Source organism: Cydia amplana, chromosome 12 (genome assembly GCF_948474715.1).
Source record: "Cydia amplana chromosome 12, ilCydAmpl1.1, whole genome shotgun sequence".
In the NCBI taxonomy this organism is placed as follows: domain Eukaryota; kingdom Metazoa; phylum Arthropoda; class Insecta; order Lepidoptera; family Tortricidae; genus Cydia; species Cydia amplana.
This window is the reverse complement of record NC_086080.1, coordinates 6,689,156-7,842,588: the sequence shown is the minus strand read 5'-3', so window position 1 is coordinate 7,842,588 and position 1,153,433 is coordinate 6,689,156. Positions and strand designations below refer to the sequence as shown.

The window sequence follows — 1,153,433 nt, the reverse complement described above, 5'->3', positions numbered from 1 at the left end:
TCTTAGTCTAACTCTTACTGTGTTGGAAAGTGAAGTTTAAATTTACTGCTAAACATGTGCACCTTCAAAAAGGTATAACAATCGTTATTATTTGAAGTCGGTTATAAAGGTTAATATCTTAATGATGTCTTGTGAAGAAATTATTACATAGCTATTAATATACCGACAAGTTATCGATACTGTCATCTGAACATTTTGTCAAGCCCTAGCGTAAAGTAACAGTTTATGTTTTTACACAAAATATCTTAAATTATTGAGTAATATGATAAAATATTAGCACACAAAGGAAGAAAAACTTATAATTAACTGTATAAACCGGCTTCTTACACTTTTTATGCTGTTAATTTGACAAAATATTGTCAAGAAAATTTCGCTCGGAATATCATAATTCCTCTGAAATGAGTATTTGCTAGGTTTATTTGGCTCCGTGACACTGAAATCCGGTACACTACAAGACACTATCTTCATTGTATTACTTAATCAAATAGTTTTCTTCCGAACACGAAAATTACGGTGATACGCTCTTGGCCGTCCGCGGCCGTTGTCAAACTCCAAAATGGTCACGTTTTCTCATTTGTAGTTTGACTCTTTCGCACTCATGCGATGTTCATATACGCGAGGGCTTCCCTTTCGCACACTTCAGCTGTCTGTCAAGCGCGAGCGACAATTACAAGTCTGTGGGTGAGCAACGGGCGGTTAAGGCGTGGCTGCATTCAGCTGATTTGTATCATGTTAAGTAAGTGAAAATGTACCTAACCTAATATATAAACTATAAACTAGTTTTAGTCCCAAAACTATATTAGAGCGAGATTGTCCAAACCCGTAGACCTCAAAATAACACGGGCAGGTCGGACAGAAGAAATACTAAAGGCATAATGGTATTGGTAGGCAAGCCGCTGCTGCGTTAGTAGGGCACAGTTTTTCGCTTCCCCGCACTTGTCTTGTGCATGACGATGTGACAAAGTGCTTGGAGCCTAAAACTTTATCTAGAGTTACTGGAAACGGCACAAAGCCTGCGGCATGGAAAGGGGGTTAAAAGTGGTTACAACCTAACAGGCCAAAAAGTTGTTTATCATCTTTATACTATGTACGAGTAAGTGGTAAATAAACTTATAAGGCACACAGCGGCCAGATGTTCTGGTTCCATAATGGAACTTCCATTTTCTTTGATTGATAATAAACCCCTACCTATTTTTTTAAATTACACCTTTTCATTTTATTGCATGAGGCTACATCAATCTGTTTTAGTAAGTAGCTGGAGTAGAATCAGAAATCAAAACATAAATTCAACGGGACAAGCAGTTAACTTAGGTACGAGTAGTGTAGTGTGTCTGAGTATCTTGCCGAGTCCATTTTATTTAATTCTTGGTTAAGGCCTAGGTATGCCTGCGAATGACACGTTTAAAAATGCATCTTTTTGCATTGTCAGTGTAACATGGGTCTGTGTAAGAAATATCTAGGTATGCGAATAGTTCTAGAATCTAGATCGTACACCGGGAAGCGTATTCTGATTGTAATAATAAGTTATTAATTTGATCTGGTTTTGTTATGGACATGATCGCTCAGTGTCAAATGTGACATTTCTTCAACCAGAAATATCACTTTTTACACTGACAAATCTTATCCGTAGCAAATCCAGATCAAATTCATAACCATTTTAAAAAATCAGAAGACCCCTCCGATATTGTTTTCCGTTTATAGGGTCTACAACCAAATTTTCTCTTTATTCCATAAAATGAAACGTAGGTGCGTTGGGATAACTTCAGGAACGCGTTAATTTCAAGAATTCTCAAATGTTACCTAAGATTAAATAGGTATCTACATCTTAGGTAACATTTGAGAGTATCACAAATTCTGTATTTTCTGACCAATTTAGGTAGTAATGGCAAAAACCAGACTATCTCCGATTCACATTTTTTTCGAGTATTTTTAACCGAATTAAACGAAACCTACAGTAAGCATTAAACTTAATCCAATTTATAAGTACCTATCCTTTCCTAAAAATCGATTTACTTTAAATGTATTACAGATAGAGCACTCAAAATAAAAGGCACAAGTCGAAATCAAAATAAAATTGTCCTCGGCTATAACGACGTCAATTTGCTGTCGCTAAAATTTTTAGCTGTAAAATGCGGAAGGTTACACTTGCGAGCAAAGAAAACGGATCGCTAATGGACCATTTTATACAGAGTGATCCGTTTTATGAGATTAGATTAATAAACGTACAAATGTTTTCGGAAGACGAGGGAAAACAAATGACACATAGAACTCAGTGTTTACTTTGCGATTTTTTCTAGAGAGGAATTCCACATTGGAGCGAGACGTGTATGTATTTATTCAATCTTTATTGCACAATAGTTATTTGTACAACAAGAGATCAAAGTTTGATATTTCTTCGAGTGCTTATTTTGAGTCCCGTGCAAGCGAAAGATTCTATACTAGATTCACGAGCGTAGCGAGTGAATCTAATTTAGAATCTTGAGCGTACTAAGGGACTCAAAAGCGCACGAGATGTAAATAACTTTGATCTCGTGTAGATCACAAAACTTTTCACCTCAGCAGTGAGAACATATTAGAGAACCCGAAAAATGTATTCCTTCTTCATCACTTACCTATTCACTCATGTTTTCTTAAGAATATCTGGGTGACCGAGCTTCGCTCGGAAAACATATAATAACTCAGAAATGCGCGTTTTCCCAGAGATAAGACCTAGCTAGATCGATTTTTCGCCCCCGAAGACCCCTATTTACCAAATTTCATCGAAATCGTTAGAGCCGTTTCCGAGATCCCCGAAATATATATATATATATAAATAAACAAGAATTGCTCGTTTATGTTTTCTTAAGATATACCAACAATTAAGTTTTCACCTCAGCAGCTCGAACAAGGGTACTTTGCTACTTAAAAACAGTGAGCAAAATCGCATTTTGCTCATTTTGTCTTACTCAGTGAGCAAAATGCGATTTTGCTCACTGTTTTTAAGTAGCAAAGTACCCTTGTTCGAGCTGCTGAGGTGAAAAAAAAATACTCTAATTAATATCTTCTGATGACACGGAGACCAAAATCTAATTTATTGCAGTTTTAAACGTATCCGAGCCATTGATATTATATTGATAGTATAGAGATACATAGGTTATACTAATACTTAAGAAGCGCAAAAAATACACTTCTATATTCATTTCTATTCCTACGAAGAAATATGTTATTTATGATTATTTTTTTCTATCCATTCATCTTTGTCATACTCGTTGTTGTTTAAACATGAGCTTGTCTCTTTCTCTTTCGGTGAGTGAGAGCTCGTTTAGCAGTGTGCACATTTTTCGCTTGCGCAGGTGCGACTAAAGGCAACTTGTACAATTTGTCACAAGGTAAGCGCTTGAATTTTGGAACGTCTTAATTAACATACTCGTAGCTTGAGTTATAATAAATCATTGATTATCATTGATTCCAAATTCCAAATTATTTATTTGTTAAACATAGGTAGGTACAACAGTAGATCTTAAATATAGACATAATAGGTAAGTAATTAAGTATGTATCACTATGATTCGCCATATGGCATACAAATAGTTACAAAAGACATGTAACGTGCATTTAAAACTAAAACTTAATAATTAGTAAAAGAATGCATGACCAAACTAAAAGGTTATAAAGTTTCCATCGACTGACCAAAATTCTTGGATTGAGTAAGTAGTAAGCTTTAGCTATTGAAGAATTATGCAGCATTTTTTTAATTTTTTTCAAATCATTTATTATTAAGATCTCTTTTGGCAGCTTGTTATAAATTTTAGATGCCATTCCAAAAAAGCTTTTTGCTAGTAGTGCAGTTTTACATGAGCTAGACCTTATTTTATATTGTTGGCGATAACTGATTGCCATAATTGATCCAGGAAGTTACCTTCTATCGATTTTGATTTTGGAACTTTCTATTACCTCGTTAAAGTGTAAAAACGGATATTAACAAAGTTTGTGCGCAGAGTTTTGCAAGGCTATAAATATATTATTCTACGGCTCAAAATCAAATATTCTTTGAGCAAATAACCCGATTTCCAGTGGTTTAACTGTTATTCAGAAATTAATTTGTAAGTAACGCCACAAAGCCAATTTCATTTGAACTTATTAACATTCCGCCATCGCCATTGTGTAAGTATATTTTGTTCAGTGAAGCAAGTATTCGAAGTTGGTTCGAATTTTCTAAGTCCAATGTCCGTTTTCACTTGAAAAGGAATGTGATGAAATATGTAGAGACAAACCAAAGAAAGTCTGCAGCGCAATAATTTGACATCGAATTAAAAAACTACATATGGCAATGTTTTTTAAGCAGTCAGTAAACGTCATGCACTATGGTATGTGTTTGTCAAAATCGTTTAAATATTCATTGTGTTTTGTGATGAACGGAATAAACATGGTGAAACCTTACAAAACCGGCGTGCGGGAGTTACTTTTCCGCATGACGAATAATTTTACACTTGTAAAAAGTCAGCACGAGGCGATTCAAGCTGAAAAACGACAATGTTTACAAAATTTGGAGTTGATGACGGGTAAGTGGAATGAAACATCTTAATACTTCACCATATGTACCTACTTAGATAATATAATATTGGTTTAGACTAAGGTTTCACAGCAAATTGAACACACCTAATAGGTATAGGCATACTTATGAACTTCCTCTAACATTTCGAGAAACTCATTGGTACTAGCCGGGTTTTGAGCTCGAACCCACAACCTCCATGCTTATGCTCACGGCATGGGTACCTACTAGTTAAAGCTAAAATTAATTTTTAATATATGTTTATTGTTTTAATGGTTTATTTCGTTTTTCCGAAAACTTTAGTTCGCAAATTGCGGGCAATTTCTCTGTCAATCTAATTACGCCTTAATGGGAGTAAAAGAGAAAGATGCTCGCATATTGAGAACTTCGGTGTTCGCGGTAGGCCCTCTGTACCTATTTACCGCCGTCGCGGATATTACAAAAGCTTATTACTTTTGATGAAGCCAAATGTCACATTCTCCCAATATTATTTATCAATATTAGTATATGTCTACATATTAATAGTGACATCTTTTGTTGGAATGAAATTTATTTTACCATAAAAATTAAGCTGTGCATACAGCTTAATTTTTTCATAGACGGTAAATATGGTAGAAATTTCACAAGTATCAAGACTATTTAATCCATTTTCTGTGGTGTTGTCGCATACTGATTTTTAAAAACTACTTTTAATCTAGCGCTGCAGACTTTCTTTGGTTTGTCTCTAGCTATCTACAAAACGCTCGTTATTTAGAGACAGGGGTTTTCAGACAGACTTATTCTCGTATGTGTATTTTACGCATCAAAATGATATCAATATTCTGCAGATTGCGATGCACTCGCTTGCTCTAAGGCGCGGCTGTGTCTGGCTAGTGTGTTCAAAATGAGTTGGTATTACATTGGCGGTTTCTGAACATAGCCCCTGAGGTTTATTACTTCTTAAGTTACAAGTAGACCACGTGTTACGAGACTCGTGGCATTTTTGCAACGAAAGTAAGCTAAGATCATCTATATACTAACGGGTAGATTTGAACTTATTACTGGGGTGGTTTATGTATGTTAGTGCTGTCTCTTTCGTGGTCGTCTTAAAGGACAAAGTCAACTTTAGTACTTAATTAGTAAAGATTAGATCGATGTATTGTATAAGTAGGATTAGCCGTGTTAAGTTAAAGTGTCGGTAATAAAATGACAGTCGGAACAAGTGCATCCATAGGGCGTCTATTACCCTATCTATATAACAATACCTTTGCCTTTTGTACCTTTAATGCAATAAAGTTAAAAGTAAATAAACAGTACATAAAAGAGGTACAGTGTATTCCACCGTGATCGCAGTTTTTCCGGTAAGACCAGGGAAAAGTCATTAACTAAAGGAAGGAACTCTTTCCTTTTATTTACCTACCGTTTTATATCCAGGGTAAGGCGTAGTTGACCCAATGGACGCACTTGTCCCGGCTGAATTTAGATCTCAATTAATCAGAAAAAACAACTCTGGTTACTTTATATGCATCAAACATCAAATTTTCTCCAACTTTTAATCTGGAGGTTTTGCTCTTAATCGTATTGTTTAACTTTGACGGCAATTCTAATAAAAGTCGAGTCGCCAACTTATAATCGTATTAGGTTTAAAAGTATGTTGCCTAAAAATAACTAGGTACTGATATAAATCGCTGTGGCTGTAGTTGTTAAGGTACAATTATAAACTAATTAATAAACAATAATATTACGTTTGAACCGCATTAAGTAGAATAGGTAGTGTAGCATCTTAGTTCCCAAAAGCGTAATCCAAAATAAAACTAAACGAAAAACGCACCCATAAATATAATAAAAAAAATACCTAAAAGACTGTTTTTGTAGAATCACTTGGGCAGTTTATCCTAGGTTAGTTGAGGTATTTACATAATTAACCTTTAGATAAGTTGGTACTTAAACTATATATGTATGACTCTTACTAGTCTTACTATATATCTACAAATCGAATTGAATCGTATTTCTATTTATGTTAAGAAATTAAGAACAACAACGTAGAAAGAAATATTCATATTATTTTTTGTTGTTCATGTTCATAGTTATGAAGTTGGTTAGAAATGAAATTAATCCTTTTTCATGTTTATTTGTGCAATAATTTTCGTAATAAAAGTTTGATATGTAGGTACACACTCAATTTATACGAGTTATAGAGGTAAATGGAATTGAGAAAGTAAAACTTTCGATAAAGGGGTTCATAGTATAGGGAAAACAACAGTAACTTATCTCCGCCCGTTTAGAAAATTTTGTTACCTTTCATGTGACGTAGGTACGAGTATATTAGGTGTTGGTGGTGGCTGGTGCTCTCCTGGCACGCTGCTTCAGCATACATGACAGTCGTAGCAGCCAATGTATAACTCATTCGATTGTTAATAACGTGTTCCAAATTCAAAATTCGACTATGGATATTACAACTATTACACATAGCTCTGGTTAAGGCAATGCCCTAATATGAAGTACCTACGAGTACCTATATATCCAAAGAGTATAGAGTTTGTGCGAAAAGAGAAGAGTCGTGCAATGTAAGGGAACCAATACATTCTAGACTCTTCTATTTCCGCACAGACTCTATTGAATATATGTGGCTATCCTTACTTGTAATTGCGCGAAATACGGGAGTTTTATTTTGTTTCAAAATATTACTCATCATTCATCATTATCTTCCTCGCGTTGTCCCGGAATTTTGCCACGGCTAATGGGAGCCTGGAGGCCGCTTGGCAACTAATCCCAAGAATTGTAGTTAGTAGGCACTAGTAGGTTTGAAAATACTACTCTTTATAAATATACTCTGATGAGGGATGAGGGTAAGCGAATAAAGTTTTGACTGCTGCCACCAAATTACCTGTCACGGACTATCAAACTTTTATAAATGCTCTATGGACGAGTGTCTAGCGATGAAGTAATGCAGCCTTATATAAATACTAAAATACCTCGTCGAAGTCTACAGCGAAATTCATAGTCTGAATTCAACGCGTACAAGTTTCGACACCCTTGGACCATAGTTACACATCATATAGTATACTTACTCGGTTTACAGTTTATAATGAGTAATTTTTATTGAATGTTCGTTGTATCGTATCTTATAAATTATAATGAACTCTTGACGATCATAATATTAATCGAATTTAAACTGCCGTGAGACATACTAACATTGAATAATTTTAATACGGTTTGGACCCACTTGTTTGTTGGTTTGTGCGAGTGACTAGTGAGTCCAAACCGTAAAATTATTCAATATTAATATTAATTCTTATATATTGACCTAATCATTTATAACGCAATTTAATATTATGAAATAAATAAATATCATATCTATCTAAATTTTGGAGTAAATCTGTGAAGCTAAACGCCGCTGTTCCGTTTCTGGTTTGATTAGGTAAGACAATTTAATGGTGGTATTAATTAGTGTATAGATACTATTTCACAACATGATACCTACTTCGATCATAGGCTGAAATAGGTATAAGACTCAAAGTAACAATGTAAATACACTTGCGCAAATTATGACTGAGTGTAAAATTGGAAACGTCCAATCAATTTAGAAAACTTGTTCAACAATAACCGATATGCGTCCACTACTTAAAATATCCCAGTCGTACAAGCATCCTCAAAATGTTCCGATAAAAATTCTCTACGCTATCGCTTGCTAACCCTACGGACGTACGAGTATGCATTGTTAAAGTGCAGTTATCCAGCAGCAATTTGTTGAAACCAAAGTGATTCCGATACAATTGGATAAAAAAAAAAAACAAATAGTTGGGTATCAATATTGCATGTAGACCCTTGAAGGCTTATTAAGATTTCAAAATTATGATACTAACATGATGTCAATCTCAACATGTCTCTCTTGTGCTGCCGAGATCCATCCGAGCATGTGCATGCAATCATGCATACATTGCACATATCACGTTGGCATTATAATTTTAAAATCTGAAAATGCCTCTTGTTCTATTTGCCTCGCTCATTGAGCGTTAGATGCTCTCCACTATTTCAAAAGTTATCTCGTGATGCGTAACAAGACGTGTAGTTCTGTTGAAGACTACGCTGCGCTCGGATTATACATGCTAATAAGAACTCTCGTGTAAATCGAAATTCGAAGATCATCTATCCCCAATATCTCCATTTCTATTGCTTTGATAGAAAAATATGCATATATTGCATAGATAAAAAAATTCAATGATCGTGGTAGGCTCCCTGATGTTCTGAATGCCGGACGTATGAATGGTATTAAGTACTCTGTTTTTGTCCTATTCGTTAAAATAGGTTTTAACGTTATTGTTTTCCTCTTTTGTCTGTTCTTTAAGCGTATTGTATTGTTGCAACAGAAACAGCGTGTTGTAGTTACCCAGAGAAGGCAGAGGACCGCCAAACATGGAAATTGCTCCACCGACAAGAGTTTTACTCTTAAATATATGATAATGATGAGTTACCCAAATAATTAAAGGAATTCAAATGAACAGATTAAGGGAAAAAATAATTAAAAATATAAGGAACCCCAATAAAACGGGCTTTATATCTTGTACTTTAAAAGCCTATATATTACCTTTTTAGCAACAAACTTACAACAGACCCAACAACAACGAAACACGGAGGAAAATCGAAAAATGTCCATCAAGTTTGGGCTTATGAGAAAGGTCTTGAGATGGATAGACGTGCATATTGAAGATAAAACAGTCAGCAATAAAAGTGTGTAGAAAAATATTCATACTAACTTTAGCTCGAAATCTTGCATACTCTGTGGAAATGTTACACAAAGCGAAAAACACAAATGTGAGTTGGGGAGCTCGCAACAAGTCAATTCCATGCAGAAACGAATTCGTAATCAATGTGAAAAAAAAAACAAAACTTGCCTCTACAGCCGCATCGCTTCGTTCAGAACCGGACAAGCTCATCGGTTAAGTTAGACGAATAGTCGGTTATTTCTAGTCGTTTATTGGCTATCAATATTTAAAGAGAGAGTAGTTTTCAAATTGCCTCGTCGTATTCACTCTCGGTGAGTCGTTACCTCCTAAGTCCCTAACAATTCCATATTAGTTTTTGTCGTTCAGATTTCAACAGAAATACTTTCTTTAGCGAGCCAGTCACGACTATAACTTTATAAACCTAGATAATATATCTTCTCTGCTGTTGGTCATATTAAGAAAAGAGGAGTTTAAAGGCAAGGAGGCTGATAATGATTTAGGTAACAATTTGTTACGATTTTTATCTTGTTTTGATACGACTTAGACGATTGCTTACGCCGACTGTTGTGCGCGAAATGCAATCAAACTTGTGTCATCATTCATCAATAATAAATTGTTATTATTGTTAAATCAGAATCGGCCTCAAGTTTGATTGTCAAATGGATATCGGAGTGGAAAGCTATAAGCTATGCAGATCTTCGTGTAGGTATGTAATATGATAAATCTCAGAAAAAGGGGGTTCCAACTACTAATTGAAATGATTTACCTAATTAAGTAAGTTCATTATCGATTATGCCATATTTCATTCATCTTTATGAAAAAAAAATGCGACTAGATGATTTCAGTTTTTGTAATTATGAATACGGTGGTCTAAAATATTTGCAGGAATAATACATATAGTAGTATTTAAGCAGCACACATTTATACATCTTTTAAGAAAATAGGTACATTTTTATCAATGCGTAACACTACCACCCCCACGCGTGGGTACTCATTTAAATAAAAGGCAGCATATTCGTATTCTAATCCCTATTTTGGGATTGGCCAATTAATAAATTGAACAAATTGCTTTTCTTTGTAGTTTTAATTAAACTAGTAGTTCGCCCCGAACTGAGAACTCGCGGTTAACCAAAAATTATATAGCGATTGATTTTGTTGCACCTACTTAGGTACTCGTATAGTGCGACATAAAATAATAGAAAATAAATGAGGGCGCCACTAGAAAGAAACGTACCTGTCACATTTTTGACGTAAAATGCTTACACATGACAACAATTTAGTATGGACATTTTTGAGTTCCATTTTATTTAATTTCTACTATTTTATGTCGCTCTATAGGCGGCAATGGATCAAAGATCGCGTGGATTTATTGCAAGGTCTGTGGAGCCTTTAACTGATTGATTTAAGCAAAGATTAATATGTATATATCATATGTCAGGGACACAGCCGCAATGGTTGACGTGAAACGTTGGTGTGGATAGCTAATGACTTAATGAGAAAGCCGAAGGCCGAGCTCTGTGTAGCGCCGAAGGCCCGAAGAGTCATAGTAGTAAACGTGTCCCGTCCAGGATGCGTGCTTAAACACAGAACAATAGTATAAGTGTCTTAAGTGCGAAGGCCGAAGGCCGACCGAGTGCCGCTGGCACATGAACATTATTAGTCACACTTAAAGAATGCACCCATTACACTTAAAGGTCGGGCGAAGCCCGACATTCAGCGCGCTTCGCGCGCTCTTTCATACAGGGCACCTGCGGCGCCGTTCACACTTAAAGGTCGGGCTTCGCGCGCTCTTACATAAAGGGCGCCGCACGGCGCCCTTCACACTTAAAGGTCGGGCGAAGCCCGACATTCAGCGCGCTTCGCGCGCTCTTAAGTACAGAGCGCCTACGGCGCCCTTCACACTTAAAGGTCGGGCGAAGCCTACGCTTAAGTAGAGTGCTTGCTTTCTTGTGAATTTCTAGCACGGAGTTGTACATAAACAATGATCTGACCGTCATTACTTTCAGCTTAAACACAGAACAATAGTATTAGTGTCTAAGTTCGAAGGCCGAAGGCCGAGCTCCACGTAGGGCCGAAGGCCCGAAGCGTCCAGAATGTGTTTTGACACACTTATGTGTGTTGTGTGTCACACTTAGGTACATCCTTCGGCCTTCGCATTTCGTTAGACACTTGTACTATGTATTGCTTTGTGTTTGAATACCGAAGTCGCGCATCTCGCGAGTTTGATGTATTATAATAATTAATAATTATGAGTAATATCTTAAATGTTATCTGTATAGATTATTTGGGGTGATAATGATTAAGAAATGAACACGGCATTTATGGGAAATTTTAAAATAATAAATTACAGCGTCACACCTGTTTAATTATAAATGATCAATTCATTTTGGAGTAATGAATGTAATAATTAGGTACAATTTTTTTGTAAATTACACATCATAATTACGAGAATAGATATTTTATACGGGTAATACACGTTTTATAGCAATCTCGTTCGCGTCTTTCCTGTAGACATCGCTAATTTAAGGGAATCTAAAATCATTTTTTTACGCAGCACCTTTACACAGGCGGAATACATGTTTTCAGTTCTTGAGACTCAAATGAGAAAAACGGGATATATACGTACCAGAGTCGTTACCTTTTAATGTATTGTCCACAGAAGTGACCTTTTCAAAAATTTGTTTGACCCATACAGCAGAAAGTACTCAACTAAGATAGTAATTAGGAATAGGAACTCGAGATTGTCAAGCAGCCGCCATACGTTCGTTTTCTACGTGTTCTTACTAACTCGCGCCGCCGCGCCGCCATAGATTCTAATGAACTATTTGAGGAGATTAAGAGGTTTCACTAGAGTAAAAGTGGTATGTAAAGAACCGTATTTGCGTTATCTTACTACTTCAGGTAATTTGCGTCAGTTTTGCGCCTTAATTTTCGCACACAGTGGCCTCAAACAAGAGCAGTGATAAAATTTCTGTAAAAATTGTCACTCTTTTACCTTTTTGCAGCTTATTATAATTTCGCGTGTTTTATTTTTCTCTTATTTCATTAAAATGGAATAAGATCTATCAAATGACTCCAACTTTACCGAAATCGGTTAATGGGCTGGTGAGTAATTACTAAATGAACACTGAAAATAGGGGTCATTTTAGCTCCTATTGCGTCGTTTCTAGCGTAGAATCAGCGCCATCTATGTCAGCGGAACATGCTTTTCCGAGTAATGGCTACTTTCCTCTATACATTGATGTGTATAGAGGAAAGTGACTATACATATAGGTATCACAGTTACAGAGATATAAGCCACCGCGCCATAACACTTTTCGTTACACTTGGTTTTTGGTCCGGCACCTCTACTACGGGTTTTTAAAGACGTTTCACGTCAAAAATGTAGGCGCGAAGGGATATGGTCTCATAGAAAATTTGAGTTTCGCGCCTTTTTCTACTGACAAGATTTGCTTTTTTGCATCAATTTTGAAGCGCCATTTACAAGTTTAGCGTTAAGTAATATAGATGGCGCTATTTTTTCGAATAAAGGGCTTCGTATACGGCTGTCCCTCCCCTGGATTTAAGTCACCACCATAGAGATTAAAATAAACTGTATCTGTGCTAAGCCGAAATATTTCTTGTCAAATGTCACATACATATATTATGTTTATTCTATTTTATTTTTATCTTGCTAATTATTTCAAAATGGTAAATTTAAAAACGATATTATAAAAGTGTAAGTCGAGCACTTTCATTTGATACTAAACTCGACCATGTTTCTTGCAAAAAATTGACCAGAATAGCAAGACCCCTCACAAACTGCTTTTTGGCCTTCTAAGCTCTTCTAGCTTAATAACCTCTTGATCGGGCCTGCTCATAATTTAATGACTAAAATATAATGCCCTAGACTACACGTTTACCCAATTTCATTTAAATTAGAACAAATTTACTTAAGTTATTGAGTATCAAACTATCTTCTGACAGTTCAGCTTAAAAACATCGAAATGCCGAGACGTGCCGCTAGCCAACCGCGTGTTCAAAGTCGAATGTAAGAACTTCGCTTCGCTTCGCTCGCTCGTTCGAAAATCCGCTTTCAGTGGTGATGAAAAAACAGAATTGAAGAATGCCTTGTTAATGGATATGAAATGCTTTTTTTAATTATCACAACTTGATTTTTTTTGTGTTAGTAAATTTAATTGTCTGCATAAATGCGTGGGTTATAATATTATTACAGCTCTATTAATATTTTAATTAAGATTAAAATCCAATATAAAAGTAGAGTAGTTCACGGTAAATCATTTTGCCATTGTAATAAGTTCTTTACATTCGAGTTCAATTTATTAAGATTTGGTACCGTAAAATGTGCATACTTACTGTAGGTTCGCTCATAGTTTTATACTACATATACATATATATCACAAGTCACAACCTCGTTTATATTCCTGAGTGATAGTAGTAGTAATATGATAGTAATGATGATAATACTACTTTAATCGGCAATTCGGCAAATATGTACATCAACATATCTACTACAATATAATAATTTAATTGAAATTTCAAATTTTGGAGCAGAAGGCACATTTTACGGTATGATTTATTTTATATCCAATAAAATAATAAAACACGGATTAAATATCTTAGCAAAATTGTAAAAAAATCCTTTACAACCTTCCTTACCTTACCAATCCTTTGTGACCTTTAACGTGCCTTTAACAAAATAATTAATCTCTGACATGGAAATCCTCGAAACTAAACAGTAATATTCAAATTCGCTTACAAGTGAACAAAAGCATTACTACTTCACAGAAAATGTGACCCAGCTATGACCCAGCTATCTAATTAAAATCTCGTTACGTTCAAAAGCCGTACTATGCGATTAACTTCGAAGAACCTTGATACTTAATCCTCTTTCAAAATAAATTCTATCTCGGATAGTTAAATATCAAGACTTACCTTATAAATACTAAACTGCCGTGCCGAGTTCATGCAATATCGTAATTCGATTGAAGTCGATTCCATCATAAAACTTTATCTTAGAGTGCTGAAAGGGTTCGATTCGATGATAGAATTTGTTGTCTTTGTTACGTAAGGTTGTTTAAGAGTGTATTTTTAAATAGCATTTGGGTACAATCGGAACATACTATATGCTTATCAAAACCGCCCTTTTTATGAAATAAGTAAGTAAGAATTCCGGCAAATCACCCGTTTTCGGCATGACTCCCAGGAGGACGGCGTTATTACATATTTCGGTCAATTTTTACTGAGACTTGAGAGGGACGTATTTATTAGGGTGTGCTCCTAGTACTGGTTTTCTATATAAAATCATTACCGGAACTGAGAATTCCCGGTTCACACTATACAAATTCAACTCCCGGAACATTTCGTCGTAACAGATAAATGTTATTTCCTTGTTCAATAGCAAAAAGATGGTAGGTATAAAGTGTCAGACGAAATGGTAGATTTATTTTAAGCCCTTTTGCACCACCATACTTATTCGGTAGAGCAACGTATCCTGTGCCGACACTGCCTTCATACATTTTTCCAGCATTCTAACAAATTTATAAATGAATGTCATTTCATTTAGTTAGTTCACGACAAATTGAATTGGTAGGTCTCCTTGATTTCGTTTCGTAGGCCTTTAAACATTCTGTTCCTACAAATTTTTGATTTTTATTATAGTTCTGGTTGTTTCAAACTATTTACAATAATCGTTAGTATTTAATTTTACTAAATATTAATGTAAAAACCTCCGACAGCAAGTTGTATTATAAAAGTTGAATAGAATATATTCAATTTCAATTCAATTTCAATTTTTATTTATTCAGTAAAGATAACACGATCTTATATTTGTTAGTAAATTCTTAAAAATAATGTTAGTACTTAAAAACTAAATTAGATTTGACATTTAAAATTATTTCATTAATTACAGGACAACACACATGATCAGCTATCATCTTTCTAGGATGCTGTTCGGGCTGTCCCTCGTTCTGCTCAACAGAGACGCTGCTTTCTTGCGCAAAATTGCTGCAAATCCATCCGTCCGTGACTCCGCGAACATGTTGGATGCGCTGCAGAACTTGGGCAGGCCAATCAGCATCCTAAAGGCATGGTTGTATTGCACCCTAATAGCATTGTATGACTTTTGGGTATATCGGACCCACAGGCTGCCAGTGTAAAAAGACGAGCAGTATGTCTTGAATAAAGTAATTTTCACTGCATTTGAGCACTTAGCAAACCTGCGGGCCAGCATGTTCGCCCTCACACACAATGCTCTTCGCTCTCTTTCCATATCGGCATCGTCCTTCAGATCGTCAGTAACAACATGCCCGAGATATTTGAAGCGAGTGACTCTCGCGAGGGCGATGCCGTTTAGTTGGACGGGAGGTATAATAGTGGGCAGTGGCGGATTTGCAGTCTTTGCCGCCCTAGGCTCAGACCCTGTAGCCGCCCCTTTCTCAGTATCGGCACCCATCATACTGACTGCATTTAGGTCAGGCAACGAAAAGGTATAGAGGGAAATGCTTGGACACATTTTTTACTAAGTAACTTTGTTTGGACTCGTTATGAGGTGAAAATATGAAAAGTCGCCGGCCGTAGCCCTTGAGCGGGGGTGGGGGGTTTGATTTAAAGGTCCCATTTTTCGGTTTTTCGCTTATAATATCTTAAAAACTATGCGTCCTTGTGACATGATCATTATACAAAATGAAAGCTGATTAAATTTGCTACAAGTTTTATACAGTCGAGTTTTTCGATAGGTATCTTGTTTAGTTTTTGAGAAAGCCGCTCTTGAATGTCTATAATTTTGCATGAAATTTCCATCAATAATATTCACAGTGCTCACGAGGAAAGGAACCCGAAAGATTTTAACAGTGTAGCAGATCTGCGAAATTGACTCCACACTCGCGTTCGCGGCTTCGTGCACGAGTGTGGAGGGCCCTATACAAGCCCCCCTTCAGACTATTGCGCGTGAATCGCGGCTCGACTTCGCGGAGCGAATATATCGCAACGTTGACGTATGACTCCACACTCGCAAAGTTCTCGGTGATTTCGCAGTTTAGTTCGCGCCAAGATGGCTGAAAAGCATCAGCTGATCGACTTAACTGTAATTTATCTACGGCAATGATTGCTGATGCTTATGATATCGAAAAACTGTACTAAATAAAACTTGTAGCAAATTTAATCAGCTTTCATTTTGTACAATGATCAGTCGTTAGAACGCATAGTTTCCGAGATAAGTATAAGCGAAAAACCGAAAAATGGGACCTTCAAATCTCCCTCTTTCCCCGGCTCATTAGCTACGGCCGGGGACTTTTGATATGTTCACCTCCTAAGTAGTTCAAACAAAGTTACGAAGTCAAAAATTGTGTTCCAAGCATTTCTCTCTATACCTTTTTTTGAGAATTCGTTGCCTATATATGAATAATTTTGTGTTATTTCTTGTTATCATCAGCGATTTTTTGCCACAATTTGCCGCCCCTAATATCTCGCCGCCCTAGGCTCGATTACGCCCTACTGTGCCTTATGGGAAATCCGCCACTGATAGTGGGATACTTGTTTCCAGCCTTAAAAATCATTACCTATCTCACTCTTTTTCCCGTTATACAATAAACCGTGTGAGGAGGCGTAGGATTCACATATAGCTATAAGTTTACGGAGCGCCCCAATGGAGGGAGCCAGCAGCACCATGTCGTCTGCGTAACTGATGTTGTTTAGGCATACGCCATCAACATGGCACCCGACATGTGTACTGCTGAGCTGCTCGAGTAGTGCATCTACATACCTACAGGCAAAAAAGTAAAGGTGAGCTCGAACCACCCTGACGCACCCCGCACTCAAGCCGGTATGGTTCCGTAGCCTCACCCGCCCACCTCACACGGTTCTCCTGATGTAAATACCAGTACCTATTATCCTTTGTAGTAGGAATAGGAATTACTGTCAATAAAGTTCTGTCAAAGGTTTAGAAATACGTGTAGGTCAAGTGTAGGTGTGCTTTTTTATTTATTTAATATAGAACTAAACCATTCAGCTCGCTTACACGGACAGAAACAGACAGAACGATTAAGCGGCAATAGAAAAGATTGATTATGTGTAAAGTATAAAACTCGCGATTTTTCAACACTGGTTCGATTTTTTTATATGTACCAACAATTCATTAATAAAGAATAAGATTATTTTTGATTATATAAAATACGGCTCGATGCTGATACATTGTAATTCCACTCTTAACCAACCGAATCTGTCTAAAAATTCAAAACGTTCAGATTTTCTAATTTGTATAGCCAATTTCGGCCGCAAAAATATGTTAAATCGTACCTTTCGTCCCCTAATGTAGGTGGGCATAGGTCGTCAACTTCCTGTTCACTAACAGGAAGTTGTCTGTCTAAAAATTCAAAACGTTCAGATTTTCTAATTTGTATAGCCAATTTCGGCCGCAAAAATATGTTAAATCGTACCTTTCGTCCCCTAATGTAGGTGGGCATAGGTCGTCAACTTCCTGTTCACTAACAGGAAGTTGTCTGTCTAAAAATTCAAAACGTTCAGATTTTCTAATTTGTATAGCCAATTTCGGCCGCAAAAATATGTTATATCGTACCTTTCGTCCCCTAATGTAGGTGGGCATAGGTCGTCAACTTCCTGTTCACTAACAGGAAGTTGACGACTACCAGGCCTCTATTTCACCACGGTGACAGGTGCGACAATTGTAAAACATCACTGTTGCTGACGTCACAGGCATCCATGGGCTACGGTTACCGCTTACCATCGGGCGGGCAGTATTCTTGTTTGCCACCACCATTGTATTATTTAAAAAAACTTGATTATATCGAAAAAAAAAAAAACAAATAATTCTCTTGCGAAGTTTATGACAATTGTCACAAGATTTAAAAGAATTTTCTTAATTCTTGACAGAAAATGAGTTCTGTGTCGGAATTTCGTGACAATTGTCGTGTTTCTTGTGACAATTGTCATTAGCTTCGTAAAGTAAGTACTTATTTATTGGCGATATAATGGAATACTTTATTATTAAAATGTTGGTGGCAAACAAGCACCCTGCCCGTCCGATGGTAAGCGGTTACCGTAGCCTATGGAGGCCTGTGACGTCAGCAATGTTATGTGTACAATTGTAGCACCAGTCACTATGGTGAAATAGGGGCCTGATTGAAAACACTGTAAAATCTATATACATAGTTATACCTACCCTCCATCATATTTGTATCCTACATATTAAAAAGCACTAATAACACAATTTAATTCCCCTTAGATCTATTTTGATGTTCGTTGCTGATTTGCCACTGTGATTTTGTCGAGTCTGATTGTTGCTGTCATTTAGTTTGCTTTACACTGCTACCGGCACAAAATGCCAGGCCAGACTGTAACCTAATAAAATAAATGATACAAAGTCCGTAGAACTTCGTTCGCCTTAATCCGATAAAAAGAGAGTGAATAATGTCCGTGTCACCTGTGAACATGTCCTCATTTCAAGTTTGGGCAGAGGTCAAGTGGATGTACTGCGATGGATTGAGCCTAAAGCGGCTTTCAAAATTGGATAGAGTATAGTATATCTGATAACAATTATGATTTTTTTATGATTGAGACATTAAAAAATATATATATTAACGATGAGTAAAAAAAAATCTTGATAAAAGTAACTGTGAGTTTTGTACAAACCATGGCACGGAAATCTTATTAAAAACTCGTCAGCAACCGTCAGTTTACTAAGGCTAATATAATTATGCTTAAAATATGTTTAATACCTAATAAATTAGTTAATATCCCGTAACTATATAGCCATATCCCTAATTTAAGTTTCGAATATTGTATGGTAAAGTAAATACCGTGCGATAACATAAAACACAGGATAAATTATCGAATCGAAAATTTGACATAGCCTAGGCCTAGCACTAGCACACGTATCTAATTAATGTGTATATACAGAACTACTACATGGAAAGCCATGCCATCGTATGTTTAGGTTGCACACTAAATGTACTATAAACGATTAGGAAGAAGAGTGGGGCGCGTAGTCGTGGATGGCACAAACTAGACCTCACATTAATCTAATTAATATACACGGTATCGCTTTCAGTGCGGATCAAACAGAGAACCTTAAGAGCTATCGATTTGACCCCTTTGTGTGTTCTGCAAAATTAATGGTTTGGGAGAAATCTTCATAGATAGATATTTAGAAGAAAAAAATTGTAGTAAAATATTTATTGTTCTTTAAATACGTTACCTACTTTTTCTTTCTAAATCCTTTAATATACAGCCTAAAGCATTGAAGGTACGACTTTACTTGGCAAACCAATTTTGTAAGTAGAAAAAAGCTGCGAATTTGAAATATGTAGGTGCAAGGGTTCAAACTTTTATACATTTTTTTATTTCGCGTCTGACTAATAATTGTGAGCGATCGCTGCACGGCAAAAAATGCAGGCCCATGAATGCATTAAGAACCGACGTTGAGGTCGAGGGATTTCGACATCTTCTAGCAATTCGGGCCCTTCAAATGGTTGCCTGTGAACAGAAGCAAATTGTTGACGAAAATTATAACGAGAGAATAGAACTATAAAAAACATACTAGGATATCACTTTCACTTTATGAAAATAAATTACAAGTCCCTGCCTTGCCTGAGGTCAATTTGGTTATCGGGCAGTACCAGTGTCTACATTGTTAATTGACAATTCATATATATTATTGCAAAGACATACATAAATTTCACCGAAGGTCAGTAAAGAATATTAGAGATATCTAAACAACATTTAGGCCAACCACAATAAAATCCAGATGATTTAAAGGGTTTTTTACCACACAGTCACCGCATGAATTAAAAACGGAAAACTACCTGTTGCTATAATGGCGATCGTTCGATCTTGATAATAAATCGTACACCCGCTGATACCTGAAAATCAAGTTCTCATCTTAGCATTTTCGCGCTTGCTAACGGTATACATGTGTGTGACCTATTTGACTACCTAATCCCAAGAATTAGAGAAAGAAAAGAAACCAAATATATCATTTTACATACAAAATCACTAATAGTATTAGCTTGTATTTTATTTATAATGCAATTGGCCCCAGGTTATACATTTAGTATGCAGGGCATTAAAATAAAGTTTCAAATTAATAAAACTACACGAAAAACGACCAGCATCCCACGAACCATTGTCACCTGTTCAAACAAACAGATTTATTCACCACGACTGTTCGATAGTGAAGATTCATGTTATTAAAATCACGCGAAGGCTGGGCGGTCAAACCCGATAAATCAATAGTTATTTGTACAACAAGAGATCAAAGTTTGATATTTCTTCGAGTGCTTATTTTGAGTCCCGTGCAAGCGAAAGATTCTAATCTAGAGCGTAGTAAGGGACTCAAAAGCGCACGAGATGTAAATAACTTTGATCTCGTGTAGTTCACAAAACTTTTCACCTCAGCAGTGAGAACATATTAGAGAACCCGAAATATGTATTCCTTCTTCATCACTTACCTATTCGCTCATGTTTTCTTAAGATATACCAACAATTAAGTTTTCACCTCAGCAGCTCGAACAAGGGTACTTGCTCACTGAGTGAGCAACATCGCATTTTGCTCATTTTGTCTCACTCAGTGAGCAAAATGCGATTTTGCTCACTGTTTTTAAGTAGCAAAGTACCCTTGTTCGAGCTGCTGAGGTGAAAACAATTAAGTTTAATTACCGCAATGGAACACAAAAACAAAACGTAATAATAAATTTCAGTAAAATAATATGGAAATAACAAACATTAACTGACACTTCAATCAACAACCTTTTTAGGGTTCTGTAGCCAAATGGCAAAAAACGGAACCCTTATAGATTCGTCATGTCTGTCTGTCTGTCCGTCTGTCCGTCTGTCCGTCTGTCTGTCCGTCCGTATGTCACAGCCACTTTTCTCCGAAACTATAAGAACTATACTGTTGAAACTTGGTAAGTAGATGTATTCTGTGAACCGCATTAAGATTTTCACACAAAAATAGAAAAAAAACAATAAATTTTTGGGGTTCCCCATACTTCGAACTGAAACTCAAAAATTTTTTTTTCATCAAACCCATACGTGTGGGGTATCTATGGATAGGTCTTCAAAAATGATATTGAGGTTTCTAACATCATTTTTTTCTAAACTGAATAGTTTGCGCGAAGACACTTCCAAAGTGGTAAAATGTGTCCCCCCCCCCTGTAACTTCTAAAATAAGAGAATGATAAAACTAAAAAAAATATATGATGTACATTACCATGTAAACTTCCACCGAAAATTGGTTTGAACGAGATCTAGTAAGTAGTCTTTTTATATACGTCATAAATCGCCTAAATACGGAACCCTTCATGGGCGAGTCCGACTCGCACTTGGCCACTTTTTTGTATTAAAATCTTTGTAAGATACGGTCCGAATTGCGGATGCGGACTATTTGTCAACTATGATAGAAATTCTTAAAAGTAAAATAATTAATATTGCGTGATGATCTGTGTATTTTTTGAGTTCATTATTTTAATTGTACAATAAAATACCTAAAATATAGTATTTTATCAGTTTTTATCAAATCTTAAACTTTATTTTTATTAATTAATTATTAAGAATTCATACTCGTACGTGGTTTGGAACGATGCGGTCTGAAGTTTTTCGGGGGTCTATTATAAACCGTGAATATACCGTTGAATGTCGTTTTAACTTTTTTTGTCTGTTTCTTTTTGCTAACAGTGTGAAAGGGACAGAGATAATAGAACCCAAGTATTTCGAACTTGTATTAGACCCCGCATGTTGAAATGACATTTGACTATAAAGGTCACTTGAATGCGATTTTGCTCACTGTTTTTAAGAATCAAAATACCCTTGTTCGAGCTGCTGAGGTGAAAAACAATAATCTATTTTATTGTCAGTTTGTCACACTTTTTCACGTATTTTATAAGAAAATATGGTAAAACTTGTTTCATTCTAGTATTCGTGGAGTAGTAATAATCGCCGCGGCGTAGGTACATCACTACTACGGCTGAGCAAGTTTAGTACTGATCATTGTGTTGGATTACTTACTCTTTTAATTTACATTCCAGGGTCTCCAAAATCATATTTCGAATTTAGGGGTAGGATATCAATAAAATAAAGTTATGTCGCCAGGGTTTATTTTTTTTTATTTGCTTTTAGCGACCAGACAAAAATTCTGGGTCGCGAACGTTGACCAAACTTAAAACAAATGCTCGCATTTTCTCCTGACGTTGAGGTCGAACGATAATGATAACTTCTGGTTGTTCAGATTCGTACCTGTAAATCGAAATAGCCATGTGATGAGAATCATAACGCAATTATATAATTGCGACATATGTCGGATATATGTCGTATATTTTTCTTTTTTCTTTTGGGCCGATGCCAATCGGGTGTGTGCCGATGGCGATCGTTGGCATAGAGTTTTCTAATATTTTTAATTGCAATCAACAGATCGGCCCTGCTTGTATTGTTTTTATACCTACTACACTTGCAACTACTGTATACTTACTTACAAATACTTCACATAGAGCGAGCTGAGCGAGGCCTACATTCTAGGACGAACTTGTTGTTTTCCGAGTCGTATCGGCGCTTTGGTTATTATGGTTACCAATTTACAAAAATATAAAACAAGTAGATAAAATATTTGCAAGCATACGAAGTTTGAACCCATTGGGTTAGCGTGGGAACTGTAGCCCAAGCCTTCTCGAAATGAGAGGAGGCCTGCACCCAGCAGTGGGACGTATATATATAGGCTGAATTATTTTATATCATATCAGGCGACGATCGCCCTCTGCTGGGCAATCAGGCCAATTCGAACGTACACTGATATTATAATGACACCTAATGTCATTTAGTTATCGTACATTTCGCTCGTAGCTGTTCGTACATATTTGGCGTACATAAATAACATGATTCAAATATTATTTTGATGTCAGTGTACGTTCGGATTCGCCTGTATGGCTCACGTCCTAGGATCTCCACAGTGAAGAAAAAATATACAGAATACCTGTTGCTATAATGATCTGCGTTCGACTTTGATAACAAGTCGGCTACCCGCTGATATCTGAAAACCAGGATGTTATCTTAGCATCTTTCGGGCTTCGGCGGTAAAGTCTTCATAGCTCACTTGGTTACACCCTTTGTTAATAACCTAACTTTTTATCATTTCTTTTTAGTTAAACATCTCATAAAACTAGAGTATTAAAAAAAGGGGAATGCGATATTGTGCACCGCTTTAATTTGTTTACCTACTTCTAAGTAAAGCATTGATGATTTATGGACTACATCTTCGCTACATTTAAACGGGTCACTCACATATTGGAACGTATTAGATTGTATGAGTAAGCAAGTTTAGCCTTCTCGTTTCAGCATAGCAGTATATTTGTGTGCCAGTCCCCCCGCCCGAGCCACTCTTTCAAACCTGGAATCTACTTTTACTTTTCTTTGGCTTTTGTTGCTATATGTACTCGTACGTACCTGCCTGAACTACTGCTGTCATCATTAAAACACTGCAATGAAATTAGTTAAGTATTAAGTTGATATAATTCAATTTAATGTAATAAAAAATAATTGCCAGCGTTTGGAATTTTAAAACATTTAATGTGTATAAGTATAAAGTATACCAACATACTTGTACACCTGCGGCCATCACAAGCACAGCTATCACCAGCAGCGGTCCGCGAATCATTGTCACCTAGTAAAGAAAAATACCTACCTTGATTTATAGAATAGTTCTCAAAGAAAATGCCACTTTTATTAAAAATAAAGACTTAGGGTAACATTCCATTTCTGACCGCAGCTGCACTACTGGTACTGAACGCGCCGCTGTTACTGTCAATTTCCATAGTAAAATTGACAGTAGTGCAGCTGCGGTTGGAAATGGACTGTCACCTTTACTCTAATTACGTTTAATCATACTCATAATCGTTTAAATCTTTGTATATCCAAAGACTTCGAGTTCGACCGAATACGACTGACGTTGGAATCAAAGCGAGATGCTGTGTAAGACTTTCTACCTAAGATGTAGGTCAGAAAATATCGTGTTTTTATTTTAATATTTTTCCTTTCTTTAACTCATTTTAAAAAGATAATAAAAGCATTTACAAACCTGAAGTCGTGGTGAAGTAAAGAGCAGTAGAAACAGCTGCTAGTAGCGGTAAATTTAACGCTTTTATACAAAAAAGATGGAGGAAGAAATTGAAAGCGTAACGGCTTTTATGTATCTAAGAGTGCAACTAATCCGATTAATTAAATAATTATTATAGACTAGCTTTGGCCTGCGAATTTGTCTGCACTTTCATACCAACGTGGGTCAAACAGTTTTCAATAAACTATTTGTGTGCTTAACATTGACTCAGTTGTTTATTGTAGTCAATTTGTATTTACTACAATATTTACTACATTTGTATTAAAGATTTCAAGGTTTCCGAAACAGTCCATCAAGGGAATATAATGAAATTAGTAAATAATTACCGATTTTAGTAAAAACAATTCATTATAATTTTCGCTAAATACCTCGTAATAGAAAGTAGTAAAGTGAATTAGGTTAAGTTTGAAAGCGGGGTAATTTTGAACATGGCAAATATCTAATAAACTAGAAGCACTTTCTACTGTAGCAACAGTAAGCAATGCCTTGGTAAGCCTTAAGGCCTGGCGGCGTAGCACGGTGGCGTTTTTATCGCTTATCACCATGCCTGTCACGTTCTAACAAGTATGTAAGTGTGAAAGGGACGCGCATAGTGATATGCGATAAAAATGGAACCGTGCTGCGCCGGCTGTGCAGTGTCTTGCGTGTGCGTGACGTGCACGTGCGCGTGCGCTAAAATGTTGGAGCCGCACACGCACACGTCACGGAAGCGGTGTGCCGTCTCTCATAAGGATCTGTATATTACAACGCTGCAGGCGCACGTGCACGTCACGCACACACAGCCGGTGTGCAGGTCTTTAAAGCAGCATTAGTGCTTCTACCTAAAGTATGAAGTGCTTCTTTTTTCATACATATTTGCCATTTCTACAATTACCACGTTTTTGAAGTTACCCCATTGCACTTTATGAAATAATAATTGCCTGAGTTTCGACATGCTTTTGAATGATGTATTCTTATCAAGATGTAACTATACTCAATTGGAAGCTGTCTGCTGTATTGCATGATTAGTTACAAATACATGTACCTAATTACTATTTCACTAAATCGATTAGACATGTACGAGTATTACATTAATTGAATTCATAACAGCATGCGTCCGACTCGCCCTTAGCCAATATGCATTAAAAATAGCATTCGACATGCTATCATGTTCGGCTATTTTGTATTTAAACTCATGTGGAAAATTTATTGCCATTTTGCTGCAAGCCACGTACTACGCCACAGATTCAGGTTCCTCACAAAATTTATAATTAATAGCTTATTTGAATTACTGCTGTCATCCCTTTCTGTACAGTTGAGTTTTTACAAGCTTTTATTTACTTTCACCTGACCGTTGTTTGTTTGTCGGTCTGTAATCAAATCTTGCAAGTTAAATTTGATCCACTTCCCGGTTTCCGACTGAGCTGAAATTTTGCATACACATGTAAGTCGGGCGACAATGCAATATTATGGTACCATCGAGCTGATCTAATGATGGAGCTGGAAGGTGGCCATAGGAACTCTGTGATGAAACAACGCAACCTAATTGTGTTAGGGGTTTTTAGAATTGTCTCGATGAGTATTAGTTGTCTGTCGTAAGAAAAGTACAGTCAGCGATAAAAGCTTGTATCAAAAATGAAATTTTTGCGATAAACGTATTGTAGTATTTATTTTGCGCGTGGTAATGCTACGCCATAGCGTAGTTACTTACTGTAATGCGCGTAGCATAGTAGAATAATGTATAGCGGAAAATTTTTCGTTAGGTACTTTTGCTAAATCAGCAATTTTTTTGATATTTCTTTATTGTTACGTCTAATTTTATCATCACGTTTATTATTTATAAAATACGTAGATGGTATACTTTTGAAATGTTTTTTAACCGAACAAATCATAGGCAGTGCAGTGCTAGATTTTCATCACTCACCATTTAAACATCCTAAATATCGTTTTGGACTAAATGGCCGCTCTTAAAAATAAGGTTTCAATTGGCTTGTTTATTTCTGATAAGTTAGGAAAGACCTATAACTATAGCAGTCAACCTATGTAATATATACTCAAACTCACTTTGTCAGTAGAAAAAGGCGCGATATTCAAATTTTGTATGGAAGACTGACCCTCCGGGCCATTCTTCAAATTTGCCGCCTTTTCCTACTAACGAAAATGGTTTACCAAACTATATATGTGCTTTTTATTTGTCTAGGGGACAATGGTTCGAGTGACGCTTGTCGTGAGCGCCGTTGTGCTGCTGATGGCTGCCATAGCCAGTGTGCAAGTGCGTTTATTAAACAAAAAAAAAAATGGTTGTCTGTAAAGTCGGATTACGGACGATAATTTTGCGTGATAACATCATAAGAAAACATTGATGAAAAATTGCATACTTTTATACATTACCATGGATATCTGTCCACAACGTTACCATGGAAATCTGTCCATAAGGTGACACTTTTTCGTTCATGCTACCGGTGTTCATCGATTTATAAGACGTTATCACGTCAAAAAGAAAAACTAGTAATTCCACGATATTCATTTTTTAGGGTTCCGTACCCAAAGGGTAAAAACGGGACCCTATTACTAAGACTCCGCTGTACGTCCGTCCGTCCGTCCGTCCGTCTGTCACCAGGCTGTATCTCACGAACCGTGGTAGCTAGACAGTTGAAATTTTCACAGATGATGTATTTCTGTTGCCGCTATAACAACAAATACTAAAAACAGAATAAAATAAAGATTTAAGTGGGGCTCCCATACAACAAACGTGATTTTTGACCGAACTTAAGCAACGTCGGGCGGGGTCAGTACTTGAATGGGTGACCGTTTTTTTGCTTGTTTTGCTCTATTTTTTGTTGATGGTTCGGAACCCTCCGTGCGCGAGTCCGACTCGCACTTGGCCGGTTTTTATTTTACACTTAAGGAAAACTGAAATTAATTCAGTATATTTGAAAAGCAAACATTAACTAAAAAAAAAAGAAAATGGCTTCAAAAAAGATAATAGCGCTATGTATATGTATGTACGAGTATGCCTAATAAGATTTCGGGAGTTCCCTTAATTCTTCATAGGTCTCATCATCAGAACCCATGCATAGACTAGGAATCCTCTAGACTGAGCATAGTAACGCTACCCCTTCTGCCACTTATACGGTAGTTTTACTCCATCTTCGAGTCAATCCCGTGCCGTGATTGGTCCGTGTCTTTGAACGGACCAATCACGGCACGGGATTCGCTCACCTCGTCCCCCCGCACCCCCGGTATTTTTGGCAGCATCGGTTTCATTAAATAATTGCTCTAAACTCAGTCTAGATTCCTAGATTCCTAGTCTATGTCAGAACCGGACCTTGACAAAATGTTTCTTCGAATCTTAATTGCTTAACAAACTTAAGGAAGAAAACAAATCGCCAAACGTGAAATACGAGTCATTGAAGAGCTCTTATATTGAATATAAGATTTATTAGACTAATATTTATTGAAGAGCTCCGTTCTTTTCTTCATCAGCAGTTCCACTTCACCAAATAAATAGTACATTTTTGAATAAAATTGATTGTTTTGTTGGTGATAATACAATAATTGCTATAAGTATGCCTATAAAATTTTAGTAGTTCTCTCAATTCCACATGGATCCCATTATCGGAACTGGGTTTTGACTGATACTTATCTACTTTCATAAAACATAATTTTCCCAATCGGTTCAGAAACGATGAGGTAACATACTTACAAAAAAACATACGGTCGAATATAACCTCCTCCTTTTTTGAAGTCGGTTGAAAAGTAGGAATTATTGCCAAGTCTTGTCTTCACTGGATTTATCTATTGATAAATAAATATTCCATTTGCAGTGTGACGACTGGTAAGCACAAATTGTAATATTAAATATATTAAAACGGATCACTCACGTTTTTAAATTAATTTTCGATTTAAAAGCGTGAGTTTTAGGGTCACCCCACACTGTTAGCGTCTTTTGAGCGTCGGCGTCCAGGGGACCGATTTTTGAAATTCGACCGCTCGATTTCGTGTTATTCGTTCAGTAATATCTCCACTACTAGGCATGTAAGTTCTACTAATAGAATTGAAAACGAGTGGTCAATACCACTAGATTCCCAATTTATATCGCTCGAATCTCAAAAATTAAAATTTTGCCGTTTTCCACCGATTTTCGAGTGACAAAATCGAGCGATCGAAATTCAAAAATCGGCTCCCAGCGCTATGGAAAATGATGTCGCTGCGCAGTTGCGCCAATGTTGCGTCGAGCAGCGGCTGGACGCTTGGGAGACGCTAGTGTGGAGTCTCTCTTAAACGATTTAATATCTCTGAGCCTCACGCAAGTTTTTTATGTATGCCATTTTTAAATTAAAATGTAGTTTTTAATAGTTATGTTTAGTTTTATACTACTGTTTGTATTTAGATAAACCAGTTTTGAAAGGAATGTTACGCTTACACGGTTCACAGGGCACACCGGGTTATAGACTTGTTGTCAAGGGATGACGTCGGAGAGAGTTATATTTCTCGTTCCAAGGGTTATTTACCGTAAGTTTTTTTATCTTACTCATAAAATTAATACATATAAAGTAAGCAATTGCAAAGCTATTTCCTATCTCAATCGCACGCGCATAATTAATATTACTGGCCCGCTCGCACAGGGACATTGACCGCAGGCATCAGGGGCGGGACAGCAATATAATAGGCTACATGACTAATTTTCATTTATGGTATCAATTGATCGGGTTTGTTTTTAGGATCAAATGTCTATATGGGACCCATTGCATTAAAGTAACACAAGAGTCAGAATTTGTAGTCAAAGGCCGACAGTCGCACTTCACTCGCGAAACGCCTTAAACAAAACGATAAGGGAACGTGACGTCAAGGTCTCTGGGAGGCCATCTTGTAGTATGCACAAAACAAGAAAATTGCGTTTTTGTCGGTTAAATATTGCGTTTGTGTATACAGGGTGCTTCCTGTAACAGGAGCAATAAATTAAACTAAAGGCTGTACTCCTCAAACTGACCAACATTTATTCAGCAACTTTTAAAAATTATGAATCCTTTAGACTTCCTCTTTTTCATACAAAATAAATATTGCCTTCAATGTACGCTGACATCAGTGTGATTGACGTTGCTTGTCACGCTTTAAACATAACAAAATTTGCAATACATTGCGTCTTAGAATAAACTATAATGTGTAATAAAAATCAAAACATGAGTTATTTTCAAAATTTGCTGAACAAATGTTTGTCAGTTTGAGGAGTACACCCTACAGTTTATTAATTTATTGCTCCTGTTACAGGAAGCAGCCTGTATAGTTGATATACAATATTTTTTTGGATGAAATGTAAGGAATCGAATGGTATCCTTACTTTTATCGTTTTTGGAAGTTAAAAAATGACTTAGATTTTGAAACTTTCAGGTCCTGTATTTTTGTAATTTTTCAATATTTTATTTTAAATATCCATATTATTGTGATAAATTGCTCGTTTGCTATCTATTTCACTAGATTTCGTTATAAAATTCAACATGTGTCATCATCCCTATTATGCGCGTGCGATTGAGATAGGAAATGTCGTGTCAATGTACGAAATTCTTCGTGCTTTGCATCCTTAGTTTAGCAAAAACTGTAGTCTTGCCGTCTTGGCAGCAACAGTAGAAGAAAACTTTTTTTATATTTCTTTGGAGTGATAAAAAAATAGCGCGATTCTTTCTGGCCATGTATTAGTGACACGGCGGTACTTTTGCTATATTAACTTCGGGTTACTTAAAGATTTTTTGTTTCACAGTCGGTATGATGCAGCTGTTCGCCCGAGTCATCATCGCCTTTCTCATAAGAAGACCAAATTGGGCTGGCTGGTAATCAATGATAAATAGACAAGCTGTAAATAAATATGGTAGCGCAATTTAGGTGAGAGTGTGAAGCGTCAGCCAGTGTATCAGCATAATACCTGTTGTCTTATTTTCATAATTCAAAACTTCCAGCCCAATACCTCTGAATATCTGCTCCCATTAATTGCCTTTAGAACCTCTCGATCCTATTTTTTTTATATTACCTGATAGTAAGTTAACCGTAACTCCAGGGTGCTGACACCAGGGCAAGTAAAATGTCTGAAATCTATACCTGGCCTAATCGGTGGGCCCTGATTTAGATCCGTAAGTAGGGACTTAGGCACTTAGAATTTAGGGGAGCCCCCTTCTCCATCTATAAACTGATACTTAGGTTGCCTGGGCCCCTAGGCCCGGGTCTTCTGGGCCTAGGCGGAAATCTGGCCATGGGTATCGACTTTTTTGCCTTTTTATTAATTTAAAAGTCAGTAATACATATAAGGAAAAGCGAGTACACATCTTCAATTTTTGTACAAAACTAGAAAACTTTATGACGTACATGTATTGACTGCTGTGAGGACATTCACTAACACTGAAAGAGGAAAGTCAGCTTCTGCTCCTCGAAGACGAAAAACAAAGACTTCCGTAAGATCCTGGACTTATCAACAAATTAAGAGCCCATCAACGTGCACACTAGAGCCACTGCTAAATAATCGTGATTATTTAAATTTAACGAAAGATACTTAAAAAAAGGGGGCCGCTACGTACTGCATCTTGTATTAAAGTACCTTTTGAATACATCAAACTAGTTTTTATGTTGCTGGATTCGTCGATCTATGAACTCAAAACAAAAACGGCCATTTTAACTTTGGACGCATCCAAGAGATAGCGTCAGTACGTAAACGTAACTAACATTAAACTAAATCGAGATCAGGATAGAAATAACAATTAAATATGATTTCAGTTCAACCTAAGATTATACATAATGTAATTAATGGGTATCACTTATGTAATTAATTGTGTATCACTCAGGAACTTTCAACGAATTTGTCTACGTAATGTATAGGATTTTTTCCATCACAAATGTATGTAAAATATGCTCAGATTATTCATCGATATTCAAACATTTTTACGTAATAAAATAAAATGCGTTTGTACGAGGATGCCCATAGTAACTTTCAGGTGTGTTCTTATTTAATTATAGGATATGAATTCGATCTGGATTAGATATGGATCGGATCTGTCAGAAGTCCAGTAACACCTCTCTACCCTCAGCCCTCACACCGGTGTTGCCCTTGAGCCATCCTAGATGTCGCTCTTTGTGGGGGCCCATCTTGTGGGGGCCCATCTTGTGGGGGCGAGTCACCGTCTGCTGGAATAAAATAAAATTATATACGATTTTATTAGGCAGGCGTCCGGTTTTTATCTCATAGGCCAGTAATGTCCATCGCTTTCACCCAACAGCCTATGGGCCCGATTTGGATTTTGAAATAGATATCTATAAGATATCTATTAGACATCACCAAGACACGATAACGATATTTTTAGGATCTAACCTGTCAAATTTTACATTTCTGCGATTCTGGAGATACTCTTGAACGATTTCCACAAGATATGACTTAGAGATACAATTCACATCTAATAGATATCTAACTCTATCTAACGTAAAAGTGATATTGGTTGCCCGAATTGCCCTGCAAAAGAGAACTAGTTGATATCTAAACTATAACGTATCTAGAATGGATCTAGTACGTGTCGTCTCTTGTAAATATCTCGAAGTTTGAATACGGCAGTAGTTCATTTTAGATTCCATTAACTCTCAATAGTCCTTACACCTTGGCGGGTGCTGCCTGTGCGTGCGTCTCATGACCCGGACAAGGGCAGCATCCGCTCGGTTTACCTTACATTTCATTAAAGTGTCAAAAGGGCCTCTACGTGTGTAGGCTTCGGATCCGCGCATGCCTCCCAAATGTCCGGAACACCATTGTTCCATGTAATATGTGATATGGGCGATTCTCAGAGATGACGTTCGGTGCCTGACTTCGGTGCCGAATTTTATTTTTTACTTATTTGATACACGACTTCATTTCCTAAAATCTAGCCTTAATATAAAAAATATTGGTAGTGGAGGCCTCCATTAGAACCTTATAGTTTTTTTGATATTTGAGATTTAAAAAACACCGAAATCATGTGCAGGCACTGAAATCAATTTGCCTCACCGAATTCAAAAACGCTTACACAGAAATCACACTTCAATATTATATCTAAATTATATTATAATCTATTTATATTTTTCATTATTATTTGATGATAAGTGATGTATGGGGTTCTTCAAAAAAGGAGTGTACAGGTTTTTAAAAAAAGGTCGGCAACGCGCATGTAACACCTCTGGAGTTGCAGGCGTCCATAGGCTACGGTGACTGCTTACCATCAGGCGGCCCGTATGCTTGTTTGCCACCTATGTGGTATAAAAAAAAATGTAGCGAGGCTAATGATATCGCATAGCTTACATAAATTTAATAGATAGTACCTTTGTTTACTCGAGATTTTAAAATAACCAAGTTGCGGCTTATGAAACAACATCTCTAGAAGATATCCCACACTAATTGACTATCCTCATACAATAGGGCGAAGTACGTATGGTCCCGAAACGAGTTTTAGACATGTCGACCACAAATTCGCACATACTTAAGTGCCATGAAAAAGAAAATGTTTGTTTCACACAATCCAACGGCACACTCATCAAAAAGAAACTTATGTTACCTACACCCGATAAACAAGATACTTTTGAGTGGTGTTCAATGCTCAAAATTTTTTAATGAACTTATAAAACAATGTAAACAATACGGAAAACAAGTATTTTGCTAGACTTAAAAATATGTAGTATTTTTGAATGACAGAGTTTTAAAGCGTGTATTCCCTCAATTTAAAACTATTTAAAGTTGTTGACTAATGCTTAAAGATCTAATCACCTATTCATTATGATCTCCTGCACCGTCAAACACTTGAGCTAAATTGTAACTCCGATATTTAGACATAAATACATCAGACATTGAGGATTGTTAAAACATTGGCTATGTTGAATTTGTGTTCATGGCTATGCTTTAGAAATATTGATCAGTACCTACCTACGTTCAGTGCCTTTGAAGCGATCTCGACATTCGAAGGCGACTTTATTTTTAATCCCTTGTTTTGTGGGTGCACCTTGCATAGTATGTAACTACACAAGTTATTTTAAACGAAGTGGGATCTAATTAACTACATTTATTTAAATTGGCTCAAGTTCAAGGTATCGTGGTGTAGGAGGGCCACAAGTGATACAGAGGACAAATTCACATAATATACTCCATTGGTTTGAAGAGAAATTAAGACAACAGCGGATAGAGAGAAAGAGACATTGGGTCTACGATTTTCAACATACGTCTTGTGAAAAAAAAAAACTACTCATTGTAAACTAGTGATTTTGTTTACCTATACTATGATTTAATTTAAGTACATAGTTTTACGTTTATAAAACATATCTTGTACTTTTTAGGTGTGATAAGTTGGAAAATAAAGTACAACAAACTAGTTTACAAAGCAGGATTTGAATTCGGTGATCACTTTCTTGATATCGGTGGTCAAAAAATCCACTGAAACCAAGGAAATCAACACCAGTGATGTCAAAATTAATCGCTTTTTAGCAATTACAGAAATAGTATGAATGATACAGAGGAGATGTAATAATGATGGGTTTACGTACTTTCGAGGATTTCTTAATCACTTGCGTAACGATAAAGACACTAAAACTGTGGGAGAAAATTGCACCACCGATCTCAAAAAAACATAGAACCAAACCCACCGAATGACAGAGAAACATTTAAAAAACTACCTTAGTATACTGTGACTGCACCTCTACTTTATTCAACGGTTAAGGCACAACTAAAGCATACTTTGTTTGAGCCACTGAGTTCCTGGTCTACAACTTTGTAAGTGTACCGACATGGTTTGTAAATTACACCGAAATGAGTCAGTAGCCCGGGACACATCGTAAATTTGGTTTTATTCAATGTGTTGAGCTAACACATTATTTTGATTTATAGAATATGATCAGTTAACTAATACCTTATGCGTGAATACCGATAATAACTTCGATATAATTCCCCATCTTGAGTAATAATTTTTTGTTTCAAAAAATCTGGGCGCGGGACACGCCCACCGAACATCATTTTTCGCATTTGGATATTTTTTTCATGTATTATATAAATAACAAATAATTAGTTTGATAGTGTTCCAGACAGAATATATGCTGAAGATCATGCCTGAATTAATTCAGATTTATTAAACAGTAAATTCAATAACTTTTTGCCCCGGACACGTAAAAATGGCCCTCCTGAGAAATGCCCATATGACAAAAATCACTGTATGTACTCGTATGTAATTCTAGAAGATTTAAGAGGCCGGTATCGATTTTAGTCGCAAAAATGTAAAATTGATAGATTTAGTCGATGAAAGTGCCTTTCTCATAGATGCCATCATTGATACTGGATTTTTACTAAAATGGGACCAATATGTAAGTATAATAAACACTTACTTTCAATAGAAAAACAAATTTTCAAAATCGGTTGAGAGAGAACCGAATTGAAAACCTCTCCTCCTTTGAAGTTTTGAGGTCGGTTAAAAAGTCATGCAAATTTGGCAAATTGGCTCTAAAAGATACCTGGACCCCTTACTACGCTCAAATCCCTCGTTTCTTTTAAGATTCTATTCAGGAGTATTTAACGATAAAGTGCATTTTGCTTCTTTGCAGCGGTATCTATAATTTTCCAGTTGGTCGAAGTTAAAAAATGTTATTGTCACAAAATTAATTTGTCACCGGGCGTAGTAAGTACTTGTAAGTAGGTACAATAGATTTAAAACGTTATCACATAATAATTTGTTTTTAATCTCAGTTTATTACACAACTGTTTGTACTTAGTTGTTTGGTTGCAAAATGACAGTAATTAAATACATGTCATCTAACTGTTCTCATTATCTTATTTACTGCGCAGCTTGCTTAAATAATTTCAATTTCAGAAAACATGTTCAACATAAAGTTGCACTTGATTATGATTAGGCATGAAATTTGATTGTCCCTTTATTTATTAGCAAGTTAGGGAACTACGATATCATTCTTCTGCAAGTTGCTACAGCTTACAGGTCTGTATAGTAAGATTTTTTTAGATGTCCAAATTGTAGTAGGTACTATGTTTCATAATTAATATTCGCACTCATTAAAAACTACTACTTTTCCGCACTAGTGCGTAAAATAGCTTTTCGTGCATATGTCGAAATTTTAAAGTGCCATATGTACTGTAAAACGTTGTTCGATACACGTGCGAATAGGTAATTCGCAACTCGTGTCGATTTAAAACACTCCCTTCGGTCGTGTTTTAATTTATCGCCACTCGTTTCGAATTTCCTCTTTTTCGTAGTGCTATTTTACGTAGCTGTTTAGCGTTCGCAAAGTTGTGTTTTTGCGAACTAGTGCTTTTTACTTTTCGATTTTTTTTAATTTAATTCTGACCGTAATCGATTATGTTCACACCAAAAAGTTTGGATGATCAAAAACTTTATATAATTTTTATTTTGACATTAGACATATAATACGTACAAAAAGTATTGTTACACAATATAAAGTAAATATTCATTTGTTATTATATATATAAAATGTTATATAATACGATATTTAACTAAAAAACTTTTTTATAATTTGGCTGAATGGAAAACTATCATTGCCGCGTTGGCTGTCGTTGAACAGAAAAAATGAAAAATTAAAAAGTAAAACCGGCGCCATACCGCTATTTTCACTTAAAATTTAGTTGTATCAAAATAATGAATTTAAATTGCAACTTTAAGAGTGTTTTTGTATGATATGAGTTAATGTGATAAATTTCTGCAATGTAAATCAATGCTGAACGTAGTTTATAGTGCTGAATAATATATAATATCATTCCAGTTCAAGCGAAAATTCGTAACTGTAACTGTAAGTACTCGTGTAACTAATATTTGTTTAATTGTGATTTTTTCGCAAATGTATTAAAAAACGTCGTTCAATGTACGTGTGAAAGTGTTATTATTTACTTGTTCCGTGTCTTTTATCCGCCTACGGCTCATAAAAGACATCTCGGGACTCGTAAATACTAACACACTTTTCACACTTGCATTAAAATGTACTATTTATAAACTAGGTCAAAATGGTTCGCACTCCGCTGATCATAGTCGGCGTGATGATGGTGGCCTTAGCCACATCAGTACAGGTACGTTTAAAGATTAGAATTAAACACAAACCCTACTACATAATACTTTAATAATATACACATATTTCACTTGATATTTTTTTATTTAACTTTTCATTTGTTTTTTTTTTCAGTGTGATAAAATTGACTCGCTACTCAGAGCCAATCAGTAAGCATAAATTAATATGTTTAATTTTATAATTGGTGCATTTTTTTTGTACTACAGTAGCTTGTAAAGGTTTTCTTTACACATCATAAACATCACAAGAGTGGCAAGGTTAATGCAAATTTTGAGTTTTTTCCTCGTATTGGCTGGTAAAATTAACTTTTAATTGATAATTTTGTAAGATAAATACCTATGTAATAAAGTTAATTTGAATTTGATTTGTACTGTTTTACAGTTAATATTTTCATCACATTGAGGAAGTGAAGAAAGTGTTTAACTCGGGAGCAAAGTTTGTTTAACCCTCGTGCTTTGAAACCCTCGCAACGCTGAAGATTCCGCTTTTCGAACCATGCTACGCTACGCTCATGGTTCAATTTTGGAATCTTTCGCTTGCTGAGGGGTACGTACGAGGAGTTAAATAACAACAACTAAGTCCCCTTGTATGACAAATAAAATAATATGTGGGCCTAATAACTCCCATTGTAATTTTTTTGTACCTACTTTGACCGGTTGCTTTTATATGAATATAATAATAAATGAATGCATTTAAACCCATATTTAGTCTGTCGTCCTAAGTAAAAGGGACTATTTTAAACAATTTCACAAAAAAAAAATCTTGCCATCCACGGTATTCACCTATCAAATGGATCACAATCTTAGACGACGACGAAATCTTTATTGTATTAGAACAAATTAAATTATTTTCAGAAAATATTTTAATTTGTTTTTATTTCAAGTAGACACACTATACTATAAATTATAAACTTTGAATAAATGTCATATACTAAGAAAATCTTTATTGGTGAAATATATTTTTAAATATGTCTTTTAGCCTCCTTATGAATTATGAAACTTATGAATATTGCAGACAGTAATAGACTTATTTCCTTGTCTAAGGATTCTACATTTTATAATCACTTTGTACCCTATTCATTATATACCTACTTATTTTATTCGCATATATATTTTTGTCTATTTTCCTTCAGGCGGGTAATGGAGTTATTGTCGAGGCTAAACGAGCATGCGGCAAATTCCCGTGCAGGTGCCTTAGCAGATGGGTAAGTTTTTCAGAATTTATTTTTTGAATCATGTCATTATAAGTCATGGGAATATAGTTATTGTTATATTTAAGTATGTGTATCGTTTATCTTTGCTTCTCTGTGTAATCACCCCTACAGCCTAGAGGATGAATTTTGTTATACATATAGGGGAGCGGGGGGTAATTGGAGCCTACTAAGGAAAATTGTTAATAAAAACGACATATGTTTAAATTATAATATATTTCAAGTATGAACATAAACCTTGTTTATTTGAGTATCATATAATCACGTTTTGAATCTGCTAAAGATATGCTTTTTGGAAAAACAAATCAAAATATAAAAAAAGTCATTCGCTCTCATTACCCCCACACTTCGGAAAATGAGAGCCTATTAAATTTTCATAAGGGTAATGAGAGCCATAATTTAGAATCTTGCTGGATATGATTCTTACCATAACTAAATCAACAAAACCTTACTTGTTACTGTGCATTTTTTTTTGTCCCCTACACTTTTTTTTCAAATTTGGCATTTTATTTCTACTCAGAATCACGAGCTCTCTCTATCCTAAAAGGAGAAAAAAAGTGTCCCAAAATTTCACGTTTGAATCTGCTAAAGATATGCTTTTTGGAAAAACAAATCAAAATAAAAAAAGTCATTCGCTCTCATTACCCCCACACTTCGGAAAATGAGAGCCTATTAAATTTTCATAAGGGTAATGAGAGCCATAATTTAGAATCTTGCTGGATATGATTCTTACCATAACTAAATCAACAAAACCTTACTTGTTACTGGGCATTTTTTTTTGTTGTCCCCTACACTTTTTTTTCAAATTTGGGATTTTATTTCTACTCAGAATCACGAGCTCTTTCTATCCTAAAAGGAGAAAAAAAGTGTCCCAAAATTTCCATAAATTTTTCGATCTTTCCATTCCGCGACCGCCATACAAAGTCTATGAAAAATGGTGACGTAATGGAAATAAAAACCTTGGGACATTTTTTTAGTCCTATTAGGATAGAAAGAGCTCGTGATTCTGAGTAGAAATAACATAAAAAATCCCAAATTTGAAAAAAAAGTGTAGGGGACAACAAAAAAAAACGCCCTACTGTTGTTGTTCTAGTTGTGTTTGTGTTACCAATAACTACTACGCCAATTGGACTATTGTAGCCAATAAGCCTGACATTGTGATAATAGATCGATCGCAACGCCGGGCCGTGCTCGTTGACATCACCATCCCCCATGATGAGAATCTCGTGAAGGCCGAGAAGGACAAGTCCAGTAAGTACTTAGACTTGGCTCACGAGATAACCGCCATGTGGGATGTTGACTCAACGATCATTGTCCCGATAGTACCTAGTTTCAGTGAACGGTCTAATAGCGAAGAGTCTCGACCAACATCTTGAGAGACTCGCTAGGTGGTTGGATCAAGGGTCAGATGCAGAAGGCGGTGATCTTGGACACGGCGCGGATAGTCCGCCGGTTCCTCTCTCTGCAGCCCTGACCACCGGTAGCTTGGGCCTTGCCCCGCTGCCGGCGGCACCCTAGGTTAGGTTTTTTAAAATGTGTTTATATGTATTTAAAAAATAAATAAAGAGTACATCAGATTTATATTAATATGTTTTCCCATTTATTTTAATAACTTTATTTTCTTTTCCTTTTGTAAGAATTTGATATGTTTTCTGAAAGAGCTACGAATTTGTTATTGTATGTATTTAAATCAAATGTCTATTACACCTTATGTGTATAATTGCATGAATTCTATAGTACTTAATTTAAATTGTATTTTTTTCCTTATTTTCACGTAATGCATGTTAATTATTTGATGTAATTTCTTTTTGAATAGATGTGTCCCGCCGAGTTTATTGCCGGTCCCATATTGGGATAGGTACCTTCCTCCAATTGAGGGGGATTTAAATCTTCTCGGGGCAGAGGTGTAGGGTTGGAGCCGGTGTAACTTTATTTGATGTTCATAAGCGCATTGTAATTATGCCTACTTGAATAAACTATCTTTTATCTTATCTTAAAATACTTACCATCGCTCTCATTACCCGTTCCCCTAAAACATACTAGTGTCAAATTTGTCTAGCCGTGAAACAGACATCTATAGACAGAAAAAGTTTGGTATTACCATGGAATCATTACTTAATCTAAAAACTTATCTACGTACCTACATCATAAGTAGTAAGCACCTACTGATTCCCCTTTTCTGTTTACTAACAGGCTATTACCAGGAGACCACGCAAACATAGCCGACGTTCATGGAGGAACTCCCATAGCTCCTAAACCAAGCTTGAGGTGGATCATATTCGGGTGAATCAACTTTTTAGTGTTCACCATCACACGTACAGAGTCCCTGATCGATAATACAAATTTAAATAAAAGTAATGAGTTTTTTAGTATTCCGTTATGTTCCTATTAATATTATCTAACATTTTATTACAAAACATTTTATTTTGTTTACAATTTACTCGTTCTTTATTGGTTGTCCAAAAGACTAAAAGTTGGTTTTCAATAGTAGGACAGATTGTCCCCGTGCAACGGCGCACCATAAAACTTTGTATCATAAAAAATACTGTTGTGGAATGGATATTTAAACACATAATCATATTTATGGATAAGTATCATTAATAAAACATAGGTACCGATTTGTTATATTTTATGTTTATGGTTTATGAATATCTTTCCTTTTAATTTTGTCCCTTTAAATATCCACGCCATGCAGGTCAACAGGACAACCATAAATTAGTTATGAAATCTAAATACCTATAGATAACGTAGTAAGATACTTGACAACAAGTTCAAATTTCTGGTAAGCAGATAGGCCAACCTGCCATTTTGATTACACGAAACTCGTGGCGTCAGTCGGTCGAGTACTTACTGTTGGAGAGTGTGGGTGGCTTTATTGTATGTCCATCGGACCACTGGCACAAATACATAAATACTTAACATATTAATAATAAATTATATTGTACCAGATACTATTTTATATATATTTTACCGTAAGGGTGAAAAAAAAACAAAAAAATCTTTAATATTTATTATACGACTCAAAGTTTTAGAAAAGTCCCTCAGACAACTAGTCACTTGGACAATGGAAGTGGTTATCTGTAGGACATTTTGATTGTCCCTAGGACAAAAACGATGTCATAAGATTTTTTATAGGGTGTAAAACAAGTTTAATAAACTATCAGAAAGCACTAACATACATATATATGTTAATGCTTTCTGATATTTTATTAAATTTCTTTCATTTAGTACCTTTAAGATTTATTATTAATATTTCCATTGGACAACCAGATATGTCTATGAGACAACTAAGTTGTCCCTAAATTGAAAAACACATATCATTATTTTTTGTTTTTAAATTCAAGAGCAGTTCATAATTCTTTAAAGATACAATAACACAATATAAAAGAAAGTAGCAGGAGCCATTTTCTTACATTACTATAATTATTTCGCGTTTTAATTAAAAAAATCCGATTCTGTGAAGTAAGAGCTGTCCAGCGGGCTCAGCACGGTTCCATTTTTATCGACTATCACTATGCCCATCACTTTCGCACTTACATACTTGTTAGAACGTGACAGGCATGGTGATAAACGATAAAAATGCTACCGTGCTACTAGGGCAGGGGACACCTTTAAGGGATATATTGTAAGATTTCGTGAGATATATGCCATATATAAAGATAACAAATTCAACTGCATTGTTTAATGAATGTAAGTATAATAATTGTTTTTAAACAATAATTGATATCTAGTTTGTTTAAAAGTACTTTTGGAGAGTGGTCCAGGGGACAGGTCAGATTTGGGCTGGTGAACTTTTTTAGTCAAATTCGCGCTTTATACAATTTTAATGACAAAACTTCCGTGAGACAAAGACATATTAAATATGTATATTAAAAACGGGTCACTCACGTATTAACATGTCGAGCGTTTTTCGACTTAAAATACGTGAGTGACCCGTTTTTAATATATTTAATATTTCACGCTTTATACATATTATCATAAAAAGAGAACATTAAGTATCTTTAAAATGAAATATATAAATATGGATAATAAGAAGTAAAAATAACAATCCACAATTTCATCATGTGGACCTTTAAAAGTTGATTCACCCAATTAACAAAGTTAAAAATAAGTTTTTGGAAAATATTAAATTTCTGGTACAAGCTTTTATCGCTGACTGTACTTTTCTTACGACAGACAACTAATACTCATCGAGACAATTCTAAAAACCCCTAACACAATTAGGTTGCGTTGTTTCATCACAGAGTTCCTATGGCCACCTCCTGTTTCCATCATCAGATGATCAAATTGGATCAAATTTAACTTGCAAGATTTGATTACAGACAGACAACGGACAGGTGAAAGTAAATAAAAGCTTGTAAAAAATGTTTAGATACATGACAGTTTGGCTAGACAGGCACGAGTCTTACAGAATGATGCATCACTCATAAGAAAAACTTAATCTAAAAATGGAAAAATTAAAATTACTCTTTCAAAAAAAAGGTAAACCGACTTCAAAAAGGATAAAATTATATATTACCCGTTTTATATTGCGCTAGCAACTGAAACGTTTGAAGTCGGCGCCAAGCCAATTTTAACAGCGGTAACACCCCGTCAAATCGAATGCCAGTTTGATAAGCAAGAAAGAACCAGTATATAACCAGTATTGTAACTATTTGGCTTGGCACCGGCTTCAAACGTTTTCGTTGCTAGCGCATATAACACGGGGTAGTATTTTGTTTTATCCTTTTGAAGTCCGTTTTACTTTTTTTTTTGAGAATTATTTTATATGACATTTATTTATTTTACATCAAAAATTAACACTTAAATTCCGCTCACAATTCACAGAATGTTAATGAATGGAAATATAAATGTAGGCGAGTTGGTTAACTATTACTCGTACCTACTAAGAACCCAAATCCAAGCGCGGAAAAGATCGAAGTTTCATAGAAAACATCTACTTAGGTACCTACTGTAGGTACATCCGATGAAATCCGATCATCGAATATGTATGAAATCGTAATTCGTTATTTCAAGATGTTATTCGTTATTCGTTAGTCCAATTGTGAACATTATTCAGTATCACTAGTATGCTCATTGCACGCCTTTATAACAGAATTGTAATGTTAAGAGCTCCGTACAAAACTTTGTTCATGGAGCTCTTATGGGATCACTTCGGTCTTGGAAATCGGTTTAATGCAATTTTCTCGGAGACCGTTTGACGTAAATACTCGTACCTAAAATTTGGAACGGCAATATATGAATAAATGATAACCGCTTATTTCTTTTTTTCAGGGAAAATTTAGGGGATTAGGAGAGGTATGCTGTTTTTTTTTTTATTTGAAGAATCGTGTGGAGTTTTCATACAAACAGTTTCACCTCTGCCCTCGCGATTTGTAGGTACTTACTACTATAGCTAATAAATGGTGTGTGGTGATTTTTTCCCCAATTGAGACACTCCGTTAGAGTTGTATATTTCGTGTCATTTTCTATGTTGCGCACGTGATTGCAAATTGGCAATTGACATTAATTGAATACAAGCCATATAATTATCCACCATGTCGTGTTAATAACCCAGCATGTTTAATTTGTTTTTAATTCCAAGAGGCATATTCGGTTCCCCGATTATAAATGCGCGCAATTTTTGACGCCATTTTGTTGCACGGAGCTATAACTTCAGATTCGCAAAAAATATTTTGAATCATAGTTATAAACATTATAATCTTACAAGCATCAATTATCATAATTATTATACGAACATTTCACATTCAACTACTACAGGGATATAATAGGCATACTTTTGAGAAGAGAAGAGTCCACTTGTATTGAATTGTATTGTATTGTAATGTAATAAATAACGGTTTTGTATATTTTTGTAATGTTTTGTAAGTGTTTTGGTGTTGTACTTTTATAATCACATTGTAAAACCCTAACCTAAGACCCAAATGAAATAAAGAGAATAAAAACAAAACGCGGACTTAAGCCGTAAACTTAACCACAGCGGGCTTAGCACGGGCGTATCATATTGCACGTGGTATGATACGTTGTCTTCTAACGTTATTGGTAAATTTGTCATAACGCTGAGCATGGCCCCGAGCTACGATAAGCCTACCACGTCGATATTGAATAAAGTTATCGACTATCATACGATAGTGACCACGACTGTCTATGCGTAGAGCTTATGAAAAATCTATTCAATGGCTGCCCTTATTCATATGTCGGACGTGTGTCGGACATAGTTTGAACATGAATAGTCAATTTTATTACTACACTTCCAAATTGAAAAGTGTTTAAATGAGTGACAGCTTTATACAAATTGACCTACATTATAACATGCACGGATAATCGTGTTTGACAATTGAGTCAATTGACAATAATTTGACATTGACAAGCATCGCGTACGCGCGTGATCAGTGAAAATATCAGAATACAAACCAAGTTGAAGAAAAATACTGATTTGCTGTGAAATCTAAAGAAAATGCCACGCATAATGTAAGTTTCTCTAAAAACCAATAATTTATTTACAGAAAAAGTTATAATTCGTTTGATCATAACTGATTTTGTCACGAATATGTTTTTCAGTCGATTCTTTGACGCAGAAGAAAATGCTAGCAAAATATATAACTCAGCATCCCCTGTACGCCTACAGGGAGTACAGGGAGGACCATGAGCCTCTCGGAAGCCAGAGATAAGTGCAGTGCTGCATTCAAGTTCTATGAGAGCACGATCCGTACAGATCAGTGGCATCAGTGGCAGCAGGCATGGAAGTCGGTAAGTACTATGCTAATAATTAATACAGATCAACCTCATCTCAAACTAAGCAAAGTTTGTAGTATGGACACAAGAAACATCCATAACTTAGCATTACTTAAAACATTCAGTGCCAGCGCGAGCTACGCGCTACGAGTGTAGCCGATAACATGGGAAAAACCGTATGTAGCAAAAAGCGCCTACGAACAGTGAACTCCCCTAGTGAGTCGCTGGCAGTTAGGTAATGTGTTAATGTTTGTTGTTTATCTTGTTGATATTAGCCCAAATCCAGTTTCTAACTACCGTTGCAGGTAGGGTCATCAAGTCATCACTGAATACAATTTAGCTGTTAAATGTGTCAATTATCTATAAATTCTATTTTTATTGTCAGACTTGTCGTTAATTGAGCTGCAAAGTTAGAAAAATCAATGTGGCAGCAACCCAGGCTCCGCTAGCAGTGAGCGGTAACTCAACCAATTACCGGGAGAACTGGCTTGTCTAAAATGGATCCAGAAGAATCAAGGATTGGAGATGTAAGTACACCTTTCTTAAACTAAAATCATGAAGAGTTTATTGTGCCATTTAAAACTATTGACACTGATCTTCTACTATGACTATGTTCTACTAAGTGACAAATGTTTGTTAAAAACTGTTCTATGACTACTATAATTGCATGAAGTTGTCATGGCAACAATGGATGTTGTAAAAGTTGATCCAACTGTAGATTAATTACCTAACTAGAAAGTTCTAGTTTGTTATACTTGTTTTTGGTAAACTAGAGTTAACAACATTGAAAGATACACTACTAAACTACCAATTGACATTTTTTTCACACTGCAGAAAAAGGTCATAATGATTGTAACAACAATTAAAAACTTTGGAACCCGTAGACCTCACTTTCAAAATTGTTTTTTTACCCTGTCTGAATATTGTAGAAGCTGGTTTTGTATGTAAGAATTCAAGTGTATTGACAAAAGAAAAACACCACCACACTTTGTGCCATGAATCTAAGACATAAGGATAAAATATTATTAATATTTAATTTTTATGTACAGTCTAACTGCACAGGTAAAAAGGCATTCGACTGCAGTTTCCAAACCGGCTTTACCTGTGCAGTTGAACTGTACAGTGTACATGCTAAACTGCGCAGGCATAGCCTAGTGTGTATTGCCAGCAGTTTAATTGAAAGATTTAAGTAGGTACTCTTATTTTAAATGTTTTCATTTGCAATACCCTAAGTGGTTTGATTGTATACGTGACAATGGGAAGAATTATGATTTTAGCAGCCTATGTATGTAGGTATGTATGTATGTGTGTGGGTATGTTTGTGTCGTGTATTACCCTAGCATAAAAGCTTAACTACTGAGACAAATATTGTTGAATAAGATGTTCATTGGTATGTTTTTATGCCGCAGGTGGCATAGACTACACTTTAATACATAATAGGTACTCGTTAATAAAATAATAATAACAAAAATGCTTTAAATAACGGATTAATAGTTACTGGAACAAAATTTAATTTATTTTCAGTCGAAACGAAATCGGACCAATGAAACTATAAAATCCCCCTGACTTAAAAACGACAGCTTTCTAAAAATGACATTAATTTCTTATAATTTGCAAATGAACCTCTGTACTAGCCTGCGCCACTATAGAATCATGACCTCATCTAATCTATTTGTTTCTGTTTCAGTCATAACATATTGGAGGACACTCAAGTTATCGAGGACACGATAGAAATTAACTAAAATCTGCAGCCTCAATTATTTAATGACTTATTTAGAAAAGGGATAGTCATAATATTTAGCTATAGAACGAGAGAGTGCGCCAAAAAAAAGTTCTGACTTTCTGCCTGGAACACACTTCTCAGCAGGCACGTCCATGCATTTCGAAGTCAATAGTAAAAGTGTTTATTTGTTAAGCATATGTAGGTGAAACTATTACAGTGGTATTTAAAAGGTTTTTTCTAACAAACCTTTAAGTTGCAATGTATGTATCAAGTACATATTACAAGATAAATTAGACCCCACGACTCTTTATTCGATTGAGCTAAAACTTAATATACATTATTTAAGTTGGGTGATAACTGATAACGCAATATTATGGTACCACCGAATATCTGATGATGGACGCAGGATGTGGGCAAAGAAACTCTTTGATATATATAAAGCAACCTAATTTGTGTTTGGCTTTCTTAGAAATTGTTTTTATGAGTAGGTATTAATTGCCTGTTAAGGCCCCAGTACACAATGCGCCATTCTGGGGGACGCATTTATGCGTTAGAGGGAGCAAGTGATATTGCTATCTCATTCTACCGCATGGCTGCGTCCCTTGGTTTGGCCGGCGATGGCCCATTGTGTACAGGGGCCTTTATAGTCGGCAATAAAAACTTTTATCAAAAATATCATTTTTATTTGACAAGATATGTACTTACCACCTTATTCATAAAACTTTACGGACCTGATTTAGTTAAATAATTTTTTATCCCTTTCTTTCAAATCCGAAGGGAGCCGGTCTACCTAGCTTTATTTGACGTTCATAAGCGCATTGTAATTATGCCTACTTGAATAAACTATCTTTTATCTTATCTTTATCTAAGTCAAAATGACAGATAAAGACAAACGATTCATAGCTAATTCAGGGCAGTAACACTTTTATGAATAATGCCACTAGGCTAAGCGTATTATGAGACGCAGGCGACGCAGTTCATGCAGCGCAGCACAGAGCAGATTTTGTAAAGTATGGAACGTCCTTACTCTGGAGTGTGCGTACCTAAAGGACGTTCTATACTTTACAAAAATCGCTCTGTGCTGCGCTGCGTGACCTACGTCGCCTGCGTCTCAGCATACGCTTAAGTTTCCGTCACACAGGCGCGTTTCCCGGGCGGGGCGTGAGCGTTTTATATGTAAAAGCGGCGCGCCCCGCTAACGCCCCGCCCGGAAAACGCGCCTGTGTGACGAAGCCTTTAGCCTTACGGCTTGGCCATGACATTGCTCGACTGGCTTCGGCTAAGGCGACAACCATAGGTTGTAGCGAGACACAGCGATCGGACCTTTCGTTCCCATCTAGCCTTCCCTGCCTTAGCCGGAGCCAGTCGCGCAATGTGGCCAACGCGTTAGTATTTTTATAGTTTACCCCGCGACATCATTAGTAGTTTGTTTCAGTTCTTATAAATTGAAATATATGTCATACACTAAAGATAAAGTGATCAAGTCCACCGGTGGCCAAGGCTGGAAACGAGGCAGGGTACGCGGCTAACGTCCCAAATTCTCTTATGTAAGTACATATATATGTTTTGACGACCGGTCTGGTCTAATGGGTAGTCACCCTGCCTGTGAAGCCGCGGTCCTGGTTCGAATCCCGGTAAGGGCATTAATTTGTGTGATGAGCACAGATATTTGTTCCCGAGTCATGGATGTTTTCTATGTATTTAAGTATTTGTATATTATATATATTAGTCTAAGAGCTAGCCACGGAAATAGGTACTTATGCAATTTATAGAGCAACGAAATCCCTCTAGTTAGTGGGCCATACTATCATTATTAATTAATCCAGCATGGCAGCAGTTCAGCGGTGGGTGTGTGAGTGGATGGGCAACAAAGGGGTTGTAAAATGATATCATAGCTAATTATATATTTAATTCAAATATAACAATGCCAGGCGTTTTATTTGGGGGAATAGTAGTGTCAGGTGATGAAAGTACACAAACCACTTGAGCGCCTGCAGGAAGACCATGAGCAAATTCCACCTGACTCACAATTGCTTCACGCATAGTTGTATATGTCTTCTACTTTTCCTTAACACATACCTAGGCGTAATCGAACAGAGTAGTACTATTATTTATTCTGTGACAGAGTACAAAAAGTACGATTGCGAAAAGTACGAGTGGATTATATACGTAAAGCAAAAACGCCTGGCATTGTTATATTTGAATTAAATACATAATTAGCTATAATATCACACCAAACACAGAGCTCTATAAATTGCACACCTTCAATTGATTTTACAACCACTTTGTTGCCCAACCACTCTCACACCCACCGCTGAACTGCTGCCAGGCGACCGGATTAATTAATAATGTTAGTATGGCACACTAACTAGAGGGATTACGTTGCTCTATAAATTGCATAAGTACCTATTTCCGTGGCTAACTCTCCGGTTATATCGTTGTCTGAGTACTCTGAGTGTGTCTGAGACCAAAACACTTTTTCCCTTTTCAGGTCATTACTATGTATACCTATACATTACGGCCCTCGCTCCGAGCCGTTCCTGGTGCAAAAGCTGCCCATAGTAATCCAGCGTTAAAAAGTTGCTAGCATCATGGGCACTTTCGCACCGGGGACGACAATTAATGATTTGTTTGTATACCATAATTTAATGTGAAAATAAACTTGGTTTATCTTTTTGGCAATAGTTGTGTTATTTACCCATTTATAATATTCTCTCCAGCAGCACAGAGCCGATATTGTTAAGAGCCCATCAACGTGCACACTAGCGCCACTGCTAAATAATCGTGATTATTTCAAATTAACGTCAGGTATTTAAAAAAGGGGGCCGCTACGTACTGTATTTTGTATTTGGGGCATTATCTATGAAAAGGGACCTTATTGTCGATGGCGCTTACATCGCGCGGCATTATATTTATATCGGAGCATCTTTAATAATGACGTAAGCGCCATCGACAATAAGGTCCCTTTTCATAGATTCCGTCACATTTAAGTACCTCTTGAATACATCAGACTAGTTTTTATGTTGCTGGATTCTTCAATCTATGCGTCCAAAGTTAAAACGGCCGTTTTTGTTTTAAGTTCATAGATCGGCGAATCCAGCAACATAAAACTAGTTTGATGTATTCAAAAGTTACTTTAATACTATGTAGATACAATACGTAGCGGCCCCCTTTAAAAAAATCTTTCGTTAAATTTAAATTATCACGATTATTTAGCAGTGGCGCTAGTGTGCACGTTGACGGGCTCTTAACTTACCTAGTAAACATAGAAGACTGACAACAGTGCCAACGCCGCGAGAATATTGACATTGTTGTTAATGGATTTAACATAGTTTTTTAAAATTTAACATTAATTATTAGAGTATTAAACTCTGTCTGACCGTAGTTATAGTTACTAAAGTAGGTAGACTTATAGCATAATAGAGCATTTAGGAATATTCTTATTTAACCTTTTGACCGCCACAGACTAACTAGATGCGTCTTTAAATAAGAACGTGCTTAAAATGCTTTAATTATACTATAGTGTATATATATGAAAGTCGGATTAAATACGTTTAGAAGCTATAAGTAGTAACAGTGACAGATTTTGTACGCTAAAATGAAAAATAAGAATAAGCGACACCTACATGCGGGGAATGCTGTTTTGTATGAAGATTGACCATAGAAAAATAGGTAAATAGATTAGGTAGGTATTTGTGTGATAGTAAAACATAGTTGGTTATAGGCGAAATAAGTATTTATTAAGCTGGCTCGCACGCGCACATTCTCAAGAGCCCATCAACGTGCACACTAGCGCCACTGCTAAATAATCATGATTATTTCAATTTAACGAAAGATATTTAAAAAAGGGGGGCCGCTACGTACTGTATCTTGTATTAAATTACCTTGTGAATATATCAAACTAGTTTCTATGTTGCTGAATTCGTCAATCTATAAACTCAAAACAAAAACGGCCGTTTTAACTTGGACGCATAGATTGACGAATCCAGCAACATAGAAACTAGTTTGATGTACGAGTATTCAAAAGGTACTTTAATACAAGATACAATGCGTAGCGGCCCCCTTTTTTAAATATATTTCGTTAAATTGAAATAATCACGATTACTTAGCAGTGGCGCTAGTGTGCAGGTTGATGGGCTCTTAACAACAGCCGGTTTTGTGCATGATGCTTAGGAAGTCCTCGGGGAGCGCCTTCCTTAATTTCCCCCTGTATCCACGAGAAGTTTTCTGGAAGAAAAATAAGGAAATAAGTAACAGCAGGTTCATGTGGCAGCTATGAATGAAATATTTTCACATGAGTGCAGGCTATTTGCACCCAAAATATAGCTACTAGTAACTAATCGACGGGAACGACCATTTCGGGGAATAATATCCATTGGTTTTTATATATATTATCCGCTAGTTTTTATATATATGTATTATCCATTGGAGTCTCGTGAAGAGCAATATGAACGCTTACTGATGCACACCAAAAATATGAAAGTTAAGTTTTGTCCTAGACTCGAGGTTGCTGCTTGCTGCGCATTCCGCTAGTCATCAAGCAATAGGCCTGTATTATTTTTTTTGAATAAAAATATGACTAAGTATGTTTGTCAACAATGCAGCACATTAGAACTAGAACTGGATGCCTTAGTTAAACCTTAAATGCATTCCCAGATTATGATATGATATGATATGATTTATTTATCTCACAATATACAATTTCACTTAAAATTACACATGGTAGATTTTCAGGAATTTATATTGTGATTGTCAGTTTTTTTCACATAATGAATAATTGAATATGAAGAATGACAGTATGTATCCTAGACCCAGTAACTACTTAACATAACTATCAAACAATAGTTACCTATCTCATTGCACAATACAGCCACACTCATACTTATTCAAAAAAGTTACTAAGACACGCCTAGTGGAACGTCACAGTTTTTTATGTCTAGTAAGTACTTAATTCAGTGCTCAAGAGAACTTACCTTCTGTGTGCAAGTTGCTCGAGAAAGGTATTGACTTACAGTAGTCTGGCCAATGGACAAGCCATCATCTTGACTAGTCCCGCGTTGGTAGTTGCCATCAGCTACCAGTATTACAGCTAATACTGTTAAAACCTAAAACAAATAAGAACATAGATGTAATATTTGTACCTAGGTAAGTAGACTTTCCCCTTTAGGTTAGGATATGAATGTTGAGGTAAAAAGTGGCTTAAATAAGTAACCTCTGTTAGTAAGTATAAGATTGTGCAACAGAATATCTTAACATACTAATTTTTACAATTATAATATGAGATAGTATTTAAGAGTTTAGTAGCATTGTCATTGAGACGCCTGTCTTACATGGAATACATATTAACTTTAAAGAAACACTACAATTTTATTAAGCTTTACCTTTAAGGTGTTTTGGTAATCCATCACCGTTTTGAGACTCTGCGTTAAGTTCGGCACATAAATGCACTGCACACTCCTTACACTCTGTAAATATGCCGAAACTCTTTGTCTGGCATATCAAACGGGTTGCAAGCGTTTCTTAAAGCTATGCACGAGATTTTTCGACGCTTTGTTTCTTCAACAGCAGCCGCGAGTAGGAATAATAAAATTTGACTTCCCTGCAAATAAAATATTGACTATATTATATAAAGCGGAACATTGTAACTAATAACTCTCAATATAATCATAGAAAAACGGATATTTACCTGTAATTTGTATTTGTAATAGGTTTATTCACTAGTTTTGCTTTCACGACAAGGCTTATCGTCACCTAAGAAGCACTTAGATAAAATTAACTAAGTTGAACTGTCAAAATGGGATAATATGTCAAATTATCCAACCCCCATGTTATGCAAATTGTCTTCTGTCATCTACCGCTGTCAAATGTGGATAACTCCATATATCGTCTGCTACCATAGTATGCATGATAAAATCGTCGGTAACTAACGTTTTATTCACATATTTTATACCATATTGCGTGATAACTGCTACCGTGCTAAGCCCACAGGGCGAAACAGAAGATAGACAGGTGGAAATCGGCCTGTTTCGAGAAAAGTCGTCGACATCTCTTCTAAATACCTAAAACTGGTATGGATGTGTTCCTCGTGATCTCTAAAATACGAAATGACCGGTTTTAGTTTATGGAGTGGGGGACGGGTCGAAAAAAAGGGGGGCAAAGATGGCGGCCGACCATTATTGATATTTGTTCACATCTTGAGTCCTATGGGACCGATCGGTTCGTGTGAGGTGTCGTTTGAAAGAGTATTAAACGTGCTATTATTGTTTCATAATAACCGTAGTCATAACTGTAGTCGTTTACGAAATATTTTAAAATATTTGATTTTATACCGTGCATGGATGGCATAAGTACTGATAAAATATGCGCCTAACTCAATAAATTACAACAATACCGCAATTATTTTATTACAAAATATACGAGACATTTCATTAGCTTACCAAAACATAAGTTTTATTGGCGTATGATATTATATAACCAAGTAATAATGAATTTTGTTCAGCATGGGTCACTGCGCACCGTCATATAAATCCCAACAAACAATTAGGCGACACTTAGCACCTATTTTCTTACCTAACAGCCTGGCTCTAGAATAGCTACATCTATAGTCTTAGTTTACAGTTTACAGGCTCTGGTGAGATAAAAGTGTTTAAAAGGTTCATCTAAAGATTTAAGATCTACAGTAGCTGTTTTGGGCGCTATATTGCATGTTAAGCTGCTAGTATTATAGCTTATAGCTCAAAGTGAATTGAACAACCTTAACATCTATATGAGTAATAATCTGCAATTTGCACTTAAGGTTCTAAACGTGTGATAAAGCCTTCTACTTATAGCTTTTTATATCGCAATCGCTACTTAACTCTCTTGTATGACTTACAGTCGAACAGAGAAGTTATGAGTCGCTATTATAGATCTAAGATCATGTAGTTACAGACGAGCGTTATTTAAATACCGTAGTACATCTTATAACTGTCAATAGAGTCATACTTACAAGCTAAAACTACAATGCCAAACGCCAATGAATCAATAGGTAAGCAAAAACTATAAATTAGACCGTAAAATAAAATAGTAAATAAATATAATATAGATAGTTTACTCAATATTGACCTTATCTTACTATTACTATACTTAAAACCGGACTTCACGGATAGTTATTATGTGGACATACGCTGGTACTCAAATAGTAGTCACTTATTTTGCATCCTGGAGCGTGCGGCGACAAATATCTCTTTAACGCCACAAGCCTCAGATCTCACTAAAAAGGTGATTTTAAATTATTAACTACGGAGTGGGTTTGAAAACGTTTTACGTGTAGACGCGTGAGTCAAATAACAACACAGATATTAAGTACTTCATATGCAGTGGTTTTGCAATCATGAAAGCTACGAACTTAACGATGTTATGAACCTAGAACTGGGCTTTTGTCAAAAGAGTCAAACTATACTTAAGTTTCCTGTGATAAAAAAACAAAACAAACAAACCATCATTTATATCGATATTTTATCATTTTGGATACCTACATTATAAAATGTACTGTCAAACAATAATAGAATGCTGCTGGTCTACCAGGCGCTCGCCGCGCCGTGTGTTTGCTTGCTTGGCGAAATTGGTCCTGGCATACCTACATATATGTTTATAGTTGTACGGTAACTAAACAATATTTTTGGAAAGTTAATAAATAGTTTGCTGATTTTACTCTAAAAATTTCACGCTATATTTACTACATTATCTCTTTCTCAAATTATTTCAGTCACTAAGCAAACCTCTAAGGTAAAAATTAAACATTTTCTTTAATATTTTTAAAATGGTTATTTTGGGCCTCAGATTTCAAACAATCGAGTATTCACAGAAAATTTAATATGCTTGCAAATGGTATCCACCATGTATCAGAAAAATAGAACCTGAAATATAATGAAAACTCAACGATGGCCGGGCTCCATTTACGTGACGGTGCACAGTACCCATGCTGAACAAAATTCATGATTACGTAGTTATACAACATTATAAAGCAATAAAACTTATATTTTTGGATAGCTCATAAAATTTCCCGTATATTTTGAAAATATTTATTGCGGTAATGTTATAATCTATTGAGTTAGAAGCATGTTTTACCAGTACTTATGTCCATGCACGGTAAAAATCATATATTTTCAATTATTTTGTAAATGACTACAGTTATGACTACGGTTATTAGAAACCAATTATTGTACATTTAACATTCTTTCTAATGGTATCCATCACCAATTGATCAGTAAAATAGAACCCGAGAAACAATGAACAGTTGTGGTCGGTCGCCCGCCATTTACGTGACGGTGCGTAGTGACCCATGCTGAACAAAATTCATCATTACATGGTTATATAATACCATACACCAATAAACCTTATGTTTTTAGAAAGCTAATGAAATTTCTCGTATATTTTGTAATAACATTAATTGCGGTAAAGTTATAATTTATTGAGTTAGACGCATGTTTTGTCAGTACTTATGCCATCCATGCACGGTAAAAAATCATATATTTTAAAATATTTTCTAAACGACTACAGTTATGACTACAGTTATTATGAAGCAATAATAGCACGTTTAATACTCTTTCAAACGACACCTCAAACGAACCGATCGGTCCCATAGGACTCAAGATGTGAACAAATATCAATGCTGGTCGGCCGCCCACATTCCCCCCCTTTTTATCGACACGTCCCCCTCTCCATAAACTAAAACCGGTCAATTCGTATTCTAGAGACCACGAGGAACACATCCATACCAGTTTTAGGTATTTAGAAGAGATGTCTACGAAAATCGTGAAGGAGACGACTTGTGTTTAATTTAACGCCAGACTAAGAAGGTTGGTGCAGTTAGGAAGACTTGACGTCCAAATTCAACTAGGTGCTATTTTAAAAATACTAGTTAAAATATTTACGCTTACGTCAAAACTAGCGCCTACGCCAATTATTGGGATTAGTTGCCAAGCGGACCCCAGGCTCCCATGAGCCGTGGCAAAATGGTGGGACAACGCGAGGAAGATGATGAATTTATTAAAATATTTCTACAAATCTTAACTTTGATGATTTTTTTGCCTTTACATTCTAGATGATGATGGTTCGCAAAGCGCTTCTGATGATCGCCTTCATGCTGATGGTTGCCGTCACTATAGTACAGGTGTGATTAACAAATCTGCAATGACTATTCATGCATCGGACACCAACATACTATTAAACCTTACTGATACATATTTTTGAAGAAGTACGCAGGAGGTTTGCTACGAACGAACTAGAATATAATTCATACCATTGTGCTGGATAATGGATATATAATATATTGAGATGGCCCAATAGGTTCTCATACGTAGGCCCCTAATAGTTTTAAAACCATTGACCCATCATGAGGAAGCAATAAATTTAAAATAGTTAGACGGACAAAAACGACAGGCTAAAATAAACAACGATAATTTAAAGTGAAACCATGAGCAAAAAGGTTGTAATTTATGGTTATTCGATGTATAGTTTCGAGGAAATTACAAAAACTACGCAAAACAACTTCTATTCTAGCTTTCACTGGGAGAGATAGAGGGCCGTCACTGTACACAATGGTAAACTAATCTAGAATCTCAACATATGACCCTAAGGTCTACAATACGATACGCAGCAGTATCTACTTTGGTCTATTCGAATGTTTCAGTGAACATGTGCAAAGCAATCCCTGCGCGCGCGTCGCCTGCGGCCGGGCACTTGACATCCTTGTACGAGCGAGGCAGAGCACCACCAGCCTGTTGGCGCCATAAGTTGGAGGGAGAGAGAAGAACGCGTCCCGTACGAGCAACTACAGTGACGCCATGACAAACGGGGATGTGCAGACACTTCTAGCGAGAATGTATTTTATTCACTGTTAATAAAGTCGACCCTAGGTTAAGTAGAGATAAGTTGGTATTTTGTAAGGGTTCGCTGGGGATGAGATGGGATGAGATGAGGGACACTCAGATTCGAGACGCTAGAGAGGACGGCGGTGACCATTAAATTAACTCTTACTACGAAATATCGCCAAGTGTTATCTAACCTTGTATTGTATAAAATCAAATCTAGAATCAGTGGTTCCAGTCGGGCGATATAACCCAGTTAAGTACCTAGCATTAGGCCAAGTGTTAATAATGTTACCTATAGTCTGTCAAACTATACTACGAGTATTTAAAGGTGACATTCTATAATTATATATAATGAGTTCGACCCTCATTAGTGTTACCTAATAAATATGGTTAAATACATTTATAGAATCAGGGATTCAAGTTCCCGCAGATGATTGGATGTACTTAAATGAATTGTCGATGGAAATTCCGATATTATACTTTGTAGTTGAATATTACCGACTAATCATGTTAAACCGTCATTCGCAATTATGCTGTGTATACTGTCTTGGAAATTACGAGTAGATTGTTAATTGTTATTGTTAAACAAATTGAAACGTGTAAGCACCGATGTATCTAGACATTATAATTTAGAGTATTAAGAGTCGAGCCAAAGGTTTTCCTGGGTTTTTCCTGGTTCGACGAGTAGGAGATACCAAGATGTTTCCCAGGGGGGTATGTGCGTTGGTTATTGTTATTGTATAAAGACTTCATCAAATTCTGGTAATGGTTCGAGCAATAAAAGGCATAGGTTGCACTTCATATTTGTATTACACAGTGCAAAGATTACTTATTGAGTTTATATCCAAGCACGAATAATTGACTTCTAGGAAACTAATGCCTTGTGGAATTTTTCATAGGAACGCACAATACCCAACAAATTTGCGATAATAAATTCAAGTATATAAATCGCCATGCGCATTTTCTCTACAGACACCCCAAAGTAGCTCAGACCCCTTTCATAGGACAGTAATTACATGTAGGTTCTCTCCTTATGATCCAACGATTTAGATTGATATATTTAATCAACCCCCAATACCATCTCACGTGGCTCCGTGACCGCAGGATCTAGACTTTGTGTCTAAATTAAATTACAAAAAAATAGACACAACTAGAAAAAGAACTTTTGCTTTTAAAATCAAACACAACGTAGGAAATCTTAAATTTTATTAAATTAATATGACGATCACAATGTTTACATACTTGAGAAGGGTCTGAGAGGGGTATTAGGCTACCTAGAGTGCGAACATACTTCAATTAAAATCATTATTAGTCTCAGTTTTGTTATAATGTTTAACAAACAAAAATTCCAAGACAGTATACCTATCTTTATTTCAATGGATTTTATTTTGTGTGTTTTGTGTACAGTGACGCAGATATTTTGTGCTAAATTGAGAGCTAAATAGTCCCCTGTAGCTGTAAGTTTTATTTGATTGCCTAGAGTTTAGACTATGGCTTATAATTCACCTTAAAGGTTGCGAATAGGCGCGAAACAGGTACCAAACAACTATAGGACCAGAAAGTTTGCCTGGGTGGTTCAAGAGTATATAGCGTGGTACGAATGCTGTTGTAGAAATATTGACCATAGGACGTACCTAATACAATAGAGTTGTTGATGGCGAGATGTGACAGGCGTGGTATTTTATTTATAGCAGAGAGTGAGATATCTAGACCGAGTTTTAATGCCGCCGAATAAATAGTAACTCATATAATATAAAGTTAATAATATGCGAGCTTCTGTAGCGAAGGGCTTTTACCTTTATGATAAGAAGGTTAATTCGGTTGTTATGAGGTTAACGAGATTACATAAATTATGTAGAGCTCTAGTAGAGTTGATGTTGATGCATTTGTTAGAATTGAGAAACTTAAGGAAAACCGAATAATAGTGCAAAACTTAGTAGTATTCGCGGTAGTAAACTGAGTAAGAGTGTGTAATTTATTCCAAAGGTCATGTAGTATGTATGTATGTCACAAATTTATTACCGTTTTAAATTATAGATTTATACGCACATTTTATTACACAAATCTTCCTGTAATCAAAGTTACAAAAATAATTATTTATTTCAATTGATGCTGTATTTCACATTAAATGCGTTTATATATTTGGTATTAAAGATGAATATTAGTAATTGAAACTAATCATTTATAATTGCCCGTTCTAATAGTCCATGATAGTAATTTTACAGATGACACTAATTCAATTGCTTTACGTTGGGGGGTTTGGGAAGCAAGTAGAGTTGTCGTTAGCAAGTTTGAACAGACAATATTAGAGAATTACATGTAACATTATGTGCCTGGTTTTAATAAGCAACTAGATTTGATCTCAGGTAGAAAAGCTCTGATGTATACTGGCAGTTTTGACGCGGAATTGGAGGGAGTCCAACCGGATGGGGATAACCTCTGAGGACGCTATTTGATGGGTTTTCTTTGTTCTTGGAACAAAATTATATTTGCCTATCTTATTTTTATTGAGGCCTATAATCTTGTACACATTTAAGGGATGCTTCGACGTTACTACGTCATGGAGAATAGGGATTCGATTAATTGCCAATATAGACCACGGTTATACGGTTTACATAGGATAACCTGACACCACCTCTATTTGAAGCGCTGAGGGTCGGCACAGGCCAAGAAAAAAATAAATAAAAAAAAAAACGAAATGGTACCGTTAACATCAAATACTATATATAAAAAAAACATATCATATAGTGCACATGTGCACTTGCTGACCCTCCATACGAAAAGGCTACGTAGCAATCACACTTATTACTGGAGACAGGCCCTATGTACGCAGCAAACGATTTCAATTCTAGAAGTTTTGGCGTTATGGATGACAGACCCGGTCTAGTCAATCAAACCTATCGTCATTTACGTTTAGGAGCAACTGTTCTTGCGCCTCTCCTCTGTTGGACGCAACAGAGCTAGAGAATTAAACACTCCCGTATTAGACGAACGATATTTATAGCAGTTCATGTTCCGCTCCTTGACGAAATGACTCTGTAACGTGTGGCCAGGCCATTGTCTGTTCGAACTATTATTTCTTTGAAAAAAAAATCAAGTGACTTACTAAATTTTAAAACCATATTACAACATTATAGACATCTCTATTATAACAATATTTAAAGACTCCAAAGAAAACAATTAACAAAGGAGTTTTGATATCATGAGTGTCATGACAGTAATCTCATAAATGAAGGAAAGTAAATTTTGTTATACCACAAGATCTTATCAATTGCAATCTTACCATAGTTGAGATAACATGGACACGGAAAGGTTTGTTTTAAATGCAGTTTTATGAGGCGAGATCTCTTGACAAAAATATAGGCGTTTTTGTCAACAAATGTAAATTTGGCGGGTAAATAGTAAATATCAGAAAGGAATGGGAAATCAAATATAAGTAACAAATTAATTGTAATACGTGTGAACTTAGTGTGAAAAATCTCTGGCCAGAGTATTGCGTGATTTTGAATGGAGAAGGATGAATGTAACTTAGAAGAAAATGGTGAGTGAATACAAGGTTAATTGTTTGATGATGGATGAGTCAAGAGATCTTGTTGCTATAAACTGTAACTTACGGGCTCGGTAACTTGTTTTAAATGAATTTATAATTATATAAACACACTGTGTCGAACATACAGCCTTAATTGAATCCCATTGTTAGACAGGAAGTTAGAAAATATGATGTTTTCCTTTCTGAGAGATATATTTTAGTCTCATAGACGTTAGGCAACGGCCTAAGTTAAAGTATCGTACGAAATAATAGAATAGAATAGAATATCTTCATTGCTCACATGTTGGTATACAGGTCGTTAATGTAAATCAAAAATAGGATACAATCTAGGACACTACCTTGCGGAATGGAACAAGAACATGTAATTTGTTTAGTTTCTGAATATAATTTCTCAGCGGTTTTCCTTTTAATATCATAATGTTTTACTTCAAGTAAATAGATTCTGTTCTTCAGATAGGCCTTGAACCAGTTGTGGACGTCTCCACGTATCCCTATTCCGTATAATTTGTTAAATAAAATGTCGTGGTTGACACGATCATACGCTTTACTTGTATTAGCCAAAAGCAGAATGCTTACTGTCTATTGTATGCTTACTGTTTATTATAATTATACTTGATGTATACAGCAGTCCGACACTCCATGTTCAATAGCCGGGTAGGCCGCACAAAAGGATAGGCGCCAGCGCTAAAGTTATTTGTTTATTGCCCACTACAAGCCCCATAATAGACTTTTGTTTAGAAAGACATTTTACACTTAACCTTGAGTTGACTAGTGTTAGTTTCGTTAATATTGACAGATATTTGTAGGGAGAGTTGGAGGGTTACTAAGATTCTCGAATGACCTAAATAGTTTGTGTAGAAGACCAAAAGAGAACGATGTAGTTTTGGTCATCTACCCAGAGAGGGGTGTGAGATGGCCCAATAGGTTCTCATACGTAGGCCCCTAATAGTTTTAAAACCATTGACCCATCATGAGGAAGCAATAAATTTAAAATAGTTAGACGGACAAAAACGACAGGCTAAAATAAACAACGATAATTTAAAGTGAAACCATGAGCAAAAAGGTTGTAATTTATGGTTATTCGATGTATAGTTTCGAGGAAATTACAAAAACTACGCAAAACAACTTCTATTCTAGCTTTCACTGGGAGAGATAGAGGGCCGTCACTGTACACAATGGTAAACTAATCTAGAATCTCAACATATGACCCTAAGGTCTACAATACGATACGCAGCAGTATCTACTTTGGTCTATTCGAATGTTTCAGTGAACATGTGCAAAGCAATCCCTGCGCGCGCGTCGCCTGCGGCCGGGCACTTGACATCCTTGTACGAGCGAGGCAGAGCACCACCAGCCTGTTGGCGCCATAAGTTGGAGGGAGAGAGAAGAACGCGTCCCGTACGAGCAACTACAGTGACGCCATGACAAACGGGGATGTGCAGACACTTCTAGCGAGAATGTATTTTATTCACTGTTAATAAAGTCGACCCTAGGTTAAGTAGAGATAAGTTGGTATTTTGTAAGGGTTCGCTGGGGATGAGATGGGATGAGATGAGGGACACTCAGATTCGAGACGCTAGAGAGGACGGCGGTGACCATTAAATTAACTCTTACTACGAAATATCGCCAAGTGTTATCTAACCTTGTATTGTATAAAATCAAATCTAGAATCAGTGGTTCCAGTCGGGCGATATAACCCAGTTAAGTACCTAGCATTAGGCCAAGTGTTAATAATGTTACCTATAGTCTGTCAAACTATACTACGAGTATTTAAAGGTGACATTCTATAATTATATATAATGAGTTCGACCCTCATTAGTGTTACCTAATAAATATGGTTAAATACATTTATAGAATCAGGGATTCAAGTTCCCGCAGATGATTGGATGTACTTAAATGAATTGTCGATGGAAATTCCGATATTATACTTTGTAGTTGAATATTACCGACTAATCATGTTAAACCGTCATTCGCAATTATGCTGTGTATACTGTCTTGGAAATTACGAGTAGATTGTTAATTGTTATTGTTAAACAAATTGAAACGTGTAAGCACCGATGTATCTAGACATTATAATTTAGAGTATTAAGAGTCGAGCCAAAGGTTTTCCTGGGTTTTTCCTGGTTCGACGAGTAGGAGATACCAAGATGTTTCCCAGGGGGGTATGTGCGTTGGTTATTGTTATTGTATAAAGACTTCATCAAATTCTGGTAATGGTTCGAGCAATAAAAGGCATAGGTTGCACTTCATATTTGTATTACACAGTGCAAAGATTACTTATTGAGTTTATATCCAAGCACGAATAATTGACTTCTAGGAAACTAATGCCTTGTGGAATTTTTCATAGGAACGCACAATACCCAACAAATTTGCGATAATAAATTCAAGTATATAAATCGCCATGCGCATTTTCTCTACAGACACCCCAAAGTAGCTCAGACCCCTTTCATAGGACAGTAATTACATGTAGGTTCTCTCCTTATGATCCAACGATTTAGATTGATATATTTAATCAACCCCCAATACCATCTCAATATGTATTGGTAGAAGTAAGTACACTATTATTATTACAAGCAGATTCGGCTCTGGTTTAAATTCCATTTTTTCTCTGCAGTGTGTCGATAATGACAACGAAGACTATCGGTAAGTATATAAAACCAATACAAATGTGGCACAATAGGGATGATGACACATGTTGAATTTTATAACAAAATCTAGTAAAATAGATATCAAACGAGCAATTTATCACAATAATGTGGATATTAAAATAAAATATTGAAAAATTACAAAATTACAGGACCTGAAAGTTTCAAAATTTAAGTTTTATTTTTACTTCCAAAAACGATAAAAGTAAGGGTACCATTCGATTCCTTACATTTCATCCAAAAAAATATTGTATAGCAACTATATACATAAACGCAATATTTCACCGACAAAAACGCAATTTTCTTGTTTTGTCCATACTACAAGATGGGCGATGACGTCACGGCCTCTGGCCGTTTTGTATAGGGCGTTTCGCGAGTGAAGTGCGACTGTCGGACTTTGACTACAATTTCTGACTTTTGTGTTACTTTAATGCAATGGGTCCCATATAGACATTTGATCCTAAAAACAAACCCGATCGATCGATACCATAAAAAAAATAGTCATGTAGCCTATTGTTTATTTTTAAATTTTTTCCATTACTTAATATTAAACCGCCTTTAAATGCGTTAGATTTTAAAAAAGATGTTGCGTTTTACTAACTATACTTTATTATCTAATGGTTCGGTTCTCGGTTCTCTAGCCTATTTTGGTGTCCCACTGCTGGGCAAAGGCCTCCCCTCGTTATCTAATGGATCCAACAATAAACTGTGTTTTACTAAGTACCTATAGCTAAGAAATAATTTATTATTTAATGATGAATAATTTGCATGTCAGCAAAATATTCATTGCATTTCGCTCGTACCTGGGCTATAACCGCGAAAATCGAAGTTCGCAAATTGCGGAAATTTTTCTCTGTCACTCTAATTACGCCTTCATTGGAGTAAAAGATCCCCGCAATTTTTCGAATTTCGGTTTTCGCGTGAGCGTCAGGATGACAGGACCATGATGGCTATTTATAACGAGTGTTACTGTAAATATTTGATGTCAGGTACTAAATAGGTACTAAATCTTGGAGTAACACTCGTTTTAAATAGCCATCATGGTCCTGTCATCCTGACGCTCACGTTTTCATGGTAGCCCCTCTGTTCATGCATGTATTGGTGCGAGCGAGACCCATGATAACTAAATGACATTAATTAGATATCATTCTGATGTCAGTTTACATTTGGATGGGCCTATATGGTGACCTCCTTGGGGGTTGGTTTAATAATACTATGATAATACCTATATAATTTATTTGGTTCACAGCAAATATAAGTAAGTAACAAATATCTCGTTCAAGCTAATCTTGTCAGTAGAAAAAGGCGGCAGATTTGAAAAATCGCGGGTTAGCAACACTACGTTTGAATTATTCGAAAATCGCGTGTCATTTATATCTTATCTGTGGAACTGTTTTGTTTACATTTCATCGATGTTCGATGTACATTGCTGCTTTTTGTTCGTTTCCTAGGGATACCATATTTTAGTTTGGTTTACATTGCTACTGACATATCCGGCTTGACAGACTATAATTAAAAGTATATTTAAGTGAACTAAATATTATATTTAGTTAATGTAGTCTTAAGGATAATTGCCATACCCTACCAGGGTGCCATGTGATCTTTTTCTATTGTAACATCTATTGTATTATACCTACCATGGTTTGCAATAAACGATATTGCTATATTTCGCATGTTCCTGGTAACATAAAAGTGAAACCCAGGTTGGTAGTGTTAAGGATGACTCACGTTAGACCGGGCCGGGTCCGGGCCGAAGCTACCGGCGATTTTTTTCTATGGAAAGCATCACGTGCTCACCGATCAGCGGTATTAGAAAATTACATGTCGGGTGCCTCGGCCCAGGCACGGCCGGTCTAGCGTGGGTCATCCTTTAGGGCTACCCCACATTTAGCGTCTTTCGAGCGTCGGCGTCTACAACTCTATGGCCGCTGCTCGACGCAACGTCGACGCAACTGCGCAGCGACGTCATTTTCCATAGCGCTGACCAGACGCCGACGCTAAATGTAGGGTGGCCCTTAGGGTAGGTGTCGGTGAGATGTTAAAAAAACTCTTGCATTTGTTAAGAATATTCGTATAGATCGAGTACAAATAAAGATAAACATTTAACAGGAAAATTTGAAGTGAACTTTTTTGTCGTAGCGTTTAAAGAAACAAAAAATCTCATAGACATTTATTCCGCAGTCACCTGTCAGCGAAACATTCTACGCATTATGCAAAGAAAAAGCTGGGCATCATATTCCTGAGTAAGTCACACATTAACACTTATATTATAGTGATCACTAGTCAAACTGATGACTAGAAACCATAATAGATAAAGTACCAAGTCGTTGTTTAACTCTCGTGCTAATATTGATAGCCGAGCAAACGAAATATTCCAAATTGAGGGTAGCAACTGGTTTGAATAGTCGAATCTTGAGCGTTGCAAGGGTTTCAGGGCATGAGGGTTAAAGAAACTTTGCTCCCATGTGAAAGAAACTGTAAAAATTACAAATTACAAATACAAATCAAATTCAAATGAATCTGTTATTTAAAATAACCAATTATAAACCAATTCTATCAGTCAACATGAGGAAACACCTTAAAATTTGCATCGGATTAGGTACTTTGCCACTCTTGTGGATAAAATGCACCACTATGCATGGGAGTTTATTTAGTTCGTGATTAGTTTAAGTTAATTTTGCACTGCAATGTTACAACAATGGTGTCACTTTTTGACAGCTTTTGTTAAAAAGGGACTTCCACTTGTATTACAAGTTACAAGCTCTTGAGAAACGGGCCCCTGGTGTCTACTGGCTGCGTGCAAGCGATGCCGTGTTGTACGCTATTTTTATATTGGAAGGTCAACATATCTTTCTCTACCAAAAATTGGTTTGCTCTTAAAGACTAGCCAAATCCAGTCATGAGCCTCAATTTATCCTAAGTAAGCGTATCTGATTTTCTACAGATCTTGGAACCCATTTAGATCTCTAATATTTTGATATCTATACATGTTTATGTGGGTCATTATTAGGTATTCAATATGTGTTCAAAAATGTTTTATTCTTTTTTACAGATTTCGATTAATAACATCGGAAAATAACTAATAAGAAAAGGTTTGTTCAACGAAACATTGGCATAAAACGTAGGTCTGTACATACAGTACATAGTTCGCTTGAATTTGAATTATTTTAATAAATATTTTTTGATTTTCAGATATACATCGCCACAGCAGAGATTTCCGACTAACCGATTATCTCATGTTATAATTCCTGCAATAGAAATATTTTCATGGATGTTCATTGAGTTTTTATTTAAAGTGAGACTTGGCGAGAGAAATTTAGCAAAGCTTTTAATTTAGCTTTTAAGTACGGTATCCCTGACCAACTATTCTAAGTACCTATATAAAATACGGAAAAACTTTTCCTCGACCTCAATTTTATATCATCTGCTAATTTAGAAAAAAATATTGTGTGCAACGCTGCAATTCCACAAAATTAGGTCTTCAAATTCTCTGCCTCGTTTAAAAAAAACTCTTTTTGCATTAGGCCCTTGAATTTTAAGAACCCTTAATACACATGTACCTTTTGCACAAAATACTATACACCCACTCGACTAAAACTAAAGGGACGAATGGAGAAAAAAAAAACAGATTATGAGGTCGATTCTAAATTAACATTTGTTATGGGTTTGAACTGGTTTTGATACGGCCTTGACGATCGTCTCTGGTATTGGCGCGCATTTAACTCACGAACTATTTTTACTTAATTGTATAAATCTATGAACTGGTTTACTAATGTTTAATGGGCCAAAAACGATTCCCAAAGTATCACATCCCAAACTATGTTTCCCAAATTATCATTTCCCAAAAAAAATGTTTGGCAAAACAACTTATCGCAATTTTTCAGTTAGCAATAGTCTTTTTTGGCAGGTTATTGTTTAGCAAATAATTACTTGGACAAGTTTCATTTTACCAAGTATTATTTAGTCAAATGTATCATTATATCATTAAGCATAACTTACATGTCCCAAAACATTGCATGGCGTTAATACGAGAAAAAAAGTGTCCCCAAAATTTCATACAAATGCAACAAAAGCTTGGGGATATTTTTTCTCAGTAGGAATGGAGAAAGCTACTGATTCTGAGTAGAAATATTATATAAATTCAAAATTCTAACAGAACAAATTTAGGTTCAAATTTAAATAGAGATGCTAAATAAGTTTTTGTCCTAATAACATTTGATAAAGTAAAATCATGCCAAATGATAATTTGACCAAATAAATTATATGCCAAGTGTAACTTTGCTAAAGGTTCCTTTGGGAAATGAAACTATTGCGATAAGTTTGTTGGGAAGTGAAATTTGGCGAAAGCTATTTGGCCCAAACGAAAGTACACCCTATGAACTACATATATGTATGTGTGGAATAGGTATCGATTGATGACGCTTACTTCAAATATAGATCCAAAATTCCATTCCAAAGGAACGCGGTCAAAAATATTTACAATACAATTATGTCACCATTATTGTAACATACCTAATTAATATTGTACTATTTGGAATAAAAAAATCAAAACCAAATAAGTTAGTTCAGAATAAAATAATGTTTAATTGCAAGCATTTAGTTGTTTATGGTCTCTGCGGCGGTGCGTTGCTATATCGATCTGTAAGTAATTTAAATAATTATCAAACCTAATTATAGTTGGTTAAACCAAATTTGTCAGTAAATAAGAACAAAACTATACTCAGTGGTGCTAGTACTAGTGTAGGACAAAGATAGTATGATTCTCTCTGATGTTTGAAATGAGACAGTACTTTGACAAACTATATAAACTTAATATTTATACTCATATTATAAAAAACCTAGCCTTCAAATGAAAATGATTAAAAAAAGACAATGTCACTGATAGATGATAATCTCGCTTCCTAATTATTAAAATATTATTGACGTGAACGAATAATAATTAAACGTTCTATCTGGCACTCAAGAAAAAATGGGTAGTTATGACGTTTTCAAGCCGATACTCTGTAAATTTTTGACTGTTGTCGATAGTGACTTTATTTTCAAGTGCATCATGAGTGAGCACCATTTGAAATTATTAATTGCAACGTAGCACGTTGCTATAGTTACTTAGGTACCTACTTTTTTTTTTTTTCTCTTTATTTGAGCTTGTCACAGAAGTGAGCATGTCGCTCCATAAAAAAAACAACAAATTAATATATGTTCTTAAAATTAACTTATTCTACGAACTATAGCCTTACGTACGAGCTGCAATAGCGCCATGGCGGCGTCCGACAAAGGAGCAGCCAGAACGCTATTGCAGCCCCCGACATCAAAGTGAAACATAGCACCAGTATTATAGCTTGAAAAAGCCAATTGTATCCGAGCAGCTTCATTCCGGACACATTCCATTATAACATGGTACACGTCTTCTAATACATCACATTCATCACAATTAGGAGAAGGAACTTTCTTCATTAAGTAACCGAATTGGTTCAATGGGATATGTCCAGAACGTAGTCTCATCATCAATACAATATCACGTCTATTAAGAAAACAATCAATCCACGGTGTCATTAGAGGATGAGGTTGGATCGTCTTGTACCAAATACCCTTTTCTGTTGATCTCTTATCAAAGTATTCTTTCCATAAAGTATAGGTTCTCTGTTTGGCTAAAATGATACAATCTGTATAAAAAGGTAAAGTATTACATTCTACTCCATCATGACAAGCCAGCCTGGCTATGGAATCCACTACTTCATTACCGGCTATACCTACATGAGATGGAATCCACTGCAGAATTATGGTCTTATCTTGCAATTGTAATTTGTCAATTATATTCAAAATGGAATAGGCAACTGGGAGACATCGAGCGTTCGTGGTACACCGAGCAATATGCTGCAAAGCACTTTTAGAATCTGACAGAATGACTATGTGATTGCAATCTAGTGATTGGATGTAGGATAAGGCCTCAGCAATGGCAACCAACTCGGCGTGCATTATAGACATATCATATTTTAAATGTAATTTAACCGATACATTCAATTGAGGGTCATAAATCGCAGCACCTAACGAGTTTTTTTCTTTAGAACCGTCGGTAAATATACGGTAAAATCCAGAGTAATTGGTACGTAAAAAAGCGTTAACAGTAGTTCTTAGGGAAACTTTGTCATACTCGCGCTTAGATTTGTCAACAGAAGTAATGTTTAAATTAATAGATTTAGAAACATCTATATGATTTACCCATTTGTCCAAAGTAAACATTTCCAATACTTTACTGGAATACATAGTTGTTGACTTATACATATTATGGGTAGTAAGAAGAAGAGGCTTTTTATTTCGCAAAGTGTCTCGATCTTGTAAGTCATTATTTAATCCATCTAAGAGTTTGATAGTTGTGTTGTTTTCAAAAGATCTAGATTTTAACCAACACTTGGATGCTAAATAGGTGCGACGAATGTGCAACGGCTGCACACACAGTTCACATTCCATTGCGTGTATAGGAGTAGACTTAATAAAACCGCCGATAGTCCTCAATGACTGATTTTGAATTTTATCGAGTTTGTACAAGTGAGAATTGCAACTATCGTCATAAAGAAAAGACGCATAATCTATTCGACTACGAATTATAGCAAAGTATAATCTCCTGAGATGTTTTGGGTGTACACCCCATCCCGCTCCAACTAGAACTTTTAAAACATTGGAATATTTCTGAACCTTTTGAACCAATTCGTTAATATGTTTTTCCCACCTAAGAGATCGATCCAACCACATTCCTAGATACTTAACACACTCAACTAACTCTATTTTTTTATCATTAATTTTGATGCTTACAGGTTTTCTATTAATACCTTTTTTAAACAAACATAACTTAGTTTTAGATGTAGATATTTCAAGACCGAGATTATTCAGACATTTGTTAAAATCATTAAGGGACTTTTGTAATACATCCTCGGCCTCCTCTATAGATTTCTTTGTGACATATAAAATATAATCATCTGCATATTGTGAAAAGTAAACACCTGTAAGTGATTTTTGAATATGCATAGTATAAACATTAAAAAGCAATGGCGAAGTAGGATCTCCCTGAGCCAACCCGCGACCAGTAGATCTTCTTAACATAGATGTATCAGTTTGTATTGTGAGATATCTTTCCCTTAAGAAATTCCATAGATATCGACAAATGTGATGTCCAACTTGTAGCCTGTCAAGTATTTCAATTAAAATGGGAACATTTACATTATTATATGCATTCTCAATATCTATGAAACTCCCCAAGGTGATCATATTTTTTGAAAATCCGGTCTGAATCCGACTAACTAAGCTACTTAAATTATCCAAAGATGATCGACACTTTCTAAAACCAACAGTTTCCTCGGAAAACATACATCTTTTTTCTATGAACCATTCCAACCTCCTATTGATCATAGAGTGAAATATTTTACACAGACATGAAATTAAAGAGATTGGTCGAAGAGCAGAGTCAGAGGAGGGGTCTCTTCCGGGTTTAGGTATCGGGACTACACTAATTTCTCTCCACTGAGTAGGGACAAAACCTATGGAGTAGAAATTATTGTACAATGATAATAGTAAGAGTTTTCCTTTCTCAGGCAGATTTTTAATCATAGAAAATGCTATCCCATCATGACCCGGAGCCGTATCTTTTGGTTTAATGCAAGAATCTAATTCATGTAATGTAAATGGCTCGTCTATAACCGTGCTACCCGACTCAATCACTGGCGTCGACGGAGACACATAATCTGGCGTCAGAGAACAAAGAAGATTATGAGCTTTTTCTACACTAACATGAGGCCGAGAGGACCTATAGCCCTTTACCCATTTCATCCGAGACCAAACTTCAGAGGCTGATGAGGACTCGCTTATGGAGTTGCAAAATTGTTGCCAATTTTCATTTCTACGTGTTCTAATAAGTCTCTGAGTGTCTCTTATCTTAGCCTGAAGTTGCTCAAGATTTTGTGGTGTAGGATTTCGTCTGAACAATGAGAGAGCTAAACGTCTTTCTGCAACGGCTTTGGATAAATCCTGGTTCCAGTACGGTTTTGGTTGGAATTTTTTTGCTGGATTATTGTTAACTTTAATATACGGTATGAAAAGATCAGCAGCTTCATTTATAATACTTAAAAAACAATTATATGATTCTCGAGGAGCTTCAGGCAATGACAAATCAGCAAACTTATTTTCTAAATATATTCTGTACTCGTTCCATTGAGCCTCTTTATAGTTTCTCCTTGGTACAGACTTAACACAAGAATTTAAATATGTAGAAATCTTTATAATAAGGTGATCACTTCCTAGTGATTCTTTAATAACGTTCCAATTTAATGCAAAACAAATATCAGTAGATACTATAGAAATATCTGGAGACGACTCCTGTAACATTCCATTGACTAAGCGCACTCTTGTGTGGCTGTGATCATTAAGAGAAACTAGATTACAGTCCACAAGAGAATCATATATTTGACTACCCCGAGTATCCGTTTTATATGACCAATTGGTGTGATGACCGTTAAAGTCGCCCATGATAATCACGTTATGTTGCACGATTGAAAAAATAAAATCCCAATCACTCTGCTGAGTCACTACTTTAGACGGACAGTAAACTGAAATCACGTTTTTAATTTGATCACAATTAAACACTTTAACGTAGACGACTTGAACACCAGGATTAGGGTGTTGAACACGACAATGTTCAGACTTGATTGATTTATGCGTAAGGATTGCAACACCACCATATCCATCCGATCTGTCTGCCCTATATATATTATAATTACTAATGCGAAAATAACAGTCGGTATCTAACCATGTTTCACTAAGTGCCGCTATATGGATCTTCTCCTGAATAAGTAGATTTTCAAACGATGCTAACTTTGGTCTAATACTTTGTGCGTTCCATTGCAACATGTTAAGTCTGCACTGCTTTAAGTTATTAGCCATCTGTGGCGTTAAAAAAAGATTTTAAGCAGGACATATCAAGTATATTCTTCATAACAAAAGATAAAAGCCATTCTAATCCAGTTTGAACTCCCAATTTTATTTTTTCAACAATCGTCAAGTTTCTCATGAATATGATATCTTTTAATTTATCAATTAATGAACTAAATTTAAGTTTATTTTCATTTATTTCCTTTGGCTTGCTCGTTATTTCTGGTAGAACGTCATTGTCATCAGTTTCCATATTTAATAAGTTTTTATCAGATATACTATTATTACTATCATCTTCTTTTCTCACTTCGGGCTTCCTGTGTTTAGGTTTAGTACGGCTTGTCTTTTTAGGTGATGTAAACGATACATTATTGTTACCTGTGGCATCACTATGAACCACAGCTTGGGTCGTCACTATTTTTGCATATGCTGGTTCGATTACCGCAGGCTCCATTGTAGATCTTTCAGCCACCGAAGTCGTCTCAGTTGTCCTGAGGGTCGGGGGAAAGTTTTCCTGATACATAGATGCCGCCGGGGCTGGCGGGCTGCTAGAACCTGGTTCGTATTTATTCAACGCCTTTTTATATGTACAATTAAATTCAGCCATAATCTTCCTTATGTTTCTTTCTTTTTGGTAGAACGGACAAACTTTGTCTAGAGCCATGTGATTTCCTAAGCAATTACGACATGTGAAAACAGTTGTTTCGCAATTCGAATGAGGGCCTCCACACTTAGGACAAGTACATTTTTTGGAACACGTTTTCTTTGTATGGCCATACCGCCAGCAATTGGCACATTGTGACACAGGAAATAGGTATGGTTCAACCTTGACTCGCATTTCATGTATATAAACGTAAGGTGGTAATATGGGGCCTTTGAAACATACACGTACGGTCTCACTGTCCTTCCATCCTGATTCATCCGAACTTTTTCTACTTAATCTTTTTACTGAAACTATTTCTACTCCGCATGTCATACTTTCCATCATTTCTTTTTCTTTTAATTCTAAATCCACATCTTTTATAATACCATAAGAAACACCAACCTCGTATGTTTTTTGGCACCGCCAGCCCAACTCTTCGTGCATAGCAACCTTGGACATAAGCCGCTCAGCGCTCGTATCATTATCAAATTGGATAAGCACTTTATATGAATTAACGTACCTGACTCTAATGATACCTAGGATATCATGACTTTTTAACAACTTCGCTAGCGCAAATTGTTTCGGCAGGGTATCTTTGCAAGTAATGCTTATTTCTGTGCCCACGGATAAGTCTGGGTTAAACACATAACGGCGTTTTGGATTTTTGGTAACTAATGTCCATTCATCGTCCTTCCTCTTAGCCGCATAGGAATGATCTGTCGTAATCAATGTATTAGTACTAACCTTAGGAAACTGTCTAGGTTTAAGCTTAGCCTTGACCTTAGGTGACCTTAGGTCATCTGATGGATTTGTGTCACCATTATCAGGCGTCATTTCCTCTAACTCGAAGTCCATATCACGTTGTGTTAAGTCCATATAATCATTTTGTAGGCATACCTCAGACTCGGAGCTATTTACGCGATTTGTAGCTTCATTTGCGCCATCATCTCCATTGAGGGACATTGGTATCGGATCCCGACTGTTACAGTCGGGACCGCTTCAAATTTATGAAAAACCAGACAGTTAATAATTTATGAGTATCTTAAAACACAAATAACTGAAAGACACGCGTTAATTGAATATAAAATTAATAATTTTACACGAGAATTTTCAAAACACGTCCTGCCGCCATAAAGTTTTTTTTTTTTTTTTTTTTTTTGAGGTACCTACTTACGTACGCAATACTTATCGACGTGTAATGTTTCTAATCTTGTCTGACAGCCATATTCGAACTTTAAGATACGTCAAATATTAGATATCTAAACGATATGGATCGGATATGTCAGTGTCAAACAAGTGTCAAAAGTGAAGTTATGTTTGAAGATTTAGATTTAGATTTATTTATTTCATAATATGAAATTACAATATAAATTTATTTTACACTAATCTATACGAATTTATATTATGATCGTCAAGTAGGAAAATAACAATTGATTATAATTATACAAATGTCAAGCAATACACAATTTAAAAACCATTATAAGCAATCAATTAATTAACTAAATTATTAACAATGTCAAATAATATAACCTCTAGCCGCCCAGAGACCTATAAAGAGGTCTCCTGTTCCATTCTAATTTGAACTTTGTGTTGACAAATAAAAATTGATTTTGCTTGGCAACGTTTGACGTATGGGCGGCTAGAGGTTAAAATAAAAAAACAATGTTAATATGGCTAAGCTAAGCACGGATATCTCATAATGATCGTCAAATTAAAATAAAATAAACAGGTCAATAGAAAAATAAATTACATTCAATTTGGATTATTACATGTCATTTCCATATATTCATTTATAGAAGAAACGTAGATAGATATCTAAAGTTCGAATATGGCTGTGATTGTCCTAATATTACATTTTATGATAATGATTTACTCACTGTCGCCATGATGCTTTAGTCCGTTGATCTATCCTGTATGCAGAAATGAAATAAAATAAAATGCTGATTTCTCAAAATCGTTGCAGACTTATCTTGGTCTAACTCTAACAGTCAGTTTATTTATAATTTTCCCAATTTTTCTTGAACCATTACGTAGCTAATTATAAGGTTTGTTACTAACGTGGAACAAGCTTTTCAATTAAAATCACATTTAAGACATAAACTTACCTCTTCTTCTAGATAACCTCTGTAGACCAAAAATAAATAAATGTAAGCAAAGGTACGGGCAGTAAAAAAAGAACATTCGAAATATGCTCTGTCAAGGTTAAGGTTATCGTCCCATAGAAAATTTGAATTTTGCACCTTTTTCTACTGACAAACTTGTTTGACCGGCTTTAAGTATATAAATAATCGGTGGATAATATTGCGAAACTAATTAATAAAAACTAATCCATGGTCTAGCCTAAAAAAAAAAGGTAGAGCCTAATCAACACTGGATCCTTATCCTTAATTATGAAAACCATTATAATTATTAATGATTTCACTTATGTTATTGTTCAGAATTATCATTAGATATAAGCGAATTGCTATAAATAAATTCTTTTATTTGTAATCTCCTGAGTACTTTTTCCTTGGATCATCACAAAGAAATCGATTAAAAATAGAGCGTGGACACCAACGTGCGACATCTAGTGGTCAGACTGAACTACAAGTGTCTACACTTAAGCGCTCAACTATTTTGTTTGATGATTTTATATTTGAACTTTATTATGTACTTAATAAAGTCAAATATGCAGCAATCGACCGAAATAATTGAACAGCTTAGGTTAGACAGAACTACATACGCCTAACACAAGGCAAAGTGCTACAACTATGAGTAGACCCCAACAATGGCACTAAAGTGTAAGGGCACTAAAGTGAAGGGGTTATGAGGAAACTCTAAAAAGTATAAACTTTTTAGAGTTTCCTCATAATTTATAAGAAATCTACTTTCACAAACCTACTTTGGAATATTAATAGAAAATAAGTTGTGGTAGTATAATTTAGTTATTGCTCTGGCTACGTAGCCAACATGACAATCTTTAACGCTCCGTAGCGAACGAAACGCAACTGTCACTGTCGCACTAATATGGAAGACTGATAGAGAAAGTTGACTACCTACGCCAGGGAGCGTGAACAATTGGTTCTGCGGTTCTGTACTTTGAAATCCCACGAGATAACACTTTGACATTGACGTATGTTTGTTTTGCTTTGCCGGTGAAGTCGGAATCAGATCTCAAATAAACTAATTGTTTTATGTTTATTACTTACTTCATAATTTGTTGCGCGCGTTTGTGGATAACTCCATCAGTCTTCTACGTAAAGAAACATAAAAAGTAAGTCTATTTCGTCAATCATTTTAGGTTTGTTACGAGCTTGGTACCGACTTCAAACATATTAGTTGCTTGCGCATATAAAAGGGATAATATTATATTTTATCCTTGTTGAAGTCGTTTTTTTAAGGGTTTTATTAACCTTTTCGACGCCGTGTCAAACACAAAAGCTATCTCTCAGACACCACGTCATCGAAGTGTCAAAACTGAAATTGAACTTTATGCATATGCACCTAGGTCTATGTTGCTCTGTGGTCTATGACCGATTAATACGTCTTTGGCGTTGGACCTGCGGTACGTATATATCGGTCATTGGCGTCCAAAAGGTTAAAGTTATCTTTAACCTTACCCCGGAAATGTCTTCTTCTTCCATGCGTGCCCTGTAAACCGGATACAAAAATGCGTAAATGTCACCATTTCGCTCTTTTTTACTTATGCTTATACTATAGGTTAAGCGAATTTGGTTTTAAGTCTCGAGTACGGAAGCTAAAAGCCAACATCTATTTATTTATTAGGGATTTGGATTCATGTATTAAAACACAAGGAACAAATTTTCAGGCATGTTTAAGAAAAACAGTAAGGACAAAAAGTACTTACAGTAATGTACCATTTTATAATAAAATACAAGGACTAAAATGTGGACTAGTGAATAATCTTTCTAACGAAACATTAATATAGGTACTAACGAAACATTAACATGAAAACAACACATTACTTATTAACTAGGTACATAATGTACCTATATATTGAGTAAAACCACAACATGCTTGATGTGGAACCACGTAGGTAGGTATATGTAAATAAGCAGTGTTTAATATTACAATCATATATCAAATTAGGTAAGGCAGTTTCTAAATTAATATTAATTTATTAGTTGAATAAATATCTTAAATAGATTTCTTCAGATATTCGCATAAATATTAACACATTTTGTTAAAATAATCCATAAAAAGTGGAATTTACTAATTTTTCTTGCTTACTCACTTCAACAACTGGCGCAACAGGTTATGAATCTTCCCGCGCCCAGTCTGTTCCTAAAAAACGGAACACTTAAAATATTGATAAAGACATTTTTTAGTTTTACAGACTAAGAGCTAGCCAAGTAAACTGGTACGAATATTATGTATGAATTGTATGATAATGAGACCAACGAAAAGTATAGTATAGAAAAACGTTTAGGAGGCGTAATCTGATTGTGACAATAGAGGAGCTACAGCGAAAACCGAACTTCGCAAATTGCGGGGATTTTTGTCTTTTACTCCAATGCAGGCGTAATTAGAGTGACAGAGAAAAATGCTCGCAATTTGCGAACTTCGATTTTCGCGGTTTTAGCCCAGGTTATGAATTTCGTATTATTTTGACGACCTAGTCGGTAGAGAGTACTATGAAGCCGATGAACCTGGGTTCAGTAAGGGCATTTATTTGTGTGACGAGAATAGATATTTATTCCTGACTTTCTGAGTTATGGGGGTTTTCTATGTATTTAAGTATTTATAAATATGTATGTACAAATGTATTATATTTATCGGTGTCTAAGTACCCACAACACAAGCCTTACTGTGTAATAATGTCCTATAATATTTGTTTATTTACTTAACATTTATTTATATTATAACAAAGCCAGATAAAACTGATAATCTGTTGTTCTTTTCGTACAATCAGAGTACGACTCTAGGCTAGTATAGAAAACTGCCTAAGAGATCGTTGTTCTCTAATTCGAGAACCATTTTACGACACTAGCTCTCCATCTATTAGTATACCTACGCTTTTATTTACCTTCGGCACTAGTTGATCGACAAGGGCACTGTCGACAGCATTCTGTTAAGAGAAAAAAGAAAACAAATCATGTTAATCATTTGTTACTTCCATTTTCCTGAATGTTAAAAGTTAAGTTACATTGGGTTAAATTCGACAGTGGGGTAATTTTATAAATCGTTAATGTCTACTAAACTAGATTCATACCTTGGCAACACATACACTATTACAACGTTTACCAAACCATCTTGTTCACTGTTGCAATATTAGAAAATGATTCCAATTTCAGAGATATTTTTCAATTTTCAAAATTATCCCGCTTTCGAAGTTACACCTTACTTACGTTTTTATTGTGGTCGTCGTCCAGTCCAGTTCTAAAAACCAAGCAAAATAGATTTGAATAACCATCGGTATTGGTGAATTAAAGCTATGTATATGGATGACCAGTGATCGTTAATTTTCCAGCAATTTTGGTGCAGCATAGTAAAAATAAAGGATTTTCTTTAAAAAAATCTAGGGAGAGGATTGGTTAAGGTTAATATTACTATTAACCCTAATTATCTATTCCACCTAGAGTAGGGCATACCATGGGCATACAGATGCTTTTAACCAACAATGCTGCACCAAAATTGCTGGAAAATTAACGATCACTGTTGATGACTATCGGTATTAGGTAAGTTACCTATCTTAACCAAACCCGACCCGGCCAAAGGCAATAGGAACTTTTTATAGGTAATAAAACAATCGTAATGCAACCTCATTTGCACTGAGTTACCAAATAAAGTGAATAATACTTACGTAATTACGTATATTTTTTCTGAAAATACCCTTTTGGTAGGACTATTCGGTATAAAGAAATTAGATTCGGATCTATTTTTATAAAAACAGGCTTATGGGTCTCTATTGTTTCCCAAAAAGTTTTAAGTCATAATGTATAGTTTGCCCGCATTTTCGTTATTCATTATTCATTTGGTTCAGAAACGCGTCACTTTTCAGGATTGCCACAAAACAAACCTAACTTAACCTTTTGGACGCCAATGACCGATATATCCGCACCGTAGGTTCAACGCCAAAGACCGATTAATCGGTCACAGATCACAGAGCAACATAGACCTACGTGCATATGCATAAAGTTCAATTTCAGTTTTGACACTTCGGTGACGTGGCGTCAGAGCGTGACAGCTTTTGTGTTTGACACGGCGTCGAAAAGGTTAACCTATCTATAGGATAACCTAACGAAAATCCTGAAAAGTTAACGGTTTCAGTTTTATGACTAATGATAATATGACAAAGAATACATTAGACTTAAAACTTTATAGGAAACAACGGGACCCCGTCTTTGGCCACTTTCTCTCTCCACTGACTGAAACTCTCCAGTATCCAATCGGCTCGGTTTGATTACAATTGGATTGTTACCTACTAGTTTTTCAGATGTATACCAATTTTTTTGCTTAATAGAAAGTTTCGTCTTGCCTTGTGATTTGTACAGTTTTTGAAGTATAAACTTCTTTAGTGGCGCTGGGCACTTTTTGAGGTGGGGAAAAATGATAAACTCGAGACAGCGTAAGGCGATCACGTGACCGTAAGGGACGTAAGGCGATCACGTGACCGTAAGCCCCGTAAGGTGGCCACTCATAATTTAAATGGCATTTAAATCAATAAAGAAAAACTCAATGTTATTTGACATTTATGTTGCTGACTCCTTTTCAAGACTCTTTACCTATGTTCAAATAATTTGACGTTGTCATGGCAGTATGTAAATAAACATGTCAATGAAAAAGTGTGATCTTATTTGAGAATGATAATAATATATAATAAATAAATAGAATACCTCCGCTAAACATATGTATCGTATTATCGGGCGTCGGTAACATAGTGAGGTGAGTTTTCAATTCTATCGGCACTCCCGGAGTGCAACCGTTGTTTTTTTAAATTAAGGTGAGCAATAAAGAGAACAGCTAGTCATGCGAAGTCTGTCCCTTATTTTTCTACTACTTACTGTACTGTCTTGCGCACAGCATCGTGGATAATGTTGGTACCACTCTGTTTTGAAATTAAATTACGATTTTAGATTATATTACTATACGGTGTTTATTATGCTATAGAACACAAACAACGAGGAGGAAAGTTTTGATCTTACATTATGTCTTAGCCAAGTTTCAAGATTACAAATCCTCCAGCAATATATGTTATATTGCTAGCAGGTTAGTTACCTAGTGGGGTATTCTGGGTCAGTTTCCATAGACAAGCGGTTTAGCTTGGGCAAAAATGTCGCTAACGCTCCATAGCGAACGCAACTGTCACTGTCACACTAATATAGAAGAGTAATAGAGAGACACATATCGATTCGATGGCGAAGCGATAGCTATTGGCTTCTTGGCTAGACCGCCTGGTTTGATGATCATATGGATCGTTTTTGTTGATTCAGTTTTTTTAAAACGGCATAACCATGTAATGAGCGTTCGCGAGGTCTACAGGCTCACAGAGCCTCTAGTAGGTATTAGACGGTTAACACAGTGATAACACTCTGGATGCGATTCGCACGTCGCTCCGATGTTTAAGCGAGACAACGCTATGCGCGTATTATAGCGACATCCCGCTCGCACGTAGGAGCGAAGTGCGAATCGCATCCAGTGTGATAACCGTCATATAGGTTACTTACGCGTGGATTGTGTTCAACTATGAGGCCGCTTCTGCGGACCGAAATAAAATAAAAAACATTAAACAAGGAAGCAAATGGCTGTGAACTTTGAATAAATGTCATATACTAAGAAAAAGTGACCAAGGCCTCCAGTGCCCCAGGCTGGGATCGAACCAGCGTCCTCTGCTATCGCGGCAGGTGGTGGTTATAGTAGTGTGTCTACTTGAAATAAAAACAAATTAAAATATTTTCTGAAAATAATTTAATTTGTTCTAATACAAATGGCTGTGTTTATTAAAAAAATAAAAACTTTATATGTATAAATATTACTATTTCGTCGTATAAGTATTTATTACAATTTTTTCTAGAAAGAAAGGTACCTACTCACATTATCGCCTGCCTTACAGCATGATGAATAGCGTTGTTACCGCTCTGTAATGTAACGCATATTGTCACTAGAGGACGATTCTCAGAGATGACGTTCGGTGCCTGACTTCGGTGCCGAATTTTATTTTTTACTTATTTGATACACGACTTCATTTCCTAAAATCTAGCCTTAATATAAAAAATATTGCTAGTGGAGGCCTCCATTAGAACCTTATAGTTTTTTTGATATTTGAGATTTAAAAAACACCGAAATCATGTGCAGGCACTGAAATCAATTTGCCTCACCGAATTCAAAAATGCTTACACAGAAATCACACTTCAATTTTATATCTAAATTATATTATAATCTATTCATATTTTTCATTATTATTTGATGATAAGTGATGTAGCGAGGCTAATGATATCGCATAGCTTACATAAATTTAATAGATAGTACCTTTGTTTACTCAAGATTTTAAAATAATCAAGTTGCGGCTTATGAAACAACATCTCTAGAATATATCCCACACTAATTGACTATCTTCATACAATAGGGCGAAGTAAGTATGGTCCCGAAACGAGTTTTAGACATGTCGGCCACAAATTCGCACATACTTAAGTGCCATGAAAAAGAAAATGTTTGTTTCACACAATCCAACGGCACACTCATCAAAAAGAAACTTATGTTACCTACACCCGATAAACAAGATACTTTTGAGTGGTGTCCAATACTCAAAAATATTTAATGCACTTATAAAACAATGTAAACAATACGTAAAACAATTTTTTTGCTAGACTTAAAAATATGTAGTATTTTTGAATGACAGAGTTTTAAAGCGTGTATTCCCTCAATTTAAAACTATTTGAAGTTGTTGACTAATGCTTAAAGATCTAATCACCTATTCATTATGATCTACTGCACCGTCAAACACTTGAGCTAAATTGTAACTCCGATATTTAGACATAAATACATCAGACATTGAGGATTGTTAAAACATTGGCTATGTTGAATATGTGTTCATGGCTATGCTTTAGAAATATTGATCAGTAGGTATGTTCAGTGCCTTTGAAGCGATCTCGACATTAGAAGGCCACTTTATTTTTAATCCCTTGTTTTGTGGGTGCACCTTGCGTAGTATGTAAATACACAAGTTATTTTAAACGAAGTGGGATGTAATTAACTACATTTATTTAAATTGGCTCAAGTTCAAGGTATCGTGGTGTAGGAGGGCCTCAAGTGATACAGACGACAAATTCACATAATATACTCCATTGGTTTGAAGAGAAATTAAGACAACAGCGGATAGAGAGAAAGATACATTGGGTCTACGATTTTCAACATACGTCTTGTGAAAAAAAACTACTCATTGTCAACTTTATAAGGTACTTAAGTATTAAGTTTGTATTTTTTACGTTAAATAAACATTCGAAATAATTGTAAACTAGTGATTTTGTTTACCTATACTATGACTTAATTTACGTACAAGCATAGTTTTACGTTTATAAAACGTATCTTGTACTTTTTAGGTGTGATAAGTTGGAAAATAAAGTACAACAAACTAGTTTACAAAGCAGGATTTGAATTCGGTGATCACTTTCTTGATATCGGTGGTCAAAAAATCCACTGAAACCAAGGAAATCAACACCAGTGATGTCAAAATTAATCGCTTTTTAGCAATTACAGAAATAGTATGAATGATACAGAGGAGATGTAATAATGATGGGTTTACGTACTTTCGAGGATTTCTTAATCACTTGCATAACGATAAGGACACTAAAACTGTGGGAGAAAATTGCACCACCGATCTCAAAAAAACATAGAACCAAACCCACCGAATGACAGAGAAACATTTAAAAAATTACCTTAGTATACTGTGACTGCACCTCTACTTTATTCAACGGTTAAGGCACAACTAAAGCATACTTTGTTTGAGCCACTGAGTTTCTGGTCTACAACTTTGTAAGAGTACCGACATGGTTTGTAAATTACACCGAAATCAGTCTACAGCCCGGGACACATCGTAAATTTGGTTTTATTCAATATGTTGAGCTAACACATTATTTTGATATAAAGAATATGATCAGTTAACTAATACCTTATGCGTGAATACCGATAATAACTTCGATATAATGCCCCATCTTGAGTAATAATTTTTTGTTTCAAAAAATCTGGGCGCGGGACACGCCCACCGAACATCATTTTTCGCATTTGGATATTTTTTCATGTATTATATAAATAACAAATAATTAGTTTCATAGTGTCCCAGACAGAATATATGCTGAAGATCATGCCTGAATTAATTCAGATTTATTAAACAGTAAATTCAATAACTTTTTGCCCCGGACACGTAAAAATGGCCCTCCTGAGAAATGCCCTAGAGCTTACTATTAAAGATCTTAAAAAATATAGCCAAATGTCACTTAAATGTCATTAAAGACAGGCTGTTTCCTGTAACGAGCAATAAATTAAACAGTAGGCTATACTCCTCATACTGACCAACATTTGTTCAGCAACTTTTAAAAATATGTAACTTATATTTTGATTTTCATTCTACTTTAAAGACGCAATGTATTGCAAATTTTGTTATGATTTAAGCGTGACAAGCAACGTCAAATACACTGATGTCAGCGTACATTGAAGGCAATATTTATTTTGTATGAAAAATAGGAAGTCCAAAGGATTCATAATTTTTAAAAGTTGTTGAATAAAAGTTTTATAGTTTGAGGAGTATAATACATGTATATGTTTTAATTATTTGCTGTATAAAAAAAAATGACAGGTGTCAAAAATTACAATTGCTTCTATTTATAAAAGGTGGTAATTATTTTTAATTATTTTATTCAAATCTTACATTTGTATCGTGTTCGCCATTAAGCCCGTCTCTGCGAATAAATAAAAAACAATCATAATAAGAAATCACTAATTCCTTTGATCAAATCAGATGATTTAATTTTAACATGAAAATAATGAGAGATTTGACATGAAAATAATTAATATTGCACATTAAAAAAATAAAAATAAAAACCAGACTTAATGCCAATATGCTATGCTTAATTTATTCTTGTATTTATGGAAGACATAATCACATACAAATAAGATTACACAAAATAAGTAGTAGAGGTACAAAATATCGTATGTGTCAGCTTATGTAATGCACCTTTACAAGACGAGATGAAATTAGTTTTTTGTTTTAGGAATTTTTACTTACTGTAACGCTTGCTTGACGACATTATGAGCAACAGGCTTCATATTACCCCGACTCTGTTGAAAAAGACTCATTAAAAAAAATTACACGTAACCTTCTTGGTAAATACATAGTTATTTTCGATACAAGTGCGAAAAAGAGGAAATTCGAAACGAGTGGCGATAAATTAAAACACGACCGAAGGGAGTGTTTTAAATCGACACAAGTTGCGAATTACCTATTCGCACGTGTGTCGAACAACGTTTTACAGTACATATGGCACTTTAAAGTTTCGACATACGCACGAAAAGTGCTATTTTACGCACTAGTGCGGAAAAGTAGCCCCGCCCCATATGTACTGTAAAAGTAATTTCTTTGATTTGCTATCTGCGCCGCGGCCGCGTGGTCCGACAGTTTTGTCCAACATGTTGAAGGACAAGGAATTTTAATGCCTCACTGTCCGACCACTCGGACGATTGGACGGAGCTCCGCGCGGAGGGGATTTGCTTACCTTCCTACTATCTTCAGCGTCCATTCGAGCCCTGATAGCAAAAAATATCATAAATTAGCAGATAGGTAGGTATATTCATTTTGCCAATCACTCAAAATATTCTCAAAATCTCAATGGAATTAGTTGCCAAGCGGACCCGAGGCAAAAAGTGAGCCGTGGCAAAAAGCCAGGACAAATGCGAGGAAGATGATAATGATGAGTTTGATTTTGTTTTGATACGACCTTGAGTCCTGTCATTAGACATCTCACACGTCTCAATAAATGCGAGCGAGACTCCGATTACATTTTGCGAGTACCTATCAGAGTGAGCGATCGTTAGTCAAGGTCGTATCAAAACAAGATCAAACTCTAAACATATTGTTAAATCAGAATTAGCCTCAAGGTATTTGGGAAGGTGATCCGTTTTTGAACGGTTTTTTCAAAGGGCTGTATGGAATTATGAAACGTTACTTTAAACTCTTCTTAACGATGTCATAGGCGTCTGGCTTCTTCTGTCTGGTACTCTGTTAAAGAAAAGGAATTTATGATCATCTATATTATAAGTATAATATCTCACTGGTGTCGTCTCATGTACACTCACGCTCCGTGATTGTTACGCCATTTAGGGATCTAGCTAAATTGGGCACCCCACAGCGTAAGTATGGAACAACCAATTTAGCTGGGACCCTAAATGGCGTAACAATCGCGGAACGTAATAAGTACCTACCTAAAATTTTAAATAAATATCAAAATAAAAAAAGATAAATTGACGACGAAATCGATTTAGCTAGTCACATAATAAACGCATGCCAAAACATCTTCATTCGTAAATCAACAAACAAAACAAGACTTGTTTTACTTTTAACCAATTTAACTGACGACGTGCCCGTCTCACAGACGTCATGAATTTTCTTTAAATACCTACTTAAAATGATTTACTATCCGATATATGATTTTATTTTTATTTTTGACGTCTGCGAGACACCATCTCGGCGTGAGTGTTACTCTGAAACCACGTCGTTAGTTAAATTTTTACTTACTTCCTTCATAGCGTCTTCTTCGGCCAGACGATTTCTGTAAACGATTAAGTCATTGTTAAATTTGGGAATGGTGTCTAAAGGAAACGCCCGTTTGGTTGACAGATTTATTCCAACTGACCATCGCAAGATTATGCATCTACCTACATATAAGTAACCATACAGAACACCTCCACCTTTAATTTATACCAATGAACACTTATAACTATTAATGCGTATAGCTACACTTAGGGCGCATTACATAATCGCCGTTTACTAAAACTTGCACGACCCTATAAACGAGTATAACAATACCTTAACGGTATTGATAAGGAAAACTTTTTAATAATTAAATATAACCTATCTTATTACATAAGCGATAGCTACTGTTACATATACATACATTAGTTACTAAGATAAGTATTATTTTAAATTCAATCTCAGTGGCTTACTAGGTATATCATATACCCAAGAGGTATTTATATAGGTACTAATACAAAATTGTGATCTTAAACACTAAACCCTTATCTAATTAAGTATTACTGATAACAAAGAGATCTTCAAACCCGAATCTAAACGGGGGCTTGCGGGGTCTAGGTACCCTGGGCGCATTGACAGCACTGCCAGAAGGCAATTGGGCCCCAGACCTAGATGATTGTTCAGGTGACTTGTTGGGCGTTCTATCGGTACATGGAGCCGCTGTGTGCGCGGTTGGGGACGCAGCCGAAACCGCCGCCGCTACCGGCTCGGCGCTACGCTCACGCTCGTGCTCATCGCCACTGCCGGGCCGGCTCATCTCATCACTTGGCTCCTCAACGTCCGGCCGGGCAACCAACTCGTCATTACCAGGAAACACCAGCGAATTGCGCTTAGCTACACTACCTCCCCCGTTATTTAGCGTTACCCTCCTGCTCTTCAATTGATCGATATGCCTATGAATCCCGGTTCCATTGTCAGTGTCTACAATATAATCAGTATCTCCGCGCCTATCTCGTACAGTGCCGGGCATCCACTTATCGTCACCGCGGTACTGTCGTACCCAGACGGGATCGCCGGCGCGCAGCTCGCGCTCGACGCCGCCCGCCGCGCGCCTTTGCCGCTCCTGTGCCGCTCGGACATGATCCCCACGATCCGGTCTTAAGCAATCTAACCTAGTTCGCAGCGAACGTCCCTGCAACAGTTTCGCAGGACTCTCTCCTGTCGTGGTATGTTCGGTATTTCGATATTGCAAAAGAAATCTACACAGTGCGGTCTCCGCGTCTAAATGTTCTTTAAAAGATTTTATAATTACCGCTTTGCATATTTTTACTGCGCTCTCGGCGGCTCCGTTGGAAGCCGGGTGGTACGGCGCCGAGAGTACTTGATCTACGCCATTCGATAACAGGAAATTTTTAAATTCTGTACTCGAATACGGAGGCCCATTGTCACTAACTACTTGTTTCGGAATGCCGAATCTAGACCATAATTCCCTAAGCACACGTATTACCGCAGCCGCTGAAGTGCCATTCATCCCTATAGCTTCGATCCACTTTGAGTAGGCATCTACAACGATTAGATATGTTTTCCCCCGGATCGGACCGAGGAAATCGAGATGTATCCTAGTCCACGGCCTGTCCGGCCACGCCCACAAGCGCGGCGCGTGCGCCGGCGGCGCGCTAGACGCGGCGGCGCACACGCCGCACTCGCGGCATTGCGCCTCGATGGCCTCGTCAAGTCCGGGCCACCATACGTAGCCCCGCGCTAAGCTTTTTGTCTTCACAATGCCCATGTGAGCTTCATGAAGTTCCTGTAATACTTTGTCCCTACATGTTATTGGGATGACCACTCGGTGACCCCATAAGATACAACCTAATTCCGTATATAATTCATTTTTCCTATTAAAGTAAGGACTTAACTCTCTAATTTCGCATTCTGCCGGCCAACCGTCTTTAATGTAACCTAAAACTCTGCTTAAAATCGGATCCGAGGCCGTTGAGGTTTTCAATTTATTATAATCTAACAATAAAGCGTCCGCGGCAAAATGCAGATAGGTCTGTTCAGGTATCTGGCCCGCCTCCTCCACCGCTTCATCTTTGTATGATTTAATTAACCTAGAAAGAGCGTCCGCCGTATTTTTCTCGGTCGAAATGTACTCGATATCGAAATCGTAAGCTGAAAGCACTATCGCCCAACGCTGTAGTCGGCTCGCGGCGGTAACCGGCACTCCGCTGTTTGGGCCAAAAATACTCACCAGGGGCTTGTGGTCCGTACGCAGTGTAAACCTACGACCATAAAGGTACTGGTGAAACTTACTCACGGCAAACACGATTGCTAGTGCCTCCTTATGTATTTGACTGTAATGCAACTCGTGTGCAGTTAGCGACCGCGAGGCATAGGCCACGACGCGTTCGGTGCCGTCGGGCGCGCGCCGGGCTAGCACGGCCCCGAGGCCGTGCGAACTCGCGTCACAGGTAACAACCGATTGTTGTGAAATATCAAAATGCACTAGCACGTCCGTGCTGACCAGTAACCTCTTAACCTGTCTAAAAGCTGCCTCCTGCTCCTTACCCCAACGCCAATGTACCCCTTTTTTTACTAGCTGGTACAGTGGATGCAAATATGAACTCAAGTTGCGAACGAATTTACCATAAAAATTTACCATTCCTAAAAACGAACGCAATTCGGCCACGTTTTTGGGAGCACTCATTTCTACTATGGGTTTTATTTTCTCCGGGTCTACACTCACGCCCTGCTTATCGACCTTGAATCCCAGGAAGGTAACTTTATCGGCCAGGAATACGCATTTACTCTTTTTTAATTTTAACCCACAATTTTCTAATCGACTAAATACCTCATTTATTGTTTTTAAATGCGCGTCTAAGTCCGACCCTGTAATTAAGATATCATCTAAAAAATTAAGTACGTTCGGAATTCCCTGTAGAACAGATTGCATCATTTTTTGGAAAATCCCTGGGCTGGACGAGAGCCCGTACACTAATCGATTATATTTAAATAATCCGCGGTGAGTATTTATCACCTTATAACACTTTGACGCCTCGTCTAGTTCATACTGAGCCTCTACCATCAGTTGCCTGAGTATTTCTCACTTACTTTATGTGAATAAACGTGCCTTATGTCACGTTTTACGTTTCTTTACGGTCTAATGTGCCTAACTTCACTCCACTAGAAACGATACTGTCCCTTTCTAAGTATACTAAAAACAGTGTTAGAATTATATCGGAGGATTGTACAGCGCCCCTAGGAGTCACCTAAAGAACTAAATATCAAAGTAACCTACCGAAAACATCGAAGTTTGCAAATAGCGGGCATCTTTCTCTGTCAGTCTAATTACTCCTTAATTAGAGTAAAAGAGAAGCATGCCCGCATATTGCGAACTGTGAAATGTTTTAGCTGTTTCTATGGTTTCTAATAGGGTGATCAAAAACATAAATGTGAAATGAGAGCCAAGTCCAATATTTAGAATATGCCTCGGTGTTGATTTTGCGGAAAAAAGAATTGATATCTATATGGGTGCCAAGTTCTAGTTCGCTTGTGATGTAATTAAAGTTCAGGATTTTACTTGACTAGTTTTTACGTACACGCTATATTATATTTGTCTATGTTACTTTTCTAAGAATTTAGTTTGTTGGTATAAAAACTAAACAAGACAAATCCTGAACTTTAATTTCATCCCAAGCGAACTAGGACTTGTACCCAGGGTAATTCGCCAGTGACTGGCTAGCTGGCCACCTTAAACTAATGATGAATTCTATTCATCTATAAACAGAATTCAATTTAGTATAGTTTCAATAACTGGTCAGCTTTCAATAACTGGCCACCTAATACTAAAATGAATTCTGTTTATACGTGAATATAATTCATTTTTAGTTTAGGGCCAGTAACTGGCAAAATACCCCGTATAGGTATAGATTTCAATTCGTTTTCCGGCGAAGTCAACAACGACGCATATTTTTTATAAGTACCTAGTATTGAACTTGACTCTCATTTCAAATTATTTTATGTTTTTGATGCATTATCATTACTTTTTGTACAGAAATTATTAGTATTCACCATAGTTGATTTCGAAACTAACATTTATTTCTATTTAACAATTATTTCTAGTTAATATAACACATAGCCGCTGAGTCGCCAGTTCTCTTTTAAACTTGGCTTGACACGCTACCCGCCATTCTTGAATTTGTGCGAGCTATTTTGTCACTTTTTACAGATTCAACATTCATTCTACAATTTTTAAAGATTTGACGTTGCCATAGTTACGAAAATATTAAACATATCAATGTTAGTAAACAATGTATAAACAGTGCTGTGTTCAAGGAAAAAATGAAAAATAATATATGATAAATACGTAAACACCATTAATAATCGTGTTAGAATTATACCTTTGCGTGTTAAAAAATATGAAGCAAATTATACGGGCTACTTTTGGCTACATAAATAAGATTATTATGTACTTATGTTGAAAATAGTACACACGTGAGAAGAAATCTGTATTAAAATAGGTATGTATATATGTTAGGTCTTGCCCTGGCCTCGTTTTGTGTAGGTTGCTGTACGTGCCGGCGTACTAAGTAAGTAACATTATACGGCCTTAACAGCGATCTAAATTTTATGGTACCTAAATGATCTCGATCTTAGCACTTTCAGTGCCAAGCGCCCCTTCCCAATACAAAATGAACCCACTCAGCGGGTTTTTGGGCAGTGAATGTGTTAAACCTTATTTTAATTTTCAGATTGTGAACTACCAGCAAAAAATGTTAAGTTTTATATTTCCTGTTGCCAAACTGACGAGACATGAAACATCATCACCACACACATGAAACATCGAACTGAACTTGAACATCGGGAAATAATATATAGGTAGTAAAGAAAAATAAATAAACTCACAGAACATTTGTATGTTTTATTTTATTTAAGATATAAAATAATAGGTAATAATATAAAAAATACGTAAGAACTCTCTCTGTGTACATATAAACAACAGGTCTTGCAGTAAGTATTATGTATATTGTGTTACTATGTGGTATGTGCACCCGGCAACAACAACACAACATGTCTATGTACCGCTCCTTGACATCATCATCTTCCTCAAGTTGTTGTCCCGGCATTTAGCGACTTGCCAACTAATCACTTCTACAATGCATACAACAATGAACGATTTGCTTGCACGCATGTACCGCTGGATGCCATCCGGGTTTGTATGGAAATGTTGTTTTCAATCATAGGTTCATGCCTAAAAGCAAAAACTGCTCGTAAGTAATGTGATCTTTGCAAATGTACTTAACTAAACAGTAGAAATAGGAGTAAATATAACTCATTACCTTTGTATCAAATCAGCCTTTTTTCGAGCTACTAATTGATTTATTCCGTATTAGTTTTGCCTGGAGTTCACGTAACTCTTATAAATAAATACATACTACGTTGAAAATTGCAAAGATAATCGTGAAAAATATGTTTATTTGTTGTGTTTACAAGTTGAAAGAAATGTAACGTCGAAAACGCACGTATTTTTCGATGACATCTGTCACGTTTATTCGCGTAAACGGCGTAAAGTAATTAACTTGTATAATTCTGGCTCAGTTTTCTTTATATAGTTAGAAAGAGAGCGTTTTAGGTGTGAAGTTAGGCATGGATAGAAAACTTACGTAAAAACGTTAGGAACTCATGGTACCAGTTGAAATTTTTAGTTCTTTAAGTGACCGGTAGAGGCACTGTACAAATACTCCATACATTTTCCTTAACGTTCTCACTATCGACTGTCATTTACGGAACTCATGGTAGTGCTTCTGATTATAGGCATGCGATAAATCTAACTTCGTAAAATATGAGTTGTTGCTTAAATTTGTAAACAAGTCCTCAATTTTTGGAACCGGGTACCTATCGATCAATAACGCTTTATTCAAGGTAATCTTATAATCAGCGCATACCCTTATACCGCCGTCTGCTTTCCTGGCAATGACAAGAGGAGTGGCCCAGTCGGAGTGGTCGACTGGCTCGATGACGCCAGCCGCCAGCATCGCGTCCAGCTCGGCGTCGAGGCGCGCGCGCAGCGCGTACGGCAGGGGCCGCGCGCGGCAGAATATCGGCTGAGCTCCCTCGCGCACACACAGCGACGCCCTGCCTCCGGTGTACCGGCCCAACGTCTCCTCGAATAACGGCTTATGCCTGGAAAGTACATCCGAAATTATAGCCTCCTTATCCATCGACTTGACGACAGACCCGTCGTTTATATTAAAATTGTACACCTTAAAAGGTGGTATATTTATGCCTAGCTCGGCGAGCCATTGACGGCCTAACAAACTAGTACAACCATTATTAATCTATATATATAAATGCAAGTGTCCTGACTGACTGACTGACTGACTGACTGACTGACTGATTCATCAACGCAGAGCCGAAACTACAAAAGCTAGAAAGTTGAAATTTGCACACTAGGTTGAATTTATAAAGTGTACAAGAGATAAGAAGCGATTTTGAAAAATTCAACCCCTAAGGGGGTTAAAAAGGGGATGAAAGGTTGTATGGGGTGCAAGTTTTATTTTAAGCTAGGAATTTGAAACTTTGTAAAAATGTACTATATTAAAAAACAAGAAAACTAATTTCTGCGTTTTCGAAAATTCATCCCCCAAGGTGGTGAAAAAGGAGTTGAAAGTTTGTATGGAGATCAAATATTTTTGTGAGTGTTGAACTTGAAACTTTGTATATGGGGATATTATTATAAGACGGGAAAAGTAATTTCAGCGTTTTTGAAAATTCATCCCCTAACAGGGTTAAAAAGGGGTTGAAAATTTGAATCCATTACAAATGCTTTGAAACTTCTTAGAAAGGCATAATAGCCGATGACAAAAAAAAATAATTGCGACGTTTTAGGTAATTCAACCCCTAAGGGGGTAAAAAAGGGGATGAAACTTTGTCCTGGGGTGCAAATTTTATTTTAAGCTAGGACCTTGAAACTTCGTAAAAAGGTATTAAATTAAAAAACAAGAAAACTAATTTCAGCGTTTTTAAAAATTCATCCCCCAAGGTGGTAAAAAAGGGGTTGAAAATTTGTACGGAGATCAAATATTTTTGAGAGTGCGGGACTTGAATCTTTGTATTTGGGGATATTATTAAAATACAGGAAAAGTAATTTCAGCGTTTTGTAAAATTCTACCCCTAACAGGGTTAAACAGGGGTTGAAAGTTTGAATCCATTACAAATGCTTTGAAACTTCTTAGAAAGGCATAATAGCCGATTACAAAAAAAAGTAATTGCAACGTTTTTGGAAATTTAACCCCTAAGGGGGTTAAAAAGGGGATGAAAGTTCGTCATAGGGTGCAAATTTTATTTTAAGCTAGGAACTTGAAACTTTGCAAAAAGATATTAAATTAAGATACAAGAAAACAAATTTCAGCGTTTTTAAAAAATCATCCCCCAAGGTGGTAAAACATGGGGTTGAAAATTTGTACGGATATCAAATATTTTTGAGAGTGCGGGACTTGAATCTTTGTATTTGATGATATTATTAGAAGACAGGACAAGTTATTTCAGTGTTTTGTAAAATTAATCCCCTAACAGGGTTAAAAAGGGGTTGAAAGTTTGTATGGAGTTCAAATTTTATTTTAAGCTAGGAACTTGAAACTTCGTAAAAATATATGTTATTAAAATACAAGAAAACTAATTTCAGCGTTTTTGAATATTCATCCCCTAAAGTGGTGAAAAAGGGGTTGAAAGTTTGTAAGGATATCAAACATTTTTTCGAACGCAGGACTTGAATCTTTGTATTTGGGGATATTATTAAAATACAGGAAAAGTAATTTCAGCGTTTTGTAAAATTCATCCCCTAACAGGGTTAAACAGGGGTTGAAAGTTTGAATCCATTACAAATGCTTTGAAACTTTTTAGAAAGGCATAATAGCCGATTACAAAAAAAAGTAATTGCAACGTTTTTGGAAATTTAACCCCTAAGGGGGTTAAAAAGGGAATGAAAGTTCGTCATAGGGTGCAAATTTTATTTTAAGCTAGGAACTTGAAACTTCGTAAAAAGGTATTAAATTAGAAACAAGAAAACTAATTTCAGCGTTTTTAAAAATTCATCCCCCAAGGTGGTAAAAAAGAGGTTGAAAATTTGTACGGAGATCAAATATTTTTGAGAGTGCGGGACTTGAATCTTTGTATTTGGGGATATTATTAAAATACAGGAAAAGTAATTTCAGCGTTTTGTAAAATTCTACCCCTAACAGGGTTAAACAGGGGTTGAAAGTTTGAATCCATTACAAATGCTTTGAAACTTCTTAGAAATGCATAATAGCCGATTACAAAAAAAAGTAATTGCAACGTTTTTGGAAATTTAACCCCTAAGGGGGTTAAAAAGGGGATGAAAGTTCGTCATAGGGTGCAAATTTTATTTTAAGCTAGGAACTTGAAACTTTGCAAAAAGGTATTAAATTAAGATACAAGAAAACAAATTTCAGCGTTTTTAAAAAATCATCCCCCAAGGTGGTAAAACATGGGGTTGAAAATTTGTACGGATATCAAATATTTTTGAGAGTGCGGGACTTGAATCTTTGTATTTGATGATATTATTAGAAGACAGGACAAGTTATTTCAGTGTTTTGTAAAATTAATCCCCTAACAGGGTTAAAAAGGGGTTGAAAGTTTGTATGGAGTTCAAATTTTATTTTAAGCTAGGAACTTGAAACTTCGTAAAAATATATGTTATTAAAATACAAGAAAACTAATTTCAGCGTTTTTGAATATTCATCCCCTAAAGTGGTGAAAAAGGGGTTGAAAGTTTGTAAGGATATCAAACATTTTTTCGAACGCAGGACTTGAATCTTTGTATTTGGGGATATTATTAAAATACAGGAAAAGTAATTTCAGCGTTTTGTAAAATTCATCCCCTAACAGGGTTAAACAGGGGTTGAAAGTTTGAATCCATTACAAATGCTTTGAAACTTTTTAGAAAGGCATAATAGCCGATTACAAAAAAAAGTAATTGCAACGTTTTTGGAAATTTAACCCCTAAGGGGGTTAAAAAGGGAATGAAAGTTCGTCATAGGGTGCAAATTTTATTTTAAGCTAGGAACTTGAAACTTCGTAAAAAGGTATTAAATTAGAAACAAGAAAACTAATTTCAGCGTTTTTAAAAATTCATCCCCCAAGGTGGTAAAAAAGAGGTTGAAAATTTGTACGGAGATCAAATATTTTTGAGAGTGCGGGACTTGAATCTTTGTATTTGGGGATATTATTAAAATACAGGAAAAGTAATTTCAGCGTTTTGTAAAATTCTACCCCTAACAGGGTTAAACAGGGGTTGAAAGTTTGAATCCATTACAAATGCTTTGAAACTTCTTAGAAATGCATAATAGCCGATTACAAAAAAAAGTAATTGCAACGTTTTTGGAAATTTAACCCCTAAGGGGGTTAAAAAGGGGATGAAAGTTCGTCATAGGGTGCAAATTTTATTTTAAGCTAGGAACTTGAAACTTTGCAAAAAGGTATTAAATTAAGATACAAGAAAACAAATTTCAGCGTTTTTAAAAAATCATCCCCCAAGGTGGTAAAACATGGGGTTGAAAATTTGTACGGATATCAAATATTTTTGAGAGTGCGGGACTTGAATCTTTGTATTTGATGATATTATTAGAAGACAGGACAAGTTATTTCAGTGTTTTGTAAAATTAATCCCCTAACAGGGTTAAAAAGGGGTTGAAAGTTTGTATGGAGTTCAAATTTTATTTTAAGCTAGGAACTTGAAACTTCGTAAAAATATATGTTATTAAAATACAAGAAAACTAATTTCAGCGTTTTTGAATATTCATCCCCTAAAGTGGTGAAAAAGGGGTTGAAAGTTTGTAAGGATATCAAACATTTTTTCGAACGCAGGACTTGAATCTTTGTATTTGGGGATATTATTAAAATACAGGAAAAGTAATTTCAGCGTTTTGTAAAATTCATCCCCTAACAGGGTTAAACAGGGGTTGAAAGTTTGAATCCATTACAAATGCTTTGAAACTTCTTAGAAAGGCATAATAGCCGATTACAAAAAAAAGTAATTGCAACGTTTTTGGAAATTCAACCCCTAAGGGGGTTAAAAAGTGGATGAAAGTTCGTCTTAGGGTGCAAATTTTATTTTAAGCTAGGAACTTGAATCTTTGCAAAAAGGTATTAAATTAAGATACAAGAAAACAAATTTCAGCGTTTTTAAAAAATCATCCCCCAAGGTGGTAAAACATGGGGTTGAAAATTTGTACGGATATCAAATATTTTTGAGAGTGCGGGACTTGAATCTTTGTATTTGATGATATTATTAGAAGACAGGACAAGTTATTTCAGTGTTTTGTAAAATTAATCCCCTAACAGGGTTAAAAAGGGGTTGAAAGTTTGTATGGAGTTCAAATTTTATTTTAAGCTAGGAACTTGAAACTTCGTAAAAATATATGTTATTAAAATACAAGAAAACTAATTTCAGCGTTTTTGAATATTCATCCCCTAAAGTGGTGAAAAAGGGGTTGAAAGTTTGTATGGATATCAAACATTTTTTCGAACGCGGGACTTGAATCTTTGTATTTCGGGATATTATTAAAATACAGGAAAAGTAATTTCAGCGTTTTGTAAAATTCATCCCCTAACAGGGTTAAACAGGGGTTGAAAGTTTGAATCCATTACAAATGCTTTGAAACTTTTTAGAAAGGCATAATAGCCGATTACAAAAAAAGTAATTGCAACGTTTTTGGAAATTCAACCCCTAAGGGGGTTAAAAAGGGGATGAAAGTTCGTCTTAGGGTGCAAATTTTATTTAAAGCTAGGAACTTGCAACTTCGTAAATAGGTAGTTAGGTAGTAGGTTTTATTAAATAGAGGACATGAAAATCTTCTAAGGGGGTTTAGAGGGATTACATCGAGGACAATTTTATTCAGTTAGGGGCTTGAAACTTCGTACCTAGGTTGTGAAAGAAAAGTCTCATGCGTTGTATAATATTAATAATTAAGAAATGATTAACCGTCCTACCGCAATCTCTTGCTGCATAATGTTCTAAGCTAATGTAGAATATATAACCACCAATATACAAATCCACGCGTACGAAGTCGCGGGCAACAGCTAGTTACATACAAATCCAAGTTTTTCTTCTTATTCTCGTAAACTACGTCTACTTCAAGATAACCTAGAGGCCGGATACCCGAACCATCATAAAACTTAAGTAAAAGTTGACACGGGTGCAAAGTACAGTTAGCAAAATATTTATAGTAGGTTGTACTACTTATACATGATATTGCTGATCCCGTGTCCACCTCCATCGTCAAAACCTGATCATTTACAAGGATAGGAATACACACCGGCTTGTACTGGTTCAACGACATCAAATTCATAACTGCTTCGCCGTCCCTTCCACGCTCGCCTTCCATGAAGTCTTCCTGGTCTGCCTCCGCGTCCCGACCTTGCACCCAATGCAAGCCGGACCTGGCACCACCACCTCGGCCGCTCCAGCCCCCGCGCCATGACCGCCCGCGATAGGCCGGTCCGCGGCCTCCATTGTCACGCCGATTAGGCCCAAAAGGGCTTCCGAAACTGCTGCCACGCATGACTTGCGGGCACATCCTACGCAAATGCCCCTTAATTTTGCACACGTCACACACGTATTGACTAAACTTGCACTCCGTTTGTCGATGATGAGGGTCGCCGCACGACTCGCATAAACCACGACCTGCGCTGACCGGTTGAATCTTATGCACTGTTTTTACATCGTTCCGCTCGCTATTATTATCCTTATCTCCGATTGCATGTGAATCCCGCTCGGCCGCCTCCAGCGTAGTAGCAATCGTAACCGCCTTATTATAAGTCAGTTTTTCCTCTGCAAATAATCGCTGTCTAACAAAATCACTACTTACGCCACAAACAAATTGGTCTCTCATATTATCGTCCAGATTAGTACCAAAATCACAATACTTGGATGCTTTCTTCAATTCTGCCATAAAATTAGCCACTGATTGTCCGTTACTTTGCCGACATTGACGGAATTTAAATCTTTCGGCGACTACCGACGGTTTCGGTTGTAAATAATTAGCCATTACTTTAACCACTTCGTCGTACTTGCAATCACACGGTTTTTTCGGGCTGCATAAGTTGACCATCAGCTCGTACGCGGAGTCCCCTATACAGCTGATCAGCGTCGGCAGCTTCTTGGTGTCTTCCACATTGTTCACCAAAAAGTACATATCCAACCGATCACAATAAGTTTGCCAATTTCCACCATCCATCTCGAAGCACGCGACTTTTCCCACAGTTTTAGCCATCTTCCTCGCAAAAACACTTTTTATTTCCCTCGTCAGCCAATGTTAAATTTGGGAATGGTGTCTAAAGGAAACGCCCGTTTGGTTGACAGATTTATTCCAACTGACCATCGCAAGATTATGCATCTACCTGCATATAAGTAACCATACAGAACAGTCATAATATAAAACCAGTACAAATATATATATTTTTTGCTATAAACAGTAGTTTAGAGCATATATAATAGTAATTGGTATCCCTATTTATGTAAAACAATACCTAAGTTAAGTGGTACAACTCTATTGTTAGTTGGTCAAGTCTAAGTAAGTTTCTAAAAAGTTGGAAAAGTTCACGGAAATTTCTTGAAAATTTCATCAGAATATTAGAATTTCCATTTTATATTTCTAAAACTTCCGATCCCCATACAAAAATGTGAGAAGTTACTGAAACTTCCCTATGTGGAAAATTGCGTAATCTTGGAAAGTATCCTTCGGGACATCAGTAAGTTTAACATGTGATGTGTCACGTAAGTATTACAATTAGATCATTAGAAAAGTTAAAAAAAAGGAACAGGTTGCCTAACCAAGATAACAATCATACATCGACAAACTCCAATCGAAAAGAAAGAATGTATCGGGATGGCAGAGGCTACGAAAAGTCACGTGACCATTAACCTGTCAGCTCCCAAGGGCTCAAATTTGAGCCAGAACGCTTATGGTGACGTCACACACGTGGGAACTCACGGGTTAAGACTATTTAGGCGTGCACACAACACGGGATCTAGACTGCCTTCAGTACCCTATTAAAAAAATATATACACCGTGTTTTTTTTATTTCCGTTAATTTCAAGGGTGCATTCCTGAGCTTAAATCAAGTAACTTTCATAAAGACACCGATATTCTAATTAACTCCATTTCGGAGATAATCAATAATTTATTTTTTTTCCTTTATGGCCTCTACAAGCGTGTACACTTGCCTTAGGGCCGGTTTACATATTGATTAGTGTTTAGAATGAGTTCATACATTTGCTACTAAACTTAAGTACAATCTCGGTTGATCGATGTTCGAAATGACATTGATATGTCACAGATTTCAATTGTTTGGTTGAGTTAAATGCCCGTGTTACAACAAAGCTATATGCTACATTTAATTAGTTTTTAAACTTTTTTTTTTGTAAAAAGAGCAAAAAAAAATTTTTTTTTGAAAATTAACTATGCTGTTTAGTTCTCTTAAACGTACTTAACCATACCCCGAAGTTAACGGAATTCAATAAAAACACGGTGTATATAATCTGAAATTAGCACGTGACTTCTCGTTCGTGTCCCTATACAATTTCTTAATGGCGTCTATTGATAAATGACTGCCATCTTGGCTACGGCTGCAGATCTTTTAAAAATAGAGCCTAATTACTCATTAAAGAGAAACAAGTTTATTTTCTAAGTACATACATTAGCACTTGGCGCAGTAGATCATGAATGGTGGCGTCACGCTACACATAAAAAAATTAGAAACTATATAATTCACATAGTACCTACCTCTATAGGTACATTTTAATATCAAAACAATACTATTTTACTTACGCCGGAACGATCGTTTTTCAGGCGGTAACTGTAACAAAATATTGTTAAAATTCACGGTTCTGCTACTACTGCAAAATACAGGCCCCGTAGATAACACGCCAATCGCTAACGCTCCGTAGCGAACGAAACGCAACCGTCACTGCCACATTAATACGGAAGAGTGATAGAGAGACACAAGCGATTCCGTGGCGAAGCGATAGCGAATTGTCATCTTGGCTAGGCTGTCAGGTTTTCAATTCGATTGTTTTTATGAAACAAAAAATGATAGATTGTGATACCTATGAAGTTCGAAATCCTGTTACAAAGAAAATGAATGAGCCCCAGTTTAAGTTGGTTTGGACATGTTACGCGTAGGCCGGAAAATTACCTAGTAAATAAGTGCTTTCCCAGGGTTAAACCAAAAAGGGGGAAAGGCTGGACCAGGCTGGACACTAACTACTGGGCTGACAAAAGATATGAAGGCGTTAGCCTGTCTAATGACGATGCTTATCAATCTTATCATAGAAGTAAACGGTGCCTCAAGATTAGGAAAACCGACCCCGTGTAATGGGAGGGGCAAGGATAAAGAAGAAAGTGAGCCTTCTGGTAGGTCAACCATATTCCAGAATCATAGCTGCTGTCAAGAGGTACTATTATTGTTTTATCGAAAACCCCACTAAAATCGGTTCATCTATTTTAGGAACTATGATGCCACAATTAGATACACAGACTCACAACATCCCTTTTTTGCATTGGGGGTTAAAATTATTTACAATAATAGCAGCATATTAGTCCACCAACGTTGGTAAAGTATTATAAAAAGTTATCCACTGCGATTATTTTCCTTTATAAGAAATACATACCTACTTATATTAAGTAAATATTCCGTTCTACTTGTTTCTTTACGTATGATTAGGATTAACCATTATCTGCATAATTTTTAGATATCTAAGCAATACCTCATAGGCTCATATTATAAGTAGATATATTTAGTTTTCCATGCTAGTGTTTAAGACGTGGGTTTGGTAGTACATATTAACTAGATACATTATATGTACTACCATCTAATATTCTTACCTTGATATATGACTCGTGGGTCTTGGTATCTGTTTAAAAACAAAATAGGCTTTTAGTTATTAAATACTGAATTTATTTAATAAATACAAACTTTTTTAGTAGCAGGCACAGCTATATGTTTATTAGTGTATCAGTTTTAATTAATTACGGCACCATTGTATAATGTACCTATTATAGTGCCTTTTCGATCGCAGCCGGCGTAGCATGGTTTTATCCACGTGATAAAATAACTGTCACTTTTTAACACCGCGGGATAGAAAGTGGCAGACACCATTTTATCACGCTGTCACGTAGACAAGAACGACTATCATACTGATCATTTAAAATTTATATCAATTTACATGAATTACTCCATTTGAGAAATCAGCCACCAGTAGCACCACGGCGGCCACGAGCAACGCACCACGAGTCATCGTCACCTAGTGAAGCAAAACACTATAATATACATTAAATTTTTTTGCGTGGGCCTTATATCGATAGGCAGGTATATTCGGGAATTATTATGTACCCCATAGACTAGGAACGGACTAGGAAACGGAGTTTAGAGCAACTATTTCATGAAACCGATGCTGCCAAAAATACGGGGGTGCGGGGGGACGAGGTGAGCGAATCCCGTGACGGGATTGACTCGAAGATGGAGTAAAACTACTGTATAAGTGGCAGAGGGGGTAGCGTTACTATGCTCAGTTTAGAGGATGTCTTGTCTGTGATGTACCCATCCATACCCATTCGTAGGAATTATTCGTACGGGTACCTAATTCTTTATGTCCGTCATCAGCATCACCAGTTTATTAGACATTTCGTTATCTGCCTATCTATTGCTCGAATATGCGAGAGTGATAGAGAGGCTATTACTAACAATGACCTTTTATTTATGTAGACGTGTGACGTTCTTAGTTGACAGAACTAAAATTTGATCCAACAATTTTGACAACTTGACAGGTTGGCGGCTACGTACGACTAACTAAATATATGTTCCCGTAACCTATATTTAATGGCTCTCGATCGTGCGCCTGGTACCATATCTACCTCATTTTACTTACATCTACCTATAGCCTGACCAGGAATATATGATCACGCACCATGTTGCGGAATTTCACTGAAACTATTTTTCATACTAAACTGAACTGTCACCCTATACATGAGAATAACAGCGCCCTCTTGACAATGATTATATATTTCTGGTCAGGCTTTACTAACGAAATTTTGCGTTTCGTGTTTCGCGGTAAACCCTCTGTCATTCTCGCATCGATGAAGAGCGTAAATAATATTTATACAATAAAAATAATATACGTACCTACCTAAAGTTTTAGCAAACTTGGTCTTGAAATAAGGTGACGAAATGCCGTCGAAGATTTTATTTCAGGTCTTATATAACTTCTTGATAGCTTACCACGACTGACAGGTTAGTGTGGCGAATTGAACTTACCTACTAATAACAAATTTGTAATGCCAGTTAAATTATATAAATTATAGTTGCCAAGCGGACCCCAGGCTCCCATGAGCCGTGGCAAAATGCCGGGACAACGCGAGGAAGATGATATAGAAAACCTCATATTAAGCTTCTTACCGTTATTCGAAGCATATTTATTAATTATATATTTGAGAGTGGCAACATTGATTGCTATGACGTTAAAAAAAACGACACGTGACGTGTGACGTTGAACATAAAGTAAGTACCTACTTATTTTCACATGTAGTCAAAACTTACGTTTTCTCTGTAGACTGTAGTTATAACTGTTATATTATAAGCGTTTTCAACACTATGCGATGCGTTATGGGATGTCCAACAAAGCAGCTGCTAGAGAGTGCCCTATGGCATCAAACCTCCGTTTTTGGTTTAGGTGAGGTTATATTTTGAACACGATATCGGATCTGACATTGTGAAAACAGAACCCCAAAAACACGTGAGTAAAAAATAGCCATTTAATAGATACTAGTTGTCATTTTCAAGTAAGGACCGTAACTAATCGATTTTATTTACAAGGTTTAATAATAAAGAACAATTAATTATTATTATATCAATGTATCATATCCATTGCGAATCAATTTGGTAACTTATATTAATTTTATTTGCATTTCCGTTATTGTTCATATAGATGCATGGACATAAATATATAACATAAGGCATACATTTTACGTCGTTGCATTATTTATTACTCAGCTGTATATATAATTCTGTAAATATGTTCGTGGGTTATTATTTTCACTCTTTATTCTCTAAATAATGGATGAACCGGTAGAAAAATAGAGAACGCTTCAAGGTGACGTAGGTATGGTAAAACAGGGGTTAGAAATATTAACCAGTCTATCTGCGAGCTGCGCGCTAAACGCGAGCCGACTTATCTGACGAAGCATTTGAACGTCAATTGAGATATTACGTTTTCTGTCGGATATTTTTTTTATTGGACAAGCCATAGGTACTATTCCATAAATGAATACTTCGAAATGAAATTTAAAATACGAATATTATTAGCAGGTACCCGTTACTTCGTTCGGGTGTCTTTGTATGTTAGTTATTCGTATACCTACTCTACAAATGAGCATAAAACATTGTGGTGCAAAATATAGCAATAGGTTTCATAATTCGTTACTAATTAATTTTATAACGTATTGATATCACAACCTACAAAGTTTCAAACCCCAAACTGAAAAAAAAAATTGTTCTCTATATTATCCCTCTAAAGAATATCCCCCTTATGCCTGGGCCACACTAATGAAAAAAAGTGTTTCACGTAAGTGTGGCCCGGCATTAAAAGAAGAATTCGAAATTATTTTCGTTTCATTTAATTAATCCCCTAAGGTGGTGAAAAGGGGGTTGAAACTTTGTATCGGGAACGATTTTGTTTGTGTGAGAGACTTGAAACTTAATAATAGAAAACAAGAAAAGTGAAGCGTTTTAGAAATTTCGTCTAATAAGGTGGTGAAAATGGCGTTCAAAGTTTATACCGGGAAATAAATTTAATTTAGAGTGAGAGACGAAACTTTGTAGAAAAACATAATATCAGAAATTAAGAAAACTGATTTCATTGTTTTTGAAATTACCTCCTAAGGTGGTGGAAATGGGGTTGAATTGTATCGGGAACGATTTTTTTTTGCGTCAGGATTCAAGTAGGTATCTACTTGAAACTTCGTAGAAAAATATAGTGACCAACGAATATAATATTCGTTTGACTCAACGAATAGAATAGAATAGAAATAATTTTATTCGTGAGCACAAATACAAAATAGAAACAGATGTAACAGATATAACAGAGATATAACAAGAGAAAAAACCAAAAACCAAACTGCTATTCTTTGCTGCACAATGTTCATGAAGAATGAAAACAACCATAATTATTATATTACATTGTGAAGGTAATGGGACGCCTAATATGCTGTCAATGAAAAAACGATGTTTGAATTTAGAAAAAAAGTATAATTTATTTCATATCAATATTTAATTAATTGTGGTTCGCTCAATCCAGTTGCGGCTGGGACGCGTCGCAGCACTGATCTGTAAATTGAAAAACTAAATTATAAGTAACCATTGTAATTTTTTTTTATTGTTATTTTTGATTTGAGTCAGTGTTGCCCATCCGTCACAAAAGACGAACTTAAAAAGGGGCGTTAGATATAATAGACAACAAAAAATACTTCTTTACAGTATTTATATCATTTTACTTAGAAGAGATGATTTATTGAGAAAACTTAAAAACGGCTCATACTGAAACTATAAGGGTTTTTATAGAACTACGGAACCCTTAATATGTATTTCATCCTATTTCAATTTCTAATACATTAAATACTTACCGTCAAGAAACAAAACTACACTACATCGAATCGTCTTGATCTTGTTTTTGCCAGGCTGACCTGTAACAGACAAATAAAGGCTTATTTAGAAGCAGGTACAACTCTTTTATTTACTTTAATCAGAATGGCCCGGCAGCCATTGACATATATCTCAGGACTAGCCTTACGGGCAATAAGAATGGGAACGGGCAACATGGTTGGTTGATGAGTTCGCATCACGCGCGCGATTGGTCGCAACTAGTTGCGTTAGACTGTCGAATTCGTGAGTGACACCGCTGAACTAGTACCATTTTTAGTGTCCGTAAGGCCTGTACTGAGATATACGTCAATGTAGGCAGCCTGTTTGTACTGTAGAAGACAGCACAGAACATTTATGTACTCGTATATATTATGTTAATTTAACATTTTCGTTTTAGGCAATAAGGTGGCAGATCCTGTAACGCTCACAGTGTGCATAGTTTATACAATAACATATTCTGCGAGGTTATATGATTGAAAAACAAAGGGACATGCAAAGGACCCCCATGACCACAATTACTCTGACAGATCACAAGAGTAGGTACGACTGTCGACTGGTAAGAACGTACTGATGTCGAAACACAATTGGTGCATCCATTCGTTTGATGGCTAAAGGACGTTGCTTGAGCTAGGCTCAAGCACATAATAAGTAATAGTACTCTACCGTACAGAAAGGACACTTCCTACAAAACCGAAATTTGACAGCGATTCAGGGTCGAATAATGAAATCCTTTTCTAACTTATAGCATTATCCTTTTCGGCTAAAGGGTTGTCAAAATTTAAGTCATTGTCTTATCTGCGGTCGTGCACGCAAAGGAACGTCAAGTTGTGTCAACCCTAATTAATTGCTCGGAGCAATGCTGAGAAGAATTAACCTTTTGGACGCCAATGACCGATATATACGCACCGCAGGTCCAACGCCAAAGACGTAGACCTAGGTGTACATGCATAAAGTTCAATTTCAGTTTTGACACTTCGGTGACGTGGCGTCTGAGAGACAGCTTTTGTATTTGACACGGCGTCGAAAAGGTTAACGGAGCCGAGTTTGCCCGAAGTCAGGAGTGTCTGCAAACTTAATTACATGCTTTATAACTTTTTTAAACAATTTTAAAGTTAACCTCGGAAGCTGGTCGGCCATTGAACGGGACATTGAGGACATTCCTGAGATCGGGGACATTCCAGTGATTCCGCTACGCTGGTCTTGGTCATCTATGTAGTTTCTGTAAAAAGAGTAAAGTGTACAAAATTTATTTACGAACCTCCAGTTCCGGTTAATTAAATAAATCAAATGGTTTTACTTATTTTTTTTTCTTAATATAGCCTCAGACACCATATGCAAATAAGGTGATGAAGTATTAAAAAAATGATTGATCCAATAAGGTCCTTTTTATCGCAGAAAAGTCACCACTGCTGCCTTAATATATGTTTGAAGTTTACCTACTTAATATGCCATTATGATTTTCAACGTGAAAAAGACCAGTTACAATTGGCCTGATGACAAATTTTGAAATCCCTTTTATTATTGACGGTACACTTGTACTGGTTCCGAAAAACACAATATTTCAGCTATACTCATAAGATTTAACATAAATAATTGTATTTTTTTATAGCTATGATATGGAATAGAATTAAAGAACCTGAATCTTAGGTTTTATTATGCTAAAATAAAAATGACAATGTGACAATCATGACATTCTTCCCTCCTTAGTCCTGAACGTAGTCCGTCAGATGGGAAGGGGGTCGTCGAGCTCGAGCCGAACGACGTGGCTCATTCGGAATAAAATGGGAAGGAGCTGGCTCCGATCGCCGTGGTTCATTTGGAATAAGAGGGGGAGAAGTTGGCTCTGCAGTTACGTCTGGAGCTCCGTCATTCGGGGTTGTTTCGGTTACTGGGTCAGAGGACCGAGCTATGGGATCTGCAAGTCCTTCATTTCCATGGCATTCAAAATCATGATGTGTGTCATTATCTGCACTAGTATTTGTAGGAGAAGGATCGTTTGTGTTAGATTCCGTTAGTGGCACTGCACCCCTGGGAGCGAGGTGGCGATTCGAAACTAGCATCTCTTTGCCGTTTGATAATCTCACTGTACTATAGCTAGGATTTGCTTCTATTAGATCAACTTCTTCTACCAGAGGGTCGTACTTACTTGCACGAATGAATTTCTTAAGGAGGACTTTTCCGGGCTGTAGCCAAGGTGGCATAGATTGCCCCCACGAAGATCGTCGACAGTGGTTAAACATTCTCTCGTGCGGTGTTTTATTAGTTGAAGTGCAAAGTAAGGACCGGATGCTATGTAACGCTTGTGTCATCACAGTCTCCCACATGGTAATAGGTAAGTTTTTGGTTTTTAAAGCAAGGCGAATTGTTTGCCACAGAGTACCATTCAGGCGTTCGACCTGTCCATTTCCTTGCAGATTATAAGGTGAGGATCTGCTTGTGGACACGCCCTTAGAGTGTAAAAAGTCTTTCATTTCAGTAGACATAAAAGAAGTCCCTTGGTCTGTGTGAATAGTTGCCGGATATCCAAATACAGAAAACAGTTCGCTCAGGCATTTTGTGACTGTTTAAACCTCGCGCGAAAACGCCTCGTAATCCATTTGTGACGTCATTAATCAGTTGGTGGAAGGGTGATAGACATTGTTTACTACTTACAGTTACGAAATTTCTCTTGAATCCGAATGATATTGTTAATTCAGCACCATATATTATGATTAGGGATGATAAATACATTACAAACATTAATCACAATAACTCATTTTATACAAAAACTCTCACACGGTTGCAATTTAAGATGAATTATTTAGATACATGCAAATTCTGAGTGAAATCACCGAGCGCCGGTTTTACTTTTTAATTTTTCATTTTTTCTGGTTCCGACAGCCAATCATTGCCATAATGATAGTTCCATTCAGCCAAATAATTAAAAAAGTTTTTTGGTGAAATATCGTATTATTTAGCATTTTATTTATTTAATTACAAATAAATATTTACTTTACATAGTGTAATAATATTTTTTGGACGTAATAAATGTTTAGTGGCGAAATAATATTTTTTTTGAACCTCCAAACTCTTTGGTGAGGATGTATGGATTACGGTCAATGAGGATTGATGACGTCACTCCTTAGCTCGCTTCTGATTGGCGTTTCAGTCAAAATGGCTGATTGGAGAATCTTGCACTTTTATTTTATTGAATATATTAATCATCCTAATGTTTATACTGAGATTGGGCCATTTTTTAGAACCATATTAACATATATGTTTCTTTGAAACCATTATTTCCATGATTCTTTGTTACTGTCATCAGGCCAATTATTGTCCCCTACATCATTAAGTAGAAGAAATAAATATATATGTACATATATGTACCTCATAACTTTATCAGCCATAGACAGACCGTAGCGTTGTTGGTTATTCATCATGGATCTATAAAGAGAACACAATTTGTCACCTCCCACTACCTACTTACTTACTTACCATAATATAAACACCCTCTTTAGATTTACCCTTAGAATATGGCCAGGTGATTTAGTCGTGATCGTCTAGTCTAGCGTTAGGACCCCTCGAAGTGAACCGCGGTACCCTAAGTTCTTTAATGAGTATCAGCTAAATTTTGGACTCTGATTTTATTTACAATTACCTGGACTTTAGGATAAATATTTTAAGATATTGGAAGCACATTTATTATGACGCTAACGAGTAACTTACTAGAATAATTTATTAAAATACAGAAACAGTACCAAAAGTTACCAGAATTTATTAGTGTAATGTAAATGGAGTTATATTTTACTTCAAATGATATTATTTAGGTAAATGCAGCATATATGATAATATGAATATAAAAGAAATATATTTGTTAAAATGAGTTTAAAAATGGGGTTGGTAAAAGCCTGCTACAATCTATTAAGCCTCCGGGATAACATATGAGTAGCACTCCTGGGGTAAGCCCATTTACACCCTAGCATTTAATATTATTATCTACCAGCTTCTATTCGAAATATGCTACCCATACGCTCGATGCAGGATTGGGGGCTCCTAGTCCAATCAGCAAGGTCAATTGGAACTCCTACCCTACCTCTTTAGCCAGACGGGCTATGACCAACACTTCGGAACCTATGCGTGCCTAGATGACTATGAAGAGAAGTGTCAAAGTATCCATCAGTCATCAAAATTACTATTCTTTTTTATTTCAAAAGCTAGGGATGCGAATCCCATTTCCATTCCCCAGAACTAAAATATAAACTGTATTTCTAGTTTTTTAGAAGTATGAACGAAGTACTAAGTTTATTTGTTAAACTATATACTAAATTTTATGAGACTGAAATATCAAGATGAGCATTATTTCACTCAAATTATCCTTTGGATTACTCTTGCCTGCCAAAGGTTCCCTAAAACAGCTAGTCGTCGATTTTCTATCTCCGAATAGACTGTGTTCCTAATCCCAACTTGATATTTATGATTTTATTGTGTAAATACCTTAGAAACATGATTATAATACTCAGTACCTCGTCTTTACATCAGAAAACCAGAACTTCATAAATAAAAATAGAGATAAAATTTTACATTAATTATTTTCCCCAAATAGATTAAAATATTGGAAGATTTAAACAATTGAAACCCTTTACCTACGAGGGGCGTTCAAAATATTCTCGGTATTGATATCTTACGACCTCTTCTAAAATTTCTTTCGTTACTGGCCGCTAAGGTTTATTCATTGACATTAAAAAAAAGTATAATTCGAACCGAGATGGTCTTTTGTTTTTCTGCAATTGCTGAACAAACATGAACATCATGTGCGAATTGACAATGTTAACTAAATTAGAACATCGATGCGTGATTAAATTCTTGACAAAACAGGGTAAAAATCAAAAAACCATAAAAGAGGAAATGGATTGTGTTTACCGTGAGTCTGCTCCTTCTTTATCTACCATTCAAAAGTGGTCAAGCGAGTTTAAACGCGGAAGGGAGAGTATTGAAGATGACCCTAGACCTGGCCGGCCTGTAGTAGCTACTTCACAAGAAAATATTGATAAAGTGGAAAAACTTATATTGGAAGATGGTCGAGTGAAGGTAAAATCTATAGCACAAGTAACCAATCTCTCTATTGGTACCGTACATGATATTATACATGACCATCTTAATATGTCAAAAGTAAGTGCAAGATGGGTTCCGCGAATGCTGACTCGGCTTCAAAAAGACATGCGTGTAGCTTGTTGTTCCGATTTTATTAACCTGTGCGGTGAAAATCCTGATGAGGTGCTGCAAAGAATAGTTACTGGAGATGAAACCTGGGTTCATCATTATGACCCAGAGAGTAAACAAGAGTCCATGCAGTGGCACATTAAGGGTTCAGCTCATCCCAAGAAGTTCAAGGTCATCCCTTCAGCTGGCAAGGTCATGGCCACGATATTTTGGGATTGTGAAGGAGTATTACTAATCGATTATAAAGAAAAAGGTGTAAATATCACAGGACAGTACTACGCTAACATTCTACGTCAATTAAAGGATGTAATTAAAGAAAAGAGGCGAGGAAAGTTAACCAAAGGTATTCTGCTTCTGCATGACAACGCCCCCGTCCATACTGCTCATATTGCCAAGGCAGCTATTGTTGAATGTGGGTTTAAAACTGTTACTCACCCACCGTATAGTCCGGACTTAGCCCTCAGCGACTTCTTTTTGCTCCCCAATCTTAAAAAGGATCTGCGTGGAAATAAATTTTCTGACGATGAAGCATTGAAGGCGGCAGTGGAGGAGCATTTTTACACGAAAGATAAAAAATATTTTTACGAGGGATTAAAAAAAATAATTGATCGATCTTTTAAGTGTATGAACATAGGGGAGGAGTATATTGAAAAATAAAAATATCAAACTTTTCGTACTTGTTTGTTTTCATTCTCATACCGAGAATATTTTGAACACCCCTCGTATTAACGCACAATTTTAGTATAGTAAGACCTTAGTTGAAGTCCCTTAAAAAGAGAAATACATCAGTTTTACAGACCAAGACTAGAACGAACCCTAAATTCCGAATAATTAGTGTGTGAATTTACCCTAAACCTACCCTTGTCCCTACTCTAGTATAACCAAAGCACAGTTCGTACTTACCATCGACCTGGTACTTTGGAATATACGCAAGTGTATCCCTACTAAGAAGCTGTAAGAGTTCGGCGAGCGATTCCGAGAATGCAACCTAACAGCTCGTGGACTTGTCTCCCCCCATGGCGGGTTGCACAAAGGCAGGGTGGCAACATGGGTAAGACAGGGCCCTATTATGTATATAAGTGGTATAAATAAATATATTTAATATACGAAGCCTCCAAATACTGTAGATTTCAAATGGGCCCAAATTACTCCGGATGATGCGCACGTGACATCCCCATTATTCATCTAACAGCTGGACATTGGAGAGCTAAGGAGGGAGACGTTTTTCACCTTCTATGTTGGTAAAGAGAAGGTGCCAAGATAACCCTCATCTTGGAGCAAAAAGACTCCTAGACAGCTCACATTTAACACCGCAAGGGGTGAGCGGTCCAGTCGGACAAACAGTCAGTCCAAACAATGATCTGGTTTTAAACTATATAGCAAAAGACCCCATAGTAAAACACTAAAATAACTAGGTTCAATTTTACGAACCAAACTACTCACAAAATCAAATTAACTGAACACAGAAGTGAAATTCCCTTAAACACCGCTATCTAAGTTCAGTTTTATGACGATATTGTCCCCACAAAACCAAACACAGACACGCTTTCCAAGCCCCTGTTATGCAACGATATTGTCCCTGCATAACGTGACGGCACTTAGAAAACACAGTGTAGAAAACTTCACTATAACACCACACAGTAGCAAAGAATCCCCGCAATAGCCCAAGTTCAGTTTTACGACGATATTGTCCCCGTAAAACTAAACACAGACACGCTTTCCAAGTCCCTGCTATGCAACGATATTGTCCCTGCATAACGTGGCGGCACTTAGAAAAACACTGCGTAGGAAACTTCACTATATTTAAATCCCGTACTCGGTAACAAAGAATCTCCACAAAAGTCTAAGATCAGCTTTACGACGATATTGTCCCCGCAAAACCAAACACAGACACCATTTCCACGTTTAAATTCACCAGGATAATTCCAAGCGAAAACAAACATAGTAACAGTAGTAGAGGAACTTTGCTCACCGAATATTTAAACGCCCGAGAACCAGAGTCACTGCTAGCCGATGGTTGAAGAATGAATGAATACCGGCGGTCCGCTCCTGCCTTTTATACTCTTTTACTGGCGACATACTGGCGACATAATGGCGACATACTGGCGACATAACGGCGACATACTGGCGACATAATGGCGACACAATGGCGACATAACGGCGACACAATGGCGACATACTGGCGTCACAACGGCGACATACTGGTGACATAACGGCGACATAATGGCGACATACTGGGACAAACATTAATCAGAAAGTACCAGGATACCATGACTGAGGAAGAGGTTATTTGCCCCGTACCTATTAGCGATATGCAACCGACGACCAGTGATTTATTAAGACAAATGTTTACCAAAAGTACCAGGCTACCATAACCGAGGAAGAGGTCAAAAGTCGTAAAGTTCGATGCTACCAAGATCTATCCCTTTCACGCTTGCGTCTTAGAGAAAGACGGAGATATTCTCAATGACGTCTACGCACACATTCACAGGCAATAATCGGGTAGTCAGTTTGAGTAGACTAAATTATAATAAAAAGGAACACTTTATGGCCCCTCTACACGCACGAACCTGCAAGCATTATTTTACTTTGGGATACTTTTAGTCTCTTTCCGAAAAACACTCCTGTGTGGAAGTATTTTACGTTCACCAGTAGCAAACATACTCAAAACATAGCGGGAAGTTTAAAATCTTAGGCGTTTTGGACTGTTTGTATTAACTCTGTACGACCGAACGTCACGCTGTCAATGTCACTGTCATTCTAATGTCAAAAGTTCACATATTTGGGTTAGTTTCAACTTGTGATGGTTATTTTACGCAAGTTATTAATCTAAATAGCAAAAAATTTATAGTGGGTTATATATTTAATGAAACCACAAGTGGTGAAATACGAAACGTGCACTTCAAGTTGTAATTGTGACATTATTCATTGGAATCATGCATGAAATACGCGACTGAAAGGGATTTTAGTTTCAAGGTATTTCTTTCTAGTTTGTGTGTTTTGTAATGAACAAATTAGGTTAATACTAGGTATGTAATAGGCATACGACCAGTCACAAATTGTTAAAGGTGTTACATATATTTTAAAATAATTATTTAGCTCTAGAGAAGAGTAAATACACAAGTAAATATATTATTTATCTCGTAACTTCGCGAGTAAAATATTCGAGAAATCTTGACTTTGCTTTATTATTGAACTAACCTCAAAAGCTGATCAGTCATGGATTTGTCTACACCAGAGTTTACAGCAGAGTCCATATCGGAACCACTTCTCCATCCGCTCGACCATTTATTATTATCCAGAGCGGACCTGTTGAAAAAATTAAAATAATAAAATAATTGATATCGAACATAGGTGCTATGTTTATGTTATAAGCCAAAGAAGTGAATTCTTCTGCGACCCATACATAAGTATTTAATAATGGATAACAGGAATGCATCATCATCATTCTCAACAATACTTAGAGAACTCGAAAAATTCAACTACATCATTCATATAGGTAGTTATTTGAATACATAATCTAGCTAAATTTGTATGTACACCCGTCAAACTTGCAGATTTCACAGACACTTGTTAACCTCACCAATTCAATATTTCAGAAAGACAACATGTAGGTTATATGCAGGCTGTAGCGCTATAGTCTTTAAAATAAAATGGAATTTACCTTAAAACCTGATCAGTAACGGTACGAGCAGCAGCAGAAGACATACCGGTACGCTGGAGCTGGTCTCCCATTGAGGCTCTGTTAATCGAATAAAATCAAATGATTGAAATACTGACCGCCAAATATATTATTATGTCAACAATTCGTTGTTTTATAGTAAGTACCACATAACTATAGAATATTATTTGTTATGTAACTTATTCATTGAGGCTCACCACTGGCCACTTTATGAATGAATTCCATTCATAATATATATGTGCATGCAATTTTGCAGCTCACTGTAGGTGCCTCTATTATTTGAATAATTAAATCAAAATCCCTTTTTTAACATTTTCTTGCGGATTATGTTTTGAGTAAAAGAATTAACAGAAACTACCCATTTGTACTGAAAATTACCATCAGTCATAAGTACCTATATTTGTGGAAAATCACTGCCGTGAATAGATGAAAAACCGGCCAAGTGCGAGTGGGACTCGCGCACGGAGGGTTCCGCACCATCAACAAAAAAACAAACAAAAAAACGGTCACCCATCCAAGTACTGACCCCGCCCGACGTTGCTTAACTTCGGTCAAAAATCACGTTTGTTGTATGGGAGCCCCACTTAAATCTTTATTTTATTCTGTTTTTAGTATTTGTTGTTATAGCGGCAACAGAAATACATCATCTGTGAAAATTTCAACTGTCTAGCTATCACGGTTCGTGAGATACAGCCTGGTGACAGACGGACGGACGGACGGACGGACGGACGGACGGACGGACGGACGGACGGACGGACGGACGGATGGACGGACGGACGGACAGCGGAGTCTTAGTAATAGGGTCCCGTTTTTACCCTTTGGGTACGGAACCCTAAAAAGAAGGTAGTTTACCCTTAATCAAAAAGTAACGTCTTGTAAACAGATTGAAAGCTTACCTTAAGACCTGATCAGCGAGAGAACGGGATGAAGCGGAAGGCATGCCAATGCGCTGTTGCTGGTCATCCATGCTGGCCGTCCTGTGAACACAACATTGTGACTTTAATTATTAATAACAATAACTTATCTTAACTTCTTAATTAACCTACCCTAACAAACCATGAGTTATTGAATTGAATTGGTTGCCTATGTTACTTATCTATTGAATTATTTATGAAATAACTCGTGAACAAAACGTTGATTAGTAAAACTTCGAGTATTTTTTGATACATTAACTAAACAATTAATTTAATACAGTTACAGACGTTTTTCTCAACTACCACGATGTGCTCTAACAGTAGGTGATCGTAGAACCGACCTATTTTTCGAAACGAATTACTAGTAAATTATGAGCTGATCATCAGACAAAACAAAATAGGTTTATAGGGGAGCTCAATTAACAAGAAGGCGTGCATAATGTGTTAAGTAATAGAAATATTACCTCAAAACCTGATCAGTCATAGAACGGGCTGAAGAGTAAGGCATGCCAGAACGCTGCAGGTTGTCTTCCACAGAGGATCTGTAAAACGGAACAATCAATGAATCAGCAAAACAAACATGATTTCCTTTCTGATACCGTAATTCGGGGCGAGTTCGCGCGAAATCGAAGTTCAAACCTAGATAAAAGTTTATTTTTATATGTGGAACATTGATTTATATACAAAAAAAGTGTTCCGGAGGTATGAATTTTATTTTGTCAATTATAGTTTGTTGCTACATTGCATAGTTTCTACGAAAAATGCATAATAGTAGGCAAAACCAGCTCACCCCGTAGTTGGGGTGAGATGGCTTACCAAAGGGGTGAGTTGGAAAAATTGCTAGGGTTGCCACTTTTGGATTAAGACAATAGCTCGACTTGTCAAGAGATTTATTTTATTAATGTAGCAAATTTATGTTTTATTTATGCTCCTATTTGAACCGGCTTAATGTTTTCGATAAGTAGTGACCCTTATTTTTATGACGTGCTAGGTTTTGCCTGCGGCTTCGCTCGCGTTATAATTTCACCCCCCCTTTAAGCTAAAAGGAAGGTCTATGTTCAACAGTGGACGTCTTATGGCTGATATGATGATGATGAACCACTCAGTAGGTAATAGCCTGTATTACTGTATGAAATAAATAATTAATTTCTTTGCTACTTCAATGATTTTTAAAATAATATTTATCATTTCATTATAATGTAAGACACTTTTGACTACTTATGTAAATCGACAACCCTGAACTACGAACGCCATCTCCCCCCTCTACCAAGCCGCTACACCCCGTTCGTAACACCAACTCTCCCCATTCGTGAGCCAACTGTCCCCGTTGTCGAGCCAACTCACCCCACAGTACAAACCTACTCACCCCATAAAAATCATCAAATGCGGTTGGATTGTTTTCAATGTTAAAACCATTATAAATAAAGAAAATATAACATATGTTTTTCTGTTTCCAATAAGCCATGTAAGAATATAAACGATATCCGAATAGTATATGAACACTTACTTTGGTAGACATCACTTAAAATCAAAGTTAAAATCAACTAAAAATCCGCCGATTTCGAGCATCAACTTTGAGAGTGAATTTGTGTTTCAAAATTGTATGATTTGGGAGCTTAGTGTTGCGAAAAGAAGAAAAAATATGTCTAAAAATATAATCAAATTACTTTGAGAGCAACATAAGCCCAAAAATTAAAGTAACTACTCAAAAAAGAAATTCTGGATTCGCAAGCCAACTCCCCCCGCGAAACCTACTCACCCCGAATTACGGTACCAACTAACTACTATATTATATGTATATGTACCTACTTTTTTGAAAATCAATCAATTACATTATTATTCGTATGGCATATGTACATGTCAATAACATTAGTGCATGCAATATACAAACATTTAATTTGATCGTCTTAGAGCTGGAACTGTAAAATAACGTCCACTAAATTTTATTGTATGGGAAGTTTCATATTTATTTAATAGGTAATGTTGATCAATCCGTCAGTGGTAGGGGATGCGATCTTACTCGTATTTTGTAATTTTTTCATTGAGCTCATAATTTGTAAATTTTTTTTTATTTGTAAGTCTAATAAAAAGGTATGTTAACCTCAAAACCTGGTCAGCAACAGAGCGAGCGGCCGAGGAAGACATGCCAGTACGCTGCATTTGGTCTTCAATGGACGCAGACCTGTAAACAGAACTAAACGTGTATAGGGTAAAGGCACCAGTAGTCAGCCTTATAACGACTTTTTTAAGTTTGAACGTTCGGCATTTCTACAGGATTAGTCGGATAATTAAAAAGATGACATGGTTAGATCAATTGTTTATCATAGTTTTAAAACAAAATATTTAAAAAAATAACAATCCTCTTTATAATATCTCTAATTAAGTTTAAACAAAAAGTGGCACTTTTCTCCAGTAGTCAGCCTCCAAAATCCAGTAAGCAGCCTCTGTGTACCCAGTACTCAGCCTATATAAACTATTCATAATAATTAGATCAAAATCACTGATATTTATATCAAAATCAACGATATTATAATATTTATTTTTTCTTTATAATTTTTGTTATCGTTATTGTAGTTAGTTGTAGTTTTTAATTTAAGTTTATAATTTTTTGCATATATCAACAATGTTATAATATCTATTTTTTATTTATAATTTTAGTTGTTGTTATTGTAGTTAGTTCTAGTTTTTAATTTTAGTTTATAATTTTTTTGCATATTATACGAGTATGTATTACTTACCTACTTGTTTACTTATTGTAAAAAATCTTATAGGTACATACAATTTTTATGACACGAAATTTGTTGGCCATAGGTACTTAATTAACTAACACTATTCTTGCAAATTAAGAATCGCAATATTTATTTTCTAATAATTAATCCGTCAAAAATTAACGAGGTAAATCAGGTAATATATAATTATGTTCCTAGTAAGTATTCGGTAAAAAATAATTAATCGAGTCTATGCAGATCTACTAATTATCAATAATAAACAAAGTCATATACCGACCAGGAAAAAGCAAAAAGAAAGTTATGTATAGTTAACGTTAAAAATATGTATACACTTTTGAACCTTATTTCAATGGGATAGGGTTTAAAAATGTAGACATATTTTTGGCGGCGACGTACCAAGCAAGGTCAATGGCTGAGTACTGGATCCGCGAAACCCAGTGCTCAGCCGCATTAAAACGTTATTTCAAATGCGGCTGACTACTGGGTTTTACTTTAAATTGACTAGGGCATGCCTAACTAAATTTGAAAATGTAAATTTAACGGTCCTAACGATCGCATTGGCTCGAAAATAATAAAATAAACGAATAACCCAAAGGTCAGCCGTGGGGGGCTGGGCACTGGATTCTTTGGAAAAAAGTGTTATCCAGTGGCCAGCCCCCACAATTTATAAGTAAATTATTGATATTTTCATTCAAATATAATGCAATTTAATAGATAAACTAATAAATAAACCAATAATTAACAAAAACAATAACTTTTAACATTAAAACATAGTTTTTTTTGCCTGTTAAGAGAACACCACGTGCAGTAAAAAATATGGCGGACATGACACAATTGCACTCGTCGACAAACAGCACCTGTATGGACGAGTATATTTCTTCCCCCCGTTCCCTCACCGCACCTGTCGTGTGACGTATTAACCAATAAGGAATCAAAGCTCCTATTTGAGTACTCGCGATTTGTTTAAACGAATATACCAGATATTTATGACCAATAAACGACTCAAAAGGCTGACCACTGGTACCCGGCTGGCCACTGGTGCTGTTACCCTACATATACACCTACTGTTGGAGAGAAGTTTGCTGATATCGTCTTTATTCCATGTACGATTCTCAGTAAATAAAAAGTATATATTCTGAAAAGTACCGAAAGGGTACTATTATTTAACGTCTGTGTGGAAAGAGAAGATTCCTAGAATGTATGGGCTCCCCTACATTTCACGACTCTTCTCTTTCCGCACAGACTGTAATAAAGATTTTATCCGGTATTGATTTTAAAACTCTTTTGACCACACATATTATTATGTGCCCTCGTAAAGAGTAATGATATTAAAGTTGAGAAACAAAAGCAATAACCTTAGAACCTGATCGGCGACAGAGCGAGCTATTTGTGAAGGCATGCCAGAATGTTGCAGGTGGTCTTCCACGGAGCCCCTGTGAAAAGGAAAACGTGTTGGAAGGCTCAGATAATACTAAAAGTATCTTTCACTCAACTCTCAGTTATTGTCAATATTTAATGTTGTTAGTTTGGCCCGCAATATTTAAAGAAGCGCTGCTTTCATCCTACAGAAAACTATAAACTTTTCACTCAAATGTCGGTGTGAAGTTGATAGACGGTTTGGTGCAACCATGATGCAACCGACTTCTACTCACACTACCCTACTTGTCAGATAACAGTCGGTAGAGCTGCGAACATTTTAGACCCGCTGGGCTAACAGAATCTGATTAAAACTGAAAAAATAAAGTATGCTTACTTCAAAACCTGATCAACCATGGAACGGGTCGCAGCAGAAACGACGCCAGAACGCTGTAGGCCTTCTGCTGAGGCCCTGAACCAAAAGAATATTCAAAATTTGAGAACAGAACTTACTATGCTTTAATGTGTCCTGCAAACAAGTAGCTGTAATAACCCTTTAGATAAGTATGTATTATGGTCGAATAGCTGGGATGACAAAACGTTAGGTTAGGTATGTAACATCTAAATGTTAGGTATGGCGAAACGATTAAAAAGAAAGGAAGTTAACCTCAAAACCTGATCGGCCATGGCACGGGCTGCAGCAGAAGAGATACCGGAACGTTGTTGGTCTTCCAGCATTCTGAAAACCGAAAACATATTACATTTTAAAAGCGAATTATGTAGACACTTCAAACATTGTTCTATGAACAAAAAAAAAACGATAGGGGAGGTTGGGGACCATTGGGCCAATGTCCAGTGGTCCCCTACCTCCCCTACGACCTACATTAATAATGGGAAATTATCAGAAGTAAAGCCACTGTGTTGGACATAGCATCAACTTGATTAATTTAGAAAACTCTAATTATATAGCAGAAATATTTTGGTAATATAAGGCACGACGAACGAATGAATAACATACTGAAAATGGTTCTTAATTTTTAAATAATTATACTCATCATTTTATTGATCGATCTCAAACCCATTACGCTTAGTAGCCATTGGAAAGCTAGATCAATTGTTTGTTTACTTTATATAGTTAGTTGGTCAAACCAATTTGTCAGTAAATAAGAACAAAAAAATCTATACTCATCCTTTTTTTTTACTAGCGTAAGACAAATATAGTATGTTTCTCTCTGTCTATGTTTGAAATGAGACGGTCCTTTGACAAACTATAAATACTCATGCATTTATTTCAAATTGAAACGTCTTGATAAAAAAAGTTACAACTAACTTCTGCATATCCTTGTCCATGGAAGACCGACTGTAAGGGCTGCCAAGTCGCATTTGATCCTCCATTTGTGATCTGTGAACGAACGAACTGCTTTTAATTTCAGATACACCAAAAAATTTCAAACCAGAACCAATTTTTGAAGTGAAAACTTCTTTAGCGGCGCTGGGCACTTTTTGAGGTAGGGAAAAAATGATAAACTCGAGAGAGCGTAAGGCGATCACGTGACCGTAAGGGGCGTAAGGTGGCCAGGGCCACTCATAATAATAAAGAAAAACTTAATGTTATTTGACATTTATGTTGCGGACTCCTTTTCAAGACTCTTTACCTATGTTCAAACAATTTGACGTTGTCATGGCAGTATGTAAATAAACATGTCAATGAAAAAGTGTGATCTTATTTGAGAATGATAATAATAATATATAATAAATAAATAGAATACCTCCGCTAAACATATGCATCGTGTTACCGGGCGTCGGTAACATAGTGAGGTGAGTTTTCACTTCTATCGGCACTCCCGGAGTGCAACCGTTGTTGCTTGTTATTTTAAACTTACCTTAACATATCGCGCATCATTTTTTGCGCTACGTCACCACGCTGTTAAAGAATATAATTGATCATTAGTTTAGTTTTTTATTTTATATTGGTCAAGTTGTTTGGATATTTTAGCCCCTAATTGGAAAGGATTATTTACACACGGATTATTACCTTGGCACACTTGGTCTAATTATTCCAGTTACAAAAAAAAAGCGGCCAAGTGCGAGTCGGGCTCGCCCATGAAGCGTTCCGTTATCCGTATTTAGGGGATTTATGACGTATTAAAAAAACCTACTTACTAGATCTGGTTCAAACCAATTTTCGGTGAAAGTTTGCATGGTAATGTACATCATATATTATTTTAGTTTTATCATTCTCTTATTTTAGAAGTTACAGGGGGGGGGACACACATTTTACCACTTTGGAAGTGTCTCTCGCGCAAACTATTCAGTTTAGAAAAAAATGATATTAGAAACCTCAATATCATTTTTGAATACCTATCCATAGATATCCCACACGTATGGGTTTGATGAAAAAAAAAATTGAGTTTCAGTTCTAAGTATGGGGAACACCCAAAAAAAAATTTTTTTTTTCTATTTTTGTATGAAAATCTTAATGCGGTTCACAGAATACATCTACTTACCAAGTTTCATCAGTATAGGTCTTATAGTTTCGGAAAAAAGTGGCTGTGACATACGGACGGACGGACAGACAGACAGACAGACATGACGAATCTATAAGGGTTCCGTTTTTTGCCATTTGGCTACGGAACCCTAAAAAGGTCGAATTTTATGTCCAGTCCAGACCAAAATGTAGGTACTTTATACGTTGTTAAATTAAGAGTCAAGCCGAAAACCAGCATGAGAGAGAAAAACAGATTATCTGAAAAATCTCAGATCACATAGTTTCCGTTTTCACTTACTTGTGCGCTGGCACTCAAGAGCACCATGGCGGCGATTATGAAGACAGCTTGACGGATCATTGTCACCTGGTCAAGCAAAATAAACGTGTAAGTGCCAGTTGCGCCATCCGTAGTACTTGACGGACTGGTCAACATCACCCGGCGCGCCGCGGCGGTTTACTACGAAACTCTCCATACAATAAAATTTTGCGAACTCTTTAAAGAAGGCAAACAGTTTGGTGCAACCGACCCTGAATGTAGCAGAGGTTTGTTATTTACTCAATCTCGAGCAAGAAATACCAAAATAATTTAAGACTGTTTATACGACAACGGTTTCACTCACTTGACCAAACAGTTTTAAATATGTCTCACGAAAGTTTAATATCGATAATTTAAGACGTGAAATTTTAATACTCCTTTAGAATCCATCAAACCATTTAGCTCTACAAGTCTACAACTCTAGTAGGGCAAAAATACATAAAAGCTGTATACCGACTTATACCTTTTCAACGCCAAGAGCCACTAAAGTGGTCGAGTGCTGTCGTGCCCATGACGCCAACAGCCACTAAAAAGGCTATGACGGACGCTGTCAAAGCAATTTTCCTGCTGACAGATAAGGTTTATTTTCGCTCTTCATATTGCAACCATTTGGCGTATAAGCCACATTTTAGCATGGGACGAAAAGCGTTGAAAAGGTTAAGCTCGGCAGCCTCTGTGTAAGTAACCTACCCACGTACTACCGCGGTATTCGGAAAACAAGATCCGTTCTAGACTAGAGAACGATACGATATGTACTAGATACGTTGTAGTTTAGAATTCAACTAGTTCTCTTTTGCAGCTAAATTCGGGCAACAAATGTCACTTTTACGTTGAAATATCGTAATAATATCTTGTGGAAATCGTTCAAGAGTATCTCCAGAATCGCACAAATGTCAAATTTGACAGGCAAGATCTTAAACATATCGTTGCCGTATCTTGGTGATGTCTAATAGACATCTAATAGATGTCTAGTTCAAAATCCGTATCGGGCCGCTAGCTACTTACTAACGCTTGTAATAACATACATGTTTTTAGAATATTTCAATTTTAGACACAAGCTTTTATCGCGGTATTTATTTTTCTGAAGGCAGTCAGCATTTACTTTATATCTATGCTTTAAAAAACATTGGATTATTAAATAACTAGTAAAAACTTAGGTTCGTAAAATTACCAAACAAGAAAACTTAAATGGCACGTTAGCAAGTTTTTTTTTCGTATGGCTTTTTGTGTTACTCTACTTCAGAGATTTACAGTTTTTAAGTACTGTACCGCTTCTATGGTTAAGGTGGTCAAATCTTCAACTTGCCCTTGGTATTTGGTTAGAGGACAGTCAAATACCGTGTGTCTGCTCGGGTGCTTCACACCGACATACTGGTGATTCGCACCAGTTCCATTTGTGCCATAAATAGCAGATGATGTCACTTAAAATGTAAATACTGGTGTAGGTCAGATATATGTAAATAAATGTAACAAACAAACCTGGATTTGCTGCGAAGTACTCGTATGTGTAAGGATTGGAACACTGGAGGAATGTACCTTTGAATTTTTTACATCCGTTTATATACCCATACACTGCACGGTGGATGCGATAATGTTTTGACACATTAATTGCTTTTTATTTACACTAAAGAAAATTGATTATTATCGAGCCGTTTTGAAAACTGACTGAGTGACAGATCAGAGTTGAATACTGAAGTTATAGAAATTTCATATACATACGTAGGTACCGTAAAATGAGGTGAGTAGGGTCAAAACTGAAATTCAAACCTCGGTAACATTTTATTTTTACATATGAAAATTGAATGGTGTATATAACAAGTGTTCCGGACGTTTGTATTTTAGTTTTTATTTTATTTTGGGTAGTTCCATTTCATAACTTTGAAGATAAAGAGGAAAATCCACCTCACCCCTCGTATTTGGGGTGAGAGGGGTTTTCATACAAAGGTGATTTTGGAAGATTTTTGGATCGATTTTTTTTTATTATGCGTATTACTATAGCTCCATTTTAAATTGGAATACATTATTATTGTAGCAGTAGCCTTAAAATCCCTTCTCACCCCCCTCTCAAACCTTCTCTCCCCATTCATAACCCACCTCTCCCCGCGAAACGTACTCACCCCGTTTTACGGTATGTACTAAAGTAACGAACGAAATGATCCTAGAGATTAGTTAGTCTAAGTAGGTGCCTAAGCATTTCTTTTTTAAGATAGGTCTCGTAATTTCATTATATTATACAAGAGGTTTGGTTATCATCTCCACGGTGGTTCATTCTAATATAAATTAAGCACACCTAGGTAGGTAGTTTTAATTTTATTTAGGTTACTTTATGTTGTTGTTCAAGAAAATATATTTTTAGCACACCTTGTGTCTGTAGGCAACAGAGTTTCAAAATTCTTATATGAAATTTAGCTTTGATGCCGCAGACCTTACAGCTTGGTTACCAGCGCTATCCCACTTCAAATAGTGAACAATTTGTAGAAATGTAGAATTAGCACATACTAAGCAGCTTAACCGTAGTACACCTACTCTGTACCATAGAGAAATATAGTAAGACAAGAGTGCTCACTCCATACATCAGTTAGACTATTAATTTCAGTGTCTACATCTAGCATCGAGTAGCGGAACTATCAGTACTGCTACTTGACAATTGATGTAGCACCGACCGGAAAGTCTTATGCTGTTGAGATAAGACTTTCCGGTCGGTGCTACATCTAGCATCGAGTAGCGGAACTATCAGTACTGCTACATCTATTGTCAAGTAGCAGTACTGATAGTTCCGCTACTCGATGCTAGATGCTAATAGTCTTTTTGGTACTAAAACTGATGTATGGAGTGAGCACTCTATGTATTTTTTTCTCTATGTCTGTACCTACTGGCAAATGAGGAAGTAGCATAATGATAATATTTGGTGCAGACCAGATCAGGACTCGAACCCACGATCTCCAGATTGATAATTTTACGCCGAAATAAATCGATTATCGCCCGCTAGAACGTTTTTCCCTAAATCTATACATATTAAGGGACCTATAGAATCATATTGCAATAAATCTCTAAGACATCACAGCAACTCAGCATTTATTTATTACTTTATCGAAATTATAGAACCTAAATAAATAAAAAAATACTCAAACATAATAACCATTTAACGGCTGTCATTTAGATCTAAAGTATATTGCGATTAACCAATTTTAAACAGGTTATAATAATTTAATATCGAATAAGTCTATTGTGATGCGTTGCGAATTAATTTAGCGTACTTTAAATTAACCTTGAGTTCCTAACTTTACTCAATTGCTAACGGAAGAAATTATTCAACTTGTTTTATGACTTATGTTATGACAAATATAGTTTGCGAACTGTCGGAAGAAAGCTTGTTGCGAAGTTGACATATTGGAAGGTTCATGACATGACGGTTATGTCATCAGGAAACAGTCTAGAGGTTAAAGAGATTTGAATGAAAGTACTTTTATAATTATGTACCTACCTATTTCTTAAACACTGCGAGGTACACTGTGAGTTCTCACAAGTTAATGTGGTGCCCGTTTATCTTGAATTTGATGTTATAAAATTATAATTTCAAGCAAACATAATATTTAATAGGTACATTGCTAGATTTGTTAACTATACTGTTTTTAGGTCCAGTAGTCAACTAGGAACATGTGGAAGATAGTTTCGCGCTATTCTGCCATGTAGAGAAAGTTTTGATGACGAAATGGGACGATGAGCATGAGGTAATTAATGTTTCGTAACATAATCAATCATTCCTTCTCCATTTGATATTATTTTTCTCTCCCATACGAGTACTAGTACATTAAACTGATAAGTCATGTGTAATAAAATGGTACATAGCATATTGTGACATATTAATTAGTTTAATTACCCTTATGTACCTACGTTTAATATGTTGCCACGCCCTTTTAGGGTCCATGCTGTACTTAATCAAACTTAACATCTGTAATACCACGGATTGCGACGAATAAGTGATTATGATTTTGATTACTATAGTTGGTCAAACCAATTTGTCAGTCAGTAAGAACCAGGAAAACTGCTGCTAGTACTAATGTAAGACAAAGATACTATGATTCTCTCTCTATGTTTGAAATGAGACAATCCTTTGACAAACTATAGCGACCCGCCTCGGCTTCGCACGGGTTACACAAAACCTTAACAAATTATACACCTAAACCTTCCTTAAGAATCACTCTATTGATAGGTAAAAACCGCATGAATATCAGTTCAGTCGTTTTTGAGTATATCGCGAACATACATACACACAGACAGACGCGGCGGGGGCCTTTGTTTTATAAGGTGTAGTGATAGTGATTTAGGTAAACTGGACACAGAAAAACGACACCCACAAGTATGTGATGTCAACGTTAACTGCATCTGCTGGCTAGAAGTAGTGCATAGGTACTTGACAAGCACACGCACGGAACAATTTCAAGCCAAGTGCATTGACTTATATCTCAGGACTGGCCTTACGTGCATTAAAAATGGTACTAGTTCATCGGTGTCACTCTCGAATTCGAGCGAATTGTGTAGTCTAACGCAACTAGTTGCGACTAATCGCGCGGCCGCGCGCGCGTGATGCGAAGTCATCAACCAATCGCGTTGCAACGTTTTCACACCGCTGTACTGGCCTCATTCATGCTCCATTCTTATTGCCCGTAAGGTTAGTCCAGTACGGATATGATGGTCGTTCTTGTCTACGTGACAGCGTGATAAAACGGTGTCCGTCACTTTCTTTCCCACGGTGTTAAACAGTGACAGTTATTTTATCACGTGGATAAAGATGGATAAAGCTATCCATAATAGGCTGGCTGAGATATATATTTGTCAATGGCCAAGTGTCAATATTTTGGCTTAAGTCTAGCCGAAACAAGAAGAGTCGCTTGTAAAGACATAATGCCGTATTCGAACTTCAAGATATTCAGAAGAGACGACAAGTACTAGATCCATTCTAGATACGTTATAGTTTAGATTTCAACTAGTTCTCTTTTGCAGCGCAATTCGAGCAACCAATGTCACTTTACGTTAGACAGAGTTAGATATCTTTTAGATGTCAATTGGATCTCTAAGCCATATCTTGTGGAAATCGTTCAAGAGTATCTCCAGAATCGCGCAAATGTCAAAGACAGGTTAGATCTTAAACATATCGTTATCGTATCTTGGCGATGTCTAAAAGATATCTAACAGATGTCTATTTCAAAATTCGAATCAGGCCCATAATCGATTGCCTTAGTAACTGCGTTTGTTTGATAATCGTTTCAGATAGGTGGTGAAAATCCTTTTACATTGTGTAAATGATCATGTGGGTACGCCGAATAGCACATGTCAAATTGTGCTTCAATAAATTGCGCCTGATCTCACACTTCAGATAATAAATGAAATAGATGATCTCTATTATTTATGGATAAATTTACCTTCGTAAAAAAATGTATGACTTCAAGTTCATAGATTAGGTCGTCTATTATTTTGAATAAGGTCAAATAAAAGAAATTATTATAGTAGAATACCTATATTTTTAATAACGGGGCCATACAAACATATTTTCGCAATATCATTACAATATGATTTACCGGTAGTTAAAAAAACGAATAAATATTCCAGATAAGTGATTATTACACTATGTATTTAATGTTTGCTCAAGTGTGTATAATCAATTCCATTGCAAGGTTTATTAATCATATAAATCAGTTACTTACACATAGTAACAGTAAGTGTATCGAATCGATTTTATGACGTTTACTAACTACTAGTTACATATATTAATTTAATAGTAGCCATATTTGTGTCGTTTCGTTTACATGCTTAATTATACCTGCCTACTTTATCTGAAATCCGTCGCGGTTGTGCTAAAACAGCCTCAATAGTTCGGGCGCGTCGGTCTGACAATACTTGACAATACTTAAGCCCATGAAGAAGTTGGAGCTCCATACACGAATTGAATTCTGGAAGACTTAAAAATTAAATTTTCCGGCTATAATACCAGGTCCTGGTACATTAGCATAAACATAGAAAAAAATATGTCAGATGGATATCATGCTATAGAATCACAAGGTACACATCAAACGAGACATAACTACGATCAAATTTGAAATAACCTCCAGCATTTCGAATATTCGGATTTTCCGTGTCCAACGTTTCGGAGAACCGTATTCCGTTTACATAATAATGCTCTACTTTAATGAGCTGCAACGTTAAGCCTCGTAGATTCCCCTGTCACTATCCTAATGACCGAGCATGTCCTTCAGTCATGTTTCTATGTCGAATACAGCTTGTATTGTCGGATATAATACGAACATATTGTAGTCTACTCAAGGCCTGGCTCTTAGCTTTTCTTCAGAGATACCCTATCACTAAATCAAATAGTTTCTACACCTCGACCATGCTATGTTTGGCATGCCTTTTGGCAGTCAAAAGGCATGCATATTCTAAAGGAGCACCATGCTGACATGAAAATTTAGTGTGGTTGGACTCTTAAATATATATTTTTGTATTATAATAAAATGTAATATTGTATACCTATACCTTCTAATAAAATTTACCAGACTAAATGTATTTCTTCTAAATGTGTAAACTATCTCTAATTTTATTTGATGGCGATACCTTTATTTAGGTATTGTTTGTAAGAACCTGAATGCGATCTTACGTGCGGCCATGCTTTCAGCTCTCGACTGTTATGGTCCCGTGAGGATGGAAAGGTAAAAAAGTGGATTGGGGACTGACACCTTATAAATTGATTCCCAATCTTATGCTAATTTTCCTTCACGGAAGAGTTGGATCTGTTAATGTGTACCTTTATCGGGAAAATATGTACAGACTGCACATTTCTCCCTATACAGAGTGGAGCCAAGGGTAATGGCGCCATCACTCGAAAATACCATACCTTTGGCCTACTGTCGAGTAGATGGCGATAATTTTTGATATTTAACAAACTAACACATATCACCGAAAGAATAAGGATCGAAGTCAAGTGGCGTTCTAACAGTTTAAATTTTCTGTCGAAAGATGGCAGTAGATTTACCGTGGCTACATAAACATTGATCATAATCCGCTTCTATTTCACATTCTCTTTGCTTTTATGTAAGACACCAATTCCTTCCGTCAGTAAATGGGTGTTAATGATAGTTTTTTTTTATTATGCAGGTTTGTTATAATGTTCTCTACACGTTCGGTTGTTTTTGGCAGCCAAATGGCAAAAAACGGAACCCTTATGGATTCGTCATGTCTATCTGTCTGTCCGTCCGTCTGTCCGAGTATGTCACAGCCACTTTTTTCCGAAACTATAAGAACTATACTGTTGAAACTTGGTAAGTAGATGTATTCTGTGAACCGCATTAAGATTTTCACACAAAAATAGAAAAAAAAACAATAAATTTTGGGGGTTCCCCATACTTAGAACTGAAACTCAAAAAAAGTTTTTTTTATCAAACCCATAAGTGTGGGGTAATATGGATAGATCTTCAAAAATGATATTGAGGTTTCTAATATCATTTTTTTCTAAACTGAATAGTTTGCGCGAGAGACACTTCTAAAGTGGTAAAATGTGTCCCCCCCCTGTAACTTCTAAAATAAGAGAATGATAAAACTAAAAAAAATATATGATGTACATTACCATACAAACTTCCACCGAAAATTGGTTTGAACGAGATCTAGTATGTAGTTTTTTTTAATACGTCATAAATCCCCTAAATACGGAACCCTTCATGGGCGAGTCCGACTCGCACTTGGCCGCTTTTTTTAATCCTATAAATATTGGTCGTCAGTGCTTGCCACGTAATCGCCCACATACCGTCCACTTTACGACGTTGCAGTTCCATCGCCGCGGGGGCCGCGCGTAGAATCTGCGTCATAAACATCTGCACACTTTAGTACCTTGTCGCTTTTCAATACGATAATATGTACAATGAAATACAAATGGTTAATTTCAGGATAAAAATGTACCGTTTTATTGTGACTACACTGCCTGCGTGACAAAAATTTCGTGAGAATTTTCATACGGGCGCTTTGTCCATGTATTTGAAAATCCTTGAATAATAATAAATAAATAATATATAAATATTGTAGGACAAGAGCACAAGAAGGCTTGTGTTGTGGGTACTTACTCAACGCTATAAATTAAATAAAAATGATTTAATTCAGACTTTACAAATCCATATCTTGATATAGGTATATTAATGTATAGATACTTAAATACATAGAAAACACCCATGATTCAGGAGCAAATATCTGTGCTCATCACACAAATAAATGTCGGGATTTGAACCCATAAGCAGGTAGTGCACCTACATCACCACTGACTAAGCCAGACCGGTCGACGATATTGTAACTTACGTATTTATTTATTTGTTAAACCATCTTTCATAGTCTTATAATTAGGTTTATTGCATCCATTATATCATGTGTGGAATAAATGGACTCGTATTAATCTTGTTTAATTCATTAAAACCAAATTTTGTTACTATTCAAACAAAGTATGCAGCAGTTTCGCATTATGTAAAGATTATGAATAAAAAATATTATTTAAGTATGGTCCTTTAGATATTTAAATTTTAAAATAATGCTAACAGTAATATTTAAATGAGTTAAATAAAATGTAGGTACTGTATGCTCAAAGAGTTAAAACATCAAAGGTATAATATTTCATAAAAGGAATCTGGAAACGTGACCAAACCAGGGAACGTGACCAACTACTGTGAATTGTGATTCCTATTTCTCTGTTTATTTTCCTTTAAACACCAAATCCTGAAATTTCAAGCTTTATTTCTGACTAAGACGAGAATTGAAAATACCTAGGTCATGCTCTAGGTTCCTATAATCTCTAAAATTTTAGTGAGTAGATATATGAACCATTTTGTTTTATAAATAACTTTTCTTTCTGACGATGCGTACAAATTTTCTTTACGATATGGTAAACCTGAAAATAACGCACCTCTTTCTTCCTCAGGCACTTTTTATATGAAAATTTGGATCATCCATGTTTTTTTATAGTTGTTTTGGGATATCTGTTTAGATTTATATTTTCTGTTCTGACGTCACAGGTATCTTAACGTCACTTGTTAATTATTACGTAGGCACTTACTAGGTATAAACAAAACGTGAAGTAATTAAATCGTGAGGTTCAAGTTCGTTCAAAGTGATGAAAAGATGTCTTTATAAAATCATAATATAAAAGGAAAATTGTTTCTAGAAAAAGTGATGTTTATGCTTCGGAAGGGCCCTAGTTATGTTGTTAAATTGGCCAGCGAGGCCCACGGCGACTCATTAAGCGCCCAAATGTCACTTTTTACGCTTCCATCGCACTAATGTTTAAAATAAGATGTAGAAAGACGGACGGTGAAAGATAATAAATATTAGATTTCATCTCATCATCTTACAATGGGCGTGTGCCCCGTGCTTTAAAACAATGGATTTAAAATTAATAAACAATTTTCTTTTTTAGGGTTCCGTACCTCAAAAGGAATTTAAGGTTCCCGACCTTATAGGATCACTTAGAATAGAATAGAATAGAATAGAATAGAATATCTTTATTTGCATAGAATAATTACATAAGTATTTTGTGTCCACAGGTGTAATTTTCACAATTTGTTGCTTATTCTGCTATATGTATATAATAATACTAGCATGCTATATGTATATAATAATACTTTGTTCTCCGTCCGTCTGTCCGTTTGTCTGACCGTCGGTCCAAGACCCTTTATCTTGGGAACGCGTGGAGGTATTTGTCCCCATATAAAAATATATCTATGTTTAGCGGACTTCTGGAATTCAGCGTTTTGTTAAAAGCTACTGTTATACTGATGGGACAATGATCCTATACAGTTCTGTCACCGCGTGCAAACAATACTGGTTGTCTGGCGACCTCATAATTTGCATTCGGCGACCGCATTAGGTGGCCGTTTCATACTGTATTTCGGTGAATCAGCAGAGTCAATGTTTTCTATAGAACAGCAGATATTTTTTTCGTGATTTCTGGCGAGAATATGGCTAGGGATAAAAATTTCACCTCGTATCTGTCGCAATGTTACTGCTCTTTCAAATTCACTTAATTTCTAAATTTTGGATTAGAAGGATTATTGAAATTAAAACATAAAAGACTTTTCAATCAATATATTTATAATAAAAATAAATAAATTGAAAGTATTACATGCCATGCATCTTACGTAAACATGAGAAAAATAATTTACAGGTACATCTTTTTTGGTATTCATAATAATCTTTGCATAATATCGATATAACATCTAGACTAGAGAATTGAAACCTCCCTCTCCTTAACAATAGTTAAAGTTATTTATTTATCATAATTTAATATTTTTGTAACTAACGTCCATTTAAACACTTGATTTTTTATTACATTTATCTTAGTTCTATTTAAATGAGTTCACAAAGAAATTGGTACACTATGCAAGTTTAGTATCGTTGCTAGATTCACATCTTGCAACGATGTAGTCACCCTACAAGGGACACTAAATGATAAAAATGAAACAGTACTTATGGATTCTATGGATGGACGTAACATTAATAAAAGGATATCAAAATCTCAGCTCAGTCCAAAAAAGTTAGTACATGTACGGGAATAGTATGTAATATACGGCCCAATTCGAACAATGCTTATAAGATGTCCCAGCGGTACGATACCGATCTGTCAGTGTCAAAAGTGTCATTTTTGGTTGAAGAAATGTCACCTTTGACACTAACAGATCGGTATTGTATCGCTGCGACATCTTGTAAGAATTGGGCCGAGAGATGTTAAATTGTTTAAAAACTTCAGCAAGTGTATGTCACACACGAGGTATAATTATAATTCCCGTTTGATGTAGGGTAAAAATAAATGCACATCACAGAATAAGGGCCAATGTGTTCGTTAGTTTAGCGCCGGGCGCGGGGGGAGAGGGGGAAGGAGTCCATGGAACGCTTGGAGCCGATGGGGAAGTGGGAGAGGTCGATCTCGTCCATGGGGTAGTCCGGTCGGTTCCTCTTCTTGTCGTAGATCGACCTGGAATATAATACAAACATTAGCAGAGCTTCAAGTTTCCCAATGGAAAAGTCAATACTAGAGGATGAAAATTTATAATGTCGTGGGTTATTCTAAACAATGCAGAGATTTAACAAGTGCAGAGATTCAAAGTATAAGTGTGTAAGTTGTGTATTGTATACAACTTTGTATACGGAAATACAATACAAAACGGAAATTAGCACCTCTTCATGTTCTCATTGACCAGAAGGTAAAAAAAAAATGCAATGTCGAGGATAATTTGTAAACAATATTCTATGGAATAATTATTCTTCAGAATACTAATAGGAACTGAAGAATACCTTACTTTAATATTCCTGCCGAGATATTTAGTTAATGAGTATGAAATAAATCAATAATAAGCAGGTTAGTAAAAAAACTCAACAATAATTAGTAGGTAGGTATAGGTACAGTGAAGTCAAAGAAGTTCATACAAGTTTTTTTTTTTTGTAAAACGATCTAACATCCGCAGTTTTGTTTACCAACGTTAGAGGAACGTTGAGCGGTTAGTAAACGATGGACCTACCGGACAGAAAACGAAATTGAAACCAAGTTAAACAAAAAGTGACTGAGTGAGTAATAGTTGAATCAAACATTTACTTTACTAGCGCGCAGCCAAATAGTTTGATCAAAGTACTGGTAGTTTTGTTAAAAGAATTTGTAAATTAGAAGCACGCGATCATTTCGATTGTACTTCACGCCCTCAAAGTTTCGGAACTGTTTAAATATAAGTTCAGTTTACTAGTAGCTACTGAAATATTCCACTATAAACTAGCTTGATAGCACCAAATTGTATTGTCAATAAATATTTACATATTGACATATTAATATTTACGTACATATGTAGAAATGTGTATGTTTATTATATGTTTCATAGAGGTGTACTATTGTAAGTAGGTTAAATTGACTAGCAAGGTTGGACTGACTAGGAAATACAGTTGTATATTAATAAATAAGTGATATTTGTAAACTTGTTTGACATGACAATTTCAGTGAGCGATATTGACCTCAAAATACAACAAAACAAATAAGTATTATACTTAACTTTTATATTGTTCTATTATTTATTTTGATAAGCAGTTGGCATAAGGAACATTTCTGCATATTCTTACGATTAGGTACTAAATAAATAAGTAAATAAATTGCAATTAGTACAATTAGGTAAACATTAAATATAAATTATTCATAAACGAATATTAAAGCGGAAAAACATAATTAAACATTGTACTTTGATTCATTTAGCAGTCTCTCTGACTCGCACGAGTAAAATAATATGAGTAAAGAACGAAATTTCAAATTCAAGTTGGGACATTTTCAATTGCCATTTTGGGTTCACTGAAGCAAATGATGCGCTAGTTCCAACTAAAAGGGGCACCTGTGTTCTATTAAGGTTTATTAGTGTTACTAAAAGCTAGAAAATAATAAGGTTTCAAGTCACTTAACTGACAAAATAGCGGATGTTCTAGAAACGGGTGTTTCCATTGACTGTGCGTGAGTGAGTTGAGTTTTTTAAAAGCCAATTAGGTTGTGGTCCCAGTACTAGTTTTTTAAACAAACTCAGTCCCGAAACCGGAAATTCCCATTCAATCCCGGGAGTATTCCCTAGAGCGAATCTAACGGGACCTCGAGGTCCAAACTTATACCGATTTGCCTAAGCCTTTAGCTCGTTCTTGCATGGCAATAAATTGTATATTACCTAAAGTCTACTTTTTTATTCCGTAAACTAAAATGACATTTCATAGTATGAACATCATGTGTCATTTCATACTATGAAATGTCATTTTAGTCTACCGAATAAAAAAATAGACTTTACTCCTACAGATCACATAGATAAAGCATATAAAATCAATCGCGATCACCCACAATGGTGATCCTATACTCAAATATATATCACTCTAGTGTGAGTACACCAGCGCACACTTTTGTAACGTTCACGTATACGAATTATGACCTGTTAATTAAAAAAAAAACCGGCCAAGTGCGAGTCGGACTCGCGCACGGAGGGTTCCGCACCATCAACAAAAAATAGAGCAAAACAAGCAAAAAAACGGTCACCCATCCAAGACTGACCCCGCCCGACGTTGTTTAACTTCGGTCAAAAATCACGTTTGTTGTATGGGAGCCCCACTTAAATCTTTATTTTATTCTGTTTTTAGTATCTGATGTTATAGCGGCAACAGAAATACATCATCTGTGAAAATTTCAACGTGAGATACAGCCTGGTGACAGACGGACGGACGGACGGACGGACGGACAGCGGAGTCTTAGTAATAGGGTCCCGTTTTTACCCTTTGGGTACGGAACCCTAAAAATGCAAAAATTAAGTTTCAGGGGTTATATAAGATGAGCTATGTTCTATAAAATGTGTAAAACAGATTGATTCGCAAAATTGCTTTTTTAAGCGGAGCATGTGTGTGGTACCTATTCTAAGCTTACTCCAGAATGGAATAAATTCCAAATATGATTAAAGTTCTCTCGAGCATTTATAGATTTTAGTGAACATTCGTATGTCCGATGTGTGCGTCCAACAAGAAAAATCAGACAGATGCAGGGTAATGGTGGCGTTAACACCATAAAGAATTCGCTCGTCTCTTCGTGACTATAGTATGAATGAATACGCTTTTTGCATGCATGAGTGATATATGTTTTATCCGCGTCCATCTGGACTCATCATCCGGCGGATTTTGTAATACAAAGAAGGTACGAACAGGCAATTCGAATGTGAATAAATTTAATTCTATAAATCAAATCATATCCATATAATATGTATGAGCCCCGCGGGCCTAAGGCGTAGCATAACTCAAATGACTCATTCATCGCGCTACAAATCTACGCCGTAGGTGCGTAGCTTACATACTTCAGTCATACTTAAGGTTGACGACGAAGCTAGTTTAGTAAAAGGGGTTACATGGGATTAATGACCTCTCGAGTACTTTGGGCCGAAAGGAAGTGCCGAAAAACGCAGTTAAGGAAGCCTCTTAATAAAGTTAACTGACGATTTACTTGAGATCAGAGGAAACTGTTGGTTGAGAGCATCGTTGTGGAAATGCTGGAGGTATTAATCCATCTTTATTCCATACATACTGAGTACGAGTAGGTTTTTATATGGTTTGATATTTTTGTTTGATATGATGATGAAATGCTATATTAAGTGGTAGTAACTTACACAGGGGTGTCGAGGTAGTTGGGGCCGAACATGTGGTAGAACCGCTTGGCGTAGGGGAAGGGCATCGACGTTTGGTCGATCTCGTCGAAGTTGCGCTTCCTCATGAAACCCAGCTCGGATCTGCCGGGAAAAGACGATTAATATTCTAGAAAGCAGAAGATAATATAGTAAATAAATGTTAAATTAGCTCATTCACTACCAGCCACCCGCTAGGCTGGTTCTATATTCGTAGGCGCTTTTCGGTACATACGGTTTTTCCCGTGTTATCAGCTACGCTCGTAGCGCGTAGCTCTCGCTGGCACTGAAGGTGTTAATAGGAAAGGTACGGACATGTTACAGATACGCAACTCCTAGATAAAATATATGTAGAGTCCGCCTAAGCTAACTTTGCACAGGCTTTGATAGAAAGTGTGGCAGTGTCATTACAAACTTAATAATGACAATTTTAAAACAAGGCCATACTAAAATAAAACAAATGAATGCTTAAACTCTGAACATGAATGCGCGCCTGCAAGGCCCGTGATTGTAATAATCATAGTATCCTATGTATTTATTAACCGAACATCTTGTTAAGGCTCGCCTTATGAAACGTGAGATAATAAGGTAAAAGTGGCAGGTACAAATTAGGCACTTTGATAGCAAAATCGGCGTTGTGATATTTATGTCCATACTTTAGTTTAGTATATATCTATCTATCATACGGGTCTCTATTGTTTCCCATAAAGTTTTAAGTCATAATGTATTGTTTGTCCGCATTTTCGTTAGTCACCATTTGGTTTTTCTCAGAAACGCGTAACTTTTCAGGATTGTCATAAAACAAACCTAACCTATCTATAGGGTAACCTTACGGAAATCCTGAAAGTTAACGGTTTTAGAAGGTTTCATTAGTCATAATTATGACTTTCAATAATTATGTGTATATATCAAACAAAGGGCCTACATATTTGTTTTATCCTCATCCTTATATTTCGTTTGCCAATAAATGCCGTGCGAGAATTTCGAACGGTACGTACAATCGAAAAAGTTTTATGATTTCAAGCCGCCGGTTCCGACGCAACAAGTGAAGATACTCTTTCAGCCTTTTCAACTAGCGTTATGGAAATCTGCATTAGCCGACTTAATTAATGAGATAGTGTGACGCATCACTTCAGTTAATTAAAAAGTGTGTTCTATTACTTCTACTGATGACATCCAAGCAATTTTTTTGTTCGCGAAATATACTGGTTCTTTGAATTCATTAGCATTGTTCTAATGTATAATTACATTATTTCTCAGGCTTTTAAGACATTGCGGGGAACATTTTACGAGGTGCTTAAGTGTCTTTTATTTGTAAGGGGGGGGTTCTAGTCACAGAAATATGAATGGTTCTAGTGATTGAGAAGTATATTTGTCACCTTTATTGAAATGTGTTGATTATTGTAAGTGACATATACCTAATGGGCTTCGATAATTTGGTTTCAATGATGTTCCAAACAAGCCAAAATATAAACATAAACCGTAATAAACGCCTCACGTGAAATAGTGCGATGCGTGCTCTATAAATAGGTAATATGCAAATGTGTCAAAACCTAATAAAACTTCACCATATTTACGATAATAACATTTACCACTACCTTAATTAATTTACCCGTCACGTTTTAGTTCAATTATTTAGATCCTTGTTTGACAAACTTTCACCCGATTTAAACTCGATTTACCTTTAGTAAACACGTAGGATGTAACATTTTAATTCTCATTTGAAGGAGAAATATAATTATGTATACCTAATAACAATGCCAAATAGTTATTTTACTATTAAAAATTGTTATTCCGAAAATGAAGAGGTTACTTAAATACATGACAGATGTGATCAACAAGTTTGCCCTCAAATATTAACGAATAGAAAAATGCTAGCCAACATGCTATAATTCTAGCTCAGATAATGGCTACTTACCGGTCGATCTCGTCGAAATTGCGCTTGGGGGGCTCTCCGTAATATCCGTAGCCACCCGCCAGCGCCCACATCTGCTTGTCGCTGTACGGGCTACAAATGAAACGGTCATGACTATGGAACTAGTCGGTCATTTAACACATTCACTGCCCCCGACACACATGTGCGTCCACCGTCATACAAGTTTGTTCCTAGGTCACGCCCCCTGGCAGTGAATGCGTTAACACGACTTCCATTTGATACAGTTTCTAACTTGAGGTTTATTGTTTCACTATGATACCATATTGTCGTTCGTGCATGATATATAAATAGTGCACGATGATAAGAGATGTATATCTTTAAGAGTTACCGTTTTGTAGCCTTTAAATACCTGGGGCCCGTTTCTCAAAAGCTTGTAACTTGTTACAATACAAGCGGATATCACTTTTTGACCGCTTTGGTTAGAAGGGGACTTCCACTTGTATTACAAGTTACAAGCTTTTGAGAAACGGGCCCCTGGTGTGATTCGTGCCTAATCGCCAAATAAGAAATAAAGTAAAATAAATAAATAAAAATGGTTAATTATTAAACTTTCAGATAAAACAGCATTAAAATGATACCATTCACAAAAAATGAATTTTAGAGATTCATATTTTCTGATGAATACGTCATACATAACATAAGGCATAAAAAGTGTATTAAGGATACTTAAAACGTCCAAACTGTACGGAGACATTATTCCCCTTGTCCCATGTTTCGAGTGACTGAACAATTTATTTGTTCAACTGTTTGACTCCTGTCCCTCAAACACATGGAACACTCCCGTGGAACACTGTTATCTCAGCGCGGAACAAAGGACTCCGAGGGTCAGGCGAGGCCATTAAATGAGCAGTTGGCGTTAACAAATGACTGATAAAGATAATGGCATGAGAAATAACAACCGAGTCTCTGCTCGGCTTTGTAAAATTGAAACTGTTAATTCATTTAAAATTTTAATATTGTTTGATTATAATACACAGCAGGTACTTGGTTTTATTTTACGTTCAATAAAATTCATAATTAAAGTAAATGCTTGATGATTGATGATAATGTCCTAGCCGATTTTGACCATAGCAACTGTCCCTACTGGACTCGGCATAAATATTTTTATAAAATTTAATTTAAAATACATGTTATGTTAGGTATGTTAGAGTGTAGCTACTCCTTTCTCGATTGCGCCCTTTAAATAACTTGAGTACCCAATTTTGTTACCAAAGGTACGAGCGTACTTTGGACATGTTATCATACCGCCAATGTGGAAGTGGCCGACAATGTGGAGTCTAAGTGGCTGTAATTTTGAGCGGGTGATACATATGCATGAAAAAATATATGCAACTCAAATACTTACTAATTATTTATGTGAAATAACCTCACATTATTCTGCCTTTGCTACATAATATTAAGGTATTCGTTCATAGCGTCCATAGAAAATAATGTTTCTTTACCATTGATTAAGGGCAATATGGATTGTTATGCTGCTAAGGCAGTTAATGTGCACTTTATTGGACCATTGTATGCATCGCAGCGGGGCCTCAACCGCTTTCTCTGAATAATCTACCCCCCGCGCGGAGAAAATACCCTTGAAAGCAAAATCCGATTTATTTCAGACAAACAGAGGTGCATTCCAGCTCAATACTCTGACCCACTAGCGTTTTGTAATGTCCCAAATGAGATTAATTTACCGGCAGCTGTAGTAGCTGGGAATCTGCCTATCGATTTATTGGAGTTTCCGAGAAATATGACAATGCAACGCTATTGCAAATTGGTTTAATAGGCGCATTCCATTGATTCGTTACGTTGTATAATCCGAATGACAAACAAATAACTCATGGTGATGATACTGATGAGGATTATTGAATAAAAACGGTGTAAGGTAAGCGACAAAATTACAACATGATATAGCATAGTCAAGTGTTTTAGATGTCACTCGGCTCATTATGATGCCGCGTAATTCAGTATTTTCATTAAGTTACGATTCAACGTGTCATTTTCCTTTGCTGTCAGACCAATAGATAAAAGTAGAAACATACATTGATTGGTGAGACTTACTTGCTGTCGTATCGCCGAGCCAGGTAAGGCAGAAGACCAGAGTGGTGAGTTTCACGAACTTGCCTCACGAGACTACTCTCCTCACTTGGGGCCTTGTGACCTAGTTATCACGTCATCAAATTTAAGATTAGTCACACATTGGCACGTTAGCTGGAGGTAACGGTTATATTACCGCCAGAAAACGTTTAAAATCATGTCATATCAATCCAAAAATATGATTCTTACCTCCAAAGGAACTGTTATACAAAAGGGAATAAAAGGCGAATGTGTCTGCAATAACTTTATTTCTATGTTATGTAGATCGAATCTAACATTGACATTTAAACAAAAATAATTTCAAGGTATCACATGTTGCGTTGTACGATGACGAATGATAGGTAGGTATACGTATGTTACAGGAGATACATTTTAACTGTAGTAAGTATTAATTTGGCCGATTATACAAAGTTAGCGCCGCCGAGCGCGTCTAGCTGGCGGACGAAGTTGCTGCCTCCGAGCGAGTCTAAGTTTCTAAGCAAGTTGTTGCCTCCCAGAGCGTCGATGTGCCTCTTGACGAAGTTCGGCCCACCGAGCTGATCTAGGTTCTTCTTCACAAAGCTATTGCCGCCCAAAGAGTCAAGGTTTCTTACGAAGTTTCCTCCACCAAGAGAATCTATGAACCTTGTCTGCCTCTGGGGGTAAACGTCTCTCCCAACAAGAGTAGAACCTCCAACGCCGTTAACATTTCTTCCAAGCATAGATGAACCTCCAAGGCCGTTAAGATTCCTCCCAATTAGAGTTGAACCCCCGACGCCATTCACGTTTCTGCCAAGCATACTGGATCCTCCGATACCGTCTAGATTTCTGCCAAGCATTGTTGAGCCTCCCACTCCGTTCAAGTTCCTACCGACCAACCCGGTTCCGCCTATACCTACCAAATTACGATCCCCAAATGCGTTGTCGTATTGCATAAGGAACCGCATGAAATCCTCCAGCTCTTCCTTTTGTTTATACCCTGTAACAAACCGGCAAATCTACATGTGTACAGATTAAGGTCAAACATGAATCATAGTATAAAGTGCGTAATCATAAAATAGTACTTACCACTCTAAATGGAAAACGGATGCACAGTGCACAGAAGCGTTGTGAGACTGTGATTAATCGTTGTGCGAAGGATCAGTGAATGATTGGTGCGCAGATCCATCACCGGAAGAAACACAGGTATCAGGTCACAGGTGGGTGTATTTACAAAACAAAACATGTCAAATGCGAACTTTTCAAAACTCGTATCTAAGTGAAACTTGAAAAGTGGCTACTAAATAGCGCATTAAATTATTTAACTTGCTTTCACGTTACTAAAGTTCATAATTCATTAAAAAGATATACGAGGTTTAAAAAGCTAGTGAAAATTTTGTGCAAAAAAGAAATATTCGTGTATCTTTTGGTTAGTGCGAATGCGGGTAAAGGGAAACAAACAGAGTCACCATTCGATATGCGATTGGCGTTAACTTGGAAACAAAACTCGTGATAAAAATATTATGCTTCGTGTTGTTAAGTGGGTAAAAGTGTAGGGTAAGTGTAAAAGTTGTGGAGGTGTGTTAGGAAAATCTCATTGGCATACCCAGTGTGCGAAAAGAAGTAAAGTCACTCTTTATGTGAAAACATTCTGTGATAATTGAAAGTTGTGTCGGATCTTACCGGAGTCGTAGCGATCGGAGTTGTGCTCGGCGGCGCTGACGTCCTGTTCCTGGTGAACATTCAATAGAAAGCAACTTGCATAATTAATTCAGGTTAAAACTTTTTCATAACATCTTATTTAATATATAAAGAGTAGACTGCGCAATAAAATACACAACAAAGTGTAAGTACCTATTAATTTATTAGCAGATATTGTCTTTTGGAGTATGTGGTTGATAAAAAAAGCTCTTGTGACCTTTATTAAGCTTGGTTTGTTTGCGGGGAATTGTGGAAAAGCGTCATAAGCTCGTCAGTCCGAGTTGTTATTTGAGTATGAAGCCCCAAGATTAAATATCTGATTGGGGCTTAACTACCTAGTTATTATACGCGTCGGAACAGAGCGCCCGCAAAGCTCTTGATGATTCGAGGAGTCTACAAGTTATAATTATTATGTTATGACCTTCTTTAGACCGAGTAAAATAGAGGGCAATACCTCGAGTTTCAACAATATACCACTTAGCATAAACGTCACAAGTAATGGGTATTAAATTAGAGTCGAAATACATCTCAAATACTTATATACCTTTCCTTTAACTTCTCTTTACATAAAATTTGTATTATTTTAGTATAAGTTTTGTTTACTCAAGAATTGAGCACGCTATTTGAGAACGCTTTGATAAATTAGCGGAAGGCAAAATATATGTTTAAAAATATTCGATGTATATTTATTTTATATTTCCGGCTTGTTTCACGAATGAGTTACCTGAGTTACCCATTAAAACATTGAGAGAATTATAATATCCTAGTTATTTATATTCGAATAAAAACGAATAATTTAATAAATAATTCATCTTGTCTAACCAAAAAGCATATTATATCAACATTATTTTTTAGTAGCAAAACACAACTGTTCTTTTTATTTCAGACAAGCAAAACTAAATTACGTATTCTAGGAACTATTATTCTACAAAAATATTGTATCCTGCCTGCCTGCCTGCTTGTATGGCGCAATTGTGCATGATTATAACGATACATAAATATACATCGTGGTTTTCGGTGCGGGAATGATTTCGTGTATTTATAACTTTGTTTATTGTAAAATAATTACCAAACTATGAATTAAACGTAGGTAGTAAGGTCCAAATGTGCTTTGAAATGTTAAATTAGTATCGTTTTTTACAGTATTTGGCTAGTGTAAAACATTCCCGCTCCGAAAACCCCGATGTACGTACATAAGATTAATTAACACGTTCCAAGTAGCGCTACTTCCGTAACAAGACTAACAAGAGACCCCAGCGTATAGCAACAGTAAACCCGCAACATCGTCTTGGGCCCTCAACTAATTCGCGGCACATTTTACATACACAGCTAGAGATGTATGTATAACCTAGCTAATACTGATTTATGTTCAATTCTCTCGGGGTATTCTTTGATGTTCAGTTTTAAGAACATTTATAAGAATTATAAGCAACATGAAATCTGCAGTTTGTTAACTATGTAGTTTTATTTTGTGTATGTTACAATCACGTATATAATTACAAGCGTATATACAGTGCTCGAGTTTTAAAAGGTCTTAAATATAAAAGTTTCCAGTTATTCTGATGCGTTTCTAGCTGCAGTGTGAAATATAAAAAAGCGGCCAAGTGCGAGTCGGACTCGCCCATGAAGGGTTCCGTATTTAGGCGATTTATGACGTATAAAAAAAAACTACTTACTAGATCTCGTTCAAACCAATTTTCGGTGGAAGTTTACATGGTAATGTACATCATATATTTTTTTTAGTTTTATCATTCTCTTATTTTAGAAGTTACGGGGGGGGGGACACACATTTTACCACTTTGGAAGTGTCTTTCGCGCAAACTATTCAGTTTAGAAAAAAATGATATTAGAAACCTCAATATCATTTTTGAAGACCTATCCATAGATACCCCACACGTATGGGTCTGATGAAAAAAAAATTTTTGAGTTTCAGTTCGAAGTATGGGGAACCCCAAAAATTTATTGTTTTTTTTCTATTTTTGTGTGAAAATCTTAATGCGGTTCACAGAATACATCTACTTACCAAGTTTCAACAGTATAGTTCTTATAGTTTCGGAGAAAAGTGGCTGTGACATACGGACGGACAGACAGACGGACAGACGGACAGACGGACAGACAGACAGACAGACATGACGAATCTATAAGGGTTCCGTTTTTTGCCATTTGGCTACGGAACCCTAAAAATGCTATCTTATTTAACATCCTAGTCTTCTCAATAGAAATTCTAGAAACGGAAGGCCCATAAAACTTCATGGAATTGTAGTCTCCGCACAACAACCATAAGTAAAGTTAAATGGGGATTACTGTGGTAACGAAATATGCATTTTCTGGGCAAGACTTAAAGTACATATTTGTTTGAGTACCTGATGAGCGTCAGCATTGCAGCAGACTAGGAGAGCCGCGAGAGTCACGGCCAGCGCTCCGCCGGCAACACGCATCATGGTCATCTAAGGAAACAAATATAATAAAACAAAGACCCAAAATACTATTATAATAATAGTGACTATAGATCGAGCAGTATTGTCTTAGCGTACATACTTAATCTGTGACTGTCATATTTGGTTATAATTTTTGAGTTACCAGTCTAAATATGTACAGTTTATCCCTTCTGATCAATTATGTACAGTAAACAGTAAATTACCTTTATCCATGGTAGGCAGGGATTTGATCTTGGCGTTATTTTTTCCCACTTCAACTCTAAACAAAAAATCTCAATTCACGTTTAGTTCCGATTTTATTTGAATACTACTCGTACAAACTACAGCGTCTTTTTTGATTATAGCTTTAGCCTTATCCTCTTTTAACCTTTTAACCGCCAGCAATTTTTGATCGAGCGTGCTCGTGTCGCCACCGACAGTAATTGTACCACGCAGAGTAAGGTTGGCATAGTTACGGGAGTTATAAATGTGCTTTAAAAACCAAATCAGATCTTTGTCTTATTTATCAGACTGTGGCGAAATGAGCTGGATATGTAATGTCTTATATATCAGACTCTGGCGGTTAAAATTATTTTGCCTTAGTCCTGTTTCCTTTTATTTCACGCGGCGCTCATTAAGAATGCATACTTGCATGTTTTAACTTGAGAGAGAGGTTTTAAAAAAGACGTAAGACCTGAAAAATATACACTAAAGCCTTGAAAATAGAAGTAAACTTTAATAAAAAATACCCATAACGCGACCTCAGGGTCTGGTGTAAAGTGCTTTAATTACTCTGCTCGTTATTTTTTAAAAGCAGTAGAATAAAAGAGTTTGATACTTTGTACTGCTAGTTGTTATACTTATTAAAGTAAGTATTATCGCCTAGAGACTAGTATTGTGTTGATGCAGTCGAAAATAAATACAAATGTACCTACAACAAACATTAAAAGAGTGATTGAAGTCGGACGACTTCTATTTTCCAGTTTAGTTTGCAGTGGTTTGCAGTGACTTGATATTATAAGATTTTATGAATCATTCATTCATTCATTCATTTATTCCTTTATTAGAAGCGCTGGTGGCCTAGCGGTAAGAGCGTGCGACTTGCAATCCGGAGGTCGCGGGTTCGAACCCCGGCTCGTACCAATGAGTTTTTCGGAACTTATGTACGAAATATCATTTGATATTTACCAGTCGCTTTTCGGTGAAGGAAAACATCGTGAGGAAACCGGACTAATCCCAATACGGGCCTAGTTTACCCTCTGGCTTGGAAGGTCAGATGGCAGTCGCTTTCGTAAAAACTAGTGCCCACGCCAATTACTGGGATTAGTTGTCAAGCGGACCCTAGGCTCCCATGAGCCGTGGCAAAATGCCGGGACAACGCGAGGAAGATGATGATTCATTTATTCCTTTATTAAACATAGTTTTACACGTCAATTAGGTACATTTCATATATACAACTATATGTCTATATATCTAAATGAAGGCGGTTAATTACATATCAACATTTGTATCGTATTATAGTTCACATAGTTCCCCATACATAAAAATAAGGTATGCCCGCTTTTAGACGTATTTGTTAGTATGGTCATAATTTAAATTTTATCGCGACATTTGAAGACCGCAGAATGAATAAACCATCTCATAAAGTTGTATAAATTGCATTCCTTTGGTGTGAATAATAATATACTCCTACTAATAGTCCTCTCTGCAGTCTCAGTGTTAGTGTCCACGCTTAATGAACTTATCTAATTATTGTGTTTGGTACCTAAAGTTTTAGTCTTTGAATTATTTCTCGTATGCACCGATTACGTACGAAAAGAAAAACTATCAGTTAGAATTTTGCCCTTCCGCCTTTACATTATGTGACATCTATAGGGAGCGTATAGGCTCTGACCACGCTAACTTTGTACAAACCTGACAGCAAGAACGCATGTAGCCTTTAAGCTCCATACTTGGCGTAGCACTTGGCATTAAAACTTCGCATGGTCGGACTATATTTGTGTTCGAAATATGCCCGCAAATTATACCTATATGCACCTATCAGACGTAAAAACTTAAAAAAAAACCGGCCAAGTGCGAGTTGGACTCGCGCACGGAGGGTTCCGCACCATCAACAAAAAAATTTAGCAAACAACCGTGTTTGTTGTATGGGAGCCCCGCTTAAATATTAATTTTATTTTATTTTTAGTATTTGTTGTTATAGCGGCAACAGAGATACATCTTTTGTGAAAATTTCACCTGTCTAGCTATCGCGGTTCATGAGATACAGCCTGGTGACAGACGGACGGACGGACGGACGGACAGCGTAGTCTTAGTAATAGGGTCCCGTTTTTTACCCTTTGGGTACGGAACCCTAAAAAGTACAAATATAGTGGAACTTGTGTGCCCATCAGTTTACACAATAAATGTATTTCCTGACTCTAAGATCTTATGATCTTAGTTTGAATAGCTTACTAATTTCTGAGTAATTGTGAGGAAAGGATACATTCAAAACGTTGGAAGGTAAGAAAATACACACTATAGTTAAATAATCGTATTTAGCCAGTTGTAGGCATTTTGCCATATTTTGTTTCTAAAATTTTAATGACCTCACAAAATTTTATGGGCAGTTAACCAGGAAATAGGAGCTACGATTAAAATTAGGAAGGTATAAGCCCTCTACCTAAATCCTACTTTTCCTAAAGTAATTTGCATACTTGAGTATCTAAGTGGGAGGTCATATGCAAAGATGTCTCGTGGTGGTAGTTAATTTTTAAAACGCAAAATTGGTGAAAATAATAATATAAAATATATAGGTATATATTAAAAATTTGTTTTACATACAGGCTATCCGAAATCCCATTTTAGGATCTGTCAATTGCAATGCAGTCTTTACAGCCATATTCGAACTTTAAGATACGTCAAATACTAGATATTGAAACGATATGGATTGGATATGTCAGTGTCAAACAAGTGTCAATAGTAACGTTTCTTCAAACAAATACGTCACTTTTGACACTTGGGGCCCGATTCGGATTTTGTAATAGACATCTATTAGATATCTTTTAGACATCGCCAAGATACGATACCGATATGTTTAAAATCTAACCTGTCATATTTGACATTTCCGCGATTCTGGAGATACTCTTGAACGATTTCCACAAGATATTACTTAGAGATCCAATTCACATCTAATAGATATCTAACACGATCTATCGTAAAAGTGACATTGGTTGCCGGAATTGCGCTGCAAAAAAGAACTAGTTGAAATCTAAACTATAACGTATCTAGAATGGATCTAGTACGTGTCGTCTCTTGTGAATATCTTGAAGTTCAAATACGGCAGTTGTTTGACACTGATATATCTTGGTGATGTCTAATAGATATCTAGTTCAAAATCGGAACCGGGCCCTAAGTTTTCTCATGAAAACCTTGATTATGATTGGAAAAAATTAGAGTCGATTAGATATTATTTTTGTTATTCTTGGAAATACAATATTTGAACGATAATTTTAGTCAATTTGTTTGGAATCTACATGGTAGGTACACTTCTGTTGAGTCCTATAAATAATATTTTTTGGCTATTTTCAAGAAACTATGTTACTTACAACAATCACAAAACTTACGACGCGACATTTTAATGGATTTTCTCGGAAATCTCCATATCACCACAGACCACCTAATGACCGTATGCATATGAAAGGTCGGACATGATCCACTTTTTCTGCTGTAGAATCACTAAATAAACGGTTACTTATTAGCCTTCTAAGATGTTTGGAAAGACATCAACGCGCATCTTTACTGGAACGGTAGCTTCTAATTGTTTTCTCAGGAACACTAAACCAGTCACTAAACTTAATACGTAGTGTATAAAACAAAATATAAAACCAAAATTAGACTATTGTTAAAACTATTTTGAAATATGCATAAATCATTTGCGTCTCAGAGATAAAACATGTAATAAAATAATAAATATACATATATTAGGGGGACATCTTACACAGATACGATCCGAGTACCTACCTTTAGAAGTACCTAGTTAACTTTAACCAAATATAAGTATCTAGATAAATAAACAGACGTAATAACAATAACCTGATCATAGTAACTTTGAAAAGCATACAATTAACCTGGAAAAGCACACGACTAAGGGCCCGATTCGGATTTTGAACTAGACATCTATTAGACATCACCAAGATACGACAACGATATTTTTAAGATCTTGCCTGTCAAATTTGACATTTCCGCGATTCTGGAGATACTCTTGAACGATTTCCACAATGTCTAAAAGGTCTCGTTATGTATTTTTAGATATCAAAGCGATTTTAAAACGATCTTAATACGATAATTTAACGTAAAAGTGACATTGGTTGCCCGAATTGAGCTGTAAAAGATATCTAGTTGAAATCTAAACTACCAGGTATCTAGTACATATCGTACCGTTATCTTCTCTAGAACGGATCTTGTTTTCCGAATACCGCGGTAATGTTGCAAAACATCGGTATTTGACGACCTTCCCTCCGCTAAGGCGGAACCTCGACTGAGAAGCGTGTCGTAGTAATTTATCGGAAGCGTCTCCCGAGCCTGTCGGCATATTTCATCCTTCCCCACACGACTTTATTGACGTTATCGAGTTAAGTATCAGTTACACGTGCAGCCAATCACGACAATTACCTTATATCTCAATAAATGAACCGTAATTTATACAATTGACATATATTTTTCTATTTTTAAACATAGTAGGCTTGTTGAGAGAGGATTAAAATAGAGATTCTGTGCCCTTTAACGTTAGATGTAATAAAGGCATGAAGATGTATTTTTATAGAAATGTGGTTATAAATGCATTTTGGAATATTTCTAAATGTTGCAATATATTTTGGTTCACTAACGATGTATATTCAATAGTTGTTTCTGTTAAACCAGGGGCTTCACTTCTCATTAATTTTCATTAGTTATGCTGTATAAATATTCAATATCCGGGAGACCGAGCTTTGCTCGGAAAACATATAAAATCTCAAAAATACGGTTTCCCAGAGATAAGATCTAGCTAGATCGATTTTTCGCCCCCGAAATCCCCATATACCAAATTTCATCGAAATCGTTAGAGCCGTTTCCGAGATCCCCGAAATATATATAAATAAATAAATATGCAAGAATTGCTCGTATTATTTTATAAACCAATTTTAAATGTAATAATCAATCGACTCTATGTGTTAGCCAGGCTTTCATCTATCTCCAATGTCCTTTAATTAAAAGCATTAGTTGCGTTTGACTGATTTTCTGGCTTTGATATATTTAAAGTTATGTATGCAGCCATCTGGAATGTTCATAGCTAGTGAACTTACCCTATCAAATATAGCTTGTTGCAGTCGTCTTAATAAGAAATTATCTGACCAGAATCTTTCCAAGTCCAGACAAACTTTTAAATTAATCTTGCTGACCATAAATTTGTATATTTAAAGCTAATTGTGACCATCAATATGATATGTGTATTAGAATTAGTATTCACAATAATTAGGCTTCAATTTAACTTAAAAAGCCACAGGGTTGAGAAGACATTATGTCTTGAGTTTCCCGAGGGACGATTAAATATAACCGTGTCAAAATCGGTCTCTCTTAATTAAGATTTACATCCACGATAGCCTTTAAGTTGGGTAATGCGATCCGGAGAAATATGCTTTACAACGATACAGTGATACAAAAAGGCAGATATTTATGATTTAAATCATAACCCTCCTTTTGCGTTACCGTAGTCGGGTAATTAATCGTATAGCAATATAGTCAAATAGGCAAAACATATACTTATTTTCATAGAGCATAATATTTTTGCTTTATTTTCTAAAAGTATGAGCACGTCTCGCCGTCAAACGTTATAGTTACATTTTAGCGAAGGTTATTGTGAAAAGCAGTGTAGGCTGTAGGGGTGGGTGTAGGAGAAAGTTAATAAACATATACAAATAAATAAATAATATATCTAAACAACCATAGATAAAACATAAAATAAAATAAAAGTAAAACATAAAATATATGTAACTAACAATATACTGTGGATCTTGGTTATCTTAATAAAGAACTTTATTATTATTACTATAGATAACAAGAAAATGAATATCGTGCCATTATTTTGATATTCTATTTTTTGTTGCTGACACACTTAAAATTGAGAAGGTACAGTATTTATGAAAAAAAATGAATGGAAAATTTAAGCAGCATTGTATGCACTTAACTGATAAATAACTACAAATTAAATGGCTGGTTCCCGCCTGAAAGCCGTAAACAGGGCGTTCAGTTTCACAAAATATCATAAAATACGAGTAAGGTATATTCGGGTATTTCCGAATGACGAATAATAGTGGCGGATAATTCCGAAAGCTGACTCTTACTACAACGGAATATGAGTGATTTTACAATGATTTTCGGGATTACCCGATTTCCGGAATTACCCGAATAAACCTTATGTCTGTTTAAAACGTACATTATTAAAGCACGCAGCTTACATTTTTAAACAATTCGAGTTCAAGAAACACGTTTTTTGGAAATTATTAAATCTTATAACAAATTTTGTAAGTTTAAGTTTTATTTCAACTGAAATACCTAAATACCATCCCAGCAAACCTTTTTTTTATGCCTTTTACTCTAGCCAGCACAAGCTGTACAAGGGAGCAACACCTGTTGACACTGCCCCTACCACTAGTCTTGTTTAGGCACAGTCAGTAACAGAATATCACTTTCCGGATCACTTTCTTACCACATGCGGTATTTATAAATACTCAGTACTTTGTAACTTATAGGATTTATTGACGCACGTGTTACTGGTGTTATTTTATTACTTATTAACTGTATTGCACTGAATTGTTTTTTCTTCTTCTAATATTATATGAAGGGAAAATAAATCAAGTTGATGAGTTTTTGCACATCCTGGTTTTCTTAGAGTTTTGCTGTTTTAACCATTTGACATTTACTTTTGTACAAAGTTTCTGTTTTAGAAATTATCACCGAATTTTGGCTGTTTTGCATGACTATGTAACGAAAAAGAAAATAATTTGGATTATTAATACAGGAACAGTAATTCAATTTATCAAAAATGTATAACATTTAATTAAGTTTCGGTCAAAAGTTTTCAAGTTGCCTAACTTTTTACAAACGATACATACCCGGCACAAAATACGTTATAATGCTTTTAGATATTTATTTTTGGCATAAAATACGACATAAAAATTAGCGTACCTCAGTGGTGTTGGTGGTGGCTGGCTGCGGCGGTGGTTGGTGGCGATGTGCCGTGGAGGCCTCCGCGCGCCCTTATATACCAGCCGCTGGGCGGAGCGACGCCCCACGTTGCCTTGCACTGTAAAAATTCGCGTCAATTGTTTTATTTCACTTTATTAAATATCATAGGCACTGATACACGCCTTTTAACAATTTACAAGTTTATATAGTTTTTGGTTTTAAGGCTAACTTCAGAAGCATTTACAAGTTGAAAAAAATCGCTCAAGATTTCCCGTCTGAGTTTTATGTAAAGTTAACAATTACGTACTAATTTAAATTAAGTAAGAAATGACAGTCAAATTCATATTCATCAAGACATTAAAAGAAATGTTGTACTTAATCAAAATTTTATAATAAAAATAATTAGCCTCCGCCCGCGACTCTGTTCGGGTAGAAGTTGTTAAAAACTTTGAGTCCAATTTTTCCCTACTTAAGGGATGAATTTCTAAAATTCCTTTGTTAGTTAAGGTCTACAACATTCGAAGAATATAATTAAGTTCCGAGTGTTAATGTGCTACTTTTATTGGTTTAAGCTGTGCATTATCTGTTAGAATCGATATAACGCGATATATATTTAAAACAAATAAAATATTTTAAATGAGTTATATAACCCATCAGTATTTTATCTATTTTGTAACACTGCTCAAAAATTTAATGTCCATACGTATACGCATTTCCGTTACTCTAGTGAGTGTTAAAAAAACTAAACATACATATTTTCTATGGAAATTTGTACAATAAAAGTTAAGTTGATGGTTGTGACTTTTAATTGACAGTTAGAGTTAAACATAACTCGATACACAAAGTTTAGTAAACTTCGTAACAAGTTATAAAATATATTGATTGATCGGACGTAGAGATAAGTTCAAGTTAAAAAAGGTAGTGCCTGTGCATATATTTGGGTGATTCTTATTCTTATGCATTTTTTGTGTAACACGTAAGAATAGCATGTATTTTTGTGAAAATAAGTAAACTCTATATCAATATACTTAGCAATTTACCTCTAGTTTTAGGTCAACCTAAATGTATTGTCCTAAGAGGTTTAGAAACATATAAAATAAAAATTACAAGTGCGAAATGTCACGGACCGTGTAGTGTGACTTCCCCAGATTTGGTGATATTTGATTTTTTTTTTAAATATGAAGTGATTTTGCAATAATTTTTATCAAATATAAAACACTAATCCTTGTTCTACAACACTGTTTAAAAATTGTATGGATTTATAACGAAATTATATAATTTTAAACAACATACATTTTGTGATTAGTTTTCGCGTCACCACCGCGCGTGGTAATATAAACATGCAGTACTCGGTAGAAACTTATCTTTACTACTGGCAGCCTTATTAAAGTTTTTTTAGAACAGCAACACTGTGTTGTTGTCAGGTTTACAAATGGCTGAAGAAAGAAGTTTTGTCGAAAATTATTTATTTGTGTTCATTTGAAAAAACGGTCAACCTTAACGCGTCACCGCCGTGTTAGAGTTTTCAAAGTAAGTTGCAGTTTCACGTTATTCAGATTGTCAGTGTCATTCTTCATTCGTTTGATGAATTTAGAGGCATATGCACTTTTCAGAAATGCATTTTTATTAGCTACAGATCATTTGCTATTATTGCCCGACTGTCAAAGTAAAAAAAATGTTTTTGGCTTGTATGTATGTATGATTTGTATCGAATTCTTTGTCTCGCTCTACAGCCTTTATAGTTTGACGGATTTCAACGTCTGAGCTATCATTAGGTATGTCGTAGTCATAGGAGTGACTTAGGCTATGTTAAAATAACTACTAAAATCAAAATAGCCGAGTTGGCCACCAAAATGCCGAAATGTAACGACTGAGGGACACTGTCACAACCGTGTTTATGTACTCATTTTATTTACCTTTCCTGAGGGTATTAAGCTTGACCATATGAATCAAAAAATTGCTTTTTGTATGTACTTTTGATATATGTAATAATATGTGAAAAATAAAAACGTTTATGAAAATAATTTTTTTTTGACATAATTTAAGAATCACCCATTTGTGTGACCTCTGAGACGTCTTTTAACTTGTTTGTGTTGTGTAACAAGCGTGTGGTCGCTTTAAGATACATAGTTTAAAAGACACTTCATCGGTAAATAATATTTTTAGAAGAAAATGGAACGTATAAACACTGAGGAGACATTATAACCATTTTCAAAGATATTTGTCGCGAAGTAGATTCACTAGACTAGAGAACACATAATCTTGATGATGCATAACCGTTTTACAACTGGTAACTGCGATTATAATTTAAGTGGCATTCGGACGTGTATAATCTGATATTGAATGCTTTTCGCTTGTAGGTATTACTGGCTCAGATCCAGTGTATAATAGAACATCCTACGTACGTTGATATGTCGGTGAGGTACTGTACTGATTCATAGATGCGAATCAATATCACGCCAGACATAGATATTCCACAAAGACTCCACTCCATATTATACAAAGACTGACATACAACCTCTACAGCTTTACCCATATTTTCGCTAAATAACGCTTATATGCTACGGACTACGCCGCGGCTTAGTTACATCAGGCGTGTCTCACTCCGCGATTTCGTCGCTTTGCTACAGGTAGCTAAAAGTACATCCGTTCGGCCCCAATTTTGGGGAAAGCCATAAGCCGCGCGTGGCGCTGTGGCCACCTAGCGGCCATATCTGTGCTGATCGTAACAGACGCGTTTTGTTAGAGAGTGAGTCTTCTGTACTTAGTACTATTATTTATTCTGTGGTTACGTACAATTACGAACGTAGCTTAGTACTACATACATGACTTAGGGTTTCGTAGCGCTACAGCTACACAATGAGGCGAGAAGTGAAATAGCTATTAAAATCACGTCAAGAGTGATTTGATGTTTGACAAGCATATTGTAGTTGACAAGCTTTGTGACCCATGTATAGAAACCGCAAACTGCTATAAGCACAAAACAAGTTGTTCCATAATATAATTTTGGCGTAGGTAAGTTTCATGCCGTTAATTCGCTTTTACCTGATATTATATAGGGTGCTTCCTGTAACATGAGCAATAAATTAAACCGTAGGCTGTACTCCTCAAAGTGACCAACATTTGTTCAGCAACTTTTGAAAATAACTCGTGTTTTGATTTTTATTACACTTTAAAGTTTATTCTAAGACGCAATGTATCGCATATTTTGTTATGTTTAAAGCGTGACAAGCAACGTCAAACACACTGATGTCAGCGTACATTGAAGGCAATATTTATTTTGTATGAAAAAGAGGAAATCTAAAGGATTCATAATTTTTAAAAGTTGCTGAACAAATGTTGGTCAGTTTGAGGAGTACAGCCTTTAGTTTAATTTATTGCTCCTGTTACAGGAAGCATCCTGTATATTATATTATATTTTAACACATCCATCTAATTTGTCATTATACTACACTCAAGAAATTTCCATAAAGGTACCTCATAAAAGTTTCGTTCGAAATCCTCTTATAGGTAAGTACCTACACTTATAAAGTTCTGGCCAGCTCTGCTACTGTGCTAAGTGCGATAGGGTGTTTAGAGTAAGTTCGGGTTTGCAAATAATATACTGCGATAAGTTAGACAAGACAAGTGGGCAGTTGTCACCGGCCAATTCCGAGCAAAGCGAGTTTTTCAGATCTTGCACTTCGAAGTTTGTAAAATTTACCGTTTATTTTGTTTCTTCGTAATTATGTAGGGAGAGGCTTAAAGGCGTATTCTGGCGTGAATTGACTTTCTTGGAGCTTATTGGTTTATACTTCCACGGGTATTTTTGTTTCTGGTCCTGCCTACCTTGGGAGCTGACTTCCACTTCAGCATCTTCCTTTCAGCCACACGGATGGCTTGGAGATATCGCTAACTGATAATGTCCATATTTCATACAAAAATGGTAGGATTGTGCACGAAACCTTGATATTTAGACAATTTCCTGTCACAAGTCACACCGACTACCTCCTTAAGTGTAAAGCCTGAGTGGACGCTCGAAGCGGAGCGTTCGGCGGGGCGTGCAGCATGGCGTCGGGCTCACAAGTAATTTGAGCAGCGTGCACTAAGGCCGCTCCTATACGTTTGCATTTGTTTAACATGCACGCCGCACGCCCCGCCCCGCTGCACGCCCAACTCGAGCGTCCACTCAGGCCTTACAAGTCCTCACTTGAACGTCTCTCTTCAAAAAACGTAATACGAGTGTACCTATAAATATTTTTTTAGGAAACGTTAGATCAAGAGGAATACATATTATACTACTAATTGATACTGATATCGTCTATATTATTATACCCCGGAAATATCCAGTCCATTGACTTTTAATGATATTTATTCCGTAACAGGTTTGAAGCATTTAAGAAATCTCGCGAACGTAATTATGCGAGTAAATATGGATGGAGTTGGGATAACAAGGATTGGCGCTAATACCTTCATTTTACTACGAATTATTCAATGTCTCGGGGGAAATGTATAGTACAATAAATTCATGATGGTTCTTTACTTAAAGTTGCAAAATTAAAAAAAAAATAGAAATTCAGCCATGATACACTAATTTGATAATTTAATTGCTTATAAATTCTCTTTAAACTATTTCTTTGTTTTTAGTAGTTTTACCTCAGGTTTTTGTCTCCGTATCTAAATTCGTGTAAAATCCTGCAAAACTAACATTGTAACGACACTGCAATACCTAAACTAAGCTATACTTTAGCTACGAGCCGTTCCATTGAGCATTTATATAATTTGATATAAAGTGTATCAATGGGAGATACGCTAAGATAATAAGTTTGTAGTTTTAATTAAGTATTTAAGATCAAATAGGGCTTGTAGGCCTTTTATGAATAGGTACAAAATGTAGCATAAAATATTCGTAAAGAAAAAAGTGTAAACCGGCACGTTTCCTTTTCACTAAACAATAAGGAAACCTCAATAGGCTTATCATATTTTGGAAACGTAAATCTGCCCTAGTAGCACGGTCGCATTTTTATCTTTTATCACCATGCCTGTCACGTTCTAACAAGTATGTAAGTGCGAAAGTGACGGGCATAGTGATAGTCGATAAAAATGGAACCGTGCTGAGACCGCTGGAACGCAGAACCTACCTATCCATGTTATATAGGGCTCATTTAGACGATGCGAGAACTCGCATGCGAGTTTCATTACGTTGCGGGTTTTGATCGGTTGGTTGAATTGGACGTAACCAACAGTCCGCAATGTAACTAAAATCGCATGCGACTTCGCGGACCGTCTAAATCAGCCCTTACGTGAATATCAAGTAAGAAACCAATACACCAACAAATTTCCATATTTATGATGTACCTAAGTTGGGATATAGATTCAATATTGTCATGTAGATCAGGGTGCGAATCCAACTCTTGGATCATAATTGCCTTACATAGGTACTAGTTACCCGATCTGCTGATGAAGCAAGGAGGCCCTTAACTATAATGCCTATGCAATATGTGAAACTTCATGCAAATGTAATACGAGTAATTGTTAAACAGCTCATTGTTGGAAAATAAAGTTAAAGATAAAGATAAAAGATAGTTTATTTAAGTAGGCATAATTACCATGCGCTTATGAACGTCAAATAAAGCTAGGTAGACCGGCTCCAACCCTACACCTCTACTCCGAGAAGATTTACGTCTCCCCTCAATTGGAGGAGGGTATCCCAATATGGGACCGGCAACAAACTCGGCGGGATACATCTTTAAAAAAAAAAAAATTACATCTTAAAATTACATAATTTTAAGTGGTAGATTATTACACTGCTTCTGATCTCGATTCTAGCCTACCTATAAAGATGAAGACTGATGAAACTTAAATGATATCTATTTAATGATACCTACGTAGAGAGACTTGTTACAAACAAAATCCACATTTCAGCGGCTGTATCATCTACTACATTGATGAAAACATACATTTAATTAAAAATAGGAGAAGATAACAGCAAACACAGGCGGCTTTTATTACTGAATAGATTGCATAGCGATCTCTTCCTGACAATCTTTGCGTAGCGGAAGAACGATATGTTAGTCAAGAAGGGTATTTTATTGGTATTCAGGATAACAACCGCCGTAAATATAACTAAGACATTTTAATGCTTAGGTACATAAAATATGGTCAATAAGGGTAAGTAAATATATAGGTAATGTACCTATACGATATTATAACTAAAACTAAGATCCGATATTTGGCCTTTCTTATTGCATTTCATACATACCTACTTATCTCGTTGTGTTATATAGTATGCAAAATAACAATATGTTACTCATTAGATAACATAGGTATCTTTAGGTAATATTTTGTTAAAATTGTTTTTCCGATTTTGGAGTTATGTAGGTACCATAGAAGATATTTTGTATAATAATATGTTAAGTATCGATAAAATATGCTATTGACATTATAAAGTGGATTCTAAATATAAAATAAAAATAAAACGTGTCCGTGGATAGAGACTGCAGCAGACATTGTAAAGTCTGTCTACACAAAGGTACAATATGAAGAGATATGCCTGTATCGAGCAAAACTATAAGGCGGTAATATTGCATATAAACGACATCTTATACCAAACTTATTATACTTAATCTTTACGTGCTAGTACTTGTAGTTCGCCGCGAGCTGTTAACTCTCGATACTACATAATCTACTTATATTTAATTTACGACGCGACTGAATAAAAAATTAGAAATTAATGGCGCCCATTTTTTATAGCTTCGATTACGAATTTTAGCAACCCCAGTTTTTTACAATTTTGACTACGGATTCATCAAAATCAAGAACACACCACCATTGACCAGACAACGGTCCATCTACATATGTAGGTACCTACGCTACAGCAACGCATAGGTACTTTCTCGCAAACGACGTGACCAGTATAGCAAGACTCCTCACCAATTCTCACTCCATAACCCCTTGATCGATCCTACTCATGTTAAAACTTAAACAATATAATTGACTAATCTACCACCGCAAAATTTGCAGCTCGCTGTACCTCAAAGCTCAAAACATACATAATGAAACAATTCATAACAATCAGCTTGTAACTCCTTGAATACGTGTACACCTATTTTTATTATATCCCTTTTAGAAGTACCAACTCAAACCTTGTCTCATACCTGGGGGTCGATTTTTGAATTTCGACCGCTCGATTTCGTGTATTTCGTTCAATAATATCTCCAGTACCCGGCATTTAAATTCTACTAATAGAATTGAAAACGAGTGGTCAATACCACTCGATTCCCAATGATATTATATAACCATAGATAGGTTATACTCATGCTTGAGGAGCACAAAATATACTTCCATATTTATATCTGTGCCTACGAAGAAATCTGTAATTTTTGATTAATTTTCTCATTCCATCCATCTTTGTCACACTTGTTGTTAAACATAAGGTCATCTCTTTCTCTTTCGGTGCGCAGGAGCTCGTTAGCACGTGCACATTTCTCGCTTGTCCAGCCGCGACTAAAGGCAACTTGTCCAATTTGTCACAAGGTAAGCGCTTCAATTTTGGAACGCCTATAACCTATCTTGAGTTATAAATCATTGTCGATTCCCCAATTTCTATCGCTCGTATTTCAAAAATTAGCATTTCGCCGTTTTCCACCAATTTTCGAGTGATGAAATCGAGCGCTCGAAATTCAAAAAAATCGGTTCCCTGGATTGGATGCATGGATTGTGTTTAGCATCGACACACACTTCACGTTTGCTTTGTATTCCGCGGGATTGTATATTTTGCGTTTACTGGAAATAAGCAAAACGTTCAAGCTATTACTCGTACCTATCGTTTATGCTGATGCATAGTGGAATTGACCGCAATTTGAATAGTGCACAGGTATCCATTTAATGAAAATAGCCACCATTTAATGTTACCAATTAGCACGCAGTGTTTGGTCAGTTACCAAATATCCATCCAATATCCAACTTAAGGATTTCCAAGTAATATAGTTAGTAAAATGTTTCACTATTGAAGTAATTATGAATTGGTATATAAATTAATTAATTATGAATGAAATGAATTGACCTTTGTTCCAACGCTATTGAATAAGTCTTCAATGAAACTGGGGGTAGGTAAACAAAACGTTAAAATGATGACAATATGCCTTTTATTCCTTAATCTGGAGTTGCAATAGACAATACTGCTAGTAGTTAATATTACTTTTTTCTCACAAGTACTACTCACTATTGGAAAAAATTACCAAAAGAGCTCGGAAATATATTTATATACAGGGTGCCCAGTAATTAATGGATAACCTTCTAACCACCGACAGGGCACCTTAGGCTGGTCCAGAAAATGCACTTATACTCGTAGGTCTAGTAAAAGTTTCGTGGTTTTCGAGATAATCGCACTTTTCTAAATTTGAAGTATGGTGCTACCTATTAAAAAGACAGAAAAGTTCGATTATCTCGAAAACCACGAAACTTTTACTAGACCTAAGTAAACCTAGTAATTCCAATAAGTCATCATTCGTTCTATTGGTAATATTTTCTTAGCTACGCCGTAGCACCGACGTACGTAGCATTTCACGTAGCTGTATTTTGTACCGAGTCTAACGCTAATAAATATATGCTACTTATACTACGAGGCACGGAGCGGAGTTCTAATTTTAAGGTTTTGACATTGATATGATACGATCGCTCGCGCTGTTGGTGCGCAAGAGATGTAGGTAATCTACGGATCATGTCAATATATCGTATCATATGACGGTCAAACTCAAACAAACTCTGAAATCTGAATACTGCATATTTTTATTTTTGTCTCTGTTCCACGAATATCATTTTGTATTTTCTGTGTTTTGGTTGTTATTGTTCCGTAATCCACCAGGAGACATGCAGCTGACATTAAATAGGCTTCATGATAGTTACATCTTCCTTAAAAAAACTTTACGAGTTATCACCAAAAAAATACATAGAGTGCTCACTCCATACATCAGTTTTAGTACCAAAAAGACTATTAGCATCTAGCATCGAGCATCATCAGTACTGCTACATCTATTGTCAAGTAGCAGTACTGATAGTTCCTCTACTCGATGCTAGATGTAGACCCTGAAATTAATAGTCTGAACTGATGTATGGAGTGAGCACTCTTGTGTCACCAGTGATCGTTAATTTTCCAGCAATTTTTTTTTTTTTTTTATTGAGAAACAAACAGTCTTTTAATAAACATAAGAGCAACTTAGCTAATAGCTACAAATTGATTTATTTATAGACCTATAGTTCCCTAATCTACAAATTGTATCGAGGTACAATTAAAAAAAAATATAAAAATTTTGGTGCAGCATAGTAAAAATAAAGGATTTTCTTCAATTTTTTTCTAGGGAGAGGATTGGTTAAGGTTAATATTACTGTTATTAACCCTAATTATCTATTCCACCTAGAGTAGGGCGTACAGATTCTTTTAACTAACAATGCTGCACCAAAATTGCTGGAAAATTAACGATCACTGGTTATCACACCCGTAATGAAATTGGAAGGTAACGCAATCTGTAATTTGCCTACAGCATATATGGTATTAGTGACAGCATCAAAAAAACCACTGAAGAGACGTTTCATGTGAATTCTCGAAGTAACTACGTTGGATCTGATTACTTACCTTAACTTATTAACGAGGAAAATCGATTAAACCATGTCATTTATTAATAACGCACTTCCAAAATCAAAAGTTTACAAATTGCATGTACCTACGCTTCAAACAATAAAATTATCTACTTGTACCTTAATAATTACCTAATCATACTTTTTAACTACCTAATAGGTATTCAAGCAAAACCTAAATCAAATATTGACACTGCAAAAATGATTTTCACATTTCAAAAAATTGTTACCATAATCAAACCTGCCTTGGAGTAACTTTGGAATAATAAATTACTAATATTCATTATAAAAATATACATGTACCTATATTATATAAGATATAACTTACTGTATAAAAGATGAAAGGAAATTTTTCTTCAATTTTTTTGCCCAGGAAATTATGAATATTTAGAATATTTTTATATGAGTTAATTTAGTGTGTATTTCGTATGAATAGATAACATTAAAGTACTCTTACATTCTTTATATGTAGCTTAAAAAATACTTTAAGAATCGCTCCAGTGTTCTTGTTAACGCGCAATACAGCAAACTAAACTACACGTAGAGTGACATACTTGCTTACTCATGTGAGATGCAGCCGCGAGACATGTCTAGACGTTTCGAATTCCTACACCTGGAACAGCTAATTTTCCAATAAATATACACTTCCTGTGGGTTCTTTAGTCTTAAATGAAATTATCTTATGTATTGGTATTGGATTGAACAAAAAACGAATTGGAAAACGACGATTAGATCAAGTACAACGGAATGCTGTATTTTAGGGTGTGCTATTATGTACTTAAGTTACTTTGACGAAGACGCTTTTTTGCAATGTTTTTTTTATCTGTTTAGGTATTGACTATGTGTGAAGTGCATGGAGGTAAATAAATTCTAGCAAATTATATGCCTTATAGAGGTAATTCTGTGTAAGAATCCTGTTAAAATGTAAACTTCTTTTTTTGTTAATTATTATCGTCACTTTTATAGATTTCACTAAGTATAATTAAATTAATTACCTTTAAGTACCATGTTTGGTACCTATCAAATATGTAATAAAAGTGTTTTCGATGACTCAAGAATCCGAAATGCGTGTTTAACGAAAAAGCCATAATTATGCTAAATTAAAAAATGCTTTCAACTCTCATCAAACAATCGTTTAGATTGATGTTGCATTCTTCTTTTAGCCGTAGTTTACATTTGAATAAAATATTGTAAAAACAAGAAATGTAAATTAAAAATTCGAGAGTGAAAATCATTCGTTCAATTCGAAGTAATAAATAAACTTTTAATTGTTAATTGGTTAATTTCGTGCGTGCAAACGAAATTCTAGTTTCATTATTTTTTAAGTAAGACAGTAGTGACCTACCTACTTTTCTCCATTTTAAATCTAGTCTTAACAAAACTGGAGTGAAACTAAATGTTGATAAATATAACATAATATTTACATCAAGCGTAGTCCCTCTAGAACGTTAAAGTAGTTAAACAAGAAATATTTACTCAAATCCACAGTAAACACTCATTTTATTTCAAATAGATTGAGATTATGAACATAAAATTGTAAATCATAAATTATAGACAGAGATTTTTCTAGCACGAACGAGGCAACGTTAGTGACTCCCTTCTGATATCTAGTTCATCGATACCTATCTTATAAGTGTCATATACAAAGACCACATTTAGAAGTAAATAAACAAGAATAACAAAACTCAAATTATTAATAGTTTACATATTTCATACTTAAAAAAAACTCCATATTGATTATTTTTAGATGGACGTTTTAAAGGAAATTTTATCCGGTTTGAGCCTGCCGCTTATGCTAAAAAGAGCAATCTTTTACAATGCGATTGATAAAATGTTCTTCACATTTGTTAAAAAATTACGTCAAAATAACCGTTGCAGGGGTACTTATCGATAACAGGATTGTCGATTTTTTTTATTGTGTCAAGCACTAACAACATGACGTTCGTGCTAGAAAAATCTCTACGTCTCATAAATGTCCATTTTATACACTTGTGAAACCGCAATCTAATCTGCGTTCTGTTAAATATGTTATATAGACAACGACTGACAGGCGTGTTCTGATTTTAAATCTTATAGGATAAGATTTAGGATTAGTTATGAATCTGATCTGTCAGTGTCAAAAGTAACATTTTTTCAACCATAAACCTCATTTTGACACTGGCAGCTAATCCAGATCCAATTCTTATCCTGTTATTAAAGTCAGAATACGCCTGTGCGGCAATCAAATACATTGTAGTAGCCTATAAGAGGTGCCGTGAGTCTCATGAATGATATGCTTGAATAGATTTAACTTTGATCTTTGAAACTGAAACTATTAGCTTTATAGAATTCTCGTCTTTATTACGGTGCTGTTCATAACCATATTTGCATTTTAAAGAATTTGCAATTTCACACCCTAGGACACATCTCGTTAATTAAGTCAGGAATCTTGTTAAAGTAACATACCTATCAGTGGCTTCGCGTCCATAAAAGCCGATTCCCACCGGCTTGCCTGTTTTTGGACGTTCGAGCAAAGTTGTAAAGGAAACATGTACCTAAGCCAAATTAGCCCCGGCTTGCCTATGGATATGTTTGACGCGCCGCCACTGATACCTATATTTTTCTGATATATTTCCACATCATTTTAACCGTATCATCGCCTAGAATAACTGAATCAGATGATGTGACTTCATCTAATCAAGTACCGTAAAATGGGGTGAGTAGGGTTCACGGGGAGAGTTGGGTTATGAATGGGGAGAGAAGGGATGAAAGGGGGTGAGATGGATTTTTAAGACTACTGCTACAAAAATAATTTATTCCAATTTAAAATGTAGCTATAGTAATATTCATAATAAAAAAAAATCGAACCAACAATCTTCCAAAATCACCTTTGTATGGAAACCCAACTCACCCCAAATACGAGGGACTACGGGGTGAGGTGGGATTTCTTGTTTATCGTCAAAGTTATGAAATGGAACTACCCAAAATAAAATAAAAACTAAAATACAAACGTCCGGAACACTTATTATATACACCATTCAGTTTGCATATGTAAAAATAAAATGTTATCGAGGTTTGAATGTTAGTTTTGCACCCTCCCTTCCTTCCTCCTCAATTAGGCACCCTGCTGGATAGTGACTCATTGAGGGTGTCCGTTGCTCTCCGCCTGGGCTGCAAGGTATGTGAGCCACATATATGCATTTGCGGTACCATGGTGGGGGCCGACGGCCACCACGCGCTGAGTTGCCGGCGTTGTGCTGGCAGGCACCCGCGTCACCATGCCCTCAACGATATAGTTCAGAGGGCTCTCAGGTCGGCGGGCATTCCGTTGGTACTCGAGCCTCCTGGCCTTAGTCGCACGGATGGCAAAAGGCCTGATGGGCTAACGCTCGTACCGTGGGAGAGAGGGCGGTGCTTGGTGTGGGACGCTACGTGTGTCAGCACCTTCGCCGCCTCGCATATCAGTCGCACAGTGCGCGCGGCTGGAGCGGCGGCCGAGTCTCAGGCTGCAGTGAAGCGGCAAAAGTATGCCCCCCTGGGAGCAGGATACATTTTTGTCCCTTTCGCGGTAGAAACGGCGGGCTGCTGGGGGGCGGACGAGAAAAACATGGTGCGCGACATAGGCCGTCGACTTAGGCAGAAGGGGGAGGACCCCCGCTCCGGGGCGTTTCTGGTGCAAAGGTTATCCATAGCCATCCAGCGCGGCAATGCCGCGAGTATTATGGGCACTTTTGTATCGGAAGCATCTAGGAGCGGCAGCAATGTTTAGTTAGTAGTTAGTTTGTAAGTATGACCGTATGTATGTCGTTTTGCACCTACTCACCCCATTTTACGGTATAGATCTATAGACAGCAACCACGTTTGTTGAATGCAGCCAAGTTTTTGAGCAAAGAAAGCCGAATACCATGCACATGTATGTGATGTACGAAATCCATAGTTGTTTTCTTGGCGACTATGCCTACTAATACAGGCTAGGTTTGCTACTCTCACCATATCGCTACTCCTGTGATCAATAGTAAAACGGCAGCCATATTAGGGCAATCGGCCGCCCGTACTCCTAGCGAGGATCGATTGACCCTCACCTAATACCAGTATGATTTAAAAAAAAACATGTGAAATTTTCGAGTCAAATTAGCTCTCTGGTGTTACACCCTCTAATCTATCACGTACAAAATTAAGTCCGACTTTCATCCGGCGCCGGTCACTCGCGGTTATATTTTGTCAACATTTGCAAGTCTTTTAGCTGTTTACGTATGCAAAACACGTTCGTCTCATCTTTATTAACAGCTGAAGGTTTACTTTTAATATCTGAGCACATCAGTGTGCCCCTAATTGTTGCGTCGGCGCCTAGTGCTAATGAGTTAGTGGTCGGAGTGGGAGATACGGCCGAGTAATGAGCTTCTTGAGTCATTTGGGTGACATGCGTGAATAACACTGTTCTATAGATAACCACTACTGGAAGCCTATAGAGATTCATAGAACCTTATGACTTGCAAACTAAACAATTCAAGTAATTAATCTCCTCTGAGTTTAGTGTATTGGCACAGATTTATATAAGTGGCTTTTTACACTTAATTGCGTTCACCGCTGAGCTACGGTCGTAGCGCTACGTCGTAGGCGATAACGTGGGTTTCCCGGTATGTAGAGGAAATGCTTCCTAGGGGCAAACCGACAACGTGTCGTGATTAGTGCTGAATTTTCGTGACAAATGTATTTAGATTTTCCGGTATGTATTTATACTTACGGAGGTATGTATGTGTATACTTCTCTTTACACTGGTTTCAGTTGTAGCACTGGCGGTACACGGCCAAAATCAGTAAAATGCTGCAAATGGTGTTAAAGGTATGAAAATCAGTACGAGAGATCTTTAGGACATATGAATCATTTTGACCCGAAGCACCAACAAATAAAAAAAACGAGAGGAGTTATGACGTCATCTTTTTTTTGTATGGAATTTAATAAAAAAATGTTTTGAAACCTATCGTGTGTGGTATTAAACGAAAGGGCTTTCTGAGCCAATTCAAAAAATATATCACATCATTACATTTCAGTCATTTTTTTTAAATTATAATAAAAATAATTTTCAAAACATACCAAGTTTGGGCTTCTCCAGATACAATACCGTTCAATATTTTTTTATAAAATATACCTCAAATTATAGCTAATATCCTCATATCTAACCCTAATAAAGCAATTTTGAAAATATTTACATTTAGTATTTTTTTTTTTTCAATTTTACAAAGTGTGATCTATGAATCTCTCAATTAAATATTTAATAAGAAGCATAAAATTAATATATAACGGATTTTTCAGAAAGTTGCTTATATCTCGGAATTTATAAGTCGTAGTAAAAATTGTCTATGTAATGATTAATTGAAAAAACTTACCTTTAACGCCCCCCGCTTTCCCCGAGTTCTCCACCCCCCACTCATCAGAACTTTTTCTTACTTATAGCTTAGACATTACCAAAGGAACATGTAAACCAAGTTTTCAATACTCTTATTTTACCCGAATGACATTATACTCGTATTGAGTAATTCGGCAGGGGTATTATTACACTTTGTAAAATTAAAAAAAATCAAACAAAATACTAGATGTAAATATTTTCATAATTGCTTTATTATACTTAGATATATTGTATCTGAAGAAGCCAAAACTTGGTATGTTTTGAAAATTATTTTTATTATAATTTAAAAAAAATGACTGAAATGTGATATATTTTTAGAATCGGCTCAGAAAGACCTTTCGTTTAATACCACACACGATAGGTTTATAAACAATTTTTTTTATTCTATACAAAAAAAAGATGACGTCATAACTCCCCTCGTTTCTTTTTTATTTGTTGGTGCTTCGGGTCAAATTGTTTCAGATGTCCTAAAGATCAATCGTACCGATTTTCATACCTTTAACACCATTTGCAGCGTTTTTTCGTGAACCGCCAGTGCTATTGGAGGAACTTGGTGCGTAGGTACGTATTGGTAAATATAAGCGGGTTAAATGTTAGACTAAACATTTTAATACTTTATGTATGCAATGTATAAATATTATAAATTATATGTACTTATATTCATCAAATGTAAATTTCTTTTTGAGAAAATAAAAATTCTTTGACCCGAAATGTTTAAGATCACGTTGGTAGAACCTCATAATTATAGGTATGTCATTTTGTCTTTATTTTCCGCCTACATTCATAATAAATTACTCGAGCCAACTGTTAATTTACGGCATTTTGACTATACACTCCAATTATTTTTATTATTGACGTAACACGAGCAGAATTATGACCGCCTTGGGAATAAATCTCTTTTTTGTTAATTAGGGAAGCTACAATTAGATAGCGATCAAACACCGCCAAAGGCCACAAAGAGCGAAAATGAGTTTCCTTATTGAAATATTAACTTAGGTACCGTAAAACGGGGTGAGTAGGTTTCGCGGGGAGAGTTGGGTTATGAATGGGGAGAGAAGGGATGAAAGGGGGTGAGATGGATTTTTAAGGCTACTGCTACAAAAATAATGTATTCCAATTTAAAATGGAGCTATAGTAATACTCATAAAAAAAAATCGATCCAACAATCTTCCAAAATTACCTTTGTATGAAAACCCCTCTCACCCCAAATACGAGGCACTAGTGAGGTGGGTTTTCCTCTTTATCGTAAAAGTTATGAAATGGAACTACCCAAAATAAAATAAAAACTAAAATACAAACGTCCGGAACACTTATTATACACCGCGGGATTTAATAACCCGAAAGATTTAAACCACGTATTTTTGACGACAATACGAGTAAATAATGTTATATCAACATGGGTCCAATTATGTGTTTTAATTAAACTACTATTTCAGTACAAATTAAATCATATTAATTTACCGCTTCTTTGTGAACAAACCTTTACTCCAGAGAGTGAGCTTAATTAATCTCAAGTAGAGAAACAGAGAGCGAGTATGACATTTCACGAATCACTCCGATATCATACGATGCACGGCGAATGCAGTGACTTGTGTTCCATGACAAGAAGTGTCAAATTATGTCTAGGACATGTCTAGGATGATGTTTACGTTGAAATTATTTCAATTTATTGGCACCACAAAATACCACAAATTGTATCAAAACTTTATTAGTTACTGCAACAGTACAGTGCATTGTTATTATTGTTGAAACTTTGCGATAAAATCTTTTCCTTTGACTGAGGTAACCAAAGCCATTAACTATGATTATATCCGAAAGAAATCATGCCTCTTATTGTTTTAACTCATACTACAGCTGGAAAGGGATGATTACTTTGTTAAAATCAATGACCTTTTGTTAAAATATCGATCATGCTTATCAGTACCTATTTTAAATTCTCGACGTGTTGATTTATACTGAGTAAAGTAAAATAAACAACTATGTTAAACAATAACGCTTTTTGTTAATTTAATGAATTAGGTTTTCGAAGTGTGTACCACCGTTTTCAGCACAAAGATTTAATTTTAAACGGATTTCATTATTTAGGTTTACAAAAGTGTTCTTTATTTCTTCGGAAGCCGTTCGAATTCTTAATAATTCTTCTCCAGAGTTCACTGGTGTTGAGTATTCCTTATCTTTCAGAGTTCCCCATAGAAAAAAAAAACCAATGGTGTTAAGTCGGGTGACCGGGCGGGCCAGGTTAGGACGTTGCTTCCACGGTCAATCCACCCCTCAGGGTATTGTTCATCTAGCCAATTTACGAACTTCTAGGCTGAAGTGGGGGTCCGTCGTGCCGGAACCACATAGTTCTTCGGGTTTCCAAATCCGTACACAATGTGAATATCCGCTAAATGAGCCGGATATGCGGCATGGCGTATTTTATTTATTACAGTCAATCAAATTTTTAAGATTTTATCTTGCTTGACAATCAGTAAATTATTACTTCATACTAATGAAAAATGTCATTTTAGTGACATCAATTTCAAACTATCAGCCAGTTATCGTGAAAGTAAATAGTTTGCACTCTTTCGATTGAGAACAGAACAAAATTTCGGTAGTGAAACCTTTTTGTAGGATAGATACCAAACTGGCTAATAAAAGTAATAAGTAATAACCATGCAGTTAGTGGGTCTGTATGTAAAATTAGTTGGTGGCTACGTCACGCGTTAGGGTGTGTTAGAATTGAGATTTTTTAACTTGTGATTTGTTTTAAATAATTAATATCTCTTAAATTATGGGTTTTTGGACTATATGTTATATAACTTTATATACTCTAATTAGGCTCTAAAATCGTTGGTTTAAATCTTTCGGATTATTAAATCCCGCGGTGTATACACCAGAAGTAATTTGTAACATAAAACTACTTGCTAGCGTCAGATTAAATATTAATTTAATACTGTTCGAACACAATATTTTTGATTTAAATTATTCATTTAAAATTGTTTAATTTATTCAATTAAATTCCTAACCCCATTTAGCACGTTCAGCAGTTTCAACAAGAATACAACAACTTCCTATTTGTAAATTTGGTATACTTATTTAACACATATTAGTGTTTTATAGCTTACCTATTCGCTATTTCGTGACAAATTATTTATTATTATCTCTTATGTCTTTATTTATTTTTTGTCTCAAGTTAGGTTATTTATAATATGAATATAAAAGTAAAATATAAAAACACTTACAAAACAATAAAAAATACATATAAACACATTATAAAAACCTAACCTAGGGTGCCGCCAGCAGCGGGGCAAGGCCCAAACTACCGGTGGTCAGGGCTGCAGAGAGAGGAACCGGCGGACTACCCGCGCCGTGTCCAAGATCACCGCCTTCTGCATCTGACGATCCAACCACCTAGCGAGAGTCTCTCAAGATGTTGGTCGAGACTCTTCGCTATTAGACAGTTCGCTGAAACAACTATCGGGACAATGATTGTCGAATCAACATCATTATTATTATTGTTTTTAAATAAAATGATATTGAAACCTACTCGTAACTAAACGATAAACTAGAAATCGTTGACAGATCAATTGATAGCACTACGAATCTTTTTATTGTGTATCAATTGAAAAGTCGTAGCAAATAGAGCTCAAAGGTTTCCCGCTGAGAAATCGATCCGCCCATAAAATGAATAGTACATTACTGCAGACGCCGGGAAAGAAGGGCTTGCCGGGTGAGTAGGTATAGCCGGCCGACCGTAGGGAGGCCGGATAATGATACGAAGCCGGTAAGACCTTTTCACGGCTAGGCATGTATAGTGCTTTTCTCAAACATGCAATGAATTAAAAAAATACACCACTCAAAAAACAAATTTATAATCTTTATAATAAAAATACAACTTCACAACAAAAGTTTTTTAATTTTCCTTCCAATCCCGCCATAATACTTAGTTTTTTTTTTTACGGAAGTCGTCCGTATTTCGCGTGTCTAGTGTTCGAATAGACCTTATTAGGGCCATTATACACAATCTGATAATAAGAATCTCAATTTCTATAAATAAAATAAATGCAGAGGATTTTAAATATTGTCTATGGTCTCTGGTGACTTACGAATAGACAACATTTTAAATTTATTCATCAACACATTGAATCATACAGATTCGTATTCTTAATATCAGTACGTTCGTGTATAACAGGCGTTAACACGGATATTTTGGTCCGATAACCATTAATTCACCAAAAAAATATATATATATATATATATAATTCGGCTGTTTAGTCTGTTCATGGACACAGACCCCATGTTTACATTAGAATTTAAAAAAAAATTACTTCCCGGCCTAGGCCTTCAATTTCGTATGAAATTCCTTTACAGTTCTCTGGAGTTGCTCCGCCCTAAACGTGATACTTCGAAGCCTGATATAACGCCCGGAGCCACGACATTTCATTGCATGTTTGAGAAAATTATATTTTTACAATGTCAGAGAAGTATGTACCTATATTATGTTTCGTCTAGATCCCATTTTAGTAATTGAGCGTCTTTTCTTATTATTTTATTTTTGATTAAAATAATCTGATAAAGTTATTTACAACTGAGTATTTTTTGTAATATTTTGTTTTTTGTTCTTGTTTTCTGACATTCGACAATACCTAGGTTGGCCCTAGCTATGTATACATTAACATTTCTTTTTATTATGACATTGTTTTATTTGTAAATTTTATATTCTTTTATTTTTTTTCTTTCTGTTTTTAATGTTAAATTGACGATGTTTTAATGAAAGCCTTTATTTTATCCTGTTGTGTAAAATACTGTCTTTTTCTTTAAGAAATAAATATACCTATCTAATCTAATCTAATCTGTAGGTATGTACCTACATTATGTGGTTAACTCGTGTTTTTAGCATTATATAGTTAGGTACTCAGTTTGTAACGCGTTGGTTTTAAAATTATACCGAGTAACTCATTTTTAAATAGGTACCTTAAAACAGTTTTACGAGTATATATAATTTCTATTAAATTTATGGAATAGGTTCTTAATCAATGACTGGCACATCAAGATGAAACAAACAATTTACTTTTACAAACGGTTAACGTAACGTAACGTAAACGTTCGTCTTTGTAGTGAAATCACCCGTGAAAGTGTCCCAGATGTCTGTGCGTAGGTACCTATAGCAACCTTAATATATTACTTTTACCCCATACAAGTCATGTTATATTATGTACAACCTATTTAACTATTTAAAAAAATTACCAACTGTTATTTTTGTACAACCTAATCTGTTGTACAAAAATAACAGTTGGTCCTATTTCCCTTGTTTTATTTAAGAGATGTTAAAAATAATGACATTAATTTTGGTCGCTATTTCCAAAATTGGGTGATATTAATGTCTTGCTGTGATGATGTGCTGTAGGTACTCTCTATGCTGTCTTGCTGTGACTTGTTACATTGACTAAAATATATCTTATAACTCAATATAATTATAAACTAAAAGTCGAATCACGAATGTGATATTCATTATTAGTAGTTGATGTAAATTATAAATTATGGTTTATTATCCAACAGGGAACGCTGGACTTGAATTTTCTGAAATAATTTAGGCTTCATTAGAGGAGCGATAAAATATAACACAGCGTTGTTTTCCTGTAATCATGAACTCTTAGTAGGTACGCAAACAATGAAAAATCAATTAACGGAGCATTTTTGCAAAACAGTGAGCCTTGCAATCAATATGTACAGTGAGGAATCCAGGCCTAATCAAATGAAGGTCCTATTATCGTTTATCAAGTTATGGGCCATCTAGATAGAGTGGATATTGTGTACGATTTATTAATAAAGATACGCTTATTAAACTGGTTGGGCTCTATTTATAACCTCCCTTTTTGAAAAACCTTGCTAGCGCATAATAATAGGGATACTATTATTTTATTTTTTCCTTTTCGAAGTCGGTTAAGTAACGAAGCAGTTGTCAACCATAGGAAATTAACGTTATATTATTGTTTTGATTTATTTTTATTTACTATTTTGACTTTAAAATAAATAGTTTTTAGTTCATCATCAATAGTTACCTAATAAACACAAATACATATTATGATTTTAATCCTTGCATGAAAACACAACACAACTCAATGATAATATTGATAATCCGAGCACAAAGCTAACAATATCAACAGGTCAACTATTACACGAGTTACACGAGGGCTTGAATTATGTAGGAGCGTCGCTTGAGGCCCATTCTGTTTTAATGATTCGATATAGATTTCATCTTTTTTGGTACGATGACCGTGAGCACCATTACCGACCGGTGGGACTCACCGTGGCTGAAGCACTGGGTGCAGCTACATGCCCCATTGTGTCAGAATTTGTTTTAATTTTATGTTTGTATTAACCCTAGCTTTAAGAATTAGTATGTTACTAACACAGTATGGACTTTTTTGTTCGAAATAAATGATTTTCAATTTCAATTTCAATTTTACCTATAAAAGATACCGGAATACATGCAACAATATTCTTAAAAAATTAAAAAGAGAGTATCAAAGATCACAAATAAATAAGCATCGTAATAACTTAAAGGAACAGTGGAAACTTATAAAGGATATAAGCAACCTAAAATCGAATTCTGATACTTCTGATTCAAAAAATCATGTTCTTACACTTAAAGCGACCCCACAAGACTCACTTGATTATGCAAATGAATATTTTACAAGTGTAGGGAGACATTTAGCTCGTGACATCATAAATAAAACTGGATTATCAGAAACGCAGCGTATAAAACATATGATCTCAAACGTATCCCCAGTCAATTCTATGGTGATGTTAGACACAGATGAGCTAGAAGTAAAATGCACCATAAGAAGCCTAAAGACAAGTTCATCCACAGGGTGGGATGGAATATCTTCATATTTCTTAAATCTAGCCGTAGATATCCTAGCCCTGCCTATAACTATTATATGTAATCTATGCTTAAAAACAGGGACATTTCCTGATAATCTCAAACGGTCAGTGGTTATACCTTTATACAAGTCTGGAGACAGAAACTGTATATCAAATTATAGACCCATATCCCTTTTACCAACATTGTCGAAAGTCTTAGAAAAAATAATAAATAAAAGATTAAAAAATTACCTCGAATCAAACAATCTACTAAGCTCAAATCAACATGGCTTTAGAGAATCCAAATCTACGGAAGATGCGGTACTACAACTAACTAATTATATTGTTGATAAACTTGATCATAATAAAAAAACGATTGGAATATTTTTAGATATAAAAAAAGCTTTCGATACAGTTTCTGCCTCACTGCTTATTAAGAAAATGGAGAATATAGGCATACGGGGCACGCCGCTACTTCTTTTCTGTGACTATCTACAAAATAGGAAGCAGTCAGTAAGAGTTGGAGACCTTTACAGTAAAGAGAACAATATCGAATACGGAGTGCCGCAAGGCAGTGTCCTAGGCCCAACATTGTTTCTTATCTATATCGATGAACTATGTCGCCTTAATATTGGTAATGCCGAAATAATATCATTTGCAGATGATACTGCTGTCTTATTCTATGGCGAAACCTGGGAGGAGGTTAACAAGTTAGCTCAAATTGGTTTTAATATGGTACATGAGTGGCTATCGTATAATTTACTTACACTTAACTATACTAAAACGAAATATCTAACATTTAGTATTAAGAACAATAGGCAGTCACTATGCAAAAACGTATCAATTAAAATACATTCTTGTCGAGGAGAAGCGGATTGCTCATGTCAATCTATCTCCGAAACGCCATCTATTAGGTACCTAGGAGTTTTAGTTGATAAAAATCTCTGTTGGCGTGAACATATTTCTAGTCTCGTGAGTAAAATTAGGAAATTGATATTTATATTCAAAAATCTCAGACATGTGTGCGATAAGAAACTCTTAATATCTATCTATTACGCACTTTGTCAATCTGTGACAACTTATTGCATTACTGCTTGGGGTGGAGCATCAAAAACGTCAATACTTACACTCGAAAGGGCTCAACGTGCAGTGCTTAAGGTTATAACATTTAACAAATTTCGTTATCCAACCACCACCCTGTATCAAGACACCTCAGTACTAACGGTAAGGCAACTCTTCATTAAACTACTATTGACAAAACAGCATAAATATATTCCAGACTTTTCTGCCTCTAGAAGGAGAGATGACTTCGTCTACTCTATTCCACCACATAAAACTAAATTCTCTAAAAAATTCTTTAACGTTATAGGTCCCGCGTTGTACAATAAAATAAGTAAAGTCATCAAACTGCGAACACTAAATTTGCATACATTTAAAAAGTCATTACAAATTCATTTACAAAAACTTAATTACGATAACACAGAAAAATTGCTAAAAAACGTAGTGTAGCACTCACACACACACACACACACACACACACACACACACACACACACACACACATTAGATGGACGCGTGCTTTACACATTATCATTGCAACATAAATATAAAGGCTAACTAAATTTAATATAAATAAATAAAATAATCTTAAGTTTTTACATATACTACTTGTTTACTTCTAATACGGCCCGGCAACGGCCGCAGTCCAGATGTTAAGAAATTGCTCAATATTCAACTTTTGTTTACCTTGTCGTCATGTTAAATATTACGTATCTATACAAATATAATTATAATTGTTAAGCATAAAATAAAGCGATTGGTACCTACGAGTTGTAATTGTAAACAAAATGTAAGGACGGTGAATCCTGACCCACCGTGATACAGTTCACACTAGTACGGGGGTCAGATGACACTTACTTGCCTGTTGGTTTTGTACCATAAAACAATGTAAGTTATGTAAGTAGTTTAAGCACCTTTATTAACTCAATAAAATATCTTTATCTTTATCTTTATCATCTTTTTTGATACGATGACCGTGAGCACCATTACCGACCGGTGGGACTCACCGTGGCTGAAGCACTGGGTGCAGCTACATGCCCCATTGTGTCAGAATTTGTTTTAATTTTATGTTTGTATTAACCCTAGCTTTAAGAATTAGTATGTTACTAACACAGTATGGACTTTTTTGTTCGAAATAAATGATTTTCAATTTCAATTTCAATTTTCAATTTCAATTAGCAGCGTTGGTATTGACGACATGCAATCAGGAGGCCAATTAGAACTTATACCTATTAAAATATCAAAATGATATTATTTAGTTATCATTCGCCGGTGCATTTCGCTTGCGCCATTAATGTAAGAAGTACTGAACAACGAGTACAAACAAAATTTTAGTACAAATTGGTACCCATGAGGAACAAGTATTGGTGCGCGTGAGATGCCTAATGACACTACGTAAGGTCGTGTCAAAACAATATGAAAACCACTTCACAATTTCCACATCGTTAAAACCAAGTCGGCCTCCTTGTGATTTTACCCGCGTCAACTCTCCTCACGAAACCTCTTCTCCTTTGTAAACACTGTTCCGACGTATTTTCTCGAGTAATCCCTCACTTGTTACAAGTCTGTCTAAACTTGACTACAAGGTAACGGAGATAGTAGCCAACGTGTAGCTTTAATGATATTAATAAACCGCTTAACTTTCTCAGAAGGCTGAATGCTACGTTTGCATATTTTCTCCATCAAGATATACCTATTAAACTACCTAAGGTCAGATGGGGTAAGACAAACACTGGGGCAAGTAAGACTTGTAGGGAATCCGCATTCTGTTATTCTTGCCCCGAGTAAAATAAACTATGTTTGTCTTACTCCACGTGACCTTAATATACCTAAGTTGTAACAAGCTTGCAGCGATGCAATATTTGTCCGCAAACTAAAAGGCGTACTACTGGAAATGGCTTGCTATACCATTGAAGAGTTCTTTGATGGTTGTGGGTCATTGGCTCAGTCGAGTATCTACTAAATTATATTAGGAATATAAATTAAATGTTATTAATAATTGTAATATATTTTGAAATGTTATAAGAAGGATAATTGTAAATAAAATGACTTGTAAATGTAAATATTTACCAATAAATATCATATCATATTATATTAAGTTCAGTTCGATAAATTCATCGGTCCAAGTAAAGCCGGGGTTCTAATCTCCGATTTAAAAGTCGCACTCCTTATCGCTAGGCTACTAACGCTCTAAAGCAGCGGTTCTCAATCTTTTTTTTGACGGAACCCTTTTGGAAAGCGAAATACTTGATGGAACCCTACAATAAAACAATAGTTTTTAGAAGTGTATTTTTTTATTAATAAGCATAATAATTATGCTTACTTTATTATTCTAAATTATTCTAAATTCTTGCGGAACCCCTGCAGGGGTGTCACGGAACCCTAGGGTTCCGCGGAACACACTTTGAGAATGGCTGCTCTAAAGCATAATATATTCAACATATCCGACGACCGATCCTTTTGTGTCATACCTAAAAGCGTCACATTTATGTAATTCCCGTACTCTATAGACCTAATACTCTAACCGTTGATATAAAAGATCAATAAACACATTCCATCAGGTGTCCAGGTCAGACGTAGTGCGATGCGTTTTCAGGCAATCCTATTATCTAAAGTGCTCTCCACACTTAATAACCGCACTTGACACGAGTGCCGCTCGATACAAATCTCGAGTTAGATAGCCACCGAATGATGGCACAGTTAGTGAACAAGGTATGGCGAGGTATGACGTCAATAGCGTGGGGATTCTACGTCAGAGTATGGATGACCAAATTTGTACATAGGTCATAGAATAAACCTAGAGGAGCTTATTGTGTTAGTGGACCTAGATTAAACTAATTTGAAAACATGATGGTAGGTACAGCGAGCTGCCAATTGCATGGACACATTATGAATGGAATTCGTTAATTACTACAGTTTGTTACATATTATTATATGTATAAGTTTAGTACCTAGCTAGGTACCAACGCGATGGCGAAAACCAGTCAGGTATAATTATGTCAGATTATTTTTACAATGCAGTTAGTAACAAATGTTGTATGAATATTGACACTTTGTTCATCATATATTTCATTCCAGCATTTAGAATGCTATGAGCGAGCTCTGGTAGGTGTCCAAGAATATGTCGGGCCATATTGTCGCTTCCGCAGCTACAGATAATCACAGTACCTATATAATATTATTGACTAAAACGGGACTTAATCGCGTAAAATTAAGATTTAAATTTACCTCCGATGTTTCGAGGACGGTGTTGTCCCCGTGGTTTCGGTTGAGCAAAACACGACGTTTTAGTCAATAATAGTCAGCATTGCCCATATTTTATGCAGGGGCAGGCCTATGGAACTCTCCGCGCGAGGTCGGTTTTATACCTACGAATCTGTTCCCGTTCACGGTAGAAAAGCGAGCCAGTTGGTTGCCACACGCGCTCACGCACGCACGACGCGGCGCCGCGCGCTCGAATATGCCAAATTGTATGCGAAAGAAATGTCTTCTTCACGAACAAATAACACAGCTTTTAGTGTCGATGGATGCAGAAACAACAAAATTAATAAAAAAAACCGTTTTTGCTCTTCCGATAGATAGGAAAAGTATAGTATAGATAGATAGACATTCTCAATATAAGTAGTTTATAAAACGGCGTAAACACTGCGGTTACTGCAGGGAGATGTGACCTTTTAAAATGTTTCGCAGTCACTTGTCGGAATAAAACGCATAAACGGAATATTATAATAACTAATTGCAACTTATCTTACTCATGTATAGTTATTGTACGCTATGATTTTATATGGCAAGTTCTAATGCAAGTTGGACAATTAAAACTTATATTTTAGGTAAGTATCTTCTATAGAATATAATTATAGTTTAAGTAGGTAGGTACCTACTTATTTGTAAAATCATTTCTAAGCGTCGGCAACCCTAGCGTTGTGCCGGCGCGCGCGGTGCGGGAAGCGGCGCGTTGAAGGTCACTCCATTGTATTTTTGTGTAGGTATCAAAACGGTAGGTATTTGCGTTTTCTTTGAGAGATAAGTATCTGTTCGTAAGAACTATTATATAATCTGTGGCAGGGGTGCTAAGTTAATAGTTTTGCTGTCTGAAATAGTTCTAACAACGCAATTTCCTAAGACATCGTTCTTGCAAAACTTTCACTGAAATAATTATAACCACAAACGAATAATTATGTTCAGATCTACAAATATAGCATTACACACATACCTATCCATTTCATCTCATGAATTTGTGAATATAAAATCCAATTTAACTCGTACTAACTTTCAATCAAAGTAAAACCTCGGCCACTCAACTTACGGGGCCTATTCTAAACCATCTGCATAGCCTGAGCAAGACGTTCAGGGATCGCTTCAAAGCTCCGCCCTCATTTAGAAAGTACACACAAGTTGGAATCGCGTCTCGCATCGACTTGACAATCCAACGGGCAGATAACGAGTAGGGGCAAGTCCCTAGTGTGGTCTCGATAATGCGAACTTAACATCAGCTTCAACTCAATCAGACTTTTTATTATCTATTCTGAAGGCTTCTTTAGAACTTCATTTGACAAATCTGACCGTTTTCCGATGGATTTGAAGGATACCTAAGAATACCTGCATTTGAATATAATTTTCCGACTTTGATAATTTACTATACATATAAGTCTTTTCGGTGTGCTTTTATGCAGGACAATATGATTGTAACTACTTGATCGCTTTAAACTATTGACAAATTAATGGACCTAACAACCAAGTAAACTGAAAAAAAGTGCAACCTGAGAATATCTACGAATAAATACTTACTTTATTTGAAGTATTGATAACGGGCAGGTCAAGTTCTTTGTGTTTTCTAATATGTTTCAACACAACACAGAATGCAACTCGTGCTAGACCGCCAGGTCTTTTAATTTTTCTCCTCAAGCATTATTGACAGTTAACAGTGTCCAAAGCGTCAGGAAAATGCAAACACCCTAATTTTATTTGCAATAGGTACCTTTGTTTTTTTTTCAGGCCTTATGCGTTTGAATGGCAAGGACATCTCAAAATTGTACTAAGCATCATCAAATGTACTTACCTGATAGTAGTTTGTGTTGCAAGGGATCAATAAATGATATATTTCCATCAAGGGCGTACATTGAATCCTGAATGAAGCGATGGATTCTACAATAAAGTAGAATCCTGAGCGTAATGAGGGATTTAAGTGTTAACGCCCAAGACGAAATAATTTTGATACCGTGTGACACACTGCTTTTCACATCAACTATGAGGAAAATAAAAAAAATCTTAGTGTTGACACAATATGGTGCTTAAACAGATTATTTAAGCTAAAAAAATAATGTGCAAAAAAATTTAAAAATAGTGTGCTAGAACAGGAAAGTGCCACTTTGATCCTTCCTATGGGAGGAAAAGTGCCTCTTTGATCCCTCCTAGTAGGGAAGAGAAAGCTCTTTTCCGAATAGGTGCTGTGAAAAATAAATTGTCATGGTCGGTCCCACTGATATTGATAAACTTAGATACCGAAGGGTGCGTTTGTAGAAAATTGGAAAAGTTGATTAATGAAAATCCATTTCAGCTGTCAAGGAAGTGCTTGTGGGTGACAGACCGTTCAAGAGTACATATTATTAGGTTATGTAATCACTTAAATATATAAGGTTTAGAAAGGCTTATTTACACTGTTATATTATGTTATAATTGTAGGTTGGCGGCCACTATCTATTTAATTGTACCTATCAACTATGTATTATATATTAACTAACTTAGTGGTTCTGTGAGCTGTAGGCCTCGCGAGCCTCCATTCCTCGGTAATTTTCCTATATCAATAAAAATATCAATTATATATATTATCAAACCTGCATTGAAAAAATGATTAAGTATGTACGTACGTAACCTTTTTTATTAGTTTAGAAAATCCTATTTTATTAGTTTTGTGTAAAGACTACGTTCTACTTGCACGTGGTTTTTGAAAATCATGCATTGGTCCTCTTCAAAGCTCGTTTACTTTTAAAGCCAACATGAAAATCTGTAACTAGAAGTCTGCAGATGACACCACGTCAGGCTAAGGGTCTAAACTCTCTCGAGCTTCAAGCGATACGACAGCTTAAAAATGAAATTTTAATATAAAAGGAAAAATTCACCGTTTCGGGCAATATTCGAACTTGCCACCTTCCGGGACACCAATCCGATCGCTCGTAACCAACTGAGCCACCAAAACTTGCCAGAAGCGTGCGAGTTTTTCCATTCCATCCTTTTTGTTTAGTTAAACGCCTTAGGGAGACGAAAGGTCGCATTAAAATTTGTTTATTACTTATCTAAGGTAAAGGGCCCCTGTTTCGGCAGGTTAAGGCTCTTGAGAGTTTGTATTGTAAGCAATTTTTTTAAATATTTATAAGCATATCAATACCTTGAAAGCTTTTGAGTAAGTTATATTAGTTCTTTGTTAATAATATAATGTATAAACTATAGGGTTTTAGTTGAAACTTTTTTTTATATGAATTTTTTCGTGAACCTCTTATTTGGCTCCCATTTCGTGATACAAATTTAGCTCAGCTCCTAAGTTCGTGAATTCGTGTCCCCTGTTTCGGAATAAAGTTTTCTTAGAGTAATTGGTGATAATTTTGCTGATAATCATTTTAAATATTTAACGGTCTTACCTACTTACGAGTAATTATAAGGTCAAATTAATAATAATATTAAAAAATATATTAAATTGAGAGCTAGCTTAAAGTTTTTTGTACTCGTCGTCTTTAATGGTTGAATTAAGACTTCGTAAACCATATGGGTACTTTAATACTTGATAAAAGGAGAACTATATAAATAAAAAATAAATAAAAAAAATACAAAAAAAAATAACTATCTTATACGTTAAATATAAACATACACAAAAATAAATCAAATAAATTGAATTATAAATAAAATTGTGCTAGTAGTTAATATGAGAATATACATGCAATATACCTTAAAAATTTAAACTCGGGTCACATTCAAACTCGTTTTATGAGAATTCTAGTGAAAAAAACATATACCGAATTTCGCTCATACGAAACTTCATGAAATACATTAATTGTTTTCTAAATTATTTTTTTAATTATCTTCGTTGTTGTTGTTATTTAAAAACAAGCACTCAAAATGTATCTAGAAAATCTTTGATTCGTTAGTGGCACGAAATAGGAGACACACGAAAAATAAAATGACCGCTATTTCGTGAGTCGATTTATTGCAATTTTAAGGTATTTCTATGCATATATTCAATTTTTTTTCTTATCAAATCAATTACTAAGGAACCCACAGAAACACTCCCAAAAACTTTTATTCGAATGGGTTTAGCTTTCCCTTCCTATAAGCTTAACAAGTGAGAGCGCGCACCTTACGCCTAAAAAAAGTGCACGCATACAACACAGCTGTTCGCGGCCGTCTGACAGTTTCGACCGTCGTGTTACTCTCAGTTTAATCACTAAAATATTGGTTATTATTTTATTGAAGAGATTAAATAATACAGATTTTTTTCATATGTATAATTTAAATAAAAAATACTTGAATTCCTTATTATTTGCGCCAGAAACAAAACTAACGAAATAACGTACTAACACGAACTTGGGGCCCTTTACCTTACTTGTAAAAATTTGTTTAGATCAATCATATTCCTCGTTACTCTCGTTAATCAGATATGCGACGCAGTACCTACTGGCATTATTTCAAATATATGTATCGACCAATTCCTGAAGTAGAGGATGTTGCGGAACAACTATCTTTGCATTTGGGCATTTTCATGAAATTTTATATACATTAAGTTGTAATTTATTAAATAAAATGTTAGAAATTATTAAGATCCTTTACTTTAATTATTACAACTTTTAGAGGTTATGAATTATAGTAATGGCAATGGGATAACTGTGTATACTATATTATTATTTTTACTGGTTTACAGGAACATATCTGACTTTTGTTAATACAATTTCGTGCAATAAATTCAATATGGTTGCAAATATACATGTAAGTATTTTTTTAAACGCTTGTTTCTCGCGACCAGGCTGTAAAGGGTTAACGGGAAAGGAAATAACAGCAGTTTTCAATTTCCTTTACTGTACAAAATTTGCTTAACTATTTACAATGGTATCGCGATTATCGCGAAATAGATTTTATCTAAAATGTTTACTAAAGTTTAACCGAAATTCCTCGAGAATACGAAATTCTGGTCCTTTGTAGTACCTATTAATCGGTCGGATAAACCGATAAAATATTAGGCAAGTGCATTGGAAAGAGAAGTTTTGAATTCCTCCCAACGAGTTATTAGCCTGATGTTATTTAGATACTAATATGAAAATATCGGAGACAGAATTATTTTAATTATCTTCGTTTAACTAGAGTCTAGTAAATAAAGAAGACTGACAGCCCCCATACAACGCCGCGAGAATCGTCGATGTTGTAGATGACATTAAATATTATTTTAACATTTTAGTTATTTGTGTATGAAATCTGCGAGCTTAGTGCTATTTATATGGGGCATTATCTATGAAAAGGGACCTTATTGTTGTCGATGGCGCTTACGCCGCACAGCGTCGCGCGGCATTGTATTTATATCGGAGCATCCTTAATAATGGCACATATTATCAAAACGTAAAATAGGACTTGACTGGCCGCAGTTAGTGAGCCCTTAAAAAAGGTTTAAAAATCTTAAAAGTAGATGGCGCCATAAAATACGGATAGGTATATGTATACTGCTTAAACTTTCATTGTACTTTTAATACACATAATACCGGTCAGAAAAGTCGGACTTTATGGTTAGAAGTAATAAACACAGTAAATGACAAATTATATACGTATAAAACTAAAATGGAAGTAAAAAGGCACGCTATGAACTTGGTGTTGTATGGAGGTTGTTCGTCTTGAATGTTTACAAGTATCTGGTCTAACTTATAGTTTACTTTACTTTACTTTACTAATATGACTGTAGAACTATGTACTTTTACATTCCAACTACTAACATTTCAACTTCATCTATTACTTTTTAAAGCACATTCTAAATGAAAACTACGATCCTAAGCGCAGCTTTGCTATGCTAAACTTTGTCAGGTAAGCTAATATAATAACTGTGAACATTAATTAGTATTTACTTAGTGCTTCATATGAGCGATTGCCTGAAGAAATAAGGACGGAAACATCCGATACAACATTCAAGCGTCGATTGAGAAACTTTTTACTGGACAACCCATTATATTCAATAAGTGAATTTTTTGACATAACTGTACAATTTATAATCGCGTTCCTATTTTTGACATTGTTTTCGTTTAATTATTGTTATTAATTGACGATCCTTCTCAGGTGATTCTTTTCATATTATGAATTTATTTGGATTAAGTATCTTGCTATTATTTAAATGTATTTCTGACGATCACAATATAGATTCTTATAAATTGACATTAATGTAATTTGTACTGTAATCATATATTGTGAAATAAATAAATTTAATCTAATCTAATCTATGGTGAGAAATGGGAGGACAGGATAAGCGTGAAGTGGGCGTACACAGTATATTAACGATCACTTCCAGTTATACCATTTTCCCATCTAACTTGTCACAGACTAGCAACTCACAGCAATTATGGATTAAGGAATAAGTTTGTCTCAGTATGTGAATAACCTTTTAGCCGCAGGAAAATTCCAAGTAGATTGGGTGTTTTACGAGTCAGTTTTTGGTAGCGATATCTTGAACTGCAGCAGCACGATCAAATAAATAGCTATCATGCTTATTGTCTGAAACAAAAAAACAGGTTATAAAAAATACGATTATGTACTTAAATTCAACAGTGGATATATTTCAAAAATAATTGAGCTACCTCTTTGCCTTAGCATGTGTGCGCCGGGACAGTATCTCGCGCACGAGATAAACTACCCGTCCCTAACTAATTATTATTAATAGGTAGTCTATCGCGCGCGCGGATCGTCGACTGGTATCGTATTTTGTCCTATTATTACCTAACTTATATTATTCATAATTCGTTTAGAGTCGGACAAAGCTATATCTGTATCAGGGATGTTGCGGATGCAGATTTTTTGACATGCGCGAATGCGGATGCGGATGCGGATGTCAAGATTAGGTACTTAAAAAACGTCAAATATTACATTTTTAGTATATTTTATTAAAAAAAAATAACGAAACGTTTAGTATTTGAGTAAGAATATAGGTGCGTTATATTTAATAAACAGTAACTTGGCCGACTTTTCTGTATCTAGACGATTTCGTTATAGGTAATGACGAAATTACCTAGCACTTACGCCGCCGCTAAGACGTTCCTGTACCGACTTGTTCGACATCGATTTTATGCGGATGCGGATGCAGATGCGGATGTTGAAAATAATGCGGAAGTTCCGCGGTTGCGGATGCGGATGTTCGCAACATCCCTGATCTGTATGGCATTTGCAAACGATAAAGTGCGGCGATGGCGATGTCGTCATTAATGTCAAATTACTAGGAAAATATGACGTTTATAATAACACTCCCTCACTTTGGCCAGTTCAAGTGGGTTCATAGTTAGCTTAGACACGGACTCTAGTAACTCTAGATAATAAATAATTTTATATCGTCTTTAAAATATTTATTTGTACCTACACAAAAAGTAAAGACAAAATAATGATAATGAATAAATAAATAAGTAAAAAATCTAAATCAAGAGTTGAAAAGTTAAATAAAACTTCTTAGCTTCTCTGTATTACATCTGTATGTACGTAGCAGTGTTGGGCGTATTTAATAACTTGTGTAATTTAATTACTAATCGAATCACATGTAATTATTTTTTTGTAATTTAATTACGTGGAAATTTGATTACATGTAATTCAATTTGCCGTGTAATCTGCAATTGCGATTACATTAATTAGTAATTTAATTATTCGATTACCTTTCGTTAACCCTTTTATTCATTTGCAAAGATGAACAAATTTACTTGGAGTATTATAAAGAAAAACTTTTTAAAAATCCACTCTTACCTGGATAGGGGTTGTGCACAAATCACGCGAGGTATTATCGGCTACTTTGTGACTTTGTTATTTTTCTATTTTCGTTAAATAGACTATATTCTTTATTATTTTCGTTATAGACGTATTTTAAAGTGCGGAGGGAAGGTTTATGTTTAACGAAACCGAGAAAAAGTATCTACTCATGTGGTAGGTATTTTTTCTTAAATTATTTCGTTCACTGTTACAGAAATACACGTGAGGTCTCTTTATAAAAAATGCTTGGATTTCTGATTAAATTATTTTCCCTTGTACAAATTCTTGCAAGAATACTCATTTGCATTTTTTTAAATATAAAAACATTGTCAATAATGAAATGAAATGGAATGAAATGATTATAATTGAGAGAAGTAATTAATTTTAAATTTTAATTTCAAAATGTAATTTAATCGTTAATCGAATGCGCGATTACTTTCTACATGTAATGGAAATTATTTGTTGAAATTACATTTTGTAATTGCAATTGTTAATTTATAATTTGATTATTTTTTGCCCAACACTGGTACGTAGTATGTTCGAACTTGCATAACTTTGGAAGTAAGTTCCCTAAAGTTCTTGGAAGAACTTTGCATTGCGTCAATTGCAATTTAGAGAGCAAATAGAACTAGTTGATTGTAGCTGAACTGTTTCTAATGAGATGATAATTCCAGTGTGAACACTGTGAACCAGTTCCAGAGGTTATGAGGCTTGACGTGCATCTCGTGTTACTTTATAACCGAACACCCTAGTACGCTATCTGGATTATACTAACAACCTTACATACAACCTTAGTATGTAGGAATTATAAGTATTTATGACTTTAACTATAATGTGTAGGTACACTTCACACTGAAGTATGAATTTAGGTAATAGGTTTTAAAAAATACTTGTGCTTGTGCTGTTATAATTGCTGCTGTTTATTATTATTGGAAATAAACAGTTATTTTTTTAACTAGTGTCAAGTTTTGGGTTAAAAAAATAAGTAAATCCTTAAGTCGGGGTTTTTTACAATTTTTAACTTGTGTGCATTGTAACCTCTAAAGTAAAACTACCGCAAAAGTTTTATGTTTAAGACGAGCGTTGAACTGTTGTTGTTTATAAAAGATTTTAGAAACATCAAAACTTACTTTTGTCACCAAAATAATATGCGAGCATAATACTAATTAAGAATAATATAATTATCATTGGCACGAGGAAGTATTTATGTATGATGAATATGATAATTGAAGCAAAACTTCTGAAATTGTTCTTAAAATGTAGGCCAAATTATAATAATTACGTTCCTTCGCAGAAATTTAGAATGCAAAGGAGCGAACAGATTGTTCTTGGGCAGGATTAAGAGGCTCTACTTGTTTTTGTTTTCTGATGAACAGTGACATCTTAAGAAAAAAAGCTTTTGTAACTACTAAAAAATTAAATTAAATTACTAATTTTAGTACGTACTTTCACATTTTGCAGTCGAGTTGGCTAAGAATATCAATACTCTAAGATCGGCTATTTGGCTATCTGCGCCTCTGTTGTTCAAAAATTACAGCAAGCGCGATATAGTTGGAGATTGCCGATCACTGATACTTTTTGGTAGCCCTCCTAACTTTAAATTTAGAGGTCTATCTCTCCACAGTGGATGGAAAAGTTCTTTTCACTAAATGTTATGTTTAAGGGCTTGTTACTTGATGGAAGACATCAGTTAGTCCAAAGTCGCATCTACGAGAGTCTACATTTGTACAGGCCTTGTAGGTTTTCAGGGACATCGTGCACACTTTGAGAAATGAGGACGAAAACAATACGGTCTCAGTTTACTATAGCTGTCGGATACAGAATTTATGAAGCTTTTGAATTCATATTACTCATATAGAGGTTATGCTCATAATTAGGTTATTTAATAACAGGACGGCCATTGAATAATCTATTTATGAACATTACTACTATTTGTACTATTTTAGATACTACCTATAATACCTATATGTATAATAGTTTAATTAACTCAAAAGTAAAGATGAACCTCAAACTCATTTTTGATTTTCTACTTCGTGGGGATCAATCAATACATTTGCCGTTATCTGATAAAAAGGGTCAACGGATACTAACGTAAAGTGATAAAGTGAAAATCCAACTAAAAGTTATATCTAAAATTGAGTAAACTAATCATGCATAAAAATGTGGTGAGGAATAGGGCTCCATAAAGTTCTAGTTCGTGCTCAATTGCTGATAGGTATATAATTACTGTGGGGCCTTCCTTACCATGATGTCTTATTGCGATTCTGTGTAAGACCTAAACTGAATTGCTAAGGGACGGAGTTATGCGACTTATTTAGCTCCGTCCTTTAGCTATTCAGTTTAGGTCCTAAACAGAATCGCAATAAGACATCATGGTAGGTAAGGCCCCTGATCTTATTGGTAGGTACGGAATGCGTACCTAGGTATTCATAAATACTAGGTGGTTGATATGCTCCATCACACCGAGCTACTGAGCAATTTGCGTGCATTTTAGGAATAATCATAATAAAAAGAAATATTAAGGTTTGATTGGCGTTTCTCATCTTGGCCAGGCCCTCCTTTCAGCTATGAAAGGATGTGCAAACAACAGGTCCCCTATACTCACCCTATACTAACAGACAATGTGCCGATGATGAGGATGCGAAACGCCAAGTCATAATTAATTAAGTAGCTTAGTTACCGAAGTAAGTAGCTCTCTGTTGACGTGCGCGTAACCTTTAAGGCTCACAACAGCGGGATTCATCTCGATGGCTTGGATGAAGTGGTCGATCTGCAGACGAAACTCTATTTAAGTATGTTTGCTTATTAAAGACATGTTTGGGTACATATACTGGCATTAAGCTAATTTTTCAGTTTAACTCACGTATTAGTAAATGATTACTACTTACCACTAAAGATACGTCAGTTTAAACCGTACAATTAGCTTAGGTATCTTAGTATGAATGACGACAATTTAAATCGATAAATTTAATATCTTGACTACTTACTTAGTAAAAGTAGGTTAAACATCTTTTGCGGTTCCACTTTTTGTACGACTCCTTTACAGTTTGAGAAATCTGCATTTAAATGAATAATTTTCTGCCTGTTTCCAATGCGATACCAATTAGAGCCTTAAACTAATTGATATTTTTTTGACATCGTGTATGATAGGGCAGATACACTAACCTCTTTTTGAGCAGGCCTGTCGACAGCCAACACGTCAATACCCAGCAATGTGTCTTGCACTCCAGCCGCCACCTAAATAAGGAACGAGTGTAAATTATTCAAAACAAATGTACCGTGCGATTTTGCGGTTAGTCCCATAGATAAATTAAATGTGATCGCCATCGATTACTGAATTAGAAAAATTGGTTCCTGATCACCGATTAAATTTTATCGTACCTATATACAGGGTGTCCCAAGAAGTAGTGATATACTGAAGCTGGGAGGTAGAGGACGTAGAGGGCTATCTGAATCACCCCCATGTATGTTCCGCGATTTTTCGTATTTTCGGAGTTATGATTTTTTTTAATTTTTCACCTGTCGCCGAGTACGATGAGATTTTTATTTATGGTGACGTGAATTATTGCGGTAGATGCTTGATTTTTTTTGTGTGCTAAGCTGATAGATAGGCCAATTCAGTATGGTAACATTTACTATCGTTAGATCTTTGAATGGAATTAAAAAAAATTTAATGCCAAGAAAGATAAAATTACCCAGTATGTTTTATTTTTTTAAGCGCCCTTGAATTTGTGAACATACTGGATAATTTTGTCTTTCTTGGCATTATTTTTTTTTTTAATTCCATTCAGAGATCTAACGATAGTAAATGTTACCGTACTGAATTGGCCTATCTATCAGCTTAGCACACAAAAAAAATCAAGCATCTACCGCAATAATTCACGTCACCATAAATAAAAATCTCATCGTACTCGGCGATAGGTGAAAAATTAAAAAAAATCATAACTCCGAAAATACGAAAAATCGCGGAACATACATGGGGGTGATTCGGATAGCCCCCTACGTCCTCTACCTCCCAGCTTCAGTATATCACTACTTCTTGGGACACCCTATATGTAGGTACATACAATAAGAACGTCGTGGTCCACGATATCCGAGAGCACGGTGTAGATCGCGATGGTTATGTTGAACTAGTTGCCGTTGTCTTTAGCAGACAACCAGAAGAATCTTACCTTGAGCGTGGACTTATGGGATCAGTTTGCGAAGATGAACAGCAAAGTGGAACAGTAAGCAGCGTTGTGGTCCACGATATCAGAGTGCGCGCTGTACACCGTGATGGTTATGTTAAACTAGTTGCCGTTGTCTTTAGCAGACAACCAAAAGAATCTTACCTTGAGCGTGGATTTGTGGGAGCAATCAGCGAAGATGAACAGTAGAGTGGAGCAGTAAGCTGCGTCAACAAAGAGCCCCATCTCCTTGAAGCTGAATTTTAAGCCGTGGTCCACGATCTCAGAGAGCGCGCCATACACCGCGATAGTTATGTTGAAGAACCTTCACGAGGATTTTGGTTAATTAATCAGCTGACGACATTTTTAAAGTAAACACACAGTATGGACTGCATCAAACTAAAATTAAGAGGGAACTAACGCAAAACTGTAATGTTTTTACATATTTTAATCAAGGGCAAATACCATGAAGACTTAAGACATAGCCACACATACAGTTCCATGAAGTATAAAATAGTTACATAAATAAGCAGTAGGTGGAGTAAGTCCGCGCGTAGGCGTTGCCGAGTGACTGCAGTAGCTCAGAGAGGTTCAGCCACAAGAAGCGGTACCTCGAGATCAGCTTCGCCGAGATCTCCACGTTTACGTCCTAGAGAATTAGGTACATATTGTTTTAAGAAACCCATTCAATTATATACTATTTTCTTAACCTTCAATTCACATATATCAACTTTGAAATACTATTACATAAATATTATTAGTAACATACCTAGTAATTACCATACATTATATTACTGGTTTGTAGTAACCTACCTATCAATATCGTTAGATCGTTACATTTCTTTAGAAAAACTGAGAAGTAAAGTTTTCTCGAAACAGGCATAGGTTAGCGCCTAGCATTTTATTATTATGGTTGGGGAATGTATTCTATTGTGTGTACTCTATTGTACGAAAACAAACAAAGCGGTAGTACGGCAAAGGTATTGCACGCAAGTATCTCGTGAGAATAGGAACTACTTAGTTGTACCTACATCTATTGTAGTTCTTAGCTTACTGGAGCCGAGTTACTCACCTACTCACTCGAGACGAGTGTTGCTTGCATGATAAAATAACCCAGGCAAATTAAGGGCTTCACCTAAAAGTTACAGAAAATCTCGTGTGCGCGTCAGAATTTATTCGAGGTCAAATATTATACAAATTGGTTTTTCGCTCATACCAAGGTTTCTATAGCTCCAATGTTATTTACTTCTAGGTAAGAATTGTAGAGCAAGAGCATAAAACTTGCGACCAGTTATTTCATATTTCATTTCAAACATTGTTTCATACGATCAGTCGTTGGTTTTTTATTTACCTGGGTTATAAAGAGGCAAGCGGCAAGGACGGCGATTCGAACTTTATAATCTTGTTATGAAACGGTTTAGGATATGATCTTCTTCGGTTGAAGAAGTTTCGCTGTTGACAGCTGACAGATCCATAAGATTATAAAGTTCAAATCGCCCTCAAGGAGCCTTTTCATTCAGATTTTAATTTCTTGTGTCCTCTCCGGTTGTTTCTTATTTTATTATATTCGTACCTTCCATATTTTCGCTGTTACCTGCATTACCTAATCCGTGAAATGACTCGTAAAGAATTTCGTTTTTATTATTATTATTACACCAATTTCATAGTTTAGTGCATTCTTCATGAATCGTATAATAACGAAAGTAACATTTTTATTCCCTACATTACATTAGGGCAATCAATGTTCTGATCCAATATACATCTATTTTACACGCTCATATTCATAAAAAGGCGGAATAAAACGCAAATTTAATTTACATACCCTGCGAAAACATTCCGATAGGCTTTGCGATGCTATCTTGATGCCTTTGCAGTTAATGTACCAGAGGGCGCAGTTCATGTTGATCATGATGATGATGTGGTAGTAGGCGGTGGTGTGGCGGAGGAGGAAGCCGTCCATGAGGGCGCAGAGGCTGAGGAGGAAGCACACGGCCAGGAGGAGGCAGCCCACGCTTATGATGACGATCTGGGTCTGCAGGTTTGGGAATTGCAGGTTTTCGCCAGTCACCCGGTAGTATCGAACCTAGAAAACGAAACAGCGTAAACTTACTGTCTTAAGCCGTTTAAGAAGTATAACGCTCTTACGGTAGATGTCGCTCGGATCCCCTGTCCCTGTCATATGGAGGATATAATTAAAAAATGGTTAATGAAAACGTAATCATTTGGCGACTTAACAATGCATTCCAATTCCAATAAGTTTATTCTCAATTTTCTCAATCGTATTAACTTCAGTTTACAACTGCTACATGCTGGGGGCATACCTAACCGAACAAAATCAAGGTGAAACGTTAAATATTATAGCACCAAGAGGAGTAAACGCACGTATAGGTTCAGGACTATGAACCCTCGCCACCATGTACGCGGGTGGCGTGAGGCATCCAGCTAAAAGAAAGTTACTGCTAAAATAGGTGTCACAAAGGGAACACGTACTTGAAACTTCCCCCAGCTAGTCTTATAAATGGCGACCTGATGCGCCACGCCCCACCCCACGAAGGGTATCCAGAAGTGCGGCACGAGGAACGCCACGAACAAGATGGCGTAGATGTACTCGTCGAACTTCTTGATGGAGCGCAGGATCATGACGCGCTCATAGCCCACCATGAGGACCACCACGGTGGCTACTATGTAGAAGGAGATGGCGTACATGGTGGCGCGGGATTTCCAGCTAAAGGTGATTGTGCCTGTTTAAAATGACACGGATTCAGTTAATATTACTTAGGTAGGTATATCATTTTATTGAAATATTTAGATATCTGCTTAGCGTACAAACGTAGCGAGTAAAGTACCTAGCATTTACAGTTAAGAGCAAAACTGACTAAATAGTAGCATCATCCGAATAATAATCCATCATTCCAATCACGTATCGTGTTATACCTAGATATGATTAACAACAGTGAAGAATGGGAATGAAGAATAAATACCTCATAAAACAAAACAAATTGCAGTTTTCGGATTCAATTCTATTGTAAAAGGCTTCCTTTCGAGAGCACTTGTGGAATCAAGCGACTAATATAATAGACGGTTCTTCGGGCCCGGCCACATGTGCGCGGTGCGGCACCGCCGCCGCCGCGCGGCGCGGCACCGCAGAAATCTGCGGCGCCGCAAACCGCTCTGCGGCGACGCCCGCCGCAACGCAAAATTTTGCGGTGCCGCGCCGCGGCGCCGCAAAGCGGTGCGCGTCGCCGCGCGCGGTGCCGCGCGCGGTGCCGCAGCGCGGTGCGCGGCGCCGCGCGCGGTGCCGCAAAGCGGTGAGTTTCGCCGCGCGCGGTGCCGCCAAGCGGCGTGCGGCGCCGCGTGTGATGCCACGCTGCATAGTAAAGAATAAAATTCGACTACCAGTTGTTTAATCAGACATGGATCCCTTCACACGTGTTCTGCTCTTGCTGTTGTTATAGCGATAGCGGTTCGCCAAAAAACGCTGTAAATGGTGTTAAAGGTATCAAAATCGGTACGATTGATCTTTAGGACATTTGAAACAATTTGACCCGAAGCACCAACAAATAAAAAAACGAGAGGAGTTATGACGTCATCTTTTTTTGTATGAAATTAAAAAAAAATTGTTTAGAAACCTATCGTGTGTAGTATTAAACGAAAGGGCTTTCTAAGACGGTTCCAAAAATATATCACATCATTACATTTGAGTATTTTTTTTTTTAAATTATAATAAAAATATTTTTTAAAACATACCAAGTTTGGGTTTCTCCAGATACAATACCGTTAAAATTTTTTTTGTTAAATATACCTCAAATTATACCTAATATCCCCATATCTAATTCTAATAAAGCAATTTTGAAAATATTTACATTTAGTATATTTGTTTTAATTTTTTCTACTCCCGTACCTTTATTTGTCATTTAAAAGGTCATCTCATACACACACCTTTAAACCCCTATGTTATAGTTGTCAAGACAAGTCTTTAGTCTATTCCCCAAAAAAGTATTTGTGCATACACGCAGTATCTTTTTGGTACTTTTACGATACTTCGTGTAATCACCACTTAAAAAATATTGTATTAAATACATTGTTGCCAACCTAATTTTAATTGATTGATGAGTACTAAGTGCATTGCTGCTAATTTACAAAATATTCATTAGGTTCTATAGTAGAAACAATAAAATTCCTTCAGAAGTCAGAAACGCGCATGTGACACCCGTAATATAGCAAGATCCATAGACTACGAACACCGCTTAGCGTTGCTTGTTAGTCTCCATAGGCTACTGTGGCCAAAATCGAGAAAAAAAAACTATCCAAAATTGTAATTTAACTAAGAGCAAGTACCAGGGCCTCACGAGTTACTAGAAGGTGTCGCTGACCATCCGGCCGTGGGGCGCGGGGCGCGGTGGCCGGGTCGCGTATCTTAGCTGTATACTTTTGGTTTGTTTACCTACATATATGTCCTATATGATTCCACTTGTTTAAAGTATTATTTTTGTTGAATGAAAAATATTTGTTAAATTTACAATTTTTAATATTTAAAGGTGAGATTTTTCAGTTAATTCTTACATAAATAATTTTTACTACGAATTATAGATTCCGAGATATAAGCGACTTTCTGGAAAACCGTTATACTTATATTAATTTTATGCTTTCTATTTAAATATTTAATTGAGAAATTCATAGATCACACTTTGTAAAATTGAAAAATTAAAAAAAAGTACTTCATGTAATTATTTTCAAAATTGCTTTCTTAGTGTTAGATACCTAATATCCTCGTAGGATATTAGGTATAATTTGAGGTATATTTTACAAAAAAATATTGAACGGTATTGTATCTGGAGAAGCCCAAACTTGGTATGTTTTGAAAATTATTTTTATTATAATTAAAAAAAAGCGGCCAAGTGCGAGCCGGACTCGCCCATGAAGGGTTCCGTATTTAGGCGATTTATGACGTATTAAAAAAAACTACTTGCTAGATCTCGTTCAAACCAATTTTCGGTTGAAGTTTACATGGTAATGTACATCATATATTTTTTTTAGTTTTATCATTCTCTTATTTTAGAAGTTAGGGGGGGGGGGGACACACATTTTACCACTTTGGAAGTGTCTCTCGCGCAAACTATTCAGTTTAGAAAAAAATGATATTAGAAACCTCAATATCATTTTTGAAGACCTATCCATAGATACCCCACACGTATGGGTTTGATGAATAAAAAAATTTTTGAGTTTCAGTTCGAAGTATGGGGAACCCCAAAAATTTATTGTGTTTTTTCTATTTTTGTGTGAAAATCTTAATGCGGTTCACAGAATACATCTACTTACCAAGTTTCAACAGTATAGTTCTTATAGTTTCGGAGAAAAGTGGCTGTGACATACGGACGGACAGACAGACGGACAGACAGACAGACAGACAGACAGACATGACGAATCTATAAGGGTTCCGTTTTTTGCCATTTGGCTACGGAACCCTAAAAACCGGCCAAGTGCGAGTCGGACTCGCGTTCCAAGGGTTCCGCGCATTACACAATTTTTAACAATATGTTTTGTTTAATGAAAAGTCAGTAAAATGTCTTTAAAAAACCCGTAGGGGCCGGATCAAAAACTAAGTACTTAAGTCCGACTCACGCTTGACTGCATATTTCTAATAGGTTTTCCTGTCATTTATAGGTAAAGAACTATTTAGTGTATTTTTTCAATATTGTAGACCCAGTACCTAGTTTCAGAGATAAGGGGGGAAAGGGTCATTTTTTGCCTATTTTCTTGAATAACTGCTAAACTATTTATCTTAAAATTATCATTCCAAAGTTTAATTAATAATTAAATTAATAAACTTTATTTTGAAACACTTTTAGGTACAGAAATTTACAAACTTTTCTCAAAATGAGCTCTTTCATTTGATATGTAACACGATATCTTAGTTTGAAAAACTTTATTTTTTAATTTGCTCTTTTACCTCCCAAAAGTGGCCTACATATTTAAAATTCATTTGTTTACGTTACATATATGTCCGTCTTTGGGTCACAAACTTACATAGGTATGTGTGCCAAATTTTAACTTCATTAAAAGTGAGTAAAATGTCTTTAAAAACCCCGTAGGGGTCGGATCAAAATCTAAGTACTTAAGTCCGACTCACGCTCGACTGCACATTTCTAATAGGTTTTCCTGTCATCTATAGGTAAAGAACTATTCAGTGTAATTTTTTCAAAATTTTAGTCCAGTACTTTCAGAGATAAAGGGGAGGAATGGTAATTTTTTGCCTATTTTCTTGAATAACTGCCAAACTATTTATCTTAAAATTATAAAAAAAATATATTTGAGATTCTCAAAATGAGCTCTTTCATTTGATACACACACGATATATTTTGAATAACTTTATTTTTTTATTTGCTCTTTTACCCCCAAAAAGTGGCCTCCATATTTAAAATTCATTTGTGTACGTTACATGTTCGTCTTTGGATCACAAACTTACATATGTGTGCCAAATTTCAACTTATTGAAAAGTGAGTAAAATGTCTTTAGAAAACCCGTAGGGGTCGGATCAAAAACTAGTACTTAAGTCCGACTCACGCTTGACTGCACATTTCTAATAGGTTTTCCTGTCATCTATAGGTTAAGAACTATTTAGTGTATTTTTTTAAATATTTTAGACCCAGTACCTAGTTTCAGAGATAAGGGGGGGAAAGGGTCATTTTGTGCCTATTTTCTTGAATAACTGCTAAACTATTTATCTTAAAATGATCATTCCAAAGTTTAATTAATAATTAAATTAATAAACTTTATTTTGAAACACTTTTAGGTACAGAAATTTACAAACTTTTCTCAAAATGAGCTCTTTCATTTGATATGTAACACGATATCTTAGTTTGAAAAACTTTATTTTTTAATTTGCTCTTTTACCTCCCAAAAGTGGCCTACATATTTAAAATTCATTTGTTTACGTTACATATATGTCCGTCTTTGGGTCACAAACTTACATAGGTATGTGTGCCAAATTATAACTTCATTAAAAGTGAGTAAAATGTCTTTAAAAACCCCGTAGGGGTCGGATCAAAATCTAAGTACTTAAGTCCGGCTCACGCTCGACTGCACATTTCTAATAGGTTTTCCTGTCATCTATAGGTAAAGAACTATTTAGTGTAATTTTTTCAAAATTTTAGTCCAGTACTTTCAGAGATAAAGGGGAGGAATGGTATTTTTTGCCTATTTTCTTGAATAACTGCTAAACTATTTATCTTAAAATTATAAAAAAAATATATTTGAGATTCTCAAAATGAGCTCTTTCATTTGATACACACACGATATATTTTGAATAACTTTATTTTTTTATTTGCTCTTTTACCCCCCAAAAGTGGCCTCCATATTTAAAATTCATTTGTGTACGTTACATGTCCGTCTTTGGATCACAAACTTACATATGTGTGCCAAATTTCAACTTATTGAAAAGTGAGTAAAATGTCTTTAAAAAACCCGTAGGGGTCGGATCAAAAACTAGTACTTAAGTCCGACTCACGCTTGACTGCACATTTCTAATAGGTTTTCCTGTCATCTATAGGTTAAGAACTATTTAGTGTATTTTTTTCATTATTTTAGACCTAGTAGTTTCAGAGATAAAGGGGGGGAATGGTAATTTTTTGCCTATTTTCTTGAATAACTGCTAAACTATTTATCTTAAAATAATAAAAAAATATATTTGAGATTCTCAAAATGAGCTCTTTCATTTGATATGTAACACGATATAGTTTGAAAAACTTTATTTTTAAATTTCTCTTTTACCCCCCAAAAGTGGCCTTCATATTTAAAATTCATTTATTTACGTTACATCTTCGTCTTTAGGTCACAAACTTACATATGTGTGCCAAATTTCAACTTTATTGGTCCAGTAGTTTCGGAGAAAATAGGCTGTGACAGACGGACGGACGGACAGACAGACGCACGAGTGATCCTATAAGGGTTCCGTTTTTTCCTTTTGAGGTACGGAACCCTAAAAAAAATGACTAAAATATAATGATATGATATTTTTGGAATCGGCTCAGAAAGCCCTTTCGTTTAATACCACACACGATAGGTTTCAAAACAGTTTTTTTTAAATTCCATACAAATCAGAAATCAGAAATCTGCGGCGCCGCAAACCGCTCTGCGGCGACGCCCGCCGCAACGCAAAATTTTGGCACACATATGTAAGTTTGTGACCTAAAGACGAAGATGTAACGTAAATAAATGAATTTTAAATATGAAGGCCACTTTTGGGGGGTAAAAGAGAAATTTAAAAATAAAGTTTTTCAAACTATATCGTGTTACATATCAAATGAAAGAGCTCATTTTGAGAATCTCAAATATATTTTTTTATTATTTTAAGATAAATAGTTTAGCAGTTATTCAAGAAAATAGGCAAAAAATGACCCTTTCCCCCCCTTATCTCTGAAACTAGGTACTGGGTCTAAAATATTGAAAAAAATACACTAAATAGTTCTTAACCTATAGATGACAGGAAAACCTATTAGAAATGTGCAGTCAAGCGTGAGTCTGACTTAAGTACTAGTTTTTGATCCGACCCCTACGGGTTTTTTAAAGACATTTTACTCACTTTTCAATAAGTTGAAATTTGGCACACATATGTAAGTTTGTGATCCAAAGACGGACATGTAACGTACACAAATGAATTTTAAATATGGAGGCCACTTTTTGGGGGTAAAAGAGCAAATAAAAAAATAAAGTTATTCAAAATATATCGTGTGTGTATCAGATGAAAGAGCTCATTTTGAGAATATCAAATATATTTTTTTTATAATTTTAAGATAAATAGTTTAGCAGTTATTCAAGAAAATAGGCAAAAAATTACCATTCCTCCCCTTTATCTCTGAAAGTACTGGACTAAAATTTTGAAAAAATTACACTTAATAGTTCTTTACCTATAGATGACAGAAAAACCTATTAGAAATGTGCAGTCGAGCGTGAGTCGGACTTAAGTACTTAGATTTTGATCCGACCCCTACGGGGTTTTTAAAGACATTTTACTCACTTTTAATGAAGTTAAAATTTGGCACACATACCTATGTAAGTTTGTGACCCAAAGACGGACATATATGTAACGTAAACAAATGAATTTTAAATATGTAGGCCACTTTTGGGATGTAAAAGAGCAAATTAAAAAATAAAGTTTTTCAAACTAAGATATCGTGTTACATATCAAATGAAAGAGCTCATTTTGAGAAAAGTTTGTAAATTTCTGTACCTAAAAGTGTTTCAAAATAAAGTTTATTAATTTAATTATTAATTAAACTTTGGAATGATAATTTTAAGATAAATAGTTTAGCAGGTATTCAAGAAAATAGGCAAAAAATGACCCTTTCCCCCCCTTATCTCTGAAACTAGGTACTGGGTCTACAATATTGAAAAAATACACTAAATAGTTCTTTACCTATAAATGACAGGAAAACCTATTAGAAATATGCAGTCAAGCGTGAGTCGGACTTAAGTACTTAGTTTTTGATCCGGCCCCTACGGGTTTTTTAAAGACATTTTACTGACTTTTCATTAAACAAAACATATTGTTAAAAATTGTGTAATGCGCGGAACCCTTGGAACGCGAGTCCGACTCGCACTTGGCCGGTTTTTAGGGTTCCGTAGCCAAATGGCAAAAAACGGAACCCTTATAGATTCGTCATGTCTGTCTGTCTGTCTGTCTGTCTGTCTGTCTGTCTGTCTGTCCGTCTGTCTGTCCGTCCGTATGTCACAGCCACTTTTCTCCGAAACTATAAGAACTATACTGTTGAAACTTGGTAAGTAGATGTATTCTGTGAACCGCATTAAGATTTTCACACAAAAATAGAAAAAACACAATAAATTTTTGGGGTTCCCCATACTTCGAACTGAAACTCAAAAATTTTTTTTTTCATCAAACCCATACGTGTGGGGTATCTATGGATAGGTCTTCAAAAATGATATTGAGATTTCTAATATCATTTTTTTCTAAACTGAATAGTTTGCGCGAGAGACACTTCCAAAGTGGTAAAATGTGTGTCCCCCCCCCCCTAACTTCTAAAATAAGAGAATGATAAAACTAAAAAAAATATATGATGTACATTACCATGTAAACTTCAACCGAAAATTGGTTTGAACGAGATCTAGCAAGTAGTTTTTTTTAATACGTCATAAATCGCCTAAATACGGAACCCTTCATGGGCGAGTCCGGCTCGCAGTTGGCCGCTTTTTTTTAATTATAATAAAAATAATTTTCAAAACATACCAAGTTTGGGCTTCTCCAGATACAATACCGTTCAATATTTTTTTGTAAAATATACCTCAAATTATACCTAATATCCTACGAGGATATTAGGTATCTAACACTAAGAAAGCAATTTTGAAAATAATTACATGAAGTACTTTTTTTTAATTTTTCAATTTTACAAAGTGTGATCTATGAATTTCTCAATTAAATATTTAAATAGAAAGCATAAAATTAATATAAGTATAACGGTTTTCCAGAAAGTCGCTTATATCTCGGAATCTATAATTCGTAGCAAAAATTATTTATGTAAGAATTAACTGAAAAATCTCACCTTTAAATATTAAAAATTGTAAATTTAACAAATATTTTTCATTCAACAAAAATAATACTATAAACAAGTGGAATCATATAGGACATATATGTAGGTAAACAAACCAAAAGTATACAGCTAAGATACGCGACCCGGCCACCGCGCCCCGCGCCCCACGGCCGGATGGTCAGCGACACCTTCTAGTAACTCGTGAGGCCCTGGTACTTGCTCTTAGTTAAATTACAATTTTGGATAGTTTTTTTTTTCTCGATTTTGGCCACAGTAGCCTATGGAGACTAACAAGCAACGCTAAGCGGTGTTCGTAGTCTATGGATCTTGCTATATTACGGGTGTCACATGCGCGTTTCTGACTTCTGAAGGAATTTTATTGTTTCTACTATGCACTTAGTACTCATCAATCAATTAAAATTAGGTTGGCAACAATGTATTTAATACAATATTTTTTAAGTGGTGATTACACGAAGTATCGTAAAAGTACCAAAAAGATACTGCGTGTATGCACAAATACTTTTTTGGGGAATAGACTAAAGACTTGTCTTGACAACTATAACATAGGGGTTTAAAGGTGTGTGTATGAGATGACCTTTTAAATGACAAATAAAGGTACGGGAGTAGAAAAAATTAAAACAAATATACTAAATGTAAATATTTTCAAAATTGCTTTATTAGAATTAGATATGAGGATATTAGGTATAATTTGAGGTATATTTAACAAAAAAATTTTTAACGGTATTGTATCTGGAGAAACCCAAACTTGGTATGTTTTAAAAAATATTTTTATTATAATTAAAAAAAAAAATTACTCAAATGTAATGATGTGATATATTTTTGGAATCGTCTTAGAAAGCCCTTTCGTTTAATACTACACACGATAGGTTTCTAAACAATTTTTTTTTAATTTCATACAAAAAAAGATGACGTCATAACTCCTCTCATTTTTTTATTTGTTGGTGCTTCGGGTCAAATTGTTTCAAATGTCCTAAAGATCAATCGTACCGATTTTGATACCTTTAACACCATTTACAGCGTTTTTTGGCGAACCGCTATCGCTATAACAACAGCAAGAGCAGAACACGTGTGAAGGGATCCATGTCTGATTAAACAACTGGTAGTCGAATTTTATTCTTTACTATGCAGCGTGGCATCGCACGCGGCGCCGCACGCCGCTTGGCGGCACCGCGCGCGGCGAAACTCACCGCTTTGCGGCACCGCGCGCGGCGCCGCGCACCGCGCTGCGGCACCGCGCGCGGCACCGCGCGCGGCGACGCGCACCGCTTTGCGGCGCCGCGCGGCGGCGGCGGCGCCGCACCGCGCACATGTGGCCGGGCCCTTAGAGATGAATCTTGTTACCCCACTGGTTTAAATGCTGACGAGTTTGGTTTTGCCACGTTTGGATCACGAGCAATATTTCATTTATTTTTGCCGTTCTCCATCTCGTCCTTATTTAGGACTATGTAGAATGTACGGATGTACTTATTAGATGGAACATTAACGAAGAAATGTCGGTTTACACCAAAGACAGAAGATAAGCGCTAGTTACGTCATTAACTTTACTTAACATTAAAAGAGACACTTTCTGAAACAAAATCTAACGATTGAATAATTTTACGGCTTAGAGTGTTTAGACGCAGGTACGCGATACACGGCCGTCGTGAACGCTGTTCGCACTGTTAGTGCTTGAGAAAGGAGACCTCCGAAACATGTCGCTCAATGACTTAAAACAAGTGAGTCTAAACCGTAAAATTATTCAATGTTAGTATGTCTCACAACAGTTTAAATTCGAAAATCTAACAAACCTGGGCGTGACCTGGTGATAGGCATCACGGCTAGAGCTCGGAACAGCACCAGCAGCAGCTTGTGGTCGCGATAGAACTGATCGTGGGTCTCGCAAGTGTCGCCATCTTGTGACGAGAGCATGTCTCGCTGTTCTTGCTCCTGTACAAGCAGGTGAAGTGGGTAATCTTGATAGAAGTAAGACCAAGAAAAGTCTGCAGCGCAACAATTTGACAGCGAATTAATCAACTATATAATGGCACTATTTAATCCATTTTCTGTGGTGTTGTCACATACTGATTTTTAAAAACTACTTTTATATCGAGAGCTGCAGACTTTTCTTGGCCTTACTCTACATGTTTGATTTGAAACTATCTCTTCATGTATCAATATGTCATGATTATGATAGCTGAATCGTGAGTTTGGGGTTTCCTCAAACCGATAGCAAGCTCAAGTTCCTTCAAGGTATTTGGCTGAAATATTTATCAATTCACTGTTTTGCCATTATTGCAGCTGTTAATGTTATCATGTGTCCCTAATCATTAACCTCGACTCTCCTGCCGACACATTACGAGTATACTAGTAAATTAAGAAGTAACTATGTATAATTAAATAAATAATTTTGCAAACTTACGTAATCAGCCTGCGTCTTCCCATAGGCCACCTTACCATTAACTTGCTTCATATCGTTCGGGTACAGGGTGCCGTTCAGGCCTTCGTCGAAGTAATGGTCAGGAATCATCTTTCGCGATCTGTAAACTTAGATTCGCATGCACCTTGGAATTTTAGGAACTAAATCTGAGATAGAATGATATTACTGTAGGTACTTAGGTATAAAGTATATTCTGTGATAGAAAAAGAATACCTAGGTAAACAGTTTTCATATTAAAATCAAATAAATCAACGAAGAACCAATAAAACAAATAAAAGTCAAGCCAGAGAGAAACGCCCCGAGCCAGGTTTTTTCTTCTTCGTTGAAAGCGCCATTAAATATTTCCCTGAAGCACTTACCTATTTTTCTTATTTCTATCGTAGAAATACACTGAAAATTAGTGCAGCGAGACACTTCACTTTGATTATTATGCGGACGCGATCGCTTTTCTCTCAAGGTGACTGTACTTATGCTGAAATCCTACGTCATCTCTCGCCCGTGGTCTCAATGGCTATGGGGAATTAATGGTACGCCATGAAAAGGCCTCGTTACCGACCGGGTAAACAATGAGTGTAAATTTAATTAAAATTTAAAGCCAACGACTTCGCCTTTAGCATTTCAATGCCACGCTAACGATTATTTTGACGGACATGGACAAACAAATTGTCGGGAGATTAACCTTCACCGGTAAATAGGTATACGCCTACGCTATGGGGTAGGCGTACCTATTTACGGGTGAAGGTACCTATTTACGGGCTCCTTAATCCTAAAGGGGCCCACTGATTAACAGTCCGCCGGCCGATATGGGTCTGTCAGAACAAAAAATTGACAGCTCCGTACAACTGACAGGCCGATATCGTCCGGCGGACTGTTAATCAGTGAACCCCTTTAGAAATCGCTATAAATTAAGTAAAGAATAACTTACTTCACGATGGTGATAAGTTTTCTGCCAACAAACTGCTATGCAGTTTGGCAGATAAGTAACAATATTTATGTAATTTCTCTTTTAATAATAAATAAAGAAAATAAAAATCGCTTAGAGGAGATTGTGGTCTTAAAATCACATCACCTGCTAGCACGAGTTGCGTTATCGCGATTATTTTTACACAGGTAACCTAGGAGCCCTAAGCGGGGTAGGACGCATCGACATTACCGACAATGCCTCAAATGTACCTCGATTTGGCCTAAGTATTGCTTAGTCATAGTTTTTACAGATATTAAAATATGATATTCATGCATCAAGGCGGTTTGTACATCTAAATTTCGTTACTTATCTGCCTCTTTATCGCTCGAAAAAACGCAAGAGTGAAGGTAGATAACGAAATTTAGATTTTCTGTTTCGCGGTAAGCCCTCAGATTTTGCTAGTGGTGCCCCCTACGCAGATCGAGTTTTGCGTACCATATATGTCCCATTCATAAAAAAAATTAATGGCGCGACTCAGGATTTTCATACAGGAAACAGCGCCATCTTAATTGCGTGTGCTTCGTGAACAAGACATACTTAAGTACCCGTCCTAGTATGTAATAATAATGGTGTGTTTTTGAATGCTATTCACTCAATTAACCTTTTGGACGCTAATGACCGATATATCCGCACCGTAGGTTCAACGCCAAAGACCGATTAATCCGTTACAGACCACAGAGCAACATAGACCTACGTGCATATGCATAAAGTTCAATTTCAGTCTTGACACTTCTGCGAGGTGGCTTCAGCGTAACAGCTTTTGTGTTTGACACGGCGTCGAAAAGGTTAAATAAAGCTTGAGCCTATTTTTTTTCGCTACACGGATTTTGAGTTTGCCTACATAGATCAGAAGTGTTTTATAGTAGGTAGGTACCTACGTAGACGATTCCGAATAGATTATCTCGCTTTAGACCACTGTTTAAACCTAAGTAATCATTGGACGTGTCCATTTCACAAAGACAATCTACTGGAGTCATTTGTTTGAAATGCAAATGAGGCCAAAATATAGAATTCATTTCAGGCATACTAAATCGTCGGTTTTTGGTTGACGGTATCTACCTTACGATTCTCTTGAATACGCTACCTATGCTTACATAATATGTGGAGTAAGTATAGTCGAACTTGCAGATCAATCACAAAAACAAAACATTAAAACAAAAAGCTATACATAAGACAGCAAGTTTCATCCCTCATTGCCTCAAGGGGGGCATCCTTGAATTTTGTATAAACGTCTTAAGTATTTATAATATATCTTATGTTATGTATTTGTACACTCAAGGTATCGTTTAGACACAAAGAAATAAATAAGCAATATTTTCGTGTAAGTACCATGTAATACAAAAATATCACAGATAATTTTTACATTTGTAGGTACATTAGGTATTTACAATATTTTAATAACCAATTGATGGAAAACTGCGTAAATAATAAGCTAATTTCACTAACATAGGTGAGATTTATAATACATAGTTATATACCAATTTTTTATTTTACAGTAAGTAATTAAAACTGACTGACTTTTAAACTGTCACGACCGTAACCTACGGATATACCTATTAGTTCCAGGGATTATAATATGATTGTAGAAATATAGGAAACTTGTAATTGTAAAGAAGTCAAAAGTACAATATTTTTTCAATACTTAATTTGTTAAAAACATAGGATCAAGAAGTAGGTATATGTGTGTAGCAGTTAGAATCAAAATGCCTATACAAGGACACGAAGACGCTGTGGCCAAAATCGTTCAGAAGGATCATCGCCTCACGTGTATTACCTACTTAATATAATGATAACATGTATAAATTAAAAGTAAAACAATAACCATATTACCCATCTCAATACTCGATGCCATCAACATTAGAAATATTTTTAACGCTATTATATTAAAACAAGTTCCATTAAACTGTTGATTTATTTTAAGTTATTTGGAAGAAACCATTAAGGCCCACTTGCACCATCCCACTAACCCGGGGTTAAGCGGTTAAACCGTTAACCTAGTGTCAAATTGTACTGGTAACCATGGTAACACCAGGTTTAACTAGTTAACCCCGGGTTAGTGGAATGGTGCAAGTGGGCCTAAGAGGTTTAACCTTTTAACCGCCAGCAATTTTTAATCGAGCGTGCTCGTGTCGCCACCGACAGTAATTGTACCACGCAGAGTAAGGTTGGCATAGTTACGGGAGTTATAAATGTGCTGTAAAAACCAAATCAGATCTTTGTCTTATTTATCAGACTGTGGCGAATGAGCTGGATATGTAATGTCTGGCGGTTAAAGGGTTAATACTGTTTGTAGTCAACGTACAGAAAGAAGATCTGGATCCCTTACACTTGTCTATAAAAACAAAGAAAGCTCTACGTCGACGATAGACGGTATTGAAGTAGCATTTAGCATACGAAACAGAACCAAGCAAAATCAATGACACACATTTTGGCCGTAAAATTAAATCTGTTTGATTCATATTTTGTTCGGCTTCAGCTTACTGAACCCAAAAGAACCAAATACAGTTAAATTCTTGTTTCCCGGGTTTCAACCAAGCCAATGATTTCAATAGCTTAATTTAATTTTTGATAATGCAAAATACCGATTCTGTCGTACGTTATTTTGTTTGTTTGAATTACTTACTTTTTCTCGCTTAGGTACTTTAATTCTTCAGGAGTTAATTCGCAAAAATTAGGCCGCATGTCAGGACTAAACCACGAACATCCAAATCCAAAGCTGTGTCTATGTCTTTCTTTGTCGCCCAAACATGTAAAGTGACAGAGAAGTAAACAGACGAAACTTCGATTTCCGAAGTTTGCGTTAGCGTACGCGTTGAGACCGATAATCTGAGAAATAAGAAGGCGATGAATCGTGAAGTATTCTCCTTGAATGTTGCCAATAAAGTCCTCCCTAAGACTTGAGTTTGGCGAGCTGCGCCATAATGTCTTTGTCGGCCGTGGTCTCGCCCAGCTTGCCGCGGCTCACCGATGGGGCGTCTGCCATCTGAAAAAAAAAGCAATTTTATAAGAAAAAACTTGTGGTAAAATCATATTACCCCTTACCGCATACGAAGCCATATATGGCGGATATGATATTTAACTCTATTGACAGCTATTTAAGTTCAAATTTCTACAAATATTTTTTTTATTACACACAGTAAGGGGTTGATAACTCCTCGGATCCCAGCAGTTCGATTAGGCTTCTTGGCCGAAACGTATTATAGGGTTATTTATACTATTTCTCAAATTTTAAATATTAATCACAAAGACCACTGGATTTTTTTACATTTTTAGAGTAACCCAGACTTATATTTATTATACACTATGTTCTATACTATAATACTATTCGTACTTACTATATTTCGATAAGAGATTTACTTAACATTTTCTACATGCATATTGTAAATATTTAAATGCACAGTAGTGATCGCCATGGCTCACACGTATTTCATAGGTATTATTTGTTATTAAGATCATGAACAAACCGGCATTTGCTTTTAGGAGGTGCATGCACAATATGTATAACATTCAACATACGCACAAGAACACAAAAAGGATGTTTTATTATTGACATAAGTAATTTGTTCCTTGTTTGTTTTAATAATAAGGTCTGGAAGCAGGCGTTTCCGTTTAAATCATAATAAAGTAAAATCAACTAAATTAGTAAAAATAGTTATATGCAGACAATATTAACCTTCTTATAATATCCGACCCAAATGCAGTTATTTGGAGCAAAGAAACTGAGAACTTGAATTACAGACCAAGTCATGAATACCTGCACCAATGAGAAACCGTTGAAATGACTTTTACTTTTTTCTTATATTATTATCTTTATAAATAGATTAAATAACTTCTAAGCTGAACTAAATTTAAAACTACGCGCATTTGCCATTGTTTTACGCTCTCTTTTTAGTTTGTCCAATAATCAAAATTGATGACTGAAGACAATGATTAACCATTTTTCAAGCATAGTATAAATTCAACTACATTTTTCGTTATTTCACTCGACTGAAGCATTTCGGCTAAGGTTCAAATTTTATTGCTGTATTACGAATAGTGACTCATACATTTTTCCAATTATAATTTTCGTTTATGCAAAACCTTTTCGTTTTTGTTATTTCATGCGGCGTCAACAAAAGATTCATTATCATAATCATTACACCCTCAGCCTTAGATCGGTTTTCCTAGGATAGCGGTGCCGTCATATAGCGGCCGTCTCCATACTAAATAATATGGCTAAATATGGATGTCGTAGTATTTGTATGGAGACGGCCGCTATATGACGGCACCGCTATCGGAGGAAACCAAAGCTTTAGAGACACTAGTGTCGTTTGAACGTCGGTGTCTAGTCAGGGCTATGGAAAATGGCGTCGCTGCGCGGTTGCTCCAACGTTGCGTTGAGCAGTAGCCATAGAGTCGACTAGACGCTGACGCTCGAACGCTAATGTGGGGTGGCCCTTACAACCTGGCCACGACATTGCGCAACTGGCTTCGGCTAAAGCGAAAACCATAGGTGGGAACGAAAGGTCCGATCGCTGTGTCTCGCTCCAACCTATGGTTGTCGCCTTAGCCGAATCCAGTCGCGCAATGTCGTGGCCAGGCCGTTAGTGTGGGTTACCATCATCAACGTACCTTTCCACTGATCTCGATGCCTATTTCGTCAAGGACCTTGTTGACAACACCCTCAGTCTCCTCTTCGTCTCCGGACTCGTCCATTATGTCGTCAAGTGTGTCATTGACTAAAAAATTAACACATAATATATGTAGTGCAAATTCGTCTTGATTGGGACAGTCAGCAGCTTAAGCTAAGCGGGCGAGGTGTTCAAAATGATCTTGACGCGACTTTATTGTTAAGAGAATATGAGCGCGTCAAGGTAATTTTGAACAACTCGCCCGCTTAGCAACTTCTGCTGCTGACTGGACATTAAGCATATGACAAACTGGCGTCACGTCACTTAAAATTTGTCAGTAACGGTACGCATGTGGCAGCTACCTTAATATCCTGCATTAATTTGTAAAATATACTGATGACTTTAAAGCCAACTTATCGAATGTTATCACTTATCATCAGGTGTATAAAAAATAGTGTCATGTATCCAACACTCACTGGAAAGTGGAAACTCCCTGCCAAGGTATTGTATGGTCTACTTTTACTTTAGTATTTAAAAAGTATTATATAGATTAGGTAAAGGTCAGCAACGCGAATGTGATTTTCCTGGAGATGCAGACATCTAGTCTATAGTCCATCGGCACTAACAGCCAGTTGTATGCTTGTTTGCTACGACCATGGTATTTAAACACATACTAAAAAAAACTTACTCATTTCATCTGTCATATCTAGCCTGGCATTGGCCTGTTTGAATGCTTCCATGTCCTTGGCAATCTGGTGTGGGTTCATGACCTTGTTTATGCTGCCCATGGTCTTGGCTGTGGTACCCATGGCCCCGGCTATTGCTATGTTGGCGCCCATGGTCTTGTTCGTCATTTGGACATTGGAAATCTGGAAAACAAATTTAATGACGCTTATAATATCTATGTCATCGATTCTATGATGATATGATAATGATTTGATTGTTTGGAAAGAGGTGAAAAATTTATTGCAGTGGAAAATCTTTATGATTTCAGTAGGTAACCTTAATTTAATCTTTGATTTTTGTTGTATTAGTTTCAAAAATGCAACAATTCATAGCCATAGTTTTCTGTCCAATATTCATATATTATATTATATTATTATTATATTTATGTCAATATTCAATTATAATTCAAGCACAATAATGGAAGGTGTCTTTTAAACAAGTAGTCGAACTTCAAACAATTTATAATTCTCATTCGAAATTCAAAATCTCGAATACATTTGCATGCAAGCGACGGTCCACCTGTGTGCGCTCCTTAGAAAACCTGGTTAAATCTGTTGCATCGTCACTTGTTTTTACCCGAGATCCGCTCATTTTTTGTTCAAGTTGGATTACATGGTATAAGTCAGTGTACACTGAAATGTGAAGTTATAACCTAGTAATATTGCGCAACTAAAGTTACCTTGCTGTTGGCCGCATATATTCTCGTCTTCTGTTTCCGCAACTGAACCAGCTGCTTTGCTAGTATTTTACAACCTTCGTTGTTTCCTTCTTTTGCCATTTTTTTAATCTCCATTTCCTGTAAATTGGTTTTAGAATATTTATTGTTTTTTTTTTTAACTATTGCTATTATTTTTGATGTCCTGTTCCTATTTAATTCATTTTAAACTTTACCAATTAATCAAACATGTTGAGAAAATAACATTCAAATATGGTAGGAATTACAATTAATCATTATAAGAGGTGTTCCTATTAATTCAGTAAAATTAGTATTTTAAAGTTAATAAGCATAGGTACCTACACAATAATAATTACATTAAAGATATTGTAGTAATACTATGCCATGAATATGTGCAGTTAAACCACCTCAAGAGGTTTTGGAGACCTGAGATAAAGGATAATGCCCCTGAAGGTTAAAGGGCATTTTTTTTAAGTTGTCCCCTACACTTTTATTTCAAATTTGGGATTTTTTATGTTATTTCTACTCAGAATCACGAGCTCTTTCTATCCTAATAGAAGAAAAAAAGTGTCCCAAAATTTCCATACATTTTTCGATCTTTCCATTCCGCGATACAAATGTATGGCGGATACAAAGTCTATGAAAATGGTGACAGAATGGCCTTAAACCTTAGGACACTTTTTTTCTCCTATTAGGATAGAAAGAGTTCGTGATTCTGAGTAGAAATAACATAAAAAATCCTAAATTTGAAATAAAAGTGTGGGGGACAACTTTAAAAAAAAACGCCCTAAAACACCTTATTTTTATCAATAAAGAAAAAACTGTCTAATGTTAAGTGATTTGTTGCTCAAGAAATCTAGAGTCAATTATTCCAATAACATGTCAACAACAACAACAACAAGTAACAAGGTTGTGCGTGACTTTCTGGCCTAAAAAGTAAAGACAATTACTTACCAGTTTCTTTTCTTCTCTCTCTAGTGTGGCCTTATCCCTATCGAGCTCTCTTGTAGCTTTGCGGAGTTCCCGGTCATTCTGTCTCTGCTGTTCTGTAAACATGGAAGATTTTATGACCTGACTGTAGAATAAATAAACTTAGTAGATAATGGTTATCCAAGTCAAAGTTTATACTTTGGAGAACCTTTCTCATAGCAATCCAATTGGTTGTTAAAGTAATACATACCTTTAACAGTGGGCTCTTTCCTGAAGAAATTCATAGTATTTTAATGGATAACGACAGGCTAATATGAGGTTGGATTTATATGATATCAAAGTATTGCAAAACAAAACTAAACGATGACTAATACAATAAAATCCGGATTCGCTCGTATCGTATCGTATGGTACCGTGCTGATATCTGTCACTAGTGTCACTGTCAATGTCAAAATAACTGTCGGTTGTCAAAGTGACTTCGGCGGTCCGAGTTGTACATAGATGGTAAGTTGTACATGAGAGTCATCATATTAAGTTCATTCATTAGTTATACTTGGTCAAGCAAATCTTGTCTTTAAAAAAAGGTGCGAAATTCAAATTTTCTATGGGAGGATATCCCTTCGCGCCTACATTTTTCAAATTTGTCGCCGTTTCCTACTGACAATATCTGCTTGACCAAGTATATATAGTTGGTCAAACCAATTTGTTAGTAAATAGGAACAAAAAAAACTATACTCATCCTTTTCTTTTGGGTGCTAGTAGGTACTAGTGTAAGACAAAGAGTATGATTCTCTCTGTCTATGTTTGAAATGAGACGGTCCTTTGATAAACTATGTATAGCTGGTCAAGCAAATCTTGTCAGTAAAAAAAGGCGCGAAATTCAAATTTTCTATGGGACGATATCCCTTCGCGCCTACATTTTTCAAATTTGCCGCCTTTTTCGACTGATAAGATCTGCTTGACCATTGGTTTCCCCCCGCAAAAAATGGCAGAACGATTTGTACGGTAAGATATCGCTTATGCGCTTCTCCTTTCCGATGTGTCGGAAGCCGGTGTTGCTCGAGGTGTCGAAGTCTAGTCAAAGGTCCCACTTTGTCTTGTGACTTACTTACCAAAAGGACGGGATTTGCTTGTATCTTTATACGAAAGCCTGTTAAAGGGTCTTTATTGCAACCGACAAAGTGGGACGTTTTTCCGGCCGTGAACTGCGCGGACACAATAAAATTATACATACTTACTGTTCCATGTGAGCACACATGCTTGATTAAGCTGCAAAGATCAAAATAGTTAAGAAAGAGTTTTAAATTGTACATGTTTTACCTCTCAATGATTTTAGTAATTCGTTGTTGTTGTTCATCTCCATTATAAAGTTATTGAAGTCATTTTGTTCCATTATTTTCACTTCAAATTTCTACAGACGGTTTGTACAGATGGTAAGCAACGATGATGACAGATTTAGTTGCTTCGTTACTTGGCGACGAATGTTACAACAACTTCTAGAATGAAGTGTTTAGTCACTTTGCTTGCTTTATGGTCTGTTGATGTGCTGCGGGCTCAGCACGGTTCCATTTTTATCGCCTATCACTATGCCCGTCACTTTCGCACTTGCATACTTGTTAGAACGTGACAGGCATGGTGATAAACGATAAAAATGCTACCGTGCTACTAGGGCTGGAGTTAGACCAAGAAAAGTCTGCAGCGATTTTGACAGCCCTCGCAGTGCCAGTGTTATTTTAAATGTCAAACTTCTATGAAATGATGACGTATAAATAACACTTGCACTGCGTGCGTGGGTATCAAAATCGCTGCAGACTTTTCTTGGTCTAACTCTATTTGAATTTTATATTCCTGTGTCCTCTGTGATTTGATCAGACCATGATCAGACAAAATTTTATCAGATTGGCGACAAATTGTTCCTGTCTGCATAATTGTCTTTGCTTTCTATGCTACAGCGGTGCTGTTATCAACAAGGATAGGTAATAATTAGGGCCGATACAGACGGACTGCAATCCGACTGCAATTTGTATGGGAACTGCACGCCGACTGCACGCTACAAGTTGCAGTCCCTCTGTACAGGTCCTTTTACACACGTGGACTATCAACCGCGTGTGCCACTGTGGGCTCGACTGTGGGTTACCACAGAAGGGAAATGAAGGTTACGAAAAATTATAAACAAACTATTTTTGATAGGTATATTTTCGAGAGCAAAATCGATTCTCTTAATTTTTCAGGTCACTTCATTTTTATTAAAAAAAGAACAATAATTGTAGGTAAACTTATTTCTAAAATACAAAGGTATAAAGGAAAATAATAGTATTTTAACTACATAAGTTACATTGTAATCTTGGAGTTCTTTTTATGAGAAATGTCGGCACTTTTATTTGTGACTCCTTCGAATAGGTACCTACCCAATCGGGTAGGTGACAATACTTCGTCTTGGGAATAAAACATAGGTGTCCTACTGACGACGAAAACATAACAATTCTCTTAAATCAAAAGGACACGTTCTAACAAACACGAACATAAATTGAATAAATTAATTCTATATAAGTACTTAAAACATTGAATTAACGATTAAAAAAGGAATCGAGTAAAGATTTCATCGGCGATTATGTAAAATCGGACGGATGTTAAACGGCCATTGAATACAATGGGTAAAACAATAAAAAATATCGATTTTATTACTTACACAATTTTATCCTACATTAAGTGATACAACGTCTATTTTATGAGCATCTTTTATCATATCGGAAAAAGAAGTAGCATTTTATTTTTAGACATCTCTGGAACTTGGACTGTAAGCAGAGATAATGTTCTATAGACGTTACACCACTATTCTACATTTAATTATTATGATTTTCAAGGACGCTAAGAGATTCACCACGACCAAACTGGTGTGAAGGAGCCAAAATTCCAAGTGTCGGGTAAGCCTTGGTGGGTATTGTTCTGGTATTCACTCTCAGACCATTGGAAGGGTTTGATGACATCCCTGTTTAGACGTTCCAGAGTTTCCTGAGCTTCTTCTTCTAGCTGTTTCTTCACGAGGTCTCTGATCTCAGGCCCGTTGATGGTGGGCTCATCGTCGAACTGGTCGGTGTAGATGGTGGCCACGGTGCCTTTGTTGAGGGGGATGGTTGTGTTGGCTGTGGAGTTCGAGTACGGCGGGCTGGATATGGCGACGAATTGCAAGGAGCGCTGGTTTGCCTGTCCTAAAAATAAATAAAACTGTTACTAGTTAAGAATATTGAAGCATTGTAAATCTAAGGCTTATAAAATTGTTGAGGAGGAAATTTCGCAAACCTATGTAAATTCGTTGACTGCAATGTTATGGAACCATCAAGCTAACCTGATGATGGAGACCCAACTAGGGTCTAGGAACTTTGTGGTTAAATAATGCTATCTCATTGAGTTTGGGCTCGTATAGTAGTAAATCTATCTTGAAAAATTTGTGGGTAAAAAAAATACAGGCCTTTCCGATTTTTTTAAGTACTGCTTTGAAAAATTTATTTCTAGAATTTTGTGTTATGTACGCATTATAAATATGAACGCACTTACCTACAACCACTTTAGTGTCAATAACTCCATAAGCTTCCTTATAGTGCGCGATGTCACCACGCACCCCCAGAACTGACCAGTAACCATTGTCTTGTAAGATACAGGGGACATTTCCAGTACACTCCACGGTCTCGTTGCTCGCTCTATTCATGGCTGTGACGTTGTTCTGTCTCATCAGGGCTATGATGCTGTCTAGAGACGTGGCGTTCTTGTAGCATCTCTTGAACATTACAGCTCGGGGTGATTGGAACTCCGAGAATATTTCCCCGTATTCTTCTTCCATTCGGTTTACGTGCGTATGTTCGGAAATATCCTGCAAAAATGGGTGAATATAAGATTACATCTCCGCCTGGAGTGAGTGAAGAGTGATAGAAGTTGTAATTTTAGCGTATCTAAGTCCTGTTTCCAAATATACCTATAATATAGTATGCTCCCAATAGGCTTGCAAGTGCTAACTTACCTCGAAGAATGGCAACCCGTATGTGGCCCAAAAGCCCTGCTCCAGCAAGGTTTCCGTAAGGTCAGCTGAGTGTGTGCGTCCGGGCACCTGTTCAATAAGACGCAGCAAGCCCTTTTGGTGACCGGTGCTATTGCGAATTACACTTATGTGCCTTACGTCTCTGCAATAAAAAAGACGAAACTTATTTATCGTTCTTTGCTGATCGGTGATTAATTGTTCTCCTTGAGATTAATATAACAAGAAGGTTTAATGTACAGAATACCTTTGAGAAAACGGAGAAAACGTAATGACATTAATTCAAGTGGCCCCTATTTCACCAAGGTGACAGGTGCGAGAATTGTCGACATCACTGTTACTGACGTCACAGGCCTCCATAGACTACGGTAACCGCTTACTACCGGACGGGCGGTGTGCTTGTTTGCCACCAACATATTCATTTAAAAAAAACTCCATTATATCGCCAATAAATAAGTACTTATTTTGCGAAACTAATGACAATTGTCACAAGAAACACGACAATTGTCACGAAATTCCGACACAGAGAACTCATTTTCTGTCAAGAATTACCGAAAGTTCTATTAAATCGTGTGACAATTGTCATCATCATCATCATAAACTTCGAAAGAGAAATACCTGTTTTTTGCCGATATAATAAAGTTTTTTTTAATAATACAATGATGGTGGCAAACGGCCCATTGCCCGCCCGGCCCGCACAATGGTAAGCGGTAACCGTAGGTCATGGATGCCTGGGACGTCGCAACAGTGACATTTGTCGAATTGTCGCACCTGTAGCCATGGTGAAATAGGGGCCAGTCATATTGTATAAGGAACTTACTGGTTTAAGCCGGTCATGGGAACAAACTCCTTCCTATCTGCCTTTTTGCCGGAGTCATCCAAATGGCCGAGTGCGGTGAAATCGACAACAAGCCACTGTTTGCTCGCTGTGCCAGAATTGCTTACAGCCAGTATGTGCGCCCAAGCACTGGGGTTGGAAGCGAGGCGGTTAGCGGTTGCCACGCGTGGCGCCGTGGGTATCTGAAAAAATAAAATACTCCTTTAAGGCTATGATCAAAGATCACAAGGAAAATCGAACTTTCTCTTAGTGTTCGGTGCGAAGAACTATTATATAATCTGCGGTTGCGAAAGTTCAACCGCGACCTCGAGGCAAGGGTTTTCGCAGCCTCAAGCATAAACCGAAGGCACCGTTAAATGCAAGTTTTTCGTGTTGCTATGTAACAATTTTGTTAATGTAGATATAGATAGTTGGGATAGTTGTACCATAGAGAAATATAATAAGACAAGAGTGCTCACTCCATACATCAGTTAGACTATTAATTTCAGTGTCTACATCTAGCATCGAGTATCGGAACTATCAGTACTGCTACTTGACAATAGATGTAGCACCGACCGGAAAGTCTTATATCAACAGCATAAGACTTTCCGTTCCGTGCTACATCTATTGTTAAGTAGCATACTGATAGTTCCGCTACTCGATGCTAGATGCTAATAGTCATTTTGATACTAAAACTGATGTATGGAGTGAGCAATGGGTTGTACTTTGACACCGATAAAGTAACTTACTTGCACAGTGATATTGACATCCTTCCACAGATGACTATTGTAGTTATTGAGCGAGGTCCCGGTGACGGCCATGCTATGTCCGGCGCCCTGCACCATGTAGAACTCGTCCTGGCTGGTGACAGAGCCCGGGTAGCCGGAGAACTCCACGGTCGTGCCAGACACTAGTGTTGAGCTCTTTGATGTGAGGTGGTAGTTCAGTTTGTACCGCTTCAGTATTCTGGTCATTGACGAATAGCTGTAATAGAATTGCGAATATAAAAAAAATTAAGACATCTAATACTATTGTTATCTAATAAATCTAACAATAAGTACGTTTTACTACTTGTTCGTGGGATTCGAAGACAAAAGGAAAAGTATCGGTACCTACTTTCTAGTTTAAATTCTACTTTAGACTATGATTATGTTGTTGATTGGAACTATGACTGTCATGTTAGTGTCAGTAGGTTTAAAATAATACATCTATGGTTTAAAATGATGTTTGTGATTTGCCTAGAAATATATTGCCGACTGTTTATGGATAAAAAGCGAAAAGACCACTATTTCTACAATAACTAACTTTCGTGCGATTTTGCAAATGTGTCTTTAGTGAGTGATTATGGATATTGTGGAATAACAATAATGTAGTTTAGGGCAACAAGTTGGCCAAGAAACGAAACACCATAATGTGGACCATTAACTATAGCCGATGCTGCAAGCTACGCGTAAGTAAAATCTCAAGCTAAAATGGTAACCCCTTATCTTAATAATTGAATTAACCTTAATAATTAGATACTTAAATTATGATATCAAAATATGGTTACCTCCCAGCAGCGTTATGAGCGACGTAAAGCTTGGTAGCTGCGGTTCCATCTTCAGATGTTTCGTTAACGATCCTCAAAAACGCACTAGACAAGCCAGACACCGCGTCCAGGGCAGGGTCGCGCAGCGTCCAGTTCATCTTACGCTGGAACTCCACCGTCTCCGCCACGGCGTTCAACCAATGCAGGTCTGAGATGTCGTGCTCGTACTCCTTCATGCTGCGGTCTACCCCGTGCTTCCAGCCGGTGTAGATACCGCTGATTTGAGTGTAGTGTAACGAAACCTGGAATTTTAATAAATACGTTTCCGTCATAAGGTTTTGCAAAGAAAACATAAACTAGGTACCTAACTTATGTATGTCGGAGCGAGACACCAGAAGGACATATTGCAGCGTTACAGTTCATAGTTAGACGCCTGTATAAAGTCGATTAGCAATGTTTGGCTACGTATTATTTGCTAGTAACGGAATAATAAAGTTGCGTAGAGAGTATAACGCCATCTTCTCTTCTTTTGCCTGGCTCCTTCCCATTTACTTGGGGTCGGCCCTTCTAATCATGCGTCGCCAGGCCGGTCGGTCCTGGGTCGTCTCTGGTCTTAGATTTCCATTCTTCATATCTTTTCTTACAACTGCCATCCAGGTTGTCAGGGGTCTCCACAGAACACCGCCTATAGAAACCTAATATTGGCCATTTTGTTCCCGACGCAAATCACCAAACTGTGAGGTGCGGGAGGGGTGCTCACGGCGTTGCGATTGGTCGTCCCAAACATGGCGCGCTAACACGTGCACGCATAGGGATGGGACATGTTCATTACAGGTAGTGGGTACTGCTACCAGTGATACCGAAATTTATTGTGGTAAAATTGTTACCAATTTAATGCCAATTTAGTATACTTAGAGTAAACTTACTTAATAATTATATTGATTAATTTAATATTTCATTAACTAATTTAACAATTTACCTGAAATTTTTAATTAACATATTAGGGCATTTCTGTTTAAAGTACTCAGAACTTGAATTTTAAAGTTTATAATTTTTATATTATTTCCACTCAGAATCGCAATTTCTTTCGATACGAGAAAAAAGTGTCGCCAAAATCTCATAGGTACAATTATTTTCTTTTGTCCGTTTTATTAAGGTCATAGAAGGTTGTATTGAAAACATATTCAAATGGACCAATAACATATGCCTATTAAAAATCAACTCCGAGTTCTCTCGCACTTCTTTGAAGTTCATCATCAGGTCCATCTCGTGACATGAGACCTAACTGCTCACCTAGAGGGTTCTAAAAAACCCATACAACATATGTCTATTACAAACCAACACCGAGTTCCCTCGCACTTCTTGAAGTTCATCATCAGGTCCGTCTCGTGACATGAGACCCTAAATGCTCACCTAGCCTAGAGGATTCTAAAAAACTCATACAACATATGTTTATCACAAACCAACACCGAGTTCCCTCGCGCTTCTTTGAAGTTCATCATCAGGTCCATCTCGTGACATGAGACCTAACTGCTCACCTAGAGGATTCTAAAAAACCCATACAACATATGTCTATCACAAACCAACACCGCGTTCCCTCGCACTTCTTTGAAGTTCATCATCAGGTCCATCTCGTGACACGCGGCCTAACTGCTCCGTTGGCCTAGAGGATTCTAAAAAACTTACACAACATATTACCTATATATTATGTCTAAAATGGTACAATACGGTATGACGAAGCACGAAGTTTCCGCAACTGACGAAACCATCATCGTCACATCACTAGTCGAAAGGGAAAGGGATAGCGCATTGCATTTTCAAGTTGACGAAAAGGGACGGACATACTTCGCCTCTGCTTACTGACCAGTATAAAATGAACCCCGCGGACAAGAAACATTATTCAATGAAATAATGAATTTGACTTTCCTGTGGGATGTTATTCCATCTGTTTCGTAAGTAGAAGTCTTAGATGACTTGCCACACCATTTTACGCTGCAATAACCCATGATTTCCCAATGAATTCAATAGTTTACGATTTATTTTCTTAGACTCGTGCATACTGCTAACAGGTCGTAACCTTGGGCGCAACTGATCGGAGCGGTGCGCGAACAATCTTATATTTGACCTATACACCATACGGGCGATGACCGCGAGTCGTCCTATAAGGTCGGTCTATAGGGGTTGGTCTGTGGGGGTCTCCCTGGTCCCCGGGCTGCAACAGCCATATCCAGGACTTTTTTGGTCATGTGTTCTGTTGGTCGTCGCATAACATGGCCATACCACCTTAATCGGCTCTCTACGAGTTTTTCTTGGATAGGTTTTACCTTGAAACTGCCTCTTACATAATTGTTTCTGATATGGTCAAGCCTCGTAACGCCGCCTGCCCACCTGAGCATTTTCATTTCAGCGCAGTGTATCTTATTTTCGTGTTGCTTTTTGAGTGGCCAGCATTCAGCCCCATAAGTCAGTATAACGCCATCTATTGGCGTATTGTTCAACTAAAATGATAGGTTCATAGGTCAGGAGGATAGGTCAAGAGGTGTATCTTGAGTGAACGTAGGCACGAGTGGGCATTTTTGTTGTTATGTTGGTAGACTGGTCAGGCAGGTTTGCCAACTTGATTTGGAGGCGGGAGCGGTTGGCTCCGCCGCTGGGGTTTGGCTTCTTTCTTCTTGATCGGACCGCGCTAGAGATCGGACGTTAGCCAAGCTCGTGCCTAATTTGCTACGTTTCTGAAGGCTTATACCTGAAGGATTATTCTGAAATCTTATAGATTCCAACGTTCTTTAACCATTTAGCTAAGTGTTTTATTTCAAGTGTTAATTTGATTTCTTACGTGTGATTAGAAGTTTACTTTTGTAAAATAAAGAAACTATGTGTTGTTTTGAAAAGACGTGTCCCGCAGAGTTTGTTGCCGGTCCCATATTGGGATACACTTTTAAATCTACTCGAGGCAGAGGTGTAGGCTTGGAGCCGGCCTAGCTTGACTTGAATAAAGATTTGAACGGTTTCATGTGATCCTTTTATTTTCAATTTAACCAGTCAACATTCTAATAGCAATTAGTTCTTTTCATCATTTAGTTCTGAAATGTAGTAGGCACTAGTATGGTTAACGAGTCTGAATGTTTATTTCATGCGTTGGTAGCATACCTACTATTTTGGCTGTGAAGTAATACATCTAGGTACTACCCCCACGCGCCCACCGCCATTAGGACCATCCTTCTCCGAAATGTATATGTTATCATGATATCACGTGTCGTAGTTTTTCAGTAGTGAAACTTTAATCCCGCGGCGGGCTAATTAAGAAACTTTAAGGGAACAGCGGAAGTTTTGTTATAATGAACGGTGTTCACACAATTTAATTGGTTCGTGGGTTCGTATAGAAAGTTACTTGACGCGTAATTAACTTAAACAAGTGTCACAGAGTAATAATTAACTAATCACTAATCTAAAGGACGACACGGACTGCTGCATCTCATATCCAAAACAGTTTCCATACAACTTACACCTGGGATGTAGTCGGCCTGCGTCGACCCTAACTAAATTCAGATATAATGAAAATGTTTTTGAACTCACTTGATGCCAGAATGGTTCAGCAGCAGCTCGCTCAGAAGATTTTGTCTTCCAGATGTTGACGGAGCGGTCCAGGGCATCCCTGAGCTTGTCGCATTGCTTCTCCTGGTCTTCGCACCTGGCGCGGATGGTGTTCTCCAGGTGAGTGTGGATCAGGTACCAGGTCAGAGCGCCCTCGACTATGCCCGCTGCGTACGCTTGGATCTCGTCTGGGTACGAACCGTCGGTTTCTACTTCCAATAGCGACCAACTGGAAATGCAAAGTAAGAGTTAGGTACATACCTACTATGATTTGGTGGGGGCAAGATCAATATTGAAAACCCTCTTGCAGGACTCCTCCTCTCTCCTTCATAGCAGTTGTCATTGCTTGCTAGTCTCATTTAAACACAAGACGCAAGACCCACTTTTTAACTAATTCTATTGTCAAATTAAGATACAAATAAAAAAGTTCCTAAAATTTAAAGACTTCAAAGCCACTTCGCTTATGTACATATTTCTGTAAAATTTTCCTGTTTGCATTTTTATGGGTGACGGATGTTATTTTAAAACATCTGACCGATCAATCCGATGTTTGTAGCAGGTACGTGCCTTCGTATTTAATTTTACTTGCATGTATGTATCAAATAAATAATATCAATTATGTCTTGGTACAATTTTCTTACACAAACAAAGCAATGAGTCTACGTGGAATAAACCGTCACCATTGTAAACAAAGTGACGTGCCACTTACACGCATATGTGTTTACATAATTTATCAATAAGTTTTAATCAGTGATAGTTAGCGTTGCATGTCTTGTGGTGTACTAACCCAGTTGTGTCAATGTCCATTCGGAAGTGTGCTCGGGCGACTCCCTTGGGTATGTCAGATAGGTCGTTGCTCTGACCCCAATACTCGATGCGATATCCAGTCTTGTTAGAGTAGAATACTGTGGCTGCATAATTTCCGTCCTCTTGAGTTCTTTAATGAAAAGATTAACAATTCGTCAGTATATTGCCGTACGATATTGACAAGACAAAAAGCCTGCCGCCTTCAAAAATCTACCATTCACCACTGGAGGGCTTTGTCACTTTTTATTTAATGTATGACATATATTTCAGTTTACATAGAAAAATACTTCAATTGCGTTGCGTTTGTTCTTCATATGGTGGAAATTCATAACTTACAAGTATTTCATGTTGTTATTGCATCAGAATACAAGGTACCACAAAACCCGAAACTTGAAACCATGCCAATAACATAGGTAGTTAAATCTTTAAACACTCCGGCCTCCGTCATCGCCATAAATTTTGATAAGAATTTAAAGTAACTGCCTAGTCTTATTATAAACAAAATGTTGGTACACTTACCTATCAAACTGGCCAACAAAGAGCGCCACTATTGCAAGAACTCCAATTATTCCCAGTATATACGAGCTGATCTTCGTTCGGAGCCATGACGCCCCAACTACTTTCAGGATCTTGGTCATTTTGCTGTTTTAAATTGTATTAATAAAAAAGAAAATATAGAAAACTATAAAATATAGAAGATGTTCAGGAATTTAATAACGATGAAGTGACAGCGCGTGTATGTGATTAGCTCCAATGGGGGAGAGCGCATCGGACGTCCGATGACCAATCCCGATGTTCACGGGTTCCCTGGCGATGCTCCGACGGGTCTGCTCGGAGACATTGGAACCCGCTTTTCTGTGCGAAATTTTTGGTGATCAATTAACACCAGGTTCTTTCAGTAAGTGACTTGTTACCCTGAAACAAAAGAAGCGTTCTAGAATTGTCCGTTGCCTGCTTCAATATTTTAGGAAGTTACGCCAAAATTGCTTTACAATTTTAGCAAACTTTTATTTATTTAATCGATATTTTAAACTTACTAAAACTAAAATATAATGACGACCTCTGAAGTAGAGTGTATAATGGCAAAGTACTCAATATGTCTTACAAACATTTAATAAAACATGGGATTTCGGTAAAGTACCTAGGTACCTACCTAACGACACGAGTTAAGGTAAGTAGGTGGCAATCCGCTTTTCACCTCTAATACCAGGAATAAAGATTGAAAGCAGTGTCAAGCATCTAAACACTATCCGGGTGACATAAAATGTCTTGAACACTTGTCACATTTATTAAGTACACATTTGCACAGCGTATAGATAGCTAAGGGATATTGACTTTGAACTTGTGCAAATTAGTAAAAAACATTTAATAGCACTGCACTTATAGAAACACAGGTTCGTCCCAATCGTCTTCATCAACCATACTGAGAACGCCATGCAGTAGACGCGCTTATCACAGTATCAATAAGAGATAGGTAGAGTACCTAATGTTTAGGATCTCGTGTTATCTATTTGTAGCTAATACAGGAATCAAGTAATAAACAGGTGTGTGCATTTATTTCTCTACGTTAATTGTGATTGAGTTTCTGGGTTGTTACCGTATCTACTCATTATAGTCTCTTATCTCTGTTGTACAGATTTAGAGATTTTTTATTATCTGGAGTATTTAATCCTACAACAGGAACTATATATTACTAAGTTCTAAGTAGTTCTTCGGGTACCCGAGTTAAAAAAAACCGGCCAAGTGCGAGTCGGACTCGCGCACGGAGGGATCCGCACCATCAACAAAAAATAGAGCAAAAAAATCGTGTTTGTTGTATGGGAGCCCCCTTAAATATTTATTTTATTTTATTTTTAGTATTTGTTGTTATAGCGGCAACAGAGATACATCATTTGTGAAAATTTCAACTGTCTAGCTATCGCGGTTCATGAGATACAGCCTGGTGACAGACGGACGGACGGACGGACGGACAGCGAAGTCTTAGTACCTAATAGGGTCCCGTTTTTTACCCTTTGGGTACGGAACCCTAAAAATGGTACAAAAGACTCGTACCTATTAATTTTGAAATGACCACATTGAGGGAATAAAACAAAAATCACAATAAAATTGTAGGTTTGTTATCACTTTGTCAGCGTATTTCACGTAACGTGATTGATATGTAATTATGGATAGTGTATAATTGTATACCCACGTCAAATAACGGCTTTCTAGTAAACTCAAAGTACCTACACTGAATAAATTAAGTAGGTACGTAAATAATGCTGAGGTTCCAAAACAAGCTTTCAATTTTTAAAACACCTTTCTTACTCACATTTAGTGTCCAATCTGGTTAACGAACACAATATGACTAAGTGCTACAAAATTCGCCTATTTTCAGAAAATAGTGAAACATTTCTCACACGCGTCGAGAGAAAAGGCTAGTTGCATGAAAAGTAGGTGCGTACGCGCAGAACACAATAGAGAAAAGCGAAGTGCGACTACCAACTACACGGCAAAGGGCATTCTTAATATTATCAATAGTTTTGGACGTAGGCCAAAAATGGATACGTACCATAACAGAGGGTTGAAATATTTATTTTAAAATAGTTACCTATGTAGGGTTTGTATTAGTAAAATCAGTTGACCAGATACCTCTATTCCTAGGCAAAAAACGTAAAAATCAGCTTGAAACTGAACGAGAAAATGTATTTGTATTCTCGTAACCTTTGCTTCATTCACCAAGTCCTAAGATTTAAGTTTAAAAGTAGATATTACCTAAACAGCTTCTTCTATTACCACAGACACCTCACAAATTAGGCATTACATTTTTTTATTGCACTGAAATAAAATAATAAATCCTTGTTTGCTCAGCAAAGTATTCGTTGATTTGCTACAGCGCCTACTGTGATTCTGAGTCCATTGTGTGCTGAGCACAGTGCAACAATGCACCGAATGAACCTGAAATCATAAACCTAGTAGGTAGCTTTACACGTGGCTGCCGTAGACAATCGCCTAATAATAACCATTCTAAAGTGGATATCTTATAGCTTGCCTATAGGATTGCTTGCCGTTTGCGGTTGCTATGTCAGTGCATTAGCATGAATTTATTATTATACAAGTATATAAGAGAACATCCAAACCAAACTATTCAAGCAAGTTGTACCAAAAAACTACGTACATACTAGCAAACGAAGTAGTTTAAAGTTTACAAATACAAGTTAGTAGGTACCAACTCGTATTATGTAGTATGATAAGTTATACTAGGACGTGATTTTCAACGCTACAACGAGGTTACTAACAATAACATGTTTACCTATTCTATTCCTCCTAAACACGTGCATTGATATGTATTAGAAAACGTGAAGTTTACTTAGTAAAATCACGAGTTCACACTTATTGTATTCGCGGAATTTGCAGAAAAATCCCTAGATCAAATGTACTTAAATATATTTTATTATATTTTGTAGATAAAAAAAAACTAATGCTAACAGTAACTGTGACGTATGTTGTTATGTAATAAAGAAAAGTTGGCAGCGGAAAACATGTTTTGGCGTGTGTTCACTGTGAGAGCTGATGCTTGTTATAGTCTTATAGTAAGGTAGGAAGCGCAGCTACCGTATATTAAAAACATGAAATTATATTCATATTTACCTATAGTTCAAAGTGACCACTAAAATAACCTTTCAGTGAACAAAAATACAAAGAGCATTTTGCCAAATTTTTGGTTGCCTCGCCTTGGGCATTACGTCAATGTCTTGCCTTGATGCAAAAAACTTGCAATTTTATTTATTTTTCTTCGCGGACGAATTGTATTAAAAGGAACGGTGGTTAAGGTATTGGTAGTACTACTTCAGGATTACGAAGAGGCATTTTCTAAAAAAAATCCAGCCTCTTTTTTCACAGGGACCACAAAGTCACAATAGCCGTGGGGTTTCAAGCTGCGATGTATAATGTATAAAGGATTTAAATACGCATCTATCGTTACCAGGATAGCCAGGTTGACCAGTGGCCCTTTGGCACAAGGTTAATTATGGCTTGTCCAAAGAACTTAGTTACCGGTCTATATACAAAGGACTATAAGATGAATAGAATAAGTGCGTTTAAGAATCCGAGGTGAGGGACCGGATCTAGTACTGGCGCCATAGCAACTAGGACCTGACACCCGTTTCATATTTCCTATTACCTCATTAGGCTATATCGTCTTACACGTTATACATTACTCCGTTACATAAACAAAAGAGAATTACTTCTTTAATTAACGAGCAGTGCACTTGGTAAGTTCAAATATAGAAACCTATTCACACTTACCTGAGATCCGTGGGAGGAGCGCACGTAATGAGACTCTCATTGTCAAGGAAAAGCTCAAGTGCAGAAAAATCTTACTTCGCAACGTTCAGCAATAAAAACTAAGTGCGGCAAAAACATCTTCTTGGTTAAGATCGAATATAAATAAGACTGGGCGTTAGTCGAGTTATATATTCCGAATCAAAACACTACTGGCTGACGTAGACATTAAAGAAACACTATTTATTTTTTAACTTTTCCAGTAAACATTATATACAAAATTGTAAATGGACGTCCGCTCGGACCGTAAATATATCTGAAGTAAATCAATAATGTTCAGAGTTGGAACACGCATTTAGTTTTATGATGATGGTCGAGGCGCGTTTATACGGATTTTTGCAGAACATACATCATCTGCGGGCGTACATCATGGAGAACCCACTGTAGTTAAAGTAGTGGTCTCATAAATGTAGATTTCCAGTGAACACATTAGAAAAGCATTGAGATATCTGTACGAGAGTGGGCTGATAGTTTCAAATCTAATGAGTAAGACATTATTAATAGTTTGCGGTTATGTGATTCGTCACGCACTCCATTGTGTCATGTGTAAATTGCGTAGCAATAAAATAAAATTTTGGGTATTTAGTTTATCACATTCACTGCCACCGACGCACATGTGCGTCGACCGTCAAGTTTGTTCCTAGGCCACGCCCCCTGGCAGTGAATGCGTTATTCTTATTCCGATTTTAGTAAATATTTGGCGATCTAAAATATTCCAAGCAGTTTAATTCTCATTGAACCACTAGGTACTACTTACTATTAAAGTGTAAATTCGATTACCTGCCTCAGTTGTTTCCTAAACCGTTTCGATTTTTCTTCGCGATTTCATCTTTGTTGCAGTCAATGATTATAAAATAAAAATATATCCTACTAAAAATTCAGACGATCAATTGCTAACTAAGCATTTCAATTATTTATTCGTGTCACAGGAATCTAATATCATTTGTCCGCCAAATCATTTTGCTTGCGTAATTTTCTTAACATGACGTAAATCAATATTTTGCTGGCAAGGAAAAACAAAAGTAGCCCAGCGATTGGCGTAAAAGTAACTACTTATAATTCATTAAATTATCACATTCTAGATTCAACACAATCTATAAAAACAGTATGGAAGATGCATTTTAATTGAATTAAACCGTTTTATAAATATATTAAATATATTAAAAACGCTCACTCACGCATTTAAAGTCGAAAAACGCTCGACTTAAAATGCGTGAGTGACCCGTTTTTAATATATCACTGTTTATAAATATACTCATAATATAAAAAATACCCATCCGAACGGTAAAACTCGACCTAACATTACTTATTCTGTGACCTAACATAAGCATAAAAAAACACTTTCGACTATAGGGAATTTCGGAATACCTTTGTAAGGGACTCATATATTCTTTGTGCGTTTTACTTCTTTATGTTTAATACAGCAGGTAGCCGCATACCGACATTCCTGGCCGTGTATTCCCGTGACTGTTCTTTTTGGTTTCGCGAGCGCCGGAATAATAGCTATGAGTTTACAAAAGAACCAGTTTCACTTAATATTTAGATCCTTAACCACTATTTGTAACTAACGGCCTCCGTAGCCTAGTCGGTAGTGACACTATAGTGACCTTGCCTACGAAGCTGGAGGTCCCGGGTTCGAATCCCGGTATGGGCATTTATTTGTGAGTTCATCACAAATATTTGTTCCTTAGTTATGGATGTTTTCTATGTATTTAAATACTTATATGTATCTATATATTATATATATCTTCGTCTAGTATAGTATGAATTATCTGAGATGATTTTTTCGGGCTCGGGTCCTAGTCTATTAAACAAAAGGTATTGTTTCCTTTATGCAGTGCTTACACCTGTTTACTGCTAATAGACCCTACTTAAGTAACGGGAACAAACCCGTTTAAAAAGCAAATTTATCATTCTATTTATATGGTTCAAATTCATGAAACAACCCATTTGGAGATAACACGTTTTGTTATCTCCAAAGAAAAGACCACCCTGATTGTTCTCAGAATGAGCTGTCACATAAATTTGAACCTTAATACTATCACGATAGTTGCTTTTTAAATGACATGGTTACTTTGGCACGTGCTGAAGACCGCTCTTAAAAGAAACAAAGGCTTTTGTTTAACAGATTAGTGCTCGAGCCCGAAAAAATCATCTGAGATAATTCATACTATACACAAGCCTTATTGAGCTTACCTTGGGACTAGGTCGATTTGTGTAAGATTGTCCTATAATATTTATTACTTAATTTATTATTTATTTGTAATCGGACAGCGAACTTAACTGGCTAGTCTGAACCTTTGACTTCCCCCTTTGAATTCACATAAAATTGTCTGGACTGTGAGCTTGCCATGCAGTGTTATACTTAACCTTGCGATCCTGACGATAACCTTAAGAACTATTATTGATCACGTTTCATATTGAAGGTATATTACAAATTTGGAAATCGAAAATTACGCATTTATTTATCTATTTTGGTTTATCCAAAAATGCACTAGCGAAAGTGATAGAGATGAAAGTAAGTATAATATACGAGTGATGGAGGTAAATTTTCATGTTTCCTTTAGCTCTCCTAATTAGACCTCTAATCCACGGAACATTAGTCTCCAGTACAATTTTTTTACTAACTATACTTAAACTGCGCTCTACTTTAGAAGATCACGCGTCATCATGACGTAAACATGTATAATAATTATCGTGCATTACATTACAACTTGCCGAAGCGCAAAGTCTTGATTGAAAATTATTTAATCACAATTGCTCATAGCATAGATTATTTTTACTCATATATAAGATCGATATAATGTCGCGAAAACTGAGTATTATGGTTTTTAAGGCGGGGAGCAAGTGCCCATCATACGTCCCACCCATTCGTTTGAATGGCGAACAGTTGAGGAGGGTTTACTCCTTCAAATACCTTGGGCACTTGGTCACCGACGATTTGCGTGACGACGCGGACATTGAACGCGAGCGCAGGGCATTAGCTATTAGGGCTAATATGGTAGCCCGTAGGTTCAGCAGGTGTACAGCTCAAGTTAAAATAACACTTTTTCGAGCGTACTGTACTTCGCTGTACGCCTGCAGCCTGCGGCTGCCGCGATACTGCAGCGCGTCGGGCATGTTTGCAGACGCGCATGTGGACGGTTTCCACGCGACGCTGCGCAAGCGCTGCGCCGCGACGCTCCGCAGGGTGCGCGACAGCCGCCACAGTCTCCTGACTGTTGTGGCAGGGAGATGGGATAGTGCACTAGTTAGGCACTGGACCTCCCAACATCTTAGTTTAGGTAATAACATAGTAATTTAAGTCTAGTTGTAAGTTTGTAACTAACACTATATGGATTTCAATCGTCCGATATAAATGATTTTTATTTTATTTATTTTATAAGGCTTATTTTTTTTACATCAGGTTAATTCCATGTTTCCGTTTAAATATCTATTTAACTTTAACTGATCATCTGATCAGTCCCAAGTTAACAACGTCGTAATAAAGTTTATATACGGCGTGTGGCTCTATGTAGGGAGCCAATTCAAACTTACACTGTGACACTAAAATGATACCTAAGTGATTTGAGTCGCGCGTACATTTTTATCGTACCTACTTGTCCGTACATGTATTGGAGCGAACGAGACGAAGTAACGGGCGACTGACATAATTTAGATATCATTTTGATGTCAAAATATAAGTTTAAATCAGCCTCCATTTCATTCCCCAAGACACAGATCCCCACAGACCCGAGACAGGAAATTCCTGTATGGCCCGTCTGGAATGCCTCGCTTATGGAAAGCAAGGCAAAAAGGACCTTACTATTTATTGCCATATAGGTTATCTTATAGAAATACTTAGGATGCTTGAATAATAATTATAAGAATACCGGATTTTATATTACTTAGTTGATTTTATAAGGACAGGTGTTTACAAAGCACGGTGACAACAAACATTCAGATTCACGTGCATTATTATTATACTTATAAGATGTATTCAAATCGTTTTATTATGATTTTACTAGTATGTTTGTTTATAGGATTTCGGATCGGAAACAGGATCATGATGAACCCAAACTAATCCCAGCAAATTCTTCTTCCCCCCTATACGGGTCCAAAGAGCTAGTCGCATTCCTAAAACCCCACCTAACACCTATTCTTGGGGTTGGGTAAATGTAACCTGAGAAATTGAAGAAACGAAATGTTGTGTATTTCATAGACAAACAATTGCACGCTCTAGCTGACTAGTTGACTAAAGGTTAACGAACCGGGTGCATGTGCAATGAACGCACTCCGGGAGAGCCATGAGGGTCAATGGCCGACTGCGAAGGGTTCGCAACTTTCATTCTTAGGGCTCATTTAGACGGGGCGAGAACTCGCATGCTAGTTTGACTACATTGCGTTGTTTGATCGGTCGGCTGAATTGATGTAACCTCAATGGTCCGCAATGTAACTAAAATCGTATACTAGTTCGCGCGCCGTCTAAATAAGCCCTTAGTCGATTGAGCTTGCTAGTGACCTCTTTTATATGCCGAGCATGTCGATACTTTAATTTAAAACGCTTGAGATCACGCAATTCGACTAACGGGTTAGAGCTATTTCGCATTTAAACGAAAAAGTTTACAAATTGAACAAGTAAGCAAGTACTTATTTGTTTATAGTATTCATATTTACTAATGATTTTATATAAATTACCGGTACTGGTCAACATTTGCTAAATGATTTATGTAATGTAAAATTAAAATTATGTATGACAGGTGTGTAATTTTATTAAACTAATGTGGTTTCCGTAATAATACGATGTCACGCGAATAAAGGATATCAAATCGATTAAAACTGAATGTAAAACCCGTTGTAGCTTAAATCGGCATTCAGGCTTTGACCATACAGCAAAAGCTCAGTAGAATTGTATTTGCGCGTCATAGTGAAACATAACTTGTTAAGAGTACAAAACCTTTCTGTAACCAAACTGACCAATTTAAAATTCAAACGTATGACTAATTTAAATGATTGATGTCAATGTGTCGGTCACAGTTTTGCGACTACGAAACGTTCAATCCTAATTGGGCACGATCTTGAAAACTTGTCAAAAAGAATTGGACACGATATCCGTATTTTAAATATTTTCAGGGTTTCTGCGTTGTTTAGCGTTTCTTTAGCCATGATGATCTCACGATCGTTACCTACTTGAAACTGCAATTTCCACTAAGTAGGTATATCTATAGAATCTACCGCCTCCTTCTTTTAGCGTTTTTGGTATTTCATCCTGAAAGAGACCCTTCGACACTCAGTCCGACAATAATTAAAATCATTCTGAACAGACTCAAAAACTTTGGTTTTCAATCAAATTAAATTTCTATTTTCGATTTTCGCGGTAGACCTTCTGGTACGTGTTAAAAATCCTTTGAACGTTGAAAAAAAATTATACTTACAGCGTCAGTGGCGTGACCACAGCACACAACGTAGGCGTTCTCAACCCATCGGGAAAGTCCTGTGTTGGACGCTCGGAGACGGTCGAATCTGATCTAGACCGCTGCGGATCTGTAACAAAACAATACTTATTAAGAGCCAACAGGAGTGGTCATTTCTCCATACAAACGTACTCGACTCTTTCCTACGTGGGTTTTGAAGCTAGAGCAATGATTTTTTCAACACAGATTAATATTGTCAATATCTGTGTCGGACCGTTTTGCTTTTTTGGATATTTTTGTTTTTTAAGGCGCTAGAGCCCTTCAAAAATGGCCAAAATGGCCTAATTGACTATGCCGCAATGAGAGGCGTGCTATTCAAAACTGACATCAATTAGTCAAAAAAGCAAAACGGTCCGACACAGATAATGTCATAATCATTTAGATTTCCAAATTTGGTTACGATTGGTTAAGTTTTGGAGGAGGAAACAGTCGAGTACGAAACCTCGATTTTTGATATTTTTACGCAGGATTTTTCGCCTTGTCCTTATCGCACTAGTTTTAGGAGCCGCTTCCGTTAGCGAGACGGGTATATTTACCTAAAATATTTAAATCTTAGCTCCTGTTGGCTCTTAAAAACAGTATAAAACCAATCATGATCAAATTCATTCTACTTATAGGTATAAGTATAATTGTAAAGCCTTCTTTGGCTCGGATAGGCAGTAAGGAATGCGAGTTCAATGCACTGTGTACAGATCTATGTATATTTTTGGTTGTAGGTATTCCATTTACAACAAAGTTTTGTTCGAATATCAAAAATTAAACCTGGCTAGACCAAGCCCTTCAAAGAAATATGCGATCAAGATTTACTTAGGTTTATTCGTTTGGGAGACATTGTAGACACATTACCTATCCTTAACCTTGTAATTTTTCTGTAACACTTTCACTGCCAAGAACCTGCTAAGCCGGGTTCATTATTCATAGAAACTCGGAAGTTTGGCACTGACAATTCTTCTCGTAATAACTCATTGTTATTTATGTGTACCTATATTATTCTTTCTACTACCTACATCACACGACACATATTACATATACCTACGTAAAAGTCTTAAAACAACAAACAACTTAAATATTCATGTAGGTACTATATATATTACCAAAATTAGGTACAATAATATGATTTAATAGTGGAAACATTTTTTATTATTTAGAGAAGTTAAAAATGTAACTAAAATGTACTTATACCTAATTTACTTTTGTCTATGAACGCCTAGTTTTAATAACCGGGTAACAATTAAATATCTGTTCTTGACTGATGGGAATTTTGGTACCAAGTGGCAAATAGATGCGCATTAAGTACAGGCAGGCCATATTTATGTGTACAATTTAGGCAAAGTCTATATTACTCAGAGTTTTGATTGAATGTACGTCACATAACAAAAACAAATGACTGTCACGAATCTTGGCATGATCGATTGATAAAGTCTGACATTCTTGTGACGCATGATAATATTATGAATCTTAACGCTTCACAGGCAAGGTGAAAGGTCGAAGTGAGTTTAATTAAAATCTACAATGCTTTAGAGGGGGCGTAATGTAGCCTGGGAAATAAATTGGAGGTACGCGGGGTAAAAAGTTTGAGAAACGCTGACGCATGATTCTCTTTCGTCGAACAGTTCGAGTAAAAGGGTAAAGAATTCAGAGTGCCTACTGCGAAAATCGAAATTTCGTTGTCTGCCTTTCTATCGCTCTTGCATATTCGAGCATATACCGGTTAGCAGCAGAGGCAGATATCAAAATTTATATTTTCGCGGTAGACCCTCTGGATTACAAACGCTCTCCAGTTACACATACGCATTACGAGGTCACTTTATAATCAGCCCGAGAAATCAACTCACTGCGATACCAACAACCAATGGTAACCACGGTCAAGTGTTGCATTTGTACTTTTAAAAACCATTCTCGGTTTGATATTACTCGCAGTGCATCTATCTTGTATAACAATTATATTGATGCGAGTGAGATACACTATGGGTAATTCAATTTAAGATCGTATTTTTAAAGTGGAAATGCGACTCCGCTCCGGGGCCACCTTGGTGCGCCCGCGCCGCTAATGACCATCTTATCTCGTCTCCGCATTGTTTGTTTATACTAAGTAACAGGTGATCAGTGATCATCGTCATTAGGGTCGAGTGACTGACGCCCGCTATACTAGCGTGTAGTAGCCACCGTGTTGCCAACTGGCGTATATAATGTAGGGCATCCAATATCGTATTAAATTATTACTAGGTATTGGTTGCGCCATGGAAAAGAGTCGGAAAACCCAGGGTAACATTAATCGTTTTTCTGGACACTTTCTGTTAAGAGGTATAAAGAAAGGAATATGTTGTTTTCCGACTCCCTTAGCAGCAAGATAGCAGATAGTGTCCAGCGGAAGGATAAATTTAATAACCCCTTAATAAACGTCGAGATATTTGTCACACTCACAACTAAAAGGACTGCATGGAATAAGTAAGTTTCTCGTTTCAAACATGCAACGAGAAGAAATAGGACTACTAACTGCAAGATGACTGCAAGTACGGACTCAATTTGCCTTAGGTACCTTTGATGTTATGTAGAATAGAATATCAGATGCAAAACCAGCGGCCATATAATTGAGATTCTATGCTATTATTTTTTATTTTTTAATAGAGTCGTCTTATTTTTTTTATTGGAATGATCATTAGGATCCAAATTCTTTGTGGTTTTAACAATTGTTTATTGTATTCGACTCGTCATTTTTAACGTCACCCATTTTAAAGTTAAGTCTATAACATTTGATGAAACGTGTGCAACAGTTTTACTAGTGCAATTTGCCAGGGTTTCGCAATTGAGTACATATATCCAAAGGCAACGTGACAAAATAAATAAAATGCTTTTACTAAATCTCCGCTGTGCGTTTGGCTCTGATCTGGATTTTTCAAGACCTAAAGAAAATATACTTAGATATTATTGCACAACACTAAAGTAAAATAACGCTACATTGTATACAATGAGTATAGCTAGATAACATTTTGTACACGGTACATTCGCGAATGACATTGGGTGACCGTCCTCTTTGGTAATATTGAGTCACCGAGCTCCAATGTTGCTCCAATGTCAGCGGTTCTGATCTCAAGGAGTTTCGTCTACTGTTGACGGTTAAGTTCTGGTTTCCTAGGATACTTAGCGGTGCCGTCATATAGCAGCCGTCTCCATACAAAATACTATTCCCTCCATATTGAGACGGCCGCGACCGCTATGTGACGGCATCGGCACCGCTATCCTAAGAAAACAGAGCTTTATCTAGTACCTATTAATGTTGTAGAAAAGTATATTAATGGTTGATTAAAATTAATTACAAGTAAGTTCGTAGCTTACTAGTGAAAATATGAAATTATTCATGTTTATTTTAAAATATCACTTCCCTTGTATGTATGTATTTGTATCCTTGTTGGTGTTTTTATTTCAACCTCGAAGTAACAAATATGTACAGTTAAAATTTGTTCTTAACTCTGCCTTCTTATTTGATAAATAAAAATTTCGTTTTTTCCTACCAATATTCTTATTAAATAATGTAATTGAAACTCAGCGCAGGTAGTATTCTTAATTACTTTAAACTATTGCTAATGAGAAACTTAAATAAGTATTCACTTGTTAACCTAGCTGGCAGCGTGCTTAATAGGATCAATAGGATTTCAAGAGGTATCAACACTAGCAACACGTTTCACACTATACCTACATGACTGAAAACACACACTATTGTCTTTGATGAATATTTTATTGCACTAGTAAAAAGTGTACAAAAGGCGAACTTTTTGTCAGTAGGCATTCTCTACCAGTAAAAAAACGGTAATATTAGGAACGAGCGGGGAATCATTAGAATTTACAACATAATGAGAAGTTTAACTTATATGTAGTTTTACATACATATTGTTTGCGCCACGTATTAAATACTTAACCTATGAATTCTGACCTCCTTGTCGGGTTTTCAATATAGACGGCAAGGCGATAAAAAAAAAGAGAAAAAAATGTCACATGTCACATCAATACATGTAAAATAAAACTCGATTCGATATATTGTGTGTTGAAGAAAATGAAACCAAAGGGATCCCTATAATTAAGTATACATACAACAAAATAAAGTGCCGCCGAATCAGTGGAGACTGGAGACTCTATAAGGAGGAAAACGCAGAACCAGTGCATGTAAGTTTTTCCGCATCCCCATTTTTTGGTCCTTCGAACCGGATTCCAAATTTACCTTTAAAAATATTACATAATAACCTTGTTGCTCACTGAATCGCGTAGGTACAAAATATAATTTCGGATTTCCTTTCGGTATTTCGTTACACTTCGAAAACTCAAAACCTGCAATGAATAACAACGAGTCCAAGTCTTCATCTAAGGATGATAGTGAAGCTAGCACAAGTTCATCCGTAAAGGACAACGGTGCCTCTGTATGTACTCATTCGGCATCGGGACAGACTACATCACCCTTGACGGAAATTCTCGCCACTGCTCAGGTACTCGCTAGTGGGCGTAACGGCAAGGACAAGGTTTTGAGATGTCTACTGGATCCAGGATCACAGAAACATTACGTTACATTGAAGTGCTGCAAGAATTTAGGTCTTCCTGTACACAGCAGCCCAGTGACGTCAATAAATGGATTAGGTGGAACAACGATAACACAACCCATCCGAGGAACTGTCAACTTAACATTTAGGTCAAGATATGATCCTAAACATCAATATACTATCGAAGCGCTTGTTTTAGATGCTATCACGTCTGATGTACGTCAAATGTATCTGTGTATTGACGTACGGGGGGAGGATCGTCCTTATCAGCGTATACTTTATAGGTTTAATCCTGAAGAAACTATAAAGGTATTTCAGTATAATAGGGTAGCCTTCGGTCTACGTAGCAGTCCTTTTCTGGCACTGCGAACTGTTAAACAGTTAGTAGCTGATGAAGGTGATAAATACCCACTCGCAAAGGAAATTGCATCTCGTGATATTTATATGGATGATGTAGCCAGTTCCGTTATTGATGAAGACCAAGCTATGCAAGCGACTAAACAACTGCTGGATTTGTTCTTGAAAGGTGGATTCCAACTGGCAAAGTGGTCGTCAAATTCTGCAGCTGTTCTGAAAGAAATACCGAAAGGACTACATTTATCCCAAAGTGTCACCTTCGACGATGATACAACGTTGAAGATTTTAGGTCTGCGTTGGTATCCTGGTGAAGATGTATTCAAGTTCCAGGTTAGTCCCGACGATCGACCGTGTAGTAAAAGAAACATTCTTTCATCGGTAGCTCGACTATTCGATGGTCTGGGCCTAGTTGCCCCTGTAATTGTGTTCGCTAAGCTTCTAATAAAGGAGTTATGGCTTTTGAAAATTGATTGGGACGAATTGCCGCCTGATCATATTGTACGCCAATGGCAACAGTTCCAAGGTGAACTACCGCTACTATCTAACATTAGCATTCCCAGACATATTGGTGTCATTGAAAACTGTTCATTAACTATAGTCGGCTTTTCAGATGCTAGTGAAAGAGCTTATGGTGGAGTGGTTTATGCCTACGTCACTTTTCCTAATGATGACCGAGGTGTCATTAATTTAATTTGCGCTAAATCTAAGATAGCGCCCGTGAAGGTTGTCAGCCTAGCAAGACTGGAATTATGCGCAGCATTGCTATTGTCACAACTTATAAAAAGGGTGGTTGATACCTACTCAACCAGATACCCAATCGACTCTGTGTTGGCCTTCTCCGATTCAACAGTGACACTTTGTTGGATTCATTCGTCGCCTCATCGATGGCAAACTTTTGTGGCCAATCGAATTACCAAGATCCAAGATAACTTATCAAGCGATCATTTTTATCATATTAAGGGAACAGAAAATCCAAGCGACTGCCTGTCTAGAGGCTTAACTCCAGCTCAACTGGTGATCCATCCTCTATGGCTATCAGGCCCTCCATGGATGAAACTCCCGAAAAACGAATGGCCGATTCAGGCGTTTATACCAGACGAAGTCAACGTTCCTGAAGAAAAAACGGTTTCTTTAGTGACTTGTGACAATTCGAACGACAACTTAATTTATGATTTGTCTAAACGGTTCTCGTCATGGGTTAAATATGTACGCACAGTTGCCTATATCTTAAAATTTATAAAACGATTACCTAAAGGCCCTATTAGTGCTGATGACTTAACAGCAGCCGAATTAGAAATCGTACGAGCTCTACAAAGAGTTTATTTCAGTCAACATATTTTAGATATGACCCTGAAAAAAGGGTTTACAAAAGCTTTAGCAAGCCTGAAGCCATTTATTCAAGATGGAATCCTTCGCGTCGGAGGACGTCTCAGTAATTCTGATGAAGATTACGATTATAAACATCCTTTGTTATTGCCACGTCGTGATCACATCATTAACCTACTGGTCGATTATTATCATCGACACCATTTACATGCAGGACCTGAAACTCTTATATCTATTATACGACATCGATTCTGGATCATAGCAGCTCGATGTATTATTCGTCATCGCATTCATTTATGCAATTACTGCTTCCGGACCAAGCCAAAGGCTAACTCCCCAATGATGGCAGATTTACCAGCGTGCAGGGTAAATCAAGTTGAGAAAGCCTTTATACATACTGGCTGTGATTACGCTGGTCCGTTGTATTGTACACCTGTTCGACGAAGAGGCGTGAAGAGTCAAAAGGTTTATTTGTGCTTATTCACATGTCTCACAACGCGAGCAATTCATTTAGAACTTGCAACTGACTTAAGTACAGCAAGCTTTATGTCAGCATTTAAGCGGTTTTTATCCAGACGTGGTCCTGTAAAATATATGTACAGCGATAACGGAACCAACTTCCAGGGAGCCAATACATATTTGCAAGAACTTCATAATTTCCTTGCGAATGAGTATCGAGACGCTTGGGAAACTGAACTATCAGCCAATAAAATAATTTGGCGATTTATTCCCCCCAGTGCTCCACATTTTGGAGGATGTTGGGAAAGTAACGTTAAATGCGTCAAATCACATTTGTTTCGTACGATAGGTAAACAAATCTTGTCATTTCAGGAATTAATGACAATTCTATGTGAAATTGAGGCTTTATTAAATTCTAGACCGCTATCCGTGTTAAGCTCTGATCCAGCTGAACCTTCCGCATTGACGCCAGCTCATTTTCTTAATGTTACTCCATTGAAATATCTTCCAGCTGCGTCTGTTGCGGAGGTAACATCTGATCATCTTTTGCAAAGATATCAATTATTAGATCGCTTAACGCAATCATTTTGGAAGAGGTGGCGCGATGAGTATTTGCACACGTTGCAAACCAGACAAAAATGGAATACTCCTTCTCAGCCTATTAAGGAAGGAACTGTTGTAGTCATCCTTCAAGATAATGTTATGCCTCTACATTGGCCGTTAGGTCTTATAACTCAACTCTTTCCAGGCAAGGACGGTATTGCCAGAGTTGCTTTGGTTAAAACAAAATCAGGCACACTTAAAAGACCTTTGGTCAAATTATGTCCTTTGCCTTCTCAATAATATAATTTCATATTTCTATTAGTATTTAGTTATCTCTCTCAAGTTATGGAGGCTTCATATGTTTATGTCAATTTAGTTTTCTCTGAGAAATAAGGATGCTATTATGTAGTAAATGATTTATTTTAAATAACTTTTTGAAAGCTATTCCTTTCAAGGCCGGGGGAATGTTTGCGCCACGTATTAAATACTTAACCTATGAATTCTGACCTCCTTGTCGGGTTTTCAATATAGACGGCAAGGCGATAAAAAAAAAGAGAAAAAAATGTCACATGTCACATCAATACATGTAAAATAAAACTCGATTCGATATATTGTGTGTTGAAGAAAATGAAACCAAAGGGATCCCTATAATTAAGTATACATACAACAAAATAAAGTGCCGCCGAATCAGTGGAGACTGGAGACTCTATAAGGAGGAAAACGCAGAACCAGTGCATGTAAGTTTTTCCGCATCCCCACATATAAAAAACATAATTACCTATATTAATATACTGAATGTCCTCGCACGTCACGGTAACTTGCCGCCACTCTGTGTGTTTGACTTCAGACATACTGCCGTATTCGAACTTCAAGATATACACAAGAGACGACACGTACTAGATCTATTATTAGATACGTTATAGTTTAGATTTCAACTAGTTCTCTTTTGCAGCGCAATTCGGGCAACCAATGTCACTTTTACGTTAGATAGAGTTAGATACCTAATAGATGTGAATTAGATCTCTAAGCCATATCTTGTGGAAATCGTTCAAGAGTATCTCCAGAATCGCGCAAATGTCAAATTTGACAGGTTAGATCTTAAACATATCGTTATCGTATCTTGGTGATGACTAAAAGATATCTTATAGATGTCTATTTCAAAATCCGAATCGGGCCCATAGTCTCCGTCACGGTTACCAAATATGTAGTTATATAGAGAATTCTAACAAGAGACTATGGAAATATTCTGAAGCTAAATGAACTAGAACTTAGCTACTATGTTTACTTAATTACAAGATACCACGAGATATGGTAATGTATCTTCAGTAATTATATGCATATTAAGTAGCTCTAATTGAGCAGGCAATGTGATTCATGCATGTTCCATTTGTAGTTTTACTATTCTTGGAAATATACTATACTATATACTACATATACACTATACGTATATTATTCAAATAAGTACCTATGTAATTATATTGTAATTATCAAGACACAATACATTATACATGTATTTTAATAATTTGGCAGATTAATAATTGTCAGTTATTGAAGTGTTACTTTCATTTACGATATTAAGAAAGGACGAATATTTCTTCTTATACTTACTTAGAGAAAATTTTATGGTTTTGGTATTATTCAGAATATTTCAGAATAACATCGGGTTTGTTAGTTATTCTATGCTTTCTGCTTGTTGACGCGATTTACGCACTTATTGCGGATAGGCAAACGAACATTATTTTTAATTGAGTTTGTCGACACCACTCTGCTTCTAGTACACACCTACAGGCGCTTAGCTGTGACGTAGCCTTATGGTGTGATCTTATGCCAGCATATGTCTACTTACATACATATGTTTGTACACATCATCTTTTATTGTTCAAAGATGATTGAAGTACAAACGCGAACACGTTTACAGTGTAACAGGCGTTAATGTTTTAAACACACAGAGGCAACGGAAATACCAGTCACGTTGGACCTAAAATTAACAAAGTAATATGATAAAGCTGCAACTATTTACGATTTTTTGCACTATATTTAGTAGGCACGTATCTAACGTATCTTATCATAAATTCAACATCCTCAAAGCTACGCAAAAATGCTAAGGAATGTTTATCACGTAATTCATCAGGCTGCAGATAGATGTCAGTCACTTTCGGCTTTACGCCAACATAATATTTTCACATTCGTTATAATTTTATCACGTTCGGTGAATGTTTTATCTACGGTCAAAATACGAGGGAGATAAGCCCGTGACTACCAATATATTTTATCAGGTATCTTAGGGCGGCTAGCGACTGAGTTGTATGGATTAACCGGTACTGAATATCTTAGTTTTACAAGACGTCCATAATTTTCGTTACATTTAAGAGGGGGCGTTTAAACAGGAAATTCCAAGGAAACAAAAGATATGGTGTTAGATATCTTTTAGACATCGATCGCCAAGATACGATAACGATATGTTTAAGATCTAACCTGTCAAATTTGACATTTGCGCGATTCTGGAGATACTCTTGAACGATTTCCACAAGATAAGCCATATCTTATAAGAGTTATAAGAGATCTCTTAATGTTATCTCTTAATGTTATGTGTGTTTCATTTCAATTGGATCCAATTCACATCTAATAGATATCTAACTCTATCTAACGTAAAAGTGAGATTGGTTGCCCGAATTGCGCTGCAAAAGAGAACTAGTTGAAATCTAAACTATAACGTATCTAAAATGGATCTGGTACGTGTCGTCTCTTGTGAATATCTTGAAGTTCGAATACGGCAGCGAGTCAGAATAAAAATATCATTCATGACCCTAATTTCGTTTAAATCTTTCTGCAATCTAACCAATTATTTCTTGAACATATACCTTTTCTTTTTTAAAGACAGCGGGTTAATGACAAGCGGCTAAGCGCTAACTTTATCCCCAAAACGCCATGTCGATTTGGGGCATTTCGTAATAACAATAATTAATCCCAGTAACAGGGGGCCGATTTGCGTATCGCCGTTTTCTACAGATTTTAGAATGACGAAATCGAGCGACCGAAATTCTTAAATCGCCCCCCCAGTTGTCTCTGATGATTATGCTGGAAGAAAAAGGTTTTCGACTTCTACTTAAGAGCCCATCAACGTACACACTACGTGGCACACTAGCGCCACTGCTAAATAATCGTGATTATTTAAATTTAACGAAAGATATTTTTAAAAAGGGGGCCGCTACGTACTGTATCTTGTATTAAAGTACCTTTTGAATACATCAAACTAGTTTCTATGTTGCTGGATTCGTCAATCTATGAACTCAAAACAAAAACGGCCGTTTTAACTTTGGACGCGATTGGACTTTAATACAAGATACAGTACGTAGCGGCCCCCTTTTTTAAAATATCTTTCGTTAAATTTAAATAATCACGATTATTTAGCAGTGGCGTTAGTGTGCACGTTGACCTCGTTGTTAATTACTTCAATCATGATTGATTGATTTAACAATTAATTTTGCATAATTCAACTCAACAAAGGGACCTAGAAAATTAGAAGTATGTTTACTGGTTTTACAAACATAAGCGCTCTTTAGATGTGAATATACTTACCACACCACCCATCACTTGTTTTTGGGTATTTAAGTGCATGCCTAACATGACTAATAAGTACAAGATTAATGACCTCTTTGGCATACTTAATTCCAATTCTGATTGTTTCTTGGATTGGAACATTTTACTCTATTCTAGGTCTTACCTACTCGTATGTGATCTAATGTTTATGCCCAGGCTTTTTTTCTTTTGACAGTGTTTGTATACTACGCGATAAGACTAGGGCTGCCTTCCGTCCGGGTTTCCACGGATTTGTTCTAGTTTGGAGGCCGTCCGCCCGGACACTTTTTAGGGATGGCAGCCCTAGATAAGCCAAACGCAAATATTACATATAAATAATGCTTGTTCTATCAAAATTTTAACAACGTATAAGTACTCGTTGTCCCTCTTTACATTGGTATATTATCTAAATATATACCTATAAACATGGCTTTGGTTTTCCTAACAGTTGTTTCCTTATTAATAATAATAAATAAAATTCTTTATTTCAGGCCAGTTTGCCCATAGATTTTAGTTACATATTTACAGACTTACATTACTAGTGTTAGTAGATCTTAACCTAGGTCTCACAGTTTCAAAAAAAAAAAAAAAAAAATCATCATTTGGGGTCTTGGTACACAGGACGATGAGCAGACGCCCAGTGACTATAAAACGGACAGTCCCATCTCTCAGCTATATCTACCAGCAAGCTGTTGGTGCTACCCCGCAGGCGATACATTTGAGAGGCGATTCTTTTCCTCATTATGGCATGAAAATCGTCCAGTCCAGTTATTATTCTCCAAACATGTAATAAATGGTTTCTAACTAATCGTTTTGACAGTATTCTAATGCGTATATTATAGGTATCATAATGCTTCACCTTGAACGTCTTTTTGAAATTAAATATAGGTACACGAACCGGAAGAGTCTTATTCCAAATTATTAATTTATTATTGTCTAGACTTAAAATGTTCGCTTATTATTTCTCTTTATTATTAAAACAACGTATGTTTGTTGGCAAGTGCTTCTAAGAGTGTTATTTAAAATGCTCTACCTATAAATGGAGAGAAACATAATAAATACGTATTTTAATATGTTACTTGACTAAAATATTAACGGAATGTTTCCGTATAGAAAAGCCTTTCTCTTTCATTGTTTGATACACTTTGGCGCGCAAGTCTGTTGAGTTGAGTCAAACTGCGGACACTTTTCTAGCTAATTAAAATTGACCACTTAATGTCGATGGTATGGCAACTGGCCCCACAGCGTGGTCTAAATATATCCACCACGTGCGTGGACCGAATGCGGGGACATTGTGCGATTTGTGCGGTCCACAAACCGAATGGGGTCAAGTACCCTGTCTAGACGCAAATCGTTCGCTGAATTCAATTCATACCTTTTGTAAGGAAACTATTAACTTAACTCAAGGCTGTACGTACTAACTAAAAATACTAAGCGAATTCAATTGTTTCTCTTGCGTGAACAATTTAATATTATTGAGGCACAAAGCACGACTTTGCTTTGAAACGACCCGCCAAAGAGAAAGTTAACTAGGTATAAGGACGCTGTAATCAAATGAAATCTACGTACATACAAGAAATCCACTTAACGACATAACACGATTCTTAGAAATTTTCTTATCACGAAAAACCCGTGGAACGCGATAAAATTGTGCAATATGGAAATGTGGTTGGACTTACGTTTTCATCGGTTTTCCTCTCGAACTTCTGAAGGCTCTTAATTGATAGCAGCAAGGCGACTACATTTGAATAGACACTGTTATAGGGCTTTCGTGCGAACTACAATGAGCCCTGGAGAACACGACCGTTCGGTGTTACATCGAACTGACGTTTGACGTGTGAGCGCGGGCGCCGGCGGCGGGGCGGCGCAAGCGCCCGCCGCGTCCCCAGCACTACCACGACACTATGCGACATTCCCGTTGCTTGCTAATCACAGCAAACTGTCGACAGTATAAGTGCTCTGTCCATGTGGCTATGGATTTGGAGGCCAAGTTACACTGGATAACTCTATGAACTCTACTCTTGCCCGTCTCTACCAGAATAGGTACCGTCCTGACTGATACATTTTCATCGCTAAGCAAGTGCAAATGACAGTTTAATTTCATGAAGCATTGCGTTAGGAAAACATTATGAATATCCATATACTCGTATCTGTGTGGCTAACCCTACTAGAATCACTTGTAACCAAAACAAACTGGAACTTTCAGGGTTTAATAGCAGTTAGGTGACGGCACAATAGTAAAACTACCTACACGCGAAAAACGTGCTGTTAACTTGTTGTCAGTCTTGAATATTTACTGGTCTCTGGGAAATTGTTAATAATTATTAGGACTCTGCCGCATAAGTGCCATCTGTATAACCAACGCGTTAACTCTGTTACTCTAACGTAACTGGCTCATGCTGTTCGAAACCGTCTCGTAACTTCGTAACTCCTAGTAGTTTTCGACGGTGCCCACAAGGTGGCGCTATCAGAGACACTTCTCAGTATGTTGCACTTGAGTTGCAATAATTGCAACTAGCAACGGATACCTATCAAAATTATCAAGGAAAACTAAATTCGATCAAGGACTCTTGATAAAATTATGAATGTTAAGCTATTTAAAGATATCACATGAATCCATCACCTACATGCGACTTATTTTGGATGTAATGTCATGGTACAGTCACCTGAAATAATATGTTACTCTTCGAAGGCCGCAAAAATAACACGCTCTTATCGCTCTACAAATAAGATCGTGTCAGATATTTTTGCGGCCTTCTTTGTGTATCATATTATTGCAGATGACTGTACCTATTCAACGAATAAGTAGAGTTAGACCTGAAGACTGCAACGATTAGGTATCCCTCATTATTTATACCGGCTTAAATATAATTTCATAGAAGTTTGACGTAACACTTGCACTGCGTGAGCTATCAAAATCGATGCAGACGTCTCTTGGTCTGATCCAAGTTTGGCCCTTAGGAAAGGGTCGTACCCTTCTCCATACTAACGTGGTCCCTATTTTCCTATTCGGATATTAAATAATTGTTTACACAAGTTGATGTCCATTAACCACCGCTGTGCCCCTTCGTTTGATTTTTTTCTTTTAATTTTTAAAGTAAGGAGCTTTTCAAAATTATTATGGAATTTGCTTTTCGCTTCATTTCACGCAGACGAATACTCAGTCATAAGCTAGCTAGCCTACTATGTTATAAATCAACTTTCAAATGAAAATGCTTCATCTGTACCTTTGGGATCCATTCTAATCCATTAACAAATTATAATCTTTGAAAACCGGCTCATCTTAGGTACATATCGCCCGCCCTGTTTGCGTCTCTGTTTAAGTTATTAATTAATAAAGGGTAATAATCAAATTCTACTCACAGTCTCCATTAGGTAACTTCATTGGTTACATGTTTTAATTTAATTATAATCGGTACACGTGATTAACTACCGAAAATAACACGTGTATTAATATTAATTGTGTTTGTCTCTGATTTCCCGTCAAAAGTTTTCAAAATTACGAAAGTTATGAAATAATTTCTGAAACATCTCATGTTTTTACATAAGAATGAGAAACGATTTTTTTAATTTCGAAAACGAGAACCTTTGGTAACTTTCCGCAACTTACTCATATATGTAATCTTTATTTATTTGTAAGGCGACTTCGTTGTTAAAAGTATATTATACATACGTAGGTATTAACCTTTTAACAGTTTTAACCACTTAGAATTTTTCAATGAGCGTGCTCGTGTCGCCGCCGGTACGAAGTTTTGTCTTATTTATCAGACTGCGGCGAAATGAGCTAGACTACGGCGGTTAAAAGGTTAAATTGGTGATTCAACTTTTTCTACAAGTCCTTTCTATTTTGGGTTATCTATAGCACGTAATATAACTATGATCGGTACTATTGTCGCCTGGCTGACGGGACAGAAAAGTAACATGGACAAACCATGACGCCTAGCACCCATAGTACAAGTACAAGCTTTGCTAGGTTGATGTGTGTAAGAGGTCCCCTAATGTTACAAACAACGATTTTCTTAACTAAATATCTGAAACAAAAATAATAATATATAAGTGTAACAAAATCAACAACTCAAACGTCAATCAATCACAACTAGCGACGTCTATGACATCAGGCGGCGTATCATGGTCGCATTTTTATCACTTGTCATGCTATGCGTCACTTTCGCCCTTACATATTTGTTAGAACGTGACAGCCATGGTGACAAATGATAAAGAGCCGGCCATCTTAGCCCTACAGAACGTATCTTCATTTCTGATGTGACAAAGGTATTTTTGCGTTGCGTGGGCTTAAAGGTTAAGCCGAATTTCGTAGCAACCCTTACAAATAATTAAATTACATGCTTGCGTATGTAAAGGTATCGTTCTTTGTTAATCGCGACAGAAGTAGACCCGTACCTACTTCATGTATTGTATTTCCTTTTGTTTGGAATTGTTTTGAATTGAAGCACTGGGTTAACTGTATGACCTTCATTTTATAATATCAATTACCTAGAAGGTTTCTGCGTTAACTGTCAAATACACATAGATATGAATACTTTACCTACGTGGCGCATGGCCATCCCATGGCGATAATGGCGCGCCACATTCATACACAATGCACATTATGCACAACCAATAAATACATCTTAAAATAACCTCCTCGCCTCACCTGGTCAGTAATAAACTAATAAAAGCGCCATTATAATATAGTTCTTCCAACCTCTCGACTTGAATTCTAACCTAAAACACCTTTTTCACTGGCAGTTGCCACCAATCCAACCTTTAGATTCGGATTGGCTACAACAAACGATACGGGGGGGCCACAACATCGGGCTGCCGACAGACAGCGATAAGCGGGGAGTTACCTCGAGAGCGAATAGGATGCCGTGATCATTGACGTATATATATCTCAGGACTGGCCTTACGGGCAATAAGAATGGGGCATGAATGGGGCCAGTATACAGCGGTGTGACACCGCTACAACGCGATTGGCTGACGAGTTCGCATCACGCGCGCGCGGCCGCGCGATTGGACGCAACTAGTTGCGTAGGACTGCACGATTGGCTCGAATTCGTGAGTGACACCGCTGAACTAGTGCCATTTTTAGTGCACGTAAGGCCAGTCCTAAGATATATGTCAATGGCCGTGATTCGATCTTTTGCTCCCATTCATGACATCTCATGCACCGCTCGCCGCTTAGGCTGCTTTTCCACTGAGGCGAAGATGAACAGAAATGAGAAGAGACGTGCGGGAATCAACCCATAGTATTGGTTTTCTTCTCCGCTCCGCTGGATTAAATCTCAGTGTAAAGGCAGCGTTATACGCTACCGCTTGTAGTAGTGGCCGAACCGTTAAGCATGCCACAGTTCTAATTCCAATGAGGATATTTCCAGGAACTAAATTGGTCCAATTTACGGATTATTGTATCAAGACACACGTTCCTCCCTTTTTTTGAATGGGGTAAGTAAGTACATGGGCCTATTATTGATTCCTTGAATGATTACATACAACTTGACCGTGGGAGTGAACTCCTAGGGTTAATTTGCCATACAAAGAAACCGGAAAATAGGGAGCGAAAAGGACGTTGTAGCTATCAGTTTCGTCGCCAATCTATTTTGATATTATGTTTCAATCTTATGGGTTAGCAGTGATCGACCTTTGGAAAGATCAAAGACCCATAAAACTATGTAAGTATTTCTTTCATCCTGCCTAGAGTTCCATAACATATTTATTATTTATATATGATTTTAGTTTATTTTATATGTATAAATGTATCACGCGTGAATGTAAAGCGTATTACCTACGTTTTTTTCGAGACCTCATGACTAAAGTTTTATAATATAACCCATATTACGAGTACTTTACCTAATATTTTGTAGGATGAGTATTGATTAGTGTAAGCAACAAAAATTACAACTCATAATATGCCTGTTTTTTGTGTAATAGGAAGCAAACGAGACACCTGATGGGAAGCAGTCATCGCCGCCCATGGACATAAGCAACATCAGAAGAACCACTTATGCGTTGCCAACGTTTTATTTGAGAACCCTAAATAGTAGTAAATAAATGCCTGCTTAAATGCTGCTTTAAGATTAAATTGTGCCGTGTGGTGGCCGGCTTTAGAATAGCGCCAACCCTCACATGGGATAAGGGTGTCGTACGAGGCGACTAAGTCCACAAACGAAGCAAAAAGCTGTTTCGTCACAGGGGAGATGGACCTCTTAGCATTGGCTTGCAATCCATCTAGGAGAAGGATACTCCGAAATTAAATCCCGGTATGGAGTTACCGTAAGGCGCGAGTAGGGTCCAACCTGAAATAAGCGGCAGATTCCTGCAGCCGACCTGCCTCCACACGTATTGGCTCGCCTTTCCTGTGGGTTAAGACAATGAAGCTGAGAGGGAGGGTAATGCAGGTGCTGGGCATCCCTGCGTTTCCTTAATTCCGTCCCAGGCGGTGTTAAGTCTGGAGAGGTCGTGGTGTCTCTCCGATTTGCACCATAAATCATATGCAATAGACGCAAAGGCCCATTGATTTGAATTGAAGATTAAATTTATCAAAACAATTCGTATTAATAGTATTAATCGTATTCCTTCGTAGGTATACCTATCTTCTGCATAATATGCTATGACCAGAAAAAACCGGCCAAGTGTGAGTCGGACTCGCGTACATTACACAATTTTTAACAATATCACAGAATAAATAATAGTACTAAGTACAATATCAAAAACTAAGTAATTAAGTCCGACTCACGCTTGACTTCACATTTCTAATAGGTTTTGCTGTCATCTATAGCTGAAGAGCAATTATGTGTATATTTTCTTCATTTTAGATCCAGTACTACCTAGTTTCGGAGATAAAGTGAGGGAATGGTAATTTTTTGCCTATTTTCTTGAATTACTTCTAAATTGTTTATCCTAAAATTGTAACAAGAATATATTCGAGATTCTCACAGGAAGCTTTTTCATTTCATATGTAACAGTTTGGAAAACTTAATTTTTGAAATTTCTCATTTATATACTTACTGTCTTCATTTATTGTCTTCATCGTCATCCTATAAGTGACAATATAGAAGGTATATTCATAAAGTAAAATATCTATTTCGAGATAGATACTGAAATAACTTCTAGTGATTGGATTTGTTTCATAATAAATATTTAATTGAATATTTTAAACGGTACTTAGAAAGTAAATCCTCTAATTCAAATTTACTAAACTTCCTTCGTCTGGGGATCGTTTTGTGAAATAATTAAAATACTTTAAAGATAAAACAGAACAGGTAGGTATTTAAAATGTAATTTATTGTCGGGAAAATGCTACCTAACCCTGCTCCTGATATTTAAAAAACAGCCCTCTTCAAGGCCAGCTCCAAGAATCTGTAACAAAATTGAATTATGAATGATTGATTTGTTACTTAGGGAAAAATAATACAGTTACGCAATGAAATTTTGCGACCCTTATCATTTGTCGCAAGATTCCGTCTCAAAGTTTTTTTAAGGCGGGATTCCACCAGTAAGTAAAAGTAAGTAATTATACATTTTACATACATGTAAACTACAAAGAAATTTTAACGGAAAATAGAACCAGGTTAACAACAGGCGGTCTTATCGCTAAAAAGCGATCTCTTCCAGACAACCTTTAGGTAGCAGGAAATGTAGAACTCATACAAAAGTCAACATGTAGTGCAAGGAGCTAAATATAGAGACTATTATACACAAACACACATATTACATACAAGCATTTTTACTGACTAAGCTTGTGCCGCACAATGCCGCACACTGATGGAATCTCGGGTTTAGATTTTAATTAAACGAACGTGTGCTTGGATAAATATCAAAATTGAAACATGTTAAATCCAACGTTAAATCCCTAGACTGGTCTTGAAACTTCTAGGCCCCTGTTTCACCACAGTGACCATTTGTCACCTGACAGTGACAATTCACCGTATATTGCTGGTCCAATAAGTAACACATTGCCGGTGGGTATCATCGTGACTTATCGACCCACGAATGGACAGGCAATTGTCAGGCCCCAGCCCTAGTAGCACGGTCGCATTTTTATCGTTTATCACCATGCCTGTCACGTTCTAACAAGTATGTAAGTGCGAAAGTGACGGGCATAGTGATAGTCGATAAAATGGAACCGTGCTGAGCCCGCAGGTCTAGTTGTTTACAAATTGGGAACGCGTATTCTTGTCACACATGGTTTCGGAGCAGAGGGCCTACTGCAAAGCACGTTCGACGTGTTGTCTCTCTATCACACGTACGAATTTACAAGTGCGACAGAGAGGCAACACGAAAGTGCTTCGCGGTAGGCCCTGAGTACCTAAAATTATCTCGTAGCGGTACCTGGCCGTGTGCGCCTTGCCCTCAGTGGCGCCGTAGCGCGCGTAGCACCCGCACAAAAAATGAAAACTCTTTTTTGTTTAGCGGTAGCACCGCTCGTGTCCCTAGAGGCCTAGAGGCTTTTTCTAGTTGTATACCATTGTTTTTTTTTTACGGATACAAAGAAATTATAGCTGTCGTTTTAAAATGACGCGTAACGTAAATTGTATAGGAGTAGCTTTTTGAGGGTGAGTTCTTGTGACTTTTCTCTTGTGATCTAAGCATATCTGAGAAAAGATGCTGCAGAACATGGGTTTGTGCGCCACCCTCCTCAATAGTGCTGAGGCGTAGCACCGCACCCGTGATACATACATGAATGCCAGCGTCCCCATTGCTTACAAATATGCAGACGCCCTTAAAAAGTTAAAAATAGGGGAAAGTAAATTATTATTCTCGAGAAATCACTCGCCAGCATGGGACAGCAGGTGCGTCTACAATCGCGTAAAACGTGCGAGCCATTCGAGGATTCCAGCGAAACACTATTTCAAAAAATAGAAGACGGTGTTAAGAGTAGAATAGAAGTAGAAGTTACGTACCAGAGAAAAGATTCTCAGGACAGTATTTAGGCGTGTGCGCCTTGTCGCCGGTGGCGCCGCAGCGCGGGCAGCGCAGCGCGCGCAGCACGGGACAACGCACGCGTCTGCGGTCGCGTAATATGTGCGACCCGTACCAAGATGCCGGGGAGCCGTTGTTCTTGCAAAACGCGCATTCCTGAAATTTAAAATAGGCTGTTACTGATGGCTATCTCATTCTACCGCATGGCTGCGTCCCTTGGAGTGGCCGGCGCTGGCCCATCGTGTAGAGTCGTCTCTGCTCATCGGATGAGACTTGGCTCAATAGGTAGGTAGGAGTATTGAAGATTATGCCTTACAAAAACGTCTTAATATGTACACAGCTTAATACTCTTTGGTAAATTATTTATCTATGGCTAGCTGTCACACACATGTACTCATTCATTCCGATTTCTGCTCTGATCTAGAAGCCATCTTATTTAAGTAATTTGTGTCGTCCTCTTAGATATACATATCCTAAGTTATCTAAATGATCATAACATATTTTTATCAACTGACGAAAGATTCTGTATGCTTTATATATAAAATATAAAGCTGCATAAATTTGGAGGACACGACTTTCATTTCTCCGCCCTCAACGCATCCCTGCCTAAGATTGGTAAGAACCTCGGTATCCTCTAGCACCCAGAGTGCAATAGGTTATACGGTCCCAGCAAAAAGGCCGAGAAAGAGGAAGGCGGAGAAGAGAAGACACAAATCAGTAAGTCACAACATAACCTACACACTATGTCCGAGACAAACACGTGCAACGTGACTCCTGTCTCCGGGACGCAGATTGAACGTTTGGCCGGCCCCCAGAACTATTTCTCATGGAAGTTCGCCGTCCGCATGGCGCTCATGCATGACGGATTATGGGAAATTGTGGAAAACGGGCCGACAGCAGGCGACGTTCGTGACCAGCGTGCGCTTGCCCGAATCTGCCTCTATATCAAGCCGTGTATGTACCAATATGTGAGAAATGCCAAGACTGCCAAAGACGCTTGGAAATGCTTAGCGGACGTATTCGAAGACTCCGGCTTGGTTCGTCGAGTTTTACTCCTACGACAACTTCATCGGATCGATTACGGTACGTTCTCCACTATGTCAGAGTACATTGAAGCGACAACTACGCTAGTCCAACAATTGGCTGACATCGGCAAGACTATTGAAGACAAGGAGGTTGCGGAAATACTGCTCAGCGGGCTTTCTTCAGAGTATGATTCCCTCGTGTCCAACCTGGAGACCATGAACTTGACAAGTACGCTGACCAGTGAAGTGGTACGTGCTAGGCTTCTGCAGGAGGAGTCCAGGAGGACATCGTCGGATGAGGGAACTGCACTTGCATCAATGAAAAGGACGCAGTCCAGGTGTCATTATTGCAAGAAACCGGGTCATATGAAGAAGAATTGCTTCAAGAGGAAACGAGAACGGAGGGGCTCTCCGATGTTTGTGGAGCAGGCTCTTTCTGCAACGGCTCTGGCGGTCGTTCCCAGCGATGTGATGTGTGTAGATTCAGGCGCGTCAGTGAACATTTTTAATAAAAAGGACTACTTTATTAGCTTCAAACCAGGTACTAGTTATATAATAGCGGCTAGTAAACATAAAATGAAATGTTTTGGTAAAGGTGATGTCCTTGTAGATGGAAAATTACTCTTAAAAAATGTTATGTACGTGCCAGATTGCTTAAATAATTTAATTTCAGTAAGTGAATTAATTAAAAATGATCATGTTGTGACGTTTCATAAAGATGGATGTGATATAGATCTCAAGGGTAAACGTATAGCAGCAGGTGAGTTAGTAAATGGCACTTATTGGTTGTTTAGGGATAGTGATTCGCGCAAATGGGAGAGTTCAAGGTCCTTGCAGAGGCAAGAAGCCTTGAGCTCCACAGTATTAACTGATGAGGAGCTTTTGCACTATCGATTAGGACATATCAACACTAAAGATCTGAATAGTATTAGGGATAGGGTGCCTAACCTTTTTCAATTACAGAATCAGCAGGCTGACAAGTGCGTGCCTTGTTTGGAGGGCAAGCTGCCTTCCAAACCATTTCCCAAGGCCTCCAGCACAACTGTTGACCAGCCCCTAGCCCTGATCCACACTGATGTGTGTGGTCCGCTCCCTGTCAGCTTGGGTGGCGCGAGATATCTCCTGACAATCACGGATCACTACTCAAGAAAGTCCTTCGGGTTCCTTTTGAAGAGAAAATCAGAGGTGAGTGACCGTTTCATAGAGTTTGTAACCATGGTAGAGAGGCAGCGAGGCTTACCTGTACGTTGTGTTAGATCTGATAATGGTAAAGAATTCATAAACACTAAGCTTTCAATGTTTTTTAAAAGTAAAGGGATTGTGCATCAAACTACTGTACCATATTGTCCTCAGCAAAATGCGGTGGCAGAACGCCTTAACCGCAATTTAATGAATAAAACTAGGTGCATGCTACAGCATTCAGGTCTGGACCGCCGCTTCTGGGGAGAAGCAGTGACAACTGCCATATACCTTAAAAACAGGTCTCCCACAGCAGCCTTGGATGGCAGGATTCCGGAGGAGGTGTGGACTGGGTCGAAGCTGGACCTCAGTCACCTGCGCGTTTTTGGATGCATGGCATATGCTAAGGTACAGGATGTAAAGCGAAAGAAGCTGGATGCAAAGTGTAAGCCCTATGTGTTTGTTGGATATTCAGAAACCTCTAAGGGCTACAGATTGGCTGACTGTGATGACCCTAGTAAGGTTATTATATCCAGGGATGTTGAATTCTTAGAGCAAAGGTTTTACAATTTTAATCGGAATGACATTAATAATGTCAATTTTAATTTTGAATTTCTTAATGAATTTAATTTTACAGATAATGATATTGATAATTGTGTGAATGAGAGTAGCACTGTATGTAGCAGGAATGAGAGTACTGCGACAGTTTCAGGGAGCAGGAATGAGAGTACTGTGACAGCTTTAGGGAACAGGAATGATAGTACTGTGTCAGACACAGGCAGCACTGGTGCGAGTGCTGATCCTGATGTTGCCAACATGAATGAAAGTAATGTTGGGGATGTTTGTGTGAATGAGAGTAACACAAGGGGCAAAAGCGATATTGCCAAGGTTAACCATTCTGATGGGAATGATAGTACCATGAATGAGAATGTCGTGATTTCAGTTATATACAAAATGAACATGATTATTCGTTAACATTTCCAGGTTCGGGAGACGAAAACTACTGCACGGTGAGCGAGGATGACTCTCTCGCTGACAGTCCAGCTGGTGAGGCGGACAGGTCACCGGGCGCGGGCTCTGCTCCAGGGGAAGCTGTGACGCAGACACCTGCCCCGCCGTCGACATCTGCAGGGCGTCCTGTGCGTAGTACTCGGTCTGTACTCCCTAAAAGGTACTGTGATACGGATTGGTCGCTAACGGCCACCTCTGATTCGGAACCAACTTCATTTAAAGAGGCCATGTCTAGTCCTAATGCCACTGAGTGGCACAAGGCTATGAAAGATGAGTATGACTCTTTAATGTCAAATAAAGTGTGGAAGTTGGTTGACAGGCCGAAAAATACCAATATTGTCAAGTGCAAATGGGTTTTTAAAGTGAAGAACGACGCGGCTGGTAATTTCGTTCGTTATAAAGCTCGCTTGGTAGCGAGAGGTTTCACTCAAAAAGAAGGTATAGATTTTCATGATACTTACAGCCCAGTCGTTCGCCACTCGACAATTAGGATATTGTTTAGCCTGGCAAATGAGCTTGATCTCAATATTGATCACGTAGACGTAACCACAGCATTTTTAAATGGCAATTTAGATGAAGTTATTTACATGGAGCAGCCAGAAGGTTTTAGTTCAAATAATGATAAGGTTTGTCTCTTGCAAAAGAGTATTTATGGACTAAAACAGTCTAGCCGTATGTGGAATGCGCGTATACACAAGGTCTTAAGTGATAATGGTTTTATGCAATGCAAAAGTGAACCTTGTGTATATACCATGAAGACACATAATGATTTTATAATTATTGCTCTCTATGTAGATGACTGTTATTTATTTTACCCCAAGGATAGCCAATGTAAAAATAAATTATTAAAGTTATTAGAATCAGAATTTGATATTAAAAATCTGGGTCCAATCCAGAATTATCTTGGCATCCGTGTTACTCGGGATAGGACAATTGGAACACTGACTTTAGATCAGTCGGTTTACATCAAAAATATTTTAAAAAGATTTAACATGTTAGATTGTAAGCCAGTGTCCACTCCTATGGTTCTCAATAATAAGTTACTGAAAGAAAATGTCACCTTGCAGGACGAGCAATATAAGTATAGAGAGTTGATAGGCTCCCTCATGTACCTGTCTGTTTGTACTCGTCCTGATATTGCATTTACCTGTAGCCAACTGAGTCAGTTTAATAACTGCTTTGGAAAAACGCATTGGTTAGCTGCTAAACGTTTGCTTAGGTATCTGGCTGGCACAATTAATTACGGTTTACATTATGTAAAAAGTGATCAATTGGTATTAAATGCATATACCGACGCCGATTGGGCCAATGATTGTTACGATAGGAAATCATATACAGGGTTTGTAATTAAACTTGGATCGAATGTAATTCATTGGGAATCTAGGAAGCAACAATCAGTTTCCCTTAGCTCAACTGAAAGTGAATACATGTCTATAGCTGATGTATCCAAAGATCTCTGTTTTGTAAAGCAACTTTTAACTGAATTATTACCAGATGTAAAGGTGCATATCATTGTGTATAACGATAATCAGAGTGCTCACAGAATTATTGAAAATAAAGATATTAGTCACAAAAGAACAAAACACATTGATGTGCGCTATCATTTTATTAAGGATTTAGTTCAGAAAGGTTTTATGACTGTTAAATATCTATGTACAGAGAAAATGATTGCAGATGTACTAACAAAATGTTTAAATTCAAAACAACATTGTATGTTTAGGCATCATTTATGTGTTAGGCCTTGTTAATTTTTTTTTTTTGTTTTGCTAGTAGGTACTGTTGCATTTTGGATACTAACTGTGATATTGAACTGTAATGTATGTAATATTTTTGTAGGCATGTTATGAACTGTGATAGGCATGTAATAAGGCTGTGATAAATATGTTTTGCTACTTGTTATGAATATGTTTTGTAATAGGCATGTAATAAGGATAAGGACTGTGATATGTTTGCAACTTATGTTTAATGTCGTGTAATGGTTAAAAATGATGTAATATAGAGCATAGTTGTAACCTTTTCATATTAAGTTTTTGAAGTCAAGGGGAAGTATTGAAGATTATGCCTTACAAAAACGTCTTAATATGTACACAGCTTAATACTCTTTGGTAAATTATTTATCTATGGCTAGCTGTCACACACATGTACTCATTCATTCCGATTTCTGCTCTGATCTAGAAGCCATCTTATTTAAGTAATTTGTGTCGTCCTCTTAGATATACATATCCTAAGTTATCTAAATGATCATAACATATTTTTATCAACTGACGAAAGATTCTGTATGCTAAATATATAAAATATAAAGCTGCATAAATTTGGAGGACACGACTTTCATTTCTCCGCCCTCAACGCATCCCTGCCTAAGATTGGTAAGAACCTCGGTATCCTCTAGCACCCAGAGTGCAATAAGGAGTAAAGGGACCCACTGATTACCAGTCCGCCGGACGATATTGGCCTGTCAGTTGATCGGAGGTGTCAACTTTTTGTTCTAACTGACAGGCCGATATCGTCCGGCGGACTGTTAATCAGTGGGCCCCTTAACAGGTCGAACTGTCAAAACGATTGCCCTTTTAAATAATAATTTTCTGGCGCTTTATATTAAACAAAATTAACATCCCAATTGCTGGTATGGTAAACCAGTCTTCAATCTTTTCTTTGTTGGTACCTCTACCTAGATCTGGACGTCAGCAGACAAACGTGACAATCGTTAATTGCAGTGAACGCTAATTTATAAATAAATATTGTACGTAAATTACCATTGCGGAACAATTTCTTTCTTTTTATTTGCGTAAAGGATTATTAAGAGCGAACAGGAGTGGTCATTTCTCCATACAAACGTACTCGACTGTTTCCTCCGTGGGTTTTGCAGCTAGAGCAATGATTTTTTCAACACAGATTAATATTGTCAATGATATTTGTATCGGACCGTTTTGCTTTTTTTGTTTTTTAAGGCGCTAGAGCCCTTTCAAAAATGACCAAAATGGCCTAATTGACTATGCCGCAATGAGAGGCGTGGTATTCAAAACTGATATCAATTAGCCAAAAAAGCAAAACGGTCCGAAACAGATAATTTCATAATCATTTAGATTTCCAAATTTGGTTACGATTGGTTAAGTTTTGGAAGAGGAAACAGTCGAGTACGAAACCTCGATTTTTGAGGTTTTTACGTAGGATGTTTCGCCTTGTCCTTATCGCACTAGTTTTAGGAGCCGCTCCCGTTAGCGAGACTGGTATATTTACCTAAAATATTTAAATCTCAGCTCCTGTTTCGTCTTAACCATGATCACATTGACTTCTTAAGGGTATGTAAACGTAAAAGGTGACAGTTCCGAACAACTGACAGGCTGATATCATCCGGCGAACTGGTAATCTGTGGCCTCCTTTACGCCCGCCCCTATCTATCTAGAACGACTATCAATTTTTCAGATGTTTCTAAGATATGTTTCGTTTTAATAAAATAGGTGTACGTACTTGGTGGCGGTAATTCCTGTGTTGAAAGATTAAATTTATTTACGTTAAGATTTATGCCTGCATCTTCCATTAAACACAGCTCTCATAAATCAACTCGTACACTAACCATGTGTTTCTGTGAGCGCTGCCGCTGACGACGAAGTGTGTCAACGAACGCCATGAGCAGCACGAGTTGCTGCGGCGTCAGCCCCAGCAGCGCCGCCTGCTGCAACGACAGCACTTCCTCGTAGCTCGGGTAGCATCGCCCATCTGTCAACAATACACGCGGTTAGCCACGAGCTCCCAATCTTGTTTTTAGTGCCTCTTCATACCCTATTTAACTGGTAAAGATCTAGAATCCAGAGGGTCTAGCGTCAACATCGAAATATTGGAAAATGTTATCTGCCTCTCTATTGCTATACAAAACGTACGGTGTGTAAACCCTATTAATCACCTGCGAATCTTGTTTTAATACAACAGATTATAAGCGGATACGGTTGCTTATGGAGGCCTGTACTTGTCGTTTGCCTATGGTTTTTTGGACACATAAATAACAGCAAAAAAAATCGGCTTCCTGAAATAATCATTATTTGAACTGAGGACCTTTTATTATTTAATTTTCTTTTCGGAAAGCGGATACCCAAGTATTTACTGTGTAACAAGACTTGTTATTGAAAGATAACACTCGTAAATATATCTTACGAAAGCACTTAAATAAACGTACACTAAGTAGCCAAAAAGTTGCCTTAAGTAATCAAAATCCGAACCCTGCCTAGCTAGGCTAATAACTTACACTAATCCCCAAGGCAGCTGTCCAACCAACAACGTAAAGCTACGCGCAAGTAAGTAATGTAAGTACTTAATTAGAATCCCATGTGAAGAAAGGTTGTAATTTTCTATATTGTTTTTTAATTCGGTGATCACACTGATCAACGGTAATCTGGACGTATTAAAAATGTAACAAAAATATAAAATGTTATATTTCCGACCTTTATCTAGTAGTCTATCTAACCCCTATTACATTAATTGGTTGAATTTCGCCGTATAGATAAAAATCCAGTTGTACGAGTAGGGTGCGCTCAACGCTACTCGCTGATCGCTGCCGGTTGGGGACCTGCCTTTATTTTACATATGACGCTTATTTATATATTTATATTATAAAAGATATTGTCATAGGCATAGCTATTACGAGTAAGTAACTACAAATAGTACAAATATACCTATATGAGTCAGATACATATTTTTTCTATTTAAAAATATTATAGGTACATCTTACTCATTACGTAACATAATATATTCATTTCAATGGCCAAGTTCAACTAGGAGTAATTATAATTATTTGTAACTCTATTTTGGGTTTCACGGGCCTATAAATCCCAGTCTTTTGATAGGCTTGCGTGGGGATATAGGTCCAACACGTAGAGGCCCTTTGGAGAGCTTTAATGTCATGTAGAACGCTAGCTGGGACCCGTTTACAGGTGCAATAATAAACACCCATGAACCGGTCCCAGCAGGCATTGGGACTATTGTAGAAAAAGTGAACAGTATACCGGTTTATGGATTGAAGTTTGGGTGGACAATGGGACTGGGTTATTGCAAAGATGTCGGACTATTATAATAATTATTATAATAGATATCGTTCAATAACCGCAGGCACCCTTGTAAAGAGCTCTTTGGTTCTCAACGTATAATGACGCACTACTCACAATACCTGTTCGATGTACTGATATATGTAAGACAGAATATATCCCAATTTGCGCGTATTAACTTTCCGGGCAAACTGCTTCGAGCTGCAGGGCGTCTGAGAACAGTTCCCCGTCGCATGGCACTTTCAAGAAAGAACCCACGTGTCATCGGCCCGACTTACTACGAGCACCTTCCTGCCGATCTGAGAAATGAGCCGTGTGACGAAACATTTAAGCGCAAATTGAGAAACCTTTTGTTGGATAACCCTCTGTATTCTACAGTGTGTAAATCCAATACGGGCGAATATTTAAACGGTGGTTAGCATAGGACCTAAAAAGTATATTGAGAAAGATTTTACTTAGAAATGCATTGAAAATTATAACCATACAAAATAATTCGGCCCGCAATGTAATACACCACACACGTTACGGGATACGAGCTTTTTAAAGTAACTGTCAACGCTTGTTGGCAGTTACTATGAAAAGCTCGTATCTCGTAATGTCATTATCATTTTGTTTCTTAATGTTTACAGTACATTGCTGCTCGGTACATGTGGAAAAAATTAATCACAGGGTCATAATTAAGTGTAACTTAAAAAACATCTTAATTAATGATAAGACGGGTAAATTCTATATCTGGTTTAATTTATTGCCCGTATTTGACTTACACACTGTATAAATGAGTACATGGAATTGAATTTGTAACGACGTATGTAATTTTATTTATTATTCAATTGTTGATTTGTATAATATTTAAAACATGACATTTTGTTCTTTTGTGATATTTTTATCTTTATTTGACATTTTAATGACAGTTACAAATTATTTACGTTGACATCGACTTTAATGTTAACTAGGTTTATATTCAATTGTTTTGACATGTTTTTCTTTGTACATGACGATCCTTATTGGGAGACATAATTAATCTTAATCTTATTATTTTTATTTTTAAATTTATAATGTAATTTTTGACGATCATGATGAGAAGATAAACATAATTTTGACGAATGTAGCAAATTTATAGTGTAATTTTCATCTTGAAATAAATAAATCTAAATCTAAATCTAAATCTAATTAATGTACTTGCTTACTTAAGTACTGTGGTATCGAACTACCTTCCCACCCCATTGTCATTTATGAAGTTTGAACTAAATTTGATTTGATTAAGGTTTCAATTGTTTCAAATTCAAATACCTACCTAATTATCGTATTTTGTTTTGGTTTACATATATGTAGGTATACATATATACCTATACAAACAGTTTCGGAATAGTCTAGCAAAATTATGAAGTGATTATAATACGGACCCCATGAAAATCATTAATTTAAAACATAAAATATAGATACATTTGACACAAAGTCCTGAATTCCTGATACGTTACTTTTGAATCTGACGGAAAATGTAAGGGAACAAATATATCACCTTTTTCCCTTGTAGCGACCAGCGCTGGACTTTCATGACAAGGATCTTCGTCTCGCTTCGTCAATGTCACCTGCGCTTCCAGGACAGCTGGGTCGAGCTTCACGGCGAGTAACGCGTCTGTTGAACAAGATTAAGGTTTTAAACAAATCAAACTATTAACACACTTTTTAATTAAACATATTACAGGCGCTTGAATCCACTTTTTAGTATCTCTCCATGGTTACTGTTAGTTGTCCAGGGGAAAACCAACTCTTAAAGTCCTGATTTCATGATATTTAAATATATTTAAATATGGATAGGTACTTATACTTGGTCAACCAGATCTTGACAGTAGAAAAAGGCGGAAAATCTGAAAAATGTAGGCGCGAAAGGGATATCGTCCCATAGAAAATTTGAATTTCGCGCCTTTTTTTACTGACAAGATTTGGTTGACCAGCTATACCTTACTTACCTACAATTATGCTCATCACTACAATAGTATAAAACAAAGTCGCTTCCCTGTCTGTCTGTCTGTATGTATGCTTAGATCTTTAAAACTACGCAACGGATTTTGATGCGGTTTTTTTTAATAGATAGAGTGATTCAAGAGCAAAGTTTATGTATAATTAGTTAACCCGTGCGAAGCCGGGGCGGATCGCTAGTAGGATATAAAATATTATTTGAATCTTATAAAAACTAGCCCAGTGCAAGTCTGACGCTTCAATTATCCCACAAGTGTAAATAAATAAAATAAGATAAAGTATAAATTCAACGTCCCCTACTAATCATAATATGTATATTCATTGCGTCCATGTTGGTACAAATACAGGTGAAACCTACAAAATTAAGGCACAGCATGAGACCCTTTTAGGTTATTATTATTACAAAAACTAGAACTAAAAAACCGGCCAAGTTAATTTGTTTACTTTGCATGGAACATGCCCATCTTTGGGTCACAAATATACATATGTGTACCTAATTTCAACTTAATTGGTCCAGTAGTTTTGGAGAAAATGGGCTGTGACAGACGGACAGATGGTCCTGTAAGGGTTGCGTTTTTTTCCTGTTAAGGTACGGAACCCTAAAATACACAGAAAAATCTAGTACCTACCTAGTTGAACTATTTTTGAAATTTATTTAGATTAAAGCACTCTTGTATAGAATGAGAACAGTTCTGAATCTAAATATTGTTTCAAATTTTGGTATTATATTTAATATATTTTAATTTTAATTCTTTGGTTATCTCCTTTATTAGGTAGTTTATTGCATATATGAGTACGTATGGTTGTCGTATGAGGGCTCTTGTAGAACTTTTGGAATGTTACTGGATAAATCCCCGATACTTAACTCGTTGGGAATATTTTCGGGAAAGGTATCAATTTGGAACCCTACGCAATTTCAGCAACACTTGACGAATTTTTTTACCTTTATCGAGAGGTTTGCGTCTTTTCAGAAGTCTCACTCGTGCGGAATTAAAGGGATCCTGAAACAAAACGTCGATTTGCAAAACTCATTCATAATTTAACAAGCGAAGTCAGCGTTGCCATTTCATATTATTTTCGGTATTGCGTGACTCGCTTTTTGTGAAATGGCCACCGTAGACAAAACTCCACCACGCATAATAAACATAAGTGACATTGGAAAACAAACATGTTTGCGTTATCAATTCAGAATAGGTACTTATACAATACAAAACAAATACTCTTTTCATTTCTCATGCTCTGAAAAGTTGAGTTGAGTTAATGAGTGAGATGAATTATGTTACAGAAGCAAAAACTATAGGAAATCACATATTATTTCTGATTTCATACTCCCTATGACACTTGACAATCAAGATATATACCATTGTATTACTAAAAGAAATTAAAAACTAACAATTGACATCATTCCGATTTTGGTCCATTGACTTCTTATATGTATATTACTTCGCAAAGGCACCAAGAATGGTGCCAGCACAGCGGTGTCAGTGACGGTATCTTATCAGTGTCCATCTGACATATTCCCTAACGCATAACTTACTTTCTACACATCTCGCTCGCACTAATATGCCAGTATGAGCGAAATGCATAGAAAGTAAGTTTAAGTTACGCTCACGCTAGCGAATATGTCATTGTCAAAGTCGTGGTAGATAGCCGTATACTTAGGCCTCCTGTGATCTAAATGATTGTAATCTTGGTTACGGCCCCAAATAGATTGTAGTACCCAATCTATTTGGGGCCGTAACCGGACATTGGACAATGTTATCATTTTAGTGTCTGGGATACACAAGTAGGGCGTTATTCATAAATGCGTTACCTACTGATCTGAATTAGCTATGAATCGTTTGTTTTTATCTGTCATTTTGGCATATGTAATTTGTGAGAAAGGGATAAAACATTTAATATAATCAGGCCCGTAAAGTTTTATGAATGGGGGTGGAATTTAGACCTCGGCTGTACGTGTACAGACACATTTTTGCCACACTGATCAATGATCCTATTGTAGGTATTCCTGTACAGTCAGCAGCAGGAGTTGCTAAGCGCGCGAGGTGTTCAAAATTACCTTGTCACGCTCTTATTCTCTTAACAATAAAGTCGCGTCAAGATCATTTTGAACAACTGGCCCGCTTAGCAACTTCTGCTGCTGACTGTAGTGTACCTACCTTGATTTTATTTACTATTGAATGTTTGTCCAGCTACATTCGTCTGACAATGTAAACATTATTTCACGCAGAAACAACACGTGTAAAAGATTTGTCTTCCACGTGTCACTCAAATAGATTTTTTTCGATACACTTCTGTGATTTATTATATTTCCCACCTTTCTTTCTTGGAAGTCCGAATCCTTTTCCTCGTTGTAATTGAAATTTTTTGCGCTGTCAGCTGCGCGTTAATTGGGTTAACGTAATGGACCCTATAATGGACGTGGAACCGGTAATGGGACATAAAACCACAAATCCTCTAAAATAAGTATGTAAAAGTAGTTTATAAACACTGGCAATATTTTACCATAAATAAGAGTCATAGAGCTGTTTAAGTTTGACTTTTTATTAATTTCGGTTAATTTTTAAGAAATTGGCGCCAACCCAAAAGTTGTCGTGTCACTGGAAAAAATAACCAATAAGAATTCTTAACAACTTCGCTAAGAGAGGTGAGTTCATATATTAAATTGTAATTAATTATTACTTGGTGTAAACTAGAATGTGTTTTGTTAATTGCATTTACCATGAGATAAGGTATACAACACATTATGTTGTGACTCTAGAGATGTATAAAAAATAGTAGTATTTTGCCCAATCCCATTATAGGAGCTGTAAAACTGCATACCTCCTATGATGGGATAATTTACATAATGATGCTTGCCATGGCGTAATTTCATGTTTAAACAATACAGAAGTATAATGTAGTTACTCGTACGAACTATGTCAGGAGGTCTTCTCGGACTTCGGATAAATTAATATCGTTTTTACAAAATTTTATTTAACTTGCCCTGTTAGTTTGTATCATGGACTAACCTATTAGGACTCGCAATCGCCATTTTGAGTAGCGTACCCCGGAAGAAAACATTTTTTTTGTATTAGACTTAGATGGCGTCGGTCATTCAGCGGGCTGTAGGTTGTGTAGCCCATTCCGCAAGAGGGCGCTGCCACTAGAAGAGTTGTAGACGTTGTAGTTGTTAAGGTGTAGTTCTTAGTTTTTCTTAAACGAATGGATAGATGGCGCAATAATTTTAATATTAGGTAGCTGGTCAACCAAATCTTGTCAGTAAAAAAAGGCGCGAAATTCAAATTTTCTATGGGACTACATTTTTCAAATTTGCCGCCTTTTTCTACTGTCAAGATCTGGTTGACCGAGTATACTACCGCATCATTTGCGTTTCTATGTGTGAACAGCGCATCTGTACACGTGTCATTGTGTGAGTTAGTTGTTATTATTATAATTAGGGCTGACTTTCGTTTTTTGTCACAGATAGCAATCAAATGTATGTTTTAGATAAAAATGGTCTTCACAGCAAGATGTGTTGTCGTTAATTGTGTAAACACTAGCAGAAATAGTGACTGCAAATTTTATAGATTTCCAAAAGTAGTGTGGAAACAAGAACACGCAATAAATGGATAATTGCCGTAAGGAGAAAAAAAGTAAGTCACCTAACCTAACCTCTAAAATCATACCTTCCTTAAATACGCAAAAATTTGATTTATGTTGTAAACGTATCAAGTTTTAACGGTGAATTATTTTGTTATAGTCCCGATGGCACTCAAAACCGGACGACAGAATTTGCAGTGCTTACTTTATTGTTGGTAGAAAGGCTGATGAAAGTGATGAACAAGCCAGTCCCAGCTATGTTCCAAGAATCGAGACAAATCAAGACGGATTGACGAAAATGCGGCAATATCGAGGTTCCAACGTTATATGGAACGAAGAAACGCGAAAAAATAGAAGCTGTTAGTGCTATTAATACAACTAATACAAGTGACTTTGAATTGCTGGAAAATAGTGTTAGTGTGACTTCAAAATATTGATAGTGAATGTCAAGTGGACCTGTATACAGGTGTACAAAATCCAGGAAAGACGTTTACGTGCAACAGGTACATATTTTATGGTAAAAAAACGTGATGCCGAAGTTCAAACAGAAATATGTAGATATCAGTACCAGTGTACGAAGATTATTAAGCATTTTTTACAGCACATTTATAACTCCCGTAACTATGCCAACCTTACTCTGCGTGGTACAATTACTGTCGGTGGTGACACGAGCACGCTCGATCAAAAATTGCTGACGGTTAAAAGGTTAATTGTTGGGTACTAGTAAACCTGCAACCACCTATATTTTCAAACAAATAAAACAACAGTTATTTTTACAATATTTACATTATTTAAAAAGCTATTAAAACATTGCATTTTTATTTAAATTTGTTTTTATTTCACACATAAAACCTGTAAATATTATGTGACTTTTCATGCCTGAAGGACCCTTATGCACATGGAGCATAAGGAACCACAGGCATTGACCACCACATATTTATAACATGGGCCCGTGGACCTATGAAAATGTGTCAGTCAGGTTAGGGTTTAATATGTCCAAGCACTGGACTGATCAACATTTTTATAAGTCTAATGTACAGTCAAGTCAAGTACAATGGATTAAGGTTAAGAAATGCATACATATTTATGAACTCTACTGTACATACCATTAGTCATATTCCTTTATTTCAGTCACATGCATAAACTTACAGCTAAGGATGCCAAAACGCTTATGTGGTAGGGACAATACATACATCAGAATCAAACATAGTCTAAAGCTAAAGATTATTAAAACAAAACAAAAACAATCAAATAAGGTCAGGTTAATATTTAGGTATGCTAGGATTCTAAGATATAAAAATGTTGAGTTCCTTACTTACAGGCCTTCCAGCTAGGTATGCGTATTGCAAATTTTCACAAAGCGTGATACTGCAATATTCAGCTTTACTATACATATAAAAAAAACAGTAATAAACATTTTGAGTTAACAACATTTAAACATATTATTTTACTTAATACTACTACTACATACTACTATTTGAAAAGTTAATTACCTAACATTGTATTGATTATATTTTTTCTGTAAAACTACGCTTTGGCTGGTTTTTCTCACTCAAAGTTTGGTTTGTTCTTGTAGAATACAAGAGCCGTAGATAATGAGCGAAGTAAAATTATTCACTTATTAAAATTGCTGCTTTAATAAAGTCTTTGTCTCTGTCTACTCTTACTATACAACTACCTTTTGGTGAATATATAAAGAGATCATACATAGTCATACCAGTGACATACATTTGCACTTGGATTTGGGTATAAGTTAATATGGTTTGCTTCTTTTTAATTCTGGTTGATCATTCACAAACTGCGAATATTGCACATTATGACATTACATTTTTGTTTATCAAAATCTGCAATAGGTGGTTTTTACAACATACAGGACATTTAACTTCTACTAACACTGACACATTCATCGCATATAACAACACCATCTACACTAGTGCACAACCAAGGCTGATCTTTGCTAACAATCACTCCGACACAAGAAATTCTTAGTCTCCTCGCCGAGTACCACTCTTCAGACATTGATTGTTCTATTGTGTCACTACAGAATTTAAAAATGTCTTTATCTGCCAACGCAACATTTGCTTCATAAAAGTTTTTCTAATGTTTTTTCTATGACTAAAAAAAATTTTTCTATGACTTTTTAGTCTAGCTTCACTTTTGTACACATCAAACTCTTTTCTAAAAATACTAAAGTTTTCAAGACATGTAACACATTCTTCTTTTTGAATATTAATATCAGTCTGTTCTACTAAATTTTCCGACAACCTTGCTAACGGAAATTTCAATATCTTCTGTACAATTTATTTCAGCAACTTCCAGTACACGTTTCAAGGCACAATCTTCCTTTAAATCTGTGACATCGAACTGAAAAGGTTCACACTTGTGTTTCTTTGATGTAGGATACATTTCGTGGAAGTATCTCCCTTTGGAATACTTTTCGTTCGTAAATTGTCGAACACTTGGCTTGCCCCATTTTTGTTCCTGGCTGGTTTAGGTGGAACTCTCTTCATGATTGATGTAGTAAATTAGTGCTGCAATGCTGCTTGAATTTGCCACTTTTGTTATAAACAATCGCATGTTACTCTAGTAACATGACGATTGATATTACGAATTAAGGCTGTCTTATACGCTGTCGCCGTCACAGAGGCTTGACGAACCACTCGGGCTTTGATTATGTAGCTCCTGTCGCCTTGCCAGATGTCTTGCACCTCCAGTACGTGCCGGTAACGACCAAATTTCATGGGTTATGGCACGAAAAACCCTGTTCCCGTCAGAAGCACGTTCATTTTAACTGAAAACCACAATGCTAATGTAATTGTCAATACAGCCGTCGTCCAAATATGTCGAATAATTATACTGTAATATCATTAGATTTCATTGAAATTATTACGATGTTTACTTACTTCACGTTTGAAAGTTTTCTGACAGAATATCTCAAAGTTGCGCTCGCTAGGACAGAGAGTCATACTATCTTTGTCTTACACTAGTACTATCACCCAAAAGAAAAGGATGAGTATAGTTTTTTTTGTTCCTATTTACTGATCTATACCTATATTCGATTTTTCAAAGATATCTTTGATACGTCAAATACGTAAAGGCGTATCCAGATTAGTCAATTTTTCACCAATCTGGAAGGGAAGGGAATCGAATCAGGAGGTGCGGACGCAAACGGCAATTTGGCTCACTGATTCGATTGCCCGATCAAATCAGGAGGTGCGGACACAAAAATGCCAATTTTCGAAGCTAGTATCTATGGAATGCTAGGATCTGTACGTACTTTTTACAATCTGATCAAATTCTCGTGTCGAATCAGGCCGTGCGGACGCAAATACCAATTTGATTCCCCGATCACATCAGCAGGTGCGGACACAAAAATGACAAATTTCATAGTAGAATGCAAATTGGTGATTTAATTTCTGTACGTGTGGACGCTAGGCAAGATAAGATTGGCCAAATATTTTCCTGAACAAATCGACTGATTTGATCAGTCCCGTCTGGATACCCACTAATTGGCCAATCTCATTTAGCATCCACACGTAGGTACACAAATTAAATCACCAATTTGCATTCCATAGATAATTACTGTGAAAATTGGCATTTTTGTGTCCGCACCTGCTTATTTGATCGGGGAATCAAATTGGTATTTGCGTCCGCTCGGCCTGATTCGATCGGAGAATTTTATCAGACTGGCGAAAAATTGACTAGTCTGGATACGCCTTTATGCATTACTTACCTTTTTAGGGTTCCGTACCCAAAGGGTAAAAACGGGACCCTATTACTAAGACTCCGCTGTCCGTCCGTCCGTCTGTCACCAGGCTGTATCTCACGAACCGTGATAGCTAGACAGTTGAAATTTTCACAGATGATGTATTTCTGTTGCCGCTATAACAACAAATACTAAAAACAGAATAAAATAAAGATTTAAGTGGGGCTCCCATACAACAAACGTGATTTTTGACCGAAGTTAAGCAACGTCGGGCGGGGTCAGTACTTGGATGGGTGACCGTTTTTTGCTTGTTTTGCTTTATTTTTAGGGTTCCGTAGCCAAATGGCAAAAAACGGAACCCTTATAGATTCGTCATGTCTGTCTGTCTGTCCGTCTGTCTGTCCGTCCGTATGTCACAGCCACTTTTCTCCGAAACTATAAGAACTATACTGTTGAAACTTGGTAAGTAGATGTATTCTGTGAACCGCATTAAGATTTTCACACAAAAATAGAAAAATAACAATTAATTTTTGGGGTTCCCCATACTTCGAACTGAAACTCAAAAAATTTTTTTTCATCAAACCCATACGTATGGGGTATCTATGGATAGGTCTTCAAAAATGATATTGAGGTTCCTAATATCATTTTTTTCTAAACTGAATAGTTTGCGCGAGAGACACTTCCAAAGTGGTAAAATGTGTGTCCCCCCCCCCCCCTAACTTCTAAAATAAGAGAATGATAAAACTAAAAAAAATATATGATGTACATTACCATGTAAACTTCCACCGAAAATTGGTTTGAACGAGATCTAGCAAGTAGTTTTTTTTTTAATACGTCATAAATCGCCTAAATACGGAACCCTTCATGGGCGAGTCCGACTCGCACTTGGCCGCGTTGATGGTGCGGAACCCTCCGTGCGCGAGTCCAACTCGCACTTGTTACATATGTTGAGTATAATATTTGAGGTTGTCATGGTACCCAGTGTAAATAAATATGTCAATAAAAAAATAGAACTTTATCAAATATGTTACAAATAGGTAAAAATACTTTTCTCCAATATGCTCGGAAATGTTCACCTTATTGTAGCAAAAATAGTACGGGAAGATCTTCGTTATTGTCAAACTCTAATTTAAAAAAATCAAACTATCGCTGTCCTTTTCTAGCGGACGGGAAGTAAAAAAACACTACAGTAATAACTTATTACTGTAGTGTTTTTTACTTTTTAAAAATAAAAAACGTAAACAGCCAATTATTATAGCCGCGAGCCGCGTCTACACGACCCGATCAGCTATCATTTCAAGCTATAGGATAGAGTGAGATAGTAAGCCTTTCATGTCTCGTTCTTACAAGACCGTTGTGCTCGTGTCTGATCGTGCGAATACTGCTTAATAAAATCAAAGATTATTTTTATATATTTTTTAAGGATCTAAATCCGTGTTAATATTAAAGCTTTTATAGTTTGTCAAAGGACTATCTCATTTCAAACATAGACAGAGAGAATCATACTATCTTTGTCTTACTCTAGTACTAGCACCCAAAAGAATAGGATGGGTATAGTTTTCCTGGTTCTTACTAACTGACAAATTGGTTTGACCAACTATATTGCACAATTATATTGAATGAACGAATATTGAATGGTACTGAATGGCCGAATAAGTTTGTGCCTTTAACTTTTAAAAATTAATTAGAGGGGAATTGTTTTTGACATTCTTGATGTGAAGGTTCGATTTGAGTGATGCTTGATGCTTAAATAATTATTATTTGAGCTTATTTCCTCGCATGTTTGGAGAAAAGCACTATATATGCCTCGGCAGGAATAGCTATTCGTGGATTCGTCTTCTTTGTCGGACTCCGCTTCGCGTCGTCCGACAAAATCGAAACTCATCCACGAATTGCTCTTTCCCGGCCTCTGCAATAATGTACTATAAATGTAATGTATCGTGTTACCGCGCGTCGGTAACATTAATATTATGTGACAGAAAAATGTATTACGAGTTATTAAAATTAGTAAGACATCGCTAATGCTATTATATTTATATTTTATATGAATGAATATATTTATATTTTTTTAATATCAAACATCCAAAAAAAATGCGTCAAATGAAACGAATTCAGTACGGGGTATGGTCGAAGCGCCATCTCACGAAATATATTATCAACATTGAGGCAAGACGAGAGCATGACGATAGTTGTCATTCCAACCCGTCACATGGCATTGATACAGAATCACACTTATTGCAACATTTGACACTACTAGAGACATCTGCTATACTTTTGGGAACTAAATATAAAGTCACGCTACTCAAAATGGCGATTGCGGGTCCTATAGGTTAGTCCATGGTTTGTATACAGGGTGGATTTTCTTTTTGGGTCAGTGAGGGTAGCTACCAGATCCCGTGCTGCGACGAGAAAACGGTCTTAGAAAACCTTCCCTCGATTTCAAATTAATGAAGATTGGCTTTTACAGATTTTGGAAAAAACATACAGGGTGCGAGAAAAAGGTAATTTTTGACAATCTTTTTTTTGATGCCAATCGATCCCATTCCTATTGAGGATCAAAAGCTTGTATGGAGCTAAAAAAAATTCCGGCTAGAAAAGCCACAAATCGAGGAAAACTTTTCCCATACAATTTGTATGAAAATCAAAACTTTTATTTTTCACATGCTATTTTTCTATGACAATTGATTCCATTCTTATCTAGTATCAATAGTTTCTTTGGGGTCAACTTACGATAATGTACTAAAAAGCCACAAATTAGTAAAAACTTTTTCCATTGACCCCAAAAAAACTATTGATACTGGATAGGAATGGAATCGATTGGCATACAAAAATAGCATGTGAAAAATATAAGTTTTCATTTTCATACAAATTGTATGGGAAATGTTTTCCTCGATTTGTGGCTTTTCTAGCCGGAATTTTTTTTTGTTCCATACAAGCTTTTGATCCTCAATAGGAATGGGATCGATTGGCATCAAAAAAAAAGTTTGTCAAAAATTACCTTTTCCTCGCACCCTGTATGTTTTTTCCAAAATCTGTAAAAGCCAATCTTCATTAATTTGAAATCGAGGGAAGGTCTTCTAAGACCGTTTTCTCGTAGCAGCACGGGATCTGGTAGCTGCCCTCACTGACCCAAAAAGAAAATCCATCCTGTATTAGTTAGTGTGGTTCAAATCTTGGAAATGGCATTTGAGCCACTTTCGGATTTCCGATTGAGTTGAAATTTTGGATACGTATGCAAATCGGATGACAATGCAATCGGGTGACAAAAATGACTAATAACTAGTTTTTTGCCAAAAACTTATTCCCTATTCCAATATCTTATACTGATAGGGTATGCCCATTATAGGGGGCCCATTACTGGATCCACGTCCATTACCGGGGTTCCATTACTGGAGCTTTGGTGTCCATGACTGGAGAAAAAAACCATACTTTTAATTTATTAATTATGTGGAAACTAACTGCAGTATCTTTGATACAACAGGCCTGAAACATGAAAGAAGGATAGGATATTCATCTTTTAACAAGCTAAGCGGTAGAACTTTTACATGTATCAGGGAAATATCACAAATACTCAAAATTTCCTCTTAAATGTCCCATGACTGGTGCCGTTACTATAATTCATTTCATATAAATTTTTAGGTACCTATATGATTTAGGTATTTCCTTACCTAAGTATAAATTTAAACACGATTTTTAAACCTGACTCATTTTACAATAAATTTAATAAAGGTTTCAATACAAGTTTAAGATTATAAAAAAGGTTTTGTATAAGGCAAATAATTCCTGCAAAGATTTTCTCGAGGGATTGGGTCAATAACTACCTACTTATTTTAGAATGAGTATTAATAAAAGAAATAGGACTTAAAGAGTTTAAAGCTATATTTTCTTGCTAGACCACTAGTATAGGTAAGTACATATGTTCAATACTTTTACTTCTTAAAAGCTGTACGATGAAAGCTAAGTAAATTGTATCTGTCACCGTAAAATTGTAAACACTCGTCAGTTTATAATCTTGCTAGTTAAATTATAAACTGACGGTAGGGAGATTATAAACTAACCTAACCTACGTTAGATTGTAAACTAACGGGTTCACAATAATCTTGCTAGTTAAATTATAAACTGACGGTAGGGAGATTATAAACTAACCTAACCTAACCTACGTTAGATTGTAAACTAACGGGTTCACAATTTTACGGTGTCATATCCAAACAGATAACTTTTATCGCTGGGTGAGAATACGTTTGTGCCACGTACGTTTGTGTACGCTACTTACATTGGTTTACAGGAGATCGAAAAGAAGCAAAAAAAGTAATTTCTCGAAAAGTTTTACATTTAGGAAATATTGAACTTATTTATCATTTAGGCACATATGTCTACTATTTATAGTACTACTAAACAAATATTGTGAATATAGTGGTAATCATGCAATAAAAGCACTTTTATTATTGCCACATCCGTTTTTGATGAGTAAATGTTAAACATACAATGTGGGTCATTCTCTCATTTCGTGCAAATCGGTGAGATTCTCTCGATTTGTAATTTTTCTTTTAAATGGTAAACTTTTGAGTTTCGTCAATTTGTGGATTCATTTATTAACATTTTTCTGCTAAAGGCACCTTTGTAACGTTATTACTTTTCATTTAATAAGGCTACTGGTAATGAACTACGCGCTGGTAATGAATTCAGCCGAGATGGTAATTTTATAAGTGGACGGTAATGAAACAAACTTATGAAATCGAACATAAAAAAACTGTATTTCAAGAAAATTAACACCAATTAAAATCAACAATATTAAAAACATGTGTCTTAAGCACTGCGGAGATGATCAAACCGACTTGACATACACTTGGAGTTGACAATCTCAACTTATAATGTTCAAGCTAGATGGTACATTTACCATTTACTTATCATCATTATAAGTCGAGATTGTTAACCCCAAGTGTTTGTTAAGTCGGTTTGATCATCTGCGCACCATATCACATAAAACATAGTTTTCAAATTTTCAAAAATTAGCATAGACAAATATATTTAAATCATTCGCGTTTTGTACCTATGTAATTTTTTTTTATCGTTTTAACCCTATAGTGTGGGGTGTCGTTGGATAGGTCTTTAAAAATAAATAGGAGTTTGCAAACAACATTTTTTGATAAAGTGAATCATTTCGGAAATAATAATTTAGAAAGAATAAAAAACGGTTATTCCTTCTAACTTTTGAAAAATCGATCCAAAAAATATGAAAAAAATCATAAAAATAGTGTTTAATAAACTAATTCAAACAAAATTAAAGCAAACTTGATAAGTTAAGCCGTTTATGAGTTATCGCTAATAGTCTTCCCTTCTTATTTTATTTAAAAGCCTGGCAACCCTTATTTGTGACCGGATTTTCGCAAGAAACCCTATAACCACATAATAGTGACCGGAAAAAGATAGGCAACCTAGTTGATTTATATTGTACAAGTTGTATACTTTCCATTGGAACTTATTTCGTTTGTCAGACAGATCGGTGAAATTTGAAGAAAAAAATTTTTTTTTCAAAAAATAATTAAAAATAGTCTTGACCATATTTCTTTAAGCAACCCTATTTATTTATGTTCAGGAACATATTTTCTTTCATAATATGTAAGTTTCATCCGTCAGACATATCGGTGAAGCTCGACCATCTTAGACTACAAAGGCTCCCCGGTTGGGCTCCCCTATTATCATATACAGTTTTAAATGTTATAACAACGTAATATTTATAATAACTAAGCCTCTTTCCATTAAATGCATTGCCTCGAATATATTATCATTACCTTCTTAAGTCATTCATTACCTTCCCCAGTAAAATTGGAAGGAAAAGAAGTGAATGAAACCGATATGAATGAAGTTTTGGAAGTTTTTGTCGCCTACATCAGTTGGCATCGGACCTTAATTTTGTAGAATAAACCATCTGAAAGGCGACACTAAAACACTTCATTACGTATAATTATAATAATGTACACTTGCTACTTACTGTATAAATCATGCGATGGCGATGAAGACTAACGAGAACCACACTCCTTCCCGACCCGAGAGATCGTATATATTTTCGCTAACAGCGGCACACGGGCGTCCGCTACGAGATCACGCGGCCAACTGACTGACGAACAATGTGTTGCATCGACGGTAGGCGCTATATACCCTCGCTATATAGCAAAATATAGCTAATCTATTTCTCGCGTCGGTAATGAAGAAATTACTTGAACCATACACTTATAAGGCTGTATAGTTTTTATTATTTATTTCTAGCTTCTAATATTATACGATTTAAAACATAACTAAATAAGTCATTTATTGAACAAACAACGAATTTTCTATTTGTAGTATCTTAAGGTTAAAATGTAGGTCAAAGTTATATCTTCACGCGTTACATGTAGAGATGAATGAAAAAATTGGGTGTTAATTGTACATATAAAGAAAATACATACCTTTTTAGAATTGTTAATTGGAGAGACATATACTTTAGGCCCTATGTTACAACCTTGCATTAACAGATATTTGAAAACGCCACCACATTTTTGGTAAATTTCCGAAAACACCGATTTGCACGAAATGCGAGAACGACCCATGTATGATATGACACAAAAGTTTTGGATATGTCACATTTTTGTGATAATTTTCTGTTAACAGAGTGTAATTATCCTATAGTAAAATGCGGATATGGCACAACACTTTTGAAAAATAATATGTTTTTTCAAAAACCGATTAGTGTCAATTATAGCATATTTTTTGTTATTTTAGAAATCATTAAAGAACGATTTTGCCCAAAAATGGATATGGCACAAAAGTATTCTCAGCCGGCGTTAAACTGTCCACAGGAAAGACGCCCGTTTTCCGGTACGTTTTTGACCCGATTACAGTATGCGGTTCTTCAAACATGGAACGTCCAGGTTTTGGCACTACAACGCGCATGTGCCATAGTTCGTTTTTTAGGGTTCCGTACCCACAGGGTAAAAACGGGATCCTATTACTAAGACTCCGCTGTCCGTCCGTCCGTCCGTCCATCCGTCCGTCCGTCCGTCCGTCCGTCCGTCCGTCTGTCACCAGGCTGTATCTCACGAACCGTGATAGCTAGACAGTTGAAATTTTCATAGATGATGTATTTCTGTTGCCGCTATAACAACAAATACTAAAAACAGAATAAAATAAAGATTTAAGTGGGGCGGGGTCAGTACTTGGATGGGTGACCGTTTTTTTGCTTGTTTTCTCTATTTTTTGTTGATGGTGCGGAACCCTCCGTGCGCGAGTCCGACTCGCACTTGGCCGGTTTTTTAGCATTAGAAAGAACTTGAAAGAAGGTAAGCGATCTTGACATGTCTCTTAATTGAAAAACGCTTTTTAAAAATCAGTGAAAGCAGAAGAATATAAATGATCGTATTAGATTCATAATTGTTACATATTTGCCGTAACTTATTTTTAAAATGTGTTTTTCAATTAAAAGACACATCAAGATTGTTTACCTTATTTCTAATGCTAAAAAAAACGAACTATAGTACACTACATAATAAGTTGCACGCCAAATATTATTTTCGAGAAAATCTAGAAAGTCATCGATAAAGGTTAAGCTATAGGTACTATAAGACAGTCAAATTCGTAAATTACGGTAGGTACTTACCTTTTCAGATGAATATGGAATTATATCTTGGGAAGTTTCACTATTATTGATTTTTGGATTTAAATCATAGGTTGCAGCTGCAAACACTTCCATTTTTTTATTCCTAAACAAAATTACAACTACCAGTAACATGTAAAACAAAAAGGCACACAGCAACACGGCAATACACAACGATGTGCGATGATATACTACCCTCGAAAATAAAAAGATTATGATATATTATAATTACTTTTCTCAAAAATGGAAGGCAAAGTGGACATTGCCGGTTAAAAAATAGGTCGCGAAGTGCGTAGTTATGGTTATTAAAAAAATTAAAAAGTTAAAAACATTGCAGTCCCGATTTCGGGACTACAATGTTGCATACAAATTCCATTATTTAACAAGTTCCAAACTTTTTAAAACTTTAAATGGCCACATCAAATGATCAGCACTTATTATTATAATGTTCGTAGCGCGAGTATTTAGGTGTCTCAAATACGTTGGCGTATTTTCAGCAGAAAAAAACACTTCTTCTTTTTTTAAAGGCGGCAAGTAAATCTTTTTAATGGTTTTACTTTTTTCTGTGAAAATTGGAACGTTGCTTCTGTAAAATATTTCTATTTCTTGCACCATTTTTGAGAAAAGCACTATATATGACTCGGCTGGAAGGCTACTTCCTGGCTTCGGATTCAATTAAACGGACTCCCAAGGTCGTCCGTTTAAAACGAATCCTCAGCCTGCAAGTAGCTACTTCCGAACCTCGACAATAATGTACTATTAAGCGACGTCGAGATACCTACAAGACAACGTAAGAATTTATTATTGACAGTTATGAATTGGTTTAATTATAGAATTCAAGACTTACAACTACTTATGAATTTCTTCGCGGATACATTCGTCAAATCTCCTCACAGTGTCTTCCTGCACCGATTAGTAACTGGTGAATATCAAATGATAATAGATTATACTTATCCATAAATACCATGTCTGAGGGCCTACCGGGAACCACGTTCGACGTGTTCCCTCTCTGTCGCACTTGTAAATTTGTACGTAAGTGTGACAGGGAGGCAACACGTCGAACGTGATAGGCCGGGACACGTGTAATATGCTGACATGCTTTTAAAATGTTTGGATAGATTTATGATGTTTCATTAATAATCCCTCATTATTTATTCAGTGGTTTGGATCATTTTGGTAATAAGCCGACTAATAATAAACCTAAGCGGTATCGTCATCATATATATCATGCGTCATATTGTATTGGGCCAAGTGTTCAAACGTAAATTCATATACCTACCTACGTTATGTATGTAATTCATGTATGTAAGTGTAGCTACCACCAGTTTGACATTTCCTTCAGCAATGCAGTCACCAGCACGACTGCTGCAGTATTGCAGCGTCACATTACAGCCACATGTCTGCACTGCTGCATGTCAAAATCGATGTTAATGCCCGGATTATTGACATTTGGGGCAGCATATACAGTCTACAGTAACGACGCGCGCGCCGCGATACTGCACCAGCCACCAGTACGGTTACCATCAGTTTGTCACTGACATAAACGCCGTCGAGAACGTAATTTACTTTCTATACATCTCGCTCGCACTCGCATATTCGTGCAAACGGGATGTATAGAAAGTAAACTACGTTCTCGACGGCGTTTATGTTAGTGACAAACTGATGGTAACCGTACAGTTACGCTGGTGTGATGAATACGAACGGTTCCTGTAGGTAGGTACGGTTGAAGATTTTAATTTACGACCCATTTCGTACCTTGCCACAGTGACAATCAATATGAAAGTTGCTAGAGACCTCATACTATTGTCACTGCGATAAGGTAGGTACAAAATGGGTCCGAAATTAAAATCTTTTACTGTACCGACTGAAGCTACTTAGGTCATACTGAAAATTCCTGGACTGGCCACTTAGAAAAAATAAGTTTTCTCATATATCAGAATCCAGTAACTTTCAGTATGACCCACGTATATAAATACGATATAAAATTGAACCTCACTCAGTGTAACTTTACTTGACTATGAAACTAACCTAACTAAGTTGACGTCAAAGAAATATTTATTTACACTTTTGCGCCTTACTCCTTTGTAACAAGACGAACAATAAACATAATATATCTTGTCCTGCTATACTGTACAATAAGAAATTGTTTGGCAATGTGCCCTTGGCGACAGAAAACAATTTATTGAATACGACAAATATTACAACAATAAAATATATATATTCCGCCTAGCCATTACTATCTTTAACAGCGCAGCAGAATCAGAATAACATTAATAACATGATACTATTTTTGATGTAGGAACACATTAGGTACCTACATCAAATCCATCCCACTATTCATATACCTACATCATTTTCTCAACCCTTCTAAGTAACTCGAATGGTGAAGGCCTAAAATATCGACACGGACAAAGCGCCTAAAAATTGAATAAGTATAAGTAAGGTGGGCTAACATAACCACCAAGTGGATGCCGACGAAGAAGCGTGGGCGGGGCAGGCCCAGGCAGAGATGGCGGGACGACTTTGACGCCTTCCTTAACAACTGGCCGGAAGAAGCGCTAAATCGGGAGTCATGGAGAACCAGAGGGCCTACCGCGAACCACGTTCGACGTGTTGCCTCTCTGTCGCACTTGTAAATTCGTACGTAAGTGTGACAGGGAGGCAACACGTCGAACATGGTTCGCGGTAGGCCCTCAGGGGAGAGGCCTTTGCCCGGCAGTGGGACTCACAAATAGGCTAGGAAAAAAAAGAACGACCTTATCGAGAAACGCCAACGATGACTTTATTCTTCAAATAAGGTGGCAAGCAGCTTATTCAGGACTTTACTAAGGATATTGTGAAACAGACTCTTAGTATGTTGTTCATCATCTTCCTGGTGTTGTCACGGCTTTATGCCACTGTTCATGGGAGCCTGGGGTCCGCTTGGCAACTAACTAATCCCGAGAATTTGCGTAGGCACAAATATTTACGAAAGCTATTTTACGAAAGAAATTTAAGATATTTTTAATGATGTGGACTGTAGTGTCTGTAATAAAGTGATTTTATTTTATTTTTATTTATTTAATCAAAATATACAAGTAAGTATAAAATCGCAAAAGCTTTATAATATATCGTCCTTGGTCTAAGTATTTGCCTCTCTATCGCTCAAATGTGCAGGTGCGATAGAAAGCCAGATAACGGAATTAGGATTTTCTAGGTAGACGTATCGCCACAAGAAAGAAATGAGTTTAGTTCCATTATATTTTATTTATAGATGGTCAAGCAGATCTTGTCAGTAAAAAAAGGCGCGAAATTCAAATTTTCTATGGGAGGATATCCCTTCGCGCCTACATTTTTCAAATTTGCCGCCTTTTTCTACTGACAAGATTTGGTTGACCATCTATACTACACTACTTAAGAGCCAACAGGAGTGGTCATTTCTCCATACAAACGTACTCGACTGTTTCCTCCGTGGGTTTTGAAGCTAGAGCAATGATTTTTTTAACACAGATTAATATTGTCAATATCTGTGTCGGACCGTTTTGCTTTTATTGATATTTTTGTTTTTTAAGGCGCTAGAGCCCTTCAAAAATGGCCAAAATGGCCTAATTGACTATGCCGCAATGAGATGCGTGCTATTCAAAATTGACATCAATTAGTCAAAAAAGCAAAACGGTCCGACACAGATAATGTCATAATCATTTAGATTTCCAAATTTGGTTACGATTGGTTAAGTTTTGGAGGAGGAAACAGTCGAATACGAAACCTCGATTTTTGAGATTTTTACGCAGGATTTTTCGCCTGGTCCTTATCTCACTAGTTTTAGGAGCCTCTTCCGTTAGCGAGACGGGTATATTTACCTAAAATATTTAAATATTAGCTCCTGTTGGCTCTTAAGTACTGACGGATTTTGCCAGCTTATAGACCTTGCAACATATGCCTTGCGGCGCCATTATTTCTGGCGACGTCCTCACGACATGGTATAAATTGAACGTTTTCGTTTCACAACATTTGAAATCTATAACTACGTCTTTTTTAGTGCCCAATTCAGAAAAAGAGTGTTTAATTTGTGAAATATACTTGGTCAACCAAATCTTGTCAGTAAAAATAATTAGACGCGAAATTCAAATTTTCTATAAGTAGGACGATATCCCTTCGCGCCTACATTTATCAAATTTGCCGCCTTTTTCTACTGACAAGATTTGGTTGACCATCTTTAATTCTTTTTTCTACTCCCGTACTTTTATTTGTCATTTAAAGGGTCGTGCACAAACCTTTAAACCCCTGTCTTATAGTTGTCAAGACAAGTCTTTAGTCTATTCCCCAAAAAAGTATTTGTGCATACACGCAGTATCTTTTTGGCACTTTTACGATACTTCGTGTAATCACCACTTAAAAAATATTGTATGGAATACATTGTTGCCAACCTAATTTTAATTGTCATTTCTGACAGATGAGTGAACCATAGATATGTTTTGGTTAATCATCATCATCATCATCAGTTTTCATCTTTATAGGGCTGTATCTCCTAAACCGTGCGTCGTAGCGCAAAAATAATCAAATTTTCGTTCCCCTTTGAAACGCGTAAGTAATATTTAAAAAACACGAAAAACAAAAAAAAAATTTAAAAAAAGAAAGAAAAATGTTTATGGGTTGTATCTCCTAAACCGTGCGTCGTAGCGCAAAAATAATAAAATGTTCATTCCTCTGTAAGAAACCCCTAATTAATATTACAAAAAAAATATATATAATATATATATATAGGGCTGTATCTCCTAAACCGTGCGTCGTAGCGCTAAAATAATTAAATTTTCGTTCCCATTTGAATCCCGTAAGTAATATTTAAAAAACACGAAAAACAAAAAAAATATATAAAAAAAGAAAGAAAAATGTTTATGGGTTGTATCTCCTAAACCGTGCGTCGTAGCGCAAAAATAATAAAATGTTCATTCCTCTGTAAGAAACCCCTAATTAATATTACAAAAAAATATATATATAATATATATATATAGGGCTGTATCTCCTAAACCGTGCGTCGTAGCGCAAAAATAATAAAATTTTCGTTCCCCTTAAGAATCCCACGCACTGAACAACCTATCATATTAGGAAATTAAACAATCATCATCATCCATTTTTATTATTATTTCATTGCATTTCAAAGTAAGTGCTTAGTCGTAGAAAAAGTATTGTATGCAACGTTGTTTAACTGAGTCAAAAAATACTCGTGGCGTCTTTATTAACAATTTTCGGCTTCGCCTCAAATTGTTACTCACGCCACTCGCCTTTTTTGACCCCTCTTAAACAACGGTTGCATAAAATACTATAATTCTAGTGTAAGTTTTGCTAATAAAAATAATATTTTACTTCTAAACTTTTAACAAAAATACTGTAATCGGTTAAAAACCGCGTGCAACGAAATCCAAAATCATGTCGGTCACGTTTGTTTAGCAACAAACTGTCCTATATATAAAGTCCGTGCGGAAAGAGAACGAGTCCTGGAATGAGTGGAATGTATTGGGCCCCATACATTCCACGACTCTTCTCTTTCCGCACAGACTCTATAATTATACTACTCGTTGGCAACAACACTTCCAAAGCCCTCTCCACACTCGTGCGTGAATCGCGACGCGAAGCCGCGAACGCGAGCCGAACATTTCGGCTGTGATACGTTGTTTTGTTGTAACTAACGCTTCGTCTCACTCTATTGGGCCGATATATCGCAAACGTTTGGAGAGGCCTTCACTGGTAGATTTTTAAATTTATCACTAGCAACACTCAAATCCCCCGCCCCGCGCTTGACGTCCCGTTGTCCAACGCGCCGGCAGGCGGGCCGGCCGCCATGTTTGCCATCAGTCACCCGGCAAGCGACCGTCGAGCGCAGCGACCAACATAAAGCATTCATAATGTCGTGCCATGCAATGCAAAACCAAGAAAAATGGTACGAATTTCTCGACCTATACAGAGAAAATACCTGCTTATGGGACATCCAAAGCAGTTCATACATGCGGAGAGATCTAAGAAACGCATCTTATAACGTGTTACTGGAAAAATATAGAGAAATCGAGCCGAGCGCCACGCTGGACATGGTGAAGAGAAAGATTGATATATTCCGAACCGGTTATAGAAGAGAGGTTAAAAAAATAAACGAAACTAGACTTAATGCGACGTCGGGTTACGAATATAAACCATCACTGTGGTATTTTGACAAGATGACTTTTCTGGATTTCCAAGGAGATATTTCTGATATTAAAGATTCATATGAATCGGATGACCAGCAAGCTATTGAATATGTAAGTACACTCAAATCCGTGTTATGTTAGATAGTAGCAATTTTACCTTTAATTTCCAACCTTATTGCAATGGATTAAGGTGTGATATAAATCCTCCTGTCGGCGTTTGGCAAAACAGTTCATGCCTTAGCAAGGAGTGAGTCAGAGTGATGCATACATTGTTTTCGCTTTGTCCCTTTCTACGGTTTATCTTTAATTACCTGGGGCATTATCTATGAAAAGAGACCTTATTGTCGATGGCGCTTACGCCGCACAGCGTCGCGCGGCATTGTATTTATATCGAAGCATCGTTAATAATGGCGTAAGCGCCATCGACAATAAGGTCCCTTTTCATAGATAACGTCACCTATGAAAATAACGTTGATATCTAAAGCGTAATTACATTGTAATGATGCCTTATAAGAGTTATACAATAAATAATATTTGAACTGAATTAGTAGGTACCTAATCCAAACAACAACCGATATATTCGTTTTATGTTTTTTTTTGTATAAGTAAATATTAATATTTATATAAATACCTATTACTTATGGGAAAATCTCTTAAGAAATGCACCTCGTCTAATGTATTTTTATACAGATCAGAAATGGAATTTAACTCTAATTCAATACCTAATAAAATTATAATATACATTACCTATAAGCAGGGGTCGGACAAAAAGTGCGGATGACGTAAAAATGACGTAATCTTCCACACAGGATGATGTTTGAGTTTGTATTTAAACTTTCGTGTGACATGTAGTAACAAAGTAGTATTAATGAAGTAACAAAATAATCGTAAATAAATCCATGGAATTAATATATATATATATATATATATATATATATTGGTGGTAGGGTGATGTAGTGAATAAAATAAATTTCACGAAACTTGCCACAATATTCGAGTAAAGATGATATTTTAGAGCGTTTTCTTATACATTAGTAAATATAAATTTTAGCTAAATATAATCGTGAAGATACAATAGCTAAACAATAACGAAGTCAAATTATTGTTCATCTGATTGACAATGTGTCAGTCAAAAACGTACTTACTCATTTCAAGTGGCGATATCGTTTAATAAAGAGGTTGATTAATGATAAGTGATAATTGTTTATGAAAATCAAAAATACTATTTGAAATCATCCTATAAGTGGTTTGACGTCATCCGCACTTTTTGGCCGACCCCTGCCTATAAGTAAAGGTAAAGGTATTACGAGTATTACCCATTTATCTTTTTTTTTCTAAAACATGCGCGGAAGTATTGTGATCTATCATGTTAGAGATAAATATTTATGTGTGGGGTACGTCATAATTACCTACCTATATTATTTCAAAAATCTATTATCCGTTAAAATAAGAAATATAACGGATCCCTATGCCATTTTCTTTGAAGTTGTACAGTACACAAATGTTTTTAGATTTAGGAATGTTACTTATTTCTATTCAGAATTACGAGCTCTTTTGATCCTAGGATCCTTGAATAGGAGAAAAAAAAGTGTCTAATAATTTCCACGCTTTTATTGTTACTTTCATTCAGTAGGAATAACATAATTCCGAAATCTATAATTTCTTATGCAAAAGAGGTGCATACGTGCCATTGTCGGAATACAGACCTTTTTTAAAGACCTTGGCATATTGACTGTTCCCTCTTTATACATACTGGAGTGCCTAATGTTTGTTAAAAAATATGACAGTCGATTTCCAAAAAAAGCGGCCAAGTGCGAGTCGGACTCGCCCATGAAGGGTTCCGTATTTAGGCGATTTATGACGTATTAAAAAAAAACTACTTACTAGATCTCGTTCAAAGCAATTTTCGGTGGAAGTTTACATGGTAATGTACATCATATATTTTTTTTAGTTTTATCATTCTGTTATTTTAGAAGTTACAAGGGGGGGGGGGCACATTTTACCACTTTGGAAGTGTCTCTCGCGCAAACTATTCAGTTTAGAAAAAAATGATATTAGAAACCTCAATATCATTTTTAAAGACCTATCCATAGATACCCCACACGTATGGGTCTGATGAAAAATAATTTTTGAGTTTCAGTTCTAAGTATGGGGAACCCCAAAAATTTATTGTTTTTTTTTCTATTTTTGTGTGAAAATCTTAATGCGGTTCACAGAATACATCTACTTACCAAGTTTCAACAGTATAGTTCTTATAGTTTCGGAGAAAAGTGACTGTGACATACGGCGGACAGACGGACAGACAAACAGACAGACAGACATGACGAATCTATAAGGGTTCCGTTTTTTGCCATTTGGCTACGGAACCCTAAGAACCGCCTAACCCAGCACGTACCTTCCGACAAAGAGATACACTTTTACATTCACGTGCACACTGCGCACTTTTTAGGAAAAGCATTTTTAGTATGGCTGTAATTTTTTTTAACAAACTACCAGAATCGGTACAATTTTTACCGATTAACAGATTTCGCAATACGTTGAAAACTTTATTGAAAACCAAGTGCTACTATGACATAAACGAATATTTAAATGACAGCGAACTTTTTTGATGCATGTAAGTAATTTATTATCTATAGAATACAGGCCTTAATTTGACATTTAACAATTAGAATTTTGTGAGCGTCAGGATGACAGGACCGTGATGGCTATTTATAACGAGTGTTACTCCAAGATTTAGTACCTATTTAGTACTATTTGGTACCTGTCATCAAATATTTAGTACCTCAATAGAAATCGAGAAATATTGAAAATAAAGTGGCCAGCCATTCTGTCGTCAGGTTGACAGGACCAAGTCCAGTTCCCCTATTTGTAGACGTTATATCGAATCCATCTTTTGACAAAGATTTAGTACCTATTTAGTACCTCTCATAATTATTCTTCTTATTTAATTTCGACTTAACGTAAAAAAGTTACAGCTAGAATAAACTTCGTATGTGCACAGTGGTGCAGCCAGTCAATGTGAACCGGGCCTAAAAGTTTGTTCAAAAGTTAATATTTTTGACTACAACATTTACTTTACGTTGTTTGGCCAATCCAAAATGAACCACGAGCGTAGTGAGTGGTTTGAAAGTGGAATCTTGAGCATTGCGAGGAGTTCAAGGCATGAGGTTTAAACAATGTTTCTACCGAGTGACACACTACATTTTTGACCACACCAACTTGAGGGAAATACTCACTTAAAATTGGAAATCATCACTAGAAGTCAATTTTACCAGCCAACATGAGTAAATAACTCGAATTTATTACATACATACATATAATTGTATATTATATTGTATATATACCTACATATAAAGAAATTATCAAATTAGTTTTTCAGAATGCTAATACAGTTCTTTACCAAACTCCTTTTCCCGTATTGCCTAGGTATTTTTGGAATTTTTAGTCACTCCTCCATACGCTACCTTTTCTACTAAACTTTGAGAAGACATTACTAGGCTTATAATTTACTTATAACAAAAATAAAAATATGTAAACAAACGTTAAGCATTAAGGTTTCAGATCACATAATAATAAAAAATGTGGGATGTTGATTCGATAGTTGTTTCAGCGAACGGTCTAATAGCGAAGAGTCTCGACCAACATCTTGAGGGACTCTCGCTAGGTGGTTGGATCAAGGGCCAGATGCAGAAGGCGGTGATCTTGGACACGGCGCGGATAGTCCGCCGGTTCCTCTCTCTGCGGCCCTGACCACCGGTAGCTTGGGCCTTGCCCCGCTGCCGGCGGCACCCTAGGTTAGGTTTTTTATATTGTGTTTATATGTATTTTTTATTGTTTTGTAAGTATTTTGATATTTTACTTTTATATTCATATTTCAAATAACCTAATCTACGAAATTAAATGAATAAAAAAAATAGCATCACTTCAACTTTTTACAAAACATTTAATATCTCCGAAACTAGAAACCCTCATAAGGTACCTTTTCTCGTGGAACGTTACACATTGACTTTGTTCCGTCGAGGAACAGATTAGTATTAATTTATTTCTATGCATATTTAGATAGGTATTTTTTCTTACATACAAAGCAACACAATTAGGATAGAATATATTTTCATGTATGTTAGCGAGATATTTTTGAGCTGGCAACTACATTCATCTCAAAGCCCTTTCTTCCGGCGCGACCTATGACCGCGCCACCTAGCGAAGATAAAAAAAAACTTCTCCTGCCGTTGAATCGAAATGGCCGCGATCGCTCCGCGCTCCGTTTAAAATAATTCATATCTCGAGTTCTGTCGCTGCAATTTAAAATGAAAATCAACCAGAAACTACTCAGTAACCCAGTGCCCCTCATGGATATATGCAGCTGTCGATAAAAGCAGAGGATTTCCAAATCACCATACATAGACCACCACGCGGTCCGCCAAGGCGCTTCTGGATTTATGTAAGTTTGACCTCTCAATATATATCGCCGCTACAGACTTTAAGTGATGATTTTCAATTTTAAGTGAGTATTTCCCTCAAGTTGGTGTGGTCAAAAATGTAGTGTGTCACTCGGTAGAAACATTGTTTAAACTTCATGCCCTGAAATCCTCGCAATGCTCAAGATTCCACTTTCAAACCACTCACTACGCTCGTGGTTCATTTTGGATTGGCCAAACAACGTAAAGTAAATGTTGTAGTCAAAAATATTAACTTTTGAACAAACTTTTAGGCCCGGTTCACATTGACTGGCTGCACCACTGTGCACATACGAAGTTTATTCTAGCTGTAACTTTTTTACGTTAAGTCGAAATTAAATAAGAAGAATAATTATGAGAGGTACTAAATAGGTACTAAATCTTTGTCAAAAGATGGATTCGATATAACGTCTACAAATAGGGGAACTGGACTTGGTCCTGTCAACCTGACGTCAGAATGGCTGGCCACTTTATTTTCAATATTTCTCGATTTCTATTGAGGTACTAAATATTTGATGACAGGTACCAAATAGTACTAAATAGGTACTAAATCTTGGAGTAACACTCGTTATAAATAGCCATCACGGTCCTGTCATCCTGACGCTCACAGAATTTTGACATTATTTGATGACACGCAATATGTAAATATATAGTTGACTTTTATTATTAAGATGATGACAATTAATTTGTAACTCATGAGCTACACCGCCACTCACGTTAAATATTTGTATGCCTCATACGGCCAAAAGTGGAGCACTTAATTATTATGTATGTAACACCTGTTTGTAACACAACCTGCTTATCGACAAATAAATTAATTGAATTGAATTGAATCTAAAAAAAGTGTAGTACGAGTACGTACGTAACGTACCTGTACAGCTGCAGAAAAAAGTGACCCTCCTGCATAGAAGTTTGTATGCAAAGATGCTAAGCGAATAATAGTAGGTATTGCTGACTGTACATACAACTTTGAATTAAATCTCTTTTGCTCGGGTATTTACTAAACTTCTATAAATTATCTTCCAGATCGATATTCCCGAAGAATACCCAGAAGAAGAAGAGCCAGACCCAGTTGTAAAGTACAGACTCAAGATGAGAAACATGAACCCTCGTCCGCGGCCCCGACAGCGACCGTACGCAAGAGAGAAACAAAACAGTCCCCCCTGTGACAGCAAGCAGCCATCCTCCTCTGGCGAATCGGAAGACGACTGTGCTAGTTATTGCACTAATCTTAAACTACAGATGAGAGGATTGGACACGCAGCAGAAGTTCATTGCGCAGAAACTGATTTCAGACGTCATTTTTTTGGCCAGGACATCACAACTCACTCTAGATTCGTCTATTCTCATTGATAGCCAGTGGCGGATTTCCCATAAGGCACAGTAGGCACGAGCCTAGGGCGGCGAGATATTAGGGGCGGCAAATTGTGACAAAAAATTCGCTGATGATAACAAGAAATAACTCAAAATTACGCCAGGCAACGAATTCTCGAAAAAGGTACCTATACATAGAGGGAAATGCTTGGAACACAATTTTTGACTACGTAACTTTGTTTGAACTAGTTAGGAGGTGAACATATAAAAAATTCATAAGTCCCCGGCCGTATCCCTTGAGTCAGAGGTAGAGGCGGGTTTGAAGGTCCCATTTTTCAGTTTTTCGCTTATATCTCGGAAACTATGCGTTCTAACGACATGATCATTATACAAAATGAAAGTTGATTAAATTTGCTATAAGTTTTTCGATATCTTGAGAGCCCTCCACACTTGTGCGCGAATCGCGGCGCGAAGCCGTCGACGCCGTGGCGTCGATTTCGCAGAATGTTCACGCCTTGTTACCCGTCTTTTGTCGGTTTTTCGGCCCGCGTCAAAAGAAGCGCGAAGCGCGAACTTGCAAGACTCCACATTACATACTATTTTGGCTCATCAGTTGCATTGCAAGATAAATATTAATTAGGTACTTATACCTATTATATATAGCGGCTATATTTTACGGTTTACAACAAAACAAAATGAAAAAATAGCTACAGCAAGTATGATGAATGACAGTTAAACTTGATCAGCTGATGCTTTTCAGCCATCTTGGCGCGAACTAAACTGCGAAATCACCGTGAAGTTTGCGAGTGTGGAGTCATACGTCAACGTCGCGATATGTTCGCTCCGCCGCGAAGTCGCGCCGCGGTTCACGCACATAGTTTAAAGGGGGGCTTGTATAATTTTCGAGATATCCGCTCTTGAAAAATGTAATTTTGCATTGGTTTTGCTTTAATAATATTCACAGTGCTTACGAAGAAAGGAACCCGAAAGATTTTAACAGCTTATTACTGATCATATTTAAAGACTAAAATGTCCTTTCTACTTCTCTGGAATTCGCTGGAGGCCAAAAGAGGGAAAAAAATGTTAGTTATTCTTGTTTCTTATTAAAAAAAAACTTGAATGTTTTTGTACATAAAAAGTAAATGTTATGTATGTATATGTATGTATATATAAACTCTTTATTGTACAGACACAAATTTAATTTGTTATTGGTAAAACTGTCACTTAAAATGAAATGTTTTTTTTTGTAAAACCTATTTTTTTGCAAAGCGTTACTAGGTACATTCTGACATTTATCAATAAGGATAATATAGCTTGTCAAGCATATCTTGTCAGTAAAAAAAGGCGCGAAATTCAAATTTTCTATGGGACGGTATCCCTTCACGCCTACATTTTTCAAATTTGCCGCCTTTTTCTACTGACAAGATCTGCTTGACCAAGTATATGTACCTAGACTACGTCGCAAAGTGGCAACATCGCTATCGTAAATGCGTTTTAGACGTTTTGTTTTTTAATTGGTAATAACTGGTTAAAATCTTATAGCACCGTAAATATATATATTATATATTGAAGGAAATTTAATGCAAAATTACAGACATATCACGATCATGTCACAAGGACGCATAGTTTCTGAGATATAGGTAATAAGCGAAAAACCGAAAAATGGGACCTTCAAACCAAACCCCCCTCCCCCCCCCCCCCCCGCTCAAGGGCTACGGCCGGGGACTTTTAATAAGTATGTTCACCTCCTAACGAGTCCAAATAAAGTTACTAAATTAAAAATGTGTCCCAAGCATTTCCCTCTATATCTTTTCGTTGCATGACCTAAATGTACTTGTCAATATGATGGGGGCTGATGCTGAGAAAGGGGCGGCTACAAGGCCTGGAGCCTAGGGCGGCAAAGACTGCAAATCCGCCACTGTTAATAGCCTAGATAATTAGGGGTCGAACGAAGCTTAGGTTTCGGTTTTGGCGTAAATATCATTAAATACAGAAATAGATAACATATAGGTACCTACCTACACTAAAGAAAAAGTGACCAAGTCCACCGGTGGCAGAGACACCACTTTTCACTTCTTTTCTTTTTTCTTGGTCACTTTTTCTTTAGTACATGTTATCTATTTCAGTTTATAATTTATATAATATAGTAGTGTGACTACTTGTAAAAAACACAAATCTAAACAAAATCATAAAATAATTTGATTTGTTACCTAAATGCGTAAATATTGTATTAATTCGGTCGAAGGTTCGGTTTCGAATTAATTAAGAAATGAGTTTCATTTGTCCGGTTTTTATGCCACTTGGTTTTGATTTCGGCCGAAACCAAGTGAAAACCGAACCTTCAGTTTAGGCAAAAAATCCGGTATCGGTCGGGCACTACCTGTACCTACCTACTCTACCTAGGTAGGTAGGTACCTAGGGAAGATTAGGTACCTACCTACTTGATGTACTGGGTTGATCTAAATTTTGATAGTCGTGCTATAGAAGAGAAAAATTTATGTACGCAGCAGTTTTTTTTGTTAATTTCCGTAATACATTTTATTACACATCTAGTTGAGTTATTTTAGTGTAATCAATAGGGTTGTCATATTGTGTTAACTTATGAAGATTATTTATTTATGTTTAAACATATATGGTTTCTGAAGACGTCAACAACATTCAACGGTAAAATAGGTAACTAGGGTATGTCACACCAAGCTTCTTAGTACCGAACGAATTATAAAGTAGGTACCTAAGGAAAAGTTAAAGTATGTATAACCCAGTTACATATATTAGGAGCAGTTTCTTAAAAGCCTATAGGCAATGTTTCTAACAAACTGAATTCATTGTAGTCTGCAGTTGGCAATGTATCAAATTTTGCATGCAAGTTTCTTAACCTTATAACTGGCGTTAAAATCAAGGAAGAATACAAAAATAACATCATACGGTCTGATAATGTGTTTATTTAGCTATGTATACCTAAATAAAAATCCGAAATTAGGTACCTACCTACCACTTTTACTGTTAAATATTCAAACATTAAAATGTTTCTCACTTAAGTGTATAATTGCGGTAAATTTATAACGGCGTCTAAAATAATAAACTTAATACTCTCAATAAAGCTGTGTTCACAAAAGGTATAATATTGACAGAGAACGCCGCCCCGGGCACCCGAAAATGGCGTAAGTAATTAAGTACCTTATAAATACATACAAAGTTTCCTTCGTTTAAGGTCACCTCGACCTCGGTATTCCTGAATTTAGGGGGCATCCATTAATTACGTTACACGTTAGGAGATGGTAGGGGGGCAAGAAAAATAAATGTGACATGTCGTGACAAGGGGAGACGTCATAGTGTTTGTGACTCCCCCAGTCACAAATGTTAAGTATGACGTTTAACTTCATCTGTTACCGATTTTTTTTTACTTGTTGTACAGCTAAATAATTTGTTGTATCAGTCGGTTTCGTATTATAAATTTTAAAATCGTGAATTTCGTGTGATGTTTATGGATGACCCCATGTAAACGAACTAAACGAAATATTAAATGGGTGATTGAATTTGAATTTCACACCGATAAAAAAATGACGTTATTGGTTATTAACTTATTATATCAAAGAAATGGCACCCTCTAGGGTTGCTCTAGGGCCTTTGCCAGAGTCAGTGAGAGGTAAAGACTGAACAAAATGTCACTTTCGACTTGACACTGACAGATCGGTGTCGTATTGCATTGCTGTGACATCTTATAAGTATTGTTCAAATTGGGCCGTAAACAGGAAAAGCGAGATATTTTTTACATTATACCGGAGACACGTGCTCTAAATTGTCAGAAATTACTGGTTCTTTACTTCCGGGAACAGAACCCCTAGTGTACTTAAGTACATTTCATTCGATAACGTGACAAGCGTTCGCCTAATGCGTTATGTCTAATTTTGTATGGGATTTTGAACAGCGTGCCAAGCGGGACGTTTTGGAATCTCAATATCCCATAAAAAATTACACTTAACGCAAACTCGTGCATCACATTGCGCAATCGAATGAAATGTAACCGGGTACAGAAAATACAGGTTTATAGTATTTTTCAAACTCGATGGGTAGGATGACAGCTGTAATTTCAATACAATTATGCGAGATTTGGCGCTTTTAGGTTATAAATTATAATTATGGAGGTCATCTGTCATCCTACCCATCGAGTTTGAAAAATACTATAGTTTTCTGCGTGGGTATGACTAGCGCAAGTAGCGCGGCTATTTAACATGGTATAATATTTAATACGTCTTGTAATGTTTAATACTATAAACCTATTATATACAGGTATTTGTCAAAGGACTGTCTCATTTCAAACATAGACAGAGAGAATCATACTATCTTTGTCTTACACTAGTACCTATTAGCACCCAAAAGTAAAGGATGAGTAGGTACTTATAGTTTTCCTGGTTCTTAAAGACTGACAAATTGGTTTGACCAACTATAGGTAATAACAGGGTAAGGTACTTAGGACAAAGCCGTTATATTGTGGTTGCTGGTTCATAACAATCTGACAATGACGCAATAACAGTTTAAAAAACAATTTAACTAGAATAAATAGATGCCTAATCACAAATAAAATATCTGGCAGACCGAGCTTTGCTCGGAAACTTATATAAACTCAAAAATGCGCGTTTTCCAGAGAACCTAGCTATAGATCGATTTTTCGCCCCCGAAAACCCCAATATAGCAAATTTCATCGAAATCGTTAGAGCCGTTTCCGGGATCCCCCAAAAAATACATCGTCAGGAAATGACTCTCTTTCCATCAACCGGCAACAACGTACTATTTTTAGACATCGTCATGAAAAACAATAATCTTTAGTTCGTCAAATGCGTACTACGATATCATGACGATACGCACTGCCTTATCAGATGAATGTAATCGATTTTTACTGCTTTACGTACTTACGGTAGTCCTACACGAGTGTTTAGGCACAATTAAGAGGCAACAGGAGTGGTCATTTCTCCATACAAACGTACTTGACTGTTTCCTCCGTGGGTTTTGAAGCTAGAGCAATGATTTTTTCAACACAGATTAATATTGTCAATATCTGTGTCGGACTGTTTTGCTTTTTTTGATATATTTGGTTTTTAAGGCGCTAGAGCCTTTCAAAAATGGCCAAAATGGCCTAATTGACTATGCCGCAATGAGAGGCGTGGTATTCAAAACTGATATCAATTAGCCAAAAAAGCAAAACGGTCCGACACAGATAATTTCAGAATCATTTAGATTTCCAAATATGGCTACGATTGGTTAAGTTTTGGAGGAGGAAACAGTCGAGTACGAAACCTCGATTTTTGAGATTTTTACGCAGGATTTTTCGCCTTGTCCTTATCGCACTAGTTTTAGGAGCCGCTTCCGTTAGCGACACGGGTATATTTACCTAAAATATTTAAATCTCAGCTCCTGTTTCGTCTTAATAGAAAATCCGAATGAACTTGCTAGAGTATCGTAGCAAAATACCATGTTTTCCAAATACTTAAGGGAAAAAATCCTTAACAGGCACACGGACCTAGCCGCCGCCACCATACAACAGAATCTACGCTCTCATTTCAAACGATAAAATTCTGAAATAACATGAAATCTGAATTCAACATTCAAGTAACATAAACTTATATCTACGACTGTCTCAATCATTTATTTTATAAAAATTATAAAAGAAAAATTGTATTTAACACTAACTATAATATACAATATCAGTTACATAAAGCAAAGTAGTAAGTAAGTAGGCAAAGGTACTAACTTTCTAAGAGCCGACGCAAATATCCAAATACGCGTGGATTTGTATATTGGTGGTTATATATTCTACATTAGCTTAGAACATTATGCAGCAAAAGATAGCAGTAGGGACGGTTAATTAGGTATTATACAACTTAATTATTAGATTTGTCTTTCACAACCTGGCTACGAAGTTTCAAGCCCCAAACTGAATAAAATTGTTCTCGATATAATCCCTCTCAACCCCCAGAAGATTTTCAAGTCCACTATGTAATAAAACATACTACGTATGTAACTACCTATTTACGAAGCTTGAAGTTCCTAATTTTAAATAAAATTTTAACCCTCTACCAACTTTCAACCCCTTTTTAAACCGTTTAGGGGATGATTTTTTAAAAACGCTGAAATCACTTTTCTTGTATTCTAATAATATTCCTTTATACAACGATTCAAGTCCCGCACTCAAATAAATGTTTGACCTCCAAACAAATTTTCAACCCCTTGTTCACCACCTTGGGGGGTGAATTATCAAAAATTCTGAAATTAGTTTTCATTTCATTTTTATAAAATACCTTTTTACGAAGTTTCAAGTTCCTAGCTTTAAATAAAATTTGAACCCTATACAAACTTTCAACCGTTTTAAGGGATGAATCTTTATAAACGCTGAAATTACTTTTCTTGTATTCAATAATATGGCTTTGTACAAAGACTCAAGTCCAGCACTCTCAAAAATATTTGATTTCCATACAAACTTTCAACCCCCTTTTCACCACCTCAGGGAATGAATTTTAAAAAACGCTGAAAAGTAGTTTTCTTCTCTTTTAATGAAATAACTTCATGAAGTTTCAAGTTCCTACCTTTAAATAAAATTTGAACCCTATACACACTTTCATCCCCTATTGGACCCTTTTAGGGGATTAATTTTTAAAAACGCTGAAAACACTCTTCTTGTATTCTAAAAATATGTCATTATACAAATATTCAAGTCCCGTACTTAAAAAAATGTTTGACCTCCATACAAATTTTCAACCCCTTTTTCACCACCGTAAAGGATAAATTTTGTAAAACGCTGAAATTAGTTTTCTTCTCTTTTAATGAAATAACTTTTTATGAAATTACAAATTCGTAGCTTAAAATAAAATTTAAACCCTTTACAATCTTTCAACCCCTTTTTAAACCTTTTAAGGGACGAATTTAAAAAAACGCTGAAACTACTTTTCTTAAGTTCTAATAATATGGCTTTATACAAAGATTCAAGTCCGCACTCTCAAAAATATTTGAATTCCATACAAACTTTCAACCCATTTTTCACCACCTTGCGGGATGAATTTTTAAAAACGCTGAAAGTATTTTTCTTGAGTTCTAATAATATGGCTTTATACAAAGATTCAAGTCCCGCACTCTCAAAAACATTTGATCTTCATACAAACTTTCAACCCCTTTTTCACCACCTTGGGGATGAATTTTTAAAAACGCTGAAATTATTTTTCTTGAGTTCTAATAATATGCCTTTGTACAAAGATTCAAGTCCCGCGCTCAAAAAATGTTTGATCTCCATACGAACTTTCAATCCCTTTTCCACCACCTTAGGGGATGAATTTTCAAAAACGCTGAAATTAGTTTTGGTGTATTTTAATAATATATCTTTTTACGAAGTTTCAATTTCCTAGCTCAAAATAAAACTTGAACCCCATACAAACTATCATCCCCTTTTTAACCCCCTTAGGGGTTGAATTTCTCAAAATCGCTTCTTAGCTCTTATACATTTTATAAATGCAACCTAGTGTCCAAATTTCAACTTTCTAGCGTTTGTAGTTTCGGCTCTGCGTTGATGAGTCAGTCAGTCAATCAGTCAGGACACGTGCATTTATATATATAGATACTAGATAGATATAATGTAGTTATGTATTATTTTTAATTACCTACCTAACTATTACTAATGCTGTACAATACGCTCTCAGGCTTCAGCATTGATAATTTAATAGTGCATAAGTACATGAGTTTTTATTAAATATGTGCCTTATGTATATGTATTTGAAATACCTACCTGTTAAGTACCTACCTACATATTTATTATTGTCTCAAAATGGGCAAGCCGGTGGGACGAGTAATGTGGACGCCCCGCCACTGGCAAGGGATTCGAATTTACTCTTTGTTAATTTTAACATTATCATATCATCAATTGTACCTACTTCAATCGGTCTCTGAGAAAAAAGTATTTAACCGATTTGATAGACCGAAGTGATCCCATAAGAGCTCCGTGAACAAAAATCGGAGCTCTAAAAATATGGCACGTTTCATTTATAAAAATCGTATTGTATCATCTAAAGATCAGCCTGATTTCAGTATCACTTACGGTTTTATGGGCAGTATACTTACCTATTACGTATACCACCGTAAGTATTCTTACAAATAAATTTCCGCTATCAAGGTACTTGGAGTCCAAAATCGGGTTGCCTTTTGCTACGTATTATCTCTACTACTTAGTCTACTCACTCGGAATTTCCGTTCCATAATTGTGTCAGGTGTTATACAAGTATTAGGTATCTGATATATTGTTACTTGTGCGATAATTATCACTGTTGACAACAAAACCTTGTTTCAGTATCTATTACTGATTTACTTATACTGATAAGGGACAATTTTAAGTACGGTTTTGAGTACCTATAAGTTTAGTTGTGGTTTAGTTTTGCTGAAATTTACACTTACATAGGTAGGTATGTACTTATAACCTGAAAACGGCGAGCGAGGGCCCAAGGATCTCCACAACGACCGGCCGTGAGCTGTACTCGTCAGTTCGCTAATGTACTTTCTCTTAGCTTAACTGGGGGCCTAGCCAAGGTGACAATTGTACATAGACAAACGCCGATCGAAAAGAAAATTGTACCGGGATGACAGATGCAACGAAAAATCACGTGATCATTTCCATACATTATTTCACTTTCGATTTTGGCGTTTTTTTATCAACGATTGATACGATTGTCACTTATTTATACGAGTATGATATACATTTACATAAAGAAATAAGTACCTACGCCTTTCAAGTTCCACCATCACCACCATGAAATGCAATTTTCTCACCAGGTTTTGAAGAATAAAGTAAGGCTTTAAGCGTTTTATTTTAATTCGATTAAGCCTTTACGAGCTGGTGTGGTTTTGTAATTATTCTGATAAACCGTCAAAGCCTATATAAGGTATTAGTAAAGCTTAATACAAACGTTAGAGTGTAGTGTATCGACTAGGAAGGGACAGAGTGTGGTGTTACGAGTAAAGCTAAAGACAGACTATCAAAGGACGATAATCCGATCACGAAGCGCCAAATTTTCACCAGTAGGTATCGCGGTGACAATGGATACTTATAGGATTGTTAGCCGCAAAATTTAATTACAGGTAGGGTGTTCCTATATATCGACGAACTCAATTAAACCCTCGTATGCCGCCTATCAAATTTGATCACAGAAAGTGACCTTGACATTTAAAACAACAGATTTTAATTCCCACGCACCACGCATGGATCCGTGTCTAAGCATACGAGGGGTTAAGTCATTAAATTTGCCCCCCTAATATGCTTATACTTACCATAAAGGTTCCGTCACACAGGCGCGTTTTCCGGGCGGGGCGAGAGTGGGGCGCGCCGCTTTTATGTATAAAACGCTTACGCCCCGCCTGGAAAACGCGCCTGTGTGACGGAACCTTAAGGGGGACCCTACCGAACCCTACTATTCAAAATACTTTATGATGACATCTTACGAGTAATACTTGCGTCAAAGAGATTATTTTCTTACGTCAAATCACATTTTCAATAAGTCCTTGACGGTACCAACTGTTTATGTATTTTTTTTATTGCTGCACGCGTATTATTATCGACCATTGTGCGTTTGCGTTATCACCTCAGTAACGTATGTTTACGTACTAGGCGATAACTCAGTACGTCGACTGTACATAATATGTCCAAGGCCGAACATGGAAATTAATGGAGTACTTAAATACCTAATGACACACGATATAATGATACACGAAAATGATGATTGTCAACCACATGGAAAACAGCCCAAGATTGCAAATTATGATTTGGTTCAATCATATGTTTATCTGGGATCCTGAATCACAATAGTGAACAATGGTGGATGTGCCGACGAAGTGGAAGGTGGCGATGGCTAGGTGTGCAATGGTCCGGCTGAAAAAAAAATAAGGAAATCGTAACATTTACAAGGCCACAAGTATGCTTGGGCAGGCGTGTCTCACTCCGCGATTTCGTGGCTTTGCTACAGGTAGCTAAAAGTACCTACATCCGTTCGGCCCCAATTTTGGGGAAAGCCATAAGCCGCGCGTGGCGCTGTCACCACCTAGCGGCCATATCTGTGCTGATCGTAACAGACGCGTTTTGTTAGAGAGTGAGTCTTCTGTACTTAGTATATACTACTATTATTTATTCTGTGGCTTGGTGGTATCAAATCAAATATCTATAGACATAATTTTGAACCAACGAGTGTATAAATACTCCAGTATTAGGTTAGCATGGCATAGGCGTGTAATGAGGAGGGATGAATGCCATTTAGGCAAAATAATGTTAGGGATGAATGTTGATGGACAGAAAGCGGACGGAAGACCCAAAATTCGATGGATGGATTATGAGAAAGAAAGGAGTGCTGAAGTGACGCAAGATAGAGGAGAATGAAAGAGAAAAATATGTTGACTAATTAACAGAAAAACACATAAAGTGGGATAAGGGCAGGAGGAAGAAGAGTGTATAAATACTCCAGGAACTGCATCAAGCACCGTCTGTAATCTTTTGTGCAATCACGCATCCTCACCTTCTTTGGCCATGTATGCCCCAGGGGAATTCGGTGACACGGATCGAGTGACGTGTGGTCCAGGGGAGAGTGGATGGTAAGTACAAGGCCACGAACAAAACGACCAATGGGATGGACGGACCAGGGCTATAACCGCGAAAATCGAAGTTCGCAAATTGCGGACATTTTTCCTTGTCACTCTAATTACGCCTTCATTAGAGTAAAAGAAAAAGATCCGCGCAATTTGCGAATTTCGGTTTTCGCGGTAGCCCCTCAGGTCAAAGCTGCAATGCACACGCGTTTCATACGACGTTTTTCAACACGCTTGAAAAAATACGAAATTTACATATTAATCAAATTTTAATGGTTAAAACAGTAAAAGTACCTACTGCATCTGTCAATTATGTCATACTGCCTGCCGCCGCCCCCTCGACCCTGGCGCCCTCTAGTCCTTGTTGTAAAACCTACTTGACCAATTCAAAAGGGCTGTCCGTCTCCATACATATTTATTAGCAATTAGTTACAATTTTAATTCGATCGGATTATCATACATTACTGCACAAGTGCGACAATAATATAATGAAAAAGCAAATGCGGTTCAATATGTTACAAGCAAGTGTGTTGAATTGAAAACAATGTTGCCAAACTTTTACTAACTAATATCGAATTTTAATTATAGTATGATACAGTTACGTCATCGCGTCTTTGCACGTGTAATAGTCAAAAAAATAACTCAGGAAAATTGCTACTAAATTTAAATAACTAAGAAGTTGCTCAAACTTTTGTTATTGGTCAAAGGAAAATGAATGTCATAACGGCATCTTGAGGAAATTTGTACATACTATGTAAACAAATCGTAAAATAAGTTTTTGGCAAAAATTTCATTTTTGGTACAAGCTTTTATCGCTGACTATACTTTTCTTACGACAGACAACTAATACTCATCGAGACAATTCTAAAAACCCCTAACACAATTAGGTTGCGTTGTTTCATTACAGAGTTCCTATGGCCACCTCCTGTCTCCATCATCAGATCAGTTCGATGGTACCATAATATTGCATTGTCACCCGACTTACATGTGTATGCAAAATTTCAGCTCAATCGGAAACCGGGAAGTGGATCAAATTTAACTTGCAAGATTCCATTACATATTTACATACTTACAGGTCGACCTAATAAAAGCGTGTTAAAATACAACATTTGCTCAGTGACATTTTATTGTAAACATTCATAAGTTGGTTACATTTATGTTTACAGTTACAGTCAAAGTTTAGAGGATTTTTACAAATATAGTTTAGGTGCATTGGGGTAAATTTATTTAGGTACATACAAGGCATCTCGATTTTATATCACATTTGTGATTTTATATCATGTCCGTGGAGGTCAATGGACGGCTTTTGGCAATGATAAAGATCTACACCGAAGCTGAAAGTTATTACAGTTCTGTTTTATCTTACATAATATAGCGCGGTTATCAACAAGCGGATCCAATGTGAATGCCTGTATTGCCTGTCATAGGTCACTTCGGGTCTGTCTCACAGTCTGAGTAAAGTGAGTAAAGTAGTAGGTCTGAGTAGTAACTGCCAGATAAAACTATGTACCTTAAATTGTAAAGGTTGCCTGTAAAATCTGACATAAATGTGCGATTCTGGAGATAGGTACTCTTGAACGATTTCCACAAGATATTATTACGATATTTTAACGTAAAAGTGACATTTGTTGCCCGAATTGAGCTGCAAAAGAGAACTAGTTGAAATCTAAACTACAACGTATCCAGTACATATCGTATCGTTCTCTAGTCTAGAACAGATCTTGTTTTCCGAATACCGCGGTTTATTCGTCAGATAAGTGGCAAGTAGCTTATTCAGGGCTTTACGTGGACATTGTGAAACAGGTTTTGGGAATAAAACTAGTACTTACTTTTAAAAATGAGCTTTATGCAGCTAAACTTTCAATTAGTCTGTAGTTGACCTTCTTAACAACCGCCTAAACTTGTAGCTGTCTTGCGTGCCTATCGTTATCTTTTCTGCGTGGTAAAATAATTTACACTGGAGTACGAAAAATCACAATTTAAATTAAACACTAAAAAATAATCGCTCCGTGCAAAGCGGGTGGTAGGGGAAGCCGAAACGATCGCAGCGCTTGATGTGGCCAATAATGACACGATTGGTAACAGTGTTTCTGCCAATTCCCATACTTCTCAGTTATTTTAGCTTTATAATCATACTTACGATAAAAATAGGTCACGATAGCTATTGTGTGGTAAACTGCAATAATACTGGACGAAACAGTAATAGTAAATTTTATATATTTTCAACGCCGAGCTAGATATTAGCCTTTTATACCATATAGTACTATTTCCAGACTTAACAACGTAATGGCTAAACATTTTACCTAGTCTATGTAAACACAGAGTTTTTCTTGTATGTTAATAAAATAGTATAGCTAATACAGTGTACCAACATTGCTCGTTTAAAGGTATTAGATAAAACAAGCAACAACGGTTGCACTCCGGGAGTGCCGATAGAAGTAAAAACACACCTCACTAATATGTTACCGACGCCCGGTAACACGATACATACGTTTAGCGGAGGTATTCTATTTATTTATTATATATTATTATCATTCCTAAATAAGATCACACTTTTTCATTGACATGTTTATTTACATAGGTACTGCCATGACAACGTCAAATTATTTGAACATAGGTAAAGAGTCTTGAAAAGGAGTCCGCAACATAAATGTCAAATAACATTGAGTTTTTCTTTGTTGATTTATATTATATGCCATCTAAATTATGAGTGGCCATCTTACGGGGCTTACGGTCACGTGATCGCCTTACGCCCCTTACGGTCACGTGATCGCCTTACGCTGTCTCGAGTTTATTATTTTTTCCCCACCTCAAGAAGTGCCCAGCGCCGCTAAAGAAGTTTTCACTTCAAAAATACAAAAACACAGTCTCTGATAAAATACACTGGAAACACGTAGGTAATTTATCCGCCCCTGTCCTGCTCATTATCAATATGAATCGATAAAAGGGCCAAGAGCGCCATTCGAACCATAAGTACATAAAAGTTTTTTTTTTTTTTTGACTTGTTACCGTAAACCGGGGTGACTTTCAAATGCAGGGGCGACTTCGATATTTCAGTTTTTCAGCCGTTACATATTTTTATTCGGATTTTTTAGTAGTAGGTAAACAAGTATGTATAATAATCTAACTTGTTACACGAACAGTTCGAGAAAATAATGAATAATGATAATTTAGTGGCAGTTTTAAAACTATCAAAGTATCCCCAAAATTTCCTAAAGTCACCTCGTTTTACGGTATTGATAGGTATATTATTACTCGCAGCGCATCTGCAAAAAAACCGTAGGTAACCGAACCGCTTTCTATCATCTCATCGGCGTGCGTGTTTGCCACACAAGGAAGTACGGTCAAGAAATTTACTTTCCGTACCATTTCGTACCTTGTCACAATGACAATCAATAGTATGAGGTCCCTAGTAGTAGCGACTTTCATGATGATGATTGTCACTTTGACAAGGTACGAAATTAAACAGTACTGAAATTAAATTATTAGACTGTACCATAAAAAAAAACTCTCTCCCGTTCATCATAAGTTTGAAGGAGATACCTACATAGGCGAATGATGAAATTGACATCAATTTGCAAGTTATAATCGGCCAGGAGGCCGATTAAAACTCTAAAAGGGTACGGACGGGACGGGTTACGGCAACAATTTTACTTTATTCCTTCCAATACCTACTAATTAATAGATACGTTCCATTTTCTATCTCATAAAGACCAGGTATCCTTTGAAAGCAAAACCTTTGTTAGCCAGGCTTGTCTAAAGCCCAGATTTCGCAGATCATCATTAAACAAAACCTTTTCAATGAAATGTTTCAGGCGTGAATGAACAAAGAAACGAGTTAAATTGGGTAGGTGTAAGTACAGGCTGACTTCAAAGGGGCTGTTCATAAATTACGTCATCTATTTTTGACGATTTTTTGACCCCCCCCCTCCCCATATCCTATGGGGTGGGGGGGAGGGTCAAAAATGGTTATAACCATCCAAAAATCATGCTTCGAATGACCCCGTTTCCTCCTACGTCTTGCTACCATCATCCGATGTTCAGACCCCCCCCCCTCCCTAATTTGAAATGACGTAATTTATGAATAGCCCCAAAGCCGTAATATAAATAAAAGAAATAAAAGAATACTTACTTGCTGAGCTATTTGTCAATGGGAAAACATTGACATATTTTTTAAGAATTAAAGTCTATTATAGAATCCTTTGCTTCGTTCAGGATTCAATGTACGCCCTCGTTGTAAATATGTCATTTTGCTCCCTATGATCTACTTTTGTTTAACAAATTAGGGCCCGAGCCGAAAACAGATCAGACCTATATACTATAAGGTCTATCAGTAAACCGTCCTAATGTTTGACAGCCTAATTCCAATTTGACAGTCCGTTTGTCGTCTCTATTGCTTGAAATTAAGATTGAAATTCACATTTGACAACGATTGGAACATTTACGTTAAATTTTCTGACAAGGTAATTAAATAAAGTGGTATCTTGACTTGACATACGAGTAAGTACATTGTAGGAATAATGGATACCTATTTATCTGTCGTATTATATACGGCACGACTCGTATGGGGAATACCTGTATCACAGAGAATCTGTCAATTTACGGATACCTACGGGAAATCTCAATTGCGGACCCGACATTATCAGTAAGAATGATATAGGGATATGAATGAAATGGAATGGAAACGAAGAGATAATAACATTTTATGTAATTTTAACTTAAAGTACCTATAGTGTCTAGTTTGCAAGTAAATGGCTGAAAGGGCCACAGTGGTTTACTATATAACACACGTGCCTCAGGCTGCATTTTTTAGGGTTCCGTACCCAAAGGCTAAAAACGGGACCCTATTACTAAGACTCCGCTGTCCGTCCGTCCGTCCGTCCGTCCGTCCGTCTGTCACCAGGCTGTATCTCACGAACCGTGATAGCTAGACAGTTGAAATTTTCACAGATGATGTATTTCTGTTGCCGCTATAACAACAAATACTAAAAAAAGAATAAAATAAAGATTTAAGTGGGGCTCCCATACAACAAACGTGATTTTTGACCGAAGTTAAGCAACGTCGGGCGGGGTCAGTACTTGGATGGGTGACCGTTTTTTTGCTTGTTTTGCTCTATTTTTTGTTGATGGTGCGGAACCCTCCGTGCGCGAGTCCGACTCGCACTTGGCCGGTTTTTTTTCTTAAAATGTATGACTAATCGTGTACAGTCGCCATCATGTCAGATTTATCGTAGCGGCCAAGGCGCTCACAAATATCTGAACACACCTCTATTGTCAAGGCGTTAGAGTGCGTGTTTAGATATTGTGAACACCTTGGCCGCTCCGATATATGTGATGGCAACTGTACAGAGTTAATTGTACTCCTAGGTTAATTGCTCCAAACTATATACAGCTCGCCGACCGGTACCACTACCACCAGTTTGGCACTGACATAAACGTCATCGAGAACGTAATTTACTTTCTATGCATCTCGCTCGTACTCGCATATTAATGCAAGCGAGATGTATAAAAAGTAAATTACGTTCTCGAAAGCGTTTATGTCAGTTTTGACACTGTCAATGACTCATGGTACGGGCTGGGTTCGGGCCCACAATAGCTGCGAACATGCCAATTCGATTCGGCCTGCAAAATGCCAATTAATACTTACTATACAATTTGGCCCGCTAAATAGAAGCCCCCTGGGTCTAGTTCTTGGGTTAAAAAAGTTTAGAGACCCCTGGTTTAGTCTAACATTAAATTGTGGTCTCAGGTCTTAGAAACACCAGAAAAAAATCACGCCCTGTGACTATTAAATCCCGGAAGTGACCAACTTGGTTGATCAAATCCCAAAAAGCAAAACGATCACAAAGTATTGAAAAATTAATTGAGTTAAAGTCGACGAAGGCTTATAAAGGATCCGAAACATGTAAGGTTTATTCGGGTAATTCCGGAAATCGGGTAATCTCGAAAATCATTGTAATATCACTCATATTCCGTTGTAGTAAGGGTCAGCTTTCGGAATTATCCGCCACTTTCGTTCATTCGGAAATACCCCCAAAATTTCAAATAAAGTTTTTAAAGTTGCTAACTGATTCTAACCATGTCTCAGTCTCATCGGTTGTCCCGTGGTCAGATTACTAGGTATCATAATTGACAGCCAATTATCATTTTATTGACCCATTAAATGGCTATTCAATGATTACAATGACATTTTATAGATTCAATTATCAAATGGAATGGCGGTCTGATCGTGATGTTGTAGCTAATATATATTCAAATGAGATATCGATATCTTAAAATATCTAGGTACTTATTTAAATAATGTTATTTTTTATTTACTACCTATCTACAAAAAAAAACACCTACAAACATTATGCCAGTTGCATTTTATTCTCCACTAGCGACCCGCCCCGGCTTCGCACGGGTTATAAAAATTATACATAAACCTTCCTCTTCTTCACTCTATGTATTAAAGAAACCGCATCAAAATCCGTTGCATAGTTTTAAAGATCTTTGCATACATAGGGACAGACAGACAGACAGACAGCGGGACGCGACTTTGTTTTTATACATACTATGTAGTGAAGTAGCACGGGAGCTCTTGTAATTCGCGTTGTTGAAAAAATTACTCAAATAGACACAGTAACCCCATAGTTGCATTTACCTCGGTTGCCTTACTTATTTATTTGTATCTGGGCGTTTTTTTTTTGTTGTCCCCTACACTTTTTTTTCAAATTAGGGATTTTTTTATGTTATTTCTACTCAGAATCACGAGCCCTTTCTATCCTAATAGGAGAAAAAAAGTGTCCTAAGGTTTTTATTTCCATTACGTCACCATTTTTCATAGACTTTGTATGGCGGTCGTGGAATGGAAAGATCGAAAAATGTATGGAAATTTTAGGACTCTTTTTTTCTCCTATTAGGATAGCAAGAGCTCGTGATTCTGAATAGAAATAGCATAAAAAATCCAGAATTCGAAAAAAAAGTGTAGGGGACAACAAAAAAAACGCGCATCTAACCGGAGCGTTTGGCTGAAATTCTGAAATAAAAGTAAACCGTTTGTTTAGCCGAAATAAAACAGTAAGTAAGTATATTTATAATAAATTATGCACCCCCAATAAAAAATATGATAATATATTAGCGTCCCACGGCCGATTCGCACGTCATGTGCATTGATTATAGAGCGTTGCAACACAATATCAGCTTTAGACAAATGGCATCGCATAAAAACCGTTTGGCACTAGACCAAACCGTTAACCTGCAGTTTCAGATTATTTAGGACAAAGAGGAACAGACATATCCTACCTCAGCTATAGGGGTCATTTGATCTATCCTTTCGCCGGACATTTTTTGCTATCTTGCTGCTAAAAGTATATTTTCACATTGTCCAATCCATTATCGGATATCGGATAATCCTTGGAGAAAATCAGTTGCTAGTGAGTGCCCTATGGCATCAAGTCCATCTTTCTAGGGTTCCGTACCCAAAGGGTAAAAACGGGACCCTATTACTAAGACTCCGCTGTCCGTCCGTCCGTCCGTCCGTCTGTCACCAGGCTGTATCTCACGAAGCGTGATAGCTAGACAGTTGAAATTTTCACAGATGCTGTATTTCTGTTGCCGCTATAACAACAAATACTAAAAACAAAATAAAGATTTAAGTGGGGCTCCCATACAACAAACGTGATTTTTGAACGAAGTTAAGCAACGTCGGGCGGGGTCAGTACTTGGATGGGTGACCATTTTTTTGCTTGTTTTTTTTGCTTGTTTTGCTCTATTTTTTGTTGATGGTGCGGAACCCTCCGTGCGCGAGTCCGACTCGCACTTGGCCGGTTTTTTATGGTTAAGATTATTTTTTGAGCACTAAACATTTAAACAAATCGCTTTGGCTTACGGTACCACAGACAGACACAGACACATAGCAGTCAAACTTATAACACCCCTTTTTTGCGTCTGGGGTTAAAAAGGAACTTTAACTGCGTTGTTTCCTAGGAGCTATGATCATTTCGCTAAAACCGCGCTTATAGCTACCTTATTTTAAAAGTCCACTATAAGAAATAAACATTAATAAAATTCTATGTAGGCACGGGACGATTGATCCATGATTACTTATTACATACCTACTTTGTTTACAATGGCCAAATTTGTAAGGAAATCTGGTAGGTAACAAAAAAGGAATGTTTCATACAAACTTTCTTGGACATTTTGGGAAATATGGTGGAAATTGTTCAGCTTCATGTAGGTACTTTACCAGCATACAAATTTTTATAGATATCTAAGGCCCACTTGCACCATTCCACTAACCCGGGGTTAACCAGTTAAACACGGAGTTAGTATGGTTATCAGTACAATTTGATACTAGGTTAACGCTTTAACCGCTTAACCCCGGGTTAGTGGGATGGTGCAAGTGGGCCTAAGATGTGATCGAAATGTACAAATTTTTTGAGAAATGCTTAGGTACTTATCTCACAACATAACCGTCGCCTTTCCGCCATATATAAAGAAATTATATTCTATATCTTATGGGAAGGAATTATTAATTAAGACTATACAATTAAAGTGTCTTTGTGCTCAGGAGACTCCAAATATCATATTTAATATTAGAGAGAGAAACTTTAATATCTTCAAGGGATAATATAAAAATTCCAAAGTCCAACATGAATGTTGTGGGTTCCCCGAAGCGTATTTTAGAACACAATCGAACTTAATTCGAATTTTATTAATTAATTATCTGGATCCAGTCACCATGAAGCACTAGTTTAATCATTAACAATGTGAAGATATTTTTTACACACTTGATTAGCCTCACTCACTGCTCTCACTTGCTGTTTCATAGTTTATTATAGGTTTAAAATAAGAATTCTTGCAAGCAAGGTCACAAGGATTGAAAGAAAAATGTCTAATTGCATAGAATAGCTAGTTATTACGGCAATTCATTTTTTCTTGGTACCAGTACCAATACGAGGTATTATTTATTGCCTATTATAAAGATGCATCTGCGTGTTAAAAAGAAGTTTTCATTTCGCATGGTCTGAAAGTGGGTCATTGTTTATGTGTGAAGTGTGTAGAAAGTAATACGTTTCTGCTCTAGGGCGTTTTACTTTCCAATTCGTTTTTTTTTTTACATTTTCTTCGATAAGCAATAAAAAAATGATTTTAAATGGATTTGTTGGCTTTGATGTAGGTACACTTTCTATTCTGACAATTAACTTTAACTCCCCATTCCATAAATACCGACACTTTTAGCTAAATTGTTAATTGAAACTACCTACGCTCAAAAAAGTTTATACTTAGTCATGTTTTATTTATTTTTAATGATTCAACATATCAAATATCTGACTAAAATGTTAATTCTTCCCATAGTTGAGTAAAAAATCTATTACTTATTCCATATTTTTGGTGTAAAAAACTGAGCCAATTATAAAAACTGTAGAGGATTTCTAAAATTTGTAGAGGATCAAGTTCTTACAGGTGCCAGGTACCACAAAATTATCCCGAATATATACCTACCTACTCGAGTTATGAACAACCCGCAAATTGCTTTTGGTTATTTATAAACATCCGTCAACTTAATTTGCCCGCAGGTTTAACCCTTGAAAAGGGTTTATTATATTGATCCTTGTATTCCGTCGAAATACTCACAATTAATTATCCTGGATGGAAAGGTGTTGTACAGCGAATTGTTTTGTTAAACACAATGAAACAATGAAGAATTACTGAATATGTAAAGATCTAAAGATAATTTACTTACCCACCTATGTAGTTACCTAATATACCTAATACGCCGCTAACTAGATACATCCAATTTCAACCTAAAAACCTCATTACATTACGAAATATTGACAGTTAAACAAGCAAATCCGATTACTACAATTCTGGAGCAAATTGAAATGATAATTATGACTGGGTTAACGAAAAAAGTCCAAGTACTAGGATGTCTGAAGGCCTACCGCGAAAAACGCAAGTCTTGCTCTATTCGACCTATAGAGAGGCAGATAAAGAAATTCTATACACAAAAATAAAGGAATGAGAATGTATAAGAAAATTGCTACGATTTGCAGGGTCTGTCTGTGAAGGATTTCTGATAATAATGATAATGATTATAATGTTGATATGGATTAAGTACCTACTTGACTACCTATTAGGCTAACATTCCATTTCTGAACGCAGCTGCACTACTGGTACTGAACGCGTCGGTGTTACCTACTGTCAATTTCCATAGTAAAATGAACAGTAGTGCAGCTGCGGTTGGAAATGGACTGTCACCTTTAGTAGGGTAGGTATGCACTTAAAAAGTCACAATTTGCCGATTTCCAGCAGGCTGATATACTTATGTCAGACCTTGCAGCATATTAAAAAAAATCTTAAGTTAGCAAATAATATACCGGGGTAACATTCCATTCTGCGAACTTTTGAACCTCTTTATTCTTATTCTAAGGCAAATCTAACCGGCCGCGGCCCGAACTCATATATATGTCATGTATAATCTGTGGACAATAAACACTGCATGCACAGCATGCATAATAAAATAACATAGGTATCTTGTTTTGTATTGCCTATTTGGTTTGAAGTACCCGGCGGCGGTCACGTTGCAGCTCACGCGGTGAGGACGAGTGCACCGGTGTTGTCAGGCAGCCCGGTTTTCCACGTTTTTACCACTTTTTAGGAGGAAAGAGGACGGCAGTTTCTCCATACAAACGTAGTCCCCATTTTCGTCTCTGGGTATTGACATTATGGAATATATTTTTACATAATTTAATGTATATTAACCATTTTCTTGAAACCCTCGCAACTCTCAAGATTCTATTTTTGGAACCACTCGCTACGATTTTGGTTTAATTATGGAATCTTTCGCTTGCTCGGGTATCAATATTAGCACAGTTTAACAACCACTTTGCCCCTTTGTCAAACAAATAACTATTTTTACACTACCCTTGGCCTGACACTACATGAATAATAGGTACTCTAAGAATCAAAAAAATATTTAACTCTTAGGACCACTTGCACCAATCACTAACCCGGGGTTAATCGCTATAACCTGGAGTTACAATGGTTACCAGTACACCAGTACAATTTGACACTGGTTATTAACGGTTTAACCGGTTAACCCCGGGTTAGTGCAAGTGGCGCTTAGTGTAAAATAGTAGTAGGTACGGTACCCCCAGTGTAAATGTAATTCGATAGTTTGACGTGACGTACGCGTTTAGTGTCATTTTGTATGGGATTTTGAGTTTCCAAAACGTCCCGCTTGGCGCGCTGTTCAAAACCCCTGAGACTTAACGCAAACGCGTACTTACGTCAGTCACGCTTTTGAATCTTTACACTAGGGGTTCTGTAGTCTTGTTATTCGTGTTTTACTTGGCTTCAAATACGCAAACAACTTCACGAAAGACTGCTTATACCGCAAAGATCAAAAAGAATAGTACGAATACCTGCGTCAATCATCTTTCAATATATCCTTTTACCTCGCTCAATCCTTTAGATAAAACTACACGAGACTTGCTGATGCCGATTAACAGAATATTGGAGTGAGCAGGTACTCGTTAATAAAACGATGTTATTTACGTTATTCATATACTAAAATAGCTACCTGTTAAGTTTTGTTTTCCCGCATTTTCTATTCCTTAACCTGGTAACATAGCGACCTGTACCACAATTAGTTAACCATTCATGAACCTTACCGCAAGGAGATAAAGACTACCATTCGTCATTTAAACGCGTTGCTGTTAGTACAAACAGATGCACTTCCCACACATTAACACGGATTGATAGCGCATCAGAGTATATCCATCGAGTGCAGGCGACTCTCTGGCGGACCAGTGAAGCTTGATACCTGATTACGTACATTTGTTATTGATTTTTAGGTCAAAATTATACTAGTTCTCTTAGCAAATACTCGGTAGCGGAATATGAGTTCAGTTCGGAAGAACGCACACAGTTGTAGACGCCCCAGTTAGGTCGTTTTTGCACTGCAACAGCAGTCTGTTTACATCTACAGTGCCGGCAAACACCGGTAACTCGGTTCAAAAATGACATAAGTCCTATTGAATGTAGACAGAATTATGGCTTTTCAGCCTGCAACTGGGGCAGCGCATTACAAGTTTATTCTTGATGAAACGATGGTCTGTTTCCATGTATGTTCAAGCCGGTCAATAAGACTGCAATATACAGCTCACCTGGTTTGACCCGAACCAGGAAGAACCTAGACCTAAACCGTTCTACATGGAAACAAACGATCATGTAAGGCGGGGACCCTCCAAATCTACGTGACATGTGAATAAACGAGGATTTATAACAAATGCATGTTTAGTTATCTATGATGAACCTTTTTACTCAAATTTTATACCTATAACAATTAATATTTCCTATGAAAAATGTTACTGTTTTCCGAGGTTTATAGGTCTATACCTATAGAAAGTAGTGTCCGACCGAAGTTTCGGCAGCTTTCCATATAAATCATGTTTCGGCTGAAGGTTCGGTTTCGGCCAAAAAACTGCAAAACCTTTCGGCCACGCCGAAACTTACAAAATTCTATAATGATAAGTAAGTGAATTCTACTATAGATAGTCTTCCTTAATAAAAATAGGCATGCTCGGACACTGATGTAGATCAGGGATGTTGCGAACATCCGCATCCGCATCCGCAACCGCGGAACATCCGCATTATTTTCAACATCCGCATCCGCATCCGCATCCGCATAAAATCGATGCGGAGCTTATGCGGATGCGGATGTTGAACAAGTCGGTACAGGAACGTCTTAGCGGCGGCGTAAGTGCTAGGTAATTTCGTCATTACCTATAACGAAATCGTCTAGATCCAGAAAAGTCGGCGAAGTTACTGTTTATTAAATATAACGCACCTATATTCTTGCTCAAATACTAAACGTATGTATGTATGTATATACTTTATTGCACATAGAAATAAAAACACGAGAAACATAGTTACAGAGTAAATTAAATACAACAAAGGCGAACTTATCCCTGTATGGGATCTCTTCCAGTTAACCTTTGAGGAAACGAATAAAACAAAACAGAAGTAACGATGAATGACAAACAACACAATAGTGTACAATCACTAAAGTTAATGAAATGCAAGTTTTGAATACACATTGTTACAAATACATAAACATAAACATAAATAGAAATACTTAAATAAATAAAAATAAAGCGTACATATATACATATAACCTAAATTAAATAAATAAATAAATACTCAATATATATCATAAAACAAATAGATATGAACGTTTGGTTTTTTTAATAAAAAAATACTAAAAATGTAATATTTGACGTTCTCTAAGTACCTAATCTTGACATCCGCATCCGCATCCGCATCCGCGGATGTGAGCCTTTAAAAATCCGCATCCGCATCCGCATCCGCGGATGTCAAAAATCTGCATCCGCAACATCCCTGATGTAGATCAGTTTTTTATTATTTTTAATATATCACTTGCACGAATTACCTATAGGCGTTTATTGTTCAAAATATAAAGGCAACCAATATTTTATTCAACGATTTTAACATGTCTACCTTTAGAAGTTTCGGTTTCGAACACTGTTCGTTTTTTTAGCATTAGAAAGAAGGTAAGCGATCTTGACATGTATTTTTTTTAAATCACTATTGAAAAATAACTCACAGCAAATATGTTAGAATTATAAATCACTAGCGACCCGCACCGGCATCGCACGGGTTAATAAATTATACATAAACCTTCCTCTTGAAAAACCCACTCTCCTATCACTCTACCTATTTAAAAAAACCGCATCAAAATCCGTTGCGTAGTTTATAGATCTAAGCATACAGACAGACAGGCAGACTGCGGGAAGCGACTTTGTTTTATACCTACTACTTATGTAGTGATGATATACGATCTTTTACATTTTTTGCTTTTATAAGTAATATAAACTAATTTTTTAAATCGTTTTTCAATATTTTTACATAAAAAGACACATCAAGATTGTTTACTTTCTTTCTAATGCTAAATAAACGAACTACAATGTTCGAAACCGAAACTTCTATAAGTAGATAAGTTAAAAGTATTGAATAAAATGTCGGTTGCCTGTTGCCTTTCAAATTCAATTCTCATAAAAACTTACAGTAGTAAGCTTTTCTTGCGTGATATTTTCACTGCCTCGTGCTTAGGGTTGCCAGATGGTCGGGATTTGGTGGGATTCTCCCGATTTTTAGCATGTGTTCCCGATTCCCGACAAAGTGAAAATGTCCCAGAAAAACAGCTTCACCTTATAAAACAATAATTTCAAGTTCCGAACTGTCGTCGAGCGAGCGAGCGACCCTCGTGGAGCCCGTCAGCGCGCGCGCGGGGCGCGCGTGGCGAGATTGGGCAGAGCAGCTGGCGTAGTGCCAATAATGTAAAATATCGTTGTTTTGAATACAATTACTTTAATTTGAATGTTTTTTTCCGACTTAAGTCCCAAAATCCCGAAAAAATTATATTTTTTCCAGATAATAGCGCCTTTCGATCTGGCAACCCTACTCGTGCTAGTGATCCGATGGGAATACAACAAGAGTTTCTTGTGATTGATCTTGTTGCTGTCACATTTGCGTGGCTATTGGTATTAGAATTGTTTTATGCCTGTGTAATTTATATTTATGGTAAGTATAAGTACTTACAACAGAATACGCCCAGCTATTTATAGTAAAGTACCTGTGGTGGCGATGAAATCAGTGTCATGATCAATTGGTCATCATAAAATATCATCATAGGTATAGCTTTAGTTTTTATTAAATATGTAGTAGGTACATACATAGTTACAGCTAGGGTTACCAAACGTCAGGAATTTTGGCCGTTTGTCACGAATGCGGCCGGAATACGAAAATGTCAGGAATTTTAGTGAATTAACAATATGTACCTAAAAAGGTACTTTATTTCAAATTTACTTATCAAGAATAAGTACATAGATATCGCATACGGCTAGACCCCCCGGTGGAATGTTGTCAGGAAATTCCAAATTTGGATCTGGTAACCCCAGTTACAGCCAGCAGCAGAAGTACGAGGGCTGGTCTGAAAGTTGTTAGCTACTCCGGCTCTACTCATGCGATGCATTGGATATTGTTAATACTATTGTGATTGTGAGGGATCTTTCAGTACCTAAGTACTTATTGAGGTGGTGTATAATCAATTTTAGAAAACGCTTAATTTTTTTGTATTTTTTTGTTGCTATCAAAAACGATGTTTGACAGCGAAGCACGTTGTCCTTCTCTAATGCGCGTTCTCGTTCTCTCTCACTAGCCTGTGCCTTAATGACTGCTTGTAGCAGAGGACCTACCGCGAACCACATTAGATGTGTTGCCTCCCTGTCATACTTACGTACGAATTTACAAGTGCGGCAGAGAGGCAACACGTCGAACGTGGTTCGCGGTAGGCCCTCAGTCGTGAGTCGTGAATCGAGCCCGTTCGAACAATTTTGCACGCGTCTGGCAAGGTCGAAGACCCGATCAAATCTGTTCCGGCTTATAACAGGGTATTTGACTACTAGCCAAATCAGAGGGCCTACCGCGAACCACGTTCGACGTGTTGCCTCCCTGTCACACTTACGTACGAATTCACAAGTGCGACAGAGAGGCAACACGTCGAACGTGATTCGCGGTAGGCCCTCAGTTTCTTTTTTAGAACTGTCAGAACTGTTATTTATTTGAACTTATTTGAGAACGATTTTGCTACTATGGAATTTATATGAAATACTAGCATGTGACGTCACAATCAAATTACCTACTCTTTATAGTTTTATACGGATTTTAAAATAGAGATTGTGTTTAAAAATAACTGCTGTCTAAGTTTCTCTATTAATCTTCTGGTGCTTTATTCATACATGTTGTAAAATAATTTATTTTAAACACAGTCAAATAGCCTATTTCAATCGCATGCCAACATCATTAGTACAAGTTAGGACATTTATAGATGGTCAAGCAGATCTTGTCAGTAAAAAAAGGCGCGAAATTCTAATTTTCTACGGGACGATATCCCTTCGCGCCTACATTTTTCAAATTTGCCGCCTTTTTCTACTGACAATATCTGCTTGACCATCTATAAAAAGGAACAACAAACCTAATTTAGTTTTTATTAGTACTATACCTACCTACCTTACTTTGATAAGTTCATAACGCACGCCATTAACATTAGGTAGGTACCTACTTAAATAAACTAGAAGTGTAAGAGAGACAGCGCCATGCACGTATATAGCGATGTCCTGCTCGTATTCCGAAGCGATGTGTAGTGAGAAACTGTCCGCATCCAATGTGAAGACCGCCAAGGATCACGCGAAGCGAAGACAAAAAAATCTTGGTTTACATGATGGCAAAAAAGCATAGTTAGGTTAAGCCGATATTTATTTTGTTGTCTATTTTTTACATTTGGCTGATATGCAGAGCTTATTCTGAAAATTCTATAATTTTCCGTTGACTTACGAAAACAGCATAAGTAAAAGTACGTTTTTGTGACTAAGTAAAACTTTCGCGTTTTGAATTTGAACACATAAGTATTAACTCACATTTAGCCGCCGCCGACCGCCCACGTACATAGCTAGCTAGCTAGGTTAGCCGCGACCACGACCTGTGTCGAAAGTTCGAAACATCGGTAAATAAAGGTAATAAAATGAATTCGCGATAGACCCTTTTTTTTATACCACATCGGTAGCAAACAAGCATACGGGCCGCCTGATGGTAAGCAGTCACCGTAGCCTATGGACGCCTGCAACTCCAGCGGTGTTACATGCGCGTTGCCGACGTTTTTAAAAACCTGTACACTCCTTTTTGAAGAACCCCATACTGTAGACCCTCGGAAGGGAGCTCATTCCACAGCCGGAGCGTCCGCGGGAGGAACGCGACCATTTAGGTTCTATAAGTGTGAGTTAATAAGTAGAAAAATACTTTTTAGGACATACGTTGTATTTGTGCTCATATTGTACAGAATAGGGATCTCTAATCTATCCATCTTTTATAGCAATATGACGAAAAAAAAAAATTTCGACAGCAAAATGAAAATCGGCCCAGCCAGCTGACAACTTACCGGGGTAGTTTTGAAGTGCGGATCCCTTTGTTTGACATAATGATTGAAAGTCATAATGTAATGATTGTCAGATTATCATTTGTCATAACTGAAACCGTTAACTTTTCAGGAATTTCCTAAGGTTATCCTATAGATAGGTTAGTAGTGTTAGTAGGGCTACCATCAGTTTGGCACTGACATAAACGCCGTCGAGAACGTAATTTACTTTCTATACATCTCGTTTGCACTAATATGCGAGTACGAGCGAGATGTATAGAAAGTAAATTACGTTCTCGATGGCGTTTATGTCAGTGACAAACTGATGGTAGCCGTATAGTTAGGTTAGGTTTGTTTTATGGCATTTCTGAAAAGTTACGCGTTTCTGAGAAAAACCAAATTATGACGAACGAAAATGCGGACAAACAATACATTATGACTTAAAACTTTATGGGAAACAATAGAGACCCTTTGAAGTGAACAGCCAAGGCCACGGCCGACAAATCAAATTAATCAATAAAATTATATTTACTTTAGCCATGAAGACAAGTCGTTAGGTACCTAAGTACTTAGTATTACGTAGTACCTAGTAAGTAGAATTAATGATAATTGTTTGCCTGTCTGGGAATTTGAAGAAAGGGAACTAATTCCTACAGAATTAACATAAGTAAATACTAGCTACTCAAGTACTCACACATATGTCATGTAAGTATATCACTGAAAGTTTTTCCTTCTCCATAATTATATATAGAATCCGACCAAGCTAACTTTGTATGGCATTTACAATGGCAAAGTGTGGGAATGTCATCCATCATTCATGTCAAATTTCTATGAAAATATTACGTTTATTACGACACTCTTTTGTTCAATCCAAATCAGCGTAAAGTAAGCTTAAATGTTTATTAAGTTATTAAGTTCGTTGATAAAATCATTCAATTCCATTTTAACCCTCAGAGATTGAATTTCAAAGTGATTTCTTAGTGAAGGTAATAAAATATATACAACATTTGAAGAGTATGTGTCAAAATTCAAGATACTCCCTTCAACGGTTTAGGTTGTGTAAAGCTCAGCAATCCATCTTTTCATTAGTAGCTAATAACCGACCTTCTTCAGGAAGTGTCTTGAAAAAGGATCGATCTAATAAGCCCTTACATAATAAGCTGCCCGATTCGAACTTTAAGATACGTCAAATATTCCGTCTAGATACGATATGGATATGTCAGTGTCATAACATAATGAACGTTTCTTCAAACAAAAACGTCACTTTTGAATCCATGTCGTATCTAGACGGAATAGTTCACGTAAGTATCTTAAAGTTCGAATCGGGCCGAAGAAAACATACCGAAGTGTCGGCGAGTTATCAATTTATTTCCTATGTCGTACGAGTAGGTACTATACTCGTAAGCACATTTCTTCCAAAAGTTCCAAACTGGCAAAGAAGTTCGAGTAAAGTAAAAGTAAGTCTATTTTTACATTCCCTACAGGACAGATTGATGGATTTTCGGAGGGTCGTTCGATTTCGATTTACTTATTCTGGTTTTGTTTTTGACAACGACGTATTCTCAAACATTTATGAAATCCATTAGAAGCTTTTATTGTAGATTTATATTCTGCTTTTCAATACAGATTTGTAGTAGATGAGCATAGATAGTAGCACCCTAATAGATGTGGTATACGCGTGCGTCCGTGAGGGACAAAACATAAACAATGCGACACTATGATTGGTCGAATTTATTTGTTGCCCACCATTATCCATACTAATTTATGGAGGGGGAATATAAAAAAATGTGAGACTGTGACAAGGACAAACAATAATAGCGCTTTCGCTGCTACTCCTACTGAAAGATACATAAGACTATCCCGTTCGATCATTTCCCCCCACCCCTCCAGTCTGCCTGATCTAGTTAAAATACTAGATTCATGTAGATGAGACATTTTCCTGGGGGATTAAAGGAAATCTCCGCATACATTTCGAGATGCTGCACTTAAATAAATTAGAGCAGAGACTTAAGAGACTGAGCGCATACATATTTAACTTATCGTGTATAAATAGGCTAGAAAATTACCTCCGACGTATCGGGTGCGACATTGGACTCTTAGTTAGTCCCGGAAAAGACTGTCTAAAGTACGTGGCATCAAGGCCGGCAACGCACTTACAATCCCTCCTGTGTTGCGGGTGTCTATGGGCGACGATAATCGCTTACCACCAGGCGTTTAGTCTGCTCGTTTGCCTCCTATATCATAAAAAACCGGACAAGTGCGAGTCGAACTCGCCCACCGAGGGTTCCGAAAAGACATACAAATTTTGTACAAATTTATCGTTTTGAGATTTTTTACTTGCCAAATTTCATAGTTCCAAGGGAAGTGGGTACCCTATAAATTTTTATTCCCTTGAAAGTGTCGAAATATACATTTTTTACGGCAATAACGGCCGTATCTTTTTTTTACGTTAACTTAGAACTCTTAGAAGTTTGATTTTTTCACAGCTTCAAGGGGCTGTAACCCTGAGTTTTATGGTTTCCATTTCAACTTGATACCTGCACGTGATCCCGAGATAAAGGATCTTGACTGACAGACGGACGGACGGGCAACAAAATGATCCAATAAGGGTTCCGATTTTTCCTTTTGAAGTACGGAACCCTAAAAACAGACGTCAAAATATTTCATAAAAAATTGTTTGACTGTTTAGAATTCTATAAATACATATTACAATTTATAAGTTTATTAAATTAATTTTATTAGTTCCATAATTATTAATTATGCATATATCTTAAATAATTAGTAGACACATTTATTAACTAATTGCATCGAGAGGATGGAACCTGAGGGCCTACCGCGAACCACACGCTCGACGTGTTGCCTCTTTGTCGCACTTGTACATTCGTACGTAAGTGTGACAGGGAGGCAAATTCGCGGTTCGCGGTAGGCCCTCTGAAGACTCCGCAAGAACCAAGAGATTGAAGATCTAGTGTCCGAGCCGAACATCATTGGAGAAACGAAAGCCTCCATACTCCGTTGGCTCGGGCACGTAGTCCGGATGGGGGAAGATCGCGCAGTCTGGAGGGCGTACTCTGGAGTACCAATTGGCAGAAGACCGTCTGGACGCCCTAGGTACCGCTGAAGAGACGAAGTGCAAAAAGACCTTAGCGAACTCGGCGCCATTGACTGAACAGAACGGCTTTGGACAGAGTAGCATGAAGGTCTTTGGTGTCGATCTAAATCTACTTCGGGTCGTTACGCCACAGCAGTAAGTAAGTACTAATTAAGGTATTCTATGATAATCTTTAGACAACATCTCTCTCTAAGCACGCATGTAATTTAATATGTTTTGTGCATGTAATAATTAAGTCATAAGTGGGTATTAACTAAGTAAGTAGGATTATCTTATAAGAGAAAGAAAAAGCATTACTTAATTATATACGAGACAGGACAGTGGCGCTAAAATGTAACACTAATTAATGAGCCTGTGGGCCCGATTCGGATTTTGAAATAGACATCTATAAGATATATTTTAGACATCACCAAGATACGATATCGATATGTTTAAGATCTAACCTGTCAAATTTGACATTTGCGCGATTCTGGAGATACTCTTGAACGATTTCCACAAGATATGGCTTAGAGATCCAATTCACATCTATTAGATATCTAATTCTATCTAACGTAAAAGTGACATTGGTTATCCGAATTGCGCTGCAAAAGAGAACTAGTTGAAATCTAAACTTAACGTATCTAGAATAGATCTAGTACGTGTCGTCTCTTGTCTTATCTCTTAATGTTCGAATACGGCAGTATGTCTATTACATAGGCCCACAGGCCAATTCGAACGTACACTGATATCAGAATGACGTTTAGTTATCGCGCGTCTTGGTCACGCAACACTCGCGCCAATATATGTACAGACAGACAAGTACAAGCGTCAACTAAAGACATCATTTAGATATGATTATGATATCAGTTTACGTTCGGATTGTCCTAACATTCACTAAAAGAAAAGTCGAATTACATTATAGAGGGGAGCTAGGCTCGGAATAATGGTATATAGAGAGCAACGAAAGACATTTTGTTATAATTATTATCCTTATTACTGGATCCAGGCGTCTGGCAGTCGTTCATTGGTGGAGGTCAGACTGGCCAACAAAACTTAAGTGTTATGACATAACATCCAATTAGTAACTACTGTAAGCTCATTTCTAGAAGCTAGGTATAAACGTGACCGTGACAAGATATTTACGTAACTCGCTGCCTAGTCACAGATGATTCTTAAAATAATTCGATATAAAAAATGTCTAGAATAATACTCGACGTCTGTCTGACTGGTGTGAATTAGTTATTCGTTTGAAAGTCAATTCCACCAGACAACATAAACAAATAATTCAAAATTTGCATAATAATAACTTTGCCACTCTTGTGGATAAAACGTACTTTGTCATTTTTGCTCCCTTGTGATGTGACACAATCTACTATTTCACCAGACCAGCTCGTTAAGGCTCTCTTGATTGTTCAAAACTGATAAGAAAGTTGTATAATTATCTATATCAGGCGTTACTTTGCGGAAATCTATATAAATGAAAACAAAAATGTTATTTTGCTAATCCGCGAAATAATACCGTGCTAGTCAATGTCTGACATGTGTGGCAAAGTAATTTGATGCAAATGTTTAGTTGTTTCCTTATGTTTGCTGGTAGAATTGACTTTTAAATGATGAATTTGAATGATAAATATTTTAAAACGTTCATTAGGATTTTATTAGATTTTATTTTGTTTGGTGTTTTACAGTTAGTAATGTTGATTTTTATATTTTTTTATACAATTTTTTTCATGTTTGACGATCCTTTTGTGAAATTCTTAAATTTGTGTTAAATTTGATTTGTATAATAATCCAATATTATTATGGAATAATAACATCAATAAATTGCTCTGATAATTAGCTTAAGATAATATTTATGTTAACGATTCATAAGTGCTTGTTGCTAGGCCTACATGAATAAAGTATATTTTGAGTTTTGGAGTTTTTTTGAGTTTTGATGTGATGAAAAATATTGTGTTTAACTCGGTGGCAAAATTTGTTTAACCCTCGTGCCTTGAAACCCTCGCAACGATAAAGATTCCTCTTTCCGATCTTTTTTTCTCTTTTTAAATTCTGGATACTTTCGCGTGCTCGGGTATCAATATTATCACGTGCAGATAAACAACAAGTTTGCCTCCTTATAAACCAAACAACTGTTGTAGGGTAAAGGCACCAGTAGTCAGCCTTATAACGACTTTTTTAAGTTTGAGCGTTCGGCATTTCTACAGGATTAGTCGGATAATTAAACAAATGACATGGTTAGATCAATTGTTTATCATAGTTTTAAAACAAAATATTTTAAAAAATAACAATCCTCTTTATAATATCTTTAATTAAGTTTAAACAAAAAGTGGCACTTTTCTCCAGTAGTCAGCCTCCAAAATCCAGTAAGCAGCCTCTGTGTACCCAGCAGTGTTGGCCGTAATGTGTAATTCTAATTAACAATTAATCATTTCCATTAACCATTAAATCCGCAATTAGTCAATTGCATTACGCATCAATTTAAATTAAGTTAATTAGAATTGAATTTTGAGACGTTTAATTACATTGATTGTCAATCTAAATTAACGTTTAATGCAATTAAATCAATTTTTTCATAAACTAATAATTAATGTTACTATTGCTTAGAAACTTGGAGCTAGGTATTAAAATTAAAAATAAGCATATGAATACAAGCTTCAGTGAATTATCAGTACGGATATGATGGTCGTTCTTGTCTACGTGACAGCGTGATAAAACGGTGTCCGTCACTTTCTTTCCCACGGTGTTAAACAGTGACAGTTATTTTATCACGTGGATAAAGATGGATAAAGCTATCCATAATAGGCTGGCAGGTCGTGATATTTTAAAATGAGACAACAAAATGACCCGGAAACCTAGCAGTAGGTACCTACTGGAACTCAGGTTTGGTGCAACATAGACACACGCCGTTTTGGTCATCCGACTCGTCTTGATGAGCGCTTGGGAGAGCAGTACCCAAGATAGAGCTGATGCTGAACCCTGGCAGTACCTAATGGAACTCAGGTTTGGTGCAACATAGACAAACGCCGTTTTAGTAATCCGACTCGTCTTGATGAGCACTTGGGAGAGCAGTACCCAAGATAGAGCTGATGCTGAACCCTGGCAGTACCTAATGGAACTCAGGTTTGGTGCAACATAGACAAACGCCGTTTTGGTCATCCGACTCGTCTTGATGAGCACTTGGGAGAGCAGTACCCAAGATAGAGCTGATGCTGAATCCTGGCAGTACCGAATGGAACTCAGGTTTGGTGCAACATAGACAAACGCCGGTTTGGTCATCCGACTCGTCTTGATGAGCACTTGGGAGAGCAGTACCCAAGATAAAGCTGATGCTGAACCCTGGCAGTACCTAATGGAACTCAGGTTTGGTGCAACATAGACAAACGCCGTTTTGGTCATCCGACTCGTCTTGATGAGCACTTGGGAGAGCAGTACCCAAGATAGAGCTGATGCTGAATCCTGGCAGTACCTAGTGGAACTCAGGTTTGGTGCAACATAGACACACGCCGTTTTGGTCATCCGACTCGTCTTGATGAGCACTTGGGAGAGCAGTACCCAAGATAGAGCTGATGCTGAACCCTGGCAGTACCTAATGGAACTCAGGTTTGGTGCAACATAGACAAACGCCGTTTTGGTCATCCGACTCGTCTTGATGAGCACTTGGGAGAGCAGTGCCCAAGATAGAGCTGATGCTAAACCCTGGCAGTACCTAATGGAACTCAGGTTTGATGCAACATAGACACACGCCGTTTTGGTCATCCGACTCGTCTTGATGAGCACTTGGGAGAGCAGTGCCCAAGATAGAGCTGATGCTAAACCCTGGCAGTACCTAATGGAACTCAGGTCTGGTGCAACATAGACAAACGCCGTTTTGGTCATCCGACTCGTCTTGATGAGCACTTGGGAGCGCAGTACCCAAGATAGAGCTGATGCTGAACCCTGGCGGTACCTAGTGGAACTCAGGTTTGATGCAACATAGACACACGCCGTTTTGGTCATCCTACTCGTCTTGATGAGCACTTGGGAGAGCAGTACCCAAGATATAGCTGATGCTGAACCCTGGCAGTACCTAATGGAACTCAGGTTTGGTGCAACATAGACAAACGCCGTTTTGGTCATCCGACTCGTCTTGATGAGCACTTGGGAGAGCAGTACCCAAGATAGAGCTGATGCTGAACCCTGGCAGTACCTAATGGAACTCAGGTTTGGTGCAACATAGACAAACGCCGGTTTGGTCATCCGACTCGTCTTGATGAGCACTTGGGAGAGCAGTACCCAAGATAGAGCTGATGCTGAACCCTGGCAGTACCTAATGGAACTCAGGTTTGGTGCAACATAGACAAACGCCGTTTTGGTCATCCGACTCGTCTTGATGAGCACTTGGGAGAGAGCAGTACCCAAGATAGAGCTGATGCTGAACCCTGGCAGTACCTAGTGGAACTCAGGTTTGGTGCAACATAGACACACGCCGTTTTGGTCATCCGACTCGTCTTGATGAGCACTTGGGAGAGCAGTACCCAAGATAGAGCTGATGCTGAACCCTGGCAGTACCTAATGGAACTCAGGTTTGGTGCAACATAGACAAACGCCGTTTTGGTCATCCGACTCGTCTTGATGAGCACTTGGGAGACCAGTACCCAAGATAGAGCTGATGCTGAACCCTGGCAGTACCTAATGGAACTCAGGTCTGGTGCAACATAGACAAACGCCGTTTTGGTCATCCGACTCGTCTTGATGAGCACTTGGGAGAGCAGTACCCAAGATAGAGCTGATGCTGAACCCTGGCGGTACCTAGTGGAACTCAGGTTTGATGCAACATAGACACACGCCGTTTTGGTCATCCTACTCGTCTTGATGAGCACTTGGGAGAGCAGTACCCAAGATAGAGCTGATGCTGAACCCTGGCAGTACCTAGTGGAACTCAGGTTTGGTGCAACATAGACACACGCCGTTTTGGTCATCCGACTCGTCTTGATGAGCACTTGGGAGAGCAGTACCCAAGATAGAGCTGATGCTGAACCCTGGCAGTACCTAATGGAACTCAGGTTTGGTGCAACATAGACAAACGCCGTTTTGGTCATCCGACTCGTCTTGATGAGCACTTGGGAGAGCAGTGCCCAAGATAGAGCTGATGCTAAACCCTGGCAGTACCTAATGGAACTCAGGTCTGGTGCAACATAGACAAACGCCGTTTTGGTCATCCGACTCGTCTTGATGAGCACTTGGGAGAGCAGTACCCAAGATAGAGCTGATGCTGAACCCTGGCGGTACCTAGTGGAACTCAGGTTTGATGCAACATAGACACACGCCGTTTTGGTCATCCTACTCGTCTTGATGAGCACTTGGGAGAGCAGTACCCAAGACAGAGCTCTCCCAAGTGCTCGTCAAGATGTGACGGATGACCTAAATAGCGTGAGCCTATGTTGCACCAAACCTGAGTTCCACTAGGTATAGCCAGGGTTCAGCATCAGCTCTATCTTGGGTACTGCTCTCCCAAGTGCTCATCAAGACGAGTCGGATGACCAAAACGGCGTGTGTCTATGTTGCATCAAACCTGAGTTCCACTAGCTACCGCCAGGGTTCAGCATCAGCTCTATCTTGGGTACTGCTCTCCCAAGTGCTCATCAAGACGAGTCGGATGACCAAAACGGCGTTTGTCTATGTTGCACCAAACCTGAGTTCCATTAGGTACTGCCAGGGTTCAGCATCAGCTCTATCTTGGGTACTGCTCTCCCAAGTGCTCATCAAGACGAGTCGGATGACCAAAACGGCGTTTGTCTATGTTGCACCAAACCTGAGTTCCATTAGGTACTGCCAGGGTTCAGCATCAGCTCTATCTTGGGTACTGCTCTCCCAAGTGCTCATCAAGACGAGTCGGATGACCAAAACGGCGTGTGTCTATGTTGCACCAAACCTGAGTTCCACTAGGTACTGCCAGGGTTCAGCATCAGCTCTATCTTGGGTACTGCTCTCCCAAGTGCTCTTCAAGACAAGTCGGATGACCAAAACGGCGTGTGTCTATGTTGCACCAAACCTGAGTTCCACTAAGTACAGCCAGGGTTCAGCATCAGCTCTATGTTGGGTACTGCTCTCCCAAGTGCTCATCAAAACGAGTCGGATGACCAAAACGGCATGTGTCTATGTTGCACCAAACCTGAGTTCCACTAGGTACAGCCAGGGTTCAGCATCAGCTCTATCTTGGGTACTGGTCTCCCAAGTGCTCATCAAGACGAGTCGGATGACCAAAACGGCGTTTGTCTATGTTGCACCGAACCTGTGTTCCATTAGGTACTGCCAGGGTTCAGCATCAGCTCTATCTTGGGTACTGCTCTCCCAAGTGCTCATCAAGTCGAGTCGGATGACCAAAACGGCGTTTGTCTATGTTGCACCAAACCTGAGTTCCACTAGGTACTGCCAGGGTCCAGTATCAGCTCTATCTTGGGTACTGCTCTCCCAAGTGCTCATCAAGACGAGTCGGATGACCAAAACGGCGGGTGTCTATGTTGCACCAAACCTGAGTTCCACTAGGTACAGCCAGGGTCCAGCATCAACTCTATCTTGGGTACTGCTCTCCCAAGTGCTCATCAAGACGAGTCGGATGACCAAAACGGCATGTGTCTATGTTGCACCAAACCTGAGTTCCACTAGGTACAGCCAGGGTTCAGCATCAGCTCTATCTTGGGTACTGGTCTCCCAAGTGCTCATCAAGACGAGTCGGATGACCAAAACGGCGTTTGTCTATGTTGCACCGAACCTGTGTTCCATTAGGTACTGCCAGGGTTCAGCATCAGCTCTATCTTGGGTACTGCTCTCCCAAGTGCTCATCAAGTCGAGTCGGATGACCAAAACGGCGTTTGTCTATGTTGCACCAAACCTGAGTTCTACTAGGTACTGCCAGGGTCCAGCATCAGCTCTATCTTGGGTACTGCTCTCCCAAGTGCTCATCAAGACGAGTCGGATGACCAAAACGGCGGGTGTCTATGTTGCACCAAACCTGAGTTCCACTAGGTACAGCCAGGGTCCAGCATCAGCTCTATCTTGGGTACTGCTCTCCCAAGTGCTCATCAAGACAAGTCGGATGACCAAAACGGCGGGTGTCTATGTTGCACCAAACCTGAGTTCCACTAGGTACAGCCAGGGTTCAGCATCAGCTCTATCTTGGGTACTGCTCTCCCAAGTGCTCATCAAGACGAGTCGGATGACCTAAACGGCGTGTGTCTATGTTGCACCAAACCTGAGTTCCATTAGGTACTGCCAGGGTTCAGCATCAGCTCTATCTTGGGTACTGCTCTCCCAAGTGCTCACCAAGACGAGTCGGATGACCAAAACGGCGTTTGTCTATGTTGCACCAAACCTGAGTTCCACTAGGTACAGCCAAGGTTCAGCATCAGCTCCATCTTGGGTACTGCTCTCCCAAGTGCTCATTGTGACGAGTCGAATAGCCTAAACGGCGTGTGTCTATGTTGCACCAAACCTGAGTTCCACTAGGTACAGCCAGGGTTCAGCATCAGCTCCATCTTGGGTACTGCTCTCCCAAGTGCTCATTGTGACGAGTCGAATAGCCTAAACGGCGTATGTGTATGTTGCACCAAACCTGAATTCTACTAGGTACACCCAGGGTTCAGCATCAGCTCTATCTTGGGTACTGGTCTCCCAAGTGCTCATCAAGACGAGTCGGATGACCAAACGGCGTGTTTCTATGTTGCACCAAACCTGAGGTCCACTAGCTAGATAAAAATTACGGGCGCCTTTATAAAATTACGATATATTTTTGTTAATTGATAATTATCAATAATATTTTTAATTGTCATTAAAAATTGATTTAATTTTTAATGGTTTGTGAAGCATTAACCATTAATTCTTTTTAATTTTTAATGGTTCGAAATAAATTAATATTAATGCAAATTGATGTTAATGCGAATTGACAATTAATTTTCCTTCAATGGTTAATGGTTAATTCGAATTAACCTTTTCAATGGTTAATTTTTAATGGTAATTGGGATTAACGTTCGGCCAACACTGGTACCCAGTACTCAGCCTATATAAACTATTCATAATAATTAGATCAAAATCACTAATATTTATATCAAAATTAACGATATTATAATATTTATTTTTTCTTTATAATTTTTGCTATTGTTATTGTAGTTAGTTGTAGTTTTTAATTTTAGTTTATAATTTTTTGTATATATCAAAATCAACGATGTTATAATATCTATTTTTTATTTATAATTTTAGTTATTGTTATTGTAGTTGTAGTTTTTAATTTTAGTTTATTATTTTTTTGCTTATAGGTATGTATTACTTACCTGTTTACTTATTTAATAAAAATAAAAATTCTTATAGGTACATACAATTCTTATGACACGAAATTTGTTGGCCATAGGTACTTAACTAACACTATTCTTGCAAACTAAGAATCGCAATATTTATTTTCTAATAATTAATCCGTCAAAAATTAACGAGGTAAATCCTAATATATAATTATGTTCCTAGTAGGTATTCGGTAAAAAATAATTAAACGAGTCTATTCGGATCTAATTATCATTTTATCGTTAATAAACAAAGTCATATTATACCGACCAGGAAAAAGCAAAATGATAGTTATGTATAGTTAACGTCAAAAATATGTATATACTTTTGAACCTTATTTCAATGAGATAGGGTTTAAAAATGTGGACATATTTTTGACGGCGACGTACCAAGCAAGATCAATGGCTGAGTACTGGATCAGCGAAACCCAGTGGTCAGCCGCATTAAAACGTTATTTCAAATGCGGCTGACTACTGGGTTTTACTTTAAATTGACTAGGGCATGCCTAACTAAATTTGAAAATGTAAATTTAACGGTCCTAACGGTCACATTGGCTCGAAAATAATAAAATAAACGAATAACCCAAAGGTCAGCCGTGGGGGGCTGGGCACTGGATTCTTTGGAAAAAAGTGTTATCCAGTGGCCAGCCCCCTCAATTTATAAGTGAAATATTGATATTTTCATTCAAATATAATGCAATTTAATAGATAAACTAATAAATAAACCAATAATTAACAAAAACAATAACTTTTAACATTAAAACATAGTTTTTCTTGCCTGTTAAGAGAACACCACGTGCAGTAAAAAATATGGCGGACATGACACTATTGCACTCGTCGACAAACAGCACCTGTATGAACGAGTATATTTCTTCCCCCCGTTCCCTCACCGCACTTGTCGTGTGACGTATTAACCAATAAGGAATCATAGCTCCTATTTGAGTACTCGTGATTTGTTTAAACGAATATACCAGATATTTATGACCAATAAACGACTCAAAAGGCTGACTACTGGTACCTGGCTGGCCACTGGTGCTGTTACCCTATTACTAAATTGAAGTTGTACTTAGGTATTAGCCCAAAAGCTATGGATAAGATGAGTAATCATTATTATATTAAAATTTAACCTTTTACTCGCTCATTGCTGAGTTGAAAAATCCTCAATACAGGTGCTCGTTTTAACATTAATCTCGCCTACGTGTTCTTCACCTATTGCTTTGGATCGAGAGTACCAGAAGACATCGACCTTGTAATGAGATGGGATTAGATGCTTTTAATGATGAGGTTATGGAGGAAATTTATCTGTTATAATTATTATAAGTAACCTACTCTTAATTTCATATAAGGTAAACGTACTAGTGCTCGACATGCTAATGCCCAATAGATAACACCCTGATGCTGTCACCTCTATTGACAATGACTTAAGTTTAAAGATAACATGTACTGGTACCGCGTCAAGCACTAGTAAGTTTATCTTAATAGCTGCATCAATTGATCTTTTCAATTTTTATTTTTACTAATCAAATTACGATACAGTATATAGCCATAACTATTTTATTAACTCAAAGTTTCGTTATCTGCATCTCTATCAAATCAACAAGACTTATCAATCAATAAGCGACATAGAGGCTAGGGCTCATTTAGACGGCACGCGAACTCGTATACGATTTTAGTTACATTGCGGACCATTGAGGTTACATCAATACAGCCGACTGATCAAATGACGCAATGGAATAAAACTCGCGTGCGAGCACCGTCTAAATGAGCCCTAATGATAACGAAATTTCGGTTTTCGATGTTTATTTGCGGTAGGCCCTCTGAACCCTCGCTTATTCACCAGGTACTTAAACTACTTAAGTATTTAGTTGATTGACGTAGGCAAAGTGTGTAAGGTACCCTTCATTGGACGTACTTACCTTGAAGGTTTCCGGAATCCGAATTAACTTTGTAAATCCTACTTGAATAGGTATGGCTCCTCTCCAAAACTAAGAATGACTCAATGGCAATAAAGACTCGGTACGAATGCTGCGTAGAAATTGTGGAAATTTATAAACGCTACGCTTGTGCTTTAACCAACTTAAAAAAATGGGTAGGCTGTATATGTAATTATGTTATATGTGAAAAGAATTGTGCGCGCTAGAGAACGTATCCGATCTCAGCTTCCTTGTGGCTCGGCCTTCGGCCCCGCAAAAATGTAAGCTCGCCTTCGCAGTCACAGACCAGCACCATCGGGTCTTCGGCCCACCGGTTCGTCGTAAATGACCACTATGCCGGATCCGAAGTTTCTAGTCTCCACTGTCCAGCGCGACCTTCGGCCTCGCACTAAGGTCAAAACGTGTCGCCCAAGTAATACATCAAGTTCATTATTTATTTACACGCATTGTAACACTGAAACAAGGGGTTTTAGAGCCCCAGTGAATAAGGGCCTAAATACTTGATCATGGCAGTGACTGCCCAGATCAGTGATTGTCCAGACAGACACTTGTATTTTTATTATAACATAACATACTTTTAGTCAAGACGAATAGGGACATCTAATGCTAATAAAAAATTATGCCCTTTTGCGAAACGCTTATAATGTACTTTTTTTTTTAATTATCTTCAAATGGTGCTAATTAGAATATCTAATGTGTATGTGAGAAATGTACTGTATTAATTTAATATAAACGATTCCTTTAAAGTTAACGCCATGTATGTAAGCTAAACATTTAAAGTTTATTCAGTATTCTTATTCTATTTTCTTTATTGCGTCTTATCTAAACTTGGCGAAAACCCAACCCAAGCATTAAGTAAACGAAGTATATACAGGGTGTTTCCTGTAGGCTGTACTCCTCAAACTGACCAACATTTGTTCAGCAACTTTTGAAAATAACTCATGTTTTAATTTTTATTACACTTTAAAGTTTATTCTAAGACGCAATGTACTGCAAATTTTGTTATTTTAAAGCGTGACAAGCAACGTCAAATACACTGATGTCAACGTACATTGAAGGCATTATTTATTTAGTATGAAAAAGAGGAAGTCTAAAGGATTCATAATTTTCAAAAGTTGCTGAACAAATGTTGGTTAGTTTGAGGAGTACAGCCTTTAGTTTAATTTATTTCTCCTGTTACAGGAAGCATCCTGTATTTATATCTGACATTTTTGTTTTTATTTTCCTGAAACATTCGAATGAAGCTGATAATTGTTATAAACGAACCCAATTTTGAAGAAAAAATTAGATATTTATAAAAGAGTTGCCTTAAAGCGTGCTTAAAATTGGAAAAAAAAGAATGGATCGTAATTTGGTAAGTATTACCTATGTAAACACTGAAATACGAGTAGGTACTACTAAATGCATATCTCAGGAAGCGCGACGGCGATATTCACCTCAAAATCTCAAAATTGAGATCGGGCTCAGCTCCTGTTTCGTCTTAAATAGCGTTACTATTTTTTTCCTCTTTAAATCTTTAAATTACTTCCATTGGATCATTAAAAAAACTGACTAATGGCAGGTCAAATCATGCATATGAAAAGTTTCAAGGAAAAAGAAATAGAAAAATAGCAAAAATGGAAAAATTATGTACAAAAAAGTATCCGTAAAATTACTTGAGAAAGTTGCCCTGTCCTCTGCTCTGCTCCCTGGTGACGCCCTTGCCTATCACTCATTGACAAAAGGAAATGATGAAAGTATACTAGTGTTGAGTCGCTCACTCGTGAGGCACCTCATTTGTACCATTCATTTTGTTAATTTGTCGCAGTACTTCGTACCGCAAAAATGTCTTACTTCACTCCTCTATTCATTCATACACGTCAAATTTCAAAAAACTCTTATCCGTTCAAATTCACTCGCGAGCCTCGCGACCCTCAAAACTCGCAAGAGAATCACTGGATCGCGCGAGGCGCTAGGTGCTCGCGTGCGTAAAGGAAGTGATGAATACATAAATATGTATATACATAAAAAAATGTCGCTGTTGGAATTAATGGAATAGTCGACGCTGAAAATATGCTAGTACCTCACCTCATTTGAAGTAAGACATTGTAACACCTCATTTTAGAAAATGAGGTACTCATACAAACTCATTTTAAATTGATGTCCTACCCATCACTAAAGTATACAGTGTGGAAAGATAAGTCGGGCCCTGGAGGGAAAGTACCTTAAATCCTTAAGCTGGCTCATTTTACTTAAAGGAGACATTCCTTTATTTTTAAAAAGAAACAAAACTGCATTCAAAGATTTTCTAAAACTCGCTTGCCTCGCCCGGGACTCGAACCGACTAAAAATTCCAAAAAATAAAAACTCGCAATTTTATTCTACTAGTCGATACAGTTAATGTTAATGATAACATTTCTCCAAGAAACATTAGGTCTTAAACTCGTCTGTCGTACAAATTTTCCATAAAATGTAATATTTAGTACTAAAGATTTTTTTAGACAAGCCAAATTGAAGAAAAAAAGAAAAATACTTTGAATGCAGTTTTGTTTTTTTTTTTAAAATAAAGGAATGTCTCCATTAAGTAAAATGAGCCAGCTTAAGGATTTAAGGTAGTTTCCCTCCAGGGCCCGACTTATCTTTCCACACTGTACCTATAATGTAACAGTAAATAAAGTAAACAGGAACAAAGATCATAAAGAACTTCATTTAATGTTTATAATTGTCTATGACACACGGTCATATTTACCTACTGCAACAATGTAACAAGATTTAATGCCCAGCTGTGACCGTTGAAAAGGTCTGATGCATATTCCTAGTAGAAAATCTAGAATCATCTGCAGTTAATATACTTATTTAAGTAAATAATTTATATGATTAATTCATTTGTTTTGTTCAGCGCTAAATGGTTAGCGCTGAACACAACACTATATCAGTCTATAACAAGCCCTTGATAATTGTTTGTCCTTATCCCTTATTTTGACATTTGTGTTTGTTAGAAAGGGACAGAATTTAACAAAGGTTTGATTAGTTTTATAATGGGGCATTGTTTACTTGTCTCTACACCTCTACCACCCTCTACGAAGCATTTTCGCTACATACTGGGAAAACATATGCTACGTAGAGCTACGAGCGTAGCTACACGCAGTGAAATATTTAAAAAAAGTGTTGGGATGAGAAATGGTGCTTCAATCAACTAATTTATAAATACTTAGGTGTTAAATCCAAATGGGGTAGTGAGAGAAATCAGAAATATTTGTTCTTAAGTACTACGAGGCCTATTTTAATAGAGATCAAAAGGACTGTATTCAATGATTGTCAAAACCCTTCATATCCAGGCGGAAACCGAATCCGGTAAAATGTGTAGAAAAAACGGTAAAAAAGTCATTTATTTTGGGAAATGGAAATTCAGAGGTTTTTACGATTAATGAAAGTTGACTTCGTCAGTTTGTTTATCAAAATCACACAGGCCTCAGTCGGTCGGAATACTTTCCTGTATAATGGCCCTAGGTTCGAATCCCGTAAGTGTAAGGCCTGAGTGGACGCGTGGAACTAAGGGCGTTTATTTGTGGGATGACTTGTCCCTTATATAAACACAGATATTTGTCCCTTAGTCATTTCTATATATATATAAATTATAATTTACCTATCGTTGTTTGATTACCCACAACATAAGCCTTCTTGAGCTTACTATCATACTATCAGCTTTGGGGCTTAGTCAATTTGTCCTCATTGTCCCACTATAGCATACTCGGGGAATACACTTACAATTATTAAGTACCTATATAGGTACTTATATGAATGAACTGCACTTATAATTTTTAAGTACCTATACCTATACTTACTCGTAGACATCGCCGTGGCCTTTCTAGAGTAGCTAGATTTCTTAGCCCTTTCACATCTTATCTTTGATGGGAGTATTGTGTGTACGAGTACTTATTGTGTTATACGCAGCACCGTCTCATATTACGCCAATTAGTACCTAGTATCTTACTACAATAGCCCTATATTACTAGGTAATCTGTTACAAAGCAGTGAGAGAACGCAGTAAAGGCAGGTATTTGTGTTTGATTGCAGTTTGCACACAGCAACAGTGTGGTATCAATTGCTAGCAGCGGCCTAGTGAATATAGGGATTACTCAATGTTGATATTAAGTAGGTAGTATTTGCAAGTAGGGCTCGTATGAGATGGTCGTACACTGTGAAAAAGTCGGCTGGCGGCAGTCTGCACCGTGCAGTCCACATGGCTTAGGTATGATTTAATGACCGCACAAAATGGAGACAAATAACATTTGGTCGAGATTAGGGATGTTGCGGATGCCGATTTTTAAAGGCTCACATCCGCGGATGCGGATGCGGATGCGGATGTCAAGATAGTACCATAAAAAACGTCAAATATTACATTTTAGTAATTTTTATTTAAAAAAACCGGCCAAGTGCGAGTCGGTCTCGCGTTCCAAGGGTTCCGTATATTAAGTCCCACTCACGCTTGACTGCTCATTTCTAATAGGTTTTTTTGGTTAATGACTAAATTACCTAGCAGTCTAGCACTTACGCCGATGCTAAGAAGTTCCTGTACCGACCTGTTCCACATCCGCATCCGCATTAAATCCGCATCGATTTTATGCGGATGCGGATGTTGAAAATAATGCGGAAGTTCCGCGGTTGCGGATGCGGATGCGGATATTCGCAACATCCCTGGTCGAGATGCAATGAGGTAACGAGAACTATTTTCAAAGACGCGAAGTCCTCATGTTTGGGATCTAACTCAGGAGGGTTTTAGATTTTAGTTATTTTGTCGAAACTTCAGTTAATTTAAACGTATTAATTAGACTTGAAAGTTTCAAGTTGAAACTAAAGAAACGAGTCCTTTCTAGAGAAGACTCAAAGACGTCTTTATAAGAACTTAAGAAGTAGACGAGCCTAAAGTTATATAGGTACATTAACCGGCCCGCGGAAAAGATGCGGAAGAGCCAATCGCCTGACCAGTGGCCACGACCCCACGACCCTCAGGTGAAAAAGTTAGGAAACGAGCGAGATAACCAAAGTGTTGTAATAATATCGATTTTAATGACTAACTCTTATTTAGTTAGAGCCTTCAACATTCTTCTGAGGTAGGCTTCGAAACTCGAACTCACGACTCAGATGAAGACTTTTGACCACTCGAAAAACATAGTCGATTTTCTAATTTAAACTCGAGTTCTGGTTACGCTGGTCCGATATTATTTTCAGGTGACCCGCGCTCGCGCATTCAAAGTGAACACAGGGCTATGTTTAGGTACAGTTACAATGTTACAGCCATATATTGCAGAGTACCTACATTGTAGCGAATGCACTACAGGAATATGTGCTCCAATGATGCAAGCTCCGGTTTTATCTTGCCAGTTTATAGTTCAAATAGTTCAAAGTACAGATACCTATGTACCCAATAAAACGATATATTTTAACGCATGTGTGCTTGGACATTTTATTGTATGTAGGTATTTATTTCACCTCGGCAGCTCAAACAACCGTAAATAGACGTACTTCTCTCACCGCGTAATTTAGGTATCTGTGTTCTCGCCGTTATATTAAGGTGACAAGTTGTAGATATTGTGCAATACCATGTGTGTCTGTGTAATACCAAAGAGTGCCGTTCAGTCTCTCGCCAGCTCGCCGCCTATTACGGGACGAAACTAAAATTAGGAGTAAGCACTGGTAACAAAAACAAGCTTTGCTCTCTTGATGCACAAATAACTATTTCGTAGTTATAGTATGACAACCTATTAAGTTATTTCAAGAAATATAAATAATAAGGATCCAAAAAACTACTAGATCAATAAATTATTACCACCGACTTTCGTGGCTCCGTCCAAAGGAGGCTACTACGGATACCGACATATAGAATTCGAATATCAACAACACGACAAAGATACACTCAAAAAAGGCTAACCTAACCCCTGACCCTTTCTGGGGATAATAGGTACAAAAGTAAATATACCTTTGTCAAACAAATTTTAAAGGAATCCGTCAGATCCACGTTTATCGTATTTCAATCAACACAATAATCAGATTGCTTTAGCATTTTAAGAGGCTTTGTTTTTCTAATAATTAAAGCAGGAATCAAATTAAAAACAGATATTCAAATCACAGGAAGGTGTCGCGACATGTCGTAGGTAGCGTCTAGAGGCCTAATGACTAAAGTTTCCTTAAAGAAGATGAGATCTCTAAAAGAGATAGGTTCATATTTGTACTTACTCAATATTATTCAACGACACATTGAAATTACCCCCAAAGGAGTGAAACAGATGTCCGAAAATTCCAAAGAGGATAATATAATTGATACTTTGTTATGCTTACTTCATATTATCATTCATTTAAAATTGGAGCTAATAGAGGGATATAGACTACCTACCTACTTACTTTTATGAAATCGAAATCACCCCTTGAAGCGAAGGGAGGAAAATGACATAGACCAAACCCGAACTCCATCCAGGCGAAGCTGCGGATACAGATATAGTTCGTTTTTTTAGCATTAGAAATAAGGTAAACAATCTTGATGTGTCTTTTAATTGAAAAACACGTTTTAAAAGTAAGTCACGGCAAATATGTAACAATTATGAATCTAATACGATCATTTATATTCTTCTCCTTTCATAAGTAATAGTTACTGATTTTTAAAAAGCGTTTTACTATTAAAAGACATATCAAGATCGCTTACCTTCTTTCTAATGCTAAAAAAACGAACTATAGTATTTTGTAAAGCTCCATATTTAAATATTATTATGTCCTTCCCAATGATACAAGGTGCGTGTGTACCGTGCCCGCCTCGCCGGGCGAAGCTCAAAAATGTTCTTGATGAAATCAATATCGTCACTAACTGTATTCTTGTTACGCATTATTTTTCTATTAATTAAATTAATTTATAATCCTGTCTCGGTTCGAGACTCTAACAAGGTCAAAAGTATCCTGGCAACGCCGACGCGTGCCCGGCAGTTATAGAAAGACAGTCCTTATAGCTCCCCCGCCTACGCCTGGCCGTGTCATTTTCAACTTTATTACAAAGGAAATAAGGTATAATTTAACGGCTTTTGAGCTCGGTTCCCGGGAAAATTGGTTTCAGTGGTACCTCAAAGGCTTTATTGTCTATTTACACGAGAGGATGAATAGTTACATCCTGCAAATTATGCTTACAGAGTGATGCATTTGCTCTGTGTTGTAAAGTTCAAGGTTTTTCAGCCGATCAATACATTACAGATCCGGGCTACGCACGGGAAATTATTTATGATAAATAAATGAGTTTCGTTGGTTTTGTTACTTACGTGTTTACAAATTCAGACATCACTAAAACATTCAATCCTGTTAGAATAAATCTTGGAGCAATTTCTACCTGTGGAAACTTGTAATTGGCTCACTGTATCTATGTTATTGGTACCTAACTTGATACTCTAAATAGCTTTAAGTTTTCCAAACAAATAAAATATTTCTGGACAATAAATTTTTCCCGATACTTATCGGTAAATGGCGCGATATAGGTGGGCCTATGTGATTTGAAATAAGCGCTGGTGGCCTAGTGGTAAGGCTCCTCTACACGATGGGCCAACGCCGGCCACTCCAAGGGACGCATTTATGCGTTAGAGGGAGCAAGTGATATTGCTATCTCATTCAACTGCATGGCTGCGTCCCTTGGAGTGGCCGGCGTTGGCCCATCGTGTAGAGGAGCCATAAGAGCGTGCGACTTGCAATCCGGAGGGCGCGGTTTCGAACCCAGGCTCGACTCAATGAGTTTTTCGGAACTTATGTATACGAAATATCATTTGATATTTACCAGTCGCTTTTCGGTGAAGGAAAACATCGTGAGGAAACCGGACTAATCCCAATACGGGCCTAGTTTACCCTCTAGGTTCGAAGGTCAGATGGCAGTCGCTTTCGTAAAAACTAGTGCCCACGCCAATTCCTGGGATTAGTTGCCAAGCGGACCCCAGGCTCCCATGAGCCGTGGCAAAATGCCGGGACAACGCGAGGAAGATGATGATGATACTCGACGTCACTGTTTGTGTACTTCCCCTCAATCTCCTCAGTACTTTTGTATGTAGAACAGATGATAACTGTTATGACGAACACTTCTTAATAGCTACCAAGAGTCTAACTCAGCGGATTACTTAACACCAGTTAATCAAACATACATCACAAAGGCTGACTTCAGACAAACTATCCGTTCCTAGAATTAATAACTATACTACGGGGATAGAACACTTAGAAAAAGAATTCCATACTTACTCAATAGTCTGCCTGAAGCTATAAGACGCGAAAACAAGAAGTCCAAATTTAAATCTATGTTAAAAAAACATTACCATGATACATTGTAGTAATTAATTTACCTACTTTAAGTTATATTAAGTTACATATTAACCAGAGACTGATGACCCCACAGTCAAACTCATTATCGAGTTTTGCGGGGTTATGATTATAGTTAAGAATATCACTGTACTTTAGTAATTAAATAAATAAAATAAATAATAATAATTCTATACGTACATGGAACAAATTAAAACTACTCGTAGTTGATTAGTATATATGTGTTCCACTTACTTGGGTGTACAGACTGGAAAAATGTTCGCACAATTTGATTAAATTATCAATTTAATTTTGTGGTGTGGTGTGGACGCAAAAAATGAAACGCTAGATGACAGTGACAATCAAATTGCCAATTTAATTTCTGATCATAACGGCTATGTTATTATCCCGTCTGGACGGATCTTGTTTACCTAATCCATGGATTAACGATGGCATGGAAACGAGCCATGGCTCGTTTTCATAATTTTATAACTCTAACTAAAAAACCTTGAATCTAACTGCGACTAAATCGTTCAATCCTTTATCGAGGCAATTGGGGATAGCCATTTGTGGGCGAACACATAAAGAACAATTTTACTTCATAAACTCAACCGCTTTTTCCGTCGAGGGAAAGGTAAGTAAAGCTAATTCGTCATAAGTAAAAACAATTATAAAAGTATTTCTTTGTTGTGAAAATTTTGTTAATTAAAAAAAAAAAGTACCTAGAGGCGATCAATACAATCGCGCGTCCGGGCCCTGAGCGCGAAATAATGAAAAATAAATAATCCAAGGGTCTGCCAATCACAGGCTTCCTCTCTCTGGTTAATTAAAAAACGGAAAGTGAAATTTAGCTTAAAAATTTAATGTATTTTTTCTGAAACATAAGTTGAAACCGCGACGCGCTCATTCTTTCTTCCGTGGTTGAAACAGCACAAAATGTCTAAAATCCGTCTAAAATCAACAGACTTTTTATTCTTGGTAAAGTAGTTGGGGTTTGATATTATATTCATTTGATCATTCGTTTGTAAATATTTTATATTTTTGGATAGGTATTATAATTACATACACCTAGGTAAAGTCTATTTTTTTATTCGGTAGACTAAAATGACATTTCATAATATGAACATAAAATAACATTTCATAATAATTATAAAATGTCATTTTAGTCTACCCAATTAAAAAATAGATTTTATGTACTTGCAAATCAATTGCTTAAAAACAATAATTACTTATAAGAAGCACTAACGACCGGAAATCCCGGTAACGACCATTCCCAGGACCGGGAAATTAAATGTGACGTTCCACGGCAAAAGGTACCTTATGGCACTTGGCGCTTACGTCGCATAGCGCCGCAATAATAATAGCGCGCGGCGGCGGAGCGGCGTTAATAATAGCGTAAGCGCCAACGGCCATAAAGTACCTTTATCCGTGGGACGTCACATTTAATTTCCCGGTCCTGGGAATGGTCGTTACCGGGATTTCCGGTCGTTAGTGCTTCTTATAAGTAATTAAGCAATTGATTTGCAAGTACATAAAATCTATTTTTTAATTCGGTAGACTAAAATGACATTTTATAATTATTATGAAATGTTATTTTATGTTCATATTATGAAATGTCATTTTAGTCTACCGAATAAAAAAATAGACTTTACCTAGGTGTATGTAAATTATTTATTATAATTGATACGGACGGTAACTCTCACTCACTCACGGTACCTACGTACTACCTACTCATATCGATTCCTATTTTATTTATGAAACAACTGTCAGTTTACTGTAGATTTTTCCGACAACTATAAGTATTTTGTGAGACAAAATGCTCGCGTTTGTAAATAACAGCCCCGCCAACGATGAAATCCTTGAAACCATATCATGGAAATTGATAGTTTAACCAAATTGCTTCCGACAATCATGAAATGGATTACATTATTTGGACATATTATGGACAAAAAACATCGTAATGAAACGCTTATAAAATGATAACGGATATCCGCTTGATATACCTACGACGAGGTTGGGTGGAGATGTAAGTGAGGTATAACTTTTTACCAACATGAAATATTTAAGTATGCTATGAAAATTTCGTTATGATAAAATCGATAATGAGTCTATTTTTGAAGTGAAAACTTCTTTAGCGGCGCTGGGCACTTTTTGAGGTGGGGAAAAAATGATAAACTCGAGAGCGTAAGGCGTTCACGTGACCGTAAGCCCGTAAGGTGGCCACTCATAATTTAAATGGCGTTTAAATCAATAAAGAAATGTTATTTGACATTTATGTTGCGGACTCCTTATCAAGACTCTTTACCTGTGTTCAAACAATTTGACGTTGTCATGGCAGTATGTAAATAAACATGTCAATAAAAAAGAGTGATCTTATTTGAGAATGATAATAATATATAATAAATAAATAGAATACCTCCGCTAAACGTATGTATCGTGTTACCGGGCGTCATTAACATAGTGAGGTGAGTTTTCACTTCTATCGGCAGTCCCGGAGTGCAACCGTTGTTGCTTGTTTTTTTTTTAATAGTTTTTTGGCACTTTAAAAGTTTTCTGTGGTAAAACTACACTATTACAAATGTTGGTCAGGAAACAGGACAATTTTACTATAACAGTCCACCTACACCATGTTTTTAGAGCGCTCATCAATCTAAGAAATGCCTCATGTAAAGAAAGTTAAAGAGATATAGACAACCTGCTAGCTGTAGACATAGGGACTGCTTTAGGGGACATACATTACTTATTATTCGTACCCAATGATAATGGGATGCCAAAAAACCGTGTACCAACAGTAGGTACCTAGGTAGTAGGTATCCATGATGTTTTCAGTAGATACCTATGTAATAGCTGCACTCTGTCTAGTGCCTACTGCCTAATAGATTACATTGTCGTCAGTTAACAACCAAAACTCACAAATTAGTTACCTACTTGATTTCTTTCGAATTTTTGATTAGGTAAGGATTATAAGAAGTTAGGAGCAGTTTAAAATTTGTAGCTGTATGAAATCAGTCTTTCGTAAAGCTCGTAAAAGTCAAACGTAGGGGCATAGCTATGGTTAATATAAGTACCTACATCAAATTATGTAAAATATTTTCCATAATATCAATACATACCTACATAGGTATTCAAAGAGGAAAATAGGGACTACGTTTGTATGGAGAAGCAGCCATCCATCCCCTTTCCTCTTAAGGTGCAATTAAACCAAAGCGGTACCTAATACATCTATATATGTGCTCAATCTCATTCTGGGCCCGATTCGGATTTTGTAATAGACATCTATTAGATATCTTTTAGACATCGCCAAGATACGATAACGATATGTTTAAGATCTAACCTGTTAAATTTGACATTTCCGCGATTCTGGAGATACTCTTGAACGATTTCCACAAGATATTACTTAGAGATCCAATTCACATCTAATAGATATCTAACACGATCTATCGTAAAAGTTGCCATTGTATCGTAAAAGAAGACATTGGTTGCCCGAATTGCGCTGCAAAAGAGAACTAATTGAAATCTAAACTATAACGTATCTAGAATGATCATCTAGTACGTGTCGTCTCTTGTGAATATCTTGAAGTTCGAATACGGCAGTCTAATAGTGGTTTGATAATATTATATGTACGGCCATACGGATACCTACATCGTTTGTCACCTGCACAAATGGGACAAATGTAAGAAATTCTCACTCGCTACAATCCGAACTAAACCAAGGTGTACTTACCAAAGAACCATACAAACAAACTTAATTCATAGTACACACGAAAGTTTAACCTAAACATACCTATTTCATTCTAACATGCAGGCTACACCCCTACCCGTAGTTACAGCATGAAATAACAAACATTGTTGCACAAGTGACGTAACTGCATCAGGAAGGTGCTTGCCTACAGCCCATTACCGCTAGCAAGGCCACAGTTCATCGACCGACCAATGTCACCTTGCCCGCTCCCCACCTTATCTACCTAACTATACCTATCTATATCCTATATAATGCAGCTTGTTTGTCTAGAATGCACGCGCGCGGCGCGTCATCTGACTACGCTCCGAATAGATATATCTAGATGATAGGTCCGCAGAAAATATTAAGACAGGACACGACTAGAGTTAGTAAGAATAACCGCGGTGTTCGGAAAACAAGATCCGTTCTAGAGAAGAGAACGAAACGATATGTACTAGATACCTGGTATATAGTTTAGGTTTCAACTAGATATCTTTTGCAGCTCAATTCGGGCAACCAATGTCACTTTTACGTGAAATTATCGTAGTAAGATCGTTTCAAAATCGTTTTGAGATCTAAAAATACATAACGAGACGTTTTAGACATAAGGCTAGATCTTAAAAATATCGTTGTCGTATCTTGGTGATGTCTAATAGATATCTAGTTCAAAATCCGAATCGGGCCCTAACTCTCTAAGACTCAGTAAGTATGTCCTCTTTTCTATCTTTACTATAGCGTGACTCAAGTCAAAAAGAGTGGCAATGTCAAGTTTAAGTTTACAACGCCAGGCATGAGGTTAAAAGTGTCAGTTGAAGACACAGGGCCCTCGCTATTGATATTGATACGGGCGACCCTGTGCCCGCGGTGACATTTGCGAGCTTTTTAAGCTTTTAACCGCTAGCAATTTTTTATCGAGCGTGCTCGTGTCGCCACCGACAGTAATTGTACCAGGCAGAGTCAGGTTGGCATAGTTACGGGAGTTATACATGTGCTGTAAAACCCAAATCAGATCTTTGTCTTATTTATCAGACTGTGGCGAAATGAGCTGGATATGCAATGTCTTATATATCCGACTCTGGCGGTTAAAGGGTTAATGTGTTTATTTGTGGCAGATTTGGCATCATTATCAATGAAATGTTAATGATTATCAGGGATCGGAACCGGTTTTTTGCAAAAACTTAGAAATAACCAAATTTTTCGAATTATTTTATACTCGAAATGTAGGACTCAGTTGTGTTTTTAGGTTACGACTTCGTATTATTAGACTGCTCAATTAGAAATGAAGTAATTAGCAAAGAACGAAAAAATACCGTTTCCGTTCCCATACAAAAAATACCGGTATCCGATCCCTGATGATTATGATGCACAGTTGAAACACTTGACTATATTTTTGGCAGGCAAGGTGGCGGATTCACAAACGGGGAAGAGTAAAATACATAGTTATTAAACGTTTACCAACATTAGACACAGGAAACCACCCTACAACACGAGGCCAGAAGAGAATAACCATTTAAATTCCCGTTGGATATTACGAATTAACCCGTGAGTTCCCACGTGTGTGACGTCACCATAAGCGTTCTGGCTCAAATTTGAGCCCTTGGGAGCTGACAGGTTAAATGATATTTCAATCCTTGTGCGAAGGCTGTCCGTGGTAATCCAGCGTGGAAATGCTGCGAGCAAAATGGGCACCTCTGCACCGGGAACGACAGGGTACGGTTTGTTTTTACAAATTTTTATTTTTATTTGTAAGCTTTAGTTGTAAGTAATTTAATTTGTCATTTGTATCCATTCAATTGTTGCTCTACTTCATTATGTTTGTGCGTCCACTTGGATTGTAGGTACCTTTTGTAAAGGATAAGCAAAAGTAGAACTCGGAAAATAACTGATTGTGATTAGGTATATTATATTACAGAATTAGAATTTGCCATTAGCTACGGTTTAATTAAACAATGGCGAGTTGTTTCTAAATATTTATTTTCTTATCGATCCTTTAGGTAATTTTGCAACATGTTTATAAACTAAATATGAATGTCACTTGAGTGTACTTGTTACCTATAGACAAAAGTAGATTAATAAGAGCCCGCGCGCACAGAGAGTGGTCTGGAGTTCCCAATTCCAGGTTCAGAATTATGCATTTTTTTCACCTACATTCAAAAAAATTGCTCCTAACTTTAAACGCACACAGGAGGCGTTCAATCCGCAGCAATCAGAGAAAACGCCAGCCAAGGCACACGGTTTTTTCCCGGGAATTACCGGGAATGGGCACTTACTCGTAAACCCGGTATTGAGACATTCGGGGCGGGTGAAAAAAATGCGGGAAACCTCGCGAAATTTACTTAAATCAACACAAAGTTTACTTAAATCGATTAATAAACAATTAAAGTACGTGGCAACATGTTCTAATATTTTGGAATTCAACAAATCTATCTACCTACCTAGATATGTCAGAAAACTAGGGATGCAGGATTTTATGGCACTTTTAGGCTTAAGTACTTAGCACACGCTCCTATGCTATGCCTAATTGATGCCTACTAAGACACAAATACATGAGCTCATTATGAGATTTCTAGAGTTTCTAGCGAGTGGAACGAACGAGCTCCGCTATAGACTAGGACAGGTAGGTATGCTAAGTTAAGTCAGGAGTTAAAGAGACAGACAGAATTATAATGCACATAATATTACAATATCTGCATGGAGCTCGAACAAAATTCGGTGAGATTATGAATCCAAAAACCTGTTTCTCAAAGTTAAAGAATTAATTATCTGAGACGTGACGGAAATAAGTGTCCTCTGTTTGAAACGCCTCAAATGCCTGCAGTCCTTGTACGACATCAGTAAACCAACCACCGAAGTAGTCCAATGGAAATGGACATAGGTAGAACACGACATGCGCCATGAACCCATGAAATCGCTGAAATGTGGGATTGGAATGGCGGCGCCTGTGAACGCCATACGCCATATATTAACATAATAGACATGACCTATTATTAGGTCATTAAGTCAATAAATTTAAAAATACTTTAGGGTATTTTTTTCTATGCGCCGTACACGCTGTATCTTTCAATTGTAGAACATATCGTACAAGTACAAAGTATACAATTGAATGACATTTCAAAAAGAGTTACTGCTCTTATGCTAAGCGCGGCAGCACGATTGTAGGTACCTACGGTATTTTTAGGGTTCCGTACCCAAAGGGTAAAAAACGGGACCCTATTACTAAGACTTCGCTGTCCGTCCGTCTGTCACCAGGCTGTATCTCATGAACCGCGATAGCTAGACAGTTGAAATGTTCACAAATGATGTATCTCTGTTGCCGCTATAACAACAAATACTAAAATAAAATAAATATTTAAGAAGAGCTCCCATACAACAAACGCGATTTTTTTGCTTAATTTTTTGTTGACGGTGCGGAACCCTCCGTGCGCGAGTCCGACTCGCACTTGGCCGGTTTTTTTAATTAAATTGAAAGTATTCATTTTCAGTCTGTAAATTTCCCGATATGAATATGTGATATATGTGAATTTCTGGGACTAATCCTGACCCAGCCCCGGGAAATGCGAAACCTTTCCCCGATACCGATTTTTCATGCAACGCCAGCGCTACGCTCTAAGAGTTCAATTCCTGCCAAGTGCTGCCGCCAAGACTAGGTAACGCCAGAACGCCCCGATGTCAACCGCCGTTGATAAATAATAGTACATTACACTAGGTATGTAGTGTGGACAGGAGATGAATTCGTGAATGCTTCAGATCGCATTCGGTTCGGGCCATAAACATGCGATCTGGGGCTTTACGAATTACCGCCCGCGTGGTTTGTCTAAAGTTTTATGTCTTGCCTTGGCCAGGAAGTGAGATTTGACACTTACGGGCCTAGGATGACGTAAAATATTTAACCTCCAAACAACGACGCGTGCCTTATCATTATTATAGATGGTATTATTTATTATGTTTGCACTTTAGCTTTGAGCGTATGAAAACTATCATCTTACTTTTATCAGAGAGTGATAATCTCCATACAACTCCGCGTGTCTCGTCATTGTTGTTGGTGGTGTTAATCCCCACTTGATACCTACCTACTATATATGGAAAAGTAACTCTGTCTGTCTGTTAATCCTTCACTCTTAAGCCGCTGGACCGTTTTAGATAAAAAATTGGTATGCAGATAGTTTGAGGCCCAAGGAACTACAGTCGCCATCAGATATATCGGAGCGGCCAAGGTGTTCACAATATCTGAACACGCACTCTAACGCCTTGACAATAGAGGCGTGTTCAGATATTTGTGAGCGCCTTAGCCGCTCTGATATATCTGTTGGCGACTGTTATTTATAACTTCATAATATTTGATTTTTGCTTCTCTGACCCTGAATTTTACAATGAAAACACTTTTAGGCATCTAAATGCAACATACAAAAAAATTACATACCGTCTACATACTATTACTGGACTGGGTATAGGCTGAGTTATAATAGGTACTTTATTATCTTTCCAATAAGCTGCTTTGTTGTGACAAAAATAGACTTTAGGTAGGTATCTAATTCACAAAAAGTCTGGTAAAAACCAACTGATAATTGATGACGAGACAAATAATAGATTTTTGTACTTTTTGTGTAAATCGTAGAGCCTGTTGTGCGAACCAGAAAATCGTTTAGCTGCTATACTGCAGCGGTCGGCAACCTTTTAGCAGCCAAGGGCCCCATAGTAGTTAACGAAGTTGACGCGGGCCGCACTTTGTTAATATTTATGACTTTATCAGACATTGTCGTTTTTGTCAATATATTACATACAAAATAGACGGGGAGGCTCGCGGACCGCAAGTGACAGGTTCACGGGCCGCCGGTTGCCGACCGCTGTGCTATAGGAAACGTGCATGAACTATAGGGGGCAGCACAGGAGCCCCCTGTTTATTGGCGGGAAGTGTAAACAACAAGTTAAAGCTCGCAATGTAGCCCACAAGATGGCAGAACCTACAATTACAACGAACAAGAAAACGTACGTGAAGTATGGTGAAGTGTATATAGAGGGCAGCATTTGCGCTTGGGTAAAGTGTCATTGTAAAGTTTATGTTTCCTATTAATACCACAAGATGGCAGACCCCCCAAGGCGCACGGCCGCTATCTTGAGTTTTATATGCTTCACTGGTCGCTGTTTAACAGCGTCCGCTTTTTAGGGTTTCGTATCTGAGAGAGAACAACCGGAAACCGATTGCTAATAAGCCTCTACTAGAGTTTGTGCGGAAAGAGAAGAGTCGTGGAATGTATGGGGCCCAATACATTCCACCACTCTTCTCTTTCCGCACAGACTCTATCCGTGCACATCAGACACGAGCGGATTTTATCAGAAATAAGGAGACTCAATCTCTGAGGACACGGAATAAATTCAGAGTATTCAGACATTGTCTATCGCACCCGTTTTTTTGTGTCGAAAAATGTCTGTGGTCACTGAATATCAGAATTTATTCTTAAACCAGGGTCATCAATCTTATGATAATTCAGGCTCTGAATTTCTGAAAAAATCAGCACGCGAATAGCGTGTCAGCGGGCTGTATGTCCATTCTATGTACATAGTTAGCAAGTTATTCATGCAGCACTGGGGTTGAATGAGATGCCGTGTATGTCAGACAAACGGACATGGCGAAAAAATAAGGGTTAATAATATGTACATTATTGTCGAGGCTCGGAAGTAGCTACTTGCTGGCTGAGGATTCGTTTTAAACAGACGACCTTGGGAGTCCGTTTAATTGAATCCGAAGCCAACAAGTAGCCTTCCAGCCGAGTCGTATATAGTGCTTTTCTCAATGAAAACCGGCCAAGTGCGAGTCGGACTCGCGCACGGAGGGTTCCGCACCATCAACAAAAAATAGAGCAAAACAAGCAAAAAAACGGTCACCCATCCAAGTACTGACCCCGCCCTACGTTGCTTAACTTCGGTCAAAAATCACGTTTGATGTATGGGAGCCCCGCTTCAATCTTTATTTTATTCTGTTTTTAGTGTTTGTTGCTCGTTTGTTGTTATAGCGGCAACATAAATACATCATCGGTGAAAATTTCAACTGTCTAGCTATCACGGTTCGTGAGATACAGCCTGGTGACAGACGGACGGACGGACGGACGGACGGACAGCCAAGTCTTAGTAATAGGGTCCCGTTTTTACCCTTTGGGTACGGAACCCTAAAAATGGTGCAAGAAATAGAAATATTTTACAGAAGCAACGTTCTAATTTTCACAGAAAAAAGTAAAACCATTAAAAAGATTTGCTTTGCCGCCTTTAAAAAAAAAAGATGTGTATTTTTCTGCTGAATATACGCTAACCTATTTGAGACACCTAAATAGTCGCGGTACCAACATTATAATAGTAAGTGCTGATCATCTGTTTGGCTGTTTAATGGACCTATGCCTTCATTTGATATGGCCATTTAAAGTTTTAAAAAGTTTGGAACTCGTTAAATAATGGAATGTGTATGCAACATTGCAGTCCCGAAATCGAGACTACAATGTTTTTAACTTTTTAATTTTTTTACTGACCATAAACTACGCACTTCGCGACCTATTTTTTAACTGGCAACGTCGACTTTGCCGTCCATTTTTGAGATTTTTTTTTTTTAATTGTAGTGGTAGGTACGGAACCCTCTTAGAGGCGGTAGTCCAACTCTGACTTGGCTATTTTTTATAGCCACGTCCACGAGATCGGAAATGCTGAGTCCCCATTGCCTACCAAACCCCCTTCGGAAAAATCCAATCAAGTAGGTACATACCTACGGTTTTTTTGTTAAAATCTTGTTAGGTGGTTTTTTTAACATGACTGAGCAATCGAAATAAGTAATTTTTATGAAGTTTTTGTACGAATTCTATATTGAAACAGTCGGCCGAACAATACACCGGGTCTGTTATGTCGATGAGTTACAACTTTACTTTTGAAGTGTTTGGAAATTTGAATGTCAGTACGCAAATAAGATGAGTTTTTTACAAGCCTCAGGCAGGGTATGGTAACTAGTTAACCAGCAGGTTTATTATCAAATCTTATATTTTTTATCCATAAACAGTAACAAGATTGGAATTCTATGTAAATATAAATACCAGTCCATACATTTAATTTAATCACAGGAAGCAGGAATCGCGTCACCCCATATATGGAGAAAAATGTTTTTACATGTGTAGGTAGCCAAAGTATTACATGTCGGTACAGTGAACTGCGAAATTGCATGGAGAAATTATGAATGAATTCATTCATTCGCCATGCACTTTTGCGGCTGATGATACATGTACCTACTATCTTTCAGGCCGATCATATATTTTATAGTAAATATTTTAACAGTTTAATAAGTAAAGTAAGTTGACAGTAAAAACGTGGAAATTGTGAAACAAACTGCTATATTAAGTGCGAATTATTTTATGCCTAACCTTAGTGACCGGTAGGAATATTTGGTTTGTAAATTTTATTACCCGAAGGGTGATTTGCACCGAATATAAATTATTTGTAATAAGTTGGAAATAATTTATCATTATCACTCACTGTCCCTATAGAGTGCCCCTTAATACGACTAACATTATTTGTCATAATATGAATTCGCATAACTGATTCTCTAGTCCCTATACCATCGAAATTAGGTATATTTAAAATCTATTTTTTTATTCGGTAGACTGAAATGACAGTTCATAGTATGAACATAAAATGTCATTTCATACTAAGAAATGTCATTTTAGTCTACCGAATTAAAAAATAGACTTTAGTGAGCGTGGCCAAAGAGAATTATATCACTTACGACTTCTTGACTTTTTTTTTCCTCCGATCCTTATCCTTACTAAAGTCCGTCAACCAAATCTTGTCAGTAGTAAAAGGCGGCAAATTTGAAAAATCGCGGGTTAGCAACACTGTGTTCAAATAATTCCAAAACGCGTGTCATCTGTGTTTTATCTGTGGAATGTGGACCGTGAATGACAGCCGTCACCTTATTTGTTTTCATTTGGTTTTCATTCTGAATCGTTTCTGTTTCAAGAGATATTTCTGCTGTCACTAGGGTTTGCAAGATCCGTCAATTTTTCGGATCCGGATATTTCGGATATTAAAATTTGACGGATCCGGATATCCGGATAATTCGGATAATACGGATCTGTATCAAGAAAGGTGACGAAATTTAGAACTTACATACAACGAACAGCTAGTAAAATGTAAAATGTTCATATTTTAGTTAATTACAATTATTAATAATTATTATTATTATCTCAAAACGATATAAATAAGTATAATAAGATATTCAGTGTAGTCTTAATTAGGTATTCCTATTATTAATATAATAAATGAGTATGAGTATGAGTATGAGTATGCATTTTTTTTAGGAGGCCGTAGTCGATTTGTAACCGAAAACGCCAAAAATGAAGTAATTAAAGGAAATTTATTTCTATATATCTGCTCAGAAGAATTAATTCTTAAGGTGCCTAAAACACCGCTTTAACTTCGGCGTTTTTTCTTAAATTTGCCATTATAAGCTCACAAAATAGAAAATGGAGAAAAAGTTACATTTATGTACTTTTATTATTTTATACCGGTGTGGTGTGATATAATTTATACTATTAAAAAACGTACTTCCTTTACCTTGGTAAAATAGCTATACCTTCAGTCGTTAGATTGAGAAAAATGGCTTAGAAAAAGTATCTAACTCATTTATTCAGTCCCCATTACAACAATCTTCCATTATAGGTATATATAAATCCAGTTAATTACTGCAAAATAATGTGAAATTACTACAAAAGTTTCGGGAAATTAAGAAATTTGGGCTACAGCTTCTTAATAACGAGAAAAAAATATCAATATTAGTTACTCAGTTAGCAGCACATCAAGCACATGTTATTTATGTTAACAGAAGACTGGGAACGGACACGATAACACAATAAAGTCACTGATAACAACACGCACAAGCACTAATGAAGTTCCAGGTAGACGACCCAAAGGCGACTGAGCGAAATCCTGATAACAATTACTTTAAAACATACAAATATTTACCCTTATTCCAGTCAGGAGGCATGCAGGTAGCTCGTTTTAAGACTTACTGTTACTACTGTTTAGTTTAAGCAATATTTGTACTTATTTTATGACGTTATCGCGTACCAATAACGCGACCAATGCAATATTTAACGGATCCGTGAGATCCAAAATATCCGGATCCTATGAGACGTTGGATCCGGATCTTAGATTTGACGGATATCCGGATATTTCGGATATCCGGATATCCGGATCTCAAACCCTAGCTGTCACCATTAAATACCAATACATTAAATAAGAATAAGCAAAGCTAAGGGGCCTACAATGTACACTCATGCTCGTTGATGGTAAACATTACTAAAAATTTAGGTTATGACAAGTATTGGAAGAACTCTTTCGAACTTTTAAGATTATGTTCAGTTTTTTGTTTTAGGGTTAAAAGGCATAAATAAAATTAAAACGTATGCCTTAATCTATCCAACAAGACCATAAATTGTGTCCTGGAAACCGTCCATAGGCCCACATGTCTAATATTTTCAGCAATCAGTTGTGACTATTTACAAAGGTAAACCTTTTAAACAGTATTAAGAGCCTTGATTATATCGCCGTTCTTTCGCAATATCTACCTAATCCATACATGTTTGTTGCAGGATTAAATCTTGCCCAATATAAGGCGTTCGTAGTAGGTAGTATCTTTTCAGACAATACTTACCTATGGCGGTTTATGTACGTGTACAACGCAACCAAGTCGAAAAGTGACCCTTATCTTATTTACCTTTAAATTAAATAAACACCCAAATATCAGTTGTTTTATTTTTAATATGTATATTGTACAATATATACCAATCAAAAAAATTACACAGGTATGTCATATTCATCCAGAACAGTACACTAATTTACATTAACAAGTGGCATATTATATTGTAAATAACAAATATATGCACTATCTAATTATCTGCATTTTGATATGATTTTATTTTAGTAAACTTAGAAGACATAGATAGGGAACAAAGAGAATATAAGCACTACGATAGGGAGTTGTTTTTGATATCTTCAAATTTGTTCATCATTTTGATTAACATTGTTTTAACATCGCTTTTAAATTGTCCGTCCATGTTTCAATTTTTTTCAATAAACCGCAAGTGACAATTTGAATTGACGTACGCAGGGCGCGCTCAGCGGAAAAAAAAACTGTTGGTTCGATGTACATTGCTGCTTTTCTTAGCGCAATACTGCTCTTTGAGTGTTGCCCTACTTTAGTTTGCTTTACATTGCTACTGACAAGATTTGGTTGACGGACTATACTTACCAAATGGAATGAGATCCAACAAAAGAAGTAGGTATATAAGGGTGGTACTGGTATTCCATCTGTCCAATATCTTTGTCCAATACCGTGCCATTGCATCTCACTCTCTCATTAAGCAAAATGTGAGATAAAATACACGTTAGACAAATAAATTGGACAGGTGGAATACCACCCAGCTGTGTTTTATACCCTAATAGGTACTAAAATGACAGTTTTTTTTATTTAATGATATTACAGTTCAATAATATTCAAATTAGTACCCATATTATTCTTTATTTTCCACCAATAATATAATAAATATACTTGGTCAAGCAGATCTTGTCAGTAGAAAATGGCGGCAAATTTGAAAAATGTAGGCGCCAAGGGATATCGTCCCATAGAAAATTTGAATTTCGCCCCTTTTTCTACTGACAAGATCTGCTTGACCAAGTATAAAATAAAAAGGCCATTTATTCCATAACCAAAAATTAAAGGTTTGCCGTGTCTTCTTTTGCCGTCTGGTCCTTTCCACGGCGTAGCCTAGCTGGGGCCTATTTCTCAAACGGTAAAAAAAAAAAAAAAAAATAAATAAAACGTTTATTCAGAGATCTTTCTTATAACTAATTACATATATTCTTCTGCCAAACCACAGAGTGGTTTGTTGGCAGACGAGGCTCCTTTATGTATTTGCAAGCTAGGTAGTTGATAGGTAACTTAAACTTAGGTATCTATTTAACCCTTTACCTCATGCGCAGCCCTATATAGCAACTATTAAAGTTCATTTTTAAACAAATACTTTTTATTTATGACATGAAGTAAGGGGTTAACTCTATATTCTAAGTAAATATATTACTTAGTCTAATATTATTAATGTGTTGCCATAGTAACCCATACGATTTGACAGTTCGTGGACTAATAATATTAGTCTAATACCGTTCGAGAAATAGGCCCCTGGCCACCAATAACTTACCTGTGTTACCTACTTTTAGTATGTGACAGATCTGTAAGACTAAATTAAATTCAGGTGGAATGTATGTCAAATCACTATTATTAAATATTTATTCGTTTTGGTAGGTTGCCACATTTACAGCTGCTAGGTACCTACAGAAAATTCTCAGCCACTTTGTATAATAGTCCGACAAGAAATTGTAGAAAATTATTGAGGGCGCCACTTCCTACGTAACTGTCACATTTTTGACGTAAAAAAATGAGTATGGATCTTTTTTTGTTCCATTTTATTTAATTTGTACTATTTTATGTCGCACTTTACACAAGTCACTAGAAAAGTTTTGCAATATATAAATATGAAACAAAGAGGTGGCCCGTCATAGTAATATAGATGGTCAACCAAATCTTGTCAGTAAAAAAAGGCGCGAAATTCAAATCTATGGGACGACAGCCCTTCGTGCCTACAATTTTCAAATTTGCCGCCTTTTTCTACTGACAAGATTTGGTTGACCCAGTATATATTCTTTGCCCGTCATATATACTTTTTAAAACTATATTTTCATAGACAATGATTGGCCGGAAAACAAATACTTTCTTTTTAAATCTACTCATTTGACTTCCAGTTCGAGCGCCATCTTGATAGTCACGCCTCGTGATTAATTCCTTTGTTTTTAGCTCATTAATATTGTTTAAAGTGTAATATCGATAGCTTATTATTATACAGTAAACTAATGTGGTATAGTGTGCAGTGAATGAAGAATTAATCTTGAAACGCGTTTAACCACCAATTTGGAGTCAACGGCCGGTAGTCCACGTGCTACTTGTAAAGACCGGCTATCGCTTTAGAAGAGCTAAGAAAACCACCGTACACTGACTGTCTATTACCTTGATACCAACTTGATACTGGCGAAATAGTCCTACTGGACTGAAGCTATAATTTTGAAGCCATAAAAATGAAGAACAAATAACAATTTACTTGATGTTGGCTACGGGCAACACCGCCCTCAAGTCCATAACAATTAACAAGAAAAAAAAGAAGAAAAAAAACTACTCATAAAAAAAAAACTTTTTGCGCATTTTTTGCGCAAAATTTCAGCCTCACTGTGCAGAGGGGGAACGCAGCCATTATCCTGGGAACAATGCCACAGGCTAATTTAGGTTTAGACTTATGATTTATGATCATTTATAATCTGTTTTAATAAATGTATGTGTCGGAGGCAGATCGTAAAATCGGCCATATCGAGATATTCCCAGGCATACCATGAAACGCCGCCATTTCATGATCTGACTAGCGACTACCAGCCATATCGTTCAAACATCAACGTTTGACGATTTTCCTAGCGACGTTTAGGCATATCAAATAAGTAGGATGTGATATTCCTAAGCATATCATAAAACGCCGGCATTTCATGATCTGCCTAGCGCGACCATCAGCCATATCGTGCAAACTCAAGGGGTGATATTCCTAGGCAGATCATGAAACGCCGGCATTTCATGATGTGCCTAGCGACGACCAGCCATATCGTGCAAACCTCAAGGGGTGATATTCCTAGGCAGATCATGAAACGCCGGCATTTCATGATCTGCCTAGCGCGACCACCAGCCATATCGTGCAAACCTCAATGGGTGATATTCCTAGGCAGATCATGAAACGCCGGCATTTCATGATCTGCCTAGTGACGACCAGCCATATCGTGCAAACCTCAAGGGGTGATATTCCTAGGCAGATCATGAAACGCCGGCATTTCATGATCTGCCTAGCGACCACCAGCCATATCGTGCAAACCTCAAGGGGTGATATTCCTAGGCAGATCATGAAACGCCGGCATTTCATGATCTGCCTAGCAACCACCAGCCATATCGTGCAAACATCAAGGGGTGATATTCCTAGGCAGATCATGAAACGCCGGCATTTCATGATCTGCCTAGCGACCACCAGCCATATCGTGCAAACCTCAAGGGGTGTTATTCCTAGGCAGATCATAAAACGCCGGCATTTCATGATCTGCCTAGCGACCACCAGCCATATCGTGCAAACCTCAAGGGGTGATATTCCTAGGCAGATCATGAAACGCCGGCATTTCATGATCTGCCTAGCGACCACCAGCCATATCGAGCAAACCTCAAGGCTCAAAAGGAACGTAAACTTGTATTAAAAGGTACGATCTGGCAACACTGGACTCGGACGCAGCGCCATATAGAATGCAGCGCCACCAGTGGCAAAAAATGCAATTATTTTACGATGCGATCGGTATGAATGAAGCTAGGAATTCGACGAATACTTTGCTTCCATCGATCTGCCGAATCTTTTATAAGACAGATCGTGATATGCCTGAGTAATTTTAGTCAGATCATGAAATGGCGGCGTTTCATGATATGCCTAGGAATATCTCATCAATTATTTTACGATGCGCCCGGTATGAAGCTAGGAATATCAACGAATACATTGGTCTGCCCGATCTGCCGCCTCTTTTATAAGGCAGATCGTGATACGCCTGGGTTAATCTTAGTCAGATCATGAAATGGCGGCGTTTCATGATATGCCTAGGAATATCTCGATATGCCCGATTTTACGATCTGCCGCCGACATATGCATTGCCAAAAGTAATCAAATCAGTTAATTACTTGTAAGTAAAAAACAAATAAACGGGAATACTTTTAAAACAAGATTATCCGAAGAAAGAAGATCCGTTATTTACTTATTTTTATACTTTACTTTAATATTGTCTTGTAACTAATAAAAATGGTTTAGTTGAGTATCTAGATAAACTAGCTACTAATCTAGAGTTCTAGAACTCTACTAAATGCTCTGACCACACCATTTAAATTTATAGCTTTATCTATTTTTAGCAGCTAACCTTCTTTTGGCAGACTGTAGACGCTTGGTGTCGATCCCATTAATAGATAAAAATAGAAAGCAGAAAATCTCATAGTATTCTAACAGTTATACCAGGGGTTCCCAAACTGTGCGCCGCGGCACCCTGGGGCGCCATAGACAGTAGAGAGGGGCGCCGTGAGGCAATCCACCTCACCAAGTTACCTATCTATTTCGAGTATTTCGAATAGCCTAGCTAGGTTAGGGCGCCGCCGCCGAAACTTTAAACTTGCAAATGCGCCGTGGACTGGAAAAGATTGGGAACCCCTGAGTTTTACATCACATTTTGTCCAGTCTCTAGGCAATAGACATATAAAATATTTAGAAGTGGTGTCATCCAAGACAACTTTCCATTGTCGTAATAAGAACTTAGAGTCGGACTAAGCTAACTCTGCATGACATTTGCAATGGCAAAGTGTAGCCATGCCATCATTACTGTCAAATTGCTATGAAACATTAACGTAGGTACCTATATCTCAGACGCCTTACGGGCAACAAGAATGGCGCATGAATGGGGCCAGTACAGCGGTGTGACACCGCTACAACGCGATTGGTTGATGAGTTTGCATTGCAACGCAACTAGTTGCGCCATTGGTCGCAACTAGTTGCGTTAGACTGCATTATTAGCTCGAATTCGTGAGTACACCGCTGAACTAGTACCATTTTTAGTGCCTGTAAGGCCCGACCTCAGATATACGTCAATGCTATAAAAAGACGTTTCTAATGACACTCCTCCACTTTGCTATGTTCAAATCGATGCAAAGTTAGCTTAGACGGCCCCTATAAACGTACTGTTCGTGTTCTGACATTGACGCCTGTTGCCAAGTAGATTAAATTAAATTTTATCTATACTTGCTTACGTTCTTGTTATGTTACACTTATTTACCTACTTCAGCAATTGACGTTTATTTGTACAGTCTGAACAAATATTAGTGAATAGAACAATTAAGAGTCACAAGAACATATAGTCGCCGCCATACGATCGAAGCACCGCTCTCATTTAAAAACGATTCTAAACGCGCCAAAAAAGTATCGCTAGTAAATTTCTAAAGTATCAGCCATACCATACTGTTTAATAGAGACACATCTCTTTTGGTAAAGCTACTTAACAAGCTATTACATATTTTTGGTGTGTATTGTTCTCCGCTATTATTAAATATGTAACTAACTAGCATTTAACTATATAGATTGCTAAATAGTTTAGATCCGGCTCGAAGGACCAACAATCATCATTTTTCACTTTTGTCTTTCATAAATGCGTGAAGAACTGAAGGCTCAAAAACTGTTCTTGGGCTGTTCTTTGGTATCTATGTGCCAAGCAGCTAAATTCATCGAACACGTGTCTCTTTTCATTATAATGGTGTTTCATTCGCTATACTGAACCGGGTTCAGATGTAGCCGTATGTTATTTCAGGTGATCGATCAAAAACATATTTTCCGCTTACGTATTTTCTTTACATAGCTTCATTATTTAATGAGTGTAAGGAGTAGGTACGCCTTAACATGAGGTCACAATGCTTCATTTGATTCGATCTTGAAGGCATTTGCCACACACTTGAACCTAACCTAACAAGAACAAGACGGACGCTGTATTACGTCTCTTCCGCTCCGTATTCATATGATCTTGGTAACAAAAAAAACCTAACACCCACTGACAGCCATATGAACTTATGCCCTTCTGACATAACGCATCCACAATTCAATAGCTAAGAGCCAGAGTGACTTTAAGACCACGAGACTGCTTACGCGAATGTGTACTATAAATTTACAACCATAAGAAGTATTATCGTGTGTAATACAAAGGGCACTTGGGTGTACGAGACGGAATTGAGGTTCGCAGCGCGTCGCTTTTTTGGCATCGGGTAGGCGCAATGCGTTAGGTCACCTTCAAGCGTTCGTTGACCGTGGTCAGGGACGGCCTAACCCTGACCTCCGTGACCCCCCCCAAATGCGCGCTAATGGCCAGTTACCTTACGAACAGTGTTCCATTTATGCACGTTTTAATTTAAAATTGTAACGCTTAAAAAATACTTGTATTTTACCTCTTCGTAGCAACAGGATGCAATACCTTAGGTTAGGTAACAAAGTTAAAGCTACAATGTCAAAAAAAGTCAATGTGTAAACATCGGAATCGTCCAAATGGGTGTTTTATTTAAAGATAGTGTGAATATTTTCCGAATAACCGCAAAAACAACTTCCGTCTAACAAGTTTTAAAGAAACACCTCGCTTCAAGGCCCCCTGCTTTAGAGGAGTCGTGCATTATTTAAATAATTTAAAATAGGTACGTACCAAATTGAAGCGTTTTGCCTCATACTTGGCCAAGGCGGCCTTCGGACAGCAGTTCCTACGTTCGAAGTTGTCTGAATTCATTATGTATTCACAGGTTCAGGTTAAGGCCACGTCACGGACTACAAAACCACTTATTTACTTGACCAGTTTAAATCGGTCTCATGCAGGTAGAATGTTGACGTGTTTTTGACTTTATGGCTGTCTTTCCGTTTTCAAAAACTTTGTAGAGCCGTGTACCTATAGGATCACTTAGTCGTCCGCCCGTGTGTCTGTCAAGACCCTTTACCTCGCGAACGCGTCCGTATCGAGTTGAAATTAAGATCATACTCAGATCGTCAGTCTCTTAAAGCTGTGAAAAAATCGAACTTCTAAGTTAGCGTGAAAAATTGATACGGCCGTTTATGCCGCAAAAAACGTATATGGGGTCTCCCTGATATATCGACGCGCATTCGGCAAAAGCCGATAGGAAAAAGCTTCCAAGTCCGCGCAATAGGAGCGAAAAATCGTCGACGCGACGCGTGACCAGGCGCCGCGCCGCGCCGGCCGATGTAAGCCGAGCCGAACGACGACTTTTTCGCTCTTATTGCGCAGACATAAAGCTTTTACAGTACATATGGGGCACATACTTTTTCGCACTAGTGCGAAATCGAGACTGCAATGTTTTTAACTTTTTAATTTTTTGAATGACCATAAACTACGCACTTCGCGACCTATTTTTTAACCGGCAACGTCGACTTTGCCGTCCATTTTTGAGAAAATAACTATTTCATGTCTCATGCTCGGAAAGTGGCTCGTTGTTGTTCTAAAAGGTGTGCAGAAAATGATACGTTTCTGCACTAGAGCATTTTACGTTCCAAGTACGATTTTTCAAATTTGTATTTTATATTTGACTCCAAATTCCATAATAACGATACTTTTGCCTAAATAGGTACCCTCAAGAAATACTATAAAAATTATAGTCACGTTTAAAAAAAACACATGCTTTTCACTTTCCTCGTATTCGAAATGAAAAGTAGAGTGTATCACTCGGGTGAAAGGCATCATTTCAGCCTCGGACTATTGGCGCTCTCACTTCATTCGAGCGCCAAACTACCTCGGCAGTAATGAGTGCCTTTCACCCCTTGGTTAACAATCTACTATTAGTTTCCCGCCTTATTGAGACTATTAGCACAATAAGTAATTATAGTATTATCATAACTATTATTAGTAGCACATGGTAGCACCTTGCTAGCACATATAAGAGGGGTAATATTGTATTTGTACTTTTTTTAGAAAGGTTTTTTTAAATGAGTTCAGAAATGACGGAGTTCTCAGGTAACATCTGGGTAACATACGTATAGGTAGGTACAAATACTTAGGTCGAATTGATAACCTCCTCCTTTTTTGTAGTGGGTTAAAAATTAAACAGGTATTATACAATATATTATATAACAGGTAACTATACAATAAAAGAGTAAAAATGCAATCATATCAATTTTATTTTATTACATTAAATATATCAATGTATGTACAATTATTTGCCACAACAACTTTGAGACACTATTTTTTTCTCTAGGACACGTAGGGTTTTGTGGATTTGTTGGTTGACTACAATGGATACATTGAGGTTTACGGTAGTGAGGAATTACATCTATCCACATCACATTGAAATACGATTAACACTCGAATGAGCACTTGCGTTTCTTAACGACTTTTATAGGGTTGATATATCATCCAGTATAAAACAGGTATCATAAAGAACAACATGTGGAGTAAGCAACCTTCAAAATAGTCCCTTTGACTTCAAACCTTATTGATTTTTGTTTACAAGATACTTGGTCTAGCCCTGACTGGAGTTACGTACAAAGGATTAATGATTAAAAAAACATTGGTGGTCAACTAAATAGTGATATTTAACTAAGGATGTTACACTTTTACTGAGCAAATACTTTCTGATGGATCTTTTACAAATGCGCGGATCATTATTCAAGTATAAGGTACCTACTTCTTTATTCTATTTAACATAGGGGATGGGACCCCGACAGACAACAAGTTACTTTTCAATGAAAGTAATGAAACCTCTTTAAGGCCAAGCGCGGACCACGATTTTTTGTCGCGCGATTATTTTGTCGCAGAAATGCAACGTATGTGTTTATATGCCAGTGCGCGCACATGCGACAAGAAAATATGTATTACAGCGCGATTTTAAAATCGTGTCGCAAAAATTAAAATCGTGGTGCGCGCTTGGCCTAAAGGCCCACGTTATCATCTTATCACGTCACACGCACAATTGATAGTACGAAATAATATTTGTTGAGTACACATATTTCATGTTAGATAAAGCATCTATAAGTAGCTGCAACACATACTAATGGCATCAATCAATCTGTCTAAAAAGAGTTTATGTTATTTTGTCTCGTCGCCGTCGTCTATTGTTGTGCGAAGTAGCAAGTAGGTACTACGACAGTGGACATGACCTTAACACTTCGACTAACATTGTACCATAATTACGGCCAAGTCCTGTATTATTAGTCTGTTTAAAGTCCGTTGCTTGTTTGCTTTTATTACAAGGAAAATACGAGTTTTCACATCCGTAAAATGTAGATGACATAACTCTAATGACACGGTGTACTAGAATGTATAATTGGCTTCACATTTCGTGTCACAACCCATGAAAATGCCCATTTATTAACTACTCCTAACAACACTATCTATTATTAACTACATACACTTATATCATAAACAACATTTAACACTTGAGCAGATGCAGACATCGGCATTTTACAAGTTTTATATTATATACCTATAGTTACCGTGCCAGTTCTAGTATAGTAAATATTCCTAATACCTAAACTCCGTTTACAATTCAAAGATACGGAAATGACACCTTTCCTTAACCTGTTGGTTGTAACAGCCACTCGACAAAGTCAGCCAGCTAATGGTGGTTCTGTTTACACATTTGGGGACCACTTCCAAGTGTTTCCGGAGATTACCAGTAGTCCGCGGACTACCGGTTAAGAACCACTGGTTTACGGTAAATTTTTGTCTGGCGCCATTATTTTTGTGTGTTTGATATTAAATATCAATACGTCATTTAAATACCTATCTGAGAAATCTAAACAGAATTTAGTAGGTAAGTACGTTTAATATGTGTACTACACAACAAGAGGGCCCACATTTCATGTGGGCTTTCGTAAACCTCTACCTCTAAGGTCCCGTTTCTTTGTAAACATCCGTCATACGGCCCTAAAACAAAAGTAGCCGTAACATTAGGATGAACCCTACTAACATGGCCACCAACCTACATAACACGCATCCGTCAAGTACTTAGTGCTCGATTAAAAACGTCTGAGACTCTTGATCACTCAGTCGAGTATCAATGATAAGAACCTACATTGTATGCAAGTGTTGATTTTAAAGTACATACCAATGACGGCAATTATATCACCTGATAAGTATAAATATGATTACAAATTCAGTATAGATCTGAATTTTTAAAACTTGTAATTTTATCAATATGTATCTACGAGATGCAGCGACTGTCCGCAGATAGCCTAAGAGATTAGCAAACGTTTAGGAAAAAGAGCAAACTGCAAACAACCAGTTTCAAAAGGTTAATGAGCCCAGATCTCCAACGCTACGCCAACAAGTCGCTACAGCTCAGTAGGTGTCTTAATTTAGATCTGCTAACTTTGACAACAAATGTAGAGCTTCGGTTCACGCTTGGACGGATTTTGTTAAATTGTAGAGTAGGTATCCTCGCTACTCATCATTCGCAAGTTTCGCAACTGCTTTATGACAAATTTAATGACATTAAATGTTTTTCTTAGACAACATTTACCACATTAGGTGGTAGTGGTACTGACTTAATCAGTTTTTTAATAAGGTGCTATGCCATAATGTATCAAAAACTGACAATAGGTTGTTTAACAAGGGAACAAAGTTGTGTTTATCCCCTTCTGCTAATATTTGTACCCGAGCAAGCGAAAGATTCCAAAAGTTAAAAGATGCTTCGAAAAGTTGAAACTTGAACATTTCGAGAATTTCAATTCTCGAGGGTCAATCAAACATTGCTCCCGAGTGAAACAACATTTTTCACCACCAACGCGAGTAAAAACATTTCATATCAAATTCAAATGAAGGTTATTAAGTAAATATGTATTATTCAAAATCATCACTTATGAGTCAATTCTACCACCCATCATGAAGAAACAACTAATAAATTGCATCAGATTATTTTGCCACTACTGTTGATAAAATGCCATTTTCTCAACAGTTTATCAAGTAAAAAGAGAACCTTAACGAGCTCGTGTGGTAAAAAAATATTTATGCTAGGTAGGTACCTATTGCCTTAAATCGTACTTTATTTATTTTATTATTATACATATCTTATTGTAGAGTCAATATGAAACAGTCAGTACTTACACAGTACAGGTACACATTGATTCGATACTGTAAACATCAAATCTGGACATATATGAAACTACCTTTACAGACCAACACTCTTTGTATTATTTCACATTAGAAGTGCACATACTTATGTAACGATCATATTTATAATTTGGGTTTCATTTAGGTACCTACAAATACATTTCAATTGATTGCAACAGTTGTGCCTAATACGTTAAATCGAGCAAACAGCTATTATGTATATTTAAATTAACCTATTAGTGTACATGCAGTATTAAACAATGCAAAATATATATGTTTTTCAATCACACCAGTTTAGATTAGTTGCAAACAGCAGAACCGTTATTACAGTGTACCTATCTACATGTAATTGTATGCTAAAGAAATATTCGGGTTGGGTATGTAAACTAGATTCACAATTTCTTTATAGTGTCTCTTAAACCAGTGTTTTCTTTTTTTACTTACTGTAAATGTTTAAATTGTACTAAGTTTCTTATTTAGGTGGAAATAGGAAGTTAGTGTGGTTAAATCGAGACCACAACTGCACACTACAAAAATGAGCGTACGAGCATAGTTTATCAAGACATATGTATATACATATCTAAGAGTTTAGGATTTTGTGGCCTCTTATATATTTAGAATCAAAATCGCTGACTCCACTTTAAACTATTTAGGTAATCATTTTATTATTGATTCCAAATCAAACTCGGCCGAACCCATCTCTTCCAATAAGGTCCCTATACTATCACAACTTACATAAAAGGTGAGGCTAAAACCTGTGAACTGGTAACGAGAGCTATGAATTAATAATCACTGTTTAAATTGGTACGTCAATACAGCTGCTATTATTTCTGGGCGACAAATAATTAAACCACCAGCAATATCTACATTTACTTTTGTGTTGACATTTGCCTCAAGATACCGTTTTGTCGGTTGTCAAACGATTAAGTACTAAGTAATAGCGTAAATGTTTTTAGATCGAAACTGTTATTTGACGATTAACAACTGAGATACCTTAGGTATCTGGAAAATAACACATTACTTATATCTTTTTTGACTTATTTGTATCCAAGATATAGTAATATTCATAATTCATATTATGTACTTTGTAAGCCAACCTTTTTATATAATCACTACGTGTTTTATTAAAAGCACAGGTCCATATATTAGCTCCTATTCGATATATCGTTAAGTGACCCTGACAACGTTGCTATAAATTCGCCCATAAGTCTGATACCTAACAGTCCAAAGGATAAAATTACCCTATCGCAAGCCTTACGTTCGACTATAACTCACATTTTCAGGGGTACTACAACCGTCAATTGTATTCCATTTCAATCATCAAAATCAATTTTTAAATCAAGGGTGGCGTATTGACGGAACGAAGCGACAAAAAGGGTTGTTCCTAGATATGTGGCATGTGCCGAGACCCATACTTCTCTCCACATCGGACCAAATGAGAATGAAAAAAGCCCCAATACTTATAATCAGAAAGAATTACAAACGTAGCGAAAGATTCAAGCTTTCTAACATCGAACTCTGATGTGAATATTTAAATTTTTCCACTTCCATTTATTGGCATTACTCTACTATATCACAATGTAAATCGCCTAGAGCTTTGCTCTACCAGTCTCAAACAAAAAAAAAACAAGTGGGCCCCACGAAACCACAAATTTAACGCTGAAGTCGCTGAATATAGTAGACCACAAATTGTATACCCGTTGCGTACAAAAAATACCTGACACTTAATATACCTAAATCGTCCAGCATTACCAAAAAAACTGTTTGAAATAATCTTATTATTCAAAGTTGGTCTCTACACGACCAAGATTGTAAGGTCAATGAACTAAGCGTCGTGAATCCATCTACGTGCAACGTGCATTAATAAACACTTAGGTCTTATCGTGTTTTATTAAGAAAAACATCGATAAACACTTCGTTGGAATAACGATTTAGGCCACCGTTTGCGTACCTAGATTTACCCCCTCAATATTAGCTCTATTAGCCTAAAAACTCCGAGATGCCTTAGACGACCTCTTGTGTAGGAAAACGTAATAGACCCTTTGTTGGTGTTGAAAGAAGTAGTAAAATAGATCAATTGAGGTCGACTGATTTTCAGCCCCTTTCAGCCCCTATACTTAGTTTTTTTTTTGGATTAGAAATTTGGTAAACAATCTTGATGTGTCTTTTAATTAAAAACACTTTTTAAAAATCAATAACTATTACTTATGAATTATGAAAGCAGAAGACTATAAAAGATCGTATTAGATTCATAATTGTTACATATTTACCGTAACTTATTTTTAAAATGTGTTTAACAATTAAAAGACACATAAAGATTGTTTACCAAATTTCTAATCCAAAAAAAAACGAAGTATAGTTCGTAAACAAAAGCAAACAATTTTGTCATATAAAATAGCCTTAGAGTCAGACGATGCAGCGATTTTGATAGCTCACGCAGTGCAAGTGTCATTTTAAACGTCAAACTTCTATGAATTTATGACGTGTAAATAACACTTGCACTGCGTGGGCTATCAAAATCGCTGCAGACTTTTCTTGGTCTAACTCTATCTTCTGTTCCCGAAAAGTAATGACACTCAAGCTGGAGCAATTAAGATACATTACTCATACATTAGTTTTGGATTGTCAGTTACATCGGCATGAGCACTTGAGCAGCCCTCGACGTATTTATGGCCGGTTTCCAAATTGGGATCATTTAATTCTTCAGTGTCCAAAATGTTTAGGTACAGAAAGAAAAATTCAGCTAAATCTCTGCACAATCATAAAATAAGGTCATAAAATTGTACATATTTTTGGCCTAAATAGGCTAGTTAACTATAGATAAATTATTATTTTATACAGCAGTCATGAAATTAGTTTGTACATGGAAAAAATACCTTATGAGACGGATTCATTGTACAAAATTATTGTTGTTCATTAGTTCATTACTGTACATTTTATTGTGTACATAAGTGACTCGAATTTAAACCTCTTGAATAATCTTAAAGAACTAGCTGTATCTAGTGATAATTAGAGAAATTAACCTTTTGGACGCCAATGACCGATATATCCGCACCGTAGGTTTAACGCCAAAGACCGATTAATCGGTCACAGACCACAGAGCAACATAGACCTACGTGCATATGCATAAAGTTCAATTTCAGTTTTGACACTTCGGTGACGTGGCGTCAGCGTGACAGCTTTTGTGTTTGACACGGCGTCGAAAAGGTTAATGATTAACCGGGTCCACACAGCGAGCATACGCGCGAGGCAATTTGTGATTTCCTCGCGCACAAAACGACCAGTGTAGACGTGCCTCGCCTCGCGCGTATGATAGCTCCGTGTGGACCCGGCTATTCAGATTCCGAACAAAATATGCTTGCATATATTTAGGTATTAAGTTTTATTTGCAGTAGTTTAGGTAGGCTAAAGATAAGTAAATACCTGCGTCATAAGTTACCTATAATAGTATTTATATCCCATACCTATTCTACTAATCATTATGCAATAACATTTGGCACAAATTCAAAAATAAAATAAAATTGATAATTGCAGAGTCTTTTATTAAATAACATTAAAATCAACTGAACGAGAAATTGATAAACATTAGATCATTGCGTTTCAGACACACCTACCTATATTACTATTGATAGTGAATTGTACTATGTAGAAGTGTGGTTGTACTATGTACTTAAATCATAACAATGGCAAATTGTAGGTATTGGCATAGAGAAAAAAATACATAGAGTGCTCACTCCATACATCAGTTTTAGTACCAAAAAGACTATTAGCATCTAGAATCGAATAGCGGAACTATCAGTACTGCTACTTGACAATAGATGTAGCCACCGACTGGAAAGTCTTATGCTGTTAAGACTTTCCGGTCGGTACTACATCTATTGTCAAGTAGCAGTACTGATAGTTCCGCTACTCGATGCTAGAACACAGAATAAGTAATAGTATTATTATACAGAACGGACACGCACCGCCCCGCCCCGACTCGGATTACCTCGCCCCTCGACAGCAGTTAGCCGAGTTTTAGCCGCGCGCTCAGTTCGGTTAGCGACGCGATGACGGACGGAACGTTCAAAATGCCGGTCCATTGTGCTATGTACGAGTACCGAGTGTATCCTGTGTGTGTGTGTTATTTTAGAAATAAGTAATCAAGTTTTTCAATTTAAAGTACATGAAATGTGTATAAGGACAATATCGTACGTCACATACATACACGCCTACCGATTTTTTGTTCGTTGAATTTAGTAATGTTAAGTTAACATTTTAATGTAAATACCTACACAGATATTACTTGTAAATGTTTTAGTTTTACACTCTTTTCACAAAAAAGAATTTATGCTCGGAATATTCGCGTTTTTATTGATTGATTTATTTATATTTTGGAGATCCAACAGCTATCTATACAGAGTATCCCAAATTAATAAGAGATTAAGAAGAGTATTTTTTTTATTGTAATATAATTAATTAGGTATTTTGCCCAAAAAGTCAGCCTCATTGTGCAGAGGGGGAACGCGGCCAGTATCCTGGGAACTGCCTCAGGCTAATTTAGGGTTAGATTTTTGATTTATTTTGTTATTCAATCTCTGTTATTAATATATACCTATTGAATTTTTGCATTAGGTATGTATGTTATATAAAATCAATAGGTGTCAACAATAACGTAAATATAATAATGGCGTAACAAAACAATTGGAGCGTAATTAAACTTAAACATTAGTTAACATATTTCGGTAACAACAACGCAGCGGGCGGCTTGTCGTGTCACTTCGGCCGGCCTTGGCAAGCTTCGGCTTAGCCTTCCCCGCGCGCCGCACGAGAGTCAGCCCTAAGCGACTTACTCACACAATGACGCGTGTACAGACGCGCCGTTCATACATATAAACGCCAATGATTTTCGATGTATGGCGTGTCCGCCCTGTGGCCAGATGTAGACACTGAAATTAATAGTTTGAACTGATGTATGGAGTGAGCACTCTATGTATTTTTTCTCTATGGTATTGGTCAAGTCTCGCCATAAAATGATGTGCTGTAGGCAAGTTGATATCAAATATATTTTTACACTTTGACACTTATTGCATTGTGATAATGATAAGGCAAAAATGTGGGCATATCTTTGATGGGCTGGTTTTTATTTTGTTGTTGACTTTTGTTATCGTCAGACTTCGATAAAAGGTTGGTGGCTAGATAGCTTCCTATTCTGTACAATATACGCGCAATCTCACCGTCCTAAAAAACCTTCCACTAAGTTACGAAAAAAAAAAATTGTATTTCCGTAACGTAAGCGATAATAATTACCTACTTGATACCTACATGTTTTTCTAAACAAGGTGTGATTTCGTATTTATCGTACCTACAATGAGGAGCTCTTCAAACCAGCCAAACTTTACCCATATCCAAAAACATATATGTATATTGACAACAAAATCAAAATCAGCCCTGATAGGTACTTAGATCACCTTAACTTCCTGGCTTAGGGATTAGCATCTAGTTCAAATAACTATGGAATTCAGAGAAATTACAGGGTAATTAAAGTCTATTTTTTTATTCGGTAGACTGAAATGACAGTTCATAGTACATAAAATGTCATTTCATACTATGAAATGTCATTTTAGTCTACCAAATAAAAAAATAGACTTTATATATGCCAATAGTAACAGTAGATAGGTACATGCTTCTACAATTTGAGTGAAACCATCACTAGTTCAAATCTCACTCAATTCAGTTGCAATAACAACCTTGCACTATACAAATAAGGTTCATTTCAAAAACTCATTATTGAACGCCACATAGAATTGATTTTCTTAATATCTACTTTTTAACTTAACTATCCCATTTATGTATAAAATTACATAGAAAGCTTATTATTAATATCTAATTCCAGTAACATTCAATCCTTCATAATTACTAAAATAATTCAATTACAGCCAGTCAAAGAAAAATATCAAGTCAAATAAAAATCTATAAAAAATATTAATTTATACGAATTTGAAAACAATTAACTATATAACATTTTTTGATTACTCTGAGATCAGTCATGTCAGAGACCAAACTTAAATAAAAAACTAGAGGATCAAATTGCTGCCAGAAAACATCAATCTTTAATATTGGTCATCATCCCCACAAGGATTATCCTATTAACTTACATCTGTGAATGTCTATAAACAGATCAAATTATTCCATAAGTCCACTGTGCCTTTTTAAAGCATCACTTTGGTCACTTTGGAATAAGTTAATTTTTCTTTTTCGAGAGTCAAACCTCACACCTGTCTCCTCAACTATCTTTTCACTATTCTTAATGGCAGAAATAATGTTCTCCTTCGAAGGAGGCACCAACTTTAGCTCTTCTGAGCCTTCAACTACAGAAGGTTCTACTAGGTGCATTACAATACGCTCTAGCTTTTTTGGGTGCTCGACCGGTGCATCATCACCAACTGTGACCTTTTCAGTTTGCTCCTGACTCATATCCACTATCACAGAGTACTTCCGTTTCATCTCCTCCATCATTCTACAACCATAGTCATCCCCTATTACACTGTTAACGCATACAAAGCTTTGCACTTTCTTTGTGTCCCTATCTATTTCTAAAAAACCTCTAGTTCTCATGTATATGAACTGGCCAGTGCGAGACATCAGTCTGTAATAGGACTCGCCAAATTCCCGACTTTGATCATACATCTGCCGCAGAACACAAATTACCCATCGCACATCATCTTTGTGCATGAAAAAGAAGGCAGATGTGCCCGTAACTTCCTCTGTCAAGTACCCAGCCACCAGGGATATGCTCTGATCACATTGCACTATGCGCCCATCTATCAGGTGCCTGGTCCAGTATTCTGAGTAGGCCGTGGGCAACATGATGCGAGGCGGCATGTTGTTTGTCAGAACGTGTACCATGCCAATAAATACAAAATCATTTCCACTCGATGAGAATGTGCGGTTGTGCCTGACTCTTTGCCTTCTAATAATCTGCTCATCCTGGACCCCCACTGCAGTGGCTCTGTCCGCGCGTCTGAGTGTACCATCTAGTCGGCACCGTTCATACCTGGGCGGATCAGACCTAGCGCCAGCCCTTACTATCCGAATTGTGAAATTATGGCGTTGCTCTATGAATGACTTGTCACAACCCTTCTGAAGTTCAGGAGGATAGATGTGCTGACGTAGAACGGCTGTATCTTCAGGATGTATATAATTGTAAATATCTTGGCCCAACAGGTCAACATGACAATAGCCTAGTTTCTCTTGTATGTTAGGTGAGACATTAAAAATACGGCCGCGGCACGTGACTGATATCATAAAGCCGCCGAGGAGATCAAAAAATTTTAGGAAGGCGGGAGACCAAGTTTCGACATGGCCGCAGGTAATGGTGTCCCCGAACACATGCTCGTTACGCAGCTTATTGGCGGCGAGGCGCAGCACGCTCGTCTTGTCCACCTTGCGCTGCGAGTGCACGATGTCCGTCAACAAGGACGTCATCACTTGGATTTGGGAGTTGTATTGGCTCCGGCGCTGCTTCTCCGCTATGATGCGCGACTCGCGATCGCTCGCCTTGGCCGGCGGCAGGTCCGGCGAGCGCGACTCCGAGGAGGAGTCGCCGCAGCTGACGGCGTGCAAGTCGAAGGCCATCTGCGGCGGCGGCACGCTCACGGCCATCCCGAATTCCGGGCTCCCGATACCTATCTGACCTGATATAGCCGCCTGCATGCCGAGTCGCGTGCCCGCTCCGTCAGACGAACTCATTGCAATAGACACTGCACTATGCACACTTGTTTATACCATATTCATGTTAGAACGCAATGTGTTATCCCGGACAATAATCACTGATTGATTGTCAACATAGTATCTTGTTCACATCACTTTCAATCCAATGGCACAGAAACACGTTAAGTAAACCATTTTATCAACACAATGTGGTATTTGCTAGGTATTGAATAATATGTAATAAGACAAGAGCCCTGATTGAACGAATGACAGACAGTGCAGTGCAGCCGCGGCGCGGACTGGCTGGCTGGACTGAACTCACTTGAGATTTCATTTCATTAAAATACTATTATTTCTGTTCTACTCATTCTTATTTCCTATCTCTTTTACTCATTAATTTTCACAAGGACACGGAACAGATAAAGCTTCGATAGGCATAGCTGACAGATAACATTCCGGGGTCTTCCAATGCGCAAAATAATTGAAATAAAGTGCAGTACACCAACATGAGGAACAGTGCCAACCATGTGCCAACATAAAAGCCGTAACACACTACCGCACTGCACCGCGACATAGAGTCTGGCTAATGAAAGTTGAGCCTGAGATTTATAAAAAAATTTTATATGGCAACTTTTTTTCCTATCAAATAAGCTGTCAGTTTCAAGCTGTCATTTAATTTCATAGTAATTTTATTCCCAGGTGCGGTTTTTATTGAAATTCCCGCGTTATCTCAGGCTCAACTTTCATTAGCCAGACTCTAGGTGCGCCGAACTCATAAGTGAGAGCGAGAAACAGATGTCTCTTTCTCGTTCTCACTTATGGGTGCGGCGCACTGTGATCTTGAACGGTGCGGTAGTGTGTTACGGCTGTAAAGCTTTGGTTTCCTCCGATAGCGGTGCCGTCATATAGCGGCCGTCTCCATACAAATACTACGACATCCATATTTAGCCGTATTATTTAGTATGGAGACGGCCGCTATATGACGGCACCGCTTTCGGAGGAATCCAAAGCTTAAGAGAAACATGAGAAAAACTGAAAACGCAGTTGACAGCTGTTTTGTAATGTTGGTCAATTATAATTTGTCTAATATTTTCGTTTCCTAGCGAAAAATAATTGTAGTCTATGGTTATATTCTATGGATTTCCTTTTGCCAGTAGTGTCAATTTAAAAATGACAAATGTCATTCAACTTTAAATTTATCAACAGGTAAAGGAAAGGCTACTGTTTATTAATTCAAAGAGAGTATAACGTTTTTAAAATCGCGTTATAATATTTAATTATAGTCCAGTATATATTATAATCTAAAAGTATACAAAGATAGTCGCAATCTATTAAGATTTGGCTATTGTTATACGGCTTTATTCTTCATTGCATTTGACCTGTCTGTTGTCTACATTACTAGAACCGGTTTACAAAGTATTTTGATATCGTTATAGGTCACATGGAATGAGGAAAATCGAAATATATTATTATTTACATTTATTCCGTGTTTTGTTGCAGATATGTGCATACTTTATCTTTGACTGCGAATTAGTGTGATCATATTAACAGGATTCTCATTAGAATCACTTTGAAATCTCAATCAAGATGTTTTCGAAGTGTTGTTTCCTGTTCATCATTTTGTTCGTTCATATTATTACGGCAGGAGAAGGTAAGATATGAGTGTTTAATTTATTTAATTAAGTTTTGCAATGAACAGTTAACATGCTCGCTGTATGGTGTTCATTTGATCATTTTTATATTATTTGTGCAAGTCACAATATAAATTAAACTAGATTAAAAAAGAAAGTGTGACAATAATAGACATATTTTGCCTCCAGGCATTAATTCCATGAATAGGGTATTATACTGTATTTAAAACTATTTATTTGACACCATGCATGAAATAAAGCACCAGATAATTATTAGAAAAACTCAGATAGGAGTTATTTTTAAACACAAGTTCTATTTAATAAATCGAATAGAAATATAAAAAGTGGGTGAGTTGACCATGACGTCACAATGTAATGTTTCATATAAATTCCATATAAGCAAATCGTTTTGAAAGTTCTAAAAAAGTAACTGATTTGACTAGTTGGAAAATACCCTATTGTACAAATTTGTATCATACAATAAAGGCCTGTGCACACCGGCTGCGTGTGCGTGACGTGCACGTGCGCGTGCAGCGTTGTAGTATACAGATCCTTATGAGAGACGGCACACCGCTTGCGTGACGTGTGCGTGTGCGGCTCCAACATTTTAGCGCACGCGCACGTGCACGTCACGCACACGCAAGCCGGTGTGCACAGGCCTTAAACGTCAAATAAATAAAATAAGACTTTTTATATTTCAGTCGGGGACAGTTGTATTCCTAGTGAAGATGTGGAGGATGGATTGTGCACCCTCGTCACCGATTGTAAAGTGGCCTTAAGGTCAGGTCAACACAAACATTAAAGATAACGCTATCAAAGTAGTCATAAACACCCGTATCAGTACATGTTTGTTATGTTTTTGGTGCTTGCAAGGTGAAACTGTTCTGTTCTGTGAAGCCTTGATCATAATTCTAGAAGATATTCATGGTCATGAATAACTATTCTCTATGTTACAGAAGAATTACAAAGTATTTGGTTTAGAACCTTTACAGACATATTATAAAAGATCTTTATTTTTTTTAAACATGATGTCAACAAGTTTAAGGCAAGATATACGCAAGCTAATAACATGTTACAACTTTGATTTTTAGGGTTCCGTAACCAAAGGGTAAAAACGGAACCCTATTACTAAGACTCCGCTGTCCGTCCGTCCGTCTGTCAACAGGCTGTATCTCACGAACCGTGATAGCTAGACAGTTGAAATTTTCACAGATGATGTATTTCTGTTGCCGCTATAACAACAAATACTAAAAACAGAATAAAATAAAGATTTAAGTAGGGCTCCCATACAACAAACGTGATTTTTGACCGAAGTTAAGCAACGTCGGGCAGGGTCAGTACTTGGATGGGTGACCGTTTTTTTGCTTATTTTGCTCTATTTTTTGTTGATGGTGCGGAACCCTCCGGGCGCGAGTCCGACTCGCACTTGGCCGGTTTTTTTCTAGCTAGCTTTATGTGCCCATTCGTTCAACATTCAATTTAATCAACAGTTCCAAAGTGGCAACAATAATGAATAATAACATTGATAACACAATAATAAAAAATATGTTCAATAGAAAATTAAATATAAATACCGGCCAAGTGCGAGTCGGACTCGCGCACGGAGGATTCCGCACCATCAACAAAAATAGAGCAAAAAAATCGTGTTTGTTGTATGGGAGCCCCCCTTAAATATTTATTTTATTTTATTTTTAGTATTTGTTGATATAGCGGCAACAGAGATACATCATTTGTGAAAATTTCAACTGTTTAGCTATCGCGGTTCATGAGATACAGCCTTGTGACAGACGGATGGACGGACAGCGAAGTCTTAGTAATAGTAGGGTCCCGTTTTTTACCCTTTGGGTACGGAACCCTAAAAACACCTCAAACCCATTGACATTTGGTCAAACCAGTTTCAGCAAACCTTGCCCGTAGATAAAAGAGTTATACAAACAAAGATATATAATATCAATGTAGTAAATTATTTAGGACATTAATATACCAGAATAGTGGAATATATGATTTTGTTATTACTAATATTAGTTATTTACTTTTCAGACAAATAAAAGACAAGAACTATCACTCATTTGCAAGATGTGGCTTTGAAGGAGTTACAGAAGTTATGTGCTGTCCAAGCACAAATGTGAAATTTGGTATGATTTTATTATTTAATCAATAATTTAAAAATTAGTTAATAGCCGGGTTCACACGGATCAAAACAAGTTAAACAGCATAAGTGGTAATATACAACCAGACAGAGTTACTAGCGAATTTATGATATGAAGTATGGATTGATATCAGAATGTTTTTATTGATGTTACAGGTGAGACGACAGAATCAACCCGTAGAGTTAACGATAATAATGGTAAACATTATTTTAATTACCATTTATGTTATAATAAACAAAATGAATGTATAACTTCTTATTTAAATTTCTAGGTAACACGCGACCAACCAAAAGAATCGCGGATGTAGGTAAGAAAAAAGCTAAGTTAAGCATTTGACTCGCCAAGTAAAATTTAGGCGCAAGCCGAGAGGGGAATTTCTACGGTTCTGTCTGATCCGATATAAATAATTTTTGTCAGTGCTTTCTGACTGATTTACGTAGATACAGTGGCGTAGCTAGGCATGGGCGAAGTGGGCCGTCGCCCACTGCCTCGCACCCCAAGAGAGGCCTCGCGCGAGGCCCCTTCGGGCACAGTGAAAGAAAAGGGCCTCGCAGATACGATTTTGCCCACGACTAGATTAGTTCACGCTACGCCACTGCGTAGATAATTCCAAAGATTAGATTCTAAACTGAATTTTATTGTGGCTGCTGTAACCCTGATCATATAGAAATAAACGTAAGAATACAGTGATCACTCCATACATCAGTTTTGGTACCAAAAAGACTATTATTATCGTAGTCGACCTCTAGCATCGAATAGCGGAATTATCAGTACCGCTACTTGATACTAGATGTTTAGTGAGTCGCGACTCACGAAAATTGTATTGAACAACAATTTACAACTAATATTAAAGCAGAAGGAGTTTAAAATAGAGTTGCGGCTAATCCGGTTATATTATTATAGCTGGTCAACCAAATCTTGTCAGTAAAAAAAGGCGCGAAATTCAAATTTTCTATGGGACGATATCCCTTCGCGCCCACATTTTTCAAATTTGCCGCCTTTTTCTACAGTCAAGATCTGGTTGACCAAGTATAGCTGAAAATTGTTGAGCATCAGACTTTTGGGTCGGTGCAACATCTATTGTCAAGTAGTAGTACTGAAAATTCCGCTACTCGATGCTAGATGTCGACTGAAAATAATAGTATTTTTGGTACTTATCCCAAAACTGATGTACCTATGGAGAGAGCACTCTATGTATTTTTTTCTCTATGCCCTGATACAGTTTTAAGTTTGAGATTTTTTGCTAAATGTAGCTATCATTGCTTAAACCGGCTCCTATTGACTGACTTTTTATTCGACATGTACCTACTAATTTAATTAATTGCTTCTTATCAAGGTTCGTGATGTGACATTAAGGTACGCCCAACCCATTAAACATTAATCTATCAATTCAATAAACTTTCCGTAAGTATAATAGTTATTTACTTGTTTGATAAATATTATTCCTTGAACTCTTATTGCCTAAGTAATATGATAATGGCGCTTTGTAACCAGAACTACCTAAGGCGAATAATTTAATTCAAGGTAAAAATAGATGATGTCTGGAAGAAATAGCTTTTCAGCGATAAGACCGCCTTATGTTACCTCTACCTTTAAAATCTGTAACTGGGTTTTTGTAATGTTTGAAGTATTTTTTTAAATACCACGTCGGTGGCAAACAAGCATGGACGCCTGCAACTCCAGAGGTTAACACCTGCGCGTTGCCTACACTTTAATAACCTAGCTGTACACTCTTTTTTTGAAGAACGAACTTTAGACCCTCGGGAAAACCTTGACAGGGGCATAGGAAGTTCATTTAATTTTGTTATGTTATTGACATGTGTTATTTCTAATTTTCTATCAGAATGCCAGAAGATCATCGCTTCCAGTAAACCGCCGTTGGACCTGCACATTATCGGCGGCGAGCAGGCTTCACTCGGGGAATTCCCGCATATGGTAACCATTATTTACAATGCATTAATGTGGTGCGGGCTAGAAAAACCCGAACCGCGTCTCGTTGTGAAATACCTATTAGAATTCATTGAAATCCTATAAATTGGCTGGAACCATCGAAGGAAAACAAATATGGCTCAAATATTTACAGTTTTCCTGCTGTACCTATTGGAATTATTAAAAAAAAACAGCTTAAATGCTCTTCAGCATGTGTTGTTAAGTATCTATCGTAATTTAACGACAGCAAAGGCTTCAGTGTTAATTTAAGCCTCTAGTCACTCTAGTGCATGTCATAAATAATTTGTTTAAATTTGAACTTTAATAGCTGGCAATAGAGTTGAATATAACTGCCATTTACGACTTTGTAAGCTTAAATTATGTACCTACTTAAGTGTAAAATATTGACTAGATTTAGATACAGATTGTTGTTTGCCTAATTGATTGAAAGAAAGAAAATACATTATGACAAAATTGAAACTAATCTATTTATACACTGCAACATTGCGGCAATTTCCGTATCGTTGCTTATCATTAACATTGGCACATCTCAAAACGAAATGCTATTGCATTTAATATTCTATCTTTTACTGGTAAGATTTAAAATCGAATGGCATTTCATTTTGTTTTGTGCCACTATTCATGATAAGCAACGATATGTATTATAACAGGTGGCATTAGGATTCGAAGCTCAATTCGGCTACCGATTCGACTGTGGCGGCTCGCTCATCTCTAACCGCTTCGTGCTGACGGCCGCACACTGCGTGGACACGCCAGACAGGTAGGTTAACACATTCACTGCCGAAAACCCGACTATCGGGTATTTTATGTTTTCGTTCCCAGGCCGGACGACTCGATAGTCGGGATCGTGGTACTACAGCTTTATATGACGAAATTTTGTGGCCTGGATGTCTTGTTTGGCTGGGTGGGAATGAATGTGTTAATACAATTGTTCGTAGCTTACTATCGGAAGTTTAACTTTCAGAGGGATTATACCTATTTCTGAAAATATTTACATTACCTAAATTACTGATTAACAGTCCGCCGGACGGTATCGGCCTGTCAGTTAGAACAAAAAAAGTTGACAGTTCCGAACAACCGACAGGCCGATACCGTCCGGCGGACTGTTAATCAGTGAGCCCTTTAAAATCGTTTGGCTACTTTTCTGTGATGTTCATAAATCGAAATCGTTTGTAGAATAAAACCCCTATAGAATAAAATAAACTCAATAAAGGAATCACATTGGTAGTGATTGCAACATAATACTTTTATCGACATATCCGTAACCTACCCGTAACAATTTTTTTGCTATTCCTGGTATCATTTTGTCTGTCAATCCAGACCGCGGAATTATGAATTCTACTTTAGGTATTTTTCTCTCCACTCGGACTAAGGGCTCATTTAGACGATGCGAGAACTCGCATTTTCATTACATTGCGGGTTTTGATCGGTCGGTTGAATTGGACGTAACCAACAGTCCGCAATGTAACTAAATTCGATCTCGCGCGCCGTCTAAATCAGCCCTAAGTCTATTGGCACCGTGCGAAGTCAGTGGAGGGGGAAGTGGCGCTGATCGTCGCAAACACTGGTAATCTTATGGAATGTCCGACATTAGTACTAGCGGCAGCTGCTTGAACTAATTTTACTCCATAAGATTTAACGTAGAAAGTCCGAGAAAATGAGGGCAGCACCAGTCGTGCACATAGCGAATAGTTCGTTTTTTTGCATTAGAAATAAGGTAAGCGATCTTGACATTCTTTTTATTAAAAGAACGAACTATAGCAGTGTACTTCTTTTGTCTAATATAATAATGTTATGTATTGATCTGTTTCCAGGGTAGAGCCGTCCGTGGTGCGCATGGGCGTCACGGAGCTGGGCGACGCGCAGTTTAACTCGGAGACCGACGTGCGCGTCGAGACGATATACAAGCATCCCAACTACACGCGCAGCCTCAAGTATGACGATCTGGCGCTTTTGAAGTGAGTGATTCAGACCCTCATAAATAAATAAATATTATAGGGACATTCTTACACAAATTGACTAAGTCCCACGGTAAGCTCAAGAAGGCTTGTGTTGTGCGTACGTGACTGTCTAATCTCTTCCGCGGACAAATATTATTAGTAAGTAAATATTCTTTATTGTGCACCATACACTTAAAAATACACAGACAATGAAATACACTTAAAAGCTTGGTAGCAACAGGCGCTTTTATTGTTAAGGAGCGATCTCTTCAAGACAACTTTCAGGTATGGGTATTAGCTGTTCTGTTTAGTATTTTTTTATTTTTTCAAGAATAATAAATGAATATCAGGGGACATCTTACACAGATCAACCTAGCCCCAAACTAAGCAAAGCTTGTACTATGGGTACTAGGCGACGATATACATACTTATATAGCCTCATAAGTCCCTGCGTACAAATTTTTGTACATATTCCAAAAAATATTTTGAACTTTCATTGAGTAACTATAGGGTTCCAAATTCAAAAACAAAACAAATGCTTCTGGGTTTCAGGAGGATAGATAAATATAGCTGGTCAAGCAGATCTTGTCAGTAAAAAAAGACGCGATATTCAAATTTTCTATGAGACGATATCCTCTCGCGCCTACATTTTTTAAATTTGCCGCCTTTTTCTACTGATAAGATCTGCTTGACCATCTATACATACTTATATACATAGAAAACATCCATGACTCGGGAACGAATATCTGTGCTCATCACACAAATAAATGCCCTCAAATGCCTCATGCACTAAATCATTTAAAAATTAAATATTAAATTGCTTTATATAAAAACTTAGCGGCCACGCCAATTCCTGGGATTAGTTGCCAAGCGGACCCCAGGCTCCCATGAGTCGTGGCAAAATGCCGGGACAACTCGAGGAAGATGATAATAATTAAATTGCTTTACATGATACATGTGCATACTCGGCAAAAAACAAACATTCTTGAAAAAACAAAAAAAAAACCGGCCAAGTGCGAGTCGGACTCGCGCACGGAGGGTTCCGCATCATCAACAAAAAATGGAGCAAAACAAGCAAAAAAACGGTCACCCATCCAAGTACTGACCCCGCCCGACGTTGCTTAACTTCGGTCAAAAATCACGTTTGTTGTATGGGAGCCCTACTTAAATCTTTATTTTATTCTGTTTTTAGTATTTGTTGTTATAGCGGCAACAGAAATACATCATCTGTGAAAATTTCAACTGTCTAGCTATCACGGTTCGTGAGATACAGCCTGGTGACAGACGGACGGACGGACGGACGGACAGCGGAGTCTTAGTAATAGGGTCCCGTTTTTACCCTTTGGGTATGGAACCCTAAAAATACTAAACAGAATAGCTAATACGCATTCAATGTTGCAAGTTCTTAGTTTCCTGCTACCTAAAAGTTGTCTTGAAGAGATCGCTTCTTAGCGATAAGGCCGCCTGTTGCACAATAAAGAGTATTTTCACCACACCAACTGGTAAAGGCTCTCTTGATTGGTCAAAAACCCATATCAAAGTTGCATTTTATTCACATGTCAGGCAAAGTAATGAAATGCAAATTTGTAGGTTCTTATGTTTGCTGGTCGAATTGACGTTTAAATGATAATTTTGAATGATAAATATTTAATAACCTTCAAATCAAGGGTGAACAGGCACCTTCTGGGCAGACTCGCTCCATCGTAGACCACGTCATCGCCTCGGCTAGTTTGTGGCCATGAGTAAGCCCATTTTTAATAAAATAATAATAATAATAACATTCATTTGGATTTGATTTTGATTGATATCATACAGTTAATATTTTCTTTGGGTTAGTGCGGTGAAAATTTTTATGTTTCATTCGGGGGCAAATTTTGTTTAACCCTCGCAACGCTCAAGATCCAATAGAAAATGAAACATTATTCCAGGCTGCAGAAAGCGGTGCAGTTCGACACCACGCTCAACGCGGCGTGTCTCTACACAAAAGACACAGATCCCACCACCGCGCTCACCATAACGGGCTGGGGCACCACTAGTACTACAAGTTAGTAACAAATGTTACCTAATCCTAACTCCTCTCACCTCTCACTAGTTTTCTCCACTTCACTCTCTCTCTTTTAACGGTTAACGCTGCGTCTTACGTAAGCGAACAACTCGCGAACGCGAAGCGACGCGGCGCGGCGGGCCAACGGCGTTCGCGTTCGCAACGAGTTCGCCCACGTCACGTAGGTCACTTCTAAGGTTTCAAAGGATTGATTCACCCCGCGCCGCATCGCTTCGCCTTGCGTTCGCGTGTTGTTCGCCAACGTAGTGCGCTGCGTAAGATTTAAAAAAATTCACGATTCAAGCCTCATCGCCTCCTTAAAAAATAAGAAAAATATTCGAAAAGATGGTGTTATTGAGTGGTCATTTTAGCCATGTAATATTTAACTGTGCGCTTTAAAGAGTTACCTCCACTTCACAATTTTTTTTAATTATATTTGTGCAGAGGACGCGCGCAGTAACACGCTGCTGAAGGCGAACGTGACCATAGTCGCGCGATCTAAATGCAGCGAGTCCTACACTTCCACCAAATGGCGCAAGTTGCCTAACGGCATCTCGGACACGCAGGTCTGCGCTGGCGACCCCGACGGCCTGCGGGACACCTGTCAGGTATGTTTATACAATGTGACAGTAGACAAGCGATATATAGCGAGTCCTACACCTCCAAGTACAAGTTGCCTAATGGCATCTCGGACACGCAGGTCTGCGCTGGCGACCCCGACGGCCTGCGGGACACCTGTCAGGTAAATAATACAATGTGACAGAAGACAAGTGATATGTAACGAGTCCTACACTTCCACCAAATGTCGCAAGTTGCCTAATGGCATCTCGGACATGCAGGTCTGCGCTGGCGACCCCGAAGGCCTGCGGGACACCTGTCAGGAAAATAATACAATGTGACAGAAGACAAGCGATATGTAGCGAGTCCTACACTTCCACCAAATGGCGCAAGTTGCCTAATGGCATCTCGGACACGCAGGTCTGCGCTGGCGACCCCGACGGCCTGCGAGACACCTGTTAGGTATGTTTATACAATGTGACAGTAGACAAGCGATATATAGCGAGTCCTACACCTCCACTAAATGGCGCAAGTTGCCTAATGGCATCTCGGACACGCAGGTCTGCGCTGGCGACCCCGACGGCCTGCGGGACACCTGTCAAGTATGTTTATACAATGTGACAGAAGACAAGCGATATGTAGCGAGTCCTACACCTCCACCAAATGGCGCAAGTTGCCTAATGGCATCTCGGACACGCAGGTCTGCGCTGGCGACCCCGACGGCCTGCGGGACACCTGTCAAGTATGTTTATACAATGTGACAGAAGACAAGCGATATGTAGCGAGTCCTACACCTCCACCAAATGGCGCAAGTTGCCTAATGGCATCTCGGACATCAGGTCAATCCCGAGTAGCGCGAGCCCCCGCCCTCGCCGCCAGGCACCGAGCGACTTGATCAACATGCATACGCTTGAATGAATCTATTTTGGTCGACACCCGCGCCGCCGCGAGCGCGTACAGTCCGCAGTCTGAAAGTTTTCCCTGATATTGTTCCTAACATAATATTTAAAACCTTCGCGTTTTGAACACATATTAACTCACATTTATAGACGGGTTTAACGCGAAATTTATTCAATTACCTTTATTTACCGACGTTTCGACACAGGTTTCACTGGTCATGGTCATAACGGTAATTGAATAGATTTCGCGTTAGACCCGTCTATAAATGTGAGTTAATATTGTTCCTAACCTTTTGAAAGCCACGCCTTTCGTGTGCGGCGCGTCGTAGCCTCGTAACACCCAGGGCAATATTGGCTCTTTTGAATTTGGTACTTTGTTTTATTTCTATATGAAATCAAAACTCGAATTTAATTTGTACTTGTACAAGTACACGGGAACTTACGAGGTTAAAATACACGAAAGTTGAAATGGAGATGTAGCCGCGCGCGTCAGATGACGTCTTTGCGGTAAAAGGGTTAATCCACTGACAATCCAACCTCTAGACTGAGCTTAGGCCAATTCTTTCATGAAACCGATGCTGCCAAAAATACGGGGGTGCGGGGGGACGAGGTGAGCGAATCCCGTGCCGTGATTGGTCCGTTCAAAGACACGGACCAATCACGGCACGGGATTGACTCGAAGATGGAGTAACGCTACCGTATGTGTGGCAGAGGGGGTAGCGCGACTATGCTATGTCTAGAGGTTGTCAATAGTCAAATAGTCAAAATATACTTTATTCATGTAGGCCTAGCAACAAGCACTTATGAATCGTAACATACTTATAAATTATCTTAAGCTAATTATCAGAGCAATTTATTGATGTTATTATTCCATAAGAATATTGGATTATTATACAAATCAAATTAAACACAAATTAAATTAAATTAAGAATTTCACAAAAGGATCGTCAAACATGAAAAAAAAAATTGTAAAAAAAATACTAGTCTAGAATGTTTCTAGAATAAAATCTAAATGTCAAATAAATAAATAATAAAAAACACAAAAGAAGTATGTACATCGGAATATCAATTTTCTCATCATTAATCAAATATACCTAAAAAAATAATCATTTCGAATAACAATTTGTTTTATCATTCATGTAGTCTTGTGTGGTATAATACGCTTTAGAAATAGGGATGTTTCCTGTATTTAAAATAAATGATTTCACACCATGGACGAAATAAAGCACTAAAAAAATATTAGAAAAACATAGACCGCAGTTATTTTTAGACACAATTTCTATTTAATAAATCTGAAAGAACTATAAAGAGTAGGTAACTTGACCGTGACGTCATTATCTTGTATTTCATAGAGATTCCATAGTGGTTAATCGTTTTGACAGTTCGAAAAAAGATACTGATTTGACTAAGCAGTCAACTACCCTATTGTTGGATTGTCTGTGGGTTGATCACTGTTTGTTTTCCAGGGAGACTCGGGCGGGCCGCTGCAGAGCCTGTCGGAGCCGGACGGGCAGACCCGGCTGGTGGGCGTCACGTCCTTCGGGCGCGGCTGCGGCTCGGCCGTGCCAGGCGTCTACACGCGCCTCAGCCACTACCTCGACTGGCTCGAGAGCGTCGCGTGGCCGAGGTAACTCGCCCGATACCACGGATTTATATACAGTGTGCAAATCCAATACGGGCGAATATTTAAACGGTGGTTAGCGTAGGACCTAAAATGTATATTGAGATAGATTTTACTTAGAAATGCATTGAAAATTTTAACCATACAAAATTATTCGGCCCGCAATGTAATACACCACACACGTTGCGGGATACGAGCTTTTTAAGTATTTGTCAACGCTTGTTGGCAGTTACTATAAAAAGCTCGTATCTCGTAATGTCATTATCATCTTCTGTTTCTTAATGTTTACAGTACATCGCTGCTCGGTACATGTGGAAAAAATTAATCACGGGGTCATAATTAAGTGTAACTCAAAAAAACATCTTAATTAATGATAAGACGGGTAAATTCTATATTTGGTTTAATTTATTGCCCGTATTAGACTTACACACTGTATAAATAATAATATCGCTTCCCGATGTCGACAGCCGGGGCGGGCTATCCCTATAATAGCGAAGCATAGGCTAAGGGTCAAATGCTTAATAAAGACAGTCATGGATACAGCGGGGTAGTACGAAGGTTCCTCTCTTACACCCCAACCACTGGCAGCTTGGACCCTGGCTATTGTTTTATATGTATATTGTCTGTGTTATTGTATTTTACTTTTATATTACTTTAATATAGTTAATAAAAATCCTAATCTAAGAACCTAATGAAACTTGGAATAAATAGAACTCCACTAAAACGTGCAATATTACTGTATTCTTTATCTACTTTTATTGACTACATGTAAAAGACCGCTTCCTTCATATTGGATGCGTATCCGCCGCCGCTGGTGTGCAAGCGGGAAATCTCTATATACTTAAGTGAAGCTGTCTCGCTCATACACCAAAAAGTAACGGACAATGGGACCATATTATGTTACCCGCCACATTTTGAACTTTACTATTTATGAATGAGGTAAAACTCGATGTAATAAAAAATTTGACGCCCTCAAACCCATTAAAGGTTTTTAAGTGAGATAATAGACAAGGTTTACCGTTGTTATAATTTACGTTGTTTATGTGTAAGACAACAATTTAATTTCACGACTTTTTTTCAATATAACCTTGTGTATCTCCTTAGATTTCACGGGACTATAATCCCGGTCTTTGGATAACGCCTGCTGGAACCCGTTCACAGGCGCAACAATAGACACCCATGAACCGGTCTCAGCAGGCATTGGACTATTGTAGAAAAAGTGAACAGTATACCGGTCTATGAGACTGAGTTATTGCAAAGACGAACGGACACCTGCCATAACAATGCTTGCCCAAGTTATCGAGGCAGGTGGTGCCTTGCCGCGCACTAGATGGGCCCCTGTAACTGTAACCTTGTGTTATTATTATAAGTTTTAATTGTAACTTAATAAGATCTGATCATGCATATCAAAATGATACTCAAATATAGTTGGTACCTACTTATTAAGATCTGACCGAAATGGCAATGCCTTTATCTACTCCCTAACTACCTAAAGACTTTTGTGATTTAAATACCTACTTATTTTAGTACCCCTTTAATGTTTTATTAACGTTGCCATAATCTGCATTGTATACAATAAGACCTTAGTTATAATTATTAATATCCTAAAAAAGGAAACTTTCGTTGCTAAATTGGGGCATAGTCTGAACGTGTAGAGGTTGGATGTAATTAAAAATATTTCATATTTTACTGGGTTTTATTATTTTTAACTAAATGTCTGATATTTGACGATGCTAAGCCCCCTCCAGACTATGCGCGTGAAGGCGTGAATCGCGGGCGAAACCGCGAACGCGAGTGTGGAGGGGGCTCTAGCTATATGACAGCGGATAGAGAAGAGAGAAGACCGTCAAGACGGGATGATCAAACGAAATCCAACGACGGGATTTGATCAGAAAAGAAATTTGCGTCTATCTCCAATTTAATCACCAATAAATTTTAAAAATGCCCCCAAACGCGGATACCAGCGTCCAGTGCCGGCCCGAGCCCTTGATCATCAGGTTGTAGTTGAAGTTTTCAAGCGTATTTTGAGCCCCCGCCACACTCGCGTCTTTTAAAACGTTTAAAACTCTTTTTTTTTTCTCATTTGCCATTTTGGCGCTCCCCTTGCCATCCGGCGCCTAGAGCGGCCGCTCCACTCGCTCTACCCTAGATCCGGGCCTACCAGCGTCACAAATTGGTATTCTGTTACTCCTCCATTTTACCGGTCATAATCGTCGAGCCAAATTGGCGTTATCGTCCACACCACCTGATTTGATCAGAAAATTTAATCACATTGGCGAAGAATTTTATTGTTCCCGTCTGGACTGGGCTATAAAAATGCTAATTTGGTCAGAAATTATATTGGCAATTTGATTGTCAATCTCACCTAGCGTCCAAACTATTTCATGGAATCGACGAGCCAATGTCGACGAGTCTTTGAATTTTATTTTTGCATCCACAGCACATAATCAATTATATCAGATTTTCCGATACATTGTTCCGTCTGGACACCCACTTAAATTAATACACCCAACTTGTCACTCTTGTCAGTAGAAAAAGGCGCGAAATTAAAATGTTCTCTGGTTGATCCACCCTTCGAGGCCTACATTTATAGCCGCCTATTTCTATTGACAAAATGGATGTACCGGAAGAGTATATATTCTGAAAATGGTTCAAATTGGAAGTAAGACGAAACGAAACGAAACGTCGAAACGTTTTATTGCTGGCAACATTTGAGTCCACAACGTTCGGGGTCCGGGGGAATACCGGGCATAGAGTCTATAAGCCAATCAGAATCCCGTAAAGCTCTTTGGAGAACTTTGAACCAATCACATGGTGACGTGACCTATTTTAATAAAAAAATAAACAACAACAGGGTCAACAGGTTCGTATAGGAATATAGGAAGAGCGTGCAGTGCAGTGTGCCGACTTTCCTGTGACTTGAATAAAAATTGTTATAATTGTTCCTTTTCAGGTAAGTTTTCATAAATGTTTACTATGTATTATAAAAACTTGGTTTATGTAAGAAAAAAGCTAAATACAGCAACTAAACTGGCTTTGTTTATTGTAATCGCGATCGCTAATTGCCTCAAGAGTCACGCCGGTTCTCTTACACTTGTGCGCGTCTTGCGGTCCTACAACTTTAATTGCGCTGTAAGCCTGAAGTAGACTGCCTAAATAGGTAAATCTTTGAGATAATTTCAATTAATTTATATCAGGATCCGTTACACAATTAGCCGGGAGCAAATAGCGACTGTGCAGTAAGCAATAAGATTTTTGATACAAACTAAATTATTACAGATACTTTGACCGGGAAGGTACCGGATTGCCCTAAAAGGCTGAATAAGACTTCGCGGTGAAGACTCACCATGGACGAGGATCCTCAGGAAGGATCAGGTAAGTTTATAGACTGCGTATTTAATTGTATTATGTATTCTTTCGTTATGTGACGCTCACTAAAATATAATAATAACAGATTAAGAGCAGTGGCGTCGCCGTCGGTATAGGTAGTTCCACGAGAGTTGAGGTGAATGATTACACACACAGCTAGATACATGAAGTACGTACGATTGCAAAAAAAGTGAATGAATTAAATGAGTGAGTGAATGTAAATAAAAACGCTTAATTATATTTTTAATATGTATCAAAAACAGTAAAAAATAAAAAAACTAATCCTTTTATAAACCATCGTCACTTGGCATATCCTCATCTGATTCGCTAAGATTGAGTACGCATATCTCACCTTTATATTATATTCATTTAACCCATTTATTTAAATAAAATAGATCAAGATATTTTATTTTCTGTTTTGTATGAAGTCGATGAATAGTTGTATACAATACTTAACAAAATAGTTTAATTAACCTTTTTGGTCTATCTTGCAATTCACTGTTGATTTTTGAACTTGCTATCGGTACCTACGATATTAGAACCTCGGAAGCCGGTGTTGCTGAAGATTAGAACAGTAATTTCAAAACCTCGCTGTCATTACATGACAGTGTTGTTGTGTGCGTGGCCTCAACTCTCGTGAAACTACCTATAGCGTGGGTATAGCACCCGGGTATTTCACATAAAGTTAAAATTAAAATTAACTAATATCTATAATATGAAGTGTTTTTACACTAAAAAAAAATTAAAATTGAAACAACAAAACCCCAACACAACTTTATTAGCAAAATTAAGACGCATTACTTAATAGTGGCTTATAAATACTTAGAATATTTTTTGATAATTACAGTACAGTGTACAGTAAGCAGAGATAACTGACCCCCCTCCCCCCGCATAGAAATTTGCTTGTAGGGGGGTCAGTTATCTCTGCACTTACTATACCTAGGTGTATCACAGAGTACTTACCTACCATTAGGCAGCGTGCAACACACAAAGTGAGCTTTTCTTCTAAATATACCTTTTTGAAAACAGATTATTGTTCTTTTAATGACTTTTATTACGTAAACTTACTTGAAGTTACTTGGATCGTGATCGTGATAACAATAAATTATACCTAGGTACTTAATACTTTTCATCCATGAAGCTGTTTACCACGATTAATTCTATAATTGATGGCCCCAAGAACTCTTTGACCCACTTGTGAAGTGTAGGTACAGTAGGTAAGTACCCGAACGTATAAGTACCCACGTCGTCATACTAATAGATGTATATAGATAGTGACGCTACTTGTCCTGTTGTAAAAACACTCGAAGTATATGAATAAAGTACCTAGGTGTATCTAACGAAAAAGATACAACAATGGATTGAAGTACAAACTTAAATATGCTTTAGTTATAAAAAATAGTAGGTGCCTATATCCTATTCATGGAAGTTAAACTATGTATTAATTGAACAAACCGTAGGTGTAGGTATATTTGGACGTAGTTTAGCGTAAAAGATCCATCCTCTAAAATTTGTCATTTAAATGAACGACTTTTCCGTTTGTCAGAAAGTTCAAATTTGACTAACAGATTTTTGTGGATTGGATCTTTTACCCTAAACTACGTCCATTTGTAAACACTTGTAGTGTAGGTAAGGTACTTACTTAAATAAGAGTAACGTGAAACCGCCGCCAAAAAGCCGCCGAAGATAATAGTAAATAGAGCGAATAGAACTTTTGTAGGTATGTAAAACTTCTTTGTGTTAATATTTCTAGCAACAAAAACATATTTTTTATTTTATTTTACTTTATTAGGTAGGTACTTAGTACAGATATCTAAACTAAACAGATATCGTACAATAAGTATCATGAGAAACATACAATTGCACATTATGGCTTAAAGATTAGCACGAGATCCAAAACAACACACAGAATGTTTTACAGTTAAAGCGGAAATGTTACAAATTGATTTAACTATCAATTGTAAAGGTTATCCCAAAAAGGACGCAAGATTTGAAATTGATGAAAAACACATTTTTTTTTTTTCGTTATAATATATTTTTATATAAAATCTTGAAATACATAAAATAGGGTTATTTGTGTTTGGTGCGGATTTTGGGCTGGCGGCATTATTGGACCATATTTTTTTCAAAATGAGGCCGGTCAAGCAGTTACTGTTAATGGAGTTCAATATCGCGACATGATAACAAGGTTTTTTTAGCCGAATTAGAGGATATCGATGTGGAAGCAATGTGGTTTCGACAAGACGGGGCCACTTGCCACACAGCCAGAGAAACGATGCAATTACTGCATGAAACATTTCCTAGTCGTGCGATCTCTCGATTCGGTGATCAGAATTGGCCCTCTAGATCTTGCGATTTAACGCCTTTAGACTTCTTTTTATGGGGTTATTTAAAGTCTAAAGTCTATGCCAATAAGCCCACGACCACTCATGCTTTAAAAGAGGAAATTCGAAGCTGCATTGGAGAAATTCAGCCGCATCTATGCAAAATGATCATAGAAAATTTTGACAAAAGAGTGCGTATGTGCCAGCAAAGCCTAGGAGGACATTTTCCTAACGTATTATTCTACAAATAACCCTATTTTATGTATTTCAAGATTTTCTATACAAATATATTATAACGAAAAAAAAATGTGTTTTTCATCAATTTCAAATCTTTAGTCCTTTTTGGGACGTCCTTTACATATATATATGTTACATGTGAATGTTCATGTCATGTTATATCTTATATCAGAATGTAGTTTTAAAATGAGAGCATAACTACGATTGCATGGCGGCGGCTAGGTACGAGTGACTCAGCTCAGGCACTGTTTATTTGTAACTTGTCGTAGGTATTTCAACGGATGACTGTTCATTGTTGTAAGACGACACGAAACAATTTAATATAATTAAACAAAGGGAAGGCTGTACCGTGAGATTGTGAGTGTTTTGTGTAGGGTATGGGTCACCTCGGAACTTTGCCGATGTGACGTTATAAATAAAAACGTTTATGAAACATATAGATCATAACCGTTCGGAACTAAAAATTACGTTTCACATTATCATCATCAATGACCATTGGTATAGACCATTAAACAAACAGTGTCAGGTAGGGATACATCGTTTTTCGTGGCTATGCAAGCCAATATGTCGACCACTCGAAACGAACACAGTGGGCGTAGTGTCAAGTGTGCCCATGGCGAAGTGCTTTACCTACTACTACCTGTATCCTAAGGACCAGCCATACAAATACAAAACCCAAAATTTGCTACTGAAATTTGAACCTATTGTGCAGGGAACAGAGTTGATTTTTATTTGTCTGAAAATTTAACGAAACAAAGGAAATGCAACTCTGTTCCAATTGAATATGGTTTAAATTTCATCGAACTGAAGAAGTACTATAGGTAGGACCTCGGGCCTTAGGAGGGTATAGTAGCCATCTCGTCCGTCATTTTCTGTATCATATAGGAATTGTGATACTTAAAGTAATTACATAGTACTAGTTTGTTATAATATTGTAGTTTAGTATTGCTGTGCTCTTACAGGGTCTGTATCACTACATAGTATAAAACAAAGCCGCTTCCCGCTGTCTGTCTGTCTGTCTTGTCTCACAGAAAACCGCATATAGAAACCTAATATTGGTAATTTTGTTCGCGGCGCAAGTCACCAAACTGTGAGGTGCGGGAGGGGTGCTCACGGCGTTGCGATTGGTCGTTTCAAATATGGCGCAATGTCACGCGTCAGCGTAGGGATGCGACACATTCATTACAGGCAGTGGTACAGTAATTTATTGTGGTATAATTTTTATAAATTAAGTTTACTGTAAACTTATTTAAGAATATTATTGACCAATTTAATATTTTAGCAATATAAAAATGTAGGTACACCTAAAAATTTTACTTAACATATTACGGCATTTATATTTAAAGTTGTTTATCTTGCATTTTAAATTTTAGAATTTTTATATTATTTCCACTTAAAATCGCGATCTCTTTCGATCCTAATAGGAGAAAAAATTGTCACCGAAAGTTCATACAATTTAATTTCCGTTTTGTTAGTCATTATAGATAGAGGGTTCTATTGAAAACATAATGAAATGGGCCAAAAAAATTGGGTACATTGTTTTCTTCTCAGTAAAAATGGAAATGGTTTGCTATTCTGAGTAGTGTCGTGTGTTCGAAACCCGGCTCGTACCAATGAATTTTTCGGAACTTATGTACCTACTTACAAAATTTGATAATACAAAATACATTTGATATTTACTAGTCGCTTTTCGGTAAAGGAAAACATCGTGAGGAAACCGGACTAATCCCAATAAGGTCTAGTTTACCCTCTGGGTTGGAAGGTCAGATAGCAGAAGCTTTGGTAAAAACTAGAGCCTACGCCAATTCTCGGGACTAGTTGCCAAGCGGACCCTAGGCACCCATGAGCCGTGGCAAAAGTCGAGACAACGCGGGGAAGATGATGGCATGTCTATCACAAACCAACAACGAGTTCCCTCGCACTTCTTTGAAGTTCATCATCGGGTCCATCTCATGACATGAGACCTAACTGCTCCCCTAGAGGATTCTAAAAAACCCACACAACATATGCCTATCACAAACCAACAACGAGTTCCCTCGCACTTCTTTGAAGTTCATCATCGGGTCCATCTCATGACATGAGACCTAACTGCTCCCCTAGAGGATTCTAAAAAACCCTCACAACATATGCCTATCACAAACCAACACCGAGTTCCCTCGCACTTCTTTGAAGTTCATCATCAGGCCCATCTCGTGACATGAGACCTAACTGCTCCCCTAAAGGATTCTAAAAAACCCACACAACATATGCCTATCACAAACCAACACCGAGTTCCATCGCACTTCTTTGAAGTTCATCATCAGGCCCATCTCGTGACATGAGACCTAACTGCTCCCCTAGGGGATTCTAAAAAACCCACACAACATATGCCTATCACAAACCAACACCGAGTTCCCTCGCACTTCTTTGAAGTTGATCATCAGGCCCATCTCGTGACATGAGACCTAACTGCTCCCCTAGAGGATTCTAAAAAATCCACACAACATATGCCTATCACAAACCAACACCGAGTTCCCTCGCACTTTTTTGAAGTTCATCATCAGACCCATCTCGTGACATGAAACCTAATTGCTCACCTACGCGATTCTAAAAAAACTCACCCATTTCTTATTTTAATACTAGAACTCTATTATATAATGATTATTCTACTAGCAAAAAACTAAAATAGGTATACCTACTTAATAAGATAAACTACCATTTTATTAAAACTACAGATTAATTATATTCAATTAAAAGTAAAAGAGAATCACAGTTTTGTTTTATATTTCTTAAAATGGTACAAGACGGTACGAACGAAGGCACGAAGTTCGCGCAACTGACGAAACCATCATCGTCGCATCCCTAGTCGTAATGTGAAAGGGATAGCACATTGCATTTTCAAGTTGACGAAAAGGGACGGACATACTTCGCCAGAGCTAATTGACCAGTATAAAATGAACCCCGCGGCCAAGAAACAATTTTCAACGAATTAATGAATTTGACTTTCCCGTCGAAGGTAATTCCATCTGTTTTGTAAGTAGAAGTCTAAGATGACTTGCCACACCATATTACGCTGCAATATACCATGATTTTCTCAAGAATTCAATAGTTTACGATTTATTTTCTTAGACACGCGCACACTGCTAACAGGTCGTAAGCTTGGGCGCTACTGATCGGAGCGGCGCGCGTGCGATATTATATTTGACCTATGCACCATACGGCTGGTGACCGCGAGTCGTCCTATAAGCTCTGTGGTCTGTCTGTATGATCTTTAAAACTACGCAACGGATTTTGATGCGGGTTTTTTTAATAGATAGTGATTCAAGAGAAAGGTTTATGTATAATTTGTTAACCCGTGCGAAGCCGGGGCGGGTCGCTAGTTAGGTATGTAGTACATATAATGTGAAAAATAATATAACATACGTTGGGTAAAAAGGACTTAAATAGTGAAGGACCTGTTGAAACTCTCAAATCGCAGGCATTAATTATTGTTTACTTGTTTGACTTTACAGGTCCGCCACCAGAGCATGAAGGTAAAGACAAAATGCTTTCGTGCGGCATTAAGCCAAACAATCGCAGCGAAGAACTCGCCGCTGCCAACCCTGGCAACATCAGCATTAGGCCAAATGAAAGTAGCGACGGGCCCGCGGGTGCAAGCCCTGAAACCATCAGGAGCAGTAGCAAAAATGAAGATAGCGTACATTTAGCAGTTGCAAGACCTGAAACCAGTCGCATTAACCCAAATGAAGGTACCGATGGAGTTGTGGATACACGCCCTGAAACCAGCAGCAGTAGTAATGTAGGTGGCGAAGGACTGCCGGCTACATGTCCTGAAACCAACAGCAGTAGCCCAAATGAAAGTAGCGATGCGATCGCAGTTGTAAGCCCTGAAGCGAAGAGCAGTAGCACAAACGAACACAATAGTAAAAATGAAAGTAGCGACGGACTGCCGGCTACAAGTCCTAAAACCAACGGCTGCAGCTCAAATAAAGATAGCGATGGAGTCGTGACTCCAAGCCCGGGAACCAGCAAGCCAAATGAAAGTACTGAAGAGCTTGCGGCTGCAAGCCCTGGAAGCAGCAAGCCAAATGAAGGTGGCGAAGAACTAGAAGCTGTTAACTCTAGCACCACCAGCATAAGGCCAAATAAAAGTAGCGATAAACTCACCGCTGCATGTCCTGACACCAACAGCAGTAGGTCAGATGAAAGTACCAAAGAAATCGCGGTTGAAAGCCCTGGAGCCAACAAGAAGGACCCTGGATCTGAGAATAAAGACCCCAATTCAGGATCTGGACTCCAATCCACTGATCCAACCTCTGAATCCAGCAGATCAGGTCCTAGCAAGTTTTATAGACCTCCACCCATGCGCGCTAGACAGCAAAAACAGAATGAAGGTAAATACTGATTGGACTATATCATTTATTGTACCACAGGTACCTAGTACCTACATAGGGTTTTTCATGTTATAAACTAAATATGGCCAGCCAAGGCAATTGCAACTATGGGGAAAATGCAACTACTCTAAAAATACAAGAATTGAGTCTGGAGCTAGAGTTAATTGTATAGCACACTTTCGCCAGTCCTAAAAGAGAGTTAACCCATGGTATAAATGGCTCTAGCTAATTCTAGCTGTATCTGTAGACCCTTCTTGTATTTTTAGAGCTGTTGCATTTGCGCTACATAGTTGCAAATGCCCTGCCTGACCCTTTGAGTATATAGCCTAAGGAGATGTGATAACGTAAACTCTTCGAACAAATTTTTTCGCCACTTTAAGCGGGGGGCGAGGTAAACACCTACAGCACACCACCAAAAGATAAGTAACTCAACAGACACAGATTTTGCTGTTGCGACAAACGCACACTACAAAAAATTTCAACACATCAAAAATTACACGCACACAGACAGAGTTTTCACATAACTATGCAGCATACATACGAACATGATAGTGATGGGTCACATCTAAAGAATGAGTCAAATCAGTTTGATGAATGAACTGAATTGTCTTATACTATTTATTATAAAATTGTAAAAATGAAAATTCTGTACATTGAAGATATTAGGTAGCCAATAAAATGATTGTTTGTATGTATGGCTGTCTGTATTTGTGTACACGCACAGCTAAACTATGGAATTAACTGTCGCGCGCGGGTTTTCCGGGCTGATACATAGGGATATCGTCCCATAGAAAATTTGAATTTCGCGCCTTTTTTTACTGACATTATTTGCTTGATCAGCTATATTAAACAAACTGCAGTGATTGAATGAATGAATGAATGATTCATTCAATCATTCAAATGTTGAGTCGCCTTTTTGACTTTGTCACATCCCTTAAGACCGATTCGTCCCCGTACCACTGTATTCATGTTTACATTTTTCTGTCGTTTATGTATCGCAACGGTTTTTTCTTTAAATGGAGATTGTACTTCAATATACATTTAATAGTTAGTATAAATACTTATTTATGATAGAAAACGCGATCTTGTTGCGAATTTGAGCTATCAGATCGCCTTTTACACGATAATACTGCACAAGTCACCATTTTTTAAGAGAAACGTCTCGCGACACGGAACGATGCAAAATGGCGGTGAAGCGACTTCAAGTAGTTTTATATAACGTGTTTGAACAGTTGACCAATGTACTTTGCCGGAGGGGGTCGCCCGTGTATCACATCTCCTTAGGCTATATACTCAAAGGCCTGACCTTATAATTTATTTGCGCATTAATATTATACTTCGTTACCATGTTCGTAAAAATAAAAGATAACAAAATAACAGTGTATTAGCATCCGTTTAAATTAGATACTCACCTACTCGTATCTGCTACTTCATAATAGATTAATGACAGCATTCCTTATCACCACGTATTCCGGTTTGGTTTATGTAGAAAATTCCTAAAAAGTGAATCGCGTTTCATTTATAATATTTGTTACATATTTCAAAGAAACATTTAGCTACACCGTTATTTATTTATGCCCTACTTTAACGTCACATGTACCTATTAATTAGGTAAAAATGATATAGGATAGAGACAAACTTTAAATTTACGTCAATTATAATCAAAACAATGTTTTGATTGTAATAATCAATAAGCACTAAACTTTGCAGCTTGTCTCGGGATCACTAATGCACTTGTCCCTACTGTGCCAACGTTCGAGCAATTTATACTTCAGCAAGTTAAAGAAAAGAAGAGAATAGTACCATTCGCCAAAGAAACCAATTACCCAAATGCATCTAGCTTAATTAGCCGTGCTAACCAAAGCCTAAATCGTAATGAACATCCTCAAAGAAAACGCCAGCAAAACACCTATGTCCGGGACATGTCCTGCAACATTTTGGCAGAAATAGCCCGGTCTGAAAGTGTTATTATACTAGAGAAGATTAATCGTCAAAAGGAAAGTTTCAAGAAACTTATCGATTCACCGCCTGATGATCGAAATCGAGACGTATTCGCTTTAGTGTTTGAACTGGTTACAAACGTATGGAAATCTTCTTTCGAAGAGTCAAAGAAACTGCTGCTTTTGGAAATATGCAACACTAAATTCATTGATAATTTACAATTGTACTTAATGCAATTGCCTTACACAGAAAGCCGTAGAGATAAACTTTTTAACAAACATTACTGGACTAAGGAAAAAGAATATTGGAACAACTTTATGACCTTTTGTGAGTGTCTCATAAATGTGTCGCCGTCAACTGCTGTTAGAAAATGCGGAGCTCTGATCGAAGCTACTAGCAAGAGTTGCCTTGATGGTTTAAAAGAAAAGCATGACTTTGAGTTACCAGAAGAATATACTACTAGAATGATCAATATACGGGACAGACTGAAAAAACAGGTAAGCTTAATAATGTTTCTACATATTTACATTTATTTTGAGAACCCTACTTAATTATTTACGCAACAAGATTCAAAATCCTTTTTTACAGGCACAAATTCAGAAAAAAAAGGATACCAGCGCTACAAACGAACCGTTTGAGAGTTTCCGTGAGCTGAGCGTGCTGCCCTCGGGCTCGGAGCTGCTGGAGCGGCGGCCGTTCCTGCGGCCCAACGTCGTGGAGGGCGCGTACGCGGACGTGGAGCACTACCTGGACGTGCAATTCCGGCTGCTGCGCGAGGACTGCTTCGGACCGCTCAGGGAAGGGATACGTAAGTAACCTCATCGGTGCAGTACTCTCCCACAAGTTGCTAAAGCGGCAGCCGCTCCTTCTCTCGTCTCGTCTTGAGTTTACCTGACTTGACTTCTCGGCGTTATACTGCAAAGGCACAAGTTACAGGTACACCAGCAACAGCGATGGCCAATGTTGATGGTTTTGAAATTGTAATTTGTAGCTTTAAGTATAAAATACGGTCCTGCTGAATTCATCATGGCAATTCCTCTTGATGTTTGTTAAGGTATATTCCATACAATATTAAACCTAGACTCAACATTTCACCCGTACTTTCATAACTTCTGACACAAATCTTCGACAGATCTACCTAATGCCACGTTCACAGTAATATAATACCTGCAATTCATTAGGTTCAGATTTGAATGAAGTAGGTACTTAAGTAATTGTTACTCTATTGACTTTATTCCGGTATGTGTCCACAGATCAATATATCGAGGACCCGAAGAAAAGAAAATATGACCACATTCGGTAAGAAAGATTATTATGTACCTACCTACTTAATTGTAATACAAATAAAATATCTTCACTATAAAAAGCCAAAGTTTTACTAAGGTATTGTAAACATGACAATAAAAATGTGGTTATAATATAATTATCTGTTGGTACCATTAATCACATACTATGATTTTCAGAGTATACCGAAATGTGAAATTTTTGGGACCATTTTTCACAAAACAACAATTTGGATCTCTCATATTACTGGATCAATACACTGAAAAGATGTTCAAGAAGATGAATTGGAAGCAAAGCAAGAGATTTTTATTTGGATCTCTCCTGTTGTTCACAAAGGATAATTGCAAGAGCTTTCTTGTTGGAACTATTTTGCAACGCGACGAAGAACTTTTAAGCAAAAGAATTGTACGTATCCTATTGCCAACCCACATTACCTATTGTCAACAATCTGCTTCTAGACTGCATGGCAATCCATTTTTATCCGTTCAGTTCTGATTCCGCTGATAATATGTAATAATACTAAATTATTTAAATCATAATTACAAACAATTCAAGCATTAAAAAGGAAGTTTTTTTTTGTATATTTTACAGCTCGGTGTTAGCATAATTGATTCCACAATGGAGTCCGACTTGTACAATGAAGACTTGTACACCATGATAGAATGCGAAGTTTACTTTGAGCCGTACCACCACGTGCTAAAGGCACTTCAGGACCCCAGCTTTCCTGAGCACCTGGCGATGAGCAAATACATTGTCGACGTGCAGGTACTTTCTATATTATGTTACAAATTATCGATTAAAGTAGTTTTCTTATACAGAGAAATAAGAAAATTTTGTGTTTTTTATCTAGGTAAGTACCTACTTAATTGAAACATACCTACTAAATGTGTCAATTTAAATGTTAAGCTAAGCATAGAAATAGATAACAATATAGGTAAGCTGTATAGTATAAGCTAATTTATTAAGCGTTATTAAATAATGCTCTTTTGCTGCATATAGTCGTGAGGTCTCATATCGGAGCGGATGACTTGTAAGTTGCTGTATGTTAGAGTACCGAAAGCTTTCGAACAATGTAGCGATACAGAAAATAAAATAAATATTTTCTAATTGCCTTTGCGCCACTGTACGAGTAGGTATAGTATAATAATAATATTATTTAAAAGCGTACTAGTAAGTAGATCCCACAAACATAAAAAGTTAATTTGTTTGCCTTCACTTATCAGTTAATGTGTTTGTCATTGTCAGAACAATAACGTACCACGAAAACAAACAAATATTAGATTTGTTTTTCGTTTTTGATTCCAGAAAGTGCCCGAAAATCCAGCGTACCTCACTCGGGATACCGTATATACTTTAAACAAAAAAAAACGTCGGAAGATTACTCGTACTAAACGGAGTCCTTTCAGACGTTTCGGAAAAAAATATCGATCCGAGTTTTCATCTTCATCTGAAGATGAAGATGAATGGTTCTACCCAGACAGAGGATATATAGAAGAGTATAAAAAGGAAATAAAATTCAAAGTCCTTCAGGATGAAACTTGGCCATCTGAGACAGAGCTGGGCTTGAATAACACCCAATATGAAGCGTACAAACTCGCCCTCACCCATGAGTTCGCCGTGATCCAAGGCCCGCCAGGCACTGGCAAAACATTCCTCGGGGTCAAAGTTGCTAAGACTCTAATTGAAAATTCCCCATATTCCGATGATGAATGTTTAATGCTTGTCATATGCTACACAAATCACGCATTGGATCAATTTTTAGAGGCTTTGTTGCCTATTACAGATTCTATTGTTCGCATCGGTGGAAGATCACAGAGCCAGCTCTTGGAAAAGCATAACCTAAGTAATTTCAGACGATGGGCTTGCTACGATGAAAGAGCCGATCTCGAGTATTGTATTCACAACCTAAAAAACTTTTACGAAGCTTGTATATCTCCTGACATTTTATTAAACGACACTACTGTTGCTAATTACGCCAAAGAGTGTGAAATCGTTCATAGATTTTACAAAGGAAAAGTAGGAAAATACGATGATGCTTTGAAACATTGGCTGTTCGGAAACGTAGAAAATGTTGAAATTATTCCACATTTAGAAGATCATGTTCAAAATAACGCAAAAGAAAAGTTACATGAAAATAACGATGTGGATAACGATATCTACGCCAGGGATGAATCGGGCTTAGATGATGGTGACATTGATGAAGTCTTGATAAAGATTGATGAAGACAATAGTAAATTGTATGGGAGTTTATTAATATCTTTCTCATTGCCAATAGCAGAAGAGCAGAAGAACATGCTCATGAAAAAGTACCACGAAACTTTACGGTTTCAGCACAACTTAGAAGGGGAGAACCAGGAAGAGGGCACGAATAATGGTGACATGGCAGCACGAATTACGGCCACATTGCAAGATTTACAACATAAGATATTTCAACTGCACTCGCAGATAAATATTTTCAAGGTATGATAAAGTCAATTTTTTCACATTAGAACGGAGTGGAACGGACTAAATCCAGAACAGAACTATTCTTCTGGATTGGACGGTCAATCCAATGTTCCGGGTGGAATGCAATCCCTATAAGCTAACTCTGACTGACTGACTTTAGAGTGATTAAATAAATGTGCTAGTGCCACTATCAATGCGATCTTTGGTAGCGCCTCCACATTGCCCAGTCCGTGTAGAGTTAGCCGAGAGAGACTCTGCACGTTCTTCAATTTGAACGTCACGAGACACGACAGTTTGAATGTGGTATTTCTTTAACAGGATATGACGATATGCCAGTCGCGTGCACCCAGAATAAACCTCGCAAATGTGAAGGATTTATCTACAGTTTCACTTATAGAACGTTGGTCATATTACTATAAATGGGCCACCATCGCCAAGGGTTACCTGAAGAAACAGGCCAAAAAAAGAGAGGTTTGTACTTAACTTTTTTATAGAAATTATTTTAATTAATGAACTGTCTTATGGGTACACTACATAATTCCGAAATATTTAATGCCGAATTTTAGAATATCGAACTTTATTATTCCGATTTTTAAATGCTCGATCCATCAAAATTCCGACTGTCGTAATTACGAAGGATGAAAATCACGAAGGTATATATTTCCGAATAGCAAAAAAGCCGATTTTTTTAAATTCCGAACCACATAATTCCGAATTTAAAAATTCCGATAGTGATAAACACCGAATTTAACATTTTCGATTTTTGAAATTACGAATTCCGAATTGTCATTATTCCGAAATTTTGAATTCCGATTTGACGTGATTCCTATTTTATCGAGTCGTGTTCCGCATCTGCTCCGGCGCTACGGGCAAAGCAGCCCCTTCGCCCTTGCGTAGCAAAGCGCAGGCACAAATGCTTCCCCTCCGCGCCTCCGGCTTTTTACATACACTCTAGGGGTAGGACAGACAAGATCACGTGGATAGTGGGGTGCTCCGATTCGGATTTTGGTTAGTTATATAGACTTTTAAAAAGTATAAGTGCGTTTAAATCTTATTTTGAAAATCACGAGTTTCATTATTCCGAGTTGACAAAAGTTCGAATTTCTGAATACCGAATTACTTTTTTCCGATCGGTCAATGATTTTTTCGGAATAGACAAATTCGGAAAAAATATTTTCGGATTTTTTTTAAATCGGAATTTTAAGTTTTCGTGCATATGACAATCGGATTTTAAGTTTTCGGTAATAGCATAGTCGTGATTTTCTTCTTTCGTGGTTTTCAAAGTCGTAATTTCGATATTTCGGACATATAAAAAAATCGGGATTATGAAAATCGAGGTTATGAAAGTCGGAAAAACATATTTCGGAATATTTTGGTGTTCCCCTGTCTTATGTAGTCTGCCCAGTGGCGGATTTGCAGTCTTTGCCGCCCTAGGCTCAGACCCTGTAGCCGCCCCTTCAGCATCAGCACCCATCATATTGACTACATTTAGGTCAGGCAACGAAAAGGTATAGAGGGTAATGGGCTTGGGACACATTTTTAACTTATTAACTTTGTTTGGACTCTGTTCTTGCTCTTGAATGTCTATAATTTTGCATTAAATTTCCATCAATAATATTCACGATGCTCACGAGAAAAGGAACCCGAAAGATTTTAACAGTGTAGCAGATCTGCGAAATCGACTCCACACTCGCGTTCGCGGCGATTCGCGCACGAGTGTGGAGGGCCCTATACAAGCCCCCCTCCAGACTGTGCGGTGCGGACCTTGTGCGTGAATCGCGGCGCGACTTCGCCGAGCGAACATATCGCGACGTTGACGTATGACTCCACACTCGCAAACTTCTCGGTGATTTCGCAGTTTAGTTCAGGCCAAGATGGCTGAAAAGCATCAGCTTATCGAGTTTAACTGTCATTTATCTAAGGCATCATACTTGCTGTAGCTATTTTTCCATTTTGTTTTGTTGCCGCTATGTATAATAGAATTAATATTTATCTTGCAACTGATGAGCCAAAATAGTGTGTATTGTGGAGTCTTGCAAGTTCGCGCTTCGCGCCTCCTTTGACGCTGGCCGAAAAACCGACAAAAAACGGGGAACAAGGCGCGAAGGCGTGAACAATCTGTGAAATCGACGCCACACTCGCGTTCGCGGCTTCGCGCCGCGATTCGCGTACAGCTGTGGAGGGCCCTCAAGATATCGATAAACTGTACTAAATAAAACATGTAGCAAATTTAATCAGCTTTCATTTTGTACAATGATGAGTCGTTAGAACGCATAGTTTCCGAGGGTTGTCTATTGTTTGTCCGAAAATTGTATAAAATAATACTCATATGCCCAAATTATATTTGCCCGAATTGTTTGTTTACCATAAAAATGATGTGACATACTCTTTGTTTACCCGATTATTAGATTTCAGAACGTACAAGTGCCATACGTGTTGTTGTCCATATTATTAATTGTAATAATACTATTTAATAGAATATTTAAACGCCATACTAAATAATGGTTTTTCCCCGAATCTATCTAGTCACTATAATTCTGGCATACGATTACGCAGTTCGCCCTAAGAGCCGGAGCAAGGCGCGCAAAAAAAAGACCTAACATCGACTTCTGAACCTAACCTATCCTAATCGGAGTGCCCCGGAAAGTCTTGCTCGCTCCCTTCGCTCGCTCGCTTGTTCGCAGTTCTAACCTAATCTAACCTACTTTCTGGTAGCCGTTTTATTTTGTAGGAGGTCACAGTTCTAACCTAACCTACTTTCTGGGAAGCAATTTGAATGGCAAATTTTATTATGGCTACAAAACAAACAAAGTTTCTGGCACGTGACTAATATAGTAAACAATAAGTATTGCATATGTAATTATGGGAAACAATATAATGGCTGTTGACTATTATGGCAGATGAAATTATGGCAAATGAAATTCTGGCAAGAAGGGTGTATACCGTTTCCGAGATATAAGCGAAAAACCGAAAAATAGGACCTTCAAACCTCCCTCTTCCCCCGGCTCAAGTGCTACGGCCGGGGACTTTTGATATGTTCTCCTCCTAACTAGTTCAAACAAAGTTATGAAGTCAAAAATTGTGTTCCAAGCATTTCTCTCTATACCTTTTTTTGAGAATTCGTTGCCTGGCCTAATTTTGTGTTATTTCTTGTTATCATCAGCGATTTTTTTGCCACAATTTGCCGCCCCTAATATCTCGCCGCCCTAGGCTCGAGCCTACTGTGCCTTATGGGAAATCTGCCACTGAGTCTGCCACTCACATACTTGCGAATACATAATTCCAGTGTTGGACTACCCTTTTGTGCCATTTTTGTTAAGTACATTCGTGGTTATTCAGGTTGGTGGTCTTTAGACGCAAGTGAACATTTTTAGTAAACCACCCGAATCACTTTCGTAGCGCACATTCGAGCGATCACACAGTTACTGCCAAAACGCATATTATTTGTGGTCTGCATTCACAATATTTTACTGTCAGAAAGCCTCTCAAACGTTCCTTCAATTATGTTTATGAATAATCCGGATTACCTACACAAAATAACCTCGATATGCTTACAATACAATATTTATTTGTGTTGATTTCAGGAGGTGGTCAAATCTTCTGCAGAAGCTTACGAAGAAGCTCGAATGATAGCTGACCGTTCACTTTTAAGAGGGACTCGGGTTATTGGTATGACCACAAGCGCAGCGGCGAGATTGCGAAAATTACTGGTTGAAGTGTCACCACCAATAGGTAGGTTTATATATTATATACCTCCATTTTATTTTTGCACATCTACAGATTTTAAAATTATGATTGGCCATATATACCATACTGGAAACAGTGTATTTTCTTAAGATTATGAACGACGGATTATTTTCAGTGATCGTGGAAGAAGCAGCGGAGGTTTTAGAAGCACACATAGTCACGTCTCTCACGAAACATTGCAAGCACTTGATTCTAATTGGTATGTCTGTAATAAATTTTTATATTTGAAGGGCATCACAGCTGTAGCAAAAAAGTATAAAACCCGCTTGATGGTTTCTGTAGCCAACGTTTGTGACTCCTGGGGAGTCAAATATGCAATGGTGCCCTTTAAATATTTGAGCAGAAACTTACTTCTTGTGGACGTTTAGTTTTTTAAATGTTCGTTGTTGTATATATCAGTGGGACGGTAGAATAGTCGGAATGACGGGTTGTTGTGGTGTGTAGGGGACCACCAGCAGCTGCGGCCGTCGGCGGCGTACCTGCGTCTGGCGCGGCACTACCAGCTGGAGGTGTCGCTGTTCGAGCGCATGATCCGCAACGGCGTGCACAGCCGCCGGCTCGGCGTGCAGCACCGCATGCGGCCCGAGATCGCGGCGCTCGTCTCGCCGCACATCTACCCCGACTTGCAGAACCACCGCTCCGTCGAGGACTTCCCGCCCGTGCGTGGCGTCGCGCACAATCTATTCTTCTTTTCGCACAACTATATGGAACAGGTCTGCCATATTCTCTCCAAATGTTTCTCAGTTGCTATAACTTGACACTCCTTCGATTCCTATAGTAAATATGAACATCCTATGTTACGTACGTTTCATGCTACATTGTTTTCTATTGCTATTTGATATACCTACCTTGAAGAAAGAGCATCACCCCCGGCGTTTTCAAATCGGTACCTATTTCAACATAATATTTTATTTTTTATCAGCACGAAGATGAGAACTCTAGTCGCACTAACACCCTGGAAGCAGACTTTACGCTCCGTCTGGCAAATTATTTGATGCAGCAAGGATACACGCCTGATGAAGTTACTATTGTAGCTGCCTATTCTGGCCAGATGTTTTACATGCGAAGAGTAAGTAGTCTAGCCCAGTGCTCAATCCAAGCACATATTTTTTGCCTGATTACCGCTTCACTATTATGCCCCATCGTGCATATGACCCGTAACTGTCATTGGAAATTCATTTAATTATTCGAAACTGGTTTTTTTTTACTTTTATTTGTAGTGGAGGAAAGGAAATGCGTACTACCTCTAAAAATCCAAACATTTATGTTTAGCAACGGTCACTGTACGATCATCTGTCAGACGTGAAGATCACAGTCCTGGACAACTACCAGGGCGAGGAGTCGAAGATAATCCTGCTGTCGCTGGTGCGCAACAACGACAACGACAGCATCGGCTTCCTGGGCACCGAGAACAGGATCTGCGTCGCCTTGTCCAGGGCCAGGGAAGGTAGGACAAGTCTCTGTACTATGGGTACATTTGAAGCCCCTTTCTCTTAATTTATGTTCTAGTCGATAATTAGTAAGTTACTATTTAGTACTAGTTATAAAAAAGATAAGCATAAATTAAATTAATCACACAACATTTATTTATTGATACATAATTACACACTAACTACTAGTCAAACCCGTTCCTTATCGCTTCCGGTGCAAAAGTGCCCATAATGCTCACGGCATTACCCCGCTGGATGGCTATGGACAGCCTCTGCACCAGAAACGATTCGGTGCGGGGATCCTCTCCCTTTTGCCTAAGTCGACGGCCTATGTCACGCACAAATTGTTTCGCGTCAGCACCCCAGCAGCCCGCCGTTTCCACCGCAAAAGGAACGAAAATATACCCCGAGCCCAACGGTACATACTTTTGGCGCTTCACCGCCGCCTGAGCCTCGGCCGCCGCACCGGCCGCGCGTGCCGTGCGACTGATATGAGAGGCGGCGAAGGTGCTGACGCACGTAGCGTCCCAGACCAAACACCGCCCTCTCTCCCACGGCACCAAAGTTAGGCCATCAGGCCGCTTGCCGTCCGTGCGACTTAGACCCGGAGGCTCAAGCACGGATGGAACTCCCGCTGACCTGAGCGCCCTGTGGACTACGTCGTTCAAGGCATGGTGACGCGGATGCCTCCCGACACATCGCCGGCAACTCAATGCATGATGGCCGTCAGCCCCCACCCTGGAACCGCAGATGCATACGTGTGCATGGTTGACATACATCGCAGCCCAGGCGGAGAGCGACGGACACCCGCAACGAGTCACCGTCGAGTAACGTGCCCAGTTGAGGGGAGGGTAACGCCTAGAGCCAAGCCCCTGATTCCGGCCGGATTTAGTACTTATTACCACTTACTCTAGTATATGTTCACTAGGCAGGGTCGCCGTGAAAGGTAAAATAACAATACAAGCGAAATAAATCTTCTAGACTGAATTTTGCATAAAGTTTGAGAGACGAGACTATAAGGAGTAGATTTAGTATATTATACGTGGAAATTGTACTTTTATTTATTGGCAGCGTAGCTTACTTAAGTTTCATTTTAGGTAAGTTTGTCCTGACCTGAGAATCAGACTGTTTCACGCTAGAAATACAGTTCTATACCTAAGTTTTCTTATTTTTAAAGTAATTTTTCATTAACTTGGCTGAAATATACCTACATTTTCCACAAATCGGAATATTCCCCTACCCTGAAGTAATAAAGAAAAGTGAACTTTTTTCGTGATCAACAGGCTTCTTTATACTTGGCAACATCGAGTTGCTGAAGAGGAATTCCACTCTTTGGACCAATATAGCTCAGACTCTGGCAGATAACGGATCGTTGGGGTCAAGTTTGAAACTCAAATGCCCGAACCACGGACAAATAACTGAGGTATTATATTTCATCATCAATGAGTTTTTCGGAACTTATGTACGAAATACTTACTACGTATCATTTGATATTTACCAGTCGCTTTTCGGTGAGGAAACCGGACTAATCCCAATACGGGCCTAGTTTACCCTCTGGGTTGGAAGGTCAGATGGCAGTCGCTATCGTAAAAACTAGTGCCCACGCCAATACCTGTGATTAGTTGCCAAGCGGACCCCAGGCTCCCATGAGCCGTGGCAAAATGCCGGGACAACGCGTGGAAGATGATTCTATTTCATCATCAAATCAGTTTAATACAAAGTATGACACCTTTGTTTACTATTTCTAACAATGGCATTGGGCTAAAGGTTACATTCGGATGGTGACTGTATAGCAGCGTTGACGCGGGCGATGTCAATACCATGAATCGCCGCTGAAGTCGCCATCCGAATGCAAACTTAAAGTTTAGTTTGATAGAAGTTGTACTAAAAAAAATTAGTAAACTATATGTGACGCTTTCCTTCATAGCTTCGAAAATTATTTCGTGGTTGCTGTTCTAGATTACATCGCTGGAAGATTTTGTAAAGGTGCCCGAAGGCGGCTGCCTACTGGACTGTAAATACAACCTGCGGTGCGGCCATCCTTGTCCGCGAATGTGCCATGCCTACGATATAGCTCATGACGAGATATATTGTACTAGAGACTGCGAAAGGTTTGTTTATTTTTATCTAGTCACTCCAGAGGAAGTGGTGAAGGCCTTTGCAATTAATCATTTTGAGAGTAACATAATTACCAATTTTTTAAATTTGATTTGGGCTAGAGTCTGGGCAACCAGTCTCAAACAAAGCTACTGTCGTGAAACATCTTTAAAAATCTGTAGAAAGGATCGGATCAGAAACCAGATTAATAAAGTGCTATGACGCGATGGCTTATATCTCTGTAACTATAATACCTAAGTATACCTATCCACAGTTTTAATATCGATATTTAGAGAGAAGTCGGCGTATAGGTATCTCGGAATTGCATGTACCTACCACCGGCATACCTAGATGTCGCTGATTTGGCTAAAGAGGTAAAATTAGCCTTATGAGGCGAGTTCATTTAGTGATTGCTCATCAGTCAATGAACTTATTAACTGGTATTGTTACTTACTACTTGGCTTGGCACCGACTTCAAACATATCAGTTGGTAACGCATAGACTTCAAAAAGGATACCTAATATTTTATTTCATCCTTTTTGAAGTCGGTTTTATTTTTTTGTAAAAAGTTTTTATTTTTCCATTTTTAGTTTCCTATTTTCCTACACTTAAGGTTGGATTTTTTTTTCCAAATTTATATGGGACCAACTTCGGGGTATACCCTTTTCAATAAAAAAATAATTATCAAAATCGAACTACTCTGTAAAAAGTTATGTGTGGTCATACATAAAAAAAAATAGATATATACGCGTCTACTTGAGAACCTCCTCCGTTTTTTTCGTCGGTTAAAAATCATGTGTCACTAATATTTTCTAGGAAAATCTGTGAAATCGAAGGCCACACGTGCCCATCCAGCTGCAGTGAAAAATGTCAGCCATGCAAGCGTTACATGGACAAGCAGCTACCGTGCGGGCACACCAGAGCCGTGCCGTGCCATATGGCACCAGACGACCCGGCCGTCTACTGCGCGGAAACGGTTACGGTCTCGCTGCCTGGCTGTGAACATAAGGTAAGTTTTACTGTAGACTACCGATAGCATGGGCATTAACGCTGGCGTCCCGCAAGGTTCTGTGCTATCCCCAACGCTGTTCTTGCTGCACATCAATGACATGTTGTCTATCGACGACATTCATTGCTATGCGGACGACAGTACTGGGGATGCCTTTTACACAGGCCGTGCCAACATCCCTCGTTCTGTGGTGCTTGAGAGTCGTGAAAAGCTTGTGTCGGACATTGAGAACACTCTATCCAGAGTTTCGGTGTGGGGTCGGGACAATTTAGTCCGATTCAACCCCACCAAGACACAAGTTTGCGCCTTCACCGCTAAGAAAACCCCATTTACTGTGGTCCCACAGTTCCAAGGCACAGCCCTTACCATGTCAGGGAGTATTGGGATCCTTGGTGTCGACATCTCCAGTGACGTCCAATTCCGTAGCCACCTGGAAGGTAAGGCTAAGCTGGCATCGAAAAAACTCGGTGTGCTCAATAAAGCGAGGCGATACTTTACTCCGCGGCAAAGACTGCTGCTTTATAAATCGCAAGTCAGACCCCATATGGAGTACTGCTGTCACCTTTGGGCAGGAGCACCTGGATGCCAGCTTGGACCCTTCGACTCAATCCAAAGGCGCGCTGTACGAATCGTCGATGATCCCAAACTCACAAGCGGTATTGAACCTTTAAGTCTGAGGAGAGACCTTGCCTCCTTATGTGTGTTCTACCGCTTGTACAATGGGCTGTGCTCTGAAGAATTGTTTGACATGATGCCAACGGCAGCTTTCTATCACCGCACCGCTCGCCATCGGCAGGGTGTTCATCCACACACCCTAGAACCTAAATGGTCGCGTACTGTGCGGTTTAAGAGGAATTTCCTCCCGCGGACGCTCCGGCTGTGGAATGAGCTCCCTTCCGAGGTTTTCCCGAGGGTCTACGATATGGGGTTCTTCAAAAAAGGAGTGTACAGGTTTTTAAAAAAAGGTCGGCAACGCGCATGTAACACCTCTGGAGTTGCAGGCGCCCATAGGCTACGGTGACTGCTTACCATCAGGCGGCCCGTATGCTTGTTTGCCACCTATGTGGTATAAAAAAAAAAAAAAAAAATGTAGAGAAATCAGTCATATTGGTCACAAGTGTACCTGGGTGCCTAGCCAAGGTGACAATCGCTTGCGCTACGTCAATGAAACGCTTTGTGTCACTCTATCACTCTTCCATATTAGTGCGACATACCATTCTACTCTACTATACCGGGAACCACAAAGCATTTTTTCACACTTCGATTCATCTTCGGTTTCTCAGGCAACCAAACCATGTTCTATGAGGATATCGGACGTAGATTGTGAAGAAAAGTGTGAGGGCGGACGGCTCAGCTGCGGCCACGCCTGCATCCGTAGATGCCACGTGAACGACGATCCTGATCACGAAAATGTGAGTACCAAAAGGATTCTTACTATTTACAATAAATAAATTACGAATTCAGTACTAGATCAAAGCAAAAACAAAGAGAAAATTAATACCATACATATCAGAAAATAAAATAAATAAATATAAGGTCCTTTGCTAAAAACCGTGAAAACTGGCGTCTATATTCTACCTATAAAAGCCACAATGACAAAAAATCTGCTTCAAAACTCGATTACGTGTTGTGTTTGGCATTTCATCATTGGTTTTCTATGTCATCCCTTCAAAAGAATTATTTTGAAGACTGAAGACACATATTATGAAGAAGATTTTTAATCTATTATTTATTATTAGAACAAGCTCATGTCGTAAAATGTGTAGTATGTAACATTGCTTCACTTATTTTAGTACAAATGCGAAAAACCTTGCCCGAGAGCGAAGGAAGGCTGCACAGCAAATTTGGAAGGCGATCTTGGTGATCACCAATGTCCACTATCGTGTGGTGAACCTTGCCTTCCATGTGATGTTCAGGTAACCTGCAAGTAGTCCAAGTACATAAGGTGCCTGTGCCTGTATGTATATGTACTATTATGTACAGTACCTATGTGCTGTCTACGATTTTTATGTCAATAATCATTATCCGCAATCAATATATCATGGTGTGGGTACCATTTAACAGAATCCTGTTAAATTGTAGTATTATTTAGGGAGTCTATATTTCTTTAAATAAATAATTATTAGGTACAAAACTAAAATGACACACTTTTTGTCTAATATGTTGATAGTTCTTCTATCGAATGGGATTAAATCCATTTGTAAAATCAAATATAAACGAAAACTTTTAGGCCCCCTCCGGTACTTTACCCGTTTTAGGCCTCCCTTGAACCGCAGTATCTTCTCACCTTGATCCATCTGAAAACCGTGAGAATTGAGATAAAGAAAAAAGTTTTTGTTGTATAAATAGTTAAATAGGTTCTGTTTAATAGCGCCTAATTTTACATATCCTCTTCCTTGTCTAGTCTCAAAATTGAACTTAAACGTAAATTGTTTTAGTTTAAATATTAGTTTAGATATTAAAAATTGTTTTAAATAGGTAACAAAATGTATAAACGTAACTTTCTGATTGTCCTACCTTCCAAATAGTGAAACAAATTGATGACTACTTGTCTTATCCGATAACACTAAATTAGATATTGATGTTAAACCTATTTTCCAATATTCTACGTACCTACCCTCTATATAACTTCACACAATACTGTTTGTTTCGAAGACTGGTAAATATAATTTAAGTAGGTATGGCTCATAATTTCAAATTTCTTTTTCTTTCTGCGGTTATTATGTATGTTAACATTATTTACTCTTTAATGAACCTCCAGGTCTGTTTCTTAAGTATGTTAAGTACACTACATTGTACAAAAAATCCATTTGCATTATGTGACTGTTTGTGTTATAAATAAATTAAAAAAAAATATATATATATATATATAGAACGAATTTGCCAATAAGTACATTAAAATGATGAAATCGTAACGCAGGTTAACAGGAAGAGGTCTGGTTGCAAACATTGGAAACGAGGGGCCTGCTGCGAAGATGTGAATGCAGATCCTTGTCGCGAGAAGTGCGCGCGTTCGATGCCCTGCGGCCACCACTGCAAGAAGCTGTGCTTCGAGAAATGCGGGGATTGCAAGCAAAAGGTATCGTTTACTATCAATCAGCCGGCCTATTATGGATAGCTTTATCCATCTTTATCCACGTGATAAAATAACTGTCACTGTTTAACACCGTGGGATAGAAAGTGACGGACACCGTTTTATCACGCTGTCACGTAGACAAGAACCACCATCATATCCGTACTGGCCTACATCCACCCACTGCTCAGATCATATGATCTGAGACCCACTGTCTATTAGGTATCTAAAGTCTACATACTTCACGCTACTTCGCCATATTACCTAAGCCAAATATCACCCGAACCACACCTAATTACAATAGTTAGGGAGCGTTCAAGTATTACGTAACGAATTTGGGAGGAGGGGGGGCGTCTTGTAAAACGTTACGATGCGTTACAGGGGCGGAAGGGGGGGTTTGAACTACGCGTTACGTAACATTGTTTTTTAACCCTTCAGAACTTTTCGCCACTTTACGGTACTTTACGCCACATAATTGTGGCCTTTAGGTAAAAAAATGGTCACTTGGTGGTTACGTAACGTTTTACTAATGCGTAAAATGTCCAAAAATTGCGTTACGTAATACTTGAACGCTCCCTTACCCATGGGCACCCTTGTTGTGAATGCAATTGCGCAAAATGGCCAATAAAAACGAACCTACAGGTATGAAATCATAAACAACATTTAGTTAAATTCACATAAAAATACCATCTAACTGAGCCCTCGTTTCTATAGGTACATACCTATTTCACAATAGAACCTTACTCTAAAGAATTTTTATTAATAGGTGAAGAAAACGATACCCGACTGCAATCATGAGATACAGATCGAGTGCGAAACAGAGCCGACTCGCGAACTTTGCAAAGAGAAATGTGAACGCACCATGACTTGCGGTCACTCGTGCCCGGCGAACTGCCGCAAGCCGTGTGACCCGGCCGCGTGCATGGAGGCCACGGAGCATAGCTCCGAGGCGCCTTGCGGTCACATCGTCCAGCTGCCGTGTTATGTGTATCAAGCTAAGCAAGCAGGTATTCAATGAGTTTTCTCAAAAATGGACGGCAAAGTCGACGTTGCCGGTTAAAAAATAGGTCGCAAAGCGCGTAGTTTATGGTCATTCAAAAAATTAAAAAGTTAAAAACATTGCAGTATCGATTTCGGGACTGCAATGTTGCATACAAATTCCATTATATAACGAGTTCCAAACTTTTTAAAACTTTAAATGGCCATATCAAATGAAGGCATAGGTCCCTTAAACAGCCAAACAGATGATCAGCATTTATTATTATAGCTGGTCAACCAAATCTTGTCAGTAAAAAAAGGCGCGAAATTCAAATTTTCTATGGGACGATATCCCTTCGCGCCTACATTTTTCAAATTTGCCGCCTTTTTCTACTGTCAAGATCTGGTTGACCAAGTATATGTGCCGCGACGCGCAAGTGTTGGTACCGCGACTATTTAGGTGTCTCAAATAGGTTGGTGTATTTTCAGCAGAAAAATACTTCTTTTTTTTTAAGGCGGCAAGCATATATCTTTTTAATGGTTTTACTTTTTTATGTGAAAATTAGAACGTTGCTTTCGTAAAATATTTCTATTTCTTGCACCATTTTTGAGAAAAGCACTATATATGACTCGGTTGGAAGGCTACTTGCTGGCTTCGGATTCAATTAAACGGACTCCCAAGGTCGTCCGTTTAAAGCGAATCCTCAGCCAGCAAGTAGCTACTTCCGAACCTCGACAATAATGTACTATTAGTTGAATTTTTATGTTCACTATAATAAACTGAACCAGTTTTATGGCTAACGTTTCTCTAGGGTCTATGCTGGATGCGAAGCTACTCTCTGCGTGCACGGCGCCGTGTGGCGCGCTGCTCCGCTGCGGGCACTCGTGCGGCGGCTCGTGCGCCGGCTGTCTCCAGGGCCGCCTGCACCGGCCCTGCGCCGCGCGCTGCCACCAGCTCAACATCTGCGGACACAGGCACAGTACAACAGTAGTGAATCTTCATAGAAATGTGCCGCTGCCGGCTTGAATGTGTGCGTGCGCGCCGGGCGCCGTGTACGCACGCGCTGCCACGCACACATTCGCATTATATACGGGGGAATACGGTGGCGGCAGTGTGGGCCGTACCGCGACTGTGATCGCGCGCATTCGAGTACGCTCGCATTTGCCTGCTCTTACCGGCCTTAATTTATACCTAATTTATGAATTGATAGAACATTTCATTATATTATATAAATAGAAACCTTAGTGCTACTCATAATACGCAAATAATATTTAACTGAAAATAAAAGTGACAACCCTAAGCGCCCACGCAAGAGTAGGTAAATAACTTGCCGAGCGGCCTTAGATTCACTACTGTTCTTAGTGTACTGTGACACAGGTACGTTCGTTCCACCAAAGCACCACACTCGTCGAGTTTCAAACTCATGATATCGCTTATGTTACAGGTGCGAGGAGCCGTGCAACCAGGTGTGCCCGCCGTGCCGCCGCAAGTGCGAGGTCAGGTGTCCGCATTCAACATGCGGCAAGTCGTGCGGCGCACCCTGCACGCCTTGCACGGTACGTCTACATCTCTACGTGTACGTACGGATATATAAGGACCATACCCCGGCCGGCGAGAGCAAAAATGCGTTGACAGCTTAATAGTGCGAGGACACACACTTTGGTCGATGTCGATAAAAACAACACGATGTACTAGACCACCGTTATGATATGCAGAAGTATTAATTATTGTTGTAAACAAAATTAAAACCAAGTGTTTGTATTTATTCAGTTTAAAATTGTTTTAGGGTTATTCTTAGAAACGCGTGGAGGTATCAAGTTGAAATAAATAACAAATACTAATGGCTCAGTTTAAAAAAAAAAGAAATTGTGCTTAATTAAAAGTCGACTATTCTATCGACATCCATATGTCGATAGAATAGTCGATATTTAATTAAGCACTAGGAGTAGACGCATTTTTGCTCTCGCCGGCCGGGGTATGATAAGGACATACTGTAATACAGCATGCGTGTGTGCAGGAAACATGCGGACGGGCGTGCGAGCATTCCGCGTGTAGACGCGCATGCGGCGCGCCGTGCTCGCGCGCACCTTGCTCCGAGGCGTGCCCGCTCGCGCTGGCGTGCGGGCACCCGTGCCGCGGGCTCTGCGGCGAGCCCTGCCCGCCGGCCTGCCGCCTCTGCGACCCCGAGGGCTTCCCCACCGACCTGCTTGGCGACCCCTACGAAGATGACGCCAAGTATGTGCACATTATTGTGGTTCAAATGCCTCTTGCATATATCTCGACCCACTTACCGCTGATATTTTGAATGTTGTAATTTCAGGCTAATTCAGCTACAGGACTGTCCTCACATCTTGGACGTTGACACGTTGGATACTTTAATGAAGGGCGAGGATGAAACCATTCAAATTAAGACATGTCCGTTTTGTCGCGAACCTATTATCAATACATACCGATACAAAGACCTGGTAAATAAAATGCTAAAAAACGACATCAACCCCATAAAAGAGAAGGTTTATGGAACGGAAGCGCAAAGGTCAAAAAAGCGAGTCGAGCTTTATAAGAAAGTTAAAGATCTAGGAGAAACTCAAAAAATAACCAAAGGTAATTATGTTTTTTTTTTTCAATATTTAGATTTTTTAAACTAAATTCTGCATGCATGGAGTTGCAGACACTAAATAATTGTATTGAAATAAATTCTATTACCGAATGTGTTCACATAAGGTACGGGCGGGAAAAGAATGAATGAAATTCAAAAAACATGTCTATGGTTCACTTATTTGTCAGAGATGACGTTTAAAATAAGGTTGGCAACAATATTTTTTAAGTGGTCATGACTCGAAGTATCGAAAAAGTGCCAAAAAGATACTGCGTGAATGCACAAATGCTTTTTTGGGGAATAGACTAAATACTTGTCTTGATAACTATAAGGTAGGGTTTTAAAGATGTGTGCACGACCCTTTAAATGACTAATAAAAGTACGGAAGTAGATTTTTTTTTAAACAAACTTTGTAACATTATTTCTAATTTCAGAAAACGTGTATTGGAACACTGCGTATAATGCCTTACATCATGTTATTGGAGGCAAAAATAAAGATCTCTCTGTTCTACATCTCGACATGTACCACATCTACATCGACATACTCGCTGATATTGGGGACTATTACACCAAATACGTTGCCGAAAATTTAACTGAACTAAAAACTGAAATGCAAGACCAGGTAAAAATGATCTGTGAAGCTCTGGTCGCGAGTAAACAGAAGATAAGCCAACAGCAGCAGGTAGACATCGGACAAGAGATGAAGCGTGTGAATTCCATCGTTCAGCTGGCTAAGATTCTTCAATTGAGCAAGAATACAACCAATGCCGAGGTGCTGGCGATAGCTAAAACTGCTAAAGAAGCTGTTTTGACCTGGAGTGCGTATGACGAAGAAAAAGCTGTGGAATGTCTGAAGAAGCTTGAGGAAGTTGTTAAATTATCGGGCATAGCTAGCATGGAGGAGCGCGCGATGATAGTGAGCGCGATAGGTTTGAAGGCGGGGCACTGGTACAAGTGTCCCAACGGGCACTTCTACTGTATCGGCGAGTGCGGCGGCGCCATGCAGCTGTCCCAGTGTCCGGAGTGTGGCGCGGCGATCGGCGGGCAGCGCCACACGCTGACCGCGGGCAATCAACACGCCGGCGAAATGGACGGCTCGCGCTTCGCCGCTTGGTCTACGCATGCCAATAACATGGCCAATTTTCAATTAAATTAGTTATTTTTTTTTTTCTTAGCTTGTCACTGGAGTGATTCACTTCGCTTCATAAACAGCATCATGACATTTTTTACAATTAATAATTATTAAGTACATTGTGTTAATTTTTTTTTAGAGATACAAAGTTCTTTATATCTTCGTAGTGCACCTATATACCATATACCTACTCCTAAATATTTCTTATCTCTTTCAAATTATCTCAAAAAATGCAGTGGATTTTGTCTAGCTTACATATTAGAGTAGCGTGGATAGAGAATTACGAATATGTAAATAGTTTTGCGTTTTAAAATTATCATCTTTTTAAGTTGGTCAATATCGTCTTGATTTATAGTTTTAACAGAGCTGGGCACCGTTAATCTAAAAGTTAACTTCGTTAATCGTTAATCCGTTAAATAAAAAGTTAACTTCGTTAAACGTTACTTTTCAAAAGTTTTAACGGAAGTTAAAGTTAATCGTTAACTCGAAATCGTAAATATACGCAATAAGAAATAAAACTAGGAGAAATAATCATAAATTTTGATTTTTATTAAAGACTAATCTACTAATTAACATGGTAATCATTACTAATTAATATATAATAGCATAGCCAATAAAAATATCATTCGCTAGCATCTGCCATAAGGTGCATGTGCCCTTCATGAACATGAGCATATTAAAATTGTCCTCTGATAGCGACGCCCGTTTTGGAGAAAAAATATCTTTTCCCACCGAAAACAGGCGTTCCACAGCAGCACTCGATGGTATACTAGTGTTATATTTGAGGCAGCGCGCGGCCTTGGTGTGAGTAGGTACTTAGGTATTAACGATTAACGGACTTAAGAAAAGTTAACGGAAGTTAACAAGTCCGTTACAGGTTTTTAAAGTTAACTTAAAAGTTAATCCGTTACTCGAAAACTTAACTTCGTTAATTAAAGATTAACGGATTAACGAGTTAATGCCCAGCTATGAGTTTTAATGACTGCTTTAGAAATATAGATATTCTTCAGTCTTACCTACTTAGTTCTAATCATTTTATTATTTAGAATAATGCTTAATTGCCAGTTTCTAACTTGTTATCAAATAAAAAAAAGATTACATTAAGTTTACGCTTCCTTGGAGGCGTTTGACGCCACCGCACCATTTGTCTTTATTATTATTAAAATATTTTTCAAATAAATCCAGTGTCATTTTAATATTACTGTCCCATATACCTACCTATGCTAAAATAGGAAGTCGGACGGGTGAAGCTGTAAAGTTGACACAGCGCCTTCACTCCGTTAATTAACGGCTGCGTTCTTAACTGCGCCACTTGCGTTTTCTAAGTTAAGTTTGTCAAAGTTGAAATAAATAGCATTTATGTTACATTATTAGAGAAATGCATGAATACCACAAATGAAACTAAACATCGAGTAAAATAATTTTATTCAATAAAACTTAGATATGTATGTAGACCGTTAATAATTTATTTATTTTATTTTATTTATTTAAGGATCACCAACGGTTAATACATCTACACAATTACATAGGAACAAGGACATTCAACATCAACAGATGCTCAGCCGATTTGTTAGATGTATTTTCCGATATATTTTTTTTCTTGTATAATAAATTCCGATCGTCTTTTTTCCCTGTATAAAAATTTCCGCACGCCTTTTTTCCCTATAGATATATTTCCTGGTATATTTTTTTTCTTGTATATATAAATCTGAACGCCTTCTTTCCGTATAGACATATTTTCCGATAGATTTATTTTCTTATACACAAATATCTGAACGCCTTCATTCCCTGTATTTTTGTTGTTTAACGAAAAATTTCATGGTCATTCATTTTACTAGGGGCAAAACTTCTTATTTGCTTGGACCCTGTTTGCAATCTTGTGTGGAATATTTTGTGTATCATGGTTAGTTATCTTTAAAGGAATTTTACCAATCAGTAATCAAATCAAACGAGTGAAACGTTGTACTTAGTTAGGCACTTGACAGAAGTACGCCTATTAATCCTCTATACAGTTTATACGTGTAGATAACTTTCTTTCTATTTAGTTTATTACATTGCGAATACATATTATATAATTTTCTATCAAGAATCATATCTATTTTAAAATTTCTGATCAGGAAAAAAGACAGCCGGGAATTTGTCCCCTAGTAAAATTAAGGACTATAAAATATTGCATTATGTTAAAAAAATACAGGGAAAGAAGGCGTTCAGATATTTGTGTATAAGAAAATAAATCTATCGGAAAATATGTCTATACGGAAAGAAGGCGTTCAGATTTATATATACCAGGAAATATATCTATAGGGAAAAAAGGCGTGCGGAAATTTTTATACAGGGAAAAAAGACGATCGGAATTTATTATACAAGAAAAAAAAAATATCGGAAAATACATCTAACAAATCGCTCAGCCACTTATAGGTGACCACAGCTCACACACGTACATATCAAAGAGAGTATACGAGGGGCGTTCAAAATATTCTCGGTATTGATATCTTACAACCTCTTCTAAAATTTCTTTCGTTACTGGCCGCTAAGGTTTATTAATTGACATTAAAAAAAAGTATAATTCGAACCGAGATGTTCTTTTGTTTTTCTGCAATTGCTGAACAAACATGAACATCATGTGGGAATTGACAATGTTAACTAAATTAGAACATCGATGCGTGATAAAATTCTTGACAAAACATGGTAAAAATCAAAAAACCATAAAAGAGGAAATGGATTGTGTTTACCGTGAGTCTGCTCCTTCTTTATCTACCATTCAAAAGTGGTCAAGCGAGTTTAAACGTGGAAGGGAGAGTGTTGAAGACGACCCTAGACCTGGCCGGCCTGTAGTAGCTACTTCACAAGAAAATATTGATAAAGTGGAAAAACTTATATTGGAAGATGGTCGAGTGAAGGTAGAATCTATAGCACAAGTAACCAATCTCTCTATTGGTACCGTACATGATATTATCCATGACCATCTTAATATGTCAAAAGTAAGTGCAAGATGGGTTCCGCGAATGCTGACTCGGCTTCAAAAAGACATGCGTGTAGCTTGTTGTTCCGATTTTATTGACCTGTGCGGTGAAAATCCTGATGAGGTGCTGCAAAGAATAGTTACTGGAGATGAAACCTGGGTTCATCATTATGACCCAGAGAGTAAACAAGAGTCCATGCAGTGGCACATTAAGGGTTCAGCTCATCCCAAGAAGTTCAAGGTCATCCCTTCAGCTGGCAAGGTCATGGCCACGATATTTTGGGATTGTGAAGGAGTATTACTGATCGATTATAAAGAAAAAGGTGTAAATATCACAGGACAGTACTACGCTAACATTCTACGTCAATTAAAGGATGCAATCAAAGAAAAGAGGCGAGGAAAGTTAACCAAAGGTGTTATGCTTCTGCATGACAACGCCCCCGTCCATACTGCTCATATTGCCAAGGCAGCTATTGTTGAATGTGGGTTTGAAACTGTTACTCACCCACCGTATAGTCCGGACTTAGCCCCCAGCGACTTCTTTTTGTTCCCCAATCTTAAAAAGGATCTGCGTGGAAATAAATTTTCCGATGATGAAGCATTGAAGGCGGCAGTGGAGGAGCATTTTTACACCAAAGATAAAAAATATTTTTATGCAGGATTAAAAAAAATAATTGATCGATCTTTTAAGTGTATGAACATAGGGGGGGAGTACATTGAAAAATAAAAATATCAAACTTTTCGTACTTGTTTGTTTTCATTCTCATACCGAGAATATTTTGAATACCCCTCGTACATATAAACAACTAAAATAATTGAGAATAAATTTACTTAAAGTTACTTAAATTTACATAAGGTAGAGAAATATAAACAAGAAAACATGTAAGCATGCAGACCAGGGATGTTGCGGATGCAGATTTTTTGACATCCGCGGATGCGGATGCGGATGTCAAGATTAGGTACTTAGAAAACGTCAAATATTACATTTTTAGTATTTTTTTATTTAAAAAAAACGTATTTGAGCAAGATTAAAGGTGCGTTATTTTTAATAAACAGTAACTTGGCCGACTTTTCTGGATCTAGACGATTTCGTTATAGGTAATGACAAAATTACCTAGCACTTACGCCGCCGCTAAGACGTGCCTCTACCGACTTGTTCGACATCCGCATCCGCATAAGCTCCGCATCGATTTCATGCGGATGCGGATGCAGATGCGGATGTTGAAAATAATGCGGAAGTTCCGCGGTTGCGGATGCGGATGCGGATGTTCGCAACATCCCTGATGCAGACATAGAATTAAAATAGTAGTAAAGTACCATGTGATGAAATGTAGAGGCCATTCCTCTAATGTGACTTATCTATATGCGAGACAATTGAGTTTCTGAATTTTAACTCTGGATCATTAAGTATATCTATACTCTTGGAGTCAGGGATGGAGTTGTATAGCCGTACCATCCTAGAGATTGGGGAGTTGGTGCCCACTGCCCAGCCTTGTCCTCCTAAAGCGCTCTTTAAACAGTTTGTAGGTCCCTTTTCTAGGTAATCTATTAGGTATGGTAAAGTTTACAGTTTTTAGCAGCTCAGGACAGCATATACCTCTGCAGTTGACTAGCTTATGAAGGAACATCAAGTCATGGACTTTTCTTCTGTTACTGAGAGTAGAGAGTTTGTAAAATTTTAAACGGTCTTGATAGGATCTCAAACACCGTGCTTTTCCGGATGTATAGCTCAATATAGTCAAGAAGCGCTTTTGCACTCTCTCGATCCGGTTCTTGTGGACTTCGTAACAAGGTGACCAAACCTGAGGGCAGTATTCCAGGTTACTTCTGACAAGAGTCTTAAATAATAGAAGCTTTGTACGGGCTTGTTTAAAATGCTTGGTGTTCCTTGTCACAAAGCCCACCATTGCAGAAGCTTTTTTAATGATGTAATCAAAATGCGCATTGAAATTTAGCTGATCATCTATCATTATGCCTAAGTCACGCACAACTGTGACTTTCTGTAAGGTTAGTCCATTTATATTGAACTCTGTTGGTACTGGGATTTTGTTTCGCGTGAACGTCATGTGGTAGCATTTTTCGGAGTTAAGTACCATTTCATTACTTTTGCACCACTCGGTTAATCTGTTAACATCGTCCTGTAACTTTGCACGGTCTACGTCATTATTAATAGGTCTTATAATCTTTAAATCATCCGCAAAGAGATAGGCTTCAGAATTCCTGAAACAGTTGACTATGTCATTAATAAAAATTAAAAAGAGCAGAGGGCCTAAATGCGATCCTTGAGGTACGCCTGAGGAGGCATAAAATGGTCTTGACAGCTCCCCATTAACCGTTACCGACAGTTTACGGTCCATTAGGTACGATCTGAACCAACTCAACAATGGCTCACCAATGCCGCATCTTGAAAGTTTATCCAGTAATAGTATATGGTTTACCTTATCAAATGCTTTACTGAAATCAGTATAAATTGCATCTACTTGGGTCCTATTATCCATGTGATTACTCAAAGTCTCGACAAAGGAAACCATGTTTGAACCAGTCGATCTTGACCTAACAAACCCGTGTTGCTTGTCTGATAGCTGATGCTTGAAATGACTATAAATAACAGGGTAAATCAAGGATTCGAATAGTTTTGGGATTGTAGACAAGATAGCAATCGGCCGGTAGTTATTTATATCCGACTTCGAACCGCTCTTATGGATTGGGACTATTTTTGTCTCTTTCCACAAAGATGGAAATAATTGAGAAAATCTGGAACTAAACAAAAGCATTATATATCTGCTTCTTGTTCCTCCTCCTTCTTCGTCAAAATTTTACATTAACTCTTTCAGTTTTCGCTCTGTCCGGCTGTGGAATGCTCTGCCTGTTGATATCAAACGTGCTAAATCATTATCTATTTTTAAAAGCCTATTAAAAAATCATTATTTATCTCTTTCATAATTTTTTCAAAAGTTTTCTTATAACTCCTCGCCGTTGTCCTTTAGCCTCCTTTGTCATTTACATATTTATTTGTTATTTATATAATGTTTATATAGTAATAAATGTAGTATATTTTTATATCTTATATTTGTAGTGTATGTATTTTATTTTATTTTTATTATTTGTTTTATTTTCGCGCCACCCGTTAACTTGAATCTGTTTCGCCGTCTCACTATCTGAAGGTTGTCTGGAAGAGATCGCTATTTAGCGATAAGACCGCCTGTTGTTACCTACATTTTTGTACCTGTTCATACTTTTGTACTATTTCTTTTGTAGTGTGCAATAAAGCATTTTATTATTATTATTATTATAATTCATTTATTTATCTTTCCTCTTACGTTAGGTTATTTATAATATGAATATAAAAGTAAAATATAAAAACACTTACAAAACAATAAAAAATACATATAAACACATTATAAAAAACCTAACCTAGAATGCCGCCGGCATTATTATTATTATTATAATTTATGTAGCATTGGAATATAATTATTGATCATATTTAATTATAATGTGATTTTAAAAACACAATAAGTCAAATATAAGACATAAAACAAAGGTTTACAACCCCTCACAATCCTCACATGAGTCGCATACTAATCTTAAGGACTAAAAAAAATATGTTGAATCGTAGACAAACGACACTAGATTTTTTTTATCGGGGTTAAATTTCTACAGAGATAACTTTTTCTATCAATTTATATTCATTAAAGCTACGAATTGCATTGAAGCTAAGCTTGCTGCGTGCTTCCGCTATAAGTAACCCTTTGAACGCCACGCCGTTGTGTGGCGCGTCATCGTGAACCTTGTCGGAATGCACGAAGGTTGATAAGTATTTGGCTGTAGTCGCGCGCGCCAGATGACGTCTTTAGCGGTCAAAGGATTAGGACATTTAGCGACGCTAAAATTTTAGTCATCTATACGTGAACTTTTAAATTTAGTTCCGCCTTGAATTTTAACACTCAGATGGCTTAACTACCGAAATATCATATATTTTCCTATTCTAGCAGTTTAAGTGACATAGCGTAGCATTGACAATATAATAAAGGCAGATTTCAATCTTAACATATAAGTCACACGTCCAAGTGTGCTTCCACTTTGAAGTTGTGGACCTATAGTGAAAGCACGGACTCCTGAAAAAAAGCTTCATGACCCCACATTGAGGACCCGGGCAGGGAACGTGTTAACATATGTAGCTACCCTAAATTTAGCTGTAGGTAGGTACTGTTACAGTTCTTGTCACTTGTCATTATGACATGGTTAAAAGTAGCCGACATTTCAGTTTCATAGACCGTGTAGAACTTAGTGATTATACTGATTATATGCTCTTTCGAGGCCGTGCACACCACAGAACATTATTAAAGAGGTTAGAACGGCTATCGCGCGCAGTTATTATCGGAACCGGTGTCGCCGCTCGTTCCTCTCCACATTTCCACATTTCTCGCGCAACGGTAGTAAAAACTTGTGTTCCTGGTGAATGGATACGCCTCCTTTAGACAGATTTGATGTCTGTCTTCTTAATCTGAACGTTATTGTGGCGCAAAAGGCATGTTTACGTTTTTCGGTCAGCGCGGGCGAGTACTAGCATGCGAGCGTTTGCTCATAACCGGCGGCGACACGTACCCCGCTCGCATCGCCATTCTACTTGTTCTGTGGTGCACACGCTTTTTAGACAGTGAAAGCTTATCCTAATCAAAATTGAAATTCGCCATATTGTTAGCTTCCTCAGACCAGGCAGCGAACCGTGATCCGTCCATCTCCCTGGCGTGTTGGTTGCCCGCGGTCAACGCATGTCGCTGGCCACCAATGGCCGCTCCACAGTCGGGGCAACGCGACAGCTGCATGGCGCCGCCGCACTCGCCGATGCAGTAGAAGTGCCCGTTGGGACACTTGTACCAGTGTCCCGCCCTCAGCCCTATCGCTCTCACAACCATAGCGCGCTCCTCCATGCTAGCTATGCCCGACAACTTCACCGCATTTTGAAGTTTCAACAAGCATTCCACTCCCTTAGCTTCGTCAAATACGCGCCAACTCAGAACAGCGTCGTTTGCCGCGGCAGTGGCTTGCATCACAATATCATTAGACTTCGAAGATTTATAGCTTTCGTGGCTTAATATCTTAGCTAATTGGATCATCGAATTCATCCGTTTAAGCTCATTGTCTATGTCCAATTGTTGTTGCTCACTGATCTTATGTGAATTAGTAATGAGTACGTTGCAAAGCAGTGTCACCTGAGTTTTCATTTCCACTTCCAGTTGCGATAAATATAAATCTTTGTACTTCATATAGTATTGTCCGACAGTATCTAAGAAGTTCATGTATATATCGTTCATCTCCAACTGTAGAAGTGATATTTTTCTGTCATTTTGCGCTCGTTTGATAATCTTATACATCATATGTAAGGCATTGCTCCATTCTTTACTTTCTGTAATTAAAAAAAAAAAAAAAAATTCTTTGTCAATAATCACAGGTTATACAAGATAATAGAATTCAATAGGGGGTATTACTGCAATGTTCTGCCACCAGAGTGCAGCATGAGCACCATTGTAACCATAGATAGAGTAACTTATACATACTGTGCCTTATACTGTTTTGTGTTCACAGATAATAAAATATGACATTGATGCATCAAGGCGGTTTGTTTACAAAGGGCCACCGGGAAACGCGAAACCCGAAATTTAATTATGTGCCTCTTTATCGCTTATAAATGCAAGAGTGATACCTTGAGGGGTTAGATAACGAAGTTTCGATTATCTTGTTTCGCGGTGCACCCTCAGATTGTGATGGATTGTGGTAGTGGCGCCCCCTAAGCAGAGTTTCGCGTAATACTTATTCCGTATTTGTCGTAGTAAATAATTAAGAATTTACCTAAGATAGTTCTCCTATGGGCGTCGGTTAGTTCCATTACTTTCTGAAGCATTTCCGTTTTCTTCGTTCTTCTTTGGGCGTCCGTCCCATACACCCTTGCCTTTATTGGATTGATGTCGTTTTTCAGTAATTTATTGATCAGGTCTTTGTACCGATGCGTATTGACAATAGGTTGACGACACCAAGGACATGCTTTGAGTTGAACAGTATCGTCCCTGCTGTTCATTAGAGTATCCAAGGTATCGACATCGAAAATGTGAGGGCAATCCTGTAGCTGAATTAATCTGAAATTATAGAGTTAGCATTTTAGATGTGATCACGCTCTGGACCATGACGGCTATTTTATGTAACACGCAATAGTAACTTTTATTTGTGTTAGGGTTCATTTTATACTGACCAAACCAACCAACTATAATCAAAAACCCCCTAACTATGGCGCAAAATTAATTCGAATATCTTTATGGTGTGAGATTCTAAGGCTATGTATTTTTTTTATAAATAAAAAAAAAACACAGACATAACTCCACCATAGTTGTAGTACTTGTAGTACAAGACTATATGTAGTTAGAAGGGTGGTTTGACCTCAACGCTTATCTTGTCGGGTAACGTATTACTGTGGTAGGAAGTAGGAAGTGTAGGTAGTACTTTAGATTAATTAATTGGTGCATACTTAGCATCATCTTCGTACGGGTCGCCTAGCAGGTCGGTGGGGAAGCCCTCGGGGTCGCAGAGGCGGCAGGCCGGCGGGCAGGGCTCGCCGCAGAGCCCGCGGCACGGGTGCCCGCACGCCAGCGCGAGCGGACACGCCTCAGAGCACGGCGCTCGGTCACACGGCGCGCCGCAAGGGCGTTTGCATGCCGAATGCACGCACGAGCGACCGCACGGAGTCTCCTACGCATACAAACGCGTGTACAATAAACTGACTGCGCAATTTAACTAAATATACTCATCCGTTGTAGGTATTCAGGACAGTTATAAGGTATATAAAATAAATAGATATACTTTGGCAGTTGTTTGTCAGTGGAGCATAGACAGAGATAAATAATTCCTTTCTCTTATGCTTATTGTAGCTCCAAAAAAAGGGATAAAGATAATAGTATTTTATGCAACCGTTGTTTAAGAGGGGTCAAAAAAGGCGAGTGGCGTGAGTAACAATTTGAGGCGAAGCCGAAAATTGTTAATAAAGACGCCACGAGTATTTTTTGACTCAGTTAAACAACGTTGCATACAATACTTTTTCTACGACCAAGCACTTCTTTGAAAAAAAATTGTAAATTTAACAAATATTTTTCATTCAACAAAAGTGGAATCATATAGGACATATACTCGTATGTAGGTAAACAAACCAAAAGTATACAGCTAAGATACGCGACCCGGCCACCGCGCCCCGCGCCCCACGCCCGGTTGGTCAGCGACATCTTCTTGTAACTCATGAGGCCCTGGTACTTGCTCTTAGTTAAATTACAATTTTGGATTTTTCTTGATATTTTTTAAGTGGTGATTACACGAAGTATCGTAAAAGTACCAAAAAGATACTGCGTGTATGCACAAATACTTTTTTGGGGAATAGACTAAATTGAAATTGAAATTGAAAATCTTTATTTCAGGTCTGTCGGCCCATATTCTGTTAGTTTACACTGCTTAAAAACTATATTAGTAGAGTACATAAATTGTAAAATAAATAAGATTAAATTAAAATATTAAATTAGTTAACTTAAGCTTAATTAAATTTAAATTTGATTAAAATTAAATTAAAAGTAAATTTAATTCAATTATAAATTAACATTATAAATTATAAACCAGAAAACAAAATCACTTGACATATTGCCAAGCTGATTTGACTTGCCCAACCCAGTATTTTTGAATTGGACAGTCGAATCTGCCTGCAATCATTTTCAGAATGCTATTGTGGCTATTTCTTACCCGACTCCACATTGATACAATTTTTTTTTTTTTTTAGACTTGTCTTGACAACTATAACATAGGGGTTTAAAGGTGTGTGGACGACCTTTTAAATGACAAATAAAGGTACGGGAGTAGAAAAAAGATTAAAAAAAACCGTAAAAGTACCCACCGAGCACATAGTGCAGGGCGCGCCGCACAGGTTGGAGCACGGCGAGTGCGGGCACTTGACCTCGCACTTGCGGCGGCACGGCGGGCACACCTGGTTGCACGGCTCCTCGCATCTGCAACGAGCGACGCCGTCAATCTCGGGCACAGATGTTAATATGCATATATACAGTATAGTCTAGCAAATGAGTATAATAGGGTGGAAATGAGTGGGAAAATGTAAACGCGAAGTTTCAATTTCCCGTACATTTTAATTTCGCATCATTTTCTACTGATAAATTGGTTCGCCTAATAAAAGGCGCGCGGAATCGGAATCAGTACTAAGAAATATAAAACGATTTGTATCGCAACAAATCATTTTAGCTGCGTCCAAGTTCACGAAAGCGCGTGTAAATAACGAATAACAACATTAAATGATGAGCCTGATCCGTTTTAGTACAAAGCAGTGTAGGGTACACCCGAATGGTACGAAACTGTAAAAATTTAAACGCACCTACGTACGAGAGAAGTCATGAGTTTAGGGTAACTCGTCCGACAACGGGGTGCGTACCTGTGTCCGCAGATGTTGAGCTGGTGGCAGCGCGCGGCGCAGGGCCGGTGCAGGCGGCCCTGGCGACAGCCGGCGCACGAGCCGCCGCACGAGTGCCCGCAGCGGAGCAGCGCGCCGCACGGCGCTGCACACTGAGAGAGCAGCATCTCCACCGACACAGATCCTTAATCAATATATTTGGTTAAACTATATATACAGATATTGGAAACTTATGACTTAATTGAAAAGCGTAAACACTAAACCTGTCTGTATAGCTCGCTGAGAAACATAACAAGGCAGCCGAGCTGTGAACGTTATGGCCACAAAGGGACGGAAAAAAGCGTAGCCATATCCAAAGAGTATAAATAAGCATGTATAAGTCATGTATCATACCGCTCGCCGCACCTGACAGGCGTGAACAGGTGTTAGATAGTTACCTGTCTGTGTAGCTTGCTGGGACATCACGTTGCAAGGCAGCTGCACGTTATGGCCACAAGGCGACGGGAAACTGTGCGATGTGATTTCAGTACACTTGGACATATCACACGGCTGGCCGCACTGCGCCTGACAAGCATGGCCGCACGCCATGATGCGTTCACATTTCAGTCTGCACAGGTCTCGGGTTGGCTCCGTTCCGCACTCGATCACTATTTTGTGGTTGCAGCCTGGTAAGGGTTTTTTCGTCTGAAAAAATATGGAATTTGGGTCAAAACATTTTTTTGTGTAAGTTGCCGTTTATACGTCTTGCTTGTGAACATCATACAATAAATAGACTTTAAACTTTAAAGCCTTTCAAACCTTACGAAGTGAATGGTTAGGTAAGTACGCGAAAGATTTTGATCCAGTAGGACATTCCCACTTCAATTTCCCGAAGGGTTAAATTAAAACCATGGACATATATATTACTTCGTAAGGACGCGACATACGGGCACTACAAAAGGGGCCAGTTTATGGGTGTGAAAATCGCATTTATAACACCAGCGCGCTCAGTCGCGAACCGCGCGGCGCAAGGTGAAGTTGTCGCGTAATGCATTTTACAATTCAAAAAAATGTCTAGGTGTGTTGTGAAAGGGTGTAAATACTGTTACAGAAAAATCTAATAAATTGATGAGATTTCATTTTATCGGTAAGTAATTACAGATTACATTGATTTCTTGCTTAAAACCAATTTTAAGCGATCATTATTTCGTGATTGCGCATGCGGCCATGATGGCCTTGTACGCACGCCGTCCAAAGACACATTATAAAATAGACTGCGCTCTCGTCTCCGGCGAGCGTGCCGAACGAGACGGCCCGAAAGGGAGACTTTTGCTACCACATTCATTATGAAGAGTGTCTATTTTGTGGGTTATGACGTGCTGGTTAACTAACTTAAGAATTCTCCCTTTAATAACAATATTTTTCTAAATGTTGTCATTCAGAAAATATAAGCTTCTCTGGTTGTTGAATATTTTGTACGTGATTAATTAAAAATATAATGTATTTATTTTAACATATTTTATATATTTTAACTCCCACTTATTGCTACTTAATATTATATCAACTGAGTTAATAAACTGGCACGGCGGAATTTATAATTATGACATTTATATTAATAAAAAGACGCATGCCTTGTTTAGCTGTCGCAACAATACCTAGCAACATTCATTCAATTGTCACTTCGTCGTTGCCCTAAAGAAAAGAAAGGGACACCGCTCTCCCTCGAGGTATTTTGTTCGGCGCGACGCGAGAGTGCAGTCTACTTTAACATATGTCTCCGACTTGGCCGGTAGTACGCATACTATACAACAGATGGCGCCTGTGTTTGCTTAACGAGAATGTTCAGTCGGATTTATATGAACGCACTTATCCCTACTTAATATCGTTGATTAAAACGCTTTTTTCACTCCCAATCCCAGTTCATCAGAAAATTTACCTTTTGCTTGCAATCCCCGCATTTCTCGAAGCACAGCTTCTTGCAGTGGTGGCCGCAGGGCAGCGAGCGCGCGCACTTCTCCCGGCAAGGCTCCGCGTTCACATCTTCGTGACAAGCCACTCTCTTCGAGTGTGTACATCCGGACCTCTTCTTGATAACCTACAACATAACATGTTCCGCCGGCTGAGAATACGTTTGTGCCATATCCATTTTTTAGCAAAATCGTTTTTTAATGATTTCTAAAATAACAAAAAATATGCTATGTTTAATTGACACTAATTGTGCCATATCCGCATTTTACTATAGGATACCTAATTACACTCTGTTAACAGAGAATTATCACAAAAATGTGACATATCCAAAACTTTTGTGTCATATCATACATTGTACGTTTAACTTTAACATTTACTCATCAAAAACGGATATGGCAATAATAAAAGTGCTTTTATTTCATGATTACCACTATATTAACAATATTTATTTAATACTGTAAATAGTAGGTAAACATATGTGCCTAAATGAGAAATAAGTTCAATATTTCCTAAATGTAAAACTTTTCGAGAAATTATTTTTTTGTGCTTCTTTTCGCTCTCCTGTAAACCAATGTAAGTGGCGTATGGCACAAACGTTATTCTCACCCAGCGGTTTATTGCTGATATGAGGTATAAATGTACTAACAAGTAAGCTCAACCGGATTAAGTACGGCCGTACAGCGAGATCTGCTTCAGCTGATAAATTCGAAGCACGAATTTGATTTGACTTAACACATACCTGGACGTTGCATTCGACACACTCTTCGAAACAGGAACGTAGACATTTGTGTTCGCCGAGATCCCCTTCCAAGTTAGCCGTGCAGCCTTTCTTAACTTTCGGGCACGCTTTCAGGCAAGTGTACTAGAAAAGAAATTTGAGTTCATTCAAGAATTGAAAAGTAATCATTAGTTTTGCATCTATGGCGCGCGATGATGGGTTTAACGCCCTTGATAAAAAAATATTAATACTTAGTCCTCTCCGATAATATAATGGAGACAAGCAAATCATATCCCATATATTTTAAATTAGCATTAAATAAATAAGTAGATACTGTTGTGAAGTTACGCGTAATATTTATGTCACCTGTTCACGGTACGAAGTTGACTGAGCGGATTCTTGAGGTTGCAACCGGAAAACCACGAAGTTCAGGGATTGAGTAAAGGCACCTTACCCGCACGTGGTTAACGTGACACGTCCTATGGTACTTTTGGCCGCACCTAAACCTGCTTTGAGGCACTTGCACCGCTGAGGGGGTGAGGGTTCTTTAAGGGCACCTTATTTACCCGCTTGTGATCCGTATCATCATAGACGTGGCACGTCCTGCACTCGATCCGTATCATCATAGACGTGGCACGTCCTGCACGCGTGACCTGAGCCTTCTGTTGGGGCAATTGCACCACTGAGTCAGTAAGGGACCTTACCCGCATGTGGCCCGGGTCATAGTTGACTTGACAGGTCCCGCCCGGAGCCTGTCGTTAGGGCACTTGCACCGCTGAGGGATTAGTATTTAAGGGCACCTTACCCTAATATGGTCCGGATCATCATTGACGTGGCACGTCCTGCACGCGTGACCTGAGCCTTCTGTTGGGGCAATTGCACCGCTGAGTCAGTAAGGGACCTTACCCGCATGTGGGCCGGGTCATAGTCACAGGGCCTGCCCGAAGCCTGTCGTTAGAGCACTTCACAGAAAACCTTGGTCTGTGGGGCACTTATGCCGCTGACGAATTAGTATTTAAGCCAATTAAGGGCACCTTACCCTAACATGGTCCGGATCATCATTGACGTGACACTTTCTGCGGCACGCGTGCCCGCACTTGAGCCTGCTGTTCGGGCACTTGTCTTGGCATTTGACATCGGATGTCTTCATGTAACACTCTTTTGTTGCCTGAAATATTTTGATATAAAACCGTTTATTATATTAATTATAAACTGAAATACAGGGTGGCCAAATAAGAGGTATACACTTTATTTTTAAAATTTTACTCTATATAACTTAAAAAATATTAAGTATTCCTTGTTAAATATAATATGTAGGGTCAGCAATTACACATGGAAAATAATGTCAGACAATGTCCACTGCAGATGCGAACGCTTTTCATCGCGTTTTTCATCACTTTTTCACACATTTCTGGCGTTATCTCAGCGACAGTGTTTCGAATATTTTGTTTTAATTGCTGAAGGTTCGTTGGCCTATTAGCATAGACACGTCCCTTTAGATAGCCCCACAGAAAAAAGTCAGGAGCTGTTAAAATCAGGCGATCTTGGGGGCCAGTCAATGTCACCGTTTCTCGAAATTAATCGACCGGGAAACGTTATTTTTAATGTTTCTATTGTTTTTAATGATTAAAACACGTTGTTCCGTCGTAAAACGCTCCATAATAAATTTGCCGTATCTACACAAACAAATTTTCATGCAATAACTGTCATATTTACCGCCAAAATAAAATGGCGGCAAAAAAAAGTTGGCCACCCTGTAGATGTCATATACTAATTAAACTGAAGAAAAAGTAACGAGGCCCTCCAGTTTATAATTTATATACCTATGTAAAGTAGTCTGACTATTATAATGTATGTACCTACTTTAAAAACACACATCGAAATATTTGATAAAATAATATTTTGTTTCCAAAAGAGTCGTTTCTAATACTTGGTTGTAGATAGGACTAAACTTTAGGCAAAGGGCACGCGGGATATCAATTAATTCAAAGTCAACTTTAAAAAAAACTTTACCTACGGTCAGGAACTATACCTACGGTTCACAGCCATAGAGACACGACTTTGTTAACTCAGTAAGGCTGCAGAGCTCTCCAGGTTACACTGTATTGATAAGGGTCCTGATCTGAGGCACGCACAGTCGACTCGCTCACGCTTGCGTTCTGTGAGAGTGAGAGAAAAACCTGAACCCACGGGGGCACGGGGCCCTCATGAGTTCCAACCGTCAGGAACCCAAAGCAGTTTGTAGTCTGTGGTTTGTTTCTTTTGTTTTTACATTATCTAAAGTCCGTGTCAACTGCGTTAAGATCTGCGCCGCGCGCGATCCTCATTTAAATATTACTTGCTTACTTACTTTCTTACTATTTACTTACTTGGTGTCCGCAGTCAGGTAAAGTGACGTCGACCGGCGCCGTGCACTGTACAGACGTGTCACCGGGCTCCTTGAAGCACGGAACTGCTTTGTTGTGGCCGCAGGGAAGCGACTTATCCACGAGCCGCTTGCACGGCTGGCATTCTTCAGCGCATTTGAACGGGCATTTGTGACCTTCGATTTGGCAAATTTTCCTGTAATATATTGGAATTAATCAGCACATTTGCCTATTGCCTATGCAGCAGGCTAAAATTATGTAGGGCCTTAGGCACAGAATAAATAATAGTACTAAGTACAGAAGACTCACTCTCTAACAAAACGCGTCTGTTACGATCAGCACAGATATGGCCGCTAGGTGGCGACAGCGCCACGCGCGGCTTATGGCTTTCCCCAAAATTGGGGCGGAACGGATGTACTTTTCGCTACCTGTAGCAAAGCGACGAAATCGCGGAGTGAGCCACGCCTGCCTTAGGTATCTGCGTGATAAAATAAGTGTCACTTTTTAACACCGCGCAGTTGAATAAGACGGACACTGTTATTGTTACGCTGTCACGTTACGTAGATAAATATGACCATGGGTACAATGCCTCAAGGGCCTATTTTAGATTTAAGCTAGTTTTTAATTTCTTTTACTAATACCACGGTATAATATCTTGTTTGTAAATAAATATGACCATTATAATCGTACAGCTCTGAATACTTACGCTGATTGCGGCAATTTTACAGAAAAGCAGTTGAGTATTCTCTTTCCTCTATTCCAAGCAGAGTTCATCCGCCGAACGACAGCCCGACGGGAGAGTGGAAGACATTCATAGAGGACTTGTGCAGGAGAATTTATCTTCAAAAGCGGACGAATTAAGCCCTAAAATTATGATGATTACCTACCTTTCACAATCCTTGGTGCATTGTATTTTCGCATGTACCAAGTCATATGCGTGGCAAACACGAGGGCAAGCATGCCCGCACGGCAAGTTGTATTTACAATCCAACAGACAACCGCCTTCGGGAACTTTTACGAAATCACTCACTGACGTTATCTGTAAACAAAACTTGTTTTAAAATACCAGTTTGCTATTTAAAAATATAAACTAAAAGTTGTTATACTAACCGTAGTAATTTGTCCGTTGTGATTATCACATTTTAGCTTCAAACTCGTTCCAAGAGATTCATTTTTCTCCAAAGTAGCTGCAATTTTTTTCCACAGTTCTGATTTCCTCTTGAGTAAATCGATGTTTCCGAATATAAAGAAACCTGTTAAAAATTAATAAATTAAATTTAGCATACAATTTAAAATGGCATAATTTTTAACAATTACTCGATCTGAACGGTGGAGTAGGTAAGAGTGAAGCATGATGGCCAATTAATATTGACTATAGTTCGTTTTTTTTAGCATTAGAAAAAGTAAACAATCTTGATGTGTCTTTTAATTGAAAAACATGTTTTAAAAATAAGTCACGGCAAATATGTAACAATTATGAATCTAATACGATCATTTATATTCTTCTGCTTTCATAAGTATAAGTTATTGACTTTTAAAAAGCCTTTTTCAATTAAAAGACATGTCATGATCGCTTACCTTCTTTCTAATGCTAAAAAAAACGAACTATATTTAGTGTCAATGAGAAAGAGCTTGAATATTAGCTGGTTCTAGAAAGCAATACACAACGAAAGTTAGTTGTAACGGGACATAATAGGTCGTAAATCTATGACCTTAAGCAGTGTCCTACCTTCCCTGGCCCTGGACAAGGCGACGCAGATCCTGTTCTCGGTGCCCAGGAAGCCGATGCTGTCGTTGTCGTTGTTGCGCACCAGCGACAGCAGGATTATCTTCGACTCCTCGCCCTGGTAGTTGTCCAGGACTGTGATCTTCACGTTTGACAGATGATCGTACAGTGGCCGTTGCTAAAATTGCGAAAATTTTTGAAGTGAAAACTTCTTTAGCGGCGCTGTGCACTTTTTGTGATGGGGAAAAAATAAACTCGCGAGAGGTGTCACGTGACCGTAAGACATAAGACGGACACGTGACCTGATCGAAAAACTGTTACTTCAATGTCATTGAGTTTTTCTTTATTGATTCAAATGCCATTTAGTGAGATTCGCTCTAACTGGTATTAATATAACTCGAGTACTAACAGTGATGTGCTTCGGGGTTTCGAGTAATGCGACTAAATAACGCTAGATGGCATTAACCTTAATTATACATAGTGCTGCAGACATTTTGCAATAATGGTTGAGTTTTCACTTCTGCCAGCACTACCGGAGTGCAACCCGTTGTTTTTTTTTTATTAAATTTAAGTGTGTTTACGGTGGAGCTTGATTTCAAGCTCGGAAATATCGGTGAGCAGAGAAACATACTTTTCGCATGTAGAACAATTGGCCGGAGTAGGCGGCGAGAATGGTGACTTCCTCAGGTCTGTAGCCCTGCTGCATCAAGTAGTTCGCCAGACGGAGCACCAAGTCAGCTTCCTGGGTGTTTGTACGACTTGAACTGTCGTTTTCACACTGTAAAATATAGACTAGGTATATAGGTTACTGTTTAGTTGTGGGATGTCAGTGCAGTCCACTATTGTCCAGTATGTGATATTGGCAGTGTGCGAAGTCGGTGGAGGGGGAAGTGACGCTGATCGTCACAAACACAGGTAATGTTATGGAATGTCCGATATTAGTACTAGCGGTAGCCGCTTGAACTAATTTTACTCCATAAGATTTAACGTAGAAAGTCCGACAAAATGAGGGCAGCACCAGTCGTGCTCGTAGCGAATAGCAAAACAATCCATCAGTCACTTTGGACGCTTGTTCCTACACACCTTCAATAAGATGGCCCGCGTGAATATAGAATAACATTCCGATATATATAAGCACGTAAATATATGTTTATACTGTAGGATATATACTAGTAGTTCGCCCCGAACTGAGAACTCGCGGTTCGCCAAAATGTTAGATCATTATTTTAAAATTGTAAATTTAATGCAAATAAAGAATTTACTTTACTTTAAAAACTATATTATAAATGTGTAAGCCGAGCACTTTCATTTGATACCAAACTCGACCATACTTTCTTGCAAAAAAGATGACCAGAATAGCAAGACCCCTCACAAATAGCTTTTAGCCTTCTAAGCTCTTCTAGCTCAATAACCGCTTGATCGAGTCTGCTCATAATTTAATGGCTAAAATATAATGCCCTCCACTACACGTTTACCCAATTTCATTTAAATTAGAACAAATTTACTTAAGTTATTGTGTATCAAACTATCCTCTGATAGTTCAGCTTAAAAACATCGAAATGCCGGGACGTGCCCCTAGCCAGCCGTGTGCTCCAAGTTGAATGTAAGAACTTCACTTCGCTTCGCTCGCTCGTTCGATTAGTACGTCATTTTCAACTCACTTGTTCCCTGTAGTCATGGGAAAAGAAGAAGAGATTGTGGGCGACGCCGCGCACGGGCGGGAAGTCCTCGACGGAGCGGTGGTTCTGCAAGTCGGGGTAGATGTGCGGCGAGACGAGCGCCGCGATCTCGGGCCGCATGCGGTGCTGCACGCCGAGCCGGCGGCTGTGCACGCCGTTGCGGATCATGCGCTCGAACAGCGACACCTCCAGCTGGTAGTGCCGCGCCAGACGCAGGTACGCCGCCGACGGCCGCAGCTGCTGGTGGTCCCCTACACACCACAACTCGTCATTCCGACCACAAACATTTCAGCGGCCTTACCATGATGTCCTAAAGGACGGAGCTATATAAGTCGCATAACTCCGTGCCTTTTAGCAATTCAGTTTAGGTCCTAAACAGAATCTCAATAAGGACATCATGGTAAGGCCCCAGGTATTTACGAGTACCTAATAGGTCACATTAGAAACTCCACAAGACCCTGCAAACCCGTGACTTCAAACATTCTGTCATCACGCGTACATGTACAACCAGAATGATATCAAGCAATTTAACCTAAAAATATTGTACCTATGAGAATCAAGTGCTGGCAACTTTTTGTAAGAGACGTTACTATATGCGACTCCAGGACTTCTGCGGCCTCCTCTACCACCACTGAAACAATCAATTTTTCAATTGAAATAGGTTTCGGAACCAACACCAACGTTTAAGTGCATCATTGAGGTTGAGGTAGAATATCACCTAATGTAGCACCTGCAAGACTGTTAAAGTCATGCCAGGTGCTTAAAATTCATTACATTATTTCACAATTGAATGTTTTAAAATCGTATGTAACTCGGTGCAAACACATTTTTATGTTTTTTACTTTACCTATTGGAGCTGCTATTTCTGCTAACAACTTGCGCAGTCTAGCTGCCCCACTCGTGGTCATTCCAACGACTCTAGTTCTTTTCAGTACGGACAGGTCGACCATCATCCTGGCCTCTTCATAGGCCACTGCGGCAGAGCGCAACCTCTCCTGAAGTAACAGACGAAACAAAGAGACTGTGAGACAAATGAAAATCATCTGATTTGGCCTTCAACGACATTCGAATGTTACAATAAAGCCCCATTTACACGGTTCAAGAACTTGGATGAGATTTTCGTTACATTGCGGTATTTGGTCGATCGACTGAATTCATTGTACCCTATAGTTAGCAAAGTATCGAATATCGCATGCAAGTTTTTGAACAGTCTAAATTGGGCTTTATACTAGTACCTAAAGTAAAACAAGGATTAGTGTAAGTTAATTAATATTTAAATAGTAGTGGTACCTAATTAGAATACTAACCTCAATTTGTTTAATTCTTTTCTTCACGTCCTCCATGGCTACATGGGCCCATTTAAAGTACAATGACCAACGGTCTATACGGGGAACAGTAGTCAAATCTAGTGCATTAGTTAGGCGAATCCTTGGAGGTCGGGACCGATGTTCCAACATATCCTAAAGGAGAAGAACGAGATGTTTTAATTGAAAAAATATAGGTACCTAAAGAACGGATCACTAAAACAAAAAATTAAGGATGATTTGAAAGATGTACTGGAACAGTAGTCAAATCTAGTGCATTAGTTAGGCGAATCCTTGGAGGTCGGGACCGATGTTCCAACATATCCTAAAGGAGAAGAACGAGATGTTTTAATTGAAAAAATATAGGTACCTAAAGAACTAAAACAAAAAATTAAGGATGATTTGAAAGATGTACTCACTTTCAAAAGTTTCATTTCTGAATACACATGACATATCTCCTTTTCTAATTCCCTTAAATCATATCGCGAACTGCCGGTGTTTTGTAGATCTTGAAACCTTCGCAATAGAGATTTTATCTCCTCTTCTTTGTCAGGCAACGAGAAAGATGTAGTAACGGCGTCATAGCCTGGTTTTTCTCCCGGAAAGCCATCATCACCCAAATCATCGTAATCGATTTCATCTCTAGCAAAGATATCGTCATCGACATCTGCGTTGTTAATAACAGGTTCATCTGGCTGATCATTTTCAACTTGTTCTAATAATGTAGGATCAATTTGAACATCCTCCACATTTTCAAAAAGCCAATGTTTTAGAACATCTTTTATATTTCTCCCTCTATAGAAGTTTTCAAGTATTTTACACTCTTCGTTGTATGGTAGAATACTTTTGTAGCTCAAGACTCCAGAGTTCAAGGCATCGACACGAGCTTGTGCGTGATCTAATGCACTGATCAGCGTTTTTAACTCAATTCTCCTTTCATGATAATAACTGCTGTTGTTTTTACGCCTCAAATTATTTATGTTAAATTGATTCAACGCTTCGTTTCGTGATCTGCCGCCAATGCGTGCCAAAGACTCGGTGATAGGTAAAAGAGCCTCTAGAAATTGATCAAGGGCGTGATTTGTGTAGCATATGACAAGCATGCAACATCGGATTTCAGGGAATGGTGCGTATTTAAGTAAAGTTTCCGCGACTTTGACACCGAGGTAGGTTTTGCCGGTGCCCGGCGGGCCCTGAATCACGGCGAACTCGTGGGTGAGCGCCAGCTTGTACGCTTCATACTGGGTATTATTCAAGCACAGCTCAGTTTGCAACGGCCAGCTGTGATCTTCCAAAACAGCGAATTCCACGTCTTCGAGGTCTTTATTTTGAATTTGATAATTGGTTCCCGGAGTGAGGTAAGCTGGTTTTTCGGGAATTTTCTGTAAGTGACCACAAAACATAGAATTTGATTGAGTCGATTGAGATGAGAGGTTGATTATAGGATTAAAGATAATCATACTTACTAATTCTGTTAATAACTTGCTTTAGTAATTTGTGCCGTGTAGGCTTATATTTTGTTTGTATACATACAGATCCGTCGCCAGTGTCGTCATCTAACATTGAGATCCTATATCTATTACCTAAGGTCCCGTGCTAAAAAATTTAGTTGCATAGTTTATGAGTATAGGTGGTATTCTTACTTCAACATCGACAATGTATTTGCTCATAGCCAAGTGCTCCGGGAATCCGGGGTCCTGAAGCGCTTTTAGCACGTGATAGTATGGCTCGAAGTAAACTTCGCACTCTATCATTATGTATGGATCGTCGTTGTATAAGTTGGAGCCCATTGCAGAGTTTACAATATTGACTGGTAACTGAAAGAATAACAATATTATGAAATATTTTTAGGGTGCACAGGCTGACGTATTTTTTTTAAGTTGGAGGCTAATGTAAATAGATGTAGGGATTGTAGGGGTATGTGTAATAGAGCACAGCACACTGACTGTTGATGATAACTAGACACTGACAGTGTACGATTAATACCAATTATGATACCAGTGGTGATTATGATTACCAGTGTATGATTTTATGGACATTGATTATATAATTATTTTAAGAATTCATTTTGTGGGTACTAATATTGTTAATATTTTTTCTTTAAATTAGTTGACGTGTGTGTAGTTTAGGTTTAATTGGTTTTAGATGTGTGTGTTCTTTTTCGCTGTCGGTTACTTTAATAATCTCTTTAAGTAACTAAGTGTTGCGTTACAAGTCACTCAGTGCAAAGGAAGGCTTGAATTGGGAAATTTAGAATACTTTAGTAGTGAGCTCAAACAAAAATTCGCCGCGTTCTGTAATCGCCCGAAATCCCGAAACATGATCCGTCGCCAGTGTCGCCACCTATTTAACCTAGAGGTCCTATATTGCACCTAAGGATAGTTGTACCCTCAAGTTTTAATTAAGCATCGTTGAAGTATCAAGCAATTGGAAGACCATGCAGCAAGTGTACGTAATAAATATTGAAATTTAAAGAATCTTTCGTACCTGTCTCTTATGCAAGAATTTTTCATCACGTTCCAAAATGGTTCCCACAAGGAAGCTCTTGCAGTTATCCTTGGTGAAGACCACGAGGGAACCAAACAGGAACCGTTTGCTGTGCGCCCAGTTCACACTCTTGAACATCTTCATAGTGCTCTCATCGAGGAGTACAATAGAACCAATTTTTTGCTTCGAAGCGTATGGTTCTAAAAATTTTACGTTCTTGTAGACACTGAAAAATACAGATATTGATCATTTTGGACTCCTAAAACAAACTGCGAGAATGTTTATGCAAAATAAAGATTTCATAATATATACAAGTTGATTATGATTACATTCTTTATAGCTCGTGACAAATATTTGTAGACTGGATAGTTAATTCAAGGAAAAAGTAAAATATAAAAAGATTTTTCTCTTGATTACCTACTTATTCGTAGGTACTATAAATATATGTTCGTCACTATTTTCAACTATTTCAAGTACATATAAAGCGGCCGAAATCCAAGACAATAAGTAACTATGTGCGAGTTATTTTCTCACCGTATGTTATCATATTTCCTTCTCCTGGGATCTTCGATGTATTGATCTGTGGAGTAATTTAATACAGGGCTATTATTATCCAAATTAAAACATGTCAATCGAAACTTGAATTGTTTTAATTCAATTATGTGGACAGTATTTAGGTACTTACCTACTCGAAACGCAGCTACCTTAGTAGACCAATTTTGTGAGTAGAGAAAAGTGTCGTCGTCAAGGTAAAACTTACGTATCCCTTCCCTGAGCGGTCCGAAGCAGTCCTCGCGCAGCAGCCGGAACTGCACGTCCAGGTAGTGCTCCACGTCCGCGTAGGCGCCCTCCACGACGTTGGGCCGCAGGAACGGCCGCCGCTCCAGCAGCTCCGAGCCCGAGGGCAGCACGCTCAGCTCACGGAAACTCTCGAGGGGCTCGCCGACTTCATCTATCCCTTCTGATCTCCCCTGGTTCTCAATCTGTTATTTTACATTATTCTCATTCTCAACATTTAGCGATAAGATTTTGAATTTATTTCACCGTTACCATTTCCGTCGGCGTCATTTTACCAAATTTTACTTTACATTATGTATTAACACAGACCCAACAATTAGGTACCTAGATAATTTTATCAAAGATAATTTGAAATAGAGGCGTATTGTCAAAGTCAATTTTGTAGCCACAGTAAATTTGCTGCCATCTTTCAACACATGATAAAAACTTTTAGAACGCCACTTGACTTTGATCCTTATTCCTTCACTGATATGAGTTAAATTTGTTAAATATCAAAAAGTTGCGCCATCTACACGAGTTTAGGCCAAAGCTATAGTTGATTACTCCCCCTCTGTATTTGTGCCAAACACAAAACTATAATAACTATCTAAGTACCTAATACCTACCACCATAACACTTATAGGTATCACATATTCTTGTTCTTTGAATTAAGAGCATACTAAGTAGGTTCTCTTACCTGTACCTGATCGCAGACTTTTAGACTTTCCCGAATTTTAGTCATTCTTGCCGTGTATTCCTCCGGTAACTCGAACCCTTGTCTCTCCTTCAAGCCCTCCAAACAGCTTTTGCTGGTAGCCTCGATCAGCGCCCCGCACTTGTGCACCGCCGTTGCCGGTGAAACGTTCACAAGATACTCGCAAAAATTCATGAAATTATTCCAAAATTCTTGCTCCCTATTCCAGTAGTACTTGTTGAAATACTTGTCCTCCCTGCTCATGGTGTACGGTAACTTCATCAAGTACAGTTGCAAATGGTCAATAAATTTAGTGTTACATAAATCCAGAAGAAGCAACTTCTTAGATTCCTCGAAGGAAGTTTTCCAAACGTTAGTAATCAGTTCAAGGACCAAAAAGAATATGTCGCTTTTCTTCTTGTCGACAGCTGTATCTAATAAACGGGTGAAGAATGCTTTCTGCTGGTTAATCTTTTCAATTATATCGACGCTATCAGATTTAGATATTTCCTCTAGCATTTTAAAGCCCATGGGCCTGTCCCTTTTACCACGGCCCCTGTCGTTTTTCTGGTTGGATTGAGCATTATTATTTTTCGAGTGGCCGTGAGATCCGTCCGTATTGTTATTTACGATTTGCTGAAGCATATTTTGTTGTTCAGGTGTTGCCGAAATAAGAGCAGGCCTTTCCCCGAGAATTCCAGGGCCAGCTGAAATAAACCAGTCACCAAATATTCAAATGAATAACGTTGTCTAACTGATGTTATACAAATACCACACAACGGGCCGATATTTATGGAATACAGGATATTTACGGCAGTGCGGAAACCGAAGAACTAATTAGGTACAATTAAGGTACAACATACCTACGCCAAAAACTAACCCGCGGTGTTATAGTTTACTACTTTATAGTTTGTCAAAGGACTGTCTCATTTCAAACATAGACAGAGAGAATCATTACTTTCTTTGTCTTACACTAGTACTAGCACCCAAGAGAAAAGGATAAGTATAGTTTTTTTGTTCTTATTTACTGACAAATTGGTTTGACCAACTATAGTGTAAAGTCTCTATACACCGCACGCCAGGCCCGCGCCTCAGCCCTCGTGAGATCTGAGGGCCTACCGCGAACCACGTTCGACGTGTTGCCTCTCTGTCGCACGTGTAAATTCGTACGTAAGTGTGACAGGGAGGCAGCATTTTGAACGTGGTTCGCGGTAGGCCCTCTGTACCGCCCAATGGACGTCTGACGCCGTTGCCCCCGCTTGCCGTGAAGGACCTAGACAGTAATGAACAGGAGAGTGAGTTCTTACCGTTGACATGCCCGCGGGCTGCGCCGCTACCCCGGCCACGGCCACCGCGCGCCGCACCAGCTCCTCGACCCCTGTGCCGCCATGGCCGTCTATTACCGTTGCCCCCGCGACCTTGTGTTGAAGGACCTAGACAGTTTAATATAGTCACATGAAGACAGTTTTTCCATTCTTTGGAATTGGTGTGCGAATGAGACAACTAAAGTGTCATTATAGAACTTGCTAACTATGTAAACAAACCGCCATACTAAAATTGACGCGGAATGTCAAATTACTAGTAACTTTTGTTTACACAGTTAGCAAGTTCTATTGAATGACACTTTAGTGGTATGTACACAATAATTTATAACTCAAGATAGGTTATAGGCGTTCTAAAATTGGAGCTCTTACCTTGTGACAAATTGGACAAGTTGCCTTTAGACGCGGCTGGACAAGCGAGAAATGTGCACGTGCTAACGAGCTCCCGCACACCGAAAGAGAAAGAGACGACCTTATGTTTAACAACGAGTGTGACCAAGATGGATGGAATGAGAAAATTGATCAAAAATAACAGATTTCTTCGTAGGCACAGAAATAAATATGGAAGTAATTTTTGTGCTCCTCAAGTATGAGTATAACCTATCTATGGTTATATAATATTTATCATTGTATGTACATATTATTTATAATGAAAATTTTGTATCGCTCTTGAAAAATAAATATATCTGAATCTGAATTTAAATGCAGCCAAGTTCTTACTTACTTAAGTTACACAGCAACACTTATATGGCCATTTGGTAATACCTACGCTAAAATTGGTCTAAGCTTATGAAACGCGTTATTAACATGTTAATGTGTACCTACTACGGCAAAGACTATTTCCCGTACGTATTTCGTTCGTATGACCTACCTTAATAAATAATTTAAAACAACCCTTCTTTCGGCATCCGACTAAAAAGTACCTAACTTAGGGTGGATGGCAGTTACGCCACTGTATTGTCGGTTGAACTAAATGTTTTATCCGAGCAAGCGAGCAACAAAGTGTGGTTTTGTTACTATAGTGAAACCTGGATAAGTGAGACTTCAAGGGACGAGCAGATTTGTCTCACTTAAAGAGGTATTTCACTTACCCAGGCTCTCAGTTAGCCAGGTACCTACAAATAAATGTCTGTCTCATTTATAGAGGGTCCCATTAATAGAGGTGAGAATAGAGGATATATTTCAGTTATAGAGGTGGTTAATAAGGTATTTTGTAATTAAGTATCTTTAAAAATAAATAAGGTAAAATAATCCTTGACCCTAAATATTTTTTAAGTCTGTTTAAATATTTCTTTGAATTTATTTCGAATGATTCTCCAAAGGATATATTTTTTCAATTAAATTTGATACGGACTTCATTGCGTCTTAGAAATGTATTAAATGAAAATCTGTTTATTCGTGTTACTTATCAAATTTCCAGCTTTCGTTTCGATAGTTTTAACTACATAAAGTAACTAAATGAAACTTGAAGTCGTTTAGACACAATTAAGCAAATGCGGAATTTGTGCATAGACTAAGAGTTAGTAAGAATACGGAAATTGATCAATAAAATCCAAGTTAGAGAGGTCATAGATTGACGTTATCTCAGATACACAGGTCAATTCCTATACAATTCTAAAAAAACAATTAGGAAAATGTAATCTTATAAATATAGTCTCAGTAAAAGAGGTAAAATACACTCTCTGTCTCAATTATAGAGGTAAATGTGACTATAAAATCACAACAACTAATCTCAGTTATAGAGGTTCGTTTTTTCTCACTAACAGAGGTAATTCAGTGCTAAAGTGTCGGGACCGCACCGTGAGTCCCAGCTATAGAGGTTTCTCACTTATCCAGGTCCCACTTAACCAGGTTTCACTGTACTTAATACTACTTATATAGATATTATGCGACAGACAATTTGTAAACCCTATTGCAATGACAATAAGGTTCACCGAAGGTCAATTAATAGCTGGCTGGTTCGTCATTATGATAGGAGAATATATTTATAAACGTTAACATTGTTAGCTTTTCGCAGTAATGGTCAAGTAGATAAGATATTATGTATGTCTTGTTCAAAAACATTTATTCATTTCGTGTTTATCCCACTACAAGAAGACCGGATGCAGATACTATGGTTTTCGTTTCAATACAGATACGAGCAGAGGGCCTACCGCGAACCACGTTCGACGTGTTACCTCCCTGTCACACTTACGTACGAATTTACAAGTGCGACAGAGAGGCAACACGTCGAACGTGGTTCGCGGTAGGCGCTGGCACCAACGAGTAATTATCGAATGGTGTTATTTACCTACTAATTGGGATCCAGTCATGAAGTTATATTTTTTAAACTGGAGCGAGTTGTCACTTTTTTTGCCATACTAATTTGAACCTTATCACCGAGACAGAAAGTTGTTCGTACCAGACTAGAGAAAACGGTCCACTTGAGATAGAAAAACCCGAGCCCTGTGTCTCACTCGCACATGTTGCCAATGTTAAAAAGATACCATTATGGTAGAAATTATATCAATAAACTACTGAATTTAATTACCTTCTTATACAATTTTAGTGCTATATTCAGACTACAGTTCTGATATCTTTTAAGTAATTTGTAAATAATTATGATGCCAATATTATTAACTGATTAAACCAAGCGCATACACAGCAAAAAAAAACTAAATTTTAGTATGGTAGAAGTTGTAGTAACTTTAAATATTAATTGGTATCCCCAACTTGATGACATTTCTTCAAAACACGTGAATGCGAAATTTCTTAAAAATTGTGAAGAAATGTTGTGTTAAAGGTTGTTGGAGTGAAATAATTGCTAATTGTGGAATATTGTTTCTCAAGAAAGCCACAATTATTACATTTTACTATAAAAATACAAGACAACATTGTCAAACTCATTAGGGTGACTATGATGTCGGCACGTTTTGAATCGGTCTCACAGAATTCTTATTAGTTATTATTAACGTAGGTAATGTAAAAGTAAGTTTAACATAATAGGTACCTTATGTCTTTATTTCGGCATGTTTAATTTAAGATTTGTTGTAGAACAATTGAAGGGATGTTTACAAAAACAACAACTGCTTAGACCGGTTGACACTTTTTTAAGAACATTGTTAATCGTTTCAGGTGTCAACCAGTGTAGTCAGGTATGTTGTTTTTGTAAACATCCCTTCAATTGCCAAAATGTAAAACCAAAGTGCTTAACTCCTTAAACATTAGAGACTCTCATTTATACATAATATTTTGTTAGGTGTGTTAAACTGTTTATATATGACATCGATTCTTTATAGGTAGGACACATTTCCGTCAATAGAAAAAAGGCACCAACTTTAAAAAAAACGTCATATTTGCTAAACAGATCTTCAATGACGCTTATACTTAAAAAAAACTGAAGTGGACAAAAGGGAAGCCTACCTTTATGAACATACCATGAGTGAGTGCGAAAGAGGCCGACTACAAATGAAAAAAAAAACCTGACCACTTAAAATTTCACTTTATTTAGAAAATGACACACCCTACTGATATATTCCATGTTATCCTAATATCCCACATACAGATGTCTTATGGTCACCCTAATTAGAACGAGATGCAGGGCTCTAGTTTGACTTCTCATGTGGACACACTTTTTGGTCAATGTACTCGATCCAGTTTATTAACTCTAAATCCGTGGATCCAGTACGGGTCTATTCGGAACTACCTATTATGGGGGCGTCGAAATGTACGTACTTTACAAGCAACAGGACGTTGCACAATGAGATAAATTTATTAAAATTGATTGGTGTATACAATAAAACAGAAATTTACCTGGTCCGCCAAAGTCGCTCATATTTTCTGTGTGCGCCTTTTGTAAATCTGATCTGCAATATAAAGCATAATGTACCAGGTTAAAATAAAAATATAACTGTACACCTATCGATAGTGGAAATTTCAAATGTCATAAGGGACAAACTACTAATTTTCAGGAGAGCCAAAAATATAACTTTTTTTTATAAAAATCGTAACTAGGTAAGTCCGTAACATCGTACGTATACCGTCAAACGGGGGAATTATAGACAAGTTTCAAGCAGGGATGTTGCGAATATCCGCATCCGCATCCGCAACCGCGGAACTTCCGCATTATTTTCAACATCCGCATCCGCATAAAATCGATGCGGATTTAATGCGGATGCGGATGTGGAACAGGCCGGTACAGGAACGTCTTAGCATCGGCGTAAGTGCTAGACTGCTAGGTAATTTAGTCATTAACCAAAAAAAACCTATTAGAAATGAGCAGTCGAGCGTGAGTGGGACTTAATGTACGGAACCCTTGGAACGCGAGACCGACTCGCACTTGGCCGGTTTTTTGGAATAAAAATTACTAAAATATAATATTTGACGTTTTTTATGGTACTATCTTGACATCCGCATCCGCAGATGTCAAAAAATCGGCATCCGCAACATCCCTGGTTTCAAGTTCACAGGCAAAAAACATATCAATTATAGCATTAACAATCTACTTAATTGCTGTTCGTGGACTCCAGTCCGGGTCCCTATTGTATTTTACTTTTTGCGTATAATATAAACATAATATATTTATTAAGTTTTTCACGATAGGCCCAGGTAAAAATTATTTTGTTTACCTACCTTTATTATCAACGATTCGACGCACGTTTCGGAAGACTAATGCCCCAGCAAAATGTCAAAACAAGGATTTGTATAACTACCCAAAGAAAGTCTATGAAAAAGTTGGGGGTAGAAAACACAAATTCAAACCACCCACCACCATCATATTACGTAAGTAAGTAATTCATTATAGTCAACAAAACAATGTGCGCCCAAATATTTATATAAAACTTGAGTTAAATCATCATCATCTTCCTCGCGTTGTCCCGGCATTTTGCCACGGCTCATGGGAGCCTGGGGTCCGCTTGGCAACTAATCCCAGTAATTGGCGTGGGCACTACGTAGTTTCTACTACCTTCCAACCCAGAGGGTAAACTAGGCCCGTATTGAGATTAGTCCGGTTTCCTCACGATGTTTTCCTTCACCTAATACCTAATGATTACGAGTATATTATATGTAGGTACTTTGTACTGTAAGTAGTAAGTGTAGGTATCCACATTTAGAACTTTGTAGAAAAGTAGGTATTTTTACAAACTGTGAAGATAAAAACCACACTATTTCTTGTCTTATTAAGATTAATAAATGTTCATGGTTTGATGGCGGATTGTACCTTTGACGGGCGTAATCGCCGCTAAACCTTACTCAATAAAATGGTTATAGGTATTCCGACGGAGACAGCAGCAGCTTTGCTGTTGCAAAGTTACTCCTGCTTGTAGGTACTTATTTAATTTTAAGAACATCTGTAATACCATGGTTTGCAACAAATAAATATAAAATAAATGATTATGCGTGATTATATACAGCTTTGACGTGGGTGACGTCACTGTCAATATCCTTGATAAAACGAGTGATTGATTATAAGAATCACGACAGCAATGCGGCATCGATAGCAACCCAACTTTTCAAGGAAATTGACCGTGATATCTATAGCTCGCATCCACGCTGCAGCAATTAATAGTCACCATCCCCTAACGTAAGTAATGTAACCTGAAATCAGTGAAAATAGTTGAACCAAACTGTATTAAAAATACCGATTCCAACATGACCTCCCTTTTTGTTTATCCCGCTCCGAGGGTCTGCCGCGAAACATCATAATCGAAATTTCGTTATCTGCCTCTCTATCACTCTCGCATATTCGAAAATTAGAGAAATTTATTCCTACAACTGTAAAAGTAGGTACCAGGTAGGAGTTATGCCCCAAAAAATTTTTTCCAATTCTTTTTTTCGAAAAACCAACGTCATGTCGTTGGACATACTGTAGTTAGGGAATAAGTATAGGGATATAAGAAAAAAATTTTAGTTGTCACTTACGCCATTGTTAGTCTAAAGGTTCATATTTATTTTGTCAGAATAGTCGAAAAGGATTCTACACAACTACAGGCATTTGGGTAGTTACGACCAAACCAACTTTCACAATGCATTTCTTACCTTCATTATTTTTAGCGATAATAAAACGACTCTTTTAAACATTATTAAATTGTACAACGGGACTTAATCGCTTATCTAAGTTTTAAGATTTACCTCTGACGTTTCGAGGACGGCGTTGTCCCCATGGTCTCGTCTCCACGGGGTCGCGATTAAGTCCCGTTGTACAATTTAATAATGTGTAAAAATCGTGAAAGACTAAATCTGACTTTTTTTTAATCAAAAGAGAAAAAAAATTGTGTTTTTAGTGTCACTTATGACAAAATGTCCCTTACGACTTACGATATTTGAAATTTCCACGGTCAATATCTTAGAATTATATATTTCTATAGCAGCTAGCAGTCGATAGAGATTCATTTCAATGAGGAAACACGAAGTAAGGATAAAAATCCATTTGTCTGAATGGAACGCAGTTTCAACCAAGAGGGAATACTTTCCTATTCTTTTTAGGTTTTGATAAATATTGTGAAAATTAGGTATACGAAGGTGAAATGACTATCTACCTAGATTTAGTATTTAAATGTACCTACATTTTTCGGTCTGTTAGATTATAACCAAGGTTTAGGGTCCGCAACTTTTACCTAGGTATGCTATATTTTATTGGAAACTCTCCAAAACTATTGACGTAAACTAGGGAACAAATCAAATTATTTTATGAAAATAAAAAAACCGCATCAAAATCGGTTCCGCCAAACGCGAGATAATCGCGGACAAATATACATACATAGAAACATACAGGTCAAACTGAGAACCTCCTTTTTTTTGAAGGCGGTTAATGATCCACCATCGGAGCCCTCGGATCGTCGCCTCGGCCGCCGGTGGGCTTGGTCACTTTTTCTCTAGTGTATGATATCTATTTCAGTTTATTATTAACGTAAAGTTATGTACTTACCTAATGAACACAGCAAAATCCAACAAACTTAACGACAACGTCCTCTTCATGCAAATCCCAAAGTATTTCTGTCAGTAGTGTCTAGTGTCAGTCAGGTCAGTCGAGTCTTGTCACCGGGGGGGTGCTTAGGGCTTCAACACGACAATAATCTAGACACGCACGGACTGATGATTGGTATAAATTGTACTAAAAGTCTCCTCCTTGCAGCTGATTGGTTAAAAAGTCTTTGGTTGCGTAATTTCCGATTGCAATTGCTCATTGGGATGGATTCCCCGAATAGTCTACTTCAAGAGTGTGACCAATCTAAATTATTCCCTGAAAAACTATTATGACTGTAATGCAGAAAGATATTTTGTTTGTTATTAGAATGTGGTCCTTTCGTTACTCTAAATCCGTCAACTTTCTATGTTCTCTTTAGTATGCCACGTATTTTTAGATATTTACACTACAGACTATTTACAAGATTTATAAAATTATACACGCACGTCTGTTTTTTGTCTGGTAACATTTTATAGACCTTCAGTTTTCGTTATGTTACGTATACAAATAATTACTAAAGAAAAAACGACCGATTTTGAAAAACATAAATATCGCAATCTTTAATTTTTTGGAAAGGTTGCGTTGAAGACGCGTAGTTCTTTGCGTTGTGTTGGCTAGCATGGTATTTTGACAGTGCGTTGCGTTGTGTGACAGACGTCAATCTATCCCTCGTGTGTATGTGTCAATGCTCGATGTCGTGCTTTACTAATATTTTTTTTGTTTTTTGAGCCCTACACGGTACTTTTGATCCAGATAACAACAGAATAAAAAACAAGCATGCAGGAATCAGATAACGAGGTTGCGGACATAGGGCCCGTCGATAATGCATGGGCTATGAAAATACCTAAATTCACCCCAGAGGATAACCCTCATGGTCTTTTAGAAGAAAGTAAATTTGCAACCTTATTTCCTAAATATCGTGAACAGTACCTGAAAGAATGTTGGCCTCTCGTGCAGAAAGTGTTAAAGGAACATCACATTGTCGCCGAATTGGATCTTATCGAAGGTAGCATTATTGTTAAAACTACGAGAAAGACTTGGGACCCCTATATAATAATAAAAGCTAGAGATTTAATGAAGCTAATGTCCCGAAGCGTCCCGTTTGAACAGGCGGTCAGGGTTCTAGAGGACGAAATAGGATGTGACATAATTAAATTAAACTCATTTGTGCGAAAGAAGGAAACCTTTTTGAAGAGACGGCAGCGATTGATAGGACCAAATGGAGTCACTCTCAAGTCTATCGAACTACTGACCGAGTGTTACGTACTTGTTCAAGGCAATACTGTGTCCGCTGTTGGCCCATACAAAGGTTTAGTTCAGGTCCGACGCATAGTAGAGGATACCATGAAAAACATCCACCCAATGTATAACATAAAAAGTTTAATGATTAAGAGAGAATTAATGAAAGATTCTAGACTAAAAAATGAAAGCTGGGACAGGTTCTTACCTACATTTAAAAGCAAAAATGTGCCAAGGAAACAGCCTAAAAAGAAAGTTCAGAAGAAACCTTACACTCCGTTCCCCCCGCCTCAAGCAGAGAGCAAGATTGACAAGGAGCTGGCTACTGGAGAATACTTCCTCAAGGATGAACAGAAGAAGGCTAAGAAAAGGCATGCTAGAGAGGAAAAACAAGAACAAAATAAGCGGGCTCGTGCGGAACAGCGGCAGAAGGACTTCATTCCACCGGAAGAAAAATTTGCTGCTCCCTCTACATCCACAGAGTCTACAGTTGACATACAACAGTTTAAGGCTAAAATGAAAAAGTTCTCAAAACAGCACAAAGGACTGAAAAAATCTAAGGCAAAGGAAGATGGTGAATAGGATAAAGTGAAAGTGGAATGTGTTTTCACTGTATTTTCTAGAGAAACATTTGAAAGTTCACAGATGACTGAAGAAGAAATTGAATGTTAAGAAAAGATAATTGTTGTATAGATTAATAATAAAACTGTATAAAAATATTATTATTTTATTTTCTTTGTCAACTTTAAATCTGGTATTGCACTATTCTTTGTTATATATTTCTTTCCATTCATAAAAGGCTGAAGAGCTTCAGGGATGAAAATTTTGCCTTTTGGGTCTTGGTGTGTTTCAAGTAAAGTGATCAGCATCCTTGGTATTGCACATGCTGTCCCGTTTAATGTGTGCACATAGTGTGTTTTGCCGTCCTGTTTGTATCTGATGTTAAGTCTTCTTGACTGGTAATCTGTACAGTTGCTGCAACTAGAAACTTCTCCGTAATTGCCTCGACCTGGCATCCAGGCTTCAATATCATATTTTCTGGAAAATTTAAAAACCAAATTTATTTTATATTAACAAAAACACAACCAATTATAATGTATCAATTATGTTATTCACATAACAAAATCTTTAGCACAAGCAATCAAATATGTCATATAGTCATTCTTAAAACTGCATATATAAACTAAGGTATGTGTAGTGAAAAGAGATAGTTGGCAATCCTGTAATATTGAGTCACAAAATATGACAGATCAAAGTTCACATTTATATAATAGAATAAAATGTTAATTTGACCTGGCCAATAATTTTTCATTTTGCTTAAAAATGTACAAACTTAATGATTCACACACCTATATGCAGGAGCTCCCAACTCATGTGGTGGCATATCTAACACTTTCATGTTGAATCCCAGGGGTACAAACATTTGTTCCTGCAGGGTCCTGATGTATTCAAGCATCTCCTCCGACTGCTGTGGCGTGGTAACAGCAAACATTTCCACTTTGGTAAACTGGTGTACTCTAATACAGAAAAATAAGAGTATAACCTTATGGTCATAGTCATAGTATTTATTCATGAACAATACAGGATTGTATTTGAAAATACATGGAAAGAAGAATAAAAAAAAAATAAGAAATATCAAATATACAACTTATTTATCTCTTTATACAGAAAGGCTTAAATTGTTGAGTGCCACAAATAGTCAATGTGTAATTTTTTACTTTGACTTACTGTGTGAGCTGTATAGATATGAAATATTTCTGCTAGCTCTATGCCTTATTCGACTTAGGATTATACTACAACATACACATATCATACTACAAAACAGCTTGAAAATAGTACATCCATTCTTTTACTACATTGACTTGTGTTGCAAGCATCATTTTTTGTTTTACAATGTCAACAGATTTAATATCAAAATAACAATATACTTCCATTAAAATCTCAATCAGGCTGTCTTCAGTAATTTTATGATTCATCTAACCAAATAATAATTCTAGATTTACCTATACACTCCCCGCTCATCTATGATGCTGGAAGTCTCAGCCCGGAAACATCGGCTTACGGCTGCCAACTTCAGAGGAAGGTCTATGCCAGAGTGGACAGAGTTCATGAGCAACCCTGCCAGTGACATTTCTGCAGTGCCTGACAGATATAAGTCTGGGCCATGATGAATTGGATCTAAGGAGTATATCTGCAACTTCAAAATAAATAAATAAACAATTACAATTCTCCAATTTAAAAATTCAATAGCCCATTCCACACAGAGCGAGCATATGCACAAGGCAATTTCCTTGTGCACAAAACGGCCAGTATAGACGGCCGAGGCGGCGCACGCTCGCTCTGTGTGGACCCTAATAATGCATCATGGTGGCATTAATAATATAACATATTAATCTCAATACAAAAACATACCTGTGTCCTATCACTATTTATTGTCATGCCACAGCTTTCCAAAACATTCTTTGGTAAGATATCAGGAACAGAAACTAGTTTAAAATTCTCCTTAACCAAGTATGTAACTGCATATTTGATCAATGCTTCCTCTAATTCAGCTAGTTCACCGAGGAAATAATAACTCTTGTGTCCACAAGTTTGACCTAACTTATCTGTCCTCATAAGGTTCATGAGGCGTGTAATTTCACTGAATTCAAGTGGGGAGTGTTTCCCAAAGTCACGCTTCTTATTCAGCTCATGTACTAATATAGGGTCCTCTTTATATCCTTGAACTGAGGGGTGAGTTTTATTTGGCAATTTACTAAGCTCCCTATACAACTCCTGTTTTAAAGTGTCGTGAGCTTCATCGGCCACATCTATAATTTTCAGGCGATTATAAATATCTAACACGCGATCTATATTTCCAACACCTTTCCTTGAAGTTATGTTTCGCTTAACCTCGGAGGAGTTGCTTACATCACAGTAGTATCCTAGATCGATATCTGGCTGGGTCATGGAAGAACATAGTCTACTGTAGTTGGATCGGCACAGCGAGATTATTTTACGTCTAATCATTGTACATAAATGATACAACCAAGTGGGAATTTAATAACAAATCCATGAACTATGTCCTCGGCTCGGCTGTCATGTCAATCAAAGAGTATAATAACTATTCTGTCAAATGTCTCAGCTGTCACAAGTTCGGCGGAGCGTTCGAAAATTATATCATGATTTTAGATTTCCAAGTCTGTGGTCTGTGTTCTATACATTACATAAAGTCCGTCAACCAAATCTTGTCAGTAGTAAAAGGCGGCAAATTTGAAAAATCGCGGGTTAGCAACACTGTGTTCAAATAATTCCAAAACGCGTGTCATCTGTGTTTTATCTGTGGAATGTGAATCGTGAATTGTCATTCACCTTACCGTCACCTTATTTGTTTTCATTTGGTTTTCATTCTGAATCGCTTCTGTTTCAAGAGATATTTCTGCTGTCACCATTAAATTAAATACCAATACATTAAATAAGAATAAGCATAGCTAAGGGGCCTACAATGTACAATCATGCTCGTTGATGGTAAACATTACTAAAAATTGAGGTTACCTATGAGAAGTACTGGAAGAACTCTTTCGAACTTTTAAGATTATGTTCAGTTTTTTTGATTTAGGGTTAAAAGGCATAAATAAAATTAAAACGTATGTCTAAATCTATCTAACAAGACCATAAATTGTGTCCTGGAAACCGTCCATAGGCCCACATGTCTAATATTTTCAGCAATCAGTTGTGACTATTTACAAAGGTAAACCTTTTAAACAGTATTAAGAGCCTTGATTATATCGCCGTTCTTTCGCAATATCTACCTAATCCATACATGTTTGTTGCAGGATTAAATCTTGCCCAATATAAGGCGTTCGTAGTAGGTAGTATCTCTTCAGACAATACTTACCTATGGCGGTTTATGTACGTGTACAACGCAACTAAGTCGAAAAGTGACCCTTATGTTATTTACCTTTAAATTAAATAAACACCCAAATATCAGTTGTTTTATTTTTAATATGTATATTGTACAATATATACCAATCAAAAAAATTACACAGGTATGTCATATTCATCCAGAACAGTACACTAATTTACATTAACAAGTGGCATATTATAGATAGGGATACATAGATAGGGAACAAAGAGAATATAAGCACTACAATAGGGAGTTGTTTTTGATATCTTCAAATTTGTTCATCATTTTGATTAACATTGTTTTAGCATCGCTTTTAAATTGTCCGTCCAGGTTTCAATTCTTTTCAATAAACCGCGAGTGACAATTTGAATTGACGTACGCAGGGCGCGCTCAGCGGAAAAAAAATATTTTGGTTCGATGTACATTGCTGCTTTTCTTAGCGCAATACTGCTCTTTGAGTGTTGCCCTACTTTAGTTTGCTTTACATTGCTACTGACAAGATTTGGTTGACGGACTATAATTACACAATTTATAAGCAAAAAATTAAATAATTAAAATCAAATTATAGTGTGTCAAAGGTCTGTTTGATTTCAAACATAGACAGAGAGAATCATACTATCTTTGTCTAACACTAGTACTAGCACCCAAAAGAAAAGGATGAGTATAGTTTTATTTGTTCCTATTTACTGACAAGATTTGGTTGACCCAGTATAGCGAAAAGTATTGTAAAGTCTATTTTTTTATTCGGTAGACTAAAATGACATTTCATAGTATGAACATCATGTGTCATACAAATAGTATCCGAATGCTATTTTTTGTTTTTTAAGGTTGTCATCTTGTTTTTTAATACAGTTTTATTATCCCACACTAGTCTCGATCTGGGTCTAGCTAGCCTGTGGTCAGTTTTGCTGTCAATGTCAAGATTGTCAAGTGTCAACTCACATTCGCGCCTTTTCTTTACAAAAGATGTACGCTTCTCATATGTAATTAATTTATGTTATGTTGTTTACATGTACATTCCCTGTTCACACTTATGGTTAAAATATTTAGGGAACTATGCCTTTGAAGTCGAATATAATTCAGAAAAATCATGACAACGGTTGCGTCGGTGGCAGTCCGAAATCAACCAAGCACATAAAAACCACACCTAACAAGTAAGTCAAAAAGTAGGAATTACAAATTTAATGCATGAATTGTGGCAAATAAATACAACTCGATTGCCTGCCTCATTGTTAACATTAGTAAAAAAGGCCACCTCCATAATGGCATGGGAACTTTTAAGCAGAGATGCATTCCGCCGTACCTTTCAGATTGATCAACTACTTTCCTGGTTACAATGAGCTGTCGGTTCGTGGCCCCAAGTAGTAATTTTTAGACAGAAATTATTAGATCATAAATAATCGGATTGTAGGTATAAAATACAGTAAAAACTTATGCAAAGTGGCTTATTATAGGGAAGAGTTATAATAGAGAGAAGCCAAGATAACCCAGCCAGCTTAGATAGTGAAAAATTCTTGGCAATATATCTTACAAGAACATACTCACTGTGTTAATTTTGTATTGGAAATGGGGTTCTTGGCAAGGCTATGAACCGGTTTTTTCTTCATACAAAAAATACCGGTATTATTACGTACTTTTCCGTTCTTTGCCTTATTATTTCGTTTTTAATGGGACAATCTAATAATACGAAGTTGTTACCTAAATACATGATTCAATTCTACGGAAAGAGCATAAAATAATTAAAAATATTAGGCTATTTTCGGTTTTACAAAAAAACCGGTTCCGAGCCCTGGTTCTTGGCACTTCAGTTCAATCTAAGCTAATTGGCCAAGAAAAACAATATTTTATATTTTTGTTTTTGTATTTACAGAGCAAAGTTAAGGTCATCCAACGGAAAGCAGCTGTCAATTACCAGCATGCTTGCTGTGAAGAGAGGCCGGAGTCCGTCAGAAGATGCTAAACTTACTCCTGTAAGAGAACTTTTTCTTTAAAAAACCATCCCAAATTAAAAAAAATAAAACAAGTCTATCCACCCTTACCAATAAGTCCAAGAACATTAACAAAGAAATACAATTTAGATATCCCACAGACTAAAGCATATATATTCAAGCAATTGAAGTAACAAAAATAAAATACAAAATTTCCATGGCACTATATAATATTACCCTCTTGTGAGACTCCTCTGAACTTGTCTTTGACATGATCTAGAGTTACTTATCAAAATCTCAGTACTCCTCAATCTAAATATATGTCAATCACTCAGTATGATACTGACACACTTTTTTATACATATATCTCATCAACAATTAATATTTCTTTGCAGAAAAAGCTGAAGACAAATCTGGATGAATCACTTGATGCTGAAGAAAATGATGTGGAATATGCGGCTGACATAAAAGACATTGAAACTGATGCAATCAAAGACGAAGACATCAGTTTAGATGACGAAAATTTTGGTAAAACGAATGGCACAGAGACAAATGGTCTAACTTCATCTGATGATAAAATTGACATCAACATTACACCTAAAGAGAATCCTGATGCACAACAAAGCTTAACCAATGGCAAACATGATGTACCAAAGACTGATAGTGATGAAAATCATAATTATGATGAAAACTCAGCCGTACAAGATGAAAAGAACGGCCTCCAACCAAATGCGAAAAGCCTTCCTGAACCTGATATGGAGAGATGTAATACTTGCAGGCAGTTTATAAACAACTCGGACATTATATATTTCCAAGGACACCCACAGGATGCTGTGGAAGAATTTATAGCGTTGACCAATGAAAAACTTGTTCTTGCTGCTGGTAAGCCAGACTTAAGTTAACTTTGCACTAACTTGAATAAAACAAAGTGAGGGTTATTTAAATAAATAAATAAATAAATATTAGAGGACATTTTACACAAATTGACTAAGCCCCACGGTAAGCTCTAGGCTTGTGTTGTGGGTACTCAGCCAACGATATATATAATATACAAATACTTAAATACATAGAAAACAACCATGACTCAGGAACAAATATCTGTGCTCATCGCACAAATAAATGCCCTTACTGGGATTCGAACCCAGGACTGCGGCTTCACAGGCAGGGTCACTACCCACTAGGCCAGACCGGTCGTCGTTTATATACATTTGATATTAATAATGACTGCCACACTTTGTTTGCAAATGCCATTAGATTAGATTGAGATAGGTTGGACCGACTATAATTACTTTACTATTTTCTCATAGAATTTCCTATTGTATTCCTTAGCCTTGACCCTTTTGAGCGCTCTGGGTTAACTAAACAGGGGTGTTCCCAAAAATTTTTTACTGACAACTTGTATTTTTCGTCACTAGGGTAAAAAAAAAATCTTTGTCTAGGTATAATCTAGAATTCCCCTGGGATATGAGCGTGTCACTTGTGGAACTCTACCATATTATCACTCCCAACCCAAAAATATCTCATATCACCCCTGATTTGATGTATCATATATGGATATCTGTTTTAATAAACACTCAAACTCATTTATGTAAAATTGAAAATAAGGTGACACAATACATTTGTGAATGGGTCTCTATTGTTTACCAAATTTTCGTTAGTATAATTCATTTGGTTCAGAAACGCGACACTTTTCAGGATTGCCATAAAACGAACCTAACCTAACCTATCTATAGGATATCCTTACGGAAATCCTGAAAAGTTAACGGTTTCAGTTTTATGACTAATGATAATATGACAAACAATAAATTATGACTTTAAACTTTATGGGAAACAAAGGGACCCCTTTGTGAATACAGATTCACAAGAAGGTCAACTTTTGTCGGCGACGTGACGCATATGGCAGTTGGCATCTTAGCTATTTCAGAAGTATTTAAAGAATTGCGTCATGTACCAACATTTTTCTGAATTGCACCTATAACTGTAGCAAATGTTAACAGAAAAATTGGTTTCTGCAGGTGATGAAGGTGACATTATGGAGCGGCCCCAAACAAATATCACCGGGTTCTCAATATTCGACCGAGAGGGCCACCTGGTGCCCATAGACGGGGGCCTTGTGGAGAGCGACGCAAGGATATACATGTCGGGATACTTGAAGTCTATATGCTCGGAGTCACCAGAGATTGATGAAGAATCAGTACCTGTTAAGGATGTTGGCCCCATTATTGAATGGTAACTATTAAATGATGTGTTAATATCACCATAGCAGAGATAACTGAATTAACATAATCAATAAAAAAAAGAATTGACAACCAGATGATTAAACATTTATTATGAGTATAGCCTATGTGTATCATGAACCCTGCTGTTTGGTGTGTAAGTATGCCACAGAAGTGTACGTATCAGGGTAATAATAATGTTTTCTTTATTTGCCATTGCAGTGAATGTGTAATCACAGCCCAGCCACAAAAATAGTCAGCTCCATCTAGTGTGGCCGAATTTTCTTGGTTTGAAGACTTTAAAGTTTAACCCCACTCAAACACCCGCTTTAATAATTGTTTTTGTTACTAGGTTTATTCACGGCTTTGACGGCGGTAGCAAGAACTGCATCACCCTCTCTACCGAATTTGGGGAATACAATCTCATGAACCCCAGCTCCGAGTACACGGCCTTAATGAACAACCTGTACGAGAAAATATGGATCAGCAAAGTCGTTGTAGAGTACTTGGAAGAGTTCCACTACCTGCAACCAAACTACGAAGATCTTCTGGAGGTTGTAAGGGAAGCCACCATTCCAGAGTTAGCCGATAAACAAATGACTGAAGAGATGTTGCATAAACACGCTCAGTTCGTTTGTGACCAAGTTGTCAGCTTGGAGGCTGACGAAGATGAGGCTCCTCTCATTACGCTCCCCTGCATGCGCGAGCTTATCAAGCTCATGGGCATCAAGTTCGGCAAACGGAAAATACGCGCTAAAATCGACTATAAAAAGATAGATAAGAAGGCGTGGACAAAGGCAACTACTACGCCATTAGTTAGAAAAACTTTTGAAAGCTTCTTCACGGACCAGCTCGATAAAACTAACCATGAGTTAGTGTTGAGAAGGAAAAGATGTGGGGTGTGTGAAGCGTGTCAACTGCCGGATTGTGGGGAGTGTAACGCGTGCCGCGCTATGGCTAAATTTGGTGGGCAGGGGCGCTCGAAACAAGCCTGTGTGCGCCGTAGGTGTCCTAACATGGCGGTACAACAGGCTAATGATTCAGACAACGAGGAGGATGAACCGGACAGTCTTGACGACCGTGTTGAAGACGTCGTGCCTGTTAAACTCACCGGCTCCGGCACTAGGAAAATCAAATGGATCGGAAAACCTGTCAAAGCAGACGCTACCAAAGTTTATTATGATAAAGTCGAAATTGATGGATCAGAACTATGCAACGGCGATTATGTTATGGTAGAAACTGCGCAGGCTAAAATCCCCGCTCTTGTCGCGAGAGTTGTCTATATGTGGATGGAGACCAGTAATCCTAAATCGGGCTACTTCCATGCAGAAGTCTTTATAAGAGCGACGGACACTGTTTTAGGCGAAGTAGGTGATCCAAGAGAAGTTTTCCTAGGAGACAGATGTTGCCATGGAGCTCCACTGTCGTCTATTTTAAGGAAAGCCAATGTCGAAAAGCGAGAGATACCTAAAGACTGGTTCGGGTTAGGAGGGAAAGAATTGCAGGCTGAAGGATTTGAGGATGATGGAAAAACCTACTTCTATAAGAAGTATTATGAGCGGTTCACCGCGCGCTTTGAGGATTTACCGGCAGATCCACCTTGCCCTAACGCATTACGTGAACATCGCTTCTGTCCCTCTTGCGAGCGTAAGACTAAGCGAGACGGCAAGAACATCCCAAAACTCTTTGATAAGTTAGCAGTAAAGTCTCAATTCGTGAAAGAATCGAACAGATCTGAATGGAGCTACGTCTCGTGGCAGGACCACATGTATAAGAAGGGTAGCGGTGTCTTCCTCAAGCCGGACACTTTCAAATTGAAGACCAAGGAGTTAAATCCTGATAGGGCGAAACTAGAAAAGGTGGACGAGTCAATTTATACAGAATACTATCGGAAAAGCGATAACAACCTTCGAGGCTCCAACGTTGATACGGGAGAACCATTCTGCGTAGGATACATAGCGGCAGTGGTCGCTCGTGGCGATCAACGACTGGTCGCACCGCAGGATATCTTACTCAAAGTGCGTCTGCTCCTGCGACCGGAAAATGTCCTTCCCGAAGGCCGACACAGCGACCTCAACCTCGTATACTGGACCGACGATATCCGCGAGGTCCCTTTCAGCGCCGTCGCCGGCCCCTGCCAGCTCATTTACGAAGAAAACATACCAGGAAACCATCAAGAGTGGTTATCGAAAGACCCGAGCAGGTTCTACTTCAGACAAGCGTACGATAAAGCTTCAGGGAAGTTATTGGAAGTGCCGGAGCACGCGGCGAACATAGGGCGAGCGGAGCGGAAGGATAAAGGGAAGGGGAAGGGAAAGGGGAAAGGGAAGGGGGAAGCGGAGGCGGCAGCGGAAGCGGAAACGCGGCCGCTGAGGACGTTGGACGTGTTCGCGGGCTGCGGCGGGCTGTCGGCTGGCTTACACGCTGCGGGGATCGCCTCGTGTCGCTGGGCTGTCGAACATGTCGAGGTAATTTACTGACTTTGATACTTAGAGCAGTTTTAGGAATGTATGGTAGTCTCTCTCTGTCATTGAAATGTGGTAATCAAGGCTCGGAACCGGTTTTTTCTTCATACAAAAAATACCGGTATTATTTCGTTCTTTGGTTTATTATTTCATTTTTAATGGGACAATCTAATAATACGAAGGTTTTACCTAAATACATGATTCATGCCTACGTAAAGAGCATAAAATAATAAAAAATACTGGGCTATTTTGGGTTTTACAAAAAAACCGGCTCCGAGCCCTGGTGGTAATATTCTGACGACTTCTACGCGAACGAAGTCGCGAGCCGCGACTAATTTATTATGAAGTTGGTTTTGTGTAAAAGAGTTTACACTTGTGTGCCAATTTCTGTGTTTATTGGGTTATTTGTTCTAAAAAGTAAAAAAATATGTGAATATTTTTTTCTGTTAGAATGGAAGGAGCCCACGATGCTAAGGGTGGTATTCCACCTGTCCAATGTCATTGCGTCTCGCTTTTCATTAAGCAAAATTTGAGACGCAATACACATTGGATAAAGAAATTAGATAGATGGAATACCAGTACCACCCTAAGTAGGAGAAATAACATAAAAATCACAGTTAATTTCACATTAAATCGCTCATTGGCATTTGTTTTTAATTAAGAATAGTTATTTGTACAACAAGCGATCAAAGTTTGATATTTCTTCGAGTGCTTATTTTGAGTCCCGTGCAAGCGAAAGATTTTATACTAATCTAATTTAGAATCTTGAGCGTAGTAAGGGACTCAAAAGCGCACGAGATGTAAATAACTTTGATCTCGTGTAGTTCACAAAACATTTCACCTCAGCAGTGAGAACATATTAGAGAACCCGAAAAATGTATTCCTTCTTCATCACTTACCTCTATTCACTCATGTTTTCTTAAGATATACCAACAATTAAGTTTTCACCTCAGCAGCTCGAACAAGGGTAATTTGCTACTTAAAAACTGTTTTTAAGTACCCTTGTTCGAGCTGCTGAGGTGAAATAGTACATTATTGTCGAGGTTCGGAAGTAGCTACTTGCAGGCTGAGGATTCGTTTTAATCGGACGACCTTGGGAGTCCGTTTAATTGAATCCGAAGCCAGCAAGTAGCCTTCTAACCGAGTCATATATAGTGCTTTTCTCAAAAATGGTGCAAGAAATAGAAATATTTTACGAAAGCAACGTTCTAATTTTCACATAAAAAAGTAAAACCATTAAAAAGATACCTATGCTTGCCGCCTTAAAAAAAAGAAGTATTTTTCTGCTGAATATACACCAACCTATTTGAGACACCTAAATAGTCGCGGTACCAACATTAAGTCTGTAACAGACTATCGCACCGCACCGCGACCTTGGAGCGTCGCACCTATAAGTGAGAGCGAGAAAGAGATATCTGTTTCTCGCTCTCACTTATGAGTGCGACGCTCCAAGGTCGCGGTGCGGTGCGATAGTCTGTTACAGGCTTTATATAATAATAAATACTGATCATGTTTGGCTGTTTAAGGGACCTATGCCTTCATTTGATATGGCCATTTAAAGTTTTAAAAAATTTGGAACTCGTTATATAATGGAATTTGTATGCAACATTGCAGTCCCGAAATCGAGACTGCAATGTTTTTAACTTTTTAATTTTTTGAATGACCATAAACTACGCACTTCGCGACCTATTTTTTAACCGGCAACGTCGACTTTGCCGTCCATTTTTGAGAAAATATAATTGCAGGCCGCGGCACACGCGTACGCGCTCAACAACCCCGGGTGCTCCGTGTTCCGCGAGGACTGCAACGCGCTGCTGGCGGCCGCGCTGGCCGGCGCCACGCACACCGCCGCGGCGCTGCGGTTACCCACTCCTGGCGAAGTAAACAACTATTATCCTAGCATCTTGCCTTTGCGCTGGCCGGCGCCACGCACACCGCCGCGGCGCTGCGGTTACCCACTCCTGGCGAAGTAAACAACTATTATCCTAGCATCTTGCCTTTGCGCTGGCCGGCGCCACGCACACCGCCGCGGCGCTGCGGTTACCCACTCCTGGCGAAGTAAACAACTATTATCCTAGCATCTTGCCTTTGCGCTGGCCGGCGCCACGCACACCGCCGCGGCGCTGCGGTTACCCACTCCTGGCGAAGTAAACAACTATTATCCTAGCATCTTGCCTTTGCGCTGGCCGGCGCCACGCACACCGCCGCGGCGCTGCGGTTACCCACTCCTGGCGAAGTAAACAACTATTATCCTAACATCTTGCCTTTGCGCTGGCCGGCGCCACGCACACCGCCGCGGCGCTGCGGTTACCCACTCCTGGCGAAGTAAACAACTATTATCCTAGCATCTTGCCTTTGCGCTGGCCGGCGCCACGCACACCGCCGCGGCGCTGCGGTTACCCACTCCTGGCGAAGTAAACAACTATTATCCTAGCATCTTGCCTTTGCGCTGGCCGGCGCCACGCACACCGCCGCGGCGCTGCGGTAACCCACTCCTGGCGAAGTAAACAACTATTATCCTAGCATCTTGCCTTTGCGCTGGCCGGCGCCACGCACACCGCCGCGGCGCTGCGGTTACCCACTCCTGGCGAAGTAAACAACTATTATCCTAGCATCTTGCCTTTGCGCTGGCCGGCGCCACGCACACCGCCGCGGCGCTGCGGTTACCCACTCCTGGCGAAGTAAACAATTATTATCCTAGCATCTTGCCTTTGCGCTGGCCGGCGCCACGCACACCGCCGCGGCGCTGCGGTTACCCACTCCTGGCGAAGTAAACAACTATTATCCTAGCATCTTGCCTTTGCGCTGGCCGGCGCCACGCACACCGCCGCGGCGCTGCGGTTACCCACTCCTGGCGAAGTAAACAATTATTATCCTAGCATCTTGCCTTTGCGCTGGCCGGCGCCACGCACACCGCCGCGGCGCTGCGGTTACCCACTCCTGGCGAAGTAAACAACTATTATCCTAGCATCTTGCCTTTGCGCTGGCCGGCGCCACGCACACCGCCGCGGCGCTGCGCTTACCCACTCCTGGCGAAGTAAACTACTATTATCCTAGCATCTTGCTTTTTTCTAGCACCTAGCAGTTCGCTGAGGCAGCCTGAAAACCTATCATAAAACTCTAAGGGCTCATTTAGACGGTGCGAGAACTCGCATGCGAGTTTTATTACATTGCGTCATTTGATCGGTCGGCTGAATTTATGTAACCACAATGGTCCGCAATGTAACTAAAATCGCCGCCGCGCGCCGTCTAAATCAGCCCTAACGGAAACTAGTCCTAATTAGAATAAGTGCTACCTAGATACACGCCCTCAACCCCGGGTGCTCTTTTGTCCGCGACGCCCCCATAGGGTTGGCATAGCTTGCTAAAGGTGTTGGGAGTCTGCTCGGCAGCCTTATTCTAACAACTTGCGCTATTCTCTACAAAATGGTTGGCATCTGGCCTTTCAATCCAAAGGGAAAGGGCTTCTTGCGTTTGCGTTGCGCCTAAAACGCTGGGGAACTCATTGGTACGAATCGAGGTTCTAACGCACGACCCTAGTCTGATAGCAGGAAACGCCTGTCTGAGGGTACCAGTGCAGTGTTCAGATGACGAATGATCGTTAATTTATCACCGTTTATAACGTGTGATCTTGTTACTGGATTTGTACAGTGACGGCTTTTCCTTTCGCTATTAATTCGTGTACAAAACCATTGCCTTTATAGGGTTCCGTACCCAAAGGGTAAAAACGGGACCCTATTACTAAGACTCCGCTGTCCGTCCGTCCGTCCGTCTGTCACCAGGCTGTATCTCACGAACCGTGATAGCTAGACAGTTGAAATTTTCACAGATGATGTATTTCTGTTGCCGCTATAACAACAAATACTAAAAACAGAATAAAATAAAGATTTAAGTAGGGCTCCCATACAACAAACGTGATTTTTGACCGAAGTTAAGCAACGTCGGGCGGGGTCAGTACTTGGATGGGTGACCGTTTTTTGCTTGTTTTGCTCTATTTTTTGTTGATGGTGCAGAACCCTCCGTGCGCGAGTCCGACTCGCACTTGGCCGGTTTTTTTCAAATTTTTCGTCACTCGTCAGGTGGAGCTAATGTGCGGCGGGCCGCCGTGCCAGGGCTTCTCCGGCATGAACCGCTTCAACTCGCGCGAGTACTCCAACTTCAAGAACTCGCTCGTCGCCACCTACCTCTCCTTCTGCGACTATTACCGCCCCAAATACTTCATCTTAGAAAACGTGAGAAACTTCGTCGCGTTCAAAAAAGGAATGGTCTTGAAACTGACGCTGCGGACTTTATTAGACATGGGCTATCAGTGTACGTTCGGGGTTCTTCAAGCTGGAAATTACGGCGTGCCTCAAACTCGACGACGACTTATTATCATGGCGGCCGCGCCAGGGTTTAAACTTCCTTTATATCCAGAACCGACGCACGTGTTCAGCAGACGCGCTTGCTCGCTCACTATCAACATAGACGGTAAACGCTTCGTCTCAAACATCCAATGGGACGATTCAGCCCCGCGACGTACTTGCACCATCCGTGACGCTATGAGCGACTTACCTGATATCAGCAACGGGGCTAGTAAAATCGAGATAGAATACGGCTCGATGCCTGAAAGCCATTTCCAGAGGATGATTAGAAGTAAAGACGAGAACGCGAAGCTAAGGGACCATGTTTGTAAGAACATGGCGCCGCTGATCGTGGCTAGGATCAGTAGGGTTCCGACTACGCCTGGTTCGGATTGGAGAGACCTGCCGAATATATCGGTCACGCTTTCCGACGGGACGAAATGCAAGGTACTTATTATTTCTAGTTTTTTCTAGACTTAGATCCAACTGGATTAATTAATTATGCTTGTGTAAGTTGTAAGAATGAAGACAAACCATTTCGCATTAAATACGAACGATAAGTCGTTAATTCGTCATGGTAGTCGTTTTCAGAAATTTTTGGATTGCATATTTAATAATTGAATAATTTTACGGTTTACTTGTCTTTTGAGTCACTCGCGCGACATGTTTCGGAGAGCCTAAGTCTCCTCTCTCAAGCACGACGGCCGTGTATCGCTTACTCCTTTCGATATCAGACGGCCAACATGTTTACATGTTTCACGTTGTCTAAAATTGTATCTATGTGTAACGGATCAATTTGAGTTTGATTTTTCTACATTTAACGTTTTTGTAGGTACTGCAATATCGTCACATAGACAAGAGTTCCCGCAACGGCGAGCGGCGCGGCGTCTGCGCGTGCGCCGGCGGCGGCGCGTGCGACCCCGCCGACCGACAGGAGAACACGCTCATCCCGTGGTGTCTGCCGCACACTGCCAATCGACACAACAACTGGGCAGGCCTCTATGGTGAGATATAAGCAATTGAGACAAGTGGACAGCAGTATAAAAAGCATATATATTAGGCATTTTCGTCCCATTAGTAGTAATTACCAAGCTGCTACTAGATATAGAAAAAACAGTTTCATATGCAGGGCAGGCATGAGTTTAAATAAAGTTCTTATAAATTGTGATATTGACATATACAGTGATAGCATACCAGTAATAAAAAATAAATTAACTAGATACTTCATGGGTGACAATAATTCTGGCGCAGGTCAGGGCTCGGTGCATTATTGAATGTGTATTACTCGCAAAAGGTTTTTTCTTTTTTCTTCTCTTCACTTATTTTTGTAAACATAGATCATATACATATAGATCATCTGTTCTTATGCCTTGTGAACTTGTATGTGTAACTAAGTTGGGCAAAAACTTTTTATAATTTATTGTATTTCTATAAGTGAGAACCTATAATTGGCTCTGTGATTCTATTGTAATTTCTGGATATATGTAGCGCTGTTGGTTATCCATGTATTAAAATTAAAAAAAAAAAAAAAAAAAAATTGCTAGCGCAAGTAGCTCGCGCCATTACTTGCTCCAGCTCTTTGCACCATATGCAAATTCGTCAGGATTTTAGCCGCTCGTTACACAAAGCCAGCTTTCGTTAATTGTGTTGCAGTCAGCAGGCCAGTTGTAAACAACAAGAGTTGTACTAAACCTAATGTGGGTAACTAAAATCAGACGATCAACCTAAAACCGGCCGATTTCGTGAAACCTCCGTCCGTGAAACCGCAAAACAACGTTATAAAAATAAATATGACAAGGTGACGGAAAAATAAAGGCTAACGTATTTCGACAATCCCGCCTTGCTTAGCTAAGTATCTACAGTCAGCTGCAGAGATAACTGATCCCCCTCTGTATAGAAATTTGTTTGCGCGGGGAGGGGCAGGAGCACAACTATCTCCGCAGCTGACTGTACATCTTTTTATAGGTTTGTAATATTCATTATAATATCTGGGTGACCGAGCTTCGCTCGGAAAACATATAATAACTCGGAAATGCGCGTTTTCCCAGAGATAAGACCTAGCTAGATCGATTTTTCGCCCCCGAAAACCCCCATATAGCAAATTTCATCGAAATCGTTAGAGCCGTTTCCGAGATCTCCGAAATATATATATATATAAACAAGAATTGCTCGTTTAAAGGTATAAGATAATTGGATTACCATTTCCTCAGGTCGTCTGTCGTGGGACGGGTACTTCAGCACGACGGTGACGGACCCGGAGCCGATGGGCAAGCAGGGCCGCGTGCTGCACCCGCAGCAGCCGCGCGTCGTGTCCGTGCGCGAGTGCGCGCGCTCGCAGGGCTTCCCCGACACCTACCTGCTCGCCGGCTCCGTGCTAGACAAGCATCGACAGGTACTGAGACAAGCTAGACAAGCATCGACAGGTACTTCAGCACGACGGTGACGGACCCGGAGCCGATGGGCAAGCAGGGCCGCGTGCTGCACCCGCAGCAGCTAGACAAGCATCGACAGGTATAGTTTGTAGCTTTCTAATAGACCCCGAAGGCTAATCCTATTGTCTATTGTTAAGAAAAACCGCTCGTGCCACGTGCCACAACCACCTGCATAAAAAATCGGTACTTCGGTTACTGAGTGCCGGCGAGTCGAACGCTACAGAACCAGTCTAAAATGTGTCATGGAGATGCGTAACAAAGGCGCGTTATCGGAGAGCGCACCTACACTGGTTTTTTGAGCGTTGGACTAGCCCGCGCTCAGGTGCCAAATAGAATAATTAGGACCCTTTTTTGCAGGTAAGTAGCACGTGCGGTTTTACTGAACAATAAACAATAGGATTAGCCTTCGGGGTCTATTAGAAAGCTACAAACTATAATGAGACCGACTCTTAACTTGCCATAGGAGAACCTTATGTCTCGGCAATAAGGTTTACAAACTGTCGGCGCACAGTGTACAAGTGGGCCGAACTGCTACATCCTCGACAAACCCATTTGGTTGGCTTGTGGTTGACAATTTGCAATTTATATTCTCGGGCATTTTTTTTTTCGACAAGTCGATCTTTTTGGGTGACCTTCTAAGCTTCCTGGACATACACACTAGGGTATGCCTGCCCAGTTTTGCCTTTTGGCATTCGACTGTGCAGTTTCCTAGCCAGCTTTACCTGTGCAGTTGAACTACATGCAAAACTGCGCATGCATACCCTAGTGTGTATAGTCGGCTTTACCACCCTTGTATCTACTCAAATATTTTGCTGAAATCTGACATTCTACAGCTGCCTCTGGCACCTATGGCAATTTACACAGGTTGTTACACAATCCGTCCTGTCTCTAAGTAGCTAAATATCCCAACTCTTTTTCAGGTTGGCAACGCAGTACCCCCTCCTTTAGGAGAAGCGTTAGGAAGAGAAATCAAGAAAGCGTTCCAGCTCAGTACAACGAAAGCTTAACGCACGTGCCTTATTGCCGCTATACTAATAGAATTATGTGTTGACTATAGTGAAATTAAGTTTAATTATACACAGGATTTTTATAAGCTTATACTTAGGTACTTATTTTTGTAATAAAATGACTTGTAAATTTTATATCTTAATATTCTATTCTACTGCCCTATGTGCCCCAGACTAAATCTTATTACAATGCATTTTTCTAAATCTCGCAGAAAGGACTAATCTGATATCTGGATGTCTGGAGGTATGGATTCTGTTAGACTTTATGTCAGAACAAATGTTAGTATCAGCACAAAATTGCAATTATACATTACATACTAGACGTGATTGCTTCTTGTGTGAAAAATTTAATAGGCAGACAGGAATGTCTTAAAAGAAACACAAATTCAAGTATCATACAGAACATTTACTTCTTTAGAACATCTCTAGTTTTGCGTTTAATATTTTTAACAAGCAGACTCAACTCCGCATCTTCCTTTGACTTCTTAGGCTGTAGCTCCTCCGCCGGATTATCTGCTGGTCTCCTCTTCAACTTCTCCTGGATAAGCTTTTCCATGTTCTTCGTCTTCTTAAAGTTAGAATCGGTTGGATCAATATTGAAATGATGGGAGTTATAAAGTGCAGAGAATCTCTGGTCATTCAAATTTATTTCGAAATCGGGTAACGCCTGTTTCTGCTCCAACATTTTCTGTTTTAATTTCTTTTTCCGCTTGGATTTCTTTGTGGTGCTCTCTGCTTCCTGGATTTTCTTGAGACTGAAGTGTACTTTATCATCATCATCGTCTAATAAAAGTTCTAATTCTTGCTTCTGTTTTTCGTCTTCCTCAGTCGGTTCTGTTTCGGTCTTTTCTTGTTTCTTAGATTTTTTATTTTTAAATTCAGGTTTGTTAAACTCTTCTGCGAAATAAGGATCGTTCATGTCGATGTCGGAAGGGACATCCTCGGATTCTGCTTCTGACGAATGTTCTTTATCTTGCGCTTTCTGTTTGTTTAGTCTTTTTTGTTTATTCTTCTCTTTCTTCTTGTTCATTAATATCTCGAACGGCGTCAGCTTTTTGTCATCTAAAAACGAAAGTAATTAATTAAAGTTCATTATTTTTAGCATTAGAAAGAAGGTAAGCGATCTTAACATGTCTTTTAATTGAAAAACGCTTTTTTTTAATCAGTAACTTATACTTATGAAAGCAGAAGAATATAAATGATTGTATTAGATTTATAATTGTTACATATTTGCCGTGACTTATTTTTAAAACATGTTTTTCAATTAAAAGACACATCAAGATTGTTTACCTTTTTTCTAATGCTAAAAAAACGAACTATAGTCATCAGTGTCATCACATTAGTTTTTATTAAAATATCGTTGTGAAAAATACGAACACGCGTTATAACTATTATTATTACGCTATTAATCTTATCAGTAAATTAAAAAAGGTTTTATAAAGGATATCTCATATGTAGTACGCCTACAATACAATGAATGCATAGCTGGGCAGAAGTCCGTTAATCCGTTAATTAACGAAGTTAAGTTTTCGAGTAACGGATTAACTTTTAAGTTAACTTTAAAAACCTGTAACGGACTTGTTAACTTCCGTTAACTTTCCTAAGTCCGTTAGTCGTTAATACCTAAGTACCTACTCACACCAAGGCCGCGAGCTGCCGCGACGATATGATTATTTCTACTAGTTTTATTCCCTATTGCGTATATTTACGATTTCGAGTTAACGATTAACTTTAACTTCCGTTAAAACTTGTGAAAAGTAACGTTTTTACGTTTAACGAAGTTAACTTTTTATTTAACGGATTAACGAAGTTTACTTTTTGATTAACGGTGCCCAGCTCTGAATGAATGTTATACCTTGATTAATCTTCTTGACGAGCTCCTGCGCCTTGTCCTTGACCCCGAGCCCCCACGTGATCTCCATCTCCAAGTCTTTGTTCTTCTTGCTCTCTTCTTTCCTGTCTATTTCTTCTAGCAGCTTCTTGTACTTCTGGATGGGATCCTCGTCGTCCGATTGGGACTCGTTCGCCTCTTTTTCGCCTTGCGGTGTGTCCTCATCTGATTTAAAATATACATTCTTATTAAAACTTTCAAGTTACTATATTTAAGTTTGTATAAACATTATCTTGTTCACTCGGGTCATAGAGAAATATAGTAAGACAAGAGTGCTCACTCCATACATCAGTTCAGACTATTAATTTCAGTGTCAACATCTAGCATCGAGTAGCGGAACTATCAGTACTGCTACTTGACAATAGATGTAGCACCGACCGGAAAGTCGTATGCTGTTGAGATAAGACTTTCCGGTCGGTGCTACATCTATTGTCAAGTAGCAGTACTGATAGTTCCACTACTCGATGCTAGATGCTAATAATCTTTTTGGTACTAAAACTGATGTATGGAGTGAGCACTCTATGTATTTTTTTCTCTATGCTCGGGTATAGACTATCATCTCCTGAAGTACCTACTAGTTTTCTTTGTTGGCAACCGGGAATGTCTTATGTGTGGATGGGGACTAATTCAAGGATGGCAAGAAATGTTACAGTGTCAAATTATTTTGATATACGAAGACCTTTAAAATCCTTAGTAAGTAGTTCTGTTTTTAGTTTTATTTAGTGTTTTAGTCATCATCGTCCTTGCGTTGTCCCGGCATTTTGCCACGGCTCATGGGAGCCTGGGGTCCGTATGGCAACTAATCATTTATTTACTAGTCATTTAGTGTTTTAGTATTTACATGAATGGTTTGTTTTAGCTAATTTAGACTCTCGCGTGAGCCACGAGACGAGCCGCGGGCCGCGCCACGAGACGCGAGTCCACCGCTTAGACTTGCGTTCGGCTTGTCATTCGGTTATAAACCTTATGCCGTGCCGTTAGTGTTTAAATTATATTAGCTCGACGAGCTTGCGAGCCACGAGACGAGCCGCGAGCCCACCGCTTACACTCGCGTCTCGTGGCGCGGCTCGCGGCTCGCGCGAGAGTTTAAACCGGCTATTTAAACGTACCTTCGTCTTCGCTGTTGGAGGCGAGGTAGTCCCGGAGGCAGTCCTGATCGCCCAGGCCGGCGCCGGCGGCGCGCAGCGCCTCGGCCCGCGCGGGCGCCGTCGCGTCCCACGTCAACTCCACCTTGGAAAACGATTCATTGCTAGTTGTATAGTAAAAACCGGCCAAGTGCGAGTCGGACTCGCCCATGAAGGGTTCCGTATTTAGGGGATTTATGACGTATTAAAAAAAAACTACTAACTAGATCTCGTTCAAACCAATTTTCGGTGGAAGTTTACATGGTAATGTACATCATATATTTTTTTTAGTTTTATCATTCTCTTATTTTAGAAGTTACAGGGGGGGGGGACACACATTTTACCACTTTGGAAGTGTCTCTCGCGCAAACTATTCAGTTTAGAAAAAAATGATATTAGAAACCTCAATATCATTTTTGAAGACCTATCCATAGATACCCCACACGTATGGGTTTGTTGAAAAAAAATTTTTGAGTTTCAGTTCGAAGTATGGGGAACCCCAAAAATTTATTGTTTTTTTCTATTTTTGTGTGAAAATCTTAATGCGGTTTACAGAATACATCTACTTACCAAGTTTCAACAGTATAGTTCTTATAGTTTCGGAGAAAAGTGGCTGTGACATACGGACGGACAGACAGACGGACAGACAGACAGACATGACGAATCTATAAGGGTTCCGTTTTTTGCCATTTGGCTACGGAACCCTAAAAACCGGCCAAGTGCGAGTCGGACTCGCGCACGGAGGGTTCCGCACCATCAACAAAAAATAGAGCAAAACAAGCAAAAAACGGTCACCCATCCAAGTACTGACCCCGCCTGACGTTGCTTAACTTCGGTCAAAAATCACGTTTGTTGTACGGGAGCCCCACTTAAATCTTTATTTTATTCTGTTTTTAGTATTTGTTGTTATAGCGGCAACAGAAATACATCATTTGTGAAAATTTCAACTGTCTAGCTATCACGGTTCGTGAGATACAGCCTGGTGACAGACGGACGGACGGACAGCGGAGTCTTAGTAATAGGGTCCCGTTTTTACCCTTTGGGTACGGAACCCTAAAAATCAAGGAATCCGATGTCTTAGATGAAAAAATTCGTCACGCTTAAATGCAACCAGTGGAAAGTCAATCTGAAATAATAATCTCAATACACCATAGACCTCATTTTTCGTTTTTCGCCGAGTAAGTAAAGTCTATTTTTTAATTCGGTAGACTAAAATGACATTTCTTAGTATGAAATGACATTTTATGTTCATACTATGAACTGTCATTTCAGTCTACCGAATAAAAAAATAGATTTTAGAAAATGCTCCAACCCCTTCTTACTTATTTCTAAGCTGATGATCTTCTAACTCTTGTTTTATTTTCAAGATTTCGATGTCAAAACCGATACATTTAACGATACAAATGTAAGGATTTTAGGATGTTACCACACCAATCGATCGATGCCATCGACACACCATTATGACACTTCTTTGTTTTGATTAATTTGGCAACTATTTGTAAATCCATGTCAACAGTTGTCTCACTTTAGCCTGCTGAAGCGCCGTCGTCGTGAACAGCCGAGGTTTATACTTTGTCAGGTCCGGCAGCTGGACGCAAGTTTCCCGCGGTTCCTGAAACAAATTACCAAATTTATTTGGGCTTTCAGAATCTGATCATTCACCCAAAAGGGAAGACTGATCTAATGTAAATTCGGATCAGATTGGCCAATGAAGGGCAACTTTGGCCATTGGCATTTTAATTCGGTGCATGTTTTATTATTGCATTGAAATCATGGCCATTGTCGTCTGGTTCGTTTTAGCTTTTTATATTTTTATTAGACCCTTTTATAATTATGTAACTATCATGTGGGCCAAATTGACCCTCTGTTGGATTGAAGTAACCGTTAGGTGCTTTAAAAAACGTAGTTTTAGTGCCTGTTACGCAACAAGTCACTTCCCTAGTTTCGGTATTAGACTTGATAAACTGTAATTACTGAAACACAAGTAAGAAATCGGAACTATTACATGTTCTGTTTAGCCTTTGAACAGGTTTAAGGCCCGAGATACACTAGTAAGTTTTACTTACGTAAGTAGGGACAAAGCTATTGGTTAGAATGAAATAACGATATTCATCTCTCATTCTGTAGTAAAGTGTCATTCTATGGAACTTGTTAACTATGTAAACAAACCGCCATGTTGAAACTGTCAAAAAATATTAATTTGTTTGTTTACATACCTAGTTACCAAGTTTCATAGAATGACACTTTATAGCTGTGTCCCTTGTCACTTACGTAAAAACTTACAAGTGTATCTTGGGCCTAAAGCTGACCTGGTCAAACGCGACATCGTCCGGTATGAACCTCATGTCGAGCCGTGTCGCGCTGCTCTCGTACTCCATGCCGTCGCACTCGCTGTACAGCTTGTCGGCGGGGGCCACCGAGTCGCACTCCACCACGGCGTAGTAGTACTTCAAGCGGTTTAAAGCTGACCTGGTCAAACGTGACGTCGTCCGGTATGAACCTCATGTCGAGCCGTGTCGCGCTGCTCTCGTACTCCATGCCGTCGCACTCGCTGTACAGCTTGTCGGCGGTGGCCACCGAGTCGCACTCCACCACGGCGTAGTAGTACTTCAAGCGGTTTAGCTGGTAGCGGCGTAGTTTTTCCATGTGGTATGTTGATCCTGGTGGCAATATTTGAATGTACATATTACATGGAAGAAATTTTATTGGTCTGTTAAGGTGCGCATAGCAGCATAATGGGGTTGGCCGGGCGAAGTATTTAGCAGATGGCGCCATCATAGCTTGCCCTGTCAATCCCTAGAATTGTGTCAAATTTTTGTTTGTTTAATGCCCTGGATGCCATTTAAGCCAAATCTCATAGAAAATAGCGGTTCCTGCGGCACCTGACTTTTGCAGAGGGCAAAGCCAAAACAGCCGTTTCGTATGCTCAAAGATTAAAACTGTTCAAATTTGAGTCGTTATCGCTACGCAGAGGCATCGCGGATGCAATGTTCTTGTATAAATTATTGAATAATGACATAGACTGTCCGCAACTCCTTGGCCTTCTGCACTTCCGTGCTCCAAAGAGAATACCTCGAAACCCGATAACACCCCTGTGCCCCCCGCTCCGTAGGACCGTCCACGGCAGCAACTCGCCTGTCCCTAGATTATGCAAGGTAGTAAATCGCTGTAGCCATATAATGGATATACACTTTGACTCTGCGTATCACTTTAAAAAATCTGTTCGGGCCTGCTTAGCAAAAATAATAGTATAAGTTAGTGATATCCACTCAATGTAATAATGTCTGCCCCCTTTATTAGTTTAATGCCTGCATTATTATTGTAAACGGTATGTTAAGTATATGTAATTTTAGTACCTTAGTCAATGCAAGTGGTGTTTACCTATAAGTAATTGTTACGCTTAGCATAATTACTCAAAACGTTTGTTGTTGTACTTTATATAGTGTAAACTATTGTTGGTGAACCAATAAATAAATAAAAAAAAAAAAAGAGGCAAGCTATGATGGCGCCATCTATGCAAATCTTTGACAGTTGCCAACCCCACTGTCATATCTGCACGCGCCTTTTTTTGAGTTTTGATCCTTGATTTGATACATCAAGTAGGATCAATTGCCATAAAAAAAGTTTGTAAATCTACACATAAGTACTTACATTTTGTGTTTGTTAGAAAAAGACAACATTAACAAAGGTTTGCTCAGTTTTATGAATAACAGTGTTAGAGAATGTTTACTAACCTTCCTCATTTCCGCCATCATCGGACAAGCCACTGTCCACCTCGCGTTGCTCGGTGAGTTCTATGGGACCCCGTACCTCTTCTTCTTGCATGCGTTTTAGACCATACTCGGATGGATAAATCTGCAATAGAAACCATTATGAATACACATGATATATATTCAAATAAACCAACTTTGCAGATTTATTTACAATGATTTCCATCACTGAAAAGCAACTAATAAAGGTAGTAAATATCAAATGATATTCTCTGTACAGTGAGCTGTAGAGATTACTGATCCACCTGCATAGATATTTGTATGCAGGGGGAGTCAACTATCTCTGCAGTTGACTGTACATGAGTTGTTTGGTATGGTATGGAGTAGGGTTTGCTCCCGGTACTGAGTTTGTATGGCGAGAACCGGGAATTCCCGGTTCTCGCCATACAAACTCAGTACCGGGAGCAAACCCTAGTATGGAGCCTTCAAACGATACATTGCATTCTTTCTTAAACTAGTTTATAAACACATACTTTACCCTTGTTTGTAAGTTTTACAACTATATTCTGATTTGTATTGTATGAAATGCTATATTATGATACCTACTGTTATTTTGTAAATAATGCCTCCCGGGGGTAGGAAAGAGCTGAGCAGCACCATGATGTCTGCTGCCTTTATATTGTCCCAGTCCATATTGCAAATTGCTATTCTGAAATTTATAAAAAACAAACACTTCAATTTTGCATTCTTCAAACATAGATTGTATGTAAGTTGTATTAAAATGCACACCAATTTTGCTCTTGATGGGAAAAAAAAAATTAACAGCCATACTAACCTTTTAGTTGACTCTTCAGTGGTCTCTGCCGCTGCATCCAGTTCCCCCCACTCATGTTCCACCTCACTCTCCGCCTCTTCCTCACTGCTGTCCTCATCTGAAGAGCTGTCCGTTAAAAGGACACCTGCAACAACCAAGAACATCATAGCATTTGGCAGAACCTTTATTCTTCATGTGTACAGTATATTTATTTTTATTGTGTTTTTTTCCATAACACAAAACAGTTACAGAGCACAAAACAAGCTGATTAAACTGTGGAAATAGACCTAGAATACTTTTTACACCCCATGGGCGATAAGGAGGGTTGAAATGATGAGTGTTATGCAGGAGAGGTTTGAAGGAAGGGTGTTTGGCGTTTTAATAATTTCTTGAACGACAATGCTGTGGGCAGAGGCTAGATTCTTTCAAAGCACTACATTTTAAGTAAAAAAAGCGGCCAAGTGCGAGTCAGACTCGCCCATGAAGGGTTCCGTATTTAGGGGATTTATGACGTATTAAAAAAAACTACTTACTAAGATCTCGTTCAAACCAATTTTCAGTGGAAGTTTGCATGGTAATGTACATCATATATTTTTTTTAGTTTTATCATTCTCTTATTTTAGAAGTTACGGGGGGGGGGGACACATTTTACCACTTTGGAAGTGTCTCTCGCGCAAACCAAGTCAAGTCCGGCATTGATGAGACTGCATTTACTACTTAACAATCGTATTTAACAATAAAATAGCGACATTCAATATTTACCTTCTCCTCGAGCATAATCAACGTCTAGATCCAACAGCCTCTCTTTAGTTTTCGGGTTTAATTTGCCTCGCGTTAGTTTGTCATTCTGAAACTTGGGGCCAGCATCGTCGCTCTGTGGTCGTTTGACGAATCTGCCAGGAGTAACTTCGTCCTTTTGAGACTCGGCACCAGTATCGCCCTCAACTTCCTCATCTTCAGAATCAGAACTTCCTTCAGACTCTTCCAATTCATAGTATTTCCTCAAATTCTCCGTTGAAGTCTCATTTACAGGTCTTCCTCTCTTATCCACGGTATATTTCACTTTAAACTTAGAATCATTGAACATAGACTGAAATCGTTTGTCGATTTTAACCTTCCTTTCATGTTTAGGTATTTGTCTGTATCGTGGATCATTTAGATATTTTGCAAAACGACTATCTTTGAGTATATCACCCATGATTACTGTAGGGTAACGGTGCAAATGTTACAAGAAATCAATGTTTTTTTCTGTCTATCCGAATCTTCAAAGAAATCATAACCTAAAATGATGAGTGTAAAACGTCAGAAAAACGTGAACCAAGAAACTGTGCTCCTATATACGCAATATATTATGCTACTATTGCGCAAAGAGTAACATTAAATTTAATTTCGTTGGCTTTAAGTCACACATTTACAATAAAAGCTAAATTGTTTGTTTTGAAACTGTGCAGTTTAATTTTACTGTGCAGTTTATTTTCGAAATAAGGGGTACTTTAACGAGATTTCGAATTGACTGCGTGGGTGAAATGCGTACATTGGATTGGATTGTGTAATGACACAGCTGGTCGAAAGCAGTATTTTCATGTGTAGAATTCGAAGGGAATTTGTGGTAAACAATACTAATATTGTTTTGAGTACGCCTAGCATACATTTTTGGGATGGAAAATATTAAAACCTAGCTGTTCCTGTACACAAATTTTTATCATCAGCTAAAAAATCTACCGATAAGGCTATCTTGTAGAGTATTATATTCTTTGCTTAGTAGAAAAATACCATTCTGTTCTGTCAATTCAATGTCAAATTACTTGTTACTTGCACTACACTCACTACAGCAGTTCTGAGCAGTTCATCGATTTCTTTCAGATTTCATCAGATTTATTTGATTATCGAACAAAGTAAATACTATCAATAAATATATACACAATGAACAGCATCGGAGAAGAGTGCACTGAGCTTAAGAAGAAATATGACGATTGTTTTAATTCTTGGTTTTCGGACAGATTTCTGAAGGGGGACCACGATGATTCAATGTGCGCCGGAATATTCAAGATTTATCAAGAATGTGTTAAGGTAGATTCAATTATACAGCTCGAGATCAGTTTAGTTATTCGAGTTTGGAATATATTTATCGGAGTCTTATTGTTTCAGAACGCTATGAAGGCGCACAACATCGATTTTAAAGAAATTGATAAAGATGTCCTAGGCACAGAGTTCGAGTTCAAAGCACCGCCACCAGGCAGCAGTTGACAGATGTATCGTTGCATCTGTGCGTTGAGTGCCATGACATGTTGGAAACCACAAAAGCCGCAGCAACAGTTGGGAGTACAATGTGAATAACAATACCTCACTAGTTTGAAAACAATGTTTTGTTGTTTCTGTAGGCCTAGCACATGATTGGCGCGACAGTATCTCGCCGCGAGGTTATTTTGTAACTGTATTAATGAAAGAGGAACTAACTAAAGGATGTAGTTTATCTCACGGAGAGATACTGTCGCGCCAATCATGTGCTAGCCTGGCTGGTCGTAAACTACACTAGTTACAGTAATATAAAAGAAATATGTATGTAAAATGAAAATCCATGTTTAGTTCTTGTAAGTGCCACTAGTAGGCAGAAAAGTTATTGATGTGCTTAGAGCACACACCATTTTTAAATATTGTTTAAAATGCTTATGAATTGCATTTTGTGGCATATCCTGTTTAAGCACATAATAGTTAGAATGTATGTTTATGTAAATAGACAATAGATACTACAAATTTTATTTAATAAATTGATTTATTTAAAAAAATTAGTGATTGACATAAGTAAATTATTGGTTGTTTTTATCGCTGGCTCGTATCTCTCGGCCTGTATACAATGCCACGGCTTTTCATTTCTCTAATGACTCCGGCTGGCAGTCGACCGGATACTGAGATTGCATAGACTCCTTGACGAAACCGGCCTGTCAGAAAAAAATTAGGTTATTTCGACTCCCATGTGATGAAACCAGACTATGAGTCAGAATCACTTAATAATCTGAGTACACTATGACCTAGGATAATACTTAAGGCATTAACATGTCTGAATCCAGCAATGTTTAACATAATAATATTATGGACAAAGTGCAGCAGAATATAGGAAACAAAAAAACCGGCCAAGTGCCAGTCTGACTTGCGCACGGAGGGTTCTGCACCATCAACAAAAAATAGAGCAAAACAAGCAAAAAAACGGTCACCCATCCAAGTATTGACCCCGCCCGACATAGCTTAACTTCGGTCAAAAATCACGTTTGTTGTATAGGAGCCCCACTTAAATCTTTATTTTATTCTGTTTTTAGTATTTGTTGTTATAGCGGCAACAGAAATACATCATCTGTGAAAATTTCAACTGTCTAGCTATCACGGTTCGTGAGATACAGCCTGGTGACAGACGGACAGCGGAGTCTTAGTAATAGGGTCCCGTTTTTACCCTTTGGGTACGGAACCCTAAAAATGGACATCTTGAAGAGCATCAGGACACTGCACAAACTATGCAAGAGGGCACTAACTGAGCATGGACAGGGATCTCTGTATGTATTATTAGTATGTATGTAATAGCCATGCAGTGTCTTTGTCCACATAGAATTTGTGAATTTAAACGAACTTACTGATGCGCTGCCACTTGCACACCCAACTGTCCTCTGGGCTCATTACTGCTATCATTCTGAAAACAAATGTAATAAACAGATACATGTAATATTTGAGAATTGTTGAGCAACTTAGAGGGGAAAGGTGTAATATAGGTGAAAACAAGCTAACCTCAAAAAAGAATCACAGATAATTTCAATTTTAATACAGAAACAAACACCCTGTAAAGAAAATTGCCTCTCAAACAGCAGCTGCAAAGGCCTACCTAATAAGAGGCAACCAAATGGGCAAATATAGGCAACCAACCAACCAATACAGGCTTTACATGTATTTGCCACAACCAAGAATAATTCACACACTAAGCTGCTTCACATTGCAATTTCCCTACAAAGCAACTAATTTGGTATACTTGAGTAACTCCTGTGGGTTGGTCCAATAGAACAAAACAGTTGACAAGTGATTTAGTATACATTTTATGTTGTTAAACTGTGGTTACAAAACAAATAGATGTTAAGAGAGAAGAGAGAGAGTTAAGAGTCTAAAACTTGTGAACAGTAGTAATTTACCCACCCATCGAAATTGTTACTGGTGCAATCGTAAACGTTGTCTTTGTTTTGTTTCATTCGAAGAAACTCGTCGCAGTTGTCACATCCATCGTACTCAAATTGGTCGAATGTCTGGAATCAAATCACAGGTGCGAAATGAGAAAACTTGGTAACATTCACATGAAAAACTGAATTTGCGATGAGGTGACGTACTTTACTTACCTTTATTAAGGAGCAAACTAAACAGGCCCGAAGGCCTCTTAAATCTTTTGGCACCACATCCAAATTCAAAGCCATTCTGGCCTTTTAAGTTAATATGTTGTCCAATTCTGCGCTTGTATCGAATATTCTAGGGAGTAAATTGGATACGAAATTTCTGTTTGGAAGATGCAAATGCAAACGACACTCACAACTTGCTCACAACACTGACACCACACTGACACTCACTGAAGTCACTGACGACACTGACACTACTGACACTTTTGACAGTAATAACGCACAGATAACATAGGAAATGATTTTGGTATTCTCCGTCAACCTGTTGGAATCTAAGACAAGTTAACCAACACTACAGTACAGATGCTAACGAATTTAATTGATCGAAGATAGAAACTTGGAATAAGGTTTTTCAGCCCTTGCCGTTTGCTTTATTCGTATAAATATAAATAAAAAATAAGTACTAGCCCGCTGATACTAACATAAACAACTAAAGTTTTAAATTTTATTATCCGTCTCTCTATCGCTCAAATATGCAAGAGCGAGGACTTAAAGCCATAACAGACTACCGCACCGTAACGCGGCCTTAGTGCGCCGCACCTATAAGTGAGAGCGAGAAAGACTTATAAGAAATCTCTAAAGTTGCGGTGCGGTGCGGTAGTCTGTTATGGCTTTAAGAACCGTGCAGGTGGTAGCACTGACACTGTTTTATTTATTAGCCTGTGGTTATTTTCGTGTCTAAACTCCACGCTAGATGGTGATGATGAGGCTTTTTATCTGATTTTTCCATGTGTATAAAAGTACCCTCAACCACCCTCAACGAAACTTATAATATAAATTATAATACTTGTAGTAGTTGTAGTAGTAAAACACTTTCTTGTACAAAAATCAAAACAAAACAGGAAAAGAGGCGAACTTATCCCTTTTTTAAGGGATCTCTTCCAGTTAACCTACGGCGAAACGTGTAACGGTTAAGGTTACATTACTTGTCTATACATATATTAATCTATTTTCCTACTTATATTTTACTATTAAAGCCTTATTAAAGCCATATTGAAGCCATACTAGTTTGCACTATTATTATGGGTGTTTGCAGAGATGATGTGACCTCGATGTGACTTAGGTATATATACTTGGTCAACCTGATCTTGACAGTAGAAAAAGGCGGCAAATTTGAAAAATGTAGGCGCGAATGGATATCGTCCCATAGAAAATTTGAATATCGCGCCTTTTTTTACTGACAATATTTGGTTGATCAGCTATAGGTACCTATTTGAAAACTTCTACTCGTCTATTTTATTTGTACCTACATATTTACAATGTTTTACCTACTATACCCAACTACTACCCAGATATTTTTCAATTAGAATGCTTTAGAAACTAATCATAGAAACTAATCAAAATGAGGACCGGTATGCGACCGGTGGTCAACGTATCGGTACTTACAGCGTGCAATTAATTATTCACACCGGCGGTTATGCGTTCTAACACCCGTGCGTATGAAATTCTTGGAGTTTGACTACGAAATATCATGTCATGTGGAACCTAAATGGTCACGCACTGTGTGATTTAAAAGGAATTTCCTCCCGAGGACGCTATGAATATGAACTGCCGAGGTTTACTTAATTGAGGGACACAGTACATTATTATTATTATGGGGTTCTTCAAAAAAGGAGCTTACCCACATATTTTTAACCTTTTCCACGCTATGTCAAACACAAAAGCTGTCACTCAGACGCCACATCATTGAATTGTCAAAACTGAAGTTGAACTTTATGTATATGCACGTAGGTCGATGTTGCTCTGTGGTCTGTGACCGATTAATCGGTCTTTAGCGTTGAACCTACGGTGCGTATATATATGTAGGAGCCTAATTTGTATTTTTTCTTAATTTTGATTGTAACATCTATTAATCCGGAACGCGCCTATTAGCGTGCGACAAGGAGCGAGAGTGTGGGAAGGAGAGGGGAGATGAGAGCTATGGCGGATTGTGAACTGTAACTGAAATGGTGAAAAAATAAAGAAAAAGTGTTTCCAGTGAAAGTTTTGTTTAATTTTGGACTCCATCCTACAAATCTCGTCCGGGATTGCTCGAATGAAGTGGAAATAAGGTGTAAATACGACGATTAACGAAGAAGACGACGACGACATAACCTCAAAGACGCGTGGCCCGGCGCGAGCGGCGGCGGCGCCGGTAACGAAGCCCATTAAGAAGTCGATCACGAGAAGGAATCAAGATGACAGACGAGACAACAAAACCCATGAGCGCATTCTTCATGACCGAAGCCGTTCCAAAATTCAGCGGCGAGGATCTGACCTACAGTTCGACAAAATGGACACAAGACATCGAGGACAATGCAGAGATATTTAGCTGGACTGCACAACAGAAGTTGATTATTGCACGTAAATCTCTGACGGGTACGGCGGAGCTGTGGTTGAAAACCGAAAAAGCCTTTAAATCGTATGATGATCTCAAAGCGGCACTAGTGAAAGAGTTTCCTGATAGCATCAATTCAAAAGAAATGCACGAAACCATGAGTACGCGGAGAAAGAAACCCAGCGAAACCTGTTATCAGTATATGCTAACAATGAAAGAACTTGGGAAAAGGGCTAAGTTTCCTGACTATGTGTCCATACAGTATATCATTGACGGAATTCCAGATAGTCAAGTCAACAAAATGTGTCTATACGGAGTGACTACGTATACGGCTTTAAAAGACAAGCTGGCTATTTATGAGGCCATGAAACTAAAGATGAAACCTCGTCAAGAGTCTCGGAGTGAAGGTACGCGCACTGAAAATACAACAAAAAATAATCAACAGAGATGCTTCAAGTGTGGTGAGCCGGGGCATTTGGCTAGTGGGTGCTCGAGCGGCATTAAGTGTTTCCGGTGTAATTCCTACGGACATATTGGCGTTGATTGCAAGGCCAGCATCAGTGGAAGTAAGGATGGCGGCCTAGCAACAGCATCGACTCCGCGTAATGTTGGCAATACAGGCGGAAACAACGTGCGCGATCGGCGATCGATGTTTGCCGAAACCGAGTTCACAGAGGGCGCTGTACGTAAGAACGAATGTAAATGCTGCGCGGAACAAAACGCTCAATGGAATGAAACGTCACAGGTCAGTTCAATCATTCTATTTGACACTGACGTTTCTGACAGTGACAGTTATAAGTTGGAGAGACCCAATGTTTTTAATGTGAATGACGACGGTTCGTTTAATAAATCCACGAAGATGATTAAGATTGCTAATATTGAAGCGAAGTGTTTAATAGATACGGGCAGTGACCTTAACTTGGTTTCGTTTGATTTGTTTACAGACTTGAACAATTTGAACGTGAACATTCAGTGTTGTGAACGGGAGGAGACGACTTTGACGGGATTAGGTGGTAAGGTGCATGCAATCGGTAAGTTTACCTACAATTTAGTAATGGATGGTCATCGTTATGATTTTATTTTTTTTGTTGTACCTACGGGTACCATGCCTTATGCAGTTATTTTGGGTCAGCCTTTTATTGCCAACACAGTGATTATAATTGATGGAGGTGCAATTGCAGTGAGGCCACGGACAGGTGATATCATAGACTGGTGGTGCTTGTTTTCGACAAACGATTCTGAGAGTCCTTTAGTCCAGGAATTGAGAGCATCTTACCAACCAAATAAAATAAAAGATGCCCCTATTAAACTGAGAATAGTGTTAAAAGATGATATCCCAGTTGTGCAACGACCACGGCGATTAGCTCTTAAAGAAGAAGAAACAGTGAGATCTCAAATCGAAGAATGGTTAGATAAAGGCATTATACGACCTAGTTATTCAGAGTATGCCAGTCCTCTGGTGTTGGTGAAGAAAAAGGATGGAACTACCAGAGTTTGTGTGGATTACAGAAAAGTCAATCAAAAGATGATCAAAGATGAATATCCACTTCCAGTGATTGATGACCACATCGACAAATTGAGTAAAGCCAGGGTCTTTAGTACGCTAGACCTCAAAAATGGATTTTTTCACTTGCCAATTGAAGAGGACTCAATAAAATATACATCATTTGTGACCAGTAACCCAGAGGGCCAATATGAGTTCCTGCGTGCCCCCTTTGGTTTGTCGGTATGCCCGAAATACTTTATGAGATATATTAACATCATCTTTAGAGAGTTCATCATGGAGGGAATAGTACTGATATTTATAGATGACCTAATTGTCTTGGCTGAGGATGAAGTACAAGGATTGGAGCGTCTGAAGAAAGTGTTGAAGGTAGCAGAAGAATATGGTTTAGAAATAAATTGGAAAAAAACTCAGTTGCTGCAACGAACGGTGGAGTATTTGGGCCACATTATAACGAATGGAATGGTGAAACCTTCAAAAGATAAGACTCGCGCAGTACATGAATTCCCAGAGCCCACCAGCCTAAAAGAAGTACATAGCTTCATAGGACTCACATCATATTTTAGGAAGTTCATTCCGGACTATGCTATAGTAGCAAGGCCATTGACTGAAATTTTAAGACTGGGCGAATTTACCTTTGGAGTGGATCAGAAGCGTTCATTTGAGAAATTGAAGGCAATACTATGCAGTGACCCAGTGTTGAAGATATTCGACATCCAGTTGGAGACAGAGCTGCACACAGACGCATCAAAGTTGGGATATGCAGCAATTTTACTACAAAAAGATCCTATTGATGGGCAACTTCATCCAGTCCACTATATGAGTAGAAAAACCACTGAAGCACAAAAAAAATGCAGTAGTTATGAGTTAGAAGCCATTGCAGTGGTAGAGGGAGTAAGAAAATTCAGAAAATATTTAATAGGAATACCATTCAAGATAGTTACCGACTGTGAAGCTTTCCAGAAGACGCTGACTAAGAAGGAAGTATGTGCAAAGGTTGCCAGGTGGATCATGTTCTTGCAAGATTTCGATTTCACTATAGTACACCGGTCTGGGGAAAAAATGCCACATGTAGACTCATTAAGCAGAAACATTTGTTTTGTTAATTCAGAATTACATGCCCGTATACAGAAAGCACAAGAAGAGGACGACCATTTAAAAACCATCAGAGAAATATTGAAGGAAAGGTCGTATGAAGACTATTTTGTGGAAAATGGGGTGATTTACAAGGGCATAGAGAGAAAACTGGTGATACCAGAAATCATGGATGTGGAAATTATTCGAAGAACTCATGGAGTAGGACATTTTGGAAAAAAGAAGATCATGAGTATTTTGGAAAAGGATTATTACATAAGTAAGCTGGATAGGAAAATTGATAAAGTTTTGTCCACATGCGTACCCTGCATATTGGCCAGCCGTAAGTCAGGAAAAAAGGAAGGGCTTCTCAACCCTATAGACAAAGGAGAGACGCCTCTGGCTACTTTACATTGTGATCATCTGGGGCCCCTGGATGCTACCAAAAAGATGTACAATTATATTTTGGCGGTTATTGATGCCTTCACCAAATTTGTTTGGATATACCCAGTTAAAACATTATCAAGTAAGGAAACAGTTGAAAAACTAAAACTGCACCAGAAGGACTATGGAAACCCCTGTCGGATAGTGACCGATAGAGGTACTGCCTTTACCGGAAAGGAGTTCACCGAATACTGTGAAGAAGAGGGTATTGAGCATGTCAAAGTAACAACAGGAGTACCTCGGGGAAATGGCCAAGTGGAACGCCTTCAACGGGTCATCATATCGGTTTTGGCAAAGATGTGCATTGAAGAGCCCGGTCATTGGTACAAATATGTCAGTAAGGTACAGCGGGCAATCAATAGTACACATCAGAGATCTATTAACACATCACCCTTCGAGTTGCTGACCGGTACAACATTAAAACTCAAAGAAGAGCTCAAACTAGTGGAACTATTGGATGAAGAAAGTAGAAATGAGTTCATTGAAAATAGAGAAGAGCTGAGGCAGCAAGCTAAGGCACAACTACTAAAAATTCAGGAAGAGAACCGCAAGACCTACAATAAAAACAGAATAGCAGGGCAACCCTACAAAGAGGGTGACCTGGTAGCCATTCAACGCACGCAATTTGGCAATGCCTTAAAATTGAAACAAAAGTTCTTCGGCCCATACCGAATTATAAAAGAATTGGGAAGAGACAGGTATGAGGTGATAAAAGTGGATAATAGCTCAGAGGGACCAAAGAAGACCACAACCGCTGTGGATCACATGAAACGGTGGCCTTAGTGCAGCAGTACCAGTTAATATAGGTGTTGGCAATAAAGGGTGTAACTGTAAATTAACTGTACAGAGTTACATTTCTGTTTTATTTTCTTTTCATTTTCATAAGGTGATCAAGTACCATTGCATGCATCTATCTTGGAGTTTAATCATAATATAGCAAGTAGGTAAAAGGTCTTAGAAATAAAATGTAATAATAATAATAAAAAACAGTACTACCTGTTAGTATAATTTGTTACATGTTTCTCTTAGATTTTCTATTTGTATAAGAATCTTAATTCTATTCAAAGAAGTAATAATATTAGTATATAGTGGTGGTGGTAGATTGTAAAAAAAAAAAAAATGTGATTTTCTGAGACTGTTTCTGATACTCATTATATTTAAGTCACAACTGTTTTATTTGTTATAAAATGTGGTAGATAATTTAATAAGCCTTGGCTCAGGCTGTGGGCAGCCTGAATTACAGGACGGCCGATTGTAGGAGCCTAATTTGTATTTTTTCTTAATTTTGATTGTAACATCTATTAATCCGGAACGCGCCTATTAGCGTGCGACAAGGAGCGAGAGTGTGGGAAGGAGAGGGGAGATGAGAGCTATGGCGGATTGTGAACTGTAACTGAAATGGTGAAAAAATAAAGAAAAAGTGTTTCCAGTGAAAGTTTTGTTTAATTTTGGACTCCATCCTACATATATATCGGTCATTGGCGTCCAAAAGGTTAATGGGTCGGCAACCTAACCTTACCTAATAATTCATTTTAAGGTGGGGTTGAGGTTTTAGGATATCCTATCCTAAACCCTGCGAAGTTTCTCAATCACGAATCCTATTTTATGGCTCCTCTACACGATGGGCCAGCGCCGGCCACTCCAAGGGACGCAGCCATGCGGTAGAATGAGATAGCAATATCACTTGCTCCCTCTAACGCATTAATGCGTCCCTTGGAGTGGCCGGCGCTGGCCCATCGTGTAGAGGAGCCATTAAACGAAATGCCTTAACTTTTTTTGGCTTTTTTATCTGCTAAAATCTTTTGCTCGGTAACATCATACATATGTAGGGGTGGTAATGTATTCATTCATGTTTTGTTCTATCAGATCTGTTGTAAACAAGAGCAACGATTACTCATTCCTCATTCGGCTTGATAACAAAGTCAACGCTTGAAAACAATCGCTAGGGTTATTACTCGATAGTAGCGTGAGGATCCGTGAATGAACGCTGGGCAGGGGTCAGCCCTCAGATAACTGACGTCATATAGGCAGCTGCGACTGATAAAGATATAATAAACGGTGCACGGTAAAAATGTGGCAAGTAAAACTGAGCACTCAGGGGAGACATTTAGTTATCTTCCTCTAGCGTCTTTTTTATTTATTTTCGATACCTATAGGCTTAAGGTTGTAAAGCCACAAGTTACATTTTTACGAGCTAACGCAGGTCAAAAGGCCGTTTCCGATTTACATCTTTAACGTCTTTTGCACAAATTCTGGATTAGCAATCACGAACTACAAAACAGAGTGGAAAGGGTTCCAACGAGATAAACTGTTGATCTGGTCGAAATCGCGAGAAAGCACGACCAGTCACTGTATTAGGGCCTTTATGTAGTGCTTTGCGAAAAGTCGAAGCGTACAGCTGAGTCGGAACGTCGTGTACCTACTGTGACTACGAGTAGGTACTTCCATTTTTCGTGTTTAATATTTGTTATTTTTCTGGAATTTAATTGTGTATTTTAGTTCTTTTGGCTTGTTAGTGTATTTGTAAATTTCGTGTGCTCGCAGCAACTAAATACCTAAACGTTTTATCTATCTATACTTCGTTTTTTTTAGCATTAGAAATAAGGTAAACAAACTTGATGTGTCTTTTAATTGAAAAACACATTTTAAAAATAAGTTACGGTAAATATGTAACAATTATGAATCTAATACGATCTTTTATAGTCTTCTGCTTTCATAAGTAATAGTTATTGAAAAGTGTTTTTCAATTAAAATACATGTCAAAATCGCTTACCTTCTTTCAAGTTCTTTCTAATGCTAAAAAAACGAACTATAGAGATATTTGAGTTGACACAAGCCTTGGTCGACTGATATGAATGACGGGAGATGTCACCAATAAATTTGATAACTTGGCTAGCGCACTACACCGCACATATCGACTATTCAACTGCGTAGTAAATTATCCACTATTTATTATAAGTTCATCATTCATCATAGAAATGAAAGCCTAATTGCCGTAGTGCGCAGTTCCATACAAATCATACAATCAATGTTATCGGGATGGAACTGGATTGAACTGGTTATAAGAAATGCAGTGCAATAGGGATGTTGACAATTTTTAAGAACTGTTTTCATTTTATAGATAGACCCGTAATTATGCCAAAAAATAAGTTAAAATTATTTTTTCAATTATTTTAAATAAGAAATCGAGTTTAATTAGTTTAGTGTTTCAATTTCGCACCTAAACGCTCCAAGCTGTCACGTGATCTTGATTCATAATTCATAATTCATAATTTTTTATTGCAACCATGGTACAGTATAGATGTCAAGTATAAATGTACAATGTCTCACATGGACCCTGTAAGGGCACAGCATAGCTTTCTTATAACAATATTATTATATTTACATATTATTATTAATTTGTTTCTATTATATGTAACAAAATTATATTGTATGTATTACATTATCTCAAAATCAGGTTCAAATTCCTAATAAATGTATTAGCTTATATAATTAATGTACAATATTCATATAATAAGATTAATTTTTAGTTATTATTTAGCTAAGTGTTTATAAATGTCATTGTTTTAATTATAATAAATTATTTAGAATATCCTGTAACATTATCATCGAAAAAGTCCTTTAAGTCGTAATAACATTTATTTATTAGAAAGTCTTTCAACATTTTATTAAATTTTTTGTCACTTGTTTGAGCTTTGATGTCGTTTTTAAGGTGATTATATATTTTAACTGCCATGACGTTTGGACTTGTACTATGAAGTTTTAGTTTAGAAGTTGACGGCAATGCTAGATCATGCTTAAACCTTGTTTCGAAGCGTCGGGGCTGGTCTACTAACTTTGTAAATAGGTCCGAATGTTTTCTTACGAATTTACAAATTTCGAAAATATACATCGAAGTTAGTGTTAGAATTTCGTACTTGATGAAGTATGGTCTACAGCTATCTGGAATCCTAATATTCGCGAGGATGCGTACGCATTTCTTCTGGAGTAAAAATAAATCGTTTACGTCTGTGCTATTTCCCCAAAGTATAATACCGTACTTGAGCCAAAAGTAGTCATAAGCATAATAGGCTATTTTTGCCGATTGTAGACTAGTTGATTTTTTTAATTCTCTCAGGGCATAAATGAACTTGAGCATTTTTTTTTTTTTGATGTAACGTTGTGGTAAATAAACAAACTGCTGTCAAACAATCAGCGTAGATCAATAATGTAGTATTTAGTTTTTCTCTCTTTTTCAAGTAGGTACACGTACATTATATAATCTAAAATAATGAATAATAAGTTTTAAGAGTTCTACGGTGCCTATATGCAAAAGAACAACAATCAAGACTCTAAAGTAGGAAGTTATTCGTATTCGCCTTTTGATTAAAATAGTATATAGGTACCTACATTTCATGGCGTGTAATTACTCATTACTAGTCATTACTTACGAGTCCCGAGATGTCTTTTTTGAGATGAGCCGTAGGCCGTACCATGAACGACGTTTTTAATACATTTGCGAAAAAAAAACACAATAAAACAAATATTTGTTTTCTACTCCCGTACTTTTCCCGCACACACCTTTAAAACCCTTCATTTCGCTTCGCAATAAATTCTTTTTTTGACTAAACAGTTATAGTCATTAGTTTCGTAAGATACTATGAGAATGATTGCAACAAGTTCAATGTAAAATAATTATTAAACCCTACCTTATAGTTGTCAAGACAAGTCTTTAGTCTATTCCCCAAAAAAGCATTTGTGCATACACGCAGTATCTTTTTGGCACTTTTTCGATACTTCGTGTAATGACCACTTAAAAAATATTGTATGAAATTACATTGTTGCCAACCTTATTTTAATTGTCATCTCTGACAGATGAGTGAACCAATAGACATGTTTATTTATTTCATTCATTCTTTTCCCGCCCGTACCTACCCTGCATTCTTTGCTACTTCTTGAATGAAAAATATAGCCGGTCAACCAAATCTTGTCAGTAAAAAAAGGCGCGAAATTCAAATTTTCTATGGGACGTTATCCCTTGGCGCCTACATTTTTCAAATTTGCCACCTTTTTCTACTGTCAAGATCTGGTTGACCAAGTATATTTGTTAAATTTACAATTTTATTTCAAAGTAAGTGCTAGGTCGTAGAAAAAGTATCGTATGCAACGTTGTTTAACTGAGTCAAAAAATACTCGTGGCGCCTTTATTAACAATTTTCGGCTTCGCCTCAAATTGTTACTCCCACCACTCGCTTTTTTGACCTCTCTTAAACAACGGTTGCATAAAATACTATAAGAGCCCATCAACGTGCACACTAGCGCCACTGCTAAATAATCGTGATTATTTAAATTTAACGCAAGATATTTAAAAAAAAAGGGGGCCGCTACGTACTGTAGCTTGTATTAAAGTACTTTTTGAATACATCAAACTAGTTTCTATGTTGCTGGATTCTTCAATCTATGAACTCAAAACAAAAACGGCCGTTTTAACTTTGGACGCATAGATATAGATTGACGAATCTAGCAACATAGAAACTAGTTTGATGTATTCAAAAGGTACTTTAATAGAAGATACAGTACGTAGCGGTCCCCTTTTTTTAAATATCTTGCGTTAAATTTAAATAATTACGATTATTTAGCAGCACGTGGCGCTAGTGTGCACGTTGATGGGCTCTTAAGGCTAGGAATACTCGGAATAATAAACCAACAGGAACCGCCATTAACAGGCGTTCCCCTCTGCCAAAAGTCGGCGGCCGCCGGTCAAGGAGGTTATATAAAACTAGTTGCCATACGTCATACGCCATTCAGCAAACGTCAGTCTAAGCGGAATGTTAGGAGCAGAAAATGCCGAATTGTAGCATTTCCTCCTGTAAAAACCGATCGGAAACATCTAGCGTACTTAAAGGACACCTTTCTTTTCATATGTAAGTACTATTACATGTAAATATTATCAAATAGTGCACTAATTTAGCAAAAAACTAAAAAACATTGTCAATCTGAAAGTGATACCACTTCATGGTACTAGATCTAATTTAGGGTAATATTTAAAGAGGACTTTCTAAATATTCATTAGGTATACCTAACTTCTAATTTGTGTTGCTTATTATTATATAATTTATATAACACATTATTTTTCTATAACACCTTATTTTTATATCAACATAATCCATTCAATCAAATAAATAGTATAAATCATAAATAACGTGATATTACCGGGTCATTGTGCTAGTTTCCGTCCATGCTCTAGTTTTCGTCCACATGACAGATTAGCAAATAACATATTTGATATTTAATTTACTATTTGCCAAATACATTTTTTATGTAGATAGATATATTGTCTCGACATTAAGGATTGTATTAAGTCCAAATTTGTGCAGCAATGTAGATTTATATTCAATTTCGTCAAGTGGACGAAAACTAGAGCTGGACGAAAACTAACGCACCTACCCTACTACTGTTTGAAAATTAATATTTCTCTTAGTTTCTATCGTATATTTTTTATTTGACATGTCCAATATTTTTATTGTATTTTATTTATTTTAAGGTATTTACTGCCGACTTTTTTCCATAAATAGGCACTTTTAATTTATTACTCTGGTATCACTCTACCATAGTTAGTGATGGGACACCATAAAAACCAATATCGATAAAATCTATATGAACATTATAAATATATTGTTATTTTGATTTATTTTTTTAGATTTCCAAAAGATGCAATAAATTTTAAACATAAGTAGTTTTCAGCTTATCAAGGCATCCAAAACCTAAAAATATTGCAAGATCAGTCACGTTTTAAAGATCTAAGAACTGCATAAGTAAGTTTGTAATTCCATATAAATATATGCTATTACAGAGTTACTGTTGCAGTTCCTACAAATAGTAGGTAAAGTAAAGGTACACTACGATGTATGTACGATGTGAGTGCGAATTAAGATGTGTTTAGTTATGATATGTGTATACATAGTATGGGTATGAGTACCCGAAAAGAAGGACTGTCTACAAAAAGAGATGAGATCCCATCAAAAACATTACATGTAAAAAGGTGCAAGTCTCGCAACGCTTCTACTACAAAAAAGTTTTGACATGTAATGCTAATGTGAAACCAAGTCGGTTATTTTAATCAGTGCCAGGGGGTGTTAAAACCGTATCAATAAGATATATTTAATTTGTAATACATATACTGACTTGGCAATCGCATATAATGCTTTACTCGTACCGTACTCGTAAATACGTGTAATGCTCAAACTGCAATTAGTGCTAGCGTTATGTTCAATTAGAATTATTTTTAATAGGTGACGATGATCCTTATGTCATTATGCAGCCGTGCGATGGCCAAGTCATTATACGTATTACAAATTAAAGATATCTTATTGATACGGTTTTAACACCCCCTGGCACTGATTAAAATAACCGACTTGGTTTCACATTAGCATTACATCTCAAAACTTTTTTGTAGTAGAAGCGTTGCGATACTTGCACCTTTTTACATGTAGGTAATGTTTTTGATGGTTATAATTGACTAAAGCAGACAGTTATAATTCAGTCAATAAAATATCGACAATATTATCGACAAGTCCCTCGCACTTCTACGTTTACTTAAAACTGACATCATGTCGTTCACGGACAGGGTTGTCTGTGTTTGTTCTTGTATTTGTGTGAATATAGTTTATGCTAGTGTTTGATAATTTTGTCGTGTGCGTGTGTAGCGACGCATGCAAAAAATGCATTAGTGTTTACATTATTTGTGTGCGTTCCTCGCCCCCCGCGCCGAAAACGGCAGAATTTTTCACATAGAAATTAGTGCGTGTCACCACTCCATATTGGATTATTACTCCGAGTAGGAATAGGTAAACTCATTTGATTTACCAAAACATTTTGAAGGTCGTGTGGTAACCCTGAAAAGATTTGAGGAACACCCGGATTGTTTACAATATATTGCTAATTCGTTCAGACGGAACGGAACATTATACCAGAATTTGTTATTATAATGAAAACGGTGAACTCACACATTTGAATTAACAATTATACACGCAAAATCGAAATACAGAATGAATATATTTGGTCAACCAGATCTTGACAGTAGAAAAAGGCGGCAAATTTGAAAAATGTAGGCTCGAAGGAATATCGTCCCATAGAAAATTTGAATTTCGCGCCTTTTTCTACTGACAAGATTTGCTTGACCATCTATATACAGGGTGCTTCCTGTAACAGGAGCAATAAATTAAACTGTTGGCTGTACTCCTCAAACTGACCAACATTTGTTCAGCAACTTTTAAAAATTATGAATACTTTAGACTTCCTCTTTTTCATACCAAAAAAATATTGCCTTCAATGTACGCTGACATCAGTGTGTTTGATTTGACGTTGCTTGTCACGCTTTAAACATAACAAAATTTGCAATATATTGCGTCTTAGAATAAACTTTAAAGTGTAATAAAAATTAAAACATGAGTTATTTTCAAAAGTTGCTGAACAAATGTTGGTCAGTTTGAAGAGTACAGACTACAGTTTAATTTATTGCTCCTGTTACAGGAAGCACCCTGTATAGTTGAAAAAAATTATTATTATTTATTATTATTTTCTCAAAGGTTAGCTGGAAGAGATCCCTTTTAGGGATAAGTACGCCTTTGTACATAACATTCTTATTTTTGTTTTGTTTTTGTCCGTTTTATGTAAACCTGTTTATGTGCAATAAAGTGACATACATACATACATACATATATAGGTATGTACCTACCTATTTTGTGAACATTTAAATACAACGCAGTAAACCGTAACCGGTTTATATTAAAATTAAGTTTTGTATGTAGGTAATAGGTAAAGTAAGTAAGTAGGTAGTTCAATTTTAATCAAGCGTTGGCGGCATTAATGTAGTAAAGTAGTATATGGGTAAGACATGCGGCTTTTAAGGTCGGCCGAAGGACGCGGGTTGGAACCCCGACTAGCAGTTTCATGAGTTTCACGAAACTCATGTATTGATTATTATTAAATATGATTTGATGTGGATTTGATACCTTACAATTGATTTTCGGCGAAGGAAAACATTACGATGAAACCGGACTGGTCCCAATAAACACTCAGTAAATGTTAATGGGACGTTTCCCATCGTATTTTAAGTGATGCAACTTACAACACTTTTTCCCTTTTTAGGGTTCCATACCTCAAAAGGAAAAAAACGGAACCCTAATAGGATCACTCGTGCGTCTGTCTGTCCGTCCGTCTGTCACAGCCTATTTTCTCCGAAACTACTGGACCAATTAAGTTGAAATTTGGCACACATATGTAAATTTGTGACCCAAATATGGACGTGTAACGTAAATAAATGTATTTTAAATATGGAGGCCATCAGGCCATTTTTGGGGGGTAAATGAGAAAATTAATAAAGTTTTTCAAACTATATCGTGTCACATATCAAATGAAAGAGCTCATCGTAAGAATCTCAAATTTTTATAATTTTAGGATACATAGTTTAGCAGTTATTCAAGAAAATAGACAAAAAATGACCATTCCCCCTTATCTCCGAAACTACTGAGTCTAAAATTTTGAAAAAAATACACAAAATAGTTCTTTACCTATAGATGACAGGAAAACCTATTAGAAATGTGCAGTCAAGCGTGAGACGGACTTAATGTACGGAACGCTTGGAACGCGAGTCCCACTCGCACTTGGCCGGTTTTAAAAAAGTTCCTCTACTATCATCGCAGCACTTAATTAACAAAGATGATAACGCTATGTCAGCAGCAGCAATTTATGATTATGAAGAACGTAAATTGTCACATTTGAGTGAATGACAATGATATTTATAAAGTAACCAAAGTCGGGTCTAATTCAATTTTGCATTTGTCACAGATTTTAACGACACAGTAGCTTATAATTTAACTGAATGCGCCGGGTTGATCCTGCTCACGTACCGAATCAACCTGTATATGTAGGTACCTACTAAGTTAGTTCATAGCCGAGGATTTTTTTTAGATATTCCCTGTTCGGCTTATGATAACAGTAGTAACTATTAGGTACCTATTAGTAACGTGTGCAACAAAAGATCAAAGTTACTATCTGCCGAAGCCAGATTCAGGTTTTAATTTCTTGTCCCGTCCAGGTGACAGTCCGGTTTGGTTGCAGGTTAAGATCTGGATCCGATCTTGATCCGAGTACAGAGCCCGTACCATGAGTCACCGACAGTGTCAAAACTGACATTTACGCACTCGTACTCGCATATTAGTGCAAACGAGATGTATAGAAAGTAAATTACGTTCTCGACGGCGGCGTTTATGTCAGTGCCAAACTGATGGTAGCCGTTCAGGGCGCCTAGCTAAGATGACAAACGCCAAACGAAAAGTAAATGTATCGGAATGACAGAAGCTATGAACTTATGAAGTCTCATGATGTGACTATTTCCATATACATTGTTTAAGTTTCGATCCCCGGGTCCAGGTGCGTGTGCGGGTCCAATTCCGGATTCAAGCTAGAATCCGGGTCCGGGTCTGATTCCGGATCCGCAAGAAGTCATGCCCGTCCCTTCAGTAGTATAGTGCATAATACTTCCAATACTAAATTTACCTCTTCATTTCACTACTTTATAGTTGTTTATAGGAAGATCATAAACCCACGATTAGATTATGATTTGTGAATCAAAACTGTATACCCACTGTGACGTTTACACAATAAAAGTGCAATGCGAACTACCTACCTGCAAGTCGACATTCTGTTGTCAACTGTCATGGCGTGCGGACGGGTCGCAAAGCACATGACTGAGCAACTGAGTTTTATTTATCATCTTGTAATACAAAGGAACCTAGACGTCACACCCACAATATGATATCATTAATTGCGCTCGTACTCATAATATTTACAGTTGTTATCATATCGGGGCTCAAGCTACGCAGGGTTACGCTACGAGTACGAGCGCCGATATCGGTCAATAAAGTTCATTTATTTAATGTCATTGGTTTGATAACACTCTAATTAATGGTATGATTTTCTGGAAACTTCTTATTGTTACCAAAGAGAATAGAGAGTTTCAAGTTCTCTTTGTTTTTACCTAAACTTGATGTTTAGGTATCGTACATAATTTTATTATTGCAAGTGCCTAGATGGAAATTGAGGCGAATATTTTCATTTGAAATCTCAGGTACTTACTTACTTAATAAAAAGCATGTAACGTAGTTAAAAGTTCGTTGAAATTAACTTATAGAAATCAGCAGCATCCCATGAGCCGGAATGTATGAAAACCGAATTTTTTTTTGCAATTTCGGTATTGGTCCCATAATAAAAGTTGTTCAGTATGACCTATAAAGTCACGATGCAGAGCATGGCTGATGATTACAATGATTACAGGGTGATACCTACCTATATACAGGGTGAAATTTTAATACCTATAGGTACCTGTTTACCTGCCAATTAAACAGATCCCTTAGAGCACTGTGACCTAACAAATAGCTCATCAACACAAACAAACACGTTTTCAGCCGCTTAAACTGAAAGGGCACAACTCCCTATCCATTTCAATACTAGAGTCGTCTCTTAATTTAGATAGTCTAGTCTAAACAACCCAGGCACGTGTAACCTAGCCTCCCTAGCTCCCTAGCTATTCTGGGCCAGGTGAGTACTTATTAGTCAAATTACTGGAAAATGAAATGAAAAGCAATTATTCCATTTAGTTTGGACGTAAAATGTTTTAGAGGTGAAAATGAGATGTAAGTACTTATAAAATCAAATGTGTGCGGCAAGCTAAAATATGTAATTTGCTATGTCCTAATCATGGTCCATGAGATAACTGAAAACTGTATTTATAACAATTGTATGAAATTAATACCATGGTTGCAAAGTAAAGAAAGAATAATGTAGGTAGGTACCGTACATTTAATACTTGACGAAACTCCCACTATTTCATGAATCATGATAAAAACACACCTTGAGAAAACCAAGTACCAAGTACCTACTCCTAGTTTATCCTCTGGCTTGATAGATCAGCTGGCAGTCGTTTTCGTTAAAAAAGGTGAGCCAATTTTTATGATTTGGTTTTAAGCGGATCTTGGGCTCCTTTAGGATGCAATCGGGAAACGCTAAAATTAGGGCAAAAATGTAACATCCATTGTGCCGTCCACGTGAATATTCTTTCAAGTTGCAATATAATGCCATTTAGCCGCTTCGTCCCTATTTAGACTGATATTTAGATGATCAAACGAACTTACCTGAAGTGAAGTTCGATCTTAATTATCCCGGCTTCGTCGAAGAGATTTAAATTGACCATGTAGTAGCTCCGCTACACGCTATTCCACTCGCACTTTAGCTAAATAACGTTAGAGTAAGAAAGACAAAAAACTAGTTTTCCCACTCCAACACTACCCTGTACGGTAGGTCCACTCCGCCGCTCGCCTGGACCGTCATTATATTTAGAGTACATAGACAACATTGGTCAGATATATGGGTACTGGTTAATTGTCAACAATAGCCAGCACGGGAGGGTTGGGACTTTAAATCTCTTCGACGAAGCCGGGATAATTAAGATCGAACTTCACTTCAGGTAAGTTCGTTTGATCATCTAATTATCCCGGCTTCGTCTCGAGATTTAAATTGACCATGTAGATGTTTGGAGGTTATCAATGTTGTCGATGATAAGTAAAACAAATATATCAATCATAAACCAGGCATTTGTTTATTGTAAATGGAAACAAAAATACATTTATCCTTATAATCATTACATTATAATTCTTTGAACACCGATTCGGTAAAATTATTATGATTTATGATCGGCCTATTGTAAAAATTCGCAAATACTGCGGACTCGCCCGACCAGCCAGCAGTTTTCCGAATGATATCTACTGAGACACCAGCAAGGCTAGCTGCCGACGTGGCCGAGTGACGCGTGCTATGTGGGCGGAACATATCGACATCGACTCCGCTCTCTTCCATAGTCTGCTTTATCCACCGACCGATTGTTTGGGGCGATGCAGCATGGTAAGGTCTCTTATAAGTTAGTATAAGCTTTGTTTCATTTGGAGGTCGATTATTTCGAGTAATACTAATATAGGCTAGAAGTGTTTTCGCTGCACAAATACTACATTTTTCATCAAAAAATGGCAAATCAATTATAGGTTGAGATCTTCCAACGGCAGAGGTTTTAATTAAGTCGGTGATCTTAATAATAATTCTATCATTAAATCTTTGAATATTGTTTAAACGAATCAATGACAATGTTTGTGTTCTCTGGCCAGTTGCTAAAGCTAACAAAATAACAAGTTTCTTTGTAATATATTCAATCGGCAAGGATTCGTTTGGAAAAAAATTTGAAAAATAATTTAATACAATCATAGGATCCCATGTAACAGTGTATCTTGGGAAGGAAGGTTTTAATCTAAAAACTCCTCTGAAAAATCTTTTAAGGCAATCATCTTGACTAATACAATTAATTGAAATTAACGAAATAGCCGACCGGTGGTTATTTAACGTACCATAAGATGCACCATCTTGTAGGCAACGATTAAGAAAATCTAATAGGTTATTGATTTTTACATCATAGATATCATTGATGTCATTAATTTGGCAATATTGCCACCACAATTTTAAGCTGGATGAGTATTGCGATAAAGTATTTTTTGATAAGGATGATACCATCACTTGTACGGCCGAATGAGGAACTTGTCTTCTCAGGAACGCTTGCCTGACAATATAGTCACAGCCAGGGAAAGCTGGTGGTGTAAGGGATGAATTTGCCTGAAAACAGATGAAAGCAGATGCTTACTTGGCGAAAGTATAATAATTTCGCTAACTGAAAGCGATATTAATAACGGATACCACGCCTGAGATGGCCAGTTAGGAAAGACAAGTATGCCGGTGGCCTTATCGGTTATTATTTTTTGCAACGTTTTGAGTATAAGAGAAAACGGTGGGAACGCATAGAAGAAATACCTATTCCAGTTAACTGTGAACGCATCTACATTAAAGGCATACGGGTCTCTCTTCCATGAAATATATTTCTGGCATTTTGCGTTAACTCGGGAAGCAAAAAGATCTATTTCAGGCTGGCCAAATAATTTAACTATTTTGTCGAAGGCTCGAGAAGACAGTTCCCATTCTGTATCAATATTAACCTTCCTAGACTCAGAATCAGCATCAATATTACGTGTAGACTTTATATAGGAGGCATAAATAAAGATTTGATGCTGTTCACACCACTGCCATATATCACGTGTGATTTTGTTTAAATGCAGGAATTGGACACCGCCCATTCTATTAATATAAGAAATGGCAGTGGTGTTGTTGATACGTAATAGGATTTCACAATGATTATAGTCTTTTGCAAACGATTTCAAGGCGAAGTAAGCCGCTAAAAGTTCCAAGTAATTTATGTGTTGTTCTCTTTCTGTAGATGTCCAGAAACCCCCAATTTTCTCCCCTCCACAAGCGGCTCCCCAGCCAGTTGTGGATGCATCGGTGAATATCTCTAAAACATAATTAAATGTACGAATAGGGTTGTAAATATTAAGGATATTGTTCTCCCACCAGTTTAGATCCTCACATAAAAACCTTGGAACTTTCATGACACGATCATAATTGTCAAATTCTGAGAGAGCTAAATACTTGGCTCTTTCTAAAGATTTCGTATATACCCAGCCATATGAAACGGCTGGGCACGCTGCTGTTAGCGTACCTATGTACCGAGCAAAATCTCGAATCCGTATCTTATCTATTTTTTTCAATTTCCTTGTAAGCTCTATAATAGACTGTCTTTTTTTTAAAGGCAATTCTAATGTCATATTTCGTGAGTTTAAAATAAAACCAAGAAATTGACAAGTTTGACTCGGGATCAAAACACTCTTTTTATAGTTAATAATAAATCCTAATTTGGTAAACAGTTTAATTGTTTCTGTTGCATTCTCTATGCACTCCTCGTATCTATCTCCGATACATAGAGTGTCGTCTAGATAGGATACGGATTTAAAACCCCTCGATCGCAAATGAGTCATTACAGGCTTCATAATTTTTGTGAATATATACGGCGCCGAACAGAGTCCAAAAGGGAGGGCACAAAATTCATACAAAATACCATTAAACGAAAAGCGTAAATATTTACGATGTTCAACGGCAATCGGAACCGAAAAATATGCTTCTGTAAGGTCCAAATTAATCATAAAACAATTAGACGTCATAAGTTTTACGGCCGTTCTCGAGTCTTCCATTTTAAAATGATCTGCGTGTACAAACTTATTTAACTTTTTAAGATTTAAAATAAATCTCATATCTCCACTACTTTTAGGCACGAGAAAAATACCAGATATAAATTGACCATTAACCGGCCCACAACGTCTAATTGCTTGAATTTCTAGCAAATGTGATATTTCTTTTTCAATGGCCGAAGATTCGCTACTACTAAACGATTGTTTAGGGTACAAATCGGGATCTTGATTTGGTATTTCAATAAAGGGAATTTTGTAGCCCAAGATAATATCTAGGACGTTATTATCAGAAGTAATAGTACGCCAGGCATTAGAAAAAAATCTTAGTCGACCTGCCTGTACTTCTACGTCGCACGCCGGTATGGGGACCTGGACCGCGGCGCCGGCCGTCGGCTGGGTGCGGGCGGCGCTCGGCGCGGGGCGGGCGGGGGAGGGGCCGGCGCTCGGCGCGGCCGCGGCGGTGGCGGCGGGGCCGCCCTCGGTGCTCGCTGCCCGCCGCCGCGTTGTACTGGCGGTCGGTTGACGCGTTGCTGGCGCGGCGGGCCCGTCCAGTTTAAATTTGTGGTTGTCGTAGAGGGCGCCGTAGGCGCGATCAACTCTCCTGTCTTCTTTATTCCTCTTGATGACTTTATGAATTCCCCCAAGTTCTCTCCGAAAAGGAAAGTATCGCGTTGCCGCTCTTTGAACAAGACGACATATGATTTATCTAATAACGGCATAATTAGAGACCGCCGTGTGTCTGTCTCTAAGAAGTGAGAGTCTGCGAGAAGTTTACCGGCGTCGTTAAGTATTTTAACTACCTCCGATCCCTTCATAGACTTTGTCAGTATGCCGGACATAGCTTTTCCTAAGGCTGCGATAGCGCGACCTATTTGATTCTGCTTGGAGGAAACGCGGGCATCTCTGCTCCGGCACGCTTCGGTTAGCATGGCAGACACCTCGGGGTTTAGCACTGGAGGCTTTGACAGGGGAACGTTTTTAGGAAAAAGATATTTCTTTAAAAGGTCTTCTTTGATCTCCTTTGCAAGACCCGTTTTAAAAATGGGCTCCCATCGCTGAGATATATCTTGCAAAATATCGTCTCCCCACTCAGGGGTATCTGTGACGGAATCCCCAAGTGCAAGAAGCAAATCAGGGTCTACAACCGGGTCATCTGGTACCGGGACGGCTGATGATGATGATGACGGTCCAGGCGAGCGGCGGAGTGGACCTACCGTACAGGGTAGTGTTGGAGTGGGAAAACTAGTTTTTTGTCTTTCTTACTCTAACGTTATTTAGCTAAAGTGCGAGTGGAATAGCGTGTAGCGGAGCTACTACATGGTCAATTTAAATCTCGAGACGAAGCCGGGATAATTAGTGGTACCTATCTGAGGGACTACCACCATCATGGGTTAAACACAAAACTGTGTTCGCGTCTTTCCTGTAGACATACACAAAAGTTAAGGGCTATTGGATAATTTGTCTATTTAACCCTTGTCCACATGAAAAGGTACTGCTTTTATTTGGATAAGTATTATAAAATCATTACCTACATGCCCACAAGCTGTTAACTAATGCCCACAGGAGAGAAAACTTGTATATGTATGTACAGTACAAGAAAATTAACCTTATATAATAGGAAAGGACGCTAACATAGTTTTGTGTTTAACCCACATAGAAAAATCGAAAATCATTATATATAAATCATTATTCTTCTGTGTCGCTCTAATAAGTATGAAAGAGCTGAGAGGTTGATAATGATTTCAATTTATCAATGATGGCGGTAGGCCGACTGCTGAGACGGATATCCAATATCCAGCACGGTTTGCCGCTCTTATGCTGGGCGGAGAGTAAAATCGCTTCTAAACCTACAGAACCCGGCCATCTTGAGTCCGGTTCGCTTTATCCTGTTTCCACGTGATAGGCCGATGAACTACGCCGTCGGCACCTGCCAAACGTTTCTGGGTCGGCAGCCGAGCCAGACTCAGTTGGACAGACACCGGTTAGACGTGTAATCAACGAAAGATCACGCTAAATTGATCGCTTCGATCTGCTCGGCCCTTTGGCTTGTCTTAGTGCAATGAACTGAACGTATTGCCTAACAGATCTAAAAGCGGCTTTGATTGTGTTGCGTTTTGGCACAGGAAAAATATAGAATTAACAGCAGGTTTTGTTCAGGGTTTTTTATCAAAACGGCCAGCGTCTTCGAGAATTTATGCATAAAACAAACAAAATAAAATGTTCCCATGAAGACAAAGTGTCCAAGTCATTATACGTATTACAAATTAAAGATATATTATTGATACGGTTTTAACACTCTATGGCACTGATTAAAATAACCGACTTGGTTTCACATTACATCTCAAAACTTTTTTGTAGTAGAAGCGTTGCGAGACTTGCACCTTTTTACATGTAAGTAGGTACTTTATGTTTTTGATGGGATATTCTTTTTTAGCATTAGAAAAAAGGTAAACAATTTTAATGTGTCTTTTATAATGAGACATGTTTTAAAAATAAGTCACGGCAAATATGTAACAATTATGAATCTAATACGATCATTTATATTCTTCTGCTTTCATAAGTTTAACTTACGATTTTTAAAAAGCGTTTTTCAATTAATAGACATGTCAAGATAGCTTATTACCTTCTTTCTAATGCTAAAAAAACGAACTATAGGGGTAGTGACCCTGCCTGTGAAGCCGCGGTCCTGGGTTCGATTCCCGGTAAGGGCATTTATTTTGTGTGATTAGCACAGATATTTGTTCCTGAGTCATGGTTGTTTTCTATTTGTATATTATATATCGTTGTCTGAGTACTCACAACACAAGCTTTCTTGATCTTACCGTGGAGCTTAGTCGATTTGTGTAAATATGTCCTATAATGTTTATTTTTAAATTTATATTTATTTATTATTTAATTTGTTTAAGTAGGTACCTACTACCTATATAAGGATTCTCTGGGTTTACATAGTAAAACTACCCAACTATAGTCCAGCCATTACTGCCATTAGTCATTATTTTTGTTTTGGTATAAAAATATAAAAATATTTTGCCTTAGAACTCAGAACTACAAAATTCTAATAACCTGAACTGAACGCGTGCTGTAGTTGCGTGGTGTCTGGGGGTCTCGGTCTCTTATGTGTTGGGGGTCAAAAAAGGGTACAAATCTCGGTCGCGCCGATTTTTTTTTCGCGGATAACATTCAATTCAACCAACAAACGAGGCTTTATGGGCTTTAATTTTGAGAACTTTAATAATGTCCACAGAGACTTGACCTTGGGGTCACTGGACATAATCCAACAATACATACATACAGAGTAAGTAGGAGTGTCATTATGTGTTATTATGTTTCAGACGAGGCGTCTTTTCGAGTCCGTTGCGGTTGCGGTCGCCGCCGCCCAGCAGTCTGCGATCGTCTTACACCCACACGTGGCCAGTTTGACCGCTGGCCAACTGGGCTATTGTATCAATCGCTTACCGAGGCTTAGGACTCTTAGGACTCTTTTAGACGGCACGCGATCTTTTTAGTATACGCATGCGAGTTTGTGGGTACTTATACATAGTTACTGAAATATTTAGATGAGTCACAGATATGAATATACACTATATCTGTGAGACGAGTACTTTAGTAGTACAGGTAATACATATATATGACTAGCGACCCGCCCCGGATTCGCACGGGTTAATGATTATACTCCTAACCTAAACTCAAGAATCGCTCTACTAAAAGGTGAAAACCGCATGACAATCCGATCAGTTTGTGAGTTTATCGCGAACATACAAACAGACAGACGCGGCGGGAGACTTTGTTTTATAAGGTGTAGTGATAGATATGTAGAAAACATCCATAACTCAGGAACATTCGTGATAAGCACACAAATAAAGGCGAATTTGTATAAAAATTACTTATAACCTAATACCTAGAACCCGATTCAGATTTAACAACTTGTTCCGGTTTTGATACGACCTTGATGATCGTTTGGGAGACTGGCGGTGGCGTGCATCTTACGCACGAATTTCCCTTCATTTCGCATGCACCAATGAGCGTGAGCGATCTTCAAAAGGTCGTAATAAAATAATATCAAAACCGTAGCAAGTTGTTTTTCTGAATCGGGTTCCTAAGTAGTTAGATCTCGGTCTCGCATCACAATCACTGTACACTGGTTTACTTATTACCTGAGTTGCTCGGTCACGTATGAATAGGACAACACGGTAAACGTAAGTGAACGCTATTTCTTTGAATTTGGAAATTTTTATGTTTTTTTGATTCAGAATCACGAGTTAATTCGATCCTAGTAGGAAAAAAACGTGCTCCAAAATGTTACATTATTAACATAAAACTGTCCTCAGACAAGTCCACCTCTAGATATGCGAGTTATTATATAATCATCATAAATCTAGGGCCTCATCTTGGCTAGGCCCGCTGATCCAACCGTTTCCTGCTATCTTTGACCGAGTATTAGCGAAGGTATCTGTTTCAGCTTGGGCAAAAATGCTTTCGCATGTCGGAAAGAGAAGAGTCATGGAATGTATTGGGCCCAGTGTTGGCCGAAAGTTAATGCAAATTGAAAATGCTGGCCATTAACCATTATAAATTGAATCGTAAACTATAATCGTCCGATACGGTTTAAGGTTCAATTTATAATGGTTAATGGCCAACATTTTCAATTCGCATTAACTTTCGGCCAACACTGATTGGGCCCCATACATTCCACGATGAGGATTACATGATTATGATTACATTCCATGACTCTTCTCCTTCCGCACAGACTCAACAGGTCGCAATTCTCAATCGATTCTCGTGAAATTATGTGCGCAGGTTCGATGATTAAATATATTTTTATATTGATTCAGTTTTTTTTTATGGCGGAGTCTCATATTTTTAAGTTCTGTTCATTCAGTTTTAAGTTATGCTCGCGAGACCTACAGGCCACAGCTCACAGAGCCACTAGTAACTATAGTTATATGTATTATTGTCAATCTAGGCACCTACTCTAATCTATTTTCTATCTCAGACTATAATAAAGTCTCTAACTAGGTATATTTCACCGTTATTAAATTGTACGAGCATTTGAGTCGTTGGGCTGAATAATTTGAGTTTATCTGGGCCTTAGTAACCCACTTTACACAATAGGTACCTAAATAACTTTTATAAGTTCATTGCATTTCGTCCTCTACACAACCTTTCTTTACAACAGCAGTAAAAAATATTACCAGTATTTTACTTCGATAGGTTTCTATTTTTTTTTGTCTGCTAGCTTTAATTTAAGTAGTTTTAATAGTTTTATTGAATGCTTTATTTATTATTTACTTATTCCAGTTTCGTATTAGGTACTTATGTGTCAAATAAAAGCACTTTTACCGGCAAGGCGCCAACCATCCTGTTTTTAAGTAGGTACGTTATTTATTAATTAGCGAGAACTGTTTTTCGCGTCAGGGATATAAAAACAAGGAATAATGTGTTTTTATATAAGCACCACCTAAAAAATAAAAACACTGGTGGCACAAATGTCTTAGTTTTGATACAGCTTATAAAATCCCTACCGGTTTTAGTAAGACGAAAAATTAATATTAGGCTCCATGATGCTTAATTTTTGGGAACAGAAGGCACATAATAATTCGATTTACTGAATGTCTTATGGTTTACGACCCTCGTACAAGTCAATCCTAATAGTTAAAACACGATACGGACTACGCAGACTGATTCGATGTGTTACCTAAATTTGTTGTAATAAAAACAATGCCTCCATTGGCCTTTGCGTCTATTGCAGACGATTTATGGTGCAAATCGGAGAGACAATGACCTCTCTGGACTTAACACCGCCTGGGACGGAATTAAGAAAACGCAGGGATAAAAACAATACCTAAAAAATAAATAATAAGGTAGGTACAGGTACCTCATTATTGTATTACGCGAATGTCGCCAGTCTGTCGGTGTTCTACAGATTGCACTTCGGGGAGTGTGCTCAAGAGCTACACGAGCTTATTCCACCGTCCCCATTCTACCATCGGACTTTTAGACGCACGGCCGGTTTCCATCCTTACCTGGTAGATATTCCACGAATCCGCACGAAGCGCTTTGCTTCCTCTTTCCTTATGCGCACTGCCAAGGAATGGAATTCCTTGCCGGCGTCTATATTTCCGAGCTCATATAACCCGGCAACCTTCAAATCAAGGGTGAACAGGCACCTTCTGGGCAGACTCGCTCCATCGTAGGCCACGTCTTCGCCCCGGCTAGTCTGTGGCCATGAGTAAGCCCATTTTTAATAAAAAAAAAAAAAAATGTAGGTATTTAGATCATATGTAGGTAATGAAGAAGAAGATAAGTACATACATTATTTGATTCAGAATAAAGTCAATATACTGTCAAGTCGTAAGTAAGTATTATGCTCGCGCTTCACCGCACCTTTCGCTCCGCAATATCGCAAGTTGTAAAATTCACAGTAAAATAACTCTCTTCTTTCATATTTGCAATAAATTGCTCGCAATAAATGCTAGCGCCTTATGGATCATCCATTGCAGAAATGCTAAATAAATATTTAAATTGACAAAAATAAACTCGAAAGTGGACCGGGCCATTTTATGTAGGTACCTACCTACATCAGGTTGATCAGGTCTTGTAAGCAGAGATTGCCGAGCAAGCGAAGGATTTTAATACCTACTTAAACATATAGGTACCTAATTCTAGTGAATGTAATCAGGCCGAATTAAAGAGTCAGAGCCAGAGTAAAGAGTGTTAAGGATGACTCACGTTAGACCGGGCCGTGTCCGGGCCGGAGGTTCCGGAGCTTCGTTTTCTATGGAAAGCATCATGTGATCACCCGTCATATAAAGGTAAGCGCCGGAAGGTCCGGCCCTGACACGGCCCGGTTGGCCCGGTCTAACGTGAGTCATCCTTTGTTATCTGGATTATCCATTCCTACCTCCTCAAATGGATTTAAGCGTAAACATTTTAAGAACTGTCACCTCTTCTCCCATATGTTATCTCTCTCTTAAGTTTTGCTTTATTTTATATATTTTTTATGTGTATTTAAATTGGTTGCCCTGAAAACCAGCACCATGGCTAAGGACATTAGTCATCGGCATATGCTGAGTGGCATCCATTTTGGTGTCTTGTACTAGAATAAGATGTATTATAGGTTAAGCATGTATTTCAAATTTCTACACCAAATAAACCATTTCTATTCTATTCTATTCTATTCTATTCTAAGAAATATAAGTAGGTATAGTTTTCGAAAATTTTCCAAAATTCAGAACATGAAATATTTAAGTTTCTTGCATGAAAGGTGGTTTATTTTAATAGGAAAAACACACGTAAACAATTAATTAACCTAACGTTCTCCAAGCATTCTGCCACGGCTGAAATTGGGGCTAGGGTCCGCTCAGCAACATAATCCCAAGAATTGACATAGGCACTAGACTGATATTTTACGAAAGAGACTGCCATCTGACCCTCCATTCCAGACGGGATACTAAGGCCTTATTGTCTATGTAGGGTTGGTTCTGCCGACGGCTCCTGAATCACCTTGTATAATGCCTAATTGCCTCTAATTGCCTAGGTACCTAAAAACAATAGGTACATAGTTGTTTTTTTTTCTGAACTGACAATTTAATTTCGCTCCCGAGGGATTATCTTGTGATGAATGTCATTGTTCTCTAATGTTTAAGGGTACCGCTAATAACAAATAATAAAACAGGCATTATTACTTCTTAATACTTTGCACATCTTCTCTTCGATATTAATATGGCTGGGTATAAGTAGGTACTAGAACTACGAATAACTTTTGTCGATAGGTACTGAACTGAGGCACGAATCTACGAGGCATATTTGCCGGCTATAAAATAACTTTGTAAATGCCTCTTGAACTCTGCAGACTTTTTTAATAACGACAGCACTGAAAGTGCGGCTGTCTGCCCGCAACTCTTCAACTTTAAGAGCCTATTTTATTTTATAACTTACTCGTACAGTAGAGTCCAGACGAGCTGGGCAAATCGACCGATTTGATCATCAGGAAAATAATTGGCGCCAATCTCATCTAGCGTCCATACGTACACAATTTAATCACCAATTTGCATTCCACTGATACTAACATCGAAAATTGGCATTTTTGTGTCTGCACCTGCTGATTTGACCGGGGAATCATTCGGACAATTTCATCAGATTGGCGATGTTATTATAGATTGTGCATTTGTGCCATTTGTTACCAAAAACATCGAGCTTAAAACCCTCTTATAAAAATATACAATCAAGTTTATATGAGGGTAATTTGAAATAACAGTTTTGTAGTCGGTGTAGGTACCTACAAAGCTTCTACAATAGAAGATTGTTAACCAAGGGATGAAATGATGCCTTTCACCCGAGTTAAACACTCTACTTTTCATTTCGAATACGAGGAAAGTAAAATGCATGTGTTTTTTTAAAAACATGAGAAAGTAGATTTTTTTATAGTAAATCTTGAGGGTACTTTCAACTAACAATTTAGGCAAAAGTATTATTTATTTATGGAATGGGAAGTTAAATATCAGAATGGAAATTGTATAACCAATCCATTTAAACCCAAATTTCATTTGCTCATCGTAAAATAGGTATGTAATATAGTCGTACTTGGAACGTAAAATGCTCTAGTGCAGAAACGTATCATTTTCTGCACACTTTTTAGAACAACAATGACCCTCTTTCAGAGCAGAAATGAAAAGGCATGATCATTCTCCTGATAGAGGCTTGTGTTGTTAATGAGAAAACTTAAATGTGAACACAGAAAAAAACAACCAAAAAGTAAATGTAAAATGTAATTTATGTAACGACTAAAAATTCTGAACAATATGCAATGTACATACTTATAGATAATGAAACCAATAATACATTATCATAGAAAGTTATCATTTTCATTCTGATAGATAGGTATTGGATGACATTTTTACCGCGGCTACCATATTAAATCTACCTTCATTTTTAGGGTGCTGTACCTCAAAAGAAAAAACGGAACCTTATAGGATCACTTTGTTGTCCTTACTTAATACACTACAGGTAAGGTTTATTCGGGTAATTCCGGAAATCGGGTAATCCCGAAAATCATTGTAAAATCACTCCTATTCCGTTGTAGTAAGAGTAAGCTTTCGGAATTATCCGCCATTATTCGTCTATTCGGAAATACCCGAATAAACCTTACCTACAGGAAAAAATCTGAAACCTATACCTAAATAAAGTAAAAAATATAAAGCCCTCGGTGGACGAGTCCGACTCGCACTTGGCCGGTTTTTAAAAAACACAGCCACTGTCAACGTCAAAGATATTTAAAAAAATTCACCGTACTACATAGGAGTAGGGTTACCAGATACAGATTTAGAATTTCCTGTCAAAATTCCTGATTTCCGATTTTTTTTTCCTGACATTCATAGACGACGGGGGGGGGGGGTGTCTAGCCGTTAGCGATGGCCATTCTATTGAGCCGAGCCGCGCGCGTCATGTATAGGTATATGTATGATTGATATTAAAGATTTGTTAATTGATAATTACGAAGTACAATGTTTTTGATTAATTTAAGTAAATAAAAAGGTACTTTATAATAAAGTCTATTAATTCAAAAACTTCCTGACATTTTCTTGTTCCGTCCCCATTCCTGACAAAAGGCCAAAATTCTTGACATGTCAGGAAAATTCCTGTCATCTGGTAACCCTACATAGGAGTAAATTGGGAGTAAGTTGCATACATGTAAAAAAATCTTTGACTTCGACTGTACCTAGTGTACCAAGGTCTATCGTGAAAAAACGAAATTTCGATTATTAAGTACCTAAATATCTGGGTGACCGAGTTTCGCTCGGAAAACATATAAAAACTCGAAAATGCGCCTTTTCCCAGAGATAACACCTAGCTAGATCGATTTTTCGCCCCTGAAAACCCCCATATAGCAAATTTCATCGAAATCGTTAGAGCCGTTTCCGAGATCGCCGAAATATATATATATATATATATATATATATATATATAAATAAATAAATAAACAAGAATTGCTCGTTTAAAGGTATAAGATATACTATCTGCCTCTCTGTCGTCTTGCATATTGTTCAATGTTCGCGGTAGGCCTCTGACGACTCTGTCCTTTAGACTTAGAGAAACGACGACACAGACCAAATTAGAAAGCCGGCATCGGCCCTGAAATTAAACTGTTTACTAAACAATGCAAAGTACTTTCACTCAAAAACAATCTCGTTTGCAGCAATTGAATCAATTTAAGCAATGGATTCTAAAGGACGCACGTTACGTTGTGTGTTGTGTGCCGTCATCTGTTTCGTCAGAAAACAAATAATAAAATAAACGAGTAAAGTCAGTCCGTCGGTATCACTCTACAGTCTACATAGTATAAAACAAAGTCGCTTCCCGCTGTCTGTCTGTATGTATGTATGCTTAGATCTTTAAAACTACGCAACGGATTTTGATGCGGTTTTTTTTAATAGAGTGATTGAAGAGGAAGGTTTATGTATAATTTGTTAACTGTTAGCGAAGCCGGGGCGGGTCGCTAGTTTATAATAAGTTAATAACCATAGGGGCCCAATTTGACTCAAGAAAGTGACCGAGGGCGCTACATGCAGTAGAGTTAATAGTTATTTGTTTTACAAGGGGGCAAAGTTGTTGTTAATCACTCGTGCTAATATTTTCGAAAAGTGTAATATTGAGCGTTGAGAGGGTTTCAAGGCCTCGTGCCTTGAACACCTTAATACATATACCTAGTAAACCTACGTGGGAAAATTCTATTAGTTGAATGATTCATACATAGGTCACTAGATAAGAGTTGCAATTAAGACAAATATGAAACAAATTAAATTATTTTTAAATTTGCTTATAAAAATAGAAAATGTCGGCGTGGGATAGAGACGACTTACGAATATTTTATAAGGTCATTGCGCTAGTTTGCATCCATGCTCTAGTTTTCGTCCACTTGACAGATTCGTAAATAATATATTTGAGTTTCTAATTTTCTACTTGCGAAATATAATTTTTATGTAGACAGATATATTTTTTTGACATTGCAATCGCAAAAAAAAAGTGCAGCAATGTCAGGTTTATATTCAAACTTCCTCAAGTGGACGAAAACCAGAGCTGGACGAAAACTAACACACCTACCCTACAATATGTATTTTCATTTCATACAAAATTTAAATCTATTTCTTATTCTATTTTTTAATAAGTAGGTAGATTTAAAAATAAAGTAAATGTTTACCCGCCAAACACTGTCTATGGAAATATAGTTTTAAAAAGTATCCTCTGTGTTTCATAACTAATCTAGTGTCCTATGTATGTAATCGACTGTCAAAATACAGTACACTTGCTCGTCTGTAGCACAGAATAAATAATAGTACTAAGAACAGAAGACTCACTCTCTTACAAAACGCGTCTGTTACGATCAGCATCAGCACAGATATGGCCGCTAGGTGACGACAGCGCCGCGCGCGGCTTATGGCTTTCCCCAAAATTGGGGCCGAACCATAGAGAAAAAAACACATAAATACATAGAGTGTTCACTCCATACATCAGTTTTAGTACCAAAAAGACTATTAGCATCTAGCATCGAGTAGCGGAACTATCAGTACTGCTACTTGACAATAGATGTAGCACCGACCGGAAAGTCTTATGCTGTTGAGATAATACTTTCCGGTCGGTGCTACATCTATTGTCAAGTAGCAGTACTGATAGTTCCGCTACTCGATGCTAGATGTAGACACTGAAATTAATAGTCTGAACTGATGTATGGAGTGAGCACTCTTGTCTTACTATATTTCTCTATGGCCGAACGGATGTACTTTTAGCTACCTGTAGCAAAGCGACGAAATCGTGGAGTGAGACACGCCTGTCTGTAGACAGTAAAGTGGCAAGCTTTATGAGTATGAGCCAAAATGGCCTCAGACAGGCCTGACTCACGAGACGCTGTTACGCTTATAGAAATGCCCACTTACACAATAATATTGTTGTTTATCCGCCATAATGTGTGCTTTTTGGTTGAGTCGTAAAACTGAAAGTGCTTCCACACTTTCGCATACGAGACCGGTGAAATTGATTTCACATATAAAGTATGTTTTGATTTAATAAATAATTTATTGAAATTGAAAGTTCGAAATATAGCATTCTCCAGCCAGAAGTCCGCGCTTGCGCAGAAGTCAGCAGCACCAATGCGGCACCCGCATAACAAATTCATGAGCTGAAGTGTGCTGGAACTGGAACACCCTCAAGTCGTAGCGTTCCTTCTCACGAATGCACTCCACCACATCGAATGGGCAAAAGCGATAGAGAAGCCAATAACTACATTTTGGGTTCAGATGTTCCCGGTACGAAGCGGTACTGATAGTTCCACCACTTGACGTTAGATGGCGACTACGAAATAACTCGCGTTTTGGTAAGAAAACTGATGTATGGTGTTACCACTCTTTCTTCACTTATATTTCTCTATGGTACGACCACTACCAACTTACCCGTCATCATATACTAGCATCTTCCCACGCTTTATTTTTAAGAGAGGAAATGTTTTACGCATACCACCCGGCGCGGGGACGGGCCGGGATGGTTATGTGGGACTCTCTGTTGTGGGCTAATGAGACCCCAGGTTTACCCACTAAAACCCCTCCTCGCTGCTAGACGGCGAGGTCCCAGGAACGCCGAAGTATTCTTCTGCGATCTCACCAGCAGCCGTCCGGACTCGGGCCCGAATCTTGGGGAAATCACCGCTTCATCCGGTTTCCGATATCGTACACGGCAGGCCAATAGTGTGAAAGGGCTCTGGACATGTTTGGGTGCTGAGGGACGATTAACGAGCTGGCACCGAGTCAACAAGTCTCGTCGCCGAGCTATAAACAAAACGGTGCTTTCATCCATATTATTACATTTATGTAATCCAATAAGATTACCCGGTGGCGCTGATCTTTGACTGCGACTTTTAAGTTCTTGCTGTTTTTCCTAATGAGTCATGGAAAGGGGAAGAACATGTATAATCTTATCCCCTTAACACATTCAATGCCCATGCAGCCAAACAATAAGACATCCGCGCCAGGCCACAGAAATTTCTCCCTCCACGATCCCGACTATTGGGTCGTCCGGCCTGGGAATTATGTGATATGATAATATGATATGATTTATTTATCTCACAATATACAATTTCACTTAAAATTACACATGGTAGATTGTCAGGGATTTATATTGTGATTGTCAGTTTTTTTAAATTACGAATAATTGAATAAGTATGAAGAATAACAGTTACAATCAAAATTTCATTCAAAATTTAGGTATTAAATTACAAATCGTATGTCAGCAGTTTCACAATAAATTAAAAAAACCGGCCAAGTGCGAGTCGGACTCGCGCACGGAGGGTTCCGCACCATCAACAAAAAAATAGAGCAAAACAAGCAAAAAAACGGTCACCCATTCAAGTACTGACCCCGCCCGACGTTGCTTAACTTCGGTCAAAAATCACGTTTGTTGTATGGGAGCCCCACTTAAATCTTTATTTTATTCTGGTTTTAGTATTTGTTGTTATAGCGGCAACAGAAATACATCATCTGTGAAAATTTCAACCGTCTAACTAACACGGTTCGTGAGATACAGCCTGGTGACAGATGGACGGACGGACGGACGGACAACGGAGTCTTAGTAATAGGGTCCCGTTTTTACCCTTTGGGTACGGAACCCTTAAAACAAATATTTAAAAAATAAATTCACCAGGAATGGATGAAATTATAAAATACCCGACTATTGTCGGGTTTTCGGCACTGTTAAGCTCTGTTTTCATAGGATAGCGTTGCCGCCATATAGCGGCCATCTCCATACAAAAAATTACGGCTAAATATGGACGTATGTAGTAGTATTTTGTATGGAGACGGCCGCTAGGTATATGACGCCACCGCTATCCTAGAAAACCAGAGCTTATTCATAAATCTTAGCAAAGCTCTGTTGAATTTAGCCTTTCTAACAAACACAAATGACAATTTACCGGATAAGGACAAAAGATTATCAATGGCTTATTAGAGTTAAATAACAGACGTTTCATGAATAACGCCATAGTAGGTATTTATATATGACCTAACTTTTGATACTGCCCATTGATTTTCATTCCCATTCGTGCGAGTCACAAATGGCAGATTGCTGCTAATAAAAGTAATAAAGTCAATTAATGTGCAATATGGCCGGAGGACAATGTAGGTAATTATATTGTACCTATGGAAACGAAGTCGGGGCATTGCGTGCATCTGCTCACGTCCACCTATCACAACATTTTAAAATCCTTCCAAGAATATCCGGGCAGCTCTCGGTATAGGGATCCGTAGCAGCTATTAAAAAGCTCTCTAGTACCTATCCTATAGGTACCAAACTTTACGAGGGGAGGGGCAAACTAAAATTTTTAGAATCAGAAAATTGGTGTAATTAGGCCGTCACTCTTTATTTTATTTGTAATTGAATATTTTGCGAAAAATGGTTTAAGACATCTATAATAATATTTTGACATTAAATTTGTACAACTTTTATTTATTTAATAATCTGTCATCACTTTACCGTCCTGATCAACTTTTATAATATACGAGTATATGCTTTCTAGCATAAATGGATAAATGGTCACTGAGGTTAGCTGCGGACGGACGGATAGACGGACAGACGGACATGGCGATAACGGAACTATAAGAGGACGTAGTTTAGCCGGTTTAGCGAAACCGATCTCACTTTAAAAGTTCGACATTTAGGTAAATTAAATGACTTTCCATATTGACAAAAAAAATCTTAATTTTTGTAGAATAGAATTTCTTTAAATAATGTCCATTAAGCGGTGATGGCCGAGTGGATATGACGCCCGACTTTCAATCCGGAGGTCGCGGGTTAAAATCCTGGCTCGTACCAATGAGTTTTTCGGAACTTATGTACGAAATATCATTTGATATTTACCACTAGCTTTTCTGTGAAGGAAAACATCGTGAGGAAACCTGCATACATCTCCGAAGAAATTCAAAGGTGTACCTATGTGAAGTCCTCAATCCGCATTGGGCTAGCGTGGGGACTATAGCCCAAGCCCTCTCGCGCATGAGAGGAGGCCTGTGCCCAGCAGTGGGACGTATAAAGGCTGAATTATTATATTATTATTATTAATGTCCATTAGGGTTCCTTGTTTTTATTACTACAGAACCCTAAACGCCGATCGCAATTGGCCACGTAAGTTCCGTAAACAAAACGAGACCGAGAACAGGCATTGGACTGCATTGTGTGGCCCCGCCCCCAAAGGGAGATAGTGTGTTTATCGAGTAGTATTTTCCTCATAATAATATCTGTATATAAGTGTAGGTTGGTTTATTTGTACCCTATAGGTACCTACCTCTGTATATACAAGGTGTTACACCAGCCACTGAAAGTAGGATGGGTACACGACACGTTGTATATAGCTCATACTTACTGAGCAACTTTTACTATGAGACCAAGCCCGAAAGCGCGAAATTGACTCTCCCATACATTTTGGCTGGCTGATGTTGATATCTTGTATGGGTGTGTCAATTTTTTTATCGCAATTTCGGGGTTGGTCCAATACTAAAAGTTGCTCAGTATGACCTGTACAACGAGTACCCACCCCACTTTCAGTGGCTGATGTAACACGTTGTATAGTATGGTTGTGTTGATGTGGTATCAAGTTAATGAGGCATTTAACCGACTTCAATAATATGCATATTATAAAGTAGATAAGTTGTTCAAGCCGGTCTCCGTTTTGTTTTAGTTACCATCACCTTACAACAGTTAGTAAGAGCCACAAGAAACTAGCCGTCGCTATATAAAAAAACACCTAATACCAACTAATACAAAGAGCGATTTCAGACCTCTACTTTACAATGGCCCAATCATAAGCTCCAGCCAAACTTCATCCTTAACCCTGAACCAGGGATCGAAACCGGTTTTTTGCAAAAACTTCGAAATAACCATATTTTTCGATTTTTTTAATACCTACTCGAAATATAGGACTCAGTTGTGTTTTTGGGTAACGACTTCGTATTATTAGATCGCCCAATAAGAAATGAAATAATTAGCAAAGAACGAAAAAAAGTGCGAGTCGGACTCGCCCATGAAGGGTTCCGTATTTAGGGGATTTATGACGTATTAAAAAAAAAACTACTTACTAGATCTCGTTCAAACCAATTTTCGGTGGAAGTTTGCATGGTAATGTACATCATATATTTTTTTTAGTTTTATCATTCTCTTATTTTAGAAGTTACAGGGGGGGGGACACATTTTACCACTTTGGAAGTGTCTCTCGCGCAAACTATTCAGTTTAGAAAAAAAATATATTAGAAACCTTAATATCATTTTTGAAGACCTATCCATAGATACCCCACACGTATGGGTTTGATGAAAAAAAAATTTTTGAGTTTCAGTTCTAAGTATGGGGAACCCCCAAAATTTATTGTTTTTTTTTTCTATTTTTGTCTTAATGCGGTTCACAGAATAGGTACATCTACTTACCAAGTTTCAACAGTATAGTTCTTATAGTTTCGGAAAAAAGTGGCTGTGACATACGGACGGACAGACGGACAGACGGACAGACGGACAGACGGACAGACGGACAGACAGACAGACAGACAGACAGACATGACGAATACTGTTTTCGTTCCCATACAAATAATACCGGTACCTATCCGGTGCCTGCCCTGAAATCTTTCCATTTTTGTTACAATAGGTATGCCTGCCGAAACCGGTTCACGGTTAGCGTGTATACTTCACAACCAACCTGCATTGCTAGAAGTAGCGGTGGTTTATTCCCTGATCCCTATAAGACAGGTTTACCTAGTTTAGGGCTCAGGACACTATTCCTAGGCTGTCTAACAATAGAATACTTACTCCTAAAAATGTAATACCCTTCTACTATGTAATAAGCTGCATTTTTGATGCCTAAATAAATCATTTTTCATTTTCATTTTCACCTACCTATTCTGTACCCGTGAATAGGTTCCACCAGGCATTCTACATGACATCAAACTTATCTTACTCCACGCACGCCTCCCAAAGATCCGGGAATTCATGGTCCCGAGATATGGAATAAGACAGACAAATAATAATTAAAATTTAGATAAAAGTTAAAAACCCGCACGACGCGACGGCCATATCTTCCGTCTCAAGTTTCTCTCAGTTTTTTAGGTTTCCGTACCTCAAAAGGAAAAAAACCGGCCAAGTCCGAGTCGGACTCGCGCACAGAGGGTTCCGCACCATCAATAAAAAATAGAGCAAAACAAGCAAAAAAACGGTTACCCATCCAAGTACTGACCCCGCCCGACGTTGCTTAACTTCGGTCAAAAATCACGTTTGTTGTATAGGAGCCCCACTTAAATCTTTATTTTATTCTGTTTTTAGTATTTGTTGTTATAGCGGCAACAGAAATACATCATCTGTGAAAATTTCAACTGTCTAGCTATCACGGTTCGTGAGATACAGCCTGGTGACAGACGGACGGACGGACGGACGGACGGACGGACGGACGGACGGACAGCGGAGTCTTAGTAATAGGGTCCCGTTTTTAACCTTTGGGTACGGTACCCTAAAAACGGAACCCTTATAGGATCACTCGTGCGTCTGTCTGTCTGTCCGACTATTCCCCCCTTTTATCTCGGAAACTACTGGGTCTAAATTTTGAAAAAATACACAAACTAGTTATCTACCTATAGATGACAGGAAAACCTATTAGAAATGTGCAGTCAAGCGTGAGTCGGACTTAAAGTACGGAACCCTTGGAACGTGAGTCCGACTCGCACTTGGCCGGTTTTTTTCCATCTAATCTCCCTCTTAATTCTTTTTCTCCGAACTCATAACACTACGCCTGTCTGAACGAATGATATTATGCACTCCAATGCACTTGGTCGCTCTCACCGACAGGTGCAGACATGCTATTTTGGGCCTGTTCCCGAGTATTGGCTTTCCACGGTCACGTCTCAAGGCCTCCGATGTTTTCTATATTTACTTGATCTGAGACGAGTAAATGTGTTAATTTTCCTGTAATTAAAAATGATGAAATTTATTGAGTTGTCATATTTTTAAAGTAAGCTGCTGGAAGTTTTTGCACCGCCATTGTACCCGTTGTGCAGCACGTGAGTTCCATGAAGTTGTAGGGGAACCCCTTGCCTTCCACGACTTCCACGTGTCCGCGCTTGTTGCAAGACCACGGCGACGGCGCACACCCTCCTGCTTCCTCGACTTCAGTTCAGTTAGCTCAAGACATGCTCAAGAGGGCACGGTACTCGTGTTAGACCGGTTTTGATAATAAAAAAATTACAAACCCTTGATATTACTATGTAACGCGCACGGCCCGATATATTTTTGGCCGTTTTTTATAATTTTTACTAGCATATTTAGATTTATACTTATTTCTTGAAAAAAAAAAAACAATTTCCACTTCTTCCGGTTAAATAAGAGCTTCAATTGTTACTTCTTACTAAATAAACTTTCTTGAAGACTGTTAAGTGGACTTATTGACGTGCCTTATAAACTTTTATTGTCAGTAAAAATATTGTTATTGTTATTATTATTTTGTGGGAAACGGAACCCTAAAGCTGACTCTCGCAAGACAGGAAAACAAACGTGTTGCAATTTTTATTCGAAAGGAAAATTTCTGATGTCTTTTAAATATGAGTGAAACGAGAGTCGAACCAGAAAATGAATTATTAAAGTTTACTTACTAAATATTCCCGATGATGTCATCGTACGAGCTTGCGGGGAAGTTGCGTAATGCATTTTCTTATTTTTTCTATACTTAGGTATAGAACATATTCAAGGCGTACCTAGTCCAAAATTTACGATTTTGCGCGATTTTAGAGTAGGATTCAAGATTATCGAAAAATTACTAAAATATTTTTAACTCCGCGAGCCGCGAGACATTCAAACCCAGGATGAGACTTACGAGGATACGCCTTCTACGGCTACTACCGGTCTTCTTGACTATTTATTGTTCGTATATAGGGACCAATTGTTTTACTAATAACTTAAAATAAGCTGCCACCAAAATGCATCAACGAAAACGTCGAAAACAATTACGAGCTACCTATGTTGCAGAAACCAGCGCCACGGATTATAAATAACTATATTCATTTTCATTTCATTATGTTGAGTGGGTCCTGTTTTAGCATCCAATGTTTTTATGCCTGTATGTTTTCATTTCTATATTTAATATGTTGTGGCGTTAAATAAATGTATTTTCTTTCTTTCAAATGAAATGGGGGCTTGACCGGCAGTCGCTGGCACTGGCAGACAGCGGTGCGCGATGCGCGATCGTATGATTCGTATCGTATCTGACGCAACGTTACAGCGATCGGCGTCATTCATAATGACAATTCGTTATCAACGCAACTTCATCTATTGAATACATATTAATTACAGACATCGTAACGAAGAAATACTATTTATCTACCTACTTATTAATTAGGTGGTGAAATTCAGCTTTTTTTTAAATGATCGCACTAAAGTGTTATCTTTTGATGCTAAATTAAATAGGTAGCTGTTTATTTTGTATGTGTAATTGTAATAAGTATATTATATTACAAATTAAGTTGAATCGTCATTTTTCAGGCATCAAAATGTCAATTGATAAATAGGTAATTAATTGACGTTTAAGTTATCTCACGTTGACCCAGTAGTTCTTTATCAAGTACTTAAAAACGTCAATTATCGTAAAATGGAAACTCCCGTCTACACGGGCAGCATGCGATAGTTCTTACCACCCTAGTAGCTAGTAACACGGTCGCATTTTCATCGTTTATCACCATGCCTGGCACGTTCTAACAAGTGGGTAGGTATGTAAGTGCAAAAGTGACGGGCATAGTGATAGTCGATCAAAATGGAATCGTGCTGAGCCCGCAGTGTTGTTTGATGACAAAAGAGTCCCTTTTGGCATACTTCTGTGAAACAGATTAACGTTAAGGATGGCATTCTTCCCGCGGAATTTCCCGATTTGATGTTTATTTAGGACCGGCTTTCATATTAGAAATGTAAGATAATACAGTGTGTAAGTCCAATACGGGCAATAAATTAACCAGATATGGAATGTATCCGTGTAATCATTAATTAATCTAAAAGCTAGTGCCTGTATACCATTCGATTCTCCGTTTTGCGTGTTCGTAAAAAGTTTAAGAACCATAATTATGACTGCACCCAGATGCGCAGAGGTTCTAGCAAAAGGCTTAATAAAACAAACACACGTGACAATTTGTATTATTTGTAGTAAGTAAGTACATATTACGAATTGTTATGCAAATGATACAATGTACATATTTGTTGCTGTCCGCATTTCAAAATGGATCAATACAGATTACTCGTAATTTAGAAACTCCTTTGTGCAGTCGTGTTCTTTAGGGATCCGTAATCAACTAGGAACCCTTATAGTTTCGCCATGTCCGGCTGTCCGTCCGTCCACGGCTTTGCTCCGTAATCGTTAGTGCTAGAAAGCTGCAATTTGGCATGGATACATAAATCATGCATGGCTACAGAACGGTAGAATAAAAACTATGAAAACATTTTTTAGGCGTGCAGTTTCCATACATTTTTCAGATGTTACAGGAGCGCAGTCCGTCTGTTTTGACTCTGAAAGGAGCTATTAGAATCGGAAATTCTCAGCACATAGACAATATGTAATAATTGCTTTGTTTGTCACCGTTCCCTCAACTCGTAATTTTCCATAAAAACATTTCAACGTCATTGGAGCAACCACTTAGTGATATAGAGGCTCGTCCCGCGTGTACATAACATGAAGTAGGTGCACACTAACAATTCTAACAAACACACGGCGTATTATGTTCCTGAGTACAGGAAAGGCGAACATTTATGCCCGCCACTGTAATTTTAACCTCAGAATCAATTACTAACGAGCAGAATCGGAACGCGCTTAGATAGCTAGCTGGACGTTCAACTCGTCAAGGTTTAGTCATTGGAACAACACCCACGTAGATATACAATAACAAACCACTTCGTCGTAATCTAGTACGTAATCTACAATCCTACATACAACAGATGTTGCCGTGGCCGGCCTCTTGCTAGCGAACCAATAATATCTGAGCTATGATTACTCACAATTGTTACGTATATTAAGGTCACTTCTATTGGATAGTCTCGGTCACTTGTGATAACAGGCAGTCAAAGCAATTGGAATTACTGACCAGCCAGTACGTTCATTCATAAAGTAGTGATAAGAGTAACCATTATGTAGGTCCTTTATTTGGGAAACATTTTATAACAGATGTACGCTTTGTTGTTTCGAAGGAAGTAATACTATTTAAATTATATTAAAATTGTTTCATGCTATCAGATAGCCTAGTGGTTATCTCAGAAATTTTGGTAATAGACTTTTTTTGTTCATCCACCAGCCTTGACTCTTAAGGCCGTTATCAGCACCTCATGGAATTCTGCCAAGGGACTCTTTCACACTGTAATACCCATTTTTTGCAGATACAATTTTCTGTAGTATCCCGTTTTAGTTGAGTACGTGCAAACTGTTCACACGAACATTCTGTTGGTAGGATACTGCACGCATCTAATACCTTTAAACGAGCAATTCTTGTTTATATATATATTTCTCTCGGAAACGGCTCTAACGATTTCGATGAATATTTGCTTGCTATATGGGGGTTTTTGGGGGCGAACAATCGATCTAGCTAGGTCTTATCTCAGGGAAAACGCGCATTTTCGAGTTTTTTTTATGTTTTCCGAGCGAAGCTCGGTCACCCAGATATTGTTACTAAAACGGGATCCTGCAGAAAACCGTACCCACAAAAAACGGGATGTTCAGTTGGAAAGAGCCCTTGAACATAATCGTTACAAAATTTCCAATAAAAAATGATGTCTAGGAGCTCTAACTCTATTATTTATCATTTTAATTTACGCGTAAAATAGCCTCCTCGCGTCTTTTTCGGGATGCGCGCACGGCGCCATAAGCGAATAGGTATACGAGGGGCGTTCAAAATATTCTCGGTATTGATATCTTACGACCTCTTCTAAAATTTCTTTCGTTACTGGCCGCTAAGGTTTATTCATTGACATTAAAAAAAAGTATAATTCGAACCGAGATAGTCTTTTGTTTTTCTGCAATTGCTGAACAAACATGAACATCCTGTGCGAATTGACAATGTTAACTAAATTAGAACATCGATGCGTGATAAAATTCTTGACAAAACAGGGTAAAAATCAAAAAACCATAAAAGAGGAAATGGATTGTGTTTACCGTGAGTCTGCTCCTTCTTTATCTACCATTCAAAAGTGGTCAAGCGAGTTTAAACGCGGAAGGGAGAGTATTGAAGATGACCCTAGACCTGGCCGGCCTGTAGTAGCTACTTCACAAGAAAATATTGATAAAGTGGAAAAACTTATATTGGAAGATGGTCGAGTGAAGGTAAAATCTATAGCACAAGTAACCAATCTCTCTATTGGTACCGTACATGATATTATACATGACCATCTTAATATGTCAAAAGTAAGTGCAAGATGGGTTCCGCGAATGCTGACTCGGCTTCAAAAAGACATGCGTGTAGCTTGTTGTTCCGATTTTATTGACCTGTGCGGTGAAAATCCTGATGAGGTGCTGCAAAGAATAGTTACTGGAGATGAAACCTGGGTTCATCATTATGACCCAGAGAGTAAACAAGAGTCCATGCTGTGGCACATTAAGGGTTCAGCTCATCCCAAGAAGTTGAAGGTCATCCCTTCAGCTGGCAAGGTCATGGCCACGATATTTTGGGATTGTGAAGGAGTATTACTAATCGATTATAAAGAAAAAGGTGTAAATATCACAGGACAGTACTACGCTAACATTCTACGTCAATTAAAGGATGTAATTAAAGAAAAGAGGCGAGGAAAGTTAACCAAAGGTATTCTGCTTCTGCATGACAACGCCCCCGTCCATACTGCTCATATTGCCAAGGCAGCTATTGTTGAACGTGGGTTTAAAACTGTTACTCACCCACCGTATAGTCCGGACTTAGCCCCCAGCGACTTCTTTTTGCTCCCCAATCTTAAAAAGGATCTGCGTGGAAATAAATTTTCTGACGATGAAGCATTGAAGGCGGCAGTGGAGGAGCATTTTTACACGAAAGATAAAAAATATTTTTACGAGGGATTAAAAAAAATAATTGATCGATCTTTTAAGTGTATGAACATAGGGGGGGAGTATATTGAAAAATAAAAATATCAAACTTTTCGTACTTGTTTGTTTTCATTCTCATACCGAGAATATTTTGAATACCCCTCGTAGGTATACTTACATAACAATCAAATTTTAAAGTATTACAAAAAAATGGTGTATTTTAAACACTTCAAAGAATTTATGCCCGTTGAAAATTTATCTTAAAGTTAATATTTCAAATATCAAAATTTTCTCAAACTTTCGTCTTCATTGTAAAGTTCCAGGGGGCCGATTTCTGAAATTCAAACGCTCGATTTCGTGTATTTCGTTTTCGTTCAGTAATATCTCCACTACTAGGCATATAAATTCTACTAATAGAATTGAAAACGAGTGGTCAATACCACTCGATTCCAAATTTCTATCACTCGTATTTCAAAAATTAGCATTTCGCCGTTTTCCACCGATTTTCGAGTGACGAAATCGAGCGATCGAGATTCAAAAATCGACCCCCAGAAAAATAGTTTAGTTAACAATTGCCTAACTAGTTTGTAAAATTAGTTTTAACGTAATTTTCTAAACTTCAAAAAATGTATTACCGTTAAAACGCTGTTTAAAATACACTGCAGTGCACTGTATTTAATTGGAAGGGTTTCCACGGAAGACCAGCGTCAAGGTACTCATAAGATACCTTGACACCAAGCTGAGTGGAAACCTTTTCAGCGACGTTTTAAACCTTTTTTGTGACATGTTTTTGTAAAATGTTGTATAAGCGTCCTGAATAAATTTTATTCTATTCTATTCTATTTCATTCTATTCTAACGCTTTAAAAAATAGGTATTGAATGTTACGTAGGTAAGGTAGGTCCTCGCATTTGACGCCGCGCGGAAATGAAAGTTAAATAAAATATAAATAACGAGGTAACGCTGCCAGTCTTCTGGGCACCGTAACACATAACAGCGACCTGGGGAGCATTTAATTTTTTTTATTTTTATAAGTTTATTTTTTATTTTATTTATAAGTTTTTTTATAAGATTATTTTAAGTTTTATAATGCATGTAGTTTAGTTTTATTGTTTAGGTAAATATAAATGATAGAGTTAGAGTTCCTAGAGTTAGGATTTTATTATTAGATATTTCCTCCTCTTAAGTAATCTCTTGTTTTAATTACTTAACTGTTAACAGTTTATTAGATATTGGCCATAAACGAAATACCTTTTTTTAATTACTTTTTTTGTGGTAATAGATGCTTCAAATACATTTTTCTAGAAATAATTCCGAATCCAATGATGTATAGGCACGTATTTTTAGGAGCAGTATCTCGATTTTCACCATTTTAAACTTGTCGACTACACTGCCTACTCTATAATATAAATGGCTAAAAGGCAGATAAAGGTCGAATTACTTTGAATTTATTATATTAGGTACTAAGGTATGGTTAATGGTATAATGAACGATTAAGAGACTACATACTCCAAAAATTTAGAATTTTTATTTTATGTTAGAAAAGCTATGTTTATAAAAAATAACAAGTGCCAGAAGATGAACAATATACCTACCCTTGTTATGAATAATTTAGTCTTATAGTTGAACCAGTAGATAGGTATAAATGATAGCCTCAACTCAACTATAAATATGTAAAATAGTTATTTGTACAACAAGAGATCAAAGTTTGATATTTCTTCGAGTGCTTATTTTGAGTCCCGTGCAAGCGAAAGATTCTATAGTAGATTCACGAGCGTAGCGAGTGAATCTAATTTAGAATCTTGAGCGTAGTAAGGGACTCAAAAGCGCACGAGATGTAAATAACTTTGATCTCGTGTAGTTCACAAAACTTTTCACCTCAGCAGTGAGAACATATTAGACAACCTGAAAATTTTTATCCTTCTTCATCACTTAGGTACCTATGCGCTCATGCTTTCTTAAGATATACCTACTAACAATTAAGTTGAATTACCACAATCAAACACAAAAACAAAATGTAGTAAATTTCAGTTACCTAAATAGGTAATATATGGAAACAACGACCATCAATTGATTGACACTTCAATCGACAACTTTTTTTTGTAAAAAAAAAACATTGTAAGATACGGTCCGAATTGCGGATACTTACTATGTATTTGTAAACTATAGTGGAGATTCTTAAAATTATCATTATTTATTTTACGTGATATTCTGTGTATTTTTTGAGTTCATTATTTTAATCGTACAATAAATAACGTAAAATATAGTGTTTTATCAGTTTTTATGAAATCTTAAATTTTATTTTCATTAATTAATTATTAAGAATCCATATTCGTATGTATACTTGGTCAACCAGATCTTGACAGTAGAAAAAGGCGGCAAATTTGAAAAATGTAGGCGCGAAGGGATATCGTCCCATAGAAAAGTTGAATTTCGCGCCTTTTTTTACTGACAAGATTTGGTTGACCAGCTATATTTTGGAACGATGCGTTCTGACGTTTTTCGGGGGTCTATTATAAACCGTCAATGTACCGTTGAATGTAGTTTGAACCTTTTTTTGTCTCTTTCTTTTTGCTAAAGACGTGAAAGGGACAGAGATAATAGAATCCAAGTATTTCGAACTTGTATTAGACCCCGCATGTTGAAATGACATTTGAATATTAAGGTCACTTGAATGTCATTTTGTCTCACTCAGTGAGCAAAATGCGATTTTGCTCACTGTTTTTAAGTAGCAAAGTATGTACCCTTGTTCGAGATGCTGAGGTGAAAAAAATATTGCTAAATCATGGTAACCATAGTATCGTAGTAGGCGCGAGGCGTAGATCTCGTTAGGAAAATCTGGTAAAGCGCGCGGCGTGCGGGCCTCCACTGGCAATGCCTACATATACCCGGTGGGCGACGCGCGGCCGTCACATCACGTCCCGCCTTCGCGCGATTCACTACACACTCCACTAGTGACTGTAGACTTGAAAACGTGACCATGAAACGACTGTTTCTTCTCGCAGCCCTGTGCACCTTCGCCGTGGCCATGGTCCCTAGGCAGAGGGTGAGTACAACCCCTATTTATCAAATAATTTTGAAAAATACGCCATGAATACTCCGTTATTAAAATTCATTTGTTTTTAAACTACGCATTTGGCAAATATCATTGGCGTATATAAATTAAACATAAACGGTTTTAGTTTGTTGGAATTGAATTTCGTTAACGGATATTTTAAATTTTTAAAACTGCCGTGAAGAAGTAAGTTTGAACGTAGTTTAATATAGTGTGTGAACCGTGTTTTTGATTTTATACATCTTTATTAAAAGTAGTGAGCGACGTTTATTGACTGATTTGATTAATAGTTATTATATGAATTAACTCATGACCTACACCTACAATGTTTTTAGCACACGTTCGTAATCATTATCTTCATAGGCTCAAACGTAAATAAACATGCGACTTATATATACGACCGTAAGAAACGTAAATAAACAATTATAGCTAGGTATACGCGTAAAATTTATCCACAGTTCAGGAGTGCAAGATTAACATGTAAAACATGTTATGCGAAAACAAGATTAGTTTAACGTTACCTATATTATTTATACCTAACAAAGATATATACCTACCTATAAAAGAAATAATAAACCGGCCAAGTGCGAGTCGGACTCGCGCACGGAGGGTTCCGCACCATCAACAAAAAATAGAGCAAAACAAACAAGCAAAAAAAACGGTCACCATCCAAGTACTGACCCCGCCCGACGTTGCTTAACTTCGGTCAAAAATCACGTTTGTTGTATGGGAGCCCCACTTAAATCTTTATTTTATTCTGTTTTTAGTATTTGTTGTTATAGCGGCAACAGAAATACATCATCTGTGAAAATTCAACTGTCTAGCTATCACGGTTCGTGAGATACACCCTGGTGACAGACGGACGGATGGACAGCGGAGTCTTAGTATAGTATGGCTCTTCTGAGGTGAACTTTTCGCTTCGAACCTTAATCTTTCAAACAAAGGCCATTGTCTCTATTATCGCAAAACCGCTTGCTCCCGACTTAGCACGTGCCAGTACAACATTCATATTGAAAAACAACCGGTATCGTCATAGTATTAAGGTTCAAATTTAATGTCACTGATATTCTAGATATTACGTTTTGGTAGTGTAGGACGATAGACCGCCCCGAAGCGATACGGCACTCATATTATTTTGATACTTAGTGTGGTGTTAAAAATGAAACCCGGTTATTTATGATATATATTTGTTATATAACAAAATCTAAGGTAACAATGTAAATTTAAGATTAATAAGTTTAACATAGGTATAATCAACATTTTTCCGTGTAGGTATATAAACAGTTATACGTACTACTAGATAAAATCGTGTCATAAAAAATCAGATATAATCAATTTATTTCTTATAACCGACCTTTCTTCTGACCGTTGACACGTGACATTTTGTTAGAAAAGCTACAGCTTTTCTTTCTTTGCTTTAGCGTACACGCTTCAAAGCTCCACGTTTGCCTTATCAGTGTTTTTATTGTCACTATGCGTCGGCATCACATCAGAGTTGCTAATTTCACAGTATCGTTATTTTAAAGATAAGAAAAAATAACAATGCTTGCAGCTGCACCTTTGTAAATTATTACATTTACCACCGCAAGCTAATAATTTAAATAAAACAATATAATAAATAACCACGTTTCATTTTTAACACCACACTAAGTATCAAAATAATATGAGCGCCGTATCGCTTCGGGCCGGTTTATCGTCCTACACTACCAAAACGTAATATCTAGAATATCAGTGACATTAAATTTGAACCTTAATACTATGACGATACCGGTTGTTTTTCAATATGAATGTTGTACTGGCACGTGCCTTAGCACCCGCCAGACCCGACTTATCGGGAGCAAGCGGTTTTGCGATAATAGAGACAATGGCCTTTGTTTGAAAGATTAAGGTTCGAAGCGAAAAGTTCACCTCAGAAGAGCCGTACTATAATAGGGCCCCGTTTTTACCCTATGGGTACGGAACCCTAATAGGGTTGGTAATACTCAGGTAGTAAAAGTTTTTTTTGCAGTATGTACCTACTATTGGATTTAAGGACGCTCGTCATTTTATGCTCTAAATCTTTGTTCCCAACATCTGAAATTGTACTTATTTGTAATGTAAAGTTACATTACAATTACAATGATGGATGAAACCAATTTAATTTGTACTTTTGTGTAGTTACCTATATAATTTACATTAGTTACATTATGTAACTACCTAATGTAAACTAAGTTAGTCGACTTATTATGTACCTAACTACCTATACCTAATGTAAATTAAGTAATTACATAAAAGAACAAATGAAATTGGTTTCTTCCATCAAAGATACTTCTTTTGAAAAGCCGATCTTTACACGATGGTGAATTATTCTACCTATTGAGAATGGGAGAGGACCGAGCTGCCAAGAGGGCGTACCTGGGAAGACCGACTGGTGGCCGCCCGGTAGGTCGGCCCAGATACCGCTGGGGAGACAGTGTGGAAGCGGAAAATGGCATTAAGCGTTATAAATTATAATCGATACCCCTTCAAGTGGTTAGCGCTTAGGAACGGCTATTCAGCTTACCCGGACCGTATTATGAAGCGCTTAAAAAGCCAAATGAAAGGGTTTTAGTTAGCAACGGCTTTGGTAAGCAAAGCCTTACGAAATACCCCTTGCAAAACTCTCCAAGGGGATACCGGACCGGTCCCTGGTTTGAGTCCCGGCGAAGGACATAGGATACTTAGTTTTTATGTCGGAAGTCATCCCTATAGAGGGTGAAAAGGGGGGTGGAAATGGGTTTATTATTCCCACTAATTACCACCAAGTTCTTACTAGTGGTAACTACTGGGATTTTTTTTCCCACCTTTTACCACTGGTAACTACTGAGAAAAAAAAACCCAGTAGTTACTAACTACTGGGAATTTTAATTCCCAATGGTTACCACTGGTGAAAGGTGGGAATTTCTTTTCCCAGTAGTTACCACCAAAATAGTGATATTTGTATGGGAGAGTAAATTTTTTTCGCAATTGCAGTATTGGTTCCACAGTAAAACTTGTTTAGTATGACCTACATATTCACCTCGTAAATTAATGCAGGTGACTTAAAAAAACACCCTGTATATTTATACTGTTTTTATTAGTATTGAACTGTAACAATATTTTGACTGGTAACTACTGGGGAAAAAAAATCCCAACTTTTACCAATGGTAACTACTGGGAATAAAAATTCCCAGTAGTTACCACCAACTCGGTTTGGTTAATTTAATTAAGTTAAATTTTTTTCCCAGTAGTTACCAGTGGTAAAAGGTGGGAAAAAAAATCCCAGTAGTTACCACTGGTAAGAACTTGGTGGTAACTAGTGGGAATAACCCGTGGAAATGAGAAAATTAATTATTTGCCTGTTAATTGGTGTAAGTAAGCAATTAAGCATATTATGCTCAAAGTTATTGCCCTTAGATTTTATTTAGGCGCTATACTTATACTTACTCTAACGGCACGAACTAATTCCACGCAGACGAAGTCGCGGGCAAAAACTTGTATTTCAATATGCCGAAAAAAATAAAACTATTACTGTGTTGTCTGTGTTGTATATGAAAAAGGTGCACCATGGTGACTTTGTCAGTGCAGCCATAGAGAAATATAGTAATACAAGAGTGCTCACTCCATATATCAGTTCAGACTATTAATTTCAGTGTCTATATCTAGCATCGAGTAGCGGAACTATCAGTACTGCTACTTGACAATAGATGTAGCACCGACCGGAAAGTCTTATGCTGTTGAGATATGTGTTCGATGCTAGATGCTAGTAGTCTTTTTGGTACTAAAACTGATGTATGGAGTGAGCACTCTATGTATTTTTTTCTCTATGGTGCAGCTTTAAACAAGTATTAAAAGCTTTCTAGAGTTGCAAGGAATAATTCTTGTATTATATTATCTACGTAACCAAAATGAAATAGTAGTCAGCGGTTGCAGCGGTTTATTTATTGACTTTATTAACAGTAATAGTTAATTTTCCAGTAAGTTTCCTTGATAAATATAATCCCCTTTTTAGGGTTCCGTACCCAAAGGGTAAAAACGGGACCCTATTACTAAGACTCCGCTGTCCGTCCGTCCGTCTGTCACCAGGCTGTACAGTGTTGGCCGAAAGTTAATGCGAATTGAAAATGTTGGCCATTAACCATTATAAATTGAACCTCAAACCGTATCGGACGATTATAGTTTACGATTCAATTTATAATGGTTAATGGCCAGCATTTTCAATTTGCATTAACTTTCGGCCAACACTGGCTGTATCTCACGAACCGTGATAGCTAGACAGTTGAAATTTTCACAGATGATGTATTTCTGTTGCCGCTATAACAACAAATACTAAAAACAGAATAAAATAAAGATTTAAGTGGGGCTCCCATACAACAAACGTAATTTTTGACCGAAGTTAAGCAACGTCGGGCGGGGTCAGTACTTGGATGGGTGACCGTTTTTTTGCTTGTTTTTTTGTTGATGGTGCGGAACCCTCCGTGCGCGAGTCCGACTCGCACTTGGCCGGTTTTTTTTGAAACACCGCATTCGTAAGTTTTTTAATTCGGACAATTCATTTTATAACTTAGTAACAGAGATTGTTATTCTTTTACGCATTATTTATAGCGTTATTAATTTCTTATCTAAAATTTTACTTCGTTATATAATCGCCATGGCATTATGGGCGAACCGTGAACCGATATTCCCATATTCAGTAGATAAACATACAGCGTTGAACATTTTTATCACATCACAGTTGAGTTGCCTACGTAAACTATTTAAACTGTTCTGTTGATCCACAGACAATCCAACCTCTAGACATAGCATAGTCGCGCTACCCCCTCTGCCACACATACGGTAGCGTTACTCCATCTTCGAGTCAATCCCGTGCCGTGATTGGTCCGTGTCTTTGAACGGACCAATCACGGCACGGGATTCGCTCACCTCGTCCCCCCGCACCCCCGTATTTTTGGCAGCATCGGTTTCATGAAATAATTGGCCTAAGCTCAGTCTAGAGGTTGGATTGTCAGTGTGTTGATCTTGCACATTTTTTTGTGATCCAATTCCAATTATTGTTATTTAAAGCCCAGTAGGTTCGTATTCTTCTCTCACTCTGACTGAGCGTAAGCGTGAGCGAGAGAGGGATGGGATGTGCGTGCTCGGGACCGCAGTTATCATGTTTTAGAATTTTCTTTACGGTACTATCAAAAACTAGTCTTTTAGGGTTATAATCGCCCAAATCTAAAAGAAAACCGAAATTTTCGCGGTTTTTTCGATTTTTGACAAAGTTGCGTTCGGCGTTCGAGCGCACAAACGTGGATTATTAATTGGGTCAATACAATGATTTATAATTCAAGATAGGTTATTAGGCGTTCCAAAATTGAAGCGCTTACCTTGTGACAAATTGGACAAGTTGCCTTTAGTCGCGGCTGGACAAGGGAGAAATGTGCACGTGCTAACGAGCTCCCGCACACCGAAAGAGAAATAGACGACCTTATGTTTAACAACGAGTGTGACAAAGATGGATTGAATGAGAAAATTAAACAAAAATAACAGATTTATTCGTAGGCACAGAAATACATATGGAAGTATTTTTTTGTGCTCCTCAAGTATGAGTATAACCTATCTATACATATTATCATTGGGTCAATATCACAAATAAGTCTGAAAAAAATCAGAACTACCGGATTTGACGCGGAAAAGGCATGTTACAAAATTCGACAAATTTACTGGATTATTTTGCTCATTATGCTTGAGGGAAGCTCATTTAGAAATCATGTTCATATTTTTAGTTTTTGTGCAGAATTTATTATAATTTTTTAAAGTTCATTTTAAACCTATCTATGTTCGTGTTTTTTTTCTATCGGTCAAAAGTCAATAACTCAGGATTCTAATCGCTAGAGAAAGGCCTCAAGTAATATATATATTTATAAATAATAATATATATATAAATAATTATGTACATTTTTGGCATCCGTAAAAAAAATCTAAAAATTGGCGCTTTCAGAAATAGTGGATCTTATTAGCGGTGGTTCTTATTAGTGGCTTGTATGTTGGTATCGCGTCGATAAATATAAAAATATTATTTAGTTTTGTTAGTTAAGTTTCAATTGAATTTGTACATAGGTATGTAAATAATTGAGAATCTTTGCATGCTATAGATTATGGCTAATTAAGGAATGTACCTACATAAAAAAAATATAATAACACCTAACACCTGTAAACTAGGGCTCGCGGTCGTGTCCGGGTCTCGTGTACACGTGTTCGGTACCCGTTTCCGTACTACACGTACACGATTTTCTGACCCGTTCTACACGTGTAGTCGGGTACCCGTGTAATTAAGATCCGTGTACCCGTGTACACGGTGAACGGACCTTAAATACACGCGGGCCTAACCCGTCCTTGGCGTGTAGCGGAGATTGAAGTAATGTATAGAGCTTTAAATAAAACAAAGATTCAGGATCAGGAGCTCCGATTGGAATCGAATACGATCAGTTTTATCGGATTTTCAATGTGATTGATATGTATTGTACTAATTTAATTTAATTTTGTATTGCCTTTGTCATCATTTAAGATATACAAAATAACTCGTTATTCAAGTAATAATTAGGTAGCTAGTAGCAAAAGACATGTACAGTTTAGTTCTTTATCGTCGTAGACGTAGAATAACATGCATAGATAAAATAAAGACCATACCGTACGTGATGAGATACTTTATAAATCTTAGGCACAGATATTATTCATTACTTGCTGTCTTTGTCATTGGCAAAATGCTCTTTAGTGCCGCGTTGCAACAAAACAATGAGATAATTCTACCTGAATGATTAGTTGTTGTATTTTTTGCAGACGTGTTAAGCTTATTACAAAGAGATAAGACCAAAAGCACCAATTCATATTGAAAAACAACACGGTATATTGAATGAAACACCTGCACTTTGTTTATTGCATACCATATGGCCATTTTAAATACTTAGGTAATCCCTTTTTGTGATGAACTGTATGTATGAATTCTTGTACATTTTCTTCACGCAATTCAACATTTAGATAAAACAACACAGTTTATTTATCAGCACGATTGTAAATACACTGGAGCGGCGGCGAATTGATCGATCACGCTAATCAATGTAAGAGGGCTTTTAGGTTACCTACTTATGTTTGTAAAAAGGTCATAAATGCGTGCTTATTGCCTTGTCTATCTTACGGTGCACAAACATGGGTCTTCAAAAAGATAAAAACAAAAATACGTTCATGTCAGTGAGCTATTGAACGAAGTATTCTGGGCATTAAGCTCAGTGACAGATGTAATAGCGAAAACATTCGCGAAAAAACTAAATTAATAGACGCAGGACAACACGCTCTACAGCTGAAATGGAGATGGGCGGGACACGTAACTATCGCATCACAGATAGAAGAGGGACAAAACGGGTAACTGAATGGGCGGATAATAAGATACCTATTGTTAATTATAACATTATTTAGAGTAAACTAAAAATATGAATTATTGAAACAAAGTGTACTTACCTACCTATTGCATAGACATTACCAATCAATCCGGCAAAACTGCAAAGTAATCGAATTTTCCAATTCAATCGTATGTCTTCAAAGCACGAATCTCCCCAACACGAGAGTGAAGGTGAAGGTCGGACCCGCGGGTAAATAAGATCCGTTATTTCGGGTATCCGTGTACACGGGACACGGATACCCATGTACACGGGTACCCGTGTAAACGTTTCCGAATCCGGGCGGGTTCGTGTAGTTCGGGTTCTTAATACCGCCGGGCTTAAGAACACGGGTACACGTGTCAGCGTGTAACACGTGTATCGGTTCGGGAGCTCTACTGTAAACCAGCCATTATTAACGATTGATTGATTATAAACGTGATACGTATATTACGATTGATAAACGTTGAACATCATGGACAATGATCACGCAGGTGGATATATTTATGCATAAGATAAAAATCTAGGTAAGGCGATCGAAATTCACACATACCTAGGTAATAATTATACATAGGCTCCTAATGGGGTTGGCAACTGTCAAAGAGTTTGCTTATATTGTGCCATCACAGCTTACACCCTATCTCTAGTTTTCTTCTACGAGATTTCTTTAAAGGGCTGCCAAAAAACAAGAATTTGACACAATTCTAGGGATTGCCAACTCCATTATTCTTGTGATCTTTATGATGCTAATTGTGCTTATAATAATCGAATTGTTATCTACAGTGAAAATTGCTTATACTTGCCTGCGTTCAATATTACATATTTACCTACGTTATTTACTTTTATCACGGAATACTCACGAATCTACGTACCTACTCGTATCTCAGAACTCCAGTGTCAGATAAACCGCAATATACGCACACATAATTGCGTAACCAACGAAATTTCAGTACCGATAGCATGATAGCTGATGCGTCATGGGCCCAAGCTAGAAGTAGGCCGATTAAAGGGGATTGGAGCGGTTCTGGTAATGAGATTAAAGAGAGCGTCTGGTGCAAGTCTACGAGACACTGACAAGAGTCTATTTCCGATAGCCCTTTCATATGCTTTCACATTTTATTTGGGCGAGCCACTAATACACACTGACTCACGCCACGGGTTGGAAACTTGACATATTTCTGCACAGTAAACAAATTATGAATGGGTCAACGACCTACGTTGTTTCCTGCCCAAGTAGCACGGTCGCATTTTTATCGTTTATCACCATGCCTGTCACGTTCTAACAAGTATGTAAGTGCGAAAGTGACGGGTATAGTGATAGTCGATAAAAATGGAACCGTGCTGAGCCAGCTGTTTACGTGGTATCGCGTTCCCACGTGGTAATCGGGTGGAATCGTTGCCCAATTCATTCATGGCTCATTCATGGCTCGTGTCAAGAGTGCCGGATACGCTCAAGGACGCAGTATTACGTTCCACTACGGTTTATTACAATAAGAATGTTATAAACCGTAATGCAACGTTATACGGCTGCATTCGAAATTCATTCCATTCCGAAATGTTGTGAGCATGATAGGAGATAGTATTATTCGCGTATACAATTAATAAGTTCAATGACGACCCCATCGCTCGCTGGTTTTACCAGTGCAATCAGTCAGGGGAGTCTAGAGGAGCTCTGTCACCCCAAAGGCGGGTTGGTAGGACAGGTTCCTCTGCCTCTGACTTACCTTAGCCGGCCGGCGGCCGTCTAGGAGTCACGAGAGTTGCGTTCTCAAGGGTAGATGTGGAAACGTTAGTGGCGAGTTGGCTATATATGTAAAGTCCAGTGGTACCTCTCTACCCTCCGCCCTCACACCAGTGTTGCCCTTGAGCCATCCTAGATGTCGCTTTTTGTGGGGACCCATCTTGTGGGGGCGAGTCTCCATCAATCTGCCGGAAATAAAATTGTATACCGTTATAATATTAGGCAGGCGTCCGTACCTATTTCAGTATTTATTCCATCGCTTTCACCCAATAACCTAGATAATTTTAGATTCCATCAACTCTAAATTAGTCCTTACACCATGGCTTTGTGCTGTCGTCTCTCGTGCGTCCCATGACACGGGCAAGGACAGCATCCGCTCCGAAAGATAAATAGGACGAATACTTACGATAGCTCAGAAATTTGGCGTGTTCAGATGTTTGTGAGTACCTTGGCCGCTCAGGTATACCTGATGGCGACTGTACATAAACCCTTCGGCATCCTTTGAGAAACCCTCTAAAACGTAGGTAAACTTTAGTTCACGAGTTGGTCACTTACCATTATTGTCTTATAACTGCTTATAACTTTTATAACCGTAAATATTTTTTTATTATGTCTAGAACAAAAGCAAAATATTATTATTTGTCACCGTTATCATAAGACTGGCGTCAGTAGGTGACGCATTTCTGTGGTACCTAATCTTTTACGTCGTCAAAGAAATTAAATCATACTCAATGATTCGATGGTGTACCTACTTACAATTAGTTGACTTTACATACCTAGTATTGTGTAGATAATAAATTATTCTATGAATCTCACAGTATTATTTTGACTATATATTCATAGAGAATACCAGAGGAACAAGTAATCATGTCCATCTCGGAAATACTTGTTCGCATACCTAATGGGACTTACGAGTAAACCTGGAAATGAAATCACTTTAAAATACCTATATTTAAATATTTAGCGGACCGCTTTAGACATGGGTAAATTTAGCTTTCTGAATGAAGAAAACTAAGAAAAAAACATGTGTAAAGACAATTAGCTTGTAAAGTCATTGTAATGAGGCAGTCTGTCTATTTTTAGCAAGTTTAAGTCTCACGAACCCACGAATCCGCCGCCTAAAGGCCACTCCCATATATACAAATTAAACAATCCATGTTAGGTACACTCTTATAAAACCACATGCATGAAACTGGGATACACATTTACGTAACATTTGTCTATTTCGAGGGCTATGATGCTTTGTCACCAAATCATTAATCATTTATTGCGTGATATGTGAAATACCTGATAAGTGATTAAATTTGGTAAAAAGACGCGAGGATAAAGTACAAGTGACTAATGATAGCGTGACATGATTTGAGCTTTTGAAAAATCAATTTTAATCTCGATGACTTAAGGCCTATTTTAAAGAATAGATTACTTAATCACATTCCACCACTTATCTACTTTTGCCATTGACTGATAAAAATCATCCGTGGTTTCAGCTTTTGAAAAATCAATTCTAAACAAGTTTACTTAAAGCGTATTTTAATGAATGACATCCTATCACCACTTATCCACATGTGACGTTGATAGTTAAAAGTTATCCACGGTTAAAGCTTTTGAAGCTTTATTTCTAAGTACTCAGAGTTTATAGTCTTTTTCTACTCCAGCACTTAAATGTGTCAATTAAATGACTGACAGTGATATCTAAAGCAATGTCATTTGAATGCTTTGTCTATAGGCTCATAAGATGACTGCTAGCAGTCATCTTATGAGTATAATACAACTGCTTTATTTTTTTAAAGATACAAGTTCCGATCATCTTGATTGAAAGAGGTATGTTTTCATTTACAATAATAACTCTTTTTTTTTTAAATAATAACCCTTTTTTTTTTTAAATAATAACTCAATTTTTTTTAAATAATAACTCTTTTTTTTAATAATAACTCTTTTTTTTAATAATAACTTTTTTTTTTTTTTTTTTTTTTTTTTTTTTTTTTTTTTTTTTTTGCTGCAGCTGTCATAGAAAAAGTAATGTATGCAACAGCTCATAATTGGTTCTTAAAATTCTCGGGTCTTTTTTTACAAAACTCGACTACGTCTCGTTTTGTAACTTCGACCCTTGAATTTTAAGAACCCTTATTATATCACTGTTGCATAAACTACTATTGAAATAAGCTACATTATCGAATTAAGGTAGAACCGGCTGCAATACTTAATTAACGAAGGCTCATATTTGCTTGTAAATTCATACAAAATTTTAAGGACAGTAGACCTTATTAACCTCAAATACGGTGAATTTTATACGTCAAACCATGTGTCAAAATCAACTAAATTGTAGGCCCTCCCCAAACTTAGCCACCTTACTAAGACAACTGCTCGATGCATGTGGCCGTTGCTCTCCGCCTAATAGGTTGCCATGGCTATGCCAACCCCACCAATGCATCTACGGTTCCACTGTGGGGAGCAACGGCCACCATGTCTTGAGCTGCTGCCGTTGCGCTGGGAGGTTCCCACGGCACCATGTTCTTAATGACATCGTTAGGAGAGCCTTATTGTCAGAGTTACCTAATATCCCATGTATGCTTGAGCCGCCAGGCTTTAGCCGATCGGACGGCATAAGGTCTGACGGCTAGACCCTGGTGCCGTGGGAAAGAGGTAAGTGCTTACTGTGGGACGCCACGTGCGTCAGTACTTTTGCCGCCCCGCATCTTAGTCGTACAATGCGGTCGGCAGGAGCGGCTGCTGAGCATGCGGCGTCTCTTAAAAACCGGCCAAGTGCGAGTCGGACTCGCGCACGAAGGGTTCCGTACCATTAGGTACGCAAAAAACGGCAACAAAATCACGTTTGTTGTATGGGAGCTCCACTTAAATATTTATTTTATTTTGTTGTTAGTACTTATTATTTGTTGTTGGCAACAGAAATATATCATCTAAATAGACAGACAGACCGACGGACAGCGGAGTCTTAGTAATAGGGTCCCGTTTTTCCTGAAACCCTAAAAAGATAAATACTCGGCGCTGAGCGGGTATTTATTCGTCTCCCTCGGTGTCGAGACTTCGGGATGCTCCGGGAGCTGGGACCTCGCCTGTTTGAAAGGGGCCTTGGCCCCCGCTCCGGATTTTTCCTGATGCAAAGACTGTCCATCGCAATCTAAGGCGGTCCTAGTTCCTTGCTACTCGTAAAGTCTGCAGCGATATTGATAGCCCACGCAGTGCAAGTGTTATACTTGGTCAACCAGATCTTGACAGTAGAAAAAGGCGGCAAATTTGAAAAATGTAGGCGCGAAGGGATATCGTTCCATAGAAAATTTGAATTTCGCGCCTTTTTTTACTGACAAGATTTGGTTGACCAGCTATATTTACCTGTCATAAATTCATAGAAGTTTGACGTTTAAAATGACGCTTGCACTGCGTGGGCTATCAAAATCGCTGCAGACTTTTCTCGGTCTGACTCTATTAACTACTCTATACAGGGTGGTACAAACCTCGATGTCCAACATTTTTTTTTATTTTATCACTGCGTGGGCTACTACCAATATTTTTTTATATTAAGGCTAGATTTTAGGAAATAAAGTTGTGTATCAAAGAAATAAAAAATAAAATTCGGCACCGAAGTCAGGCACCGAACGTCATCTCTGAGAATCGCCTAATAGCCCACGATATGAGGAAACTAAAAAAAAATTTGAACGTTGTGGTATAGACCATCCTGTATAGTTTGAGTGTTGGATTGCAACTAAATTAGTACGACGCTGTCATTTTCTATTACGCGATTACGTCCGATTTTACCCGAAAAACGAAGTGCATTCTTGTAAATATAGTTGGTCAAACCAATTTGTCATTAAATAAGAACAATACAAACTATACTCATCCTTTTCTTTTGGGTGCTAGTACTAGTGTAAGACAAAGATAGTATGTCTCTCTGTCTATATTTGAAATGAAACAGTGCTTTGACAAACGATATAACCTATTTGTAGTTTCGCATTTTAAATATACTTGGTCAACCAGATCTTGTCAGAGGAAAAAGGCGGCAAATTTGAAAAATGTAGGCGCGAAGGGATATCGTCCCATAGAAAATTTGAATTTCGCGCCTTTTTATACTGACAAGGTTTGGTTGACCATCTATAGAAAAAAAATCAGCGATGTCAAATCGGCGACATGATAGATTTTCATTGTCAGTCAGGCTAAAAGTACAATGTAATATTAATTTAAAAATTCATTGCGTAACCTATACCTATAGGAAGAAAACAAACAAATAAATTGCATTAAATTTATGCAGAACATGAGAACTATGAGAGTATGGATCACTCCATACGCAGAAGTGATTGATGGCTGAACATATATTCTGAAATTCGGCAACGCTATGAAGAAAAAATCCTTGGACGCCTATTCTCCACAGGTGACACGAGAGGAAATATTGTCTGAAAAAAAAAACTGCAAGAGCTGATTTTATACGCAGATAAAAAAGACGTTAGAGTTTATGGAGACATGACAGAAGACGCGGTATGCTGAAGAATATGTTGTCACAAAAGGAGCGAAAGTCCGTTTAAATGTAAATATGTTGGAATGACCTTCAACTGGTGTCAGCGAGCTTGCCGTGATACCTTCACGAGCTAATCACAGCGGCGTATGATAAAATCATGGTTCCTACTGTGCGAAACATTTAGGGCGCGTGTACACGGTGCCGCCTCCGCGCCGCTGCCGCGCCGCCGCCGCACCTTCGCGCTGTTTACACGAGACGCGTAAAGCCCGCTGCCGCGCCGCCGCTGCGCCGCCGCTGCACTTTCGCGCTATGTACACGAGACAAGTATAGTCCGCCGCCGCGCCGCCGCCGCGGGTTTTACGCGTCTCGTGTACATAGCGCGAAGGTGCGGCGGCGGCGCGGAGGCAGCACCGTGTACACGCGCCCTTATGTGTATGGAATCGAAGCTGTTTCCGGCCTAACTCCAATCTGTGGCTAAATGTTTTGGTGCTTGTAGTTTTTAAGTATTCTGAACTAAATACTCTGATTTAAACATAATTAGATTGTTTTTTATTATTATTAATCTCTCTATTTTCACTTTATTGCACGAAACATAGGACGTTTTGCCAAATGGAATTCTCTACCAGTCAGGCGTAAGGCAAACAGAGATTGGTGTTGGTATGTAGGATATAAAAGCGACCGTATGTCGAACAGGTAATCTGGTTGCTGGCATTACATACATCTTTCGTGCTGGTATTTTATACTGTTAAATCGTACCTATGCTAAAAAAGTGACGAACTCCAAATGTGACGTCCTCAGAAAGTGGCGTTCTCAGAAAGTGACGTCCTCAGTGCTACATTATATCTTTAATTAAGTACTTTAAGATGTGCCGGCAATCCGTCGCCATGTTGAGTTTGAGGTCGGCGTCTAGGTCGGCACACAAATAGAGTGCCAAGTCTTTGAGCACTCTATATATGTGCCGAAACTCCTCGTTGGGCATATCAAAAGGGTTCCATGTATCCCTTATGGCACGTCGTTGAATTTTTCTTTGTTGATGCTTTTCTTCCATGGCAGCAGCTGCCAAGAAGAAATGATATCTTTGCCATCCCTACAAATAATGTAATGATATTCTTATATGAATACAAATGGAGTTCAAATAGTATATATTATATTTGAAAAAAAAAAAACTAATCCGGCCAAGTGCGAGTCCAAAATTTTAGACCCAGTAATTTCGGAGATAAAGGTGGGGGGGAGGGGGTAATTTTTTGGCTATTTTCTTAAATAACTTCTAACCTATTTATTGTACTTAAAAAAATCGCTGGTAGCCTAGCGGTAAGAGCGTGCGACTTGCAATCCAGAGGTCGCGGGTTCAAACCCCGGCTCGTACCAATGAGTTTTTCGGAAATTATGTACGAAATATCATTTGATATTTACCAGTCCCTTTTCGGAGAAGGAAAACATCGTGAGGAAACCGGACTAATCCCAATACGGGCCTAGTTTACCCTCTGGGTTGGAAGGTCAGATGGCAGTCGCTTTCGTAAAAATTAGTGCCCACGCCAGTTCCTGGGATTAGCTGCCAAGCTGCCCAGGCTCCCATGAGCTGTGGCAAAATTCCGGGACAACGCGAGGAAGCCATGTCCGTCTTTGGGTGAGGGGTCACTAATTTACATATGTGTACTAAATTTCAACTTAATTGGTCTAGTCGTTTCCGTGAAAATAGGCTGTGACAGACGGACAGACAGACGCACGAGTGAACCCTAAAAATTGTATTTTTCACCACTTCTATACCATGAGAGCAACTTATCGTGCCCAGTGAGCACCACGATAAATTAATCAAAGGCTAGCCGTCAAAAATCGACTATATGTCTAACTATCCAACAAACGTAGCCATTTACCGTCTATCGCTGTCAAAGTGGACAAAACGGTATGAATGTTATAAAAATGTATAAATCTAGACAAGTGACTTTTATATCATTTAACTTATCCACTTATCAACTAAGTTTAAGTTGGAAAAGTAGACAAGTGACATATTATCCAACGAGCATGTTATGCAGTTAATCGTTTAACGACTATCGCTGTCAAAAGTGGAAAAGACGACAAATCAATAAGAACTGGATAAAATGTCAGTTTTATCATCATTTATACAACTATATCATTTATACAGTCGACCATCATAGCCCTCCAGGTCTAGTATTTTCATTTCTAAAAATTGTTATACAAAGAAATGAGTGAGTAGAAGTTATTATAATATTTATATTATACATATTATCTATATATATCTATCTAATACCTTTAAACGTGCAATTCTTGTATATTTATTTATTTATATGTATATATGTATATTTCGGGGATCTCGGGAACGGCCCTAACGATTTCGATGAAATTTGCTATATGGAGGTTTTCGGGGGCGAAAAATCGATCTAGCTAGGTTTTTTCTCTAGGAAAACGCGCATTTTTGAGTTTTTATATGTTTTCCGACTTCCGAGGGCTCGGTCTCTCAGATATTTAGTATAAAAACTAGTAAGTAATAGACATATTTAGGTACAATGTTAATTGAATATTCATGTAAAAATTCTCGTTATAAATTGAATGAGAGCGTAAGTTAAATTGTATGGCGGCGGCTAGGTTAATATGAGTCTCATTCCGCTCCGACAAAACTGTATCTCTGAGCAACCCTGCATTACCCTCCATTTCCGTTTACAGAGGGCGATGGAAGACAACCAAAGCCCCACAGGCATCCAGAAGCCAATCTGCGAGGCGAAGACGCCATGCGGCTGGATCTTTTACAAGGATAATATTGACTATCTACATGAGAGATGGGAAAGGACTAATGACTAGTAAGTATTTAACTTTAATTTTACCTTATACTTTTAAACGAGCAATTCTTGTATATTTATATATTTATATATATATTTCGGGGATCTCGGAAACGATTCTAACGATTTAGAAGAAATTTGCAAAAAAATCGATCTAGCTAGGTCTTATCTCTGGGAAAACGCGCATTTTTGAGTTTTAATATGTTTTCCGAGCAAAGCTCGGTCTCCCAGATATTTTATCTTTATATGGGCATTTTTATTAAAGTTTGCGCTGTTACTGGTAAAGCGTAACTGAGGGTCTACCGCGAAAACCGAAATTCGCAAATTGCGGGGATCTTTCTCTTTTACTCCCATGAAGGCGTAATTAGAGTGACACAATGATTTATAACTCAAGATAGGTTATAGACGTTCCAAAATTGAAGCGCTTACCTTGTGACAAATTGGACAAGTTTCCTTTAGTCGCGGCTGGACAAGCGAGAAATGTGCACATGCTAACGAGCTCCATCCCACCGAAAGAGAAAAAGACGAGCTTATGTTTAACAACGAGTGTGACAAAGATGGATGGAATGAGAAAATTAATCAAAAATAACAGATTTCTTCGTAGGCACAAAAATAAATATGGAAGTATTTTTTGTGGTCCTCAAGTGTGAGTATAACCTATCTATGGTTATAAAATATCATTGGAGTGACAGAACAAAATGCCCGCAATTTGCGAACTTCGATTTTCGCGGTTATAGCCCTGTTGTTAAAGAATATGTCGCGATTGCGGTCCCTTCGGAGCTCGCACACTGGACTCGCGTTGGACGGCCGTTTCTCTATATGTAGTCCCCATTTTCCTCTCTGGATATTGACATTATTGAAAATATTTTAACATAAGTTGATGTATATAGTATATCAACCATTAGCTATGCCCCATTAGTTAGATTTTTTTTGATCTTTTGATTATTATAAGAGTAAATTATGAGCGAAAAAATAATTTAATATAGATTTTTGGAAGCTCCTATATTCATTTTAAAAATAGAAAAAATCAAAATAACCCCGGTAAAAAAAAAATAATAAAATTTAAACTGTTTATTATAAATAAGAATGTACAATATTTTCGGAAACTTAACCTAATCTACACTATAATAGATTATTAGCTAAGTGAGAGGTTTTCCCTTAATTACATCAATGACGTTATTGTTACTATTTTTAATCTAATTTATATTTATATAATTCTATTTTGACTTACTACTTAGTCAGTTCAAGCAGTACTTTTTTAACATTAGTTTCAGCTTATGAGGCTTATCTTCTAATTTATCTATTATATGTCTAGGAAGACTATTTAGGATGTGTGGCAAATAACTCGACCAGACTCTTTGCCCATAATAATTGTTACTACTTGGTATGTATATTGAAATGTTTTTTATTTATCAGTACTCTAAGGTTATTTGGCCTATCATACCTATTCAGACTTCCCAGTTTATGTCTATATTCTAATATTATCGCTAGCTTCACTTTATCATATACATTCATTACCTTACAATGCTGGAATAACTTTTCATAATTATGTTTATATTTATATTTGATTTTTAGTGGTACAATGGATTTAAGTATTCTTACCTGTAGGCTATATATTCTTTGTAGGTGAGTTTTGTGGGTTCTACCAACGGACGGATTTGACGGTAAATAGCTGTTTAAATACAACCTTGTATAATAAAATATTTTATTTAATCTTAATAACCAGAGTTCCACTCTAGTAATACATAGTAGTAGTGGTCCACGTGTGTAAGAAGCATTTTTAGCGGTCTTCCACTTTCCTCTTAAGCACCGGAAACACTGTGGACAAGGAGATTCCAGATTCCGGTGCTTAATTTCTGTTAATTTCAGCCCGTATGGGGTGCGCTTTATACCTATGGCTATTGCGACGAATTATGATCACTTTGACAGTTCCTTTAAGTCTCTTTTGATTGGGCTTAATTTGAAAAATAATTGAAGAAATATATTTTAATTATTTATATGTAAATTAATGTGCTAACCAATAAATGTCTACTTACAAACATTTTACGTGACAGCTACAAAAATGAATGGGGAACACCCAAATATTCCGAAATATGTTTTTCCGACTTTCATAACCTCGATTTTCATAATCCCGATTTTTTATATGTCCGAAATATCGAAATTACGACTTTGAAAACCACGAAAGAAGAAAATCACGACTATGCTATTACCGAAAACTTAAAATCCGATTGTCATATGCACGAAAACTTAAAATTCCGATTTAAAAAAAAACCGAAAATATTTTTTCCGAATTTGTCTATTCCGAAAAAATCATTGACCGATCGGAAAAAAGTAATTCGGTATTCAGAAATTCGAACTTTTGTCAACTCGGAATAATGAAACTCGTGATTTTCAAAATAAAATTTAAACGCACTTATACTTTTTAAAAGTCTATATAACTAACCAAAATCCGAATCGGAGCACCCCACTATCCACGTGGTCTTGTCTGTCCTACCCCTAGAGTGTATGTAAAAAGCCGGAGGCGCGGAGGGGAAGCAGCCCTCGCCCGCCGTAGCAAACGCAAGGGCGAAGGGGCTGCTTTGCCCGTAGCGCCGGAGCAGATGCGGAACACGACTCGATAAAATAGGAATCACGTCAAATCGGAATTCAAAATTTCGGAATAATGACAATTCGGAATTCGTGATTTCAAAAATCGAAAATGTTAAATTCGGTGTTTATCACTATCGGAATTTTTAAATTCGGAATTATGTGGTTCGGAATTTAAAAAAATCGGCTTTCTTGCTATTCGGAAATATATACCTTCGTGATTTTCATCCTTCGTAATTACGACAGTCGGAATTTTGATGGATCGAGCATTTAAAAATCGGAATAATAAAGTTCGATATTCTAAAATTCGGCATTAAATATTTCGGAATTATGTTGTGTACCCATTGCGTATGAAGATAAACCATTTAGTTGGCTATCGTATGGCATTCTCGGTTTCTACTTATTTTTAACAGTTTTTGTATTATAATCCTTTTTTCAAAAAATGAGTTTTGTTTCATTGTGTACTTATGCATGTTTTCAATGAAACACCTCAATTTTTACAGTGAAACAAATGTAATAATTTTAATCTACCATGAAACATCGTTAATGAACATTGAAACGGTGTTATAAATAAGTGACATTAATACATATATGCTTTCAATCAATTAATGAAAAAAGAAAGGAGGAAATAGTGGTAGGCTGAAATTAGTTATTTAAAAGGTTTCCGACATATGGAATTATTATAAGATTGCTGAAATATATAAAAGCGAAAGGCCTGTTTCATTATACACAACTTGAGTTTCATTGTGAATCGAGAATCTGGTCAGCATGTACGGCATGCTGCGAGAAAGGTACGCCTTTTATGTCCAAGGAGCATGATTGCCAACTAGGTGGACGCGGGAGGGTTTTGAGTATCTCCATGCTTGATACACTTTCTTGCAACATAGTGGTTATAAGCGACTGTTTCAATGTTAGACATGTGACTTTAACCTTGCCATCAATGAAACATTCAACATATAAACCATCCTATCTCAGCCGTTTCTAAAGTTAAGTATCTTATATTTTGTCATATGATAGACAAATTATTATCAATTTTCATGGTATTTTACTTTCACAAATTTCGCACATAGTATTTAATTATTAAAAAAAATAATGAGTTTGTTTCATTGTGTGCTGGTACGGGTGTTCAGTGAACATCATGTTTCATTGTATACTACATAAAAATGTTTCATTGTGAGACTAGGGGGTGTTTTTTAAAACAATTAAAAAAAAACTGCACCAAAGAGTGAAAGAAATTTAAAAATATTTAGCTCCAAATAAACTTTAATACACATAGAACATAAGAAAAAATTAAATAACGCGGAACTCGATTCTATATCTTGGTAAAAAATTGCGAAACATAAATGAAAAAAAATACTTTTGTCGTACGAATTCACAATAACGCTCGTAGCAACGTGCTCCTTCTCTGAGGCACGCTCGCGTATTGGGGAGGTGCTGGGGGACCCTGAGCCTGTCCTTGCTTGACAGACGGCACTAGCTGGTAACACCTAGTTTCCGAGATATCGCAAAGTTTCACTGTGTACTATTGTTTCAATGTTCGACAACTGACCCTACCTAATTTATATTATTTAATATTGTGTTCCAAACCGAAAATTAAATGGTTTTAATTTAATTTGAAATACGAATCCGTTTTGATAATCAGTGGGCCCCTTTAAACAGGCTTTGTAAGGCTTTTATTATCCTTACTAATAAATGTCTAATATCAATATATTTATCATTTCCAGTTGTGTATGCGCCTCAAATTTGACATGTCAAGAAGACGAAAACGATACCACGGGCAAGGCCATCATCAAGAGGTGCAAAGTGCCGGTGAGCTAGCGTGCTCCGCTTCAACAAACTTCAAGCTGTTTATCGACGACAAAGCATCCGATTCTCTATAAGAACCTATCTGTGTCATCCCATTAATCATTGACGTAGGCGAACGGTATAACTACAGATGTATAAGTTACGCAAAGTTACCAAAAATTTTTTTCTAATTTTGATTCCTGGACAAAAATATTAAAAAATCCGAATTTGGCAGTTTTGGAAACTTTCCCACGACACATCGGTAGTTATATTATAACAATGTGTAAAATTGCCCTTTCCTTTCACATTGTCCCAACCGATAACGGATTTCAAAGCAAACTTGTCGAAGCACCATCAGCCATCAGACAAAAAGCTGATTCGATATCGGAGCGATAATGTTGAAAGCACTAAGAATTTTATCGTAATGTCGGATGTTGTCCAACGCAGAATAGATTTTTATCAGCTGCTTATGTCGGAGATTAATTTTAGTTATTAGTAGATGCTATCAAAGCATCATTTATAAGACAAATACGAGTAGGTCAGGAAATGATCCAAGCTTTCATACTCGAGCTCAAATGACGTACATACTTTTAGGTTAGAGGCGAACTAAAACCATAAGAAAAAACGAGGATTTTTAATAGGTTCTGTCTATTCTTAGCAAAGGGCGCTCAATGTTGCTCAAAGGACATAGTTAATTTGCCATTTTTTAAGATTATTTTACTTTTAGTGCAGTCGATTATTTTACTTTTAGTGCAGTCTTTGATAAAGCATTTGACTCCCTTGTATTCCGCCTTATTATTTTTTAATTTTATGTTGACACGATTTTAAATCACTCGTGTGACCGCAACTGATATTAAGTTGACCATTTACATTAAAAAATATAAAGTGAAATTAAAAGTGATATTCGACAGGCGAATCTTGGCTTTAAATTAGTAAATATTCTGTAACTAAATTATATGTTTACATTATTGACTAAAAACGCACAACAGATACTTTTCTGAAACCAAACGTAAACACCTTTAACATAGTTAATTTTGGTACTATATTTTTAGGCACAAAAAAGGCAAAATTGTATTCAAATTGTAACGTTATTGTTTTTGCAATTTCTATGGATTGATGATACACTACAGATAATTCATTTCACGAAAAGCAGTAACGCAATTCAAGTAAATACGAGTACAATTTTGTTTGTTATTGTAAATTTACAATTTAAATTTATTTATAAGTTAAATTCAGTAAGATTTTTCATCAATCTGTACAAAAAAAATAGCCAATGGTTAAACAAGTTGTGTTGCTGTTACTTCCATACATTCTTCATTACTAGGTGAACGTACCTACTACCAAAGATCCATTGATTGTGTAAGATGTGTAAAATAAAAACAAATTCCTAAACGCTGACCTACCTTGCTGTCAAAAATTGACATACCTCAAAATTGGCAAATAATGTAGATGGCGCTGTACGGCTTCATACAATGTCCTGTAACTTTAGTTGTTAAAAGTTGACCTTTAACAATTCAGTGACTATAAAATGCAATACAGCGCCATCTGGTTCAGCTGTCAAACTAGGCGATACGTTTCTTTCTTAGACTTTACCTCTCTTACAATGAATAACTCTTTGCTCATTAATTTTTATTTGTAGTATTTTCTATCTATATAGTAAATGTGTGATGGATACAAAGTTTGATGGTATGAGTAATGATACGATAATTAAAGTACTTAATAGTTATAAATAATAAGTAGAATATTAAGGTGATATTCGTCTTTCGAATATTCACATTTGCAGTTCCTATTTTTTTCTTTAATCATTAACGAGTATGCGAGAGTGAGGGTTAGATTTCATTAAAAACATGTTTTTTGTAATAATTGTATCTAGTTTTTTTTATGACATACTGAACTGTATTATTAAATATGTTTCATTAATAAGGTTTTCTTAATAATTTTTATTTTTTAAAGAAATAAAATGAATGACTATTTTTTATTCGTTTCCTTTATTTTGTAGGCTACCTAGCAAAAAACTCATATTTCTTGACTAATGCCCACTTGCACTATCCCACTAACCCGGGGTTAAACGGTTAAACCACGTTAGCCCAGTGTCAAATTGCACTGGTAACCATGGTAACTCCAGGTTTAACCGGTTAACCCTGGGTTAGTGGAATGGTGCAAGTGGGCCTAACAAGTAGGACAAAAGTAGTAGTACGCTGCCAGCGTAAAGGCTCCTCTACACGATGGGCCAGCGCCGGCCACTCCAAGGGACGCAGCCATGCGGTAGAATGAGATAGCAATATCACTTGCTCCCTCTAACGCATAAATGCGTCCCATGGAGTGGCCGGCGCTGACCCATCGTGTAGAGGAGCCATAATGGGGACATTTGAGCCATGTATACGATTCGTGAGAGCGGTTTCGCACTACGTCCGATCCAAACCCGTGAAAATATGATCCGAAGTAGCTGTAGAACAATTTCACGGATTCGGATCGGACGTAGTGCGAAACCGCTCTGTTATTTTGTTTAACTTAGATTATTTAATGACGAAGCCTGTTGCGGATATCATCATTGGTATGTTTGGGACGAAGCATGTTGCTGATTTGCATTTGTGGCCACCGGACGAAGCCTGCGTTGCGGATTTCTTACATATAATAATGCAAACTGTATTATGTATCTAATTGTAGGTACTAGGTAGTACAAACAAGTACCTACTTCTGTACCTACTTAAGAGCAGCCGTCCCCTTCTGCTTCTCCATACAAAGGCAAACGTAGGTAGTCCTCATTTTCCTTTCTGGATATTAACAGTATTATAATTTGATTTAATTGATTTTTTAATTATTATAAAAGTTAGGAGCATTTGGTTGTATGAAACCTGTTTTTCGCTCCTAATTTTAACAATAATCAATAAATCTAACAAAGTCAAACCTAGGGGCATAGCTATTATTAATACATACATATATGTTCCTACATACATCCAATTATGTAAAAATATTTTCCGTAATGTCAATATCTAGAGAGGAAAATGGTAACTACGTTAGATGGAGGAACGGCCATCCCCTTACTATAGAACTGGAACATTTAAGTACTAATTCTTCGCAGACAAAGTCGCGGGCATAAGTTAATTTGATATAAATGAGTTAAGATGTTAACATTTTTAAAACCAACTTTTCTCTATACACCATGGACATAACATAACATAATTATGTGGAAAATTACAAATAGAAATCGTACTTTGTTTTACATAACTTTATTCTGTTAGTTTCAACCACATCCCAAACATTTTCCAAAAGTGACAAATTTAGATCATAACTATTATGTACATCTATACATCTCGTTTAGAATACGAATTGTTTTTAAATCTTCAATGCAGTTGTTACCTTTTTAGGGTTCCGTAGCCAAATGGCAAAAAACGGAACCCTTATGGATTCGTCATGTCTGTCTGTCTGTCTGTCCGTCCGTATGTCACAGCCACTTTTTTCCGAAACTATAAGAACTATACTGTTGAAACTTGGTAAGTAGATGTACCTATTCTGTGAACCGCATTAAGATTTTTACACAAAAATAGAAAAAAAAACAATAAATTTTGGGCGTTCCCCATACTTAGAACTGAAACTCAAAAATTTTTTTTTTCATCAAACCCATACGTGTGGGGCATCTATGGATTTTTGAAGTGAAAACTTCTTTAGCGGCGCTGGGCACTTTTTGAGGTAGAGAAAAAATGATAAACTCGAGCAGCGTAAGGCGATCACGTGACCGTAAGGGGCGTGACCGTAAGCCCCGTAAGGTGTCCACTCATAATTTAAATGGCATTTAAATCAATAAAGAAAAACTCAATGTTATTTGACATTTATGTTGCGGACTCCTTTTCAAGTCTCTTTACCTATGTTCAAATAATTTGACGTTGTCATGTCAGTATGTAAATAAAGATGTCAATGAAAAAGTGTGATCTTATTTTGAGAATGATAATAATATATAATAAATAAATAGAATACCTCCGCTAAACGTATGCATCGTGTTACCGTGCGTCGGTAACATAGTGAGGTAAGTTTTCACTTCTATCGGCACTCCCGGAGTGCAACCGTTGTTGCTTGCTTTTTTCTAAACTGAATAGTTTGCGCGAGAGACACTTCCAAAGTGGTAAAACGTGTCCCCCCCCCCCCTGTAACTTCTAAAATAAGAGAATGATAAAACTAAAAAGAATATATGATGTACATTACCATGCAAACTTCTGAGATCTAGTAAGTAGTTTTTTTTTTAATACGTCATAAATCTCCTAAATAACGGAACCCTTCATGGGCGAGTCCGGCTCGCACTTGGCCGCTTTTATTTTCAAATCGCCATTTGGTAACTCTTGTAGAATGCGGGTGCATTGAGATAATTGGCCGCGAGCGCGCCGTATTTTGTTAAATCGAGGGTAGATGCTGAAGTGCCCCCGTTTCGCTTGCTTGTTTACCAGTTTTGCACATTCGTGTTTTTTCTAGGAATGCAGTGGCAATATAAAATCCGCGGCATCTGAAGCCTTCTTTTCATTCCGTGGCGACGCGCAGGATCGGTTGTACGATTTAATTACAAAACCTTTGTTTGAGGATGGATTCTATGCCGTTTAATTTTAATAATATGGCAGACAATAAACCGATTTTTACAACTGCGAGTGAAACAGTATCTACAACGACCACGGTAAGAATTTTATCGAATTTATTTGATTTCTGGTCATTAAGTTTATTGTGACAGTTTTTGTTACGATAAAAATATATAAACACACGATTTAGAAAAAACATTGAAATGAAATTTGTATGTCAGCCTAAATGAAAAGGTTTGGCTCTAATTAGGTATAAGATTGGTTCCTTGTAGAGATTGTTTTTTGGGGTTGATTATATTTACCTATACGTTATTATCATCTGTGAGCATTTCTAAAATTAAATATAATTATTATTTTTATATCAATGTAAAAACATACTAGTTTATTTTGAATGTAACTTTAATTGGCGAAAAATTGCCAAAATTATAAGTCAATCTTACTTCTGGGGAAGATTACAATTTATGCAACATGCTCACTACAATTTTTTGTGGTTTTTGCCGAAGGAGCGGGTAACGCGAATATGCTTACACTTACCCGCTACTTGAATAGTTTGTTATTCAGACGTACATATTAATCCAGTGAAATTGTAGAATTTTGTAACGTGGCTCTTCTGCGTCAAATCCGGTAGTTCTGATTTTTTGCAGACTTATTTATGATGTTGGCCCAATTAATAATCCAGGTTTGTGACCTTAAGCGCCGAACGCAACTTTGTCAAAAATCGAAAAAGCCGCGAAGATTTCGGGTTTCTTTTAGATTTGGGCGATTATAACCCTAAAGGACTAGTTTTTGATAGTACCTTCCTTAAACGTTTTTAAAGAAGACTAAATTTGCTACAATACGAGATTAGAACTGTCTCTGTTGATTGAACAGTTTCCGAGATAAAAGGCTTTCAAAATTTGGATTTTTTTGAAATTGAGCTCGTAAGCTAAGTGGGTGCAGTGAGTATGCACTTTTGACTCAGGCGATGCCGCTTGCCACGATTGTTCCTAAGGTCAAACAAAGCTGATTTGGCCTAGTAGCTACGAGATCGTATCGTGCCTACCCCCCAAAAAGGGAGGGGAAAGGGTCGGATCCCCAGGTCCAATCTAACATTTAACTTGGCGTTTTAAAAGTATGAATATAATGTTTTCATCCCTAAATTATATGAAAATAATATATAACTTGCCCTAGTTGCTAATAGTAGAAAGAAATATAGCAAAGATTGGACCTGGGGATCCGACCTTTCCCCTCCGTTTTTGGGGGGTAGGCACGGTACGATCTCGTAGCTACTGGGCCAAATCAGCTTTGTTTGACCTTAGGGACAATCGTGCCAAGCGGCATCGCCCGAATCAAAATGCATACTCACTGCACTCACTTAGCTTACGAGCTCAATTTAAAAAACATCTAAATTTTGAAAGCCTTTATCTCGGAAACTGTTCAATCTACAGAGACAGTTCTAATCTCGTATTGTAGCAAATTTAGTCTTCTTTAAAAACGTCTAAGGAAGGTACTATCAAAAACTAGTCCTTTAGGGTTAGAATCGCCCAAAACTAAAAATAAAACGAAATTCGCGGTTTTTTCGAATTTTGACAAAGTTGCGTTCTGCGCTCGAGGTCACAAACTTGGATTATTCATTGGGCCAACATCATAAACAAGTCTACAAAAAATCAGAACTACCGGATTTGACGCAAACGCAAAATATATAAAATTACTGGATCAAATGTAATATAGGTCTTAACAGCAGAAAGTGCTTTCTAGTTAAGTATCCTATATTTGTCATTTTCAAAATTATCCCGCTTTCGAAGTTATCCCAATGCATGTTATTTCTTTCAAGGAAAGTACAACAAAGTAATTCTTAAATACTGCAAATTTTTTTTAATAATTTTATGCCAATTCCTATGTAAAATGTACCTAGTTAGATTAAGGAAAAAAACCCATTGTTGATAAAGAGCACACCTTGCGAGAGAGCGCTGACTAATCTATCTAATATGTACCTTTAAACGAGCAATTCTTGTTTATTTATATATATATTTTGGGGATCTCGGAAACGCCTGTATATGGGGGTTTTCGGGTTATTCCCAGTAGTTACCACCAACTCGGTTTGGTGGTAACTACTGGGAATTTTTATTCCCAGTAGTTACCACTAAAAATTTTGTTAGAGTTAAATACTAATAAAAACTCCTTCCGAGCAAAGCTCTGTCTCTCAGATATTATTATTTTTAAATACATTGTTGTACATATTTGGTTGCACCGACTTAGGCCTACAGCACACAAGGCGTAGGCGCGAGCGTTGCGTAAGCGTGGCGTGAGCGTGGCGTGTTACGAGAGGCGTAGAGTTCTGAGCACCAAGCGTCGCGTAAGCGTGATCGTTCTGTTTGCATAAGTACAAGTTCTTCACGCTTACGCCTGTCGTAACGACGACAGAAATCTCACGTGACGCTCACGCCTACGCCTCGTACCTATGGTCTTAATCGTCAATATATGTATCGAAAATCACTTGCAAGGAATTGAGGCCGAGTCGACAGACAATAAAGTAACTTGCTTAAATTTCCAAATTCAATATCTCTACGTACTTACCTTGAAACAGGAAAGTTTTGCACCATCGAACCGAGGCATGGCGGGCGGCCAGGAGTTCTATCCCGGCGGCAACGGTCTGCTGAACCTGCTGGCTCAGCAAGAGCCCCGACCCGGAGACACTGGTAATCAATATTGGATTATTTACAAAAGAACTTACATTGTTTTATGGTACAAAACCAACAGGCAATTAAGTGTCATCTAACCCCCGTACTAGTGTGAACTGTATCACGGTGGTTCAGGATTCAGTCTTATTTTATGAATTTTATGATTATTAAAAGCTCCTTATTCTGTGATAGACCACCCTGCCCCACATGCATACTCGTAATTGCACAGCACATTGCAGGCACAGGCCTCCTCTCATGCGAGATAGGGCTTGGGCTATAGTCCCCACGCTAGCCCGATGCGGGTCGGGGACTTCACATACCTACACTTTTGGAATGTCTTCGTAGATGTATGCAGGTTTCCTCACGATGTTTTCCTTCACGGAAGAGCTAGTGGTGAATATTAATTAATACGAGCAGGTATGTACTCGTATTTTTTACACAAGTTCCGAACCCGCGAAAGTCTGACGTCAGATCAACTCGGCCACTACCGAGTATACAGGGTGGCCCATTTAGATCGGTCAGTATGGGAAAGTCTGAAACTATAAGACATACGAAGATCTGTTCTTAGGAACCATGTCATCGATTTTAATAACAAGTTAAACTGCATTCATACATTAAAAAAAAACCTGTACTCAAAATAATAAAAGCGGCCAAGTGCGAGTCGGACTCGCCCATGAAGGGTTCCGTATTTAGGCGATTTATGACGTATAAAAAAAACTACTTACTAGATCTCGTTCAAACCAATTTTCGGTGGAAGTTTACATGGTAATGTACATCATATATTTTTTTTAGTTTTATCATTCTCTTATTTTAGAAGTTACAGGGGGGGGGACACACATTTTACCACTTTGGAAGTGTCTCTCGCGCAAACTATTCAGTTTAGAAAAAAATGATATTAGAAACCTCAATATCATTTTTGAAGACCTATCCATAGATACCCCACACGTATGGGTTTGATGAAAAAAAAAATTTTGTGTTTCAGTTCAAAGTATGGGGAACCCCAAAAATCTATTATTGTTTTTCTATTTTTGTGTGAAAATCTTAATGCGGTTCACAGAATACATCTACTTACCAAGTTTCAACAGTATAGTTCTTATAGTTTCGGAGAAAAGTGGCTGTGACATACGGACGGACAGACAGACGGACAGACGGACAGACGGACAGACGGACAGACAGACAGACAGACAGACAGACAGACATGACGAATCTATAAGGGTTCCGTTTTTTGCCATTTGGCTACGGAACCCTAAAAAGCGGCCAAGTGCGAGTCGGACTCGCCCATGAAGGGTTCCGTATTTAGGCGATTTATGACGTATAAAAAAAAAACTACTTACTAGATCTCGTTCAAACCAATTTTCGGTGGAAGTTTACATGGTAATGTACATCATATATTTTTTTTAGTTTTATCATTCTCTTATTTTAGAAGTTACAGGGGGGGGGACACACATTTTACCACTTTGGAAGTGTCTCTCGCGCAAACTATTCAGTTTAGAAAAAAATGATATTAGAAACCTCAATATCATTTTTGAAGACCTATCCATAGATACCCCACACGTATGGGTTTGATGAAAAAAAAATTTTTGAGTTTCAGTTCGAAGTATGGGGAACCCCAAAAATTTATTGTTTTTTTTTCTATTTTTGTGTGAAAATCTTAATGCGGTTTACAGAATACATCTACTTACCAAGTTTCAACAGTATAGTTCTTATAGTTTCGGAGAAAAGTGGCTGTGACATACGGACGGACAGACAGACGGACAGACGGACAGACGGACAGACAGACAGACAGACATGACGAATCTATAAGGGTTCCGTTTTTTGCCATTTGGCTACGGAACCCTAAAAAGGCGGTGGTCATTTCGAACACTTACTAAAATAAATTAAAGAATATCAAACAATTCATTTTATTCATTTTAGACATCATGTTTCATAGTAAAATTTACTGCTTAAGACCTACACAATCGAAATCGAAATAGAAATAGTTTGTTTTATTTTTCAAAACGTCCGGGTTCGATTCCCAAGCCGAGTACAGGTTTTTTTTTTTAAATGTATGAATGCAGTTTAACTTGTTATTAAAATCGATGACATGGTTCCTAAGAACAGATCTTCGTATGTCTTATAGTTTCAGACTTTCCCATACTGACCGATCTAAATGGGCCACCCTGTATACCAGCCAGTCAACCAGGTTACTATTTTTGAATTAATAGCTCGAGAATACGGTACACAATTCCAATAAAATTACAATTGATCATCTGTTACGGCTACGGTCTGCGGCTACGTCACGTCTTCGGCTCTCTGCGTAGTACATCGCGGCATCGCTTGCTTTCCGTGCCGCATTCGTTACGAATACCTACCTACGCTACGCAACGCAAGCTATCTTCAGGTAGAGACCTACGAAAGAATCTACAAAAGTGGTGCATACGCAGACCGATGAAAATGAGACACATTCCCAGTTATCGCAAGGGTTCTTTACGGAAAGCCGTCGATTCTAATTTAACAATTTTTATGGGTTTTGATACGACTTCAACGATCTTCTTTGTGATTGAGCGCATCTCACGCACCATTTTCGTTTCATTTCGCTTGCACCAAGCAGCAAAGCCAGATCAGAACCATAACCGATTGTTAAATCTGAATTGGGCTCCTGCTCTGGATTCCTTGGCTGCTGTAATGTAATTATGATGATTTTCTCCTTTTCAGCACCAACAGCTGCTGACATGATGACTGATGACATGATGAACTTCCGAATGAACGGCACCGATCTGCTGTTTGATGATGAACACACTTCTAACTATTACTTGGGTATGATTCGTTACAAGATTTTTTATTATCATCCTTGAAATAATTACTTTTTCTAGTCTACATCAGAAGTAGGTACCTAGCTATGCGGGTGAGTCAGGTGATCAACATGATTTTGAGAATATTTTTAGGATGCGCACTAAACTCTTTGTGGAGCCAAGAACGTGTCATGTAGGTATTGTAGGTACGTAATTTTTAACTATACTATACGGTCTGCATGGTATTATTGCAGGTGACTGTATCTATACTTAACCTTTTGGACGCCAATGACCGATATATCCGCACCGTAGGTTCAACGCCAAAGACCGATTAATCGGTCACAAACCGCAGAGCAACATAGACCTACGTGCATATTATGCATAAAGTTCAATTTCAATTTTGACACTTCGGTGACGTGGCGTCAGCGTGACAGCTTTTGTGTTTGACACGGCGTCGAAAAGGTTAACTGTGACCGGTTAAGAGGATAGTGGACGACCGCTTCTCCATCCAAACGTAGTCCCCATTTTCCTCCCTGGATATTAACATTATAGAATTTTTATTTATTTATTTAAACTTTATTCCACATGAAATTATAAGTACAGATGGTGGACTTAATGCCATAAGGCATTCTCTACCAGTCAACCACTGGCCTGAAAAAGAGACTGTTGTTAGGTGCAGGATTTATAATAGAAAAATTTACAATTTAATGTAAATTGACCAATAACATTACCCACTCGTTAGATTTTTTCGATATTTTTATTATTATCAGAGTTACCTACTCGCACTAAACACTTTTAATCAATGTGTAAACAGGCCCTAGGTAATAACAATGTTTTTTTTTCAAACAAGGTGCTGGTGCCAACCGGCCTGACCTGATGTCATCGAGCAACATATGGACCAACGGCAGCGGCGTGGCTTCCGGCAAGTCTGAGATGATGGACACCTTCGAGTTTCTTATCAAAAGTACAGTACAGTATTCTTAGTCATAGGTTGTTTTTGTTTCATTGAAAGACATTTTTAATTTCAAAGAACTTTTAAAATTGAAGGATTACTCTCGTTTTGGAGAAAAAAAATGCCTACTTAAGTACATACGACTTGTAATCGAGTAGAACTGTTAATGGAGTCGTATTAATAATTCATTTCATTATCTTTATGTTCGACATACTTAATTGTAATGAACCTTGACGTTAGTACGAACAAATTACTTATAACTTCACACGATCAATCCAAAGTCCAGCTAGCAGCCGCCTACTGTGCTATTCATTATTAACCTTTTGGACGCCAATGACCGATATATCCGCACCGCAGGTTCAACGCCAAAGACCGATTAATCGGTCACAGACCACAAAGCAACATAGACCTACGTGCATATGCATGAAAGTTCAATTTCAGTTTTGACACTTGGGTGACGTGGCGTCCGAGTGACAGCTTTTGTGTTTGACACGAGGTTAACAGCTTATAACTAGCCCTTTTACTGGACGCGGTTTCAATACTACACCCCCTAATTGGAGATTTTTTGAAATGATTTGAATTTCTACTCGGATATACCGATTCATATTGCTTTATTTCTTATTTCTCACTTGATGGTCTCATCGGAAGATCGCCGCTGGAAATAGCCAGCAACATGCTGAGATGAGGCAATTTCGTGACACTTTATTCTCACTATGTTATTCTTTTTATGTATGTCTGTGTGTTTACGAATAAAAACATTATATTCTATATGTATGACATTTAATGCAGGATGCTCTATAATGAGCAACTAAACAGAGGTGCGGCGTAAAAAGACTAAATACCAAGTAAGAAAACGTTGTTTGCGTGCAGGTTTATCCTCAGCAAATAACTACGTGTCCATGCTGACGCGCGAACAGCTCGCGTTACTGCGCTGTATCCGCCCCAGCTTGCTGTACGAGTTCCTTCAGGAGGTGCTCAAGGCGCGCACGGAAAAGCGCACACGCCGCCCCTTGCCAAACGTAAGTTTCGAGTGTCAGCTCGTCAGAAACGGTTGTTGTAAGAGTGGCTGCTATGTCAAGGGCTGCTGTGCTCTTGGCCGTCTGTTATCTTGTCCTTAATTACTACTTCTTGCGATAAACACTGTCATTACCCCACCTCATTAAAATCGCTGCACCCTAAGTAAATACAATCATGTTAAATGAAATGATAAGTGGTTTTAATGATACAGGAATGCGCGTTCTGCAAAAACAACGGCGAGAACGAAGAGTGCTACTCATCGCACGCCCTAAAGGACTGGCGTGGCCGCGTACTATGCCCCGTGCTGCGGGCCTTCCGATGCCCGCGTTGCGGGGCTACTGGGGACCGGGCGCACACCATCAAGTACTGCCCGGAGAACGGCGACAAGGGTAAATGCTAAGTCAAAACATGAAGAATGTTTCTCATCGCATGCTAGAACTGGCGTGGTCGTGTGCTATGTCCCGTGTTGCGGGGTTGCGGGCTTTCCGATGCCCGCGTTGCAAGGGCAGTTTTCCCACTTCGCACAGAGCAAATATAGGGCCATACACATACCTACAGACTGATCTGAGCGTCCCTTACCTTGCACGTCAGTTATATACCGTATTTGTCTTAGTAAATTAACATCAGCATAAGCTAGGTATTTGCAAAAACTTATCAATACCTACCTGTGTTATAAAACTGTATGGGAAATACGTACTAATGTTATTTACCTGTACAGATCGCAACGGTCTATCGTCCCGCCGGCGCGGGCCTCCGTCGTCGCTCCTGCTGGGCCAAACCGGGCTCCCCGCAAGCGGGCCCTCGTCCTGCCCCCCGACCCCCGCGCCGCCTGCGCCGTCACCATCACCGTCCTCCGCCTTCTCGCCGTCGCCCTTCTCGTGGTCTTCCTACGGCTTGTAAACTAAATTATCTTCTGAAAAAAGCTGGGTTTCCACTGGGACGTAATGGCCGAGGGTGGATGTGTTTGTTGGTTGAAGAAATCCGCTCCGCTCGCAGTGGAAACTCGGCCTAACAATTAGGCTACTTGTCACAATTATTCATTAGCGTTTCGTTTTCATGTTCAAAGCGCGCGCAACGTGAAAACGATGTTAATGAACACCGATGTCAAATATTGGTCCTAACATTGGCGTCGACATTGTCGGCCTCAAAGCTTGCACGAGCACTGATGTTTGGACCAATGTTTGAAATCGGTTTTGTTGGTATAAAAATATTATTGTCTTAGTTTAGGTTTGATATAGAAATTGTAGCAAATTCTTTCAACGAGTGTTATTCAGATTTGGTGAACTCTGAATGTCACTTTGTTGATTATTGCTATAAATGTTTTTTTTGTTGTTAAATTCTAAGGCCTTAGTAATTTTAAGTGTTGTTTATAAATAGCACCTATTAGTTATGATACTAATTCATGATAAATTCAATTTCTTTGCCCATGGGCACGACAATGGTATGTTGCTGGACATCGAGTACCGCGCTAAGGGTTTTTGCTGATAATCATACATTATCTACTTGAGTTGCGTTCTTATTCCGTTAAAGATTTTTCATTTCACAAATATTTGCCAAAACTAATGGCATAAATAGAAAATTAAAATCCTTGTAAATGAAAAATCTATATTTACTTGGACTATGTGACTTCTCTACGTTATCGTAGAATAGTACATGTGTTCGAGTAAATGCGATCTCTGACCTTTTATTACACTGGCATATTATGTACACTGCTTTCGTCCCTTTCGCACTTGAAATTTCTTCAATAGTAGAAAGAGTCTTGTTTTAGATCCAGGTGTAATAGAGTCCGTTCAAATATTATTATGCGGGTCATACTCTTTTTGAATTTCTTAGGATCGCCATTTCGAATTAGAGTGCAACTCTAAACCCTTAGTTATTATTTTCAATTCCTTCAAATTTTTCATTGGGGTTTAAGAATGATATTACAGCTTACTATTGAAAAATTACACATGTTTTATAATAATTACAACATTGTATCATCTCCGATTAATAGACAATACAATTCAATCATTACAATTGCAAATTTCAATGAATTAATTGCTAATACTGATTCATTCAAATAATTTTGTTAATACATGCAATAATTAAACATCGATTTCTGATATTTTAGCTTTGGCAAATGTTAATGATATGATAATTAAGTGTCGTTTTACCAATGAAAAATTTACTCTTTTTGGTGTGGGTTAATTAAATATGAGCATTTATTATTGGCTATTTCATTTAAACACCTCATATATTTAATTTAATTATTTATTTTCAAATACAACTTAGTACAATAAATACATCAACGTCACAACGAAGTATTCAATGTGGCATACGAAAGCGATCTTTTACAATAGGTAGAGGCCGTGTAGCCAAGATACCAATCGCTTACGCTTCGTAGCGATCGAAACGCAACTGTCACTGTCGCACTAATATGGAAGGGTGATAGAGAGACACAATGCGATTCGATGGCGAAGCGCAAGCGATTGTCACCTTACACCCTATACTTGACCAAGCCAGTCACATCATTTCACATCAATTATCTAAATAATGATTTGGAATGCGTTGGATCATAATTTTGCCAAGCCTGTGGTTTATTTTAGACTCTAAATAGGAAAATTATTTAATATATTTTTATTGAATTATAAATACACGTTTTGTTAAACAATCAGGCAAACAGAAAGTTATTAATCGAATTTTTTAAAGCATACGTACAGTGCATTTTTTTTAAAGAAACAGTTATATTTTCGATACAATTTAAGACTAAAATACAATTTGTCACTAACAACAAACAGACAATTTATTATGGGTAAGTATTATATACCTATCTACTCTATAATATAGGTATAATAAAGTTACAACAAGAATCTAAGGGCACATTCACACAGGGATGGCTGCAGTATGCGGTTGCCATCTCAGTATAAATATTCCATAACAGTACGTCCAAGATTAAAATCGATCGAGTAAATTCATCAAAACATTGATATTGGAATAGTATAGGAATTGAAGTTGATTATGATTAGATCCAATAACAATTTTAGTAAAATATTGGCAAGCAGGAGTTTGTAAACTAAAATATCAACAGGAGTTTGTTTAATGTATAAATGTGTAGATTGTGTTGTATAAATCTTGGCAAGTGAATGAGTAGTCATTTAAGTAACTATTTATTTACACGATTTATGTAAATAGGACTATAAATAAAAAAAAATATAAAAAATAAACCTCGCTTAAATGTAAATTGAGATTCAATTAAATAAATGTGCCACACGTTGTATATTTCGACAGAAATGCTTTAGGAATGATTTGGTTTTTAAAATAATAACCAATAATGAAGGAATGAATTATATGACGATAACAGGAAGCGAATTACATAACACCATTCATAGCCGCAAACTAATTTGGTTTATAAAGATTAGTTTATGTAACTGTTACATAATGAAATCAAAACACTAGTATGGGTTTATGAAACGAACGAAGTGAGTTTCATAATAGGATCACATGAGTATTTATGAGTAATGCCTTATTATGTACCGTTACATACACTGTTTCATCTACACACATAATAATATTATAAGCTCTCAATGATGTGTTCAGGAACCGCAAAGCTACGACCGCCATTGCGGCATTTGATCATACACGTGAATAATTTGGTTGGTCATGCAGAAATTACGTGGCCTTGAAAGTGTGACACGATTTGTTGTGTTAGGATTTTAAAAAAACTTTCATGAATCAACACACGATTTACATCCCAAAATAACCAATATACGAAATCTTTGGTTTACTAAATCAATATCTCGCCAAGCCAACCTTTATTATATTAACTATGGCCCTTTATAATATACTTATCAAATATCAATTATGTTATAGTATTTATACCGTCGATTTCAATTTCTTCCAATAAGCTTTACACAAGCTACATATTTTTAATGGCAAATTCAATAACATACAATAGATGCGTTTCCGACTTTGTCTCTGAAATAGTAAACTACCAAATGTCAAAGTCAAGTCACCTGCAGTCTTAAAATAAGACTGAAGAGACTCACCACTGGTAGGGTGCCAATAACAGGTTAATTCTTGCAAGGTATCGATAGCGCGGAAAAAGTAAAAAGCAGAACATATTAATATTTCGAAATATAAATCATAAAGGCTTTTTCCTCTATGTTATCATAATTCTGTAGGTAGAGTGTATAACTTATTGGGAGACGTTGAAACTGACCAAGTGCATTAAATCTATAAAAAAGTGTATAATTATATGTATAAACATGTATATAGAGCCTAAACCGACTTTGTTTCATACATTTGGTGGCACTAAATTCGTTATAACAACGCGGCAGTTACACGCCGTGATAACAAACTTATTATTTATCGTGCTGTCTCGGTGTAACATTGTGATGTAACAGAGATAGACGACAGTCAGTCAACAAATTGCATCTATCATTTTAAAATGCGATTCTGATTAGTTGATCGTTGATAGACGTTATCGCATTGCAATAAGGGTTACCGATGGTCAGCTTAATTTGTGTCAACGATTGTAGAGGTATAGCCACAGTACTTGTACTGTGGTATAGCCTCGTGCCGCCCACTATAGGTACAACATTTTTGCAAACGTACCTAGTTTGAATCTTGTTATGTAGTTAATTAGGTTGAATTTCATTTGTCCGAAAAGTTTACGACAAGAAATGCGACTTTGTATTTTATGTTTTAAGGTAATAATTCCATTAAAATTGAGTGTGCATTGTAATGCACATTGGGCGGCATGAGGATAAAAACATTTCAATGCCCACCTTTTTGTTTTTAATTTTCTTCACCTGTGTGATTTGATTATATGGATAACATTACTCGGAGTCGTCTAGAACTAACAGTTAATTTTATAAGGATTAACATTATAAATTCTTACGCTCGATGTATCAGGTCCATACAACAATATCATAAATTTCCAATAAAATACAATATTAAATATAAAATAGCACACCAACAAATATAGGTCGTGTATTATGCCAGGGACAAGTACTCTAATAAGTAATAGGCTTTGCCGTAGAAATTAAAATACTCTTAAACTGCCACATAAAAATGACTTGGAAGAAAATTTTGTTATGTAAATTTTGTCCAACACAGCCTGAACACGATTGACTTATAATTTAACCCTGTGGACGCCACGCCTACCGTGCGCGGCGCGCCATCCTGAACCTTGTCGCAATGCACGAAGGTTGATATTGAGCTGCAGCCGCGCTCGTCATTTTACGTCTTTGGCGGTCAAAGAGTTAAAAATGTTATACAGTCATAGAATCAATATCGTTACGGTACAGCCGAAGTATAATTAGATTGTTTATAGATAAGTTACTGATTCCAATCGGAGCTAGGAAAACCACTGTCAATTTGACAGTCTATCTATGACATAAAAGATCCAAACGCTTGATACGCCATCTATTTATTAGCTTCGACCGGCAGACAAATGTTGATATTAAACCATTGAGTCCTACGGGCGAGATATCGGGTGAGAAAGACAAATCAATTTTTAATTGAATACATCAAGGTAATTTTTAGGCTGGCAATGTTTTATCCCTGGGATGCAAGGTGTTAAAGTAGGTATCATCGCCGAAAGCGCCATCTATAAGTAGCCTTTACCGGTTTTCCCCTCTATCATATTAGCGATTATTCCCGTTACATGCTACTGCTTTAGAGGACAGAGTTGAGTTTGAAATACTGTTATCTCCATAAATCACTACAAAGTATAAAACAAAGTCGCTTCCCGCTGTGTCTGTCCCTGCATGTGTATGCTTAGAACTTTAAAACTACGCAACGGATTTTGATGCGGTTTTTTTTAAGCAAATAGAATGATTTAAGAGGAAGGTTTATGTATAATTTGTTAACCCGTGCGAAGCCGAGGCGGGTCGCTAGTATAAGAATAGAAGGAGATCGGACTTGCCGGCCGATTTGTATTGAGTTTCTTTACCCCCACACAAAGCACAAGCCATTCGCGCATCACACTCAAATATGCAATAAGCTCTGAGGTTACCTCATAAACGGACACCGATTGAAATGAGTAATTCACCTTATTGTAATATCAAATTATGATCACTATCAAAAATTCGTTAGATTCTAGGAAACTGGAAGATACTAACATATAATACTTTTAACAAAATGCATTTCATATCTTATCTAATATATCAGTACTTAATACGAAACACTCAACATTTAGAAGAAACTAATTAATCACTCAAGTCTCCTTTTTCTATCGGAGATTTTTGTATAACTAAATATACATAAATTCAATGACATTCTGCGAAATATTTTCTGTAAAAGGTCGGTTTTGGTATTTTCGATTAAATTTTTTAATTAGTTCGGAAATGTATGTAGCTAAAATCCTAAACAGTTATATGATCACAAACAGATTGCTATAGTTCGTTTTTTTAGCATTAGAAAGAAGGTAAGCGATCTTGACATGTCTTTTAATTGAAAAACGCTTTTTAAAAATCAGTAACTATTACTTATAAAAGCAAAAGAATATAAATGATCGTATTAGATTCATAATTGTTACATATTTGCCATTATTTATTTTTAAAACGTGTTTTTCAATAAAAAGACACGTCAAGATTGTTTACCTTATTTCTAATGCTAAAAAACGAACTATAGATGGAAAATCAAATCGAAATACCAATTTGTAACCAAGGAATGCGATAAAGTTATAATATCGAAACATACATAAACAATCAATTTAATGTCAAAATTGTTAAATATTCTAACACAGTCTAATTACTAACAGCCAAACCTAGCTTGTATTTGTTTTAAACAAACGTTAGAAATGAGACAAGAATCTAGGGACACTCTATATCTTGCCAACAACGCATATTTGATAACAAATAAGAAGCGATTTTATATAAAATTTATACTCTACAAATATGTAATCAAACTAATGAAAAAAAAGGAAATTATGTTTATTTGCACACTTTTTTTAGTTTAAAGCATATTTAGGTTGCCTGCATTTTGAAATAGTTGCATGTTGCAATAATCTTTGATGCGTTATGTGTGACTGAGAAATCTAAAAATATATCACTGGCCTTAAGCCTGAATGAATGAAGAAATGAGGAGTAAATCTACATAATTTCGTATTTTTTCTAGTTTTCCACCAACCAAAACAAAATGTAATACATAATATAACATGACACTGAATGAAATTGTGTTCTAAACGCTACATATGTAAAGTACGGCTGGTACAACTGAACAATTAATTGTTAAATTTATAAAGCCATTTTATGTATCGCCCAAATTGATCTATGGAGAAAATACATAATTTAACCTTGTGGACGCCACCACGATACGCGACATCGGGTACATTGCCAAACAGGTTTACTACTTCTTGTTATAAAAACAATCATCAAAATCAATTCATGATTATTTATCGAGTAACAAACATACAGGCGAATTGATAGCCTCAACCATTTGTTTTTTTTTTAATAGTCGTTATGATCAAAATACTAAATGAACGTTTGAGTGTAGTACATAATCCACAAGCTGTATGCTCTAGTCTACGGCATAGTCCAACCTTAAAACGGGCTGGAATCGAAGCCCGGTCCGTTCAGTCGTTACCACAGCCAACGCCGCCGCGCGGCACCGCTGCGTCATTCGCTAGCCTGTTCTCCTGAAATAAAACAAAAAAGAACTCAAAACAGGACTTCTAACGATACAGAGCCATCTACTTCCGCTGTAATTTGGATAACATTTTTTTTTAATACATTTTTAAACAAGTCCCGTGTCGAATTTGAAACTGAGACTTCAGCGTCATCAGTCACTAAATCAAAATACCAATTTGGAACCAAGCAATGCGATAAAGTTATAATATCGAAACATACATAAACAATCAATTTAATGTCAAAATTGTTAAATATTCTAACACAGTCTAATTACTAACAGCCAAACCTAGCTTGTATTTGTTTTAAACAAACGTTAGAAATGAGACCAATGAAACGGAGACTTCAGCGTTATCAGTCACTTACCTTCGTTGTTGTTGTGTCTCGCTCGCACTAGCCGCTCCGGGTGCGAGTGAGCGAGCTGGGTATAGTCACGGAACACCTCGTTGTACGTGTCGTCATTAGACGACATCTCGGATTCGCGCATTTCCTCGTTCAGCTTTGTTAGCCGTAACCTGCGGAACAAAAAACTATGGAGTAAATTTTAATTTTGTAACATTATTTCCTATCATTCCTCTTATAATTATGGCCAACAGCTAGACAGTCTTCCGTAATGCTAAATATAGAGAAGGTTTTCTCTACCCCAGTTGCAGTAGCTTAGGTTCGAGAGTTGATAAAAAGTTTGGTTTGAACATTTGAATGTAGTTAATTTTTTTTTAGTTCGAAAAAACTACCAGATTTTTTTGCCAAGGAATCGAGTTCGATTAAAATGGAGTGTTGAAAGCCCAGTGCACATAACAAGTGCACTGGGCTTTATTATATTACATCACACATTTTTTTAGAAATTACAAGACTCCAAGTTGATTACAGACATTTATAATCGTAACAAAATGGTTGCAATTTTTATCGTCTCCCGTGTAACGCATCAGTTTTGCACTCACAACCACTATAAAAACGTGACCCGCTGTTTGAAGCTATTGCAAGATGCGTGAAAAAGGATCGTGCTAAATACTAGACCTCTTTGTCTTTCTTAACCTCAATAATGTGAATTCAAACTTACAAGGTGACAATATCGGCGTTAGCGTGGCTGACGGCGATGTCGAGCGGCGTCTGCGATTCGTTGTCCGCTATTGACTGGTCTGCCCGGTACCGCAGTAACAGGACAACCTACAACACAATAAACAGCCATTTACATAAACACAATAGGGATGATGACGCATGTTGAATTTTATAACAAAATCTAGTAAAATAGATAGCAAACGAGCAATTTATCACAATAATGTGGATATTAAAACAAAATATTGAAAAATTACAAAAATACAGGACATGAAAGTTTCAAAATTTAAGTTTTTTTTTAACTTCCAAAAACGATAAAAGTAAGGGTACCATTCGATTCCTTACATTTCATCCAAAAAAATATTGTATAGCAACTATATACATAAACGCAATATTTCACCGACAAAAACGCAATTTTCTTGTTTTGTCCATACTACAAGATGGGCTCCCAGAGACCTTGACGTCACGTTCCCTTATCGTTTTGTTTAGGGCGTTTCGCGAGTGAAGTGCGACTGTCGGCCTTTGACTACAATTTCTGACTTTTGTGTTACTTTAATGCAATGGGTCCCATATAGACATTTGATCCTAAAAACAAACCCGATCGATTGATACCATAAATGAAAATTAGTCATGTAGCCTATTTACAGGGTTGCAATTGAAAGAGTAACCTCGACGAAGCCATGTTGTGAGATGATACACGTTTATTTAAACGTATATTTTGCCTAATATTATCAGCAGTAAACCATCGAAGCTGTTGTTTGACTAACGCCGTCCGTACATGGCGACCCTGCCTAGCGGCATTATGCAAGAGTGCCACATTCTCAGAGACTTTGGAATTGCCTTAGTGTAAGGCCTGAGTGGACGCTCGAGTTGGGCGTGCACCGGGGCGGGGCGTGCGGCGTGCATGTTAAACAAATGCAAACGTATAAGAGCGGCCTTAGTGTAAGGCCTGAGTGGACGCTCGAGTTGGGCGTGCAGCGGGGCGGGGCGTGCTGCGTGCATGTTAAACAAATGCAAGCGTATAGGAGCGGCCTTAGTGCACGCTGCTCACATTACTTGTGAGCCCGACGCCGCGCTGCACGCCTCGCCGAACGCGCCGCTTCGAGCGTCCACTCAGGCCTTACACTTAGCAAAAAAACCGGCCAAGTGCGAGTCGGACTCGCGCACGGAGGGTTCCGCACCATCAACAAAAAATAGAGCAAAACAAGCAAAAAAACGGTCACCCATCCAAGTACTGACCCCGCCCGACGTTGCTTAACTTCGGTCAAAAATTACGTTTGTTGTATGGGAGCCCCACTTAAATCTTTATTTTATTCTGTTTTTAGTATTTGTTGTTATAGCGGCAACAGAAATACATCATCTGTGAAAATTTCAACTGTCTAGCTATCACGGTTCGTGAGATACAGCCTGGTGACAGACGGACGGACGGACGAACGGACAGCGGAGTCTTAGTAATAGGGTCCCGTTTTTACCCTTTGGGTACGGAACCCTAACCAGTGTTTCCTGTGATAAGGTGGACATGTTACCTGAGCGGTGTGTCCGGCCTCGGTGGCGAGGTGGAGCGGCGTCTTGCCGTCCTCATCCTGCGGGTTCAGCTTGCTGCCGTTGAGCAGCAGGAACGAACACGCCATCACGGAACCCTGTACGAAAACGAAATAAAAAATATGATAGAAACATTAATATTGGCACCCTTAACTTTTTAGAGAGTGATACAATTTTGTGCCGTGCCATTCGTCACGGTGACGATTAAGATTATACGCACTAGCGGTTGGATAAAGTGAGGCGCTGATGCGTTTGGAATATGGCGACACGTTCCCCTGAAACATTCGTCTGTTGGGTGGTATCTCCTTCTGCCACAAAACAGCTGCATTCCACATGCCCATGTCACAGATTATATAATAGTTCTTACGAACAGATACTTATCTCTCAAAGAAAAAGAAAATACCTACCGTTTTGATACCTACACAAAAATACAATGGAGTGACCTTCAGCGCACCGCTCCCCGCACCGCGCGCACCGGCACAGCGCTAGGGTTGCCGACGCGACGCTTAAAAATTTTAATACGTGTGAAGACCGGTCTCTAATTCGATTGATCAAACTAACATTAGAACTTGCCATAAAGTATATGCATAACAGCATAGCGTTAAATAACTACATTTAAGCAAGTTAAGTTGCAATAATTTATAATATTCCGTTTATGCGTTAGGTTAGGTTAGTGTTTGCAAAATACTCATTTTAAAAGGTCATATGACCCTGCAGTGACCGCAGTGTTTACGCCGTTTTATAAACCACGCAATGAACCCAGCAAGAATTAGTTTTAAAACTTCGTGTAATTTAAAACCAGATATATATATTAATGTTACATAATAAAGAAAAATAATAGAGAACCCATGATTACAGGTAATTATAAAATAACCAGAGCATAAATGAGTACCTATTTTCCGGTGTAAAATTAAGATCTTACTGTCGATAAAATGATCATTTACCAAGTTAGCTACCTATTTCAAATAGATATCTAATAAATATAGGTACATTTGTCGTAATAAACACTACATGTTTAATTAAAGTAACTACCGTAAAGTACCTACGTAGCTTGTAACTATCGTAAAAATTGTCAGTGCGGCGCGCGGTGACGTGCTTGCGTGAGCGCGTGTGGCAACTAACTGGCTTGCTTTTCTACCGTGAACGGGAATAGAATCGTAGGTATAAATCCGAGCTCGCGCGGAGAGTTCCATAGGCCTGCCCATGTGCCGTACCTTTTTCACCAGCAGCGATCGATATTTTTTAGCACTTGTACACGGATACGTACACTGAGCACGGCGTTGTGCAGCGGCACGCGGCTGCGCGCGCCGGGCACGTTGACGTCAGCGCGCGCCGCCAGCGCCGCGCGCATCACCGGCACGTTGTGCGCGCGCGCAGCCTGCCACAGCACCGCCTGCGCTGACAGCGACGAGATCTCCTCCGCTTCTGGAACCAGTGCGAGGGACTTAGGACGCATACTCCGGCTAAATGCGAGCATCCGTGTCACACCAGCGTAAATGCGGCCGGTGAGCGATACACTATAGGATAGGATAAGATAGCAGCCCCAACCTCTTAGGGTCGGTTGCACCAAACTTTTCGTATCGTTAAAGAGTTCGCTTGGAAAGTTTCATAGTAAAGCACCGGGGCGCGCCGGCTGAAGTTGATCAGTCTGTCAAATGTGGTTGGTGCAACTGGCCCTTAGTGTAAGGCCTGAGTAGACGTTTGAGTTGGGTGTGCGGCGGGGCGGGGCGTGCGGCGGGGCGGGGCGTGCGGCGTGCATGTTAAACAAAATGCAAACGTGCAGGAGCGGCCTTAGTGCACGCTGCTCAATTCACTTGTGAGCCCGACGCCACGCTGCACGCCCCGCCGAACGCTCCGCTTCGAGCGTCCACTCGAACTTAAGAGCCCATCAACGTGCACACTAGCGCCACTGCTAAATAATCGTGATTATTTAAATTTTACGAAAGATATTTAAAAAAGGGGGCCGCTACGTACTGTATCTTGTACCTTTTGAATACATCAAACTAGTTTCTATGTTGCCGGATTCGTCAATCTATGATTTCTATGAACGCAAAACAAAAACGGCCGTTTTAACTTTGGACGCATAGATTGACGAATCCAGCAACATAGAAACTAGTTTGATGTATTTAAAAGGTACTTTAATACAAGATACAGTACGTAGCGGCCCCCTTTTTTAAATATCTTTCGATAAATTTAAATAATCACGATTATTTAGCAGTGGCGCTAGTGTGCACGTTGATGGGCTCTTAAGCTAACTGTTTTCAGACTTACTTACCCAAGTCATCTTCGTCCTCGCCCTCAGTAGAATCGTGGTCGGAAGGCAGGCTAAGGGTGAGATTGACCTGCCGCTCGGTGGCCAACTCTGACCCGATGAGTAGCACCGGGCTGTTTTCCCCCGATTCGGACTTTGTTGAGCTCTCTGGTGGAATAAATAATAATAAAATAAGGTCTCTCAATATTAGATTATACAAAAAAAGTATTAAACTTGCCCATTGAAAAAACTTAAAAAAATAGGCAAGATCAGAACGGCTTGAGGATAGTAAGGTTCCGAGGTACTGATATATAATTCAAACTAAATCACATTTTCGTACGTCATCGCAATAACTGTAACATTTATCACTTTGGTCAACGAAATAACGAAGTTTGAAGTTTTAAATATGTACCAACGTCTAGAATATTGCCGGACATTTCTAAAACCTTATCACAAAGTCATATTTAGGTATAGTGCATCAATATTTTGTTAAGAGTGTTGCTTGCTGTTAGTAATCTGTGATAATTATTATTTAACATTATTGGTGTTGTATTGTATTCTATTTTATTCTATAATAAGGCGAATCGGATCTTTGTAATCGAAACAAGCTTGCAAACTCCAATTGCATCGATTCAATTCTACTTATCAATCAATTACACAAATTTTACCGCATTTTTTTTTAATTTAAAAACCGTCGCGTAAATTAAATAGTATATTGAGTAATACATTAGATGATTTGACAAATAATAGTATAAGTTACCGCTGGTGTTGCTGTTCGCGTCGCTCTTTTCGTCAGGAATCGTTTCCGGGACTGCTGGCGGAGCACGGACTCTGGAAATGCAACGATTTGATAAGTAATATGTTTTAGCATTTTTATATCGTGGTTTAATTTGATCCTTTAGTATCTTTGGTAGACATTCGGCTGGTTTTAGTGTCACGCGGACCGTCCGTGCGGATCGCTCCACACCGGCCCAATATGTATTAAGTTCAGGGAGCGTTTTAGAGTGGTTCGCGCGGACGATCGTCCGCGTAGACAGCTTTCTCGTACAATTTGGCAATCCACACGGACGGTCCGCGTGACATTAAAACCAGCCTTAGAAGTTTTTATTTAAGAGCTTTAAAATCTCATTATTTAAAATGACATCAAAACTGCGTGTAACTTGTAAAGCAAATTAGTCCTTACAAGAACAAATGAAATAAATATTTTACTCGATGTTTCTTGAATAGTACGCCAAGTTATTTGCACGAATTCGTATTTTATGACCACTAACGATGAAGCCGTAATACAGAAATGCCCGACACTAGCCACATAAATAGTGTAAGGGTCGGTTGCACCAAACTGTTCGTATCGTTAAAGGTCTCTACCCACTACACCGTATCATACCATGACCGTGCTATGAACGTATCAGGCACGGAATGTAACGCTACACGGACTACTATGCCCACTACACCGTGTCTACATCGTTTCATATCTGTGCATAACGGGTTAAGTGCCCGTAGTAACTGCGTATCATCCCCATAGCATCCGCCTATAATCCCCGTAGCATCCGCGTTTCATCCCATTAGTACCCGCGTTTTATTCGCGAGAGCCAGACTCGTCAGAAAGAGCGAGCGAATGGTTCTCATACTGGCAAGAGCGAGCAACAGATACGGCAATACGTTTATAACGGGCTTAGAACTGTCACCATACGCGGTTATAACCCGTATGCTCACCGTTTCGCCGCCTGCACGCACCGTACTGGCAACGTTGCGTGCCATGCACGTAGCGTTTCGGCACCGGCAAAATATCCTCGCCGACAATTTTTGACGGTCCGTGCATGGCACGCTACGGGTATGGTCGGTGACGGAACGGGCTAGTGGGCATAGTCTCATACTTTTTAATACAAAGATATTTTTTTTGCCTGACACGTTCATAGCACGGTCATGGTATGATACGGTGTAGTGGGCAGAGACGTTTAAAAATTCGCTAAATTTTTATGTATGGACAGTTTGATAGTAAAGCGCCGGGGCGCACCGGCTGACGCTGATCATCCTGTCAAATGTGGTTGGTGCAACTAGCCCTTAGTAACAGAAGTTACTCTACGTTAGTACAGAACAGGGATGTTGCGGATGCCGATTTTTTGACATCCGTGGATGCGGATTTTTAAAGGCTCACATCCGCGGATGCGGATGTCAAGATAGGTACATAAAAAACGCCAAATATTACATTTTAGTAATTTTTATTTCAGAAAACCGGCCAAGTGCGAGTCGGACTCGCGTTCCAAGGGTTCCGTGCATTAAGTCCCACTCACGCTTGACTGCTCATTTCTAATAGGATTTTTTGGTTAATGACTAAATTACCTAGCAGTCTAGCACTTACGCCGATGCTAAGACGTTCCTGTACCGACCTGTTCCACATCCGCATCTGCATCGATTTTATGCGGATGCGGATGTTGAAAATAATGCGCAAGTTCCGTGGTTGCGGATGCGTATATTCGCAACATCCATGGTACAGAACACGGACCTGCGGCGGGCGCGGCGCACGGACCAGCGACTGCGGCAGCGGCGCGGCGACGGCTCGCCCGGGTCCGCGTCCAGCCGCGCCGCCGTGATGTCCTTCACGAACGACAGCGACACGTACTTGGCGCGGATCCATGCTTCGCGTACCGCGCTGTAAGGCAACGGTGATGCTTCATTGGTTATGGTACACAGACAATCCAACCTCTAGACATAGCATAGCATAGTCGCGCTACCCCTCTGCCACACATACGGTAGCGTTACTCCATCTTCGAGTCAATCCCGTGCCGTGATTGGTCCAATCACGGCACGGGATTCGCTCACCTCGTCCCCCCGCACCCCCGTATTTTTGGCAGCATCGGTTTCATGAAAGAATTGGCCTAAGCTCAGTCTAGAGGTTGGATTGTCAGTGTTATGGTATAATACTCAAATGCAAAAAAGTTTTTATTCAGGGGGGTCAGTTATCCCTGCAGCTGACTGTACTGTTGACTGCGAGTTCATTTAGTATTTCGAGGCTTCCTTAGCATTACGCATGAGATATACCCCTCTGCAAGATTAGACAGATGGACGTACGGAAAGCGAAAGGAGAACGGTGACAAACGGAACTACACTCGTTTGTCGCCGTTAGGATACAAAGCCTCAACAAAAATTGTGACGCGAGAAAAGATTACGAATACCTCTATCGGCTCATTTTAAAGCCTTCTAAATAATACCATAGAGAAAAAAATACATATACTTGGTCAAGCAGATCTTGTCAGTAGAAAAAGGCGGCAAATTTGAAAAATGTAGGCATGAAGGGATAACGCGTCCCATAGAAAATTTGAATTTCGCGCCTTTTTTTGCCTGACAAGTTTTGCTTGACCCAGTATAGTTTGCTCACTCCATACATCAGTTTTGGTACCAGAAGACTATTATTTTCAGTGTCGACATCTAGCATCGAGTAGCGGAATTATCAGTACTGCTAGTTGACAATAGATGTAGCACCGACCGGAAAGTCTTATGTTGTTGAACCAAAACTGATGTATGGAGTGAGCACTCTTGTCTTACTATATTTCTCTATGCTAATACTCATTAGATGACAACTCACGTTTCACAATCCGGCGTTGCTCTAGTGATAGTAGTCCCTTCTGTGTTAGCTTCATAGATTAAATTCACTATTTTGTTGCCCAGTTCTGCCATAACCTTCAACAAGAAAAAAATTATACAAAATTAATATATAGATGGTCAAACCAATTTGTCAGTAAATAGGAACAGAACTATACTCATCCTTTTCTTTTGGGTGCTAGTACTAGTGTAAAACAAAGATAGTATGATTCTCTCTGTCTATGTTTGAAATGAGACAGTCCTTTGACAAACTATAAATAGAATATACAGTAGATAACTTCCTGTTACCTTGGGTTTCGCAACTATTATTTAATTTAAACATAACTACATATAACGAAAATTGCACGATGTCCTTCATAAAGCACATACCTTAATTATTTCAGGTTCCCAATCATCGAGTGTAAGAGACCTTACTTTGCTGACATGTACTCCAAGAGATCGATGTATGCCCGAACATTCTGGAGAGAATAGAAGTGTCTATGAAACTGTCCTCATAATATAGTGATTAAAACTTTTACGATACTTACTTACACATTATCCACTAAAAGCGGATCTAATAGGGTATTTGACTACTAGTCAAATCAGTTTCTTTTTTCGAACTGTCAAAAAGATTATAAATAAATAAATAAATAAAATAAAAATCATTTATTTCAGACCTTGAGTCCATACACTTACAACTAACTACAAACTAAATTTAACTTAAAAAACAAAGTTTTGTACGGAACACTAATATATTTATTATGCTACTATGGAATTTATATGAAACACTAGCATGTGACGTCACAATCAAATTATCTACTCTTTATAGTTTTATCCGGGTTTTAAAATAGAAATTGTGTCTAAAAATAACTGATGTCTACGTTTCTCTAATAAACTATTGGTGCTTTATTTCATGCATGGTGTAAAATGATTTATTTTAAATAAGGTCAAATACCCTATTGTTGTAGTAAAAATGGAACTATTTTAAACCGTTTAGGCGTGAAATGGCGCCTATGGTTCCAAAGAACGACCTCCATGTTATGTTAAATGTACAATAAAATGTTCATTCTACTTTAAATTTCAACCTTTTCTAATGCACATAAAGTGGCATTTCAATTTGTTACATTACATTTTAAAAGAAATAATTCTTTATATTCGGTGTACACGTGATTTAATATCCATTAACAAATAATTACCTATACGAGGCCAAACGTTCGCAGATACGAATATTGGGTTAATAATCTTGACCAGTAAAGGTTCTTTTACTTATTATACCCTCTAGCCGCCCATTCGTCAAACCTTGCCAAGCAAAATGAAATTTTATTTTGTCAACACAGAGTTCAAATTAGAATGGAACAGGAGACCTTTTTATAGGTCTCTGGGCGTCTAGAGGATATGTGCATAGGCTTTCATTTACGGTATCAATCGATCGGGTTTGTTTTTAAGATCAAATGTCTATATGGGACCCATTGCATTAAAGTAACACAAAAGTCAGAAATTGTAGTCAAAGGCCGACAGTCGCACTTCACTCGCGAAACGCCCTAAACAAAACGGTAAGGGAACGTGACGTCAAGGTCTCTGGGAGCCCATCTTGTAGTACATATGGACAAAACACGAAAATTGCGTTTTTGTCGGTGAAATATTGCGTTTATGTATATAGTTGCTATACATTAATTTTTTGGATGAAATGTATATGGTACCCTTACTTTTATCGTTTTTGGAAGTTAAAAAAAAAACTTAAATTTTGCAACTTTCAGGTCCTGTATTTTTGCAATTTTTCAATATTTTATTTTAATATCCACATTATTGTGATAAATTGCTCGTTTGCTATCTATTTTACTAGATTTTATTATAAAATTCAACATGTGTCATCATCCCTATTGTGACGTACCAATACAAAGCGTGATGCCGAGGTTGATGCTTGCCCAGCGCGGGTTGGGGCCACCGCAGTCGCAGCAGAAGTTATTGCCGGGAATATTTAGCAGTTGCTCCCATATCCTGCACAAACAAATATGAAGAGTTAAAAGGTAAATAATCATTTATTTACAAACAAGATATATACAGGTATTACTAAAAGAAATTAAAAACTAGCTTATATCTAGAATAGGCCCTTGAGGCATTGTACCAAGGATGCTGGCGACAATAGGAGTTAAAATAGGTCTTGTCGAATAAAAAATCTTCTCTATTCATATAACAAAAGTACAAAGTGAAATGTAAATACAAATCTTAACAGCATTTATGCAAAATTAGGTTTTTACACGATTTGTTATTTATTTCGCATTAATAAATAAAACATAACCATTTTGTACGAAAGTAGTAAGCCTAGTTAAACTATTGTGCTAAATTTGTTTTTCCGAATGGTGTTTATGTGAGAGCAATAAATAGGTATTTTTATTGGATAGGTAAGACTTGCAAACTTATACCTACATTTTAAGGGACTTATAGGAAATATTTTGAAATTAATGGCAGATAAGTTACGAATCGTCAATCTAGGTGACAAATTGACAATTTGTGTGTAACAATTTTGCCTGGAATGGTTTCTTTACCTGATCTTCCTCATGCCAGGAGGCATGGTTTCCAGAGAAGGTGCGTCGTGCTGGACTCTCGAGTCATCGCGGCTGCGGCCTTGTTGTATGGCAGACCGGATCCCGTGTTGTAGAGCTGCGATCCAAGACGCGAGCATCTCTTCGGAATCCGCTTGTAGCATGTGGCTCCTTGAATTAGAAAGGTTACAGTCAAATTACACAAATAGAAACACTAAGGCCCACTTGCACCATTCTACTAACCCGGGGTTAATCGGTTTAACCTGGAGTTAACCATGGTAAACCATGGTTACCAGTACAATTTGACACTATGTTGACGGTTTAACCGTTTAACCCTGGGTTAGTGGGATGGTGCAAGTGGGCCTAACCCATACAAAATCTGAGTATAGCTCGTGTTAGAAAACTGTGGACAAAATTTGGCAAGTAATTTGCTAATATTTCATAAAATCTGGCCGCAGCATAAAGAATGTTTATATAGTAACAGCAAACATAGGTCCAAAGTTTTCTTTGCCGTCCTACCATTTAATGGACCTTGACTAATTTAGTGGACCTTATGTCTTTACAGTAAGGTTTGGTATTAAGTAACAGTGTCGATGTTGGTAACGTAATACTTACTTGGAGGGTGAAAGCACTTCGAAGCAGAACCGACGCTCGCCGTCGAGCACCGGCTTCACCGTGCACAATCGTAGGTCCTCTTCCATCACTGTCACATTCAGCTCTCCCGTCCTTTTCCTACAAACAAATAGGTTATAGGTCACGGTCAAGCCGTATTATTGCGCTTATTTCGCATAGGCAAAATAATAAATTATTTCACATAAATCAAGACTATGAAATATTAAGACATGTCAGGTACAAATGTAACAAGGTTGTCAAACGTTTAAGATACAATATTCTGCACTATACGTGTCTTAATAATCCTTTGTCTATGGAGGAAGTGAAACAGCGAAACCAAGCTTCATTAGTGGAGCAATTGAGAACTATTCTCTTTTTTTAGGGATAGAAATAAATGTAAACAAAACAAACCCATAGTTATACATACACTGTTATCACTACATAGTATAAAACAAAGTCGCTTCCCGCTGTCTGCCTGTCTCTATGTATTAGATCTTTAAAACTACGCAACGGATTTTGATGCGGTTTTTTTTAATAGATAGAGTGCTTCAAGAGAAAGGTTTATGTATAAATTGAAAACCCGTGCGAAGCCGGGGCGGGCCGCTAGTAATAAATAGCTCGAAGTTTCAATACTCCTGTTATTTCGAAACTAAAGTCAGCCGTCTTTTTTCAGTGAGAGTGGCGTCTTCTCCGTGGTAATAGATTTAAATACAATGATGCAAAAAAATACAGAATTGTAAATTGAATATTCGATGCTAATTCGTCAGTTCCACGACTACGACCAATGACCTACATTGCGAGGACTTAACCCCGGCCTTGTCCGTTGCGAAATGTTTTAACTGATTAGTTACATTTAGTACGAATCTGTGTAAATAAACACGAAACCTCGTCGCCGAAATAAGCGAAAGATTAAGACCTTAAGGCAATCCATTAAGATCGATAATCCAGTAGACACAAGCCGCATACATCTGCAGAAGTTATTAAGTAATTTTCTTTAGTTAATTACAAATGTATCTAGATCAAATAAGATACTTGTATTACTGAAACGCAAATAGCAATTTTGTAGTAATTTTAAACACATTACACTGTTTTCACGTTAAGTTTCTATTTTCCAATTCATTATAATTACGCGTATCGTCGGCTTTACGGTCGTAAAATGCAACGCGATCCAATTAAATTATTAGCTTGATTTACAAGGACCGCTGCAATGCAACCATTTACCGTTACGACACTACAATTACGAAACAAACTCACCTGTAGACTAATCGGTTGTCATATAAGTAGAACCAGCGTCTATTCCATGTCTTAAACGCGTTTGAAGTCCTTTTGAAAAGATACCCCTGCATTTTGGGCAAGCTTTTCAAGCAAGGCGTACTAAGCAGGCCATCTTTGCAGTTCCCATCTGGGGGCTTACAGCTCGGTAACACACTGTCCTTACTATTGACAATCGTATGCCGATTCTCCATCTCCTTGTCCAATATTTTGGTGTCGTTACGCATTGTTGACACCTGCAATTGCAATTAGACAGTTGGAATAACATTGGTTGTGCCAATTAGTCGATAATTAGACGTATGCTTTCTTGAGTCCGTATAACACTTGGGTAATGTGACGCGTAATTAGTGTTAAGTTATTTTGCAAATCATGTAGATGTGATAGAACGGTACTGAGTATAGTATGAGTGTTGTTGAAGTAAGCCGTAAAAATATATCATGAATAGTTCGACCACGCAAAGCCCTACGTACACTATATTGCACATATTCTAAATGAAAATGCTGAATGCTGACTATAGTTCACAGATCATTTTTTCTGGAACTCAGGAGGAATATGTGTACAAAACGCGAGAGTTTAAAGTGTTACTCAGGAGGATAATCATTTCTCCACTACCTAAAGGTTGTCTGGAAGAGATCGCTCTTTAGCGATAAGACTGCCTGTTGTTACCTCTGTCTTCATGTATTATTTGTGTCTCTCTTTAAATGTTTTATTGAGGTTGTGCAATAAAGAGGATTTGTATTGTATTGTATTGTTTAATGTAGAAGTACCTCTTCAGCGGTAGTCTTGAGAAAAGGCTCCAGATCCTCGGATAAGTCCGCGCCCTGGTGGTAGTACGTGCAGCACGCCTGCATGTACGACAGGAACTGCAACAAGACAATGTATGGTCATCAAAGGCGATATAGGCCATAGGGGAATAGTAACGCGTCAAATGCGAAATGCTGACGAAAGATACATAAAAATAAGATTATTAATCCTTGTATGACCGTGTTAATCTGTATAATCGACGTAGGCATTCTGGACTTGGCTATATCTTATCTTATATTATTGTATACCTATTTATATATTTCGGGGATCTCGGAAACGGCTCTAACGATTTCGATGAAACTTGCTTTATGGAGGTTTTCTGGGGCGAAAAATCGATCTAACTAGGTCTTATCTCTGGGAAAACACGCATTTTTGAGTTTTGTAATTATGTTTTCCGAGCTAAGCTCGGTCTACGAGATAGTTATTGTAATCGGAAAACAATTGATCACTGGGCATAGTGTGGCAAGAGAGAAATATACTATTTTAGCCTAGTAAGGCCCAATGAACATTACAATGTACTTCAAGATGTTAAAAATTGGACACGTAAAAAGTGCCAAAAATATGTATACTACCTTAATGTGTGGGAATAAGGTCATTTATACATATTTTTGACACTTTGCCCCTGTGCCAATATGATTTTCATATACTTATCAAAGAAAGTTCCCCATTATTATGTATTTATTTTGTTGCCCTGATTTTTTGTATAAAGAAATTCGCCCGTAATTGTGTGAAGGTAAGGTAGGTATCTACAGACTGACAGGTAAAGAAAATAAAGGCTACTTTTACCATTTTTTCTGAAGATATTGTTCTTCGCATCGGATCAAGAATTTATACTAACTTATTAGGACACGAAAATACCTAATTTTACTTACAAACACATATTTCGCACAAAAACATTAATTGTTTGCTTACATTATCTTTAATCTATGAGTCATAATATGACAAACAAGTACGTGCAGACGTATTCGTGAGTAACTGTGAGTCCATACACTATTTGTGGGCCATTTGTAAGCACCTACATCATATGCACGTAGGATTAATGAAGGTCGATGTGAATGGGAGAGATCCCTTATACGTTCATCTTTGAACCTAGTTTCAAGTTTCTTTATTTGGCCAAGTAACAAAAGAACGTTACATCTAGCAAGTCAAATACAGGTCATTGCTAAAAACTAATCATACAAGGTGATATATGTATATGTGATTTAGGCTATATCATGATATAGCCTAGGTCATCTTTTTTGTGTATGAATTTAACATAGATTCTTTATAATCAAATACAATATAAAATGGCACGATATAAAGGAGCAAAAGTATCTGACACACCTTTTTGCGATGGACGCACGGACGTTCCAATTGCTCAGTTAAGATTATCTTGCAAGATAAGTTAAACCATTTCTTAATAGGGATTTATTTTATATAAAATATAGGTACCTAACTAAATACGACTAAACATACAAAACTGTAAAAATTTGGATAATGCCATTCTATAAATTTGCTAAATTGCGATGTCCAACGCAACTATTCATTTTTATATCAATTTAATTTTAAATTAACATAAAATGTATTTTTTTTAATGTGTATAAAATTTAATACCTAGTTGTGTACATTTAAAACCTGCTATTAAAACCTTGTAAAAATATGTCCATAATATCTTAGGATATTAAATGTTTAAACAATTCTTTTATAACTTTTTGTTTTTATGAGTTGCACAAGTGCACTTTTAGCAACTTAAACTCAGTTTCTGTAAGGTATTTGCGAACCGCAACCAAATTGCAAAGCCAGGGGTTTGCGGCTGTTTCATATGTATAACAAGTCTTATATAAAAACCATAACATGATTAATTAATATCAATAAAATCATATATTAAGACAGCAATTTCCTTCGCACATAAAAATAAACAAAACCGACGCGTGTGAAGTTTTCAAGACTCTTAAGAAAATTACCAAACCTATATTTGTGAAGGTTTTCCCAAATCCTTATCAAATTTACACACACATATATGTCAAAATGCAACTATTCCAAAGGATCACAACACTGCACTATAAAGACGCACTCGACAATAGAACACTCCGTACTATTGTACAATTACGACTGAGACCGCGAATACGCGATATGACATCGTGACAGCGATCATCGATACGAAACGATAATCCTTTCAAAGTCGACTGTGTCTATCCCTCAATTTAATACAGGTGTGACAGAGATGCAACATTGTGACATGGTTCCATTGGTTCCATTGACGATATCGAATACTTTCAAGTTCTTCACCTTGTCAAATCTTCATTCACAGATTTCACAATTGAAGATGTATTAAATGTAGACTTTATAACCATTGCAGCAAGATCCCTTTTGCAACTACCCAATGGTTATGGATAAGCTTATCTGAATGAAATTCTCAAACTATTGTTTTTTTGCGACGACATCCACATAAAAATAAACTTAATGATGATGGCAAGAAAATTGATTTTGCAAGCACTCTATAAAACAAATACGAGTATTGGAAAGTAAATTGGCTGTGTTTAGATAATGGTATCGTTGGCGGAAGTGTGTGTAATATATGTAGGTAAACAATTACGGATAATATATTTCGTATTGGCATAGATACAGAAATTACTGCATCGAATGGATAACGATCGATAAGGACAGGTTTATATCCACACAGCTCTAAGTGGGGCTTTAAATATTTGTGTACTTATTTGTAAATTAACAAAACAAATATTAATTATATTTAAGTGTCTTGACTTGTGCCTGACTTTGTGCGTTGTAGCTTTCCGTAACCATGCGACTATTAGCTTAATGATAATGAGACAATGGCCCATCCCTGGTCAGTTTTCAACGGGGCGCACGTTATGCACGAATATGGAGGAATTTATTTCTAAACTATATCTAGGGTGGAGCGAATAAATACTCGTAATATGTTCCTCGTAGTAGTAGTAGTAATACTAATCACTTTATTGTACCACTGGGAGACTTCGGCACAAGATCGGAAGTGGAGGCATACAGTGAGCACAAAAGTGCAAGCCTTCGAAGAGCAGAGGCGAGTGGAACTCGACGCAAAGCGTGACGAGTTAAAGGCCCGACCACCTGCGGTCATCAACTACAATTGCGTCGGAGGGGTGCTGGCCTGCGGTGAGTGCGGTCGTACTTTCACTGCAAAGATAGGCTACGTCAGCCACTAAGAGCCCACGATCGTCGCTCTCAATAACTAGTACAACCCCAGTCGCCGTGGCCGAAACCGGCCAGGAAAGTATGATGATGATTGTACCAAAGATAATAGAGTGTAATAATAAAAAGAGTTAGGTATTGTTATGGTAAATGATGTAGCCACCGTTAATTTACCTACTGCCATCTTTCGACAGAAGATTAAAACTGTTAGAACGCCATTTGACTTTGATCCTTACTCTTTCACTGATATGTGTTAAATTTGTTATATATCGCATCGCTCGAAAATATTGCACCATACCATTATCAAATGATATTTCGTCCATACGTACGTTCAAAAAAATTCATTGGTGTCACTGTAAATACTCCGCTATGACTATACCGTGCGCGTGAAGTAACGTACGGATACTATATTAGTTGAAGACACATGATTATTCATATGTAATTGTGGCCGATACGCGCAGTTGGATAGGATGTTCCCACGTACATATACATAGCAAAATCACGGACAATAGCAAGTTGTAGTAATTAAACCATTCGACTATGAGCCCAACTTTGCACTTTTTTGGTAACCGTTTAACAGTTACATATCGTCAGGTGACAAGCAAAAGTCACTAAGTACCACCACAAGTTCATAGCCATAGTGAACCATATTAGTACGAAAAGAAGGTTGATTTTTGTTTAAATATTGTATAGTAATTAGTGATTTTTGCTTGTCTCCTGACGATATTGAGTGGCCCATGCACTGATTAACAGTCCGCCGGACGGTATCGGCCTGTCAGTTGTTCGGAACTGTCAAATTTTTGTTCTAACTGACAGGCCGATACCGTCCGGCGGACTGTTAATCAGTGGGCCCCTTTACGTTTGTAATTTATAGTTTGTCAAAGGACTGTCTTATTTCAAACATAGAGAGAATCATACTATCTTTGTCTTACACTAGTACTAGCACCCAAAAGAAAAGGATGAGTATAGTTATCCTGGTTGGTTCTTACTGACTGACAAATTGGTTCGACCAACCATATTTAATATAGTCGTACCAAGTTCATTGAATGAGGATAATTAAAGTGATACTCAGAAGTCCGTATGAACCTACTGCATTTACAAACAGTGCTATTACCTGTCCAATATTTAACGAGTCCGCAAACGTTAGTTTATGTAATTTATAGATACGGAATTCCGAATACAACATTGTAATGTTTCCACTCGACGGCTGAAACAAGCATAGTTTGATGTTAGGAAACAGACCTAGACGGGAGATTAAGTAACTTTTTTTTCCTTGACATATATTTTGGAAAAATAATCCTAACATATTATCTACCTACAGGCTGCTGCAGGCAGCTGTAAAGACACGGCTTATATAAAACATCCTACTAATATTATAAATGCGAAAGTTTGTGTTTCTATTTTGGTCCTCAATCACTTAAGAACTACTGAATGGATTTGAATGATATTTGGTACAGAGGTAGACTATAGCCTGAAAGATAGCATATGATACTTTTTATCCCAGTATTTACTCCCAATGGGTCGAAATGAGGGAAGTAGGAGTACTAAACTTGGCAGTTTAACGACGTCTTATTTATTCGGACGAAATTGCTGGCGGAGGCTAAGTAATTATATACTCGTATCATTCCTTTGCGAGTACAACGATGGGTGTGAAGTATAAATAAATACTAGCATGTTACACGCGGTGGGTTACATACGCGATACGCGCAGGACAAGTTCAACTCATATGAATATTTATGAAGCGTCCGGTATCAATTCAATTATCGCACCTTAAGGCTAAGTGCAATACAGGCTGTAAGTATCAAATCAAATTGATAGTGACGGTTAAAGTGACCTAATATATCGATACACATTTTTATTTCTATGGTAATATGGTATGGTATGGTGTGTTATGATATATTTGGCCACTTCGGCCGCCACTATCTATTTGACGCTGACTATACAAGCTACAGTGTCGGCACTACTAGTGGAATGAAATTCTTGTACAGACAATGCCTAATTTAAATTACTTAAACAATAGCAACTTATATTTTAGCTCGCAAGTTGATTCAGATTTTAACTACCTGATGCTCGTTTTCTGTCAGACATAGACGAATAAAGGTAGTAAATACATAGCTGTATGAAAAATATAAAGGAACAAGCCCGCCAGTCCTGTAGGATTTTATACCCACTCGATTAATTGTCACATTAATTTTAAGTATATTTCGTGCACAATTTATATTCGCTAAATGCACGACTGGTGCCTCCCCCGTTTTGTTGGTTTTTCTTCGTTAAATCTTGTGGAGTACAATTAGTTCCAACGACTGCCGCTAGCATTTATATGCGACATTCTATAAAATTACGTGTGTTTGCGACAATCAGCGCCACTTCTTCCTCCACCGACTTCGCACCTTGCCATTAAAAATATGAGTTTCGCACTTTTCTTGATAATTTATTACGTTTTCCGACATGCCTAACAGCTAAGCTGTGTACTAATAAAAATACTTAAGACCATTGATAGACCTTATTTCCTTGCAATAAGATATACGACTAGTCACATACAATAGTACCTAATGACTAAAGTCGTGAATGAATGTGCATAGCTTCACCTTGAGATAGCAATCGACGGATAGTTATTGTTACTTAATTGCTGTTACCGGTCTTCGTTGCAATTCTATTATGTTGAAGTACATCAGTAAAAAAATAGTTATAAACAAAGAAACATCGATTGTATAAGATGTGTAAAACTGAAGTCTAAGAAAGACCGTGTTCCGAATTTGACCGCTTAAGAACATTGCGATATTTGCGATGTACGACGTTACCGCTTATAGGTGCGTACAGCAGCATCTACATTAGCCTAACTTTACAATTAATTAGGATTAGCTGTTACTTTTTTTGACTAACCATTTACGAGGAAATTTTTCTGATTTTTTTTCCTCTAACGCCTCTTTCGCGACTATTGTCATTTCTGGGCGTGATCGAGCACTGAGCAACATGTGCCGAAATCTAGAGCGCGTGGCCAGAAAGAGTTACAGCCTTCTCAACGTCAGCGGTTTTATGTCTTGACACCTAGATAATAAAGTTTAAATTCAATAAACTCACAGTGGCCAATATCTGATACCTCTTTCGCGACTATAGTCATTTTCCGGGCGTGATCGAGCACTGAGCAACATATAAAACAAGAGTGCGTGGCCAGAAAAAGAGTTACAGCCTTCTGAACGTCAGCTATTTTATGTCTTGACACCTAGATAATAAAGTTTAAATTCAATAAACTCACAGTGGCCAATATCTCGTGGCACTTTTTAGCGGTTTTATGTCTTGACACCTAGATAATAAAGTATAAATTCAATAAACTCACAGTGGCTAATATCTCGTGGCGCTTCCGCGCCTGCAGCATGGTGATTTTCTGGACATGGTCGAGCGCTGTGTGACGGAAGCAGGAGCGAGTGGCCAGTAAGAGATTCATCGCCTCCTCCATGTCGGTGGGTTTGTGTCTTGACACCTGGGCAATAGAGTTCAAATTTAATTAACAGTTAGCGTTTACTTAAACGGATTTGTGGTATTAGTGGCGGAAAGTGTAGGTATGTGGATTTTAAACCCTAATACTGTTTATAATGAAGCACAATCATGGGTTAGCAGTTAGGATGAATTCTAACAGAATAGTTATAAGGTTATGCAACTTAAAATAGTAATTATTAGGGTTCCGTACCCAAAGGGTAAAAAACGGGACCCTATTACTTAGACTTCACTGTCCGTCCGTCCGTCCATCCGTCCGTCTGTCCCCAGGCTGTATCTCATGAACCGCGTTAGCTAGACAGTTGAAATTTTCACAAATGATGTATCTCTGTTGCCGCTATAACAACAAATACTAAAAATAAAATAAAATAAATATTTAAGGGGGGCTCCCATACAACAAACACGATTTTTTTGCTCTATTTTTTGTTGATGTGCCCTCCGTGCGCGAGTCCGACTCGCACTTGGCCGGTTTTTTTTTACTTGTCACTATACTATATACTAACGGCGTTATTCATGAACGTCTGCTAAGTTAATCAGTTGATGATGGTAGTTTGTCCCTCTCTATGTCATAACGACAGATAGGGACAAACGACGATCATCAACTGATTAAGTTAGCAGCCGTTTATGAATAACGCCATAAATAAATAAAAAATATAACTAACAGGCAAAGTCAAGGATCCTCTATTGGTCTTTTTCCATCTCATAGTATTGCATCGTAAATTTCCCTAAAAAATAAATGATATTACTTACATCTATTTGAAAACATCTATTATATACCGAAACTAAAAAAGGGAGAAACTGGTGGTAATGGGTGTAAATACAAACAGGGGAGGGGGGGGGGGGTGTTAAATGTGGTTGGGTGGTAACTTTAACATGTAGGCTCAATCTAAAATTCTAATGCTTAACTTAAAATATATACAGGGAATAAATTGCAAAATGATTTTTTTTTTCAATAGTTAGGTATAGTATTTACATGGAGTTTTATAGGTTAAGTTGATAATCAATGTTATTCACCTGTGAGTTCCTATTTAAAGCTATATCCAGATCATTTGAGATTTTGTCGAAATGGTGCTTGCTCTCCTTCACACCCTTAATATCTCTGAAACAAAACGGAAACTTGAGTCTAAATATAATTATTATGCATATAATATCATTAGGTAACTAAATAATTGATGAACAAATTAAGTTGTATAACATGTGGTCACAATAGGATATTGTCTGTATTTTTATTACAGTTTTTTATCACAATAATGATGAATCACTTGTGGTTGCTAATTTACTCAAAACGAATAAAATAAAATGTGTACATATGTGCGTAATGAACATTGATAAAATACCTAGTTTATTTGGGTTTAGTGTAATCCCACATTATCATTTTGTGATATAGATACACATACTTATATTAACAGTTTTGTTCATATCCTGTCATAAAAAGATTTGGAAACTACCTAAGGGTAGACTAGAACTAAATTTTGAATACAGTGTCATGGTCTTGTAAATTTAATTACACTGTATAACTTATCGCAGATATTTTAATCCGTAGTATTTCCTTCTATATGGCTGAAAAGTTCTTAATTTAAACATTTTAAACTGTAATGCTTAAAATAGACTTTGCTATTATTATTTTAAAGTATAAAAACCAATTTTGATCATGTGTAGTATTTCAAAAATAAACAGTTATTATGAGTCTATAAATCCAACATAAACAAAAAACGCCTCAAGTGCCTTTCTAAATGAGCTATTAAGCCCACATGTAAACATGAAAGCTGCCCATTCATGAGTCATTGCACCATTAGGTAAACATTTCCTTCAAGGAAACCTAATCTAATTATAGCTCATTAATGCAAGTCAAACAAGTTTACAGTTAAACTGACCAATGATTAGCCAAAATGATTGGCTAGTCAATTCGGTTAAGACATTGTCATTATAGTATTTTTCAAACAGGAAGGGCACGCTGACAGATGTCATCTCAGTATAAATTATATGGTGGGGCTGTCACCATACCCTTTGTAATTTACCCTTTTCTGTACTTTAATCAAGTGGTTAAGTTTTTAGACACATGCTTATTTGTACCAAATGCTTAAAAGATAAAAAAAATAGTTTATTCAAGTAGGCATATTACAATGCGCTTATGAACGTCAAATAAAGCTACATCAGCTTGAACAAGAGTTAGAACTGACAGAAGTGAATCTGTAAATAAACAGTTGTTTAAAGATAAGACTAGGGTGAGATGTTGCATATGTTTTCATCAGCATACAGATCTACAAAATTGAATAAGCCAAGCTTTTCTTAAATTAATGCATAAATTACACTACTGTGGCAACAAATGTGTAATCCCTAGTTTACCTAGGTAAACTGATTTCTTGTCACGTACCCAAGTGCAGAAGAGATCAATAATACAAAACAATTGTGGACTTACACTTTAATAAAAGCTGTGAGATTCTTGAGTACAGTCCTGGAGGCCTGGTCCAGAAGTATGGAGTGGAACTTGTTCATCTCCTGCAGTGCATGGATCATCCGGTTCAGCGTGGCTATCACCGTGGGGTCCTCCGAGAAGTAACCACTCAGATCCCATAGAGCATTTGTGAAAGCACTACAAATATTTACACAATTTTGAATAGACAATAAAAACTCAAAATTAATTTAAACTGATTTTTAGAGATGTAACGTGAATAAAATGTATAGTAGACGCTCCGCTTGAAAATGAGACAAATTGTAATAATTGGTTTAGAATTGAATAATATTGATGTTATTGAATTTAAGTCTCAAATGCCCAAAAAAACATAAATTAGGATGCTCTTACAATTAGGCAATTAATTGAAACATTTGATATTAAATTTCTTTTAAAATAGTAATGTTGTAATCATATCAGCATTACTTGTTATTGATAACATAAGTATTTACTTTTTTTATAGAGCTGTCTTGGGAGTCTATGGCATACACAAAGGCATTGTTAATTATGGAATAGCATTCCCACAGCCATAATGAACAATTCAATGATATAACAGTCTCAGATGACTGCACAGCAATGCATTTGCAAGAAATATACACTACAAGCTTACCCTCGATGAGTCATGTATGTTTTTCCTGATTCTATCATAACCGAACATGCTTTGAGAACTTTATCGAGCTTCAACTCCAAGCCGTCGATGCTCGCCTCCTCCGTTTCCAGCTGTTCTCTGCACACACAAAAAAGGAACTCTTACACAAATATTTAACACACACAGCACGTATGAATTTCACTTTCTATCATAACAAGAATAACTTTCATTGATTAGGTACAATTAATTACCGAAATTTTGGCGAATCTCTGAGGCACTCATCGAAATCTATTAAAGGTTTCATAATCAAAACTGTGAACACAATTTCATTGATTTAATTACACGATATGTGATATTTTAATTGAGTGTTTTTATCTTCGTGTCGAACAAAAAGCTGGCGATCCACCTCTTTCACAAATCCGACACGAAACGTCAGAACGTCACACAGCTGTCAAGTGGTACAGATAATGCAAAACTGATAATGAAGACAGGCTACATTTTTGCATATAAAAGCATGATAGCCAACGTCGAGAAAATAAAATTGAATATGAACTTTGGCTTTTCGTCCCGGAAATACAGCTGCATAGTGTCATAAACAGCTGATAAAATGGCTTGTCAGAAATGTCAGTTCTTCAGTGTCACAGCCAGCGATAACAGCGATTTGATTGTGTGGCTTTGCGGCTCGCGGCCGATTGTGGTTTACTTACTTGAACGTGATTTGTTTTCTTACTTTCAACTCTTTTAAGAGAAAGTTGTGAATAAACACATATTTTATGCTGCTACGTGCTTATCAAAACAAATGTGTGTTAACTGAGAAGTAGTTTATCAGTCTGTTGTGGATCTAGTATAACAGTAACAAAATAAAATGAAAAGTAAAATGAATACGAATGAGAATACTAAATCTCGTATTAAAAATGATCACATCGTGACTGTACTAGTTTGTGCTATAGCAATACCTCTATCTATGTCTTTATGGATAATTAATATAATATATACTAAATATGTAGCTAAGAATGCAGGATTTGATGGTGAGTACTAATTTTGAATACCGAAACATTCTCCTACGACATTGAAACTTCAATTCTAGCTTGCATTTTTAATAACTTAAAATAATAAATTTATCTCATAAGTGCATAGTACTAAAAAGAGCTGTTTAATAATATTCTACTCAGTAATTTATATTCATAAAGTTATCATGTTTACATTATCGTTAGTGAGTATATTGCAGTATTAACAAAGCAAAGGTCAGCTTGCTAATGACTACATCACCTGAGAACATATAAAGATCCCTATTGATCCTTATTGCATGGCAATAAGGCCCTATGTTCTGTAACTGCAGCATTAATTAGGCTTGAACTAGGTGTTAGGTACACATGATAATTGCATTAAAGTAAAGTAAAGTATTTATTAATTGTAAACTGTGTACATAAGATGTCATAAACATGAGATATCGAATCAACAGTTGCCCATTTCGAGCATACAATATGATCTTAAAACTACTAACTATACTAGCTTACTGACTAACTTATACTTAACAAACTGGTGATTCCAGAAAAAACTCATTTAGGTTGTAAAATACATTTTCAATTAACCAGTTTTTTAATTTTAATTATAATTAAAATTTTATATTTAATGCACTTATTATTGTTAGAATGTATTGTCCTCATATAATTTGGTAGCATCATGTGTAGAGCCCTTACACTATGCCCGTAGCTTTTCATGTCTATGCATGTAGTCTATGGTTTAACTCTCTTCCATTCTGTCAGCCATAGCGATAGGATCTATTTTTAGATTCATTAATTTTTCTAATATATATTATTACCATTTGACGATTGCAAGCTGTACGTTATTCTGAGAAATAAAAGGACCGCTTCAATATTACGTGAGTTATCATTCCAACGTCTTCAGCCGGCCCCTCGCTCCCATCTCTGTGTCACGCGGTACAGACGCACTGCTAAGACCCAAGGATCTTCAACAGTTTATGTGCCCAGCCCGACAGGTAAATCAAATCCGTTTTCATCCTACGTCTGTATTATCGGCGTGACCTGGAATTACGCGCTGAGCAACCTACCAACATGCCACCGCATGGTGATGAGGTTATTGATAATGTTACACCACCGGTTGCGAACACGCTGGGTGCTTCGACGACAGCGACAAGTACGTCGACGCTAATGTTAGGTGGCGCAGGCGTGATGGAGAAGCTTGAGGGTGCTGGCAATTTTCTAAGTTGGAAGTTCACTATGAAAATGATGCTCACACTGGAAGGATTGTGGGACCTCATTGTGAGATTGGATGATACGCCGCTCACGGGCTCTGATGTCGTGCGCGATCAGCGCGCGCTGGCCCGTCTGTGCTTAGGCTTAAAACCTGGGTTATACCAGTATGTTCGAGACGCCAAATCAGCAAAAGACGCTTGGAAGAAGTTGTCCGACGTTTTTGAGGATCGCGGCCTGTATAGGCGCGTACTACTCTTAAGACAGCTGCACCGTATTGAATTTTCGCACTTTAGTTCAATGTCTTCATATATTGAGAAAGTTATGTCTCTAGTACACCAGTTGTCAGACATAGAGAAGACCGTTGAAGACGAAGAAATTGCAGAAATACTGTTAAGTGGATTGCCACCAGAATATGACTCGCTTGTTAGTAACCTAGAGACCCTGTGTTTGACATCCAAACTTTCTAGCGAGGTAGTGAGAACTAGGCTGTTACAAGAAGAGCAGAGGAAGGACTCCATGAATGCGTCTTCGACTTCGACTACTTCAGCGTTTGTAAGCAAGAAACAGATCACATGCAAATATTGTGGGAAACCAGGACATGTGAAGGCTAAATGCTTTAAGCTGCGACGTGAGAAGATGGCGAAGAAGAGGGACAACAAGGATCAACATGCCTCTGCCTACCTAGCCCATGCTGCTGCCGCTGAATTGTTTTTGGACTCGGGTTCATCAAATCACTTAGTGAAGGACAAGGAGTTACTGTGCAATCTTAAGGACACTAGTGCGCAATCAATATCAACAGCAAATAAACAACAGATGACCAGTACGAGCGCAGGAGAGCTGAACCTCGTTATGAACAATAAGGTTAGACAAATTAAAAATGTTATGTTTGTCCCCAGTCTGTCTGTAAATCTCTTGAGTGTTTCTAAATTATGTCAAAATGGTTTCATTATTGAATTTAATGCTGATGGTTGTTTCATATATGATGAAAATAGTAGAACTTCTGGCAATTATTTAGCAAAAGCAAACTGTACTAATGGCATTTATAAATTAGAGGGTTCTGTATGTAAAGGTAACTTGCCCAATAGGATGCACTCTTTGCTCCTGCAAGAGAGGCAGGAGACACCGAGCGCAGCAGTCGCTACCTCTGCGGCGGCAAATTTGTTTCATTGCCGTCTAGGCCACTTGAACATTGCAGGTATGAATAGCTTGAGAAAGCATGTGTGTGGTGTCGTGTTTCAGGGTGATGCTTATGACAAGTGTGAAGCTTGTCTTAAGGGGAAGATGGCCACCAAGCCTTTCCCTAAAGCCAGCTCAAGCAGGACTACCCAACCGCTGCAGCTCATACATAGTGACGTTTGTGGACCATTACCAGAGGCAAGCTGGGGTGGGGCGCGTTACCTGGTCACCTTTACCGATGACTTCACAAGGAAGACCTTTGGATACCTCATGAAGAACAAATCGCAGGTAATGTCCTATTTTATTCAATTTAAAGCCTTAGTAGAAAAGCAACTAAATTTGCCTATTAAATGCTTACGTTCAGATAATGGTAAAGAATACTGTAATTTAAATTTTACTGAGTATTTGCAAAAACATGGTATAATTCACCAAACCACAGTTCCTTATTCGTCTTCCCAGAATGGTACGGCGGAAAGAGCATTTCGTACTTTATTTGAAAAAGCGCGCTGCATGTTACAGCATGCGTCCTTGGAAAAGCGTTTTTGGGGAGAGGCCATCATGGCAGCCATATATTTAAAAAATAGGTCTCCCACAACTGCTTTGTCCGGACACATTCCTGAAGAAGTTTGGTCTGGGTCTAAGGTGGACCTCAGCCATCTCAGGGTGTTTGGCTGTATGGCTTATTCGCTTGTTCCTAAAAATAAAAGGGATAAGCTAGACGCTAAGGGGAAGGAATATATATTTGTAGGTTACAGTGAGACTTCTAAGGGATATCGACTAGCTGATCCCTTATGTCCTACTAAGGTGATTATCTCTCGAAATGTAGCATTTATTGAGAACAAGTTCAGAGGTTCCTATCCTCAACCTTCAGAAGCTGACAGCGAAGAGCAAATAAATATTTTTAACTTTGACTGTGATACAACAAAACAGAACTGTGATAAAAATATTAATGAATTTAATCCTAATAATAATGAATTAAATTTTAATAATGATCAATTATGTGTAAGTGATAGTGAAAGTAATGATATTAACGGAGATAATATTTCAATTTCAGATGGCGTGTACTGTACTGGGAGTGAGGACGAGTCCGAACCCGCTGGTTTGTCTGCAAGCGAGGACGAGCTCGACCCCGCTGGGCTGCCTGCAAGGGAGCCAAGCTCCGAGCCTCTAACTTCGCCATGCGAGACCACAGCTCGGGATGGTGCCGCGACTGGTCCTGCGACTGTCGCTTCGCACACTGGTCGTCCAATCCGCTCTACACGTAACGTACAACCTCCGAGATTTTCCGACTATGATATGACTGATAACAGTTTTATGGTCTTTGAAAATCCTTTTATCTCCGAACCACTTACATACAACGAGGCGGTGAATTCAGCTCATAGTAAGGAGTGGCTGGAGGCCATGACGCGTGAGTACGACGCACTAGTTGCCAACAATGTGTGGGAGCTAGTGGATAGACCCGTAGATAAAAATATAGTTAAATGCAAATGGGTATACAAAGTAAAATATGATGCATCTGGTAAATTTGACCGTTTCAAAGCTCGTCTAGTTGCCAAAGGTTTTACTCAATGTAAAGGTATTGATTATAAGGAGACTTTTTCACCCGTCGTACGTCATTCTACTATGCGAATTCTGTTCTCAATTGCTAATCAATTTAATTTAAATATAGACCATTTAGATGTCGCCACAGCCTTTTTAAATGGCGATTTGAATGAAACTATATTTATGGAGCAACCAATAGGTTTTTGTGATAAAGATCCTAATAAAGTTTGCTTGCTTAAGAAAAGTATTTATGGCCTAAAACAGGCGAGCAGGATGTGGAATTGTAAAATACACAATTTATTATGTAAACACAACTTTGTTCAATCTAAATGCGAACCGTGTGTCTATATGAGATGTTCTGGTAATGATATTGTAATAATTGCTTTATACGTAGACGATTTTTATGTATTTTACAGTCCAAACAGCTTTAATAAAAGTTTGTTGGTTTCAGTTCTTGAAAAAGAATTTAATGTAAAGAACCTAGGAGAATTAAAGAGCTGTTTAGGTATTAATGTCACTAGGGATAGAGTTAAAGGCATTTTAAAACTCGACCAAAGTGAATATATACGTAAATTGCTTGTTCGCTTTAATATGCAAAATTGTAAGGCCGTATCTACACCAATGGAGGTCAACTGTAAGCTACTGAAATCTAAAAATATTGATAGTTTACAGGATGACATTTACAACTATCGTCAGCTGCTTGGATGCCTGATGTATCTGTCCGTCTGTACGCGACCAGATATATCTTATGCATGCAGTCAGCTGAGCCAGTTCAATAACTGCTTCGATAGGACTCATTGGCTGGCAGCTAAAAGGATTCTGCGTTATTTGGCAGGAACGATTCAGTACTCTTTATGTTATCATAAAAGTAAGAATTGGTTTTTAAATGCCTTTACTGACGCGGACTGGGCCAATGATGTGACGGATAGGAAAAGTTATACTGGTTTTGTCATTAAACTCGGAAATGATACGGTCAATTGGGAAGCTCGTAAGCAAAAGTGCGTGGCGTTATCATCATGTGAATCGGAATACTTAGCTATAAGCGATGTATGTAAAGATGTCACATTTATTCAAAATTTACTTTCTGAAATTTTACCTACACAAAGTCAGGATATTCAATATGTTGTTTATAATGATAACCAGTCCGCACAAAGATTGTTGCATGTTAATGAATATTGTCATAAGCGTACGAAGCATATAGACTTAAGGTTTCATTATGTCAAGGATCTTATCAATAAGAAATTGATTGATGTTAAGTACATGCCTACTGACAAAATGCTCGCAGATGTTTTAACTAAACCGTTATCCAAGGTCAAGCATGAGCGTTTTGTCACAGTAATGAATTTGATATAAGCATTTGTATTGTACTCTTTTGAATGTAGAGTCACATAGAGGAATGCCTTATCAAATGTAGAGTCACATAGAAATATGGTAGAGTCACTTAATGTAGAGTTTTTTTTGTGATTGTTTTATATTCTGCATTTGGTTATTTGCATTGAGTACAATAAGGGGAAGTGTTAGAATGTATTGTCCTCATATAATTTGGTAGCATCATGTGTAGAGCCCTTACACTATGCCCGTAGCTTTTCATGTCTATGCATGTAGTCTATGGTTTAACTCTCTTCCATTCTGTCAGCCATAGCGATAGGATCTATTTTTAGATTCATTAATTTTTCTAATATATATTATTACCATTTGACGATTGCAAGCTGTACGTTATTCTGAGAAATAAAAGGACCGCTTCAATATTACGTGAGTTATCATTCCAACGTCTTCAGCCGGCCCCTCGCTCCCATCTCTGTGTCACGCGGTACAGACGCACTGCTAAGACCCAAGGATCTTCAACAATTATAACCCTTCAAGTGGCATGACGCCTGCTCGTGGTCGATTAAGTCATTTAAATTTAAAATTTGATTAATTGAGATAAAATCAAAATTTCAACTACTAATAAATGACATATGCCACTTCAAGAGATAATTATTACTCAGCAGTTGATGTTGATAGTTGATACTAACCTTGAAACATGAGATTGACAAACTGCCTGAAAGCCTTACAAAATTAAGTTTTATGTATGTACAAGTATGTACCCTATTTAACCTGATATTCTCATGCAAAGCTTTCTTTTGCAGAGCCTGTGGTAATATCACCTGCTCGCTGGCTGGCAGCATGTTTCATCCCTATTATGATAGCCTTCTACGGCTACAGAAAAAAAAGCCTCAACCTAAGCGGAGCCATACTTGGTTTCTTTGTGGGATTTGTGTTAACACTGAGCAATTTTTGCTTCCTGGCAACACTGTTTACATTCTTCATATCTTCATCTAAAGCAACCAAATTCAGGCCACACTTAAAACGGAAAATTGAAGAGGATTTCAAAGAAGGTCAGTTATTAAAAACAACTTTTTGTAATAATTGGATGTATCCATATTATATTCATATTCAGCTCAAAATAAATAGCATTTTTAAATAAACACTCTTGTTAAATATTTGATTATCTGGTTTTACATTACTAAAAGGCGAAGTTATACTTTGTTAGTACCTACCTAATCTATTTTAATCTTTGAAAAAATGTTTTTGCATTTAATTAATACACAATAAAACAATTGACTGACAATGAATGAATTGTAATGTCTTACTAAACATTTTTATTTAATTAAAACAGGATATCCTAGCAGGATATTTTGTTGACTGATTAGAAGTTAGATAGTTAAATTTATTTGGACTTTGGTTTGACATAATATAGGTATGATATAAAAATAATCTTATTATCATATTCCTCAGTAAACAGTCTTCTAATTAACTGGTCACCCATAAATAATAATTAATAATATTGGTTGGATACTTCTTTTAAATATGATTATGCTATAAACGTAAACACATTTAGTCTCACCTCTCCAGTATCTAAAGTCAAATGTTATCTAGTCTTAAATACCTCGCTATAATTAGGTCATTGGCAAAGTAACATACATATATTCTTATTACGATAAAGGATTTAGTACTTAAGGGGTGGCCACGGTCGCCAACACAGCTTCCGACCAAGGTTACCTTGCTGGTTTCCACTTTTCTGGAGTAAATGATAATTTGCTACCAAATTTCAGTCTGGCCACCCCCTTTACACTATAAGCAATTTACACTTAAGCCAGACTCTGGGACTAGATGGCAGCGGTGGGCGTCCAGGCCAGGGTCGTTCACGTCTATACATTTTGATTCGTTCGAGCTGCGTTTCTGAAGCCAATTCAGTTCGCGGCCTTACTAAAGCCAAGTATGGTCCTTGTGAAACTATTATCTTACTACTAGCGGTATTTCACTCAATACTCGGGTCGGCTCACGACTGCTCCGAGCAGTCATAGCACAGGCAAATAATCGAGAAAAGAAACGCGTCGTGCGATGCATGTGCTAAAGAGGGACAACGTGATTCACTTTCGAAGACCGGTTTAGTTAGATGGTGGTGAGAATTATGTAGTAGGTAGTGCTATTAAGTACAACAACTACTATTGTAATATTACTAAAACTATATGTAACGATCGTTCCTGAAGCAACACATTCAAAGCTACGTACTCATATCGTTCATAAGAATCTTAATTTACATGACGGCAGCTCCCATCCCACTTTTAAGTTACTCCTACCCAAGCCCTTTGAGTCCTCATATCACAAAGCGTTACGTCATATTTTATGTTGTAAAATTTTGTTTTTGAATTTATTATCACGTTTTTTTTTGGCTTTCAGGTGGCCAGAGGAACTGGATCCAAGTTTTGTGTAATGGTGGCATGGCAACACAGCTTGGGATACTTTACCTGATGGATGTTGGTGCTGCTGAGAGACCCATCGACTTTTTAAACTACTACAGAGCATCTTGGCTATCTATGGGAATCCTTGGTGAGTTTGATATCTTAGGTAGTTTTACAGATAGGCTGACCAACATTATCACTATTATTATCGGACACATAAAGGCACCTAGGTATGAATCACTGTTAGACAATTTAATTTCGCGCCATTTACATGATTGTTTAGGGGCGGAAAAAGCCGAAAGAGGGTAATCGGCTAATAACTCGAAGCTTAAGGGTGATGACGATGCAATCGTTAAAAAATATGTCTTTAGATATGCCAACACCATAAAAACATAAACCATACTTACTTGGCCGGCGCGATGGCCCAAAATGAGTCTTGGCCTCCAACACAAGAGCACGCCACTTTGCTCGGTCCAGAGCGGTATCACGCTAGCTTTCGCCGACGCCGAGCTCACGGAGATCTGCCTCCACTCTGTCCGGCTAACGATATTTAGGATGACCAACAGGACGGCGTCCCGTTGGTCGACCCAAGTAGGCCCTTTTGGCTGCCCGATCTTCACCCATCCTTTCGAGGTGGCCAAGCCAACGGAGAGGATGCGCTTTGGTTTCACCTATTATGTTCGGCTCAGCTATTAGCTGTTTTATTTCGGCATTCTTTCGGATCCTCCAACTGCCATCGTCTCTTAACACCTTACGTTCCGTGACTAAAAGGCTATCCTCCTTGAGGGTTAGTGTCCTGTCTTTCTGTATGTGTTCGAATACTTTGAAAAAAAAAACTGGCTTACCCATGTTTGAAAAAAAAACTGGCACTTGACCATAGTATACTTTTTTGTTTGGTTCTAAGACAGAACCTCAAAGTTCTCGATAATAAATGTTAAATATAACTATATATTAAAGAAGTATAAGTGTTCATAATTCATAATTTATTTAGTTGAAAATCTTCTTTTTTTTAGGTGTACTCTCCTGCTGTAATGGTGACACGTGGGCCTCCGAGCTAGGCACCGTTTTAGCCAAATCTGAGCCCTTCCTAATAACATCCCTAAAACGAGTTCCACCCGGCACTAACGGCGGTGTCACAATCATAGGCACTTTGTTCAGTATACTTGGCGGCACGGTCATAGGAATATCGCAGTATCTGGCAATTTTGTACTTTTCTGACAAGGCGTCGTGGGATAATGCTCCGCCCCAGTGGCCTATTATTTTATTTGGAGCCCTAGCTGGATTTCTGGGCAGCTTAATTGATTCTCTTATGGGAGCAACATTGCAATACTCGGGTAAGTTATTTGAGCTGGTAACATATTGGCATTTTTTCAGTCTGGCAATACACGAGACAACAATACTGAGGGCTTACCGCGAACGCCGAAATTGCGAAGTCGCGGGCATTTTTCTCTTTTATTAGAGTGACAGAGACAGATGTCCGCAATTTGCGACCTTCAGTGTTCGCGGTAGGCGCCTTGTTGTTTTGGTTTGCCTGTTAAACTCTTTCATACTGTTGTTCTAAATAATAGCAAAAACTTGTTCTGCCACACTACATGTAAATGTAACGTAAAATTTAAACAGGATTTTCGTATGTTTACAGGGTTAGACAAAGACGGCAAAATTGTGTCGCACTCCTCCAAAACAGTGAAGCATATTAGCGGCAGAAACATTCTGGACAACCACAGCGTGAACCTCATTACTACCGTAATCATGGGTCTCCTTATGCCTACTATAAGTAAAACATTATGGCCAATCATATGATGTATTTAAAACTGATAGAGCACAGTAAATAAGATCAGCAGACCAATGCAATACTAAATTATATCAAGGGCTTTTCTCAGGAACTGAGTAGAGAATTGTGCCTAAAATAGACAAGTCACAGTACAGCCCGTACAATCCATCAATTTAATTCTCAGGCCACTTGGGACCTCGCCACCATGACATCTTACTATAAGTGATCCGATATTCTATATTGCCTGTATGACTGCTCTATGAATGAGTATTACAATGAGTGATGTGGCAAGAGGTTGACTGTATTTTGTTTTTGTTAAGGGGAAAATTTAAGTTTTACTCAAGAAGCAGCTATGTACAGTAATTTTTATCCCATCAAAAACATTAGATGTAAAAAGGTGCAAGTCTCGCAACGCTTTTACTACAAAAAAGTTTTGAGATGTAATGTGAAACCAAGTCGGTTATTTTAATCAGTGCCAGGGGGTGTTAAAACCGTATCAATAAGATATCTTTAATTTGTAATACGTATAATGACTTGGCCATCGCACGGCTGCATAATGACAAAAGGATCATCGTCACCTATTAAAAATAATTCTAATTGAACATAACGCTAGCGCTAATTGCATATTTACGAGTACGGTACGAGTAAAGCATTATGTGCGATTGCCAAGTCATTATATGTATTACAAATTAAAGATATCTTATTGATACGGTTTTAACACCCCCTGGCACTGATTAAAATAACCGACTTGGTTTCACATTACATCTCAAAACTTTTTTGTAGTAAAAGCGTTGCGAGACTTGGACCTTTTTACATGTAATGTTTTTGATGGGATCTCGTCTCTTTTTGTAGGTAGAGAGGTAGGGTCGTTCTTTTCGGATACTTACTCATACCCATACTATGTATACACATCATAACTAAACATATCTTCATTCATACTCACATCGTACATCGTAGTGTACCTTTACTTTAACTACTATTTGTAGGAACTGCAACAGTAACTTTGTAATATCATATATTTATATGGGATTACAAACTTACTTATGCAGTTCTTATATCTTTAAAACGTGACTGATATTGCAATATTTTTAGGTTTACCCTTTATGTGGCCATTAAACCCTAACTCTGTACCAAATTTCAGCTCTCTGAGTTTATGGGAAGTACTAGTTCTACTCTGATGATCATGAGTGAGTGAGTGAGTGAGTGTCCTAAATGCGAAACTTTGCTTTCGCTTAACTTCAGAACTAAATGACCTACAGACTTGAAATTTTGGATTTTAAGTATGTGATTATAGCTTACTGGATGACGGAAATTTCTGCGTTCTGGTCTTATCCAGAGGTTCTCAAATAGGGGCCTGAAAATGCGGCGAAATGGTTTCAGTAAAGGATGGTACGGCAGTGTTTGCTTCGCGCTCGACTTGGCGGGGGCACTGCCGTGCCCCCAGATACCAGTCAAAAATCGAGTCAATGTTTTTAGAATTACGAGTAAGTTTTCAAGATAACTGGACATTCTTATTTTATAATTATTGAATGTTACATGTCATGTTATGTCAAAAAATACTATGTAGGATACATTTTTTGTTGGTTTTTATTGTTCTCTTTATACAGTCGAGTTCACAAACATCAGACAAGCCAACATTCCGAAAATATATTACACCGTACACGCCCCTAAGACACTGATATAAGGTCGTGGAATATTTTTGAAACATTGTCTTGTAAAGATGTTTTTGAATTCGACTGTACTAAGACTAACTACATATTTGATGAAATGAAACTACATACGGTTGGAAATTGTATAATTGGACGACAGATTTAATTATAATATTTATGGTATAAGGTACGTTTTCTAGCTAATGGATAGTTAGTTACCTAATATAGGGGAAAGTGATGGCAAAAAAACTAGATTTTTCATTTTGAATGTAATGTAATAGGAACCTAAAAAGAATTATTCCATTTGTAGAATAAAAAAAAAGAGTAGGCAGTCGTCGTCGTTTGTCTGTCCGTCCATTTTATATTTTTTAATTTAAGTTTTTAACGTTTTTACTTTTTAACACACTGCCGTTCTGGCTTGTTGATAGATTATATATTATGGAACTATTAATTAATTCTAAATCGACTTTATAAAATGTAATGTATTTTTAATTTGTATACTTTAAGTACTTAATAATAATAATTTTGTTGGGTGTTTTTATGTTGTTAATAAAGTCAGCGTTAGGTTAACTGTTATGTAAATGATCATTATGTTCTTATAAAAATAATACTTTAATATATTACTTGTTTTTTGATTTATGAAGGTATACATTAATTACAGCCCCTCATTATTTAACAGCGCCTACAACGTTGAGCCCCAGATCTGCGAAATCGACATCACACTCGCGTTCGCGGCTTCGCGCTTCGATTCGCGCACGAGTGTGGAGGGGGTTTTTCGAAGGTTGCGAAAGCTAAACAGCGCTGTCATCGTGCATGGTCCCAATACCAGATAAAATTGACTAACCCTTAAGTCAAAACTTCGAACCAAAAAGGTAAATTAGGCAATACGCACTAATGCGGGGATAAGTGAGATTGATTTTGGATTGTTTCATATGAATGAACCTATTCCCATCTGTGCCCGACGAGGACAAATGGGAATACACCGCAAAATATATATTGTAAAACAAGGGTCATAGGCTTTTTGTGTCAGTTTTAATTTTAACATTTAAACAGACGTGTCTACAACTACAAATCCAAAAATGTAGTACACATAGCCAATTTTATTTTCTTTGTCCTTAGTTTGAGCTAGTTAGACTGCATGTTGGTGAAAGAAATCAAGGCGCGATCTACTTTCCGTATCAGTCATTTATCAGTATGTTCATATCAAAGAATATAATATGGTTCATATGTTCACTAGTGAGTATTATATTCTTTGATGATCACTCTGGATGGATGCACCATTAGTAGGCTTGTATATGTGTGTAGTCTTCGTGGTGGAAATGACTGGAGCCACAAATACAAGTACTAACCGGTGCTTTTAGTAGGTAGCTTCAGTAGAATAGCGACTTGCGAGTTCCCGATGCTCCGAGTGCAAATTCACTATCAACATCGTTTGTGTGTAGCCACTTAAAAAAAGTATGTATGTTGTAATCTGTGGTAAATTAAACAACTGTACCGATATTCGGAACCTAAAGTAATATATTGAGAGTGGCAACACTGTAGTTAGTCGTATTGTCCTTTTCTAGCATATACGTCCATCTCTCTCCCACACCCCCACCACTTCAGGCAGTTGCGTTTGACAATTTTGACAGTTAGAAACAAACGCAAATTACCTCATTGGCTTGCTGTTTTTCCATCTGGAAGGTCGTGAAGCTAAACTGCTGGTGAGTTTTTGAATTTGTACCCCAGTTTAGCTGACTATATTGAAAAACAGTTTCTAACGGCTTTTGCCGTTCGAAATAAATATTTAAATTTAGTTGTCCGTTAAACTATCTAGCAAATAAAAATGATCCGGAATAGTGATGTGCAAGTGTTTTCAAAGGCTGCCTGCGCGCACCGTGGCTATGCCAATGAAAATACTAAAACACATGGTAGAAAACACATCGAGCTGGTAAAGCGTGCACGTGTCACCATTATAATTTAATTTTATTAAGTCTCTTCCGAGTCTTGTTAGTTTAAATCTTTGTGTGTGTATAATAACGGTTGAAATTATATAATACTTAAATGGTGATGTGTGGAGGTATACCCTTTCAAGTGATTTGTGTTTTCGAATACGAATGGATCGGATAGTTAATACGTGTTACGTAGAACCTACGTATTAAGGTAGAAGCTTATAGACGTGTAGGTTTTTTATCTGTCCAAGTATCTATCAGCAATTTATCTTTTTATCCCGTTCCGGGTTAATATAATATTGCAAAATTAATTTTTTGGTAATAAACTTGCTGATAAATAACGAACAAACCTACATCGCAAACATTGCATTTATTTTTGTGGAAAGTGAGTACTTCGGCAGTACATAAACTTAAATCTGACTAGACATAGAGAGAGATTAGCATGGCTCTGCGCAAGAATGACATGCGAATTCGTGAAGTATTTCACTCTGTAACTATCAACTTATATCTCTCCAACTAGATCTTTGATTTATGTAGGTAGGTACCTACTTAAATATATAACTTAGCAGGTACTTACAGCTTTAAAGGTTAAGGAAAAGAACTCTTGCATGTAGGTGCTATATGTGCTTGTGTTATTTTGAATTTGAATAACTTGATTATTAATTCTATACGTAACTACATACAAGAGGGTCAATTCTTAAGCCTACTTACCTACCTACATAAATAGTACACTTAAATTAAACGTTTCAAATAAAATCGGAAGCCTGTGACATGGAAGGGCATTAACGATACGGGAATCTTTAGATTGATTCATTGACGAAGACGCATGGTTTGGTTCATATTGTCAAATTATATTAGTTAACTGTAGAGTTAAAGTTTAGTTTTTGGCAAATCTGCGCGTCACCGTGAATGACACTTTCTAAAAGTGCCTGTTAAAGCCGGCGTAAAGCCTTTCACCTTGTCGAGCAAGGAACCCGCAACTTAGGGAATATTACCCATAAACTTTTTGACATTTGATTTGAATGATACTTATTCTTAAACTTACGTCTGTTATGGTTCCACCTGCTAAGGTGCGCCTAAGAGAATCTTTTATTCGTTCACAAACTAACGTCAAGTTATTTGTGATGAAACCAATATATTATGTACCTATCTAAACCTGCGCAAGGCTGCCATATTTACACCTGCGTAAGGTGTGCCAAAAGAATCTTTGATTCGTTCACAAACTAACGTCAAGTTATTTGTGATGAAACCAATATATTATGTACCTATCTAAACCTGCGCAAGGCTGCCATGTTTACACCTGCGTAAGGTGTGCCAAAAGAATCTTTGATTCGTTCACAAACTGACGTCAAGTTATTGATGATGATATTATAACCTATGTAAGCCTGCGCAAGGCACGTCAGACATATTCACAGAAATATAAATGATATGGTCATAACACAGGCGTGCGAGTAGACCACAATCACAAAAATATTACAAAGATTAAGTTGTAAATATCTCTTTTTAGAGAAAGTAAAAATGGTTTAAAATAATGTTTTGGGTAAAAATCAGTCGAAATAGGCTTCGTTATTAGAGTTTTCATTTTTGTTTACCAATCTATTTCAAGGGTCCCGAACACCCTATTGGCTAAACCCGAAATTGGGCTAATTAACTGTGGTAAAAGTGAAAACTGCTTTCCATTTACATAACATTTCTAAAATTATAATAGGTAAAATAAAAACCTAAGATTCCAGGCCTATCTCGACTCATTTTTATTTTAAAGATGAAAAAATCTTTGCACCCTAATATAAAATTGTGGTCTGGAGACGCTAAGCCTCATAACTTGGGTGGCATAGATAATACTAAGAGATTTAGTCACCTAATTTCGACTATAAGCCCAGGCAGAATATTGATAATTAGAATAAGGAGTGGTCAATTCTCCAAGGTCCATACAATCTGTGGACTCTAATTAAATCAGGCTCGGTAAGCTCACGACACGACAGAGCTTACGATTCCATTCTGAAATAAGCTATGTTTACAATATATATTACCCATGGTGTGAAACAAACAGCCTGCTCAAGGTGTACAAAGGGTCCGTTTAACGGCCCTATAAACATCTACAAACCTTTGAAGTCTAGTCCTGCTACAATATGACAGACTAGAAATAAATACATATGATCCCAATGTAAGAGCAGCTCACAGTTGCATAAATTATATTTGGCTGGAGAGCACTTGTCTTTCAGTTAACATGTTTACGAGTACCTACCTATGTACACGACATGACCAAGGTTACCTACCTTTTTACATAATTATTATATCCCTGACTGCCATGGTATATTAGGAAAATTATCATGTGCTGGCGGTGCTGCACAAGCATGTTTGAAATAAAATATACAAAACTGGCCTAACGGGCGTTTATGAATTATGTATTTTACACCCTTGTGTCTGTATTGTGACCCTGGAAGTTTTAAACCACCTGTATCGTAAGTGCTCCTATGCACGGATTAAGTTTATAATAAACTACCCATGCCCTAACCTCAAGGGCAAGTGCTTCTATGCACGGACCAGATACTGTTATCACTTATTTCACTTATCATGACTTGTCATAGTTTGATACTACACGTTTAATAAATTTAAGACCGTGGAATGTACCCACTACAAAAGGTTTTTAAAAAATAGTGACTGAATGGTTTGCACGAACGGTTCTAGCACAGTTTCTGGGCGGTCACGTCTAGGGCATGACCCTCTAGTTCTCAATTTATACAAAATTATAGCATTGTGATACTGTTCGCTTTGCACAATAAAATAGGGGAACAGGAGCACGCCTTGCGAAAAGGCGAAGCTATTTTGAAACGCAAACCTTTCAAAAATAGATTGAAATATATAAATAATTATGTTTTTGGTGTGGAACATGTAATTGTACACCCAAACAAATGCAATCATTTATTATATGTTAGCAAAACTCTGCCAAAGTGTTAGTCTGTCTCTACAGTGTAACCTGAAGGCATGAATGCACATGAATCTCTTGAAACATGGTGGATTAACTAATTTACACCCCGTCTGTGTCTTGCTCCTACCAAATCCACAAGTTGAGGACCTCAACCTATCTAGGCACCCTTCTTGCTCGAGACCTGAAAAAATAATCTCATGCAGTCAAGTGTCGGAAAACCAGGTCCACACTCTTAGCACTACCGTGAATATATCTAAGAAGTCTGTATACTGCCTTCCAGGAGGCGGGATGTTAATAGACTAGCCTATATAGTAGGCCAGAGATATAGTATACAAAAGCACACTGGCCCAAATCCAGTAATATTATATGCACTTCAGAATACAAAATAATTGACTATTCTGCGTATATTTGATATCAAAAAGTTACAATTACCTACCCTTAGGTCATAAGGAGAATAAATATACATAAATATCAAATATATTCGACAAAGTGTTGACCCTAGCATTGGATAAAATAGAGGTTCCTCTTAAACGGCATCTGCGCTGTTGGCTTTGGGCCCACGGGTGCCCGGCAAAAGGTCGGGGACCCCATGGTTCCGCACAGTTATTGCAAATAATGTAAAATCACAAAATAAACACAAATTTTCATTTTGGTTAAAAACACATATGCGATGAGCTAAGGCTTCGAATTAAGTACCTTATTCTTAATCTGGAAAGAGAAGACTGAATATTCAGAATTAAGCTATGTCTATGAATGGTTTACATAAATTAAGCCACTTTAGCGTTCAGAAACAATCAAGTTTATGTCTACTAGTAGGCACCAGATAAGGTAAACTACTCATACTGCATATATAGACAATAATGAGTACAATTAAGGTCACTTGATGATAGCTAAACATGAATATAAGCAGAATGAGCTGCACCTATACAAATATCATTGATAAAGCTCTGTGGCAATTCTACATTTACCATTTGAACGCCAAGAGCACCAAAAAGCGTCGTAACTAGTGCCCACATGAGTATTATGATATGGCTTAAGCTCTCAAAGTAACCTTCACAATTTCAAGTAAGGTTTGTTTAGGTCCATTAGCTCGCGTTCGCGTTAGTAAAGCGTACAAACGATTAAATGCATTTTATAGCTATAACCAAATAAATAGCTCACACTGGCTCACAGTCATTAAAAGAATTCAGTAAAATCATTAAAAGTATTCCCTATGACATTTTATTAAGTACCTACCCAATATTAACTTTGTGGGTAGTGATAGTGATATAACGAATATTTAAAATATTCGTCTACTTAATCCTGAGGGATTCTGGAAATAAGAAAGGTCTTGTCCTTGTTATATCCTGCAACTGCTTACCTTACTAGATAATTATTATCAAATTTGTCAATAATTGGGAGTTATAAATAAAAACTACTCGAGTACTTTATGATTTTTATCTTTTCATATTTTAATTACATCACTCCATATCACAGATGTTGTATGCTCCCTGAAGAGTAGACTGACTTATCTTCTTTTACATAGTCTCACATACATATAATTAAGTACTATAGCACCCTTGTGGTGACTCACTTATTTTCGTTGAAAATTTATAAGTACCTACATTAAATACGTATATAAAATGGAAAGTTAGTATCATAATATAATGGTATATAAAATTGTATGCTTTACTAAATACCTCTCTCCTCACATGTATTAAAATAAAGGGTGTACTACATAATTAATTAATTAATTAAACACTCCTAATATAATAATATTACATATACATAATATGTAAGTACATGTATAATCACATTGGCTTGGCGTCTTCCCACCACCAGGCGATAACAAACACGTCTCAATATATTACTTTAGGTTCCGAATATCGGTACAGTTGTTTAATGACAGCGTTTTACACAAAAATAAAACGCTAATTAAATAACTTACCATATTCGGAACCTAAAGTTTTAATCCTGCCTGGTGTAAATATGTATAATTTTGAGACAATGAGGTAATTTGCGTTTGTTTCTAACTGTCAAAATTGTCAAACGCAACTGCCTGAAGTGGTGGGGGTGTGGGAGAGAGATGGACGTATATGCTAGAAAAGGACAATACGACTAACTACAGTGTTGCCACTCTCAATATATTACTTTAGGTTCCGAATATGGTAAGTTATTTAATTAGCGTTTTATTTTTGTGTAAAACGCTGTCATTTTGACAGCTGAGCTGACAGTGACAACTATTCTGCAGACGGATCGCAGCACGGATTGCGCTGAACAATTTTTCTTTGTTTATGTACGACGTAATCGTTCGATACAAAAAACGCGAGTGAGTCACCGTAACAACACAATTGAATAAAACAGATTCTATAGGGAAATGAACGGACCTAGTTCTAATTAAATTGATTACAAGTAATTGTAATCAGTATCCATCTTAGATTCTCAAAACGCGAATTTGGTATTAATTTAAACATCCAAATGATAAGTGGAGCACGGAATGGTCTTATAAATTAAAGATGTCTTTGGATATAGAAGAAAGTCCCATAATTAACTCGGACATTGACGAAAATGTGACCAGTAGCAGCCGAAACCTAATTGTGGAAGATCGAGGTACATGATTTGTTTATGTTTTTGAGTACGCCTACCCTATCCTCCGATCCTATTCAAGGTCACGTTGCAACTTTAATATTATTCTTAGTTATCTATTTTATGGAAACTATTCAACCTTATTATATATTACTATTACTACAATTAGTACATAATTATTCTAAAGATTGTGCTACTTATTACTATTATAAGTCATAACTCATAATAATATAACTGATCTATGTATGTAGGTCAGGGGGTGTAAAGGACGGAATATTATCAATAACTAATTAACTATACCCTTTTCTATACATTGCTATCATGTCTTTATCCCTCAGCACTTGATATTTGGTTAATATTTCAAACTGAAGTGATTTTAAGCACTTTCTGTGCCAAACAGACTTTTTTATTATTAAAAGTATCTGTATGTACCTCAAATTGGAATATACTTCAGTTTTTATGTACCTATTAAGTTGTTGTTTTTGTTTGATCTTGTCTCAAAAAACCCTCGTTTTGAGTATACAAACTTTTGATTATCGTAGCTAGTCTCGGTCCTAATTAGTTCAGATAACTGAGGTTCTAGTTCTAAGATTAGATATTGAAGCTAATTTATTCTAAATAATTGTGTCTATTTATGCTGCTGATTGTATTCTTGACATGTAAGTTTTACTATGATATGTCTTAAATTAAGGGTTAAAATCAATTTCTTGTCACTTGTTGCCATAGTTACATTCTTCTGGGTCACTTAAAAACCTGGTTTTATGGTATTTAAACTTACCACTCCCTCTCCACAATGGGCCATGTATTAAGTGTGTTAATACAACATGGTACCCACAACATTTTTTATAACAAATTATCCTACTGTTGTCTCCTGGCTGACTACTGATTAACAACAAGAAATAGTAGACCCACCAAATAATCTAAAACAATCAATACATTACTAAACAACATGTAAAGTGTCATTCTATGGAACTTGCTAACTGTGTAAACATACCGCCATATTAAAATTGTCTCGGAATGTCAATTTACTAGTGACTTTTGTTTACATAGTTAGCAAGTTCCATAGAACGATATTTTACTTTTATGTTAAATGTTGTTTAATGTTAAATATGTACTCTTGCAGAAGAAACAACAGGATGGATCAAAAGCCGCACAGTTCTCGGCATCATGGGCTTCCTGGGGTTTGCCAATGTGTATGCCATGCGAGTGAACCTCTCTGTGGCTATAGTGGCCATGATCAACTCCACGGCCCCGGTGCCGTCGACAAACGACTCCACGTTAGATGTATGCCCGGCTGGAATACCCGATAATAGTACAGTAGTACCAGTAAGTATGTCACCAAGTGTGGTTAGTTTAGTTCACGCATAGACTAAAGAATATTAAGACATGTAAAGTAGTGCTGTACGTTTTGTGGTAACTGGACATTTATTTTCATGTTTACCTTTTTTTGTATTCAATCAGAATGGGCTGATGAATTTGTGAGATTTGTATTAAAAATTAATTTAACTATAATTTGTTTCAGAAAACTGGTGACTTCAATTGGTCTGCTGAACAGCAGAGTATAATTCTAGGCTCTTTCTTCTATGGATATGTGCTGACACAGGTATAACATATTAATTCTGATAGATATCCTTACTTAGACATGACATTCACATTATAGATCGCAAACTTAGGAGTACATTTTGAACCTAACTTGGTTATTAAAAAGTTAGCATGACTACCTTTCATTAGCTGGTGCAATAGAGGTCGAGATCAACAGAACAATATTTGATGGAATTTAATTACAAACCTAATCCAGAAAATTGTTAAGACCTTATTACAAGGTTATTTTATTGCTTGCAAAAATTTAACATGTAAAAGTGCCCCTGTGGCTTATTTGCTGAATAAATGTTTGATCACCACCCAATCCAATTGGTTCCCCTTGTATACGCATAATTTATTTTGGAATAATTCAAAATTGTATACGCAGTATTGCCATAATAGTAGATACGCAGAAACTGATGTCGCATAAATATATGTCCCAGAATGCTATTACGCATATCTAAACTAAGACGAATTCCTAATTGTGCTGAGGCAGAATATTATTTACGCATAAATTCATTAAACAGAAACTTACCATCGCATAACATAAAATCGCAGAATTAATAATTATTGGAATTAGGGTATTGAACAACTAGGTTTTTATCGTACCTGGGTTCCTTTTGATTTTTCCTCAGACTCTAGAATAAATATATCAAAAATAAAATGATTTATTGGGATACCTCTTAATTAAAAAGTTAAATAATAAGACGCCTTTTAAAACACCCGCCTGTGTCAGCCCATAGCTGTCGAACTGGGCATCTCTAAATTCTTCGCTAATCTTATATCTTTTACTTTTTCCACAGGTCCCGGGAGGTCGTATAGCCGAGCTATTCGGCGGTAAACTAGTATACGGTGTCGGCGTCCTACTGACCGCCTTATTCACCATCCTTAGCCCAATCGCCGCTTATACAGACTTCAAATTCTTCATAGCCGTAAGAGCGTTGGAGGGGTTGGGCGAAGGCGTGACCTATCCAGCCATGCACGCAATGCTGGCTCGGTGGATCCCGCCCTTGGAGAGGTCGAAATTTGCAGCATATGTTTATGCTGGTAAGCATTCTAGTAATCTACTATATTCGGATCTATATCTGAATCCCTAAAGTCTTTTCTCCTATCTTTGCATTCCCTAATATTGTTTGTCATAATGATCAGTTGTCCTAACAGTAAAAACCCTAAATTTGGTTTCCCTAATTATTGAGTACTTATCGTAATGTTATTAAGCATATTTTCTTTTTTGCGAGGGTCGCAGTTCTAACCCTAACCTAACCCACTTTTGTGGCAGCAAGTTCTAAAACCTAACCATTTTTCAGAACCTTACATTATGGAAAATAATCGTTATGACAATTGATCGTTAGGGCATGTGCCCATTAGGACAAACCAGTTAGGGCAAGTGACTTTAGGACAAACGTTGTTAGGGATTTAGAATGACACCCACCCACTATATTCACCTTTTTTAACCTAATTGCAGCATACACAGATTTCAAGCTCTTCATAGGAGTGAGAGAGCTGGAGAAGGCGTAACATATCATATCCAGCTGGTATGCTTACTCAGCCTTTGGAGAAATCAAATTCTAAAGCTAGTTTATGTTGCTACCTACTCTCACCACAGCAGATCATAGTGATAGTGTGTGCCTACATAAAAGCTATAGATGCTTGCAATTAAAAGTGCAAAACAAAGATCAGTGGAAAATGGCGTATTACGCGTGAAATCGTATTAAACATTACTGTATTAGTTTGTGTCTGGTGTCTACTAGTATTAGAGTTTCTTCACCATGATTCAACTCGAGCTTGTTATGGCCACATTTGCATAGGCATCTCTTCAAGTAAGCCACTCCGGTTCTAAACTCAACTTATTTACAAGTGATCCGCAATATAACCGGCATTTCTCTTATTTGAATTTACATCTTACTGCTTCACAATTAAGGTTCCTTTTCCAGGCTCAAACTTCGGCACAGTGATCTCACTACCCATATCCGGGTGGCTATGCACCCTCAACTGGGGTGGCGGCTGGCCGCTCTGTTTCTACCTATTTGGCGGTCTTGGAGTGGTCTGGTTTGTCGGATGGATGTTCCTGGTCTATGATTCTCCGCAGAGCCATCCAAGGATATGTCCGAAGGAGATTGAGTATATTACGCAGAGTATAGGACCTCAGGTAAGTTTGTTAAGTATTCTATTCAGATGTCTTAGGTCTAAAATTACTTACGAAGTATTTGCACTCTGCTTCTGCTACTGATCATAAGGGTTACTAAGGAATATGTATTAGAATTTTAAAATAATATTTAAAAAAACTTGTTTCTCAACTGAATTTTTTCGTCGTCCTCCTTTTTGGAAGTGGGATGCCATAAAACTTATAAATTACCATAACAACGTTAAAAACCTGGCTTAGGGTCGGTTGCACCAAACTTTAGTCATCGTTAAAGAGTTCGCTAAATTTTATTGTATCGAAAGTTTCATAGTAAAGCACCGGGGCGCGCCGGCTGATGTTGATCAGTCTGTCAAGTGCGGATGGTGCAACTGGCCCTTAGTCATTTTATCGGTAGAAAACAACTAAAACAAAACACAAACATACATACTCGTACATGCTAAAATCATAACCACTACTATATATTACATAGTTGTAATGTATTAGTAAGAAAAGTTTTGTTAGTCCATAAATGAACCGTTCACGCACTATCAATTGCGAGTGAGTCAGCCTCAGCCGCTGACCTCACGTCATACAAAACGCCGATTACACGCGAATTCGACACCGTATCGCTTACAAACTGGGCCGATCGATGCATACATGCACTCCGTTTGTTATTGAGGGGTTTAATTGACTGAATGATTTATTAAATGACAATCAACTATCTCGTTTGCAACTAGAATTTATCTTTACTTATTGCCGATTGTTATAAAGATCAAATTTGAAATAAACCATATCAACAATAACTAAAATAAAAATAAAATACAGAAGATATAATAAGATAGATATAGAAGAAGACTAGCGACCCGTCCCGGCATCGCACGGGTTACACAAAACCTTAACAAATTATACACCTAAACATTCCTCAAAAATCACTCTATTGATAGGTGAAAACCGCATGAATTTCCGTTCAGTAGTTTTTCAGTTTAACGCGAACATACAGACAGACAGACGCGGCGGTGGACTTAGTCATACAGATTATTAGAAGAATACAGGACATACCTACATACACAAATTGTAATACTGTTTATTAGACTAAAAACAGAAACAAGACGTGTTGATACTGTTGATAGTTATTCAAATGAACGTAGAGGTACTTTAAAGTGTAATGCCCCGAAACATCTGTGTATTTGCTTTAATTATAACCATACATCGTGGTTTTGGGTGCGGGAATGATTTCGTGTATTTATAACTTTGTTTTTTTGTAAAATAATTAGTATAATTACCAAACTATGAATTAAAAATAGTTAGTAAGCTCCAAATGTGCTTAGAAATGTTAAAATAGTATCGGTGTTTACAGTTTTTACCTATATTTTTTGACAGTGTAAATCATTCCCGCACCCAAAACCCCGATGTATGATTATAACGCAAGTGTTTTAGATTTCGATAACACGAATTGCATTGTTGAAGTATTTATATTGTTATGCTGGCTATATTTTGACCTGGCAGCGTAACGCAAAGGAATGTGTTTGTCTGTCTATGTATGTTTGTTCCTTTGTGTTACCAGCGTCGCTTCCTCGGAGTTCGTCCGTAGTATAAAGTAAAGCTTCAAACTACATCAATATAAGGTTTAAAATTAACTAAAACAACTTCAGTTTCGTTTTAATTGCTTCAGGAGGATAAAAGGGGTATGGCCATACCCTGGATGAAGTTCCTGACATGTGTTCCACTGTGGGCCATCCTCATCGCGCAATGCGGGCAGTCCTGGCTGTTCTACACGCAGCTGACTGAGCTGCCGAGCTACATGAACAATATACTGCACTTTGACATTGTCTCAGTAAGTGCGAAAATACACTTATAAGTAATGTTACTGTTCTCTGTGAAAATACTTTTCTACTTGTCTACAATAGGGGGTATTACTGCAATGTTGTGTAGCCAGAGTGCAGCACTAGCCCCCATCGTAAACCATAGAGTAACTTATACATCATCATCATCATCATAACTTAAGAGCTTTGCTCTTGTCGGTGGAGTAATCGCCAATCATTCCTTTCTTGTGCCAGTCTTTTAATTTCCTCATACGATGTATAATTTTTTATTTGGCTAAGATAAGTTATTCTAGGTTTCCCTTCTTCTCTTGTCTTTTCAATCCTGCCTTCCAAGATGTTCAGGAAAAACTTGTCATGCCGATCAGGTGTCCTACCATCATGCCTCTCCTATTTCTTATTGTATTTAATAAGCATCGCTTTTCTCCTATCATACTCAGGACTTCTTCATTCGTCTTCCTCCCAGTCCAGCTGATCCTTTCCATCCTCCGCCAACACCACATTTCGAAAGCTTCCAACCGTTTTCTATGTTTTTTGTCTTATACATACTCTGCCCTAAACGGATTTTAACAAGTTTTCACAGACATTAAAATCATTGATACATCAAGGATACATTTGTTTACAAAATCAAAACTCAGCTATCTGCCTCTTTATCGCTCGGATATACAAGAGTGATAGAGAGGTTACATAACAAAATTTCGACTTTCTCGTTTGCGGTAGACCCTTACATTGTGACGGATTGTGGAAGTATCAAAGAAGCGAATCCCTAAAATGATCAAATTAAAAAGGGGGCCTTTCTTATAAGTCTTATAACTTTGCGCTTAACGTTAATTTCTTCGTTGATTTACAAGTTCTATAAATAAGTTGCGCTGCGTTATTTCTCTAGCCAATTATGGTTATTTTGTCCAGAATTTTTCATTTCATTTTTTTTTTTCATTTCATTTATTCTATTCAATCAATCAGCACTTACAGATAAACCTTACGTGCTAATTGGCGTTACATTACTTAGTGTCTAACATGCATTAACTGCAGTAAATTCAATAAAATAAAATCGGATTACATCAAAACTTAAATTATATGTACAATACCGAATAATTATGGAATTAGCAACAATGTCAATGTCAAAGTCTTCTAAATACAATAATGATAATAATTTAAATGAGATCGATCGATTTCTAGAATGCCAGACTGTCAGCGATCCCGTACTTCACGTCGTGGGTGGCCGGTATCATCATCAGTATCTTCGCTGACTGGCTGCTGGCGAAGGGATACATCTCGCGGCTCAACAGCATGAAGCTTTGGAACACAGTTGGTAAGGGAAAGTTTATAAAGATATATATTTTTTGGTGAAAACCTAAATGCGAATAAAGTACTTAACTGAAATATGTATTTGCATAGGTACTAGTCGCCTAGGCAGGCGATGCCTACCGTTACCAGAATTAAAAAAGCTACACGTTACGAAAATATACGAAAATTTCCCCGCCCGGCGCCCGCATTATTGAATTTCACGCCTTTCCCTATTGACGGAAATGGTTAGACAGACTATACTTACTTCTTAGTTACTGATACTAGCCTTTTTCCGCAGACGTTTTGTCTGGTTGCCCTTGGCATAGGCCTCTCCCATATTCCTCCACGCGTTCTTGTCCAGAGCCCGTCTTTTCGACAAGGCTCCAGGCTGCCTGAACTCGTCTTCCCATATGATTTTGTGTCCACCATCATTCCTTTTTTCGTCTCTTGGGTACCATGTTGTGATGTCTTTCGACCATTTTTCTCTTTTGTCTCGGAGCCAGGCTATATGTAACTAATTGTCAGTACCAATTTCACACTTCGCGCCTACATGTTTACAAATTTGATGCCTTTTTCTACTGTCAAAATTGTTTTCACCGGGTTATATATTTGCTATTTGTGCTGAAAAAACGCGTAATTTTTTTTTTAGCGGCGTTCATCCCAGCGTTTGGGCTGTTGGGCATCGCTTGGGCGGGCTGCGACCGCACCGCTGTAATGCTGTTGCTCAGTATCACCTCGGCCTTCGGAGGGGCAGTCTACGCTGGTAAGTAGCCAGCTTAACATTCAATGCCGAAAACCCGACTATCGGGTATTTTATGATTTCGTTCCCGGGCCGGATGACCCGATAGTCGGGATCGTGGTACTACAGCTTTATATGACGAAATTTTTGTGGCCTGGCGCGGATGTCTTGTTTGGCTGGGTGGCAATGAATGTGTTAAATGAGTGTGTCCTTTGAAATATATGGCCATTTTGTGGGTACCTAGTTGATTTACGTTTGCATTGTTATGAATATGTACAGTATGACTCCTTCTCTTCACCTTAAAGCTTTTCCGGTAGCGTTTAGCAACGTAGATTAGATGACAATCGTCGTTTGTCGACAACAAAAGTAAAGTATTGTTTTGATTGGCTTTTTTTATCAACGATTGTCATCTTGGGTACGCCCCCTGATCCATATATGATGGTTTTTGCGAAAGCCATTTCCATCTGCCATTCTAGAGAACCTGGATGGACTACTGTTACGATATTTTCCTTCACTGAAAAGCAACTGATATAATATTAAATAAATGAAATGTATCGTCAGAATAATCAACCCCTCGAGTCCCAGACATAAAAAAAATTAAAAGCCTCTAACTAAACATTCTGCCGACGAGATGTCGAGTCCGCGGGACGCTAACGGCTCGGCCACGACATTGAGCGACCGGCGACGGCGGCAGTGACAACCATAGGTGGGAACGAAAGGTCCGATCGCTGTGTTTCGCTCCAACCTATGGTTATCGCTGCCGCCGTCGCAAGTCGCTCAATGTCGTGGCCGGGCCGTAAGGAGAGAGCGGTTCCTTGCCGGTGATGCTTAATGTACTGAAATGACACGTTTAAGTAGTAGTAACCAACAAGTTACAAATGAACACGTGTAACCATTGCTTTCCTATCCAGGTAACCAAATGAACCACATCGACCTGTCGCCGCAGTTCGCGGGAACCATGTACGGTATCACCAACGCCGCCAGTAACCTCTGCGGGTTCCTCGCGCCATATGCCATAGGCCGCATCATTAGCAGCGAACAAGTATGTACCTATACTTCGTTTTTATTAGGATTAGAAATTTGGTAAACAATCTTGATGTGTCTTTTAATTGAAAAACACTTTTTAAAAATCAATAACTATTACTTATGAAAGCAGAAGACTATAAAAGATCATATTAGATTCATAATTGTTATATATTTACCGTAACTTATTTTTAAAATGTGTTTTTCAATTAAAAGACACATCAAGATTGTTTACCAAATTTCTAATCCTAAAAAAAACGAAGTATAGCCTCTGCCAACATATACTTGGTCAAGCAGATTTTGTCACTAGAAAAAGGCGGCAAATTTGAAAAATCGCAACACAATCAATCAACACTCAATCGCAATCGGGTTAGCAACACTACGGGTTGGCTATCGGACCGGAATTAACTTGTTCGTGACTATAGATATTTTATATATATATTTTTTTTTTATTTATTATATATAACGTAGGTATTCTTTATATTTGAAATATTGTTACTTCTAATTTTTATCTTATATTATTTATTTTCGCCCTCTTTTATAATTTTATTGACTTTCCTCTAGTCTATTGTACTCAGTGCTATATTTGTCTACCGTTCTTCATCAATTCTCATTTACTTAAAGGGATAAGTTCGCCTTTGTACTGCCTATCCTGTGCCATAAATTTGTGTTTTGTACAATAAAGAGTTTATACATACATACATACTACGTTTGAATTGTTCGAAAATCGCGTGTCATTTATATCTTATCTGTGGAACTGTTTTGTTTACATTTCATCGTTGTTCGATATACATTGCTGCTTTTTGTTCGTTTCCTAGGGATACCATACTTTAGATTGCTTTACATTGCTACTGACTTATCCAGCTTGACAGACTATAGATTATGGGCTTCGGGAGACAAAGAACGTACGAGGGAAGGCTAAAATATTCGCGGGCTAAGCTAGAAAAAAAAAAGAAAAAAAAACTATACTGCTTTTTTCCCCGCCTCTGGCAGTTTGGAATATTGCCGCCATTACTAACGATTATTAACGATTAATAATTAACATTTAATTTAGGACTCTCTTTAAAAAAAATTCTAAGGCCGCGAACTTTTCAGCCGCCTTTGTATTTTCAATTAAAATCACTATTAAACTTATGTCGGATGCACAGACTAGAATACTTGTTCGCTCAACCAACGACATAGACAGAGGCGAGAAGAGAGATTATTTTAACATGCCATCTTGTGACTGAAGTCGCGAGCCACGATGTATGGAATCTGTAATGCTGAGAGTAATCACTGAAAAACTATAGTATACTGCACCTTATAGGTAAATTTAGTTCACGGATAGTTCAACAATGATGTCATATCATAAAAACCAAAGTTTTTGAATACAAGGGAATGTCTCCTAAGTCCATTTTCGCTTAGCAGTTCTCGATCAGCTAGCTGCTATCTGTTTTAAAAATACATCCCTATAGAATCTTTGCTTTTGCCCCGACTGCAATATACATATATTCGAGAACTGCTAAGCGAAAATGGACTTAGGAGACATTCCCTAACTTAAGGACGATTGGCATTTACAGATTTTGTAAAAAGTGCACTATCAGCGACAAAACCTTCAATTAATCACATGTGCAGAGATAACTGACCCCCTGTATAGAGACTTGTTTGGGTGGGGGGTCAGTTCTCTCTCTCTCTGCTGCTGACTGTACATGGTACCTTTTAGTTTTAAGTCTATTAAATTTATTTTCCTAGTTACTCTAAGGATCTCTGGAAGAGATCCCTTGTAGGGATAAGTTCGCCTTTGTACATTGTATACTTTCTTTTTAACTGTATCTTAACGTCTTATGTACAAAAAGTGTACATAAGACGTGTAGTGTGTGTGTCGTGTGTGTGTGTGTGTGTGGTGTAGTGTGTAGTGTGTGTGTAGTGTGTGTGTGTAGTATGTAACTCTTCCTGATTTCTGTGACAACCTTATAAATCATTGTATTTTTTTCAGCAAACGCTGGGCCAGTGGCGTGAAGTGTTCTACTTGGCCGCGGCCATTGACCTCGGGGCCAATCTATTCTACTTATTCTTCGCCAGCACGGACGAACAGGTAAAATGTTCATTCCATGCGGCGAAAGTAACAAATGAAATCTAAAAACGTGACCTTGAAAGGGTACATCAATTTTTTTACGGAGAGAGTTCAAATATGTCTTGTGTTTTTTTACACGTGTATAATATAACTCATTCATTATTTCCTAACTCTAAAGGATTATTCTGTTACAGCAGGGATCGGATACCGGTATTTTTTGTATGGGAACGGAAACGGTATTTTTTCGTTCTTTGCTAATTACTTCATTTCTAATTGGGCAATCTAATAATACGAAGTCGTTACCTAAAAACACAACTGAGTGCTACATTTCGAGTATAAAATAATTCGAAAAATATGGTTATTTCTATGTTTTTGCATAAAACCGGTTCCGATCCCTGTGTTACAGTGTAAAGAGTTAATTTTGTTGTTTGAAAATTGAACGGAACAAAACAAATGCAACTCTGTTCCTATTGAAAATGATTTCCATTTCATCGAACTTTAATAAGTCCTAATCAAATTTAAACTATTGTGAGACATAGCATTGAATAATTTTACGGTTTAGACTCATTTGGTAATAAATAGGACCTTATAAGCCTTAAATAGGAGAGTATGATTTGGAGAACATTTTTTAAACATCCAAATGTTTTCAGCAATAAAATTCCTATGCGATTGTATTATACGATCAAAGTAGATTATCATTAGGTACTAAGCCGTTTGTTTTACATGTGTAAAAATTATTAAAAGAAACAAAATATGTTTTTTCACTAGACAAACTCCATTGCATTGGGGCTAGTAGTCATGCTTTACCTTTTATTTAGCTGACGAGGAGCGACTGAAAGTTCACGGCCTTAGAAAAAAAGAGAGTATTAAATGAAATATTAATCGTTAATAATTAATCGTTAACAATCGTTAGTACCTAATGGCGGCAATATTAAAACAAGAAGCATAGTATTCTTTTTTTGTTTTTAATTTTTATTTTTTTTCTAGCCTCAGATCGCAAATATTTCGGCCTCCCCTCGTATCTTCTTTTACAGCCATTTACTGACGTCTCTCATTTTCCAGGATTGGTCACTACCAGAAAGCGACGACATGACCGCCTCAGCGCCAGTCGAGAGCATCATGTACCCCGAGTCCTAGGGCTTCGCCTCGTTCCACGCCGGCGACGCTCAGGTGACACTCTGTGCGTACACTTAGCAGAACACAGTTAACACTTGTTACGGCAACGCCTAAAGACGCCACCGTTATTGTCCAAAGGGTCAAAAGATTGACAAAACTTTTAGCTCAGCAGTGAACGACTCTAGTACTAATTTAATACTAATGAACGAAACGTTGAAGTTATAGGTAACAGTCAGCAGCAGAAGCGTACCATCGACAACTGTTAATTGTCAACTTTTCAACCTTATTGCAAAGGACATAAGGGTGGTATTCCACCTGTGCATTGCGTCACTCTTTCATAAAGCAAAATGTGAGACGCAAATACAAATATTGGACAGGTGGAATACCACCCAATTACCCAAAGCCACCAGCCACTTAAGTGTGCTGTTAGTCTATTGTCCAAGTTATATACGTGCTTTCTAATAACAATAATAACAACTCTTAATAGTATCAAGTGACAACTAATTTAATATAAATGCTTATGACTTAAATTTGGCCACATTGATATATAAAACTGCCCTGCTTATCGCAAACGCAGTATGTACTTTGTATGAGGGTTTTCATGCAAGTACTGCACCCGCGATAAGCAGGGCAGAAAAGTGGTTTAGTGAAATTTAGAAATAATGTATTTAAAAGTAATATTGATACCAAATTTTATTTCATTTATCATTATGTTATTATTTAACCAGTGGTGTCAGAGACGGAAGTCAACCAGTATTAAAGTAAAATTACGCTGTTAAAAAACCAGTTTAACTTTGTGCAGTCAACATTAAATTGATTGTGACGGCCAAAGTGGTCAAATATATTGGAACCTCTATTAGATGTGAAAAGATTGTTTCATATATTATCTTTTGCTCGCGGTGATATGTATCACTCATTTCGTTCAGTGGATCTGTAAGCTATATTGTTCACGAGTGAGTAGAGAGAAATGTCAATCAATCAGATACACACTGCCATAAGTGCGACCAAGATGGCGAATCACGCGATACGATCCCGCCATGTTTTCCCGAATTCTTCCGAACCGGTCCGAAACCTATTCGCATCGTCTCGCTCGTCACGCTCGGCCGGCTCATTCCAATCATGAGTGGGAAAGAGCGAGCAAGGAACGCTGAGATAGATGAGTTACTGAGCGAAATGAGCGAGTTGAATCTGCACTGAGTTGAAGAGTGAGTGAGTTCAGTCATTTAATCACTCGCTAATGATACAGTTCATTTAAATCACTCACTCGTGAACGACACATGTCTACTTACAATACATTTGGCCACTTTGCCCGTCACTAGCGTAGCTGACTTGAAATTAGTGTCCGACCGAAACATGTTTTTTTGCCGAAACCGAAACCGAAGGTTCGGCTTTGGCTCTAGTTTCGGCCGAAACCGAAACCGAAACCGAAACTTTTGTAGACTTGTAAAAATCGTTGAAAAAATGTCATAAAACCGCTTTTATACACATATTAAGGGGCTGTCAACACCCAATGTCCTTGAAATTGTTTTTGTTTTATATACCACATCGGTAGCAAACAAGCATACGGCCCGCCTGATGGTAATCAGTCACCGTAGCCTATGGACGCCTGCAACTCCAGAGGTGTTACACGCGCGTTGCCGACCTTTTAAAAACCTGTAGGTACACTCCTTTTTTGAAGAACCTGATGTTACTTAAGCAGTTTATTAAGAAAAACTATTTGTTTTAATGAAGCAAAAATAAATTATGTTAATATTCATTATATTTTAAAGACCGTGGTCGTACTCCATACATGATTGAACGAAATCGGCTCGATAGAAAATAATAGGGAGTAGCAATGTTCTGCCGCCAGAGTGTAGCAATAGTGCACATACTAAAACCATAGAGTAAGTAAATTATACATACTAGATACTTAAACTGTTTTTTGACAGGTTTTCACTAGGACATTGATGCATCAAGGCGGTTTGTTTACAGGTGGCCTACCGCGAAACGCGAAAATCGAAATTACGTTATCTGCCTCACTATCAATCGAATAGGCAAGAATGATAGAGAGGCAGAAAGCAGAAACCGAACTTTCGATTGTCGTATTTCACGGTAGGCCATGTGATTGAGCTAGTGACGCCCTCTACGCAGTTTTGCGTAATATTCCCTATTGCCAAGATTGGTCTTAAAATCACCATTGAATGGTGCTGTCTTTATTTTTTTGACTTATGGGTCTGAAATAAAATCACAATGTCAAAACATTTATACCTAGACCGCTAACGAGTACCTAATATTACACAAATAATCCACAGTCGCTTTCGTAAAAACTAGCGCCTACGCCAATTAGGATTAGTTGTCAAGCGGACCCCAGGCTCCCATGAGCCGTGGCAAAAATGCCGGAATAACGCGAGGAAGATGATGAGTTTTCTTATTATTCCCTTGCCCAGGCCCATTAACATGCGACAGTGCTATCTCATTTACTCCGATACAATTAGACAGTGTGCGCGTTTTAGGTATTGACAGCCTCCTAAGACTGCGTCGACCGTCCAGTGGCGCCCTCATTAGGGAATTGTGTTTTATAATAAACCAATTCATGTCTGTATACATATTAACTTGTTCGTCAACTTTTGGTCTATGTCACATAGTTTAGTTTCATAGTACGAAGTACTATTTAGTAAGTTTCGGCCCGGCCGAAAGGTTCGGCCGTTTTATGGCCGAAACCGAAACTACGGCCGAAACATGATTTTTTGGCCGAAACTGGCCGAAACCGAAACCGAATCTTCGGTCGGACACTACTTGAAATCCCTAATCCTATTTTATTGCTGTGAAAGTAGGAGATACATATATTATAAATGTACACAGTCGCAGCTTGTGGTGCTTTAAGTCAAAAAAATATATTTAATGTTAGCCACGTCATCCGATGTTTAGATAAATGTAAGTTACTCGGTATGAGTTCATGACATTTACAATGATTGGGACGAAATTACCAAGAATTGGGTAAAATTGCGTCGTCAACAGAAGCTTTATCATTCTCACTGACTTCAGGACGATTCTAACGAGTTCAAACTGAATGAGGTAGCGTTGTTTTATTACAGAGTCCTTATGACCAACTTTAGTCTCCATCTTCAGACCGGATTATGTCGTAGCTCTTATGTCAGCGAATTAAGAACCATGGGACATATTTTTGAGTAGGTTGTATGCACCCATATTTTTACACTTGACTGTACAATACTGTAGTCAGATGGTCTGTTCAACGTTAACTTATAAGGTAAATTAAAAATTACCTGTCGGCACCCCTCCAACGGTAGGCACCTTCACCTTCAACCATAACGCGAAATTCCGACTCTCCCAATAAACTAAGTGTACTTTTAAGTGTTAACCATTCGATGGTCTTGGGTCGTCCCATTCGTTTTTCGTCAAGTTCTTAAATTAGTCCTATTCTGCTTTCGTCACCCATTGAAAGCCACCGACGATTGTGACGAATGTAGAATGGGTGACGAAAGCAGAATAGGACTAATTTAAGAACTTGACGAAAAACGAATGGGACGACCCAAGACGATACCGATGGTGTACTCTACTGTTTAAATGGAATGGCAATCATGTGTTGGATGTATAAACCTAGCGGGCTGTGATTTTAATGAGACTAAGGAAAGGAATTGTACCTATATAAATAGGTATTGTCAATTGGTATTAAACGTGTTGCTATTATTAAAAATACAATAAAAAATAATCAAAGACAATACGAGTTTTAAACATCGTGTATTCAACAACCAAAATGTCAAACCAAATGTTTTGATTCAAATATAAAACCAGTTTTCGGCTTAACGTATTTATTAGTATGATATGATGAAGCGGTTCTTTATCAATGAACCACTATTGGTAGAGGGTCAGTTCACTTTTCTTACCGTTACCCTGCCCGAAAGCAATGATGATTGATGACTTCTTTTTCAATAATGATTATTGAATTCTTTAACCTTTTGAACGCCAAACGGCGCATCCATTTGCCGTGCCACTGACGCCACGGGGGTAAAATTTAGTTTTGTGAATAAATAATGCCAACCTAAAAGTGGGATGTTTTTCAGTAGATTTTCATCAAAAAAAGATCGACGTCAAATGCCGTCTTTGGCGTCGTTGTCACGATTTTGCGTTGACGTCAATTGCCGTCTGTGGCGTTCAAAAGGTTAAGAAATCAGGCTAACATATTCTTCATTACCTAATTAAGGTGCATGCGTAATCCTTAGTTTAAAAAATAATGTATTTATGTTACCTATAGTAGGTAGTCAATTGTTCCTAGCATTATTAGCATTCCTTAGCGCCAATTTTGCACCAAGTGCTAGTGCATAGTGTTATTCTAACTGATCTATCAAATTTTAAAATTATTTGGAGCCATGACATGTAACTTTTTTTTACTTTAAAATCCTAATTATAGGAACACTCAGCAGCAGAAGTTGCTAAGCGGGCAAGGTGTTCAAAATTACCTCGACGCGCTCTTATTCTCTTAACAAGAATGTCGCGTCAAGATCATTTTGAACACCTCGCCCGCTTAGCAACTAATATTGCTGCTGACTATACTCGTCAGAACGAGTGGTTAAAAGCATCTACATACGAAAATAATTCCTCATTCCTGTTCTTCATATGACATCTACCTGTACCCTTTGAACGCCACGCCTGTCGTAAAATGCGGCGCGTCATCGTGAACCTTATCTGAATGCACGAAGGTTGATATTGGGCTGTAGCCGCGCGCGTCAGTTGATATCTTTGGCGGTCGAAGGGTTAAGGACCCAGTGGTTATCACCAAATTAAACGTATTTAGTATTTATGCAACTACTAAAAAATCTAACAATTCCACAGTGCTATAGTTTTAATAAACAGTAAAAGACGAGATCAAGACACAAGATTATAAATTTACTATTCTTCAAATACATCGTCATATTGTTTTAAGGCAAAACGCTCTTAGTTAAGTAATATCATTCCAATTATAAATGTAATACACTAAATATGAATGCATTAAGATTATACAATTTGCGGTATGTTTTAGTGAGATGCTTCGTAGATCAGTATTCATATGTGATTTTGTTACAGGCATGTATGAAATATATTTTATAAACATGTTAATATTGTTTTTCTTTTTTGCGCTCAAGTTATGAAAAGAATATACTTAAAAGTCATATTTTTAATAAGCTAGAGTAAATTGACGAGGCATAGAATTTATTAAAATATAGACAGAAATGCTTTTTCACGTAGGTATCTTCATTTATGAGGTAGTCGCAAAATAATTAGAACATTTGAAGAGTCGCACAACTAGTACATTTGTGAAATTCCGACCCCTTAACGTGACTGGCGATGTCGCGCCTGTCACGTTGAGGTTGTCACGTTGTGTTGTTGTGTGTTGTTGTTGTTGCGCGTGGCTGGACATAATGAAGTCGCACGCGACAATGCAAGTCATACTAGGGGGTTGGTTTAACTGACACGCGTACGTCAATTTCCTTTAATTAATAATACATTTATACATACATGTATTTATACCAATACTATGTTTATAACTAGGCTTGTCAATGTTAACAATTTTATTTTTGTATTTCTTTTATTTATGGATTTAAGAATCTCTCACATTTCAATTACAAGTGTTACGCATTACATTCATTAATATCATAAGTAATCAAAAAATAAGTTGCTGTGATTATTCATCTCTTAATTTCATCTAGGAAATCTAGGCAATATATTTACTAGAAAAAGTGTATTTTTATATTTACATAAATATTTTTTCCTAAAAAAATGTGTTATTATTCGCTGTCACCAACATTTTAAACCAAAACAAAGTTAGTAATTTTGAGTTGCCGCGAACGGGTCTTATTATGAAACACTTTAGTTTTTTGCGGGTCTAACTTAAAACTGGGGAGAAAATTATATGTTACGCACCAAGGGCGCGACGGTCAGCTGCAAACTTTAACACTAGAGGCGTTGGAACTTATAAAAAAAAGTATCTTTTTTACAACTTATCTCAAAGGTAGAAGGTTCAAAGTTGTGTACATGTTTGTGGACGACTGTAATTGTCGGGTGTGAGCGGCCTCGTCAATGCTAATATTTGTTTTCGCCCCGGAGTGATTTTTCGCCGAGTTTAACGAGGTGTGGTATAATTATGAAGATGACCGATTACGACAGCTGCGAGCGACATACCTGGGTTGGGTTTGTTGTAATTTGGCTGTCTGAATGATCGTGCAGGAAGCTGTAACACAAAATATGAATAATGTGATCCGCTCGCTCGCTCCGCTCGCCTGGTGGTTTGGAGTGAAAATTGGCTTCATAGACATAGAAACATTAGAAACCGAAGTTTATATGTATTTTTTTCATTTAACCTTTTCCACGCCGTGTCAAACACAAGCTGTCACTCAGGCGCCACATCATTGAAGTGTCAAAACTGAAGTTGAACTTTATGTATATGCACGTCGGTCGATGTTGCTCTGTGGTCTGTGACCGATTAATCGGTCTTTGGCGTTGAACATACGGTGCGGATATATCGGTCATTGGCGTCCAAAAGGTTAAATTATGGCCTTTGCCCAGCATAGTTTCTTGCCTTATCTTCAAATCAGCCTAAAATTTAAACTTTAGTTTCTCTTTTGTGTCTATGAGAGCCAATTTTCAGCCCACAGTGCTGTGTCAGTGTGTGAATGGCCTTAGAACCACACAGAGGAGTACTTTTTTCACAGGTTGCGCAAACGCGGGTGAAATGTTTGGACAAACCTACAAACCTCAAACTAGGTATGATAATAAAAATAAAAACTGGCCAAACGATAGCTGGACTTAAGGGAAAAAAAACATACAAATTTTGTGATGATGTGGAACCCTCAGAGCGCGAACCCTACTTGGCCGGCTTTTGGTCGGTAAGTGAGGCGCAGGTAGATTTTTGCGTTCGTGTGCCCAATATGATTAAGACGCCCCTAAAAAAAACAACCGACGCGCGACGGTCTTATCAATAAGAAGGGATTTGTCTTATATTATTCTGCATATCATAATTACAACAATGTTTTGATCAGTCTGTAGCAACGCAATCTACATAACGACTTTAGGCCGCATGTACATTTTTCCATTATACCTAAGATATAGATATATCATTGGCCTTAGCGTCTATTGCAGACGATTTATGGTGTCAAACCGGAGAAATATCCTATCACACCGCCTGGGACGGAATTAAGGAAATGCAGAGATGCCCAGCACCTGCATTACCCTCTCGGCTTCACTGTCTTATCCCACAGGAAAGGCGAGCCAATACGTGTGGAGACAGGTCCGCTGCAGGAATCTGCCGCTTATTTCAGGTTGGACCCTACTCGCGCCTTACGGAAACTCCATTCCGGGTTTTATTTTGGAGTATCCTTCTCCTAGATGGATTACAAACCAATGCTAAGAGGACCATCTCCCCTGTAACGAAATACCTTCTTGCTTCGTTTGTGGACTTAGTCGCCTCGTACGACACTCTTATCCTATGTGAGGGTTGGCGCTATTCTAAAGCCGGCCACCACACGGCAAATATAGATATAGGTAGCTATCTATATACCTATCATGGAAAGATTGTGCCAGACGCCAGACTGACCAAGCAAAAATTTTTTTGCAAGTTAAAAGATAAATAATTACATCTACCTACCTAAATTTAACCGATCAGGATCAAGGAGCCGCAGTTTTTTTAATATTTTAACTGTTTCGGGTCGTAAACTGCACGCCTAAAAATATAAAAAACAGAACCTTTCCGCGACGTCATAAAAAAAACAAATAAACGAACGGATTTTTAACAATGGCGAAGTTATTGGCGATGGCGAACCCTTGCAATTAAGTGTCGTTATATACAAAGTATTTCGCCGGCCCTGACGCGTGTTTGCTAAACATTCGGCCGTTGTTCTTTTGTAAATTTTTGTGAAGTTAACCGGTCATTTTACTGTTTAAAAACGATGCTGCGGGCGCTGTGATAATATTTAAGAAAAGGTTTACGACCAAAGGGCGCAAGCGAAACTATTATGTACTTATACTAAAGCTTCGCGGCCAAAGTTTTTATGGCAGGGCTATTAAACATTTTTTTTTCAGTTAACAATAGTAAGTAGATACTACGAGTAATTGCATCAAGGAGAAATGGCAATGTGAAGCCTGGACGCCCCATGGCTCTTAGTAATTTATCGTCTAAGTAATAGATTGTTTACAAATATTATGTAGCATCATTATGTGATAATCGACAGAGCCTGAGGGGCATTGCTTTGCTTAATCAGGAGTGCATGTTAGGTTAGGTTAGTTATTCTAGCTCTCCAAAGCTACTTACGGCCCGCGAGCCCTTCTAATTTCATTCGACGTGCATGGAAAGAAGCAACATAACAATTTACCTATCTACCTAATATCTATAAGCGAAAATTGTAGCTAAAGTTATCGCTTTCTTATTTACCCAGTTATCTATCTAAACTTAGTGTTTTTTGACATCAACGACACTCAGCTCTACCGCGGAGGTCCACGCACAAATTAAACCATAATCAGCTAGAACCCAGATTTCGTTACGTACAAATACATAGGTACATTGTTAAATACCTCCATGCCTCAACTAGCGGCTTTTTAGAAAAGCAATTACTTACGGTGTTGTCGGTTTCAGTAGCAATAAACTTGCGTGGCAACAAAGGGTTTCCCGGCTTGTTCCTTCCTGGAACTACACAAACATATTAAAACTTCACACAAACAATAGGTATAGTCTTCGCGGTACTAAGACACCGCAACGAATTTCGTGTTGGTAAAAAGGACTTAACTCCCATGAAGTTCCTAAGGAGTAAATACGTTTCGACGAGGCATGGATCCAGTAATTCCAGTATCGAATGCTTTGTGGTCGTACCGCACGAATTACCAATACTTATTTAGTGGTTGCTAAGTGAATATTATATTAGTGAATATTAAGAAGGGACAATAAGCTGGACCACGGTTCGCAACCCTAAAGTTTATGATGTTTTAATTTAGAGAAGAATTTGTTGAAGCCGAGAATATTATAGAGTTAATTACTATATTTATAAATATATATTAAACATAATGGGATTCAATCATGGCCGACATAAAACATTTTAATTCGGCAATAAGCCCAACGTCGACGTAAGTCGTGTACCTAACGGTTGTAAAACATATATTCAAGTTAAAAAAGTACACGTACTGTATTGAAAACTTTTCTATATATGCAAATATTATAGCATAGCCACAAAAACACAAACACAGGATGCTTATCCTTATAAACAATATCACCTAACGGTTCCTGTTCCTACGAGTCAGAAAAAAAACAAATGCCAGTCGCTCTACTTTAAGCTCATAAAAAATTAGTAAAATAGAGCAGTTCATTGGTCGTTTTTTTGTGAGGACGGGAGGCGAACATTAGGTATTTTGCGTAGTTATATATAAAAAAAATGGGCCCGTTAGCATAATTGTAACAGTTTTTGTAGTAAAATATTATAGAAGGCCGTTGAGTTCTAAGAAATATGTTTTAGAACGGGACTCTACAAATGGGACTGTAAGCCATCTTAGATCTTTGGCGTGTCTTTCCTAATTTCACAATGCCGCGTCACGCGCACCGCACAATACATACTTATAATATATGTATATAGGAATTGATGGATTTGCTTTTGTAGGCATGATCAAAAGTTGGGAAATAGCACTCTATCAACTCTATGTTTTTCATAAAATACATAGGTAAGTTCAGGTATGACAAGGTCATAGGATGATAATACTATTACTTATTCTGTGTCATAGGTATAATTTTACGCGGTGTGCCTGCACTAAACACTATCAAGTAATACCTATTAGCCTTTGAGTTTTATCTCATTAGTTAGGTACCTAATAACCGCAACATTAAGATAAAAGATAACACGAAATATCTGCAATATATTGTTATTGGTAACAATTAATTATATTTAGGTATAGGTAATGTAATAAGATACGGCAGTTGGTAATAGGTCTCCGGAAGGATAAGATCGTTTTGATAATGGCGGGTGATCTAATACAGGCTAAGAACGACAACCATGTCGGCCATTTCTTTGTAAACTATATGAAGAAAAATCCGGAGTACATTTGTCAGGTAAGTAAACAAGTATGTGTTTCTAGTTGCACGCTAGAAAATGACCAATGCTGCACACGCGTTTCATACGACGTCGTATAAAACGCGTGTGCAATGTGCACACATGTGCATTGGTCATTACACACATCGGCTTTCTTATTGCGTGCTCGCTTACAGTCGCGCGCACAATATCGCCTCGTGTGTAATGACCAACGTAGCACACCTGTATCACAATATGACAATGTACTATGGATGTGACATAAGACCGAATAAATAGAATTTACTGCAAGCGAAGCGATATTTTTAACTGATAGCAACATAGTTTGCTGCGCCATTTTGTTCTACCCAGCAAACTATGTTGCTATCAGTTAAAAATATCGTTTCGTTTGCGGTAAATTCTATTTATAAATCCGGTCTTATGTCACATCCGATCTTAGGCGACCCTACCTAATGAACGAACAGATTGATGCAGCAACTGGCGAGCAAGAAACTAGAAAATCTGTGCTCTCCCGAACCATACGGCTCGCACAATGCTTCAGGAGACTGGGGCTGGAGCCGGGGGACGTGCTGGTGTTGGGTGGAAGTAATCATCTGGATGTCCACATCCCATACTATGCGGCTCTTCTTAACGGCCTTCCTATGGCTGGAGTTGATCCACAGTTCAAATATAGTGAGTATGTCAACTTCTATTGCTCCCCTACATTTAACGACTCTTCTCTTTCCGCACAGACTCTACTGGTAATTGATTCTCTCTTTTTTCTTATGGTGCCGTCTCCTGACGGAGGTTGGCTATCAATAGGGCTATTTTCACTTTTGACGCTGTACCTAATTGATACCTAAACTGTCTAACTTACTCTGACCACTGCTGTGTTTTTCCCTGCAGCTGAAATAAAGGAGCTTTTTAAAATAGTGAAACCGAAGGTGGCTTTTTGTCAAAATGCGATGTACGAGTACTATAGCCGAGCGGCTCAAGATTTAGGACTCGCTGTTAAGATATTTACGTTTGATGGTGAAAACTCCATGACTAAGTTCATGGACAGTTACACAGACCTCGAGCCTGAAGAGCAGTTTAAGTAAGTACCTATTGAAACTTGAAAGACTAATTACTTATTCTTTGTTTGAAAGTTAAGACAGTATTGCAGCAGGAACAGTCAGCAAAACCATTAATTCGCTTAGCACACTGCATTCATAAGTAAGTAAATATATTTGTATACGTATGCAGAAATCCTAATTAGCACACGGTGACGTGCAGTGCGTTGATATTCCACCTTAAGTAAATATATAATCTAATCTACACTAGTGAAAGACAGTGCACTGCAATTCAATGTAAATATAAGAACCGAAGAAGAAATGGTAGACGTAATAAAAACCCTGAAATGTTTTTTAGAGTCGCCGAGTTCGATGTTTCCAAAGTGTACTGCTGGCTGGTGAGCACGAGCGGCTCGACTGGGTTCCCGAAGGTCGCGGCTCTGTCGCACTCGAACGTGCTACAGAATGTGGAATTCTTCAGTCATGCAGCCCCTCCAGGGGGGTTAGTATATTATTATTTTGTGGCTGGTTGGCTAACCAGGGGGTTATGTTCGCCTTTGTACATGCATTTACTGTCTCTTTGTGTTATTTGCTTGTTTTGTGCAATGCTACTACTGTAATTTCGTCATTTAACTAATATACCTTCTTTTTATTACCTACCTCATCCCTCTAAACTTTCTAATAAAGGTGATCAAAATGTTGAACTGTGTTCAATCAGCATCGAATTAGTAACGGCCAAAGTGACCAAAGCTACGTAACACAGATTTGTTTCCATAGAAATAAGGTTGAGATTCCGATATATCTGGCTACTATGACCGTCACTGTTTTATTTGTACTCTTTGAGTGTCATCTTCCAACAGTGAGCAAAGAACAGCCATGAACCTTTCATCCATCCAGTGGGTGACGGCGTGCTACAACGTGCTGCTGATGCCCATACACCACATCAAACTGCAGACCTCTGCCGCCTGCACCACTGGACACGTCATTGATCTCATCAACAAGTACAAGGTAGGTTATCTCCAACATCAGGGAGCGGAGAACCGGTTTGACGACCGGTCTGGCCTGTGAAGCCGCGGTCCTGGGTTCGAATCCCGGTAAGGGCATTTATTTGTGCGATGAGCACAGATACTTGTTCCTGAGTCATGGTTGTTTTCTATGTATTTAAGTATTTGTATATTATATATATCGTTGTCTGAGTACCCACAACACAAGCTTTCTTGAGCTTACCGTGGGGCTTAGTCAATTTGTGTAATAATGTTCTATAAGAAAAAAAGAAAAAAGAAAAGAAAAAGAAAGAACAGCCATGAACCTGTCATCCATCCAGTGGGTGTCGCCGTGTTACAACATGCTGCTGATGTCCATACAGTATACACCACATCAAACTGCAGACCTCGGCTCCCATCACTACCTACTGAACATGTCATTTATCTCATCAATAATAAGTCTGTACAAAGTAGGTACAGTTGGCTGTAGAGATTAGTTGACCCTAATCAGCTTAATCTAGTATTATTGAACCTTGCACCCCTCATAAAATGATAAAAAATTACATGTACCTACTTAGATTCAGATAAATTGAGTCGAGATAAGTGGCGGGACTGTCGGGGCATGTTACTAAGCACTTTCAAGATAAGTGTTAATATTTCTACCAACCGGTCTATAGTCAGTGTTGGCCGAAAGTTAATGCGAATTGAAAATGTTGGCCATTAACCATTATAAATTGAACCTTAAACCGTATCGGACGATTATAGTTTACGATTCAATTTATAATGGTTAATGGCCAGCATTTTCAATTTGCATTAACTTTCGGCCAACACTGTCTATAGTCTACGTCTACCATATATCTAAATTTGAACAGTCAGAAAGTCAGTCAACACTACAAGTTAATTTGTTCGTCCAGGGGTCGGCAACGAGCCGCATTTTTATCTTTAGACCTCTACACTTCTTCAAGACACCCAAACAATTAACACTTAAAAGAGAACTTTTAAATTAACTTTTGTGGCTTCGACAGTCCAAAACCATTCGGAAGTAACAAAATATGCGCCTGTATTTGATCGAACGGTTAAAGGCAAAGCGGAGCATGAAACGCTTTTGCTTGTATTTTTGTTGGCAGCTCACTAAAGCTGAACGATTTTGACACCCGGTTGCTGTATATGTCATTCAAGATATGAGAGTGTCATTAATAATTTCTATGGCAAAGTCGCGGGTGATAAAAAATAAAAGTAGGTACGTGTAACCATCGTGTACATTGATTATATACTTATATATGATATATGATGTTTTTTCTAGCCGGTGGGGACTGTCACAACGGCAACACTGTTGGCGCCCATCCTGCATCACGAAAAGCATTGCGATCTCACTTGCTTCGACGTCATTAAAGTTGGCGGTTCCAAGATTCATGTGGAGTTCCTCAACGCTTTACGGGTAAGTGTCGCTGACGTGACGATGTGTTAATACTTACAATGTGAAAGTAGTTTACCTAACTACCTTTAGTTCATTAGGTACCTACCTAAAGGTAAATTGCTTCCAACAGTTGTTTTAACAATTTAAGTGTTTGACACCATTACCTAATGCTATATTATATTTGATACCTACTCTTTATAAGTCTACGTCTGCCAAGAAAATGGAGTGCAATGTTTTCAGGGTTCATGTCAATACATGTTAGGTATGTAGGTACCTATGCGAGTTTTTTTTAAGTCTTAAAATATTCTAATTCTTTCAGGCCCGGGTGCGAAAAGATACTAAGTTAATCGTGGGTTATGGAATGACCGAATGCGGAGGAACAGTATTTAAGCCCTGCCCCGACGGACCTTTCGGCAACCTTGGAGTAGAATATCCACTATATGAAGTAAAGGTCTGTTTACGACTCATTCTCTCGACGATTCATTCTATTCTGACAAATAAATACATTTCGTTAATGCAACATGTTGTTAATGTTGGAAATGTTGTTAATGGTTGACGATAGAGGTGCAAAGGGCCTTCTCAAGCGCGCGCCACGCCTTCCTATCTTGTACGACCCTTTTGGCCTCGCTGATTTTCGCCAAGAGTGTAGGTACAGGGCTATACCGCGAATATTGAATTTCGCAAATTGCGGGCATCTTTAGCTGTCACTCTGATTACGCCTTCATTGGAGTAAAAGAGAAAGATCCCCGCAATTTGCGAATGTCGGGTTTCGCGGACGCCCGGAGCCACTACGGCTTCCGTCCAGCGGATTGCAACCGAAAGCGATGGTTGCGTTGTTCTTTTCTCCTCTACGAATCCTAGGTATACCTGTACACCATTAGACATCGTACTAACATCACTAATTGATTATTTTCAGATAGTTGATCCAGAAACAGAAAAACTTATTTTAGAACCCAATGTGGCAGGAGAACTTCGAGTCAAAGGCCCTAGGATGGAGGTAAGTACAGATATACTTAGGGCTTATACAGATCTCACCGGTATCGCAATTTCAATTGATCAATCGACGTAATACGCTGCACCTCAGTAGCCGGCAATGTACCGCAAATTGCATGCAATTGGGTATCGGTGAAGTCTGTAAAGGGCCTATAAGCTATTACCTCCATGACGTGTATCTTTAGTTATAAATAACCAAGGTAGAGTATTTATGATTTTATTTTTTTCTTTCAGTGTTACTACAATAATCCAAAAGCAACAGCGGAAGCATTCGCAGAAGATGGCTTCTTGAAAACAGGAGATCTTGTGTATAGGGATGAAAACAACTATTACTTCTTTGTAGATAGAATAAAAATGCTACTGAAATATAGAAACTATCAAGTAAGCTACAGTTGGACATGGACATGGAAAAACCATATATCTAGTCTTTCTTTATCAGCTTTAACTAGCACAACTCTTTAAAATATACAGCTAGAAAAAACAATAATCGCTTAGTAACGATCTTTTCCAGCAACTCTTTAAGTAGCGTAATCAGAAAATATAGATAATCGAAAAGAGTTAGGTGTTGCAAAATGGAAACACCTCTTATGAAGGTACCATTTATAAAACTATGCTAATAGAATCCCAGCGAAATCGCGTTACAACATTGTGTTTTATTGTTGAATAATTTTACGGTTTAGACTCACTTCACTCGCGCGACATGTTTCGGAGATCCTAGGTCTCCTTTCTCAAGTACTATAACAGTACGAGCAGCGTTCACGACGGCCGTGTATCCAGTACTATGTATGTCGCGTGCAATGTTAGTATGTCTCGCAACAGTTTAAATTCGATTGTGTTTTATTGTGTTGAACGTTGATAATTAAAAAGTTATGTTTTCAGGTTATTCCTCCAGAGATAGAAGGCGTGATCCTGACGCACCCGGACGTACAAGACGTGTGTGTTACTGGTGTACCGCACTTTGAGGATGGAGAGCGTGTGGCGGCGTGCGTCGTGCGGCGTCCAGGGTCCACCGTGTCCGCTCAGGATATCAAAGATCTCGTTGCGAGTTAGTATACTCGTATAGTTTGTAGCTTTCTAATAGACCCCGAAGGCTAATCCTATTGTCTATTGTTAAGAAAAACCGCTCGTGCCACGTGCCACAACCACCTGCATAAAAAATCGGTACTTCGGTTACTGAGTGCCGGCGAGTCGAACGCTACAGAACCAGTCTAAAATGTGTCATCGAGATGCGTAACAAAGGCGCGTTATCGGAGAGCGCACCTACACTGGTTTTTTGAGCGTTGGACTAGCCCGCGCTCAGGTGCCAAATAGAATAATTAGGACCCTTTTTTGCAGGTAAGTAGCATGTGCGATTTTACTGAACAATAGACAATAGGATAAGCCTTCGGGGTCTACTAGAAAGCTACAAACTATACCCACAGAACATTATTAAAGAGGTTAGAATGGCTATCGCGCGCAGTTAGTATCGGAACCAATGTCGCCGCGCGTTCCACTCCACATTTACTAACACTCGCGCAACGGTAGTAAAAACTTGTGTGCCTGGTGAATGGATACGCCTCCTTTAGACAGATTTGATTTGATTGTGGCGCAAAAAGGCATGTTTAGAGCATGTTTAGAGTAGCATGCGAGCGTTTGTTCAAAACCGGCGGCGACACGTACCCTGCTCGCATCGCCATTCTAACTTGTTCTGTGCTCGTACCTTATCTTATAGCAATGATCTTGACGTACAAGACAAAAGCCAATTTAGACCAGAATACTAGTCTAACAGTGACTAAGATCATTGACATGGCATTCATTTTCATTTCTGAATTTCAGACGGCCGCACCGGACCGCGACCTTGGTGCGGTCAAAATGTCTCATTCTCGCTCTCATAGCCAATTTAGACTCTCGCGCGAGCCACGAGACGAGCCGCGAGCCGCGCCACGAGACGCGAGTGTAAGCGGTGGGCTCGCGGCTCGTCTCGTGGCTCGCAAGCTCGTCGAGCTAATATAATTTAAACACTAACGGCATGGCATAAGGTTTATAATCGAATGACAAGCCGAACGCGAGTGTAAGCGGTGGACTCGCGTCTCGTGGCGCGGCTCGCGGCTCGTCTCGTGGCTCGCGCGAGAGTCTTAGTCGATTTAGACTCTCGCGCGAGCCACGAGACGAGCCGCGAGCCGAGCCACGAGACGAGAGTGTAAGCGGTGGGCTCGCGGCTCGTCTCGTGGCTCGCAAGCTCATCGAGCTAATATAATTTAAACACTAACGGCACGGCATAAGGTTTATAACCGAATGACAAGCCGAACGCGAGTGTAAACGGTGGACTCGCGTCTCGTGGCGCGGCTCGCGGCTCGTCTCGTGGCTCGCGCGAGAGTCTAAACCGAGTGTAAAAATTGGCTATCACGTAGGTATAGCTGCATGCTTAACGGACGTACGGCGGACCACTTTTACACACGATCGAACGTGCGCCGGACCGCACCAAAACCACCAAGGTAGCGGTCCAGTGCGGTCGTCTGTAAACACTATTATGTTATTTATTGCAAGAAATGTTTACAAAGTTAACTTAAGTTAACTTCGAGGACGATGTTACTTCTTTGCACTTGACAAAGTGACCTGGCTTAGGTAATCCACCTTTGTATAGTACTTACTTATTGTTAGTACTATTACCGTCGTTCACATCTCTGTTAACTAACAATTCGTATAAATACCTACTATAATAAAGAGTGTTGCTGTAAGTATGTAAGTAAGGATGAAGAACAAGACCAGACAATTCTTAGGCCTGTTACACACTATCGCACCGCACCGCGACCTTGGTGCGTCGCACCCATAAACGAGAGCGAGAAGAAGATATCTCTTTCTAGCTCTGACTTATGGGTGTGACGCACCAAAGACGCGGGTGCGGTGCGATAGTGTGTTACGACTATTAAAGCTACTAAGCTCCAAAATATTTCTGTCGAGGCATCGCCTTAAACTAAAGAGTTGTGTAAAGGCAAGATTAGCTAGGTATACCTACCTACTCGTAATGTAAACATTTGTTTTTATTTCAGGTCAAATGTCTGTTCATAAGCAGTTGTACGGAGGTGTCGTGTTTGTCGACGAGCTGCCCTTAACATCTACTGGAAAAATTCGTCGTGTTAAAGTCAAAGAAATTGTAAAAAATTCTGAAAGAGAATTAATACACACGACTAGCATTAAATCAATCGGTCGGTAGATCTACTTAAATGACATGTAATATTACGTTACGAATTTGTGCAACATTATAAGTATGTATTTACAAACTCAAGATATACCTACACTTATTTTTATTGCTAATTTAATCCCTCTTCAGTATTCACCCATGAAGTCCCGGAATCAGGTATTTGTTTTTTATAAGCATGAATGCTTAGTAAAATAATAATGTTTCTACCCACCAACTTAATATCGTCTGAAAAAAAATACGGGATATGTTCATTACCCGACTCTAAAAAAATAAAAGGAGATCGCCCTATTTTAAACTCGTAAAATAGAGCAGTTCCTTTGTGTTTTTTTTCTGAATCCGTTAAGCAACAACATAACAAAGGCATTAAAAAGTGAGACTGTTGGCCAAAATACCGAAATTGTAACAGTTTTTTATAGTAAAACATTAGAAGGCCGTTAGGTTCCAAGAAATATGTTTTTGGAACGGGACTCTACAGATGGGGCGTGAGCCGTCTTAGAAGTTTTTTAGAAACCATGACGGTGGCAAACAAGTTTACGATTGCAATCCCAGAACTCCAGAAGTGTCACGACTGCTTTGTCCAACTAACTTACCTATGTAGGCATAGGTATATTGCCGGGCCGTATGCTTGTTTGCCACCGATGTGGTATAAAAACAATATGGAGTCATTATTGCGCTCCTAAATTAAGTGCCAGTGCTGCTACTCCATTAGGAAGCAGCGCGACTGCTTTGAAGTGTCGGCGGTAGACGCAAGCATTATGCGCAGTGTCAACCATTGACATAGATATCTTAGGGACTGGCTTTACGGGCAATAATATTGAGGCATGTCAGGGGCCAGTACAGCGGTGTGAAATCGCTACAACGCGATTGGTTGATAAGTTCGGATCACGCGCGCGATTGGTTGACGAGTTCGCATTACGCGCGCTATTGGTCGCAACTAGTCGCGTTAGACTGCACGATTGGCTGGAATTCGTGGGTAGCACCGCTGAACTAGTACGATGTTTAGTGCCCCATTAGCCCGTCCTTAGATATTATACGTCAATGGTGTCAACACGTTACGCACGGGACGGGTGACGTCAGAGGATTGAATAATAACAAGCGTGCGCCGCGGCCGCCTATTCGGCACGATATCTATATCTATATATATAAATGCACGTGTCCTGACTGATTGACTGACTGACTGACTGACTGACTCATCAACGCAGAGCCGAAACTACAAATGCTAGAAAGTTGAAATTTGGACACTAGGTTGCATTTATAAAATGTATAAGAGCTAAGAAGCGATTTTGAGAAATTCAACCCCTAAGGGGGTTAAAAAGGGGATGAAAGTTTGTATGGGGTTCAAGTTTTATTTTGAACTAGGAAATTGAAACTTCGTAAAAAGATATATTATTAAAATACACGAAAACTAATTTCAGCGTTTTTGAAAATTCATCCCCTAAGGTGGTGAAAAAGGGGTTGAAAGTTTGTATGGAGATCAAACATTTTTTTGAGCGCGGGACTTGAATCTTTGTACAAAGGCATATTATTAGAAAATAAGAAAAGTAATTTCAGCGTTTTTAAAAATTCACCCCCTAACAGGGTTGAAAAGGGGTTGAAAGATGGGATCCATTACAAATTCTTTAAAACTTCTTATAAAGGCATAACATAAGATTGCAAAATAACATTATTTTAAAGTTATTAAAATTTCAACCCCTAAGGGGGTTAAAAAGGTGATGAAAGTTTGTCTTGGGGTGCACATTTTATTTTAAGCTAGGACCTTCAAACTTTGCGAAAAGGTATTAAATTATAAAACAAGAAAACTAATTTCAGCATTTTTAAAAATTCACCCCTCAAGGTGGTGAAAAAGGGGTTGAAAGTTTGTATGGAGATCAAATATTTTTGAGAGTGCGGGACTTGAATCTTTGTATAAAGCCATTTTATTAGAACTCAAGAAAAATAATTTCAGCGTTTTTAAAAATTCATCCCCAAGGTGGTGAAAAAGGGGTTGAAAGTTTGTATGGAGATCAAATATTTTTGAGAGTGCAGGACTTGAATCTTTGTACAAAGCCATATTATTAGAACTCAAGAAAAATAATTTCAGCGTTTTTAAAAATTTATCCCCCAAGGTGGTGAAAAAGGGATTGAAAGTTTGTATGAAGATCAAATGTTTTTGAGAGTGCGGGACTTGAATCTTTGTATAAAGTCATATTATTAGAACTCAAGAAAAATACTTTCAGCGTTTTTAAAAATTCATCCCGCAAGGTGGTGAAAAATGGGTTGAAAGTTTGTATGGAGATCAAATATTTTTGAGAGTGCGGGACTTGAATCTTTGTATAAAGCCATATTATTAGAACTTAAGAAAAGTAATTTCAGAATTTTTTTAAATTCGTCCCTTAAAAGGGTTAAAAAGGGGTTGAAAGATTGTAAAGGGTTTAAATTTTATTTTAAGCTACGAATTTGTAATTTCATTAAAAGAGAAGAAAACTAATTTCAGTGTTTTTCAAAATTCATCCTTTACGGTGGTGAAAAAGGGGTTGAAAATTTGTATGGAGGTCAAACATTTTTTTAAGTACGGGACTTGAATCTTTGTATAATGACATATTTTTAGAATACAAGAAGAGTATTTTCAGCGTTTTTAAAAATTAATCCCCTAAAAGGGTCCAATAGGGGATGAAAGTTTGTATAGGGTTCAAATTTTATTTAAAGCTAGGAACTTGATTATTTCATTAAAAGAGAATAAAACTACTTTTCAGCGTTTTTTAAAATTCATCCCCTGAGGTGGTGAAAAGGGGGTTGAAAGTTTGTATGGAAATCAAATATTTTTGAGAGTGCTGGACTTGAGTCTTTGTACAAAGCCATATTATTGAATACAAGAAAAGTAATTTCAGCGTTTATAAAGATTCATCCCTGAAAACAGTTAAAAACGGTTGAAAGTTTGTATAGGGTTCAAATTTTATTTAAAATTAGGAACTTCAAGCTTCGTAAATAGGTAGTTACATACGTAGTAGGTTTTATTACATAGTGGACTTGAAAATCTTCTGGGGGTTGAGAGGGATTATATCGAGAACAATTTTATTCAGTTTGGGGCTTGAAACTTCGTAGCCAGGTTGTGAAAGACAAATCTAATAATTAAGTTGTATTAACCGTCCCTACTTCTATCTTTTGCTGCATAATGTTCTAAGCTAATGTAGAATATATAACCACCAATATACAAATCAACGCGTACGAAGTCGCGGGCAACAGCTAGTTATAATATAGGTACATAGCTATAAAGGCGAGAAATGTTTTGGAATTACTAGCACACTTGCTACAACAGCTCTTTCAAGGGTGATCATGATAAAACAATTGTACTAGTGGCTCTGTGGCCTCTGTGAGCTGTAGACCTCGCGATAAGCTAATAAAGTAAAAAATACTCACATCGTTGAGTCATTATCACAGCGAACTCACAATGGTCTTAAGTGCCATAAACCCTCTTGGCACTAAGCCCTTTATGCCAATCATCCGGACTTACAAAAGCATTATTGCCTAAGCTGAAAGGGAGACCTTCGCTAACGCTCGGTCAACTAATTTTGTACTAAGAAGAGTTAAGTCTCTTCGCGCTTATATTTTTAAAATTTGCCGCCTTTTTCTGCTGACAATGTGGATTGTGTCAGTGACGTCAGAGTATATATTAATTATATTATGTAAGTTACTTAACTACCTATAGTAATTTTAATTTATGTCTTTACTACGTATAAATATAAAGATTCATATTACCTATTCAATGCTACGAGATTACTACCTAATTATGTAGTTAGCCTGTGCTACGCCATAGTCGTAGCGAAGCCGGCTTGCAATAAAGTTATACCACAGTTTTGCCTGAATCAGGCTGATTCTCATTGCAACAAGCGACCTATTATTATGTCCTGATGGATCACACCACACGTGCCTGCTGAGATAAATGCCACTTTTGTGTAGATACTTATAGGTGGTGCTACTGGTGCTCGTGCAAAATGACTTAAAAGCGAGGTGTTTGGCAGAACAGTTTTCAGTGTTTCTTAGCTATGTAAATTGCAGCGTTTAAGTGATACAATTAGGTAGGTATGTTTGCCTCAAAAAAAAAGCAAATTTTTTCTAGAACGGCATAGGCTTAGGTATGTACCATAGGTCTACCTGAGGAGTAGGTACTAAAATTAATATTTTAAGAAGAGCGCGGTAGAACTCTTTTTGCTCGCATTTGCATAGCCTATGGCCATTAGGTCGCTTCTCTAGAGGGTCAGGTAGAAAAGCGACCTAACTGTCGCTGCCGATGTCGGGTCGCGTGCGACTTCCGACAGCACGCCGGTCGCGTGGCCGGCGGTTCGGCTTCTACCTCGGTAGCTTCCGACCCTCAGTCGCGCGCCGACATCCGTGCCAAACACACGTTGCATTGACCAGTGATAATAATACTCGTAGTTGTCAAACTTTCGATACAGTTTAGCTAAGCACATACGTTAACTGTGACAACTTGTGTTCGCGTCTTTAAGACAGTCAGTTAAAAAGTGGATAAGTTAATCTTGTCCTTAAGAAGGAGGTGTCCCTGACAGTAGGTGTTTGGCGGAAACCTTGATTTCAAGAAGCACATCATGGTGGCTGATGTTGGACAGACAGCGGTGGTACCGCAACTGGAGAAAAGGGATGATAATAGGAAGGTGAGTTTACGTGGAGAATGTGTTGGATTTCAGGATAACCAACCAACTAAAATAGTATCTTGAAAAAAGCTAAATTCATTGGCTCAATAAATTAAAATGACGTCCAATCAATAAAAGACATCAACGCGTACCTAGTTAATATGTTTCACAACTTTTTTTTGAGGAATCTACTTATCGAAATTATGCATTGATGTCCGCGAAACCAGCACTTAGCCCATTACCTACACTGTAAACCTAGTGAATCTTCGTAGTCTTGTATAATGAGAAGGCAACACGCATGTGACATCTACATACCTACAAGTTCGCACGACTATGCATATGCCTCCAATATATAATAGCTAAAAGTATCATAGAATTTTATAGCTCAAGACCACGGAAACCCATAAAAATGACTACTAGCTATTCGACTCAGCTGCACCGTATCCGTAATAACATATAAATTAATGCCTATGTCTAATGAGGATATTTATTTATTTCAGAGCAATAAGCCGATAATGGAGAAGAGGAGAAGGGCGCGAATCAATAATTGTCTCAATGAGCTGAAAGCGCTTATACTAGATGTTATGAAAAAAGACGTAAGTAGTATATGTTTTATAATATGTATATATGTATAAGCGTCTTTCTCTCTTTGGAGCCCAAATTTTTGATCCATTGTTACCCGTGATTAAAGCGAATATTTTCCTTCCAGCCAGCAAGTCACTCGAAATTAGAAAAGGCAGACATCCTCGAGATGACCGTCAAACATTTAGGCGGTTTACGTTCCAGCACACCAGACAGATTCCGCGCGGGCTACCGGCGTTGCCTGTCCGAGGTTGCCCGGTTTCCAGGGCTGGATATCGAATTAAGGAAGAGGTTGGTGAAACACTTGGAAGGATTGGCGCCGGGCGTCAGGCCTGTCAGTCCTGTCACACCCACTTCGACTTTAGATGTAGAAGATGCAGTTTTGCCGTCTACTGTTTTGATCTCTGGTAAGTTGTCTGTGTACACTCCTCCATCTCATCTAAAGCTATCCTGGAAGCATCCTAAAGAAACCCGAGTCCGATTTTGAAACATAATCCCTAATATTGCGCTGGCACATTTATAATTGTATACAAGCACTGTTATCTGACCTGCAGATTAAAATTAGTCCAACTATCTGACGACGTTTTCTTCGTACGAGGTGCCCACGTATAGCTGGTCAAGCAAATCCTGTCAGTAAAAAAAGGCGCGAAATTAAAATTTTCTATGGGACGATATCCCTTCGCGTTCGCGCCTAAATTTTTTAAATTTGCCGCCTTTTTCTACTTGACCAGCTATATTTCTATGCAGCGGCGTCAAAAATGACATGCGCTAACACATCGACAGCCTTGTCCATCATACCTGCATAAAGCTCAATATATTAACAACTATGTATTTTACTTTTTCCTCTTTTTTCCAGCCAGCCCCGGCTCAGTTCACCTAGTCCCTACACGTCTACCCAACGGCGACATCGCATTGCTTCTCCCACCCAACGTGAACGTTAACACATTAGGGTCTTTAGGAGCTGCTGTAGGGGCACCGACCCTAGTACCTTTCTCCCGAGACCCTTGTTACTCGCCTGCCAGTTCAGAGGGCTCCCCACGCCCCGCAGACCTCGCCCCTCTAGCTTTAGTTACGAGAAAAGCACTAGATGACAAACCGTGGAGGCCTTGGTGACATCCAGATGCTAAATGCATGTATACTTGGTCAACCAGATCTTGACAGTAGAAAAAGGCGGCAAATTTGAAAAATCTAGGCGCGAAGGGATATCGTCCCATAGAAAATTTGAATTTCGCGCCTTTTTTTACTGACAAGATTTGGTTGACCAGCTATATGATGTTGATTCTGTGATACTAAGAGTGCGGGAATATCGTGAATGATGTTCCTAGACAGTATTAAGAGTAGTAGTCTGGTGAGACCCAAAACTCACTAATTGCAAAAAAATAATTAAACAATAATCGACCTTGTTTTATTACTCGTACGGTTCGCTATGGATTATGAACGTGTGGTAGTTATTAGTGAGTTTTAGATGTCACCTGACGATGTCAAGACGTAAGGAAATTCTACAATAATTTGTACATTTTACTTTATCTTATTAGCACAGGCAGATAAAGTGTGCATAACTTTAAAGGAAAATGTAGGTACAATGTCATATGTCTATGAATACAAATACAAACATTAAACTTTTATTCAGTCTTCCTTATGTTAAATGTAAATGTTTTGTACGAATACTAAGTATACTAAGTGCCGTTTGCAAGGGGGAAGTGGGTCCAATTTTACTTTAGTTTTCATAAGACCCTGGCACACTATTCAATAGTATAGTAAGTAAATTATGCGATAAGTTAAAAAGCTTATTAGAGTTAATTAAGTTATTAGAGTTAGTAATTCGTGTTAACTATTAAGCAATTTTATTACGAATTTAGTCATAATCGTGATCTGACTGCAACAACTACCACTAAACATTATGGTATACCGAAAACGGTTGCTTTGAAAAATAAAAGCTAGATGTACTTAAAAAAGTGCCATAAAATAAAATAAAATTATATATTACTAATACGTGTATAATTCGAAGGACCCTATTATTTAACCCTTTTAACGCCACGCCTAACGTGCGTGACGCCATAGAGAAAACAATACATAGATTGCTCACTCCATACATTAGTTTTAGTACCAAAAAGACTATTAGCATCGAGTAGCGGAACTATCAGTACTGCTACTTGACTTGACAATAGATGTAGCACCGACCGGAAAGTCTTATGTTGTTGAGATAAGACTTTCCGGTCGGTGCTACATCTATTGTCAAGTAGCAGTACTGATAGTTCCGCTACTCGATGCTAGATGTAGACACTGAAATTAATAGTCTAACTGATGTATGGAGTGAGCACTCTTGTCTTATTATATTTCTCTATGGTGACATTGGTGACGCTGATGTAACGCGTGTAACGTGATCCTTACTGGATTCCACGAAGGTTGATACTGGGCTGTAGCAGGCGCCGCGCAATTCCTTGGTCTTTGCCGGTCAAATGGTTATAGATATAGTGCGACATAAAATAGTAGAAATAGAATAAAATGGAACTTAAACATTTCCATAATTGTTGCCATGTTTAAGCATTTTACGTCAAAAATGTCACAATTACGTAGAAAGTGGCGCCCTCAATAATTTTCTACAATTTCTTGTCGGACTATACAAGTTTACTAGTTTCAACAGACAACTTCGATACGATTGACACACGCTTACACAGATTTTAGATTTCTTACTGTACATAACTTTAGAAACATTATACATAGTGCACCAAAAATATATAGCGCTTAATGCACTTAGAAATTAGAATTTCTTTTGTTAACCTGTTAAATTTTAACTTGAAAACATTAAATTCTTGATTTATAAGCGGTTGTTTCACGTTCAATTAACCCCGGTCTTCCCTAATGAAGTCATGGTGAAATAAAACGTGCGTATTGTGTTTACTATTTATTGTACATGAACCTTTTTGTAACACCATACATATAAGCATTTCCTATACCAGCATGCACTTACACTGAGCGTCTACGAAACACGCACGTTTTGGCTCTACGGTCAATATACATTTTTAAATTGAAAACTTCTTTAGCGGCGCTGTGCACTTTTGAGGTGGGGAAAAAATGTTAAACTCGAGACAGCATAAGATGATCACGTGAACGGTCATGTGACCGTAAGACGGACACGTGACCTGATCGAAAAACTTTTACATGTAATGTCATTGAGTTTTTCTTTATTGATTTAAATGCCATCTAGTGAGTTTCGCTGTAACTGGTATTAATATAACTAGAGTACTAACAGTGATGTGCTTAGGGGTTTCAAGTAATTAACGCTAACGCTAGATGGCGTAAACCTCAATTACACATATTAGTGCATTTTGCAATAGTCATTGAATGTTCACTTCTGCTGGCACTCCCTGAGTGCAACCCGTTGTTTTTCTTAATGTTCAGTTTCACAAGGAATGTTATGCTTTTGTTATAGGGTTAAATAGTATCGTATCAGCGGCGGCTTGCTATTTTATTTAGGCCTGTAGATTAAGAGGAAACAGAAGTGGTCATTTCTCCATACAAACGTACTCGACTGTTTCCTCCGTGGGTTTTGAAGCTAGAGCAATGATTTTTTCAACACAGATTATTATTATTAATGGTCATGAAATAGGCCAGCCGATAGGAATCGGGTTCTCTTGCCTTGACACTGGTACGTCCTTTGTATATTGTGTACGATAGTAAGTGAGATACCTCGTATCTATACAAAATTCCGTAATAAGTTTCATCAAAATGTTGCGGTAAAATAGATCTTAGTCCCGAGCAACAAGGCTCATTATAGCTCAAGTTTTACCTACCATAATAGCTTATTGTAATGCGTGTTTCGAAGATGTTAACCGAACAAATACCCTACGATAAATCTAACTAACACTAATTTTATTATATTTAGTGATACTTTTTAAAAGTATACAATAATTTATATATTTAGTTCAATAACTTGTTATGAAATGAAACGAAAGCATTTCTATATTTCATAGGAATGGTATGTTAACGTGGTAGTTTTATATTATTAGAACTATAAAATGTACAGTCGGAGTCAGATTGAGTGTGCTCTATCGGCGCCGCTTAGCGCGAAGCGAACCTGATGAAGGACTTCTGAGGTGCACGAAATATGTATCTTAAAGACATTATGGTGATCATCAGGGGTCGGACAAATAGTGCGGATGACGTAAAAATGACGTAATCTTGCACACAGGATGATGTTTGAGTTTGTATTTAAACTTCCGTGTGACATCATGACATGTAGTAACAAAGTAGTATTAATGAAGTAACAAAATAATCGTAAATAAATCCATGGAATTAATAATACAGGTGGTAGAGTGATGTAGTGAATAAAATAAATTTCACGAAACTTGTTACCATAAGGTATAATTATTTGAAATTAGTTAGAACACTTAGAACAAGTCTGTGGGATCCTCAGATAAATAGGTTTAATAGTCAAAAGTGGGAACAGTAGGTAAGATTAGTAAAAATAAAAAAAGATAATTTGATGTTATTATACTTTTATAGCTAAATTTTAGCTAAATATAATCGTGAAGATACAATAGCTAAACAATAACGAAGTCAATTTATTGTTCATCTGATTGACAATGTGTCAGTCAAAGACGTACTTACTCATTTCAAGTGGCGTTATCGTTTAATAAAGAGGTTGATAAATGATAAGTGATAATTGTTTATGAAGATCAAAAATACTATTTGAAATCATCCTATAAGTGGTTTGACGTCATCCGCACTTTTTGTCCGACCCCTGGTGATCATTTTAAAAAGTCAATTTAGTTACGTTGTGACAAAAAACACACCATAATGTATAGAGTCAATTTGATGCCGACGACATTATATCTACATCTATCCGCAGGAAAAATAAAGCATAAAAACATATATACAGATACGCATTGAGGTCTGTTTTAGAATAGGTACATTAAAAATCGATGGATGCATACAAGGGTAGATTCATCTTAATATATTTCACACAAAGTGTTTAACGGAATTGAATAAAAAAGTTGAAAAACATGTTTGACTGCAAGAGTATTATAAAACCTAAAAAAAAACACTTTTTTATACGACGATCCTACAACATATTAACGAGTGCATAAGTATTCAAAAACGATATACTACATACATAATAAGTTGGACAAATTACTGCAATAATAATACTTACATTTTTGGTCGAATACAAATAAGCACCTCACGATGCAATAAAATCCTAAATCGCATAAAATATACAGATATATTATATTTTAATTCCTACTTGTGTCACCACAATCAAAATCATAATAAATATAAGATTTCATAAAAACATTTCATTTTGAGATTCGATGTGGCTTACAAATTATATTATAGTGTGTAGGTACATAATAACGTAATATATAATCATTAGAGGACTGAATTAAATTGTATACACCATATATGTATGTTTTAATAGTACTTGGGTGAATGAGCGCTGCTCAGAAACCAGAAATTGACCAAATATAAAACCTCAATGACAAACAAATCTTTTAAAATGTCATTAATTTCCAGCCCTCTAATAATCATATACAAAACATATCATACATTTTGCCCAGTATCGCACATAGGCATAAAAATAAGAACGATCTACTTAAAAATTATGAAATAAAAAAATAAAATAAAAATCTCATAACTTTGATGTTAGGAAACTTCTTTACATAAATGAATTAGCTGAAAAGTCAGTGTTTATTCAAGAGCCGAGCAAATATTATAGCTGTCTTTTCACAAGTGTATATTCTGATAAGGGCACCATTTCATGGTCCAATTATTTGCTGGCTGGTTTCAGTTCAAAACAATGCCCTTAACCTCTAGCCGTACGTCAAACCTTGCCAAGCAAAATGAAATTTTATTTTGTCAACACAAAGTTCAAATTAGAATGGAACAGGAGACCTTTTTATAGGTCTCTGGGCGGCTAGAGGTTAACAGATTACATACAATGTTTGAGCGACTTCCAACTTTAACTCAATGGCCATAGAGCTGATTTTATCTCGCTGGCCCGGTTAACAGTAAATATAAACAGTATGTAACGCGCCTTTTGTAGTTTCGAGTCCGATTCAAGAAATCCTGGAAATAAATTTAGATTTCGCTTAAAATGTAAATAAAATGATAACACCTCAAAATTATTGCAATTACAACCGTATCTTCGTAAAATTAAGTTACAATATGGCTCGGTCAAAAAAACTCTGTATCGTATCGTCGCATAAGCCGATAAAAAAGTGTATCACATAGCTCAAAAATGTACTAAAAGTGAAGTAAAGATATACTCACAGTCAGCAGTCTAGCATCTGGTCTCGTAGAGGCCGGAGCGGCCGATGTAGCGCACCCATTTGATCACGTCGTGGTCAGAGTAGTTCAGTTTGGGCTCGAACACTTTCAGGTAGCGGACCTAAGAGGAAAAGTATTCTGTTCAAAATTAGGTAGGTACATACATACATACATATAATCACACCTATTTCCCGGAGGGGTAGGCAGAGACCACGAATTTCCACTTGCTACGATCCTGACACCTCTTTCGCTTCAGTTACTTTCATAACATTCCTCATACACGCTCGCCGGTTTAGGGTGCTCTTGACCTGGCCTTTCTCCAGGATTTCCCCGATCTGATTAGACAAAGTCAGCCGGGGTCTACCCCTTTCAACACCCTCTTCTACTTCTCTCTTATAGTCCATATACAGTCTCTTTGTCAGCCTTCTTTCAATAATTTTTTTCACGTATCCAAACCATCTCAATACCTTCCTCAATTTTTGTCACTACACTACACAACACAACACACTTTTCCGTTATCGCACTGTTCCTAGTACTATCTTGTAATCTTACCTCACACCACACACACTTCTCGACGGATGTATATAGGCGGATAATTATGATTGACTAAAATTCCAGTGTAAAGCTTCCTCCGAAAGCGGTGCCGTCATAATATATAGTTCGTTTTTTTTAGCATTAGAAATAACTTGAAAGAAGGTAAGCGATTTTGACATGTCTTTTAATTGAAAAACACTTTTAAAAAATCAATAACTATTACTTATGAAAGCAGAAGACTATAAAAGATCGTATTAGATTCATAATTGTTACATATTTACCGTAACTTATTTTTAAAATGTGTTTTTCAATTAAAAGACACACCAAGATTGTTTACCTTATTTCTAATGCTAAAAAAAACGAAGTATAGCGGCCGTAATATAGTGGTGAATGACGTCACTAGAACGGTGTCTATCTAAACCAAATCGCGCGGTTTCCTAGAGGACGGTGATTGACACCGTAACGTCAAAAAGCGGTGCCGCCATTTGAATGACGGCCGTCTTGACGGTGTCGATAGTTTCGTGAACGTTTTATGTGTATTGTAACTGTGTTGCATGTCCGACTGTCCGTCCGTACCTTGAAGCCGGAAGGCGCAAAAGGCACCTCGAAGCCCATGGAGATGGGCGGGCGGGTCCACTTCTTCTTAGTGTCCGTCTCCAGCAGCTCGATCTCGGCAGACAGCTGAGTCTCCTTCATGCCCGCCATGCGCTTGATCTTCCACACTATCGCGTTCTCCGATGCCTGGAAAATACACCAACTTTAGTACTAGTAGTTCGCCCCGAACTGAGAACTCGCAGTTTGCCAATTTCCTGTCAAATGTCAAATACGATATGTTTATTTTTATTTTATTCTTATCTTGCTAATTATTTCAAAATGGTAAATTTAAAAACGATATCATATAAGTGTAAGCCGAGCACTTTCATTTGATACCAAACTCGACCATACTTTCTTGCAAATAAAATGACCAGAATAGCAAGACCCCTCACAAACAGCTTTTTGGCCTTCTTAGCTCTTCTAGCTCAATAACCCCTTGATCGAGCCTGCTCATAATTTAATGACTAAAATATAATGCCCTCGACTACACGTTTACCCAATTTCATTTAAATTAGAACAAATTTACTAAAGTTATTGTGTATCAAACTATCTTCTGACAGTTCAGCTTAAAAACATCGAAATGCCGGGACGTGCTGCTAGCCAGCCGCGTGTTCCAAGTCGAATGTAAGAACTTCGCTTCGCTTCGCTCGCTCGTTCGATAAAACGCAAGCTTTTGCAGACGATCAAACCACGCAAAGTTGCTTTGTTATCAGACATGAAAGATATAAACTCTTTCAGTTGATCATGATGGGAAAGGTCGCTGGAAAAAGGAAAGGTGGCGGTCGAAGGAAATCGTGGTTGCGTAACATCCGAGAATGGACCGGGATTAAAAGAGTGGCCGAACTCTTTCGCCTCGCGAAGGACAAACAAAAATATGCGCAGCTGACTGCTAACCAGGGATGTTACAGAGCTCCGTTTCCGTTAAGTCGGAACTCCCGTTTGGTATTACACATCCGTTTCTGTTCCGGTTCCGTTACTTTTGAAACGGAAGTTATATCGGATGTCAATGCTTAGCGCGGCAGCGGGACATGAGCGGTGTACATCAAAAACAAACAGGTTTATACCAGTCATTCGCTCATAGCCCCGCTTGCCACGTGCTGCAGTAATTAGATGTTCTGGTATATCCGTGTTTTCGAATTTAAAGTACCTATTCGTATGTGTTGTGTTGTGTAATGTATACCTACTGATAATACTGACTCAGGCTCCGGTTCTGGTTCCGGTTCCGTTTTCGGTTCCGATTCCGTTTCTGGTTTCGATAAACTAAATTTAAAACATCTGGTTCCGCTTTCGGTTCCGACAAAACCACATCCGTTACATCCCTGCTGCTAACCTTCACTAGTTAAACCTTCACTAGTTGGAGAGGCACCTGAAGAAAATGAAACTGAGCGACCTACTGGACATGCCGCGTCCATGTTAAGAGTATTTAAATGTATGCGAGGGGCTTTAATGCATTGCTGACGCTGAACCTTGACGCTACGCTGCCCGCCCAAACTGGTTAGGGTGGTATTACACCTGTCCAATTTCTTTGTCCAATGTCATTGCGTTTCAATCTCTCATTAAGCAAAATGTGAGACACAATACACAATGGATAAAGAAATTGGATATGTGGAATACCACCCTTTAGCTCCCAGGGCATTTGAGGTTTATCATCAAAATACAATAAGCCAACAACAGTAAGAGCGGTTTCGCACTACGTCCGATCCGAATCCGTGAAAATATGGTCCGAAGTAGCCGTAGAACTATTTATAGAAATAGTTCTACGGCTACTTCGGACCATATTTTCAAGAAATTAGACGGATCTAGTGCGTAAATTACCATAGGGTAATTTACGCACTAGATCCGTCTAATTTCTTTCCGAAATCGGATGACGGAGATCGGATATAGTGCGTAAATTACCATAGAAATAGTTCTACGGCTACTTCGGACCATAAGTATTTTCACGGATTCGGATCGGACGTAGTGCGAAACCGCTCTAACGCCAAACTAAAAACGTCGATATAGCGGTTGCAGTATAAAATACCTTATAATTAGCCTTCCCTTTAAGCAAAATCAGCTGCACATAGCTGGTATTCAGCGGCGTAGGTATGTTCCGTCGATCTTGAGCACCACCTTCTCAATCTTGCCACCTTGCTTTCTCACCATCAAACAACGAAAAATGACATAATAAATGAATAAATGAAAATTTTTAGTACCTTATACTTAGCCTTCCCCTTGAGGCAGATAAGCTGAACCCCGCTGGTGTTGAGCGGGGTCGGTATCTTGACTTCGATCTTCTGCCCGAGCAGCGAAGGCTTGAAGGTGCTCTTCAGCACCACCTTAACTTCCATCTTAGTGCGGCCCACTTCTCGCACTAGGGGGATCACGCGGAATGGCAGCGAGATGTCTTTTGTTGTGCGGTATCTGGGACAAAGTTGTATGGCGTTATTCATAAACGGCTGCTAACTTATAAATTTGATGATCGTCGTCTGTCCCTATCTGTCGTTATGGCATAGAGAGGGACAAACGACGATCATCAGCTGATTAAATTAGCAGACGTTTATGAATAACGCCGATAGTGAATTACCAGAGGCCGAGTAAAAAGGAATTGTCAACCAAGTAAGCCTTGGTTTTACATCAGAGATAATGACAATCCGATTGCCCCAATTTGGCCAACCGATCTGTAACTGGTGGTAGCGGTCGTCGGCGACCACCACCGGGTTGCCTGACCCGGCGCTGTCCGTGTTGTTGCGACCAGCCAACCCCATTCTCAGGTGGTATATACCTGAGAATGGGGTTGGCTGGTCGAAGCTTTTTACAGAAGGCGCCAATATAGGTTTATACCCTGCCAATCCTACCCATAGTGTCAATAACTTTGTTTTTTTTTTTATGATCCAGATGGCTTAAAGGGCTAGTTAAGCCAAATCCCATAGAACGATACAGTTGCCAACCCCATTCAGTGAGGGGAATGCACAGACAAGACATCCTCTAGACTGAGCATAGTAACGCTACCCCCTCTGCCACGTATACGGTAGTTTTACTCCATCTTCGAGTCAATCCCGTGCCGTGATTGGTCCGTGTCTTTGAACGGACCAATCACGGCACGGGATTCGCTCACCTCGTCCCCCCGCACCCCAGTATTTTTGGCAGCATCGGTTTCATGGAATAATTGCTCTAAACTCAGTCTAGAGGATTCCTAGTCTATGGGGGAATGGGATAGTAATCTCACCTCATGAGTTCAAACTCCCCGTCGGGAGGTATGAAGGAGATGCTGTGCTCCGTCTCGAACTTGCTGAGTTTCACGCACTGGTGGAACTGGCAGTCGTCGATGACGACCACCGGCTTGTCGGAGCGCGCCGGGTCGCTGTCCGTGTTGCCGGAGATGCCACCTGAGGAGTCAGTGGGGGGAATGGGATAGTAATCTCACCTCATGAGTTCAAACTCCCCGTCCGGAGGTATGAAGGAGATGCTGTGCTCCGTCTCGAACTTGCTGAGTTTCACGCACTGGTGGAACTGGCAGTCGTCGATGACGACCACCGGCTTGCCGGAGCGCGCCGGGTCGCTGTCCGTGTTGCCGGAGATGCCACCTGAGAAGTCAGTGGGGGAATTGGAGAATATTAATGATATAGGTGTTGTGAATTAGAGGGATTACACAGAAATTGGAGCGAGGTGAGGAATACGACCGACCTTTGATCGGCATTATTTTCAAATATACAGATGTAGGGTATAATTGTTTTCCTTCGTATTTTCTCGGAAACGTTCGTATTTATCTGTGGCGGCGCGTCCATAAATGCCGATTCCCACCGGCTTGCCTGTTTTTGGGCGTTTGAGCAAAGTTATAAAGCAAATATGTAAGCCTAGGGTTTGCACGACGGATCTGAAATGTATGGGAAGATCCGCGGATCCGGATCCAGATCCGGATAATGTCATACATTACGGATCCGGATTCCGGATTGCAAACCCTATGTAAGCCAAATTAGCCCCGGCTTGCCTATGGATATGTTTGACGCGCCGCCACTGGTATTTATCATGCTACTTTAATCAACTTCAGTACTTTTTGTACCAAGACTGCTGAAATAGCGAGCCACGTTCGTTCGTTTCCGTAAATATACGAAGGAAAATATGTTTTAACCATATTTTTATTACTAAAATGTTACATTTTTAGATACATTTATGTGCTAAACTTTAAAACCGTTTTTTTTTCGTGCCAGATCTAGGTTGACATGCAATATTTGTTAGTCAGTCCCACAGAACACCGCCTATAGAAACCTAATATTGGCCATTTTGTTCCCGACGCAAATCACCAAACTGTGAGGTGCGGGAGGGGTGCTCACGGCGTTGCGATTGGTCGTCCCAAACATGGCGCGCTAACACGTGTACGCATAGGGATGGGACATGTTCATTACAGGTAGTGGGTACTGCTACCAGTGATACCGAAATTTATTGTGGTAAAATTGTTACCAATTTAATGCCAATTTAGTATACTTAGAGTAAACTTACTTAATAATTATATTGATTAATTTAATATTTCATTAACTAATTTAACAATGTACCTGAAATTTTTAATTAACTTATTAGGGCATTTCTGTTTAAAGTACTCAGAACTTGAATTTTAAAGTTTATAATTTTTATATTATTTCCACTCAGAATCGTAATCTCTTTCGATACGAGAAAAAAGTGTCGCCAAAATCTCATAAGTACAATTATTTTCTTTTGTCCGTTTTATTAAGGTCATAGAAGGTTGTATTGAAAACATATTCAAATGGACCAATAACATATGCCTATTAAAAATCAACTCCGAGTTCTCTCGCACTTCTTTGAAGTTCATCATCAGGTCCATCTCGTGACATGAGACCTAACTGCTCACCTAGAGGATTCTAAAAAACCCATACAACATATGTCTATCACAAACCAACACCGCGTTCCCTCGCACTCTTTGAAGTTCATCATCAGGTCCATCTCGTGACACGCGGCCTAACTGCTCCGTTGGCCTAGAGGATTCTAAAAAAACTTACACAACATATTACCTATATATTATGTCTAAAATGGTACAATACGGTATGACGAAGCACGAAGTTTCCGCAACTGACGAAACCATCATCGTCACATCACTAGTCGAAAGGGAAAGGGATAGCGCATTGCATTTTCAAGTTGACGAAAAGGGACGGACATACTTCGCCTCTGCTTACTGACCAGTATAAAATGAACCCCGCGGACAAGAAATATTATTCAATGAAATAATGAATTTGACTTTCCTGTGGGATGTTATTCCATCTGTTTCGTAAGTAGAAGTCTTAGATGACTTGCCACACCATTTTACGCTGCAATATCCCATGATTTCCCAATGAATTCAATAGTTTACGATTTATTTTCTTAGACTCGTGCATACTGCTAACAGGTCGTAACCTTGGGCGCAACTGATCGGAGCGGTGCGCGAACAATCTTATATTTGACCTATACACCATACGGGCGATGACCGCGAGTCGTCCTATAAGGTCGGTCTATAGGGGTTGGTCTGTGGTCAGTCCGTAATTATCGCACCACAAACAGCTTATGACCAGGGGTCGGACAAAAAGTGCGGATGACGTCAAACCACTTATAGGATGATTTCAAATAGTATTCTTGATTTTCATAAACAATTATCACTTATCATTTATCAACCTCTTTATTAAACGATATCGCCACTTGAAATGAGTAAGTACGTTTTTGACTGACACATTGTCAATCAGATGAACAATAAATTGACTTCGTTATTGTTTAGCTATTGTGTCTTCACGATTATATTTAGCTAAAATTTAGCTATAAAAGTATAATAACATGTTCTAACTAATTTCAAATAATTATACCTTATGGTAACAAGTTTCGTGAAATTTATTTTATTCACTACATCACCCTACCACCTGTATTATTAATTCCATGGATTTATTTACGATTATTTTGTTACTTCATTAATACTACTTTGTTACTACATGACACACGGAAGTTTAAATACAAACTCAAACATCATCCTGTGTGCAAGATTACGTCATTTTTACGTCATCCGCACTTTTTGTCCGACCCCTGCTTATGACTTAACACATTAATTGCCACCCAGCCAAACAAGACATCCGCGCCAGGCCACAAAAACTTCGTCATATAAAGCTGTAGTAAGTACCACAATCCCGACTATCGGGTCCACGGCCTGGGAACGAAATCATAAAACACCCGATATTCGGGTTTTCGGCACTGAATGTTTGGAATATTTTATAACAATAAAACGTTTTGACCCGATTTATATTTATTAAATTTAAGTATATACTACTTCACATTTTAATGTTATAGTTTATAAATATAATCTATAAAGCAACTCACCATTCCCCTTGCCCTTGGCCTCCATGACGATTTTGTCGTTGATGCCGAACTTGCACTCGGGCATGCCCGACAGGTACGACTTCATCACCACTTTGCCAGCAACGTGAGCTGACAGCACTTGCCCTGAAACCATATTACATAAACATTTATGGCGTTATTCATAAACGCGTTCATCATCATTGGCCTTATAGCGTCTATTGCAGACGATTTATGGTGTAAAACCGGAGATATATCCTATTATACCGCCTGGGACGGAATTAAGGAAACGCAGGGATGCCCAGCACCTGCATTACCCTCTCGGCTTCACTGTCTTATCCCACAGGAAAGGCGAGCCAATACGTGTGGAGACAAGTCGGCTGCAGGAATCTGCCGCTTATTTCAGGTTGGACCCTACTCGCGCCTTACGGAAACTCCATTCCGGGTTTTATTTTAGAGTATCCTTCTCCTAGATGGATTGCAAACCAATGCTAAGAGGACCATCTCCCCTGTAACGAAATACCTTCTTGCTACTTTTGTGGACTTAGTCCACACGCGCGCACAACGCGAATTGGCCTAAATTAGCTATGAATCTCTCGTCTTTATCTGTCATTTTGACTAATGTATTTGTAAGAAAGGGATAAAACATAATTTAACTAAATCAGGCCCCTAAAGTTTGTGATAAATCGTATTTGTAAAAAGATCACAAAATTTCAAAGGTGTGTCCTAAATGGCAACTGTAGAATTCACGTTTTAATTAAGCCTTTATAAGGCAGGGGGAATATATTTCACATCTGATTTTGGACTTACTTTCAAAGTGATAGGGTTCAAATTTGCTTAATTTCTGACACAGATATGCCTTATAGGGTTAGGGTTAAGGCCCGAGCACACTGGTTGAGTTTGCGTAGACGTGCACGTGCGCTAAAAATTGTAATACATTACCTTGAGGCGACATGAGGAGGTTGACGTATTCCAGCACATCAAGGAAGAGTTCATTGCGTCGGTATTTGATGCCCTCGCGCCTCCATCCAATTTGCCCTGTCACCTGTCATACAAAAAGTTATTTCAATACTAATTTCCTTTAAGGCTTGGCCAAACACACAGCGCGACGCAGCGCCGCGTCCGCGCCGCGTGATGCCGACGCGATGCCTGTTCAAACAGGGCGCGCGCGGATCGCGCTCTCAACACGCCCTCACCGTGCGCGCGCGCGGCCGCGCGCCACCGCTCGCTGCCTAACGTGACTAACGTCCGATCCGACTGATGTGACCCAGCTAGGGCTTGCAAATATTCGAAACTTTCAGATATTCGAATATTCGACTTTTTCTGACGACGTATTCGAATATTCGAATAATTATTCGAATATTATAAAAAATAAGAAAAGGAACGAGAAATCGGTTTATTATCGTTTTATTCAAAAGCTTTTTTCACATATTGCTAAAACTAAGGATATTTGGCAGAAATCCACTTAATTTACTAGATTTTATCATCCTACTATTTATAAGATGCCCACATTTATAAAAACAAGTAAAACGCCAAAATTAGACGTATTTAATATTTCTTGATAAAACTTATTATAAATGCGTCGTTGCGTGAAATAATATAACTTTAACCATCCAAACACCTAGGTATGTAAGATATTTTTTTAGTAGGTAATTATTTTCCGATTTAAATTAACTTGTCACTCAGAGGCCTGTAAAAAGGCCTTTAATTTCATTGTATTTTGAATCTTTATTGACTTTATTTGTCTTGGCAAGTTATTATTCCTAATGGCCGGCTAATTATAATAATATTGGAATATTTAAGGGGAAAAGTTAGTTGAGTGAGTACTGGGTGGATTATTCGTCAGCTAAAGGTGCATGGTTAGATTACCAAGTTGGGCAGGTTTGGTATGATTAAATTTGAGAATTGCGATAAGTTAGATTAGACTTCAAAAATTCGCTTAACGTACGCTTGTACTGGATATACAGAATGACCCTTTAACTTAAAACTTACGCACCGTAAAAATAACATACTTTTTGATTTCGTTTTCTTTTAAATTGAGTTAGGTTTCACTGTATTCACGAAGTCTATCGAGAGGAATACAGTAAAAATATTATTTCCTTCGTATTTGGGTACCTACCGTTCCTCATTCACTGTAAATACCCGTAAAACTGTAACTACAGCGGATGACATCGTTTTTTTTTATAGTAATAAAAAATATTCGAATATTCGAAACCTGAGCGGCCGAATATTCGAATATCAAAACAGGTCGAATATTCGACAAATTCGAATATTCGAATTGCAAGCCCTAGACCCAGCGCGACGCGGCGGGCCGCCGCGTGGACGCACGGGGGCCGCGCGGCGCGGGGCGCGACAGAAGCGGGGCGTGATACCGGCGGGACGCAGTCTGTTTGACGTCGGTAACCTGTTAGCATGTGCCGCGGTCGCGCGGCGCGGACGCGGCGCTGCGTTGTGCTGTGTATTTGGCCAAGCCTTTATACTCAGACTCATACATAGACCTCATCAGGGTCAATCATTTTTTTCTCTTCACTTAATGCCATGGTAATGTCTCCTGGGTCAGCCTTGAAAAAACTTTTTGTTGGATTTAGATGCTTTTTGTGGTAGTTAGTAGCCCATTATACTATATGTAGATAGGTTATTTAGTGTACATGTTATAGTTGGTCAAACCAAATTTTCAGTCAGTAAGAACCAGGAAAATCTTAAGTGACTAAGTGAATAACTTTATTTTCTGTCGAATTTAAACATTGAATAATTTTACGGTTTAGACTCACTTGTTTTAAGTCACTCGCGCGAGATGTTTCGGAGGGTATTTTCTGTATTTGTGTGAATTGTATTAGATACTTACCTGGGAGGTGATTTGAGCTTGTTCTTCCTTAGAGGCAGACTTAATGCCTTGTTGAGTGATGAATGTCTTCAGCACTCCTGTGTCTGAGTTCTGAGGGTAACCGAAGTCCAGGATTTCTGCAAGATACACCAATTTAAAAACAATACAAATCATGTAACTTACTTAATATTTTTCAGATATAGGTTTTATAACAGCAACAATTCCATACTTATACTGGGTTACTAAGTATTACTAGATTTGAGTCAAACACCTGCTTATTGCATGCAATATCATGTAATTATAAAAGAGACAGCACGCCGCCCGCCGCAGGTAAGTGTGATTGAGAGCGCACTATGGATACGCGTGCAGTAGGGGCTCGTTTCTCAAAAGCTTGTAGCTTGTAATACAAGCGGATGTCACTTTTTGACAGCTTTTGTTAGAAAGGGACTTCCAGAAGACTTCCACTTTGAGAAACGGGCCCCAGATGTTTGACTCAAATATAGTGTATATGTTGGACTGGACATTTGAGATACATTTATGTGAATTTCCAATTGGAACTCAATTAGATTTTAGTAAACCTGAAGTAACTATTGATTTTATAGAAAGTACCTAATACCCATGGTTCTTTGAATTTTACTATTTAGTAACTAATTAGTTACTTGCTTAAAGCAAAATTATTTGCAACAGGATGATGTGCAACCTATACTTAAAAATAATGTAGTGGTGTAAGTAATGCTACACTACTACAATATTACTTGATCTCAGTACAGGAGTGACATCTGTGTGACTTAACTCCATAAACAATATTTATAAGAAATTACTATATAACTTATCCGTACCATCAAGCAGTTCATAAATAAGAACAAAATTGTTCTTGATGTTCTCTTCCGAGATCTTGCCGAAGTAGGACTGCATCACATCAATGATCTTCAGGAGGAACTCGAACACCATGGCCGCGTTCACATTCTGCTTCGTCACTGCTGCCAGCCATATGTTGGCTCGCTGGTGAAAACAATTCATTGTTAAAAACGCGTTTGGACTGGCTACAATGTACAGTCACCTGCAATATGTTACACAATGCAGGCCGCAAAAATATCTGACACAATCTTATTTTTAGAGCCATAAGAGTGTGTCACATATTTTTGCGGCCTTCGGAGAGTAACATTGCAAGTGACTGTACTAACTAACAGCAACACATACAACTGACTTACTGGAAGTAGTTTTTATCTCTGTGCAATAAAGTTCATGAATGTGCATTTAACTGAGTCCATGAGAGCATATCTTAGTATTTAATATACCTAATACCTATGCTTTTTACTACTTACTTAATACTCTCAGGCACTCATGAAGGTTTTTGCATATCAAATTAAAAGTTAGTCTTGGAATGAATTTCTATTAAGATTACACATGGATTAAACTGGAAGTTTAAAGCATCAGTCAGTTCTAGAAAAGTTTATGACAACTCTTAGGGGGGCAATCTACAAGGCTCCTCGAAGCCAACTTGTCACAACCTAAGCAAGAAAGCCAACTCCTAGTGAACAAGATGCACCCCACAGACAAGACATCCTTCAGACTGAGCATAGTAGCGCTACCCCCTCTACTACAAATATACGGTAGTTTTACTCCATTTTCGAGTCAAAGTGTCTTTGTGTGACGTCCGTGTCTTTAAATGGACCAATCACGGCACGGGGACTCGCTCACCTCGTCCCCCGCACCCCAGTATTTTTGGCAGCATCGGTTTCATGAAATAATTACTCTAAACTCCGTCTAGAGGATTCCTAGTCTATGATGCATCCACATAAAACTTAAAAACTTACCTTGATGTGAAAGAACGAGGTTCTCGCAATGTTGGTGACGGGCGAGCGGACTTGCTGCCGCGCGTGAATCACGTTCACCCGGAACGCGTCCACGGCGTTCCTCCCGATATCATCGCGGTACACCCGCGAGATCAGCACCTCGCCCTTGTGGTTGTACACGAACAACCCACCGATCATCTTGACTGTACCCTGCAAGTTATCATACGTCAGTTTTAATGGGCGGATACCCGCACTTATACTTTTTTCGTACTATTTCAAATCTAATACACTCGAATACGTAAGTATCAATAGAACAATACCTATGGGAGTGCATTGAGACCGATAAAAAGCTAAAGACAGGATATGACCAATAAATCTGATAGGGCACCATGAACGAAATTAGTTTACTGGACATTTTCCCTGAGTTAACGTACCTGCTATACTTTGGATGCAAACATGAGGTGTTAGTATTTAAATAGCTGACTAAATACTAATGAGGATTGACGAATTACAGCATTTTTAATTGTATTTCGGTCAATCGAAGAAGATGATGCCCGCCCCCAAAAATGAAACGTCAATACTGTCAACAGATAATAAAATATCGTTCTTTTCAAAAGGTCCTTTCGCGACGTATGGTCAAAATCAAATGTCTAGGTCAGTCAAGATTCAATTAGTTCGTTTGTATCAAGTTTGTATTTAAATCAATGTAACAAAAATTACTAAACAATTTATTAAATCGGTATCAATTTAAGTTCATGAGTTTTAAACTCTTAACACACTACCGCACCGCACCAAGTTCACGGTGCGCCGCACCCATAAGTGAGAGCGAGAAAGAGATATCTCACTCATCGTGATATCGTGACCTTGGTGCGGTGCGGTAGTGTGTTATGGCTTTAAGCAAAATCCTGGAAATTTGAACGCATTATAAAGTCACAGACAAAATTTGAAAGGACGAAAATCGTTCTATGTTGCTTGTGGTGCGGGAATTGGGTCGATTATGTCATGGCGGGTTAGATGTTTTCGGCACTTGATTCAATGAGATTTGTTTTGAATTACGCCGTCAATGATCCCGTCGTGTACTTCATTGTTTAAAACTACGCCTGATTATTTAGTATTGATCCTTTTTTAAACAATTCAAATGCTGAAACAATTGCAAATGGGCCTTCGCGCGTTTATGCTCCTTGCTTCGAAAGTATGGAGTTGTGTTTGTTATATGTTTAAGAAGCAATACCGAGTGGTAATTATAAGTTTAAGTGATTGTTATGTTGTGTTTTATTGTATTTGCGCAGACGTCTCTACGTTCACGTGGTTTGGTTTCAGTTGGCTCAATACCAATCTGTCAAGTATGAGGTGTACCCACTGTCCCCAGTATCTAGACATAGGCTGAGTAAGTATTATATTTTTTTGTATACTTTATCTCTCTTGTTAATGCAAATCGCACTAGATTTCCCTTTATCCTTATCATATCCATGTTCTGTCAGAGTCCGGATGATATATCTTGGATTAAATATACCCTTTTATCTGTTTGTGCTATTGAAACTTTCTTTTAGCCTTGTATTTTCATATATATCAGTAGTTTTATTGTATAAATCTTATCATAATACCATTAACATGTTTACCACAATATTGACATAGATCTATCAACAAACATGATTTCTGATAACATTACCAAAGATACCTTTATGATAACATACATCCTACATAGTTTAGAAATATAGAATATTACTAAAGTCTATTGATAAGATATTCAACTACAGTATGCACCAAATTCTATAAGGCAGGTAGAAAGCAATTCACCGGTGTTACTTATGAATATTTCTTTTGGTTTATCTGACAATGGTCCAAGCTTTCCCGAACATTGTTTTCCTGTCATTTACAGAAAGTAGCATTATTGGGTAACAGTGTCGGAATGCTCTCTGGACAACATTGAACCCTCAATTCCCAGGGCCTAAATGTGGCAGCCGAAAATGAACCTTGTAGTTTTAAACTTAGATCTAAATTTGTATTTACTTTTTTTACTCAATAAACCATCAACAGGATGTTTTAATAGTAATTGTTATACTTTAGTGTATTGTCATGGCAACCAATGCACAAGGGATATCCCTTCTATGGACTCATGTGACAAGTTTAATAATGTTCCTAAAAGAGCATATTGTCGTAATGAATGCCAAATCCGTTATGTGCTCGATTTTTGATTGACAAATAGTTACCTAGCAACAAATTAATAAGGTATTAATTACTTTGATTAAAATCACGCACATACCGGATTTGGCATTCTCAACGATGATATGCCCTTCTTAAAGGCCGGCAATGCACTTGCAAGCCAGGCAATTTGTCTCCTTGTCAGTCTCCTATATAATTAAAAAAAGCAAGCTGCTAAATCAAAAACTTGGGGCAAAAACATGATTGGGTTCAAACATAGATATTCATGAATCCTAATTTTCTTTTATTTAATAAATCGTCACTACTTTGAAAGTATCTCTTATCTCTCTCTGCTACTCAAAGTTAAAATGCAGTAACTCTGTATGCATACCATACATAAAGTGTCATTCAATAGAACTTGTTAACTATGTAAACAAAAGTTACTAGTAATTTGACATTCGGTGTCAATTTTAGTATGGGGGTTTGTTTACATAGTTAGCAAGTTCTATTGAATGACACTTTAGTTACCATGTTTTTCTTTTGATAGAGAGAATACAATACACAATGCAAGTTTTTTTCAAAGTAGTCAGAATATGTATGAATAGGACACCTAGGAAACGGGAAAATACATTTACAGGAAAAGTCATAACTTTATTTTTCATGTTTCCTCTCTCATAAAGCCCCGTCTCCATATCCGCGATATGGAGACAGGGCTTAACATAAAGTAACCATATTGTCATGTTAATACTTGTATGCAATGAATGAGGGCAAACAATTCTTATCAATTGTTTTTATTATGAAAGGAAATAACATGAAATATGAACTGTCAACACCACATACTGCAGCACTTTATTAAAAACAATTGTTACATATTAAATAACACAATACAAACATTGTTTATAATTATAATATATGAGAGATTTTCTGTGACCTGTTTTTTTTTAATAATGTTGCTTTTTTAGTCCAGTAGGATATGTAAATATTTTTTTAACTTGTTTATTAGTATGTCCATCACTTTTACATTGTCGGATTTTCTAAAATGTAGACACACAAATTTAGATTCTTATAGTTTAGGTATGTTCAGAAATTTTTTATAGTTGTCATGTTTACACATTTTGACAACAATGGGGTTTGGTCATCAAAATTGTAATCATTAGAAGAAAATGAAAGTCATATAGGTACTAAAGAAAACATGAACAAGCTCTCCAGTTGCAGAGGCATTATATTTTTTAAAGGTAATTGCAGCTCATGCCTCAATCCCAAAAAAAGCTCTTTTTTTGTAGCCTCAGCTTGTAGCCTGCCATGTTGGCAAATTTTCTATACTCTGCCTAACCTAAAATATGGTTATGAGTACCACAATTTCATTTAATAACTGCCTAACCAATTTTCTCTATTTCCAGGTCTAGTAAAGAGAAAGATGCTGGTCCTAGACCTGGATGAGACGCTAATCCATTCGCACCACGACGCAATGCTGCGGCCGACAGTGAAGCCGGGGACCCCTCCAGACTTCGTGCTGAAGGTCACCATAGACAAGCATCCTGTCCGGTTCTTTGTACACAAGCGGCCACACGTCGACTACTTCCTTGATATAGTAAGTGTCTTTTATAAGATTAATCCATTAGCGCCACGACGCGATGCTGCGGCCGACGGTGAAGCCGGGGCGCTGCCAGACTTCGTGCTGAAGGTCACCATAGACATTATAGACAAGCATCCCGGCATGTTGACTACTTCCTTGACATAGTAAGTGTCTTATATGTAGCAGGAAATAAAAGGCTTTTTATTTTATTTTATTTATTTTATTATGATAGAGGCAAATAGCGTAAAGCGCAACGGATTGTAGCTTATGGACACTTGCGGCTGCTACTACAGAGAGTGTGTCTACTATGTTAACAGAGCATAGTCGTAATAAACCTCACGCCACGCTCGAAGAGTACAAACCGCTAAGATCCTCTGAAGATCCTGAGAAAGCCACTCGAGAGCAACGGAAATGAGTTGCTTTTTATGAGATTGCAATCCATAACATTTATTTATAGATGGCACAGACACTTGTCTATATTTGCTTTGCATGTATCTATTAAATGTCTTTGTTTTCAAACATATAAATCTTTCTTAATGTATGCAGAGAGACAGGACCATTTGTTAAAATTGCTTTAATGCTATGTTAAACTACGATTATGAGTATATTGCGTGCGTAACGTACAAACGAAGATACAGTACAATAAACGACTTTATCAGGCTGTAATAAGGTTTTGAATATTTATCCTAAATGTACCATACAACACTTAACAGAACTGATCATTGGTCGACCTTATGTCTTTGCAATAAGGATTGATTATGAATCATCAGTTACGTACAGTACCTACAGTACAATTCACAAACATCTGTACAAGCCAGAGTTCCAAAAATATGTTTACACGCCGCTAAGACACTGGCAATAATGTCGTGTAGGTAAATATATTTTTGGAAAGTTGGCTTGTAGAGACGTTTGTGAACTCGACAATACATTTGAGTAAGTATTGTTGTTTTGAAACATTCCATTCCCTTAGGTTTACGTTAATGAATGAAACAAGCAAATGAATTAAATTAACCAACATTACTCGAGGTGTGATCAACACTTAGCACATGCTTGCCACATGTGGCGTGGTTATGAGATATGTTAATAAATATACAAAACCGGTATACATTTTTGCACGAGGGCTGCAAAATAGCTCGACGGGGCATTGTGAATGAAATAAAAATGGCTGGGTGATGTTTGTTAGCCGCATGTGGCATGGTAGAGATTATATACTAGTGGCACTGCGAGCTGTTGACCTCGCGATCTCGCGAACCCCTTAGAGCTACGCCACGCCACACAGACAGGATCGACAAATAAATTCCATATATTTCATAATCGAACCCACGCAACTTTTTACTAGAATCGGTTAAGTAATGCAACACGTAATTACAGGAGAGGAGAACAGCCGGGTCGAAAGAATGTTGCCTAGGCTCAAACGGAGACGGTTCGTGTTCTTCCACAAGAACTTTATTTTACATTTTTTCCACAAAACGAATACTTTATTTGTTATCATGTTGTGTCCCACTGCTGGGCTAAGGCCTCCCTGTCTTTCTTCCACGCATCTCGTTCTGTGGCAATATTAGGCCAATCTTTCCGAAAGACGTCAAGATGGTGCTGCCATCTCCTTCGAGGTCTGCCGTGAATCACGGGCCGTGACGCCGCACTATGTTTGGTGTCCACTCGGTAGTTTTCTTGGCCCACAAGTCGTTTGGCATATGGCAGATACTTTATATATATAGCTGGTCAACCAAATCTTGTCAGTAAAAAAAGGCGCGTAATTCAAATTTTCTATGGGACGATATCCCTTCTCGCCTACATTTTTCAAATTTGCCGCCTTTTTCTACTGTCATGATCTGGTTGACCAAGTATATAAAAGATACAGTAACTTTCAATGACACAGTAAATAATTAAAAAAATATACAGTAATATAATTAGTTTCCACAAAATAAAAATATCGACCCTAACCTACTCTCTGAGAAATGAAATCCTATTCATATTTTCAAAACAGTTTTATTGAATTGATAGGCTCCGTGCTCCAAACTGGCTGCCTTCAACTTCGCCGCCGCCGCACCTTCGCGCTATGTACACGAGACGCGTAAAACCCGCCGCGGCATCTCGTGTACATAGCGCGGAGGTGCGGTGTCGGCGCGGAGGCGGTACCGTGTACACGAGCCCGTGCGGCGGCGGTGCGGTATCGGCGCGTAGGCGGCACCGTGTACACGCGCCCTATATTACATCGATTACATCGTATATTACACAGTATATTACATCGATTCCTGGTTACCCTGCGCTCCTTGTTCCCAGGTATCGCAGTGGTACGAGTTAGTGGTGTTCACAGCCTCGATGGAGATATACGGCGCGGCGGTCGCCGATAAGCTGGACAACGGGCGCGGTATACTGCGCCGCCGGTTTTATAGGTAACTCAATTCAATGCTTCAAGGGACTGGTGAACTTGAGAGCTTTTGGAACACTGCTCGATTTGCTCTATTGACTAACCAACTAAGCTACGGAAGCTTACTCAACCCTGGTGAGTTTTTTAGTTCCTCATAGTCAGAGCTCGGCGGGGGTGAGCTATTTACCTTATTATAATTTGACAAGTCTTACGTCATATTATAAGGAAAATTGCTCACCCCCGCCGAGCTCTGCTCATAATACTTTAAAAATCTAAAAAAGTCATACGACGGGCAATTATAAGTATGATTATGTTTGTATGGAGAGGTGGTCTTCCACTTTCCTCTTAAATGTAGGTGTCACATATTGGTGTCTGAGGTTAGATATTGTAATTTTTGAACATAATACCATACAATTTTTTTTTGAAAAGTCACAAAGTAAATAGGTGTCCACTAGCAATATGAATGAAAATCACGCCCTGTTATGCCCGCCCTACACCTACAAGCACAAGCAAGGGTTTATCAAAAAATATACCTGTTCAATCAATAATGTATCGTACTTGTATAAGAATAAGGTTTCTTTTCCAGACAACATTGCACGGCCGAGCACGGCTCGTACACCAAGAACCTGTCGTCGATATGCGACGACCTGAACAGGGTGTTCATATTGGATAACTCGCCCGGGGCCTACCGGGACTTTCCAGGTTGGGATCTGTTGTTACTTTATTAAGCAAAGGATAATTTTTAATTAACGACATTTTTTTTTTCTTCACAATATTGGTAAGGACATGGGAAATCTACGTGGCGTTCTTAGCCAAAATTTTTAGTGAAACTTGATACATATTTTTTGTGTGTATGATCCGGATAACCCTTTTTTCAGGGGCCCCCACCTATATTACCTATTCCCCAAGGATAGGTATCTTAACTCCATATTCTTTGTCGGTTAAGATTTTGTTTATGGGTAGCCCAAAGAAAAAAGGTGTAGAAAAAACAGAAGTTTTATAGATTTACTTCCTTCCAAAGAGAAACCCCTCACTAGCGTCTCCCGAGCGTCGGCGTCTACTCAACCCTATGGCTGCTGCACGACGCAACGTTGGCGCAACTGCGCTGCGACACCATTTTCCATGCAGTTGACTAGACGCCGATGCTCAAAAGATAAAGATGCCAGTGGGGTCTCTGAAAGAGTTAACGTGACAACTTAAGACATTCATTGCCACCCAGCCAAACAAGACATCCGCGCCAGGCCAAAAAAAATCGTCATATAAAGCTGTAGTACCACGATCCCGACTATCGGGTCGTTCGGCCCGGGAACGAAATCATAAAATACCCGATAGTCGGGTTTTCGGCACTGAATGTGTTAACAACATATTTCCAGACAACGCGATACCAATAAAATCGTGGTTCTCGGACCCGCTGGACTCGGCGCTGCTCAACCTGCTGCCGGTGCTGGACGCGCTGCGCTTCACGCACGACGTGCGCTCCGTGCTGTCGCGCAACCTGCACCTGCACCGGCTGTGGTAGCGTGCGTGAGTACTGGCCCATACCTAACATGGACTCGGCGCTGCTCAACCTGCTGCCGGTGCTGCACGCGCTGCGCTTCACGCACGACGTGCGCTCCGTGCTGTCGCGCAACCTGCACCTGCACCGGCTGTGGTAGCGTGCGTGAGTACTGGCCCATACCTAACATGGACTCGGCGCTGCTCAACCTGCTGCCCGTGCTGCACGCGCTGCGCTTCACGCACGACGTGCGCTCCGTGCTGTCGCGCAACCTGCACCTGCACCGGCTGTGGTAGCGTGCGTGAGTACTGGCCCATACCTAACATGGACTCGGCGCTGCTCAACCTGCTGCCGGTGCTGCACGCGCTGCGCTTCACGCACGACGTGCGCTCCGTGCTGTCGCGCAACCTGCACCTGCACCGGCTGTGGTAGCGTGCGTGAGTACTGGCCCATACCTAACATGGACTCGGCGCTGCTCAACCTGCTGCCCGTGCTGCACGCGCTGCGCTTCACGCACGACGTGCGCTCCGTGCTGTCGCGCAACCTGCACCTGCACCGGCTGTGGTAGCGTGCGTGAGTACTGGCCCATACCTAACATACTTGGGTGGTACAACTTTTGCATGTCACTCGTTGCCATGGTTACGTTCTCCTGGGTCACTGTTTAAAACCTGATTTTTACGCATTTAAATTCACCAAACACGCTTTTTTGTGATACTTATGAACCCTTTCCATAGAGGGTCGTCTACCAAGCGTGTCAGAAGAAGGTGGTGTACAATGTCTTCTAATAAACTATGTTACTATTGTCTCTTGGCTGACCGGAGAGAATAAAAACAAGAAATACATAGTTGATCCACCCACTTATCACCCGGTTATAGGATCTTTGAAACCTTGTCCACGTGACGCACACTCAGACCCTGGTCTCGAGTAATAGCCTCTTAAGGCCTAGCCATACAAACGAAACGTCCAAAATTTGCCACTGAAATTTGAATCTAAAATGTAGGAAATAGAGTTGATTTTGCGTTGTTTGAAAATTGAACGAAACAAAGCAAAAGCGATTCTGTTCCAATTGAACATGGTTTAAATTACATCGAACTGAATAGGTACTATAGGTAGGACCTTGGGCCTTAGGAGGATAGATAACACTCTATCCTCGAAAGGCCCAATGTGATCTCATTAGCACTTTCACTACACCGTCTACACCTTATAAAATCCCCCGCCGCGTCTGTCTGTTTGTATGTTCGCGATAAACTTAAAAACTACTGAACGGATTTTCATGCGGTTTTCGCCTGTTAATAGTATGATTATTGAGGAAGGTTTAGGTGTAACCCGTGCGAAGCCGGGCCGGGTTGCTAGTTCATAGACATAAGTAGCATTTCTTTTGTGTCATTGATTTCTCAAACAAACTAAACTCATCCCAATTTACCAAACAATAAGGTTCAAATTAAAAATAGGAAAAATTTGTATGGAGGGCCTTGCGATGAAACACAGAACGAGCCGCTTCGTGAGGAAATTTCCACTCGAGACGTCGCGTCCGCGTTTTTCACAGGCGAAGCGTGCCTCGTACGTCTACACTAGAGATGCCCCGAATAGTTATTTTGGCCGAATACCGAATATTCGGCCCCTCTCGGCCGAAGCGCCGAATATTCGGCGACCGAATATTCGGCATGACATGCGAACATTTTGAGTCACAATTATTATGAAAACTGTTCGCCAACAAAGCAAAACGTTTGCTAAGATATATTTTTTGTTGAAAAGAATTAATGAATATAGTTAGAGTCAATCAAATCACACCCATGATAAAAATAAAATATTTTGTAATCAACAAATACTTATAAAAGTGCCTTCGTATTTAGCTACTTACTTTCCAAGAATACATTTTAAATATTAAACATAAGTACCTAGTATTTTGGTCATTTTTTGTGTTTTTATGTAGGTGTAATAGATATTCGGTATTCGGCCAAATAGTAGGCAACATTCGGCCGAATATTCGTGGCATATCTAGTCGACACAGACCTTATTACTTCGGGCGGTAATTTCGGGACTATTGGACAAAATCAAATATAATGCTTTTCATCAAAAGGTACCACATGTTGGTTGTCGATTAAGACTAATATCATTCCGATCATTCAATCTTCTCGGGACCTGTAAGCATGTTTGGCATGAATCTAGTATTTTAACTGGATCGGGCATGAGAGGTGGGGGGAAATGACCGAACGGGATAGTCTTATGTATCTTTCAGTAGGAGTAGCAGCGAAAGCGCTATTATTGTTTGTCCTTGTCACAGTCTCACATTTACCGTACCGTAAATACCTACTGTAAATTAGTATGTATTATGGTGGGCAACAAATAAATTCGACCAATCATAGTATCGCATTGCGTATGTTTTGTCCCTTACGGAGCCACGCGTATACCACTTCTATTATACTTCGTTTTTTTTAGCATTAGAAAAAAGGTAAACAATCTTGATGTGTCTTTTAATTGAAAAACACGTTTTAAAAATTAGTCACGGCAAATATGTAACAATTATGAATCTAATACGATCATTTATATTCTTCTGCTTTCATAAGTTTCAATAGTTTTTGATTTTAAAAAGCGTTTTTCAATTAAAAGACATGTCAAGATCGCTTACCTTCTTGCAAGTTCTTTCTAATGCTAAAAAAACGAACTATAGGATCCTACCTTCTATGATGTCTGGCTACAAATATTTTATATTTGAATGAAATATACCATTCTAATGAATGTTTTTTTTTTCTTTACAGAGGTGAATCAGCTTTTGTACAAAATGGGCCTCACACGGTCTGGCCTGGAACTATTTATTATTTCACTCGTTAAAAAATACGCCGTTCGCCGCTTATTTAAATATACATATAGATTTAACTGTAGTTCAATACGTTTGTTTAAGTTTTTTTGTGTTTTTCGTACTTGAAAAGTGAACGCTTATACATTATGTATATTCGTATATCTAGTAATGTTAGGATACAGGCGATTATTACGAGAGTTTCATACAAATATTGTTTTTATGTTGAATTACTTCTCAATAGTTAATAAATACTTCTTAAGATTAAAAAAAAAATCTTCGTATTGAGTGAAATAGCGAATATTTCGTATTGACATTTCTTCACCACAGTAAACGCCATCTATTGGCTGTATGTTTGTAATTATTTAAACATTGCATTCTATTGTAGTCCATAACTTCAGTAAATAAATTGATTGACATTTAAAAAAATCGCAAAAAAAAAGTGATTGTATTTCCCATGCTTATCTGTATGCGAAAGGGTTTAAATTGTATACTTGAGATTTTGTAGTATTCCTATGTTTAACAAAACCTTTGTACTTTATTTTGTTACCTTACTGTAAAGACACTATAGTGACTATTGGCAGATCTTACCTAATAATTACCATCCATGGTAACTAAAACGAATGTAGTAGGTAATATACTTTCGTTAGTACGAAATCGTACGAATACAATTGAAGACACATTTAGATTTTACCTCTTTTGTAATAAGATTCTAATTACTATTTAAATGTGTCATAGGCTGCTTAACTTAATACTAGAAATTAGACAATATTTGTATGAAATATTATTATTTGTTCTTAAGTATGTGTCTCGCTCTATATTGATGTGAAAGAGTGAGAAACCCAGTTTTAGAATGAACCTGAAATAATTAGAGTAACCCACCTTAACTTATGATCGCTAGTTTTTTTTAATCAAGCACCTCACTCAGATAATTCATCGATGTAATATCGATTTGTAATAGCAATTACTCGATTTAAAATGTTTAATATTTACAATTTTATACGCCATTTCTATGACGTTAAATGGGCTTTTTCTAAAATAAATATCGAAAACCCGATTCTTTCAAATCTGGACGTTCTTGGGCTCATTCTACTCAGAATCGACAGCACTCTCCATCCTACCATTAAAAAAAGATGTCTCAAAATTTTGTATGACAATTGTACATTCCACTACGTCACGTTACATACAAGTGAAAAATTTTCTCATACTAAAAACGTGACATAATGGAATGGACATTTTGGGACATCTTTTTTTAATGGTAGGATGGAGAGTGCTGTCGATTCTGAGTAGAATAAGCCCAAGAACGTCCAGATTTGAAAGAATCGGATTTTCGATATTTATTTTAGAAAAAGCCCAAATAATAACCTTTTTGTCATGTTACATCCATTCACCCTAATGCACAGATTAAATAACACTACAGAAGATACACCACTCTCAGCTACTACGGTAAAAAGGTTAAAACGTCAGAAACTGTTTTTAACCTAACGTGAGGTGCTCTGCTCAAATATAATGTTCTGTATGTTTTAAAAACATTATTTTCCAAGTCAGTTATTAGTAAACTTTAGAAAATGATTTGTCTGTATATGCCTTCAGGTTAACGAATGAAGTCTAAAAAGGAAACTTTAGTTTTATTCCCAATCGTAAATATATATATTATAAATGTGGATGTTTCATGGAAATAGTTTTAAATAGCAAAATATTGATATAAGGTGCGAGGTCGACTGAAACGACTAGTCATTAAATATTATTTTCTGGAAAATAATGTTTTTAAAATACCAACCTTCCATTCGAGAAAACTGTAAATAGTATAATGTAAACGGTTTCAGTGGTTTGTTCACTTCGGTATGTTTAAAAAATGATCTCTCATTTTTTTATAATAGTTTTTAATCGAAATTAATTTTCGTTTTGTACAAACTTTCGAAACCGAATTTTGATGACTTTAAAAATATTATTGTGAGGTAGATTAGTGTTTTTTAATTGGCAGATCACTACAACGAGAATTTCATTTTTTGTCACGCCGAGATTGTGTAGGTACCTATTACCGATGAATATTTTAACCGTAACTTTATCAACAGTTTGATATTATCTCACTAATAACTTTTTTTTATCTGGTAGTTTACTCGCATTGGCCGTCACATAATCTTCGTTTCATTCGGGGACCGGAAAACCCCTTCATTTGATTAATGTTTTCGATAGTGTAGGTATATAACCCTATTAAATGGTTACCTTATCATTGTGTTGGCCAGAGTTTGTCAATGTTACCATTGTGTTCTCTGTTAAGAGTTTTTGATATGGTAAGCGCGTATACCCAAAATTAACTTAAGTACATAATATAATTTTGGGTGTTACTTCGTCTTACTCCGTTTTATGCACCGTCAACCAGAGTGATTAGGGACAAAACTTAAAATTTGATTTACCTGAATATTTTTTAATAACAACCCACACAAATTGTATCATACAAAAACTACTATTATTTTAAAATCCAATGTCGAATTTGTGTGGGTATTTTCTCATATAAATCAAATTTAACGTTTTGTCCCTACGGTATGTTATGGTTCCTTTGTCTATGCTTAAAAATAATGTTTAAAAAAAAATTAAACAATATGAATTCGACTACAAGTGCTCGTTGCACACTTTGTCAGAAAATCGTCACTTGCGGTTAGAATCGGTATAACAGTCGAAATTATCTGAGATAAACATAAACCTTGTAATACCAACCTTCCTATCCAAGCAAGAAGATGCAAACTAGTTTTTTATAAGTTCAGTGAACTCTTAGTTCCAGATAATTTCAACTGCACATTCTCGGGTCGCATGCTGTGAGACAGGATTATGACAATAGGGTATTATGCTACTTAAATCATGTACAAAGTATGCAGGCTCAGTTCTGATAATAAGGTATGAATACTGACATAATCACTTTAGTTGTTAAATGCCCAACCGAATTAAAGTTATGGTACAGAAATCATACAACTAGAAATATAACAATGCAATTAAGAGGCCGGTATCGATTTTAGTCGCAAAAATGTAAAATTGATAGATTGAGTCGATGAAATTGTCCACCTTTTGTTACGTAATAGAAACAATAAGTACTGGTATCTATTAGCACGTCTTCTTATCTTGCATTTGTACAGATCATTTTTTTTTTAACTGACTCACTAAATTAGTAATGTTTTTTTTTTCTGATGGACGTTTAGGTAAACGCGCGTAAAGCACTGATTTAGTCGATCTTATTTCTAAATTTCGTGAAGTTTGGACTGCTAAAAATGGTAGTTTTGTATTACACATATCCTGTACTCCAACTTTCATAGACTACATTTTTGTTATATGATATTGAACAAGAGTAAATGAAAGTTAGACGAAATCAATTTTCACCAGAAATTACTTTAAAACAAGTGAACATTTTTCGTGAAAATCGACTTAATTTCAACGTAATTTTGATACTTAAACAATCTACAACATTTCCTGAAACTGTTCTTATACATCATTTTTAGGGTTCCGTAGCCAAATGGCAAAAAACGGAACCCTTATAGATTCGTCATGTCTGTCTGTCTGTCCGTCTGTCTGTCCGTCTGTCTGTCCGTCCGTATGTCACAGCCACTTTTCTCCGAAACTATAAGAACTATACTGTTAAAACTTGGTAAGTAGATGTATTCTGTGAACCGCATTAAGATTTTCACACAAAAATAGAAAAAAAACAATAAATTTTTGGGGTTCCCCATACTTCGAACTGAAACTCAAAAATTTTTTTTTTCATCAAACCCATACGTGTGGGGTATCTATGGATAGGTCTTCAAAAATGATATTGAGGTTTCTAATATCATTTTTTTCTAAACTGAATAGTTTGCGCGAGAGACACTTCCAAAGTGGTAAAATGTGTGTCCCCCCCCCCCGTAACTTCTAAAATAACAGAATGATAAAACTAAAAAAAATATATGATGTACATTACCATGTAAACTTCCACCGAAAATTGGTTTGAACGAGATCTAGTAAGTAGTTTTTTTTTTATACGTCATAAATCGCCTAAATACGGAACCCTTCATGGGCGAGTCCGACTCGCACTTGGCCGCTTTTTTTATAATTTATAACTATAATTTTTTGATGAATTTTTAAAAACTGCCCCTTCTCGTCATATATTGCCGGTGACGCACGCTCGGGACCTTATTATTAAAAGGCAAGATGAGAAGACGTGTTAATAGAAACCAATACTTGTTATTTAGATATTACGTAACAAAAGGAGTACAATTTCAACGACTAAATCTATCAATTTTACATTTTGGCTCTAAAATCGTTAACGGAGCCTTAAGCTTTACTATAATAATAAAAAAAACTTTTAAACATTAAGGCGAATCCTTTTTTTCAGCCTGTATCGGCCGATTTTAATAAGTGAGTTTTCAATTAGAATACACGTAATAACATAGGTCTATAATGAAAGCATAAAGCGTCATTTTTTTTTTCTCCTTTATTTATTTTACTTTTAATTTTTAAGCGTCATTTTAGATCTATGATAATAAGGACACAAGCATAAATAGGCTCCTAAATCATGTATACATATAGCTGGTCAAGCAGATCTTGTCAGTAGAAAAAGGCGGCAAATTTAAAAAATGTAGGCCCATAGAAAATTTGAATTTCGCGCCTTTTTCTACTGACAAGATCTGCTTGACCAGCTATGTTTAATAACCCTGCGCGTAGTTGAGTAAAAAATAAGATTTAGACCTTATATACCATAGAAACAATTAAGGGTGTTGGCATATCTATGAGACGTTTTAGTGAGACATGAGATTATCTGAAAAACAACTATAATTATCAAAGTAAAACAGGATTCCCAAAATGGTGAGCCGTGTCCCTTAGTGGAGCACATGTTTTATAATTTTTATATGGTCAAGAAATAAATTAATCAAAAGTTAAATTGTGTCACATGAAGGACTAAAAAATAGCACCTAAATCTATCTTTTTATATAGCAGTCGTAAAATTAACACCGACCTTTATACCGACATGTTTTCATTAAATTGCAATCTTTGCAATTTTACGTTTAAAGCAGGGATGTTGCGGATGCCAATTTTTTGACATCCGCGGATGCGGATTTTTAAAGGCTCACATCCACGGATGCGGATGTCAAGATAGGTACATAAAAAACGTCAAATATTACATTTCAGTAATTTTATTTATTTCAAAAAACCGGCCATATGCGAGTCGGACTCGCGTTCCAAGGGTTCCGTACATTAAGTCCCACTCACGCTTGACTGCTCATTTCTAATAGGTTTTTTTGGTTAATACCTAAATTACCTAGCAGTCTAGCACTTACGCCGAATGCTAAGACGTTCCTGTACATCCATCCGCATCCGCATTAAATCCGCATCGATTTTATGCGGATGTTGAAAATAATGCGGATGTTCCGCGGTTGCGGATGCGGATATTCGCAACATCCCTGGTTTAAAGGCGATATTTGTATGAGACAGAGCTACGATAAAAACATTAAGTGCACATGTAACTGGACGCGGTATACTGTGTCCTTCATTATTGTCAATTGCTGAACATTATGTTATTGCAGTAAGGTTTACAAAAGGATATATGGGCAAAAAGTAGTGACAAGAAAAGAGCGTACTCCCATCTTAATAACCGGCAACGCACTTGCACCCCTCTGGTGCTTGCCTTACCATCAGGCGATTATTCTGATTATTTCCCTTCTGTACCATAAAAAAGGGGCACGGGGCACACGTATACTGACGCATAGGTACGTAATTGTCACGCTCATACCTATAGGTACGATATTTAATAGGTAGGTATTTCCATTATATATATATATATTGTTATAAGATTTTATTAACTGGCGGTTACTTACAATTTTTTCATTATTTGTATGTAAATAGTGTTAGTGTAGGGCGTTAACGCCAACTTCATAAAATGCATAACGGTACTATATATGTTTAACCGCCAGTGTCCCTCAATTCTAGAACATTTAATGCATCTGCAACGTGTATGTAGTTGCAAGCGTCCTTTGGCTGCAGTGTCTATGTACCAAATGAAACGTATCTACGTTTTGGTTGCACCCATAACGGCAATTAAAAAAAAACGCGGTACTAACAATTAGTGCACGTTTCTTCAAGCATACCTATTGGTCAAAAGGTTAAAAAAACTCATCTGGGAGAGTTTTGGTGACTAAAGTGATTATTACCTGATTTTGTTTACTATGCATTCTAAAATAAATGGATGATGAAGCGAAGCACTGTTCAAAGAATTAAATGTTAATTTTTGAATGTTTATTTGTTTTATTTTTCAAAATACAATATAAGTATACAGTATTTCGTAATGTACTGTGTTATTTATAGATCAAGATGTCATAACATAAAGAGTGAGCTGGCAGCATACATACATTCCACACCGTTTTATAAGATTGGCATTATGAGTTATATTCTGGCGTGTTTCTTTCTTAACTGACTCCTTGTCATTCACCAAAGGTTGAATTTCGTGATTCAGTACCTATGCCGGCAATTCTTACGGTGTACAGTCGCCATCATATATATCGGAGCGGCCGAGTCGCTCAAAAATATCTGGACACGCACTCTAAAGCCTTAAAAATAGAGGCGTGTTCAGATATTTGTGAGCACCTTGGCCGCTCCGATATATCTGATGGCGACTGTACCTACAGCCATTCTACTCTTCTTGCTCATGTGCCTACAGGTCCTGCAGTCCGTGTCAAATAGCAACAAAGAAAAATATTTTGCATAGGTAGTAAATACCTACCAACGTAACTTGTACAAACAGTAACACTTAACTGTCCATTGATGGACCTTATGCTATTTTGTAATAAGGTCCACCGATGGACAGTTAATAGTGGGCGATGGTACCATAGTAGGCTTCCGCCAGCTTCCGCTGAAGTTTAGCGAGGTTGCCATAGTACCAATGGGCAATTTGGTTGGCGTGTGCGTGGCATATTTTGTATGACAAATGATTTTCAGAAGGTTAAGACCCTTGTTATCTATCATTAACCTTTTCCACGCCGTGTCAAAGACAAAAGCTGTCACTATTAATCTGTCTTTGGCGTTGAACCTACGGTGCGGATATATCGGTCATTGGCGTCCAAAAGGTTAACAGTTCAAAGCATCAAGTGTGCTGTGCAGCAGGTGGCATTGTGGGTGTGGATTTGATAGGAAGGATTAATTTAGTTAGGCAGGCTAAGGGATATATTATTACCCACACATACGGCACTTCAAACATGTGTTCTATTTTCGATCAGTAACACTGACATTCGAATATCATTTTGGACTGTCAGTCGGGTACATAGATGGTAGGATCCTACTATTCCTACTAGATTCATGGTCGGGTAAAGGGTTAAGAGCAAATAAAAGAAAGTTGTAGATGAATGAACTTTTTAATTTGAGACTATTTTGATGCAATTCGAAATATCTAATGTTTTAATTCCTTTATAACAAAACTATTAACATAACATGCATTTTTTTGGGAGCACTGAGAACTTGTACACAAACTAATCATCGGAATTTAACAATTATTTAATTTAATAAGTAAGCCAGAAGTATTATTTGTCAAATGATAACTAAAATGCTCCCATACACAAAATGACTGAAATGATGAATATTATCAAGTACCAACTGTCATAAACCGTTGATTGTATTTCGTTTTTGACGAATTATCCAAATAAATTCGTTTATGGCCAGGAAATGAAAATGACCAATTGTCAAAAATACCACAAAATGGTTAGGGTGATGTTTTCCCTCAAGGAAATTCTAAGAGAATTTCAGATGTTACATACATTTCATTCATAATGTTAATCTTCACTTTTAAATAATAATTACAGGTTAAAGTAAAGTATCCATATTGCATAACATAAAAGATTTTTTAAATATCTGTCAACCTGTTTTATGTTTCAGGAAGTTATTACTTATTTTATTTCACAAACTGGCAATAATAATCTCTTTACTCTTAATCAGAAATGAAAATATCAAGGCCAATATGAATATAAGGAGAAAATGTGAATCAGAAATATAAAAACAAAAAAAACCGATTAGAATCTGATTTTCCCTGTAATACAAAAGATTACACAAATTACAGTATTGAAGAAGTTAAATATCGAGATTATGATCATTCTAGATTACTACTAAATTTTAAACACAAGTAAAGCTAGAACTGATACATAAACTACTAAGGTGAAGTAACAAATACTTTTTGTAAAGTTATAGCAATGTTTGCAGTCCTTATTACAAAGAAATAACTATCTTCAAAAGGATGTCCTTACTCAAGTCCATTGCAACAAACAAAATATTCTAATAAAGTTTTTAACATCCATTACAGATAAAATACCTTAGAAAAATAAGTATTGTCATTGAAATTCTTTTTTTCCTGGACTATTTTAATATTGCAATGAACTAACTTAGTTAAACTAAACTAGATAATGAAAGTTAAGATGCAATTTTAAGATTTTGCTGTAACCTAAGGAGCCAATATAAATATCACAAATAGCTTTTCAAGAAATAATTTACATGACTCAGATTAAAGCATGTCACTAAAATTCATTCTTTATACAGGTATAAATGACAGTCAAAGTGTTAAAACTTATTTACGAAGTCTGTTCAAACAAAGGAGTGTCTACAAAACTAGGAATCTACATATTTCAAAGGATTTATGGTTTGAGTACATGCAGAATGATCAACACTTTTAAACAGAAAGTAGCCACAACTGGGTTTAATCTAATGTGTACTTCCACACACACTTTATAGTATATGTTTGCAAATACAAGGTGAAATAGTAATCCATGTTTAGTTAAATCATGATACATGTACCTCAACCTTTATACTTTGATTAGCAAATGTACAACAGCAACTGGCAATAACAGTTGCTAGTCAGAAAGAATGAATCTTTATGACACAGAGAATGTCTTCTCTGAGAAGGATTTCACATAGGCTTCATGAAGCTTGTTGACAAAATCAGAGTCGTGCTTTAGTAGGTAATTGAAGGCTTGCAGAAGCTGATTCCTCGTCAGTGGTTCAGGTGAAGGATGCACATCTCCTACAGTGGCCGTGAACATTGTTGGAGGCATTAATGCCGGCTTAGACTGCATCGGTAGAGAGTTATTCAGTGGGAAAATGCCCTTCTCTAAATAACTGATGTCTTGTGATTGGTTCAAATAAGCAGCCGGTGGAGATGTTGGCTTAGGAGAAGACATATGCATAAGATTTAATTCATTCTCCAATGTAATAGGCCCATTTGTATCTAACCCACTTAGCAACTGACCCTTCTGGATGCCCGGTATCCTTTGCTGGTTTTGAGATTGACTATTATTCTCAATGGGGGTAGACTTCAACTGGAACCCACTAGGTTGTCTCAATGAGGTATCCAGAGAGATGTTACCATTAGCATGTACCTCTTGAGGTGTGACCGAGCGCTGCTGTTTTTCTATATGTTCGACGGAGTGAGCAGGGTTGCTCATAAGCCTTTGGAGCAGACCGGGGGCTTCCCGCGAGTCCGGCTGCCGCGGTCCGAAAATTCCCGGCGACGGCAGTGACGACACGGCGGGCATTTGTACTGCACCACCTCCACCCGCCTTCGCAAAGAAGTCCATCACGCTCTGTGACGCCATATCCGGCGCCCGCGCCGACGATGCCTCACTTTTGTTCACCACGAGACCCTTGTTGGAATTAAAGTCGTCCTGCGCCTTGCTCAACATGCTGAAAATATCCACCGGAGGGTTAGAAGGCGTGGAACTGTACGCAGGCGTATGCGGCATGTTCTCGGCGGGTGCTTGTTTAATAGACTCCTTAACCAAAGAATTGAGTTTCGTCGCCACTCGAACGCACTCGTCTTTATCGTAGAACCATATGCCGTAAATACAACACTTGGCGTTCCGATATAATAGGAAAGGTTCCTTTAATTGTAATTCTATTCCTTTCGATACAGGTTCGATTAGGTTGTTCGTATTCAATCTGTTCATAATCACCAAACTGTGATACGGTTCTCCATTCCTACTGTACACAAACAAAGCTCCTTCGATGTTCGTTTTCTCCCATTCGTTCTCTTCAAATGTATAAAGTGCAACGTGGGTAGCACTGTCAATTATTTCTCGCGCGTATGGATCTGCCCTCTTCAATGCAGCAAAATTCATACGTAGACCGGTGTCAGCCATTTTTAACGCAACAAAACACTAGTTTTACACAAAAGCAAGCATCACAGCAAAAATGACAAGAACGAATGGATAAAAATCGCCATATTTGGAACCGTTCCGTACTCTCAAAAAAAGATTATAATCACGCTTTTAGTTTAGACATATTGAAAGATATTTTAGTCCTGTAAATTATAGTTTCTTCAACCACTCATTTTATAAATCAAATCTACCTTCATTCGATTTTTGTAATTTTTCCAAATTAATAATTTGTTAATGGTATATGCTTACAATGGAACGTAACTGCAAAAAATAAATAAAGACTGCGTTCAAATTAAGTCTATTTTTAACGCAAAGGAATTAATTTTAATTTTTAGAAATTAATCGTCACACAATGAAAAAAATTACTCTAAATTAATATTTTAATTGCCGATCTAAATTATAAAAAAAATAAAAAAATAAGCTAAGTTAAGGCTAAGTTCAATATCATGATTATTATGCATTGCAATGAATAATCGTGTACCAGTACCAAACGGCCACTTCACAAACTACTAAGAAGATACTAGAATACGTATCAAACTACTAAAGAAGATACTTGGGCCACTTGCATCACATTTAAACCCAAATTTAATTTCCTTCATAACGAGGTTCTCACACTGATGCGGATTTTCAGTTTGCACACCGCAACCGCACCGCTCCGGTGTGTGACCTAGATAGCGCGATATATGCATGTTTATATTATTGTTATATGCATGTTTGTTTTGTTTATCTATCTAGAAATTCTAGAATCTAGATGATGCTAGCACACCGCAGCAGCGTGCGGATCCGCAACCGCATCCAATGCTATGACTGCCTACCGTTATCCGATTGCATGAGCTCCTCTGAACGGTTGATCGTGTATTGTATGTTAAGTCTACTGGGTCAACCAAATCTTGTCAGTAAATAGGAACAAAAAAAACTATACTCATCCTTTTCTTTTGGGTGCTAATGCCTAATACTAGAGTAAGCAGGGCCGGATCTAGAATAGAGCAAGTGGAGCGGCCGCTCCAAAATGGCAAATGAGAAAAAAAAGTGTTAAAAGACGCGAGTGTGGCGAGAGGAGAGTGGGGGGGGGGGTGGAAAAAACTTCAACGAAGGGCGCCAAAACCCGATTTCTATCTACTCTGATCAAGGGCTCGGGCCGGCATTGAGTGTAAGACAAAGATAGTATGATTCTCTCTGTCTATGTTTGAAATCAAACAGACCTTTGACACACTATATATATACATATTACTTCGAGCCAAACCGCAATCTAAAGGCCCCAGTACACAATGGGCCATCGCCGGCCACTCCAAGGGACGCAGCCATGCGGTAGAATGAGGTAGCAATATCACTTGCTCCCTCTAACGCATAAATGCGTCCCTTGGAGTGGCCGGCGATGGCCCATTGTGTACTGGGGCCTTTACGGATGAAGTCGTATCGAAGAAGCGTTAAGTAGGGTCCAGACGACCTGGGCAAATCGACCGATTTGATCAGGAAAATAATTGGCGCCAATCTCATCTAGCGTCCACACGTACACAATTTAATCACCAATTTGCATTCCATAGATACTAACTTCGAAAATTGGCATTTTTGTGTCCGCACCTGCTGATTTGATCGGGGAATCAAATTGGCGTTTACGTCCGCACGGACTGATTCGATCGGACAATTTCATCAGATTGGCGAAAAATTGACTCGGCTGGATTCCACTTTACATTGGTTACAAATTACAATAGGTAATTCTTTGATAGGTAAACGCAAGATCTCAGAGCGGCTACTGCGAAAACCAAATTTCGCAAATTGCGGGCATTTTGCTCTGTCACTCTAACTACGCCTTCATTGGAGTAAAAGAGAATGATCCCCGCAATTTGCGACATTCGGTTTTCGCGTAGCCGTCCTGGCTCCAAACCGGTCATGTCCAGAAAACGTTATTGAATTACATCAACTTGGATACAATTCCATTGTTGATGTTGTTTATACATGATTTCGCTATTAATTTGATTGCCTATGCCACTGAGCTATGCCATGATGTAATTTTATCATGAGGAGAAGTTTTGACCTTTTACCTTTTGTCATTTTGCTCCTCACACTGATAAGTGAACGCGACCGTTTCTGATAACTCAACCAAACGTCATTCGAAAGTTTACGCGTGTTGGAGACGGCAGGGTCTTGTAAATAAATCAAGAGATCGTAATTAAGTTGCAATAATTCATTTATTTAGACTTACTACTAGCAACGCTACATTTAAGTTTGACGTTTATAGTTTTTAACGGTAGCATATAAAATCGGAATAAATCGACGCGTGATTGTTCAGTATAAACAAGTGGTCCTAATTTGTTGTGACCGCCGAATTTAAAATGGTTGATCAGAAAAATGTACTAGTGATCGGCAGTGGAGGCCGCGAGCACGCCTTGTGTTGGAAGTTGGCGGATTCCCCGTTCGTTCGTCAAATTTACTGCGCGCCGGGTAGTGTCGGAATTTCAACAACAAACAAAGTTCAATCCGTCGATCTCGACATCAAGAACTATCCAGTAAGTTTCTAATAAGAACAAAATTCGAAAAATATTTATGCAACTCAGAAACTTGTTATGTTAACATGTGCATGCTAATGTTTTATCTGTATGGCAAAGATCGTAGTTTTAAACTTTTAATTGTGTACATTTACTAGTGTTCCATTGCATTTACATGTTAGCAGTGTGGTAGAATTAGTAAGTAATAAACACTTTATGAAACAAGTTTACAAGAGATAAACATTTGAAAGTACAAAGGCAAACTTATTCCTATTCAAGGATTTCTGCCAGCCAAAAGTAACATTGTTTTAGTTTGTAATAATTATTTTACATTAAAATTACTTATCATTTGTATCCAGGCAGCATAAACTCATTAACAACTTTATAAGTTTTTAAAAATGATTTCAAATTCCTTCAAAAACTTTTTGAAATTAAGCAGGCCAGGTGTTAAAAATGGTCTTAAAGTGACTTTATTTTTAAGAGAATAAGAGTGTGTCAAGGTAATTTTAAGCGCCTCGCCCGCTTATCAACTTCTGCTGCTGACTGTACAAGATCCAGAATATTCCTTCTTTAAAATATCTCTATCTTTTGAGATTTTAAACTTTCAATTGATTTTGAAGTTCCTGTTCGAAAAAAAAAATTATTTCGTTAAGTCTATACATTCTATTTACTTCCAAGTACCAAGTTCCTCTAAAGGGACAGTATTAAAAAGAGTTATAGAGTATAGTTAAAAAGTGATCCACTGCCAATTGAATATTAATAGTATCATAACATGTTAATTATATTAAGGGATCAACTCGCTTATTATGCCAGTAACTGATAACCTCTAACCTTCATCTTGGAGTAGATATATTATGTCGTGAGACAATTGGAGCTTGACTGGTGGCATTTAAAAACAAATTATGTAATGATAATACTAATGATTTACATAAAAATTTTAATGATAAGATATTCATATATTTTCACATAATTTTTCCATTGTTATTTAATCCGTAACAATAAAAAAAAACCAGACCTTAAGTCTGAAGATACTTCTCAGCAGGGCTTGGAACCGGTTTTTTTGTAAAACCCAAAATAGCACAATATTTTTAATTATTTTATGCTCCTTACGTAGGACTGAATCATGTATTTAGGTAACAACTTCGTATTATTAGATTGTCCCATTAAAAATGAAATAATAAGCCAAAGAACGAAAAAGAACGTAATAATACCGGTATTTTTTGTATGAAGAAAAAACCGGTTCCGAGCCTTGCTTCTCAGGCAGGGATCGGATACCGGTATTTTTTGTATGGGAACGGAAACGGTATTTTTTCGTTCTTTGCTAATTACTTCATTTCTAATTGGGCAATCTAATAATACGAAGCCGTAACCTAAAAACACAACTGAGTCCTACATTTCGAGTATAAAATAATTCGAAAAATATGGTTATTTCTAAGTTTTTGCAAAAAACCGGTTCCGATCCCTGTTCTCAGGGTTCCTTTTCTAACATTGCTTCTAAAAACCATCACTTTTGATATATCTATTTCTATTGATAGTTTTTTGCAAACAAAAGTGACATAGCCATGCACTGTGGTAGCATACCGCAAAGTGAATTGCTAGCATGTACGAGTTAAAAATTAAAACATTTCCAACTGACTCTAGCCTTGTAATTTCCGTGAGGCAAAGGTTTTAATTTAGCCCCTTACTGCATATCTAAATAAGATTAAAAAAAAATATTATTATAAAAAATATTTGTATGAACTTCAATTAGCTATCAATACCAATAGAGTTGAATGTACAACGTCGGGGCCAACTGCCATGAGATACCACAAGGCAGTTGGCCCCGACCAGATCCCAGCCGACATTTGGAAGAAATTAGGAGCCGCAGCTCTACCGTGGTTAACAAAGCTTTTCAACCATATTCTAAATGAGGGAAAGATACCATTGTCCTGGCGCAGGAGCACACTGCCCCATATTTAAGAACAAGGGAGATATAGCTCAATGTGGTAACTATCGGGGTATAAAGCTTACTTCGCACACCCTCAAGGTATGGGAAAGAATCATTGGCAGACGCATAACAGATACCAGTAGTATAACAGAAAATCAATTTGGTTTCGTAGCCGGCAAATCCACAATTGACGCAATCCAGGCCATCCGAATCCTTATGGAAAAACATCGCGCAAATAAAGAGAACCTACATCTACTCTTCATCGACCTAGAGAAGGCCTTCGATCGAGTTCCTCGGAAGCTCGTCTGGCAGTCCTTGAGAGCACACGCGATCCCAGAACGATACGTGCTGATGGTCCAAGATATGTACAGCAATACCACAACTTGTGTTAAAAGTCCCGCAGGGCTAAGTGGACCGTTTCCGGTTAAAGTGGGAGTGCACCAGGGCTCAGCATTGAGCCCCCTCCTATTTAACCTATGCATGGACTATATAACACGTGACATACAGGAACCTACCCCGTGGTGCATGCTCTATGCGGATGACATCGCGCTATTAAGCAAATCTGCCACTGGCCTTCAAGAATCACTTAATAAATGGGTAGAGAAAATAGAAAAGCACGGACTACGCGTTAGCCGCAGTAAGACGGAATACATGGTGTGCAATCATGGAGTAACAGCAGACGTAGATACTGACGTATGCATAGACGGTACACCACTGCCCAAAGTAGAAAGGTTCAAGTACCTCGGGTCCGTCATAACACCCGATGCCAATGTTGATAAAGATGTCAACCATCGAATAAATACTGCTTGGCTCAAATGGCGGTCACTAACCGGTGTTCTGTGCGACCCCAAAATGCCCGTTAAGACCAAGGGAAAAGTATATAAGACAGTGGTGCGACCAGCCTTAACATACGGAGCAGAATGCTGGACTATGAAAAAAGCCCACCTACAACAACTGCACACGAATGAAATGAAAATGTTGAGATGGGCTGGCGGTGTGACACGCCTGGATAAAGTCCGCAACGAGCATATCAGAGGTTCCTTCAGAGTAGCTCCTATCGTAGAAAAAGTGAAAGAAAGTCGCTTACGTTGGTATGGCCATATCCAAAGACGCGAAGACGACTATGTGATTAAGAAAGTACTCAACATACCAAATTCGGCCAGGGGAAAAGGCAGGCCACCCGCCACTTGGTGGAATAACATTAAGAAAGAGATGGACCAGGACAACCTTACTACTCAGACAACCCAGAATAGAGTTCTCTGGCGCAAATGTACAGGGAGACCCGACCCCAGATAAACTGGGAACATGGGTTGGACAAAGAAGAAGACCAATAGAGTTGAATATTATAAGTACCTTAAATGGCTGCATATGCCGTAAAGGGTGGGACAGATAATAAAACTGAAGTTTGCAATGATTTCGGAAATTGAACAATGTAATGTTACTTGCTACTATGCCCACTTAATATACATTTTATGATGAATTGATGATATTAGAAAATAAAGTAAAAAAAAATTAGCAAGAATTTATTTTACTGCACAAACTGCATTGCATAAATATAAAACATAGACATACCCATTCAAAAAATCTTTGTTACCTATACTTATCTAAACATTTCTCCCTCAGGTACTAGCACAATGGTGCAAAGACCACTCCATCGACCTAGTCCTAGTCGGGCCAGAGGACCCACTAGCCAATGGCATAGTGGATGGACTGATCTCGCACGGTTTGAAGGTGTTTGGGCCCACACAGGCCGGAGCCCAGATTGAAGCCAGCAAGGACTGGTCTAAGGGCTTCATGGCGCGTCACCAGATACCCACCGCGCGGTATAAGTCATTCACGGATGCTGTGGCAGCTAAGGCTTTTATTAACAGGTAAGTTGGTTGAAAATTTTCTGTTCATTGTAGAAGTACTGATTTCTGACTACAGTTACAGTATATGTAACTTCATGCTTGCTGAAATAGGGATGATGTCACATGTTGAATTTTATAACAAAATCTAGTAAAATAGATAGCAAACGAGCAATTTATCACAATAATGTGGATATTAAAATAAAATTTGAGAAATTACAGGACCTGAAAGTTTCAAAATTTAAGTTTTTTTAACTTCCAAAAACGATAAAAGTAAGGGTACCATTCGATTCCTTACATTTCATCCAAAAAAATATTGTATAGCAACTATATACATAAACGCAATATTTCACCGACAAAAACGCAATTTTCGTGTTTTGTCCATACTAAGATGGGCTCCCAGAGACCTTGACGTCACGTTCCCTTATCGTTTTGTTTAGGGCGTTTCGCGAGTGAAGTGCGACTGTCGGCCTTTGACTACAATTTCTGACTTTTGTGTTACTTTAATGCAATGGGTCCCATATAGACATTTGATCCTAAAACAAACCCGGTCGATTGATACCATAAATGAAAATTAGTCATGTAGCCTATTGCTTGTATGTATGGAGGAATCCTTTAAGTTGTTGACACATCAAATCCTCGTCTTTCTATCAAAGGCTAGCACCCATCCGTGGGAATATAAGGTAAGGTGGTACGCGTGTGGTTAAATACCCACCTAATATAAAATTAAAGAAATCTTAACGCTTAATTCATACTTTAAAAAAAACGGGTTGCACTCCGGGAGTGCCGACAGAAGTGAAAACTCAATGACTAGTCCAAAATGTCTGCAGCACTATGTATAATTGACCCATCCTCCTTTCTATTGAAAAACTTTAGTTCCGAAATTGCTGGTCAGTGAGCTTGTTTAAAATTCGAAATTCAAATTTGTAGCGTTAATTGTATAAAATTCGAATAGAAATTGTAAAGTTACCTTGCAGACCTCGCATCTAAATATATTTGGTCATGATATATTGAGTTCTATTCACCAGTACTAGAGTTCACTTTTATTAGAGATTTCATCAAGATGTAGCTTTATTGAATTATATTTGAGTGATATAAAGTTAGAATGTAACTGTGAGATCCTCGTATTTCAGCCCGTACAAGATTAGAACCTTTTTCATGTAATGTCATTGAGTTTTTCTTTATTGATTTAAATGCCATCTAAATGAGTGGCCATCTAAATCTTACGGTCACGTAATCGCCTTACGCTGTCTCGAGTTTATCATTTTTTCCCCACCTCAAAAAGTGCTCAGCGCCGCTAAAGAAGTTTTCACTTCAAAGAGTAAAGCTTACTTCAATGGACAAAGGTTGCTTTTAGTGTGACGCTCGTGTATTGGCTTCGCCACACTCATCTTAATAAACAACAATTCGAACGAATCGCGAACTCCAGCCGCCATTGACCCGCGACCCGCGTAAACAAAGCCTGATGAAATAGGCCAATGGCAAGTATTTTTAAATTATCAATTTATAATGTATTCCGCTGTAAGAATAATTATCTCTTTATTCTTACAGCGGAATACATTATAAATTGATAAGGGCAGTCTAGACTTTGATAAAGGACATAAATTTATTTCAAGGAATGGCCTGGCCGATTTCTTTCTTGTCAGATAACTTATTCATATATGGTGTCTCACTGAAAGTATCGAATTAATGTAATAGTCGGCAAACCGCGGCGTGCTTTCGCTTTAGTTCGAAATACTATTACGGCTCTATTGCGGTTTTGACCTACTGCGGCTAACATTTCTTCTGAATTCCAACCCCTCACTAAAGTAATAAGTGTAATAACTAAAGTAGTAACTATGATTATTCGTGTATCAAGCAGTGATCTTATTTAACAAACAACATCAGTAAAAATTCAAGTGAGTGAAACCGTTGTCGTCTAAACAGTTAATCACCAAGTATGGTGATATTGGAGTGGAAATAAAAGCAAAGTGGGCTATTATTCCTTTGAAGCTGACTATAGACAAGCATTTTGTTTTCTATTTTTAGCGCCAACTACCCAGCTTTGGTCGTGAAGGCCTCCGGTCTCGCGGCCGGCAAGGGTGTGGTGGTCGCCGCCACAAAGGAAGAGGCCTGCCAAGCCGTGGACGACATCCTTACTGACGCCAAGTATGGCGCTGCCGGGGAAACTGTCGTGGTTGAAGAGCTGCTGGAGGGAGAAGAGGTTTCGGTGAGTTAGACAGCAACAATCTTAAATGACCATCAATGGAACTTAAGTCTTTGCAATAAGGGTTGTCCAAACCTGACCTCCTCCTTGTGTCGTGTTTAATGACTCCATGAATTAACACATTCATTGCCAACCAGCCAAACAAGACATCCGCGCCAGGCCACAAAAATTTCATCATACACATAAAGCTGTAGCACCACGATCCTGACTATCGGGTTGTCCGGCCTGGGAACGAAATCATAAAATACCCGATAGTCGGGTTTTCGGCACTGAATGTGGTAAACCTGTCAATAAAGGACCAAAAATCCTGATGAATGGCAACCTATCCAGAGGATTGCCTCTGGAGTCACTCTTGGGTACAACAACGAGCGAAGCGTATTTGAATAATGTTAAATATAAATATGTACGTATATTTGTTGCGATCACATTGTACCAGACTTGCTAATAACTAGCAATGAAATTGTTGTTATCAAAGTTCAATAGACTTTCACAATCTATTTGATGAGTTAGTCTACCCCAATAAATAGCGTGGAACAATCTACACTAAACTATTATGTAACAAACATTACTACATTACCTACATAGTATCTCAATACAATAATCAATTGCATCTTACTGCCTATATACTCGTCATCAAAGCATTCAAAAAGTTCCATGCTATTCTGATTTAGATCTTAAATGTAGAAACATAAACAGTATCGGTACCAATGCCAACTGAATGTGTTGCATAGTTGTAAAATTATTTGAGACGGTTAAGGGACTTTGGACTTTGAGTACATTTGCATAAAATCGATTTTATATTAATTAGTATCAGAAATATTGCTAACCTTTGACCTGTGACCATGCACGCGCGGGCTATATCGATAAATCTGTATGTAGCTAGGTAGATGTATAAAGGTATACATCATACTTATTCATACTATAGTTAATGGTAGACTAAGTTCGCATACCTATATAAATACGTACATATCTTGTTTATAAATGCTAACCAATCTCAATCGACAAAGCCAATAAAGTAAAAGCTATATCTTATTACTTACAAAATCCAGTAGAACCCAGTTGGGCTTCATATGCAGCATAAGTTTTATAATAATGATTAGGCGCCACACCAGCATATAGCTAAAAATCTGGTATCCTGTTATACTGGACACAAAATTAAATAACTTGCGTCAACTTTGCGTTGAGCAGCATCCATAGTGTTAGCTAGACAGCGACGCTCAAAAGACGCTAGTGTGGGGGGTCTCTAAGGGATAATTTGTACATATAAACAGCCTCTCACCTTAAATGCCTATACCGTTTCCGACAAGACAGGGTTAAGGTGGTTATCACACTGGCACCGCGGTTGCCTCGTCGATGTAAAGACCACCTTAAAATTAGATATTATCCGAAGATAATTCATCTAAGATAATATCTAAGAACCGAAGTTCTTGCGATACGAACACACATAATAACATTGAAATTTCACTCTCAGGTCCTCGCCTTCACCGACGGCGAGACCGTCTCCATGATGCCCCCCGCGCAAGACCACAAGCGCCTCGGCGACGGCGACACAGGCCCCAACACCGGCGGCATGGGCGCATACTGCCCATGTCCCCTCATAACTCCAGACCAGCTGCTGGACGTGAAGGATCAGGTGCTGCAGAGGGCTGTGGATGGACTGAAGGCTGAGGGCATCAAATATGTTGGTGAGTTGGTGAATGACAAATATTAGGTAGTAGCAGGCGTGGCTCACTCCGCGATTTCGTCGCGTCGCAACAAGTACCTAAAAGTACATCCGTCCCACACCAATTTTGGTGGCCATAAGCCGCGCGTGGCGCTTGCGCCACCTAGCGGTCATATCTGTCGTAATCGTAACAGACGCGTTTTGTTAGAGAGTGAATCTTCTGTACCTAGTACTATCTGTGGGTGTCCTTAAGATGCTTAAGACCACAAGCGTCACCCTCGTACATACACATTTATCAGAAAGTATCGATAAAGCGCGACAACCTTAGTTCCTTTCAAGGTATCATATTAGTAAAATCTATGTTAAGGGAGTTGCATCACACGCCTGCTTAATTAGGTTTGTTTGTCGTAAAACAAGTAAACAGAATCCAAGCATTGATTATGTTATAGATTGATAACCCGTAGCCACACCCGCTGTAGACATACGATTATCATTTGGTTAAGGTTCCCTTGGAGTTCTAGATAAACCTCGATACTATACGGACAAGAGATTCATCATGGTCGTGAAAAAATTTGAATAGCCATGTTCGTACTTTTATTTACACATTCAGTGCCGAAACTCCGACTATCGGGTATTTTATGATTTCGTTCCCAGGCCGAACGACCCGATAGTCGGGATCGTGGTACTACAGCTTTATATGACGATTTTTTTATGGCCTGGCGCGGATGTCTTGTTTTGCTGGGTGGCAATGAATGTGTTAAGCTCTATGTTATTGTACAATGGGAAAGGTAACTGTCAATATGAATGCGGTATGTGCCGTTAAAGTCGCATTCACACTTGGTCGATCACCGCACCGAGGCAAGGCACGTCTACACTGGCCGTTTTGTGCGCGAGGAAATTGCCTCACGCGTATGCTCTCTGTGTGGACCCGGCTATGTTATCAAATCATACTTAATTGTGTGGACAATAGTACTCGCCATTAGTAACAGATAAGTTCGTCCCAATCATTGCGAAAGTAGATACAATGACCCCATACAGTCTCCGAGCAGTGATTAGGTATCGTGACAGCAATTCACTTCGTGGTTTGTTATCGCATTATATCTGCGTCACTTTCGTTTGTCATATTAAGAAGAGCGATGCAACATTATTGTTTGGGCAAATACGGCTTTTTGTATGTTTTTGGCCTAACAATTACATCAGCTGATGGCTTATTGTTATCTCTGACCTCTATCGCATGAAATGCCTATTAGTATTTACTGTATTTATAACTAAATTGTATTAATAAATAATAGTTATGTCTGTCAAAAATACGAAGTTGGTAAAGATAGCGATTATATTGAAACCCTTTCAATATACGTTAATATTGAGAAGATATACAAATTATTGAAAACATTGTCCCACTGTGAACTTGAAATATAAGGACCTACATATTGTATCGACATGGCAGTTAAATATGGGTTTAGAGACGGTAGTTTAAAATGACTGTAATAGATATAGGATTTATTTAACACTAGCTTTTGCCCGCGACTTCGCCTGCGTGGAATTAGTAATTAGGATTATTTTTTATCCAATCTGCTTCTTGTGTTGTTTTTTATCCAATATCCTGGTGATGTCTAATATTAGATATCTAATATTTGACGTATCTTAAAGTTCGAATATGGCTGTAAGTTCAAATTCATTCGCACTGATCAGTGCTTATACAGACATACGAAGGGTTAAGCGTGAAGAGATAACATAGGTATATTAGTAGACAGACATGTCAGACATTTATAATATTAGTATGGATGAGATTGAACGCAATATCTTATCTTCGATGACCTTATTTACCCGGACTCGTCTTGTTTACCTAGATGGCGCGTGCTCTTCTCTATCATGTCATGAATTCATTCTACTTTCACTAGAATATACGTCTGTAATGTATTAATAATTTATTACCAGTTGCCCTATGACACTAGACAACCTATGAAATTTTGCTATATTTATTTCACTTTTCCTTAAAGATTGTACATTCAAAGTTGTTTCTCGCCTTTTAAATAGCACATTTTTTTTAAAGTCGGATCTAAGAAGGGGTCATCAATAAATAGACTGTTGTAATTTGTAATTCATATTTTTTGGAGTTACTACACTTATTTTAGCGGCAATATTTGCAAATTTTCATTATCTTAGAGCTTTGCTATTTGCACCCCAAGAGCTCGGTATTCTATCCTCACTAACTGGTACAGGAACTCGTTTTAGGAAACATCTGGCCTTCCTCCCTCTCCCTCGGTGGATTAGTCTCTTTCCTTCTCCGAAAACCAGCTGGTAAAATGTCGAATGCATACACATACCCAGATACTGAGAATAATATCACTGAGTCAGTACACATTAATACGCGCATCATTTCAAATGAGCCGGGATAAGAACTGCCGTTCATCGATTTCAATGTCACGTGTCACGTGTCATGCTACTCTGATAGAGGTTCTCAAAATGTGTGTTAATATGTATGTTTATTACATATTAAAATCACAATATTGACGTCATAAATGCTATGCAATTACATGGATGCCCTACGACCTGCCATTGTACAGTTTACGTTCACATATAAACGATAGATAAATAAAGATAACTCGAGCAAATACATACGTATATATTTATATATACGACAACAGAATCTGTAAACCTGTCCATTTAAAAACAGACTTTATTTTTATTGGCATAAAGTTGTGTTTCTATTTTAAACTGTCAATTAGCAAAGTTACGTAAATGTTGCGATGTCTTATTTTTGTTTGCGGCAATCTAATTAAATTGTTTTTTAAATGATCCCCGATAAAACGATTTCTTAAAATATACTCGTAAATTACGTCACTAGGTATTTTGTATGTATGTCTATGCGTGTATTTAGACAACGCTTAAAAAGTTACTTTTAAACTACCAGCTTTAAACAGCCTCAAGCCGATTAGCTTTTTTGGATTTAGACTCTTATTATGTTCTGATTATGGTTAAAAATTCTGAGACCTTATTTCAGAATGACTTTGTCCCCAGGTGTCCTATACGCTGGCATGATGATAACGAAGTCTGGCCCCATGACACTGGAGTTCAACTGTCGCTTCGGAGATCCGGAGACGCAGATTCTGATGACACTTATGGAGACAGACCTCTACACTGTCTTGAAGGTCAGTATAAGTTGAATTTTGCTGTTACGATAGTCAAATATGGTGATGCATGGCGGTGGAGTTTGGAGACCCAGAGAGTCATATCTTAAAATCCTCATGGAGACGGACCACACACACACACACACACACACGCACGCAGTCAAAAGTTGTTATGAAGCTGGTATGTCAATAAAGGGTTCGGTACCTATTAGGCCTAACAACTATTTATTTTATTTATGAAGTCTCTGCTTTACTAGGAATGTCTTGTTACAGCCCTTGTAAAAACCAAGTTACATTCATTCAGAGTTATTCTACGGGGCATAAGTTTGTATTCGTACGCCGAATTGTACCCGACAAACATAGCGACTGTTTAAATTACCTCGAAATATCGTAAAACCCCGAATTTCAGCCTGAGTTGAAAAGCAAATATAACAATTTAACATTTTCAGGCCTGCGTGGACGGCACTTTAAAACAACTACAAGTGACATGGAACACCAAACTATCGTCGGTCGGTGTAGTCATAGCCTCAAAAGGATACCCAGAGACATCCACCAAGGGATGCGTCATCAGTGGTGAGTTGATTTTCCACTTCCTACAAACATAACTTCCTATAACTGTTATCCCTATCTTTAAGTCTACGAAAAGATCCTGGTCACGGCACCAAACTGTAACTAACTTATAACATTTCAAGATTGTGTTAATACATCTCACATCTATAGTCCGACAAGAAATTGTAGAAAACGTTCCACTTCCTACGTAACTGTAATTTTTGATGTAAAATGCTTAAACATGGCAACAATTTAGTATGGTTTTTTTTTAGTTCCATTTTATTTAATTTCTACTATTTTATGTCGCACTATACACCATGATTAAAACTAGTAAGTGGTGAAATGCTCGCTTGTCTACTCCTATTCGCTAACTTTAAGATTCAACAAATATATTGTAATTAGAACTTTGAATTTTGAAGATGTTTTGATATTTATAATCACACTAGCATATTTATTTAAAATTGTTTTATATTTTATTTTACACTTGAACAGGTCTTAGCCAGGTATTCCAGGTTAAGTAAAAAAAAGAACATCTAAATTTAATTTACTTTAGGACGTGTATCGAGAAAGCGATTAAAAAAAAACTGTTTATTATAAATAAATTTCAGAGGTACATTTACACTCAGTTACAATCTCTATATTTGGAGATTATCTTAACCTTTTCAACGCTTTTCGTCCCATGCTAAAATGTGGCTTATACGCCAAATGGTTGCAATATGAAGAGCGAAAATAAACCTTATCTGTCAGCAGGAAAATTGCTTTGACAGCGTCCGTCATAGCCTTTTTAGTGGCTGTTGGCATCATGGGCACGACAGCACTCGACCACTTTAGTGGCTCTTGGCGTTGAAAAGGTTAACTAAGTTTAGCCTTATATTTATTGTATTTGTTTTAGGTAGTTAGTGCTTACATGTTAACATTTAATTAAACGCATAAAATATAAATAAAAGTACACATAATTATTAAATCAAACATTGTTACGATTTTGTTATTTACTTACCTGCTTTACAGTAGTGTTCAACGTACGCGATCTTCTAAATCTCCATTCCTTTCAGGTCTCGCCCAAGTCCAGTCAAACCCGGGCGTAGTGGTGTTCCACAGCGGCGTAGCCCGCGGCGCTAACGGCACTCTAGTGACCGCCGGTGGCCGAGTCTTGCTCGTTTGTGCTCGAGCGGCATCTCTTCGCGCTGCTGCCGCGGCCGCCGCCGCTGCCGCGGGCGCCATTGACTTCCCTGGCAAGCAGTACAGGAAGGACATAGCACACAAGGCCTTCTCCAAGTAAGTGACATATCTATAGCGTGGTAGCCGATGACGGCTCACTAAAGAACGCTGGTGGTCGAGTTTTGCTCGAGCGTCTTCTGTTCAAGGCTTTCTCCAAGTAAGTGGTATTTCTAGAGCGGTGTAGCCAATAACAGCACAGTACAGTTGGCGCTGCCTCGTGTGCTCTATTATATACTCCATTGTACAAGACGGACTCTCTCAAGGCCTTTTACAAGAAAGCAAGTGTGTTTACCACCCATAGTCCGAAAAATTGGCATTATTGAAATAATCTTCGGGCTCTGGATTATTTAAGTAATTAAGTCTGTTTTGACGTTTGATCAATCTTATAATTATTGAGTACCTAACTTAGGCTCTATATATTTTTGAAACTACATATTTAACCCTCTGAACGCCACGCCTCATCGTAAACCTTGTCGGCATACATGAAGGTTGATATTGGGCTTTAGCCGCGCGTTTCAGTTGAGTTGTCAATTGACGGTTAAAGGTAGACTTCCGAGCAAAGCGGCTCCGGCGTCACTAACGCAGCGACACTGGCACGGCGACAGAGCGATAGTATTATGCAGTATGGAAATGTATGAACTTACTTCCGAGCGCAGCGTCACTGTCGCAGCGACAGTGCCGCCGCGTCAGTATCGCCCGGCGATAGCGGCCGTGCTATGTCTGCGCAAGCACTGTCGCGCAGTCGCTACTATCGCTCGTAGTTTCTTGATGTTTTTGGCGCAAGTTCTTCATGTAACATTGATAAAATAACTGACAAAAGCTCCTGAATTTTTCATTGTTCTCGTGTAAATAGTTTTTATTTATCAAGATGCTAGTGCCTTCATCTTTTCTATTTTTGAAAGTTGAGTTGGGTACGCTTCGCTCCATACTATAATAAAAGCGAAGCTAAAGATCGTCATCCTCCTCTTCTTCTAATACCTAATATTTTCATAATTGATCGGTTCATCATATATCAACACGTCTGCACTGTATGGAATAACAACTGCGACTGTCGCCGGAGTCGCGCCGCTCGGAAGTGTATCTGCGTCAGTTACCGCTGCGGCCGTTGCGACAGAGTCGCTTTGGTCGGAAGTCTACCTTAGGATTTGGCATGATTTTAAGTTCTTTGAGCTCAGCTCCTGTTGCAGGTATCAGCATTATTTTCTTCATGTCGTATTCATTTTCCTCACATATTTTATTTGTTTCAGCATGCACCTTGAATGACCATGAGTTTTCGCTTCACATTCCATGTTACATTCCAACCTGCATTTGTATCGTTGTAATCGCATTGTTTTCAAAAATCTCCATTTCATGTTATGTTTTCTAAATAAATGTTGTTTTCTTCGCATTTAGCATTTCATTTTCCTTCGTTACGTCCTGTCATGGTCTTCGCAGTAAAGTAGTTATGTTATTAAAATAATTAATTGTAAAACTTTTTTACTGACTTCTCTATGCCCTAGTTTTTAAGATTCGGGTCGGGTAAATGTTGTCTATTAGTATGTTCTTAACTCAATTGCTACGAGTATCAAGTCTTCAAATGCTAACCTTTCAAAACGTGCCAATCGATAAAAAATTACACTTAGTTCCATAAATGTTTATTGGATAGTTAAGCATAATTTTTTTAGTAAATTCCAAGCACCTAGCTTAAAATTGCGTCTTCCTCGTCTGTATATTCTTCAATTTCTTCCTTTTTTATTTTCATTGCAATCTCGTCCTGGGAATCTGAAAAAAAAAACCAATAAGTACAATACACATTATTTTAATTGTCTATAAGATATACGTTATAAATTTAAAACTCAGTAGGGGGTTTATTTCTACTGAGTCTCAAAAATAGTATTTGTACACAAACCTGGTGGCGCCTCAAAAGATACTGGTACAAATTCAAGTTTCACACAAGTTTGATCAGCAAGTGGTTCTGATGTGTCTGGAGGGCAGGTTTCTGCGGTAGTTTTATCGCCTTTTTCTCCTTTATGCTTCTTCTTGTGGCTCAGTAAAGTACTTTTATGGACAGCAGCATAGTCGCATTGATCACATTTGTGTTGCTTTTCACCAGTGTGGGACATTATATGGTCTCGCAACATATTTTTTCGTACAGTTGCATAACCACATTGGTCACATTTGTAGGGCTTTTTACCAGTGTGTAACATTTTATGGGTTCGTAAATTATGTCTGTGGGCACTTCCATAACTACATTGATCGCATTTATATGGCTTTTCAACAGAATGCATCCAATAATGTGACTTGAAACTAGCTTTGTCGGCAGTAGCAAAATCACATTGGTCACATTTGTATGGCTTTTCAACGCTGCATAGCTTTGTATGTACCCTTTCAGCATGATATCGTAATTTGTGTTTGTGAATACTAGCATAACTACATTGGCCACATTTGTGAGGCTTGTCTCCAATGTGTATCTTTTCATGTTCTCGTAAACTATTTTTATGTGCACTAGCAAAATTACATTGGCCACATTTGTGTGGCTTGTTACCAGTGTGCGTCAATTCATGGCTTTTTAAATTACTTTTGCGTACAGAAGCGTAATCACATTGCCCACATTTGTAAGGCTTTACATTAGAGTGTTTTTCTTTATGACTTTTCAAACTGCGTTGGTGTACAGTAGCAAAACTGCATTGGCCACATTTGTAAAGTTTCTGTGCGGCGTGCATTTTAATATGGAGCATTAAATTTGATTTGGCGGTAGTGGTATAACTACATTCTTTACAATCAAAAGGCTTCTCACCGGTGTGTGTCCTTACGTGATTTACTAATGCTGCCTTTTTAGCAGTTGCATAACCACAATAGTCACACTTGTATTTTCTGTCCATGTGAATAGTTTTGTGAATGATTAAATCATGTTTAGAGGCAGCAGCATAGCTACACAGGCTACATATGTAGGCCTTCACACGAGCATGTGTGTTCATATGACGTACGTGTGAGTATTTTCTGCCAGTCTTGTAACTACACTGGTCGCACTTGTACTTTTTGTCGCCATGAATCACTTGATGCATTTTTAAACTACATTTAGAGACGCCGGTAAAGCTACATTGGCTACATTTGTAAGGCTTATTACCGGTGCAATTCTTTTTGTGGAGCGTTAATTTTTGTTTTTTCTTACTAGTATATCCACATAGCCCACATTTATTAGACTGGTGAGACTCTGTGTGCACCTTCATATGACGTACTAAAGAAAACTTTCTGGCTGTTGCGAAACTACAATTGTCACATTTGTAATTATAGGGTTTCCCACTTTGTTCCTTTTCTTGAGTTTTCCCTGTAACAACAATGAGTCAATAGAAAACAAATAGTTATTTGTTTTACAAAGGGGGTAAAGTTGTTGTTTAACCCCTCATGCCAATACTGATACAGTGATACAGGAGCAAGCGAAGTATTCCTAACTTGATTGTTCTAAAAGTAGAATCTTGTAGCGAGGGTTTAATTTCAAAGCACTAGGCTTAAACAAACTTTGCCATTGAATGAAACACAAGTTTTTCTATGAAGCTGGCACAGATGTAAAGTATTAGAAAAAGTTTGCCCAAATCTGTAATCAGACAATGAAACAGACTCAACAGAGACAAAGACAGAGATTTCTGCCATAATTTTATTTTTGGGATACCTCTATGGGTTAATGAGGGCAGTAAACTATCTGCTGCCATTGAAGGTTCTACTAAATTTTATTGTATGGGAATTTTGATAGGTAGTTCAATGCTGAGTGACATTGATCACGATCAGTCTGCTAAATGTGATACTTGTCTGTCTTAACAAATTTCGCTGTGATAACTTCCATAGTAAACAAACCCTATTAAAAACTGACCTTGCATTGGCCTCTCCATTATCTCGGGGCCGAGCACCAGCTCATCTTTTACAATATGGTCAGCATACAACTCTGAAGTCTCCGTAGCGTTCGGTTCGGTTTTTACATTCTCATCATCCGACGGGCGCTCTCCTGTTACGCGCACACTGTTATCAGGCTCGATTTTTACACACACTTCGTCGATTGCCTCTGCTGTCGATTCTTTTACACAGATATCATCGCAGGGCTCAAGTTTTATACACACTTCCTCCATTGCATCTAGCGTTGTCGAGTCTACTTCACTTCAACGTAAATTAGAGAACTCGTGATACTTTGCTATCACGCAAATCACAATTCTTTTTTGGTAGGCTAATAAACTAAAATTTATAGTGTCTCCAATCATTACATCAACTATAAATAAACAAAAGAAGGCTCCTACTCCTACAGCGTCAGTCGGCCAATCAATGCAATAAGCATGCAATTATTGCAATAAGCGAAGCGAAATGTCACTTTTGTTTGACTTGACGTTTACGTTTTGATGACATTTTGTTTGGGTTACGTTCCGTTCCGATATTTACCAATGGAACACTGCTTATATTTTACATGCTTTACATAATTTTTGTTCAAACTTCAAACTCGATTTCTATCAAACATAGCCTTGGAGGATATAATCAAACGGAGACGCCATGTGTGTAATTTTCTGTACAAAACAGTCTGCCGATTTTTGCGGGGGAGGGGAACGTCAAATGTATGCGTAACGTAAAAATAGCCATGTCAGATAAACGTCAGTCCATACATTGTGTATGACCATTGGCCGCCTATTTTCGACAGAGGGGAAAGCCTGTTAATGGCTACTCCGTTTAGTTGTATCCTGCAAGAACATAGCTAAGAACCACCGCAAGAAAACTCGCTTTCACGTTAAAAAAAACCGCAAATCGGTCCATCCGTTGGAGAACTACGATGCCACAGACAGATAGAGTCGGACCAATAAAAGTCTGCAGCGGATTTGATAGCCCACGCAGTGCAAGTGTTATTTATACGTCATAATTTCATAGAAGTTTTACGTTTAAAATAACACTTGCACTGCGTGGGCTATCAAATCCGCTGCAGACTTTTCTTGGTCTGACTCTAGGTTTTTGACTCAGTTAAATTAAACAACGTTGCATACAATACTTTTTCTACGACCAAGCACTTACTTTGAAATAAAATTGTAAATTTAACAAATATTTTTCATTCAAGAAGTAGCAAAGAATGGAGGGTACGGGCGGGAAAAGAATGAACGAAATAAAAAAAAAACTATGTTCTCTATGGTTCACTCATCTGAGTCATCTGTCAGAGATGACAATTAAAATTAGGTTGGCAACAATGTATTTCATACAATATTTTTTAAGTGGTGATTACACGAAGTATCGTAAAAGTGCCAAAAAGATACTGCGTGTATGCACAAATACTTTTTTTGGGAATAGACTAAAAACTTGTCTTGACAACTATACTCGGTCAACCAGATCTTGACAGTAGAAAAAGGCTGCAAATTTGAAAAATGTAGGCGCGAAAGGATTTCGTCCCATAGAAAATTTGAATACCATCAAAAACATTACATGTAATAAAAAGGTGCCAGTCTCGCACCGCTTTTACTACAAAAAAGTTTTGAGATATAGTCCGTCAACCAAATCTTGTCAGTAGCAATGTAAAGCAAACTAAAGTAGGGCAACACTCAAAGAGCAGTATTGCGCTAAGAAAAGCAGCAATGTACATCGAACCAAAAGATTTTTTTTCCGCTGAGCGCGCCCTGCGTACGTCAATTCAAATTGTCACTCGCGGTTTATTGAAAAAAATTGAAACATGGACGGACAATTTAAAAGCGATGTTAAAACAATGTTAATCAAAATGATGAACAAATTTGAAGATATCAAAAACAACTCCCTATCGTAGTGCTTATATTCTCTTTGTTCCCTATCTATGTCTTCTAAGTTTACTAAAATAAAATCATATCAAAATGCAGATAATTAGATAGTGCATATATTTGTTATTTACAATATAATATGCCACTTGTTAATGTAAATTAGTGTACTGTTCTGGATGAATATGACATACCTGTGTATTTTTTTTGATTGGTATATATTGTACAATATACATATTAAAAATAAAACAACTGATATTTGGGTGTTTATTTAATTTAAAGGTAAATAAGATAAGGGTCACTTTTCGACTTGGCTGCGTTGTACACGTACATAAACCGCCATACGTAAGTATTGTCTGAAGAGATAACGAACGCCTTATATTGGGCAAGATTTAATCCTGCAACAAACATGTATGGATTAGGTAGATATTGCGAAAGAACGGCGATATAATCAAGGCTCTTAATACTGTTTAAAAGGTTTACCTTTGTAAATAGTCACAACTGATTGCTGAAAATATTAGACATGTGGGCCTATGGACGGTTTCCAGGACACAATTTATGGTCTTGTTAGATAGATTTAGGCATACTTTTTAATTTTATTTATGCCTTTTAACCCTAAAACAAAAAAAACTGAACATAATCTTAAAAGTTCGAAAGAGTTCTTCCAGTACTTGTTTGTTTGTTTCAATAATGTTTACCATCAACGAGCATGATTGTACATTGTAGGCCCCTTAGCTTTGCTTATTCTTATTTAATGTATTGGTATTTAATGGTGACAGCAGAAATATCTCTTGAAACAGAAACGATTCAGAATGAAAACCAAATCAAAACAAATAAGGTGACGGCTGTCATTCACGATCCAAATTCCACAGATAAAACACAGATGACACGCGTTTTGGAATTATTTGAACACAGTGTTGCTAACCCGCGATTTTTCAAATTTGCCGCCTTTTACTACTGACAAGATTTGGTTGACGGACTTTATAATGTAAAACCAAGTCGGTTATTTTAATCAGTGCCAGGGGGTGTTAAAACCGTATCAATAAGATATCTTTAATTTGTAATACGTATAATGACTTGGCCAATAACCGACTTGGTTTCACATTATATCTCAAAACTTTTTTGTAGTAAAAGCGGTGCGAAACTGGCACCTTTTTACATGTAATGTTTTTGATGGGATCTCATCTCTTTTTGTAGACAGTCCTTCTTTTCGGGTACTCATACCCATACTATGTATACACATATCATATTTAAACACATCTTCATTCATACTCACATCGTACATCGTTGTGTACCTTTACTTTACCTACTATTTGTAGGAACTGCAACAGTAACTTTGTAATATCATATATTTATATAGGATTACAAACTTACTTATGCAGTTCTAAGATCTTTAAAACGTGATTGATATTGCAATATTTTTAGGTTTTCTATGGCTTGATAAGCTAAAAACTACTTATGTTTAAAATTTGAAACTTGTGGGTATGCTAGAAGTATGAGATCGAGAATGATGATCGGTGAGTGTATAAATGTGTCAGTGTCGAAACTAAGGAACTTTGACGTACAATAATTCTTAAACTACAAGTTCAGATTTAATGTTTTTGAGAATGTATCTTAAGCATGTTAAGCCCTATATGTCACTGAAAATTCAGGGTTCTAGCTTCAGCCAGCACAAAATTACAGGACGTCGAAAATGGCCTGAATCCCCTCCAGAAAAGGATGGTATGGCGGTGCCTCATTGTTTTGCTCGACTTGGCGGGGGCACTGCCGTGCCCCCAGATTTCGCGCCTTTTTTTACTGACAAGATTTGGTTGACCAGCGTGCCCCCAGATTTCGCGCCTTTTTTTACTGACAAGATTTGGTTGACCAGCTATATAAGATAGGGGTTTAAAGGTGTGTGCAACACGACCCTTTAAATGACAAATAAAAGTACGGGAGTAGAAAATAGTATTTTATGCAACCGTTGTTTAAGAGGGGTCAAAAAAGGCGAGTGGCGTGAGTAACAATTTGAGGCGAAGCCGAAAATTGTTAATAAAGACGCCACGAGTATTTTTTGACTCAGTTAAACAACGTTGCATACAATACTTTTTCTACGACCAAACACTTACTTTGAAATAAAATTGTAAATTTAACAAAATATTTTTCATGTCATCAACGTTATCTACCTGTTTTTAGTGATTCTTGTGCTATTACTGATATTTCTTCAGGTGTAGACACTAAGTTTTTGTCTTCATCCATTTTAACTTGAAAGACACACTGTTTTTTAACACAAAAGTTAAGTTTTCATTCGACAGGCACAATAGTATTCATATTCAAGATTCACAATATTCAAGAAGTAGCAAAGAATGGAGGGTACGAGCGGGAAAAGAATGAATGAAATTAAAAAAAACATGTCTATGGTTCACTTATTTGTCAGATATGACATTCACACCCATACATGACATTCTCACTTATGGGTGCGACGAACCAAGATCGCGTTGCGGTGCGACAGTGTGTTACGACTATAAGGTTGGCAACAATGTATTTTTTAAGTGGCCATTACACGAAGTATCGTAAAAGAGCCAAAAAGATACTGCGTGTATGCACAAATGCTTTTTTAGGGAATAGACTAAAGACTTGTCTTGACAACTTTAAGATAGGGTTTTAAAGATGTGTGCACGACGACCCTTTAAATGACAAATAAAAGTACGGGAGTAGAAAAACAATTTAAACGGGTTAAACATGTAATTTCAGTAATGTTTTTAGTTAAAATTGTAAAAAGAATGTGTAGAAACAAAAGCGTACCTTCATGCAACGCCTTCATGGCAACGACGAACATTTATGTTCTCAACCATTTTGCAAAATGTGTCAATAAAAACACAATCAGATATATAAATAATTATTTGAGAGCTATAAAATAAAACATAATCTTCAAAGTTAATTCAAAGCATGTTAATTGTGTCTTCCTCGTCTGTATATAATTCTTCCTTTTTTATTTTCATAGCAATCACGTCCTGGGAATCTGCAAAAAAAAAACTATATAACACACAATTAAAATTAAATTAAATTACATCTATATAATAATAGAACTTAAAACCAAATTCTGTAATCCTAGATTGAAGGAAGAGCAGAATTTTTAACAAGCATTTGGAATTAAGACAGTTTTTTTGTTAATGTCTTATTTTATGTAACCTTTCAAATAAAATTAATAAATGTTATTTTAATTGTTAAACAATTACAGGCCTATCAGTTTAATTTCTCATATTTACAAATTATTCATAAAGGTAATATAGAATAGAATTGCCCCACTGCTGGATAAACATCAGCCGCCCGAGCAAGCTGGTTTTCGCCCTAGTTTCTCCACAACAGACCACCTCCATACTTTAAATCAATTAATAGAAAAGTCCAACGAGTTCAACGTGCCTCTATAACTTGCTTTTGTAGACTATAGCAAAGCATTTGACAGCGTTAAACACTTCGCTATATTTTCCGCCAAGCAGAGTCAAGGTATAGAACCGACGTACGTTGGACTCGTTATTGAAATTTTAATGAGGTTAAAAACCCACAGACTATACATGATTAACGATTGCTAGGAATGTAAGGGGCCGATTCGCATATTTTTATGTAGAGGATGTGGTAACTATATAATATAGCAATATGTATTTTATATACAATCCGTTTCTAATGAAACATTTTCTTTCCAGAATCAACGGGCTCTCGTACCTCCAAGCCGGTGTCGACATCGATGCCGCAGCGCTGCTAGTGCGCAAGATCGAGCCTCTAGCTACTGGGACGCATCGCCGTGGCGTCCTAGGCCGCCTGGGGTGCTTCAGTGGCCTGTTCCAGCTCGCGGCCATGGACCCGCTGCTTAAGGATCCCGTGCTGGTGCAGGGGACCGATGGAGTCGGGACTAAGCTTAAGGTATCTTGTCGCAGTTTAAAGCCCGACCCACATGTTGGACCAAACTTGGAGTGTCTAAACGCAGCTATACGATGGAATGAGATCGCTATAATACTTGCTCCTTCTAACGCATATCTGCATCCTATGGTACTTGAACATTTGGCCAAATATGGTTTAAGAAATGCAGCCAATATTGTAACAATTTTTTTTAAGCCTCATATGTATTTGATTGTATTGCCTCGGTCTGAAGGCTAGTTAGTTGTAGAAAGGATCGATAGGGGGCGTGAGTTAGCTCGCTATCTTTCGTTTTCGTTTTCAACAGATAGCGGAAACCATGAAGAAATATGACACGATCGGCCAAGACCTGGTCGCTATGTGCGTGAACGACATCCTCTGCGCTGGAGCGGAGCCCTTCGCGTTCCTAGACTACATGGCATGTGGCAGGCTACAAGTTGATGTTGCAACGACCATTGTCAGCGGCATCGCTAATGCCTGTATACAGTCCGGCTGCGCGCTGCTGGGCAAGTTTCTTCTTTTGTCATAATAACAGTCTTAACAGGTAGGTAGGTAGGTGGTACGCGTGAGCGTTACCTACTAGGCAAGTTTTCTTGTCATTTCATAACTATTAGCATAGAGAAATATAGTAAGACAAGAGTGCTCACTCCATACATCAGTTCAGACTATTAATTTCAGTGTCTACATCTAGCATCGAGTAGCGGAACTATCAGTACTGCTACTTGACAATAGATGTAGCACCGACCGGAAAGTCTTATGCTAAACAACATAAGACTTTCCGGTCGGAGCTACATCTATTGTCAAGTAGCAGTACTGATAGTTCCGCTACTCAATGCTAGATGTAGATACTGAAATTAATAGTCTTTTGGTATCAGAACTGATGTATGGAGTGAGCAATCTATGTATTTTTTTCTCTATGCTATTAGCAAAGAAAATAGAGTGAATAGAGAGTTACTGTCATGGTAAATTATATAGCACCAGTACATTTACTGCCATCTTTTGACAAAAGATTAAAACTGTGAAAACGCCATTTGACTTTAACCCTTATTCTTTCACTGATATGTGTTAATTTGTTAAATATTGAAATTAACGCCATCTATCCGAGTGTAGGCCAAAGGTATTGCGCCATCGCTCGAAAAAATTGCACCATACCCAAAGGTATTTTTTAAGCCTACCATCGGTGAAAGAATAAGGGTCAAAGTCAAATGGCGTTCTAACAGATTTAATCTTTTGTCAAAAGATGGCAGTGAATTTACTGTGGCTACATAGGTAATTTACTTTGACAATCCGCCTCTATTTCAAATACTCTTTGCTATTAGGTAAGAATTTTCTTATTTCCTTTATCCCTCCCTATGGTCCCTATGAATTTTTGCGAAGTTTTATTATGTGTAGTACATGGGTCCTTCTAATCCTCAAAATTTTCCTCAGGCGGCGAAACCGCAGAAATGCCCACAATGTACGACGTCGGCAAATACGACCTGGCCGGCTTCGCAGTAGGCGTGGTCGACAACCACAAACAACTGCCTCGCACCAGAGAGATCAGAGCCGGCGACGTCGTTCTCGCTCTAGCGTCCACTGGCGTGCACAGCAACGGGTACAGCTTGGTGCAGAAAATCATGTCGGAGACTGGACAAAGGTGTGTACACGAAAATGGAGCTAATCTCTCTCACATTAAGGTTTGTTGCATTGTTACGGGAAACCATTGGCCCGTTTCGCTGTAAGAGTGGTGGACAACCACAAACAACTGCCTCGCACCAGAGAGATCAGAGCCGGCGACGTCGTTCTCGCTCTAGCGTCCACTGGCGTGCACAGCAACGGGTACAGCTTGGTGCAGAAAATCATGTCGGAGACTGGACAAAGGTGTGTACACAAAAATGGAGCAAATCTCTCTCACATTAAGGTTTGTTGCATTGTTAAGGGAAACCAATGGCCCGTTTCGCTGTAAGAGTGGTCGACAACCACAAACAACTGCCTCGCACCAGAGAGATCAGAGCCGGCGACGTCGTTCTCGCTCTGGCGTCCACTGGCGTGCACAGCAACGGGTACAGCTTGGTGCAGAAAATCATGTCGGAGACTGGACAAAGGTGTGTACACAAAAATGGAGCTAATCTCTCTCACATTAAGGTTTGTTGCATTGTTACGGGAAACCAATGGCCCGTTTCGCTGTAAGAGTGGTCGACAACCACAAACAACTGCCTCGCACCAGAGAGATCAGAGCCGGCGACATCGTTCTCGCTCTAGCGTCCACTGGCGTGCACAGCAACGGGTACAGCTTGGTGCAGAAAATCATGTCGGAGACCGGACAAAGGTGTGTACACAAAAATGGAGCTAATCTCTCTCACATTAAGGTTTGTTGCATTGTTACGGGAAACCATTGGCCCGTTTCACTGTAAGAGTGGTGGACAACCACAAACAACTGCCCCGCACCGGAGAGATCAGAGCCGGCGACGTCGTTCTCGCTCTAGCGTCCACTGGCGTGCACAGTAACGGGTACAGCTTGGTGCAGAAAATCATGTCGGAGACTGGACAAAGGTATGTACACGAAAATGGAGCCTATCTCTCTCACATTAAGTGCAAGGCCTGAGTGGACGCTCGAGTTGGGCGTGCGGCGTGCATGTTAAACAAATGCAAGCGTATAGGAGCGGCCTTAGTGCACGCTGCTCAAATCACTTGTGAGCCCGCCGAACGCTCCGCTTCGAGCGTCCACTCAGGCTTTACACTAAGGTTTCTTGCATTGTTACGGGAAACCAATGGCCCGTTTCGCTGTAAGAGTGGTGGACAACCACAAACAACCGCCTCGCATTAGATTGGACACAGGTGTGGTACCCCACATCATTATAGACACAATCTTACTGATTGGGAAAATACACTTAATTTTATACCAGTTGAGAAAACTAGCTCACACACAAGTCTGCGTTATACTAAGTTCTTTCGATCGTTTATATCTTCTATCGTTATTTGTGTCCTTTTTAATTTCCTCTCACTGTCTCTAAACCTATCTAATCCCGCAGCTACTTCGCGAAAGCGCCATTCAGCACCGCCAACAAAACCTTCGGCGAGGAATTCCTCGAACCTACCGGGTTGTACGTGAACGCGCTCCTCCCGGCCGTCAAGAAAGGCTCCATTAAGGCCCTGGCCCACATTACTGGAGGAGGCCTGCTTGAGAACATACCGAGGGTGCTGCCAGCTGGGGTCAAGGTCGTGCTTGATGCTTTGAAGTTCAAGATCAAACCTATCTTCGGATGGCTACAGGCTAAGGGTGAGTTTCCTGACCTATAACCTGATACTCTTATATGTAGATAAATAGATAACAGTTTAAGGTTTAGCTTAAAGCTTTCAAGCTATTAATGGATTGTTTTGCCGTCAATCTTCACTTTAACACTGATTTAAACTTTCACGATTTTTACACATTATTAAATTGTACACCAGGACTTGAAAAAAAAAAAAACTTAATCGCGTATCTAAGTTTGTCGCGTATGTAAGTCCCGGTGTACAATTTAATAATGTTTACATTATCGTAAATATATTAAATAAATGAATATTATTATATCACGTTCAAAGTGGGCAAATGTATATCGTAATACATCTTTATTACCATAGAAATCAAGATTTGTTCCGATATATGTATTTGGCTGCTTTGGCCGTCACTATCTGTTGATACTGACTGCTGAGTGCTGTACGAGTTGGGGATTTCAGTTTTTTTTCATAAAAACAATTTTGGAATTTTAGAACCACGTTTGAAAACTAAGGTCGTTTTAGGGCTCATTTAGACGGCGCGCGAACTCGTATACGATTTTAGTTACATTGCGGACCATTGAGGTTACATCAATTCAGCCGACCGAGGTCGTTTTATTGTGCACAGCACATCAGATGATGTTAATAATCTCATGTTTTTCACCACCAGGTGGCGTCTCTGACTTCGAAATGCTACGTACGTTCAACTGCGGAGTGGGGATGGCGGTGATCGTAGACCCGGTGTGCCTCAACGAGGTCCTAGCCGCCGTGCCCGAGATTCAGGTCATCGGCACCGTGCAGAACCTGGGGAAGGAAGGTAAGTTCAATGTGTACATAGTTACATAGTTGGATATGTCTTTACTGTTTTACAACGGGGTCGTATCTCGTCGCATAATAATTGATTGAGCTAATGTAATGTTACGCATAAAACTCTTTTCGCATAATTTTTCTCCGGCTGAAATAGAAAGTATTTTCGAAAATATTACGTTAGGTTAGGTTTGTTTTATAATTTTTCAGAAAGGTAAATAGTTTCAGCACAATAACAATTCTGTCCGTTGTTGAATGTTTTTTTTTTCTGTATTTTTCATCAATGTATGCCTGTCAAAAGACAAATTGTCTTCTAAAAGTAGAACGTTTGTTTTATGGCAATCCTGAAAAGTGACGCGTTTTTGAACCAAATAAAATTAAAACTAACGAAAATGCGGGCAAACAATACATTATAAGAGCGGTTTCGAACTACGTCCGATCCGAATCCGTGAAAATATGGTCCGAAGTAGCCGTAGAACTATTTATATGGTAATTTATGCACTAGATCCGTCTGATTTCTTTCCGAAATCGGATGACGGAGATCGGATCTAGTGCGTAAATTACCATAGAAATTGTTCTACGGCTACTTCGGACCATATTTTCACGGGTTCGGATCGGATTCGGATCGGACGTAGTGCGAAACCGCTCTGACTTAAAACTTTTTGGGAAACAATAGAGACCCGACTTTTCCGGCATATAGTTTTACTTTTGTAAGTAAATATGTGACAGTTTTGTCGGCAGGCGGACACCAAGTGGTCGTGGAGAACTTCAAGGAAGCCATGGCGCCGCTCACCGAGCCGTTCGGCGGCGCGCAGCGCCAGGGCTTCAAGTCGCTCTCGTACAAGGACAGCGGCGTCGACATCGAGGCGGGGGACTCGCTCGTGTCGCTCATCAAGCCCCTCGCTAGGTAACACTTTATTGTAACAGTTGTGTCTGCACGCGGACACCAGGTGGTCGTGAACTTCAAGGAAGCCATGGCGCCGCTCACCGAGCCGTTCGGCGGCGCGCAGCGCCAGGGCTTCAAGTCGCTCTCGTACAAGGACAGCGGCGTCGACATCGAGGCGGGGGACTCGCTCGTGTCGCTCATCAAGCCCCTCGCTAGGTAACACTTTATTGTAACAGTTGTGTCTGCACGCGGACACCAGGTGGTCGTGAACTTCAAGGAAGCCATGGCGCCGCTCACCGAGCCGTTCGGCGGCGCGCAGCGCCAGGGCTTCAAGTCGCTCTCGTACAAGGACAGCGGCGTCGACATCGAGGCGGGGGACTCGCTCGTGTCGCTCATCAAGCCCCTCGCTAGGTAACACTTTATTGTAACAGTTGTGTCTGCACGCGGACACCAGGTGGTCGTGGAGAACTTCAAGGAAGCCATGGCGCCGCTCACCGAGCCGTTCGGCGGCGCGCAGCGCCAGGGCTTCAAGTCGCTCTCGTACAAGGACAGCGGCGTCGACATCGAGGCGGGGGACTCGCTCGTGTCGCTCATCAAGCCCCTCGCTAGGTAACACTTTATTGTAACAGTTGTGTCTGCACGCGGACACCAGGTGGTCGTGGAGAACTTCAAGGAAGCCATGGCGCCGCTCACCGAGCCGTTCGGCGGCGCGCAGCGCCAGGGCTTCAAGTCGCTCTCGTACAAGGACAGCGGTGTCGACATCGAGGCGGGGGACTCGCTCGTGTCGCTCATCAAGCCCCTCGCTAGGTAACACTTTATTTGTCAAACCAGCAGCGGTATCGTGGTCGCCTTTTTAGGGTTCTGTACCCAAAGGGTAAAAACGGGACCCTATTACTAAGACTCCGCTGTCCGTCCGTCCGTCCGTCTGTCACCAGGCTGTATCTCACGAACCGTGATAGCTAGTTGAAATTTTCACAGATGATGTATTTCTGTTGCCGCTATAACAACAAATACTAAAAACAGAATAAAATAAAGATTTAAGTGGGGCTCCCATACAACAAACGTGATTTTTGACCGAAGTTAAGCAACGTCGGACGGAGTCAGTCCTTGGATGGGTGACCGTTTTTTTGCTTGTTTTGCTCTATTTTTTGTTGATGGTGCGGAACCCTCCGTGCGCGAGTCCGACTCGCACTTGGCCGTTTTTTTATCACCTGTCATGCCATGTGTCACTTTCCCCTTGACAGGTATGGTGATAAATGATAAAGAGCCGGCCATCTTAGCCCTACAGAACTACCACATAAAGTTCCATAAACAATTTTGACGGTGGATATAAATGATTTAAATTCAATATCTAAAAATACATCGTCTTTTACATGCACTACATTTACCTTTACGTACCTTAGGATTTTTTTACCATTTTTTAAAAAGATGATACTTTTAACGCAGGTCCACATCGCGTTCGGGTGTATTGGGCAGTCTCGGTGGTTTTGGAGGTTGCTTCCAATTGAAAGCAATCGAACAGGAATACAAGGTAATTTATCGTATGATTTTTGGTGATGAAACTATGAAATAAAATTTGTGATAATATCCAACATTCTCCCCTTTATTCATAAAACTTGACACACCTCTGTTAAATTTTGTCTCTTTCCAACAAAAACAAATGCCAAGAATACGGAAAGGACAAACGATTATCAACGGCAATACCATTATTGTGGGGTCCCGTTGTTTCCCATAAAGTTTTAAGCCATAATGTATTGTTTGTCATATTATCATTAGTCATAAAACTGAAACCGTTAACATTTCAGGATTTTCGTTAGGTTATCCTATAGACAGGTTAGGTTAGGTTAGGTTTGTTTTATGGCAATCCTGTGATGTGTCAAAGTGACGCGTTTCTGAACCAAATGAATTACGACTGAACGAAAATTCGGGCAAACAATACATTATGGCTTAAAACTATTTGGGAAACAATAGAGACCCCATTATTGTTTATCTCAGGACCCAGTCCTCGTCCTGGCCTCCGACGGCGTGGGAACCAAGCTACAGATCGCCCAGAGGATCAACCAACACAACACCATCGGCGTCGATCTGGTGGCCATGTGTGTCAACGACATTCTCTGCAACGGCGCCAGTCCGCTTACCTTCCTTGACTACTTCGCTTGTGGACGATTGGATGTTACTGTGGCGAGAGCTGTGGTTTCCGGAGTGGCTGAGGGATGCAGGCAGGCACAGGCTGCGCTTATAGGTAAATTAGTAATCACACCTTTTAGCTATTGTTGTTACTAATAATTAGATCTTAACTTTGTGGTTGGCTGGGTCGCCATGTGTGTCAACGACATTCTCTGCAACGGCGCCAGTCCGCTTACCTTCCTTGACTACTTCGCTTGCGGACGATTGGATGTTGCTGTGGCGAGAGCTGTGGTTTCCGGAGTGGCTGAGGGATGCAGGCAGGCACAGGCTGCGCTTATAGGTAAATTAGTAATCACACCTTTTAGCTATTGTTGTTACTAATAATTAGATCTTAACTTTGTGGTTGGCTGGGTCGCCATGTGTGTCAACGACATTCTCTGCAACGGCGCCAGTCCGCTTACCTTCCTTGACTACTTCGCTTGCGGACGATTGGATGTTGCTGTGGCGAGAGCTGTGGTTTCCGGAGTGGCTGAGGGATGCAGGCAGGCACAGGCTGCGCTTATAGGTAAATTAGTAATCACACCTTTTAGCTATTGTTGTTACTAATAATTAGATCTTAACTTTGTGGTTGGCTGGGTCGCCATGTGTGTCAACGACATTCTCTGCAACGGCGCCAGTCCGCTTACCTTCCTTGACTACTTCGCTTGTGGACGATTGGATGTTGCTGTGGCGAGAGCTGTGGTTTCCGGGGTCGCTGAAGGTTGCAGACAGGCACAGGCTGCGCTTATAGGTAAGTTTGTAATTACACCTTTTAACTATTGTTGTTACTAATAATTAGATGTTTTCACTAACATTGTGGTTGGCTGGGTCGCCATGTGTGTGAACGGTGATAGTCCTCTTACGTTCCTTGATTGCTTCGCTTGTGGCCGATTGGATGTTACTGTGGCGAGAGCTGTGGTTTCCGGAGTGGCTGAGGGTTGCAGACAGGCACAGGCTGCGCTTATAGGTAAGTAGTATCCTAAAGGTATCTTCCTTTAAATCAATATGTTAATGTTGGCTGGATCGCCATGTGTGCCATTAACCATTATAAATTGAACCGTAAACTGTAATCGTCCGTTACGGTTTAAGGTTCAATTTATAATGGTTAATGGCCAACATTTTCAATTGCATTAACGTTTCGGCCAACACTGGTGGTGACATACTCTCCAATTACGTTCCTAAATTACTTTGTTTGTGGAAGATTGGCTGTGAGTGTGGGAAGGGCTGTGGTCCTGAGTTTTTTTTTTTATTATAGGAGAAAATACTGTATACTACAGGAGTTAGCTCATTTTGTATGTATTTGTCTTCTCGCAGGCGGTGAAACTGCGGAGATGCCTGGAATGTACGATGCCGGTGTATATGACATCGCGGGCTTCGCGCTTGGCGTTGTTGAGAGGAGCCATATCCTGCCAAAGATACAGGAGATCACGGTAGGAACAAGTGAATGAATGAAAATATTTATTTTCAGGCAACTATTGGCCCATAGATAAATACCTTCAAAACTAGCATACATATCATACAACATATCTTGAAAACTAAATCACACACTATGGCCGCGATGCATTTTGGCTAGTAATTTTTGGCCGTGTTTCTGTCTAATGTTTAGGTTTAACCACAGTCCGGATAAAAGCTCGAAGGTTACTCGTCATCGAATCCGGCACGCAAATATTTAGCGATCTACTACGCAGAGTCGGAGACTGCATACGAATCCGATGTGGCCCGGGGGCCGTTTCTCAAAAGCTTGTAACTAGTAATACAAGCGGATGTCATTTTTTGACAGCTTAGTGTTAGAAAGGGATTTCCACTTGTATTACAAGTTACAAGCTTTTGATAAACAGGGCACTGGTCATTTATCTAAATATTGGAATAGTAAACTTTATTTTTTCTTATTTGATTGTCTGCTTACAGGTCGGTGACACGATCATCGGTCTGCCCTCGAACGGAGTTCACAGCAACGGGTTCAGTTTGATTCATAAACTCGTGAAGAAGGCCGGCTTGGCGCTCAGCGACAAGGCGCCGTTCAGCAAGGAAGGATTGACTTTAGGTGAGTTTGACACCATTAAACCATTGGCCTTTGCGTTTATTGCAGACGATTTATGGTGCAATTCGGAGAGACAATGACCTCTCTAGACTTAACACCGCCTGGGACGGAATTAAGGAAACGCAGGGATGCCCAGCACCTGCATTACCCTCTCGGCTTCACTGTCTTATCCCACAGGAAAGGCGAGCCAATACGTGTGGAGGCAGGTCGGCTGCAGGAATCTGCCGCTTATTTCAGGTTGGACCCTACTCGCGCCTTACGGTATCTCCATTCCGGGATTTAATTTCGGAGTATCCTTCTCCTAGATGGATTGCAAGCCAATGCTAAGAGGTCCATCTCCCCTGTGACGAAACAGCTTTTTGCTTCGTTTGTGGACTTAGTCGCCTCGTACGACACCCTTATCCCATGTGAGGGTTGGCGCTATTCTAAAGCCGGCCACCACACGGCAAGTGGTTAACCGACCATTAAACACTCGTGTGATATAGAATAATGAATTACTGTTGCACTAGATATCACAAAGTATTCAAAGTACAGTGAAAGATTAATTGTTTACGATAAGGAACGTCTAAAACAATTTCGGATTTCGGACTTATGTACACGTCACGTCAAGTCAGTGACCAGGAAACATAAATATATAGTGCAGTACAGCGCCATCTGTTTCAACTGACACACTAGCAGGTACGTTTTTATTTTAGACTTTACCTCTATTACAAACAATAACTCTTTGGTACAGTTATTGAATCGACAAATTGTTTTTTAAAGACGATTTCATCGTGTCACGGTCATGTTAAGAAAAACGAGTCTCTAGTAACACGACCGATTCTCACTATAATTCGTTTTTTTTAGCATTAGAAATAAGGTAAACAAACTTTATGCGTCTTTTTATAGAAAAACACGTTTTAAAAATAAGTCACGGCAAATATGTAACAATTAGGAATCTAATACGATCATTTATATTCTTCTGGTCTCATAAGTAATAGTTACTGATTTTTAAACAGCGTTTTTCAATTAAAAGACATGTCAAGATAGCTTACCTTCTTTCTAATGCTAAAAAAAACGAACTATAAGGGTCGGTTGCACCAAACCGCCTGTCACCGTTAAAGCGTTCGCTAAATTTTATTGTATGGGAATTATCACAGTTCTCAGCCGAGTGATGTTGATCAGTCTGTCAAATATGATTGGTGCAACTGGGCTATAACAGCGAAAATCGAAGTTCGCAAATTGCGGGCATTTTTCTCTGTCACTCTAATTACGCCTTCATTGGAGTAAAAGAGAAAGATCCCCGCAATTTGCGTATTTCGGTTTTCGCAGTAGCCCCTCTGGCCCTAATTGAATATTGTAATGTACAGGCATAGAGAAAAAAATACATAGAGTGCTCACTCCATACATCAGTTTTAGTACTAAAAAGACTATTAGCATCTAGCATCGAGTAGCGGAACTATCAGTATTACTACTTGACAATAGATGTAGCACCGACCGGAAAGTCTTATGCTGTTGAGATAAGACTTTCCGGTCGGTGCTAACTATCAGTACTGCTACTTCACAATAGATGTATTGTGAAGTAGCAGTACTGATAGTTCCGCTACTCGATGCTAGATGTAGACACTGAAATTAATAGTCTGAACTGATGTATGGAGTGAGCACTCTTGTCTTACTATATTTCTCTATGGTACAGGCGAAGAGCTAATCAAGCCGACCCGCATCTACGTCCGCGCAGTACTCCCGGCGTTACAGCGAGGACTAGTAAAGGCCGCGGCACACATCACAGGCGGAGGCCTGTTGGACAACATCCCGCGCGTGACGCCCGAGTGGGTGCGCGCGCGGCTCAACGCGCACTGGTGGAACGTGCACCCTGTAAGATAACTTATTTATATATACAGGTTGACATTTAAGTCGTGATCAGTAATATGTTTTTCTAACTCCATAAACAACGAGCAATTTAACGCCCCTACTCTTACTAAAATCAGACAAGTTTTATTTTATTTTATTGTTTATTTTTAGGGTTCCGTACCCAAAGGGTAAAAACGGGACCCTATTACTAAGACTCCGCCGTCCGTCCGTCCGTCCGTCCGTCTGTCACCAGGCTGTATCTCACGAACCGTGATAGGTAGACAGTTGAAATTTTCACAGATGATGTATTTCTGTTGCCGCTATAACAACAAATACTAAAAATAGAATAAAATAAAGATTTAAGTGGGGCTCCCATACAACAAACGTGATTTTTGACCGAAGTTAAGCAACGTCGGGCGGGGTCAGTACTTGGATGGGTGACCGTTTTTTTGCTTGTTTTGCTCTATTTTTGTTGATGGTCCGGAACCCTCCGTGCGCGAGTTCGACTCGCACTTGGCCGGTTTTTATAAAACACTTTTGTTTTTAGTTGTCATTAAATTATTGAACTGGACGCCAGCTTTTTCGTCTCCTCATCTACCGAATTGGTAAATGTCCACAATTCCCGGACAAGCACTGTTTAATCTTACCACTATATTGTTGTAGGTGTTCGCATGGATCGCGGATGCCGGTTCAGTGTCCGACGAAGAAATGGTACGGACCTTCAACTGCGGCATCGGTATGGTTCTCATCGTCTCCCCCGAAGATCAGGCTGAGGTGAGATATATTTTGCACCTTTGGTTAATAAGTATTCGGCCTCGGACATTATGACATTGATATTCGCTAACGTTATCCGCTAATAACAAAATGTATATTGCCGGTCAGCGCCTTATACTTAGCTGTCCAATTTTACCTTACGAATTTAGAATCAGTTTGTCTCTGATCATATTCATTATAACATAAGATTATATTGTCATAAATACATTACACCCTGGCGGGTAATGCTTCTGAGCGCGTCCTATCACACGGGAAAGGGTAGCTACCACTCGGTGTAGCATGGTCTAATCGGATTTGTAAGTTTCATTTCATGAAATTATCGAAAAACCGATGAGACGAACCGGATACGTGTTGATTTCGGCTCTGTCCTGTCCTGTCTGTCCTCCAAAATGTCCGGAACACAATTGTTGTGTACGGAAAATATTAAAAATGTCAAATACCACACAGGTGATGAACATCACACGGGCGTACGGCGCCATGGTGATCGGCAGCATCCAAGCGCGGCCCGCGGGCGGGGCGCGAGTCATCGTCGACAACTTCGCTTCCGCACTCGACTTTACCCGGCGGATGCCCACTTTGCCCAGCAAGAGGGTAAGATCAATAATAATGCTATAAGTGCTGCAAATTAGGACACTCTGCAACATCGTGATGGCAGCATCCGAGCGCGGCCGGCGGACGGAACTTGTATGATGTTTGAAAGCTTTGTCTCGATGTACGATCTTATCGAGGATTCCCACTCTGCCCCGCAAGAGGGTAAGATCGATAACAATGCTATAACTGCTGCAAATTAGGACACTCTGCAACATCGTGATGGCAGCATCCGAGCGGGGCTGGCGGGCGGAACGTGTATGTGTACGTGTTTAAAAACTTTGTCTCGATGTTCGATCTTATCGAGGATTCCCACTCTGCCCCGCAAGAGGGTAAGATCGATAACAATGCTATAACTGCTGCAAATTAGGTCATTTGGCAATTTGATTGGCATGATGGTAGGGGGTTAATCGTCGATAATTTTTCCTCGGTGCTTGACTTTACCAGAAGGATGCCCACTCTGCCCAGCAAGAAGGTAAGACTAGGGTTTGCAATCCGGATCCGCAATGTATGAAATTATCCGGATCTGGATCCGGATCCGCGGATCTTCCCATACATTTCGGATCCGTCGTGCAAACCCTAGGTAAGACCAATCAGTAATAATGCTATAAGTGTTGCAAATTAGGACACTCGGCGGCATGGTGTTAGAGCATCCAAGCGTGGCTTGTCGGTGGGGAGGGGAGCGCTTCATTGTAGACAACTTTTCCTCATCAAAAATTCTCATATTGTTACTGTATATAGACACTTCTTATACACCCCGAAGTAGTCTCAGATGTCATCAATATAATTTGCGCTATAAACTATAAACGCACTATGACTTGCTAGAAGCTACGGATACATTGTATTCTGAACTATATGTCCTCACAATAAGGCCCATTTCAGGTAGCAGTACTAGTATCCGGTAACGGCAGCAACCTGCAAGCATTACTGGACACCACTCGCGACCCTGCGCAGTGCATGTGTGCGAATATAGCCCTTGTGATCAGTAACAAAAAGGACGCTTTCGCTTTGAAGAGGGCGGAGAAGGCCGGAGTTCCGGCGTTGGTAAGTTACATTGTAGGGTTTATGCTTTGTGTTTGTTGTAGTATTTATACATTTAACAGAAAAATAGTAAAGCAACACCTTGACTCTTTATAACAGATAGATAAAATGTTATAATTGTAAGGAACTACGTCGATTTAATTTAACAGGGAAGAAGTGGAAGTACATTGTTTCACACCATGCACGAAATAAAGTATTTGAAAATGATTGGAAAACCCTAGACCGCAGTTATTGCTTTGACAAAAATCAATTTAATTAATCGGAAAGAACCACAGAACATATTAAAGAGGTTAGAATGGCTATCGCGCGCAGTTAGTATCGGAACCAAAGTCGCCGCTCGTTCCTCTCCACATTTACTAACACTCGCGCAACGGTAGTAAAAACTAGCTAGCGCCTTGTGTGCGTGGTGAATGGATACGCCTCTTTTAGACAAATTTGATGTCTGGCTTCTTAATCTGAACGTTTTTGTGGCGCAAAAAGGCATGTTTCCTTCGTTTTCGGTCAGCGCGGGCGAGTAGCATGCGAGCGTTTGCTCAAAACCGGCGGCGACACGTACGTACCCTGCTCGCATCGCCATTCTAACTTGTTCTGTGGAAAGAATTATAGCATCGTGCCGTCCAATGTACATTACGATGTACACTCGATAGATATTCAACTTTCATAAAAACAAAGTGAAATACAAACCAATTAAAATAGATCTAAAATTCCCTACTGGGAACTATAATTTAGTATTGGGTGACACGAGGATAAAGAGTTGAAAACTTGACCGTGACGTCACATGTCTGTGTTTCATATAAACGCTGTTCTCGTCATCACATGGCGACCCTGCTAAATCGCACGCACTACGAGTACTAACATTTATAATAGGGATGATGACTGATGTTGAATTTTATAACAAAATCTAGTAAAATAGATAGCAAACGAGCAATTTATCACAATAATGTGGATATTAAAATAAAATATTGAAAAATTACAAAATTACAGGACCTGAAAGTTTCAAAAATTAAGTTTTTTTTAACTTCCAAAAACGATAAAAGTAAGGGTACCATTCGATTCCTTACATTTAATACAAAAAAATATTGTATAGCAACTATATACATAAACGCAATATTTCACCGACAAAAACGCAATTTTCTTGTTTTGTCCATACTAAAAGAAGGGCGATGACGTCACGGCCTCTGGCCGTTTTGTATAGGGCGTTTCGCGAGTGAAGTGCGACTGTCGCACTTTGACTACAATTTCTGACTTTTGTGTTACTTTAATGCAATGGGTCCCATATAGACATTTGATCCTAAAAACAAACCCGATCGATTGATACCATAAAAAAAAATAGTCATGTAGCCTATTTTGCAGGTATTTAACTACAAAGACTACAAGTCTCGCGAAGAATTCGACCGCGCCATCACCGCGGCGCTAGAGGCACATAAAATCGACATCGTCTGTCTCGCCGGTTACATGAGGATACTGTCCAGCGAATTTGTGAAAAAGTAAGTTTAGTAGACGTGGAGTCTAATCTAAGTTAAGTTCCTATGTGGTCTGTTAAGCTCCGGCGCAATGCATGATATTGGCTCTATGTGCGACGTGCGTAGTGGCAAGTAGTGGGCACTAAATTGTCATTAAATTCGACATCTGTCAAGTAACTAATCTGTCCAAAAGCCGTTAACTTCAGAGGATAAACTGATGAGCCTACAAACTACATAAACGACAAAAGTAAAAGAGAGTTCGCGTTTTGAATGTGCTTGGCTCCTCATCATAATAGAGACCGCTTTAGCAGTGAGTGATAACAGGCTGAAGATAATCATGGTGTCTAACAGGTTTCATAAGCAAATTGTTCAGGGAGTAAGGTCACCTTTATGGCAACAAGGAGTTGTGCTAAGCTGATATTATGAATTACGATTGCTTGTACATATATGATTACCTACTGTACTCTGATATTTAATACTTAAGAACCTACTTTTTTGCTTAGGTAAATATTTATATTGTGTACTACTTATAGTTTATAATTAGGTGATTAATAAATAATTAATATTGTCCTTCGCTGCCTGAAACACAGGGAATCCTAGTTCAGGCATTTGTAAATCACTTGTCTTTATAAATTCTTCAGTCTTTAAGAGCAACCACTGTACTATACTTGTCTCAATAAATTATTTGTATTTATTTGTATTTGTATATATTTTTGTACAGATGGAAAGGCAAGCTGGTGAACATCCACCCGTCACTGCTGCCCCTACACCCCGGCCTGGGGGCGCAGAAACAGTGCCTGGAGGCTGGCGACCGCGAGAGCGGGTGCACGATACACTTCGTCGACGTAAGTAGTGATGGGTAGGACATCAATTTAAAATGAGTTTGTATGAGTACCTCATTTTCTAAAATGAGGTGTTACAATGTCTTACTTCAAATGAGGTGAGGTACTAGCATATTTTCAGCGTCGACTATTCCATTAATTCCAACGGCGACGAAAATATTTAATGTATATACATATTTATGTATTCATCACTTCCTTTATAAATAAATAAATAGTAACATTTAATTGGAGTGCAATTCTGGAGGTTAAGAATAGAACTTTTAGGAGAAAGATGATTTTAGAATCAAGTAAAATGAATAGAGGAGTGAAGTAAGACATTTTTGCGGTACGAAGTACTGCGACAAATTAACAAAATGAGTGGTACAAATGAGGTGCCTCACGAGTGAGCGACTCAACACTAGACGTAAGTTCTATATACTACAACTAAACTATACTGACACACGATAAGGACCTCACAATAATCACAATCTCACACGCGAAGTAGTAATTCCGTCTTGGATATACCAGCTGGAGCGCTTCGTTCGTATCGCTTCCAAACGTTACTCTTCTCATTTTTAGGGTTCCGTACCCAAAGGGTAAAAACGGGACCCTATTACTAAGACTCCGCTATCCGTCCGTCCGTCCGTCTGTCACCAGGCTGTATCTCACGAACCGTGATAGCTAGACAGTTGAAATTTTCACAGATGTTGTATTCCTGTTGCCGCTATAACAACAAATACTAAAAACAGAATAAAATAAAGATTTAAGTGGGGCTCCCATACAACAAACGTGATTTTTGACCGAAGTTAAGCAACGTCAGGGTCAGTACTTGGATGAGTGACCGTTTTTAGGGTTCCGTAGCCAAATGGCAAAAAACGGAACCCTTATAGATTCGTCATGTCTGTCTGTCTGTCTGTCCGTCTGTCCGTCCGTATGTCACAGCCACTTTTCTCCGAAACTATAAGAACTATACTGTTGAAACTTGGTAAGTAGATGTATTCTGTGAACCGCATTAAGATTTTCACACAAAAATAGAAAAAAAACAATAAATTTTTGGGGTTCCCCATACTTCGAACTGAAACTCTAAATTTTTTTTTTCATCAAACCCATACGTGTGGGGTATCTATGGATAGGTCTTCAAAAATGATATTGAGGTTTCTAATATCATTTTTTTCTAAACTGAATAGTTTGCGCGAGAGACACTTCCAAAGTGGTAAAATGTGTCCCCCCCCCCTGTAACTTCTAAAATAAGAGAATGATAAAACTAAAAAAAATATATGATGTACATTACCATGTAAACTTCCACCGAAAATTGGTTTGAACGAGATCTAGTAAGTAGTTTTTTTTTATACGTCATAAATCGCCTAAATACGGAACCCTTCATGGGCGAGTCCGACTTGCACTTGGCCGCTTTTTTTGCTTGTATTGCTCTATTTTTTGTTGATGGTGCGGAACCCTCCGTGCGCGAGTCCGACTCGCACTTGCCCGGTTTTTTAAAAAATGTTAACAAGCCTACTATTGTTGACACTATTTTTAGCCGAGCCATGGAAAAGCATCACGATAAAAGACTCATTTGGCGAAATGAATAGTCGCAATTTGATTTATGAAATACGAATTTCTCAAAAACTTTATAAAGCTTGACTGGCATAGGTGAACCAGGATCTATTGAGGGTGCGCCATGTTGCGGAATTTCACTGGAACTAATTTTTTCATACTACACTGAATTGTCACCCTATACATGAGAATAACAGCGCCCTCTTGACAATTATCATATATTACTGGTCAGGCTATACACTGGTAGAGAACATTAATCCGCCTTTTGTACTCGTCTGGAATAAAATTAAAAAAATTTTTTTTAGGAGGGCATGGACACAGGCCCCATCATCCTCCAAGAGCGCGTGCCAGTTCTCAAGGATGACACCGTAGAAACCCTCACGGAGCGCATACACTCCGCAGAGCACCGCGCCTTCCCGCAGGCCCTTCGCCTACTGACCACCGGCCGCGTCAGGCTCAGCCAGCAGGGCAACATCATGTGGTACTCTGGTTAGATATGTAGTCCGTGATACATCGACCGAGCTATATCTCAAATAGGCATTCGACGACACCACTGAGTGGTTTCTTTACACTAAATAGCATAGGTAATGCAATAATAGACGCGAGAATTAGTGTAATAATCAAGCTTTTCAATCTCGTACTTGGGCGTTTTCTTTTTTTGTTGTCCCCTACACTTTTTTTTCAAATTTGGGATTTTTTTATGTTATTTCTACTCAGAATCACGAGCTCTTTCTATCCTAATAGGAGAAAAAAAGTGTCCTAAGGTTTTTATTTCCATTACGTCACCATTTTTCATAGACTTTGTATGGCGGTCGCGGAATGGAAAGATTGAAAAATGTATGGAAATTTTGGGACACTTTTTTCTCCTATTAGGATAGAAAGAGCTCGTGATTCTGAGTAGAAATAACATAAAAATCCCAAATTTAAAAAAAAAAAGTGTAGGGGACAACAAAAAAAAACACCCACTTACCTACTAAGGCCATTCAGCAAGCTCGTGGCCTTAACACGGTACTCGACTGAAAAGCTCTCCATTATATTACGATTGTATAAAATACTATTAGTCGCAAAGTCGACAGGTAAAAGATGCGCTGCTTTATGCATCTTACTTATTCTTTTGGGTATACTTTACCTGGATATTATGAACATAAAACATTTTCTTTATAAGAAATTCAAGAAAGCAGCAGTAGATTTTCTATTCTTATACCACATCTTTATAGGCACCTGTCATAAATATTTATTTAGTAAAGTTTATGATGTGATAAGTATCTTTTTGACGTACGATTACTCGTACAAGCTTAAGAAGCGTTTATATTTTGTACATACTATCATTGAAGTGCCATTTATTAAGTAACATTCCAACAAATTGTATCTTCTTGCTCAGTAAGGGACCAATAGTGTTCAATAATTTTGTTACGTGAAAGCAAAACTCGAATATTTTCTTTCTTGTGATTTAACACATACCTGTAAACTTAGATATAGGAGTGTTAAGTAATGTATAGACTTATTATCTAAATGATATTGGGCTATGTTTACATACAAGTTACGACGTTTTTCTTCTGTAGTAAATCTATATGAACTTTTGTATTTTGATATGACACCTAAATATTGACTGTGGTGTAGATTTTTTGTGATACTTATTCACTCATCACATTAACACGTCTCATGTTATACTGTGTATAAGCTTTGTTTTCGTTTATTGCTAGAATTATGTGTATTTGTTTTTACAGTGAATAGAGTTATTAAATCAGCAGCACTGTTTAATAACTTGATATTTATGATTTCCAATCAGTTTTGTTATAGGTATTTTGTTTACAGCATTTATGAATCGCTAATGAAGGTATAGTGTAGCACTGTACTCAACAGTGATAAATGTATTGTTAAGGAAATTGTGTAGTTTAAAATATGTTAGAAATAAAACGTTTTGCATCAATTTTACTGTTTTTATTTAAAATATACCCATTTTTATCACAGTTTGCTTTATCTAGTTTACTACCGAGTAAACTAATTTTAACTAGAGTAACTAATAATTGCTTAATTTTCTACCTTATTAAAGAGAAATAAGGTCTAAAATAGTATATTGGCTCCGTTTTTAATGTTAAAAGAGGATTACATTATTGTTTGACTACTTTAACTTCTCTTCTGTTTATACATCTTGATACAGCTACAAATAGTTTCAATTTAACCCGTTATTTGTTGATTATTGTCTAGAATTATATTATTAGCCAAAAATACGGGAATCATGCATTACATGCCAATCATTTTGTTACATATAAGCAGAAAAAACTGCTTGAAAAAGACAGAATTGTATATATACTTGAGTGCTGAAGTGCAACAAATATTCGTGTATTAATATTTCATTCAATCTAGAGAATCTAGATGCGAAATGCCTATTTTCAAAATACGATTTTTTTCGTCAGCTTCAGCATTCAATTATAATTAAAACTAGGGTTACCCTAAACCCTAATTAAAGCTACACATAGGGTATTTTATAATGATAACTATAAACAACACATGGGGTAATAACTAGAATATGGTAATTTTCATTATACTCTAACAACGCTTGTCAAGTGTTGTTGTTTAATATAATCTCGGATTTTCATAATTACCCCAATGCCGTGTCTCGCGCCCTATGTCAATGTCGGCTTATGGCCACTTTTTGAATAAATATTCCACTTAACTATCTACATTTTTCTTAGATTTGAAAGTGAATAAATCCCCTAAAGCTTTAAAAAACACTCCAATAAAATCGTGGTCTGAGCTATTCGAAACTATAGGTACAGACTTTTCTTTCACATTAGTATCTGGTTTAACTGAATGTATTCCACTCAACAAAACATCTTCGCATATGTTGTCGAAATCTACATGGAATTTCTGATTATTTATCAAAGGGACTATTAAATTATACGTATTAATTTTAGTGTTTATAGATTTGGCTAGTTCCCTGTTCGCTTCGCATATGCGGTCCCATTTTGGGATGTCTTGTTCTGATAAAGGGTAAGGGCCGAGGTAGCTCCTGTCGCGTCTGATCTCGTCCTTTAGGGCTTCTATGTCCTGGTCTATTTCTTTGTTCATCGTTATCCATTCTGGGACGAAACCGTTGTTTATTAGCACCTGGAAATTATTAAAAATAGGTAGGTGTTTATTTAAATATAATACAGTTTCGTACAGTAATAATTTTAGGTTGTAAACACTTTGAATTGAACAGGTACGAAATGTTAAGTGATTTCCGTATATTTTTATTTAAAAATCAAATAAAAACCGGCCAAGACTGGTAGTTATTTGCTATTTTTGTAGGTAAAGAAGCAGGCACGATTTGGTCCAACCACGCGTGCCAACCGGAAGTGACATTAAGAATTTAATTCAATTGTTAACCGATTTTCATATTCAAAGTTACAGTTTAAGATAATAATCTTCAATCCTTTTAGACAAACTAAAACCTATGATGATTGAAAAAGATCGAGGTCTCCATTCTGCTGGTAACAGTCTGAGCCATTACAAAATTTATTCCAACATCTAGAATGTAGATTGTTAATCATTCAACTTTATTTGTAGGATTCAAAATAAAAGTCACCTCATTCAGCTTGTGCGTAGTAAAGTCGACGTAAGGGTTTGTGTTCTGATCCTTCAAGGGCTTGCCAATGCCGCTGAGCTTCTCGAACTCGCCTTTCGACATCGATTCTTGGATAAGGTCTTCCACTAGACGGTCGAAGCCGTATTTCGTTTTAATGTCGTGCTTCTTTCCGTAAGCCTGCAAATATGAAAATACTCAAGAGCCAATTATGCTTTATGAAGCCCTGTCTCCATATCGCGCGGCAAACCATCGAACATTGGTGTAAGGTTTGTAGGTTCTTTTCACGGTGAAAAAATAGCCAAAATTATGGAAACTACTTATATTTTTAAGAGGGCGGTACATCCACAAAATACTAGCGTTAAGGGACGTGCGGAGAGTGCAACAGCTTATATCGACTGGTTTAATTTTGCTCTAGTGAAGTAAACTATCAGGGCCGCTCCCGCGCACCCCGCCTTCCCCGTGCGTCCCCTAGCTTTGACAAACGTAAAACTGGTATTTAAAAACTTAAATCTAATTGCGTCGCGCACAATTGGCTCGCGCTGCAGCCGCGCGCAATGGATACCGGGCGCATCGAGTTGGTTCGCGCGGCAGCCCGGTATCCATTGCGCGCGGCTGCCGCGCGAGCCAATGTTCGATGGTTTGCCGCGCGATATGGTGACAGGGCTTGAGGTAGGGGGAAAGGAATTTATGACGGTGTATTACGAAAAAAATCACTTTCATTACTGCCTCACATAAAAACATAATTGCTATAAAAATCTGCAAATAACCAAAACTGTCTATTCAATCTGTAAAATATTTGGTAGACTCTGGTGCTAAATGTCTGTAAAATTATTAGTGTCCGACCGAAACATGTTTTTTTGCCGAGGCCGAAACCGAAGGTTCGGCATTGGCTCAAGTTTTGGCCGAAACCGAAACTTTTGCAGTTATTAAAATCGTTGAATAAATTTCATTAAACCGCTTTTATACACATATTAAGACTGCGTTGACTGTCCAGTGGCGCCATCATTAGGGGAATTGTGTTTTCTAATAAACCAATTAATTTCTTTATACATAAATATTGTTGTCCTACTTGCTCCCCAACTGTTGGTCTTTGTCACATAGTTTCATAGTACTATAGTACTATTTCGTATGTTTCGGCTCGGCCGAAAGGTGTGGCCGTTTTTTGGCCGAAACCGAAACTACGGCCGAAACCGAATCTTCGGTCGGACACTAAAAAATATTATTAGTTGGTATACATGTGTACCAACCTGACCCTTCTTCATAAGTGTGTTCTCCGAAGCTACAGCTTTAGAGACCCGGTGCTCCATTACGTTGGATGCAGCTCGCTGAGCGCGGGCCTGAGCCCATTGCTTCTCTCTCTGGAACGGTGTGCCGTAGCCTACGCCGTCGAAGCTCAGGTACTGCCGGTGCTGTGGCGCTGTGTGCTGACATGAGTAAATCAGTGTTATTATGACACCTTTATTTAACTATTTATAGGGCACAATTTGTATTTGAAGGCATAATTAAGGGTGTTATTCCCACTTTACCTAGGTACCTAACCTACTTCTAGAAGAAAAACCGGCCAAGTGCGAGTCGGACTCGCGCACGGAGGGTTCCGCACCATCAACAAAAAATAGAGCAAAACAAGCAAAAAAACGGTCACCCATCCTAGTATTGACCCCGCCCGACGTTGCTTAACTTCGGTCAAAAATCACGTTTTTTTAGTATTTGTTGTTATTATATCGCGATATTATAGCCGAAATTCGGGAGAGCACATGTAATTGCGTACCTGACATATCCAGACTGGTTTTGTTGGGGTACCCCACAGAAGTACCCTCATATTTCAATACACTACATGCCTTCCCCTCGAGATAGTTCACTACAACTAAGTTTCACTAATCACTGATAATTCACTAACACTAAGTTTCACTGTTTATTGGTAGTTCACTAACACTATTCAATTGTCTGTTATAAGGTCCTTATGCTCTATCATATTTATACTAAAACTAACTACTTAACGTTGTCTACTAGTCTTGGTTTGAATCTTCAGTCTGTTCATAATCAGATTCTGACAGACTCTCATAGGAATCTATGGCTAATCTCTTGGCTTCCATGTTTTGTGGTGATGAAGGTGATGTCGCTCGTTTGTTGGTTGGTGGTATGCATATAGCGGGAACAGAAATACATCATCTGTGAAAATTTCAACTGTCTAGCTATCACTGTTCGTGAGATGTATCTCACGCTGTAGCCTGGTGACAGACGGACGGACGGACGGACGGACAGCGGAGTCTTAGTAATAGGGTCCCGTTTTTACCCTTTGGGTACGGAACCCTAAAAAAGTGCCCCAACTTTTTTTAATCTTTTTTGACACACTACTTTCACCATCGGAGTTTGTATGAAGGTAAAATAAGGATTGTAACAAAGCTTAATAGCAGCAAGTCCTACCTACCAATAAAAAAGTAACGCCTAATATTTTAGAAAATTAACTTACTCTAATATCATGTACTATTTTCTCCACATCTTCTTGGCTGCTCTTCCCCGTGTTGTGCTTAGTAAGTATACGGAACGCATTTTCGATGTCTACAAATTTCTCAATACAAGCTTCTGGTGAACCAGAATCAGGGTGGTAAATCTTGGCCAAATCTAAAAACGCTGCTCGCACTACATGTTGCTTAGAATTAAGTGGGACTTTCAGGATGTTGTAGCATTCCTGAAAACAGTAAGACGACAATTTTAATCAGTTTCTTACGTTCATGTACCAAACGTATTAAAATACTAAGCGACCTCACTTCGATTTGTGTGTAGGTCACTATTGTCAAAGTTCTAATTTGTGTTGATCCCAGTATATAAGTTAAGGGACCAAGTCTTTCCGAGAACAGGATGCATTTGATCATTTTTGTTTACCAAAACACTGACATTTTGTTTAGTGCAATATTACGTAAAAATAAACACGGTTTGAAGTGAAAATATTTTGGTGTCGACTGATACTATTGATAGATACTGTCAATTTGACATATCTCACTGTATATGAAAATAGACATTCCTGCAAGACAGCCACCATGAGGAAAATAAGGGAGCGTTACAAATGTGTGATATCGAAGTATGCTTTAGTCATTGACGTATAATATCTAAGGACGAGCTAATGGGGCACTAAACATCGTACTAGTTCAGCGGTGCTACCCACGAATTCCAGCCAATCGTGCAGTCTAACGCGACTAGTTGCGACCAATAGCGCGCGTAATGCGAACTCGTCAACCAATCGCGCGCGTGATGCGAACTCATCAACCAATCGCGTTGTGACGATTTCACACCGCTGTACTGGCCCCTGTCATGCCTCATTATTATTGCCCGTAAAGCCAGTCCCTAGATATCTATGTCAATGGCTTCAGTGAATCCGTTTTTAGGCAACGACTACCCTATTTTTTGCACTGACTTGGCAGGAACAACTTATACAGTTATAGCAGTGAAGCAGATCTTGTCAGTAGAAAAGAAAGCGGCAAATTTGAAAAATGTAGGCGCGTGGGGATACCGTCCTATAGAAAATTTGAATTTCGCGGCTTTTTTTACTGACAAGATTTGCTTGAGACCAGAGGGCCTACCGCGAACCACGTTCGACGTGTTGCCTCTCTGTCACACTTGTAAATTCGTACGTAAGTGTGACAGGGAGGTAACACATCGAACGTGGTTCGCGGTAGACCCTCAGCATATATTCCACCAAAGTGCCATACTTGACGTAGCACTTGGCTGGAAAACTTTCCGTTTATGTGTTTCAAGAACATTAACTCGGGAGCTTAATGTGTTTTGGAAACGTTGCCTATGTACTATTTAGTGAATCTGTGGTGTGACTGACCCTATCTTGTCTGTGGTTTCAGTTGACGTTTCAGCGGGGGACCCGTGTTGGGTTGGGATTTCACTAGTATTTTCAATTAATTAGTTTGCACGGCTTATTATTACTAATTAGATAGTGTTAGTGTCGTGTACTCCAACTTAAGGGTACGGCCTTGTGTTTGTGTAGAACATCAAATGTGTGGATACCATGGCTTTAACGGCTGAAGAAGTTAAACAACGCTATCCTCTACATTGGATGGTGTGGAACAATAATCATGAACATTTGAAGAGGCATTTAGAAGAAAATACGGTATATTACCCCTTTAATTTAATTTAAACCATTATTTGTCCGGCAGTTAAAGAGAAAATGAATCGTTGACTTACATAATTTGTTCTATGGACCGGCAAATTAGTTTTACGAATAAAACTTCTTACTGTAGTCAAACAAAGGTTTTTAAGTCTGCAAGTTTATTTTTTACCTTGGCGTAACAATGTACTATGGTGTAAAAGAAGTAGGTGTAAACTTTTTAAACTAGATAAATGCACTTTCAAAATTCTATGACTTTATAGGTCACTTCTCTGTCCATCTAATTTTAGGTTTTATGCAATCCCCGCACATTAATACCCTGGTAACCATTAAAATCCTGTTTTGTGTGTGACATTATTTAATTATTAAATAAAAGAGCCCTTTTAAACATTTGTATGGAAATTGTTTTTCACTCTTAATTGTTATAGAATAATAAAAAAAAACAAAAATAGTCAAATCAAGGGGCATAGCTATGGTTAATATATAGTCTGTGCGGAAAGAAAAGAGTTGTGGAATGTATGGGGCCTAATACAGGAAAGGACAGGGGAAAAAGAAGAGTCGTGGAATACGACTCTTCTTTTTCCCGTCTCCATCTACATAAATAAAATAAAACTTTTTTATGTGAATCATGTCTGACTCATTCATCTTGAAACTAAGTGCTGATTGTTAGTCACATTTTATTATTAACAAGTTCCCTGTAGGGTTCTTCTACCATTTAGAATAATTTCTTAGAAATCCAGGCATTCTACAATAGGCTACATGACTAATTTTTTATTATGGTATCAATCGATTGATCGGGTTTGTTTTTAGGATCAAATGTCTATATGGGACCCATTGCATTAAAGTAACACAAAATTCAGAAATTGTCAAAGGCCGACAGTCGCACTTCACTCGCAAAACGCCCTATACAAAACGGCCAAGGGCCGTGACGTCATCGCCCATCTTGTAGTATGGACAAAACAAGAAAATTGCGTTTTTGTCGGTGAAATATTGCGTTTATGTATATAGTTGCTATACAATATTTTATTGCATGAAATGTAAGGAATCGAATGGTACCCTTACTTTTATCGTTTTTGGAACTTAAAAAAAACTTACATTTTGAAACTTTCAGGTCCTGTATTTTTGTAATTTTTCAATATTTTATTTTAATATCCACATTATTGTGATAAATTACTCGTTTGCTATCTATTTTACTAGATTTTGTTATAAAATTCAACATGTGTCATCATCCCTATTATATGGGTATTTAAATCATTCCAACAAAATGTTGAAAAATTTTATTGAAAATTATGAGAAACTCCTTCGATGGTGAAAGATTGCTTGTTGCTTGACCTTAGGTAGAAGCACACCAGGGCCTATTGCATAATAAAATAGCTAATATTATTTGTGATTATACATACAAAATCATAGCTTGTATTTTAATATGCAGTAGGCCCCAGGCATTGACGTATATCTCAGGACTGGCCTTCGGCAAATAAGAATGGTGCATGAATTGGGCCAGTACAGCGGTGTGACACCGCTACAACGCGATTGTTTGATGAGTTCGCATCGCGCGCACGATTGGTCGCAACTAGTTGCGTTAGACTGCACGATTGGCTCGAATTTGTAAGTGACACAGCTGAACTAGTACCATTTTAGTGCACGTAAGGCGCGTCCTGAGATATACGTCAATGCCCCAGGTATTCCTGGGGCCTTGACGTATATCTCAGGAAATAATTTGCTCACCTAATGTTGCCTCTAGAATTATATGTGTCGCGCTGTCGCGGTACAATAAATATCATTGATATATGACCATCTGAACTGAACTGGGACCAAAACTGAACCTTTGGTCGAAACACGATTTTTATGCCAATACCTGCGAAAACCGAAACTTCGCTTTTGACATTTTTGGTAACCGATAAGCTTCATTTTAGAACTGTTAATCATATGAAAATGTGGTCTGGTATGTGGGCTGTGGTATATTTTTTATCTAGAGTTATGAATGTTATGATATTATCTAGGAGGAAAAAATATGATTATGAAATCCATACATTGTCCAACATTGGTAATCAAATCTAATGACTATAATTATAATGTAGAGCTAATATTTTCCAATATTTAAACCAAACCTAGTATTTATGCTAGTAAAAGTTTCTAGTTGCAACAAAAATATGAGGGATCCAGGGAAGCCAAACAACCTAGCCATTAATATAATCCCATTATTTGAGGGAAGCCATAGTAGTGTAAGCTGAACACTAAGAACATTGCCAAATAGTTTGAATAAAATTGACATAGATAGCGTTGGTGATGTGTCTAGAGCCTTAAGCTAGGGTTACCAGATCCAAATGTGGCATTTCCTGATTTGCGAATTTTTTTCCTGACGCTCATATCGGCGGGCAACCGGGGGGGGGGGGGGGAGGTCTAGCCGTATGCGATATCTATGTACTTATGCTTGATAAGTAAAATTGAATAAAGTACCTTTTTAGGTACATATGTGACGTCCCACGGGTAAAGGTACCTAAGGCTTAGCACGCACTGCGGTTTTTAAAAAGCGGTTCCGCTACCGCAAAAAATGTAACGTACGGCATTCTTAAATCGCAAGTGCGTGCGCTTATAAAGAATGCCGTACGTTACATTTTTTGCGGTAGCGGAACCGCTTTTTAAAAACCGCAGTGCGTGCTAAGCCTTATGGCCGTTGGCGCTTACGCTATTATTAACGCCGCTCCGTCGCCGCGCGCTATTATTATTGCGGCGCCATGCGGCGTAAGCACCAAGTGCCATAACCTACCTTTTGCCGTGGAACGTCACATATTGTTAATTCACTAAAATTCCTGACATTTTCGTATTCCGGCCGCATTCGTGACAAACGGCCAAAATTCCTGACGTCTGGTACCCTACTTAAGGCTCATTTAGACGGCGCGCGAACTCGTATACGATTTTAGTTACATTGCGGACCATTGAGGTTACATCAATTCAGCCTACCGATCATATTACGCAATGTAATGAAACTCGCATGCGAGTTCTCGCCCCGTCTAAATGAGCCCTTATTGTCTATTACTGTACAGCCATTATATGACTAGGAAGTGTAATTAGCATACTGTAGATTATTATAGATGGTCAACCAAATCTTGTCAGTAGAAAAAGGCGGCAAATTTGAAAAATGTAGGCGCGAAGGGATATCGTCCTATAGAAAATTTTAATTTCGCGCCTACGTACGATTAAATAACATACGATTTGTACTTGTCGCTACGCCAAGATATCGCATCGCGATTATGCACAGGCTTCGAAAATCGAAATACGTAATACTTCATCTCTGTCACTCCAATAATGTTAAGAGTGATATTCTGGATAATGCAATGTCGTGCTGGCTAATCCTGAGTCAGAGCAAGCAAAATTACTTTATAAGACTTATAAATCTCGGTAGCTATACTAGCTATGGAGCTATGTGCTATGTTACCCCAACATTATTAGGTGTAGGGGCTCCCAACATTTTGATTTGAGGGCGACCACTAAGTAACTTGTAGCAGGTCAGAATGAACGGAATTTTGCTATTTTTGCTAAAATGTGGTAACGTAGACGCTACGAAGCCACGCAGCTACATCGTCTAAATCGTATTAGTATTTAACGTTTCATTGTCCGTATACGTACGTACAAAATTGTTACTGCCTCACAAAACCGATGTTTGACTGCGAAAGGTGACGAATCATGTTGTCCCTCACTAACGCATGACGCAAATGAAGCGTTCTCTTTCTCGCTCACTGGACTCTGCCTTTGAAAACTGCTCGGAGCAGTTATGAGCGCGCACGAACAGTTGAGTTTAGTACCACTGCTATAGGGCTAGGGCATCAATGGGGCCAGTACAGCGGTGTGACACCGCTACAACCCGATTGGTTGATGCGTCCGCATCACGCGCGATTGGTCCCAACTAGTTGCGTTAGACTGCACGATAGGCTCGAATTCGTGAGTGACACCGCTGAACTAGTATCATTTTTAGTGCCAGTAAGGCCCGTCCTGAGATATACGTCAATGGTATTATATGTATACACACTTTTTCGGTTCACTGTTTCAAAATTATGCTCTTGATTCTTTCTCGTAAAATTGCAAGGTTGTTTTGAAATTATACGTCAACAATAACACCTTGTTTGTTTATCGTTTAGTAACTCACTTATTCTTTCTGAGTAATTGAGTATGTTTATGTTTTACAGTTCTATTTACATCAACTTCCAGTAGTAGGAATAATTATTTCAAAGATGTTCTCAGGTCAGGTCATCAATTCACATTCATCAACAAAACGATTTCGTACATTTTTGTTACCTACGTAAGTATATGCAATCTTTTCAGGTTTCAACGGAAGTATTAGAGCTCCGGGACCCCCGGGGTCGGACCCCTCTGTTGTTGGCGGTGACACTAGGCTTGACAGAGTGCGTTAAAGTGCTGATTGACGCCGGCGCTGACGTCAATTGCGAGAAAGATGGTTGGACGGGTAAGACAAGCCTTATTGAAAAAAAATGTAGTTGAAGCTTCAGGAGACATAGCTACTGCTGGTGTTTACGCTCGGCTTAACTAAGAAGAATCAAAACAATAAGGAATTAGAGAGTATTAAAGGTGATTTTGAAAGTGACTTCTTAAAAAACAAGGGTATTAAGAGTGTTATCTGCTAAACGGCATCTTACATCCGTTGCAATGTACCCAGCTGCCGAGAATTCCCTCTCCGACTCAACACTGGTTGGCAACAGCGTGGCGAAGCAATTATATATGCCCCGAGTGGACGTGTATAGCGTCGCTGACGACTGCCGCCCAATCCCGTCAATCCCGAACGGGATCCCGTCATATTATGCGTCGGGATTGATCCCGAAAAATTACACGGGATCTCGCGAGATCGGGATCCCGCGGGATCAGGATTGCATTCCCTAAGTGGACGTCAAAGATATGTTTAAAATTATCACCTCATTACAAAGGAGTAATATGCAAAAGTGTAAACATATCTTTGACCTCGACTGTACTTATATCATATGCTTTATGTTACGTTTGTTCTTGGTCCAGTGGTCCAAGAGGCGACGTCGACTGGCGACCCCGGTATCCTAGGTTTAGTGTTGTCCCGGCGGGACTATTTGCGGCACGCGGTGCGGGCGGGGGGCATCCCGGACCTGTTGAACCGACTAAGTCTGGCCCCGGATTTCTATGTGGAGATGAAATGGGAATTTACCAGTTGGGGTGAGTATGAGTGTTTCAAAAACGTTAACGAGATTCCCAAATAGTGGTTTACAAAAGACCGCTATATTACGAATTTCATGCATAATAAGATTTTTTCAACCCGAAATTATGAATTATTCATAATGTTTTCTATTCTCAAATTTCGATAGAGGGCCATACAAGCGCTACGACACTATATTCCCTATAGTTAATATATCCCTATAATTTTCCCTATAGTTACCAAGTAAAATACTGCAATGTCCGCGTGACAATGTGGGCAGCTGGCAGATAATCAAAAATGATGAAATTGTAACTTCGTGAATACAATATACATACATTTATTTTAAACTTTTATCAAATAACAAAAGCTAGAACCTTAGAAGGAAGGGACTAGGAAAATTAATATTATTCACGTACTTAAAATAAAGTCTGTGTTTTTGCCCCCAGTGCCTTTAGTATCGCGTATGTGTCCGTTCGACACGTACAAAGTGTACAAGCGTGGCGGTAACGTGCGCGTGGACACCACGCTCGTCGGCTTCGAGAATAACCACTGGCAGAGGGGCGACAGGACGTACATATTCAGGGGACAGGGTGGGTATTATGTACATGAAGCGTAGTGTATGTGTTCGACACGTGCATAGTGTACAAGCATGGCGGCAACGTGCGCGTGGACACCACGCTCGTCGGCTTCGAGAACAACCACTGGCAGAAAGGCGACAGGACGTGTATATTTAGGGGACAAGGTAGGTACATGTGAAAGCGTGTGTGTTCGTACAACGGTCACCTGCAATGCAATACATATGTACGAATAAGATGTGTCAGATATTTTTACTTATTTTTGTCACCTTACTGCTATATGAGGCCCCAAAATAAAAATATGCGAATGACTGACTCTTGATTAATTTATTCGTGTATTCTCTTTCTCATCAACACTCTCTGCTACCAGGTGCGAACGCAACTCTAACGGAAATGGACCACGAGCTGGGCACGATGTGGAGCGAGACCCTCGAGCCGGCGACGGGTCGCGCCTGGCCGCCGCCCGCGCCCGCGGCGCTCGCTGCAAGACTGTCGCAGCCCATCGCGCTTAACTACCTAGACACTGACAAGATTAGCTTTGAGAGGTTGGTACTAGGTTATTACGACTCGGCCGTCCTGACTGACTCAGCAATGGACCACGAGCTGGGCACGATGTGGAGCGAGACCCTCGAGCCGGCGACGGGTCGCGCCTGGCCGCCGCCCGCGCCCGCGGCGCTCGCTGCACGACTGTCGCAGCCCATCGCACTTAACTACCTAGACACTGACAAGATTAGCTTTGAGAGGTTGGTACTAGGTTATTACGACTCGGCCATTCTGACTGAATCAGCAATGGACCACGAGCTGGGCACGATGTGGAGCGAGACCCTCGAGCCGGCGACGGGTCGCGCCTGGCCGCCGCTCGCACCCGCGGCGCTCGCTGCAAGACTGTCGCAGCCCATCGCGCTTAACTACCTAGACACTGACAAGATTAGCTTTGAGAGGTTGGTACTAGGTTATTACGACTCGGCCGTCCTGACTGACTCAGCAATGGACCACGAGCTGGGCACGATGTGGAGCGAGACCCTCGAGCCGGCGACGGGTCGCGCCTGGCCGCCGCCCGCGCCCGCGGCGCTCGCTGCACGACTGTCGCAGCCCATCGCACTTAACTACCTAGACACTGACAAGATTAGCTTTGAGAGGTTGGTACTAGGTTATTACGACTCGGCCATTCTGACTGAATCAGCAATGGACCACGAGCTGGGCACGATGTGGAGCGAGACCCTCGAGCCGGCGACGGGTCGCGCCTGGCCGCCGCCCGCGCCCGCGGCGCTCGCTGCAAGACTGTCGCAGCCCATCGCGCTTAACTATCTAGACACTGACAAGATTAGCTTTGAGAGGTTGGTACTAGGTTATTACGACTCGGCCATTCTGACTCATTCAGCAATGGACCACGAGCTGGGCACGATGTGGAGCGAGACCCTCGAGCCGGCGACGGGTCGCGCCTGGCCGCCGCTCGCTGCAAGACTGTCGCAGCCCATCGCGCTTAACTATCTAGACACTGACAAGATTAGCTTTGAGAGGTTGGTACTAGTATTTAATTACACAAACGGGTCTACCGCGATATAGTTTCATTGTTTTTACATTAAATTCAGCTGGTGCAAATCAGCTAAAACGTCGGAATTTAAGGTAGACCCGTTTGTGTAATTGAATAGGTTGGTACTGGGTTATTACAACTTGGCCATCCTGACTCATGATGAAGCTGAAATGTTGGGGAGAAATTAAAATATTTTACGAAGATTATTGTTAACGTGATGTTGAAGTAACAAATAGTTCTTATCAGCAATGGGTACCCGCGGTTTTGAGAAGTGAGTTCGCTGGATTTGGTAAATTCTAGCGTCGACACGGCCAACCCGCAACGCACACGCCCTCTTGGTTAATTGTCGCAGTCCACGACGCTCAATGACATCGACACCAACAAGAACATCCTGCGACACATGTCTTCGGCCAGTTGCAGCTCACGGCCCTAAATTATTACCCCCTTATTCATAAACGTCTGCTAAGTTAATCAGCTGATGATCGTCGTTTGTCCCTCTCTATGGTATAACGACAGAGAGGGACAAACGACGATCATCAACTGATTAAGTTAGCAACCGTTTATGAATAACGCCATTTGTTTTTAGGGTTGATACTAGGTTGTTATGACTCGGCCATGCTGACTCAACGGGTCGCGCCACGACGGTCTCAGCTCACCGCCCTCGACTATCTCAACTTTGATTAACTGTAGTACTAGATAGGCAAACAATGCAACCGGTCACTAGACACGTTTCCTCTATCATTGTAATAGACTAATTGAGTTTTTTTTTTTATATTTCAGAAATAAAAGCGGAATATGGGGATGGAGGCAAGACAAGACGGAGGTGGTAAACACGTACGAGTGTAAAGTGTTCAGCGCGAACAACGTCGAGCTAGTTTCTAAGACTAGGACCGAACACCTGTCTAAGGCCGATAAAAACAAGCTGGCGCCCCGGGCGCCGCTGGCGGGGCTCCTGGCGCTCGCCGACCGCGACAGTGGCGCCACCACCCCCACCACGCCCGACTCGGTTAGTGCAGAGTACAAGAGTTGATAGAATGGTAGAGCGTCATTGGTAGCAGGGATGTTGCGAATATCCGCATCCGCATCCGCAACCGCGGAACTTCCGCATTGTTTTCAACATCCGCATCTGCATCCGCATCCGCATAAAATCGATGCGGATTTAATCCGGATGCGGATGTGGAACAGGTCGGTACAGGAACGTCTTAACATCGGCGTAAGTGCTAGACTGCTAGGTAATTTAGTTATTAGCCAAAAAAACCTATTAGAAATTAGCAGTCAAGCGTGAGTGGGACTTAATGTACGGAACCCTTGGAACGCGAGTCCGACTCGACTTGGCCGGTTTTTTGAAATAAAAATTACTAAGATGTAATATTTGACGTTTTTTATGTACCTATCTTGACATCCACATCCGCATCCGCATCCGCGGATGTGAGCCTTTAAAAATCCGCATCCGCATCTGCATCCGCGGATGTCAAATAATCGGCATCCGCAACATCACTGATTGGTAGGAGCTATTAAAATGTACAGAATGCACTATAAACAAGCACAAAATTAATTAATTCCCTAGGATTACAACCAAAATTCAGTCATAAACTTGTTACTATTGTGTCTTCTCTGTTCTGACTGATTTAGAGAAAAAGCAAGCCAAGTTAGTTCCTACATGGCCAACAAATTTTGGCTCTCAGCTACTAATGGTTAATGGTGTCATTGTTAAAAATAATCAAAGTCAAGGATCATCTTCTTCCTCGCATTGTCCTAGGTTTTGCCACGGCTCACGGGAGCCTGGGGTCCGCTTGGCAACTAATCCCGACAATTGGCATAGGCACTAATTTTTACGAAAGCGACTGCGATCTGACCTTCCAATCCAGAGGGTAAACTAGACCTTATATAATATTGGGGTTAGTCCGGTTTCCTCACGATGTTTTCTTTCACCGAAAAGCGACTAGTAAATATCAAATGATATTTCGTACATAAGTTCCGAAAAACTCATTGGTACGAGCCGGGGTTCGAACCCGCGACCTATGGATTGAAAGTCACACGCCCTAACCGCTAGGTCACCAGCGCTTCAATAATCAAAGTCAAGGATATTATTATTATATAATTATAAGCGAGCAGCTATTGAGCTGATGAGCCTATGTCACACAGTGTCCAGTATTATATAGTTCAAAGTTTGTATAGTCATATCACTTCACTAGTAATCATCAGTCTAACTTATTGTTTAAAAGCCAATTGTCCAATCTGTTTTTAAACACATTGACCGAGGGGGCAGTCACAACACTATCCGTTAAACGGTTCCAAGCCGTTTATGGTATGCTGTCATACATGTTTGATGTTTACAGTTCCCAGAAGAAGACATCGCAAACAGGATGACAAACTCGCGGTCGCAACAGGAGCTCGCTGTCACGTGGGAAGAGTACTTCTCCGACGAACCGCTAGAGAGAGACATCGGCAAGACAAAGGAGATCACCACTAAAGTGCAAAAGTTCAGGGCAACGCTGTGGCTGTGTGAAGACTACCCGTTAGAGGTGAGACATCTAAATGAAAAATGTTTATGATACAGATCTAAGTAGAGACTCTTATCCGACGAACCGCTGTCGAAAGACTACAAGGTGCAGAAGTTCCGAGCCACGCTGTGGCTGTGTGAAGACTACCCGTTAGAGGTGAGACTACATCTAATGAAAAAGTTTATTATACAGATCTAAGTAGAGACCCTTATCCGACGAACCGCTGTCGAAAGACTACAAGGTGCAGAAGTTCCGAGCGACGCTGTGGCTCTGTGAAGACTACCCGTTAGAGGTGAGACATCTAAATGAAAAATGTTTATTATACAGATCTAAGTAGAGACTCTTATCCGACGAACCGCTGGAGAAAGACTACAAGGTGCAGAAGTTCCGAGCCACGCTGTGGCTGTGTGAAGACTACCCGTTAGAGGTGAGACATCTAAATGAAAAATGTTTATTATACAGATCTAAGTAGAGACTCTTATCCGACGAACCGCTGGAGAAAGACTACAAGGTGCAGAAGTTCCGAGCCACGCTGTGGCTGTGTGAAGACTACCCGTTAGAGGTGAGACTACATCTAATGAAAAAGTTTATTATACAGATCTAAGTAGAGACCCTTATCCGACGAACCGCTGTCGAAAGACTACAAGGTGCAGAAGTTCCGAGCGACGCTGTGGCTCTGTGAAGACTACCCGTTAGAGGTGAGACATCTAAATGAAAAATGTTTATTATACAGATCTAAGTAGAGACTCTTATCCGACGAACCGCTGGAGAAAGACTACAAGGTGCAGAAGTTCCGAGCCACGCTGTGGCTGTGTGAAGACTACCCGTTAGAGGTGAGACATCTAAATGAAAAATGTTTATTATACAGATCTAAGTAGAGACTCTTATCCGACGAACCGCTGGAGAAAGACTACAAGGTGCAGAAGTTCCGAGCCACGCTGTGGCTGTGTGAAGACTACCCGTTAGAGGTGAGACTACATCTAATGAAAAAGTTTATTATACAGATCTAAGTAGAGACCCTTATCCGACGAACCGCTGTCGAAAGACTACAAGGTGCAGAAGTTCCGAGCGACGCTGTGGCTCTGTGAAGACTACCCGTTAGAGGTGAGACATCTAAATGAAAAATGTTTATTATACAGATCTAAGTAGAGACTCTTATCCGACGAACCGCTGGAGAAAGACTACAAGGTCCGAGCCATGCTGTGGCTGTGTGAAGACTACCCGTTAGAGGTGAGACATCTAAATGAAAAATGTTTATTATACAGATCTAAGTAGAGACTCTTATCCGACGAACCGCTGGAGAAAGACTACAAGGTGCAGAAGTTCCGAGCCACGCTGTGGCTGTGTGAAGACTACCCGTTAGAGGTGAGACTACATCTAATGAAAAAGTTTATTATACAGATCTAAGTAGAGACCCTTATCCGACGAACCGCTGGAGAAAGACTACAAGGTGCCGAAGTTCCGAGCGACGCTGTGTGAAGACTACCCGTTAGAGGTGAGCCAAGTAGAGACACTTCTCCGACGAACCGCTGGAGAAAGACTACAAGGTGCAGAAGTTCCGAGCGACGCTGTGTGAAGACTACCCGTTAGAGGTGAGCCAAGTAGAGACACTTCTCCGACGAACCGCTGGAGAAAGACAAAAAGGTGCAGAAGTTCCGAGCGACGCTGTGTGAAGACTACCCGTTAGAGGTGAGCCTAGTAGAGACACTTCTCCGACGAACCGCTGGAGAAAGACTACAAGGTGCAGAAGTTCCGAGCGACGCTGTGTGAAGACTACCCGTTAGAGGTGAGACAATATCGTATTGAGTTTGATTTGAATTGCAAATTCATAGACTGTAACAGTTATTGCTTTAAGTTGGTCGGTTTACACAACTGGTGCTAACTTGAGCGGAATGACTAAACGAATGAGCAAATGTAAAACTTTTCGGTATATTACTGTTTCTTTTTAATCCTGCTATCGGCACGAAAGAACACTAATTTCACAATTCCAGTGTCATTACATGACGATGACGTGGTGTTTTGTGCGTGTCCTATATCTGATAGTTAAAAAAAGTAACTTTAATAGACTCTAAATTCCATCTAAGCTATTTCAAAACCTACTTGGCAGCGCCAGTATAAACTGTAAAGTGTCCAAAGGCAATTTTAATTTGCACGCATTTGGCAGTGACAATGCGTAAGTATCCTATAGAAACGCCATACTTGACGTAGAACTTGGCATGAAGACTAAGGGCCAGTTGCACCAACCACATTTGTGCGGATGGTGCAACTAGCACTAACCGTGGTGACTTTATTTTTACAGGAATTTGAGGTTTATGTTCCACACTGTCGCTTGCTAAATCGGTGCACAGTCATCATAGACGGATGGTGCTGTGAAAACACTAAAAGTAAAAATTCATTTATTGTCGCAAAGAAAACATACGGTAACAAAAAAAACGGGTTGCACTCCGGGAGTGCCGGCAGAACTGAAAACTCAATGACTAGTGCAAAATGTCTGCAGCACTATGTATTATTGAGGTTAACGCCATCTAGCGTTATTTCGTCGCATTATTTGAAACCTCTAAGCACATCACTGTTAGTACTCGAGTTATATTATTACCAGTTAGAGGGAAACTCACTAGATGGAATTTAAATTAATAAAATCTTACGTCTTACGAATCTTACCTCTCGCGAGTTTAACATTTTTTCCCCATCACAAAAAGTGCACAGCGCCGCTAAAGAAGTTTTCACTTCAAAAAAAAAACAAACAGAAAAAGAAAAAAGACACAATAAGCACATAAGTCCAATAGGGTTGTTGACTAATATCAAGTGATGTGATATTTCAGCTCCAAGAGCAGATAATGCCGATCCTGGACCTGATGGCGTCTATGTCGTCTCCGCACTTCGCCAAGCTCAAGGACTTCATACAGATGCAGCTGCCCGCCGGCTTCCCCGTCAAAATAGGTAAGCTAAATGTCAAAATAAAGTACATAGTTGTAAATAAGCCTACTGCCTACTGTATTCTGATATTTAATACTTAAGAACCTACCTTTTTGTTTAGGTAATAAGACTTATATTGTGTACTACTTATAGTTTATAATTAAGTGAATAATTAATAAATAGTTAATATTGTCCTTCGCTGCCTGAAACACAGGAAATCCTAGTTCAGGCATTTGTAAATCACTTGTCTTTATAAATTCTTAGTCTTTAAGAGCAACCACTGTACTATACTTTTCTCAATAAATTATTTGTATTTGTATTTGTTTGTATTTGTATTTGTAAATGTATCTTTTACAAAAGCTTCAGTCTGTGAAATGATCCTTTTAGATACAAAAAGTTCACATCAAAGTACAAAAAGTGTAAAAGTTAATCGTGAAACTTTATGTCGTCAGGTGACAAGCAAAAGTCACTAAGTACCACCACAAGTTCATAGCCATAGTGAACCATATTAGTACGAAAAGAAGGTTGATTTTTGTTTAAATATTTTATAGTAATTAGTGACTTTTGCTTGTCACCTGACGATGTCATAAAATTTCTGGGCTTGCAATAAAAATGAAAAAGCTAAAAGGCGACATGAGTTGGCACGTAAGCTAATCAGACGTCAGATTAATAGGGATGTTGACATGAATCGCGAATATATAACATGTTATGTTTTTACCATAGCAGGGAATATTAGAACGCGGAAAATCATATTTTGCAAGTGTAAATATGCGTAATAAATTAATTAAAAATAATCAAAAGTATTTAAAAATAATGCCCAGTATCACGTGACTGCAAACGCCAATCGGAGCGCGTGACGTAATCACAGTGGAATCACCAAAGACAAGTTATAAAACCTGCCTAAGTGTCTACAGATTATCGTACCGAAAAGCGATCTTGGTGCGGTGCGGCGCACGAATCGATAGTGTGTAAGGTGGTGCGTTAAGGACACAGCTATAAGATAGAGCGAGAAAGAAGGTCGCTGTCCGATGCGGTAGTGTGTTAAGGCTTTAAAAACATTGTCAGTTGCCGTATAAAGAATTAAAAAAAAAATACTGAAGCAGTTTCTTTAAAACGCCGTTACTTCATCAAGGTCACGTGACAGTTTGGAGCGTTTAGGCGCGAAATTTAAACACGAAACTTATACATGTTTTTTATTCAAAATTAATGAATATATTTTTTAATATTTTTTTCTGTAATTATTACGAGCCTATCTACAAAATGAAACCAGTTCCAAAAAATTGTCAACATCCCTAAAGTCTATTTTTTTATTCCGTAGACTGAAATGACAGTTAATAGTATGAACATGAAATGTCATTTCATACTATTAACTGTCATTTCAGTCTACCGAATAAAAAAATATTCTATTCAATTCTATTTATTTATTTTAAAAGACAACAATGGCCCATAATGGTTAGTAGATTAGAATGAAATAATTTGCGAATGAGAATTTGTGACCTTTTGTTTGCGAAACATTTAGTACACGGCACGCTTTTCGTAGGCACTTTACACCTAAACTGCTCACGTCTTTATATTAATGGATACATTCGAAGAAATATTTTAATTACTTTTACTATTAATTATTTCTAGAAATCCCCCTATTCCACGTGCTGAACGCGCGTATAACGTTCGGCAACATATTCGGCACGGAGACGCCGGTGCCTCACGTAGAGTGCATACAAGAGGGCGAGCGGCTGTCGTGTATTGTGGACGACGCGTGCTTCAACCTGGCCAAGGGATACAGGTAATGTTAACGGTTCTTTATTATAGCTGGTCAAGCAAATGTTGTCAGTAAAAAAAGGTGCGAAATTCAAATTTTCTATGGGACGATCGCTTCGCGCCTACATTTTTAGGGTTCCGTACCCAAAGGGTAAAAACGGGACCCTATTACTAAGACTACGCTGTCCGTCCGTCCGTCCGTCTGTCACCAGGCTGTATCTCACGAACCGTGATAGCTAGACAGTTGAAATTTTCACAGATGATGTATTTCTGTTGCCGCTATAACAACAAATACTAAAAACAGAATAAAATAAAGATTTAAGTGGGGCTCCCATACAACAAACGTGATTTTCGACCGAAGTTAAGCAACGTCGGGCGGGGTCAGTACTTGGATGGGTGACCGTTTTTTTTGCTTGTTTTGCTTTATTTTTTGTTGATGGTGCGGAACCCTCCGTGCGCGAGTCCGACTCGCACTTGGCCGGTTTTTCAAATTTGCCGCCTTTTTCTACTGTCAAGATCTGCTTGACCAAGTATATATGTCGGCGGCCGATCGTAAGATCAGGTAGATCGTAATGTTCCTGTGTAATGTTTTGACGATAGTGACATAAAACCAATATATTCGCTAGGTGCACGACTGGTGCTGCCCTCATTTTGGCAGACTTTCTACGTTAAATCTTATGGAGTAAAATTAGTTCAAGCGGCTGCCGCTAGTACTAATGGCGGACATTTCATAAGATTATCTGTGTTTGTGACGATCAGCGCCACTTCCCCCTCCACCGACTTCGCACCTTGCCAATAGGTAGGATAGGTTCGTTAGGTTGCTTTAGATGCCCGAAGGGCAAACTGCCCAGAAATAGGAGCCCGCGTAGCGGGGCTCCGTCGACTCAGGGAACGGGTCAAAGATTTTCACGTTTCACGATATGCCTAGGAATTTCACGATATGCCTGATCTTACGATCGGCCGCCGACATATATAACGTGAAATATTACATAAAGTTCGGCAACATTACGAAACAGGACAGGTTTTTAAAACATAAAAAAATTATGTGTTCTCGTTGAAACCCGCTAGTCACTACATAGTATAAAACAAAGTCGCTTCCCGCTGTCTGTCTACATGTATGCTTAGATCTTTAAAACTACGCAACGGATTATGATGCGTTTTTTTTTAATAGATAGAGTGTTTCATGAGGAGGATTTATGTATAATTTGTTAACCCGTGCGAAGCCGGGGCGGGTCGCGTCGCTAGTTTCAATCATAAATTAAATAGTATCTTTTAAATCTTTTTGAGCTACATTAATTCATGTTGATTTATTAATGTATGTGGGCGCGAGTAGGGTCCAACCTGAAATAAGCGGCAGATTCCTGCAGCCGACCTGCCTCCACACGTATTGGCTCGCCTTTCCTGTGGGATAAGACAGTGAAGCCGAGAGGGTAATGCAGGTGCCGGGCATCCCTGCGTTTCCTTAATTCCGTCCCAGGCGGTGTTAAGGCTCCGTTAACGATTTTAGGGCCAAAATGTGAAATTGATAGATTTAGTCGTTGAAATTGTACTCCTTTTGTTACGTAATATCTAAATAACAAGTATTGGTTTCTATTAACACGTCTTCTCATCTTGCCTTTTAATAATAAGCAGTGATCGGAATTGGTAGTGCCATTTCACGGGACTTCGGTGCGTAAGCTTAGTATGAATATACCTTTTCACCCCGAGTTTTCATATTACCTACTTCAATAGGGATGTTGAATTTTATAACAAAATCTTATAGCAAATGAGCAGTTTATCATAATAATGTGGATATTAAAATAAAATACGGAAATGTTACAAAAATACAGGACCAGAAAGTTTCAAAATTTAAGTTTTTTTTAACTTCCAAAAACGATAAAAGTAAGGGTACCATTCGATTCCTTACATTTTATCCAAAAAAATATTGTACAGCAACTATATACATAAACGCAATATTTCACGGACAAAAACGTAATTTTCTTGTTTTGTCCATACTTCAAGATGGGATCTCAATGACCTTGACGTCACGTTCACTTATCCTTTTGTGAGGGGCGTTTCGCGAGTGAAGTGCGACTGTCGGACTTTGACTATAATTTCTGACTTTTGTGTTGCTTTAATGCAATGGGTCCCATATAGACAAATGATCCTAAAAACAAAGCCGATCGATTGATACCATAAATGAACATTAGTCCTGTAGCCTATTAAAGACATACCAAGAAATATTTTCGTGAAAAAATAAGAGTCTTGGAATCCCGAGTCTTATCCATGTTAAGTACAATGTTTGAGGCCATTGACCCCAAATGGCACTACCTATTCCGATCATTGATAATAAGGTCCCGAGCGTGCGTCACCGGCAATATATGACGAGAAGGGGCAGTTTTTAAAAATTCATCAAAAAATTATAGTTTTAAATTATAAAAAATTATGTATAAGATCAGTTTTAGCAAATGTTGTAGATTGTTTAAGTATCAAAATAACGTTGAAATTAAGTCGATTTTCACGAAAAATGTTCACTTGTGTTGAAGTAATTTCTGGTGAAAATTGATTTCGTCTAACTTTCATTTACTCTTGTTCGATATCATATAACAAAAATGTAGTCTATGCAAGTTGGAGTACAGAATATGTGTAATACAAAATTACCATTTTGAGCAGTCCAAACTTTACGAAATTTACAAATAAGATCGACTAAATCAGTGCTTTACGCGCGTTTACCTAAACGTCCACCAGAAAAAAAATTATTACTAATTTAGTGAGTCAGTTTTCAAAAAAATGATCTGTACAAATGCAAGATAAGAAGACGTGCTAATAGATACCAGTACTTGTTGTTTCTATTACATAACAAAAGGTGCACAATTTCATCGACTAAATCTATCAATTTTACATTTTTGCGACTAAAATCAATACCGGCCTCTTAAGTCTGGAGAGGTCATTGTCTCTCCGATTTGTACCATAAATCGTTTGCAAATAGACGCAAAGGCCAATTGATTAATGTAATATATGTTTGTCCAGGGATGCACTCGCGAGCGACGAACGGATAGCATGCAGTATGGAACACGACGAGAGCTTACTGCAGTACGCTATCCAGCAGAGCCTCATGGACCCTGGCACCCACGAGGATCAGGTAATATATATATTGTGTATTTGTAATTTTAAATAGTACATTTTTAGGGTTCCGTAGCCAAATGGCAAAAAACGGAACCCTTATAGATTCGTCATGTCTGTCTGTCTGTCTGTCTGTCCGTCTATCCGTCTGTCTGTCCGTCCGTATGTCACAGCCACTTTTCTCCGAAACTATAAGAACTATACTGTTTAAACTTGGTAAGTCGATGTATTCTGTGAACCGCATTAAGATTTTCACACAAAAATAGTAAAAAAACAATAAATTTTTGGGGTTCCCCATTGTAATGTGGTAAATGTCCACTTTTAGTGTTTAGCAGTAACGCTTTGGTTTACTGCGACATAAACGCATATTGCTTGTGTCAGCGCAACCCAGTTATGTCCTTGATCATAGTCGACCTCATAGGTGTCCGTGAAAGGCTTAACATTTAAAAAAACATTTGGTATTCAACTTTAAAATATACACTCTCGCTGTTTATAGTTACGGTATCTCCCATAATTCTGACAATAAAATAAACTAATGCCGTATTAAATGTTAAGCCTTTCACGGACACCTATGAGGTCGACTATGATCAAGGACATAACTGGGTTGCGCCTCTGTGCGCACCCTTCACCATACTTTGAACTGAAACTCAAAAATTTTTTTTTCATCAAACCCATACGTGTGGGGTATCTATGGATAGGTCTTCAAAAATGATATTGAGGTTTCTAATATCATTTTTTTCTAAACTGAATAGTTTGCGCGAGAGGCACTTCCAAAGTGGTAAAATGTGTCCCCCCCCCCCCTGTAACTTCTAAAATAAGAGAATGATAAAACAAAAAAAATATATGATGTACATTACTATGTAAACTTCCACCGAAAATTGGTTTGAACGAGATCTAGTAAGTAGTTTTTTTTTATACGTCATAAATCGCCTAAATACGGAACCCTTCATGGGCGAGTCCGACTCGCACTTGGCCGCTTTTTTTTTTACATTTCAATGTTCCATATCTCTAATTATTAAATTATAAAGAAAGTCTGTATTCTTGGAACATTTAGGAATTCGCATTCAACGATTTATTTTTCGATGAAAATATGTGCCGCTTTCACCACGAAACCGCCTAAGTGTAAGGTCTGACTGGACGCTCGAAGCGGAGCGTTCGGCGGGGCGTGCAGCGTGGCGTCGAGCTCCCAAGGGATTTGAGCAGCGTGCACTAAGGCCGCTCCTATACGCTTGCATTTGTTTAACATGCACGCTGCACGCCCCGCCCCGCTGCACGCCCAACTCGAGCGTCCACTCAGGCCTTACACTAACGGCTGGAGCGAGTGCGACGCGCGGTGTGCCACTGCGGTTACTACCCGAACCACAGAATAAATAATAGTACTAGGTACAGAAGATTCACTGCGAGCAGGCGTCCGTCAAGCGCGAGCTTAAATAAATTTAAAAATGGAAAAATTACTGTCTCGGGTGAGACTTGAACTTCTGGTGGAAAGATTTGCTGGCTATGGATGAGGTCTCGGTGGCTCAGATGGCAGAGCGCTGGAGTATCGATCCAGAGGCCGTGAGTTGAAGTCTCACCCAAGACAGTAATTTATTTTAAGCTTAATAGCATCGATCGCAGACGTTTCTGCTTTTTAAAAATTAAAAAAAAATACGTAGACTGTTCTTACCTGTAGAGTGTACAGCCGACATGATATTGCCCTTTGCAGGCAATGATTTATAACTCAAGATAGGTTATAGGCGTTCCAAAATTGAAGCGCTTAACTTGTGACAAATTGGACAAGTTGCCTTTAGTCGCGGCTGGACAAGCGAGAAATGTGCACGTGCTGACGAGCTCCCGAAAGAGAAAGAGACGACCTTATGTTTAACAACGAGTGTGACAAAGATGGATGGAATGAGAAAATTAATCAAAAATAACAGATTTCTTCGTAGGCACAGAAATTAATATGGAAGTATTTTTTGTGGTCCTCAAGTATGGGTATAACCTATCTATGGTTATTAGGGTTCCGTACCCAAAGGGTAAAAACGGGACCCTATTACTAAGACTCCGCTGTCCGTCCGTCCGTCCGTCCGTCTGTCTGTCACCAGGCTGTATCTCACGAACCGTGATAGCTAGACAGTTGAAATTTTCACAGATGATGTATTTCTGTTGCCGCTATAACAACAAATACTAAAAACAGAGTAAAATAAAGATTTAAGTGGGGCTCCCATACAACAAACGTGATTTTTGACCGAAGTTAAGCAACGTCGGGCGCGGTCAGTGTTTGGATGGGTGACCGTTTTTTTGCTTGTTTTGCTCTATTTTTTGTTGATGGTGCGGAACCCTCCGTGCGCGAGTCCGACTCGCACTTGGCCGGGTTTTGTGTTCCTCAAGTATGGGTACTCATACCCATACTCATACTCGTTTATTCATAAAGCCAATTTACTTAACTATCTAGGACATTTTACTAACTATATTAAACAATTTACTAACTAGGTATAACCTATCTATGGTTATATAATATAATTGTTTGCAGGTGGACGTGTGGGAGGCGCTGCGCGGCGCGTCGCCGGCGCCGACGCCGCGCCCGCGCTCGCCGCGCGGCCCGGCCGACGTGGACCTGCTCGCACACGAGGAGAGACAGCTGCAAAAGTCAGTATATATAGTTTGTAGCTTTCTAATAGACCCCGAAGGCTAATCCTATTGTCTATTGTTAAGAAAAACCGCTCGTGCCACAACCACCTGCATAAAAAATCGGTACTTCGGTTACTGAGTGCCGGCGAGTCGAACGCTACAGAACCAGTCTAAAATGTGTCATCGAGATGCGTAACAAAGGCGCGTTATCGGAGAGCGCACCTACACTGGTTTTTTGAGCGTTGGACTAGCCCGCGCTCAGGTGCCAAATAGAATATCTAGGACCTTTTTTTGCAGGTAAGTAGCACGTGCGGTTTTACTGAACAATAGACAATAGGATTAGCCTTCGGGGTCTATTAGAAAGCTACAAACTATACTATAATCATAGAGAAATAAGTAAGACAAGAGTGCTCACTCCATACATCAGTTCAGACTATTCATTTCAGTGTCTACGTCTAGCATCGAGTAGCGGAACTTGACAATAGATGTAGCACCGACCGGAAAGTCTTATCTCAACAGACTAAGACTTTCCGGTCGGTGCTACATCTATTGTCAAGTAGCAGTACTGATAGTTCCGCTACTCGATGCTAGATGCTAATAGTCTTTTTGGTACTAAAACTGATATATGGAGTGAGCACTCTATGTATTTTTTTCTCTATGCTATAATATAACTAAGGGCGGTATCCCACCTATCCAATTTCTTTGTCCGATGTGTATTGCGTCTCACATTTTGCTTAACGAGAGGTGGAATACCAGCATAATATCGGGTGAATTTGTTAGCTTGTATCTTAAACGCAGTCCCGCATACAAAATGTTTCTGTCATACATTTTCAATTACCTCCGAGTCTCACAGACGCGATAACGACCGACCGACTGTACACTTATACAGTCGCCATCAAATATATCGGAGCGGCCGAGGTGCTCACAATATCTGAACACGCGCTCTAACGCCCTGACAATAGAGGCGTGTTCAGATATTTGTGAGCGCCTTAGCCGCTCCGATATATCTGATGGTGACTGTACGGTAAATCTTTTATATTTAAACTTTGATAATGATCCCGTTCCGATTCTATATGCACTGTAAACTGTAAACAATACAAGTGTTAAGTTAATTATTACCATAATAATTTATGTTATCATTCACAGGAATTTTCCACGTGTAAAATAGTTTTTTTTTCTGTTGCTTATAATTTTATCGTGCTTTTTCATCATTTAGAAATAATGTTACTATTCTTTTTAATAATAATTATCCATATTCCACATGCACATAATAGGGCATAACTTTCGTAGTCAGTCCAAATCAACTCTGCAGCAACTTGGCAAGCGACATAGCATGAAAGTTGGAACTGCCAACGTTTTACTTAACAAAAATATGACGTTTATAGTGACACTTCCACTCTATGTTTCTGCAAAATCAGTGAAGAGATAGCTTTATTAGACGGACTCTTAATTTTTTGGCATAATTTTAGTTGTCGATTTATACTACAATATGAAAGTTATCTCATATTATAAAATAAATGAGGAGCGTATTCTTATTAGTTTTTTTTAAGATTAAAAAATAATAATACTTAAGGTTGAATTTCAATTTCGGCACCAAGTGAAAATGCTGTTTGTTATCGCCCTCGCGTTGATTCTGGTTACGTCTTCTTTTAATACCACGACGGTGGCAAACAAGCATACATAAGCGGTGACCGTAGTCTTTCTGAGCCTGCAGCTCCAGGGTTGTTACTTGCCCTAAAAATTATGGTTAATATAGGGAGTATTACTGCAATGTTTTGCCGCCAGAGTGCAGCACTAGCGCCTTTAGTAAAGCATAGAGTATCTTATACATACTGTACCTTAAACTGTTTTTGACAAGTTTTCACAGACAATCAAATATGACATTGATACATCAAGGTGGTTTGTTTACAAAGGGTCTACCGGGAAACGCGAAATCTTAACTCGGCTATCTGCCTCTTTATCGCTCGATTATGCAAGAGTGATAGAGAGGTTAGTTAACAAAATTTCGATTCTCTCGTTTGCGGTAGACCCTTAGATTGTGACTTATTGTGGGAGTTGCGCCCCCTACGCAGAGTTTCGCGTAATATTCCCTATTAGATCCCGACCCTTTTCAATTAAAAATATGTTCCTCAATCACTTGCCCACCCGTAAGCTAGCACACATCCACAGAGCTATCGAAGCGTCCCTCGCGGCCATCACGCTGTCCACACCGTCGCCCGCGTCCACACCGACCGACCCCGCGCTGCAGGAGGCCATAGAGGAGTCCGCCAGGGAACTGGCCAATAGGAGAGCGGAGCTCGAGGCCGAGCAGAGGGAGCTGGACGAGGCGCTGCGCCGGTCGCTGCTGGACCACTGAGGGTGAGTCTCTCTCACACATCGTGCCGTCTCCCTCAACACGAGTCCACACCGACCGACCCCGCGCTGCAGGAGGCCATAGAGGAGTCCGCCAGGGAACTGGCCAATAGGAGAGCGGAGCTCGAGGTTACATTTAAAATATGTATATATTATGTAGAGCACTGTAGGGGTTGCTTAATATTTTACAAGGATTTTTTGATACTCGTATTAAATAAATAGTCACGTAACATTTTGAGGAACTGTGATGGGGAAAGAAATAATTAATTTATGATCCCTTGTTTTAAAAATCGAGTGGACTCTATATACTAAGTACTTACTGGGTTAGATTCCAGTCAAATCAGGCAGTGACCCTCTAAAATATATAGATGATATTCTCTCTTACTCGTAATTTTAGATAATATAATTTCAACATTCTTTGTATGTTATGAAAATGATTAATTTTATGTTTTTTTCAGATCTCAAATATACGGTACACTAAAGCGTCCACCAAAAGAAGACTTAGCCTATACATATATTATTAATAATATAGTTAAATTGTACATTTATTTATGACAAACGGTGGTCATACAACTATTAGTGGCAGTACATGTACACAAGCATCTTTAGTATATTCCATATGTATATGTATCTTAAAAAAAAACTTAACAAAAAAATCACGTGATTCCACTGATACAAAGTTCAGTTACCTCTTCTGCTGACTGTATATTGTTTTAAAATCCATATAAAAGACTATGAATGTAGGTGATTTTAAAATATTCAATTCACTAACATTTTCTACCGAAAATTAATGTTTGTATGAAGACGAATTGCCACCAATAATACGTGTATTGTGCCTCTTTCCACGCCTGATTATATTGGTGAATATTTATATATTATCATAATATATATACCTGTAAAAGTCTGAGGCTTATTGAACCTGGCTAAAGAAAAACATAATCAATTAGATTCAATTTAATCAGTCGGAACAAGTTACGTCACAGAACAAATAATAGTACCTACTAGTACAGAAGTTTCACTCTCTAACAAAACGCGTCTATTACGTCAGATTTCACCGCTAGGTAGCGCAAGCGCGATCAGACGTCCGTTCCGTAGCGGTGCGCGGCAACTACTATGGCTTGACACCATAATTGGTGTGGGCCGCATGTACTTGTAGGTACTTGTAGCGACGCGACGAAATCGCCGAGTGAGCCACGCCTAGTTACGTTCATAGGGGCAACTGCGCATACCCTAATCATAAAGGGTTAAGCTTTGGATTCCTCCGAAAACGGTGCCGTCATATAGCGGCCGCAAAAGACGGCCGTCTTTACGGTGACGACATGTGGAAAGTACCACGGCGTCATAACACACCGTCAGCCACCAAGGTCAAAGCGGCAAATTTGAAAAATGTAGGCGCGATGGGATATCGTCCCATAGAAAATTTGAATTTCGCGCCTTTTCCTACTGACAAGATTTGCTTGACTATCTATAATTTACTTGGAGGATGAAATATCATCAGAAGAGGAAAATAATCTTAGTACGGAAGATCATTTATTCAAATCTCGTGTCATTTATTCAAAATGGCTTCACCGCTATCTAATAAAACGTTCACGAAACTATCGACACCGTTATGACGGCCGTCATCCAAGTGACGGCACCGCTTTTTTACGTTACGTTGACAATCAACGCCGTCTAGGAAACCGCGCCATCTTGTTTACATAGACAACGTTCTAGTGACGTCATTCACCGCTATATAGCGGCCGCTATATGACGGCACCGCTTTCGGAGGAATCCAAAGCTTTAGAGGCCATTTCATCGTGACCAACCATTTCTTTTCCATAGTTTCCGTACCAGTGTGCTCTAATTTCTTTAATTTATTTAATTTATGGTTGTTGTGAGACGCAGGTGCCCCACGGACGCGTTTGTCCCGACTGACCTTAAATTTTTAATATGTTCGAGTCTCACGAAGTCTGTAGTTGAAATTTAGTCGTTTAATTTTTTCTAATTCTACAAGCTCGATATAAAAGTGTTGTAAATTAAACATACTATGTATACAGTAACGTAAAACGTAATACAGCTAGCTGTAGACATATTTATATTTGTAATATTAGCCAAAAGAATTGAGCATGAATTTATTGGTAATGGTAGGTATAATGGTATTTGCATGCTGCCCTTGGCTAAACATGTGATACTCATAATGGCAACTTAATGTACCATGTTTAAGCAAATAAATCATTCATTCATTCACTAACTTATATTTAGCAGATGGCGCCATCATAGCTTGCCCTGTCAATCCCTAGAATTGTGTCAAATTTTAATGCTCTTTAAGCCAAATCTCATAGAAAAAGGGACAAGCTACGATGGCGCTATCTATGCAAACCTTTGACAGTTGCCAACCCCATTTTTACATAAAGTCCGTAAAGTGAACATAATTTGTGTAAACAATTTTCAAATATTTAATGTCATGAACGGGTCTAATCTAACGCGATTAAATACGTGTACAAAACGCGAGAGTGTAAAGTGTTACAATTTTCAAATATGTATTTAAAAAAAATGTTTTACATACAATTTCACTTATATTGAAAATGCGTGCTCAATACTTTTGGACTCTTGGCGTCACAGACAAGACATCCTCTAGACTGAGCATAGTAACGCTACCCCCCTGCCACTATATACGGTAGTTTTACTCCATCTTCGAGTCAATGTGTCAAAATCCCGTGCCGTGATTGGTCCGTGTCTTTGAACGGACCAATCACGGCACGGGACTCGCTTACCTCGTCCCCCGCACCCCCGTATTTTTGGCAGCATCGGTTTCATGAAATAATTGCTCTAAACTCCGTCTAGAGGATTTCTAGTCTATGATTGGCGTTATTCATAAACGGCTGCTAACTTAATCAGTTGATGATCGTCGTTTGTCCCTATCCGTCGTTATGCCATAGAGAGGGACAAACGATGATCACCAGCTGATTAACTTGACAGCCGTTTATGAATAACGCCATATATTAGCAATATTGGAATTTCACTTTTTATTTAAGAATGGGAGCAATAACTTATAGCGTGAGCTAGCTATTATTTTGACTTTAACATTAATTATCAGCGTACCTACTAGGCTTAATTGTAAGTAGATATAATTTAAAGTAACGCCTAGAGTCAGACCAAGGTAATTCTGCACCGACTTGCGACAGCGTGTGGAATTGACGCCTAAAACGTCAATTTTCTATGGCGTTTGCAGTGGCACTCCAAACTTCGTTATTTCAAAGTTTGTGCAGAGTTAGTTTAGACTACAGAATACTGGTGTGAAAGTTGCGGAATGTTTCCAAAAAGTTTTAAGTTATCGGAGATTTCAGGAAAAAATTACAGTCTGAAACAAACTTTCTGAAAAGAAATAAGAGAGAAATATGAGAAGTTTCTGAAATTCTCCGAGTGTAAATTTAGCTATCTTGCAAACTTACTGTCGACACATCAGAAGTTTAGAATGAAGCTACTAAAGATACAATTTTAGTAGTACCTATACAACTTACAGCCACTGTTATCACTGATCGTGAAAAATTCGTGCTGATATGTATGTGCGTATTTTTTACATGTATGTATGTATGTAATGTTAGGCGCTATGAGAATCTATATATATCTGAAACTGCAAAGTAGGATATACTACTACTAGGGTAGTAGTAGTATATCCTCTTCCGGTCCACCATTCAAGAAAAAAATATAGTCAAAATCACATAACAAGTTAGAATGGCGATGCGAGCAGGGTACGTGTCGCCGCCGGTTTTGAGCAAACGCTCGCATGCTACTGGCCCGCGCTGACCGAAAAACGAAGTAAACATGCCTTTTTATGCCACAATAACCTTCAGATTAAGAAGCCAGACATCAAATCTGTCTAAAGGAGGCGTATTCATTAACCAGGCACACAAGTTTTTACTACCGTTGCGCGAGTGTTAATAAATGTGGAGAGGAACGAGCGGCGACACCGGTTCCGATACTAATTGCGCGCGATAGCCATTCTAACCTCTTTAATATGTTCTGTGGTCAAAATTGAATTGAATGTTTCGTTTTAAAACCATACAAAACAAAAGCACTTCTGTTCCATAATTTAGTAATGATTCCAATTTCAGTGGAGGTAATGGGTATTACTTAGGTAATAATTTAGAACTTTGAGCCCCAAGAGTTCAAGAACTAATTCAGTATGGAGCGGTTGTACGATGAACGACCTGTAAAATTATTTTTACACCGTAAATCTTATAAAAAATGTGTTATAAATAAAATAAAATACATTACCTTTCCTACGCTTTAAGGTTAAACACACATTTACACTTCCTATATGTTAGCGTTACCTAATTAAGTATTCTTAGGACGCAATCATTTGTTTATTAGGTCGGTTTGGCTTTTTGTAAGATTTCACTTTAATTTACTATAAAAAGGATACATACAGAAGAAAATTTGATACTAATCGTATAACAAATACTATATATTAAAGTGTTTTCCTTCGGTAAGCCAAGATTATTGTGCAATAAGTATTTTATTGAGGTAAGTTATTATTATTAATTTGTCCAAAACTATGCAATAAATATTCTTATATCTTTCCAAATTGAAATTAAATGTGGTATCAAAATAATATTCATCCTTTGCTTTAAATTTTGACATTATATTTTTTTGTTTATGTGTTCTCTCTATTTATTTTGACGAGTAATATAAACAGAGGGCGGAATTGCTCATGGCAAAAATCAAACGTCAATAGAGTTGGAACGTTGAATTTATCGACTTTTTCAGCTATCGATAAGTTCAGTCACCTTTTACATTTTTTTCACTTTAACATTAACCTCTTTGATTAGCTAGTTGACTAGCTAGTTTTAATAATGTAGTGTACTAAGTTAAGTAGTTTTTAAAATTATCGTAATTATAATTATTTTATTATTATTTTTAAATGTTATTCCGTAATGTTCATATCTTGAACAGAAGTCTATTATTGTTTGCTTATGGATTTGAGGTTTAGTTTTGTTAATAAATAAATAAAGATACGCTAGGTAAATATAATTTCAGTTTATTCGATAGTCGATTAAATTCAGCGTTCCAACTCTATTGACGTTTGATTTTTGCCATGAGCAATTCCGCCCTCTGAATATAAAGTTGCCACCGGAATCCTCTGTGTACAGTGGTGAGTGCTTTGGAATCCTGAAAGCAATAGAGTTCATCATTATAATGCATCTCAAAAAAACAATTATTTTCTCAGATTCCCTAAGTTCACTTCAGGCAATATCTAAATTTCCTTTCAAATCTAAATCTAATAACCCAATTATTTACCAAATCCGTAGCCTACTGTTAAAATGTCACCGCAAAGGTTATTCGGTTTCCATTGCCTGGGTCCCTGGGCACAGAGGGATTAAGGGTAATGAAAGGGTGGATGACATAGCTCGAGATGCCATCAGTTGTGGGGATATGTTTCCGTTTAAGAATGTTGCTGAAGATCTGTTGGCACTGCCTAAATTATACCTACGAAAGGATTGGACGAAATTATGGACATCTGGTGCGGGTGCCGCTGCGTTACATTATCGGAGCATTCAAACATCAATTCCTGCCAAACCTTGGTTTGCTAAAATCTCTTTGCCAAAACCTGCAACTAGTATGTTAATTCGAATGAGATTGGGTCACGTATGTACACCGGAACACCTGAAACTACTAAATCGCCGAAATCGCGTGACCAGTTCTGCGTGTACTTGTGGAGCTGATCCCGCTGATCTTAATCATATATTCTTTGCATGTACTTGTACTCTATATGACCGTTCTATATTATTACGACAGCTGTCAGATTTGAAAGTTCCGTTTCCCACATCTATTACAACACTCCTGTATATTAGGTGAGGGTGGGGAGGGTCGATCCCTAGGGGACACTTGGTAAACTTCATTTTTAATCAAACCAAACGAGATACATTTTTTTGCACTAGTAACACTCATTCATTCGTTCCTAACTTCACGTTCTGTCATGGCACTGTATCGGAAAAGTCAGTGGTTCAAAAATGGCAGACGGTGAAAGATTTTCTGCGTACTATATTCAATTTTCGGAAAGCTTTAACTGGATTTATTTTATAATATGAGATGGAAATAATGTTAAAGAGTGTGCTTATTTTATTTGTTGTTTATTGAAGTGATGATTAACTTGGATTACATTGATATACGCGAACACACGTTTCGAGTACGGCACGTTTTATAATCTTACTATGTATGGGGAGACTTTGTCTTTTTCTTCAGGGGAGATATGATTCCGGGATCATGTCACCCCCAAAGCGATCAAGTATACATTGTAATAAATTTACTTACAAAATGATTCATAAAGCTATCATAAATATTTTCTTTTCTTTAGTAAATCATGCCGCAAAAGTACGACCAGAGAAACACTGATTTAAACTTTCAAAGTTTTTGACTCATTATTGTTTATTAAAACGGGATTTAATGGCGTATAATTCAGTTTTTAATTATACAACCGACTCCGAACTCCGAAAACGGAATTATCCCCGTGGCCTTTGAAAAGACTAACTAAAGTTGACATCAACATTTTACGAACTACCCGCACTTGGTCTTGTTTATCAAGTTAAACGTTTTACACACAGGGGATGTTACTCGGTCGACAAACAACACTTATAACGATATTTGGTTTTCAACCGGCGATATTTGTTTTTATGGATGAAATGCTATTTCAATGGCTTTCCGACCTTATGTCTTATAGAACCGACGGTCCATAGAAAGGATTTTAGGATTATGCAGCTCAAACACCGTCCTCGAAACGTGAGCAGTAAATTTCTAAACTTATTTATTATAGTAAACAATAACGACCAGAGATGGGTAAAAAATTTAAAATTACTGTAGGTATCTGACGCTAAAAATACCTTCATAATAACTTTATAAAATTTAGCTTGTTACAAGGAATTTTATGTTAATAACTTAGATTTTTGTTTTTTTATTAACTTTTTTTTTGTTCAAAAATTGATTCCCTATTTTATGTTGTTTTATGGATAATACAATTACATTGTTTTTTAAAAGTACAAGATTATGGATTAATATGTGTTTGATATCTTCATATATTAATTTTCTGTAGATAAAGTGAATAAATTAATGTAGATACTACCCTCGAAATTATGACATTGCCGCTTAAAATCTTTTTACCAAGTGTCCCCAAATCTGGAAGACTTGATCCCTTCGGCTTAGACATCTGATTACCGGAAATACAACTTCAAAGCATGGAAGATGCAATATGTATATGTTTGCTGTGTATTTTACAAATTATAGATGCATTGCTAATAGCGATCCGAGTTATATAATCAATGAGAATCTGGTATGGGGAGACATGGTAAAAATCTGTTTACCATGTGTCCCAAGAACCAGGGTCACTTGATCCCCCTAGGATCAAGGCTCCCGACCAGGGGTAAACAAGTCTCCCTTACATAGGGGACACATGGTAAAAGTCAACAGTATGAGTTTTCATTAAATAATGGTCTAATTTATTGCACAAATCTGTTCTAATTCAAACTATTAATGAAGAGATAAATTCTGAATCGTATGGTCTATAAAGTTTTTCAATACTACAAATAGTTAAGAAAATGTATGCTAAAAACAAAAGGGGTGATCAACCCTCCCCAGTTTCCCCTAATGATTCCTCTCCAGATACATTTAAAATATTATATTCATTCCTTTCACATCATAATATAAAACTATAATTTATTACACGTTACCTTTCCCTGATCCTTTTCCAAAATTCCGACTTACCCGTTATAATATCCTTTAATTCCGTTTCCCCGTTTTAAGCCCTTGCTACACGGTCGCCGACAAGCCTTCTAACCGTCTGACCTTGGTCTGTCCTTGATCAGTTTTGGTCAAATTTTGTTGGAAACAACTGTCTACACGGTCCGTCCAAACCAAGGCCACGCGGTCTGAGGGGCTTGTCGGCGACCGTGTAGCAAGGGCTTTACTCGTCTGGCTGAATGCGCCAGGAGCGCGATGCCATATAAAGAAAAAAAAAAAAACTCCCTTGACGTAACCTTCGTTATTTGTACCTTTACCCTTTATGCCTAATGAAGGCAAGTGTAAGGTCTGAGTGGACGCTCGAGTTGGGCGTGCAGCGGGGCGGGGCGTGCGGCGTGCATGTTAAACAAATGCAAGCGTATAGGAGCGGCCTTAGTGCACGCTGCTCAAATCACTTCTGAGCCCGACGCCACGCTGCACGCCCCGCCGAACGCTCCGCTCCGAGCGGCCACTCAGGCCTTACACTTATGTGAGAGTAAGCATAATCGATTTTCGTAAGTTTTATTTCGAGGTAATCGCACGAAGGTATACCTAATGAGGAGTGTCCTAACATGTCCAAATAAACTTTATTTCGTTGAAACTTATATGTGTCTTCTAACTTTGACTCTACGGCCCAAATAGTAAGTATATTTAGTCTCTTAGTAGATTTCTAGTTAGGTCTTATCTTTTTACTTAAAAAGGCAATAAAAGGATTGTGTCAATTGTAGACTTAAAAGAAATGTGCTCGGTATTTGACATGTTTAACACACTCACTGTCACTGCTAGCGCGAGCTACGCGCTACGAGCGTAGCTGATAACACGGAAAAAACCGTGTGTAGCGAAATGCGCATACGATCAGAGAACCCGCCTAGCGGGTCACTGGCAGTGAATGTGTTAAAATGCCGGAGATACGGCAAATCGCGGCCGTAAATTGTAAGATTGTGAGCGGAATGCTTCTTCGTTGCCTCACTCCCAGGAAATTATTAAATCAATATTAAAATTGACCTTTAATGAAAATTAAAAAAACCCCCGACTATAAGATTATAAGAGCTGATGATCTTCAAACGGCTGAACAGATTTTCATGAAACATGGCTAAGAACACTCGGGATAAAATTATCTATGACACAAAAAAGCTAAACGAAAATCGGTTCATTCGTTTGGGAGCTACGATACCACAGACATATAAACAGATATACAGACAGACACGTTAAACTTATAACACCTCTCTATTTTTGCGTCGGGGGTTAAAAAAGTATGCGCAAGTGAAGTAAACAAAGAAGTATCCACTTTAATTTTATTTATGTTTCCCTTTGTATTTATAATGATATGATGATTGTGAATTTAAGGCCCCCGACAAACGGATATTTCGTTATGTGAATATAATTTATTGGAGTATTTTTTTCTTTTTATTTCACCTTTATGTTCAAGTACCTACTAAATATGATACTAGGCTCTGTAATGGTAGTTATCAACTATCTTTAGGTAATTTTTTTACCTACTTTTTATTATGATTTCTTGATTTCATATAAAGGTCCAACATTGTATGGATAAGTATCCGGTCCTTAAGAGCCTTTCTAGACGTTTGATTGATGTTTAGTTAGGTCTGGCTAGGTCCAACTTTCATTGACGTACTTTTTACACGGGTGTTGGTTATTTCTGTTAACCCTTAAATGCATGACTTTTTCTTTTTACCCGAAATTAATATATGTATCACATAATTGTTTGCCGATTCTAGGAAAAATAGTTAAAAAAAATATAACTTCGATTTTCACTTTGAAATCAGTGTTAGAAGTTGAATTGGCTAAATCATATTTATGTAAATATGTAATTTTCAGTAATAGATATATGAAATTTTTTACTACCATACTACCATTAGAAAGGTACACTATTTGTGATATACCTATGATAAAGTTTTTAAATATAAAATAATTACAAACCCCGAAAAATCTGCCCAAAATGACATACTAAAAATCATCAACTTCCAGGTTTTTCCAAGTTTTCCGACATTCCGTCTATAAACAAATGTAATTTTTATAAATTAAAATACTGCGTAAATTTATGTAATGATTCGGAAAATTTATTAGTTTTACTATTGAAATAATATACAAGAACAAATAGAATTTGTTTAATAATGCATAACATTTGATGTTTATGTTGTGTGTATAAATGCATCACTATGCATTTAAGGGTTAAAAGGTAAAAATTACGTCCATGAAAAAAAGGTCTCTGGTATAATATTTTTCACGAAGCTTGGATACGGTGATAGCTGTCATCTCCATACAATTTATAACCTTAAAATTCAAAATTGTATCGAGATATGTGAAAAATACTATAGGCCATGTCTGAAATAAAAGTAAATAAATACGCACAATGTTATCTATGTATTTAAAATTTAATTTTCGTTACTTATATACAAATTACAACATTCACTATTATAATATTAGTTTGTCCTATATTTACATATGTCATAGTACACTTTAGAAGCGTATTTTTTTTATCCGACTCAATAAATTACATCAGGAAACTTTTGGATTAGTGATTACCACGAATGATTATATTAACGATGAGGGCCCGGTCGCTACACGAGATATCTAAGAGGTTGTGGGTGGAATACATTTTAGGAACCATCAAAATATGTCGAATTATAATAGACTGTGGAATACTGACCCTTAAGCTTTGGTTTCCTCCGAAAGCGGTGCCGTCATATAGCGGCCGTCTCCATACAAATACTACGACATCCATATTTAGCCGAATTATTTAGTATGGAGACGGCCGCTATATGACGGCACCGCTATTCTAGGAAAACCGACCTTTACTGCTGCAACGCTAAAGGACTCAATTGATATTTAAAGTAGTCCGCAGTTTCAGACGTTTTAAAATTTGAAGGTACCACTACCACCTTAGATCATCATCAAGCGCACATTTAGCTGTTTAGAAAAAATGGAATTGTACACTAGAAAAGTACCCGGCGACCACCGGAGCCCGGGCCCTTTACTGCTCAAAATTGTACTTACTAATACTACTCGATAAAGATTCCCAAGGAAAGTAACGAGAACAATTAAAATCATCGAAAACTTAAAAAATAACGAAATAAATAGCTTTTTTGCACAAAAGTGTATGAAACGATTGTGTCCTTGATTCTAGTGGCGTGAACAATAGGATTGTTACAATTTTATTTGCTTTATTTAATTGAAGTGTAAATATTATTGTAAAGTGACTCAAATGTATGATAGTCTTAAGTATCTTAACAGCTGTGACAACAACCAATTGTCCTGAAAATTGTTCCAGATATTTTTTATTACATACATATCTGTGACACAATTGAATTTAACCACTAGAATTTGTTAAACGCATCGTTTCATCTACAGTAAAATGATCTGAGATCAAATAATATCCAAAGATTCCCTTTTCAAATTGACATTCAAATCAAATGGATATGCATTGCAGTTTCTGTTAGAGAGACCCCACACTAGCGTCTCCCGAGCGTCGGCGTCTAGTCAACTCTATGGCTACTGCTCGACGGAACGTTGGCGCAACTGAGCGTTTTCCAAAAAAAAGGTACATTTCATTCATGTCTTCAAAATATTTACTTCTTGGACTTATTTTACTCAAAATAATTTGTACATTCACGCCTCATACATGAAAATATATTTTTCCAGTGCGTCACGTTCATACAAAAAAAAATGATTCATACGAAAATGTGACGATCTGGAAAGGAAATCTTGGGACACATTTTTTCATGTATGAGGCGTGAATGTACAAATGATTCTGAGTAAAATGAGCCCAAGAAGTCAATATTTTGAAGACATTAATAAAATGTACATTTTTTTTGGAAAACGCTCAACTGCGCCGCGACGCCTTTTGCCATAGCGCTGACTAGACGCCGACGCTCGAAACTCTAGTGTGGGGTGGCAATACGGTTCATATTAGGATATTCATTGTTGGTTAGGTATTGGGTATTGTTTGATCTCAGTGAGCCGGTCCGAGAGCATTAATAACGGTCGCTACATTTAACACTTAGAGAGTGAAAGAGATCTGATCAACGCTGCGTTCAGACCGGCTGCAACTTGTGACGTACCGTCTAAACTCTAATTCGTCCACGTATAATGCGAAAGGTGACCATTATGATATTCTATTTGAATAATCGCTATGTGCAAGAGCGATCACAGAGCGGCGTTACAGTAGGGCGCCCGAAAATCCCAAAGTAATAGATACACTTTTGTAATAAAACAATAACAATTGAATATAGAGAAAGTAATATTTCTTGATAAGTATCTACTTAAGTAACTTTGAAACTTGGCGAGAAGTTTTCTTATCAGAGAGCTTGTCCACTTCAATACAACTTATCAACTTTCTTACTGCACGCAATATTGGAGAAAACTTCTGATGAACTTCTACAAGCATAAGTACGTTTCAACGAACTTTTAAGTACGCCACAAGTTGTCTCAAGTTAACTGAAGTTACTTAAATTAAGAGAACGCGGGTTGCATTTGAAAACACGGCTTATTCACAAGCTTATAAAGGTACTTAATCTTAGCCCGCTAATCAACATTAACTATTTTACAAAAAGTGCCAAAAATGTAAGCGTAATCCTTAGCCTGAATTCAATTAATAAATACTTAATTTTAACTAAAACATAGGACAGCATGCAGCCAGCCTATTATGGATAGCTTTATCCATCTTTATCCACGTGATAAAATAACTGTCACTGTTTAACACCGTGGGAAAGAAAGTAACGGACACCGTTTTATCACGCTGTCACGTAGACAAGAACGACCATCATATCCGTACTGGACACAATACATGTCTAGATTTTTATCAATTCTCTAGCAACAAACGTCACTATTTTCGAGTAGGTAAGTAGTTAGGTTTCCAAATGCAACCAGCCAGTCTCGCGTATAAATAAATGCATTAAAACGTCTTCTCTAACTACAGTAATACATACAGTCCGTACCAGATTGCACTCATTTGGAACTATCGCAGTCTCCACCGCGTTACTTGTCATAAATATCACAACTAATAATAAATTATTTTCTAAATTTAAGTAGACTAGAAACTCTAAATATTAGAGTAATAATTCGATTTAAAGTTTCTAGACTACGCTTTGGGTCATTCTCAAATTATATGGCTGCGGTCAGACTCAACTCCGTCAAACCATGTCAAACTTTTCATACATTTAGTATGGTTTGACGGAGTTTAGAGGCAGGCATAAATCTGGAGAATTACCCCTTTACGCCTTCATTCCCGGTATGCACCTTACATTTAGGGATATGGTATTTTTGAGCATCTACATTTTTATTTGCCACGTTACTCTATGAAAGGAGGTAAACGTACGGTACGGTATAGTTGTCGGAAAAGATTGTAGATAGAGGAAAGATGTCTAAACGAGTCGAGTTTTGCGAGTTTCAATAAATATAAAAATATCTATATTATTTATTATATTTATACAAGTATACCGCACCATTTTATTAACTCCTACTATTATACATTTAACTTATTTAGCACAGTACAAGGCGGGCCTCCACATTAACGGAAAATGAGTACATATCTACCTACTCGTTCAAAAAAAGCTCTTGACAGAAACTTGTGTTGATATTTATTAGTTTAGATAAAATGAATTGATTTGTTTGGTGCAGTCATGGCCATAAACAAGTCAGTAAGGTAAACTAACTAACTGCTCGACGCGGTACCAGTACATGTCATCTTGAAACTTAAGTCATTGTCAATAGAGGTGACAGCAGGGTGCAATCTATTGGGCATTAGAATGTCGAGCACTGGTACGTTTACCTTACACACCTTTTGTTTTTATATCATAGGAATAATTTGAAGGTGCGTACCAGTTTATAGCCGTGATAGTGATAAATAACAGATATAATTATAGTGACGGACAGCTTATGGAACTGAAACTATGATTTCAGAGTTTAAACCATTAGGTACTAAGTATAATCTCGAGCTGAAACTGTCTAAAGCCTCGTAAAAATACTGTGGCTAATTTGCTAAAATTTACCAATATATTGAACGTTATAAATATTAACGTGAAGGCCGCATAGACTTAAAATACGAATGTAGATACTCACGAAGGTGGGTTTCCTATAACAGGTAAGTAGGTAATACAATTCCTTTCCAGTAAAGCGCGCGCCGTGTGAACTTAACTGCGTTTTCTTATTTGTAATTATTTCTAATTGCACAGTTCACGGACAGTGTTCTAACTTTAAATATATGTAAAAGACGTTTAACATGTACTAACTTTGCTAGGATGTGAAATAGACTCTGTATTCGTTCATTTTCCGAAGGAGCTGATTCTAATTCTTTTTACTATCATTAATGTCATTAAATACACTTGCCTTTGTCAGGTGACATATCTATACTGTCGTCAAGCACATTTAAGAGATCAAATGTCGACCTTATTACAAAGCAATAAGGTTTACAAACGATCTCTGAATTGTGTCTTCGTTGTGTTCGAACTATAAGTTAGTACAACATTTCAATGTCGTAATCTGTAACCTTAATAATTTATTCATGTTTAACATAAATAGTTATTTTCGATACAAGTGCGAAAAAGAGGACCTATTCGCACGTGTATCGAACAACGTTTTACAGTACATATGGCACTTTAAAGTTTCGACATACGCACGAAAAGTGCTATTTTACGCACTAGTGCGGAAACGTAGCCCCATATGTACTGTAAAAGCATTTTATACCTATTTTAACATTGTGGTGATTTTGAAATATTCACCGGTGAGAAAGACAATAAATTTCGCCGACAGATGGCGTTGTTATCAACAACCAATTGTTAAACGTTTATTTTATTACAAGTTGATAACATTTTTCTTTCTTATCTTTAGTCTTGGCATAGCACACAGAGGAAGAGGAATGCCAACTGGAATGATAGAAATGTAATAAACCTTTATGTATAAGCACGTACGATTGCTTTTCCCATATATCTGGAATCTGGACACGTAACCTTATATGTACGGAGCGCAGGTAAGTTCACGATACGGCGGAACAGAGATACTGCCGCAGCGCTGGGGGTCTAACAACATTCGGACGGATCATTACGCACAATTTGGAGCTGGTCCAGGGTTTTTAAAAGACGAAAATGCAATTTGAGCAATCGACGAAGCTTAAAATACGACTGTGTATGTAGACAAGCAAATATTCAAATCCAATTAATTTAAATATACACCCGGCCATCTTGAGCTGAAAATGTATAGGTGTGTTGCAGTGTATAATTAAATTGATTATATTATCCGATACCCATTTTCGAAAGGTTTCGCGCTCCAGCTCATCAAGACTAATACTCGGTTATTGAAAAATAAAATATCACGATCTTAGATGTGTCTTTTGTAGGCGCATTCTAAGCCATCGACTGCTCTAACTAAACCATAATTAAAAAACGATGAAATAATAAAAAGTCAGCGTCCGGCTTTCGACCAAACTGCAACAATTATCTTTACAATCACAACCAGCATTCGTTTTAAATTCGTCGAACAACAAGACTGGTCGAAAGCGGACGCGCAATTGGTCAGAAATACAATAGGAATTATGCAATATATGCAACACTTGCATAAATCGAGTAGAAAAAACTTAACGACTTTTAATGTAAAAAATCGGTAAAAACAACAAGTAAAAAGTCAACACGCAATTTCAAAAGTTTCAGACACACGCAAAGCCAGCCGAGACGGAGGCAGCAGTTATCTGTTAGAATAAGATATAAGTTGTAAATGGTATTGGTCATTCCATTATAGTCTAGTCTATCAGGTCACTACTTCCCTCTCAGCCGGTAAAGTACGTGTGTGAAGACTCTTAAATTATAAATTCTTAGCCAATTCACCAAAATTATACATGGCAGCATCAAGTAACCACGCTAACTCAAAAAAGTTGACCTCAAAACATAACCTCAGAATCCAAGATAACCTCAATCTTAAGTTGTTCAACATAACCATAAGGTGTAAATAATCACAAAGTATCAGATTAGCCTAACGTCCATTCGATATTGCTGGAGTATGGACATCACAAGTTCGCATGATTCGGATCTCACGACGCGATCCCTGATTCTAAAGGATTTCTAATTCCGATACTTGTGAAAATATAAGTTTCAACAGTTAGCTTAGAAAACAACAAATTTTGACTCATATTCTCCAATCGATTTGAGAACTTTTATAATGCCTATAGATAGTATTAAAGTCAAATTAAAAAAACGGCAATGATGCGCTCTAAAAATGAATAGGTATTTTAGGATCTTGGATTTTTTATTTGGCTTTAGCACTATTTAATTCATACTAGTCACTGGTCTAGTCTCGCGTTAAGTAAGCCAATCTTAAACTAAAGGCCCCTCTACAAAGTTTTTATGCTCACATAGTTTTATATCTACCTATCTAAATAGGTATGTTGATTGGTGGAGGAGCTTTCATTTTAAGATAGTTTTACTCTGGGTATAGATACCAATCATAGATAACCCCTATAACTATCAAACTTGTCTCAAAAGTACAATATAACCTCAAACTCCAATAAAAAATAACCTCAAATCTTCATCATAACCTCAAAATTCTCAAGTTGACCTCAAAACATAACCTCAGAATCCAAGATAACCTCAAAGTGTAAACCCAACGTAACCCTCCAGCCCCGTCCCCCTCCCCTGCTCACTGCGGCGGCGCGGGCGGCCCGCGCGGGGCGCGCGGTCAGTCGCCCGTCGCGGTCACCGTTGTCCAACTCCACGGGCTGTTGTAGCCCTTTTGACTGAAAAGAGAGAAAATGTATGGTTAGAAAAGGAGGGTTATTATGACTGTGTGATGGTCACACACAACTGAATTGGAACTCATGTAAAAGGCAAACAAGTTTCAATGGCGCTCTAATGATGTAAATATTCATGAAATATTCTGTAGGTACTGTACCAGTCCATGGTAAGGTAAATTACTCAAGTCTCTGCTATAGATAGTATTCACTAAACCATAATTGATCAAACAAAAAAATTGTTAACTAAATGTGACAAGATTAAGTAAATTTTTTTTTTAAGATTTTTAACTCGTAAAAATGTAAGTTAAGTAAGTAAAAGTGTAAGTAGTAGGTAAATTTTTTCCCCCTGGAACAGACGGGCGATGGCGCGCGAACTTGACCTAGATCGATGCGCAATTGCGCACGCGACACGCACGCGGAATACCAATACGCGCGCCGATACTAATACACTCGAGTGCGTAATTGTTACCGAATTCAAATACCGGAATTCTCACAATACCGGTGGTATCCCGGGATCCCGGTATTGGATATGAATCGCTTAAAAATATATAGTTTTATTAAAAAGGGGAATTAGAAAGGCTCACTGGAATACCAGATATGTCCTAAAAGTATTACAACAATAAACAATCAATGCCGCCATCTGCAATAATTTTATTTCACACTCCAGGTTGCCAAAAATTTTATCCAATTTGTTGACCTCACCAGTAACATTTGTAGTCCAACTTAACCAACCAGACAACATTTTTTCTAATTTCCGTCAAAATTGGTTTGCCATTATTAGTATTATTATCCTTGCTCTTTCGTTTTATTTTATGATAAAATTATAAGAACTAATTATGTTAATGTTAATGTCACTATCATCATATTCATCACTCACATAACTTCAGGATTCATCCACCACCAACCACCAAATATTTATCTGACGCATTAGGCAACGATCTTGTTTCAATAATAAAATGCGGGCTAGAGACCAGTTAGAGTTAGACCAAGTAAAGTCTGCAACGATTTTGATAGCATACGCAGTACGCAGTGCAAGTATTATTTGTACGTCATAATTTCATAGAAGTTTGACGATTAATATAACACTTGCACTGCGCGTGCTATCAAAATCGTTGCAGACTTTTCTTGGTCTAACTCTAGATGCGTCTGACCTTTAGTAAGCTTTTTGATACAGCCGGATATAATGGATTTGAAGGGTTTATACTGCGCATTTCCCTCATTTTTAGGGTTCCGTAGCCAAATGGCAAAAAACGGAACCCTTATAGATTCGTCATGTCTGTCTGTCCGTCTGTCTGTCCGTCTGTCTGTCCGTCCGTATGTCACAGCCACTTTTCTCCGAAACTATAAGAACTATACTGTTGAAACTTGGTAAGTAGATGTATTCTGTGAACCGCATTAAGATTTACACACAAAAATAGAAAAAAAACAATTAATTTTTGGGGTTCCCCATACTTCGAACTGAAACTCAAAATTTTTTTTTCATCAAACCCATACGTGTGGGGTATCTATGGATAGGTCTTCAAAAATGATATTGAGGTTCCTAATATCATTTTTTTCTAAACTGAATAGTTTGCGCGAGAGACACTTCCAAAGTGGTAAAATGTGTGTCCCCCCCCCCCCTAACTTCTAAAATAAGAGAATGATAAAACTAAAAAAAATATATGATGTACATTACCATGTAAACTTCCACCGAAAATTGGTTTGAACGAGATCTAGCAAGTAGTTTTTTTTTTAATACGTCAAAAATCGCCTAAATACGGAACCCTTCATGGGCGAGTCCGACTCGCACTTGGCCGCTTTTTTAAAATACCGGGATCCCGGTATTGCCTTTAAAAATACCGGTATTGAAAAATGCGTTTAAAAAAACGGTATCCCGGGATCCCTAATGGAATTGAAAGCCCTACCCGCTAGGCGGGATCTCTGTTCGTTGGCGCTTTTTGTTACGTGTTTCCCGTGTTATCGTCTACGCTCGTGCTGGCACTGAATTTGTTAATTGTGCCTAAGTTTTGAAGATTTTTTTATTCTTAGATATACGTCTTGTTGTAGGTACGTGTTGACGCGAAAGTTGAACTTAGGCTGTTATAATGAATATACATATTATTAATTGGGGAGTGGGAGTCGGGTCTGTGGCTGCAAGCCTTATTTTCTCCATCCATAGGAACCCTATTGGACAACACCACCTTCAGACTGGCGACTTGTTTGCGCATAGGGACTGTAACAAACGTTCCCCATCACTGCCGGTGTGGTGCCATGGTGGACCGACATGGACATCATGGGCTTTCCTGCAGCAGAAGCGCCGGACGCATACCTAGACATGCCAGCATCAACGATGTCATCCGAAGGGCTTTTGTCAGCGTCAAAGTTCCGGCCATACTCGAGCCCGTCGGTCTGGCTAGGGACGATGGCAAGAGGCCCGACGGTATGACGTTGGTGCCTTGGAAGATGGGGCGGCCTCTAGTCTGGGATGCCACATGCGTTGACACCCTCGCGCCGTCCCACCTTTCGGGCACCAGCAGAGATGCTGGTCATGCTGCGTCCATGGCAGAAGACCTCAAACGCCGCAAATATGCCACCCTTGGCAGTAGTTATATTTTTGAGGCGTTTGGGGTCGAAACGCTGGGGCCGTGGGGGCCAAGCGCGCGCCGGATATACAAGGCCTTAGTGGCTCGCCTTATAGACGCCACAAGGGACCAGAGGGCTGGCCAATATTTTGCTCAACGCATTAGCATTGCGATTCAACGTGGCAATGCGGCCAGCCTTCTAGGCACGCTGCCCATCGGCAGTGACTTGGAGGCCGTTTTTTATTTATAAGGCGTTTATTTTAAGTTTATTTATAGATAGTTTATATTATTATTTTATTTAATGTTCCTTGTGTATTTAGATTAATTATATTTTTTTATTTATATAGTTGGAAACATTACTTTAAACTCATTATTAATTTATTAAATTATATTATTATTAAACTTTAAGAAGATCTGCAAAAAACTTCGGGACGAAACTAACCGCAAGATTAGATTTTCCTTTATTCGCCAGACATTGACTAATACAAAAAAATAGATTAAATAAAAAAATGTGAAAACATTGTTAGTGCGGTTAGTGTTTGGCGAAATGCCCAGGGAATGGACTTATTTATTAGGCGTCCTTTTTTTCAACCTGTTGGATAAGATGTTCAATTTTCACAAAATATCCAAGCCAGTAAGTAAGTAACTATAGTTGGTCAAACCAATTTGTCAGTAAATAAGAACAAAAAAAACTATACTCATGCTTTTTTTATTTTTTATTTTGGGTGCTAGTACATACTACAAAGATAGTATGATTCTCTCTGTCATGTATGAAATGAGAAAAACTATAAGTACCTACAATAACCTATAGAAAACATACGACACGCAGTTATACGTAGGATATACGAGTAAATAGAAGTAGCTTGTGCCTTGTGGACCATATGAATGCACAGTTAAAACTGCCTATTTATGATCGGACGTTAAGATGATGTTCTGTAAATGTTAACAATGACTGAGTGGTCTAACATAAAATATTGACCGTCAATCTCATACATCTCATACTGACAAGTCGAAACTATGTAGGGTTGTAAGCACAGAACATTATTAAAGAGGTTAGAATGGCTATCGCGCGCAGTTAGTATCGGAACCGGTGTCGCCGCTCGTTCCTCTCTACATTTACTAACACTCGCGCAACGGTAGTAAAAACTTGTGTGCCTGGTGAATGGATACGCCTCCTTTAGACAGATTTGATGTCTGGCTTCTTAATCTGAAGGTTATTGTGGCGCAAAAAGGCATGTTTACTTCGTTTTCGGTCAGCGCGGGCGAGTAGCATGCGAGCGTTTGCTCAAAACCGGCGGCGACACGTACCCTGCTCGCATCGCCATTCTAACTTGTTCTGTGGTTGTAAGTAAGCAGCGCAGCGCGTGTGCAATGTCCATAATTTAGTTTATAAATTTAGATAATTGGACCGGACAGATCGCCTGCTATACAATATGTAAGATCCATGAATATTTGAATAATTTTCACATATTCAGGCCGAATAATGCACCCAGTATGACTCACACGGGGTGTTTGATAACAATTATTTTTTATGAGCTTGTTTTTGATAAGGAAATATAAAAAATTGAAAACTGCAATCAAGTTACGTAACTACCTCCGCGGGTTATATAATCGGATTGACCTAATTAAGAAAGTTAGGTCCTACTACGCTTTTGAAGTAAATCTTTGTTTACTAACTTGTATGTAGTGTAGGTATGTCGTACAGTTCAGAATTTTATCTTTATTTTCTTTATTTGTTTAGATAAGTATAGTTTTTCCTCGGGATAAGTTAATCCGCGATGTAACGAAAATCATTTCCACTTTTATTTAACTACCTACCTTATTTCTTTAGTTTTTTAGGACCTAGCGTTAATAACAATTTAGTTTACTTAAACTGTGTATGACTGTGTTCACTTTCAGAAGCAAAATAGCTCTCAAAGTAATTCTTTGTGTTCCAGAGAGGCTACCGCGAAAACCGAATTTCGCAAATTGCGGGGATCTTTCTCTTTTACTCCAATGAAGGCGTAATTAGAGTGATAGAGAAAAATGCCCGCAATTTGCGAAAATTGGTTTTCGCGGTTGCCCCTCTGCAATAGCGTTAATTTCAGACTTTCATCCATTTTGTACTCGACGATACGTGTTGCGTTCAAACAAAAAATGTCACAAGAAAATAATTACAGTAATGAGTAATACGTAGCTCTCTCTCATTTGCCGCTTACATTATAGTAAGCATGCAACATTTCTGTTTTACTCACACGCTATTTAAATGATACAATTTTAATCTGAAGTCTGACATGCGACTCAGTAATTATGTAGTTTAATTTGTTATAAGGAGTAAGAATTTTTTATTTTAGTCAGTACAGGCAGCATAAAATATACACACTTTGCTCTTAAATTAGAAATTTAATTTAAATTTTAAAATTATTATATTGTATGCATAGCGTATTCTGTGTGGTTACTTCTTTTTATGAACTAAAGTACCTTGGTTATTAGTACGTACATAAATAGATGTACCTATAGGAAAAAATCTAAAGAAGAGGTAAGTATTTCATAATAAAATGTGACAGGCGTCGAGTGTCGGTAACAGTTGTATGTGACATGACGAATTTAATATGTGTGTTAAGAATAAGTATATATTCTTAACACACTTTTCAGTTTCTAAACTAACTATATCAGATAGATAATTGACGGAAAAATGTGTGTTCTATTCGCATCTAAAAAAATTGTTTACTGGTTCTAAACAATTTTTTTTAATTTAGCTCTTTTCAAAAGTTGTTGCCAATCCTACTATGTATATCTAACCAAATAAACCTCTAAAGATTTTAAATAAAATTTAACTTTAATGTAAGGGTAAATTGCTACTAATAAGGTCGTAAAATGCCTTTCTCTGGTCATAAATTGCTCAAAAATTTCCAATTTCTCCAACCTTATGGGGCCTTATTAATAACAAGATATTTTGGAAGAAACTGATCCGGCCTGATCCGCAGACTGACAAGTCAAATTGATCATTAGTTTAATAGTAATTTGCTCATAGAGGGCGTTGTTCTGGCAGCCGGCTCGCGCGGTGCCGTTAGCAACGGTAGATTTGATTAGCGCCACGCTATTAGACACGGCTCACTCCATCTTTTTATTTGACGATTTGGACTTTGTAATTACAATTACAGTACAAGTGCATCCACTTTAGTAATTTTAATTTAAAAAAAGTCACGCCGTTGTCAGTATTTTGAACACTTGTAATCGTTGGATCTGCATCATATTAGAGTAGAGTGAGAACTAGTAAGTAACTGCACAGATATTGCAAAGTGCCACTATTAACGTCAAATACATAACTTTTTGCAATTACCGGGGTACGCTCTTTTCGCGTCAAAGTTGCTGCAGAATTAACATAGACGGACTCTATTTTTACAGAAAAATACAAATATGTAACTCGATTAGAAACAAGCGACTAGGAAACGTCTATGAAAATTGGAATTTGAAAATGACAGGAAAACAAAACATTTAAAAATTATTTTCAAAATGAAAAATGTGTTTGCATCCGGCAACCATTAATTTTCTCATATTAAAAGTCATTCCAAAATCAATCATCCGTTTAGGTCAAGTTGAAAACAAAATTCAATTAAAACTTGTTCCGTAAAAAAACGAAACAGTCACGGTACAGGTCATGGTGAATTATACAGCGAAACTGCGGAAAAATATTAATAATACAAGGCAGGTAGCAAACACTAATTGGTTTTAATTTAAGTATATAAATGTGTGGACGTTAACTTAACACAACTCTTCCACTTAGGTACTTTTAGAATTTATAAAGACTTAAAATTGTAACTAAACTAAAATTGTGACTTAAAAAAATTAAGGAGCGATACGGAGTTCGTATTAGTATGTAAACTAAATCTTATACTTACTGGAAGGTATCTATTATTGGCTATGGCTACCTATTGAAAATTCAGTTATGCTGCTGGCTTTGGCAGTTTTAGTATCCATGGATGGTCGTGATTCTGTTGATCTTATTATGTCGTGTTATCAAAATTTTATAAAATATTTTTATATTTCGAATTCAAACTGATCAATTACGCACACTCGCTCTCATTTTATTTAGTTCTGTTATAAGTGTTATTAACAGAGCGGGGAACACACGAATCAATATGATTACAATCGTTACGGCTTTCACGAAATTTATTACAATCCACTAATGGTTTGTCATTGCCAGCTGAATGACTGTGCAATGCACATGCATTAGTATGTATGTGACTGTGCAATGCACGTGTATTAGTAATAGTTATTTATACAGCTGAATTTAAATTTAAATACATATTTAAATTTAAATTCAGCTGTATAAATGTACTACAAATACAAGGCAGGCTATAATAACTAAATTTAACCTTTTCATTTATAAACCTCTCGGAAGGCATTGCCACTGATTTGGGCACCGTCTTGAGAAATTACTCAGTTTATCTGACTCGTGTTCGAACACACCTCAAACGGGCCCGTCCCAACCTAACCCTACCTAGTCCTACTCCTCTATTCATAATATAGTCGTTAAACGATTTAAAAGGTCTATTTCGGGACTACTTAAAACTCTTCTCTATTTTGCAGCTCGTAAAGTACAAAATACCACTACACTCGTCAATTCCTTTAGGACTTATTTAATGTCATAATGTTCACAGGGCTTCGAACTGCTCTACCAAGTACCAAGTTATAAATGCTGTCCATAAACCCTTTATTTTGAGCAAACCACGACCAAATTAGTAAGTGTGAAGGTTATTACTGAATTTTACTAGCGTCACGAATAAGCTGGCGGTGTCTAGAATCTAGAACTTACAAATCAATAGTAGGCTTGTACCAATAATGTGCAGAATGGCTTTTATAAAATGCCGCGGCTGGGTGCCACGGGTTTGAAGCATTTGTGTCAACATTGTAAAGTGCAATGAGCGAAACTGTGTTTTGTATTAAATCAAGCAATCAATCAAAAGGTACACAGTGGTATATATTTACCATTGGAATGCATGTAATAAATCTAGAGAAGGATATTAAATAAAACGGTGTTGTGTTATTACTTTTTTAGGATACAGTAGCAAAATGGACGAAATGGAACCCGGGAACGGAACGGATATTTGAGAATGGGTTTATATTTATATGTATATAGTATATATTTATTCTTATGAGTTGAGTAGGTACCTATGTCGTATTTACAGAAAGAAACAAATATTTTATTCAGAAAGTATTAAATAATAGGTAATATTGGTAGAAATGACATATGGGGTGCTGGGTTCTGATGTAATACATACATCCAACAATTTAAACATTATAATGTAGATTAATTTACTGGACGACCGTAGTACTTGTAACGGTAGATTATTAAGTGATTAGGTATTTTAAAGTGGTTTAAAAGATAAAATTAGTTATACATGAACATGACTAATTAATTATTACACCGTTTGTTGGGACTGCAGACTGCAGACTACACTTATGAAAGTGCACTGTGTCTGGTTCGCTGTTGCAGTCAAAATATAGTTATTTACGACTCACGACTACACCGTTAAACAATTATTATATTACCCATTGAAAGTGTATTTTAGCACTATCGTTATTTTGTTATCAAATGTGAACCCTACAGCCACGCTGCAAAGTTCATTTTGTCATGTTATAACGTAGATATAGCTTTTATGTGCCGTCGAAATGTCATCGTTACATTATATGTCAGTGGAAGTATTCGACTTTTGGCCAATGAAAAGAGGCGATGACAGCGAACTGAACAATTTGATTCCATGCCATGGCATTAGGCCATTAGCTATGTTATCAGCTATAAAAAATAATTCGAATATCGCTGCTGAAAATGTTTAAAGTTTGTTCAGTTACGAGTACGGCTACCATCATCAGTTTGGCACTGACATAGACGCCGTCGAGAACGTAATTTACTTTCTATACATCTCGCTCGTACTCGCCTATTAGTGCAAACGAGATGTATAGAAAGTAAATTACGTTCTCGATAGCGTAAATGTCAGTTTTGACACTGTCAGTGAGTCATGGTACGGGCTCTAGATTGTTCCAAGTTTAAACTGATCAAACGATTACATTTTGCCGATAACGCATTCAATATTTAATTTGGACCTAATTTCAAGGTAAAACAGTTGGAAATTGATTAAAGAGTTTATTGTCGGTAGCGAACTATAAATGAAATAAATATTTTGCTTGTTTTACGGTTGCACTGGGTATGATTGGTAAGTACTTGACTGATAGGTCAAATCAGTTAGGTACTCTTTACTAAATGTCAAAATGATTACTCTTCTGCGGACTCTGAGCATGATAAATGTAATAGATATAAGATTACAAAAGAAGGTTACATTGTTTATGGGCAATATGGACGCATATGGTCATTTTAATCACACTTCTGTTAGATTCTTAACATTTGTTTGCAACACGAAGTAGCTAAGCTAAGCCTTTAAAAACCTTATAATAGGTTTTAAGGGTAATCGTATATACATACAAAGATTACCAAAGTTCTTCCCATGCTAATGAATAGTCTCTACAAAAATTAAGGAGGCCTTTATATTAGTGACCAAAATCCCTTTCAGTTATTGGAGCCCACGGCGTGTGAATAACACCAAGTATGTCTGCTTATGCACGCCTGCAGTCAATAATGACGTGGATTTGGGTTAGCCCGTATCCCACATATAATTTGCGACCGATCTCATGCCAATTGTACCAATTGTGGCCGACCCCTGGGTCGTAACTACGACCATTGCTCTCTGACCCCTGCCACGTAAACCAACCCACATTAATGCGGTCCAGATTACACTGGTACTTATAACCAGCGTAGATTGAAACATAGTTCGAACGAAAGTGTAGAGTTAAGTTAGGTCAGGTTATAAGGTGGTGCCGTGACCAACATAATTAGACACGTGGTTTGTTTAAAAGTGTACCTATGTTAATATAGGTCACCGTGTTGTGTAAATGAGTACTGAGGTAGTTGGTGCTTTGGTGTAAGTACTTGGTATGGGCTGAGCTGAGGGTCTAAGTTACATGTACCTATTGTGGGCTTTACGTACCCTCATCCACAATTATAGTTATTTAGCAAAATCAAAAACTCTCTTTGTCGTTTTCCAAAACTAAGATACAACAATAAGTCAATAAGCATAATTGATATTGGCCAAAATAAGCCTGAGTTTGGCTGTAAGATATATAAATTATACCCCAGGAAGCTAATGTTACATTTACGATTGGTTTCAAAAACAGTGCCAATCTACGTAGGTAGGTATGTGCCAGCCGCAAAAACATTAAAATCCCAAAAATAAATTAGAGTTTAAAAAAGCGGCCAAGTGCGAGTCGGACTCGCCCATGAAGGGTTCCGTATTTAGGCGATTTATGACGTATAAAAAAAAACTACTTACTAGATCTCGTTCAAACCAATTTTCGGTGGAAGTTTACATGGTAATGTACATCATATATTTTTTTTAGTATTATCATTCTCTTATTTTAGAAGTTACAGGGGGGGGGGGGGGACACATTTTACCACTTTGGAAGTGTCTCTCGCGCAAACTATTCAGTTTAGAAAAAAATGATATTAGAAACCTCAATATCATTTTTGAAGACCTATCCATAGATACCCCACACGTATGGGTTTGATGAAAAAAAAATTTTTGAGTTTCAGTTCGAAGTATGGGGAACCCCAAAAATTTATTGTTTTTTTTCTATTTTTGTGTGAAAATCTTAATGCGGTTCACAGAATACATCTACTTACCAAGTTTCAACAGTATAGTTCTTATAGTTTCGGAGAGAAGTGGCTGTGACATACGGACGGACAGACAGACGGACAGACGGACAGACGGACAGACAGACAGACAGACAGACAGACAGACATGACGAATCTATAAGGGTTCCGTTTTTTGCCATTTGGCTACGGAACCCTAAAAACTCCTATGGGATTTTTTATAACTTTTATAAAGCTCCAGAATGCTGCCAAAAGCCGGACACTGAAGCTGAAAGTTGCCGCAAAAAGTTTTGCAAAAAGTCCGCGGCCTGCCCACAAAAGGGGATTCCCCCTGCATTTTTTAAAAGTTCTGCTCTTGGCGATAGAACTTTGAATATACGACTTACTGCAGATGTCGTACTCTCTTATTTACATCCTATACTTAGTAGAAACGTCGGCTATGGCCGTTGAAAATAGGTACATACCTACGTAATCACGTAAGACCGAGGGCGACGTTTGCGGTTTTTTTTTTGTTTTTTTTTTATGATATAGGAGGCTAACGAGCAGACGGATCACCTGATGGTAAGCGATTACCGCCGCCGCCCATGGACACCCGCAACACCAGAAGGGTTGTTAGTGCGTTGCCGGCCTTTAAGATGGGAGTACGCTCTTTTCTTGAAGGTCGTATCGGTCCGGAAATACCGAAGGCGACAGTTCATTCCATAGTTTAGGTGTGCGAGGCAGGAAGTTTTGTACTTGGAACCTTCATTATTTCAAAACTCGTTTTATCGTTACTCGATAGTACCTACCTATATAGGTATTTCAGTTAAAAGTTGACATACTACGTTCCATCTTGATTACATTTAAGTATATGGAAGTTTAGGTGGGTTTACTATGTTTCAGCCAAAATACACTTTGTTGGTTGTAAACATTTATTTTTTTCAAGTTAATTAATACATCCCCCAAAAAAATTACAAAATCCTTTTTTGTTTGGGTAGATGAAATGGTTTTAATTCATAAATATGTACTTATAAGTAGGTATAATCTATAAACCTGAATGAATTTACTTTCAATCGATGCTGCAAACATGACAGCTTGATCGTCTAAGAATGAAATCGGGCTTTTTCTAAAATAAATATCGAAAACCCGATTCTTTCAAATCTGGACATTCTTGAGCTCATTCTACTCAGAATCGACAGCACTCTCCATCCTACCATTAAAAAAAGATGTCCCAAAATGTCCATTCCATTACGTCACGTTTTTAGTATGAGAAAAATTTTCACTTGTATGTAACGTGACGTAGTGGAATGTACAATTTTCATACAAAATTTTGGGACAATTTTTTTTATCATCAGGATTGAATATGCTAGTGATTCTGAGTTGAAAGAACCCAAAAATACCAGGATCTGGGAGAATCGGGTTTTCAATATTTATTTTAGAAAACGCCCAATCAGAAAGGAGAAAAGGCACTACCTAAACTAAGTAGGCGTTATTTATTTTATGGTCCTTTTATGAGCCTTAAAGGCATAAAAGTGCTCTTAACGTTACATAGTAGCGTAAAACATTCTGGCTCAGTAATAACTATTATGTTGGGAGATAGGTAATAAGAGACGTTTACAGGCTAACACTTAGGTTTTATTGACAGTCCTACACTTCGCATACAAACTCATCTCTATAACTTAATTATTGTTTGAACTAAGTAAGAGCACGTTCACACTATACGACGTCGGCGAACGATATCGAGTAAAGTAAAATGTATGAAATATGTTCCTATCTGTCTTCCACATTGTCACGTCCGGAATATCAGTGTCGGAACTTCATCAGCTATCGGACGATACGTAATGCTTACAACCGATATCATCGCAAGCACGTAGAATGCGTCGAGCATGGGGTATGGAGCGGCAGCGATGTGTATAAATGTGCCGATATATCTATCTCTGAAGTTCTACCGCGAACTTCGAATGTTGTTATCAGCCTCTTTATCGCTCTTGCATTTTCGAGCGATAGAGAAGCAAATAGACGAACAAATTAACGAAGCGTACTTCGCGGTAGGCCTTCTGGTCTCCTGCCTTATTGCTGAGAATTTTCGCTCATACAAGATAATTTACACTTTGTTTTTTTTTTCTTTGTTAATCGTGCCTTTGCAATTATGACAAACATACAGAAAGGATTTATCTGCTCATTTGATGAGCAATTGGCCTTGTCTGTGGACTGGAACATGCAAGAATCAATGTCGGGTCGAATGTGAAATTACCTTTTAGAGTGTGGGTTATTCGACAATCACTGTTTTACATATCCCATCCATTACCTAAATTAAAACACGTCAATTTTCATTAACTAACTTTAACGATCGGTTTTGAAAAGTGACGGCTCTAAATGATCGATTATTATCTAGATAATTATCCAGGATATGGCGAATAATGCTGTTATTATATGGATGTAAACTGCGTTTTTTAAAGTTTCTCCAAATTAAATCTGAAATAGTGCCAGATAGTAGGTATCCCAAATAAACAGTGTACCGTTTCAGTATGTATAAGTAAATGATTAGCTTTTTAAAGCGGTTTAAAAATATGATATGAACCTATCTCTCTGTCTCTGTTTCAAATATAATCCGTGCTTTATACGCATATATTATGTACCTATATTCATGCAAATAAGACAACCGCGACAACCGGCGACGACACGCGACGCCACGTCGCAGTGTCGTGGTTAATGGCGTCGACACCAGTCGCGAAATTGGCGACATTTGTGGCGTGACAGTGACAGGCGACGTGGCGTAGGGAGTAGCGAAACTCAATAATGTTAGAGATAGGCGTTACGGACGTTACGGTTCACTTCATTTGCATTGAGCACGTTATGTACTTATTCATATATTGACATTTAAATCATAGTCATATTTAAAATAAGTATCAGTATTTTTAACTAGGTATACCCGCCATTAGGAGCGTAGCGGTAACTACTTACTGGGGAATACCCGCAGATGCGTATTAAAAACGTATAAAACCTTAGAAATACTCAAAGCCTGATTCGATTACGTTATTTTTTTATATAGAGACTCCTCCTTTTCGAAAGTTGGTTAATGTAGCCTATTGTCAACTTGGTTATAAATAAATACAAATCGAGTGACACCTACGTCCTACAACCACATTAATCAAAATCGAAATTTCGACGGCAATAATTGATTATAAATACTCCCAATATTGCTAATGAATAATAATGGCTTGAATCCCACTTTTGTATCACGAAAAAACATCATCCGATTCCAAACAACACAGCAAAATAAAATAAAAAACTCAGCCAAAGGGCACAAAAAACTTAAAAACAAAAATTCGGCAGCAGCAAAATAAATCTGTTCGCGGAAGAGTTGAAAAAAAAAAAACAGGCGAAGTCGCACGCACGGGGTGGGTGGGGTGTTCAGGGGGTGGGTCGAGGGAGGGAACACCCCTGACCCAGTCCCCCAATCCACCCCGTGCGTAAGTCGGGTGCACATTGTTGTTTCGCGCGTATGTATTGTTTTTTTTGCGCGAGCTATTGGCACTAACGTTGATACCGGGATTAGTTGATTGTGCAATAAGGGCGATTGGCTATGCGTGGAGTGTCTGGTGGGGGAACTAAAAACAATGAGAGCGGTCGCAGTAGACAAAATATAGGTCTAACATAAAACCCAGAGTTGTATGAAGCATTAACAATAGTGGTATCTGAAAAGGTGCCAAGTTTGGAACTATAAATGTCGGCAGTTAAACCAATAGTCAATTGTAGTTGCAAAAGTTACATAATAATTTTTTTATTTTATTTTACTTTATTAGGTACACTAAACAGACATCGTACAATATCATGGGTAATACAATTGTACATTATGGCTTAAATCTAGCACGAGATCCAAAACAAGTGTACACAGCATGTTTTACAATTTAGCGGAAGTATTACAAACTAATTAACACCATATTATAGCTACAGTGAAAAATATCAGAGAAGAAAAAACTATCTAAACATTACAATATAACGAGTAACGAACTTTACATATAAAAACTATTAAACATCACAGATGAAACAAAGGATTAAGGCAGATGTCATCAGTTTAGTGGGAGAAGAGGAGAAGAGGACGCCAGCCAAGCACTTCCTAAACCTAGCGATGTGAGGGTCAAAAATATCAATGCCCCTACCGCGATGATCACCGGCTGTTAAATCGTTATATTGGCGGCACATTCTTGTAATTGGATTATAGAAGGAAGTGTTGTTTTTGTACACTCTAAGTGCGAAAAGTTTAGTGTTACGACCTCTAAATCTAGGTGTGTTAAAGGTAATGGATGATAATAGTGCAGCAGAGTCAATTTTTGAGTGTATAATTTTATATAAATTCAAAAAGTCATACATCTTACGACGAGCTTCTAGTGTGGGAATATTGAACTTGATTAGTCGACTAGTATACGATCTGTATGTACGTCCCAGTTTAAATCTAAACGCAAGAACTTTCAAAAATTGCTTCTGTACCGCTTCTATAGCGGAGCTGTGTACAGAGTAATGCGGGGTCCATATAGGGGAACCATACTCCAGTACACTCCTCACCAAGCTGAAGAACAATACAAGCATACTATCTGGGTTCCTAAAGCCCTTGGTTGTTCTGCAGATAAAACCCAACAATTGCCTGCCCCTACTAGCTATATAATCATAGTGTGGACGAAAACTTAGTTGATCATCAAACAGTATTCCAAGATCCTTGACGACTGATTTCCTGTCGAGACTCTGTCCCGATAGCTCATAGTCATAAATGAGTTTACACTTCTTATTCGAGAATGAGATTACATGACATTTGCTAACATTTAGATACATATGATTTCGATGACACCAGTCTGATATCTGTGTAAGATCTTTTTGTAGCATTAAGCAGTCGCTCGTATCATTAATAGATTTAAAAATTTTAAGATCGTCTGCATACAGTAAGCAGGGGCAACTTAAACAATCAGCAAGATCGTTTATAAATAGGACAAACAACAACGGGCCCAGGTGAGACCCTTGAGGGACACCCGAAGTTATGGGGAGCTCAGGAGAAAAGAACCCGTTGATGGCGACTAGCTGACTTCTGTTTTGAAGGTAAGAATGGACCCAGCGAAGAAGGCTACCATGAATGCCATAATAGGCCTCAATCTTGTGACAGAGAATATTATGATCCACCTTATCAAACGCCTTCGAAAAGTCTGTGTATATGGAGTCTACCTGACCTCGCGTTGCGAAAACGTTGCACAAATAGTGCTTATACTCTAAAAGGTTAGAAACTGTGGACCTATTACTAACGAAACCATGCTGCTGGTCAGCTAAGAATGGTTTGACATGGTTATACAGGAATGTGTGTACCATAGATTCAAGTAGTTTAGCTATACAGGACAATATGCTTATAGGCCTGTAGTTTTCACAAGATGAATTGTCACCAGATTTGAATACTGGCACTATATGCGCGATCTTCCATGGAATTGGGAATACACCCGTGCAAAGGGATTTATTAAATAAAATATAAAGAGGAACACTCAACTCCTCACCACACTCCCTGACAAACGAGGCAGGTATCCCGTCCGGACCTGCTCCCTTACCAACATCTAGAGATTTAATTTTATTCATTATGTCAGTTCGGCTAATAGAGATGTTTGACAGGATGGGTCTATTCAAATCAAGGGGAAGAGAAGTCAAACTGGCTAAGTCAGCAGGGCTGTGATGTTCGAAGACAGAACCAAAGTACTCAGAAAAAAGATTACAAATGCCCTGACCATCGGAGGACGTACTATGGCCATATTTCATGGTCTGCGGAATAGATGTACCTCCCTTTTTAGATTTAACAAGGCGCCAAAATGATTTAGTATTAACCTTAAGACCATTCTCAACTGACAGCAAAAACGATTTATAACATTGTTCGATAAGGCTCTTACATCTAGCACGTAACATTGAGAAGGAATCATAATCTCTAGGATTACCATACAGCTTGTATAGTTTATGATACTTGTTTTTTTCTTTAAGACTACGTTTTAATGATTTACTGTACCACAAAGGAAATTTTGCAACATTATTTATTTTTAGCAGTGGCGTATGCTTCTTTATAATTAGATTTAATTTTTCATAAAATACACGAACACACTCGTTGACGTCGTCTGAACATAATAATACTGACCAGTCAGTCGAACTTAGCTCCATCTTGATCTCCCTAAAATTGCATTTATTAAAGTTAAGGCGTTCAACATGACAAGTATCCATAACCTTTCCATGTGCAGTGAAATTTACATCAATCACAATAGAAGGATGATGCACATCCAGCCTACTCATTGGTTCAGCACCATATACCCTGACTAAATCAACATTGGATAAAACAAGATCCAAAAATCTATTATTATGATTAGGCACATTGTTATATTGTGACAAACAGCACAGTGATATAGTTTCAAAAAGTAATTTCGCTTTAGCATCTAAGGGATCTTGTGGTATAAAGTTACTAGAGTTGTTCGATCGTACCCATGTGATGCAGGGAGTATTGAAATCGCCTATAAAAATAAATTTGTCACCGGCCTTAGCATTTAAGAAAATATTTTGAATATTACGGTAAAAAAGTTGTAGTTCATTAATGGGAAGGTCAGGTGGCAAATAGCAGACACACACATGCATATAGTCCCCCCTGGCATCATGTGGTAAAATACTTAGCCAGACATCCTCCACCCTACTCTCCCAAGAAACCTGACGGATGACATTATAATGTTTTTTAACAGCTATTAAGACACCTCCACCTTCTGTTTTATTTATACAAGTACTATCACGGTCTCTCCTGTAAAGCTTATAGCGCATATCAAACACTTCAGCATCAAAGACACCTTTATTTAAGTTTGTCTCAGAAAGACATACAAAGTCATAGTTAGAATTTAATATAGATATGTAAAATTCTGGTAGCTTTGACCTAATTCTGTTAACATTTTGATAATAAAAATAAGGCATGTCTAAAGAATCATATTCATAACTATGAAAAACAAAGAAAGAAAGTAAGTTAAGAAAAGCAAGTGGTTAGTTACGATTTTACTGTATGTATTACAACCAGTCCAAACTTACTGGGAGGGATAATTTAAAGTCAAAAACCACATTAAATATCTAGAGATGCACAGCCAAATTAATCGAATCATAAAATTTTAGGTATGTAGGTATATATATGTTAAACAGAGATTGGCAATTACAACGGCACAACAGCTCGTTAATCATAGTCAGAAAACAAAGAATAGACCCCTTGGTATGTAACAGAAGGAACATTAAGTTTAATTATTGTAACCAGGTACTTGAGGTAACAGTTCACATTACTATGGGTATTGTAAATAACAAGTTAAATGTGATAATTTATCCAGTAAGGTAAATACCTAAAATCAGACTTTCACAGCCTAAACTACAATAAATTGTCTCATAAACAGACTTTCAAATTTATGATCAGCGAATATTACACTCTGAGAAGAAAAAGATATAAATATATTACACTAGAAATAATAACAATAAACACTCATCATACTCATAGACCTGCATGACAGTCACATGGCTACATGAAATTCTGTTATTATAGCCCTATCAAATAATTGTATGTAATCACCTAAGACTAAAAAGTCTACACAGCATGTAATTATGTAGGTACTGATAGTTATCATGACATAATACAAAAAGAAACCACACACACTAGTAACAAGTTGGCACTAATCCTTAGACTCTGAAAAAACAACATTTACCTATGAATATTAAGGACACATGTACTGTACCTTAGCACTCCAATGATCAGTTCAGGCAATAACAATAATTTAAAAACAAAAAGATAATAGGTACAATGAAATCAGTTTTAATAGACAACAGGAAAATTCACATTGAGTGATAGGTACTTACTCATCATTATTTGATAAAAAGTATATGTATTATTGCATTTATATTTGCATATTTATAATGTAGGCCCTATAACAACATACCTTATTCCCAGTGAGCACCATTACTTAATAGTTTATTCAAATATTCATTGTTACATAGCATCAATCAGACCACAAAGAACAGTCATTAGTGTAAGGCTAGGTATATACTGGGTAAGCAGGTCAACTGAGTAGTGGCAGCAAAAAATAATAATAATATTGTTTTTAGGTAAGTTTTATCAAGTATTTTGGAAAACTTAAATCAAATTTTAGCATTATAAAACAACTAACTGTTAACTGTATAAGCATTGCTTGATCAAGTCAACTTCACATACCAGGCAGTTTTATCACCAAGAGCAAGGCTTCACGAGCAATGGGGACAAACTAAGAGTGACAGTATACTCAAACACATTTGTAGATGTAAATCATACCTGCTTGTCACTACTGTCAAAGTTATTAAATGACTTTTCATCCCTAATATGTACAGCATTACTGTTGTCACATTTTCGAATATAAACCTGGCTGTTCCTGACCCACACATATTTGAATCCCCTGTCTTTAGCAAAGCTCCGGGCTGCTGCATGTAATTTTTTGCATTCTGGCGATAGGTGCTCGACAACATAAATTCTGGAATGATCACCCTGAAGACCCATGTGGGTGGTGCCGAGCTTGATAGATGAGTTAGCTTTGTTAAATCTATGTGCAGCAGATAGCAAGTTATCACGCAGGCGGGGTGAGGCCAATGTCACAATTATGTTGCGGGGTCTGGGTGAGGAAGGATTGATTTTTGCTACACGACGGCAGGCTCGCACATCATTGTCTGCTATTTGTAAACCTAGGCTGGCGCACAGGGTGTTAAACAGTTCAAGCAAGTTCTCATGACGACCCTCAGGTACCGCCTGAATTTCCACATTTAAGTTTCTTGACATATGTTCCATAGTTTTGAGGCGAGACTGAAGGGCCATCATGTCATTTTGAAGCGACTGGTATTTATTTTCAAGGCACTTGAATTCTTTCACCTTAGCAGTCAATGAGACCTGCAACTCACTTTGACATGCAGATATGTGATCTGTGGTTACCGTAAATTCGTTCTTTAATTCTTGAACAGATTTGTTAACCTCAAAGGCAAGCATTTCTTTAAAGTCGGCCCGGAGGGACTCACGCAAATTGGTCATTAAGGTTGAAGATGGTGCAAGTTTCTGGTCGAGCAGGCGGCTGATACTGTCAAGGGTGACGGCTTGGGCATTATTATTCGTATTATCGCTCCTAGCGCCATTCGAGGGGCTCAGATTGCCTGGTCTGCGTCTCGTGACGTTTGTACAGGAAGGGCACTGAAGGGAGGCCAGTGACCCTTTACTCAACGAAGAGGCCATTTCTTGCGAAACATTGAGGCACTCGCAGCAAAACGACGAATGGCAAGCGTTGCAGTTGAGGGACCGGGACCCATTAATCTTAACGAGGCAGCCGGCACAGCTCATTTTTGCACTTAGCACCTCCCAGAAGTCCGGACTGTAAGGGTACTGACAGGACTTTAGCACGACATGAAAGTCACTAAGTACCGTTAGGGCACGCGAACAGCTACAATGATCACTGACACAAAGCGAAGAGATATTATGTAAATCACATAGATTAACACTTTTATAACGTGTGATAACTAATACTCGTGGATAAATTGTCAATATATAGTAGAAAAGCTTATTTATTTAATTAAAATGTTAGCTATAGATAATCCGCTTGCGCTCGCGGCAATTGAAATAAATCTAAAATAAATGCGTTCATAGATCTGCCTCACAAAAAGGATTGACGGATTGAAATCTAATGACAAATAAATGAAATAAAAACTATTTTTGGTAGTACGTTACATGACATATGTACCTACATCTACTTACAGGCTTAACATGATTATGATATTATAAGTATAACAACAGATTCTAAAACTTTCTACAACTGGCTTAGCTAAAGTAAACTTCCATAATGGGTGTTTTTACAAAATACGCAAATAAAATAACAATTTTAATACTTTCTATTAGAAAAGTTTTTAAATTCGCGGGCCTCCGGGGCCGCGTTCGTTTTGATTATTTTCCCCCGAGTTAGAACAAACTATGTTGTACGCTTTAAAAAAAATAAAGTTTGTTTTTTACAACGCCGTTAACGTTGGAAAATTTGAATATGGAAACGTCGAAAAAATAGGCCATTTTTACAGGCACGAAATCTACGTTTTGTTTGAAAATATTTTTATTAGGGTTCTCAGTGATGGTGATGATATTGAAAATTCTTTATAATGATTTTAATATAGCTTTTCTAAGTAGTAAAGCTTGACAGCCATATTCGAACTTTAAGATACGTCAAATACTATAGGTATATTGAAACGATATGGACCGGATATGTCAATGTCAAACAAGTGTCAAAAGTGACGTTTCTTCAAACAAACACGTCACTTTTGACACTGAAATATCCAATCCATATCGTTTCAATGTCTAGTATTTGACGTAAGTATCTTAAAGTTCGAATATGGCTGTTATTATAGTTTGAGAAACGATTAATAGGACACAATTTGTAAATAGATACTAACTAGATGTTACACTATTCTGATACAGATAATTAATTAGAAATATGTACATAATAATATTTGGGCATACTTATTATAAATTCATAATTTCATTTTAATTTATCTTTTTTTTTAACTCTAATTACTAGAAGGTGTCTGAACTAGTGTTCAGACACCTTCTGAAGTATTGAATTGAATTCTTCTGAAGTATTTCACTGTGTTGTTGTATTTCAAGTATTTCAACGGAATTTACAAGCCCTTTTCCGAAAACGAAACCCGTATAAAAGATGTAGGTATAAATGATGGTGACGTAAAATACCTATCCTTAATTACAATTAGAAACTAAGGCACTCTTAGACTTTGAATTTCTAGTACATTTAATTTCTAACTTTTTACTAAATTTCCTGATTTGTTCACTAATACAATACAAATCCAAGTAAAAAATAATAATTTTAGACATATTGTGTACCCTTTGCCTTCTAAATGACATTATACGCATGGTAGATAAGCGGGGGTATTAAAGTTACCCTCATTGTGGGGTAACTACGTCGCACCAGTTCTATTGTTTGCCTCGTCGAATTACGTGGTGATCTTAGTGGATAGTGAAATGAAGTTACTGTGAGGCTGAGGTTCATTTCATTTCATGGAGGTTCTGACACAAAGTCTAATTAACATATCTTTCAGTCAAATTTCGTCATATCTATTCGCCTTCGTGTGATGACAAGTACCTACAGATGCAAAATACACATATTTTATAGTATACATTTCACTTTTATTATTCATTTAAACATAATATAGTTACGTAAAATATAATTAGAACTATTAGTAGGTACCTACGTATAATTTTAATTTTGTAAAAATATTTTTTCTTGGAAATCGTTAACTTTTATATTTGAATATACAACTACTCAACTATGCTATTACATTTTAATCATTACGACATATGCAAAAAACAAGTAAAAACAATATCAGTGAAATCTTTTTTCTTTAAAACGAATATTCTGTGAAGTGCGATACGGATCGTTACTTAATAAGTTTTTTATACGAAATAGAGAGCTTATGAACAAATGTCTAATGTAAATTAGGGCAAATAGTGTTTAAAATTACTGATGAAAAAATAGGGCATTACATACCTAGGGAGGTGAATTCGTGAAAGCTCCAGTTCACAGGTGTTTGCGATCTGGGGCTTTACGAATTACCGCCCGTGGTTTGTCTAAACTTCTAAAGTTTAAAAGTCTTGCCTTACCTTACCATCAGTTTGGCACTGACATAAACGCCATCGAGAACGTAATTTACTTTCAATACATCTCGCTCGTACTCGCATATTAGTGCGAACGAGATGTATAGAAAGTAAATTACGTTATCGATAGCGTATTATGTCAGTTTTGACACTGTCAGTGACTCATGGTACGGGCTCAGGAAGTGCTACGCGAGGAGAAAATCTCACTTACGGGCCTAGGGTGACGTAAAGGAATATTATTTTTCTACTCCAGCACTTAAATGTGTCAATTAAATGACTGACAGTGATATCTAAAGCAATGTCATTTGAATGCTTTGTCTATAGACTCATAAGATGACTGCTAGCAGTCATCTTATGAGTATAATACAACTGCTTTATTTTTTTTAAAGATACAAGTTCCGATCATCTTGATTGAAAGAGGTATGTTTTCATTTACAATAATAACTCTTTTTTTTTTTAAATAATAACTCAATTTTTTTTAAATAATAACTCTTTTTTTTTTTTTTTTTTTTTTTTTTTTTTTTTTTTTTTTTTTTTTTTTTTTTGCTGCAGCTGTCATAGAAAAAGTAATGTATGCAACAGCTCATAATTGGTTCTTAAAATTCTCGGGTCTTTTTTTACAAAACTCGACTACGTCTCGTTTTGTAACTTCGACCCTTGAATTTTAAGAACCCTTATTATATCACTGTTGCATAAACTACTATTATAAGTGTTCGTATTACTTATGTGTACATATTACCATCCCTTCTCGGCGACGTCACACACGTCAGTTTGATAGACGTAAGTAAGAGGAGGATATTAAATGCGCCCATTTCACGTAGGCACCAACACCAACAATGGCGTCTCACGTTACCAGCGAACTTCTTAAGCAACTCATCCGGTGTTAATGTGTAATGCGTGTGGTCTAATTTCGGGTAAGTACCATCGTAGAACTTACCTCGATCATTCTATGAAAATATATCGGCGGTGTCTGTACTATCAGCTTTTTTAAGCATTTTTTGTCAGTGGCAGTTACACTGTCATATAATAATACATACACTGTAGAAATATTTTCTAAATAGGTATGATGGACCTAACGACGTAGCATATGTTGCATGTTATATCTAGGTCGTAACCTCCAACATGTTCTTAGTTAAAATGTAAGCCGTTTTATGGCATTACTTCGGTATTTATATCAAATAGTATCAAGTCATAATGTAATGTAGCTTAGGTACAGTGGGCCAAGAAAATGGTCTACCAGTTATGACATCTAACGATCGCTAATGTTGACTTTTCTAACGGAGTTTAAAGTAAATCGACCTTGTTGTCTCGTGACGTTCAAACGAACCTCAACCGTAGGGCGGTAGACCACATTTTTGGCCGACTGTACATCATACGAGTCTGAGCTGTGCTGTTAGGTAGGTATGTATATTATTTTCTTTTCTTGTGATGTAAATACAGGTGTAATGTAAATACACCACTGAGGTACTGACCTGGATATTTCTTTTTATTAGTCTCTGACAGGGTCTGCCACGGTTAGGCACTTTTAATTAAATTTACAAAATTTGGACAAATTATGACCAAAAAACATGGGTTGTTATGTTTCAAAACCTTTTACTTAAGTTTGAAATTATTCTTTTAGCAACTGTATTTACAATCTACTATCACATTTTTTGTAGGACTTCTTAAAATGAAAGGTTGTATTGATAAAGTTAGAAAGAAACAGTTTTTCATAAAATATGTTCGGAGTAAACCTAAAATACAATTGCGAGGTAGAATTTCTAGGGTCTTTTGTAGAAGAAAAGCAACTTAATGACAATGCCCTGTATAGAACGCAGCCTGCGCGGCTCAGGGCCGGATTTGAAACGTAGGAAATAAAGTAATTGTATTCGATGTACTTAATAAGTTCAATGTAAGTTGAGCTACGTAGCCTACGTAAACACGAAATATTTTTTGCTACCTTGCAGTAATATTTCGTGCATTATACGTAGTATGTTTCTAAAAACATAGGTACTGTATTATACTCATGATTATTAAATATCAGAGCGAAATACGTACTTACACAGCATACCCTACTAACTGCATATACAGCTTCTCTAAACTGTAAACTAATACTTAAGCGGTGTTGCCAGATACTGGCATTTCCTCATTTCGCCAATGAGCCCTCGTGCGGGACAGAGGAGTACAGCTTTTTCTAAAGAAGTGTGTTGCAGGAATAAAACAACGCAACCTTTTTTTAATTACCCATTTTCTATATCATGTGAGCTTTGGCGCTTTGTGTCAAAAGAGGACTAATGACCATCATAATGATGTTAGCACCACTCGTTGGCGCATTAAACGATGCCAGAGGTGCACTAACATCTTCGCGTAACTAAGATGGTTTTTAATATTGATTTTGACATGTTTCACATGTTTGTTAAGTATATATGTATACGTAGTGTTTTGTTCACCCGTTATGCAAAGTGACTTGTGCAATTAATTTCAATTTTATGATACTTACGTCTAAAATATTTTAAGGCTTAGGTACATATTGCACGGCACGGTTTATCGTCAAAGACGTAAAGTTTCTTTATTACTACCTGCCTTTATTATTGCCATTACAAAGTTTGATAGGTCCTAAATATATTACGTAGGTATAACAAACATTGTTGTTTGTTCTGTCACTCCATTGTACCGTAAGTATCTGAATATTAAAATCTGGAGGGGTTTTCAGCTTCGGATGACCAGCGTCATGTCATCCGTTAGGCTTGTGAGTTGAGACTTTTTTTTTTAAATTACATGCATTAGTCCTAAATCATATTATAAGCGTTATTACTAAATTTATTTTCTTATTTCGGATGCGTGTTCGAAATCGTCTGTTCTAACATAGAAACCAAATAATTACCCATTCCTTTATATTGTAATGTTTTGAGGTTTCTATCTATTCTCATTCACGTTATTGGTAGTAACGCAATTTCTCTATAGGTACTTCGTATATAATACACATGGATTGTTTTACAACTGTCAATAGTCTTTATGCAGAATCACGACATGAAACATGAATTGTTTTAATAAAGGTTCTATTTTATTAAAGCCTAGTGCCCGAGGGCTGACAGGCGCGGTCACGTCAAAGGCAGGAACAGGGATTTGAAATCCAATTCCAACGTGCATATATATGTTTTAGTCTCATTACTAGAAATCAATTGATATGCAGAATGTTTCGAGAGGGGATGTTGTTAGCGCGGAATATTTTGGTTATTAAATTGCTGCGGCAGGCGGAACTTCGTTGTTGCAATAGCATACGCACGCCCACATTTTGACGTTGGAAGGCAGTTGGTAAAATTTTAACAGTCTGGAAGTTGTAATTTTGTAATAAATTTTGTATAGATACATGTAAATTTGAAGTTGGATAAGGTAGTAAAAATGATAAAGGGATTTTATTTATCAGTATTTCAAATATTCTTATTATATTTAGAAAAAAGTTAAACCAGGATTTAGGATTTAACTACAAATTATTTTAAACTTACCAATACTGAGACTATAGACCCTTACCAGAAAGAAAAAAGCGGCCAAGTGCGAGTCGGACTCGCCCATGAAGGGTTCCGTATTTAGGCGATTTATGACGTATAAAAAAAAAACTACTTACTAGATCTCGTTCAAACCAATTTTCGGTGGAAGTTTACATGGTAATGTACATCATATATTTTTTTTAGTTTTATCATTCTCTTATTTTAGAAGTTACAGGGGGGGGGACACACATTTTACCACTTTGGAAGTGTCTCTCGCGCAAACTATTCAGTTTAGAAAAAAATGATATTAGAAACCTCAATATCATTTTTGAAGACCTATCCATAGATACCCCACACGTATGGGTTTGATGAAAAAAACATTTTTGAGTTTCAGTTCGAAGTATGGGGAACCCCAAAAATTTATTGTTTTTTTTTCTATTTTTGTGTGAAAATCTTAATGCGGTTTACAGAATACATCTACTTACCAAGTTTCAACAGTATAGTTCTTATAGTTTCGGAGAAAAGTGGCTGTGACATACGGACGGACAGACAGACGGACAGACAGACGGACAGACAGACAGACAGACAGACATGACGAATCTATAAGGGTTCCGTTTTTTGCCATTTGGCTACGGAACCCTAAAAAGATATATTAGTACATTTTGTATCGCAAAAAATATATTTTTTTTATTAAAAAATGGTTTCTAGCTGATTTTTTTATAACAATCGAGTCCTTTTTACCCCAATTAAATAGTAAAATGAAATCAAAAACTGGCTGCACACTAAATACGTAGAGTGCTCTATGTCATGTCACCTGTAGCTGCCGTATGTAGGTGTGACAGAGAGCACACTACGTATCCGAATGTTAGATTTTACTATAGGATACGTGCAAGTTAGTACATATATGTATAGTAGAGTATGAGGTCTTGAAAAAGCCAGCACTGTGAGAACAGCTTCCGTTATCTTTTTTATTTCACGCACCCTCAAACTAAAACAAAGAGCAGCAAAACAATGGCTCAACTCACATTGTTTTGTCCATTCCAACAATACGCCCCAATAAAATTAACAAGCTCAATACAAATCCTAATTGACATAAACATTGGCCTAAGTACGTCCCTGTCGGAATTAATCCGACCTCCACTAGGTCAAACGGTGTCGGATGAAATCCGACCTTGGTGTTACGTAATACGTCTCAATTTCGAGCTCCAGTAGGTCTATAGCTGTATATCGTATATCTGAGAGAGATCGATAAGGGTGCGAGTCTGTGTGTACTATATCTATGTGTGTATGTATGTATAGATGAGCGGAAAAGGATGTAGCGTATATCTTGTTGGTTTATGTCGGTTGTCGGTTGATTTTGCAGTATTGGCAGTGTTTTCCTGGGTTGCCTGCAGCGATAGGGCGTAGCGGTTATTTTTTCTGTCTTGCTTTTTTAATAATATATAGTCTGGTATAAATTTGCTTTTTCAACGCCCTACAAAATGTCTTTATAAAATGGCTATTGAATTTAGTTTTTTAACCATTCAAGAGGTCTCTTCGGGTCCGTGGTAATAATAATTTAATAATAATGCCATAATAATCAAGGAATTGTTACGACCATATATGTAAGTATACTACCAATTAAGGAATTGGTAGTAGGTACTCGTACAGCTGTGTGCAATATTAGCAGTCAATAGGAAAATGAAAATTAGGGGAAAACTATAACTCCTGATCAATTATATTGGATCTTTTTATATAATTCTTCTGTATTACTTGACATTGTTTCAAAATTAACTGGTACCTTTACATAAATAATATTGGAAGTAAAAAAAAGCCGGAGAGAAATCTCTCTTCACAAAGAATCTTTCAGCGTCATATGTTGTATTGTATGGTAACTGAACTGTCAAACGTCCGTTTTTGGCAACCAGAGTTACCGCATAATAGCCCGTTACAACTAACACAATGAATCATTGTCTCTAAAAACGCATAGTTCTGACTGATAGCTATAATGAGTGGACTGTATAATGAGATGATGCAAACAAGTAGATATTGTGAATTAATTTATTTAAAATACAGCACAAGATATATTAGTTAGGCGGTGACAGGCAGACTAAAATGACATGGAAACAAGAATTACAAACAAGTAAAGAAAAGTGTATAGTTTTACTAATAATAAAGTCAAAGTCAACAAAAGAGGTCACATGCCAGCCAATCGCCAACACTGACGAATGCTAAAATCAAGTTAATAATACTAGTGACCAGGGATGTTGCGGATGCCGATTTTTTGACATCATTTTTAAAGGCTCACATCCGCGGATGCGGATGTCAAGATGACACAAAAAACGTCAAATACTTATTACATTTTAGTAATTTTTATTTCAAAAAAAGCGGCCAAGTGCGAGTTGGACTCGCGTTCCAAGGGTTCCGTACATTAAGTCCCACTCACGCTTGACTGCTCATTTCTAATAGATTTTTTGGTTAATGACTAAATTACCTAGCAGTCTAGTACTTACGCCGATGCGAAGACGTTCCTGTACCGACCTGTTCCACATCCGCATCCGCATTAAACTCCGCATCGATTTTATGCGGATGCGGATACAGATGCGGATGTTGAAAATAATGCGGAAGTTCCGCGGTTGCGAATGCGGATGCGGATATTCGCAACATCCCTGCTAGTGACCATCAATTACTGACTCTTTACAAACAGTCGGGCTGATTTGTATTTTCCCTCGTTATCGTATCCACGTGTAACAGTTGTGCTTATTTTTGCGTATGATAAAATTAAAAACATTCTTTTGTATGTAAATCGTATAGGTGTAAAGGTGAACCAGGATCTATTGAGGGTGCGCCATGTTGCGGAATTTCACTGGAACTAATTTTTTCATACTACACTGAATTGTCACCCTATACATGAGAATAACAGCGCCCTCTTGACAATTATCATATATTACTGGTCAGGCTATACCTACGGGTTAATTATGTCCACGTTGCCGGCCAAGAAGCGCAAAATCTTTCGTATGAACAGTTTTGTAAACAATTACAATATGTCGAACAAATATACTGTAACATACTTTTGTACGCGAACTGTAGAGATTTAATTATCTCTAGTTGGAAAAGTATTTTAAAATGACAGATACTTTTGGCACGTTGTTTCATCAGGCCGCGTAGCCAACGTGCCAATCGCTTACGCTCCGTAGCGATCGAAACGCAACTGTCACTGTCGCATTAATATGGAAGAGTGATAGAGAGACACAAAGCGATTCGATGGCGAAGCGATAGCGATTGTCACCTTGGCTAGGCCACCTGAGGGGCCGCGAAAAATGAAATTCGCAAATTGTGGGGATCTTTCTCTTTTACTCAAATGAAGGCGTAATTAGAGTGACAGAGAAAAATGCCCGCAATTTGCGAACTTCGATTTTCGCGGTAATAGCCCTGCTACGATTGATGCTGTCTACTATATATCTACCATATATCTATCATAGTAGGTACATATGTTCCGTCGTATTCATAGAGTTTTGACTTGTTTTGTCAAGTTTATTACCTCTATATTTATTTTATCTGCGAGTTGACGTTTTTTTTATTTTTTGGTATGCATGACGTAAATGACGTAAAAAAAATTAGACGTTTCCATACATTGTTAGGCCAGTCAGTGCAAAGTGCAAATGTTGCGCAAACGACACTTACGTTTTGTAGGTATCTACCATCAACCATCATCCATATCCATACCTACTGTTAATCTTGTATTAAGCAGAAACGTCTGTAAATTAGTATCCGACCGACACCGGATTTTTGCCGAAACCAAAGGTTCGGTTTTGCTCTAGTTTCGGCCGAAATATTATTTTGTGCCAAACCTGCCGAACCCGAATATGCCGAAACATGATGTCTTATACCGAATCTTCGATCGGTTACTACTACAAACTAAGCTTAATTAATATCCGTACTGGGCGGGAAGAAGTTGATAAGTCGAGATATTTTATTGAAGAAATTTGAACTTAAAATTAAATTGCATAAGGTTCAAATTTCTTCCATTTTTTCCCGCGAGTTATCAACTTCTTCCCGCCCAGTACGGATATTTAAGCCTATAGCGCGTCTGTGACAATGTATGATCAATACAAATAAAGAATATGAATATGAATATAATAGTCTGTTTATTTCTAAGCGTTGTCCACACTGTTAACTGACAATTCATACACCTTATTAAAAAGACATAAGGTCCACCGATGCTCAGTTAAGTGTGTTGCAGTCAGTACAGGTCTTACAATTTATGAAACGGCCAGGGGCATGTAGAACATTAACTGCACATGACACTGTCAGTGTCATTTTAAATTTAGAATATTCATCTCCCCACTCCTTATATCTACCTGTGTGCGTAATTCCACCGCCGCTCTTTAAATGGCCTTGCCTTGTTTTCCCAGCAAGCATCAATTCGCAAACATATACGAATTAGTACGAACAAAGAAGTTTTAGCTAAAAATGGTAAACCGCGGCCCGTTAGCACGTGTTATCGCTAGTTTAACTATCGCGGTACAGTTATTGCAACCGAGAGCTAAATACAGTTACCGAGATACCGAGGCAGTTATAGGTACTTATAGGCACTTATTTACCTATGTATGTACCTACATGAATACCTAAATATACGTTACCTAGATGTAGTAAGTATTTATTACCAGCTGCTACTTCTACTGCTACTCCCTCCCAGTAGCGTATTTTAAAATTTGACGCCCTGTCAGGGCTGCCAGTAGATAATTTTTGATTATACGATCCAAGTGCCTGCAATTATACGAAATTCGATTGCATTATACGAGAATACAATAAATAAAAACTATTAATATTAAATCGATATTTTAGAATTGCGGGGGTCTTTATCTTTTACTCGAATGAAGGCGTAATAAGAGTGACAGAGAGGGACGCCCGCAATTTGCGATCTTCGAATTTTGCAATTATAGCCTAGACGTTGACGTATATACGATTCCATTAAATTGTATAACAGTATTGACACACTGTTTTTTGAAACATCGTCAGTAGTTTGACATCGGTGGTTTTTTTTCGTATCCAATTATACCGATTGACCACCTATACGTTATAGATACGAAAAAAATTCCATTATACGAATTTCGTATCCAATTCTACGATCTGGCAGCCCTGGGCCCTGTATATTGCCTAGGTAACAAAGATGATGGCTGGTAACTAAAGCTACCAAAAGTGAAAAGTGAAAAGGTGAAAAGTATCACGCGACAGGACCCCTGCTGAGAACCTCATAAAGGGCTGAGGTAATTATTAAAGCGGCATGTTATGTTATTACGTCTTTGGCAACACTAAACTTGATCATTTTCGACACGCTATAAAGCGCTGGTCTCCCGCTGACCATACCACCTATAGCGGCAGCTTAATATTTAATGGAATCCACTGAAAAGTTACAAATTTACAATAAACAGTGGTACAACCTAGTAAAGTGTAAACATACATGTACCTACAAGTAGAGTACATTTATATGGCTTAAAATGTAGCAAAAAATGTCAATTTGTCACTTGGCGACAAGATAAGAACTAAAATTAACTCCAAGGCTCCGTCGTTTCTTAAGAAAGTCACATGCGTCACGCGTTTCCTACCATCTTACGTTCTTTTTACAAGGCACTATCCTCTTAAGGCCCAAGGTCCTACCTTTAGTACCTATTCAGTTCGATGTATTTTAAACCATGTTCAATTGGAACAGAGTCGCTTTTGCTTTGTTTCGTTCAATTTTCAAACAACGCAAAATCAACTCTATTTCCTACAATTTAGGTTCAAATTTCAGTGGCAAATTTTGGATGTTTCGTTTGTATGGCTGGGCCTTAGGAGGCTATAACGGCTAATTGTCGGCGCAGACATTTTTTGCTGCCATTAAACCGGCTGAGTGCGTAAGGTACCTACTTCCCAATTATTTCTTAGAACCTACTCGTATTACAAAGGCATAGAGTCCAAGGTCGTACTTTTTTTGAACTCATGGGAACTCCGTGCGTAGTATACGAGAAAACCTATATAAGTAACTGCGTATAAATAGTTGTTTCTTTGTACTTCTTACAAAGGAATAGAGTTCAAATTCGTACTTTTATAGAACTAATGGGAACTCCGTGTGTAGTATACGAGTATACCTACTGCTAGTAACAATAAAGAAATATTAGGTTTATTAGGCTGTTAAGACGCCGAAGTATCAAAGCGTAAAGAGGTTTAAGTTTTTTCTGTGTTGCAGAAAGGCGTTGGGATAAACTTGCTACGGCCGATTCGCATAAAATTGACAGTAGGTATCCTTAATTCATTAAGCTCAAATTGGCTTTTATAAAAGTTATCAATTGCAATCTGATAAAAAATTCAAATACATAGGTTCACTGGGTATTAAGTTTGCAGTGTGCATGACAGGGTCATAATATCAGTTATCAGTAGTCGACGTCAAAGATATATTTACACTTTAGCATCTTACTCCTTTGTAACATTGGAAAAAATGTAAGTCAAAAGTGCAAGTTGGTCGAAAATAAATGAATTTATTTTATTTATTTATAATATATCTTTGACGTCGACTGTACAAAATTATTACCTAACCCTAACGTTAAACTGTCTATAATAATTGTCACACACGAATTATACTATTATCTATTATACGATCAAAATAACGACATTCTTTGATCATAGAGAAATAAGTAAGCTTAGAGTGTAAGTATTTCTCTACAACTGCCGTATTCGAACTTCAAGATATTCACAAGAGACGACACGTACTAGATCCATTCTAGATACGTTATAGTTTAGATATCAACTACTTAGTTCTCTTTTGCAGCTCAATTCGGGCAACCAATGTCACTTTTACGTTAGATAGAGTTAGATATCTATTAGATAATATGAATTGGATCTCTAAGTCATATCCTGTGGAAATCGTCCAAGAGTATCTCCAGAATCGCGCAAATGTAAAATTTGACAGGTTAGATCTTAAACATATCGTTATGGTATCTTGCTGATGTTTATTTCAAAATCCGAATCGGGCCCTAAGTGTCAGAATGGGTAAGATAACGAGCAACGAAAATCAGTCCCAGTCCAATTTCCACGCACACACATAAAAACAATTTTCGCAAGAATCCGTCCCGCATTTCGTCTTTCCTCGTAATATTAAAACTCCATAGAATGCCGCGACGCGGGAGGTCAACGACCCCGGCCTGGAGACTGCGCGTCTCCATTCGCTTCCGTCGAAAACCGCGTACACGTACGAAACGTTCTAACCACGTACAAACGATTATCGCTCTAATACGGTCCAGACATTTATCATTCCTTTGTTCCGTTCCCATAATTGACCGACAAGGCGCGGAACGCGAGCGAAGCGACTACGTTTCAGCTTAGGCAAAAATGCTTTCGTGTGTCGGTTGTCTTCTGGGTGCCTAGCCAAGATGCCAAACGTTTGCGCCGTAGCGAACGAAACGGTAATCTCTCTATCACTCTTAATACATGCGACAGAGAGACATTAGCGTATCGTTCGTTGCTGATGGTGTCTGCGCCACATACAGGTACACCAAGAACAGTGCGACGGCAGACGAATTTTTAAGACAGGGGTATTGAACCTTTTTTTTAGCGCTTACCATATTGTTAAAAGTATTTTCATATTTTTCATACCTATTTTAGGCATAGCCAGTTCTAAATCTGCTAATAAGGTTAATATTAAATATATTAATGAAAGTGTATCACATACCAACATGTAATATTTTGTTTACGGAAATAAATCAGAATATGAATTACGAGTATATCCTCAATTTGCGTTCTGCGTGTCGTTAATGTCTGTTATATGAAATTTAGGTTTTGAAATATGGGTTTATGAGACAATAATTTACTTTTCAGAGTAATTACTTCGTCGCTGACTCACATTTCTTTGACAGGCTTATAAATTCAGGTTTCTAGACCATGAAACATACCTCTACAATCTACATGAATATTGTACAAATTGTTTGATGCTACCGTTAAGATCCTATTTATAGCAAGACTAACACGCAAGCTTGTTAATAATAACACCTGTTATTAATGTCATATGTTGTGTCTCCTTGCGAACCCTTTATCATCACTGGCCAACTCCTGAGGGTTCTTGTACGGACGTAAGCGCCTGCAGTCCAAAGGTCCCTCTTTTTATACAACGACTTACCTTAACGACGACGACGACGACGACGACGACGACTTATAATTATGACTTGATCTTCTTTTTTTAAACCCTGGTTTTTTGTAGAATTAAAGCTAAAATAATACCTAACGTGGTACATTTCCAAAACATTTCCATTGCAGGCATTAACATTTGAGTAGTCCATCGGTGACCGCGACCGCCGACCGCGTTTATTTCGCATCGCGCCGCCGCAGCCGTCGCGGTCGCAACGACCGTTTATGGACATGGCGGTGTGAATCCAGTTATTGACGGGCTAGTTGAATACTTAGACTGACCAGATTATTACATACACTAGCCTATTTTTTCGCAAAAGTAAAAAATGCTACAAGCCTTACGGATCCAGCCGGCAAGAGTCTTATCTAAGCTAGCTCTGTATCGACTTGCCACCATCTTTGTCGTTGTTAAGTTGGTACAAAGTAACTCATACAGGTTAACTCAAAAATTTGGAACAAATGGAACACACACATACAAAAATGTAAACTCCTATCCTATTTCATCCCAAACACCCACAGTTGACTGAAGTTTTGACTGGTTCGACTAAGGGTAACATTCCATTTCTGACCGCAGCTGCACTACTGGTACTGAACGCGTCGCTGTTACGACAATCGTATGGAAATTGACAAATTTCCATAGTAAAATGAACAGTAGTGCAGCTGCGGTTGGAAACGGACTGTCACCTTTAAACTCGACTCGCCCGCTACCTACCTACCGCACGAGCGATGAAAATACGAGTAAGTATGCATGCTTCTAGGTTATTCGATTTTTTCAAACCATTAATGGTTTCCATTACGAAACGGCTAAAAATAATGCAGAATAAAATTCTTTGAACAGAGGCTTTTATTGAGTCTAAAATAGAAAACAAAAACGAAAAAAAGATTATTCATTGTATCTTTATTGTAATTGGTTACTAACATTTTTTGAGATGGCCCGTTAATTAAGGCTAGAGATCGATGCCGTTGTTTAAAAAGATAACAAAAAACAATACGAAGAGGCTTAACTTTATGTTTAATAATAGAAGAAAACCTTTATTCTTTAGTTGCTTTTTTCTTTTAATTAAACCTATACTTGATCTGTTTTTAAAAGTACCTTAACTACCTACTAAGCAGTTTGTTGATATCGAGTAATCAAATCAATATCAAGTATCACGATAGATATAGGTAAACGTAAATCGCAGTTTTCTTAACATTTATGACTTAGGTAATTCACTAGCCCTCAAAATACTTATACCATTTTGGGGATAGTACAAATTCATACACAACCCAGAAATGCCTACATAACACATAACATAATAATCCAACACGCATTTCACGCAGTTTGGACCGTACCAAGGTTCATACGATAATAATAACACTCCATAATATTTGCATATATTGAGTTTTATTATCATTTCGGTCGTCGAATTGATATTTTATGGGTCTGGCGGACGCACTATTTGAACAAGAGCACAATAACGTTACTATAAGAGTACAATTCTTACGTATTATGGATTATCGTAAATGAATCAGACAACGTATTTTTTATACTATGAATAATGATCATAGTTGTGTAAGTGTATGTGAGGCTATCATTTAATATATTTACTTATTATTATTAACATCTCTTTTTCTTAAAGCCCATGGAGATTACCTACATAATTATACTCATCGGTTCTGTACGTGCGTAGATACATTGTATAAGTAACTAAAGATTGATTTGAGTTAAAATTACATTTTAATTTACATAAAAAATTACGAGTTGGCGCAAGACTAGTATTGTAGATGTAGATACTTTTTGCAAAACTGGATTAAATTAGAACAGAAACATCACGAGATTTTTAATATATATTACATACTTTATAAAAAAAAGAGCGCTTAAAAATCTCGTGTCGTAAGAAGTTGGAAACGTACGTTACGGCCGCCTGCGAGGACCTTTAACGTTAATGTTACTTTACGAGCCGCCAATATGCACATACGTCTTGCGCATTATTTCAAACACAGAATGATTACTTGTCCAATGCGATGAGGCGTTACCTTAATTAGATTAACGCAAAACACTACGCTATACCTACGCTAATAATACGCAAGAAGGCGTTCAAGATTGGAAACCTTGGAAACCTCAACAAAGATTGGAAAGATTGGAAACCTCTGACAAAAAGTCGTAGGAAAAGGGGCAGCTTCGATGAAGCGTCAAATGTTACAAATTACAAAAGTGACACAAAATAGACAAATAAATTATTTACACCAAATTAAGACATACATGCTGCCCTCCTAAGCTAAAAAGCGGTATTTTCATATAGTTTTCTTTGAAAATACGGCCTTTTAGGTACCTTAGGAGGGCAGCATTCCCCTGTCAAAAAAAACCTGCTTAACCCATAATTTATATTTAACGAGCCTGATGAAAAAGGCCATTACTGCAATTCGTCTGTACGTTAAAAGCTAGACTTTATAACGCGCAGTTAGTGCTAGCTAACCTTGGCTCGTAGCGTTGAACCGGGTGGGTTATTCTGAACGTGAACGGAGCGGATGACATTAACAGGATATTTTCATAAATAGAAGAAAAACCGGCCAAGTGCGTATTGAAAAAAAAAACAACGGGTTGCACTCAGGGAGTGCCGGCAGAAGTGAAAATTCAATGACTAGTCCAAAATGCACTATGTATAATTGAGGTTAACGCCATCTAGCGTTAGCGTTAATTACTTGAAACCCCTAAGCACATCACTGTTAGTACTCTAGTTATATTAATACCAGTTAGAGCGAAACTCACTAGATGGCATTTAAATCAATAAACAAACACTCAATGACATTACATGTAACAGTTTTTCGATCACGTGTCAAGAACACATTGTCTTACGGTCACGTGATCGTCTTACGCTGTCTCGAGTTTAACATTTTTTCCCCACCTTAAAAAGTGCACAGCGCCGCTAAAGAAGTTTTCACTTCAAAAATGAAAATATTTATTATATTGGATGACGCGTGATAAAGGGCTCTATAACATACGTCAAATTAGAAACCAATAGCAAAATGTTCGTCAGGTGACATTCAAAAGTCAGTAATTACTACAACAAGTTCTGTACCCCTAGTGTAAATTTCATTCGATAGTGTGACGTGACGTACGCGTTTACATCATCATTTTGTATGGGAGTTTGAGTTTCCAAAACGTCCCGCTTGGCGCGCTGTTCAAAATCCCATACCAAAATAGACATAACGCAAACGCGAACGCACGTCATGCTATCGAATAAAATGTACACTTGTGGTTCATACTGTTGAGAGTCATAGTGAACCGTATAATTATACTAGGACCAAAACAGGGTTGACCATTTTGAGATTAAAAGATTTTTGTCCAAATCACATTTGAAATCTCTCATCCTTCATCTGCACATATATATAGGGATACAAACTAAGTTGATATTTTCTAAATTAGTTAAGCCGGTCACAAACATAATTTTCGGGTGGAAAAATATTGTAATTGTTCAACAAATTAACATGTACCTATTATTATTGCATAATAAGCAGACCTCGGCGGGGGTGAGCTATTTACCTTATAATTTGACAAGTCTTACGTCATATTTAGGGTTTGTAATCCGGATCCGAAATGTATGAAATTATCCGGATCTGGATCCGGATCCGCGGATCTTCCCATACATTTCGGATCCGTCGTGCAAACCCTAGTCATATTATAAGGAAAATAGCTCACCCCCGCCGAGCTCTTATAATAAGTGGTTTTATGTATTAGATATGAAACATCTAGGATTTGTATGAGAATTTAAGTACATTCAGTGTATTCTGAATTTGGGCTTACCGATGTTAGGTACTTAGAGATGAATGACCAGGTCTTCTGGGATACTTACCTGAAAAAAAGATAATATTATATTAACACATTGTTATGTACAATCAATGTTCAATATCTTAATCTTTAAATTATAATTTCTCCTTTATATAAACAAAAACTACAAGACAATTTAGTCTCCTGAAATTTGTATCTCGCTTTAGAATAACCCCCAACACATGTTCGCCGCATTATTATGTAAATGCGGTTCCTAACATGCGCGTCGTAAGTACACATACAGACATACATACATAGCGCACAAGACAGAACATTAACACTTTACACTTTAACAAGTGGATTTGCCAGTTTTAGGGTTAGGTGCACCAAACCGTCTGTCACCGTTCACAAAATTTTATTGTATGGAGAGTTTCATAGTAAACCGCGGCGGCGCGACCTGACGTTGATCAATCTGTCAAGTACGGATGGTGCAACTTGCACTTACCAATTAGATATTATTATAGGAAAATCTAGGTTAATAGTAGTCAAACTTTTGGTTTAGGCGGTCATCCCCTTTTAGATCACTGTAATGTAAGTTCAGCGATTATTTACTTTACAAGCACATAATTTAACTAAGTTGTTGAATGTCGAAATTAACCAAGTAGTTACCTAACCATACTTCTTAATGGTACGATTTCTAAAATAAAGTTCGCTTAAAGAATTAATGTCTCAAAACATAACTAATTAATTGGTTTGTCATTTTTTGCCCTCATTAAAAGTTATAAAGTTATTAGACTTCGGCACTGACTTAATATAAAAGAAATAGACACACAAAGCAGAACAAAAACGTCAACAAATGTGGATCCCAATGACGTTTCGCACCATTTACATTGATGATAAAAACGCTTACGTAAATTTTGAGTCAAGATAAATGTTTCGTACAGAAAAGAGCTTAATGTCGTAAGCATTAAGTGTCAAATTTGCATACATAAGTACCAACACTGTTAAAAAATTTAGTCCGATGGCACTAAACGTAACGTATTTACGACAAGCAACGTCAAACGAGAATAATGAACGAATGGAGTCACTTTGGTACACTTTAATAGGTATGTACAGAAAAACCAATTGAAGTAATAAATAAAACAAATTTAATTTAATCGGGAGTTCAAATAAAATTAATTCGTGGTTCAAATTCAAACAAATTAAATTTTTAATAAGTAAGTATATACGTCTTTAAATACTAATTTCCTTGAAATAAATTCAACTTATTAAATAAAATAACTGTGTATTTTAGATCTACATTTACTCATCGCATGGGTGCACGGGGACATTTAGGTACTGATTGGATTTTTTTTATAAAGTCCATACTTTATAAAAAAAATCGGGTTATTCCCACTAGTTACCACCAAGTTGATATCAGTGGCAACTACTAGGAATTTTTTTCCCACCTTTTACCACTGGTAACTACTGGGAAAAATAATTCCCACTAGTTACCACCAAAGCGAGTTGGTGGAAATAACCCAAAAAAATCCTGTGGCTGTCACTGTGTTCAGACAGGTTTAACATTTACAGTTAGTCGATATAAGCCCTTATTGGTTGTCGGAAACAGGGATATGGGCCGATCACACAAGTGCCGTTTTGCTTTGTTTAAAACTGCATCGCCACTATCTCTTGCTATAATTAAATAGCAGTCCACTTTGCACGTCGCATAGGTTTTCTTGGAAATCTTGAATTTAAACATAATATTATTCCTTACGAATTCCATATAAAAATAAAAATAAATATTGACCTCATATCGACTCATTAGATTTTTGTTCCTTGACATCCCTTCTTTGGTACTAACAAATTAATTTATTCAAAACCATAAAATTACCACCAGATTACATAAATTATGTAATGCTATCCAAAGAACTAACCGAAAGAAATACATTCCATCCTTTTTCCTTGTTTTATCATTGTTATTTTTACATACTTTAACGGCACATTTCGTAATTGTTGACAACTTCACATTTGAGCGTTTCAAACAAGACTAAACGAAAAAGTAACGCGTGATCTGTTTCAACGTTACTTTTGTGGGGCCATTTTTTGCGGCTGATTGGGTATCCAGTTCTTTATTCTATATCAATGGACTTCGGATATTTTATTCGCTCCGTGCACTGTGCATGACTGTGGCGCCGTCCTAAGTGGGTGTGGTGTGGGACATATTGCTTATTATATATATTACATATATATATATTGGGCAGCTGCCAAATAGTATGAAGTTTTCGTCCCACGAAAGTTCATATTTCCACCACGTCGTGCATTGGCGTAGCTTGTGTTTCCCCCACCACCAACTTGTTGTACTATGTGCGATAGTAAATATCTAATGTTCACAATAAAATTACTGTATAAACTACCTACCTAAGTACCTACATGTCAACACGTAAAGTGGAAACGTTGTAAAATACTTATCAACAAACATTAACCCAGTGGGCGGTCTGTGTACTGAATTTCACGACAGGTGAACGACCTAGAATGAATCCTGGAACCCGATTCTGAATTACCAAACTGTGACGGGTTTGAACTGGTTTTGATAAGTACAAAGAAATTAGAGCGAGTAGAGTTTCACATACAAACAGCAACACTCCTAACTATACATCGGTTGGCCTTCTTACAAAATGCATGAGGTCCACTAATGTACAGTTAACAGTGTGGCCGACAATGATTTATAATATCATTGCTGGCCGATGATGGTACAAAACTTATATTAACTATGGGAGCGACTTTTTTTTGGTGGTGTGTTTGTACGACTCTTATTAGTAATGGGTGCTTAAAAGCATTAAACATCCTTATTAATTCGTCCAAAAGGATGAGGAAAGGAATCGAATACCTACACGAAGTAGCCGCTCAAATAAAAATCTAAGAATGTAAATAAGGTGATCATTTTATGCAAATATTAAGTGTTATGTTTCTTGGAGAAGGCGAGAATAGACATTGGAAAACTTTTTACTTGAAAAGCAATAGGATCTAATAAACAAGGAAATCCTACGATATTACGATATTACGATACTATTCTGAAACTGTATTTATTTATTGTAAACTACAATTACATTAGGTATTGTACTTCTCTAATCCTATACTGAAAAGGACATTTATTTGAGTGCTATTTCACGAATTGTCTATAACCTCGTCCTGCCCAAGCATTTTTAAAGATCTTCCGGTTTCTGCCCAATGTTCTCAATTAAGCCCACATTTGTTCCGTTTTTGGAATTCCTGGGCGTAAAAAAATAAATGTTCTTAATTAAGCATATTGGGTGGGACGGGGATAAAACTCGTTTAATGTCTGACGCCTACTTGGCGGGCTTTGTCTGCTAGATACTTCCACTTGGCCAGGCGCACTTCCGTGTTCCTCGGCGTATATTAATAAATGTCCTTTTCAGACAAAGAGAAATATATCAAAGCTTTTTAATAAAGCGTAGGAGTTTTCTTTTATAGCTTATTTTGGCTTTATGAAGCTGGCAGGAAAATGTACGAGTATATAGCCAGTGATGTTCATGAAATATACCAAATTTTATTATATTTCACAGGCAGATAGAAAATATACACGAAGACAACTCGGCTTATTTTGCTCCCTTGTTACGCGTAAGAGTCCGTCTTATCTAATCTTTGCACCGAATTGAATAGCAACAAACACTTTTCTGAAAACCGCATCAAAATCGGTTCAGCCAAACGCGAGATAATCGCGAACAAACATACATACATACATACGGGTCAAACTGAGAACCTCCTTTTTTTTGAAGGCGGTTACAAAGTATCAGTCGTTATAAACGTCATATTTCATAGAAATTTGACATGAATGATGACATTGCCACACTTTGTCATTGCACATGCCATGCAGAGTTAGCTTCGTTCAACTTTAGCTCTTGACATAAGCGCTCTATTGTTAATCCCTTGAAATTATGGGGTAAAAGCACCAAGTCCTATGACTTATTTTAGAAATAGGTACAGATGAGAGGTTTGGTTAGTAAAATCTAAATATACGATGATGGGATCGCGTAGGGGTTGTGCACAAATAACGCGAGGTGTTTTCGGCTGCTTTTTGATACCCCCCTCCCTCCCCCTTGGTGATATTTGGTGAGGTTTTTGGCTACCCCCCTCCCCCACATAACCTCACGTGTTTTTTTTTTTTTGTTTTTTTTTTGTTTTTGACCTAATTTTAAGTTACACGCTCCAAAATTTCGTAAAATAAGATAATAGCTATTTTGAAGTGCGGAGTGCGATTTATGTTTAAAGGTGACAGTCCATTTCCAACCGCAGCTGCACTACTGTTCATTTTACTATGGAAATTGACAGTAACAGCGACGCGTTCAGTACCAGTAGTGCAGCTGCGGTCAGAAATGGAATGTTACCCTAACGAGACCGAGAAAAAGTATCTAATCATGACGTGAGAAAAATAAACGTAAGGTCTTCTTATACTCCCCCTCCCGCAACGTGATCTTTCGTGATTTTTTCGTGACCCCCCACCCCCACAACAAACCTCGCGTGATTTGTGCTCAAGCCCTTATCTAGCAGCAAAATTGTGTAATGGGTGGAGTAGTGCATTTCTCAAATGGGCTATAACCGCGAAAATCGAAGTTCGCAAATTGCGGGCATCTTTCTCTGTCACTCTAATTACGCCTTAAATCTTCATTGGAGTAAAAGAGAAAGATCCCCGTAATTTGCGAATTTCGGTTTTTGCGGTAAGCCCCATGGTTGCAACTGCTCTGATCTACTCGAAAACTGAAGTAGAAAAAACAGGCCGAGTGCGAGTCAGACTCGCGCACGAAGGGTTCTGTATCATTACGCTACGCAAAAAAAACCGGCCAAGGGTGAGTCGGACTCGCGTTCCAAGGGTTCCGTAGGTACATTACACAATTTTTTACAATGTATTTTTATGTGAAACGTGAGTGAAATGTGTATTAAAAACCCGTATAGGGGTCGGATTAAAAACTAAGTTATTAAGTCCGACACACGCTTGACTGCAAACTTCTAATAGGTTTTCCTGTCATCTATAGGTAAAGAACGATTTATTGTATTTTTTTCAAAATTTTTGACCCAGTAGTTCCGGAGATAAAGGGGGGGGGGGGATGGTAATTATTATTGCCTATTTTCTTGAATAACTGCTAAACTATTTATCTTTTAACTAATAAAAAAAAAAAATTGATATTCTTACAATGAGCTCTTTCATTTGATATGTAACACGATATAGTTTGAAACACTTTATTTTTTAATTTGCTCATTTACCCCAAAAGTGGCCTCCATATTTAAAATTCATTTGTTTACGTTACACGTCCGTCTTTGGGTCACCAACTTACATTTGTGTACCAAATTTCAACTTAATTGGTCCAGTAGTTCCGGAGCAAATAGGCTGTGACAGACGGACATACAGACACACGAGTGATCCTATTAAGGGTTCCGTTTTTTCCTTTTGAGGTACGGAACCCTAAAAACAGCAAATAAATCACGTTTGTTGTATGGGAGTCCCACTTAAATATTTATTTAATTCTCATGTGTAAACTTCTTAATACAATGGCTACGCAAGGATGTTGCGATCTGATAAAAGCAACGTAAAATCGCATTCAAATGTTTTTTGTCTCACTTATTTCCGGAAATATATTTCACTTTCGTATGCGATGTTAAGAAATGAAAATGCAAATAATATGTAGTAGGTATACATTTTTTTTTACCGAATATACTTGAGCCGTACCTATAACCAAAATTGGCATAACTTCCAAAAGACCAGAATCTGCAGAAACTCAGTTTTATCCAGTTCATAAATTTACGAGAGAAGCCGAGGAACTTTTTCTAAGTACAAAGTTAAAGTTAGGCACAACTCGCAACTCGCAAGTCATGCTTGGCAATATAGGAGCGCGTTATGCTGCCTATACACTAGACTCGGGAAAAGATTTATTTCGACAGTCGGAGAATGTTTTGGATGTGGTAGTAGATATTAGATATACATAGAAAGCACCCAGGACTCGGCAACAAATATCTGTGCTCATCACACAAATAAATTCCCTTACCGGGATTCGAACCCAGGACCATCGGCTTCATAGGCAGGGTCACTACCCACTGGACCACTATATATCTGTAGACTCGTAGCATTTTTGTGGCACTTTTTTGCGATATAATAATCGGCACAGGCAATTTTAAGGGCGATGGTCAATTTTATTGTTTTTAAATTTAATCTTTTGTTTCCTCGCTGTATCGTAATGCTGATATGATATCGAGGAAATGTCGCTAGCATCCTTGGTACTTGGTACAATGCCTCAAGGGCCTATTTTAGATTTAAGCTAGTTTTTAATTTCTTTTAGTAATACCACTGTATATATCTTGTTTGTAAATAAAAGATTAGACTAACAAAAAAAAACCTTTTGTTTTAATTCGGTTAAATTAGCTACATAGATTTATATAAATCAACTACGATATCTCTAAAACGATACGAGATTGTTAATCAATTGTGCAGATAAAAAGTCGTATAAAAAACACAAGAGGAAAATATAATAAGATTCAGGAAGATAGAAATTAGATAGAAAGAAGTTAAATGCGAAGTCATATCAGAAGCTCAAAAGTCAAAACAATAGATGAGAAACAAGATTAATGACAGTTACTGCCCCCAGGGAAGTTGTGACTGCCCCGTAAAGATGCTTTGCAATAAGTAAACAATATATATAGCAGAATAAGAATAGATTATGTTTCTCAAATGTTTTAGACACCTTACCCACTTTACAAATACACATATAATTACAACCTAGGTACTTTAGAACTACATTTCTAAAGTGTCATTCTTAGGAACTTGCTATGTAAACGAACCGCCATATTCAAAATTGTCTCTAGTGACTTTTATTTACGTAGTTAGCAAGTTCCATAGAATGACACTTTAAATAGGATTTAAAAGCAAGTTGTTTAGGTCCTTTGGACGCATAATGCCAAAAACGCAAAACGTCATTCATACGCGAAACGCCAAAGACGTGTATTGCCAAATTCTGTTAATGCCAAACACGTGGAATGCCAAAGCTCTATAAATACCAAATACGCATAATGCCAAAAGCTAATGACACGCAACAAATTATTTGATATCATCCAAAACCTTCCATACATAAATGTAATGTGTTATATAATTACCTGCTATAGTTGGTCAAACAAAATTGTCAGTAATTAAGAACAAAAAAAAAACTATACTCATCCTTTTCTTTTGGGTGCTAGTACAAGATAGTATGATTCTCTCTGTCTATGTTTGAAATGAGACAGTCCTTTGACAAACTATAGTTACCTACCTAAGGCGAATACAGGACTTTGTACTTTTGTTATTCTATTATTTTCACATTATCAGGGTATTATTTCACACCTTCCTCGATTAAAAAATAAATAACGTATGTTTTTTCATATACCTACCGCAACATGCAAGCCAGCAAGCAATTACTATATATAGTTCCTGTTAACATATAAATATATGTAAGCGTTTTTGTCTTTCTGCGTTTTTGGCATTATGCGTTTTTTGGCATTCTGCGTTTATGTCATAAAGCGTATTTGGCGTTATGCGTATTTTTTTTAATTACGCGAAACGACAAAATGGCGTTTTGCGATTTTGGCATTATGCGTATAAAGGGTTTAGGTGTGTGGTTTTACCATGTGTGTACACAGCTTTACGAACTAACTGTGATTTGGTGAGTATGCATCTTTCGTACATTTAGTGATGTAAGTGTGTTTAAAACGACTTTGCTAGGATTACCGAGGAGCTGACTTAATCCCAAAATACGGCATATACGTAAGGATTAAATACGGCTTATACATACCGTTGATCGTTAGATCGTAATGTGTTGACGAAAAAAGCTATTTTTCTTGTTTTGTCTTGGCCCTTCATCTGTAAATTATCCCAAATTCATATACTAGCAGCCATATTCGAACTTTAAGATACGTCAAATGTTAGATATAGAAACGATATTGACACTTGTTTGACATATCGTTTCTATATCTAATTTGACGTATCTCAAAGTTCGAATATGGCTGTAGGGCCCGAAGCGTTTTATTTTTCAGCATGGAACCCAAAAGGCGAAAACCCTACCTATAGGTATGTACCTAAATTAATAAACAAGTGTGACGGCATCGGCATTGTGTTATATGGAGCATTAAAAAGCGTCGCTCGAACGAATCGATTTCAGGCATTTGTTCTCCATCTTAATTAAATTCTTATTCATCAAGTAATGAAAACGTGTAATGGTATAATTACGAGAGGCATTTTCATACTTATTTGTGTTAAGTAAAAAATGCCGAAATCTCTGAAATGTTGCTGATTAAACTATGGGAAAACGGGCAGCTGATGAAATTTTACACAGAATTAGTATGTTACCTTATAATATTTTTGGATTCCGGCCTTTAATTTTCGTCAAACAAGTGATACACTGCCATATTATGTTTAACATGAACCATAAACCTCGATTTGGAAAAAAGAGTTATTAAAATGGAACCAAAGCCACAGAATAAATAATAGTACTAAGTACAGAAGACTCACTCTCTAACAAAACGCGTCTGTTACGATCAGCACAGATATGGCCGCTAGGTGGCGACAGCGCCACGCGCGGCTTATGGCTTTCCCCAAAATTGGGGCCGAACGGATGTACTTTTAGCTACCTGTAGCAAAGCGACGAAATCGCGGAGACACGCCTGCCAAAGCTTGTGAACGCGTATCGATTTAGACAAGACTGAGGGCTGTATTGACGGACCGATTGAATCCAATTGAATTTAAATAGGAATTACATAGCAACACACTCCCTTCCTCATGCTACGGCCATTTCGATACCAAGCGGATTTTGCTTTCCGAGTAAGGTGATAGTGGCCTTTCTTCCACGGATCTTCATATTCTATATCTACCCTCACTGAAAAAGTAAAGTTTGGCTGGTAGAGTAAAACATTTCGGACAATGCCAGTGACGTATATCTCAGGACTACAGGCACTAAAATGTTACTAGTTCAGCGGTGTCACTCACGAAATCGAGCCAATCGTGCAGTCTGACGAATATCAAATTAAAACGGGTGCGATTCATACTATACGAGTCCATAATGATAAACATAACACGCACTACAAATTGGTTCCACGATGCATATTTTTAAGTTTGACCATACATCATACATAACTTAACAATAACCTAAGTACCTAGTACCTCTACCTATATTGTATGGTTTAAAAATACAGTAATTACTAATTAACTTAATTACAATTGTTATTTGCAAATGCGTTGATGCATTGCATTTAGGTACAATATTTTCTTTCCACTAAAAATACTAATGCACTTTTTGTCCAGTTAAAAAACATATCCAATTATCTCACCCCAAGTTGACAAAAAAACCGTCATATCTGATAGCACTTAAGGAATACACAATCTAAAAATGACACAACTTTCCTTAATTTTACAAAAACATACGCCCTTTCAATACTACGGCTGTTGTTTAACGTCCCCCAACAATGGACACGCGCTGGCAAGCGCAACACAATTACAAAACAAATCGGTGCTTCCTCAAACACTCTTAACACCTTGCAATTAGGCTTGAATTTCAATGGCTCAATTATGAGCTAAATTTGTCCTGTTACACCCTTAAAGTTTGCCGTCCGGATGGAACTTATTTCTATGACGTTAAGGTTTGATTTTGCCTGTACAGAGAAGTTTAAATTTGGTAGAAGATGCATTCCAGCGAGTGCATCCTTGACAAGTATTCCGCCGGGACCCACTTTTTAATTGATAAAAACACGCGGAACGGGTTTCGCGACCACATTGTAGGCAACCAGTACTTACTATCGACATAGTGATACAATGTAAGTAGACTATGCGATCAATGATAACGGATACTGGTGGTTACGCGTTTTTTCTGGGTCTAGAACTGTTTTGACAAAAATTGTTTGAAAAGAAAACCCTCTCCATTTATGACATACTTACATTTAAAAATACTCAAACTTATAAAAAATTTTTTTAGGTACAATGTAGAGTACATTGTCTTTCACTTGGCTATGTGAAGCGAAAACTGGGTTAGGTTTTGTTGTTCTATTTTTTTTTTATTGTTTGTCGATTTTCTTTTTACGACAGATTTTGTTAAATTTGATGGAGATATAGAATTTCCTATTCTGTACAATATAAGCGCAAATTCACGGTCTGTCTTACAAAACCTTACTTAATAGAGTTACGAAAACGTATGGTATTTTCGTAACGCGACGGAAAATTATTTTTTTTTGTCTCAATTGTGTTTTTGTATGTATTCAGAATAAGGAGCTAATCAAACCTACCAAATGTAATCAAAATCTGGCACAAATAAATCTAATAAGTATTGTAATATGAATTATTTATAACAAAATGTAGCTAGATTTAATAATGTTTAAAAATTTGACGTGTAAAATGTATATTTTATGAATAAAACATTTAATTGAATTGAATAATGTTAATATTCAGAGAGGAAAATGGATACTACGTTAACGTTACATTAGAGAAGCGGTCGTCCACTTTCCTCTTGACGTTGGAAGATCTACCCATTCCCTTCCTTATAAGCTATGTCACATACCTATACTGTATGTATAGAACATGCATTATCCCATAAGGCGCAGACATCCCTTTGTCTCCCATTAGGCGGCAGACACACAGTCATTGTGTCCATTGTTTCTCTATTGTGTTCTAGCCCTTATATAACTTGACTCCAAAGCCTAAAGGGCATACTTTTGTAAGAAGCATCTATCAGTTAAGCCATTCTATGAAATAGTAAGGGTAGTTCAGAATTTATTAAGCGAAAAATAATTTTATTATTACGGAGTTCCAGCTACTTCGGGATAAGTATACGCAATTGGAAATGTTATATAAGTAACAACCACAATTTCTTGAAGCTAGAAGCCTACTTCACAAAACTTCAAGAATGTATGGCTTATCTTACCTAAGGACTAAGGAGTACACTAGTACCTACAGTCGTCAGTCGTCACAGATAACGATAAAGGAGCGGACAAGATGCGCACAAATCTCTGAACACTAAGTAATTACGGCCATACAGAACAAAGTGGGTGTAAATGTCTAATAGGTACTTAATTACTACAAGTAATGGGAACTCAACTCTACTGGCATCGATCTACGCATGCGAATCCGAATAGACAGAACAAAATCACACATGACAATTAAATCAATTTCAGTGAGGTCAATGTGGCTAATTCCGTCATAGGGACTATTCCGTCACCTTAAGTTGAATGATGCTATGGTAAGAGAAATAGAAAAAATCTACTAGAAACTTCAGAAATGTAAATCAGAAATCAGAAATATTTATTGTATAAACTGTGTAGGTACAGGAAGTATAACTAGGTACATTTTTTGGCGAGTATCAACAGTTTTACCCTTTTCGGGCGTACAATTTATTTTATCTTAAACTGAGTTTTAATAATTATCCTATCTTAAACTAAATTCTAATACACATTTAGGTTTACGGAGTTATAAAATTCTTTTAAGTTATAAAAGACTTTGTCTATTAAAAAGTTTTTTAAGCATCTTTTAAAAGTATTTCCTTCTAGACTTTTTAGCTCGTTAGGCAGATGATTAAAGATATTAATAGCAGATATGAATGTGCTTTTTAGGGTTCCGTAGCCAAATGGCAAAAAACGGAACCCTTATAGATTCGTCATGTCTGTCTGTCTGTCTGTCTGTCTGTCCGTCTGTCCGTCTGTCCGTCTGTCTGTCCGTCCGTATGTCACAGCCACTTTTCTCCGAAACTATAAGAACTATACTGTTGAAACTTGGTAAGTAGATGTATTCTGTGAACCGCATTAAGATTTTCACACAAAAATAGAAAAAAAACAATAAATTTTTGGGGTTCCCCATACTTCGAACTGAAACTCAAAATTTTTTTTTTCATCAAACCCATACGTGTGGGGTATTTATGGATAGGTCTTCAAAAATGATATTGAGGTTTCTAATATCATTTTTTTCTAAACTGAATAGTTTGCGCGAGAGACACTTCCAAAGTGGTAAAATGTGTGTCCCCCCCCCCCTAACTTCTAAAATAAGAGAATGATAAAACTAAAAAAAATATATGATGTACATTACCATGTAAACTTCCACCGAAAATTGGTTTGAACGAGATCTAGCAAGTAGTTTTTTTTTTAATACGTCATAAATCGCCTAAATACGGAACCCTTCATGGGCGAGTCCGACTCGCACTTGGCCGCTTTTTTTATATATATAGGTGCTAACTCTCGGAAGTACCATATTATATTTATATTGCGATCTAACATTATCTTTGCATGAACGCTTTGTGAAATATTCAGGGTGATTTTTAGGGTTCCGTAGCCAAATGGCAAAAAACGGAACCCTTATAGATTCGTCATGTCTGTCTGTCTGTCTGTCTGTCTGTCTGTCCGTCTGTCCGTCTGTCCGTCTGTCTGTCCGTCCGTATGTCACAGCCACTTTTCTCCGAAACTATAAGAACTATACTGTTGAAACTTGGTAAGTAGATGTATTCTGTGAACCGCATTAAGATTTTCACACAAAAATAGAAAAAAAACAATAAATTTTTGGGGTTCCCCATACTTCGAACTGAAACTCAAAATTTTTTTTTTCATCAAACCCATACGTGTGGGGTATTTATGGATAGGTCTTCAAAAATGATATTGAGGTTTCTAATATCATTTTTTTCTAAACTGAATAGTTTGCGCGAGAGACACTTCCAAAGTGGTAAAATGTGTGTCCCCCCCCCCCTAACTTCTAAAATAAGAGAATGATAAAACTAAAAAAAATATATGATGTACATTACCATGTAAACTTCCACCGAAAATTGGTTTGAACGAGATCTAGCAAGTAGTTTTTTTTTTAATACGTCATAAATCGCCTAAATACGGAACCCTTCATGGGCGAGTCCGACTCGCACTTGGCCGCTTTTTTTATATATATAGGTGCTAACTCTCGGAAGTACCATATTATATTTATATTGCGATCTAACATTATCTTTGCATGAACGCTTTGTGAAATATTCAGGGTGATTTTTAGGGTTCCGTAGCCAAATGGCAAAAAACGGAACCCTTATAGATTCGTCATGTCTGTCTGTCTGTCTGTCTGTCTGTCTGTCCGTCTGTCCGTCTGTCCGTCTGTCTGTCCGTCCGTATGTCACAGCCACTTTTCTCCGAAACTATAAGAACTATACTGTTGAAACTTGGTAAGTAGATGTATTCTGTGAACCGCATTAAGATTTTCACACAAAAATAGAAAAAAAACAATAAATTTTTGGGGTTCCCCATACTTCGAACTGAAACTCAAAATTTTTTTTTTCATCAAACCCATACGTGTGGGGTATTTATGGATAGGTCTTCAAAAATGATATTGAGGTTTCTAATATCATTTTTTTCTAAACTGAATAGTTTGCGCGAGAGACACTTCCAAAGTGGTAAAATGTGTGTCCCCCCCCCCTAACTTCTAAAATAAGAGAATGATAAAACTAAAAAAAATATATGATGTACATTACCATGTAAACTTCCACCGAAAATTGGTTTGAACGAGATCTAGCAAGTAGTTTTTTTTTTAATACGTCATAAATCGCCTAAATACGGAACCCTTCATGGGCGAGTCCGACTCGCACTTGGCCGCTTTTTTTATATATATAGGTGCTAACTCTCGGAAGTACCATATTATATTTATATTGCGATCTAACATTATCTTTGCATGAACGCTTTGTGAAATATTCAGGGTGATTTTTTACAAATAGACTTAGTTCTAATATATAAATGCTGGTAAGTGTCAAAAAGCGCTTTTCCCTAAACACGTCACGTAGCGATTCATCTGTGTACATTCTAAAAACAGTTTTTAAGCATCTTTTCTGTAATATGAATGTCCTATCAACATCAACAGAATTGCCCCAAAAAATTACTCCGTACGTTAGTGGGTAGACTGTTCCATAATATGCACTGATAACAATTTTTTCGGTATAACCCAGAAATTAGATAATTTGGGATTTTCATAATGTAAAAGGTGAGTGCCCTATAAAAAGTATCAATCATGAGTGCCTGCTATGCAATCATTCCAAATGATTTACTTTGAAACAACCGCGGAAACAATTCAGTTTCTAAGCCTGACAGCCTTTTATTGGCCATCAACAATAAAACAAAGAGGGGTCAATGCCCCCTCGCCACAGACTCGGCAAAAAGCAGCGGACGTCGTTATGGGCTTTTTGTGGTGCTGCCACTGATGGTTTATCTGAAACCGTTCATTAACTATCTGTGGTTACTTAATAGACAGTAGCTGTGGTATCGAAGTATTTGCATGGAATTCGGTTTTTGTACGAGATTTCTTGTATTTCATTCATTATGTTTGAGGTGCATGGAAAATGTTATATATCCACCTAATTTATTATGTTCAACGTCTTCAATATTGGTTGGGTGCAATGCAATTTGCGCATTGTGGTGATTCGAAGTGATAAAGACGTGAAATTTCGCGGGCTTAATTTTTTATACTGCTTGACATCTGTCAACTGTCAAACTAATGTGACCCAAAACCGCCAGTTGTTTCACAAAATCACGACTGTTTCAAATAATTAAAAAATTAAATAATTCAAATAATAAAAAAAAAAACTATAACGGTACCTGTTCTCCGTCTCAAAGTTTAAAAAAAAGTCTGGTTCCTATCCGATTGAGCTGAATAGCGCAAGCACACTTACACAAGTTCGATTACAATGAATTACTTTACTATCGACACATCTTAATATTACTTGCTATCGAGGTAGCCCAGTCATTGTGGAGATGGAAAACCGCCGTAGGTATTGGCCAGACGAACTTTATAATAAATTATAGCCAATTCCAACGAGTTTGGATGTTACTCGATAAAATTAATAAGCCTCTTCATAATCTTGAAGTCCAATCTACGCCTGCTTCACCTGGGCCCGGGAAATGGGAAAGTCCAAGAGGTGCTGTTGCTGGCTAGAACGAGGAATGACATCGTGCCAATAGTCTCACAAACGAGGATGCTGTTGATCCCGTCAAATGTAGGAGAGAAAACCGAAAGTAGAACCTGGGCTAGCCCAACTGAGGTTTCAACCAGGGATGTTGCGGATGCCGATTTTTTGACATCCGCGGATGCGGATGCGGGTGCGGATTTTTAAGAGCCAACAGGAGCTAAGATTAAAATATTTTAGGTAAATATACCCGTCTCGCTAACGGAAGCGGCTCCTAAAACTAGTGCGATAAGGACAAGGCGAAAAATCCTGCGTAAAAATATCAAAAATCGAGGTTTCGTACTCGACTGTTTCCTCCTCCAAAACTTAACCAATCGTAACCAAATTTGGAAATCTAAATGATTATGACATTATCTGTGTCGGACCGTTTTGCTTTTTTGACTAATTGATGTCAGTTTTGAATAGCACGCCTCTCATTGCGGCATAGTCAATTAGGCCATTTTGGCTATTTTTGAAGGGCTCTAGCGCCTTAAAAAACAAAAATATCAAAAAAAGCAAAACGGTCCGACACAGATATTGACAATATTAATCTGTATTGAAAAAAATCATTGCTCTAGTTTCAAAACCCACGGAGGAAACAGTCGAGTACGTTTGTATGGAGAAATGACCACTCCTGTTGGCTCTTAAAGGCTCACATCCGCGGATGCGGATGCGGATGTCAAGATAGGTACATAAAAAACGTCAAATATTACATTTTAGTAATTTTTATTTCAAAAAACCGGCCAAGTGCGAGTCGGACTCGCGTTCCAAGGGTTCCGTACATTAAGTCCCACTCACGCTTGACTGCTAATTTGTAATAGATTTTTATGGTTAATGACTAAATTACCTAGCAGTCTAGCACTTACGCCGACGCTAAGACGTTCCTGTACCGACCTGTTCCACATCCGCATCCGCATTAAATCCGCATCGATTTTATGCGGATGCAGATGCGGATGTTGAAAATAATGCGGAAGTTCCGTGGTTGCGGATGCGGATATTCGCAACATCCCTGGTTTCAACCGTGATAAACACTTAACACCGAGATGATGTCCCTTAGACCTCACGCCTCCATCTCTTCGTTCTGTTGGCATTTCGTCGGTTTGACCAGCGCCGTGCCATTACAAAATGTCTTCCTCCTGGAAGCTGGAATGGCAGATGCGCACGATGCTGGTCTGCTTCAAAGTCACAAACGCTAAGATAAGATAGAGACCATGGGCCCGATCCGGATTTTGTAATAGACATCTATTAGATATCTTTTCGACATCGCCAAGATACGATAACGATATGTTTAAGATCTAACCTGTCAAATTTGACATTTCCGCGATTCTGGAGATACTCTTGAACGATTTCCACAAGATATTACTTAGAGATCTAATTCACATCTAATAGATATCTAACACGATCTATAGTAAAAGTGACATTGGTTGCCCGAATTGCGCTGCAAAAGAGAACTAGTTGAAATCTAAACTATAACGTATCTAGAATGGATCTAGTACGTGTCGTCTCTTGTGAATATCTTGAAGTTCGAATACGGCAGTTGGTTACAGACCCAGACACTAACATTAAATGCTTCTAAGATTGGTTTTTAGTCACTTTTAAGACTTATTAACTAATCGCTTTTAAGTAAGTATTATATAATTTATATATGACATTATAGATATATTCCATACATATTTTCCATTATAACTATTATAAGCATGCTTAGACCAAGAAGGAAGATCACGTTTACATAGTCATTGTTTTGTTCTCGTCTAGTTAGAAACAATTAAGATAAGGATTTATAATGATAGGTTATCCACAATGATAAGTAAAAAACAAGTAAGATATTATTAAGTTATAGAAGTAGTTATGAGCCACATAAGCTTAGTACCATCTACATATCGCTGGCCCAATATTACAGGGTTCTATGTTACATTTTCAAGATAGTTGAAATTCGACTTAATGTCACTATGACAATGTTCAAATTTCAGTTCGATAAAAGTGAAACATAGAACTCTGTAATATTGGGCCAGCGATATTAGTGCAGTTTGCAAACCTGCGATTGCTTAAATTTTTATTAACCCCCCTGAAAAAGTAATTTTGCAGACTTGTAGTAAAAACTTTAATACGTGGAATAGGGATGATGACACATGTTGAATTTTATAACAAAATCTAGTAAAATAGATAGCAAACGAGCAATTTATCACAATAATGTGGATATTAAAATAAAATATTGAAAAATTACAAAATTACTGGACCTGAAAGTTTCAAAATTTAAGTTTTTTTAACTTCCAAAAACGATAAAAGTAAGGGTACCATTCGATTCCTTACATTTCATCCAAAAAAATATTGTATAGCAACTATATACATAAACGCAATATTTCACCCACAAAAACGCAATTTTCTTGTTTTGTCCATACGGGCGATGCGGTCCAGATGGGCGATGACGTCACGGCCTCTGTCCGTTTTGTATAGGGCGTTTCGCGAGTGAAGTGCGACTGTCGGACTTTGACTACAATTTCTGACTTTTGTGTTACTTTAATGCCGGTCCCATATAGACATTTGATCCTAAAAACAAACCCGATCGATTGATACCATAAAAAAATTAGTCATGTAGCCTATTGCATGAGCAAAAGGAGAGTGTAACGCTCAGGCAAAACCAGTGACACTGACCAGGGGGCTAGCCATGATATGATGCCAAACGAATAGAAAAAAAAAACAACGGGTTGCACTCAGGGAGTGCCGGCAGAAGTGACCACTCAATGACTAGTGCAAAGTGCACTACGTATAATTGAGGTTAACGCCATCTAGCGTTAGCGTTAATTACTTGAAACCTCTAAGCACATCACTGTTAGTACTCGAGTTATATTAATACCAGTTAGAGCGAAACTCACTAGATGGCATTTAAATCAATAAAGAAAAACCGGCCAAGTGCGAGTCGGACTCGCGCACGGAGGGTTCCGCACCATCAACAAAAAATAGAGCAAAACAAGCAAAAAAATGGTCACCCATCCAAGTACTGACCCCGCCCGACGTTGCTTAACTTCGGTCAAAAATCACGTTTGTTGTATGGGAGCCCCACTTAAATCTTTACTTTATTCTGTTTTTAGTATTTATTGTTATAGCGGCAACAGAAATACATCATCTGTGAAAATTTCAACTGTCTAGCTATCACGGTTCGTGAGATACAGCCTGGTGACAGACGGACGGACGGACGGACGGACGGACGCACGGACGGACGGACGGACGGACAGCGGAGTCTTAGTATTAGGGTCCCGTTTTTACCCTTTGGGTACGGATCCCTAAAAACTCAATGACATTACATGTAACAGTTTTTCATGTAATGTCATTGAGTTTTTCTTTATTGATTTAAATGCCATCTAAATGAGTGGCCATCTAAATCTTACGGTCACGTGATCGTCTTATGCTGTCTCGAGTTTAACAGTTTTTCCTCACCTCAAAAAGTGCACAGCGCCGCTAAAGAAGTTATCACTTCAAAAAAGATATGACAGATGCTACGAAAAATCACGTGACTATTTCCATACATTATTTAAGTTCCTATTGGCGTTCTATCAGCGATTGGCATCTTACTTGTTAGAAAGAGACGGCTACGAGGACGGTAGATCAGATTTTCTAGGATCATGGATTATACTGGTTTGTCAGTGTTTGATTCGTTTGCACTTTGTTGGCAAGCGGAACACTCCAGCTCATTCAACTAGCAACAGGCAGTCTATATTGAACTCTAACTTAATAGCAGTAAAGCACATTTGCGCAGCCACTGTCCATTAGCATCAAGTAAAACTATATAGCATATAGACAACATTTTATATTTTTCCGGAAAACTGGGTCGCAGCTGAAAGCTGGTTCGTGTAATAAAATATTAGTCTTACCTGGGCGGTGTTGCTGTGCTTTGGTATGTATGCTGGTAATATTTTGTGTTAAGGTGACGGTAGAGGTGGGTAAATTTTCAGATTCTGTCAATTTACCCCATTTCACACACAAGCGCACTTCACGCACACTACCTCACTTTACTGGGACAGGTCACTGACCCATCAAGTTTTTTTTTAAGATAGCGTTTTGAGTTTAGTGGCCTCCTTTTAGGAAAAGCGTTCCATTGAAAGAAGAAAGAGAAACAATACATTTAATCTTGCTTTCCTTGTCTGTTCATGTCACACGTAACGTATTTAAATTCTAATAATTCATTTGGTTGTTGACAATTTTCTACATTATGGCTTTGTCGAGATACGCGTTTTCTAAAGTTAAACCGAATAAAACCAGATGTCATTAAGTCAGATGTAAAATTTTATTTACTACTCTATACGACTTTTCATAAGGCTCAAAATCAATTAAATGAGAATTTTAATAAATAAAGTTCCGGCAGGGTGCAAAATTTAATTAAGGCGGACAAAATAAAATTTGAAAATATATGGAAACAGTGTTGGCTAATGTACCCCTAATATCTTTACCGATTTACTTTTATGTGGTATATTCGCCTTTTGTTTCACTATTAAATTAATACAATTAAAATAAAAAATATTATACCGGTATTCCACCGGTATTATTTCAGTGCTGAAGCGATTATCTTCGATCGTAGCCTTGATAATGTAGGTGTTGATAGTTACTTACGGCGGTAGGAGCGGCAATGAACCCCGTGCAGAGTAGAACGTGAGGTGCGGTGGGATAAGTGCATATATCTACTTATAATTCTTTAGCTGGTTGGTAACCCTCTATATTTTATTTTTTGTTTTACTGTTATTAGGTTAAGGGAGTTTTAGGGAGTGAAAAAAAAATGATTTTCGTTTTATGCGCTCGCGTGATTGCCGATGGATTATAATTAGACAAAAGAACTTGTTTTCCACGCATTGAATGTAGATCCCTATGACACTTCCTCCAAGTCTTCTCCAATAATGTTTATACCGTATTTTAATTACCTACCTTAAATGTTACATTTCTAAATTTTTTTTTGTGCTATACATACTTCAAAAAAATCGCTGGAGGCCTAGCGGTAATAGCGTGCGAATTGCAATTCCGGCTCGTACCAATGAGTTTTTCGGAACTTACGTACGAAATATCATTTGATATTTACCAGTCGCTTTTCGGTGAAGGAAAACATCGTGAGAAAACCGGACTAATCCCAATAAGAGCCTAGTTTACCCCCTATGGGTTGGAAGGTCAGATGGCAGTCGCTTTCATAAAAATTAGTGCCCACGCCAATTTATGGGATTAATTACCAAGCGGACCCCAGGCTCCCATGAGCCGTGTCAAAATGCCGGGACAACGCGAGGAAGATGATGATGATGTGACACATACTTCCAAAAAAATCTACAAATATTTTACGTGACAACTGCTTATAAGTAAATATTATGTAGGTACACTTATAAAGTATAAAGTAGAAAATATCTTATAGGTACATAATATAAAAACCGATCATGTACGAGTAGGATTCACTATGGGTTCTACAGTTACACATTTTTATTGCATATTTTTTGTTTAAGACCAACTCACCTATTATAGGACATAGGTCTTCCATTAATCTTTTGGCGTTGAACTATTTTTTGTATATGTATTTATGTAATACAATTCTGAGTTAGGTTATGGTACATTTTTGCTCACCTACTTATAATTATGTATTATATCTGATATGTCACATGATACCAAAAATCGCCGCAAAGTTAAAAGTTCATTTATTTACGTTACTCATCTTCGGATCACCGACTTACTACTTCCTTACTTGACATATGTGTACTAAATTTCAATTGAACTAGTCCAGTAGTTACGGTAAAAATTGGCTTTAACAAAATGGCAGACACACGAGTGATCTTATAAGGGAGATTATTTTCCTTGAGTGAATGGTATGCATTTACCCCAATGCACCTCACGTTCCACGCGGCGCGGCGTAATCTGGCCCCTATTTCACCACGGTGACAGGTACGACAAAAACATCACTGTTATTGACGCCATAGGCATCCATGGACTACAGTTACCGCTAACACTGATTTAAACTTTCACGATTTTTACACATTATTAAATTGTACAACGGAACCGCAAAACGTTCAAGCGGATAAACAAGACCAAGTGCGGGTAGTTCGAAAAACTCGCGCGGTTAGAAGATGATGTCAACTTAAGCCAGTCTTCTCCGAGACCACGGGGACAACGCCGTCCTCGAAACGTCGGAGGTAAATCTTAAAACTTAGATACGCGATTAAGTCCCGTTGTACAATTTAATAATACAGTTACCGCTTACCATCGGGCGGGCCGTATTCGTGTTTGCCACCGTCATTGTACCTATTATTAAAAAAAAACTTTATTATATCGGATAAAACAGACATTTCTCTCGCGAAAAAATCTTGTGACAATTGTCACAAGATTTTTCAAAGAATTTTCGGTAAGTCTTGACAGGAAATGAGTTCTGTGTCGCAATTTCGATACAGTTGCCGTGTTTCTTGTGACAATTGTCATTAGCTTCGCAAAATAAGAATTTTTTAGTGGCAATATAATGGAGTTTATTTATTTATTAAAATGTTGGTGGCAAACAAGCACATCGCCCGTCCGATGGTAAGCGGTTACCGTAGCCTATGGAGGCCTGTGACGTCAGCAACAGTGATGTCGACAACTGTCGCACCTGTCACCGTGGTCGTGGTGAAATAGGGGCCAGTAAGTACCTAATAATCGCAGTGGTCTTAAGTGTCACAGACCCTACTGGCGCGTAAGTCCTTTATGACAATTTCTGCCTATTTTAAATTGTTCAAAAAAAAAAGAAACCGAATAATTATATCGGACTACCGAATTTTCACGAGAATCAGTTGAGAAATGTGATATGCAAAGGAGAAGAATTCGGACATACGAAAGCATTTTTGCCCAAGTTGAAACGGAGACCTTCGCCAACGCTCGGTCAATGATGGTTTAGGTACAGCTAGCTGCAGAGAAAAGGTACCACCCCTGCATACAATTATCTATCTGGTCGTACCTTTTCTCTGCAGCTGACTGTACACCTATAAAAATGGTTGTCCCTGCTGTAATTTTATACCGGTACCGTACTTTGTATTTCAACCGGTATAGTTTTACCTTCAAAACGAACCGGTATTGATAAATAATAACGGTACCATACCGCTTATACCGTAAAGAAAGCATGATGCAGTCTCTGCTTTGCACAATTATTGTGTGGACAAAATTCTTATAATCACCGAAACATACATACCTACGCACATAATGTCATTGAAATAAAACATTGTTATTTTATAGTAAATTTATATAATACTCGATATATACACATAACAATAACCAGACCGCAGCGGTATTAGCCTGTAAGCTTCATCTCTTGTCTCCAAATCCGCAAAAACTAGTTAGTACTAAATGCTGGTCTTGCTGTTATTTTATTCTTGAAGATTATGGCTTGTTTCTTGATTATTGAGAACAGCACGTAATCGCACACATATAGACGGAACGAACGGCAACAAAGTAGATGTAGACACTAAGACTTTCAGGTATTAAACGAATTACGCTTCGTATTAATAGGTAAGTAATATTTAAATGAATATATAATATTCTCTAACGTAAATACAAGATTACAATTGACATCAAATGTCATTGACGTACAGAAGTCATATACTTTTTTTTAATGACGCAAAATTGATACCAGCATAATGAAAATCAATCCCAATCAGTAAAACGAGTCTTTAAACTTTTTTCATTTTAAGCGGGTTTTGAAGGAACAAGTTACTTAAATTCAATTGTAATCGTATTGTTTTAGGATAGTTTACTGCTGTTTTCGATCGTTACGACCTGTAAATAACAACAAATCAAATTTTAAATAAATTTATTTACCCTATTTTTTGAAATACAATTTATCTACTGGTATACATTTTCGTATGCGTATATGATGAAATGTCTAAATAATGTCAAAAACGAGCTACGACGACGTACACGTCTACTTCGATCCAAGGCCAGCGGCCATCTGACTCGAAGAAGAATTTTGAGTGATGTCGTCAATGTATGAAAATTGTACGAAAGTTTACATTTGGGATTGAATTTCTGTGTTGTATTTGTGAGTAAAAATATAAGTAGATAATAATTTGCTAGTTTAGTTATCTAGCTTTCAAAATCACACAACAACTCAATTACTGTTAAAGGCAAAACTGTAATGCGTGTTGCTCAAACGGAACTCCATATTTTGATTTTTGGATACTTTTAGTGTCGATTTGTAGAGAATTACAGCAAATAAAAAATATTATGCCGTGAAGAGCCGGTACACGGCTTCTTCGTGAACAAATTTACGTATAATTTAATGCAGATATTAAACATTTCTTGAACAAATTGATTGCACAAAGTGAGCTCTAAATCGAAAACGTCATATACCGTCCCCTTAAATACCGGTAGGGACACAATTTTTATACATAGGTTTGGTACCTGTGTAAGTATGTACCAGATAGAAATTGTCATTTTATCGATAACTGAATTTTTCTTTCAACAGTCATCTACTATAATGGAGACGATTCTAACCCAAACGATTCTAACAAATATCCTAGGTTGCCATCATTAGATCAGCTCGATTTCATCATAATGTTGCATTGTTTGAGCCCTAAAAGAGCAGCCTACTCAATGTCAGGAAGTCTTATTCCCAAACCGCCCAAACATACTAATAAAGCAACATACTAAGTATCTAACACGGCAAGTTAAATAAAACTTGTAAAAATGCCAAGTGTCGGAACATGAGGGCTTGGAAGAATAACATCATGCAATTCGCAAAAAAGAGTTAAAAAAAGTCACGTACTTGCATGAGGTCTTCTAATTAACCCCCGGCGCCAAAAAGAAAGGTAAAAGTTTAACACATGTAAAGTGTTTATGCGTGTGGTATCGTATCGTATTATACCTAGTTACCAAAGTGATACACCTTTATACGGGGATTTTTTTATGTTTGGTGGATAATAAAGGAATGTATCAAACATATTTATTTTATTTTATATATGCGGTGCTGATAACTATAATAGAAATGTGAAATGCAGTCCGCTGAAAGACAGACAGAAGGGTACGGGAGTAACAGTTTCATATTTTCTTTGGTTCCATGGAACAACGTTTCATCGCTGTCGCCTGTAATTCGCAAACTTTATCGAGTCGTTAGTCTAAATCCATTTATCACGGACAGGAAACCGTCTACTGAACTCTACTGTAATTGGCTAAATGAAATTATTCATTGGCTCAATTAAACTGTCAATTGCCGGCGTAACGACCTATAGTTACGCGGGTCGCTGTCATTTCGTTTAATGTGGCGTACCGTACATGTACAATTGTACATACGTGATATTAGTCTATCTTTTTACAGCGCGTTCAACTTGCTTCATGTTAAGCGGATTTCTTTGAGAATTTTTGTAAGAATGTTATATGGTAGGTACCATCGTCCACACTGTTAACTGACAGTGACAGGTCCATCGATGGACAGTTAAGAGTATTGCTGTTGTTAATGTTGTTTGTACGTACCAGCCTTGACAGGCTGGTGGTGGTTGATAGTGGCCTATCAAGTAATTCCCCCGGCAAAACGTCAGCTAACAGTTTAGAAACATTTATTCTATAAGCAAATCCAATTCCTGGGTATAAACGCGGGCTTGAGAATAAAACTAATCACTCAAAGTTGTAGTCCTCCCTAATGAGGACCCACTTGGCTGTCTCATATAAAACATCGACTTCTATTCTGATCAGTAGAAATGTATGAAATAGGAACTACATATGTATGTAAAAGTTGTTCGGTATGGTATAACCTACATATTCACCTCGCTCAACATAGGTTCACAACAACACTCTATATAGGTCAGAGCAACAAGAGCTTGATATCAACAAGACCAAATGTAAATAAACCGTGATTTGCGAATGAAGTTGGAATGCCCTCTTATTTCATATCGCGAGCCCAATCTGTACTATGACTCACTCCACTCCGGAAGTTGAAAATCATAATTCACACATGAAAGCTAACAATACGAACCTAAGTACTAGGTACTTAGGTATATTGGAGTGCGTTCGTAAATGAAGCGGGTTATATTTTCAATCGAGTTCGACTTCTATTAATTTCGTTTAACTCTGTTAAGAGAAGCGTAAATCCCAGTAAATTAGAAAGAAACATAAAATGTGACGCCCCGCGCGAAACTTGCGATGGAAGATATAGCAGTCGCGCGGGTTTTTGCTTTTTATCTAAATAACTCTGAAAATATATTTGCGTTTAATATTCTGCTCGTCAGATCCCTCAGCTAAATCACTAGCTAGCACTCCATGTGTTTCTTAAAGAAATGTCATCAGAATTACGGAAGTTTAAGTTACAAGATTTGAAGCACATATATACGTAGTGAAACAGGTATAGGTATAGAAGTGTATAAATAAATTAGCAATGGTATCTTATTGCAATTCAAGTTCAAATGTTGTCAGCAATGTCAACTTACCGATACTTGATATGATCGAATTAGTTTGAAAGGTACGCTCAGTACTTACCTGAAAATAAACACAAGAAAATTAGTTAATGATATTTGATATGAACTATTTAATATACTTACCTAGATCATGTTCATGTTCTATACACTTAGTGTATATAAGAGAGAGCATAAAGCCAGGATAGATATGGCTAACGCGCGGGTTTTTACCTTTTAACTCGATTACTGAAAAAAATCTTCTTGCTATGGTATGCAGAGTGACGATATAAGTACAATTAAAAACGAAAACTAGACATGTTTTCTGGATTTTTCCTATAGAACCAACTTTAATCTTTAAATATTTTGGTTGAGTATGCCCTTGCAAATATAGTCTAGTTTTCGTGTAATTTTTTTCATGGTATTTGCCCTTGATTAAACCGTAAAAGCCCAATATAAAAACAACAATATTGCGTTAGCCCCACTTAAGGTAAATAGGTCAGATGTACCTACGGACAGAGAAGTTAAGTAATAGGGTCCTAAAGTAGGGTTAGTAATATGGACCAGGGTAGGGTAATGGGATCCTTTGGGTACGAAACTCTAGAAAGGCAAATGTAGTACTGAATATGTATTAAAAGGTGAACGTGTTTCGAATACCCTTTTTTCACGTAATTTTGCATGCAGCTTATGGTCAGGAGAGTGATTTAGACTTTTTATACCAGAAAAAAAGGTTCCTAGAATGAAACCCGAGGGAAAATAATCACTACACCTTATAAAACAAAGTCCCCCGCCGTGTCTGTCTGTATGTTCGCTATGAACTCAAAAACTACATAACGGATTTTCATGCGGTTTTCACTTGTCAATAGAGTTATTTTTGAGGAAGGTTTAGGTGTATAATTTGTTAAGGTTTTGTGTAACCCGTGCGAAGCCGAAGCGGGTCACTAGTATTATATTACGCAAGCAAAACCTACTTTTAGTTAGCGGTTTTCTTTACATTGTTACAATTGAACCAACTTTCTTTCAATGCAATAAATAATTAATGAAAACAATAAAACTTTCTAAGCGTTCTCTACAAGTTATTTTATTTGCTGAAACTTTACCTGTTTTCATCAAAGAATCGCTTCGGGAAAAGAAAAACGAAGCGAGTCAATAGAAAGCGGCAAGAAAGTTGCTAGAATGTACGCTTTTAGCGATTCTCTGGTGAGCCATTTGAAGTTAAAGTACTAGATGTAGGCATGCTTTATGTTTTAAGTACTATTGTTAGGTAATGGAGGTTCTGGGCAAGTGGGCAATTTTCTAGAGTGCTAGCGTTGCGTGACTTTGGTGTTCGCGTTGCGATTATCGTAAAGGTTTTTGAAAAATCGGGAGGTAAGTTTGATCTAGTTTCTAAGTGAAATAAATTTTCCAATTGTTTGAAAAAAAAAAAAAAACATTTGTTTCCATCAATTGGTCATGGGACGGGAATACACTAAGGACAGCGCTACTTTTCAGCCCTAGGGCCGAAACGTATCACTTTCAGCCCGTTTTATAGATAAACGAAGACCCACTTTCAGAGCATGAGAAATTAAAAATATAAACTTGTAGTATTTCTTGAGGATACTTTCACTGAACAGGGTACCTAAACGGATTGTTAGGGTTCCGTAGCCAAATGGCAAAAAACGGAACCCTTATGGATTCGTCATGTCTGTCTGTCTGTCTATCTGTCTGTCTGTCCGTCCGTCTGTCCGTCTGTCTGTCCGTCCGTATGTCACAGCCACTTTTTTCCGAAACTATAAGAACTATATTGTTGAAACTTGATAAGTAGATGTATGCTCTGAACCGCATTCAGATTTTCACACAAAAATAGAAAAAAAAACAATAAATTTATGGGGTTCCCCATACTTAGAACTGACTCAAAAAATTTTTTTTATCAAACCCATACGTGGTTTAGAGAACTATGATAAAATCATTACTTACATGCCCACAAGCTGTTAACTATTGCCCACAGGAGAGAAAAATGTACAGTTCGCGCGAACACTCTAGTTTTCTCTCCTGTAGGCAATAGTTAACAGCTTGTGGGCATGTTAAGTAGGTAATGATTTTATCATAGTTCTCTAAATAAAAGGAGAACCTTTTCACGTGAATACAGGTTAAATAAGAAAATTAACCTTTATAGCCCTTAACTCTTGTGTATGTCTACAGGAAAGACGTGAACACAGTTTTCTTTTTGACCCAATTATATATGATGTACATTACCATGCAAACTTCTACCGAAAATTGGTTTGAATTGGTTTGGTTGGTAAGTAGTTTTTTTTTAATACGTCATAAATCCCCTAAATACGGAACCCTTCATGGGCGAGTCCGACTCACACTTGGCCGCTTTTTTTAGGGATGGGGACTTAAATATCAGAACGGATATTATACAAAAATCCAGTTAGAACCGAATTTTCATTCGGTACTGCCTACTCGTAAAAAATATACCTGTAAAGTAAGACTCCCTCGGGCTGAAACGTATCACTTTCAACCCGTTTCATAGATAAACAATGATAACATTCAGAGAAGAGAAATTATATTTTAATTATTTGACAAAAAGTTAAAATTCCACCAACTCAAAATTATGTAGGTATGCCAGCTGAACGATTAAGGAAACAAATCAATTACTACGCTATGTGTTGCTGAATAAGAACCTGGGCTATAACCGCGAAAACCGAAGTTCGCAAATTGCGAGCATTTTTCTCTGTCACTCTAATTACGCCTTCATTGGAGTAAAAGAGAAAGATCCCCGCAATTTGCGTATTTCGGTTTTCGCGGTAGCCCCTCTGAATCCCTTGTAGCCGTTACTAACCATAAACAAAAGTGTCAAATCTTGCTTCCCGAGGCAGTGACCTTGTGTTGCAGTGCGTTATCGACCGCCCCCTGCGCTTCCTACCCCTGCCGGGCGAGCCCAGACATCGTGACGTACGTTCGGATGCTGCCGGGAGCCTCATAGGCATATTCGAATTTTATTTAATCGATCTGTTTCCTCCGACATGATACTGATCTGTCAGGTCAAAAGTTAATTTTAGGTAAAATTCGAACACGCCTGCAATTAAAACTTGCATTTTGACATCACTATTAAATCAGTTTGTTCTCATTCGCCCGCGCGTCTCGCTTGCGCTAATAAATGTAAGAGGCATGTAGGGTAGGAGCGAAATGCACGCGCTATTGATAACTAAATTACACCATTTTGATGTCAAAGTATACGTTTGAATTGGTCTCCTGGTCATACAGTTTCAAATGGAGTTGGACAGATGGCGCCAGTATAACACTATACATTGTTTCATGACAATAAATACCTTCGTATTCTAATTATCAATGAATTCTTTAAAAAAATGTTAATGACATTGTAATGAAATGTAGGAATGGTAATCACCTTTAATGTATGTATGGAAATGTGTGGCATGCCGGTATAATATATTCTTCACTTCAGCTTTTCTACGGCCTTGGATATACTTATTGCAGAATTTAACAATGGTAGGTATGAATAGTACCACGCATTAGGTACATGTCGGGAATTAAATATTTGCAATATCCGCAAAGCTGATTAAATAAATGTATAATGTTATATTCAGTTAAGTAGTATATTTTGCGACGGCTTTTAATTCTGATGCGGGGTGTAGTTTTTGGGCGTTTTGGTTATTTAGAACCGATATCTATACATATAGGAGATAAAGTAAGTACCTATAATTAAGTAAGTATAAGCTAGGAGCCTTTTTCATGAAGGCCTGTTCTTATATAAGTCGCAGCCTCATTTTCAATTCCTTTTATTAGAAATAGAGGTAAGGTCAATCCCAAATTCCGTCGAACGTATTATTTGTTTGATTTTCAATCGTAGGACAAAACCATTTGCTTTTGATTGCTGAAACTAAAAGCAATTGCTGCTTTGTCGATGAATTTATTCACTCAATTTTGTTCGTTGTTCGAGAAAAACGCTAATGGACGGAATAGTCCCTATGACGGAATTAGCCACATTGACCTCTTAATACTTATAATTCAATGCAACGTAAAAAATCGTGTGATTATTTGAATAACATTTGTTTACACTTGTCGGAGATATTATTCAATCTCTTCAACATTTGCAATTCAGGGATAAATTTAGCATTTTTCATCCAAAACGATACTCGGAAAATATTACAAGTTATAAAACAAATTGATGGCGCCTCGCAAACCCCTCCATCGTAGAGTGAAAACCTCCATTTGTAGAGATATCTATCATTTCGGACTTTACGTATAGATACTCTGTATACATGTATACAGCCGGTCAGCAAAATATAGGTGATTCTAGAAAAGCAAAGTCTCCGTACAAATGGTGTATATGTTAGATATATAATTTGTATATAAATTATGAAGATCAACCTAAGATACTCGTAATGACACCTTAATGCGACCAAAAATGTACGTCACTCGACTTTAACAAGTCACTAGGATGCACTAGGACCTAGGCACTAGGTCCTAGTGCATCCTAGGTAGCGCTGGCAGTAGCCCTGCCCTATTGCATGAGAAGTTTCATAGTTCCATGCTTAGCGATGTTGATCAGTGTGTTAATTGTAGTTACGAACGGGCATTTTTGTTTAAATATATTCATCTATAGAGATTCTAGAGATACGAGTACATACTATGTATGTCCAACGTAAGTAGAGAGTGTAAACTGTAAAGCATCTTAAAAGTACCATTAGCAACCGCCCGTCTACACCGCAAGCCATAACTCCCGCTCTCGCCAAAGGGAGATGAATGGGACAGCACTAAAGTCACCCGAATGAGAACGACGTATCTGACTTCTGTTTTCAAGTAACAAAACCAAATCGAATCGAGTTCTCGAACCAACCATTGTAGGTAATGTGACTTCGAGGCCCGCACAACTATACCCTAGTTTAGCCCTCTTAGGGCTCGGGGGTCTGAAGCTCACGGAAACCAATACTTCCGTGAGCTTTAGACCCCCCTAATAAGCCCCTTCTAGGGGTATCATGTCTAGTTCGTTGAGCAATAGACATGATACCCCTTTTGCCCCTGAGAAGGGGATTTTTTTGGGGAAATGTGAAATATTAAAGAAGCCCGTTTCCCCAAAGTCTACTGTAGAATATTATTGCGTAAATTCTGCATAAAAGCGAGGACGATATAAGAAATTTCTGTAATTCCATATACATCAAAATTTCATCGTAGTTAAATGACTTAAATGTAAAGTATTAAGCTGCAGAGATAATGAAACGCATGTCAGTTTATCTATGTAGTTATTATGTTTTTCCGTTTTACTTAAGGCGATAGACTTCTCACTTGACGCCATTATTTTATAGGTAGCCTACCTACAAGCTAACGGCACTACACCATATCAACACTCAGTGAAGCAAAGCGTAAGAAATTGAATATTAACTCGACTGAAACTCGTGAAATTTGATTTGCATCATTTGCATGTTAAATAAACTGAACCCCATGGTAACGCACTAGTCAACCGAGTTTTGTTTCTGTTCGAATTTCTAATTCATGCCTAGCTAAAGCTATCCAGTAACTGTCGCCTTGATGAAAATTTTTGATTTTGTAATTGAATTTTATTAGGTAATTTCAGGTAAGGTACGAAAATTCAAGTGCCTGCGATATAGACAGGTAGCCTTTTGGGAATAAAGGTATACACCGATAGTGAATTCGTGTAAACATTAAAATGTGCCGTTTTTTAAGCCAAAAAGGTACAAAAAAAATCGACCTTATTGATATATGAAATGCCCTTTGTTTGAAATATGTAACAGTAGAGTAGGTAACGTAGAGCGAGCTGCGTAATTGCATGGGGAAATTATGAATGAATTCATTGATTAAGTCGGAATGCACTTTTACGACTGATAGTACCTATATCTGTGGACAGCTGGACACTACCTAGACTTATTTAAGTATAAGTACGGATATTACAGACCGACATGTTATAATAGGATACTTAATTAAGAGACAATTCTGAAGCGTCCGAGTTATAGGCTATTCCTGTTCGAGCTTCAGACCGAATGCCTTTGACAGCTTTAAAAAATATACACACTGATTAACACTTTAAAAGTCTTGATTGCTATCAATAAAATCAGACAAGATAAGATATCAGTGCATTGTGCTGCCACTCGCAAATTAATACTACATTTCACGCTTCCGCATACGCCCCTCTATTGTTTACTAATGTAAATCACAAAAAGTTAACCCTAAAATGTCACAAGTGTCCTATTTCGAGTAAAGTCAGAATCAGCTGTTGCGCGCGGCGTTGCCAGCTCGCGGCGGGCAATCGACCGCGCGGCGTGCGGCGCCCATTCAAAATTACTCGTCTTGGAGGTACTAGTGTAGTAGAGCTTTTGACTTGTGAAATACAGATAATGTTGTATTCTCGTAGCTTTGACAGTACCACGAAGGGTTGCAGAGGGTTAAATTAACACTTTCAGATCGATAAAACGTGATTGTGTCATCTGAAAATGAAGTCTAGTGATAAGCCATTTGAAAAAATTTACAAGATGTAATCAATTCCTTTGTGTCAGAGAGCTCTGAAAGGGTTAGGATTTATTTTTTCATAATAATACATAGGTTATTCCGTCAAATGAGAATTGCAACGAAAACTTACTTCACGAACCATAAGAGAAAAACCTTACTCTACCAATACTTACATGTCCAACAAAGATAAAAAAATATACAACAAAAAAGTAAAAAAAAAAAACATATTTGATGTAGGTACTTCGTAAATATTTATGATTAGAATGAGACATTTATATGACAACCATTATTAACCATTACCTAACAGTGCTCAGGTGACAAAGAAAATCTAGATTAATGGCGTAAAATGAAGGTTTATCTTCAGCAGTAGACGGGTTAATGGCTCGTGAAGTAGTGATTGATAGTCAAGTTGACGCCACCGGCAGGCAGTACATATAATATTTAGTTAAAATTTGCCTTTAGTTCCTTTTCCTTCGTACTTGCAGGGGAAATGGAATCCAATTTGTGGATATTTTCGACATGCAGCTATGATTGTGACGACGATATAGAGTAGGGGGTCCCTTATTATACGATTTATAAATTTAACAACGCACACCGCCTAAATATAATTACGAATATTTAAACAGACTTCCAAAAATGGATGAGGTTCTCAATTCCGCTTTATGTATAAGTAGCTACTTTTTGTATTAGAACAAATTAAATTATTTTCAGAAAATATTTTAATTTGTTTTTATTTCAAGTAGACACACTTAAAAGTGTGTGTTTATTTAAAGTTTAGCTACTTTTTATTATTTGATTTTTTCACTCCTTTTTAGCAGTTTATTTTAAGCTCTGAAAAATCATTTTACACAAACAAATTTTGCATAATCGTGTTCATATTGTTATTTAGCATTACGACCCTGAAGGGCGGGATCGGTTGTATCGTACCACGTGGGTAAACGGAACGGTCCCCATTAATGCTAGGTAGGGATATTGCCCTGTACTGAACTGAACGTTATTCTGACGTAATTTTGTATGAAGGAATGACATTAAGTAATAGTTATTTTCGATACAAGTGCGAAAAAGAGGAAATTCGAAACGAGTGGCGATAAATTAAAACACGACCGAAGGGAGTGTTTTAAATCGACACGAGTTGCGAATTACCTATTCGCACGTGTATCGAACAACGTTTTACAGTACATATGGCACTTTAAAGTTTCGACATACGCACGAAAAGTGCTATTTTACGCACTAGTGCGGAAAAGTAGCCCCATATGTACTGTAAATTATCTAATTTATGTAACAGCTACTCGCTGCTACTGGAACATCCCTAAATATAGACTGATGTTATTGTTTTTCAGCATTTATCAAGAGTAATGTACTCAAGTAGGTAAGCCACGTAGGTGAACGATCTCCAGGGTTTGTATTATATTGCTCTACGTTGAACCTTCTGACGTAATCTCGTGTAGGGAAATTACTCTTTAGTAAATTAACGGATTTATTGAAATGTTACGTTCGTACCTAAAACCCTTTGCAGTGCAACCCGCACTGCAAAGGGTTTTAGGTACATATTTTGTAATAAATCAACCGTTTCAGTGGCAATGCAATTGGAAATATAAGTAGGTACTAATTTCGATTTTTGGGGTAGTAAGGAAATCATAATTACCTATGAATAAGTAGGTACGATTGATTGGACAACCTATTCCGTCTGTGCTCTGTCCCTTTACATTTGTTTATATTTTGTTTTGAATTGTATGTAAGGAGCAAGACCCTCACTGAACCTCGCTGTCGTAAACTTGTCGAGGCGAATGACATTTTGTAAATGGACCTATTTATGTAACTCTCTACTCCAATTAGTTACAGTGCTGAGTGCTGCTTAGAAGAGCTTTTAGATTTCCATTTTCTACTTACTTTTTATTTTATAGTCAGTGTAACCATTCGTCTGAGTTGTTTAGGTTTTAGTGCTGGAAATAGCATGATTCTCTCAGCTACCTTCTGGTAACTTAAAGATCTAATAGCACGACAGTATAGCATAGTAATTGTCGCGCGTGCCTTCATACTTGAAGTTACGCTTGATATTATGCAGACTCGCGACAACCCAAGTCATGCTAAGGCGTCAGGTTTTATATTGTGTATGGGACTTTCCCGTTCAAAGAACTTTGGTGTTCCGGTCCTTTGGCAGACGCGCGCGAAGCCAAAGACAATACGCAGAGGCCCATTAGACAATAAAATGAAATGTAAGGGTTACACTGAGGGGATGCTGTCCTTGCCCGCATGTTGTTTTTAGAGATTGACATGTACTTAACGACCCTAACGTAGTTAAGCTGAGATAATGGCTTTTATAATCAACGGATTTGTGTAACACCTGTGTGACATTGGGTTGTATTTACGAGTAAGCTTTATAAGTTGTCAGACAGCTGTCGGTTTCGGTTCAGTTCAGTGTATGTTGGTTCAGTAGGTTAGTCAGATTAGTCTCTAGTATCCTTAACACAGAAAATGGATGGGTATTCCTTGTTGACTATTAGTTTTATGAAACAAAAGGACGGAGCAAAGGTTCATTCATAACATCAGCACCTACGTGAATGATTCCCGTGGACACTACGGATAGTAGGGCTCAATTTGTTGAGACTTTCTGACAAAATCTGGTGGAAAAAACAAAAAAATATCTAACAGTATTACATACATGGCGGTTAGCGGCCTCATTTATACTTTACAATTTTAATTTATGTAACATAATATTGTTCTTTCTGTTGTCTGTGTAACATAAAATTGTGGTTTACGAGTATATCTGTGTTTCAGCTTTACGACCCCGAAGGACGGAGCAACGTCCCATTCCAAGTCCAAGTAGGTGAACGGTCCCTAGGGGTAAGGATAGGAATATTGACCCCTACTGAACCGTTGACGTAATCTCGTCTCCGTAAATGGCATTTTGTAAATCAACCGATTTATGTAACAGTTTGTTTTGATGTTGGTATAGGGGTGAGTGCTCTGTTAAGTTTATAATTTTGTCGATTACATTCTAAAGGAGATAGGGACTTGTTCTGAACAAGTCCCTATCTCCTTTAGAATGTAATCGAGTTGTTCAGCAACATAATTCTAAAGGCAACCGTGATTGAACTTCTAACTCAGAGATGAATTTGATTCGGTCAAAAACTATAATTTGACCCTCGACTTTTAGTTCGAAAGGCGCAAGCAAATACCACTCGGCATAGACAAGTTCATAGAAATATTATGGTATATTTTTGGTTTCGTCTAAAACTAACATGGATCTATGGCGAATTTATTTTGTTACATTTTTCCGGCGCTCCGAATATGGTGAGTGGTGGGTGTCAGACTAGACTATTGATAATAATTAAGAGTGGTGGGTGGTTTGAAATTGTGTTGTCTATACCCAACTTTTTCGTAGACCTTTGGTGGTGGTTACACAAATCTGTTTTGCCATTTTGCTGGGACATCAATTATCAACGACAACCCGTGAAACCTGGGTCCAAACGTCGGAAATAAAAGTAGCAAAATGTACCCGTATAGACCCAGTGTAAAAACGTTTTAATTTAATAATATCTGTTAAATTCGTTACTTGATATAGTATTTGCAGAATCCGGTCGTTTTCACAGGCGCCGATTACATCAGCAGCCGCGGCCATCGACCCCGTCCCGGGGGACCGTCCTGGACGATCCTTCACTTTGACAGTTGTGTTAGAGAGAGACAACAGTTAACACCGGCACTTTTAAGTTTTATGAGCAAGAAGAAAAAGTGTAAGATCGTCATTCTATAATACTTACTTACTCCTAGAACAAACAGTCTATGTAATGTACTTAAAATTAAAACGGAGGTAGAGTCGGACCACGCTAAGTTTTCATGCCAAGTACAGTCAGCAGCAGAAGTTGCTAAGCGGGCGAGGTGTTCAAAATGAGCTTGACGCGACTTTATTGTTAAGAGAATAAGAGCGTGTCAAGGTAATTTTCAACGCCTCGCCCGCTTAGCAACTACTGCTGCTGACTGTACTACGTCAGATAGGTACGGTGATGAATTTTAGAATAATTATAGTCATACCTATAGTAAATTGACTGTTCAAATACTTCAAATGGTAGTGGAGGTCAAAAATGTTGGTGCGAAAAATATTAGCATTTTAACTCTTTAGGTAGGTATTGTCAAGACCTTTGTGGCCTCGATTGTACAATATTTGATTAAAATCATACTCAAGTTAGGTACCTACCTATTGTCTTTCCGCTAAAAATTGGTATATTTTAAGACCTATCACTTCATATGTTGCGTCGGAAAGTGACGTAGTTATATGACACAAAAAATAGAAGCGACAGGCAAAAATACATGAACTATGAAGTATGAGGTACGAGGTACTAGGCTCTTATTTCGAATTCACAATAAATACAATTTGGCGTATATTCTATACTACACATGTACTTTATAATATATGTAGTTGGTTTGAATCTACTTAAGAATGGCATTTTTCTAGGTCAGTAAGATTTGCATAAAACTATGTGAATGCACCTAACTACACCGTTCACATTATTAAAGGTAATTTTCTACCGGACGCGGAGCCAAGGCGAGATAAAGAACTTAAGTATAAAATCCCATAGCGATAGTGCAATTTAATAATGCCATTATTTATATAGGTATCTACGCTACGTTACAAACCTATATAAATACGACAACATATACTCGTAAATACACTGCTGTTTTTCGGAAGGGTAAGCAGACATAAAGGATTTCCACTTGCATTGCGTTCAATAGAAGTGACAAAAAAAGTAAACTAAACAATTTATTTTTTCGGCAAGGGAGGACATTTCGGGTATAGAATGTATTGTTATATGATTTTAGGTATGTTAACTTTTTGTAACGTTTGACTAACGAAGTCGTAGGATACATTGCTAATGTATTTACTTCATTAGATAGTTTTAAAAAATATATATTAATTAGGTTCTGATTGGTTGTGGTATTCCGTATTTATATTTGTAGATTTAATTATCTGCATAAAATATAAACAAAAAAAATAACGTGACAAATAACGACTTCGTGAAGTATGTATATTGTTAAAACTCGCAATATTAATTCTTTTATTGTGATATAAAATTTCATGCAATGATTTTTCTGAAGAATATTAATATAGGTAACCGGTATCTTTTTAAACACTACCATCACATTACGTTAACTAAATTAACTTAATATAGAAATCTTCCTTACGGTTTTTGTCATATCCATTAGCGACCATACGTGAGGCTAATAAAATAAATAAAGTTGAAGGAATCAATGCCTACCTATCTCATTTATTCATATATACTCATAATCCTAAAGCAACGAACGAAAAATTGTGGGATGATAAGTGAAACTAGTGAGTTACTATTTCTAAAAAGTTCTAAAGAGGGCGTAGTATTCGTAGTCAAATTCTCTAATAGCGGTAAAGTAGTGAACGGCACAAATTGAATAGATTTCGGACACCGGGTAAAATTCCCACAAACGATTAATCGTATTTTTATCACCCGTGTCTGTCTATGTCTTCCTTATGAACATCGGAGGTAAAAGTGCCAGAAAAAGCAAAAAATAGAGATTTTGAGAGAAAAATCAATATTTGACTGACACGAATAGGTGTGGAGGATTTTAAGTAAAGTTCTTGAATTACTGTTTGCACACAAACCAGTTGGCCGTGATATGATGCAGTCTGTTTTCTAAGATTGTTAAGTGCTTAGCGACAACTTATGTAAAACATGTGTTTTATTTAAGGGTGATTACAAAAAAATATATTACACCTATGCAATTGATTGTTAATTAGGAACCGATGCAGATATATTCAAAAATCCCTTTTTAATAAATTAAAAATGTCTCCAACACTTAATTTATTTACAGGATGGTCCAAAAATACGTTGACAAAGAATGTTTAGGAATATTATTCTTACTATTACGTCTTTTACAAAATGTCATTAGAAATTTAAACTATGATCATTGAACTAAAGCGAAATGTCCTATTTTTAAAATATTCTAATACACAAACGCAAACATTTGTTAAAATTATCAATTTATCAACAATATGCCACAGTAAATAAAAAAAAAACTGTACATCCATTATGCAATAAAATTAAAGAACGAAAATTACTCGTATATGCCTAGGGTTGCCATCGACACCAATTTCGCATTAAACTTCTGGCAGATTCTCCCTTTGCCACGGGAAAGCATCCATCCAAAGGACAAAGTCACTTCCCCCATTGTTCACGCAGAATACGTCTGAAAGGTTCTCGATGGACAGCTATTATAGCTATATAATATCGGATTCCGGTAATACGAGCACATCCGATAGGATAGGACCAAGATGGCGGACAGGCTTGAAACATTCAAGTTTATCTTGTTCGCAGTAGTGATGGGTAGGACATCAATTTAAAATGAGTTTGTATGAGTACCTCATTTTCTAAAATGAGGTGTTACAATGTCTTACTTCAAATGAGGTGAGGTACTAGCATATTTTCAGCGTCAACTATTCCATTAATTCCAACAGCGACATTTTTTTTAAATGTATGAAAGCTTGCAGCGCTTACGCTTGTTGTCTTTCGTGTTTAATTGTTAACGTATTTTCGGTGGTGACGCGAAGCGATATTGAAGTACGTCGCGTGTCGGTCTCACTCCCTCTCTGGGTATTTCTAATTCATTGTTTCATTTTGAAAGGATTTTTGAGGGGTTCATGTCACAGAGAGGCGGTGAGTGGTACAAACTCAACGCATTTCTCGGTGGACCTTTTGTCGTTGCAATAAGGTTTGTAGTTCGGCAGTTGACAGTGTGGAGTCGAATACTCGTTTCTTCATTTGGGACATTTGAGTTTTGAGTGTCGGCGAGCAGGCGAGCACCTAGCGCCTCGCGCGATCCAGGGACTCTGTTGTGAGTTGTGAAAAGTGTATGAGTTTTGACGGTCGCGAGACTCGCGAGTGAATTTGAACAGATAAGAGTTTTTTTGAAATTTGAAGTGTGTGAATGATTTGTGTGGCAAGAGGTGTTTGTGATGCGCGCGAGTAAATGAGTAAAATGAATAGAGGAGTGAAGTAAGACATTTTTGCGGTACGAAGTACTGCGACAAATTAACAAAATGAGTGGTACAAGGTACAAATGAGGTGCCTCACGAGTGAGCGACTCAACACTAGTTCGCAGCCACAATAAGCTTGCAAAATATTGAATCCTACTTTGGTCATGTAATGGGTAGATATCCTGATAGTATTGAAACCTCGTTTTGGTCGGTAAAGTCGAAAATTGAACCCCGCTTTTTGTTCATCACAGCAATCGGGGTTCAATTTTCCACTCTGTTCTGGAAGTTCAGATGGCAGTTGCTTCTATAATAACTAGCTGCACTATAACTTTGGATTAAGAGCCAACAGGAGTGGTCATTTCTCCATACAAACGTACTCGACTGTTTCCTCCGTGGGTTTTGAAGCTAGAGCAATGATTTTTTCAACACAGATTAATATTGTCAATATCTGTGTCGGACCGTTTTGCTTTTTTTGATATTTTTGTTTTTTAAGGCGCTAGAGCCCTTCAAAAATGGCCAAAATGGCCTAATTGACTATGCCGTAATGAGAGGCGTGCTATTCAAAACTGACATCAATTAGTCAAAAAAGCAAAACGGTCCGACACAGATAATGTCATAATCATTTAGATTTCCAAATTTGGTTACGATTGGTTAAGTTTTGGAGGAGGAAACAGTCGAGTACGAAACCTCGATTTATGATATTTTTACGCAGGATTTTTCGCCTTGTCCTTATCGCACTAGTTTTAGAAGCCGCTTCCGTTAGCGACACGGGTATATTTACCTAAAATATTTTAATCTTAGCTCCTGTTGGCTCTTAAGTTAGCGGACCTTTGGCTTTAAAAACAGTATCTGAAAATCTGAAAATATAACATACTTCATTGATGCCAGAGACACATCAATGAAATATGAATAGAATTACTTGTCGCTCAATGCCCTTGGGTAACTCTGGTTATTGTACAGAATGTGTTGTGGTATGTTCCATTACTCAGAAAATCATGCATAACATCAACATGTGCATTACACAAATAGGCTTTCCAGCGTGGAGCCCCAATGGGAATGAAGGCATAGGCAGCGAAGTAGAAACACTGATTTTAGATACCGAGCGTACGTGTAGGTAGGTACATTCTCAATTTTGTCAAACCATTTCGTTCTCGTCTAGTTCTACGTTAGTAAATATAATTTGATACATATATTTATATCAAGTTTCGAAAACACCGTGGTTATATGTACGTGTAACAAGTGTGAGTCTACCGAGAAAAACCTAGCAGCCATGTGAGTATAACTATCGCGGTCCGGATGCGCTAGGAATTGTCGGTTGAAACTTATTTTGTTTAGCTATAGCTCTATGTATATTGTAGCTAAACTATATATGTCCATTTTGTACAGTTTTCCAAGATACCGGAAAAAGTAGCACCCTCCCCAGCGGATAAAATTTGATCGGTCATCTAATTTTTTTACCACTCCTTTAGTCCCTAAGGCAATGAAACTGATCTATTGTAGCAGCGTAGGTACCTAGTTATTGTTTTATCGCCCAAACGTTCAACAGAAGAGTCCGTAAGTATTGCATAATACGGATACTGGATACTACATCTATGTATGTGGATGCGGATTTCCTAATTATGGAGATCTACAACGCGCTATTGAAGTTTCTAATTACAATTTCTTTTATAACTATTCCAACCAATCGCCGCTCGACTTTGGTCCCCTGGCACACTACTTATCTTTCTCTCTTCCTATAAACCTAGAGTCAGATCAGACGGCGCAAGAGTTATAAACGTCAAACTTACGCGGTCCTGGGTTCGAATCCTAATAGTAAGGGCATTTATTTGTGTGATGAGCACAGATATTTGTTCCTGAGTCTTGGGTATTTTCTATGTATTTATGTATGTGTATATTATATATATATCGTTGTCTGAGTACCCACAACACAAGCTTTCTTGAGCTTACCGTGGGACTTAGTCAATTTGTGTATAAAATGTCCTATAATATTTATTTATTTATTTAACTTCTATAAGTCGTTTTATAACGAGTCATTTTCATCCTGATCTGACGTTTCGACAGTGCTTTTTATTTGTGATGCCGGGATAACGGCTCCATGTCGAGATGGCTGTCGAAATAAAGACACTTAAGTTTTTGTACGGGATTATTTTTGGACGTAAACAAGATTACATCTAATTTGGAGCGAAATGGACCGACGATATTCAAAACGTAAATATTTTCGCAATAAGGCTGGTAAAATTGATAGGTTTAATCAAGTGAAAAATAACAACATTACTTACCTGAGACTCTCAGGCTGAGAGGAAAAGAAATAACCAAATCTGTTATAACGATTTTAATCTTTTCAAGACAAGGCCAGTGCCTACTGCGCGTAAAACGAAAATCGAGATTTCGTTATCTACCTCCCTATCGCTCTTACATATTCGAGCAATGGAGAAGTAAATAAACAAATTTTTACCACACCAGCTCGGAAAGGCTTACTTTGCACTTAAAAAACTGATAGCAAAGTTGCATTTTATTCACATGTGAGGCAAAGTAATCAAATGCAAATTTTGAGCTGTTTTCTGGTAGAATTGACTTTTAAATGATGATTTTGGATGATAAATATTCAATAACATTCATTTGGATTTCATCATTTTCGAAGCACTCGCTATGCTCATGGTTTAATTTTGGAATCTTTCGCTTGCTCGGGTATCAATATTAGCACGAGCGGATAACTTTCCCCCCTTGAAAAACAAACAACTATTAGATTTTCGTTATTCGCGTTAGAGCCTCGGGACTTTTAGGCCGAGTTTTAGACGAATTCTTTTGTTGAATCTCGTTCATCTATTTCAATCAAACCTTAGTTCATTTGTCGTTTACGCGAAGGATCAGACACTAAGTTGAGAGACCACTAGCGCTATCAAAACGTGATTTTTCATACGAGTTTTATAGTAACATATGCCTCTTTGGTGTTGTGCGAGTGCACTGAGCCGTGTTTCACGTGGTATTGATCCGCGTAAGTACGTGCCAAAATGCTCCGTGGCGTGGGTCGGAAGATTCGAAGCCAAAGTAAGAACACTGGTACTTCTCCGTTTAGGCACTTTCTCGGAAGTCGGCCAAAACCACGAAATTGGCGTCCGATAAAGAAGAACTGAGGGATACCGGATAATTTCAGACGTTTTTTGAGTACCTATATGTATTATGTATATTGTTATTCAGTCATTTATTTAATATGTGGTACAGTTTGTAGGAGTCTTTATTCCCCATAACAATACGGCATAACCGTACTTTTTTTTTCCTTATTTTCTCGTAATGCATGTTAATTATAAGATGTAATTATTTTTGAAAAGATGCGTCCCGCCGAGTTTGTTGCCGGTCCCATATTGGGATACCCTCCTCCAATTGAGGGGGGATTTAAATCTTCTCGGGGCAGAGGTGTAGGGTTGGAGCCGGTCTACCTAGCTTTATTTGACGTTCATAAGCGCATTGTAATTATGCCTACTTGAATAAACTATCTTTTATCTTTATCTTATCTTATTTACTTTTACAGACCGCAAACCCTAGGTGAGTGAAATATGTGGTAGGTACATATTATAAATACAAGTCCCATAATAATTTCTATAAAACTTATACCCTTTTTCAGTAGGGTCATAGGAAGGTTGTGTGATCAATAGAAATTTACGTTAACGGCTTAAAAACAACTGTGTTTTTTAGTTTCGTCTTACAGTTTTGAGCATTGGGTACTTTCGTCTACTTAAAATAAATAATTTCACACCGTGCACGAAATAAAGCACCAGATATTTATTAGAAAAACATAGATAGCAGTTATTTTTAAGTACTATTTCTGTTGAATAAATTCGATTGAAATATAAAAAGTAAGTGAGTTGTCCGTTACGTCACTACACAAGTTTTCATATAATTTCCATATTAGAAAATCGTTTTGACAGTTCTAAAAAAGAAGCTGATTTGACTACTAGGAAAGTAGCCAAATGAAACTATAACCCTTTCCATCAAGCTAGTATAAACTTCAACACAACCGATTGCCATAAGTCGGTAAAAATTGGGAGTTAAAAATCAATCACAGTAGGATTTAGCCTCTATCCCGATAGCTTTAGTTCTACCGTCGAATTTGGTATGAAATTATTTGTGGGGAGTGGGGACTGAGTAACGTAGGGCAATTTAATAACGGTAGCTAAAACACCTTATTCTAGGATAGGATTTTAAACGCAAGTAGGAATGATTTTCTAATTGAATTCCAATTTGAAATACCTAAAATTGTCAGGTATTTCAAATATTGAGCATTATTAAAGTAATCATTTCTGAACCGTCCCTGGGTTTATCAATTCGAAAATTTGAAATAAACTGTTTTCTTTATATTTTTTTTAGAATCAGAATCTAAATCGGAATTGTTTATTGCACTCATGTTAGTACATATATAGTTCTTAAAAACTACTTAATACAGTTAACTAAAGGGCATAGCAATATTATAGGTATTTTATTTACTTATATGTATTTTGGCCGCATTATTTTCTTTGTTCTTGGGCACATTATCTTGGGCACATGAGCAGCAGGAAAAGTAATCGTGTATTTTTTTGGCAGCTTGTCATTTATATAACATATCATCACTACATAGTTTATCACTTAGTCATCAATATAAAATGTATAACTTAAAAATTCATCACACCAGTGACATTAGAAATTTTCAACAAAATGTTCAAAACTGTTATAAATTTGACTATACATTAAATGTTTTAATTTTATGATCATGCAATATGCTCAGTTGTTGATTGGACCAGTGATCAACTGTTACAGAATATATGTTTTAATTTTATGACCATGCAATATGCTCAGTTGTTGATTGGACCAGTGATCAATTGTTACAGAATGCCAATTCCGCCATGTGTACAGCATTGTCTTGTGCAACAGAGTTTTAACAATTGTCAAATGCTTTACTTACTTTATCGGAACTATGTATTTAAATTCTGTTCATCAATCGCTCCAGAGTTCCAGACGTTATCTTATCGATATTTCCAGGGTGAAATCGGACGCCGGTAACCAATTTCCATAAGTCTGCTCAATTAAAACCAGCCGGACTGAAAAGCCAATCTGGGCTGAGCGTGTTTCGGAAAATTCAATCTTTCAAGCTTTGGCGGCAGGAAAATATGATTATCTACAATTATTTTCAACACCGGCCGTATGAAGGGTGCGGCTAAAGGTTACATTCGGTTGGTGACTGCAGCTGCATTAGGTACTGTAGCGGCATTACTGCTGTGGCGTTGACGCGAGCGCTGTCACTGCCAATTTCCCTGATAAATTGCGTAGATATCGTTGCCGCATCTTTGTCGGGGTTAGAATTCAATCCGTCACTCAATTTTAGCACGGAAATTGACAGACCAGCCCTCGCGTTAAGGCCGTAGCAGTAATGTCGCAACAGTAACGAAGTTGTAGTTAACATCCGAACGTCACCTTAATAAGTTTATGATACAAACGTTACTTTTTAACAGCGCACGATAAAATATCCCTTACCTATGCTCATCCTATATGCTCGATGTCATAATACGATCGTTTTGTCATGATTCCATTTTAACAGGTTACGTAAATAAAAGAGAACCTTAAAAAAATGAATAACTCTAAAAGCTCTCGTACATAAAAACTTGTATTGATAAAAAAGACGAACTTTTATTCCCGATTGAAAGTTAGCTAGCTTTGAAATATTTTACTTGTCAATACGGTCTATTGAATATGAAACGAGATTTATGATAAAATGTATCTGAGCCAATCAGTGCGGCCTAGATGAACTACTTTCTAGCCAACAATGGAGTTATATCTACATACAAAGCGAACGGACTATAGTAGACTCAGAAACTAGTGAATATTATAGACTGGTAGTTTATACAGAATGACGGCTGTGTGAAAAGTATTCGAACGCGAAGCATTTCAATTTGAGGAAGTGACCGCAGGCGCCTATTTCACTAACTTGAGTAAATTGTCAATGACATGCGACAATTGTCATCGTGGTGAAACTGGGGCAGGTGATGTGACTACAATATTGAGATCTTTGCAATTCAGCATTTTGCTTATTGTCTATTATCTTCAAAAAATTGACAGTTTGGCTATCATAGTGGTATCATTAGTCATATTGGTAGTCATATCATACGGGTATGTTAAGGTAGCTATGTTATCTTCTATCATATTTTCTCGTGTCTAATTGGGAGCCAAAGCGAAGCCAAAACAAAGAGAGCTGACAAGCGAGAGGTAATCTTTAAACAAATATGCGTTCTTCATGCGCTCATCATCATTGTCGATTGATAAAGTCTCCGTTTCTTAGAATTCGATCTTTGTTTAGCAACGTTACGCCATTAAAACAATAATATTGCTTCCCCAATCCGTGATACATAACGTGTTGATCAATTTAGTGCTAACCCGTTATACTTAGGTAGGTACTTGCGTATTTTTTTAATGCAATTAATATTCCCACCCTCCTACCACAAAAAGAAATAAACAAATAGATATAACAAACACGCACAATACGAAACTCGACCATTAAACCACTATCATTGTTTTAATTAATATTTTCCATAAAGTAACGCTTGGATAACCCGACAAGCGCTAGTCATAGCTCTATATAATACACGACTTTATATACGTAGTGATTGGCAGTTTTTATTATTTACTTGTCTTTGGTAAACTATATTTTGCGCTAACGAGCGGGGAAAGTGGGGGTTTTCGCACGTCTTTTTGTTCCCCAGGCCATTGACGGAGTTTAATGAATGAACGGCATTGTCAGATAATCTGATGGTGACCGGAACGACGGCTTGTATGGCTAAACTATATGAACTACTATACAGGGTGTTTCCTGTAACAGGAGCAATAAATTAAACTGTAGGCTGTACTCCTCAAACTGACCAACATTTGTTTAGCGACTTTTAAAAATAACTTATGTTTTGATTTTTGTTACACTTTAAAGTTTATTCTAAGACGCAATTTGTATTGCAAATTTTGTTATTGTTTAAAGCGTGACAAGCAACGTCAATTACACTGATGTCAGCGAACATTGAAGGCAATATTTATTTTGTATGAAAAAGAGGAAGTCTAAAGGATTTATAATTTTTAAAAGTTTTATAGTTTGAGGAGTTTAATATATGTTTCAATTATTTGCTCATGTTACAGGCAACACCCTGTATATCCTGCCTCATCTCGCACAACAAATTTACACTTTTCGTTTATACTTTTTAGGGTTCCGTACCCAAAGGGTAAAAACTAAGACTCCGCTGTCCGTCCGTCCGTCCGTCCGTCTGTCACCAGGCTGTATCTCACGAACCGTGATAGCTAGACAGTTGAAATTTTCACAGATGATGTATTTCTGTTGCCGCTATAACAACAAATACTAAAAACAGAATAAAATAAAGATTTAAGTGGGGCTCCCATACAACAAACGTGATTTTTGACCGAAGTTAAGCAACGTCGGGCGGGGTCAGTACTTGGATGGGTGCCCGTTTTTTTGCTTGTTTTGCTCTATTTTTTGTTGATGGTGCGGAACCCTCCGTGCGCGAGTCGACTCGTACTTGGCCGGTTTTTTTTCAAGTCGCATACTATAGTTACGGAACCCTCAATACCGCGTAGTTCGACATGCGTTTGGCTGTTTTTTTTTTTAATATTTTTATTTTTAAAGTGCGCTGAACTGATTAAATGTTTCCACCAGAGTGTTAACCCTTTCAGCATGCAGCTAGATCGTACACTGAACTGTTTCTGAACGAGTGAACTCGGATCGGACATAAAGATGGGGTTTAAGTCTCAGTAAAACAAAGATACAGACTTTAAACTGAATGTTCGACGATAGTTGACAGGGCGTTGACATCTTTATGGACGTTATTTGAAGGATGAAAGGTGGAATTTCTGTCAAAGACAGTTTTAGCAGACGATTCTGCGGATGGATGCGGTTATCGACGTGACGATGACATGATACAGCAAATCGAGCAAACGTCACTTTTTGAAATCGTTCAGTTGAAATAGAAGGACAGCTTGATCCTGAAATCGTAATTGATAACCGCGCCCATCAGACGCCCGTCGAAAATTTGGTGGAATACTTACCCATATAATGATCTGACCGGGACCGTGAGAGAATAGTATGGAGGGTACTTACCTGAAACAGAAACAAATAATTATAATTCAATGTTAACGTTATGGATGAAAGCAAGTTACTCGTATCGTCGAAAGGTTAATTTTTGAAGAGTTTATATTTTTTCTTTGCACAACCAACAATTAACTCAAGCTACAGCTTAGTTAGCAGTAGAAGTTGTTAAACAAGCGTGGTTTCCGAACTGAACAGAAGTTTATTGATTAAGAAAATAAGAGCATGGCTGTGTAGGTAATTTTAAACACCTTGGCCGCTTAGTTACTTTCGCTGTTGACTGCATATAGATGTATGCCAGCTAAACACTTTTTAGGCTCGCGTTTTGAACACACACACTTACAGTGACAGTACAACGTACATTGTACTTTCTGTATTACGTAGTACTTACTAATTCAATGTATAAGTATTTGCGATTACACGCATTACATAAAAGAATGAAACAAAACAACAAACAATTAAAAAACATATATGTGTACCCAGTACCCAACCCGAAGTCTAATTATTTCCAACCTTATACCGAATTGGATAAGAGTGAAATTGGTTTGCGTTTAATGAAATTAACTAAATTCTGTTAGTAGTGTCTACTGCTGAATATTCATGGTTGCAACGTCCAGAGGTCGCTGAACTTTGTTTAGTTTTAATTATAAAATAAATTATGTACTGCTTTAATTTGGACTATCATCAATTCAGTAGTAAAGTGAAGTTCACTTTAGATGACTGAAAAATGTATCAAGGCTCTACTACTATGTATTTACTTAACTTTATTACTTATTGATATCTTCAAGTCAACTTCAGTGGCGAGTTCTACAAAAATAAGTCCGAAGGACCGGCAGGTACGGCAGGTAGGTACTTGCAACTCTTGCAAGTGCTAATCACTTGGTAATTTTTTACCCTAAATAGAAAGAGGTGTTTTAGTGATGACAATTCTAAATTTGTTATTCGATATCCCATTCGTACTAGATGGACCATAATAATACCTAAGTACGTAATAATTGTCACCACTCACCACACAATAGGTACATGCTGGGTGCTCCTGTATGTCATACAAATTTTGTATGGGAGCACAAAAGACAATTTATTCCCTTCTTCCTCCGCCCCTGCCTAGTGAAGGGGTGCGTATCATAATGAATACGCACTTTTGGTATAATTTCAGTTTACAAACGTTCAAAACGTATACTTATCTTATGTAAAATGCACTAAATCTATATTTTCAATAAGTATAACATAAAAATAATATAACATACAATATACATACCGCTGTTTGGTAGAACATACAAATAAACTAATTATATTTAATATAACATTCATTATGCACATACATTAAAATAATGAATAATATCTCATATAAGTATCTGAACAAGACATCAGTAAAATTATTTGGATAGCTCAGTATTTCATAGGTCATCGAAACTAATTACTGTCAGAAAAGTAGGTTAGGTTAGGTTAGAACTGTGACTCCCCAGAAAAAGAAACTGCTACCAGAAAAGTAGGTTAGGTTAGGTTAGAACTGTGACTCCCCAGAAAAAGAAACTGCTACCAGAAAAGTAGGTTAGGTTAGGTTAGAACTGTTACCGCACAGAAAAAGACACTGCTAACATAAAATATGTTAGGTTAAGTTAGAACTGTGACCACCCACAGAAAAAACTGCCACCAGAAAAGTAGGTTAGGTTAGGTTAGAACTGTGAACCCTTAGAGAAAGAAACTGCTACCTTAAAAGTAGGATAGGTTAGGTTAGAACTGTTACCCCCCATAAAAATTTAAAATTAAATTTATTGCGTGGTATTTGTTTTGTATATTATATTATTTCAACGTTATATCTTTTTATACTTATCATAAACGATATTATATGTAAAGTTCATTATACGTTATAAAATTATAGAATTCATTGTTATACGTATCACACGTTATACTTATTGCACGTTATGCCATTCAAAATTATACTAATTGAATTTATATATTCTGAGCAATATATTATAGGTTTGTATACGTTCCATTACTTATCCGTTCCAGAGTTATGGATGTTGTCTATGTAAGTATTTATTTATTTAAGTATGTATATCGTCGCCTAGTACCTACCCATAGTATAAGAGTTTGGGGCTAGATCGATCTGTGTAAGATTGCTTATAGCAAATAAAATTTATTTGATTGATTGATTGATTGTCCGCAAACATTTGCACACTCAAATTAACTTTAAGTGTAAGCGTCATAAGCTATATTCGAACTATAAGATACGTCAGATATTGAAACGATATGGATTGGATATGTCATTGTCAAACAAGTGTCAATAGTGACGTTTCTTCAAACAAACATGTCACTTTTGACACTGACATATCTTACTGATGTCTAATAGATATATCTAGTTCAAAATCGGAATCGGGCCCCGATCTACGAGCGCTGTAAAAAAACCCACGTCAAATGCCGTTCTAGGTGCAATTGGAAGCAAATTAGTTTAGTGACCAGCTGACCACGACCAGGTTAACTTGGTTATCGGCACTCGACCAGTTCCCCGTGGTCACCCTGTATGTGTAATGATATTAGTTAGAAAAGTGGCCTGTCGAATTTTGACGAAAATGTGTGGGTCTGACTTTCTAACCCAGCAGGGAAACGTCTGCATTGTCTACTGACTTTCAACCTAAACCGAGGAAAAAACCGAGATCGAGGCTTTCTCAAGTGAAATAGGCGATTTGATATTAGGTTTTAGTCTAAAATTGACGACATGTCGGCTAAGTACAATATAAGTCCAATATAAGTAGGTACTTACTAAGAAAATACTTATGCAAATCACTAGGTGTGCCAATAATAGTTAAAGATTTCCCAAATTTTCTTTAGAATCCCATCATCAAATTCGGATCTACAATGATGACAATGGCACCAACTGTGAAGTATGTTGACTAATTTTCAAAAAACGGATAAGTACCTAAAACAATTAACTAGATAATTAAGGCTTGTAAAGTTTCATAAATAAGAGGGTTAAACTAAGCTGAGTTATTCTAATTGAGTGTTATAAGACTCAAGCTCTTGCCAAATCTAGCCCAAGTCCTTACCTAATAAATTCAAGGTTCATAACACTCATAACCCAAATCCCCGAGTTGAATGACCCGCCCGGATTGAACCCGCGACCCCGCCTCGGTTCGCTGGGCACGCCGCAATTTGTACCGACTTCAAATTGTATTAGTTAATTAGGGCGAAAATCACGTCTTATGGTAATGGGCAAAGAAATATATAAAATATATTTAATTTGAGCGACGATGTCTTGACCGCGGAGCTATTTGACTTGACAGTATCATACTTAAAATAAATAAATATGTAAATATTAGGAGACATCTTACACAGAACAACCTAGCCCCAAACTAAGCAAAGCTTGTACTATGGGTGCTAGGCGACGATATACATACTTATATACATAGAAAACACCCATAACTCGAACGAATTTTTGTGTTCATCACACAAATAAATGCCCTTACCGGGATATTCCAGGACCATCGGCTTCACAGGCAGGGTCACTACCCACTCCACTACTAGACCAGACCAGTCCTGCTTGCTGTCTGACCACCATTATGCTAAAGATAAGCTAACGCAAAATGTAGTGTTATATTGAATTTGAAAGGATCCTTTTCTATGGAAAAGTCCTTATGCACATGAAGCATAAAGACCCTTCTCTAATGGAAAGCCACAAATGTTTTTATTATATAAGGCCTCTTTGAATGTTGCTGTCAGGTTTTGATATTAGATTACCCTTAACTAACTTCATTTATGGCAGATGAAATAGTTTTTTCAGATATCCGTTCTAGGATTGGAATTAACAGACCGGCTTTATTTGATAAGTAAATAAAATGCGTTTTAAATATACTTTTTATTTGATAGCTGGCTCTTTATATCTGTAAACTAAGATAAGTTAATTGGCGGCTAGCGGATGCTAAGATTAAGCTAAAATATGCTATCATCCGGTCTTACTTGATGATCCCAGATTATACCTAGTCCTCAACCAGAATAGGAAGCATTCGAACTACATATTAGATCTCGTTCTGATATCAATCGCATCTCGGCCACAGCGCAGTAAAGTTCGAGTTCGAATGCCGCTTCTACTCCCGCACCCTTCACAAAATGAAAAAAAAAATGTAATTAAGAATAACGTGTACTATGTGTACATGGTTTTCTAATTTCAATCTTATTGGGATACAGCCGATACAGGGAGGCTGTCATTCACTGCTAGCGCTACTTCGTATCTCTTGCGAAGTAACTTTCCTTTAATTTATTCTCAGGAATATAGCTCAGGGTGCTATGTAGATACATTATAGAAACTTCCCCAATTGTAAACTGGACAAAGAATTTAAATAAAAGAAATCTAATTAAAAAATACTTTCTTGACTTGTTAAACCAATTACTAAGACTTAACAAAATCGAGAAAAAACCCAATCACGTAACACACATAAAACGAAACAGGCAATCAAGAGCAAGTTTACCACGCTATCGACCGATGCCGAGCGATAATGGATGACATCAACCAATCAGGAGACGTTATTTCTGCGCTGACGTCACTCTAATAGAAATTAATGGACAAAGACGCCGCGTCTAGTTGGATTTTATCTTAGTCTCATGTAATGAAAATAGAGCTTTGCATTTTTATGGACTTAGCAATTTAATTAAAGCGTTTTATAAAGAAAATAATGCTGAAACTTTGACTTAAATTCTCAAACTAGACGCCGGCAGCCTCCTTTCGGATTGTAAAAGTTGCGGAGATACTAGCCTTGCCTTAAGAGCTCCTTAAGTTGTGACGATGATCCATGTATTTTAGAACAGAGTATAAAAAAACATCGTAACTATAGGTAAGCATTAATGCCAAAGCATATACGCAACGCATGTAGGTTATAGGTTACAAAAGATGTCATCTAAAAGATGACTCGACTACAAAAGGTCCTTTCCTGAATCTTCGGTGTGGAATCGGTGTATCATGCAGGTTTTCTTTCTGCTAAATTCGGATGCATAGGTGCAAAGGGCAACGCTGCATCAGATCTGCGCCAATAAGAAGCAATACGCCGCTCGAAGGAGAGCAGAGGAGTGCCGCAAGAGGAAACTCTTCGCTGTAAGGGGTTTAGGCCCAAGGTACAAGGAAATTTACTAAAAACTAGAGATGCCACGAATATTCGGCAACTATTCGGCCTATTCGGCCACTTTGCCGCATATTCGGTATTCGGCCGAATGTTGCCTACTATTCGGCCGAATACTGAATATCTGTCCCACCTACTTAAAAAGAAAAATTGCACATTAAAAATAACCAAAAACAATGTAAGTATATTTAGAATGTGTTCTTGGAAAGTTGTTAAATACGAAGACCATTTTTTGAGCATATGTTGGTTAAAAAACATTTTATTTTTATCATGAGTCTGATTTGTTTGACTCTATTCATTAATTCTGTTCAACAAAAATATATCTTAGCTAACGTCACCTAACGTTGAGCTTTGTTGGCGATCAGATTTCATAATAATTGTGACTGAAAATGTTCGCTTATAATGCCGAATATTCGGTATTCGGCCGAGAGAGGAGCCGAATATTCGGTATTCGGCCAAAACCACTATTCGGGGCATCTCTACTAAAAACACAATATCAACATCTTCATTTCAATAATTTTCATGTCACTCAAGTTTGTGAGCCTCTTCATAATGTTGGCTTAATGTGAAGCATGTCTGCCACATTACACGCAACACAAATCCTTACATTTCGTACTTTACGTAACAGCCATTTACGTAATGTCTCTTGTCTTTTCTATTATGTAGCTGTCATTTCTTATTCCAACAGAATGGACGCAAATTATTTCTTAACTGTAAGGTCGGAACACTCGATTGTAAACCTTATTATAATTACGTAAAGCCTACTTATGATTGTTTATGGAGATTATCTTGTAAAGGAGATGTGACATTTTGTAACTGACGAGTCGTAATACCTACTCGTAATCAACCCTTTGAGTGGCATGTAAGTACAGGCGGGTAGAAATGTTTGAAAATGTAGCTAGTTACACTGTTTTTGACAGAAGATACGTACGATACCGCTAATCCATTATGTCTGCCGTGGCACGAAAATATCCATTATTGGGAATACATTATATGGGAATTTGGACTCAAATAATTATAAATACCTAGATATAATCCCCTATTTCGCCGGTCTTTACGTATGAGATGGTTCATATATGGGATATCGACACTGCAACTTCGAAATGTTACAAACTTCAAGTCGATTGCCTTAATTTATCTATATGGCTGGAGGCACTTTATGAAAATCTAATTTAGCGCACGTAACTGGACTTATAAAGTAAGGACTTATAGAGATTCACGAGGAAATACCTGTTAAATAGTCCCGGACATTTCCGACTTAAATATTGGATTTCGGAGTTTCCAAGCAAAATTGAATCACAGTTTAAGAGGAAAGAGGGCGACCGCTTCTTTATATAAACGTAGTCCTAATTTTACAATATACAGAGAGGAAAATGGGGGCTACACTTGTACGGAGACGCCGTCGTTGACTTTCATCTTGGTGAAGATTCCGATGAAAGTGGCGATGGGTTTGTCTGTCTGTCTGCTGGATAAGGGTAGTTGCGGAGCGTTCATAGAACATGATTGCCACCGATTTGCCTATTTCGAGACAACGGGGCACCTTATCCCTGCATCTTATTCATTCTACGTAGAATGAAGAGCTAGCCAATAAGCTCTTTCTAGCCCGACTAGGGAGTGCTCCCGGTACTGGTTTTCTATACAAATACAGTACCAGAACCGGGAATTCCTGGTTCTCGCCATACAAACTCAATACCAGGAGCATTCTCTAAGCCCGATGGATTTGTTTGACGTGCCGGCACTGAGGGACAGACAGAACAGCGAAAATAATTAGTTTAACGATCTTTAGATTAGAAGTGTTTCTTATAGCCAGCAGTAGCATGTTGATAGTTGTCATGAAAAAAATCGTTACGCTTGTTAATTACGCTTTGCTTTTTGAAGTGTCTGAAAAAACCTTTTCTTTTTATTGTAGATTTGTTTTGTCGTACGATAACGCGGGTTTTAATACCACAGATGAAATCAAGATCAGCTTCTTAATTTTCTTCGAGATGTTTGTATAAACGAGACGGACGCACAACTTTATATCAATTGTTTTGAAAGTGCTAATAGTATCCTAACACACTCATTAGGTAATTTTAGACAAAGAAAGACAACACTGAATTTGCATGGAATATCAAAGCAACTGAAACTCGCAATTATGTACCAAACTGTACAGCAATCATATCGATTTGTCGGGCACATAGCTACTTATTATGTTCAAAACAATCTAGGACATGTAAAAGTCACAAGAAGTCAGTTTCCAAGACCGGCATTCAGAAACGAATACACTCATTTACAACATTGACGAAAAAACTGGCTGAAGAATTTGTGTTGCACAAAGAGGCATAGAACTGGGCGTCAATGGCAGAAATCAAGCTAATGTATCTGAGGAGCTACCGCGAAAACCGAAATTCGCAAATTGCTGGGATCTTTCTCTTTTACTCCAATGCAGGCGTAATTAGAGTGACAGGGAAAAATGCCCGTAATTCGATTTTCGCGGTTATAGCCCTGAGGACTGGAGTCATAAATAAAACTTCAAGTCGTGGTGAAAGAGATCAGACACGGAAACTGGAGACGGGCAAGGAGCTGAGATTGAATGAACACTGGACGATACGAACTAGACAAAAGATAATCAACTACATAAAAGAGAAATTTGATAGGTGGGAACAATGAAAACTATTTTTTTATCTATTCCAGACAGAACGGACATGTGCAACCAACCAAATACGTTTTTAATATCGTTTTGATATCATAATACGCCTTTAAGAATAAGGCCCAGGCTTTTGCCATGATTTCTTAATGTGTTCGCAATTTCTAGTTTTAGAATGACCCAGTTTTAATAACCACTTAATAGCAAAATTGCAGCTTTCAACTAATAGAAAATTCAAATGACAAGGAAGAACAAAGGTAACGTGTCAGAACATGTTTTAATATATTAAACTGTCGTCCCAGTTTAGGACACGGTCTATAATGAACTGATTTTATGATGAGACTACAGTTCCAAGGAAAGTTGGTATTTAATGGCTGGCAATTGTCAAAGGGTTGCATAGATGGCGCCATCATAGCTTGCCCCTTTTTCTATGAGATTTAGCTTAAAGGGCTGGTATCTAGGGCATTAAAAAAACAAAAATTTGACACTATTCTATGGATTGACAGGGCAAGCTATGATGGCGCCATCTGCTAAATATACTTCGACCGGCCAACCGCATTGGGGCCATTGGCATATATGGACGTAAAATACTTCTATTATTACTGCAATCAAAATGAGTAGTGAGATTTGTTGCACTTAGGATTGCCATATGCAAAAATGACGACCTATCTGGCCTAGTGGGTACTTATTGACCCTGCCTATGAAGCCGACGGTCCCGGGTTCAAATTCTGGTGAGGGAATTTATTCGTGTGATGAGATGAGCACGGATATATTAGTTACTGTAAGTTACAGCACAGCCTGTAGCTACAGCATAACCTTCTCTCTTCTCTCCCTAACACCAAGATTTTTGTTGTTTAACCTAGCTTCTAGTTGTTTAAGGTTTCTTAAAAAAACCCTGACTTTCGCCAAGTCCGCCCGCAATCCTGACAAAGAAAGTGTAAAGAACCAAAAATCATGTCAGAGGAAATCCTGACGTATGTATTGCCTGACCCAAGTTGCACTGAGAAAGGCTAAAGACGGACGGAAAAGAGTTTGAGTTCTAATACGACTGGTATCATGCAGAGCGTTCATATAATAAAATCTACATCGGTTAATAAACTCGGAACATACGAGAACATATATAAAAAAAGTCGAGAGTCAAATTGCGCTCCTTTTTTTGACGTCGGGTAAAAAGTAAAAAAAAGCCAACGCTCGGCCTGAAAGCTTTTAATATCACTTAATCTTTCCGGCGTCGACTTTATATCGTATGCTGACACTAATTCGTACTGGACCTTTTACTGGTTACGGCTACGATACGGGGACGACGGTCGTGAGGGTCTCTATCACGTTGGTGTATTTGATTTCTTCAAGTAAAAGGACAAATTACGTACCTATTCTTTTTAAACGGTAAGTTAGATACTAGAATATTGAAGCCATGCCGGTGTATGTGGTCTTACCAAAGAGAAAAAGCGGAGGAAAAAATACCGAAAAACGCTTACCGAGTCCTAAAGCATGTGAGAAATTAGAAAGGCCCAATCTACGACTTTACCTGGGGCCTTACCATGATGTCTTATTGCGATTCTGTTTAGGACCTAAACTGAATTGCTAAGGGACGGAATTATGCGACTTATGTAGCTCCGTCCTTTAAGGCCCCTGAGCTCTTGTAGAGCTTCTCGCGCGTTTCACTTGTTAACTTCATTCAATGTTACTTTCAACGGAAAACTGGGGTTTTATGTTTAACACATGCATGTGCCTGTATCCGCTACTTCTGTTTTGCTGGCTGTCCAATTGACTTGCCATTTTAGTTCAAAATTGGTACAAAAGCGTAGGCAGTAAATAAAATTGGTTAATCGAACTGTCATTTTAGTAACTGGGATTTAACCTCCGAATCCAAAGTTTTTCACTGAAATTTGAACCTATAGTGTAGGAAATAGAGTTGGTTTTGCGTTGTTTGAAAATTGAACGAAGCAAAGCAAAAGTGACTGTTCCTATTGAATATGATTTAAAAAATTTCATCTAACTGAAGAAGCAGGTACTATAGGTAGGACCTTGGGCCTTAGGAGGGTAAACAGAGCTAAAATTACCATTTTCGTTAGAAGACGTTTCTACTTTATGTAGTCACAATAAAAGTGCTTTATAGCCTGCTTTGTTTAGTTTAGTTTATTTATTAACCATAATGTAACATGATTATTACGTTTTGCCCCATCTTCAACGCGGAGGGCGCCATGCCCGTGGCATTTCACGGATTATGAACTTGGAATTATGATCAGTCCTTCGGTAATAAGTGCCATTTTTTACACCAATAACGTGTTGTTTCAGCCCTCTTTGAATTCCTAATATGTTTTAGTAAAAAAAGTAAGCTAGGCGGTGTCTTTAATTAAATACCTTCAAGAGCTACAAAGTTCCTGTATCTGGCTGAGATGTGTTTTTAACTGTTTCTATGTTTAAAGGGTTGGCAAAGTAATGAATAGTTTTATTTTCGAAAACCAAAGAGTTAAGATTATAGCTCTTCTATTGATTTATGGATTTTATAGACAAACTAGAAATGCTAAAACTATTATAACAAAATTGCCAGTTTCTTTAACTTTGGAACACTTTTAAGTCGACTTTTTTTCTAAGGGTCGCTCACAATATGCGAGATAATAAATAAAAATAAAATATTGCATTTTAAAATTAGACCTACAGTATCCTTAATTAATATAAAACGGGTGAAAGTATTACAAAAAAAAAATACATACGCGCGTAATTTACACCATTACATAGGGTTAATTATGTCTAACTCGTCGATAAATAAATACACATACTTATATGTTAACTGCCGTGTTATTAAAACTAACCACACAAGCAAACTTTATAAGACGTTTCTTTGTAATAAAACTTATACAAAAATAAACATATATCCAACTGTACCTCCGTGTTAAGTATTGACACAGTCGTTAAGGCTTAATGATACAAATCTAGAGCGTTCCGAACATAACCTACATTTCAAATAAACTGAGCCATGTTTGGCTTCGTTAGAACAAGAACACACACGAAGAGAACGGTAATGATTTATTTGATGATACGAGTATAAATCCAGATGTTCACTGCACGGATTTTATTACAAGCAATAAGATTTTTTTAATGTTAATGCAAAATTAACCAATGGGTAAGTACAGTGAGCAAGGTTAATTAATAGCTGCGTGTCTCTGTACCTATACAAATTTAACATGTGGAGGCAGAGAGTAATATTACCGAATTCACGGTATCTAAAATATCAGATAAGATAATATAAATAAAATTATTAATCAACTACTATCATATCGGTACAAAATATTTTTACCTGCTTTTGTGAAATGTCAAAATCAGGCTCTAACCTACATCAATGTTGTTGATTCAAGATTAAATGTTGCTGGTTTAATAGAAAAATAAAATGCCACTAAACACCAGAGATAAACCTAAAGCCTGTTATTCTACACAAAGAGTACCTCTCAATGTAAAAACAAGCAACGCTAAGATTAAATCCTAACAAATAAAATGAATATAATATACGTTAAAATTCTGTTGAGTTTATGTCTAAGTTTCTGTCTTTATATCATCGGTAAGTAAGTTTTATTTATTCAAAAAGTCGGATTACCTACAGGTGAAAAGTTGATTATATAAACAAGCAAATTTGAGGGATCTAATCGAAGATTAGATTTTTTTTCCTCTTTGAAATTGTTCGGATGAGGTTGGAAATATCAATGACTCGAAGCTTCCCGGCCCCATTGGACTTGTATTCGTGACAAATAAAGTTCTAAATATGGATGATATTTCCACGAGGCTTATTCAATCATGTAACTAATTCTGATACAGCCTAGTTTTCGTACTATTTTTATTCGTTTATCGCATTAATTGAGGTCGTCTGGTCTAAATTGGGCCCGTCTGTTGCCTAAATCTGCCCGAGCGGGTTGGACCCGATTTACCCTGTCTGACCCGGTCGGAACTAAGATTACCGCAGTTGCATAGTTAAATGAGGGGACACTTCGAGAATAGATCGGTAACGCCCTTTTAACCTAGTTCTGGATTAAAGACGCCTGATGGCACAATAACCACATATGCTGTAGGTATTAGCTTTAGGATACAACAGTAGGGTAGCATTTGAGTTGTATAGCATATCATGGTAATCCTTTTTGGCGATGATAATATCTGGTTGCTGCTGTTAGGGCTGAACATCTGGAGCCTGGCTCCCGCGGGCCTACAACATTTGATTTAAAGAGCTGAGAGATCAATTCGATGGAATTCGTTTCGACCCGATCTAAAGCAGGGATGTTGCGAACATCCGCATCCGCATCCGCAACCGCGGAACTTCCGCATTATTTTCAACATCCGCATCCGCATAAAATCGATGCGGAGCTTGTGCGGATGCGGATGTCGAACAAGTCGGTACAGGAACGTCTTAGCGGCGGCGTAAGTGCTAGGTAATTTCGTCATTACACTCATTACCTATAACGAAATCGTCTAGATCCAGAAAAGTCGGCCAAGTTACTGTGTATTCTTGCTCAAATACTAAACGTTTCGTTTTTTTAAATAAAAAAATACCAAAAATGTAATATTTGACGTTTTCTAAGTACCTAATCTTGACATCCGCATCCGCGTCCGCATCCGCGGATGTGAACCTTTAAATATCCGCATCCGCATCCGCATCCGCGGATGTCAAAAAATCTGCATCCGCAACATCCCTGATCTAAAGCCTGTTTTCGTTAACGTTCCGGCTCTATCTGTTCACAAAACGCCTCGTTCTTCTTGTAACTTCCCTAGTACAATTTGACCCGCAAAACCGAAACAAGCCTGCGTACCAACGTCGACATAGCTTGCCGTAAACCTTATTGCAACGAGATAAGGTATAGCAATGGTCATTAAAAAGTATTACAGTCAATACTTAAGACGTCAAGACTTTAGAAGCTGTGCTGTGTGCATTGCTCTGATTCCTATCGCTTACAAACCGCCAGGCATATTGAACGCTCGCAAACTAGTACAAATGTAAACCCAAGATTTATAAGAACTATAAGTTATCAAAGAGCAGACATACTAGTTTTGTTTGAGCGTTCGGTTCACGTCCGCTGGGCTGCATGAGCATAACATTTCTGACCTAGGGCAAAAAAGTCCTATTTCAACTCCAGCTTTATACTGAATGGGCAACGTGGATTGTAACTAGTTCTTTTATGAATGGAGCTTAATGATTGCAATGCAGTGTTATCTGCATTTTATTGCAATGTTATTGGACAATAACCATATTATGTTCAGTGTTCACCTCTTCTTATTTAGCGTTTTTAACCTTAAATGTATACGGTTACGTGGACATAAATACGTCTGGTGTCAGGTTTTATTTAACATTAAAAAAGGTGAATTTAGGTTTTTTTTTACATAATTTAAGGCCTTAATAGAGCTTTAATATTCGTAACAATTGCATTATTTTCTCTTAGTCACGTTAAATACGGATCCTATATGGGCACTTACATCGTAAAATCGGTAGTTTCGTTACAAAATTAAATCAATTAAATTGTTATTAATTTAAGTGTTTAATCAGTAATCACAAAAGGTGACTGATGAGCAAAAACTAACCTTTTTCGATCGTATTGCCTAGAAGTTCAAGCTTTGCTTTAAAAATAGAATGTTTGTTGTAGGTACTATATGTACCTATAGTCTATGTATAACAACATAATACATATATTCATATCATATGATGAGAGCAAAAACATATTACAGTAATCGTTTTCCAGGCAAAATGGCGACAAAATTGTAGAATTACGATATAATATATTTATAGTTTTTTTAGGTTAGTCGTTTATTCTATTTCGATTGGAGTAAATCTATTATTTCGTCCTAACAGAAATCAAATTACTGACTATAAGCACGACAGTGACACTTAATTCTTAACTATTTATTTACATTTTACACCTACCGATGATAGCACTGTCATATTGTGAAATTTCAGTTTGAAAAGTTAGTTTTTGGATAACCAAATGATATGTACTTATAAATAGAGATCTACAAATTCCATGATATCAATGTTAAAGATCGCTCCCAGGTTTAATCAGTCTTTACATTGTAAAGATTGTAAATGCCTACTTGTTTATACGATACTGTATAATGTATAGTGAATATACTTGCTTGAAAGGAATTCCATAGATTAGCACAGCGATACACTTGAAGTTATCGTCTCTATGGCCTAAAATGACAAAACTGTGATCACGGATAACGCATGGTTTATATGAGCTCAATACGTATAGTGAATGAAACTATAAATATCCCATTTAACAAGGTACATATCTTGTGTAGGAGCGTTCAAAGAGGAAAACTTTCTACAGCATACCGCTATGGCTGCCACTAACTCACAATGTAGGCTTGTATAATGTACTAGGCTGGTATGTTGGTAATGAGTCTTAGCGTCAAATCGTGACGTTTTCCCGACTATTTAATAGCTCAATTATCAATACGAAACACAGGAATTGATGAGTGCAAAAAAGCTATGCTAATGCACATTTCTCTAGAGGAACGCTTGATATCACGCGACGGCTCACGTGTGTAATTTTAAAGTTAAATCAAGTATGTCGACCCTGATAGAACTGTTTGTGTACTTACTTGCCAAATAGTGGATGCCACAAATGGTACGTTGATGGGTCGTGCGGGTGCGGCATGGGATGCGGTGGTGGCTCGCCGAGCGGCGTGGTGCTGCCGACCTCTGGCTCGTCCCGTCGACGGCCCAGAGACGACGATGGTACAGAGGACCGCCGAGCCGTTACACCGGACGCCGCAGCCGCTGTCGGCTCCAGAAGGTTCTGGAGCGATTTAACACTAATCCGCGGTCGTGGAGACTCCTGAGACCCCGTGCTACTGCTGCGCTGATGCGTAGCCTCCGAATGCTTCACGCTTTGCAAATAATTATTATTTGGATAATATGGCGACGTTGGGCTCTTCTGCTGGCTCGTACGAGGTGATCGTTGGCTCCCCATCATATTTGGATTAAAATACGGTATCTGTAGCCCCGGAAGCGGCATGTTCGGTCTGATATTCGGATTCATCCCGGGATACATGCTTTGGAAAAATGGATTGTGGGCCATAGACCGCTGATTATTATTGTAGTTGTGCGCGATCGGGCTAGTTCGTGCTGCCGAATGAGACTGTGATTTGCTTTGATGATTCTTCGTGGAATGGACGTAAGGATTTTGGACGTCAGCAGATTTTGATGCCACTTCTTTCTGGGCTTCCGATTTCGTCCGGGAGGCAGCCGCGTTCGCCTGGTTCATAGCTTCCTGCCACATGGCGAATTGCATTCTGTTGTCGTAGTCCATTTGTGGCATCATTGGGAATCCACCGGGCCCCATGAAGCGAGACGCGTTTAGCATTTGAGATAACTCTGCATAGTTTTGCCCGGAGTAGCCAGAAGCACTCATTGCTTTTAGGAATTCGCTGTTTTGAGAGCAAGCTGCCATTACTTCTAGCTGATTTAAGTAAGGGAGCCAGAACATTTGGTTGAGCGCCGCCGTGGTGGCCGCATCTATATCTGTAGCTAAAGCATCTAATTGTATAGGTTTAGGGTGTGCCGTTTGATCGGGCACTGGAGTGGTAGTACTACGTACTTCAGGCTTGGGTGGGTCGCTACTCGACATTCTCATAGGCTCTGGCATCGTAGGTTCCTTAGCTTTATGAGTTGATAATTTTTTGGCATCATTTTCTAAGATATTTTCAAGTTGTGACAAAGATATGACTAGTATATCTGGGTCTTGTAGAATGGAGGGGTACGCGAACGCCTCGGGTAGTCTGAGCTCTGGCCTCTGTATTAGTAAGGCTGGGATCTCTCGCCCGGGTGCCGCTAATATGTGATTTAATTTATCTTTAGGTACTAAGAGCGGGTCTGGAATGTTGAAGTCTGCAGTTGTCTTTAAAATTTGCAATTGTTTTAATGGACTCGTATCCTCATTTGACTTATGCGTCGATTTTTTAGAGTCTTCATTTGAACCTTTGAAAACTTTACTAATTTTAACTAAGTCCGTCTCATTCTTTATCCTTTTCTCCTGCGGTTCACCAAATTCTTTATTTAATTTCCTCATTTCGTCTGAGCAACTGGAGACGGTGGGACTCGCAGATTTTCTGTGTTTACCTAAATTAAGGGGCTCGCATTGTTGCTTTGTGATGGTAACTTCGGACGTGTACATCTTTGGAGATGGAGAAGAGAGTAACGTTTCTAGAAACAGCGTCTGTTTACTTTTTTGCGGAGCCGTGAATATTTCTGGTGATGATGGTATGGCGGGGATGCCACTGGGCTGCGGGGACTGCATGGCGTCCGACTCCCGCGACGGTGCCCTCGGGATGTCAATCCTCCGCGGCGACGCGTGGGGGGTCGGTAGTCTCCGGTGCACACTCAAATCCCTCGGAAGTTCTTCACTCTTCTCCATTGTCTCATTTTCCTCCACATGCCTCGTATCTATCACTGCACTTAACACCTGTTTTTGCTTCTGAACTGCTTTTAAACTAAGATCAGTAGCCACTAACTCACACACCGAAGGGTCTTCCGATTCCGTTTCTGGTTCTTTTTCTGAGTCTTCCCCAGGGCCTTCCGGCTGCGTAACTTCTTCTTTCATGCACGTTGGTACCTCCTCCTCGTTTTCTTCCACCGGTTCATCAACTTTAGACGCTTCAGCATCTGTAGTAATTACGGTTGGCACGGGTATCTCACTGTCTTCTGGTAACGTAGGATTTGGCAGTTGCTCTTCGGAATTCACTTTGTAAGTCAAATGCTCTTCAATTACTGGCTCACTAATATCGGTATACATAGATTCAGTCGCTTCAACGGCGTCTCCTAGCGTCTTCTCGGCTTCTTGTTCATACTCCATACTAGTAATTTCATTAGCGACCTGAAGTTCCCTACCTTGAGTCAACGTTAACGTGGACACTTCAGGAACAAACACTTCGTCTGACATGTAGGTTTGATCGACAGTCTGCTGGTCAGGTTGGATGTCATGAAGCTGGTCTCCGATGTGGTGCAGATGCAGCAGGCCTTGTGCTGCGGTGATGCTGCTCCGGCCGGGAGACTCGAGCGACTCCAGCCTATCAATAATGTCGGCCACCGGCGCCCCACTCAACAGCATGTCTTCCTCCTCCTCTGCGTAGTCGCCGCCACCCGTTACCAGGTGCGCCAGCTTATCCAGCGCCTGACCCAGGATTTGATTATCCTCACAACCTTTCTCTACGAGCGATTCGAGAAGGGCCTCGTCGTGGGGCCCGCTCAACTCCGGCAAATAATGCGCCTCACTGATAGTCTCAAATAAGTCTTTATGGACCACTAAATTGTTCTGAAAGTCCTCCTCCCCGTGGGATTTCCGATCGTAGAACATATCCTCTGTAGTTTTGGGGGGTTCCCCGAGTTCGAACGACATGACGTCCCGGGCGACCGCCTCGTCGGGCAGGAAGGCGTAGGCGTCGTTCACGCCGGCCTCCAGCTCGAGGTCCTTGCCGCGCTGCTGGTTGAACTCGAGCTCGGCCACGGCCAGCAGGTTGTCGAGCGGCGTGGGCTCGGGCGGCGGCGGGGGCGGGGGCGCGGGCGGCGGCGCCGGCGCGGCCGAGCGCGGCACCGCGATGGTGTGCGAGGGGATGTGGGTCTCCAGGTCGGGAGGGGCGAGCCAGGCCGGCTCGCGAGCTCGCTTGCGGGCGGTGCGGCCGCGCTTGCGCTCGCGCGGCGGCGCGGGCGGCACTCGGATCGCGTTGTAGATCTCGGTGCGCGGGATCACGCGCCAGCCGCCGGGCGTGCGCGCCAGGCGGATGCGGTTGCGCGGGTCGTAGTCCTCGCAGTGCACGGCCTGCACGCGGCCGTCCTGCTGGCGCGCCCAGAGGAACACGGGGCGCAGGCGGGGGCGCGGCGGGCGGGGCGCCAGGCTGCGCGCGCGGCGCGGGCCCCGGGGCGCGGGGCGGGCGCAGGGAGCCGAGCGCGAGCGCGGCGGGCGGGCGGCATGGGCGCGGGGCCGGGGGCGGGAGGCGAGAGGCTCGCCGGCGGCTCGGGGGCGGGCGGCGCGAGGCTCGCCGCCGGCGCGGGCGCGGGCGGCGCGAGGCTCGCCGCCGCCGCCGGGCGCCCGAGGCCGCGGAGTCACTCCGGCGCGCCGCAGCTGGACGAGCGACGACCGCGCGGACGCGGCCCCGACGCGTACTGACGCCCGGCCCGGGCGCCCCGCCCCGCGCCCCGCCCAGCGATCGATACCGCCCGCGAGCGCCCGCTGCACCCGCATGTAAACACCCCGCGACGTTGCCGCGCTTACGTGGCCTCGTTAATCTTAAATCCATATTCGATGCCCGACGGAGTGCCCGCCTGCCGAGCGTGCGGTCGCAGGCTCCCTCCCGGCCTTTGCAGTTTGGGCGTAATTCCTGCTTCCGCAATTTCCAAATACAAAAATCGCGGAACCGCCGTGCCGTGGCATTTGAATCTCCTCTCATTGCTTGCCTTATCTCAATTTATGTACATATATATTACCTATGTATAAGCTATAAGGAGTAGTTCCCTTTCCCTCCAAGACATAAATCGACTTTACTTTTAATACTCTAGTGACAAAGTTAGGCGAAAAAAAACTAAAACTGTCACATATTCACCAAAATCAATTGACTTCAAGTTTCTGTTTTGCGAGTTTTATAAAAAAACACCTTGCATTTAGCTTTCACACGCTCGTATTTACCGCAATATAGGCACAGTATAATCAACTTTATCCAGACCACGTAGAGTTTAAATCCAAACGAAAGCATCTTACGAGTTTTCAAAACGAATTTTGTAGAGAAAAACAAAACCCAAATTTGTTCAATCATAATACGTCTTTACCTATTGTTTATTTAGCTGTATTCGTTCTGCCGTACAGAAACAAAATACATAACTATAGGTACCTAGAATGAATACCTACCTAAAGTTTAAAAACAAAATACAAAGGCCAACATCCCTACTACCCTACGAATGACTTGAATCTTAAGGAGTATTTGCATGCCAGTGTGATCTTAACGTAGTGTACACATTTACCTATCGATCATCAACTCCATGCACAAGTCAATGAACTTTGATGTTTACTCTCTACGTAAACTACCTGAGAAATATCTCCTCGATCTTAATGCCTTTCGGTATAAAGGCTAGGGACTTGTTCACTGGTACAGATTGTACCAAGTAAAATTACTGACCTAACCTAACCTGACCTACCTACTTAAAAGGTTAAATAAACGAGGTTACCTAAATATGACTTTCATTTACTTACCTTCTGAAATGAAAAATAAAAAATATCTCACACACTAGGTATAAAATATGTCTACAAATTGACGCATTACTATCACTTTTTCGCCAGTAAGGCAAAATTTAAAAAAGTTGTAAGTACGTACAGTATGTAGAACTTCGATTACCCCGGGGCCGAGACTAGTTCGGATAACCGAATTTTTTAAGGAAGAGATCAAATAAGTCATCATTGGCCATCATAAATCGTCTATTCCAGACGATTTATGATGCAACTGAAAAAAGTCGTATACCTACTTACTTATTTCATAGACATTTTTTTTTTATAAATTCGTTAATTTTTTATCAATGGATGTTTGCAGCGTCCGATAATTTGAGGGTTCGGATAAACTAAGTCATCGTTCGGATAGTCGAGATTCTACTGTATGCCTACGTAGACAATGGCTCATTTTTCAATATAGTTTTTCTGTATAGATTAGAATCTACACATCCCCGAGTAGAGAGCAGATTTTTCTCAGTGGCAAACCTAAGTCTGTTTAATTTCGTAACTTAACCCGAGTTACAAATGCCGCAACACTTTCATACAAAAAGCACACTCACCCTTACTGTTTTAAACGCAAAGATTTTCCGGAAATCATTGGATTTAAAACCCCCTGGGGCACTGTCTGACCTCTGCTTGTAATTCCACTTTTATTAAAACCCCCGGTAAGATTAAAACCACACCACTTTATGTGTTCGATTGGTTAATAAACCTCCCCTATGTAGGGTGTGGATAGTATTAGACCAGTTCTAAAGTGAATGAGAACGCTTTTGTTTCTGTGGCGCTTACGCCATTTCAGAATAACTTTTAAGATTTCACACTTAAATGTGCGGATGGATTTACAGAACTGAATTATACCTTACTCCTGGCGATTTATGGCTTAAATTCCAGTGATTTTAATGCTTTTTTTCTGGTCTTGACATATGAAAAGCAATACTAGTTATAATTTATTGTCGTTGACCGTCCATACAGTGACAGGTCTTTCATGAATCAAGTTTGTTTACATTTTTGAAAGGGACAAATTAGATTTACGTTATGGTTTTTTATATGTACCAGAAATTTAGGTAGTTGGTAGTTTCTTATACCTACCAGTAGTACCGGTCTACATACCTATACCTAGGGTAGGTATGTCTGGTTTAGTAAGGAGATCGAGCTTAGGTCTACATTTCCACAACAATAAAAATGTGAGGATTTTTCTTCGTTTATCTACTTTATCATGTAGATACTAGTAGGTATACAAAACTGATACCAAATTTGATACGTCTACATTCAATAGCGAACGTCTATTTAAGTTTTGAAAAGGGTTAGGTACCTACGTTCTTTCTCATCGCGGATAAAAATTGTAAAACCTAGTGAATAGTACACAAAAATAACCTTGTCATGACCGTCAAAAGTACTCCAAAGCGAATAAAAGAAATAAGCTCCAGTACGTTTACTACTTAGTCTTCATTCAGTCTTTTGGGACCTGTAGGAATACCGGGATCAATAATAAAAGCGGTGCTGCCATCTACGGAGTGTGGTGAAAACGAATTCTGAAGTTAGTCACTATGTACCTACTTATGTCGGTTATGGAGTTGTGATTCCGTGTCAAAAAGATAGATGGCGTGCATATCAACCCGTGTCAGTTCTTCTAATTTTTATTCTAATCAATCTAATCTCTAATGAAACACCTTTCAAAAGTAGGTAATTGCAATGATTTTATGAATTGGTTAAAATTATCTACCTACATAATTCTACAAATAATGAAGTGAGGAGTATAGCCCGGGAAGTAGTGTCATAAGGTGCAAGTTTTGGTATCGGATGAATTCACTTAGCACAGATGTAATATACGTTAAGCTAAGCTATTTGAGCCCGGTAGCCATCCCCTACCCCCTGGCAGGTAGGCAGGGGTGGGCAGTCAAAGTAGTTTGTAATGGATTCAAACTTTCAACTCCGTTTTAATCCTGTTAGGGGTCATTAGGGGATGAATTTTTAAAAACGCTGAAATTACTTTTCTTGTATTCTAATAATATGCGCATATAAAAAGTTTCAAGTCCCACACTCGAAATTTTTTTTGAGCTCCATACAAATTTTCAATACCTATTTCGCCACCTTAGGGGATGAATTTTCAAAACCGCTGAAATTAGTTTTCTTGTATTTCAATAATATATCTTTTAACGAAGTTTGAAATTCCTAGCTTAATATAAAACATGTACCCCATACAAACTTTCATCCCCTTTTTAATCCCCTTAGGGCTTAGGGGTTGAATTTTTCAAAATCGCTTCTTATCTCTTGTGCACATTATAATTGTAACCTGGTGTGCAAATTTCAACTTTCTAGCATTTGTAGTTTCGGCTGATAATAGTACTGATAGGTACTGAATAAAAAAAATAGCAAACCGATTTTGATATGTTCGTGAATGTTAGCTTTTTTTCTATTAAACTATACATTAAGTGTCTGAAAATGAATTCCTCATGCCCGATTTATCTGAAATTGACAGCACACTCGACGTATTAGGTAAATAGAAGCTGGTATGATTTTTTTTCTGAAGCGCGGCGGCGTGTAACTTTGACTGCCCCCCCTGCCTACCTGCCAGGGGGTGGCGGATGGCTACCGGGCTCAATTAGCTTAGTTTTACGTATATTACATCTGTGCCAAGTGAATTCATCCGATACCAAAATTTGCACCTCCCATACATTGGGTGACACTACTTCCCGGAGTAGTATGGAATAATAACAACAAACACAACTCTTCTGATACAATAATAATTTATTACAAAAATGTTTTTTAAATACTTATTGGTACAATGGAAATACTTTAAGGAATGAATATTATTTTCAGACTAGATCACATTCAATTAAAACTAATTAATCTAAGACTTAGGATAACAATCTTATTCCGTCGTAACAAGATCGAAAATAAGTTTTTGGCAAAAATTTCATTTTTGGTACATACTTTTACCGCTGACTGTACTTTTCTGACGACAGACAACTAATACTCATCGAGACAATAAAAACCCCTAACACAATTAGGTTGCGTTGTTTCATCACAAAGTTCCTATGGCCACCTCCTGTCTCCATCATTAGATCAGCTCGATGGTACCATAATATTTCACCCGACTTACATGTGTATGCAAAATTTCAGCTCAATCGGAAACCGGGAAGTGGATCAAATTTAACTTGCAAGATTTGATTACAGACCGACAGACAGACAACGGGACAGGTGAAACTAAATAAAAGCTTGTAAAAAAACAACTATCAGACTTATTTGTACAGCTCCATCTGTCATGACATAATCAAGAGCTACGTCAAACGTCAAGTATGGCTATCTATGGGATAATGCCACCAACACAGACAAGACATCCTCCAGACTGAGCATAGTAGCGCTACCCCCTCTGCCACAAATATACGGTAGTTTTACTCCATCTTCGAGTCAAAGTGTCTTTGTGTGACCCCGTGTCTTTCAACGGACCAATCACGGCACGTGACTCGCTCACCTCGTCCCCCGCATCCCAGTATTTTTGGCGGCATCGGTTTCATGAAATAATTGCTCTAAACTCCGTCTAGAGGATTCCTAGTCTATGGCCACCAATTACATTATTATTTTTATTTATTATTATTTAAAATAGGTCGGCGGTCCGGATGCGGGCCGCGGTCCGCCATTTGGTGACCCCTGGGATAATGTATACAGGGGCCGTGCGCGTTGTAGGGTCCAGCTTATTTCGCCGCTGTCTGATAGATAAGACAAAACTTCGTGTAACTTCGTAAGGGCGGCGACACAGCTCGCTCGATGAAATATTCTAAGCGATTAACCCCCTTATTCAGAAAAACTTAACGGGCCTGATTTAGTTAAATTATGTTTTATCCGTGAATCTAGTATTTTAACTGGACCAGGCATGAGGGGCGAGGGGAAATACCGAACGGGATAGTCTTGGATACTAAAATAAAATATTGAAAAATTACAAAAATGCAGGACCTGAAAGTTTCAAAATTTAAGTTTTTTTAACTTCCAAAAACGATAAAAGTAAGGGTACCATTCGATTTCTTACATTTCATCCAAAAAAATATTGTATAGCAACTATATACATAAACGCAATATTTCACCGACAAAAACGCAATTTTCTTGTTTTGTCCATACTACAAGATGGGCTCCCAGAGACCTTGACGTCACGTTCCCTTGCCGTTTTGTATAGGGCGTTTCGGGAGTGAAGTGCGACTGTCGGCCTTTGACTACAATTTCTGACTTTTGCGTTACTTTAATGCAATGGGTCCCATATAGACATTTGATCCTAAAAACAAACCCGATCGATTGATATCATAAATGAAAATTAGTCATGTAGCCTATTATAGCGCTATCGTCCTTGTCACGGTCTCACATTTTTTTATTCCTCACTATAATTTAGTATGGATTATTGTGGGCAACAAATAAATTCGACCAATCATAGTGTCGTATTGGCTATGTTTTGTCCCTCGCGCGCGTATACCACATCTATTAGGATCCTACCATCTATAAATATAATATATTATATCAAAATGACAGATAAGGACAAACGATTATAAGCTAATTGAGGCTTGTAGCGCGTTTACGAATAAGGGGGTAAAAGGTTAAGTATTACCTCAGTACTTCACTGCCGCTTGTACTGATGTACAGACTTGAGCAAGTACAGGCTGCCTGCGATCACGACTAGCGCGGTGGCGGCGGCGACCGCGTGGTAGTGCACCGTGTTGCCAACCGGCACCTCCCATATCAGGGTGTCAGTTAGCTGGAAGAAAATACAGATGTCTTGAATAGATATGACCATAAGCCGATACATGTACGGACATCTGCGAGCGAACAAAGAACAAGAATATCTATAGAAGCTTGATGTTTGAAACTTTAGACCTATTTTTAGTTAACTCACATTTATAGACGGGTCTATAGCGAAATATAAATATTTTATTAAGTAGGTACCTTTATTTACCGACGTTTCGACACAGGTTTCACTGGTCGTGGTTGCATGACATATTTGTAAAAGGCGGTTTGTTTTCTAAATAAATAAAAATAAGTTCATACGTATTGGCTTGGCTGTAGTCATCTACAACCATAGAATAAGTAATAGTACTAGCGTACAGAAAAGAAACTTCCTACAAAACCGAAGTTTGACAGCTATTCAGGGACGAATCGTGCTGTCCTTTCTTATGTATGGCACTATCCATTTCGGCTATTTAGGGTTGTCAAAATTCAAGTAGTTATCTTATCTGTGATCGTACACGCCAAGGGACGTCAAGTTGTGCCAACCCTAATAATTGCTCAGAACAATACAGAACCGAACGGAACCGAGAATGCCCGAACGCTGCAGTTTCGTACCCCTGCTACAGCTCAAAAATGACCCGTCGTGTATTGCCGCGAGCGACTATACTGTACTGTGCCACAGAATAAAAAAAATGTACTAGGTACAGAAGATTCACTCTGTAACAAAACGCTTCTGTTACGACAGATATGACCGCTAGGTGGCAAGCGAGAGCAGGCGTCCGTTCCGTAGCGGTGCGCGGCAACTACTATGGCTAGACACCAAAATTGGTGTGGGCCGCATGTACTTGTAGCGAAGCGACGAAATCGCGGAGTGAGACACGTCTGGCGGCCTAGCCAAGGTGACGATCGCTTGCGCTTCGCTATCGAATCGCTTTGTGTCTCTCTATCACTCTTTCATATTAGTGTGACAGCGACAGTTGCGTTTCGATGGCAGCGTAAGCGATTGGCAAGTTGGCTATGCGGCCTGGCCCCAATTTCACCACGGTGACAGGTGCGACAATTGTAAAACATCACGGTTGCTGTCGTCACAGGCATCCATGGGCTACGGTTACCGCTTACCATCGGGCGGGCCGTATTCCTGTTTGCCACCATCTGTGTATTATTTAAAAAAAACTTTATTATATCGGAAAAAACAGATATTTCTCTTACCAAGTTTCTGACAATTGTCACATAATTCCGACACAGAACTCATTTCCTGTCAAGAATTGCCGACAATTCTTTTAAATCTTGTGACAATTGTCAGAAACTTGGTAAGAGAAATGTCTGTTTTTTTCCCATATAATATTTTTTTTTTTCAAATAATACACTGATGGTGGCAAACAGGAATACGGCCCGCCCGATGGTAAGCGGTAACCGTAGCCCATGGACGCCTGTGACGTCAGCAACAGTGATGTTTTACAATTGTCGCACCTGTCACCGTGGTGAAATTGGGGCCTGGTATGGTTCGACTTCAACTTCAACTTCAACTTCAACATTTATTCAGCAAATAGGCCACAAGGGCACTTTTACACGTCAACATTGAATTTACATACAAGCAAAATAATAATAATAATACATACACAATTATTAAATACAACTACAACTACCAAATCAAACTAACGTAATACAATTACTTAGAGATGTATAAGGTCTCTTAATGTCGAATTACATAAAAAAAACTATAATAATAATATTAAAATAAAAACAAAACAGATACATGGAAAAAAAAATTAAACTTATTTAGAGGTGTAAATGTCTCTAAGTGTCAGAACTAAAAAATAACATAGTTTATCAAATTATCCTTAGAGATGTATAGGGTCTCCAAGAGTCAGAATCCTGTATGATTATGACATTCGTTTATTCTTACCACGGTGTATGGGAGCTCCTTGTAGGTGCTCCAGCAGTCTTTGGGCTCATCCTCGCACGTGAATAGCATAGGCGTCGTGGACCCGTCGCAGCGCAGAATTTCTGGACAGTACAGGAATATCCGGGGAGGGTAGATCTCGTTTCGAGCCATGCTGAAACAAAAAAATTGGTATTGTTTACTTCTTTAGCTCATAATTCATAACCGGCATAAGAAATACCGTAAAACGGGGTGAGTAGGTTTCGCGGGGAGAGGTGGGTTATGAATGGGGAGAGGAGGTTTGAGAGGGGGGTGAGAAGGGATTTTAAGGCTACTGCTACAAAGCTATAGAGCTATAGTAATACTAATACGCATAATAAAAAAAATCGATCCAACAATCTTCCAAAATGAAAACCTTTGTATGAAAACCCCTCTCTCCCCAAATACGAGGCACTACGGGGTGAGGTGGGTTTTCCTCTTTATCGTCAAAGTTATGAAATGGAACTACCCAAAATAAAATAGAAACTAAAATACAAATGTCCGGATCACTTATTATATACACCATTCAGTTTTCATATGTAAAAATAAAATGTTTGAATTTCAGTTTTGACCCTACTCACCCCATTTTACGGTATAGAGTAAATATTGTTTCATTTGGCAATAGGGAGTACCTATTACTGCAAAGTTTTGCCGCCAGAGTGCAGTACTAGCGACGTAAATGTACCATAGACTTACGAGTATACATACTGTACCTTAAACTGTTTTTGACAAGTTTTCCCAGACAATCAAATACGACATCGATACATCAAGGCGGTTTGTTTACAAAGGGCCTACCGGGAGACGCGAAATCGAAACTCGGCTATCTGCCTCTTTATCGCTCGAATATGCAAGAGTGATAGAGAGGTTAGATAACAAAATTTCGACTCTCTCGTTTGCGGTAGACCCTTAGATTGTGACTTGTTGTGGGAGTGGCGCCACCTACGCAGAGTTTTGCGTAATATTCCCTATTGAACGAAACAAAGCAAATGCTATTTTATTCCAATTGAAAATGATTTAAATTTATTTCATTTAAGTATTTCTTTTGTTCATATTTTTCGCAAATAAACGAAATTCATCCCAATTTACAATAACACAAAGTTCAATTTAACGTTTTCGACGCCGTGTCAAACACAAAAGCTGTCTCTCAGACGCCAAGTCACCGAAGTGTCAAAACTGAAATTGAACTTTAAGCATATGCACCTAGGTCTATGTTGCTCTGTGGTCTATGACCGATTAATACGTGTTTGGCGTTGGACCTGCGGTGCGTATATATCGGTCATTGGCGTCCAAAAGGTTAAAAATAGGAACATTTTGTATGGTGTGCCTTACGAGGCTATAATCCTCGTAGGTAAGACTGTAAGCCTTAGCGCCACTTGCACCATCCCACTGAGCCAGGGTTAAGTGGTTAAACCTAACGGTTTAACTGTGGTTTTTTTAACTGTGTTAACACACAGTGTCAAATTGTACTGGTAACCATGGTAACTCCAGGTTTAACTGGTTAACCCCGGGTTAGTGGGATGGTGCAAGGTTAATTTCTTACTGGATATATATACTCACCCTCCTCCATAGGTTGCCTGATGGTAGCGAGCATGGACGGGTACCCACAGGTCTGCCCGGTCGTCTGTGACTGCACCCATGACATATACGGTGCTCGGGTTAGACTGCTCTGCCGGCAGTTCTATGTTGATTCGGTTCTGTGGCAGCACAAATAGCTGGAAAGTAAAATAGTCGAGGTATGATAATGTTTGATAAATTAGCTTAAAATTTTATCATAATAATATAATAGAGATTTCTACATGTTATTAAGGTAGCTGCCCCAACAAAGTAAAAAAAGATATTAAAAATTATTTATTTCTAAAAGAGGCTCAGCCTGTAACGTGGGAATCTTAGAGAAATTGTAACACATTTGTAACACATTTAGGTAGTGGGGTTGAGCCTCTGCCTCCCGAACTAGGTCCAAGCCTATGACTCGGGAGTCAATGAAGTAGACCATTAATGCCCCACATATAAGCATTTATCCAAATATTTATATATAAGTTTACCATTCACTTATTTTACCAAATATTATACACAGAAAAGTAATCTCTTACCTTTTTTGCCCGCTTCAAATCCCCCAGCTCATCAGGGTTAGCATACACCCCGGGTGGCAGTTCCTGATGCAGACCTACTACACAGTCTCGCAGTTCCCGACGAGGCTTGTCTTCATCTCCGTTGAATAGTATTTCATAGGTTATATTCCTGAATTAGATTATATAACGTAATGTTACAGGAACATTTAAATATTTTAACCCGTGAAGCGCCCTACCAAGACACATGTGATGGTAACTCCATACTATTCTCAGTTCTGGGCGCTCCACGGGAAACACACAATCAGGTGGGATGATGTTGGTTGTACCTAGATGTAGAAGTAGGTTGTCCATTTGTTTATTTTGACTAGTGTAGGTATGGGACAACATGTTATTATGAGACAATCTCACACATGTCAACCTTACCCCACTGTAAGCTCAATAAAACTTGATTTGTGGGTACTAGATGACGACATATAATAATAGATAGGGATATATATAGATAAATACATTGAAAACATTAATAATTCAGATGAATACACAAATAAATGCCCATACCTGGGACCCTGCCTACAAAGTAGAAGGTCCCAGGTTTGGGCATTTATTCACAAGCGACTAGGCTAGGCGGCCGTTATTATATGTACCAAATACCATACCATAATTATATTATAATGGATTATATTCATGATGCAGTACAATGGGTTGAAATAAATAATAATCGATCTTTATTGCCAGTTATGAAAATACTAGTATAGACATTTTCTTAAAAATGTACTTGTATCACAAATACATCATCGTTACTGATAAAATGTTTCCACCCTATCAAAAATTTAGAACTCTGCAACTCCGTGCATGAAATAAGTTTAAGATTCCTCTTCACCGAAAGTAAGTACAAATTTATAAGTTATACCTGTGAAATCCCTCATTACGAAGCGTGTGTGTGAGTCTCACGTTAAAATCACAATATTTCGTGGACGAAACCGCGATAAGACACGATAACACAGAAATCACACTTTTCAACATTGTTATGCCAATTCCCAGCGCATATATTCCCGTATGACTATATATTTTTTCAGGAAATGGTAGAAAACTATTATTTACACACAGTAAACTATCGGTAAACAATTTTATTAAATGTTTAGTTCAGAATAGTTCAGATTATGTTCAAATGACAGTTTAACTAAAATGACACTTGACAGTGACACTGACATTTAAGAATGTTGCTAGTTTAGAAAAAGACTCAATTTCGAATTTGCTTACACTATAGTGTGTCAAAGGACTGTCTTATTTCAAACATAGCCAGAGAGAGTCATACTATCTTTGTCTTACACTAGTACTAGCACCCAAAAGAAAAGGATGAGTATAGTTTTTTTGTTCCTATTTACTGACAAATTGGTTTGACCATCTATACTAGTACTAGAATATCAGAAAATACAATAAAATAAAATGTACTTTATTCCTATTAGTTAAACTTTAATTTCGCTCACTTAAAAGGAAGGAGGAAAACGCCTTTTCCTCATGTACCGAACGAGAGGTAAAAGGGAGACCACTTGACTGCAAGCATAGAAAAATATAGTAAGACAAGAGTGCTCACTCCATACAACCACTCACTCCAAGTTTTGATACCAAAAAGACTATTAATTTCAGTGTCTACATCTAGCATCGAGTAGCGGTACACCTACTTGACAATAGATGTAGCACTGACCGGAAAGTCTTATGTTGTTGAGCTACATCTATTGTCAAGTAGCAGTACTGCTAGTTCCGCTACTCGATGCTAGATGTAGACACTGAAATTAATAGTATTTTTGGTATCAAAACTGATGTATGGAGTGAGCAATCTATGTATTTTTTTTTCTATGCTGGAAGCAAGGCCTATTGACTTCCTTGGAATGATGTGACCCCTCATAATTCAACATGTGTGCGCCGTTTTCAAGACAAAATTGCCAGATTCTTATAAATATTGATTGCCACAGGTCTTACGGGTGCGACGCACCATGGTCGTGGTGCAGTGCGATATTAGTGTGTTACCACTTTAACATTTTTTTCATTAAATCCGAATGGCCGTAATTAAAAATTTATCACAAAGTCATCTTAAAATCATCACTTAAAAGTTAATTCTACCAGACAACATGAGTAAATAACTCCGAACTTGCATCAGATTACTTTACCACCGTTGTGGATTAAATGCAACCTTCTCATCAGTTTTTTTTTTAAGAATAAAGAGCCTTTACGATTTGGTGTTGTGAAAATTATAATTTTTCCTAGGCTTATAGGTACGTACCTGTCATTATACTTTGTAAGTAAGTAGCTGGGTAATTCCAATTAGCACCTCGGTTGTTTTTAGTTCTTCGACAAATACCTACTTTTCGAATAATCTCATAGTACCGACGTTCGGAAGCGCGGGTGGCCTAGCGGTAAGAGCGTGCGACTTGCAATCCGGAGGTCACGGGTTCGAACCCCGGCTCGTACCAATGAGTTTTTCGGATGTACGAAAATATCATTTGATATTTACCAGTCGCTTTTCGGTGAAAGAAAACATCGTGAGGAAACCGGACTAATCCCAATACGGGCCTAGTTTACCCTCTGGGTTGGAAGGTCAGATGGCAGTCGCTTTCGTAAAAACTAGTGCCCACGCCAATTACTGGGATTAGTTGCCAAGCGGACCCCAGGCTCCCATGAGCCGTGGAAAAATGCCGGTACAACGCGAGGAAGATGATGATGACCGACGTTCGCCGGGCACGCCTAAGATCTTTAATTAATTTACAAAGTAGCCAAACCCCAATTAGATGAATTGGCCGGTGGGCTGTAGTGCCTGTAGTCACGAGTCTATAGCTTTGAGTATCTAAGAAGTTAGCGAGCTGGGGTGACCACGCTTTTATTTGCGTCATGTATGAATATCCGGCACTCTCATTTTTTACAGATTTCAATATTTCGAATTTTCAGGTTCTCAATTCGTCGGAATCTTTACCGTCGGATTTTCGAAGACCTAATTTGAAAAAAAAAAAATTGTTTTGTTTATTGTTCAGGTCAGGATCTGATAACATTGGTACTAAATGTGTAGTGTTTTAGTGTGTTAGTTATTTAAAGATAAGATTTGAAGAAGAGACAAACGTTTTTTCATAATTGACAAAAACGTTTCCTAGGGAAAGTAGGGAAACTGGTTAAAGTATTTTTGTGATTGTAATCCCATACCTACATGAAACCATCCAAGTATTGCCATTGGGTTTTCCGATCGATCCTCTATCCATGGAATCCAGCAGAAAATGTTCGTATTAAAAATGCAGCCGTGCAAAACTATCTCTAACAGACAGAAAAGTATTGCCACCCGGCTCGAAGCAGGCATGCAGGTATGGCTACCTCAGTCTCCGCCGAGCAACCGGCCTCTCACCACGTGTCCTCCCAGTGTCAGTACCGTTAACAAGCGTGTCCAACAACTATTACGTGATTTCAACCCGGAGAAACCAGAAAGGTTAGTCAATTTATTTTAATTTATGCAATTTTTTAGGCTGGCAACCCTTTTTGGATAACTTTTTCAAAATGGAGCAAGGAATGGCAAAGGAAGGAAAGTTGAAGTTTGAAAAGTTTTACTTAGTTTCTGAGAGGTAATAGATCTGCCGTTGTTTTTACTGTTATAAAATTCTATTATGACCTCGAGTTATCTTTGAAGATTTATCGAAATGTTATTAATTAAAGTGCACTGTTGGTAATGGTTTAATTTATTAAGTTGTTCTCAAGGTACCCTACGTCACCGTATGTAGACCGTCGTGATTGCTAGCTTAGCAATGTATTCACACGTTTGTTAATACATTAATAAGTAGGTAATTCAATGTTCGATATACCAATAAAATTAATCTATGTTCGTTCAGCTAACTAGGAACATAAATAATAGTTATTTGTTTTACAAGGGGGCAAAGTTGTTGTTTAACCGCTCGTGCTAATATTGAAACCCGAGCAAGTGAAAGATTCCAAAATTGAACCACGAGCGTAGCGAGTGGTTCGAAAAATGGAATCTTGAGCGTTGCGAGGCTTTCAAAGCACGAGGGTTAAACAAAATTTGCCCCCGAGTGACACACAAAATTTTTCACCACACCAACCCGAAGCAAATATTAAATGTAATATATCAAACAAAATCAAACCAAATCAAATCCAAATGAATGTTATTATTACCTATTAAACATTTATCATCCAAAATCATCATTTAAAAGTCAATTCTACCAGCAAACATAAGAAAACAACTCAAAATTAGCATTTGATTACTTTGCCTCACATGAGAATAAAATGCAACTTTGCTATCAGTTTTTGAAGTGCAAAGCAAGTTAAGCAAGCCTTTGCGAGCTGGTGTAGTGAAAAATAATATAATAATGAGACGAATATATTTCTCTTCATTTTGTGCATGGTTTTTACTGAATGGTCGTGGTGTAATGTAAAGGCCCCTGTACACAATGGGCCATCGCCGGCCAGTCCAAGTGACGCAGCCATGCAGTAGAATGAGATTCACTTGCTCCCTCTAACGCATAAATACGTCCCCCAGAATGGCCTACGCTTGCCCATTGTGTACTGGGGCCTTTACATGAAGTAAGTACCAATATAGCATCCACCAAAATACGAGTCACTTCCCCCCTATTTTGAAACACGTTTTAAAACAAGGATGAATTTCCCTTTTTTTGCAAAAAAGTACTGGCTCAGTGAGGGTTATGAATTTAGGGCTAACGTAAATACATACGTAAAGCGGTACAAACATACACTGAAAAGTTATAAATAGGTAAGTAATTAAATAGGTACCTAGTTATAAATAAATTCCCAAAAATATTGGCAGGCGCTAGCTGGAACTGCCGTGTTGCCTCTCTATCGCACTTGTAAATTCGTACGTAAGTGTGACAGGGAGTCAACACGTCCAACGTGGTTCGCGGTAGGCCCTCTGAATCGTGTCCCGCCTTTTCGACGACTAGAGGCCGTTCCTACCCCGATAAACGAAAATCTAAATTTCTGTATCTGCCTCTCTATCAGAGAGAGAGGCAAATAAAGAAATTTAGATTTTTGTGTTTCGCGATAAACCCTCTGTAGAGTTATTTACCGAATGTAATGCGCAGCGCTTGTAGAATGTAGGTAGGTATGTGCAATAGCGCAGACCCGTAAAAAACATAACACCTACTCACACCTCACACTATGTAGGTTAGTAAGTTACTTAATACTAATAAATACGTATTGTTTTGGCGCCTATCGACGCTAAAGTTGTTATCGGGCGAGGTTGAGATGTCACTAGACTAGACTCGTCACTGTGAGATAGGATAGGGTAAAATACCCTATTCTAGGCACTCCACAAAATGTCACTTTCATAGAGCTAGACCAAGATAATTCTGCAGCGTTATCTTGATCTGTACTCTAACATCAGCAAATGTCGCTTGTCATCATCAGTGCCACTATTATGTAGGTACTAGCTGTTGCCCGCGACTTCGTACGCGTGGATTTGTATATTGGTGGTTATAAATTCTACATTAGCTTAGAACATTATGCAGCAAAATTAGCAGTAGGGACGGTTAATCATTTGTTAATTGTTATACAACGCATGAGATTTGTCTTTCACAACCTACGAAGTTTCAAGCCCCTAACTGAATAAAATTGTTCTCGATATACGTAATCTCTCTCAACCCCCAGAAGATTTTCAAGTCCACTATTAATAAAACCTACTACCTAACTACGATTTATTTATTTACGAAGTTTGAAGTTCCTAGCTTTAAATAAAATTTGAACCCTCTACCAACTCTCAACCCCTGTTTAAACATTTAGGGGATGAATTTTTAAAAACGCTGAAATTACTTTTCTTGTATTCTAATAATATGCCTTTATACAACGATTCAAGTCCCGCACTCAAATACATATTTGGGTTCCGTACAAACTTTCAACCCCTTTTTCACCACCTCCGGGCATGAATTTTTAAAAACGCTGAAATTAGTTTTCTTGTTTTTTTAATTTAATATCTTTTTACGAAGTTTCAAGGCCCTAGCTTAAAATAAAATTTGAACCCTATCCCTATACAATCTTTCAACACCTTTTTAACCCTTTTAAGGGATGAACTTTTTAAAACGCTGCAATTACTTCTCTTGAGATCTAATAATAAGGCTTTATACAAAGATTCAAGTCCCGCACTCTCAAAAATATTTGATCTCCGTACAAACTTTCAACCCCTTTTTCACCACCGCCGGGGATGAATTTTTAAAAACGCTGAAATTAGTTTTCTTGTTTTTTAATTTAATACCTTTTTACGAAGTTTCAAGGTCCTAGCTTAAAATAAAATTTGCACCCCAGGACAAAGTTTCATCCCCTTTTTTACCCCCTTAGGGGTTGAATTTCCTAAAACGTCGCAATTACTTTTTTGTAATCGGCTATTATGCCTTTCTAAGAAGTTTTAAAGCATATGTAATGGATTCAAACTTTCAACCCCTTTTTAGCCCTGTTAGGGGATGAATTTTCAAAAACGCTGAAATTACTTTTCCTGTCTTATAATAATATCCCCATATACAAAGTTTCAAGTCCCACACTTACAAAAATATTTGATCTCCATACAAACTTTCAACCCCTTTTTCACCACCTTGGGGAATGAATTTTCGAAAACGCTGAAATTAGTTTTCTTGTTTTTCAATATAATACATTTTTACAAAGTTTCAAATTCCTAGCTTAAAATAAAACTTGTACCCCATACAACATTTCATCCCCTTTTTAACCCCCTTAGGGGTTGAATTTTTCAAAATCGCTTCTTATCTCTTGTACACTTTATAAATTCAACTTAGTGTGCAAATTTCAACTTTCTAGCTTTTGTAGTTTCGGCTCTGCGTTGATGAATCAGTCAGTCAGTCAGGACACTTGCATTTATATATATAGATGATTTATGTAACTTAGGCTAGAATGCGAAGTTGTGATAGGTATTAGGTACTAATGATGTACCGACTATTGATTCGGCCGACTAGCCGACTAATCGGCGCTCGGATGGCCGATTAGTCGGCCGACTAGTCGGCTAGTCGGCGATCATTAGTTTGGTCTAAGTTCGCTTGAAATGCACTAAAAAAACAATCGTTTTACCCCTTTCGTCGCGCTATTTATCATATAGTAACGCTAAAAAATTTAATAAAAAATCCTACGGTTATATTTCATACGGCGACCGCACAATCGGACATAAAAAAGCGACCACAAGGTCAATAATTTCGAACAAAAGTTTTCGTCAGCAATAAGCACTCTAAATAAAAATTTGGGTAAAATAGGTAAAAAGCTTATGAAAATATGTGCCGTTTGTTTCTTTTTGCCCTGTTTTTCTGTCACTTATAAAGTGCCGACTAATCGGCCATTTTTGCCGACTAATCGCCGACTACAAATGTGGCCGGATAGTCGGCTTTCCCGACTAGTCGGCGACTAGTCGGTACATCCCTAATAGGTACCTAATTCAATGAGTAAGGGGTCCACTGATGATCACTGCTCCGGACGATATCGGCCTGTCAGTTGTTCGAAGCTGTCACCTTTTGTGTTTAACTGACAGGCCGATATCGTCCGGAGGACTGAGGGCCTACCGCGAATCACGTTCACTGTGTTGCCTCCCTGTCACACTTACGTACGAATTTAAAAGTGCGACAGAGAGGCAACACGTTGAACGTGGTTCGCGGTAGGCCCTCTGACCATCAGTGGGCCCCTTTAGCACTATTTACGCAATGAAAATAACGTGTGTTCAATTATGCCAATGCCTGTGGGCCTGTGTTGGATGTCACGAATCGAAGTGCACTTATCTATAGGTTTATGCAACTATAGTAAAGTACCTAGTACCTATTAGATACGTAGTTATAAGTATCTGTTTACGAGTTTACGAGGTGCGTAAAGTTTAGGCAGAACTATTATGGTTGAAGCAAGTTTAGTTCGACATGCTATATTACTTGATATATGTATCTGTGTATGTATGTCTGATACTAGTTTTGTTGCTAAAAATGTATTAGATAGTGTAGGTATTTAATACCTACTTTAATTAATATGATACAATTACAATATAATCTCCATGAGTCAAATGTATGTATGGGTATACGACTGCAGAATAAAAGACCCATGGAATCGACTGTATACGCCTACATCGCCCCACCTACGTTTGAGAGGTTATCTTAGGCCCAATTCGGAGAACCTAAATGCATTGCAATCCGAATATCTTGAATACAAACCGGTTTTTACCTTTGGATTCGATCGGATCGACCCTTTGAGGAAAACTACCAGCCTTTTTTGTATCCCTTCTGTAGGAGTCTAAAGTACTAAAAATTTACGTTTTTAGTATTCCGCACAAAACTTTGTTTGCGGAACACTTATGGGATCACTTCGGTCTTGCAAATCAATTTTTTGTTACTGGGTTACTTGGGCTGGTTAATTGATTTCAACCTATCTGTTAGTATTCAGAACTAGAACTTAAATACCTAATATGAACCTTATAGTCTTGTAAAATTAATACATAATATAAATATGTAGGAAGGTATAAATTTAATAATCATAAGAATCCAGTTGGAGATTTTTAAGCCAAATAATGGCACCTTTACCGCATTCCATAATGCTTTAATTTTCAAACGATAAGTATAGCTGGTCAAGCAGATCTTGTCAGTAGAAAAAGGCGGCAAATTTGAAAAATGTAGGCGCGAAGGGATATCGTCCCATAGAAAATTTGAATTTCGCTCCTTTTTTTACTGACAAGATTGGCTTGACCAGCTATAGTAATAGTAAATGGTAGATATATATAATATACATTTTGTCCTATTTTTTCTTCGGTGATAATGTTGTATAAGTAATCAATCATTTGATTCCACTTTGTATGTGCGGTGACTGGTCTCACGAGGGTTACGGAATACCACGACGTAATACTGACTTGCCTTTTGAGTTCACACTTCACACCTCTATTTTAGATCTTACTGCGTTCAAATACAGACATGGGAAGTAGGCTAACCCTAACAAACAGATGAGTAGGTAAAGAGTATTTGACGATTTCCTTTCTGCAAACATTTGTTAATGCAATTATGAAACAGTATTCATGTCATCACTCATCAGAGGTCGGAAGGACCTCTGGTGAGTGATGACATCAACATCGTTATCTGCCGAAAATGATAAATTCATCGACAAAGCAGCGAATGCTTTTAGTTTCAGCAATTAAAAAATTGCTACGATTGAAAATCAAAGAAATATGCGCTCGTGGACGGAATAGTCCCTATGACGGAATTAGCCACATTGACATTACAATCATTATGAACATTCCTATTACTTACATTATTTGATATTTATTCATCATTAATTACAGATATAGGGGCGCCAATGCGCTGTAAAATTAAATATGTTATAGTAAAGCTATAGTAATAAAATTATATGATGAATATGACAATTAAAATGAAGCTATAGTGATGATGACTATGTTGGCTCACAAAAACGTAAAAAATCTTTATAAAGTAATAAAAAGGTATAATAATCTACAGACCGTTCTAAAACCATCTAGGTTAGGTAGACCATGTTTCACGATTGGAACTAAAAAAAATAACTTAATTTAGGTATGACATAAATTATAATAAACACATGTAGTACCATTGTTATAGTATGGTGATTCACGTTCGGTCTCTATTGACTTATTAGCGGAATGTACTTATTATTCATAATTTTCGTAAATATAACTTTAATTTAAAACAATTTTAGTCATCATATCATTGTTTGTTATGAAGTTTTCTCTTCAGTATTCGGTTACGTGCACTTGTGTGGACGTTTTAAATGTATGGGTAGTTGTAAAAATAATGAACCGTGAAGGCTTGCCTGTAATATTTGAAAGATGAAGTCATTATGTCATTACTATCGGTAACTCGTGGCATTTACGTAGCACTTAAAAGATTAGTTTAATTAATTCCTTTTTTTAGTGGTTTCTTTTTGTCTGTTAGAAACTGTCAAGTGCTACCTAAGTGCCACGAGTTACCGATGTGTGCTCATCACTAATCTTGACTACTTAATTACTCATTACTGCATTTTCATTTAAAACCCTAAATACTCAGCACCCTGGCAAAAGTGACAGACAGTATCAAGTGTTGGAATTAGCGAGTTAAGGCTCTGCATCGAAAAATAGTAGGATTTTTGAAACGCGGCAGTATAGTTAGCCCCGGAAACAAACTCATATGATTTTTGGATATTTTCATAATTCAACAATCTCTAACAAATGTCTAGTATGGGTCCCAACATTATGTATGGGTGTATAAAATGTTAATGAAGCTTTTAAAGACTAACACAGAACCTTAGAACCCATATGTGGAATCAATCAAACGAGTGCCGAGTAAAAGGTACTAGCGTCAAATTTGTAGGTCAGGGCATTCCGGCCGCGCGTGTGCGGTGAGCTTCGAGGAAGGAAATGTCGCGTTCAAATTTGGAATTCTACTCATTATCATTACCGATACCGGTCTTAACTGATCTCAGTTCAGGCAGGCGTGTCTCACTCCGCGATTTCGTCGCTTTGCTACAGGTAGCTAAAAGTACCTACGTTCCGGCCCCAATTTTGGGGAAAGCCATAAGCCGCGCGTGGCGCTGTCGCCACCTAGCGGCCATATCTGTGCTGATCGTAACAGACGCGTTTTGTTAGAGAGTGAGTCTTCTGTACTTAGTACTATTACATATTTATTTTCTGGTTCAGGTATACTCTAAATTTTGCTACACCCTTTCCAGGGTCCATGTATGTAATATCTGTTATACTGGTATGCAAATAAAGATCTCTAACTCTATCTATCTTTATCTAAATGCTCTCGCTTGCTTCACTGAGCTCTAGTATTTGGAGTCTGGAGGGCTACCGCGAACTTCGTAAGGATTTTCTCAACTCAGTATATTTATCACTCTTCTAGTATTGGATTTACAGGGAGCCTAGCCAAGTGACTATCGTTTATAGAAAACGTCAATCGAAACTTAAATAATATATGGAAACAGTCACGTGACCTTTCGTAGCATAGCAATTTCTCATACCGATACATTTTCACTTTTCATTTGTCATCTTGGCTATGCTTCCAAAGGTAGAGATCAAGAATTTTTATGGTCGAAGTTAGCGCTAGACTCAGGGGTCCGTTTTATAAAAGCTTGTAACTGGCAATAAAAGCATGAGGCTATTTTTAATTATCATCTGATATAACTGGAAGACACTGCTTGTGTTATTGCTAACTTTCATGAAAACTAGTTAACAGAGTTGTGAAAAACAATTAAAAATATGTTTGATGCCCCTACTTTAAACAGTTTGTGCAGGTATTCATATACGTACGAAGGAAAACGAGGACAATATCGTAATTAAGCTTAAGTAGCAATAACCAATTGGTTATTATTATTAATTTTTTTATTTTTTTTTATTCAAATTTATTTATTATACAAAAGGTTAAATTGATTTTCATGCACTCAACTAGATTCAGCGTAACTTAATAATTGTGGCTTACTTAGTGAGATTCTCGGACTTTTACCCTAACAATTGAAAGTGTCGTGAGTGAACATCACTAAGATACAAGTATACGTATAAAACAAAGTCGCTTCCCGCTATCTGTCTGTCTGTCTGTATGCTTAGATCTTTAAAACTACGCAACGGATTTTGATGCGGTTTTTTAAATAGAGTGATTCAAGAGGAAGGTTTATGTATAATCTGTTAACCCGTGCGAAGCCGGGGCGGGTCGCTAGTATATTATAAATTTCAACGTCCTTATATTGCACGTAATTTCATGAAACCTTCAGATTGACTCAGTTTCTTACCTGAAATGTACGAGTAGGTATATATTTAACAAATATGTTTGTCTCATTATGGACAGTTGGACACCTTACTAACCTTATTTAATGCCTCTGTTTATCTTTCACCAAGGCTACAATACAAAAGGCAATTGTTATACTTAAACGAGTAATTACTTGTAAGTTAATGAAATATTCTTTTTAAATTGCCAATTACTGGCTAGTCTCTACCGTGACGCATTGTATGGTCGCCCTATTTACCTGATGGACTATTTTATGTATATTGATAATTGAAATATATTTATTTCTTGTCAAGTGGGTTTTAAGAACCCTCTATGAATTGTATTAAATCGTTGTACGTCTTGGCAGGCGTGTCTCACTCCGCGATTTCGTCGCTTTGCTACAGGTAGCTAAAAGTACATCCGTTCGGCCCCAATTTTGGGGAAAGCCATAAGCCGCGCGTGGCGCTGTCGCCACCTAGCGGCCATATCTGTGCTGATCGTAACAGACGCGTTTTGTTAGAGAGTGAATCTTCTGTACTTAGTACTATTAAGTATTTATTCTGTGGTCTTGGGCATGTTAAGTTGTAAATCAAGTCGATCTCAACGCTTTACCTACTTAAAATAGTCCTCAGTCCTCACGTGATTATGAACTTTATGAAGTATCAATAATGTATACTGAATACCTACACTATGTATTATGTAAATGTACCTTGTATTGTTACTAAGCGAAGGTTTCTGTGGTGAGTAATGAATTAGGTTTTCTATCGATTTTTCCTTAATTGAACAAGGATTTGTCTTTAATTACAGAGATTTGTTAAATAAGTAGGTAGTTAAGGAAACAATAATAGTCAAAGTATTTACTTAGTTATTGAAGGGATTTACCCCGATAAATTGGTTTCCTATTATAGTAACAGTAACGAACTAGCTTCGTACTAACGCAGATTGTTTTAGCCAAGTGGAATTTTAAGCTTTAAAAAAAATGGATTCAAACGCTTCAGAAAAATCGGTTCCCGAAAAAAAAAGGATAAATATGACTAAAAATTCGGTCAGGATCCTTATCATAGAAAACAAGAGGTAAAAAGTGTATTCAAAATGCCAATATTCATTCATAAACTGTTTTAGACTACATGACCATTATAAACTAGTTTTGTTTATCGTAGTTGCGATATACCTAAAAACAGTAATGATATTGGCCAGTTGTTGACCAATAACTTTATCGGTCCCAGTGTATTTCCTTGTGGTACGCCAAACCAGTTTACGAAGGTTCTTTTATTTAATGACTTGACTTTATGTAATAATATGGACTTTAAAGATCGTTGAGTATTGGGGTACCCAGTTAGTTTTGACCGCTCAAAACGGGGATTTGGCAGACCAAATGACGATGGCGAGTAGGGTTGCCAACCGTACTATATTATATAGTATTGTACTATATTTTGGCTCTCTGTACTATATACTTTTGGAAAAATATATAGTACGCTATAATACTATATTTCCGATTAAACGTATGTTACACTTATGTTTAGTATTTTATCTAAAAGTACCATATTTTTTTGAAATGTACTATATTTTTGATGCCCTATTCTGGAAAATACTATATTCTACCAAAAAATAGTTGGCAACCCTAATGGCGAGACGAGCTGGACTCCTGTTTAAACAGAATGGCAGAAGACTGCAAAAACCAGGAGAAATAGAAAAAGCGAGGGAAGGCATTTGCCCTGAAGGGCCATCGATAATAATAATCAATTTTGGTTTGAGTTATATAATTAAAAAGCCATTAATCGAACCATTCAAGGCTTACTTTTAAAATCTTTTGCTTTGTGACAAATTGTTCAGTCAATGTAAGGCGGGAAGTTACTGAACTTTAAGTAAATAGAGGGTAAACCAGTGTCGCAATATTTTTCACATCAAGTTCCGGTAATGTCTGTTTGACCCGGTAAAAATAAAACAATCCAATTTACCTGTTCACCTTGGGTCGCCATTTTCGGCATGGCGTGGGTCAAAATCGCATATAGATATTGAGGTAGAGTAGGTAGACGCTGTCTTGTTTCACCCACAGACAATCCAACCTCTAGACATAGCATAGTCGCGTACCCCCTCTGCCACACATACGGTAGCGTTACTCCATCTTCGAGTCAATCCCGTGCCGTGATTGGTCCGTGTCTTTGAACGGACCAATCACGACACGGGATTCGCTCACCTCGTCCCCCCGCACCCCCGTATTTTTGGCAGCATCGGTTTCATGAAATAATTGGCCTAAGCTCAGTCTAGAGGTTGGATTGTCAGTGGTTTCACCATTATGCTTTATTTATAGGTTGACGCCGCTGAAGCTTTAATAAGGGGTAAAAATGTTGAGAAGATCGTCGGGTTTATTTAGAACACGTGCTTGATATATCTTCAATAAAAAGAAAAGAAAGTATTTACAATAACGTAGATTTTTATTTATTTATCACATAAAGAATTCGTGTATATAAAATGTTGCTAGAACAGAGTCCAAAGACAAGAAGAGGAAAAGGAAGTGACTTAAGTGACAGAATGTCACTCTTGCTATGCTCTTGCTGCCTCGGAGGTTGAGAAATAATCACAGACATCGAATCCGCGCTCGCGCTTGACAGACAGCTTAAGTGTGCGAAAGGGAAGCCATCACGTATATGAACATCCCATGAGTGCGAAAGAGTCCGGCTACCAATGAGAAAACGTAACCACTTTTGAGTTTGACGACGGCTGCAGACGGCCAAGAGCGTATCACGGTAATTTTCAAATTGAAAAATATACACGGATTAGGACGAAAAGTATTAAATAAAGTAATTCAGTGAAGATGGTGTCTTGTAGTGTGCCGGATTTCAGTGTTACAGTGCCAAATAATCCAAGCAAATACTCATTTCAGAGGATTTATGATATTTCGATCGAAATTTTCATAACGATATTTTGTCAAATTAACAGCGTAAAAAGTGTAAGAAGCCGGTTAATACAGTTCATTATAAGTTTTTCTTCTTATTCATATTAGTCTATAATTTAAAATATTTTGTGTAAAAACATAATCTGTTACTTTACGCTAGGGCTTGACAAAATGTTCATATGACAGTATCGATAACTTGTCGGTATATTAATAACTATGTAATTATTTCTTCACAAGACATCATTAAGATATTAGCTTTTATAACCGACATGAAATAATAACGAATGTTATACCTTTTTGAAGGTGCTCATGTTTAGCAATAAATTTAAACTTCACTTTCTAACACAGTAAGAGCTAGTTACATTAAGATAAATCTCCAAGGATTTTGATAGCACACGCAGTGCAAGTGTTATTTATACGGCTTAATGTCGTATAATTTTAACGTTTAAAATAACATTTGAAAAAGTAGTCGATAAAGCAATCAAACATCGACAGATTGTAACTTGACATCACTATTTTTGATCTCACATAGACAATTTACGCACACACTTGCATTTCATTTTTAGTCACACTTTTGAAGATTGAAGTTGTTCTTGTTCATCTAATTCTATGGAAATAATACTAGCATAAGTACCTACTTTGTAACATAATAGACATTGAATTGTTTTTACAACTTTTTTAATATGTAGACATAGACACCTGACGTGCAAAAATGTGACCTTTACGCATCCTTTACGTGTTGTACATTAATTACTTATACTTTATATTCATTATTAGCGTTTCATAATTTTATTTTATTTATTGAACACAATGCAAGCTTACAGTCTCAGACCAATTCCCTTACATGCTAGGAAAACAGATAAATTATCAAAATAATAAGGATTCATGTTTACTAATCAAGGACATCAACACAAAATCATAACAAAAAAAAATGTACATGTATTACAAAGCTTATAGACGAATAGGTATTGTAAAATCGTACAATGCTTGTAATTAACTAATGAAATAGTAATTTTACGAGTACCTATCTTTCGTTTTTTACAGAAACAATTGCGTATTGCGTTTACATTAATTGCCACCGGACAATGGATTGTCGTGACATCTGTTATAATTATAATTATTATGAACAGGATTCTGTAGAAGACTGCGTTAGGTAGGAATGCCGTTAGTGTATCATTGCTAAATCCAATTGGATAAAATATGATAAATGCATCAGTCGGTAAACATAATTTCGGTTGACCCTTTTCCCTTTTTTCTCAGCCTCAATTTACTATACCTAGTAAGTGAAATCACATTTTCATAATGCATGTTGAGTTTCCCTGTTATTGGGTGAATGGTCGAGCAATTTGTTTTTACAGTCATGATTGTCAATAAGTTATAAGTTATATATGTGTTAAACCCTGTAGCCAAACTTTAAATAAACAAAATAAAATAACCACAAAATAAGAAGGACTTACAAGAATTTCATACCAATAGGAGACACTCTAACCCGCCCTGAATGGCCTCACCCCGAGGGGCCCGAGGCAGCAGATTGTCTGCAGATTAAGATGACAGTCCATTTCCAACCGCAGCTGCACTGTACTGTTCATTTTACTATGGAAATTGACAGTAACGGCGACGCGTTCAGTACCTCAGAAATGGAATGTTACCCTAAGGGTGACGAAAAGTTCAAAATGTTGATATATTGTGCCAAGTATGGATGCTGGTGCATGTCAGTTTCAAGTCACTAACAACCTTTTTCTTGTGTTTAGCAACGTGGCTATGATTACGCCAGAAATGCGAGAATATATTCAATTGACTGCCCTAAAAGGAACTTACATACACATTGATGAGTATACGGACATGTCCTGCGCACATAGATACTCAAACGATTTCTGTAGGTACTATACCTAATGGCGTGTCCGTCGTGTGTCATAAAGTCATAACTTCAACGATAAAGTATTTAAATCCGTTGCACAAACTTTGCAAATAATTGTTAATCGTATACCAATTACAATTCATTGTCCATGTCTAATCCTGATTTATTTCATTCAAATAACTGAGTTGGGTAATTTCATTTAAATGCAAGCTGACTTAGACTGTAAAGAAAGGTCGTACGGTGTATTTAGTGTACATTTGGATGAATTATTGTTATCAGGAAGGCTGTAGAAAGGAGTAAAAATAATGTTTAATTGTATACATACTTATTTCGTTTGTACAATATCATTACAGTCGCTCTAGGCCAAATCTGAAATAAATAATTGTGAGCTAAACTGAAGACCGAGTTTAAAGCCTTCTTGTATAATATTGAATGAATTTGAGTGTGTGAAACATAAGCAGAAGAAAATACATAATGAGACCGAGGCCAATTCAATCTAAGCGGTACAGTCATCGGTTTGTTTGCTTACAGCTACACCTGTAAGTTTAACTTTCAATAGTGTCGATATCTAAACTATTTAATTATATCGATCACATAGCTCGTATTACCAGCAATTAAAGCTTACATTTCTTTAATTTAGCACAGCACATGTGACCTCTAATCCGTGTCGCAATGGGCCTCGGTACAAATTGTCTTAATTTCTCTAATGCCGTTTAGTTTGGTTTTAGTCATGCATTCTCGTATTTGTCCTCGCTTGTAATTTGGACCTTATGCGTTAGGAGGAAAGGTGGGTTTTGAAGATGTAAGTGAGATAAGAGTTTGGGTTAGCCGACTTGTTGATATTGTTGATAACAATCAGGATGCAGCATGCGTAACCTATGTTGTCAATGCCGTTCAGTGTCTTGGTTCATTAAATTTTGTAATGTCGTTCCTAGTTTTTTTTTTATATATTCGGTACCTATATTGTTAGAATCTCCATTTAAACGTGTATGTGTGCTATGAGGGCATATATCTCAATCCTCGACATCTTTAAATGAAATTAGAATGTCAAATATGGGGACGTGTATCTTTGGTACGTTTAGGTATGTTATCGTTAAAAAAGTTATTATTTGAGTAAAAAAACTACCAACTGCAAAGCAATTATAGCGTCTGTTCGGAAAGAGAATAGTCGTGGAATGTATTAGGCCCCATACATTCCACGACTCTTCTCTTTCCGCACACACTCTAATTGGTGACATACAATATGTCACATACTATGGCAGGATATATGCAGTTTGGCTGCAGTCGAAGGTTTATCTTTTCCGTTGTCTTGTTTATGACAGCAGGCGACTTTAGCTGCAATGGCCTACAAAATTTACTTAAAACGGAGCATTTTAATTTAAATTGTAATTCGTATCTGACACTGCAGATAACAACCAAAACTAGTACATTTTCTACATTTCCGAAAGCCAAGGACACGCGAACGCGAAATGCACAAGCCTAGCTGTGACGGCAAAAAGAAACACTGCATCTAATTTGCTTACATTTGTTATGCAAATTCTGTCTTCCAACCGGTCTGCAAGGGTGGCCAAGGGTACATTATATATTTTCGTTGGCATGCGATGAGGTCATTTTTGGTTCGGAAATGCGGGCGGCTAAGGTTGGCGAATCGTGATAAAAAACTCAAGATTCCTATAGAAAAAAAAGCTTACAATACATGATTCTCACGAAAAATATGCATGACCGAAGTTTGTTAAACAAATAACAGACGCCGAGCAGAGATCTTTAATCAGATTGGACCTGCTTAATAGGCATATACTAGCATTAATTGGTCTACACTTAAGTATAATACAGGATACAGGCAAATTAAGATATTTAAGTTCTAATGCCGCTCCTGTCTATTGTCCCAAAGTGTTAAAGTGATGGAGGCTTTTCCTACATCTTCGCAAACGTAACCATCTCAATAATTTGGGTAGGCATTTAGGCAAAATTTCTCATAGGGTTAAAAAATTTGCCGTGGAAATGCAGCCTAAAAAATTCTGGTCTGTGGAGTTTTGCTTTGACCTTTAGTGGTACGTTTATTAGGTGACATGTGGGTAGGCCTTATAAAATTATACAACGTGAATATATTACGTTACGTTGCCAACTCTGACGTGATATAATGCTGAATGTCACGTATGCATATCTAATGATTCGCAAAACAAAGTTGTAAACTTATGTATAGGTGCGTCGCAACTATTAGAAACTTTTTTCATTCAAATGTTTAGCGACCCTGTTGAATTGAATGACTAAACATTAGGTATTAGCGCGTTTTATATCTTCATCGCAACAATTATCATAATACTAGATGCATCGCGCCATACATTCAAGGTATTCTAGGTTTCATTTCAGGTATTTCAGTACTAGCTTAATTTTCTCGTCCATTTCCTTGGCTATCATAAAAGTAGTATTACGATAAAGCGTGGAACAAATCGGTTAGTCCATTTCATCGTTTATGCCTTTACGACTCTTACCTTATAGTTTTACGGGCCATTTTCCAGTGAATCCAGTAACAATGGTCGTATTGCGTTGAATTTTAATGTTCATTAAATTCCTAAGGCTTTTACTTTAGTTGCAAAAGGGAGTAACTTATCTAGTCTATATTAACGTTAGCTTTTTTGTTTCGTGGTTTATATTATTGGCTATGTTGTGTTTATGTAAGAAGTATTGCATGTGAGTTTGAAGTTTTTAACTTGTAAATTCTCAAAAGTATGCGTAAGTGTAACAACTGTGTAAAGAATTGGATTATGAGTGCGACAAGAATATCCACTGATTAGACTAAACTAAAGACATGAATCGAACTTAAAACCATTTATGTTTTTGAAGAAGGAAGCTGTCAAAAAAGATTTATCAACGAGGTTATGACCCTCAATGGAGAAAACACAATACATATATTAAAGAAGACGAATTAAATTATAGCTATGAAAATTATAGCACTAAAACTGAAGTGGAAATATAGAACTGAGGTTCCACAGTTTTAGATAACAGAAGCGAACATTTCCTAACTATACAATTATGTTAATTATAGCAGAATCAGTACATTGACGAAACAATTGAAACTGTACTTGGATGTGAATGACAATTCTAATATAGAGTAGGTCTGACTGTTTCAGTCCCAGAATCTCATAATATGTACTTGTGGAAATCGGGCTACTGCAGCAGTGGCAGACCGACAGGGAGATATGGTGGGACGACCTAGATACTTCGTACCGACTGGCTTGAGCGCGCATTGAACTCGACTGAGTGTCGGAAAATTAAGGAGACATTTGCTTAGGAAGGGGCATAAAGCCAGGAAATTAGAAGCAAACAAAATACATGGCGCCGTGCACGAAACTTTCGATGGAAGATATAGCCGTCACGCGTTTTACGTTTTATCTCAATTACCCTGTAATATACTTTTGTATACATTTTTGCTAGTTAGATCCCTCGGCTATATCATTATCTAGCTATTTATATTGGTACTAAAAGGATTATACTGTGGTATGCAGGATAACGATATACATACAACTGAAAATAAACGAAAATTACAAATGTCTTCGTGATTTTTTGTTTCGAGACAACTTTAACGATTTAAGGTTTTGGTTAAAATCTGCCCTTGCAAATATAGTCTAGTTTCCGTGTGAAAGATTTCATCCCTTGATTTAAACGTGTAAAAATTTAATATAATACCTAACGACAATTTTGCGCTAGCTCCGTCTTACCTGCGGGGCACTGACTTGGTTATCAAAAAGACACTGATAGCGGACGACAGTCGGTTATCAATCATTTTGTTCGAATTCTCGAAAGGTTAAAAACATTCCAAAGTTCACGAGAACTTACCGAGGTTATCCGGACCTTCGACCTTCATGTTTCCGGCGGATATGCCTGTCACTGATACTGTTACAGGGAAATTGTACAAAGTGCATCAGTGGAAAAATACATTATTCGTATTATAACCTGCATATATGGCTTTGTTCGTGGAGTTTGCGGGATTTTACTTTTCCCACGAGGTTAAATAAGCGTTGTCCACTTTAAAAGTAAACTTTGATTCTGAGTGCTTTGATTCTGAAGGTTAGCGAGCCATGTTTTATCATTAGGGATATTTCCATGGAGTTCCCCAAGGCTCATTATTAAGTCCCTTATTATAAATTATTCTTTTAAGTAGTTTAAGTACCTACACGATGCATTTTACTAAATGTATATAAATAAAATATTTATACTTGTTTATGTATGTATCACTTTTAAATTTACGATAAGTAACTTTTTTTTGAGTGTTCAGATCAATTACAGTCATTTGAGCCAGTTTATAAGAATTCATATTTTGACCGTCCAGAAATTACTTACATAATTACACAATTTTTTTTGTAGGTACCTAATTATTAGATGGTAAATCCTAAACGCAATAAATTGCAAAAAAAAACCTATTGAATTAAAGTAGGTAGGTATTTTGGCTTCTTGTGTTACATTGAACGTGTACCTATATGAACTAAAAGTTCCGTAGAGGTCCGCAGTAGAATGCGACTCGACAATGGTCGCCTGCGCAGATGACCTCTAAACTGCGCAAGGTCACTCACCCTGCGCGCGCTGATTGATTGTGCCCGATCGTAAGCTCTCGTTATGTCATTCGCAAACATTGTAGCGATAGTTAAATTACTATTTATAAACCTTATCGTAAAGAGATAAAGTGCACTAATGGTCGCAGCGTGAGTTGTTTAGACAGAAAGCGCAAAATCAACAATTCGTTCGCTGCCTCTCTAAGATCGCTCGAATTTGCAAGAACAATCTAAGGCATGTAAGTACAGAATAGCAAACATGAACGTGTTGATACTTTCGTGTCTCGATTTGTAGGAACTCACGCGTCCGGTGTGCATTGCCCTGAAATTGGTAACGACATAATGACAATACAGAAAATTGGGATAGTATAGTAGGGTTCAGTTTGGATAGAAACGCAAATGGCTAATTGGCCATAATAATATGCTGTCCAAAAAGTCACAAAAGTATTGCTTAAGTAATTGTGGTAAGAGGAACATTGTTTATTTTACATGAAAGTATGATAATCCCACAGATATTTCTCTTAGCGACGGCGATGAGCGGAGATGTGAAGAGACGCGCGGGAATCAACCAATAGTACCTATTGGTTGTCTTCCGCTCCGTTGGATTACTATTGATTGATTCCCGCACGGCTCCTCTCATGTCTACTCATCTCCGCCTCGTGGAAAGGGCTGTCCTTCCTCAGTAATCTTCTTAGTCCACCTAAGCATATTGTTTCCAAATAAAAGTGCAACATCCCTTAAAATTAAAATTCTGAAAGCATTGATATTTGGAACTAAGAGTCAGTTATATCGTAAAGCGACCTTTCCAGTAGCACAATATGACTTTTACCGAGCTTCTGGAAACATTTCACTGTAACTAACCATATATTTCCTCTATTCCAGTGACCAACATGGGGCTCCGCTCCCTTCTTCTCCTCTCCCTTGCCTGCCTCGCCTCGAGCGACAAGCTCCACCTAGTCTTCGAATGGAGCCAGCTTGACTACCAGTACGCCAGTCCCGAGGCGCGGCAGCAAGCGATCGCCAGCAAGACGTTCATCCCGGAGAACAACATACCGATGGGTGTGGAGGTCTATGAGGACAGACTGTTCGTCACGGTGCCGCGGTGGAAGTATGGGGTGCCGTCTACGCTGAATTATGTTAACTTGAAAGGTGAGAATCTGTTATTATTAAATCATTCAACATCCTGCATCCAAATCTTTTCAAAGACGTTAAATGTGTTATGTAGATACCTATAGTTGTAAAAACCTTTCACCGGAAACTTTCGGCAATTTTACTGCTAAGAGGGACAGGGAAACAAAATATACTTTACTCTGTTTCTCTCAGCAGAATGGCTCCTGAATGAAGATAGATGTGATAGCCCCTTTAATGGTGTCTAGTCAATAAAAATATAATCTTCGAAAATATATTTAGGATTAGGTTTAAGAGTCACACAAATCCGCCAAAAATGTATTAGATACTTATACAAAGAAAATAGAGCGAGGTAGATGTTTTGTATGTAAAACTTCTATTCGCTCTGATTTACTACTAGAATTACTAGCAATGAAAACTAGTTACAGAAATAGATATACATATGTTACTTGAATGTTCATGTCAAATTTACTGTTATTACAGAACGTCGTTTTAAAATGAGAGCGTAATTTCACAGCAAAATTAACAACAAACAGCACTTTAACTTTAACATGCGTTAAATTTATTTATTTATTTTATTTTATTTATTTAGAAATTTAATTCAGGCAACAAGGCCCATACTACAAATACCTTACAGACTACTTACATATGTATTTTATACATATAAAACGGCGTGGCTCCGCTGCATCGGCTGCTCCTGTGTCGGATTCGGCAGTTTGTCCCGGAACCTCCGAAACACAAAAGGCCTGTCTGCAGGACCTATGCATACAAATGTACATACTGTACATACAAATACTGAAGATGTAATACTTTTGCTTTCCTGGTGTACTAGTACCTAGTACCTTTACGACTTATGTTTTTACGTTCTTCGAGACACACTTTACAACTACAATGATAATAAAACCAAATTGCTTCTAAATACAGAGAAAGGCAAATGAACTTATTGTAGCGGAGCTCCCTGAGCACGCAGTGGTTAAATAACAATACTATTTAAGCATTTTATAGTATATATTAACGAACGTATATCTCAATGTAAACAACCAAAACCGAGTGACATGATGATGTCAAGCAGACACAAATTAGAACATATGCGAAATACAAAATTCAAATAAAATTATCATAGAGATACTTACATCATCATAAGCCAGTATAAAACTAGTTCACAAATATAAGTATATACACATTACATTGAAATCATACTTTAACACGCCCTCTTAATGTGTATATTCTGGATAACCTCAGGCTTAAGAACGAAATAATAACTAAAACACAATAATATTTAAGACAAAGAACTAAATAATGCCTAATCCAGTCATACAAGCGTGGTGCTTTACCTTCGGTAAAGCCTTTGTTAATATATCTGCCAACATGAAATCCGTTGGCAAATACACCAACTTAATATCCCTATTCTCCTTTAAAGCATTTCTAATAAAATGGTGTCTTATATCAATGTGCTTGCTTCGGGAATGAAACACTGGATCGTTGGCTAGGCAGATTGCTCCCTGATTGTCCGCATTTAAGGTTACTTGTGCAAACTTACCCAATCCGATTTCAGTTAGCAAGCTGTTCAGATACATCGCTTCCTTCATCGATGACGCTAAACTAACGTATTCTGATTCACAGGTGCTCGTCGCGACACACTTCTGTTTTTGTGACTTCCATGACACACACGCACCACCTAACACAAAAGCATAACCAGAGTATGAACGCCTGTCCAACGCACAACCTCCCCAATCTGAATCGGAATATCCCTCTAACGACTTACCCGTCTTTGTAAACATGAGACCATACTCCTTCGTACCTTTTAAATAACGCAATACGCGTTTTGCAGCGATCCAAGCTTCTTTACGCGGAGATTCTACAAATTGTGCTAACTTTGAGACGGTATTTGAAATGTCGGGCCGTGTACCCACGGATAAATACATCAAACTTCCAATCAATTCCCGGTATGGATATCGCTCTTTTGATTTAACATCACTCTGTAGCGGTTCAAATTTCAAGTTCACTTCCATTGGAGTAGATACGGATCCCTTACAATTCTCAAAACCAAATGTCTGTAAAAGATTTTCAATATATTTTTGTTGTGACAACTTAATTTTGCCATTGACATTTCTTTCAATGTCAATACCCAAAATATATTTCGCAATCCCATAATCTTTGAGTTCGAACTCGCTGGCCAGTGACTTTTTAAAGTTTTCTATGCAAACCTTATTTTGTGAGGCTATCAAAATATCGTCAACGTACACCGCAACAAAAAGTTTGGTATTTTCGTCTATATTTTCAAAGTATAGGCATGGCTCATTTAACGATGGCCTTAGTCCCATGCTTTGAAGCTGCTCATCCAGCCTGGCATTCCATTGGCGTCCAGCCTGTTTCAACCCATATAATGACCTCTTAAGTTTGCATGCATTACCTCCCGCGCTAATATCGGTTAACATTTTCTTAGCCCGTTCATGTATGACCGATCCTTCTTCTTCTAACTCCAAGAGTTTCTGTAGACTCTCCTTAAGTAATTCTGGTATTTCCATATATATCTCTTCATCCAATGTACCATTTAGATAGGCTGTATTAATATCCACTTGGTGAATTTCCATATCAAGTTCAACTGCAAGTGATGTTAGCAATCGTATGGTATCTAACCTAACTACCGGAGCAAAAGTGTCATGATAATCAACACCATGTTTTTGGCTGTATCCTTTCGCTACAAGTCTCGCCTTTTTCTTTTCTGTCTTGTCGATGTTCAGTTTCGTTGTTAAAACATAGCGGCAACCTATAATAGCACGGCCGACCGGTCTTCTAGTTATTTCCCAGGTGTCATTCTTTACTAGGCTATTTATTTCCGATAAAATAGCTTCATTCCATTTCTGTTTTTCTTCACTTGATAATGCTTGTTTTAAAGTTATTCCTGCAGCACCAGCGAATTCTTGGCAGTCAGAATATTCCTCTGTGCTACTTTCTACTTCAATCTCTGGTTCCACCTTTTTAGCTGTGTCTGCGAAATCTTGGCAGTCAGATGATTCCTTTACATCACGTTCTGCTTCAATTTCTTGTCTCACTTCAACCATTTGATAAATTTTTCTTGGTCTTCCAATATGTCCTCTTTCTAAGCGTGGCCTACCAGGTCCTCTCTTCATATTCCTGTTTTCTTCACTATAAGAGCCAACATCTTGGTCAGGACTATGAGATGAACCTGCAATCGGTACGAAATCAACTGTGGATACCTGAATGTTTTCTGCGTGCGGTTCTAGTAGCTCTAAATGACTTCTAACTTCCTGAACGCTCTCTGTTTGTGTTTCAGTTTGTTTACTTTGAGGAATGCACATGACCGGTTCCGTGACATTACCTTTAGCGGGAAAATTTATCTCAACTAAGTTGGGTTCTGGACTCTTATTGACATCGATCTGTACCTCATCATTTTTGACTTCCAGTGGATCTGATCTAGGATACTCACATTCGTTTCTCCGCTCAATAAGTTTTTGAAATTTGACATCTCGAGATACGACAAATTTTCGTTCTTGCGGCAGCCAAATCTTGTAACCCTTTCTGTCACTGGGATAGCCTACAAAAATACCATCCATGCCGCGTGGGGCAAATTTGTCCCTGTTCTCTTCTTTATTCAAGATGTGAACCCTAGATCCGAAGGATTGCAGGTAATTTATCGTAGCAGGTCGACCATACCATTTCTCATACGGCGTTTCACCTGCTAAGCTACTTGTTGGACATCGATTTCGGATATGACATGAAGTCAATACAGCATCACCCCAAAATCCTGGCGAGAGGCCTGATGAAAGTAACATACATCTAGCCATTTCCGTTAATGTCCTGTTCATCCTCTCTGCAACTGGATTTTGCTGAGGTGTACCAGGGATAGTCAACCTTCTTCTTATACCTTCGTTCTGCAAATATTCATCAAACTCTCTACTGCAATATTCTCCAGCATTATCTGTGTGCAAGTATATAATTTTTTTACCGGTAAAATTCTCAACATGGTTCTTATAGATCTTAAAAAAATGTAAGGCTTCACTTTTCTTATTAAGCAAATACACTTCACACCATCTAGACGAATCATCAATAAACGTGATAAAGTATTTTCCTCCACCGAGGGCCTCATGACGCATAGGACCGACAATATCCGAATACACAATCCTCAATTTTTCCTCACACGGTCCACTACCTCTCGGGAAAGGAGACGCAATCATCTTCCCACTTGCACAAATACTACAATCATACAATTGATTTAAATCCGTCATTGTAAATTTCACGCCAGCTTTGTTCAATAACTTTGCTAAATCTCTTCCATTTAAATGCCCAAAGCGCTCATGCCACGACCTTACATCAAGTGTACCTAAAACAGACTCGACTGTAATTTTAAATATACCTCGGGCTCCCTGGGCCCATAACCACTGTAGCGGAGCTCCCTGAGCACGCAGTGGTTAAATAACAATACTATTTAAGCATTTTATAGTATATATTAACGAACGTATATCTCAATGTAAACAACCAAAACCGAGTGACATGATGATGTCAAGCAGACACAAATTAGAACATATGCGAAATACAAAATTCAAATAAAATTATCATAGAGATACTTACATCATCATAAGCCAGTATAAAACTAGTTCACAAATATAAGTATATACACATTACATTGAAATCATACTTTAACACTTATAGCTTTTGTTACGAGTATAATATTATGACTATGAATAGTGTATGCTAATGGAAATAGTTCGTCCGATGACACGAGGGCATTACTAACACGCGAACGATATTTACTTATTTACCCGGACATTACATTTGTGTGTGAAATGTCAGGCAATTATGGTCCTTCAGTCAATGTAACAAGAAACAAGATATGGTATGAGAGCGTCTGACTCATACGGTTTCATTTTACAATTGACTTAAAGATGGTAAAATTTCTATGTAAACAATAAATCAATACCTGTGTGATGCTGAGATCGTGATATAAAAGAGATAAGTTCAAGTTCAACATTACAAAAGACCTGTTAAGAAAGTATAACTCCACATCATATAAAATAGAAAGTGATAACACAGGAGTTGTTAAGATAGTAAGCAGTCTAAGCAGACTTATAACAGTTATAACCGTAAACTAAAACCAAAGGGTTTATTTATATAGGCTAGGTGCGTGCAACATGTCATTATATAAATGCATTTACAGAATATACATATGTACCTCTCATGATAATTATGATGCTTTCAAATATGTGATATAATAAATTAATTAAAACAGTTATTCCCAAATTTAAAATGACCGGAAACAAACACGTTATTAGGCACTCTAAAACTGTTAGTGTTATGACAAACTAAAACCCCATTAGCTTAGTTACTGTAATACTTTACCCATTAGAATCCATTTGAATTGTCACAATCTGACTCAGATAATGAGTTTTAATGACTTTCCGATATTTCGGCACATGCAGTTATTCCGTGAAGATGGTATGTGCAACTATGCTGAAATATCTAGAACCCATTAAAACAAATTAATAGATGTTGAATACCCCGTATTCAATAGCATTTATTGTGAAAGTGTATAGATACCTTTACTTATATTATAGTATACAAAGAGTTAACAATAGTATATTCAATAATCATTCCTTTTCAATTCCGTTCTGGAAATAAACATTGATAGGTACATCAGCTATTTGAAATAACTTTCGCTGTAATAATGGATGTTGACATACACTCGTCCATTAATATTTCAATATTAGGCAGTCTTTTGTTAAATCTATGTCAAAACAGCGCGTTTGTTTTATTACATTGTGTAAGTTCGTAATAATTAATCAGAATTATGTAAACTTACCGACTTATTTATTTATTTCAGATAATAGCACGAAGTCACCCAAATTAATCCCCTACCCGAGTTGGGCAGCGCACTCTATCGGTAGTGATGGAAAACCTCCAGAAATTATTTCACCGTTCAGGGTCCGAGCTGACAAGTGCGGTCGTCTTTGGGTTCTCGACAGCGGAAAGATGGGCAGCCTCGAAACTAACGCTACCAAATTCTCGCCCTCCATCATCGTCTACGACTTGAAGACCGATAATCTTCTGAGAAAGTATACGTTCCCTGCAGACCAGGTCAAACAAGATTCTGGATTCGCCAACATTGCCGTGGAAGATTTCGATTGCGAAAAAACTTTCGCGTACGCCGGTGACGTTGGTAAGGCGGGAATCGTAGTCTACTCGTGGGAAAAAAACGAATCGTGGAGAATCAGTCATCATTACTTCAACCAAGATCCTCTGGCTTGCGAGTTTAACATTAAAGGATTTAACTTTACTTGGGATGACGCCATCTTTGGCATGGGACTGTCGGCGCCAAACTCTGACAACTACAGCACCCTCTACTTCCACCCGATGGCGAGCTTTAATGAGTTCGCTGTCTCCACAGAATTTCTGAGGAACAAAACTTTAGCTGAAGCTAACTTCAATTCTTTTAAACTACTCGGGAGTAGAGGTCCAAATGCTCAATCAAGTGCGTCCTTCGTGGATCCCAAGACGGGCGTCCTTTTCTACTCTTTAGTGAACCTTAACGCTGTCGCTTGCTGGCGGACGTCCAACAAGGAATACACAATGAAGAACCAGGGTAGAATCTCCATGAACGACACTACCATGATCTACCCTACCGACATTAAGGTGGACAGCAATCAGAACTTATGGGTTCTCTCTAACAGGTTGCCATTCTGGATGTACGGACAAATGAACCCTGCAGATGTTAACTTTAGGGTATTCACAGCTCCCGTCTTAGAAGCGATTAGCCACACAGCGTGTGACGTCACGGCGAGATCTGATATTCTTGATAAGTTTTTGGGTAATGTAAAGAATGCTACAGCAAAGATTGCCTCTAAGATAAAGCCAAATTCAGGTACTTCGTTTGCGCCTATGTCGTTCGTTGCGTTGGTTATGTTAAGTTTATTCGTATCTTCTACTGAATATTAAGAGCTTAGTCCATGTAACTGTTACAGAAAGCGTGGCGTTACTTAACTTGTGTGTCTAGCAAGAGTTGATAATTCGGTATAAATTGTTTGTCCTCTCTTGGCCTAACTTTTGTTTCATTAATTTATACCGAATAGTCAATAAAACCTGTTGGTTGTTATTGTTACATTGGTAAGTCGGTCGATCTGACTAGGGCATCGAAATATAATTTAGTATAAGCGATGTAAGATTCGCTTGCCAGACTGGAGACAAAGAGGTATTTTATTTAGAGCCACACATTTGAAAATGGTAGCTCTAAAATATAATACGAAGCGGGAACGGGATTGTAATCTTTAGAAACCGATTGCTACTAGGAATATATTACTATAATACATATGTATATAACATATATATGTATGTATATAATTATTGTAGATCTGTATTTGTAAGTAGGTATATTTTAAGCATTAAGGTTAAGTATATAATTTCCAGGGCTATTAATTTGAAGACTGGTAGCTTTCGTTAATGCGTACAAAACTTCACCGCTTATTTTGATACATTGTGTCTTCTTAATCACATCTACCTTTGTTTTTAGAGCTCCGTACATACAAAACGTTGTTAACGGAGCTCTTATGGGACCACTTCGGTCTTGCAAATCGGTTAAATGCTATTTTTTGTTTGTGACCATAATGCGGTCATTATTAGAGTTTACGCCACCTTACTTTCGTAAATACATTTCTAAATAAAATTAAGATTTAAGATAAGCTAGATCTTGATGGTTGAATTTGTATAACTAGAAATGCCATCAAAATTATCGAAGCGATAAGTATAATACAGTCAAATAATGACTTACTTTCATTTGTAACTCATAACGCTACGCCATAGTTTGTCGATGGGTCATTTCAATGGTTACCGCTTTATTTATTACCTAATTTAAAATATATAATCCTAAGTAGATAAGTATATGAAAACGGGTGACTTTGTTCAGAATCATCACTTTTTCATTGCTTTTGAGTGTGTTTGATTAAGTCTTTTGGAGTGGTAGCACTACTGACCACCCGTCGCCTGGCTCACTCGCTCTATAAGTACTATAACAAATAATTGTTATACAGTGTGTTACTGATTGCATGTTTGTTATTGGTCGTATTTATGTCTTTTTTAGATATTGTACAAATAAGGGACAAAGAAATATGTGGCAATTAAAGTGCCTGAGGTTCACAGTACGAGTACTTACCGCCAACGTATTTAACGTGCCTTTGAATCGTGATATATTGTATTATGTATTAGGCTATATTGTTTTACACGTGTTGTAAATATTCTAAAGCTGTAAATAAATGCTATAAGCTTGCACTTATTTTTTTACTTGTGAGTGTACTTACCTTCTTACATCAATAAAGAACTAATAGGTATAGGTAAGGTTAAGTGTACAAGAAACAGTGTAATTATTGTTGAAGATCCTTAATAAATAAAAAATTTACACGATCTTATTTGTATACGCGATGAGAGCGTAGGTACCTATCACATATTTTTGCGGCCTTCGAAGAGTAACATATTATTGCAGGTGACTGTACCTACTAACAGGCACTACCATCAACACTCATATGACCATCGGTAGATCGTATCTCGTTGCAATAAAGATTAGTAATGGGCAGTTCATTGTATCAATGAAAGTACCTGCAATGGGCACCGTGGCATTAAGAGCCAACAGGAGTGGTCATTTCTCCATACAAACGTACTCGACTGTTTCCTCCGTGGGTTTTGAAGCTAGAGCAATGATTTTTTCAACACAGATTAATATTATCAATATCTGTGTTGGACCGTTTCGCTTTTTTTAATATTGTTGTTTTTTAAGGCGCTAGAGCCCTTCAAAAATGGCCAAAATGGCCTAATTGACTATGCCGTGATGAGAGGCGTGATATTCAAAACTGATATCAGTTAGCCAAAAAATCAAAACGGTCCGACACAGATAATTTCATAATCATTTAAATTTCCAAATTTGGTTACGATTGGTTAAGTTTTGGAGGAGAAAACAGTCGAGTACAAAACCTCGATTTTTGAGATTTTTACGCAGGATTTTTCGCCTTGTCCTTATCGCACTAGTTTTAGGAGCCGCTTCCGCTAGCGAGACGGGTATATTTACCTAAAATATTTAAATCTCAGCTCCTGTTTCGTCTTAATTATGCCGTAACTTCAGCAGTAACTGTAAAACTGTTTTCATGCTTAAATTATGAGAATCAGATGAACTGATCTAAATCTAAAGGCTGCATGGCGTCCACTAGACTCGCCGAGGCGAATCGCAATAATTCGCCTCCTATATTTTATATGCAAATGCGTCTATTGACGAATAGCCGCGGCGCGCCGATTCGAATCTCCGCGCGTATTGCTCGTCAGGCGAATTTCTGCGGCTACGCGTTTCGACTCGGCGAGTCTAGTGGACGCCAGCCTTACTTTGATCATATTAAATTTGGCCAAATATTAGTATCGAATCGCTTAATTTACTTTACATTTGCAAATTATATTTTCGCTAACTTGCTTTCTCGTCTTAAAATTGAAATATTTTAAATGCATCATTTTCAATTAGCTGTTTATCATACTCGTATAAGACGTTACTCATAACTACGTCGGAACTCATACTAATAATAGTCGGAATAAAATTTAGTGTACAAACTAAATAATTATATCAGTTGATATTGGCGCCATCTTTCGGGTTTTTACAAAAATAGTGATTGCAATCAATGTGAATCACGGTTGCTTTAGTAGTGTAGTAAAACAGTATTTCGTTAAATCGACTGTTCCTAGATGGCGCTATCAACCAATTGATAGCACATAATTATAATAATTATAATACAGTCACTTTGTGGCAAACCCGGGATCAAGAACTTTTTAGGGTTCCGTGGGTAAAAGGGTACAAACGGGACCCTATTACTAAGACTCCGCTGTCCGTCTGTCCGTCTGTCCGTCCGTCCGTCTGTCTGTTACCAGGCTGTAACTCATAAACCTTGATAGCTAGACGAAATTTTCACAGATGATGTATTTCTGTTGCCGCTATAACAACAAGTAGGTACCTAATGAAACTTCAAGTTGGGTTGCAAATGAACTGACGTTTTATTTAAAAAAAACACGTTATTACTTAGTTTACAACAGATGGCGCTAGTGGTAATACATATACTATTATTTTGTTACTATGATAGAAAATTAGATTTACAACATCCTCTCCTAACAAAATAATCTAAAAATTACCTGAGAGTTTTAATCTCAAAAACAACAAACAGAAGCTTACTATTTCAGAAACTTATATTCCAGATATGCCCATTAATTTCATAAATTTATAGTGCTTGTCTGCACTAAGGCTTTTTGTGAGCAAATCAGCTGGCATGTTAGAAGTTGGTACATATTCTAGTTTGACCTTATTATACATAACACATTCTCTAACAAAGTGATGCCGCACATCAATATGCTTGGTCCTCTTGTGGAACAATGGATTAGCTGCTAATTTGAGTGAACTTTGACTATCACTGTATAAGCATATTGGTGTACTCTCACATGGTTTTAAGATATCATTTAACAAATTCTTTAAATAAATTGCCTCTTTACAAGCTTCGCTTAATCCCATGTATTCCGATTCACAGCTCGACAAAGCAATAGTTCTTTGCTTTCTGGATTCATAAGATATTACACATCCCGACATTATGAAGCAATAACCTGTGTAAGATCTTCTATCTATAGTACATGCTGCCCAATCAGCATCCACAAAACCATGCAAAGAACTATTACACTTTCTATACACTAAACCATAGCTTTTAGTTTTCTGTAAATATCTTAACAGTCTTTTTAAATGTTTCCAATGAGTTTCATTATAACTATTGTTATACTGGCTAAGAAAACTTACACTATAAGCAATATCAGGTCGTGTTAGAACAGACAGGTACATAAGACTACCTATTAATTGTTGATAGGGATACCTTTTATCACAATTATTTATTTCCTTTTCTAATTTTAAATTGACTTCCATAGGAGTGCTTGAACCTTGACAATTGGGCATATTAAATTTGTTTAAAATATTCTCAACAAATTGTTCTTGGTCAACAGTGATACAATCTTTTTTAACATTTACTCTCATTCCTAAACACTGCTTGATCTGGCCTAAGTCCTTTATTTTAAATTTATTAACAAGTTCAGACTTTAACTCCTCATATGAATTTCTGCAATTATAAAACACAAAGAAGTCATCCACAAATAATGCAATATATACTTTCACATTGTTTTCACATTTTATAAACAGACAGGGTTCATACTTTGATTTCTGATAACCCAGTTTTAACAAACATTCTTCTACTCTAGTGTACCAGGCCCTAGCAGACTGCTTTAGGCCATAAATTGCCCTCTTTAATTTTAGTACCTTATTATCACAATTTACAAAATTGGAACATTCTGGTATTTCCATGTATACATTTTCTTTAATGAAACCGTTCAAAAAAGCTGTAGGTACATCTAAGTGATTCATATTTAAATCTAATTGAACACTCAGAGCAAACAAGAGTCTTAGAGTGGAGTACCTTAACACTGGCGAGAAGGTTTCTGTAAAGTCTATGCCCTTCTTTTGTGTGAAACCTTTTGCGACTAACCTTGCTCTATAGCGCACTTCACCATCACTGTTAAATTTCTTTTTAAACACCCACTTATTTTTCACCACTGTACCATCCTTTGGCCTATCTACCAGCACCCAAGTGTCATTATCACTGAAAGATTTCAGTTCCTCTTTCATTGCACTTTGCCACTGCACTTTTTCTGGTCCGGTCACAGCCTCCGTAAGTGAGATATTTTCTCCTGGAACCTCATCAACACACATGGTTGCATAGCCATAGTAATCTGGTTGACGTCGAACACGCTTGGACACCTCCTGCATTTCTTGCTCTGTCTCCAGTGTCGAATCCATTTCTAGCTCGTAAAAGCTGTCATCCTCACTTGGAACATACGTCACATCATTGTTATCCTCGTGAACGCTGTCATCTGTGGTACTCTGTGACATACTTCTAGACCAGCTACTCTGTGCCTCTAGAGTCACACACTCACTATCCTCCTTTTGATTGTCTTCTACCAAAAGCGTTCTTTCTTTTACACCAAAATTTTCCATAATTATTACGTCTCTGGCAATAACTATATCCTGAGAATTTGGATCATACAAGCGATAACCTTTGGTGACTTCTGAATAACCAACAAGGTACATCTTGGTCGCTTTCTTGTCCCATTTTCTGCGCTTTTGCTTTGGGACATGCATCATTACTGGGCTACCGAAGATCCGTAAGTGGCCAATGTTTGGCTTCTTGCCTGTCCACATTTCATAAGGTGTAGTATCTCCATCGAGTCCTGATGCCGGTGACCTATTCTTTACATACACTGCTGTGTTTATAGCTTCTGCCCAAAACTTCTTATCAAATTGAGCATCGAAAAGAAAACAGCGTGCTTTCTCTACTAAAGAACGGTTGTATCTTTCCGAAACACCATTAGATTCTGGTGTATACGCAGTTGTTTTCTGATGCACTATACCGCACTGCTTCAAGTAGTTCTCCATTTCATTTGAGCAAAATTCTCCACCACCGTCACTTCTTAAAACTTTAATTTTCTTAGACTGCTGGTTTTCAACTAATTTCTGGAACTCCTTGAAGTATCTGAATGTTTGATGTTTTGCTTGAAGAAAGTAAACAAAACACATTCTGCTATAGTCATCTACAAATAAGAGGTAGTATCTTGCATTTCCAAGTGACTGATTTTCCATTGGGCCGCACAAATCCGTGTGGATTAATTCCAGCACCTCCTTGCTTCTGCTTGCACTCTGAGGAAATGGCAGTCTCGCTTGCTTACCCTCGCAGCATACTTCACAGCTGGATTTATCTAACCTGCCACTTTTTTCTTGAAATGAGACACCTTCAACTACTCCTTTATTCATTTTACTGAGATCATTTGCATTAATATGGCCTAAACGTCTATGCCAAACTTGATCCATACTTGAAGTTGCTGTTGCTGCTAGCATACTTATTTGCCTAATGTTTAAACGGTACACTCCATCTACTAAATCAGCCTTTCCGATGACTTGATTTTGTGCATTTATAATGTAACAGCCCGTTTTCTCAAAATGAACCTTGTTTCCATTCGCAATCAGCTGACTGACTGATAACAAATTCGTGGTTAGGTTAGGAACGCACAATACATCACGTACTGGAATGTCATACTCCGTATTATTCACCACTGTAGTAATCTGTGTATCTCCTGAACACACTACTGGCACACAGGCTTTATTAGCAACGATTATTTCTTTCATTTTCGGTTGGTAACAAACATTGGATAGAATGTTTTTATTAGATACAAAATGGCCGCTCGCGCCGGAATCGACGTAAAAATCATTCGGGCTAAATTTTCCTGTTGAAAATACGGCACTAAACGCATTCATCTTCACTTTCTGCCTTTCTGGACATTGATTTTTATAATGCCCCAGCTGTTTACAGTCGTAACAACGTATCGACGCTTTTGACGTTTTGACGTTTCCATTGACAGATGTCGAAGAACTCGAAGATTGCGTTTCGTTCCTCCCACTGTTGTAACTTTTCTTTTGAAATGTTTTATTGCTACCTTCAATTCGTTTGTGCGAATTTTTAGCAATGAATGCGGTTTCTGATTTAACCTCAAAATCTGTACTCATATCCAATAACTTTGTTTTTATAGAATCTGCACTTATAGTCATCCCCGAATGCTCAATAGCCATAATCATCGGGCTAAATTTCTCTGGAAGACCCGCCAATAACAAAGAACCGATCCACTCATCGTTTATCTCGAAACCAGTACCTTTTAATTTCTGTGCCGTTTCCACTAACTGTGTCACGTACGCAGTCATAGACTCACTTGTTTCTAGGCGTATTGAAATTAAATTCCTCAGCAAGCTAATCTTACGCGTGTAACCGGAGTCGTCAAACAATGATTTTAGCTTAATCCAAGTACTTCTCACTGAAGTCTCGCCTTTAATATGGACATAAAGCGAAGGATCAATGGTTAAAACCATCTTAGCTCTGGCTTTTCTGTCGCTTGCATCGTCTAGCACATGCTGGCTGGCCAAGTCGACGCCCTCCAAGACGAGAAAGTTTTCCACAGCAAACGCCCAGTCGTCGTAGTTTTCTCGCCCTTTCAACTTTGGAACGTTCACTGAATAGTTCGCTGACATTTTATTACTGTGCACTACGAAAAACTACCGAAAAAACTCCGAAAAACTAATTAAATACGAGCTGGGCCCGTAACCTAATGAAACTTCAAGTTGGGTTGCAAATGAACTGACGTTTTATTAAAAAAAAACCACGTTATTACTTAGTTTACAACAGATGGCGCTAGTGGTAATACATATACTATTATTTTGTTACTATGATAGAAAATTAGATTTACAACAGTACCTACTAAAAACAAAATAAAATAGATATTTGAGTGGGGCTCCCATACAAGAAACGTGATTTTTTTTCCGTTTTTTGCGTGATGGTACGGAACCCTTCGTGCGCAAGTTCGACTCGCACTTGGCCGGTTTTTTTATGTATGTTCCCCGGATTCTCATAATTACGTGAGGATTTGACGATCAATCCTGAAGAAATCGAGGAAACTCTTCTTAAATTATCTAGGCACACGTGACACCTTTGCAACTTGTGCATAGGTATCTACTCCCGGAAAGCACTATTTTGCGAAGTGGAAGTTACACTGTGGAACTACTGATAAAGAACATGACATGATGGCATTTTAAAATGTTTTGTGAAGTCGCTTTTTATTTTGTTAAAAATCTTATTGTCATAACAAAACAGATAGCTACTCGTATACCTACCTCTAGTTCTAAAACTTCTAAATATTCCGCGGAACAAAACGGCATGGCAGATTTACCACCCACTCGTGGCGTTTATTGAATTTGGTGAAACCAATATGTTGCCTGTTTGATGTGCCGCTACCTGATAATTAGATTTTTTTTATGTGATAGTCGGCAAACGAGCAGATTGCCGGACTATATGGTGAATCACGCAACATAGCTATAGCCAGTTAGCTACCTACCTAGAGGTAGGTACATATAAACTGCTATGTGCCAGTTTTGGTCCTCCAAATATATCCTAAAGATGTCTTAAGGCATTAAATCCGCCATTTGTACCTACTTATTTTTATTGTGGCATAAAGTTAAAATAATAATAAATAATACCTAATCCTGATCTACTCTCACTACTAACAACAAGGAACGGTATCTAACAGAAAGGAACGGTGTATTCCCACCATATGTCCCAGCGCCACGTGATCGCCGCCATACATGATACGGAGACAAATGGGAATGATTTATATGAAAGCACCTATTCCCATCTGTGTCCGGCTAGGACAAATTGGAATACACCAAAGGAACATACCTAATTATAAACATGACACCGCACTAAATTAATTTATTAAACCCTAATGACTTTCCTTTGCTCAGTCGATCACACTATACACAAAACCTTGCCCTGCCCTTGCTGATCTAATCGCGAAAATATGTTCAATACCACCCTAATCGTTATTTACGATTGCTGTAAACGCATATAATATATCTCTTAGCCTTGTCTGGACTTACTGCGGTTAAGTGCAGCCATTTGGACGTATTTCAACATGGAGGACGATTGAGGAAATATGTCGAAACTTTATGAAGAGGTGCGTAGAACTTTGACTGGAGGTTAAAATAGATCAAAATGAACAAATATCCCTTTGGAAATACGATTTCGTATTGCATTTCGCCGATATTTGTGGTGTGCGGGATTCAACTCCATCTGTAGCTTGTTATAAGACTAATAAGCCGCACTGGACTCATGTTTTCTTAATTTTAATAATATTTTACTACATTTGAGAATAATTTTAATACATTGCCTAGAGCGAGACTCAAACACTTCCGGAACACCGGTCCAATAGTCCTTATACCAGCTCTAAGTCCCATTTTGTATACCTATCTCTGTCTAAATAGTAAAACAATTTTAAAACTTTAGTCAGAAGCGCCTTCAGAGACGTTTAAGAAAAAATGCAACCAGTGTCTGAAGGGACCAAACCTCATCCGGACACTCGTTGTGCTGGTATGCAGCTGCGTAGTTATGCAGCAGGTAATCTATTTATCACTTTAACACATTCATTGCCACCCAGCCAAACAAGACATCAGCGCCAGGCCACAAAAATTTCGTCATATAAAGCTGCAGAACCACGATCCCGACTATCGGGTCGTCCGGCCTGGGAACGAAATGATAAAATACTAGATAGTCGGGTTTTTGGCACTGTATGTGTTAAACATTATATATGGTCGTCCTCATCATTCACTTATTTTCTTCCAGCTTCAATGATTATTAATTTTTATAATAAACGGTTTTCATCAGTTACATTCAAATCTCAACCGAAAGCCTCCAGTAACATAGGGTGGCATTGTCATCAGTCGCAGTTTAACTTATCTCCACAGACATATATCGCAGATATCTTACAGAGATATAAGTTAATGCTATCATACTAATAAATCCCTGACATAATTGATAATCATCTCCGTTTGAACAAACTAATGAAACTTACGTTTTATACTTTTTATCCTATTAGATAACAGCATGTGTGCGGAAACTGATCAACATCCCGATCACAACGCACACACACTTCGACTTCAACGAGACGCTCATGTACCCCAGCCTTACGTTCTGCCGGGAACCACCGTACAAGTATGACAAGATGGAGGTAGGATGGAGTGACCTAGGCCACATACTTGACGAGTGGCACGGGAAGTAGCGAGGGAAATAGGCAGAGACAGAGACGTAGTGTGGCCACGCTGCTCGTCGTCGGCCGCCATACTTCCCTCACTACTTCCCATACCACTAGATATTAGAGCATGTGCGCAGGAACTGACGAGCACCCTGATTACGAACCATAGAACCTCCGACTTCATGTAGAATTGTAGACGTTGATGTAGGTACTTCCTGCCTCATATTTGTGTAGTTACATCGCAAAAAAGTTTAGCTGACAAGTCTGGATAGTAATCAGTATTTAGCTGTAGAATTTCCAATCAATGTTTGAAATATCATTTAAACCTTCCGCCAGGAATATAGCCTGTATTCCCACCCTCGGTACACCTCCGTCTGGCGCAACTTCAACTTCACCCACGTCACCCTGGACCATTTGTGGGAAGAGATCACCTATAGCAGTAACGAGTTTTTCGTACAATATGGTTTCGATGGGCTGGTGGAAAGTAAGTGGAAGATTTTATGTTTGTACTTTAATCCTAAATAGACGTTATAAAATTATCCAACCAAAATCGTAAAAAAAATATTGGTCTACTAATAGACTTGGTCTTTTTACAGATGTGGAGGTGGAATCAAGTCTCGGATTCGTGATGGGCCGTTGTTATACTCTTACACCGCGGGTAAACGAAATACATATAATAATGTCATACCACGTTTCATTTTAGCAAATATATTATATGTATTCGCTACTTAGAATAAATGGTAACTCGATACTAATTGTCGCTATTGGTATGTCGCATAGTTGCTTCAGTTGAACACAGTACTCACGGTCCTGATTATAGCTGTCCTGCAAGAACAGATCCAGCTATCTGCTAGAGTGCGAAAGTAATAGGTACTAGGTTTCTACCATGCCTAGCAGATATAGTCCGTCAACCAAATCTTGTCAGTAGCAATGTAAAGCAAACTAAAGTAGGGCAACACTCAAAGAGCAGTATTGCGCTAAGAAAAGCAGCAATGTACATCGAACCAACAGATTTTTTTTTCCGCTGAGCGCGCCCTGCGTACGTCAATTCAAATTGTCACTCGCGGTTTATTGAAAAAAATTGAAACATGGACGGACAATTTAAAAGCGATGTTAAAACAATGTTAATCAAAATGATGAACAAATTTGAAGATATCAAAAACAACTGCTTATATTCTCTTTGTTCCCTATCTATGTCTTCTAAGTTTACTAAAATAAAATCATATCAAAATGCAGATAATTAGATAGTGCATATATTTGTTATTTACAATATAATATGCCACTTGTTAATGTAAATTAGTGTACTGTTCTGGATGAATATGACATACCTGTGTAATTTTTTTGATTGGTATATATTGTACAATATACATATTAAAAATAAAACAACTGATATTTGGGTGTTTATTTAATTTAAAGGTAAATAAGATAAGGGTCACTTTTCGACTTGGTTGCGTTGTACACGTACATAAACCGCCATAGGTAAGTATTGTCTGAAAAGATACTACCTACTACGAACGCCTTATATTGGGCAAGATTTAATCCTGCAACAAACATGTATGGATTAGGTAGATATTGCGAAAGAACGGCGATATAATCAAGGCTCTTAATACTGTTTAAAAGGTTTACCTTTGTAAATAGTCACAACTGATTGCTGAAAATATTAGACATGTGGGCCTATGGACGGTTTCCAGGACACAATTTATGGTCTTGTTGGATAGATTTAGGCATACGTTTTAATTTTATTTATGCCTTTTAACCCTAAAACAAAAAAACTGAACATAATCTTAAAAGTTCGAAAGAGTTCTTCCAGTATGTACTTGTCATAACCTCAATTTTTAGTAATGTTTACCATCAACGAGCATGATTGTACATTGTAGGCCCCTTAGCTTTGCTTATTCTTATTTAATGTATTGGTATTTAATGGTGACAGCAGAAATATCTCTTGAAACAGAAACGATTCAGAATGAAAACCAAATGAAAACAAATAAGGTGACGGCTGTCGTTCACGATCCACATTCCACAGATAAAACGCGTTTTGGAATTATTTGAACACAGTGTTGCTAACCCGCGATTTTTCAAATTTGCCGCCTTTTACTACTGACAAGATTTGGTTGACGGACTTTAGCTGTTTTAAGGTTTGCAAGTAGGAGGAGGTTTTAAAATGAGTCATTTGGTTCTATGTAAACAGGTGTTGAGCTATAAGGCATCCCAAAGCGCCGGGTACTCCCTGACTCTTCGTCACAACGCCCTGGACATCGCTAACAGCATCAGCACCACTCCGCCGGGATACCACGTCTACGTGCACTATTCTAAGGAACCTTTTACTGGTAAAGAACATTACAATACATAATTCTATGGTCAATTTGGAAACTTATGAAGTACGCAGTTAGAATTGCCTGCCTATTACTTATAAGCTTGAATGCATGTTATTCTGTATCCTCTTTTCTACCGAATCGGAATAAAACAGCTGGTAGAGAAATAATTATAATTACAGGTTATAGTTCTAATTATGCTTAACAGAAGTGGAAGTATACAACGGTGGTCTGGTCGACTACTTGTACGTGAACACAGGCGAGACCATAGACGTGAAGCTCTCAGTGGACCAGTATCAGAAGATCAGTCGAGATCACGATCCGTGTGTGAACTGGGAAAACTACAGTACAAATGAGGTAGGTAGCTAGTCTTGCTTTCTCTACACAATATACTTAAATTCTCTTTACACCTGTCCCTTTTTAGGGTTCCGTACCCAAAGGGTAAAAACGGGACCCGTCCGTCCGTCCGTCCGTCCGTCCGTCTGTCACCAGGCTGTATCTCACGAACCGTGATAGCTAGACAGTTGAAATTTTCACAGATGATGTATTTCTGTTGCCGCTATAACAACAAATACTAAAAACAGAATAAAATAAAGATTTAAGTGGGGCTCCCATACAACAAACGTGATTTTTGACCGAAGTTAAGAAACGTCGGGCGGGGTCAGTACTTGGATGGGTGACCGTTTTTTTAGCTTGTTTTTTTTGCTTATTTTGCTCTATTTTTTGTTGATGGTGCGGAACCCTCCGTGCGCGAGTCCAACTTGCACTTGGCCGGTTTTTTCTGACTCGCAGATGAAATTCGCGGCTGATTCTCATTGCATGAAAATAATCTTTATACTTTTCAATTAGTTTGTTTTGTACATTGCAGTGCACCACAAAACACGTGTCATATCTGGTAGGCGAGGCTGTTGGCTGTTCCGGACCCTGGATGCTCAGTGATCTTCCCCGTTGTGACAACTACAATGACATGAGAAGTCTTATCACGGAATATATAAAGTTAGAGTTCTTACGATGGTAGCTTTAAACAGTATGCTATGGTAGCTTTAAATGCTATGCTAGGTTTAAACAGTAACGAATTAAGAAAGAAACAAAAGGGTGTAGCAGGATAACCTTTGAAAAATTGCCCCCAGCGCTTTTGGTTCGAAACTATAACCAAACGATGCCTTTTAAGAAGATAATACTCTGCACAAAGTTTCAACCCCCTCCGACCCCCTGGGGGTCCACAATACCCGATAAACCCCAAAACTATTTTATTTTTTTCCTCCAAATCTATGAGACGGACGGATCCCCAATTTTGCTCAAATATTATTGGAACTAAAGGCCATTGTTGGAAAAAATTACAGATCTCTATATCATTCCGTTATAAAAAATTAAATAAAATAAAAATTTGTGACAACCTGTATAATGACTTCCAGTCTTGGCACAATAACCATATTTTTTTTTAAATATGTACTAACGTCTTATCTACGTCATATCCAAAATTCATCCGCTTAGCAAGGGTGCAACACTGTGAAATAAATGTAAATGTACCATTTAGTACCTACTTTTACTATGTAACACAGGCGGCATTATGAGTTAACTATTAGGTACCTAATGTACCTATGTGTAAAAAACAACTACCGGCCAGCCGAGATGCCCCTCGTGTTGGATTTCAGAACGCAATGGTGGTGTTATATAAATATGAATGAAACTATTGGTATACGAGTAAGTGTTACAGTTTATTTTTTCATTTGACATAACATACCCTCCAGTTTGTAGTGATATACAAGGTGTAATAAAAATTGTGGGGATCCATTTAAGGACATAATCAGTATCGTGTACTGATTAGTAAAAAGTCGAAAAAATACAATATTTTACGCGAACATTTTTTGGCCTTTGTATAGAGAGTTGGCTGACTTGGGTCTTAGACGACCTGCCCCTTAGAAAAAAAAAATCCTGTCAAAAAATATTTCTTCAACTTTTTCCTCCGAATATGCCCTTAAACGGATCCCCACCATTTTGGTTCCGCCTTGTATATGATTACACGCCGGAAGTTATGTTCATTGGAAAAAATACATTTATTTCACAGTGTTGCACCCTTGCTAAGCGGATGAATTTTGGATATGACCTAGATAAGACGTTAGTACATATTTAAAAAAAATATGGTTATTGTGCCAAGACTGGAAGTCATTATACAGGGTGTTACAAATTTTTATTTTATTTTATTTTTTATAACGGAATGAGATAGAGAGCTGTAATTTTTTCCAACAATGGCCTTTAGTTCCAATAATATTTGAGCAAAATTGGGGATCCGTCCGTCTCATAGATTTGGAGGAAAAAAATATAATCGTTTTGGGGTTTATCGGGTATTGTGGACCCCCAGGGGGTCGGAGGGGGTTGAAACTTTGTGCAGAGTATTATCTTCTTAAAAGGCATCGTTTGGTTATAGTTTCGAACCAAAAGCGCTGGGGGCAATTTTTCAAAGGCTATCCTGCTACACCCTTTAAAAGAGGTTTGTAAGAGGTTGCTAAGTGTTATGAATGAGGGTATTACACTTTAGTACCTTCAGTTATCTCTTATTTGTATATTTTTGGTTATAAATTAATCAAAAACTCGTTTCCAGTATGTACGAGGATCACAACTGCACTAGTTGCCCCCGCATCTGTCGTTCGTACCTCTACAACGCCTTTGTAACATTCCGGAGGAGCGACTACACATGGGATTTCATGACAAAGGTGTGGGCTCTAAACTCCGGTGTTGCTACTTTGGAGACACATGTAAGTCATACAACATGATACAACATACTAGAGTCTGTGCGGAAAGAGAAGAGTCGTAGAATGTATTAGATCCCATACATTTCACGTCTCTTCTCTTTCCGCACAGACTCTATACTTCTTCGTCTTCCTAGCGTTACCCTGGCTTTTTGTCACGGCTCACGGGAGCCTGGGGACCGCTTGGCAACTAATCTCGAGAATTGGCGTAGGCACTAGTTTTTACGAAAACGACTGCCATCTGACCTTCCAACGCAGAGGGGAAACTAGGCCTTGTTCGGATTAGTGCGGCATGGGATGTTACTCACGATGTTTTCCTTCACCGAAAAGCGGCTGGTAAATTAATATCAAATGATATTTCGTACATAAGTTCCGAAAGTTTTATTGGTACGAGCCGGGGTTTGAACCCCCGACCTCCAGATTAAAAGTCGCACGCTCTTACCGCTAGGCCACCAGCGCTCGCTTTAAGTAAGTCATCTATCTATATATATAAATGCAAGTGTCCTGACTGACTGACTGACTGACTGACTGACTGATTCATCAACGCAGAGCCGAAATTACAAAAGCTAGAAAGTTGAAATTTGCACACTAGGTTGAATTTATAAAGTGTACAAGAGATAAGAAGCGATTTTGAAAAATTCAACCCCTAAGGGGGTTAAAAAGGGGATGAAAGGTTGTATGGGGTGCAAGTTTTATTTTAAGCTAGGAATTTGAAACTTTGTAAAAATGTACTACATTAAAAAACAAGAAAACTAATTTCTGCGTTTTCGAAAATTCATCCCCCAAGGTGGTGAAAAAGGGGTTGAAAGTTTGTATGGAGATCAAATATTTTTGTGAGTGTTGGACTTGAAACTTTGTATATGGGGATATTATTATAAGACGGGAAAAGTAATTTCAGCGTTTTTGAAAATTCATCCCCTAACAGGGTTAAAAAGGGGTTGAAAGTTTGAACCCATTACAAATGCTTTGAAACTTCTTAGAAAGACATAATAGCCGATGACAAAAAAAAATGAATTGCGACGTTTTAGGTAATTCAACCCCTAAGGGGGTAAAAAATGGGATGAAACTTTGTCCTGGGGTGCAAATTTTATTTTAAGCTAGGACCTTGAAACTTCGTAAAAAGGTATTAAATTAAAAAACAAGAAAACTAATTTCTGCGTTTTTGAAAATTCATCCCCCAAGGTGGTGAAAAAGGGGTTGAAAGTTTGTATGGAGATCAAATATTTTTGCGAGTGTTGGACTTTAAACTTTGTATATGGGGATATTATTATAAGACGGGAAAAGTAATTTCAGCGTTTTTGAAAATTAATCCCCCAAGGTGGTGAAAAAGGGGTTGAAAGTTTGTATGGAGATCAAATCTTTTTGTGAGTGTTGGACTTGAAACTTTGTATATGGGGATACTATTATAAGACGGGAAAAGTAATTTCAGCGTTTTTGAAAATTCATCCCCTAACAGGGTTAAAAAGGGGTTGAAAGTTTGAATCCATTACAAATGCTTTGAAACTTCTTAGAAAGACATAATAGCCGATGACAAAAAACAGGAATTGCGACGTTTTAGGCAATTCAACCCCTAAGGGGGTAAAAAAGGGGATGAAACTTTGTCCTGGGGTACAAATTTTATTTTAAGCTAGGACCTTAAAACTTCGTAAAAAGTAATTAATTAATAAGTAATAATCGTAATTAATTAAAAAAACAAGAAAACTAATTTCAGCGTTTTTAAAACTTCATCCCCCGAGGTGGTAAAAACGGGGTTGAAAGTTTGTACGGAGATCAAATATTTTTGAGAGTGCGGGACTTGAATCTTTGTATTTGGGGATATTATTAGAAGACGGGAAAAGTTATTTAAGCGTTTTGTAAAAATCATCCCCTAACAGGGTTAAAAGGGGGTTGAAAGTTTGTATGGAGTTCAAATTTTATTTTATGTTCGGAACTTGAAACTTCGTAAAAATATATGTTATTAAAATACAAGAAAACTAATTTCAGTGTTTTTGAATTATCATCCTCTAAGGTGGTAAAAAGGGGGTTGAAATTTTGTATGGATATCAAACATTTTTTCGAACGCGGGACTTGAATCTTTGTATTTCGGGATATTATTAAAATACAGGAAAAATAATTTCAGCGTTTTGTAAAATTCATCCCCCAACAGGGTTAAAAAGGGGTTGAAAGTTTTAATCCATTACAAATGCTTTGAAACTTCTTAGAAAGGCATAATAGCCGATTACAAAAAAAAAGTAATTGCTACGTTTTTGGAAATTCAACCCCTAAGGGGGATAAAAAGAGGATGAAAGTTCGTCTTAGGGTGCAAATTTTATTTTAAGCTAGGAACTTGAAACTTTGCAAAAAGGTATTAAATTAAGATACAAGAAAACTAATTTCAGCGTTTTTGAAAATTCATCCCCTAAGGTGGTGAAAAAGGGGTTGGAAGTTTGTATGGATATCAAACATTTTTTCGAACGCGCGACTTGAATCTTTCTATTTGGGGATATTATTAGAAGACAGGAAAAGTTATTTTAGCGTTTTGTAAAATTCATCCCCTAACAGGGTTAAAACAGGGAGTTGAAAGTTTGTATAGGGTTCAAATTTTATTTAAAGCTACAAACTTGAAACTTCGTAAAAATGTATTTTATCAAAAGAGAAGAAAACTAATTTCAGAGATTTTGATAATTCATCCCCCGAGGTGGTGAAAAAGGGGTTGAAAATTTGTTTGGAGGCCAAACATTTTTTTGAGTGCGGGACTTGAATCGTTGTATAAAGGCATATTATTAGAATACAAGAAAAATAATTTCAGCTTTTAAAAAATCATCCCCTAAAATGATTAAAAAGGGGTTGAAAGTTTGAATAGGGTTCAAATTTTATTTAAAGCTAGGAACTTCAAACTTCGTAAATAGGTAGTTAGGTAGTAGGTTTTATTAAATAGAGGACATGAAAATCTTCAAAGGGGGTTTAGAGGGATTATATCGAGGACAATTTTATTCAGTTAGGGGCTTGAAACTTCGTAGGTTGTGAAAGACAAAGTCTCATGCGTTGTATAATAATATTAATAATTAACAAATGATTAACCGTCCTACCGCAATCACTTGCTGCACAATGTTCTAAGCTAATGTAGAATATAATTATAACCACCAATATACAAATCCACGCGTACGAAGTCGCGGGCAACAGCTAGTCTATATATATAAATGCAAGTGTCCTGACTGACTGACTGACTGACTGACTGACTGACTGATTCATCAACGCAGAGCCGAAACTACAAAAGCTAGAAAGTTGAAATTTGCACACTAGGTTGCATTTATAAAGTGTACAAGAGATAAGAAGCGATTTTGAAAAATTCAACCCCTAAGGGGGTTAAAAAGGTGATGAAAGGTTGTATGGGGTTCAAGTTTTATTTTAAGCTAGGAATTTGAAACTTTGTAAAAATGTATTATATTAAAAAACAAGAAAAGTAATTTCAGCGTTTTCGAAAATTCATCCCCCAAGGTGGTGAAAAAGGGGTTGAAAGTTTGTATGGAGATCAAATATTTTTGTGAGTGTGGGACTTGAAACATTGTATATGGGTATATTATTATAAGACAGGAAAAGTAATTTCAGCGTTTTTAAAAATTCATCCCTTAACAGGGTTAAAAAGGGGTTGAAAGTTTGAATCCATTACAAATGCTTTGAAACTTCTTAGAAAGGCATAATAGCCGATTACAAAAAAAAGTAATTGCGACGTTTTAGGAAATTCAACCCCTAAGGGGGTAAAAAAGGGGATGAAACTTTGTCTTGGGGTGCAAATTTTATTTTAAGCTAGGACCTTGAAACTTCGCAAAAAGGTATTAAATTAAAAAACAATAAAACTAATTTCAGCGTTTTTAAACATTCATCCCCCGAGGTGGTGAAAAAGGGGTTGAAAGTATGTACGGAGATCAAATATTTTTGAGAGTGCGGGACTTGAATCTTTGTATAAAGGCATAGTATTAGAAATGAAGAAAAGTAATTTCAGCGTTTTTAAAAATTCGTCCATTAAAAGGGTTAAAAAGGGGATGAGAGTTTGTATGGGGTTTAAGTTTTATTTTAAGCTAGGAATTTGAAACTTTGTGAAAATGTATTATATTAAAAAATAAGAAAAGTAATTTCAGCGTTTTCGAAAATTCATCCCCCAAGGTGGTGAAAAAGGGGTTGAAAGTTTGTATGGAAATCAAATATTTTTGAGAGTGCGGGACTTGAATCTTTGTATAAAGGCATAATATTAGATATGAAGAAAAGTAATTTCAGCGTTTAAAAAAATTCATCGCTTAAAAGGGTTAAAAGGGGTTGAAAGTATGTATAGGGTTTAAATTTTATTTTAAGCTACGAATTTGTAACTTCGTAAAAAGTTATTTCATTCAAAGAGAAGAAAACTCATGTCAGCGTTTTTCAAAATTCAACATTTAAGGTGGTGAAAAAGGCGTTGAAAATTTGTATGGAGGTCAAAAATTTTTTTAAGTGCGGGACTTGAATCTTTGTATAATGACATATTATTAGAATACGAGAAAAGTAATTTCAGATTTTTAAAAAATTCATCCCCTATAAGGGTCCAAAAGGGGTTGAAAGTTTGTATAGGGTTCAAATTTTATTTAAAGCTAGGAACTTGAAACTTCGTGAAAAGGTATTTTATTAAAAAACAAGAAAACCTATTCAGCGTTTTTAAAAATTCATCCTCCGAGGAGGCGAAAAAGGGGTTGAAAGTTTGTATGGAGATCAAATATTTTTGAGAATGCGGGACTTAAATTTTTGTATTAAGCCATATTATTAGAACACAAGAAAACTAATTTCAGCGTTTTTAAAAAATCATCGCATAACAGGGTTAAAAAGGGGTTGAAAGTTTGTTTAGGTTACCTATAATTTATTATTTAAAGCTAGGAACTTGAAGCTTCGTAAAAAGGTATTTTATTAAGAGAAAAGAAAACTAATTTCAGAGTCTTTGATAATTCATCCCCCAAGGCGGTGAAAAGGGGGTTGAAAATTTGTATGGAACCCAAATATTTATTTGAGTGCGTGACTTGAATCGTTGTATAAAGGCATATTATTAGAATAAAAGAAAAGTAATTTTAGCGTTCATAAAAATTCATCCCCTAACTAAAGGTTTAAACACTAAACTAAAGGTTTTAGGTTTTATTAAATAGTGGACTTGAAAATCTTCTGGGGGTTGAGAGAGATTATATCGAGAACATTATTTTATTCAGATAGGGGCTTGAAACTTCGTAGCCAGGTTGTGAAAGACTAATCTCATGCGTTGTACAGTCGACTACAAAGAGATATATCCACTTTTTCACCTTACTGCCTTGTAATAAGGTGAAAAAGTGGATACATCTCTTTGTAGTCGACCCTATAATAATTAACAAATGATTAATCATCCCTACTGCTATCTTTTGCTGCATAATGTTCCAAGCTAATGTAGAATTTATAACCACCAATATACAAATCCACGCGTACGAAGTCGCGGGCAACAGCTAGTACATAATACGTGTTTAATAAATTTAATAACGTATCTTTCCGGTTCTCTTGACCTCTGCTAATCTAGTTTTGTCTATAAATGGCAAAGGTCAAAAAATATGGAATACTTTTATGCTCCTATTGCTTACTGAAGAGTAAAAAAAATAACTAAATGAATACAACATTTAAAATTTTTAGAGACATCTACTAACTGCGCTGTTATCTTTAAATGTGAAGTAAACGTTACAAGGTTAGTTGGGACAAATTCTCTCATCTAACTGCTGAAAAGAAACACTGGCGGCAGAAGGTCTTCCACTGTAAACGTACATTCCCTTTCCTTAGTGGAAAAAATTGCACGGAACAAACTGCAATTCTCAAATACGCACAATTGCCCCAAGGTGGCACTTCCTCAATTGCCTCAAGGTGTCACTTTCTTCCTTAATTTCCATTTATAATGATTTCAGCTGTACATCCACTTCAACACTATGATGGTGTCCGTCTACGAGGAGCGATACAACTATGACTGGAACTTATTCCTGTCCGACCTCGGTGGGAGTATTGTAAGTATTAAAAACCCACTTAAGTTGCTCCCGCGAATCAAAGGTATAATATTTTATTTTATCCTTTTTGAAGTAAGGTTTACCTTAAAGTATTTATTTTTCCATTTTGCTGGACTCGTTCCTGTCTGGCAGTCACTAAAAAGTTTGGCGCAGGAGTTCTCTCAATTCATCATGAATCTCATCATCAGAACTAGATTTTTGACAAAAATGGGACCAATCTGGGATTAATACTTAAAAAATATATACCTCATTTTCTAAAATTAGGTGTAATAAATCGGTTCAGGAACGAAGGAGTTCTGAGGTAACATAATATATGCAAAAAACAACTGTCGAATTGATAACCTCCTATTTAAATGACCATGGACGAGCGCCCTTAAAATAATGATATATGCGTATTCTCGAAGCTTCCAGAGATCTAATTTCTCGAAGTAACACCTTCGAGATCAACCTATCACACACCACTTCATGAATCAAATCTTGGCTCTCCCCCAAATTATATATTCTCTCATCAATGTTCTGCTACAGAAATATTTATCGCAAAGATGAATTAGATAACATTCCCGTCGTATATTATACGACTGTACGATTGTTTATTTTATCAGATGCCTAGACTTCGGGATTTAAACATGAGTAAGTATTTAGGTGTAATAATAGTAGTTTATGTGACTGCTACATAATGAGAGGCATTAAAAACGAGTGTGGGTTTAAGAAACGAACGTTAGTGAGGAGTAATAGGATCACACGAGTGTTTTAATGCCTAATTATGTACAGTTACATACACTACTTTATCTAAACACATACTCAAAACTAACTAAAAAATAAACTGTACGTCAAATGGCGGTGAATGAAAACTTTTTTCACGCATGTCACACATCCGTAGTTTAAAAAAATTCCTAGACAAAAGAATGAAGTCCCTATTCTCATGTCACTCGAGATCAAATATCGTGCGGTTTATATTAAAAAAACATACTAAATTGATGTTTCGTATCGATAACTGTTTTAATATCTATGGATACTAGAATAGAGACCCACTTGAGTTTTGACTGCTGTTCCAAATTTAAACCCATAACCTTACAAAAATCTATAACGTTATGTACAAGTACAAATTTTACTACTACCACAGATAAGAAAGTTCTCATAGTAAAATTGGTTGTAATAAAGCTTGTCATTTCCTACGGTTTCTGAACGCATTATAGAGCACTAATGACATGTGTGTAGATAAAATGGAGTATGGCCTTGTACCTAACTTTTAAAAATTAGACGCGTAAGTGTGGCTGCGGAATAAGCGTGGCTGGCCGTTTACAAATTGATCATGATCAGTGTTTATTGCGAGTTCATACATTTGCTACAGCTTGCTACAGTGCGTTTAGTGGCAAATGTACAAACTCGCACCAAACACTAATCAACAGTGATCGTTAATTTTCTAGCAATTTTGGTGCAGCATTGTTGGTTAAAAGCATCTGTATGCCCTACTCTAGGTGGAATAGATAATTAGGGTTAATAACAGTAATATTAACCTTAACCAATCCTCTCCCTAGAAAAAAAATGAAGAAAATCCTTTATTTTTACTATGCTGCACCAAAATTGCTGGAAAATTAACGATCACTGCTAATCAATGTTTAGCCTCACTTACCGTATTGCACTAACTAAATAGGTATTTCAACTAAACTAGATGTTTCAAAAAAGAGAACACTAGAGAGTGTTCTAAATGTATTGTTATGTATCTGATGAAGGTTGCCCAACGATGCAGTGTTAGCGTTGAGAGATCTGCATTTAACATAGGTACATGTTCAACATAATGAATCCGTGTGTCTTACCGAATCCTTCGGTAAGACACACTTCTGGAGGTGCATTTGACCGCTCTCCACCAGGCGGTCCGTAAATTCTAATCCGCCGTTGTGTTCCGAAATTGTAATCCGCAGGTTTTACCTTAAAATGTTACATTTAACTACGAATGTTCTTGTTTCAGGGGTTCCTTCTAGGCCTCTCCGTTGTCGGCCTCATGTCAATGTTCGGCAAGCTGTGGGGCATTACAGTTCAGCCCTTTATCAAACCCAGGGACGCACCCAATAGTCCTGGGTCTGCCGCCACAGTCGATGTTAAGATCGTCTCAAAAGACCTGGCTATGGATCTGGACTATTTGAAGAAATGTCAAGAATGGAATATGAAAAACGATTGTAACGACAAATGAGGAATTTATTTATTATATTCATGAGCATTTATGGTGTTGATTTTAGTAACTAAGAACTCAACCTTGATGATACCTTCCTTGATCCGTCGACACCGTTAATTCGTAAGCCTTATTACAGCACATTACTTGACATTACCCTGACCTTTAATGGCTAGTTACTCGTAAGCTTGTGGCTGTTAGTACGAATAGGTACTTCAATATTCTTCTCGTAAATAGTTAATATGATTACGATAAAGATAATTTATTTGTCAGACATGAGTAAAGTAATATAGAAATGTTATACTGTACAAAGTTGTCCTTCATGCTTTGCCTCTCGGTGTACAAAATATGGTATACCTATCTATATTGATTTGATAATTCCAAATTTCCTATTTCAAATTTCTAAGTATGCACACATGATCTTAATAATAGCCAGTTCACAAAAGAATATTTAAAGGGCATGGACATTCATTTGAACTGCATCATTTAAAGTTGCATTTCTTGGCACACGACCAGTCCGCTGACGCACATCACGTCTAAAGCAGAATAATAAGAGTAGGTATAAGCGGAGCGATAAGCGTTTTTGCCAAAGACAAGTAAGTACGGAAGAAATGTCAATAGGGATAAGTTTGGCTGTAGAGAAGCTTAAGAACTGGGCATTCTTACCTTACCACAGCTAATATTAAAATGCCACCGTTGTCAAGTATAGTTAGTTTGGCACACAGATCATGAAAAACTTGCTAGATTGGATTACAGAGAGGTAAGTAACGGGACATATAAAACAGGTGTTAAGATTATATTTAGGGGTTATACATTAATTATTATTTTCCACATGTATCATCATTATTCGCTCCCTACAGAATTAGCTGCATTAGTCACTCCCGTGTCGATAACCCAAATTAGCGACAGCCTATTTAGCCGTCGTGTCTTGATTGAGCGGTTGGCCGCTTCTTTGGCGGCTGGTTGTCTTTAAGCCATGTTCACGAGATGTTTATGTTTACAAAAGAGAAAGAATAATGAACTCAGTTGTTCTATTTGGCGTTAGGCTTGTTCTATTTTCTTTGCGCTTTTTATATTATGCCCAGCTTATAAATAAGGTTGTACTTATAGTAGCTCATACTGGTTTCTCCATTAGAATAGGGGCATAACTAGTTAATTGAAACGTTTACCTACTTTAGTTGATCGTTACTATAAATTCGACACGAAGAATGTGAATTGAGTAATTCACTATCCGAGACCTTTCATTTTACTCAGATGAAATTATTTCCGAACATGAACCGAAGGCGTCATGCAATATGTCATAACAATTTTAAATTTAGACCTTCCTAGTTTTATTTCACATTAAATGTATACAGGTAATAATAATGATCATGTTCATTAAAAAAAGATGCGATGTAGTTCCTAGTTAGATGGCGCATGTAATCGTAAGTGGTCAAGCGTCAACTAAAGATCCATGCATGCTGAAGACAGCAGAACATGCAAATTTTATGAAACCAGCAACGGATTTACAAATTTGTTGGAGTGTCTGCGGTTTCCATTTGTTTGTGATAGGTACTTACACGTTCCATAAAAACATATCAGTTGTGTGTGAACACATCTTCATATACGAAGCATCGAACATTGGCGCTCGGACGATGACTAGCCGTCATCTCGTACAGTCAGTTGATGGTGCATTTCAAAAAGCCAAATGACATAATTTCGAATTCAAACTGACCAACTTTGCACTTTGTACCTATCGTAATAAAGTCGCATTCGCGTTGAAAATATTTATATTTTCTGCATATTTTCTATCTTGAATGACTATATTGTCATTTGGCTAATCACGTCCACGATAATATATTAGTTTTGTAATATAGTATAATAGCTTAGGGTTGAATGACTAGAGCAGGGTTAATACCGTTTGAAACTGAACGGGCAGACTATTCTATTTCGTAATACCTGCATCTCCCCCAACCAGGCACTATATAGCTGGTGTAGGTAGAGTTAGACTAAGACAAGTCTGCAATGATTTTGATAGCACACGCAGTGCAAGTGTTATCTATAGGTACGTCATAATTTCATAGAAGTTTGACGTCTAAAATAACACTTGCATTGCCTGTGCTATCAATATCGTTGCAGACTTATCTTGGTCTAACTCTAACGTGTTATTTATTTATTTATTGTTTATTAAGAAACAAACGGTTGTGTACATTTACATTTACAGAAATATCAAGAAATATCAGAAATATCAATTATCATCTTTATTAGTTACTTATGTATTCGTTCCTGAGTTCGTGGTTGATTTTGCATGTCTCGATTGGATTCATCCAATCCATAGTTTCTTCTTTTTATCGATTTATTTCTCGCGTAGGTACCTACACATACTATTAGTGTTTAAAAACCAGTTTATTTTTGTTACCTAACCAACTATATGAAGGTCACTTTTAATGAAGAGAAGTCTTTGAAGTTGTTTTTCTTAAACAATATCGTGTTTGCCACGACCGATGAAACCCGCTAATCATTGGCATTATTTATTTAAAGAAACGGAAAAACATGTCTTCATGGTGTTCTCATTTTTTCCCAAAATTATGTGCCACATCTTTTGCATGTAGGTAGCGATAAGTTGGCTAAGACTGTAAACCTGCTAAATCCATTAATAAACATAGAGGATTTTGTACCTACCTGTATATACTTTAAAGTTAAAAAATAAATCAATTTTAAAAATGGATATGCGATGAAATTAATTACTTATTATTATTACTTCGGGTCCGTAAAATGATTGGAGTACCTAACTGTAATAATCCGTTTTAAGTGAAATCGAGTTTTCCCTAGTTAAAACGAGTTTTCCGGAAAAGGCTTGGGGAAAATGCGTTTTCACTAGTTAAAAGTCAAATATCCGAATCGCGTTGATGAAAACTACTTTTGATTAGGATTTTTCATTCTAAACTAAATGTTAGCCTCACTGTGCAGAGGGGGAACGCGTCCAGTCCTGGGAACAATGCATCAGGCTAATTTAGGTTTAGACTTATGATAATTTGTTATTTAATATCTGTTTTAATACCTACATAAATATTTTGAAAGTCCAAACGAATTTACGCAAAATGGCATCGTAAAAACTAGTTTTGACTATTCATAATAAATTACAGTGATAAAACTAGTTTTGATTTGCATTTGCAACTGCAATAGTATACGAAACTGTTAGTTTATGTCATAAAATTAGTTTAAGAGGTAATTGTATAAAAACTGAGCGCATCTCGCTATCAAACGTAGCAGTTTGGCGAGAATAATAATATTAATGTTTAGTATGTAAGTTGTAAACATGAATATATAAAAATAATGAAAAAAAAAATCTCATTAGTTTGAGCCAACCATTTTGTGTACTAAAACAATTTTAGCCAAATGAACTGGAGTTGAGACACGCACAACAAAAACGCGCGTGTGCAAAATCGAGTGTAAAACAATATCATCAGTTCAGATTGCCGTTAAAACTTAGCTCCCAAAACATGGAGATACTTCATCATGATACGACGTAACTCTCAAGAAATTCCAAGGTATACATGCTCTTCTTCCCAAGCAGGTGAATCCTAACAAGAATAGATTGGTTACTGATTCACCCAGCCGCGTGTTCGAGTTGGCTCGGGTCGCTTCCTGATTCTGACATACAGTTTACACACGCTAAACTCATCGGGATCTACTGAAATTGGACCTTAGTAACACGACTATAAGAACGTTCATAGATGCACAAGTGAACTAGAATTGAAAGCAATAATAGATCGCGACACGTATATATAAAGGAGGAGATTTAGGAGAAACGGCACATTTGATTTAAAAGTTTCGCATGAGCTGTCATGTCGTATTCATTCATTCATTTAAAACTCAAAAATCCGCGTTTTCCCGGAGATAAGACCTAGCAAGATCGACTTTTCGCTCCCGAAAATCCCCATATAGCAAATTTCATCGAAATCGTTAGAGCTGTTTCCGAGATCCTCAAAATATATATACATATAAATAAATAAATAAACAAGAATTGCTCGTTTAAAGGTATAAACTCGTTTAAAGGTATAAGATAAGATAGTTTTAGTATCTAATGGTACCTATTAATGATATGCGGTTCCCGAAGTTGTTTTCCAGTTTCCATAAGACTAATATAGCCTAAATAAAGTTTTAACGTGTTGTACTCAATCATGCAAAAACGTTTAAACAGCTTTGGGTAGACGGCAATCAAGTCCCAGGAACACCCTATAAGGAGATAGGAATATCAATTAATATGGAAGTGTTAACGGTGTGGACTGTAGGTCCGTCTAACGACTTCTGACTATGTGGACGAAGACTATGTGGCAGAGGTTACGGGGGAAATATTTTCGGATAGAAATTAGTCTTAAGGAAATTAGGGTCGCATTATGGGCGAATGTAACGGAATGATGAATAGAATGGAAACACATAGGTAGATAAAAAAAGTATATATAAAGATGACTATAATAGATCCACGCATTTATTTTTTATCTCTACCTAGTACCTAATAGTGCACACATTTATTTTGAATACGACCTAGGGCAAATTACATACATAATAATTACGTAAAATTAAGAAGAATGCACGTTATGTATGTACGTTCGTCTTACTTGCGTCACTCTGAATATAATTTTTAGCTAGATGATGAAAAAATGCGAGTCTAATTGATTTCAGAGAGGTTGAAGATTTTTTGTTGTGTCTTTTTAACTCGTCTGTCGAGATTTCATTTGTTTGCAACGCAATTATGCAAAATGCGTTGCCTACCATAATTTATCTTTCCAAATTGTTAATGAGGAAAATAAAAATCACTCACTGTAGTTACTTAGATTATTTCTGTAATTTAACACAGGTTCATCTATGTTAAGTCACAAGTGTTTTATCTTTTACCAGCCCTTGAGATAATAATATAAAGCGACTAATCAAGGCATATAAATAGTTAAGCAGGTGACGTCACAACCCCCAAATAGATCCCTGGGTCAGCGTAGGACGGGCCCTACTGACTCGACAACTGAAAATAATTCTTTACCTGACGGCCAGAGGAATTCCAGTTGCTTGCCGAAGACGTGGGCGAGCGGAACACTCAGCGAACTAGCCAAGAACCCTGCGAGGGGTGAGTGGTCAAACCCGATAAGTCGAGGGTTTTTGAAATTAGAAATATAGTGACATGCGTAGAATTCTTATGAATGATACAATATTTTGATTTATCGGGTTTGACCGCCCAGCCCTCGCCTATAAAAACACTGGACGTTGCATGCACATGCATCCAAGTCAAGGTCATAGTAGGTATTATTTGCGACCTCCATTGGTTATGATAGCTTCTTGGAAGTAGCATATTACCTGACATTTCCGAAAATTATTGGAAATTTCATTTCCCGCAACTTGCACTTCGTGAAGTGTACAATCGCCATCAGATATGTCGGAGGGAAAGTATTCATAAATTTATCAACAAAGACTCATTAACCAAAACGTTAAAGAGCATGTTCAGATATCATTCACCGCCTTGGCCGCTTCGATATATGTATTAAACGATATAGGTATGTTCGTAGTTGAAAAGTTTATTATAATTTATTATATGCTACTTTAATGACGATCCTCTCATTGTGACCTTAATTTCTGTGACATAAGTGCTCAATTTAGTTTATTTATTTTATAGCTTAAATAACAACGACCCATTCCTGGTGAATTTACTTTTTAAATATTTGTTTTTTAATTAATTGTGAAACTGCTGACATACGATTGTAATTTAATACCTAATTTTGAATGAAATTGTGGTTGCCACTGTTATTATTCATATTCAGTTATTGAAAATGTGGAAAAACCGACAATCACAGCATAAAGGCCGTGGCAGGATAAGGGACCATCTTGTGCCTTAACAGCTTTTCGGCCTGATTTTTTTTCTGATGATGGGTCACGCGATTTGTAAGTGTTATACTAAATTTCAGCATTCGCCTCGTCTTATTCTTGAACAAAAAAAAAAAATAAGAAAATTTTTGTTCAAAAATAAGACGAGGCGAATGCTGAAATTTAGTATAACACTTACTAATGGCGTGACCCATCATCAGAAAAAAAATCAGGCCGAAAAGCTGTTAAGGCACAAGAAGGTCCCTTATCCTGCCACGGCCTTTCTGAAAATCTACAATGTGTAATTTTAAGTGAAATTGTATATTGTGAGATAAATAAATCATATCATATCATACTGTACTCTGCGGCTGCGACTGTACTAATTACGTGGTCTTGGAAGCAATTTTCTGGCGCTGAACCTTCGCGTAGGAACAGATAGAAACTTTGATTAATCCTTCTTTAATAGTTCTTTTAGGTACTTGAGTTTGTTATTTCGACTCTATTTATACCTAGATATTTAATAAATTCGAGTCTATGCATACGTTTAATTGTGTCCATATTGAGTTGAACCTTTGACATTGAATTGACTTATTGGTTAAAGAGAGCTTCATATCGGTGTCGCGAAATAAGCCGTGAATGCATAGGAAATAAGCAAGGAATCATAACAAAGTAGTAATTCAATTAATTTTATATTTAAGTTATACCTACTTACTTAGATCAAATGAAATCTCCAAATTTCGAAAGTTGTGTTTTTTTTTTTCGTTTTATAAAATTAAATTAAGAATTATTATTAGCTTTCTACATTTTAATGATTTCTTTTACTTATAAGACAATAAAGTTAGGTACTACGGATCTGTATAGTATATAATAAATATAATAAAATAAAATAAAAAGCCTTTTATTTCCCGCTAAATTATTACAGATATGATTTCTTATTATGATGGTTAGTAGGTAAATCAATTTTTGTTTTATGCTTAAGTCTAGTATTTTAGAATTGTTAGTTATATTTATTACCTAAATAATTTGTTCAAAACAGGTGAAGGCCTCTTCCAAAGTTTGCCATTTAGATCGGTCTAGTGCTGTTTGATGCCAGTTTGGTCCAGCTATTTTTATGATGTCCTCGTCCCAGCGTGAGTGTGGTCTTCCACTGCGTCGCTTGCCTGGAGGGCCTTCCCATAGAGTGACGATTTTCGTCCACCTGCGGTCTTTAAGTCGCGCCACATGTCCGGCCCATCGCCATTTCAACTTTTGAGCTTGGTTGAGAGCATCTATAGTTTGTATCGCCGTTCTTATCTTCGTATGTCGTATCTTTTGAATTTTTTTCACGTTTAGCATGCTACGTTCCATACCTCTCTGGCACGTAATTATTAAATTCTGGATTTTTTTGGTGAATTTCCACGTTTGACTTGCATATATTAAACATGGAATTATACAAGTGTTCATAACTTTCTTTTTCAGCTTTATTGGCATTTTACTTTTAAACACTTCCTTTAAACTCCAGTACTTGTTCCAAGTAATTTTCACTCTCCTCTCTACTTCTAGTTCATTGCTATTTCTGTTGAATCCAATTTGCTTGCCTAAATATATATATTGTTCCACATATTGTAATATTTCATTGTCTAGAGTTATGTTTGATTTTTTGTAATTTGACATGATTTTTGTTTTAGAAATGTTCATTTCAAGGCCTATTTGCCGACTAACTGTATGTAGAGTTTCGATCATGTATTGCAGGTTTGGTGCTGATTCCGCCAGTAGTACTAAATCGTCTGCAAATCTGAGGTGACTTAAGGTTTTTCCTTGTATCAGTAAGCCCTGTTTTTGCCAATCTAGTTTACTAATAATGTTCTCTAAAATAGCAATAAAAATTCTTGGGGATAGGGGATCCCCTTGCCTTACTCCTCTTCTTACTTGAAAGCTCGGACCAATCGTTTCTAGTTTTACTTGGCTCGTGCTCTTATTGTATATAGATTTTAGTATATCTATGTATTTTGTCTCTACCTGTTGAGCTTTTAGTGTTGTCCATATACTTTCGTGGGAGACAGTATCGAAAGCTTTTTGATAATCAATAAAAGCTACGTACAATGGTCGGTTTTGTTCCTGAAATTTCTCTATTATTAACTCCAAGGTATGAATATGATCCGTCGTTGAAAAACCTTTTCTAAAGCCGGCTTGTTCGACGGGTTGTTTTTGTTCTAGTGATACATTTATTCTCTGGTTTATAATGGTTGAAAAAAGTTTATATATGGATGGCAGAAGGCTTATCGGTCTGTAATTGCTGATATTTTCAGGGTCTCCTTTTTTATAAAGCAAAATAATATTAGATTCAGACCATTGTGTTGGTGTTTCAGTTGTTTCTAAAATTTGATTAAATAAATTTGCTAGTGGCCTGGCTAGTATATCTTGACCGATTTTTATAGCATCATTCGTAATGTGGTCCGAGCCTGGACTTTTGTCTGATTTTAGTTTTCGTACTGTCTTTATAATTTCTTCACAGTCTATAGGCTCTACGTCATATCTTGATGTTTCATTTGTTACCTGAGGTTTCGGTGAATAGTTCTCAATCGGGCGTGTTGTTGTAGCGCTATATAAGTTACTGTAAAAGTCTGTTGCAATCTTTATGATATCAGCACGGCTATTTTTCGTTTCCTCATTCTTTTTCAAACATTTGATCCATGTCTTGTTCGTTCTTAATTCCTTATATCCTTTTTTTGTGCTTCCTTTCTGTTCTAAATGTCTTTCTAAGGTTAAAAATCTGTGGTTTTGATAGTCCATTTTTATATATTTACTGGTTAATTTGTATAGTGCTTTGAGTTCGTTTTTCTGTGATCTAGATTTATTTTTAGTTTTTTGTAATACTTGTTTTCTTTTTATTAGATTTTTTGTGCGTTCTGTCAGAATACTACGGTCTTTAGGTGAATCTTTTTTACAGGCACTTTGTAAGCTTGTTTGAATAGTGTTGATTATTCTGTCATAATGGGCTTGTACTGTCTCTTCTTTATTGTTGTCTTCTGCAGTATTTATGTAATATATCAGGTATTCTTTATAATGAGAAATCTCTTCTTCGCTTTTTAGAATGCTGTATTGTTTATTTATGTAGTTGGCTCTACTTTTCCTCGGCTTAGCAAGTGTTATTGTAGCTCTGAGCGGTCTGTGGTCTGACGAATAATCTAGATTCAAAGTTTCGATATTTTGAAATATTTGTGGACGGTTAGACAGTATGAAATCTATTTCATTTCTATGCTGCCCATTTGGCGAGCGCCACGTCCATTTGTTTTTGGGTTTTTTCTTGTAATAAGTGTTGATAATTGCTAGCTTGTTTTCCAACGCAAAGTCTATGAGCCTCTGTCCTCGTGCGTTTCTGTCGCCGTAGCCATATTGCCTTGTTACAAGATGTTCATCCATTTGTGGTTTGCCTATTTTTGAATTGAAGTCCCCCATTAAGATATAATCTTCATATGCCATGCTTATAGCTTCGTATATTTCTTCGTAGAAACTACTCATTTCTTCTTCTTGCGCCGCCTCGGTGGGTGAGTAGACTTGTATTATGGTGAGCGGTTTACCTGAAATTTCTATGTTTAGAAGTGCGACTCTTTCAGAGATTCCAACATAGCTCTCGATGTAATTTTTTAGTTGTTTGTTTATTATAAAACCGACTCCATATTTTCCCGGCGTTTGGCCCGTGTGACATAGAATAAAGTGGTCGTATTCTGAAATTTCATTGCCGAGGCGTCGTACTTCTGATAAACCTATGATGTCATATTTTATATTCGCTAGTGCTTCAGTTAGTTCGATTAATCGTTCATGTGTTGAAAGAGTTCTAACATTGTATGTCAATATGTAGAGCTGGTGTGAGCTTCTTTTGCTGAGTTTTATAAGTTCTGATGATTTCTTTGGAAGGTTTTGGTCGTAATCTTCCACGGTGACCAACCGGCTTGGAAGATGGAATTGTGGTGTTATTAGGTTTTGTTTTTCGTATAATGCGTGTTCTGAGAGAGGTGCTAATTGCTAGGCGTTTAAGTTGTCTTCGGTTCTATTTTTCTCTCCTTCCTGCTTACTGTTTGATTGCTTATTAGTTAGGAAGTTAAGGATGCCTGGTTTGACGGGTCCTTGCGACGTACTGGGTGAGTACTTGGGATGCATTCCGCGTTACTACAGTTTTATTTTTCTTTGCCACTTGAATATTGTATGGAGGCTGTAGAGCGTTTACTTGGGATTTGAAGTTATTTTGTGGTGAGATGGATAGGTTCCGTTTCTGGTATCTGAACTTGATTCTGTCTCTGAATTATTTTTTAGTACAATTAATTTGTCATATTTTATGATGACTCTATTTCCTTTATTTTTCTCTACTTGCGCTTGTTCCTGTAGCTCTCTTCTTTTCTCCAAGATGTGTTGTGGATAATCTTCCTTTACGTAGTAAGCAGTATCCTTTAGTAGTCCTTTTTGCTTCATTATTTTGATTTTGGTGCCCAAAGTGGTAAACGTAACGGTAATGGGACGGGGGTTTTCTGATTTTTTACCGATTCTCCTCACTTCTTGGATGTCTATGCTATTAAGTTTTATTGAAAGGAAGTTGTTTATGAAGTCAATGATATTTGTTTCTAGCTGTGAGTAAGTATTTTCATTTTCCTCGACGCCGAAAAATACCAAATTTCTCTGTCTTACTTGCTTTTCTAGGGTATGAAGCCTCTGTTCCTGTTTTTCTATTTTTTGCAGTAATTTTTCTTGACTGTCTTCCCATATTCTAAATTTTGTGTCTATAGTTTTGTTTATGTTTTCTGTTATATTTTCAGTAACTTTCTCTCCATTCTTTTCGATTGTAATTGTATTGTTGTTTTCACGTAACTTCGGCGTAGTTATGGTATTTATCACTATTAATGTTCTCTGATCTTCCAGTTGTGTTTTAATTCGTATAATAGTCTTCACTAGCACGGAACAATCACTTGTTGTGTAACTTGTTTTTGTCTATTTTGGCACTGTTTCTTCCCGTTTTTAAGGAAATTTACTATGTATTCTTGATTTTTCTTCTTTGCACTGTCTTGCAAACTGATAATTAATCTAAAATTCGTAGAATTTCCATTTTTGATCGCAAAATTATACGGACAGTAATGTTTACCGCGGCACAGTAGCGCCCTCTCCCTGTATAGTATAACATGTGGAAATCAGTTAATAGTAATAGGCCGAGTTAACAAAAAAACAACTGATTGACAGATAGACTGATTTGTTTCAACTGTTATACGATAGAACACCTGTGAAAAAAACCGGCCAAGTGCGAGTCGGACTCGCGCACGGAGGGTTCCGCACCATCAACAAAAAATAGAGCAAAACAAGCAAAAAAACGGTCACCCATCCAAGTACTGACCCCGCCCGACGTTGCTTAACTTCGGTCAAAAATCATGTTTGTTGTATGGGAGCCCCACTTAAATCTTTATTTTATTCTGTTTTTAGTATTTGTTGTTATAACGGCAACAGAAATACATCATCTGTGAAAATTTCAACTGTCTAGCTATCACGGTTCCTGAGATACAGCCTGGTGACAGACGGTCGGACGGACGGATGGACGGACGGACGGACGGACGGACGGACGGACGGACGGATGGACAGCGGAGTCTTAGTAATAGGGTCCCGTTTTTACCCTTTGGGTACGGAACCCTAAAAACTACTGCGTAATGTGCATAACCTTTTTTATAGGCTTTACGAGTGAAAAGATCTTATGTACCTCATTGTAAGTTTACTTAAACTTATTCTTGTTCTCTAGTTGTGAACGCACCTTATGCGCCGGCCAACAAAAATCGAGCCTTAGTCCATGGCCATGACCACTCTTGCGATTTGTTAATAGTCTTATATTGAAAATGTATCCATTTTAGTATGTGTCTGACATAGCAATGAGCTGGACGTTCGTTATCGTATTCCTTTTAGGATGTTTTACCACGTTCTCAAGCATCCGGGTAATTTTCCAACTCACCACGGGACGGGACGACCGGAATTTCACACAAATAGTCGCTCAACACGGTTACATAAGTAAAAATTACACAGTACAAACAGAAGACGGATACCTCCTTAACTTATACAGGATTACTTACAGTGCCAAATGTAATAGTGAAAAAACAAAAACACCAGTGTTACTTTTAAATGGCCTATTGGCTACTGCGGACTGCTTTTTGGACGCTGGTGTTGACAATGGACTACCTTACCTCCTCGCAGACTCTTGCTATGATATCTGGGTAGGCAATGCTCGGGGCACGTACGAAGGCAGGAGGCATATAACCCTGAACCCTGATAGGGACACAGCCTTCTGGGATTTTTCGGTAGACGAAATTGGAAAATATGACTTACCAGCCACCATCGATTTAGTGTTAAACCAAACTGAGGAACCTCAACTTAACTATATTGGTGTTTCGCAAGGCTCAGGGAGTTTTTTCGTGATGTGTTCCGAAAGACCTGAGTACAGCGATAAAGTTAAGGTCCTGATCGGACTAGCGCCTGCGTCTAAACATACACACTCAAAATCCTCATTATTTCGGGCCGTGACGACATTTACACGGGACTACCATAATATTTTACAAAAAATAGGTATGGTAGAGTTTATGTGGAGGGGAATTATGAGTCCGATAAGTTGGCTGAGCCAGTACACGCCTCAGGTGTTGTTCTTTGTCATGTCTATTCTAGATGCGCCAAATCCTGAATCAATGTCGATAGAAACCATGCAATTGGCACTGGCGCATTTCCCGGCAGGAACTTCGACCAAAAACTTAGTTCGATACGGGCAAAGCGTACACGTTGATAGATACTGTAAATATGATTATGGCCTAGAGAAAAACATAGAGATATATGGAGGAGATCCACCTGAATTCAACTTGTCAGCAGTTACAGTTCCAACTTATATTATCCAGGGCAAGAATGATGTGATTGTGGACCCCATTGACGTGGAATGGCTTGTTAGCAAACTACCTAATGTTAAAGAATTTGTGTTCATGGAAGATGCTCTCTGGAATCACTTAAATATGGTGATTCATAAGGATATCGGAAGTGCGTTGTTTCCAAAGATTTTAAAATACTTGAGACTTTATAATAATGGACAGAGTACAAACACGATAAAATATAGTAACAACACTGCCTTTAGTGATGTTGATCAGTGATTGAACAACAACATAAGACATATATAAGATATACAGATTTAGAAAGAAATAACGCCAACAGATCTATTGGACATCTCTACTTTATAGTTTATTTTTTTGGTAGTAATCAACAACTAATGTAAATGGGTGTGATTAACTTAAATTTCCCAGTGTAACCAAATACAAAACATAGCAACTAAATTATGTATTTTATGAAAATTTTCACAGTTTTCTGCTAAATTATATTTAATTATAGCGTTGGCAACAAGTTTGACAGCTTTTTATAAAAGTACACAAGCAAGTAAGTATAAAAAGTTGACAAACTTTTTATATAATTCAAGTAAACTTTTAGTACCTAACTAAAACTTCGATTTTGGTTGGAACCGAACGGTGTAAAGGGTTCGAAACGTCGGGATGTTAATTTAAGCTAACGAGGAAATGGTTCGCGGTAGGCCCTAACTTCTTTTTTTGAACTGTCAAAACAATTTGATATTACGGTGTGAGGTCACGGTCATATTAACGACAATTTATTGTAGAACTATCTATTATTAAAAATAGTAATTGTGTAAAAAACTTCATGCTGTCTACGTTTTAGATTTTAGCAATATTTTTTTGGAGAATACATTTTATATGTCAACATTCCTATTAAATGTTTTACGAAACCATACATTATTTGCTTTCCTAATCTACGGTTTTGTATACTTAATATCGTAAGATAGGTATATTTTATAAATGAAGGATTTTGGCTAAACCGGTATTTTATAGCTGTTATAGGTACGTATTAGGCAAACACCAGGCAACGCGTTGTTGTCTTACTAGTTTTTCATTAAATTCTTAACAAAACTACCTGTTAGGTGAGGTGACAGATACTTTGTATATCCTCCGGAGTCCCTGAGGCCTTTATAAAGGATTGAATCCAAATTAGAATTTGGGATTAAAATAAAATAGGTACAAGGTTCCAAATTCAAAACTGCAAAAATGACAAGCGGGACTCAGGAGGATGTATAAGTATATGTGTCATCAAATAATATATATTCCTGTGATAATTGTTTTTACCTCATCGTGCGTTGTATTGTATCCCTGAAATTTGTCCTTTATGTTATGACTCGTGTGAAAACGCATTAAGAAAATGTTGAACTTATTAGGATAATGCCGGGGTAGATGGCCATAAGGGGGAGATGGTCCATCCAAATATTTCATGGTTCTGATGGCTAGATGTCGCTAGTTCTTGTTTAGTACCTACGCTTCACGTCATGCTTGGGAGCAAAGATATGGCCAAAATTTTGGGGGTAAAACTTGTAAAAGTACGTAAAATCCTTGTTCATCGTTTTGACTAGTGCAAATATTTCTTAGAGGGTTCATATTTTACATGGTGGTCATGCTAGTGTTTTATTTTAATGGTGTTATTTGCTTTTGGTGCAAAGTATACGTTGTAGTATTGTTTTAACCTAAATAAGAATGAAGCTCGAGTCTCAATTTGTTTTAATTTTAGGCGTGGTCTTCTCTCCCGGACGAAAAGGAGAGATGGGCAGTTCAAGTTGGGGTATTATGGCCATATGGCCGTAAAGGCACACAGTGATGAAGATGTATCTATCACGAATTAGGTATTCCAAAGGTTATCAGCGGGCTCAGCACGGTTCCATTTTTATCGACTATCACTATGCCCGTCACTTTCGCACTTACATACTTGTTAGAACGTGACAGGCATGGTGATAAACGATAAAAATGCTACCGTGCTACTAGGGCAGATATCAGTGACAACGTCCCCCTATGCATGATAACGATTAAAAAGGAAAATGGAGTTCATTTAGAAATATAACTATTGCAGGTGTGGGAAAAATATCACGTGCCTCTTCTCCTCCATTATTGCGTTGAGTGCGCTGTTTGCTAGTACATATTAGGTGGCCTAAGCGGGGTCTTGAGAAGAAAAGGGACTTGGGGAATAAAAACGAATAATAAATTATACTCAAATGAAGAGTTATGTTATTATGACCATCTCTCCTGTAATGATATGATCATCACTCGCGGATACCTCGGGAGAGATGGCCAGTTGTAAAAAGAATTTAAACATTTTTTTAAGCTGTTCGCAATAGAAATATTTTTTGTTTCTTTCATTTTTGAAAGTCAATTAATCAAAGTTTATGAAGAAGTAAATATTTATTCAATTACATGTAAACTAATTTTTTTATCGAGTCCTAAAAAACTATGGCCAACTACCCCGGAATTACCCTAAAATTTATAGGTTGTTTTTTAAAGTTCTGGTGATAATTGCATTTATGTTATTTTTTTAAGTAAATGGAAGAGCGGGACTACCTACCTGTCGCAGGTAGATAATATAGCAATAAGATATACTGTTATAACACCTAATTAGGCAATTAGCTAAGTTTACCCATCTATGTTTTAAGGGAGTTCCCTCTGTCAACAAACTGTCCTGCAGTTTGGCAGAAGAAAAGAATATGTATATTAGGGCCACTTGCACCATTCACTAAACCGGGGTCAACCGGCTAAACCTGGAGTTACCATGGTTACCAGTGCAATTTGACACTGAGTTAACGATTTAACCGGTTAACCCCGGGTTAGTGGGATGGTGCAAGTGGCGCTTAGGGTTTATTTCACCTGAATAAATTATTTTTTTTTATTCTTTTTAGTCCCAACTATGTCATGTACGACGTACAGATCTTTTAATTTACGCAGACGCGTGCTCTGATTCGTACCTAATGTCATACTATAGTTCGTTTTTTTTTAGCATTAGAAAGAACTTGAAAGAAGGTAAGCGATTTTGACATGTCTTTTAATTGAATAACACTTTTTAAAAATCAATAACTATTACTTATGAAAGCTATAAAAGTTCGTATTAGTTTCATAATTGTTACATATTTACCGTAACTTATTTTTAAAATGTGTTTTTCAATTAAAAGACGCATCAAGATTGTTTACCTTATTTCTAATGCTAAAAAAACGAACTATATTAAAGGTTAGATTTGACAAATCTGCGCGTGGTCGTGAATGACACGATCGTACGGATATGATGGTCGTTCTTGTCTACATGACAGCGTGATAAAACGGTGTCCGTCACTTTCTTTCCCACGGTGTTAAACAGTGACAGTTATTTTATCACGTGGATAAAGATGGATAAAGCTATCCATAATAGGCGTGGTCTTCTCTCCCGGACGAAAAGGAGAGATGGGCAGTTCAAGTTGGGGTATTATGGCCATCCATAACCCCTTACCATATAAGATAGAATTTTATGTAACTCCGTATAAGTATAAGTAAAGTTTAAGAAAGAAACGTACCTCGGAAAATCGAGAAAAAAATATGCTCGAATAGATGACGCCATACATTACTCGTGCAGATGGCGATGGTGATACCCTGTCCGAAATAACAGCATTTTTTTATAATTATTTTTTATTTTTTACCTTGTCGCTATGTGCACGACTGGTGCTGCCCTCATTTTGTCGGACTTTCTACGTTAAATCTTATGGACTCAAGCGACTGCCGCTAGTACTAATGTCGGACATTCCATAAGATTACCTGTGTTTGTGACGATCAGCGCCACTTCCCCCTCCACCGACTTCGCACGGTGCCAATACAATATTAACGTAGTAACGAATCGGCCAAGCCACATATTTTAACTAAGGTGTAGAGTTTGTGAAGTTAGGGATTGTAGAGTTAGAAGCTTGGCTCTTCAAGAGATCTGATAATTTTTTATAGTGCGAGCCTTATGTTTTCGTCTTAGCAACATTTTACATGAAATGTTTTTGGTGGGCTCAGATTTAGTACACTGATGTTAATACCATTTACCCAATCGTAGGCGATCGGGTCAAAGCGCCTTCAAGGGCATGTACATGTGTACGTAAGAGCTCTCGCATTGATGACGTTATAGATAAGGAGGGATGCACAATTGCATACTGGTGTGGTGTCAATTAAAAACAAGGCCCATAGGCACCTTTACTATATAAAATCTTAAGAAAGGAGGATACATTTAAAAATTCTACGTATTTTTTATTATTACAAGATTTTATTTAACTTGCAATGTACCTATGCAAATAAGTAGTTAATAACTATGTTTGTACTCGTACGGGTCAAATCTTGCAAGCTAAATTTGACCCACTTTCCGACTTCCAATGAAGCTGAAATTTTGCATCAATATGTAAGTCGGATGACAATGCAATATTATGATACCATCGAGCTGATCTGATGATGGAGACAGGAGGTGGCCATAGGAACTCGGTGATAAAATAAAGCAACGTAATTGTGTATAGGGTTGTTAGAATTGTCTCGTTGAGTATTAGTTGACTGTGGAAAGAAAATTACAGTCAACGATAAAAACGATGGTATCATAATAATTGAATTTTTACATTTTAAAAGCTGAAAATTTGCATACATATGTAAGTCGGATGACAATGCAATATTATGATACCATCGAGCTGATCTGATGATGGAGACAGGAGGTGGCCATAGGAACTCGGTGATAAAATAAAGCAACGTAATTGTGTATAGGGTTGTTAGAATTGTCTCGTTGAGTATTAGTTGACTGTGGAAAGAAAATTACAGTCAACGATAAAAACTATGGTATCATAATAATTGAATTTTTACAATTTAAAAGCTGAAAATTTGCATACATATGTAAGTCGGATGACAATGCAATATTATGATACCATCGAGCTGATCTGATGATGGAGACAGGAGGTGGCCATAGGAACTCGGTGATATAATAATACAACGTAATTATGTTGAGGGTTGTTAGAATTGTCTCGTTGAGTATTAGTTGACTGTGGAAAAAAAGTACAGTCAACGATAAAAACTAGTGTCAAAATAATTGAATTTTGACAAAAACGTATCATGGCTCCGTACCTGAAGGGTATCCTAATAATTCTCCGTTGACGTGCAGTTCGTGTTTGTCAGCAATCAGCATAATAAATTACCCATGACCCATGACTTTTACAAGAAATGACTTGAAATGTATAAGTTACTATATGTATGTTTGTACGGGTCAAATCAGGCTGTAAGCATAAACCTTTTGTTCCCTTTGTTGCGTAGATAATAAATTAATTCATTTGTAAACGCACCTTTATAGGTACATCAGCAAAGCACAACCAGACTTCACTTCGTATATGATCACAATCTGGTATACCTACTCTCATTTATGTACCTACCTATATCACAAATTTATTCATCTTAGTACATATCAGACATGGCACTAAACTGCGCGCTCGTGTCTGTACTCCTTTTAGGATGTCTCACAACGTTTTCAACCATTCGGGTAATTTTCCAACTCACCACGGGACGCGACGACCGGAATTTTACACAAATAGTCGCACAACACGGTTATATTAGTAAAAACTACACTGTACAGACAGAAGACGGATACCTTCTGAACTTATACAGGATTACTTACAGTGCTAAATGTGTTAGTAAAAAAATAAAAACACCAGTGTTACTTATAAATGGCCTGTTGGCTAGTGCGGACTGCTTTTTGGACGCTGGAGTTGACAATGGACTACCTTACCTCCTCGCAGACTCTTGCTACGATGTCTGGGTTGGAAATGCTCGGGGCACGTACGACGGCAGGAGGCATATAACCCTGGACCCTGACAGGGATACAGCCTTCTGGGATTTCTCAGTCGACGAAATTGGAAAATATGACTTACCCGCCACCATCGATTTAGTGTTAAACCAAACTGAGGAACCTAAACTTAACTATATTGGTGTTTCGCAAGGCTCAGGGAGTTTTTTCGTGATGTGTTCTGAAAAACCTGACTACAGCGATAAAGTGAAAGTCCTCATCGGACTGGCGCCAGCGTCGAAACATACGCACACAAAATCCGTATTTTTCAAGACTATGGCCACGTTTATACGGGACTACCAAAATATTTTACAACGGATAGGCATGGTAGAGTATATGTGGAAGGGAATGCTGGATCCTATAAATTTGCTTTGCCAGTATATACCTGAGATGCTGTATAATATCATATCTATTATAGATGCGCCACATCCCTCATCACTATCGACGGAAACCTTGAAGTTGGCATTGACACATTTCCCGGCAGGAACTTCGACCAAAAACATCGTTCGATACGGACAAAGTTTAAAAGTTGATAGGTTCTGTAAATTTGATTATGGCCCAGAGAAAAACATGGAGTTGTATGGAGGAGATCCGCCTGAATTCAACTTGTCAGCCGTTACAGTGCCAACTTATGTTTTCCAGGGGATGAACGATGGCTTGGTGGACATCATTGACACGGAGTGGCTTGTAAGCAAACTACCTAATCTTAAAGAGTTTGTGGTCATGGAAGATCCTCTCTGGAATCATTTCGATATGGTGATCAATAGGAATATAAGTAGTGCGTTGTTCCCAAAGATACTGAAATACTTAAAACTTTATAACGACATTAGACAAAGCACTTACACGATAGAATATAGTAATGTGACACTACGTTGAAAAGGTTTGAAAGTGTTACTGCTAGTATTTAACACTTCTGATAAAGCTACGTATCAAGCCGATATTTTGCATGATTCAGTTTGATAACTTAGCTTCAAATTCATCATTGGCTGGTGAAATAGAAATTTTGAACGATAAATATTTAATAGCGTTAATTTTTTTCTTAGCAGCTATAAGAGAGAGAGGCTCCATAACCCTTTTAAACGACATTGGGTGTCCTAAGAAGTATATTGAGATTAAACTTTTGCTGAGAAATACAATGAAAATATTACTCATACAAAATAATGCGGCAACACACAAGTTACGAGATACGAGCATATAGTAACAATTGTCGATGCTTATACAGTGTGTAAGTCTAATACGGGCAATAAATTAAACCAGATATAGAATTTACCCGTCTTATCATTAATTAAAATGTTTTTTTAAGTTACACTTAATTATGACCCCGTGATTAATTTTTTCCACATGTACCGAGCAGCAATGTACTGCAAACATTAAGAAACAGAAAATGACATGACATTACTAGATACGAGCTTTTTATAGTAACTGCCAACAAGCGTTGACAGTTACTTTAAAAAGCTCGTATCCCGTAACTTGTGTGGTGTATTACATTGCGGGCCGAATTATTTTGTATGGTTAAAATTTTCAATGCATTTCTAAGTAAAATCTATCTCAATATACTTTTTAGGTCCTATGCTAACCACCGTTTAAATATTCGCCCGTATTGGATTTACACACTGTATTAACGGTTACTATGAAAAGCTCGTATTTCGCAATGTCATGTCACTCAAGTCATGAATGGCTCGTAATGTTTGCAGTACATTGCTGCTCGATAAATTTTTAAAAATTTATTACAAGGTCATAATTAACTCATATCTTCTTAATTCATAATTACACGGATAAATTATATTATATTAATTGTACTATACCTGGTTTGATTTATTGCCCGTATTGAGATAGTTTTCCAGCAACTTTTAACCTTTAAGTAAAATAATCGCCGAATTCCTACCTAATACGTGTTATTGCGAGGTTTTGTGTCTGAACTTCATATCGACATATTTCCACTTCAAAAATGTAACTGCTGGAGTGCTAAAACGCTGATTACGCGAATATTTAAATCGATAGATTCAGGGAACTTCTCATACTTATGTTAAACATTCAGGGTGTTTAACATTAAGTATAAGAAGTTCCCTGAAATTTTTATTGACCTAGTTATCAGAACAGAATATAGGAACAGTATTGGGAGTGAATTGCAAAAAAATTGTACATAGTTAAGCACCTGTAATTAGTCTAAAGTTAATTGATTCCATTGTGTTACGACAGTTAAGCTATTTCTATTTAAGTTAGATGCATTAAAGTGTGTTAGCGTATGCTATATACTTATATGTGTACGAATTAAGTACAATAAATACAATACAATTTACATATTTAATTTTGGTAACACAACACAAATGAATCAATTAAGTTAAGACTAATCAGCTTCTTAACTGCGCTACTTACGTAATTAATTTTTGCAATTCATTCATAATTTAGTAGGGGGTTAAAAAGCCTTTAGTGAACACATAAATACGCAACAGGAATAACTAAACAATAACTATATTGGCATTTGTTTTTAGATGTACTAAATTTAATAGACTATGGTTTACAATAAAAATATATTTATATTAAATTAAAACCGACAAATTAAATGCAAAAATCTAAATCTTTTCAAACGAGGTTTTCCTATGTGAAGATAGTGCACAATTACATACCTATTCTGATGAGGATGAGGTTCGCGTGGATTTAGGCTCGCTCCCCGAGGATTCCGAGGCAGCGGCAGCGGAGAACGTGCGAGCTCGGTTTACCGCGTTACCTTTGACCTGGGAACTACCTCACCGCGTAACCTCTCGCTTTTCCACACGCACAATGTAATGCTATAGGTATGGGAGTTTTCGGGGGCGAAAAAATCGATCTAGCTATATCTCTGGAAAACGCGCATTTTTGAGTTTTTATATGTTTTCCGAGCAAAGCTCGGTCTCCCAGATATTATAATATTAAGTAGCAAGAAGTGGGAGTTAAAAGATACTAAAATAAGTAAAATAAATACCTACATTATATTTTTAATTAAGTACCTACGTACAAAATATTCAACGACCAAAGAAGCTTTATTTTTCCTGAATGACAACATTTAGAAAAATATTATTATTAAAAGGAAAAGTCTTCAGTCAGTAAACCAGCACGTAAAAACCCACAAAATAGACACTCATTTTAATGAATGTGGTAGCAGGTCTCCTTTTCGGGTGTCGTCTCGTTCGGCACGCTCGTCGGAGACGAGAGCTTAGTCTATTTTATAATGTGTCTTTGACGGCGCCTTTACAAAATTTGTTTTAAGCAAGAAATCAATGTAATCTGTTACTTACCGATAAAACGAAATCTCATCAATTTATTAGATTTTTCTGTAACAGTTTTTACACCCTTTCACAACACAACTAGACATTTATTTAAATTGTAAAAGGCATTACCGTAAAATGGGGTGAGTAGGGTTAAAACTGAAATTCAAACCTCGATAACATTTTATTTTTACATATGAAAACTGAATGGTGTATATAATAAGTGTTCCGGACGTTTGTATTTTAGTTTTTATTTTATTTTGGGTAGTTCCATTTCATAACTTTGACGATAAAGAGGAAAACCCACCTCACCCCGTAGTGCCTCGTATTTGGGGTGAGAGGGGTTTTCATACAAAGGTGATTTTGGAAGATTGTTGGATCGATTTTTTTTATTATGCGTATTACTATAGCTCCATTTTAAATTGGAATACTTTATTTTTGTAGCAGTAGCCTTAAAATCCCTTCTCACCCCCCTCTCAAACCTTCTCTCCCCATTCATAACCCACCTCTCCCCGCGAAACCTACTCACCCCGTTTTACGGTAGGTACGTGACAACTTCACATTGCGCCGCTCGTCTACCGACTGAGCACGCTGTTGTGAGTAAATGCGATATTCACACCCATGAACTGGTCCCTTCCGTAGTGCCCGCACATCCTTACGAAGTAATATAATAGGTATGTTCACGCAGGGATCGGATACCGGTATTTTTTGTATGGGAACGGAAACGGTATTTTTTCTTTCTATGCTAATTACTTCATTTCTAATTGAGCAATCTAATAATACGAAGTCGTAACCTAAAAACACAACTGAGTCCTACATTTCGAGTATAAAATAATTCGAAAAATATGGTTATTTCTAAGTTTTTGCAAAAAACCGGTTCCGATCCCTGCTATGTTGCGAACGCACCTCTGACGCGCGTCGCGTGTAAGACGGCATAAAGGATGACTCACGTTAGACCGGGCCGACCGGGCCGTGTCCGGTCCGGGGCTTCCGGCGCTTCACTTTTCTATGACAATGACAGGTGATCACGTGATGCTTTTCATAGAAATCGAAGCGCCGGAAGCTCGGGCCCGGTCACGGCCCAGTCTAACGCGAGTCATCCTTAAATTGGTCCTATAGTCCAAGGCCATGACCACTCTCGCGATTTGTTAATTTTAGTCGTATACCACAAATTTATTACGAGTATTACGACATTCTTAGTACGACATGGCACTAAACTGCGCGCTCGTGTCTGTACTCCTTTTGGGATGTCTCACAACGCTCTTAACCATTCGGATAATTTTCCAACTCACCACGGGACGTGACGACCAGAATTTTACACAAATAGTCGCACAACACGGTTATATTAGTAAAAACTACACTGTACAAACAGAAGACGGATACCTTTTGAACTTATACAGGATTAGTTACAGTGCTAAATGTGTTGGTGAACAATTAAAAACACCAGTGTTACTTATAAATGGCCTGTTGGCTACTGCAGACTGCTTTTTGGACGCTGGAGTTGACAATGGACTACCCTACCTCCTCGCAGACTCTTGCTATGATATCTGGGTAGGCAATGCTCGGGGCACGTACGATGGCAGGAGGCATATAACCCTGGATCCTGACAGGGACACAGACTTCTGGGATTTCTCAGTCGACGAAATTGGAAAATATGACTTACCAGCCACCATCGATTTAGTGTTAAACCAAACTGAGGAACCTCAACTTAACTATATTGGTGTTTCGCAAGGCTCAGGGAGTTTTTTCGTGATGTGTTCCGAAAAACCTGAGTACAGCGATAAAGTGAAAGTCCTCATCGCACTGGCGCCAGCGTCGAAACATACGCACACAAAATCCGTATTTTTCAAGACTATAGCCACGTTTATACGGGACTACCAAAATATTTTACAAAAAATAGGCATGGTAGAGTACATGTGGAAGGGAATGCTGGATCCAATAAATTTGCTTAGCCAGTATATACCTGAGGTGCTGTATAATATCATATCTATTATAGATGCGTCACATCCCTCATCACTATCGACGGAAACCTTGAAGATGGCATTGACACATTTCCCGGCAGGAACTTCGACCAAAAACATCGTTCGATACGGACAAAGTTTAAAAGTTGATAGGTTCTGTAAATTTGATTATGGCCCAGAGAAAAACATGGAGTTGTATGGAGGAGATCCGCCTGAATTTAACTTGTCAGCCGTTACAGCGCCAACTTATGTTTTCCAGGGGAAGAACGATGGCTTAGTGGACATCATTGACACGGAGTGGCTTGTAAGCAAATTACCTAATCTTAAAGAGTTTGTGGTCATGGAAGATCCTCTGTGGAATCATTTCGATATGGTGATCAATAGAAATATAAGTAGTGCGTTGTTTCCAAAGATATTGAAATACTTAAACCTTTATAACGACATTAGACAAAGTACCTACACGATAGAATATAGTAATGTGACTCTAAGTTGAAAAGGTTTGTAAGTGTTAGTATTTAAGAGCCCGTTATCGATTTTAGAGCCAAAATGTAAAATTCATAGATTTAGTCGTTGAAATTGTACTCCTTTTGTTACGTAATATCTAAATAACTAAGTATTGGTTTCTATTAGCACGTCTTCTCATCTTGCCTTTTAATAATGAGGTCCCGAGCGTACGTCACTGGCAATATATGACGAGAAGGGGCAGTTTTTAAATGTTCATCAATAAATTATACTTAGTGGTAAATTATAAAAATATATGTTTAAGAACACGTATAAAATCTTCCCCTTTTGCTGGAAATCAGTTCACTCACTTGCACCATTCGACTAACCCGGGGTTATCCGGTTAAACCAGGAGTTACCATGGTTACCAGTACAATTTGACACTGGGTTAACGATTTAACCGCTTAACCCCGGGGTATTGGGATGGTGCAAGTTGGGTTGGCCTTAATAATAATAACCCGGTCGAGTTAAAAAACAACTGATTGACAGATCATTTTATATGTTAAAACCGGTTGATTTGTTTCAACTAGTTATACGATAGAAGTTCTATCGTTTTGTTTTTTCACATGTAATTGTGTTCTATTAGAACACAATGACATGTGAAAAAACAAAATATACTGAAAAGATCTTATAACATGTACCTCATTGCGCCGGAAGAATCTCGATTGCGTAAAAAAACCGGCCAAGTGCAAGTCGGACTCGCGCACGGAGGGTTCCGCACCATCAACAAAAAATAGAGCAAAAAACAAGCAAAAAAACGGTCACCCATCCAAGTACTGACCCCGCCCGACGTTGCTTAACTTCGGTCAAAAATCACGTTTGTTGTATGGGAGCCCCAATTAAATCTTTATTTTATTCTGTTTTTTAGTATTTGTTATTATAGCGACAACAGAAATACATCATCTGTGAAAATTTCAACTGTCTAGCTATCACGGTTCGTGAGATACAGCCTGGTGACAGACGGACGGACGGACGGACGGACGAACGGACAGCGGAGCCTTAGTAATAGGGTCCCATTTTTACCCTTTGGGTACGGAACCCTAAAAAACAACTGTGTGGAATCACGAATGTAGTAAACTGCAGTTGTGTGGAATCCGTATTGTATGGGAATCGCGAATAGGAAGAATTGCGTTTGTGTTGTCGATCGCATAATTCATTGCAAGTAGGTATACAACGGGTTCGAATCCCGGTAAGGACATTTATTTGTATGTTCGTCACAAATATTTCTTTCTTAGTTATGGACATTTTCTATGTATTTAAGTACTTATAAATATATCTATACAGGTATGTGTTGCTATTTGGGCTCATTAAGCGGTGCGAGAACTCGCATGCGAGTTTCATTACCTACATTACGTCATTTGATCGGTCGGCTGAAAAGATAATTATCACCTCAATTGACATCCTCCTCAATGTAACTAAAATCGTATACGAGTTCGCGCGCCGTCTAAATGAGCCCTAACTTCAAACACGGGTAAATCATTCGACTCTCTCAGCAAATATCTACCCTATTACCTTTTCTTAACACCAAAATCGCATAATCTGACAGATGGAAATCCAAAGACCCGAGCTACCCGAGTTTGAAGTTAAGCGTGCTATATACTATATATCGTCGTACCCACAACACACGCCTTATTGAGCTTACTGTGGGAGTACCTAGGTCGATTTGTGTAAGATTATTCCATTAATTCCATAATATTTATTTATTTATACTGGGACCGAGGAAAGTGGCGCTGTCTTGTGTCGGAGGCTAAGTCTCATTTTGGGTCGCTGAGCCAACGGAGTTTACGGAGTAAGTCAGTAAGTAAACTTATTCTTGTTCTCTAGTTGTGAACCATAGATATAAACTAGGAATAAGCGAGTTCATACAATTCCGACTGAACATTCTCGTTAAGCAACACAGGCGCCATCTGTTGTATGGTATGCGTACTACCGGCCAAGTCGGAGACATATTATGTTAAAGTACTTTCGCCTCGCGCCGAACAAAATACCTCGAGGGAGAGCGGTGTCTCTTTCTTTTCTTTAAGGCAACGATAAAGTGACAATTGAATGAATGTGCCATTGTTACGACAGCTAAACAAGACATGCGCCTTTTGTTATTAAGGGGCCCCACTGATTACCAGTCCGCCGGACGGTGTCAGTTAGAACAAAAAGTTGACAGTTCCGAACAACTGACAGGCCGATATCGTCCGGCGGACTGGTAATCAGTGGGTCCCTTTTATATAAATGCCATAATTACAAATTCCACCGTGCCAGTTTATTAACTCAGTTAATCTTATACCTTTAAACGAGCAATTCTTGTATATTTACTTATTTATTTATATGTATATACATTTCAGGGATCTCAAAAACGGCTCTAACGATTTCGATGAAATTTGCTATATGGGAGTTTTCGGGGACGAAAAATCGATCTAGCTATATCTCTGGAAAAATGCGCATAACTATTTCTATTCGCATCTTTGTTTTTATATGTTTTCCGAGCAAAGCTCGGTCTCCCAGATATTATAATATTAAGTGGCAATCAAAAATAAAAAGCGGTGGTGGCCGAGTGGATATGACGCCCGGCTTTCAATCCGGAGGTCGCGGGTTCAAATCCTGGCTCGTACCAATGAGTTTTTCGGAACTTATGTACGAAATATCATTTGATATTTACCACTAGCTTTTCGGCGAAGGAAAACATTGTAAGGAAACCTGCATACATCTGCGAAGAAATTCAAAGGTGTATGTGAAGTCCCCAATCCGCATTGGCCCAAGCCCTCTCACGTATCAGAGGAGGCCTGTGCTCAGCAGCAGTGGGACGTATACAGTGTGGAAAGATAAGTCGGGCCCTGGAGGGAAACTACCTTAAATCCTTAAGCTAGCTCATTTTACTTAAAGGAGACATTCCTTTATTTTTAAAAGAAACAAAAACTGCATTCAAAGATTTTCTAAAACTCGCTTGCCTCGCCCGGGACTCGAACCAACTAAAATTAATAAAAACAAATACTCCCTATTTTATTATACTAAGTGATACTAATCGATAGTATTATTATTCAGGATAAAATTTCTCTAACAAACATTTGGTCTTAAAAATAAAAATGATCGTTAAATCTAACATTAACTTTATTTTACTATCAATTTGTTACACTTAAATTATTTAACTGATAAATTGTTCGAAATGAGCCCCCTCGTTCCGGCTCGGCTACACAAAATTAGTCGCCGTTGAAATTCATTTGTTGTAGCCTTCAGCAAAGTGTTGTGGTGTATGCCCCTAATAACATTTTATACCGCAACCCTTAGCTCTTGAACGGTTTCATAGCAAGTTTAATAAATAACATTTTTTACATGACACCATAAAAAGAAGTCCATGGGCGTCAGGTCTGGACTTCTTGCAGGCCATCTAGTCGTCCCGTTTGTTGATGTTACACTTAACGATCATTTTTATTTTTAAGACCAAATGTTTGTTAGAGAAATTTTATCCTGAATAATAATAGTATCGATTAGTATAATAAAATAGGGAGTGTTTGTTTTTTAATTTTAGTTGGTTTGAGTCCCGGGCGAGGCAAGCGAGTTTTAGAAAATCTTTGAATGCAGTTTTGTTTCTTTTTAAAAATAAAGGAATGTCTCCTTTAAGTAAAATGAGCCAGCTTAAGGATTTAAGGTAGTTTCCCTCCAGGGCCCGACTTATCTTTCCACACTGTATAGGCTGAATTATTTTTTTTTTTTTTTAAGTAGCAATAAGTGGGAGTTAAAAGATACTAAAATATGTAAAATAAATACCTACATTATATGTTTAATTACGTACGTACAAAATATTCAACAACCAAAGAAGCTTTATTTTTCCTGAATGACAACATTTAGAAAAATATTATTATTAAAGGGAAAAGTCTTAAGTCAGTAAACCAGCACGTAAAAACCCACAAAATAGACACTCATTTTAATTAATGTGGTAGCAGAAGTCTCCCTTTCGGGTGTCGTCTCGTTCGGCACGCTCGCCGGAGACGAGAGCTTAGTCTATTTTATAATGTGTCTTTGGACGGCGCCTTTACAAAATTTGTTTTAAGCAAGAATTCAATGTAATCTGTAATTATGAAATCTCATAAATTTATGAGATTTTACTGTAATAGTTTTTACACCCTTTCACAACACAACTAGACATTTATTTAGAGACAATCAGAGTGAGGGGTGATATTTTATTTGTTAAGTTACTTTTACTCATTCTTAGGTTTATTTTAGTTTATAATTTGTATGTTTAATCAGTTAACTGCCTATATTTTTGAAGTGTTTATTTAAATTGTAAAAGGCACGTGACAACTTCACATTGCGCCGCTCGGCTGCCGACTGAGCGCGCTGGTGTGAATAAATGCGATTTTCACACCCATGAACAGATCCCTTCCGTAGTGCCTGTATTAAGGCACATCCTTACGAAGTAATATAATAGGTCTATGTTGTGAACGCACCTCTGACGCGCGTCGCGTGTAAGACAGCATAAATCGAGCCTATAGTCCAAGGCCATGACCACTCTTGCGATTTGTTAATAGTCGAATACCACAAATTTATTACGACATTCTTAGTACGACATGGCACTAAACTGCGCGCCCGTGTCTATACTCCTTTTGGGATGTCTCACAACGCTCTTAACTATTCGGGTAACTTTCCAACTCACCACGGGAGGTGACGACCAGAATTTTACACAAATAGTCGCACAACACGGTTATATTAGTAAAAACTACACTGTACAGACAGAAGACGGATACCTTTTGAACTTATACAGGATTAGTTACAGTGCTAAATGTGTTGGTGAAAAATCAAAAACACCAGTGTTACTTATAAATGGCCTGTTGGCTAGTGCGGACTGCTTTTTGGACGCTGGAGTTGACAATGGACTACCTTACCTCTTCGCAGACTCTTGCTATGATATCTGGGTAGGCAATGCTCGGGGCACGTACGATGGCAGGAGGCATATAACCCTGGACCCTGACAGGGACACAGCCTTCTGGGATTTCTCAGTCGACGAAATTGGAAAATATGACTTACCAGCCACCATCGATTTAGTGTTAAACCAAACTGAGGAACCTCAACTCAACTATATTGGTGTTTCGCAAGGCTCAGGGAGTTTTTTCGTGATGTGTTCCGAAAAACCTGAGTACAGCGATAAAGTGAAAGTCCTCATCGCACTGGCGCCAGCGACCAAAAATACGCACACAAAATCCGTATTATTCAGGACTCTGGCCACGTTTATACGGGACTACCAAAATATTTTACAAAAAATAGGCATGGTAGAGTATATGTGGAAGGGAATGCTGGATCCAATAAATTTGCTTAGCCAGTATATACCTGAGGTGCTGTATAATATCATATCAATTATAGATGCGCCACATCCCTCATCATTATCAACGGAAACCTTGAAGTTGGCATTGTCGCATTTCCCGGCAGGAACTTCGACCAAAAACATGGTTCGATACGGACAAAGTATAAATGTTGATAGGTTCTGTAAATTTGATTATGGCCCAGAGAAAAACATGAAGTTGTATGGAGGAGATCCGCCTGAATTTAACTTGTCAGCCGTTACAGTACCAACTTATGTTTTCCAGGGGAAGAACGATGGCTTAGTGGACATCATTGACACGGAGTGGCTTGTAAGCAAACTACCTAATCTTAAAGAGTTTGTGGTCATGGAAGATCCTCTCTGGAATCATTTCGATATGGTGATCAATAGGAATATAAGTAGTGCGTTGTTTCCAAAGATATTGAAATACCTAAACCTTTATAACGACAATAGACAAAGTACCTACACGATAGAATATAGTAATGTGACTCTAAGTTGAAAAGGTTTGAAAGTGGTACTGCTAGTATTTAACATTTCTGATTAAGCTAAAGAACCGATATTTTGCATTATTACGTTTATTAACTTTAATATAGCTTTAATACGCATTTATTAATGAAAAAAAACTGCAGATAGTAGTCATATGTATATGTATTTACGTCGATGTCCCCAACAAAGTAGTCCTTTTGTATCTATTAACAAAAAATGTTTTATATATATCAAATAAACAAATATAACAAATCTATGCATGTATTTAGTCGTACCTCATACAGCGTTCTTGTCCTGGTTTCATATAAACAAAAATATATTATATTGTGAAATAAACTTTGTTATTTGTTCCCCATTCTTTGTTTCACTCTGGTCGCCGTTCCTTTGGTTGTCTCTCGATTTTAAGTTAAGTACCTAAGATATGATAAAATGATTTCCAGTAAAATGTACTTTGCCTCAAAATTAGAAATTTAAAATACATTTTAAAATTATTATATTGTGGAAAGTATGATACAGATTTAAAGAATATCATATCTGTAATACTTAAAATGAGGCTGTGATATAGTTTTCATAAACCGGCGGATCACAATTACACAGTGGTTAGAAAAGTAACATAATATATTATCTACACGGTATTTTAATTTATATTTCTTAACTACAAATTGGAACTGTTTATTTTAAATTGAGATTCAAGCTACAATATAAAGAATTATACATACACATAGGTACATACACTTAGGTAGTTTAAAATTAAGATAATATTAACTAAGGAAACGTTTGTTCTCAATTACTATGCTTATTACGGTTCCGTAGCTAAAAAGACAAAAAACGAAACCTTAGGTCTTTAAAAACAACTTTTAAGAGGCTTCTAAAAAGTTTTTGAAGTACTTTCCACGAATTAATTAACTATTTTAGTACTCTTATTTATTAAATATTAAGGTACTCTTCGCTAAATAGTGCATTTTAATTATCTAAAATATTAAAACATCTTAATTATATTTTATCGAATGTTTAAAATTATGAAATAGCGTCGATTGGTTCAAAGGGTTCAAAGTTACAAGGCAAACGGCCAAAATCAAGAATGGTGAGTTGTCAACAAGTTTTATGGGGCCCGGGCGTAAAATAAAAGAAGGTATAATTAAGGATTAGTTTAAATTTGATTTGATGTAGGTAGTTGGCTTACGAGTGTTTTTAATTGTAAGAAATCTGTTGGAGTATGTTTTCGACCCAATAAACTAAAACTGTATTACCACACCAACAGCTATTGTATGTTGAAAACGATGTAGATGAAAAATGTAAGTATAGATATACGGAACTAATATTCTTTGTCAATTGCTATTTGTACACAATACACATAAGGAGCTTGGAAAGCGGTCAAGGGAGGCAACAGGGGGCAAATTAAACTCTCGCGCAGGTAGCTTTCTCGCGCAAAGGATTGTTATCGCTATACAGCGCGGGAATGCTGCCTGCGTGATGGGCACTTTGTCGAGGGGCCTAGGCTTAGAATGTAGGTTTTAGGGCTATTTTGTAGTGAAAACTTCTTTAGCGGCGCTGTGCACTTTTTGAGGTGGGTAAAAATGTTAAACTCGCGACAGGTCATGTGATACATACTGTTTAAATAAAAATATAGGTAGGGTCACTTGTCGAACATTGAAACAATCGTACACAGTGAAACTTTGCGATATCTCGGAAACTAGGTGTTATCAGCTAGTGCCGTCTGTCAAGCAAGGGCAGGCTCAGGGACCCCCAGCACCTCCCCAATATGCGAGCGCGCCTCGGAGAAGGAGCACGTTACTACGAGCCTTATTGTGAATTCGTGCGACAAAAGTAATATTTTTCATTTATGTTTCGCAATTTTTTACCAAGATATAGGTAGAGTCTAGTTTGGCGTTATTTCATTTTTTGTTGTGTTCTATGTGTATTAAAGTTACTTTGGAGCTAAATATTTTTAAATTTCTTTCACTCTTTGGTGCAGTTTTTTTAATTGATTCAAAAAACACCCCCTAGTCTCACAATGAAACATTTTTATGTAGTAAACAATGAAACATGATGTTTACTGAACACCAGTATTAGTACACAATGAAACAAACTCATTATTTTTTTAATTAATTAAAGACTATGTCCGAAATTTGTGAAACTAAAATACCATGAAAATTGATAATAATTTGTCTATCATATGACAAAATATAAGATACTTAACTTTAGAAATGGCTGAGATAGGATAGTTTATATGTTGAATGTTTCATTGATGGCAAGGTTAAGGTCACAATCATGTCTAACATTGAAACAGTCGTTTATAAACACTATGTCGCAAGAAAGTGTATGATATCGAGCATGAAGATGCTTAAAACCCTGCCGCGTCCACCTAGTTGGCAATCATGCTCCGTGGATATAAAAGGCGCCTTTCTCGCAGCATGCCGTAAGTGCCGACCAGATTTTCGATTCACAATGAAACTTAGGTGTGCGTACAATGAAACAAGTCTTTCGCTTTTAGATATTTCAGCAATCTTATAACGATTCCATATTTCGGAAACCTTTTAAATAACAAATTTCAGCCTACCACTATTTTCTCCTTTCCTTTCTCATTAATTGAATGAAAGGATGTCTGTATTAATGTAACTTATTTATTACAACGTTTCAATGTTTATTAAGGATGTTTCATGGTAGACTATATATATTACATCTGTTTCACTGTAAAAAATAGAGTGTTTCATTGAAAACATGCACAAGTACACAATGAAACAAAACTCATTTTTCAAAAAAAGGTTTACAATACAGAAACTGTTAAAGATAAGTAGAAACCTTGAATGCCATACGATAGCCAACTAAATTTTTTGTCTTCATGCGAAATGTCACACTCGTAACTTTAAAAACACCAGAGATAGAAAGGCTTGAACTTTTAGTGTTTCATTGATCAACAACTAACCCTACACAATATTAAATTTCATTTTCAAATTCAACGCGTCGTATGATCATGAATCTAGAGACCTTATTATTTAAACACATGTAACTTTTGACAATCCGTACTTAAGTAAGTACATTTTAATAAAATTTATTACGTAAATGTATTATGTATTTATAGATGGTCAAGCCAATCTTGTCAGTAGAAATAGGCGCGAAATTTAAATTTTCTATGGGATGATATCCCTTTGCGCCTACATTTTTCAAATTTGCCGCCTTTTTCTACTGACAAGATCTGCTTGACCATATATAATACGGAAATACGTATCAAGAGTTGCGGATTTTTCTGCCAAAATTGGAACTTTGCGAAAAGTCGGCAGAAATTTCGCTCTTCATTACTGCAACAGTAATGCTGGTCGTAGTCTGAATCCACTAGCAATTTCGAGCGATGATGACCTGTCGGTCACCCAGACACTAGCGTAAATTATTAGTAAACATAATTAAACACTGGCTTCTTAGATATATCACACTTTATCGAGAACGATGCAAAATTTATGACATGATATTGGTTTGAATTATTAAGTAGATATACAATATTGACAACATTATTTTGCATGTAGGAACCCAATAGATAGAATGACTCTCTCTTTGTGTACGATTAATACATAATTCAAAGATACCGCGTGTGACACCGTGTGCTTCTAATTAAAGTGCAAACTTATGTAAACGAATGGTTAAAATTAAACTGTCCGACAAAAACAATAGAAAACTATTATTTTTAGTTTCTAAGGTTATAAAGTCTGTCAAGCAAAATATGTCAGTAGCAATGTACAGCAAAGAGAAGTAGGGTAACACTCAAAGAGCAGTATTGCGGTAAGAAAAGCAGCTATGTACATCGAATCGAACCAAAACATTAATTATCATAACCAATTATTAATTGTACTTATGTTAGTCTGTAAGGTGTGTATCAATGTACATTTGTTGCCGGAAAATATATGTTTTTTTAAGTAACAGATTTCATATAATAGTTTCAATGCCATAGTTGTATGGTCTTCATGAGCAGTTCAACCAAATGTTTTCTTCTTTCTAATTACTAAAATACGTGTATTCACCATTTGGATATATTCGTATGTATTTGCGAAACACTGACGTAACATAGATTCGTGGGTAGCACCGTTGAACTAGTACGATGTTTAGTGCCCCATTAGCCCGTCCTTAGATATTATACGTCAATGTATTCTACACGTAGGGCTAAAAATACATTGACAAAGAATTTTGCTGTGCATATTTGTGTGTGTTTTGACGACCGGTCTGGCCTAGTGGGTAGTGAGTAGTGACCCTGCTTATGAACCATCGGGTCCTGGGTTCGCATCCCGGTAAGGGCATTTATTTGTGTAATGTAATGACACAGCACAGTAGGTATTTGTTCCTGAGCCATGGTTGTTTTCTATGTTTTTAAATATTTATTATATTACCTATATATGTATATCGTTGTCTGAGTACCCACAACACAAGCCTTCTTGAGCTTACCGTGATGGGGCTTAGTCAATTTGTGTAAAAAAATATGTCCTATAATATTTATTTATTTATATTGTTCATGATTTAAACGTTTGTGTTTGTGTATCAATGCCTCTGTATAGGTACACATACTATTACACATAATGCTAAAAATATCTGTACGTACTCTAACGACAGAGACAAAATTATCATGTTTAAATATTTATGAGCGCTTCGTTTGTTGCTATGTATCTGGCCATGACAGTAGCATTTGTTTCTACATCTAACAAAACAAATTAATATAACGTTCCTGGCGTAAATAGTCTTCGATTATACGAAAGACTTATTATAAAGTGACGTTGATGTTTAGTGGAATGCAAGAACACATCCATTTAAAAATCATCCTTAACAACATTGACCCAAGATTTCCTTTCTTTCGCTACGTTTATGGGTGATTTACATTTTTCTGTTTTAGATAATGGAGTTCTTTGTGTAATGAAATACGGTTGATATTTGATTGGTATGGCTGGTTTGTTTTTAAGAATAGAATTGGCAGAGACCGGTCGTGAGGTGGATTGGGTTTCTGACGATGGCCAGAGATGCTGACTCATTTGACAGGTCAGTTGGGATTTGTGACGTCACGGGAAAGAAAATGTTTATGCATGCATATTCAACACTATTACATCGATCTTCACGTACGTCATGGAAAGCGTGCTTGGTACCGAATCAAGTAAGGCTTGGAGGATACAACTAAACGGAGTAGCCATTAACAAGCTTTCCCCTCTGTCGAAAATAGGCGGCCAACGGTCATACACAATGTGATGTGACGTTTATCTGGCATGGCTATTTTTACGTTACGCATACATTTGACGTTCCCCTCCCCCGCAAAAATCGGCAGACTGTTTTGTACAGAAAATTACAGACAAGGCGTCTCCGTTTGATTATATCCTCTAAGAAGTAAGGGGTACACCGAGTGGATGCTATCCTTGTAAGTGTCATGGCCCGCAGTGCTCGGACAAGTCATCGCAGAAACAGATATGGACATGGGACAAGACTATTATAGAGTCGCGACTTGGGTTGCAGTAATAAATGTAATTGAAAAACATAATTAAATAATATTGTACATAATGCGATTCTATTGATCTTGTTCCATTGCAGTCTTGCGATTGTTTTGCGATGACTTGTCCGAGCACTGGGCCTCATGGGTCATGGGACGCACGCAGAAGCATCACCCGAAGACAAACACGAATCTACGTAGTTAGGTATGGCAACTTATTTCTGCCGTGGCATAGGTACCTAAGTACAGAGTGGCCAACTTAGAGGTATCCACCTTTTTATTGCCGCCATTTTATTTTGGCGGTAAATATGACAGTTATTGCATTAAAATTAGTTTGTGTAGATACGGCAAATTTATTATGGAGCGTTTTACGACGGAACAACGTGTTTTAATCATTAAAAACAATAGAAACATTAAAAATAACGTTTCCCGGTCGATTAATTTAGAGAAACGGTGACATTGACTGGGCCCCAAGATCGCCTGATTTAACAGCTCCTGACTTTTTTCTGTGGGGCTATCTAAAGGGACGTGTCTATGCTAATAGGCCAACGAACCTTCAGCAATTAAAACAAAATATTCGAAACACTGTCGCTGAGATAACGCCAGAAATGTGTGAAAAAGTGATGAAAAACGCGATGAAAAGGGTTCGCATCTGCCATGCTGCTAGAGGTGGACATTTGTCTGACATTATTTTCCATGTGTAATTGCTGACCCTACATATTATATTTAACAAGGAATACTTAATATTTTTTATGTTTTATAGAATAAAATTTCAAAAATAAAGTGTAATACCTCTTATTTGGCCACCCTGTATATAGTGCTTTTCTCTAAACATGCGAGGAAATAAGGTAAAGTAGTCAATATTTAGGCACTAAGTAAGCTCGAATCGAACCTTTACAGGTATCAAAAACGTTACAAACCATTTAGATGCTTAATTATATTTTAAAAGTTTAAGGCACAACGCAAGGCAAATAATTGTGCTACATATATAAAATATATGTAGGTACCTACCTACATAACCAATTGCCTTATGAGGCATTGTAAAATATATCGACGAAACTAATAGTTTTGCTCAAAAATTATCTCTAGGCGCTGTCTTATTGATTTGCAATAAAAAATTGATTTGCTATTGTTAATAATTAAGCCAGAATGGATTACGCTATGTAACATAATATAATAAGTAGTTATTGTATTAAGAATTTAAGTACGCGTAATCTACCTACTTAGATATCTGTTTAAAATTACCTACTTACTGCCGTATTCGAACTTCAAGATATTCACAAGAGACGACACGTACTAGATCCATTCTAGATACGTTATAGTTTAGATTTCAAATAGTTCTCTTTTGCAGCGCAATTCGGGCAACTAATGTCACTTTTACGTTAGATATCTATTAGATGTGATTTTTTTTTTTTTTCTTAGCGTGAAGATGTGAATTGGATCTCTAAGTCATATCCTGTGGAAATCGTTCAAGAGTATCTCCAGAATCGCGCAAATGTCAAATTTGACAGGTTCGATCTTAAACATATCGTTATCGTATCTTGGTGATGTCTAAAAGATATCTAATAGATGTCTATTTCAAAATCCGAATCGGGCCCTTAGATATCTGTTTAAAATTAGGTTCTTATTCTGGCCGCTATTTGATTCCATAAAATTACTTTGGGATTCCTGTTATCCACATTGCGTCAAATGATAAACGCTTAGTTATCCAAAAACTAAAAGAGACTCCTCACTAGCGTCCCCCGAGCATCGTCGGCGTCTAGTTGATAAACGTCACTCAACAGAGAACTTTGAAAACAATAAAACTTTGCGAACGCAAGATGGTTTGGTGCAACCGACACTATAGCTATGTACCAAACCGTCTGTAAACGTATTTTCATTGGCTATCTTTTTATTGTTTGGGAAGTTTATTGGTTCTCTATTTACATTTTTTTAATCGATCCGTGTGTGGCTTGAAGCAAACAACTCTTTACTTAAGAGGAAAAAAGCATGTAGCTGACCAATAGCCTGAAAATAAAGGTCTTCCAATAAATTGCAATTTAAATATTTTTTCATTACATCTGGGGACGATGCCCCATTAGGTTTTTAATGTTTTTTTTTAATTTTTATCTTGTACATTTACTTTCAATATAATAAATTACATCTTGGTCAGTTTTGGTTTGAGGATAAATGCGACTTAGGTTCGTGCAACTCGAGCACCTCAAGGCAACCGTAACAGCGCAAGCGCGGCCGCTTCGGTATTGCAAGAGCTTCACGCTAAGACTTTTGATCACAATGTAATGAATCAGCAGGAATGCCACGTCAACCTGGTGAGGTGTAACTCGACCACCGGGGCCTGTCCGGGCGATTGTGGAAGGCATCCCGACCCACTTCGAGGGTAAAAATAGCTCCGCTGAAATAGCCGGCAGGGCACGCGACCGATTTAGACCGAACGGTTTCTCGTTTGTCGCGTTCGTGGCGCTTGGTTGTCGAGTCTTTTGTGTTCCAGCTAGCACCGAAGTTGGGAGAAGTTCGCAGATATAACGAACGGGGTGGTAATAAAGCTTGTCGCAAGGTTCGCGGCACTTACTGACAAGAGACAAAAACGAAGTCAAGGCGTTTCATCATCTGCCGCAAACTGCTCTTGTAAGGGGTACGTTAGGTCTTAGCCCATGTCGGTCTACTCTCATGTGGGTCTATTCAGCCACCAAAAATGGTGTTACCTTGATGTTAGACCATAGGTAGTCTGCAATAGATGAGGGCAAATGATGATGATGTTTTCCAGCTAGATACTGGCCATTAGCTATCATCTGACGTCATTCAGCCAGTCAGACTTGACGTCATCATACATTACGTACGTCACGTACGTGTACAGTCGCTATCAGATATATCGGAGTTGTCAAGGTGCTTAAAAATATATTATATGAACACGCGCTCTAACGCCTTGACAATAGGGGCGTGTTCAGATATTTGTGAGCACCTTGGCCGCTGTGATATATTTGATGGCGACTGTACCTACGTCTCATACCTCACGTATGAGTTTTCATACTTTTCTACGCTAATACAAAATCATGTACATTTTTTAATATTTTGGTAATAAAATACTCATACAAAGCAAATCATTCAAAAATATATAATGTATTACAAACAACAAAATGCATGTTTTGTATTTGCTAGAGTTGTTGTGTCTATAATAGAGCACCGTCGCGTCGTCGTCGTACGTCACGTACGAGTAGAGGAGAAAGGGGCTCATTTCTCATTTAGACGGCGCGCGAACTCGTATACGATTTTAGTTACATTGCGGACCATTGAGGTTACGTCAATTCAGCCGACCCATCAAATGACGCAATGTAATGAAACTCGCATGCGAGTTCTCGCACCGTCTAAATGAGCCCTTTTTATCGAGTCGGGAGCGATGCAGGGTGGGTTGTTCAAATAGTTTTTATGGGTTAGTTTAGGTTTAGTTTTATGTATAATTAAGGTTTAGGTATTGCTAATTTATTTCTTGGTTCTTAAGTATCTTTAACAAAAAGTTGTTGTTGAATACCCCTATTCCTTTTAATCCAAATTCCAATGACACCCCACATCAAATTAATCCTCACTTTACGTGTAGGTGAGTTACAATTTTTTTTTCTAGATTTATTTGTCTACTTTGTCGGCATGACTGACTGGTATATCCATGGCAAATTGCAGCTTTCTAGCACTAACGATCACGGAGCAAAGGTTCGGACAGACAGACATACGAACCCTAAAAAAGAGGTGCATATTGCGAACGGGATTTGTAAAAATAAACTGAGAAATTCCAGGCTAAGACAAAAAGTAAGGAACATCGACCCGCAACTAGTAAAACTTCTAATTTTGTCACATGAATCAGTAATTCTTGGCATGGTTTTATCTATAATCCGGGAAGTACATCAATGGCTCACCCATTCAATACTATTTAAATGCTAGTAGGGGAGCCCAAGACGGGATTTTTGTGTTTACTGGAGCGCGTCAGATTAAGATATGAGTGATATCTTGCTACCCCGTGTAGTCTACCTTTACCCCTTTTAGCCACCTATGTTGAGCCCTTGGTTGGTGGGGGGTTCAACAAATTGTTAAGCAGATTGTGGATTTGGTCATATTAGTCCAAATTAACGCTATAATTGTGCATATTACTAAATCTGATAATTATTTACACGCATTTCCTTAATCTGACGGTTACAATGTAAAAATTAGGGGTCAAACTTGTGTTCGTCAGATTAAGAAAATGCCGACAAATAAGTGTAATATTAAGTTATAGAAAAAATATAGCATTAACGTGGACAAAAACGACCAAACCCACAAACTGTTTAGCGATTTTTTAACCCTCCACCAACCTCCCGAAATTTAAAAAAAATTGTAGAGTCTTTCCGGCTCGCTGGAAAAAAAACTTTATATAACTTTTTTTTCTTCTTATCATCTAATATTTCGATTCCAATAGGTCTGTACGACGCTCGAGTAAGTACATATTTAGCATCGTCGGCTCCCCAACTATAATCCGTTCTTAAAATTATTTCGGTCTAAAACCTCAAATTATAAATACAGGTAAAGTGTCATTCTATGGAACTTGCCAACTATGTAAACAAATACCACTAGTAAATTGACATTTCACAATTAGATTTTTATATTTTTGTAATTACTTATTAAACTTTTACTCAAGTTAATATTTAAAATTAATTTTTAAATATGATCTGCACCAAATTTTAATGTTATATGTTAATTTTTTTTAATTCAAGAATTGTATTATGTAAATTATTAGATATAAGATATAGTTATAAGATTGCTATGCCCTAACAGGGTACATGTTTGATTCAGAAATGAAATACCTTAACACCTTGTAGAAACAACATGAAGATGCAATAAATATACTGAATACTGAATACATTCAGATACAATTTTAATATGGCGGTTTATTAACATAGTTAGGAAGTTCTATAGAATGACACTTTATTCAAAGTTGCTATAAAGTATTTAACACAAAACTCTTTCAAGTATCCTAGGCTAATCCTACAGTTAGTTATGTGACAGCCGTGGCACAGTGTGGCGAAACAGTCGTGTAAATTACACCAAGTGCATGATATTATTTCATAAGCGCTTAGTTATTTAGCTTTTAGTTCTAGGTCGTTGCAAAGTCTGTTTTTAGCGGCGTAATTATCACAGCACTGCCACCTATTTTGGAGACGTCCGTTTGGAAGGACACATCGCGTGATTCTTCAAAGTGACATTCGTCGACTCTGAAATAAGACGTCATTCAGTTGGGCTTAATTCTCATTCATGTTTGTACTTTGTTTAGTGAGTATCATTCTAATATTCACTTTACTTTCTATAAGTGTGCACCTAAAAGTTTGATTCCATATAAGCTTTAATTATAAAAAAATCTTCCGACGTAATTGCTTTTTCTTGTATAGCTTTATTGTAATGTAAATGAAAAGTTGCAAAAATGATAAAAACCTACTAGGTACTGACTCTAAAAGAGACTTAGTTGCAACGTTCTTCTTTTGAGTTCAGTTTCAAGGGTACATATTGTACATTCAATATGAGCAAAGAAGCGGGAAAGCTAGTATAGAAAAAAAAATAGTTTTACGACATCTTTCATCATTTGACGGAGTAGTAGTAGCTTTAGTTCTGTATTTAACTGAGATTAAAGCACGTCTAGTTTCCAGTACGGCTACCATCAGTTTCGCACTGACATAAACGCCATCGAGAACGTAATTAACTTTCTATACATTTCGCTCGTACTCGCATATTAGTGCGAATGAGATGTATAGAAAGTAAATTACACTGACAGTGACTCATGGTACGGGCTCTGATCGTAAACATGTAATGCAGACGCGCTGAGCCAAAAAGTCGTACGTCAATTGTGTTATGAACAACAAGCTGTCGGAAAATAATTATCCCTACCTCGATTGGTGAAACATGGGTCCTGCGGGGGCCTACCGTGAACCAGGTTCGACGTGTTGCCTCTCTGTTGCACTTGTAAATTCGTACGTAAGTGTCATAAATCTGCAGATAGCGCTGGTACCAATGAACTATAATAATATTTCCTTTTATTAGGGTTCCGTAGCCAAATGGCAAAAAACGGAACCCTTATAGATTCGTCATGTCTGTCTGTCTGTCTGTCCGTCTGTCTGTCCGTCCGTATGTCACAGCCACTTTTCTCCGAAACTATAAGAACTATACTGTTGAAACTTGGTAAGTAGATGTATTCTGTGAACCGCATTAAGATTTGCACACAAAAATAGAAAAAAAACAATAAATTTTTGGGGTTCCCCATACTTCGAACTGAAACTCAAAAAATTTTTTTTCATCAAACCCATACGTGTGGGGTGTCTATGGATAGGTCTTCAAAAATGATATTGAGGTTTCTAATATCATTTTTTTCTAAACTGAATAGTTTGCGCGAGAGACACTTCCAAAGTGGTAAAATGTGTGTCCCCCCCCCTGTAACTTCTAAAATAAGAGAATGATAAAACTAAAAAAAATATATGATGTACATTACCATGTAAACTTCCACCGAAAATTGGTTTGAACGAGATCTAGTAAGTAGTTTTTTTTTAATACGTCATAAATCGCCTAAATACGGAACCCTTCATGGGCGAGTCCGACTCGCACTTGGCCGCTTTTTTTATCCGCCATTAGATTTCACTTCAAGCTGTCACAAGGTAAGCTTACGAACAATAATACAAAAATGTAAACGTCTACAACCAAAGAAGATAGTGACAAAGGAAAATAATGTACATTTACCTTCTTGAGTGTTACAAAACTTACAAATGTTGACCAGAAATGCCAATATACCATCTAAAGCTGAAAGTATCATCTATATAGACCCATACTACTACTCAAATAGGTAATAGTCACTTATCTGGCACCCCTTTAACTCCTAAGTACTTAATCAATGCTATAGCACTACTATAGCGCTCTTCTACCTCTTATTTCAACCTGTAACCCCGTTGTAGCCCCATTTTGCAACCTCAGGTGTTAAAAATTTGTGCCCAATCCGGGGATATTACGGGGTTATAGCCGGCTATAACTCCTATTTTTAGAACATCAATAGAACCAAAGGAGCGATCAAACGATTATATAGGTCGCTTTTACCTCTTATATTTAGCGCCTAATGTTAGTTGGGTAGTGACACAGCGAAAGACGTATCGAAAATCCATTTTTGATATAACCTTGTAACGACGTCTTTTCACACCAATATTTTTAAACGGCTAAAACATGCAGGTATAGCACATGTTTTCATGTAAAACTCGACATTTAAGAAATATTAATAGCATGTCATGTAGTTTTGTTATTTTTTATTGAAATAATCCGAGGGCATGGCATGAGTGGTGGGGATAACTGACAGAACGGGATAGTCTTATGTATCTTTCACTAGGAGTAGCAGAGAAAGCGCTATTATTGTTTGTCTTTGTCAGAGTCTCATATTTTTTTATTCCCCACCGTAGTTTATGGTGGGATACAAACAATGCGTAAACGTCAAATTGGTGTGAAACATATGAACAGTGCAAAGATTATCAGGAAAAATATTGAAATCAGTGTTTCGTGTGCATGTAGTAGTACTTAACAATTCAACAAATATGGTGAATTGCTCAGTTTTGCGCTGTACAAGTGACTGCCGGCAAAAACAGGACAACGTAACATTTCACAGGTAAATACAGTATTTTATACTTCGGTCACATTGTCATGCTTAGTAACAGCATCCTACAATCTATATCAATTAAAATCTGAGTAGAAAAAGCATTTACAGTAAATAATAACTCGGGTAAAAAAATTAACCTATAAATATTTCCTGATAAATTAACCGACCAAATTACGTACGCATATTGACAGTAAGCCGTCACCCTTTTAATAACGTGTATTCAATTTAGTCGCATAGCTATTATTCGAGGGATACCAGCCCGCGATGCATATCATTACCCCAAAATTCGGGTATTTTGTATTTTAATAACATTTTTATAAATAATTTTGCTGTAGAACTGGACATATACGAACAATAAAATTGAACTGTGTTTAAATTAGAATGTAAATTATATTTATTTAAGCATTACGGATTCTTTCTAACGTTATAGGGGGTTTTGCCACGACTCAGATAATCTAATTCTATGATATGCTGCAGGCACTAATTCTTAATTTTGCAATAAGAGTGACAGATTACAAAATGAATATTTCGTTTATTACCTCCAGATTTCCACAAGATGCAGGCACGCGTGCTAAATGGGTTTTAGCAACCGGAAGGAGAAACTGGGCACCGACGCAAAACTGCCGGATATGCTCAAAGCATATTACGAAAACATACCTTTTCTATTTCTTCCTGTGGCACACAGTATGCTAAAAATTCTTTCTTTAGGCATACTTGTAATATGTATAATTAATCGCTTAATGATATAGACATTTTTGTTCATAGTTTGTCCGTTTCCAAGAACAAAGTTCGGCATATTTTGTTTACTAGTAATTGAAAAATTGTTTCAAGTAAATATTTTGCATTGTTTTCTTACTTTATTTGCGTGTTGTACTCACAACTATACCTATGGGTATGGGTAAGTAACCTATTTACTTTTCATTGTAATAGTCAACTTAGTAACGTATGAAACTTTAGGTCTATTTTTAGTCATTTTTGTAAGACTTATTTGTAAAAGGCTGTTTGTTTTCTAAATAAATTAAAAAAAAAAGAAAATTGGCCCATTGATATTTTATTTATCGCTGCGTCTTACGTAGGCGAACAACTCGCGAACGTGATTAAAATTACTCCAATATTTGATAATATTGGGGTAATTTTTACCTATATGGTATCCCCGGGTTTGTGACGTCATCTATGTCTATCCCTTACGGGGGCACGCGGTAGGCCACATCTATAGAAATACTACCATCTATGAAATAATCCGATATGAACTTGAGTAGCGACGTCTCACAAAAGTTACTTCGTTGGCCCGTGTGGACTAGAGAAGTGGTATAAAATCATGTCAATGATACATATGAGTTAATTTACAAAAAAAAACCTTATTAGATAAAACAAATTGATATTTTTGTCTTGGGGAGGTAATAGGTAAATAAATATAGGAAATATTTAGTTATACATATAAAATAACATAAGTTTGCTAATAAGTATAACGTTTTAACTGCCTTGGCTTTAGTTGCCCTAAAAAAGTATTATGGATACTTACTACGGCATCATTAAAAGAAATGTCATTCGAGGTGTCACAGGACCCATCATCTTTCGCTGATCGAGGTATAATAGTCTCCTCATAGTAAGCGTTTCCCGAGTGTATTCAAAAGAAACCTAGGTAAGTGTGGTTGATTTTTCGATCCCAAAACGTAAGTAAGTTACTAGATTTTATGAACTATAAAGAGCCTAAAGGTAGGTATTTAACGAGTGATGGTTAGTTTTGAGCGAGCTGAAAAGGCGTGACGTTTTCGGATATGAAAGCATGACACTGATTCTGTCGAACATTTTAGCCTCCTAAGGGCTCATTTACACGGCGCGTGAACTCGCATGCGATTTTAGCTACATTGCGTACCATTGAGGTTACAACAATTCAGCCGACCGATCAAATAACGCAATGTAATGAAACTCGCATGCGAGTTCTCGCACCGTCTAAATAAGCCCTAAGACCCTGCGTATAAACTTTTGTACATATTCCTAAAAATATTTTCATTCGGTTCTCGTATGCTATTTTATTTTTACTATCATTTTCTTTAATTTAATGAATGTTTTAATTAGGTATACAGGATTTTGACTCTTGGAGACCCTATACATCTCTAAGGATAATTTGATTAACTACTATATATTTTAATCTTTTAGTTATGATGACACTTAGAGACATTTACATCTCTAAATAATTTTAGATTATAGTTTTTGTATCTTTGTGTTTTTTTTTTTTTCAATACTATTGTTATTGCGTTTTCTGTAATTCGACATTTAGAGGCTTTATACATCTCTATGTTAGTTTGATTTGATATTTACGGCTTAGTTGTATTTTATAATTATTGATGTGTTTTTTTTTTGCTGTATGTAAATTCCATATTGACGTGTAAAAGTGCCCTTGTGGCCTATTTGCTGAATAAATGTTGATATTTGATATTTGATATTTGATATTTGATATTTGATATTTGAATATTCTGAACTTTCATTGTGTAACTAAGGGTTCCAAATTCAAAAACAAAACAAATAAGTTACGCGTCCTCGTTTTTCGGGTAATGGCCTGCGGAAAATGCCCACTTGCACCATCCCACTAACCTGAGGTTAAGCGGTTAAACCGTTAACCCAGTGTCAAATTATACTGGTAACCATGGTAACTCCAGGTGTAACCCGTTAACCCCGGGTTAGTGGAATGGTGCAAGAGTGCGTAAGTGATGTTTCTTAACCCGCCAGCAACAAGCGTGATCCACAAACACATATCCGTTCCTTGTTCGACAGGAATAGACAGTAGTTCTGTCGTTCCTCAAATATCTAAAACTGTCTTAGTTACGACGCGCACCGCCGCTACAATACAATACGGACAAGTCTAAAAATATGAAAATGAATTAGAATCACCGATTATGCATGTAGGTTACTTAATACTGTGGAGTTTCTGAATGTATTGAAATAACGTCGAATTTCCCAAGAATGAGGAAGGCCGGTAAAAGCTAATTGTAGATGGCTCTGTTCCAGATGATATACGATGAGAGAGACAGAGAGAGAAAACATGGATGGTATTTAACTATGAACGGAAACCATATTCTATGAATAACATTCCCTATAGCTTTAATACACACCCTTTTAGGGGTTTTCGAAAAACCAGAAAATATTTGAATCACAACCATGAATTTCGGGGCCTGATTTTTCTTATCGGGAAAATTTCGATGGCTATTGTAACTACTACCGCATATCGGCCTGATTCGGACTTTAAGATACGTCACAATTTTTAGGACCTTAAAGATGTTTAGGAGTTTTTTGCTCTTTATTTCATAAAAACACATAATGGAAAATGCTACATTTGCTGCCAAAAACAGGTGTTCTAGAAGACGGGGGTTCAAATCCAGTCCCAGGCACCGGTGGATTTGGTTTTGCTTAACTAAGTATGGCAACAATAATAAAAATGTTGGTAGAGTTAGACTAAGAAAAGTCTGCAGCGATTTTGATCGCACGCAGTGCGAGTGTTATTTTAAACGTCATACTTCTATGAAATTATGACGTATAAATAACACTTGCACTGCGTCGGCTATCAAAATCGCTGCAGACTTTTCTAGGCCTGACTCTATCTGAAAAAATATCCTCGTCGAACTACGTGCCGTGTATTTACAAAACACTTGAAGCAATTCCACATATGAATTACTTATCATGTAAATACTACATTAATTAAACCAATAAATTATAGAAATATCTCCGAGCTGTTAACGCGGACATCAGCTGTTATTTTAGCATTTAACGCGTGTTTATATTTCCTGTCAGATATTCATATGAAGATGTACTAAATTAAACTCTAGGCCAATCAGTGCTTCTGAGTATTTCAGACTTCCGTACTCAAATGATTAGCGTTTAGAGAAGGGAATATAGGGAGTAGAGGCATTGTTAATGATATTAGACAGTCGGGTACAAAACTATTTAGTATTATGAGTTAGCGTTATGCGTCTTTCCTGTGGACATCATAAAATGAATGGCCTTTACAGCCAAGTTTTCTTATTTATAGATACGAACATGTTCAACCCTTCTACATTTTTCCGGAAAATTGAGCGAGTCGCATCTTTACCTGAAATCCGCTGCGTACTTTTAAACATGTTTAATATTTGGATTGCAAGTTATAGGTAGTATTTTATGCAACCGTTGTTTAAGAGAGGTCAAAAAAGGCGAGTGGCGTGAGTAACAATTTGAGGACAAGCCGAAAATTGTTAATAAAGACGCCACGAGTATTTTTTGACTCAATTAAACAACGTTGCATACAATAATTTTTCTACGAACAAGCACGTACTTTGAAATAAAATTGTAAATTTAACAAATATTTTTCATTCAAGAAGTAGCAATGAATGCCGTACGGGCGGGAAAAGAATGATTGAAATAAAAAAAAACATGTCTATGGTTCACTCATAAGTCAGAGATGACAGTTAAAATTAGGTTGGCAACAATGTATTTCATACAATATTTTTTAAGTGGTGATTACACGAAGTATCGTAAAAGTCCCAAAAAGATACTGCATGTATGCACAAATACTTTTACAGTACTTTTCCGCACTAGTGCGTAAAATAGCACTTTTCGTGCGTATGTCGAAATTTTAAAGTGCCATATGTACTGTAAAACGTTGTTCGATACACGTGCAAATAGGTAATTCGCAACTCGTGTCGATTGAATTTATCGCCACTCGTTTCGAATTTCCTCTTTTTCGCACTTGTATCGAAAATAACTATTTTGGGGAATAGACTAAAGACTTGTCTTGACAACTATAAGATCGGGGTTTAAAGGTGTGTGCACGACCCTTTAAATGACAAATAAAAGTACGGGAGTAGAAAAAATACTTAACTGTAAAATTTGTGAACACATGTTTCATAAATTGATTGTAGATTTTGATGGCGTTTCCAATGGTTTGCTTTAATGTGCTTAATGTATAATTTGTGACTGTGAGTGTAACATAGCTACCTAATTTGGTTTCTCGAATGTTCGGAAGATGCTGTTTTTCAGTTACCGTAAAACGGGGTGAGTAGGTTTCGTGGGGAGAGGTGGGTTATTAATGGGGAGAGAAGGTTTGAGAGGGGGGTGAGAAGGGATTTTAAGGCTACTGCTAAAAAAATAATGTATTCCAATTTAAAATGGAGCTATAGTAATACGCATAATAAAAAAAATCGATCCAACAATCTTCCAAAATCACCTTTGTATGAAAACCCCTCTCACCCCAAATACGAGGCACTACGGGGTGAGGTGGGTTTTCCTCTTTATCGTCAAAGTTATGAAATGGAACTACCCAAAATAAAATAAAAACTAAAATACAAATGTCCGGAACACTTATTATACACCGTATATAGACCATTCAGTTTTCATATGTAAAAATAAAATGTTATCGAGGTTTGAATTTTAGTTTTGACCCTACTCACCCCAATTTACGGTAGACATAATTATTTTATATTGCTCTTGCGGTTGTTTCAGATGGCAAAATAATAATAAAACTCCTAGATTTTGGTTAATTTAGTTTATGAGTTCTCGTTAACCTGAAAAAGTAAGCTTTATTGAATATTATTCAGGCTTTATTATAATTTATCTAATCGGTCCCATCTCCATCTATGCCCCTCATGCATTATCTGGCCCCGCGCCAGTCTGTCTGTTTGCATCAGCTAATCGGTCCAACCTGCGCACACGCAACTTCGCTAATGCAAACTAAAGACTGGAGAACCAGTATATAATGTGGGTCTTCGATTACATACAGTTGTGGATCATGACGTCATACAAATAGTAGTTAATTTACGTATGTGACCACAAGAGTAACAGCAAGTATCTGTGTAGCTATGAAAAGCTTTAAGTCAAAATCTATAAAAACAAACTGCTGTAAACCTCTCATCTTGTCTGATTTAAATGAATAATATATTCATTTTATTTCCAGTTGAATCGCCAATAGTGAAATGGAACTAACCGATGGTGAGATGGAGGAATCTAGGGCGAAGCTTTTTATCAAATATCACATTTCTATAATAACTTAAATTTTACACAATATGACACATTCATTGCCACCCAGCCAAACAAGACATCCGCGTCAGGCCATAACAATTTCTTCATATAAAGGCGTAGTACCACGATCCCGACTACCGGGTCGTCCGGCCTGGGAACGAAATCATAAAATCGGGTCGAAGTCGGGTTTTCGGCAGTCAATGCGTTAAAAAACCTTGTTATAAAATACAGAATAATTCCTTCGATTGATTATCAGAGTATTATGCTCCGATATATGACACACAGTTTCATAAATAGCATCACGTTGGCATGTAGGATGCATACATTATAGTTTTATAGAGTCGTTAAAAGTAGTAATTCCTGTAAATGTTTCTAATACCTTACGGATCAAGATATATCTATAAGCGATTAATAAGAATTAGTACCTATTACAAAATCACTGATGTGAAAAGGAAGCATTAACTAGAGTTAAACTCTTAAATGTGTGTGAGGTAGAGATAATGAAATAGGTACTTGCACATATGGAACTGGGGAACACCCAAATATTCCGAAATATGTTTTTCCGACTTTCATAACCTCGATTTTCATAATCCCGATTTTTTATATGTCCGAAATATCGAAATTACAATTTTGAAAACCACGAAAGAAGAAAATCACGACTATGCTATTACCGAAAACTTAAAATCCGATTGTCATATGCACGAAAACTTAAAATTCCGATTTAAAAAAAATCCGAAAATATTTTTTTCGAATTTGTCTATTCCGAAAAAATCATTGACCGATCGGAAAAAAGTAATTCGGTATTCAGAAATTCGAACTTTTGTCAACTCGGAATAATGAAACTCGTGATTTTCAAAATAAGATTTAAAAGCACTTATACTTTTTAAAAGTCTATATAACTAACCAAAATCCGAATCGGAGCACCCCACTATCCACGTGGTCTTGTCTGTCCTACCCCTAGAGTGTATGTAAAAAGCCGGAGGCGCGGAGGGGAAGCAGCCCTCACCCGCCGTAGCAAAGCGCAGAGCATTTGTGCCTGCGCTTTGCTACGCAAGGGCGAAGGGGCTGCTTTGCCCGTAGCGCCGGAGCAGATGCGGAACACGACTCGATAAAATAGGAATCACGTCAAATCGGAATTCAAAATTTCGGAATAATGACAATTCGGAATTCGTGATTTCAAAAATCGAAAATGTTAAAATCGGTGTTTATCACTACTTATCGGAATTTTTAAATTCGGAATTATGTGGTTCGAAATTTAAAAAAATCGGCTTTCTTGCTATTCGGAAATATATAACTACCTTCGTGATTTTCATCCTTCGTAATTACGACAGTCGGAATTTTGATGGATCGAGCATTTAAAAATCGGAATAATAAAGTTCGATATTCTAAAATTCGGCATTAAATATTTCGGAATTATGTAGTGTACCCCTTTTATGTAGGTATATTATATTGTTGTACTGTTTAAAGTTTTTAAAAAATTGTTTTTGTTGTTCTCAACGAGTGTGATAGTTTGTCCAAAGCTTAATAAATGTAATGCTGTACAAATGTGACTAATTACAATTAGATTTTATATTAATACATATGTTTAGCGTCTGATCTCACATAATATAAATATATTATTATATCTCATAGGTTTAGTTAGATATACGAACTTTCGTTTTTTTTTTTTGGAAGGGTTTCCACGGAAGACCAGCGTCAAGGTATTCATAAGATACCTTGACATCAAGCTGAGTGGAAACCTTTTCAGTGACGTTTTAAACCGTTTTTGTGACATGTTTTTGTAAAATGTTGTTGTATAAGCGTCCTGAATAAATTTTATTCTATTCTCTTCTATTCTAAATAGGTATAGGTACACTAAAGAAAAAGTGACCAAGTGGCCGAGGCGGGAATCAAACTGCGTCTTCAGCTTACGCAGCTGTTTTTGGTATAAGCGAATCTTCTAAGTTGGAGGAGGCACCAAACCTTATTAGGCTAAGCGTCACTTGCATCATCTTACTAACCCGGGGTTAAGCGGTTAAACCGTGAACCCAGTGTCAAATTGTACTGGTAACCATGGTAACTCACGGTTCAACCGGTTAGCCCCGTGTATAATATGTTAGTGAATGGTGCAAGCTCGGTGCAAGTGGCCCTAATGCTTTTTCGCTGTTACTACGGTCTTCGTCACAGATGACGATCAGGTCCAAAATGTACCTACACAAGACGAAATCCTACTTTATGCCTGCGCGGTGCCAAGAATGTGATTGTTGCGCGCCGTTTATTTTCGATCTCGTAAAATAAAACTGTTTTGTTACCAGTCGACGTTTACTTTACGCTAGTGATATATTTTAGTTAACAAACAAATAACATTGACTTTGACGTATCTATCCCGCTATATCCAGGGCCCCTATTCGAGATGTACAACTGTCAGATTTCGCGTCCACTTCAATTCAACAGTACGGCTACCATCAGTTTGGCACTGACATACACGCCGTCGAGAACGTAATTTACCTTTTATACATCTCGCTCGTACTCGCATATTAGCGCGAGCGAGATATATAGAAAGTAAATTACGTTCTCGATCGCGTATATGTCAGTATTGACACTGTCAGTGACTCATGGTACGGGCTTAGTTGAATGAATCGCATGTTCATCAAGTGCGGATACTATCATTTGGTACAACCAATAATTTAACAAAAACCAACTTTGTTTTATTATTACTTTAAGCCTTTAGGTTTATAATGGTTTGGTTTGGTTGCCACCTAACTGTGGATTGCTAATGTCAAATTTTGACACAGGATTGTTCCGATTCAATGGGAGTTCAACACGAGACGTCAAAAGTCGCTTGTCGAATGAGGCCCCTGATATGGTTCGGTTGAGAATATCCTTGGCACGTATTGTCGTTTAAATAATCGCTTTTGATTGCTAACCTCAACATCAGTCTATCAGCTTAGCTAATAAATACCTAACTGTTTGAATCCTTTATCTATTAAAAGATGATATTTAAGTATTTTAAGCCATTTGCTGGCTCCACTTTAAACAATACACCATACATCTTTTATCAAGTCTCTTGTCACGGTGATGATACTAATTTCTAAACTGTTTAGACTACAACGGTTTCACTCGCCTGAATTTTTAGTCGCTATATGGCGACATGATTCAGGCCCTTCGGGGGTCCTTCCTCAGGCTCGAGTGCTCAAGTGAGTGAAACCGTTGTCGTCTAAACAGTTTTAAGAGCATTTTCACTTAACTGTGCACCTTAAAGCGCGACTTAAGTCGTGTTTCAGTAACGTCTAACCGTTACATTCCTGACAAAATGTATGGGATCTGACATTGACCGTCAGTTTTGTAACGGTTGCTAACCGGCCGTTAAAGGTGCACAGTTAAGTGAAAATGCCCTTAAATATGTCTCACGTAAGTTTAAATATCTGGGTGACCGAGCTTCGCACGGAAAACATATAAAAACTCGAAAATGCGCGTTTTCCCAGAGATAAGACCTAGCTATATTGATTTTTCGCCCCCGAAAACCCCAATATAGCAAATTTCACCGAAATCGTTAGAGCCGTTCCCGAGATCCCCGAAATATATTATACATATAAATAAATAAATATACAAGAATTGCTCGTTTAAAGGTATAAGAATATCTGGGTGATCGAGCTTCGCTCGGAAAACATATAAAATCTCGAAAATGCGCGTTTTCCCAGAGATAAGACCTATACTTCGTTTTTTTTAGCATTACAAATAAGGTAAACAATCTTGATGTGTCTTTTAATTGAAAAACACATTTTAAAAGTAAGTTACGGTAAATATGTAACAATTATGAATCTAATACGATCTTTTATAGTCTTCTGCTTTCATAAGTAATAGTTATTGATTTTTAAAAAGTGTTTTTCATTTAAAAACATGTCAAAATCGCTTACCTTCTTTCAAGTTCTTTCTAATGCTAAAAAAAAAACGAACTATAGCTAGATTGATTTTTCGTCCCCGAAAACCCCAATATAGCAAATTTCACCGAAATCGTTAGAGCCGTTCCCGAGATCCCCGAAATATATATACATATAAATAAATAAATAAATATACAAGAATTGCTCGTTTAAAGGTATAAGATAACGAATACTTATTTCTCTTTTGTTTTTAATGAGTTACGAGTTGTTATTTTTCCCCTCTTTAGGGTATTCTAAATAGTAATAAAACATTTAAATTAGATAATAAAGCGTATACATAAGTAAGCTGCAATAATATGTTACTCTTCGAAGGCCGCAAATATGCGTGACATACTCTTATGGGTCTACAAATAAGAGCGTGTCAGATATTGTTGCGGCCTTCGTTGTGTAACATATCGCAGCACTGAAAATATTGAAGGATTCGCTTTGGTAAAATAAATTTGATTACCAAGAAAATAAATTTAAAAAGAGGGGCTTCCTTTAACTTGATAAGTTTCGGTCAAGACTAGGGGAATAAACATATAAGGTCATCTCTTTCTCTTTCGGTGTGCGGGAGCTCGTTAGCACGTGCCCATTTCTCACTTGTCCAGCCGCGACTAAAGGCAACTTGTCCAATTTGTCACAAGGTAAGCGCTTCAATTTTGGAACGCCTATAACCTATCTTGCGTTATAAATCATTGCCTTTTATAAGAAACATGCAAACATATGAAACATGTCAATGGAATGATACTATTCTGGTGTAAATTGAAGTGTATCCAAAAGCTGAACGCAATTCTCCAGTCGTTCCTTCGAGTGAATCACTTTATTTACGTGAGGCCAATGTTCTATAAATAATATTGTTATTTTCACATTTGCTCTTTATACCTACACAGGATGAGCAATCGAAACGGGTCACTATACGAAGGTTTGGAATAAATCTTATCTGGTAGTTCCTTTTTTAAGTTACCTTATTCTATCTGAATGTGAACTCTTCCCTTCAATTTTTGGATGATTTCAGTTCAGTTATATAGCGTTAGTAAAGGGAACTAATACTTATTTTTAGTAAATTCACCAGGCACCGACTTCAAACATATCAGTTGATGAAAATACAAGAATCGCTATATGTATGCCTATAAGTTTTGAGGAGTTCCCTCTATTTTCCCCTTGGATCCCATCATTAGAACTGGATTTTGACAAAAATTAGACCAGTGTGGAACTATGACTTTAAACAAAAAATATTACATTTCCAAATCGGTTCACAAAAAACGGAGTTCTGAAGTAACAAACATAAAAAAATAAATATTCGACCGAATTGATAGCCTCCTCCTATTTAGAAGACAGTTATAATTTGCCCAGCGCCATGGTACGAAGATGCAGGCGGGCGTTTTTTTTTTAAAGTTGTCCCTGTCCCCTACACTTTTTTTTTTAATTTGGGATTTTTTATGTTATTTCTACTCAGAATCACGAGCTCTTTCTATCCTAATAGGAGAAAAAAAGTGTCCTAAGGTTTTTATTTCTATTCCGTCACCATTTTTTATAGACTTTGTATGGCGTTCGCGGAATGGAAAAATCGAAAAATGTATGGGAATTTTGGGACACTTTTTTTCTCCTATTAGGATAGAAAGAGCTCGTGATTCTGAGTAGAAATAACATAAAAAATCCCAAATTTGAAAAAAAAGTGAAGGAGGCAACTTAAAAAAAAAAACGCCCAGGCAGCATTTCCTTTTTGAATTATCAGACAAGTGCGTTGAGCGAGGTAGCTTCTAGCCCTTCGAGAGCCCGGACCTTATCGATAGATTTTTATAGCTACCCAGAATGCCCGGACCCCCCAACAGTCCAAGCGTCGCGGTGCCGAATATAATAAAAAAAGCATTAAAATTGATTTTCAGTCTCAGGAGTACACCTTTGTACTCGTAAATATGTAATAAATTAATGACTAAAAATTATACAATTATTGGCATATAAAGTTCCATTGAACATACCTAACGCATACGCGTATAACAAAGCTAGATTCTGTGCGGAAAGAGAAGAGTCGTGGAATGTATGAGGCCTAATAAATTCCACGACTCTTTCCGCACAGACTCTGCCTTGGATATTAATTTGCAGTGTTGGTACCCATTCGTAACTGAAATTGTCTAGAAAAAGATTGTTTACGCGGTCAGGCTATTTTTATGAAGCCTAAATTACATTTAAGTCGCAAATTAATAATCAAAGACAACATGTTTTGACATTGCCCAGTCCAAGTTAATTATAAACTCCTCCAGCTCAGGACACTATATTACAAGTAATTATATTATTTAATGAAAACTCGATGATAGGTCTGAAATATGTGCAGTTTCGCGTTACATTTATGATGTCGCCGCTCAATTTGTGGAGCGATGCATTATGATCACATGTTGCTCGAACTATACTTCGTTTTTTTATCATTAGAAATTTGGTAAACAATCTTGATGCGTCTTTTAATTGAAAAACACATTTTAAAAATAAGTTACGGTAAATATTTAACAATTATGAATCTTATACGATCTTTTATAGTCTTCTGCTTTCATAAGTAATAGTTATTGATTTTTAAAAAGTGTTTTTTAATTAAAAGACATGTCAAAATCGCTTACCTTCTTTCAAGTTCTTTCTAATGCAAAAAAAACGAACTATAGGAATAGCCGGATTTCACACAGGTTTAACAGTTTATAATAATAACTAGCTTCGCACGGGTTAACAAATTATACCTACACAAACCTTCCTCAAGAATCACTCTATCGATAGATGAAAACCGCATGCAAATCCCTTCAGTAGTTTTTGAGTTTATCGCGAAAATACAACACACAAACAGACAGTCGCGGCGGGGGACTTTGTTTTATAAGGCTGGGCTGGGCACAGGCCTCCTCTCAGTCTCTATTCCCCTTGCAGGTCTAATGCGGGTTGGGGACATAAATATAACATAAGATACACCTTTGAATTTCTTCGCGAATGTATGGAAGTTTCCTCACACTGTTGTTGTTGTCACCATTTAGGTGTATGAAAATTTATTAGGTTAGGGGGCAATATCTACTAGAGTGAGATGGTATGTAACCTGCCTACCTAATATAGGTATTTACCTATTGCTCCCAGCAGAAAGCTGCTCTTCATGCTCCTGCTATGTACAGTCACCGTCAGATATATCGGAGCGGCTAAGGCTCTCACAAATATCTAAACACGCCTCTATTGTCAGGGTGTTAGAGTGCGTGTTCAGATAATGTGAACACCTTGGCCGCTTCGATACATATTATCTGATGGCGAATGTACATAATAGCCAGCCGTCAGCACCTCCCAGTTTTTAGAACAATATGACCTAAGTACTTAGTTAATTACGAGTACAACATGTTACTAAGAAATCTTTAATTAGCACAGACAATCGCAAGGACGCAAGGACTACTGCGCATCCTTCGGCCGAGCTATTTCTATATCCCCAGTAATCTCTCAATATAGATCATTGCGCTTTTAATACACTGATGTTGACTGAGGAAAATAATATGCATGTTCTTTTTGTGCCTACTTTACATATTAATGCTTATCTTTAAATAATAACAAAGATCGTCGGTAGCCTAGTGGTAAGGCGACTGCGAGGTGCGCCTTTCAATTTGGAGGTCGGAGTTTTCACAGTTATTTACCAGTACCTTTTAAGTGAAGGAAACATCATGAAGAAACCGAAGTAATCTCAATGAGACCTAGTTTCCCTAGTCGCTTTCGAAAAGCTAGTGCCTGCAGTGCCTAATGATAATGAAGATAAAAAAACTTAATGACATTGTAATAGTTTTTTCCCCATCACAAAAAGTGCACAGCGCCGCTAAAGAAGTTTCACTTCAAAAAACAAGTCAAGAAAACAAGTTGACGTTGGCGGTTGGACCCGTTAGTAAGCATTTACTAGAGTCAGGACCAAGCCAATGGATTGAGCGAAGCAGCAAGCGAGAATAGCTAGTAAAGGCAGCGGGGGTAAGGCTGAGACAGGACCTACCACAACATCAGCAGTCCGAATGGATTAATGTGGCTCAGGACAGTTCAGGTCATTGAACCAGGACTAAATAAGGAAAACAATCAGCTAATCTTTTCACAACTCAAGCAGTATAGAAAATACAACTTCATAGTTTAGTTAAAATACAAAATAAAATGCAATATGTTAATCAATAGATCAAATAATGCATACTCTATTTACCTACATAATGTGTGGATGTAGGTCTTACACACTCTAAAAACTTTATTTTGTAAAGAAACCCCTAGGAAAACCCAATTTGCGTTCAAAACACCTTCAAACATTCCAACGATTTTATTTACATATCAAAGGCGATTTAACTGATTACAAGTGCTCGTGAACATCCAAAAGAGCTATTTCGACGTTTTACGGCCAATCAAAGTCTAAGCGGATTTTATTGAGCGGATTTAACGTCCAGAAAATTATTCCACCTGCAACCACATTCCACTATACTATAGCCATAAATACCATTTTAATATCAAATACATCAGCGAGAAGTTTTGTTTATGAATTTATATCTGGCTCGTCTCGTCTGTATCTTATACATTCAATAAATAACTCGAAATCCGTAGAAATCTTATATTTTGAAGTCAGAATCTCCAATTACTGGAATATATTTTATTAAAACAATTTCTAATATTAGGTACTTACATACATTTTTTATAAACATATAAAAAATCTTATTGTCAGTCATGCAACAATAATAGTGATTCCTGAAATGCAATAGACATCATTGATCTGCAACATCTGAAATGCATTGAAAATTGAAAACCGCGCAGCGTGCGCTCACGCTGCCGCCCGAATGAAAGCTAAGATCGGCTGAAAGTGTAGCGGCCGGGCCTGGCATCCGCCTAAAATGGGGAGATCGGGCGCGGTGGTGTCGTATTCCTGGTATAAAAACCAACGGAGCGCCCCGCCGCCGGTCAGAACGGCTTCCAACGTGAGTACGCGCGCACGTGGCACGTGCGTCTGTGAAGTGCATCAAGAATCCGAGTGCATAACGAAACCGAAAGTGACGCGTCAGCTGTTTATCAGGATTGTGGTGAAAGTGCTGGATTGTGTATGGTTCAAGGATAGATTGCAGTGCTTGGTTTCGGAACAATCGTTCAGTTCAATTGGAATCCATCGAAGACGTTACTTTTAAAGCGTTAGATGTTGAAGTTGCAAGTAAATTTGATGTTGAGTTTTGAAAGAAATAATGATAAAACAAGTTTGTAAATTAAATTCAAATTTGATTAAAGTAATGAAAAAAATTAATCTGATTGGGCCTGTTATGACGATCTAAATCCAATTGACCCATCAACCAGCAGCACCATAAAAGACAATAACCGTTCTGATAATCGGCTGGCGTCGCTCCAGCGCATTCCGCGTGACGTAACGGTTCGGGATAAGCATAAAAAGGCGGTATTACGCAAACGTGAGCTTTGGCACCGTTCCATGCGCGCTACTCGGATTTCAGCCACAAATAGACGCACGCGCCAGTTCCGCTAAACCTCTATCGGGCTCCGTTAAAATCCTCTCGGGCTTCGCTAAACATCAGCTGTGTTCACAGGAAGGCTCAGGGCTGCTCTCGTGTCTCGACTAGCCCAGAAGTCTCGTTAACCCTCCAAACATGCCGAAGCCAATCGTACAGGAGGGTGATGACCCCGATCCAACCCCGTATCTGTTCGTGTCTCTGGAACAGAAGCGCATTGACCAGAGCAAGCCCTACGACGGCAAAAAGGCATGCTGGGTTCCGGACGAGAAGGAGGGTTTCCTCCAGGGCGAGATCAAGGCTACCAAGGGCGACCTGGTGACCGTCGGCCTGCCTGGTGGCGAGGTAATATTTTCAGTTTTAATTATCTAAACTTAAATTCTATCCGAAAACAATAGGGCATCAGTGATAAGCTATCAGCATGTATACACTTGTAGTAGTATCAAGTTGTGAGTGAAATTCAAGGTGAAATACCGGAAACCCGAATATGTCTGCAACTCTGAACTTTTAATTGAAAAGTCTTTGAGAATTAAATTACTGTTTGCAATTCTGATAGCTTATCAGAAGCTCCCCTATTAAGATTTAACTGAATCATATCCTAGAAATGAATTTTGTTTTCAAATTTAAGCATGAACATTTTAATTTATTACATTTACACAATGTTACTAATATTACAAGTATATTTAACTGATCTTAAATGAGCAGGAAAAGACATTAAAAAAGGAACTCCTCTCACAAGTGAATCCACCGAAATTTGAAAAAGTCGAGGACATGGCAGACCTGACATACCTTAACGACGCTGCCGTGCTGCACAATCTGCGGCAGCGATACTATGCGAAACTGATCTATGTAAGTAGGCGCCAATGGCGCCTTTTCATTATTTCGATATTAATGTGACCATCTTTCCCACAGACTAAAGACTTCAAGAAGGATCTTGTAGGCCAGGTTAACCCGCCCAAGTACGAAAAATGCGAGGACATGTCCAACTTGACATACCTCAACGACGCTTCGGTTTTGTATAACTTGAAGCAGAGATATTACCATAAGCTTATCTACGTAAGTTAGGAGCCAGGACGGCCGGAGTTGGAGTCTTGCAGTGTGCATGCTGAATCCTTACTCAATTCTGTAGACACATTACCTGAACTTCAATGATCACTTGAAAGCACGTGTTTATTGTCGTATAAATCCTTGGTCCTATGAATTCAATTAGCGCCATACGTCTGGTCTGATTGCAGCATTAGGAATGTAGTTGCCACGACAGTAGTAAAATTTTGTAACATGTCAGTCAATCAATTTGCAACTTTGACTTTCAACACAATCCATCATTGCGATCTTATTTTAATAGCCTTCTGATATGTCGATGATATTATTGGAGAGCTACCAAGCCAAAGATCAATAGCTGCCCCTGAGGCGCAATTCGTTTTGGATCGATGGCTCAATTTGTATATAAATAGTGCGTTGGATATCAACGTGGGCTATTTTTGTGCTTGTTATTTCGGTCGCGCTCAAGCTATGCAGACTGTAGGCCAGATGTTCTTAATAGAGCGAGCGCGCGCAAAAAACTATGTCACCAGGTGAATGGACATATTTTTGCGTTTTTTTTGTACATTTTTCTAAAGTTGTACACGTGATGTTCAAGTATGAAATGAACTTGATTGGAATATATTCTTAATTTACAAACATGCATAAGAGGTCAATGTGTCTACCTTCCTATAGTCCTTCCTCAAAACCCTATTCGAACCGTACTTGAACCCTTTTACACAGGACAAGTCGAAGTTCGTCCAGCGATACCGGCGACTGGAGGATTGTGTGTTTCTTGTATCGGATGTTTCACCGTTTTCTTAGTCTACTGGTTTCTTTTAGTGCCTAAGATTTTTTGCAAGAAAGGTATCAATACAATACCCCTTGCAGTTTTACAGAATTCTTGTTTCAGATTGTTTTTTTCTATGTTTTATGTAAGAAATATCAATAAACTCGTAGATTGTACCTATATCTGCGGCGCAGATCAGATACACAATACTTATTAGTAAGATATTCATCAGTTAGGATTACGAGTTTTTTGATGATTCTAAATTTTTTTTCAACATGGAGACTCAAAGTATCGATACAGTACTGTCTCCGTGTCTTCTTTATTTAATTTGTTTTGGACCTGATGATTGTCAACTAAATACGTAAAAATAACAGCACCATTTTTTACCACGTTTATCAAAAATATTATAATAACGATAAGCATCGGTACACGTAATTAGTTGACAAAAGCAGGATTGTGTGGATATCCATCATTACACTTACGTCTCATTTGTCAAAATCTAAAATTTACGCCACATTTTTTTTTAATTGTTTGGCATTACAATCAATCATCTCTTCATCTACCTACAGTAACTGTATATTATCTTATCTGCAAGCCAAGTTGCCATTTTACTCGTGATAGGAGTCTTAATTACTTCAAGTGTGAATGAGAAGTTTGACGACCCCGGTCATCAGTTTGGTTTGTGGATAGTATAGTAATCTCGATCAGTAACGTCCACATAAAAAAATATCCAACATATCACATGCTTTTCATCATCCTCACCATCAGCCTCTGTGTAACATGTACGATTATGTTCCTCTAGACGTACTCGGGTCTCTTCTGCGTGGCTATCAACCCCTACAAGAGATTCCCCGTGTACACGACCCGATGCGCCCGCCTGTACCGTGGCAAGCGCCGCTCGGAGGTGCCTCCTCATATCTTCGCCATTTCCGACGGCGCTTACGTCAACATGTTGACCAACCACGAGAATCAATCTATGTTGATTACGTAAGTAACAAAAGTCATTACTTGAATACATTTCATTACACTATTTTCATAAAGATATTTTATGGATAACGTTTATTTTATATCAGATGAGTAAAAGTCCAAGATACCTATTAATAGTTAAGAGAAACAAGCTAATTGGCCGATTTCAAATACTCTTAAGCCAGGCAGAAGGCGAATTCATCTAAATAATATAACAAAATACAATCACCGTTATGTCTATGCGATATTCTCATATATATTTTGCTTTAAAGATTAACGAACCTAAATATATACCTATTAAGATGTTTTAATATAAAGTGAAAGCTTCACCAAAATGTAAAAGAACTTTGCTCTCCCTTACTTCATCGGCTCAGCTACCCAAGATGAATCTGGTCCAAACCTTGCACTAATCAAAATCCTTACAATTCCCAGCGGTGAGTCTGGTGCCGGAAAGACTGAGAACACGAAGAAGGTAATTGCGTACTTCGCCACCGTCGGTGCCTCCCAGAAGAAGGACCCCAACCAGGAGAAGAAGGGCTCCCTGGAAGACCAGGTCGTCCAGACTAACCCTGTGCTTGAAGCCTTCGGTAACGCCAAGACCGTCCGTAACGACAACTCTTCCCGTTTCGTAAGTATTTTCATCCTTACCTATTACTAAACATTAAAATACTTAATTTACTACAGATACCAAAATATTAAGCAATCTTAGTTTTATATCAGATTAATCCTCCAATATTTAATCAAATACCATTAATATTTATTTTGAAACTAGCTCTTGCCCGCGACTTCGTACACGTGGATTTGTATGTTGGTGGTTATATATTTTACATGAGCATAGAATGTTATGCAGCAAAAGATAGAAGATAGAAGTAGTAGGGACGGTTAATAATTTGTTAATAATTTTACAACGCATGGCATTTGTCTGTCACAACCTACGAAGTCTCAAGCCCCTAACTGAAAAAAAAAATGTTCTCGATATAATTGCCTTAGAATTTTTTTCAACCCTTTATAAACCCACTTACGAGATGAATTTTCTAAAACGCTGATCATTATTCTTGTATTCTAATAACGTGCCTTTTTTTACAAAGTTTCAAGTCTCTTACTAAAAAAAATGAAATTCCTTTGCTAATATTATGTTTTTCTACGAAGTTTCAAGTCCCTCACTCAAAAAATATTTTATTCCTGATACAAACTTTTAACCTAAATTCAATAAAGATATCTATATTCAATAAGCATTTTAATTGGAAATACAAAGAAGAAATAATTATATCTCTTGAAGTCAATTGAAAAAGACAAACTATAAAAAGTATTAAAACTTAATAAAACAGATTATCTTGCCTTATTTTTGTTTAACTTGTAAAATGTTGGTTGATTTTATCAGTTATTGAACGTATTTTCCTCCTTACCTAGGGTAAATTCATCCGTATCCACTTCGGCCCCTCTGGAAAACTGGCTGGTGCTGATATCGAGACCTGTAAGTACTTCAACATCTAGACCATGGACTACATCCGTGCCTTGATGAATTGATTCTAAAGTTTTAAATTTCTCCAGACCTGCTCGAGAAGGCCCGTGTCATCTCCCAACAAGCTCTTGAGCGTTCTTACCACATCTTCTACCAGATGATGTCCGGCTCCGTTGATGGACTGAAGGGTACGTACACACATAATACACATCACATTTAACTTCGCAATATCAAGTTAATTATAATTGGTTTGAAAATATCTAAAAAACAAATATCAAATTCTTTAGTAAAGGTTGTAACCAAAAAAGGCATTCGACATGTTAAAGAAAAATAAAAATAAAATTTATTAATTTGTGTACACACACGAACAATTGAGCACAACCAATTTATTATTTATTCATCAAATGTAATTACTTTATCATTATCTTGATGACCAAACTATCACTCTGTAACTGTAGCCCTAGCGCGAGCCTTTATATTTTTTGTTCATCACATGTCCAATGTTTTCAATTAATATTTTATATGCAGGATATTTTTTTAAAATTCTGTATTCACTCGAATGTTATTAAAGATATAAATTCTTACGATATATTAATTTAGTTTACAATCTTCTGTGTAGGTTTCCGTTCAAATTTTTTTAACGCCCACACTTAATACACTTACACAAAAAACACTCAAACAATATCCTTACACTGATAATACCTACTGCATTGGTAATAAATAACGTGTGTGTTTATGAAATTTAGCCAAGTGTATGCTGTCGAACGACGTATATGACTATCACATCGTCTCGCAAGGAAAAACTACCATCCCCAATTTAGATGATGGAGAGGAATGTTTGTTGACTGACGTAAGTCTTGGCCCCCAACAATCTGGGAGGCTTTACCGAGTTTTGTTTTGCATTCGATTGCCCTTTCGAATTGACATGGGCGGTCGGATCATCGCACCCGCTGATTGGTGCGATAGCTAGCTTAAAAGTGTGTTACTATCCTTTCCAAAAACACTAAGGGCGTTTATTGGCATGTCTTAATTCAGTTTGTAAGCGCACCAATTACCAAAAATGACTGTGATTGGTGTCCCTTTATAGGAAAGTGCATTTTGTCGAACAACATCAATGATTACCACATCGTCGCGCAAGGCAAGACTATCATTCCCGGCGTCGATGACGGCGAGGAAATGAGGCTTACTGACGTGAGTCCAGAACACGACAAACTGGCTCATTTCATTCTATCTTCTTCACTTAATTTCTTCTGCTGTTTCTGTAGCTTTTAGCTTTGCTTACGGCGCCGCTATCGCCGCGTATGTGTGTGTCAGATCTTGGCTTGATGTTCACAGAGATGACGATGCTAAGCAACCGCATCTCGGACTATCCCCTCATAAGTCAAGGGCAAACTCGAATACCTGGCGTCAACGACAGCGAGGAGCTGATGCTAACGGTCGTAAGTGAGCCGACGGACGCTTCAGAGTTATTCGTGCACTGGACATTGAGCAATCTCTGACACGCACATGCTCGCCCCCTGCGTTGTCCAAAAAGGGCTTTTTGCACAGAGTTTGGTCCCCCTTCACCCCACAGGTTACCCGACACGTTAACAAAATGCTACACGACGAAACATTTAGGGTGTTCTACTATTTCGGCATAATAAAGGGTGATTTTACTAAATTGTTCAATATTGTTTGACCAACAGCTAAGTGTTTCTTGTCCAACGACATCTACGATTACTATAACGTCTCCCAGGGTAAGATTACCATCCCCAATATGGATGACGGCGAGGAATGTCAATTGACTGACGTAAGTTGTCTGCGAATAGCAGCAGTTTGAGAGACCTACCGGAAAATTACCCTATCTATTACCCAATACCATTGTCGTTACTATAATGGTAAAATAGACCCATAAATAGTTTAGATATAATCCGCCAAAGGCCAAAGGGATTGACCTGGGATTATACATAGAATTTAGTACCCTACATTTTTGGATTGGGCGGGTCTAAATTTAGTTCTCCTCAAAATCTAGATTCCTGTGCACTGAAACCAAAATAGACCTGTACACGTTGCCCCTCATAACATATAATAACGCTTTTTTATTTGACATTTTTCTAACGATTAATTATACCTATGTTGTACTTATTGTATTTCCTAAGGCCTTTGAGTATTTATTTTGTTTTCTATCATCTCAGCACTTAAATTTTTAGTACGTTTCTTCAAAATAAATTTGCAAATGTTAGCATAACATAATATGTGTATAGTTAACCCTAATCTGCCAAACAAAAGGCATTGTTTCTTTTATTTATGCTAGCTACCAAATTTCTCAAAAAAAAAAAACATTTCAAGAATTTCTACTACTTATAAATTCAGATCTGATTATGTTTTATCTAAAAATTAATTTCGGCTAGTTACTAAATCTAGAAATCCAGAATGTCTTAAAAATTACAAAACTCATACTATAATTTATGTATTCAAGGCCTTACTGACACTATACGTAATCTCGATATTGACATGTGTTTTCGTATTATAGCAAGCTTTCGACATCCTTGGTTTCACCCAAGAGGAGAAGGACAACGTATACAAGATCACCGCCGCTGTCATGCACATGGGTGGCATGAAGTTCAAGCAGAGGGGTCGCGAGGAGCAGGCTGAGGCCGATGGCATGGAGGCAAGTTCAACACAAAATTTCATACAAATTTGAAGTACTTAACCAGAACATCTTGCCTAATATGTACTTATCAAAAATTACAACATCACTTTATTTTTCATTCTTATAATTTTAAAGCCAACTTTTTTTTCGTTTAATTGTATTAAAAAATTAAATTAACTGATACAATCTAACAGGTGATTGTCTAATTTCAGGAAGGTGAACGCGTCGCCAAGCTCCTTGGTGTCGATTGCCAAGACTTGTACAAGAACTTGCTTAAGCCCCGCATCAAGGTCGGCAACGAGTTCGTCACCCAGGGCCGTAACAAGGACCAGGTCACCAACTCCGTCGGTGCCCTCTGCAAGGGTGTCTTCGATCGTCTCTTCAAGTGGCTCGTCAAGAAGTGTAACGAGACTCTTGACACCAAGCAGAAGAGGCAGCACTTCATTGGTGTACTGGATATTGCCGGTTTCGAAATCTTCGACGTGAGTATCGCCGGCAAGACTTAGGTACATCTCTTGCTTTCTAGTGAAAGACAGAAATGTAGCCTTATATTAAGTAAATTTCACAAAATCGGTTCTAATATTTGCAATAAAGTGTTATTGCTAAAGCATTAACACTTTAATGCGGTCAACAGAAAAATATTATTATTAGAAAGTAATTATTTAGTTTTAATTAGACAACATTTAGTTATTGTACATGTAGAGTAGTAATGATTTTTCAAAATTTATCTGTGTTAATATCCATTTGGTTTCTTAGTACAATGGTTTTGAGCAACTCTGCATTAACTTCACAAACGAAAAACTCCAACAATTCTTCAACCATCACATGTTTGTGTTGGAACAAGAAGAGTACACCAGAGAAGGCATCCACTGGGAGTTCATTGATTTCGGAATGGACTTATTGGCGTGCATTGACCTTATTGAAAAGGTATACTGAGTGTAAAGTACGCTCGGTTGAAGGCAGTTTCATGTGTTTAAAGTATAGCTTCTAGACTTTAGTTTATTCTGTGCCCTACTAACTAATCTCGTGATAACGAGATATCATAGTATTTGTTAACCATAATTGTGGATTTACCTGGGTTTCCTATTGTTCATAAAAGTACAACGGTTTCGAGCAACTCTGCATTAACTTCACCAATGAGAAGCTGCAGCAGTTCTTTAACCACCACATGTTTGTACTTGAGCAAGAAGAGTACAAGAAGGAGGGCATCAACTGGGCGTTCATCGATTTTGGCATGGACTTGCTCGCTTGTATCGATCTGATCGAGAAGGTAATAGTCGGTGGTGGTCGATCATCCCGTCGACGCTGGAACTCAAGACGGGGATTTTTCAAACTTCAATCAAATATCGTCAGACCCTCCAGTCTCTGGCAGGGCTTCATTCGTAGGGACTAAAACCAACAGCTGCGGAATGTGATCCGTAGTGAATCCGTACCTAACCCTTGACTTAACTTCCCACATTACTTATTTCCCTGCAGTTCAATGGTTTTGAGCAACTCTGCATTAATTTCACCAACGAGAAACTGCAGCAGTTCTTTAACCATCACATGTTCGTACTGGAACAAGAAGAATACCAGCGCGAAGGCATCGAGTGGACTTTCATTGACTTTGGCATGGATCTACAAATGTGCATTGACCTTATTGAAAAGGTAGTTGGCAAAAACGCAACGACAAGAGCTTGCCTCACGCCACAGGGTGCCCGAAAGAAGTAGCCATAGACCTTTTAACTTAAAATTTAATTCCATTCGTTACTTCATTCGAGCTACCCACCAATGCAACGTATTGTGTTATAATATGTGTTCTGTGTTATCTGTGTTCCTTCTTTTTATTTTTAATATTTTCTCACACCAACGGCCATCGTTTCCACACAAACAATGTTAGTTTTTTAACAGATACAATTATTTTTTCCATGTTTCACGATCCAGATGAACGGGTTTAATCAGCTATGCGTTAATTTTACGAACGAAAAATTACAACAATACTTTAACCATTTTATGTTCGTGTTAGAGCAAGAGGAGTATGAACGTGAAGGGATCCAATGGACCTTTATAGATTTTGGTATGGATCTTCAAGCGACTATAGACTTAATAGAAAAGGTATTAGAATCCAGTATAGCTTACGATAGGCGCGATTAGACGATGCTTGGGGCTGAGAACGTCTCCCGCAAGTACATATCTGGCTGATCCCTTGCTCCGCGGTATAAACAAATGCTTTGCGCACACGCGATCCTTTTCAGCAGTCGAGGCTAAAAGCATTTTTAATGCAAGCAGCATCCTTGCGAATCTGTACACGCTGTTTTATTGTATCAAATGATCGAAATATTCTATAATACTGTTACAATCTCTAACAATCCCTACAGAATCCACTGTGAGGAATATTGGATAGCTGTGTTATTGGATATTATTAAATATTGATCTTTTTGATATATTTATCACGGTCTGTACTCTGTACCCACACCGCCGATAGGAAACTTGCAAAACTACAATACCAGTCTAATCAGTTAATGCGTATATTTAATTCATTAATTTAATTAGAAATATTAACTGCACCAGTAATACCATTATTTTTAACAGCAAAAAGTCAGCAACCAAGTTTAATAAAAAAATACCTAATAATATTTTGTGAATTTTGTAAAGCATTATGCACTACCTACTCAACGTTATAAAGCTAATAGAATTAATAATCTTAATAGTTAATCTTTTAACTTGCCTACCTATGCTGAATAAATAAATATTTGAATTTATGAATCTTTGAAAATTACACTCACTATTAGAAAAAAGCACACAATTACAAATGCATGCTGCTTACTCGATAATGCTTAACAAATATACACTCTAGAACCCAAGGTGAAAGAAAAGTAGTATTTAAAACTTTTAATTCTCTTTTTCATTGATTTCCTTTATTTCTGATTTTTAAATTAAAATTGTAGACTCCTTTTGCTCATTTTGATTCTAGATCCTCAATTTTATTATTCACTTGACAAGATTATGAGCTGTTGCTATGTAAAAATCCTCTCCAAACACATAATTATCCTATCAAAATTTACATTTCGACACAATTTAAAGTAGCATTTCCAGAAGATAACGCCCGTAACTTCGTGTTCTAACGCCACCGGTCCGTTTCCAGCCCATGGGTATCCTCTCCATCCTTGAGGAAGAGTCTATGTTCCCGAAAGCCACCGATCAGACCTTCGTTGAGAAGCTGAACAACAACCACTTGGGCAAGTCACCCCCGTTCCTGAAGCCCAAGCCTCCCAAACCCGGCTGCCAGGCTGCCCACTTCGCCATTGGCCATTATGCCGGCAACGTAAGTATCTTTATCATCAACAACATCAACATTCATTTCACTTCACTTTTAATTAACTATATTGAACTGATATTTGGTCCATAAACAACTCTTTTACTTAAACAACAGAATGTTAAAGCAAGTTTTCTTGTAACCTTGAATTGGGGTTCTGTCTTTTCGCCGTAGTTTTATTGTCCAAATTTTTCTTGCCAACCAACTTTTTACAGATGATTTGAAGAAATTATTCGAAAAATTGACTGGGAAATGACATTCGTCAAAATATTTTTCGGCAATGATTTAGAGAACCCTTTCAATTATATTCTTCTTTAAAATCTCGCAAATAAAATGGTTATTGATGTTGGTATCTAAATTAACTAATTTAGATACTCGATCAGTCATTCACTATGGTACTAATTTAATTCCCTCCTTAAACAGGTCGGTTATAATATCACTGGCTGGCTTGAGAAGAACAAGGACCCCCTTAACGACACTGTCGTAGACCAGTTCAAGAAGGGCTCCAACAAACTGTTGATTGAGATCTTCGCTGACCATCCTGGTCAGTCCGGTGGTGCTGATGCCGGTGGTGGCGGCAAGGGTACGTATCAATTACTTTCCACAGATATAAGAATTCAATTGAACTTTCTTAATGATAATTTTTAATTCTGATTTTGATGAGCCCCTATAGCAATTTTGATCTCTACGAAAACAGGTGACCAGGTACCATGAGCTGTATATATACCTTCTGTGAACATATATCATCACACACCATAAGACGGGTGATATAAAACCCAGATGTCACTTACCAAAATCACATCAATACTTCAGTGATCTTGGATTATTTCATTAAATATTGTTATACACTATAATTTTAAATGTTAATATTTATCCTTTTTTATTGTTGAACGTACCCCATTACAATCTATAAATTGTATATACAGATGTTAATATTGTTAATCACAAAAAAAAAATCAATGATGATCAAGTCTGGTCAAAATGGGACTCGAATCCACATCTTTGGATTGCCGGTCATAAACCCAAAATCCAAAGATATGGGTTCGAGTCCCACATTGTCATTGACATCTGTATATATATATATATATATATATATATATATGTATATAGGTATATATGTATATATATATATATATATATACACAATACAATGTATACTTACACTTTCATTTTATTTAATGTACTTGCATCATTATCTACAACTAAGACATTTTAATTTTTATTTCTCATGTCACTTTCCAACTTAAGGCGCTGGAGGCAAGCGTGCCAAGGGTTCTGCCTTCCAGACTGTATCATCGCTCTACAGGGTAAACTTACATTCATTGAAAGGGATTTGCTTCACTGCCTTCGGCGTAGCTTCAGTATCGTCTATCATGCCTAAGATTAACCCTTGTTACTACTACTGATCATAACTTTGAAAATTCAGTGGTAATTAGGGTCAGTCTTCCACGCTTTCACAATACATTGTCAATGTCAGCATAATTTAATATGTTTTACAGCACAGCTCATGTCGCCGACAGTCTATGTTTAGCCGTCGAGTATTGTCCCGTCTTGTTGCCTTGTGATCGTCTTGGTACTAATCTATGCTTGTTTATAATGTACGTTCATAGGCGGTCGCGGTAAGAAGGGTGGTGGTTTCGCTACTGTCTCCTCCGCGTACAAGGTTCTTAAGTTTATATTAAAAACTGATTTTTGGTTTATATTGATGTAGTTATATATATTCTAAAATTGTTTTACTTATTTAGTAACATTTCATAGACGTATTATTAAAGGTAACATGAAAATTACCTGGTTTATGTTTTTCGATGTTGTAATATTTTACATGCACTATGGTGTATAGTGTAGATCAATGCACTGTGGAAAAATTACACGCACAGCGCATAACTTCCCCAGGAACGTACTGTACGCTGCTGGGTGTATTAAGCTTTGTGTGTGAGTGTGTTCTTGTTAGGAATCATAACCTTAGTTTGAGTGTGTGTTTATTCACATCGTCACCTCATTACCTAAATCTACGTCAATGTTCATTTCTCATCGAGTGTCGCTTTTTATGTTGTTTGCAGACGTTTCTATTAGACAAAACTAGGAAATGTTCTGGGTAAATAATCACTTGGATTGGATTTCGACATTAATTTTATAAAAAATGCTGTGTTACTATACAAAATCTCAATTCTTGCATATTAATATTGTTAATCGATACAGGAACAACTTAACAACCTGATGACAACTCTGAGGTCCACCCAACCTCACTTCGTACGTTGTATCATCCCCAACGAGTTGAAACAGCCTGGTGAGTAATACTTGTACTAAACATAATTTATATTAGTAAAGTAAAATAATTGGTCATATAACTTTTTCTTCTTTCCCCTTTTAGGGTCAATTTTCAAATAGGCATTTTTTGCTGTCCCACGTCTAAAACTCGAAGTCTATAGGACTTAAAGACTAGATATGTACATATTTTCATTCAGTGTATTATAAACTTTAAAAATAATGTACAACTATATCTTAAATATTATTTGTTTCTGACAAAATCGCATTTATAGGTCCAAAAACGGCGAAATTTGCTGTTTTTCGCGTGTCCCAGTGGCGGCATTGCCCAATTTAAAAAATCATAAATTTGGATGTAGGCAACGTATTATTAATATCTTTATATTTTTCTAAAGAGCATTTTCTAGGGAATCGATTTAGTCATTTCGATAATTTAATGCGTTATTTAATAAAACAAGAGAAGCCTTTTTATCGTTGTCCCGCGCGGCACTTGTTTTGTTATGACCTAAAGATACCCCCCAAAATCTTCTTTGTCTATTGAATAACGATTAGATTAACTTCACGACGCAATAGTGCGGTTAGTTGGGCGTCTATCACCATTAAGTATGCACGCGGAAACAGTTTCATTTATGTAAAAACAGGTAATAATCTCTTTCGATAAATTTTGGTACGATTTACAATGACATTTGTATGGACGCTTCATATGTTGGTACACAGTCGAAATAAAAATGTGTATTTCATAATAATAGTTGCAAATATATTGTTAAAATATATAGCTAAATAAATAAGTGAATCGGTTATATGGTGTAAGAAATTTCGCCAAAAAATATTATTGGCGACATTTGTACGGCTATTTTGACCGTACAGATGTCGATTGTGGCATACAAATGTCGACATAGTGCCATACAAATGTCGAAAAGGCGTCATACAAATGTCGTCAGGGTCTTATAAATGCCACAAAATTAATAAATAGTGACATAAATATTTTGATATTGCCATACAATGTCAAAAAATGCCATATAAACATGTCTAAAGCGCCTTAAAAATTGCTAAATAGTGCCATACAAATGTCGATTTTCAGACATCCATATCTAGCTAACTATAAAAAGTAGAGTGGTGCCTCGTACAGTAGGTATATTTTTTGTTATTAAGAATCCTTCCTAAATCGATGATTATAAATCTAATTTTCCAAAAATAAAAATTTGCCATACAAATGTCGAAAAAACACCCTCTTCAAAAATTGACCCTTTACTCGTTTTAAACTGACTAATTTTGTCTTTAGTAAAGTACATTGAGATTTCTATCTCTACTCTATAACAACTTTAAGAATAATTAAAAAATGAATTGTTCAAAATCTACCTACCTGTTTTTAGGGTTCCGTAGCCTAATGGCAAAAAACGGAACCCTTATGGATTCGTCATGTCTGTCTGTCTGTCTGTCCGTCCGTATGTCACAGCCACTTTTTTCCGTAACTATAAGAACTATACTCTTGAAACTTGGTACGTAGATGTATTCTGTGAACCGCATTAAGATTTTCACACAAAAATAGAAAAAAAAAACAATAAATTTTGGGGGTTCCCCATACTTAGAACTGAAACTCAAAAAATGTTTTTCATCAAACCCATACCTACGTGTGGGGTATCTATGGATAGGTCTTCAAAAATGATATTGAGGTTTCTAATATCATTTTTTTCATAAATCCCCTAAATACGGAACCCTTCATGGGCGAGTCCGACTCGCACTTGGCCGCTTTTTTACAAATTAATACACATTAATAGCGAAGGCTTTCTATTTTCTGTAATTTCGTCTTCAGAAAAATGTATAGGTACATAATATACGTGTATTCGCCCGCCAGGTCTCATCGACTCCCATCTTGTCATGCACCAGCTGACCTGTAACGGTGTGTTGGAAGGCATCCGTATTTGCCGTAAAGGTTTCCCCAACAGGATGGTCTACCCTGACTTCAAGCTCCGGTAAGATCCCAACATCAACATCAAAAATAACTCAAGAATTCAAATTACGAGTACAACTATAACTTCAGTATTTTATATCTCTGTTTTGATTATCGAGGGTAATGTTTATTTTTATATGTGGTTAGTCAAAACATTTTTTTAGCGCTGGAATTTTCTGGAGCAACTATTCTGGTAATACTGCTGTGTTGCTGACGTCATCAATCAAATTTACACAGTTCATAGCTATGAGTAACACTTGCTGAAATATTATTAATAAGCTGTTTTATATAACGACAAATGATTTTAATGACGTGTCACATACAGAGTAGTTGGAGGGCCTCTATTTATTAAATGATTGATGTTCGACAAACAGTTACATGATTCTGGCGCCAGCCATCATGACCAACGAAAAAGATCCTAAAGAAGCAGCTAGGAAGTGTCTGGAGTCTGTCGAACTCGACCCTGAGAGCTATCGTATCGGTCACACCAAGGCAAGAAGCAAGGGGTCTAGAATGGTTTTAGCATGGAGAAGTAGAAATTTTCAAACTCTAAGGAATAGAGTTAATGTTGAACCCTTATTGTTGACCCATTGTTATTTCTAGGTCACTATATCATAAAAGGTTCCTGGGACACATGTTGTTAATCTGAATTGCATTTCATACCCTTAATCGTATGCAATGTGGTTAACATACCAATGTTTTTACAGTATGCCCCACATTTTGTTCTACCCTCTCCTTATGTACCTAGCACGTTCATTTTGTATTTAGAAATATTTATTGTGACTCTCCCTCATTGTGTGGAAATATTTTGATAATGTAGCTACAAGATCCTGGCCCCTCAAGCTGTGGACAAGGAATCCGATCCTAAGAAGATCGCCCAAGTCATCCTGGACGCCACAGGCTTGGATGTCGAATCGTACCGTCTCGGTCACACCAAGGCATGTTCATTCGGTTGCGTAGTTAGCTGTGAGAAAGCCAATTGCAAGTTATCAACACTACAGGCAAATTACGACCACCATTTACAATTGGCACAGTAATTTGTCCAGTAGACCCTAAGCCGCTTCAAAGGGCCCACGTGACAAGGCTCCTGTTTGGATTTTCCCCTATCCTCCTTTCTACCTGTACATACACACACACGTACACACACTGTTATATTTTTGTATGCTCCTCAAACGCAGATACAAAATTCTGTGCCCGGGACAGATCAAAGAGCCAATATCGCCAGAGAAAGCCACCGAGAAAATTCTCGAGAAAACCGGCTTGGACTCGGAATCTTTCAGACTTGGAAAAACAAAGGTAGACGTAGTGCATGAGTAACGAATACACATAGGTACACACTTTCCGATACTAACTCCTCTTATTCTTTTACTGTCTGTATCGTCTGTACCTCGTGTTGTATATGTGTCGATTTTTTTATGTTTCCATGTCATGCCGCTTCAACAAGTCTCCGTTTTTTTCGAGATTACTCACGCAAATTCCCCACTAACATTAGACGTAATTTTATTATCATTTAAAATATAATGTTCATATTTCTTACACAAATAGTTAATGTGTAGAACTAGTCTTAAATCTATTAAAACTACATGTTACCAGTTACTAACTCTCTAAGTCGGGCGTCTGGATTTGTTCTGACTTAGCTGTATATCCAGGTGTTCTTCCGCGCTGGTGTCCTGGGTCAGATGGAAGAGATGCGTGACGACAGGCTGTCCAAGATTGTGTCTTGGCTCCAGGCCTACATCCGCGGTTACCTGTCCCGCAAGGAGTACAAGAAGCTGCAGGAACAGAGGTATGGTATCTACTTAACTTGTACTTCTATAATCACATCGCCTCCTTATACTTTTACTTTTATTAAAGCGGGATCATTATGTGCAATAAAATAACACTCTTTTTAATTTATTATGGACAGTGACATGGTTAATGATTATTAAATCGATGTATGGCATTCCAAATATTTGACATAAGTAACCAATATATTTTATGAAATGTTTTTTTCTTAGTTATTATCTTTTGAAATATTGTTATCCAAAATCATAATTGGGAATATCCGACTTCATTATATTCATTAAATTATGCTATTCATAAAGCTTTGCTAAGTTAAGTTTTCTACCACTAGGGTCGCCCTCCAAGTTGTCCAGCGCAACTTGCGCAAGTACCTGCAACTCCGCACCTGGCCCTGGTGGAAGTTGTGGCAGAAGGTCAAGCCCCTCCTCAACGTCACCCGCGTCGAGGATGAGCTCGCGGTAAGCATCACTCAACGCATTAACATGATGGAGCACTCTGACCCAATAAATAATCAAATTTAGCGGCGTGAATCAAGCACGCAAATAGCTAAGCCGCACCCACCTGCCGGTTACGTGACACCGCACCTGCCGCGGCCATTTCTGGAATCCCCCCCATCGCCCCACTCACCTAGCTAAGTAATCATGCGCGTGGGCGGCTATCGCCCGCTGGAAACTCCAGCGCCCCTGTCAGTCGAGCGGTCGGCCGGGCGCGCGCTAACTCCCCTAACGAACGAACCGACATCCCCTTTCCAATCAATTGATGTGATCAATAAAATTAAATAAAATGGCAACGATACACGTTACGGAATGGGATGGTGAGGACCGTGTGGATAAAAGTGTGGTTGAATTACAGAAACTGGAAGAGAAGGCCAACAAGGCGATCGAGGCTCTGGAGAAGGAGGAGAAACTCCGCAAGGAGTTGGAGGTCCTCAACGCCAAGCTGCTGGAGGAGAAGACCGCTCTGCTCGGCTCGCTCGAGGGCGAGAAGGGCTCGCTGTCTGAAGTCCAGGAGCGCGCCGCCAAGCTCCAGGCGCAGAAGGCTGACCTGGAGTCTCAGCTTAGGGTAAGTGTTCATTATTTATTTATTAGTAATAATATAGCACAGACAAGTTTCATTACTTAAACAATTTGAAGAAATAGTAGATATATTATATTTTCTAGAAAAATTAAAACTTTTCACAGCTGTCATGATAGGAAAAAAGTCATATTGAATTAGCAAAAAATACTAAAAGATGAATATTGAGCTCCATAATTACGAGTATAGTGATTAAAAGTATGTAATGAAGAAGAATTATGACCAGCTAATGTTTTTAATCTCCATTTTGTTTGTATTTTCATTCCACATCACAGCAGGAAATTAACGAACATAAATTGCAAGCGGTTCCGAGTCTTTTCAATAAAATGCATAATTTGCTGTTCGTGATTGCTTACGGCCCCGTTATGAAGAAGCCAGAAGAATTATGTAGTTAATTTTGTGATAATGAATCTACTTTTAATATTAATGATCGTCAAGAGAAAAAAAGAAAATCTCTACTGTCGTAACATGTTTTTAATACCTCCAAAAATTAAGCTACATTAATCATCATGATATTACCTTGCTATATAAATTCCTCCTTAAATCTTTTAAATTATTAACATGTGGCATTTCCAGGCGGATATTAATCGTAAAATTTGTAACATAATTTTTAACCCGGTAATGATGCGTCATCTTGAAATAGCAATGAGCAATTTGGGTCGCGAATACTCTGGCGCTAAATAAATAATGTACCTACCTAATTAGTTTAATTAATTAGCTGAAATTCCTACGGCGAGTAAACATACCAGACATTAGTTACTTAGAAGACATCGCGTTACAAGCCAAATATGTAGCCGTAACACTGTTGCAAAGTAATGCTTCGTTTGCTGGCGTATTTCTTTAAATAAACACAGTTTGTTTACACGAAAAGCAGCTTGAGGAGTTAAAAATAAATTGCACGTCTGCAGGGTGCACGATTTTATTGCAAACCATTAATTGCTATTATTTGCCGATAGACAGAAGCCAGACGTGTTTAGAGGAAGTGCGAAAGCAATTAAAAGCCAACAGTACATTTTTTCGACACCTAGTTTTATATACTTGAATACTGAACAATGTATACTGATTCGAGCTTTTGTGACCGTAGGACACCCAGGACCGCCTGACCCAGGAGGAGGATGCCCGCAACCAGCTGTTCCAGAACAAGAAGAAATTGGAACAGGAGGTTTCTGGCCTCAAGAAGGACGTCGAGGATCTCGAGCTGTCCGTCCAGAAGTCCGAGCAGGACAAGGCCACCAAGGACCACCAGATCCGCAACTTGAACGATGAGATCGCCCACCAAGATGAGCTCATCAACAAGCTCAACAAGGAGAAGAAGATGCAAGGCGAGTCCACCCAGAAGACCGGTGAGGAACTCCAGGCCGCCGAGGACAAGGTCAACCACCTCAATAAGGTCAAGCAGAAGCTCGAGCAGACCCTCGACGAGCTGGAGGACTCTCTGGAGCGCGAGAAGAAGCTGCGCGGTGATGTTGAGAAGCAGAGGAGGAAGGTTGAGGGCGACCTCAAGCTGACCCAGGAGGCCGTCGCTGACCTCGAGCGCAACAAGAAGGAGCTCGAGCAGACCATCCAGCGCAAGGACAAGGAGATCTCCTCCCTGACCGCCAAGCTCGAGGACGAGCAGTCCCTTGTCAGCAAGCTGCAGAAGCAGATCAAGGAACTGCAGGCCCGCATCGAGGAGCTCGAGGAGGAAGTCGAGTCCGAGCGCCAGGCTCGCGCCAAGGCTGAGAAGCAGCGCGCGGACCTCGCTCGTGAGCTCGAGGAGCTCGGCGAGCGCCTTGAGGAGGCCGGTGGTGCTACCTCTGCCCAGATCGAGCTTAACAAGAAGCGCGAGGCCGAGCTCAGCAAGCTGCGCCGCGACCTGGAGGAGGCCAACATCCAGCACGAGTCCACCCTCGCCAACCTGCGCAAGAAGCACAACGATGCCGTCGCTGAGATGGGTGAGCAGCTCGACCAGCTCAACAAGCTTAAGGCCAAGTGAGTATTATACATTATATCATATCATTTTCTACTAGGGCAATGAAAACATAATTTTTATACTTATGTAGTACAAATTTTAGTACTCGGTTTTATTGCTCTAGATTATTGTAAGCTAAGTATGTATGTACGTGCATTTTTTATAATCAAATACCTCGATATCATAGATCGTAAAAATAAGGAGACGCAATTGGTGAAATAAAAATAGTTACCTACAGCAAGAGGGACTCGCTGCTAAATATAGCAGTCCTGCGTGGCAATCTTATAAACATCAGCATAATGTTTATAAATACACTTTTAATAAGCAACGGAAATGTAATTATGCATTGAAACTTTAAATTTGAACTGGGACTTGAAAGCTTGGGATACTCAATTTTACTGCAAATTCAGGGCTGAGCATGACCGCGCGTCTTGCTACTCGGAGCTAAACAACACACGCGCTGCCGTCGATCAGGTGGCCCGTGAAAAGGTAACATGTCATCCACGAGGCATGTGTACCGAGTTCCCCCGCATGTTCCCTAAACGTGGAAGAACCACGGCCCACTCAATGTCCACAACACAAACACATACCAATTAGGTGATATTAATCGTGTTTCTAATCCATCCAGGGCTGAGAAGGAACGTTCTCAGTACTTTAGCGAAGTCAATGACCTCCGCGCTGGTCTCGACCACGTGTCCAACGAAAAGGTATAAATTGTTTTGGCATCAGCAGGACTTCGCTTCGCTTTCGCCAGCTAGATGGAGTTGCAACCCAAGTCGCATAGGAGCTTTATAAAGATTTATACAGCCCTTATAATGCTTATCCAAGGATAGTGGCTGTATATAAGCTCTTAAACAACTTGTGTGCTTGGGACCAGACACTTTACACACAATTATTTAACATACCTAATATAGTTTCAAACTAATTGCAAAAAAGCTGTGAGCGCTTTAACATGAAACTTAACTTCAAAATACAGCTAAAATGTAAAACGGTTTTTGAATGATTTTCAAACTGATTAATCCCTAATTATCCCTTAACATTAAATAAAACCTTTGAACTACTAATTATTGAATTATATAACAAAATAACATTTAGGTACCTAATATTATGTAAAGGGTATAGCCGGGTAAGCATGGCCAAACTGCCCTTAGCGAAAAAAACGATTTCCTTTTACTGGATTATTAACCTATGTATATGTAGTGCTTTCACCAAATATTAAGCCTCAAATGCTTCAGATTTAAAAAAAATGCAAAAAAAGAAAAATCATTTTTATTTTATTACAGCCAAAGTAATAATCCGATTTCTTTGTAATTTGGGTATGTTGTATATACAATTAAGGTCGCTTTCTGAAAAAAATAATATTGAATTATCTCTTACAATAATAGTAAAAAATTGAGATGAAAATTTTCAGAAAAATAAAAAAAATACGTGCGAGATAGCGACAGTTACCAAATTTACATATTTTATGTAGAATTTAATAATGTTTAACATATTTTTTTTTCAAAAATTAAAATCGGGATTAACAGTGTGAAAAACTCGAATTTGTAACATCCCATAATACTCTCTCTTCATACAAGCAAAGCTAAGTAGTCATAGACGAATGAAGTATATTGTGAACGCAGTCTTTACGAATTTGAATTTAGAATGTGACGTATTTTATTCATCAAAGGAACAGACATTTTTCAATCGTTAACGCTCTGTATAAAATTCGTGCCTATTTTCCTGTTCCCGCGCTTTTTTTAGGGTTCCGTAGCGCAATGGCAAAAAACGGAACCCTTATAGATTCGTCATGTCTGTCTGTCTGTCCGTCTTCCGTCTGTCTGTCCGTCCGTATGTCACAGCCACTTTTCTCCGAAACTATAAGAACTATACTGTTGAAACTTGGTAAGTAGATGTATTCTGTGAACCGCATTAAGATTTTCACACAAAAATAGAAAAAAAACAATAAATTTTTGGGGTTTCCCATACTTCGAACTGAAACTCAAAAAATTTTTTTTTTCATCAAAACCATACGTGTGGGGTATCTATGGATAGGTCTTCAAAAATGATATTGAGGTTTCTAATATAATTTTATTCTAAACTGAATAGTTTGCGCGAGAGACACTTCCAAAGTGGTAAAATGTGTGTCCCCCCCCCCCTGTAACTTCTAAAATAAGAGAATGATAAAACTAAAAAAAATATATGATGTACATTACCATGTAAACTTCCACCGAAAATTGGTTTGAACGAGATCTAGTAAGTAGTTTTTTTTTATACGTCATAAATCGCCTAAATACGGAACCCTTCATGGGCGAGTCCGACTCGCACTTAGCCGCTTTTTAAATCTCTGAATGCCGTTCGCCCTAGCCGCATACAGCCACGGAGTTTAAGGTCCGCGCTCAGCGAAATAAGTCGCGTTCTAAATTCAAATTGCGTTGGGAATATAACTTTCTAGTATAACGTACAAGTTATTTTGTATGAAGAGAAGGTATTATGGGATGTTACAAATTCGAGTTTTTAACACTGTTAATCCCGATTTTAATTTTTGAAAAAAATATATGTTAAACATTATTAAATTCTACATGAAATATGTAAATTTGATAACTGTCGCTATCTCGCATGTATTTTTTTTATTTTTCTGAAAATTTTCATCTAAATTTTTTACTATTATTTTAAGAGATAATTCAATATTAATTTTTTCAGAAAGCGACCTTAATGGTATATACAACATACCCAAATTACAAAGAAATCGGAGTAGTAATAAAATAAAAATGATTTTTCTTTTTTTTGCATTTTTTTTTTAAATCTGAAGCATTTGACGCTTAATATTTGGTGAAAGCATTACATATACATAGGTTAATAATCCAGTAAAAGGAAATTGTTTTTTTCGCTAAGGGCAGTTTGGCCATGCTTACCCGGCTATACCCTTTAAAATAGTCGTGTTACTAATAACCGTAACAATGTACCTATAACCTACGCAGAAATTTTATAAATATAAATTAATATTGCATCCACCCATAAATTCTTAATGATTCCTCATAATAAATAATACCGTTGGTATTTAAGACAGTCATGATCTATTCAATACATCCTAAAACTAATATCAGCCTGCATCACAAAGATTTAAATACCGATAAATTCAAACCATTAAATTTTCAACTAAACCGTGAAAATACCTTCCTCTAACAATTATTTATTTCCAAATAGGCTGCCCAGGAGAAGATCGCCAAGCAGCTCCAGCACCAGCTCAACGAAGTCCAGAACAGGGCTGATGAGGCCAACCGCACTCTTAACGACCTGGATGCCGCCAAGAAGAAGATGTCCATCGAGAACTCAGATCTGCTCCGCCAACTGGAGGAGGCCGAGTCCCAGGTGTCGCAGCTGTCCAAGATCAAGGTGTCGCTCACCACTCAGCTGGAGGACACCAAGAGGCTCGCCGACGAGGAGGCTAGGGTTAGTATACAATACAAAAATACACTTATTCTAAATATTTCTCATGGTCTAAAAGAAAACTACAAAATGGACAACTCAGACGAGACACATTGTCAGATATTACCATATTTTAGCGTTTTAGATAGTATGAAGCTGAGACATTCTTGTCCACTTATGAATTAACTTACAACAACGCTTACCGACATAGAAGCTAATTAATGTGTTTTCTTGTTAACAGGAACGCGCCACCCTTCTTGGCAAGTTCCGCAACCTCGAGCACGACCTGGACAACATCCGCGAACAGGTCGAGGAGGAGGCCGAAGGCAAGGCTGATCTTCAGCGCCAGCTTTCCAAGGCCAACGCCGAGGCCCAGATCTGGCGCTCCAAGTACGAGTCCGAGGGTGTTGCCCGCTCCGAGGAACTCGAGGAGGCCAAGCGCAAGCTCCAGGCCCGCCTTGCCGAGGCCGAGGAGACCATTGAGTCCCTCAACCAGAAGGTCGTTGCCCTCGAGAAGACCAAGCAGCGCCTCGCCACCGAGGTCGAGGATCTGCAGCTCGAGGTCGACCGTGCCACCGCCATCGCCAACGCCGCCGAGAAGAAGCAGAAGGCCTTCGACAAGATCATCGGAGAATGGAAGCTCAAGGTCGACGATCTCGCCGCCGAGCTCGACGCCAGCCAGAAGGAATGCCGCAACTACTCCACCGAACTGTTCCGTCTCAAGGGTGCCTACGAGGAAGGCCAGGAACAGCTCGAGGCTGTACGCCGCGAGAACAAGAACCTCGCCGACGAAGTCAAGGACCTGCTCGACCAGATCGGCGAAGGTGGCCGAAACATCCACGAGATCGAGAAGGCCAGGAAGCGTCTGGAAGCCGAGAAGGACGAGCTCCAGGCTGCTCTCGAGGAGGCCGAGTCCGCCCTCGAACAGGAGGAGAACAAGGTCCTGCGCGCTCAGCTCGAGCTGTCCCAGGTCCGCCAGGAGATCGACCGCCGCATCCAGGAGAAGGAGGAGGAGTTCGAAAACACACGCAAGAACCACCAGCGTGCCCTCGACTCCATGCAGGCTTCCCTCGAAGCCGAGGCTAAGGGCAAGGCTGAGGCCCTGCGCATGAAGAAGAAGCTCGAGGCCGACATCAACGAGCTCGAGATCGCCCTCGACCACGCCAACAAGGCTAACGCTGAGGCCCAGAAGAACATCAAGCGTTACCAGGCCCAGATCAAGGACCTGCAGACCGCCCTCGAGGAGGAACAGCGCGCCCGCGACGATGCCCGCGAACAGCTGGGTATCTCCGAGCGCCGCGCCAACGCCCTCCAGAACGAGCTGGAAGAGTCCCGTACTCTTCTGGAACAGGCCGACCGCGCCCGCCGCCAGGCCGAACAGGAGTTGGGCGATGCTCACGAACAGCTCAACGAGTTGTCCGCCCAGGCCGCCTCCCTCTCCGCCGCCAAGAGGAAGCTCGAATCCGAGCTGCAGACCCTCCACGCCGACCTCGACGAGCTCCTCAACGAGGCTAAGAACTCCGAGGAGAAGGCCAAGAAGGCCATGGTTGACGCCGCCCGCCTCGCCGACGAGCTTCGCGCCGAGCAGGAGCACGCCCAGACCCAGGAGAAACTCCGCAAGGCGCTTGAGCAACAGATCAAGGAACTGCAAGTCAGGTTGGATGAGGCTGAAGCGAACGCCCTTAAGGGAGGCAAGAAGGCTATCCAGAAACTCGAACAGAGAGTCAGGGAGCTCGAGAACGAGCTTGACGGTGAACAGAGGAGGCACGCCGACGCACAGAAGAACCTGCGCAAGTCTGAGAGGCGTATCAAGGAGCTCACCTTCCAGGCCGAGGAGGACCGCAAGAACCACGAGCGCATGCAGGACCTCGTCGACAAACTGCAACAGAAGATCAAGACCTACAAGAGGCAGATCGAAGAGGCGGAAGAAATCGCCGCCCTCAACTTGGCTAAGTTCCGCAAGGCGCAACAGGAGCTTGAGGAGGCCGAGGAGCGAGCGGACCTGGCCGAGCAGGCCATCAGCAAGTTCCGAGGCAAGGGTCGCGCGGGATCCGCTGCGAGAGGAGTCAGCCCGGCGGTAAGTTTCACTTTCTAATCTGAAGCCATATACAGATTCATTATTTCTTGATCGGGTTCATAACGGTGGATAATAAAGACAAGAAAAAACGTTTGCCTCTTTCTTGTAATACTTCTAGACAGACGGAGCTGTATTTTTTTTATCTTGACTATCATTTATGACTTTCAATTTCTTGATGCGCTGAATTTGAAACATTCTTAACTACATAGAATATAGGGAACATTTTAGTCTGTGTAAGACTCAAATCAAATATGCTAGAGCTTCTAATTTTCTTAGAGACCTACTGCTATAACTAAACTATGTTCTTTCGTCCAGGCGTCCGTAAAAGGGCGCGTTTAGTGAACCAAGGAGAGATGTAAGTTCAGCTTACCCCCACGACGACAGGAACGGTCGTCGCTATCTGACACCTCAATCCAACAGCCAATCAGCTGCCAAATCTGGCCTACTGAATGCAAGCCATTCGAAATTTGAATGCCTCCCCATTTGTACTGTCCGGCATGTACCCTTGTTCTTACCATTTGGTGAATGAGATGCTGATATATTATCTTCTCTTTCCAGCCCCAGCGCCCGCGCCCCGCCTTCGACGGCTTCGGCACCTTCCCACCAAGGTTCGACCTGGCTCAAGATGATTTCTAAACGTTCCACAAAACCAAAACGGACTGTACAGATTTTCGTTGTTAATCTAACATAATTTTTTATACATAGCAGTTAAAAAGCGTGAAACGAAAACTGTAAATTTAAAACAAAAAAAAAAACTTTATACACTAGTATTCTTATCTTTTTACGAAAAGCTATTTTGTAACTTGTTGATATTTATTTATTTATTGCTGATGTATGTATCGAGAGTGGGGGAGGGGGGGCGCGCGAAGCGACCGCCGCGATCCCAGAGACACGCCTACCAGCCCCTTTACCGGCGCTCGCGCCGTGCGCCTCTCTGCCCTCTTTGACATCTAATAAAGCGATATCGTTGTCATAAAACATTTAAAAGTTTGGTTTTATTTCCATAGCCTTCTATACAATACAATACAAATCCTCTTTATTGCACAACCTCAATAAAACATTTACAGAGAGACAAACATAATACATGAAGACAGAGGTAACAACAGGCTCTCTTATCGCTAAAAAGAGATCTCTTCCATAAGTACGTACTTATGATAGAAGAACCTTATGATATGTATCATAAGGTTCTTATATCATAAGTACCTAGTTTTACTTTCATCAGTAACTGGCCGGAAAAAGTACAAAACCGGGAGTGTGGAGATCAAGAGGCCTTTGCCCAGCAATGGGACACTATAACAGGCTAAGAAAAAAAAAATTACGTACTACATAGTTGGTCAAAACAATTTGTCAGTAAATAGGAACAAAAAAAACTATAGGTAGTCATCCTTTTCTTTTGGGTGCTAGTATTAGTGTAAGACAAAGATAGTATGATTCTCTCTGTCTATGATTGAAATGAGACAGTCCTTTGACACACTATAAGTCCAGTTTAAATATTAAAGCAATAAATTAAAAGCATTTGTCCACAAATTTCCACTGTCCGGAAATGGGGTAGGCAGGTATACTTTCTTGAGAGAAAAAAAGGCGAAAGGAAAAATAGTGTGGAAAATAAATTAACTTTAATTTTCAATTAAGTTTAATAATCTAGTATCACAATTCGGCTTGTTCCTCTTAATGTATTTCAATTAACGTAACATAATCACTTAATACTTAGGAACTGTTGGGGATTATTTACAATAAACTCTAAACAATTAACTAACTAACATTCCGTTACTCATTATCATTAACAACTCTCAGATATAATAAATATGAATGCAGTACAAAGAGTTGCTGATAGTAGTAGTAGTAGTGTAAAACTTAAAAAAAGCCCTTCCTCCTAGTTCGACCGCTGAAATACTACAGTCAAGAGGAACGCAAAAAAAGTTTAATTCCTAATATTGAAATTACTTTAGGTGCCCAATAATTTTTTTTTTGTTATCCAGTAATTAAACCTTTTTTTGCGTTCCTCTAAATTTGTCCGGGAGTATATAGTATAGTATAAGTACGAGTAGATGGCGCTTTACTGTGCCATTTGTTTTGTTCACTAGATTTCGGGATTTGGTTTGACAACCAGATTTGCAAGGCACGGAAAAACGCTCGTTTTGAAAACATAACCCTCTTCCGTTTAACAGAGACTTCCTTAATACCAATGTCAACGTTTAAATATAACCCTATGACATCCGTAGACTTTGAACGAATATTTTCGACTCATAAATGGACCCAGACCCAGTGTTGTTTTCAAAATGACTGGCGTTTTTTAGAGCCTTGCGCATAAGCCATCTTACAGTGCCATTGACATCAACTGTCAAATTCGAATCACAAAGTCTAAATTTTACACATCTTATACAAACTTATCAATTAATTCATACAGTCGATTTACTTCATGATTGAGACTTGGTTTTTATACATTTTGTTTTCTACTTTGAGGCAAACAGAATAGATTTTCAAAGCACACTGCCTATACTGCCGTGTCACGCGCATCTCGTGTAACTTTAAAAGTTGAGTTGCGAGATAATTACGTTTAAAGTTTTAAAGATTCAAATGCTGTTATCGTTGACGGTTTAACGTATTTTTATTTTTTTTCTAATCTACCTACATGTAGGAAATATGGTCACAGAATAGGATCTTTTTTTTTTTTTTCGCAGAATTGAATAGTTTTCATTTTATTCGAATTAAATGGTTCCGCATGACCAACTCTTCCATACTATAGTGGTCACACGAAGTCATGTAAGTCAAGTTACATGACATACGCGTGATCGATCAGACGTGCCACGTATTAAGCGAAATAATATTGTTGTCATATAAACCAAGCGCTCGGCCAGTCATGCCAAATTGCCTAACTCCGGTAACTTAAGAACTTATCATGCAACTCAAGTTAATCGAGTTGTCTGACGCCATCGGCAAAAAAATGAAGTTACATGAGTTAGTCATATGCTTTTCTCAGTAAATAATGAAGATTTTCAAAATGATCTTTTAGAAGATATATATTTAATGGTTTTTAAGACTATTTAGACTAGTTACCCGTAACTCATGTAACTCGAGTTAACGGAGTTTGGCGTGACACGGCAGTATAGTACGATTCTTAGTAATTATTGCAAATATCATGAAAATAAGAACTTATCTGTCAATAACAAACTAGAGGTAGCAAACAGTAAATAAGATACATAATATGCATACACCTATATCTGAATTAAAATTTACGTTTTCAGGTAGATATTTATGAATTTCAATGGTTAGGATGGTTAGATAGGATAGATGAGGCCATAATCCAAAATAAGGTTTAGTTTTTTAACATTCGGGCATAAATTACGAGTAGGTAATAACAACAAATAAGAAATTAGCTTTGACTTTGGCACTTCAAATAATAATTTAATAACATTTATACCATTTATAACAGAACCTTCTATCTGCAATTAGGTACCTATTTACATTTTATAATTATTACACATGATTTTTGTTTTCTACAGTCAGAATCACAGATTATTAACTACTTACTTCGTACTACCTACTAGAAAAAAAATCATGCTAGGAACGAGCAGGTTAACTAGATGGTGTTGACTTTAGTAGGTAGATTAGGTACATTCGGTTACATTCTTTCTTATTTAGAGCAAAACGGATTAATTCAACCACAAACACCATCTTGTGTAACTGATCTTTTACGAGTATGTTCTTCTTCTTGACGATGTCTAAACTGTCTAAACATACTAAATGCTATAATTTGTATAAGTCTGTGAGCAAGTAATGAGCAATTTATTAAAGTAACTTGCGTATAGGTAATTAAACAATATAATTAAAATTTAAAATAATTTATAAACTGAAATTTAATTTACAAAGAAAAAAAAACGATTTTTGTACCATTACTTATATCGATAAAATGTGTTTATGGTCGTACTGGTAATGGATTAGTAGATTTATCCTTTTGCCGGATACCTTCTGCTATCTTACTGCTGAGAGGTATATTATATAACATACCTCTCTTTGTCCCTCTCAGCAGAAAGTGTCCTGAAAAGGATAGGTACATAAAAATAACCTCTTTGGCCAGTTTATTTCGAGTTGCTCTAGGTTATCCTACATCACACGAGCACTGGGATACGCTTTGAGCGCACTTGAATGTTATTTGCCTTGTGCTATAACCGTTTCTCAGCGAGCGCGGGCGTCCGCGGTCCGTTCGGCACGGGGGGCTCCTGAAGTGGGAAGGGGGGAAGGCCCCCCCGCAGCGCGCGGGCGTCCAGCTGCAGCTCGGCGGCGGGCGCGGGGGGTGCGGCCGGCGGGGGAGCGGGGACTGAGGGGAAGTCTGTCGGATCCGTCTGCACTTGGCGGTCTAAACACGAGCTCGGTGTGCGATCTGTAATATGGATTAAATATGATATAGACAGATGAATAAGGTCTTCTTACAAATGAAAAGACGTGGCATGAAAATACAGAAGGAAGTGTTAGAACGATTCAGGTTGAGTGAGCTTTGATAGCTCATTTGGTTAGATGGATTGGACCCAGAGTCCAAGAGGATCGCGAGTTCAAATTTCGCTCAAGGTGATCACACAAGCCCGGACGTTGCGCTCCGGTCGGTATTACTCGTATGTAGGTATAAACGCGTGGAGCGGTCAGTTAACGGCGTGGCTATCAAAGATGCATGTAACGGCAGCGGCGCCCACGACAGCGACGCAGACATCGAACACCGCAGCTCCGTTGTCAACCGCGCATCATCAGAAAAACCCATCATTCCGCTATGGACTGAACAAGCAAACATACCGTCGTTAAGCGTGGAGCGATCAGTCGACGGCGTGGCCGTCAACGGCGCGCGCGGCGGCAGCGGCGCGGCCGCGCCCACGAGAGCGGCGCAGACGGCGCCTCCGGCCGCTCCGCCACCAGCCGCGCGCCAGCGGCCCGGCATCAGGCAACCCCTGACGTTGCGCTCCGGTCGGAACAGGATTATGTACACCTGGAAACAAGATTTAGTTGTTAATTGTTAGTAAATTTAAGACTTTTGGTGATACTTGGAGGTCTTCAAGGGCTTACGTGAAATTTATGTAATGTTTTTAGCATTTTTACAAATCAGAGTCTCTCAGAATTTACTAAGACGCCAACTGCAGATAAGTAGTTTTCTTTAGATCCTCGCCAAAGTAAAAGTCAGAGACGGGCGAAAGAAAAGAAACGAATAAACTAAGCTAGATAGAGATGAGGATGGTAGAAACTTATAGTGCCACATGATACATATGACTCGCTTCATAAAAAATATAAAAGCATAAACACTAGCACACGAGTCTGCCGCCGCCACGGAATGCAAGAACTTATGAAGACCTTACCTTAGGAGCGAACAGACAGGCAAGCGTGACTGACGCACTGAGAGAAATGGTGACGGCAATTGTCGTGACTCGTAACGCCACGTGGCTTGCCGTGCCGAAGTATAGCGGCACGAAGGCGAGCCAGATCACGCAGGTCGTGTACATCGTAAAACCTGCAAGGGAACATGCGAGGAGGGTGCGGTTACATCGTGGTATATCCAACGCTACTGGTACTCTGTATAATTTGAAGCTAGAGCAAGTTATATTAAAAGCCAACTGAGTTGATGGTAAGAAAAGATGAGTGGGGGTTGTAGAATATGGAAAGTCGATGTCATTCACTCTCTCACTGAAAAATGAAGTGTTGTGGTATTTGGTCATAATAATTTCTCAGTTCTTTGCGAGGAGATTAGAGACAAGGTGGTGATGCAAATTGGTAATTAATTACAACATCAGTACACTCACCGATATGCTTGCTTTCATTGAAAGCTTCAGGGATCTTGCGTGTCAGCACAGCGTAGACCGTGCATGTTGCGATGAGCGCAGCAGGGTAGCTGAATGCTAGTGTGTATGACGCATCGACGTATGCGTCACAGACGAGTACGGCTGTCTCGCGTGATGGTAAATGCCTAACCGCCCGCGCGGGTGCCGCAGCCTGCCATACTCCCACTATGACAACCTGAGGACAATAACATAATTTGTTACCCAGGGAGAGAAGCTAAACATTGGTCACATCCAATTTATAGGCTCTAACATCTTTACCTGAACACCAACGAGTAATGCGCACACGCCAAGCTGCGAGCGCGGTGATATGAAAGCAGGCCGTCGCGCTGATCGCTCACCCGCCGCGAATATACGCGCGATTCGATTGGTCTTCGTGAGCAGCGCCGCGTAGACTATCGTAAAGCATAGCCCGGTGCCGAATCTGTTAAAAGATGTTTTATTTAGGTTTATTCTACTTCAACTGTTTTTTAATCGGAACAGGATGTCAGGAATAGATATCTTTAGTATTGCATTGTAAGCAACAGTACCTATAGATTAATCATACCATAAAAGTTAGAACTTCTAACGGGCAATGGGAATACGTCTGGAGATCATGTAATGCAGATATGATATTCTGCTAAGAATACTACGAGTAACATTATGTAATATGACGATAGGCGCTTACCGTTGCACAGCACACAAGGCATCCGTAGGCCGGAGAACGAGGGCGAATGTGACGAGGTAGCACATCAGGATACCGCCGAGAAGTATGTAGCTCAACTCGCGCCCGCTCGCGCGGACCACAGGGGTGTCTCTGCGCCATATCCATACGCTGATGACAAACCTGCAAACAGGCATCATCAGCATTCAGGTGGATGATTGTTGAAGTAATGTTTATTGAAAATCTTGTCACTCACTAAGTCAAATAGATAGTCACTTAGTTTGTGTTTAATCATGTATTTTCATAGTTGTTTCCGTGCAATGGATAATGAAACTCGAGTCTTGTGCAATAATGGCTAAGTACCAGATGAGTTTTTGGCGATATGTAGCAGTAGCGGGCAGAAGGGTGCAGTACGTTGCGTTAAGAAGTGTGCAGCACGTTAATTAGAGCCAGTGGTCGCTGAAGCCACTTACTAGTCGTAGCCTCGGGATTCCTGCTCGGTGAAGAGGATTCCTGGCGCGCTGAGCACGCAGAACTCCAAGATGCACCGCTCGGCGGGAGAAATAGGACGCAGAAAGCAGGGCACAGTGCGTGCACGATGTATCAGGGAATATGCAGCACGCCAGTCACCGTGGGTATTACTCGCAGAAAGGGCTGGTTGTAATGTCGGGATACATACACGGTGAAGAGGATGCCAAGCGCGGAGAACGCCATAGCTCCCCGTGCTGCGGGTGAGGCGGGGCGAAGATAGTCTGCGGGAAGTAAGGCGCAGTGCGTGCGCGTCTCGTCGGGTAGCGTGCCACGTGGACACTCGCGGCACGCCGTCTCTGACTCTGGAGCACGAATCTGAACATTAAAACATTTTTTTAGCTTCCTGTAGTTGGTTTGGTGTTCTTATAGCTCAAAAACGGCTTAAACGATCATTACACCAAAAAAATAACGAGTAGGTATATCAAACCGCGAGTTTGACAGGTTAGCAACATTATGTATTATGTTTTTTATATAGATTGGATAAGGTGATAGCTGTCATCTCCACACATTTTATGACCTTATAACTTTAAACGAGCAATTCTTTTATATCTATCTATCTAATACCTTTAAACGAGCAATTCTTGTTAATTTATTTTTATGTATATTTATTTTTATATATATTTTGGGTGATCTCGAAAACGGCTCTAACGATTTCGATGAAATTTGCTATATGGGGCTTTTCGGGGGCGAAAAATCGATCTAGCTAGGTTTTATCTCTGGGAAAACGCGCAGTTTTGAGTTTTTATATGTGTTCCGAGTAAAGCTCGGTCTCCCAGATTAAATTAACCAAAATTGTATTGAGATCACGGCTGTCACCGTACCCAAGCTCAAGCTATGTGAAAAATACTATAGAAACTTATTTAGTGGCATATTATAGCGCCTTCTGTTCGCACATGGTGCAAATTCTTAGTAGACAGGTAGTTTTCCACAGCACACTAGTCCAAACTTAGCAGGACTGCTGGTAAAAAGTTCTTCTATTCGACGCTAGGTGGCATTTTCGTTAGATTTTGTTGCTTAGGCAAATCGTTTACAGATGGCGCTTTAGTAAATTATTGACGAGCAAAGTAATAGATAAGGATGTTATCGCTGACCGATGACCCTGTCTGTCGATGGTCTATGGCTTTTTTGTGTGAGATTGTTGTAACCTTACCTCATACTGCGTGCAGTTGAAGCAGTGCCAGCAGCAGCTCTCTCCCTCTACGTACTGCTTGGCTTGTCCCAGCTCGCACTCAGCGCTGCACACGGACTCGGGGGGCCGAGGTGATTCCAATTTGAACTGGATTTCTGCAAATAATTGGCAAAGGTATATTATTATTATTATTTCGTTATGTGTACTTATATTAGAGCTGATACTCACGTGACGTAAACTTAGCACCCAATGAGGGTATGTACTTTATAAAGATTATTAAAAAAATAGGTACGTGTAGCAAAGATTTATTAAAATACGTGAGTTATAGATCATTATTCCTTAAAACGAAAATACATTATTATAAGTTTTTTTTTGTTGGTGATCAGAAGTGACATGTAAGGTAGCTTATATAAAAAACCGTATGACAATAACCTACCGTCCATTTCGAGTTCAAGCTCGCCATCCAGGTACCGTCCGACCCTTAGCCAGCGAAATATCCCCGGCTCCACCTGCTTGAAATGCATGATATTGTATCGCGCAGGACCATCGCCGTTGTTGTCGAAATGGAACTCTTCGCGGCTCAGCCCAGTGAACCGCACATTCCTCAGGTACCGTAGAAGGAGAGGTCCCTGAGGAGGTTTCATTGCCGAGCACAATCCTGGAGCGCCTCCGCACTCAACCGCATGCATGTCTCGTAAAGCGTGAGCAAATGCCAATACAGCATCAGCTACAAACTGGAGTTGAGCTTCTAACTCTGTGTTCTCATTCGTCAGTTGTTCTTTTCCTGTACAGCGGCGAGTATGGGCGTTGTACGGCGTGCGGGCAGCCCCTGGGCCTTCCCAGCGGCATTGGAACTGCTCTTCCCAGAATTCTGCAAAGAGAAAATTGTTAGAATGAGTAAAACGGTTTGCTTGGAATGCGATGTACCTATAGACCCTATAGTTTCCCCCCTGCACATAACACCGGTGTCCAGTAAGCCCCAAACTAGGCTGAGCCTGTATCTTGGGGCTTACAAAAAAGAGTAAGTAACAGATTGGATAAACTAAACCTAATTAACCCTTTAACCGCCAGAGTCTGATATATAAGACATTACATATCCAGCTCATTTCGCCGCAGTCTGATAAATAAGTCAAAGATCTGATTTGGTTTTTACAGCACATTTATAACTCCCGTAACTATGCCAACTTTACTCTGCGTGGTACAATTACTGTCGGTGGCGACACGAGCACTCTCGATCAAAAATTGCTGGCGGTTAAAAGGTTAAAATTATCTGTGAGAGTGGGTGACAAGGTTATGCTTATAGGGTATGTATGTGTGTTAGATATGAGCGCCGCGCCGGCGCGCCGCCGCCGCCGACTAAATTTTCGCGCCGCCGCCGCCGACGCTGCGCTATCGGCGTGACATCGGCGTGACCTTGGTAGTTACTACTACTTTCAGAGGTTTCAGAATCAGATAATATATATTCAATCGAGGTTAGATCTTTAACGGTGCCACTTCGAATAGTTTATAGGCATTCAAAAGGTATTTTAGGCCCATATAATTTATAAATATCGAAGGTAAATGCAAATTTATCTGTCTAGTAACCGCGCTACTAGTCTTGGGGAAACGAAATTATTTAATATCAATTTAAACATCAATATGCTCGTAATAAACATACTGATTTCCTTCGATTTTTATTGTGGAACGTTCTAGATTAAAATTTATAGATTGTATATACACTAGAAATATGTCAATCACAATGAAAAAATTAACTGTGATCAACTCTGGCTATTTAACGTGACACTCGAACTCACATCTTTGGATTATCGACCCAATGCATAACTAAATTTGCCAGCTATTAACCATCCGACATATACCGCGAATTTAACTAGGTATTGCAAGCATGATTAAACGTCTTTAAAAGGTATAAAAAGGGGTTAATTTTGAGATATCAATGGTTTCCACGCCCAAATGTCCGGCCGTTGGCTTCGCACGGAAGGGCGTCGGAATCGGGTTTCATTTAAACTTGGCCACTGTTCAAATTTCAAGCTCTGCTCTCTCGCAGCTCAATTTTTGGCCTTGCATCGCTTGCATGGAAGTAAGCAGCTATCTGAACCTGCAAGTTTTTGGCCCTGTTTGGAGCTCAACTTTCGGCCTCTTTTAAAACGCTTGAGCATTGGTCCTTGTCTGATCTTAGCTCCATTGCAGCTCGGCCTTTGGCGTCGCACGATTGCGCCCGCAGGAAAGCTCCAGATCTTTAACACTATGGCTTCGGTCTTTATCGGCCTTTGACCTCGCTCTGCTCTCTTGTAGCTCGGCCTCGCATAGAAGCGCGCCGCAATCAGTGCTCCAGGCGTTCGGCCGTCAGCCAAGCGTACACTTGGCGTTCGATTCTTAGCTGTACGTATGCTTACCTGCAGCTCATCCTCTGGCCTCGCATTGGGAGGCGTCGAAATCAAGTCTTCGGTGTTACATGGAGCTCGGCCTTGGGCCTCACTTTTCGACATAAATCGGTTAATGACGGAGCTCGATTTTCCATGCACTGTCTACAAGACGTTTCTCTGGTACATTCAATCCGCAATTTTTTACTTAGCACAAAAGATAAGGGCCTCGCTAAGATCTTCCGGCCAGAACCTCGCCAAGATTAAGACCGCCTCTGATGCCGCGCGATACCGCTTATCCACAGCTTATACGATATAAATCTTTTTTCGTACCATTATTCAATAAATTATCATTTAAAATAAAATTGCATTTATTTTATAACTTTCTTACAGCAAAAACATGTTTTTTCAGTAAAATTTTGGTTTGGATTCTTTTTTTCATATATCGAAGGTGTTTCAAGGCCACGCCGCCGATTCGCCGCCGCCGCCGACCAATTTTGACCGGCGCGCCGCCGCCGGCTAAATGCCTATCGGCGCTCATATCTAATGTGTGTATGTAACAACTCATTCAACTGTTTACCGTACTCTCATAATAACAACTCTCAGAATATTTTCAACATATTTCAAATTTATCTTTGAAGTTTTTGAAGGCGTGGTGAGAACATAAATCACAAGAAGCTTTTATTGGAAACTCAAAGTCTCGCAAGAATGCCCATTAAGTCGTAAAACTAACGAGAACTTACCAACTTTCGCCGGGTAAAAGTTGAAATGCAAGTTCTAGTTTTTCTTTAACGCTCTGCTATCTAATAAATAGAGTCCATCTAGACTAACATTTGCAATGACCTTGAAGTGATTTAAGTAGGGAAGTGCCATTATAAAAGCCAAATTTGTATAGTGATATGATACATTTTCACACTCAGCATCAAGCTCCCAGCTTGGTCCAATTCTATGTTCAGTCGTTAAAGAGTCATTATGTTGAAATAGACACAAACCTAACCTAACTTAATTTCAAGTGATCTTAGTACAGTCACGATTAAAAATATCGATACCGACCAAGTGCTAAAAATAATATGTATACACCACCTTAATATATGGGCAATAAGCTCATGTATACATATTTTTGGCACTTTGTCCGCATCGATATTTTAGAGGTGGCTGTACCTATGGCACGGACGCAGAAAAAAGATGCAGTTTACCTACAAACCAGGGGTTCCGTTTGTTGTTGTCCACGGTCAGGTTGAGGAAGTACTCCCGAAAGCCCTCGACCGGCCGCGCCAGTGGCTGCACGGAGATGGTTCCTTCGACCGCGCGCTCTCGACCTGTTACACAGATTATTAAACAATGTTATTACTTCGTTTTCTGTTTTTTTCTCGTGATAATTTTTCAAAGTTTTAGTATAGATAGGGAGGTAAGTACCTACAAAAACTCGTACAGCTTATTATTATTTTTGTTAGAAGGTAATTGACATTTTTAAATATGTTTTTACTCAATACTGATGCGCCGCGTCATTAAATACAATGAGCTCCATCAATATACGAAATCATGAGCCAAGAAGTTAAACATAAATTTTAGCTATGATAATCTTTGCAAAAGTCAGGCTAACAATTTTTGTTCTATAAACAATATCAGTAAATATAATGTATTATTCTTTATTGTGCACGGTTACAGTGCATGCATAATTATGAAAGTTTATTGTGTGCCATAATATACCAACTTTATTTACTTAAAAATTTTATTTCCTACGATGCAACAAATTGCAACAATTTCGTTGGGAAGATAGACCTACCACATGAATCCTACCGACTGTGCCAATACAAAAGGCAATATCACTACACTTTATAAAACAAAGTCCCCCGCCGCGTCTGTCTATTTGTGTGTATGTATGTTCGCGACTACGACGAACTCGACACCTACTGAATGGATTTTCATGCGGTTTTCACCTATCAATAGCGTGATTCTCGAGGAAGCCGCTAGTAAAAAAATAAAGTTTAGTGTTGCGGATAGTTTATAAATAACTAGATCGATGGACTTGAAGCGAATCGGAATGACCACATTTTACTTCATACTATGATCAGTTAGTTACATTCAAGAAAGTTTATACAAGAGTGGAAACTAGTCTGTAGAGTTGATTGTCACCTCCAGGTTTGACTACATTCGTCCTGACCATGGACAGGAATACTTGCCTGTGGCGACGAGAGCTCGCGCCGACCAGCCATCTGAGCCGACCCAGCCGAATGTCCCCTCCGCACCTGCCCGCACCACCGCCTGCATCACTCCCGCTACCTCTTGGTCTGACCCGAACACTATCACTCCTGAACATAGGTAGATAGATAAAATACTCTTTATTGGCACACCTCAGTAAAAAGATACAAAAGAAAAGAACAATTGATTAAATGTAGAGGCAGACAAAAAGCGGTCTTATCGCTCTTTCAGACAACCATACAAACACATATATACAAAAACCGGCCAAGTGCGAGTCGGACCCGCGCACGGAGGGTTCCGCACCATCAACAAAAAATAGAGCAAAACAAGCAAAAAAAAAAGCAAAAAAACGGTCACCCATCCAAGTACTGACCCCGCCCGACGTTGCTTAACTTCGGTCAAAAATCACGTTTGTTGTATGGGAGCCCCACTTAAATCTTTATTTTATTCTGTTTTTAGTATTTGTTGTTATAGCGGCAACAGAAATACATCATCTGTGAAAATTTCAACTGTCTAGCTATCACGGTTCGTGAGATACAGCCCGGTGACAGACGGACGGACGGACGGACGGACGGACGGACGGACGAACGGATAGCGGAGTCTTAGTAATAGGGTCCCGTTTTTACCCTTTGGGTACGGAACCCTAAAAATGAGCTGTCTTTGATATCGAACCATACATTAAAAATATATAACTGATAACATAAATACAGTCATATTCATTCTGCAATGCATCACATCAGTTACATTACTCAAGAATTCCTTTGCGCACCTGTAAGTGACCTTACCGTGTTGCAAGCAGCAAGTGAATTATTAAATTTTTTACGCCCGCTTTAAAAATACCTCCCACGGTGAGAACGTTAATAAATAGTGCACTTACCTCTCGCCCGAGGTCGTGAAAGCAGACGCGCCACTATAGCATCATAAGCACTGGCAGTAGCTTCGCCGGAATCCTTTACTAGTCGTTCTTTCACTGCTATACATATTTCGTTTCGGGCTAGAAGCGTTTCTAGTTCTTCGAACGCCTGTAAACAATACAGAACCAACATTTTAATTTTAATGAAATATGTTACTTAAAAGTCGGTAATTGCCAAGGATTATCTTAGTAAATGTAATCTGGCAAATGAAACAGCAATATCACTTGTTTGGATCATTACCTGGCCCCTGTTTCACCATGCTGACAATTTGTCGCCTGACAGTGTCAATTCAATACAATTTTGAGAGATTTGGCGTTTTTAGGTTATAGATTAAATGGAGATAACACCTGTCATCCTACCCATCGAGTTTGAAAAATATTATAGTCCACCCAAGTAAACTTTGACGTTACGATGTAGCGTCGTTACTTACTGACCCAGAAATTAACAGTCACCTGCAATAATATGAAGGGACAACGAAGGCCGCAAAAATATCTGACATGATCTTATTTGTAGAGCCATAAGAGCGTGTTACACATTTGAGCGGCCTTCAAAGAGTAACAAATTATTGCAGGTGACTGTACAGGAAATTATCAGTGTCAGGTGTCAATTAGGACGTGAAATAATGGTACGGGAAATGACACCAGAAATACCCTAATTCGATGGATAACGGTATACATGTATTTGATAAATAATAAATAATACAAGTGGAGCCTATGTCTTGAACGGTATTGGATTAATATTATTATCCTACAATCTGTCAAATAGGACATTCAATACACAAAACACTAATAATATTTTACTCGTTTATACCGTTCGAGTAAAGGGTCTGTTGTAGCCTTTAAGTCATGGTTTTGGATAACGACCAAAAAAACACTGTTCAGCCCACGTTGGCTCAGTGTGGCTTAACACGGTTACACTAATGAAACTAAATTGAATGTACATTTAACCTCACGAAGCTTTTCTTAACTGAAAACTAGCTGGAAGAAAATAAAGTGTGTTCTAAACAAGTTCCGAGTTGATTTTTTAACCGGTCTCGCGTCTTGCTGAATTTTAATCAGATAATAAGCTGAACTTTAGCGGCTAAAACGTTGTTCACGTACTTAATATAGACTATTGTTGACTAAAATTACCACAAGGGAATGTTTTCAGACTGGATATTTTCATAGGAACTTAACCAAAGTTAACTTACTAAATATATCTAAAAAAACCGGTCAAGCGTGAGTCGGACTCGCGTTTTAAGGGTTCCGTACATTACCCAATGTTTAATAATGTATTTTTATGTGGAACGTGAATGAAATATCTTTAAAAAACCCGTAGGGCTCGGATCAAAAACTAAGTAATCTCACGCTTGTCTGCACATATCTAATAGGTTTTCCTGAACTACATAATTTGTGTATTTTTTTCATAATTTTAGACCCAGTAGTTTCAGAAATAAACAGACGGACAGCCAGACAGACTGACGCACGAGTGATCCTATAAGGGTTCCATTTTTTTCCTTTTGAGGTACGGAACCCTAAAAATAGAGAAAAGTTTTGTAACTGAAAATTTCTCGTCACTGCATAGCTGCATTCACCTTAATTCCATAGTTGGACTCCTCGTAGATGATGGAAACGTATCGCCATCCGAAGTTCTTGACGATCTCGACCATAGCTCTCACTTGGTGCAGATCTGAAGGTATAGTACGAGTGAAGTATTCGAAGCGTGCTTTGTTTGACAGCTCTGGTGACGTTGAGAAGTAGGAGACCTGAGAACGTGAACTGTATTTATTTCATGTAATAGACCAGTGTGCTTGATGTAATGGCAAACAACGGACAAAATGCAGGAGCTCATCGCTGCTAAATCTTATTAGAACAGGAAGTTATCAATATTGACAGTTAAAATAAATAAATAAAAACACTTAAAATAAAAACTTATAAATAAAAAATTTGGCCTAGGTCGTGCTCGCTCGGTAGGGTAGCCAGAAGGCTGGCCGCATTGCCCCGCTGGATGGCAATGCTGATCCGCTGGGCAAAATATTGGCCAGCCCTCTGGCTTTGACAGCTCCTCATACAGGCTACGCGCGCTAGGTCCCCACGGCCCCAGGGTTTCCACCCCAAACGCCGCAAATATGTAGCTACCACCTAGTGTCGCATATTTGATATTTATAAAGAGCATCTGGCTTTGTGGCATCTTTTTTACCTAGTGCTGCATAAATTTATGTACCTGGGGGATCTTGAACAATCGCAGCAGGTTGGCAACTTGAACGGAAGTGACGCTGGAGGCGGCGCCCACGACACCGGAAATGATTTGCCGCTGTACACCACGAGTTGCGCACGCGTACTCCTCCTCTATATTGCTGATCGAGCCTGCAATAACAATAACAGGTTGACCTCCCTAACTTTCCTCATTTTCATCACCATCCTTGTCCTTGGCTACTGTTTTAGAGCCCAGGAACTCTGAGCGGACATGCCATACTGTGGAAATCGTTTGAGTATCTATGTGCGCACGTCATGTCTGTATACGCATCAATGTGTGTGTCAAGGTCTTTAAGGCAGTGAGTTGAAAATATTTTTGCGAAAACGTTAATGGCAAGGGGGCACAAGAAAAAGTTATTATTTACTTGAAATTAACAAGCACTTGGCACAATACAGCGTCATTTTGAACTTCCCGTCATCGCGTTGTTAACGGAACTGACTGCCGTATTCGAACTTCAAGATATTTACAAGAGACGACACGTACTAGATCCATTCTAGATACGTTATAGTTTAGATTTCAACTAGTTCTCTTTTGCAGCGCAATTCGGGCAACCAATGTCACTTTTACGATAGATCGTGTTAGATATCTATTAGATGTGAATTAGATCTCTAAGTAATATCTTGTGGAAATCGTTCAAGAGTATCTCCAGAATCGCGGAAATGTCAAATTTGACAGGTTAGATTAGATCTTAAACATATCGTTATCGTATCTTGGCGATGTCTAAATAGTAGTTTATGCAACAGTGATATAATAAGGGTTCTTAAAATTCAAGGGTCGAAGTTACAAAACGAGACGTAGTCGAGTTTTGTAAAAAAAGACCCGAGAATTTTAAGAACCAATTATGAGCTGTTGCATACATTACTTTTTCTATGACAGCTGCAGCAAAAAAAAAAAAAAAGAGTTATTATTAAAAAAAAGAGTTATTATTAAAAAAAAAAGAGTTATTATTAAAAAAAAAGAGTTATTATTAAAAAAAAAGAGTTATTATTTAAAAAAAATTGAGTTATTATTTAAAAAAAAAAAGTTATTATTTAAAAAAAAAAGAGTTATTATTGTAAATGAAAACATACCTCTTTCAATCAAGATGATCGGAACTTGTATCTTTAAAAAAAATAAAGCAGTTGTATTATACTCATAAGATGACTGCTAGCAGTCATCTTATGAGCCTATAGACAAAGCATTCAAATGACATTGCTTTAGATATCACTGTCAGTCATTTAATTGACACATTTAAGTGCTGGAGTAGAAAAAGATATCTAATAGATGTCTATTAGAAAATCCGAATCGGGAGATTCTGCCAAAATACTTTCAGTTTCACGCCACGGGTTGAGGTGATTACGTTTGAGGTGGGGTGTAGGGTGATAATACTATTACTTATTCCGTGGTAATAGCGCCTGACGACTACACGAATTTTAGATGTACCTAATTAAATGCGGCCACTAGCAATTAAGCTCGCCGGAGAAACCAAGTTTAACGGTGATTAAATTTGTTCACTGTAGGTTAAGGCTGTAAATAAGAAGATGTTTTTATTAAAAGTTATCTTTATTTAATCAACACTGTCTTCATACATGAAGCCATCATGACAATGTCTGGTGTTGCCATAGTCTACTTATAATATCCCTCTTACATCCCCTTTCTTTTCAAGCAGCTACAACCATGACATGTCTGTCTACTAGCAAGTAGACTTTTTACAATAATAGCTAAATAATTAAAACACATATAAAAGCATAAACTATCAAATTTAATCAGTTTGATAATCACAGAGATAGCTAGGTTTCTTAATCAGTCGACCTGCTCTAGTTCTTATAGCAGAATTGTTATTTTCATTAGCAATACTTTGACCATTCTCATTTTGTTCTGTGTAGTTCTGAACATCAACAATATTCTTACTTTGTTCTGAAACATAGCTATCATCTGTCATATCAGCAATACTATTTCTTCTATACCCTTCAAATACTGTCAACGGTTCCTCCTCATCGCTATACAATATTGGGCTATCTCTTACAGTTTTCATTTCTCTCTGATTTTTACAATTTATTAAGTACCTTCTATTCCTAAACAAGTTCTGTCCAGTTTCTGTTTTAATTTGAAAAGAGTTGGGTCTGCTATCTTTTCTCACTACTTCAGCATAGCTGTTAGGTTTATTATTATTAAGTAATACAACTTTTTGACCCTCATCTAGCTTTCCCAAGTTTTTTGATCCTCTATCATAGTACTGTTTTTGTTTCCATGCATTGTCATACAATATTTTTTGCACATTACAATTTTCTTTACTAGGTTTCTGAATACTAGGCAACAAACCCTTAATTTTCCTGCCCATTAACAATTCTGAAGGCGTATTATAATTAAATTCCTTTGAAATTGGTGTGTTCCTATATTCTAACAGGCTTAAGTATCTATCTTTTTGTTCATAATCAGCTTTTTTAAAAAGATTCTTAGTTATTTGAATATATCTCTCCGCTAATCCATTAGACTGGGCATAGGTAGGACTGCTTGTTTTGTGTACAAAACCCCAACTAGTAACAAATTCTTTAAATTTGATACTAGTATAGTTAGTCGCCCCATCACTATACAAATATTCAGGGATCCCAAATCTACTAAAGATAGCTTTCAATGCATCTATTGTAGTTTCTGGTCGTAAATCTTTCAATTCTGACACTTCAAAGTATTTGCTATAGTAATCCACTACAATTATAAAGTTTTTTCCTTTATAGTGAAATACATCTGTACCCAAGTGCCACCATGGCTTATTTGGCATTTCCCTAATTTGCATAGGTTCTTTTATATTATTTTTCTTAAACCTATCACATGTACTACAATTCAAAACTTTATTTTCAATGTCTCTTGACATGAACGGCCAAAACATGCATGATCTAGCCCTAGCCTTACACTTATCTAATCCCATGTGATTGTAATGAATACGCTCTAACATGTCTGATCTTAAGGTTTGTGGAACAATAATACAGTTATTCTTGAAAATCAGTTCATCACACACATACAGTTCTCCACTAAATGTAAAGTATGGTCTCAAACTATTAGGAATATCTTTAATACTTGGCCATCCATTCAAAATGTAATATTTTATTTGTTGTAAATCTGTGTCTTTATTTGTCTCATCCTTAAAAATTTGTAATTTCCTATCTGTTACTGGTAAAGAACTCACAACCATCCTAACTTGAGCCTCAATTTCCTGTTCTAGAAGATTATCATTTGTTTTTAAATTATGTCTAGATAATGCATCAGCTATCAAAAGGTCTTTTCCAGGTTTGTATTTCACAATTATGTCATATTTCTGCAAGTGTAAACGCATGCGCTGTAATCTTAATGGTATATCACATATGGGTTTCTTAAAAATTGACTCTAAGGGTCTGTGGTCAGTCTCAACTGCAATTTGTTTACCATAAATATATTGATGATAGCGAGAACATCCAAATAAAATGGCTAAGAGTTCTTTTTCAATTTGAGCATATAATTTTTGAGTGCTGGTCATGGATTTGGAGGCATAAGCTACCGGTAAGTCATTTTGTAATAATACCGCTCCAAGAGCGTCTTTTGAAGCATCTACTGACAATTTCACTGGTCTACTGACATCATAATATTGCAGCACAGGGTCTGAAACTAATATTTTTTTAAGTTCACAAAAGGAATCATCATGTTCTTTTGACCACAACCATTCTACATCTTTTTTTATTAAATTTCTTAGAGGACTACAAACTTGTGATAAAGATGGTATAAACTTGGCCACATATGTGATCATTCCTAACAAGCGCTGCAATTCTTTTACATTTTGTGGCTTTTCCATTTTAATTATAGAGTCTATTTTTGTAGGATCAGGCTTTATACCATCTTTAGTCAGTAGGTGTCCTAGATATTCTATTTCTGACTTTCCAAATACACACTTAGTTGAATTAAACTTTACCCCATTTTCTTTTGCCATTTGTAATACTTTTAATAAACGTTCATCATGTTCTGCTTGATCTTTACCATATACTACTAGGTCGTCAACAAACACTTCACATCCATTTATATTTTGAAAAATTTCTTTATATCTACGATGAAAAACTTCTGGTGCAGAACAAAGCCCATATGGTAGACGTTTAAAATAATATCTACCAAAAGGTGTAGAGAACGTGCACAGTTTAGCACTATCCTCATGAAGTTTAATTTGAAAGAATGCTGTAGATGCATCCAGTTTACTAAATACTTTAGCACCTGCCATTCTACTAGACACTTCTTCAAAGGTAGGTAATTTGAAATGTTCCCTCATAATACAATTATTTAAATTTCCTGGATCTAAACAAACTCTAATTTTCCCATTCGGTTTTTTTACAATAACTATATTGCTAACAAACTCAGTCGGCTCTGTTATTTTTGAAATAACTTGAAGTTTTTCCATTTTATCTAATTCCCTTTTCAAGCTCTCGTGTAATGATATTGGTACTTTCCTACAAGATTCCACTTTGCCCTGAGCATTTTCTTTTAACTTGATTTTATAGTCTGAACCACTTAAAGTGCCTATAATTTTGTCATCAAACAGTTCTTTATAATTTTCTGTGAGATTATTACAGTCATTTTTTATACAATTTAGATATTTTCTTTCCATTAGTTCTTCCTTGAATATTGATTTACGACCTAACACTGGTAGAATCGGGCGAACTGAGTCGATAACATAGAATTTCAATTGTACTTGTCTATTATTTATAAAATTTCCAGTTAATTTAATTTTACCGACGCAGTTCAGCTCTGTTCCTTCATAATTATACAAGTTGTTTGCATTTTTTTCCACTTTATTTTCTAATCCGAGTTTCTTAACATACCTTAATGGAAGCACGTTGCAGTCCGCACCAGTATCCAATTTAAAGTCTATAATGTGACCATGTATTTGAATGGCCTCATAGTCTTCTTTCCTTTGAATCGAATTAATTTGCACCATACCTAACACAATATCACTTTCATCCGATGACAGATCTACTACATTCACATTCTTGACATTTCTACACATTTTTCCGTAATGCCCGAATTTGTTACACTTTTTGCAAACCTGATTAAACGCTGGACACTTGAAACCATGTACAAAGCCGCATCTGTGACATGGAGGTCTGGTAGTAGACTGTGACCGCTGATATCCACTTGTACCTGCTTCCTCAGATTGATCTCTCATATTTCTTGATCCATAATTTCTTCTCTCTGGTTGTTTTCTTTGTTCAGTATTTTCTTTAGATCTATAACTATAGCTTTTGTCCTTCTTTACTACACTTACTGCTTGTTCTTCAACATCAAAGTCCTTAATTTGTTTTTCTGTATAATCATATGTTTTGCAAATTTTTATGCATTTTGGCAAATCCAGGTCAGATTCTTTGAGTAGACGCTCCACAACATTTTTCTTTTTAATTCCTCTAATTATCTGATCTTTTATTAAACTGTCCCTAAGTGTTCCAAAATTACAGTCTGCACTTAGGGTCCTCAATGTGTTGACATACTCGTCCAAAGTCTCCCCTTCTTGTATTTTACGTCTAAAGAAGACATTTCTGTTGATACTTTCATTGCTTAGTGGCAAGAAATATTTTGAGAACTGCTCAACGAGCTCTTCATAGGTCTTAATTTTTTCATTGTCAAAATTATTGTAAATTTCTATACATTCTTCACCAATGCAATGAAGAAATAAAGCAATCTTGCTTTCTTCGTCTAATCGTTGTTTTGCCCCCGTGGCAGTATAATAGAGTTTAAATCTTTGTAGCCATTTTTTATAATTTTCCGATGGATCTCCTTGTAGGGATAATGGCGGCGGTTGTTTTAGAGTTTCCATTTTATAAGTTCACATCACTAACCACTGCGCCCATTTACTTCTCCTAATACTGTTCACGTTCGTTCACTTTAGATTCGACTGCGCCATGTAAATAAGAAGATGTTTTTATTAAAAGTTATCTTTATTTAATCAACACTGTCTTCATACATGAAGCCATCATGACAATGTCTGGTGTTGCCATAGTCTACTTATAATATCCCTCTTACAAAGGCCACTAATCCATTGGTTCACTAATAGCACTGGCTGTTTAACGCCACCATTTATTTAACGAGCACTGGCCACTCCTAGTTGTGTGGCCAATCAAACGCTTTGGCACTATGCCACACTTACTACATAAAACCACAAATTCGTCCAGTGCTTGTGACAATTGGTGTTTGCCATCAATGCTGCAGGTGTGTGTTCTTAGCTCCTTGTGAGTTCGTCTGTTTAGATGATTTCCGCGATAAAGATCATCTTATGTCTTACCCCGGGATTTATTTTATCTAAGTCGGTCCGGCGATTTAAGCGTGAAAAAGTAACACAGACAGACACAGAATTATTTTCTCATTTATAATATTTAGTAGGTTTCGAAGTCAAATATTCTTGATCGCAGATTAGTATGATGACTGTGATGACGGGAAGAAAATTAATGCAATATTTATGGGAAACTATAACAAATTAGACCATGTCTGGGAAAAGCACTAAACAAGTAGGTAGGTATGTATGTGTCAGTAAAAAGAAGAGCTATCTTGGCAAGGCACCCTTACTTAAAGCCTAGGCAATAATGTTCTGTTATGGCCTACATTAGTACGATATATGTCTTTGCACAGTCATTTGTTAGGTACTTAGGGCCCGATTCGGATTTTGAAATAGACATCTGTTCGATATCTTTAAGACATCGCCGAGATACGATAACGATATGTTTAAGATCTAACCTGTCAAATTTGACATTTGCGCGATTCTGGAGATACTCTTGAACGATTTCCACAAGATATGACTTAGAGATCCAATTCACATCTAATAGATATCTAACTCTGTCTAACGTAAAAGTGACATTGGTTGCCCGAATTGCGCTGCAAAAGAGTTGAAATCTAAACTATAAGGTATCTAGAATGGATCTAGTACGTGTCGTCTCTTGTGAATATCTTGAAGTTCGAATACGGCAGTTAGAAACAATTTGCGACGACGCAGCTTAGTTTATGATATTTTGTCTTTTCCGCAATCGTGATAAATGCTCGTTTGCCGGCCAACACTTTGACTTATCACCTTTAAATGTATGTGAAGAGGGAACGAGAAGCGGCTGTAGTGTGTGTGTAAATGCATTCCCACTCCGTCAAAAAAAAAAGATAAGCACATTGACAAAAGCTTGGATCAAACACGGTATACTGTAACGTAACATAATGCATTGTGTGAAAGCTTTAATCCACAGGTAACAAACTAACCGATAAAGTTAACATAAAAGTTTCTCCTCCGCAAAACCCTCTCGTGTATCGTAAATCCACTTTGTACGGTGTGAAGGCTTACTCTAACTTTGTCCCTGGAGTATTCTACGAGTGAAATGATCTCTTTTGCATATGAGAGACGCGAGTTTGTAAAGCTTCCTGTAAGTAACGCAGCAGGAATGCCGTAAAAAAACACACGTAAGTCACAACACGTTCTTTTATAGCTTCTAGTGGATCGTACGTTTAAATTAGGGGAAAAATGACAACGTGTGGGTTTCATGCCATAGCAGATTATGGTTCAAAAACGACTCATCATTTTTTATAAAAAGATATATACCTACTTAGACTAATTTTTGAGAGGCTCAGTGGGATCTTTAATCTGATGTTCTCCAGATTTGTTTTTTGCATAAAAGTTTTATTTTGCATATTTTACCCACATTATAATGCCATATGACTCAAGTGAACTAACATAAGCATAGTAAGCTATTTTTCTATGTAAATAATATATGCTGTTGTTACAATTTTAAATTCTTTCATCATTCTCAAGGAAAAATAAGACAAACCCACCTTTAATGAAGTCTAGCGCCATCTCCAGCCCATAAGTGTCGTTGTCGCAGTCGTCAAGCACTAGTGCGCCTATCTTGACTCCAGGCGGCCCGATGCTATTGGCCGCGGCGTAGTCCAAGGCGTAAAGCATGGCTTCTAACGCCTGTACACCACCCTGCGCCATCACTGGCCCGCAGGTCGCGCCTTCCGACCGCCCGTGTACCTAAGAGAAGATGGGATTGTCGCACCATAAATACAGTACAGTCAGCAGCAAAAGTTGCTAAGCGGGCGAGGTGTTCAAAAACTTCAAAATTACCTTGACACGCTCTTATTCTCTTAACAATGAAGTCGCGTCAAGATCGTTTTGAACACCTGGCGCGCTTAGCAACTTCTGCTGCTGACTGTACCCAGCGATAAATATTGCACACGATTTCCGAAGTCTGACGACCGTCCATCATTGTATTTATTAAGTGTTAAGTGGCGCTTCATATCAAATAAAATACTGTTCTTTATGAATTTTATTAGTTTACGTCAAATCGATGACATGCACATTTTTAACAAGCTTTTATTAGGTCGACCTGTATGTAACTATGTAAAGGAATCTAAGGTAACTAATTTAACCTCTTCCAAGGATCGTAGCGTCATGAAAATTGGCAGCTGTATGTAGTTCTGATGACAATACAATAATATGCTACTGTCGAACTGATCTGATGATGGAGACAGGAGGTGGCCATAGGAACTCTCGACCTGTATGTAACTAACATGTAATGGAATCTAAGGTAACTAATTTAACCATCTTCCAAGGATCGTAGCGTCATGAAAATTGGCAGCTGTATGTAGTTCTGATGACAATACAATAATATGGTACTGTCGAACTGATCTAATGACGGAGACAGGAGGTGGCCATAGGAACTCTGTGATGAAACAACGCAACCTAATTGTGTTAGGGGTTTTTAGAATTGTCTCGATGAGTATTAGTTGTCTGTCGTAAGAAAAGTACAGTCAGCGATAAAAGCTTGTACCAAAAATTAAATTTTTGCCAAAAACTTATAAATATGATAATATCTTTACTCTATACATTACAAAGTAGTGTGTGACAACGCTCTACAAAGGCGAAATTAGCAGAGCCTCTTTCCAAAGACCGATATGCAATATTTATCGCCAGGTACTGTATTTTAAGGGTCAGTACAGACGGACTGCAACCCGACTGCAACTTTTATGGGAACTGCATGCCGACAACTTATAAAGGGCTGTAGCAAAAATCTTAACATCGTGAAGTAGCCGATAGAACAGCGACATCTACTGTGAAATTGGGCTACTATAAAAACCAAACATTACTACATTTAACCGTCTTCCTGAAATCGGGGATACATACAAACACTTTTGAATGTTAAAAGATCTCGACGAATTGAGAAACTCCTCCTTTTTGAAGTTGGTAAAAACAACAGAATAAATATAAAAATACCTACGGAATTAATATTTTCAATCTTAACCCAATAAATGACAGAAAAATCTATACCTATTTACACAATTCACTGTCAGGAATATTAAATTGATGTGGTGAAAATCTGTCTCGTTATGTGCCGTGCCATCTACTCGTATAATTTAATTTTGTTTAAATGGGATTAACGATAATGTCGACATAATGTACAAGGTCGACCGTTACACATTATGAAAACATGTCGCCTCAGGCGTTGCCCGGCTGAAATTAGCTACAGTATTTCAACGTGAAAATGCTTTTAAAGGCTTACAAACTCGCTTACAGAGTTCTTATTACACGTGCTCACGTTCCACTTCAAAGCAAACTGGGTCGGTCAAGCAAAATTTAATTTAAGTACGTAAGACCACACCAGTGTTTTTTTATTTCGCTTCTATTCTATTCTTGTTGTTAGGGGCTATATAAAGCTCCACAGCCTATGTATCACTGCGACCAACCCTGATCTATTCATCAATCGGTATTTTTTAATTATAAAAGCGTAAACATAATACCTTTTCTGGTTCAAAAGGCCGTTTAATAAGCGTAATCCTAAAACTTCCGCTTACAAATAATTAGTCTTCACATCATGTCACAGGCAGGTATCCGTTCCCTAATTTGTAGAAAACTTTTAATAAACAGAGTCAAGACTTTATGCCATTCTCTCCATAACTTTGCCTTTGGATTTGAGGGTAAAACCAAATTAGTTTATTTACCCCTTTCATTTTGTTTTGACATGGCTAGAAACATTTAAAACGCAAAATTGTTGAATTGAAGACAAATCATAATCTTTCTTCATTAAACATGAAATGCCTCGTAATGTTTTAACGAAACGCAAATCAACGTGACATTTTACGAACAAACAGCGTGATGAATTGAAGCCAAAATAGGTACTATTGACGTTTATGAATAATGGCTTTAGATATTTTGTTTGTTATAGGTATTCTATGTAAAAATCTGTTATAGCTCACATGATTGATGTGATCGAAAAATTCGTGGAGTGGCTGATAAGTAATAATTATGATGATGAAATAGTTTGCTAACTACTTTTTATTTATAGTAGGTACTTAACTCGTTTGACGAGATCAATATTTTGCTTATTAACCAAAGACTCATTCACTAAAAAATATGCCGCTGTATGGCTATATTTTGTTGTAATTAAATCGTCAATCGTCTGTTGTTGATAGAGTTATCGCATAAAACAAGTATACCGAGCCGTACGGCCGCCTATCCAACATGCCAATCGCTAACGTTCCGTAGCGATCGAAACGCAACTTTCACTGTCGCACGATTATGGAAGAATGATAGAGAGATACAAAGCGTTTCGTTGTCATAGCGATAGCGTTTGTCACCTTAGCTAGGCCGGCAGCACCATTTGTTAAATTCGAAGCACGAAATTCGTTGGCTAACCTCCTTTTCAGGCAAAAATGCCTTCGGGTCAAACACTTTTGTTAAGGTTATACAACTTTCCTGTGGATATCACAAAATACGAGTAATTGGACTTTAAATCCTAATTTTTTTACTGGACCCTTTTAGGCAATGTTCCAACCTTCTACTTCTTAAAAACTAAGTGACTAAAGCCTTAGTAAAATGTACCCAAATTTTCGTATTGTCCACAGAAAGACCCCAGTTCTCCCGAACTTTATTGACCCCTTCGTATGTCCAGCTGTTCTCCTGTACAGATCGCATTTGTTAACCAATTCTTGTTAAAAATTGTTAGTAGGCTTAATAATTGTATGATTTTTTGTCGATTCCGTTATTTGATTTTTTTTTCAAAATGGCGGAGCCATGGGGGTTCGGGAGGTTTATATAGCTCACAGAGTCCTACCCTCTTATTCATAAAACTTAGCATTCTTACAAACCTCTGTCAAACTTTGTTCATTACACTGAACGGGACACCTGTAGACTCTATAGATACGAGTACTTATTCGGAGACATCGCGAGATTTGTACTGAATTGTCAATATTTTCACAACCACTCGGCACAAGCTTTTGTGAATCAATTTGCACGTGTTTGCTCGTTCGACTGTAGAATTATTTTCCGATGCAATATTAATTTTAATCTGCGGAAGTTATTGTCCATTTTGCATTTTATTGATAATAAAACAGACAATGAGGCCGGTCACGTTTAATTATGCATAAGTTTATTACATCAAGCACATTTAATGGAATAAAATCGTCAAGCATGAAATGACAAGGAAAATTTTGTTAAGATTTTACTCAAACAATAGCCGAAAAAATTTCATTATGCTCATGATCAGGGAGCGTACATTTCATGCCGGTTTCGTCATAATGACGTATTCATATAAACACACAGGATGTTTCAAAAAACGTAGTGACACAACTTAGTACCCGGAAACGTAGTGACTTTTATTTTATTTTTAATTATAGGCCACAACAACGTGTCTATCAACGTTTGATTATTAGTAACATAATAGTTTCTGAAATAAAACAAATAAGTATTTAATGGGTTGGAAACAAAATGCTTTATTGTGTAATATTATATTATTAAGTACTATCACTCAGTTTCGTCTTCTACGTAGTCAACAAGTTGGAAATAAGAAACGCACCATCGTGTTAATTCAAAGCATACTATGCCATACAATTTAAACGAAGGGAACACCATATCTTCGCTATCCACATCGACTTCATCGTCCATTGAAATACTTAATTCATACCTATTATATTTATACACTGTATATTTTGGATTCATATTATGTTCAGTTTTTGTTATTCAATTGTTTCCATGGTATATTCGATGCTATCATGAAATTGGTCAAGTCCATGTTAAAATCAAACTGTGTTTCTTTATGTTCCTCATGTTCTTTGTGTTTTATTGTTTGCAAATGTAACTTGATGTTGCTTTCTTTTGGTGGCAAACTTTGCTGATAGCAGGAACAATAAATTTGTTTATTATCTATAACTAAACATGGATTTATTTGGCACAATAATTATATAGCCTCCATAGCGACTTTGGCAAAGCATTAAGTTTCCTGATCTTATTAAATTTAACTGAAATGTTGTTTCCGCACGTCTACAATTTGTGACAAAGAGTAAACTTTGATGTGAGTGATGTGACAATGTCAGATAATATGTATTCTTTCAATGTCCGTCTCAAGTGTCAATTTATATCTACTTAAACGGAAGAGGTTGATTAGATAACAGTGATTAATCATTGATTAATCATATTTTACATTATTAGGTATGAATAAATAAACGTTCGTTATTCCATTGCCCTTTTCAAACTTTGTCCATCCTGTATGTAGGTTGACGTCATACGCCTGTCATCGGCATGAAATGTACGCTCCCTGCTCATGATAATACAATTAAGAAAAAACTTCTTGGTGTGTTTAGAAAAAAAAGGTGTTTAGAATCAGTAAGAGTATATATCTATAGTTATCCATGCCGTAATCGGCAACGGCGACCCTAGCTAATTACGAGCGTGAGCTCTGATATGGCTGGCAAAGCTGAACTTACTTTTAAAAACTCTATCGCAGGTGGGGCAGTAAAGTTGACCAGAAGTATTGTAAGTATAATTATAGGAAGGTTTCGGCCTGGGTTTAAGTATCTGACGTTTCGCATCAAGATCAGTGAGACGAGCGTCTTCAAAGTTCTTTACACTCAACTTAACACGAGAACGCCATTCTGGCCGCTGAGAAGCAAGCTCCTCCCATTTGTCAGGTGGTATACCGCAGGCAGTTAGGTGGCGCTTAAGCACATCCTTGTAACGTAGGTGCTGCCCACCTTGCTTCCTTTTACCAGCTGATAGCTGGGAGTAAAAAACGGTTTTCAGTAGTCTGCAATCACTCATACGCCAAACATGCCCACACCATCTTAGCTGACCCTTCATCAAGTCAGTTACAGTGGCAGGGTTCGTTTGTTGCAGGTTGAAGGCGTGTTCTGTCAATCTACCTTGATAATTTGCGTTCACGTGGTTGCCGCATTTATGTCGTGATTAGGACGATTAACCTTGCAACAGTAATCCAGCTTCTTTTGCCAATGTCACCTTTACTTACCTAATACGATCAGTCTGTAAGTTCAGTCAGTAAAAATTTAAAATTATATTTTCGAACATAATAGGTGAAACCAAAGCGCATCTCTCTCCGTTGGCTTGGCCACCTCGAAAGGATAGGTGAAGATCGAGCAGCCAAAAGGGCCTACTAGGGTGGACTAACGGGACGCCGTCCTGTTGGTCATCCTAAATATCGTTGGACGGACAGAGTGGAGGCAGATCTCCGTGAGCTCGGCGTCGGCGAAAGCTGGCGAGACACCGTTCTGGACCGAGTAAAGGGCGTGCTCTTGTGTTGGAGGCCAAGACTCATTTAGGGTCATCGCGCCAGCCACGAACCAGCCAAGTACGAGTAAGTAAGTAGTATTTCCATGGTATCTTTGAGTAAAACGTACCTATGTTTTTAAAATGAATTAAACTTTCCTGCTCAAGTCGCAAAATATTGTAAGGATTCACAGTATCTATTTCAGATTGAATCTACAAAATGAAATATAAGTTGAAATCGATAAACTTTATTGGCTATGCTCACATAGGAAAACATCAAACTTTTCAACCTATTGAAACAGTTTTCTAACTTGTCCAAGTTAGAAGTTTACATGATTTGAAGCAGTTCGTTCATATTGAGTGTTCAGTCTTCAGTAAAAAAAGGTTAGACTCTTCAATTTGGATCCCACGCTCCGGGGTGGGTCAGAGGTGGCCCGATTTCTATTTTGTGATAGAATTATTTTCGTCTGATTTTAATAAAATTTGGTGTTTAGACAGAGTTCCTTATTCCGTACCTAATGAGCGAAATTTCATCATATCGTCGCAAGAATCAAAACTTTACAACAGAGCGAAAAAACTTAGAGCGAAAAAACTCAAGGATGGCTTAGTTTTTAATTTTAGTTATAATTTTTAATTTGAGGGTTTTTATTATTTGTTACATATTACTTGTTTTAATCTTTAAAAAATAATTTAAATTCTGGGATTGGGAGGGATTTTGACTGCCTTTGGAAAATATAATTATGTATAAATAATATCTCTCAAGTCAAACAGTAATTTGATAAAATTCCTGTCCTAAAAAATCTTCCACTGACTTGCGAACCGTATGGTATTCTCGTGTCTCAAGGAAAGACACATTTTTTTGCCCGAATTGGGATTTTGTACCTATGTATTCCACCCAGAATTTAATGAATAAAAAAAAAGTACCAAATTAAAATTTAAAAATCTGTATGTATAGTTGGTCAAACCAATTTGTCAGTAAATAAGAACAAAAAACAGTATACTCATCTTTTTCTTTTAGGTGCTATTAGTAACGTACTAGTGAAAGACAAAGATTCTCTCTGTCTATTATGTTTGAAATGAGACAATCCTTTGACAAACTATATATACCGCTCTCAGACTCTAATAATATTAAAAACGTAATATTGAAACTATAAATCAAAAAAAAAAAAGCGGCCAAGTGCGAGTCGGACTCGCCCATGAAGGGTTCCGTATTTAGGCGATTTATGACGTATTAAAAAAAAACTACTTGCTAGATCTCGTTCAAACCAATTTTCGGTGGAAGTTTACATGGTAATGTACATCATATATTTTTTTTTGTTTTATCATTCTCTTATTTTAGAAGTTAGGGGGGGGGGACACACATTTTACCACTTTGGAAGTGTCTCTCGCGCAAACTATTCAGTTTAAAAAAAAATGATATTAGAAACCTCAATATCATTTTTGAAGACCTATCCATAGATACCCCACACGTATGGGTTTGATGAAAAAAATTTTTTTGAGTTTCAGTTCGAAGTATGGGGAACCCCAAAAAATTATTGTTTTTTTTCTATTTTTGTGTGAAAATCTTAATGCGGTTCACAGAATACATCTACTTGCCAAGTTTCAACAGTATAGTTCTTATAGTTTCGGAGAAAAGTGGCTGTGACATACGGACGGACAGACGGACAGACAGACAGACATGACGAATCTATAAGGGTTCCGTTTTTTGCCATTTGGCTACGGAACCCTAAAAATCACCATTTCACGTGTAGGAGACACTAAAACAATTTTTCACTTTTCACGAGTGCGGGTTTAAATCATATTTATGGCTACCACATTGTCACATTCTGTTCAACTATTAAATTTTACAATGGTAGGTACAAGTTGCCTTTTTACCATGGCGTTAAAAAAATTACATCCTAGACCGGGCCGGGGCCGGGCCGGAGCTTCCGGCGCTTCGTTTTCTATGGAAAGCACCACCCGATCACCGATCAGCTGTCATAGAAAATGACGTGCCGGACGCCTCTGCGAAAGTCATCCTTTAGACACTTGTCAGTGGAATTACAAAATAAAAAATAATACACATTCTTACTTTCGACTCCAATCACGTATTACTCACAACCCATCCAAAAACCTATCGATATGTACATGTTTCAGAATTTCATCTACGAACTGTGGGCGATCGAGCCCTAAAAATGAATATTTCATAGCCAAGCAATTGAAATCCTCATTTTCACTAATTCATTTTCACTAGTAAGCTTAAAAAAGGCTAAAATGCATATTCCGCTGCACTGGGTCCGTTTCATGACTACAATTTCCTCTGAGAGTAGCGGTATGGAGCACTTGTGTGCGCGCATGAGGGGATTTTTACAAGAAAGTGTAGGTTTTATTATTTTTCATTTATTAAAAGCATTGGAGCAGCATTCAGGTTTTTAAACGGGAACATTATTTGTTATTGATATGATACGAATTTGACCGGGCACTTGAAGCGTCGGTGGTCTATCGGTAAACTTTCTAATCGATGGTTGCAGGTTCGAATCTTGGCTTGTATAAATGCATTTGAGTTTGTTGGAAGATAATTATGTAAATACGACATATCTTTGAATATTGGTGACATCGATTTTCGACAAAGCATCAGGCACCTGAACTAAGAAAGGTAGTTGTTTTCATAAAAACTAGTGACAATGTTCATTCCTGGGATTAGATCGCCAAAGCGAATACTGGGCTCCTTTAGGATGCAACCTGGAAAACTCTAAGATGAGAGGAAATGACGTGACATGATTCGCAGTAGGTACACCTTGCGCGCATCAATATGAAAAACTAATCTAGTTGCGATTTTTAAAGTTCAAACCCTCACATTTCCCCCACGCTTTTAAATAAATATAAGTTATGTAGGTACAAAATGCCATTTCACATTTATCAATAAAATTTCAATAAGCTTTTTGAAACTTGTGTAGGTTTGAAAATGCCATTTGATATTTAATATCAGTTGGTATTCGTTGAAGGTAAACGTCGCGAGAAAACGTATTGCATCTTCAAACAAATTTAAAGTTCAGCTTGATGTCCCCAATGCAATGTTGTATTAAGTTTTGCTTTAATTTATATTATTTATGTGTTTTTAAATTAAAATTGGTTGCCTTGAAAACCAGCGTCATGGCTAAGGACGATAGTCATCGGCTAGTCATCGGCATGTGCTGAGTGGCATCCATTTTGTTTCTTGTATTAAGTAGAATAAGTTTGTACATCAAATAAACCATTTCTATTTCAATACTAGGCGTACCCAAACCCAACGAAAGAAGACCTATGCCCTTATTCTTTTTTATTCTTAAGTGGGACATAATATAGTATAATATATAGGGTGATGATGATGGGTTATATTCTTTTTTTTTTCCCACAAAGAATACTTCGATGGACTGAAGACAAAACTGTCACCTAGTTGGTGAAACTCTATGAATTTGTTTAAAAAAACTTTTTTTACTTTATTCTTGATCTTCTGACAATAACTCAAGTGAGCATCTACCTAATATTGTGCATTATGCAACAGAAAATTGCAGTCACGTATTATACTGAAGGGGTCAATTGCTTTATTATGTAGATTACATTCAGCCGCACAAAGTGGTCCACTGGCATGGAAACGCTTGTTAAGCTCGTCACACGTGGACGTCAATACATGGTGTTAAAGGAATAGATTAGTTGAAAGCAAAACCATACGTTTTATTGATGCTTATTAAAATAGCTACATTTCAATAGGTTTTTACACTATTCTTACAGGCGTTCCGTGGTTAGAGATAAAAGTTTGATTTGATGACAAAAATTTTTGGTGGTGCTTCGTCTTTTAACTAATTTTCGTATCTAATTTGTGGCTAAAATATGAGCCAACGCATACAAAATTGATTTGAGATTATGTCACGCAGTTGACGTCATTCAGGATCTTACCATCATGAGACCGCCAAGTATGATGTCTCCATCCACGACAGCAGCATGCTTCACTGGCCATGGAGCTTCGTCCTTCTTCTTGCTGGCTGCCACCGCCGACCGCCGTGCGCTCGCCGACCGACTTGTCGCAACCATCGTCGAATTGTTCTTAACTTTCCGCGTTTTTAACTTCTTCAGCTTTGAATCAGTCTTTAGTGTCCCTTTTTTATTTGGTATCTTTGTGATGGATGACGGTTCTTTCGCTGTCTCTCTTTGGACGCTTAAAGACTTCGTTGCGCCATTTGTTGTAGTCGTAAGCGTCGCTGGTAAGGTAGTAAGTGCAGTTTCAGCAGTCCTAACCGATGCTAAGCTAGGCGATGTTGTAGTTTTAGGTTCTGGCGTATGAACTGATTCAGCACGAAGAACCGTGGAAGACACGGAAGCGGCGGTTTGCGGAGAAGCAACGCCGCGGAGCGGAAATGCGCTTGGTGCAAGCTCAGCCTCCGTACGAGGTTTCTTTTTCTTTTTAAACAGTTTGTTAAAATCAAAAGGGCCGAGCAACGTATGAGGCGCGCGCTTGTAACGTGTGTGCTTGTATGGCACGAAGAGTGAACTTGGCGTGTACATAGTTACATTGGCGAGAGCTGAGCTGGCGCCCTTTCTGCCACTTGCCTCCCGCGGGACACTTAGCGCCAGCGCCATCAGCGCAAGCAAAGCAACCCGCATACTCAACGCACTCTACACATTCGCGAAGACCCTGTTACACATTTAACTAAACAGTATTTTCCGACCGTTACACATCACTTCTTAACTATATTCGTTGAAATAATCACAGATCTTCAATCGACGTACACTCGCTTACTTTCGTTTGTCAGTTTTAGTTTTTTTTTTATATTTGATTTGCAGTTATGGTAAACATTACAGCTCAGGAGAAACATTATTAAAATAAATCAAGCTCAAACTTTCCACTCGCAAAAGTTTAACTCAGGTTAAATATAAGTACGAACTTATAAATAAAATACACATATAGGTATATTACATAGGTAATTGGTCCTGTTATCAGTTCGATTCTGATTAGCAATTGACCGCGCGCGTATCGAGTAGAGCCGTATAGCGTCGCAGCGCGATACGCGACGAGCGATCAACGCGAGCGGCGGGCGCGGACTGGCGGCATCGGACGCGGAGGCTGTAAATCCAGATAGGGCTCCCTGCGAAAGTTGTCCTTTATCACTTTTAAACTATGTTTCAGGTTGATGCATATTTATTGAAGTTTCTGTTTTATGAGTATATTTCTAAAGTCCCGCGTTGGGCGCCATTTTTTCACAATTTTATTTAAACATCTTGGACATAATGTAACCTTACATACAGTTGCCCTTTGTTTCCTTAATACCTTATTTTGACTGAATAAAATGGTTATGTATGAAATAAAGCTTCATATTTGTTATGAAAATACGTATGATCGAAAAACCACATTGGGCGCCATTATTTTACATATTATTATTTCTTAAATGATGGTTCCCGATGTTAACCTATTTCTTTTATTCAATGTTTCGCGATATTAATAAAAGTATATTGGAGACTTTATTATTTGGTCGATTTTAATAAAAGCTTTCTAAAGCCCGACGTTTGACGAACCCGACTACAACGTTCTTCTTTCAAAATCGGTCAAACATGTAGTCTATCAACCGCATCATAAAAACGAATCGATTGACACCTTCGGCACCAAAATCGGCTTAGTAGTTTTTTTAATTCTTTTTTGTTCGTATGGCTTTTTGTGTAACTCTACTTCAGAGATTTACAGTTTTAAGTACTGTACCGCTTCTATGGCCAAGGTGGTAAAATCTTCCACTTGCCCATGGTATTTGGTTAATTAAGTAGATAAGACACTACACAAACTTAGCCACATAATTTAACATAATAGACTGCTACAATCGTAAAATGAACTGTTCCTATGTATCGATGATAGTTGTCTACCCTGATATTCACTGTGTACTGTCAGTGACAGTTGACATCCGGAAATTGGCAAAAAACTAGAACGTCATTCGCACTTGTTTCTGACAGCTTGAGTGACGTGTGACTATCTACTTTCGTTGTTAGATATTTCTGGACAAAAACTACTCCGTCCTGTGAGAGTGGCACCAAAGCAATATACCATTAATTAAATTGGCCCCTTGTTGGGCAGCACTTAAACATACTTAACACAATTTCGCAGAGAACATTAAGGGAAGAGATGATTTGTTGGCTTCCGTATTAATAACAATAACTGGGCCCGGAACACTTGACAATCAAATTAATCTTTTTGCTTTGTAACTGAGAATAGTAGTTTGTGTTACGAGGGATCAAAATGATAAATTTCCGTCAAGGGCGTACATTGAATCCTGAGCGTAATGAGGGATCAAGTGTTAACGCCCAAGACGAAATAATTTTGATACCGTGTGACATATACTGCTTTTCACATCAACTATGAGGAAAATAAAAAAAATCTTAGTGTTGACACAATCTGACGCTTAAACAGATTATTTAAGCTAAAAAAATAAAGTGCAGAAAAAAGTGAACAGTGTGCTAGAACAGAAAAGTGTTACTTTGATCCCTCCTAGCAGGGAGGAAAAGTGCCACTTTGATCCCTCCTAGCAGGGAAGAAAAAGCTCTTTTCCGAATAGGATGTGTGAAAACAATATTTGAAAATTAATCATGGCCGTGCCATTTAGCGGCATTAAAAGACTATCTTTTTTTTGTCGTGTTAAAAGTTTAAGAAGTTATGTTGTACCTATATGTAGGAGAAAAATCTTACCTATTATATTGAATTAGGTAGAAGTACTAAAAAGCGGTCGGCCGCTCTATGCAACTAGTCATTCCTTGGAAATACGCCAATAAAGTACCATTATACTTTGACCGTTTGGCTCTTCAACCCGTTATATTTGACAGTTTGAAATATGAGGTCCAACTATACTGGACTGCTTAGTCGTAAAATTTTGCGAGTCCCATTCTTGGTCTCCGAATGTGACAGGTCGTTACGTGATTTGGGGATCAAGATAAAATAGTTCCGTGAAACCTCAATTGCAATTAGTTAACTGGAGATATTATCCGAAAAACTTATCAAGGCTATCTGGGTTCAGCAACTTTAAGTCCCCAACAAAAATCGATTCGGTTTTCGAGTGGATATTACTCTCCGTCAATATTAAAGATCTTGGAATGAATGCTTTGACATTTTCTGTTGTTTTTCCCGAAGCGAAATTTAAAAGGTGAAAAATATTCATCTTTTTTCATAAATAGAGCCTGACGCAGGACAATTTTTTGATATTAAAATTTTATTTGAGTAAGTTAATTTAATAATGAGGTTTTGTTTTGTTTGAGTAATAGCTGTCCCCGGTCCATTTTCAAATAGGCATTTTTTGCTGTCCCAAGGGCTAAAACTCGAAGTCCATAGGACTTAAAGACTATATATGTATATATTTTCATTCAGTGTATTATAAACTTTAAAAATAATGTACAACTGGACCTTAAATATTATTTGTTTCTGAGAAAATCGTATTTGAAAGTCCAAAAACGGCGAAATTTGCCGTTTTTCGCGTGTCCCAGTGGCGGCATAGCCCAATAAAAAAATCATAACTTTGGATGTAGGCAACGTATTGTTAATAGCTTTATATTTTTATAACGAGCATTTTCTGGAGAATTTATTGAATCATTTCGATAATTTAATGCGTTATTTAATAAAACAAGGAAAGCCTTTTTATCCTTGTCCCGCGCGGTACTTGTTTTGTTATGACTTAAAGATACCCCCCAAAATCTTCTTTGTCTGTTGAATAACGATTAGATTAACTTTACGACGCAATAGTGCGGTTAGTTGGGCGTCTATCACCGTTAAGTATGCAAGCGGAAACAGTTTTATTTATGTAAAAACAGGTGATAATCTCTTTCGATACATTTTGGTACGACTACAATGACATTTGTATGGACGCTTCATATGTTGGTACACAGTCGAAATAAAAATGTGTATTTCATAATAATAGTTGCAAATATATTGTTAAAATATATAGCTAAATAAATAAGCGAGTCGGTTATATGGTGTAAGAAATTTCGCCAAAAAATATTATTGGCGACATTTGTACGGCTATTTTGACCGTACAGATGTCGATTGTGGCATACAAATGGCGACATAGTGCCATACTAATGTCGAAAAGGCGTCATACAAATGTCGTCAGGGTCTTACAAATGCCACAAAATTAATAAATAGTGACATTACCATTTTGATACTGCCATACAATGACGAAAAAATGCCATATACATGTCAAAAGCGCCTTAAATATTGCTAAATAGTGCCATACAAATGTCGATTTTTAGACGTCCATATCTAGCTAACTATAAAAAGTAGAGTGGTGCCTCGTACAGTATATTTTTTGTTGTAAAGAATCCTTCCTAAATCGATGATTATAAATATAAATTTCCATAAATAAAAAATTGCCATACAAATGTCGAACGAAACACCCTCTTCAAAAATTGACCCTCCCACTTTATAAAAAGTAAAAAAATGCAATTACTGACATCAAATTATACCTACGAGGCATCATCAAATCGAAAGGATTCCAATCTCTACTCAGCTTACAGGATTTTTAGGGTTCCGTAGCCAAATGGCAAAAAACCCTTCATGGGCGAGTCCGACTCGCACTTGGCCGCTTTTGGGTATTGAGATAATGAATCAAGTAGGTACATTATTATGTTTTCCAGAGTATTTTGAACCATAAAAAAAGCTAATTTTGATAGCTCAATCTAAATACGTAAGAGTGAACGACTAAGTTATTAATTTCACTATTAGGTACATAAATCTGAATGATACTCGGGTAGTAACAGCATAGAGAGGAGCAGCGGTATCGATCTTCTGGGGTCGCCTATTATTTTGCTTGGCTGTAAGTAGTCGTTTTGCTATCGACTACAGCCAAGCAAAAAATAAAATATTATGAGCAACGTACTCTGCGTACCATGTATTTTTGAAGTGAAAACTTCTTTAGCGGCGCTGTGCACTTTTTGCGGCGAGGAAAAAATGTTAAACTCGCGACAGATCACGTGACCGTAAAACTTACAATGTCATTGAGTTTTTCTTTATTGATTGAAATGCCATCTAGTGAGTTTCCCTCTAACGGGTATTAATATAACTCAAGTACTAACAGTGATGTGCTTAGGGGTTTCAAGTAACGCGACGAAATAACGCTAGATGGCGTTAACCTCAATTATACATAGTACTGCAGAGATTTTGCACTAGTCATTGAGTTTTCACTTCTGGCGGCACTCCCGGAGTGCAACCCGTTGTTTTTTTTAAAGCTCGTACAGATTGAACTAGGTACTCGAAAATTTTTCCTTCCTTTTCGATGTATGATGTAACTAGTAATGAATGTACCTAAGCATTAGATAATATAAGTCACTGCACTTATCTTAGAGTGATGTTCGATCGATGAAACGATAAGAGATTAATCGTTCTCATGTATGAGATAAAAGGATATAGATACTGACAGTGCTGACGTCACAAACTATTTCCTACTCCTTTAGGCTTATACTACTGATAACCGCAACTATACAGAGAGTTTTTTAAAAGTCTCATTAAATTGTGGTCAAAAATTATAGGTCATATATTAGGTAATATTATATTGCCATTAAGACGTTTAAATAATGAAATGTTTCAGACATTTTTGCAAGTCCTATGTCGATATTTTCTAAGGGAATGCGATTTTGGGGTTAGTCCCTCAGTAAAGATTTGCAGTATTTTATTATTCACCTAATAAAGTATGGTATCTCGTTACAAAATCACTAGGCATCGGAGTTTTTGTCGCATGGTAAGACTAATAGCAAGCTATGGAGTCAACATTTGCCATAAATGTAAACTCTTATTCATACTCATACTCATTTATTTAATTTATCTTAAAATGCCTTTAGAGCGGTCAGTCGTGTATATTATCTTAGTCAAATTATATAAAAAAATATTTTTCTATTACATTATGAATTCATAACTTCATCTATTTTAACATACAACTATACAAACTACATCGCTGCGAAAGACCTAATGTCATGTAGGTACTGACCGCTGATAAAATTGATTCGACCAAATCGCACATCTGATTAATCTTTCCAATTTCTCGTTTAAATAAGAATGAAAGTATAGACGGACACATGTTGAAACGTAAAATATCTTTCAAGTAAACAACTAATCAATGACAGTAGTGATAGAATTAATTCATAACTTTTTTAATTGCGGAAGGTTATTTTCTTAGGTGACAGTTCCATTCACTTTCGGCTCTATTGCAACAAATGAGGTTTAATAAATTAAACTCATATACGTAGTAACTATTTAGTAATCCGTTCTCATGTTAAATAAAATTAATCATGAGTATGAGTATGAATAAGAGTTTACATTTATAGCAAATGTCGACTCCATAGCTTGCTATTAGTCTTACCATGCGACAAAAACTCCGATGCCTAAAAATCACCTTTTGTAATATAAATACCTCAATGTATATTGGAACGTCGGCATGATTCGAACTCTAAGATACATCAAACAGCTAAAGATACGATATATGGATCGGATATGTCAGTGTCAAAAGCGACGTTTTTGTTTGAAGTAACGTCACTTTTTCTGTCAGTTCTTATTTTACACATGTCTCCGATAGAACACATAATGAACAGACCTAGCTCGAGGGAAAGATAAATAGCTAATCCAGGACTTGCTTATGAGAAAAGTTTTCACGAGGTTCATCCGAACTGAACCTATCCGATTGGCAATTACTCTGTATTTCCTTAAAATGTAGCAACTGATTGTGTTCTGAAGAGTAAATACGACGTTTTGAGACAATGGAAGAAAACGATACTTTACAAAAGTCAACAAGTTCCGTAACAGAGGTGTTATTAGATTTGCTTGCCTAGTGGCCGCAGTGGACCGCTTAAAATGTCTACGGAGAGTTGGCAACAACTCAACTCAGTTTAAAGTTTTGCGTTTTAAAGCCTTCAGACTTGAGTTACGAGTCAAATCGTAACGCGTTAAGAGCGTACTTAGCTCGAAAGGATTTAAACCCTCGTATATTTTACTTAAGAATCAAAATAATGTTACCTCTATAAAATTTATTACGCGAATATCTTATACCTACCAGTCAAATTGATTAAACATATAAATATTAATTATTAAGTATGGGAATATTTAATCCTTTACTCTCGTTTCCTCGCGACTTTTTGATTTTTGCGATCAATGACAATGCCATTGTTAAAATGTGACCCTGTATTATAAAGCTGGCCACGTAGCAAGAGTAATAGCGGATGAATAAGTAACGCTGCTAAATGGAGTGCCCAGGGATGCTCTCGACGGTCAAGCATGTTGTTACAATCGCTCTCTGTCCTTCGCCACATAACCGAAATAAGTGTAACCTCGAACACGTAGCTATTACATGTGATCAGAGATCACCTCCTAAGTCTTTTCGCGAACGCTTCGTAAGTGAAAGGAATAATAGTTACGTACCTTGTACTTATTTATAAAATAGCCTTGACTTGAGATTAAGTATTCTCAAACCTACGAGCAAAGATACAAGAGGATTTAGGATGGATATGTGAAGTTCTGTGACTTATAAGATTACAATATAACTTCAAGATAGTTTCATGTTTTTAAAAATAAAATATGTATTACTCGTTCATGCTTGTTTCCTCGACTCTCTCGCAACGTATAAATACTACAGATTCTCTTTTTGACCTTTAAAAAATATATATTCTATATTACTACTCCAAATTTTCACTTGTGGAAAAGTTATACGTCTTTGGATGGAACTTATTTATTAAAGTTGTATCTCCTTGGATTTCACGGGCCTATAAATCCCGATCTTTTGATAGGCTTGCGTGGGGATATAGATTCAACACGTAGAGTCCTCTTGGAGAGCTTTAATGTCATGTAAAACGCCTGCTGGAATCCATTCACAGGCGCAAAAATAGATACCCATGAATCGGCCGCAGCAGGCATTGGGACTATTGTAGAAAAAGTTAACAGTACAACGTTCTATGGAGTATATTTATTTTCACCTCAGCAGCTCGAACAAGGGTACTTTGCTACTTAAAAACAGTGAGCAAAATCGCATTTTGCTCACTGAGTGAGACAAAATGAGCAAAATGCGATTTTGCTCACTCAGTGAGCAAAATACGATTTTGCTCACTGTTTTTAAGTAGCAAAGTACCCTTGTTCGAGCTGCTGAGGTGAAAACTTAATTGTTGGTATATCTTAAGAAAACATGAGTGAATAGGTAAGTGATGAAGAAGGAATACATTTTTCGAGTTCTCTAATATGTTCTCACTGCTGAGGTGAAAAGTTTTGTGAACTACACGAGATCAAAGTTATTTACATCTCGTGCGCTTTTGAGTCCCTTACTACGCTCAAGATTCTAAATTAGAGATCTATTATAGAATCTTTCGCTTGCACGGGACTCAAAATAAGCACTCGAAGAAATATCAAACTTTGATCTCTTGTTGTACAAATAACTATTGTATACCCTACAGAATACCCTGAAACTAAAACATTACTAGACTTCTAACTTGGAAATTGGTATTTTCCGACCGTGTTGTATGTATTGTGGTTTGCCACCAAATTGTATTGCGCTCCGACCAAGGTCAGGGAGATCTTGGATCGTCGAAAACTTTGTTTTCAGTCGTGTGGGTCCGTGTTTAGTTTGTAGAAGTTGGGACCTAGTGGCTGTCCCATGGGTGATCCATCGTCGTTATTAACGATATGTCTGATAAAAAGTCTGGCGGAGCGTCACGCTGAACTGTCAAACTGTAATTAATTGTTGATGTCCTCTTGTGGGCTAGTTTGGTCATATTTTATAGATAAGTCATTATTTATCCACCCCATATTATTAGCCATTGGTAAGGCCAGTGAAAGCTTATTATAGATGGCATATACAATGAGAGAGAGACTGAAGAATTGAAGATGGATGGTCTTTGACTATGTATGAAAACCGCGTAGCTCCAATCAGACGGCTTTTATTATTATTAATTTATTATTTTATAAGGAAAAAAAAATCGTCTTTAGCCTTATCCGCAACTATTTATTCTGGGGTTTATTTCGGAAAACGGGGTTTATTTTGAAATTTTGGGAAATTTTATTCATATTTGAGAAAGTTTAATCTATCGAGATGATTCACAGTAGCATTGTCCATTTTCCGCTGCTGCAACGCAGCACCAGCAACGTTGTTGCAGAGCGTTTTCCAAAATAAGTGTACATGTCATTCATGTCTTCAAAATATTTACTTCTTGGGCTCATTTTACTCAGAATCATTTGTACATTCACGCCTCATACATGAAAAAATGTGTCCCAAAATTTTGTATGAAAAAATTTTTTTCCAGTGCGTCACGTTCATACAAATAAAAAAAAATTCATACAAGAATGTGACGATCAGGAAAGGAAATTTTTGGACACATTTTTTTATGTATGAGGCGTGAATGTACAAATGATTCTGAGTAAAATGAGCCCAAGAAGTCAATATTTTGAAGACATGAATGAAATGTACACTTTTTTTGGAAAACGCTCTGCAGTTAATCCGAATGTAATCTTAAATGTTGTGTGTTTAACTCGTTTACCCTAGTGACTTTAAACCCTTGCAACGGTCAATATTCTACTCATTGAAAAAATCGGTACGCTCGTGGTTCAATTTTGGAATTGTTCGCTTGCACGGGTATCAATATATTAGCACGAGGGGTTAAAAAACAACTTTGTCCCTTTGTTGAACACATAACAATTCTCTTTTTTCTTATTCATCCGGGCTTGTGGAAATTGGGAAAACACACTCAGGTTCGCTAGTTAATTAATCATGTGCGGATTAGCCGGGTCGGGTCAGTACGCAATCACTGGTCAACCGGTTATTAATAGCGGGCTTGAGCCGGTTCCGACCGTTCTCGGAACCGGATCCGGCGGTAGCCTAGAAAGAGTAGAAACCGCAAAGCTGTGTTTAGTCGCAAGCTTTGTTTTGCTACTGTGTGGGTCGAACATGGCCCTACAGATAATTGGTATTTCAATAAATACTCGTAAGCGCGAACGAAATGCCTTGAGGGTAAACAATAAGCAGTAAGCACGTATCAGTATTATACCAATAACGAGGCGTATTCTGATTGTAATACATAACAGGTCAGTGTCAGTACGGTAATCCTATTTTAAAGGTCGGCAACGCACTTGCAACCTCTCTAGTGTTGCAGGTCTTATTGGAGGATGGTAATAACTTACCATCAGGCCTTACATTTCTTAAAAAGAGTGATATTTCTTCAAAAAAAAATGTCACTTTGACACTGACATACCTATTTGATTCATATCGTATCTTTATCAAATTTTTGACGTATCGAATCGGGCCGTACATCAATTTAATGTCCAGTCAGTTTGATGTTCCATCTGGTCAATAACAATGTAATCGCAATACACGCCCAAGGAACATTGTTTGCCCTAGTTGTGAAACTACTCATATATTCCGTACCCCAACTTTCTTTAGTTTTGCTTTATTTTCTTCTTAAGCCACACCTTTTCCCAAACCTTAACTAAATTGTATCAAAGTTTGATTTAGAACGGCTCAGTTATACCAATCAATGTCCACTACTCAAACACTACTCCGAAGAGATTGCGAAGACCGACTGTTGTCTTCCATAGTTTATTTTAAGCTTAAAGTTTATGTACTGTGTTATTGGTGTGAAATAAATAAAATTGTTATTATAAATTCTAGAAGTCTACGTTTATTTATTTTTAAATAACATTAAAATAATATACGGTATTCGCCAGTAGGTAAATAAAGAAGTTAATCATACAGTCGAAACTCAAGTTCTTTCAAACTTTTGTGTGTCATTTCTAGAGGAGATTTACAAATATCCACGTCACCTCACATGAGACATATCTTCCACTTTGATCAGTATATTGACAATTACCCAAATTTCCTGCCTGAAAAAATCGTGGTGCTGTTTAATATGATAGTAGACAAACATTAAATATTTTGATAGGCAAAACAACTAGGTACAACGGAAAATAAAAATGATATTTTGAGATATAATCTCTTTTTTCCACTCGATCCTATTGGATGTGATTTTGTCTTACATAGTTATATTAAATATATGCCTATATCATATTCTAAGGTACGAATTTAATCGGGTCTGCAAGTATTGTGAGTGCCTATTCCTGTATTCCTAAGTGAAAATCAATACATATTATAAAACAAAGTCCCCTGCCGCGTCTGTCTATCTGTATGTTCGCGATAAACTCAAAACCTGAACGGATTTTCATGCGGTTTTCACCTATCTATAAAGTAAAGGTTTAGGTGTATAATTTGTAAATTGGTTGAACTACCTGTGCGAAGCCGGGGCGGGTCGCTAGTAGGTAATCATATAAAAACAATATCTGAATAAACAAATATTTCACACAACCGATCATTAGGTACTCGTACTCTAAGTTCTTGGATTTTTGAATTCAACATAACACGGTACCCAAGAGTAGGTACAAGTTAAGGATGACTCACGCTAGACCGGGCCAGGGCCGGTTCGTTTTCTATGGAAAGCACCACATGATCACCGATAACCCGTTATAGAAAATTACATGTCGTATGCGTCGGCCCGAGCACGGCCCGGTCTAGCGTGAGTCATCCTTTACAAGTGTTACACCCACACAAATTTGCATTGCACGTAGTCTTGACTATAAATGCTTGTAAACAGAGGGGCAACCGCGAAAACCGAAATCCGCAAATTGCGTGGATCTTTCTCTTTTACTCCAATGAGGCGTAATTAGAGTGACAAAGAAAAATGCCCGCAATTTGCGGAAATCGGTTTTCGCGGTAGCCCCTCAGAACCACAAACATTTTACACTGCCAAGTAGTCACATCCGCGTGAAAAGCAAAATTTCAGGACGGGTTGTTTGTGCCACCGATCTCCGTAATATATTATCAACCTAGTGAAATTAAATCATAAATGCGCAAGGAAGATAATAATGCTATGATCGCGCCAATTACACGCGAATTTACCCTTTTAGTTCTGAGGACGTGCATAAATTGCAACGTATGCATCTTAACTTTGTCGCTGCAGGAGACTTCTAAAATTCCACTATTTAACGCCATATAAATTAGGGACTTTAGTCTGCAACTTATAACATATACCTAGCGCTTAATTTATATTTTAATTCACTATTTTAGAATGAGAATTAGGAAAGCATACATAGGTATACAAACATTAAAAAACAGACAACCGACATTCTTTGCACCCAGTTTTTAGTCATCTTATCTGTCATGAAAGAAGAAACAAGTCGTTACTTAAATTTTTAGGGTTCCGTACCTGAAAAAGAAAAAACAGAACCCTTGTAAGGTGAATTTGTCCTCCGTGCGTCCGTTCATCTGTCTGACCCTTTATCTCGGGAACACGTGGAGGTATCGAGTGAAATTAAAACCATATCAGGTCTTCAAGTCCCTTGAAGCTGTGAAAAAATTAAACTTATAAGTTAACATAAAAAAAGATACGGCCTATTATGCCGCAAAAAATCATATATTTTGACACTTTCAACGGAATCAAAATTGTTACGTATAACCCTTGGTGGGCGAGACCGATTCGCACTTGTCCGTTTTTATTTTTATTTGATAACAGCGAATCAAATAAAGAGCGGTACATACTCGTACTATGAATTGCACAATACGTTATTAAAGCAATCTAGTCTGAAGATTCTAGAGGTGAATGTATATTATGCAACATACCTACTATTTAGTTATACGATGCAATCCAGAGATAACGATCTAAACTATTATTCGCATACGCTGCTACAGCACAGCACCCCAATATCCCTCAAGGGCTTCTGAATGTGCTCAAAGCTATGCATTCGATGTAGCCAACGGCTGTGCACAGACATATCTCATTGTCAGTAGCAAAATGGCAAGAAAAAAAAAAGAAGTTTTACCGACTAATAAAATGAGGTGTTTTATTAAGGTGACGAATTATGTTTGTTCCTACGAGTAGGTAACTCATAACACGTTGGTTCATGTTGATTTAAAATTACGGGCTTCTGGCTGGTACCTATTTGCAAGGTATACCAGCTTCTTCCCGCGACTTAGTTTGCGTGGAATAATGATGATGATATGTCCAAATCAAATTTCATCCTAATCGGTTCGGCGGTTTAACTTTGAAGAGGTAGCCGACATTTCGAAGTAGTCGGAATAACGAAAACACCTTACATCACTTAGGAATTAAGGCCTATTATATAATAGAAGAAGATAGATGTATGACTATTTCGACAAAATATGTCTGTGCCCAATAGCAAAGAACTGAGCGAACCGATATCCAATTTAAACACAATGCAAACACGACCGCTGTTTGCGACCATACTTTTTTTTGTTTCTGGATTAGATAGGTATTTCTTGACTGTGAAATTGCCCCCGTAGTGCATGGAGTGTCAATGCAAAACTCTTCCTTCAATATTTGAATGATTATTAGAATAGTATTTTATACAATCGTGATATAATGGAGAGCTTTTCAGTCGAGTACCGTGTTTAGGCAACGAAGCTTGCTGAGTTGCCTAAGGAAGGTACGAGATTGAAAAGCTTGATTATATGGGTCGTTCTCGCATTTCGTGCAAATCGGTGTTTTCGGAAATTTACCAAAAATGTGGTGGCGTTTTCAAATATCTGTTAATGCAAGGTTGTAACATAGGGCCTAAAGTATATGTCTCTCCAATGAACAATTCTAAAAAGATATGTATTTTCTTTATATGTACAATTAACACCCAATTTTTTCATTCATCTCTACATGTAACGCGTGAATATATAACTTTGACCTACATTTTAACCTTAAGATACTACAAATAGAAAATTCGTTGTTTGTTCAATAAATGACTTATTTAGTTATGTTTTAAATCGTATAATATTAGAAGCTAGAAATAAATAATAAAAACTATACAGCCTTATAAGTGTATGGTTCAAGTAATTTCTTCATTACCGACGCGAGAAATAGATTAGCTATATTTTGCTATATAGCGAGGGTATATAGCGCCTACCGCCGATGCAACACATTGTTCGTCAGTCAGTTGGCCGCGTGATCTCGTAGCGGACGCCCGTGTGCCGCTGTTAGCGAAAATATATACGATCTCTCGGGTCGGGAAGGAGTGTGGTTCTCGTTAGTCTTCATCGCCATCGCGTGATTTATACAGTAAGTAGCAAGTGTACATTATTATAATTATACGTAATGAAGTGTTTTAGTGTCCCCTTTCAGATGGTTTATTCTGCAAAATTAAGGTCTGATGCCAACTGATGTAGGCGACAAAAACTTCCAAAACTTCATTCATATCGGTTTCATTCACTTCTTTTCCTTCTAATTTTACTGGGAAAGGTAATGAATGACTTAAGAAGGTAATGATAATATATTCGAGGCAGTGCATTTAATGGAAAGAGGCTTAGTTATTATAAATATTACGTTGTTATAAACATTTAAAACTGTATATGATAATAGGGGAGCCCAACCGGGGAGCCTTTGTAGTCTAAGATGGTCGACCTTCACCGATATGTCTGACGGATGAAACTTACATATTATGAAAGAAAATATATTCCTGAACATAAATAAATAGGGTTGCTTAAAGAAATATGGTCAAAACTATGTTTAATTATTTTTTGAAAAAAAAAATTTTTTTTCTTTAAATTTCACCGATCTGTCTGACAAACGAAATAAGTTCCAATGGAAAGTATACAACTTGTACAATATAAATCAACTAGGTTGCCTATCTTTTTCCGGTCACTATTATGTGGTTATAGGGTTGCTTGCGAAAATCCGGTCACAAATAAGGTTTGCCAGGCTTTTAAATAAAATAAGAAGGGAAGACTTTTAGCGATAACTCATAAACGGCTTAACTTATCAAGTTCGCTTTAATTTTGTTTGAATGAGTTTATTAAGCACTATTTTTATGATTTTTTTCCATATTTTTTGGATCCATTTTTCAAAAGTTAGAAGGAATAACCGTTTTTTATTCTTTCTAAATTATTATTTCCGAATTGATTGACTTTATCAAAAAATGTTGTTTGCAAACTCCTATTTATTTTTAAAGACCTATCCGACGACACCCCACACTATAGGGTTAAAACGATAAAAAAAAATTACATAGGTACAAAACGCGAATGATTTAAATATATTTTGTCTATGCTAATTTTTGAAAATTTGAAAACTATGTTTAATGTGATATGGTGCGCAGATGATCAAACCGACTTAACAAACACTTGGGATTAACAATCTCGACTTATAATGATGATAAGTAAATGGTGAATGTACCATCTAGCTTGAACATTATAAGTTGAGATTGTCAACTCCAAGTGTATGTCAAGTCGGTTTGATCATCTCCGCAGTGCTTAAGACACATGTTTTTAATATTGTTGATTTTAATTGGTGTTAATTTTCTTGAAATACAGTTTTTTATATAAATAATAAATAAATAAATAAATATTGGGGGACATCTTACACAGATCAACCTAGCCCCAAACTAAGCAAAGCTTGTACTATGGGTGTTAGGCGACGATATACATACGTATATAGATAAATACATACTTATATACATAGAATATGTTCGATTTCATAAGTTTGTTTCATTACCGTCCACTGATAAAATTACCATCTCGGCCGAATTCATTACCAGCGCGTAGTTCATTACCAGTAGCCTTATTAAATGAAAAGTAATAACGTTACAAAGGTGCCTTTAGCAGAAAAATGTTAATAAATGAATCCACAAATTGACGAAACTCAAAAGTTTACCATTTAAAACAAAAATTACAAATCGAGAGAATCTCACCGATTTGCACGAAATGAGAGAATGACCCATATCACTATTTAGCAAGAGATCTAAGGTCCACCACCTTGCATTTTGGAGACAAAGCAAACCGCTTGGAACAGGTGTTCCTGGGGGTGATCTGAGCTGATTTACCCCGGTTGCCGAGAGGTCCCCCCCAGCAGGTGGGCAGGGGAGGGGGGGCAAAAGTGCCTCCGGCGCGCATCACTCTAAATTTTATATCTGCATACATCTAGCAACTATATCAAGTTTGGTGTCTTTTTCGTATAATTCGAGGATGGAGAATTCATTTCTGTGACTAAACTTTCACTCACCCATACAAAAAAATCGAGAAATTCAAAATTCAAAAAAAATCTTTACACTTTTTTTTTGAAAATCCTCTACAAAATTAAAACTACGAGGATTTGCTCTACAAAAAAAATACCTGTCAATAGCCTAGTTATCCTTATATATAGAATAGTAACCTTCTCAATCATTTTTCTTTTATAACTCTGTAAAAAAAAATATTTATGTCGCGCGGCGTACCTGCATTGTAAGAGCAGTATGCAGCTTTTAGGATTTTTAAGTATGTTTTGATGGTTTCTTATAAGTTATTATGCTTCTTTTTGTAGATTACATTAATATATTACTTCTGGACGTGATATATATGCAAATATAAATGAAATATATAAATAATAATAATAAGTGGCAGCACAATTCCAACAAGCCCTCGAGCTTGGTTCTCTCCCACCTTCCTTAACAACTGGTGTCACCTTCCTGCTCTTCAAGTCCGGTAGTACCACGGAAGCAAAAAACTACAGACCCATCACATGCTTGCCTACACTCTACAAGCTCCTTACATCCATTTTGAGAGCAAAAATCAATGCGCACATTGTCGCAAACAATATTTTGGCTTCCGCTCAAAATGGATGTAGGGTTGGGTCCCGTGGTACTAAAGAGCTCCTCCTCATAGACATGACCATATGCCAACAAATCCGGCGGAACAAGGGGGCCCTCTCAGCCGCTTGGATTGACTATAAGAAGGCCTATGATTCGGTGCCTCATTCATGGCTGGGGAGGGACTTAGAGCTGTATAAAGTTGATGCAGCTTTGAGAGCCTTCCTAAGCGCGTGTATGAGGCAGTGGACCACAGTCCTTCGTCAACCAGGAGGCGGGGATGACCGCTCTGGCCCGCAGGATTTTATAAGGATTGAGCGAGGAATCTTTCAGGGTGATAGTCTGAGTCCCCTGTGGTTCTGCCTAGCTCTGAATCTCCTCATGAACCTCACCCTGCTGAAAGATTTGGGACTAGGTTGCCGGCTTCGGTGAGGGAATGAATGAAGGGTGAAGTCATTTCTCACCTTTTGTACATGGATGACCTCAAATTATTTGCACAAAATAGCCAAGACTTGTTGGACCTACTGAAAACTACCGAAGTCTTCAGTAGTGCCATCAACATGGAGTTTCGTGTCGATAAATGTGCGGTTATACATGTAGAGTGTAGTTGTAAATTCAACAAATTTACAACTCTCTGAGACAATGGCTTTCAGATCTATCTCTGAATCAGAAACCTATAAATACCTTGGTATGTCACAGTTTCTGGGTAATGAGGACGAGGGTATTAGACGGTCGGTGAAGGAGCGCTTTTTCAGTCGGCTCACAAAAGTCCTTAACAGTCTTTTGTCAGGAGGCAACAAAGTGCGTGCCTTCAACGCCTGGGTAATGCCCCTACTCACATACTCCTTTGGCATACTAAGGTGGACTCAGACCGAACTGGACGCCCTAGATCGGAGGGTCCGATCACTGCTCACCATGCATCGCATGCTACACCCACGCTCGTCAGTTATGAGATTGTACATCCCACGGAAGTGTGGAGGCCGAGGCTTCCTAAACGCTAAGGATCTCCACAACCGGCAGGTGTACAATCTCAGGAATTATTTCCTTAACAACGAGTGTGGGATGCATCGTGTTGTGGTGGCAGTAGACAGGAACCTCACGCCGCTCTCCTTGGCAAACGAGAACTGGCGCAAACCTGTGGTACTAAGTACTGCGGATCGCAAGGCGGCATGGGAGAGTAAGGTGCTACACGGGCGGTTCTACAAGGCCCTCACGGGACCCGATGTGGACCTGCTCGGGTCGGTGAACTGGTTACGATTCGGGGATCTCTTCGGAGAAACCGAGGGTTTTGCCTGTGCAATTGCGGACGAAGTAATGATGACGAACAACTATCGGAAATATATCCTGAAGGACGGTACGGTCGACATTTGTGGGGCATGCCGCCGTCCCGGAGAGTCACTCAGGCATATCATTTCCGGTTGTTCTCATCTTGCTAACGGAGAGTACTTGCACAGACATAATCTGTGCAAGCTCGTAGCCAGGATTATTCACCAGCAACTTGCTCTTCTATATGGTCTTGTGGACCGCGAAGTACCGTACTACAAGTATTTACCTGCGCCTGTTGTCGAGAATGGTCGTGCCACGCTCTATTGGGATCGATCTATCATCACTGACAGGACTATTGTAGCCAATAAGCCTGACATTGTGATAATAGATCGATCGCAATGTCGGGCCGTGCTCGTTGACATCACCATCCCCCATAATGAGAATCTCGTGAAGGCCGAGAAGGACAAGTCCAGTAAGTACTTGGCTCACGAGATAACCGCCATGTGGGATGTTGATTCGACGATCATTGTCCCGATAGTCGTTTCAGTGAACGGTCTAATAGCGAAGAGTCTCGACCAACATCTTGAGAGACTCTCGCTAGGTGGTTGGATCAAGGGCCAGAAGGCGCCAGATGCAGAAGGCGGTGATCTTGGAAACGACGCGGATAGTCCGCCAGTTCCTCTCTCTGCGGCCCTGACCACCGGCAGCTTGGGCCTTGCCCCGCTGCTGGCGGCACCCTAGGTTAGGTTTTTTATAATGTGTTTAAATGTATTTTTTATTGTTTTGTAAGTGTTTTTATATTTTACTTTTATATTCATATTATAAAAAACCTAACTTAAGATGAAAGATAAATAAAGTGAATAATAATAAAATGCTTTATTGCACACTACAAAAGAAATGTTACAAAAGTATGAACAGGTACAAAAATGTAGGTAACAACAGGCGGACTTATCGCTAAATAGCGATCTCTTCCAGACAACCTTCAGATAGTGAGACGGCGGAAAAGATTCAAGTTAACGGAAGTTAAATAAAGATGTTGGGAACTAATACCAACGGTCCCTGAGCGCGAGCGCCGCTGCACTGCACCGCATTCACCTCCGTTTAGATACCTACACTACACGCAAATTTAGTATAATTTTTATGTATACATAGATAAGTATCTCAAAAGACGTAGAAGATAAAAGGTCACAATAACTAAATAAAAAATTGATCTGTCGTGAAACTATCCAGTAGGTAGACAACTCATTCTGCATAGGATAATCCAATATTCAGTTATATCGTACTTATTGTGAATTCCTTTATTGTTTTAAATATTTACTTTCTGTACCTACTTGCGTTATGCTGAATAATGTTTTGAAGTAAATGCGTGTCTAAACTAAATGCGTGTAGGTATACCTACTTCAGCACGGTCCGCCGTGCGACACAAAACATTTTTTTAAATACAATTATTAGTTAAAAATGGTTGATAAGTTTATTATTCTATATAGTAGAATAACTGGGCTATTCACATGTATTTTTTTTTAGAGCAGATCCTCATAGTTTCAATTATGTAGAGGATTTAAAAAAAAAAAAAGTGTAAAGATTTTTTTTGAATTTTGAATTTCTCGATTTTTTTGTATGGGTGAGTGAAAGTTTAGTCACAGAAATGAATTCTCCATCCTCAAATTATACGAAAAAGACACCAAACTTGATATAGTTGCTAGATGTATGCAGACATAAAATTTAGAGTGAGGCGCGCCGGAGGCACTTTTCCCCCCCCTCCCCTGCCCACCTGCTGGGGGGGACCTCACGGCAACCGGGCGAAATTAGCTCAGATCACCCCCAGGAACACCTGTTCCAAGCGGTTTGCTTTGTCTCCAAAATGCAAGGTCCCCTTAGAAAACGGGATCTTAGATCTAGTACTATTGTATACAATACTTTTTCTACGAGTCAACAAAAAAATTCTTAAAAGTAGTAGAAGAATCATATATGTAGGTAAAAAAACCAAAAGTATACAGCTAAGATGCGCGAGCAGCCGCGATACCTTCATACTCGTACGCGACCCGGCACCCGCGCCCCGCGCCCCCGGCCGGTAGGTCAACGACACCTTCTCGTAACTCATGAGGCCCTGGTACTTGCTCCGCGCTTTCGATTGGTCAATTTCATAATAGTTGACTAAACTGTATCGAAATGAATATTATAGTTGCCTAAACAGTATCGAAATGAATATTATAGTTGCCTAAACAGTATCGAAATGAATATTATAGTTGAGTTGGGGTCCCATAGTGAAAAAAGTATGCGATTTCACTTTGGTATACGAAGTCTTAATTCAAGCATTGCAGTCGACGAGTAGAAAAAGCCAATTTTCCGCATTAGTGCGATAACCGCGTAAATTGACGGTTTAAGGATGACTCACGAAAGACCGGGCCGAGCTCGTATCGAGCCGAGGCCTCCGACATTTCATTTTCTATGACGCGGCTGATCGTTGATCATGTGGTGCTTTTAGTGTTGTGAATATCGCTCATTTCGAGGCTTGAAGACTCGAACTCTTAAGACTCTCGAGGCTTAACGACTCAAAGGCGGCAAAGACGATTTCTTACACCCATACGCGTAAAATATATAAATACAATTCTCAAATATAGTCGAGTCTTGAAGACTTACGAGTCTTGCGGGCTCGAGTCTTTAAGCCTAAAAATAAGCGTTATCCACAACACTGGGTGCTCCCCATAGAAAACGAAGCGCCGGCCCGGCCCTTGCCCGGTCTATCGTGAGTCTTCCTTTAGGCCGAACTTGCTTCGCTCGGTCTTTTGATAGGTACTCTCACTAGGTATCTATGTATACAACACTGTACGTTCTTTATACCGGTACTAATCACGAAATTTGGAGGGCGTAATTACCTTAGTTTTACTGCCAAGAATAAGTCGGTAAGGTTTTTTATATTGTTTTTCGTGGGACTTCTTCAATTTTGATGAGAGGCTCATAAAAACGCTGCTGCGTCTGGCGGCTAAGGTATTAGACAAGGTTCCATAGCCGCCGTCATGAGTGTATTTTGTGGTTTACAAAATAAACAATAGCCTCGTCTGCCCACCATACAAAATTATAGCCAAGGAACTTAGAACCTTGTTGTATTTTCAATTAGGTTGAATTTCATTTGTTCGAAAATTTTACGAGACAAATGAAATGCTACCTACTTTGTTTTTAATTAAGGTTGACATTCCATCGAAACTAAGTGTACATCCTAATGTACATTGGGCGGCACGAGGATAGACATAAATTTATTTGCAATCGAATAAGTCAATAGACTAAAGGCTCCGTCACACAGGCGCGTTTTGCGAGCGGGACGTGAGCGGGGCGCAATGAGTGCGGCGTGCGCGGCGCCGGCGTCCCGCCTGCATCGCGCCTTGAGGACGCCGCCGGCAGAACGCGCGCGACGCGCGTTCGTCACGCTCGCGGCCTGCCAGCGCCGCGCTCACAACCCAAACCATTCGCAACGCGCGCTGTGTTCTGCGACTGCGCGGGCGCGATCAAAGCGGGGGAAGCGCGCGGGGCGCTGCGGCCACGCGCAGATCGCGCGCGCGAGGCGCTCGCGTCGCGCCCCGCTCACACCCCGCCAGCAAAACGCGCCTGTGTGACGGAGCCTAAAGCCCTTGCTACACGGTCGCCGACAAGCCCTTCAGACCGCGTGGCCTTGGTCTGGACGGACCGTGTAGACAGTTGTTTCCAACAAAATTTGACCAAAACTGACCAAGGTCAGACCAAGGACAGACGGTTAGAAGGCTTGTCGGCGACCGTGTAGCAAGGGCTTTAAGTGTAAGGCCTGAGTGGATGCTCGAGTTGGGCGCGCAGCGGGGCGGGGCGTGCGGCGTGCATGTTAAACAAATGCAAGCGGCCTTAGTACACGCTGCTCAAATTACTTCTGAGCCCGACGCCACGCTGCACGCAGCGCCGAACGCTCCGCTTCGAGCGTCCACTCAAGCCTTACACTAAATACTTATCGCACCAAACGTGTACTGTTGAATATGCAGTACGCTCCCTCCCCGATATGGACCCACCTCGCAAGCCCTCAGACCGCGAACACAGCACCGCACTTACTTACTTTGAATTTTCTCTACCCTTTACCTGAAATCGAGTTTCCTTGTCAATTTTTGCAGCCCGTTCGTGAATTATGATTATTCGACATATTATTTACTTTTGGATTTTTATTGCGAAACTCACGTCACGTAATGGAAAGGCTGGAGCTTTGTGGATAAATATAAAAAGAAAATTGACGTTATTTACGTGTGATTTTATTACTTTCTCTGTCTTTATAATATATTGTGATAGATGCCAATGTGCGCTCAAGAAAAATAAAAAAAATTATAGGAATAAGATTTCATGAGTGTACGTAGGTAGGTTAGGTATGTACCTACTTGAGAGAGCCTGGGAGAGCTGTGTTATACTATGTACACTGTCAATAAAATTGTAACTTTTGTAAAATTTGTGAAGAATTTCTCTACAAAATTTCGTTAACTAATTGTTATTTCTCGTCGCAATTTTGACTGGTGAAACTTTTTGTTATACTTAGCCTTGGTATCTTTACAGTGCAATAGAAACGCTCGAAAATTTGTTCATATCTACCTCAATTTCACTGTAATTACCGTTGTTTTGTCGATTTGTTCAGATGTTGAAATTATAAAGACTAGAAGATTCTAGGTATGACCAAGTTTCGAATGAACTCGAATTATATAATCATCAATATATGTGTTTAAATTAATTTAGCTATCTACTTAGAATTGTCTTGCGGTTACCGTGATAGTTACGCTAACGCTGTAAACGCTGTAAAGGGTTCGAAACGTCGGAATGTAGTATAAATTCAATATATTTACTCGATATAATCCGTTTTAATAGTTTAATTTCATGACTACTTAGGTTTGATGCTTGGGTAAGAGCCTAATCGTGTAGGTATACGTTTCCTCTCGCATCATCTATTCCTAAGTAAAAAATTAAGCTTTAACTTTTTAAATATGAAAGTCAGTTTTATTTTTTTATAACATTTTGCTATTTCTGATCACGTCTACCGAATTACTTGTATGTAAGCATTTTTCGTATAAGTACAGTCTAAAGAAATCAGAGGCAATTCGCGTCTGGTGCGAGCACGTGAGCCACTTACGAAAGTGAAACGACTTGTTCATAAAGAGTGTAACCACCTTGACTTACCTTCAAGATAAGCCGTTTAGTGCAGCGAGATGGAATACGTGAAGACAGCCTTGTATACTAGAATAAGTATGTGAAAATTGAGTTTGTGTGATCTGAAATACAAAATATGGAAGCTGTTTTCAACAAATATTCATGTCGCACAATTGAACGGATTAGATGTGACTAGTAAAATTGTATTCATACGAACTAACAAAACTATCATAACTTGGAAACTTAGGTGATCAAAACCGCTTGCAGAGCTACCAAATTAAATGGCAGTGAGCCAACTTTATTCAACCTAATGGATGGTCGGTATCTTCGGAATGATCTGGAATGGTAAATGGTAAAAATTCCGGTAGAAAATGCAGCATTTTGAAGAATCGAATCGAATCGCATCGCATAACTGATAAATCGACGATTGAGTTAATGTCGCCGTAATATACTGGATTGTGACGGTAAAAACTGGCCAAGTGCGAGTCATTTGCATTAATTTGTCTAGTTTACGAAAGATCATTTTTATTTTTTTTATTTGCCCCTAAAGTTTATTATAATTACAGGCGCCATTTTCTCGAACGGTATTAGGGTCGGTTGCACTGGAAAAATTCATAGTAAACCGCTGCGGCGCGCCGCTGACGTTGATAACTCAATGATCAGTCTGTCAAGTGCAGATGGTGCAACCGACCCTTAGACTAATATTATTAGGACACGAACTGTCAAGTCGTAAAGTTCAAAGTTCAAAGACTAGTTACCGTTCGAGAAATGGGCCCCTGATCTATTAATTACCCTTCGAAACATTGTAACGTCTAATAGGTATACGTCTTATTTAGTGTGCTAATACAAACAGTGTCTACTTTCTACGAATATTTGCTAATAGGTTCCTAAGAGGCATTCCATTCTCATAGGAAATTATATCGATGGATCTGAAATATTCACTTACATTCCCCATTGTACACATATGCATAAAAAATACATCAATTTAGTAGCAAGTAAGGAGTTGTGCGTGGGGAGGTGCGGTCAAGACGTAACTCACGAGTAACAGGGGTATAAATCCTTAGCAGCAGTTTTATCGCCGAGTACCACACTCATAATAGTTATTTTCGATACAAGTGCGAAAAAGAGGAAATTCGAAACGAGTGGCGAAAAATTAAAACACGACCGAAGGGAGTGTTTTAAATCGACACGAGTTGCGAATTACCTATTCGCACGTGTATCGAACAACGTTTTACAGTACATATGGCACTTTAAAGTTGCGACATACGCACGAAAAGTGCTATTTTACGCACTAGTGCGGAAAAGTAGCCCCATATGTACTGTAATAGTTATTTTCGATACAAGTGCGAAAAAGAGGAAATTCGAAACGAGTGGCGATAAATTAAAACACGACCGAAGGGAGTGTTTTAAATCGACACGAGTTGCGAATTACCTATTCGCACGTGTATCGAACAACGTTTTACAGTACATATGGCACTTTAAAGTTTCGACATACACACGAAAAGTGCCATTTTACGCACTAGTGCGGAAAAGTAGCCCCATATGTACTGTAAAAGTTTTTTATGTGCGAATAGGTAATTCGCAACTCGTGTCGATTTAAAACACTCCCTTCGGTCGTGTTTTAATTTATCGCCACTCGTTTCGAATTTCCTCTTTTTCGCACTTGTATCGAAAATAACTATTACAGTACATATGGCCCTATTTTCCCGCACTAGTGCGTAAAATAGCACTTTTCGTGTGTAATATGTCAAAAGTTTAAAGGGCCATATGTTCTGTAAAAAGTTGTACGATACACGTGCGAATAGGTAATTCGCAATTCGTGTCGATTTAAAACACTCCCTTCGGTCGTGTTTTAATTTATCGCTACTCGTTTCGAATTTCCTCTTTTCCGCATTTGTATCGTAAATAACTACCTATATCTTCCTCTAATTACTTTAAAATGAGACTGTAACTTCAATTATATGGCAACGGCTTTTTGGTGGCGGGTTCGTGAGACTTAAAATATGAATTACCTATACTTAGAAAACATTATATTTTCAACGGCAGAGATTGTGATGTATTCAGGCGCCCAGCAGCGTTGTGATTTTAGCTACCAAATGAAGTTTTAGCAATCTGAATGATAAACAAGTCATTTTCGTCGTATAAGGATTGAATCTTATAGATCCTTATTCTGTTAGTAGGTTACAATATCGTTTTTAAAAGTGATGAAAGAGTATGCATAATAAATCTTTTATCGTTGTTATTTTATCAGCCTCATCATGATTAGAGCCGTAGCAAGCATCTGACGCCTCATCTAGACTGAGTTTAGAGCAATTATTTCATGAACCCGATGCTGCCAAAAATACGGGGGTGCGGGGGGACGAGGTGAGCGAATCCCGTGTCGTGATTGGTCCGTTCAAAGACACGGACCAATCACGGCACGGGATTGACTCGAAAATGGAGTAAAACTACCATATAAGTGGCAGAGGGGGTAGCGTTACTATGCTCAGTCTAGAGGATGTCTTGTCTGTGCTCAGTGCCTATAGGATAAGATACAAAATTGAATGCAGCTGCCGATTTGACCGTATTAGCCAAAGCATTAGCATGGGAATGTGTTTCCAATACCGGGGCGCCGTCAGTTCCCGTCGTCCACAATACTAATATATTGGTTTAACTAATTTAATGTATCGAAAGCAGCAAGTTGTTGGGCCCGTTTGACTTTGTGATTTTTAAAGTTTTAGTACTTGCAGACTTTACAATATGGACCTTTTCCGAATATATGAGGAAAATATGAGGAGATCCACAGTGGAGAACTAGTGTGGCGATATTGTTGCCAAGGATGTAGCAGTGAGTGTTACATGTTATTCTTATAGTGGATAATATCAGAATGATTTGAACGATGATGACGTTCCAAAAGACGCATCCAACAATACCGCTGCAGGTGAAGCTGACGGTGCAATCGCTTAAAAAAACATTTATTCTATAACGCCAAATTCTTAAGACTACAGACTTATTTAGGGTTGCTGAGAGTGGGATCCATGTATAATGTGGCTTTTGAACATGATTAGTCACTTAGTGAACAAGCTACAAAATTCAATGAGTTTGCACGCAATATGCTTCTGATAGCAGGTATCAGCACCAGCTAATACATTAGTATTGCAGACTAAAAGTAGTCTGCAATACTAATGTATTGGCTGGGTTAATCTAATGCTTTCAACTCAGTACTTACAGCAACAGTCTTAATTTTATTGACTGTTGCTGGACCTTTTGTTATTGTAATAAGGTGCAGTACAAATTGACATTTTCCGTGTGAATTATGGTACATTATATTGTCATAGGTACTCGTAGAGTTCACTTTGTGCGGTGTGACAAAGTGTTCTAGTGTAACTTTTTACCTTTTAGAGATATAGTGCCTTTTTTACAAAGGTAAAGAAGCACATTCAGTGAACGATTGCGTCTCTGCATTCTACTGCATGAATGAACTCTTGCAAATGCTCTAGAATTTCGTGTAACATGCAAAGGATTTGGCACTCGCAGGTACCTACAGAAAACGTGTTCCTTATATTATATGGTATTTAGTATGTGCTGAAAAATATGAAACAGTCTCTGTTCTCAAAATATTGATTCTAGAGCCTTATAAAATTTCATTCATAAAAGAACCTAAAAGTTAAATTTTAAAAGTTGGCAGTTTTGAATCAATTTCGCCCGCGCTGCGCGTGGCATGCATGAAAATTCATTACCGCCTTCCTACCTACTTTAAAACACTCACAAATCTATGTCGTGGTCAATTATCACACATATTATGAGATTTATGAGAGATATTAAATTTATGACCATGTTTGAGAAAAAAAATTATTAATACAGCTTCTGCCAGTGACTTCGTCTTCTAGGTACATGAAATAATGATGATAAAACTATCCTGTGTCCTTCCTTCGGCGTCAAACTACAACAATTTTTCATTTAAATCGGTTCAGCGGTTTAAGCATTAAGAGTTGACAAACAGACAAACAGGCAGACAGAGACAGACAGGGTTACTTTCGCGTTTATAATATTTGTATCTTCTTCTTCACTTCGCTTCTTTCTCAATCATGGTTTGAAATTTATTACAACAATTCACTTAGCATTTGGCGCTGTGCCAAATGATCCGTCTTGAAGATAGTATTATTTGTTATCTTCAGGGGTCGGACAAAAAGTGCGGATGACGTAAAAATGACGTAATCTTGCACACAGGATGATGTTTGAGTTTGTATTTAAACTTCCGTGTGACATGTAGTAACAAAGTAGTATTAATGAAGTAACAAAATAATCGTAAATAAATCCATGGAATTAATAATACAGGTGGTAGGGTGATGTAGTGAATAAAATAAATTTCACGAAACTTGCCACAATATTCGAGTAAAGATGACATTTTAGAGCGTTTTCTTATACATTAGTAAATATAAATTTTAGCTAAATATAATCGTGAAGATACAATAGCTAAACAATAACGAAGTCAATTTATTGTTCATCTGATTGACAATGTGTCAGTCAAAAACGTACTTACTCATTTCAAGTGGCGATATCGTTTAATAAAGAGGTTGATAAATGATAAGTGATAATTGTTTATGAAAATCAAAAATACTATTTGAAATCATCCTATAAGTGGTTTGACGTCATCCGCACTTTTTGTCCGACCCCTGGTTATCTTGTTAGAATTATGTTGTGATATGCCTAGTTAAACTCAGGGCTGGTTTTGAGGCTACACTGACACGACAGATTTTTATAGTTCCTAATACTATAGCTGACTTAACATTAGAAGGAAAAAAAAAGCTTAGTAATCGCGAGTCAGAAACATGAGTTAAATGCATTTAACTCACTTCTATCAACCAATCCAATTTAATTATGTATTTAATTAATTTTAATCGTGAAATATTTAGGTAAATGGCATTAATGTCTATAACAAAGTATAATATAAATAATATAATACTTAGGTAGTTAAAATATGTCTGCTATGTAACTGAGGTGGCTAGTAACAAGTTATTATGGTAGTAGTTAGCTTGGTAGCTGGTTTGCGTTATGTTAAGTCAGTAAAAATTTAATGTAGGATTATTTTATAGGTAAGTCAGTTTTAGTCCCAGAAGTTCTACCTATAATTTTTAAATTTTTATGTAAAATGCCAAAAAAAAAGTCGATTTATGACGCTTCCGAGTTATCATATTATTTAGGTACCTGCCTGCTATATAATTAATTATGTTTTGTAAAAAAATATGTTCGTTATCATCTCTCCTATCAAAATAAGGACTACAATCGTCATAATACGAAGAGAATTTGTACGATGCCACACACGTCACACACGACCTCTTTCATCTCAGATTTATCGCTAAAGTGCAACCAATTTCATGCCACGAGGCGAACTCATCGCTCCTAATAACATTAAGGCTTTCTGCCCAAGCGTTCACATAGTTGAGAGAGCTGGGGCGAGACGAGTTATTAGTAAAACCAGTTTAACGTGGTTCGAGATCCGAGCGTTCTTATATTGGTCTTCATAAGCCACCAATTTGCGCGCGCTTGGCTCGCGATTAGATTGACATCCTGTATTACGAACGTTCTGACAAGCGTTCACTATAAAGAAAACCGTGTGCCTGTTAAGGGACGGTCCTCGATTTTTTTGTGACATATAATTATACAGTTTTGTGACTTTGTCTTGAGCTTTTGCAGACCGCCCCAAATAAGAGTCCTCAATCTAAAGATACTGACAGGCAACACACAGCCTTGAGAACATACAGTCAAAAATTTTGCAGAACTCCACTAAGAAATGATTTAATTTTATAGTTATGGGGGTCAAAATGAAGTGGAACATATTGAACGGTTTCTGCCCGAACATAGTCACGGGCGTAGACTATAAACGGCAGTACTTTTGAATGCTATTGACACCAATGATTTACTTAACTAAATTATGATTTTCTGCACGGCTACCACTACTTGGCATTTGACATTTACGTTAGCGACTGCGTGAACTCGGTCGCATTCCCTCTCTATCAACCCAATACATCAGTGCGAGCGAGATGGACTGCGATAGAGGTTACTAAGATGACCTTTCCAGACCTCCACATAACTAGGTAAACGAAAGAATTTAAAATTCGATTTTAATTAGGAGGATAAATAAAATAAAAAATATATTATAATATAAACTTTTATCTAATAAATATGTCTACATATTCGTGCATTACACATAATTATTTTTTTTATTTACCAATAACTATGCTGCTCGAGTAATTTTCTGGCTGTTTAAGCTGCTTATAAGTATTTTCGTCGACATAATGAGCTATTTGATAAAGAGTGCGTGAAAATTTTATGCATCCAATTTTTTCCGCACACTTATTCTCCGCGTAGCCGTATGCCCAGTACAGAACCAAATCCTGACAGTTGCAAGACCATAAATCGTAAACAAATTTTCCTGGAGTTTTACTTTTTATGGTACATTCGACACGCTCCAGTATTTCCTGATACCTTAGATCGCTTTCCTTATCATCTCCGTTTTTGTCATCGACTTGTTCAGCTCTTAAAATTAAACGGTTCTGATGATGAAGACACTCCGTTGAATTGATGTACGATGACTTTAAGTATGAATCGATACCGATAACTCCGTTGCTCGTTGACTTGCCTCCTACAACAAAGACTTCGGCAATTTTTTTGTTGATGACCATCATGTAATGTTCCGCCATCTTGCTCGTGGGAATCCTACAAGAGATTATGTCACCCGTGCGAGGGTTACCATCTTTCATTATCGATCTGAATGACTGGTTTAGTTCACCATCCAAAGTGCCGAAAACAAATTTACCCTCATTCGTTTCGAACATGGTGTATCCTCGTACCGTGCTTTCTTGAAAATTTCCATGTGCGATAGGCTGATACACATACGTCTTTAGTAATGCACTTAAACCAGACGTTAGCTTATTAACCGTAGATCCCGCATCTTCAGTAACTGATGCTGCTGATTCGCTGCCTCGGCGTGTTCTCTTGCTTCCAGTTTCTTGTTTACCTTTTCTTATTTCGTCAATCTCTCTTTTAATATCAATGATTTCATGAGCGGTATTAACAGCATCAGACGCAGATCTAGATGCGTTGAACAAACTCTCTGCTGTTATTTCGCTTCCTCGACGTGTTCTTTTGGGGCCAGATGGTTTTCTACTTGGCTTGATATTGCCAAGCTCCTTCACAATTTCCATGGCTTCATGCGTCGTATGTATAGCATCGGACGCAGACCTGGAAGCATTAGATGCGCTCTCTAATGTAATTTCGCTGGCTCGGCGTGTTTTTTTGGGGCCAGATGGTTTTCTACTTTCCTTGATTTTTCCAAGCTCCTTCACAATATCGATGGCTTCATGCGTCGTATGTACAGCATCGGACGCAGACCTGGAAGCGTTAGATACGCTCTCTAATGTAATTTCACTGCCTCGGCGTGTTCTCTTACTCCCTGTTTCTTGTTTACCTTTTCTTATTTCGTCAATCTCTCTTTTAATATCGATGATTTCATGAGCGGTATTAACAGCATCGGACGCAGATCTAGAGGCATTGAACAAACTCTCTGCTGTAATTTCGCTTCCTCGACGTGTTCTTTTGGGGCCAGATGGTTTTCTACTTGGCTTGATATTGCCAAGCTCCTTCAAAATATCGATGGCTTCATGCGTCGTATGTATAGCATCAGACGCAGACCTGGAAGCATTAGATACGCTCTCTAATGTAATTTCGCTGCCTCGGCGTGTTCTTTTGGGGCCAGATGGTTTTCTACTTTCCTTGATTTTTCTAAGCTCCTTCACAATATCGATGGCTTCATGCGTTGTATGCACAGCATCGGACGCAGACCTGGAAGCGTTAGATACGCTCTCTAAAGTAATTTCGCTGCCTCGGCGTGTTCTCTTACTCCCTGTTTCTTGTTTACCTTTTCTTATTTCGTCAAACTCTCTTTTAATATCGATGATTTCATGAGCGGTATTAACAGCATCGGACGCAGATCTAGAGGCATTGAACAAACTCTCTGCTGTAATTTCGCTTCCTCGACGTGTTCTTTTGGGGCCAGATGGTTTTCTACTTGGCTTGATATTGCCAAGCTCCTTCAAAATATCGATGGCTTCATGCGTCGTATGTATAGCATCAGACGCAGACCTGGAAGCATTAGATATGCTCTCTAATGTAATTTCGCTGCCTCGGCGTGTTCTTTTGGGGCCAGATGGTTTTCTACTTTCCTTGATTTTTCTAAGCTCCTTCACAATATCGATGGCTTCATGCGTTGTATGCACAGCATCGGACGCAGACCTGGAAGCGTTAGATACGCTCTCTAAAGTAATTTCGCTGCCTCGGCGTGTTCTCTTACTCCCTGTTTCTTGTTTACCTTTTCTTATTTCGTCAAACTCTCTTTTAATGGCGATGATTTCATGAGCCGTATGTACAGCATCGGACGTAGATCTAGAGGCGTTGAACAAACTCTCTGCTGTTATTTCGCTTCCTCGACGTGTTCTTTTAGGGCCAGATGGTTTTCTACTTGGCTTAATATTGCCAAGCTCCTTCAAAATATCGATGGCTTCATGAGTCGTATGTACAGCATCGGACGCAGACCTGGAAGCATTAGATACGCTCTCTAATGTAATTTCGCTGCCTCGGCGTGTTCTTTTGGGGCCAGATGGTTTTCTGCTTTCCTTGATTTTTCCAAGCTCCTTTACAATATCGATGGCTTCATGCGTCGTATGTACAGCATCGGACGCAGACCTGGAAGCATTAGATACGCTCTCTAATGTAATTTCACTGCCTCTACGTGTTCTTTTGCTGCTTTCGCTAAATCCACTCACTCCACAAAATAAAATACAGATCAAGATTAACCCGTTCATTTTTGCGGATATCTATTGACTGACAATCAAGTACAAGTGGACGGTCAGTTTATATAGCAAAATGTTATCTCAGGCACGCGTCATCGGGATGCAACTCGATATGAATCCGATGCGGTGCAAGACCGCAATATAATATTACAACGTTAACCCTTGAACTTGGTCCGGTTGGGATTCCATGATTGGTCAATTAATTATACTTATATGTTAAAAAAGTGTTTTTGGCAAATTCTATACCTGATTATCTTTGTTATTGTCATTCCAATCCATACTTTAATATTATAAATGCGAAAGTGTGTATGTCTGAGCCTCTTCACGCTTAAAGCTTAAACCACTTTACGGATTTAGTTTAAATTTGGCATAGAGATAGTTTGAGTCCCGGGGAAGGACATAGGATAGTTTTTATGTCGGAAGTCAGTCTTTAGGGAAAAGAGGGTGAAAAAGGGGTGGAGAAAATTAATTCATTGCCTTTTAATTGGTGTAAGCAATATTATGCTCAAAATGATTGCTATTAGATTTTATCCTGGCGCAGTACTAACTTTAACTGCTGCTACTAATTCCACACAGACCAAGTCGTGGGAAAAAGCAAGTATTATAAATGCGAATGTGTGTCTGTCTGTCTGTTACCTCTTCACGGGCCCCGAGAAAGGACATAGGGTAATTTTTATCAATCATCATCATCATCATTCCACGCAGACAAAGTCGCGTGCAGAAGCTAGTATGTAGTTATCTACATACTAGCTTTACATTATTGTCACAGCAACAATACATGTAAAAAAGTTAGTGTCCGACCGAAACATGTTTTTTTGCCGAAACCGAAACCGAAACCGAATGTTCGGCTTTGGCTCTAGTTTCGGCCGAAACCGAAACCGAAACCGAAACTTTTGAAGACTTGTAAAAATCGTTGAAAAAATGTCATAAAACCGCTTTTAAACTCATATTAAGGGGCTGTCAACACCCAATGTCCTTGAAATGTATGTTACTTAAGGGGCTCCGCCACGCCAATGACCTTCGATCTGAATCCCTTAGTTTTCTTATGTTTTTTGTAGCTTATCATATTAACAGCAACGGCTTTAAGCAATGTAGTAGTCCATATTTACTTCAAAGTTCATTGTCTTCGAGATATTTGGCATCAAAGTTGAACAATTTAAGGCCAAAGAAACTGATATTCCGGCCATAACTTTTGTGTTAATTCGTTTAAAATTAAAACCTAGACACGTTTTACGACACGTCATAGACGAACCCAAATATGTAGATTTCGCATAAGTACCTAAGTAATATCCTTCACAGCAATCTGAGATACGAACAAAGTGTTCTTTTAGACAATGTTTAAAAAAATCATAAAATAGTATCAATTTCTTTCAAAATCCGGTTGACAATAATGGAGATAAAGATTGAAGAACCGATAGCCGTTTGTCTTATAAAAATCTATCTGTAGTGCAAAAGTAGGAGATACGATTCAAAACTTGTCAAAAATCGATGAAAACCGCAGGACCTTTTAAGAAAAACAATTTTTGATTTAGTAAAGAAAAAAATTATTTATACCTATGTTAATATTTAATATATTTTAAGACCGTGGCCGCACTCGATACATGATTGAACGACATCGGCTCGATGATAATAATTGCAAAGATTGGTTTTAAAATCACCATTAAACGGTTCTAATGTCTTTATTTCTTGACTTATGGGTCTGAAATTAAAATCAATTTGTCAAAACATTTACTTATACCTAAACCGCTAACGAGTAATATTACACAAATAATCCACATTTATTTTTATTTCAATAGTTTTCTTATTAATCCCTTGAGCGCTGGTGGCCTAGCGGTGAGTAAGAGCGTGCGACTTTCAATCCAAAGATCGCAGGTACATACAAACACTACAAACCCCGGCTCGTAGGTACCAATGAGTTTTTCGGAACTTATGTACGAAATATCATTTGATATTTACCATTGAGGAAGCCGGACTAGCCCGATAAAGCCTAGTTTACCCTCTGGATTGGAAGGTCAGTCTAATGGCAATCGCTTTCGTAAAAACTAGTGCCAACGCCAATTCTTGGGATTAGTTATCAAGTGGACCCCATGCTCCCATGAGCCGTGGCCAAAATGCTGTGATAACGCGAGGAAGATGATGAGTTTTCTTTTTATTCCCTTGCCCAGGCCCATCCAATAACATGCGACAGTGCTATCTCATTTACTACGATACAATTAGACAGTGTGCGCGTTTTAGGTATTGACAGCCTCTTAAGACTGCGTCGACCGTTCAGTGGCCCCATCATTAGTGGAATTGTGTTTAATAATATAATAAACCTATTAATTTCTGTATACATAAATCAGTATATGTATTAAATTAATATTGTTGTCCTACTTGTTCCACAACTTTTGGTCTTTGTCACATAGTTTAGTTTCATAGAACGAAATACCATTGCGTATGTTTCGGCCCGGCCGAAAGGTTCGGCCGTTTTTTGGCCGAAACCGAAACTACGGCCGAAACATGATTTTTTGGCCGAAACTGGCCGAAACCGAAACCGAAACCGAACCTTCGGTCGGACACTAAAAAAAGTGTTTAGTTGCCTTTTCGGATAGATTTTAAGTGATGACATAATTATGGTCACTGTCTGATCTCTAATAATGGCCCAGTCTGTATAAAAGCAGATACAGGGGCCCGTTTCTCAAAAGCTTGTAACTTGTAATACAAGTGGAAGTAAGTCCCTTTCAAACAAAAGCTGCCAAAAAGTAACATCCGCTTGTATTACAAGTTACAAGCTTTTGAGAAACGGGCCCCAGATCCCGAGATTATTTTGAGGTGATTACACAGTTTGGTCGACATGATCTACGCCATAATTGTCTTAAAAGACTATCCGTAACTTTATAATTAGTATTTACAGATTTTGGAAATAGTAAATATTTTGTGCAACAGGTAGTGTACAGTCGCCATCAGATATATCGGAGCGGCCAAGGTGTTCACAAAATCTGAGCACGCACTCTAACGCCTTGACAATAGAGGCGTGTTCAGATATTTGCGAGCACCTTGACCGCTCCTTAAAAAAAGGGCCAAAGTTATAGAAAGAAACGAAGTTGAGTTTTGTAAAGACAGGCCCGAGAATTTTAAGACCTAATTATGTACCGTTGCACACAATCTAGATAGTGACAGATGCGTGTATTTAGGTCATCATCATCTTCCTCGCGTTGTCCCGGCATTTTTGCCACGGCTCATGGGAGCCTGGGGTCCGCTTGACAAATAATACCAGGAATTGGCGTGGGCACTAGTTTTTACGAAAGCGACTGCCATAGGCCCTTTTTGGGATTAGTCCGGTTTCCTCACGATGTTTTCCTTCACCGAAAAGCGACTGGTAAATATCAAATGATATTTCGTACATAAGTTCCGAAAAACTCATTGGTACGAGCCGGGGTTTGAACCAGCGACCTCCGGATTGCAAGTCGCACGCTCTTACCGCTAAGCCACTAGCGCTTAGATGAGTGTATTTGGGTATAGGTACAGATAACAGGCAAGGGAAGGGTTATCATCAAGGTTACAAACACGGTCCGGTTGCATAAACCACAATCGACTTATCATAGTAACTAGCCCAACAAAGAACTGAGGAATTGCTTAAACAACATTTGAAGGGTACACGGACAGAAGATGTCTAGTATCTCGCCCGTGTTACCTATGGAACATACCCAGAGGTAGCATCCGCCAGGGTGTAAGAAATATTGAGAGTTGATGAACCTAAAATCTACCTACTAATCAATTGGGTAAAGCCGGTGGACTAAAAACGAATACTGGGCTAGGACACTTAAAAAAACTGGATACCTGTATAAAACGGGGATTTACTAATAATTAGGTAAATCCAAAGCGTATTTACATATAATTACGTAAATCCCTGATTAGCAACATTGACGACGCGTATATTCTTGACCTGTATGTTATCATAATACATAAATAACAGCATCTCCTATCAGTTCTGTTGGTGATTCCAAGATACGATTTAATGGATTGTGTTTTCCAGTTTATAATGACTAGATATCTACTCTAGTGCCGTAAGTGCAATAAGTGTAAGTGGTACGTAAACGTACACTACTTTCCAATAAGTATATATGACTTCAAAATCAGTACCAGAAATTATAATAGAAAATTCCTATTTTCTTCTTCTTCTACCTAGCGTTATCCCAGCCTTTGTTAGGGTCCGCTTTCCTATTAGGAAATATATATAGGGTGTCTTCTCGTGTGAGCCCGTTTACGCTCATATGTATCTGCTTTTTCTCAAAAATGGACGGCAAAGTCGACGTTGCCGGTTAAAAATAGGTCGCGAAGTGCGTAGTTTATGGTCATTCAAAAAATTAAAAAGTTAAAAACATTGCAGTCTCGATTTCGGGACTGCAATGTTGCATACAAATTCCATTATTTAACGAGTTCCAAACTTTTTAAAACTTAAAATGGCCATATCAAATGAAGGCATAGGTCCATTAAACAGCCAAACATGATCATCTGTTACTGTGGCACTTATTATTATAATGTTGGTACCGCGACTATTTAGGTGTCTCAAATACGTTGGCGTATTTTCAGCAGAAAATACACTTTTTTTTAAAGGCGGCAAGCAAATCTTTTTAATGGTTTTACTTTTTTCTGTGAAAATTAGAACGTTGCTTCTGTAAAATATTCCTATTTCTTGCACCATTTTTGAGAAAAGCACTATATATGACTCGGCTGGAAGGCTACTTGCTGGCTTCGGATTCAATTAAACGGACTCCCAAGGTCGTCCGTTTAAAACGAATTCTCAGCCTGCAAGTAGCAACTTCCGAACCTCGACAATAATGTACTATTATTCGACGTGTAATCTAGTAAAGGGTCAAAATTCGTGTAAAAAACTCATATTTCTTAAGTCTCTGGGATCGCCAGCTGTCTTTGTACGTTTTGGGCAAAAGTAGGTGGGTGTGACGTGATTTATCTGGTGGTCACAAAATTGAATAAACGCCTCCCTTGTTTATGGAAGAGCCGATTATATTCACCATGCGCAATTTATGTTACGTCTTTATTTTTAAAGATGTCTTGTAACGTAAATACCTCGTAGTACCAACATATTTTATTTTCAACTAAAACTTCTAAAAATTTTCTAGCTAAAACGAAGGATGAACAAAATGAAATATTGATTTTACAGGTATACTATGTGTAACTATCTCAACTCTATATACCTCAACAGTCGTTTTTAGAATATCTTTTTAAGCGACTGGACAATTATGCCATACGAATAAAAAAACAACGGGTTGCACTCCGGGAGTGCCGCCAGATGTGAAATCTCAATGACTAGTGCAAAATGTCCCCCCCCCCCTAAGCACATCACTGTTAGTACTCGAGTTATATACCAGTTAGAGGGAACTCACTAGATGGCATTTAAATCAATAAAGAAAAACTCAATGACATTGAAGTAACAGTTTTTCGATCAGGTCACGTGTCCGTCTTACGTCTTACGGTCACGTGACACCTGTTACGAGTTTAACATTTTTTCCCCATCACAAAAAGTGCACAGCGCCGCTAAAGAAGTTATGATCGCTATCGCGAAATACAGGACACGGTAGCCTATCTTCTTTAATATACAGTTATTTTTACTCTAAAACCTTTTCTCTGTTCATGCGTCAGTTGGTACAAAGCAAGTTTTATGCTGATGTCACCCGCGACGTCTGAGAAATCCAACGATTAATATGCTTACGAGGCAGCGGCGTCTTGGAGGCGAAGCAATGGGGCGTACAGACGGATTGCCACATGATTAATGTTCATATTACAACAAACATACATTCAGGTCAGGCTTTATAAATATCCTTATGTCGGTTGATTATGTCAAACGTCTATAAGATATGTAAGAAGAATATAACATTCATTTTCAATTCGGAGTAGAAATAATGACTCTTGAAATTGGACTTAAGTAGGAATCACTTACATATTTAAGTACATTGTGTCATGTCACTTTTATAACTATAGTGAAAAGACCAGATAATCAAAGAACTAAGTAGGTACAGATATTCATATACAGATAATTTCACGAACTCAACAGTGATAGAACGATATACATAACATACCTAATAAGAAGGTGGAAAAATAAAACCAAATTAACGACTCCTTGGAGTTAAAGGTTTTAAAAGATGCACATAGCATGTGTAATGTAGTATGGCTCCCTTTGGATTAAGTACGTCGCTTACGTTACTTAGGTCGGTAACTAAGTTACTCGTAAGATAAACGGCTCTACGCAGAGAATCGGAGACGTCCTCAATACCACGCTGTAGCTTGGTCTTAAACTCTACAAATAAATAAACAAACCTACACACTTAGATCGCGAGCCACGAACAGGTTTCCATGGCCAATCCCCTCCCAGGCGATAACTTCTATAGTGGTTAACGGCTACATATGATGAATCCTCGTGGACGTCAGCTGCCGCTCCGTTGGTGGGTTGAGGAATGGCAGCCACCGAAACACGCAAAAAAAAAAATCTTTTCAGTCATCGCCTCCCGTTTAACTACACTACGCAATCCGTAAATCCTCCTCTTCATCAGCATACATCGGGGTTTTTGATGCGGGAATGATTTCGTGTAGTTATAACTTTGTTTAAATTACCAAACTATGAATTAAACGTAGGTAGTTAAGGTCCAAATGTGCTTAGAAATGTTAAATTAGTATCGTTTTTTACAGTTTTTACCTGTTAATTGGCTAGTGTAAAACATTCCCGCACCGAAAACCCCGATGTATATTCATCGGTCAGATGAAAGTAACTAATAACATGAGTTATGCAACCGGAAAAGTAATAGAGATAGAATGAACACACATTTCAAGCCGAATTGGTCCCCACGCAACGAAGCAGTTACCCAAACTATAATTAGTTTCTACTGTAGCTAGAAGTTAGCTCTGTATTTCTCGTCGCAGCTATTTTCGCAATATCTCAGCTATCCAATTTTCCGTGATATTGCATGATTGTGTTTAATTTTGCGTACGAAGCGGAGAACGGATTAAGTTCGTCATTATCTGTCGTATCTAATTGTTCATACAGTCCATTGCATACAATTGATCAAAACCAGAATAGAAAGCGATGTTCAACAGCAAAATATAGATAATCAATATTGGGCCTAGGTCTTTGTGATTACCCTTGATCGTTGGTTGTTACATAAATTTGATGATTAAACTGAGAAATAAATTAAAAGTGGTAAAAATCACTGCCTTGGTTGGTGTCTTGTCTTGGTTCCATTTTTAGGGTTCCGCACCCAAAGGGTAAAAACGGGACCCTATTACTAAGACTCCGCTGTCCGTCCGTCCGTCCGTCCGTCCGTCCGTCCGTCCGTCCGTCTGTCACCAGGCTGTATCTCATGAACCGTGATAGCTAGACAGTTGAAATTTTCACAGATGATGTATTTCTGTTGCCGCTATAACAATAAATACTAAAAATAGAATAAAATAAAGATTTAAATGGGGCTCCCATACAAAAAACGTGATTTTTGACCGAAGTTAAGCAACGTCGGGCGGGGTCAGTACTTGAATGGGTGACCGTTTTTTTGCTTGTTTTTTTGCTTGTTTTGCTCTATTTTTTGTTGATGGTGCGGAACCCTCCAACTCGCACTTGGCCGGTTTTTTATTAATTTATTTCTAAGTTTACTCGTATAGCAGACGTTTCTGCTTGATACAAAATTAATTCTGTTGATTAAACTTTCCTTCTAGTATTTTCAGTTTCCTGATCGTTTTTCCATGAACCAATTTTAGAGTGCACATAATGCACAGCCTTGGTGTTGCCGGGTCAAAGTCAAACCTGGTGTTGTATGTTGATCTTGTCTGCATAATGAATGCGCGCACCGAACAAGCCCGTGTTGGCTGTTTATGTTAATCTGTCTGCGTTTCCTATGGGGATCATTTACAAACTAAGCGTTAGGGAGGAAGACGGAGGTGATAAGTGAAGGGAGTGGTAAGATGTAGCGTGACGTTACTAATGATAGGTAAGTAAGAAAATAGGTCGGAATGGCAAAGTAATGAATATAAATTGCGTGGGTCAAAACATGGGAAAACCGGCGTCTTTCACGTGTACTAATGATGTGTTTACATCTAGGGTAATTCCGGGGTAGATGGCCAGAAGGACGAGGCGATTCTTATTCTTAAAATTCTTGTCACTGTTTTGGCTAGTGAAATTAGTTTGTAACGGGTTCATACTTTACATGGTTGCTTTTGTTGCAAAATATACTATTGGTTTAAAAAAAGATTATTTTTAAAATCCAATTTTTAAACGGCATAGAACTAAGACATATCTAATAAATAGATAGCAACAATAAATGGAATAATGAATTTTTATTGCAGTAAAACTTCTAAGATGTTCTATCATCAATCAATTGTGAAATAATGTTCACTAGGTACACTTAAATCTATAATAAACCTCATTCAACCCAAATTGTCTGTAAAAAAGGTGACAAAATTTCCAGATTTTGATTTGAAACTTGAAGAAAGCGTAATGCGGCGTATGGTAAAGGGATAGATTACGTAAGTCTGTTTGGCAGATACGCCACGCTACGTTTCTTAGTTACTATTTAATTGCCCCTCTATCGCTTCAAATCGATATCGGTGTGTAATAAGGGGAGAGGAGGAGAAGGTACACTTGACTCTAAACTAAAAGGTGCGTCCAGATTTAGCAAATGCGCCGCAAGTGTGCATGCATGCTTGCGCGCTATCTAAGGGCGGCATGCTATGGCAATGATTATTTAATTATACAAGTCTGTGTACAAGACAGACGGCCCGGCCGATTCGAACAATGCTTTAAGTAGTCACAGCGGTACGATACCGATATGTCAGTGTCAAAAATGATATTTCTTCAACCAAAAAACGTCACTTTTGATACAGACAGAGTGAACTGCGTCGTGGATATTCACCGGTCAGTTGTCTTCATAAACCACATGCCTTCCTAAACCTTGACGTTGGCGGAATCATCGACAATATCGATGGAGCCATAATACCCAAAGATTGATTGATTGATACAGACAGATCGGTATCGTACCGCTGTCACTTCTTAAAGCACTGTTCAAATCGGACCGTATATCATAGACAGACATAGAAATACAGTAAAGCGTAAGAAAACACGTTTTTTTTTCATATACGTACCTATACGCTAAGTCACTATTTCTTTAGTATATGACATCTAGGTGCTTTAATTTAAGTTCTAAATAGTTTATTGGTTCAAAACACCTGAAACAGCATTATAATGCTACCTATATATATTATTTAATCTGTAGCCGAGGAGGCGTCAGCATTACCAAACATTTTAATCTGTTACAAACCATTTGCAAAGAGCTTTTCCAAATCATCTGACTTTGAAATAAATGCCCCAAATCCCTCTTTTATCCTCGCGGTCGGAATGAATATTCCTATCGTTGCCAAGAATTTACTTAAAGAGAACCAGTATAGGGTGATCACTACATCCCTAACAATCACCTGTAATCAGAGCTCACATTAAAACTGGAACTACTAAAGTGATAATTCGTCTGCGGATGGAATTATTGTTGAGAAAGGCATTATACGCCTTTCTTTGGAAAAAAAGCGCACTGAATTGTGACTAAAATGGTTGCAGTTGAAATGAGATCTTCTATTTAAATTGAATTTGTATTTTATAGTGACACTTAGCTCTACACATAGACTAGGAATCCTCTAGACTGAGTTTAGAGCAATTATTTCATGAAACCGATGGTGCCAAAAATACGGGGGTGCGGGGGGACGAGGTGAGCGAATCCCGTGCCGTGATTGGTCCGTTCAAAGACACGGACCAATCACGGCACGGGATTGACTCGAAGATGGAGTAAAACTACCGTATAAGTGGCAGAGGGGGTAGCGTTACTATGCTCAGTCTAGAGGATTCCTAGTCTATGGCTCTACATGTTAACTCGCGTCCACTTAAAGAGATTTTGTCTCATACGTTTTTATCTTGGCGTTATTCCAGTCAACCTCTAAAAGAAGATTAGGGAATTTTTTTAAACGCAAATCGGTATAAAATGTTTGAGTGGGTAGTGCCAAAGAGAATTTTCAAAGTTCCTATGAATTGTTCTCGATATTTCTTTCTGCAAGTTTATTGACAAACCCGCCTTCTTACAGTTAATAGTTTCGATTTAAATGACGTATGAAATAATCGCTAACGTATGTAAATGTTAGTTGAAACAGTCGTCAACATTTAAGAACATTGAGTAATTAATCCATAATCTGAACGGGCACTTTCTAAGTGGAGTGGTGGGAGTTGGTAAGTGGACTTAAATGAGAATTTTCTCAAGAAAGTTTCCAGAAATTGCGGTAATTATGAGAATGTTGCAACTTGCACATTGCTAAGTGGGCTTTAGTGTCTATCTTATGACTCATGGACCATCATACTGGCCCACTAAGATGGGCCAGCGTGTAGAGAGAGTAGTGGTGTCGGATGGTTTATGGCGCGGCGGGATGGCGATGGGATGGCCACGGTGTCGGTTTTTCGTGCGCACATCAAAGGCAGTTTGTCCAGCGATGGTGCGTACGCATCTACATGTGGCCCATTCCATTGTGCGTGCTCTCAACCCAGCGCTGGCCCATCGTGTAGAGAAGCCATAACCATCACATGGCCATCTTGCTTGTCCAGCGCTGGGCTATCGTATAGAGGAGCCATTATATACATTGCAAGCCACAACGCTGTTTGCCTCATAGCTGTTTATGTTTACACGCCGTAAACACTCTCCGACCTTTGACTAATGAAGCAGACTGCCAGAGTACAAAATGTAGGTAGTTTCTCTCTGGATTCATGTGGACTGTTATAAAAAATATTATTATTATTATATTATTATTCAGAGCCCACTGTGTCCCACTGCTGGGCAAAGGCCTCCCCCCTCTTCCTCCACTCGTCTCTATTTAGTGCAATATCTGGCCAGCCTCTCAAGAAGGAGTCCAAGTTATCCCGCCATCGCCGACGAGGCGACGAGGATAAAAAATAGCTAAAATATTCAAAAAACTAAAAACTATAGCTAAAAACTTTCAACATTAATTTATTTTATCCTCCTTGCCAGCGCATGTTCTGGATATATTCTTAAGTAAGTACCTTACTACTTGGGATAACAAAATAAGCTTCGGTCCAGTGAAAGTCAAAAACCGTTCATGGTGAAATTCAGCATTCAGTATATTAATGCTAGTACTACTACTATGACATAAAATACCTATAGTAACCTAGGTTAGGTTATACTAACCGAATACTTTTTAGAATCTGTGCGGAAAGAGAAGAGTCGTGGAATGATGGGGCCCAATACATTCCACGACTCTTCTCTTTCCGAACAGACTCTGTGCATTCATCGAAATTTACAAGTTTAGTTAGGTACCTAAAAACGAAGTAATAGGAAATAACATATATTAGCAGAATCGCAAATAAACTACTTATTTAGTATATACTATGCAGGGTTGGGCAAAATACTGGCTTCCACGTATTTGAAATACAAATTACAAAATACATTTTTAAAAGTATTTGAAATACAAAATACAAACTACTTTGGTGACGGGTATTTGAAATACAAAATACAAATTACAGTGTTTAAAATAATGTATTTCAATTACAAAATATAGCTTTATTTATTTTTTTGTTTAGCATTTAGTTTTAACGTTAACGAATATCCTTTCATATAAACTTATAGGGTCATTGCGCTAGTTTTCGTCCAGCTCTAGTTTACGTCCACTTGACGAAATTTGAATATATACCTACATTCCTGCACAAATTTGGACTGATTTCAATCCTTATGTCTAAGGCGTCTAAGCAATTATCTGTCTACATATAACAATGATATTTCGCAAAAAGGAAGCGCTGGTGGCCTAGCGGTAAGAGCGTGCGACTTGCAATCCGGAGGTCGCGAGTTCGAACCCCGGCTCGAACCAATGAGTTTTTCGGAACTATGTACGAAATATCATTTGCTATTTACCAGTCGCTTTTCGGTGAAGGAAAACATCGTGAGGAAACCGGACTAATTCCAATTACGGCCCTAGTTTACCCTCTGGGTTGGAAGGTCAGATGGCAGTCGCTATCGTAAAAACTAGTGCCGACGCCAATTACTGGGATTAGTTTCCAAGCGGACCCCAGGCTCCCATGAGCCGTGGCAAAATGCCGGGACAACGCGAGGAAGATGAAGATTTCGCAAAAAGTAGTAAATTAAAAATGAAATATATATTTGATAATCCGTCAAGTCGTCGAAAACTTGTGCATGGACGGAAACTACTGCAATGACCCTATCCCCTAGATTTAAACGAAAAGTTCCACGCAGAAGTTGACCTAATATAGATCCAGTATTCAGCCAATGAAAATTGTATCTCGGCTGGATCGGAGGTTCGCGGTCGGCTCACAGCTTGTGCGAGAGATTAGACATTTTAGGATTATAGAATTTAATAAAATGTATTTATAGAAATGTATTTTGAAGCTTGAAGTATTTGAAATACAAAATACTAAATACATGTGAGTGCAGTATTTGAAATACCAAATACAAAATACTTTTGAGGTAGTATTTGAAATACAAATACAAAATACTAATTTGTATTTCAAATACGTATTTCAAATACATGTAATTGAAATACTGCCCAACCCTGATACTATGACACGGACATGTAGTGTAGGCCCCTGGCCTACAAGACAGGCATGAATATGCAGAGCCTCAGGCGTTAGAATAGAGGTGTCTTTGCTTGTGACTTAAATACATACTAAGGGCCACTTGCACCATCCTACTAACCCGGGGTTAAGCGGTTAAACCGTTAACCCAATGTCAAAATGTACTGGTAACTATGGTAATTCCAGGTTTAACCGGTTAACCCTGGGTTAGTGGAATGGTGCAAGTGGCACTTAGATGTGTAATTATTAGTACTTAATATATAGTTATCCTGAGATAGCTATGAGGCTTTGCTTGCAATTCGCATGAGACTGATGCTGTTCCTAGTCTTAATTCGAAACTTATTTCTTCTTCTCCTAGCTAGTCAATGAGTAAAAAAAAACATGAGTTTTTTTTTCCGTGAGTGGAGGCGACCACTATGTAGTGTAGTAGAATAAAGTCTTTAGGTACTTCTTTCATATCGGTGTTACTGGATCGAAATTACGACAACATAGTTGGGCGTTTTTTTTTGTTGTCCCCTACACTTTTTTTTCAAATTTGGGATTTTTTTATGTTATTTCTACTCAGAATCACGAGCTCTTTCTTTCCTAATAGGAGAAAAAAAGTGTCCTAAGGTTTTTATTTCCATTACGTCACCATTTTTCATAGACTTTGTATGGCGGTCGCGGAATGGAAAGATCGAAAAATGTATGGAAGTTTTGGGACACTTTTTTTTCTCCTATTAGGATAGAAAGAGCTCGTGATTCTGAGTAGAAATAACATAAAAAATCCCAAATTAAAAAAAAAAGTGTAGGGGACAACAAAAATAAAACGCCCAGCTTGTTTTTCACTTTTGCAATAATGTACGACAAGATATGGTGTTTCGAGTTCCGACGACAAATTGTGTTAGTCTGCACTCCCTTAATATGGGTTCTTGTTTGGTATCATGTAAAGGGGCACCCAAATCATAATATGATTATTATAAATGATTATTATGATTTATATTATAAACCCAAAGCATTTTTTATAGTTACGTAGTTTCTCAAAATAAAACCGTTCTCGTCTTAAGATTTATGATGTTTCAATAGTATTATAGCTCGTATGGAGTAGCCTTCAAGATGGCTGTAGCATTTTTCATGTATCGCCGCGGGGTTTGGGGCACAGTACAAGTATTCAACATTAAGGATACAAACATTTTACATTAATGGCCTGTTTTTCGCACATTACCTCTCATGATATACACCCCAGCACGAGTTAAGCATTATTTTTGTATAAAAACCAACCTCGATACTATCTTTGAGTGGAATAAAATTTATACGAGTACTACAGTAAAACCCGTTAAAAGGAAAAAATAACCTTTTTAATCGGTCGGTGGTAAACAAGCATACGCCCTGTTTGCGCCACGTATTAAATACTTAACCTATGTATTCTAACCTCCTTGTCGGGTTTTCAATATAGACGGCAAGGCGATAATAAAAAAGAGAAAAAAATGTCACATGTCACGTCAATACATGTAAAATAAAACTCGATTCAATATTGTGTGTTGAAGAAAATGAAACCAAAGGGATCCCTATAATTAAGTATACATACAACAAAATAAAGTGCCGCCGAATCAGTGGAGACTGGAGACTCTATAAGGAGGAAAACGCAGAACCAGTGCATGTAAGTTTTTTCCGCATCCCCACGCCCTATGGATTAGCCTATGGACGCCTGCAACTCCAGGCGTCTATTTATGTGAGTTGCCGACCCTTTTGTTATAAAATGAGTTATTTAACTATAAGTACTTTTTTCTACTCGTCGACTGCAAAGCTTGAATTAAGACTTCGAATACCAAAGTGAAATCGTATACTTTTTTCACTACGGGACCCCAACTCAACTATAATATTTATTTCGATACAGTTTAGTCAACTATAATATTCATTTCGATACCGTTTAGTCAACTATAATATTCATTTCGATACAGTTTAGTCAACTATAATGAAATTGACAAATCCAAAGCGCCTCGCAATGTCACGCCCTCGCCAGACAAGGAATGAAGGACTTTGGAGCAGGATATCTGGAACCAAAGGACTTTAAAACGCTACCCATGAGCTCCATCATCCGACACATGGATATGGTGGGAAAAGCTCTTGAGTAGTTGACGGATCTTCTCTAGGGGGTAATTGCACAAAAGATCCCTATGGGTCGAAGTGTATCCGCAAGGGCCTCCGAAAACAATAAGATAAGATAAGTACCAGGGCCTCATGACTTACGAGAAGGTGTCGTTGACCAACCGGCCGGGGACGCGGGGCGCGGGGGCCGGGTCGCGTACGAGTATGAAGGTATCGCGGCTGCTCGCGCATCTTAGCTGTATACTTTTGGTTTTTTTACCTACATAGGTATATGATTCTTCTACTAGTTTTAAGTATTTTTTTGTTGACTCGTAGAAAAAGTATTGTATACAATAGTGATATAATCAAGCTTTTCAATCTCGTACCTTTACTTACTTACCTAAACACGGTACTCGACTGAAAAGCTCTCCATTATATCACGATTGTATAACATACTATTGCCTACTAACCTAACCTATCTAACTTTTTTGTGGTAGCTACACTGAAACATTCACAGTGTGATTATTTAATTGCGACTAGATATTGATTGATACGACGGCCAATGAATTGTGCCGATTCAATGTATTCGTGTCGCCAGTGGAAAGGCCCCGTTACGCCTGACTTGAAATTCACGGATCGTCATTGTTGACAAAGTTTTGGCCTCATCAACATTCTATGCGCGTTCCAAATGTTCTCATTTGATACTCGTATATTACAATAAGCTTGTCAGGCTCACGTTTTAGCGTGTGCGTTGGGGGAGATATAGCTTTGTGAAAAAGTACTGTCGTAAAATATGTCTTCACTCCCACCCGGTGATCTTGTCACAATGTCATTGGGTTACCGACTGAATGTCCTTGTTGCCTGGAGTCCGATTCAGATTTAACAACATGTTACGGTTTTGATCTTATTTTGATATATCCTTGAAGGTAGCTTACGATGATTGGTGCATGCAAAATGAAATGAATGTCTTGCCCATAGACTAGGAATCCTTTAGACGGAGTTTAGAGCAATTATTTCATGAAACCGATGGTGCCAAAAATACTGCGGTGGGGGGACGAGGTGAGCGAGTCCCGTGCCGTGATTGGTCCGTTCAAAGACACGGACGTCACACAAAGACACTTTGACTCGAAAATGGAGTAAAACTACCGTATATTTGTGGCAGAGGGGGTAGCGCCTGTGTCTGTCTGCGGGGGTGTCTTGTCTGTGGTCTTGCCTGACAAGAGCGCCAATCACCAAGACGATCGTTAAGCTCTTATCAAAACCAATTGAAAACCATAACAAAATATTCAAATAGAAACAGACGATTCTTATTTGTTGAAGGATTTATGTGGTTGGCGTGAGGCAATTTGCCAAAAGTAAAAAAGAAAATGATGATAGTATCTATAAAAACATCGTGCGATGATACTGTCTTATCTTCTTGACAAATATGTTTGAGGGATCATCTGCAGGCCTCGGAGTTTTTTTAGCACGGTAAGACTAAGGAGAGCTATGGAGTCTTTGTTAACATTAAAATTAAGTTCATACTCATACTCATCCTCATTAATTAAGTACAAGTAAATTATGTACAGCTCTAGACCTAATAAATATCAGCGATCATCACAATAACGAAATACGTAACTATATATTCATGACATAATGTGACATCTGATTTACTCATACACATATTTAGGTAAAGAGGTTTAATCATAAGTGGCCTATCACTTAAAAAAGTACTTAAGACATGCAATATGGGTAATATAATAATATTAACATACACATATACATATTATTACTTTTATATAATATAACATTTAATTAAATATATGTAAACAGAATTAATTACATATAAGTAGTCTAAGTATTTATAAAACGATTCGGACGAACTTAATTAATGAGGATGAGTATGAGTATGAATTTAATTTTAATGTTAACAAAGACTCCATAGCTCTCCTTAGTCTTACCGTGCTAAAAAAACTCCGAGGCCTGATCATCTGCGTCAATGCTGCAAAGTTTAATTTATGACGTCAAAGGTCCCAAACAAGTTAGGTGTATTAAACAAACTCCCAATTTTGTATTAGGCTTTGAAATAATGTTTGGGTCTCGATTTGTAAAAACAATGTTGGGTCTCGATTTGTAAAAACAATGAGCTCGCAATCGGTGCGTAATTGTTCCCATTACCATAAACTGCCCCTCCTCTGCAGGGTAAGGAAGGCCAGGGGGTAAGTCAGTTTGTAAAAACCAGAATGACCCAAGTCTAGTTCATTTATCACGCGATTTTACTGCTTGTCGCTAGAAGAATATGTCCTAAAATGGCGTAAACGTTTATTTAGACTTACTTTATTTGATTGTTAGGGTCTTTCAAATTCTTCGTTATTTCATTTGAACACGATTGAAAGTCGGATCCTTTTTGATATGTTTGTGATGGCACACCCTTACTTAGTTCTTTGTTTTTGATTGGGATTCCGGAACAGGTAAAGTGCAGATATAGGACCCCGTAATCACTTCAGCTTCAGAAAGTGAATGTCAGTATAATATTTAAAAACTTCGCGTTTTGAACACATATTTATAGACGGGTCTAACGCGAAATTTATTCAATTACCTTTATATACCGACGTTTCGACACAGGTTTCACTGGTCATGGTCGCGGCTAACTGATGTCCCAGCAAAATGTCAAAACAGAGATTTGTGCAACTACCCGACGAAAAGTGTATGAAAAAGTTTGGGGTAGACATCACATTTTCAAACCATGCACCCACTACACATAATGTTAATTATTGTCAATAGTCCGACACGCAACACTCACAAAAATAAAATAAAAAAATTAATAAATAAAACGTTTATTCAGAGATCTTTCTTATAACTAATTACATATATTCTTCTGCCAAACCACAGAGTGGTTTGTTGGCAGACGAGGCTCCTTTATGTATTTGCAAGCTAGGTAGTTGATAGGTAACTTAAACTTAGGTATCTACTTAACCCTTTACCTCATGCGCAGCCCTATATAGCAACTATTAAAGTTCATTTTTAAACAAATACTTTTTATTTATGACATGAAGTAAGGGTAATATCCACGCACACGTCCGAAGAGAGATCCTTTGGCTTTAACTTCTGTATCACTGGTTCCCAAGTTGGCAATAACTTGAATCCATCCTCCCTATTAAAATACCTGGGGTGTTTCTTGATTTCAATTGCTTCTCGCACAACTCGAGGATAATAATGGCGTTCAGTGGAGACAACTTTTGGTATAATGGTTTGGTTGGTGAATGTCAATGTTTTCAATACTGTGAAAAATTGGAGAAACATTACCATCCTTAAAATTATGCACTGGAACCAGCTGAATTCAGAAAGAGATTTCTCATCCAAAAAAATATTGTATATTTGAGATTTCTCATTTAAAAAAAACGGCCTTCATATTCAGATTAGTTAAAAACTTTTAGTAAAATCTATATTCCCGGTTCTCGAGATACAGGCTACGCCTAGTTTGGGGCCGACGGATATTAGCTTAATTGTAAAATCTAATTTATGTTAAGTTCAATCTGTTATGTCGATTTCTAAAAAATGTTTGGTAAATAAACGATCTGTATTTGTATAGAAACCAGAAAAAGACGAAAATTCTTGAACTAAAGAAGTCTAAAAACTGTTATTTCAAAAATCTCAATGAAGAGCTCAAAGAACGGCTTCTAAATGGCACGTTGTATGAAGCAGTGAAGTATGAAATGCTTAAACAGGTAGACCTACCATTGAAAAAATTATTGGATATTGGAAAAACTGTGGAGGGCGCATATAATTTAACCTATAAGAGTGAAAAAAAAAAAAAACGAGTGAGTTGTGGGGCAAAATCACGTCAGAGTGGGAGCGTCATGTCACGTCAGAAAACTCAAACCTGACTCTGGCAGACCCTGCCGGCGATGGCGGGATGAACTGGACTCCTTTTTAAAGGAGTGGCCAGACATAGCACTGGACAGAGATTTGTGGACAAATTGGGGGGAGGCTTTGCCGAGCAGTGGGACACGACAGGCTCAAAATAACTAACTATAGGCTAACTGCTGCATGTTTGTACTTCTATTCTTGTAAACGTATTATATATGCGTGCCAAGTTTCGTGCTTTCTACCAGATGGGACCGTACCTGCATACTAAATCAAGCTAAGGAGCCACACTAGTACCGTCATGTTTATGTGTAGGTACTATACAGGGATTACATGATACATCACAGGTTTCAAGATAATTGCAGCGACCTCAAACGCTCTTTGAGCGCAAAGCTTTAGAGAGCTCCTCATTATAGCGGAAATATACAGTCTGTAGTGATGACGTTTGATGCTTGAGGAGTAAGTAACAAGACTCAAATTACTGTAGCTGCTGAAAAACCCTCAACCTACTTACGGCCATAGAGAAATATAGTAAGACAAGAGTGCTCACTCCATACATCAGTTCAGACTATTAATATCAGTGTCTACATCTAGCATCGAGTAGCGGAACTATCAGTACTGCTACTTGACAATAGATGTAGCAGTACCTACTGATAGTTCCGCTACTCGATGCTAGATGCTAATAGTCTTTTTGGTACTAAAACTGATGTATGGAGTGAGCACTCTATGTATTTTTTTCTCTATGTTACGGCCCAATTCGAACAAAATTTATAAGATGGCACACCGATACGATTCTGATCTCTCAGTGTCAAAAGTGACATTTATTCAACCAAAAACGTCACTTTTGACACCGCCAGGTCGGTATCGTATTGGTGTGAGAACTTATAAGCTTTGTTCGCATTGGGCTGTTATTACATACATATCTAAATACTAACCAAAGCAATATTGTCATTCATAACAAACCGCATGAATAAAAATTCAGGCTCATCTTAAAAATAAAATAGTTCTTTACCAGGATTCGAAACTCGTGCCACCATTACAGTACTTAAGTGTCGCTAGTAGGTAACAGTAGAAACTATGCAAATATACGAGGGGCGTTCAAAATATTCTCGGTATTGATATCTTACGACCTCTTCTAAAATTTCTTTCGTTACTGGCCGCTAAGGTTTATTCATTGACATTAAAAAAAAGTATAATTCGAACCGAGATGGTCTTTTGTTTTTCTGCAATTGCTGAACAAACATGAACATCATGTGCGAATTGACAATGTTAACTAAATTAGAACATCGATGCGTGATAAAATTCTTGACAAAACAGGGTAAAAATCAAAAAACCATAAAAGAGGAAATGGATTGTGTTTACTGCTCCTTCTTTATCTACCATTCAAAAGTGGTCAAGCGAGTTTAAACGCGGAAGGGAGAGTATTGAAGATGACCCTAGACCTGGCCGGCCTGTAGTAGCTACTTCACAAGAAAATATTGATAAAGTGGAAAAACTTATATTGGAAGATGGTCGAGTGAAGGTAAAATCTATAGCACAAGTAACCAATCTCTCTATTGGTACCGTACATGATATTATACATGACCATCTTAATATGTCAAAAGTAAGTGCAAGATGGGTTCCGCGAATGCTGACTCGGCTTCAAAAAGACATGCGTGTAGCTTGTTGTTCCGATTTTATTGACCTGTGCGGTGAACATCCTGATGAGGTGCTGCAAAGAATAGTTACTGGAGATGAAACCTGGGTTCATCATTATGACCCAGAGAGTAAACAAGAGTCCATGCAGTGGCACATTAAGGGTTCAGCTCATCCCAAGAAGTTCAAGGTCATCCCTTCAGCTGACAAGGTCATGGCCACGATATTTTGGGATTGTGAAGGAGTATTACTAATCGATTATAAAGAAAAAGGTGTAAATATCACAGGACAGTACTACGCTAACATTCTACGTCAATTAAAGGATGTAATTAAAGAAAAGAGGCGAGGAAAGTTAACCAAAGGTATTCTGCTTCTGCATGACAACGCCCCCGTCCATACTGCTCATATTGCCAAGGCAGCTATTGTTGAATGTGGGTTTAAAACTGTTACTCACCCACCGTATAGTCCGGACTTAGCCCTCAGCGACTTCTTTTTGCTCCCCAATCTTAAAAAGGATCTGCGTGGAAATAAATTTTCTGACGATGAAGCATGGAAGGCGGCAGTGGAGGAGCATTTTTACACGAAAGATAAAAAATATTTTTACGAGGGATTAAAAAAAATAATTGATCGATCTTTTAAGTGTATGAACATAGGGGGGGAGTATATTGAAAAATAAAAATATCAAACTTTTCGTACTTGTTTGTTTTCATTCTCATACCGAGAATATTTTGAACACCCCTCGTACTTCGTTCTTTTAGACCTATTAAAAATAACTAAGCAGAAGTAAACATGAGGATTTAAATCATGTATTTTATTTATTTTATGCGATAAAATAATCAAGTATCTAAATAATGAGTAGGTGCTACTTACTGTAAATGGGGTGGATATTTATTGAATAAAGTACCTACCTACGATGATCAAGCTTATGATAGGGCCGTGTCGTACGGCTGCGATCGTGGCCCACAAATGGTCTCGCCGGAAGATCAGCGCTGACTTTCGGGTCAGTATTATACTGAGGCGAGCCCATTTCGTGGTAAACTTTAACGCTTACCAAGTTTTTGAATATTTGTAGTTTTTAGTTATACTCTTGTATGTAATTTTAGTTTTAAGTTTATCACGAATAAAATACTTGATTCTGATTATTTTTACGGTACTTACATTGAAAATGTGACTACTATAGTTCAACAACCACAGGACATCGGGCAAACAACTAAATGTGATACAACATTATGTCATTTTAATACCATGTAATACTTATCCGATAGAAATGCTCATGCTTACTTATGAGGAGTTGTTTCTAATGCTGATACCAGAGTATAGACTAAAGTCAGGCGTGCCTCACTCCGCGATTTCATCGCTTTGCTACAGGTAGCTAAAAGTACATCCGTTCGGCCCCAATTTTGGGGAAAGCCATAAGCCGCGCGTGGCGCTGTCGCCACCTAGCGGCCATATCTGTGCTGATCGTAACAGACGCGTTTTGTTAGAGAGTGAGTCTTCTGTACTCAGTACTATTATTTATTCTGTGCTAAAGTGGCCATTACATAAAAGAAGTTTCATCCAAGCTTTTAGTTTTTAAGGCACAATAAGGTAAACTAAAAGCCCCGCGTCAAGCTTTTAAACACTCAGGTATAATAACAATAACAATATGTCGTTAAGCTACAACTGCGCGGAGCCAAGTGCTCCCGCGCTTACCAAGTTTACTCACTTACAGCTTACAGCTCCAATCCTGAAGGCTTGCTCTTAAGATACCGTACAATTTCGGAACTAAAGTCGCTAATAATCAAAATTACGTATAAAGTAGTAACTAATAATTTGCACCTATGTTGGACAAGTTAGTTATCTAAAAAAATAGTTTTTTCCATTCTCCGTCTTTATTTTAAGTAACCGACTTAAGGATGACTCACGTTAGACCGGGCCGTGTCCGGGACGGAGCTTCCGGAGCTTCGTTGTCTAAGCATCACGTGATCACCGGTCATCTGTTATAGAATAGTAGGTAAGCGCCGGAAGCTCCGGCCCGGACACGGCCCGGCCTAATAACTATTACTTTTCTTTAGATAACTAACTTGTCCAACATAGGTGCATATTATTACTTTAAAGTTAGTTAACTTTACTACCTACCTGTTCAGAGCAAGAATAACATAAGCCGTTAGATAAAGGCAAATAAATCGAAAACTACCTAGGTATTTCAACTTTCTGATGCTATACCTGCTTCCTTAGTTTGTTCTGTATCTCCCACTACCCTAAAGTTGTCTTGAATAAGACTGCTTATTTATTTACTTGTAGATCGGTCGGATAATAAAAATGTGCAAAACATTCATTGTTAAAGCAAAATATTTCGATACCGGCCTCTTAAGTGTTAGAATGTCATCATTCTAACACTTAAGAGGCCGGTATCGAAATATTTTGCTTCATCAGCATCGTTTCAGCGTCATCGCTTGACCACTTAGTAAGACAAGTTACGTGCCGACATTCGCCTAACTTATATACACTTAGAAGCAAGAGTACGACGAAGGTTATAACTGTTTTAGGCTATACGAAACTCGTTCGGTCTGATGCAAAATTTGAAAAGTTACCTACCTTAAACGGTTTAGGCTGTACGTTGTATCAAATGCTAAGATCGAAGTGCTAATAAGACTCAACGATTTATACCGTCTTAAAAATCTTTTTAAAATAGCAAGGTACTAGCCTTATTTAAGCCAGATTTTTTTAAAGAAATGGGGTAGTTTCTCATGATGTCTGACGTCTTTAGGTCTGAAAATCCTGTTATCCGAAAATAAACAGCTATTCGTGGGTATTCTGCGTGATAACTAAATAATCCAGCAAATGGTCTGAAAAAGTTATTGAGTTTTAAGCATTCACAACTTTAGTAGGTTAAAGGTTTTTAAAACACTTTATGCCGTGAAGGTGTGAGTTATTTAAGAGGCTGATAACGATATTTCGTTTTTCAGGGTAATTTCATAACTATTAAATAAAAGTGTATACCGCGAGGACCGGAAAATTTGACCGCCTGATGACTACAGTTCTATTTATAATACAACAGGCTTACCAACAAATACGTTGAACGTTAAGCCATAAATGGGTAGGTACCTAAAGAGTATTAAAATAAAATTCGATTAACAGTTGGTAACTGGAATCGAAATAGACGAACGGAAACAAAGGCAACAAATTATATTCAAACGAATTTGAATTGAATAGGCTGGCCCGAGAAGTAAATTATAGGTACACGTGTAATTAAATCGAACCGGCAGATGCTGGGTACGTCTACAATCTCTTTTATGATACAATTGCAAATACGACACAAATTACGAACCATTTCAATAATAAATAAAATATTCACCTGCGCCAATTCTTCAGAATGGTCGTGCCACGCTCTATTGGGATCGATCTATCATCACTGACAGGACTATTGTAGCCAATAAGCCTGACATTGTGATAATAGATCGAGCGCAACGCCGGGCCGTGCTCGTTGACATCACCATCCCCCATGATGAGAATCTCGTGAAAGCCGAGAAGGACAAGTCCAGTAAGTACCTAGACTTGGCTCACGAGATAACCGCCATGTGGGATGTTGATTCGACGATCATTGTCCCGATAGTTGTTTCAGCGAACGGTCTAATAGCGAAGAGTCTCGACCAACATCTTGAGAGACTCTCGCTAGGTGGTTGGATCAAGGGCCAGATGCAGAAGGCGGTGATCTTGGACACGGCGCGGATAGTCCGCCGGTTCCTGTCTCTGCAGCCCTGACCACCGGTAGCTTAGGCTTTGCCCCGCTGCTGGCGGCACCCTAGGTTAGGTTTTTTATAATGTGTTTATATGTATTTTGTATTGTTTTTGTAAGTGTTTTTGTATTTTATTTTTATATCCATATTATAAAATAACCTAACCTAAGATCAAAAATAAATAAAGTGAAAAATAAAATAAAAAATTTTATTCAGTAAACCAAACAGTTTTACAATGTGCTAGTTGGTGTCTCTTTTTAAGCATCAAGATACTTGTGTCAAGAGATATATAAATAACTAGCTGTTGCCCGCGACTTCGTACGCGTGGATTTGTATATTGGTGGTTATACATTCTACATTAGTTAAGCTTTAGAACATTATGCAGCAAAAGATAGCAGTAGGGACGGTTAATCATTTGTTAATTATTATACAACGCATGAGATTTGTCTTTCACAACCTGGCTACGAAGTTTCAAGCCCCTAACTGAATAAAATTGTTCTCGATATAATCTCTCTCAACCCGCAGAAGATTTTCAAGTCCACTATTTAATAAAACCTACTACCTAACTACCTATTTACGAAGTTTGAAGTTCCTAGCTTTAAATAAAATTTGAACCCTCTACCAACTCTCAACCCCTGTTTAAACTTTTAGGGGATGAATTTTGAAAAACGCTGAAATTACTTTTCTTGTATTGTAATAATATGCCTTTATACAACGATTCAAGTCCCGCACTCAAATAAATATTTGGGTTCCATACAAATTTTTGACCCCCTTCACCACCTTGGGGGATGAATTATCAAAGACTGAAATTAGTTTTGTTTACCTTTACCTTTTTACAAAGCTTCAAGTTCCTAGCTTTAAATAAAATTATAACCTATACAATCTTTCTACCTCTTTTTAACCCTGTTATGGGATGAATTTTTAAAAACGCTGAAATTAGTTTTCTTGTGTTCTAATAATATGGCTTTATACAAAGATTTAAGTCCCGCACTCTCAAAAATATTTGATCTCCATACAAACTTTCAACCCCTTTTTCACCTCCTCGGGGGATGAATTTTTAAAATCGCTGAATAGGGTTTTTTGTTTTTTAATAAAATACCTTTTTACGAAGTTTCAAGTTCCTAGCTTTAAATAAAATTTGAACCCTATACAGACTTTCAACCCCTTTTGGATCCTTACAGGGGATGAATTTTTAAAAACTTCTCTTTTAATGAAATAACTTTTTACGAAGTTACAAATTCGTAGCTTAAAAAAATTTAAACCCTATACAATCTTTCAACCCCTTTTTAACCCTTATAAGGGATGAATTTTTGTAAACGCTGAAATAACTTTTCTTGAGATCTAATAATATGGCTTTATACAAAGATTCAAGTCCCGCACTGTAAAAAATATTTGATCTCCGTACAAACTTTCAACCCCTTATTCACCACCTCGGGGGATGAATTTTTAAAAACACTGAAATTATTTTTGTTGTTTTTTAATTTCATACCTTTTTACGAAGTTTCAAGGTCCTAGCTTAAAATAAAATTTGCACCTCAAGACAAAGTTTCATCCCCTTTTTTACCCCCTTAGGGGTTGAATTTCCTAAAACGTCGCAATTCCTTTTTTTTGCAATCGGCTATTATGCCTTTCTAAAAAGTTTCAAAGCATTTGTAATGGATTCAAACTTTCAACCCCTTTTTAACCCTGTTAGGGGATGAATTTTCAAAAACGCTGAAATTACTTTTCCTGTCTTATAATAATATACCCATATACAAAGTTTCAAGTCCCACATTCACAAAAATATTTGATCTCCATACAAACTTTCAACCCCTTTTTCACCACCTTGGGGGATGAATTTTCGAAAACGCTGAAATTAGTTTTCTTGTTTTTTAATATAATATATTTTCACAAAGTTTAAAATTCCTAGCTTAAACTAAAACTTGAACCCCATACAATCTTTCAACCCCCTTTTAACCCTTTTAAGGGATGAATTTTTGGAAACGCTGAAATTACTTTTCTTGAGATCTAATAATATGGCTTCATACAAAGATTGAAGTCCCGCACTCTAAAAAATATTTGATCTCCGTACAAACTTTCAACCCCTTTTTCACCACCTCTGGGATGAATTTTTAAAAACACTGAAATAAGTTTTGTTGTTTTTTAATTTCATACCTTTTTGCGAAGTTTCAAGGTCCTAGCTTAAAATAAAATTTGCACCCCAAGACAAAGTCTCATCCCCTTTTTTACCCCCTTAGGAGTTGAATTTCCTAAAACGTCGCAATTCCTTTTTTTTGCAATCGGCTATTATGCCTTTCTAAAAAGTTTCAAAGCGTTTGTAATGGATTCAAACTTTCAACCTCTTTTTAACCCTGTTAGAGGATGAATTTTTAAAAACGCTGAAATTACTTTTCTTGTCTTATAATAATATACCCATATACAAAGTTTCAAGTCCCACACTCACAAAAATATTTAATCTCCATACAAACTTTCAACCCTTTTTTTACCACCTTGGGGGATGAATTTTCGAAAACGCTGAATTTAGTTTCCTTATTTTTTAATTTAATACATTTTTACAAAGTTTCAAATTCCTAGCTTAAAATAAATCTTGAACCCCATACAACCTTTCATCCCCTTTTTAACCCTTTTAAGGGATGAATTTTTAAAAACGCTGAAATTACTTTTCTTGAGATCTATTAATATGGCTTTATACAAATATTGAAGTCCCGCACTCTCAATAATATTTGATCTCCGTACAAATTTTCAACCCCTTTTTCACCACCTCGGGGGATGAATTTTTAAAAACGCTGAAATTAGTTTTCTCGTTTTTTAATTTAATACCTTTTTGCAAAGTTTCAAGGTCCTAGCTTAAAATAAAATTTGCACCCCAAGACAAAGTTTCATTCCCTTTTTTACCCCCTTAGGGGTTGAATTTCCTAAAACGTCGCAATTACTGTTTTTTGTAATCGGCTATTATACCTTTCTAAGAAGTTTCAAAGCATTTGTAATGGATTCAAACTTTCAACCCCTTTTTAACCCTGTTAGGGGATGAATTTTCAAAAACGCTGAAATTACTTTTACTGTCTTATAATAACATACCCATATACAAAGTTTCACGTCCCACACTCACAAAAATATTTGATCTCCATACAAACTTTCAACCCCTTTTTCACCACCTTGGGGGATGAATTTTCAAAAACGCTGAAATTAGTTTTCTTGTTTTTTAATATAATACATTTTCACAAAGTTTCAAATTCCTAGCTTAAACTAAAACTTGAACCCCATACAACCTTTCATCCCCTTTTTAACCCCCTTAGGGGTTGAATTTTTCAAAATCGCTTCTTATCTCTTGTACACTTTACAAATGCAACCTAGTGTGCAAATTTCAACTTTCTAGCTTTTGTAGTTTCGGCTCTGCGTTGATGAATCAGTCAGTCAGTCAGTCAGTCAGTCAGTCAGGACACTTGCATTTATATATATAGATATAGATAAGCACGACGTACTGAAAATCACGTACATTAATAAGGCCAGGCATAATATTGGACACAAAGGCACAAAGGCAATATTGTGCTTGCCCTGACAATATTCAAATATCTATTAATAGAACAATATACAAATAAACAGGAAATGAATTTTCCAAAACTGCAAATCACTCGTTCATTTCTGTTTGTAGTGGCAGGCAGTAGGTGGCAGAAGATTAATGTTTCAATTATAGGACAAGGGATGTATTTTAACCGTAAAACGTAAAAATGAAACTCGCTATACCATTGTATCCTAACTTTATAATTTGGGATAACCACAATTTTGAACTCGGCGATTCATACAAAGTTTTAGGGGTTTTTTACTCCAACAGTTAGGTTACATTAATTTCGTATACAGTATCCGACCACATTTTTCCACGAGGCTGGCCATTGAATAAAGAATAAAATTACTTCGCATCCGTGGTTTTAGAAGTTTTTCCAGGCTAATAGAATATTTACGAACCGCAGTATTGTGTTGTGATTGAAAAGGGCTCGGCTTTGTACCGCGACGGTGGCGTGTCACGCTACGACGCCGGGCAGACATTGGCGTCGGCCGGCAGACAATCACTGTCTGTTTGTTTTCAATAAAACTTCCATCTGTCAGGCGCTCAAACTTAGACATACAATCCTAACTTGGCATTTTGAACCCTTCCTCCTCCCGTCATAAGGATGTTTGAGTGGTATACGTAAGTAGGCAGACCCGTGTCGCTCAGGGTGCTTGTTACGTATAACAAAGATGCGGACGTGGCATACTTCGGCCCCAGAGCTTTAATACACGTGCAATAAGAATCGAGGATTTGATTTGAACGACATCTATATGGTCACTTGTATTTTATTTTCTATTGACATTTAAACCACAGAACAAGTTAGAATGGCGATGCGAGCAGGGTACGTGTCGCCGCCGGTTTTGAGCAAACGCTCGCATGCTACTCGCCCGCGCTGACCGAAAACGAAGTAAACATGCCTTTTTGCGCCACAATAACCTTCAGATTAAGAAGCCAAACATCAAATCTGTCTAAAGGAGGCGTATCCATTCTCACCACGCACACAAGGCGCTAGCTAGTTTTTACTACTTTTTACTACCGTTGCGCGAGTGTTAGTAAATGTGGAGAGGAACGAGCGGCGACACAGGTTCCGATACTAACTGCGCGCGATAGCCATTCTAACCTCTTTAATATGTTCTGTGTTTAAAACCAAAGAAGAATGTTGAATGAAAGAAAGGTGATTGAGCGACATGTTGACGAGTAGAGTGTAATTTATCAGGAATTAAGTGAAATTATTCAAGTACGTGTACAGATAAATTGTACTACTTTTGTGTAGAGTTGGAACTGGCTAAGTTAGCAGTGATTTTGATAGTACAGACTATGAACGTGTTATCTTAAACGCCACAATATAATTTGCATAAAACTGATATTATTTATCATGAAAATTTAAAATTGTATTAAAATACCGAAAACTGTATTTGGAATACGCAAGTGAAAGCATTGAAGAACGTTAATGTACCTATTTAGTATTTTGTGCGAGATTTTTTACAATTTCAGCGGTAAAACGTTAGGTACCTACTTTCCATTAATGCTTTTAATAAACAAAAATGCCGAGAAAAGCTGTAACACGACTTTGCTGGGATGGTGTAATTACTCAACGCCGAAAAGGGAACTTAATCTACTCCATTAAAGGCTCTCCGCGGTATTCGGAAAACAAGATACGTTCTAGAGAAGAGAACGATACGATATGTACTAGATACCTGGTAGTTTAGATTTCAACTAGATATCTTTTGCAGCTCAATTCGGGCAACCAATGTCACTTTGACGTTAAATTATCGTATTATAAGATCGTTTCAAAATCGTTTTGAGATCTAAAAATACATAACGAGACGTTTTAGACATTGTGGAAATCGTTCGAGTATCTCCAGAATCGCGGAAATGTTAAATTTGACAGGCTAGATCTTAAAAATATCGTTGTTGTATCGTGGTGATGTTTAATAAAACTTATAATAGGGGAAACTGGGGAGGGTTGATCACCCCTTTTGTTTTTAGCATACATTTTCTTAACTATTTGTAGTATTGAAAAACTTTATAGACCATACGATTCAGAATTTATCTCTTCATTAATAGTTTGAATTAGAACAGATTTGTGCAATAAATTAGACCATTATTTAATGAAAACCCATACTGTTGACTTTTACCATGTGTCCCCTATGTAAGGGAGACTTGTTTACCCCTGGTCGGGAGCCTTGATCCTAGGGGGATCAAGTGACCCTGGTTCTTGGGACACATGGTAAACAGATTTTTACCATGTCTCCCCATACCAGATTCTCATTGATTATATAACTCGGATCGCTATTAGCAATGCATCTATAATTTGTAAAATACACAGCAAACATATATATATTGCATCTTCCATGCTTTGAAGTTGTATTTCCGGTAATCAGATGTCTAAGCCGAAGGGATCAAGTCTTCCAGATTTGGGGACACTTGGTAAAAAGATTTTAAGCGCCAATGTCATATTTCGAGGGTAGTATCTACATTAATTTATTCACTTTATCTACAGAAAATTAATATATGAAGATATCAAACACATATTAATCCATAACCTTATACGTTTAAAAAACAATGTAATCGTATTATCCATAAAACAACATAAAATAGGGAATCAATTTTTGAACCAAAAAAAAAGTTAAAAAAAAAAAACAAAAATCTATGTTATTAACATAAAATTTCTTGTAACAAGCTAAATTTTTTAAAGTTATTATGAAGGTACCCATCTCAGTTCGTTATTGTTTACTATAATGAATAAGTTTAGAAATTTACTGCTCACGTTTCGAGGATGGTGTTTGAGCTGCATAATCCTAAAATCCTTTCTATGGACCGTCGGTTCTATAGTACATAAGGTCGGAAAGCCATTGAAATAGCATTTCATCCATAAAAACAAATATCGCCGGTTGAAAACCAAATATCGTTATAAGTGTTGTTTGTCGACCGAGTAACATCCCCTGTGTGTAAAACGTTTAACTTGATAAACAAGACCAAGTGCGGGTAGTTCGTAAAATGTTGATGTTAACTTTAGTTAGTCTTTTCAAAGGCCACGGGGATAATTCCGTTTTCGGAGTTCGGAGTCGGTTGTATAATTAAAAACTGAATTATACGCCATTAAATCCCGTTTTAGTAAACAATAATGAGTCAAAAACCTTGAAAGTTTAAATCAGTGTTTCTCTGGTCGTACTTTTGCGGCATGATTTACTAAAGAAAAGAAAATATTTATGATAGCACTATGAATCATTTTGTAAGTAAATTTATTACAATGTATACTTGATCGCTTTGGGGGTGACATGATCCCGGAATCATATCTCCCCTGAAGAAAAAGACAAAGTCTCCCCATACATAGTAAGATTATAAAACGTGCCGTACTCGAAACGTGTGTTCGCGTATATCAATGTAATCCAAGTTAATCATCACTTCAATAAACAACAAATAAAATAAGCACACTCACTAACATCATTTCCATCTCATATTATAAAATAAATCCAGTTAAAGCTTACCGAAAATTTAATATAGTACGCAGAAAATCTTTCACCGTCCGCCATTTTTGAACCACTGACTTTTCCGATACAGTGCCATGACAGAACGTGAAGTTAGGAACGAATGAATGAGTGTTACCAGTGCAAAAAAATGTATCTCTTTTGGTTTGATTAAAAATGAAGTTTACCAAGTGTCCCCTAGGGATCGACCCTCCCCACCCTCACCTACATATCTAATAGATCGGGCCCTCCGTTGTTTTACAAGGCGGAAACGCGCCCTTCTTCATTACCAACAACGTTCGGTTCTAATATTATTGTCACAGTAGATGGTAATTTTTAGTGTTCTGGTAATTTTTTGGTGTTTTGTAAGGCTCAAGCCGATAATTGGTAGGAAATGGCGCATCAGGATCGGGAAAAGTGGCTCGATCTCGTTTCGGCGGCTAAGACCCTCTTTGGTCGCTGAGCCATATACTTAGTTAGTTAGTTAAGCTAACTATATTTTTCGTTCCGAGCGCTAAGGAGTGAGAGCGTCTTACGGCCCAATTCGAACAATGGTTAAAAGGTGTCACACCGATACAATACCGATCTATCAGTATCAAAAGTGACGTCTTTCGTTGAAGAAATGTCACTTTTGACACTGACAGATCGGTATCGTATTATCGCTGTGAGTGCTGTAACAACTTATACCTAAGCATTGTTCGAATTGGGCCGTGTGTTATTGTAGGTACGTAGTACAACCGGAATCTGTTGCCTGCATCATATATTCGCTAGTTTATGGGGGCGATGTTGTTAGTGCCGCCAAACAGATTCCATGCCGCGTACACTCCATAATAGTCGATAAGTATAAGAAACGTTGCGTTGCCACAGCGTAGCGACGTGTAGGTACGAGTACATATCTAAACACGCAGTTTCAAAATGTGCTGTATTTATTTATTTAAACTTTTTGACAAAATAAAAAAAAATATATTACAAATGGCTGATCAATGGCATTCTCTACTAGTCAAACATATAGCTAAGAAGAGACGTAGGTAGGTACATATAAAATGGTGATAAAATGCTGAAAGAAGAATAGTAAGAACATTTTAATTTTGAACTATAGTACTAACATACTATGGGTACTAGTACTAGTGTATGTGTACGGAAAAATGTGGCCACAATTTGCCGTTAATTTGATAAAGAGTACCTAAAATAAAACTATGTGACAATGAACAAAATTTGGGAAATCAGTAGGACAACAATAGTAATACTGATTTATACATTAATTGGTTTCTTAGAACACACAATCCCCCAATGAGGGCGCCACTGGACGGTCGATGCAGCACATACCACGACTTGCTGACGTAGGTATACAAATACCATCAGTAGTAAAAGAGCATGGCGAATTCAATTCATTCATAATTTCTCCATGCAATTTCGCAGCTCACTGTACATTCAGTCATAACCAGGCATCGGAGTTTTTGTCGCATGGTAAGACTAATAGCAAGCTATGGAGTCGACATTTGCCATAAATGTAAACTCTTATTCATACTCATACTCATTTATTTAATTTATCTTAAAATGCCTTTAGAGCGGTCGGTTGTGTATATTATCTTAGTCGAATTATATAAAAAAATATTTTCTATTACATTATGAATTCATAACTTCAACTATTTCAACATACAACTATACAAACTACATCGCTGCGAAAGACCTAATGTCATGTAGGTACTGACCGCTGATAAAATTGATTAGTATTTGTCATGTGTCAATCACTGGTGATTGCAAACGTAGTAGTTATTTATATCTGTATGTGGTAAATACGTTGAGGAATATTCCATAATTAATTATTATGCCTAACCCAGAAATAGCTGCAATTTTGGCATGGATAGAGCCATACAACGATTTACAATATGACTATGAAAAATCTGCTATAGTGTGCTTGAGTTGTGAAGTACAACTCGCCCAATTGAAACATACATTTATTGCAACAAATGAGGTTTAATAAATTAAACTTATATACGTAGTAACTATTTAGTAATCTGTTCTCATATTAAATAAAATTAATCATGAGTATGAGTATGAATAAGAGTTTACATTTATGGCAAATGTCGACTCCATAGCTTGCTATTAGTCTTACCATGCGATAAAAACTCCGATGCCTGGTCATAACAACTTGACTGAACATCTGTTTCCTACCTAACCTAGCTTGCTTAACTATTTATATAAAATATTTGTATTCCATAGCGTAGGAATGTTTGCTCTCGTCGCTACATTTATTTAGGGAAGAGGAAAACATGTGGATATGAGTACCTATGATGTGGCTGTGTTTTGAATTTCGCCAGTCACGCAGAATACTCTACACCAGCGGTCGGCAACCTTATAGCAGCCAAGGGCCACATAGTAGTTAACGAAGTTGACGCGGGCCACACTTTGTTAATATTTATGACTTTATCAGACATTGTCGTTTGTCAATATTACGTACAAAATAGCCAGGGAGGCTAGCGGGCCGCATGTGACAGGTTCACGGGCCGCATGCGGCCCGCGGGCCGCAGGTTGTTGACCGCTGCTCTACACCATAGGTTCAATAGTACCTATATTTCAATATAAGTACTTAGTAAGTATTTCTTTGTTATGCACGTAACAAATTATGAAATAATACTATTTTTACAAATTATATTATGTTAAATGAATTAAAAATACTTAATAAAAATACAATTTTTCATATGTAACTATCGCGGTAAGCATACAATAACACAATTATATAGGCACCTATATGAAATATCTAGTGGTGTCTGTACACCACTAGGTATTTTGCAGATTTTTGAAAATTACATTTTTTACTCATTTTACAATATCCTCAGAGATCCCAAGAGTTTTCAAGCGTCACGATCATTAAAATCGTAGTACCTAAAATCAACTCGATCATAGAAATCATAGTACCAAATAGTGCTTAAAATCTGCATACCTATTGCATATAGGCACACTGCAAAATTATTACGATGACGGACTATCGTTGCAATTTAATTATCGTGCTTACAGAGCCACGTGATTGACGTATGCGGGCATAATGACGAGGCTGAGGTTAATAGTGATGTATCTTTTATGGAAATATTCCTTGTTCAAAGAAATATTGAGAAGTCTTGATTTTCTACAAGTTTTTGTAAAAAAAAATATGTATCTTCTATTGAGCCCAAAGTGCTGAGCACTGTTCCAATAGTTGTCAGATTCAATCTGATTTTCAAGCAATATAGATAACACCCGTGACACACATGCTGTCAACTATTGGAATAAGACTGTCAAATAGTAGTGCAATTACTGTACAGACTTCTATTTTACCGTTCTTCAAATATTAATCTATACAACCACCACCATCACCACCATTTGACCACCATTTACCATTGTACAAGTAGTACAAGTAGCCTCCGTTTCAGATTCGGCAAAAATGTTTTCATATCTCTAGTCTGTTCCATGTCTGTCCGGATGTTCTCCTCTACATGTCGCATTTAAACCGATTCACGTGTTTTAATAACAAAACTTCCGTGAGACAAAGACATATTAAATATATTAGAAACGGGTCACTCACGTATTTTAAGTCGAAAAACGCTCGACATGTTTCACTTCGTACCGAGAAGTGTCATCAGGAGCTTGCGTTCCTTGGTGGTCCGCCACCGTAAACGCAAGCTCCTGATGACACTTCTCGGTACGAAGTGAAACATGTCGAGCGTTTTTCGACATAAAATACGTGAGTGACCCGTTTCTAATATATTTAATATACCGATTCACGTGAATTATTTTTTGTTGATTCAGTTTTAGATTTTTTATTTAATATCGGAGCTGTGGCGCTTCGCAAGGTCTGCAACTCAATTCGTGACATCAAGCTGAGTGAGGACCTTTTAGCACAATGTTCTTTTTTTTTTCTAGAACGAAAAAAAAGCACATTGTGCTAAAAAAAATAACAAAGAACAGAACAACAACACCAGAACAGAACAACAACAACAACAGAAGTTCGTCCTAATGAATTTTAATTGTTATTATACTTTGTTAATTTTTTTACTAATTTGTTAATTTTTGTGCTTATAAATACCTATTACTTACTTACTGCAAAGAGGAAACGCCAGCAGCGTGCTAGGTATATATTTAGCCGGGTACCTATGGCCTAATAGCATATCATAACCTTAATTTTTATATTTACCTAAGTAGTTATAAGTTTGTAAATTTCTGTACCTATTAAATCAATAAACTTACTTACTTAAAAAAACATACTTAACTATTGATTGTCATCCGAAATAGTTCAAAATTTATATATTTCGTTCACAAAAATTTCCAGGAAATTTTGTGTTCGTGAAAAACATTAACGAATATATTATATTCCTGGGCATCACTAGGCAGACAATGACACGGGAGAATGACAAGCCAACATCTCTGAATTTCCCTGGACGCACATACCACGGAACATTCACAAATTACTCTCTGCACCATGTTGTGTAAAAGGTTAGTGCTTTTGTTTCAAATGTCTTTTGTCACGAGCACACCCTTGGTGAGAGAGATTAGTTGAACAAACGTTTAAAAGTAAAAGTTTTGTCTCAATTTAGATGTTACCTACCGTCTGTTATGTAAAACAGAAGTTTTCAAAATTCTGCCACCGTGTTTCAGTAATTTCATTATTCATTCAAGTGCTTCTAGTAGCGACTCATCATTCGCTTGCCCTTATCCAATGGGATTATCCACTTGGGGCCGGGCCGGCGCAGCACGTCTTTTTCTTACATACTTCTCTGTTGCTACTGAACTATATTTCCGTTAGGTACCTAATGTTTGCGTTTTAGCAAATAGTAAGCCTTCATTCGTTTACTATTTTAATGATGCCATTAAGGCTGATTCTGTTTTAACAATTTGATATATATTTTAATTATTTTGATACTACCTTGGCTTCAGTCGAGGATTTGTTAGACCTGTACCCCAAAAGCATAAAATGGTTGTAGTAATTCACCGAATCGCATTTCACCTCGATCTCATATTTAATTTTCGCATTGTGTCTCAATAGTTTTTTTTCTAGTGGCTATAAGTTTAAGTCGCATTTCACCTCGATCGTGCATTTAAATATCGCGTTGTGACTCAATCGTTTATTATTTTAGTCGTTATTAGTTTTAGTCGCATTTCACCTCGATCGTGCATTTGACTTTCGCGTTATGACTCGATCGTTTATTACTTTAGTCGCATTTCACCTCGATTGTGTATTGTATTGGCGACGTGATTCAACGCAACAGTATAAAGATTGAGTAGATTGTCCCAAACAAACGTCGATCGCGGCGAAATGCGTCTACGGTAAAATACTACACGAAAAATTAAATACTACAAATTAATTATACTAATGTCAAAAGCTACGCGAAAAAGTGCGTCAAGTAAAAAAATCTAGTGATATCTTTTTCATTCAAGGTGAAATGTGATTCGGTGAATTACTACAACAATTTTATGCTTTTGGGGTACAGGTCTAACAAATCCAGTCGAGTTATCAGGCTTTTCACACGCATCTTAAAAGCGAGTGAAATGCCTTAACAGACACCGCCTGATCGCATTTATTCAGCATCTAGTAAGTCGTTAACGCTGATTGATGCTCACGATCAAGGTCGTATCAAACTAACAGACGACCGGTCTAGACTAGTGAGTAGTGACCCTGCCTATGAAGCCGATGGGCCCGGGTTCGAATCCCGAAAATAAATCACAGGCAAAGGAATACTAATACCTACGCGTAAAGTATCGAAAACAACTGTAGTCACCATATTGACAGTTGAAGTAAAATACATGGTGTTGTTCGGCATCATACATTCTGTGATATTAACAGGGTTGTCTAACGTGAGCCATTGACAATATTTTTGACATTTGTAGCCGATTTGTAAGTCGACATGATTCTATATCGGAAGTACTATGTACCCGTACCAAGAGTTTTTCGAAACATATACGCATACAAAACATCGTTTGATACTACATAACTAGTTGCGGTACTTTGCTTTATGCCGGCAGTTGGCAATCTAAACCTACTGAATTATACGCTCGAGTTGATACTCGTATCTAAGTTATGTACTAAAGGCATAATTACATAGTTAGGCGTCGGATTGCCAAACGCTTGATTACAGATCTCCAGAGATACACAATATCTCATACCTAGTTCTAAGCCAAGTTATACACAAAGGCACAACAACCCAAATTGGCATGCAGTTCAGTCAATGTCTACCGAACTAATGAACTCATTATACCAATTAGGACTGATATAGGATGGCTCAGCAATGTGGGACGTTTTCGGCCACGGGATACACGCGGGATAATCCTGCGGTCAGCGTTGGTCGTGGCCTGAGGGCCTACCGCGAACCACGTTCGACGTGTTACCTCTCTGTCACACTTACGTAGGGGAAGTCCGGGTAAAGCGAACACCCCAGGCAAAGCGAATTCGGGCTCCCAATCCTAAACTATTCGACTTTGTCGCACCACGCGCCTATATGATGTTCAGGATCCTTCGCTCTATGAGCGGCAAGCGTCACAGGGAGCGGTCGCTGTGAGCGTTCTCGGCGACGAGTCAAAATGTGTTTTTAGTGCAAAATATTCGATTTTGAAAGGTAAGTACATTGTATGTTATTTTGTCCCAGTAATTGTCTCGAATTTTAATTCAAGATGCTTCTATTGCTTATTAAAGTACATATCTTCCTTTTACAACGCATTTCTTTTAAAACAATCCAACGGTTATTTTTTTTTAATTGTTAATTTCTTTAACTGACTGAATGGGCAAAGTGGATCGGGCAAAGCTCACTGTTCACTTTGAATTTATTAGGTAATTTTTTTTATGATAATATTTTGTTACAGATGGTATATAAATATCAAAAAAAGATCGATAATGGCTCCTGGCTAACATACGTCATGGAAATGGCTATCAGAACGTGGATTCAGATTCGTGGGTGAAGACTTATGCTTATGAAATCAGTGAAAATATATCAAAAGTTACTTTTGACAGCTTTTTCTAATTAATATTATTGAAATGATCTCATGTTGATTAATTTTCACTTAGTTATTAAGTTCACTAAGATTTTATGAGTAATATTTGCTTTGCCCGGGGGCCTGTTTCACTTTGCCCGGCACCCTGGGCAAAGCGAATAAAATATCTTTTTTTACGTTTTGTTCAAAATTGCAGCAACTATTAAACATTGGAGGCTAGTGTTGTTTTAAATTAAAAGATTATTAAATAAAGACTTATTATTGATACTTTTTTCATTTCTTCCTCGTTAAATTTTTCTGTTATGTCAAGTCAAAGGTAAAGGTGTTCACTATGCCCGGACTTCCCCTACGAATTTACAAGTGCGACAGGGAGGCAACACGTCGAACATGGTTCGCGGTAAGCGCTCAGGGGCATGGAAAGGGTTAATTGCAGGCGTTTTATATTTCAATATTACTATGATTAATTAAATGCTTAAGCTGTTTCATGTGACTTTTTCTATACAGAGCCGTGGGAGCTGACAGATTAACGGATACGTTAAATTACCTAACTTTTAATTAACTAACGGTATAACAGTCAGTGGTTACATTTATTTTAATTATTTGTTTAAAATTTGGGTCATGCAACAAAGCCCATAGTAGGTACAAATACCTGATAGATATATTAATATCATAAACTTGAAACTTTACACTATATTTTAGGCGAAATAACGGCGTAACTCCATTAAATCGTTAATATTTTTTTTACAGTTAGGTAAGCATTTTTCATATATACAAAAAAGTTTAGCGAAATCGACACAAAAACGTTTGTTACGGACTAACAGACTATAATGTTTAAACTTTCTGCAAGTATTTTTGTAACTGGCATTCAATTTAAATTATATTCGGGTCAAAAACAATACTGTGTTCACGTCTTTCCTGTTGACATACACAAGAGTTAAGGGCTATAAAGGTTAATTTTCTTATTTAATCCTTATCCACGTGAAAAGGTCCTCCTTTTATTTAGAGAACTATGATAAAATCATTACTTACATGCTCACAAGCTGTTAACTATTGCCCACAGGAGAGAAAAATGTACAGTTCGCGCGAACACACTAGTTTTCTCTCCTGTGGGCAATAATTAACAGCTTGTGGGCATGTAAGTAATGATTTTATCATAGTTCTCTAAATAAAAGGAGGACATTTTCACGTAGATAAGGATTAAATAAGAAAATTAACCTTTATAGCCCTTAACTCTTGTGTATGTCAACAGGAATGACGTGAACACAGTATTGTTTTTGACCCATTCACTACGATACAATATAATTATTTTACAAGCAATTAGCTTATTTTGGCTAATTACACTTATCATAAAAAGCATAATAATATTTTTACTATGCCTACCGAAAGCCAAAAACTAACAAACATAAATACCAACTCCTTTTTATTCCCCAAACAGTACATTTATTATCGCGAAGTTGGTTTAGCAAGTAAACGCATATTTCACGATACGACACGAGATAAAGTATAATTTATAGGCCCTATTCGGTAATAAAAAAAGTCATTTGGATGTACAAGCCTTTTACTTGTGTGGCCGTATTAATAAGACAAAGGGGAATTTAATATATACAGTCATGTAGATATACCTACAGTCAGCTTCAAATAGATAGTGATGGCTAAAGTGTCCAAATATATCTATACACATCCTTATTTCTATAGTAACAAAGGTGTAAGGTCCAACGATGTACAGTTAAAAGTATTGCTGTTTTTAAAATAGTGATCATTGTATTTTATTCAGATACAATTGTTTACAATGTTGACTGGCAGGTCTATCATGACCAACAGATCCGTACATAACGCGTATAAAATGACAAAATGAAATCATTTACATATCAAAATGTATGTTTGAATTGGCCTCTTAGTATATTTGTATCATATACTTACCTACAGTTGATTCAATTCTAAAAATGTCTCTCGAAGAGTAGCGGATGAAGGAAATATTTAATATTTTAAGCCCGGAAAATAAATTGTTTACATTGTTAAAGCTTGAAAGGTGCGCTCATAAAAGACAGTAAAATAAAATACAATTATGTAGATGTTCAAGTAATATTTTAATTAGACGGAGCAAGCTAAATTAATTACTGAAAGAATAAATTAATTAACACATTCATTGCAACCCAGCCACACAAGACATCCGCGCCAGGGCACAATTTCTTCATGTAAAGGTGTAGTACTATGATCCCGACTATCGGGTCGTACGGCCTGGGAACGATATCATAAAATACCCGATAGTCGGGGTTTCGGCACTAAATGCGTTAAAAATATTTGCTAGAGCACCTAAATAACCCGCCCAAGACAGTGACAAATCGTAGCGACATACTGGGGAATGTAAACCGGTTTTTATTTGTATGTATCTTCGCTTAATATTTAACCGGTTATTAACCGATGTTTATATACAAGTAGAAACCGGTTTACATTCCCTAGGTCGCCGTAAGTTTTTTTGCTAAAGATTTCAATTGCGTCAGCATTGCCCCGTCGTATTGTTGGCAACTGTGGCAGTTACAATAACATGGTGGCACTCTGAAAGATCATAAACGTTACGTTCCGGTTTCAAATCTTCACTGCAGTCGTAACCGGAATGTAAGCTGCGGGCGCAGCATTGTTCCATTTTTATCGTCTGTCACTATACCCGTCACTTTCGTACTTATAGACTTGTTAGAACGTGACAGGCATGGTGACAAGCGATAAAAATGCGACCGTGCTACCGCCGCTGAAAACGCCACGTCCATATCTAGGTCCAATCTTAACACCAACCTGCATTAAGTTCCTACTAGTATTTGTTTTAATGAGCCTTTGTGTAAAATCGCCGGTACAGTCGGAATAATTAAACAGGCACTCTATATTCCACGACGTTTGGCTATACTGTTCCTTGCATGGGAATAGCCCCAATCGTGGTCATTTATTTTCATAGCTTGCGCGAGCGCTGGGGCGGTTTTACAGTTTGTTAAAGTTTTTATGTTGTTGTGATACTACCCTGACTTGACTAGCAGTAGGTACCTACATCTTAAACACACTAAGATACTAATAAGTGCGAAAAAGATGCGTAAAAACATACTCTTCAAAATTATGGATCGATTTCTGTCAATCTTAGCTAAGAACCGCGAGGAATCTCGCTTTCACGTAAAAAACCGCATCGAAATTGGTCCATCCGTTGGAGAGCTACGATGCCACAAACAGACAGACATTGGCGTTAAACATATAACAACCGGGTCCCTTTGTTTCAATTGTTTCCCATAAAGTTTTAAGTGTTGTTTGTCATATTATCATTAGTTATAAAACTGAAACAGTAAACTTTTTCAGGGTTATCCTATACATAGGTTAGGTTAGGTTAAGTTTGTTTTATGGAAATCCTGAAAAGTAATGCGTTTCTGAAACAAATTAATGATGACTAACGAAAATGCGGACGAACAATACATTATGACTTAAAACTTTTTGGGAAACAATAGAGACCCTATAACAACTCCCTATGCGTTGGGGGTTAAAAAGTATATTTGCTAAGTAATATCAGAAACTACGATAAAAGCTTAGCCATTCCTGACGCCATTCGGTCGCCTTCAACCACAGACAAGACATCCTCTAGACTGAGCATAGTAACGCTACCCCCTCTGCCACAAATATACGGTAGTTTTACTCCATCTTCGAGTCAAACTGTCAGAATCCCGTGCCGTGATTGGTCCGTGTCTTTGAATGGACCAATCACGGCACGGGATTCGCTCACCTCGTCCCCCCGCACCCCCGTATTTTTGGCAGCATCGGTTTCATGAAATAATTGCTCTAAACTCCGTCTAGAGGATTCCTAGTCTATGCCCTATAACAACTTCCTATGCGTCGGGGGTTAAAAACTATATTTGCTAAGTAATATCAGAAGCTACGATAAAATCTTAGCCATTCATGACGCCATTCGGTCGCTTTCAACGCACAAACAGAATAATAATTTTGAACAAATACAGCCATATTCGAACTTTAAGATACGTCAAATATTAAACGATAAAAGATATAAAACGAATAATAGTAAAACGATATGGATTGGATATGTCAGTGTCAAACAAGTGTCAATAGTGACGTTTCTTCAAATAAACACGTCAGTTTTGACACTTGTTTGACACTGACATATCTTGGTGATGTCTAAGTGTAAGGCCTGAGTGGACGCTCGAAGCGGAGCGTTCGGCGGGGCGTGCAGCGTGGCGTCGGGGTCAGGAGTAATTTGAGCAGCGTGCACTAAGGCCGCTCCTATACGTTGGCATTTGTATGACATGCACGCCGCACGCCCCGCCCCGCTGCACACCCGGGTGTCATTCTGAATCCCTAACAACGTTTGTCCTAAAGTCACTTGCCCTAACTGGTTTGTCCTAATGGGCACATGCCCTAACGATCAATTGTCATAACGATTATTTTCCATAATGTAATGGTTAGCCTAAGACTCATTTGTCCTAAGCATTTGTACCATAACTATCAAGATCCCTAATGTTTTTTACAATATTCTTCGAAATCTCTAACAATGTTTGGCATAAAATAACATGCTCTAACTGCTTTGACCTAATGACTATTGCCCTAATGATCAATTGTCATAACAGTTACTTCTCCTATTGATAAATTATCATAACAATTACTTTCCATGATGAATGTTTAGCCTAAAACTCATATGTTCTAAGCATTTCTACCATAACTATCAATATCCTTAATGTTTTTTTACCATATTCCTCGAAATTTCTATCAATGTTTGGCCTAACACATCACGACCTAACTGGTTTGATCTAATGGGTATTGCTCTAATGATCAATTGTCATAAAAATTATTTTTCATTGCAAATTTTGTTATGTTTAAAGCGTGACAAGCAACGTCAAACACACTTATATCAGCGTACATTGAAGGCAATATTTATTTTGTATGAAAAAGAGGAAGTCTAAAGGATTCATATTTTTAAAAGTTACTGAACAAATGTTGGTCAGTTTGAGGAGTTTAATTTATTGCTCCTGTTACAGGAAGCACCCTGTATAGTTGAAATTTATAACGTGTAACAGCTTACATTTATAATGTGTAAAAAAATATTATTATATTATTGTATTTTGGAAACTATGCGTTCCCGAACATATTATTGGCAATTTAGGTGTATACATATTTTTAGCACACAAAATCCGAATCGGAGCACCCCACTATCCACGTGGTCTTGTCTGTCCTACCCCTAGAGTGTATATAAAAAGCCGGAGGTGCGGAGGGGAAGCAGTCCTCGCCCGCCGTAGCAAAGCGCAGAGCACAACGTGAGCCGAAGCGGCTGAGGCTGGTCGCCGAAGGCGACCAGTAAGCCGAAGCTGCGAAGGCGAGCATTAGTGCCTGCGCTTTGATACGCAAGGGCGAAGGGGCTGCTTTGCCCGTAGCGCCGGAGCAGATGCGGAAAGCGATAGAAAACTGTTTCCAGAAAAGTAGGTTAGGTTAGAACTGCGACCCTCATGATAAAGAACTGTTACCAGAAAAGTGGGTTAGGTTAGGACGTATGACCTTTAGGCCTAAAAGTAATTAGGCCAGATAAGAATTATGCTCAATAACATTAGGATAAATACTCAATATGGAAAATGCCATTACGGAAAAACATATTAGGACAAAAAAAAAATCGGCCATTCGATAATACGGAAATCAAAATTAGGGCATACGAGTATTAGGTCAAGCAACGATAGGCTAAGTAAAATTAGGTAACATGATCGTTAGGATATATAATTTTTAGGCCTAACAATAATTAGGCAAAAAAAGAATTATGCTACATAACATTAGGATAAATACTCAATATGGAAAGTGCCATTAGGGAAAAACATATTAGGACAAAAAAAATCGGCCATTCGATAATAGGGAAACCAAAATTAGGGTATACGAGTGTTAGGACAACTGATCATTATGACAAACAATATTAGGGAATGCAAAGATAGGAGGAAAGACTTTAGGGATTCAGATATAGATCCTGCACGCCCAACTCGAGCGTCCCACTCAGGCCTTACACTAATAGATATGTAGTTTAAAATCGGAATCGGGCCCCTAGACTTTCGCACTGCTGCATTTTAGATTTTTGCAGACGTTAAATCCTTTCGCGACCTTGTTCGAAAGTAATGGTGCAGTCCCGTTCTTATCTTCGAATTTGTGGGACCAAAAGATATATTATTTTGTCCCAGTTTCAGACGTTTCAGTATTCTCATGAACTAAAAAAATTCACGATAAAATTATTTATTGTTTATTCTAAGTCTAATTTCACTTATATGAATAACTTTATACGTACTGTTTATTTCACTTGACGAGTATGCAAAAAAAAAAAACTAAAAAAATAACAAAAACTTTTTATATGAAAATCTATTTTATTTCTGGGGTGCAGTGAAGTTTGGTTGTGACCAAAGTGTCTCATTACCTGAGAACCACAATGACGTTAGTCCATATACATAACAGGTTTTATTTCAATTGCTTCTTTAGCAGCAAAAATAAAAAAAATAAAAAAATATTCAGATGAAATAAACCCTATTTTACAGATTTTTTTCTTCTGCCAAACTGCAGGACAGTTTGTTGGCAGAGGGAACTCCCTTAAAACATAGTTGGGTAGACTTAGCTAATTGCCTAATTCATTGTTATCTTAAGTACAAGTTGTAAGTTAAGTATAGGTACTATAACAGCGACAGCAGGGTTCCAGCAATGGGTGCAGGTGATCCTTGAATATATTATTGATGCTCAGGCACCGGTAGCAGCATCGCAATAAATCAACAAAATTTGTGACGTTACGGTGACCCTACAAGAAGCCAATTCGGATTATATAATTTGTTAAGGTTTAGAACTTGTTACGATACGACCTTGACACAACTCTAGGCACCAATCAGTATCGAGCGTCAAGGTCGTATCAAAACTTAGTTTTATAAACCATGATTGTACATTTATAATATTTAAGTAACTATTTAATAGTTTTATGATTGTTTTAATTGATATGAAATAAATTTTATCTTATCAACAAGAGATCAAAACATTAACAAAACAGCAGTTTAACAACAGTGATCATCTTTCAGCTCATATAATAATAATGATAACGATGTTGTCCTCCGTTACGCATTTGAAGCACTTGCACATCAAAACACAATGGCGTGGAAATATGAAAACACCGGGATTTTACCGTACCCTTTTCAGAAAATAAACAGCCATTGCTCGTTTTATAATAGTGGCTAGCCACAATCTGTACCACAATATTAAATATTTTCTGTGAATACCTCTTTACAAAGGCATTCGCATAATGTTCAGCTTTACCGCAGCGTAAAAGGTGTAATACGCCCAAAGATTGCAAGTCAGATGCGCCTTTGTTTTCATTTACCGACTATCCTTTCTAAACAAGTTGTCAAACAGCGTATATTTATTTTGCGTGTATTCAAAATTGGAACTAAACACAAACGAATAAAGTCTAATTTTAAAGCGGTTGTATCCTAAAAATGATTCTTCAGTCATACTCGTATGAAAAGCAAAAGCGGTGGACGCAAAAGGTAATCTAAAATTTTAATTAAAATGTAATGTTATATTTGAATGGAGTATTTGCTTAACATTTTCTACATTTCGACATTTTCAATCTTTTTAAATAAAAACTAAATGACGTATTTCGTGCTTAATTAGTAATTACGCTAACTCATAAAAGAGCTAGAACTAAAACGTCTATAACGAAACAACGCCGATATCTGTTTAAGAAGTACGAGCAGGGTCTCATGTACAGCGAGCTGCAAAAGTTCATACATAGGTACCCTTTTAATGAATGAATTCCATTCATAAATTCCTTTTGGAGCTGTGTGTAGATGTTACCGGCGATCTGCAACTAAGAGACAAGGTAAAAAAGGTAAAAGCTACCATATAGTTATACAGGGTAGCCATTGGACAAACCCTGAAATCCCACGTAGGGTTACTTCTCAGAAATATTCTAACGTTAATATTTTTTTTAATTAGAACAAAAGATAAAATAAATCTAACAATAGTTATTTCCAATAATCGACGACAAAGAGAAACATACTGTATTAATCATTGGCAGTGCTTTTGACAATTTTTATATTAAAGGAAAAAATGGAAAAAGTTACGCTTCCGGCAGGACTTGAACCCGCATCCTCCACAATCCTCTTAACCAAGGCCTTGTCCTGGTAGGCTTCCGTAGCTCAATTGGTTAAGAGCAACACACAGATTGTGGAGGATGCGGGTTCAAGTCCTGCCGAAAGCGTAACTTTTTCCATTTTTTCCTTTAATATAAAATTTGGAATATCGCTCGCAGACGTATCTGCTAGTTAAAAAATTGATTATTGACAATTTGTTCGAAAATGTGCGGCAATGATGACAATTGTCAAAAGTCAGAATCTTATTAGTGTCACAATTAAAAAAGATAACCAAAAAGGTCGAGGAAGGTTTCATACTATTTATGATCTCATGAGCTACTAACACAATACCTACAGGTTGCTCCAAAGTAAAAAATCGTAATTTGTTAACTTCTTCGTAACCGCTACACCGATTGTTATGATACTTTGTATATTTGTTCTAAATACCCTAATGCATATGTACATTTCGGCATTGTCCAATGGCTAGGGACACCCTGTATAATCTGTGAAAATGCCAACTCGTTAACTACATACTATAATTCCCGATTCCACCCTCCGGCTACATAGAGAACCATAACAAGATAAAAACTTTATGTGGTTCAACCAAGGCCGCAGGTAACCAACTTTTCCCCTATAGAGTAGCCATGATTATCCCGTATTCTATTTAAACTTCTTCTTGCGGAAGCTGAAAGGGGCTCCTTTTAGAAAGTTGGGACCCAATTTTGTTTTACCCAAGTTGGGGAAAGTGACGGCCAACACAGCCGTTTAAAAGTAAATAAAAAAGTATTTGAATATATATATATATATATATATATATATATATATATATATAATCTTTATATATCAACTAGCTTTTGCCCGCGACTTCGTCTGCGTGGAGTTAGTAATTTGGGCAGCTTATTTTTATCGAATCTGCTTTTTATCGATTTCCCATACAAATTTCCACCCCCCTTTTCACTCTATGTCCTTCCCCGGGATTCAAACTATCTCCATACCAAATTACTAACTAAATCGGTTTAGCGGTTTAAGCGTGAAGAGGTAACAGGCAGGCAGACTGACTGACTTAAGTAATCCATACTATTTATAATATATTAGTATGGATTACTTTAGTCAACAAACTTTAAAATCTCCAAGACGACCCCCGCGCCACTTTTACCTTATCCTTATTGATCGCGTTGTTCTTTGCCGAGATAGTAGGTACGTGTGTCCGGCACTTTATGCCGTCCGTCGTTACGGGACTTCCCCCTACTTTGACATAGCAAACTTATTAACTTGCAAGTTTAGTTTACTCTGAACGTATTCAAGAGAACCCTGCATGATTAACCTACAGGGATTTCCTTGGCATATTAAAATAGGTTTCGGTACCTACTATAGATTACATAACATTGTAGACATTTAACTCTTAAAGTTAAGTAACTTCTATGTTCTTCTGTTAATTGCTAGAACGTTTTTGTGTGATAGTGGCATATCTATTTAAATTTAATCTCTGCCACTAAGTTTGTGATATAGGATAAGTCCGGGTATATTGATTTAAACTTTCGAGATACGTATTAATTATTGTCTTCGGTTAGCGCGATAGTTATTCGGTTAGTTAAGGGTCCGAAACGTCGGTATGTATTTTAAATTAATTTTATTTACTGGAGATAATCTGTTTACATTGTTTTATTTTAAGATAATACTTACCGTCCGCCTGTACATAATGACACCGTTATTTACTCCTATTTATTCCAAAAATCCATAATTTTATGAACATTAATTGCATGCAAAAATTACGCTATTAAGTATTTATCGGGTTAGCACTAACTAGCACGTAACTAGTTCGTGATTAAGAAAGCGATATTTTTTTTTTTACCTAAATCATAAATTATTGACTACTTCAGTATCTATCAATAAGTACCATAAGTACAAGTAGGCGCGTTTCACTGCTCATGACGTGATGACATTAATATTATTTAGTTATGTCTAGCAGATAACAGCAGACAATACCTACAGACAAGACTAAAATGTTATTACTATTTTTAGTCTTGTCCGTACCTATTGTCTGCTAGGAGATAATTTTCTCAGTTTGGTCGTTCCAGGCTGGAACTTCCAGCTATTCGAGTGAGATTATATTTCGATGTAACGTACAAACTTTGTTTTAAATCAATATTTACATACGTACTAAAAACAAAAGTCAACCGAGATTTTAATTTGCTTTTTCATCTAACCACACACAATCAAAATACCCAAATTAAAAAAACAAATCGGAGTTCCCGTTTTCTCTAAATTCAATTCGTCTGTACAAACACGAATAATTCCACTCTGTCGATTCCCGCCATTGGCGGAAATTAAAAGGGTTCGCAAATATAAAATCTCTAAGGTATATGAGTACTTAATGAAAACTGATTTAACTTTTTGATTAAAACCCCATTTTAGAATTAAGGCTCAGAAGTAATACTTGGAATGAAATGTCTTTTACTGATGCGATGTAATAATGTCTTTTACTGGTGCGATGTAATAAAATTGACCTAAAATTAAGTAGGTATATCTTACCGCACTCACGGGGACAGTATTAGTCTTATGTTTGTTTCACTCTTGCATAAAGAGGAATGCAACGTCTAAAACGTCTTAAACGATCATATTGTTAATATAATTGTTGCAAAGGGATATAATTAGGTGGTCTACACAAGCCGGTGTGCAAGCGGGACATCGCTATATAATATACGGTCAATTTCGTACCTTGTCACAGTGACAATAGTATGACGACCCTTAGCAACCTGTATATTGATTGTTACTGTGACAAGGTACGAAATTCTACCGATTTTAAATTCTTTGACTGTATAAGCTGTCTCACTTACACATCGGCTTACCTGTGATGTGACTTTTCAGATGCGTTTATGCCCGTGACCCTGGAAAAATATAGAAATGCGATGGTATTTATGAGTGATTGATTTTTATATTGATCCTAAACAAATAATATAATATGTACTCATGTAACGGTTTACCGTTATTTCTAATTAAAATTCTATGAAATAAGAAATTTATCTAGACCCTAAATATAACTTTAAATTACTATAATACACATTTAATACATGTTTACAAAGAAAATACACGAAAACCTTACAAACTAATGAATAACACAAAATAAATTTACGAACAAACAGAATTGACGACTGCATTTGCTATTAGATAAAACTAGATGCGAATACAAAGGCCTACGTCACCCGCTCGCGATAAGCGATGTGCACTGGCCAGCTAACGGGTCACATACTCGTCCGCGGCTTTGACAGCGAGAGGTCAAATCAAATTAGAAAGTGCGACGTTCCGCGGCGTAGTGCAGGGAAGTGACCCCTATCGAGGACTCGTTTCGTCTTTTGTTAATTGCCAGCTCAGAATAGACCCACGACCTTTCTTTTCCTTTAGTTAGTTTTTTTAGTTTTAATATATCTTGTAAAATTTATTCTGGCTAGTTTTTCTTCTATCTCACTTAGCTGTCTACCCTACTTTATGCGACGCTAAACGTCACACTCACTATCCTAAATGTTTTTCCCCTACTTATAGAACTTCATTGTGCTGAAGTAGGTATATTTATATTTATTTTTATCTGCATTCTACCATTGACAATTTCATTTCATGTTTATTCAAAAATTACATAATTTATGTGCTCAATTCCATTCTAATCGTGGCGCGCGGTTGGCTAATACACACAAATATGTACATAATACCTACGCTGTGCATATAAATCGAGTGGCACGGTCGTGTTCACAATTTATCTGCGCTCTAATTTCCGTGACTCATGTGAAATGTATGTTTAGATCGGTAGGGAAGTGAATGATAAACAGGGAGCCACGGAGCATGCAAAACATGCAATAGAGTATGTTCGGAAAGAGAAGAGTCGTGGAATGTATGGGGCGTAATACATTCCACGACTCTTCTCTTTCCGAACATACTCTAACGTGACTGCGAATGTTGTACCTAATCAATGTTGCTAAAATTTAAGAGATGACCTTCCAGTGGCATTCTCAGTAGTATCGTATAAGTCCATAGATGGTAGGATCCTAAATAATTCCTAATAGATGTGCTATACGCGTGCGTATGAGAGGGACAAAACATGATTGCGACACTATGATTGGTTGAATTTATTTGTTGCCCACCATAATCCATACTATAGCTGGTCAAGCAGATCTTGTCAGTAGAAAAAGGCGCCAAATTTGAAAAATGGAAGGGCGAAGGGATATCGTCCCATAGAAAATTTGAATTTCGCGCCTTTTTTTACTGACCAGATCTGCTTGCTTGCAGCTTTCAATTTACGGTAGAGAATACAAAAAAATGTGAGACTGTGACAAGGACAAACAATAATAGCGCTTTCGCTGCTACTCCTACTGAAAGATACATAAGTTTATCCCGTCCCGTCCGGTCATTTCCCCCCAACCCGTCATGCCTGATCCAGTTAGTAAATGATTCATCTATAACAATTATTGATCTATGTGATAAAGTTTTTAATTACTATTTTTCAGGTCACGTTGTAAAAATCATAATTGTATTTGTGTGGAATAATGATAGACCTCGTAATAAAAACCAAAATAACACTTGTCTTTTTTATTTAAATAGGCAAAACTAATTTTATACTATATTTATTTTCAACACTTTGACGCACGTTCGCTTGCTCATCATAGTCATCATTCAAATAGTTCTCCCCGTCTCTTTCACACCTCTTGTCATCCTTCACTCGCCTTTACGTTCCGTTTCATGCTATCCTCTTACGTTCCATTCCTACATCTATATGTTACAGCTTTGTCGAGTGAATAACTCGAGCTAACCAATAAAATAGCGCTTTCCGATTGCGGGTAATTTGTATACATCGTAAAGGCCATGTAAAACTAGTTTACCCAAGAATATTCGCCAAAGCCCACTCATTCAATGACCAGTATAACACCCTGCCGACACTTGTGGTATCGGAATTGTGTTCTTTGTGAAATAACCTTTGAATAGGTTTGTTTTCACTCGAATTGTTAAGGGTTGCTATTCTTATCACTAAGATAATATCGATACGCATAATCAGTACAAGCATGACGTTGAGACCCACAACGCCTGTGTGTAATCGGAGATCATCGTAATTTTGGTGGCCTTAGGAAACAATATTTAAATATTAACAGCAAAGCAAAGTAAGCCAATTGTATCAAATCAGCAGCAGAAACGTTAGTCAAAAAACCGGCCAAGTGCGAGTCGGACTCGCGCACGGAGGGTTCCGCACCATCAACAAAAAATAGAGCAAAACAAGCAAAAAAAAAAACGGTCACCCATCCAAATACTGACCCCGCCCGACGTTGCTTAACTTCGGTCAAAAATCACGTTTGTTGTATGGGAGCCCCACTGAAATCTTTATTTTATCCTGTTTTTAGTATTTGTTGTCAGGGACCGGAACCGGTTACCTTAACCGGGGTTTTTTATAGGGTTATTTTAGAAGTGGTTATAAAAACCCCTACCATAACGGTAACCGTCTGATAAGGTAACACTTTGATTCGGTAACCGTATCAGATCGAGTTAACCCCTGTTACCGGTAACCGAAATAAAAACCCAGTCTATTCTGTTACCTCATAATAAGGTTTTCAACCAGTTCAAACGATTGTAATCTTTACGCAGACTTAAATTCGACTTATTATTGAATAACCGTGGTTGGCATGGGCGGTCTATGAAGCCTCCAGCACAAACAAGTTTTTTTGCCGGTAACTTCGCTTATTGTCAATTCAAACAATATTGTACTTTGAGTCCATAAGCTAAAATTGAAAACATAAGTGAGCGTTTACAGTATTATTTTAGAGCGTCAGCCGCAGCGCGGCCATTCCTTTGTTTATCTTTATACCTGTGTGTTCCTATTGTTTTTGTTAATTTCGGAGCAATTCTAGTTTAGAAATTTTTAGAAAAGGGGTTGCAAGTAAACAACATCATATCCTAGTAATATCTGCTATTATTTAGTTATATTTTATGCTACTTAGATTATTATTTTTATTTTCGGGTTCACACTTGGTACCTACAGATTAAAGACTGATTTAAAGAAAAATTTTCACCTAACTAGTAATTTTACTGGTACCTACTGTACCTAGTTAGGTTAGGTATAATTTATCTTAAGTGATTTAAAAAAAAATCACTTTGTGATAAAGATACATGCGCTAGCGGATTGTGGTAGATATTTTACCATTGTTAACAAATGACATATGTACTAGTTATTATGAGCTTATTTTATAATAAGCAATTAAAGTCTATTTTTTTATTCGGTAGACTAAAATGACATTTCATAGTATGAAATGAAATGACACATGATGTTCATACTATGAAATGTCATTTTAGTCTACCGAATAAAAAATAGACTTTAGTTTAAAATGTTTTCAGATGCGGTGAGTTGTATGAGCTAAGTCGTAATTTACCTTGTACCGCTTAATGCAGCGATCAGAAAATATATATCTATAGCAGTTATAAACTTATTTTAATACTACAAATCTTTCATTAATACCAGGGGGCTCAGCACGGTTCCATTTTTATCGACTATCACTATGCCCGTCACTTTCGCACTTACATACTTGTTAGAACGTGACAGGCATGGTGATAAACGATAAAAATGCGACCGTGCTACTAGGGCAGAATTCATTATACATATTCATTGGGTATCTATAACATTGGTAGGTGAAATAGTTTTGATTAAATTAAATAGATACATACATGCTTAGTAAGCAGTGTTGGGCATTCAAGAATAAAATCATTATTTAAATAAGAATTCCTAAGAATAAAATCATGTTGATTTTATTCCCGTCAAAATTATTCAAATAGTTTTGATCGGAAATAATTCGTATGTGAAAAAATTGAATAAGAATATTCTCATTGTTAATCAAATAAATATAATCATGATTTTATATTCTAAATAATATTCCTGGATTAAACATGTAGTCTGCATGCCATATAGGCGTTACGTATAGATAGAAGTAAATTAGACAAGAAACTATGTTTCTTGACTAATTTATACCTGATTTTATGCAATAAAATCTTACAAATTTAATTTACTGCCGCATAGTCTTGGTATTGGACGATACCCGTATTTATTTTAATGTGATAACTAAATCATCAGGTACAATTCAGCTGCTCTGAACGGATGGTGGATAGCGAAACTCTTCAATGGCTCACTGTGCCTAAATTAATCTAAAAAATAAAAAACCGGCCAAGTGCGAGTCTGACTCGCGCAGGAAGGGTTCCGCACCATTACGCAAAAACCAGCAAATAAATCACGTTTGTTGTATGGGAGCCCCCCTTAGATATTTATTATATGCTGTTTTTAGTATTTGTTGTAATAGCAGCAACAGAAATTAATTATTTGTGAAAATTTCAACTGCCTAGCTATCACGGTTCATGAGATACAGCCTGGTGACAGACAGACGGACAGAGCAGTCTTAGTAATAGGGTCCCGTTTATACCCTTTGGGTACGGAACCCTAAAAAAGATGTTTTTAAAGGTAGAATAAGGAATGGCTCGATATGGTGTATTCCTATTTCTCCCCGCCGGGCACAGATGGGAATAGGCGCTTCATTTAAATCATTCCCATATGTCCCCGCCTCATGTATCGCGGCGATCACGTTGGGCAGGAACAAATGGGGAAAATACTCATGATTTTTTTCTGTTTTCGAATTATGTTTATAGTTCGTTTTTTTAGCATTAGAAAGAACTTGAAGGAAGGTAAGCGATTTTGACATGACTTGTAATTGAAAAACACTTTTTTAAAACCATAGCTATTACTTATGAAAGCAGAAGACTATAAAAGATCGTATTAGATTCATAATTGTTACATATTTACCGTAACTTATTTTTAAAATGTGCTTTCCAATTAAAAGAGACATCAAGATTGTTTACCTTATTTCTAATGCTAAAAAAAAAAGAACTATAGTATGTGGTTCCAGTATCCGAGTTACTACCAAGACTTATGGTGTTTTTAAAAGCTCTTCTGATATTTAAAATTTGCATTTATTATTTAGACGGAAATTAACAGGTATTAATATCGTTTGACACAACGCTTGCCGCACGTGTTTAGCAAATGCTGACAAAGAATTCACCACGCCACGACTTAATCCTATTGTTATTGCCAATGAGTAATAAATGACGGTCTCAAGTGGAAACACGCCTGCAACTTTCTGCAAATCTATTTAATTATAGTGATAAGCGTAGGACTCTTTTCTTATCTGCAGTAATTTACTATCTCATTCACTTTCCGTAGGTGTGAAAGAGATAGCATACGTAAGACCTCAAGGCTGGTAGGAATAATAAACAAAATACATACTTAATACGCAAAGAAATATACATTGAACCATCATAATTATAATTTCGCAGTTTACTTTCTATGTAACTTCATTATAAAATTATCATCACCGTTTCGAAGGCTTCAAAAAATTCAAATCAATCCGACCATTGAAAAGAGAGGTGAAATTCATTTTACTATCTATATACATTGTACTACATATAATATGACGTATAATATGACCAAATAAATGCCATTTAACCTTGTTACCACTAACTCATGTATCTACAATTACATCAATTAGTCATGACACGGCAGAGCACTGATAACAATACTGTAGTGTAGTACAATAATAAGGCTTTATTGTTGTCACTATGGCTCTCACCGCATTCTGCTTAATCCTAAATATCCTAATACAATAGAAAATACCACGACCTTTAAACATTCGGTGCACTTGCGTTGTAGCGCGTGCCAGCGGAGCGCAGCGTTTCGATTTAAATACGCATGTTGCTTCGCCTGTGTAGGTATATTTATTATCTTCATGTTATTAGGTACTAGGAAGTGCAAATAATTGACTTCATACATGAAAGATATTTTGCAGATTTTGTTCAATAGTCACCTTCAACAACACGAGAGTAATCTAGAGCAGAGTTGGGCAAAAAATAACTTGAATAAAAATAAGAATAAAAACAGAAATTTCATTCTTATTCCAATCGATTTGAATAAGAATAATTCTTGCACTCGTTATTTTAGAATAAAATGAAAGTGATTAAATCATGACACTTTTATTTTAAATGAAAAAGACAAAACGGAATATTTATTCCAGATGTAGGATTATACTAAATAACGTTTTATCCAATTAGAATGTTATTCTGAATTAATTTAACTTTTGTAGTTACATACTACTACTTTTAATTTTGTAAGTTTCTAAAATAAATAAAATACATCTATTTTATTAGTATTGCATTTTAGTTTTTATATAATATTATAAGTATTAGTTTAATTTCTAAGTAGGTTTATTTTAATTTTAGTTTAGGTTTTAAATTTTTAATTCATAGTTGTAATGTTTTTTTATGATTACCTTTTAAGTTAAATAAATGAACTTTATCCTAATAAAATAAATAAGATAAATAAAATAAATAAAACAAATGAAACAAATGAAACAAATGAAACAAAGAAACAAATAAAACAAATAAAACAAATAAAACAGATAAAACAGATAAAACAGATAAAACAGATAAAACAGATAAAACAAAATAAAACAAAATAAAACAAAATAAAACAAAATAAAACAAAATAAAACAAAATAAAACAAAATAAAACAAAATAAAACAAAATAAAACAAAATAAAACAAAATAAAACAAAATAAAACAAAATAAAACAAAATAAAACAAAATAAAACAAAATAAAACAAAATAAAACAAAATAAAACAAAATAAAACAAAATAAAACAAAATAAAACAAAATAAAACAAAATAAAACAAAATAAAACAAAATAAAACAAAATAAAACAAAATAAAACAAAATAAAACAAAATAAAACAAAATAAAACAAAATAAAACAGATAAAACAGATAAAACAGATAAAACAGATAAAACAGATAAAACAGATAAAACAGATAAAACAGATAAAACAGATAAAACAGATAAAACAGATAAAACAGATAAAACAGATAAAACAGATAAAACAGATAAAACAGATAAAACAGATAAAACAGATAAAACAGATAAAACAGATAAAACAGATAAAACAGATAAAACAGATAAAACAGATAAAACAGATAAAACAGATAAAACAGATAAAACAGATAAAACAGATAAAACAGATAAAACAGATAAAACAGATAAAACAGATAAAACAGATAAAACAGATAAAACAGATAAAACAGATAAAACAGATAAAACAGATAAAACAGATAAAACAGATAAAACAGATAAAACAGATAAAACAGATAAAACAGATAAAACAGATAAAACAGATAAAACAGATAAAACAGATAAAACAGATAAAATAGATAAAATAAATAAAATAAATAAAATAAATAAAATAAATAAAATAAATAAAATAAATAAAATAAATAAAATAAATAAAATAAATAAAATAAATAAAATAAATAAAATAAATAAAGTAAATAAAGTAAATAAAGTAAATAAAGTAAATAAAGTAAATAAAGTAAATAAAGTAAATAAAATAAATAAAATAAATAAAATAAATAAAATAAATAAAATAAATAAAATAAATAAAATAACATAATAAAATAAAATAAAATAAATAAAATAAATAAAACAAACAAAACAAATAAAATAAACAAAATAAATACAATAAATAAAATAAATAAAATATATAAAATATATATAAAATATATAAAAAAATAAAAAAATAAACAAAATAAACAAAATAAATAAAATAAATAAAATAATCAAATTAATCAAAATAAATTATATAAATAAAATTAACAAAATTAATAACAAATAAAATAAATGAAATAAGTAAAATAAACAAAATAAAAAAATAGACAAAATAACTAAAATAAACAAAAACATTAAAATAAACAAAAACATTAAAATAAGCAAAATTAAAAAAAATACAAAAGTAACAAAATAAACTATTAGTTCTATGTATTAATAAATTAACTTTTTCTTTTAGTAGGTATTTGACTGACGGCACATCACTAAATACGAATGTAGCAAACCAATAAGCAACCGATAATAAAGGTTACCATAACTGAATAAAAACCGGTTAAAAACCCCTAACAAAAACCCTAACGCGATGGGGTTTTGAGATTAACTCGGTTAAAGGTTAAGGTTACCGTTTCAATAAGCTTACCGTTACAATCAGGTAACAGTATGATAGGGTTACCGAATGATACGGTAACCGAATTGATTGGGTTACCGAATGGATAGGATTAAGCGTAAAGAGGGGTTTTCCGGTCCTTGTTTGTTGTTATAGCGGCAACAGAAATACATCATCTGTGAAAATTTCAACTGTCTAGCTATCACGGTTCGTGAGATACAGCCTGATGACAGACGGACGGACGGACGGACGGACGGTCGGACGGTCGAACAGCGGAGTCTTAGTAATAGGGTCCCGTTTTTACCCTTTGGGTACGGAACCCTAAAAATACCATTTATTTTCCTTTATTTCCGTTATGCTTTTTCCTTAAGAAATATTTTGCCAGGAAAAGGAAGTATAAATCAACTTGAAAGGGCAGTTATCAATTCATTTGGCCTTTTTAGGGTTCCGTAGTCGTTTAGACAAGAACGTTATAAGTTTTATTTATGTTCCCAGATTTTTTGTTTGAAGCAACTACAAAATGTTTGTATTTGTATTAGGATCCCTTACGATCGCCATTCTACAAATAAAATGACATTGGCTGTTAATTCCTCGTATGCGACACCTCGTATAAAGGGGCCCACTGATTAACAGTCCGCCGGACGGTATCGGCCTGTCAGTTGTTCGGAACTGTCAAATTTTTGTTCTAACTGACAGGCCGATAACGTCCGGCGGACTGTTAATCAGTGGGCCCCTTTAGACATGGATCCGTGCGTGGGAATTTAAATTATTCTAAATGTCAAGGTCACTTTTTCAATGATTAAATTTGACAGGCCGAATACGAGAAGAGATATTAGTTGTTTTAAGTGGCCCACTGATTAACAGTCCGCCGGACGGTATCGGCCTGTCAGTTAGAACAAAAAAAATTACAGTTCCGAACAACTGACAGGCCTATACCGTCCAGTGGACTGTTGATCTGTGGGCCCCTTTAGACTTGACAAATGTCAAGTAGTATGAAAGTTTGAGCCCACGAGAGTTCACATTTTAGCTACTTCAATTAACCTCATCAATGTTATCTCACCACGCACTTCACCCTCAGTCAATACTCGTACTTTCGACCGTACCTAGGGTACTTATGCACGACGGATCCGAAATGTATGGGAAGATCCGCGGATCCGGATCCAGATCCGGATAATTTCATACATTTCGGATCCGGATTGCAAAACCTAACCGTACCTAATAGCTACCAAGGGCTGAAAGCGTCTTATACTGAAACTCATAAATCATATATCTGGCTAACAGATTTGTCCTATATTTTCGGATATTTAGTGAAGAAAGGTTACATTTCCTCATGTTATCGATGACGAATTACGCTCTTTCAATGGAACCCTACATTTATAGTACCCGCTTGAAGATGATCGATGGGTCATTGATATATATGCCTCCAATCTTACCGAGTTCAAATAATCAGGTATTATACTTACTTACCTACATATTTTATAAGTAAGTTCTTTGGGTAGTAAGGATGTTTTAAGGTACAGTGCAGCTGCGTTCGGCGCCTTAATAAAATACTTACGTAGTTGGGCGTTTTTTAGGGTTCCGTAGCCAAATGGCAAAAAACGGAACCCTTATGGATTCGTCATGTATGTCTGTCTGTCTGTCTGTCCGTCTGTCCGTCTGTCCGTCTGTCCGTCTGTCCGTCTGTCCGTCTGTCCGTCTGTCCGTCTGTCTGTCCGTCCGTATGTCACAGCCACTTTTTCCGAAACTATAAGAACTATACTCTTAAAACTTGGTAAGTAGATGTATTCTGTAAACCGCATTAAGATTCTCACACAAAAATAGAAAAAAAACAATAAATTTTGGGGGTTCCCCATACTTAAAACTGAAGTTCAAAAATTTTTTTTTCACCAAACCCATACCCAGTGTGGGGATAGATACCGCAGGAGAAAAAAAGTGTCCCAAAATTTCCATACATTTTTCGATCTTTCCATTACGCGACCGCCATCGCCATACAAAGTCTATGAAAAATGGTGACGGAATGGTAAAAAAACCTTAGGACACTTTTTTTCTCCTATTAGGATAGAAAGAGCTCGTGATTCTGAGTAGAAATAACATAAAAAATCCCAAATTTGAAAAAAAAAAGTGTTTGGGACAACAAAAAAAAAACACCCAGGTATTACGGCAATGCAATGAGAGTGAGAACTGAAATTGTTCCCAAGAGTTGGGACATGAAAATTCATTTAATGCCTGATGAAATAAAGTATTTAAATGATTTATACATTTGTAGTTATAGTTGCGTTGTTCGTATAACTCACGGCAATTTAATTTCAATTACAATTATGATCGTAAAATACATAATGTATAGCCACAACATTATTAATAACGTCGATGGAAACGAACATTGATCCAGTTTTATTATACTTATTATGAATTTTGAACCTTATTTAATTTAACGTTGATATTCATCTGTTCTATCAATTAATTTGTAATTTGAAATATCAAATAATACAATTGTACAAAAGGTAACAATTTCTGTAATGTGATATTAAATTTCAACCTTAACATGTAAGAGATGTCGCTCAATTTTACTTAGCTCACAAAGAGACGATGACTTTTAAAGTCACTTACCTACCTACCAGGGATGTTGCGAATATCCGCATCCGCATCCGCAACCGCGGAACTTCCGCATTATTTTCAACATCCGCATCCGCATCCGCATAAAATCGATGCGGATTTAATGCGGATGCGGATGTGAAACAGGTCGGTACAGGAACGTCTTAGCATCGGCGTAAGTGCTAGACTGCTAGGTGATTTAGTCATTAACCAAAAAACCTATTAGAAATGAGCAGTCAAGCGTGAGTGGGACTTAACGTACGGAACCCTTGGAACACGAGTCCGACTCGCACTTGACCGGTTTTTTGAAATAAAAATTACTAAAATGTAATATTTGACGTTTTTTATGGTACTATCTTGACATCCGCATCCGCATCCGCATCCGCGGATGTGAGCCTTTAAAAATCCGCATCCGCATCCGCGGATGTCAAAAAATCGGCATCCGCAACATCCCTGCTTCCTACTGCATTCATCGAGTATATTCTGAGGATAAGATAAACATTAATATTAAAACAGAGAGCAGTATATAAAAGGGAATATGTGTCTTAGTATAATCTAACCATAAAACACTTTTTAAAACAAGACCTTCTTTATGTTCAATAAATTTTGAAACGTTTTGGATCACAGCATAAAGTGATTTAGTAAACATTTCAGTTTGCGATCAAATACAATCAAGATAATCTGAGAAATAGGGGCTGTATTGACTTCCAGAATTCAGAAACAGCCTGGGTAAAGCGATTTAGTTGTTCAAAACTAATCTAAAATTGGAAACTGAAAACCGAGCTTATATCAATAAATAAATATTAGGAGACAACCTCACCATAGAGAAATATAGTAAGACAAGAGTGCTCACTCCATACATCAGTTAGACTATTGAGATAAGACTTTCCGGTCGGTGCTACATCTATTGTCAAGTAGCAGTATTGATAGTTCCGCTACTCGATGCTAGATGCTTAATAGTCTTTTTGGTACTAAAACTGATGTATGGAGTGAGCAATCTATGTATTTTTTTCTCTATGACCTCACACAAATCTACCTAGTCCCATGTCCCATATATAAATACTAGCTTTTTCCCGCGACTTCGTCTGCGTGGAGCTATTAATTTGGGTATAGCTTATTTTTACCTAATCTGCTTTTTATCGATTCCCCATACAAACTTCCACCCCTCTTTTCAGCCCCTGGTTTTTTTTTCTGGGATAAAAACTACCCTTTGTCCTTCCCCAGGACACAAACTATGTCCATACCAAATTTCAACTAAATCGGTTCAGCGGTTTAAGCGTGAAGGGGTAACAGACAGACAGACAGACACACTTTCGCATTTATAATATTATTAATATTATATGGATTAGTATGGATTTCAGTTCCTGACCTTGGTACCCCATAGGTTCAGATTGTCGATCTAATTTGTAGTTGATTGTGAAATGAGTTTTTCAATTTCTCCTGAGGGCAGGATAAAGATGAGATTCTTTGAGTCTCAGGAGCGCGTATGTGACACCCCCCCCTGATGTTGCGATCCGTAAATTATGGCAACAACTTATTTAGGGGGACTTCCGGTTCGAGCGCCATCTTGAAAGTCACGCCTCTTGATTAATTTCTTTGTTTTTAGCTCGTTAATATTGTTTAAAGTGTAATATCGATAGCTTATTATAGAGTAAACTAATGTGGTAGTGTGCAGTGAATGTAGAATTAATCTTGAAACGCGTTTAAGACGAAACAGGAGCTGAGATTTAAATATTTTAGGTAAATATACCCGTCTCGCTAACGGAAGCGGCTCCTAAAACTAGTGCGATAAGGACAAGGCGAAAAAACCTGCCTAAAAATCTCAAAAATTGAGGTTTCGTACTTACTTGCTTGTTTCCCCCTACAAAACTTAACCAATCGTAATCAAATTTGGAAATCTAAATGATTTTGAAATTATCTGTGTCGGACCGTTTTGCTTTTTTGGCTAATTGATATCAGTTTTGAATACCACGCCTCTCATTGCGGCATAGTCAATTAGGCCATTTTGGCCATTTTTGAAGGGCTCTAGCGTCTTAAAAAACAAAAATATCAAAAAAAGCAAAACGGTCCGACACACATATTTACAATATTAATCTGTGTTGAAAAAATCATTCCTCTAGCTTCAAAACCCACGGAGGAAACAGTCGAGTACGTTTGTATGGAGAAATGACCAGTCCTGTTGGCTCTTAACCACCAATTTGGAGTTAACGGCCGGGTAGTCCACGTGCTACTTGTAAAGACCGGCTATCGCTTTACAAGAGCTAATAAAATTACCATACACTGACTGTCTATTACCTTGATACCAACTTGATACTGACGAAATAGTCCTACCGGAATGAAGCCATAACAATGAAGAACAAATAACAATTTACTTGACGTTGGCTACGGGCAACACCGCCCTCAAGTCCATAACAAGAAAAAAAAACTTATTTAGGTACCTAAGGATTCTCTTTTTTCTTGATTTAGCTCTACTTAACTGTCCATTTTGATAATAAAAGAAAATATATGAATAAGTTTCTCGTAGGTATTCCCAGGAGAGGCGTGTCTCCAAAGTTGTACACGTGAACGTGACTTACTAACTTCTGACTGACTGACTGTATTAGGAAGTTCTTTGTGAGCGCCTACAACCCTACGAGTAAATTAGCATTCGTAATTAATCATTCGAACTCTGGGATATAACCGCGAAAATCGGAGTTCGTCAATTGCGGGCATTTTTCTCTGTCACTCTAATAACGTCTTAATGTGAGTAAAAGAGCCGCAATTTGCGAAATTCGGTTTTCGCGTGTTTCTAATTATGGTTAAGAGTCCGCAGCGAGCTCGATTCTCTATACAAACGTAGTTACGCTCTTATTTTAAAACGACTTGCTAGATTGCTCTGAAACAACGTACTTACAATAGGATAAGGTATATCTGTAGTTTCTGATACTATAGTTAAAAAATACAGATAATGTAATTCTTCGAATTTAAACTGTTGTGAGACATACTAACATTGAATAGTTTTACGGTTTAGACTCACTTGTTTTAAGTCACTCGCGCGACATGTTTCGGAGAGCCTAGGTCTCCTTTCTCAAGCACTAATAGTGCGAGCAGCGTTCACGACGGCCGTGTATCGCGTACTGCGGCACGCCGCGTCGCACGCACGCAGTGACTTAAAACAAGTGAGTCTAAACCGTAAAATTATTCAATGTATTTTTTTCATAAAAAACTTGTTTTTACTCTATTTCGTTTGTTTCATAAGCTGGAGCTATATAAACTAATTACGGACATAATAATTATATCCTCATGTCATTGTATGTGCAAAGTTTTATTACAATCCAACACGCAGTTTTAAAATAAGAACGAAACTCCGTTTGTATGGGAAAGTGAAATTCGGCCGAGCTTGCTGCATGCGGACTCTTAAGTAATCTTTATGAAAGAGTGAATTAGGAACGCTCAAAGGAGTCATAAAGAGTAAAATGTTCGTGAATTTACGTTTACGTTTAATTTGTATAATTACTACTCAAATTGGCTGGGATGTGTGTTGTTGGCTGGCAGAGTAACGGTAGGTGTGCCGAAATAAAAATAAATAAATAAATATTATAGGACATTCTTTTTTTCACAACACAATTTAACTAAGCCCCACGGTAAGCTCAAGAAAGCTTGAGTTGTGGGTACTCAGACAACGATATATATAATACAAATACTTAAATACATAGAAAACAACCATGATTCAGGAACAAATATCTGTGCTCATCTGCTCATCACACAAATAAAGGGCCTTACCGGGATTCGAACCCAGGACCGCGGCTTCACAGGCAGGGTCACTACCCACTAGGGTTGCCAACTATTTTTTGGTTGAATATAGTATTTTCCAGAATAGGGCATCAAAAACAAAATAGTACATTTCAAAAAAATATGGTACTTTTAGATAAAATACTAAACATAAGTGTAACATACGTTTAATCGGAAATATAGTATTATAGCGTACTATATATTTTTCCAAAAGTATATAGTACAGAGAGCCAAAATATAGTACAATACTATATAATATAGTACGGTTGGCAACCCTACTACCCACTAGGCCAGACCGGTCGTCAAATGGTTAATTAGTGGCCGCTTACAAGTAACGGGGCCCACTGATTACCAGTCCGCCAGTTGTTCGGAACTGTCAACTTTTTGTTCTAACTGACAGGCCGATATCGTCCGGCGGACTGGTAATCAGTGGGTCCCTTAAGGCGCATGGCACACTGCGTTCGATTCGCACGTCGCTCCGATGCTTGAGCGAGACAACGCTATGCGCGACTTGCGAATAGGATGCAGTGTGCCATATACCTAAATAAATGAGCGTCCGCTGTAGGCTTAGCAATCGGGGTGCCAGTCAGATCGATTCTAATTAAACAATTTTGATGGTTTGGACTGGCGAGCCAAGATGGCCGGTTCGATATAATTTGTCACAATGCCTGTCACGTTCTAACAAGTGTATAAGTGCGAAAGTGACACATCACATGACAGGTGATAAAAACGCGACCATGATACCGCTCCAGCGGGTCATTAAGTGACGCTTTTGGTTGAACAAATGTCAGTTTTGACACTGACAGACCAGGCGGCCTAGCCAAGGTGACAATCGCTATCGCTTCGCCATCGAATCGCTTTGTGTCTCTCTATCACTCTTCCATAATGGTGTGACAGTGACAATTGCGTTTCGTTCGCTACGAAGCGTTAGCGATAGGCATGTTATCTACGGGGCCAGTACCATATTGGAAATAGATCTAGTACTTAACTAAAACTCGGATCCTGTAAATCCTTGTAATAATATCCCCCGCACTATATCGCTGTCGCTCCGTAAGATGTTGTTGACAATAATCAGCGAGAAATAATAAATGGCAGTGCCTCCATAAGCTTGGGTTTGTTATTGTTGACGCGCGGCTTAGCGGCTGTTGACTTTAATCTCGCTCCACCAGACTGTCTGTTCAATCTGATCTTTTGCGCCGAATGTGTTTCTCTGCATTGGAACAATTTGTAAAAATATGACGATGTGTACTGCTCGTGTTTCGTAGACCTAAATAAATATTGTAACTATCGTGTATATGTTGTAACTTTACCTGTAATGTAACATAAACCGTCTGACGTGAAAGTTCAGAGACAGAACTAAGCAAGTCTTGCCTTGTCTAGGTATGAGGATTCTGACCATATAGCCTCTCGCAGTTCTGCTGCTGACTGGCTACTTAATTAATTAAATTAATTACTTTATTTTCTAACTTTATTGCACAAAACAAGTAAAAAGTATAAAAGGTGGACTTAATGCCATGAGGCATTCTCTACCAGTCAACCATTGCGTCAAACAGAAATTTGCTGAGGTGGGTGCAGTGTGAAAAAAATAATTGCTAAGTCTAATAGTCATGCCAATATGTACCCAACTATTACAGAAACTCGCGTTTAAAAAAAACTTGTTTTAAATGCTAAGCCCTACATCGCTATCATAATAGTTATTTACGATACAAGTGCGGAAAAGAGGAAATTCGAAACGAGTGGCGATAAATTAAAACACGACCGAAGGGAGTGTTTTAAATCGACACGAGTTGCGAATTACCTGTTCGCACGTGTATCGTACAACGTTTTACAGTACTATGGCCCTTTAAACTTTTGACATACACACGAAAAGTGCTATTTTACGCACTAGTGCGGGAAAATAGGGCCATATGTACTGTAAAATTCATTTTATTACCTCGTTTTCGTACTACAATTTTCATTGTTGTTGGATTTTACCGTCCGAGTAACGACTAAAGTTCCTTTACTATCTCTCTGGACTTGTGGTCATGAATCCCTGACAAGCCTTCATAAACTGACATTGTCACTACCTCAGCTTTGTAAACAAATTGGACAATTGGACACCTTTATGACACGTTTTAAGATTTAACTAATACCTCCCAAATTGTATTAGTAACAGTTAGATACAGACGTAAAGACTGTCTAAGCAAATTCTGCATCGATTCAGAATACAGGCCAAGCCACACCGGATGCGTGTGCGTAGACATGCACGTGCACGTACGCGTCCCGCTGCGTTGTAGAATACGAAAACTCATAAGAGAGGACACACCGCTTGCGTGACGTGTGCGTGACGTGCGCGTACGCGTGACTTGCATGCAACGCAGCTCCGACGAGACAAACCGGCTGCGTACTGCGTGCACGCGTCCACGCAGCGGAGCGGCAATGTCGCTTCGTTGCGTGCAGTGATGACGTTGTGTTTAACTGCGTTCCCTATGAGAGGGCGAACCGAGCAGGTTCGGACACGCACAGCTCGGTGCTGCATAGGTGCTGTGCGTGTACACGGTACACGCGCAGCTCGCTTGTATTTATTTACAACTCGGTCGGTGCGCGTGCTGGTTTTTAATATGGATTCAGTGATAAAAGAAAAACTAATTAAAATCGTTCGTCAATACGAATGTATATTTACAACATAGCACAAAGATTACAAAAAAAAAGCGGCCAAGTGCGAGTCGGACTCGCCCATGAAGGGTTCCGTATTTAGGCGATTTATGACGTATAAAAAAAAAACTACTTACTAGATCTCGTTCAAACCAATTTTCGGTGGAAGTTTACATGGTAATGTACATCATATATTTTTTTTAGTTTTATCATTCTCTTATTTTAGAAGTTACAGGGGGGGGGGACACACATTTTACCACTTTGGAAGTGTCTCTCGCGCAAACTATTCAGTTTAGAAAAAAATGATATTAGAAACCTCAATATCATTTTTGAAGACCTATCCATAGATACCCCACACGTATGGGTTTGATGAAAAAAAAATTTTTGAGTTTCAGTTCGAAGTATGGGGAACCCCAAAAATTTATTGTTTTTTTTCTATTTTTGTGTGAAAATCTTAATGCGGTTCACAGAATACATCTACTTACCAAGTTTCAACAGTATAGTTCTTATAGTTTCGGAGAAAAGTGGCTGTGACATACGGACGGACAGACGGACAGACGGACAGACGGACAGACGGACAGACAGACAGACATGACGAATCTATAAGGGTTCCGTTTTTTGCCATTTGGCTACGGAACCCTAAAAACACGTCTTATATAAATTTAATTTGGCCTGTGGGAACAAATCGATGTTAGGTATTAACCAGGCATGTTATGGGTCATTCTCTCATTTCGTGCAAATCGGTGATATTCTCTCGATTTGTAATTTTTCTTTTAAATGGTAAACTTTTGGGTTTCGTCAATTTGTGGATTCATTTATTAACACTTTTCTGCTAAAGGCACCTTTGTAACGTTATTACTTTTCATTTAATAAGGCTACTAGTAATGAACTACGCGCTGGTAATGAAATCGGCCGAGATGGTAATTTTATCAGTGGACGGTAATGAAACAAACTTATGAAATCGAACATAAAAAAAATGTATTTCAAGAAAATTAACACCAATTAAAATCAACAATATTAAAAACATGTGTCTTAAGCACTGCGGAGATGATCAAACCGACTTGACATACACTTGGGGTTGACAATCTCAACTTATAATGTTTAAGCTAGATGGTACATTTACCATTTACTTATCATCATTTAAGTCGGGATTGTCAACCCCAAGTGTTTGTTAAGTCGGTTTGATCATCTGCACACCACATCACATAAGACATAATTTTCAAATTTTCTAAATTAGCATAGACAAAATATATTTAAATCATTCGCGTTTTGTATGTAATTTTTAGGGTTCCGTAGCCAAATGGCAAAAAACGGAACCCTTATAGATTCGTCATGTCTGTCTGTCTGTCTGTCTGTCTGTCTGTCCGTCTGTCCGTCTGTCTGTCCGTCCGTATGTCACAGCCACTTTTCTCCGAAACTATAAGAACTATACTGTTGAAACTTGGTAAGTAGATGTATTCTGTGAACCGCATTAAGATTTTCACACAAAAATAGAAAAAAAACAATAAATTTTTGGGGTTCCCCATACTTCGAACTGAAACTCAAAAATTTTTTTTTCATCAAACCCATACGTGTGGGGTATCTATGGATAGGTCTTCAAAAATGATATTGAGGTTTCTAATATCATTTTTTTCTAAACTGAATAGTTTGCGCGAGAGACACTTCCAAAGTGGTAAAATGTGTCCCCCCCCCCCTGTAACTTCTAAAATAAGAGAATGATAAAACTAAAAAAAATATATGATGTACATTACCATGTAAACTTCCACCGAAAATTGGTTTGAACGAGATCTAGTAAGTAGTTTTTTTTATACGTCTTAAATCGCCTAAATACGGAACCCTTCATGGGCGAGTCCGACTCGCACTTGGCCGCTTTTTTTTAATCGTTTTAACCCTATAGTGTGGGGTGTCGTTGGATAGGTCTTTAAAAATAAATAGGGGTCTGCAAACAACATTTTTTTATAAAGTGAATCATTTCGGAAATAATAATTTAGAAAGAACAAAAAACGGTTAATCCTTCTAACTTTTGAAAATTCCATCCAAAAAATATGAAAAAAATCATAAAAATAGTGCTTAATAAACTCATTCAAATAAAATTAAAACAAACTTGATAAATTAAGCCGTTTATGAGTTATCGCTAAAAGTCTTCCCTTCTTATTTTATTTAAAAGCCTGGCAACCCTTATTTGTGACCGGATTTTCGCAAGAAACCCTATGCAACTATATTCGCAATAAAATTACCATCATTTTGATGTATAATTCAAGTGTCAGACAGATGAGTGCAATTATCGATAAAAACTTACCTGTTTAAACACGGCAACCACATAATAGTGACCGGAAAAAGATAGGCAACCTAGTTGATTTATATTGTACAAGTTGTATACTTTTCATTGGAACTTATTTCGTTTGTCAGACAGATCGGTGAAATTTGTAGAAATATTTTTTTTTTTTCAAAAAATAATTAAAAATAGTCTTGACCATATTTCTTTAGGCAACCCTATTTATTTATGTTCAGGAACATATTTTCTTTCATAATAAGTAAGTTTCATCCGTCAGACATATCGGTGAAGGTCGACCATATATGCCGGATCTTAGACTACAAAGGCTCCCCGGTTGGGCTCCCCTATTATCATATACAGTTTTAAATGTTTATAACAACGTAATATTTATAATAACTAAGCCTCTTTCCATTAAATGCACTGCCTCGAATATATTAGGGTCAAACAGATTACTGTGTTATCGTCTTTCCTGTAGACATACACAAGAGTTAAGGGCTATAAAGGTTAATTTTCTTATTTAACCTGTCGAATCCCACGTACACGATATGACGTCACCATAAGCGTTCTGGCTCATATATGAGCCGTGGGAGATGACAAATTAACCCTTATCCACGTGAAAAGGTCCTCCTTTTATTTAGAGAACTATGATAAAATCATTACTTACATGCCCACAAGCTGTTAACTATTGCCCATAGGAGAGAAAACTAGTGTGTTCGCGCGAACTGTACATTTTTCTCTCCTGTGGGCAATAGTTAACAGCTTGTGGGCATGTAAGTAATGATTTTATCATAGTTCTCTAAATAAAAGGAGGACCTTTTCACGTGGATATAAGGGTTAAATAAGAAAATTAACCTTTAAAGCCCTTAACTCTTGTGTATGTCTACAGGAAAGACGATAACACAGTAATCTGTTTGACCCATTATCATTACCTTCTTAAGTCATTCATTACCTTCCCCAGTAAAATTGGAAGGAAAAGAAGTGAATGAAATCGATGTGAATGAAGTTTTGGAAGTTTTTGTCGCCTACATACTGATGTACTGATGTGATGCCAACTGTGGCATCAGACCTTAATTTTGCAGAATAAACCATCTGAAAGGCAACACTAAAACACTTCATTACGTATAATTATAATAATGTACAGTTGCTACTTACTGTATAAATCACGCGATGGCGATGAAGACTAACGAGAACCACACTCCTTCCCGACAGGAGAGATCGTATATATTTTTGCTAACAGCGGCATACGGGCGTCCGCTACGAGATCACGTGGCCAACTGACTGACGAACAATGTGTTGCATCGGCTGTAGGCGCTATATACCCTCGCTATATAGCAAAATATAGCTAATCCATTTCTCGCGTCGGTAATGAAGAAATTACTTGAACCATACACTTATAAGGCTGTATAGTTTTTATTATTTATTTCTAGCTTCTAATATTATACGATTTAAAACATAACTAAATAAGTCATTTATTGAACAAACAACGAGTTTTCTATTTGTAGTATCTTAAGGTTAAAATGTAGGTCAAAGTTATATCTTCACGCGTTACATGTAGAGATGAATGAAAAAATTGGGTGTTAATTGTACATATAAAGAATATACATACCTTTTTAGAATTGTTCATTGGAGAGACATATACTTTAGGCCCTATGTTACAACCTTGCATTAACAGATATTCGAAAACGCCACCACATTTTTGGTAAATTTCCGAAAACACCGATTTGCACGAAATGCGAGAACGACCCTTATATGCATGGACCTAGAGTATTACGGACGGACTGTCACCTATAAGACAAACTGTGACACTGCAATGGCGGACGGTTTGAATGTGTGCGTGTAGACGAGTGTTACCATGTAACACAAATTCTCCCCTAATGGTGAAACAATTATTTTTAATATCATCCTTGTTTTCAAATAAAAAAATTAGGACAGTTTTACGTTAGACAATAAAAAAGGTTTGTACGTATCTGATTTTATAGGTGTTGAAAATGCGCAATATTGCACAATTACTTTGTGCAAACATTATTTTCAATACCTAATGATATTTAGCATCGTAATGAAATCAGTTCGTCATGTTTTTTTAATTTATACATTTAACTTGAAACATATCTGGTTTTCAACAAAAAAATTATAATACATAACAAACAAACGTTAACTATCAAACATGCATGTAAGCGTCTAATCTCCTTAGTATCGGGAAATTACCATACCGACCTAGTTTGAAATGCACAATCAATAATTTAACCATTTACCTAAATGATCTCTTAATACATAATGATTTAATAAGAAGGATATCAATTACCCTACTTTCGGGAAATTACCCTATTCATGTTACTGGTCACACTCCTGTTTTGCAGTTTGATAATTTATAAACAACAAATTATCATGATTTTACGTACTAATTGATAAACTTAAGTATGAAAAGTTATTCCGTGACTTTTTTTCTTTCGATCGGTACAATTCTAGTAGGATTTAACTACGCATGCCGGCATATTTTATATTTTTCTTCGACATGTTTACTTCAATGACGTTCCGATTCGTCTGACGGCAAACTGGTGGATGTGGGCTGTCAATGTGTGTGTGTCACGCGTAAATACTATGAAACTGGTGGAATCACAGTTGTGTTGTAAGCGAAACTCTGTCCGTAATATTATAGGTTCATGGTTATATGTGTAATAATTGCAATGGCGGCATTAGGTGAGCTGCTTCCATTTGCAACGGGAGTTATAATAACATGATGTAGGTACTGTCGCAGGAGTATTTTATTTTACTGCACGCATGACTGAGCTGCAGCGTGCACACGCAGCCGGTGTGGCTCGGCCTTACACCAGCATTTGCAGACATTTGTATATAATAAAAAGAAAAAGGTTGTCTGGAAGAGATCGCTCTATAGCGATAAGGCCGCCTATTGTTTACCTCTGTCTTCATGTATTATTTGTGTTTCCATGTACGTTTATTCTGAGGTTGTGCAATAAAGACGATTTGTATTGTATTGTTTAATACATATATCATGTTGGCATGAACCGTGAAGTCAAACAAATACACCCTTGACTTGTCTTTCCCGCGGACTCAGTCGGTGAGGTCGAGAGAATCCCAGGTCTTAGGCAAACCTGTGTCTTAGACGATGCAGTGCACTGCACTGGATATTAAGGACTTAAGGATGACTCACACTAGACCGGGCCGTGCCCGGGCCGAGGTGTCCGACATGTTTGTGCCGTGTGCTCGCGTAACTTGTGACTAAGAACCTAGTCATGTTGCTGTATTTCCATTATTCACAAGCGTAAGTGTTGAATTCTTGACTTAACCATTTTGAAATGAACTTGAAATTTATACCTATTCAAGAATATTCTTATAATGGTTTAACCCAGCGTTTTAATAACACCCCTGCACGACTGATGACCGATCCATATATGACGTGATGTCTCTGAATTTTTCTCTGTCTCTCGGCAGTATACAGTGATGCATTAGATCGAGCGAGACCGCGAAGAGAAGTATAGTAGCAAAGTTAAATATAGAATAGATATACACTCTTATATAATAGTTGAAATACTCTATCATTATTACAACATCACGGCGTCTGGCAGCTGTTCTTCGGTAGAGGTCGGAGTGGCAGGCCGGCAAAGGGTTAAAGGTCATTGAATTTGAAATATGTGGAGTTTTAGTTCCAGACTTAGGAGGTTATGTTTTGCGGTATATGTATGTTTTTGTCATGAGGCGTATCAATGACTCATTTTTAAAGCTTGGAAACATTCAAGGTTATGACGATTGATTTCTGACGATTTTTTGAAGGAAAGTATTCTCGTTGCTCTCAATATTATACCTACCTTTTCTGGTGCTAGCTCTTTGTCTGCATTGTGTGATGTTTCTCCAAGTGTGGCGGAGTAACTTCGTGCCTGGCATTCCGAGACACCGACAATGAAGTTATTCACTTATTGCGACTCAGTATCAAGTTACTCTGTATTATACAAGAGTGACCTAAAAGCTTTTGCAAACATAGGTATGGAGTAAATCTCAGCGAAATGGACATTAACAGATGGGTACCTATGTATACTATGTACAGACGGGATGATTGCAAACAAAGTTTACTTACATTTCCGACGTTTCAACACTTTCAACACAGGCTTCACTCGAAAGTTTTAAGTATTACCTTTTGTGTTGCGTTCCATTCCATTTCCATTAACAAACTCGTATAGAATTGGTTTTTTGGTCAAAGGAAAATGAGTATACAAAAGTAGACTCTCATTAATTTGGGGCCAAGCTTGAAAGACAATTGGGTCAACGTTCTTTTCGTTATCTTGTTTTTTGTCTCCTGTAATTCACTTCCTTGCTTTTTTCTCGTGTAAAATATAATCTACAGTTAGAAAGACATGCAATAGCACAACAGAAAACAAGACAATGACAATAATTTTGACCCATTTACTCTC

The 1,153,433-nt window shown here is 37.7% G+C and overlaps 39 protein-coding genes, 5 long non-coding RNA genes and 1 other non-coding gene across 86 annotated transcripts; 22 read left to right on the top strand and 23 right to left on the bottom strand.

Moving 5' to 3' along the window:
* Window positions 1-22,337: 22,337 nt before the first annotated feature.
* LOC134652590 (uncharacterized) lies at window positions 22,338-23,719 on the bottom strand. The gene is made up of 3 exons (XR_010097198.1): window positions 23,685-23,719; window positions 23,215-23,271; window positions 22,338-22,484 (listed from the first exon to the last, which is right to left on the bottom strand). It is a non-coding gene; the product is annotated as an uncharacterized LOC134652590 (long non-coding RNA).
* Window positions 23,720-35,258: 11,539 nt separating this feature from the next.
* LOC134652588 (uncharacterized) lies at window positions 35,259-37,619 on the top strand. The gene is made up of 4 exons (XR_010097197.1): window positions 35,259-35,309; window positions 36,341-36,409; window positions 36,523-36,557; window positions 37,541-37,619. It is a non-coding gene; the product is annotated as an uncharacterized LOC134652588 (long non-coding RNA).
* A 26,662-nt stretch (window positions 37,620-64,281) lies between these two features.
* LOC134652587 (uncharacterized) lies at window positions 64,282-65,397 on the top strand. The gene is made up of 3 exons (XR_010097196.1): window positions 64,282-64,368; window positions 65,178-65,217; window positions 65,318-65,397. It is a non-coding gene; the product is annotated as an uncharacterized LOC134652587 (long non-coding RNA).
* Window positions 65,398-102,715: 37,318 nt separating this feature from the next.
* LOC134652903 (uncharacterized) lies at window positions 102,716-117,730 on the bottom strand. 2 transcript variants are annotated; one of them, XM_063508135.1, is made up of 12 exons: window positions 117,634-117,730; window positions 117,364-117,438; window positions 116,966-117,043; window positions 114,983-115,063; window positions 113,346-113,423; window positions 112,864-112,944; window positions 111,950-112,027; window positions 111,487-111,594; window positions 106,453-106,509; window positions 104,204-104,305; window positions 103,068-103,127; window positions 102,716-102,771 (listed from the first exon to the last, which is right to left on the bottom strand). In XM_063508135.1, exons 1-11 carry the CDS (start codon window positions 117,720-117,722, stop codon window positions 103,088-103,090), a joined length of 867 nt encoding a protein of 288 aa, XP_063364205.1. In that variant the 5' UTR covers window positions 117,723-117,730; the 3' UTR covers window positions 102,716-102,771; window positions 103,068-103,087. The 2 variants fall into 2 exon arrangements, with proteins under 2 accessions (XP_063364205.1, XP_063364207.1); XM_063508137.1 differs by lacking the exon at window positions 106,453-106,509.
* Window positions 117,731-118,294: 564 nt separating this feature from the next.
* Window positions 118,295-121,387, bottom strand: LOC134652586 (uncharacterized). Its single transcript, XR_010097195.1, has 4 exons — window positions 121,250-121,387; window positions 119,753-119,818; window positions 118,850-118,890; window positions 118,295-118,368 (listed from the first exon to the last, which is right to left on the bottom strand). It is a non-coding gene; the product is annotated as an uncharacterized LOC134652586 (long non-coding RNA).
* A 9,207-nt stretch (window positions 121,388-130,594) lies between these two features.
* Window positions 130,595-149,452, bottom strand: LOC134652886 (orcokinin peptides-like). 2 transcript variants are annotated; one of them, XM_063508078.1, is made up of 7 exons: window positions 149,269-149,404; window positions 142,009-142,092; window positions 139,628-139,676; window positions 137,951-138,050; window positions 135,887-135,976; window positions 133,954-134,073; window positions 130,595-130,769 (listed from the first exon to the last, which is right to left on the bottom strand). In XM_063508078.1, the coding sequence occupies exons 2-7, from the start codon at window positions 142,090-142,092 to the stop codon at window positions 130,643-130,645; spliced, it is 570 nt and encodes a 189-aa protein (XP_063364148.1). In that variant the 5' UTR covers window positions 149,269-149,404; the 3' UTR covers window positions 130,595-130,642. The 2 variants fall into 2 exon arrangements, with proteins under 2 accessions (XP_063364148.1, XP_063364147.1); XM_063508077.1 differs by lacking the exons at window positions 130,595-130,769; window positions 133,954-134,073; window positions 135,887-135,976; window positions 137,951-138,050 and adding an exon at window positions 138,218-138,944 and having other exon boundaries at window positions 149,269-149,452.
* Window positions 149,453-181,767: 32,315 nt separating this feature from the next.
* Window positions 181,768-200,382, bottom strand: LOC134652901 (gustatory and odorant receptor 22-like). Its single transcript, XM_063508133.1, has 9 exons — window positions 200,275-200,382; window positions 199,664-199,802; window positions 189,802-190,052; window positions 189,134-189,394; window positions 187,833-187,960; window positions 187,477-187,636; window positions 186,311-186,382; window positions 185,826-185,915; window positions 181,768-181,912 (listed from the first exon to the last, which is right to left on the bottom strand). The coding sequence occupies exons 1-9, from the start codon at window positions 200,380-200,382 to the stop codon at window positions 181,838-181,840; spliced, it is 1,284 nt and encodes a 427-aa protein (XP_063364203.1). The 3' UTR covers window positions 181,768-181,837.
* Window positions 200,383-203,950: 3,568 nt separating this feature from the next.
* LOC134652585 (charged multivesicular body protein 2b-B) lies at window positions 203,951-208,594 on the bottom strand. Its single transcript, XM_063507751.1, has 6 exons — window positions 208,449-208,594; window positions 208,223-208,314; window positions 207,272-207,388; window positions 206,555-206,735; window positions 205,868-205,974; window positions 203,951-204,239 (listed from the first exon to the last, which is right to left on the bottom strand). The coding sequence occupies exons 1-6, from the start codon at window positions 208,480-208,482 to the stop codon at window positions 204,147-204,149; spliced, it is 624 nt and encodes a 207-aa protein (XP_063363821.1). The 5' UTR covers window positions 208,483-208,594; the 3' UTR covers window positions 203,951-204,146.
* A 1,782-nt stretch (window positions 208,595-210,376) lies between these two features.
* LOC134652898 (putative phospholipase B-like lamina ancestor) lies at window positions 210,377-241,380 on the bottom strand. Its single transcript, XM_063508130.1, has 11 exons — window positions 241,223-241,380; window positions 228,712-228,820; window positions 219,494-219,889; window positions 218,955-219,104; window positions 218,150-218,396; window positions 214,595-214,875; window positions 213,795-214,029; window positions 213,049-213,248; window positions 212,214-212,373; window positions 211,754-212,066; window positions 210,377-211,407 (listed from the first exon to the last, which is right to left on the bottom strand). The coding sequence occupies exons 3-11, from the start codon at window positions 219,610-219,612 to the stop codon at window positions 211,076-211,078; spliced, it is 2,037 nt and encodes a 678-aa protein (XP_063364200.1). The 5' UTR covers window positions 219,613-219,889; window positions 228,712-228,820; window positions 241,223-241,380; the 3' UTR covers window positions 210,377-211,075.
* A 5,412-nt stretch (window positions 241,381-246,792) lies between these two features.
* On the bottom strand, window positions 246,793-273,736 carry LOC134652904 (uncharacterized). Of its 2 annotated transcripts, none has more exons than XM_063508138.1 (6): window positions 273,618-273,736; window positions 259,640-259,697; window positions 258,236-258,355; window positions 255,255-255,397; window positions 248,447-248,621; window positions 246,793-246,902 (listed from the first exon to the last, which is right to left on the bottom strand). In XM_063508138.1, exons 1-6 carry the CDS (start codon window positions 273,708-273,710, stop codon window positions 246,883-246,885), a joined length of 609 nt encoding a protein of 202 aa, XP_063364208.1. In that variant the 5' UTR covers window positions 273,711-273,736; the 3' UTR covers window positions 246,793-246,882. The 2 variants fall into 2 exon arrangements, with proteins under 2 accessions (XP_063364208.1, XP_063364209.1); XM_063508139.1 differs by having other exon boundaries at window positions 258,236-258,352.
* A 5,713-nt stretch (window positions 273,737-279,449) lies between these two features.
* LOC134652584 (uncharacterized) lies at window positions 279,450-285,734 on the top strand. Its single transcript, XM_063507750.1, has 2 exons — window positions 279,450-279,883; window positions 285,256-285,734. Exons 1-2 carry the CDS (start codon window positions 279,497-279,499, stop codon window positions 285,613-285,615), a joined length of 747 nt encoding a protein of 248 aa, XP_063363820.1. The 5' UTR covers window positions 279,450-279,496; the 3' UTR covers window positions 285,616-285,734.
* Window positions 285,735-364,900: 79,166 nt separating this feature from the next.
* LOC134652885 (basic helix-loop-helix ARNT-like protein 2) lies at window positions 364,901-367,230 on the bottom strand. Its single transcript, XM_063508076.1, has one exon. It carries the CDS (start codon window positions 366,991-366,993, stop codon window positions 365,428-365,430), a length of 1,566 nt encoding a protein of 521 aa, XP_063364146.1. The 5' UTR covers window positions 366,994-367,230; the 3' UTR covers window positions 364,901-365,427.
* A 1,126-nt stretch (window positions 367,231-368,356) lies between these two features.
* On the top strand, window positions 368,357-382,704 carry LOC134652720 (serine protease persephone-like). Its single transcript, XM_063507881.1, has 12 exons — window positions 368,357-368,605; window positions 369,287-369,365; window positions 370,626-370,720; window positions 370,891-370,932; window positions 371,007-371,042; window positions 372,579-372,670; window positions 373,336-373,445; window positions 374,500-374,643; window positions 376,554-376,669; window positions 377,114-377,277; window positions 379,593-379,753; window positions 382,701-382,704. The coding sequence occupies exons 1-12, from the start codon at window positions 368,542-368,544 to the stop codon at window positions 382,702-382,704; spliced, it is 1,107 nt and encodes a 368-aa protein (XP_063363951.1). The 5' UTR covers window positions 368,357-368,541.
* Window positions 382,705-389,446: 6,742 nt separating this feature from the next.
* Window positions 389,447-411,818, top strand: LOC134652906 (NFX1-type zinc finger-containing protein 1-like). Its single transcript, XM_063508141.1, has 26 exons — window positions 389,447-389,516; window positions 389,661-390,050; window positions 391,761-392,488; window positions 392,580-392,799; window positions 393,245-393,290; window positions 393,455-393,680; window positions 393,867-394,040; window positions 394,581-395,735; window positions 396,039-396,191; window positions 399,305-399,452; window positions 399,583-399,666; window positions 399,912-400,180; window positions 400,390-400,536; window positions 400,740-400,914; window positions 402,181-402,320; window positions 402,857-403,008; window positions 403,811-404,003; window positions 405,287-405,415; window positions 405,797-405,919; window positions 406,924-407,082; window positions 407,843-408,083; window positions 408,867-409,029; window positions 409,500-409,611; window positions 410,073-410,290; window positions 410,376-410,656; window positions 411,086-411,818. Exons 2-26 carry the CDS (start codon window positions 390,020-390,022, stop codon window positions 411,805-411,807), a joined length of 6,189 nt encoding a protein of 2,062 aa, XP_063364211.1. The 5' UTR covers window positions 389,447-389,516; window positions 389,661-390,019; the 3' UTR covers window positions 411,808-411,818.
* A 7,576-nt stretch (window positions 411,819-419,394) lies between these two features.
* On the bottom strand, window positions 419,395-438,267 carry LOC134652719 (NFX1-type zinc finger-containing protein 1-like). The gene is made up of 25 exons (XM_063507880.1): window positions 438,200-438,267; window positions 436,896-437,599; window positions 436,182-436,404; window positions 435,956-436,001; window positions 435,422-435,647; window positions 434,578-434,751; window positions 433,354-434,316; window positions 432,938-433,090; window positions 432,478-432,625; window positions 432,178-432,261; window positions 431,613-431,881; window positions 430,583-430,729; window positions 429,955-430,129; window positions 429,336-429,478; window positions 429,113-429,264; window positions 428,229-428,421; window positions 426,899-427,027; window positions 425,881-426,003; window positions 425,110-425,268; window positions 423,632-423,878; window positions 423,216-423,378; window positions 422,670-422,781; window positions 421,266-421,486; window positions 420,596-420,879; window positions 419,395-420,152 (listed from the first exon to the last, which is right to left on the bottom strand). Exons 2-25 carry the CDS (start codon window positions 437,535-437,537, stop codon window positions 419,416-419,418), a joined length of 5,913 nt encoding a protein of 1,970 aa, XP_063363950.1. The 5' UTR covers window positions 437,538-437,599; window positions 438,200-438,267; the 3' UTR covers window positions 419,395-419,415.
* Window positions 438,268-445,838: 7,571 nt separating this feature from the next.
* On the top strand, window positions 445,839-447,034 carry LOC134652884 (KRR1 small subunit processome component homolog). Its single transcript, XM_063508075.1, has one exon. The coding sequence runs from the start codon at window positions 445,938-445,940 to the stop codon at window positions 446,979-446,981; it is 1,044 nt and encodes a 347-aa protein (XP_063364145.1). The 5' UTR covers window positions 445,839-445,937; the 3' UTR covers window positions 446,982-447,034.
* Window positions 447,035-447,110: 76 nt separating this feature from the next.
* Window positions 447,111-449,455, bottom strand: LOC134652883 (serine--tRNA ligase, mitochondrial). The gene is made up of 4 exons (XM_063508074.1): window positions 448,812-449,455; window positions 448,403-448,590; window positions 447,749-447,916; window positions 447,111-447,437 (listed from the first exon to the last, which is right to left on the bottom strand). The coding sequence occupies exons 1-4, from the start codon at window positions 449,406-449,408 to the stop codon at window positions 447,122-447,124; spliced, it is 1,269 nt and encodes a 422-aa protein (XP_063364144.1). The 5' UTR covers window positions 449,409-449,455; the 3' UTR covers window positions 447,111-447,121.
* A 1,828-nt stretch (window positions 449,456-451,283) lies between these two features.
* Window positions 451,284-464,742, top strand: LOC134652894 (DNA (cytosine-5)-methyltransferase PliMCI-like). Its single transcript, XM_063508126.1, has 10 exons — window positions 451,284-451,439; window positions 452,156-452,255; window positions 452,609-453,095; window positions 454,229-454,442; window positions 454,782-456,897; window positions 458,640-458,774; window positions 460,974-461,684; window positions 462,070-462,241; window positions 463,448-463,629; window positions 464,590-464,742. Exons 1-10 carry the CDS (start codon window positions 451,342-451,344, stop codon window positions 464,674-464,676), a joined length of 4,302 nt encoding a protein of 1,433 aa, XP_063364196.1. The 5' UTR covers window positions 451,284-451,341; the 3' UTR covers window positions 464,677-464,742.
* A 319-nt stretch (window positions 464,743-465,061) lies between these two features.
* LOC134652897 (ESF1 homolog) lies at window positions 465,062-738,803 on the bottom strand. Its single transcript, XM_063508129.1, has 10 exons — window positions 738,787-738,803; window positions 472,978-473,467; window positions 472,237-472,360; window positions 472,008-472,110; window positions 471,426-471,546; window positions 470,161-470,351; window positions 469,217-469,303; window positions 467,677-467,797; window positions 466,532-466,732; window positions 465,062-465,738 (listed from the first exon to the last, which is right to left on the bottom strand). Exons 2-10 carry the CDS (start codon window positions 473,411-473,413, stop codon window positions 465,083-465,085), a joined length of 2,040 nt encoding a protein of 679 aa, XP_063364199.1. The 5' UTR covers window positions 473,414-473,467; window positions 738,787-738,803; the 3' UTR covers window positions 465,062-465,082.
* On the top strand, window positions 474,062-474,587 carry LOC134652583 (TP53-regulated inhibitor of apoptosis 1-like). Its single transcript, XM_063507749.1, has 2 exons — window positions 474,062-474,285; window positions 474,364-474,587. Exons 1-2 carry the CDS (start codon window positions 474,139-474,141, stop codon window positions 474,460-474,462), a joined length of 246 nt encoding a protein of 81 aa, XP_063363819.1. The 5' UTR covers window positions 474,062-474,138; the 3' UTR covers window positions 474,463-474,587.
* On the bottom strand, window positions 474,991-476,748 carry LOC134652582 (transcription elongation factor SPT4). The gene is made up of 4 exons (XM_063507748.1): window positions 476,586-476,748; window positions 476,389-476,495; window positions 475,839-475,894; window positions 474,991-475,154 (listed from the first exon to the last, which is right to left on the bottom strand). The coding sequence occupies exons 1-4, from the start codon at window positions 476,658-476,660 to the stop codon at window positions 475,036-475,038; spliced, it is 357 nt and encodes a 118-aa protein (XP_063363818.1). The 5' UTR covers window positions 476,661-476,748; the 3' UTR covers window positions 474,991-475,035.
* On the bottom strand, window positions 495,553-498,273 carry LOC134652905 (leiomodin-2-like). Its single transcript, XM_063508140.1, has 2 exons — window positions 497,469-498,273; window positions 495,553-495,673 (listed from the first exon to the last, which is right to left on the bottom strand). The coding sequence occupies exon 1, from the start codon at window positions 498,063-498,065 to the stop codon at window positions 497,481-497,483; it is 585 nt and encodes a 194-aa protein (XP_063364210.1). The 5' UTR covers window positions 498,066-498,273; the 3' UTR covers window positions 495,553-495,673; window positions 497,469-497,480.
* LOC134652902 (uncharacterized) lies at window positions 548,515-556,924 on the top strand. The gene is made up of 7 exons (XM_063508134.1): window positions 548,515-548,687; window positions 551,156-551,267; window positions 553,944-554,045; window positions 554,871-554,984; window positions 555,843-555,991; window positions 556,201-556,378; window positions 556,708-556,924. The coding sequence occupies exons 1-7, from the start codon at window positions 548,598-548,600 to the stop codon at window positions 556,887-556,889; spliced, it is 927 nt and encodes a 308-aa protein (XP_063364204.1). The 5' UTR covers window positions 548,515-548,597; the 3' UTR covers window positions 556,890-556,924.
* On the bottom strand, window positions 563,431-587,399 carry LOC134652896 (arf-GAP with coiled-coil, ANK repeat and PH domain-containing protein 2). Its single transcript, XM_063508128.1, has 20 exons — window positions 587,211-587,399; window positions 586,981-587,097; window positions 586,338-586,511; window positions 584,933-585,017; window positions 583,761-583,904; window positions 577,222-577,317; window positions 576,437-576,690; window positions 575,186-575,302; window positions 574,574-574,741; window positions 573,919-574,025; window positions 572,418-572,506; window positions 572,032-572,126; window positions 570,952-571,098; window positions 569,209-569,279; window positions 568,473-568,616; window positions 567,465-567,622; window positions 566,182-566,295; window positions 564,660-564,766; window positions 563,966-564,114; window positions 563,431-563,610 (listed from the first exon to the last, which is right to left on the bottom strand). Exons 1-20 carry the CDS (start codon window positions 587,261-587,263, stop codon window positions 563,591-563,593), a joined length of 2,409 nt encoding a protein of 802 aa, XP_063364198.1. The 5' UTR covers window positions 587,264-587,399; the 3' UTR covers window positions 563,431-563,590.
* Window positions 587,668-597,466, top strand: LOC134652882 (transmembrane protein 19). Its single transcript, XM_063508073.1, has 5 exons — window positions 587,668-587,987; window positions 594,023-594,271; window positions 595,617-595,766; window positions 596,632-596,952; window positions 597,258-597,466. Exons 1-5 carry the CDS (start codon window positions 587,825-587,827, stop codon window positions 597,416-597,418), a joined length of 1,044 nt encoding a protein of 347 aa, XP_063364143.1. The 5' UTR covers window positions 587,668-587,824; the 3' UTR covers window positions 597,419-597,466.
* LOC134653183 (U6 spliceosomal RNA) lies at window positions 601,359-601,462 on the top strand. The gene has a single exon (XR_010097239.1). It is a non-coding gene; the product is annotated as a U6 spliceosomal RNA (small nuclear RNA).
* On the top strand, window positions 606,118-618,366 carry LOC134652899 (putative inorganic phosphate cotransporter). Of its 2 annotated transcripts, none has more exons than XM_063508132.1 (11): window positions 606,118-606,487; window positions 607,590-607,789; window positions 607,986-608,066; window positions 608,848-609,091; window positions 609,979-610,193; window positions 611,839-612,000; window positions 613,166-613,298; window positions 613,923-614,036; window positions 614,924-615,054; window positions 617,011-617,109; window positions 618,151-618,366. In XM_063508132.1, exons 1-11 carry the CDS (start codon window positions 606,394-606,396, stop codon window positions 618,223-618,225), a joined length of 1,548 nt encoding a protein of 515 aa, XP_063364202.1. In that variant the 5' UTR covers window positions 606,118-606,393; the 3' UTR covers window positions 618,226-618,366. The 2 variants fall into 2 exon arrangements, with proteins under 2 accessions (XP_063364202.1, XP_063364201.1); XM_063508131.1 differs by having other exon boundaries at window positions 607,587-607,789; window positions 618,151-618,363.
* Window positions 628,235-635,858, top strand: LOC134652717 (luciferin 4-monooxygenase-like). Its single transcript, XM_063507879.1, has 11 exons — window positions 628,235-628,264; window positions 628,706-628,913; window positions 629,127-629,316; window positions 629,631-629,774; window positions 630,133-630,280; window positions 631,559-631,693; window positions 631,992-632,123; window positions 632,589-632,669; window positions 632,900-633,046; window positions 633,545-633,710; window positions 635,695-635,858. The coding sequence occupies exons 1-11, from the start codon at window positions 628,235-628,237 to the stop codon at window positions 635,856-635,858; spliced, it is 1,545 nt and encodes a 514-aa protein (XP_063363949.1).
* On the top strand, window positions 640,400-642,169 carry LOC134652581 (protein hairy-like). The gene is made up of 4 exons (XM_063507747.1): window positions 640,400-640,495; window positions 640,975-641,070; window positions 641,184-641,463; window positions 641,913-642,169. The coding sequence occupies exons 1-4, from the start codon at window positions 640,430-640,432 to the stop codon at window positions 642,167-642,169; spliced, it is 699 nt and encodes a 232-aa protein (XP_063363817.1). The 5' UTR covers window positions 640,400-640,429.
* LOC134652881 (AP-2 complex subunit mu) lies at window positions 646,605-659,955 on the bottom strand. The gene is made up of 12 exons (XM_063508072.1): window positions 659,809-659,955; window positions 659,396-659,584; window positions 658,418-658,580; window positions 657,600-657,715; window positions 655,697-655,799; window positions 654,779-654,901; window positions 651,855-652,014; window positions 650,644-650,851; window positions 648,434-648,598; window positions 647,327-647,444; window positions 646,983-647,122; window positions 646,605-646,864 (listed from the first exon to the last, which is right to left on the bottom strand). Exons 2-10 carry the CDS (start codon window positions 659,570-659,572, stop codon window positions 647,337-647,339), a joined length of 1,323 nt encoding a protein of 440 aa, XP_063364142.1. The 5' UTR covers window positions 659,573-659,584; window positions 659,809-659,955; the 3' UTR covers window positions 646,605-646,864; window positions 646,983-647,122; window positions 647,327-647,336.
* Window positions 660,329-669,967, top strand: LOC134652580 (CTD nuclear envelope phosphatase 1 homolog). The gene is made up of 7 exons (XM_063507745.1): window positions 660,329-660,611; window positions 660,695-660,761; window positions 662,917-663,107; window positions 665,376-665,488; window positions 666,050-666,165; window positions 666,837-666,987; window positions 669,718-669,967. Exons 1-6 carry the CDS (start codon window positions 660,513-660,515, stop codon window positions 666,980-666,982), a joined length of 732 nt encoding a protein of 243 aa, XP_063363815.1. The 5' UTR covers window positions 660,329-660,512; the 3' UTR covers window positions 666,983-666,987; window positions 669,718-669,967.
* Window positions 677,771-680,004, bottom strand: LOC134652880 (mRNA-decapping enzyme 1B). Its single transcript, XM_063508070.1, has one exon. The coding sequence runs from the start codon at window positions 679,889-679,891 to the stop codon at window positions 678,629-678,631; it is 1,263 nt and encodes a 420-aa protein (XP_063364140.1). The 5' UTR covers window positions 679,892-680,004; the 3' UTR covers window positions 677,771-678,628.
* LOC134652879 (trifunctional purine biosynthetic protein adenosine-3) lies at window positions 682,035-722,297 on the top strand. The gene is made up of 24 exons (XM_063508069.1): window positions 682,035-682,416; window positions 685,946-686,193; window positions 688,198-688,378; window positions 689,847-690,060; window positions 693,060-693,190; window positions 693,619-693,742; window positions 694,771-694,993; window positions 704,346-704,562; window positions 704,864-705,062; window positions 705,985-706,192; window positions 707,568-707,815; window positions 708,461-708,607; window positions 709,339-709,504; window positions 710,930-711,014; window positions 711,479-711,725; window positions 712,964-713,079; window positions 713,558-713,693; window positions 715,366-715,544; window positions 716,184-716,294; window positions 716,742-716,885; window positions 717,765-717,926; window positions 719,277-719,410; window positions 720,108-720,231; window positions 722,067-722,297. Exons 1-24 carry the CDS (start codon window positions 682,243-682,245, stop codon window positions 722,253-722,255), a joined length of 4,107 nt encoding a protein of 1,368 aa, XP_063364139.1. The 5' UTR covers window positions 682,035-682,242; the 3' UTR covers window positions 722,256-722,297.
* LOC134652878 (dnaJ homolog subfamily C member 28) lies at window positions 724,394-728,286 on the bottom strand. The gene is made up of 5 exons (XM_063508068.1): window positions 728,101-728,286; window positions 727,803-728,021; window positions 726,580-726,756; window positions 725,333-725,509; window positions 724,394-724,872 (listed from the first exon to the last, which is right to left on the bottom strand). Exons 1-5 carry the CDS (start codon window positions 728,203-728,205, stop codon window positions 724,435-724,437), a joined length of 1,116 nt encoding a protein of 371 aa, XP_063364138.1. The 5' UTR covers window positions 728,206-728,286; the 3' UTR covers window positions 724,394-724,434.
* On the top strand, window positions 729,166-752,601 carry LOC134652907 (ankyrin repeat domain-containing protein 13D). Its single transcript, XM_063508142.1, has 13 exons — window positions 729,166-729,449; window positions 733,767-733,908; window positions 734,469-734,639; window positions 735,066-735,209; window positions 735,565-735,739; window positions 737,509-737,734; window positions 739,068-739,253; window positions 742,055-742,172; window positions 743,778-743,931; window positions 746,916-747,027; window positions 749,521-749,636; window positions 751,788-751,976; window positions 752,429-752,601. Exons 1-12 carry the CDS (start codon window positions 729,348-729,350, stop codon window positions 751,972-751,974), a joined length of 1,833 nt encoding a protein of 610 aa, XP_063364212.1. The 5' UTR covers window positions 729,166-729,347; the 3' UTR covers window positions 751,975-751,976; window positions 752,429-752,601.
* Window positions 752,602-763,897: 11,296 nt separating this feature from the next.
* Window positions 763,898-765,376, bottom strand: LOC134652909 (uncharacterized). The gene is made up of 3 exons (XR_010097226.1): window positions 764,950-765,376; window positions 764,527-764,820; window positions 763,898-764,380 (listed from the first exon to the last, which is right to left on the bottom strand). It is a non-coding gene; the product is annotated as an uncharacterized LOC134652909 (long non-coding RNA).
* Window positions 765,377-768,285: 2,909 nt separating this feature from the next.
* Window positions 768,286-870,315, bottom strand: LOC134652895 (uncharacterized). Its single transcript, XM_063508127.1, has 2 exons — window positions 866,954-870,315; window positions 768,286-768,462 (listed from the first exon to the last, which is right to left on the bottom strand). The coding sequence occupies exons 1-2, from the start codon at window positions 869,746-869,748 to the stop codon at window positions 768,405-768,407; spliced, it is 2,853 nt and encodes a 950-aa protein (XP_063364197.1). The 5' UTR covers window positions 869,749-870,315; the 3' UTR covers window positions 768,286-768,404.
* On the bottom strand, window positions 869,796-870,591 carry LOC134652716 (basic proline-rich protein-like). Its single transcript, XM_063507878.1, has 2 exons — window positions 869,843-870,591; window positions 869,796-869,805 (listed from the first exon to the last, which is right to left on the bottom strand). The coding sequence occupies exons 1-2, from the start codon at window positions 870,589-870,591 to the stop codon at window positions 869,796-869,798; spliced, it is 759 nt and encodes a 252-aa protein (XP_063363948.1).
* Window positions 870,592-876,208: 5,617 nt separating this feature from the next.
* Window positions 876,209-900,572, bottom strand: LOC134652715 (uncharacterized). The gene is made up of 5 exons (XM_063507877.1): window positions 900,508-900,572; window positions 880,327-880,474; window positions 879,794-879,948; window positions 878,222-878,372; window positions 876,209-876,346 (listed from the first exon to the last, which is right to left on the bottom strand). The coding sequence occupies exons 1-5, from the start codon at window positions 900,570-900,572 to the stop codon at window positions 876,209-876,211; spliced, it is 657 nt and encodes a 218-aa protein (XP_063363947.1).
* Window positions 883,560-909,522, top strand: LOC134652876 (protein yellow). Its single transcript, XM_063508067.1, has 3 exons — window positions 883,560-883,771; window positions 902,221-902,487; window positions 908,309-909,522. Exons 2-3 carry the CDS (start codon window positions 902,229-902,231, stop codon window positions 909,418-909,420), a joined length of 1,371 nt encoding a protein of 456 aa, XP_063364137.1. The 5' UTR covers window positions 883,560-883,771; window positions 902,221-902,228; the 3' UTR covers window positions 909,421-909,522.
* An 8,472-nt stretch (window positions 909,523-917,994) lies between these two features.
* LOC134652579 (uncharacterized) lies at window positions 917,995-932,459 on the top strand. The gene is made up of 11 exons (XM_063507744.1): window positions 917,995-918,087; window positions 918,417-918,527; window positions 919,006-919,137; window positions 919,498-919,645; window positions 919,758-919,819; window positions 921,350-921,488; window positions 921,682-921,830; window positions 922,342-922,469; window positions 924,076-924,229; window positions 930,142-930,237; window positions 932,207-932,459. The coding sequence occupies exons 1-11, from the start codon at window positions 918,067-918,069 to the stop codon at window positions 932,426-932,428; spliced, it is 1,362 nt and encodes a 453-aa protein (XP_063363814.1). The 5' UTR covers window positions 917,995-918,066; the 3' UTR covers window positions 932,429-932,459.
* Window positions 932,460-950,548: 18,089 nt separating this feature from the next.
* Window positions 950,549-951,796, top strand: LOC134652714 (lipase 1-like). Its single transcript, XM_063507876.1, has one exon. It carries the CDS (start codon window positions 950,549-950,551, stop codon window positions 951,794-951,796), a length of 1,248 nt encoding a protein of 415 aa, XP_063363946.1.
* A 9,387-nt stretch (window positions 951,797-961,183) lies between these two features.
* Window positions 961,184-962,431, top strand: LOC134652713 (lipase member K-like). Its single transcript, XM_063507875.1, has one exon. It carries the CDS (start codon window positions 961,184-961,186, stop codon window positions 962,429-962,431), a length of 1,248 nt encoding a protein of 415 aa, XP_063363945.1.
* Window positions 962,432-990,928: 28,497 nt separating this feature from the next.
* On the top strand, window positions 990,929-1,016,542 carry LOC134652891 (myosin heavy chain, muscle). 38 transcript variants are annotated; one of them, XM_063508118.1, is made up of 25 exons: window positions 990,929-991,227; window positions 991,795-991,938; window positions 993,495-993,679; window positions 994,091-994,286; window positions 995,069-995,132; window positions 995,210-995,308; window positions 996,208-996,311; window positions 997,633-997,774; window positions 997,969-998,234; window positions 998,852-999,022; window positions 1,000,877-1,001,056; window positions 1,001,471-1,001,630; window positions 1,002,296-1,002,354; window positions 1,003,247-1,003,334; window positions 1,005,168-1,005,285; window positions 1,006,084-1,006,201; window positions 1,006,913-1,007,049; window positions 1,007,377-1,007,503; window positions 1,007,898-1,008,107; window positions 1,009,204-1,010,090; window positions 1,010,699-1,010,777; window positions 1,013,257-1,013,502; window positions 1,013,720-1,015,555; window positions 1,015,871-1,015,910; window positions 1,016,114-1,016,542. In XM_063508118.1, the coding sequence occupies exons 1-24, from the start codon at window positions 991,021-991,023 to the stop codon at window positions 1,015,892-1,015,894; spliced, it is 5,847 nt and encodes a 1,948-aa protein (XP_063364188.1). In that variant the 5' UTR covers window positions 990,929-991,020; the 3' UTR covers window positions 1,015,895-1,015,910; window positions 1,016,114-1,016,542. The 38 variants fall into 38 exon arrangements, with proteins under 38 accessions (XP_063364188.1, XP_063364170.1, XP_063364165.1 ...); XM_063508100.1 differs by lacking the exons at window positions 996,208-996,311; window positions 1,002,296-1,002,354; window positions 1,010,699-1,010,777; window positions 1,015,871-1,015,910 and adding exons at window positions 996,806-996,909; window positions 1,002,658-1,002,710; window positions 1,010,481-1,010,559 and having other exon boundaries at window positions 997,633-997,770; window positions 997,965-998,234; XM_063508095.1 differs by lacking the exons at window positions 996,208-996,311; window positions 1,002,296-1,002,354; window positions 1,006,084-1,006,201; window positions 1,015,871-1,015,910 and adding exons at window positions 996,806-996,909; window positions 1,002,658-1,002,710; window positions 1,005,638-1,005,755 and having other exon boundaries at window positions 997,633-997,770; window positions 997,965-998,234.
* Window positions 1,016,543-1,019,633: 3,091 nt separating this feature from the next.
* LOC134652712 (metabotropic glutamate receptor 6-like) lies at window positions 1,019,634-1,049,524 on the bottom strand. Its single transcript, XM_063507874.1, has 17 exons — window positions 1,048,820-1,049,524; window positions 1,044,251-1,044,400; window positions 1,039,180-1,039,381; window positions 1,031,353-1,031,495; window positions 1,030,724-1,030,894; window positions 1,029,114-1,029,258; window positions 1,028,218-1,028,346; window positions 1,027,231-1,027,353; window positions 1,024,111-1,024,545; window positions 1,023,696-1,023,829; window positions 1,022,694-1,022,860; window positions 1,022,039-1,022,197; window positions 1,021,633-1,021,795; window positions 1,021,336-1,021,549; window positions 1,020,895-1,021,046; window positions 1,020,341-1,020,530; window positions 1,019,634-1,019,936 (listed from the first exon to the last, which is right to left on the bottom strand). Exons 1-17 carry the CDS (start codon window positions 1,049,522-1,049,524, stop codon window positions 1,019,719-1,019,721), a joined length of 3,600 nt encoding a protein of 1,199 aa, XP_063363944.1. The 3' UTR covers window positions 1,019,634-1,019,718.
* Window positions 1,049,525-1,153,433: the final 103,909 nt, after the last annotated feature.

Coding starts and splice junctions, on each gene's coding strand:
- LOC134652584 (XM_063507750.1), top strand. CDS start 279,497: ATGTCGTGCCATGCAATGCAAAACCAAGAAAAATGGTACGAATTTCTC. Junction 279,884..285,255: donor ACCAGCAAGCTATTGAATAT/GTAAGTACACTC, acceptor ATTATCTTCCAG/ATCGATATTCCCGAAGAATA.
- LOC134652904 (XM_063508138.1), bottom strand. CDS start 273,710: ATGGAAGTGTTTGCAGCTGCAACCTATGATTTAAATCCAAAAATCAAT. Junction 255,398..258,235: donor GGTCGCTACAAGGGAAAAAG/GTGATATATTTG, acceptor TATTGTTGACAG/ATGGGCGATGCTACCCGAGC. Junction 248,622..255,254: donor AGCGCTCACAGAAACACATG/GTTAGTGTACGA, acceptor TTTAAATTTCAG/GAATGCGCGTTTTGCAAGAA.
- LOC134652714 (XM_063507876.1), top strand. CDS start 950,549: ATGGCACTAAACTGCGCGCTCGTGTCTGTACTCCTTTTAGGATGTCTC.
- LOC134652901 (XM_063508133.1), bottom strand. CDS start 200,382: ATGATTCCTGACCATTACTTCGACGAAGGCCTGAACGGCACCCTGTAC. Junction 186,383..187,476: donor CCCACAAATCCACGCTCAAG/GTAAGATTCTTT, acceptor TTCCTTATTTAG/GTGGCGGCTGGAGTGCAAGA. Junction 181,913..185,825: donor ACAGAGAGCTACTTACTTCG/GTAACTAAGCTA, acceptor TTTTTGTTTCAG/ACAATAAGCATGATAGCTAT.
- LOC134652886 (XM_063508077.1), bottom strand. CDS start 142,092: ATGACCATGATGCGTGTTGCCGGCGGAGCGCTGGCCGTGACTCTCGCG. Junction 139,677..142,008: donor GCAATGCTGACGCTCATCAG/GTACTCAAACAA, acceptor AATGTTCACCAG/GAACAGGACGTCAGCGCCGC. Junction 138,945..139,627: donor CTCCGATCGCTACGACTCCG/GTAAGATCCGAC, acceptor GGTTTGTTACAG/GGTATAAACAAAAGGAAGAG.
- LOC134652720 (XM_063507881.1), top strand. CDS start 368,542: ATGTTTTCGAAGTGTTGTTTCCTGTTCATCATTTTGTTCGTTCATATT. Junction 370,721..370,890: donor AAGCACAAATGTGAAATTTG/GTATGATTTTAT, acceptor TTGATGTTACAG/GTGAGACGACAGAATCAACC. Junction 370,933..371,006: donor TAGAGTTAACGATAATAATG/GTAAACATTATT, acceptor TTAAATTTCTAG/GTAACACGCGACCAACCAAA.
- LOC134652583 (XM_063507749.1), top strand. CDS start 474,139: ATGAACAGCATCGGAGAAGAGTGCACTGAGCTTAAGAAGAAATATGAC. Junction 474,286..474,363: donor TTTATCAAGAATGTGTTAAG/GTAGATTCAATT, acceptor TTATTGTTTCAG/AACGCTATGAAGGCGCACAA.
- LOC134652883 (XM_063508074.1), bottom strand. CDS start 449,408: ATGATTAGACGTAAAATAATCTCGCTGTGCCGATCCAACTACAGTAGA. Junction 448,591..448,811: donor TAAATAGTGATAGGACACAG/GTATGTTTTTGT, acceptor TTGAAGTTGCAG/ATATACTCCTTAGATCCAAT. Junction 447,438..447,748: donor TTGGGAGCTCCTGCATATAG/GTGTGTGAATCA, acceptor TAAATTTTCCAG/AAAATATGATATTGAAGCCT.
- LOC134652717 (XM_063507879.1), top strand. CDS start 628,235: ATGAAGAAAAATCCGGAGTACATTTGTCAG. Junction 632,670..632,899: donor TCAAAGGCCCTAGGATGGAG/GTAAGTACAGAT, acceptor TTTTTCTTTCAG/TGTTACTACAATAATCCAAA. Junction 633,047..633,544: donor TGAAATATAGAAACTATCAA/GTAAGCTACAGT, acceptor TTATGTTTTCAG/GTTATTCCTCCAGAGATAGA.
- LOC134652903 (XM_063508135.1), bottom strand. CDS start 117,722: ATGTTTTCGGTTTTCAGAATGCTGGAAGACCAACAACGTTCCGGTATC. Junction 117,044..117,363: donor ATGGTTGATCAGGTTTTGAA/GTAAGCATACTT, acceptor TCCTTTTCACAG/GGGCTCCGTGGAAGACCACC. Junction 113,424..114,982: donor GTTGCTGACCAGGTTTTGAG/GTTAACATACCT, acceptor TCCGTTTTACAG/ATCCTCTGTGGAAGACAACC.
- LOC134652905 (XM_063508140.1), bottom strand. CDS start 498,065: ATGCTAACCGAAGCGTGCCGGAGCAGAGATGCCCGCGTTTCCTCCAAG.
- LOC134652580 (XM_063507745.1), top strand. CDS start 660,513: ATGCTGAAACAATTGCAAATGGGCCTTCGCGCGTTTATGCTCCTTGCT. Junction 660,612..660,694: donor TTAAGAAGCAATACCGAGTG/GTAATTATAAGT, acceptor GTTTGGTTTCAG/TTGGCTCAATACCAATCTGT. Junction 665,489..666,049: donor CTGCGCCGCCGGTTTTATAG/GTAACTCAATTC, acceptor TTTCTTTTCCAG/ACAACATTGCACGGCCGAGC.
- LOC134652896 (XM_063508128.1), bottom strand. CDS start 587,263: ATGAAACCTTTAATAGATTTCGATGAGTGCCTCAGAGATTCGCCAAAA. Junction 587,098..587,210: donor AGAGATTCGCCAAAATTTCG/GTAATTAATTGT, acceptor TTGTGTGTGCAG/AGAACAGCTGGAAACGGAGG. Junction 576,691..577,221: donor TCAAGACTACCGCTGAAGAG/GTACTTCTACAT, acceptor TTGCAATTGCAG/GTGTCAACAATGCGTAACGA.
- LOC134652894 (XM_063508126.1), top strand. CDS start 451,342: ATGCCTTTGAAGTCGAATATAATTCAGAAAAATCATGACAACGGTTGC. Junction 454,443..454,781: donor GTTGGCCCCATTATTGAATG/GTAACTATTAAA, acceptor TTTTGTTACTAG/GTTTATTCACGGCTTTGACG. Junction 463,630..464,589: donor TGCTAGACAAGCATCGACAG/GTACTGAGACAA, acceptor ACTCTTTTTCAG/GTTGGCAACGCAGTACCCCC.
- LOC134652879 (XM_063508069.1), top strand. CDS start 682,243: ATGGTTGATCAGAAAAATGTACTAGTGATCGGCAGTGGAGGCCGCGAG. Junction 693,191..693,618: donor ACCTCTACACTGTCTTGAAG/GTCAGTATAAGT, acceptor TAACATTTTCAG/GCCTGCGTGGACGGCACTTT. Junction 715,545..716,183: donor ACTGGTGGAACGTGCACCCT/GTAAGATAACTT, acceptor ATATTGTTGTAG/GTGTTCGCATGGATCGCGGA.
- LOC134652878 (XM_063508068.1), bottom strand. CDS start 728,205: ATGATCAAATGCATCCTGTTCTCGGAAAGACTTGGTCCCTTAACTTAT. Junction 728,022..728,100: donor TGACCTACACACAAATCGAA/GTGAGGTCGCTT, acceptor TACTGTTTTCAG/GAATGCTACAACATCCTGAA. Junction 725,510..726,579: donor CACTTATGAAGAAGGGTCAG/GTTGGTACACAT, acceptor TCATATTTGCAG/GCTTACGGAAAGAAGCACGA.
- LOC134652885 (XM_063508076.1), bottom strand. CDS start 366,993: ATGAGTTCGTCTGACGGAGCGGGCACGCGACTCGGCATGCAGGCGGCT.
- LOC134652898 (XM_063508130.1), bottom strand. CDS start 219,612: ATGACCAAGATCCTGAAAGTAGTTGGGGCGTCATGGCTCCGAACGAAG. Junction 219,105..219,493: donor TTTGTTGGCCAGTTTGATAG/GTAAGTGTACCA, acceptor TTTTCATTAAAG/AACTCAAGAGGACGGAAATT. Junction 218,397..218,954: donor ATGGACATTGACACAACTGG/GTTAGTACACCA, acceptor TTGCATTTCCAG/TTGGTCGCTATTGGAAGTAG.
- LOC134652579 (XM_063507744.1), top strand. CDS start 918,067: ATGTCGAAACTTTATGAAGAG. Junction 919,646..919,757: donor TTTCGATGGGCTGGTGGAAA/GTAAGTGGAAGA, acceptor GTCTTTTTACAG/ATGTGGAGGTGGAATCAAGT. Junction 922,470..924,075: donor CTTATCACGGAATATATAAA/GTTAGAGTTCTT, acceptor ACTCGTTTCCAG/TATGTACGAGGATCACAACT.
- LOC134652895 (XM_063508127.1), bottom strand. CDS start 869,748: ATGTCGTTCGAACTCGGGGAACCCCCCAAAACTACAGAGGATATGTTC. Junction 768,463..866,953: donor TGGCATCCACTATTTGGCAA/GTAAGTACACAA, acceptor CTCTCTTTTCAG/TCAAAAGGGCTACAACAGCC.
- LOC134652906 (XM_063508141.1), top strand. CDS start 390,020: ATGCGCGCTAGACAGCAAAAACAGAATGAAG. Junction 394,041..394,580: donor AATACATTGTCGACGTGCAG/GTACTTTCTATA, acceptor TTTTGATTCCAG/AAAGTGCCCGAAAATCCAGC. Junction 409,030..409,499: donor CTCAACATCTGCGGACACAG/GCACAGTACAAC, acceptor CTTATGTTACAG/GTGCGAGGAGCCGTGCAACC.
- LOC134652716 (XM_063507878.1), bottom strand. CDS start 870,591: ATGCGGGTGCAGCGGGCGCTCGCGGGCGGTATCGATCGCTGGGCGGGG.
- LOC134652882 (XM_063508073.1), top strand. CDS start 587,825: ATGAAAAGTAAAATGAATACGAATGAGAATACTAAATCTCGTATTAAA. Junction 587,988..594,022: donor TAAGAATGCAGGATTTGATG/GTGAGTACTAAT, acceptor TTTCTTTTGCAG/AGCCTGTGGTAATATCACCT. Junction 595,767..596,631: donor GCTATCTATGGGAATCCTTG/GTGAGTTTGATA, acceptor TCTTTTTTTTAG/GTGTACTCTCCTGCTGTAAT.
- LOC134652713 (XM_063507875.1), top strand. CDS start 961,184: ATGGCACTAAACTGCGCGCCCGTGTCTATACTCCTTTTGGGATGTCTC.
- LOC134652719 (XM_063507880.1), bottom strand. CDS start 437,537: ATGCTTCAGCAAATCGTAAATAACAATACGGACGGATCTCACGGCCAC. Junction 436,405..436,895: donor AAGTCTGCGATCAGGTACAG/GTAAGAGAACCT, acceptor GTAAAATAACAG/ATTGAGAACCAGGGGAGATC. Junction 425,269..425,880: donor GTGTCGAATGCAACGTCCAG/GTATGTGTTAAG, acceptor GTTATGTTGTAG/GTTATCAAGAAGAGGTCCGG.
- LOC134652897 (XM_063508129.1), bottom strand. CDS start 473,413: ATGGGTGATATACTCAAAGATAGTCGTTTTGCAAAATATCTAAATGAT. Junction 472,111..472,236: donor ACTGAAGAGTCAACTAAAAG/GTTAGTATGGCT, acceptor TATAAATTTCAG/AATAGCAATTTGCAATATGG. Junction 471,547..472,007: donor GCATTATTTACAAAATAACA/GTAGGTATCATA, acceptor TTTCTATTGCAG/ATTTATCCATCCGAGTATGG.
- LOC134652902 (XM_063508134.1), top strand. CDS start 548,598: ATGGATTCTATGCCGTTTAATTTTAATAATATGGCAGACAATAAACCG. Junction 551,268..553,943: donor GCCCCGACCCGGAGACACTG/GTAATCAATATT, acceptor TCTCCTTTTCAG/CACCAACAGCTGCTGACATG. Junction 554,046..554,870: donor CACTTCTAACTATTACTTGG/GTATGATTCGTT, acceptor TTTTCAAACAAG/GTGCTGGTGCCAACCGGCCT.
- LOC134652582 (XM_063507748.1), bottom strand. CDS start 476,660: ATGGCTTTGAATTTGGATGTGGTGCCAAAAGATTTAAGAGGCCTTCGG. Junction 476,496..476,585: donor TAGTTTGCTCCTTAATAAAG/GTAAGTAAAGTA, acceptor ATTTGATTCCAG/ACATTCGACCAATTTGAGTA. Junction 475,895..476,388: donor ACCAGTAACAATTTCGATGG/GTGGGTAAATTA, acceptor ATTTGTTTTCAG/AATGATAGCAGTAATGAGCC.
- LOC134652715 (XM_063507877.1), bottom strand. CDS start 900,572: ATGATTGATAACCGACTGTCGTCCGCTATCAGTGTCTTTTTGATAACC. Junction 880,475..900,507: donor ACCAAGTCAGTGCCCCGCAG/GTAAGACGGAGC, acceptor AATCTAATTCAG/GAATATAACCTATGAAATAC. Junction 876,347..878,221: donor AGGAGCTCCCATACACCGTG/GTAAGAATAAAC, acceptor ATTTTCTTCCAG/CTAACTGACACCCTGATATG.
- LOC134652891 (XM_063508085.1), top strand. CDS start 991,021: ATGCCGAAGCCAATCGTACAGGAGGGTGATGACCCCGATCCAACCCCG. Junction 994,287..995,068: donor ACGACAACTCTTCCCGTTTC/GTAAGTATTTTC, acceptor CTCCTTACCTAG/GGTAAATTCATCCGTATCCA. Junction 1,001,057..1,001,470: donor TTGGCCATTATGCCGGCAAC/GTAAGTATCTTT, acceptor CTCCTTAAACAG/GTCGGTTATAATATCACTGG.
- LOC134652899 (XM_063508131.1), top strand. CDS start 606,394: ATGTCTTTGGATATAGAAGAAAGTCCCATAATTAACTCGGACATTGAC. Junction 606,488..607,586: donor CCTAATTGTGGAAGATCGAG/GTACATGATTTG, acceptor GTACTCTTGCAG/AAGAAACAACAGGATGGATC. Junction 612,001..613,165: donor TGCACTTTGACATTGTCTCA/GTAAGTGCGAAA, acceptor ATCGATTTCTAG/AATGCCAGACTGTCAGCGAT.
- LOC134652712 (XM_063507874.1), bottom strand. CDS start 1,049,524: ATGCGGGTTGCTTTGCTTGCGCTGATGGCGCTGGCGCTAAGTGTCCCG. Junction 1,031,496..1,039,179: donor GGCGCTAGACTTCATTAAAG/GTGGGTTTGTCT, acceptor TTGTTATTGCAG/GCTCGATCAGCAATATAGAG. Junction 1,020,531..1,020,894: donor CCTGTCTGTTCGCTCCTAAG/GTAAGGTCTTCA, acceptor TCTTGTTTCCAG/GTGTACATAATCCTGTTCCG.
- LOC134652907 (XM_063508142.1), top strand. CDS start 729,348: ATGGCTTTAACGGCTGAAGAAGTTAAACAACGCTATCCTCTACATTGG. Junction 729,450..733,766: donor GGCATTTAGAAGAAAATACG/GTATATTACCCC, acceptor CAATCTTTTCAG/GTTTCAACGGAAGTATTAGA. Junction 733,909..734,468: donor CGAGAAAGATGGTTGGACGG/GTAAGACAAGCC, acceptor TTCTTGGTCCAG/TGGTCCAAGAGGCGACGTCG.
- LOC134652880 (XM_063508070.1), bottom strand. CDS start 679,891: ATGGCTGACACCGGTCTACGTATGAATTTTGCTGCATTGAAGAGGGCA.
- LOC134652881 (XM_063508072.1), bottom strand. CDS start 659,572: ATGATCGGTGGGTTGTTCGTGTACAACCACAAGGGCGAGGTGCTGATC. Junction 654,902..655,696: donor CCTCCTCATGTCGCCTCAAG/GTAATGTATTAC, acceptor ATATGGTTTCAG/GGCAAGTGCTGTCAGCTCAC. Junction 652,015..654,778: donor GGCCAAGGGCAAGGGGAATG/GTGAGTTGCTTT, acceptor CTGACTTCTCAG/GTGGCATCTCCGGCAACACG.
- LOC134652876 (XM_063508067.1), top strand. CDS start 902,229: ATGGGGCTCCGCTCCCTTCTTCTCCTCTCCCTTGCCTGCCTCGCCTCG. Junction 902,488..908,308: donor GAATTATGTTAACTTGAAAG/GTGAGAATCTGT, acceptor TATTTATTTCAG/ATAATAGCACGAAGTCACCC.
- LOC134652884 (XM_063508075.1), top strand. CDS start 445,938: ATGCAGGAATCAGATAACGAGGTTGCGGACATAGGGCCCGTCGATAAT.
- LOC134652581 (XM_063507747.1), top strand. CDS start 640,430: ATGGTGGCTGATGTTGGACAGACAGCGGTGGTACCGCAACTGGAGAAA. Junction 640,496..640,974: donor AAAGGGATGATAATAGGAAG/GTGAGTTTACGT, acceptor TATTTATTTCAG/AGCAATAAGCCGATAATGGA. Junction 641,071..641,183: donor TAGATGTTATGAAAAAAGAC/GTAAGTAGTATA, acceptor TTTTCCTTCCAG/CCAGCAAGTCACTCGAAATT.
- LOC134652585 (XM_063507751.1), bottom strand. CDS start 208,482: ATGAATTTCTTCAGGAAAGAGCCCACTGTTAAAG. Junction 207,389..208,222: donor AGAGAGAAGAAAAGAAACTG/GTAAGTAATTGT, acceptor ACCAATTTACAG/GAAATGGAGATTAAAAAAAT. Junction 206,736..207,271: donor TATATGCGGCCAACAGCAAG/GTAACTTTAGTT, acceptor TTTGTTTTCCAG/ATTTCCAATGTCCAAATGAC.